Source organism: Haematobia irritans, chromosome 2 (assembly GCF_050003625.1).
Source record: "Haematobia irritans isolate KBUSLIRL chromosome 2, ASM5000362v1, whole genome shotgun sequence".
Classification (NCBI taxonomy): Eukaryota; Metazoa; Arthropoda; class Insecta; order Diptera; family Muscidae; genus Haematobia; species Haematobia irritans.
The window spans coordinates 49923826-51077258 of NC_134398.1; the positions used below are offsets into that span (position 1 = coordinate 49923826).

General features: G+C 31.2%; 16 protein-coding genes, 5 long non-coding RNA genes and 2 other non-coding genes across 29 annotated transcripts in view; 14 read left to right on the forward strand and 9 right to left on the reverse strand.

Annotated features, from left to right (window-relative positions):
* The first annotated feature begins 8889 nt into the window (after positions 1-8889).
* Positions 8890-11011, forward strand: CycK (cyclin K). The gene is made up of 2 exons (XM_075294006.1): positions 8890-9649; positions 9711-11011. Exons 1-2 carry the CDS (start codon positions 9296-9298, stop codon positions 10734-10736), a joined length of 1380 nt encoding a protein of 459 aa, XP_075150121.1. The 5' UTR covers positions 8890-9295; the 3' UTR covers positions 10737-11011.
* A 2556-nt stretch (positions 11012-13567) lies between these two features.
* On the reverse strand, positions 13568-27559 carry LOC142224239 (uncharacterized). Its single transcript, XM_075294007.1, has 6 exons — positions 26872-27559; positions 22394-24145; positions 20746-20832; positions 20419-20673; positions 14339-14468; positions 13568-14277 (listed from the first exon to the last, which is right to left on the reverse strand). The coding sequence occupies exons 1-6, from the start codon at positions 27268-27270 to the stop codon at positions 14153-14155; spliced, it is 2748 nt and encodes a 915-aa protein (XP_075150122.1). The 5' UTR covers positions 27271-27559; the 3' UTR covers positions 13568-14152.
* A 5646-nt stretch (positions 27560-33205) lies between these two features.
* Positions 33206-33991, forward strand: LOC142227691 (uncharacterized). The gene is made up of 2 exons (XR_012719982.1): positions 33206-33714; positions 33782-33991. It is a non-coding gene; the product is annotated as an uncharacterized LOC142227691 (long non-coding RNA).
* Positions 33992-37981: 3990 nt separating this feature from the next.
* Positions 37982-38429, forward strand: LOC142223094 (uncharacterized). The gene is made up of 2 exons (XR_012718558.1): positions 37982-38152; positions 38220-38429. It is a non-coding gene; the product is annotated as an uncharacterized LOC142223094 (long non-coding RNA).
* A 2288-nt stretch (positions 38430-40717) lies between these two features.
* Positions 40718-42905, forward strand: LOC142224247 (uncharacterized). Its single transcript, XM_075294020.1, has 3 exons — positions 40718-40895; positions 40960-41316; positions 41385-42905. Exons 1-3 carry the CDS (start codon positions 40812-40814, stop codon positions 42765-42767), a joined length of 1824 nt encoding a protein of 607 aa, XP_075150135.1. The 5' UTR covers positions 40718-40811; the 3' UTR covers positions 42768-42905.
* Positions 42906-70010: 27105 nt separating this feature from the next.
* On the forward strand, positions 70011-632149 carry LOC142224253 (uncharacterized). Of its 5 annotated transcripts, none has more exons than XM_075294022.1 (9): positions 70011-70846; positions 269624-270212; positions 284874-285119; positions 285185-290658; positions 565495-566105; positions 566171-566368; positions 607595-607950; positions 623359-623508; positions 630076-632149. In XM_075294022.1, exons 2-9 carry the CDS (start codon positions 270140-270142, stop codon positions 631527-631529), a joined length of 8562 nt encoding a protein of 2853 aa, XP_075150137.1. In that variant the 5' UTR covers positions 70011-70846; positions 269624-270139; the 3' UTR covers positions 631530-632149. The 5 variants fall into 5 exon arrangements, with proteins under 5 accessions (XP_075150137.1, XP_075150140.1, XP_075150141.1 ...); XM_075294026.1 differs by having other exon boundaries at positions 70023-70846; positions 623359-623518; positions 630076-630221; XM_075294023.1 differs by lacking the exon at positions 70011-70846 and adding an exon at positions 225365-225500.
* Positions 483921-485075, forward strand: dunk (disrupted underground network). Its single transcript, XM_075294032.1, has one exon. The coding sequence runs from the start codon at positions 483988-483990 to the stop codon at positions 484837-484839; it is 852 nt and encodes a 283-aa protein (XP_075150147.1). The 5' UTR covers positions 483921-483987; the 3' UTR covers positions 484840-485075.
* LOC142224254 (uncharacterized) lies at positions 528425-532802 on the forward strand. Its single transcript, XM_075294028.1, has 2 exons — positions 528425-530468; positions 530538-532802. The coding sequence occupies exons 1-2, from the start codon at positions 528471-528473 to the stop codon at positions 532572-532574; spliced, it is 4035 nt and encodes a 1344-aa protein (XP_075150143.1). The 5' UTR covers positions 528425-528470; the 3' UTR covers positions 532575-532802.
* On the forward strand, positions 538163-541668 carry LOC142224256 (uncharacterized). The gene is made up of 2 exons (XM_075294030.1): positions 538163-539501; positions 539568-541668. The coding sequence occupies exons 1-2, from the start codon at positions 538218-538220 to the stop codon at positions 541548-541550; spliced, it is 3267 nt and encodes a 1088-aa protein (XP_075150145.1). The 5' UTR covers positions 538163-538217; the 3' UTR covers positions 541551-541668.
* LOC142224255 (uncharacterized) lies at positions 549135-552820 on the forward strand. The gene is made up of 2 exons (XM_075294029.1): positions 549135-550585; positions 550652-552820. Exons 1-2 carry the CDS (start codon positions 549326-549328, stop codon positions 552728-552730), a joined length of 3339 nt encoding a protein of 1112 aa, XP_075150144.1. The 5' UTR covers positions 549135-549325; the 3' UTR covers positions 552731-552820.
* On the forward strand, positions 558642-561594 carry LOC142224257 (uncharacterized). The gene is made up of 2 exons (XM_075294031.1): positions 558642-559536; positions 559605-561594. The coding sequence occupies exons 1-2, from the start codon at positions 558685-558687 to the stop codon at positions 561525-561527; spliced, it is 2775 nt and encodes a 924-aa protein (XP_075150146.1). The 5' UTR covers positions 558642-558684; the 3' UTR covers positions 561528-561594.
* Positions 632150-651854: 19705 nt separating the features above from the next.
* Positions 651855-669614, reverse strand: Clamp (Chromatin-linked adaptor for MSL proteins). Its single transcript, XM_075294343.1, has 11 exons — positions 669034-669614; positions 666838-667024; positions 666562-666768; positions 665402-665710; positions 661944-662638; positions 661657-661842; positions 661070-661594; positions 652938-653005; positions 652728-652869; positions 652122-652661; positions 651855-652050 (listed from the first exon to the last, which is right to left on the reverse strand). Exons 2-11 carry the CDS (start codon positions 666994-666996, stop codon positions 651897-651899), a joined length of 2985 nt encoding a protein of 994 aa, XP_075150458.1. The 5' UTR covers positions 666997-667024; positions 669034-669614; the 3' UTR covers positions 651855-651896.
* Positions 669615-816269: 146655 nt separating this feature from the next.
* Positions 816270-832011, reverse strand: Ir40a (Ionotropic receptor 40a). Its single transcript, XM_075294034.1, has 10 exons — positions 831852-832011; positions 831091-831511; positions 830855-831023; positions 824757-825041; positions 824246-824699; positions 823950-824179; positions 823717-823891; positions 817088-817184; positions 816713-817017; positions 816270-816624 (listed from the first exon to the last, which is right to left on the reverse strand). Exons 1-10 carry the CDS (start codon positions 831949-831951, stop codon positions 816476-816478), a joined length of 2385 nt encoding a protein of 794 aa, XP_075150149.1. The 5' UTR covers positions 831952-832011; the 3' UTR covers positions 816270-816475.
* A 72923-nt stretch (positions 832012-904934) lies between these two features.
* On the forward strand, positions 904935-1101205 carry LOC142224265 (uncharacterized). Its single transcript, XM_075294036.1, has 5 exons — positions 904935-905856; positions 1012516-1012559; positions 1085089-1086140; positions 1093040-1093865; positions 1098200-1101205. The coding sequence occupies exons 3-5, from the start codon at positions 1085226-1085228 to the stop codon at positions 1100671-1100673; spliced, it is 4215 nt and encodes a 1404-aa protein (XP_075150151.1). The 5' UTR covers positions 904935-905856; positions 1012516-1012559; positions 1085089-1085225; the 3' UTR covers positions 1100674-1101205.
* Positions 1101206-1113410: 12205 nt separating this feature from the next.
* RanGAP (Ran GTPase activating protein) lies at positions 1113411-1116258 on the reverse strand. The gene is made up of 6 exons (XM_075294037.1): positions 1116015-1116258; positions 1115268-1115949; positions 1114992-1115193; positions 1114754-1114933; positions 1113998-1114291; positions 1113411-1113932 (listed from the first exon to the last, which is right to left on the reverse strand). Exons 1-6 carry the CDS (start codon positions 1116121-1116123, stop codon positions 1113603-1113605), a joined length of 1797 nt encoding a protein of 598 aa, XP_075150152.1. The 5' UTR covers positions 1116124-1116258; the 3' UTR covers positions 1113411-1113602.
* A 1694-nt stretch (positions 1116259-1117952) lies between these two features.
* Positions 1117953-1118360, reverse strand: LOC142227518 (uncharacterized). Its single transcript, XR_012719873.1, has 2 exons — positions 1118230-1118360; positions 1117953-1118162 (listed from the first exon to the last, which is right to left on the reverse strand). It is a non-coding gene; the product is annotated as an uncharacterized LOC142227518 (long non-coding RNA).
* A 3921-nt stretch (positions 1118361-1122281) lies between these two features.
* LOC142224269 (uncharacterized) lies at positions 1122282-1124416 on the forward strand. The gene is made up of 2 exons (XM_075294039.1): positions 1122282-1124181; positions 1124242-1124416. The coding sequence occupies exon 1, from the start codon at positions 1122330-1122332 to the stop codon at positions 1123962-1123964; it is 1635 nt and encodes a 544-aa protein (XP_075150154.1). The 5' UTR covers positions 1122282-1122329; the 3' UTR covers positions 1123965-1124181; positions 1124242-1124416.
* Hs2st (Heparan sulfate 2-O-sulfotransferase) lies at positions 1124410-1129534 on the forward strand. Of its 3 annotated transcripts, none has more exons than XR_012719102.1 (7): positions 1124410-1124711; positions 1124780-1125006; positions 1125969-1126054; positions 1127539-1127677; positions 1127765-1127985; positions 1128306-1128851; positions 1128908-1129534. XR_012719102.1 is itself a non-coding variant. In XM_075294041.1 (6 exons), exons 1-6 carry the CDS (start codon positions 1124603-1124605, stop codon positions 1128547-1128549), a joined length of 1026 nt encoding a protein of 341 aa, XP_075150156.1. In that variant the 5' UTR covers positions 1124410-1124602; the 3' UTR covers positions 1128550-1129534. The 3 variants fall into 3 exon arrangements, 1 of the variants encoding a protein (XP_075150156.1); XR_012719101.1 differs by having other exon boundaries at positions 1128306-1128661; positions 1128731-1129534; XM_075294041.1 differs by having other exon boundaries at positions 1128306-1129534.
* A 2726-nt stretch (positions 1129535-1132260) lies between these two features.
* Positions 1132261-1153433, forward strand: part of CdGAPr (GTPase-activating protein CdGAPr) — a 287380-nt gene continuing 266207 nt past the window's right edge. The window contains exon 1 of the mRNA XM_075294044.1: positions 1132261-1133098. The gene's annotated coding sequence lies outside the window, so the exon portion shown is untranslated. The remainder of the gene's footprint in view (positions 1133099-1153433) is intronic.
* Positions 1137318-1137390, reverse strand: TRNAR-ACG (transfer RNA arginine (anticodon ACG)). Its single transcript has one exon. It is a non-coding gene; the product is annotated as a tRNA-Arg (tRNA).
* LOC142224276 (uncharacterized) lies at positions 1137365-1137995 on the reverse strand. Its single transcript, XR_012719104.1, has 2 exons — positions 1137808-1137995; positions 1137365-1137720 (listed from the first exon to the last, which is right to left on the reverse strand). It is a non-coding gene; the product is annotated as an uncharacterized LOC142224276 (long non-coding RNA).
* On the reverse strand, positions 1140749-1140821 carry TRNAR-ACG (transfer RNA arginine (anticodon ACG)). The gene has a single exon. It is a non-coding gene; the product is annotated as a tRNA-Arg (tRNA).
* LOC142224277 (uncharacterized) lies at positions 1140796-1141426 on the reverse strand. The gene is made up of 2 exons (XR_012719105.1): positions 1141239-1141426; positions 1140796-1141151 (listed from the first exon to the last, which is right to left on the reverse strand). It is a non-coding gene; the product is annotated as an uncharacterized LOC142224277 (long non-coding RNA).

The window sequence follows — 1153433 nt, forward strand, 5'->3', positions numbered from 1 at the left end:
GGAAAAGTGAAAATGCATATTGGTTGATGGAAATTTTGACAACTTAGCGGTCGCATTGTCCATATCTAAAATAAATAAAATTGTCCCAAATCTAAAATAAATCAATGCCTGTTATTGGAAAATTTAAAAACTGTATACAACATTTTTCAAAAATTTAACGTCAAACCATTTTAGTTTTCCATAAAATGGAAGTCAGAAAAGAACGGGATTGATTATAAGTAAGAAGATTTAATTGACGGCTTCGAAGGTATGGACTTAAAAACTGTTGTCAATAAAAAGGAGTAAGAAATTGTCAGTCTCCGAAAACAATTAGCTCAACATTTAGATGAAATCCACAGTAAATCGAGGAGTTGAAGGGGAGTGAAGAAAATTTACACACGATGGAAACGTTTACAACATAGCGGTTACGGTATCAAATATGTTCTGTGCCAAGAGGAAAATCTTCAGAGTTGAAGGAAAAATCACGCATAGAGAATACATTAGACTTTCTCAAAATGCTATATATTTATGCGTGCAAGTTAGCTCTGAATATACTTCATAAAAGTTCCTTTATGCGATGTCGTCTCATATCTAAAAAACTCATATCTAAAATAAATTCATTAATGCATTGACTCCCGTTATTGGAAAATTAAGAAAGAAAAAAACGTCGATGAAATGGAAGTCAGAAAGAAACTTGAGTATTATAAGGTGGAAGATTTAATTGACGGCTTCGAAGATAGGGGTTACGGCAAGCGTACACCGGTCCACGCAACAAAATGTCTAGTGGCTATGGTCAAAGGAAGCTGCAGTAAGTGGAGGTACATACTTAGATATTATGTAGCGAACTAAAAGTTGGTGACAGAAAACTTTGTTGCAGCCTTAGAAATTTTACATTAATACCTTGGTTGAAATATCATAAAAATAGAACGAAACTTGCATAAATGAGATCAGTACTCTAGTTTAAAATTGTGTAATAAATAGTCAATAATATTTTTGGGACTATCAGGTTGACTCAACGGATTACAATAATCGGGTGCGTACAACTAAAAACTAGAAGTGTCTACATGTAATAGGTAGTTTTAGTTAAGGTGTAGTCGTCATGGAATGAATAGTTTGATGGTTTAAAGTAATGTAACGGCTTTCATAAACTTTCAAATATTGTACTGCAACCTCTTTTGGGAAGATTTTTTTATTTTTTTGTGTTATTTTATTTTACATTTAATTACCTCGAATAAAGTATTCATTAATTCTATAAAGATTTATGTTGCTGACTCTGATAAATGTTTTTTCCGTTTGTTTAACACAACGTTTTTCGTTAACTTGATTTAAATTAGCCCGCCAGAACCCCCCTAGCTACGCTACTGTCGATGTCAGAAGAAAAAAAAAACTACAACAATATAGCATTTTTTTATTATCCTTTAAAAAGCATCAATCTGATAAAAGTGCATATTATAAAGTTTTTGAAAAGTTTATAAAAAATTTGAAATATTTATTATTGTTAAATTTAACCCTTGAGTATGTGATAACACTGGAAGCGATACCAGCGTGATGAGGTCCCGTGGGACCTACAATAAAAAAAGGATGGTAGAGAGGTTATCCCTACGATATTTTTCGATCATTTACTGTAGGTGGACTCTTCTATAATGCACAAATTGCATATATAAACATTTGGTTGTAAATATAGAGTTTTATTTAATTTTTAATAGGATACAGATAATGTTAAAATTTTTGATTAGTATACTAGTGGCCCTAATGTTTGACGCAGGCGTGGTACCTATAAGTATCCTTATACGTACCAAGCAACAATATATTGTTTTTGTAGTTGAATGTTCTTAACAAACTGGATTTTTGAAGGAAAAACAATACGATTTTTTTTAGTGGCGTTCGTTTTGCTCGCAGTATTATGTGCACAGTGGTTGTTTCAAACTTGGTCCAAATTGAGGCACATCGTGCCAAATTCCAGGAGCCGATAGGTCTGGAAAATGTATAGAAATATAAAAACTTATTTCGACCACGATTTCCATGAAGTTCAAATAACTTTTTTTGCACTTTTACTCTCACTATATTGGATATATCAACGGAAGACATAAAATTATGTACTACCAAGCAACGAAACCAATGGAAACTTCAAAAATGACAAATTCTTCCAAATAACGGTATTTTCTGAAAGGATGTTAGTGTTATTAACTGTTCCAAATACGAAAATCGCAATATCTTTACACTGCTTTTTAAACTGTGCTAAAATCACTAATGTAATTAGTAATAGGTCCCATTGGACCTCATCACGCAGAATCGCACTAAACTTTTTCAAATACCTATAAGAACCGATTTAATGATTCAATCACAGAAAAATTTAAAGTTTTCAACTTAAAACACTTCAGTACAAGAAGTCATAAACCATCAAGCTGAAATTCATATAAAAGATAAAGTTATGTATGAATAAAAATCAAAAAGGTCCAGCGGGACCTCATCACGCACAGAAGGGTTAAAATGTCTAAAATGTGGTTAGGTTAGGTTATGTGGCAGCCCGATGTATCAGGGTCACTTAGACTATTCAGTCCATTGTGATACCACAGTGGTGAACTTCTCTCTTATCACTGAGTGCTGCCCGATTCCATGTTAAGCTCAATGACAATGGACCTCCTTTTTATAGCCGAGTCCGAACGGCGTTCCACATTCCAGTGAAACCACTTAGAGAAGCTTTGAAACCCTCAGAAATGTCACCAGCATTACTGAGGTGGGATAATCCACCGCTGAAAAACTTTTTGGTGTTTGGTCGTAGCAGGAATCGAACCCACGACCTTGTGTATGCAAGGCGGGCATGCTAACCATTGCACCACGGTGGCTCCCATGTGTATAATGGGATGTCGTGTGTTCAAACAAATATATGTTTTCCCTTCGGCGAATATCATGAGAAGCAGAAGCAAGAATTGTGCTCCATCTTGATAAACCAACCAAGTCGGATAACCAAATCTACTCACATGTGTGAGTTACATTTTAATGCAGACTCTATCGGGAAAAATGAAATTTGAAATTATTTGTGTTCATTCTCAGTTGAGAAGGAACGAAACAATACCAAGATCCATAACACATTAGGAAAATGTGTAATGTATGATACAAAAACATGTTCAAAAAAATTATTCCTAAAATTTATTTAAAGCAGACCCCATTTTCATTGAGAAAAATTAGGTATCCGATGATAATAATGAAATAAAAATCGAATGGTGTGAAATTAATAATGACGAATATATCAATATATCGGTTGCTAAACTAACGTATGGGAACAAATTAACGATAACCAATGTTAATGTTTGTGCCACAACAGAGAACAGAATGTCTGGTTAATGGGCGAAATCTCGGACTTAAAAACTGTTATTAAAAAAAGGAGAAAGAAATTGTAAATCTCCGAAAATAATTGACGCAAAATTTAGATGAAATCGACAGCAAACTCACTCGCATCGAGGAATTGAAGACAAGGGAAGAAAATTTTCATAAAACAAGAAGTGCACTTCAAAAAAGGACTTGGGTCTCCGAAATTTGATGATCGATGGAAATGTTGACAACAAAGCGGTCACGTTGTCGAATATGTTCTGTGCCAAGAGGAAAATTTTCATAGATGAAGAAAAAATCTCGAACTGATCATATATTTGACATCCCCAAAATTTTATAAATTTTTGCGTGACATGTTAGCTCTGAAAATGCTCACAAAAGTTCCCTTATGCGATGCCGTTCCATATCTCAAATAAGTATGGGCATTGGAAAACTTAAAAAACGTGATAAATTTGTCAAACATTGATCGTCAAGCCATTTTAGTTTTCGACGAAATGGAAGTCAAAAAGGAACTTGAGTTATTGTATGGGAGAAGATTTAATTGACGGCTTCGAAGATCGGGGCTATGGCAAGCGTACACAAAAAAATTAACATAACATAAACTAACGGAGAAACATATATATCCATCTGCACGGGATTAAATGAATGTGTCAAAGGAAATACAAGTACTAAGTAAAACGATAGCTGCAGCGATTGAAGTGCACATTGCAAGTGGAAATTTATCCGAGTCAGCAAGGGCAACACAAATCTTTATACAAGTAATGAATAATTATTAAAGGTAAAAACCTTTACTCAAAAAATAAAACTAATCTTCCCATCGAAAGCGGTTGCAGTACAAATATTGAAACACTAAGAAAATCCGTTACACTACTTAAAACCATGAAACTATTCAGTCCATGTTCAGTCCCCATCAAAAGAGGTTGCACAACATAATTGGAACTTCTAGAAAAGCCGTTACACTACTTGAAACCATCAAACTATTCAGTCCATGATTACTAAACCTTAACTAAAACTACCTATTACAGTTAGGAACTTCTATTACTTTCTTCTGTTGACTCATTGTTTGCTTATATGACTACCCACACCTTTTTAAAGCAATACGCAACAATTTGATACAAAAAGGGCACATTTTATGGATAAAACAAACATAAAACTGTGTCCTAAACTAACAGAAAAACATATATATCCATCTGCGTGGGATAAAATGAAGGAGTTATACAATTATTAAGGAAAACGGTTGCTGCATCGTACGAAGTGCACATTGCAAATGGAATTTTATCGTAGTAAGCAGGGGCAACACAAAACTACACCCAAAGAAATTTGTTAGTAGGGACAGCAGAAAAGTCTGCTAAAACAGCAGAATGTCTGCTGAAAAAGGGACAGCAGTCATTGTTTGCTGAAATAGCAAACATTTCCTGCTATTTTTGAAGCTCGATTACATTAAACATGTTTTATTTTGGCTAAAACAAATAAAAATGTCAACTTAGGAGCTATCCTAACATAATTAACACAATATTTTATGAATAAAGAATCTGCTTATGATGTTTGGCAGTCGTTGCATAAGCAATTTGTGTCTCCTGGTCATAACTAGATAAGGTCTCTTTGGAATACATTTCATATGGATTGTAACTTCATATACCTATATAATCATGATCGTGAACCATTGATGAACGGATTCTACACTCTCTATTTGATTAGCCATCTCTTTTAGGCCAGAAAATTCTTTGGTGAACATCGGCTGCTTTAAACGGTTGAGTCTTCGTCTCTTATTCCAACCTTCTTTGAATGTATCCATTTCCTTCATTGCCGAACGTCCAAAGACGTTGACAACTGTACAATTATTTTGCTTCTTCGAACTTTTCAACTTAGTTCCAGGCTCTATATTTTCAAAAATTTTGTTGTCGAAATACGTAGCATCGACATCAATTTTAATTGATCTGTAGAATTTCTTCAGCGCCCTAATGCAAAACTAGGCATTTTAAATTTTTATTATGAGCTTCAATCGGCCCATTGCTCATACTTTTCTTTTCTTGACATATGTGAAATCCTATTATATTAGTCCAGAAAGGAAGAAAAGCTATATATTTGTTAAGTATAAACTGTAAAAATTGAGGGTAATAAAAAGGATTTTGAGGTCCATCTTCGTGCAGTAGCTGTAACGTTTGTGCTTTATTTATTGCTCCTTCAAATTCCTTTGTAAATGGGCTAGATTTTGATATAGCATCAAGTCTATTATGATCAATTTCATTAAGTTCAATATTGCACAACTTTTCGTCCGATGTATTTTCCATTGATGGGTTTTCCACAAACTTCATGAATTTAGATATAGTATTAGAAATTGTGTGATTCAGAAAGGGTCCAGATAATAGTGAGCAAAGCATTTGAAACCAATCTTTGCATTCGTCAATTGATGTAAAATTGAATGCTAAACCAATGGCTTCTCGTAAAAATTTCCTGGTTCTAACATCGTTAATCGGAATTCTTTCATCTATGTCTTTACATATGATTTTTGTATAATGACTTGTACAGAATTGTACTACAATGAAACACAATTCGTCCTTATCATCCTTCAAAAACGAATAACACGAATTTAAATACTTTTGTATATTTTCCATTCCGTTATATTCTATTAGAATAGCGTTTATTATAGCTGCAATCAGTAACTATTCTTTTGCATATCGGCCACTTAATATTATTTTCCACACAAATATCTTGGATAAAATGCAAACAGAGACCTATTTCGTAAGTTGTATGTCTTGAAAGCGCGGCATCGGCGACAGGAAAAATTCTCCCTTCTTCAGGGAAATGAGCAATTATTGAATAAAAGAGAGGACGTTTTTTTTTGCACATTCAATGTGTTGAACTACTCATCCAGTTGCGTCAATTCTCAGTGTGAATTTCGACTTTTGTAATAAGTAAGAGTTAAATTTGTGCAACATTTTCAGATGTTCCAATATGAATAAATACACACTTAATGGAATCGCTAAATGTTGAATAAAATGTTTGTATCTCGTTTGACTCATTATAAATGCATCTATCAGTGGGTTTTTGTCATAATCAAAATAACCCATAGCTTCTGATCTTACTTTTCTGATTGTAGACAGCTTTCGAACATTTTGCTGCTTTCCTACTATACTGAGAGCTTTTGATTGCCTATTCATTGCTTCCTTTCGAAATAACAAAGCCTTTTTATGTGCAACTTCTGCCAATAAAAACCTACGTTTAGGCCCTCGTGCCTGGAAAGTTTTGGAGATTCCGATTTGATGCTGCAATTCAGTCTTTGACTTGAAAACTTCACATATTTCTGTGTTTAAACAAAGTTTGAAAACAAAACTGCAACAAGCCTCATAATTACAATATGCGTAAACGGAAAAAATCGTTTCATTCTGAGTGAACTTATTGTAGGATATATTAATGTTGCAAACATTGTTAGATTTTTCGTTAGATACGCGAATGAAATCCAACAATAACTGTTTATAAGTAAATTCTTGATTTTTCTCAAGAATATCAAGAATTTCTGAACAATCTAATATGCAGTCAAAATACTTACATTTTGCAAAAGATCGTTTTTTTTTAATAGATCTTTTGGGATAGCTTCCACCATTCGAACGCTTCTGTTCGGTTTCTCATTTGAAGTTTGGGGTTCGCGAAATCTTTTCAGTAAGTCTACATTGAAGTTTTCTTCCCCAGTTCCTTCCATGTTGTTTTCGCTTATTAAAGAACTCTGAACACAAACACATCGAGTTTAAACATAACAGACAATGTTAATTCTTCTCTCTCTCTTCTCTTCGTAAGTCGTAGTAAAACTTCTAAAATTCCAGATGAAAATATTAGAACAGAATTCTTAGGAACAAGTCCTTTATGAAATGTGTGACTCAAAATTATACCCAACCTCATTCTCCATCATTTGGAGTAAGTTCCCTTCTAAAAACTGCACGGCAAGTCTTCCGTCGCTGGGGTTTTTTCTCCTGCCCTCCAGTTGATGGAATTGAAATCTGGAATTTGACAAGGAAACGAGCTGATTTTGAACATGTGTTATACCTCAAAATGTTCGTATTGACGTCAGCTTTCATGTTCCTTTGTCCAAATTTTCTAGGTTTTTAATATGTGGACACCATGCGTTGGTTAGTGTCATGACCACCACTTTCAACATTGAAATCTAGAATTTGACTATGAACCGAGCTGATTTAGAACGTAAGTTATACCTCAAAATGTTCGTATTGATGTCAGCTATCATGTTCCTTTGTCCAAATTTTCTAGGTTTTTAATATGTGGACACTAGGCTGGATTTAGTATCCTGGTCACCTAATTCCGATGGAAACCTTCAATGGGTAAACCCCGGAACAAGTTTTTTGAAAAACTTTTTATTGGAAATTATGCCTAATGTGATTCCCTAACATTTTGAGAGGTTTCCCTTTCAAAAAATGTACAGCAAGTCAGCCGTTGCTGGGGTTTTTGTCCTGCCCTCCAGTTGATGGAATTAAAATCTAGAATTTGACAAGGAACCGAGCTGATTTGGAACATGTGTTATACCTCAAAATGTTCTATTGATGTCAGCTTTCACGTTCCTTTGTTCAAATTTTCTAGGTTTTTAATATGTGGACACCAGGCGTTGGTTAGTGTCCTGACCACCAGTTTCAACACTGAAATCTGGAATTTGACTGGGAACCGAGCTGATTTGTCAGCTATCATTTTCCTTCGTCCAAATTTTCTAGGTTTTTAGTATGTGACCTCCAGGCTGGATTTAGTGTCCTAAACTTCGAGTTGCACATAGAAATCATTGATTTCTGACGCAAACTAAGTGATTTGGACAATGAGTCATACCTTAAATTGTAGCTAAAGAATCAGTCTACATGTTTAGAACTTCCTAAGCATTAGTAATTGGACAGTTTTCCTATATTTTTGTCCAGGAATCTCGTCCTCCATTGAAATTCTAGCTCCGAACAGTTGATAAAAAATGTACTTTTTCAGTTTTTGCCGTCTCTGCGTCACCCTGTGAACAGACAAATTTTTTTTGTTATAGGCCGGTATGCACCTCTAGCGAAAAATTTCATTCCCATAAGAAATGCATTGCTATTTGTGCTAACGAAGTTTTCGGTAGCGTTCAATTTCGTAAGCTGGTACGCACCTCTAATGAAAATAACAGGGTTGTCAAAAGCATATTTTGGCAGCAAAAATTTAATTTATTACAATCATTGTGTGCGTAAAAGTTTTAAAAGGTCTGTAAATAATAAACAATTTATTTGAGGAATATTTGGAACATATATTAACAATTTTTAAAAGCGATTAGCTGGTTTAAAATTTGTGTACACAGCCCTGTTTTTTTGTTGTAGACTTAAATAAATTTTTGCTACCGAAAATTTCGCTAGAAGTGCATACCGGCCTCATCGAAAATTAGCGACGTCGCTAACTTCACGGAGGTTGTTCCTGGATAAAATCGTGCTTTGAAATGTCAGCAAAGCCAGCCGAATATTTACTCAGCTTCGGTATCGCAAATGAAAATGACGAATACAGCTCTGACCGGCGAACATCTGTTGTATGCCTTTTCTAGATTTATTGGCATAACTTCCATTCACAATAGTGTGCATTTGACAATTCATGTAAAGAGAAAAGATTTACGTGCTTGCATTTCACCAAAAAGTTTATGAAATTTATATTTTGATTTCTGTTTTATCAAAAAGATTATTCAATTAACTTACTACCCGATCGAATGATAGACGTTTCTTAATAATAAATTATCAAAGTATATTTCGGAGGCGACGGGTGAAAGCCACATTTTTTGAACGAAAGCATTTTTCTGTTAGTGACCTTCCCTGCACGTATTCCCCCTTAAAGTTGACTGCTTGATTCCAATATCAACTCGCCCATAGCGCTGAGTCGTCATTGTAAACAAATTCCAAACTCAGTTAAGCGGCAAAATATCGAAGGTGGAGTTCGAAGAACGAGGAGAGAATACGACTGAGGCAGCGTGAACGTTCCACAAAACATGCCTTGTTGGTATTATGACAAGAACGAGCTGCGTGACACACCTTCAGTACGAGATGGCATACCCTTGGAGACAGAGCGACGTTATCGTAAAGAGGGTGCTCGTTTCATTATGACTTGTGGTACACAAATGGGCTTGGGTCACAACACTATGGCCACGGGAGTTGTATATTTTCATCGTTTCTACATGTTTCAATCGTTCAAACAGTTTCCACGTTATGTGACGGCATGTTGCTGCCTATTATTGGCCGGTAAAGTGGAAGAAACACCAAAGAAATGTCGAGATATAATACTAATAGCCCGCCAATTGCTCACAGAAAATCATTTCTATTCGTTCGGCAAGGAACCCAAGGAGGTAAGTGATATCAATTGTTTTAATGCAATTTAGGAGTAACATAGTTTTTTTCGTCTTACAGGAGGTTATTACCTTAGAACGTATATTACTGCAAACGATCAAATTTGACTTGCAAGTCGAACACCCATATACCTTTTTACTCCGCTATGCCAAATGTTTTAAAGGCGATCAACAAAAACTACAGAAAATGGTGCAAATGGCATGGAACTTTGTCAACGATTCTCTGAGTACTGTAGTGTGTTTGCAATGGGAGCCAGAAATTATTGCAGTCGCCCTCATCTATTTGGCTAGTAAATTAAGTAAGTTTACGGTAACCGATTGGATTGGGAGACAGCCACAACACACACGTTGGTGGGATATGTTTGTGTCCGATGTTACCATGGATATCCTGGAGGATATCTGCCACCAAGTGCTAGATTTGTATCAATCAAATTCCAAGGAATCAACCGAGAATAATAGTCCACCTCAAAAGCCGCCGAGTAGAGCCGATAGTCCTACACCCATGAAATCTGCATTGCCCCAACCAAATCACTCAGGTTCACCCGCTGGTAAAACAAAACCCCAAGCACCTAATTCCGTTACTAGTGTTAATGACTTAAATAATGCGCAAAACATAAAACCCATACCAACTATTGCCTCTAGTATACCCACTGTACCTCCAGCGCCTATTGAACATCCAACAGCACATGTTGTGCCATCGTCTTCGAGTTATCATCATCCTCCGCATCATCATGCTGCCGCCGCCTCGCATCATCATTCTATGTACACTGCCATGCCTCCCATGGCCGGTCCATGGCAAATGCCGCCTCCTGCTGCAGGTTATCCACATCCGCCGGTGCCAAATGTTGGTGGGCCTAATGCCGGTGCCGGAGTAATACCTCCACCCTTACCACCGCCACCACAACCCATGGTACCTTATTGTGCACCAACTTCCTATGGGGCAACCCACTTTGCCAATGTACCACCTCCAGGAGCTCCACCACCACCTCCGGGTGTCGAAAATCAAATGCCACCCAGTAGAGGAGGTGGTGGCTATTACCAACCTCCACCACCTGGCAGTTATGTGGGTGGCCGACAACGTTATTGAGTAGTAATTACGAAGTCGATGACGACTGAGAGGTATGAAATTTGTTGTAATTATTTTTTATTAAAATGTAATTATTATTTTTTTTTTGTAACAAAAAAATAGCAAAGACAATTTATTTCTAATGTAGGAATAAACAAGCAAATATTAAGAAAAACTAAAAAATATATCAAGACTAATTTAAGAGAATTTAGTTTTTTATATATAATAAAATGCAAGTTATTTAAACGAATGTAATAAAGGAGCATTAATATTTTTTCAAAAATATTCAATCAAAATTATATATGGTTTATTGCGTCTTATTGAATTAGAGGATGATAGGCAATAGGGTTTAGATGGTGAGCATAGTCTTGGGCTTGTCGTGGTACAATCTCTCTTAGACCAATGACGTAATTAAATCAATTTTTTTTTATCGACTACGAATTGGGGTCATGGGGTCACTCCGCGAAGAAGATAAAGCCTGTCTCATTGACTTGAAAAGTGTTGGCCAAAGGTTTCTGTAGTTATCAAAGTGCGATCAACATCGACTGTTTGGACCAAGTCGAACCATTCGGGTGAATAATAGCAGTATTGGAACAAAACAACCCAAATATTATTTGGATGTTGATGTCGTTCCTGTCCAGAAGGCCCATTTTGCTAGCCTCTAGAAAAAGTATTGTTTAGAATTTTATAGAGTGTGAGCAGAATTTGGACAAGGTATGTGGAACCAACTGAATTGATGATTTTTGATTTTGTTTGATTTACCTGACTCATTCACACTCAATGAATGGACCCAGTGTCCACTCTTAAATTCAGCCCACGTATATTGTCTTTGCTAAGTTTATTTCTGTAGCCCTTACAGACTTCTTTTATAGCATGGATGGCGGTATACGACTGGTAAAAGAAAAAAAGGAAAAAAAAAAAAAAACAAAACAACAATAACATTTATTCGTTATATTATATTTCCGTATACCCTGGCGTATTAAATCATATTAATATTCTAAGCTCCTAACCTGGTACGCATTCGTCTATCATTGATTATCATAATTTTTTCGCCTGCGCATAGTAATATACACAGAAAAAATGTTTTTCTGGTTAAATCACGAAATTACTTGATCTAATAATCTTTTTAATTGAATACAAAGGATGGTATAAACACAGAATTATTTAAAAATAAAAATGTATACTTGATTCAAAAATTAATTGATATCTTCGGCACTATCAATTTTTTATTGATTCAATTAAAAATTTAATTTATTTTAATCACAAATCTCAATTGATTACATTAATTATTTATTGAAATGCACTTTCTTATTAGTTAATTTTTTATCGATTCAATTCAAAAATTAAATACTTCAACTTTAGATGAAATATTTTTTTTTGTAATGTTATCCATTTATAATTATGGTGGGATTTATCTTTCGACTTGAAGGCCGGTATTCATTTGGCATTATAGCGCTAAAATAGCCACTTTTTTATGATTACTTTCCTTAAATAATTCATTTGAAAGAAAATAGACTTTTCCAATTGTTGTTTTGGACCATTCTTAATCAAGTTGTAATAAAATTTGCCAAAAACAAGTTATAATTCCGTTCTGCTTTAAAATTGTTAATTAAATTGTTTGATATTGAACAAAAATCGATTATTAATTTATCAATAATTGTTTTTATTGCATCAATTAATTTTTAAATTGATGTTGGTTATTGCTACTAAAATATCCGTAAATGAAGAACTTTTAATTAAAATGTAATTAGATCAATAAAAATCTTTTTCGTTGTGTAAAACCAATCACTTCCGATCGAAACTTTCAATTGAAAGTTTAATTGAAAATATTTTTTCTAGTTAACCCTTATATTATGTTGGGGTCATTTGATGACCCACATCGTATTTTTCATCAGCGCATTTCGTACTGTTGGAATATAAATAAAAGTTCTTACAGTCAGTGCACGAATTGTTGATATTTACTGAATTCTTGCTGAGTAGTAAGAACTTTTAATTATATTCCAACAGTAAGTAATGCGCTGATGAAAAATACGATGTGGGTCATCAAATGACCAGAACATGATATAAGGGTTAATGCTAATGTTAATTGGTATAATTAATATTTTCATTAAAAACGTAAAAATGTTCAATCATGCTCTTAACTGACATTATTTTTTAATTTAATTTAAAAATATTTGTATCCGTTAATATTTTATTTGACTATGTTTTCAACTTTAATCCAAATTTTAATTGGTGATTTTATTTTCTGTGTAGTCTAACATACCCAACAGAATTTCTGCACATCGTCCACCCATCTGTCAAAAATTGTTTCTGGATTATAAACTGTTTTGTTGGATTATAAAGAATCAGGAATCATTTTTCTTTTTATTTCTTTTTACTTTTATTAGGGCATTGCTGATCTAGCTGGTTTCAACTTTTTTATGTGAACCATTTTATATTAATTGATGACTTCTTACCTCATGTTGATCCATACAATCAATAGGTGATGTTCTATCTTGGATTGCCCTCCATTTGATTTATTCCAGACCCAATTCATGTTGAAAGAATGAAGCTGTCCAAAAATAAAATAAAATAAAGTATTTCTCTCACATAGTTGTCCATTGAAAATTCAATAAACATTTCAAACGGTGATTTGATAAGTTCTATAACTACAATTGATTTGCGTTTTAGGAGGCTAAATTCAGCTACCCCACATGGCGACTTCATTCTTGGTTCGTAATGCTGCAAAATTTGGCGGAAGTCCACAGAAAATTATCAACAGATTTACAATTTGACAATTGCTTACATCAATATTACTCTTACCTAAAAGCTTTTGTAGGATTAAATCCAAAATATCAAGAGTGAATGATAGATTTCATTTTCTTTATATGTTATTTGATATTTTTGTGGTTTGTCCATATGCTACTTGTTGTCGTTATTTTTTTGTTTTTGTTTGTATTTATACAAATAATTAACATTTACACATACTAATTTAGAAATTATTTAGTTTGTTTCAATATTATTATGATTTAAAGCATACCAGGCTACTTAAAAATATTAAATATTTTAATTATAAGTATAAGCTATAAAAAGTTGTTGTTTTTGTTGCCGCTTTCTTGCAGTTAATTTTGTTCTTCTTCTTCCTTTCTTTATAATAGTGTTCATATATATATATTTATATAATAGGTATATATGGATAGGTTAATTGCAGATAATGTATAACGATTCCTTGTTGTTACATCAATACATACAAAAAAAGAACGTACAAACGACATACAGACATGTATGGCAAATTATTGTGCTATATATAAAAAAAACAAAGCTTTCGATGATAATATGCTTTGTTGCTGTCTATGATTAGTCTTTGTTATATTTTGCTCCTTTTTTGTATTGAATTTTCGTTTGTATTTCTTTATTTATTTTTTGTTTTCTTTTCAAATTGGAGAGATATTTGCTTTTCAACATTTCTTGGATAATGTTAAAAAGCCACTTTTATAATACTGTGGTATATAAATATAATCCGGTCGTCTTGATGAACTTGATGAGCGTTGATGGGCTTGCCTAATTATATTAGCAATTTTTCCTTTAAAAAAAACAACAACATTAGCAATTGTTTTAATTATTTCTATAATTAACAAACTTACCCAATATATTTGCATCTTGAAAACGTTTATCCATATCCTTTAAGCATTCTAAATTTTTACATTGAGACCAGTAATGTAATATTTCGGATACTTTTACGGGAACCATTTCCATTTCGGTTATAGAAGCGTCCTTTAATAAGAGAACATTTCGTAATTATTATGGAAATATAAATACACAGAAAAAAATATCACGAAATATTAAAAAATTGATTGAAGCTGAAAACGTAATCAATCATTAAAAAAAAAATAATTAAAATGTGTGTGAAATTCAACTAAATAATTGATTGTCTTAATTAAAAAATTGCTATCAAAATCATTAAAAACATATAATTAGCAGAGCTGAAGATTATATTTCTAATCAAGTATTAATTAATCTAATTAATTCAATTTCAATTAAAAAGACAATTGCATCGATTAAAGTCGTGATTAAACCAAAAAAAAAATTATCTGTGTAATTTCAATAATTGTGGATTAGAATAATGAAAGTCGATATGTATAAATTTTTCATTTAAAGAACCCAGTCAGAAATTCCTGATGGTTTTAAATATTGAGCGTTGTAACAGCGTTGGAAGCTAACGTTGAAACAACGCTTGCTAAACAAATTAATTGACGTTTTTAAAAAAAAAAATATATTTACCCCAAAAATATCGTTGTAAATGCATGTTCCGTTCCATCAATATTTAATGGTTTTTAATGAGTAATGGAGGTATTATTGTTGATATGAATTTATTTAGAATAGGATAATATTCCTTTTTCGTATAAATTGAGTGTGTACACTAAAAAAAACAGTTAACCCACCAGGATTGTAGGCAAATGTAGAAAGTTTTAACTAAATCATCAAATCAAACGCTGACATCACGCCGATATCACAAATATAAGTAAATATTTTTCGACAAATTCGAGAGTTTTTTTGACATAATTTCTTTTTTTCCACATGTTAAAGATAATTTCGTTGTTTGAAGGAAAAGATTGGAAGTTAAAATTGCAAGAATGTTCTTTTGGCGCATTTACAAATGTACAAATTTTAAGAAACTCGGAAGTATTTTCTGTGATATACGAACATTTGCATATAACGTTTTTCCTCTTTTTATTTCATTTAACCACCGCACTATGGGGCCAATTACCCGATTTTGAGGCAAAAACTACAAAAATGCACTTATCGGATTAAAATTTGGAACACATGTTGTGCATAATGTCAGAAGTACTCATAGAAATTTTAAGATAGATCCGTCCACTGACACATTAATATTTATACCCTGCACTAGACTGTGGTTTTGTATTCAGTATCCAGGTCGCTATTTTCGACCAATTGGCTTTAAATTTTGCAAACATATGAGTATTGGGTCAGGATAAAGCCACATTGATTTTTGGAGGAAATCGGTTCCTCGAGTCCATCTTTACATGATCAAGACTTTATTATAACATTTATTAGTGAAGAATTAGTGAGGCATTTCCCGCAAACAGCCAATGGGGCGCATCTGCTATTTGTGTTTCTTCCATTTTTGTTTGGCTCTAGCGAAAATATTACATGTTTTCTTAATTATTGATGCCACCACCAAAGGAATTTCGACCGTTTTGCAGGCAAAATGTTACGAGTTCAATTTTTTTTATTTTTAGAAACACTGTCTGTTTTGATTTATAACCCGGATGCTGCCGCAATTAAACTTAAAACCTCTTGAAAGTACACACAATAACCTTTCGTCCCATACTCCTTATGCCAATTTTCAAGTCGACAGCTTATTTCTTTCGGAAGTTAGCGTGATTTCAACAGACGGACGGGGTACTTTATGGGGTCTTAGAGCAATATTTCGATGTGTTGCAAACGGAATGACAAAGTTAATATACCCCCATCCTATGGTGGAGGTATTAAAATAAAGGAAACTTTCTCAAAACACTAATATAAATATAACAATAAAATATTCAACGTATTTTGTTTTGTTTAATGTTTTATGGTTGTAAAAACGATGTTATCTGCTCATGTTCCCAAATCCACTTCCAGGTGAAAGTGTATTAATTCCACGATTTTCGTGTCCTACAATCCACTTTCACCGGAATTTTCGTGAAATCAATTCACTTGCAAAAGTCTTGGTGAAAGTTGAATTATGTCCAAGATGGGCGTGTTTCCGGTTAAAAAAAGTACTCGCGTAAAAAATTTGAAATGTTTTATATTTAATACACGAGTTTTATTAAAACTGCGTCATTTTTAATTAAGAAAAAAATTATAAAATATAATAAGTCTATTGATTCCACTTATTTTGATTTCCGCCTTAGTGAATTTTTGGGTGATTTGTGAAACCCAGCTGGTTACAGAAAAGTTCAAAAAAGAACATGGAATTATGAACACCAAATTCCGTGGATTTGACGTGAATAGTGGAAGTGGAATTGAAGTGGATATCGGAACATGGGTGATCATTTTGGGGTTGTCAAAGCGTTCGTTAAACCATCGGAAAAGCGTATAAAATATTGATTTCGCTTTGACGATTTGAAAACGTTGTGAAATACAATCGATACACCGTAGAATGATGTTATCATTTTGAGGTTGTACCAACGCTTTTTCCCACCGTGTATCAACCGTTTACAATGCTTTTACAACGCTTTTCCGATGGGTTTTTTTCTGACTGCGAAGTTTAGTTCAATGTTAAATAACGTCATTCTCGTAAATCGTGTCTTATTTTTCACTCGTTTCACTTAGCACAAAAATGTTTTAACTTTTTTTAAACAGAGGCGTTCAAAATAGAACTCCATTGTGGCAAAATTGGCTTCATTCAACTTATAAATGGTGATTTTTAGACTATTATATTTTTGGTAAAATTGACGCATGTTTCATGTTCTATTTCACTATCAAACGTCTGCAGTTTGGTCTCAAATTTAACGATGAAATGTCTTACAAACGAACAAAGCTTACAAATTATTGAATTTTATTATCTGTTAAGAAAGCTCATCGTGCGATTTGGAATGTAGATCAGCCAGAAGCATTGCAAAAGCTACCAAGACACACTATCGTACTTCTTCAAAGATGATGCGAATCGCAACGTAATGGTGAATGGTGAGCGCTACCGTGAGATGGCATTCACAATTCCTACGGAAATTGTCCGAAATGAGCAAATGTGGCATTCATGCATGGCGCCGATAGCTTTGCATTGACCAAATAAACCCACATTGATATTTTGAAATGTCTATTATTTTACTTAAATTCAATATAAATCAGGATTAAAAGTGGATTTTGAAATGTTGACATGATTACTCTAAGAACAGGCAAAGACAGTTAAGACTATCTCCTCAGGTAGCATTGAAGTTCCCTTTGGCGAATACATAAAATACCTCAGTTATATTGCACAGTATGTCCAAGTGAGCCTAACATAACGTGCTGCTACTATACCGTGGTGCAATGGCTAGCATGCCCGCCTTGCATACACAAGGTCGTGGGTTCGATTCCTGCTTCGACCGAACACCAAAAAGTTTTTCAGCGGTGTATTATACCTCAGTATTATACCACCTCACATTTCTGATGGTTTCAAAGCTTCTCTAAGTGGTTTCACTGCAATGTGGAACGCCGTTCGGACTCGGCTATAAAAAGGAGGTCCCTTGTCATTGAGCTTTTAACATGGAATCGGGCAGCACTCAGTGATAAGAGAGAAGTACACCAATGTGGTATCGCAATGGACTGAATAGTCTAAGTGAGCCTGATACATCGGGCTGCCACCTAACCTAACCTACAATACCTAATCCAAGCTACAGTTGCGTATACTATGACAAAAACCCTTTCCGAAAAGTAATTAAGGAAAGAAGTATTTCTAATACCGAATTGTTGTGTATATAAACTCATGGGAATAAAGGTTACCGATGGTCCCTCACGCGGGTGTATGAATACTCAAAAGTTCCGGAATTCAACATCGCAAAAAGACTATAGTGCTTTTCGGGCTTTCATTGTAGTATAGTATTTTTCAACATAAGAATAGATTGCCATGAAATTGCAAGTGGATGAGTTAGTTCGACAAGGAGCTTTCCTACATATTCCAGAAGAAATGATTTTAAAATGTTTTTGTAGTCTTATTGTTATTTTGTGTTAAATTGGCCACCTGAGGCTTCGAATTACAAAATAGTCAAATAAAAAAATAGGATCTTTGAAAATGTCTGTAAATACCTTCAAATTCATATTGCGTGAAAGCGCTATTACGATAGCGAATGTCCAATGGGAGAACTGCAATGTATAACACATTGAAATATTGGTGTAAGACCCTATAAAGTACAGTGCACTCGCGGTAACGTGAACTAATTAAAACCAAGAGAGTTCACGTTAGCGAACTTCAGCGAATTTCAGTACAAAACATAGCCATATTCGGGAGTTTTACACGTTCTAGCGTGATGGTCTTTTATTTTTGTTATTTGCAATATTAAAAACTTAATTTAATTTCATGAAAAGATTAAAAAAAGGGATCGTAAAAAATATCAGCGTGTATGGAATTTTAAAGCAATTTAAATTAAAAATTAAAATTCACGAAAAAAGCCAAACTAGATCACTAAAAAATTCCGTAAGTGTATTTGAAATTGTATTTGGCATTGTGAATCTGCCTTTGATGTCAAATTGCATGTTTTTCAGCGTTACGGAGTAGTTAGTGTAAGAAAAAGCGTGTTCACGTTATGCGGTGTTCACCGCGAGTGCACTGTATATATATTCTGGGTCGTGGTGAAATTCTTAGTTGATCTAGCGTTATCCGTCCGCCCTTCTGTTATAATCACGCTAATTTCCGAACGAAAGAGGAGGAACATATTTTTTCCGATCCGGTTGAAACTTGGTACGTGGTGTTAGTATATTGCCTCTAACACTCAAAATGTCCTTACGGATCCTCTTGGAGACAAATTTCAACTGATCCGGTTGAAATTTTGTAGGTGGTGTCAGCCTGTAACAACCATACAAAAACTGGTTCATATCGGACTATAATTATATATATCTCCCATATAAACATATTCAAAGATATAATCCTATCCCCAAATTTTCTTTGCAGAGCCTGTTGGAGGAGAAAATTTTTGTCCGAACCGATAGAAATTTGGTACGTTGTTAGTATATGGCCTATAAACATAATTCGATTGTTGATGGCAGCCTTTAGTAGAAGTTTATTCCAAGTTTCATAAAATTCGGCCCGACCGAACTTACGGCCGTATATACTTGTTTTGTTATTAAATTCTCGCTGTCGCTTTTCCTCTGTCGACAAAGATCGGTGTTCCTGTTGTTGTTTGACTAATAAAAACTATGACTAAGGTGGGATGTGTCCAGATTAATCTGGTTGTGAGTCGGTTAGACTCACGCGTGTAATGTGGTTCTTCATCACAGATAGGACACAATACAGCTATGTTGCTATCAATCACTAAGAGATATGAATTGATGCGGCTGTATTTATCTGATCTTAGTTGGGCCAAAACTTCCATGGTTTGCCATGGGAGGTCTGTTTCCTCAGGTGCTATTGGCAGAGTTTCAACTCCGTCAACAGGATTGCTCAGTAGCTTTTCTCCCCCTCAGCTAAAATATTCTTATGAATCCTGTTCAGTTCATATAAAGGTGTCGCAGTTCTAAAGCCAGCGTTCTGACAGATCTGTATGTCATTTCATTGAGTGTCAATTGTCTGAGGGGTTGTATAGTTTACAATTGACAGGACAATGGTCCTATAGGTTGTCAACAAAGTTTCTTTGTTCGCATCCCAATTTCTGCCGGTAAGAGAATTGATAACCTTGTTTCTACTGCATATCTTATCACAAATTGCAGTCGCGTAAGTAGATGACTTTTAAAGGCTCGAAAATCTTGGGGTAGATATTTGTCGGTATGTCGGTACGCCATCGACTGCTGTGGGATTACTGGTATTCTTCGTGACGTTTTAAATTGTCAATAACTTCGCTTTTTGTGGCCGTCGAATTTGGCAGCGACGAGTTTTTAATGTAGAGGCGACGGTCAACGGAAAGCGATTACGAGACTGACGACGATAGTAACACGAATAAATGTGATTTTAAATTTATTGAGAAACACTTACCATTAAGATTTTGTTTCAATCAAAAATAATTCTTATGTAATATAATAAATAACATACCTCTTTGAATTGCACTGTTACTTGTTGTTGTGTTATTTTTCCTATCAGTTTTTGCAGTTTGTGATAATTAGCCGGTCTCTTGGAGACATATAGAAGGAATTCTTTTAGATTTTTAAATTCTTGATGAGAAGTTACACAAATATTTGTCGAGGAACTACTAAAATTATTGTTGTTAATATTTATATTATTATTATTGTTTGATTTTTTAAAATATGATTTTAAAAGCTCTTGATCATAGGCGATTTGAAGTTTGTCCTGAAAAAATAACAGATACGATTTTTTTATAAATTTGTAGTACAAGTTAAATCTAGATTGTATCAAACTTACAAGTGCCTGCACAAGACTAGATTCCTTTAAATTATTAGTAGAGAGCAGAGTCGTTGATGCATCGGAAGGCTTGAGATTCTTAAAGAGCTGGAGAAATAAAAAAATGAAATATTTAGAATTAATAAAAAAAAACAAGGGACTATAGTAAAACGCCAATGGACCTTGTAGACATTTGAAATCTTCCTATTGTGTGAAAAAGGCTACTCCGAATATGGTACTTCTACTTTTTTAATACTTATGTTTGATTTTATCGAAACTAGAGTCTGCAGAGTTCCATTTTTTTCAGGCATGGATCCCATTGGAATACACAACTTTGCCAAGAACGGATTAGTTTATAAAAAGTAGGTCCCTTATAACTTAGCATAACATACCGCTCATCCATAAGATTTTGAGTGGGGAAGTTCCCTACTATCCAGGATTGGCACTATCGTTCCCTGTAGTTCATCTAGGAATTATCGGTTCCTCTTCATTGAGTTTCGATGTTCCAACTACGGGTTGTTTGAACTTATCCTATATTCTATAGAAATAAAATGTTGACAAAATTTTCTATAGAAATAAAATTTTGACAAAATTTTCTATAGAAACAAAATTTTGACAAAATTTTCTATAGAAATAAAATTTTAACAAAATTTTCTATAGAAATAAATTTTTAACAAAATTTTCTATAGAAATAAAATTTTGACAAAATTTTTCTATAGAAATAAAATTTTGACAATATTTTTCTATAGAAATAAAATTTTGACAAAATTTTCTATAGAAATAAAATTTTGACAAAATTTTCTATAGAAATAAAATGTTGACAAAATTTTCTATAGAAATAAAATTTTGACAAAATTTTCTATAGAAATAAAATTTTAACAAAATTTTCTATAGAAATAAAATTTTGACAAAATTTTCTATAGAAATACAATTTTGATTTTTTTATGTTTGGTAGATTTTTGAAAAATTTTTCTTAAAATTTTGGTAGATTATTTTTGGCACGAATGACAACCGTGGTCTAAAAGCCCTTGGACTTGCCCATATTCGACACACCTCTTAGGGGTCCTAAAAATACCTCTAGATTTCCGATATCAGGTAAATCTGATAAAAGTTGCGGTGTCTGGGAGATCAAGAAGTCAGGTAGGTAGATCGACCTATATAGGGGTTATTCCAAAAAATGGACCGATACACATCATATTCAGCACACCTATTTGTGGACTTAAAGTACCTCTAGATTTCGAGATTCATGTACATGGGATAAATATTGCAGTTTCTAGAAGCCAAGAAGTTACATCAGGAGATCGGTCTATATGAGGGCTACGCCTATTTGTGGACCTAAAGTACCTGTAGACTTCAAGTTTCAGGCCCCTGATGTCAAATCGGGAGATAGGGGAATCGGTCTCTACGGGGGCTATGAGGAGGCTATATGAATCGAAAGAGATCATCTATGAACTTGACCTGCGTTCGGATAAAAAACGAACCTGGGCCCAATTTCAGGATAGCGCCATTATTGAAGGCATGATTAAAACAGACAGATACACGCACATGGTTTATCGTCTTAGAATTTCTCCCTGATTAAGAATATATATTAAAAAAAAAAAACATGATTAAATAAAGGGAATTTTTTAACCCTTTGCCCCTACGATATTGGCAGTGGATATAAAATTACCTTTGTTTCTAAATTCTTTAAACTGTCATTTAAATCCTTTATTTCCACCATAGCCGCCACTCTCGTTTTAACCGAAGTCATTTGAGATAATGAATCTATTGCAGTCGTTGATGTTTCTGGCATCACATTCGTCGGCAGTTCCTTTCGTTCTTGCATAAATGAATCCCATTCTTGCCGTTTACGTGCTTGTGAATTAAGAAATTCACAAGAAAACAGCCTTGATGTTGGTGATGCTTGATCGCTAAATAAGAATGTCGTTGTGGGGGAAGCGCTACGTCTATATTTCGATGTTGAAGAATTGTTGTCACGAGCAGTACGATGATGAGTATATAGAGAGGATCGACCCAGTCTTTTGCGACACTTGGAACAGCCTAATGGATCTAATGCCTTGCCTATAGTATTTGCCAAGAATTCCTTTTCCAAACAATCCAAGCATGTTTCGTCCATACTGAAAGGATTGAAGTCTGGCATTAAACTAACAGCCGTTGTTGGGACTGTATGCGACGGAGCTCCAGATAACACATTTGGTTGTTTGCAACTAATCGCGGCAGTCGTTGATAAATCTCTATCTGTGCGAAATTCTGAACAACTAACACGGCGTTCATCAAAGCTTGAGCTGGTACCTAAGGTGCTGACATTGTGGAAAGCGGAGCTTAGAGAATTTCGTGACTTTGAAGAATTTTTTGATGACGTCGAAGATGTAGATGAAAACGTCGAAAGTCGTTTAGGTTTGGCTCCTGTTATCTTTGAAGGCGATTTAGTGGAGCCGTGTGTTTGAAGCGGCGGAGCCAGAGAATCATCTTTGGAACCACTTGTAACTGCAGATTCTGAATTGCACCTATTGGTAAAATGATCATGCAATTTACTGGGTAGAGAATGGCATGTATCCACGGACCTTATGTCTTTTACAAACTCTTCTTCCAGTGGTCTAGTATCTAGGGCTGAATTTAAACGCTCCCTGGTCTCGTCATCATGTTCTTCACTATAGTCTTTTTGTATTTGATCTAAGTGCAATGTAATACGAGCAAAATTTTTGGTTAGCAGTGATTGGGCTTGCAAAGCCTTTGGCGCTGGTGGCAAGTCATCAATGGGTGAAGAAAACAGTTGATGTCTTTGTGTTGGTGGTGTTACTAAATGACATGAATCCCTTTGTATGAGATATTGATCCTTCGAATCGATTGCAGAATTTCGTAAGCCCGTTGTATGATTATATTCCAATTCGGATGATGGATCGGGTTCAAAATCCATTTCTAGGAAATCAGTTTCCTCTTCTTGGGCAATATTACCTTGGTGCAATCCAAAATTGCCTGCCAGACCAACCATTGGTGGAAGAGGTAAATCGAATTCGGCACCAGCCCCACGATATGCATAAATGCAATCATCAGAGTTCAAAGAGAGTTCTTCTGCGTCCAGATCACCATCCTCTTCGAGTAATATGAGATCATCCCCATAGAAATTATCACTAATATAGCTGAGGTTTTCGGTGGAATTATTGAGGGAAGTACGATTGGAATGACCACCACCTAGAGCCGCAGCTGCAGCTTCCGAATCGTCGAAAGGATCATCCAACAGTGGAGGTGAAAGCGATGCTGCACCACCACACATTTCATATGAATCATAATCAGTCTCGGTTTGTAAAAAAGAAGGTGCGGTCGCACTAACCACTGAAGGGGAATCATCATTCTTTGCTGAAGGTGATAAAATGGAAGTAGATACGTTTGCGGAAGACGTACCATTTTGAGATGAGGATATCTGTGAAAATAGAAAGAGAGTATTAATGTATTATATATATTTTTATATCCACCGCCATCGAATGATGATGGATGTATAAAAAGTTTGCCATTCCGCTTGTAACACATCGAAATAACGATTTTTGACTATATAAGTGATGTATTCTTGATCAGGGAGAAATTCTAAGACTACATAACGATGTCCATCTGCCTATTTGTCGTAATCGTGTTACGGCGTTAAAAATGTAGCTATTGTTTTGAAAAGTTGTCTGCAAGCAGAGCAAGTTCGAATATGGGCTATATCGCTCAACGTTTTGATTTAGTCCCCATATAAACCCACCCTCGAATTGGTTTATTGTACATCTAGTCACAGCAATTTTTATCTAATTGCATGAAATCTAGGGGTATCTCAGGTGCATAAATCGCTGTGCCAAATATGGTCCGTATTGATCCATATTTTGGTACAACCTTCAAAGAGACCGATCTCCAAATAAGTGTGCCAAATATGGTGTGTATCGGTCTTTGTTTTGGCATAGTTCCATGTAGACCGATCTACCGATTTTACTTCTTTGGCAAAATTTCATACGATTGGTCCGAAATTCGAAATTTGGTTTATATCGGTAAGTGTTCGATATAGACTCCATATACACCAGTCCGCCAGTTTAACTTTTCAGGGGGACGGAAGGAACACTTATCATCCAAAAAGAGGATAAAAGTGATGGAATAAACCGATAATGCTGTACCGCGGGTGACATGATAATAATATATCATACAGGCGGGGAAAATAGTTTTAGAGCAACTCCTGCAAATACAATTAAGATCAGGCAAGTGCAGCCGCCTTAATTCCTACTTATCAGTGATTGATAGCAGCGTAGCTAACGTATGTCCAATTTGCAACCAAGGGCCACACGACACACGTCATCTTTTCTCTTGCCCAGCTAAACCAACCCGACTTACCACCAGATCATTCTGGACACACCCCACCTTAGACGCCGAGTTCCTCGATCTGGCCACAAGCTGAAGCACCAAAGCTTATAACATGAAATGGATGAAATCACAATAAACTGTTACAACAACTAGTAAGATTCAAATTTTGGAAAAGTCGAAATGACGACTTTTGAGTCTGCCGCATATCTCCCAACGAGATAGCTGAGCAGTTCAATTGTCACACAATACACTTTAGCAGTTTGGTATGAATATATTAATTTATAAAATCATTTTTATAATTTCTAAACGGCAGTGGTAGAAAAAAAATTGAAATTTCGACTTTTCCAAATTTTCAGAAAATCGAAAACTCGAACGATCGACTTTTCTAAATGTTAAAAAAGTCGAAAGACCTTAAAATGGACTTCTTGATTTTGATTACAATCCCTAATTTATATACTCAGTCAGTTAACTTCCAATAAAATTCTTGGGCACTGTATTTCTCAACTCGAATGCGGCCATAGACAAATCTTTCAGAAAATCGAAAACTCGAACGATCGACTTTTCTAAATGTTGAAAAAGTCGAAAGACCTTAAAATGGACTTCCTGATTTTGATTACAATCCCTAAATTATATACTCAGTCAGTTAAACTCCAATAGAATTCTTGGGCACTGTCTTTCTCAACTCGAATGCGGCCATAGTGCAAAGCCGATGATAATACGCGAGGAGTCAGCTATAATAGCGACTTGTCGATCTTAGAATATCTGCAATACTTGCCAAAATACAGAGTAAATGTAGCCTCATACTTAATGACTCGAATGACGAAAGTATGTATCTGATGTATCTGATTAGCAAACATAAATTAATAAGCTACTAAGTACACTCTAAACTTCTAAATTGAAATTAATAAATCCTTACAGAGCAAGGCTTTCCGAATTGAAAAACATCTGTGTCACAAAAATTTCGACACCTTTTTCTTTGGGATAGGAATCAATTTTACTATAGTGTTTCCGACTTATGAAGTGACAATAAAAAAAGTTACATACAAGGCAAGGCTTTCCAAATTGATTAAACTATGTGTGACAAAATGTTCGACACTGCTTTTGTAAAATCTTTGGGATAGAAGACAATTTTTCTATAGTACATCGAACTTAAGAAGTGGTAATCCAAGTAGAGCTTCTCCATCTTAATCAAATCTCAGTGAACTATAATATTGACAATGACCTATAATAATGACAATTAGAAAGAAATTCATAGTAAAAATTCCAAACTGTCTGGATTCTATTAGACCCAATACCTATGAAGGATTCCTAACACTGGTAGGTATGGTGATAGTATAAGTATCAACTGTTCTATTAAACCAAAGGTGGTGAACTTCTATATTTGACTCAATGATAAGGAACCTCTGAAAAAATGTTTGGCGTAGGCCGAAACTGCCAGACGGACTTTTACACATAAAAGTCTACACTATTCCTTCCATGTTTTCTCATAACAAAATCATAAAATGATCTTGGTTTTCTATCCTGTCGTTAGTGGTTATAGAGTGGAAACCAAACCATGGGCTGTAAACTACGGAAATACAGATACCAATAATAGTCTAGAGAAAGGATTCGGACCTTGAATTGGCAAAATTTAGAATAAACAATCTCATCGAATAACAACATATAGAATTATTTTTGAGAATACACCACTCAATTGAATTTGGCATTGCAACGAACGTTTCCTGTATACATCTATCTACCTCTGAGTCACCAATTTCAATGGACTTTTTCTATTTTGGCATATTTTTGCTTAGCATAGTAATATTGAAAACAATTAATAACCTTGTTCGCACCAATGCCGCTACCGCCACCTTCATCCTCCTCGATTAGGGCCACTCTAACCATTGTGTTCGTCGTTGACGATGATAACGTCGTTTTTCCACCATTCTTTTGATACATACTATCACAGCCTACAATGTTCGATGTTGTTAAATTATTACCACACGCATTATGGTGATGATGATGAGTGTTGTCCTTAACGTTAAAGGATTTATCCGCATTATTATTATTGTTGACATGCAATGCCGCTAGCCAGGTTGACGTATGCGCTGATACGGGAGGGGTAGTTACTTTGTTATTACCACCAACAGCACCGCCCCCCGCAAAAGACATTGGTAGCAAAGAAGAATCACGTTTACAGGATGTTTCCGATGTTGCAGAAAACTTGGTCAAGTTTTCCATACTAATTGGAGCACAATTAATATGTTCCAATTGCTGTTGTTGTCTGCCGTTCAAAGACTTTGTTGGAGAAGGAAGTAGTAGTCGCCTCCTTCTTTGTTATTAATCTAAGACTTTTTCAATGCCAGTACATGAACAACATCGAAAACTTCTATTTAAACTTGGGAAATACGATCTCGTAGATTTGCATGATGTTCTTTGTTTCTTAACATTTTCTTTTTGAATTTTAAATGGGGACGAGAATATTTTATATTTTGCTTTTTTCAATCTTAAGAAAATATGTGCTCAATGCGTAATGAATGAATATTAAATACCACACACACATTTTTTCACCTACAACAATAGCTGTGTTCGAGTACAAATTTTTCTGTAAAAATTTGGAGTAAAGGTGGGTATTAAGTTCGAGTTTAAGGTGAGTACTATGTTCGGGGTTTTCACCAAAACACTAAATTACAAGTACAAATATATTTAGGAAGACAATTATATTTTGATCAAGTCTTGCAAAATAATGGATGGAAAAGATCCAAGAATTGATTCCCTGCCAGCATTTCAAAGTTCCATTTCATCCTAATCGCTACCACAGACTCGTAAATGTCACCACAACCATCGCGAACTGTGATGGGGGAAGCATATCAAAAAGTACAAAATGTACATGAAAGTATTTTGCCATCACTACTGTTAGAAGAGCCATTTTATTTTTGTGAAACGCCAAGCGCAACCAACTTGTTATATTTTATTTAAATAAAAACGAAAATAAAGTTCTGAAAACATAGATATTACGCTTAAAATTGTGAAAGGTATATGGTGAACAATTTTCGAATTTCCAAATAGAATAAAGTGATCGTTTTTCAAATATTTTTCCAGGCACACTGTCTCCATCACTGGCTGATAGACGCTGCAATATGTAACTTGCTACCTAAAACTCAACATCATTCTTTTATTAATGCAAAAAATTATGTTAAATGTGATGAGATAAACCGAAAAATGTTTATAAGAAATTATAAATGTTTAATCAAATCAATAAACATCTACACAATCGTGTTTTACTTGACCACAATGATTCTTCTACAATTATCTTAAAATGCACTTTTTCTGATAGTTTGCAGGGGTTCTTATTGGTGTCCTTCGAAATTGATCTAAATAGGCACCTAATAATTGCACTGATGAGAAACTTTTTCGTAGTAAAGGTGGGTATTAAGTTCGAGTTTAGCCGCTAAAAACGTAATTTTTTCACGATTACTTTTCTTTAATAATCCATTTTAAGGAATACAAACTTTGTGAAAATTTGCTTTGGGCTTTTCCCCATCAAGTTATAATAAAATATGCAACAAATATGTATAATTTCATGCATTTTTCTTACTGATTTAGTTTTCACTATACATGTTGGTTGAAGTGCTAATGCTTGTTTTGGAACATCAATTGCTGTGTCTCCTTTTGTTTAAATTATGTTTTGTGTTTATTATCCCGATGCCCAGTACTAATGAAACGATTGTAAAATATAATTCTCCAAATAAAGCTTTTATTTTGTTAACATTTGTGTTTAAATTTCATGTTATATATGTACATTATTTATATTCTACCATATAGTAGGGAGCGGCTAGATATTGTTGCTAGTTTATTATGGAAATACAACTCCATGTTATACTTTGTTTTATCAATCATCAGATTACATTTTTAAATAATAATCAGATCCACTTTTGTGTTATAAATTCACAAAAATCAGTTTAATAAATAAATTATTTCTTAATTCACATTGCAAATGGCGCCATGTTATGAAAATACTGACTACGCGAGTTACGTCAGTTTTTCAACTCGAAAAAAAAAACAAAGTACCACAAATGGAAAAAATTTCGCTAGTTTTTCGCATGTTTTGGTTTTGTATGGAGTTTCAACGCGAAAACCGAACAGAGTACCGGCCTTAAGGTGAAAACTAAATCAGTAAAAAAAACGGCATAAAATTATACATATTTGATGAAAATTTTATTATAAGTTGATGGGGAATACCCCAAAGCAAATTTTCACAAAGTTTGTATTCCTTAAGGTGAGTACTATGTTCGAGTTTTTCACCAAAACACTAAATTAAAAGTGCAAAAATATATATGAAGACGATAACATTTTTATCAAGTCTCTTCAAATTATGGATGGAAAAGGTCCAATGTATTGATTGCGAACAATTTAATATTTCGAAATTAATTGATTAAAAAAAGTAACCGTGAAAATAAGCTGGTTTTCAGTTTGAAAACTGAACATAGTACTCAGCTTAAAGGTGGATTAATTAAGAAAAGTAATCGTGAAAAATGGCGATTTTAGTGGATAAACTCGAACTTATTACCCACCTTAAAGGTGAGTACTATGTTCGGGTTTTTCACCAAAACACTAAATTAAAAGTACAAATATATTTATGAAGACGATTATATTTTGATCGAGTCTTGCCAAATAATGGATGGAAAAGATCCAAGGAATTGATTGCAAATAATTTTATATTTCTAAATAAGTTAACTAAAAAAAGTAACCGTGAAAACAAGGTGGTTTTCAGCTTGATTTCACGGTTACTTTTTTTAATTAACTAGTTTAGAAATATACAATTATTTGCTATCAATTCCTTGAATCTTTTCCATCCATTATTTGGCAAGAATCGATCAAAATATAATCGTCTTCATAAATATATTTGTACTTTTAATTTAGTGTTTTGGTGAAAAAACCGAACATAGTACTCACCTTTAGGCTCTAAAATCGCAATTTTTTCACGATTACTTTTCTTTAATAATACTTTTAAGGAATACAAACTTTGTGAAAACTCGCTTTGGGCTATTCCCCATCAAGTTATAATAAAATCTGCAACAAATATGTATAATTTTATGCCTTTTTTTACTGATTTAGTTTTCACTTCAGTGAAAAAACTCGAACTTAATACCCACTTTAAACCCAAAAAAAATCAAACATCTAACATATATCAAACATATAGGCCGGTACTCTGTTCGGTTTTCGCGTTGAAACTCCATACAAAACCAAAAAATGCGAAAAACTAGCGAAATTTTTTCCATTTGTGATACTTTGTTTTTTTCGAGTTGAAAAACTGACGTAAATCGATCAGTCAGTATTTTCATAACATGGCGCCATTTGCAATGTGAATTAAGAAATAATTTATTTATTAAACTGATTTTGGTGAATTTATAATGCAAAAGTGAATCGGATTATTATTTAAAAATGTAATCTGATCGATTGAGAAAACAAAGTATAACATGGAGTTGTATTTCCGTAATAAACTAGCAACCAACATCTAGCCGCTTGTAGAACATAAATAATGTATAAAACATGCAATTTAATCACAAATGTTAACAAAATAAAAGCTTTATTTGGTGAATTATATTTTACAATCGTTTCATTTGTACTGGGCATCGGGATAACAAACACAAAACAAAATGTTAACAAAAGGAGTACAGCAATTGACTTCAACCAACCAAGCATTAGAACTTTAACCAACATGTATAGTACAGGGGTAGCAATGAATGGAATCACAAGAATTAATTGCTATGTCCAAAAAATAAAATTGTAAAGCATTGTAAAATTAGATTTTTTAAATCCAAAGTTATTTGTAAAATAACTACTGCTTCTTCTTTTTCAATTTAATTATTATGTATGCGTGTATGTGTGTAAATCGAGCCACTACACGCTCACAAAAACTCGCTTCTGTAACATATACTCCCAAACATATTTTGCTTCAAGCATATACATTTTTGGCTATTGCCCAAACATTTATATGTTTGATCTCTTCCAATATATAATATGTTTGAAAGCATATTGGTCTAAACAATATATGTTTGGGTAGTCTAAGTTCCAAACATTTTGTATTTTTGCATCCAAATTCAATTATGTTGTCTTCCAAAAAACAATATGTTATTATGTGACCATATAATATGTTTGGAAGCATTTTGCACCCAAAAATATTATATGCTTAAAAAAAATTCTCCAAAACAATATTGTGCTCAACATTTTATTTATTTATTTATATATTTACAATCATAATGAATTATGAAAATAAACAGGTAATATAGGTGCTAACAACATAGGTTTTCGACCTGAATGCTCAAAATTTTGTTTCTGCCCAATTGTATATTCCCCGACATCTTTCTCACTTCCACGAGATTTTTTAGTTCTTAGCACCTTTTTCTGTAATACAAACATTGTAGAAGAAATTATTCAATTGTATGATTTTTTATTTTAATTTTACCTTTTGCCGGACGGTGATTCGAACAGCGGACCACACAGTTTGTAAGAATCAAAGAAGTATCTGATCAATTGCCCAAGGAAAAATAAAATGCAAATTTTGTAATAACAAGCAACAACCACCAACTTAATTCAATATCACTCCCTGTTAAATAGCGCTCCAAGCTACTAAACACATATATGTTTATAGGCTATTTCTAAATTAATATATGTTTGCATCCAAGCATATTATTTTTAAAAACATTTTATGTCCCAAACATAATATGTTCTAACATATTAACATATATGTCCCAAACATGTTATGCTAGTTTATGAACATTATATGCTTGCACTCAAAAATATTGTGTTAAAAATTTGTGTTCCAAACATATAATGTTTATAGCCAAACATATGAAGAACAGTCTTTTTCATCCGTGTAGTTGTCTATGTATATTTAATCATTTCGTGACATTTTGCGATGTTGTCAATACATTTCGATGAAATACACGCGAAAAGTTCCAAAATGGCTGTTTTTTTCTTCAAAATATATTGTCAACACTATCATTTTTCAACGCGAAACAATGATTGAGTGGAACTTTTTTCGCACCAACAAACAGAGTACCGGCCTTATATTAGGAAATTTTAAATAAGTTATTTTTCTAATGCGCTTTACAGACTATCAGTTAGTCCGGACGGAATGTCGGTGTTTGTAAAGAATCTTACAGTGTGTCGGATCGATACGACTTGTCGGCGATGACTAAATAATCGGTAAATGTGTTATCGATTCCATAAACATGCAGCAGTATCGATTATGCCTTCGGACTTAACTTATATGTGTACAATATATGGGATATGTCATCGCCGACAAGTCGTATCGATCCGACACATTGTAAGATTCTTTACCGACATTCCGTACGGAATAACTGATAATCTGTAAAGCGCATAACAGCAACAAGATTCATATAAGATAATTTTCGTAAAGAAGAAAATTTAATAAATATAATACACATTTCTGTTGTTAAAGATTTTTTTTGTCATTTACAAAGTTCAAGAAATAAATAATTTATGAAAGTTTTACTCGTTTCAGAAAACTATTGACACAATTTAAATAAAGTTCTCCCTACCAACACTTTTTGAATGTGATGGCACTTCTGAAAATCATAACCACGTCGAAAACAGTCGTATACGATATCCAAAACTCGTCGCAAAAGTGCCGTCACTATTGAGAAGTTGCACCACTCCAAAAAAGTATCGCATGAGTGCAATTTATTTTTAGATAAATAAAAATAAAATAAAAATAAAATTATTATTGAAACACATTGAACGTAATGCCTTGAAAAGAAATTATGTTGATTTATAATACTACGTTCGCACTAGACACGAAATCTAGCTATTTAGAACTAAAATCTCTTTACAAATCTCAAGTGTTGGGACTGGCAAAATAACGAGATTTGGTAGATTTGAGGATTTAGCAGCTTTCATCTACAAGGAAAATTGAGGAAGCAAGTACTAAAACCACAGTTGTACAAGGCAGTATATGGGATTTTTAAAGAGATTTTGTAGAAATCCTTTACAAGCCTGCTGATAGTTGCCTATTCCAAATCTACTGAGATCTAGGAGGATTTCGGTCAATATCCTCGTTTACGAGGATTTCGTGTCTATTGCGAACGTAGTATAATTTGCATTTCTACTATATTCGGCTGATGCTCCAGCGTCTATCCCCTGCCAACATTTTTTGAATTTGGAGGCGCTTCAGAGAATCCCCACTACGTCGAAAACAGTCGTATACGATATCCAAAACTCCTCGGAAAAGCGCCGTCACTATTGAAAAGTTGTACCACGCCAAGTTACTACAAAAAAGTATCGCATGAGTGCAATTATTAGGAGCCTTTCTGGATACATTTAGAAGGACGCCAATAAGAGCCCCTTCAAACAATCAGACAAAGTGCATTTTAAGATAGTTTAAGATAGGCTTATTACCCTGCCAGCATTTCAAAGTTCCATTTCATCCTCATCGCTACCACAGACTCGTAAATGTCACCACAACCATCGCGAACTGTGAAGGGGGAAGCATATCAAAAAGTACAAAATGTACATGAAAGTATTTTGCCATCACTACTGTTAGAAGAGCCATTTTATTTTTTGTGAAACGCCAAGCGCAACCAGCTTGTTATATTTTATTTAAATAAAAACGAAAATAAAGTTCTGAAAACATAGATATTACGCTTAAAATTGTGAAAGGTATATGGTGAACAATTTTCGACTTTCCAAATACAATAAAGTGATCGTTTTTCAAATATTTTTCCAGGCACGCTGTCTCCATCGAAAATAAACAAACTGGCTGATAGACGCTGCAATATGTAACTTGCTACTTAAAACTCAACATCATTCTTTTATTAATGCAAAAAATTGTGTTAAATGTGATGAGATAAACCGAAAAATGTTATATTTATAAGAAATTATAAATGTTTAATCAAATCAATAAACATCTACACAATCGTGTTTTACTTGACCACAATGATTCTTCTACAATAATTTATTTCAATGAAAACGAAAATAAAGTGCTGAAAACATAGTTATTACACTTAAAATTGTGAAAAGTAAATTGGTGAACAATTTTGACTTTCCAAAAGGAATAAAGTGATAGTTTTTCAAATATTTTTCCAGACACGCTGCCTCCATTGGGAATAAAAGTACTGGCTGATAGACGCTACAACATTTAACTTACAACTTGTAACTCAACATCAATCTCTCATTAATGCATAAAAATGTGTCAAATGTGATGTGATAGCCGTATAAATGTTATATTTATGAGAATTTATAAATGTTTCATAAAATTAATAAACATCTAAACAAACGTGTTTTACTTGACCACAATGATTCTTTTACAACTCTCTTAATATGCACTTTGTCTGATTGTTTGAAGGGGCTCTTATTGGCTTCCTTCTAAATGTATCCAGAAGGGCACCTAATGATTGCACTCATGCGATACTTTTTTGTAGTAACTTGGTGCACCACGCCAATAGTGACGCCGCTTTTTACGATTGTTTAGATGTCTATTAATTTTATGAAACATTTATAAATTCTCATATGCCGTTTTTTACTGATTTAGTTTTCACTTCAGTGAAAAAACTCGAACTTAATACCCACTTTAAACCCAAAAAAAATCAAACATCTAACATATATCAAACATATAGGCCGGTACTCTGTTCGGTTTTCGCGTTGAAACTCCATACAAAACCAAAAAATGCGAAAAACTAGCGAAATTTTTTCCATTTGTGATACTTTGTTTTTTTCGAGTTGAAAAACTGACGTAAATCGATCAGTCAGTATTTTCATAACATGGCGCCATTTGCAATGTGAATTAAGAAATAATTTATTTATTAAACTGATTTTGGTGAATTTATAATGCAAAAGTGAATCGGATTATTATTTAAAAATGTAATCTGATCGATTGAGAAAACAAAGTATAACATGGAGTTGTATTTCCGTAATAAACTAGCAACCAACATCTAGCCGCTTGTAGAACATAAATAATGTATAAAACATGAAATTTAATCACAAATGTTAACAAAATAAAAGCTTTATTTGGTGAATTATATTTTACAATCGTTTCATTTGTACTGGGCATCGGGATAACAAACACAAAACAAAATGTTAACAAAAGGAGTACAGCAATTGACTTCAACCAACCAAGCATTAGAACTTTAACCAACATGTATAGTACAGGGGTAGCAATGAATGGAATCACAAGAATTAATTGCTATGTCCAAAAAATAAAATTGTAAAGCATTGTAAAATTAGATTTTTTAAATCCAAAGTTATTTGTAAAATAACTACTGCTTCTTCTTTTTCAATTTAATTATTATGTATGCGTGTATGTGTGTAAATCGAGCCACTACACGCTCACAAAAACTCGCTTCTGTAACATATACTCCCAAACATATTTTGCTTCAAGCATATACATTTTTGGCTATTGCCCAAACATTTATATGTTTGATCTCTTCCAATATATAATATGTTTGAAAGCATATTGGTCTAAACAATATATGTTTGGGTAGTCTAAGTTCCAAACATTTTGTATTTTTGCATCCAAATTCAATTATGTTGTCTTCCAAAAAACAATATGTTATTATGTGACCATATAATATGTTTGGAAGCATTTTGCACCCAAAAATATTATATGCTTAAAAAAAATTCTCCAAAACAATATTGTGCTCAACATTTTATTTATTTATTTATATATTTACAATCATAATGAATTATGAAAATAAACAGGTAATATAGGTGCTAACAACATAGGTTTTCGACCTGAATGCTCAAAATTTTGTTTCTGCCCAATTGTATATTCCCCGACATCTTTCTCACTTCCACGAGATTTTTTAGTTCTTAGCACCTTTTTCTGTAATACAAACATTGTAGAAGAAATTATTCAATTGTATGATTTTTTATTTTAATTTTACCTTTTGCCGGACGGTGATTCGAACAGCGGACCACACAGTTTGTAAGAATCAAAGAAGTATCTGATCAATTGCCCAAGGAAAAATAAAATGCAAATTTTGTAATAACAAGCAACAACCACCAACTTAATTCAATATCACTCCCTGTTAAATAGCGCTCCAAGCTACTAAACACATATATGTTTATAGGCTATTTCTAAATTAATATATGTTTGCATCCAAGCATATTATTTTTAAAAACATTTTATGTCCCAAACATAATATGTTCTAACATATTAACATATATGTCCCAAACATGTTATGCTAGTTTATGAACATTATATGCTTGCACTCAAAAATATTGTGTTAAAAATTTGTGTTCCAAACATATAATGTTTATAGCCAAACATATGAAGAACAGTCTTTTTCATCCGTGTAGTTGTCTATGTATATTTAATCATTTCGTGACATTTTGCGATGTTGTCAATACATTTCGATGAAATACACGCGAAAAGTTCCAAAATGGCTGTTTTTTTCTTCAAAATATATTGTCAACACTATCATTTTTCAACGCGAAACAATGATTGAGTGGAACTTTTTTCGCACCAACAAACAGAGTACCGGCCTTATATTAGGAAATTTTAAATAAGTTATTTTTCTAATGCGCTTTACAGACTATCAGTTAGTCCGGACGGAATGTCGGTGTTTGTAAAGAATCTTACAGTGTGTCGGATCGATACGACTTGTCGGCGATGACTAAATAATCGGTAAATGTGTTATCGATTCCATAAACATGCAGCAGTATCGATTATGCCTTCGGACTTAACTTATATGTGTACAATATATGGGATATGTCATCGCCGACAAGTCGTATCGATCCGACACATTGTAAGATTCTTTACCGACATTCCGTACGGAATAACTGATAATCTGTAAAGCGCATAACAGCAACAAGATTCATATAAGATAATTTTCGTAAAGAAGAAAATTTAATAAATATAATACACATTTCTGTTGTTAAAGATTTTTTTTGTCATTTACAAAGTTCAAGAAATAAATAATTTATGAAAGTTTTACTCGTTTCAGAAAACTATTGACACAATTTAAATAAAGTTCTCCCTACCAACACTTTTTGAATGTGACGGCACTTCTGAAAATCATAACCACGTCGAAAACAGTCGTATACGATATCCAAAACTCGTCGCAAAAGTGCCGTCACTATTGAGAAGTTGCACCACTCCAAAAAAGTATCGCATGAGTGCAATTTATTTTTAGATAAATAAAAATAAAATAAAAATAAAATTATTATTGAAACACATTGAACGTAATGCCTTGAAAAGAAATTATGTTGATTTATAATACTACGTTCGCACTAGACACGAAATCTAGCTATTTAGAACTAAAATCTCTTTACAAATCTCAAGTGTTGGGACTGGCAAAATAACGAGATTTGGTAGATTTGAGGATTTAGCAGCTTTCATCTACAAGGAAAATTGAGGAAGCAAGTACTAAAACCACAGTTGTACAAGGCAGTATATGGGATTTTTAAAGAGATTTTGTAGAAATCCTTTACAAGCCTGCTGATAGTTGCCTATTCCAAATCTACTGAGATCTAGGAGGATTTCGGTCAATATCCTCGTTTACGAGGATTTCGTGTCTATTGCGAACGTAGTATAATTTGCATTTCTACTATATTCGGCTGATGCTCCAGCGTCTATCCCCTGCCAACATTTTTTGAATTTGGAGGCGCTTCAGAGAATCCCCACTACGTCGAAAACAGTCGTATACGATATCCAAAACTCCTCGGAAAAGCGCCGTCACTATTGAAAAGTTGTACCACGCCAAGTTACTACAAAAAAGTATCGCATGAGTGCAATTATTAGGAGCCTTTCTGGATACATTTAGAAGGACGCCAATAAGAGCCCCTTCAAACAATCAGACAAAGTGCATTTTAAGATAGTTTAAGATAGGCTTATTACCCTGCCAGCATTTCAAAGTTCCATTTCATCCTCATCGCTACCACAGACTCGTAAATGTCACCACAACCATCGCGAACTGTGAAGGGGGAAGCATATCAAAAAGTACAAAATGTACATGAAAGTATTTTGCCATCACTACTGTTAGAAGAGCCATTTTATTTTTTGTGAAACGCCAAGCGCAACCAGCTTGTTATATTTTATTTAAATAAAAACGAAAATAAAGTTCTGAAAACATAGATATTACGCTTAAAATTGTGAAAGGTATATGGTGAACAATTTTCGACTTTCCAAATACAATAAAGTGATCGTTTTTCAAATATTTTTCCAGGCACGCTGTCTCCATCGAAAATAAACAAACTGGCTGATAGACGCTGCAATATGTAACTTGCTACTTAAAACTCAACATCATTCTTTTATTAATGCAAAAAATTGTGTTAAATGTGATGAGATAAACCGAAAAATGTTATATTTATAAGAAATTATAAATGTTTAATCAAATCAATAAACATCTACACAATCGTGTTTTACTTGACCACAATGATTCTTCTACAATAATTTATTTCAATGAAAACGAAAATAAAGTGCTGAAAACATAGTTATTACGCTTAAAATTGTGAAAAGTAAATTGGTGAACAATTTTGACTTTCCAAAAGGAATAAAGTGATAGTTTTTCAAATATTTTTCCAGACACGCTGCCTCCATTGGGAATAAAAGTACTGGCTGATAGACGCTACAACATTTAACTTACAACTTGTAACTCAACATCAATCTCTCATTAATGCATAAAAATGTGTCAAATGTGATGTGATAGCCGTATAAATGTTATATTTATGAGAATTTATAAATGTTTCATAAAATTAATAAACATCTAAACAAACGTGTTTTACTTGACCACAATGATTCTTTTACAACTCTCTTAATATGCACTTTGTCTGATTGTTTGAAGGGGCTCTTATTGGCTTCCTTCTAAATGTATCCAGAAGGGCACCTAATGATTGCACTCATGCGATACTTTTTTGTAGTAACTTGGTGTACCACGCCAATAGTGACGCCGCTTTTTACGATTGTTTAGATGTCTATTAATTTTATGAAACATTTATAAATTCTCATAAATATAACATTTATACGACTATCACATCACATTTAACATATTTTTATGCATTAATAAAAGATTGATGTTGAGTTACAAGTCAGCCAGTGTTTTTATTCCCACCCTGCCAACATTTTTTGAATTTGGGGGCGCTTCTGAGAATCCCCACTACGTCGAAAACAATCATATACGACATCAAAAACTCGTCGGAAAAGCGCCGTCACTATTGAGAAGTTGTACCACGCCAAGTTACTACGAAAAAGTTTCTCATCAGTGCAATTATTAGGTGCCTATTTAGATCAATTTCGAAGGACGCCAATAAGAACCCCTGCAAACTATCAGTAAAAGTGCATTTTAAGGTAATTGTAGAAGAATCATTGTGGTCAAGTAAAACACGATTGTGTAGATGTTTATTGATTTGATTAAACATTTATAATTTCTTATAAATATAACATTTTTCGGTTTATCCCATCACATTTAACATAATTTTTTGCATTAATAAAAGAATGATGTTGAGTTTTAAGTAGCAAGTTACATATTGCAGCGTCTATCAGCCAGTTTGTTTATTTTCGATGGAGACAGCGTGCCTGGAAAAATATTTGAAAAACGATCACTTTATTCTATTTGGAAAGTCGAAAATTGTTCACCATACACCTTTCACAATTTTAAGCGTAATATCTATGTTTTCAGAACTTTATTTTCGTTTTTATTTAAATAAAATATAACAAGCTGGTTGCGCTTGACGTTTCACAAAAAATAAAATGGCTCTTCTAACAGTAGTGATGGCAAAATACTTTCATGTACATTTTGTACTTTTTGATATGCTTCCCCCATCACAGTTCGCGATGGTTGTGGTGACATTTACGAGTCTGTGGTAGCGATGAGGATGAAATGGAACTTTGAAATGCTGGCAGGGCAATGGAGGCAGCGTGTCTGGAAAAATATTTGAAAAACTATCACTTTATTCCATTTGGAAAGTCAAAAATTGTTCACCAATATACCTTTCACAATTTTAAGCGAAATAACTATGTTTTCAGCACTTCTTTATCTTTTTTATTTAAATAAATTATAAGAAGCAAGATGTGCTTGGTGTTTCACAAAATATAAAATGGCTCTTGTAACAATAGTGATACTATGGCTCTTGCGAATAGTGATGGCAAAATACTATCACAGTTGGCGATTGTTGCAGTGTCACTTACGAGTCGGTGGTAGCGATGAGGATGAAAAGGAACTTTGAAATGCTGGCTGGGAACGTACATTTGAATTAAAAAATGCGTGTAAGTTTTAATAAATTATCCAACTAGTTTTTTCGTTGTTTTTTGTGACAGTAAAATATTTTTTTTTTCAAAATTACTTGTTTTTATGAAACCCGGATTATTTGTTTCATAAAATACCGTCCATCGGATTTGGAAAAAATCCTGGTTTTTGAAGCCGATAAAACCCGACTTTAAATAAAGATAAATGAAGATCACAAAATATCAAATTCAGAGTTGGATATTGTTATAGTCTCATGTTAGCGATTGGGATAAATTCAAACTTTGAAATGCTGTCCAATTTGTTTACGAATGAAAGCTTTCGTTTTGACTTAGCGATATTTCTGTGATGGCACTTAATTTGTATGTCATGTGTAACAGTCCCATTACCTGTTCGGTGAGTTTTAGCCACCTGCTTACTTCACGAAACTATTGGCAACTCTGACGAACAGATGTTCTGTACAAATAATAATAAAAGTTTTGTTTACATTGTCTTTAGATTTCTTAATTGCTTTTATCATTGAATAAACATGATAATTGACGTGAAGAGAAGAAAAGGTAATCAAAACCAGAGACAATGGTTTCGCCTTCTTTCCACAACACCACGCTACTTTGGACTTCCCAAGAAGATGATGAATATCAAAATGATGCTTTCAAAAAGGTTTGCATTTGTTTTAACATTTTTTCCGGAATGTTGACACTTATTTTTTCTCTATGTTCTGCAGCCTTTTGCCTCCAGTTTGGGGGAAACTGTAATAGAGAAATGGCCCATGTGGCAGACAATGCGTCTCTTGCGTTTTTATGGTGTACATCGTTGTCTTTGGGATACCAAAAATGAGGATAACAGTAACAGAAAAATGCGTCATGCAGCTCTTTTGGATATTACCGCAGCCATGGGAGGGGAACTAACTAAGAATCAAATTGTGCAAAAGATAAATGTTATAAGAGCCACATATCGTTACGAAAAGAAAAGAATAAAACAACGAATGGAACGTGGCTTAGGAGCGAAGACCAAACTGAAATGGTTTCCTTTAGCAGATGCCTTTCTGAGGAAAGTGCCAAAGAAGAGGCGAAAGTTAAAGGTGCGTAAAAATTACTTTTTATAAGCCTACTTTTACTTATAACAATGAGGTTTTATACTTGATTTTAGAGCGACTCAAACTTCCACTCAGATTTGGAGGATGAAATTACCTTCCCCATAAATTATGAAACATTAGGCCCTCTTTTGGGTGAATATACCACTCAGAAGATAAATGAGCTTCCATATTATAATATACTCGAATTGAAGGAAGAGAATATCAATACAAATGAAGATATTTTCAAACAAAATGAATACGATGACAAATCAAAGGAATTTAGTGATCTGAAAGCCATAGAGGATGATCTTCAAAAACAATTGGAAATTTTGAACACCTCAGACAATAAATATGTCCATGAAATGCTAGAAATATCGGGAGTGGATAGCTTTACAAGCATTCCCAAACAAGAACAAAGTAAGGATCACATAAAAGCCGCATGGTCCTTGGAGACAACAATTCAGTTTATACATTTGCTAAAGAAAAACTCTATACTTTTGACAAGTAACCTTAGCCTAGAACTTGTAGAAGAATCTCAAAAAACTGCTTTGGAAGCGATAGCTAGAGAAATGTGCAGAACGTACAAGAGTATAGAAAAACGTTGGCAAATATTTCGACAAACCTATCACGATGAAAAACTGAAAATCTTGGAAAATCCACATTATATTCCTCTTTATAAATGGTGGATTGAAGCCGATCATATAATGGAATCCATGCCAGAATTAAAAATGGAAGCTATATATCTAGATGAATTCCATATAGGATCGGATAATGAAGAGCAAGATTATGAAAGTCGTTTTGAAAACCCCATACCCTCCGTGGCACCCATGTCCAATATGAATGAAGAAATGGCTTCATTATTTCATGATGAATTTTTGTTGGATTCTAAGAAAAACTTGACACCAGATTTAGATACAGGACCTTTAAATTGCGACAAAATTATATGGAAAGGTATAGAAGATGATCTATTGGAAGGTAAATGGTCATTAAAACATTCGGTAAAATTTTTAAGGCTATATGGTGCCCATAGATGTTTGTGGGACTTGAAAGATCCCGATTATAGGTCAAGAAAATTGCGTAATGCCGCTATTGAAGATATAGCCGCGTCCATGGGTTATAATCTAACACCAGCCTATGTGGCGAAGAAAATAAAAATATTTCGTATTACCTATATGCAGCAAAGAAAACGTATTCTGGATGCAACACAAAAGGGACTAAAACCAGACATTCTGCTTAAATGGTTTCCTTTAGCCGATAGTTTTCTGCGACCCCACATTGGTTTGCGTTCCATACAACCCGATGCCAAGGAGATTCCGCAGTTTGATTTTCAATATGTTTATGCAAATTTGAATTTAATCGATCCAGCTTTGCTGAATGATTTTCGTGGAAAGGGAACACAAAACGCTATAAACATTGGTGATGAAGAGAATGTGTTTGGAAATTCAGATGATGAATAAATTGGTAGATTTATTGTAGATTTGCAAAAGGCGATATTGTGCAATATATAGAATGCTGCTGGAGGACAGATTGTGGACTTATGCTACTGGAGCATAAATAAGAAAAAGATAAACATAAATAAAGGTCTTTAATCTGAAGCTGTAAACTGATTTTGAATTATTTGGATATATTTGCATTTAAAGTTACTATAATAGACTGCAAGATGGTTGGATGTACAGCTGTTTCGGAATTACCATGCTTGCAAATTTGTTTGGGCAGTAGCCGACTATCAAACCTTTTTTCAGAATTTATTCTGATAATTGGTTGATAGTTTTGCTGCAAGTAGAGGATGCTGATGAGGAATGTGGTAATTCCGAAACAGCTGTACATCCAACCATCTTGCAGTCTATAGGGCTTTGCCCAAATAAATTTGACAAGCATACTTTTCTCCTGTTGGTTACGCTACACTTGTAGTTTAGTCAATGCATGGTTTTAAGCTGAAATCAAAAACATCAATAATGATCGAAGAGAAACCAACAATAACAAAACGAATGAAGATAGAGGAAGCACGCTCAAAAACAAACCCAGCCAACTACATTCAAATCGATGATTTGAGTTTGACAAAGGAAAAGAGATATGCTTGCAAATTTGTTTAGGCAGTAACCGACAATCAAACCTTTTTTCGGAAGGTTCAAGTGTAATTCACTTTGGGTTGAGTGAATTACCCGAATTTATTCTGATAATTGGTTGTTGTTGTTGTTGTAGCCCCTGTGGAAAAAGTATAGAAAAAGACAAAACAAACAAAGGATAAACGATTACAAACAAATACAGGGATTAGACATTTCAAGCATCCACATCCAGTTCAAGGAAGCGTGCTGTCTCAACTGGATGTGTCCAAAGCGAAGCAGGTGTCAGATCTGTCGGTCTAGCAGGACATTCGAAGAGGTGCCTCGTGATATGAGGCGAATGTCCACAACTACTCATATTTCCAGTAACATGTACTAATCACAGGAATGTGTTCTTTACGACGCCAGTAGGAGGGATGGCAAGATAACTGTCCAGGTTTTCAGCGACAATTCATTGAGGCAAACCATTTGTTGCTTTCGATAAATATCCTACGGCACCTATATGACAAATGGAACCATAGCTGTTGTCTCAGACATATCCTTGGAACTGTTTTTGTGCTCAGTTGATTCCCACGCCCAGTGCGAAGGCACACACATGTTGTTAGGGAGCCATCTTGGAGCTATGGTTGGCATGCCCAACAATGTGTCATGGGTTCAACCTCAATTTTAAACGACCATCAAAAAAAGTTATGATACTGAAATTTTTGAGTGGTATTTCTTCATTTCTTCTCTAAGTGGTTTCACCACAGACTAGTTTTTGCACAGTGGGCTCCACAGTGAAAAAAATCTTGAAAACGTATTTTCAACTTTGCGCTTTTCACAAGATCTTTTCGAATGAGGAATCTGAGTTCAAGCCATTTCCAAAGAACCCAGTTTCTATACCGCATGAGGATAAGTTTTTGCACTTTGGACTTTTCACAAGTTCTTTTCTGATGAGCATGAGACCTCAAGCTCTTTCCAATGAACCCAGTAAGCCAAATAGTAAAAATTCGAATTTGAGAAACTTAACAAAGGTCGTCCCCTGAATCGACGTTAAAATGTAGATTTTATTGAAGTATCAGACTGCGAAATTGAAAAATGATTGCATAATTATTTTTACACGTGCCCCATAAAAATTCTATTTCTTTGCAATTTTGGCCATTAGCCCTCGTTTGACTTCCGTATACTACCTTTCAGCTCAAGTCAATGCAATATTTATTGTATGGCAAAACATAAAAGAATCCACCTAAATTTGTGATTCTTATTTTATCTTATGAAACAGTGTCCGGTCGTAAAATACAATTTATAATCTACAATAACCTGCCAACATATCCCGAAGAAACAAGTAATCAAAAATTCGGTTGTTAACACATATACGAACAGAATTTGAAGCTTCTTGATTTAAGAAAACAATGAAATGCCTTACAGGCAATTTAATTTAGAAAACATAAAAAATTATCCATCCAAGACGGCCATTGGTACGACAATGAATTGAATTTAACTTCATATCAACTATAAACCATCACTCTTATCCGTTCCTATAAAATTTTTGCTGCTCTTTGGATTGTTGTACGTGATGTTTTTTTTTAGCAGAAATGAATTTAAAGATAATTTATGTGACTAAGATTTGTTTTGGATTTCTCTTAGTGAATATGGTCGATAGAATAGATATACATAGAATTTTTAAACGAGATTTGCAATAATAATATTTCAGATTTTTTACTGTAATATTTGTGGGATATCTAAACCCTTATAAATTTAGTCCGATATGTACTTAGTTTCACTGCATGGACCCTTTCCTTAAACCTCCCTACTGTGGACTCTGTCCCTTGGCAAAAGTTTAAAACACTATCCAAAAACCGTCCCCTTATGTCACTTTGGAATGGTGTTAGCCCACTTTGAATTCTGTCCATATGAGAAAGACTTAAACCCCGGATCAGTGCTGCCGCTAGTGAAAAATTGAGTGAAGTAGATTTTGGAAAAAAAGTGGAGTAGATTGAATAAAATTGAAGTAGCGCACATTTTTGAAAACAAAACAATAGAATTTATTTTATTATACCCTCCACCATAGGATGGGGGTATATTAACATTGTCATGCCGTTTGTAACACATCGAAATATTGCTCTAAGACCCCATAAAGTATATATATTCTGGGTCGTGGTGAAATTCTGAGTCGATCTGAGCATGTCCGTCCGTCCGTCTGTTGAAATCACGCTAACTTCCGAACGAGAAGCAAATTTCATCCGATCCAGCCGAAATTTGGTACATGGTTTCAGCATATGATCTCTAACAACCATGCAAAAACTGATCCACATCGGACCATAATTATATAAAGCCCCTATATAAACTGATCCCCCGATTTGGCTTGCGGAGCCTCTAAGAGAACCAAATTTCATCCGATCCGGCTGGTGTAAGTATATGGTCTCTAACAACTATGAAAAAATTGGTCCACATCGGTTAATAATTCAATGATTAAAACCGCTATGTTCATCGTAATTAAAGGAATAGGAAAAACAATTAGGTAATATGGGGGAAAATTTTAAAGTTTGAAGCAGAACAAAAAGTGAAGCAGGACACTTATATAAGTTTGGAATCGTGTTGGACCATGTCCATAGGAAGAAGTCCTAAAACCCGACCGGAGTCCGGCCACTCATACAGTTTTGGACTCCATACTTAGTAGGAAATCTTAATCCCCACTCATGTGCCCTTGGGAAAAGTTTAAAACACTATCCAAAAACTGTCTCCTTATGTCACTTTGGAATATTGTTATCCCATTTTGGATTCTGTCCATAGGAGAAAGTCTTAAACCCCGGATGAAGGAAGACCACTTATGTGTGTCTGTAGTGGGGTTAGCCCATGCCGAAATCTATCCATAGGAGAGTGTCGTAAACCGGCCGAAGTACGGCTACTTACATCCTCTGTCGTTAGGAGGGAGAGGTAAACCCCGGCTGAAGGCCACCTTCTTACGTCACTTTAAAATCGCATTAACCCACTTTGGACACAAAATCAAAATCTTGTCGTTTTAATATCGCTTTAGTCCACTTAGGATCTATCTATAGGTGAAAGTCTTAAACCTCGCCATCCATATCACTTTGCGTTCGCTATGGTGTACTTTGGACTCTATACATAGGAGAAAGTCTGTAACCCCACTCGAAGGGCTAACCTAACCTACAATACAATGCTATTCGAAACAACAAGTATGAAGTTATATCCAAAAAGGTTAGCATGCCCTCTTTGTATACAAATGGTCAAAGGTTGAATTCCAGTTCAACCAATCTCCAAAAAGCTTTTCAGTGGGGGATTATCCCCTATCAGTAATGCTGGTGAGTGTTTCAAACCAATGTACATCGATTTTCCGACCCGGCTATGAAAAGATATCCTTAGTCATTGAGCTAAACGTGAGTACTGCCCATAGACAATATAACATATAGATGACCCACTATTCACTTTAAAAAAATGTGTCAGTTCCAGAAATTAATTTTCTGACATTTCGTTTTGATTTTTTCGTAAAAGAGTTGGTCCCAAACATTAATTTTCGCGCATTTGCTTTTATGTTGTTCGTAAAGAGCAATGCTGCTCAAAATTATATTTCGCGGTTTTGGTCACGAATTTTTTGTTCAAATATTTCGAATGTGGTTTTCGTATATGTTCTTTAACAACCATGCAAAAATTGGTCCATATCGGTCAATACACCCTCACAAAAAATCGCTTCTGTAACATATACTCCCAAACATATTTTGCTTCAAGCATATACATTTTTGGGTATTGCCCACACATTTATATGTTTGATCTCTTCCAATATATAATATGTTTGAAAGCATATTGGTCTAAACAATATAATATGTTTGGGTAGTCTAAGTTCCAAACATTTTGTATTTTTGCATCCAAATTCAATAATGTTGTCTTCCAAAAAACAATATGTTATTATGTGAACATATAATATGTTTGGAAGCATTTTGCACCCAAAAATGTTATATGCTTAAAAAATTCTCCCAAACAATATTGTGCTCAAAATTTTATTTATTTATTTATATATTTACAATCATAATGAATTATGAAAATAAACAGGTAATATAGGTGCTAACAACATAGGTTTTCGACCTGAATGCTCAAAATTTTGTTTCTGCCTAATTGTATATTCCCTCACATCTTTCTCACTTCCACGAGATTTTTTAGTTCTTAGCACCTTTTTCTGTAATACAAACATTGTAGAAGAAATTATTCAATTTTATGATTTTTTTATTTTAATTTTACCTTTTGCCGGACGGGGATTCGAACAGCGGACCACACAGTTTGTAAGGATCAAAGAAGTAGCTGATCAATTGCCCAAGGGAAAATAAAATGTTAATTTTGTAATAACAAGCAACAACCACCAACTTAATTCAATATCGCTCCCTGTTAAATAGCGCTCCAAGCTACTAAACACATATATGTTTATAGGCTATTTCTAAATTAATATATGTTTGCATCCAAGCATATTATATTTACAAACATTTTATGTCCCAAACATAATATGTTCTAACATATTAACATATATGTCCCAAACATGTTATGCTAGTTTATGAACATTATATGCTTGCACTCAAAAATATTGTGTTTAAAAATTTGTGTTCCAAACATATAATGTTTATAGCCAAACATATGAAAAACAGTCTTTTTCATCCGTGTAGTTATATACAGTCCCCATATAAACCGATCCCCAGATTTCACCTCCAAAGTCTCTTGCAAAATTCATCCGATCCGGTTGAAATTTGGTGCGTCGATTTAGAATATGGTCCCTAACAACCGTGCAAAAATTTATCCATATTGGTCCATAATTATATATAGTCCCCAAATAAACCGATCCCCAGATTTGACATCCGGAGCCTCTTGGAGTGTAAATTTCATCCGAGCCGGTTGAAATTTGGTACGTGATCTAAGTATTTATGCCCATATTCATAATAATTTACTCACAATTTATCGAAGGAATTTGTATGGTAATAGTAGGTTTAAAGTTTACGTTAACTTTTATGAATTTGGGGGTTAGTCTTTAAAACCCATGCAAAACTTCGTCCATATCGGACCAATTATACATAGCACCCATATAAATCCCCAGATTTGACCTCCGGAGCCTCTTGTGCTAGTATATGGCCGCTAACAACCACGCCAAAATTGGTCCATATCGGTCTATAGTTATATATAGCCCCCCAGATAAACCTATCCCCAATCACACACAAATTGGTCCATATTGGTTCGTAATTGTATATAGCCCTTATAAATCGACCCCCATATTTCAATTCTCTCAATCCGCTCAAAACTTCATATCCGTTGGTAATTATTTATACACTTCCCTATATACCGGGTCAAGAACTGAATTATATACGCATTTAATCTTTTGTTTTTTTTTTGCCTGGCCGAACTTATTGCCGTATTTACTTGTGTTATTTGTTTCAGCCAAGCACAAATATGTTTTAGTCTTAATCTTAGAACATAGCATAAAATGTTTGCTATCTCATCAAACAGTAACTGATTTGCCTTTTCCGGTAGACTTTTTGCTGTTTTAGTAGACTTTAACTATCAAATTTCTTCGGGTGTACAATTAATGATTAGGCGTCGGTGAGAGTTAACTATGTCTGTCTTCCTGCTCTTGTTTGTTTACAATCTACTTTCGCAGGATGAAACCAATCATATTGATAATAACTTCTCTTATAAATCCATCAAAAACATAATTCTAAGGAATTGGAATTTTACTGGTATGAACGGCCTAATCATAACTCTACATACACCACCTATGTATGTACATGGTTTATGGTGCCACAATGTCAATTTCATCATAAACATGATCACTAGTCTTTCCAGTGCTATGTTTATGGTGCAAAATCTTAATGATGTTATTAACCTCTTCTTGTTTAACTACATATACGCTCTCCCCGCTCCATTACTTCCATCCATCCATTTGATTCTATTTAGCGGGTCGACGAGCACATTCTTCTAAGCATTGTTTGTTGTGAAAGAAAATGACGAAGCATATACATAATTGAAATAATTACTAGGCGAATTGTTTTTTGCAGTCTTTCACACTTTTTGTGGTTAACACAAATGTTGGTATTGCTCAGACATATGCTATGGCCTTCTTGTCGATTTTGCCAATGGGTATTTGGGTAGCTATTGGCGAAAACATTTAACTTAAGGTTCGACTTTAGTTGGAGAAGGTGGATAAACCACTGCATTATGTATGATTCGCACAGGTCGCAGAATACTTCTTCATATCTATTTATTTGTCTAAAATAGATTCCAGATTCCCAAAAATGGCCTGCTATAAATTATGCACTCATAAAGGGTGATACGTTCAAAATTTGGTCAAGGGAAAACGCGTGTAAATCGGTGAAATCGTTTATTTAAAAAATCATTTAAATTTCTTTTTCAAGTTCAATTAGTATAAAATTCAGGAAAAATATTCAGTTTGGCTTTCGCTTTTCCAAATCCGAATTGCCGGGCCTCACGCTTGACACCTGCCATCAGATTTTATACAGCCACCTTGTCCACTTTCTTCGCCGCAGAAAGCCAGTTTGCCTTGAACTGCTGCTCGCCCTTAGCAGTTTTTTGGTCTTCCTTAAGTTCCGCTTGACAATAGCCCAGTATTTCTCAATTGGGCGGAGCTATGGCGTGTTGGGAGCGTTTTTGTCCTTGGGAACCACCTGCACGTTGTTGGCGGCGTACCACTCCATGGCCTTTTTCCGTAATGGCAAGATGCCAAATCCGGCCAAAACAGTATGGAACAACCGTGTTTCTTCAGGAAAGGCAGCAGACGTTTATTCAAACACTCTTTCACGTAAATTTCTTGGTTGACAGTCCCGGAAGCTATGAAAATGCTGCTTTTCAAGCCACAGGTACAGATGGCTTGCCATACCAGATATTTCTTTGCGAACTTTGACAGTTTTATGTCCTTGAAAATATCTGCTACCTTTCCCTTTCCTTTTGCCGTATAAAACTCCTGTCCTGGAAGCTGCTTGTAGTCGGCTTTGACGTAGGTTTCGTCGTCCATTACCACGCAGTCAAACTTCGTCAGCATCGTCGTGTACAGCCTCCGGGATCGCGCTTTGGCCGTCGTATTTTGTTTATCATCGCGATTTGGAGTCACTACCTTCTTGTAAGTCGATAGTCCGGCTCGTTTTTTGGCTCGATGCACGGTTGTAGACGATACACCCAGCTTATTTGCGGCATCTCGGAGAGAGAGGTTAGGGTTTCTCTTGAAACTACCGGCAACTCTCTTTGTCGTCTCAGCGGCTTCCGGTTTTCGATTTCCAAAATTCCAAAATCAAAATAGGAGCAACATTCTACACACACACACACACCTTCAAAATGAGGGGTGTTCAGGTTTTTTAAATGCAAAATTGAAAGAAATACGTCAAGTTTATATTGACCAAATTTTGACCGTATCAACCTTTAGAAGAAATCGGCTAAAAGGAATTTCTGTGGTTGTACAATATTTTGCATAAAATTAAATTAAATTAAATTACATTAAATTGAATTAAATTAAAATAAAATTAAACTATATTAAATTAAATTGAATTAAATTAAAATAAAATTAAACTATATTAAATTAAATTGAATTAAATTAAATAAAAGAAAACAAAATTATTATTAAATTAATGGATACAAAATAAAATAAATTGTGGTTATTCATTATAAATTAAATTTATATTAATTTAAATAGAAATCAATTTCACAGGACTATCGAATTATTATATATGGTTATCCAAATTTCTATGGTTTCCTTTCTTCTTATACAAACTGAATTATTGCAGAAAATACATCTGCAATTAAATTACATTACATTAAATTAAATTGAAATATATTAAAATAAAATTATATTAAATAACATTAGGTTAGGTTAGAGTGGCAGCCCGATTAAGATTCAGGCTCACTTAGACTATTCAATCCATTGTGATACCACATTAACTACAAGTACCTATTACATATGGGCACTTCTAGTTTTAACCGCTGAACCTTCTCGATTATTTTCTTCTGTTGAACCAACCAGATTGTTCCAAAAACATTAGCAGACTGCTTAAGTTAACGTTTTCCAGGTCCGCCAGTAATCTGAAGCTATATGCCCCTAAAATTTGCTTACGCCTTACACAAAATGCAGGCATATCTAGTGAGCGGTTTAAGTTTAAATGGGGCCATATTTGCTTGGTGTCGTTATAACCCTTGCAATTCTCCCATCGAACATTTGCCATCATGATAGCCTTCTCACGCAGTAAGAGCTTGCCGGTAGCCAGAGCCATACCAACAGATTCACCTGGAATATGTAAGGTAGTTCCCTGGAATATGTAAGGTAGTTCCTAGCCTTGCTAGCTCATCTGCTTCGCAGTTCCCCGGTATGTTCCTATGGCCAGGCGCCCATATTAGGTGAATATTGTGCTGCTCAGCCATCTCATTGAGAGATTTGCGGCAGTCGATGGCCGTTTTCGAGTTGAGGAACACAGAGTCCAAGGATTTTATTGCAGGTTGACTGTCTCAGTATATATTAATGCCAATATCGCTTGGAGCATTACTTCTCAGCCAATCCACCACTTCTCTTATTGCTAATATTTCAGCCTGAAAAACACTACAGTGATCAGGTAATCTTTTCGCTATTCGAAGTTCCAGATCTTTAGAATATACTCCGAAACCCGCTTGGCCATCCAATTTGGAGCCATCAGTGTAGAAATCTATATAACTTTTATTCCCCGGGGTCCGTGTACACCACGCCTCACTGTTGGGAATTAGAGTCTCAAACCTTTTGTCGAAAAGTGGTCTCGCCAAAGTGTAATCCACTACGTTAGGCACATATGGCATTATTTTGAAGACCGAACTGTGACCGTAACTTTTTTCCGACCACAGCGATAGCTCGCGCAACCGCACAGCCGTTGTTGCAGCTGACTGTTTGGCCAAAATGTCTAAAGGCAATAGATGCAATATGACATTAAGGGAATTTGTTCCTGTTTTGCTGAATGCACCTGAGATACACAAGCACGCCATACGCTGAACTTTGTCTAAACTTGTTGGCTGGTGAAGTGCCGGCCACCAGACTACAACACCATATAGCATTATAGGTCTAACCACTGCCGTGTATAGCCAATGCACAATTTTTGGTTTTAGTCCCCACTTTTTCCCTATTGCCTTTTTGCACGAGTATAAAGCTACCGTTGCTTTCCTCGCCCTTTCTTCAATATTAAGCTTAAAGTTCAGCTTCTTGTCCAAAATAACGCCAAGGTATTTTTCACACTCACTAAAGGGAATTTCAACACCCCCTAAGGAAATGGGCCTAACCGTGGGAGTTTTGCGATCTTTGCAGTACATGACTAATTCTGTCTTTGCAGGATTTACCCCAAGACCATTATCTTTCGCCCATTTCTCAGTCATCCGGAGGGCTCTCTGTATAATATCTCTAACTGTTGATGGGAATTTTCCCCTGACTGCTAGCGCCACATCATCTGCGTATGCCACCTCATGTATCCTTTCTTATTATAGGGAAACCAGAAGGTCGTTTATAGCAACATTCAAAAGAAAAGGTGATAAAACTCCTCCTTGAGGAGTGCCTGTTCACATACCTTTGTATGTTTGCTTGTCCTAGTGTGGCTGAAATGCGTCTCTTCCTTAGAAGTTCGTCTAACAGCCTAAATATACCTGGATCAACATTCAGAGTTGTCAGTCCATTTAATATCGAGCTCGGTTGGACATTATTGAACGCCCCTTCGATGTCTAGAAACGCCACGATTATGTATTCTTTGACAGATAGTGAGCTTTCAATAAAGCTGACTATTTCATGTAATGCGGTCTCAGTAGACCTGCCCTTCGACTATGCAAGCTGTCGTTTCGAGAACAAACTTGAATCGATGCTAGTTCTAAGATGAATATCTCTCATCCTCTCCAGAGTCTTAAGTAGGAATGAGGATAAGCTGATTGGTCGGAAATCCTTCGCATTCGAGTGAGAGGCTTTTCCGCTTTAAGGTGGGTACTGTGTTCGGTTTTCGAGTTGAAAATCACTTTATTTTCGCGATTACTTTTCCTGAAATAATCAAAATTATAAATTAAAACCAAAATATTCCTGTAAAGTCTTGCCGAAATCTAGGGGAACAAGAAACTGCGCATCAATTGAATTAATTTATCTGCTTCATATTGAACTGTTTTATTAAAGTAACCGCGAAAATTTCAACTCGAAAAGCGAACATAGTACTTACCTTTAGGTATGAAATCGACTTTTGATTCTTTGACTTGTCAAAGTGTCACCACCTGTCGACCCGTCTACAGGTCGACTAATTGGGCCTAACTCTTGGTCATTGCCCAAATTTATAACTCCAGTCGATACCCGTCCACTGGGCCCTGAAGTTAGCAACCCAGTGGATGTCTTTGAATTTCTCTGCATGGTGGCCTAATATCCCACCATACTTGAAATTCGTAGTAGGTACTTATTACGATGATTTTATTAAATAACATTGAAATTGAATAAAATTAAATTATTATTAAATTAAATTAAATTAAAGGATACAAAATAAAGTTAAAATAAATTATGGTTATTTATTATAAATTAAAATTATATTTAAATTAAATGTATATTTAAATAGAAATCAATTTCACAGGACTATCAAATTATTATATATGGATATCCAAATTTCTATGGTTTCCTTTCTGTTCTCATACAAACTGAATTATTGCAGAAAATACATCTGCAATTAAATTACATTACATTAAATTAAATTGAAATAATTTAAAATAAAATTATATTAAATTAAATAACATTGAATTAAATAACATTGAATAATATAAAATTATTATTAAATTAAATTAAATGAAATTAATGGATACAAAATAAAATTAAAATAAATTATGGTTATTCATTATAAATTAAATTTATATTAATTTAAATAGAAATCAATTTCACAGGACTATCGAATTTTTATATATGGACATCCAAATTTCTATGGTTTCCTTTCTGTTCTTATACAAACTGAATTATTGCAGAAAATAAATCTGCAACTCCTACTTCTCTCTAAAATACCGGTTTATAACAATTTCCTCAGAAGTACAAAGTTGTGGATGACAATAAGGCAATGCCAGGGCCAGCCCTGGTTATTACCACATATAACCAACACCGGCTACACATCATTAACTGTGGTTAAAACAACTATGAATGTTGGTATTCGGTGTGTTTGCCAAAAAACCAAATCCATTTCGTGATCATTAAGGCGCTTCGTACACGGAGCGAAAGAGAGACAGTATTTGTCGAGGTATGAAAGGTGCTATGTAATGAGGCTTGGGTCATGGTGTCCACAGTCATTGGACGGAATGAGAGATATACCCCAATGTCTGGTTAACTGGTTGGTCAAGGAACATTATGCTTGGCACAATTCTATACAACAAACTTGACATCCAACGAGCCTCTTACTTCATGTTGGCCAGTTCACTATAGAATATGTATGAGTACGTGTTTGTATGTTCATTGTTTTTTGTTGTTGTTGTTTAGTTTGTCATCTTCTGTCTTCGGCGTTCCTCTTCTTACTGGACTTTAATATTCAATTTTAGTGTGCATTCACATATTCTCATACATTCATGTCATACATTAAATTTACTGCTTATAAAGAAAATGCAATAAAATCCACCATACAGAGGGACGGACAGAACATTTTTGTTTTGGACGAACTTGGTTATTTAGCCGGCTCTAGTGGCCAACTAGAAAGATATGTTAGTGTACGGGTATGATGAAAACGAGGAGCTCTTCAATGACACTTTGTCGGTCTAAACTGGAACCTGTTCCATGCAGTTCAGCTGATTTGGATTTGCAAAAAAATTAGCTTGTTTTTTGCAATCTTCTTAAAAACTGGGGATTTATTTGTTAACAATGTTGAAATTTAGACCAGTTTTTTAAGTTAAACGAGGAAGTTGGAATGCATTACACTCTTGTTTGGTTTTTAAGTTGTGATGTTTAATAGGGGCATGTGTACCTGACACAGGATTTATTTTCGCACACATTTCAGATTAGTTTTGAAATAGTCCGTGGCCCATTTACCTAAATATTAAATTCATTCACATAAAGATTGTTTGAAAATTAGATATGAAGATAACTGGGTTGAAAATAGTTAATGTCGTAAAGTGAATACTGTGTTCGGTTTTTCATCAAAACACCAAATTAGAAGTGAAAAAATGTATATGACGACAATTCAATTTTGATCAAATCTTGTCATATTTTGGATAGAAAAGATCTAGGGCATTTAATAGGAAATATTTCAAAATTTTCAATTTGATTAAAAAAGGAACCGTGAAATAAGATGGTTTTCAACTCGAAAATTGAATATAGTATCCAGCTTTAAGCTCAGTACTTTTCGCGGTTACTTTATTAAAACAGTTCAATATAAAGTAGTTGAATTACTTCAATTGATGTGCAGTTTCTTGTTCCTCTAGATTTCGGCAAGACTTTATAGGAATATGTTTGTTTTCATTTATATTTTGATTATTTAAGAAAAAGTAATCACGAAAATAAAGTGGTTTTCAACTCGAAAATCGAACACACACAGAAAAAAGTTAAACTAACGCTAAATTTAACTTATTTTTATTGGAAAAAATTTATTTGCTTGTAGTTAAAATTTATTATTTTTATCGAAATTTTCCACAGCTTAATGAAATCTTACTTTTTTAGTTCCGGAAACTCATCATTGTCTCAGAACTTTACCACTCGATTTTATGGAATCGCCATCCCTGTCACTGTTCCTCGCATTAAGATTGACTCCAATCGCAGCCTCATCATGGTACTAGCATGGCCTCCATGGTACTAGCATTTAAAGTCTTTGATGGTCTAAGGTACAGTGACATGAATACAATATGTTTATCCTAACCCTAACTGCAGTGGCCTCAACATTACCAAAATTTACCGGTTTACTCTCACCCTTTCATCTATTTCACAGACAGCCGTCCCCCTCTTGTACGATCGGCCCGACGATCTTGTCAAAAAACTCTATAGCCAGGCCATTCCAGAATGTGCCTAGTTGATAACTTTGTCTCTGCTATTAATAAAACATCTGGATTTTTGCCCCTAAACATAACTAAATATCGTCTCCTGTCACGCAAATCTACCGAATACGAGCGAATCTCGGATGCAACTAGTGCTGTATGTATAAGAGGTGGGACCGCTGAAGTCCCTCTACCATATCCCACCACTACGTACATATTAAGCACTGTTTTCTGTCCGTCGTCCACCACCATAGCAGTTCTTCGGAATCTTTTTTCTTTTGGGGCAGTCCTTAGAGCTGACAACATAACCCTTAATATCACAGTTCGCACAATGAACAGATAACCAACTCTCGTTTTGATTTCCACCGTAATAGGGTCCTTTTCCACAACCTCGTGTACATTTTCATCCTTTGCAGGAACTTTGCAATGTCCAGCTCCATGTGACTGTGCACATCTTACACACCGATATGGCATGCGATAAATCGTCGAAACATATCCGAATCTTTGGCAACTTCTACATTGAACAAGGTCCCTACATTTGTGTTTGCCAATCAATACTCTATTATTAAGTATATATTAGAGGTGTGCAGGTGACACAAAATTCGTGCATGAGTCACGCTCATGACAACAACGTGAGTGTGCGTGAGCGTGATTAACAGCTCAATTTTCTTTAATTTGAGTAGAAGTAGGATCAAATAGGTCAAAGAAGACGAAAGATATGCTCAAAATTGTAAGTGTACCCCCAAAAATTAAAAAAAAAGTTCAAAAATTTGTATCTCGAAAACCAATCGAAAGAAAATTTTTTAAAACTCATTTTCGTGTTTAGTAGGTCAAAATCAATGAGAAAAATTATGCTAGAACCAATTCACAAAACGACTGTTGGCTAGTGTTATTGATGTTTATTGTAAATAAATTATTACCTATCCCATCTATGATTCTGCTCAAAACTTGTAAGCTCATGGTATAAATCTCCAATATTAGGTGTATCTTCGTCGTCTACGCCTACCGTCGAACTGAACGGACAAGTTTTCACATATCGGATTAACTAAATTTACCGTAGTAAGTACTTATTGCGGTGAAATACTTATTTCAAGTACGGTGGTACGGTGGTACAAACCATCATGCTGCGAAATTTAAACTCATCCACTCGGCTAGTAACTTCAGGACTCATGGGCGGGTTTCGACTGAAATTATCAATTAGGGCAATGACCAAGGGTTAGGCCCAATTAATCGACCTGTAGACGGGTGACAGGTTGCGACACATCTTTGGCAAGTCGAACCTTTCCTAAAGCAACTACATCTAAAGGCGGTAATCTCTCCAAAAAGAGAATATCACAATGGACCGAATAGTCTAAGTAAGCCTGAAATAAATCGGACTGGCACTATAAACTAACCTTCTTCTCCCATTGTTGTTTCATTATAAATTATGTATAAATACTGCTAGTACCTATTCCTATAACTGTTTACCTTAACATAAAAATCAGATTTGAACGTACACATAGTATGTAGATTATCATTATAGCCCCTGGGCACATTAAACAATGTTGGGTAAATTATTTTTTTTTTAATTCATATAATTTAAATTTTTATCATGTTCCCAAGGAAGAAGTTCAGAAAAACACAGAGAGTAAGTAAGTAAAAAGCACCCAGAATAAGGTTAGATGCATAAATCTTTTTCGTTGACAAAGTGAGCGTGCGCAACGGTAATGAATAATTTTTACTTCTTTGGTTCTTTTGGGTGATTTCTTTAGGTAGTGCAATTGTAGTGTTAAAATTTTAAGTGCTTACAATAAGGGTACCCAATATTAAAAACGCGTTTTGATGTCAGTGACGTTTTATTTAAATTAGACAATATTTTAAATTAAATAAATTTTTTATTTATTATTTATTGCAATTTTAACAAGTATATACGGCCTTAAGTTCGGCCAGGCCGAAGCTTATGTACCCTCCACCATGGATTGCGTAGAAACTTCTTCTAAACACTGCCATCCACAATCGAATTACTTACGTTGCGGTAACGCAACGTAAGTAATGACAAAATTTTCTATAGAAATAAAATTTTGACAAAATTTTTTATAGAAATAAAATTTTGACAAAATTTTCTATAGAAATAAAATTTTGGTAGATTATTTTTGGCTCGAGTGGCAACCATGATTATGAACCAATATGGACCAATTTTTGTGTGATTGGAGATCGACTAAATATAACTATAGACCGATATGGACCAATTTTGGTATGGTTGTTGGCGGCCATATACTAACACCACGTTCCAAATTTGAACCGGATCGGATGAATTTTGCTCCTCCAAGAGGCTCCGGAGGTCAAATCTGGCGATCGGTTTATATGGGGGCTATATATAATTACGGACCGATGTGGACCAATTTTTGCATGGTTGTTAGAGACCATATACTAACACCATATATCAAATTTCAGCCGGATCGGATGAAATTTGCTTCTCTTAGAGGCCTCGCAAGCCAAATCTGGGCATCGGTTTGTATGGGGGCTATATATAATTATGTACCGATGTGGACCAATTTTTGCATTGTTGTTAGATACCATATACTTACGCCACGTACCAAATTGCAGCGGGATCGGATGAAATTTGCTTCTCTTTGTGGCTCAGCAAACTAAATCTGGGGATCGGTTTATATGGGGGTTATATATAATTATGGACCGATGTGGACCAAATTTTGCATGATTATTAGAGACCATATACTAACACCATGTACCAAATTCCATCCGGATCGGATGAAATTAGCTTCTCTTAGAGCAATCGCAAGCCAAATTTGGGGGTCCGTTTATATGGGGGCTATACGTAAGTTAAATGTACTCATTTTAGAAATTTAGTGCGAATATAATTTCATTTATTTAATTAAGTTAACATGAACTAAAATAATGTTAAATTGGCTTTAGTGAAATAAAGGGTTTACTTAGTTTGGAGTGTTCAGAAGGGTACATGAAAAAAGTGAACCACTAAAAAATGTTGGCTTATTTTTAGAAAATTGTAAGTAAAATATTTTACTAATCTCAACATGACAATACTTTTTGTCAATATGAAATTATAAAAAATTATAATTTTTTTCTGTTGCTTTAAAAAATTTCATATTTGAAAAGAAAAATGGTGTTAAAAGTTTGTAAAATGTCTTTAAAACTACACGAAGTTGGAAACAAGATGAAGTTAAGTTAAATTTACTCATTTTAGAAATTTAGTGCGAATTTAATTTCATTTATTTTATTACGTTAACTTGATTTAAATTTTAATTTAATATTAAATTAAATTAAGACTAAACTTATTTTTATTGTTTTATATTTTATTTTAAAGTGATTTGAATTAATATAAGTGCGATTTAGTTTAAAATAAGTTTATTTTAAATAAGTCTATGTAAATTAAATTAATTTTAAGTTGATTAATTAATTGAATCAACTTAATTAACACAATTTATTTTAATTTAAATTCAGTAGGTTTAGACAACATGTCTATTTTATTTGAAAGTAATTTCAATCAATTTTATATGTTTTAATTTGAAATTTAGTTTAATATAAAATAAGCTAATTTAATTAAATTAAATTTTATATATGTAGATTATTTTAATTTAACATCACTTCATTGAATTTTATGAAATAAATGGATTTGAAACAATTGTTAGAAGTGCCTAATGACTTTTGAAAAAATCGTGTCATGTAGGAACTTCTACTGCATTTACTAAAATGTAGAGGTATAGGAACCTCTACATTTTAGTGAATTTTGTCTTCAACAGGGATTTGAATAAAAACTTCACTGGAAGGTCACTTGCTGATAAGACATTGGGAATGAAGCAGAATTTCCAATGTGTTATACTTGCGGCCGCAAATAAATTCCGTTTTGTTTATTCTGGTGTCTGTGTCCCCATATGAAGCTACATACGATTATCATCTCTTCAGAACTCTACATTTTCCTCTTTATTCTATTTTTATTCACATGGGATAAGCGTTCACTCACATAAGTCAGGTTATGTGTTTGTATGTGTATGTCTGTGATGTAGATTGTAACTCTTTTTTCAGTTATTCTTACCTTTGCTTTGTTGTTGTCAATCTTTTGAAGCTTCTGTCGAGAGAAAAAAACAACAAGGCTTGTTAAAATACCACCATCCGAACAAAAGAAGCAAGAAAAAAAAAACACACAAAATCAAAATGAGACAAAAAAGCCCAATAGAATTTTAACCAGTTTTAGGTTTGAGCCATGCAGCACAACAAAACAAAGAATATTCCCATTGCATATCAGACTCCGAACATCGAAAACAATAGCAACAATAATTAATGTTGGGGAATGGTATTGGTATCTTTAAGATTTACACCTATCTCTTCTGGTTTAGGTAAAGATATTTTACTAGAACACCAGCCGCTCTCTCAGCTTCTATGGTGTCGTAAAGATGAAAAAACGCAGAGTGCTTGTTTGATGTCTACACGACAGAGTTTGGTTTGATGTCAGTGTTGACAACATAAACTGAAGTGGCATTCAGGTTTTTCAACTTTGGCGCGATTTCGTAAAATTCCCTATGAAGAAAACCTAAAAAACGCACAACTAGCTATATTAAGTAGAAGTGGAAACTCCCGCGTTTTACTTTCGATTTCGTAAAATTCCCCTATGAAGAAAACCTAAAAAACGCACAACTAGCTATATTAAGTAAAAGTGGAAACTACCGCGTTTTACTTTCGTGGTATATCTACAAAAAAAAACACTTTTTTGGAATATACCTTAAGTTAATACAACATTGTAACTCGATATCTACGCAAACTCACTTTATTCTATCGCAAAATTTTTTCCAATTATATATAAAATTAAAAAAAAATAATAATGAATTCTATCTATTCATTTTTTAATTGATTTTGATGGCTATCAATTAATTTCGTCATTGAAAACCAACATTATATTTTTCATATATATTTATATTTTAATGATACCTTTTTTGGCCTCGAATGTACCTTCTATACTGCTACTAAATCAGTCGATGGGGTACAGTGACCGGAAGTGGTAGTGGGATGAATTTAACATGGGCTTGTCATAGGATGGATGTCCACCATTGGGTGTCACTTACGAGCCTATGGTAGCGATGAGGATGAAATGGAACTTTGAAATGCTGGCAGGGAATAACCCTCGACTGTGAGTTCAAAAATTAAGGGATATGATTGTTTTTGTTTCTCTTACATTGTTTCTGTTATTTGTTTCTTTTTGGATATTATTGCTTTTATTGTAATAATTTTTATAAAAAAAAAATAAAATAAAAAATTAAATTAAACCCAATAGTATGAGTGTTTTTATTTGTCAAGTTTTTTTTTTCAAAATCAATTTTTTTGTCAATGTCAAGCTTTTTGACAAATTAGATCTGGTAAGCCTAGAGGGCAACACTTAGGCCCAGTACCTCACGAAATGATTTCACCATCGTAGAAAAATGACTTAACATAGCTGAGTAAAATTATAAAATAGCGCTTGGGCCAATAAAAAAAAAATCCTGTGTCCGTTTCTAGTCCCAATGCTTCACTTTCACTCTTTTGTATATTTTTTTGAAAAATCATTATTGCAAATTTGTTTATTTTTTAGCTGCACTCAAAAAAAAGTGAACTCTCTATTTATCTAAAGCCAAATTTAACTTTATTTTAGTTCATGGAATTATTATGTTTAGAGAAAGTTTACTTTACTCTAATAATTTTTGTGTATGTTAGTTAAATTAACTAAAACCTAGGAAAATACAAGTAAGGGAAGTCTAAAGTCGGGCGGGGCCGACTATATTATACCCTGCACCACTTTGTAGATAAACATTTTCTATACCATATCAAATCCGTCAAATGTGTTGGGTGCTATATATAAAGTTTTATGTTCTCATATCAATATATTTCAATCTTACCCGATCTGGACAAAAATTTATTAGACTTCTACAAAATCTATAGACCTAAAATTTTAGTCGGCTAATGCTCAGGGTGGAACACAATGTTAGTAAAAAACCAGTAAGGAAAGTCTAAAGTCGGGCGGGGCCGACTATATTATACCCTGCACCACTTAGTAGATCTAAATTTTCGATACTATATCACATCCGTCAAATGTGTTGGGGCTATATATAACGGTTTGTCCCAAATACATACATTTAAATATCACTCGATCTGGAAGAATTTGATAGACTTCTACAAAATCTATAGACTCAAAATTTAAGTCGGATAATGCACTAGGGTGGAACACAATGTTAGTAAAAAAAAAATATGGGAAACGTTTAAATCTGAAGCAATTTTAAGGAAACTTCGAAAAAGTTTATTTATGATTTATCGCTCGATATATATGTATTAGAAGTTTAAGAAAATTAGTCATTTTTACAACTTTTCGACTAAGCAGTCGAAATCAGAAAAACATATATATGGGAGCTATATCTAAATCTGAACCGATTTCAACCAAATTTGGCACGCATAGCTACAATGCTAATTCTACTCCCTGTGCGAAATTTCAACTAAATCGGATTTAAAAATTGGCCTCTGTGGTCATATGAGTGTAAATCGGGCGAAAGCTTTATATGGGAGATATATCCAAATCTGAACCGATTTCAAGCAAATTTGGCACGCATAGTTACAACGCTAATTCTACTCTCTATGCAAAATTTCAATTAAATCGGAGCAAAAAATTGGCCTCTGTGGGCAAATGAGTGTAAATCGGGCGAAAGCTATATATGGGAGCTATATCGAAATCTGAACCGATTTTGCTGATATTTTGCAAGTTTTTCGAGACTCATAAAATATTCGGATGTACGGAATTTGAGGAAGATAGGTTGATATACACCAATTATGACCAGATCGGTGAAAAATATATATGGCAGCTATATCTAAATCTGAACCGATTTTTTCCAAAATCAATAGGGATCGTCTTTGAGCCGAAACAGGACCCTATACCAAATTTTAGGACAATCGGACTAAAACTGCGAGCTGTACTTTGCACACAAAAATACATCAGCAGACAGACAGACAGACGGACAGACAGACGGACAGACAGACGGACATCGCTAAATCGACTCAGAATTTAATTCCAAGCCGATCCGTATACTAAAAGGTTGGTCTATGATTACTCCTTCTTGGCGTTACATACAAATGCACAAACTTATTATACCCTGTACCACAGTAGTGGTGAAGGGTATAAAAATATGGGAAATATTTAAATCTGTACTAATTTTGAGGCAACTTCGCAAATGTGTATTTATGATTTATCGGTCGATAGATGTGTATTATGAATTATAGAAATATTGGAGTCATGTTTACAAGTTTTAGTGGCGATTTTATAAGGAAAATGTTGGAATTTTTGCCATTTTTGCCCAAATCGGAAAAACATATATATGGAAGCTATATCTAAATCTGAACCGATTTCTTCTAAAATCAATAAAGTTCTATTCTGACCCAAAACAGAAACCTATGGCAAATTTGAAGTCGATTGAACTAAAACTGCGACCTAGACTTTGATCACAAAAATGTGTTCACAGACAGACGGACGGACATGGCTAGATCGACTCAGGGACCCACCCTTTGCGTTATTGGCAATTTGTCGAAAAATATTGGCTTATTTTTATGGCGTCGGCGTGATGCCAACGTTTGTAATACTGTTTAGTTAACATTTTCTACAAATATTCAAAATTTTCAAAAATTAACCGAAAGTTTTCTTCCTGGGGGGTTCACTGTTTTTTCAGTGTGGGTAAGTATCCAACCGAAATTAAAAAACTATATGTTGTCACCAATGTTTGTCGCTCATTAACGTGGTTGGCACCAGCAGTGCCAAAGCAGTCAATATAAATAAACCTAAAATGTTGATTTTTTTTTTTTTGAAACTTCAACTTTACAAGGTATTCTTTTGTCCCAAAACTATTTTCATGAATCCCCATTAGTGCTCCGTTAGCTAACGAACCATTAAACCGCATTAAGAATATAACTGTCATATATTCTATATGCCAGTTAAGAAATTAAATGCTGATAGGAATTAGAAATTAAATGCTAAAGGTTGGTATTAAGTGCAAGTCGCTAAAATCGAAATTAAATCAGTAAGAACAGTATAAAATTATGCCTCTTTGATGCAAATTTTATTAGAAGTTGATGGGGAATATCCCAAATCAACTTTTTACAAAGTTTATATGCCATTTAATGGATTATTAGAGAAGGTAATCGTGAAAAAGGCGATTTTAGCGGCTAAAGCCTAGTAAAAGATCACGTTTTCGCACGAAAAACTGTTATACTCCATATAAAAAAAAACTTTAGCACGGAATAAATGCGAAATCTTTGTTTTGAGCATTTATAAACACATATTTATACAACCCTGGATTTTTCGCACGAAAAAAATAGGCAGGCATATTATTTTGCATAAATAAGTTAACATCCCTGCCCTTGAGACCCTATTTACGGAGATAGATGAAGATATTCGTTTTTCGCAGAAACGAACTTAGTACTAAGCATAAACTCGAACTTAATACAGTGGATAACGGATATAAGAAACTGAGTAAAATGCACAAGTTTTGTTTCTTATATGCGTTTTATTATAGGCAATTATTATTCACAAGAAAAAGAGGGTATGGTGTTTTTAATGACTTTCTTATATGCATAATTTTCTTATATGAGATGTTCTTATATCCGTTACCTACTGTACTCGCCTTAAAGTTAACCGGAAAAAATAGATTTGCAGTTTACTTTCTGTTAACTGGCAATTAAAGGCACATGAAAATGGCCGTTAAAGAAAAAAGTTTAACTTGCTCCTAAATCGTTGTTTTCGGCTGTTCGGCTGTATGTGGCGATTTTGATGAAAAATATTTTAAATATTTACGATTTTCAAACAAAAAAAGGTTGCACCACTGGTTGGCATTTAAAATGCCAATCGAACATGTTCGAAACATACAAACTCTATGGATCATTCTCCCTCTCTCACTTGTTAATTTTTGTGCTTGTGTTTGAAGCTTGGCTTTTGGTTTGTTTATTAGCTGGTTTGTGGTATTGCAACTGTTTACCAACTCAAACCAGGTAATGGCCACATTGTGGGTTTTCAGTTACTTTTAACATTTTACCATGAGAAGGTGCACAATTTCTTACGTGACGCGTACGTAGTGATGCCGCCGTTTGTTTTTTTTATGATTTTTTTTTAAGACATCGCCAGCAGTCTTTCTTGTCTTATAATCGGTTTTAACAGCGGGCACACAATTCACGTTTGTTTTGTTACGTGTGTTTCTGTTTTTATTGTATTCTTCTCGCTCACTCGCTTAAGAAAGTAACAAGTTTTGTTTTTGTATGAAGAAAAAAAGTGGTATATGAATAAGAAGAATAATGCTAAATTTAATGAAGTAAGAAAATAGAAGAAGAAGAAGAAGAAGAAGAGATGATCAGAAAAGTGGTAATAAACCTATTCAAGGAGTTCTAAAGAGTTACAAAACGTTGAATAGTTGTGTGAAGGTATTTGTGGATTAGAGTGTATGTGTGTGCGTGTGGGTGTGTTTATTCACGTCTGTTAATATTCCCACTTATTCCCGGTAACGAAAAGATGATCATGAAATGATAAAAAAAATTATTTAATAGCTACAGTTATGGTCATTCAAAAGTATCTGAAAGAAATGTAAAGAAGATTCAACTTGTCTTTGGAATAATAGTGCAAGCCGACCAGTGGAAAAATATTGTAAATCAAAGAAAGCCAAATATTGAAAACTAAAGTGCAAGTTACTGATTTTAAATGTTAAATTGCTGCTTCATAATTGATTGATAAATCTAAGAACATATGTTCCGCAAACATTCCAATGGTTACTCCTAAATTCTATTTTCGCTTAATGAAGGGCTTTATGGACATCTTTAGCTATGTACGGTATTGGAAAATACGCAAATGTCTTCAATAGGGTTCACACGTCATGTTACCACTTCCAAGGATCATTTTTTTTTTGGTGAAAATATTTTTCATGACAAATTTCAGCATCTAATCACTTGAGCTCGAAACGATCACCTTTTGCCGTTACTGTTGATCTGAATGGACCGAAAAACGTGTTACAAGATACTCCAATGTAATCTGGTATAATAATTTTGATCTGCATGGAAATATATCCACCAGAAAAAAGGTTTTTAGACCTTATAGGATATATACTGGTCGACATAGAATCACGGTTGCCACACGTGTCACAAATAATCTACCAAAATTTGAAGAAGTTTGTGCCAAAAATCAAATTTAAAAATTTTCCCAAAATTTTATTTCTATAGGAAAATTTGTGAATATTTTATTTCCATAGAAAATTTTGTCAATTTTTTTTCTATAGAAAACTTTGTCAAAACTTCTAAGAAAATTTTGTAAAAATTTTATTTCTATAGAAAATTTTGTTAACATTTTATTTCGATAGAAAATTTTGTCAAAATTTTATTTCTATACAAAATTTTGCCAAAATTTTATTTCTATAGAAAATTTTGTCAAAATTTTATTTCTATAGAAAATTTTGTCAAAATTTTGATTTCTATACAAAATTTTGTCAAAATTTAATATCTATAGAAAATTTTGTCAAAATTTAATTTCTATAGAAAATTTTATTTGTATAGAAAATTTTGTAAAAATTTTATTTCTATAGAAAATTTTGTAAAAATTTTATTTCTACAGAACATTTTGTCAAAATTGTATTTCTATAGAAAATTTTGCCAAAATTTTATTTCTATAAAAAATTTTGTCAAAATTGTATTTCTATAGAAAATTTCGTCAAAATTTTATTTCTATAGAAAATTTTGTCAAAATTTTATTTCCATAGAAAATTTTGTCAAAATTTTATTTCTTTAGAAAATTTTGTCGATAGAAAATTTTGTAAAAATTTTATTTCTATTGAAAATTTTGTCAAAATTTTATTTCCATACAAAATGTTGTCAAAATTTTATTTCCATAGAAATTTTTTCAAAATGTTATTTCTTTAGAAAATTTTGTCAAAATTTTATTTCGATAGAAAATTTTGTCAAAATTTTATTTCGATAGAAAATTTTGTCAAAATTTTATTTCTATAGAAAATTTTGTCAAAATTTTAATTCTATAAAAAATTTTGTCAAAATTTTTATTTCTATACAAAATTTTGCAAAAATGTTATTTCTATTGAAAACTTTCTCAACATTTTGTTTCTATGGAAAATGTTGTAAAAATTTTTATTTCTATACAAAATTTTGCAAAAATTTTATTTCTATAGAAAATTTTTTCAAAATTTTATTTTTATAGAAAATTTTGTCAAAATATTATTTCTATAGAAAATTTTGTCAAAATTTTATTTCTATAGAAAATTTTGTCAAAATTTTATTTCCATAGAAAATTTTGTCAAAATTTTATTTCTATAGAAAATTTTGTCAAAATTTTATTTCTATGGAAAATTTTGTCAAAATTTTATTTCTATAGAAAATTTTGTCAAAATTTTATTTCTATGGAAAATTTTGTCAAAATTTTATTTCTATAGAAAATTTTGTCAAATTTTATTTTAATAGAAAATTTTGTCAAAATTTTATTTTAATAGAAAATTTATTCAAAATTTTATTTCTATAGAAAATTTTGTCAAAATTTTACTTCCATAGAAAATTTTGTCAACATTTTATTTCTTTAGAAAATTTTGTCAAAATTTTATTTCGATAGAAAATTTTTTCAAAATTTTATTTTAATAGAAAATGTTTTCAAAATTTTATTTCTATGGAAAATTTTGTCAAAAATTTTATTTCTATACAAAATTTTGCAAAAAATTTATTTCTATAGAAAATTTTGTCAAAATTTTTATTTCTATACAAAATTTTGTCAAAATTTTTATTTCTATACAAAATTTTACCAAAATTTTATTTCTATAGAAAATTTTGTCAAAATTTTATTTCTATACAAAATTTTGTCAAAATTTTTATTTCTGTACAAAATTTTGCAAAAATTTTATTTCTATACAAAATTTTGCAAAAATTTTATTTCTATACAAAATTTTGCAAAAATTTTATTTCTATACAAAATTTTGCAAAAATTTTGTTTCTATACAAAATTTTGTCAAAATTTTATTTTAAAAGAAATTTTTTTCAAAATTTTATTTTAATAGAAAATTTTTTCAAAATTTTATTTCTATGGAAAATTTTGTCAAAAATTTTATTTCTATACAAAATTTTGCAAAAATTTTATTTCTATAGAGAATTTTGTCAAAATTTTATTTCGATAGAAAATTTTGTCAAAATTTTATTTTAATAGAAAATGTTTTCAAAATTTTATTTGTATGGAAAATTTTGTCAAAATTTTTATTTCTGTACAAAATGTTTCAAAAATTGTATTTCTATACAAAATTTTACCAAAATTTTATTTCTATAGAAAATTTTGTCAAAAAATTTATTACCATACAAAATTTTGCCAAAATTTTATTTCTATAGAAAATTTTGTCAAAATTTTATTTTAAAAGAAAATTTTTTCAAAATTTTATTTTGATAGAAAATTTTTTCAAAATTCTATTTCTATGGAAAATTATGTCAAAATTTTTATTTCTATACAAAATTTTGCAAAAATTTTATTTCTATAGAAAATTTTGTCAAAATTTTTATTTCTATAGAAAATTTTGCCAAAATATTATTTCTATAGAAAATTTTGTCAAAATTTTATTTCAATAGAAAATTTTGTCAAAATTTTTTTTGATAGATTTTTTTTCAAAATTTTATTTCTATAGAAAATTTTGTCAAAATTTTATTTTAATAGAAAATTTTTGCAAAATTTTATTTCTATAGAAAATTTTGTCAAAATTGTATTTCTATAGAAAATTTAAGTACCTCTTAGTTGGAGGGTAATATTATGATAATTCTACCAAAACATCAAGAATTCTACCAATCAGTTTATGTGGGGCTATGTATAAATATCGACTGTTCGAGACAAATATTAGCATGGTGGTTAAAGGCCATGTACTAATACCAAGTACCAAATTTCAATTGCTTCGAATGAAATTTGGTCATCTAAGAGGTTTTGCAAGCCATATCTGGGGGTCAGTTTATATGGGGCTATAATGAAAATTGGTTCGACATGACCCAAATGCAATATCACCCGACCTACAGCAATAGCAACTACTTGTGCCAAGTTTCAAGTCGATGGCTTGCTTCGTTCGGAAGTTAGAGTGATTTCAACAGACGAACGGACACCGGTAGATTGACTCACAACTTCACCACGACCAAGAATATATACTTTATGGGGTCTAAGACCATTACTTCGCTGTGTTACAAACTGCATGACAAAGTTAGTATACCATCCTCCTTTGGTGGAGAGCATAAAGAAATGTCCAATGCGGTATTCGAACCTGGGTCCTCGTAGCTCTTGGTTGGCATTAAAAGTGAAATCGTGCATGCCTGTTTCTAAATTCGTAACCATTACGTTTTTAGTTCATGTTCTGTTCTCCGTTTGACACTATATGTGTGTTGATTCACTTCACTTCATGATTTTTGCTATGGATGTATTTAAGCTCTCATTAAGCTAAAAATAGAATCAGACAGCCCCCTTCACTATGGGAGAATCCCATACCTTTGCTCTAACTAACCTAACTTATCTTAGATAAAAGATCTACCTATAAGATACAATTTCATTAAATTATCTCAATTTTTCCCTTTCAGATTACAAATTGAAAAAAATGTGAAAAACTATAAAAATTTTTAAATGAAAGAAATTATGATTAATATGAAATACTTAAATGCTCAAAAATTTATAATCAAGTGATAAAAATTATTGAAATCCTATTAAGGGTTTCATACGTTGAAAACGTTGCCGTCCAAATGTACCAATAAGGTACACAAAATAACAACAACAAATTTAATATTGTGTTAAATAAATTAATTGAAAATATTCACACAAAAAAGTGGTGCTAACCAATAACAAATTATGCAAATTATAAAATAACAGTGTCAAGAAAAATCATTAATAAAAAAATACAAATTCCAAAATATCAGAGTTTAACCACAGACAAACAGAAGACATCGTTTTGCAAGGTCAGTCATTTTAGATATTAAGGAAACCCCCTACCATTCCCTACGTCATCATTGCCATCGTCTTCATTATCGAGTTGGAAACCATTATCATTCAGACGGAAAACATTAAATAGACAATCATTATTCTACGCTCTCTATGCATTCCCCTTATTCATGTTCGAGGAGTATTAAAGGAATACACAACAGGTGGATTTTTAAATATCAACAAACAACAACATCGCAGATAGTCACCACTAAGTTCCTTGTCTCTCCAATCCAATTGGACACACTTAAAAGTGTCAACACACACACACCTAAACAACAACCTGTGGTGACTGCATTCATTTCACTTTTTCCCAGGTCATTGGAAAGTCAGCTACAATCGGACTTGTGGTGACACAATCGAAGAACCATCATCCATCCCTACTTTTGGGTAAAGCCTGAGCTTTACAATCTTTGTCGGAGTCTCAAGGTGTCGGCTGGTTCAGTGTTTTGTGGTTGTTGATTGCCATCATCTAACAGCATTTGCAGTGAAAGGATATTTGTAACGTTATACACCATTGGATAATGTTAATTAAGTAAGTTTGTTAAAAATAATATTTTGTAAAATTATATTATATGATATTAGAAAGTAATTTTGGTTGTGCTACTAATCAAGTGAGCTATTGAATTATCAAAGACTGAGAGGTGAAAATCAGATTGGAATCCAGGAAGTTTATTTAATTAAAGGAGTCCGAACTTGGGAACGTATATGCTAAAAAATTGACGTCGATCGCCAAAGTTTTTGTGACACACATTTAAAAATTAAAAATTGATAGTCGATAGGGCTGTCATTCGCGATAGTTTTTTGAAAATCCCGGGATTCGGGATTTCAAAATATAGAATCCCTGGATTTTCCGGGTTTTTTTCGGGATTCTTTAAATATTTTAAGTAAACTCAAAAAAAAGTTTACTTGGATCCAAAAATGTTGACCTTCCCTTAAGGATTTTGGTATTGATTCCGAGCCAAAGATGCGGCTTCTTTAAAATAAAGAATTTTTAGCGAGCTATCTGGCTTTAAATCTAGGACCAATACAATTAAAATTAAGATACAGACCTCATTTATCAAATTTTCTTTCTCTTTTCGCGGTTTATTAATAAAGGTACTCACGTACAAACAAATGCCAGTTTAAAAATCCAAATTATAACGGATACTTCAAATTAAACAAATTTTTCTTAATTCCAAAAAAAACTTTAAACAAAAGATCCTAAATCCTCAAAATAAGTCTTAGCCTATATTTGAAACGTTTTTATCTTAAATCTAAAGTTTTAATATTTCCGTTAATTTAATGACAATTTCTTTAAATCAAAAATGTGTTTCTTTACTTTAGGGTAAATTAGCCTTATTTCTAAGATATACGACATTAACGGAGGGACAAGTTACTAAATTTGTGTCCTAAACTTAATGAAAAAAATTTTTGAAGCAAAGATTTCATTATTTTAAATAAATTTGTCCTTAATATTTTGTAAATTTCGCATCCTAAAATTTAGGTTGCATAATCTTTAATATCACGTAAATATTTTTTCAGTTTCAGTTTTCAGTTTTCAATAAAATTAAAATTAGAAAACAAAACTCATTTATCGAATTTTCATTTTCTTTTCCCGGTATATTAATGTCAGTTTAAAATCCAAATTATAGCGTACACTTCAAAGTACAAAATGTTTTCTTAATTCCAAAAACCTTTAAGCCAAAGATGTAAAAACCTCAAAATAAGTCTCAATTTAAGGACGATTCCTTTAAATCAAAAATGTGTTTCTTTACTTTAAGGACCAACAACAATTGTATGTTCCAAGTGGTAATACTCATACAAATCTGGTTTATGGTATTACACTAATGGAAAAAATTGCGTTCCACAATCATGAACGGACGGTGACAAAATGAAACGGAAATGTTCACAAAAAATCAAAACGGAATGTTCACGATTTCGTCCACGGGCCTTCACGACTTCATGAACGGTATTCGTTTTTTTTTGGCCATGAAATGTCTTAAAATAATCGTTAGACGTAGAGGTGTGCGCGTGACACGAAATGAATATGCGTGAATAAAATTTCTGCAAAATCACGCTCACAAAAAAAATCAAGATTTAATTCTTACCAGAGAACGGCTGCGATCTACCGCAACCGACCAGTGTATTTAGTAAACACCAATATTTGCAATCTTAAAACACCAATTGGTAAAAAAAATCAACCACCAATGCAACCGATGATCGTCGGTGTTTGTTAGTATGAGTGTTGGTCTTTCGAAAACACCGTAGTAAAGCAATCACACAAATTGGTTACCCATATCTCAGCAGTTTGGTATTCTCTTATTTGGTACTCTCTCAATTTGCTTGAGCCATAGACTATAGACTTTAGATAGATGATCCACTATTCTCTTTAAAAACAATGTGTCAGTTCCAAAAATTAATTTTCTGACATTTCGTTTTGATTTTTTCGTAAAGAGTCAGTCCCAAACATTAATTTTCGTGCATTTGCTTTTGTGTTGTTCGTAAAGAGCAATGCTGCTCAAAATTAAATTTCGTATTTTCGCGATTTTGGTCACAATTTTTTGTTCAAATATGAACTTTTAATATATTAATTTATTTATAAATCCTCTGTTGCATCATAAACGTTCTAATTTTGTGTAAAATTGGCAAACTACAAAAAGGAAAACGAAAGAGATTGTAAGCGTGCTCTTATTTTTCTCGTTTATTCTTAATCTTCGGAACTGTCACAAATAGTTTGACACTCATGGCTCATCTATCTAAAGTCTATAGTCTATGGCTTGAGCTAATGCCAACTGCTGAGAATTGTTGTTGTTGAGTGCAATCACACTTAAGTGCCACACTCGTTTTTTGTTTACCGAGCGTCGACATCGTAGATTGGTTTAAGATTGCAAGACACTGCATACGAACATTGTTATATACTAGCGGGGTTTTTATTCTCGCATTTGTATCAATGTAAAAGATCGCATGGTAATTGGTGTCTTACTCACTGCCACCGACATTTTGTGGGTAAGATTGCAATACGAAAAAAAGCCACCGGTTGCAGTTCTCTGGTTCTTACTGGTATATTAAAGGAAATTAATTTAGCTGTCGAACTATATTCTATTCATGAATTGTGTTACCTTTGCTCATTCCCGGTTGGAAAATGTCGTGAGTCACGTGATTTGTCATGAATCGTGCGTGGGTACTGGTTTTTATTTCGTGAATGTACGTCAGTGTGAGTGGCTACCACACGTATCGTGCGTGAGCGTGCGTGAAATGTCACTCAGTTAGACGTTGTTATGGCAACTGTGCCGGTGGTGCAATGTGCTAAGGCGACTGTTAATGTGTAACATAGGTCCAGTTTTGATATTGACCTTCTCAAAATTTCATTTCTTGGGGCATGGATCACAATTGGTCACAATTAGAGTTGTGTAATATTTTACTCACGCACACTCACGACAGAAACATCCTGCTCACGCACACACACGCATGACACTCACGAAAAGAAAATTTGCACTCACGTACACTCACGCACGAAAATGTCGTGACTCACGAAAAATATCGTGAATCACGAATGATTTTATGAGTAATTTATATGAGAGACGTGTCTGAAAACATGCGCATGATTAAAATCGACAGCATTATTACATTCTTAATATCCTAGGTGTCACTAAAATTGTAAATGAATTCAACTCCTAAGAGCTTTATGTTCGGATTAGAGGTGTGCACGTGCGTAATATTTTACTCACGCTCACGCACACTCACGACGGAAAAATCTTACTCACGCACGATATGGTTTGGTAGGACTCACGCACACTCACGAAAAGAAAATCTGTACTCACGCACGAAATGTCGTGACTCACGAAAAATACCGTGACTCACGAAAAATACCGTGACTCACGAAAAATGTCGTGACTCACGAATAATTTAGGACTAATTTACTTTAGCGACTTGTTTGAAAACATGCGCATGATTAAAATCGACAGCATTATTAAACTCTTAACATCCTAGGTGTCACTAAAATTGTAAATGAATTCAACTTCTAAGAGTTTTATGTTCGGATTAGAGGTGTGCACGTACGTAATATTTTACTCACGCTCACGCACACTCACGACGGAAAAATCTTACTCACGCACGATATTGTATGGTAGGACTCACGCACACTCACGAAAAGAAAATCTATACTCACGCACGAAATGTCGTGACTCACGAAAAATACCGTGACTCACGAATAATTTAGAACTAATTTACTTTAGCGAGGTGTTTGAAAACATGAGCATGATTAAAATCGAGAGCGTTATTAAACTCTTAACATCCCAGGTGTCACTAAAATTGTAAATGAATTCATCTCGTAAGCGTTTTATGTCCGTGGGCATGATTTTTTCGTGAGCGTGTTTTTCCGAAATTCGTTATTTACGCACACTCACGAAGAAATTATTTTCGTGACTCACGCTCACGCACGACTTTTGGTTTGTTAATCACGCTCACGCACACTCACGCCGTTGCCATCAGCGTGACTCACGACTCACGCATGAGCCACGAAGTTTTTGATTCACGACCATTTCGTGTCACGTGTACACCTCTAGTTCGGATGCGGGATTATTTTCGTGAGCGTGTTTTTCCGAAATTCGTTACTTACGCACACTCACGAAGAAATTATTTTCGTGACTCACGCTCACGCACGACTTTTGGTTTGTTAATCACGCTCACGCACACTCATGCCGTTGCCATCAGCGTGACTCACGACAATTTCGTGTCACGTGTACACCTCTAGTTCGGATGCGGGACTAATTTACTTTAGCGACGTGTTTGAAAACATGAGCATGATTAAAATCGAGAGCGTTATTAAACTCTTAACATCCCAGGTGTCACTAAAATTGTAAATGAATTCATCTCGTAAGCGTTTTATGTCCGTGGGCATGATTTTTTCGCGTGTTTTTCCGAAATCGTTACTTACGCACACTCACGAAGAAATTATTTTCGTGACTCACGCTCACGCACGACTTTTGGTTTTTTAATCACGCACACTCACGCCGTTGCCATCAGCGTGACTCAAGACTCACGCGTGAGTCACGAAATTTTTCATGATTCACGACAATTTCGTGTCACGTGTACACCTCTATTTCGGATGCGGTATTATTTTCGTTAGCGTTTTTCCGAAATTCGTTACTCACGCACACACACGAAGATAATATTTTCGTGACTCACGCTCACGCACGATATTTGGTTTGTTAATCACGCTCACGCACACTCACGCGTGAGTCACGACAATTTCGTGTCACGTGCACACCTCTAGTCACAATTTCCATCCAATTTGCTCGAAATTTGAAATCACAGGAGCAATTTCAGATCAATCTTCCGATTTATCTTCTTGAGCCCATAGACACAGCCAATACCATAAGACACTAGAGTGTAATTAATATCGGTGTTTATTTTGATATAGCCCCCTTATGGACTGATCTCCCCTAATAAAATTATTAATTTAGATCAATTGGCTTTCACTGTATCGATCTACAGAATTTATGTATTGATATTTTCATAAGGTTCTCTTGAACGCTTAGACATTAATTTTTAAAACTCCTCCTTACAAATTAGAAAAATTTTTCGTACAAATTCCAATTCTAATGTTACAAAATTCAACATCGGAAACATCTTGCCACTTAAACCGAACCTCTATAACGAAGTCCCTAAATATCTAAAATGTATTTACCGAACACCCAAAAAGGGGTATGTATGGTCACTTCAATTCACTTACATATCTACTACTTGTATTTAGTTATCATGAATTATGCATCGAAATATCGCTCTCATTTAGACCCGCCAATTCATTATGGAGGGTAAATGAGCTTTAGCCTCGCCAAAGTGTTACGATTATCATGACTTGTAAAACCATTTTCAATATCGTCTTGTGGTTTTAATTCTATAAATACAGAAATATAATTTTTTAAATCTTAGTCATGGCTGCTATTTAATTCGATAATAAATAAATCGCAGGTATACAATTGTTTAATATTCTACTAAGTTTTTAGTTCACTTTTGACGGTCTGTGACAAATGTTCAGAGACTTTTCATCTCCAGTAGTATGTGCCTTGTGATTAAGTTCAATATCAATTAATGGCCAAGTGTCATGTATCACAAATGTTTCTGCAATAGAAAAAAAGATTTAATTGGCTGCTGATGGCTTGCAAAAATAATATGTGGCTTTGCTATCGTAAAATTCGTGACCTAACTTTTAATTGAGTTTCAAATTTCATAGAAATAAAACAGACAATCTAATAACTAATCAACGAAACGTATATCCAAAAAATAGAGCGGAGATAAAAGTAAAAGTAACCATTGTACCATTAAAATGTAGTTAATTTGTTTTGTTTTTTTTGCTTTTTTTTTAAATTACTCTTATTTTTGTATAGTGGTATTTTAAAAGTGAAATGAATGCTGACATTTCCTATATATAATAACATGACAACAACTATGTGAATTAGTATTTTTTTCAATACGGTCTATGATATAAAACCCAATGGGTATGTATGCAAATTAATCTTCTATTATTTAATGAAATTAACGTTCTTGTCTATGATACAGAAAATTACATTTTGGGATGCTGACATTTAACATTCTATAGAATTGGGTGCAAATTTCCTTCAGTTATTAGATCGTTTTGTTTTTTTTTGTTAATATTTTTAGGGTTTCTTGAGAAAGGCCCCAGAATGGCAATAGGTTATTTGGGGTTTCAAAAATTTCGAAGAGTCGATTTCTCGAATTTAGAAATATCGACGTTTTAAAAATTTGGAAAATCTTATCTTACAGGTAACTAATTGATGAAAGTGTATGAGGTTACCATGATCGGTTTCCACGCCGTATCCAGCATACTTTCACAGTCACTACACTGTCATTACATCAATTTTCCGCTTCTTTGGCTCGGAATCAATGCCAAAATCATTAGTGTAAAGCCAAAATCTTTGGAACCGGGCATGTTTTTTTTCAGTGTATATTGATTTTTGCTTTGGAAGTTTTCCATTCAAACTTTGACAATATTTTACAAAATATATGTTAATTGTCTTCATGTTTCGCACTTTTAATTTTGAGTTTTGGTGGAAAATCCGAAGCTATCTTAAACCCATACAGATACCCGGAAGTGGTCATTACTACAATGAGAAAATTCGATACCACTGAGAATTGTTAAAAAGTTGCAAAAAAAGTATCATTAAAAATGTGGCACACTTTGTGAAATAAATTGGTTATAAATTAAGCTAACAACCATTTATTTCTAGTCTAAAATCACTCCTACACTGAAAACAAATATTTACGTGATATTAAATATTACGCAATCTAAATTTTAGGACGCGCAACTTATACACTATTAAGGACAAATTTCTTTAAAATAATGAAATTTTAATTAAAAGAAAATAATCTTTGCTTCAAAAATTTTTTCATCAAATTTAGGACACACATTTTGAAAATTTGCGTCCCTTCGTTAAAGTTGCATGTCTATAAACTAAGGCACATTTTCCTTAAAGTAAGGAAACACATTTTTTATTTAAAGAAATCGTCTTTAAATTAACTGAAATATTGAATCTTTAGATTTAAGATAAAACCGCTTCAAATATAGGCTAAGACTTGTTTTGAGGATTTATCATATTTGGTTTAAAGTTTGTTTGGAATTAAGAGAATATTTTTTTACTTCGAAGTATCCGTCATAATTTGGTTTTTTATACCCTCCACCATAGGATGGGGGTATATTAACTTTGTCATTCCGTTTGTAACACTTCGAAATATTGCTCTAAGACCCCATAAAGTATATATATTCTGGGTCGTGGTGAAATTCGGAGTCGATCTAAGCATGTCCGTCCGTCCGTCCGTCTGTCCGTCCGTCCGTCTGTCCGTCTGTCCGGCTGTCCGTCCGTCTGTGGAAATCACGCTACCTTCCGAACGAAACAAGCTATCGACATGAAACTTGGCACAAGTAGTTGTTATTGATGTAGGTCGGATGGAATGGAAAATGGGCCATATCGGACCACGTTTACGTATAGCCTCCATATAAACCGATCCCCAAATTTGGCTTGGGTAGCCTCCCGGAGCAGCAAAATTCATCCTATCCGGTTGAAATTTGGTACGTGGTCTTAGTATACGGTCTCTAACAACCATGCAAAAATTGGTCCATATCGGTCCATAATTATATATAGCCCCCATATAAACCGATCCCCAGATTTGACCTCCGGAGCCTCTTGGAGGGGCAAAATTCATCCGATCCGATTGAAATTTGGTACCTGATGTTAGTATATGGTCTCTAACAACCATGCAAAAATTGGTCCATATCGGTCCATAATTATATATAGCCCCCATATAAACCGATCCCCAGATTTGACCTCCGGAGACTTTTTGAGGGGCAAAATTCATCCGATCCGGTTGAAATTTGGTACCTGATGTTAGTATACGGCCTCTAACAACCATGCAAAAATTGGTCCATATCGGTCCATAATTATATATAGCTCCCATATAAACCGATCCCCAGATTTGACCACCGGAGCCTCTTGGAGGAGCAAAATTCATCCGATCCGGTTGAAATTTAGTACGTGGTCTTAGTATACGGTTTTTAACAACCATGCAAAAATTGGTCCATATCGGTCCATAATTCAATATAGCCCCCATATAAACCGATCCCCAGATTTGTCCTCCGGAGCCTCTTGGAGGGGCAAACTTCACCCGATCCGGTTGAAATTTGGTACCTGATGTTGGTTTACAGCCTCTAATAACCATGCAAAAATTGGCCCATATCGGTCCATAATTATATATAGCCCCCATATAAACCGATCCCCAGATTTGACCTCCGGAGCCTCTTGGAAGAGCAAAATTCATCCGATCCAGTTGAAATTTGGTACATGGTGTTAGTATATGGTCTCTAAAAACCATGCAAAAATTGGTCCATATCGGTCCATAATTATATATAGTTCCCATATAAACCGTCCCCAGATTTGACGTCCGGAACCTCTTGGAGGAGCAAAAGTCATCCGATACGGTTGAAATTTGGTACATTTTGTCAATATATGGCCTCTAATAGCCATGTAAAAATTGGTCCATATCGGTCTTTAGTTATATATAGCCGATGACTTATTACACAAAAATTGGTCCATATCGCCAAAAATAATCTACCAAAACTTTATTTCCATAGAAAATTTTGTCAAATTTTATTACTATAGAAAGTTTTGTCAAAATTTCATTTCTATAGAAAGTTTTGTCAAAAGTTTATTTCTATACAAATGTTTGTCAAAATTTTATTTCCATAGAAAATTTTGTCAAAATTTTATTTCTATAGAAAATTTTGTAATCTACCAAAACTTTATTTCCATAGAAAATTTTGTCAAATTGTATTACTATAGAAAGTTTTGTTAAAATTTCATTTCTATAGAAAGTTTTGTCAAAAGTTTATTTCTATAGAAATGTTTGTCAAAATTTTATTTCTATAGAAAATTTTGTAAAAAAATTATTTCTGTAGAAAATTTTGTCAACATTTTATTTCTATACAAAATTTTGTCAAAATTTTATTTCTATACAAAATTTTGTCAACATTTTATTTCTATAGAAATTTTTGTCAAAATTGTATTGCTATAGAAAATTTTGTCAACATTTTACTTCCATAGAAAATTTTGTCAACATTTTATTTCTATAGAAAATTTTGTCAAGTTTTTATTTCTATAGAAAATTTTGTCAAATTTTTATTTCTATAGAAAATTTTGTCAAAATTTTATTTCTATAGAAAATTTTGTCAAAGGTTTCATTTCTATAGAAAATTTTGTCAAAATTTTATTTCTATAGAAAATTTTGTCAAACTAGATTATATACGTATTTAATCGGCCTTTTTTTGTTTAATATATACCCCGTATGGGCTAACTTACAATTTAGAAGACAGTGTTAAAAAGTTTTACGATACGTTGCCATCGGCAAGTGTTATCGCAACCCAAGTAATTCGATTGTGGATGACAGCCTTTACTAGAAGTTCTTACGCAATCCATGGTGGAGGGTACATAAGATTCGGCCTGGCCGAACTTACGGCCGTATATACTTGTTTTAAAGTGGCATTTGTTTGTACGAGAAGTTCACCAATGTGTATCACAATGGACTGAATAGTCTAAGTGAGCCTGATACATCGGGCTGCCACCTAACCTAACCTTGTACGTGAATAGCTTTATTAATATACCGGAAAAATAGAATGAAGATTCGATAAATTAGATCCGTATCCTAATTTTAATTTTATAGATCCTAGATTTAAAGCCAGATAGGTCGCAAAAAATGTCCTTATTTTAAAGAATCAATACCAAAATCCTTAAAGGAAGGTCAAAATCTTTGGATCCAAATAAACTTTTTTTGAGTGTAGGTTACCTATTATTTAAAATTTTCTTTGCATGTTTTCAGGCTTATGAAGAGGGAATAGAGCTTATAAGTATTTCGTAAACTCGATTAGTTTTAAAGCTCCGACCATGAAAAACACTTGGAACTCACATTACTAGGAGCAAAAAAAAAAATGTCACCAAAATATTTCCAATTAAAAAGTTAGTTGAAGTTAAAAATTAACTGATACAATTTTTACATAGTTGTTGGAGATCATATACTAACATAACTTATAGCATTTCAACCGAATAGGATGAAATTTGCTCCTCCAAGAGTCTTCTTCAGAGGTCAAATCTGGAGATTGGTTTATATGGTGCCTACACTGAAAAAAGTATTGACCTAATATGGAAGATTATGCAACTTAAATTTTATGACTCAAAATTTACGCAATGCTAAGGACAAAATTCTTTAAAACCCTCAGAAATGGGTCCGTCACTTTCTGTCGGTATTAGAAGTCTAAAAAAAAACAGAAATTAACATCCAAACGTGTTTTTATTTTTATTTAATATTTCTCAGATTTTCTATGGTAAGATAAACTTAGTTTAACATATATAATTTTTTGTATACGACCCTCTCCAATGTATATAATACAGTCCACTTATTTAAAAAGTAATATCGTTAGCAAATTATAGTATATGTTATTTGCCAATTATTTCATATTTCTTTTGGTCTAGTTATAATATCATACAAAATGCAACACATGCATTGCCATTAGTGGCAAACAGGAAAACGGAAATAAAAGATTGGAAGATAACTACATCTACAATATGACAGCCAAATATTTAAAAACTACTCTGAAGGGTTTGTTGTGAATTCATAATCATATAAAATAACATGTATGATAGGTATTCCGGAAAATTTTTAGTGTTTGTTAATATATGATATGAGTTCAACAACATTTTAAAAATACTAAAAAACAAGATGGCTTGGATTTAAAGGTTTTGACTTTCTCTTCAGAGTTTTAGGTAGTGAATCAGAGCCAAAGATGCAGCTTATTGAAAATAAAGATATTTTTTTAACTATGATGACATTTTTTAACTATGAGGACTTCATTGAAAAGTTTATCGAATTTGTACAAGGAAAATAGCTTTTTTTTTTCAGAGAAATGCGTCTTCTATGCTAAGAAACATTAGCATTCGTATTTTAAGGCCATGAAATCTTTGACTATATGACAATAATATATGCAGTGTACAGTCAATATTGTTTTTGCGTGTAAGTTCCGTAATATACAGCAATTTTTGTGTTCTTTATGCAGTTGACATATAACATCACATAACAACAAAGATGTCAACTAAATATTTTTCTTAGTGTATAATATTTCCCTAATGACACATTGTAATGCAATGTTATAGCAGCTATAATGATTGTCTTTTGTTTATTGCTTCCCTATATCAAGTTGAAGATATTGATGATCTAATCTTCTGTCTTCTTTCCAAACAATATTGAGAATTGTTATGAAAAAACGTGTGACAGCGAGGGGTGGAGAAATGAATCAATTGTTTATAACCTTTATTTTGCATGGAATTGAAATATAATTAGTTTTTGTTTTCATTCATATTGTTGATATGAAACAAAAACAAAACAATTTACGAGAAACTTCGTATATCACTATAATTTGTATTGTAAGTCATTTGCACAGTAATCGGAACATAAATGTTTATCCATATGTATAGCCATCTAAATTGTAGAATGATACAGTGGAACTTGGACACTTTGAAAAGCGAACAAAATGGAAAATTTTTGTGAAACATTTGATATATTATTATATTAATATTTTGCTCTCCTCATGGGACACCACCGACAATTTATGTAGCCGGTTTTTCTGTCTGCTTCCACTGTATTTGAAAAATTGTATAATTTTCTTCAGGCAAAGAACATAGGACATTTTCGAGATAAAAGAGTCGAAATCGAAAAAATAAAAATCGAAAAGTCCGCCTACTAATTATGGGCACCATATCCTCAAAATCGGAGCTTCTCTGTTAATATGCTTTAAGCGAAACAGGAGGACAATGTACATATTTTCAAAGGTAAAAAATTTTCAAATAATCCTGTTTGAAGAAACTTCAAAATTCAGGATATGACAGTACTTACAACGGAGATAAATTTTTAGGTCTGCTAATTAAAAGACCATGTAGAATGTTGAAGTTTTTTTCTAAATTTCAAAGACATCTGAACCCTATAACATATTTTGCCTACCCGTTTGACACTACTTGATCGGCCACATCATGAACCTCCATCATGTAACGACGAGTTTCCTCTGTCCGCTGGGGTTAGCTCGCGGGGGAAAGGGTCCGTCACAGAAATGTATAGGGGAAGTGACAGAGAAAGAAAAGGTGATGTTCGGTTTGATTATATTCTTTATTTGGTTTATCTGTGTGTGGGGAGAACACTGGACTAGAACTGTGCTGCCGGACTGCTTGCTGGTTGATCCAGTGGTGGGAAACGTGGCGGTGGCAAGTCCTGTGGTGTTGAAAACTGAGGGGAAGAGCTGACGACAGGAGGGTGTTGAGATGACAGATATGGACTGTATCCTGGGTCGAAACCCCACGAAATCTATAAAGACGATGGGAGGCCGTGACCGAGTCGGAACACGAGTTCGGGGTGACGATGATGGCGTTGGTACCCTACCTGTGGAAGGGGTCGGAACACAAGGGTAGGGGTTGAAGTCCCACGGCTGTGACCGTGTTCGGAACACAGAGTGCGGGCAGGTGGGGAGAGACAGGGACGCGTGCTATTCGTGACTGACCTTCTCCGTGACCTTGAGCTATGTCGGCGTGTCTGACGATGTGTCCGCGGTCGGAAAACTAGTTAACGTAATGATAGCTTGGACAAACCGGTAAACGTGACGGTGACCGCGTTCGGAACACAAGTCGTGATAATGTGAGTGGAACAAGGGAAGTGTCGTGACATCGACCGCGGTCAGAACACTAGCCAAAGCAGGGATAATCTTGGGAAATCGGGTAACGTGACTGTGACCGCGTTCGGAACACAAGTCGTGATAACGTGAATGAAAATTGAAAGTGACGTGACAGAGGCCGCGTTCGGAACACAGAGCACGGGGAGAGAGAAGGTCAATGGAAACAAAGACGGTAACACGTGTTATTCACGACCGACCTTGACCGTGACCTTGATCCAGGGCTTGGATTGGTTTTTATCTCTCAAATGTTGCCACAGTTGCTAAAATTTCACCAAAAGTGGTAGACTTCTTACTGGTTGGTCGATTGGTAGAATTCTTGTTGATTTTAAAGATTTTGCGAAACATTCCTCTTCAATTAAGAGGTACTTCTATTTTCTATATAAATGGAATTTTGTCAAAATTTTCTATAGAAATAATTTTTTTACAAAATTTTCTATACAAATAAAGTTTTCTTATAGAAATAAAATTTGGACAAAAATTTTCTATAGAAATATAATTTCGGCAACATTTTCAACAGAAATAAAATTTTGAGGAACTTTTCTATAGAAATAAAACTTTGATAGAAAAAAAATAGACAAAATGTTCTATAAAAAAATGTTTAACAAAGTTTTCTATAGAAATAAAATTTTGACAAAATTTTCTATAGAAATATAATTTCGGCAAAATTTTCTATAGAAATAAAATTTTGAAGAAATTTTCTATAGGAATAAAACTTTGAAAATATTCTCTATAGCAGAAATATTTGACTAAATTTTCTATAGAAATAAAATTTTGACAAAATTTTCCATAGAAATAAAATTTTGACAAAAATTTTTATAGAAATATAATTTCGGCAAAATTTTCTATAGAAATAAAATTTTGAGGAAATTTTCTATAGAAATAAAACTTTGACAATATTCTCTATAGAAAAATATCTGACAAAATTTTCTATAGAAATAAAATTTTGACAAAATTTTCTATAGAAATAAAATTTTGAGGAAATTTTCTATAGAAATAAAATTTTGAGGAATTTTTCTATAGAAAAAACATTTTGACAAAATTTTTTATAGAAATAAAATTTTGACAAAATTTTCTATAGAAATAAAATTTTGAGAAAATTTGCTATAAAAATAAAATTTTGAGAAAATTTTCTATAGGAATAAAATTTTGACAAAATTTTCAATAGAAATAAAATTTTGAGAAAATTTTCTATTAAAATTAAATTTTGACAAAATTTTCTATAGATATAAAATGTCGACAAAATTTTCTATAGAAATATAATTTCGGAAAATTTTTTTTATATTTTCTATAAAATTTTGAGGAAATTTTCTATAGAAATAAAACTTTGACAATATTCTCTATAGAAAAAATATTTGACTAAATTTTCTATAGAAACAAAATTTTGACAAAATTTTCCATAGAAATAAAATTTTGACAAAATTTTCTATAGAAATAAAATTTTGACAACATTTTCTATAGAAATTAAATTTTTACAAATTTTTAGACATAATTTTAGACATAATTTAGACATAATTTTCTATAGAAATATAATTTCGGCAAAATTTTCTATAGAAAAAAAATTTTGAGGAAATTTTCTATAGAAATAAAACTTTGACAATATTCTCTATAAAAAAAATATTTGACAAAATTTTCTATAGAAATAAAATTTTGACAAAATTTTCTATAGATATAAAATGTCGACAAAATTTTCTATAGAACTAATATTTAGACAAACTTTTCTATAGAAATATAATTTCGGCAATTTTTTTATATTTTCTATAAAATTTTGAGGAAATTTTCTATAGAAATAAAACTTTGACAATATTCTCTATAGAAAAAAAAATTATTTCTATAAAAAAAAATTTTTCAGAAAATTTTCTAAGAAATAAAATTTTGAGAAAATTTTCTATAGAAAAAAATTTTACAAAATTAAAATAAAATTTTGACAATATTCTCTATAGAAAAAATATTTGACAATATTCTCTATAGAAAAAATATTAGACAAAATTTTCTATAGAAATACAATTTTGACAAAATTTTATATAGATATAAAATGTCGACAAAATTTTCTACAGAAATATAATTTCGGCAAAATTTTTTATATTTTCTATAAAATTTTGAGGACATTTTCTATAGAAATAAAATTTTGAGAAAATTTTCTATAGAAAAAAATTTTACAAAATTTCCTATAGAAATAAAATTACGACAAAATTTCCTATACGAATATAATTTCGGTAAAATTTTCTATAGAAATATTTTGAGGAAATTTTCTATAGAAATAAAACTTTGATAATATTCTCTATAGAAAAAAATTTGAAAAACATTTTCTATAGAAATAAAATTGTGACAAAATTTTTTATTGAAATAAAATTTCGACAAATTTTTCTATAGAAATAAAATGTTGACAAAATTTTCTATGGAAAACAATTCCATAGAAATAACATTTTGACAACATGTTTTCTTTGTTGGTTAAGCTAATTTTGTAGTTTAGTCAACACATGGTCTTAGGCTAATAAGAAATAAAATTTTGACAAAATTTTCTTTAGAAATAAAATTGTTATTGTTGTATTGATTTCAGCTTAAAACCATGCTTTTGCTAAGCTACAAAAGTAGCTTAACCAAGAGAGGAAAATTATGTTTTGTCAAATTTATTTAGGATTTTTTTAATTTAGTAGATTTTCTTCAAATTTTGGTACATTATTTTTGGCTCGAGTTTGCCATTCGTGGTTATAACTCTAATATTTTCTATCGTCTTTTTATAATTTTTGTATAAAAATCTCTGTATTATTTTACAATTCCCAGTAGCGTAACTTAACACATTCCGTAGGTAATTGTGCAAAGTATGAATCATGCTAGACAACACTTACATTTCATATTAAATTGCAGTATTTTAATTCAAAGGTCTAACTAACACTTGAAATATGTTGGAAATTTGAGATTCAACCCAACTACTAAACATGTGTAAATTGACATGAAAATTTAATGTGTAATTGGAGTTATTAGCATGCATATTTAGGGAATGGAGCGAAATTATGTCATGGAGAGAAAAAAATTCTTCCCTATACAAATTTGCATTTGTATGTCATAATGACCTTCACTATTGACATTAAAACGTTGCCTTGAAAATAAGCAATTACATTTTAACAGTACTATTATTATTGTCATTATAATAGCTTTTTTAAGAAACAAATACATGAAAATATTTTAAACAAATGGAGATTTTGGTGCCCATCATGACAAACACAGGAATAAAGCAGATAAAATTCTATTTTCCACTTACACGATGGTGGTTATGTATTGCAACCGACTTCAGGTTGCTATCATTTCTAAATCGCTGGTCTCACAGCTGACAGGATTCTTCTAGTGACATTTCATTTTATTGTTTACAAGCTTACAGAAGCATTTTGACCAGCTATTTCTGAAAAGTGACACAAAAAGTGGCATTCACAATGAAAAGAGGCGCACTCATTTTAAAAAAGTGTCATACAAAGTGGCACAATTTTTTATAAAGTATTTTTTTTTAAATAAAGTAAACAATATCGGTGTTCTATATATAGAATTATAAAGTAACGTCTTAGTTTCGATCCTCACAGCCCTAAAAATTATTTTATTTAAAACCATTCGTTGGAATTTAATATAAAGATGTTTAAAAGGGCTTATCTGCAATAGAAACTTTTCTTTGCATACTTTTAGGTGGATTTAGTATTCGACTGGAAAAGTCGATTATTTGTTAAAACATATCCATACTCTTAAAGGTATTTGGAATTAAAATATATAAAACGTACATTATACATAAACGTAATTAAAGAGTGGCACAATATGGCAAAAAGGTGGCACAAATATGTGAAAAGTACTATATTTGGTGGAACAAATGTATCACCGCATGGAAAACGTAGCACCGATTTCCACCTTTTGCATTCAGAAGTAAAGTTATTCGTGTTGTAATTCACGCGTGATAGGGTGATTACTTTATATTTGGCTGGCTATCGTTAGAGTCCTCCAGCATTTAAATGTGAATAAATCTTTTCTCCCAGCACCATTGTTCGTTTCTGTGGTACTGGTAATGATGCATTGCGTCCAAAAAGTGGACGAAAACAAAGTGCTAACAACATCAGAAGTGATCCAAAAAGTGATGGCCAAATTGGATAGGAAATCCACCTCGCAGTGGTAGATAACTTGCTCATGGAGCTGAATATATAGCGAGAACGGAAGCAACACATATTCAAAAATAGACCTAATGGAGCAGCTTGTCACAAAACAAAATGATCGGGTTTACTTTCGAAAAAGGTAAACTGAACATTCACATCTTCGATTGACCACCAGGACTCAAGCGCTCCCGATGGTAATGATGTGGATGAGGTCACCGAAACCAAAGATAATAAAAGAGGAAGATGGGAAATTGGCTTGCGTCATACCAAATGTTGCATTTACCAGATTAGTTTAATACATGTTTGTAATCTTTTAGTTGTTTTTCGTTTTTATTTTTTAAATGAAAAATGTAATTTTCTTAATGAAACAACGTTAAATTTTAGGCAACAACAACAAAAAAATGCATTTTCCCATTTATGGAAATTTATTTCGTACTCTTAATTTCTTTTTATTTGCATTTTAATGCTATGTCAATACTTGTCGTATACGCGTTTGGTTCGAGTATTAAACTAATGTGGTAAATGGTTTGATGTGCTCAGTGGCCAATCTCCCATCTTCCTCTTTTATTATCTTTGACCGAAACGGCCGATGATCGCTAGCTGCTCGTATTCATCGACCGTATGGTTACAATAAATGCCAAATATTATTGGGGAAAAAATATAGCCCTGGAATGAAACACATTTCGGTCGCAGACCATGATTCAATTTGAATATACAAATATAAAAATTTCCCCAATTTTTGGCAAATTCTTTCTTTCACAATTTGCATCAATCTAATTGTCAAATTTTGATATATTTTCTCCCACTCATCCAACGTCCATTCAAAACGTCATTCGGTAGCATGTCTCTGTTCTTCCAAATAAGATGATTTATGGCGAAGATATTTGGTTACATTTATTAACAAAATATGATCATATTTATGACCATTACATTATTTGTTTTTTTTTTTCATTTTCTACAATACAACAATTATGGTCATAATCCAAGCAATTATTGTATGTATATGAAATAGACCTTTGTTGGCTTGAAATATATACAGATTAAATTTCTAAGAAATTCATTATTATACGGTCTGTCGCTACAATTGTTTTGTTGAAATCCGACACTTCTTTCAAGTGTTGGATGGACATTACAAAAAATGAACAACTTGATACAAAAAAATCTCAATTAAAATTAAAGTGTAGGATGACACTGACGGAAGCGTGGGTTGATAAAATAACAGGTGGTCTTCACAATGACATTCTTCTAGGTGGCCAACAATGTGGCATACTTTGATGGAGAAATTATGTTGATATGACAACTATGTTACTTGGGTGGAGTTATGTTGTAGAAAATTTAAAAAAAAATACAAAAATTTAAGATGAAAGATATTGTAATTGTTTTCTACAATACTTATCTAATTCGCATTTTTTCTTAATTCCGACCAAGCTTAAGACCCTAGCAGTCAAAGCTTACAATTGTATTTATAATTTTATTGTAAATCTAATTAACCCTATGATAGGCGATAAGCTTTCGATCACTAAGCGCTCAAAGTCAAATTTGGTCTGGCCAGACCAAGTAGTCTATCCTAGGGTTAATAAATAAATAAATAAATATTTTTTTTTCTATTTAAGGTTTTGAAGTTCTATAACCTTTTCATGATTTAAGACTTTCACTGAACGTAAAAATTAGATAAAACGGAAGTTTATTACAACAGCTTCGATTTGAATTTCTATTATATCAAATAGCACTATGGGGTAGCCAAAACAGTAATTAGACTAGAGCACTATTGCAGAAGAATAAAATGGCAGTCAAGCACAATTGCCACAGTTGGTAGAATTCTACCAAAAATGGTAGAAATTTTACTGTTTGGTAGGTTGGTAGAATTCTTGATGTTTTGGTAGATTTAGAGTAGATAGAAATAAAATAAAAAAAATTCTATAGAAATAAAATTTTGACAAAATTTTCTATTGAAATAAATTTTTGACAAAATTTTTTATAGAAATAAACTTTTGACAAAATTTTTTATAGAAATAAAATTTTGACAAAATTTCTATAAAAATAAAATTTTGACAAAATTTTCTATAGATTTAAAATTTTGACGAAATTTTTTATAGAAATAAACTTTTGACAAAATTTTCTATAGAAATAAAATGTTGACAAAATTTTCTATAGAAATAAACTTTTGACAAAATTTTTATAGAAATAAAATTTTATATAGAAATACAATTTTGGCAAAATTTTCTACAGAAATAATTGTCTATAGAAAAAAACTTTTGGCAAACATTTTATAGAAATAAAATTTTATATAGAAATAAAATTTTTATTCTGATTATTAAATTTTCTGTTGACATAGAATTTTATTAAAAAAGATTAAATCGTTTTTTAAAAAAAAATCCTCACAAAAATCCCCAAATTAATGGAAATTCCCCATCAAATCCCCAAGTCGCCAGCTCAGAAAGTTCGTCCCCATTTACGAAAAAATATCCCCAATTTGGGGAAAAATCCCCAATAGTGGCAACACTGTTTGTACTTACAAAAAGTTAATTTGGTTCCAAAGATTCATTTTTCTCTTAAGGTATTGATTATGAGCGACAAAAATAAAGACAATTTTAAGGGAGTCATCTGGCTTCAAATCTAGGTTCTATGAAATAAAAAAATCAGGATACAGTTCTCGATCATCGAATTTTCATTATATTTTTGCGATATATTAACAAAGCTATTAAGAGTAATAATCCAAATTATAACAAATACTTCAAAGAAATTTGGAGTATCCTACACCCTCAAAAAAATCGCTTCTCTAACATATGTTCCAAACATATTTTGCAGGAAGCACATATATTATTGGATACTGCCGAAACATTAATATGTTTGTTTTATGTGAACATATTATATGTTTGGAAGCGTTTGAACCCAAAAATATTATATGCTTGGAAGAATTTTCCCCAAAGAAGATTGTGCTCATTCCCTCACATAATTTTCACTTCCACGAAATTTTTAGTTCTTGGTACCTTTTTCTGTAATACAAATAATGTTGAAGAAATTAATCAATTTTATAATTTTTTTAAATTTTACCTTTCGCCTGGACGGAGAATCGAACCGAGGGCCATACAGTTTGTAAGCCAACACACTCTCCACTGGGCTACGTAGCAGTTATAGTCACCAGTAGACAATTATCGTTATAAGTAACATTTATGTAGCATATTTTGCAGCGCCCACGAGCCCATGCAAACATAACATTATTTAAAAGAAACATACATTTGTTGGCCACGTGGAGCTGTGGTTAGCATGTCTGCCTTGCATGCAAAGGGTCGTGGGTTCAATTGCTGCTCCGACCGAACCAATTTTTGTTGTAATTTAGACATTTATACTATATTAAATTTTTATATGAAACTTCGAAATGTGGGTTATTAAATATTTACAGTCAGAAACAGTGCATGATATAAACGAAATGGCTTTTGAATAAAATATTATTTTTTTTATTGCAAAACTAACAATTTTATAACAAAAAACTGTTTTTGGTATAAAAGTTTGATATTTTGGAAGAAAATCAAAAACTCTAACAAAAGAAGAGTATAAACATACATAAATAATTTTATAATGTACACATAAATTTATTTAGGCGTGAACCGTTTTTTTACTAGCATAATAAAATGGTGTACATTTTATTAAATGCCTTTAAAACTTATCGTGTTTTGTACTTAATTTCATTTTTACCTTTAAGGCCGTTAAAAATGTGTGTCCATAAAGCCAAAATGATAAACAAAACACTTGTCCACGCATACATAAAATTCTCCTCTCAAGGCGAAAACACATGCTGTTTTTTTCAAATCTCTATGCTCTTGGTTCCGAATGTCTATTCTCTTTACTCCAAATACTCATTCTAATATTCAAATTAAATAATATTTAGACTTAAGCATATCCAATTTTTGGCCTTATCATAAAGCAGTTTCCCGAAAAAAGATACAACACTTTCACAGAAATTATAAACATATATATGTTTGCTCGAAATTTGTAAATTTATATATGTTTACATTCACACATATTATTTTTATGAAACATTCATGTCCCAAACAGAATATATTTTAACATATTAACATATGTGTCTCAAACATTTAGTGTTAGTTTAGGAACATTACATGTTGGCACTTAAATATATTGTGTTTAAAAATTGTGCCCGAAACACATTTTGTTTATATCGGAACATATGAAAAACATATTTTTCTAACAGTGTACAAATAAGCCTTAGAATATATTTGAAGTTAAATATTTTTTAAAGAATCAATACTTACGGTAATTTAAATATTATTTCTTTAAATCAAAAATTATTTTCTTTATTTTAAGTAAATTTCGCCCCATTTCAAAGAGTTACAACTTTAATTAAGTTGACATAAATACCTATGATGAGTGTCCTACATTTAATGAAAACAATTTAAAACGAAAGTTTTTTCTTATTTTAAAAGAAAATTGTATCAAAGAAAAACACATTTTTTTGTCAAAATTCGTTTTCATTATTCAAAACAGTTCCCTTCAAGAGCGATACAACGATTATAACTACCTTCCAATTTTTTGATACCATTTTGGTAACTCCTTCGGTTTTGCCTCAAAATAGGCCTTAGTTTCGGCGATCACCTCTTCATTGCAGCCAAATATTTTCCCTGCGAGCATCCTTTTGAGGTCTGAGAACAAGAAAAAGTCGGTGGGGGCCAGATCTGGAGAATACGGTTGGTGGGAAAGCAATTCGAAGCCCAATTCATGAATTTTTGCCATCGTTCTCATTGTGGCACGGTGCGTTGTCTTGGTGGAACAACACTTTTTTCTTCTTCATATGGGGCCGTTTTGCCGCGATTTCGACCTTCAAATGCTCCAATAACGCCATATAATAGTCACTGTTGATGGTTTTTCCCTTCTCAAGATAATCGATAAAAATTATTCCATGCCATGCCAGAGGCCATTACTTTGCCAGCGGACTTTTGAGTCTTTCCACGCTTCGGAGACGGTTCACCGGTCGCTGTCCGCTCAGCCGACTGTCGATTGGACTCAGGAGTGTAGTGATGGAGCCATGTTTCATCCATTGTCACATATCGACGGGTGTATTATGAGTTAACAGCTGCAAACACCGCTCAGAATCATCAACACGTTGTTGTTTTTGGTCAAATGTGAGCTCGCGCGGCACCCATTTTGCATAGAGCTTCCGCATATCCAAATATTGATGAATGATATGACCAACACGTTCCTTTGATATTTTTAATGCCTCTGCCATCTCGATCAACTTAATTTTACGGTCATTCAAAATCATTTTGTGGATTTTTTTGATGTTTTCGTCGGTAACCACCTCTTTCGGGCGTCCACTGCGTTCACCGTCCTCCGTGCTCATTTCACCACGCTTGAATTTTGCATACCAATCAATTATTGTTGATTTCCCTGGAGCAGAGTCCGGAAAGTCATTATCAAGCCAAGTTTTTGCTTCCACCGTATTTTTTCCCTTCAGAAAACAGTAAAAACACGAAATTCCTTCTTTTCCATTTTTTTCACAATAACAAAAGTTGCTTCACAAAAGACGCTCTATCTCACAAATTAATTGACTTACAGACGTCAAATTTTGACACGAATCATTTAAAGGTTGGTACTATATAAAAATAATATGCATTTAATACTAGCGACGCCATCTATGTGTCAGACCGGGGACTTATCAGCCAACCTGTCTATATATTTTCTTCAATGTGGAAATGTCGAATTTCGCCTTTATTAAAATTTTATATAAGTCGATTTTCAATTTTTTAAATAAGTGGTCTGAACTACGGTAAAAATTTTTGATTTTATTTCCTGGGTGAGGTTTAGTAAAGTTCACCAAATTATGTCATTAAGAGACCCATCCCAAAATTGAGCCATATTAGGCCTCGGCCATAAAACCCCTACCAAATGTTCCAAATCGATGGCTTTCATTTGTAAAGAAAATGCCACATGATAGTGATTTATTTTTTCCTTTAACTTCCCATTTGAAAAAAGTAAATATTAGAGACAAAAGAAAAATGAAAAGAAAATATTTGGAAAAATGAATGGCTTGATATTTAAAATCACATCATTGTCTGTATTAGATGAATGACTGAATGAATGGTTGAAGAAAATCTGCCACAATATTGACATGCAACATTGATCTGGGATCAATGGAAATATGGAGTGGTGTGCTTAGATGGATCATGAAATACAATGATCAGACAGTAAAAAAAAACAGTTTCTTTTTTTTTGTTGATTTTAATTTTTATTTCAATCTTCTTTTCATTTTATCTTTATAAAAATTTTCCATTTCAATAAATCTTTCATTTGCTTGTGTATATAGGAGCTCCCAGTAAACGTTTCGTTTTCTTTACCTTCACATTGTTTAAGTTGAAAGCCCCTTTAACCATATCAATGATTAATTTTTATGATCTGCTTTATTAGGGTTTACTTTCATTAATGTTGGTATCATCAGCAAACAATGGCCAATAAATGGCCTTTGGTCATACTCCAATTTTTTGGTCTTGTCGTTCTTCAATAAATTCTTAACAATTGTTCTACAAAATATTGGATTTCTCCTAAATATGGTCTCAAATTCATTGACACGATATGAAATTTTTGTATCATCATCATTTTCTGGTAATTATAGATCTCCATATACTTTTTCTTACAATCCAAGAAATAAAAATAAATATTGTGTTAATGTTTTCTGTTTTTTTTTCTTACTATTGACCTCAATTGGTGTGGCTTTAAAATAATTATTAAGACGGTTTGAGAAACAACAACAAAGAAGAAACAGAAAAATGTTTAGAGTTTCTGCTGGTTCTAAGCGACCTCCAGAAAATACAAAAAAAAGAAGAAAAAATCATCAACAATCCCTCATTTTAGGTTTTTATTTTGCTTTGCTTCCAAATTATTTTATGTCCACTCATCTTTGCTTTGACATTTCAAATGAATGAGTTTTCGTTTTTTGTTTAATGGATTTTGTATATTTTTCTGTCCATTTGTTGGGAACGAAATGATAAATGTTGTTTTTTTTACTATACTTCGTACTTCTTCACTGATTTATTTACTTCTTTATTTATTTTTCATTTAAAATTTGTTGATTTAAGCCGTGTTTATCAATTGTCATCAATAGTTCACCAATTAGAGTTTTTTCATTGTCGATTAATCTTGTTTGAAATGGTTAACGAAAATTTTGTGAAAGAGACGGAAGTATTAGAAATTGGTATGGTAACCGGAAGTGATGAAAAAGAATTTCTTCCAATCATCGAATCATACACTGAACAAAATATTGTCTTAATATGAAAGATTACTTACTTATTCAGGTGGGTCTAAATAGAACATTTGTTTCATAAGTCTTGCACGCTCATTGTCCAATTTTATAACCATATTTCAATATATTTTCTTACACCTGATCTTTCCGTCAGAGCCTTGGTATTCCCCTTCTATGTAAACCATCAGGCTTAATTGAAACTAGAAGTGCCCAACTAGTGTAAAAGGCACCTTTAGTTAATATGGTATCAAAATGGACTGAATAGTCTACGGGAGTCTAAAAACAAGTATATACGGCCGTAAGTTCGGCCAGGCCGAAACTTATGTACCCTCCACTATGGATTGCTTAGAAACTTGTACTGAAGACTGTCATCCACAATCGAATTACTTCGGTTGCGACAACACTTGCCGATGGCAAGGTATCTTAAAACTCCTTAACACCGTGTTCTCAATTGTAAGTTAGTCCATACGGGGTATATATTAAACAAAAAAAGCCTATTAAATACGTGAATAATTCAGTTTGACAAAAATTTCTATAGAAATAAAATTTTGACAAAATTTTTTTATAGAAATAAAATTTTGACATTTTTTATAGAAATAAATTCTTGACAAAATTTTGTATAGTAATAAAATGTTGACCAAATTTTGTATAGAAATAAAATTTTGACAAAAATTTCTATAGAAATAAAATCTGGACCACATTTTGTATAGTAATAAAATTTTGACAAAATTTTCTGTAGTAATAAAATTTTGAAAAAATTGTCTATAGTAAAAAAATTTAGACAAAATTTTCTAAAGAAATAAAATTTTGGTAGATTATTTTTTTTCAGGTAAATTGAATAAAAACTTCGGTTTCTATAAGCCCAAGAAGTAAAATCGGGAGATCGCTCTATATGGGGGCTATACCAAAACATGGACCAATACTCACCATTTTTGGCACACCTCTTTTTGGTCATAAAATACCTCTAGAATTTCAGGCAAATTGGATGAAAACTACGATTTCTATAAGCCCAAGATCCCAAATCGGAAGGTCGGTTTATATGGGGACTATATCAAAACCTGGACCGATATAGCCCATCTTCGAACTTGATCTGCCTGCAGACAAAAGACGAGTTTGTGCAAAATTTTAGCACGATTGCTTCATTATTGAAGACTGTAGCGTGATTACAACAGACAGACAGCCAGACGGACAGACAGACAGACAGATTTTGACAAAATTTTCTATAGAAATAAAATTTTGAAAAAATTGTCTATAGTAATAAAATTTAGACAAAATTTTCTAAAGAAATACAATTTTGGTAGATTATTTTTTTTCAGGTAAATTGAATAAAAACTGCGGTTTCTATAAGCGCAAGAAGTAAAATCGGGATATCGCTCTATATGGGGGCTATACCAAAACATGGACCGATACTCACCATTTTTGGCACACCTCTTTATGGTCATAAAATACCTCTAGATTTCAAATTTCAGGCAAATTGGAAGAAAACTACGATTTCTTTAAGCCCAAGACCCCAAATCGGGAGGTCGGTTTATATGGGGACTATATCAAAACCTGGATAAAAGACGAGTTTGTGCAAAATTTTAGCACGATTGCTTCATTATTGAAGACTGTAGCGTGATTACAACAGACAGACAGACAGACAGACAGACAGCCAGACGGACAGACGGACAGACAGACAGACGGACAACTTTATATCGTCTTAGAATTTCTCCCTGATCAAGAATATATATACTTTATATAGTCAGAAATCGGTATTTCGATGTGTTACAAACGGAATGACAAACTTATTATACCCCCGTCACCATTCTATGGTGGTGAGTATAAAAACTTAAATTTCCCATTAAAAATATGAAAAAAGCGAGCTTAAAAAAAATGACTCAAATGAACTTCCTGTGCAGTTAAAATAAAGAACTTCTTTGGGAGAACATTTCTGGAAGTGCTTTTAAAGTTGTGCCTTTAGAAGAACTTCCACATTTTTTTGCTGGGTATATATGATAAACTTTCTATAATAAAGAAAGTCAGATTTATCATGTTATAAGAAATTTTACTAAATTTGAGGAAACCCGGTGTTAGTTCGGTTTTTGTTCATTTTTATGAATGTTTTGTGATCAGTGAATAAAAATTTCTTGTTCAGTTGTAAATTTTTATACCCCGAGAAGACATCAGCATTAGTAAAATTCCATATCTTATTCTAGTTAATGAACTATTTCTAATTGCTTGTTGTACAGGATTTTTATAGAATGGGGTATATTAACTTTGTCATTCCGTTTGTAACACATCGAAATATTGCCCATTTTTGTCGGCGGCGGCTAATACTAATTTTTTGCCTCCGGCGGCGGCGGCTTAATAGCTAAGCCGATATAAATTTGTCTTATCGACGGCGGACAATTATCCATAATAAAATATATTTGATGTTATCCGAATGGTAATGAGATTAGTTGTACAACTTATCTTACAATCACATTTACACATAATTCAAATGTTCTGAGCCAAATTTTTGCAAAATTATTATAGCAACTTGATACTGACGGATTTTGGGTGGAAAGTTAAAAATTTTGACAAAAAATGCAACCATTATTAATAATTTTTTCTGATTCAAATCAATATTTTTGATTAATTGGCGGCTAACTTTGAGTCGAGATGAGTCGATAAATTCGGCGACGGCTTCGACTGGTAAAAACTAGTCGGCGGCGGCTAAAATCGGCGGCGCGACTCGGCAGCTTCATTCACTGATTCTGGGTCGTGGTGATATTCTAAGTCGATCTAAGCATGTCCGTCCGTGTGTTGAAATCACGCTAACTTCCGAACGAAACAAGCTATCGACCTGAAACTTGACACAAGTAGTTGTTATTGATGTAGGTCGGATGGTATTGCAAATTGGCCATATTGGACCACTTTTACGTATAGCCCCCATATAAACCGACGCTCAGATTTGGTTTGCGAAGCCTCTTGAAGGAGCAAAACTCATCCGATCCAGTTGAAATTTGGTACATGTTGTTAGTATATGGTCTCTAACAACCACGCAAAAATTGGTCCACATCGGTGAATAATTATATATAGCCCCCATATAAACCGATCCCCAGATTTGGCTTGTGGAGCCTCTCAGAGAAGCAAATTTCATCCGATCCGTCTAAAATTTGGTACATGATGTTGATATATGGTCTCTGACAACCATGACAGAATTGGTCCATATCGGTCCATAATTATATATAATTATAATTGGCACAAGTAGTTGTTATTGATGTAGGTCAGATGGTATTGAAAATGGGCCATATCGGTCCACTTTTACGTATAGCCCCCATATAAACTGACCCCCAAATTTGGCTTGCAGGCCCTCTAAGAGGAGAAAATTTCATCCGATCCGTCTGAAGTTTGGTACAAGGTGTTAGTATATGATCTCTAACAACCATGCAAAAATTGGTCCACATCGGTCCATAATTATATATAGCCCCCATATAAACCGATCCCACGATTTGGCTTTTAGAGCCTCTAAGAGAAGCAAATTTCATCCGAACCGGCTGAAATTTGGTACATGGTGTTAGTATATGGCCTTTATCAACCATGCAAGAATTGGTCCACATCGGTCCATAATTATATACAGCCCCCATGTAAACCGATCCCCAGATTTGGCTTGCGAAGCCTCTAAGAGAAGAAAATTTCATCCGATCCGGCTGAAATTTGGTACATGGTGTTAGTATATGGTCTCTAACAACTATGCAAAAATTGGTCCACATTGGTCAATAATTATATATAGCCCCCATATAAACCGATCCCCCGATTTGGCTTGCCGAGCCTATAAGAGAAGCAAATGTCATCCGATCCGGCTGACATTTGGTACATGGTGTTGGAATATGGTCTCTAACAACCATGCAAAAATTGGTCCACATCGGTCCATAATTATATATAGCCCCCATATAAACCGATCCCCCGATTTGGCTTGCGGAGCCTCCAAGAGATGCAAATTTCATCCGATCCGGCTGAAATTTGGTACATGGTGTTAGTATATGGTCTCTAACAACCATGCAAAAATTGGTCCACATCGGTCCGTAATTATATATAGCCTCCATATAAACCGATCTCCAGATTTGGCTTGCGAAGCCTCTAAGAGAAGAAAATTTCATCCGATCCGGCTGAAATTTGGTACATGGTGTTAGTATATGGTCTCTACCAACTATGCAAAAATTGGTCCACATCGGTCAATAATTATATATAGCCCCCATATAAACCCACCCCATATAAAGAGAAGAAAATTTCATCCGATTCGGTTGAAATTTGGTACGTGATGTTAGTACATGATATTTAACAACCATGCCAAAAGTGATCCATATCAGTCCATAATCGTATATAGCCCCCATATAAACCGATCCCGTGCAAAAGTCAATATTGATTCGTAATTATTTGTAGACTTACCTATACATACCTTTTTTGTCTAATATATAACACGTATGGACTAACTCACAATTTAGAAAACGATATTAAGAAGTTTTAAGATACCACAACCCATGTAATTCGATTATGGATGACAGTCTTTCGTAGAAGTTTCTACGCAATCCATGGTGGAGGGTACATAAGATTCGGCCTGGCCGAACTTACGGCCGTATATACTTGTTACCATTTCTCATTACTTTGAAAGATGTCATTCGTTAATTATTTTTTTTCTGTTTTATTTCTTTCCAGGTATGTTCACTGAAATTAATTTTTAAGAATACCCTATTCAAATGTAAGTTTAAAATTTGTACGTTCTTTATATTTCATTTGGATGTAAAAACATGACCGGCTCATCCAACATAATTAAAGGCAATGATTTTAGTTTACAAACAAACAGCAAAATCTGTATCCCAAAATGTACACTCGAACCATGCAAAAATTGGTCCACATCGGTTCATAATTATATATAGCCCCCATATAAACTGATCCCCCGATTTGGCTTGCGAGGCCTCTAAGAGAAGCAAATTTCATCCGATCCGGCTGAAATTTGGTACATGGTGTTAGTATATGGTCTCTAACAACCATGCAAAACTTGGTCCACATCGGTCCATAATTATATATAGCCCCCATATAAACAGATCGCCAGATTTAACCTCCGGAGCCTCTTGGAAGACCAAAATTCATCTGATTCAGTTGAAATTTGGTATGTGGTGTCAATATATGGCCTCAAACTCCCATGTAAAAATTGGTCGAAATCGGTCCATAATTATATATAGGCCCTTTATAAACCGATCCCCAGATTTGATCTCCGGAGTCTCTTGGAAGAGCAAAATTCATCCGATTCGGTTGAAATTTGGTACCTGAAGTTAGTATATGGTATCCAATAATGCAGGAATTGGTTCATATCAGTCCATAATTATATATAGCCCCCATATAAACCGATCCCCAGATTTGACCTCCGGTGCCTTTTGGAGAAGCAAAATTCATCCGATCTGGTTAAAATTTGTTACGTGGTGGTAGTATATGATATTTAACAACTATGCCAAAAGTAGTCCATATCAGTCCATAATTATATATAGCCCCCATATAAACCGATCCCGAGATTTGGTTTTGGAGCCTCTTGGAGGAGCAAATTTCATACGAGTCAGTTGAAATTTGGTACATTGTACTAGTATATGGCCATTAACAACCATGCCTAACTAGGTCCATAGCGGTCTATGGTTATATATAGCCATCAGATAAATCGATCCCCAATCACACAAAAATTGGTCCATATCAAGTTCATAATTGTATATAGCCCCCATATAAGCGACCCCCATATTTCGATTCTGGCTCTCTACGTATTGTCTAATACATACCACGTATGGACTAACTCACAATTTAGAAAACGATGTTAAGAAGTTTTAAGATACCACAACCCAAGTAATTCGATTGTCGATGACAGTCTTTCGTAGAAGTTTCTACGCAATCCATGGTGGATGGTACATAAGATTCGGCCGTATATACTTATTTTTTACTGAAATAAGTAAATTTTATTATTTTACACACAAATTTAACATAATAGAAGTAAAATGACTAATAGTTTCGAAGGCACTTTTTTCTGGGTGCATGGTCCAAAAAGATAGAAAAAAACTTACCCAAAACCTGGGAGCCACCGTGGTGCAATGGTTAGCATGCCCGCCTTGCATACACAAGGTCGTGGGTTCGATTCCTGCTACGACCGAACACCAAAAAGTTTTTCAGCGGTGGATTATCCCACCTCAGTAATGCTGGTGACATTTCTGAGGGTTTCAAAGCTTCTCTAAGTGGTTTCACTGCAATGTGGAACGCCGTTCGGACTCGGCTATAAAAAGGAGGTCCCTTGTCATTGAGCTTAACATGGAATCGGGCAGCACTCAGTGATAAGAGAGAAGTTCACCACTGTGGTATCACAATGGACTGAATAGTCTAAGTGAGCCTGATACATCGGGCTGCCACATAACTTAGCCTAGCCTACCCAAAACCTGAAACGCGAAATTGTCAACCGATTTTCTTGAACACTTATCCGACGAATGCTGCTATATCTTTATTGGAACGCCAATATCTCGAAAACTATTATAGTTTAGTATTCGAATTTATGCAGTACACACAGTCGATAACATTTTATTGCATTTTTACATGGGCATATCGATATCGATAACTACCATATGAATTAATATTACATAAATATAGTATATTTAAGCGAATATAATTAGCATATCTATTTCTAGACATTTCTCACTTGTTGTATATTCTAACCATTTAAGATTAATATATTTCCAGCTGTCCTCAATTACCTATTTTGGCTTCTGAATAATTTAACGTTTACAAGATTTGAATTAATTCAGTTTGAATATAGAGTGAAAAAAAATCGAAAATACTATGAACAACGTGCTTTCATTATGAAATTATCTCGTACAATTATTATTCAAGCAATTTTCACAAACAAGCACTTGTTCAAATCAAGTTTCTGTGGACTACAAAAATAATCGCATATAGAAATAGTGGGTGTGTGAGGTGCTATTGTAATTAATAAGTATAATGCTTGCCTATTGCTCTGTATATTGGGGATGATCGATAGATGGGGAGAAAAAACTTAAACGACAATTGAGAAATAGAAACTAAATAAAATTTTTTTATTGGAAAAACGTACCAAATCGCTCAAAATCCCATAAAATGTCGTTCAAGAGACGAAGTTGGATTTTATTATGGAGATATGCAAATCGGAAACTTTGCAGTATTTGGAATATTAATGTTAACGAAAAAATATAGCTTTGGAAGATTAATAAATAAAACCAAATAAAACTAAAACTAAAACTTAATCTGCAGCTTAGCACATCTACAAAAGCTGTGGATAATCAGAAACAAATAATATATTAATAAAATAATTTACACAATACATTGAAATGCAAAGTTTTTTTTTTCATCCACCCTAATATACACGTATAAACTAGAGCGGTCTACATCACTCAGGTATTTGATAAAGTAAAAATTCACATAAAACTATCAATGTTTTCAATCTGAAAAATATAATACTAAAGATCTGGTAGGGTGTGGCATAATACGATGAAGATATTTAACCAACTTGGTATTTTGCTGGTAAAAAAAAAAATTAATTGTTCCCACCTAATGCATGAATCAAATGAGACCTAGATTCTCTCAAAGTCAATGTTACTTGAACTTTTAATAAAGATTTATGTCTACTTAACTACACCCTCAAAAAAAATCGCTTCTTTAACATATGTTCCAAACATATTTTGCAGGAAGCACATATATTATTGCATACTGCCGAAACATTAATATGTTTGTTTTATGTGAACATATTATATGTTTGGAAGCATTTTGAGCCAAAAATATTATATGCTTGGAAGAATTTTTCCCAAACACGATTGTGCTCATTCCCTAACATACTCGTAATTTTCACTTCCACGAATTTTTTTAGTTATTGGCACCTTTCTCTGTAATACAAATAATGTTGAAGAAATTATTCACTTTTATAAATTTTTTAAATTTTACCTTTCGCCTGCACGGAGAATCGAACCGAGGACCATACAGTTTGTAAGCCAACACACTATCCACTGGGCTACGTAGCTGTTATAGTCACCAGTAGATAATTATCGTTTTAAGTTACATTTATATAGCATAGTTTGCAGCGCCCACGAGCCCATGCAAACATAACATTATTTAACAGAAACATACATTTGTTTGCCACGTGGAGCAGTGGTTAGCATGTCTGCCTTGCATGCAAAGGGTCGTGGGTTCAATCCCTGCTCCGACCGAACATTTTTTTTTTTTTTTTTTTAATTTACACATTTATATTTATACTATATTAATTTTTTTAAATGAAACATCGAAATGTGCGTTATTAAAGATTTATAGTCAGTAACAGTGCTTGATATAAACGAAATTGAATGATTTTTGGATAAAATATTATTTTTTATTGCAAAAATAACCATTTTGTAACAAAAAACTGTTTTTGGTACAAAACTTTAAAATTTGGAAGGAATTCAAAAACTAACAAAAGAAGAACGTGGAGTCGAGTATAAACATACATACATAATTTTATAATATAAACATAAATTTATTTAGGAGTGAACAGTTTTTTACTAGCATTTAACACCATCGCTCTAAAATTCCTTTTATTTTTCTTTAATAATTCATTTTAAAGAAAATAAACTTTTTAAATTGTTTTAGCTGTAAAAGTCGAACTTAATGCCCGCTTTTATATTTGATGGTGTCCGTCAACTCCTCGTGGACTACTTTTTAATAAAGAGAAACTAAACTATGTTTTTTTACATTTTACTGTGTAATTTTTCACTATTTCCTCCTTATTTCATTTTACCATCCCAACTCTAAAAAGAGTATAGTGCCCTTTCGTTATTTTTATGAAGACCCCTGATTTCTTTTAACGAACCAAGAAAAAAATAATGCCAAAATGATAAACAAAACACATGTCCACACATACATAAAATGCTGATCTCAAGGCGAAAACATAAGCTGTTTGTTTTTCAAATGTCTATTCTCTTGGTTCAGAATGTATATTCTCTTTATTCAAATTAAATAATATTTAGACTTAAACATATCAAATTTTTGGCCTTATCATAAAACAGTTTTCCGAAACAACATACAAGCGGTTTCACAGAAATTGTTCTCTTTTGACTCTTTTGCTGTGTTATATTGATATCTTTCGTCAACTCTCCCGGTTTCCATCTCTATGCTCTCTCTGTCGCTTTGAATAAAATATCACAACATATGTATGTTTAGTTGAAATTTGTAAATTTATATATGTTTGTATTCACACATATGATTTTTATGAAACATTCATGCCCCAAACATAATATATTCTAACATATTAACATAGATGTCCCAAACATTTAGTGTTAGTTTAGGAAAATTACATGTTCGCACTTAAATATATTGTGGTTTAAAATCGTGCCCGAAACACATTTTGTTTATATCGGAACATATGAAAAACATATTTTTCTAACAGTGTACTATCTGTTTTTTTCGGTTAATAGTATTGCGATGAACTCTCTGTTTTGGAATTAATCAACTGTGCTGACACACAGTTATTTATAAGTATTTACAATTAAAAATAATCTTCAGTGGTTTAATGTCTGCAGAGAATTAATTTTTATAAGTACCTATTCATTGATTAGAATGTGACATAGGAAGAGTCAAAAAGAAATTGAATATATTTAGAAAGTTTTAAATAATACTGGCGATAATTTTCTAATTGAAATTCCTTCGACCACACAAATGATATTGTAGTATCAATCGCTGAATTGAGTAGTAATAAAACATATATTTGATTAAAAACGGTTCAATTAAATACCCTACGGGAAATTGGTACAAATGTCCATTGACGGACATATCACAGAACTGGTACCGGTGCTCCAGTTAGTTGCAATTTTTAAATAGTCGTAATTTATTGATTTCCGTACTCGCTTGATATTAAAATCTTATTGGATTTACACATTTAGTGAAGTAAAACAAGTATATACAGTCTAACAAAGAACAAGTATATACGGCCGTAAGTTCCGCCAGGCCGAATCTTATGTACCCTCCACCATGGATTGCGTAGAAACTTCTACGAAAGACTGTCATCCATAATCGAATTACATGGGTTGTGGTATCTTAAAACTTCTTAATATCGTTTTCTAAATTGTAAGTTAGTCCATACGTGGTATATATTAGACAAAAAAGGTATGTATAGGTAAGTCTACAAATAATTACGAATCGATATGGACTTTTGCACGGTACGTAGAGAGCCAGAATTAAAATATGGGGGTCGCTTGTATGAGGGCTGTATACAATTATGAACTTGATATGGACCAATTTTTTGTGATTGGGGATCGATTTATCTGAGGGCTATATGTAACTATAGACCGATATGGACCTAGTTAGGCATGGTTGTTAACGGACATATACTAGAACACTGTACCAAATTTCAACTAACTCGGATGAAATTTGCTCCTCCAAGTGGCTCCAAAACCAAATATCGGGATTATATGGGGGCTATATATGATTATGGACTGATATGGACCACTTTTGGCATGGTTGTTATATATCATATACTACCACCACGTACCAAATTTCAACCAGATCGGATGAATTTTGCTTCTCCAAAAGGCACCGGAGACCAAATCTGGGGATCGGTTTATATGGGGCTATATATAATTATGGACTGATATGAACCTATTCCTGCATGGTTGTTGGATACCATATACTAACATCACGTACCAAATTTCAACCGAATCGGATGAATTTTGCTCTTCCAAGGGGCTCCGGAGGACAAATCTGGGGATCGGTTTATATGGGGGCAATATATATTTTTGGACCGATTTCGACCTATTTGTGCATGGGTGTTTGAGGCCACATATTAAGGCCACGTACCAAATTTCAACTGAATCAGATGAATTTTGGTCTTCCAAGAGGCTCCGGAGGTCAAATCTGGTGATCGGTTTATATGGGGGGTGTATATAATTATGCACCAATGTGGACCAATTTTAGCATAGTTGTTAGAGACCATATACTAAGACCATGTACCAAATTTCAGTCGGATCGGATGAAATTTTCTTCTCTTAGAGGCTCCGCAAGCCAAATCGGGGTATCGGTTTATATGAGGGCTATATATAATTATGGACCGATGTGGACCAATTTTTGCATGGTTGTTAAGGACCATATACTAACACCGTGTACCAAATTTCAGCCGGATTGGATGAAATTTGCTTTTCTTAGAGGGTCTGCAAGCCAAATTTAGGGGTCCGTTTTTATGGGGGCTATACGTAAAAGTGGACCGATATGGCCCATTTGCAATACCATCCGACCTACATCAATAACAACTACTTGTGCCAAGTTTCAAGTCGATAGCTTGTTTCGTTCGGAAGTTAGCGTGATTTCAACAGACGGACGGACATGCTCAGATCGACTCAGAATTTCACCACGACCCAGAATATATATACTTTATGGGGTCTTAGAGCAATATTTCGATGTGTTACAAACGGAATGACAAAGTTAATATACACATTGTTTTGTCAAAATTCGTTTTTATTATTCAACATAGTTCCCTTGAAGAGCGATACAACGATTATAACGACCTTCCAATTTTTTGATACCATTTTGGTAGTACTCCTTCGGTTTTGCCTCAAAATAGGCCTCAGTTTCGGCGATCACCTCTTCATTGCAGCCAATTTTTTTCCCTGTGAGCATCCTTTTGAGGTCTGAGAACAAGAAAAAGTCGCTGGGGGCCAGATCTGGAGAATACGGTGGATGGGGAAGCAATTCGAAGCCCAATTCATGAATTTTTGCCATCGTTCTCAATGACTTGAGGCACGGACTTATCAGCCAACCTGTTAGGCACGGACTTATCAGCCAACCTGTTATCTCTCAAGTTTCCCAAATTTGGCCATAAATCCCTCTATGTATTTACCGATCTTACTTAAATTTAGCACAATATAATCTTCTATGGTATCAACTTAACCTGCTGAATACCATTCAAATCGTTTCAAATTTTGATATATCTCCCACATATATGCATGGTCCGATTTTCTCTAATTTGGCCATAATACACTTATTTATTTACCGATATTGCTCAAAAGCTGGCAAAAATTAATCTTCTATAAAAAATATTTCCGATTAAAATTTTAATTGAATTTTCAAAAATATTCAATTAAAAATTTAATTGATTCAACAAATTTTTTAATTGAAACAAAAATCAATCACAAAAATTAATAGCATCAATTAACTTTTTAGTTGGATCGATTAATGTTTTAATTGATTTTGGTGATTGATACTATCATTTCTGTGATTGAAGACATTTCAATTAAAAAATAATTGGATCAATTAATTTCGTGATTGAATGCAAAAATTATATTTTTGTCTGTAGTATCACCTAAATTTGCAAGCTATCATCCAAATCGGTTCAGATTTAAATATAGCTCCCATATATATGTATCGCCCACATTCACAAAGTTGGCCATAATACTTTTATTTATTAACCAATGTTACTCAAATTTCAAATTAACCGATCTTATTCAGACTTACATACAGCTCTTACAAATGTGGCTACATTAGCAATACTATTTGACAGGGATGGAAAATACAATTTTTAAGAAAGTACAAAAAAGGTATTTTTTTTTTTAACCGAAAAGGTACTTTTTACAAAATTTCAGCAAAAATTCCATTGGAAGATTTCTGTCAAGAGCTCCTTTAGACTGAATTTTAAAGCAAATAAAATTTTGTTTGTCAGCTCCTCAATTTTTTATCCCCTTACAAAGACTACAGTAGTCTTCTAATCACGGTTGCCACAGTTGTACTTCATAAATTTTCTGTAGATAAATAAAAATAAATTTTTGACAAAATTTTCCATAGAAATAAAATGTTGACAAAATTTTCTATAGAAATAAAATTTTGATAAAATGTTCTATAGAAATAAAATGTTGACAACATTTTCTATAGAAATAAAATTTTGATAATATGTTCTATAGAAATAAGATTTTGACAAAATTTTCTACAGAAATAAAATTTTGACAAATTTTCTACAGAAATACAATTTTGACAATTTTTTTTTTATAGAAATAAAATTTTTACAAAATTTTCTATAGAAATAAAATTTTTACAAAATTTTCTATAGAAATAAAATTTTTACAAAATTTTCTATAGAAATAAAATTTTTACAAAATTTTCTATAGAAATAAAATTTTGACAAGATTTTCTATAGAAACAAAATTTTACAAAATTTTCTATAGAAATAAAATTTTAACAAAATTTTCTATAGAAATAAAATTTTGACAAAAATTTTTATAGAAATAAAATTTTTACAAAATTTTTAATAGAAATAAAATTTTTACAAAATTTTCTATAGAAACAAAATTTTTACAAAATTTTCTATAGAAATAAAATTTTGACAAGATTTTCTATAGAAACAAAATTTTGATAAAATGTTCTATAGAAATAAAATATTGACAAAATTTTTTATAGAAATAAAATTTTGGCAAATTTTTATATGACAATAAAATTTTGACAAATTTTCTATAGAAATAAAATTTTGACAATTTTTTTTTATAGAAATAAAATTTTTACAAAATTTTCTAAAGAAATAACATTTTGACAAAATTTTCTATAGAAATAAAATTTTGACAAGATTTTCTATAGAAACAAAATTTTACAAAATTTTCTATAGAAATAAAATTTTGACAAAATTTTCTATAGAAATAAAATTTTGATAATATGTTCTATAGAAATAAGATTGTGACAAAATTTTCTATAGAAATAAACTTTTGGCAAATTTTTCTATAAAAATAAAATTTTGACAAATTTTCTATAGGAATAAAATTTTGACAATTTTTTTTATAGAAATAAAATTTTTACAAAATTTTCCATAGAAATAAAATGTTGACAACATTTTCTACAGAAATAAAATTTTGATAATATGTTGTATAGAAAAGATTTTGACAAAATTTTCTATAGAAATAAACTTTTGGCAAATTTTTCTATGAAAATAAAATTTTGACAAATTTTCTATAGAAATAACATTTTGACAAATTTTTTTATAGAAATAAGATTTTGACAAAATTTTCTACAGAAATAAAATTTTGACAAAATTTGCTATAGAAATAAACTTTTGGCAAAATTTTCTATGAAAATATAATTTTAAGAAAGTTTTCTATAGAAACAAAATGTTTACAAAATTTTCTATAGAAATAAAATTTTGACAAGATTTTCTATAGAAATAAAATTTTTACAGAATTTTTAATAGAAATAAAATTTTTACAAAATTTTCTATAGAAATAAAATTTTGACTAAATTTTCTATAGAAATAAAATTTTGACAAGATTTTGTATAGAAACAAAATTTTGATAAAATGTTCTATAGAAACAAAATTTTGACAAAAAGAAAATGTTGACAAAATTTTCTATAGAAATAAAATTTTGATAAAATGTTCTATAGAAATAAAATGTTGCCAACATTTTCTATAGAAATAAAATTTTGACAAAATTTTCTTTAGAAATAAATTTTTGACAAATTTTCTATAGAATTAAAATTATGACAAAATTTTTTATAGAAATAAAATGTTGACAACATTTGCTATAGAAATAAAATTTTGATAATATGTTCTATAGAAATAAGATTTTGACAAAATTTTCTACAGAAATAAGATTTTGACAAAATTTTCTACAGAAATAAAATTTTAACAAAATTTTCTACAGAAATAAAATTTTGACAAAATTTTCTATAGAAATAAACTTTTGGCAAAATTTTCTATGAAAATAAAATTTTGACAAAATTTTTTATAGAAATAAAATTTTTACAAAATTTTCTGTAGAAATAAAATTTTGACAAAATTTTCTATAGAAATAAAATTTTGACAAAATTTTCTATAGAAATAAAATTTTGACAAAATTTTCTATAGAAACAAAATTTTAACAAAATTTTCTATAGAAATAAAATTTTGACAAACTTTCTATCAATAAAATTTTGACAAAATTTTTTATAGAAAGAAAATTTTTACAAAATTTTCTATAGAAATAAAATTTTTACAAAATTTTCTATAGAAATAAAATTTTGAGAAAATTTTCCATAGAAATAAAATTTTGACAAAATTTTCTATAGAAACAAAGTTTTAACAAAATTTTCTATAGAAACAAAATTTTAGCAAAATGTGTAATATAGAAACACACTCTTTTTTCGACTAAAACATTCTTGAAATACAATAAAATCGTGTTTTTGACTATGGCTTTTAAAAAATCGAGATTTTCTTCCCGCATGAACTTGTCTGGTTTGCCAAATTTGTAAAAGACGATTAGCAATTAAGTTTGTTAAAGACTTTCTCAAAATATTAAAATATTTTGTCAAAACAATTGTACCATAAATCTGATATCGGTTCAAAAATTTCTACACAAAAAATGCTAAATCATTCGCTGGGGTACTGAAAGTATTGAAAGAAGTAATATAGTACTGTATTTTCCATCCCTGCTATTTGAGCGATTTTCTCGTTTTTAATAATGGACTCAATATTAGTGGACTACTAACCCTGTAGGTGTAGAATCAAGTATAGCTTCTAATGGCAGGCGTTTCTGTTCGGATTGATATAAAGCTCCCATAAGCATATTCCTCTTAATGTTCTTAAATATGAAAATGCTGTTTATATCCCAAAAATTCTTATGTTTACTAATTCAGTTGGGGTGGTTATCGTATCAGATACAGTCGTCACCCGCCCGACTTTCAACTTTATTTTCTCGTTGAATATAATCCCCTTTCTGCCTGTGACACATTTAATAACGTTAATGGTTTGAATAGAAATAATTATTCAAATTATTTCTTCGCCCACATACATTTATTTCACAATACTAATCCACAAACACTTATAGTCTGTGTATCTGTGGATGATCAGGTGTAAAATATTTCCCACGAATATTAACTATTCAAATATAACCAATTTAAAACGCAATTGTATAAGCGATAGTAAAATAAAAAAAAACTGGTTTTATCGATGAGCGTATTGAAGATCTATCAAGATGTTAATTCATTGATTAAAAGCTAACAATGAATGCAATAGTTGTAGATTGGATGACGCTTTAAAACACATACAAATAGTATCAAAATAACATGGGAATAAAAAATTTAGTACTAAAATACATAAATATCATCATCACCCTCAGAAAAAAGTGAACGAAATATTTTAAAGCCGATTTAACTTAATTTTAGTCCTTGAAAATTAGTTGATTTTAATTAAATTTTTGCAAATGTGAGAATTTTTTTTTTCTTATTTTAATTATTTTTTGCTTACTTTAATGGCGTGAACTAAAAATGAGAAAAAGTTGTATACAAATGAAGTACACAATTTTACTAAATTTGAAAATAGTTCATATTGTCCTAAAATAGTTGAAGTTTCCTTAAATTGCGTTTATAAGTTCCTGAAACGAGTAAATTTTCCTTAGGTTAGGTTAGGTTAGGTTAGGTTAAAGTGGCAGCCCGATTAAATTTCAGGCTCACTTAGACTATTCAGTCCATTGTGATACCACATTTAATTTTCCTTTAATTGTGTCTGTCTTGAACTTCATCTAGCGCTAAAGACATTTCAACAATTTTTCCAATTTTTTCCTTAACAATATGAAATTTTCTTAAACAACCGAAAAAATATTTTTAATAATAAATTTTCTTCAATACGGCAAAAATTATAATCTAATTTGTCATATTGGAGTTACTAAAATAATTTAGTTAACATTTTCTAAAATTAGCATATATTTTCTTTCATGTTGGGTTCCCTTTTTTTATATTAAACACACAAAAATATTAAAAATTTCTATTGAATTCTACAATCTATAAAATATAGAAGAAATATAAAAAAATATTTCAAAATGAATTTTGAAACAAACAGAATTTGAATGGAAAACAACACAAATCTCATGGGGAACAAGGTCATGCTCGTATCAAGCCAGCAAGACAATTTTCCCTGAATCATGCCCCACCACAACAAATTTAACAATGGGCATGTCTTTTCGGACAGCCAGACATTTCACCCACTGATGGTAATAATTCTTTTTCTCAAAATTAGCTCCTGTTGTTGGTTTGGCGTGATTGATGGACGGACGGATGGATAGACGAACAGACTTTGTGCCCGATTTCTTCGACATTATTTCCAATATGCCATATTTTTATTCACGCTCCATTGTTTAATGTCTTTATCCCCCGGAATTTTGTTTAAAAATCATTTCTTTTCTTTTTTTCTCAATGGATAGTTTTAGCGTTTTCGGTATCAATGCAAACATAAATTAACTATAGCTGTGAACCTAAAATTAAAAAGAGATTAAGAAATCATATTTAGTTTGTTTAGTTAGCAAAAACAAAATAAAAATTAGGTCGCAAATTTGGGAATTTTGTATATATTGCTCACTCTCTAAATTGCTTAAGACAATAACGATGTAAAGAATAGATATTTTCACGCTCGAAGAAAAATCTGAGAAAAGAACTGCTAGATAGGGAATACAATTAATAAAGGCATTAGTCGATGTATAAAAATAAGACAAAGGTATAGAGAATTTCCGACATTAAGTTTAATTCATCAAAATTTTATTTCTATAGAGAATTTTGTCAAAATTTTATTCCTATAGATTTTTTTTTAAATTTTATTTCTATAGAAAATTTTGTCAAATTTTTATTTATACAGAAAATTTTGTCAAATTTTTATTTATACAGAAAATTTTGTCAAATTTTTAGTTCTATAGAAAATTTTGTCAAATTTTTATTTCTATAGAAAATTTTGTCTAAATTTTATTTCTATAGAAAATTTTGTCAAAATTTTATTTCTATAGAAAAATTTGTCAAAACTTTATGTTTATACAAAATTTTGTCAGAATTATACGTTTATAGAAATTTTCGTCAAAATTGTATTTCTATAGAAAATTTTGTCAAAATTTTATTTGTGTAGAAATTTTTTTCAAATTTTTATTTCTAGAGAAAATTTTGTCAAAATATTATTTTTATAGAAAATTTTGTCAAAATTTTATTTCTATCGAAAATGGTTATTAAAATTTTATTTCCATAGAAAATTTTGTCAAAATTGTATTTCTATAGAATATTTTGTCAAAATTTTATTTCTATAGAAAATTTTGTCAAAATTATATTTCTATAGAAAATTTTGTCAAAATTTTATTTTTACAGAAAATTTGGTCAAATTTTTAGTTCTATAGAAAATTTTGTCAAATTTTTATTTCTATAGAATTGTCTAAATTTTATTTCTATAGAAAATTTTGTCAAAATTTTATTTCTATAGAAAATTTTATTTCTATAAAAAATTTTGTTAAAATCTTATTTCTATAGAAAAATTTGTCAAAATTTTATGTTTATACAAAATTTTGTCAGAATTATACGTTTATAGAAATTTTCATCAAAATTGTATTTCTATAGAAAATTTTGTCAAAATTTTATTTGTGTAGAAATTTATTTCAAATTTTTATTTCTAGAGAAAATTTTGTCAAAATATTATTTTTATAGAAAATTTTGTCAAAATTTTATTTCTATCGAAAATGGTTATTAAAATTTTATTTCTATAGAAAATTTTGTCAAAATTTTATTTCCATAGAAAATTTTGTCAAAATTGTATTTCTATAGAATATTTTGTCAAAATATTATTTCTATAGAGAATTTTGTAAAAATTTTATTTCTATAGATTTTTTTTAAATTTTATTTCTATAGAAAATTTAGTCAAAATTTTATTTCCATAGAAAATTTTGTCAACATTGTATTTCTATAGAATATTTTGTCAAAATTTTATTTCTATAGAAAATTTTGTCAAAATTTTATTTCTATAGATTTTTTTGTTTAAATTTTATTTCTATAGAAAATTTAGTCAAAATTTTATTTCTATAGAAAATTTAGTCAAAATTTTATTTCTATAGAAAATTTTGTCAAAATTTTATTTCTATAGAAAATTTTGTCAAAATTTTATTTTTATAGAAAATTTTGTCAAAATTTTATTTCTATAGAAAATTTTGTCAAAATTGTATTTCTATAGAAAATTTTGTTAAAAGCTTATTTCTATAGAAAATTTTGTTAAAATCTTATTTCTATAGAAAATTTTGTCGAAATTTAATGTTTATACAACATTTTGTCAGAAATTGACGTCTATAGAAATTTTCGTCAAAATTGTATTTCTATAGAAAATTTTGTCAAAATTTTATTTCTGTAGAAATTTTTTTCAAATTTTTATTCTTAGAGAAAATTTTGTCAAAATTTTATTTTTATAGAAAATTTTTTCAAAATTTTATTTCTATAGAAAATTTTGTCAAAATTGTATTTCTATAGAAAATTTTGTCAAAATTGTATTTCTATAGAAAATTTTATTTCTGTAGAAATTTTTCAAAATTTTATTTTTATAGAATATTTTGTCAAAATTGTATTTCTATAAAAAGTTTTGTCAAAATTTTATTTCCATAGAAACTTTTGTCAAAATTTTATTTCTATAGAATTTTACTTCTATAGAAATTTTCGTCAAAAGTGTATTTCTATAGAAAATTCTGTCAAAATTTTATCTCTATAGAAAAATTTGACAAAATTTTATTTCTATAGAAAATTTTGACAATATTTCATTTCTATAGAAAATTTTGTCTAAAAATAAATAAATATGATAAATAAATTTGACAAACATTCTTTTCCTCTGTTGGTTAAGCTACTCTTGTAGTTTAGTCAATGTATGGTTTTAAGCTGAAATAAAAAACAACAACAATGCTTAAAGAACAAAACCAACAATAACAAAACAAAATAAAAATTTTTTCTATAGAAAATTTTGTCAAAATTTTATTTCTATAGAAAATTTTGTTAAAATTGTATTTCTATCGAAAATGTTTATTAAAATTTTATTTCTATAGAAAATTTTGTCAAAATTGTATTTCTATAGAATATTTTGTCAAAATTTTATTTCTATAAAATATTTTGTCAAAATTTTATTTCTATAAAAAATTTTGTCAAAATTTTATTTCTATAGAAAATTTTGCTAAAATCTTTTTTCTATAGAAAATGTATGAAGTACCTCTTAGTTGGAGAGGAATATTTGGCAGAATCTATTAAGACTACCAATTGCGGCAATCATGGTAAAAACCCGTACAACACAATTGAATTATCAAATTGTAATTTTATAGAGTCTAGTTTTAAAGCTGTTTAGGTACCTAAAACCTTTTATGTAAAGAAGCACCAGCAGAGACAATGTCTAAGTTATTAACGGAAGGTAAACATTTTTGGATCCAAGTAAATTCTGGACAAAAATGATCATACGCTCACTGATTAAACTCATATGAAGGATTATGAAACCTTAATTTCTTGAAAATAAAGAAATTAAAATAAAGTTATGTATTGACCTACCATAAACGGTTATGCATCCTAAATGTTCGAACCTAGAATTTATGCAATACTAAGGACAAGTTTCTTTAAAATAATGACATTTTAGTTAAAAGAAAGTTTATAACATTTACTTCAAAAATTTGTTTCATTAAATTTAGGACACGAATCTTGTAACTTTTCGTCTATCCGTTAAAGTCTTATGTTTTTGAAATAAGGATAATTTTCCTTAAAGTAAAGAAAAAAATTATTTAAAGAAGCCGTATTTAAGCTATCTGTCTGTGTGTCCGTCTAGAACCGCATATAGAGCTAAAGACATTTTAATAGTTTTTATTTCCGATTTTTCTTCCAAAATATGAAATTTTATTAAACAACAGAAAAAAATATTATTTTTAATAAATTTTCTTCAAAAATTATTAATTTATTTGTATCATGTTGCAATTACTAAAATATTTTTTTTTTTAAGTTTTCTAATATAAACCTATATTTTATTTCATGGTGGGTTCACTTTTTTCTGCACTCAAAAAAAAAAGTTTACTAGGATCCAAAGACTTGATCTTCCCTTAAAGAATTTGATATTGATTCCGGGCCAAAGATGCGGCTTCTTTAAAATAAAGAAATTTTTTGGCGACATATCTGGTTTTAAATCTATGATCAGTATAATTAAAATTACGATACAATATTTCAATAAAGCTAGTCGGGTACAAACAAATGCCAGATTAAAAATCCAAATTATAACTGATACTTCAAAGTAAACACAAATTTAAAACAAAGATTCTAAATCCTCAAAATAAGCCTTAGGTTAGGTTAGGTGGCAGCTCGATGTATCAGGCTCACTTAGACTATTCAGTCCATTGTGATACCACATTGGTGAAGTTCTCTTTTATCACTAAGTGCTGTCCGATTCCATGTTAAGCTCAATGACAAGGGACCTCCTTTTTATAGCCGAGTCCGAACGGCGTCTCACATTGCAGTGAAACCACTTAGAGAAGCTTTGAAACCCTCAAAAATGTCACCAGCATTACTGAGGTAGGATAATCCACCGCTGAAACACTTTGGTGTTCGGTCGAAGCCGGAATCGAACCCACGACCTTGTGTATGCAAGGCGGGCATGATAACCATTGCACCACGGTGGCTCCCAAACCTAACCTAACCTACTTTAGGGAAAATCTGCCTTAGTTTGACTTTAACGAGGGACGAAAATTTCCAAAATTTTTACCCTTAATTTAATAAAACAACATTTTTGAAGCAAAGATTATAAACTTTATTTTATTTAAAATGTCATTATTTTAAAGAAATTTGTCCTAATATTGTTCTCAATTGGGCATCCTACAATTTAGTATGCGTAATCTTTAATATTTTGTAAATATTTTTTAGTGTTTATTCCACATTCTAGGCTAGCATAATATCCACAAAATAACAGAAACGATTAATAATCACTATTTTTTCAATATTTTATTAGCTACAGAAAATTTAAAATCTCAAGATGAATATACCTTTAAATCTTAAAATGTCAAAAAACCAACCTACGTAGTTTTTTTCTGTAATATTGATTCATGCCATATTCGGGATAAATTAACGTTGTCCATTAAAAGCATAATTTTCTGTATACAAATTTTATATACATTAACGATAAATGACATCACATTTGCGCAAAAATAAACTTCACTATTTTCAATTTTTATTGTGACATTTACGATATGACTTCCTTGTTTGCTTCACATTGAAAGGCTGGAGAGTCCAATTCAACTTCTATAGATTAAAATGTTCGCTTCACTTTAAATGTCATTTGTGAATTAACTGAATGTTTGTTGTTGTTGTTTAATATAATTCTTTCCCAAAAAAAAAAAAAATTGACACTTCAACGTCAATATGCCATTCGACCAGTTTTCCATAAGGTTTACAGCGAATACAATACAAGCACATACAAAAGCTACATGGGCGCACAAGACGCGTCATTACAATGCTTCAGACAATTGAGACAATTGGAACCGGCTTCGCCAGATGTTTTTTACATCTACGGTGTCATGTCAGTAAGCTGCAAGAAAAAAAGCTAAAAAATCGACTTTAGATAAAATATTACCCGTGAGCATGAGACTTAGGGTAGGACCGACCAGCTGATTGGTTTCCAGGTTGTCTTAATAAATGTAAATTTATTATAAAGTTTTCTAAACATAATTAACTTATGGTAGATTTTCTTAAGGTTTATTCAATGCAGACAATTAATTTTGTAGTCGACATAAATTTCCTATATTTTTTCCTTTTACTTTTGAATGTATAGTGTGCTTATTTTAATTATAACTGTATCAAATTCTATTGAGTTCAAATAATGTTATTAAATATGATTACTTGGAAATAATATGTACATTGTTAAAAAAATATATTTTTCAAATGTTCCGATATAAACTAAATGTGTTTCCGGGAACAATTTTTAAACACAATATATTTAAGTGCAAACATGTAATGCTCCTAAACTAACACTAAATGTTTGCGACACATATGTTAATATGTTAGAATATATTATGTTTGGGGCATGAATGTTTCATAAAAATAATATGTGTGAATGTAAACATATATAAATTTACAAATTTAGAGTAAACATATATATGTTGTGATATTTTATTCAGAGAGCGATAGAGAGAGAGTATAGAGAAAGAAATAGAGATGGAAATCGGGTGGGTTGACGAAAGATATCAACATAACACAGCGAGAGAATGAAAAGGGAGCAATTTCTGTGAAACCGATTGTTTGTTGTTTGGGAAAACTGTTTTATAATAAGGGCAAAAATTTGATATGCTTAAGTCGGAGTAAAGAGTTCGGAACCAAGAGAATAGACATTTGAAAAAAAAAAACAGCATGTGTTTTCGCCTTCAGAGCAGCATTTTAGGTATGTGTGGGCATGTGTTTTGTTTATCAGTTTGGTTCTTGGTTCGTTAAAAGAAATCGGAACGTACGAGGAGTAACCGGTTACCTGACAAGTCCCTGGTCTAACAAAGAAAAACACATTTTTTGTCAACATTCGTTTTTATTAATCAACATAATTCCCTTCAAGAGCGATACAACGATTATAACGACCTTCCAATTTTTTGATGCCCTTTTGGTAGTACTCCTTCGGTTTTGCCCCAAAATAGCGATCACCTCTTCATTGCAGCCAAATTTTTTCACTGCGAGCATCCTTTTGAGGTATGAGAACAAGAAAAATTCGCTGGGGGCCAGATCTGGAGAATACAGTGGGTGGGGAAGCAATTCGAAGCCCAATTCATGAATTTTTGCCATCATTCTCAATGACTTGTGGCACGGTGCGTTGTCTTGGTGGAACAACACTTTTTTCTTCTTCATATGGGGCCGTTTTGCCGCGATTTCGACCTTCACACGCTCCAATAACGCCATATAATAGTCACTGTTGATGGGTTTTTCCCCTCTCAAGATAATCGATAAAAATTATTCCATGCGCATCCCAAAACAGAGGCCATCGGACATATGAGTCTTTCCGCGCTTCGGGGACGGTTCACCGGTCGCTGTTCACTCAGTCGACTGTCGATTGGACTCAGGAGTGTAGTGATGGAGCCATGTTTCATCCATTGTCACATATCAACGGAAAATCTCGGGTGTATTACGAGTTAATAACTGCAAACACCGCTCAGAATCATCAACACGTTGTTGTTTTTGGTCAAATGTGAACTCGCGCGGCACCTATTTTGCACAGAGCTTCCGCATATCCAAATATTGATGAATGATATGACCAACACGTTCCTTTGATATATTTAAGGCCTCTGCTATCTCGATCAACTTCATTTTACGGTTATTCAAAATCATTGATTTTTTTGATGTTTTTGTCGGTAACCACCTCTTTCGGGCGTCCACTGCGTTCACCGCCCTCCGTGCTCATTTCACCACGCTTGAATTTTGCATACCAATCAATTATTGTTGATTTCCCTGGGGCAGAGTCCGGAAACTCATTATCAAGCCAAGTATTTGTTTCCACCGTATTTTTTCCCTTCAGAAAACAATATTTTATCAAAACACGAAATTCCTTTTTTCCATTTTTTTCACAATAACAAAAGTTGCTTCACAAAAGACGCTCTATCTCACAAACTAATTGATTTACAGACGTCAAATGTTGACATGAATCATTTAAAGGTTGGTACTATATAAAAATAATATGCATTTAATACTAGCGACGCCATCTATGTGTCAGACCGGGGACTTATCAGCCATCCTGTTAAGTCAAAATATTCAGGCAACGAAAATTAAAAAAAAAAAACAAGTACATATATACGGCCGTAAGTTCGGCTAGGCCGAAGCTTATTTACCCTTCACCATGGATTGCGTAGAAACTTGTTCTAAAAACTGCCATCCACAATCGAATTACTTTGGTAGCGGTAACGCTTGCCGATGGAAGGTATCTTAAAACCCTCTAACACCATCTTCTGAATTATAAGTAAGTCCATATGTGGTATATATTAAATTAAAAAAGACCGTTAAATACGTATATAATTCAGTTTAATAAAATTTTCTATAGAAATAAAATTTTGACAAAATTTTCTATAGAAATAAAACTTTAACAAAATTTTCTATAGAAATAAAATGTTTACAAAATTTTTTATAGAAATAAAATTTTGACAAAATTTACTGTAGAAATAAAATTTTGACAAAATTTTCTACAGCAATGAGATTTTAACAAAATTTTCTATAGAAATAAAATTTTGAAAAATTTTTTATAGAAATAAAAATTTGACAAATTTTTCTATAGAAATAAAATTTGAGAAGATTATTTTTGGCTCGAGTGGCAACCATGTTTATGAACCGATATGGACCAATTTTTGTGTGATTGGGGATCGGCTATATATAACAATGGACTGAATAGTCTAAGTGAGTCTGAAACTTAATCGGGCTGCCACTTTAACCTAACCTAACTATAGACCGATATGGACCAATTTTTGCATGGTTGTTAGAGACCATATACTAACACCACGTCCAAATTTCAAGCGGATCGGATGAATTTTGCTCCTCCAAGAGGCTCCGGAGTTCACATATGGGGATCGGTTTTAATGGGGGCTATATATATAGTTATGGACCGATGTGAACCAATTTGTGCATGGTTGTTAGAGACCAACACCATGTACTAAATTTCAATCGGATCGGATGAATTTTGCTCCTCCAGAGGCTCCGCAAGCCAAATCTGAGGGTCGGTTTATATGGGGGCTATACGTAAAAGTTGTCCGATATGGCCCATTTGCAATACCATCCGAACTACATCAATAACAACTACTTGTGCCAAGCTTCAAGTCGATAGCTTGTTTCGTTTGGAAGTTAGCGTGATTTCAACAGACGCACGGACGGACGGACATGCTTAGATCGACTCAGAATTATAAAAAAAAAAAATTTTGAGTTAGTCTTTTGTGAAATTATTTTTATATCCTATAAAAGAATCAACATTTATAGCAAAATGTGTATACTTTTCTTCCAAAAAAAAAACTTGCTTACAGCGAAAAGGGAATGGGACACGATATGCGTTTGTCTAAAAATTCGTTTGGGAGGACAGAATTATTTTTTGGTGTATAGACTCTAGTATAGCTACAGTGAAAAAAATATTGTCGTGAGGTCAAAGATTTGATGTCTTTAAAATACGAATACAAATTTTGCTTAGCATAGAAGACGCATTTCTCTAAAATAAAGTTATTTTCCTTGTCCAAAAGTCGATAAACTTTTCAATGAAGTCGTATTGTCCTTATAATTATGTGATTTGACTTAAAAATGGGTATCTTAACATGAAAGAAAAAATTTATAGGCTAAGGTCAACTTGACTTTAATAATTCAGAAAAATTCTTTAAATTTAATGAAATTGTCTTTAAATTTGTTGTCTTTTTGCATCTTTTTGCACAAAGCAAAAAATCGTTCAAATATAGGACATGTTTTTCAAAACTTTATTTTAAAGACGTTTTTTACTTCAAACATAGCATAATTTCTACTGGAAGTCGAGTCCTAATTTGGAAAATAAAGTTGCCGTTAACTCGTTTTTAAAGGACTTTGATAGCATATGAAGACAAAAAGCTGAGAAAGCGAAAAATTAAAATTTGCTTCCTAGAAGCAAGTACACAAAACCTAAATTTAAAAGAGAATTGTGTCTTAAAAGTATCCTTACTTGTATTCTCCGCTTCTTTGTCTCGGAATCAATACCAAATTTTTTAAAGTAAAGACAAAATCTTTGGAACCGAGTATGTTTTTTTTTCAGTGTAGTATTTAATATTGGCATAGGGAACTGTTTTTATCGAATTTTCGTTATCCTTTTGCGAAATATCAACAAATGTATTTATGTACAAATAAACGTCTGTTTAAACATCCATTTTAGAACAGATACTTCAAGGCAAAAATGTTTTCTTAATTTCAAATAAAAAATTTAAACGAAAATATAAAATTCTCATAATAAGTATTAGCCTATTTATACCCTGCTCCACACTGTGGAACAGGGTATGCATATGATTGCAACACACAGAAGGAGACGAGATAGACATATGGTGTCTTTGGCAAAAATGCTCAGGGTGGGCTCTTGACTCGATATAGCGATGTCCGTCTGTCCGTGAACACATTTTTGTAATCAAAGTCTAGGTCGCAGTTTTAGTGCAATCGACTTCAAATTTGTCACAAGTGTGTGTCCTGGCTCAGAATAGATCCCTATTGATTTTGGAAGAAATCGGTTCATATTTAGATATAGCTCCCATATATATATTTCGCCCGATATGGACTTATATGGCCCCAGAAGCCAGAGTTTTACCCTAATTTGCTTAAAATTATGCACAAGAAGAACAATTAGTACTATAGTCAAGTGTGCCAAATTTTATTGAAATCGGTTCAGATTTAGATATAGCTCCCATATATATATTTCGCCCGATATGGACTAATACGGTCCCAGAAGCCAGAGTTTTACCCCAATTTTGTTGAAATTTTGCACAGGGAGTAGAATTAGCATTGTAGCTATGCGTGCCAAATTTGGTTGAAATCGGTTCAGATTTAGATATATCTCCCATATATAGCTTTCGCCCGATTTACACTCATATGACCACAGAGGCCAATTGTTAACTCCGATTTAGTTGAAATTTTGCGCAGGGAGTAGAATTAGCATTGTAGCTATGCGTGCCAAATTTGGTTGAAATTGGTTCAGATTTAGATATAGCTCCCATATATAGCTTTCGCCCGATTTACACTCATATGACCACAGAGGCCAATTTTTAACTCCGATTTAGTTGAAATTTTGCACAGAGAGTAGAATTAGCATTGTAGCTATGCGTGCCAAATTTGGTTGACATCGGTTCAGATTTAGATATAGCTCCCATATATATGTTTTTCTGATTTCGACAAAAATGGTCAAAATAAATACCAACATTTTCCTTGTAAAATCGCCACTGCTTAATCGAAAAGTTGTACAAATGACTCTAATTTTCGTAACTTCTAATACATATACATCGAGTGATAAATCATAAATAAACTTTTGCGAAGTTTCCTTAAAATTGCTTCAGATTTAAATGTTTCCCATATTTTTTTACTAAAATTGTGTTCCACCCTAGTGCATTAGCCAACTTAAATTTTGAGTCTATACACGGATGAAAAAGACTGTTTTTCATATGTTTGGCTATAAACATTATATGTTTGGAACACAAATTTTTAAACACAATATTTTTGAGTGCAAGCATATAATGTTCATAAACTAGCATAACATGTTTGGGACATATATGTTAATATGCTAGAACATATTATGTTTGGGACATAAAATGTTTGTAAATATAATATGCTTGGATGCAAACATATATTAATTTAGAAATAGCCTATAAACATATATGTGTTTAGTAGCTTGGAGCGCTATTTAACAGGGAGCGATATTGAATTAAGTTGGTGGTTGTTGCTTGTTATTACAAAATTAACATTTTATTTTTCCTTGGGCAATTGATCAGCTACTTCTTTGATCCTTACAAACTGTGTGGTCCGCTGTTCGAATCCCCGTCCGGCAAAAGGTAAAATTAAAATAAAAAAATCATACAATTGAATAATTTCTTCTACAATGTTTGTATTACAGAAAAAGGTGCTAAGAACTAAAAAATCTCGTGGAAGTGAGAAAGATGTGGGGGAATATACAATTGGGCAGAAACAAAATTTTGAGCATTCAGGTCGAAAACTTATGTTGTCAGCACCTATATTACCTGTTTATTTTCATAATTCATTATGATTGTAAATATATAAATAAATAAATAAAATTTTGAGAATTTTTTTTAAGCATATAATAATTTTGGGTGCAAAATGCTTCCAAACATATTATATGTTCATATAATAACATATTGTTGTTTTGGAAGACAACATTATTGAATTTGGATGCAAAAATACAAAATGTTTGGAACTTAGACTACCCAAACATATATTGTTTAGACCAATATGCTTTCAAACATATTATATATTGGAAGAGATCAAACATATAAATGTTTGGGCAATACCCAAAAATGTATGTGCTTGAAGCAAAATATGTTTGGGAGTATATGTTACAGAAGCGATTTTTTGTGAGCGTGTAGATTTTGTAGAAGTCTATCAAATTCTGTCCAAATCGAGTGATATTTAAATGTATGTATTTGGGACAAACCTTTATATATAGCCCCCAACACATTTGACGGATGTGATATGGTATCGAAAATTTAGATCTACAAAGTGGTGCAGGTATAATATAGTCGGCCCCGCCCGACTTTAGACTTTCCTTACTTGTTTTTAAGCTCTTTTATCTTTAATCCAAAGATTCATTATTTCATTTAATTTAAAGATTTTTTTTTCAAATCGAAAATGTTTTCCTTTATTTTAAGGAAATTTGATTTCATTCAAAGACCAAATATCAAAGATTTGTTTCCCAAATTTAAAGAAAAACGTTTTTAAATTTAAAGAAAAACGTTTTCTTTATTTAAAAAAAAGTTGTCCTTAATATTGTGTAAATTTCGTATCTTAAAATTCTTAGATTGCATAATTTAACTCGTTACACGCAAAGAAAAAAAACGTTTGGAAAACGTGTACCGAAAACGTTTTTCTTTTGTTAGAGTTTTTTGAATTGCTTCGAAAAGAATACACTTTTATCACCAAAAAAATTCGTTTGTTACAAAATCTTAATTTTTTTAATAAAAAAAGTTATTTTTGAATCAACAACACAGTCCATTTCGTTTATATCAAACACTGTTCTTTTCTGACTTTAAGTCTTTAATAATACACATTTTACAGTTCAAAATTTAATATACTACAATGTAATGTTGAACATTTTTTCGGAATCTTCCTAACATATCTGGAATATATGTAAAAAGAAAAAAAAAACAAAAAAAAAACTTTGGTCGAAGCAGGGATCGAACCCACGACCCTTGGCATGCAAGTCAGACGTAGCAACCACTGCTCCATGGTGCCCAACTAAATGTATTTTTCTGTGAAATAAATTTTGTTTAATCGGCTCGTGGGCGCCACAAGCTATGCTATACATATAAATATAACTTATATGGGTAATTGTCTATTGATGACAATAACGGCTACATGGCTCAGTGGATAGTGTGTTGGCTTACAAATTGCATGGTCCGCGGTTCGATTCTCCGTCCAGGCGAAAGGTAAAATAAATTTTAAAAATTTATAAAATTGTATAATTTCTTCTACATTATTTGTATTACAGAAAAAGGTGCTAAGAACTAAAAAAATCGTGGAAGTGAGAAAGATGGGAGGGAAAATGCAATTAGCCAGAAAAAAATTTTTTTGAGTTAGGCTTTATGAAATTGTTGTTACATCCTGGAAAAGAATAAACGTTTATCCCAAAAAGTATATACTTTTCTTCCAAATACACTTCCTTTCAACGAAAAGCAAATGAGAAACGAACTTTGTTTGTCTAAAATTTCGTTTGGGAGGAAAGAATTATTTTTTTTGCGTGTAGGTCATTATTTTTTTCAGTGCATGTTTAGAATATAAACAACTGTATCTATTAACTGTGTCATTCCGATTGAAACAAATCAAAATATTGATCTCAGACCCCATAAAGTACGAGTATATCTATGGGTCGTGGTGAAATTTTGAGTCATTCTAGCGAGGTCCGTCCATCTGTGGAAATCACGCTAACTTCGGAACCATTGCGCGGATGGACTATTTAATTTTAAGGATGCTAAGTCCTGGATCATTACAAATACATATATTGAGACTTAACAATATCATGTTTCCACGATAAAAATAATAGTTTGTTTGACTAATTTCTGAAAATATATATGCTTGAACCAGAATATGTTTGAGACTTTTTTTATGAGGATGTGGCCTTCCATTATCAAAGCATCCTTCCTTTTTTGATTGCACTATAACAATAGTAAAGGTATGGGAAAGAAAAATGGCTCTCCAGTTTTAACCATGGGACTGGCTTTCTATTGATATTCACTAATATCGTAGCTGGACTAGTTGGCCTATTGAAGACATTATCCGCCTGAGTCTCTTTGCAGAACCTATTATCGCTGTAAGAAATGAAAATCTGTTTAAAAATTCTTCTCATAAGTCAATAAGTACAAGAACTTCTAATTCAAACCACCAGCATAGTTAATGTTGGTTATTTTGATTTTTCAAGTTGAGCTATTTTTTGAACCAATAAATCAAACACTCGGAACTACTATGCCATCAATCAAGCAGTGGTGTATTGAATTTAAAATTCCTAAAAATATTTTTTTCCATCTACGTGAGTGTGTGTAAACTACAACTTAATTGTTAAAAGAAAACAAAAAAAAAAAAAACAGATGACGATGGCATCCATTAATGATCTTACCATTGGTTTGGTTCATTAAACTTTTTTTGTTAGTTTTGTTCGGAAATTTCTGGTTTTTTTATGGTTAAAAAAAAAAAAACTAAATCCGTAAAGGAGTTAGTTGACCCCTCCATTATCCACTACGTATTCACACTATAAGTGTTCGTCTATGTCTATGTCTTCTCTAATCCTCAAGACGAAAGACTATGCGATTTCCATTAACCACTAGACGCGTGTGTCACGCTTTTAGTCAGCTTCTCTTGTATTTCGTATATGGAAAGTCGATAAAACAAGCAAACAACTACAGAAAACAGCATTTGTGACCAATTGATTACGCATTTAAAGATTGTCTCTCCTTATTTGGTGAGATTAACTACCGTTGGCTGCCAGAAGCAGTAGTACTCTTTTCGCAACGTGTGCGGTTATTTTTGCAGTATATTTTTTACTTGGTTTTTAATTTTATAAAGTTGAAAGACTTATTTGGGTTATTTATATTCTAAAGGCACAAAAACTGTAGTTACTTATTTAGATATTTTCACAATTATTTTGGCATGGTGGAAATTATTTAAGAACTAGATACTATTGACATTCAACAAAAAGAGTTAATTAGATATTATTAAAATATTTATTCAAGATTATTGAACAGGAATATGAATGGGATTCATACTATTAAGTTATTGAAAAGAAAAATTACTACAGAAATAAAATTTTGACAAAATTTTCTATAGAAATAAAATTTTGGCAAAATTTTCTGCAGAAATAAAATTTTGACAAAATTTTCAATAGAAATACAATTTTGGCAAAATTGTCTGCAGAAATAAAATTTTGACAAAATCTATATATATAAAATTCAATCTATGTTTGTTTAGTTGTTTGTTTGTACACGCAAAAAAATAATTCTTTCCTCCCAAACGAAATTTTAGACAAACAAAGTTCGTTTCTCATTTGCTTTTCGCTGTAAGGAAGTGTATTTGGAAGAAAAGTATATACTTTTTGTGATAAACGTTTATTCTTTTCCAGGATGTAAAAACAATTTCAGAAAGACAAACTCAAAAAAAACATTGTTTTCTTGCTAATTGTATTTTCCCTCACATCTTTCTCACATCCACGGGGTTTTTTAGTTCTTAACACCTTTTCCTGTAATACCAACAATGTAGAAGAAATTATACGATTTTATAAATTTTTAAAATTTTGTTTACCTTTCGCCTGGGCGGAGATTCGAACCGCAGACCATGCACTTTGTAAGCCAACACACTAACCACTGAGCTATGTACCTGTTATGGTCATCAATAGATAAATATCCATATAAGTTATTTTTATATAGCATAGCTTGCGGCGCCCACGAGCCGAATAAACAAAGTTTATTTAACAGAAACAAACAGTTAGTTTGGCACCGTGGAGTAGTGGTTGCTACGTCTGACTTGCATGCCAAGGGTCGTGGGTTCGATCCCTGCTGCGACCAAAGTTTTTTTTTTTTACATATATTCTAGATACGTTCGGAAGATTCCGAAAAAATGTTCAACATTACATTCTACTATATTAAATTTTAAACTGTAAAATGTTTCTTATTAAAGGCCTAAAGTCAGAAAAGAACAGTGTTTCATATAAACGAAATGGACTGTGTTGTTGTTTCAAAAATATTTTTTTTATTGAAAAAATAAAAATTTTGTAACAAACGAATTTTTTTGGTGATAAAAGTTTAAAATTTTCGAAGCAATTCAAAAAACTCTAACAAAAGAAAAACGTTTTCGGTACACGTTTTCCAAACGTTTTTTTTCTTTGCGTGTATGTTCCGAGTTGGCTCCGAAACGGCTGAACCGATTTACTTGAAACTTTCAGAGATCGTAGGGGGCATCCATGTGGTGAAAATAGGGTACCTCATTTTTTGACAACTGGTCGCGGAGGGGGACCTCTCCGTTGTCGGACTTTTTGAAAATTGGACCAAAGTTGACCAATTTGCTTGAAATTTTCATTGAAGGTTGGGGTTGGCATCTACACAAAGATCCGCTACTTTATATTTCGATATTTTGTGACGGAGGGGGACCTCCCCTTTGTTCGACTTTTTTTTTAAGTACAGTGAAAAAACTAAAATTCTCTAAATTATCGGAGATTTACAGAGAACATGCAGTGAGGTTATGGAAGTAATATGGGGTACTTGATGATTTCATATATGGACGGGGAGGGGACCTCCAACTTGGAAAAAATTATGCGACTTGCTTGAAATTTTCATTGAATGTTGGGGTTGGCATCTAGACAAAAATCCGCTACATTATTTTCGATATTTGGTCGGGGAGGGGGACCACCCCTTTGCCCGACTTTTTTTAAAGGTACAGTGAAAACAAAACTAAACTCCCCCGACTGAAATTTTACGAAAAAAATGGGTGAGATTATGAAATTTATATCAGGTTCCTAATTTTTTATTAAAAGTAAATGGGCATAGGGAGACATCCGCTTCTCTTAAGTACATACAGAGAAACAATTAAACTTTACCGAGTTACTTGAAATTTACAGAGGACTGAGGAGAGGTTACGATATTAATAGTTGATACCTGATTTTGCGATATTTGGACGGAAGAGAGGCCGCCCCTTTAGGCTTATAATTTGCTTGACATTTTCTGAGATACGCTACATCACTTTTCGATATTTGGTCGGGAGGAGGTCCTCCTCTAAAACTGAAAAAAAATATTAAGTTTTCTTGAAATTTACAAAGGCAGCGGGGGAATGTTATGAACGAAGAGGCAACCTTCCTTGCCCCACACATGAAGGAAAGTTTCAAGAATTTTCAGGGAAGGTTAGGGGTGCTATTCACTACGGTGTTTGTCGATATTGTATCGGGGAAAGTGACGTCCCTTTAAAAAATAGAGCAAAATTTAAACATCTCCGATCTACTTGAAAATTACAGGGAACGTGGGAGGAGGTGATTAAATTTATACATTTTTCAATTAGTATTAATTTTTCGATATCTGGTTGGGGAAAATTGAAATAAACTTTGTCGATTTACTTTTATAGAATTTATAGGGACCATTGAGTAGTTGTGAAATTAATATAGGGTACGTGATAGTCGGATATCAGGTCGGAGTGGAGCGAAGGTGGGGAGAGGGTTCCATTTTGTTCGTTTTTTTTTCTTCTTAAATTGGAAGTAGAAGGTTGTCCGTAAATGGGAACTCGGTACATAATTTTATGATTTTTGCACAGGCTTCTGCCAGACTTCTTTTTAGTAAAGAACTTAAATGCATCATTTTGCAACATTTTAGCAAATGTTAATGTGGTAAAATTTTTTACTACTTTTGCTTTTTCCGATTTATTGAATGGGAAACAGTAATTCTTTGTATGTTATTATAATATAGTGCTTAATTTTCAAATATGTTGAGGAGAAGGATACCTTTCCTTGACAAGCCACACTTAAAATTCACAAGAAATATAGAAGATTGTCCATCTACTTGAAGACAGAACATTATTTAAAAAATTTGAAGGGTACACCCTCTCCCCGACATTTTTTAAAACGAACCGTTTTACATATGCATATCCGCCGTAGTTGTACCTATAAACGAAAAAGCAAGTAGTCAGATTTGTTTGAAAGAATTCAAATCTTTTCGAATTTGTTTTCAGCACGAAGGATATGGTTCACTAAGTTAACGCAAAATGTTCCTACAAAAACGCTTCCCAAGGAGCAGCGAAGCGGGCCAGGTTACGCTAGTTTTCTATAAAAATGAAATGTTGACAAAATTTTCCATAGAAATAAAATTTTGAAAAAATTTTCTATGGAAATAAAATTTTGACAAAATTTTCTATAGAAATAAATACTGACACATCATAAATAAGACAAGTAGATATACAAGTACTCAGCATCATAGAAAGCAAGTGGGAAATCAGTGCAATAAAAGTAACAGAAGAACGTAGTGATACTACTCTAGTTGTAAGCTTTAGGTGTTGTTGTTGTTTTCCATTTGAATGTTTTGTATAAGTAAGTGTATAATGAAATTATTTTTGTATTTCCTGTTCTCCTGATACTTGTTGATATACATTTGTTAAAATCTTTAATTATTTAAGAAAAAATTTGTAAACTAAAATCAAAGTAACCACTATATTTACTTGTAATTATAAAAACTATTTTTTGATAAATAATTTACATGTCATGAGTAAAATTATCAAATCATTATACCCTTCACCACTACTGTGGTATAATAAGTTTGTGCATTTGTATGTGACGCCAAGAAGGAGTAATCATAGACCAACCTTTTAGTATACGGATCGGCTTAGAATTAAATTCGGAGTCGATTTAGCGATGTCCGTCTGTCTGTCTGTCTGTCTGTTGATGTATTTTTGTGTGCAAAGTACAGCTCGCAGTTTTAGTCCGATTGTCCTAAAATTTGGTATAGGGTCCTCTTTCGGCTCAAAGACGATCCCTATTGATTTTGGAAAAAATCGGTTCAGATTTAGATATAGCTGCTATATATATTTTTCACCGATCTGGTCATAATTGGCATGTATATCAACCGATCTTCCTCAAATTCCGTACATCCGAATATTTTATGAGTCTCGCAAACTTGCAAAATATCAGCCAAATCGGTTCAGATTTAGATATAGCTCCCATATATAGCTTTCGCCCGATTTACACTCAATTGCCCACGGAGGCCAATTATTTGCTTCGATTTAGTTGAAATTTTGCATAGGGAGTAGAATTAGCATTGTAACTACGCGTGCCAAATTTGGTTGAAATCGGTTCAGATTTGGATATATCTCCCATATATAGCTTTCGCCCGATTTACACTCATATGACCACAGAGGCCAATTTTTAACTCCGATTTAGTTGAAATTTTGCACAGGGAGTAGAATTGCAGGGAGTAGAATTAGCATGCGTGCCAAATTTGGTTGACATCGGTTCAGATTTAGATACAGCTCCCATATATATGTTTTTCTGATTTCGACAAAAATGGTTAAAATACCAACATTTTCCTTGTTAAATCGCTACTGCTTAGTCGAAAAGTTGTAAAAATGACTCTAATTTTCCTAAACTTCTAATACATATATATCGAGCGATAAATCATAAATAAACTTTTGCGAAGTTTCCTTAAAATTGCTTCAGATTTAAATGTTTCCCATATTTTTATACCCTCCACCATAGGATGGGGGGTATATTAACTTTGTCATTCCGTTTGTAACACATCGAAATATTGCTCTAAGACCCCATAAAATATATATATTCTGGGTCGTGGTGAAATTCTGAGTCGATCTGAGCATGTCCGTCCGTCCGTCTGTTGAAATCACGCTAACTTCCGAACGAAACAAGCTATCGACTTGAAACTTGGCACAAGTAGTTGTTATTGATGTAGGTCGAATGGTATTGTAAATGGGCCATATCGGTCCACTTTTACGTATAGCCCCCATATAAACGGACCCCCAAATTTGGCTTGCGATTGCTCTAAGAGAAGCAAATTTCATCCGATCCGGCTGAAATTTGGTACATGGTGTTAGTATATGGTCTCTAACAACCATACAAAAATTGGTCCACATCGGTCCACTTTTACGCATAGCCCCCATATAAACGGACCCCCAAATTTGGCTTGCGAGGCCTCTAAGAGAAGCAAATTTCATCCGATCCGGCTGAAATTTGGTACATGGTGTTAGTATCTGGTCTCTAACAATCATGCAAAAATTGGTCCACATCGGTCCATAATTATATATAGCCCCTATATAAACCGATCCCCCGATTTGGCGTGCGAGGCCTCTAAGAGAAGCGAATTTCATCCGATCCGGCTGAAATTTGGTACATGGTGTTAGTATATGGTCTCTAACAACCATGCAAAAATTGGTCCACATCGGTCCATACTTATATATATAGCCCCCATATAAACCGATCACCAGATTTGACCTCCGAAGCCTCTTGGAAGACCAAAATTCATCTGATTCAGTTGAAATTTGGTACGTGGTGTTAATATATGGCCTCAAACTCTCATGCAAAAATTGGTCGAAATCGGTCCATAATTATATATTATTACCTCCGGAGCCCCTTGGAAGAGCAAAATTCATCCGATTCGGTTGAAATTTGGTACGTGATGTTAGTATATGGTATCCAACAACCATGCAGGAATTGGTTCATATCAGTCCATAATTATATATAGCACCCATATAAACCGATCCCCAGATTTGACCTGCGGTGCCTCTTGGAGAATCAAAATTCATCCGATCTGGTTGCAATTTTGTACGTGGTGGTAGTATATGATATTTAACAACCATGCCAAAAGTGGTCCATATCAGTCCATAATCATATATAGCCCCCATATAAACCGATCCCGAGATTTGGTTTAGGAGCGTCTGGGAGGAGCAAATTTCATCCGAGTCAGTTTAAATTTGGTACATTGTGCTAGTATATGGCCGTTAACAACCATGCCTAACTAGGTCCATATCGGTCTATAGTTATATATAGCCCTCAGATAAATCGATCCCCAATCACACAAAAATTGGTCCATATCAATAATTGTATATAGCCCCCATATAAGCGACCCCCATATTTCAATTCTGGCTCCCTACGTACCGTGCAAAAGTCCATATCGATTCGTAATTATTTGTAGACTTACTTTTTTGTCTAATGTATGGACTAACTCACAATTTAGAAAACGATTTAAGATACCACAACCCAAGTAATTCGATTGTGGATGACAGTCTTTCGTAGAAGTTTCTACGCAATCCATGGTGGAGGGTACATAAGATTCGGCCTGGCCGAACATACGTCCGTTTATACTTGTTTTTACTAAAATTGTGTTCCACCCTAGTGCATTAGCCGACATAAATTTTGAGTCTATAGATTTTGTAGAAGTCTATCAAATTCTGTCCAGATCGAGTGATTTAGATCTATCGAAAATTTAGATCTACTAAGTGGTGCAGGGTATAATATAGTCGGCCCCGCCCGACTTTAGACTTTCCTTACTTGTGTTTATTGTAGATTTACTCCTGATGAAGCAATTCAATGTAATTGCGAAATATTGAAGAATAAAGAAACCAATACATACAAAAAACGATCTCAAGCTTGAATAATTATTTTCTATTGAATAAAAGAAAGATCGACTAAAAACAAAATTTCTAGAAATAAAATGTGTAAGAAATTTCTACAAAAATAAAATTTTGACAAAAATATCTATAAAAATAAAATTTTGACAAAATTTTCTATAGAAATAAAATTTTGACAAAATTTTCTTTAGAAATAAAATTTTGACAAAATTGTCTATAAAAATAAAATTTTGAAAAAAATTTTCTATAAAAGTAAAATGTTGAAAACATCTTCTATAGAAATAAAATGTTGACAAAATTTTCTATAGAAATAAAATTTTGACAACATTTTCTAGAGAAATAATGTTTTGACAAAATTTTCTATAGAAATAAAATTTTGACAAAATTTTGTATAGGAATAAAATTTTGACAAAATTTTCTATAGAAATAATTTTTTTGTAAAAGTAAAATTTTGACAAAATTTTTTATAGAAAAAAAATTTTGACAAAATTTTCTATAGAAATAAAATTTTCGCAAAATAAAATTTCTAGATTATTCTAGAGAAATAAAGTTTTGACAAAATTTTCTATAGAAATAAAATTTTGACAAAATTTTGTATACGAATAAAATTTTTGAAAAAATTTTCTATAGAAATAAAATTTTTGTAAAAGTAAAATTTTGACAAAATTTTCTATAAAATAAACAATTGACAAAACTTTCTATAAAATAAATTTTTGACATAATTTTCTATAAAAACAAATATTATGACCAAATTTTATTTCTATACAAAATTTTGTCAAAATTTTATTTTTATAGAAAAATGTTGTGAAATGATTATCTCTATAGAAAAATTTATTTCTATAGAAAATTTTGTCAAAATTTTATTTCTATAGAAAATTTTGTCAAAATTTTATTTCTACGTGTAGAAATAAATTTGTGACCAAATTTTCTATAGAATTAAAATCTTTACTATTTAGTTTCAAGAATGACAAGATTCACTTTATTTATTGCTCTTTGTCAATAAAGGGTGATACGGTCAAAATTTGGTCAAGGGAAAACGGTGAAATCGTTTATTTAAAAAATCAAATTAAATTTCTTTTTCAAATTCAATTAGTATAAAATTCAGGAAAAATATTCAGTTAGGCTTTCGCTTTTCCAAATCCGAATTGCCGGGCCTCACGCTTGACACCTGCCATCAGATTTTGTACAGCCACCTTGTCCACCTTCTTCGCCGCAGAAAGCCAGTTTGCCTTGAACTGCTGCTCGTCCTTAGCAGTTTTTTTGGTCTTCTTTAGGTTCCGCTTGACAATAGCCCAGTATTTCTCAATTGGGCGGAGCTCTGGCGTGTTGGGAGGGTTCTTGTCCCTGGGAACCACCTGCACGTTGTTGGCGGCGTACCACTCCATGGCCTTTTTACCGTAATGGCAAGATGCCAAATCCGGCCAAAACAGCACGGAACAACTGTGTTTCTTCAGGAAAGGCAGCAGACGTTTATTCAAACACTCTTTCACGTAAATTTTTAGTTGATAGTCCCGGAAGCTATGAAAATGCTGCTTTTCAAGCCACAGGTATAGATGGCTTGCCAAACCAGATATTTCTTTGCGAACTTTGACAGTTTTATGTGCTTGAAAATATCTGCTACCTTTCCCCCTCCTTTTGCCGTATAAAACTCCTGTCCCAGAAGCTGCTTGTAGTCGGCTTTGACGTAGGTTTCGTCGTCCATTACCACGCAGTCAAACTTCGTCAGCATCGTCGTGTACAGCCTCCGGGATCGCGCTTTGGCCGTCGTATTTTGTTTATCATCACGATTTGGAGTCACTACCTTCTTCTAAGTCGATAGTCCGGCTCGATTTTTGGCTCGATGCACGGTTGTAGACGATACACCTATCTTATTTGCGGCATCTCGGAGAGAGAGGTTAGGGTTTCGCTTGAAACTACCGGCAACTCTCTTTGTCGTCTCAGCGGCTTCCGGTTTTCGATTTCCCCCCGATCCAGACTCCCTGGCTGTCGACAAACGTTCCCCAAACACTTTATTTACATTTGTAACGGTTGATTTGGCAACTTTTAGCGATTTTGCCAGCTTTGCGTGCGAGTAGCTCGGATTTTCGCGATGCGCGAGCAAAATTTTGATACGCTGCTCTTCTTGCTTGGACGGCATTTTGACAACTGAAGAGTGAATTCCAAAATCAAAATAGGAGCAACATTCTACACACACACACCTTCAATACGAGGGGTGTTCAGGTTTTTTAAATGCAAAATTGAAAGAAATACGTCAAGTTTATATTGACCAAATTTTGACCGTATCACCCTTTATCTAGAAACGTTACAATTTTGTGTTTATCTCTACTTAAATACATGGTTGACGTTAGGCTTCCCGATAAAAGGGATGCAAAAAAATGCTTTATTCAAAACTCTACTAGTTTTACTTCTCTCATGCGCAACTTCAAACTATTCTTGGTTTGCGTGGTCCAGAATGTCCACCTAAGCCTTAGTTGCATCAGCGAATGACTTGCTACAATTTTGAAAAATTTTAATTAGTATGGAAATTGGCTCTAATAAGCCAAAACGTGATTTTATAAAAATTCTTTCTAAACAAAAATTCACTTTTGCAAGACTCAAGTAGTCTTCCTTCTGCAGAAATTTTGGAAAAAAAGGATGAGCGAATACCGACCGTCACGTTTACTGCACCATCAAGTAGTTCATAGTAATGTTGGCTTGGAGCCTCCAATTGAAATAACTTTATTCTCAAGTTTTTTAAACCCCGTTAATAACTTTATGAACATTCCTGAGAATTTAAATTTCTTCGCATATATTATCATCTTGGATATCATTTGCTGCCTAGCAGAAGGGACTGAAGTATTTTGAGTTTGCTACTTTTCTTACATATACGCATATGTGACGTTTACAACTTTGCGACAGTCGCAAACCTAAAATAGCTTGATACAGACCATCTCTGGTTAAAGGTCCATCTTTAATAAATTCTTGTGGTTCATGCAATACAGTCTTAAAAGACCTCTCATACGAGTAAGGAAGAAAAAGTCTAGATTTGTAATTCAGAGTAAGTCCATACCAAATTATTTGTGTTTGTTTCCATCATTCCACTGTGCATCACATAGCTTAATAATCTTCCGTGGTATGTCACTCTTGTAAAAGATACCCTTCTGTATTTTTTTTTTTTTTCAAAAACCGACATCATGCTTTTGTGTGTTACTATTTAACGCATAAAATTTGCCATATTAAATTTCAATTGAAATTCCCCCGGTGCAAATCAACATCTAGCTCAGCATGCTGGTGGTTCATACCAAACCACAGTCAAAACAACCTCTACCTCAAAACAGGCAAAAGAGTTTATTTAAACACTTAAATAATTTTAAATAGTAAATGATTGCGTTTTTTTTTGGTTTCCACAGCGGTATTTAGCAATTTTTGTTTTTTTTACTATTGCTTTTTTGAATTTAGTGAGGTTTCATGATTTATTCTGGTGTGAAATATTTATTTGCCACAACAACACGATTAAGTTGTTCGAAAAGGCCACAAGAATTTCAAGCATTTGGCTTAAATTTTATACTACTTGTCTTGAAGAGGAGGGCGTTAAGTTTGTTGCTCTTTCTCTCTCTCATTTAATTTTTTTTGGATAAAATATCGATGTCTTTATTGATGTACATGTTTGGGGAAACACCTTTACTATGCTCTGGACAAGATTAGCGGCTACTTATGGTAATAATCACTGCTGCTGTTATTTCTGTTGCTGACAATGATTGATGACAGGCATTGGGTGGAAATTTAAAAGCAATACATTTTTTTTTTAAGAAATCAGTGAGTGAGTGAATTTTAATTCTGGATGACACTTAAATAGTACATGAATTGATGGCTATTTCGATAGATACCAAATACGTAAAAGGTATTTTTAGAAGGTCGGGCATTGTCGACTTTATTATATATTATGCTCTTTACCACTTTGTATGCACAAAATTATATCTTTCAGACCAATGAAGTTTTTTCTTTATTTATTATAACCGTTGCTACTTTTGTCCCCAACAAACTCCATTTAGGTTAGGTTAGGTTAGGTGGCAGCCCGATGTATCAGGCTCACTTAGACTATTCAGTCCATTGTGATACCACATTGGTGAACTTCTCTCTTATCACTGAGTGCTGCCCGATTCCATGTTAAGCTCAATGACAAGGGACCTCCTTTTTATAGCCGAGTCCGAACGGCGTTCCACATTGCAGTGAAACCACTTAGAGAAGCTTTGAAACCCTCAGAAATGTCACCAGCATTACTGAGGTGGGATAATCCACCGCTGAAAAATTTTTTGGTGTTCGGTCGAAGCAGGAATCGAACCCACGACCTTGTGTATGCAAGGCGGGCATGCTAACCATTGCACCACGGTGGCTCCCTCCATTTGGTCTGGAAGAAACAACAAAAAAAGAATGTTTTGTTTATGGTCTAAAATTTCGTTTCCAAGAAAAAAAAAAACAAGTATATACGGCCGTAAGTTCGGCCAGGCCGAATCTTATGTACCCTTCACCATGGATTGCGTAGAAACTTCTACGAAAGACTGTCATCCACAATCGAAATACTTGGGTTGTGGTATCTTAAAACTTCTTAACATCGTTTTCTAAATTTTGAGTTAATCCATACGTGGTATATATTACACAAAAAAGATATGTATAGTTAAGTCTACAAATAATTACGAATCGATATGGACTTTTTGCACGGTACGTAGAGAGCCAGAATTGAAATATGGGGGTCGCTTATATGGGGGCTATATACAATTATGAACTTGATATGGACCAATTTTTGTGTGATTGGAAATCGAATTATCTGAGGGATATATATATAACTATAGACCGATATGGACCTAGTTAGACATGATTGTTAATCACCATATACTAGCACAATGTACCAAATTTCAACTCACTCGAATGAAATTTGCTCCTCCAAGAGGCTCCAAAACCAAATCTCGGGATCGGTTTATATGGGGCTATATATGATTATGGACTGATATGGACCACTTTTGGCATGGTTGTTAAATATCTTATACGATCACCACGTACCAAATTTCAAGCAGATCGGATGAATTTTGCTTCTCCAAAAGGCACCGGAGGTCAAATCTGGGAATCGGTTTATATGGGAGCTATATACAATTATGGGCTGATAGGAACCAATTCCTGCATGGTTGTTGGATACCATATACTAACACCACGTACCAAATTTCAACTGAATCAGATGAATTTTGGTCTTCCAAGAGGCTCCGGAGGTCAAATCTGGTGATCGGTTTATATGGGGGCTATATATAATTATGAACCGATGTGGACCAATTTGTGCATGGTTGTTAAAGACCATACACTAACACCATGTTCCAAATTTCAGCTGGATCGGATGAAATTTGCTTCTCTTAGAGGCCTCGCAAGCCAAATCGGGGGATCGGTATATATGGGGGCTATATATAATTATGGACCGATGTGGACCAATTTTTGCATGGTTGTTAGAGACCATATACTAACACCATGTACCAAATTTCAGCCGGATTGGATGAAATTTGCTTCTCTTAGAGACCTCGCAAGCCAAATCGGGGGATCGGTTTATATGGGGGCTATATATAATTATGGACTGATGTGGACCAATTTCAGCATGGTTGTTAGAGACCATATATTACAACCATGTACCAAATTTCAGTCGAATCGGATGAAATTTGCTTCTGTTAGAGGCCTCGCAAGCCAAAATTGGGGGTTTGTTTATATGGGGGCTATACGTAAAAGTGGACCGATATGGCCCATTTGCAATACCATCCGACCTACATCAATAACAACTACTTGTGCCAAGTTTCAAGTCGATAGCTTGTTTCGTTCAGAAGTTAGCGTGATTTCAACAGACGGACGGACGGACATGCTCAGATCGACTCAGAATTTCACCACGACCCAGAATATATATACTTTATGGGGTCTTAGAGCAATATTTCGATGTGTTACAAATGGAATGACAAAGTTAATATACCCCCCATCCTATGGTGGAGGGTATAAAAATAAATTTTGTGCATCTACTCCAAAATATTTCTCCAATCGCTCAAGGAATAGTTCGTTCTCCGATACGAAATTCTAGACCAATGATTTTCACGTTTGTTGGTAACAAACTTCGTCGGCCTAAAAGTACAACTTTAACAATAAAAGAAAACTCCGTTCGTGGCTTAAAACTTCGTTTCCGAGAAAAGAAATTAATTTTGTGCTTATAGACCAAAAATGCCGTTTCAATTACACAACAAAATAATTCTTTCCTCCGTAACGAACTTTCTGACCAAAGAAGATTTCTTTTCTTTTTTAAGTTGTCCGCTTAAAGGCAAATACATTTTTGTTTATGATAATCATTGCCACGGTTGTCCTCAACGAACTATGTTTGGGCTGAAAGAAAAACTTTACCAACAAAAAAAATTCGTTCGTGGTGCGAGTAAACTAAAAAATCGTTCGAATCCAAAACCATTGGAATGCCCTTCGGTGATAATTTATGGCCTTCGGTGACAATTGTATGTCATGAGCAACTGCTTTTGATAGGTTCAAATTATCCAAACAGGGTCTAGACCTCTAGGTCAATAATAAAGTTCATAGTGGTCAACAACTCATGATTAACATGTCAATAAAATCAAGGAATTGGTGTTTGCGTAATGGGAAATAACAGTCTGGGATCTTTTTGTTAACGTTTGAATGTCGGAAGGATCAGTAAAAACCATTTTAAAAAATATTGTGGGTCTAAAAAGGTGAAATTGGATTGGTTCCAAATTAACTGATTTTGGTACATTCCAAATTAACTGAAAAATGCTAAAATTATGGGTCAATAATTATTGGCTTTTGTTAAAAAAAAATACAACCAAAATCTTTCCACAACTACACCCTCAAAAAAAAAATCGCTTCCCCAAACATATTTTGTTTCAAGCATATATATTTTCAGGATTGGTCCAAACAAACTATTGTTTGTATTGTTCAAACATACTATGTTTCACCACCTTAGGGCAGACACTGGTAGAAAAAAATTTTAAGGAACTTTTCATGCGCGTGAAGAAAAATTCCGAATTTAGTTAGTACAGACACAAACCATTTTTTTGCAGAGCTCTTTTAATTAGTTAACAGAGCTTCATAAAGGAGATAACAGAGCACTGTAACGAGTTAACAGAGGTATTTTCTGCCCTAACCAATGATAGATTTATTTTTTTATCACCAGGAAAAATATTAAATGGTCTTCCTGACCAATTAACTTTATCTAAAATTAAACCACCCACTTGTGGCATTATCATTCACAGCTACATTCACACATATGTCTAAAAATTTTGCAGAAAATTGAATTTTTCGGCACAATTTTTTGAGAGGATGGAACTCACATGCCCATTGTGGCCAAATGGACCATTGTCCCACTATGACCCATACCCCATATGAAAGATCATGAAGAGCTCTATCGATATTTGATAGATTTTTTTAGATCCGCCGGTCAGTTTTTGAGAAAAATAAAATGCTTTATAAAATTCTGGAGAGGATGCCTCCAATGGCCATTGTGGCCAAATGGACAATTGTCCCACTATGACCCATACACCATATGAAAGAGCTTGAAGAGCTCTATCGATATTTTATAGAATTTTTTATATCCGCTTGTCAGTTTTGCACCCTCAAAAAAAATCGCTTCTTTAACATATGTTCCAAACATATTTTGCAGGAAACACATATATTATTGGATACTGCCGAAACACTAATATGTTTGTTTTATGTGAACATATTATATGTTTGGAATCATTTTGAGCCCAAAAATATTATATGCTTGGAAGAATTTTTCCCAAAGACGATTGTGCTCATTCCCTAACATACTCGTTATTTTCACTTCCACGAAATATTTTAATTCTTGGCACCTTTTTCTGTAATACAAATAATGTTGAAGAAATTATTCACTTTTATAAATTTTTAAAATTTTACCTTTCGCCTGCACGGAGAATCGAACCGAGGACCATACAGTTTATAAGCCAACACACTATCCACTGGGCTACGTAGCTGTTATAGTCACCAGTAGATAATTATCGTTTTAAGTTACATTTATATAGCATAGTTTGCAGCGCCCACGAGCCCATGCAAACATAACATTATTTAACAGAAACATACATTTGTTTGCCACGTGGAGCAGTGGTTAGCATGTCTGCCTTGCATGCAAAGGGTCGTGGGTTCAATCCCTGCTCCGACCGAACACCATTGTTTTTTTTTTTAATTTACGCATTTATATTTATACTATATTAAATTTTTATAATGAAACTTCGAAATGTGGGTTATTAAAGATTTATAGTCAGTAACAGTGCTTGATATAAACGAAATTGACTGATTTTTGGATAACATATTATTTTTTTATTGCAAAATAACAATTTTGTAACAAAAACCTGTTTTTGGTACAAAACTTTAAAATTTGGAAGGAATTCAAAAACTCTAACAAAAGAAGAATGTGGAGTCGAGTATAAACATACATATATAATTTTATAATATAAACATAAATTTATTTAGGCGTGAACAGTTTTTTTACTAGCATTTAACACCATCGCTCTAAAATGCCTTTTATTTTTCTTTAATAATTCATTTTAAAGAAAATAAACTTTTTAAATTGTTTTAGCTGCAAAACTTGAACTTAATGCTGGCTTTTTATATTTGAAGGTGTCCGTCAACTCCTCGTGGACTACTTATTAGTAAAGAGGAACTAAACTTTGTTTTTATACATTTTACTGTGTAATTTTTCACTATTTCCTCCTTATTTCATTTTACTGTTCCAACTGTAAAAAGAGTATAGTGCCCTTTCGTTATTTTTATGAAGACCCCTGATTCCTTTTAACGAACCAAGAAAAAAATTGTGCCCATAATGCCAAAATGATAGACAAAACACATGTCCACACATACATAAAATGCTGCTCTCACGGCGAAAACACATGCTGTTTTTTTTTAATGTCTATTCTCTTGGTTCCGAATGTCTATTCTCTTTATTCAAATTAAATAATATTTAGACTTAAGCATATCAAATTTTTGGCGTTATCATAAACCAGTTTTCCGAAACAACATACAAGCGGTTTCATAGAAATTGTTCTCTTTTGATTCTTTCGCTGTGTTATGTTGATATCTTTTGTCAACTCTCCCGGTTTCCATCTCTATTTCTTTCTCTATACTCTCTCTGTCGCTTTGAATAAAATATCACAACATATGTATGTTTAGTCGAAATTTGTAAATTTATACATGTTTGCATTCACACATATGATTTTTATGAAACATTCATGTCCCAAACATAATATATTCTAACATATTAACATAGATGTCCCAAACTTTTAGTGTTAGTTTAGGAACATTGCATGTTTGTACTTAAATATATTGTGCCCGAAACACATTTTGTTTATATCGGAACATATGAAAAACATATTTTTCTAAGAGTGTGGAAAAAAAAATTCTTTATTAAAATCTGGACAGGATGCCTCCCATTGTGGTAACACAAATGTTGGTCTACATAGTGGTGCAGGGTATAATATAGTCGGCCCCGCCCGACTTTAGACTTTCCTTACTTGTTTTTTTTTTAATTTTCTCCTTTTTTTGTTCAAAAGCAAACAATATCGGAAATAACATGATGGTCGCCAAAGCCATCCCATGCTGCATGAAAGTAGCCCTGTGATATTTCAAAATTTGTTTCTATAGAAAATTTTGTCAAAATTTTATTTCTATAGAAAATTTTGTCAAAATTTTTTTTTCTGTAGAAAATTTTGTGAAAATTTTCTTTCTGTAGAAAATTTTATAAAATTTTTACTTCTATAGAAAATTTTGTCAAAATTTTATATCTATAGAAAATTTTGTCAAAATGTTAATTCTATAGAAAATTTTGCCAAAATTTTATTTCTATAGAAAATGTTATCAAAATTTTATTTCTTTCTTATGTACCTCTTAATTGGAAAGGAATATTGTGCGAAATCTATCAAAATATCAAGAATTCTACCAATCTACCAAACAGTAATAAATCTACAATTTTTGGTAGAATTTTACAAACTGTGGCAACCGTGGTAGGGATATGGATATTTTGGTGGTTATTGTTTGATGGGAATGAAACGACGAACCTCCTGTTTGCAAAAAAAATTGGAAGTTCTTTCAAAGGCACAACTTTAAAAGCACGTCCAGAGGATGCACTCCCAATGATGTTCTTTACACACAAAATTTTTTTTTCTCATTCAATCACGAAATTAATTGATCCAATTAATTTTTAATTGAAATGTCTTCAATCACAGAAATGATAGTATCAATTAAAAAATTAATTGAAGGTCAATTAAAAAGTTAATTGATCCAATTAAAAAATTAATTGATACTATTATTTTTGTGATTGATTTTTGCTTCAATTAAAAAATTTGTTGAATCAATTAAATTTTTATTGAATTTTTTTTAAAACTCAATTAAAATTTTAATTGGAAAAATTTTCGTGAAATTTTTTTGTGTGTATGTTAACTACCCAGAATGTTCTTTTCATTAAATTTTTTATAACATAACAAAAAGTATGAAACAAAGCTTTTAATGGGTAATTTTAACTTTTTTTGTTTCAAATAGGTTAACAAACGGAGTAGTAATTCTTAAAATGGTACAAATCATTTAAATTTTGTTAAAAAAAAAATCTAAATCCAATCTGAAAAAATTGTGAATTTTTGAAAATATTTGAGGTCAAACGTTCAAGACAAGAGTTAGAATCAATTAAAAATTATAAAAAATTATATAAATTATTTATTTGACAAGATATCACAGAATTTTTTAATTTACATCCAAAACATGAATCGCTTCTGTGTCAATTTTGCACTACTTCCGGATCCAAAAAGAACATTTTCATTACATTTTTGGCGACGCTTTTTTGCTGGGTAATTGCGATGTTTCTGAGTCCTGTTGGAATGTCCATGGTCTTAGGTCGAAATGTTATTAGGGCTACAATACGGCCTTTAGGGCATTAGAACTTGATAGTAATCGCCATTTATTTTAACCACATTGTCGAAGAATACGAGCTGGAAGCAACCGTCGAACGTTATGGCGGCTCACACTATTACCATCAGCGACTCCCGAGCTCCGGTGGCCAAACGAAGATGGACATTTTGACCGCTGACCTCTTTGGCAAGTACATTCAGAGAAGGAATATGATCACCTCTTAGAGCCAAAAGTTTTTTTTGGCCAGTGATCATGGAAAATTTTATTTTTTATTTTTATTATGTATCTGATTTCGACAGTCATGACAAGAAAACAAAAATTTTTCCATGAAAATGTTCTTTCCTCCCCTTCAAAAAAAAAAAAAAAATTTGCTCTAGCAAAATGTCTTTCTCTGCGTATAAACTCGATCATTTTGTTTGCTCATTTTGGAGAAAACCAAATTCGGTAACTTGCCCCTTTCGTGCGAGCGAAGCAACTCCTTGGTTCTTTCCAGCCTAACTGATTTTATTGCATTTTAATGGCTTAACTCCAAGCTCATTTTTCAATATCCCAGCAAAAAAAGAGCTTTCAAAAAATAATTGGATCCCCAATTTGTAATACGGGAGTAGTGGAAAGTTGGATCATCTCCAATTAATTTTAAATGGGTTTGTCCATCCATTCCATTTTGGATCCTTCGCATTACTGTAGAAGTTGTGCCTTGGAAGTTCATTTGGATGAAGGAATTTAAAAAACAAAAATGTTTTTTCCAATTTCACTTTTTATTTTTATCAGCATTTTTTTACACTTTTATTTTCCTATTATCTAATTTTTACAAATTGAAAAATTTCTTCGCTTCCACCGGGGGTTGAACCTGGGTCTGGTGGCACCATAACAGAACGCCTTAGTACACTCAGCCACAAACGCCATTGAACATGATGCATCGAAACGCCTATTCACATGTTTGTAATATGAAACTAATATGATACCACGGCATGACATTCTAACTACTTCCGGAGATGTTCTTTATTATTATGAGTGAAAAAATAAAGAACACTGGTTAAAATGTTACCGGCAACAATTTTTTTTATTAAATATTTTTCTAAAAAAATATTTTTTATATTATACATCGTTTTTATTTTGTTTTTTTTTCGGCATATATTTTTGTATACATATATTTTTTCCATTAAAAATTCTTGGATCTACAATAAAGGTAATGACTTCTGAAGAACTTCCAATTTTTTTTTTGCTGATTTCTTAGACATAAATGTTACCTACTGGCAACATTGGCTATGAAAGAGTTAAAACTCGTCCAGCACAATTAAATTATAAAAATTTCCCAGCATTAATTCAGATGAGAAAACTGCTTAATCTCTTCGACTAAAAGAATAGAAATTTTCAGCAAGTAAAAGACACTCCCACACTTTCATCTTTCATTTCCGGTACTTTCATTCCAGCTTCTTTCTTCTATTTAACCAAAAAATTTGCTAAACTTTTCATAATGATTTTCTTGTGCGTCATTGTTTGCAAATGGGAAATTTAGTTTTAGGATTTTTATGGCTTTTGTGTTCATTAACATTTTTTTTTGCTTTTCGTAATTTATTCTCTTTTGCTTGTAAAAATTTGTTACGCATGACAGAATGTATTTGTTTTAACATTTACGTATTGTTATCTCCATCTCCATCATCATCATCAAACAACGACCACTACCAATAACACCAATGCCGTCAACAGATATTTGTATATGTGTGTGTGTGAGCTAGTGCATTTTTTAATGTGGAAAAAAATTTGCAATAATTTTTGTTGTGGTTGCAACGTTTTTGTTACTTCTTCATAGATTGCAATTTTTTTTTTGTTCCACCATGCCGCAAAATTGCGGTTTTCCAAACATGCAACAGGTGGAAAAACAAAGAGAGATACAATGTAAAAAAGAAAAAAAAAAAAACGAAATGTGAGAAAAACACAAGCCCATAGATGAAATAATCATTGAAGAGCATATGTTTTTATTTGAAATTATAATTTGTTAAAAATATTATTTCAATAAAAAATTAAATGAAAATATATTTAAATAACAACAAGTTAAAGGGTGGTGTGATAAGAAGCTTCACAACTCATGCCAGGCAATTTACAGTTTTTACAAAAGATTTTAGCGTGCATAAATGTCGGTGAAGTGAATTTAAATATTACAAAAAAAATTTTTTCTTTAAAAATCGATTGATGAATTTTGCCAAACATTAAAAATCGTTAAATCGAATTTAAATTTTATAAAAAGTCGCCTTTTAATCTAATATACATTTTTCAATTTTTTTGTTAAAAATCATTAGTAGAAAGATTACAAAATGTCGATTTGTCAGCCATCTCGGGGTTTTTTCAAGGAAATGTAAGTAGAAGTGAATGCCGATTCTAGACAAAAGTGATATAACGGTCGGCGATGCGATTCTCATTTTTAAAAGGTGTGTCGTGCGGCCAAATAACAAACAATTTCGGAACCTATGCTCGGAGCCTTCGAAATTGATCAATCGATTTTTAAAATTTTTTCACCATAATGACGCACTGACTTACATATGCCACCTAGCCACCATTAAATTGGGCTACGAACTGATACCACTGTTACCACCCGAGCCAAACAAAAATCTTAATTTTACCAATAAAACAATCTTATTTTGCAGTGTTTGGTCACATTTTTGTGGTTATTGTGGACAAAATCTTTCTTCAAACATGCAGAGAAGAAAAATGATTGTCACAATCATATTCGAAGAGCAAAATACTATGATAGGAGCTATTTTTGCGGCGACCATGTAACATTTTCACCTGCAACAATGTTGGCTCAGTGCACATTGTTCTAAGAAAAATAAAATTGTCCTCATCTAAAATGTTATTATATTGATAAAAAGAATTTTGTTTGAATCAAAATACAATGGTCACGATCTAAAATGTTGTGGTATTCGTCAAAAATGTTTTTCTTCCAGCTAAAAGAACATGGTCACAGCCTAAAATGTTTTGATCTAAAAAAGGACGCCACTTGAGAAAAGAAACACACAAAATTAACTTTATTTATTTATAAACTAATTCATTGTTTATTTATATTTATAATGCCGTTCAAACAAACATCATATATTTTTCTTCTTCTTCTTTATTTGCAAATTCGTTTTCCGAATATTTGCGACCAATACAATTTAATTCTATTTCAAACACACATATAATTTGTTCTTCATAATGTTTCTAGTAGATCCGCAAAACGCTCCCTGTTTCTCGCCATGCTTAATAGATTTGTAACATCTCGGATACCAGTCCATTCCGTAATATTGTCAAGCCATGTTAACTCTTTTCTTCCTCTAATGGGTTTTCCTTCAATTTTTATGCGGGTAATGTTTTGTAATAATTTATATTTTTGATTCCTCATAATATGTCCCAAATACGCAGTTTTTCTCATTTTTATTGCTGCGATGAGTTCTCTATCGCAATGCATTTTTCTTAATACTTCGGCATTTGAGACATGGGCAGTCCAAGGAATTTTTAATATTCTCCGATATATCCATATTTCAAAGGCTTCCAACTTTTTTGTATCAGTAGATTTTATAGTCCACACCTCCATTGCGTACAGTAGTACTGACCAGACATATGCTTTGACAAATCGAATCTTCGTTTCAAGATTGATGTCATGGCTAACAAAAACTTTCTTGTACTTTAAAAATGCATCTCTCGCCAATTCTATTCGGCATCTTATCTCTTTCGAGGAGTCCCATTGATCAGTAATAGTAGCTCCGAGAGATTTAAAACTCTTAACTCTCTCTACGTTTGAATTTTGTATTTTTAATACCGCGTTTTTGTATTCCTGTTTTTTGCTAATAATCATAAACTTGGTTTTCTGGATATTGATTTTTAATCCATATTTTTTACTGCATGTTGCGAGTGTATCCACAAGACTCTGAAGTTGAGATATGCTATGTGTCATTAATGTTGTGTCATCAGCGTATCTAATGTTATTTAAAACTGATCTGCTTACAACAATACCATTTCGAATACTATTGACCGATTCTCGAAATATTTGCTCGGAATAAATATTAAAAAGCAATGGGGACAGTATACACCCCTGCCTGACTCCTTTGGATATTGGTATACTTTCGGTCATATATCCGTATATATTTTTACACACTCTATTTTGGCTCAATTTCAACAATCATTCCATATTTACTTCATGCCCATCAAATGTACCAACGCAGACATCATGTAACTGCAAATAAAAATAAATTATACCATATATCAAAATGCAGAACAAAAACAGGTACATTTTTTCAATTACACTTCCCTTTTTTGTGTTCACATAAAACCACGTACCACTTCTGAATAAATTAACATAAAACACAGTAATTCCGTATTCTCCGTCCATTCCAAGACACAATCAACATACAAAATGAAAATCGTGTGTACCTGCTCAATGTTTTTATAAAATTCTTTTCGCTGCAAAAAAATTAAATGGTCACGAAAACAATGTACATGGTCTTTATGACAATGTAATGGTTCTAGACATGTCTACTCGTAACTTATAAAAATAATTTTTTCCCTGCAAAAAAGTAAAACTATTGAATGGCCAGGTACATGATTTTCCCGACCATGTAATGGTCTCAAATTCTAACATTTAAATAATAGAACATGTTTGCGGCATTTGAGAATCATTTAAATGCTTATTGTATACAAATATTTTTCTCCGTTCGAAAATTATTTTTACAAAGACAAAATACATAGTTTTCGCCACAAGTACATGCTCTAGATAAGCATTAAATGGATGTGGCAACCATGTCCAAATATGTTTTTTCTGTGCGTGAAAAAAGTGTTTTATTATTTTATTTTAGAAGTTTATTTGAGTGTATAAATATATGTCTTGAATGTACAATGCAAGAGTGTTGAAATTTTAAATATTTTTAGTTTGCACCAACAAGAAAATGTTACCACTATTGTCAAAATTTTATTTTCTATAGAAAATTTTGTCAAAATTTTATTTTCTATAGAAAATTTTGTCAAAATTTTATTTTCTATAGAAAATTTTGTCAAAATTTAATTTCTATAGAAAATTTTGTCAATTTTTTTATAGGCAAATTTATCAACATTTTTTTTTCTATAGGAGATTTTATCAAAATTTTATTTTCTATAGAAAATGTTGTCAAAATTTTGCCAAAACTTTTCTTTTCCTCTGTTGGTTAAGCTACACTTGTAGTTTAGTCAATGCATGGTTTTAAGCTGAAATCAAAGACAACAACAACACTTTATTTCAACAAAAAATTTTTATTTCAATAGACAATTTTGTCAAAATTTTATTTCTATAGAAAATTTTGTCAAAATTTTGTTTCTATAGAAAATTTTGTCAACATTTTTTTTTTTCTATAGGAGGTTTTATCAAAATTTTATTTTCTATAGCAAATTTTGTCAAAATTGTATTTCTATAGAAAATTTTGTGTGTCGAAATTTTAAATATTTTTAGTTTGCACCAAAAAAAAAGTTACCACTTTTGTCCAAATTTTATTTCTATAGAAAATTTTGTCAAAATTTTATTTCTATAGAAAATTTTGTCAAATTTTTTTTTCTATAGAAATTTTTGTCAACAATTTATTTCTATAGAAAATTTTGACAAAATTTTATTTCCATAGAAAATTTTTTAAAAATTGTATTTCTATAGAAAATTTTGTCAAAATTTTATTTCTATAGAAAATTTGTCAAAATTGTATGCCTTTAGAAAATTTTATTTCTTTAGAAAATTTTGACAATTTTTTATTTCTATACAAAATTTTGTCAAAATTTTATTTCTATAGACGATTTTGTCAAAATTTTATTTCTATAGAAAATTTTGGCAAAATTTTATTGCTATAGAAAATTTTGTCAATATTTTATTTCTATAGAAAAATTTGTGAAAATTTTATTGCTATAGAAAATTTTGTCAAAATTTTATTTTACCACTATTTATGTTACCACTATTGTCAAAATTTTAATTTCTATAGAAAATTTTGTCAAAATTTTATTTTCTATAGAAAATTTTGTCAAAATTTAATTTCTATAGAAAATTTTGTCAATTTTTTTATAGGCAAATTTATCAACATTTTTTTTTCTATAGGAGATTTTATCAAAATTTTATTTTCTATAGAAAATGTTGTCAAAATTTTGCCAAAACTTTTCTTTTCCTCTGTTGGTTAAGCTACACTTGTAGTTTAGTCAATGCATGGTTTTAAGCTGAAATCAAAAACAACAACAACACTTTATTTCAACAAAAAATTTTTATTTCAATAGACAATTTTGTCAAAATTTTATTTCTATAGAAAATTTTGTCAAAATTTTGTTTCTATAGAAAATTTTGTCAACATTTTTTTTTTCTATAGGAGGTTTTATCAAAATTGTATTTTCTATAGCAAATTTTGTCAAAATTGTATTTCTATAGAAAATTTTGTGTGTCGAAATTTTAAATATTTTTAGTTTGCACCAAAAAAAAAGTTACCACTTTTGTCCAAATTTTATTTCTATAGAAAATTTTGTCAAAATTTTATTTCTATAGAAAATTTTGTCAAATTTTTTTTTCTATAGAAATTTTTGTCAACAATTTATTTCTATAGAAAATTTTGACAAAATTTTATTTCCATAGAAAATTTTTTAAAAATTGTATTTCTATAGAAAATTTTGTCAAAATTTTATTTCTATAGAAAATTTGTCAAAATTGTATGCCTTTAGAAAATTTTATTTCTTTAGAAAATTTTGACAATTTTTTTTATAAAATTTTGTCAATTTTTTTATTTCTATACAAAATTTTGTCAAAATTTTATTTCTATAGACGATTTTGTCAAAATTTTATTGCTATAGAAAATTTTGTCAATATTTTATTTCTATAGAAAAATTTGTGAAAATTTTATTGCTATAGAAAATTTTGTCAAAATTTTATTTTCTATAGGGGGTTTTATCATAATTTTATTTTCTACAGAAAATTTTGCCATTTTTTTATAGAAAATTTTGTAACATTTTATTTACAGAGGAAATTTGTGAAGTACCTATCAGTTGGGTTGGAATATTTTGCAAAATCTACCAAAACGTCAAGTTTTCTACCAATCTACCAAACAATTAAAAATCTACCATTTTTGGTAGAATTCTACCAACTCTGGAAATCGTGAATGCCACCCTATTCGTCGAGTTTACCATTCGAATACAATATTTTTGAGAGTAATTTCGGTTTTGTGTCATTATGTTCTTAGTGGACAAGTGTTCTGCCTAAAAGTATGTAAAGGAAATTTTCTATAGTTGAAAAACCGGGTTAATATTAAATTTCAAGAGATGGATTTAAATGAGATGGAGATAAAATGATTGATTAGTTAGTGAGGACCTTATTAAAAAAAAATATATATATATATGCAAAATTAAAAAAAAAGATTTCCGCTAGCGTGACTCGAACCTGTGTTTTCTGCACCATATGCGTTAAGAGTCGCCTTAGCACATTGCACCACCGAGGGAGTTGTCATAATAACGTCTAACGATTATTTTAAGACTTTTCATGGCCAAAGTAAAACGAATGCCGTTCATGAAATCGTTAACGCCCGTGAACGAAATTTTGAACATTCCGTTTTGATTTTTTGTGAACGTTTCCATTTTATTTTGTCACCGTCCGTTCACGACTATGGAACGTAATTTTTTCTATTAGTGTACCACTTTTTTAAAATGAGTGTGGCACCTTTTATAGCGAATCCCACTTTTCAGAAATTCTTAACGTTATCGCTAACCCACATTCTAAGCTCAATACCTTCTCCCGAAATGAAATTTTAGATAAACGAAATCCCCCTTTTATTCTTATAAAGTATTTTCTTTAAGAAGCCTCAAAACCGGTTTTTCGGTTCTTGTGATTTAAATGTATAATTTTCAAGATTGGATTTTTGGCCCCAATTAAACAACTTTTTACGTTTTATTTTTATTGCAATAAAATTAGGTTCCCCTTCAAAATCACGTGCTTTTATTAATTTTGGAAAACCCCAGATGAACAGTTGATATTGATATTATCAATTATAGTGCAAACTCTCAACAAAAATTTTACTTGGACCAAAGATTATGACGTTCCTTTAAGGATTTTGGTATTGATTCCAAGCCAAACATGCGGTTTCTTTAAAATACAGACATTTTTAAGCGACCTATGTGGTTTTAAATCTAGGATCAATAAATTTAAAATTATGATAGAAATTATATTTATCGAATTTTCATTCTCTTTTTGCGGTATAAAGGGTGATAGGTCAAAATTTGGTCAATATAAACTTGACGTATTTCTTTCAATTTTGCATTTAAAAACCTGAACACCCCTCATTTTGAAGGTGTGTGTGTGTGTAGAATGTGGCTCCTATTTTGATTTTGGAATTCACTCTTCAGTTGTCAAAATGCCGTCCAAGCAAGAAGAGCAGCGTATCAAAATTTTGCTCGCGCATCGCGAAAATCCGAGCTACTCGCACGCAAAGCTGGCAAAATCGCTTTAAGTTGCCGAATCAACCATTACAAATGTAATTAAAGTGTTTGGGGAACGTTCGTCGACAGCCAGGAAGTCTGGATCGGGGGGAAATCGAAAACCGGAAGCCGCTGAGACGACAAAGAGAGTTGCCGGTAGTTTCAAGCGAAACCCTAACCTCTCTCTCCGAGATGTCGCAAATAAGCTGGGTGTATCGTCTACAACCGTGCATCGAGCCAAAAAACGAGCCGGACTATCGACTTACAAGAAGGTAGTGACTCCAAATCGCGATGATAAACAAAATACGACGGCCAAAGCGCGATCCCGGAGGCTGTACACGACGATGCTGACGAAGTTTGACTGCGTGGTAATGGACGACGAAACCTACGTCAAAGCCGACTACAAGCACCTTCCGGGACAGGAGTTTTATATGGCAAAAGGAAGGGGAAAGGTAGCAGATATTTTCAAGCACATAAAACTGTCAAAGTTCGCAAAGAAATATCTGGTTTGGCAAGCCATCTGTACCTGTGGCTTGAAAAGCAGCATTTTCATAGCTTCCGGGACTGTCAACCAAGAAATTTACGTGAAAGAGTGTTTGAATAAACGTCTGCTGCCTTTCCTGAAGAAACACGGTTGTTCCGTACTTTTTTGGCCGGATTTGGCATCTTGTCATTACGGTAAAAAGGCCATGGAGTGGTACGCCGCCAACAACGTGCAGGTGGTTCCCAAGGACAAGAACCCTCCCAACACGCCAGAGCTCCGCCCAATTGAGAAATACTGGGCTATTGTCAAGCGGAACGTAAAGAAGACCAAAAAAACTGCTAAGGACGAGCAGCAGTTCAAGGCAAACTGGCTTTCTGCGGCGAAGAAGGAGGACAAGGTGGCTGTACAAAATCTGATGGCAGGTGTCAAGCGTGAGGCCCGGCAATTCGGATTTGGAAAAGAAAAAGCCTAAATGAATATTTTTCCTGAATTTGATACTAATTGAACTTGAAAAAGAAATTTAATTTGATATTTTAAATAAACGATTTCACAGATTTACACGCGTTTTCCCTTGACCAAATTTTGACCGTATCACCCTTTACTAATAAAGTTATTCAGGTACAAACAAATGCCTGTCCAATCCAAACTATAACTAATACTTCAAAGTAAAAGTAAGTCTTAGCCTATATTTGAAGCGTTTTTATCTTAAATCGAAAAATTCAATATATCAGTTAATTTAAGGTCGATTTCTTTAAATTAAAAATATGTTTCGTTACTTTAAGGAAAATTTGCGTTAGTTCAAAGACATACGACTTTAACGGAGGTACTGAAAATTTCTTTTTTTCAGTGCAGGTTTACTAAAAACTAAAATAGTTTTTATTTTCCTAAAATAGGAGAAGTTTGCCTAAATTGAGTTCAACAGTTTCTGAAATTAGTAAATTTTACTAAAATTGTAGCTGTCTTGAACTTCGTACAGTGATAAAGACATTTTAACAATTTTTAAATTGAATTTTTTCCTTCAAAATATGGAATTTTCTTAAACAACAGAAAACAAAATTGTTATTTTTAAATAATAATAAAATATTTATGTTGAAATAATAAAAAAAATATTTGTTTTTAATAAATTTTCTCCAATTTGACAAAAAAGTACTAATTTGTTTGTAGCATGTTGCAATTGGAAAACTATTTTAGTTAAAATTTTCTAAAATAAACCTACGTTTTCTTTCATGGTGGGTTCACTTTTTTTTGGATGGATGATGTGAAAATCCTAACATGAAACCGATTGGTTTAGAATAAATTATAATTTTTCAACGACATAAAATAAACATTAGCTGTGGAGCAATTAAAAGAATAATTGTCTAGAAATTTGAAAAAAAGGTGTGCAAACTTTATGATTAACACAAATAATCGACCTAAAATTTGAATTGAGTCATAGTTCCAAACGGTTACCGGTAATCATATCATAATGTAGCTAATAACCAATCCAATTGCAGTTGCTATTTGTGGGTTGCTGTGTAACAGCCAGCCAGCCTACCCAAATGCCATTACGGCAATAGTCTTATTTTTGTTTTGGCTTGATTCTATGCAATTGTGGCTGCTGTAATTTCCTTTCTGTTTGAAATTGTAGGCGATTCTAAAGGGTGATTTGTTAAGAGCTTGATAACTTTTTTTTAAAAAAAAACGCATAAAATTTGCAAAATCTCATCGGTTCTTTATTTGAAACGTTAGATTGGTCCATGACATTTACTTTTTGAAGATAATTTCATTTAAATGTTGACCGCGGCTGCGTCTTAGGTGGTCCATTCGGAAAGTCCAATTTTGGGCAACTTTTTCGAGCATTTCGGCCGGAATAGCCCGAATTTCTTCGGAAATGTTGTCTTCCAAAGCTGGAATAGTTGCTGGCTTATTTCTGTAGACTTTAGACTTGACGTAGCCCCACAAAAAATAGTCTAAAGGCGTCAAATCGCATGATCTTGGTGGCCAACTTACCGGTCCATTTCTTGAGATGAATTGTTCTCCGAAGTTTTCCCTCAAAATGGCCATAGAATCGCGAGCTGTGTGGCATATAGCGCCATCTTGTTGAAACCACATGTCAACCAAGTTCAGTTCTTCCATTTTTGGCAACAAAAAGTTTGTTAGCATCGAACGATAGCGATCGCCATTCACCGTAACGTTGCGTCCAACAGCATCTTTGAAAAAATACGGTCCAATGATTCCACCAGCGTACAAACCACACCAAACAGTGCATTTTTCGGGATGCATGGGCAGTTCTTGAATGGCTTCTGGTTGCTCTTCACTCCAAATGCGGCAATTTTGCTTATTTACGTAGCCATTCAACCAGAAATGAGCCTCATCGCTGAACAAAATTTGTCGATAAAAAAGCGCGAAACACATTTCGAACCGAACACTGATTTTGATAATAAAATTCAATGATTTGCAAGCGTTGCTCGTTAGTAAGTCTATTCATGATGAAATGTCAAAGCATACTGAGCATCTTTCTCTTTGACACCATGTCTGAAATATCTGTCAAATACTAATGCATGAAAATCCTAACCTCAAAAGAATCACCCTTTATTATTAACGCTAACCACATTTTTATACCCTTCACCACTACTGTGGTACAGGGTATAATAAGTTTGTGCATTTGTATGTAACGCCAAGAAGGAAAAGTCTGAGACCCATCGTTTAGTATACCGATCGTCTTAGAATTAAATTCTGAGTCGATTTAGCGATGTCCGTCTGTCTGTCTGTCTGTCTGTCTGTCTGTCCGTCTGTCTGTCTGTTGATGTATTTTTGTGTGCAAAGTACAGCTCGCAGTTTTAGTCCGATTGTCCTAAAATTTGGTATAGGGTCCTGTTTCGGCTCAAAGACGATCCCTATTGATTTTGGAAAAAATCGGTTCAGATTTAGATATAGCTGCCATATATATTTTTCACCGATCTGGTCATAATTGTCGTGTATATCAACCGATCTTCCTCAAATTCCGTACATCCGAATATTTTATGAGTCTCGAAAAACTTGCAAAATATCAGCCAAATCGGTTCAGATTTAGATATAGCTCCCATATATAGCTTTCACCCGATTTACACTCATTTGCCCACAGAGGCCAATTTTTTGCTCCGATTTAGTTGAAATTTTGCACAGGGAGTAGAATTAGCATTGTAGCTATGCGTGTCAAATTTGGTTGAAATCGGTTCAGATTTAGATATAGCTCCCATATATAGCTTTCGCCCGATTTACACTCATATGACCACAGAGGCCAATTTTTTGCTCCGATTTAGTTGAAATTTTGCACAGGGAGTAGAATTAGCATTGTAGTTATGCGTGCCAAATTTGGTTGAAATCGGTTCAGATTTAGATATAGCTTCCATATATAGCTTTCGCCCGATTTACACTCATATGACCACAGAGGCCAATTTTTTGCTCCGATTTAGTTGAAATTTTGCACAGGGAGTAGAATTAGCATTGTTGCTATGCGTGCCAAATTTGGTTGAAATCGGTTCAGATTTAGATATATCTCCCATATATAGCTTTCGCCCGATTTACACTCATATGACCGTAGAGGCCAATTTTCAACTCCGATTTAGTTGAAATTTTACACAGGGAGTAGAATTAGCATTGTAGCTATGCGTGCCAAATTTGGTTGAAATCGGTTCAGATTTAGATATAGCTCCCATATATATGTTTTTCTGATTTCGACAAAAATGGTCAAAATACCAACATTTTCCTTGTAAAATCGCCACAGCTTAGTCGAAAAGTTGTAAAAATGACTCTAATTTTCCTAAACTTCTAATGCATATATATCGAGCGATTAATCATAAATAAACTTTTGCGAAGTTTTCTTAAAATTGCTCCAGATTTAAATGTTTCCCATATTTTTTTAATAACATTGTGTTCCACCCTAGTGCATTAGCCGACTTAAATTTTGAGCCTATAGATTTTGTAGAATTCTATCAAATTCTGTCCAGATCGAGTGATATTTAAACGTATGTATTTGGGACAAACCTTTATATATAGCCCCCAACACATTTGACGGATGTGATATGGTATCGAAAATTTAGATCTACAAAGTGGTGCAGGGTATAATATAGTCGGCCCCGCCCGACTTTAGATTTTCCTTACTGGTTCTATATAACTTTGTTTTATCCATATGGTCATAGCCCAAGTGCAAAAGAAACCTCAAGCTTGTGTTAATAAGGCGTTAAAAACCTAAACATCAACAAAATGGATTTCCCAATTTTTCTTGTAAAATGCTTTGTTTCGAATTTGAAGTTTTACCAAAACAACAAAAAACAGCCAAAGGCGTTAGAGAGACAAAAAAAGAAAACCAAATTTATGCAATTGCTAAAATTTCCTAGTGCAATGAATAACTAGCTGGTTGGCTGCTCGTGAACAAGTTATACCTTGTTTTTTTAGGGTTTATAATTTGGGTTATTTTTCATTGTTTTTTTTTTATAACATTCCTCCATTGTTTTATTTGAAAACCTAATTTTATTTTCATAACAAATCAACGAAATAAATTATTAAAAGAAGGACACAGTTTATTAAAATACCCAATTCTAGTTGCCTACATTTGACATAAAAATGGACAGTTTTACATTGAAAATACAAAAATCGTGTTTAGGTTTAGATTTCGGTGGAAAACACCACCGAAAATGAGATTTTTGCCAAAGCCGAAAATTTGTGTATGAAGCTTCACCGGTCCATCATTGAGTTTCATCTATCGAGTTTGATCACTCTTATCTTCATTAAATAGTTTTTACTGTATCAAAATAACATATTGGTACAAGAAAAACGAAAAAATAGAAAAACAAATGTACAAAACCATTATGGCGCATCTGATATCGCCATAATCATTCAGGGAAATGTCGTCTACGGGTGCTTGACTGCCTTGCTCAGTCGCCTTATGTACACGTCATAAAATATGCTTTTGAAAAATGTAAAACGAAAAATCGGTATTAAATTTTTGCAAAAGAAAGGATATCATTGACCATTTAGCCTAACTAATGACAAGAAGTTGCGCAGAAGTAATCAAAGGGCATCGCTCCAGTATCAACTATTAATATTTATCTTTAAAAGTAAAAACAAAAACTGTAATTATTTATAAATATATGGATACTTAATATTAGTTTCAAATGTTTTGAACAGGTGAAAACTTTTATTTTTAAATAATTTTATCACATACGCTAAAGCTTAAGACCTTTGATGTCATAGCTTTATCCTCATTTATGCTTATAATTTACTTATAAGTATAAATATGAAATAAATAAATAAATAAATAATTTTATAAATGATCAAAAATTCGGTGTCGTTAGTTCGCTTATTCCATTAAATCTTTAAAACTGACCTAATAAGCAACACGATTGCATTAATGTCTTAGTTTTAATATATTTATTTTCATTATAATTTCGGTTTATGTTCAACAGGCGGTGTGCACAGACAAAAATATCACCAAAATATTCCCAATTAAAAAGTTGATTGAACTTGATTGACAACTTTTTCAATTAAAAAAATAATTGATACTATTAATCTTTTAATCAACCTGGAAACATTCAATTAAGTCAATGATTGAAATTTTTAAAATTTTCAATTAAAAAATGAATTGATACAAATAACTTTTTAATCAAACTCGGAAGAATAAGACAGTTAAAAAATTATGGATATATTTTTTAAATTCTTATTTAAATTTTTTTGAAACTATAAATTTCTGAATCAAACTAAAAATGATTTAAAATAGTTATAGAAAGTGATTGAAATATAGTATAGCGATTACAAATAGTTTCGTTTTTAATTAAAAAATTAATTGAATTTTGCAATCAATTAAAATCAATTAAAGTCAATCATCAATTAACAATTTAATTGAATCAATTAAAAAATTAATTGAAATTTGCTAATGAAATCAATTAATTTTTTAATCAAGTATTTTTTTGATACTCAATTAAAACTGAGATTGAACACATTTCAACTAAAAAATTAATTGCATCAATTAAACCTTTCACTATCGAAATAAACTTAATATAAACAAGTATATACAGCAGTAAGTTCGGCCGGGCCGAATCTTAACATAAATACCCACCACCATGAATCAAATATACTAGTTTCCTTTGAAAATTTCAGGGGGGTTTGATGACAGATATTGTGCTTCCCACAGATAAATGTAAAGATTTTACCTATGAAGACTAGACCAGATTCTGAATTTATAAGAACCATTTTTTGTTTGAGTTTTAGAGGAATCATAAAAACATCTCTTGTAAGTGTGCAGGCAAATGATGAAATAACGCCTTGATTTGAAACCTAAAATCTGTAGAATTCCATCCAATTAATTAAATGATTACGAGAAGTAAAATCTGGAAATTTTGCATTCAAGCAATTTTCATGATTAGTGCGCCTTCTATATCCTCAATGAGTGAAATCGGTCTATATGGAGGCCTTACCAAATGGACCGCTAAAACTAAATCATATACACTTTGTTATGAGTCTAAAAGCCCGTATATTTTCAAGTTGTGGATAATCGGATAAAAACTACAATTTTTAGAAACCCTAGGAGTTAAATCGGGAGTTCGGTGTACTGGGGGCTATACCAAAACATGGAAGGATACACACAGTATTCAGCACATTTAATTGTAATTCTAGAATCTAGAACCCAAATCGGAGGGCCGGTTTATAAGGGGGATATATCAAAAACTGTACCGATACTCAATATATTCGGACCAATATTATGGTCCTAGAATAGCTATAGATTTCCAATTCCAGGCAAATTGGATAAGAACTACGGATTGTAGAAGCCCAAGAAGTAAATCTGGAGATCGGTCTATATGGGGGCTATATCGAAACATGGTCCGATAATCACCATTTTCGGTACATCTCTTTATTTTCCTAGAATACCTCTAGATTTCCAATTTCAGGCAAATTGGGTAAAAACAAGGGATTCTAGAAGCCCAAGAAATAAAATCGGGAGATCGGTCTATATGGGGGCTATATCGAAACATGGACCGGTACTCACCATTTTCGGCACACGTCTTTAGGGTCCTAGAGTATTTCTAGATTTCAAATTTCAGGTAAATTGGATTAAAACTACGGATTCTAGAAGCCCAAAAAGTAGTACCGGGAGATCGGTCTATATGGGGGCTATATCAAAACATGGACCGATACTCACCATTTTCGGCACATCTCTTTATTTTCCTAGAATACCCCTATATTTCCGATTTGAGGCAAATTGGGTAAAAATTACGGATTCTAAAAGACCAAGAAGTAAAATCGGGAGATCGGTCTATATGGGGGCTATATAAAAACATAAACCGGTACTCAACATTTCCGGCACATCTCTTTATTTTCCTAGAATACCTCTAGATTTCCGATTTGAGGCAAATTGGGCAAAAACAACGGATTCTAGAAGACCAAGAAGTAAAATCGGGAGATCGTTCCATATGGCGGCTATATCAAAACATGCACCGGTACTCACCATTTGCGGAACAAGTCTTTAGGGTCCTAGAGTACTTCTAGATTTAAAATTTCAGGTAAATTGGATTAAAACTACGGATTCTAGAAGCCCAAGAAGTAAAATCGGGAGATCGGTCTCTATGGGGGCTATATCAAAACACGGACCGATACACCCCATTTTCGGCACATCTCTTTATTTTCCTAGAATACCTCAAATCGGATAGAAAATACACTTTATAGACGCCCAAGAAGCAAAATAGGGAAATCGGTCCATATGGGGGGCTATACCAAAACATGGACCTATAGGCACTATTTTCGGTACACTTTTTGATGGTCCTAAAATGACTCTAGATTTCCAAATTCACGCAAACTGGATAAAAACTACAGTTTTTATAAGCCCAAGACCCCAAATCGGAAGGTCGGTTTATATGGGGACTATATCAAAACTTGGACCGATATAGCCCATCTTCGAACTTGACCTGCCTGCAAACAAAAGACGAATCTGTGCCAAATTTCTGGACGATAGTGCCATTATTGATGGCTGTAGCTTGATTACAACAGACAGACAGACGGACATGCTTATATCGTCTTAGAATTTCTCCCCGACCAAGAATATATATACTTTATATAGTCGGAAATCGATATTTCGATGTGTTACAAACGGAATGACAAACTTATTATACCCCCGTCACCAATTTATGGTGGTGGGTATAAAAACTTTAATTTTTCTTCTGTTGTTGTACTTGGACTAACAGCATGTAGAATAAAAATGGTCATTTTGAGAACCTACCTCAATTACTTCAAGAGCTATGTTATATGAGCTTGTTCTGAAAATTTGATTCTTGAATTGTGACCAAATAGCCTTACGAAAATAAGCGCTATTTGGTCTATAATATCTTTCACAGTGCCAGAAAAAGTACAAAAAAGAACCCGTAAAAATATCAGCTATAGTTTTTGTATAAATGTCCATTTACTAGAAACATACAGTAGAAAAATTGTCGTATTTTTCGTTTATTGTTAAAGAAGTTAATAAAAATGTATTTTAGCGCTCACCAATATGGAAAATATTTATAGCTTATTTAGTTTAAATCCTCTACATCGAGAAATAAATCGAAACTAAGTGGGAAAATAGAATTTGGTGTCTTTTTCTAATGTCCTTCCGATGACCACCTAATCGGTAGTGAAAGGGTTAATTTTGTGATTGAATCTGATGCGCTTTACAGACTATCAGTTATTCCGGACGACAGTGCTCGTGCCGAACATATCCCATATATTGTGCACATTATAAGTTAAGTCCGCAGGCATAATTGATACTCCTGCATGTTTATGGGATCGATAACATACTTACCGAATATTTAGTCATCGCCGACAAGTCGTATCGATCCGACACACTGTAAGATTCTTTACAAACACCGACATTCCGTCCGGAATAACTGATAATCTGTAAAGGGCATAAAAAAAAAATTGTGTGTGGTTTCAAATGTTTTGAACAGCACTGTATATGTACACACATGTGGCGACTATTAATGTCTAAAATTATTCTGTTTAACTGCGGCTGAAAATTTAAAAAAGTCGGACCATCAAAAAGTCGATTTCTCCAAATTTAAAAAAAGTTCAAATATCGAAAATTCGACTTTTTCGAATTTGAAAATGTCAAAAACTCGATGTTTCAAAGTCTTCACAACTTGAAAACATAAAAATTCGAGTTTTGCAATTTAAAAAAAAAAGGTAAGAGATCAAAAATTCAACTTTTTTATTCTGTTTACAGTCCCTAGGCCTGCCGGGCTTTGAATTGAAAATTGCATTAAAATTGTAAACTCTGCCTTCAAGGCAAATATTCGCTATTTTCTATTCACTATTCTGGGAATATTTTTGAATCTGTTTTCCATTGGACTATCACACGCTCTACGTTGTTATTGTTTTTATTTTGTCGTTTTTGGTAATAAGTAATTTTTTCGTCATTTGTTAATATTTCTTGATATTGTGCGAATTTTTTTTAGTTAAGGTTTACAACTTACTTTTGCATATTGTTATGGGCCATAATAATGATTATAACTAAAATTATTGTGCATTGTTTTTAGGCAAATGTTTTTGGTTCATCATTGTTTATGTTGAGATTTTTATGTTTTTATTTCGCATTGTGTGAGTTTTTGAAATGCATGAGCACCATCATTGCCTTAAACTCCTCCATTTAAAATATTCATGTTTGCTTTTTGTGAGCAAAAACGTTTTCTGCAACAATGTTTCCGAATGGTTGCATGAATACCACAGCTCTGGAGGAAATTTGCAAGAAACAATCGCTTGTTTTTTTTTTATTGAGTCCGCAAGTATTATGCTAATTTATCATTTGATTGCTATTTGAAGGGTAAATAAACTTTATGAAAATTAAACTTTTAGTGAGAGAGAAATATGAATGTAAAAAATTATATATTATTTAAAATAAAATATGATGGGGGTAATTAAACTAATCGTTTTTAACCCTTTGTGGACCTACAATGCTTGTAAGTATTACAAAATAAACTCTAAATTTGGAAGGTTAAGAAACTAAATCACTTAATTTTTATTCATACCAATTTTGGTGACAAAAACTTTTGTTAAGCAAGGTTGCCACTGGAGCAAATAAAAAATAACCGAATTCAGGAGAAAAATTTTCCAAGAAAACTACCAAACAAAAAAAATTAAAAAATTTATTTCTATAGAAAATTTTGTCAAAATTTTATTTCTATAGAAAATTTTGTTAAAAATTTATTTCTATAGAAAATTTTGTCAAAATTTCATTTCTATAGAAAATTTTATGAAAATTTTATTTCTATAGGAAATTTTGTCAAAATTTTATTTTTATAGAATATTTTGTCAAAATTTTATTTCTATAGAAAATTTTGTCAAAATTTTATTTCTATAAAAATAGAATATTTTGTCAAAATTTTATTTCCATAGAACATTTTGTCAAAATTTTATTTCCATAGAAAATTTGTCAAAATTTTACTTCTGCAGAAAATTTTGTCCAAATTTTATATCTATAAAAAATTTTGTCAAAACTTTATGTTTATAGAAACTTGTGTCATAATTTTATTTCTGTAGAAAATTTTGTCAAAATTTTATTTCTGTAGGACATTTTGTCAAAATTTTCTTTTTATAGAAAATTGTGTCAAAATTTTATTTCTGTAGAAAATTTTGCCAAAATTTTATTTCTATAGAATATTTTGTCAAAATTTTATTTTCATATAATATTTTGTCAAAATTTTAAATTTTGTCAAAATTTTATTTCTATAAAAAATTGTGTCAAAATTTTATTTTTATAGGAAATTTTGTCAAAATTTTATTTCTATAGAAAATTTTGTCAAAATTTTATTTCTATAGAAAATTTTGTCAAAATTTTATTTCTATAAAAAATTGTGTCACAATTTTGTTTCTATAGGACATTTTGTCAAAATTTTATTTTTATAGAAACTTGTGTAATAATTTTATTTCTGTAGAAAATTTTGTCAAAATTTTACTTCTGTAGGACATTTTGTCAAAATTGTCTTTTTATAGAAAATTGTGTCAAAATTTTATTTCTGTAGAAAATTTTGTCAAAATTTTATTTCTATAGAATATTTTGTCAGAATTTTATTTTTATAGAATATTTTGTCAAAATTTTATTTCTATAGGAAATTTTGTCAAAATTTTATTTCTATAAAAAATTGTGTCAAAATTTTATTTCTACAGAAAATTTTGCCAAAATTTTATTTCTATAGAAAATTTTGTCAAAATTTTATTTCTATAGAAAATTTTGTCAAAAATTTCTTTTTATAGAAAATTGTGTCAAAATTTTATTTCTATGGAAAATTTTGTCAAAATTTTAGTTTTATAGAAACTTGTGTCATAATTTTATTTCTGTAGAAAATTTTGTCAAAATTTTATTTCTGTAGGACATTTTGTCAAAATTTTATTTTTATAGAAAATTTTGTGAAAATTTGCTTTTTATAGAAAATTGTGTCAAAATTTTATTTCTGTAGAAAATTTTTTCAAAATTTTATTTTTATAGAAAATTTTGTCAAAATTTTCTTTTTGTAGAAAATTATGTCAAAATTTTATGTCTATAAAAATTTTTGTCAAAACTTTATTTTTATAGAAACTTGTGTCATAATTTTATTTCTGTAGAAAATTTTGTCAACATTTTATTTCTGTAGGACATTTTGTCAAAATTTTCTTTTTATAGAAAATTGTGTCAAAATTTTATTTCTGTAGAAAATTGTGTCAAAATTTTATTTCTGTAGAAAATTGTGTCAAAATTTTATTTCTATAAAAAATTGTGTCAAAATTTTATTGTTATAGAAACTTGTGTCATAAGTTTATTTCTGTAGAGAATGTTGTTAAAATTTTATTTCTGTAGGATATTTTGTCAAAATTTTATTTTTATAGAAAATTTTGTCAAAATTTTCTTTTATAGAAAATTGTGTCAAAATTTTATTTCTGTAGAAAATTGTATCAAAATTTTATTTTTATAGAAAATTTTTTCAAAATTTTCTTTTTGTAGAAAATTGTGTCAAAATTTTATTTCTGTAGAAAATGTTGTCAAAATTTTATTTCTATAGAATATTTTGTCAAAATTTTATTTTTATAGAATATTTTGTCAAAATTTTATTTCTATAGAAAATTTTGTCAAAATTTTATTTCTATAGGACATTTTGTCAAAATTTTATTTTTTATAGAAACTTGTGTCACAATTTTATTTCTGTAGAAAATTTTGTCATTTCAAAATTTTATTTCTATAGAAAATTGTGTTACAACTTTATTTCTATAGGACATTTTGTCAAAATTTTATGTTTTATAGAAACTTGTATCACAATTTTATTTCTGTAGAAAATTTTGTCAAAATTTTATTTCTGTAGGATATTTCTCAAAATTTTATTTTTATAGAAAATTTTGTCAAAATTTTCTTTTTATAGAAAATTTTATGAAAATTTTATTTCTATAGACAATTTTGGTGAACTTCTCTCTTATCACTGAGTGCTGCCCGATTCCATGTTAAGCTCAATGACAAGGGACCTCCTGTTTATAGCCGAGTCCGAACGGCGTTCCACATTGCAGTGAAACCACCTAGAGAAGCTTTGAAACCCTCAGAAATGTCACCAGCATTACTGAGGTGGAATAATCCACGGCTGAAAAACTGTTTGGTGTTCGGTCGAAGCAGGATTCGAACCCACGACCTTGTGTATGCAAGGCGGGCATGCTAACCATTGCACCACGGTGGCACCAAAATTTTAGTTATATAGCGAATTTGATCAAACTTTTAGTTCTATAAAAATTTTTGTCGAAATTTTAGTTCTATAACAAATTTGATCAAACTTTTATTTCTATAGCAAATTTTGTCAAAATTTTCGTTCTTTAGAAAATTTTGTCAAAATTTTATTTCTATAGAAAATTTTGTCAAAAATTTCGTTCTATAGAAAATTTTGTCAAAGTTTTATTTCTATAAAATATTTTGTCAAAATTTTATTTCTATTGAAAATTTCGTTAAAATTTTATTTCTATAGAAAATTTGGTCAAAATTTTATTTCCATAGAAACTTTTATTTCTATAGGGCGTTTTCTCAACATTTTATTTCTATAGGAAACTTATTTTTTGCTGTTGTTTTTGTGTTGTTAGAGCAGATGTTATTTCAGATGCCAGTTTGTCTACCAAATTTTTTTCTAAAAAATTGAATAGAAATTAAACCATTTACATTTTTCTAAGCCTTATGTTAACAGTTTATTAACATTAATATAATTATTTATTATTATATTAATCCATTTATTTCAGCATTGCTCCTACGTTAATAGGTATTAAATTCGCTTCCTTCGCATTTTAAAAATTTGATCATTGTATTTTATTGTTAATCAAACAAAAATGTGAGAGCATTCAATTCATAAGGCGTAAATCGTAATTTTATCTTTATTTGTTTCATATAAATAAAAGTGTATTACCAAAATTGGCTATAAATTATGCCATAAACAATATGTTAATTTATGTTAATAGTTTTGTCATTCCTGTATTTGAGACTAAAAGAGGCATGAGAAAAAACTTTGTTTATGAATAGGGGTTTTTTGTTTGTTTATTCGATCAATAGCAGTATAATAGTTCACACAATTTTATTTGTGTTTTTTTTTTGGCACTACAACTTTACGCTTCTCCATGAAAATATAAGAAAGATATCTTTGACAGTTAAAATACAAATGAACCAGTTTTTGGTATAAATTGATAACACAAAAAAAAACATATGCTCACAAACACTGTGCAACAAAATTCACGAGAAGGAGAGGTCATGAGAACAATTAATATTACGGTAATTTAATTTAAATTAAATGAATTTAATAATTATTAATACATTTATTTTATTTATTTATTTATTTCACATATTATCCTACACTACAAGAGTTTAATCTGGTTATTATAGTGTAGGAGTAAAAACGCATATAAAAATAAATTAAACGCTAAAAAATAGAACTATATTTAATATGGATCATAAATTGATATAACAATAACGAAAAAACAACTTAGTTTGATGAAACAAAAAACACTTTAATTTTAATTAAATTAACTTGTATTAAAATTAAATTTCAATTCAATGTACTTTTTAGTTCGCATTTTTAATTAATTTGAATATAAATTAAACTTAATTAAATAAATTGATTATTATTAAATAAATTCTTATTACAATAATAAGTAAATTTAATTTGGTTTTATTATTATTACAATATACATTTAAGCAGATATAGTTTCATTATAAACTTTAAATATTATTTCTATAGAAAATTTTGTTTCTATAGAAAATTTTGTCAAAATTTTATTTGTATAGAAAATTTTGTCAAAATTTTATTTCTATAGAAAATTTTGTCAAAATTTTATTTGTATAGAAAATTTTGTCAAAATTTTATTTCTATAGAAAATTTTTTCAAAATTTTATTTCTATAGAAAATTTTCTCAATTTTTTTTCTATAGAAAATTTTCTCAAAATTTTATTTCTATAGAAAATTTTCTCAAAATTTTATTTCTATAGAAAATTTTCTCAAAATTTTATTTCTATAGAAAATGTTGTCAAAATTTAAGTTCTATAGATTTTTTTTAAATTTAAGTTCTATAGAATTTTTTTTTTTTAATTTTATTTCTATAAACAATTTTGTCAAGATTTTATTTTTGTAGAAACTTGTGTCAAAATTGTATTTCTGTAGAAAATTTTGTCAAAATTTCATTTCTATCGAAAAATTTCTCAAAATTTTATTTGCAAAAAAAAATTGTCAAAATTTTATTTCTATAGAAAATTTTCTCAAAATTTTATTTTTGTAGAAAATTTTCTCAAAATTTTATTTCTATAGAAACTTTTCTTAAAATTGTATTTCTGTAGAAAATTGTTTCAAAATTTTATTTCTATAGAAAATTTTCTCAAAATTTTATTTCTATAGAAAATTTTGTCAAAATTTTATTTCTGTAGAAAATTTTCTCAAAATGTTATTTCTGTAGAAAATTTTCTCAAAATTTTATTTCGGTAGAAAATTTTTTCAAAATTTTATGTCTTTAGAAAATTTTCACAAAATTTTATGTCTTTAGAAAATTTTCTCAGAATTGTTTCAAAATTTTATTTCTATAGAAAGTTTTCTCAAAATTGTATTTCTATAGAACATTTTCTCAAAATTTTATTTCTTTAGAAAATTTTGTCAACATTTTATTTCTATAGAAAATTTTGTAAAAATTTTATTTCTATAGAAAGTTTTGTCAAAATTTTATTTCTGTAGAAATTTTTGTCAACATTTTATTTCTGTAAAAAATTTTGTCAAAATTTTATTTTTAAAGAAACTTGTGTCAAAATTTTAATTTCTGTAAAAAATTTTGTCAACATTTTATTTCTGTAGAAAATTTTGTCAAAATTTTATTTCTGTAGAGAGTTTTGTCACAATTTTATTTCTGTAGAAAATTTTATTTCTATAGAACATTTTGTCAAAATTTTATTTCTATAGAAAATTTTGTCAACATTTTATTTCTATAGAAAATTTTGTCAAAGTTTTATTTCTGTAGAAAATTTTGTCAAAATTTTATTTCTGTAGAAAATTTTCTCAAAATTGTATTTCTGTAGAAAATTTTCTCAAAATTGTATTTCTATAGAAATTTGTTTTAACATTTTATTTCTATGAAAAATTTTGTCAAATTTTTGTTTCTGTAGGACATTGTGTCAAAATTTTATTTCTGTAGAAAATTTTGTCAAAATTTTATTTCTATAGAAAAGTTTGTCCACATTTTATTTCCAAAAAAAATTGTCAAAATTTTATTTCAAAAAAAAAAAAATCTCGAAATTTTATTTCTAAGAGAATTTTCTCAAAATTTTATTTCTTTAGAAAATTTTCTCAAAATTTTATATCTATAGAAAAATGTTTCAAAATTTTATTTCTATAGAAAAATGTTTCAAAATTTTATTTCTATAGAAAGTTTTCTCAAAATTTTATATCTGTAGAAAATTGTCAAAATTTTATTTCTATAGAAAGTTTTGTCAACATTTTATTTCCAAAAAAAATTTGTCAAAATTTTATTTCCAAAAAAAAATTTTCTCAAAATTTTTTTTCTATAGAAAATTTTCTCAAAATTTTATTTCTTTAGAAAATTTTCTCAAAATTTTATTTCTACAGAAATGTTTTTCAAAATTTTATGTCTTTAGAAAATTTTCTCAAAATTTTATTTCTATAGAAAATTGTTTCAAAATTTTATTTCTATAGATTTTTTTTTTTTAATTTCATTTCTATAAAAAATTTTGTCAAGATTTTATGGTTTATAAAAAGTTTATTTCTATAGAAAATTTTCAAAAATTTCCATTCAATTGATTTTTTACTTCAAAGTTTTAATTTTAATATAATTGCAACTGATATTAAATTAACTTATTATTATATAAATTTTTATTCCAATAATAATTAAATTAAATTTTATTATTATTAAATACATTTTTATTCCAATATAAATTTAAGCAAATATTGTTTAATTGTAAACCATACTTGTTTAAATTTAATATAAATTCAGATTTTGATCAAAATTTGTGATTTCCTAATTTAAATAATTTTCAAGAGTAATTATTGTAGACTAGCGTTATCAAGTCCACCCACATAAAGATATTATCTTTAGTAGCACCATATCAATATTTGAAATACAAGATATATATCCGATGGTTATAAGCTCTGTTGTATGGGTAGGCATCTCGTAAAATCCATAAATTTTCAGTAGTGAAGTGAATGGTATTCTTTGTACAAGAAGATCAGATAGCTGCTTATGAGGGTAAAATCATCCAGATTTTTTTTATGAATCTATGTTTTAAAAACTTGCGTTGGCGGTGAAAGTTTTTGATAAATTTTAAAATGGCCTTTTGACAATAATTTGCTGGAAAAGTTTACGTTTCTTAGCCCTTTATTGTAAACAAACAACAAAAATTAATAACTTCTGGCATGATATCAAATTAATGGGGGTTTATGCATGTTAGAACATTTAAATAACTGTCAACAAAATCTCAAATATTTTCTATAGGTTTTAGATTTAAGATTGTTAGACCTACGCAAATACACATAATTAGGTGAATCTTTTTTTTAGATAAATATCTGTGAACTTTTGACAATATAAAATGAAAAAATCCTATTTTATATGTTCTTATTTTAGATCAAATGTATATTTAAATGATTTTTATTTTAATCCAAAAATCAGCATTCAAAATTTTATAGCATTGTTCTAGACACAAATTTCCCTCTGCTGAATGTGTTACATTTGTTGTTTTGCAAAAAATCCAGGGTCAGGCCAGGAGATTTGCACACAAAATTACATATACAGACAGACAGACAGACATCGCTAAATCGACTCAGAATTTAATTCTAAGACGATCGGTATACTAAACGATGGGTCTCAGACTTTTCCTTCTTGGCGTTACATACAAATGCACAAATTTATTATACCCTGTACCACAGTAGTGGTGAAGGGTATAAAAATTACCGCTCCATGTTTGGACAATTAGGTGCAATCACACTCAAAAAAGTTTACTAGGATCCAACGATTTTGACCTTCCCTTAAGGATTTTGGTATCGATCATAAAAAATAAAATGAAAATTAGGGTTGAGATTTCATTTATCCAATTATCAATCTATTTTCGCGGTATATTAATAAAGCTATTGACGTACAAAACGGATACTTCAAAGAAATTTAAACCAAACCAGCAAAAAAAATTGGAAGTTGTTCCACAAACATTTCTTTTAAAGCCCATCCCAGAATCCCCCATCATCCCCCATTTTTTTTTCAACTTCCGATGCAGTCCTTTTGGACAAGTATTAGAAAGATCGCTATCAGGCTATTTTAAGTGCAAATTTTGTACAATTAGATTTTACAAAAAAAATAGAAAACTAATAAAAACAAGTATATACGGCCGTAAGTTCGGCCAGGCCGAATCTTATGTACCCTCCACCATGGATTGCGTAGAAACTTCTACGAAAGACTGTCATCCACAATCGAAGTACTTGGGTTGTGGTATCTTAAAACTGGTTGTCAATGACCATATACTAGCACAATGTACCAAATTTCAACTCACTCGTATGAAATTTGCTCCTCCAAGAGGCTCCAAAACCAAATTTCGAGATCGGTTTATATGGGGCTATATATGATTATGGACTGATAAGGACCACTTTTGGCATGGTTGTTAAATATCATATACGATCACCACGTACCAAATTTCAAGCAGATCGGATGAATTTTGCTTCTCCAAAAGGCACCGGAGGTCAAATCTGGGGATCGGTTTATATTGGAGCTATATATAATTATGGGCTGATAGGAACCAATTCCTGCATGGTTGTTGGATACCATATACTAACATCACGTACTAAATTTCAACCGAATGGGAAGAATTTTGCTCTTCCAAGGGTCTCTGGAGCTCAAATCTGGGGATCGGTTTATATGGGGCCCATATATGATTATGGACCGATTTAGACCAATTTTTGCATGGGAGTTTGAGGCCATATATTAACACCACGTACCAAATTTCAACTGAATCACATGAATTTTGGTCTTCCAAGAGGCTCCGGAGGTCAAATCTGGTGATCGGTTTATTTGGGTCTATATATAATTATGGACCGATGTTGACCAATTTTTGCATGGTTGTTAGAGACCATATACTGACACCATGTACCAAATTTCAGCAGGATCGGTTGAAATTTGCATCTCTTAGAGGCCTCGCAAGCAAAATCGGGGGATCGGTTTATATGGGGGCTATATATAATTATGGACCGATGTGGACCAATTTTTGCGTGGTTGTTAGAGACCATATACTAACACCATGTAGCAAATTTCAGCCGGATCGGATGAAATTTGCTTCTCTTAGAGGCCTCGCAAGCCAAATCGGGGGATCGGTTTATATGGGGGCTATATATAATTATGAACCGATGTGGACCAATTTTTGCATGGGAGTTTGAGGCCATATATTAACATCACGGACCAAACTTCAACTGAATCAGATGAATTTTGGTCTTCCAAGAGGCTCCGGAGGTCAAATCTGGTGATCGCTTTATATGGGGGCTATATATAATTATGGACCGATGTGGACCAATTTTTGCATGGTTGTTAGAGACCATATACTAACACCATGTACCAAATTTCAGCCGGATCGGATGAAATTTGCTTCTCTTAGAGGCCTCGCAAGCCAAATTTAGGGGTCCGTTTATATGGGGGTTATACGTAAAAGTAGACCGATATGGCCCATTTGCAATACCATCCGACCTACATCAATAACAACTACTTGTGCCAAGTTTCAAGTCGATAGCTTGTTTCGTTCGGAAGTTAGCGTGATTTCAACAGAAGGACGGACGGACGGACGGACGGACGGACGGATATGCTCAGATCGACTCAGAATTTCACCACGACCCAGAATATATATACTTTATGGGGTCTTAGAGCAATATTTCGATGGGGATACCCCCTCCACCATAGGATGGGGATACCACCAAAAAACTAAAAAAAATTGAAATTAATAAAAAAGTAAAAAAATAATTTTAAAAAAATTCATCTCCGCTGGGATTTGAACCTGTGCCGTTCGCCTTTTTTGCTTCCATGGAAGTTCTTTTGAGAAGGTTTTGTAAATTACGAGAATTTTTAATATTTTTGTTGATTTTTAATGGAAAAAATATATTTATACGACAATATATGCCGAAAATAAAAAATAACAAGTATATACAGCAGTAAGTTCGGCCGGGCCGAATCTTAAATACCCACCACCATGAACCAAATATTAGGATTTCCTTTGAAATTTCAGGAGGGCTTGAGGACTTGAGGACACTTCCCGAAGATACATTTAAAGATTTCACCTATGAGGACTATATCAGATTCTGGATTTATAAGAACCATTTTTGTTTGAGTTTTAGAGGAATCATTAACATCTCTTGTAAGTGTGCAAGAAAATTATAAAATAACGTCTTGATTTGAAATTTTAAATCTGTAGATTTTCACCCGAAAAATAAAATCTGGAAATTTTACATTGAGTTTCAAGCAATTTTCATGATCAGTGCGCCTTCTATACTCACAAGAAGTGAAATTGGTCTATATGGAGGCATTACCAAATGGACCGATAAAAACTTAATCCGATACACGTTTTTGTGAGCCTTAAATACGAGAATATTTACAATTTCAGGCAAATCGGATAAAAACTACGGTTTCTAGAAACCTAAGGAGTTAAATCGGGAAATCGTTCTTATAAAATACCGACCGATACTAACCGTTTTCGGCACACCTCTTTATGGCCCAAAAATACCTCTAGATTTCCAATTTCAGGCAAATTGGATAAAAACTACGGTTTCTATAAGCCCAAGAAGTAAAATCGGGAGGTCGGTTTATATGGGGGCTATACCAAAACATGGACCGACACTCACCATTTTTGGCACACCTCTTCAAGGTCCCAAAATATCTCTAGATTTTCAATTTCGCGCAAATTGGATGAAAACTACGGTTTCTATAAGCGAAAGACCCCAAATCGGGAGGTCGGTTTATATGGGGGCTATACCAAACCATGGACCGACACTCACCATTTTTGGCACACCTCTTCAAGGTCCCAAAATACCTCTAGATTTCCAATTTCGCGCAAATTGGATGAAAACTACGGTTTCTATAAGCGAAAGACCCCAAATCGGGAGGTCGGTTTATATGGGGGCTATACCAAAACATGGCCCGATATAGCACATCTTCGAACTTGACCTGCGCGCAGACAAAAGACGATTCTGTGCCAAATTTCAGGACGATAGCTCCATTATTGAATGCTGTAGCGTGATTACAACAGACAGCCAGACAGACAGACAGACGGACAGACGGACATGCTTATATCGTCTTAGAATTTCTCCCTGATCAAGAATATATATACTTTATATAGTCGGAAATCGATATTTCGATGCGTTACAAACGGAATGACAAACTTATTATACCCCGTCACCATTCTATGGTGGTGGGTATAAAAACGATGCATGACATAAAAAAACAAGTTTTTAGAAAAATATTTGATAAAAAAAATTGCCGCTGGAGAGATTTGAATCTGCGTTTCTTATTTTTTCGTTCATACTAATAAAGAACACCTCGAAAAGCAATTAGAATGTTATTCCTTGGTGTCGTTTACGATCATATCACAAACATTTGAATTGACCTTTCGACGCTTTATGTTCAATGGCGTTTGTGGCTGAGTGTGCTAAGGTGTTCTGTTATGGTGCCAGAAAACCCAGGTTTAATCCCTGGACGGAGCGAAAAAGTTTTTCAAATTGTAAAAATTAGATAATAGGAAAATAATTGTGTAATAAAACATATGGGATTTGAACCTGTGCCGTTCGACTTTTTTGCTTCCATGGAATTTCTTTTGAGAAGGTTTTGTAAATTACGAGAATTTTTAATATTTTTGTTGATTTTTAATGGAAAAAAATATATTTATTCTAAAGTAATGCAAAGGATCCAAAAAGGGAGTACTTCCGTCCTATGACAAGCCCATGTAGAATTCATTGGAGATGATCCAAGTTTGCACTACTGCCGGATCACAGATTGAGGATCCAAACTACTTTTTTGGAAGCTCTTTTTTTGCTGGGAATGATTAAATATTTCTGTTAAATGTATTAGCTGTATAACTAATAAAAATGGACTTTGATCTTGCATACAATTGCTGTGGTCCATTATGTTACAATGTAGTTTAATTTCTATCTAGTAAATTATAATCGCAATATGAAGTTGTATTTGAAAAATCTATAATGAAGCCAATCCACATGTATCGTTTCCAATCATTATATTGAATTCACTATGTAACCGAACAACTTACAATTATCTAAAAAAAGTTATTTATAATGTTGAAATAATAATTTAATACAATTATTAAAGTGAAAACTAGTTTCGAAATTTTTGTAAGAAAATACAAAAACAATAATAACTTGAGTATCGTTTACAACTCATTCATCTGTATGAAATTATAAATTATAGATTGACTTCATATGTCTGCAAACATAATATTTTGCTTCAATGCATTAAATCCCCACAAATGGATCTTTTGAGTAAATGCAATTATTTTCTATAAAAAATAGTGTGGATTAAAATGACATTGCCTTATGAAAAGGTGATTTAATGTAGGTAGCTTTTTTTTTAATTTTGTAAAGTCTTGCTGATACCCGTACAAGACTCACAGTCATAAATGGCAATGACACATGAGATGGGAGATTTAATTTGAATACGAGTGAAATTTGTGTTATTTACAAAATGTTTTCTGCATTAATAATATTAACGCCCAAGTAGCCTAAGTGACGGGTAATTTAGAAATTACTTTCTTTTTGGAATAAACAAAAATGCAAAATAGCCAGATCGTTGATTTGTGTTTTGTTTCCGTAAATGGATTCAGTCTAAATTTTGGGATTGATTATCGCAATCATGTTCAAAGAGCTACATAAAACCATCAGGGTTGCAGCTGGTCATTTCTAAAAAGTTTGAAAAAAGTGCGATTCGCGATAAAAGGTGACATATTAATTTTAAAAGGTTGGCACAAAAAGTGTCACACTTTTTTTATAAAAAGTAAATAAGATTTACATGTTATCATATGAGTTTTTATACCCACCACCATAGAATGGCAATGGGGGTATAATAAGTTTGTCATTCCGTGTGTAACACATCGAAATATCGATTTCCGACTATATAAAGTATATATATTCTTGATCAGGGAGAAATTCTAAGACGATATAAGCATGTCCGTCTGTCTGTCTGTCTGTTGTAATCACGCTACAGCCTTCAACAATGGCGCTATCGTCCTGAAATTTGGCACAGATTTGCTTTTTGTTTGCAGGCAGGTCAAGTTCAAAGATGGGCTATATCGGTCCAAGTGGTGTATCGGGAGCCACCGTGGTGCAATGGTTAGCATGCCCGCCTTGCATACACAAGATCGTCGGTTCGATTCCTGCTTCGACCGAACACCAAATAGTTTTTCAGCGGTGGATTATCCCACCTCAGTAATGCTGGTGACATTTCTGAGGGTTTCAAAGCTTCTTTAAGTGGTTTCACTATAATGTGGAACGCCGTTCGGACTCGGCTATAAAAAGGAGGTCCCTTGTCATTGAGCTTAAAATGGAATCGGGCAGCACTCAGTGATAAGAGAGAAGTTCACCAATGTGGTATCACAATGGGCTGAATAGTCTAAGTGAGCCTGATATATCGGGCTGCCACCTAAGCTATCCTAGGTCAATGATTAAAAAATTTAAAATTTTTAATTAAAAAATTAATTGATACAATTGCCTTTTTAATCAAACTCGGAAAACTTCATCAGTTAAAAAAAGGATTGATTTTTCTTTTAATTTTGAATATTTTTAATCAAAATAAAAACACAATGCCAATTAAGAAAGTGATTGATAATAGGTACGTCTTTAATAAAAAATTAATTGATACAATCATTTTTTACTTTTACGAATACACAATTAGTTAAGAAAATGAGTGAAAATTTTGCGATTTTTATTAAACAATTATTTGTTCCAATTAAAAATTTTTAATCGATGTCGATTGCAAACATTAATTAATTGTTTAATTGATTTAATTAAAACGTTTAACGCAATAACTAATTGAATCTATCAAAAAACTGGTTGAGTTTTCAATCGTCATCAGTTAAATTTTTGATTGAATCAATTAAAAAATTAATTAATGTTTGCCATCAACATCAATAAGATTTTTAATTGAATCAATTAAAATAATTAATTGATGTTTGGAATCAACATCAATAAAATTTTTAATTGAATCAATAAAAAAATTAATTGAAATTTTCAATCCAAGCAAAATCAATAAATTTTTTAATCAATTATTTTTTATGCCCAATTAAAACTGTGATTTTATTTTCGATTCGACCTTTTTAATTATTTTCAAACATCTATTGTTATTTTTGGGCTTTTAAGGTCAGGTATTTTAATGCGAATAAAAGATTAATTTATTCCATTTTTGTCATCTAACGTTTAGCTGGGCGATTCCAGCTTCTTCAGGGATGGTATTTTTATTGAATCTGGCAATTTTATAATATAACAATTATTATTTTTAATTTTACATTATTATATCAACTGGTTAGTAAAAGGAGATACCTTACATTTAATCTTTCGTCAGGTTATTGATTGATGCTATCATATTGATTGATTGATCATTTTCATATCAATTAAAAAATTAATTGGGTCAATAAATTTCGTGATTGAATCAGAAAAAAAATGTTTGTGTATATGCCCGATTTCGGTAAATGGGGAGAGATTCAGCTCCTTTACATCCAATTTGGCATAACGAAAGTTTAAGGTGGGCATTAATTGATTTAATTTGAAAATTAAAATTTTTTAATTGATTCAATTAATTATTTAATTAAACTTTTTAATTAAATCAGTTAAACTAATAATTGAATTTTGCAATTGACATAGAATTTTCTGATTAATTTTTTTAAAATTAAATTAGAATTAATAAAATTTAATCGGATTTAAATTGTTAATTGAAACAATTAATTTAAAAAAAATAAAAAAAAATCACTCATTTTATTAACTTTGTGTTTTTAGTTTGATTTAAAAGTTAATTGTATCAATTAGGTAATTTTTAATTAAAACAGTTCCTCCCGACTTTCTACTTTACTTACTTGTTTTAAACCGGCGTTTCTTTTTTACTTAATAATATACAGCATAATAAGAATTATAATTTGATAAATTAGATTAATATTGTAATTTTAATTTTTTAATTTTAGAGCTCAGATTTAACGTTAGATAGCTTCCCACGAAATATTTTTATGTTATAGAAGTCGACTCGGAATTAAAATCCTTAAAGGAAGTGCAGAGTGGTTAAAATTCATCCCTTCGAAAGGATATGTTTGAATAGTCAGTTTTATAGTTCTGAAATTAATTCGGAAATTCAAAAAACCAAATAAAATTTAGATGAATATTATATAATATGCTACTTCATAATTTTATTTTTTTTTTTAAATCTATTTGCCTTTCATCAATTCCAACCACTTGTTAATCGTTCGTTGGTTTCATCTTCAAATTTTCGAAAAGAAAAAAATTCAAGTGCCAAACACATTTCTGCTCTAATGAAAGTTAATTGTATAACTAAAGAAAAGTGAAATCTTTTACTTATTAACGCTATTTAAACATTAATGAAATTAAGAAACAAAAAAAAAATAACAATAAAAAAATTTACAAGACAGTGCGAATATAATAACTTTAAGTCATTGTATGCAATGAGACTTAAAAAAATTTTTTTTTTTTTTGGGTGAAAATGTGGGAACCAAACTAAAATAAAATTTCAAAAACTTCAAAAAAATTGTTTAATTTCTTTTTCAATTAACTATAAGCCAGGCCTACACTGTTGGAATTCTCTGTGGTTTTATGAATGCTATTAAGTGGAATCATTTCATTTCCAGATGCACAAATATCAGCATTATTTTGTTCCCAATGGTTGATGAATAGAAAAATTATTCATTAGTATAATAATGCTTTTGAGAATATCCCACCGTATCAAAACTAGTTTTATTGGTTTATTCACCCCGTGGTTTTAGTATTAAAGCCCGTAGATAAACATGTGATATTATTATTTTTTATATATTATTGTTTTCGTAATTTACAGAACTAACAACTTGTTTGGTTTATTTTTTTAGTTAATGGTTAATGCTTCCATTCTTGTGGGCATGATAAAGAGGCCTGTCATCTAATTAAGTCTTCTTATTTATTATTGAGCGCAATGTACAGATTTATAGAACCAGAAACTGGTTATTTAATGAATTTTCTAAACAGGGAGTTATTAGTTAATAAAATAATTGAGCAAAATGTTTTTCCTGTAGTGTTACGTTAGCAGACTTAAATTTTAGATGACAAATTGGCTGAGATATAAGACACTCATAAATATTGTAATAATTGCTATCGTGACAAATAAACAAATAAACAGCAGAAACAGAGCTTCCCAAAAAGTCCAACTTATGATGCGGAAGTAGTGCAAACTTGGATCATCCCCAATGTATTTTACATGGCCTTTTTATAGGAGGGAAGTACTTCGTTTTCGGATCCTTTGTATTGCTTTAGAACAGAGCTTCCCAAGCCAGTTTGCTTTGCGCCCCTCCCATTTGGGAAGATCTGCTTTAGAACTTGCGCCTTGGAAGTTCATTTGATGAATAAATTTTATAAATTAAAAATCCATTTTTTTCCCAAAAATTTCACTTTTTATTTTTATCAATATTTTTTATTACATTTTTATTTTATAAAACTAATTTTTACAATTTGAAAAAGTTTTTCTCTCCGACCGGGGGTTGAACCTTGGTTTGTTGGCACCATAACAGAATGCATAAGGACACTCAGCCATAAACGATAGTGAACACGTCGAAACGTCATTTCAAAACCCATCAAAAATGTGTAGCCAAAAAATCAATGGAAATGTCCTTATTTTTGCATCCGGAAATGGTACCAAAATTGGCTTAGAAGTGACGAATTTTACATAGGTTTCTTATAGGGGGGAAGTAATGTTTTTATACCCACCACCATAGAATGGTGATGGGGGTATAATAAGTTTGTCATTCCGGAATTTTTTTTGGGAACAAGTTTTTTTTTGGAATAAGTTTTTTGTTTTTTATTGGTTTTATTTATTTTTTTTATTTGTAAAATTTGTTCAAAATTTAAATTTTGATTTTATACCGTTCAATAGCGTATTTTCTAAGACTGGTCCAAAAGAACTTCATTGGAGGGGGAAAAAATGTTGGAGGATCCTGGGATGCTCTTAAAATGCAATGTTTGTGGGACAACTTCCATTTCTTTTGGCTGGGAAGTTAGTTGTTTTAATGGCAAATCTTTACTTATTTTTATACCCTCCATCATAGGATGGGGGTATATTAACATTGTCATTCCGTTTGTAACACATCGAAATATTGCTCTAAGACCCCATAAAGTATATATATTCTGGGTCGTGGTGAAATTCTGAGTCGATCTAAGCATGTCCGTCCGTCCGTCCGTCTGTTGAAATCACGCTAACTTCCGAACGAAACAAGCTATCGACTTGAAACTTGGCAGAAGTAGTTGTTATCGATGTAGGTCGGATGGTAATGAAAATGGACCATATCGGTCCACTTTTACGTATAGCCCCCATATAAAGGGACCTTCAGATTTGGCTTGTGGAGCCTCTAACAGAAGCATATTTCATCCGATCCGGCTGAAATTTGGTACATGGTGTTGGTACATGGTCTCTAACAACCATGCAAAAATTGGTCCATATCGGTCCATAATTATATATAGCCCCCATATAAACCGATCCCCAGATTTGGCTTGTGGAGCCTCTAAGAGAAGCATATTTAATCCGATCCGGCTGAAATTTGGTACATGATGTTAGTATATGGTCTCTAACAATCATGCAAAAATTGGTCGACATCGGTCCATAATTATATATAGCCCCCATATAAACCGATCCCCAGATTTGGCTTGCGGAGCCTCAAAGAGAATCAAATTTCATCCGATCCGGCTGAAATTTGGTACATGATGTTGGTATATGGTCTCTAACAACCATGCAAAAATTGGTCCACATCGGTCCATAATTATATATAGCCCCCATATAAACCGATCCTCAGATTTGGTTTGTGGAGCCTCTAAGAGAAGCATATTTCATCCGATCCGGCTGAAATTTGGTACATGGTGTTGGTATATGGTCTCTAACAATCATGCAAAAATTGGTCCACATGGGTCCATAATTATATATAGCCCCCATATAAACCGATCTCCAGATTTGGCTTGCGAAGCCTCAAAGAGAAGCAAATTGCATCCGATCCGGCTGAAATTTGGTACATGGTATTGGTATATGGTCTCTAGCAGCCGTGCAAAAATTAGTCCACATCGGTCCATAATTATATATAGCCCCCACCATACCAAAATTGGTCCAATCACACAAAAATTGGTCCATATCGGTTCATAATCATGGTTGCCACTAGAGCCAAAAATAATCTACCAAAATTTTATTTCTAGAGAAAATTTTGTTAAAATTTTATTTCTATAGAAAATTTTGTTCAAATTTTATTCGGTTCATAATCATGGTTGCCACTCGCCAAAAATAATCTACCAAGATTTTATTTCTATAGAAAATTTTGTCAAAAGTTTATTTCTATAGAAAATTTTGTTAAAATTTTATTTCTGTAGACATTTTTTTCAAAATTTTCTTTCTATAGAAACATTTTTATTTCTATTTTTTTTCTGTAGACATTTTTTTCAAAATTTTCTTTCTATAGAAACATTTTTATTTCTATAGAAAATTTTGTGAACATTTTATTTCTATAGAAAATTTTGTTAAAATTTTATTTCTGTAGAAAATTTTGTCAAAATTTTATGTCTACTTTGTCAAACTGAATTATATACGTATTGGATCGATCTTTTTTGATTTAATATATACCACGTATGGACTTACATACAATTTAGAAGATGGTGTTAGGAGGTTTTAAGATACCTTGCCATCGGCAAGCGTTACCGCAACTTAAGTAATTCGATTGTGGGTGGCAGTGTTTAGAAGAAGTTTCTACGCAATCCATGATGGAGGGTACATAAGCTTCGGCCTGGCCGAACTTACGGCCGTATATACTTGTTTCTAAATAAATTTCATTCCCTTCAAAGTAAACACCTCCCGATAAAATACACGTTTGTTCAATCTTCTAAAAATGCCACATAGTTTCTTTCCTGTAATAGCCATCAGCACCTTCTTCGTATTCCTTTTATCTACCCATTTGTTCGGAAATGCGTTTTAGACTATTCTTCACTCTTATCAATGAGTCCTGACGATTCTATGTTTAGCTCAATGGCAAGGGACATTTGATTTTCAACCCAATAGAACGTAAAGACCTCGAAACCGTTGGAATCTCAATCGAAATCGTGTCAACGAGATGATTCTCTTCTCCTATTATGGGTGTCTGGTAACAGGAATATGGATAAGGTTAGAGTTGCAGTCCGATTAATTGTACGGGTTAATTAGACCATTCAGTCCATTTTGATATTATTAATAGGAATATGGATTAGCAATACAATCCATAACTTTACGTATTCAAAGGGAACTCCTTACACAGAAAACAAGTCTCTTGTAAAACTGATGCTAAAAATAACTAATATTTATTGCAAAAATTTTATTTTGGTTTAGTGTATTTTTAATTTTTTAAAGAAATTTTCCCCAGCCCAACGATTTTTTCTTTATTCCAAGTATGTCTCAAAAAATTTATGACCTAATGGCAATAAAATTTCAGTGACATACAAATTAGTTCAATTGTAACTAAAACAGAAGAAGTTTTTCGTACACTTCTCAAAAATAGTAAGATTGAACTACAGCGTGGTTATAATGGGAATGATCTAGCGCTTAAGTTTTTTCTTTATTTTTAGTTCATTTTTTCTTTTCGAAAAAGATGAATTTCGTAAACGGTAATTAAAAATCCAAAAATGTCGCACAATTTTCGTTAATTTAATGAATCTCAAAATTTGGAATACAATTTAATTCAATTTTCGCTCGACATAGTTCATTTTTCCTTTTCTTTGATAAGCCTCAACGGTCAATCTTTCAATTAACAGTTATAAGGTCAAACATTTAATCCGCTGGGAATAGATGCAGGGTCTGAAAATTTTGTAATTATTCCTAAAAAATTAGTATTTTGATATTTGGATTGTGTGGGAAAACTCTCGATTCCATTCCAAACTATAGAACAATGTACAAACTTATTGTACATTGTTCTATAGTTTGGGTGTATCTTCAAATTGTCAAACTCATACGCACCAAGTCTTACAATGGGTTTGGAAAACGACTTTTCGTGGTGGCTAAATTAGACTAATTGACTTTTCGTCAATTATTAGATATCGCACATGGCTATGGTCACACTAGACAAATATTTGACTAAAATGAGTGTCAAATATTTTTCCAGAACGATTTTCCAATTATCTGAACATCGGTTTTGGAAAATTATCCTATCATGATGTTATGTATCCAATATGAGCTAATAATTTCGGCTGGTTTGGCTGTGGCGACGGATTCTTTTTTAGTTTTTGTTAAATATTTGCCCAGTGTGACCATAGCATAATCCTAAGCAAGCGGTCCAGTTTTATTCTTCGATTTTAACGTTTTTATTAATCGACTTTCCCGTATTTGACTCGAAATGGTTTTGGAAGAGCCGTCTTTAACCTATTAGAGGCCCTGGGCATATTAGTATAATGGGGCCCCTATGACTTTGACAGAACACTATTTTGTTATAATAAACAAGAAAACATAGATAAACAAGGTTTTTATTGATACTCGCATTAAGCGAATAGATAAATGTGATATTTGTCACAAACGTAACTCCCTTAGCAATCACAGGGTAGTGATTAAAAATCTATGTAAGAATTCACTTATAAAGGGAGGTTAAAATTGCAAGGGCCGATGTTGATTTTGAATAAAACACAAACTATTTAGCAAATTATTGTAATTTTATTTTATTATGATATATTGGTATTACTCAATTATGTATGGAACAAAATATCGGCCAAATGGGCGCCGCGACCTCGGTGGCACACCTTCATCCGATGGTCCAAATTTTCGATGACGCTGAGGCATAATGGAGGTTCTATGCCGTTAATGTGCCGAATTATCTCATCCTTTAGCTCTTGAATTGTTGCTGGCTTATCGACGTACACCTTTTCTTTTAAATAACCCCACAGAAAAAAGTCCAACGGTGTCAAATCACATGATCTTGGCGGCCAATTGACATCGCCATTACGTGAGATAACACGGCCATTGAATTTGTTGCGCAAAAGAGCCATTGTTTCGTTAGCTGTGTGGCAAGTGCCACCGTCCTGCTGAATCCACATATCGTCCACATCCATATCTTCCAATTCGGGCCATAAAAAGTTCGTTATCATCTCACGATAGCGAACACCATTCACAGTAACTGCCTGAGCGGTCTCATTTTGGAAAAAATACGGCCCGATGATGCCGCCAGCCCATAAACCGCACCAAACAGTGGGTGCATTGGTTTTTCGACAATCACTCTTGGATTCTCATTCGCCCAAATGCGCCAATTCTGTTTATTGACGAATCCACTGAGGTGAAAATGTGCCTCATCACTGAAGATGATTTTCTTCGAAAATTGATCATCAACTGTTGCCATTTCTTGGAACCATTTAACACGTTGTTGGATTGTGTATCTCTCCATGGTTCAAATTGAGTAAGTCTGAAATGGAGAAATGTCAAATAAAATTGGGAAAAAAACTTGGCGTTTAGGTGTGGTTCACATTCAACATCGGCCCTTACAATTTAACCACCCTTTATTAGAATTCAAGAAATTTCTGTTTATTAATTCTTTTGTAAAAAAATACGAAAAATTAGAAGCAAAGGTAGAATTAAAAATTTTAAATAATAATCGATCGATGGTTTATGGTACTTTAAACCGGCAATTGTAACGATAAAACAAAATCGATTAGAATACGCGACAGAGCAGAGCAACTTTAAACGACTTACTTCTTTTACAACTTTTTACCACTCAATCATGTTTTCTCATGGACATAGGAAGTTGGCGTTAGGGAGACTGACGCCAGGGTTGCCGCCTAATTTATGTCGTTTGATCAGGGACACTTCTAGATTTGAGACAGGCAAAATCGTTAGGTAAGGTTAAAGTGGCAGCCTGATTAAGTTTCAGGCTCACTTAGACAGTGATAAGGCAAAATCGTTAATCACTTCCTCAAATTCAATGCTTTTTAGCACATCACATCCCAGCAAAAAAATTGGAAGTACTTCTAAGGGCACAACTTTAAAAGCACTTCCAAAAAATGTCCTCCAAAGATGTTCTTTATTTTAATTACTCAGGAAGTTCTTTTAATTCAATTCTTTTAATTCAATTCAAAAAAAATTGGAAGTACTTCTAAGGGCACAACTTTAAAAGCACTTCCAAAAAATGCCCTCCAAAGATGTTCTTTATTTTAACTACTCAGGATGTTTTTTTAATTAAATTTTTTATAACTCGCTTTTTTCATATTTTCAAAGGGTAATTTTAACTTTTTTGTTTCAAATAAGTTAAAAACAGAATGAGGATTAATAAAATAGTACAAATTATTTAAATTTTGTCAAAAAATGTCATTCTAGAAAAATTGCGAATTTTTGGAAATATTTGAGGTCAAAAGTTTCGAATGCATTAAAAATCATAAAAAAATTATTCAAAATTATTGATTTGGCAAAATATCACAATTTTTTTTTATTTACTTCAAAAACACTGAATTCGGATCACACCTTAAGAAGTGAAGCAAATTTAGTGTAACGGCTGTGGAAATGGTGGACCTCCGTCCTATGACAAGCCCATGTTAAATTCATCTCTTCTGTGCCAATTTTGCACCACTTCCGGATCCAAAAAGCACATTTTCACTACTGTTTTAGCGACGCTTTTGCTGGTTATGGATATCAGCGATCTCCCTAACCTTAATCTCTCTTGAAGCATTATACTTCTCAATTCATTTTCAATTCTTTTTAGTTTGGAGAAGAAACGTTCCCCACTGCAGTTAGCAACCATCATGCTTAAAAAAGATTCTCATTGCGATTTCTATATTTGGAAATGTGTTGTGTATTTGGAAATGATGTTGTTTTCTTTCAAAATTTGATATATTTTTAACATAGCTTTAGTGGCCTCATTTTCACTGTGCACAATTTTCAAGTATTCTGTTAAATGCAAACATTCCATTTCTAACTTTTTCTCACTAACATTTTCATAATAAAATTCAGCAATCTGGCAGGAACTAGGGTGCCAGAATTCTACAAATTGACTTTTATGATTATTAGAAATCGCCTAATTTAATATTGTACGCAGTGGTCAATTTCGACTCTTCTTCTTTTGGTTGTTTTTGAAAGCGACTCATCGATTCGACTTGACAATAGACTTTTTGTAGTGATCAAATTCGACTCATCGACTTTTCGTTTTAATCGAATTTTAATATATTTGATAATTTACTTTTCGTAGCGGTCAAACTGAACAATCGACTTTTCGTTGGTGAAAAATTTAACTCATCGACTTTTGGAAACTCGAAGTTTGTGCTGTGACCAATATCGACCTTTCATAGTGGCCCAATGCGATTTACCCATTTTAGCGGCTTGATAGAGAAGAGTGGTTTTAATTAGGATTGCCAGATTCCAATGGCCTATTGTCTGGAAAAGTTGGCTGGATTTAAAAAAAAATCTGGATTTCGCACCTATTAAACAAAAGGGTAGTAACTCTAAATTTTTTATTTTTCAGTAGAGACAATAAACTGTAGTAAAAAAGTATTAACTCTGAAGACAAGAAGAGACATAACGGTATTTTTTAATCAAAGAATAGTAAAATTAATGAAAAGTGAAAATTTCAAAATTTTGGGTTACTACACGCAAAAAAATAATTATTTCCTCCCAAACGAAATTCTAGACAAACAAAGTTCGTTTCTCATTTGCTTTTCGCTATAAGAAAGTTTATTTGGAAGAAAAGTATATACTTTTTGTGATAAACGTTTATTCTTTTCCAGGATGTAAAAACAATTTCATAAAGACTAACTCAAAAAAAAAATTTTTTTTCTGGCTAATTGCATTTTCCCTTACATCTTTCTCACATCCACGATGTTTTTTAGTTCTTAACACCTTTTCCTGTAATACCAACAATGTAGAAGAAATAATACGATTTTATAAATTTTTAAAATTTTTTTACCTTTCGCCTGGACGGAGAATCGAACCGCGGACCATGCACTTTGTAAGCCAACACACTAACCACTGAGCTATGTACCTGTTATGGTCATCAATAGATAAATATCCATATAAGTTATATTTATATAGCATAGCTTGCGGCGCCCACGAACCGAATAAACAAAGTTTATTTAACAGAAACAAACATTTAGTTTGGCACCGTGGAGCAGTGGTTGCTACGTCCGACTTGAATGCCAAGGGTCGTGGGTTCGATCCCTGCTTCGACAAAGTTTTTTTGGTTTTTTTTTGTACATATATTACAGATATGGTCGGAAGATTCCGAAAAAATTTTCAACATTGTAGTATATTAAATTTTGAACTGTAAAATGTGTCTTATTACAGTCAGAAAAGAACAGTGTTTGATATAAACGAAATGGACTGTGTTATTGTTTCAAAAATAACTTTTTTTATTGAAAAAATAAAAATTTTATAACAAACGAATTTTTTTGGTGATAAAAGTTTAAAATTTTCGAAGCAATTCAAAAAAAAACGAACAAAAGAAAAACGTTTTCGGTACACGTTTTCCAAACGTTTTTTTCTTTGCGTGTACGCTTTCTCTCTCTCTCTCTCTGGGTGTAATTGAGTATTTGTTAAAAGTAATTAACACCAGGGCTGCCAATAAAATTGCATGAATAATCGTCACTTTTTTCCGAAAAAATCGTCATAATCGTCACTTCAATTTTACAAATCGTCAAATCTGCAATGTTAATATTAAAACCAAACTATTTTTTTGGTAAAAAACATAAATATTTATTTCATATAAAGAACAGAAAATTAACACAACTATGCATTTCAACAACAAAATCATAATGAATTCAATCTTGTATAAAAATAAAATTAAACAAGTATATACGGCCGTAAGTTCGGCCAGGCCGAAGCTTATGTACCCTCCATCATGGATTACGTAGAAACTTCATCTAAACACTGCCATCCACACTCGAATTACTTAAGTTGCGGTAACGCTTGCCAATGGCAAGATACCTTAAAACCTCCTAACACCATCTTCTAAATTGTATGTAAGTCCATACGTGGTATATATTAAATCAAAAAAGATCGATCCAATAGGTATATAATTCAGTTTGAAAAGTAGACATAAAATTTTGACAAAATTTTCTACAGAAATAAAATTTTAACAAAATTTTCTATACACACAGAGAAGAGATAGGTTGGAAATCGGTTGAAGCAATGAAATATCTACATTTATAATTAAATATCAATTATCCCAATCGATCTACTATATTTGCAATCACATGCTTGTCTCTACTACCATGATTCGACCGTTTCAATAGATTTTCGTTTGTGATAGAAGACAAACAGTTGTAGGAACTAAATATCTCTATTTTACAAAAATTTGCTTGAATTCGGATCACACAACCTGCCGTAATTAATAGTCGTAACTGTCACATAGAAATCACCACTTACGGATGGTTTTCACAACCGAATGTCTTTTAAATTATTTTTCGGATGTCATTTCTATTTAAATAATTATTTAATGTCGAAAGAATACGTATTTTTAATATTTCCATATTGAAACGTCAGAAATATAACAATAAATTTTCTGAAGAACTGAGACATAGAAATGCACTTTCTCAATGGGCAAGAAGTCAAATATTCAGGGAAATCAGGTCAAGATAGCGTGAGAAGTGAAAGCGATGGGAAATAAACCACCACGATGCTACATACAAAAACCTTAAAGATTGGAACCTTATTTAGGTCCTGATTATTTTATATGCCCGAAAACGGATTGGGATATACCCCAATTTCCACTTCAATATGTTTAATGGGTAAATATCTTTGCATTGGAAATCGGATACATTTGTATACCATGGGCCCATTGTACTGCGAGATACCAGTTTTATATACCAAGTGATGCAGTTTCTACAGCTATTTATCCTTAGCATCGTCCAGTCTATGATGTGATCATACACGCAGAGAAGGAATATGGTCACCTCAACCATGTTTCAAGAGCAAAATGTTATTTTTGGATGGTGACCATGTAACATGTTTATGGCAAAAATGTTCTTTTCTCGCCAAAAATAATATGCTTGCCTAAATCAGACACATAATCTCCGAGAAAATAACATGGTTGCGGCAAACATTTTACATGGTCACCATTCAAAAATAACATTTTGCTCTTGAAACATGGTTGAGGTGATCATATTCCTTCTCTGTGTGTATCATTTTCTTAAATGTTTAAGTGTAAAATTTATTCCCTACCGCCCAAAACAAACACCATTTGAGCCAACATTTCTCGGTTAAGATTTTTCAAGCATCAACATGACCTTGCTTCAGTTCCGATAATACAGATTTTCACCATATCGTCTAAATTGGTGATGTTATATATTGCGATATGGAAAATTTAACTTAATCGCTAAACATTTTTAAATGCAATTTTCATCTTTTGATATCAAATACATTGTATTTTTATTTATTTATACCAATATACATATACATACTTAAATAAATAAATATAATATTTAATAGAGAAGGAATTGATTTTTAATTCGGTCATGAGTATTATTAAGGTTGGGCAACACAACCGAATGATGATGGTAACCACAACCGATGCGTCGGCAGACCCAACCAACACCATATGTTTTATTAGTTGTGTCGACCGAATAAGTCGGGTGACACAACTGCCAACTGATAGTAGCTACAACTGCCAAAAGGAGGTTGGCAATAAATTCGGTTGTCACAACCTATCTGTATTCTCTGTGTAGAAATAAAATTTTCACAAAATTTTCTATAGAAATAAACTTTTGACAAAATTTTCTATAGAAATAAAATCTTGGTAGGTTATTTTTGGCTCGAGTGGCAACCATGATTATGAACCGAATAAAATTTGAACAAAATTTTCTATAGAAATAAAATTTTGATAAAATTTTCTATAGAAATAAAATTTTGACAATGATGAAAATTTTATTATGAACCGAATAAAATTTTAACAAAATTTTCTCTACAAATAAAATTTTGACAAAATTTTCTATATGAATAAAATTTTGACAAAATTTTCTATAGAAATAAAATTTTGACAAAATTTTCTATAGAAATAAAATTTTGACAAAATTTTCTATAGAAATAAAATTTTGACAAAATTTTCTATAGAAATAAAATTTTGGTAGATTATTTTTGGCTCTAGTGGCAACCATGATTATGAACCGATATGGACCAATTTTTGTGTGATTGGACCAATTTTGGTATGGTTGTTAGCGACCATATACTAACACCACGTGCCTAATTTGAACCGGATCGGATGAATTTTGCTCCTCCAAGAGGCTCCGGAGGTCAAATCTGGGGATCAGTTTATATGTTATGGGGGCTATATAATTATAGACCGATGTGGACTAATTTTTGCATGGTTGTTAGAGACCATATACCAACACCATGTTCCAAATTACAACCGGATTGGATGAAATTTGCTTCTCTTGGAGACTTCGCAAGCCAAATCTGGGAATCGGTTTATATGGGGGCTATATATAATTATGAACGGATGTGGACCAATTTTTGCATGGTTGTTAGAGACCATATACCAATATCATGTACCAAATTTCAGGCGGATCGGATGAAATTTGCTTCTCTTGGAGACTTCGCAAGCCAAATCTGGGGATCGGTTTATAAGGGGTCTATATATAATTATGGACCGATGTGGACCAATTTTTGCATGGTTGTTAGAGACCATATACCAACACCATGTACCAAATTTCAGCCGGATCGGATGAAATATGCTTCTCTTAGAGGCTCCACAAGCCAAGTCTGGGGATCGGTTTATATGGGGGCTATATATAATTATGGACCGATGTGAACCAATTTTTGCATGGTTGTTAGAGACCATATACCAACACCATGTACCAAATTTCAGCCGGATCGGATGAAATATGCTTCTGTTAGAGGCTCCACAAGCCAAATCTGAAGGTCCCTTTATATGGGGGCTATACGTAAAAGTGGACCGATATGGCCTATTTTCAATACCATCCGACCTACATCGATAACAACTACTTGTGCCAAGTTTCAAGTCGATAGCTTGTTTCGTTCGGAAGTTAGCGTGATTTCAACAGACGGACGGATGGACGGACGGACGGACATGCTTAGATCGACTCAGAATTTCACCACGATCCAGAATATATATACTTTATGGGGTCTTAGAGCAATATTTCGATGTGTTACAAACGGAATGACAAAGTTAATATACCCCCATCCTATGATGGAGGGTATAAAAAAAACAAGTATATACGGCCGTAAGTTCGGCCAGGCCGAATCTTATGTACCCTCCACCATGGATTGCGTAGAAACTTCTACGAAAGACTGTCATCCACAAATTTCAACACATGGTTGTTAAATATCATATACTACCACCACGTACCAAATTTCAACCAGACCGGATGAATTTTGCTTCTCCAAAAGGCACCGGAGGTCAAATCTGGGGATCGGTTTATATGGGACCTATATATTATTAATGACTGAGAGGAACCAATACCTGCATGGTTGTTGGATACCCTATACTAACATTACGTACCAAATTTCAACCGAATGGGAAGAATTTTGCTCTTCCAAGGTGCTCCGGAGGTCAACTCTGGGGATCGGTTTATATGGGGCCTATATAATTATGGACCGATATCGACCAATTTTTGCATGAGTGTTTGAGGCCATATACTAACACCATGTACCACATTTCAGCCGGATCGGATGAAATTTGCTTCTCTTAGATGCTCCGCAAGCCAAGTCGGGGGATCGGTTTATATGGGGGCTATATATAATTATGGACCGATATGGACCAATTTGTGCATGTTTGTTAGAGACCATATACTAACACCATGTACCAAATTTCAGCCGGATCGGATGAAATTTTCTTCTCTTAGAAGCTCCGCAAGCCAAATCGGGGGATCGGTTTATATGGGGGCTATATATAATTATGGACCGATATGGACCAATTTGTGCATGTTTGTTAGAGACCATATACTAACGCCATGTACCAAATTTCAGCCGCATCGGATGAAAATTGTTGCTCTTAGAGGGTCTGCAAGTCAAATCGGGGGATCGGTTTATATGGGGGCTATATATAATTATGAACCGATATGGACCAATTTTTGCATGGTTGTTAGAGACCATACACTAACACCATGTACCAAATTTCAGCCGGATCGGATGAAATTTGCTTCTCTTAGAGGCCTCGCAAGCCAAATTTGGGGGTCCGTTTATATGGGGGCTATACGTAAAAGTGGACCGATATGGTCCATTTTCAATACCATCCGACCTACATCAATAACAACTACTTGTGCCAAGTTTCAAGTCGATAGCTTGTCTCGTTCGGAAGTTAGCGTGATTTCAACAGACGGACGGACGGACGGACGGACATGCTCAGATCGACTCAGAATTTCACCACGACCCAGAATATATATACTTTATGGGGTCTTAGATCAATATTTCGATGTGTTACAAACGGAATGACAAAGTTAATATACCCCCCATCCTATGGTGGAGGGTATAAAAAAACATTTTTATGCAATGCTATGCAATTCAAAAAATAATATGCTATGCAATTCAAAAAATAATATAAAAAATATTTTTTAATATATAGTTTTACTTCAGTTAGTTTTTTATTTAAAAATAAAAATAAAGATCTTTAATATTTACATATGTGTTGCCCGATTTTCCAAAATTTGACAATTTGCAAAAATTTTATTACAAATAAAATTTTGCAAAATTTTCTTAGAAATACAATTTTGCAATTATGTTCATAGAAATACATTTTTGCAAGAATTTACTATAGAAAAAATTTTCTACAGATATAAAGGCTTGAGAAAATTTTCTATAGAATAAAAATTTTGACAAAATTTTGTATAGAAATAAAATTTTGCCGAAATTTTCTATAGAAATAAAATTTTGACAACTTTTTCTGTAGTAAAAAAATTACATTTTTTTTTTAAATTCTATATAAAACATTTCTTTCGAGTAAAACAAAATTTTTATATATACTAACCACAAAAATTTGATCAACAACTTCAGGATATTTTTGTAATTTGGTCGATTTTTGATCAATTTTCTTCAAATTTTGGTGGATTATATTTGGCACGAGTGGCAACCGTAATACTAATACTGTAGATGTAAAGTGAGGTATAGCTCCTACATGTATGAAATCTCTAGCAAAAACTAATATTTCTCTATCTGACTATTGTCAAATGTATTCTCTCTTTTGGTGACTCTAAATGTGTAATCGAACTGCTTCTAGCCCAAATTTTTTAATTAAGCTAATATCGTCATTTTTGGGGCAAAAATCGGAAAATCGGCATTTGCTATTTTTTGAGTAAAAAATCGGCAAAATTGGCAGCCCTGATTAACACTGAAAAATCACCTTATTGAGAATGAAAAAGATACATAACTAAACGTATAGTCTTTCTATTGAAATATTATTTCAAAAGTATATTTAGCTGGAAATTTTATTGAATAACTTGTAACTGGACATGACATAGAAAATCTGGAAATTCCAGCCCATTCCAGTTCATCTGGCAACCCTAGTTTTAATGGATGCCGAATTCGAGAGAGCATTAAATGACATTTTTATTTTAAAAATTATATTATTCGACTAAATGGTCACATAGTTAACATTGCATGTAATTAAGGTATTTAAAAATGGAAATGAATAGAGTAACATATGTTGTAAAGACCAAATAAGCAGTTTTGAATTTTAGGAAACAAGTTGGTGGTGTATAGCAAATTATTTCCTTGCTATTGTCTTAATTTAAATTTCGTTGTACTGTTAAATTTACATATTTTTCACAAGGTATCTTCAGGAAGTGACTAAATCCCAACCGCATTTCAATGGGAAAGGGAAGTGAAAATATGACAAGATTAGAAAAGAGTTTTCGTTGTTTGTTTATGATGTCTTCATACGGCGTTTATCAACTGAGATAGTTTTGTCCATCATATCCTAACATTAGTAAACAATGCTTCAACAAAGTTTTTTTTTAGTTTTTAATTACTTTTATTATCTATCCGTATCGTGATCATGACCGCCCCCTAACTCTTTCAAAAACAAATTTAATTTTCACAAGTTTTGAATAGCTTTGTTTTTTGTATGCTTCTTTTGGATTTATGTTAATTTGAATGTCTGTGTAATTAATGTCTTAGTGATTTCACACAGATTTTAAAAATATGGAACGAACCTTGGAAATCTTTACTGAAAACCAAAAACAAACAAAAATTCACTTAAGAAGCTATTCATTAAAACATTTATTTACTGGAGTAAGAAATGCGATATTTAATTATAGGTTTACAGTAAAATAGTTTGAAATTTTTAATTATACCCCAATGGATTTTTGGCTATTAGAGTTGTGTTTAAATACCCTACGGGAAATTGATGCAAATTGCCACTGACCGACATATCACAGGACTGGTAACGGTGCTCCCGTTTGTCACAAATTTTAAATAGTCATAATTTATTGATTTCCATACTCGCTTGAAATTAAAATCTTTTTGGATATACACATTTAGTGAAATGCGATTATCAGAATAACCTATCGTTCAATATAGTTCGAATGGTTTTCACTTCTGATGTGAGTCGTGCCAAAAAGGAAAAATATTCCCAATAGTTTGTACGAGACTGGTTCATGAGTAACTGTTTATGGGGTGCTCCTACTAAATTTTCCCAGGACGTGTCCTTTGGAATGAGTCCAAGACGTGTCGTAAAGTGTAAATTTACGCCCTCAATGCCAAACCCATGTTAAAGTGACCGGTCCCTTCCATACGTTTCGACCAGAACTGGGACTGGTCCATACACATCAGGGACTAGTCCTGTACTGGTCCTGTGAATGATCCATTTCTCGTAGGGTAGTTTTTGAATATATGGTGTGGAAAATAGCACATTTTTAATATTTCTGGTCTAATAAAAGGTTGGCTGATAAGTCCCCGGTCTGACACATAGATGGTGTCGCTAGTAAAGGGTGGTTAAATTGCAAGGGCCGATGTTGAATGTGAACCACACCTAAACGCAAAGTTTTTTTCCGAATTTTATTTGACATTTCTCTATTTCAGACTTACTCAATTTGAACCATGGAGAGATACACAATCCAATAACGTGTTAAATGGTTCCAAGAAATGGCAACAGTTGATGATCAATTTTCGAAGAAAATCATCTTCAGTGATGAGGCACATTTTCACCTCAGTGGATTCGCCAATAACACACAAAAAAAATTTTTTTTTGATTCAATCACGAAATTAATTGATCCAATTAATTTTTTAATTGAAATGTCTTCAATCACGAAAATGGTAGTATTAATCACAGTTTTAATTGGGCATAGAAAAAATTCTTGACTAAAAAATTAATTGATTTCATTGCCAAATTTCAATTATTTTTTTAATTGATTCAATTAAAAATTTAATTGATGTTGATTGCAAAACTCAATTAATTTATTAATTAAAAAAGGTAACTATTTTCAATTACAATCTGAATTGGCTTAGAATTTTTATTTGGATTAACAATTGATTGTTTGAAAAAATTGTAATTAGAAATTAAAAAAAAAATGTTCATCATCATCATAAACTGACTTAGTCTTCCGAATTTGATTAAAAGTTTATTGTATCAATTAACTTTTTAATTAAAAATTTTAAAATTTTCAATCATTGAATTAATTAACTTAATGTTTCTATCTTGATTAAAAAGTTAATTGTACCAATTAATTTATTAATTGAAAAAAAATTCAACTTCAATTAACTTTTTAATTGGAAATATTTTGGTGTTATTTTTTTCTGTGAAACAGAATTGCCGCATTTGGGCGAATGAGAATCCAAGAGTGATTGTCGAAAAACCAATGCACCCACAAAGAGTGACTGTTTGGTGCGGTTTATGGGCAGGCGGCATCATCGGGCCGTATTTTTTCCAAAATGAGGCCGCTCAGGTAGTTACTGTGAATGGTGTTCGCTATCGTTAGATGATAACGAACTTTTTATGGCCCGAATTGGAAGATATGGATGTGGACGACATGTGGTTTCAGCAGGACGGTGCCACTTGCCACACAGCTAACGAAACAATGGCTCTTTTGCGCAACAAATGCAATGGCCGTGTTATCTCACGTAATGGCGATGTCAATTGGCCGCCAAGATCATGTGATTTGACACCGTTGGACTTTTTCTTTGGGGTTATTTGAAAGAAAATGTGTACGTCGATAAGCCAGCAACAATTCAAGAGCTAAAGAATGAGATAATTCGGCACATTAACGGCATAGAACCTCCATTATGCCTCAGCGTCATCGAAAATTTGGACCATCGGATGAAGGTGTGCCACCGAGGTCGCGGCGCCTATTTGGCCGATATTTTGATCCATACATAATTGAATAATACCAATATATCATAATAAAATAAAATTACAATAATTTCTTAAATAGTTTGTGTTTTATTCAAAATCAACATCGGCCCTTGAAATTTTAACCACCCTTTATTAAGTGCATATTATTTTTATATAGTACCAACCTTCAAATGATTCGAGTCTGTAAGTCAATTAGATTGTGAGATAGAGCGTCTTTTGTGAAGCAACTTTTGTTATTGTAAAAAAAAAATGGAAGAAAAGGAATTTCGTGTTTTGATAAAATACTGTTTTCTGAAGGGAAAATATACGGTGGAAGCAAAAACTTGGCTTGATAATGAGTTTCTGGACTCTGCCCCAGGGAAATCAACAATAATTGATTGGTATGCAAAATTCAAGCGTGGTGAAATTAACACGGAGGACGGTGAACGCAGTGGACGACCGAAAGAGGTGGTTACCGATGAAAACATCAAAAAAATCCACAAAATGATTTTGAATGACCGTGAAATGAAGGTGATCGAGATGGCAGAGGCCTTAAAGATATCAAAGGAACGTGTTGGTCATATCATTCATCAATATTTGGATATGCGGAAGCTCTGTGCAAAATGGGTGCTGCGCGAACTCACATTTGACCAAAAACAACAACGTGTTGATGATTCTGAGCGGTGTTTGCAGCTGTTAACTCGTAATACACCCGAGTTTTTCCGTCGATATGTGACAATGGATGAAACATGGCTCCATCACTACACTCCTGAGTCCAATCGACAGTCGGCCGAGTGGAGAGCGACCGGTGAACCGTCTCCGAAGTGTGGAAAGACTCAAAAGTCCGCTGGCAAAGTAATGGCCTCTGTTTTTTGGGATACGCATGGAATAATTTTTATCGATTATCTTGAGAAGGGAAAAACCATCAACAGTGGATATTATATGGCGTTATTGGAGCGTTTGAAGGTCGAAATCGCGGCAAAACGGTCCCTTTTGAAGAAGAAACAAGTAAGGAAAGTCTAAAGTCGGGCGGGGCTGACTATATTATACCCTGCACCAGTTTGTAGATCTAAATTTTCGATACCATATCACATCCGTCAAGTGTGTTGGGTGCTATATATAAAGGTTTGTCCCAAATACATACATTTACATATCACTCGATCTGGACAGAATTTGATAGACTTCTACAAAATCTATAGACTCAAAATTGAAGTCGGCTAATGCACTAGGGTGGAACATAATGTTAGTAAAAAAATATGGGAAACATTTAAATCTGAAGCAATTTTAATGAAACTTCGCAAAAGTTTATTTATGATTAATCGCTCGATATATATGTATTAGAAGTTTAGGAAAACTAGAGTCATTTTTACAACTTTTCGACTAAGCTGTGGCGATTTTACAAGGAAAATGTTGGTATTTTGACCATTTTTGTCGAAATCAGAAAAACATATATATGGGAGCTATATCTAAATCTGAACCGATTTCAACCAAATTTGGCACGTATAGCTACAATGCTAATTCTACTCCCTGTGCAAAATTTCAACGAAATCGGAGTTAACAATTGGCCTCTGTGGTCATATGAGATATTTCTAAATCTGAACCGATTTCAACCAAATTTGGCACGCATAGCTACAATGCTAATTATACTACCTGTGCAAAATTTCAATCGGAGCAAAAAATTGGCCTCTGTGGTCATATGAATGTAAATCGGGCGAAAGCTATATATGGGAGATATATCCAAATCTGAACCGATTTCAACAAAATTTGGCAAGCATAGTTGCAATGCTAATTCTACTCCCTGTGCAAAATTTCAACTAAATCGAAGTTAACAATTGGCCTCTGTGGTCATATGAGTGTAAATCGGACGAAAGCTATATATGGGAGATATATCCAAATCTGAACCGATTTCAACCAAATTTGGCAAGCATAGTTGCAATGCTAATTCTACTCCCTGTGCAAAATTTCAACTAAATCGAAGTTAAAAATTTGCCTCTGTGGTCATATGAGTTTAAATCGGGCGAAAGCTATATATGGGAGATATATCCAAATCTGAACCGATTTCAACCAAATTTGGCAAGCATAGTTGCAATGCTGATTCTACTCCCTGTGCTAAATTTCAACTAAATCGGAGTTAAAAATTGGCCTCTGTGGGCAAATGAGTGTAAATCGGGCGAAAGCTATATATGGGAGCTATATCTAAATCTGAACCGATTTGGCTGATATTTTGCAAGTTTTTCGAGACCCAAAATATTCGGATGTACGGAATTTGAGGAAGATCGGTTGATATACACGCCAATTATGACCAGATCGGTGAAAAATATATATGGTAGCTATATCTAAATCTGAACCGATTTTTTCCAAAATCAATAGGGATCGTCTTTGAGCCGAAGCAGGTCCCTATACCAAATTTTAGGACAATCGGACTAAAACTGCGAGCTGTACTTTGCACACAAAAATACATCAACAGACAGACAGACGGACATCGCTAAATCGACTCAGAATTTCATTCTATGCCGATCCGTATACTAAAAGGTTGGTCTATGATTACTCCTTCTTGGCGTTGCATACAAATGCACAAACCTATTATACCCTGTACCACAGTAGTGGTGAAAAAAAAAAAAGTGTTGTTCCACCAAGACAACGCACCGTGCCACAAGTCATTGAGAACGATGGCAAAAATTCATGAATTGGCCTTCGAATTGCTTCCCCACCCACCGTATTCTCCAGATCTGGCCCCCAGCGACTTTTTCTTGATCTCAGACCTCAAAAGGATGCTCGCAGGGTAAAAATTTGGCTGCAATGAAGAGGTGATCGCCGAAACTGAGGCCTATTTTGAGGCAAAACCGAAGGAGTACTACCAAAATGGTATCAAAAAATTGGAAGGTCGTTACAATCGTTGTATCGCTCTTGAAGGCAACTATGTTGAATAATAAAAACTAATTGTGACAAAAAAAATGTGTTTTTCTTTGTTAGGCCGGGGACTTATCAGCCAACCTGTTAATATCAGTCACATAAGTTGTACAGAAGTATGTAAGTAAGATCAAGAGTGTTGCAAAAAAAAAACCCTTAAAAATGTATTGTAAGGAAACCAATTAGATTAGGATTTTTATTTTCGTGAAAATAGTTACAAATTGTAATACATAACATTTGAAGCCTTTATTCCCTTCAATGTCCTCTATAAATTTGCCTATACATTTTATTAATTTCTTATTCATCTTTTATTTCCTTTCAGGTATGTATTATTTATTCTAAGGAGAATTAAATTACAGTAAGGTTTGTAAGAATATTTTACATAGCATATATTTGTTTTAATAATGTATACACCGAAAAAAAGTGAACAGTTTTATAGGAAGCATGAACTACCACGCACGAAAATTGCACTAAATTTTACTCCACATTTTGAGATTTCCACAAAGTGTTGTTAAATCCAGGAAATTTGAATACCCTGTTGTACTTTTTATCTGCAGTTCACGAAATTACATCATCTCATAGAAGAAAAAATTAACTAAAAGTAAAGAAGAAAATCATTGGCGCCAAATCATGACCATTTTAACCATATAGTATTTCATTCTTACTATTTTTGGGAATCGTACGAAAACTTTCATTGGTTTTAGTTCATATTGAACTTATGTGTACGGTCATTGAACTTTATACTCACGTTTAGTTCATAAAATTTTTGAAACATACTTAAGAAAAGCAAGCTTTCATTAAACTGTGGAAAATTTCGATAAAAAATTTTCAATTTAACTACAAGCAAATATTTTTTTTCCAATAAAAATAAGTTAAATTTAGCGTTAGTTTAACTACGGAAATTTTTTTCTGTGTATAAGATAACCAGTACAACCAGTACATTATTGCAAAAATATAAATTGTGGGGGCCTGAATAACGCTGAGATAATTTTTTAGTGGACTGTATTTATTCAACTCAGGTTATTGAAGGTTTGTTATATTTCCTTGGTGCATCTCCATGGCACTCGAGGTTTACACCTCATGTATATAAAACTCGTAAATATCTTTGCGCAAATTTTTCTTTATTTTTTGGTGTTATTGTTGAATCTAATGACAACTACGGTTCTACTGACATGAAATCACCTGTTTGCTTTCATTCACAGTAATACATTTGGTGTGTTTAGTTTGATTTGACGTTGAGTATGGTGCATTTAGCGGTTTAAGAGAAGTCGCTTAAACATTCTCCCCCCTTTGCACTCGTGCAACATAGCGGAATATATGTTTTGTTATTGTTGTATGTAAAGGTTTGGTAGAAGTGGGAGAGCACAAGCTTCGTTTTTGTTTTGTTGCTGCTTTAAATTGATGTGGTGTAACCTCAAACTGTTGGGATGTCTGAAAAGTATTCATCAACATATTTGTACGATTCTCTGTTGTTGTGGTTCGTAAAACCAAATGCCGCGTAACGGCAGCTTCGTACAAATAAAGATGTAGTCATATTTTGTCCTCAAATCCAATAAGCTCGTGGAGCTTAGCACTACGTAATAGCACATATTTATTATTTCGAGGCAAATTACTTGGACAGTTCCCTTTGCAGCTTAGCTTCCATCTTTAGATCACTGGTTAATTCTGGCTTCGGAGGACCATGAATAACGCTGAGATAATTTTTTAGTGGACTGTATTTATTCAACTCAGGTTATTGAAGGTTTGTTATATTTCCTTGGTGCATCTCCATGGCACTCGAGGTTTACACCTCATGTATATAAAACTCGTAAATATCTTTGCGCAAATTTTTCTTTATTTTTTGGTGTTATTGTTGAATCTAATGACAACTACGGTTCTACTGACATGAAATCACCTGTTTGCTTTCATTCACAGTAATACATTTGGTGTGTTTAGTTTGATTTGACGTTGAGTATGGTGCATTTAGCGGTTTAAGAGAAGTCGCTTAAACAGGGCCATATCTCGAACTATAACACGGACGAAAAATACTGTTTGGGTGTAAAAATTATATGTTTGGAACTCAAATTTTTTACCAAAATATTTTTAAGTGCAAGCATATAATGTTCATAAACTAGCATAAAATGTTTGGGACATATATGTTAATATGTTAGAACATATTATGTTTGGGACGTAAAATATTTGTAAATATAATATGCTTAGATGCAGGCATATATTAATTTGGAAACAGCCTATAAACATATATGTGTTTAGAAAGACAGACCTAAAAAGCATGCTGCAAGTAAAATAATGGAAATAACCAATTGGAGCCTTAAAAATATATCCACACAAAGAAAATTTCATTAAAATTTTTTTCTACCAGTGTATGCCTAAGGTGAAACATGTTTGAACAATACAAACAATATTTTGTTTGGACCAATTCTGAAAATATAAATGTTTGAAGCAAAATGTGTTTGGGGTATATGTTACAGAAACGATTTTTTTTGAAGGTGAAGAGATATTCGCCAACGTAGCCGAACTTTTTTTGTAGGTGTTTATAAGTTCTTTCCGGAGTAGGGTTTTATAAGTTCCTTCCGGAGTAGGGCTTTATAAGATCTTTCCGGAGTAGTGTTTTATAAGTTCCTTCCTGGGTCTCTGTTGTTTGAATGTTTAAAAAAGCCCCCAACATTTCGGTGAAATTGCAGGTTTCACAGGTTGCTTTTGATGTCTTGGGTGCGTAGACGCGGTTCCCAATATGCCCACAGCTTTCCCATTTCCAAAATTGCAATACTACCTCAGTTACCTCACACAAGGTGACTATCTCATATTCAGCGGTCCTCTGATACAAAATAGTCGAATTTTGTGAATGCCTAAGAGCCTAGACATATTCCAAAATAGAACAATCGAAAAGCGTTTTTGTTGTTGATGTTACAATGCTATTCGCTAATATATAAATATAGATACATTTTGCTGTTTCAACGATATCGATAAGAATGGAATCAGGTTTAATACGATAAAGATTTTTTTTTTAAATTTTGTAAACAATGAAAATGAAATCAACCTGCTAACAAAAATAACAAACTTTTAACACAGACATGGCCATTTATTAGTCATAAAACCTAACTAAACAATAGACTACAAGAGAAAACAAAACAGTTATTGTACAACTCTCAGTTATAAAAAGTAAAACAAGTACTCTCCGAAAAGCCGCTCAAATTATCTGTCTAATCAATAGAAGTTCTCCTCAATGTTCAACTGATATCAGTTAGAAAAATCTCCATTTTAAAATTGAAATTATTGAATTTTTATTGAGAGAATAGTGGGAATGCTGAGAGTGTTATTTGTATGCGAGTGTCTCTGGCGAAGAGCAATGATTTTTATAAGAACATTAAGTATATGAGATCAGTCACACATGTACATGCCTAATCAGCGTACGAAAACAAACAAAACAAAACGTTTCCAATTGTTTCGTTTCGTACAATCCACATGTCCAAAACGAAACAAAACGAAAACCTGATATAACGGCACTTGCCTTTCGTTTTGTATTGTTTTTGTTCGTGAGTGGAAACCAAACCTAAACTGAAAAGTACTGTGGTGCTTAGTAAAATATAGGAAACAAAACGGTACACATTAAATGCAAACGTTTCGCAAACGTTTGCTCATTCGTTAAGTCCTTACAAGAAGAAAAATCTTGAATTTTATTTTTATACCCCTCACCACTACTGTGGCATAGGGTATAATAAGTTTGTGCATTTGTATGTAACTCTTTGGTAACGATTGGTCTCAGAAAAGTCTGAAACCAATCGTTTAGTATACCGACCGTCTTAGAATGAAATTCTGAGTCGATTTAGCGATGTCCGTCTGTATATCCGTCCGTCTGACTGTATATGTAATTTTGTGTGCAAAGTACAGCTCGCAATTTAAGTCGGGTCGTTCTCAAATTTGGCACAGAATTTTACTTTGGCTCAAAAACAATCGCTATTGATTTTGAAAAAAAATCGGTTCATATTTAGATATAGCTGCCATATATATTTTTCACCGATCTGGTCATAATTGACGTATTTATCATCGTCTTTTCTTAAAATTTCGGACAGCCAATTGGTTTGCGGCTCTCGTAAAATATGCAAAATATCAGCTAAATCGATTCCGATTTAGATATAGCTCCCATATATATCTTTCGTCCGATTTGCACTTATGTAGCATCAAAAGCCAGAGTCTTTCCCTGATTTGCTTCAAATTTTACACAGGGCGTACGGTTAATAGTTCCGATTTAGATATAGCTCCCATATATATCTTTCGCCCGATATGGACTTATATGGCCCCAGAAGCCAAAGTGTTATTCTAATTTGCTTGAAATGTTGCACTAGGAATACAATTAGTAGTGTAGTCAAGTGTGGTAAATTTTACTTAAATCGGTTCAGATTTAGATATAACTCCCATATATAGAATTCGCCCAATTTGGATTAGTATGACTACAGAGGCAAAAGTTTTACTCTGATTTACGTGAAATTTTGCAGAGGGAGTAGAATTAACATTCTAACTACGCTTGCTAAGTTTTGTTTAAGTCGGTTCAGATTTTGATATATCTCCCGAATATATCTTTCGACCGATTTAGACGTTTTACCCCTATTTACTTGAAACTTTGCATAGGGAGTAAAATTAAGGTTCTGGATATGCATGCTTATTTTGGTTGAAATCGGTTCATATTTTGATGTAGCTCCATACATGATTTTGATATAGCTCCCGTACATGTAACTTTTAAAGAATTTCTGTTCACCTTCTTCTTCTGTTCACATTCTTATCAGGGTGCGTATTTTTAAGATGACGCTCCAAATTACCGGCATGCCCACATAAAGTTTTATGACAGTCTTCATTGTTACATATAAATGTTTTATTTTGATTGTCATACTCAAATAGTTGTCGTAATAAATTATTTTTTGGACGCGGCATGATCGTACGAAGACACTGATATCACGTATTGGTTATGTCCCGTTGTTGTCATCGTTTCGCTCAGCAAACGTTTGCAAACGTTTTATTGCCGTTTCGTTACCGAACGAAACAACAAAACGACACAAATCCAAAGAGCATTAAAGCAATCGTTCCGTTTCGTCTCTTTTGCTTTTGAAATGTTTGTTGTTTTGTTTGTGACTACGTACAAAACGATTGACGAAAATTGAAAAGTTTGTGACTTTAAATGATACGTACCTCAATCGTTTCGTTTGTTTTCGTACACTGTGCCTAATACCCTACATTATGAGGACTGTGATAATATGGGATTACTGCCAACACAACCATAGCGACCGAAAGCTATGGAATGATGCGTATACCCCGAACCACGCCATCTGTTGTCAATAAGGTGCCAAAAACCGACACCGGTCACTCGAATTCAATTAAACAAACCGAAACCAAATAGTGAAAAAAATTATATTTTCGGGTAATCACAAAAATTTCGGCCAGGCCAAATCTTATCATGGATTGAGTACACGCTCACAAAAAATCGCTTCTGTAACATATACTCCCAAACATATTTTGCTTCAAGCATATACATTTTTGGGTATTGCCCAAACATTTATATGTTTGATCTCTTCCAATATATAATATGTTTGAAAGCATATTGGTCTAAACAATATATGTTTAGTCTAAGTTCCAAACATTTTGTATTTTTGCATCCAAATTCAATAATGTTGTCTTCCAAAAAACAATATGTTATTATATGAACATATAATATGTTTGGAAGCATTTTGCACCCAAAATTATTATATGCTTAAGAAAAATTCTCAAAATTTTATTTATTTATTTATATATTTACAATCATAATGAATTATGAAAATAAACAGGTAATATAGGTGCTAACAACATAGGTTTTCGACCTGAATGCTCAAAATTTTGTTTCTGCCCAATTGTATATTCCCCCACATCTTTCTCACTTCCACGAGATTTTTTAGTTCTTAGCACCTTTTTCTGTAATACAAACATTGTAGAAGAAATTATTCAATTGTATGATTTTTTTATTTTAATTTTACCTTTTGCCGGACGGGGATTCGAACAGCGGACCACACAGTTTGTAAGGATCAAAGAAGTAGCTGATCAATTGCCCAAGGAAAAATAAAATGTTAATTTTGTAATAACAAGCAACAACCACCAACTTAATTCAATATCGCTCCCTGTTAAATAGCGCTCCAAGCTACTAAACACATATATGTTTATAGGCTATTTCTAAATTAATATATGTTTGCATCCAAGCATATTATATTTACAAACATTTTATGTCCCAAACATAATATGTTCTAACATATTAACATATATGTCCCAAACATGTTATTCTAGTTTATGAACATTATATGCTTGCACTCAAAAATATTGTGTTTAAAAATTTGTGTTCCAAACATATAATGTTTATAGCCAAACATATGAAAAACAGCCTTTTTCATCCGTGTAGAAACTTCTACTAAAGACAGTCATCCATAATCGAATTACACCCGCAGAAAAAACATGTTTGGACATGGCTGCCGCATCCATTTAATGCTTACATAGAGCATGTAATTGTCGCGAAAACCATATATATTGTCTTTGTAAAAATAATGATCGAGCAGAGAAAAATATATGTTGGCAATAAGCATTTAAATGGTTCTCAAATGCCGCAAACATGTTCTATTATTTAAATGATAGAATTTGAGACCATTATATGGTCGGGAAAATCATGTATCTGACCATTCAATTTTTTTTATTTTTATAGGTTACGTATAGACATGTCTAGAACCATTACATGGCCATAAAGACCACGTACATTGTTTTCGTGACCATTTAATTTTTTTTTTGCAGCGAACAGAATTTTATAAAAACATTGAGCAGGTACACACGATTTTCAATTTGCGCGTCAGTCGTGTGTTGATTGTTTCTTGGAATGGACGGAGAATACGGAATTACTGTGTTTTGTGTTAATTTATTTATTCAGAAGTGGCACGAGGTTTTATATGAACACAAACAAGTATATACGGCCGTAAGTTCGGCCAGGCCGAAGCTTATGTACCCTCCACCATGGATTGCGTAGAAATTTCTACTGAAGACTGTCATCCACAATCGAATTACTTGGGTTGCGGTAACACTTGCCGATGGCATGGTATCTTAAAACTTTCTAACACCGTCTTCTAAATTGCAAGGTAGTCCATACGTAGTATATATTAAACTAAAAAAGGCCGATTAAATACGTATATAATTAAGTTTAACAAAATTTTTTATAGAAATAAAATTTTGACAACATTTTCTATAGAAGTAAAATTTGGAAAAAATTTCTATAGAAATAAAATTTTGACAAAATTTTCTATAGAAATAAAATTTTGACAAAATGTTCTATAGAAATAAAATTTTGACAAAATTTTCAATAGAAATAAAATTTTATTCGTTTTGTTTTGTTATTGTTGGTTTTGTTCTTTAAGCATTGTTTTTGTTTTTATACCCTCCATCATAGGATGGGGGTATATTAACTTTGTCATTCCGTTTGTAACACATCGAAATATTGCTCTAAGACCCCATAAAGTATATATATTCTGGGTCGTGGTGAAATTCTGAGTCGATCTAAGCATGTCCGTCCGTCCGTCCGTCCGTCTGTTGAAATCACGCTAACTTCCGAACGAAACAAGCTATCGACTTGAAACTTGGCACAAGTAGTTGTTATCGATGTAGGTCGGATGGTATTGAAAATGGGCCATATCGGTCCACTTTTACGTATAGCCCCCATATAAAGGGACCCTCAGATTTGGCTTGTGGAGCCTCTAACAGAAGCATATTTCATCCGATCCGGCTGAAATTTGGTATATGGTGTTGGTATATGGTCTCTAGCAAACATGCAAAAATTGGTCCACATCGGTCCATAATTATATATAGCCCCCATATAAACCGATTCACAGATTTGGCTTGCGGAGCCTCAAAGAGAAGCAAATTTCATCCGATCCGGCTGAAATTTGGTACATGATGTTGGTATATGGTCTCTAACAAACATGCAAAAATTGGTCCACATCGGTCCATAATTATATATAGACCCCATATAAACCGATCTCCAGATTTGTCTTGCGAAGCCTCAAAGAGGAGCAAATTGCATCCGATCCGGCTGAAATTTGGTACATGGTATTGGTATATGGTCTCTAACAACCGTGCAAAAATTGGTCCACATCGGTCCATAATTATATATGGCGCCCATATAAACCGATCCCCAGATTTGGGTTGCGGAGCCTCAAAGAGAAGCAAATTTCATCCGATCCGCCTGAAATTTGGTACATGATATTGGTATATGGTCTCTAACAACCATGCAAAAATTGGTCCACATCGGTCCATAATTATATATAGCCCCCATATAAAACGTTCTCCAGATTTGACCTCCGGAGCCTCTTGGAGGAGCAAAATTCATCCTATCCGGTTCAAATTAGGAACGTGGTGTTAGTATATGGTCGCTAACAACCATTCCAAAATTGGTCCAATCACACAAAAATTGGTCCATATCGGTTCATAATCATGGTTGCCACTAGAGCCAAAAATAATCTACCAAAATTTTATTTCTATAGAAAATTTTGTCAAAATTTTATTTCTAGAGAAAATTTTGTTAAAAATTTTATTTGGTTCATAATAAAATTTTTATCATTGTCAAAATTTTATTTCTATAGAAAATTTTGTTCAAATTTTATTCGGTTCACAATCATGGTTGCCACTCGAGCCAAAAATAATCTACCAAGATTTTATTTCTATAGAAAATTTTTGTCAAAAGTTTATTTCTATAGAAAATTTTGTTAAAATTTTATTTCTGTAGACGTTTTTGTCAAAATTTTCTTTCTATAGAAAATTTTGTGAAAATTTTTATTTCTATAGAAAATTTTGTGAAAATTTTATTTCTATAGAAAATTTTGTTAAAATTTTATTTCTGTAGAAAATTTTGTCAAAATTTTATGTCTACTTTGTCAAAATGATTATATACGTATTGGATCGATCTTTTTTGATTTAATATATACCACGTATGGACTTACATACAATTTAGAAGATGGTGTTAGGAGGTTTTAAGATACCTTGCCATCGGCAAGCGTTACCGCAACTTAAGTAATTCGATTGTGGGTGGCAGTGTTTAGCAGAAGTTTCTACGCAATCCATGATGGAGGGTACATAAGCTTCGGCCTGGCCGAACTTACGGCCGTATATACTTGTTTTTATTTCAGCTTAAAACCATACATTGACTAAACTACAAGTGTAGCTTAACCAACAGAGGAAAAGAATGTTTGTCAAATTTATTTGGGCAAAGCCCTATAGACTGCAAGACTGGTTGGATGGACGCACGTTTCGGAATTACCACATTCCTCATCAGCATCCTCTACTTGCAGGAAAACTATCAATCTATTATCAGAATAAATTCAGGCAGTTCATTAAACCCAACAATGAACCACACTTGAACCTTCCGAAAAAAGGTTTTGCATGATAGCCGGCTTATGCCGAAATAAATTCGTACATTTGTATGCAAGGTGGGTATGTCAACCCGCACGGTGGCTCCTCAAGTTTATATTAAAATTTTTCAATGTTTAATTTTTCTATTTAGAAACAGAAAACAACAAATTACAATAAAAAAATCACAATTTTTCGCCAGTATGTTAAGAGATTTTGATGCTAAAAATCTAAATTTCTTGGCTAATGTTAACGTATAGTATATAGGGTTAAATATTAATTTTCCCATGCAAGATTTGGGTACCTTATGTTCGACCATACTTTGCCTTTTATTGTTATCTACATACTCGCATTTGATTCTCATTCTCTATTTACTTAGAAATTTGTCACATTGCCCGCTTTGAATCAATTTAAGTTAAAACAAAACAAATGTACAATACATTTCTACGTAGGTAAAGTAGTATCTTAGTATATTATCTCGATGTCCGCCCTATGAAATGGTAACATAGAAAATATTAAAAACATCAACAACCATAGAAATATATTAAAAGGCAAGAACCTATAATACAGAGCCAATATTGTGTGGTAGTTTGTTTTATTTTTGCAAAAAATAAAAACAATATTTTCTTCCTCTGGGCTGAGTGTACTGTCATCGGGGGCACAGTGGTTCTGGCTACGATTTATATTATTAAAAATATGAAATTATAAATATTTCTACAATTATATTTCAATCAATGGCCGTCTTGCAGTTGGAATGACTTAATACCGGATGCTGGTGAAACCCCAAATCTTACTTCAATTGTTGAAAGTCTCATTAATGCTGATGACATTTCGTAACATTTCAGTGTTGAAACTTTTCTATAAGTGGTGTCTAACAGGGTGTGGCACATAGTTTAAACCAAAGACAATAAACTTGAGGAAGATAGGAAATTGGCTTGCGTCATACCAAATGTTGCATTTACCATGTTAGTTCAATACATGTTTGTAATTTTTTAGTTGTTTTTCGTTTTTATTTTTTAAATGAAAAATTTAATTTTCTTAATGAAACAATGTTAAATTTTAGGCAACAACAAAAAAATTACATTTTCCCTTTATGGAAATTTATTTCCCGCACGTAATTTCTTTTTATTTTATTTTGGTTACGTTTAGAAAATTTTGAATATGTTTAGAGAATTTTAACTAAATAGTATTACAAACGCTGGCATCACGCCGATTTTACAAAAATAAGTAAATATTTTTCGACATATTCAAGAAAATTTATTAGACATAAATAATTTTTTTCACTTGTTAAAGAAAATTTTGTAGTTTGAAGGAAAAAATTGGAGTTCAAAATTGCAGAAATCTCTTTAGTGGCATACGAAGTTCGTGATGAACGCATTTAAATTTACAAATTTAAAGAAATAACGTACACAAAAAATTGTTTGAGTAAAAGAAACTTTCTCCAAACATAATAATTCTTTGAACTAAAATAAAATTAAATTGGCTTTAGTGAAATAGAGAGTTCACGTTTTTTTTGAGTGTATGATTTATCGGTCGATAGATATGTATTAGAATTATAGGAATATTTAAGTAATCTTTACAAGTCTTCGACTTAGCAATGGCGAATTTACAAGGAAAATGTTAGTATTTTGGCCATTTTTACCGAAATCAGAAAAACATAAATCTGAACCAAATTTGGCATGCATATTGAGAACTAAAATCAGACTAGAACTGTGCCCTCTGTGGTTATATGAGTGTTAATCGGGCGAAGAATATATATGGGAGCTATATCTCAATCTGAACCGATTTAAACCAAAATTGGAATGCTTATCTAGAAAATTAATTTTACTCCCTATACCAAATTTAAAGCAAATCAAGGCAAATCTCTGGCTTCTGGGGCCATATAAGTGCATATCGGGCGAAAGATTTATATGAGAGCTATATCAAAATCTTAACCGATTTCTAGCAAATTCAGCACACTTTACGACACTATCAATTGTACTCCTTGTGCAAACTTTAAAGCAAATCAGGCTAAAATTCTGGATGCTGGGGCCATATTAGTAGATATCGGGCAAAAGGTATAAATGCGGGAGCTTTATCTTAACCTGACCCGATTTCTTCCAAAATCAATAGGTTCTATTCTGACCCAATACATATATACTTGTGCCAAATTTGAAGTCGACTTGACTTAAATTGCGACCTAGATTTTGATCACAAAAATGTGTTCACAGACAGACGGACATGGCTAGATCGACACGGGGGCCGGCCCTGAGCAATATTGCCAAAGACGCCATATGTATATCTCGTCTCCTTCTGGGTGTTGCAAACTGAAGCAACGGACTGGTACCGTTGCTTCAGTTTGTCGCAATTTTTAAATAGTCACAATTTATTGATTTCCATACTCGTTGGAAATTAATCGTATTTCACGTTTAGTGTAAATTTACCCCGTCAATGACAAACCCATGTTAAAGTGACCGGTCCCCTCCATACGTTTTGACCAGAACTGGGACTGGTCCGTACACACCAGGGACTAGTCCTGTACCGGTCCGGTGGATGATCCATTTCCCGTAGGGCTGTTCCACAGTGTGGCATAGGGTATAAAAAGAAAAAATCGCTCAATTAAGGTAATATATCCAAATTTATGAAAACCGGGCAATATATTTACGTAAGAGCTATTGTACGAGGGCAGTTCGGAAACTTCTTAGCCTAGCACAAACAGCGCGGTATAAACAGAAAAAAGTTAAGTGTTTTGGAAACTTTCATCTCTGTTATGAACACATGTTAAATTTTGTTTCGATCTGGCAACTCCTTCATATAGAAACAGGTGTTCAAAAAAGACGCATCCGCAATTTTTTTACAATGGAAAAATTAGAAATGCGTGCTGTCATTAAATATTTACATAAAAAAGGTTTATCGGGACAAGAAATGCAAAATGATATGGTGAATTTGTTAGGTGAAAGTGCTCCTTCATATGCAACAGTAAAAAATTGGGTTGCTGAAGATGATGTGTTCATTGAAGATGAACCACGTAGTGGACGTCCAAAAACAGCAACAACAACAGAAATTGTAGCCAAAGTGCATAATACGGTATTAAATGATCGCCGAATAGTGAGTGAAATTGCTAATATCATGGGCATCTCAAATGATCGAGTCCATTTAATTTGGCATGAAGAACTACAGATGAAAAAGCTTTCTGTAAGATGGGTGCCGCATTTGTTAACAGTCGATCAAAAACGCATAAGAATGAACATTTCTCAAGCTTGTGTGGATCGTTTTAAGCGAAATAAAATGGATTTTAAGCGTCGTTTCATAACTGTTGATGAGACATGGATCCACCACTATACTCCAGAGACAAAAGAACAATCCAAACAAAGGGAGCCACCGTGGTGCAATGGCTAGCATGCCCGCCTTGCATGCACAAGGTCGTGGGTTCGATTCTTGCTTCGACCGAACATCAAAAAGTTTTTCAGTCGTGGATTATCCGACCTCAGTAGTGCTGGTGACATTTCTGGGGGTTTCAAAGCTTCTCTAAGTGGTTTCACTGCAATGTGGAACGCCGTTCGGACTCGGCTATAAAAAGGAGGTCCCATGTCATTGAACTTAATATGGAATCGGGCAGCACTCAGTGATAAGAGAGAAGTTCACCAATGTGGTATCACAATGGACTAAATAGTCTAAGTGAGCCTGATACATAGGGCTGCCACCTAACCTAACCCAAACAATGGACTGAAGCTGGAGAAAGGCAAACACAATTCAATCGGCTGGTAAGGTTATGGGAACGGTTTTTTGGGACTTCAAAGGTATTTTATTGATTGACTATTTGCAAAAGGGTAAAACAATAAATTCAGAGTACTATTGCAACCATTTAAATGTACAAATTCGAGAAAATCGTCCTGGCTTACAACACAAAAAAATAATTTTTCATCAAGACAACTCATCAGCGCTCAAGAGTGTTTTAACAATGGCTAAATTCAACGAATTAAAGTACGAGTTGCTTGACCACCCAACTTATTCTCCTGATTTAGCTCCCAGTTACAAGTGTAGCTTAACCAACAGAGGAAAAGAATGTTTGTCAAATTTATTTGGGCAAAGCCCTATAGACTGCAAGACTGGTTGGATGGACGCACGTTTCGGAATTACCACATTCCTCATCAGCATCCTCTACTTGCAGGAAAACTATCAATCTATTATCAGAATAAATTCAGGCAGTTCATTAAACCCAACAATGAACCACACTTGAACCTTCCGAAAAAAGGTTTTGCATGATAGCCGGCTTATGCCGAAATAAATTCGTACATTTGTATGCAAGGTGGGTATGTCAACCCGCACGGTGGCTCCTCAAGTTTATATTAAAATTTTTCAATGTTTAATTTTTCTATTTAGAAACAGAAAACAACAAATTACAATAAAAAAATCACAATTTTTCGCCAGTATGTTAAGAGATTTTGATGCTAAAAATCTAAATTTCTTGGCTAATGTTAACGTATAGTATATAGGGTTAAATATTAATTTTCCCATGCAAGATTTGGGTACCTTATGTTCGACCATACTTTGCCTTTTATTGTTATCTACATACTCGCATTTGATTCTCATTCTCTATTTACTTAGAAATTTGTCACATTGCCCGCTTTGAATCAATTTAAGTTAAAACAAAACAAATGTACAATACATTTCTACGTAGGTAAAGTAGTATCTTAGTATATTATCTCGATGTCCGCCCTATGAAATGGTAACATAGAAAATATTAAAAACATCAACAACCATAGAAATATATTAAAAGGCAAGAACCTATAATACAGAGCCAATATTGTGTGGTAGTTTGTTTTATTTTTGCAAAAAATAAAAACAATATTTTCTTCCTCTGGGCTGAGTGTACTGTCATCGGGGGCACAGTGGTTCTGGCTACGATTTATATTATTAAAAATATGAAATTATAAATATTTCTACAATTATATTTCAATCAATGGCCGTCTTGCAGTTGGAATGACTTAATACCGGATGCTGGTGAAACCCCAAATCTTACTTCAATTGTTGAAAGTCTCATTAATGCTGATGACATTTCGTAACATTTCAGTGTTGAAACTTTTCTATAAGTGGTGTCTAACAGGGTGTGGCACATAGTTTAAACCAAAGACAATAAACTTGAGGAAGATAGGAAATTGGCTTGCGTCATACCAAATGTTGCATTTACCATGTTAGTTCAATACATGTTTGTAATTTTTTAGTTGTTTTTCGTTTTTATTTTTTAAATGAAAAATTTAATTTTCTTAATGAAACAATGTTAAATTTTAGGCAACAACAAAAAAATTACATTTTCCCTTTATGGAAATTTATTTCCCGCACGTAATTTCTTTTTATTTTATTTTGGTTACGTTTAGAAAATTTTGAATATGTTTAGAGAATTTTAACTAAATAGTATTACAAACGCTGGCATCACGCCGATTTTACAAAAATAAGTAAATATTTTTCGACATATTCAAGAAAATTTATTAGACATAAATAATTTTTTTCACTTGTTAAAGAAAATTTTGTAGTTTGAAGGAAAAAATTGGAGTTCAAAATTGCAGAAATCTCTTTAGTGGCATACGAAGTTCGTGATGAACGCATTTAAATTTACAAATTTAAAGAAATAACGTACACAAAAAATTGTTTGAGTAAAAGAAACTTTCTCCAAACATAATAATTCTTTGAACTAAAATAAAATTAAATTGGCTTTAGTGAAATAGAGAGTTCACGTTTTTTTTGAGTGTATGATTTATCGGTCGATAGATATGTATTAGAATTATAGGAATATTTAAGTAATCTTTACAAGTCTTCGACTTAGCAATGGCGAATTTACAAGGAAAATGTTAGTATTTTGGCCATTTTTACCGAAATCAGAAAAACATAAATCTGAACCAAATTTGGCATGCATATTGAGAACTAAAATCAGACTAGAACTGTGCCCTCTGTGGTTATATGAGTGTTAATCGGGCGAAGAATATATATGGGAGCTATATCTCAATCTGAACCGATTTAAACCAAAATTGGAATGCTTATCTAGAAAATTAATTTTACTCCCTATACCAAATTTAAAGCAAATCAAGGCAAATCTCTGGCTTCTGGGGCCATATAAGTGCATATCGGGCGAAAGATTTATATGAGAGCTATATCAAAATCTTAACCGATTTCTAGCAAATTCAGCACACTTTACGACACTATCAATTGTACTCCTTGTGCAAACTTTAAAGCAAATCAGGCTAAAATTCTGGATGCTGGGGCCATATTAGTAGATATCGGGCAAAAGGTATAAATGCGGGAGCTTTATCTTAACCTGACCCGATTTCTTCCAAAATCAATAGGTTCTATTCTGACCCAATACATATATACTTGTGCCAAATTTGAAGTCGACTTGACTTAAATTGCGACCTAGATTTTGATCACAAAAATGTGTTCACAGACAGACGGACATGGCTAGATCGACACGGGGGCCGGCCCTGAGCAATATTGCCAAAGACGCCATATGTATATCTCGTCTCCTTCTGGGTGTTGCAAACTGAAGCAACGGACTGGTACCGTTGCTTCAGTTTGTCGCAATTTTTAAATAGTCACAATTTATTGATTTCCATACTCGTTGGAAATTAATCGTATTTCACGTTTAGTGTAAATTTACCCCGTCAATGACAAACCCATGTTAAAGTGACCGGTCCCCTCCATACGTTTTGACCAGAACTGGGACTGGTCCGTACACACCAGGGACTAGTCCTGTACCGGTCCGGTGGATGATCCATTTCCCGTAGGGCTGTTCCACAGTGTGGCATAGGGTATAAAAAGAAAAAATCGCTCAATTAAGGTAATATATCCAAATTTATGAAAACCGGGCAATATATTTACGTAAGAGCTATTGTACGAGGGCAGTTCGGAAACTTCTTAGCCTAGCACAAACAGCGCGGTATAAACAGAAAAAAGTTAAGTGTTTTGGAAACTTTCATCTCTGTTATGAACACATGTTAAATTTTGTTTCGATCTGGCAACTCCTTCATATAGAAACAGGTGTTCAAAAAAGACGCATCCGCAATTTTTTTACAATGGAAAAATTAGAAATGCGTGCTGTCATTAAATATTTACATAAAAAAGGTTTATCGGGACAAGAAATGCAAAATGATATGGTGAATTTGTTAGGTGAAAGTGCTCCTTCATATGCAACAGTAAAAAATTGGGTTGCTGAAGATGATGTGTTCATTGAAGATGAACCACGTAGTGGACGTCCAAAAACAGCAACAACAACAGAAATTGTAGCCAAAGTGCATAATACGGTATTAAATGATCGCCGAATAGTGAGTGAAATTGCTAATATCATGGGCATCTCAAATGATCGAGTCCATTTAATTTGGCATGAAGAACTACAGATGAAAAAGCTTTCTGTAAGATGGGTGCCGCATTTGTTAACAGTCGATCAAAAACGCATAAGAATGAACATTTCTCAAGCTTGTGTGGATCGTTTTAAGCGAAATAAAATGGATTTTAAGCGTCGTTTCATAACTGTTGATGAGACATGGATCCACCACTATACTCCAGAGACAAAAGAACAATCCAAACAAAGGGAGCCACCGTGGTGCAATGGCTAGCATGCCCGCCTTGCATGCACAAGGTCGTGGGTTCGATTCTTGCTTCGACCGAACATCAAAAAGTTTTTCAGTCGTGGATTATCCGACCTCAGTAGTGCTGGTGACATTTCTGGGGGTTTCAAAGCTTCTCTAAGTGGTTTCACTGCAATGTGGAACGCCGTTCGGACTCGGCTATAAAAAGGAGGTCCCATGTCATTGAACTTAATATGGAATCGGGCAGCACTCAGTGATAAGAGAGAAGTTCACCAATGTGGTATCACAATGGACTAAATAGTCTAAGTGAGCCTGATACATAGGGCTGCCACCTAACCTAACCCAAACAATGGACTGAAGCTGGAGAAAGGCAAACACAATTCAATCGGCTGGTAAGGTTATGGGAACGGTTTTTTGGGACTTCAAAGGTATTTTATTGATTGACTATTTGCAAAAGGGTAAAACAATAAATTCAGAGTACTATTGCAACCATTTAAATGTACAAATTCGAGAAAATCGTCCTGGCTTACAACACAAAAAAATAATTTTTCATCAAGACAACTCATCAGCGCTCAAGAGTGTTTTAACAATGGCTAAATTCAACGAATTAAAGTACGAGTTGCTTGACCACCCAACTTATTCTCCTGATTTAGCTCCCAGTTACTGTTACTTGTTCCCAAATCTAAAAAAAAAAACAAGTATATACAGCAGTAAGTTCGGCCGGGCCGAATCTTAAATACCCACCACCATGAACCAAATATTAGGGTTTCCTTTGAAATTTCAGGAGGGCTTGAGGACTTGAGGCTTCCCGAAGATAAATTTAAAGATTTCACCTATGAGGACTATATCAGATTCTGGATTTATAAGAATCATTTTAGAGGAATCATTAACATCTCTTGTGAGTGTTCAAGAAAATTATAAAATAACGTCTTGATTTGAAATCTTAAATCTGCAGAAGTAAAATCTGGAAATTTTACATTGAGTTTCAAGCAATTTTCATGATCAGTGCGCCTTCTACGCCCTCAAGAAGTGAAGTCGGTCTATATAGAGGCATTACCAAATGGACCGATAAAAACTTAATCCGATACACGTTTTTTGCGAGCCTAAAATACGAGAATATTTACAATTTCAGGCAAATCAGATAAGAACTACGGTTTCTAGAAACCCAAGAAGTAAAATCGGGAAATCGGTCTATATGGGGGCTATACCAAAATATGGACCGATACTACCATTTTTGGCACACCTCTTTATGGTCCTAAAATACCTCTAGATTTCCAATTTCAGACAAATTGGATAAAAACTACGGTTTCTATAAGCCCAAGACCCCAAACCGGGAGGTCGTTTTATATGGGGACCATACCAAAACATGGACCGATACTCACAATTTTTGGCACACGTATTTGTGGTCCTATAATACCTCTAGACTTCCAATTTCAGCTAAATTGAAAAAAAACTGCGGTTTCTATAAGCCCAAGAAGTAAAATCGGGAGATCGGTCTATATGGGGACTATACCAAAATATGGACCGATACTCACAAATTTTGACACACGTATTTGTGGTCTTACAATACCTCTAGATTTACAATTTCAGGTAAATTGAATAAAAACTGCGGTTTCTATAAGCCCAAGAAGTAAAATCGGGAGATCTGTCTATATGGGGGCTATACCAAAATATGGACCGATACTCACAATTTTTGGCACACGTATTTGTGGTCCTACAATACCTCTAGATTTCCAATTTCAGGTAAATTGAATAAAAACTGCGGTTTCTATAAGCCCAAGAAGTAAAATCGGGAGATCGGTCTATATGGGGGCTATACCAAAACATGGACCGATACTCACCATTTTTGGAACACCTCTTTATGGTCATAAAATACCTCTAGATTTCAAATTTCAGGCAAATTGGATAAAAACTACGATTTCTATAAGCCCAAGACCCCAAATCGGGAGGTCGGTTTATATGGGGACTATATCAAAACCTGGACCGATATAGCCCATCTTCGAACTTGACCTGCCTGCAGACAAAAGACGAGTTTGTGCAAAATTTCAGCACGATTGCTTCATTATTGAAGACTGTAGCGTGATTACAACAGACAGACAGACAGACAGACAGACAGACAGACGGACAGACGGACATCGTTATATCGTCTTAAAATTTCTCCCTGATCAAGAATATATATACTTTATATAGTCGGAAATCGATATTTCGATGTGTTACAAACGGAATGACAAACTTATTATACCCCCGTCACCATTCTATGGTGGTGGGTATAAAAATCTTGCTGGTAAGCCCTTTACCTCAAATGAAGATGCAATTACAGTTGTAAACCACTATTTTGAAGATCTTGAGGAAAAATATTTTAATCAAGGAATAGAATTGCTAGATCGTTGGACTAAGTGCATTGACGTTTTAACAGGTTGGCTGATAAGTCCCCGGTCTGACACATAGATGACGTCACTAGTATTAAATGTATATTATTTTTATATAGTACCAACCTTCAAATGATTCGTGACGTCTGTAAGTCAATTAGTTTGTGAGATAGAGCGTCTTTTGTCAAGCAACTTTTGTTATTGTGAAAAAAATGAAAAAAAGGAATTTCGTGTTTTTATAAAATACTGTTTTCTGAAGGGAAAAATACGGTGGAAGCAAAAACTTGGCTTGATAATGAGTTTCCGGACTCTGCCCCAGGCAAATCAACAATAATTGATTGGTATGCAAAATTCAAGCGTGGTGAAATGAGCACGGTGGACGGTGACGCAGTGGACGCCCGAAAGAGGTGGTTACCGAGGAAAACATCAAAAAAATCAACAAAATGATTTTGAATGACCGTAAAATGAAGTTGATCGAGATAGCAGAGGCCTTAAAGATATCAAAGGAACGTGTTGGTCATATCATTCATCAATATTTGGATATGCGGAAGCTCTGTGCAAAATGGGTGCCGCGCAAGCTCACATTTGACCAAAAACAACAACGTGTTGATGATTCTGAGCGGTGTTTGCAGCTGTTAACTCGTAATACACCCGAGTTTTTCCGTCGATATGTGACAATGGCTGAGTGGAGAGCGACCGGTGAACCGTCTCCGAAGCGTGGAAAAACTCAAAAGTCCGCTGGCAAAGTAATGGCCTCTGGTTTATGGGATGCGCATGGAATAATTTTTATCGATTATCTTGAGAAGGGAAAAACCATTAACAGTGACTATTATATGGCGTTATTGGGGCGTTTGAAGGTCGAAATCGCGGCAAAACGGCCCCATATGAAGAAGAAAAAAGAGTTGTTCCACCAAGACAACGCATCGTGCCATAAGTCATTGAGAACGATGGCAAAAATTCATGAATTGGCTTCGAATTGCTTCCCCACCCACCGTATTCTCCAGATCTGGCCCCAGCGACTTTTTCTTGTTCTCAGACCTCAAAAGGATGCACGCAGGGAAACAATTTGGCTGCAATGAAGAGGTGATCGCCGAAACTGAGGCCTATTTTGAGGCAAAACCGAAGGAGTACTACCAAAATGGTATCAAAAAATTGGAAGGTCGTTATAATCGTTTTATCGCTCTTGTAGGGAAGTATGTTGAATAATAAAAACGAATTTTGACAAAAAAATGTGTTTTTCTTTGTTAGACCGGGGACTTATCAGCGAACCTGTTAGGAGATTATAGTGAAAAATTGATAAGCTAAGTAGTTTCCGAACCGCCCTCGTAAGTCTGAATAAGATCGGCTAATATATCAAAGTTTGAAATTTGAGTAACACCGAATCGATTTGGATGATAGTCTGAAGGATTAGGTCATACTATAGAAGATTAATTTGTACCAGCTCTGAGCAATATTGGTTAATAAGTAAGTATTTCTACAGTGTAAACAAAGAAATGAGATATCAAGTGATGACAATGGTTTGCTAAATAAACGTTTGTCATAATAAGTTTGTATATATGGATACTCGTTTACAAGGAATTGTCGGTATTTTAAGGCTGGATCCAAAAAAGCAGTTAATTTAGACCAATAACCTTCAGCTACGCCATCCTATATATCTATAATTTCTCTTTGTGATAAGTACTCCTTTTGGAAGCAACGAATCCTAAACTCTCGTAGAGCGGGGCAAGATCCAAGGAAATGAAACAAAGTTTCGCTCTGGTTCTGGTTACACAGCGTGCACAATTTCTCATTTTCCTCGGCATTAAATTTGCATGAATTCAGATTTAGTAAGTCACATCGTGCCCTAAATATTAAGTTTATTTCATTTATTTTGGTGAAATATAGTAAAGTAATATTTTCCTCTTGCACTATTTAAATATTTGTAAATCCTGGAAATACTTTGCGATTTGCGGTCAAGATAATATTGGAAGACTTCTATTTTTTTGCATCTTAAAACTTCTTCATTAAACAGCTCCCACTCATTTCTATTTTCTGCCGGCCACGATAAATTTAGATTGTGGGTAATTGTTTTGAGATTCGAAACCCAAAATACCTCCTCCTGTAGCACGAGCGTAGTCAGAATTTTTGGCATACGTTGATCGTTATATTCAAACATGATTTTTTTAATATATTCCAAGTGAAGACCTAAAGTATAAAGGTGACTGTTCTCTAGACCAGTTTCTAGCATCAAAACATAATTTGGTGTAAAGCTTGGTAATTTAAGGATTTTTTTCAAGAAGTAACGCTCCAGATTGTCCACTTCTTCAAAAGGGGAAAATCCCCAAACCTGGGCAGCGTAAGACTGTATTGCCCGGCAGACTGCTTGATACACATTCCATTTTTTGCGAATATTAATTTCTTTATTGCCAACTAGGTTAGCCCACGTACTGTTTAGTGCTGTTTTCGATTGGATCGTCCTTTTTAAAGGGTGATTTGTTAAGAGCTTGATAACTTTTTTTTAAAAAAAAACGCATAAAATTTGCAAAATCTCATCGGTTCTTTATTTGAAACGTTAGATTGGTCCATGACATTTACTTTTTGAAGATAATTTCATTTAAATGTTGACCGCGGCTGCGTCTTAGGTGGTCCATTCGGAAAGTCCAATTTTGGGCAACTTTTTCGAGCATTTCGGCCGGAATAGCCCGAATTTCTTCGGAAATGTTGTCTTCCAAAGCTGGAATAGTTGCTGGCTTATTTCTGTAGACTTTAGACTTGACGTAGCCCCACAAAAAATAGTCTAAAGGCGTCAAATCGCATGATCTTGGTGGCCATCTTACTGGTCCATTTCTTGAGATGAATTGTTCTCCGAAGTTTTCCCTCAAAATGGCCATAGAATCGCGAGCTGTGTGGCATGTAGCGCCATCTTGTTGAAACCACATGTCAACCAAGTTCAGTTCTTCCATTTTTGGCAACAAAAAGTTTGTTAGCATCGAACGATAGCGATCGCCATTCACCGTAACGTTGCGTCCAACAGCATCTTTGAAAAAATACGGTCCAATGATTCCACCAGCGTACAAACCACACCAAACAGTGCATTTTTCGGGATGCATGGGCAGTTCTTGAACGGCTTCTGGTTGCTCTTCACTCCAAATGCGGCAATTTTGCTTATTTACGTAGCCATTCAACCAGAAATGAGCCTCATCGCTGAACAAAATTTGTCGATAAAAAAGCGGATTTTCTGCCACTGATTTTGGTAATAAAATTCAATGATTTGCAAGCGTTGCTCGTTAGTAAGTCTATTCATGATGAAATGTCAAAGCATACTGAGCATCTTTCTCTTTGACACCATGTCTGAAATCCCACGTGATCTGTCAAATACTAATGCATGAAAATCCTAACCTCAAAAGATTCACCCTTTATTACATGTTTTCCAAATGACATTTTGGGAGTGATGGTAACGCCAAGATATTTGTATTCGTTTGTTAATTTGATCGTTTTCCCTTTATAATACCAAACATCCTCCCTACTCAGTCGTCCGCCTTTACGGAATACCATTATTTCTGACTTGTCCATATTAACATGTAAATTCCACATATCACAATAACTTTCTTGTCTTGATATCATAAACCGCATCGTATTAGGGTCTTCTGCCAGTATTACAATATCATCGGCGTAGAGAAGTAGTCGAATATTTGAGTCATATACATTAATACCACCTTGTATGTGTTCTTCGAGGTACAACGAAAAGAGGATTGGGGACAGTAAGCATCCCTGTTTAACTCCAGAGTATGATTGAAAATAGTCAGAGATATCTTCGCCAGTCCAGATTGCGTATTCCGTTGAGTTGTACATATTTTCTATGAGCTTTGCAAGTTTATACGATATTCCAATTTGATATAATTTATATATAAGTGATTTTCTGCAGATATTGTCAAAAGCTGCTTTGAAATCTACAAAGAAAGCGTATGTTTTCTTGTGTTGTTTGAATCTCAGGTTCACGATTGACGCTAAATTGTATATGTTATCAACCGTTGAGTAACCTTTCCGAAACCCCGCTTGACATTCTGTTATAATTTTGTGGCAATCTGCCCAGTGCGATATTCTCTCATTCAAAATTCCCATCATAAGTAAGTGTATTATGGCCAAATTTAGGAAAATCGGGCAATACATATATATGGGACTAAATCTAAATCTAAACCGATATCTGTGATGAAGCAAGGAAAAAAACTTTATATTATAATTATCCGCCTTCTATGCTAAGCAAAATTTGCATTCGTATTTTAAAATACATGAAATCTTTGACCTCACGACAATATTTTTTTCAGTGTGTATACAGATTTTTATACCCTCCATCATAGGATGGGGGTATATTAACTTTGTCATTCCGTTTGTAACACATAGAAATATTGCTCTAAGACCCCATAAAGTATATATATTCTGGGTCGTGGTGAAATTCTGAGTCGATCTAAGCATGTCCGTCCGTCCGTCCGTCCGTCCGTCTGTTGAAATCACGCTAACTTCCGAACAAAACAAGCTATCGACTTGAAACTTGGCACAAGTAGTTGTTATCGATGTAGGTCGGATGGTATTGAAAATGGGCCATATCGGTCCACTTTTACGTATAGCCCCCATATAAAGGGACCCTCAGATTTGGCTTGTGGAGCCTCTAACAGAAGAAAATTTCATCCGATCCGGCTGAAATTTGGTACATGGTGTTGGTATATGGTCTCTAACAACCATGCAAAAATTGGTTCACATCGGTCCATAATTATATATAGCCCCCATATAAACCGATCCCCAGATTTGACTTGGGGAGCCTCAAAGAGAAGAAAATTTCATCCGATCCGGCTGAAATTTGGTACATGATGTTGGTATATGGTATCTAACAAGCATGCAAAAATTGGTCCATATCGGTACTTAATTATATATAGCCCCCATATAAACCGATCCCCAGATTTGGCTTGTGGAGCCTCTAAGAGAAGCATATTTCATCCGATCCGGCTGAAATTTGGTACGTGATGTTGTTATATGGTCTCTAACAACCATGCAAAAATTGGTCCACATCGGTCCATAATTATATATAGCCCCCATATAAACCGATCCCCAGATTTGACTTGCGGAGCCTCAAAGAGAAGAAAATTTCATCCGATCCGGCTGAAATTTGGTATGTGATGTTGGTATATGGTCTCTAACAATCATGCAAAAATTGGTCCACATCGGTCCATAATTATATATAGCCCCCATATAAACCGATCCCCAGATTTGACTTGCGGAGCCTCAAAGAGAAGAAAATTTCATCCGATCCGCCTGAAATTTGGTACGTGATGTTGGTATATGGTCTCTAACAATCATGCAAAAATTGGTCCACATCGGTCCATAATTATATATAGCCCCCATATAAACCGATCCCCAGATTTGGCTTGCGGAGCCTCAAAGAGAAGCAAATTTCATCCGATCCGGCTGAAATTTGGTACGTGATGTTGGTATATGGTCTCTAACAACCATGCAAAAATTGGTCCACATCGGTCCATAATTATATATAGACCCCATATAAACTGATCTCCAGATTTGGCTTGCGAAGCCTCAAAGAGGAGCAAATTGCATCCGATCCGGCTGAAATTTGGTACATGGTATTGGTATATGGTCTCTAAGAACCGTGCAAAAATTGGTCCACATCGGTCTATAATTATATATGGCGCCCATATAAACCGATCCCCAGGTTTGGGTTGCGGAGCCTCAAAGAGAAGCAAATTTCATCCGATCCGCCTGAAATTTGGTACATGATATTGGTATATGGTCTCTAACAACCATGCAAAAATTGGTTCACATCGGTTCATAACTATATATAGCCCCCATATAAACCGATCCCCTGATTTGGTTTGCGAAGTCTCCAAGAGAAGCAAATTTCATCCAATCCGGTTGTAATTTGGAACATGGTGTTAGTATATGATCTTTAACAACCGTGCCAGAATTGGTCCATATCGGTCCATAATTATATATAGCCCCCATATAAAACATTCTCCAGATTTGACCTCCGGAGCCTCTTGGAGGAGCAAAATTCATCCGATCCGGTTCAAATTAGGCATGTGGTGCTAGTATATGGTTGCTAACAACCATTCCAAAATTGGTCCAATCACACAAAAATTGGTCCATATCGGTTCATAATCATGGTTGCCACGAGAGCCAAAAATAATCTACCAAAATTTTATTTCTATAGAAAATTTTGTCAAAATTTTATTTCTAGAGAAAATTTTGTTCAAATTTTATTCGGTTCATAATCATGGTTGCCACTCGAGCCAAAAATAATCTACCAAGATTTTATTTCTATAGAAAATTTTGTCAAAAGTTTATTTCTATATAAAATTTTGTTAAAATTTTATTTCTTTAGAAATTTTTGTCAAAATTTTCTTTCTATAGAAAATTTTGTCAAAATTTTTACTTCTATAGAAAATTTTGTGAAAATTTTATTTCTATATAAAATTTTGTTAAAATTTTTTTCTGTAGAAAATTTTGTCAAAATTTTATGTCTACTTTGTCAAACTGAATTATATACGTATTGGATCGATCTTTTTGATTTAATATATACCACGTATGGACTTACATACAATTTAGAAGATGGTGTTAGGAGGTTTTAAGATACCTTGCCATCGGCAAGCGTTACCGCAACTTAAGTAATTCGATTGTGGATGGCAGTGTTTAGATGAAGTTTCTACGCAATCCATGATGGAGGGTACATAAGCTTCGGCCTGGCCGAACTTACGGCCGTATGTACTTGTCTTCTTTAAAATAAATTCTATTGAGAACATATTGCAAGCCACCCTTATCGATTGATAACCACTGTATATTGACGTAGTTGGTTTATTTGGTTATTTGTTTGCTTTTGTATTCTGTCATTTATAAAATTGTATATTTCGAAGAAGAAGAAGAAGAAGAAGAGGAGAAACAACAAAAACGCAACCAAGCACTCAGTTTTGGTAATGATGACGACGATCCGTTAGTGACTCTAGTACCTAAACTCACCTCTCACAATGCGGTGGCGATCGATGGCGGCGTGACTTTAACTATTTTCAATATTTCCGTTACTTCTCTTAAAAAAACCTCAAATTTAAAAGAAAAAAAATTTAAATACTAACCTAAAGCATTTTGGCGCGCATTATTAACGATCGCGAGGTTTTAATGATCAATTGTATTAATAACCAAAATACGGGGCGTATCTATGTGAAGTGTGCGTGTGTAAATGTAAAGATTATTAAATATTTAAATATTTTGTTAGTAACTTATTTGTTTGGATTTCCTTAACTTTTCTCTCGAGAAAATTAACAAATTGCTGCTGCTGATTTAATATCGTAGAAAATCTTGTGATATTTGGTGTAGTTTTTCCTTTAGTTTGTATTTGAAACGACTTTAGTAACGAAAACCAAAGCATTGATATTTTGAATTTGTTTTAAAAAAATATATTTGAATGCCAACGAATAAACGAATTAGTTTAAAGGTAAGAAATAATTTAAACTATGGAGTGATAGTGGAAAGAGCATGATTTAAGGAGAAGGTGGCACTTTAGATTTTTTGTAATTAAAATTTTCTCCAAACATCATGTTGGTTTCTTATTATTTTAATATTATTAAAACTTGGCCAAAAATAATTGTATTGTAAAAAATATTGAATTAGCTAATGGTTAAATAATTAAACAATATCATTAACATTCTGTGATACATTTAAGCTAAAATATACAAATGTTGTTCATACTTCGGGGACAACCGGAAGCTAAAATTGCAGACGTTTGAACAACAAAACTGTGTTATTTGTTTGGAACAAAAATAAATAAATAAATAAAACGGTTGGTAAATGAGTGTGGCAAACGTTATACGTTCATAACAATTTTTATACCCTCCACCATAGGATATAGGGGGTATATTAACTTCGTCATTCCGTTTGTAACACATCGAAATATTGCTCTAAGACCCCATAAAGTATATATATTCTGGGTCGTGGTGAAATTCTAAGTGGATCTAAGCATGTCCGTCTAATAAAATCACGCCAACTTCCGAACAAAACAAGCTATCGACTTGAAACTTGGCACAAGTAGTTGTTATTGAGGTAGGTCGGATGGTATTGCAAATGGGCCATATCGGACCACTTTTACCTATAGCCCCCATATAAATCGACCCCTAGATTTGGCTTGAGGAGCCTCTTGGAGGATCAAAATTCATCCGGTCCGATTGAAATTTGTTACGTGATGCTAGTATATGCATGCAAAAATTGGTCCACATCGGTCCATAATTATGTATAGCATCCATATAAACCGATTCCCAGATTTGACCTCCGAAGCCTCTTGGAGGAACAAAATTCATCCGATCCAGTTGAAATTAGTATATTGTCTCTAACAACCATGCAAAAATTGGTCCATCTCTGTCCATAATTATGTATAGCCCCCATATAAACCGATCCCCAGATTTGACCTCCGAAGCCTCTTGGAGGAGCAAAATTCATCCGATCTAGTTGAAATTTGGTACGTGGTGTAGTATAATAATCATGTAAAAATTAGTCCATATCGGTCCATAATTATATATAGCCCCCATATAAATCTATCCCCAGTTTTGAACTCCGGAGTCTCTTGGAGGAACAAAATTCATCCGATCCGGTTGAAATTTTGTACGTTGTGTTTGTATGTGGTCTCTAACAACCATGGTCATATTGGTCCATTTCGGTCCATAATAATATGATCTTTAGCCTCCATATAAACCGATCCTCAGATTTGACCTCTGGATCCTCTTGGAGGATCAAAATTCATCCGATCCGATTGAAATTTGTCACGTGATGTTGGTATATGGTATTTAACAATCATGCAAAAATTGGTCCATGGGTCCATAATTATGTACAGCCCCCATATAAACCGATCCTCAGATTTGACCTCTGAATCCTCATGGAGGAGCAAACTTCATCCGATTCGGTTGAAATTTGGTACGTAGTGTTTGTATATGGTCTCTAACAACCATGCAAAAATTGGTCCATATCGGTCCATAATTAGATATAGCTCCCATATAAACCGGTCCCCAGATTTGAACTCCGGAGCTTCTTGGAGGAGCAAAATTCATCCGATTCAGTTGAAATTTGGTACGTAGTGTTGGTATATGGTCCTTAACATCCATGCAAAAATTGGTCCATATCGGTCCATAATTATGTATAGCCCCCATATAAACCGAACCCCAGATTTGACCTCCGGAGCCTCTTGGAGGAGCAAAATTCATGCGATCCAGTTGAAATTTGGTACGTAGTGTTAGTATATGGTCTTTAAGAACCATGCAAAAATTGGTCGAAATCGGTCCATAATTATATATAGCCCCCATATAAACCGATCCCCAGATTTGACCTCCGGAGCCCCTTAAAAGGTTAAAGTGGCAGCCCGATTAAGATTCAGGCTCACTTAGACTATTCAGTCCGGAGCCCCTTGGAAGAGCAAAATTTATTGGATCTGGTTGAAGCTTAGTACGTGGTGTTAGTATATGGTCTCTAACAACCATGCAAAAATTGGTCCATATCGGTTTATAATTATATATAGCCTCCATATAAACCGGTTCCAAGTTTTGAACTCCAGAGTCTCTTGGAGGAGAAAAATTCATATATAGCCTCCATATAAACCGATCGTCAGATTTGACATCTGGATCATCTTGGAAGAGCAAACTTCATCCGATTAGGTTCAAATTTGGTACATTGTGTTAGTATGTGGCCGCTATTTAACAACCATGCCAAACTTGATCATTATAGGTCTATAGTTATATATAGCCTTCAGATAAACCGATCCCTAATCGCACAAAAATTGGTCCAAATCGGTTCATAATTGTGTATAGCCCCCATATAAAGCGACACCCATATTTCAATTCTGGCTCTCTAACTACCAGGCAAAAGTTCATATCGGTTCGTAATTATTTGTAGACTTCCCTTTATAAACCTTTTTTTGCCTAATATATACCCCAAATAGACTAACTTACACCTGGGCATCGGTAAGCATTACCACAATCTTTTGTAGTAGTTTCTACGCACTCCATGGTGGAGTGTACATAAGATTCGGCCCGGCCGAACTTATGGTCGTATATAAAGGGTGGTTAAAATTTCAAGGGCCGATGTTGATTTTGAATAAAACACAAACTATTTAGGAAATTATTGTAATTTTATTTTATTATGATATATTGGTATTACTCAATTATGTATGGAACAAAATATCGGCCAAATGGGCGCCGCGACCTCGGTGGCACACCTTCATCCGATGGTCCAAATTTTCGATGACGCTGAGGGAGGCATAATGGAGGTTCTATGCCGTTAATGTGCCGAATTATCTCATCCTTTAGCTCTTGAATTGTTGCGTCGATAAGCCAACGTACACCTTTTCTTTCAATTAACCCCAAAGAAAAAAGTCCAACGGTGTCAAATCACATGATCTTGGCGGCCAATTGACATCTCATTACGTGAGATAACACGGCCATTGAATTTGTTGCACAAAAAGCCATTGTTTCGTTAGCTGTGTGTCAAGTGGCACCGTCCTGCTGAAACCACATATCGTCCACATCCATATCTTCCAATTTGGGCCATAAAAAGTTCGTTATCATCTAACGATAGCGAACACCATTCGCAGTAACTGCCTGAGCGGCCCCATTTTGGAAAAAATACGGCCCGATGATGCCGCCAGCCTATAAACCGCACCAAACAGTCACTCTTTGTGGGTGCATTGGTTTTTCGACAATCACTCTTGGATTCTCATTCGCCCAAATGCGGCAATTCTGTTTATTGACGAATCCACTGAGGTGAAAATGTGCCTCATCACTGAAGATGATTTTCTTCGAAAATTGATCTTCCACTGTTGCCATTTCTTGGAACCATTTAACACGTTGTTGGATTGTGTATCTCTCCATGGTTCAAATTGAGTAAGTCTGAAGTAGAGAAATGTCAAATACAATTCGGAAAAAAACTTGGCGTTTAGGTGTGGTTCACATTCAACATCGGCCCTTACAATTTAACCACCCTTTACTTGTTCTATCTCGACACAGATAAAAAATGTTTTCTCATTCAAGCAAGAAATTAATTAATCTAATTAATTACTTTCTCGATACTTTCAATTAATTTTGTAATAGACCCAACAAAAATTTAATTGATTTTGATTGCAAAACTCAATGAGGCAATCAATTATTTAGTTGGACTTCACCTCCTTTTCCAATTAGTTTTTTAATAAACTCTACTCAAAAATGAATATGATTTAGCAATTTCTGATGTAATTCTCGTTTATAATAATAACTAGTAAATTTAAACGCAAAAAAATAATTCTAAACGAAATTTTAGACAAACAAATATGGTTTTTCCAAACTGTCTGGTGACATTCAGGTGTCACGCAGAAAACCAACAACGTCTTTTGATTTAATCCGTGAATCGACCCAATTTTTGACTTCCTCATAAAAACGAAAATTGTGATTAGGCTGATCAAGCGTCATTGATCGGAACAAGTGTTAATCAGAAGGTGCAATGCCTGAGCTATACGACGGTACAAAGATCCTGTGATAGTGCACTACGAAGGCGGTTCGGAAACTTCTTAGCCTATCAATGAAAGAGAATAGTTAGTTTTTCAAAAATATTTTTATTTTTCAATATAATCTCCTGAAACTCCAATACACTTAGTCCAACGCTTTTCTAGCAATTCTATCCCTTGATTAAAATAGTTTTCCTCAAGGTCTTCAAAATAGTGGTTTACAACTGTAATTGCATCTTCATTTGAGGTAAAACGCTTGCCAGCAAGGAATTTTTTTAGATTTGGGAACAAATAAAAGTCACTGGGAGCTAAATCAGGAGAATAAGGTGGGTGATCAAGTTGATTTTTGATTCGTTGATTTCAGTCCTTGTTAAAACACTCTTGTGCGTTGTCTTGAGGAAAAATTATTTTTTTGTGTTGTAAGCCAGGACGTTTTTTTCGAATTTGTACATTTAATTGATCCCGAAGGTTGCAATAGTACTCTGAATTTATTGTTTTACCCTTTTGCAGATAGTCAATCAATAACATACCTTTGAAGTCCCAAAAAATCGTTGCCATAATCTTACCAGCCGATTGAATTGTTTTTGCCTTCTTTGGGGGCACTTCCTCCAGCTTCAATCCATTGTTTGGATTGTTCTTTTGTCTCTGGAGTATAGTGGTGGATCCATGTCTCATCAACAGTTATGAAACGACGCTTAAAATCCATTTTATTTCGCTTAAAACGATCCAAACAAGCTTGAGAAATGTTCATTCTTATGAATTTTTGATCGACTGTTAACAAATGCGGCACCCATCTTGCAGAAAGCTTTTTCATCTGTAGTTCGTCATGCAAAATTAAATGGACTCGATCATTTGAGATGCCCATGATATTAGCAATTTCAAGCACTTTTATTTGTCGATCATTTAATACAATATCATGCACTTTGGCTACAATTTCTGTTGTTGTTGCTGTTTTTGGACGTCCACTACGTGGTTCATCTTTAATGCTTGTACGACCACGTTTAAATTCAGCAACCCAATTTTTTACTGCTGCATATGAAGGAGCACTTTCACCTAACACATTCACAATATCATTATGCATTTCTTGTCCCGATAAACCTTTTTTATGTAAATATTTAATGACAGCACGCATATCTAATTTTTCCATTGTAAAAAAATTGCGGATGCGTCTTTTTTGAACACCTGTTTCTATATGAAGGAGGTGCCAGATCGAAACAAAATTTAACATGTGTTCATAACAGAGATGGAAGTTTCCAAAACACTTAACTTTTTTCTGTTTAAAGGGTGATACGGTCAAAATTTGGTCAAGGGAAACGCGTGTAAATCGGTGAAATCGTTTATTTAAAAAATCAAATTAAATTTCTTTTTCAAGTTCAATTAGTATAAAATTCAGGAAAAATATTCAGTTAGGCTTTCGCTTTTCCAAATCCGAATTGCCGGGCCTCACGCTTGACACCTGCCATCAGATTTTGTACAGCCACCTTGTCCTCCTTCTTCGCCGCAGAAAGCCAGTTTGACTTGAACTGCTGCTCGTCCTTAGCAGTTTTTTTGGTCTTCTTTAGGTTCCGCTTGACAATAGCCCAGTATTTCTCAATTGGGCGGAGCTCTGGCGTGTTGGGAGGGTTCTTGTCCTTGGGAACCACCTGCACGTTGTTGGCGGCGTACCACTCCATGGCCTTTTTACCGTAATGGCAAGATGCCAAATCCGGCCTAAACAGTACGGAACAACTGTTTTGGCCGGACGTTTATTCAAACACTCTTTCACGTAAATTTCTTGGTTGACAGTCCCGGAAGCTATGAAAATGCTGCTTTTCAAGCCACAGGTACAGATGGCTTGCCAAACCAGATATTTCTTTGCGAGCTTTGACAGTTTTATGTGCTTGAAAATATCTGCTACCTTTCCCCTTCCTTTTGCCGTATAAAACTCCTGTCCCGGAAGCTGCTTGTAGTCGGCTTTGACGTAGGTTTCGTCGTCCATTACCACGCAGTCAAACTTCGTCAGTATCGTCGTGTACAGCCTCCGGGATCGCGCTTTGGCCGTCGTATTTTGTTTATCATCGCGATTTGGAGCCACTACCTTCTTGTAAGTCGATAGTCCGGCTCGTTTTTTGGCTCGATGCACGGTTGTAGACGATACACCCAGCTTATTTGCGGCATCTCGGAGAGAGAGGTTAGGGTTTCGCTTGAAACTACCGGCAACTCTCTTTGTCGTCTCAGTGGCTTCCGGTTTTCGATTTCCCCCCGATCCAGACTTCCTGGCTGTCGACAAACGTTCCCCAAACACTTTAATTACATTTGTAACGGTTGATTTGGCAACTTTTAGCGATTTTGCCAGCTTTGCGTGCGAGTAGCTCGGATTTTCGCGATGCGCGAGCAAAATTTTGATACGCTGCTCTTCTTGCTTGGACGGCAGTTTGACAACTGAAGAGTGAATTCCAAAATCAAAATAGCAGCAACATTCTACACACACACCTTCAAAATGAGGGGTTCAGGTTTTTTAAATGCAAAATTGAAAGAAATACGTCAAGTTTATATTGACCAAATTTTGACCGTATCACCCTTTATACCGCGCTTTTTGTGCTAGGCTAAGAAGTTTCGGAACTGCCCTCGTAATTTAATTAAATTTAGTAATAAATTCAAGTATAAAAATAAGTGCCATGTTTAAAGGTTTTATTACAAAATAGATTGGGTCAATAATTTTTTACTAATGTTTTAGAATAATTTCCAATTTAACTTCCATTTGAAATTTATTATTATTAGGAAAAAATTTGATTTACCTTTAAAATATTGCCGCGACTTTTCGACTTCTTAAAGTTTTTTTATTACCTGGAATTAATTTTCATAGTTTATTCAATTAAACACTTGAATGATTTTTATCGTAAAACTAATTCAAATTGAAATGGCCTGTTTTTAATAAAATTTAGTTTTTAATTATTAATAAAATTTTGGGTCTTATACCAATCATTTTTAATTGGATCAATTATAAAGAATTTATTCATTTCAGTGTAAAAATCAACAAATGTTTATAAATATTTTTTCACAAATAGATCCAAACCCGTAATTATTGCATTTGGCTCCAATGTTCATCCGACATTGCTTTCGCTTAGTTTTTTTTTTTTTTTATAATCTGTGCGGAATGTCCCAAATAATTTTATTAGAAAGTACCTTTTCTAATTGAATATGACTAATGTCATGATGAATCAGAAATTTTAAATTCACACACATTCATGTTTATATGAAAAATATTTATTCATATTATAATTTTGCAAGCTAACAGCAAAGGTCTGATGCAGTTAGAATTTTGCAATTGGTAGTGATTAAGGTCTCTATTCTTCTCCTAATGTAGGTTTATATTAGATATATAAGAATGAATAAGATCGGTTAATAAATTAGAGTACTGAAATGGGGTTTGTCATTTTACACAATTGTATTTTAAATTTGAGTTTTGCGTACTTGATACTAGGAAACAAATTTTTATTTATCCGTTTATTTTCAGTTTGTTTCTGCATGTGTCCTTTAAAAAAGTGTCAACTTAAATTTCCAACTCCAGACTTGACTTTAAGTAGAAATTTGTACTCAAGATACAAAAAGTCAATAAATTTAAAAACGATTTCATTAATTTTGATGAATTTTGCAGAACTATTATAGCCAAGTTTACAATAGTCATAAAATGTTATTTCATCTAAAGACATCCAGTTTTAAGTCAAATCACTTAACTATAAGGACAAATCGACTTCATTGAAAAGTTTATTGATTTTTGAATAAAGAAAAAACTTTGTATTAGAGAAGTGCGTCTTTTATGCTAAGCAAAATACACTTTCGTATATTGAGGATATGAAATCGTTGGCTTTTCGACAATAGTTTTTTCATTGTATGTATCTGATTTAGACAACCATTTCATGTTTGGCGAGAAATGGAGCATTTTTGTCGCAAAAATGTTGTTCGTCATCCAAAAATAATATTTTGCTCTAGGAGGTGATCATATGTTATTGCTTCTCAGCGTGTAGTAATTTTTATTCTTACTGCCTTTTCCTACTATATAAGGTATATATATTCTGGATCAGGGAGAAATTCCAGGATGTTCTGAAGATGTCCGTTCGTCCGTCATTTGTAATCACACACGCAAAAAAATAATTCTTTCCTCTCAAATGAAATTTTACACAAACAAAGTTCGTTTCTAATTTGCTTTTCGCTATAAGGAAGTTTATTTGGAAGAAAAGTATATACTGTTTGTGATACACGTTTACTCTTTTCCAGGATGTAAAAACACTTTCATAAAGACTAACTCAAAAAACAATCTTTTCTGGGTAATTGCATTTTCCCTTACATCTTTCTCACTTCCACGAGGGTTTTTAGTTCTTAGCGCCTTTTTCTGCAATACAAACAATGTAGAAGAAATTATACGATTTTATAAATCTTAAAGTTTTTAAAATTTTACCTTTCGCCTGGACGGAGAATCGAACCACGGATCATGCAATTTGTAAACCAGCACACTATACACTGAGCTACGTATCTGTTATTGGCATCAATAGCTAACTATCCATATAAGTTATATTAATATAGCATAGATTGCGGCGCCCACGAGCCGATTAAACAAACTTTATTGAACAGAAACAAAAATTTAGTTGGGCACCGTGGAGCAGTGGTTGCTACGTCCGCCTTGCATGCCAAGGGTCGTGAGTTCGAGCCCTGCTTCGACCGAACTCCAAAAAGTTTTTTTTTTTCTACATATATTCCAGATATGTTCTAAAGATTCCGAAAAGATGTTCAACATTACATACTATATTAAATTTTTACTATGAACTGTAAAATGTGTCTCATTAAAGACTTAAAGTCAGAAAACAACAGCGCTTGATATAAACGAAATGGACTGTGCTGTTGGTTCAAAAATATTTTCTTTATTGAAAAAATAAAAATTTTGTAACAAACGAATTTTTTTGGTGATAAAAGTTTAAAATTTTCGAAGAAATTCAAAAAACTCTAACAAAACACGTTTTCCAAGCGATTTTTTTTCTTTGCGTGCACTACAAAAAAAAAAATGTACACTCAACAAAAAGCTTACTTGGATTCAAAGATTTTGACCTTCCTTTGGAGATTTTGGCATTGATTCCGAGCCAAAAATGTGGCTTCTTTAAAATAAATACATTTCTTAGGGACAAACATTTTTTTATTTCAATCGCGAAATTTGTGGATTTAATCATTTTTAACTTTTTATACCCTTCACCACTACTGTGGTACAGGGTATAATAAGTTTGAGCATTTGTATGTAACGCCAAGAAATAGTGGTCATAGACCCATCTTTTAGTATACCGATCGGCTTAGAATTAAATTCTGAGTCGGTTTAGCGATGTCCGTCTGTCTGTCTGTCTGTCTGTCTGTCTGTCTGTCTGTCCGTCCGTCTGTCTGTATATGTAATTTTGTGCACAAATTACAGCTCGCAATTTAAGCCCGATCGTCCTCAAATTTGGCATAGGGCCGTTTCTTGGGACAGAGACAACGCTATTGGTTTTGGAAAAAATCGGTTCAGATTTAGATATAACTGCCATATATATTTATCCCCGATTTGGTCATAGTTAGCGTGTTTTTCAACCGATTTTCTTGAAATATCGTGCATCCAAATATTTTATGAATCTCGAAAATCTTGCAAAATATCAGCCAAATCGGTTCAGATTTAGACATAGCTCTCTTATATATCTTTCGTCCGATTTAGACTCATAAGACCACAGAGGCCAAAGTTTATTACCGATCTTCGTGAAATTTTGCACAGAGGGTAGAATCGACATTCTACCAATGCTTGGTAAATTTGATTGAAATCGGTTCAAATTTAGATATAGCTCCCATATATATCTTTCGTCCGATTTGAACTTATATGGCCACAAAAGCCAGAGTTGTGCCGTGATTTGCTTCAAATTTTGCACAAGGAGTACGTTTAATAGTATTGTTAAGTGTGTCAAATTTTGTTAAAATCGGTTCAGATTTAGATATAGCCCACATATATATCTTTCGCCCGATTTGGACTTATGGGTCTCAAAAGCCAGAGTTGTGCCCTGACTTACTTCAAATTGTGCACAAGCGGTACCTTTAACGATACTATTGTAGGTGCCAAATATGGTCAAAATCGATTCAGATTTAGATATAGCTCCCATATATATCTTTCGTCCGATTTGAACTTATATGGCATCAAAATCCAGGGTTTTGCCGTGATTTGCTTTAAATTTCGCACAAGGAGTACGTTTAGTAGTATCGGTAATTGTGCCAAATTTGGTTGAAATCGGTTCAGATTTAGATATGGCTCCCATATATATCTTCCGTCCGATTTGCACTCATATAACCAGGGGTCCAAAGTTATACTCCCATTTACGTGAAATTTCGCATAGTTAGCAGAATTATTATTCTAACTATACATGTCAAATTTTGTCAAAATCGGTTGAGATTATATATAGCTCCCATATATACGTACACCAGAGTTGGGGAAATATGGTAGACTGTTACACATTTTAGACCCATTTTCAATGGAAGTTTCCCCCAATTAACTGGATAGCGTTAGCCGATTTAAATTTTAATTCTACACAGAAAAAAATTTCACGAAAAATTTTCCAATTAAAATTTTAATTGAGTTTTAAAAAATATTCAATTAAAAATTTAATTGAATCAACAAATTTTTTAATTGAAACAAAAATCAATCACAAAAATTAATAGTATCAATTAATTTTTTAATTGGATCAATTAATTTTTTAATTGAACTTCAATTAATTTTTTAATTGATACTATCATTTCTGTGATTGAAGACATTTCAATTAAAAAATTAATTGGATCAATTAATTTCGTGATTGAATCAGAAAAAAATTTTTTTGTGTGTAGAGATTTTGTAGAAGTAAAAAATTGTCTCCTTTATATAGCTTCCAGCAAATGTAGAGTAGTTGAAATGGTAACACAATTTTTGGCCTACATAGGGGTGAAGGGTATAATATAGTCGGCCCCGCCCGACTTTAGGCTTTACTTACTTGTTTTTATTAAATTTGTCATTGCGTTTGTAACACATCGAAATATTTGTCTAAGACCCTATAAAGTATATATATTCTGGATCGTGGTGAAATTCTGAGTCGATCTAGCTATGTCCGTCCGTCCGTCTGTCCGGCTGTCCGTCCCTCTGTGGAAATCACGCTAACTTCCGAACAAAACAAGCTATCGACTTGAAATTTGGCACAAATAGTTGTTATTGATGTAGGTTGGATGGTATTGGAAATGGGCCATATCGGACCACCTTTACGTATAGCCCCCATATAAACCGATCCCCAGATTTGAACTCCGGAGCCTCTTGGAGGAGCAACATTCATCCGATCCGGTTGAAATTTGGTACGTGGTTTTAGTATATGGTCTCTAACAACCATGCAAAAATTGGTCCATATCGGTCCATAAATATATATAGCCCCCAATATAAACCGATTCCCAGATTTGACTCCGGAGCCGATCCTCAGATTTGACCACCGGAGCCTCTTGGAGGAGCAAATTTCATCCAATCCAGTTGAAATTTTGTACGTGGTGTTAGTATATGGTCTTTAACAACCATGCTCATATTGGTCGATATCGGTCCATAAATATATATAGCCGCCATATAAACCGATACCCAGATTTGAACTCCGGAGCCTCTTCGAGGAGCAACTTTCATCCGATCCGGTTGAAATTTGGTACGTGGTTTTAGTATATGGTCTCTAACAACCATGCAAAAATTGGTCCATATCGGTTCATAAATATATATAGCCTGGAAATCCAGTCTGAATTTGGAAAATAGAGGTGTCGTTAACTAGAAGCAAGTACCCAAAACACAAATATAAAAGAGAATTGTGTCCTTACTTGTATAAATTTCAATGACCATACACATAAATTCAATATGAATTAAGAATGAACTACAGCATTGTTAAAATGGACATGATTTCGCGCCAAAGATTTTTTTCTTTACTTTTAGTTCATTTTTTCTTCTATGAGAAGGTGTACGAGGGCAGTTCGGAAACTTCTTAGCCTAGCACAAAAAGCGCGGTATAAACAGAAAAAAGTTAAGTGTTTTGGAACTTCCATGTCTCTTATGAACACATGTTAAATTTTGTTTCGATCTGGCAACTCCGTCATATAGAAACAGGTGTTCAAAAAAGACGCATCCGCATTTTTTTTTTTTACAATGGAACAATTAGAAATGCGTGCTGTCATTAAATATTTACAAAAGATAGGTTTATCGGGACAAGAAATTCATAATAATATGGTGAAGGAGTTAGGTGAAAGTGCTCCTTCATATGCAACAGTAAAAAATTGGGTTGCTGAATTTAAACGTGGTCGTACAAGTATTTAAGATGAACCACGTAGTGGACGTCCAAAAACAGCAATAACAACAGCAATTGTAGCCAAAGTGCATGATATGGTATTAACTAATCGACGAATAAAAGTGCGTGAAATTGCTATATCATGGACATCTCAAATGATCGAGTCCATTTAATTTTGCATGAAGAACTACAGATGAAAAAGCTCAACGCACAATCAAATATCAAAAACGCATAAAAGTGAACATTTCTCAAGCTTGTTTGGATCGTTTTAAGTGAAATAAAATGGATTTTAAGCGTCGTTTCATAACTGTTGATGAGACTTGGATCCACCACTATACTCCAGAGACAAAAGAACAATCCACACAATGGACTGAAGCTGGAGGAAGTGCCCCAAAGAAGGCAAAAACAATTTTGCAGATAGTCAATCAATAACATATCTTTGAAGTCCCAAAAAACCGTTGCCAATTCTGGTAAGGTTATGGCAACGGTTTTTTGGGACTTCAAAGGTATTTTATTGATTGACTATCTGCAAAAGGGTAAAACAATAAATTCAGAGTACTATTGCAAACTTTTGGATCAATTAAATGTACAAATTCGAGAAAACCGTCCTGGCTTACAACACAAAAAAATAATTTTTCCTCAAGACAACGCACCAACGCACAAGAGTGTTTTAACAAGTGCTAAAATTAACGAGTTGCTTGACCACCCACCTTATTCTCCTGATTTAGCTCCCAGTGACTTTTACTTATTCCCAAATCTAAAAAAATTCCTTGCTGGCAAGTGTTTTACCTCAAATGAAGATGCAATTACAGTTGTAAACCACTATTTTGAAGACCTTGAGGAAAACTTTTTTAATCAAGGGATATAATTGCTAAAAAAGCGTTGGACTAAGTGTATTGAAGTTGCAGGAGATTATATTGAAAAATAAAAATATTTTTGAAAAATTAACTATTCTCTTTCATTGATAGGCTAAGAAGTTTCCGAACCGCCCTCGTAATTTCGTGAGTTCTAGTTAATAAGTACATAGGGCATTAAATTTTCCTGGTTTCAACAACGCTTTGTGGAAATCTCAAAATGTGGATTATAATTTAGTTCAATTCTCGCACGAGGTAGTTCATTCTTGCTATAAAACAGTTTACTATTTTTCTGTGCAATGTTCTCCTCCTCCTCCTCGAGAAAATGTTCTATCTCACGAGATAGATGCGAATATTGGGAAATCGATTCAAATTTTTATTGGATGCCATATTTTATCCTGATTTGCCTACAAATAATACAAACCTGGAATTTGCTTTCACCTTTAGTCTCCACAACAAAACCCATCAATAATTTAAATTAATAATTTAATTTAAATTATGTATGGATTAAACTTAATAATTAAAATTTCCAATTTTTGATGCCTTCCTTAGTTCAAAGAAAATTGATCATCTTACACTCATAACGTATTGCTAATTGTGAAGTCAATATTATGTAAAAACCTTGAACCGATTTTATAATACCCTGATCCAAATTACCCAAGTGAATATGCAATAATCTCAGTATTTGTTTTTATTACGTCGTTTTTCTGTTTCCTTTTCTGTGGTTTTATTTGTTGTTGCTATTCTCCTTATCATTTTATAAAGATTCTTCGGAATATCACCACACGATTTTACAATCGGCTGGTTTTATTGCCAATGTTTGCAAATCATTTTACAGATAAGAGATAAATACCGCAGTTACGAGTATGTCTTATATTGCAAAAAAAAAAACAAAAACAAAGTAATAAATGAAATAGAAATCGAAGTAATGAATGGAAATTAGTTATTTCAATAAAACATAACAGGTTGGCTAATGAGTCCTCGGTCTGACACATAGATGGCGTCGCTAGTATTAAATGCATATTATTTTTATATAGTACCAACTTTCAAATGATTCGTGTAAAAATTTGACGTCTGTAAGTCAATTAGTTTGTGAGATAGAGCGTCTTTTGTGAACAACCTTTGTTATTATGAAAAAAAAAATGGAAAAAAAGGAATTTTGTGTTTTGATAAAATACTGTTTTCTTAAGGGGAAAAATACGGTGGAAGCAAAAACTTGGCTTGATAATGAGTTTCCGGACTCTGCCCCAGGCAAATCAACAATAATTGATTGGTATGCAAAATTCAAGCGTGGTGAAATGAGCACGGAGGACGGTGAACGCAGTGGACGCCCGAAAGAGGTGGTTACCGACGAAAACATCAAAAAAATCCACAAAATGATTTTGAATGACCGTAAAATGAAGTTGATCGATATAGCAGAGGCCTTAAAGATATCAAAGGAACGTGTTGGTCATATCATTCATCAATATTTGGATATGCGGAAGCTCTGTGCAAAATGGGTGCCGCGCGAGCCCACATTTGACCAAAAACAACAACGCGTTGATGATTCTGAGCGGTGTTTGCAGCTGTTAACTCGTAATACACCCGAGTTTTTCCGTCGATATGTGACAATGGATGAAACATGGCTCCATCACTACACTCCTGAGTCCAATCGACAGTCGGCTGAGTGGACAGCGACCGGTGAACCGTCTCCGAAGTGTGGAAAGACTCAAAAGTCCGCTGGCAAAGTAATGGCCTCTGTTTTTTGGGATGCGCATGGAATAATTTTTATCGATTATCTTGAGAAGGGAAAAACCATCAACAGTAACTATTATATGGCGTTAGTGGAGCGTTTGAGGGTCGAAATCGCGGCAAAACGGCCCCATATGAAGAAGAAAAAAGTGTTGTTCCACTAAGACAATGCACCGTGCCACAAGTCATTGAGAACGATGGCAAAAATTCATGAATTGGGCTTCGAATTGCTTCCCCACCCCCCGTATTCTCCAGATCTGGCCCCCAGCGACTTTTTCTTGTTCTCAGACCTCAAAAGGATGCTCGCAGGGAAAAAATTTGGCTGCAATGAAGAGGTGATCGCCGAAACTGAGGCCCATTGTGAGGCAAAACCGAAGGAGTACTACCAAAATGGTATCAAAAAATTGGAAGGTCGTTATAATCGTTGTATCGCTCTTGAAGGGAACTATGTTGAATAATAAAAACGAATTTTGACAAAAAAAAAAATGTGTATTTCTTTGTTAGACCGGGGACTTATCAGCCAACCTGTTATTTGCGTAAACAGTGGACGAAAATACTTCAATAAGTATTAAGCCTAAAAATAGGAAAAAAACGTTTTAGAGACAATATTTTGGGAAATTGTATAACAATTATCACCATCTGATATCGGAACTCCCATATATTCCCCATTCCAAAGGCCAACTTTCTAACTTTAAAATATAGCACTTATAATCCACTGGCCGATAGTTGCCTAGTGTTTCGCCTATTATTTTTTGATGGTTTGACTAATAGTCTATATTTCTTTTTTTTTCGATTTCAATTGATTCAATCGCCGTCATAGGATCCATTTTCTTGATTTGTATCTCTTAGCCCAGCAAAAAAACGATGTCCTTTATTTTAACTACACACACCCAGAAAAAAGTGACCCCTTCTTTAAGTTAAAATGAACTCATTGTGAAGAAAGTTGAACTTCGTATAGCGCCAAAGACATTTTTATTTGTTTGAACGATGTGATTTTCGTAGAAATTAGGAATAATGTATTCCATACATTAGTTAACATTTTCCTATATTTATGTACCACTATACTACAGAATGAAAAAATTTAACTAATTTGAATTCATATATGGAATGATTTTATTGAAATTTTTTCATTCATTTGGACAAATCTTACACATTTGTGGTAAAACTTTTACTTCATAATTAGAACTGCTTACCTTCGTTTTTAAATACAATTTTATTTATTTCTATAAGCAACTTTATCTTCAATAAAAGACATGTTTTATTAATATATTGAATATATTTATTAAGAATCAACAGCATCGAATCTCTTTGAAATATTAGTTTATTATTCCACTATTTCCAATTTCCGTGTGATATTATCAACTGTAAAACGTTGCTGCTTAATAAGTTGCTGCTTAACGATTTTGTCCTCTTTTTACAATTTCAATACCTACAAATATAAAAAATCATAAAACATTTTTGTTCCAAAAGGTTAGCGTCACTGAATATTACCTGATAATTGAAGATTCCAAAATGAAGACAAATGAAAGGGTTGTTATTCTGCTGGTGTTTTCTTCCTTTATACACTATCACGAACATTGATAGATTTATTTTTAAAAACGAAAATTTTTCTCACTAATTTAAAATAACAAATATTTTATATATTTTATTTGTTATTTATTATATTATTTTACCATATTATTTTTTAACAATCTCTCCGTATACCAAAACAACGCGATTCCAACTAGAAAAAACAACCGACGCGCAAACACATCGATTACACCCACGCGCAAACACATCGATTACGATGACAGGTATCGATTACAGGTAGACAATAGAAATTTAGGAAAATTTCCTATATTCTAACAAGTGTGTTTCCTTAAGTTTTGATTGCATTGCATACTTCTTAGTACGAATGAACTAAAATATTTTTCTATGCCAAGTGTTGTTCGTATGTATGAAAAACTTTCTATTATAAAGGAAGTCGCAATTATCATTTTATAAGAAATTTTACTAATTTTGAGGAAACTTGGTTTTAGTTCGGTTTTTGTTTATTTTTACGAATGCTTTGTTATCGGTGAATAAAATTTTCTTTTTCAGTAGTAAATTCTTATACCCAGCGAAGAAAATAGTATGAGTAAAATTCCATGCCTTATTCTAGTTAATGAACTAATCCTAACTGCTTACAGTTTAGGATTTTTTTACTGAAACGAGTAAATTTTATTATTTTTCACAAAAATTTACCTTGATGGAAATAAAATGGATAAACTATATTGATGAAAATTTTTTCCTTTAGTTTCGAAGGCACTTTTTTCTGGGTGCAGGAAGTTTTTTAATTCAATTTTTTAATTTGCTTTTTTCATGTTTTTAATGCGTAATATCGACTGTTTTTGTTTCAAGCCGGTTAAAAACAGAGTAAAAATAATTAAAATGGTAGACATTTTTTAAATTTTGTCGAAAAAAATAATAAACTCATTAAATTGCGAATATTTGAAAATATTTGTTATCAAACATTTCAGACAAGCGTTAGAATACATTAAAAATCATAAAAAATTATACAAATTATTTATTTCGGAAAATATAACAAAATTTTTTATTTCACATCCAAAACACTAAATTCGGATCACTCCTTAAGAAGTGATGCAAATTCAGTGCATCGGCTGTTGAAATGGTGGACATCCGTCCTATGACAAGCCCATGTTGGATTCATCGCTTATGCGGTAATTTTGCACCAATTCCAGATACAAAAAGAAAATTTTCACCACATTTTTGGCGACGGGGTTTTTTGTTTGCTGGGAGGTTTGCTGTTCAATTTCGTTTCCAAAGGAACCGTGTTTGTTTTGGTTATTCACCGAACATTTTCTTCTACTCTTTGTGGAAGAAATTCGAAACCATTGCTGTTATATTTTTCAATCCATGGCCTACAGCAAATGTATATTGTTGGGCAAATCTAGCGAAGTAAACAAATAAACATAAACACGTGCAATAAACAAAAGCTAAGGTAACAACAATGAAAGTTTCAGCAAATTTTGTGGTCTAACAGTAATTTATTACAATTAAAAAAAAAAAGAAAACTAACAAGTATATACGGCCGTAAGTTCGACCAGGCCGAAGCTTATATACCCTCCACCATGGATTTCGTAGAAACTTCTTTTAAACACAGCCATCCACAATCGAATTACTTGGGTTGCGGAAACGCTTGCCGATGGCAAGTTATCTAAAAACCTCCTAACACCGTCTTCTAAATTGTATGTAAGTCCATACGTGGTATATATTAAATCAAAAAAGATCGATTAATACGTATATAATTCAGTTTGACAAAATTTTCTATAGAAATAAAATTTTGACAAAATTTTCCATAGAAATAAAATTTTAACAAACTTTTCTACACGCAAAGAAAAAAAACGTTTGGAAAACGTGTACCGAAAACGTTTTTCTTTTGTTAGAGTTTTTTGAATTTCTTCGAAAATTTTAAACTTTTATCAACAAAAAAATTCGTTTGTTACAAATTTTTTATTTTTTCAATAAAAAAAGTTATTTTTGAAACAACAACAGAGTCCATTTCGTTTATATCAAACACTGTTCTTTTCTGACTTTTGGTCTTTAATAAAACACATTTTACAGTTCAAAATATAATATAGTACAATGTAATGTTGAACATTTTTTTCGGAATCTTCCGAACATATGTAGAATGTATGTAAAAAAAAAAAAAAACTTTGGTCGAAGCAGGGATCGAACCCACGACCCTTGGCATGAGAGTCAGATGTAGCAACCACTGCTCCACGGTGCCAAACTAAATGTTTGTTTCTGTTAAATAAACTTTGTTTATTTGGTTCGTGGGCGCCGCAAGCTATGCTATATAAATATAACTTATATGGATATTTATCTATTGATGACCATAACAGGTACATAGCTCAGTGGTTAGTGTGTTGGCTTACAAAGTGCATGGTCCGCGGTTCGATTCTCCGTCCAGGCGAAAGGTAAAACAATTTTAAAAATTTATAAAATCGTATAATTTTTTCTACATTGTTTGTATTACAGAAAAACGTGCTAAGAACTAAAAATCTTCGTGGAAGTGAGAAAGATGTGAGGGAAAATGCAATTAGCCAGAAATTTTTTTTTTTGAGTTAGTCTTTATGAAATTGTTTTTACATCCTGGAAAAGAATAAACGTTTATCACAAAAAGTATATACTTTTCTTCCAAATACACTTCCTTACAGCGAAAAGCAAATGAGAAACGAACTTTGTTTGTCTAAAATTTCGTTTGGGAGGAAAGAATTATTTTTTTGCGTGTATAGAAATAAAATGTTGACAAAATTTTCTATAGAAATAAAGTTTTGACAAAATTTTCTATGGTAATAAAATTTTAACAAAATTTTCTATAGAAATGAAATTTTAACAAAATTTTCTATAGAAATAAAATTATAACAAAATTTTCTATAGAAATAAATTTTGGTAGATTATTTTTGGCTCGAGTGGCAACCATGATTATGAACCGATATGGACCAATTTTTGTGTGATTGGGGATCGTCTATATATAACTATAGACCGATATGGACCAATTTAGGTATGGGTGTTAGCGGCCATATACTAACACCACGTTCCAAATTTAAACCGGATCGGATGAATTTTACTCCTCCATGAAGCTCCGGAGGTCAAATCTGGAGAACGGTTTATATGGGGACTATATAAATTTATGCACCAATATGGACTTATTCTGGCATGGTTGTTAGAGACCATATACCAACACCATGTATCCAGTTTCAGCCGGATCAGATGAATTTGGCTTCTCTTGGAGGCTCCGCAAGCCAAATCTGGGGATCGGTTTATATGGGGGCTATATATAATTATGCACCGATGTGGACCAATTTTTGCATGGTTGTTAGACACCATATACTAACACCATGTACCAAATTTCAACCGGATCGGATGAATTTGGCTTCTCTTGGAGGCTCCGCAAGCCAAATCTGGGGATCGGTTTATATGGGGGCTATATATAATAATGCACCGATGTGGACCAATTTTGCATAGCTGTTAGAGACCATATGCTAACACAATGTACCAAATTTCAGCCGGATCGGATGTTATTTGTTTCTCTTAGAGGATCCGCAAGCTATATCTGAGGGTCCGTTTATATGGGGGTTATACGTAAAAGTGGACCGATATGGCCTATTTGCAATACCATCCGACCTACATCAATAACAACTACTTTTGCCAAGTTTCAAGTCGATAGCTTGTTTCGTTCGGAAGTCAACAGACGGACGGACGGACATGCTTAGATCGACTCAGAATTTCACCACGACCCGGAATATATATATATATACTTTATGGGGTCTTAGAGCAATATTTCGATGTGTTACAAACGGAATGACAAAGTTAATATACCCCCCATCCTATGGTGCAGGGTATAAAAATTATGTAGCAGATGTATTTAAAACAAATAAACAAACCTAAGGCATTTACGTTTCAATGATAAATATTTTCGATTTGTTTAATTGAAGCGAAATATTTTTCTATAGCGCCATAAGATAATATGGAAAGCGATATTTTTGCGTAAAAATCATGCAAAATTTGGTGAAGGACTTGCCACAGAGGGTTTTTTAAATACCCAATATTTATTTCAGAAATTTGATACACAGAAGTAGCATCCTAAAAAACTATAAAAATTAGCCTCTTTATTAGAAGGGACCTTCTTATTATAGTCGAGTCCGAACAGAGTTACACATTGCATTGAAACCAATTAGAAAAGCTTTGAAATACTCAGAAATGTCACCAGCATTAATACAGCGCTGATTATTTTTTGATGGTCGGTCGTAACATAACTGGGATTCAACCTATTGCACCACGGTGACTCCCCTACATGTCTTGATCGTGGTTGTCTATCCATGGTGGTCTGGATGATTACTGCTATAAGAACCCAGAAGATACTGCTTTAACAACATATAATTGTGTCTAAACACGGGGATACAATTTCAATGCTGTGAGGATGAACAATGCCGGAGATGTCACTCCCTGATTCACTGTATGAGGTTTTGATTGAATTTCACGTACGGCTGGTACCCGCACCGATATTGTAGCCGTTTGGTTCCAGCCGGTAGGGACGAGTTTTTGATATCCTCGAACACTCTAGAACGAATGCCTTCGATAGGTCAAGAGCTAATATGTATACTGTAATGACCCTACGGGAAATGGATCAACCACAGGACCGGTACAGGACTAGTACCTGGTGTGTATGGACCAGTCCTAGTTCTGGTCAAGACGTATGGGTTTGTCATTGACGGGGTAAATTTACACTTTAGAACACGTATTGGACTCGTTCTTATGGACACGTCCTGGGACATTTTAGCGGTAGCAATCCATAGACAGTACCTCATGAACCAGTCTCGGACAAACTCTAAGGAATATGTTTCATTTTGATTATTCGAATCGCACCAGGAATGAAAAACTTTTGAAATATGTTGAACAATAAGTTATTCTGGTAAGTCTACTTCACTAAATGTGTAGATCCAATAAGATTTTTATATCAAGCGAGTATGGAAATCATTAAATTATGACTATTTAAAAACTGCGACAAACTATATCACCGGTACCAGTCTTGTGATAGGTCCGTCAGTGGCAATTTGCACCAATTTCCCGTGGGCGACACACAAATTATTTCTGATTCAATTACGAAATTAATTGGTCCAATTAAGTTTTTAATTGAAATGTTCTCAATCACAGAAATGATAGTATCAATTAAAAAATTAATTGATACTATTAATTTTTGTGATTGATTTTTGTTTCAATTAAAAATTTTGTTGAATCAATTAAATTTTTAATTGAATATTTTTTAAAAATCAATTAAGGCTTTAATTAGACAAATTTTCGTTGGATTTTTTCTGTGCATGCAAAGCTTTTGTTGTGCAATGTACTTTACGCGATTCATGATGATGGTTGGTAACTGTCAGGGGAGAAGTACTGCCTGAAGTGTCTTGACTACTGGCGAGAGAAGGGAGATCTGTCTGTACGATTCACTCTTGCATAAGTCTTTGCCTGGCTTCCGTACTGGAATCACCCTATCCATTTTCCAGATATAATGAGTGATCTCAAAGGCAAATAAAGGAGTCTCGTCTAGTACTCAACTCCCAGTATTCCCAGATGTTTCAGCAATAGCATAGAAGTTAAGTCTTGGTCCAGCGCCTTGAATGGTTTTGAGCTGTGCATGACATTGCTAACTTCGGGTGGGGTAAATTGTAGTGTGTAGCTGGCTCGGAGACCGCGAATGTGACGAAAAATTCTTGAAAAGGCCTCGCCTATCAATTCGCATCAGTTATCATCACGTCACCAAATGTGTTTGAGATCTCCCCCATGTCTTTCACTTGTGCTTGTCGACTATCTTACTTTAGTTCCCTGATTCTAGGATCAGCAGGATTAGCAGGACAGCGCTGATCACCCCGCCGCTTCTGCTGCCAAGTTGGTCCTCACCTGGGAAAATCGACCAGCTTGTATAAAACGAGCTAGTGCTGCGTTGATGGTCCAGGAGCACACTCACTAAAGCGGCGATCGGTGTATTCTCTGAAGACATATTAATTCAGGGGTTATGACATCGGAGGGACGGTCAATGGTGAGAATTATGGCAGGCGGGTGGAATGACGGGTTGTCAATTATTCCACTGGAATCAGGTCGACGCTAAGGGAATGTCTGGCAAAATGGTACAATCACCCATAATTCTCCGTGGATAATGTGGAGTAATCGATCAGCTCTGCCAAAGCTAAGCTTCTATGGTCATTACCTAGGAGAGAATGCCAATGTTCATGGTGGGCATTGAGCACTAATCGGTTGTGCACACACAACTAACACTCAATGTGTGGACTATTACCTGGAGTACAGCTACTTCGGTGTATACACATTGTAGGTTAGGTTAAAGTGGCAGCCCGATTAAGTTTCAGGCTCACTTAGAATATTCAGTCCATTGTGATAGAGATATCACACATTGTATATCTCTATCTCAAGAGACCCCGACTTAACTGCTACCCCCATACAATCTAGGGTCACTAGTGTCTAGCCTAAGCGTTATAGTCCATAGTGCACGGAATGGTAAAATAAGAAAGCCAGGATTCCACCTCCTTTCCTTGTACGATCCTTACGTAGCATATTGCATACATCGCAATGACGCAAGCTTCAGGTGATCGTAACCTTGATTATCTTCCGATTCATAAAATATACAATCTCACCAATCTTACTTCGGAGCCCGTTGGAATTAAATTGCAAAATTATACTTTTTCGGAAACTGGTATAACGAAATCGAGCGTTAGATGCTGCTCGGAGAATATTGTTATGCGGGTGATGTCGATAGGGTTACACATTCTGATGACCCACTGCTGCTGTCTTTGGCACAGCGTTCTGCCACGTAGTGCCATCACTACAGGCACCAGTTACAACTTATTGAAATGGAACGGTGGTGAATCTGGTTTCGGAAGACTGAACAGTACCATGGTCCGGAGTTTTCTTCTCGGGATTTCTTCTTTCCCGGCTCGGACCAGAAGCAAATGGAGGATGCACCTCCTCCAACACAAAATTGGGGACGAAACAACACGTTCACTGATGTGGCGACCCATCGGGACAATACGGTACTGAGAACCCGCCGTCGTGGGATTACCAACATTTCTCTATCTAATATAAAGAAAATTGAACTAATTGATGCACTGTTGTTGCGTTATACCACGTCGAAAGATGCAAAAAATAATCACACGACAATGTTCACGATTTAATTCCATTTTTTGGGCGAGATGAATCTTTTTCTGAGTTGCTGGAAACAACACAAATAGCACTCGTATATCAAAAAGTTTTGAGTACGTATAACCTCAAAAATGTCAAGCTTTATGATAGAGCTGTCAGTTGGTAGATTGCAACACTGCGAAATATCCGAAATATTAAAGACAAAAGATATGATCGTTTACTTTTCAAATCGAAGAACGCAGAGACCAAGGATATACTGTCACGGTGTATTTATGTCATCATTTTCTAAAAAATCCAATCCAAATCTCAGCCAATCTCTTTTATTATTGGGGTCCGGTCGACATGAAGTGAACTTTTCTGGTATAATTATTTTTTTTAATTTTTTTTATTTAAATATTTTTCTTTACATCAAATTTCTTGTTGAAGATTTAATAGAATCGTCAATCGTGCGTTGTCAAAAAATGCAGCAACGTATCTATTTAGACTCTTTAGATTCTTCAATTTACCTTATCCCAAAATACTTTGAACTTTTTGGGAATTCTCCACCAAAGCCCCAAACTTTGATGTTAGCTTCTGCTTGCTACCCAAAACACAAAACAAATGGGGGAAATACCTCAAGAAATGAAAAATAAAAGAACAGATGGCCCACTAATGTTGTACAATTAGCCTACAATTCAATGTTCAAATATGAGAAACCAAAAAACACAAAAAAGTGGCGCATACAAAAATTGTTCGCCAAAAAATTTCCGCATTTAGAAGAACAAACTCCAATCACTTTTCTATAGCAGGCATTCGCGTCCATGCGCCATTCGGGGCCAAGCAGACAATTAAAATCAACAACAACAATAAACAAAAATTCCATCTCTAAAAAGCCCCAAATTAAAGTGCTCTCCTTAAAAGCAAATCAAAATCAAAAAGAGTTAAACACCAAAACAAATGAAACCACACCTTTTTCCCTACATTTGTGAGATATCGGGCAAATGTTTGGATTTGATTTCGGAGTGTGGTTCCCGATGTTGTTTTGAGAAATTTTAAACATCTACGCTGCTGTCTACTGAAAAATAGCGCCGTGATCGTTTACATACGCTCTATTGAAAATTCAATCGAATTGTTTAAGAGTTCATAGTGAGAGAGAGTGTGTGTATATGAGAAAGAGTGTCTGAAATATAGCAATACAGAGAGAGGGAAGGGATAGTGGGATATCATAGTTGAAGTAGGGAAATGTACGATTGTCTATTTTTAAGATTTGACCGAAAAATGACGCATTTCGCATGGCATACAAATCAACCCAAACATCCAAGTGGCAGGCGACTACAAGGCATTCAAAATGTTAATTTATTTTTATAAAAAATTAACAAACAAAAAAAAATACAAAAGAGAAACATCAAATGAAATCAAAAAATCATTTTCCGCAATTCCGTCAAACTTTAGTTGATATTGGATTTTGGGAGGTTTTTTTTTTTGTACCACAATTTCCGTTTTTTTTCGCTTTATTTTGATAAACGAAACGTAAGCGATTGTGGTCGAAATTTATTGGTCTCAAACAACGTGGAAATATGTTGGCAAAATCCCTTATCTGCCTGATTTGTTTTTGTGCAAAATCACTCAATGACTCTTAAAACCTACGAAGGGTGATGTAAAAGTAATTATAAAAAATAAAGACAAAAAGATATTAATTAAAGGGAAATACAATTTTGACAGAATTTTCTATAATAATAAAATTTTGACATTTTTTACAAAAATAAAATTTTGACAAAATTTTCTATAGAAATAAATTCGTAACAAAATTTTCAACAGCTATAACATTTTTGACAAAATTTCCTATAACAATAAAATTTTAACAAAATTTTCCATAGAAATCAAAATTTGACAAAATTTTCCTTATGAATAAAATTGACAAAATTTTCCTTATGAATAAAATTGATAAAATTTTCTATACAAAAAAATTTTGAAAAAGTTTTTTTTTGACAAATTTTTCTATAGAAATAAAATTTTGACAAATTTTTTTATGGAAATAAAATTGTGACAAAATTTTCTATAGAAATAAATTCTTAACAAAATTTTCTACAGCTGTAAAATTTTTGACAAAATTTCCTATAACAATAAAATTTTGAAAAAATTTTCCTTATGAACAAAATTGACAAAAGTTTTCTATAGAAATGAAATTTTGACAAAATATTCTATAGAAATAAATTTTTTACAAAAATCTCTATAGAAATAAAATTTTGACAAAATATTCTATAGAAATAAAATTTTGACAAAAATCTCTATAGAAATAAAATGTTGACAAATTTTTCTATAGAAATAAAATTTTGACAAAATTTTCTATAGAAATAAAATTTTGACAAATTTTTTTATGGAAATAAAATTGTGACAAAATTTTCTATAGAAATAAATTCTTAACAAAATTTTCTACAACTGTAAAATTTTTGACAAAATTTCCTATAACAATAAAATTTTGACAAAATTTTCCTTATGAATAAAATTGACAAAAGTTTTCTATAGAAATGAAATTCTGACAAAATATTCTATAGAACTAATTTTTTTTTTAAATTTCTATAGAAATACAATTTTGACAAATTTTTCTATAGAAATAAAAATTTGACAAAATTTTCTAGAGAAATAAAATTTGGACGCATTTTTCTATAGAAATAAAAATTTGACAAACTTTTCTATAGAAATAAAATGTTGTAAAAATTTTTTATAGAAATAAAATTTTAACAAAATGTTCCATAGATATAAAATTAAAACAAAAAATCTATAGAATTAAAAGAAAATTTGGCAAAATTCTCTATAGGAATAAAAGTTTGACAAAATTTTCTATAGAAATAACATTTTGACAAAATTTTTTATAGAAATAAAATTGTGACAAAATTTTCTATGGAAATACAATTTTGAGAAAATTTTCTATAGAAATAAATTTTTGACAAAATTTTCTATAGAAATATAATTTTGACAAAATTTTCTATAGAAATATAATTTTGAAAAAAAAAAAATAGAATAAAATTTTGACAAAATTTTTTATAGATATATAGAAATAAAATTTTAACAAAATTTTCTATACATATAAAATTAAAAAAGAACTATAGAATTAAAAGAAAAATTTGTCAAGATTCTCTATAGAAATAAAATTTTGAAAAAATTTTCTATAGAAATAAAAATTGGACAAAATTTTCTATAGAAATAAAATGTTGTTAAAATTTTCTATAGAAATAAAATTTTGACAAAATTTTCTAAGGAATAAAATTTTGACAAATTTTTTCATAAAAATAAAATTAAGACAAAATTTTTATAAAAATAAAATACTGAGAAAAAATAAAATATTCTATATAATTTTGACAAAAAGTTCTATAGATTTGGCAGATTTGGCAAAGGAAAAGAGATATGTTTGTACAAATTCGTTTGGGCAAAGGCCGAATATCATAAACCTTTTTCGGGAGGTTCAAGAGTGGTTCACTTTGGTGAACCGCCTGAATTTATTCTGATAATTGGTTTATAGTTTTGCTGCAAGTAGAGGATGCTGATGAGGAATGTGGTAATTCCGAAACGTGCATCCATACAACCATCTTGCAGTCTATAGGGCTTTGCCCAAATAAATTTGACAAACATTATTTTCCTCTGTTGGTTAAGCTACACTTGTAGTTTAGTCAATGCATGGTTTTAAGCTGAAATCAAAAACAAGAAAATTAAATTTTCACAAAATTTTCTATTGAAATGAAATTTTGATAAAATTTTCTACAGAAATGAAATTTTGATAAAATTTTCTATAGAAATAATATTTTGACAAAATTTTCTATAAAAATAAAATTTGGACAACATTTTTTTGTTAAAATAAAATTTTGAAAAATTTTTCTATAAAAATAAAAATTTGACAAAATTTTCTATAGAAATAAAATTTTGACAAATTTTTTCATGGAAATACAATTTTGGAAACATTTCTATAGAAATAAAATGGTAATAAAATTATCTATTGAAATAAAATTGTGATAAAATCTTCTATAGAAATAAAAATTTGACAGAGTTTTCTATAAAAATAAAATTTTTACCAAAAGCAACAATGTTTTTCAGTAATGTTGTTGGCATTTCTAAGTACTTCGAAGCTTCTCTAAATGGTTTCACCGGAATGGGAATCACTAGAATCGGCTATAAAAAGGAGATCCCTTGTCATTGATACAAACAAAATCGACTGTGGTTTGAGAATAAAAATATTTTTATTTACGGAAAAATTATAATTTCAAAATTAATTTAAGATTTTCATTCAAAAAAAAGTTGCTATTATTCTTTTCTACTGCAGAACAATGCATTGTGTCACAAGTCAGTGGAAACGATGGCATCTATCCAGGAATTTGGCTTCGAATTGCTTCTAAATTCATAAACCAATTATAGGACATCTGTTAGGTTTGTCTATCTATATGTCAGACTATTGGCTTTTAAAGTTACCTTTTATATTGTATTTATATCATGTCCGTCCGTTGTCCAATCTTATGTGCACATTTGTGTCATTGACAGAAAGTCACTCATATCGGGATATGATCTTTGTGATTAATAAAAAGCATTAAAAGTCAATGAATAATTGCTGATATATAGTCCATTCTTTTTTCAATATATTTCAAGCTTAAGTTGTATATTAAAGATATTTTTGCTTTTTTCTATTCATTTACGTTTTTTTTAATCATCTATGTATATATTTTTGAAAATTACTCGCATTAATCCATTTCAAAAAATCATTTTTCATTTTCAATGCCATTGTATATCCAGATTCAAAAACACAAGAATGACCAGATAAACAAAACAACGATTTCATTTTATTTTATTTGTTTTTGTTTCTATTTCATATACTAAACATATTTCGAAATGAAATAAACGATACAATTTTATAGAAATGTTTACTACAAATGAGCCAATGTATATAATGCCAAATAGAATGTGTTTTTATTTTTAATCAAAACACAATGAAATGCCACAATAGGTGTCTGGACCAATTCAATGGTTGGTATATTGTGAAAATATTGGATACAGATTTCAATTCATTTTAATTTTTGCCAAATGAAAATGCAACAGAAACATTTCAATGATAAGTTACCTCAAAAAGCCATATTCTAACGGTGGGGTATGCCGTGAAAGGCACAAGAATATGTGAGGCGCTTACTATCATCTAAAAAAAGTCATAGTATTCTTTATGTTTGAAATTGGATCTTTGTTATTTGCATGTGCAAGCCAGATATAGAAATCGATCCATTTATGTCGGCGGCGGCTGACACTTAATTTTTGCCATAAAACAAAAAACAAACACAACGATGGCGTTTGACGCAATGCTATGGTGCTATACACAAACATTTTTTTCATTTTGATCTAGCAAATTGCGATTCCCCAGTCCCAGACCAATCAGACTATTACGCTTGGAGTTCGCCATGAATAACTTGCCTTTTAATTAAACTCAGACACAAATGTTTTTGGTGGCCTATAAACAATATAATGAACTAGCAATAAAACATGCGTCATGTAGCTGTAATTTCTTGTTTGACAGATATACGAACGTGAACTTGGTAACACACAACCAATAGGTCCCATAAGGACCTATAAATAAATTTCACACAAAATTTTCTATAGAAATGAAATTTTGACAAAATTTTCTATAGAATTAAAAATGTTGACCAAATTTTCTATAAAATTAAAATTTTGACAAAATTTTTTACACAAATAAAATTTTGACAAAATTTTCTATAGAAATAAAATTTTAACAAAATTTTCTACAGAAATAAAGTTTAGACAAAAATGTCTATGGAAATAAAAATTTTGACAAAATTTTCTATAGAAATAAAATTTTGACAAAATTTTCTATAGAAATAACATTTTGACAAAATTTTCTATAGAAATAAAATTTGACAAAATTTTTTATAGAAATAAAATTTAGACAAAATTTTCTATAGAACTAAAATTTAGACAACATTTTCTATAGAACTAAAATTTTGACAACATTTTCTACAGAAATAAAATTTTGACAAAATTTTCTATAGAAATAAAATGTTGACAAAAATTTCTATAGAAATAAAATTTAGACAAATTTTTCTATAGAAATAAAATTTTGACATTTTCTATAGAAATAACATTTTGACAAAATTTTCAATAGAAATAAAATTTTAACAAAATTTTCTATAGAAAAAAAAATTAACAAAATTCTCTATAGAAATGAAATTTTGACAAAATTTTCGATAGAAATAAAATTTTGACAAAATTTTCTACAGCAATAAAATGTTGACAAAAGTTTCTATAGCAATAAAATGTTGACAACATTTTCTATAGAATTAAAATTTTGACAAATTTTTTTACACAAAAAAAAATTTTGACAAAATTTTATATAGAAATAAAATTTTGACAAAAATCTCTATAGAAATACAATTTTGACAAAATTTTCTATAGAAATAAAACTTAGACAAAATTTTCTATAGAAATAAAATTTAGACAAAATTTTCTGTAGAAATACAATTTTGACAACATTTTCTATAGAAATAAAATTTTGACAAAATTTTCTATAGAAATAAAATTTTGACAAAATTGTCTATAGAAATAAAATGTTGACAAAAATTTCTATAGAAATAAAATTTAGACAAATTTTTCTATAGAAATAAAATTTTGACATTTTCTATAGAAATAACATTTTGACTAAATTTTCTATACACACAAAAAAAATTTTTTCTGATTCAATCACGAAATTAATTGATCCAATTAATTTTTTAATTGAAATGTCTTCAATCACGAAAATGATAGTATCAATCATAGTTTTAATTGGGCATAGAAAAAATTCTTGATTAAAAAATTAATTGATTTCATTACCAAATTTCAATTAATTTTTTAATTGATTCAATTAAAAATTTAATTGATGTTGATTGCAAAAATCAATTAATTTATTAATTAAAAAAGGTAACTATTTTCAATTACATTTTGAATTGGCTTCGAATTTTTATATGGATTAACAATTGATTGTTTGAAAAAAAAATTTAATTAAAAATTTAAAAAAATGTTCATCACTTTTTTAACTGACTTAGTCTTCCGAATTTGATTAAAAAGTTAATTGTATCAATCAATTTTTTAATTAAAAATTTTAAAATTTTCAATCATTGACTTAATTAACTTAATGTCTCTATCATGATTAAAAAGTTAATTGTATCAATTAATTTATTAATTGAAAAAATTTTCAACTTCAATTAACTTTTTAATTGGAAATATTTTGGTAATATTTTTTTCTGTGTAGAAATAAAATTTGGAAAAAAATTTCTATAGAAATAAAATTTTGACAAAATTTTCTATAGAAATAAAATTTAGACAAAATTTTCTATAGAAATAAAATTTTGACAACATTTTCTATAGAAATAAAATTTTGACAAAATTTTCTATAGAAATAAAATTTTGACAAAATTTTCTATAGAAATAAAATTTTGACAAAATTTTCTATAGAAATAAAATGTTGACAAAATTTTCTATAGAAATAAAATTTTGACAAAATTTTCTATAGAAATAAAATTTTGACAACATTTTCTATAGAAATAAAATTTGACAAAATTTTCTATAGAAATAAAATTTTGACAAAATTTTTTATAGAAATAAAATGTTGACAAAATTTTCTATAGAAATAAAATTTTGACAAAATTTTCTACAGAAATAAAATTTGACAAAATTTTCTATAGAAATAAAATTTTGACAAAATTTTCTATAGAAATAAAATGTTGACAAAATTTTCTATAGAAATAAAATTTTGACAAAATTTTCTATAGAAATAAAATTTTGAAAAAATTTTCTATAGAAATAAAATTTGACAAAATTTTCTATAGAAATAAAATTTTGACAAAATTTTCTATAGAAATAAAATGTTGACAAAATTTTCTATAGAAATAAAATGTTGACAAAATTTTCTATAGAAATAAAATTTTGACAAAATTTTCTATAGAAATAAAATTTTGAAAAAATTTTCTATAGAAATAAAATTTTGACAAAAATTTCTATGGAAATAAAAATTTTGACAAAATTTTCTATGGAAATAAAAATTTTGACAAAATTTTCTATAGAAATAAAATTTTGACAAAATTTTCTATAGAAATAAAATTTTCTATAGAAATAAAATGTTCTATAGAAATAAAATTTTGACAATATTTTCTATAGAAATAAAATTTTGACAAAATTTTCTATAGAAATAAAATTTTGACAAAATTTTCTATAGAAATAAAATTTTGACAAAATTTTCTATAGAAATAAAATTTGACAAAATTTTCTATAGAAATAAAAATTTGACAAAATTTTCTATAGAAATAAAATGTTGACAAAATTTTCTATAGAAATAAAATGTTGACAAAATTTTCTATAGAAATAAAATTTTGACAAAATTTTCTATAAAAATATAATTTTGAAAAAAATTTCTATAGAAATAAAATTTTGACAAAAATTTCTATGGAAATAAAAATTTTGACAAAATTTTCTATGGAAATAAAAATTTTGACAAAATTTTCTATAGAAATAAAATTTGGACAAAATTTTCTATAGAAATAAAATTTGGACAAAATTTTCTATAGAAATAAAATTGTGACCAAATTTTCTATAGAATTCAAATTTTGACAAAATTTTCTATAGAAATAAAATTTAATTTTATATAATAAAAAAATATATATATAAAAATAAGTTTTATGTAGATGTTTACTATAAACAATAGTGTGACCTGCCTGCTAATACAGCAAGTGTCACGTAGCTGTAATTTCTATTTTAACAGATATACGATCATGAGCCTATCAAAAATTCCGTCAACCCCTAAAGAAGGTGATCTTTATTGGTGGTTCCAGAAATTTCTAGACACTCTGTAAGGCCCTAAATACCTTCAAAATTATCCCTGCATTGAAAAGAGAAATGCATGCATTTCGTATCTATGTCCAGTATTTACGTCATGTTTACTGCCTTCGCACTACTCTTATCTAAGTCGTTGACACCTTAAACCATTGGAGTGAAATTCTTATCTGAAATTATTTCCGAAAAAGTCATTTTGACATTGAAAGTATGGAAGAAGTGTGATGGGAAATGAAGTAGAGAGAGAGGGAGAGAATTCCATACACCGTTTCCATAATGTGCGTTATGTTCAAATACAAAAATTAAAGACTTTACAGAAGTAAAACGACTAAAGGTTTAAGGATTGTGTTTTGATGCAGATGAATAATACACCCAAAAAAGTGAACTCACCATGAAAGAATATTTTTTTTTGTCAAATTGAAAAAAAAATAAAGGGTGATTCTTTTGAGGTTAGGATTTTCATGCATTAGTATTTGACAGATCACGTGGGATTTCAGACATGGTGTCAAAGAGAAAGATGTTCAGTATGCTTTGACATTTCATCATGAATAGACTTACTAACGAGCAACGCTTGCAAATCATTGAATTTTATTACCAAAATCAGTGGCAGAAAATCCGCTTTTTTATCGACAAAGTTTGTTCAGCTATGAGGCTCATTTCTGGTTGAATGGCTACGTAAATAAGCAAAATTGCCGCATTTGGAGTGAAGAGCAACCAGAAGCCGTTCAAGAACTGCCCATGCATCCCGAAAAATGCACTGTTTGGTGTGGTTTGTACGCTGGTGGAATCATTGGACCGTATTTTTTCAAAGATGCTGTTGGACGCAACGTTACGATGAATGGCGATCGCTATCGTTCGATGCTAACAAACTTTTTGTTGCCAAAAATGGAAGAACTGAACTTGGTTGACATGTGGTTTCAACAAGATGGCGCTACATGCCACACAGCTCGCGATTCTATGGCCATTTTGAGGGAAAACTTCGGAGAACAATTCATCTCAAGAAATGGACCGGTAGGTTAGGTTAGGTTAGGTTAAAGTGGCAGCCCGATTAAATTTCAGGCTCACTTAGACTATTCAGTCCATTGTGATACCACATTTAACTAAAAGTACCTATTACATATGGGCACTTCTAGTCTTAACCACTGAACCTTCTCTATTATTTACTTTTGTGGAACCAACCAGATTGCTCCAAAAACATTAACAAACTACTTAAGTTAACGTTTTCCAGGTCAGCCAGTAATCTAAAGCTATATGCTCCTAAAATTCGCTTACGCCTTACACAAAAAGCAGGACACTCACACAAGAGGTGTTTAATTGATTCCTTTTCCTCCACGTCATGACAGCTTATACAATAGTCATTATACTTCGCACCTATAGTTTTTGCAAATTCGCCTATCAGGCAGCGACCCGTTATAGCAGATATCAGGAGTGCTATCTGACGCCTTGAGAACACCAGCATATCTAGTGTGCGGTTTAAGTTTAAATGGGGCCATATTTGCTTGGTGTCGTTACAACCCTTGCAATTTTCCCATCGAATATTGGCCATCATAACAGCCTTCTCACGCAGTAAGAGCTTGCAGGTGGCCAGAGGCATACCAACAGATTCTAGTTCCCCTGGAATATGTAAGGTAGTTCCTAGCCTTGCTAACACATCTGCTTCACAGTTCCCCGGTATGTTCCTATGACCAGGCACCCATATTAGGTGAATATTGTACTGCTCAGCCATCTCGTTGAGAGATTTGCGGCAGTCTATGGCCGTTTTTGAGTTAAGGAACACAGAGTCCAAGGATTTTATTGCAGGTTGACTGTCTGAGTATATATTAATGCCAATATTTGTTGGAACATTACTTCTCAGCCAATTCACCACCTCTCTTATTGCCAATATTTCAGCCTGAAAAACACTACAGTGATTAGGTAATCTTTTCGCTATTCGAATTTCCAGATCTTTAGAATATACTCCGAACCCCACTTGTCCATTCAATTTGGAGCCATCAGTATAGAAATCTATATATCTTTTATTCCCCGGGGTCTGTGTACACCACGCCTCACTGTTGGGAATTAGAGTTTCAAACTTTTTGTCGAAAAGTGGTTTTGCCAGGGTGTAATCCACTACGTTAGGCACATCTGGCATTACTTTGAGGACCGAACTATGACCGTACATTTTTTCCGACCACAGCGATAGCTCGCGCAACCGCACAGCCGTTGTTGCAGCTGACTGTTTGGCCAAAATGTCTAAAGGCAATAGATGTAGCATGACATTAAGGGAGTCTGTTCCTGTCTTACTAAATGCGCCTGAGATACATAAGCTCGCCATACGCTGAACTTTATCTAAACAAGTCGGTTTCTGAAGTGCCGGCCACCAGACTACAACACCATATAGCATTATAGGTCTAACCACTGCCGTGTATAGCCAATGCACAATTTTTGGTCTTAGTCCCCACTTTTTCCCTATTGCCTTTTTGCACGAGTACAAAGCTACCGTGGCTTTTTTCGCCCTCTCTTCAATATTAAGCCTAAAATTCAGCTTCCTGTCCAAAATAACGCCAAGGTATTTTGCACACTCACCAAAGGGAATTTCAGTACCCCCTAAGGAAATGGGCCTAACCGTGGGAGTTTTGCGATCTTTGCAGTACATGACTATTTCTGTCTTTGCTGGATTTACACCAAGACCATTATCTTTCGCCCATTTCTCAGTCATCCGGAGAGCTCTCTGTATAATATCTCTGATTGTGGATGGGAATTTTCCCCTGACTGCTAGCGCCACATCATCTGCGTATGCCACCACTTTTATCCTTTCTTTTTCTAGAGAAACCAGAAGGTTGTTTATAGCAACATTCCAAAGAAGAGGTGATAGAACTCCTCCTTGGGGAGTGCCTCTGTTCACATACCTTTGTATGTTTGCTTGCCCTAGTGCGGCTGAAATACGTCTCTTTATTAGAAGTTCGTCTACCAGCCTAAGTATACCTGGATCAACATTGAGAGTTGTCAGTCCATTTAATATCGAGCTCGGATGGACATTATTGAACGCCCCTTCGATGTCTAGAAACGCCACGATTGTGTATTCTTTGACAGATAGTGAGCTTTCAATAAAGCTGACCAGTTCATGCAATGCGGTCTCAGTAGACCTGCCCTTCGAGTATGCATGCTGTCGTTTCGAGAGCAAACTTGAATCCACGCTAGTTCTAAGATACATGTCTATCATCCTCTCCAGGGTCTTAAGTAGGAATGAGGATAAGCTGATTGGTCGGAAATCCTTCGCACTCCAGTGAGAGGCTTTTCCTGCTTTAGGTATGAAGACGACTTTTGTTTCCCTCCACTTTTCTGGAATATATGCTAAGTTTACACATTGTTTATATATCACCGTCAACCAGGGGATAATTCTTTCAGCCACTGCCTGTAACTCCGCCGGAGTAATTCCATCAGGTCCGGGGGATTTGAATGGTCCAAAGCTATTTAAAGCCCATTTTATTCTAGATTCCGACACAATTTCCTCGATAGGAAGTGATCGCCGAGCCTCTGTTACACCGCCGGAACATGGTTCAACCGTCTGATTTCCAGGGAAGTGTGTGTCCAAAAGTACCTCCAACGTCTCCTCACTGGACGTTGTCCAATTTCCCTCCGATGTTTTAATGAAACCTGGAGCGGTGTTAGTGGATGCTAGTACCTTCCGTAGTCTGGAAGCCTCTGACGTATTCTCAATACTGCTACAGTAATCATCCCAAGAGTTTTGTTGAGACCTTCTCAGTTCTCGTTTATATTCTCTCAGATTCATCTTGTAAGTGTCCCAATCCTCCGGAGCTCTTGTGGACTTTGCTTTGTTAAAGAGCTTCCTGCAGGATTTCCTCATATTACTTAACTCCGTAGTCCACCATGGCGGCCGATTTTTTCCCCTTGGCTTTCCCCTAGGGCAAGCAGCTTTCAGTGAAATGTTGAAGGCCTTCGTAATCCGCTCCACTGCTTGTTCGATATCTTGCACAGTGCTCATATTTGTCTCCGGCATTTCCGGTATCATCAAATTGAACGATTCCCTATACCTATTCCAATCAGCTTTCCTAACATTTGGCGGAAATATGGTCTTTGAAGTACGAACAGCCAATCTGAAACTGATGTAGCGATGATCTGAGAAGCTATGTTCCCTCAAAACTTGCCACTCAGATATCTTATCATTCAGTTCCGGAGAGGTCAACGTTACGTCCAAAACCTCTTGTCTGTTCCTGGTGACGAAGGTTGGTGCATCTCCCTTATTGCAAACTACCAGGTTAGTACGCAAAATAAACTCTATTAGCGACTCTCCCCTTGCATTAGTATCACTACTTCCCCAAATACTATGATGTGCATTTGCATCGCATCCCATAATGAGCTTTGTCTTTGTTTTTAGTGACTCCTCAACTAAGGTCTTAACGGCACAGGGTGGCATATCCCTATCATGTCCCATGTAGACCGAAGATACCCAATATTTGCATGTGGATATCTCTAGACTGGCTACGACAGTATCTGCATTGCTCAATGAAGGAAGCAGAAACAAGTTTAGTTCGTTTTTAGCAATTATACATGCTCGATTTATATCGTTACCGGTATTATGCAAAAGTTTGAAACCCGGAGTGCTTAATTCACAGATCTTGTTCTTATATATGTATGGTTCTTGAATAAGAACTATATCTATGTCTCCTTTCATCAGGAGAACTTTTAAGGCAGCACAAGCGGCCTTACAATGGTGAAGATTTATCTGGAGGAACCGTAGAACCATCCAAATTTTCAACCACCGTCACATCAGCCGCTTCAATTGAGTCATCAAGGGCTTCCTCTTCACAGATCTCGGTGACTCTCGCAACAGTCCGCGGTTCAGCTTTGGTGAGGCTTGAGCCTGTAGAAACTTTCCGCATATGATTTTCGCCATAGTCTGCCGGTTTTATGTCTCCTTCGGCTTCGCTAGGAGATTTTTTCACTGCTGACTCTACCGGTGGCTTGTCCGTTTCGGTATCCTTTGGCTGATCGCTTTTGTATACCTTCATATGGATATCATGAAAGCCATAACTTACGCGTCCTTGGGTCTGGGCTAGATGTGGCAGCGACTCTATGTTTAATATAAACACCGCATGTCGTCTTGGTCCATCCACCTCATCCAAACGACCAACCTTCCAATCGGCGGTTGGAAGATCTGGGTTACATTCTTTTAGTCTCTCTAGTATTGACTCCGGATCAGGAGGGTTTGCCGGTATCCATGCATGTGCTCTAGGTTTAGCCGGTATGTCTTTTTTATCGACTAACTCCAAAGCGGCTCCTTCCCAAACTTCACCAATTAGCATCAATGCAGCTTTAAAGCAATCCATAGACCTCTGGTCTGCAAAAGCTATTAACTTATATCGTCCTTGATACCATCCAGCATCTTGCTGTCGAGGACTTGGTCCGGGAAACTTTTTTCGCACCTCTGAGTAGACACCAGACATCGCGTTCTCAATTTCCCCCCATTTTTGCTTTGGAATCATACCGTCCAATGCTCCTTTATTAATAATAGCCATCACAAGGCTGTCTTTTGCAACTGAGGCAAACGATCTTTGATCCCGTTTAGAGGATGGTAGCTCATCCGGCGATCGTTCCCTTTTTCCAGCTTCAAGAATTCCTTGAGCCCATTTTAAGGAATCGCTTTGCTTAGCCGACAACGTGCTTGGGTCGACTGATCCTAATTTCTTTAGGATAAACAAAGCATTTCTTCGTTCCTTGAATCTCTTTCGAGAGGGATTGCCTCCTTTTGATGTCGTCACCTTAGAAAAGGTTCGACTTGCCAAAGTGTCACCGCCAGTCGACCCGTCTACAGGTCGACTAATTGGGCCTGACTCTTGGTCGCTGCCCAAATTTATAACTTCAGTCGTTACCCGTCCACTGGGCCCTGAAGTTAGCAACCCAGTGGATGACTTTGAATTTCGCTGCATGGTGGTTTATTATTTCCACCACACATGAAATTCGTAATAAGTACTTATTACGATGAAATACTCCGCTATTAGAAAACACGTCCGTTCAGTTCGACGGTTATGGGTTATGGACCGGTAAGTTGGCCACCAAGATCATGCGATTTGACGCCTTTAGACTATTTTTGTGGGGCTACGTCAAGTCTAAAGTCTACAGAAATAAGCCAGCAACTATTCCAGCTTTGGAAGACAACATTTCCGAAGAAATTCGGGCTATTCCGGCCGAAATGCTCGAAAAAGTTGCCCAAAATTGGACTTTCCGAATGGACCACCTAAGACGCAGCCGCGGTCAACATTTAAATGAAATTATCTTCAAAAAGTAAATGTCATGGACCAATCTAACGTTTCAAATAAAGAACCGATGAGATTTTGCAAATTTTATGCGTTTTTTTTTTTTTTTTAAAGTTATCAAGCTCTTAACAAATCACCCTTTATTAAAAATTTAATTTTCTGGTCTTTAAGTAAATTTCATATTTTGAAGGAAAAAATTGGAGTTCAAATTTGTAAAAGCCTTCAACGCTATACGTATTCCAAGACAGACACAATTGAAAAATAATTTTCTCATTTTAGTTATTATGGACTATTTATTTATTAATTTACTACTTATGTATCTTCGTAGTACACTCAAAAAAAGTAAACCCTATATGGCCCTAAAGCCAATTTTTTTCTATGTTAGTTCATGGAATTATTATGTTTTGAGAAAGTTTTCTACACTTTAATAATTTTTTGTGTGCGTTAGTTAAAATAACTAAAAAGGGGGTTAAACTATACACAGAGATTTACTAAATACATGTCTCCCACAAAATAGGTCTTAAAATTTGTAAATTTTACCAATAATGCGCCCATCATGAACTTCGTTTGGTACAAAAGACATTTTTGCAATTTTGAACTCCAATTTTTTCATTCGAAATTTTCATTAACAAGTGAAAAAAAAAATAATTATGTCTAATAAATTTTCTTCAATTTGTCGAATTTTGCTTCTCTTAAAGGCTACGCAATACAAATCTGGGGATTGGTTTATATGGGGGCTATATATAACTATGGACCGATGTGGACCGATTTTTGCATGGTTGTTAGAGACCATATAGCAACATCATGTACCAAGTTTCAGCCAGATCGGATGAAATATGCTTGTTTTAGAGGCTCCGAAAGCCAAATCTGGGGGTCCGTTTATATGGGGGCTATTCGTAAAGTGAACCGATATGGCCCATTTGCAATACCATCCGATCTATATCAATAACAACTACTTGTGCCAAGTTTCAAGTCGATAGCGTGTTTCGTTCGGAAGTTAGCGTGATTTCAACAGACCTCCGTCGGTCTTAGATGCTTAGATCGACTCAGAATTTCACCACGACCCAGAATATATACACTTTATGGGGTCGTAGAGCAATATTTCGATGTGTTACAAACGGAATGACAAAGTTAAAATTTTTCACAAGGTGTAGAACTAACATTATAAATATGCATACCGAATTTGGTTGAAATCGATTCAGATTTAAATACATCTCCCATATATATCTGTCGTCCGATTTACAGGCAAATGACCACTGAAGATCAAAATTTCCTTCCGATTTACTTAATATAGTGCGCAGGGAATGGTCATAACATTTTTACTACACATGCCAAATTTAGTTCAAATTGGTTCAGGTTTAGATATAACACCCATATACATATATCTTTCGTCCGATTTAGATTCATATATATGACCACGGAGGCCAAAGTTTCATTTCGAAAAATTCGAAAGTTTTGCACTGAGAGTTCAATAAAAAATTTTAGCAATGTGTGCCAAATTTTATCAAAATCGGCTCAGAATTAGACAAAGCCCCCACATATATATGTTCTTCCAATTTTAGCAAATATGGCCAAAATACCCACATTTTCCTTGTAAAATCGTTACTTTACTCTATTTCGTATATATCGACCTATAAATCATAAATGCAGGTTTGCGAAATTTTAAACAATTTAAATATTTCCAATATTTTTATACCCTCCACCATAGGATGGGGGGTATATTAACTTTGTCATTCCGTTTGTAACACATCGAAATATTGCTCTAAGACCCCATAAAGTATATATAGTCTGGGTCATGGTGAAATTCTGAGTCGATCTGAGCATGTCCGTCCGTCGGTCCATCTGTTGAAATCACGCTAACTTCCGAACGAAACAAGCTATCGACTTGAAACTTGGCACAAGTAAAGGGTGGTTAAAATTTCAAGGGCCGATGTTGATTTTGAATAAAACACAAACTATTTAGGAAATTATTGTAATTTTATTTTATTATGATATATTGGTATTACTCAATTATGTATGGAACAAAATATAGGCCAAATGGGCTTCGCGACCTCGGTGGCACACCTTCATCCGATGGTCCAAATTTTCGATGACGCTGAGGCATAATGGAGGTTCTATGCCGTTAATGTGCCAAATTATCTCATCCTTTAGCTCTTGAATTGTTGCTGGCTTATCGACGTACACCTTTTCTTTCAAATAACCCCAAAGAAAAAAGTCCAACGGTGTCAAATCACATGATCTTGGCGGCCAATTGACATCGCCATTACGTGAGATAACACGGCCATTGAATTTGTTGCCAGAAGAGCCATTGTTTCGTTAGCTGTGTGGCAAGTGGCACCGTCCTGCTGAAACCACATATCGTCCACATCCATATCTTCCAATTCGGGTCATAAAAAGTTCGTTATAATCTCACAATAGCGAACACCATTCACAGTAACTGCCTGACCGGCCTCATTTTGGGAAAAATACGGCCCGATGATGCCGCCAGCCCATAAACTGCACCAAACAGTCACTCTTTGTGGGTGCATTGGTTTTTCGACAAACACTCTTGGATTCTCATTTGCCCAAATGCGGCAATTCTCTTTTTTGACGAATCCACTGAGGTGAAAATGTGCCTCATCACTGAAGATGATTTTCGTCGAAAATTGATCATCCACTGTTGCCATTTCTTGGAACCATTCTGCCCATTCACGACGTCCATGGTTCAAATTGAGTAAGTCTGAAATAGAGAAATGTGGAATAAAATTCGAAAAAAAAACTTGGCGTTTAGGTGTGGTTCACATTCAACATCGGCCCTTACAATTTAACCACCCTTTAGTTGTTATTGATGTAGGTCGGATTGTATTGCAAATGGGCCATATCGGTCCACTTTTACGTATAGCCCCCATATAAATGGAAACCGAAATGTGGCTTGCGGAGCTTCTAAGAGAAGCAAATTTCATCCTATCCGACTGAAATTTGGTACACGGTGTTGGTACATGGTCTCTAATAACCACGCAAAAATTTGTCCATATCGGTCCATAATTATATATAGCCCCCATATGAACCGATCCCCCGATTTGGCTTGCGGAGCCTCTAAGAGAAGCAAATTTCATCCGATCCGGCTGAAATTTGGTACATGGTGTTAGTATTTGGTCTTTAATGACCATGCAAAAATTTGTCCATATCGGTCCATAATTATATATAGCCCCCATATGAACCGATCCCCAGATTTGACCTCCGGAGCCCCTTGGAAGAGCAAAATTCATCCGATCCGGTTGAAATTTAGTACGTGGTATTAGTATATGGTATCCAACAACCCTGCAGGAATTGGTTCATATCAGTCCATAATTATATATAGCCCCCATAGGTTAGGTTAGGTTAAAGTGGTAGGCCGATTAAGATTCGGGCTCACTTAGACTATTCAGTCCATTGTGATACCACACTAACTAAAAGTACCTATTACATATGAGCACTTCTAGTTTTAACCGTTGAACCTTCTCGATTATTTTCTTCTGTTGAACCAACCAGATTGTTCCAAAAACATTAGTAGACTGCTTAAGTTAACGTTTTCCAGGTCCGCCAGTAATCTGAAGCTATATGCCCCTAAAATTTGCTTACGCTTTACACAAAATGCAGAACACTCACACAAGAGGTGTTTTATTGATTCCTTTTCCTCCGCATCATGACAGTTCATACAATAGTCATTATACTTCGCACCAATAGTTTTTGCAAAATCGCCTATCAGGCAGCGACCCGTTATAGCAGATATAAGGAATGATATCTGGCGTCTCGAGAACACTAACATATCTATTGTGCGGTTTAAGTTTAAATGGGGCCATATTTACTTGGTGTCGTTACAACCATTACAATTCTCCCATCGAACATTTGCCATCATGACAGCCTTCTCACGCAGTAAGAGCTTGCAGGTAGCCAGAGGCATACCAACAGATTCTAGTTCCCCCGGAATATGTAAGGTACACAGTCTCACACAAGTTTACATACGGTTTAAGAAATTGTATTTTCTTTAATTAATAAAATATAATAAAATATGCATATATATGCTTTAGATTTTGTAAATTAATTTGAAAAACAAAGTATTTGTCAATTTTCAAGACGATTTTTGTAGTCTGGATTATAAACAACAACAAGAAACATGTTTAGTTATAAGGTAAAAACCTCAAGGGTATGTAAACTTATGTGAGACTGTGTAGTTCCTAGCCTTGCTAGCTCATCTGCTTCGCAGTTCCCCGGTATGTTCCTATGGCCAGGCACCCATATTAGGTGAATATTGTGCTGCTCAGCCATCTCATTGAGAGATTTGCGGCAGTCGATGGCCGTTTTCGAGTTGAGGAACACAGATTCCAAGGATTTTATTGCAGGTTGACTGTCTGAGTATATATTAATGTCAATATTGCTTGGAGCAATTCATCCTGCAGCCAATTCACCACTTCTCTTATTGCCAATAGTTCCCCCATATAAACCGATCGCCAGATTTGATCTCCGGTGCCTTTAGGAGGAGCAAAATTTATCCGATCCGATTTAAATTTTGGTACGTGGTGGTAGTATATGATATTTAACAACCATGCCAAAAGTGGCCCATATCAATCCATTATCATATATAGCCCCCATATAAACCGATCCCGAGATTTGATTTTGGAGCCTCTTGGAGGAGCAAATTTCATCCGAGTCAGTTGAAATTTGGTACATTTTGCTAGTATATGGCCGAAAACAACCGTGCCTAACTTGGTGCAACCATGCCTAGCTTGGTCCATATATAACTATAGAGCCCTCAGATAAATCGATCTTCAATCACGTATGGACTAACTCACAATTTAGAAAACGATGTTAAGAAGTTTTAAGATACCACAACCCAAGTAATTCGATTGTGGATGACGGTCTTTCGTAGAAGTTTCTACGCAATGGAGGGTACATAAGATTCGGCTTGGCCGAACTTACGGCCGTATATACTTGTTAGACTTAGCGCACTTTGGAATGAAGACATCGATATGTTCTTTAATAAACTTTCATAAAATATTTCACATCGGTTTATAGTTGTATATAGTTTCCATATAGATCGATCCCCAAATTTGGCTTCTTGAATCTCATGGCCGAACAAATTTCATCCGATACGCTTGATATTTGGTTTGTGATATCAGTATTTGGTCCCTAACTATCAAGCACAAATGGGTTTATATCGGTTCATATTTTTATATAGATTAAAATCGTTTTTTTTTTCGTTTTTATGAAATGGTGTTTTAAAAATAACACTCATTCTCAGGGAATTTTTGCTTTCTTTGGCATTATACAAACTTGTTAAACAATAAGTCGTAAACATTTTACTCACTTTTCACACAACTTTATATTATTTATTTGAGAGAGTTGCTTTTATTTAAATGTGTTTGTATATATTTGTTTTTTGTTTTGTTTATTTGCAGATATCATTTTTACCAACGAATATTTAATTCTTTTATATGAATGGAAAACGTTGGAAGTTCAACTCGTAAAAAAACCCAGTTAAAATAACGACTGTCTGAGAAATAAGCAAACGAAAGTGTTTCCTATTTAGTCTGGGTGCTTAATATAACATAGAAATAAAAAAAAATAATATAAGAATAAAATTTCTAAATACCACAAATATTAGAAGAGCAAACCGATAAGAAATTTTACCTCGATGGAAATTTTTAACTTGCCAATTGAAATAGAATTAAAAAAAAAAATCGGAAAATATCTTCAAATTTAGCCGCTAATATTAAAAGAAAACCGAAAGCCAGTCTACAGTATTAACTAAGGAATTGTTTTCCGATCATCATCCTCCATTGCATTTAAAAAGGAATCATTGTGGAGTATTTCAACTAAGCAGTATTACCGGCAAATGTTGATCACAGCCACCAAATCATTACATTAATTACAACATTTCCAAATATTAAGGATTACATTGAAATACATAAAAAATGGATCATTTGGATTTAGCCGGTATTATGACAACACCACCCCAATGGAATACCCCAGTATTTGACCAACAAGGTGAGTATTAATCAAAGGAAAAATGCTAATAAATATTAATTAATTGCGGCTTCTAGACGGTATAACAAAAACTTAAATTAAATCGGAACTCGGTACATTATTTTTTTATGATTATACCCTGCGCCACACTCTGGAACAGGGTATTATAAGTTAGTGCATATGTTTGCAATACCCAGAAGGAGACGAGATAGACACATGGTGTCTTTGGCAAAAATACTTAGGGCTCCTGAGTCGATATAGCCATGTCCGTCTGTCCGTGAACACATTTTTGTAATCAAAGTCTAGGTCGCAGTTTTAGTCCAATCGACTTCAAATTTAGCACAAGTATGTGTTTTGGCTCAGAATAGAACTCTATTGATTTTGGAAGAAATCGGTTCAGATTTAGATATAGCTCCCATATATATCTTTCGCCCGATATGCACTTATATGGGCCCAGAAGCCAGAGTTTTACCCTGATTTACTTGAAATTTTGCACAAGAAGAACAATTTGTACTGTAGTCTAGTGTGCCAATTTTGATTGAAATCGGTTCATATTTAGATATAGCTCCCATATATATCCTTCGCCCGATATGGACTTAAAGGGTGATACGGTCAAAATTTGGTCAATATAAACTTGATGTATTTCTTTCAATTTTGCATTTAAAAAACCTGAACACCCCTCATTTTGAAGGTGTGTGTGTGTAGAATGTTGCTCCTATTTTGATTTTGAAATTCACTCTTCAGTTGTCAAAATGTCGTCCAAGCAAGAAGAACAGCGTATCAAAATTTTGCTCGCGCATCGCAAAAATCGAGCTACTCGCACGCAAAGCTGGCAAAATCGCTCAAAGTTGCCAAATCAACCGTTACAATGTAATTAAAGTGTTTGGGGAACGTTTTTCGACAGCCAGGAAGTCTGGATAGGGGGGAAATCGAAAACCGGAAGCCGCTGAGACGACAAAGAGAGTTGCCGGTAGTTTCAAGCGAAACCCTAACCTCTCTCTCCGAGATGCCGCAAATAAGCTGGGTGTATCGTCTACAACCGTGCATCGAGCCAAAAAACGAGCCGGACTATCGACTTACAAGAAGGTAGTGCTCCAAATCGCGATGATAAACAAAATACGACGGCCAAAGCGCGATCTCGGAGGCTGTACACGACGATGCTGACGAAGTTTGACTGCGTGGTAATGGACGACGAAACCTACGTCAAAGCCGACTCCGGGACAGGAGTTTTATACGGCAAAAGGAAGGGCAAAGGTAGCAGATATTTTCAAGCACATAAAACTGTCAAAGTTCGCAAAGAAATATCTGGTTTGGCAAGCCATCTATACCTGTGGCTTGAAAAGCAGCATTTTCATAGCTTCCGGGACTGTCAACCAAGAAATTTACGTGAACGAGTGTTTGAATAAACGTCTGCTGCCTTTCCTGAAGAAACACGGTTGTTCCGTACTGTTTTGGCCGGATTTGGCATCTTGCCATTACTGCAAAAAGGCCATGGAGTGGTACGCCGCCAACAACGTGTAGGTGGTTCCCAAGGACAAGAACCCTCCCAGCACGCCAGAGCTCCGCCCAATTGAGAAATACTGGGCTATTGTCAAGCGGAACCTAAAGAAGACCAAAAAAACTGCTTAGGACGAGCAGCAGTTCATGGCAAATTGGCTTTCTGCGGCGAAGAAGGTGGACAAGGTGGCTGTACAAAATCTGATGGCAGGTGCCAAGCGTGAGGCCCGGCAATTCGGATTTGGAAAAGCAAAAGCCTAACTGAGTATTTTTCCTGAATTTTATACTAATTGAACTTGAAAAAGAAATTTAATATGATTTTTTAAATAAACGATTTCACCGATTTACACGCTTTTTCCCTTGACCAACTTTTGACCGTATAACCCTTTATATGGTCCCTGAAGCCAGAGTTTTAGCCCAATTTGGTTGAAATTTTGCACTAGAGTACAATTAGTTGTAAAGTCAAGTGTGCTAAATTTGATTGAAATCGGTTCAGATTTGGATATAGCTCGCATATATATCATTCGCCCGATTTACACTCATATGACCACAGTGGCAAATCTTTAACTCCGATTTACTTGAAATTTTGCACAGGAAGTAGAATTAACATTCTGACTGTCCATAGTAAATTTGGTTGATATCGGTTCAGATTTAGATATAGCTCCCATATATAGCTTTCGCCCGATTTACACTCATATGACCATAGAGGCCAAGTTTTTGCTCCGATTTATTTGAAATTTTGCACAGAGAGTAGAAATAGCTTCGTTGCTATGCGTGTCAAATTTGGTTGAAATCGGTTCAGATTTAGATATATCTCCTATATATATGTTTTTCTGATTTCGACAAAAATGGTCAAAATACCAACATTTTCCTTGTAAAATCGCCTAGTCGAAAAGTTGTAAAATGACTCTAATTTTCCTAAACTTCTAATACATATATATCGAGCGATAAATCATAAATAAACTTTTGCGAAGTTTTCTTAAAATTGCTTCAGATTTAAATGTTTCCCATAGTTTTTTACTAACATTGTGTTCCACCCTAGTGCATTAGCCGTCCATCTGTTGAAATCACGCTAACTTCCGAACGAAACAAGTTATCTACTTGAAACTTGGCACAAGTAGTTGTTATTGATTTAGGTCGGATGGTATTGCAAATGGGCCATATCGGTCCACTTTTACGTATAGCCCCCATATAAACGGACCTCACAATTTGGCTTGCGGAGCCTCTAAGAGGAGCAAATTTCATCCGATCCGGCTGAAATTTGGTACATGGTGTAAGTATATGGTCTCTAATAACCATGCAAAAATTGGTTCACATCGGTCCATAATTATATATAGCCCCCATATAAACCAATCCCCAGATTTGGCTTGCAGAGCCTCTAAGAGAAGCAAATTTCATCCGATCCGGCTAAAATTTGGTACATGGTGTCAGCATATGATCTCTAACAATCATGCAAAAATTTGTCCACATCGGTCCATAATTATATATAGCCCCCATATAAACCGATCCCCAGATTTGGCTTGCGGAGCCTCTAAGAGAAGAAAATTTCATCCGATCCGGCTGAAATTTGGTACATTATGTTAGTATATGGTCTTTAACAACCATGCAAAAATTGGTCCACATCGGTCCATAATTATATATAGCCCCCATATAAACCGATCCCCAGATTTGGCTTGCGGAGCCTCTAAGAGAAGCAAATTTCATCTGATCCGGCTGAAATTTGGTACATGGTGTTAGTATAGGGCCTCAAATACCCATGCAAAAATTGGTCGAAATCGGTCCATAATTATATATAGCCCCCATATAAACCGATCTCCAGATTTGACCTCCGGAGCCCCTTGGAAGAGCAAAATTCATTCGATTCGGTTAAAATTTGGTACGTGATGTTAGTATATTGTATCCAACAACCATGCTAAAAGTGGTCCATATCAGTCCATAACCATATATAGGCTTCAAATAAACCGATCCCGAGAATTGGTTTTGGAGCCTCTTGGAGGAGCAAATTTCATCAGTTGAAATTTGGTACATTGTGCCGTTAATAACCATGCCTAACTAGGTCCATAACGGTCTATAGTTATATATATCCCTCAGATAAATCCATCCACAATTACACAAAAAATTGGTCCATATCAAGTTCATAATTGTATATAGCCCCAATATAAGCGACACCGATATTTCAATTCTGGGTCTCTACGTACCGTGCAAAAGTCCATATCGATTCGTAATTAAAAAAAAAAGTGAACTCTCTATTTCACTGAAGCCAATTTAACTTTATTTTAGTTCATGGAATTGTTATGTTTGGAGAAAGTTTCCTTTACTCTAATAATTTTTTGTTTACGTTAGTTAAATTAAGTAAAACCGAGGAAAAAATATACTCAAATGAAGCATAAAGATTAACTAAATTCGTGTCTTCCACAAAATAGTTCATAATTTCTTTAAATTTGTAAATTTTACCAAAAAGGCGTCCATCATGAACTTCGTGTGTCACTAAAGACATTCTTGCAATTTTGAACTCCAAGCTTTTCCTTCAAACTACAAAATTTTCTTTAACAAGTGAAAAAACTTAGTTTTGTCTAATAAATTTTCTTGAATTTGTCGAAAAATATTTACTTATTTTTACGACATCGGCGTGATGCCAACGTTTGGAATACTGTTTAGTTAAAAATTTCTACAAATATTCAAAATTTTCTAAAATTAACCGAAAGTTTTCTTCCTGGTGGTTTCACTGTTTTTTCAGTGTATTTGTAGACTTACCTATACATACCTTTTTTGTCTAGTATATACCACGTATGGTATATACTAGACACAAGTTAGAAAACGATGTTAAGAAGTTTTAAGATACCACAACGCAAGTAATTCGATTGTGGGTGACAGTCTTTCGTAGAAGTTTCTACGCAATCCATGGTGGAGGGTACATAAACTTCGGCATGGCCGAACTTACGGCCGTATATACTTGTTTTTTGTTTTGTTTTTGAAATGTACGGGACACGTGTGTGGAAACCATGGAGTGATCAAGCAGTATTTCAGTTTTTGTGCCAGATGTCCCCCGACCCTACTCTTTAAAAGAGTTCAAATCTTTTCGAATTTGTTTTCAGATCGAAGGATATGGCTGGCTAAGTTAACGAAAATATGCTTCGAGAGGCGCAGCGAAGCTGGCCGGGGTACGCTTGTATTTTATATAGAAGACATTCGAGTATTAGTTGAGTGCAGACTGACTTCTAAAATCGCTTAGTATTTGGCTAACTTCCCTTCTCACCATTAGTTGTCCGTTTTATTCACGTTTATCTTTGATTGCATATGTTTTAAAGAACCATTATTATTTTTATAGTATATAAAAATACTAATAGCTATACTTGGATTCGTTAATCACATGTAATCATAAAATTGATATGACAGTTTTATATCAAAGATAAGTTGCATTTAAGTACGTACTCGACACAGAAAATATACTTCAGATACATATAAACTGCCTTAAAGTTCCATAAATATTCAAAATAATTTCGAAAATATAAAACAAGTAAGGCGGAGACGAATCTTCACCACCAAGTCTTACAGTATGACACCATTCGCTCAATTTTTTTCCAAAATCTCCCGACCTCTCCGATTGTTCAAATATATGAAAAATAATTGTCCATTGAGTTTAGGAAAAAATTAAAAACTCATTAAAAAAAACACATCTAAGAATTTCTTCCAAACATTCTCTAAATTGTGACTGTTCATTCTCATAAATATGCCACAATGTTGACTCTAAATACCCTCTAAGATTTCCAAATTTTCCTTCTACGAAACATAAATTATTTCCCTAGAGACTCTATACAATGCCCGGCTGATGTAAGGTGAATGTGTGTAATGTCACGGCTACTTTTCATAATCTCTTTGCCTTTAGTGGGAATCAAAGACCCTTGTTACAAGGCATAAATTTGTCTTCCTCACATGTGTGCATGGGTGACAGTTGTCTTTGGTCTTTTCCTGGTTTTCACACTGAAAATTTATTTTTCTTTTGGAGTCATTTTCAAATTAGAGACAGGAAAAACTACCAATGAAATAAATATCACATCATAAGGGCAAAATGAAAATTCAATATAGTAGCCATAGTATGGAGACAAATTTTTCTAAAAACACTGGAAGATATTTGTGGTATAAAAATTCTCATTTTGGAAAATTGAAATTTGAGAATTTTTGATTTAATAAAATTGTAAAAAAAAATAAAATTCGTTCATGAAAAGATTTTTTTTTCTTATTTTGAGTTGATGCCATCAGAGTAAGCAAAAACAATTAAAATTAAGAATCCTTTCTCACAAAGTTTTATAAACTAAGATAAATTCAAGTGGGCTTTTGAAATTTTCGTTGACTTTTTTGACATATAGTTTTTTTTTTTTTAACACAAAGGACATGAATCCATTTCACTCACTGCAATTATTTTATTATGGAATTCAAGAAAATAATATGAGTGAAAATAAATTCGTATTCGAGTAGGCGTTTTAGCGCCACATATATGTGAAAAATTGAGTTATATACGAATATAATTTTTTTTGTAGTATATCCTTTGAACAAACAACAAAAAACAGACTGAAACAAAATCTTTCGATTGGTATAAAAATCCCTAAAAATCTTCTGAATCGCCGTAATGCAACTCAGGGAGAAATATGTACACTGTGGCCAAATGGAAAAGGATGGGCATCCAGATTTATGCAGTGTTGCCAGTATGGGGGATTTCCCCCCAAATTAAGGTTAATTTTTCCTGAATGGGGACGAAATTTTTGAGTTGGGGACTTGGGAATTTGGTTGGGAATTCCCATAAATTTGGGTATTTTTGTAGGGATTTTTTCGAGAAATCTGTATAACCTTTTTTCACAAAATTTTATTTCTATAGGAAATTTTGGCAAATTCTATTTCTATAGATAATTTTCACAAAATTTTATTCCTGTAGGAAATTTTGGCAAATTCTAATTCTATAGATTTTTCCAAAATTTTATTCCTATAGAAAATTTTGTCAAATTTTATTTATATGGAAAATTTTGTCAACATTTTATTTCTATTGAAAACTTTGTCAAAATTTTATTTAAAGGGTGATACGGTCAAAATTTGGTCAATATAAACTTGATGTATTTCTTTCAATTCTGCATTTAAAAAACCTGAACACCCCTCATTTTGAAGGTGTGTGTGTAGAATGTTGCTCCTTTTTTGATTTTGGAATTCACTCTTCAGTTGTCAAAATGCCGTCCAAGCAAGAAGAGCAGCGTATCAAAATTTTGCTCGCGCATCGCGAAAATCCGAGCTACTCGCACGCCAAGCTGGCAAAATCGCAAAAAGTTTCCAAATCAACCGTTACAAATGTAATTAAAGTGTTTGGGGAACGTTTGTCGACAGCCAGGAAGTCTGGATCGGGGGGAAATCGAAAACCGGAAGCCGCTGAGACGACAAAGAGAGTTGCCGGTAGTTTCAAGCGAAACCTCTCTCTCCGAGATGCCGCAAATAAGCTGGGTGTATCGTCTACAACCGTGCATCGAGCCAAAAAACGAGCCGGATAAACAAAATACGACGGCCAAAGCGCGATCCCGGAGGCTGTACACGACGATGCTGACGAAGTTTGACTGCGTGGTAATGGACGACGAAACCTACGTCAAAGCCGACTACAAGCAGCTTCCGGGACAGGAATTTTATACGGCAAAAGGAAGGGGAAAGGTAGCAGATATTTTCAAGCACATAAAACTGTCAAAGTTCGCAAAGAAATATCTGGTTTGGCAAGCCATCTGTACCTGTGGCTTGAAAAGCAGCATTTTCATAGCGTCTGGGACTGTCAACCAAGAAATTTACGTGAAAGAGTGTTTGAATAAACGTCTGCTTCCTTTCCTGAAGAAACACGGTTGTTCCGTACTGTTTTGGCCGGATTTGGCATCTTGCCATTACGGTAAAAAGGCCATGGAGTGGTAAGCCGCCAACAACGTGCAGGTGGTTCCCAAGGACAAGAACCCTCCCAACACGCCAGAGCTCCGCCCAATTGAGAAATACTGGGCTATTGTCAAGCGGAACCTAAAGAAGACCAAAAAAACTGCTAAGGACGAGCAGCAGTTCAAGGCAAACTGGCTTTCTGCGGCGAAGAAGGTGGACAAGGTGGATGTACAAAATCTGATGGCAGGTGTCAAGCGTGAGGCCCGGCAATTCGGATTTGGAAAAGCGAAAGCCAAACTTAATATTTTTCCTGAAATTTATACTAATTGAACTTGAAAAAGAAATTTAATTTGATTTTTTAAATAAACGATTTCACCGATTTACACGCGTTTTCCCTTGAACAAATTTTGACCGTATCACCCTTTATATAGAAAATTTTGTCCAAATTTCATTTCTATAGGAGATTTTATCAACATTTTATATCTAAAGAAAAATTTTCCAAAATTTTATATCTTTAGAAGATTTTATCAAAATTTTATTTCTATAGAATATTTTATCAAATTTTATTTCTATCGAAAATGTCAAAATTCTATTTCTATTGAAAATTTTGTCAAAATTTTATTTCTATAAAAAATTTTGTCAAAATTTTATTTCTATACAAAATTTTGTCAAAATTTTATTTCTATAGAAAGTTTTGCCAAATTTTATTTCTATAGAAAATTTTGTCAAAATTTTATTTCTATAGAAGATTTTATCAAAATTTTATTTCTATAAAAATTTTGTTTTCAAATTTTATTTCTATCGAAAATGTTGTCAAAATTCTATTTCTATAGAAAATTTTGTCAAAATTTTATTTCTATAGAAAATTTTGTAAAATTTTTATTTCTATATAAAATTTTGTCAAAATTTCATTTCTATGGAAAATTTTGTCAAAATTTTATTTCTATGGAAAATTTTGTCAAAATTTTATTTCTATAGAAAATTTTGTCTCAATTTTATTTCTATAGAAAATTTTGTCAAAATTTTATTTCTATTAAAAATTTTGTCAAAATTTTATTTCTATGAAAAATTTTGTCAAAATTTTATTTTTGTAGAAAGTTTTGCCAATTTTTATTTCTATAGAAAATTTTTTCTGATTTTATTTCTATAGAATATTTTATCAAAATTGTATTACTCAATCAAAAATTCTGCCAGTTTCAATTTCTGGTACAATTTCTGGTACAATTCTACCAACTTTGGTAACATGTCTACCACCTAATTTTACTACTTGAATATTTAAAATATATATTTTTTATTTTTCAAAAAAGCTTATCAAAAACGAATTGGGGGTTTTTGTGAGGAATTTAAATTTAAATTGGGGATCTTGGGGGACTAAAATATCTCAATATATGGCCTGAAAAAAGTGGATTAGGAAAGATGGCGATCCAGATTTATTTATGCAAGAACGGATTTTGCAAAATGTATTGCAATGTATTTTTTTTTTTTAAATTTAACTTTTCTATCTCTTCCCGGTTAGCCAATTTATATATATTTTTTTTATTTATATACATATTTCGATTAAGGATTAGTTGGTGCAGAAACGTATATTTATATGTGGATTTATGCTTCCTTATCACCCCAAAACAAATCCTTAGTCTATATAATTCTTCTATGGATTGATGAATGGATAGATTTCTTAAATTTATTATTAATAATAAATTAATTGCAACGACAGCAATACCAAGCAAAAAAAAAACACAAATCAACCAAATAAACAAATCCTCATCTGCGATAATCATCGCCGTTGACGTCTTATTTCTCCTCTCATCATCATCATCATTATCATCTTCATAAATAGTCGACATCATCATAGTCAGCTGTACCAGGAAAAGAATTACTACCAGTGTACTGGTTAACATCATCACATCTTATGATGATCATTATCACTTTTGATCAAAAGACCGCCTCGGCAAATGTCAACAGCAACAACAACTATGTGCTCCTATGGAGGCTGATGAAGGGAATTAAAGGATGCACATGCAACCAAGCTGACGAAGGCTATTCATGGCGAGAAGGTCGATGGAGAAGGATAGCCTAGTCAAGGAAAAAAATCATTAGGGAAAAGCTGAAATGTTAAACAAAAACAAATTTTATATTCTTGTGTTACAAAGTGGATTAAGAGTGACCTTTTTATTGACATAAAATGTTGACAAAATTTTCTGTAGAAATAAAATTTTGACAAAAATTTCTATAGAAATAAAATTTTGATAAAATTTTCTAAAGACATAAAATTTTGACAAAACTTTCTAGAGAAATAACATTTTGATAAAATGATGATGAAGGGAATTAAATGATGCACATGCAACCAAGCTGACGAAGGCTATTCATGGCGAGAAGGTAGATGGAGAAGGATAGCCTAGTTTAGGAAAAAATTTGGGAAAAGCTGAAATGTTAAACAAAAACAAATTTTGTACACTGAGCAAATTCTTGTGTTATAACGTGGATTAAGAGGGACCTTTTTATTGACATAAAATGCTGACAAAATTTTCTGTAGAAATAAAATTTTGACAAAAATTCTATAGCAATAAAATTTTGATTAAATTTTCTATAGACATAAAATTTTAACAAAATTTTCTAGAGAAATAACATTTTGATAAAATTCTCTATAGACATAAAATTTTGACAAAATTTTCTATAGAAATAAAATTTTGAGAAACTTTTCTATGGAAATAAAATTCGGACAAAATTTTCTGTAGAAATAAAACTGTGACAACATTTTTTATAGAAATAAAATTGTTACAACATTTTCTATAGAAATAAAATTTTGTCACAATTCTCTATAGAAATAAAATTTGGACAACATTTTTTACAGAAATAAAATTCGGACAAAATTTTCTATGGAAATGAAATTTTGACAAAATTTTCTATAGAAATAAAATTTTAACAACATTTTCTATAGAAATAAAATTTTGACTAAATTTTCTATAGAAGTAAAATTTTGACAAAATTTTCTACAGAAATAAAATTGGGACAAAATTTTCTATAGAATATATGGAAATAAAATGTTGACAAAATTATATACAGAAATCAAATTTGGACAAAATTATCTACAGAAATAAAATTTTAACAAAATTTTTTATGGAAATAAAATTTAAATAATTTTTTACAGAAATAAATTCTATAGAAGGTATAGAAGTAAAATTAGAAATAAAATCGGAACAAAATTTTCTATAGAAATAAAATTTTAACAAAATTTTCGATGGAAATAAAATTCGGACAAAATTTTTTATAGAAATAAAATTTTGACAAAATTTTCTATAGAAGCAAAATTTTGAAAAAATTTTCAATAGAAATAAAATTTTGACAAAATTTTCTAAAGAAATAACATTTTGACAAAATTTTCTCCATAAATAATATTCGGACAAAATTTCTATATAGGATCTATAGAATATATAGAAATACAATTTTGACAAAATTATCTAAAGAAATCAAATTTTGACAAAATTATTCACAGAAATAAAATTTTAACAAAATATTCTATGGAAATAAAATTTTGACAATTTTTTTACATAAATAAATTCTATAGTAGGTATAGAAATAAAATTTTAACAATATTTTCTACAGAAATAAAATTTTGAACAAAATTTTCTATAGAAGTACAATTTTGACAAAATGTTCTATAGAAGCAAAATGTTGATAAAATTTTGACAAAATTTACTATAGAAATAAAATTTTGACGAAATATTCGAAAGAAATAAAATTTTGACAAATTTTTCTACAGAAATAAAATTAGGACAAAATTTTTATATAAAATCTATAGAAATAAAATAGTCACAGAATTATCTAAAGAAATAAAATTTTGACAAAATTATCTAAAGAAATCAAATATTGACAAAAGTATCTACAGAAATAAAATTTTAACAAAATTTTCTATGGATATAAAGTTTTGATAATTTTTTTATAGAAATTAATTCTATAGGAGGTAAGGAAAAAAAATTGCAACAAAATTTTCTATAGAAATAAAAGTTTGTCAAAATTTGCTATAGAAATAAAATTTTGACAAAATTTTCTATAGAAATAAAATTTTGACAAAATTTTTAATAGAAATAAAATTTTGACAAAATTTTCTATAGAAGCAAAATTTTGATAAAACTCTAACAAAATTTTCTATAGAAATAAAATTTTGACGAAATTTTCGAAAGAAATAACATTTTGATTAAGTTTTCTATAGAAATAGAATTTTGACAAAATTTTCTACAGAAATAAAATTCGGACAAAATTGCTATATAGAATCTATAGAATATATAGAAATGAAATTTTGACAAAATTATCTAAAGAAATAAAATTTTGACAAAATTTTCTATGGAAATAACATTTTGACAAAATTTTCTATAGAAATAAAATTTTGACAAAATTTTCTATGGAAATAAAATTTTGACAAAATTTTCTATAGAAATAAAATTTTGACAAAATTTTCTGTAGAAATAAAATGTTGACAAAATTTTCTATAGAAATAAAATTTTGACAAAATTTTCTATAGAAATAAAATTTTGACAAAATTTTTAATAGAAATAAAATTTTGACAAAATTTGCTATAGAAGCAAAATTTTGATAAAATTTGAACAAAATTTTCTATATAAATAAAATTTTGATGAAATTTTCGAAAGAAATAAAATTCGGACAAAATTTTTATATAAAATCTATAGAAATAAAATAGTCACAGAATTATCTAAAGAAATAAAATTTTGACAAAATTATCTTAAGAAATCAAATTTTGACATAAGTATCTACAGAAATAAAATTTCAACAAAATTTTCTATGGATATAAAATTTTGATAATTTTTTATAGAAATTAATTCTATAGGAGGTAAGGAAAAAAAATTGTAACAAAATTTTCTATAGAAATAAAAGTTTGTCAAAATTTGCTATAGAAATAAAATTTTGACAAAATTTTCTCTAGAAATAAAATGTTGACAAAATTTTCTCTAGAAATAAAATGTGGACAAAATTTTCTATAGAAATAAAATTTTGACAAAATTTTCTATAGAAATACAATTTTGACAAAATTTTTAATAGGAATAAAATTTTGACAAAATTTTCTATAGAAGCAAAATTTTGACAAAATTTTAACAAAATTTTCTATAGAAATAAAATTTTGACAAAATTTTCGAAAGAAATAACATTTTTACCAAGTTTTCTATAGAAATAGTATTTTGACAAAATTTTCTACAGAAATAAAATTCGGACAAAATTTCTATATGGAATCTATAGAATATATAGAAATAAAATGTTGACAAAATTATCGAAAGGAATAAAATTTTGACAAAGTTTTCTATGGAAATAAAATTTTGATAAATTTTTATAGAATTAAATTCTATAGAAGGTATAGAAATAAAATTGTAACAAAATTTTCGATAGAAATAAAATGTTGACAAAATTTTATATAAAAATAAAATTCGGACAAAATTTGCTATAGAAATAAAAATTTGTCAAAATTTTCTATAGAAATAAAATTTTGACAAAATTTTTAATAGAAATAAAATATTAACAAAATTGTCTATAGAAGCAAAATTTTGATAAAATTTTGACAAAATTTTCTATAGAAATAAAATTTTGACAAAATTTTGGAAAGAAATAAAATTTTGACAAAATTTTCGAAAGAATTAAAATATTGACAATATTCTATAGAATATATAGAAATAAAAGTGGCTCTGCGGCAAAGCACCGTCTTGAGATGATGGCCTGAGTGCGTGCTGAGTCTTGTTGGAATATCCAGGGTCTGTGGTTGAAATGTTTTGTCTACCCTAGGCTTCAATACCGTCTTTAGGCCTTTTTCCCGATAATATTCGGTATTTAATTTGGACGTCACGATTGACTATTATAATTATGGTGGCCCACAACATTACTATCGGCGGCACTTGAGTTCGGGTGGCTAATCGAATGTTTAAATTTTCAGTTGACCTCTTTTGCCTGTTAAACCTATCATTTTGTTTGTTCACAAACTGTTCTATGTGGAATGACTTCCCATTGAAGAAAACCAAATTCGTTGACTGGATACTTTCGTGTAAGTGAATCCATTCCCAGTCTACATTTTTGTACATCAGTGAGCTCTTGCAGTATTTGAAACGTCGATGGCTTTTGTCTAAGCTCATTTTTCAATATGTGTTGCATCCGTTTTCGCGATATGTTCAGTTCACGAGCAAGTTATCTACATCTGTGGTGTGGAGTTTGCTCAACATTGGCATCCACTTTTCTGATCATTTCTGGTGTTGTTACCGTTTTTTATTCAATATTTTGGAGACGAATAACTTTACCTCCGAATCGAATAGAATGAATTGTCACTCTAACAAATCTGTCAACTGTCAAACGAGCGCTTTAAAAATAACAGCAACCTGAAGTTGGTTGCAATACATATCAGAGACCCTGTATGGGGGTTATATCGAAACATGGACCGATATATACTAAATTTGGCATATATACTTCTATATATTCATGAAGTCAAATCCCGACCCTCGGTTTATATGAGGGCCATATCGAAGCATGGACCAATATAGCCTATCTTCGAACTTAACCTGCCTGCACCCAAAAACGAGTTGTGCAGAATTTCGGCACGATAGTTTCATTATAAATGACTGTAGCGTGAACATAGTGAGGCGATCTAGCCATTTCCGTCCGTGAATCACATTAACTACTTGGGATTCCTTCCCTTCGCTTGGGGGTATCTTGGCACATTCTAATGGAATACATGAATGGATCAACAAAAACACCATACAATATCCCAAACACTTCTTATACACTCTCTCTCATAATGAATCATATTCTTTGGGAGTACTAATGAAAAACACCCATAGATTACTAGAAAAACAAAAACAAAGCGCAAAGAGGGAGCAAGATGAGGTTGAGGTGGAGAGTAATGTAGAGAAGGGATAGATGATGCATTTATGAAAAAGTATCAAAGATCAACTGCAAACAGTTGAGATGTTGCATAGATAACTACAGCAGAGAAGAGACCATCATTGGAGAATGGCGACAAAGATTCAAAAACAAACAACAAAAAAACATAGAGGGAAATTATAAGGGCAAGAAAACATAGTCCAGAGTTAAGAGCTTCTTAGTTACGACTGGAACTTAGCTAAAGGCAGTTCTATAAACGAATATCCCTATTCCTTGGGTGGACAAGTAGTTAAATGCGTAAATGGAGATCGTTAATGATAGGCAAAGGCAAGAAGAGGGACATCTCAGGGAGGGACTAGAGGGCGAGCGTTTTCTTTAACGTGTTCTCAATCAATTTAATTATTATTTTCTTTATTACAGATGCCATATATCTCTCCTCCTCCCGCCAAATGTTGGAACCCATTATGGAAGAAACTTCCGAGGATGAAGAATATGCCTTAAGTTCCTGGAACCAATATGATTCTCATCTTAGCGATGGTGGTGGCGGAGGCAACGAAAGCAGTTGCAGTGTTGAGGGTAGTGGACGTGGTACTGCTTGTGGGGCAAGTTTTTGGAGTTCAGCCGAATCAGATACAGGATCAGTTATACGAGTTGAAGTAACTAAAGGTTAGTCTAATAATTGAAATACTTTTCTCCGTAATTACCTTTCACTTTGTGATTTTCTTTTCCAGATAATGATTCCAACTCAGAAAGAGATATTTTGTGTCCTGCCAAAAGGGCTCGTCGTTGTGAAGATTCTTCTTTGGTGGGAAATCTGCCAGCCCATGAAGATGAGGTTATATTGCGCAGACCTTTTGCTGGTGATGTGGTGAAAAATAATAGCCTGGAAAGATTTCTGAATTATGAAAATTTTCCCCGAGATTCTTGGGGAACTGTAAGCAATCCCCAAAGAAATAGCTTAGGCAATCGAAGAACTGGTGGAAGAGGCTTTGATGATTTCTATTCCGACTCAGACTCATTGTCATACAATTCCCTAAGTCGGTCCTCTTCGTTAATACAATTTGAGTCCTTGGAAAGGCAGCTATTGTTACAAGAACAACATGCCAGTATGACTAGCTTGGGTAACTCATCGCCTTCGTTACTAAGTTTTGATATACAAACCACAGAAGACAACTCAGCGGCCAAGGCAAATGGAACGGCAAACAATTCAGCCAATAATTCGGCAAATAATAGCCGTCGAGGATCCCAATCATCTTTACTCAAGAAATATGAGTCGTTAGATGGCCGTCTACATCAGACCTATTATGATTTGGATAAACTGAATTTTGATGATATGGACGACAATAACAGGGAATCCTTTGGTAGATCTGCGGGTAATCTCAAACTCTCCACCCATTTGGTGGAATTAAGATCTGACTCAGAATCCTCTTCGGAGGGATCAGAAGGCTCTTCGAGACCTCAAAGTGTTCTATCACCATGTGATTCTATCGATAATGACTACCATAAGAAATTCCATCGCACAAATTCCCAACATAGTAAAAAGGGTAAAAGTTCAGCTGAAAATCTCTCCGAGGATTCGGGCTATTGTGAGCCTTCTTTGAATGGTTTTGTCATACGGCGAAGCAAGTCTCAGAATTTATGTAAAAATTATGAGAAATTTTCCGAAGAAGATGAAGAAATGATGGAACATAAATCTTTGACCATAGGCAATCGTCCAGAGCAACAGCCACAAGAGGTAGAGCCACACAATAGGTTACATACACAAATGTTTAGTGAAGTGAAACATCCCAGCATACCACCAGGAGGAGAGGAGAATGAAGCAACGTCGAAACTCGGAGAAAAGGCCAAACATTCCACATTGAATAGCCTCAGTAGCAGTAACAGCGAATTTAAAAATACTTCCACAAGACATCACCCGCAAACCCCGCCCTCATCACCATTGCTTGATTATATGCGGCAGAAACAACGCAATGCCTCGCACTCACCATCACCGGTCTCCTCAGAGGTGTCGACATCGTCTACAGCATCAAGCAAAAATTCAGTATCCTCTTCAGCATCCACAGCATCATCATCGTCGTCGGCAGCCTCTTCTACCACCTCAACATCAGGCTCTTCGCAATCATCGGCCACGACATGCGCATCTAAAGCCTCTTTCACTTGGCTAATGCCCTCAAATCCAACAACAACGACAACAACAGCAACACCGCATACATCTCCTCTGGCGAGAGTTTTTGATCGCCAAGAAAATACCCTCCGAATTAGTTTAAGCGATCAACGTGAAAGGAGAACATCTTCTAACGGGAAAGACGATTGCCAAGCATTAAACAACGACGCTAACGACGCCAATGAGCATCCAAACGTATTGCCAACAAATTTAAAAAATCGGGAAAATATCAAATATTTGCCAGAAAATGAACCCACAATCGTTGACGAAGGGGGAAAGCATTCGTCTGGCGGTAGTGTTGATCAATTAGTGAACCACCCAACGGGCAAGGGCCATAGTGACGTGACGGGTGCACAAGCAAAAAATGTAGTAGTGAATCTATGTGCAAATTGTTCTAAAGAAAATTCACAATTTCCAAAATTCCAAAATAATAACTGCCAATATTGCCAATATAGTAATAATTTCACAAAAATCGGGAATCTAGATCTAGTGCAAAAAATTAGTGAACAACAAAGAAATTTAGATTTAGAGAATACAACGAATGCCCATAACTCTGTAAATACTCATAGCTTGGATTATCATTATTTTAGTGGTCCTTCGGCCTCCTCAGAATCGGATTATTCGCCAGCTGGTATACGAAAAAGTCTTCTAAACTTAATGCAGCATTGGCCAGAGAGAACTTCCAGTGTGCCGAATGAATTGAATAGCTTGGGTCGAAAAAAGAAATACAAACGTTCTCGCACTTCCAGCACCACCTCCAGCAAAAATACTAATCGTAGCAATCGCCATGATGAAAGTCTAAGGGAGGAAAATACCAGTAGTTCAGAGGAATTAGAAATTGAGGATTATTGCAAGGATTTACAATTGCGAAGAAGTTTCAGTTGGTCTTATGTGAATAACGAAAAGAAGGCAGTGCCTTTGGATGTTAGAAAAGAAGAAAGCAAGCAATTGGATTGTTTTACTCCATCGTCTAGAAAAGATATAAAAAATTTGGGTTTATTACATCAATCCTATCATAATTTAGCTTTATTGGATTTGGATAGTGATCAAGATCCCCGAAATCCTTTGATCATGGCCGAAAAACGTAGATCGTCGGATTATGAAACGGAAATTGTATGTAAAAGTAATTTCCTATTGGATGAATTGTCGGCCCATTATGATAAGACTGCTTCAATTTTGAATGATAGACCTTTGAGTGTGGAAAAGGATCTAGGTAGTAGAAGTCATGATGAAATTGATCTGGGAAAAGATCTACCCCAGCCCAGTAAACCCAAGGTTCCCCAAAGGCGTCGTAAATCCTCCAATTCCAGTCATTCGGAAACAGAAAATACCGATGATGATCAAGTGCAACATGTCCAATTGGTTATACGTCAACCACCTACACGTCAGAAACGTCAAAATCCCCAAGAAAAAGAAAAAGCCAATAGTCTCACCCAGGATTTCTCTTTCTCGGCCATAATGCAGGGGAAAACCTTTGATCAAGATCCCACTATGCTGAGGACCAGCTATGCCCAAAGTTTGGAAAAATGTAATTTCGATTGCAAGGAAATCTCCACCACAGATTTGACACGAACTCGTACCATGCCCAAGAGACGTTTCCATTCCCAGGCAGCCAATGCCAAGAAAAAGAATTTAGTCTCCTCCACACCCAATTTGAATGCCTATCAACAGGATGAGCCTGAAATCGAAGATGATATGTATGTGTCAAGTGCTACCACATCTATGCATCAATTACCATTGGCCCAAACCCAAAAACCTTTGGGTATTCTATTGCCTGCAGGCTCCAAAAATTCCATAGGTAAAGGTGTTAGCTTTTGTCCCACAGTATCGAAATATTCTTGGCAAGAGCAATCCTCCGAAGAATATCATGATGAGACTTTGCCTGAATATGAGGGGGGTCAAGTACCAACAGTGGTCCCCGGCTCTGGGGGCGGCAGTGGTGGTGAGGAAAGCGATGATGAGCTATTGGATAATTGCGATGCTGTGGTTTTGAAAAATACCAAAGAGAATGAAAACATAGGTAATCTCTATAAAAACAATGCACACGAAGAGATCACCATGAAAGAGAAATATAAGGCGGTTATCAAAGAGTTGCCAACCATTGAAAATACGAACAACCGATCAACAGAGAGTCACGGTGAGCCGGAACTCTTAAATAAACAAAGAGACAAAGAGAGAGCCCAAGTAAGAGTAAATGAAAAGAGTAATGGCGCTAATGGTGGTGGTGGTGGTGGTAGTGGTGTTTTGATAGTGCAAACATTAAATGGAGAGCCCACTACATTGGCCAACGAAACACTGGAATATGAAACAGATGGTGAGAGGCCTGTTATAACAACAGCTACGTTTAGTATAACAACGAACGTAAACAATGAAACATTAAACGCTAAACCGGATACGCTACTATCAACGACGGTCTTAACACCCAACAAACCAAACTTAGAATCTGTCGTGAAAGAAAGTGAAAACGTTAAACAACAACAACAACTGCAGCAGACACGGGTAAAACCAATTAAGCCAACTATTGTTGTGGCTAGACCCATTAGTATACAATTGCCAATATTATCGGAACCTCCCACAAATCGGGCCCATCATATTCTCTACGCTTCGCAGCAAATGTTGGATAATTTCCAAAGGCATCAACAAAACGAAAATTACGAACATACCAATAAATCTCAATCGGTGCAAAATCTCAATAGAATGTCTTCGTCATCGGGGGCAACTGTTAGTATGGTGGCCGGCGGTGGGGTTAAAGTGAATAATAATAATGAAGTAATGAAATCGAAATTTAAAGCCGATGAAAAACATCCCAATTCTAAGGGATTTTTATCGCGTTTCACCAATGGTTTTCGTTTTTCTATGCGTCGCAATAAAAAGAAATTACCCAAAGAAGCCACAAATGGTCAACAGCAACAAGTAGGGCAAGACCAAGAAGCAATAGCAGCAGCAGAAACAGTTATAAAAACTAAAACTGAACCCCCTGTTGTGAATAGCAAACAAAAGGCCAATGGTACAAAAACCAATGCGAAATCTTCCACTTCGAAAAATTCACGAAAATCCTTGGGATCCAATAAACAGCAACAACAACAACAACCGGATTATATTTATATTCCCTTGAAAGGACCTTTGCCTGAGAAATATGAAACAGGCTTTTTTGAATCTCACCAAGAGGAAAATGGCAATACTGTGGCAAATGTCACTGCTACGAATGGCAATGCTGTTGTTGCCCCTAAATTGGCAACTGTGGGCCAGAAAAAAGGCGGCAAAAATCACAAAACAAAAGAAGAGCAAAAGGTAACTGGAAAACCACCCATACCACCCCAACAATGGCAACAGCAACAACAACAGCAAGCTATGCAAAAATCTCAAAGCGCACAATCCTCTCAGCAAGTGGGTTCAAGCCGTTTCTACACCAGCCCTCATGATTTAAGCTCTCCTTCGGCACACACTCTTCCCCACCAAACAACACGCGGCAGCACAGAAAATTTCCTAGCTTCCGAACGTTATCATTCGTCACAACATCAACAGTCCTTTGTCAATGATGAAAGGCAAAACATCCATCAGCCAGGAGACAACGATACAACAACAGCCATGACTACATCTTCGGCCTCCGGTGTTACGTACGAATTTGGTGGTGGTGCATCACCATCTCGCGCCACGGTCTCACAAAAAACCCAAATGTTCAATAATCTTTCGTCGTCGCGTAATTCCGCTGTTGAACCCAAAATCGGTCTGATCGAAACCAATTTGGATACCCATGAAACCATAATAACCGGTAAAACTCGCTCATTAATGAATATCGGTCCAAACGGTGGTAAACGTTTACATTTGGCCAATACTAGCTCGGGTGTGGATAATCATGATGGTACGGATTACTATGATGATGATAATGATGATGATGAAGTTGTTGTCCGTCCCGATGGTACAGTGGTAGTGATTAAAAATGCCGGTAACCAAAATGGTTCGGCTCAAATAGCATCAGTGCGTCGGCCTCATAAATCAATGGAATTCTTATTGGATAAAGAGAATCAAAAGGATGTAATGGTAAGTAGTGAGAATACATGAAACTAAAACAAAAAAAAAAACGCAAAAACAGAAAAACAAAAAACAAAATTGTGTAGTAAAAATAGTAGAACATACATATATCCACCAAAAACATTAAAAGCATAAACGAAATATGAGAAAATGTAAATGCCAACAAGAGACCATGTGATGGGAGAGTGAGTAGGGAATACACAAGACAAACAAAAGCAACAACAACAACACCACTCCTATTAAAACTTTAAATAAGGGTTACCATGTCAACGAACTCGTAACTACCAAACATGGGATGATTACAAAAAAAAAAACACATTTATTGTTGCAATGTCAGCATTAATCTAACTCGAAGAAATGATTTTTGTGATATTAATTGGGAAAAAATTAAAAAAAATACAAATAAATGTGAACTCTTTATAAGGTCAATAACCCAGCAGAATTTGGGTGTATGGAAAAACCAAAACAAGTGAAACCACCATGAAGGAAAGTGTAGGCTTATTTTAGCAAAATTTTACAAAATTTACTATTTTACAAAAATCGTTTGTTATTGCAATCTCAGGATTAATTTAACTCCATAAAGTTTATGGATGATATTTTGATTTTAAATGGCGAGAATAAATTTGGACTCTTTATAAGTTCAATAACCCAGCAGAAGTTTTTCCGTACCCTCAGAAAAATGTCAACGTAATTTTCCAAAGTCAATTTAACTATTTTTAGTTTATGAAAGTTCATTAATTTTAGTTAAATTTTACCAAATATGAGAAAATTGTCTCATTATACCCTGCGCCACATTGTGGAACAGGGTATTATAAGTTAGTGCATATATTTGCAACACCCAGGAGGAGACGATATAGACACATTGTGTCTTTGGCAGTAATGCTCAAGGTGGATCCCTGAGTCGATCATGTCCGTCTGTCTGTGAACACATTTTTGTGATCAAAGTCTAGATCGTAGTTTTAGTCCAATCGACTTCAAATTTGGCACATGTTTCTGTTTTGGGTCAGAATAGAACCCTATTGATTTTGGAAGAAATCGGTTCAGATTTAGATATAGCTCCCATATATATATATTTCGCCCGATATGCGCTTATGTGGACGCAGAAGCCAGAGTTTTAACCTAATTTGCTTGAAATTTTGCACAATGAGAACAATTAGCACGATAGTCAAGTGTGCCAAATTTAATTGCAATCGGTTCAGATTTCGATATAGCTTCCATATATATATATATATATTTTTCAGATTTGGGCAAAAATGGCCAAAATACCCACATTTTACATATAAAATCGCCACTGCTAAGTCGAAAACTTGTAAGAGTGACTCAAATTTTGCTTTATTTCTAATACATATCTATCTACCGATAAATACACTTTGAGAAGTTGCCTCAAAATAGGTTTATATTTAAATGTTTCCCATATTTTTATACCCTGCGCCACACTGTGGAACAGGGTATTACAAGTTAGTGCATATGTTTGTAACATCCAGAAGGAGACGAGATAGACACATGGTGTCTTTGGCAATAATGCTCAGGGTGGGTCCCTGAGTCGATATAACCATGTCCGTCTGTCCGTCTGTCCGTCCGTCCGTCTGTCTGTGAACACATTTTTGTGATCAAAGTCTAGGTCGCAATTTAAGTCCAATCGCCTTCAAATTTGGCACATGTTCCTAATTTGGGTCAGAATAGAACCCTATTGATTTTGGAAGAAAACGGTTCAGATTTAGATATAGCTCTCATATATATTTTTCGCCCGATATGCACTACTATGGACCCAGCAGCCAGAGTTTTATACCGATTTGCTTGAAATTTTGTACAAACATAATACTTAGTCGTATAGTCAAATGTGCAAAATTTGATTGAAATCGGTTCAGATTTAGATATAGCTTCCATATATATCTTTCGCCCGATATGGACTTATATGGCCCCAGAAGCCAGATTTTTGGCCGAATTTGGTTGAAATTTTGCACTAGGAGTACAATTAGTAGTATAGTCAAGTGTACAAAATTTGATTGAAATCGGTTCAGATTTAGATATAGATATATCTCCCATATATATCTTTCGCCTGATATGGACTAATATGGTCCTACAAGCCAGAGTTTTGGCCCAATTTGGTTGAAATTTTGCACAGGGAGTAGAATTAGCATTGTAGCTATTCGTGCTAAATTTGGTTGAAATCGGTTCAGATTTAGATATATCTCCCATATATAGCTTTCGCCCGATTTACACTCATATGACTACAGAGGCCAATTTTTAACTCCGATTTAGTTGAAATTTTGCACAGGGAGTAGAATTAGCATTTTTGCTATGCGTGCCAAATTTGGTTAAAATCGGTTCAGATTTAGATATAGCTCCCATATATAGCTTTCGCCCGATTTACACTCATATGACTACAGAGGCCAATTTTTAACTCCGATTTAGTTGAAATTTTGCACAGGGAGTAGAATTAGCATTGTTGCTATGCGTGCCAAATTTGGTTGAAATCGGTTCAGATTTAGATATAGCTCCCATATATATGTTTTTTTTTTTTTGATTTCGACAAAAATGGTCAAAATACCAACATTTTCCTTGTTAAATCGCCACTGCTTAGTCGAAAAGTTGTAAAAATGACTCTAATTTTCCTAAACTTCTAATACATATATATCGAGCTATAAATCATAAATAAACTTTTGCGAAGTTTCCTTAAAATTGCTTCAGATTTAAATGTTTCCCATATTTTTTTACTAAAATTGTGTTCCACTCTAGTGCATTAGCCAACTTAAATTTTGAGTCTATAGATTTTGTAAAAGTCTATCAAATTCTGTCCAAAAGTGATATTTAAATGTATGTACTTGGGACAAACCTTTAGATCTACAAAGTGGTGCAGGGTATAATATAGTCGGCCCCGCCCGACTTTAGACTTTCCTTACTTGTTTTTTACTAACATTGTGTTCCATCCCAGGACATTAGCCGACTTAAATTTAAAGTTTATAAATATTGCTGAACTCTGTCCAGATCTGGTCAGATTTAAATATATGTTTATTGGAATATAAACCTTTATATGTAGCACCCAACACATTGGACGGATTTGATATGATATCGAAAATGTGGAACAACAATGTGGTGCAGGGTATAATATAGTCGGCCCCGCCCGACTTTAGATTTTCCTTGTTTTAATTATTTTTCACTTTATTGATAAAAACTAAAAAATAGAAAAAAATTTTAAATAAAGTACACCCAAAAAAAGTGAACCCACCGTGGAAGAAAATTTAGGTTTATTTTAGAAAATTTTAACTAAAATAGTTTTCTAATTGCAACATGTTACAAATAAGTTAATACTTTTTGTCAAATTGAAGAAAATTTATTAAAAATAATTAATTTTTTTCTCTTGTTTAAGAAAATTTCATATGTTGAAAGAAAAAATTGGATTTTAAAATTGTTAACATGTCTTTAGCGCTATACGAAGTTCATGACAGGTACAATTTTAGTAAAATTTACTCATTTGAGAGACTTATGAACGCAATTTAAGCAAACTTCTGCCATTTTAGGAAAATATGAACTATTTTATTTCTTAGTAAAATTGTGCACTATATTTGTATACAACTTTCTTTCTTAGTTTTAGTTCACGTCATTAAAGTTAGCAAAAAATTATTCAAATAAAGAACATTTACTCATATTGTGCAAAATTTAACAAAAATCAACTAATCTTCATGAACTAAAATAAAGTTCAGTTGGCATTAGAGCTCCTTTTTTTCTGGGTGTACACAATTTTAATCAATTCAAGATGCGCATAAAATAGTTTTTATTTTTTTTTTTTTAAATTTCAATGAAATATTCCCAGCAGCACTTTCAAAAATAGCCTACCAAAGAAGTTCTTTATTTTAACTACACAGGAAGTCTTATAAAATTTTATTTTTTATAACTCGTTTTTTTTCATATATTTAATGGGTAATTTTTACGATTTTGTTTTAAATAACTTAAAACACAGTAAGGTAGAACTTTTTTAAATTTGGTCGAAAAAATGCTAAATCCATTATAGAAAATTGCGAATTTTTGAAAATATTTGCGGTTAAACGTTTCAGACAAGCGATGGAATGCATTAAAAATCATAAAAAATTGTAAAAATAATTTATATGGCAAAATATCATAAAATTTTTTCAATCACACCAAAAACACTGAATTCGGATCATACCTTAAGAAGTAATACAAATTCAGTGGAACGGCTGTTGAAGTAGTGAACATTCGTCCTATGACAAGCGCATTGATGCAAAAAAATGCAAAAATTTTAAAGTGGCACTATTCACAGGCACTATTCCCAGCAAAAAAGCGTCGCCAAAAAAGTAGTGAAAATGTTCTTTTTGGGTCCGGAAGTGGTGCAAAATTGGCGCAGAAGCGATGAATTTAACATGGGCTTGTCATAGGACGGATGTCCACCATTTTAACAGCCGTTGCACTGGATTTGCTTCACTTCTTAAGGTCTGATGCGAATTCAGTGTTTTGGATGTGAATTAAGAAATTTTGTGATATTTTGACAAAAAAAATATTTTTTACATTTTTTTTTATGAGTTTTTAATGCATTCTTACGTTTGTGTGGAACGTTTGCCATCAAATATTTTAAAAAATTCGCAATTTTTCTAGAATGGATTTGAAATATTATTTTCAGAAAAATTTAAAAATTTTTTACCATTTTATTAATTTTTAATCTATTTTTAACCTATTTGAAACAAACAATTTTAAATTTTCCATTAAAAATATGAGAAAAAAGCGAGTTATAAAAAATTGATTTAAAAGTGCTTCCTGTGCAGCTAAAATAAAGAACTTCTTTGGGAGAACATTTCTGGAAGTGCTTTTGAAGTTGTGCCTTTAGAAGAACTTCCAATTTTTTTGATGGGATTTTTATTTATTTGAAAATTATTTTGAATTTATTTGAATTATATTCATTTTACAAATACTAAAAAAGATTTTCCAATTTTTTAAACTATCGACTTTCTAAGAAGATTTTTTTTTTCATTAATCACCTTTGCAAAAACCGATTTTTATTTTCCATACACACAGAAAACGTTTGCAGTAATGAATATTCGGCACTTAGAACGAAATATAAGTTGTTTCAATATTTTTCCGGTATTGTTGAATATTTTTTGTCCCCTACAACCATTTGGCGAAAATTCCCATAAATTTTCTTGTGTGTTGCAAGATAAATAGTTGTGGTAACCAAATGTCTTTTCCTTGAAAAATAATACCTGACATCGGTAGATACGACCTACAGTAAAGAAATTTCTCAGCTGTAATTTAGTAATCATCACTCACATTTGGTAACCACAACCGAATTCGATTGGAATAATTTTTCGAATGTCAATGTCATCATTGTTAATTTCATTATATATTGTATTATCAAATCTATAAATATGTGTACATGCATTTTAATTCAAAACGACTATATATGGTGGAAAATGGAGCCGAGACGTAAAGCGTGCGCACCGCTATGGACCTCATACCAGATGTTCTCCACAAGAGCTCGTAATGGACTGAAACTGAATAAAAAACGATGGTTTGTAATTGAACTGTTTAAGGACACAAAATAAAATTTCGAAATCATAAAAATTCAGTCTGAGGAAATCAAGTTAAGTTTCCAACGGTAAAGAATACTACGGTGTGTTATGGGCGCTAAACTTGTCTGTGGGTTCGAATTTTATTTTGAAGAAGACGTTAAAGCTACATCATTCGTTGAACAGTTCATCAAATTTTTCATTGAGGAGATTCTTGAGTCAAGGGTAATGTTGAAAATTCAAGGATTTTTATTCGAAGATTTCAATCCCTTGTGGTATATGTTATTCCCTTGGACCGACTATGCGGCCTGAAATCATTTTTTGGTCATCTGTATTTTGCTCTAAATGTATTTAAATAAAAATATAACCTATAATGTGCAATATAATTAAATATATCTATTTTTCAATTTGATGATTGGGTGGTACAATCGAATAATCAAGGCACCCATAACCTATTCCGTTGGCTGACTCAACCAACACCAGAAATGGGGTTAGTTGCATCTCTCATCATTCGAATGAGTCGATAGTTGCTGCAACTGCCAAAATAAGGTTGGCAATAAATGTGATTATCACAACCATTCTGTATTCTCTGTGTAATTTCAAAATTCATTTTTTTACAACGTAAACTTTTTAATCGATTTTTCCAAACATTACAAATAAGAAAAAGTATTCAAATATTAAAAGTTTCCAATTTTTATTTTTCAATCTTTAAAAAGGTCGAAAAGTCGAATTTCTAATTTTTGGAAAATTTTCAACTATTTTTCAAATTTCCACATTGAAATTTCAACTGTATTTCTAAATTTTAAAAGGGTTTAAAACTTCGATTTGTATTGTCTGTTTTTGAAAATATCGATATTTTAGTTTTGAGTGTAATCTCTACCCATCCATTACTAATTACAAATCAAAACATATCTGTGGGCCTAAGTTGGTGCAGAATTTCTCAAGTTGTCAATGTTCTAAAATTTAAAAAAGAAAAAAATATTCCAACGAAATATTCTTAAAAATGCTCATCTTTAATATAGGCTAGGAATAGAAGCAACCCAAAAACCGTTACTACCACAACCATACTTTATTAAAGCCATAAGACCAAAAAGCATTGTTATCCTGACAAATACACCAACACCACCACCATTAAAAGCCATTTCCTCCCTCTCCAATTAGAGAAATTCCTGTACACAGACACATTTGTTTCGCCCAAGTCCCACAAGAGGGACTAAAACACACCCAAAACTCATACAAAACACAAAGACCAATAAACAGGGAATGACAAAGGACAATGCAGAAAAAAGGGAATGATAAAAATACAATAAACATAAAATACACCGACACCGATTCTCGAAGGATAAATGGAACAGGACGAAAATATATAAAATGCGAATGAAAATCAAAAGAAAAATGAAATCAAAGACTACTGCAACTCCTATCGTAAAAACAAAACACGACTAGGCTGCCAAAACTAAAAATGTGCCAAAAAACCCAGAAGAAGAAAGGAAGTGAAGAGTAGAAACCAGAGATTTCTAGCATGGATGAACACCCAAATCTTAAATAAAAGAAAATAACCATGAATCTGGCTAAAAGCGGGGGAAAAGACTTTATCTAAAAATTACACAGAAGAGAGGGAAGAGAGCAAGGACTCTTTTTTATATTCTGGGGTTTTGTTTTCTTCTTTTCGTTGGGGTTTTTTTTTTCTCTAGAAAATTTCCTTTTTTTGGCAAGAGATCAGAAACTTGTCTTTAAAGTCAACGACTTTTTTGGTGTCTCCTTCAAAGGAAACGACGAAATTGGTTTCCTTTTTTTGAATAGAATTCATTTGCTTCTATTTAGGGTTTGGCAGGGTTACTTTTCTCATACTGGTTTTTTGAACTTTTCCCATTTATTTTACTTTCTGTGTTACAGTGATGATGGCAACTTGTCTTAAGTCCATAACTTAATTATGGTTGAAAGACAAACAAGGTGTCACAAGTTAAATAAGAGAAAAAGTAGGGGTACAAAACAAGCAATTTCGTACAACCCTTAACTTTTTTCACAATAACCCTGGAAACCACCAATTAATAGTAATCATAAAATCTTAATTAAGCGAAAGGGGTAACAAAATTCATTTGGTTAGACGAACGATTAGAACAAAAATAATAGTAAGGCAAAAAGTAAATAATAGTAGGACAAATGAAAAAAGAGTAAAACTAAATTTTGTAAAGCTTTTAAATAAATTGGAGAACTCGAAAAGAATATTACTATTGGAAAATTGGAATTGGAATTGGATATATTAACGTATTTATAGAAATAAAATTTTGACACAATTTTCTATAGAAATAAAATTTTGACAAAATTTTCTATAAAAATAAAATTTTGACAAAATTTCCTACAGAAATAACACTTTGACAAAATTTTCTATAGAAATAAAATTTTAACAAAGTTTTTGACAGGAATAAAATTTTGACAAAATTTTCTATAGAAAAAAAAATTTTGGCGAAATTTCCTATAGAAATAAAATTTTGACAAAATTTTCTATAGAAATAAAATTTTGGACAAATTTTCTATAGAAATAAAATTTTGACAAAATTTTCTATAGAAATAAAAATTTGACAAAATTTCCTATGGAAATAACATTTTGAAAAAATTTCCTATAGAAATAACATTTTGACAAAATTTTTTATAGAAATAAAATTTTGACAAAATTTTTGTATAGAAATAAAATTTTGACAAAATTTATGTATAGAAATAAAAGTTTGACAAATAGAAATAAAATATAGAAATGAAATTTTGAGAACATTTTCTAAAAAAAAAAAATTTGAGAAAAATTTGTTTGAAATAAAATTTTGACAAAAAATTTTTAAGAAAAAAATTTTGAGAAAATATTCTATAGAAATTAAAATTAGACAAATTTTTCCATAGGAATAATATTTTGACAAAATTTTTTATAGAAATAAATTTTTGACAACATTTTTTTTAGCTGAGATCAAAACAACAAATATGATTGAAGTACAAACCAACAATAAAAAGCAAAAACGAAGGAAATAAAATTTTGACAAACCAACAATAAAAAACAAAAACGAAGGAAATAACATTTTGACAAATATTTCTATAGAAATAAAATTTTGACAAAATATTCTATAGATATAAAATTTTGACAAAATTTTCTATAGAAATAAAATTTTGACAAAATTGTCTATAGAAATAAAATTTTGACAAAATTGTCTATAGAAATAAAATTTTGACAAAATATTCTATAGATATAAAATTTTGACAAAATTTTCTATAGAAATAAAATTTTGACAAAATTGTCTATAGAAATAAAATTTTGACAAAATTGTCTATAGAAATAAAATTTTGACAAAATTTCCTATAGAAATAACATTTTGACAAAATTTCCTATAGAAATAACATTTTGACAAAATTTTCTATAGATATAAAATTTTGACAAAATTTCCTATAGAAATAAAATTTTGACAAAATTTTCTATAGAAATAAAATTTTGACAAAATTTTCTATAGAAATAAAATTTTGACAAAATTTCCTATCGAAATAACATTGTGACAAAATGTCCATAGAAATAAAATTTTCACAAAATTTCCTATAGAAATAAAATTTTGACAACATTTTCTATAGAAATAAAATTTTGACAAAATTTTCTATAGAAATAAAAGGTTGACAAAATTTCCTATAGAAATAAAATTTTGACAAAATTTTCTATACAAATAAAATTTGACAAAATTTTCTATCGAAATAACATTTTGACAAAATTTTCTATAGATATAAAATTTTGACAAAATTTCCTATAGAAATAAAATTTTGACAAAATTTTCTATAGAAATAAAATTTTGACAAAATTTTCTATAGAAATAAAATTTTGACAAAATTTCCTATCGAAATAACATTGTGACAAAATGTCCATAGAAATAAATTTTAACAAAATTTTCTATAGAAATAAAAATTTGACAAAATTTTCTATAGAAATAAAATTTGGCAAAATTTTCTATAGAAACAAAATTTTTACAAAATTTTCTATAGATATAATTTGACAAAATTTTCTATAGAAATAAAATTTGGCAAAATTTTCTATAGAAACAAAATTTTTACAAAATTTTCAAAGAAATAAAATTTTGACAAAATTTCCTATAGAAATAACATTTTGACAAAATTTTCTATAGAAATAAAATTTTGACATTTTCTATAGAAATAAATTTTTGACAAAATTTTCTATAGAAATAAAAGGTTGACAAAATTTTCTAAAGAAATAAAATTTGGACAAACTTTTCTATACAAATAAAATTTGACAAAATTTTCTATAGAAATAAAATTTTGACAAAATTTTCTATAGAAATTAAAATTTGATAAAATTTTCTATAGAAATAAAATTTTGACAAAATTTACTATAGAAATAAAATGTTGACAAAATCTTCTATAGAAATAAAATTTTAACAAAATTTTCTATAGAAATAATATTTTGATAAAATTTTCTATAGAAATAAAATTTTGAGAAAAATTTCTAAAGAAATGAATTTTAACAAAATTTTGTATAGAAATAAAATTTTAACAAAATTTTCTATGGAAATAAAATTTTGACAAAATTTTCTATAGAAATTAAAATTTGACAAAATTTTCTATAGAAATTACAATTTGACAAAATTTTCTATAGAAATAATATTTTGATAAAATTTTCTATAGAAATAAATATTTGACAAAATTTTCTATAGAAATAAAATTTTGAGAAAATTTTCTATAGAAATAAAATTTTGAGTAAATTTTCTATAGAAATTAAAATTTGACTAAATTTTCTATAGAAATAATATTTTGATAATATTTTCTATAGAAATAAAATTTTGACAAAATTTGCTATAGAAATAAAATTTAAACAAAATTTTCTATAGAAACAAAATTTTGAAAAATTTCTATAGAAATAAAATTTTTACAAAATTTACTATAGAAATAAAATTTTTACAAAATTTTCTATAGAAGTAATAACCACAAAAATAGGATTGAAAATGCGAAATAAGATTTTTTATTTGGTAGTTTTGTGGTACAATTTTCTTTAGATTATTTTTTTTTTTGGCTCGAGTACGATTGTCACTCGACCCCATAAAGTATATGTTCTGTTCTTCTGTGCAACCTCTCAGAGTTAGATACTCACGACCATTAGCGTAGCTAGACAATTTTTCTAGGGGGACTATAGCCCCCCTAGCTAAAAATTAGTATAGTGAAGTTATAGGTTCAATTAATGTTTTGTTGTATAAAATTGAATAAAAAATCAAACTTCAACATAATTAGAAAATTGATTTGATGAAAAGCAACTAAAAGTAGTTCCACACTTTCCCAGCGAAAACAAAAAATTGGGAATTGTTCTAAAGGCGCAACTTTAAAAGCACGTCCAAAAATGTGCTCACAAAGAATTTAATTATTTTAACTACACAGGAAGTTTTTTTAATTCAACTTTTTATAACTCGTTTTTTCATATTTTTAAAAGGTTTTTTTTTTTTTTGAAGTAGGTTAAAAAAAATAATAAGAATTAATAAAATGGTACAAATTATTCAAAATTTACCGCAAAAATACTAAATCCATTCTAGAAAAATCGATAATACTTGAAAATATTCGAGGTCAAACGTTTCAGCGTTAGAATTCATTAGAAATCATAAAAAATATGAAAAGTATTTATTTGGGAAAATATCATAATTTTTTTAAATTTACATTCAAAGCACTGAACTCGGATCACACCTTAAGAAATAATGCAAGTTCAATGCAACGGCTGTTGAAACGGTGGAAATCCGTCGTATGACAATCCCATTTTAAATTCATCGCTTCTGCGTCAATTTTGCACCACTTCCGGATCCAAAAAGAACATTTTCATTACTTTTTTGGTGACGCTGTTTTTACTGGGTTGTAATATAGCAAGGCCTCACGAAAATTCTCCACTTTTCAGAGGTATGCGGTTTTCAGAGTGCCCTAGCGTGAGAGGTTTCACTGTATCAGTTTTGAAAATTAATCACCCTCAATATTACCGACGTTTCATTATTGCTCACTGCACTGAAAAAATTTAAATGAAGCATCCTTCAATAAAAAAAATGTAAAAAAGTCACTTTTAAACTAATTCATTTTGACACAAAATATTTTTAAATTTAATTTTTAATACTTAATGATCTATCCTCCCACATATGTGAGAATTTCTGAATACCACCAGCAGTCTTATACTGCATCTGCAGTGCATTTAATTTTCACATATCTGGCTGTGGGGAAAAAAATGTGAACATCAGCAATATAAAAATGGCCTTTCCTATGGCCCTGACTGAGTCCAATGTTTCTATGAACCATATTATAATATAAACCTATACTGTATTGCGTTTTTTTAGGATTTTCTTTATTGTTATTATTTTTATTGTTTTTTTCATATTGTCATATACATATTTTTGTTATTTTCAAGTAGCTTTACTGAATGTTCACACTTCGAATTTCAAAGTGTTTATTATTATTATTTTCATATTGAATGGATACTTTATCGGACTGATATGATAAATATTGTTCTGTCATCACTTTTGCCAATGGTTGGAGGGATCGAGACGAGGGACGATGGCAATTTGAATTGGCAGGGGTAAGGGCCTATTTGCTGTTGTCATTGGTTTCAATTGGTTTTTGTTATGAGACAAAAAAACAAAAAAACCAACACGCCGACAATACTTGAAAATGTTTGCATATTAAAACAAATTTGAATCCTCAATGTAATGGAATTGCTTTAAGTATAGAAAAAGGAAGAAAAATCTACTTGACTTGTATAATATGAGCAGTTCTATTGGTTTGGGATATTTGTTTACATGACAATGAAGAGACTAGAAATAAAGTATTTCATAAATTATATTCTCTAAGGGGTAATATTCAAATAATTGTTAAAGAACCCTTTGTTAAATTTCTTATACATACAATTAAAAGTAATTGGAAAATCTTATAATTTTTTAAGCATATTCTCTGTTAACCAGAGATTTTCAAGCATTACTGCAAACATAAAATCTCACTATCCTTCTTGCATCATCATCACCATCGAAGCTTGAATATATTAACATCTATGGTATGTGAAACTTTCATAAAATCTTTTTAAAGACAATTTTTCTCTTGCTCCCTCTTTTATAAAAAAACTCTTTTATAAAAAAAATTTATGATATCCATAAGGATTCATGTAAATGAATATTTTATTGAAATTTCGGTAGCCTTTTGTATTCAAGAAATTAATTTAAATATTTTCTTTGTGCGTACCCCAGTCACTGAATTCACATGGAAATCTTTCGTCCTTGAGCCTGATACCGAATGGCCGTAGAAACATTTCCTTAAATCTCTGTGAAAGCTGAATAGCAGATATTTATTGGGTTTAAAATAAATTATGTATTCTTTTGGTTATATTATCGTATAAGAGATATATGAAATATCATCGTTATTATATTATTCGCATTATGGTCAGTAGATAAAGTTATTCAATAACACTACATATAAAGGGTGATTTGTTAAGAGCTTGATAACTTTTTTTTTAAAAAAACGCATAAAATTTGCAAAATCTCATCGGTTCTTTATTTGAAACGTTAGATTGGTCCATGACATTTACTTTTTGAAGATAATTTCATTTAAATGTTGACCGCGGCTGCGTCTTAGGTGGTCCATTCGGAAAGTCCAATTTTGGGCAACTTTTTCGAGCATTTCGGCCGGAATAGCCCGAATTTCTTCGGAAATGTTGTCTTCCAAAGCTGGAATAGTTGCTGGCTTATTTCTGTAGACTTTAGACTTGACGTAGCCCCACAAAAAATAGTCTAAAGGCGTCAAATCGCATGATCTTGGTGGCCAACTTACCGGTCCATTTCTTGAGATGAATTGTTCTCCGAAGTTTTCCCTCAAAATGGCCATAGAATCGCGAGCTGTGTGGCATGTAGCGCCATCTTGTTGAAACCACATGTCAACCAAGTTCAGTTCTTCCATTTTTGGCAACAAAAAGTTTGTTAGCATCGAACGATAGCGATCGCCATTCACCGTAACGTTGCGTCCAACAGCATCTTTGAAAAAATACGGTCCAATGATTCCACCAGCGTACAAACCACACCAAACAGTGCATTTTTCGGGATGCATGGGCAGTTCTTGAACGGCTTCTGGTTGCTCTTCACTCCAAATGCGGCAATTTTGCTTATTTACGTAGCCATTCAACCAGAAATGAGCCTCATCGCTGAACAAAATTTGTCGATAAAAAAGCGGATTTTCTGCCACTGATTTTGGTAATAAAATTCAATGATTTGCAAGCGTTGCTCGTTAGTAAGTCTATTCATGATGAAATGTCAAAGCATACTGAGCATCTTTCTCTTTGACACCATGTCTGAAATCCCACGTGATCTGTCAAATACTAATGCATGAAAATCCTAACCTCAAAAGAATCACCCTTTATAATAAATATGATATTATCCACACATAAGTGAGACATTTAAAACCTTTTTATAATTAAAATGCAAGAAATTATTAAAATATAGTGAAACTCTCAAAAATTAACACTTAAACTTTGTCCATATTTGAGAGGTAAACTTTAATGTGATAATGTAGCCAAATTCCCACAAAAAGTGGCCACATTTGAGGTGCCTAGGTGTCCGCTTTTCAGAGTGTCCAAGTTTGAGAGGTTTCACTATAATTAAATATAGGAAATAATTAAATTATATTACTCAGCAAAAATAAACTAAGTAAATAAAATAATTAAATTTATGTAACAATTAATAATATATTAATTAAAATTTTCTCAGAAAAAAACTATTTAACTAGAATAATTAAATTTACATAATAATTAAATTATAATAATTAACTTCGAACCTTTTTCGGAAGGTTCAAGTGTGGTTTTATTGTTGGGTTTAATGAACTGCCTGAATTTATTCTGATAATTGGTTGATAGTTTTGCTGCAAGTAGAGGATGCTGATGAGGAATGTGGTAATTCCGAAACGTGCGTCCATCCAACCATCTTGCAGTCTATAGGGCTTTGCCCAAATAAATTTGACAAACATTCTTTTCCTCTGTTGGTTAAGCTACACTTGTAGTTTAGTCAATGCATGGTTTTACGCTGAAATCAAAAACAAGAAAATTAAATTTTCACAAAATTTCCTATTGAAATGAAATTTTGATAAAATTTTCTACAGAAATGAAATTTTGATAAAATTTTCTATAGAAATAATATTTTGACAAAATTTTCTATAAAAATAAAATTTGGACAAAAAGCTGAAATCAAAAAACAACAACAATGATTAAAGAACAAAACCCAACAATAACAATAACAAAACAAAACGAATGGACAAAAAATTTTATTCCTATAGAAAATTTTGTCAAAATTTTATTTTCATAGAAAATTTTGTCAACATTTTATTACTATCGAAAATTTTGTCAAAATTTTATTTCTATAAAAAATTTTGTCAAAATTTTATTTTTATAGAAAATTTTGTCAACATTTTATTACTATAGAAAATTTTGTCAAAATTTTATTTCTATACAAAATTTTGTCAAAATTTTATTTGTAAAGACAATTTTGTCAAAATTTTCTATAGAAATAAAATTTTTCAAATTTGTACTTTTATAGAAAGTTTTATCAAAATTTTATTACTATAGATAATTTTGTCAACATTTTATTTCTATAGAAATTTTTGTCAAAATTTTGTTTCTATGGAAAATTTTGTCAAAATGTTATCTCCATAGAAAATTTTGTCAAAATTTTATTTTTATAGAAAATTTTGTCAAAACTTTATTTTTATAGAAAATTTTGTCAAAATTTTATTTTTATAGAAAATTTTGTCAAAATTTTATTTTTATAGAAAATTTTGTCAAATTTTTATTTTTATAGAAAATTTTGTCAACATTTTATTTCAATATAAAATATTGTCAAAATTTTATTTTTATAGACAATTGTGTCAAAATTTTATTTTTATAGACAATTTTGTCAAAATTTTATTTCTATATTTTGTCAATATTTTATTTTTATAGAAAGTTTTATCAAAATTTTATTACTATAGAAAATGTTGTCAACTTTTTATCTCTATAGAAAATGTTGTCAAAATGTTATCTCCATAGAAAATTTTGTCAAAATTTTATCTCTATAGAAAATGTTGTCAAAATTTTATTTTTATAGAAAATTTTGTCAAAATTTTATATCTACAGAAAATTTTGTCAAAATTTTATTTCTATAGAAAATTTTGTAAAAATTTCATTTTTATAGAAAATGTTGTCAACATTTTATTTCTATAAAAAATATTGTCAAAATTTTATTTCTATAGAAAATTTTGTCAAAATTTTTTTTCTATAGAAAATTTTGTCAAAATTTTATTTCTATAGAAAATTTTGTCAAAATTTTATTTGTAAAGATAATTTTGTCATAATTTTATTTCTATAGAAAATTTTTCAAATTTGTACTTTTATAGAAAGTTTTATCAAAATTTTATTACTATAGAAAATTTTGTCAACATTTTATTTCTATAGAAATTTTTGTCAACATTTTATTTCTATAGAAAATTTTGTCAAAATGTTATCCCCATAGAAAATTTTGTCAAAATTTTATTTCAATATAAAATATTGTCAAAATTTTATTTTTATAGACAATTGTGTCAAAATTTTATTTTTATAGACAATTTTGTCAAAATTTTATTTCTATAAAAAATTTCGTCAAAATTTTATTTCTATTGAAAATTTTGTCAAAATTTTATTTTTATAGAAAGTCTTGTCAACATTTTATTAATATAGAAAGTTTTATCAAAATTTTATTACTATAGAAAATTTTGTAAACCTTTTATCTCTATAGAAAATTTTGTCAAAATTTTATTTTTATAGAAAATTTTGTCAAAATTTTATTTTTATAGAAAATTTTGTAAAAATTTTATTTTTATAGAAAATTTTGTTAAAATTTTATTTCTATAAAAAATTTCGTCAAAATTTTATTTCTATTGAAAATTTTGTCAAAATTTTATTTTTATAGAAAGTTTTGTCAACATTTTATTAATATAGAAAATTTTGTCAAAATTTTATATCTATAGAAAATTTTGTCAAAATTTTATCTCTATAGAATTCTTTTTTTAATTTTGTATTTATAGAAAATTTTGTCAAAATTTTATTACTACAAAAAATTTTGTCAACATTTTATTTCTATAGAAAATTTTGTCAAAATTTCATTTCTATAGAAAATTAGGCAACATTTTATTTTTATAGAAAATTTTGTCAACATTTTGTTACTATAGAAAATTTTGTTAAAATTTTATTTCTATAAAAAATTTCGTCAAAATTTTCTATATATAGAAAATTTTGTCAACATTTTATTACTATAGAAAATTTTGTTAAAATTTTATTTCTATAAAAAATTTCGTCAAAATTTTATTTCTATTGAAAATTGTGTCAAAACGTTATTTTTATAGAAGTTTTGTCAAAATTTTATTTCTATAGAAAATTTTGTTAAAATTTTATTTTTATAGAAAATTTTGTCAACATTTTATCTCTATAGAAAATGTTGTCAAAATTTTATTTTTATAGACAATTTTGTCAACATTTTATTACTATAGAAAATTTTGTCAAAATTTTAGTTCTATAGAAGATTTTGTCAAAATTTAACTCTATAGATTTTTTTTTTTAAATTTTATATTTATAAAAAATTTTTTCAAAATTTTATTACTATAAAAAATTTTGTCAACATTTTATTTCTATAGAAAATTTTGTCAAAATTTTATTCCTATAAAAAATTTTGTCAAATTTTATTTCCATACAAAATTTTGTCAACATTTTATTTCTATAGAAAATGTTGTCAAAATTTTATTTCTATAGAAAATGTTGTCAAAATTTTATTTCTGTAGAAAATTTTGTTAAAATTTTATCTCTATAGAAAATTTTGTCAAAATTTTATCTCTAAAGAAAATTTTGTCAAAATTTTATTTTTATAGAAAATTTTGTCAAAATTTTATTTCTATAGAAAATGCTGTAAACATTTTATTTCTATAGAAAATTTTGTCAAAATTTTATTTCTATAGAAAATGTTGTCAACATTTTATTTCTATAGAAAATTTTGTTAAAATTTTATTTCTGTGGAAAATTTTGTTAAAATTTTATCTCTATAGAAAATTTTGTCAAAATTTTATCTCTAAAGAAAATTTTGTCAAAATTTTATTTTTGTCAAAATTTTATTTCTATAGTAAATGCTGTAAACATTTTATTTCTATAGAAAGTTTTGTCAAAATTTTATTTCTATAGAAAATGTTGTCAAAATTTTATTTCTATAGAAAATTTTGTCAAACTGAATTGTATATGTATTTATTCGGCCTTTTTTAGTTTAATATATACCTTGCCATCTGCCAGTGTTACCGCAACCCAAGTAATTCGATTGTGTATATCAGTCTTTAGAAGAAGTTTCTACGCAATCCACGGTGGAGGTAACATAAGTTTCGGCCTTGCCGAACTTACGGCCGTACATACTTGTTTCAATTAAAGTTAAGCGGAGAAAAGATATTTGTAATTTAGTTTCTGTTGACTGGAAGTTAAAGCCTAACGGAGCTACCTGCAAAAGACCGTTAGTGTTTTTAAGTTGATTAAAAATTTTTTCGCTTACATTTTTAATTAAACATTTCAATATTTTTTTAACTGACTTACCCTTCCAAGTATGAAAGTTAATTGTATCAATTAATGTTTTTAATTGAAAAGGTGATGATTAATTTACCTTGATTGTTAGTGATATAAAACTAATAAAATTAAATTGTTAATTTATTTAATTAGTTTAATTTTTTTTAATTAAACATACTGTTAGTCTGTTTATATTTTATTTTATATTTGATCTACTTAAGTAGAATTCAACGAAGGAGCTGAAAAGCAAAATAGTCAACAAAACATATTGACAAAGCCAAGATTATTTCAAATGATTGTTTACTTTCAATTTCTTTTTGCACCATCATCCAAGATGAAGGTAAATAAAATTCAATAAAAGTAATTTTGGGTGGGCACATCGTTGTTATTCAAACTATTGCACACCCAGAAAAAAATCTAATAATAGAATTTATAAATTTAAGATCAATATATCTAACTTAAAGGTTATTAAAGATTTAATAATTAAGGTTAAATAAAAGTTTTTGTGGAAAAATGTGACAACCTATTTATAATTCTCATACGAGCTTTAAGATTGAGGAATTGGTATTATTACCAAAAACCAGTCGTTGAATTATCCTTAGTAAAACTTACTGCCTATAGTTTTTATACCCTCCACCATAGGATGGGGGTATATTAACTTTGTCATTCCGTTTGTAACACATCGAAATATTGCTCTAAGACCCCATAAAGTATATATATTCTGGGTCGTGGTGAAATTCTGAGTCGATCTAAGCATGTCCGTCCGTCCGTCCGTCTGTCCGGCTGTCCGTCCGTCTGTGGAAATCACGCTAACTTCCGAACGAAACAAGCTATCGACTTGAAACTTGGCACAAGTAGTTGTTATTGATGTAGGTCGGATGGTATTGAAAATGGGCCATATCGGACCACGTTTACGTATAGCCCCCATATAAACCGATCCCCAAATTTGGCTTGGGAGCCTCCCGGAGCAGCAAAATTAATCCGATCCGGTTGAAATTTGGTACGTGGTCTAAGTATACGGTCTCTAACAACCATGCAAAAATTGGTCCATATCGGTCCATAATTATATATAGCCCCCATATAAACCGATCCCCAGATTTGACCTCCGGAGCCTCTTGGAGGGGCAAAATTCATCCGATCCGATTGAAATTTGGTACCTGATGTTAGTATATGGTCTCTAACAACTATGCAAAAATTGGTCCATATCGGTCCATAATTATATATAGCCCCCATATAAACCGATCCCCAGATTTGACCTCCGGAGACTTTTGGAGGGGCAAAATTCATCCAATCCGGTTGAAATTTGGTACCTGATGTTAGTATACGGCCTCTAACAACCATGCAAAAATTGGTCCATATCGGTCCATAATTATATATAGCTCCCATATAAACCGATCCCCAGATTTGACCACCGGAGCCTCTTGGAGGAGCAAAATTCATCCGATCCGGTTGAAATTTAGTACGTCGTCTTAGTATACGGTTTTTAACAACCATGCAAAAATTGGTCCATATCGGTCCATAATTATATATAGCCCCCATATAAACCGATCCCCAGATTTGACCTCCGGAGCCTCTCGGAGGGGCAAAATTCATCCGATCCGGTTGAAATTTGGTACCTGATGTTAGTTTACGGCCTCTAATAACCATGCAAAAATTGGTCCATATCGGTCCATAATTATATATAGCCCCCATATAAACCGATCCCCAGATTTGACCTCCGAAGCCTCTTGGAAGAGCAAAATTCATCCGATCCAGTTGAAATTTGGTACATGGTGTTAGTATATGGTCTCTAACAACCATGCAAAAATTGGTCCATATCGGTCCATAATTATATATAGTTCCCATATAAACCGTCCCCAGATTTGACGTCCGGAACCTCTTGGAGGAGCAAAAGTCATCCGATACGGTTGAAATTTGGTACATTTTGTCAATATATGGCCTCTAACAGCCATGTAAAAATTGGTCCATATCGGTCTTTAGTTATATATATCCGATGACTTATTACACAAAAATTGGTCCATATCGCCAAAAATAATCTACCAAAACTTTATTCCCATAGAAAATTTTGTCAAATTTTATTACTGTAGAAAGTTTTGTCAAAATTTCATTTCTATAGAAAGTTTTGTCAAAAGTTTATTTCTATACAAATGTTTGTCAAAATTTTATTTCCATAGAAAATTTTGTCAAAATTTTATTTCTATAGAAAATTTTGTAATCTACCAAAACTTTATTTCCATAGAAAATTTTGTCAAATTTTATTACTATAGAAAGTTTTGTTAAAATTTCATTTCTATAGAAAGTTTTGTCAAAAGTTTATTCTATAGAAATGTTTGTCAAAATTTTATTTCTATAGAAAATTTTGTGAAAAATTTATTTCTGTAGAAAATTTTGTCAACATTTTATTTCTATAGAAAATTTTGTCAAGTTTTTATTTCTATAGAAAATTTTGTCAAATTTTTATTTCTATGGAAAATTTTGTCAAAATTTTATTTCTATAGAAAATTTTGTCAAGGTTTCATTTCTATAGAAAATTTTGTCAAAATTTTATTTCTATAGAAAATTTTGTCAAACTAGATTATATACGTATTTAATCGGCCTTTTTTTGTTTAATATATACCCCGTATGGGCTAACTTACAATTTAGAAGACAGTATTAAAAAGTTTTACGATACCTTGCCAATGGCAAGTGTTATCGCAACCCAAGTAATTCGATTGTGGATGACAGCCTTTAGTAGAAGTTCCTACGCAATCCATGGTGGAGGGTACATAAGATTCGGCCTGGCCGAACTTACGGCCGTATATACTTGTTTTGTTTAATATATACCCCGTATGGGCTAACTTACAATTTAGAAGACAGTATTAAAAAGTTTTACGATACCTTGCCATCGGCAAGTGTTATCGCAACCCAAGTAATTCGATTGTGGATGACAGCCTTTAGTAGAAGTTCCTACGCAATCCATGGTGGAGGGTACATAAGATTCGGCCTGGCCGAACTTACGGCCGTATATACTTGTTAGTATTTAAGTTGGAGAACTTCACAATCAGGGAACCTCGCACTGGCTGACACTTCGTTAAGATTTGGCTATAAAATGACTTGAAATGAGAGAAGTTCCAACTGTCCCTCGATATTCGTGGAAAATGAGTAAATTCATTCTTTCGTTATAAGGAGTCAAAATTAAAAAAAAAAAATAATTAAAACCTTAAACATATTTTCATATAAATATTGAGTTATAGAGTCATTGCAACTTTGGGGCAAAATTAGGTAACAAGGCATTCAATATTGGAAATATCCGTCTTATTAATTGAGAAAAAACAATTTTTCACTCAGGACTTGACCATGATGACTTTATTATCAAGACTAAAGTTCAATAGAAATACTTCATAAAATCCTAAATAAATTTTCCTTTAAATCCATTTTAGGAAAGAAAGGGTCTATGTGGAGTCCTTTTTTGGTACATTGAATATTTTTATTATGCATTTTGTATTTAATCTTCCGAATTGTTGTATTTTATTCAGATGGTGGATATCAGACAATTTTGTCGATTGGTGCCCTACACACCGAATTGCAGATTTTAAATGGACAATTTTTATCCCATTTGACTGTAACATGATGAGTACCTAAAAGATGTGAAGATGTGTTATTGGAAAAAATATTATTAGTATAAATTGCCGCTGGAAATTCTAGAGCATTTTGAAGACGAACTGAATATATATAAAAATGTACCAAACAGGTCATTATAGTACAATTGTACTTTTGGAAAGTGATATGTACCAAATTTAGTACAATTGTACCAACTTTTACATCCCTGCTCGCAGATATTTCTAAACATGTATATTTTTATACGAAATTTCTAAATAAATATTTATTTGCATCCACACATATTATATTTAAAAATTGATGACTCAAACATAATATATTCTAACACATTAATGTATATTTTACAAACATTGTATAATAGTTTATAAACATTGTATGCTTACACTTAAATATAGAGTGTTATAAAATTGTCATATTTTCCTCTTCGAAAAATATAAGAATCCTTTTTCATCCGTGTTTAAAGCTAAACATTTCGTGGTATTTGTAAATGTGCAACTTCCATTTTCGAGACAAAGAGCTTAACGGCCAAATTAAGCGTATCGTTATTTTCGAACACTCCCCAAATGTTCGCCCATATTCTGGGGGATGATGATATGAGTAGCCTGTTAGCTTTATTAGCGTAGCTACCACCAAACCCATAACAATTTAAAGATACATTTTGTTCAAATTGATGGTGTACTAAAATGGGGGGAGATGGGGTAGTTAATAACATTTAACGCTTTTCAATAGTGAATTTCCTATGACAACTCACACTTGAGTATCTTTGCCTCTTACCTACCCTAATCCTAATTTTGGTAATTGCCTTTAACTCAAAGAAGACAAGGAGGGATTTGTTGGGTAAGTGCGGTTTTTGTTTATTGTCAGTGTCATAAAATCCAACACTAGGAGTTGGGTATGTTGTCTAGCCAGCGCCTCTATTACACAAAATTAGTCGTCTACTTCATCTATAGAAATTTATAGCGGATTTCAGTTCAGTTGTAGGAGAGTATACGGAGTGCGATAAGAAGGACAAATGAGTTAAGTGGTATGATGTTGAGTTTACTTAAAGTGATGAAAAGTAATTAAATAGAACAAGGCAATAAATTGTGTAGAATAAATTAGGAAATTTGGGAATTGAAGGACACTAACCACAATCTATGGAATTAATGACACAACCATAATATTATGAGCAGTTGTCGTAGCAATTGGATTTTGAAATACTATCATTATTGTACACAGTAAAAAAATTAACTGCATTATAGCAAGAATGAAATACATCGTGCAAAAATTTAACTAAAATATATACTCCACATTTTGAAATTTCCATTAGGCGTTGTTAAAACCAGGAAAATTTAATGCCTTTTATTACACCCTCTCATAGAAGAAAAATTTAACTAAAAATAAAAAAAAAATCATTGGCGCCAAATCATGACCATTTTAACCATACTGTAGTTCCTACTATTTTTGGGAATCGTACGAAAATTTTCTTTTCATATTGAATTCATGTGTGTGGTCATTTAGTTCATTAAACGTTTAAGACATACGTTTCGTTCATAAAATGTTTGAGACATACTTAAAAAAAAGGAAAAATTTTTTTGGGCTAAGTAAAATTACGAAAAAATAAAATTTAGCTACATACAAATATTTTTTGCAATAAAAATAAGGTAAATTTAGCATTAGTTCAACTGTGGTTAGGTTTAAAAACTGTGATCTGCAAATAAACTATACCTGCCAGAAGTATTCGTTATAGACTCATGAAGTACATATATACCGATCGACTAAAAATCACCTCCTGAGCACAGTTGGTTGAATTCTACCAAAAATGGTAAATTTTTTATTGTCTGGTAGATTGGTAGAAGTCCTGATGTTTTGGTAGATTTTGCAAAAACTTTCTCTCCAACTAAGACAAAAATTTGTCAAAATTTTTTGCAGAAATAAATTCTTGGCAGAATTTTCTATCGAATTAAAATTTTGACATTTATTCCCATTGAAACAAAATGTTGACAACATTTTCTATAGAAATAAAATTTTGAAAAATTTTATATAGAAATGAAATGTTGACAAAATTTTGTATAGAAACAAAATTGTGACAAAATTGTCTATAGAAATAAAATTTTGAGAAAATTTTCTATAGAAACAAAATTTTGACAAAATTTTCAATAGATATAAAATTTTGACAAAATTTTCTATAGACATAAAATTTTGACAAAATTTTCTACAGAAATAAAATTTTAAAAAAATTTTCTAAGGAAATAAAATTTTGACAAAATTTTCTATAGAAATAAATTTTTTATTGTTGTTTTTGATCTCAGCTTAAAGCCATGCATTGACTAAACTACAAGTGTAGTTTAACCAATAGAGGAAAAGTATGCTTGTCAAATTTATTTGGGCAAAGCCCTACAGACTGCAAGATGGTTGGATGTACAGCTGTTTCGGAATTACCACATTCCTCATCAGCATCCTCTACTTGCAGCAAAACTATCAACCAATTATCAGAATAAATTCGGGTAATTCACTCAACCCAAAGTGAACTGCACTTGAACCTTCCGAAAATAGGTTTGATAGCCGGCTACTGCCTAAACAAATTTGCAAGCATATCTCTTTTCCTTTGCCAAACTTTTCTATAGAAATAAAGTTTTGACAAAATTTTCTATAGAAATAAAATTTTGATAAAATTTTCTATAGCAATAACATTTTGCAAAATTTTCTATAGAAATAAAATGTTGAAAAAATTTCTATAGAAATAAAATTTTGACTAAATTTCCTATAGAAATAAAATTTTGACTAATTTTTCTATAGAAATAAAATCTTGACAAAATTTTCCATAGAAATAAAATTTTGACAAAACTTTCTATAAAAATAAAATTTTCACAACATTTTCTATAGAAATAAAATTTTCACAAAATTATCTATATAAATCAAATTTTGAAAAATGTTCTATAGAAATTACATTTTGACAAAATTTTCTATAGAAATAAAATTTTGAAAAAGATTTCTATAGAAATAAAATTTTGACTAATTTTTCTATAGAAATAAAATTTTGACAAAATTTTCTATAGAAATAAAATGTTGACAAAATTTTCTATAGAAATAAAATGTCGACACAAATTTTCTATAGAAATAAAATGTCGACACAAATTTTCTATAGAAATAATATTTTTACAAAATTATCTATAGAAATAAAATTTTGACAAAATTTTCTATAGAAATAACATTTTTGACAAAATTTTCTATGGAAATAAAATTTTGACAAAATTTTCTATAGAAAGAAAATTTTGACAAAATTATCTATAGAAATAAAATGTTGACAAAATTTTGTATAAAACAAAATTGTTACAATCTTTTCTATAGAAATAAAATGTTCACAAAATTTTCTATAGAAATAAAAGTATTGACAATTTTTTTTTTCATAGAAATAAAATTTTGACAAAATTTTCTATAGAAATAAAATCTTGACAAAATTTTCTATAGAAATAAAATTTTGACAAAATTTTCTACAGAAAAAAAATGTTGACAAAATTTTCTATAGAAATAAAATTTTGACATGACTTTCTATAGAAATAAAATGTCGACAAAATTTTCTATAGAAATAAAATTTTTGACAAAATTTTCCATAGAAATAAAATTAGGACAAAATTTTCTATAGAAATAAAAATGTTGACGAAATTTTCTACAGAAATAAAATGTTGACAAAATTTTCTATAGGAATAACATTTCACAGGATTTTCTATAGAAATAAAATGTTGACAAAATTTTCTATAGAAATAAAATGTTGACAAAATTGTCTATAGAAATAAAATTTCGACAAAATTTTCCATAGAAATAACATTTTGACAAAATTTCTATATATATTTCTATAGAAATAAAATTTTGACAAAATTTTCTATAGAAATAAAATTTTGGGAAAATTTTCTATGGGAATAAAATTGTGACAAAATTTTCCATAGAAATAAAATTTTGACAAAATTTTCTATACAAATAAAATTTAGATAAAATCTTCTATAGAAATAAAATTTTGGAAAAATTTTCTATAGAAATAAATTTTGACAAAATTTTCTATAGAAATAAAATTTTGACAAAATTTTCTACAGAAATAAAATTTTGAAAAAAATTTTCTATAGAAATAAAATTTTGGCAAAATTTTCTATAGAAATAAAGTTGTGACAAAATTTTCTATAGAAATAAAATTAGGACAAAATTTTCTATAGAAATAAAATTTTGACAACATTTTCTATAGAAATAAAATAAATGGAAGTTGTTCAGCAAACATTTCTGTTTAAGCGCACTCGAATCATGCAAAATTTTCTATAGACATAAAATGTTGACAAAATTTTCTATAGAAATAAAATTTTGGAAAAATTTTCTATATAAATTTTTTTTTTGACAAAATTTTCCATAGAAATTAAATTTTTGACAAAATCTTCCATAGAAATAAAATTTTTGACAAAATTTTCTATAGAAATAAAATTCGGACAAAATTTTCTATAGAAAAAAATGTTGATAACATTTTCTATAGAAATAAAATTTTCATAAAATCTTCTATAGAAATAAAATTTTGGAAAAATTTTCTATAGAAATAAAATTTTTACAAAATTTTCTATAGCAAAAAAATTGTTGACAACATTTTCTATAGAAATAAAATTTTGACAAAATTTTCTATAGAAATAAAAGTTTGACCAAAAAATGGAAGTTGTTCCACAAACATTTCTATTTAAGCGCACTCGGGATCATTCAAAATTTTCTATAGAAATAAAATTTTCGAAAAATTTTCTATAGAAATAAAATTTTCGAAAAATTTTCTATAGAAATAAAATTTTCGAAAAATTTTCTATAGAAATAAAATTTTGAAAAAATTTTTTATAAGAATAAAATTTTGACAATATTTTCCATAGAAATAAAATGTTCGAAAATTTTTCTATAGAAATTAAATTTTGGAAATATTTTCTATAGAAATAAAATTTTGACAAAATTTTCAGTAGAAATAAAATTTTGACATACTTTTCTATAGAAATCAAATTTTTTTAGACAATTAATGTCAATAGAAAATCAATAAAAAAGTAAAAAATCAATGAAAATAAAATTAAAAATTTTACCCTCGCAATGATTTTAACCTTTTTCGCTTCCTCCTCCTCCAGAGGCCTTTCTACGCTTATGATATGTACAGAATCAATGACAAATATGATGACTTATGGAAGGAACGTTGGACCTCGTGGGCGGGATGCGGGCAAATAAAACTGATACGGAATGAAATACGTTTATTAAGGATTTTACCCGTAATCCATAAATTAAGATTTGTTTCGTGTACTTAATTTTCCAGTATTAACCCTTTCAATACCGAAATAAACCTAATGTTAAAAACTTTAATTTTTCTTCTGTGTTTACTTGTACTAACAGCATGTAGAACAAAAATTGCAATTTTGAAAACCTACCTCAATTACTTCAAGAGCTATATGAGCTTGTCCTGAAAACTTGATGCTTGAATTGTGACCAAATGGTCTTACGAAAATAAGTGCTAGTTGGCCTATAATATCCTTCAAAGTGTGAGAAAAAGTACAAAAAAACGAAAAGGTATCAGCTATAGTTTTTGTATGAATGTTCATTTACTAGAAACATACAGTAGAAAAATTGTCTCAAATTTTCGTATTTTTCGTTTATTGCTAAAGAAGTTTATAAAAATGTATTTTAGACCTCACCAATATTGATTTATAACTTATTTATATTAAAGTCTCTACTTTAAAATAACATCGAGAAATAAATCGAAACTAAGTGGGAAAATAGAATTTGGTATCTTTTCCAATGTCCTTCTAAGTGGACATCGGTAGTGAAAGGGTTAACGAAATTTAAAAGTGATTTTTTTCATTGCATTTATATTAAATTAACTTGTTTTTATGCTTAAACATTTCTTTGAAATTATCGTACTGAAACATCTTGGTTCCCCCAAGGCTCCTTAAAGTCTCTACAACTTTATATTATGAATTTCCATTATATTATTAATTTGAAAAACGTAAGTTCCCTTCAAATTTTTATAGGTCTACCTTTTTTAAAATTCATCAGCAGCAATAGATATTAATGTTTACCTTATTCAGTCGTATTATATGCTAGACATGTTTGAAATTTCTAATTACCAATTATACTTGACTCAAAAGGAATAAAACCTGTTCAATGTTTTTTTTTTGGCAATAGAAGCAACTTTGAAATTTAAAATCTACAAATATAAATAATGTCTTCATTATATACACAACAACGAAATATTGTTTGGGATGAAAGGTGTCATCATAAATTAAATGCTAGTAATAATGAATAGAAGATAATTTAATTAAGACAGCAAAACCTTATTAAAACAATGAACTTGAGTGAAAAATTAATAGAATAAAACAAAATAACATTTGGGTTTGCCCTCAATTGTCCATAGCCAAACGGAAGTTCAATTTACCAACTTTCTAAAAATGGGAGCTTACAATACAATGATGTTAAGTGACTTGGTCATTTTAGCACCAATGTTTTTTGTTCGCTTTGAATATTTTTATTTATTTACAGAGAATATGACCTTCTTCACAGAAAGGGAAAGCTTAAAATTCCCTAATAAAACTATAATAAAAAAAGTGTTTCCATTAAACCGCTAACCACATATTTAAGCATAAGTGAGTTTTAAATAAAATAAAATAACAAAAAAGATTCTAGAAATTTTGCTGTTATAGTAAAATATCAAATGTAGACGTTTCGATTATTGTTTGTAGTTAAACTTCAAAAAATTTAAAGTAGGTTATGTACTCTTAGATAAAGTTAATTTCTTTAGATACTATTACAATTTTAATACGACGTTATTGGACATGAAGATAAAGGAATTGGTATTATTGAGTTGTTGAAAAAAAGCGCCAAATAGCAATTTCCACAAGCCTAACTAGACATGTGTTTTATTGCTGGCTAAAGCTAATTTCCATAGTCTTTAGTGTAGATCTGGGGTGAGATGATGCAATTTGGGTCTTATAGTTATGGAAATTACATACGAGAATTAATCCTCTCAAATCTGGAATTTTCTTTTCAATAACTTAATAACACCAGTTTCTTAATATTCATATCCAATAAGCTCGTATTAAAATTGTAATAATATGTAAAGTATTTGATTAGGACGAAAATCAAATACTTTACATATTATTGAAGAACATTATAAAAATATTTACTACATGCGGCTTGTGGAATTATAACCAAAATTATTTATCATACAGAAGTTGCCAAATAAGTAATAAATATTTCCGGTTTAGTATTTTTCTTCTCAACGATATAAATTCATCTAGTTTTAGTGCGGCTAATGGGTGTACCAAAAACCAAAGAAATGAACAAAATAATGCGGAATACATTCTGCTGAATAGTGACTTCAAACCTGAGTCTAAATATAGTAAATATTTAATGATAAATATCAGATTTCAATTCGGAGAAGCTATGTAAGTAGCTTTCAATGAAATACAGGGTGATTTGTTAAGAGCTTGATAACTTTTTTTTTTTAAAAAAATATTGGGATACTCTAGTTGTACTCGTTTACAAGGAATTGTCGGTATTTTAAGGCTGGATCCAAAAAAGCAGTTAATTTAGACCAATAACCTTCAGCTACGCCATCCTATATATCTATAATTTCTCGTTGTGATAAGTACTCCTTTTGGAAGCAACGACTCCTAAACTCTCGTAGAGCGGGGCAAGATCCAAGGAAATGAAACAAAGTTTCGCTCTGGTTCTGGTTACACAGCGTGCACAATTTCTTATTTTCCTCGGCATTAAATTTTCAGATTTAGTAAGTCACATCGTGCCCTAAATATTAAGTTTATTTCATTTATTTTGGTGAAATCAGTAAAGTAATATTTTCCTCTTGCACTATTTAAATATTTGTAAATCCTGGAAATACTTTGCGATTTGCGGTCAAGATAATATTGGAAGACTTCTATTTTTTTGCATCTTAAAACTTCTTCATTAAACAGCTCCCACTCATTTCTATTTTCTTCCGGCCACGATAAATTTAGATTGTGGGTAATTGTTTTGAGATTCGAAACCCAAAATACCTCCTCCTGTAGCACGAGCGTAGTCAGAATTTTTGGCATACGTTGATCGTTATATTCAAACATGATTTTTTTAATATATTCCAAGTGAAGACCTAAAGTATAAAGGTGACTGTTCTCTAGACCAGTTTCTAGCATCAACACATAATTTGGTGTAAAGCTTGGTAATTTAAGGATTTTTTTCAAGAAGTAACGCTCCAGATTGTCCACTTCTTCAAAAGGGGAAAATCCCCAAACCTGGGCAGCGTAAGACTGTATTGCCCGGCAGACTGCTTGATACACATTCCATTTTTTGCGAATACTAATTTCCTTATTGCCAACTAGGTTAGCCCACGTACTGTTTAGTGCTGTTTTCGATTGGATCGTCCTTTTTATTACATGTTTTCCAAATGACATTTTGGGAGTGATGGTAACGCCAAGATATTTGTATTCGTTTGTTAATTTGATCGTTTTCCCTTTATAATACCAAACATCCTCCCTACTCAGTCGTCCGCCTTTACGGAATACCATTATTTCTGACTTGTCCATATTAACATGTAAATTCCACATATCACAATAACTTTCTTGTCTTGATATCATAAACCGCATCGTATCAGGGTCTTCTGCCAGTATTACAATATCATCGGCGTAGAGAAGTAGTCGAATATTTGAGTCATGTACATTAATACCACCTTGTATGTGTTCTTCGAGGTACAACGAAAAGAGCATTGGGGACAGTAAGCATCCCTGTTTAACTCCAGAGTATGATTGAAAATAGTCAGAGATATCTTCGCCAGTCCAGATTGCGTATTCCGTTGAGTTGTACATATTTACTATGAGCTTTGCAAGTTTATACGATATTCCAATTTGATATAATTTATATATAAGTGATTTTCTGCAGATATTGTCAAAAGCTGCTTTGAAATCTACAAAGAAAGCGTATGTTTTCTTGTGTTGTTTGAATCTCAGGTTCACGATTGACGCTAATTTGTATATGTTATCAACCGTTGAGTAACCTTTCCGAAACCCCGCTTGACATTCTGTTATAAATTCCCATCATAAGTAAGTGTATTATGGCCAAATTTAGGAAAATCGGGCAATACATATATATGGGACTAAATCTAAATCTAAACCGATATCTGTGATGAAGCAAGGAAAAAAACTTTATATTATAAAAATGCGCCTTCTATGCAAAGCAAAATTTGCATTCGTATTTTAAAGACATGAAATCTTTGACCTCACGACAATATTTTTTTCAGTGTGTATACAGATTTTCATCTTTAAAATAAATTCTATTGAAAACATATTGCAAGCTACCCTTATCGATTGATAACCACTGTATATTGACGTAGTTGGTTTATTTGGTTATTTGTTTGCTTTTGTATTCTGTCATTTATAAAATTGTATATTTCGAAGAAGAAGAAGAAGAGGAGAAACAACAAAAACGCAACCAAGCACTCAGTTTTGGTAATGATGACGACGATCCGTTAGTGACTGTAGTACCTAAACTCACCTCTCACAATGCGGTGGCGATCGATGGCGGCGTGACTTTAATTATTTTCAATATTTCCGTTACTTCTCTTAAAAAAACCTCAAATTTAAAAGAAAAAAAAAAATTAAATACTAACCTAAAGCATTTTGGCGCGCATTATTAACGATCGCGAGGTTTTAATGATCAATTGCATTAATAACCAAATACGGGGCGTATCTATGTGAAGTGTGCGTGTGTAAATGTAAAGATTATTAAATATTTAAATATTTTGTTAGTAACTTATTTGTTTGGATTTCCTTAACTTTTCTCTCGAGAAAATTAACAAATTGCTGCTGGTGATTTAATATCGTAGAAAATCTTGTGATATTTGGTGTAGTTTTTCCTTTAGTTTGTATTTGAAACGACTTTAGTAACGAAAACCAAAGCATTGATATTTTGAATTTGTTTTAAAGAAATATTTGAATGCCAACGAATAAACGAATTAGTTTAAAGGTAAGAAATAATTTAAACTATGGAGTGAGGTGGCACTTTAGATTTTTATACCCTTCACCACTACTGTGGTACAGGGTATAGTAAGTTTGTGCATTTGTATGTAACGCCAAGAAGGAAAAGTCTGAGACCCATCGTTTAGTATACCGATCGTCTTAGAATTAAATTCTGAGTCGATTTAGCGATGTCCGTCTGTCTGCCTGTCTGTCCGTCTGTCTGTCTGTCTGTTGATGTATTTTTGTGTGCAAAGTACAGCTCGCAGTTTTAGTCCGATTGTCCTAAAATTTGGTATAGGGTCCTGTTTCGGCTCAAAGACGATCCCTATTGATTTTGGAAAAAATCGGTTCAGATTTAGATATAGCTGCCATATATATTTTTCACCGATCTGGTCATAATTGGCGTGTATATCAACCGATCTTCCTCAAATTCCGTACATCCGAATATTTTATGAGTCTCGAAAAACTTGCAAAATATCAGCCAAATCGGTTCAGATTTAGATATAGCTCCCATATATAGCTTTCGCCCGATTTACACTCAAATGACCACAGAGGCCAATTTTTTTGCTCCGATTTAGTTGAAATTTTGCACAGGGAGTAGAATTAGGATTGTAGCTATGCGTGCCAAATTTGGTTGAAATCGGTTCAGATTTAGATATATCTCCCATATATAGCTTTCGCCCGATTTACACTCATATGACCGTAGAGGCCAATTTTTAACTCCGATTTAGTTGAAATTTTACACAGGGAGTAGAATTAACATTGTAGCTATGCGTGCCAAATTTGGTTGAAATCGGTTCAGATTTAGATATAGCTCCCATATATATGTTTTTCTGATTTCGACAAAAATGGTCAAAATACCAACATTTTCCTTGTAAAATCGCCACTGCTTAGTCGAAAAGTTGTAAAAATGATTCTAATTTTCCTAAACTTCTAATGCATATAAAGGGTGATTTGTTAAGAGCTTGATAACTTTTTTTAAAAAAAAAACGCATAAAATTTGCAAAATCTCATCGGTTCTTTATTTGAAACGTTAGATTGGTCCATGACATTTACTTTTTGAAGATAATTTCATTTAAATGTTGACCGCGGCTGCGTCTTAGGTGGTCCATTCGGAAAGTCCAATTTTGGGCAACTTTTTCGAGCATTTCGGCCGGAATAGCCCGAATTTCTTCGGAAATGTTGTCTTCCAAAGCTGGAATAGTTGCTGGCTTATTTCTGTAGACTTTAGACTTGACGTAGCCCCACAAAAAATAGTCTAAAGGCGTCAAATCGCATGATCTTGGTGGCCAACTTACCGGTCCATTTCTTGAGATGAATTGTTCTCCGAAGTTTTCCCTCAAAATGGCCATAGAATCGCGAGCTGTGTGGCATGTAGCGCCATCTTGTTGAAACCACATGTCAACCAAGTTCAGTTCTTCCATTTTTGGCAACAAAAAGTTTGTTAGCATCGAATGATAGCGATCGCCATTCACCGTAACGTTGCGTCCAACAGCATCCTTGAAAAAATACGGTCCAATGATTCCACCAGCGTACAAACCACACCAAACAGTGCATTTTTCGGGATGCATGGGCAGTTCTTGAACGGCTTCTGGTTGCTCTTCACTCCAAATGCGGCAATTTTGCTTATTTACGTAGCCATTCAACCAGAAATGAGCCTCATCGCTGAACAAAATTTGTCGATAAAAAAGCGGATTTTCTGCCAACTTTTCTAGGGCCCATTCACTGAAAATTCGACGTTGTGGCAGATCGTTCGGCTTCAGTTCTTGCACGAGCTGTATTTTATACGGTTTTACACCAAGATCTTTGCGTAAAATCTTCCATGTGGTCGAATAACACAAACCCAATTGCTGCGAACGGCGACGAATCGACATTTCACGGTCTTCAGCAACACTCTCAGAAACAGACGCAATATTCTTTCTGTACGCACTGTACGCATTCGTGTGGTTGGTTTAATGTCCAATAAAGTAAACTGAGTGCGAAACTTGGTCACAATCGCATTAATTGTTTGCTCACTTGGTCGATTATGTAGACCATAAATCGGACGTAAAGCGTGAAACACATTTCGAACCGAACACTGATTTTGGTAATAAAATTCAATGATTTGCAAGCGTTGCTCGTTAGTAAGTCTATTCATGATGAAATGTCAAAGCATACTGAGCATCTTTCTCTTTGACACCATGTCTGAAATCCCACGTGATCTGTCAAATACTAATGCATGAAAATCGTAACCTCAAAAGAATCACCCTTTACTAATGAGTAAAGCTATTAAAATCGACTAGACATTTAAATGGTTATTGTAAATTTTTATACCCTCCACCATAGGATGGGGGGTACATTAACTTTGTCATTCCGTTTGTAACACATCGAAATATTGCTCTAAGAGCCCATAAAGTATATATATTATGGGTCGTGGTGAAATTCTGAGTCGATCTAAGCATGTCCGTCCGTTTGTTGAAATTACGCTAACTTCCGAACGAAACAAGCTATCGACTTGAAACTTGGCACAAGTAGTTGCTATTGATGTAGGTCGGATGGTATTGAAAATGGGCCATATCGGACCACTTTTACGTATAGCCCCCATATAAACTGACGCTCAGATTTGGCTTGCGGGGCCTCTTGGAGGAGCAAAATTGATCCGATCCGGTTGAAATTTGGTACATGGTGTTAGTATATGGTCTCTCACAACCATGCAAAACTTGGTTCAAATCGGTCCATAATTATATATAGCGCCCGTATAAACCGATCTCCAGATTTAGCTTGCGGTGCCTCTAAGAGAAGCAAATTTCATCCGACTCGGCTGAAATTTGGTACATGGTGTTAGTATATGGTATCTCACAACCATGCAAAAATTGGTTCAAATCGGTCCATAATTATATATAGCGCCCGTATAAACCGATCTCCAGATTTAGCTTGCGGAGCCTCTTGGAGGAGCAAATTTTATCCGATCCGGCTGAAATTTTTTAAATGGTGTAAGTATATGATCTTTAATAAACATGCAAAAATTGGTCCACATCGGTCCATAATTATATATAGCCCCCATATTAACCGAGCCCCCGATTTGGCTTGCGGAGCCTCTAAGAGAAGCAAATTTCATCCGATTCGGCTGAAATTTGATACATGGTATAAGTATATGGTCTCTAACAACTATGCAAAAATTGGCCTACATCGGTCCATAATTATATATAGCCCCAATATAAACCGATCCCCCGATTTGGCTTGCGGTGCCTCTAAGAGAAGCAAATTTCATCCGACTCGGCTGAAATTTGGTACATGGTGTTAGTATATGGTATCTCACAACCATGCAAAAATTGGTTCAAATCGGTCCATAATTATATATAGCGCCCGTATAAACCGATCTCCAGATTTAGCTTGCGGAGCCTCTTGGAGGAGCAAATTTTATCCGATCCGGCTGAAATTTGGTACATGGTGTTAGTATATGGTATCTAACAACCATGAAAAAATTGGATCACATCGGTCCATAATTATATATAGTCCCATATAAACCGATTCCCAGATTTGACCTTCGGAGCCCCTTGGAAGAGCAAAATTCACTCGATCCGTTTGAAATTTGGTACATTTCGCTAATGTCTGGCCGGTACCAACCATGCCAAAAGTGGTCCGTATCGATCTATATTATATAAACCGATTCCCAATCACAGAAAAATCACGATTGCCACTCGAGCCAAAAATAATGTACTAAAATTTTATTGCCATAGAAAATTTTGTCAAAATTTTAGTTCTATAGAAAATTTTGTCAGAATTTTATTTCTATAGAACATTTTGTCAAAATATTATTTCTATAGAAAATTTATGAAGCATTTCATAATTGGAGAGGAACATTTTGCAAAATTTTCCAAAACATCTGGAATTCTACCAATCTACCAAACAGTTAAAAATCTGCCATTTTTGGTAGACTTGTGTTCATTAGAGAGACCGCAACTTATATGGGGCAAAAAAATGTCGGAATCTTGTTCGCCTTAACACCACAAAACGAATCCCCTTTCCAGATATTGGGGTAGCCAAAATTTGAGCCCGATCAAACGACGTTAACATGTACCGCTCGTCGCTCAAAATTTGAAAAAAAACGAATTTTTTGGCCAAAAAGTTTGGCGGTACGTGTTAACGTCGTTTAATCGGGCTCAAATTTTGGCTATCCCAATATGTGGAAAGGGGATTCGTTTTGTGGGGTTGAGGCGAATGCTCCTAGTGGCACCAGGTCGCGTTTTCAAAGCTAAAGGCTGGCGTTTGATCATAACATAAATTTTTAAGGACAAAATAAGCTATCGTTTGTGATATCGTGCGTGTTTTTATTATTTACCGTTCTCGAGTTATGGCTCAATACGTCAATTTTTTGGCCAAAACATTAGTTTTTTTTCAAATTTTGAGCGACGAGCGGCACGTGTTAACGTCGTTTAATCGGGCTAAAATTTTGGCTATCCCACTATCTGGAAAGGGGATTCGTTTTGTGGGGTTAAGGCGTACAAGATTCCGACATTTTTTTTGCCCCATATAAGTTGCGGTCACTCTAGTGTTAATATTTGTATATAGCCCCCATATAAAGCGACCCCCATCTTTCAATTCTGGCTCTATATATCCCGCATGGACTAACTTACAATTTGAAGATGATGGTAAAAAGTTTTAAGATGCCTTGCCATCGGCCGCAACCCAGTAATTTAATTGTGGATGACGTCTTTAATAGAAGTTTCTACACTGAAAAAAATATTGTCGTGAAGTCAAAGATTTCATGTCTTTAAAATACGAATACAAATTTTGCTTAGCATAGAAGACGCATTTCTCTAAAATAAAGTTATTTTCCTTGTCCAAAAGTCGATAAACTTTTCAATGAAGTCGTATTGTCCTTATAATTAAGTGATTTGACTTAAAAATGGGTATCTTAACATGAAAGAAAAAATTTATAGGCTAAGGTCAACTTGACTTTAATAATTCAGAAAAATTCTTTAAATTTAATGAAATTGTCTTTAAATTTGTTGTCTTTTTGCATCTTGACTACAAAGCAAAAAATCGTTCAAATATAGGACATGTTTTTCAAAACTTTATTTTGAAGACGTTTTTTACTTCAAACATAGCATAATTTCTACTTGAAGTCGAGTCCTAATTTGGAAAATAAAGTTGCCGTTAACTCGTTTTTAAAGGACTTTGGTAGCATATGAAGAAAAAAAGCTTAGAAAGCGAAAAATTAAAATTTGCTTCCTAGACCTAAATTTAAAAGAGAATTGTGTCTTAAAAGTATCCTTACTTGTATTCTCCGCTTCTTTGGCTCGGAATCAATACCAAATTTTTTAAAGTAAAGACAAAATCTTTGGAACCGATTATGCTTTTTTTTCAGTGTACGCAATACATAGTAGAGGGTACATAAGATTCGGCCTGGCCGAACATACGCCCGTATATACTTGTTTTCTTTGTTTTTACTTTAATTAATTATATTTTTTTATATAACTGTAATATAATAGTTGATTGGTGGCCATGTGTAATATAACCCATAAGCCTTAATTTATTTTAATAAATACCTTCTGACTTTTAATTGGGGTTTTGTATACCAAACAGAAATTTCTATCTATACAAATCAAATTTTTTTCCTATCTATTAAAATAAAGCCCCTCATATAGCACCTTCAAAATCTTCTCATTTATCATTAGCACATACTGTTTCTTTCTTTACAAAAACATATAAAAAAATTAACAATAAATAAATAAAATGATCTAAACAGTTTTAAGAGTTTTTTTGTTGTTTTTTTTTTTCAAAGCCATAATAGAGAAATGAATTGAAAACGAAACATAGACTTCACAAACCAAAAAACAAAATCCAAACTTGTCTAAAAACCTGACTTTGTATAGGGTGACATCAGCATTAACTTTTAGCTAAGTTTTTTTTCTCTTTCTTATTATTTGCCAACAAATCTCAAAAGGCACATTACAATTTCAGTTTACTGGATAAATATGGTGAAAAGTTTTATGGTAGAAAAAAAAAACAAAAACAACACAAAAAACGGTTAATAAATAATTGTCTGAAGCAAATCATCATTTATAAGCGTTTATTAAACGTCAACTATTTTTTTTTTGCAATGACTTTTTATTTGCTCATAAAAGAAAGTTTTGCGAAAAACAAAAACGCAAAAAAAAACTAATTCCCCTAGAAATTCCTTGGACATTCAAGCCTGAATTGTTTAAATTGCGTGTTTCTAATGTGAATTGGGTGAACGCAAAACAAAATTGCAATTTTAAGTAAAAACTAGTAATGTGACATTGATTTGTGTGACAATGAAAATTACATACAAGTTTGCATCATGTCAATTTGGAAAAAGGTTTTTTTATAACAAATTACAACAATTGAAATGAGAATGTGTATACACAAAATATTTTTCATTTCGTTAGAGAGAAAGGATTTCTACTGAAAAAAAAAATCCTGAAACATTTATTTCTCTGAAGAAAAACTAACGGGATTTTGTTAAGTTAGCTTTGGGAGCGTATTTTAATTAGGTTAATTGTCATAGGATATTTTTCATATATACACATACATACACACCTCCGCACATCATTTTATTTGGAAATGAAGAAAAACGATAATATTTATCTAGTCCAGAAAATATTTTTTATTCTTGAAAGATTATTAAAGTTTTCATCAATTAATTTTCCAAATGGCTTTATAACCTAACTAAATCAAAGCTATGAGAAGCGATGACATTGTCTATGTAAGAACCATACGCGCTTCGTAAATCTTTTGGATTTTGTATGGAGTCTCTCTGCGGAAACTGAACATAGTTTAGTTATGATTAAATTAGAGTAAATTGAATTTTAATTTTAGTTTTTACTTTATTTTGATTTTAATTTTTACTTTAATTTTAATTTTTAATTATAAATTTAATTTTAGTTTTAATTTTAATTTAACTGTTCCAATACGGCCCCGATGCCAAAATCACTGTTATCGCAGTGCACGTAAAACTTTTTGGAAAAATCGTAAGAAGATTCCTGATTTTTCTGAACGCTTCGTCGGCCTCTCAAGTCCATTGGAATTTCCTTTAGGTCGATGGGACTTTCGTTTTAGAAAAGACGAAAATTCCATACATATACATAGACCCAAAAATTCGCGGACTTGTTTTATGTTTTTCGGAACGGGCCAGGATTTTATATTTTCGGGGTCCATTTGGTCCAATTTAATTTAATATATTCTTTTCCTCTATTAAATACTTTATTTAGACTTTATGATTATATGAGAAGTATTGTATACAAATCCATAAAACTTATCTTTAAGCTTAAATAAATTCAAGGGTAATGTATTTATGAAGTTCGGTAATTGAATGGCTAAAGAACTTTTCTCACATAGGGTGCTATCCCTTGGAAGTTTATAGCGTCCTTCTTTCTTCACTTCTCCCGTCGTATGACGGACTCGATCGATATACAGTGAAACCTCAGAAAGGTAGACACACACGGTCGACACCTCCACATTCGACACCTCCAATTATGAGAGGGTCATTTTTATGTGTTAATATAGCAAACTTCCCCAGATAACTGTCAACATTTGGGAGACATCCGGTTTTCACATTGTCCAATATTGAGAGGTTTCACTGTATATCGATAATACCGGCTAAAAAAACTGACCCTTATCGCTCCACTTCGGTACCATTTCCACATTACTTCGAGGTGGTGCTCGACCTTTTTGTCTACAGTGTCTCCGTCCAGACTATAGCTTTTCTATGTGTCTATCTCTTATGCGCTTTACAGAGTATCAGTTATTCCGGACGTCAGTGCTTGCGTCGAACATATCCCATTTATTGTGCACATTATAAGTTAAGTCCGAAGGCATAATCGATACTGCTGCATGTTTATGGGATCGATAACACATTTACCGATTATTTAGTCATCGCCGACAAGTCGTATCGATCCGACACACTGTAAGATTCTTTACAAACAACGACATTCCGTCCGGAATAACTGATAGTCTGTAAAGCGCATTACCGTGGTCATTCCATAGTGTGTGAAGTAGAGTTGTACCAAAAAAACTCGGTTCGATATATTGGACAATTTTAGTATTTCTAGAAAATAGGCATAATTCCGCAGTCTCCGGTTTACATTCAGGCCTTTGGGTCTTGCCCGGTCATATACATTTCTCAGGACCCTTTTTGCTCTCCTGTATGCAAAGTCTGTTGAAAAATACATTTTCATAATTTTTCAACTAAAGTCGATAGTTACCAAATAATATATTTATGACGATATTTTTTGTTATTTGAACCAATGACTTCACTTTCTTAAACCAATAAACCACTGTTCAATTACAATAACATTTATATTTACCTTCATTCAAAATGTGTGGTGACAGTAAACAAGTACAGATGTATGTATGTATGGCCATATGTTTGTTACCAACTGTCAATTATTGTTGGCAAAAAGAATAGTGGTATAAACAGACGAAGATGAATAAAACCCAAAAGAAAACAAAAACCTAATAAAAAGTGAGTGAGCACAAAACTGTTTATTTACCTCAGTTGGTGTTTGTATTTATAGGTGTGTGTTTTTCGTAATGTTTATCATCACATAAAGAAGTTGATTTGAAGACATGACGAGCCACCTTTCAAATCATGTCATGTCTTCCTCTCCCTCATTTTCACACCTTCTTGCAAAACACTACAACCTCAATGGAGAAGTTGTAGTAGTTTGCAATCTACCTACTATCAACGCTAAAAACAACAACTTCCATCAAAACATTCCGTGTCGTTTATTATACGACACAAGAATAATGACTTGTCTTATTAATTTTCTCTTTACGAGCGAGAGAGATTGTCTCGCCCAATTCTAAGCCAAACTCCACAACAAAGACTTGAAATACATAAACAAAACAGCTGACTTGGTATAATAACCGAAATGGTTTTACTGTTCTCTAAATGGGCCGTGTAAAAGCAATTACTCAACAGTTATTAAAACTTCTAGCATTTTAGTTCAATGAAGCGAACATGATTGTTTATTTTGTTGTTGTTATCGAATTATTTTTATATTAGACTGGTGGAGTAATATACACGAAAAGGCCACCACAAAAGGTAGATTATTTACTGTTTGGTAGATTTTGCAAAAAATTTCCCCTCCAACTAAGAGAGGAATATTGTCTAGATATAAAATGTTAAATAAAATTTCCAAAGAAATAAAATGTTGTCAAAATTTTCTATGGAAATAAAATTTTGACAAAATTTTCGATCGAAATAAAATTTTGGCAAAATTTTAAATAAAATTTTGACAAAACATTCCTATGAAATAAAATTTTGAGAAAATTTTCTATGGAAATAAAATCTTGAGATCATTTTCTATAGAAATAAAATTTTGACAAAATTTTCTATGGAAATAAAATTTTGACAAAATGACACAATTTTCTATAGAAATAAAATGTTGACAAAATTTTCTAAAGAAATAAAATTTTGACAAAACATTCTTATGAAATAAAATTTTGAAAAAATTTTCTATAGAAATAAAATTTTGAGAAAATTTTCTATATCAACAAAATTTTGAGAACATTTTCTATAGAAATAAAATTTTGAGAAAATTTTCTTTAGAAATAATATATTGTCAAAATTCTCTATAGAAATAAAATTTTGACAAAATTTTCTATAGAAATAAAATTTTGACAAAATTTTCTATCGAAATAAAATTTTGACAAAATTTTCTATAGAAATAAAATTTTTACAAAATTTTCTAAAGAAATAAAATTTTTACAAAATTTTCTAAAGAAAAAAAATTTGACAAAATTTACTATAGAAATAAAATTTTGACAAAATTTTCTATAGAAATAAAATTTTGACAAAATTTTCTGTAAAAATAAAATTTTAACAAAATTTTCTATAGAAATAAAATTTTAACAAAATTTTCTATAGAAATAAATTTTGTACAAAATTTTCTATAGAAATAAAATGTTGACAAAATTTTCTAAAGAAATAAAATTTTGACAAAACATTCTTATGAAATAAAATTTTGAAAAAATTTACTATAGAAAAAAATTTTTGAGAAAATTTTTTATACCAACAACATTTTGAGAACATTTTCTATAGAAATAAAATTTTGAGAAAATTTTCTTTAGAAATAATATTTTGTCAACATTCTCTATATTAATCAAAATTTGACAAAATTTTCTATAGAAATAAAATTTTGACAAAATTTTCTAAAGAAATAAAATTTTGACAAAATTTTCTATAGAAATAAAATTTTGACAAAATGAAAACAAAATTTTGGCAAAATAAAATTTAAAAAGAATGTTGACAAAATTTTCTATATGAATTAAATTTTGACAAAATTTTCTTTATGAAATAAAATTTTCCAAAAAAAAAAAATAAAATTTTGAGAAAATTTTCTATACCAACAAAATTTTGAGAACATTTTCTATAGAAATAAAATTTTGAGAAAATTATCTTTAGAAATAATATTTTGTCAAAATTCTCTATATTAAATAAAATTCGACAAAATTTTCTATCAAAATGCAATTTTGACAAAATTTTCTATAGAAATAATATTTTGACAGAATTTTTTATAGAAATAAAATTTTGACAAAATTTTCTATAGAAATAAAATTTTGACAAAATTTTCTATAGAAATAAAATGTTGAAAAAATTGTCTATAGAAATAAACTTTAATTTTAATATTCTAAAGAAATAACATTTTGACAAAACATTCTTATGAAATAACATTTTGAAAAAATTTTCTATAGAAATAAAATCTTGAGAAAATTTTCTATAGAAATAAAATTTTGACAAAATTTTCTATAGAAATAAAATTTTGAGAAAATTTTCTTTAGAAATAATATTTTGACAAAATTCTCTATATTAATCAAAATTTGACAAAAATTGCTTTAGAAATACAATTTTGACAAAATTTCCTACAGAAATAAAATTTTGACAAAATTTTCTGTAGAAAAAAAATTGACAAAATTTTCTATAGAAATAAAATTTTGACAAAACATTCTTATGAAATAAAATTTTGAAAAAATTTTCTATAGAAATAAAATTTTGAGAAAATTTTCTTTAGAAATAATATTTTGTCAAAATTCTCTATATTAATCAAAATTTGACAGAATTTTTTATAGAAATAAAATTTTGACAAAATTTTCTATAGAAATAAAATTTTGACAAAATTTTCTATAGAAGTAAAATTTTGACAAAATTTTCTATAGATGTAAAATTTTGGCAGAATTTTCTATAGAAATAAAATTTTGACAAAATTTTCTATAGAAATAAAATTTTGACAAAATTTTCTGTAGAAATAAAATTTGTACAAAATTTTCTATACAAATAATATTTTGACAAAATTCTCTATATAAATCAAATTTTGACAAAATTTTCTATAGAAATAATATTTTGACAAAATTCTCTATATAAATCAAATTTTGAGAAAATTTTCTTTAGAAATAATAGTTTGACAAAATTTTCTATAGAAATAAAATTTTGACAAAATTTTCTATAGAAGTAAAATTTTGACAAAATTTTCTAAGGAAATAAAGTTTGAGAAAATTTACTATAGAAATAAAATTTTGACAAAATTATCTTTAGAAATAACATTTTGACAAAATTTGCTATTTGAAATTGAAATTTGAACAAAATTTTCTATAGAAATAAAATGTTGAGAAAATTTTCTATAGAAATAATATTTTGACAAAATTCTCTATATAAATCAAATTTTGACAAAATTTTCTTTAGAAATAATATTTTGACAAAATTTTCTATAGAAATAAAATTTTGACAAAATTTGCTATGGAAATAAAATTTTGACAAAATTTGCTATGGAAATAAAATGTTAACAAAATTTTCTATAGAAGTAAAATTGTGGCAAAATTTTCTATAAAAGTAATATTTTGGCAAAATTTTCTATAGAAATAAAAAAACAAAAAATTTCTTTATAAATAAAATCTTGACAAAGTTTGCTTTGAAAATAAAGATTGAGAAAATTTACTATATTAATAATATTTTGACAACATTTTTTATTAGTATAAAATTTAACAAAACTTTCTTTAGAAATAAAATTTTGACAGAATTTTCTGTAGGAATAAAATTTTGACAGAATTTTCTAAAAAAAAATAAAAATTGCTTTAGAAATACAATTTTGACAAAATTTCCTACAGAAATAAAATTTTGACAAAATTTTCTGTAGAAAAAAAATTGACAAAATTTTCTATAGAAATAAAATTTTGACAAAACATTCTTATGAAATAAAATTTTGAAAAAATTTTCTATAGAAATAAAATTTTGAGAAAATTTTCTTTAGAAATAATATTTTGTCAAAATTCTCTATATTAATCAAAATTTGACAGAATTTTTTATAGAAATAAAATTTTGACAAAATTTTCTATAGAAATAAAATTTTGACAAAATTTTCTATAGAAGTAAAATTTTGACAAAATTTTCTATAGATGTAAAATTTTGGCAGAATTTTCTATAGAAATAAAATTTTGACAAAATTTTCTATAGAAATAAAATTTTGACAAAATTTTATATAGAAATAAAATTTTGACAAAATTTTCTGTAGAAATAAAATTTGTACAAAATTTTCTATACAAATAATATTTTGACAAAATTCTCTATATAAATCAAATTTTGACAAAATTTTCTATAGAAATAATATTTTGACAAAATTCTCTATATAAATCAAATTTTGAGAAAATTTTCTTTAGAAATAATAGTTTGACAAAATTTTCTATAGAAATAAAATTTTGACAAAATTTTCTATAGAAGTAAAATTTTGACAAAATTTTCTAAGGAAATAAAGTTTGAGAAAATTTACTATAGAAATAAAATTTTGACAAAATTATCTTTAGAAATAACATTTTGACAAAATTTGCTATTTGAAATTGAAATTTGAACAAAATTTTCTATAGAAATAAAATGTTGAGAAAATTTTCTATAGAAATAATATTTTGACAAAATTCTCTATATAAATCAAATTTTGACAAAATTTTCTTTAGAAATAATATTTTGACAAAATTTTCTATAGAAATAAAATTTTGACAAAATTTGCTATGGAAATAAAATTTTGACAAAATTTGCTATGGAAATAAAATGTTAACAAAATTTTCTATAGAAGTAAAATTGTGGCAAAATTTTCTATAAAAGTAATATTTTGGCAAAATTTTCTATAGAAATAAAAAAACAAAAAATTTCTTTATAAATAAAATCTTGACAAAGTTTGCTTTGAAAATAAAGATTGAGAAAATTTACTATATTAATAATATTTTGACAACATTTTTTATTAGTATAAAATTTAACAAAACTTTCTTTAGAAATAAAATTTTGACAGAATTTTCTGTAGGAATAAAATTTTGACAGAATTTTCTAAAAAAAAATAAAATTTTTGCAGGATTTTCTATAAAAATAAAATTTTGACAAAATTTTCTATAGAAAGAAAATTGTGACAAAATAAGGTGTTTTTGTTTGGTAGTGTTTTGGTAAAATGTGCTCCAAATTTAGTAGATTATTTTTGGCTCGTTTTTGAATATTTGTTTAAACATTTGGAAGATTAACTGTCAAAAAAGTTACTTAAAAACAAAAAAAATAATTTAGTTATCCTTTTTAAAATTTTTGCATAAAAAGTTACAACATTTGACGATTTTTTATTAAAAAACCTAATAAATAAATAAAAAATATGTGAATATATCCATAATTACAAGTTTCCAAGTGAATGGGGTAATATTATTATGTTAGTTAGACAATTAGCTGACTTTGGTTAAATTTTACCTAAAGGTGAGTATTAAGTTCGAGTTTAGCCGCTAAAATCGTAATTTTTTCACTAAAGTGAAAACTAAATCAGTAAAAAAGGCATACAATTATACCTATTTGTTGCAAATTTTATTATAACTTGATGGGGAATTGCCCAAAGCAAATTTTTACAAAGTTTGTATTCCTTAAAATGGATTATTAAAGAAAAGTAATCGTGAAAAAATTCCGATTTTAGCGGCTAAACTCGAAGTTTATACCCACCTTAATGGGAGAAATTATTGTTATTTAAATAATTTTTTTGCTTACTTTAATGACATGAACTAAAAATGAAAGAAATTTTATATATAAATATTTTTCTGAAATGTGTTAATATTACTTAAATTGTGTTCAAAATATGAAATTTTCTGTAATAAAAAAGTAATATTACTAATAAATTTTCTTAGTTTGACAAGAAGTATGAACTTTGCAACTGTATCATGTGGCAATTATTTAAATATTTTAGTTGAAATTTTCACAATTGGTTTCACTGTTTTTGGGTGTATTAATAATTGATTTATTATTTTATTAAATTATTTATATTTTTTTGTTATTCACAACGAACTGCATTCATAGCCGATTTTCTTCAAACTAAGAGAATAATTGTGTTTCTATTTACCTCTCTTGAAATAGTTTTCCCCAATTTAACACACATTGGTATTGTTAACGATGAATATCTCTTTTAAGAGCAAATGTGAGGGAATAGCTTATAGCTTGACTTGTTTCCATTCTGTTATTCTCAACAATATTTCCATATGCTGGAGTTAAGAGACAGAGAGGGAGAGCGAGGATAGAATTATTTTTTATTTATTCTCTTGTGAGTCAAATTGCAATGATCTCTTGTTTGTTTCAATTCCGTTTTGTTCGAAACTGTATAATAGAAGTGGAGGGAACATTCATAATTATTTAAACTTGTATTTATATAACTTTGTTATAATTGATGGAATAATTACAAACACATTTTGAATTGTAAACTTATGAAAGCAGATTTGCTTTTTTATCTTGATTCAATCTTTTTATTAGATATTCTTTATTTAGGTTGAAAATTTTACTACAAGAAAAACCATAATCCATAGTAATAATAATTAAAATTGATTTATTTTTATTTTCAGGTACGTATGAAAAAAAAAAAACAAAATGTAGACGTAAGTAAAATGTAACAGTAAAAACAGAAAAGCCAGAAAAACTGCAAATATTTTTTATACCCAAATGTGCATTTTTTATGGTAATATAAGAAAATAAAAGCTTTATATCACTTAAAATGCATATGAACTAATTTTTTGAACTTTTGTTAGCCTATGACAAAATTTGTGTGATATTAATTCCGTTCGTGTACCCGATAATTTTTGATAATTATCACATCATTTTTAGTGCAAGTCCTTCGTGTGCTGAAAAAGTCAGTCGATTTTGAAAGTTTTTCCTGGACATTTTTTTCACAGAAAAAACTTGCAGGATGTTATACACAATTATCAGCTATTTTTAATCAAAACCAAATCATTTGTGAAATATATTGCACAATGTCAATGTGTAGTATAAAATATGAATATGCTTATTGTTTCAAAAGCTTGAAATGAGTTAATGGTGATTTGGTAAACGCGGACATTTTTGCTCTTTTTACCAAAAAGAATTAAAATCCATTCCTACTCCATTGCAAGGTTAGACTGAATAATTTTTGCTGAAAAAATACAAAAACAGACCTATTGTTGTTTCATTCACGTCAATGTAATTCAAATTATATTCATAATCTTCAGATTTGTTTTTTATCGAACTCATAACTATCAGTAAAGCTGTCGATTGACGAATAAGTTTCTTGTGAGAATAAAAACTGTTTCGAAAAACGTATGGAAATTTCTAGTGAAATCTTTGGGACCTGAAAAAAACTATTCGCTAAAACCAGTTATTTTTAATAACCGGTGTACGTTACAAACGTATTCGAGTGTAATTAATTGTACAGCTAATTACTCTCTTTGAAGTTAACCCCCCCCAAAAATCCCTCATATGACCATATAAAAATTTCAATTTACATTTTATAGATACACGATTATAGTTTTCGTTTTTAGGACGTTAATAAAATTAGAATTTTGTGGTTATATTTGTATGTACATATTTGGAGAAAAACAAACAGAACGTTACAATAAATAAATATGGGAAATACTAAATAAAAAATCTCATTACAATAGCATGTACTGTAAATATAGCTACACATCACTGTATTACATGTGCGCTCAGTGAGTTTAGGTAAATATGTGTGTGAGCATGTAAACAAAATAACATTGTAAATAAGTCATATTACATATTCACATCTCATATTTCGGACAGGAATTTTTTAAACAAATAATAAAATAAAATACAAAAAAAGCAAATAAAACCTTTACTTTGTATTAGCAAAAGCTCTCCATACCGGCCCTCAACACTAGCATGAAAAAGAGAGAGGGTGGGAGAGAGTATTATTACCAAATTTTGATTTATGGGATTTCTGGTGTAGACATTAGACGGCAACAACATTAACATCTTGTTCACATTGAGAGATAGTATGTTTTTGTTTTGTATTATCGTTTGTTTGAGAAAAGCGGTGGGTTCATGGGGAGGGGAGGTGAGGTATAATAAGGAGATAGGTATTTGTAAGGTTGTTGTTATTGTTAGGCAATTTGTGAAGTCTATTGAAATTTACATACCTACATACATTGTTGTTCAAATGAATTCATATGTAACTATTTGTTCTTAACAAACCGGGCATCCCAACATTTGTTTACCGTATATGGTTGTGTTTACAGTGATATTAACATACAACCATACATCATAACATAGTAAGTTTGAGATGAAAATCACAGTTTCTTTTTAGAAGAGCTCAATTTAAGCTGACTACTTTATTTGTAAAATGAATGAAATTTCTTTGTGATTTTATTTCTAATATAAGTTAAGTGTAAGCATAACAATAGCGATGGGAGATAAGCTAACACTTGTTTCAGTTTATTATACCCTCCACCATAGGATGGAGGGTATATTAACTTTGTCATTCCGTTTGTAACACATCGAAATATTGCTCTAAGACCCAATAAAGTATATATATTCTGGGTCGTGGAGAAATTCTGAGTCGATCTAAGCATGTTTGTCCGTCCGTCTGTTGAAATCACGCTAACTTCCGAACGAAACAAGCTATCGACTTGAAACTTGGCACAATAAGTTGCTATTGATGTAGGTCGGCAGGTGTTGCAAATGGGCAATATCGGACCACTTTTACGTATAGCCCCCATATAAACCGACGCTCAGATTTGGCTTGCGGAGCATCTTGGAGGAGCAAAATTCATCCGATCCGGTTGAAATTTAGTACATGGTGTTAGTATATGGTCTCTAACAACCATGCAAAAATTGGTCCATAACGGTATATAATTATAAATAGCCCCCATATAAACCGATCCCCAGATTTGACCTCCGTATCCTCATGGATGAGCAAAATTCATCCGATTCTGTTGAAATTTGGTACGTGGTGTTAGTTTATGGTCTTTAACAACCATGCAGGAATTGGTCCATATCGGTCCATAATTATATGTAGCCCCCATATATAAACCGCTCCCCAGATTTGACCTCCAAAGCCCCTTGGAAGATTAAAATTCACCTGATCCGGTTGAAATTTGGTACGTGGTGTTAGTATATGGTCTCTAACAACTATGCAAAAATTGGTCCATACCGGTCTTAATTACCCAACAAAAACTAGGTAACCACATCTCATTACAATTGACATTACCAGGAGTAAAGCTGTCATTACACGTTGCATTACATTGCGGCGAGTTATAATGACTAACTTGTAATGACAAAAATAAATACTTCTCGGTAATTTTCGAATTGTTATTCTCAAATTTTTAGGCAGTTGTAGTTAATATAAGTATTCACATAATCGAGCACTTACATAAAAAATCAAAAAGAATATGTAATGTAACGGTAATTCTGAAGATTTTTCCGTTAAGAATTTTTTATCACAAATATTTCATAATAATTGTGTTTAATGACATTATCATATTATGTTTTAAATAAACATAATATGATAATAATCCAAAATGCACTTAAACTAAATTTCAAATGCCATTTGCCTTATAAAAAAGAGACTTAAAATCCACTTTTAGTATGTGAATTGCCTATTGGATATATTATAACTTAATTCACGAATCCAACTCCCTTAAACAACCTACATTTATTTCTATTTTAAGTGTGACATTAATTTGAGTGTAATCGTATTTAGATTATTTATTAGATTTTTTGTTTATTTATACAATATTCTATTTCTATTCAGTAGTTCTCCTATTACAGCACCACTCGCCATATTTTGATCCATTGTAATCGGCGATAGAAATCAATATTTTCGAGATTTGGTTGCCTGAGACTATAAGTGGCTATTTTGCAAGCTTTGGTGTATCTACGAATAAGTCATTACATATTAGGTGATTATATGCTTTAAATGCACTACTTATTTTATGGCCGAAAGTATGCCTGGGGAGAAGTACTTTCCTCCTAGGACATGCTTATGTAAATGTAATCCGAAACGATGCCAATTAATAAGTGGTTATTAATTTTTAAATAGGCTTACCTACAAGATTACCGGGTAATGAGAGTTTTTGCTGGGTATATATGTTTAACCCCCATTTAAACCGATCCCCAGATTTGACCTCCGTAGCTCTTGGAGGAGCAAAATTCATCCGATCCGGTTGAAATTTGGTACGTGGTTAAATTTGGTACATGGCGCTAGTATATGGCCGCTAACAACCATGCCAAAATTGGTCAATGTCGGTCTATAGTTATACATAGCCGATCCCCAAAAATAATCTACCAAAATTTTATTTCTATAGAAAATTATGTGAAAATTTTATTGATATAGAAAATTGTGTTAAAATGTTATTTCTATAGAAAATTATGTCAAAATTTTATTTCTATAGAAAATTTTGTCAAAATTTTATTTCTATCAAAAATTTGGTCAACATTTTATTTCTATAGAAAATTTTGTCAAAATTTTATTTCTATAGAAAATTTTGTCAAAATTTTATTTCTATAGAAAATTTGGTCAAAATTTTATTTCTATAGAAAATTTGGTCAAAATTTTAATTCTATAGAAAATTTTGTCAAACTGAATTATATACGTACTTAATCGGCCTTTTTTGAGAAGACGGTGTTACGAAGTTTTAAGATACCTTGCCATCGGCAAGTGTTACCGCAACCCAAGTAATTCGATTGTGGATAACAGTCTGTGGTAGAAGTTTCTACGCAATCCATGGTGGAGGGTACATAAGATTCGGCCTGGCCGAATTTACGGCCGTATATACTTGTTTATTATGGGAAGCCCAATATTTGATGAAATACCGTGGCGGTTGGCGGTGATTTGCCAAATTAAATTTTGTACAGTAATCCCTCGATTTACGTCGTGATTGGTAATTTGACGACGTTAATCGAAACGACGTAAACCGAATTAACAATTGCTCATATTTACTCCAAGGTCCATTTATGTATGTATGTGCGTGTACATAATAAAAATTTATTCTGATAATTGGTTGATAGTTTTGCTTCAAGTAGAGGATGTTGATGAGGAATGTGGTAATTCCGAAACAGCTGTACATCCAACAAGCATACTTTTCCTCTGTTGGTTAAGCTACATTTGTAGTTTAGTCAATGCATGGTTTTAAGCTGAAATCAAAAACAACCACAATAAAACACTTCACAAATAAAGGTAGTTCAGTAATTTCGGTAAGAATTTCAGAAAAAAATGTTTCGATGTCATCATCGTTGATATTTATTTTACGTATGGAAGGCATTTCTGATAAAGTGGGCAAAAAGTTTGATGGAACAAAAAATTTGACGACATAAATCGAAACTACGTAAACCGAGACGACGTAAATCGAGGGATTACTGTACTTCCTTGGCAGAAAATTGGATAGTGTTATCATTTTTTTTTTATAACTCACTACTAGGCATTGTTTTGTGTCTAAAAAAATCCCTTGAGGCAATGACATCCAATTCGAATAGTATTGTAATCTTTCCACGTTGGGAACAAAAACCAAGTGATACGGGAGCAACACAAAAGATTGCGTTAGGTTAGATTGCAGGTCTCAGGTTAAGCCAATATTTGACTTGTGCGCTGTACTAGCTCATCCTCTTTTTCGTAGTCTTCTCCTGTCCTAGAAACGTCGAATTGCCAATTTGTTCGTAGACCTTGTAAAGGGTGGTTAAAATTTCAAGGGCCGATGTTGATTTTGAATAAAACACAAACTATTTAGGAAATTATTGTAATTTTATTTTAATATGATATATTGGTATTACTCAATTATGTATGGAACAAAATATCGGCCAAATAGGCGCCGCGACCTCGGTGGCATACCTTCATCCGATGGTCCAAATTTTCGATGACGCTGAGGCATAATGGAGGTTCTATGCCGTTAATGTGCCGAATTATCTCATCCTTTAGCTCTTGAATTGTTGCTGGCTTATCGACGTACACCTTTTTTTTCAAATAACCCCAAAGAAAAAAGTCCAACGGTGTCAAATCACATGATCTTGGCGGCCAATTGACATCGCCATTACGTGAGATAACACGGCCATTGAATTTGTTGCGCAAAAGAGCCATTGTTTCGTTAGCTGTGTGGCAAGTGGCACCGTCCTGCTGAAACCACATATCGTCCACATCCATATCTTCCAATTCGGGCCATAAAAAGTTCGTTATCATCTCACGATAGCGAACACCATTCACAGTGACTGCCTGACCAGCCTCATTTTGGAAAAAATACGGCCCGATGATGCCGCCAGCCCATAAACCGCACCAAACAGTCACTCTTTGTGGGTGCATTGGTTTTTCGACAATCACTCTTGGATTCTCATTCGCCCAAATGCGCCAATTTTGTTTATTGGCGAATCCACTGAGGTGAAAATGTGCCTCATCACTGAAGATGATTTTCTTCGAAAATTGATCATCCACTGTTACCATTTCTTGGAACCATTCTGCCCATTCACGACGTCCATGGTTCAAATTGAGTAAGTCTGAAATAGAGAAATGTCAAATAAAATTCGGAAAAAAAACTTGGCGTTTAGGTGTGGTTCACATTCAACATCGGTCCTTACAATTTAACCACCCTTTATCTAAGCTATAATAGGTCCTAATTCATCTCTTCCTGGTGTAGCTGGCCCTACTTCTTGTGAATTCAGTGATAGTGCTCTAATGTCTGTTCATGCCTACAACCCATTGGTCCAACTGAAATCATATTGCTTATATTGGTTTAGCTTTCTCTACTCGTAAGTCCACTTTCCTGTTTGTCCTAGACCAATTGGCTATTTCATTTACCTTGATCATGATTTTGTATGCCAATGCGGTTCGAGATTGCTCTAAAGTGAAATGTATTTGAATACGATCTCAGTGGGGATTGAAATTAAATCATGGTGTCTGGGTCGATCGCGTATGCATCACATGTCCGTCCTCTCGTCCATTTTCAATTCATCGGTGTAATAATCATAACCATTTCGGGTAAACGATCGTAGGTTGCTACAGCCGCTATTTTTACTTTTTCCCTATTATCCTTTGATGGTTCGCCATCTTCCGTGCTTTCTCACAATTTCTCATCAACTTCAATTATATCACTACAATGGTGGACTCTCTTTTCATCTGTTTATGACGTTTATACCAAGTCAACAGTGTTTTTAACTTATTTAAACATTGACCCCACCTATGCCCACAAGACTATCAACGCATATGTCGGGATTGGTCTTATTATGCTTTCATATATGCAATGTGTCATATTTGTATTCAGACTAGTCGAAGTTGATCACACCATGTGAGTTCCCCCGACTGAGAAGATAGTCTTCACCTTCTTCCTACCCTGTTCTCTAAGTGCAGTCTACTGTTCCAACGCTTTATTGGTGTCCAGAGCGACATCCTTAGGATGTCGTTTAAACGCCGTCAACCACTGCTCTGGAATTATATCACGCTAGCGGTTGTAGTCCAGAGTAAGCGAAATTCATTTCCCCCAAAGCTTTCTAACATGCCAAATTACGTGCAGAATATGACCTATCTGGAATTTCGGTTGTGACCGTTCATGAAAATGTAGCAAGAGGTAGTAAATTGTATATGCGATACTTTGGGTGATCAGATGTACTAAGTACTTATTTTTCTGTACGAAAAAAATTATCGTTGATGACTTTTTTATACGAAGATATCATCGTAGATGACTTTTCTATTGGAAAGATCAGCTTTTATGACTTTTCTATTCGGAGAGAACATCGTTGATGACTTTTCTATTAGGAAAGATCATCGTCGATAGAAAGGTATTCGGAAAGTTTATCGTTGATTAATTTTCTATACGATGTTATACGAATAGAGTATCGTTGATGTATTTTCTATACGTAACGATACTCGTTGATGACTTTTCTTTTCGGAAAGATCATCGTTCATGACTTTTCTTTTCCGAAAGAACATCGTTGATGACTTTTCTATGGGGAAAGATCATCGCTATTGACTTTTCTTTTCGGAAAGATCATCGTTCATGAAATTTCTATTCGGAAAGAAGATCGTTGATGATTTTTCTATTCGGAAAGATACTACTTAATGACTTTTCTTTTCGGAAAGATCATCGTTGATTACTTTTCTAATCGGAAAGATTATCGTTGAACATTTTTCTACACGGAGAGATCATTGATGATAACTCTTCTTTAAGTAACGATCATCGCTAATGACTTTTCTATACGAAGGGATCATCGTTGATGGCTTTTTTATATGAAGAGAGCATCGTTGTTGACGTTTCTATTCGTTTATCGTTGATTAGTTTTCTATAGGAAGTTATACGAAGAGAGTATCGTTGGTGACTTTTCTATTCGGAAATATCATCGTTGATGAATTTTCTATTGGGAAAGATCATCGTTCATGACTTTTATTTTCGGAAAGAACATCGTTGATGACTTTTCTATTCGGAAAGTTTATCGTTGATTAGTTTTCTATACGAAGTTATACGAAGAGAGTATCGTTGACGACTTTTCTATTCGGAAAGTTTATCGTCGATGACTTTTCTATTCGGAAAGTTTATCGTTGATTAGTTTTCTATACGAAGTTATACGAAGAAATTATCGTTGATGACTTTTTTATTCGGAAATATCATCGTTGATGACTTTTCTATTGGGAAAGATCATCGCTAATGACTTTTCTTTTCGGAAAGATCATCGTTCATGAAATTTCTATTCAGAAAGAACATCGTTGATGAATTTTTGTAATCGGAAAGGTTATCGTTGATGACTTTTCTTTTCGGAAAGATCATCGTTGATGACTTTTCTAATTGGAAAGATTATCGTTGAACAGTTTTCTATACGGAGAGATCATTGATGATAACTCTTCTTTAAGTAATGATCATCGCTAATGACTTTTCTATACGAAGGGATCATCGTTGATGGCTTTTTTATATGAAGAGAGCATCGTTGTTGACTTTTCTATTCGTTTATCGTTGATTAGTTTTCTATACGATGAGAGTATCGTTGATGACTTTTCTATTCGGAAATATCATCGTGGATGACTTTTCTATTGGGAAAGTCGTTCATGACTTTTATTTTCGGAAAGAACATCGTTGATGACTTTTCTATTCGGACAGATCATCGTTGATGACTTTTCTATTCGGAAAGTTTATCGTTGATTAGTTTTCTATACGAAGTTATACGAAGAGAGTATCGCTGATGACTTTTCTATTCGGAAATATCATCGTTGATGACTTTTCTATTGGGAAAGATCATCGCTAATGACTTTTCTTTTCGGAAAGATCATCGTTCATGAAATTTCTATTCGGAAAGAACATCGTTGATGACTTTTCTATTCGGAAAGATACTCGTTGATGACTTTTCCTTTCGGAAAGATTATCGCTGATGACTTTTCTAATCGGAAAGATCATCGTTGAACAGTTTTCTATACGGAGAGATCATTGATGATAACTCTTCTTTAAGTAACGATCATCGCTAATGACTTTTCTATACGAAAGGATCATCGTTGATGGCTTTTTTTATATGAAGAGAACATCGTTGTTGACTTTTCTACTCGGAAATATCATCGTTAATGAATTTTCTATTGGGAAAGATCATCGTTCATGACTTTTCTATTAGGAAAGATAATCGTTTAATACTTTTTTAATTCGGAAAGATCATCGTTCACGAAATTTCTATTCGGAAAGATCATCGTTGACGAGTTTTCTATACGGAGAGATTGTTGATGACTCTTCTTTACGGAAAAATTATCGTTTATGACTTTTCTGTACGAATACATCATCGTTGAAGGATTCTTTTATACGAAGAGATCATTGTTGATGAATTTTCTATTCGAAAAGATCATCGTTGATGACTTCTCTACATGAACAGATCTTCATTGATAACTATTCTATACGAAAACATTTCGTATTTTGATTTCTATACAACAAGTTGATATGGATCCAAATTACTTTAAAAAAATTGTTTTTCGATTCGATATTGCCATATTTTTAAATTTTTATTATAACATTCTCTACATGCAACTTGTTTCTGAGAGATTCGCGAAAGTTTTTAAATTTCTTTCAGCGTATAACCGATGTGATTCATCAACACCATTGAATAATTTTCAATACCTCTTTTTTCACAAAACAAAAAATAAATAAAAATATTATTAGTAACCATAATTTATATGTTCTTGTTTTGTTTTTTTTTTTTTTGTTTTTCTTCCCACTTGGCAATTAATACTTCAAGTAGAAAACTCATTGAGAAAAACTGTTGCTTTCGTTATTCCATTTGCAATATTATAAGAATAAATATTGCGGGTGGCAATGAATGACTGTGGGCAAAGCGTTAAAGCCAAAATATTATTCCTTTGTTTATAGGAAATATCAAAAGCGCATATATAGATGTGTATATGGAGGAAAATACATATATAAATACAGTAGGACCCAACAGTGTAGCAACACCTAGGAGATTTAATGAAAATTTTTAGTAATTGTTCAGAAGCTAGTTTTATGTTAATATTAAAAAAAAACCTTTGATGTTCCCATATTGGCACGAACTAAAACCTCCAACATTGGTAACATAACATTTTAGGCACCTTTTGTTTTTTATAAACCATCTATTATTGTAGAATATATTGAAATCTTCTCATACAGATTCAAAATAAAATTTCTCGTTTTTCCAATTGAACATTCATGAAGGCGACGTTGGGAAAAAAGTTTCCGCGCAACGCACTTATTCAAAGAAAAGTACAAGTATAAAGTTTTACCCCATAGCACCACCATGTTATTCTTTTGTTGTTTTTCAATGAATAGCGGTATGCACTATTCATTCCAAATGTTCATGACCATTCGAAATATCAATATACAAATATAGCTAGCAATGATGGCGCTCTCGTTGAGGTACTATTGTGTTAAATGTAAAGAAGGAAAAGGGGAATATCCAGAAGATTCTAAGTTGTAGAAATACACAATTGTGCTAAGAGGCATGCGAAAGATGGCACCCACTGATAGAAAAAAGTTGATTCTTTCAATTACTCCACGGCTTTCCTTCTATCAATTTTGTGGCTATAATAAAGTATATTTAAATTTTGTATGCATGATAGAAATGTTTTTTATTTATTTCACTTTTCCTTTTCGTCGATATTCATTTTCTATTATATAATTCTATTGAGATATTTGAACGAGGCACGTTTCATGAGTGGCAAAATTTCCTAACGTGGTATAAAATGGGTATTCTGAAGAAATTATTAAATGCAATTTAAATTCTCAGCTAAACGAAAAACAGGACAAAGAAGCTAAAAAAGGGAGGTTAGATTATTTCTCATTGAGGACTCTATATTACTTGTCTTGGAACACCTATCATTACCCAAATAAATCATCGTACATTAAAGATCAATGGAAAATCATCGTTTATGATGACGATCCATCATAACTATTCTATACGAAAAGATTGTCGTTGATTACTCGTTTTGATATTACCGAAGAGAACCTTGGATCATTGTTGTCGTTTATCAATTTTCTATACGAAAATATCATCATTGGTGATTTTCAATACGAGAGATATTGAAGACTTTTCTATACAAAGTGATAATCGTTGATGAATTTTCTAACAAGAAAAGTTCATCGTTGATGACATTTCTATACGAACTCATTTTCGTCGTGGTATTTTCTATACGGAAAGATCGTCGTTGTTGGCTTCTCTACACGAAAAGATAATCTTCGATGACTTTTCAAAACAAAAAGATAATCGTTTATGATATTGCTTTACGAGAAAGTCGTTGTTGATGACATTTATGTACGGAAAGATCATCGTTGATGACTTTTATATACGAAAATATCATCGTTGATGACTTTTATTTATGAAAAGATCGTTGTTGATGACTTTTCTATACGAAAAGATTATCGTTGGTAATTTTTCTGTACGCAAACGTGTTCGTTGATGACTTCTCTACAAGAAAAGATCATTGTTGATTACTTTTCTTTACGAAATCATGTTCGTTGATGACTTCTCTACAAAAAAGGATCATCGTTGATGACTTCTCTACAAGAAAAGATTATCGTTGATGACTTTTCAATACGTTGCTGATGACTTTTATGTACGGAAAGATTATCGTTGATGAATTTTATATACGAAAACGTCATCGTTTATGACTTTTGTATTCGAAGATAACCGTTTATAACTTTTCTTTACGAAAAGGTTGTTGTGGATGACTTTTCTATACGAAAAGATTATCGTTGGTAATGTTTCTGTACGTAAACGTGTTCGTTGATGACTTCTCTACAAGAGACGATCATTGTTGATTAATTTTCTTTACGAAATTATGTTCATTGATGACTTTTCTATACGAAATCATGTTCGTTGATGACTTCTCCACAAGAAAAGATCATCCTTGATGAATTTTCAATACGAAAACATGGTCGTTGATGAATTTTCTGTAAGAAAGAATGATCGTTGATGAGTTTTCTTCACGTAAACAACAAAGTTGCTGGCTTTTCTTTGCGAAAACGTCATCGTTGATGACTTTTCTACATTTTCGTCGATGACTTTTCTATAATTGAAAAGATCATCGTTGATGACTTTTTTGTACGAAAAGATCGTTGTTGATGACTTTTCCATAGGGAAAGATCATCGTTGATGAATTTTTTGTACGAAAACATCATCGTTGATGACTTTTGTATTCGAAGATAACCGTTTATGACTTTTCTTTACGAAAAGGTTGTTGTGGATGACTTTTCTATATTAAAAGATTATCATTGGTAATTTTTCTGTACGCAAACGTGTTCGTTGATGACTTCTCTACAAGAAAAGATCATTGTTGGTTACTTTTGTTTACGAAATCATGATCGTTGATGTCTTCTCTACAAGAAAAGATCATCGTTGATGACTTCTCTACAAGGAAAGATCATCGTTGATGACTTTTCAATACGTTGTTGATGACTTTTATGTACGGAAAGATCATCGCTGATGAATTTTATATACAAAAACATCATCGTTGATGACTTTTCAATACGTTGTTGATGACTTTTATGTACGGAAAGATCATCGTTGATGACTTTTATATACGAAAACATCATCGTTGTTGACTTGTGTATTCGAAGATAACCGTTTATGATTTTTCTTTACGAAAAGGTTGTTGTGGATGACTTTTCTATACGAAAAGATTATCGTTGGTAATTTTTCTGTACGCAAACGTGTTCGTTGATGACTTCTCTACAAGAAAAGATCATTGTTGATTACTTTTCTTTACGAAATCAAGTTCGTTGATGACTTCTGTACACGAAAAGATCATCGTTGATGACTTCTCTACAAGAAAAGATCATCGTTGATGACTTTTCAATACGTTGCTGATGACTTTTATGTACGGAAAGATTATCGTTGATGAATTTTATATACGAAAACGTCATCGTTGATGACTTTTGTATTCGAAGATAACCGTTTATAACTTTTCTTTACGAAAAGGTTGTTGTGGATGACTTTTCTATAGGAAAAGATTACGTTGGTAATGTTTCTGTACGTAAACGTGTTCGTTGATGACTTCTCTACAAGAGACGATCATTGTTGATTAATTTTCTTTACGAAATTATGTTCGTTGATGACTTTTCTATACGAAATCATGTTCGTTGATGACTTCTCCACAAGAAAAGATCATCCTTGATGAATTTTCAATACGAAAACATGGTCGTTGATGAATTTTCTGTAAGAAAGAATGATCGTTGATGAGTTTTCTTCACGTAAACAACAAAGTTGCTGGCTTTTCTTTGCGAAAACGTCATCGTTGATGACTTTTCTACATTTTCGTCGATGACTTTTCTATAATTGAAAAGATCATCGTTGATGACTTTTTTGTACGAAAAGATCGTTGTTGATGACTTTTCCATAGGGAAAGATCATCGTTGATGAATTTTTTGTACGAAAACATCATCGTTGATGACTTTTGTATTCGAAGATAACCGTTTATGACTTTTCTTTACGAAAAGGTTGTTGTGGATGACTTTTCTATATTAAAAGATTATCATTGGTAATTTTTCTGTACGCAAACGTGTTCGTTGATGACTTCTCTACAAGAAAAAATCATTGTTGGTTACTTTTGTTTACGAAATCATGATCGTTGATGTCTTCTCTACAAGAAAAGATCATCGTTGATGACTTCTCTACAAGGAAAGATCATCGTTGATGACTTTTCAATACGTTGTTGATGACTTTTATGTACGGAAAGATCATCGCTGATGAATTTTATATACAAAAACATCATCGTTGATGACTTTTCAATACGTTGTTGATGACTTTTATGTACGGAAAGATCATCGTTGATGACTTTTATATATGAAAACATCATTGTTAATGACTTTTATTTACAAAAAGATCGTTGTTGATGACTTTTCTATAGGGGAAGACCATCGTTGATGACTTTTATATACGAAAACATCATCGCTGATGACTTTTGTATTCGAAGATAACCGTTTATGACTTTTCTTTACGAAAAGGTTGCTGTGGATGACTTTTCTATACGAAAAGATTATCGTTAGTAACTTTCTGTACGAAAACGTGTTCGTTGATGACTTCTCTACATGAAAAGATCATCGTTGATGATTTTTTTATACGAAAGCACCATCGTTGATTAATTTTCTATATGGAAAGATCATCGTTGATAATTTTTCTACATGAAAGGGATATTGTTGATGATTTTGCTATACGGAAAGATCATCGTTGATAATTTTTCTATACGAAATCATCATCGTTGACGACTTTTCTATACGGAAAGATCATCGTTTATGACTTCTCCAGATGAAAAGGTCATCGTTGATGATTTTTCTATACGAAAGCACCATTGTTGATGAATTTTCTATATGGAAAGATTATCGTTGATGACCTATCTATACGAAAAAATCATCGTTGATGACGAACCGACCATTGTTCAAGACTTTTCTACATGAACCGACCATCGTTGATAATTTTTCTATATGAAAGGGATATTGTTGATGATTTTGCTATACGGAAAGATCATCGTTGATAATATTTCTAAACGAAAGCATCATCATTGAGGACTTTTCTATACCGAAAGATCATTCTTGATGATTTTTCTTTACGAAATCATAATCGTTGATGACTTTTCTACACGGAAAGATTATCGTTGATGACTTCTCTACGCTAAAAGGTCATCGTTGATGATTTTTCTATACGAAAGCACCATTGTTGATGAATTTTCTCTATGGAAAGATCATCGTTGATGACTTATCTATATGAAAAAATCATCGTTGATGACGAACCGACCATTGTTGAAGACTTTTCTACATGAACCGACGATCGTTGATAATTTTTCTACATTAAAGGGATATTGTTGATGATTTTGCTATACGGAAACATCAGCGTTGATGACTTCTATACAAAAAGATCATCAAGATCAAAGTTGTTGACTTCTCAATACGAAAAGATCATCGTTGTTGAATTTTCTGTACGAAAAGATCATCGTGTTTTATGTACGAAAAAATCACCATTGATTACTTTTCTATACGAAAAAATCACCATTGATTACTTTTCTATACGAAAAAATCACCATTGATTACTTTTCTATACGAAAAGATCATCGTTGATGACGAACCGACCATTGTTAAAGATTTTTCTACATGAATCGACCATCGTTGACAATTTTTCTACATGAAAGTGATATTGTTGATGATTTTGCTATACGGAAATATCAGCGTTGATGACTTGTATACGAAAAATCATCAAGATCAAAGTTGTTGACTTCTAAATACGAAAAGATGATCGTTGTTGACTTTTCTGTACGAAAAGTTCATCGTGTTTCATGTACGAAAAAATCACCATTGATTACTTTTCTATACGATAAGATCATCGTTGATTACATTTGTGTACGAAACAATCATCGTTGCTGACGTTTCTATACACAGAAAAAAAAATCACATTCAACATTTTTCCAATTAAAATCTTAATTGAGTTTTAAAAAATATTCAATTAAATTTTCAATTGATTCAACAAATTTTTTAGATTGAAACAAAAATCAATCACAAAAATTAATAGTATCAATTAATTTTTTAATTGGATCAATTATTTTTTTATTAACTTTTTAATTAACTTTTTAATTGATACTATCATTTCTGTGATTGAAGACATTTCAATTCAAAAATTAATTGGATCAATTAATTTCGTGATTGAATTAGAAAAAAAATGTTTGTGTGTACCGACCTTTGATGACATTTCTATGCGAAAGGATCAACGTTGATGATTTTTCTATACAATTGACCATCGTTAATTTCAGTGCTATACAAAAAGATTATAGTTGATTACCTTTCTATGCGAAACGGTCATCGTTGATTAAATTTCTATACGAAAAGGTCATCGTTGATGACTTTTCTATAGGCAAGGGCCATCATTGTTCTACACAAAAAAGGACATCATTGTTTTTTTTTATGACTTGTTCTATACAAAAACGTCAATGTTGAAGACTTTTTTTGTATAAAAAAAAAACCGGAATCACCAAGCATTATTTCACAAGTCCATGTTATTGTTGAAACATTTTTTTTTTTGAATATAGTTTTCATTTAGAAAGCCAACAACAATTTTCTACGCTTTTGCGGTTTTTCTCGCTATTGTACATACTGTTCCCATCATTATAAATTAATTTGAATTATTTTTGGATTTTTGTTTAAATGAAACGAATTTCTCGTGGCAATGCTAGCAACAGGAAATGTTATAATAAACTTAACAACACCTCAGTCTTCCCACTTGAGCATTTTCAATCATTCATTGTTTTAATGGTTGGAATTTTAATTTCATTGCGAAAATATTTAAAAATAAAATACCTTTGCGAAACCATAAAGTGAGTGTATTTTTTTTATGGAATTCACAGTGGTGTTTTTTTTTAATCCAAAATGGTAGTCTATGGTAGTGCAACTAACTTAATGGGAATTTCATGAGATTTTGATGAGAATTTAAAACATAAGAAAGGGTGGTATACAATGGGTTTTCAATTTCGTATTTAATGTTGTTGTGTTTCTTATATGACCCTTGAAGTTTAGAATTCTTACGTTGTTTAGTCAGATGCTATATGGATTCTAATTAGACAATAGAATTCTAATCAGGAATGGAAAATAATAATTAGATTTGTATTCCAGTTGGATTTAACAAAACACAAATGAGACTCAATTTTAACCTAGAATGCCCAATTTTTCTCATCAGCTTTATCTTACTCAACAAGAAAAATTAATACGGTAAAATCCAGGAGAGGCTGTAAGTCTTTTTTTATAGATTTCACTAAGTGTTTCATTTTTTAATTTAATAGTTTTTGTACAATTAAGGCGATTTTCACTAACAGTTTCCTGTTTTAACGAAGACTGCTCTATGATGAGCTTGGTTATTAGAGGGTTAAGGTAATTAGTCTTATTTGAAATCCTTTGGGTTCATTAGATTTCTTGCAGCACATCTGGATAGAGTTGTGCTAAGGTATAGTCACAGTCCTGCCTAGGCAAAGAGTTAACCATATCGGTGATTCCAGACCTAGTCTAGCTTGCAAACAAATTGGGGAATTCGTTGAGGACACAAAAAAATGGAATTACATCGTGAACATTTTCGTTCGATGCTTTTAATAAACTTTGGATTAACTCAAGAAACAGTTCACCGATTAACTTAATTAAATTGTTGGGGACGAAGCTCCGTCAAGGACCAATGTCTTTCGATGGTATGGTGAATTTCGTAAAGGTCGTCCAAAATCAGTTGTTGTTCTGGAAACTATTGATGCTGTTGGCCAACTGATATTGCAAGATCGTCAGACAACCTTAGGCATTAGTGGGACTAGCATCAAGGTTGCCACAGTTGCTAGAATTCTACACTTATACACTCAAAAAAAAAGTGAACTCTCTATTTCACTAAAGCCATATTAACTTTATATTAGTTCATAGAATCATTATGTTTGGAAAAAGTTTATTTTAGTCAAATAATTGTTTGCGTATGTTAGTTAAATGAACTAAAAAACGGGAAAAAGTTATACACAAATAAAGCATAAAGATTTCCTAATTTCGTATTTCTTACAAAATAGTTCATTATTTCTTTAAATTTGTAAATTTTACCAAAAATGTGTCCATCATGAACTTCGTATGTCACTAAAGACATTCTTGCAATTTTGAACTCCAAGATTTCTCTTAAAACTACAAAATTTTCTTTAACTACGGAAAAAATTTAGTTATGTCTAATAAATTTTCTTGAATTTGTCGAAAAATATTTACTTATTTTTGCCATATCGGAGTGATGTCAGCGCTTGTAATACCGTTTAGTTAAAATTTTCTAAAAAAGTTCCAAATTTTCTAAAATTAATCGAAAGTTATCTTTCCTGGTGGGTTCACTGTTTTTTCAGTGTAGAAAAAATCATGCAAGGCGTGCTCATTTCAAAACGATTCGTTCATGAAAGTGAATCAACACACATGTGGTGTCAAACGGAGAACAGGCGGTGTCAATCTGACAACGATAACGATAAAATAACACCATGCGTTGTCAAAACAACAACCAGCGTTCACGATCTGAAAACGTTATCGTTGCGAATTTATAAACACCGTGACTCGAACCTATGTTTTCTGCACAATACGTGTACAATTTGGCACATTGCACCACCGAGGATTTGTCATAATAACGTCTAAAGATTATTTTAAGACTTTTTTATGGCCAAAGAAAAACGAATGACGTTCATGAAATCGTGAACGCCCGTGGACGAAATTGTGAACATTCCGTTTTGATTTGTTGTGAACGTTTCCGTTTCATTTTGTCAGCGTTCGTTCACGACTGTGGAACGTATTTTTTTTCTATTAGTGTACCATAAATGGTAGATTTTTTACTGTTTTGGAAGATTTTGCAAAATTAAATTTTCTATACATATATAATATTTTAATAAAGTTTTTTATAGAAATAAAATTTTTAGAGAATTTTCTTTAGGAATCAAATTTTGAGAAAATTTTCTATAGGAATAAAATTTTGAGAAACATTTCTATAGAAATAAAATTTGAGAAAATTTTTTATAGAAGAAAAATTTTGTGAAAATTTTCTGTAGAAATAAAATTTTGAGGAAATTTCCTATAGAAATAGAAATTTTGCAAAATAAAATTTAGACAACATTTGCTATATAAATAGAATTCTGAGAAAATTTTCTACAAAAATAAAATTTTGAGAAAATTTTCTATAAAAATAAAAATTTTGAGGAAATTTTCTAAAGAAATCAAATGTTGGTAAAATATTTTATCGAAATAGAATTTTCAGAAAAAAATTTATAGAAATAAAATTTTGAGAAATATCTTCTATAGAAATAAAATGTTGAGAAAATTTTCCATAGAAATAAAATTTTGAGAAAAAATTTCTAAAGAAATAAAATTTTGATAGAAATCAAATTTTGATAAAAAATATTTTATCGAAATAAAATTTTGAAAAAATATTTTATCGAAATAAAATTTTGAGAAAAATTTTTATAGAAATAAAATTTTGAGAAATATATTCTATAAAAAAAAAATTTGAGAAAAATTTTTTTAAGAATAAAATTTTGAGGAAATTTCCTATAGAAATAGAATTTTGAGACAATTTTGTATAAAACTAAAGTTTTGTGTAAATTTGCTATAGATATAAAATTTTTAAAGAATTTTCTTAAGGAATCAAATTTTGAGAAAAGTTTCTGTAGGAATAAAATTTTGAGAAACATTTCTATAGAAATAAATTTTGGGAAATTTTTCTATAGAAATAACATATTGAAAAAATTTTCTGTAGAAAAAAAAATAACAAAATTTTTTATAGAAGAAAAATGTTGTGAGAATTTTCTATAGAAATAAAATTTTGAGAAAATTTTCTGTAGAAATAAAATTTTGAGAAAATATTCTATAGAAATAAAATTTTGAAAAAATTTTGAGTAGAAATAGCATTTTGAGAAAATTTTCTATAGAAATAAAATTGTGAGAAAAATTTTCTATCACGGAAAAAACAGTGAACCCAACAGGAAGTAAAATGTTGGTTAATTTTAGAAAATTTAGATTATTTGTAGAAAAAAAACGAAGTTCACGATGGACGCATTTGAAGTAAAAATTTAAAGAAATAATGAACCATTTTATGTATAACTTTTTCCCCGTTTTTCAGTTCATTTAACTAACGTACGCAAAAAATTATTACAGGAGAGGAAAATTTCTCCAAACATAATAATTCCATGAACTAAAATAATGTTAAATAATAATTCCATGAACTAAAATAAAGTTAAATTGGTTTTAGTGAAATAGAGGGTTCACTTTTTTTTAGTGTAGAAATACACTTTTGAGAAAATTTGAATAGAAATAAAATTTCGAGAAAAAATTCTATAGAAATAAAATTTTGAGAAAAATCTATTAACCATGTTCCTTAATCTATATCTGTCCATAAAGCTCGAAAAATAATTGTATAATTAGATATAATGCATTTGGTCGTCAATTGCCTATTTCGGTATCAGGCTAACATGTAATATAATGAAAAATCTTCTATAGAAATAAATTGTTGAGAAAAATTTCTATAGAAATACAAATTTGAGAAAAATCTTCTATAGAAATAAATTTTTGAGAAAAAATTTCTATAGAAATAAATTGTTGAGAAAAAATTTCTATAGAAATAACATTTTGGCCAAATAAAATGTTGCCGATGATTGGAAAGACAGTAATGGCAAATTGATTTGTTTGTGTTAGTGTTGAGATTGAATGAAGTGGAACAAAAGCTGACAGTCAAATGTGCATTTAAATTGTATGAAGATCCAAAAACAAAAATAATTTCGAAAGCGTTTTCTTTTCTAGAATATCGAACATTTTTAAATATAATTTTTTTAAATATATACGTTGAGTAAACGATTCAGGACACTTCATTGAGACGGAATTCCGGGACAATCCAGGCGAACCCCGGCCAACTGCCAAGCCTAGGTACACCTACTTGGTAGTATTTTCATTGCAGTTTATTAAAATACCCAATTTATTTGCCTAATTTTCCCTATGACGGCTTTTGAGGCCTTGAAAACACCGGAAAACACCACCGAAAATGACATTTTTTAATACAATCGGTGTAAGAAGGTAAACCGGTCCAACTTTTTTTGTCTTCCGGTTTTGATCGCTCTATTCTACGATTCTATTTATTCCCGTACGTAAGAAATAAAATGAGAGATCAACGTTTTTCGACACCAGAGGAGGCGGTCGATGCGATCAGATTGCATATTTTTGGAGATACCTCAATCAGAGTTGTGTAAGTGCTTCGACAATTGGGTCAAATACATACAAAAGTGTATAGATCTTAATGAAGAATATTTTGAAAAATAATAAAACTATTTTCAATGATTAATATTTGTTGTTGTTGTTCTCTAATCCTGAAATATAAAAGAAAACTCTCGTATTCTAGTTGCAATTATTTTTAGATCTTAACATAAATTTTTTTTATAAAATAACTTTGTATATAACCTCAACTAATTTTTATATATTTCTTCTTTTCTTTTTAGGTATGTATGAATACGTTTAGCAGCCATAAAAGAATCAAAGCAAAAATCCTATGAATACTACTCCACGGAACTTCTGAGTATTAAGTATGAATGACATTATAAATAACATAAAATAGAGGCGTCGCTTCCTTTTTCCATTAAAACCGCCCAAACATCACATTACTGTCGCCAACGAGGACGGTTTCATCAAAGCTTTACCTTTTCTAAAACGCGGCATTGTCTACATGAAGTCTAGACTTTACAATACATTCATGTACTAGATTTGTCCCCCAAACCTAATTTTATTTAAAAATTGTAAAAGTAGGTAACGCTTTTTTGTTATTTTTACTCATTGTTATTCTTTTTGTTGATGAAAAAAAAAGTGAAAGATAAAACGGAGACCCACTGATTTGTTTACAAATATTATTACACAATTCAATTAACCGGGTTTTTGTGCAGTCAAAGCTAAAAACCCGAGAATATCAATAAAAAAACTTACACAAAAGACTTGAAATTCAATGATGCATTTGAAACGATTTATTGCATTGTTAAGTTTTTGCCAACAAATGAAAAACGAAAGAATACTTAGTCGAAATAATACGAGGTAGCCCATTAAAATCTCAGCACTAAAGGCACAACTTAAACTTTAAGCTACTCTTGTAGTTTAGTCAATGCAATGGTTTTAAAGCTGAGATAAAAACAACAAATATAGAAAATTTTGTCAAAATTTTATTTCTATAGAAAATTTTGTCAAAATTTTATTTCTATAGAAAATTTTGTCAAAATTTTATTTCTATAAAAAATTTTGTCAAAATTTTATTTCTATAATTTTTTTTTTCAAAAATTGTATTTCTATAAATTTTTTTTTTCAAAAATTTTATTTCTACCGAAAATTTTGTCAAAATTTTATTTCTACCGAAAATTTTGTCAAAATTTTATTTCTATAGAAAATTTTGTCAAAATTTTATATCTATAGAAAATATTGTCAAAATTTTATTTCTATAGAAAATTTTGTCAACATTTTATTTCTATAGAAAATTTTGACAAAATTTTATTCCTATAGAAAAATTTTGTCAAAATTTTATTTCTATAGAAAATGTTTTCAAAATTTTTATTTTTGTTTTTTGTTAAAAATTTTATTTCTATAGAAAATTTTTTCAAAATTTTATTTCTATAGAAAAATTTATCAAAATTTTATTTTTATAGAAAATTTTATTTCTATAGAAAATTTTGTCAAAATTTTATTTCTATAGAAAATTTTGTCAAAATTTTTATTTCTATAGAAAATTTTGTCAAAATTTTATTTCCATAATTTTTTTTTTCTAAAATTTCATATCTACAGAAAATTTTGTCAACATATTATTTATATAGAAAATTTGGTCAAATTTTTATTTCTATAAAAAATTTTGTCAATAGTTTTACTTTTATAGAAGATTTTAACAAAATTTTATTTCAAATTTTGATTTTATTCGATCTTTCTTTTATACAAAAGAAAATAATTAATCAAGCTTAAGATCGTTTTTTGTGTGTATTGGTTTCTTTATTTTTCAATATTTCGCAATTACATTGAATTGCTTCATCAGGAGTCGATCTACAATGATTAAAAATTATCAAACCACTTTTATTGTAGATCGACTGCTGATGAAGCAATTCAATGTAATTGCGAAATATTGAAAAATAAAGAAACCAATACACACAAAAAACGATCTCAAGCTTGATTAATTATTTTCTATTAAAAATTTATTTCTATAGAAAATTTTGTCAAAATTTTATTTCTATAGAAAATTTTATCAATATTTTATTTCTTTAGAAAATTTTGTAAAAATTTTATTTCTATAGAAAATTTTGTCAACATATTATTTATATAGAAAATTTGGTCAAATTGTTATTTCTATAAAAAAAATTTGTCAAAATTTTATTTCTATAAAAAATTTTGTCAAAATTTTATTTCTATAGAAAATTTTGTCAACATTTTATTTCTATTGAAATTTTTTTTAAAAGTTTATTTCTATAGAAAATTTTGCCAACATATTATTTATATAGAAAATTTTGTCAAATTTTTATTTCTATAAAATTGTTTGTCAAAATTTTATTTCTATAAAAAACTTTTGTCAAAATTTTATTTCTATAAAAAATTTTGTCAAAATTGTATTTCTATAGAAAATTTTGACAAAATTTTATTTCTATAGAATTTTTTGTCATAATTTTATTGCTGTAAAAAATTTTGTCAAAATTTTATTTCTATAGAAAATTTTGTCAAAATTTTTTTTCTATAAAAATTTTTGTCAAAATTTTATTTCTATAAAAAATTTTGTCAAAACTTTATTTCTATAAAAAATTTTGTCAAAATTTAATTTCTATCGAAAATTTTGTAAAAATTTTATTTCTATAGAAAATTTTGTCAACACATTATTTATATAGAAAATTTTGTCAAATTTTTATTTCTATAAAAAATTTTGTCAAAATTTTATTTCTCTAGAAAATTTTGTCAAAACTTTATTTCTATTGAAAATTTTGCCGTAATTTTATTTCTATAGAAAATTTTGTCAAAATTTTATTTTTATAGAAAATTTTGTCAAAAGTTTATTTCTAAAGAAAGTTTTATTTCTATAGAAAATTTTATTTCTATAGAAAATTTTATTTCTATAGAAATATTTTTCAAAATTATATTTCTATAAAACATTTTGTCAAAATTTTATTTCTATCGAAAATTGTGTCGAAATTTTATGTCTATTGAAAAATTTATCAGAATTGTATTTCCATCTAAAATTTTGTCAAAATTTTATGTCTGTTGAAAAATTTATCAAAATTTTATTTCAATCGAAAATTTTGTCAAAATTTTATTTCCATAGAAAATTTTGTTAAAATTTTATTTCTATGGAAAATTTTGTCAAATTTTTATATTTATAGAAAATTTTGTCAAAATTTTATTTCTATAGAAAATTTTGTCAAAATTGTATGTCTATCGAACATTTTTATTTCTATAGAAAATTTTGTCAAAATTTTATTTCTATATAAAGTTTTGTTAAAATGTTATTTCTATAGAACATTTTGTCAACATTTTATTTCTGTAGAAAATTTTGTCAATATTTTATGTCTATAGAAAATTTTGTCAAAATTTTATTTTTTCGAATTTATTTCGGCATAAGCCGGCTATCAATGTAAAACCTTTTTTCGGAGGGTTCAAGTGTGGTTTTTGTTGGGTTTAATAAACTGCCTGAATTTATTCTGATAATTGGTTGATAGTTTTGCTGCAAGTAGAGGATGCTGATGAGGAATGTGGTAATTCCGAAACGTGCGTCCATCCAACCATCTTGCAGTCTATAGGGCTTTGCCCAAATAAATTTGACAAACATTCTTTTCCTCTGTTTGTTAAGCTACACCTGTAGTTTAGTCAATGTATGGTTTTAAGCTGCAATAAAAAACAACAACAATGCTTAAAGAACAAAACCAACAATGACAAAACAAAACAAATGGAAAAAAATTTTATTTTTATAGAAGATGTTGTCAAAATTTTATTTCTATAGAAAATTTTGTCAAACTTTTATTTCTATAAAAATTTTGCCAAAATTTTATTTCTATAAAAAATTTTGTTACAATTTTATTTCTATAGAAAGTTTTGTTAAAATCTTATTTCTATAGAAAGTTTTGTTAAAAAATTGTTTCTATAGGAAATTTTGTCAAAATTTCAGCTCTATAGACAATTTTGTCAAAATTTTTACTTCTATAGAAAATTTTTTCAAAATTTTATTTCTATAGGAAATTTTTTCAAAATTTTAGTTCTATAGAAAATATTGTCGGTTTGATCTCAGCGTAAAAACCATAGCGTTGGCTAAACTACAAGTTTGAATGTTTGTCAAATTTATTTGGGCAAAGCGCTATAGACTGCAAAATGGTTGGATGGACTTACGTTTCGGAATTACCACATTCCTCGTCAGCATCCTCTACTTGGAGCCACCGTGGTGCAATGGTTAGCATGCCCGCCTTGCATGCACAAGGTCGTGGGTCGATTCCTGCTTCGACCGAACACCAAAAAGTTTTTCAGCGGTGTATTATCCCACCTCTGTAATGCTGGTGACTTTTCTAAGGGTTTCAAAGCTTCTCTAAGTAGTTTCACTGCAATGTGGAACGCCGTTCGGACTCGGCTATAAGAAGGAGGTCCCTTGTCATTGAGCTTAACACGGAATCGGGCTGCACTCAGTGATAAGAGAGAAGTTCACCAATGTGGTATCACAATGGACTGAATAGTCTAAGTGACAGCCTGTTTCTGTATGTCGATCGAGCTCTGTCGATCGACTGAAATGGAAACAAGCAGCTGAATTTACAGACAAAAATCAGCTGTTTCTGGGCATTTCAGTCGATCAATAGAGTTCGTTCGACATACAGAAACAGGTTGTGAGCCTGATAGCTCGCGCTGCCACCTAACCTACTTGCAGCAAAACTATGAACCATTTATCAGAATAAATTCAGGGAGTTCACCAAACCCAAAGTCGGCTTTTGCTGAAATAAATCTGTACAAATATTTCTCTTTTCCTTTGCCAATTTCGATCTGAGTGCAGTTGGTTGGGTTTATTTTGCCCAAATTTATTTGGGCAATAAATTTAAGAGAAGGTGAAAATCTTTGGAGCCCAGTAAAGGTTTTTTGTGTATAATCTTACCTTTAATTAGAATATCTTTGTATCCAAGAAATCCGTCCCTCGTATGTATTGTCTTTTATGAGCTCCCAAAAGAAAAAGGCTACAAAAAACCATTTATCACGCAAGCTAATGAATTTAACATACTTTTCATTTGCCGCTAATGCAACTGCAGAGGAAAGAATGTTGATGGTGGCATGTATACAGGCGGCAGATGAAGACAAATTCCGTTGCCATTCACTATGCAGCTGCGCCCACGGTGCAGTGAGAATTTTTGCACTCTGGGTCATTAAGCACAAATTGGCCGTAGCTTAGCAGAGGCTTAGCAAACATTTCAAAAGAGGTGGTAGACGAAAACAGAAACAGTTTCACGGCTAAGCTGGATTTTGATATGCAACAATAGACAAGTGCATCGACATTGTGTCAAATAATTTCACTTTGCAAAATTGAAATATTTGTGTCACATAAAAACCAAGTTAAAATATGCATTTTTTAATTAAGTTTTTTTTTATTTTATATATGATACTATTTTACGAAATAAATTAAATGGAGCAGCAAAACGCCCTGGGCTTATCTACAGTTCCGAAGAGATATCTCCCTTTTTTGGAAACTAAAGTCATTTCATTCCTACTCCAATTTAAATTTTCATCTACTTATAACACTAAGAAGGATCATGCAGGATATATGGAACATTAGTTACAAACTATTTTTAAAATTCCACCAAGACATTCCATATACATACAAGAATGTAGGGGAAGTTGTCTTCTATCCGAATCTTTTCTTCTTTTTCTCTTTTTCTGGGATATATTTATGCTTGCCTTAATCTCATTAAATGGATCCAATGAATGTTTACGCCAACATGTTTTCAGAACGTGCTTAGCATAGGGAAACTCCAATGGCAAACTATCATTTCAATAGAAAGGAGTCACTCAGTCACTTGGATGAGTTTGTAGTTGGCGACTTGGCATGGCTTTCTTCTTGGCTAAATCAAAAATCATTGAAATATATGCCATAAGATTTTTTCCATGGGGATGTTAAGCCCCCCCACCAAACATTTATTGCTCAGCGGGAAGGGGAAGAGTGAAGAAATTGATGATAGAGCTCCATAAGGAAATAATTATTGTTGTAAAGATTGGGAGGCACAGCAAGTGAATAGAAATGAGTAGATAGTCAAACACTACAATGTATAAGGAATAGGACTTTCTTTTCAACTTCCGCCCTCACTCTCTCCCTCCCTTTCTTCCTCTCTTAGTCCTTTTATAAAACAATAGATGCTGTAAATAGAGGTTTTATTTCCGTAAAAGTAGTTCTGCAAATAAATTATAGAGTGTGCTTAAAGTGAATACAGCTACAACTAGTTATACGTACGGAGTTTTTTTTTTCAAACTACATATTATGCTATTTTTCTTTAACGTTAGTTTCTTTAATGTTATATGGATTTGGAATAAAAATAAAGTTATAGCAATTAGAATATACAATAAACAAGACTGACACAAGTTCTTAAAAACCTTATCTTGAATTTTGTTAAAATTGTATTTCTATAGCAAATTTTGCCAATAGTTTATTTCTATAGAAAATTTTCTCAAAATTTTATTTCTATAGAAAATTTTGTCAAAAGTTTATTTCTAACGAAAATTTTATAAAAGTTTTCTTACCATAGACAATTTTGTCAAAATTTTATTTCTATAGAAAATTTTGTCAAAATGTTATTTCTATAGAAAATTTTGTCAATTTTATATCTATAGAAAATTTGGTCGGGAAATTGGAGTACCTCTTAGTTGAAGAGAAATGTTTTGCAAAATCCACCAAAACATCAAGAGTTGTACCAATCTACCAAACAGTAAAAAAATCTACCATTATTGGTAAAATTCTACCTATATTTCTATATAGAAATAAAATTTGGAGAAAATATTCTATAGAAATACAATTTTTGAGAAAATTTATATATATAGAATAAAATTTTGAGAAAATTTCCTATAGAAATAAAAATTTTACAGAAATAAAATTTTTGAGAAAATTTTCTATAGAAATACAATTTTGAGAAAATGTGCTATAGAAAAAAGTTTTCTATGGAAATAAATAATAACAAGTTTTCTATGGCAAAGAAAAACGGGGATGCTTGTACAAAGATTTATTTAGGCAAAGGCCAACTATCATAAACTTTTTTTCGGAGGGTTCGAGTGTGGTTCACTTTGGGTTTAGTGAACTATTCTGTGGTGGTGAATTTATTCTGATAATTGGTTGATAGTTTTGCTGCAAGTAGAGGATGCTGATGAGGAATGTGGTATTTCCGAAACGTGCGTCCATCCAATCATCTTGCAGTCTATAGGGCTTTACCCAAATAAATTTGACAAAATTTTTTTTCCTCTGTTGGTTGAGCTACTCTTGTAGTTTAGTCAACGCAATGGTTTTAAAGCTGAGATCAAAACAACAAATATGATTGAAGTACAAACCAACATTAAACAACAAAAACGAATCAAATAAAATTTTCGCAAAATTTTCTATAGAAATAAGATTTTTACAAAATTTTCTACAGAGATAATATTTTGACAAAATTTTCTAGAAATAAAGTTTTCTATGGAAATAAAATTTTGACAAAATTTTCTGCAGAAATAAAATTTAGACAAAATTTTCAATAGAAATAAGATTTTGACAAAATTTTCTATAGAAACAAAGTTTTTTATGGAAGTAAAATTTTGACAAAATTTTCTATGAAAACAAAATTTTCACAAAATTTTCTATGGAAATAAATTTTTGACAAAATTTTCTATAGAAATAAAATTTTGATAAAATTTTCTGTAGAAACAAAATTTTCTATGAAAATAAAATTTTGACAACATTTTCATTGGAAATACCAATTTGACAAAACTTTCTATAGAAATAAAATTTTGAAAAAATTTTGACAAAGTTTTGACAAAATTTTCTATAAGAATAAAATTTTGACAAAATTTTCTATAGAAATAATATTTTGACAAAATTTTCTATAGAAATAAAATTTTGACAAATTTTTCTGTAGATATAAAATTTAGACAAAATTTTCTATAGAAATAAAATTTTGACACAATTTTCTATAGAAATAAAGTTTTGACAAAATTTTCTATAGAAATAAAATTTTGACAATTTTTTCTAACAACAAGTATATACAGCAGTAAGTTCGGCCGGGCCGAATCTTAAATACCCACCACCATGAACCAAATATTAGGGTTTCCTTTGAAATTTCAGGAGGGCTTGAGGACTTTAGGGCACTTCCCGAAGATAAATTTAAAGATTTCACCTATGAGGACTATATCAGATTCTGGATTTATAAGAACCATTTTTGTTTGAGTTTTAGAGGAATCAATAACATCTCTTGTAAGTGTGCAAGAAAATTATAAAATAACGTCTTGATTTGATATCTTAAATCTGTAGAAGTAAAATCTGGAAATTCTACATTGAGTTTCAAGCAATTTTCATGATCAGTGCGCCTTCTACACCCTCAAGAAGTGAAGTCGGTCTATATGGAGGCATTACCGAATGGACCGATAAAAACTTAATCCGATACACGTTTTTGTGAGCCTAAAATACCAGAATATTTACAATTTCAGGCAAATCAGATAAAAACTACGGCTTCTAGAAACCCAAGGAGTTAAATCGGGAGATCATTCTTATGGGGGCTATACTAAAATAGGGACCGATACTCACCGTTTTCGACACACCTCTTTATGACCCGAAAATACCTCTAGATTTCCAATTTCAGGCAAATAGGATAAAAACTTCGGATTCCAGAAGCACAAGAAGTAAAATCGGGAAATCGGTCTATATGGGGGCTACACCAAAATATGGACCGATACTCACCATTTTTGGCACCCCTCTTTATGGTCCGAAAATATTCTAGATTTCCAATTTCAGACAAATTGGATAAAAACTACGGTTTTTATAAGTCCAAGACCCCAAATTGGGAAGTCGTTTTATATAGGGACCATACCAAAACATGGACCGATACTCCCAATTTTTGGCACACGTATTTGTGGTCCTACAATACCTCTAGATTTCCAATTTCAGGTAAATTGAACAAAAACTGCGGTTTCTGTAAGCCCAAGAAGTAAAATCGGGAGATCGGTCTATATGGGGGCTATACCAAAACATGGACCGATACTCACCATTTTTGGCACACCTCTTTATGGTAATAAAATACTTCTAGATTTCAAATTTCAGGCAAATTGGATAAAAAGTACGATTTCTATAAGCCCAAGACCCCAAATCGGGAGGTCGGTTTATATGGGGACTATATCAAAACCTGGACCGATATAGCCCATCTTCGAACTTGACCTGCCTGCAGACAAAAGACAAGTTTGTGCAAAATTTCAGCACGATTGCTTCATTATTGAAGACTGTAGCGTGATTACAACAGACAGACAGACAGACGGACATCGTTATATCGTCTTAGAATTTCTCCCTGATCAAGAATATATATACTTTATATAGTCGGAAATCGATATTTCGATGTGTTACAAACGGAATGACAAACTTATTATACCCCCGTCACCATTCTATGGTGGTGGGTATAAAAATAAAATGTTGACAAAATGTTCTATTGTAAAAAAATTTTAACAAAATGTTCTATGGAAATAAAATTTAGACAAATTTTTCTAACAAGAAAATAATTTTCTAAAAAAAATAAAATTTTGGCACAATCTTCTATAGAAATAAAATTTTTACAAAATTTTCTATAGAAATAAAATTTTGACAAATTTTTCTATAGAAATAAAATTTTGACAAAATTTTTATAGAAATACAATTTTGACAAAATTTTCTATAGAAATAAAATTTAGACAAAATTTTTCTATAGAATTAAAATTTTAACAAGAATTTTTGACAAAATTTTCTGTAGAAGTAAAAATTTTGACAACATTTTCTATAGCAGTAAAAATTTTGACAAAATTTTCTATAGAAATAAAATTTTGACAAAATTTTCTATAGAAATACAATTTTGAAAAAAAAAACTCTACATATGTAAACATTTTGATAAAAACTTCTATAGAAGCAAACATTTTGTTAAAATCTTCTATAAAAGTAAACATGTTGACAAAATTTTGTACAGAAATAAAATTTTTACAAAATTTTCTATACAAATAAAATTTTGACAAATTTTTCTATAGAAATAAAATTTTGACAAAATTTTTTATAGAAATACAATTTTGACAAATTTTTCTATAGAAATAAAATTTTGACAAATTTTTCTATGGAAATAAAATTTTGACAAATTTTTCTATAGAAATAAAATTTTGACAAAATTTTCTATAGAAATAAAATTTTGACAAAATTTTCTATAGAAATAAAATTTTGACAAAATTTTCTATAGAAATAAAGTTTTGACAAAATTTTGTATAGAAATAAAATTTTGACAACATTTTTTATTGAAATAAAATTTTGATAAAAACTCTATAGAAGTAAAAATTTTGGTAAAATCTTCTATAAAAGTAAACATGTTGACAAAATGTTCTATTGAAATAAAATTTTGATAAAATTTTCTATAAAAATAAAACTTTGACAAAATTTTCTATAGAAAAAAGTGTTGATAAAATTTTCTATAGAAATAAAATTTTGATAAAATTTTCTATGGAAATAAAATTTTGACAAAATTTTCTATCGAAATGAAATGTTGACAAAATTTTCTATAGAAATAAAATTTAAACAAAATTTTCTATAGATATAAAATTTAAACAAAATTGTCTATAGAAATAAAGTTTAAACAAAATTGTCTATAGAAATAAAATTTAAACAAAATTTTGACAAAATTTTCAATAGATATAAAATTTTGACAAAATTTTCTATAGACATACAATTTTGACAAAATTTTCTATAGACGTAAAATTTTGACAAAATTTTTTATAGAAAAAACAATGTTGATAAAATGTTCTATAGAAATAAAATTTTGACAAAATTTTCTATGGAAATAAAATTTAAACAAAATTTTCTATAGAAATAAGATGTTGACAAAATTTTGTATAGAAATAAAATTTAAACAAAATTTTCTATAGAAATAAAATTTTGATAAAATTTTATATAGAAATTAAATGTTGACAAAATTTTCTATAGAAATAAAATTTTAACAAAATTTTCTATAGAAATAAAATTTTGACTACATTTTCTATAAAAATAAAATGTTGACAAAATTTTAAATAGAAATGAAATGTTGACAAAGTTTTCTATAGAAACAAAATTGTGACAAAATTTTCTATAGAAATAAAATTTTGACAAAATTTTATATAGAAATGAAATGTTGACAAAATTTTCTAACGGGATAAAATTTTGAAAAAATTTTCTATAGAAATAAAATTTTGACAAAATTTTCTATAGAAATAAAATTTTGACAAAAATTTTTATAGAAATAAAATGTTGACTACATTTTCTAAAGAAATAAAATTTTTACAAAATTTTATATAGAAATGAAATGTTGACAAAATTTTCTATAGAAATAATATGGTGACAAACTTTTCTATAGATATAAAATTTTGACAACATTTTATATAGAACCAAATTTTGACAAAATTTTCTATGGAAATAAAATTTAGACAAAATTTTCTACAGAAATAAAATTTTGACAAAATTGTCATAGAAATAAACATTTGAATAAATTTTTATAGGAAAAATTTTGCAAGATTTTCGATAGAATTAAAAGTTTGAGAACATTTTCTACAGAAATAAAGTTTTGACAAAATCTTTAATAGAAATAAAATTTTTAAAAAATTTGTATTAGAAAAATGTTGACATAATTTGCTATAGAATTAAAAGTTTGAGAACATTTTCTACGGAAATAAAATTTTAACAAAATTTTCTATACAAATAAAATTTTGAAAATATTTGCTATAGAAATAAAATTTGGGAAATTTTTTTATAATTGAAAAATTTTTAATTTTCGTGTTACATCCAAAAAATTGTAATTCGAAGAAAAAAAATTCTTCATACTAACCACAGAGATATAACTAATTGCATGGATTCAACTGTAAAAACTAGGAGTTCTTATATATAATAGGGGTTCTTAGTTAATGTGGTATCTCAATGGTCTAAGTGACTCTAAATATCCTAAACCAGTGTAATTTTCTGCTTCTTTAGCTCGGAATAAATACCAAAATCCTTTGTGTAAACACAAACTTTTTAGAACTGGCAAGTGTTTTTGAAGTGTTTGCATATCGCTAACAATCACAGAATAATTCTGTCAGTGAAAAAGCCTTATTTTCACTGGAATTCCATAAGATCCCGAGGACTTAAAAAGTCCACAGCAATAAAAGCGTGTTTTAAACTTTGTCATTTATAATTCAAAATACTGTATATTTTGTCTTTTCTATTTTTCCATACTATCGAGGGTCTCTTTGTGATTATTTTATAATGATAAAATTTGTATAAACTGTCCCATTTAAGATGAATCTGCTGGCTTTGTTACAAAAAACTCCTAAACGGCAACACAAAATTTGTCCCAATGACACATTATAAATTTTTCCTCTCCTCGAAATTATTTCAAGTTGTGGAAGTATAAATGAAATATGCAAAAGGATATGACAGCATGGTCCATACATCCTTATGATGCAAGGACAAATCGCTCAAGTGGTAAAATACAGGAATTGTGGGTTCTGTTTTTGCTTTAATTCTTTAGTAACTTGAGATGGCATGGTAGCCTAGTAGTGAGAAGGCTCAAGGAGCCTTCCTCAATGATATCCTTGTGAAAACGCATATCCTTTAGGCTCTATGGCTATGTAGGTTGTTTATTTTCGTTTTTTTTTTATGAAATCGCTTCAAGAGGATTTATGCCTTGCAATTCATTTTGTATGTCCTTCGGTTTGTTAAGCTACCTATCTGTCCAGGCTTTCCGGCTAAGTTGGTTGGCATGGTGTTATAGCCTTTGCCTTTATTCCATGTTCATGGGACTTAAATACGGAAGTAATATGTGTCGGTCTGGCTGGCTGTGTCGAGAGGTTAAAGTACCCCCGGTTTTTTTTCCATATCACCAGGACTTCAGTACAAACATGTAGAGCTTTTGCAATTCATTCACCGCTAGTTAGTTTGTGGTAACGTTTTCGTTTTTTCCAAGTCCTGTTGGTAGACATGACCGAAGCTCTTCCATGAGTAGAAAAAAGAGAACAAGAAATATAAACCACATTCATCACATCCTGTAGGTTTTCTTGTTGGTTGAGTTGGGTGTATTTAGCCACACGGAGGTTTTTGTTTGCCTTTGGCCCTTTTAATATTTAATATTTGCACAAAATATCCTACTCAAAGCCTGTATGGAAGGTAATTGCCTTTCTCCCCCTCTCACATAGCAACGTCAACATAGGTTGCGCAAAAAAAAAATATGAATTATTTCCCAGACTTTTTAACTTTTGTTCTCTCCTTGGTTTCCTAGAATCCTTACTGCCGGTCGTTTCTCATGAAAGAACCTCATCCTAGAAACTTTTCCATAACTTTAAGCTGGCAATAGCTTTTGTATGACTATGAAGTTATAAAGGTGGCTGTCAATGGGGTTATTCTGTGGTTGTCTGATTATCTAAAGGATGCTGGCTGAAGGATAACCTAGTGAATGTAGAAAAGTTTTGTCTAAAACAAAAACATGCCTTTAAGAAAGTTTGAAGACTCTTAATGATATTAATATCTTTAGGTGTTTAAAACAGCGTAACTTATATGGGAAATTTTGATAATAAATGAGTAAACAAAGCCATTAACGCCATCATCTTTCAAGGATGTTTGAATGAGCTTTGAGTTAAAAATGTGTGTTGAATGTTCCAGGGATTACTAAAGAATATAGAAGAAAAAACTACCATTCAATTTTCAAAAGGAGATGAAATATGGAACAATGCGAAAAAAATGTCCTAAGTGTTGAGAAATTTCGGACTTTTTCATATTTTCCTTAGTTCTCATAAAAATAACAGAAGTGACAAAACCGAATATGCTTTATGTTATAAACGAAATGGACTGTGTTTTTAAATCAAAAATTAGTTTTTTTATTGAAAAAATTAAAAATTTTGTAACAAATTTTTTTGTGATAAGAGTTTGAAATTTTCGAAGAAAACAATTATAAAACTCTAACAAGAGAAAAACGTTTTCGGTACACGTATTCCAAACGTTTTTATACCCTCCACCATAGGATGGGGGGTATATTAACTTTGTCATTCCGTTTGTAACACATCGAAATATTGCTCTAAGACCCCATAAAGTATATATATTCTGGGTCGTGGTGAAATTCTGAGTCGATCTAAGCATGTCCGTCCGTCCGTCCGTCTGTTGAAATCACGCTAACTTCCGAACGAAACAAGCTATCGACTTGAAACTTTGCACAAGTAGTTGCTATTGATGTAGGTCGGATGGTATTGCAAATGGGCCATATCGGTCCACTTTTACGTATAGCCCCCATATAAACGGATCCCCAAATTTGGCTATCGAATCATCTAAGAGAAGCAAATTTCATCCGATCCGGCTGAAATTTGGTACATGGTGTTAATATATGGTACCTAACAACCACGCAAAAATTGGTCCACATCGGTTCACTTTTACGTATAGCCCCCATATAAACGGACCCCCAAATTTGGCTTGCGAATCCTCTAAAGGGTGATACGGTCAAAATTTGGTCAATATAAACTTGACGTATTTCTTTCAATTTTGCGTTTAAGAAACCTGAACACCCCTCATTTTGAAGGTGTGTGTGTGTAGAATGTTGCTCCTATTTTGATTTTGGAATTCACTCTTCAGTTGTCAAAATGCCGTCCAAGCAAGAAGAGCAGCGTATCAAAATTTTGCTCGCGCATCGCGAAAATCCGAGCTACTCGCACGCAAAGCTGACAAAATCGCTAAAAGTTGCCAAATCCACCGTTACAAATGTAATTAAAGTGTTTGGGGAACGTTTGTCGACAGCCAGGAAGTCTGGATCGGGGGGAAATCGAAAACTGGAAGACGCTGAGACGACAAAGAGAGTTGCCGGTAGTTTCAAGCGAAACCCTAACCTCTCTCTCCGAGATGCCGCAAATAAGCTGGGTGTGTCGTCTACAACCGTGCATCGAGCCAAAAAACGAGCCGGACTATCGACTTACAAGAAGGTAGTGACTCCAAATCGCGATGATAAACAAAATACGACGGCCAAAGCGCGATCCCGGAGGCTGTACACGACGATGCTGACGAAGTTTGACTGCGTGGTAATGGACGACGAAACCTACGTCAAAGCCGACTACAAACAGCTTGCGGGACAGGAATTTTATACGGCAAAAGGAAGGGGAAAGGTAGCAGATATTTTCAAGCACATAAAACTGTCAAAGTTCGCAAAGAAATATCTGGTTTGGCAAGCCACCTGTACCTGTGGCTTGAAAAGCAGCATTTTCATAGCTTCCGGGACTGTCAACCAAGAAATTTACGTGAAAGAGTGTTTGAATAAACGTCTGCTGCCTTTCCTGAAGAAACACGGTTGTTCCGTACTGTTTTGGCCGGATTTGGCATCTTGCCATTACGGTAAACAGCCCATGGAGTGGTACGCCGCCAACAACGTGCAGGTGGTTCCCAAGGACAAGAACCCTCCCAACACGCCAGAGCTCCGCCCAATTGAGAAATACTGGGCTATTGTCAAGCAGAACCTAAAGAAGACCAAAAAACTGCTAAGGACGAGCAGCAGTTCAAGGCAAACTGGCTTTCTGCGGCGAAGAAGGCGGACAAGGTGGATGTACAAAATCTGATGGCAGGTGTCAAGCGTGAGGCCCGGCAATTCGGATTTGGAAAAGCGAAAGCCTAACTGAATATTTTTCCTGAATTTTATACTAATTGAACTGGAAAATAAATTGAATTTGATTTTTTGAAAAAACGATTTCACCGATTTACACGCGTTTTCCCTTGACCAAATTTTGACCGTATCACCCTTTAAGAGAAGCAAATTTGGTACATGGTGTTAGTATATGGTCTCTAACAACCATGCAAAAAGTGGTCCACATCGGTCCATAATTATATATAGCCCCCTATATAACCCGATCCCCCGATTTGGCTTGCGGAGCCTCTTGGAAGACCAAAATTCATCTGATTCAGTTGAAATTTGGTACGTGGTGTTAATATATGGCCTCAAACACCCATGCAAAATTGGTCGAAATCGGTCCATAATTATATATGGGCCCTATATAAACCGATCCCCAGATTTGACCTCCGGAGTCTCTTGAAAGAGCAAAATTCATCCGATTCGGTTGAAATTTGGTACCAGAAGTTAGTATATGGTAGCCAACAACAATGCAGGAATTGGTTCATATCAGACCATAATTATATATAGCCCCCATATAAACCGATCCCCAGATTTGACCTCCGGTGCCTTTTGGAGAATCAAAATTCATACGATCTGGTTGAAATTTTGTACGTGGTGGTAGTATATGATATGTAACAACTATGCCAAAAGTGGCCCATATCAGTCCATAATCATATATAGGCCCCATATAAACCGATCCCGAGATTTGGTTTTGGAGACTCTTGAAGGAGCAAATTGCATACGAGTCAGTTGAAATTTGGTACATTGTGTTAGTATATGGCCGTTAACAACCATGCCTAACTAGGTCCATATCGATTTATAGTTATATATAGCCATCAGATAAATCGATCCCCAACCACACAAAAATTGGTCCATATCAAGTTCATAATTGTATATAGCCCCCATATAAGCGACCCCCATATTTCAATTCTGGCTCTCTACGTATTGTCTAATACATACCACGTATGGACTAACTCACAATTTAGAAAACGATGTTAAGAAGTTTTAAGATACCACAACCAAGTAATTCGATTGTCCATGACAGTCTTTCGTAGAAGTTTCTACGCAATCCATGGTGGAGGGTACATAAGATTCGGCCTGGCCATATATACTTGTTTTTTTTTGTTTTCGTTGACTAATTTCAACTTGGCTTTAATAATTCTGAAAAAAATATAATTAATGAAATATGCCCATATTCATAATAATTTAGTGACAGTTTATCGAAAGAATTTGTATGGTAATAGTAGGTTTAACGTGTTTTAATATGGGGGATAGTCTTTAAGTTTGTTGACCTTTTGTATCTTCACTACAAAGCAAAAGAGTGTTAAAAAATAGGAGATATTTTTCAATACTACAATTTGGAAATTGAAGTTGTCGGTAACACGTTTTTAAAGTACCCAGAACTCAAATTTTAAAGAGAATTGTATCTTAAATTTTAATTAAATCAATTTTCCTCTTCTTTGGCTCGGAATCAATACCAAAACCATTCGGTGTAAAGATAAAATCTTGCATGCTTTTTTTTTCAGTGCAAATAAAAAAAAACTTGGTTAGTCTAAAATGTTGTTTCCAGGAACAGAACTTTCTTGATATTTTTAAACATACATAGGAGGAATACTTGTCGTTATATTGTCTTATAATTCATTAGGTGAAGTTTGTCCATGTGCTCTCATGGAATTATTGTTCATCTTCTCACTTGTTAATAAATACTGTCAAACTGTTTAAAAATTCCCTTTCTACATTGATGTTTTCATCGAATATTCAGTTTGTGCTTTTATATCATTTGCAATATATCTGTTGACACTTTTTTGTCTTTTGATAGAAATCGAAAAAAAAATATAAATAAATTATTTGATTAGGCATCGAGCACAAGACACAAAAGACGAGGAGGGATTCACAAACGATTCAAATAAAATGACACTAAAAATCTCATTTTCATATGTAAACACACATTTTCAAGTTTTCCTCTTTCACCGTAAATTAGGGTGAAAACAAAAAATTTGAAGGAAAAAAAAAAATTGTGAACATAAATCCCCGTCCACTAAAACGCAAGCACACATATGCGCTCTTTATGCCAGCACTTAAACGGGAAACGGAAGTAAACATTAAACATTAGAGTAAATGCAGCCAGGCAGTGTTACTTACAAAAAAAAAAAAAAAAACAATTCAAAAAAAAAACCCGAAGCATTTTTCCATATCAAGAAACTTAAGGAACAGCATGAGGTAGTGTCGATGGCATCGGTGGCACAGGGGTAACATGTCATTAAGCACTCATATGTGTGAGGGCTTCCATATGAATGGTCTTCTGGAGTAGATGATTGCATGCATGCATGCATGACAATACGAATGAGGTATGGATGGTGGTAATAATGGTGATGATGATGGTGGTGGTGGTGATGGGTGCCGCATTGTGTGATGTGTTGCCAGCATATTGCCACCGTGGATTTTGAAAAGAACACGAGCATTTGTCTGTCATTGCGGCAAGATGATTGAAAAATGAAAATATGCCCCATTATGTTTGCCATTGATTTGAATTCTTTTTATTCTGAGGGGTTCATACGACGCCAGTAAGCTCTACAGGAAATCTCTTCCCTCTCTGTTATTGAAAATTATTGTAAATTATTAAAAACAAAAAAAAAAAAAGGATGTGCAAATTGCAAATGAACAGGTGTTTGGAATAGACAAAGCGCCACATAAACCTTAAGAAATTCCTGAAATAAAAAACCAATTAAGGTACTTCATGTGACTAGGAATATAGAGTGGATATTCATAATATACAGGGTAGGTGATACTATCATTTTCGTAATTGAAGACATTTCAATTGAAAAACAAGTATATACGGCCGTAAGTTCGGCCAGGCCGAATCTTATGTACCCTTCAGAAATAAAATTTTGACAACATTTTCTATAGAAATAAAATTTTGACAAAATTTTCTATAGAAGTAAAATTTTTACAAAATTTTCTATAGCAATAAAATCTGACAAAATTTTCTATAGAAATAAAATTTTGATAAAATTTTCTATAGAAATAAAGTTTTGACAAAATGTTCTATAGCAATAAAATTTGGACACAATTTTCTATAGAAATAAATATTTGACAAAATTTTTTATAGAAATAAAGTTTTGACAAAATGTTCTATAGCAATAAAATTAGAAAAATTTTCTATAGTAATAAAATTTGGACACAATTTTCTATAGAAATAAAATTTTGACAAAATTTTTTATAGAAATAAAATTTTGACAAAATGTTCTATAGCAATAAAATTTGACAAAATTTTCTATAGTAATAAAATTTGGACACAATTTTCTATAGAAATAAAATTTTGACAAAATTTTTTATAGAAATAAAGTTTTGACAAAATGTTCTATAGCAATAAAATTTGACAAAATTTTCTATAGAAATAAAATTTTGACAAAATTTTCTATAGAAATAAAGTTTTGACAAAATTTTCAATAGAAATAAAATTTTGACAAAATTTTCTATAGAAATAAAATTTTGACAAAATTTTCTATAGAAATAAAGTTTTGACAAAATGTTCTATAGCAATAAAATTTGACAAAATTTTCTATAGTAATAAAATTTGGACACAATTTTCTATAGAAATAAAATTTTGACAAAATTTTTTATAGAAATAAAATTTTGACAAAATTTTCCATAAAAATAAAATTTTGACAAAATTTTCTATAGTAATAAAATTTTGATAAAATTTTTTATAGAAATAAAATTTTGACAAAATTTTCAATAGAAATAAAATCTTGACAAAATTTTGTATGGTATTAAAATTTTGTCAAAATTTTCTATAGTAATAAAATTTTGACAAAATTTTCTATAGCAATAAAATTTGACAAAATTTTCTATAGAAATAAAATTTTGACAAAATTTTCTATAGTATTAAAATTTTGACACAATTTTGTATGGTATTAAAATTTTGTCAAAATTTTCTATAGTAATAAAATTTTGACAAAATTTTCTATAGCAATAAAATTTGACAAAATTTTCTATAGCAATAAAATTTGACAAAATTTTCTATAGTAATAAAATTTGGACACAATTTTCTATAGAAATAAAATTTTGACAAAATTTTTTATAGAAATAAAATTTTGACAAAATGTTCTATAGCAATAAAATTTGACAAAATTTTCTATAGTAATAAAATTTGGACACAATTTTCTATAGAAATAAAATTTTGACAAAATTTTTTATAGAAATAAAGTTTTGACAAAATGTTCTATAGCAATAAAATTTGACAAAATTTTCTATAGAAATAAAATTTTGACAAAATTTTCTATAGAAATAAAGTTTTGACAAAATTTTCAATAGAAATAAAATTTTGACAAAATTTTCTATAGAAATAAAATTTTGACAAAATTTTCTATAGAAATAAAGTTTTGACAAAATGTTCTATAGCAATAAAATTTGACAAAATTTTCTATAGTAATAAAATTTGGACACAATTTTCTATAGAAATAAAATTTTGACAAAATTTTTTATAGAAATAAAATTTTGACAAAATTTTCCATAAAAATAAAATTTTGACAAAATTTTCTATAGTAATAAAATTTTGATAAAATTTTTTATAGAAATAAAATTTTGACAAAATTTTCAATAGAAATAAAATCTTGACAAAATTTTGTATGGTATTAAAATTTTGTCAAAATTTTCTATAGTAATAAAATTTTGACAAAATTTTCTATAGCAATAAAATTTGACAAAATTTTCTATAGAAATAAAATTTTGACAAAATTTTCTATAGTATTAAAATTTTGACACAATTTTGTATGGTATTAAAATTTTGTCAAAATTTTCTATAGTAATAAAATTTTGACAAAATTTTCTATAGCAATAAAATTTGACAAAATTTTCTATAGAAATAAAATTTTGACAAAATTTTCTATAGTATTAAAATTTTGACACAATTTTGTATGGTATTAAAATTTTGACAAAATTTTCTATAGTAAAAAAATTTTGACAAAATTTTCTTTAGCAATAAAATTTGACAAAATTTTCTATAGAAATAAAATTTTGACAAAATTTTCTACAGTAATAAAATTTTGACAAAATTTTTTATAGAAATAAAATTTTGACAAAATTTTCTATAAAAATAAAATTTTTACAAAATTTTCTTTAGCAATAAAATCTGACAAAATTTTCTATAGAAATAAAATTTTGACAAAATTTTCTATAGTAATAAAATTTTGATAAAATTTTTTATAGAAATAAAATTTTGACAAAATTTTCAATAGAAATAAAATCTTGACAAAATTTTGTATGGTATTAAAATTTTGTCAAAATTTTCTATAGTAATAAAATTTTGACAAAATTTTCTATAGCAATAAAATTTGACAAAATTTTCTATAGAAATAAAATTTTGACAAAATTTTCTATAGTATTAAAATTTTGACACAATTTTGTATGGTATTAAAATTTTGTCAAAATTTTCTATAGTAATAAAATTTTGACAAAATTTTCTATAGCAATAAAATTTGACAAAATTTTCTATAGCAATAAAATTAGAAAAATTTTCTATAGTAATAAAATTTGGACACAATTTTCTATAGAAATAAAATTTTGACAAAATTTTTTATAGAAATAAAATTTTGACAAAATGTTCTATAGCAATAAAATTTGACAAAATTTTCTATAGTAATAAAATTTGGACACAATTTTCTATAGAAATAAAATTTTGACAAAATTTTTTATAGAAATAAAGTTTTGACAAAATGTTCTATAGCAATAAAATTTGACAAAATTTTCTATAGAAATAAAATTTTGACAAAATTTTCTATAGAAATAAAGTTTTGACAAAATTTTCAATAGAAATAAAATTTTGACAAAATTTTCTATAGAAATAAAATTTTGACAAAATTTTCTATAGAAATAAAGTTTTGACAAAATGTTCTATAGCAATAAAATTTGACAAAATTTTCTATAGTAATAAAATTTGGACACAATTTTCTATAGAAATAAAATTTTGACAAAATTTTTTATAGAAATAAAATTTTGACAAAATTTTCCATAAAAATAAAATTTTGACAAAATTTTCTATAGTAATAAAATTTTGATAAAATTTTTTATAGAAATAAAATTTTGACAAAATTTTCAATAGAAATAAAATCTTGACAAAATTTTGTATGGTATTAAAATTTTGTCAAAATTTTCTATAGTAATAAAATTTTGACAAAATTTTCTATAGCAATAAAATTTGACAAAATTTTCTATAGAAATAAAATTTTGACAAAATTTTCTATAGTATTAAAATTTTGACACAATTTTGTATGGTATTAAAATTTTGTCAAAATTTTCTATAGTAATAAAATTTTGACAAAATTTTCTATAGCAATAAAATTTGACAAAATTTTCTATAGAAATAAAATTTTGACAAAATTTTCTATAGTATTAAAATTTTGACACAATTTTGTATGGTATTAAAATTTTGACAAAATTTTCTATAGTAAAAAAATTTTGACAAAATTTTCTTTAGCAATAAAATTTGACAAAATTTTCTATAGAAATAAAATTTTGACAAAATTTTCTACAGTAATAAAATTTTGACAAAATTTTTTATAGAAATAAAATTTTGACAAAATTTTCTATAAAAATAAAATTTTTACAAAATTTTCTTTAGCAATAAAATCTGACAAAATTTTCTATAGAAATAAAATTTTGACAAAATTTTCTATAGAAATAAAATTTTTAGAAAATTTTCTATAGCAATAAAATCTGACAAAATTTTCTATAGAAATAAAATTTTGACAAAATTTTCTATAGAAATAAAGTTTTGACAAAATTTTCTATAGAAATAAAATTTTGACAAAATTTTCTATAGAAATAAAATTTTGACAAAATTTTCAATAGAAATAAAATTTTGATAAAATTTCCTATAGAAATAAAGTTTTGACAAAATGTTCTATAGCAATAAAATTTGACAAAATTTTCTATAGTAATAAAATTTGGACACAATTTTCTATAGAAATAAAATTTTGACAAAATTTTTTATAGAAATAAAATTTTGACAAAATTTTCTATAAAAATAAAATTTTGACAAAATTTTATATAGTAATAAAATTTTTATAAATTTTTTTATAGAAATTAAATTTTGACAAAATTTTCAATAGAAATAAAATCTTGACAAAATTTTGTATGGTATTAAAATTTTGTCAAAATTTTCTATAGTAATAAAATTTTGACAAAATTTTCTATAGCAATAAAATTTGACAAAATTTTCTATAGAAATAAAGTTTTGACAAAATTTTCTATAGTATTAAAATTTTGACACAATTTTGTATGGTATTAAAATTTTGTCAAAATTTTCTATAGTAACAAAATTTTGACAAAATTTTCTATAGCAATAAAATTTGACAAAATTTTCTATAGAAATAAAATTTTGACAAAATTTTCTATAGTATTAAAATTTTGACACAATTTTGTATGGTATTAAAATTTTGACAAAATTTTCTATAGTAATAAAATTTTGACAAAATTTTCTTTAGCAATAAAAGTTGACAAAATTTTCTATAGAAATAAAATTTTGACAAAATTTTCTACAGTAATAAAATTTTGACAAAATTTTCTAAAGTAATAAAATTTTGACAAACTTTTCTAAAGTAATAAAATTTTGACAAAATTTTTTATAGAAATAAAATTTTGACAAAATTTTCTATAGTAATAATATTTTGACAAAATTTTGTATGGTATTAAAATTTTGACAAAATGTTCTATAGTAATAACATTTCGACAAAATTTTCTATAGTAATAAAATTTTGACAAAATTTTCTATAGTAATAAAATTTTGACAAAATTTTTTATAGAAATAAAATTTTGACAAAATTTTCTATAGAAATAAAATCTTGACAAAATGTTATATGGTATTAAAATTTTGACAAAATTTTCTATAGTAATAAAATTTTGACAAAATTTTCTGTAGTAATAAAATTTTGACTAAATTTTTTATAGAAATAAAATTTTGACAAAATTTTCTATAGTAATACAATTTTGACAAAATTTTCTATAGTAATAAAATTTTGACAAAATTTTCTATATTAATAAAATTTTGACAAAATTTTCTATAGTAATAAAATTTTGACACAATTTTCTATAGAAATAAAATTTTGGTAGATTATTTGTGGGGATCGGCTATATATAACTATTGACCGATATGGACCAATTTTGGCATAGTTGTTAGCGGCCATATAGTAGCGCAATGTACCAATTTTCACCACGTACCAAATTTCAACCGGGTCGGATGAATTTTACTCCTCCAATAGCTTCGGGGTCAAATCTGGGGATCGGTTTAATAGGGGGTTATATATAATTAAGATTGGATGGACCAATTTTTGCATGGTTGTTAGAGACCATATACTAACACCACGTACCAAATTTCAACCGAATCGGATGAATTTTACTCATCCATGAGGCTCCGGAGGTCAAATCTGGGAATCGGTTTATATGAGGCCTATATATAATTATGGACCGATGTGAACCAAAGTTTGCATGGCCATATACTAACACCATGTACCAAATGTCAGCCGGATTGGATGAAATTTGCTTCTCTTAGAGGCTCCGCAAGCCAAAACTGGGGATCGGTTTATATTGCAAATAGCGTGATTTCAACAGACGGACGGACTGACATGCTTAGATAGACTCAGAATTTCACCATGACCCAGAATATATATACTTTATGGGGTCTTAGAGCAATATTTCGATGTGTTACAAACGGAATGACAAAGTTAATATAAGTGGACACTTCCCAAATGTGGACAAAGTTAAGGCGCTCGGGAGAGTTCATTTCTGGGATGTATCACTTTATCTTATTTTTGGGATATTCGGTTTTCATTAAAAATAATTTTTAGAAAATCTTTAATGTAATGACTCCAAACCCTTCTTCACTAAACATCCATAAATTTAAATTCCCTTTTTTGTCATTTCCATAAACTTTTGACATTTCCTTAAACTTTTCCATTTTTTTCCAATTTCCTTAAATGTTCTTATTGAGTAAAAAACCAATACCATTCTTCAATATTAATAATGCAGACAGGGAAATCTAAATTCAGTATAATGACCACCAACAATACCAAGTAAACCATTGATATCTAAAGGTTCATTAGCCTTCCCATATGTTTCGTGTAAAGGTCAATGTTTTGAGTTCAACCATAGCAAAGACCATATGAAGTTAAACATCGTCTCCCTTTTGAAGTGAAAATTTCTAGTTTTTCCTACATTTTCTTGCATATGAATTTTTGTATTGTATTCATGTCGTTTTAGTTTTATACATGAAAACACATGACTAGGAAAGTTTTTGGGATAGTATTCAAATGGTGAAAAAAAGGGGTTTCCATGATGGTCTGCTGTGGCTGGCCAGTGTTTTCTTCCAATGCCTTGGATCAGGTCACCCATGCTAGGCTGAAGTCGAGGGGGACGAGATACCCTCATATTGCTTGCCCTGAAAAATTGGAATTGAGGTTGCAATGCACTTGGTAGAATGGGTGATTGGTGTCTTGCCTGGTGTAATGTTTACATCAATTTACTTTGAACTTAACCCTTACAAGTCGGAGTAATGAACTGGAAACTACCATGGGGCATTCAATGCAATTGAAGTTGTGTCATGACCACCATCTCATTCTTTAACATTTGAAGTTGTTGGAGAATGCTTCCAGAGCTTCTAGAGACTCTGGCTTTATTTTCATTTTGTTTTTCCAAATAAATTGTCAATAAATTATAATTTGTTGGATTACGACATAGAGGAGCATGAAGTGGTTGAATGCACCCTTGCATGTTTAGGAGCAATATAATTTGAGTTGAAGTTGAAAGAACATTTTAGTAATCTCTTGAATCAATATAACTCCTTTTAGTTTTTCTGTGTAGAGGAACTAGAGTGATTGATTATTTTTTTCTCAGTTTTTATGAAAGCGGGTTTTAAGTTTATTGGTTAAAGGGTGTTTCAAACAATTAAATTTTAAATGTTTTCTATTTTAGGAAAATCGAGTTTGATGGCATAGACGATGACATTTAAAAATACCGGGAGATAGTAGATCGTTCGTTGTTAAAGTTTGAGAAAAGCAGCGATATATGCCTTCAAAAAGAGTGAATCCTATATGCCATTAAAGCCAATTCAACTCTATTTTAGTTCATAGAATTATTATGTTTTGAGAAAATTTTGTTGACTTTAATAACTTTTTGCCTACGTAAGTTGACTGAAAAAGGGGAACAATTATACACAAATGAAGCATAAAGATTTACTAAATTTGAGTCTCCCACAAAATAGTTCAGAATTTCTTTGAATTTCTCAGAATTTGTTAATTTTACCAATAATGCGACCATCTTAAACTTTGTAATGCATTAAAGACATTCGTGCAATTTTGAACTCCAATTTTTTCGATCACTCTACCAAATTTTATTTTACAAGTGAAAAACATACAGCCAAAGAAAAAATATTTTACTCAGGAAGACAAACGAAATTCCATTCGGTTATAAATTATTTTCTTAAAGCGCAAATAAACCTTAATTTGTGACAAGTTTTGCAATGATTTTATCTAATGAGTTTTATTTACTATAATCGAGCATTTTTTAGCATCAAAAGAAAACTTAGTTTGTTAAAATTTCGTTCCTCAGAAAAGAAAATTATTATTTCAGTGTAATTATACCTAATAATTATACCCTTCACCACTGCTGTGGTACAGGGTATAATAAGTTTGTGCATTTGTATGTAACGCCAAGAAGGAAAAATCTGAGACCCATCGTTTAGTATACCGATCGTCTTAGAATTAAATTCTGAGTCGATTTAGCGATGTCGGTCTGTCTGTCTGTTCATGTATTTTTGTGCGCAAAGTATAGGTCGCAGTTTAAGTTCGATCGTCCTAAAATTTGGCATAGGGTCGTTTTTTGGGACAAAGACAATCCCTATTGATTTTGGAAAAAAATGGTTCAGATTTATATATAGCTGCCATATATATTTATCCCCGATCTGGTCATAATTGGCGTGTTTATGAACCGATGTTCTTCAAATTAAGTACATCCGAGTATTTTATTAGTCTCCAAAAATTTGCAAAATATCAGCTAAATCGGTTCAGATTTAGATATAGCTCCCATATGTATCTTTCGTCCGATTTAGACTCATATGACCACAGAGGCCAAAGTTTACTACCGATTTTCGTGAAATTTTGCATAAAGAGTAGAATTAACATTCTACCAATGTTTAGTAAATTTGATTGAAATCGGTTCAGATATAGATATAGCTCCCATATATATCTTTGGTCCGATTTGCTCTTATATGGCCTCAAAAGCAAGAGTTTTGCCCTGACTTGCTTCCAATTTTGCTCGAAAGGTACGTTTAACGGTGTCGTTATATGTGCCAAATTTGGTTAAAATCGGTTCAGATTTAGATATAGCTCCCATATATATCTTTGGTCCGATTTGCACTTATATGGCCTCAAAAGCCAGAGTTTTGCCCTGACTTGCTTCCAATTTTGCACGAAAGGTACGTTTAACGGTGTCGTTATATGTGCCAAATTTGGTTGAAATCGGTTCAAATTTAGATATAGCTCCAATATATATATTTTTCGTCCGATTTGCACTTATATGGCCTCAAAAACCAGAGTTTTGCATTGATTTAATTCGAATTTTGCACAAGGAGTACGTTTAATAGTATCGGTAAGTGTACCAAATTTGGTTGAAATCAGTTCAAATTTAGATATAGCTCCCATATATATCTTTCGCCCGATTTACACTCAAATGACCACGGGGGCCAAAGTTATACTCCCATTTACGTGAAATTTTGCAGATATTGCAGAATTATTATTCTAACTATGTATGTCAAATTTAGTCAAAATCGGTTCATATTATATATAGCTCCCATATATACGTACACCAGAGTTGGGGAAATATGGTAGACTGTTTCATATTTTAGACCCATTTTCGATGGGATTTTCCTCCAATTGACTGCATAGTTTCCACGGCGAATATATTTAATATGATATTTAAGTGTGTCAAGTTTGATCTAATTTGGTTCAGATTTAGATAAAGCCTCCATATATTCGTTTTTCCGGGTTATACAAATATGGCCAAAATTCCCACACTCTACACAAAACGGTTGAGTTTTAAATAAGGCTCCAAGTCGCCCAACTTGACCAAATAATATATCACAACCACTCTTGACCACATATCTTGGCGAGATCTAACCAATATCCTTGTAAAATCGCCACTGATGAGTAGCAAAAATTGTAAATATTACTAAAATTGTCCTATATCTCGAATACATATGTATCGCCTGATAAATCATAAATGCTATTTTGTACAATTGCATTAAAATTTCTCTCGCTTCATATTTCCCATATTTTTTTATACCCACCACCATAGAATGGTGACGGGGGTATAATAAGTTTGTCATTCCGTTTGTAACACATCGAAATATCGATTTCCGACTATATAAAGTATATATATTCTTGATCAGGGAGAAATTCTAAGACGATATAGCGATGTCCGTCTGTCCGTCTGTCTGTCTGGTTGTCTGTCTGTTGTAATCACGCTACAGTCTTCAATAATGAAGCAATCGTGCTGAAATTTTGCACAAACTCGTCTTTTGGCCGCAGGCAGGTCAAGTTCGAAGATGGGCTATATCGGTCCAGGTTTTGATATAGTCCCCATATAAACCGACCTCCCGATTTGGGGTCTTGGGCTTATAGAAATCGTAGTTTTTATCCAATTTGCCTGAAATTGGAAATCTAGAGGTATTGTAGGACCACAAAAATTGTGAGTATCGATCCATATATTGGTATAGCCCCCATATAGACCGATGGGCTTATAGAAACTGCAGTTTTTATCCAATTTAGAGGTATTTTATGACCATAAAGAGGTGTGCCAAAAATGGTGAGTATCGGTCCATGTTTTGGTATAGCCCCCATATAGACCGATCTCCCGATTTTACTTCTTGGGCTTATAGAAACCGCAGTTTTTATCCAATTTATCTGAATTTGGAAATCAAAAGGTATTTTCGGGCCATAAAGAGGTGTGCCAAAAATGGTGAGCATCGGTCCATGTTTTGGTATGGTGCCCATATAAACCGACCTTTCGATTTGGGGTCTTGGGCTTATAGAAACCGTAGTTTATATCCAATTTGCCTGAAATTGGAAATCTAGATGTATTTTAGGACCATAAATAGGTGTGCCGAAAATGATGAGTATCGGTCCATATTTTGGTATAGCCCCCATATAGACCGATTTCCCGATTTTACTTCTTGGGCTTCTAGAATCCAAAGTTTTTATCCAATTTGCCTGAAATTGGAAATCTAGAGGTATTTTCGGGCCATAAAGAGGTGTGCCGAAAACGAAAAAAAAAACGAAAAAAGAACGATTTCCAGATTTAACTCCTTGGGTTTCTAGAAACCGTAGTTTTTATCTGATTTGCCTGAAATTCTAAATATTCTGGTATTTGAGGCTCAAAAAAAGATTTAAGATTTCAAATCAAGACGTTATTTTATAATTTTCTTGCACACTTACAAGAGATGTTAATAATTCCTCTAAAACTCAAACAAACATGGTTCTTATAAATCCAGAATCTGATATAGTCCTCTTAGGTGAACTCTTTAAATTTATCTTCCGGAAGTGTCCTCAAGCCCTCCTGAAATTTCAAAGGAAACCCTTATATTTGGTTCATGGTGGTGGGTATTTAACTTTACTGCTGTATATACTTGTTTTTTGCTAACATTGTGTTTCATCCCAGGGCGTTAGCCGATTTAAATTTTAATTCTAGAGTTTTTGTAAAAGTACAAAATTTGTCTCCATTAAAAGTATTTGTATCTGCAATTCAAACCCTTATATATGTTAGCTCCCAACAAATTGGAAGTAGTTGAGATGGTAACACAAATGATTGTCTACATAGTGGTGAAAGGTATAATATAGTCGGCTCCGCCCGATTTTAGACTTTACTTACTTGTTATACCCTCCATCATAGGATGGGGGTATATTAACTTTGTCATTCCGTTTGTAACACATCGAAATATTGCTCTAAGACCCCATAAAGTATATATATTCTGGGTCGTGGTGAAATTCTGAGTCGATCTAAGCATGTCCGTCCGTCCGTCCGTCCGTCCGTCTGTTGAAATCACGCTAACTTCCGAACGAAACAAGCTATCGACTTGAAACTTGGCACAAGTAGTTGTTATCGATGTAGGTCGGATATTGGGCCATATCGGTCCACTTTTACGTATAGCCCCCATATAAAGGGACCCTCAGATTTGGCTTGTGGAGCCTCTAACAGAAGCATATTTCATCCGATCCGGCTGAAATTTGGTATATGGTGTTGGTATATGGTCTCTAACAACCATGCAAAAATTGGTCCACATCGGTCCGTAATTATATATAGCCCCCATATAAACCGATCTCCAGATTTGGCTTGCGGAGCCTAAAAGAGAAGCAAATTTCATCCGATCCGGCTGAAATTTGGTACATGGTGTAAGTATATGGTCTCTAACAACCATGCAAAAATTGGTTCACATCGGTCCATAATTATATATAGCCCCCATATAAGCCGATCCCCAGATTTGGCTTGCGGAGCCTCTAAGAGAAGAAAATTTCATCCGATCCGGCTGAAATTTGGTACATGGTATTGGTATATGGTCTCTAACAACCGTGCAAAAATGGGTCCACATCGGTCCATAATTATATATGGCGCCCATATAAACCGATCAGAGATGGTCTGTATCAAATTTTTTTAGGTTTGCGACTGTCGTAAAGTTGTAAACGTCGTAAACGTCACATACGCGTCGTAAATGTAGAAAAAGTAAAAAAGTCGCAAACTGAAAATACTTTAGTCGCGTCAGCTAGGCAGCGAATGCGAGACGATGGTATGTGCGAAGAAGTTTCAATTCTTAGGAATATTCACAATTTTCGGTTTTAAGGTGAGTATTAAGTTCGAGTTTAGCCGCTAAATTTCACTAAAGTGAAAACTATATCAGTAAAAAAAACATAAAATTATACATATGTGTTGCAGATTTCATTATAACTTGATGGGGAATATCCCAAAGCAAATTTTCACAAAGTTTGTATTCCTTAAAATGAATTATTAAAGAAAAGTAATCGTGAAAAAATTACGATTTTAGCGGCTAAACTCGAACTTAATACCCACCTTTAGTCCCCACATTTTCCCTATTGCCTTTTGCACGAGTACAGGGTAACCGTGGATTTTCTCGTCCTTTCTTAGCTTTCAAGTTCAGTCTCCTGTCCAATATAACCCCAAGGTATTTTGCACACTCACCAATGGGAATTTCGATACCACCTAAGAAAATAGGCTTGACCATGGGAAAACTTTCACAAATTTCTGCAGAAACTCACAGCGAATGCTGTCAAACTAAATTAAAAATGTTCAGGATTTCTTCTATTCAAAATTTGGTTTTCTACAGTAGGTTTACGACTTTTGCGACATACGTATTACACCGTCGCAAATGTATGTCGCAAAAGTCACAGTTTGTGACAGGCCAACCCTGAAACCGATCCCCAGATTTGGGTTGCGGAGCCTCAAAGAGAAGCAAATTTCATCCGATCCGCCTGAAATTTGGTACATGATATTGGTATATGGTCTCTAACAACCATGCAAAAATTGGTTCATAATTATATATAGCCCCCATATAAACTGATCCCCAGATTTGGGTTGCGAAGTCTCCAAGAGAAGCAAATTTCATCCAATCCGGTTGTAATTTGGAACATGGTGTTAGTATATGATCTTTAACAACCGTGCCTGAATTGGTCCATATCGGTCCATAATTATATATAGCCCCCATATAAAACATTCTCCAGATTTGACCTCCGGATCCTCTTGGAGGAGCAAAATTCATCCGATCCGGTTCAAATTAGGCACGTGGTGTTAGTGTATGGTCGCTAACAACCATACCAAAATTGGTCCAATCACACAAAAATTGGTCCATATCGGTTCATAATCATGGTTGCCACTAGAGCCAAAAATAATCTACCAAAATTTTATATCTATAGAAAATTTTGTCAAAATTTTATTTCTATAGAAAATTTTGTCAAAATTTTATTTCTAGAGAAAATTTTCTTAAAATTTGATTCGGTTCGTAATAAAATTTTCAGCATTGTCAAAATTTTATTTCTATAGAAAATTTTGTGAAAATTTTATTTCTATAGAAAATTTTGTTAAAATTTTATTTCTGTAGAAAATTTTGTAAAAATTTTATGTCTACTGTGTCAAACTGAATTATATACGTATTGGATCGATCTTTTTTGATTTAATATATACCACGTATGGACTTACATACATTTTAGAAGATGGTGTTAGGAGGTTTTAAGATACCTTGCCATCGGCAAGCGTTACCGCTACTTAAGTAATTCGATTGTGGATGGCAGTGTTTAGATGAAGTTTCTACGCAATCCATGATGGAGGGTACATAAGCTTCGGCCTGGCCGAACTTACGGCCGTATATACTTGTTTTTTACTAACATAGTGTACCATCCCAGGGCATTAGCCGACTTAAATTTTAAGTCTATAGATTACAAATTTTGTTCAGATGGAGTCAGATTTAAATGTATGTATTTGGGACAAAAACCTTTATATATAGCACCCAACACATTTGACGGATTTAATATAGTATCGAAAATGTGGACTTACAAAGTGGTGCAGGGTATAATATAGTCGGTCCCGCCCGACTTTAAACTTTCCTTACTTGTTTGTAATATATCTCTTTCTGATATCTCCTTTCCTGATCTGCTATATTTCGCGGTAAATGAACAACCAAGCGGTCATGGTCCCCATCTGGGTTAGCGATTTACCTGATGGCGGTTCGTCATCCTTGTATTCTCAGAACTTGATGCGATGAGTATCCCAGTAGTCAGCGTCCTTTTTACGATTTAATTTTATAGAGTTTTTTAAAATAAAAGCGATTGTTGCTTATTTAACTATGGCCGTATTTGAAAATTAATCCAATAAGAAATTTGATTGGTATATCATCAAAAATAATATCTTATGATGACCTAAAACAAGTTTTATTTTTATAAAACTAACCCTTCCATATAATCATTACCGTTATCACAGAATGCAATGAATAACCTTGTATTCAATCTCTACATGACATGTTTTGTATCTTTGAAGGTTCAAGAAACCCTCTAACATTTCTTTCTCTAGACCAAATGATGAGCTATAATGACAAGTATACAACGTCAAAACAGCCCGCCAGCCAGACCAGACCATATTAATCAACAACGTTGACATACTATGTCGATACTATGAATGATTCCAACCATGCCCAGACACCTTGACTTGTTGCAGGTAATAAATTGGAAGCTAACCAAGCATTTCTTGTCCAAGAGCCAAGTGGTTAAACCTATAGAAATGAAATTACAAAACCACAACAAACAATGAAAGAAACCCGTACGCTGAACTAGAAACATTGGCAACTTGGAAATGAGCACTAGAATCTATTAAGACAATATGTTGAGGTGTGTGGTATGACAAGGACGAGAAATTGGAGATTTATTGCATTTATTTTTTTAAATGGCAAACTGCAAATATCAATTCGTTTCAAAATACACAGATTTTGCAATTGATCTTACTTTTAATGTTTCGACCCTATCTGTCTCTTCAAACACTTCAATGTCGATGGGTAATAATCGCTGTGTTATGGTCCTTCTTAACCCTTTGACTACCGATGTCCACATAGGAGGACATTCGAAAATGACTCCAAATTCTATTTCTTCACTTAGTTTCGATTTATTTCTCGATTTTAAACTTATTTAAACTTATTTAACAATAAACGAAAAATACGAAAGTTTGAGACCATTTTTCTACTGAATGTCTCTGCTAAATATACATTCATACAAAAACTATGGGTGATATTTTTCGTTTTTATACCCACCACCATAGAATGGTGACGGGTATAAAAACGGGTGACGGGTATGAAATCATCTCACCCAGCCAGATCTTACGAGAGACTATGGAAATGTAGATTGGCCGACACAGAAACATATGTAGAGTCAGGCTTGTAATATAGTTCACCAATGTGGTCACAATGGACTGAATAATCTAAGTGAGTCTGATACATCGGACTGCCACCTAACCTAACCTAACCTAATATAGATATCTGTTTTTTTTTCTTTTCAATAGCTTAATAATACGAATTCCTTGATCTTCATGTCCAATTAGCTCGCATTAAAATTGTAATAATATGGAAAGAGTTAATAGTTGGATGATTTTTGTTGGATAGTGTCCGGAAAACTATCACCAAGCTATGCTTGCGCTTCACTAATATTTTTCTTCTTTAAACAAAATGTATATATAAAATTTTTATAAAACAAAAATCTTTCAACATACCCTCATATCCATGCCACAAATAGTTCAAGACCATACCCATGCAGTAGAATAGCATAGCAAAGGTGTTTGTTCCTGCCGTATCACCATCGCAGTCTACTTAGAGTGTCAGTACATGTTTGTCTGGTGGTTAGGTAATTGACACAAATATGCAAATGGATACAAAAGAAAATTAGCAACAATTGCTAGTTTGCTTAGCGAATACTGTGTCTTTTCATTATTCTAAGCAGTTTTTTATACCCTTCACCACTACTGTGGTACAGGGTATAATAAGTTTGTGCATTTGTATGTAACGCCAAGAAGGAGTAATCATAGACCTTTTAGTATACGGATCGGCTTAGAATTAAATTCTGAGTCGATTTAGCGATGTCCGTCTGTCTGTCTGTCCGTCTGTCTGTCCGTCTGTCTGTCTGTTGATGTATTTTTGTGTGCAAAGTTCAGCTCGCAGTTTTAGTCCGATTGTCCTAAAATTTGGTATAGGGTCCTGTTTCGGCTCAAAGACGATCCCTATTGATTTTGGAAAAAATCGGTTCAGATTTAGATATAGCTGCCATATATATTTTTCACCGATCTGGTCATAATTGGCGTGTATATCAACCTATCTTCCTCAAATTCCGTACATCCGAATATTTTATGAGTCTCGAAAAACTTGCAAAATATCAGCAAAATCGGTTCAGATTTCGATATAGCTCCCATATATAGCTTTCGCCCGATTTACACTCATTTGCCCACAGAGGCCAATTTTTTGCTCCGATTTAGTTGAAATTTTGCATAGAGAGTAGAATTAGCGTTGTAACTATGCGTGCCAAATTTGCTTGAAATCGGTTCAGATTTGGATATATCTCCCATATAAAGCTTTCGCCCGATTTACACTCATATGACCACAGAGGCCAATTTTTAACTCCGATTTAGTTGAAATTTCGCACAGGGAGTAGAATTAGCATTGTAGCTATGCGTGCCAAATTTGGTTGAAATCGGTTCAGATTTAGATATAGCTCCCATATATATGTTTTTCTGATTTCGACAAAAATGGTCAAAATACCAACATTTTCCTTATAAAATCGCTACTGCTTAGTCGAAAAGTTGTAAAAATGACTCTAATTTTCTTAAACTTCTAATACATATATATCGTGCGATAAATCATAAATAAACTTTTTCGAAGTTTCCTTAAAATTGCTTCAGATTTAAACGTTTCTCATATTTTTACTAACATTGTGTTCCACCCTAGTGCATTAGCCGACTTAGATTTTGAGTCTATAGATTTTGTAGAAGTCTATCAAAATCTTCCAGATCAAGTGATATTTAAATGTATATATTTGGGACAAACCTTTATATATAGCCCCCAACACATTTGACGGATGTGATATGGTATCGAAAATTTAGATCTACAAAGTGGTGCAGGGTATAATATAGTCGGCCCCGCCCGACTTTAGACTTTCCTTACTGGTTTTGTTTTAATTTTTACCAAAGATGGAAGTTTATAATTACCTAAGTAAATTATTCCTTACTTTTCATGTTAAACTTACGCCCTCGAATTACCCTCGAAAATTCGATGATGTTACATATTTGAGGGTATATGTTACAGAAGCCAATCTGCTGTAAGTTTTTATATTTGCAGAATTTTTAATTTTTAAATTTAAATTTTTTAGCAAAATATTATAAGTATGTGCAAACATTTTATGTTTCGCCCAAAGCATATTTATGTTAGGGCATCAAATTGCTACTTCCAATAGTTACTAAAAATGTGTGCACATACATCCAAAATGTCCTAACCATAGTTATGTTTGACTGCAAATTAAGAAGATGTCTATGTTTATCATCAAAATTACAATTTTTTTTCTACATGACGTTATGTTAGTAGAAGTAAAAACGAAGAAACATTAATGCCCATATGCAAAACAATTTATTGACAGTTTATCGAATCAATTTATATGGCAAAGGTAGGCTTGAAGTATTCTGTAACATTATTGCATATGGGGGTACATTTTTGTTTTTAATATTTTTGCACTTACACATAATCGGATCTAATGTTCTTCCCTTATGGACTTTCCATTCCTGTCACTCAATAAAATAATCTAAGCGATGTTACACAAAAACAAATATTTTATTAATTTCAATCACTAAAATAATGGAACGAATTACTTTTTAATTGGAATTTTTTCAATGACGGTATTAATAACATTAAAGGTTAAATTGGTAGCCAGATTTATTTTCAAGCTCACTTAGACTATTCAGTCCATTGTGATAACATTAATAACCGATACGAATTAATAAATTAAATGATCAAATTAAACATTTAATTAATACCAGTACGTGTTTTTTTTTTCTTTGAAATTTGTTTTGATTAAAAATTTATTTCATCTATCAGTTTTTTCATTGAATCCTTTTCCAAATTTACATGAAATTTGAATTAAATAAACATTGTTGATATTTTTTCTGTGCACCTTTGCTTTTAGTTGTAAACATTTTCAGATCTACCACCCGTTCTCTCTCCCTCCCTGTTCTCTGTGAAACATTTGACAGTTGTATTGCCTTTATTGACAACCCCATGAAAGGTTACGACTAATTACCATTGATATGCAAAGTAGTTGCAAATTTGTATGTACGTGGGTGGTGTATGATGATAATAGGTGTTCGTTATATTTCTACTGACAACCCTGGTGTCAAGGGTTTCCAAGTATATTCAATAGATATTTAATGGATAGGTGTCATGGGAACTGCGCGATGGGGATTATACCGCCTCAAAAAAAAAATCTCTTCTTTAACACATACTCTCAAACACATTTTGCTTCAAGCAAGTACATTTTTGGGTATTTATATTTTTGATTTCTTCTAATATATAATATTTTTAAAATGTGTTTGAGTAGTCCAAGTTCCAAACATTTTGTATTTTTCCATCCCAAATCAATAATGTTGTTTCCCAAAAATTGTATGTTTGTCCATAATAATAATATATATTTATAATCTCTAAGTCGAAATATATTTGTTTTGTCGCCCAAATATAGTGATTATGTTATTAGTTAATCGATAAAAAATATTATGATTCTATATAAGAATTTACGTCGTTGTATCATATTTTCTTACGTGTTTACATATCCATTTTTAGGGATAAATAAATTTTGTTTCCATTTAAATATTATTTTGTTTAAGTTCAAAAATAATTCTTGTCGCCTTTTTGTTCAAAAAGGTAAGGAAATGTTAATACATAAGAAGTATTTAGTGTAAGGTTCAACAAAAAGATTATTCTCTCATATTGCAATTCGAATTACATTGTCCTTTAGTATGTGCTAAAGGGAGTTTTTGTTCGACAGAACAATTTGGTCTTTTTTTGGGGTTTCAAGTTTATTTCTTATTTTTTGTTTTTTTTGAAGGCTTTGTGTCTAGGAATTTCACCTGTGATTTCAGTGGGGTTATTATGAAAGGATTTTATATAAAGGAGACTTTATTTTTATTTTTGTAATATATGTCATTGAAATATTTACATTTGATATTATTAAAATGATGAATTTTGCTCCTCCAAGAGGCTCCGGAGGTCGAATCTGGGGATCGGTTTATATAAGCCCTATATATAATTATGGACCGATATTAAGCAATTCTGGCATGGTTGTTAGAAACAATATGCTAACATCACGTACCACATTTCAACCGGATCGGATGAAATTTGCTTCTCTAAGAGGCTTCGCAAGCCAAATCTGGGGATCGGTTTATATGGGGGCTATATATAATTATGGACCGATGTGAACCAATTTTTGCATGGTTGTTAGAGACCATATACTAACACCACGTACTAAGTTTCAACCGGATCGGATGAATTTTTCTCCTCCAAAAGGCTCCGGAGGTCAAATCTGGGGATCGGTTTATATAAGCCCTATATATAATTCTGGACCGATGTGGACCAATTTTGGCATGGTTGTTAGAGACCATATACTAACACCATGTACCATGAAACAAGCTTCGCTGGTTCCACGGGAATTTGGAACGCCGTTCGGACTCGGCTATAAAAAGGAGGTCCCTTGTCATTGAGCTTAACATGGAATCGGACAGCACTCAGTGATAAGAGAAAAGTTCACCACTGTGGTATCACAATGGACTGAATAGTCTAAGTGAGCCTAATACATCGAGCTGCCACCTAACCTAACCTAACCTAACCTATAGTGGAGGCTGCAAAAATAATATGATTCTATATAAGAATGTACGACTTTGAATTATATTTTTTCTCAATCATATTATTTTTACGTGTTTACATATACATTTTTAGGGATAAATTAATTTTGTTTCATTTAAATAATATTTTTTTGAGCTCAAAAATAATTCTAGTCGCCTTTTTGCACAAGAAGGCAGGGAAATGTTAATATATAAAACAAGTAAGGAATGTCTAAAGTCGGGCGGGGCCGACTATATTATACCCTGCACCACTTTGTAGATCTAAATTTTCGATACCATATCACATCCGTTAAATGTGTTGGGTGCTATATATAAAGGTTTGTCCCAAATACATACATTTAAATATCACTCGATTTGGACAGAATTTGATAGACTTTTACAAAATCTATAGACTCATAATTTAAGTTGGCTAATGCACTAGGGTGGAACACAATGTTAGTAACAAAATATGGGAAACATTTAAATCTGAAGTAATTTTAAGGAAACTTTGCAAACGTTTATTTCGATATATATGTATTAGAAGTTTAGGAAAATTAGAGTCATTTTTACAAGTTTTCGACTAAGCAGGGGCGATTTTACAAGGAAAATGTTGGTATTTTGACAATTTTTGTCGAAATCAGAACAACATATATATGGGAGCTATATCTAAATCTGAACCGATTTCACCCAAATTTGGCATGCGTAGCTACAATGCTAATTTTACTCCCTGTGCAAAATTTCAACTAAATCGGAGCAAACAATTGGACTCTGTGGTCATATGAGTGTAAATCGGGCGAAAGCTATATATGGGAGCTATATCTAAATCTGAACCGATTTCAACCAAATTTGGCACACATAGCTACAATGCTAATTTAACTCCCTGTGCAAAATTTCAATTAAATCGGAGTAAAAGATTGGCCACTGTGGTCATATGAGTCTAAATCGGGCGAAAGCTATATATGGGAGCTATATCTAAATCTGAACCGATTTCAATAAAATTTGGCACGCATAGCTAAAATGCTAAATCTACGCCCTGTGCAAAAATTCAACTAAATCGGAGTTAAAAATTGGCCTCTGTGGTCATATGAGTATAAATCGGACGAAAGATATATATGGGAGCTATATCTAAATCTGAACCGATTTAGTTGATATTTTGCAAGTTTGTCGAGACTCATAAAATATTCGGATGTACTGATTTTGAAGAACATCGGTTGATAAACACGCCAATTATGACCAGATCGGGGATAAATATATATAGCAGCTATATCTAAATCTGAGCCGATTTTTTCCAAAATCAATAGCGATTGTCTTTGTTCCAAAAAACGACCTTATGCCAAATTTGAGGACGATCGGACTTAAACTGCGACCTGTACTTTACGCACAAAAATACATGAACAGACAGACACAGACAGACAGACGGACATCGCTAAATCGACTCAGAATTTAATGCTAAGACGATCGGTATACTAAACGATGGGTCTCAGACTTTTCCTTCTTGGCGTTACATACAAATGCACAAACTTATTATACCCTGTACCACAGTAGTGGTGAAGGGTATAAAAATATTTTTTTTGTATGTAGAATTTTATTTATCCATAGCATAAATGGTATATAAATTTTCTATAATAATAATTAATTAATTTTCTTCTTTTCTTCCAGGTATGTATAACCAATACTGGGTGAACAAACAAGTATGTATGCGTGGATAAAGCATTTATCAAACTTTATATTTATATACCATAGAACATCCCAGCACAAAAAAATGGAAGTTCTTCCTAAGTCATTAAGTTTATTGTACATCCAAATATGCTCTTCTAGAGATGGACATAATTTTCACTTCACAAGAATTTCATTTGAAGTGACATATACAAATCTGCTGTCTTATGCTACTTTTGTAATAAATTTAAATTTACTAAATTTTACAGTGTATATTTAAAACTCAGTACGGATAAATAATTTCCAACAAATATGTGAAAAGTGCGCCGATCTATTTCTCGGTAGACGTGAGATTTGCGACAAAAAATAAGCTAGTTTTATTGAAAACGTAGAGATAAAAAATAAATTAAAATAATACATTTTTTTCAAGTTTTTCCTTGTTTTTAATATGTAGTCCGTAATACTGAAATAACATCACATCTGAAAAACGAATTCGAAATCAATGTAACGGATGCTTAAATCTATGACTTCCATTCTATGACAAGTCCATGTAAAATGCATTGCTTCTGAGTCAATTTTACACCACTTCCAAATAGAATATTTTCATTGCTTTTTTGGCTATGCTTTTGTTGCTGGGACATCGAGATATCGATATCCTGATGATATGAGACTGAAGACATCAATTAATGAGGAATGATGTATGAACTTGATTTTACTTTTTCTTATTTCCATTGAATATTGTAAATGTTTCCCCTTTGAAATTTCTGACGGAAAATATTTTTAGTTGTGTTAAGTGTTATTTTTCATTTAAATTGCATGAGATGTTTCTGCATATGAAAGCAATGCACACTTTCAAGGTTACGAGGGTGTTACGAATATTACTGAATTTTGTAATTCTTAAGAGATTACAAATGGCACGTTGCAATGCATTTTTAAATAATTGCAAATAAGAATAATTAAAAATCAATTGATATTTACAACAAGTTTCTACTCAGAGCATCTCTAGTTTGGACCTATCTACCTATTTGCTTCTCCTTCTTGTTAGAGAAATTTAGCTGTATTACGGAATGACGATGTTAATAAATATTAATTACTTAAAAAATATTTGAAATGGAAAATAATGCCAGATGTTGTTTTGTAAATTTCTAAGTATGTGTGCTCACTGTTTTTTTTTGTTACTTATTTTCTCCAAGTTATTCCTTGGATGACAATGGTGATGATGATGATGCTCTGGAAAAATTTAATTAAACTCATACACGTTTTGACAAAGTTTTCAAGCAACACTTGCCACACACACATTCACCACTTAATGAAAACTCATAAATTATATCACCATGTACTTTTATGGGAAAAAAGACAAAAAGCAAAAAAAAACTAAATTTTATTTTACTGAACATTTAATTCTTAACATTCCATTGACCCATGGTCGTCAATACAATTAAGGGGCGTTGTAATGCCTGATATATATTATCTCTTATAAATATGATGTTTACTCTATTGTTATAGAAATTTGCATGTTTTAGAGTAATTATATTAAAATGGCATTTAAATTGTGGTCATTGTCATTTATTGTGTAGTTATTCTTTTGAGATAATTTTTAAATTTGTGTTTGTATGAAAGAAAAGATTTGTGATGAACTCATCGTGATGGATGCGTGTTGTAATCATATGTTTATATGTCAATCAAAAACAAAATATTTATAGAAATAATATTGTTTATGAATAACTTGGAAATAAACAAATAATAGTTTACTTAATTCTAGCTGGCGTCATCTGCATTGACTTATATTCCTAATGTGAATTATGGAGAAATTATTTAAGCGATGTTATTTACATATTTTTCAATAAGTAAGACAATGATTATTTTTAAAGATGAACAATTGAAACAAATAAAAATAAATTTAATTTCAACTTAATTTAAGCAAATCACTTTGTTTAATTACATATAGATTAAATTTTAATTTGAGATTAATAACTAACAGTTCACTTAAATAAAATAAAATTAAATTAATATTTCTAAATTTAATTATCAACTCAAATATTTTTCCATTTAACAAGTTTAAATTAATCTGGCTTTGTTTGTTTTATATATTCATTAAATAGTGTTATTTTATTATTAATTAAATAATTAATTAATTAAATAATTTACATCTTTTAATTTAATATAATATAATTTAATGTATTGATTTTTATATTAGGTTAGGTTAGGTGGCAGCCCGATGTATCAGGCTCACTTAGACTATTCAATCCATTGTGATTGGTGAACTTCTCTCTTATGACTGAGTGCTGCCCGATTCCATGTTAAGCTCAATGACAAGGGACCTCCTTTTTATAGCCGAGTCCGAACGGCGTTCCACATTGCAGTGAATCCACTTAGAGAAACTTTGAAACCCTCAGAAATGTCTGCAGAATTACTGAGGTGGGATAATCCACCGCTGAAAAACTATTTGGTGTTCGGTCGAAGCAGGAATCGAACCCACGGCCTTGTGTATGCAAGGCGGGCATGCTAACCCTTGCACAACGGTGGCTCCCTGATTTTTATATTGAACTTATTTAAACGGTAGTCATTAAATTTAAACTTACTTAATTATTAATTTATATCAGTTTTAAAATTTTATTTAATTAAATATTGTACTAATGGAATTTTATTCAATTCATTAATATACTTTAGTATATTTTTATTATCAAATTTATTTACTCTAGTTTAATTTGACTAAATATAGAAAATTTTGCCAAAATTTTCTATAGAAATAAAATTTTGACAAAGTTTTCTATAGAAATAAAATTTTGACAAAATTTTCTATAGAAATAAAATTTGGACAACATTTTCTACAGAAATAAAATTTTTACAAAATTTTCTATAGAAATAAAATTTTGACAAAATTTTCTATAGAAATCAAATTTTGCGAAAATTTTCTATAGAAATAAAATTTTGCCAAAATTTTCTATAGAAATAAAATGTTGACAAAATTTTCTACGGAAATAACATTTTGACAAAATTTTCAATAGAAATAAAATTTTGACATTTTCTATAGAAATAAAATTTTGACAAAATTTTCTATAGAAATAACATATTGACAAAATTTTCTAAAGAAATACAATTTTGACAAAATTTTCTATAGAAATAAACTTTTGACAAAATTTTCTACAGAAATAAAATTTTAACAAAATTTTCTATAGAAATAAAATTTTTACAAAATTTTCTATAGAAATAAAATTTTGACAAAATTTTCTATAGAAATAAAATTTTGACAACATTTTCTATAGAAATAAAATTTTGACAAAATTTTCTAAAGAAATAAAATTTTAACAAAATTTTTTACAGAAATAAAATTTTAATAAAATTTTCTACAGAAATTTGGACAAACTTTTCTATAGAAATAAAATTTTAACAAAATTTTCTTTAGAAATAAATTTTTGACAAAATTTTCTACAGAAATAAAATTTTAACAAAATGTTCTTTATAAATAAAATTGTGACAAAATTTTCTACAGAAATAAAATTTTTACAAAATTTTCTACAGAAATAAAATTTTTACAAAATTTTCTATAGAAATAAAATTTTGACAAAATTTTCTATAGAAATAACATTTTGACAAAATTTTCTAAAGAAATACAATTTTGACAAAATTTTCTATAGAAATAAACTTTTGACAAAATTTTCTACAGAAATAAAATTTTAACAAAATTTTCTATAGAAATAAAATTTTTACAAAATTTTCTATAGAAATAAAATTTTGACAAAATTTTCTATAGAAATAAAATTTTGACAACATTTTCTATAGAAATAAAATTTTGACAAAATTTTCTAAAGAAATAAAATTTTAACAAAATTTTTTACAGAAATAAAATTTTAATAAAATTTTCTACAGAAATTTGGACAAACTTTTCTATAGAAATAAAATTTTAACAAAATTTTCTTTAGAAATAAATTTTTGACAAAATTTTCTACAGAAATAAAATTTTAACAAAATGTTCTTTATAAATAAAATTGTGACAAAATTTTCTACAGAAATAAAATTTTTACAAAATTTTCTACAGAAATAAAATTTTTACAAAATTTTCTATAGAAATAAAATTTTGACAAAATTTTCTATAGAAATAAAATTTTGACAAAATATTCTATAGAAATAAAATTTTGACAAAATTTTATATAGAAATAAAATTTTGGCAAAATTTTGTATAGAAATAAAATGTTGACAAAATTTTCTGCGGAAATAAAATTTTGACAAAATTTTCAATAGAAATAACATTTTGACAAAATTTTCTATAGAAATGTTGACAAAATTTTCTATAGAAATAAAATTTTGACAAAATTTTCTATAGAAATAAAATTATGACAAAATTTTCTATAGAAATAAAATTTTGACAAAATTTTCTATAGAAAAAAAAATTTTGACAAAATTTTCTACACAAATAAAATTTTTACAAAATTTTCTACACAAATAAAATTTTGACAAAATTTTCTTTACAAATAAAATTTTGACAAAATTTTCTACAGAAATAAAATTTTGACAAAATTTTCTATAGAAATAAAATGTTGACAAAATTTTTTATAGAAATAAAATGTTGACAAAATTTTCTATAGAAATAAAATTGTGACAAAATTTTCTACAGAAATAAAATTTTTACAAAATTTTCTACGGAAATAAAATGTTGACAAAATTTTCTATAGAAATAAAATTTTGACAAAATTTTCTATAGAAATAAAATTTTGACAAAATTTTCCACAGAAATAAAATTTTAACAAAATTTTCTATAGAAATAAAAATTTAACAAAATTTTCTATAGAAATAAAATGTTGACAAAATTCTCAATAGAAATAAAGTTTTGACAACATTTGCTATATAAATAAAATATTGACAAAATTTTCTATGGAAATAAAATTTTGACAAAGTTTTCTACAGAAATAAAATTTTAACAAAATTTCCTATGGAAATAAAATTTTGAGAAAATTTTCAATAGAAATAAAATTTTAAAAAATAAGATTTTTTGTTTGGTAAAATTTTCTCCAAATTTTGGTAGATTATTTTTGGCTCGAGTAGCAACCGCGTTCCTGAGTCGTTCTAGCCATGTCCGTATGTCTGTGAACACATTTTTGTCAGCCACCGTTCTGCAATGGTTAGCATGCCCGCCTTGCATACACAAGGTCGTGGGTTCGATTCCTGCTTCGACCGAACACCAAAAAGTTTTTCAGCAGTGGATTATCCCACCTCAGTAATGCTGGAGACATTTCTGAGGATTTCAAAGCTTCTCTAAGTGGTTTCACTGCAATGTGGAACGCCGTTCGGACTCGGCTATAAAAAGGAGGTCCCTTGTCATTGAGCTTAATATGCAATCGGGCAGCACTCAGTGATAAGAGAGAATTTCACCAATGTGGTATCACAATGGACTGAATAGTCTAAGTGAGCCTGATACATCGGGCTGCCACATAACCTAACCTAACCTAACCACATGGGTGGTTAAAATAAAGATTGAGGACCTTTTGGAAGTGCTTTTAAAGTTATGTATTTAAAATAATTTTTATTGGATATTTTCAACACAAAAATATTTTTTCCTTTAAGTTTTGGTTAAAATTTAATTTATTCTCCCTATGAATGGTTGATAATCATCTTTCTTCTTTATAATTGTCGCACAATCATTTCGCCTTTAGTCATTCACCTTTTCTGGACATCCATAATCAACTCTTTGCAGTGCGGTCTTTCAACCGGAAAATCTTAATTATATTTTTTTACATAACTTACCATAACTATAATATTAGATACATTATTTATTCTTTAGCCTTATACATATATATTTTTTTCTTGGCTTCCAACTATAGCCTAGAGTATATTCTATCAATTTTATTCGATGGTTGGTTTTAATTAAACGACATTACAAGAATGGTGGGAGGGGCAGAAATTTGCCATAGAAAGTACGTTTTTTATTGTCCATAAATATTCTTGGAGAAGAATGGTATGGCTCACGTAATAATGATGATAATTGCAATTTCCTGAATGTGGGCTCTAAAAAACACTTCTATGGTTTCCGATAATCGAATGGGGCATATGGTATATTTATGGAATTATAGGGAAATTAATTGTACTCTGTGATTAACCATTGGGGTAATGGCATTGGAAAAAAATGTGTTCGATAACGGTTGAGGAACACAGAAAAAAGTGCAAATGTTTGTCTCAACAAAGGACTTTTATTTTTTTTTTAATATTCGAAATTCAATAAATTGGTCTGTATTTGATGAGCGTACGTAGACACAAAAGAATATTTAGTTAATTAATTTCATGAATGCTATTAATAATGTGATGCAATTCATAAATTGTATGAACAATTTCATTAATTTTTTTCTTTTTGTTGTACCCTCCACCATAGGATGGGGGGTATATTAACTTTGTCATTCCGTTTGTAACACATCGAAATATTGCTCTAAGGCCCCATAAAGTGTATATATTCTGGGTCGTGGTGAAATTCTGAGTCGATCTGAGCATGTCCGTCCGTCCGTTTGTTGAAATCACGCTAACTTCCGAACGAAACAAGCTATCGACTTGAAACTTGGCACAAGTAGTTGTTATTGATGTAGGTCGGACGATATTGCAAATGGACCATATCGGTTCACTTTTACGTATAGCCCCCATATAAACGGACCCCCAGATTTGGCTTGCGGAGCCTCTAACAGAAGCATATTTCATCCGATCTGGCTGAAATTTGGTACATGGTGTTGGTATAGAGTCTCTAACCACCGTGCAAAAATTGGTCCACATCGGTCCATAGTTATATATGGACCCCCATATAAACCGATCCCCGGATTTGGCTTGCAGAGCCTCAAAGAGAACCAAATTTCATCCGATCCTGCTGAAATTTGCTACATATTGTTGGGTGGTATATGGTCTCTAACAACCGTGCAAAAAATGGTTCATATCGGTCCATAAAAATATATAGCCCCATATAAACGGACCCCCAGACCCCCGATCTGGCTGAAGTTTGGTGCATAGTGTTGGTATAGAGTCTCTAACAACCGTGCAAAAATTGGTCCACACCGGTCCATAATTATATATGGACCCCCATATAAACCGATCCCCGGATTTGGCTTGCGGAGCCTCAAAGAGAAGCAAATTTCATCCGATCTGTCTGAAATTTAGTACATGGTGTTGGTATAGGGTCTCTAACAACCATGTAAAATTTGGTCCACGCCGGTCCATAATCATATATGGACCCCCATATAAACCGATCCCCGGATTTGGCTTGCGGAGCCTCAAAGAGAAGCAAATTTCATCCGAGCCCGTTGACATTTGGTACGTGGTGTTAGTATATGGTCTCTAACAATCATGCAAAAATTGGTCCATATCGGTCCACAATTATATATTACCCTCATATAAATCGATCCCCAGATTTGACCTCCGGAACCTCTTGGAGGAGCAAAATTCATCCCATTCGGTTGAAATTTGGTACATTGCGCTAGTATATGGCCGCTAACAGCCATGAAAAATTGGTCCATATCGGTCTGTAGTTATATATAGCCGATCGCCAATCACACAAAAATTGGTCCATAGAAAATTTTGTCAAAATTTTATTTCCATAGAAAATTTTGTCAAAATTTTATTTCCATAGAAAATTTTGTCAAACTGAATTATATACGTATTTAATCGGCCTTTTTGTTTGTTTAATATATACCCCGTATGGACTAACTTACAATTGAGAAGACGGTGTTAAGAAGTTTTAAGATACCTTGCCATCGGTAAGTGTTACCGCAACACAAGTAATTATATTGTGGATGACAGTCTTTAGTACAAGTTTCTATGCAATCTATGGTGGAGGGTACATAAGATTCGGCCTGGCCGAACTTACGGCCGTATATACTTGTTTTTTTTTTTCATTTATTGAAAAAAAGCAAAAAATATAGGAAATACTTTTGTCACATCACATTTTGGACGCGATGCAACAATGCCAATATTGCGGTAACGAGCGATGGTTAGAGGAACAAAAGATTTATTCACATTTATATGCTCAAGCTATCACGCTTGAATTCCCTCACGAATATGTTAGATAAGCTTAGATTAGATTATGGAGGATGAAACCAATCCGCCGAAACGGATTTGGTGTCCACTTAGACCATATTTGGTCCATTGCGGTTCCTGAAACTCAATTTCTCTTTGTTTTCGAGATAGTCAATATATGTGTAATATTCTATCAGGTTCGACTATGTCCCCCACCTTGAAGCCTTGATAGAAGTGAGTGTACTCCTCAGACTGCAGTTTCCGAAATCGCTAATAGTCTGAAATAAATTAGAACCCAGTATATTATTTTTTCTAAATGATTATGCTTGACTCAGAAAATGGTGGGAATCCTTTATAGCCTCAGTGACACCATCTACAACAGTCATCATTCGTTGAACCAATCCTTACATGTAGTACATGTAGTTTCCTAGAGTATTGTTTCTTCTCATGATTCCTGTTAACGCCCTCTCCTTCCACTCTTTGCATCGTTATTAGCATTCCAGAATTTCTGCTATTATTTTCGTCCCATGTCAATTTCGTTTGCTTGTAGCCCGCAGAAGAATTTCAACGTCCTTTCCGTATTGCCATTGATTTTGTAAATATTCGAAGAAAGGTCTGTTGTGGCGTTGGGCAGCTTTCACCTTCCTTACCTAGTACATTTGGCTCCTGCGTTTCCAATTATGCCATAATGTCCAGGTACCCAGCACAGAGTTACATTAATCTCCATCACGCATATCTTTGCTTCTGAATTTAATAGATCAAAATACTTTTGTAAGCTTGTAAACAATCTCTTAGCTGTCAGCGGTATAGAAATTATAGCAACTTGAAATTGGTTGCAATGCATATCCTGCATATTGAATTCGCATTGTATAGGCACCGATAATCCCTGCTCTTTGTTTCATATGAACAGAGTACCACTTCTAATGAAAAAGAATCTCATTTCATGTGAAAAAAGAGTGCCACTTCTTGTGAGAGAGAGTATATTGCCATTGTTTTTAAAAAGGTCACCCTCTCTGTATTTGACATTTGAAGAGGGTGCCATTTTTGAGCAAGAGTGGCTCTTTTTGTAAATGAATAAAGTGACACTTTTTATGAAAAAGAGTGACACTTCGTGTGAGATAAGAGTCACATTTTTGTTAACGAAAAAGAGTGCCACTTCTTATGAAAAAGAGTGTCATTATTTCTGAAAAAAAAGATTGCCACTTCTTGTGAGATAGAGGGTCACTGTATTGCCATTTTGTATTGCGATTTAAAAAGGGTGCCATTTTTGAGAAAGAGTGGGTCTTTTTTGTGAATGAAAAAGAGTGACACTTTTTATGAAAAATAGTGCATTTATTGTGAAACAAAAGTGCCGTTTCTTGTGAGAAAAAGTGTCATTGCATTGCAACTTTTTTAAATAGGTAACCCTTTTTGTATTGCGATGTGACATTTTTGAGAATGAAAAAGAGTGCCACTTCTTATGAATGTGTTGTGAAAAAGAGTGTCACTTCTTTTGAGATAAAATGCCACAGCATTGTCACTTTTTTAAATAGGAGACGCGTTTTGTATTGCGATTTGAAAAGTGTGTCAGTTTTGGAGAAACAGTGGCTCGTTTTTATGAATGAAAAACGGAGTGCCACTTCTTATGCAAAAATTGTAATTTATTGTGAAAAGAGTGGTACTTCTTTTAAGATAGAGTGCCACTGTATTGCCAATTTTGTATAAATAGGTGACGCTTTTTGTATTGCGATTTGAAGTCTGTCATTTTTGAGAAAGAGTGGCTCGTTTTAGTGAAGAGTGCCACTTCTTATGCAAAAAATGTCATTTATTGTGAAAAAGAGTGTCACTTCTTTTGAGAAAAATGCCACTGTATTGCCACTTTTGTATAAATATATGACGTTTTTTGTATTGCGATTTGAAAAGTATGTCATTTTTGAGAAAGAGTGGCTCTCTGTTTTTATGAAAAAAAGAGTGTCACTTCTTATGAAAAAGAGTGTAATTTATTGTTAAAAAAAGGTGTTACTTCTTGTGATAAAGAGTGCAACTGTATTGCCAATTGTTTTAAGTAGGTGACGTTTTTTGTATTGCGATTTGAAAATGATGCCATTTTCGAGAAGATTGGCCCTTTCTAGAATTTCCTTACTGCATTGGTGTTTGAAGCTGTCAGCAAATTCTTGGTGTACATATAGATTCTAACTATTTCACATTGTTATACACTATCTTCCTTAAGGATATACAAATTGTTGTTCTCAATATCAAATAATATTCATATTTTTAAATTTAAATATTTACCTAAAAAAATTTACATTGTAATAAAAAAAATCTTACACACTTGGAGGTTAAACATGACATGCATTGCATATTTCATTGAGAATTCATATTAAACTTTTCAGTGTATTGTTAGAGAGGAAAACAAAAATTAACACACTTCTATTTATAATTTATTTTCTAATAACAGTTGTTTTGCTTTTTACCATGTTATTTTCTTGGGAAATATCTATCCAATACGAGTATGTTATTATAGACTTGCGTGTGTGTGTGGCGTTTCGAACGTTATTTCGATTCGCAATCGATTGAACATCACAATTGTTCGTCAATTGATTTTCATGCCATATTTGTAAAATGGTTACACACCTTAAAGTTTAAAGCTTGAATATGTTGATTTTATGGCATAATTACAAAATCAAATTTATAATAAAATTGTCGTCGCCGTCATTGTACATGGCTTTCTTCATAAATTCTCCCAAGTGCCAAAGAAAGTATGGCGTGAATCTAAGCCATATACTATGCTATATGTCATTTGCGTCTATCTATTTTATATTTAAGGTTTGTCATAATTGACAGCTACACATTTTTTTCTCTAACATTTATTACTGCGATTTTCATTCAATCGCTTATTGGGGTTTATTTTTACAATGAAAATTGCTTGGGGACAGAAGAATAATTTGGATGAAGCAACAGATTGTAGTGCAATTTCACTGAGGTTGGAGATGTGATTTAGTTGAATTGGTTCAGTAATTGAGATTAGTGTAGACCTGTGATCGATTTACCCTTCCCTAAGTATACTTAAAGACAGTTAACTTGGATCCAAAGATGTTGACCTTTATTTAAGCATTGATTTCGATCGAAATAAGCGAATCTTATAAACTAAAGATATTGGAAATATGCAATAGTTATTATACGCTTGTATCTAAACTAGCCTATCAGACAGCGATATCAGGAGAGCGATTTGACTTCTTGAAAATATATCTGATGTGCTGTTTAAATTTGGATGGGCCATAATTCCCGAGTTGCAATCCTTACATTCCCCCATCGGACATTCACCATCATATCAGGCTTTTCATGTAGTATGAGCTTGCATGTTTCCGGAGGTTTCCAACATATCCAAATTCCCCTCGACTATGTAACGTAGTTCCTAGACTTGCAATCTCATCCGCTTCGCAATTCCCTGGTATGTTCCTGTGACCAGGTAACCATACTAGGTTCCGCCATCTCGTTGAGAGATTTACGGTAGGCCCTTTTCGACTTAAGGAACAAACATTCCAGGAATTTTATTGCAGGTTGACTCTGAGTATATACGAATGCCAACGTTAATAGTAAGAGCTAACAGGTACCCAGATGCATACCAAAAGATTCTAGTTCCCCTGAAATATGTCAGGTAGTACATAGCCTTACTAACTCATCTGCTTCGCAGTTCCCTGTTATGTTTCTGTGGCCAGGAACCTAATATTAGGAAAATATTATACTTCTCAGCGATATCGTTGAGATATTTACGACAGTCTATGACTGTTTTAGAGTTAAGTTACGCAGATTTCAGGGATTTTCTTGCAGGTTGACTGTATGAGTACATATTAATGACAACATTTGTTGGAACATTACTTCTCAACTCATTTACCACATCTTTTATTGCTAGTATTTCCTTTCCCGATTCTAGTCTTTTTAATACGTTTCAAAACTGAAATGTCCATCCAATTTAGACCCATAGCCAATCAATATAACTTTTATTCCCTGGGGTCTGTGTGCACCAGGTCTCCTTACATTTCTCCCATCGGACATTCACCATCATATCAACATATCCAAATTCCCCTCGACTATGTAGCGTAGATCCTAGACTTGCAAGTTTATCCGTTTCGCAATTCCCTGGTATGTTCCTGTGACCAGGCACCCATACTAGGTGAATATTGTACAGTTCAGCCATCTCGCTGAGATATTTACGGTAGGCGCTTTTCGAGCTAAGGAACACAGATTTCAGGAATTTTATTGCAGCTTGATTGCCTGAGTATATATAAATGCCAACCTTAATAGTAAGAGCTTGCAGGTAGCCAGAGGCATACCAAAAAATTCTAGTTCCCCTGTAATATGTTGGTAGTACGTAGCCTTGCTTACTCATCTCGACCTACAGACCACAACACCATATATGTATAACCAATGGCAAGGCATAATTTTCGGTTTTAGTCCTCACATTTTCCCTATTACCTTTTTGCACGATTACAAGGCTACATTGGCTTTTCTCGAATTTTTAAAAATTTTAAGCTATAAATTCAGTCTGTCTAACATAACTCGGAGATATTTCACACACTCACCAAAGGGAATTTCAATACCACCTTAGAAAATGGAGGGCTTAACCACTTTAGGTTCTTTCCAGTACATGACATATCTTTGCACGTTTTACCCCTGTACTATATTCCTTCTCCCATTTCTTAGTCATCCAGAGGGCTCTTAGTATTCCATCTCTACTTGTAAATGGAAAATTTTCCCTGACTGCTAAGGCCACATAATTTGCGTAAGCCAATACTCTTTCTTTTTTGAAGAAAATCAGTAGATAGCAAAATTCCACAGAAGAGGTGATAGAACTATAGAAGTATCTTTGTTCACATGGCTTCGAAAGTTTGCTTGCCCTAAAGTTGCTAAATAACGTCTCTTCGTTAGAAGTACGTCTGTCAGTCTCTGTTACATTTGATCAATATTTTGTGTTCACAATGTATTTACTATTGCACTCGGATGGACGTTATTGAATGGCCCTACGATGTCTACGACAGCTTGGGAGCTTTCAATAAAGCTGACCAGTTCATGCAATGCGGTCTCGGTAGGCCTGCCCTTTGAGTAGGCATGTTGTCGTTTCGAGAGTAATCTTGCATCGATGCTAGTTCTATGATAAATATCTATCAACTTCTGCAAAGTCTGAAGAAGAAATGAGGATGAGCTGCCCAGCAAAATATGTTGGAAGACACAACTTTAAAAGCACTTCAAACACGTTCTTCATTTTAACTACACAAAAGTTATTTTAATTCAATTTTTTATAACTCGCGTTTTATACCCTTCACCATCGGATAGGGATATATTAACTTTGCCATTCCGTTTGTACCACATCGAAATATTGCTCTAAGACCCCATAAAGTACCCAGCAAAAAAATTTGGAAGTTCTTCCAAAGGCACAACTTTAAAAGCACTTCCAGAAGAAGCACTCCCAATGATGTTCTTTATTTTAACTACCCAGGGAGTTCATTTAATAAAATTTTTTATAACTTGGTTTTTTCATACTTTTAATGGGTAATTTTAACTTTTTTTGTTTCAAATAGGTTAAAAACAGAGTAAGAATTCATAAAATGGTACAAATCATTTAAATTTTGTCGAAAAAAATGTTAAATCCAATCTGAAAAAATTGTGAGTTTTTGAAAATATTTAAGGTCAAACGTTTCCGACAAGCATTAGAATCTATTAAAAATTATAAAAAAAAATTATAAAACATATTTATTTGATAAAATATGACAAAATTTTTTTATTTAAATCCAAAACATTGAATTCGGATCACACCTAAAGAAGTGATGCAAATTCAGTGCAACGGCTATTGAAAGGGAGGACTTCCGTCCTATGACAAGCCCATGTTAAATTCATGGCTTCTGCGTCAATTTTGCACCACTTCCGGATCCGAAAAGAACATTTTCATTACTTTTTTGGCGACGCTTTTTTTGCAGGGTATATATATTCTGGGTCGTGCTGAAATTCTGAGTCGATCTGAGCATGTCCGTCCGTCCGTCTGTTGAAATCACGCTAACTTCCGAACGTAACAAGCAATCGACTTGAAATTTGTCAAAAATAGTTGTTATTGATGTAGGTGGGATGGTATTGCAAATGGGCCATATCGGTCCATAATTACATATAGCCCCCATATAAATCGATCCCCAGATTTGACCTCCAGAGCTTCGTGAAAGAGCAAAATTCATTCGATTCGGTTGAAATTTGGTACGTAGTGTTAGTATATGATCTCTAACAACCATGCAGGAATTGGTCGAAATCGGTCCATAATTATATATAGCCCTCATATAAACCGATCGCCAGATTTGACCTCCGGTGCCTTTTGGAGAAGAAAAATTCATCCGATCTGGTTGAAATTTTGTACATGGTGTTGGTATATGGTCTCTAACAACCATGCAAAAATTGGTCCACATTGGTCCATAATTATATATAGCCCCCATATAAACCGATCCCCAGATTTGGGTTGCGGAGCCTCAAAGAGAAGCAAATTTCATCCGATCCGCCTGAAATTTGGTACATGATGTTGCTATATGGTCTCTACCAACCATGCAAAAATTGGTCCACATCGGTTCATAATTATATATAGCCCCCATATAAACCGATCCCCAGATTTGGCTTGCGAAGTCTCCAAGAGAAGCAAATCTCATCCAATCCGGTTGTAATTTGGAACATAGTGTAAGTAGATGATCTTTAACAACCGTGCCAGAATTGGTCCAAATCGGTCCATAATTATATATAGCCCCCATATAAAACGTTCTCCAGATTTGACCTCCGGAGCCTCTTGGAGGAGCAAAATTTATCCGATCCGGTTCAAATTTGGAACGTGGTGTTAGTATATGGCCGCTAACAACCATACCAATATTGGTCTATATCGGTCTATAGTTATATAAAGCCGATCTCCAATCACACAAAAATTGGTCCATATCGGTTCATAATCATGGTTGCCACTCGAGCCAAAAATAATCTACCAAAATTTTATTTCTATAGAAAATTTTGTTCGGTTCATAATCAAATTTTCATCATTGTCAAAATTTTATTTCTATAGAAAATTTTGTTCAAATTTTATTCGGTTCATAATCATGGTTGCCATTCGAGCCAATAACCTACCAAGATTTTATTTCTATAGAAAATTTTATTTCTATAGATAATTTTGTTAAAATTTTATTTCTGTAGAAATTTTTGTCAAAATTTTCTTTCTATAGAAAATTTTGTCAAAATTTTTATTTCTATAGAAAATTTTGTGAAAATTTTATTTCTATAGAAAATTTTGTTAAAATTTTATTTCTGTAGAAAATTTTGTCAAAATGTTATATCTATTTTGTGAAACTGAATTACATACGTATTTGATCGATCTTTTTTGATTTAATATATACCACGTATGGACTTACATACAATTTAGAAGATGGTGTTAGGAGGTTTTAAGATACCTTGCAACTTATGAAATTCGATTGTGGATGGCAGTGTTTAGAAGAAGTTTCTACGCAATCCATGGTGGAGGGTACATAAGTTTCGGCCTGGCCGAACTTACGGCCGTATATACTTGTTTAATTTTAAGCTATAAATTCAGCCTGTCTAATATAACTCCGAGATATTTCGCATACTCACCATAGGGAATTTCAATACCACCTTAGAAAATGGAGGGCTTAACCATGGGAATTTTACGTCCTTTCCAGTACATGACATGTCTTTGCACGTTTTACCCCTGTACTATATTCCTTCTCCCGTTTCTTCCGATCTACTTGTTCATATTTTTAAAGGTTAGTTTTGACGTTTTTTGATAGAAATAAAATACAAAAACATAGGAATAATTAATAAAATGGTAAAAATCATTTAAATCTTGTCGAAAACTATGCTAAATTAATTCTAAAAAATTGTGAATTTTTGAAAATATAATGCATTAAAATTCACACAAAAAAATGATGCAAATTCAGTGCAACGGCTGTTGAAATGGTGGACATCCGTCCTATGACAATCCCATCTTAAATTCATCGCTTCTGTGCAACTTTTGCACCACTTCCGGATCCAAAAAGAATCACTACTTTTTTGGCGAAACTTTTTTTGCTGGGTGGTTGGTCGGAAATCCATTTTTAATCTAGGTTTTATAATATTAAAATTAGTAGTAGTTCTGTGAATAAAAAATGTGTCCGAATTAAGTTGACTTTAATGGAGTTGGATTTTTGATTTATTTCGGTCTGTATAAATCAACACAAAAATTCATAAAATAAAAAAAAAGAAAAAAGCATTTATACAATAGTTATTTATTATCTTTAAGATAATAAATAAATATTGTATATATTATGTGTTAATTCTAAGGCGTTAAAAATCATTTCAACACCTTTTTACATAACAAAAGATTCAATTTTTGATTTTTATTTTTTGTTATATTCATATTTTTTCAACGTGTTTACTAATCGAAAACCGCTCCAAAAAATACATATATACGTATTTCTATTCCATTAAATCTCATTGCAAAATCTAAGCAAACAAGTAAACAAACCTTGAAAATTAATTTATTCTCACTTCCTTCCAAAAATAAAAATAATACCAAATACAAAAACTTGAAATACCCACCTCTATAGACCATGTTATTGTTGTGTTATTGATTTCCCTTTTATACTTGATAGTGTATTTGTTTATTGGCCATACATTTAAGTTCAATCAAGCAAATACAAAAATCACGGCAAAAGTTTAATCTAAGAATCATATAGATTCTGATGAAAAATAAGAACAGAAGAAGACGAAAAACTACCCATATGATCATGGTATTCACTAACCGATAATGGAACCTTTCTGAAGAAACCCCCCAAAATCATCCCAAAGATAATTATCGATCAGCTAATCATTCTTCTGTCCTATTTTAGTTCTATTGTTTTTCATACTTAATTAGTAAATTATTGATTTTCTCGAGTTTTGTTTATTTATTTATTCTTTTTTTTTTTTTTTTTTGAAATTTTGGTCACATGGGTGAGCAGTTCATTTGCATGCAAAACAGCATATAAATCTTGTAGGTTGTGAATTGAAACCATAGAAAAATATTACCAAAATAAGCTATCAACAGACAGTATAGTTTGTATTATGTCATGATTTAGTCATCAAATGTTATATTTGTTTAAAGAGCAACCAATACAAACTTCTATGATTACACCAAGAGAAATCTAATAATATTAGCCGCATAGAGGAGTTGTTCAATTTATTGTTATTCTATAAATTTAATTACTTTTTTTACGGCTGAGGATGGGGAAATTCTTTGCGTCCATATGTCGTGTGCCGGACTCCGTCACAGTTGACGGTACCAGCTAAAAACCCACCGTGTTCCTCCTCGGGAGTATACTTTCCACCTTGGAATGGCTTTCGCAATACTTCGAGGTGAACCCCGTAGTGGATTATGCCCATCACTTCATAGTCTGCGTCCAGATTCCCGCTTTCGTTTATCGCATATCCAGATCCATGTCGGCCTATTTCTTGCGAAGAAAGTATTCTGCATATCTGCTTACAACATCCCAGTGCCTCATTCAGTAACATTCTGTTGACTATATTTGGGAGGGGTGGAGATACGACCGATCTCATTCTCCACTACCTTTTGTCGTTCTCTCCATCGTCTAAATTTGAAAAGGTGTGCTCTGCATCATCAACAATTTCTTCTTCCTCGTATATGCACGTATTCGTACTGCATTTCCACATTTGGTTCAAATATTTACGAACATAGCCGTGGCCAGATAGCATTTGGGTTATGTAGTAGTTCATATCGCCGTGTTTTCTGTCTCGCCATACTCGGATAACTGTTATAAGCCAATGTATCCACCTGGATCTTCTTTCGTTTCTCCAGCGTTCTTGCCATTCCCCTATTGTTTCTCGCTGGATGTTTTCTGTCGGGTTTTTTCGCGTCCTGTTTTTTGGCAAGAAAAATCTTCTTCCGCCCAGTTGTCTGAGGGTCTTTTGGCACCTTTCCCGCTATCACTAGTACGGCTTCTCCCGATAGGTTAGGTTAGGTTAGGTGGCAGCCCGATGTATTAGGCTCACTTAGACTATTCAGTCCATTGTGATACCACATTGGTGAACTTCTCTCTTATCACTGAGTGCAGCACGATTCCATGTTAAGCTCAATGACAAGGGACCTCCTTTATATAGCCGAGTCCGAACGGCGTTTCACATTGCAGTGAACCCACTTAGAGAAGCTTTGAAACCCTCAGAAATGTCACCAGCATTACTGAGGTGGGATAATCCACCGCTGAAAAACTTTTTGGTGCTCGGTCGAAGCAGGAATCGAACCCGCGACCTTGTGTATGCAAGGCGGGCATGCTAACTATTGCACCACGAGGGCTCTTCCCGATACTTTGCGGTACGCTGATATAACCCTCAGGGCTTCTGCTCTCTGCACAGAGAGAAGTTTATTGGCTTGGGCTCTTTTAGTTGTCTCCATAAGTACGTCCCTTCTTCTTTGGGGCGGTCCTCCAATATTTTCCATAAGGCGGCTCAATCGTGCCGTTATTGTGGGTTGCTTTGTCGTCGCATTTCCTATCTTTTTGAAGTACGTTAGTTTTGTGTCCAGTCTTAGCGCCACACGCAAAAAAAAAACGTTTGGAAAACGTGTTCCGAAAACGTTTTTCTTTTGTTAGAGTTTTTTAATTGCTTTGAAAATTTTAAACTTTTATCACCAAAAAAATTCGTTTGTTACAAAATTTTTATGTTTTCAATAAAAAAGATATTTTTGAAACAACAACACAGTCCATTTCGTTTATATCAAACACAGTTCTTTTCTGACTTTAGGTCTTTAATAAGACACATTTTACAGTTCAAAATTTAATATAGTACAATGTAATGTTGAACATTTTTTCGGAATCTTCCGAACATATCTGGAATATATGTAAAAAAAAAAAACAAAAACAAAAAAACTTTGGTCGAAGCAGGGATCGAACCCACGACCCTTGGCATGCAAGTCAGACGTAGCAACCACTGCTCCACGGTGCCAAACTAAATGTTTGTTTCTGTTAAATAAACTTTGTTTATTCGGTTCGTGAGCGCCGCAAGCTATGCTATATAAATATAACTTATATGGATAATTATCTATTGATGACCATAACAGGTAGATAGCTCAGTGGTTAGTGTGTTGACTTACAAAGTGCATGGTCCGCGGTTCGATTCTCCGTCCATGCGAAAGGTAAAAAAAATTTTAAAATTTATAAAATCGTATAATTTCTTCTACATTGTTGGTATTACAGGAAAAGGTGTTAAGAACTAAAAATCCTCGTGGATGTGAAAAGATGTGAGGGACAATGCAATTAGCAAGAAAACAATGTTTTTTTGAGTTAGTCTTTATGAAATTGTTTTTACATCCTGGAAAAGAATAAACGTTTATCACAAAAATTATATACTTTTCTTCCAATTGCACTTCCTTACAGCGAAAAGCAAAGGAGAAACGAACTTTGTCTAAAATTTCGTTTGGGAGGAAAGAATTATTTTTTTGCGTGCAAGTACTTGATTGACGGTTATCGTTTGACGTAGTTTGCGTTGGACCTCTTCCGTGTTTCTAGCTCTTATTACCGCAGCTATATCGTCCGCGTATTCCACTAGGAATATGGGGTCTGGCATATCTCGTCGTACGTTGCGTTCCAAAGGTCTGATCCTAGAATTTATCTCTACACCCTCAAAAAAATCGCTTCTGTAACATATACCCCAAACACATTTTTCTTCAAGCATATATGTTTTCCGGATTGGTCCAAACAAAACATTGTTTGTATTGCTCAAACATATTATGATTCACCTTAGGGCATACACTGGTAATAAAAAATTTCAATGACATTTTCTTTGTGTGGATATATTTTTAAGGTGCCAATTGATTACTTCCATTATTTTACTTGCAGCATACTCTCTAGGTCTCTCTTTCTAAACACATATATGTTTTAAAGGCTATTTCCAAATTAATATGTGTTTGGATCTAAGCATATTATATTTACAAACATTTTATGTCACAAACATAATATGTTCTAACATATTAATATATATGTCCCAAACATGTTATGCTAGTTTATGAACATTATATGCTTGTACTTAAAAATATTGTGTTAAAAAATTTAAGTTCCAAACATATAATTTTTATACCCAAACATATGAAAAACAGTCTTTTTCGTCCGTGTGTGCGACATCTGAGGGGATTTTCTTTCTTCGTGGCCCTTGTGTTATCTCGTATATCGGTTCTTCAGGTAATCTCTAAGGTATTTCGGTATACGAAGTATACTTTCGAGAGTGTGTACACGAATAGAAGAAATTACGTTCTGAAATCGTGAACGGACGGTAACAAAATTAAATGGGAAGCGTTCACGAAAAACCAAAACGGAATGTTCACGGTTTCTTCCACAGGCGTTCACTATTTTATGAACGGCTTTTGTTTTTCTTTGGTCAAGACTTAATATTCGCTAAGGCAGCTGTTAGCGCGTATGGTGCATGAACGCTGGTTGTTGTTTTGATAACGCATGGTGTCATTTTATCGTTGTTCGAGTGGCACCGTCTGTTCTCCGTTTGACATCACATATGTGTTCATTCACTTTCATGAACGGATTGTATTGAAATGAGCATGCCGTTCATAATTTTTTTTTCTATGAGTGTATAATATCTGCCCATCTCAGGCTATTGAATGCGTTTTTGATGTCCATAGTCGCCAGTAGGATAATATGTTTCAATGATTGTATGGTATCTACTACTTCCTTTAGTGCTCCTAGTGTCGACCTTTCGGGTCTGAATCCATATTGTCTATCTGACAGACTCCCACCTGTCCTCATGGCCTCAGCAAGTGTCCGGCATGCACAAGGGTCTGTATGACAATGGATATGTTAGGTCCCCTTTCCCTACTAAGAACTAATCTTTGTTGCTTGAAGATGCCTGCTTTAAGACAGCTATTGTACATGGCATGTAATGTATAGGGGCGTCTAATTCCTATCGCTTTCATGACCTCTGTGGGTATGCCATTAGAGCCGGGAGCTTTCTTATCCTTAAGTCTCTTTAAAGCGGATTGCAATTCTTCCAGTGTGTATATTTAGAAGGGGTTCTGATACGGTTACTTCATCTCTGCTCTCATGGTTAGGGAATAGCGTGTCTACAATAATTTAATTTAGTAATAATTTATTATAATCAAATATAAATTATAATTTCATCATTTATTTAAAAAATGCAAATTTTATATAATTTTAATTAATTTTTATTTAATCTATGTTACTTAATAATTTATGTTTCTAATTTATAAACAGTTAGCGACACTACTTTTGATATTATATTTTCAATGTATTCTATAAATATTGTAACACACAAAATTGCTACTTATTTAACCCAAAATGAAACTAGTTTCTTTGTGAGATAAAAAAGAAATATTAGCCAACACAAAACTCCACATCCACAACGGTTTCGTTTGTGACTAATGTCAAATGTCATCTCAATCGATATATACTACGCCTTTTAGTTGCTAATTCTACAACACAATTATTATAAATTCATAGAAAATATGACCATAAATATTTTATTATGTAAAACCTATCGTCCACTACCAGTTGTAGAATGAAAATTGCTTATATACAGCTAGAATCACTAATGAATCTGAGTCACCTCATATTACAAGTTTCACTTACAAATTAATTCATTTCACTGCAAGTAATCGATTTGAAATCATCAATGATAAACAATGAATTCAGGAATTTTGTTCAGTTTTGAAAAAATTAAAAAAAAAAAATAAATATAGTAATTTTATATTAGAAAAAATTAACCTATTTTTTTTAACACCTAGAGGTTGAATGTGGTTTAAACTTAATGATAATAAATAAGAATATAAGACATGAGTTGAATATAAAACTGTTTGGCGTAATTATTTGCAAAATAGTCACACACCTTATATTTTTATACACCTAAGGCTGGGCGGCTTGATAAGGGAAGACTGAAATTCAAGCAATATTTTGCATTTTGAAATACATTTATTTATCTCTATTGTGTTTATTTTAAATAAATACGTTCTGTTGCAAACATATATGATATTTTCATAATTGTTTTCAAAAAAATATTTTTATTAATTTTTAATTTAACTATGAAGTATGTACAATAATCGCTTAAATAAAAAATCAAAAATGTTACAATATTTCATTAAAAAGAAGGATGGTCTTAGCACCTTCTAACATTTTATAGACTCGTTAATTTGTTCACCTACATCAAGTTTTATCGCTTAATATTTTTCGCCGACTGAACAATAATTTGTTAGTCTTAAAAGCGTGTTTGAAACATAAATACATTACATTATTTAAAAATTAATAAAAATGATAAACCTCCCAAAAATGAGAATTAGGGAATTATTTTATTATGATGAATTGAGGAGTTATTTCAAAACGAAAAAACGTCCTAAATTAAAAAGTTAAATAAATCCCCAAAAATTTTTGTTATCTGTTGATCAATTTTGGGAAGATATTTATTATATTATTATTTGAAAGATTTAATATTTAATATCGAGACGTAAACATATTAAATTTTTGGTGGAACTTTAATAATAACCAGGAGCGTATCCGAAATGAGAGAAAATTTGCTTTCGTTTGCTTTCTCACTGTGTTATGGTGAACTCTCTCCTCAATCAACAACTATTTTATATAAGACGTTCACAACATAATAGGCTCCAAAGTATTAACTTCGCCAAACCATGATACGTGCGAAAGGTTTGTTAGGCACCCATGGCTCATAATAGGCCACACAAAAATCCGAACTACTACTACTACAACATGGTATCTACCTCTAGACGAATGGTAATCCCAACAAGGCAGTCAATTAACTAAGGCTGGACTCACAACGAACGTACTCAAAGCAGATAGAGTACGCAGCCGAAACTGATAACGACACGACTGACCAAGCTAATGGCAAACATAGCAGGTCCTCTTCCAAGCAGAAGAAGGATACTCATGGGGATGAGGAACAGCATAGTCTCCAATGGATGTGAGATTTGGGCGTCGACGCTATAGAGACGAACTGCTTTCAGTACAGAGAACGACAACTCTGAGAATCACTTCAGCATATCACACAGTATCAAGGGGAAACCGAATTACTAATTGCAGGAATGGTCCCAGTCGACCTCCAGGTGATTGAGCGGAAAAACTATTCGACGTCAAATAACAAGGCGCGAAAAACTTCATGCAACAAGAGATTAATGTCAGGAACAGTGGAGAAACTAGACAAAGGGCAGATGGACACAATGACTTATAACCAGCATACAATTATAGTGGGAAGGAAGACATGGGGTGTGACATCCCAGCAAAAAAATTTTGAAGTTCTTCTAAAGGCACAACTTTAAAAGTACTTCCAAAAATAATCTCCCAAAGATGTTTTTTTTAACTACACGGGAAGTTCTTTTAACTCGATTTTTTTATAACTCGATTTTTTAATATTTTTAATGGGCAAAGTTAATTTTTTTTTATTTCAAATAGATTAAAAACAGAGTAAGATTTAGTAAAATCGAACAAATTATTAAAATTTTGTCGAAAAAATGCTAAATCCAATCTGAAAAATTTGCGAATTTTTAAAAATATTTGAGGTCAAATGTTTCAGACAAGCGTTAGAATCCATTAAAAATCATAAAAAATTATAAAAAAAATTTTATTTGGCAAAATATCAGAAAATTTTTTAATTCACATCCAAAACAATAAATTCGGATCACACCTTAAGAAGGGATACAAATTCAGTGCAACGGCTTTTGAAATGGTGGAAATACGTCCTATGACAAGTCCATGTTAAATTCATCGCTTCTGCGACAATTTTGTACCACTTCCGGAACCAAAAAGAACATTTTCAGTACTCTTTTGGCGACGCTTTTTGTTGCAGGGATAATACATGATTCAGATGCTCCTGGTTACAGCTATTTGCGAAAGTATCTGTAACGTAGGGGGACCTGCAGCTCAGGCTTCCTCCTCATTTACGACGAGGAAGAGGTCACGGATGATGGAGAGCATACATTTTTTTTTTAATTCAGCAGGTGGGCAGAACAGCGGAGAAAGCTTGGAGATGAAATTCGGCACGTCTGCCCGAGAAATAGTGAACAAAGTGAGAGGAACTGCACAGAAAAAAATTTCACGAAAATTTTTCCAATTAAAGTATTAATTGAGTTTTAAACAAGTAAGAAAAGTCTAAAGTCGGGCGGGGCCGACTATATTATACACTGCACCACTTTGTAGATCTAAATTTTCAACACCATATCACATCCGTCAAATGTGTTGGGTGCTATATATAAAGGTTTTCCCAAATACATACATTTTAATATCACTCGATTTGGACAGATTTGATAGACTTTTACAAAATCTATAGACTCAAAATTTAAGTTGGCTAATGCACTAGGGTGGAACACAATGAATCTGAAGCAATTTTAAGGAAACTTCGCAAAAGTTTATTTATGATTTATCGCTCGATATGTATGTATTAGAAGTTTAGGAAAATTAGAGTCATTTTTACAACTTTTCGACTAAGCAGTGGCGATTTAACAAGGAAAATGTTGGTATTTTGACGATTTTTGTCGAAATCAGAAAAACATATATATGGGAGCTACATTTTAATATCACTCGATTTGGACAGAATTTGATAGACTTTTACAAAATCTATAGACTCAAAATTTAAGTTGGCTAATGCACTAGGGTGGAACACAATGAATCTGAAGCAATTTTAAGGAAACTTCGCAAAAGTTTATTTATGATTTATCGCTCGATATGTATGTATTAGAAGTTTAGGAAAATTAGAGTCATTTTTACAACTTTTCGACTAAGCAGTGGCGATTTAACAAGGAAAATGTTGGTATTTTGACGATTTTTGTCGAAATCAGAAAAACATATATATGGGAGCTATATCTAAATCTGAACCGATGTCAACCAAATTTGGCACGCATAGCTACAATGCTAATTCTACTCCCTGTGCAAAATTTCAACTAAATCGGAGTTAAAAATTGGCCTCTGTGGTAATATGAGTGTAAATCGGGCGAAAGCTATATATTGGAGATATATCCAAATCTGAACCGATTTCAACCAAATTTGGCACGCATAATTACAATGCTAATTCTACTCCCTATGGAAAATTTCAACTAAATCGGAGCAAAAAATTGGCCTTTGTGGGCAAATGAGTGTAAATCGGGCGAAAGGTATATATGGGAGCTATATCTAAATCTGAACTGATTTGGCTGATATTTTGCAAGTTTTTGGAGACTCATAAAATATTCTGATGTACGGAATTTGAGGAAGATCGGTTGATATACACGCCAATTATGACCAGATCGGTAAAAAATATATATGGCAGCCATATCTAAATCTGAACCGATTTTTTCCAAAATCAATAGGGATCGTCTTTGAGCCGAAACAGGACCCTATATCAAATTTTAGGACAATCGGACTAAAACTGCGAGCTGTACTTTGCACACTAAAATACACTTTGCACACTAAAATACCACAGTAGGGGTGAAGGGTATAAAGAGTCTGCCATCATGTCTGACAAGTCCCCGGTCTAACAAAGAAAAACACATTTTTTGTCAAAATTCGTTTTAATTATTCAACACAGTTCCCTTCAAGAGCGATACAACGATTGTAACGACCTTCCAATTTTTTGATACCATTTTGGTAGTACTCCTTCGGTTTTGCCTCAAAATAGGCCTCAGTTTCGGCGATCACCTCTTCATTGCAGCCAAATTTTTTCCTGCGAGCATCCTTTTGAGGTCTGAGAACAAGCAAAAGTCGCTGGGGGCTAGATCTGGAGAATACGGTGGGTGGGGAAGCAATTCGAAGCCCAATTCATGAATTTTTGCCATCGTTCTCAATGACTTGTGGCACGGTGCGTTGTCGTGGTGGAACAACAGTTTTTATACCCTCCACCATAGGATGGGGGGTATATTAACTTTGTCATTCCGTTTGTAACACATCGAAATATTGCTCTAAGACCCCATAAAGTATATATATTCTGGGTCGTGGTGAAATTCTGAGTCGATCTGAGCAAGTCCGTCCGTCCGTCCATCCGTCCGTCTGTTGAAATCACGCTAACTTCCGAACGAAACAAGCTATCGACTTGAAACTTGGCACAAGTAGTTGTTATTGATGTAGGTCGGATGGTATTGTAAATGGGCCATATCGGTCCACTTTTACGTATAGCCCCCATATAAACGGACCCCCAAATTTGGCTTGCGAGGCCAATTTCATCCGATCCGGCTGAAATTTGGTACATGGTGTTAGTATATGGTCTCTAACAACCATGCAAAAATTGGTCCACATCGGTCTATAATTATATATAGCCCCCATATAAACCGATCCCCCATTTGGCGTGCGAGGCCTCTAAGAGAAGCAAATTTCATCCGATCCGGCTGAAATTTGGTACATGGTGTTTGTATATGGTCTCTAACAACCATGCAAAAATTGGTCCACATCGGTCCATACTTATATATAGCGCCCATATAAACCGATCACCAGATTTGACCTCCGGAGCCTCTTGAAAGACCAAAATTCATCTGATTCAGTTGAAATTTGGTACGTGGTGTTAATATATGGCCTCAAACTGCCATGCAAAAATTGGTCGAAATCGGTCCATAATTATATATAGCCCCCATATAAACCGATCCCCAGATTTGACCTCCGGAGCCCCTTGTAAGAGCAAAATTCATCCGATCCGGTTGAAATTTGCAACGTGGTGTTAGTATAAGGCCGCTAATAACCATGCCAAAATTGGTCCATATCGGTCTATAGTTATATATAGGCGATCCCCAATCACACAAAAATTGGTCCTTATCGGTTCATAATCATGCTTGCCACTCGAACCAAAAATAATCTACCAAAATTTTGTTTTTATAGAAAATTTTGTAAAAATTTTATTTCTATAGAACATTTGGCAAAATTTTATTTCTATAGAAAATTTTTTTCCAAATTTTACTTCTATAGAAAATGTTGTCAAAATTTTATTTCTATAGAAACTTTAAACTTAATTATATACGTATTTAATCGGCCTTTTTTAGGTTAATATATACCACGTATGGACTATGTGGTATATATTACGGTGTTAGGAAGTTTTAAGATACCTTGCTATCGGCAAGTGTTACCGCAACCCAAGTAATTCGATTGTGGATGACCGTCTTCAGTAGAAGTTTCTACGCAATCCATGGTGGAGGGTACATAAGCTTCGGCCTGGCCGAACTTACGGCCGTATGTACTTGTTTCTTCTTCATATGGGGCCGTTTTGCCGCGATTTCGACCTTTAAACGCTCCAATAACGCCATATAATAGTCACTGTTGATGGTTTTTCCCTTTCAAGATAATCGATAAAAATTATTCCATGCGCATCCCAAAAAAACAGAGGCCATTACTTTGCCAACCGACTTTTGAGTCTTTCCACGCTTCGGAGACGGTTCACCGGTCGCTGTCCACTCAGTCGACTGTCGATTGGACTCAGGAGTGTAGTGATGGAGCCATGTTTCATCCATTGTCACATATCGACGGAAAAACTCGGGTGTATTACGAGTTAACAGCTGCAAACACCGCTCAGAATCATCAACACGTTGTTGTTTTTGGTAAAATGTGAGCTAGCGCGGCACCCATTTTGCACAGAGCTTCCGCATATCCAAATATTGATGAATGATATGACCAACACGATCCTTTGATATCTTTAAGGCCTCTGCTATCTCGATCAACATAATTTTACAGTCATTCAAAATCATTTTGTGGATTTTTTTGATGTTTTCGTCGGTAACCACCTTTTTCGGGCGTCCACTGCGTTCATCGTTCTCCGTGCTCATTTCACCACGCTTGAATTTTGCATACCAATCAATTGTTGTTGATTTCCCTGGGGCAGAGTCCGGAAACTCATTATCAAGCCAAGTTTTTGCTTCCACCGTATTCTTTCCCTTCAGAAAACAGTATTTTATCAAAACAACAAAATTCCTTTTTTCCATTTTTTTCACAATAACAAAAGTTGCTCTATCTCACAAACTAATTTACTTACAGACGTCAAATTTTGACACGAATCATTTGAAAGTTGGTACTATATAAAAATAATATGCATTTAATACTAGCGACGCCATCTATGTATCAGTACGGGGACTTATCAGCCAACCTGTTAATGTGAAAACGGTTCCCATGTGGAAAACATATCCCGACGTAGATTAGGTTAGGTATAATGGCAGCCCGATATTTCAGGCTCACTTAGACTATTCAGTCTATTGTGATACCACAGTGTTGAAGTTCTCTCTTATCACTGAGTGCTGCTCGATTCTATGTTAAGCTCAATGATAAGGGACATACTTTTTATAGCCGAGTGCGAACGGCGTTCCACATCGAGGTGAAACAACTTAGAGTAGCTTTGAAACACTCAGAAATGTCACCAGCATTACTGAGAGGGGATAATCCACCGCTAAAAAACTTTTTGGTGTTAGGTCGAAACTGGTGTTGAACCCACGGCCTAGTGATGAGTTTTTACCCGGTACGGATTTTACACGGCGCATGGGTGGACGCACTGTCAGGCGCATAACCCTTTCCAACCGTGTACGCACAATTGTGCGGGTAAGTTTAAGTCTCTATAATTTCTTTAATATATGACGTACTGCGATAAGAGCGGCAAAAAAATAATGGTGTATGCTCTCTCTTTGTCTACGAATGTGAAGAACCGTTATAAATATTTGCTTTTCATATTAATTTTGTAGTTTCAGCAGTGTACTTTGCGCATTTGTAAAAATGAGTGGAAGATGTAAGTTTGCAAATATATTAAAATTACTTAAATTGTGGAATATTTCATCAAACAAGTGTTTTCAATAAGAAAACATTTTAATTATTGTATGCAAACAGTAACTTCGTGATTATTTTGTGTTTTTTGATATTTTTACGTCCGGACTTTTACCGGAATTTACCGGACTGCAACAATTGTACGTATCCTGAAAAAACAGGATACAGGATCAAACTGAACAAACTTAATAGTTTAAAATGTTCTATGTACACATAAATAACAGAATTGAAAAATTTAGGAAAATCTATCACGTGGATCGGCTATAGGTCGGAAAGGGATAAAGTATATTCTTAATTTTACTCGCACAGAAAGATAATAAATTACAAGCCTGATTATACATATGTTTCAGTGTCGGCCAATCCACATTTGCATAGTCTTACTAGATCTGGATATTAAATTAGTTTTTATTAATTACAAAAGTTTTTTTACTAATTCATCAACACTCTATGCTTACACTTAAAATTTTGTATTGGAATATGAAAAACATATATTTTTTGTTCGATTTTTATAATTAATAGATTTTTTATTCTTTATTTCTTTCAGGTATGTATGCTGCTCCATAATGAAATGCGATTTGTGTTTGGAGAAATTCGTATGTATTGATGTATTAATAGTATATCAAAATTTTGGTATCTTGAAAATAAATTTTCTAAAATGTCAACCCTGGGAAAGATTTGCTTTGGAAAATTTAAATCATAAAAGGTGCTTTCTATATGCAAAAAAATCAGATTTGAAGCCATTGTGTTATCATAGAGGGAACACTGCACCCTCCTGATTTACTCATCCAAATTATGAAACCTTAAATAAGGCTCTGAGAGATATAACATACTTCCTCCAGCTTCCATTTCAGGACAGACTTCTCATCAATCACTCATGTAATAGGCTAAACTAGTGATATGGGATCAATTTTGGGATACCAGACTATTTTTATAACAACGCAGTTTATGTCTAACTTAACTTTAGGGTACAGCTGTAAGTTTTATCAGTTTTAGTTTATACTTATTCCACGATTTTCTTTTATGGCATACACACTATTTACTTTTTATTAGAGGTATTTCGAAATCCCTTAAAGGTATTTCTCCATACCAAACAAAGCTAATTTTTTCCAAATAATAATCCATCTAATTTTGTCTTACATTGCTTTCTAAGACCATTCATTGACTTTTTAAGTCACATCTGTTCAGTACCGCCTTCCCACCGAAATTTCAACACGATGGAATCATTAATCTTCTATTATAATTTCTATTTCCGTTTATGGGCCTAAGAAACATTGTGCTTGCTGTAGGCGTTTGTTAAGTTAAATCTTAAACATTTGTACAAAGTTTTAAACTTTAGTTGTTGCTTTTTTCGCTGTAGATTTTAACAAACAATGGAAGAGACAAGCAATGAGGTTGATTGTTTGTTACCTCTGACGATGTGTTGCAAAAGTGGTCTAATTTTCCTCTTGTGTTTTTTGTTCGTATGCTGTAGCATGAGTTCATAATGTTGCTGCCTCGAATTTGGGTTATGCTACAACAACAGCAGCAGCAAAAACTGTCGCTATTGCTGGGACACTAATGCACACGGGATCAAGAAGAATCTGTGGATGAAATAAGGAAGTAATAAAGGAACATGCGGGTTCCTAACGCTTTCTACATTAAATGAAAAATAATAATACAAATATTAAAAAATTAATGTTAAATTTATTGCTTTAAAATTAAAAACAAAATATAAATTAAAAAATAAATAAAACTAAATTAAATTAAATTAAAATAAAAGTTAAGATCGAAATTAAAAAATAAAATTAAAATTAAAATAAGAATACAAATTAAAATTGAAATTAAAATTAAAATTAAGATTAACTTAAATGATTTGAATGAGAATTTAAATTTAGAGTGAAAGTAAAATTAATTATTAAAATGTAAACTAAAACGTAATTTAATATTTAAATTAAAATAAAAATTAAATTTTAATTTTTTTTTAATTTCAATATAAGTGAAATGAAAATTAATTATAAAGATTAAAACTTAAACGTAATTTAATATTAAAATTAAAATAATTAAAAAATATTCAAATTAAAATAAAAAGTAAATCAAAATTAAACTAAAACTGAAATTTAAATTAAAATCAAAATCAAAAAATAAAATTAAATTTAGAATTAAAATCAAAACTAAAACTAAAATAAAAATAAAAATTAAATACAATTCAATTATATATTTGATTTATGTTTATTATATATTTTTTAATACAATTTTATTTAATTAAATTAAATTTGGTAAACTCGTTTAATTGATTTTAATTTAAAAAAGAGCATTAGATATTTGTTCTATATACTCTAATTGGCCGTCGTCAGTTTTTAAAATTAAAAAAATAAAATTAAATTAATACTAAGCCGAAAACTAAAATTAAAATAACAGTTAAAATTGAAGTCGGAATTAAATTTAAAATAAGAAAAAAATAACTAAAATCATTATTAATATTAAAACTTAAAATTAAAACTAAAATTGAAATTAAAATTGAATTTAAAATTAAAACTAAAATTAATTATAAAAATTAGAACTGAAACTGAAATTTTAATATAGCCTGTAAAATTAAAATTAAAAATAAAATTTAAATTAAATTAAAAATAAAATTTAAATTAAATTAAATTAAAATTATAGTTAAAATTAACAGTAAAAATAAAATTAAAATTAATATAAAGACTTAAAACTAAAATAAATGAGAATTTAAATTTATAGTGAAATTGAAATTAATTATTAAAATTTTAACTAAAACGTCATTTAATATTTGAATTAAAATAAAAATTAAATTTTAATTTTTTAAAATTTAAATTTAAGTGAAATTAAAATTAATTATTATAATTAAAACGTAATTTAATATCAAAATTAAAATGAATATTAAAATTAAAATAAAAAATAAATCAAAATCAAAATTAAACTAAAACTAAAACTAAAATTTAAATTAAAATCAAAAAATAAAATTAAATTTAGAATTAGAATTAAACTCAAAACTAAAATAAAAAATTAAATTAAAACTAAAATTGAAATTAAAATAAGAATACAAATTAAAACTGAAATTTAAAATTTAGATTAAAATTAAAACTTAAAACTTAAATGAGAATTTAAAGTGAAAGTAAAATTAATTATTAAAATTTAAACTAAAACGTAATTTAATAATTATATTAAAATAAAAATTAAATTTTAATTTTTTTAAAATTTAAATATAAGTGAAATGAAAATTAATTATAAAGATTAAAACTAAAACGTAATTTAATATTCAAATTAAAATAAAAAGTAAATCAAAATTAAACTAAAACTGAAATTTAAATTAAAATCAAAATCAAAAAATAAAATTAAATTTAGAATTAAAATCAAAACTAAAACTAATACTAAAATAAAAATTAAATACAATTCAATTATTTATTTGTTTTTTTTTTTTTTTATAAAATTAAATTAATACTAAGCCGAAAACTAAAATTAAAATAAAAGTTAAAATTTAAAATTTAAAATTTAAATAAGAATTAAATTTAAAATAAAAAAAATAATAAAAAAAATAACTAAAATTATTATTAATATTAAAATTTAAAACTAAAACTAAAATTAAAATTGAATTTAAAATTAAAAATAAAATTAATTATTAAAATTAAAATTGAAACTGAAATTTTAATGTAACCTGTAAAATTAAAATTAAATTTAAAAATAAAATTGAAATTAAATTAAATTAAAATTATAGTTAAAATTAACAGTAAAACTAAAATTAAAATTATAATAAAAACTTAAAACTAAAACAAATGAGAATTTAAATTTATAGTGAAATTAAAATTAATTATTAAAATTAAAGCGTATTTAAATATTAAAATTAAAATGAATGTTGAAATTAAAATAAATCAAAATCAAAATTAAACTAAAACTGAAATTTAAATAAAATCAAAAAATTAAATTAAATTAAGAATTAAAATCAAAACTAAAATTAAAATTAAATACAATTCAATTATTTATTTGATTTATGTTATGCATTATAATAAAATGAATCATATATGAAATATATTTATTTTAATACAATTTTATTTAATTTAATTAAATTTGGTAAACTCTTTTAATTGATTTTAATTTAAAAAAGAGCATTCGATTTTTTTCTATATACTCTAATTGGCCGTCGTTGTCATTCTCAGTTTTTAAAATTAACAAAATAAAATGAAATTAATACTAAGGCGAAAACTACAATTAAAATAAAAGTTAAAATTGAAATTGGAATTAAATTTAAAATTAAAAAAAAAAAATAACTAAAATTATTATTAATATTAAAATTTAAATTAAAACTAAAATTTAATTTAAAATTAATATTAATATTAAAATTAAAACTAAAATTAATTATTAAAAGAAATTATTATTAAAAGAACTGAAACTGAAACGCAAGGGTATATTAAAATTAAAATTAAATTTAAAAATAAAATTGAAATTAAGATTAAAATAAAGTTAAAAGTAAGAGTAAAAATAAATATTTATAAAAATAAATATTGAAATTAAAATAAAAAGTAAATCAAAATTAAACTATAATTGAAATTTAAATTAAAATCAAAAAATTAAATTAAATTTAGAATTAAAATCAAAACTAAAACTAAAATAAAAGTTAAATACAATTCAATTATTTATTTGATTTATGTTATGCATTATAATAAAATGAATCATATATGAAATATATTTATTTTAAAACAATTTTAATTAATTTAATTAAATTTGGTAAACTCGTTTAGTTGATTTTAATTTAAAAAAGAGCATTCGATATTTTTTTATATACTCTAATTGGCCGTCGTTGTCATTCTCAGTTTTTATAAAATAAAATAAAATTAATACTAAGCCGAAAACTACAATTAAAATAAAAGTTAAAATTGAAATTGGAATTACATTTAAAATTAAAAAAATAACTAAAATTATTATTAATATTAAAATTAAAATTTAAATTAAAATTAAAACTAAAATTGAAATTAAAATTAAAATTTAATTTAAAATTAATATTAAAAGTAAAAGTAAAACTAAAAATAAAATTAATTATTAAAATTAGAACTGAAATTGAAACGCAGGTGTATATTAAAATTCAAATTAAATTTAAAAATAAAATTGAAATTGAAATTTAATTAAAAATTAAAGTTAAAATTAACAGTAAAAACTAAATTAAAATAAAAACTAAAATAACGATTAAAATCGAAATTAAAATTAAAATTAAAAGTTAAAATAAGAAAATAAATATAATAAAATAAAAATAAGAAAATTAATTTAAATTAAATAATTTTATTTAACTGAGTTTAGTAATTTCGTTTAATTATTTTTTTTTATTAAAATAGAGTACTCAATATTTTTTCTATACACTGTAATTTTGACCGTCATAGTCATTTGCAGTTTGTAATTGTTCAAATGCCTTGAATAGACTGTCTTATGCTGCTGCTTCCCTTGCTATTACAGCAACCACATCTTTTAATGAAGGAAACACTGAGTGAACATTGTGGGAGTAGTCATGAGAAAAAAATTTAGGTCCATTGTTTAAAATGTTAGAATAGGCTCTTAGTCACTTTTAAGTAATTTAAATACATTTTAAAGTAGAAAAAGCGCCAAATTGTTGATTTCCTAGTGTTTAAATTTTAGGGAACGTTCAGAAATTGCTAGCGCAGTCTGTAATTAGTAGGCGGTGGAGATTTACATTTTCTAAAATTGTAATTTGTTATACCAATTTAGTGTTTTTTTCTGGACATTATATATGAACTTAAAATATATGAATGGAAACCACAATCGGTTCTTTACAAGATGGTGGAAATAAAAAAAAAATGTTGTTGGATATTCACGTATTCGCTTGTTATTTGGCAGTGAAGTTCGCTGAATCAGTAAACATTTTGTCTGTGGTCACATCAATTGAATCTCTTCGTTTCATTATTTCTAGAATTCTCATTAGGAATTCAAAGTCGAAAATTAAATTTTCTTTTATAGAAATAAAATGTTGACAAAATTATCTATAGAAATTAAATTTAAAAAAAAAAATATATAAAAATAAAATTGTATATAAAAATAAAATTTTGAAAAAATTATCTATAGAAATAAATTGTTGACAAAATTATCTATAGAAATAAAATGTTGACAAAATTTTCTATAGAAATTAAATTTTGAGAAAATTTTCTATAGAAATAAAATTTTGACCAAAATTTTTTATAGATATAAAATTTTTACAAAATTATTTATAGAAATAAAATTTTGCAATATATGATTTTTTGGTAAAATGTTCTCCAAATTTTTGTAGATAATTTTTGGCTCGAGTGGCAACCGTGGTTGGAATAGATACAAAATCTCAATCACTTTCCCTTTTTCTCAACTGTAATGCTTTAATGCGCTATTATATTTCACAGTAATGACTGTTTTTTTTTTTTTCTAAATTATGAGAACTTCTTCATTGATTCATTTATTTTTTTTTTGCATCAGCAATAATTCTTTGTTTTTCGTATCTCACCATGTAGAACTTTCAACATATTCGTATTTTTAATTTCTTAAAAGCAAACAATTTCGCAATAACTTTGAACATCAATAAAGGCAAACAGAACCAAAAACAATTGCACAAAAGTTGTAACATTAACCCAGCAGGCAGTCGTCCGTTTGGCACACGTTCCCAAGACCTTCCCCCCATTATGCTCAATCAATCGTCGTTGAAATCGCGTTATATTCTTCCAACAGCAACACCGATTACCATGTATCATGTGCGTAAGTAACGCAAAACTCTTTCGTCAGAGTTCACTCAGACACGGAATGTAAACAAAGAAATATTTTTTCAGAATTTTTTCATCATACGGCGGGGGGGTTTGAAGATGAGACGCAAAGCGGAAGATCTTACTTAACTCAGCCGACGCTTTGGTGGAATACTTCCATTGGAATTTCTATAATAGTATACGCATATAGCACATCACAACCAATGGACAAATGATCTCATTGCAATGAAATTTAATGAAAATAATTCTGCAGAATTACGTCGGGCGCAAATTGTAATGGGTGCAGATGCAGACCGACTAAATATAGTGGCGACCATTTGTTGTTTTAACACACATGTTCTCCATCGGTAAATGGCATCAGAATGGTAGTGATGAACAACCATGGACCATTCAACTGAACCTGATTATCATGAAGATGATGAACATCATTAGTTACATTATTATACTCGTACATGGATGTGAAAGATGCAGCAGGAGCAGAAGTAGTTGTAGTCTACAACCACATACATTATCATCTGTAATCTACAATATCCCTTCTCTTAGGAGACAAACTATTACTGCAATTGGGGGGAAATATTATGAGAATTCTATGGAGAGGTACACAGGCGAAATTTTAGAAATGCACCACTTGGAGAAGCTTTGGAACACTCAGAAATGTCGCCAGTATTACTGAGAGGGAATAATTCACCGCTAAAAAAGTTTTAGGTGTTCGGTCGAAACTGGATTTGAACCCACGAACCCACGAATAAAATTATGCTCTTGAAACATGTTTGAGGTGATCATATTTCTTTGTCTTTGTCAAAATTTTATTTCTATAGAAAATGTTGTCAAAATATTATTTCTATAGATAATTTTGTCAAAATTTTATTTCTATAGAAAATTTTGTCAAAATTTTATTTCTATAGAAAATTTTGTCAAAATTTTATTTCTATAGAAAATTTTGTCAAAATTTTATTTCTATAGAAATTGTGTTCAAATTTTTATTTCTATATAAAATATTGTCAAATATTTTATTTCGAAAGAAAATTTTGTCAATATTTTATTTCAATAGAAAATTTTGTCAAAATATTTCTATAGATAATTTTGTTAAAATTTTATTTCGATATCAAATTTTGTAAAAATTTTATATATAGAAAAATTTTTCAAAATTTTATTTCTAAAAAAATTTTGTCAAAATTTTATTTCAATAGAAAATTTTGTCAAATTTTTATTTCTATAGAAAATTTTGCCAAAATTTTATTTCTATACAACATTTTGTCAAAATTTTATTTCTATAGAAAATTTTGTCAAAATTTTATTTCTATAGGAAATTTTGTCAAAGTTTTATTCCTATAGAGAATATTGTCAAAATTTTATTTCTATAGAAAATTTTGTCAATATTTTATTTCTATAGAAATTTTGTCAAAATTTTATTTCTATGGAAAATTTTGTCAAAATTTTATTTCTATAGAAAATTTTGTCAAAATTTTATTTCTATAAACAATTTTGTCAAATTTTATTTATATAGAAATTTTGTTCAAATTTTTATTTCTATAGAAAATATTGTCAAAATTTTTTTTTGAAAGAAAATTTTGTCAAAATTTTATTTCTATAGAAAATTTTGTCAAAGGTTTATTTCTATAGACAATTTTTCCAAAATTTTATTTCTGTAGAAAAATTTATCAAAATTTTATTTCTATAAACAATTTTTGTCAAAATTTTATTTCTATAGACAATTTTTCCAAAATTTTATTTCTGTAGAAAAACTTATCAAAATATATAGATAATTTTGTCAAAATTTTATTTCTATTGAACATTTTGTCAAAATTTTATTTCTATAGGAAATTTTGTCAAAGTTTTATTCCTATAGAAAATATTGTCAAAATTTTATTTCTATAGAAAATTTTGTCAACATTTTATTTCTATAGAGAATTTTGTCAATATTTTATTTCTAAAGAAATTTTGTCAAAATTTTATTCCTGTAGAAAATTTTTTCAAAATTTTATTTCTATAGGAAATTTTGTCAACATTTTATTTCTATAGAAAATTTTGTTTAAATTTTATTTCTATAGAAAATTTTGTTCAAATTTTTATTTCTATAGGAATTTTGTTCAAATTTTTATTCCTATAGAAAATATTGTCAATATTTAATTTCGTAAGAAAATTTTGTCATAATTGTATTCCTATAGAAAATTTTGTCAACATTTTATTCCTATAGAAAATTTTGTCAAAATTTTATTTCTATAGAAAATTTTGTCAAAATTTGTTTCTATAGAAAATTTTGTCAAAATTTCATTTCTATAGAAAATTTTCTCAAAAGTTTATTTCTATTGACAATTTTTCCAAAATTTTACTTCTGTAGAAAAATTTATCAAAATTTTATTTCTATAAACAATTTTTGTCGAAATTTTATTTCTATTGACAATTTTCCAAAATTTTATTTCTGTAGAAAAGCTTATCAAATATATATAGATAATTTTGTCAGAATTTTATTTCTATAGAAAGTTTTGTCAAAATTTTATTTCTATAGACAATTTTGTCAAAATTTTATTTCTATTGAACATTTTGTCAAAATTTTATTTCTATAGAAAATGTTGTCAAATTTTATTTCTATAGAAATTTTGTTAAAATTTTAATTTCTATAGAAAATATTGTCAACATTTTATTTCGAAAGAAAATTTTGTCAAAATTTTATTCCTATAGAAAATGTTGTCAAAATTTTATTTCTATAGAAAATTTTGTCAAAATTTTGTTTCTAAAAAAATTTGTCAACATTTTATTTCTATAGAAAATTTTGGTAAAATTTTATTTCTATAGAAAATTTTTTCAAAATTTTATTTCTATAGAAAACTTTGTTAAAATTTTATTTCGTTATCAAATTTTGTGAAAATTTTATTGCTATAGAAAATTTTGTCAAAATTTTATTCCTATAGAAATTTTGTCAAAATTTTATTTCTATAGAAAATTTTGTTAAAATTTTATTTCTACAGGAAATTTTGTCAAAATTTTATTTCTATAGAAATTTTGTTAAAATGTTTATTTCTATAGAAAATATTGTCAAAATTTTATTTCGAAAGAAAATTTTGTCAAAATTTTATTTCTATAGAAAATTTTGTCAAAATTTTGTTTCTTAGAAAATTTTGTCAACATTTTGTTTCAATAAAAAATTTTGTCAAAATTTTATTTCTATAGAAAATTTTGTCAAAATTTAATTTCTATAGAGAATTTTGTCAAAATTTTATATTTCTATACAAAATTTTGTCAAAATTTTATTTCTTTAGAAAATTTTGTCAAAATTTTATTTCTATAGAAAATTTTGTCAAAATTTTATAGTTATAGAAAAATTTTTCAAAATTTTATTTCTATAGAAACTTTTGTCAAAATGTTATTTCTATAGAAAAATATTTCTATAAAAGTTTGTAAAGTACCTCTTAGTTGTAGAGGAATATATTGCAAAATCTATCGAAGCATCAAGAATTCTACCAATCTACCAAACAGTAAAAAATCTAAATTTTTGGTAGAATTCTACCAACTGTCACCTACAAATTAACCAAATAAAGTTAAATTCGATATACCATAAAATTAATTACTTTCCTTCCCTCGTAAATAAATTTGTTCACTGTAGGCAAAATTGCCATAACAGAGAAACGTTCTTGCTGGTCTCTATGGTGTCGAATAATAAATTGGTCTGCATAGTTTTATGCCACAAAAAGAATGTGTGTGTGAGTGAGTAACTATTCCCATGTAGTGTAGAACAATGGACGTGTTCAAGTCCATTGAACTTATCTTATTTTACTTTATTATGATAACATTTGGTGTAAATTTCATTTAATATTTCTCACTCTCTATTTGTCAGTGTTTCAAAGCACAAAAATATTTGTACATGTAAATCGGCTCAATGATGGAGATTTTGCTACAAAACGGGCAAAAGTATCTGGGATAAGAGGAGGCTCTTTCCAGGGAAGTTTTTTTGTTTTGAAAATGGTGTAGCCTATTTCCAGATCAAGATATCGTTCTATGTTCCATTGAAATTATGTTGGCTTTATAATTACACATAATTGCTAGGTGGATGGCGAGGTTTGAGACTTTTTTTGAGGCTTACACGAACTCAGAACGATAACAGAGGACGGCCCTTGGACGGGGTTTATGGTTTTGTCCTATGGACAAAGTCCAAAGTGTCTTCAAATCGATATAAGTGACCTGCCTTCTACATGGGTTCGAAACTTTCTCCTATGGGCAGAGTCCACAATGGGTTAAGGCGATTTGAGACTTTTTTTAGGCTTACACGAACTCAGAACGATAACAGAGGACGGCCCTTGGACGGGGTTTATGGTTTTGTCCTATGGACAAAGTTCAAAGTGTCTTCAAATCGATATAAGTGACCTGCCTTCTACATGGGTTCGAAACTTTCTTCTATGGACAGTGCCCACAATGGGTTAAGGCGATTTGAGACTTTTTTTTAGGCTTACACGAACTCAAAACGATAACATAGGATGACCCTTGGACGGGGTTTAAGGGTTTTTCCTATGGATAAGGTCCAATGTGTCTTCAAATCGATATAAGTGATCTGCCTTCTACATGGGTTCGAAACTTTCTTCTATGGACAGAGCCCACAATGGGTTAACGCGATTTCAATGTGATATAAATGGTCGACCCTTGGGCGGGATTTGGTGCTTTCTCCTATGCACAGAATCCAAAGTGGGCTGATGCGATTTCCAAGAGATATAAATAGACTGCCTACGTATGAGCTTTGAGACATTGTCCATGTGGCAGAGTCTAATGTGGGCTAATTTGAACTCAAAACGATAACGGTTGATGGCCCATGTCTGAGTTGTAAGGTTTTTACCTGTGGACGATATCCAAATAGATTTGAAATGACACGTGTCCGGCCTTCGGTCGGAGATGAAGTATTTTCCTATCGACCAAGTTGGCTAACGCGATTTCAAAACCACGTAAGTATCCGGCCTTCGACCGGGGTTTCAAACTTTCTTCTGTGGACAGAGTCCACAGTGGGATAACGCCACTCGATAGTGATATAACGATCTACGTCCGAAGTTTAAGACCCCCTCCTATGAACAGAGTCCAAAGTGGCGTAACGCGATTTCGTAGTGATGTAAAGGGCCGATATTTGGCCGAGGTTTGAGATTTTCTCCTATGCACAAAGTTCAACAAATCTATAGAAATAAGTTGCCGGCCTACGGCCGGGGTTTTCAACTTTCTCCTGCGGACCGGGTGGGCCGTGATTTCAAGTGACCGACTTTTCCCCCGGCTCTAAGACCTTCTCCTATTCATAGGGTGAAATGTAGGCTAACGCGATTTCCTAGAGAGATAAGTCGATGGCTTTCGTACACAGAAAAAATACCACTAAATTTTTTCAATTAAAATTTTAATTGAGTTTTAAAAAATATTCAATTAAAAATTTAATTGGCTCAACAAATTTTTTATTGACATAAAAATCAATCACAACAATTAAGTGTATCAATTATTTGTTCACTTGGAACAACTAAGTTTTTAATTGAGTTTGGTGACTTATACTATCATTTCTTTGATTGACGAGATTTTAATTAAAAATTAATTGGATCAATTAATTTCGTGATTGAAGACAAACAAATAGTGAAAATGAACCCTAATTTTGTTTGTTTTCGTACTTTCGTGCTGGCGCTATGAATATGGACTACATAAATGTTAGCTCCAAAATCTAAATGAAGTAGGACCCCATAAAATTATATGGAAAGCAGCATTAAGGAAATAAACCCCAATATTTTAAACGCAAATAAACTCCCATTTTCATTTTGAGATTGTGTTCGTTTTCAAGTGGGCCTATATTCCCATTCGGAGATCATCGCATCAGATTTGATTTATGCGTGATTGGCCTTCAATCCCACATTTGGGGTCCTATTTCATTTGGGTTTTAGGGTTCAATTTCCTGAGGGCCACACTAATAGAAAAAATTACGTTCCATAATCGTGAACGGATGGTAACAAAATGAAACGGAAACGTTCATGAATAATCAAAACGGAATGTTTACGGTTTCGTCCACGGTTGTTCACGATTTCATGAACAGCTTTCTTTGGTCATGGAAAGTCCGTCGGTGGTACAATGTGCTAAGGCGACTGACTGTCAACGCGTATGGAGCAGATAATCCAGGTTCGAATTACGGTAACGATTTTTTTTAAATTCTTAACCATTACGTTTTCAGATCATGAATGCTGGTTGTTGTTTTGACAACGCATAGGGCCATATTATCGTTGTCAGATTGGCACAGTCTCTTCTCCTGTGAAAAGCGTTTTTTCTTAAATCTAAAGATTTAACTGAATTACTAAATTTCTTTAACCCTTTCACTACCGATGTCCACTCAGGAGGACATTCGGAAACGACTCAAAACTCATTTTCCCCTCTTAGTTTCGATTTATTTCTCGATGTTATTTCAAAGTAGAGGTTTTAATCTAAACCAGCTATAAATATTTTCCATATTGCCGAGCACTAAAATGCATTTTGTAAACTCCTTTAACAATAAACGAAAAATACGAAATTTTGAGACCATTTTTCTACTGTATGTCTCCAGCAAATGGACGTTCATACAAAAACTATAGCTAGTATTTTTTCTGGTTCTTTTTTGTATTTTTGTTCGCACTTCGAAAGATATTATTAAATAGCGCTTATTTTCGTAAGACAATTTGGTCACAATTCAAGCATCAAGTTTTCAGAACAAACTCATATAGCACGAGAAGTAATTGAAGTAAGTCCTCAAAATTACAATTTTTGTTCTACATGTTGTTTCTATAAGTAAAAAAGGAGAAAAATTAAAGTTATTAACATTAGGTTCACTTCGGTAGTGAAAGGGTTAAATCATAAATATTTTTCTTTACTTTAAGGAAAATTTGCCTTAGTTCAAAGACATACGACTTTAACGAAGGGAGAAAATTTTGTAAAAAAATGTATTTCTAGAAGAAATTTTGTCAACATTTTATTCCTATAGAAAATTTTGTCAATTTTTTATTCCAAGAAAAAAAACATTTTATTATTATAACAAGTAAGTAAAGTAGAAAGTCGGGCGGGGCCGACTATATCATACCCTAAACCACCATTACAGAATTAGTAATCATAAGCATTTGTGGGGTAACATATTGGTCTGGGAGATAAACCGCAGTTGCATATTTAAGAAAATTAAGGGGTACATGTCTATGGGTGCTTTGTGTCAATCTGACTATAGCTCATAGTCAATGTTGCCACGGAAAATGTTCGGTTTACCCTACAAGGACAAAAAAAGTTCCCTACTTTCCTATACATTCCCAAACAATTTTCCCTACTATATTTTTCGTTAAATTTTACATAACAAAAATGGTTCTAAGTACTTTATTGTCTTAACACATGATTATGCAACGTATATAACTTAGAATATAAATTTGTATTACCACCACAGTTGCCACAGTTGGTAGAATTCTACCCAAATTAGTAATCTTTTTTGTTAAATCTCTATAAAAATAAAATTTTGGAAAAAGTTTCTATAAACAAATTTTTGTGAGAAATTTTTCTATAGAAATAAAATTTTGACAATAAATTCTATAGAAATAAAATTTTGAGAAAAAATTCCACAGAAATAAAATTTTGAGAAAATTTTTTATAGAAATAATATTTTGAAAAAAAATTCTATAGAAATACAATTTTGACAAAATGTTCTATAAAATAAAATGTTGACAAAATTTTCTACAGGAATAAAGTTTACCACACATTGTTAAAGATCAAGCCTTGCCGGCTTCTAATTTCCTCCTCTAGAGCCACCAAAATATAAAAATTATTACAAATTGTGTTGAGTGAAAATGTCCTACATTGTGGCCCTACGTCTAAATATTAGAAAAACCCTACATATAGGGAATTTTCCCTACTTCTAGCAACACTGGTTGTGTTGATATTGCACCTACGGAGTTAGTATGCTACTAATATTGAGCCTATTATTAAAAAAGAGAAAATCGCTCAATTAGTGTGGGTAATAAATACAAATTTGTAAAAATCGAGCAATATTCTTATGTAAGAGCTACAAGTACGTATAAGTACGATAGGCTAGTACATCAAAATTTGAAATTTGAGCAACATTGGTTAATAAATAAGAGTACTATGGCCAAATTTGGGAAAATCGAGCGATACATATATATGGAAGCTATATCTAAATCTGAACCAATTTGCATAATATTTTGCGGGTTTGATTAATACCACAAAAGGTTACCTTGTGCAAGATTTGAGTAAGATCAGTTAAGAAATGAGGCCTGTATGGTCAAACATAAGGTTATTAGGGGCGAATTTTTCAAAATCGGGTGATACATATATGGGAGCTATATCTACATCTGAACCGATTTCGATGAAATTTTGCACATATAGTTAGTACTATAGAGGACTGGATCTAGCCAACTTTTAGTAAGATCGGTTAATAAATAAGGGTTCTATGGCCAAATTTGGGAAAATCGGGCTATACATATATATGGGAGCTATATCTAAATCTCAACCGATTTCGATGATTTTTTGCACATATAGTAAGTGCTATAGAAGACTACATTTAGCCAAATTTGGGTAAGATCGGTTGATAAATAAGGGTTTTATGGCCAAATTTAGAAAAATCGGACGGTACATATATATGGGAGCTATAGCTAAATCTGAACCGATTTCGATGATTTTTTGCACATATAGTTGGTGCTATAGAAGATTATATTTAGCCAACTTTGAGTAAGATCGGTTGATAAATAAAGGTTTTGTGGCCAAATTTGGGAAAATCGGGCGATACATATATATGAGAGCTATATCTAAATCTGAACCGATTTGGATGAAATTTTGCAGACTTGAAGGGCGATGGAAAAGATTACCTTTTGCCAAATTTGGTGACGATCCGTTTGAAAAAACGCGCAACGTGACCCCATTTGTCGAAATCGGGCGATACATATATATGGGAGCTATATCTAAATTTGATCCGATTTCTTCCAAATTCAATAGCGTTCGTCCTTGTGCCCAAAAACCTCCCTGTACCAAATTTCACCAAAATCGGTTAATAATTGCGACCGGAATCCTGTGAACAACAAATACATGGACAGACGGACGGACGGACACCAAGCGCTAGATGGACTCTGGAGGTGATTCTGAGTCGATCGGTATATATTTTATGGGGTCTAAAATCAATATTTCTGGTAGGCACATTTTTTGGCCGATCAAACTTTTTATACCCTGACCACTATGTGGTTTAGGGTATAAAAACATGTATCGAAATTTTATTCCTACATTTTATAAAATTTTATTCTTAAAGATTTTTTTTTAATTTTATTTCCAGAAAAAACTTTTATCAAAATTTTATTCTTAGAAAAAATTTTATCGAAATTTTTTCCAGAGAAAATGTGGTCAAAATTTTATTCCTAGAGCAAATTTTGCCAAAATTGTATTTTTTTAGAAATATTTGTTATATTTTTTTCTAACAAAAATTGTTAAAATTTTATTTGTGAAAATTTTATTTTTTTTTATTCCAAGGGAAAAAACATTTTATTATTATAGAAAAGTTTGTCGAAATTTTATTCCTTTATTTTATAAAATGTTATTCCTAAAGATTTTGTTTTCAAAATTATATTCCTAGAATAACTTTTATCAAAATTTTATTCCTAGAAAAAATTTTATGGAAACTTTTTTTCTAGAGAAAATTTTGCCAAAATTTTATTTTTTTTTTTTTATTTCTTAGAAAATATTGTCCAAATTTTATTTCTATACAAAATGAGAAATGTTTTAAAAAATCTACCAAATAGTAAAATATCTACTATTTTTGGTGGAATTCTACCAACTGTGGTAACCGTGGTGTAAGTTGTCAGTTGTAAATACTTCGGTACATCTTTAAAAAAGTTCGACTTTCGTATGAAATATTTGACAAAATAGATGAAAATTTCATTGAAATATAGAAAACCGGTTCACCGATGGTCAAACCCCGATTTTCTCGGTTAACCGAAAATACCAATTTTTCACTATCAGGTTTCGGTTTGTATAATTGAAACCGATAAAGAGTTTAACCGGTATCAGTTTTGACACCCTGTGGAAGGGCAGATATTTTCAACTATTTTACAATGAGTGAAACTGATTTTGATTGCATCACTTTCTTAACCTATGGTATCTATTTAAAATTCTAAAATTCTATATTTCAAAACACTGTACTGTATGAATCATAGTATATATAGACAGTGAAGAAGTAATAATAATAGCTTGTACATCAACAAATACCGTTCAAATAAATGGACTAGAGCGAAAAAACGATAAAACGAATATTCAAAACAGATTTCTCAAAATGACGAATATGCTATGCTGCTACTAAAAATATTTAATGAAGTGTAACATTTATGGCATAATGTCATAAATAAATCATAAATTAACACACATTGTATCCAAGCAGAAAAGAACAAAAAAATCCATATTGTCCCAGACAGAGAGTGTTTATTCACACTAATAATCATTATGATAGTAATGATGTTAATGATGATGGTATAACCATTAATATTAACATCATCCGTATAGTGAAATCATTTTTGCATTTTTTCTTTTTGTGACTAATTATTCGAATTTACCATAGATATAGATAGAAATGTCGAGTAATAATTAAATAAAACCTCCTACCACAACTAATTGACCTCCTCCGTTTATTAGCTTAATTCAATGAAATTTTAATAATATAATTGAGTTCATATTTTCGATGTGACATATTCAAAAATTCATCTATGAGTGAAATTATTTAATGATGATATCAGTAATAGCGGAATATATTAATAAATGTTGTCACAAAAAAAAATATTGTCATCGTTGTACTATTTTGATGATTTTCTTTTAATTTATCTTATGATGGTTTTATAATAGAGGAAAATATAATGTCATTACGCAGATACATGAAGTCATCTCTGGAAACTTACAAATTTTGATATTAAATTCTTAGTTTAAAATGCACAAAGTACTCAGGAAACTAAATCACTAAAATTTTTCCAATAAAACTTTAATTGACTCAACTAAGGTTTTAATTAAAACAAAAATAATTAACAAGTATATACGGCCGTAAGTTCGGCCAAGCCGAAGCTTGTGTACCCTCCATCATGGATTGTGTAGAAACTTCTACTAAAGACTGTCATCCACAATCGAATTACTTGGGTTGCGGTAAAACTTGCCGATGGCAAGGTATCTTAAAACTTCTTAACACCATCTTCTAAATTGTAAGTTAGTCCATACGGGGTGTATACAAAACAAAAAGAAGCCGATTAAATAGGTATATAATTCAGTTTGACAAAATTTTCTATAGAAATAAAATTTTGACAAAATTTTCTATAGAAATAAAATTTTGACAAAATATTCTATAGAAATAAAATTTGGACAAAATTTTCTATGGAAATACAAATTGGACAAAATTGTCTATAGAAATAAAATTTTGACAAAATTTTCTATGGAAATAAAATTTTGACAAAATTTTCTATAGAAATAAAATTTGGACAAAATTTTCTATAGAAATAAAAATTGGACAAAATTATCTATAGAAATAAAATTTTGACAAAATTTTCTTTAGAAATAAAATTTTGACAAAATTTTCTATTGAAATAAAATTTTGACAAAATTTTCTTTAGAAATAAAATCTTAACAAATGTTTCTATAGAAATAAAATATTGGCAAAATTTTCTATAGAAATAAAATTTTGGTAGATTATTTTTAGCTCGAGTGGCAACCATGATTATGAACCGATATGAACCAATTTTAGTGTGATTGGGGATCGACTATATATAATTATGGACCTATGTGGACAAATTTTTGCATGGTTGTAAGAGACCATATACCAACACCATGTACCAAATTTCAGCCAGATCAGATGAAATATGCTTCTCTTGGAGGCTCCAAATCTGGAGGTCCGTTTATATGGGGGCTATACGTAAAAGTGAATCGATATGGCTCATTTGTAATACCATCCGACCTACATCAATAACAACTACTTGTGCCAAGTTTCAAGTCGATAGCTTGTTTCGTTCGGAAGTTAGCATGATTTCAACAGACGGACGGACATGATTAGATCGACTCAGAATTTCACCACTACCCGGAATATATATACTTTATGGGGTCTTAGAGCAATATTTCGATGTGTTACAAATGGAATGACAAAGTTAATATACCCCCCATGCTATGGGGGAGGGTATAAAAAATTATTGTATCAATTAATGTTTTAATTAGATCATTATTTTACACATCATTTTGTGTTTGAAGAAATTAAAAATTAATTCGATGAATTAAAGACATGAAATCTTTGGCCTCACGACAATATTTTTTTTTCAGTGTGTAATACAGTTTATTAAAAATTTTCTAAGATTAATCAATTTTTTCTAAAATTAATCAAAATTTTCCTTCCTGGTGGGGAAATCCACCAGCAAGTCCATTACTGTTTGAGTGTATTTAGGCCAAAAACTAGATCTTAATTAGGCGAAGGCGGTATAGAAACTAATTTATAATTATTTTACAAATGTCATTTTGATTTCAGTTCTATACAAATATACACAATATAAATTATCGCTTTTGATGGAAAAAACTAAAATAAACAAAAATCATACATAACCAAGACCTTCAACGACAATATTTCTTAACAAAAAAAAAAAGCAAAACGAAATGCGGTGGGGCTACAAGAAAGAAAACAAAAATAATGTAAATTTTGTCCTTGACTTTGAAAACAAGAAAGTGATAAATACTCGACAAATAAGACATCTATATAGAATGGCGAGTTAATGTGAATAAAATCGAAAAATAATAAAAATATTGGTTATGGTGTCGGCTTTGACGTCTAGTCTTATTATCTTGGCCAAAAGGAAATGAGGGGGTGTGACATATATAATTTTAAAAGAAAAAGCAAAAAAAAACAAACATTGTTCATTGCGTATTTATATTTATTTTGGGAAGGGATATATAATGGTTTAACAAAGAAAATATTGAAAACTAAAGAAATAATGAATGAATTGTATTCATTAATTGATGTAGTATATAGGATGACGTAAGAAATGTAGTTGCCAATTTTTTCCCCCGAAAACTGTGACATCCGCGACAAATTAAATCCTATTAAAAGTATATTATTAGGTATTAGAAAGTAAAACTAATTTATGTTAGGGTGGATTTTAAGTGAATGAATTTGAAACTTTGATTTTGTTTTTAATTTTGACAAATTGCAGTATGCATAAGTTTATGTGAGGAAAATAAATCCGTATGTGAATATTCGATTCAGCGCCACTATATATTAAAAAATGAGTTATATACGAATACGAAATTTTTGTATTACCCCAAACGGCAATTGTCGTAGGACGGAGGTACTTTGTATTGCTTTAGAAATTCATTTGAATTATAAAATTTTGGTATAATTCTACCATAAATGGTAGATTTTTGATTATTTGGTATATTGATAGAATTCTTGATGTTTTGGTAGAATTTTCAAAATATTTCTATCCGACTAAAAGGTACTTAAATTTTCTATAGAAATAAAATTTTTTGTTTTAGAAAAAATTTGAAATAAATTTTTCTAAAGAAATAAAATTTTGACAAAATTTTCTATAGAAATAAAATTTTGCCAACATTTTCTATAGAAATATAATTTTATAAAAATATTCTATTGAAATAAAATTTTACAAAAATTTTCTATAGAAGTAAAATTTTTACAAAATTTTCTATAGAAATAAAATTTTGACAAAATTTTCTATCGAAATAAAATTTTAACAAAATTTTCTATAGAAATTAAATTTTGACAAAATGTTCTATAGAAATAAAATTTTTCCAAAATTTTCTATAGAAATAAAATTTTTCCAAAATTTTCTATAGAAATAAAATTTTGAAAAAGTTTCTACAAAAAAAAATTAAATTTTGACAAAATTTTCTATAGAAATAAAATTTTATAAAAATTTTCTATAGAAATAAAATTTTATAAAAATTTTCTATAGAAATAAAATTTTGAAAAATTTTCTATAGAAATAAAATTTTGAAAAATGAAATATTTTCGTTCCGACCAGGGGTTGAATCTGAGTATGCTGGCACCATAACAGAATGCCTTAGCACAACGGTTGACACAGTTAATATAATGCCACCATAAATAGTAGATTTTTTATTGTTTGGTATATTGGTAGAATTATTGATGTTTTGATAGAATTTTCAAAATATTTCTATCCGACTAAAAGGTACTTAGATTTTCAATAGAAATACATTTGTGAAAAAATTGTCTATAGAAATACAATTTTTAAAATCTTTATAAAATTTTCTATAAAAAAAAAAATTGACAAAATTTTTCTTTAGAAATAGAATTTTGACAAAATTTTGTATAGAAATAAAAATTTGACAAAATTTTCTATAGACATAAAGTTTTGGCAAAATTTTCTGTAGAAATAAAATGTTGACAAAATTTTCTATAGAAATACAATTTTGACAAAATTTTCTATAGAAATAAAATTTTGACAAAATTTTCTATAGAAATAAAATTTTAACAAAATTTTCTATAGAAATAAAATTTTGACAAAATTTTCTATAGAAATAAAATTTTAACAAAATCTTCTATAGAAATAAAATCTTGACAAAATTTTCTATGGAAATAAAATGTTACAAAAATTTTATATAGATATACAATTTTACAAAACTTTTATATAGATATAAAATTTTGCAAAAATTCTCTATAGAAATAAAATTTTGCCAAAATTATCTATAGAATAAAATTTTGAAAGAAATTTCTACAGAAATAAAACTTCGACAAAATTTTCTATTAAAATCAAGTTTTGAAAAATTTTCTACAAAAATAAAATTTTGACAAAATTTTCTACAGGTATAAAATGTTGACGAAAATTTTCTACAGAAATAAAATGTTGACAAAATTTCCTCAAGAAATAAAATTTTGCCAAAATTTGCTATTTTGACAAAATTTTCTATAGAAATAAAATTTTGACAAAATTTTCAATAGAAATAAAATTTTGACAAAATTTTCAATAGAAATAAAATTTTGACAAAATTTTCAATAGAAATAAAATTTTGACAAAATATTCTATAGAAAAACAAGTATATACGGCCGTAAGTTCGGCCAGGCCGAATCTTATGTACCCTCCACCATGGATTGCGTAGGAACTTCTACTAAAGGCTGTCATCCACAATCGAATTACTTGGGTTGCGATAACACTTGCCGATGGCAAGGTATCGTAAAACTTTTTAACACTGTCTTCTAAATTGTAAGTTAGCCCATACGGGGTATATATTAAACAAAAAAAGGCCGATTAAATACGTATATAATCTAGTTTGACAAAATTTTCTATAGAAATAAAATTTTGACAAAATTTTCTATAGAAATGAAACCTTGACAAAATTTCCTATAGAAATAAAATTTTGACAAAATTTTGTATAGAAATAAAATGTTGACAAAATTTTCTACAGAAATAAATTTTTTACAAAATTTTCTATAGAAATAAAATTTTGACAAACATTTCTATAGAAATAAACTTTTGACAAAACTTTCTATAGAAATGAAATTTTAACAAAACTTTCTATAGTAATAAAATTTGACAAAATTTTCTATGGAAATAAAGTTTAGGTAGATTACAAAATTTTCTATAGAAATAAAATTTTGACAAAATTTTCTATGGAAATAAAATTTTGACAAACATTTGTATAGGAATAAACTTTTGACAAAACTTTCTATAGAAATGAAATTTTGACAAAACTTTCTATAGTAATAAAATTTGACAAAATTTTCTATGGAAATAAAGTTTTGGTAGATTATTTTTGGCGATATGGACCAATTTTTGTGTAATAAGTCATCGGCTATATATAACTAAAGACCGATATGGACCAATTTTTACATGGCTGTTAGAGGCCATATATTGACAAAATGTACCAAATTTCAACCGTATCGGATGACTTTTGCTCCTCCAAGAGGTTCCGGACGTCAAATCTGGGGACGGTTTATATGGGAACTATATATAATTATAGACCGATATGGACCAATTTTTGCATGGTTGTTAGAGACCATATACTAACACCATGTACCAAATTTCAACTGGATCGGATGAATTTTGCTCTTCCAAGAGGCTCCGGAGTTCAAATCTGGGGATCGGTTTATATGGGGGCTATATATAATTATGGACCGATATGGACCAATTTTTGCATGGTTATGAGAGGCCGTAAACTAACATCAGGTACCAAATTTTAACCGGATCGGATGAATTTTGCCCCTCCAAGAGGCTCCGGAGGTCAAATCTGGGGATCGGTTTATATGGGGGCTATATATAATTATGGACCGATATGGACCAATTTTTGCATGGTTGTTAAAAACCGTATGCTAAGACCACGTACTAAATTTCAACCGGATCGGATGAATTTTGCTCCTCCAAGAGGCTCCGGTGGTCAAATCTGGGGATCGGTTTATATGGGAGCTATATATAATTATGGACCGATATGGACCAATTTTTGCATGGTTGTTAGATGCCGTATACTAACATCAGGTACCAAATTTCAACCGGATCGGATGAATTTTGCCCCTCCAAAAGTCTCCGGAGGTCAAATCTGGGGATCGGTTTATATGGGGGCTATATATAATTATGGACCGATATGGACCAATTTTTGCATGGTTGTTAGAGACCATATACTAACATCAGGTACCAAATATCAATCTGATCGGATGAATTTTGCCCCTCCAAGAGGCTCCGGAGGTCAAATCTGGGGATCGGTTTATATGGGGGCTATATATAATTATGGACCGATATGGACCAATTTTTGCATGGTTGTTAGAGACCGTATACTAAGACCACGTACCAAATTTCAACCGGATCGGATGTATTTTGCTGCTCCGGGAGGCTCCCCAAGCCAAATTTGGGGATCGGTTTATATGGGGGCTATACGTAAACGTGGTCCGATATGGCCCATTTTCAATACCATCCGACCTACATCAATAACAACTACTTGTGCCAAGTTTCAAGTCGATAGCTTGTTTCGTTCGGAAGTTAGCGTGATTTCCACAGACGGACGGACAGCCGGACAGACGGACGGACGGACAGACGGACAGACGGACAGACGGACGGACGGACGGACATGCTTAGATCGACTCAGAATTTCACCACGACCCAGAATATATATACTTTATGGGGTCTTAGAGCAATATTTCGATGTGTTACAAACGGAATGACAAAGTTAATATACCCCCATCCTATGGTGGAGGGTATAAAAAATTTTTTCCCCCGAAAACTGTGACATCCGCGACAAATTAAATCCTATTAAAAGTATATTATTAGGTATTAGAAAGTAAAACTAATTTATGTTAGGGTGGATTTTAAGTGAATGAATTTGAAACTTTGATTTTGTTTTTAATTTTGACAAATTGCAGTATGCATAAGTTTATGTGAGGAAAATAAATCCGTATGTGAATATTCGATTCAGCGCCACTATATATTAAAAAATGAGTTATATACGAATACGAAATTTTTGTATTACCCCAAACGGCAATTGTCGTAGGACGGAGGTACTTTGTATTGCTTTAGAAATTCATTTGAATTATAAAATTTTGGTATAATTCTACCATAAATGGTAGATTTTTGATTATTTGGTATATTGATAGAATTCTTGATGTTTTGGTAGAATTTTCAAAATATTTCTATCCGACTAAAAGGTACTTAAATTTTCTATAGAAATAAAATTTTTTGTTTTAGAAAAAATTTGAAATAAATTTTTCTAAAGAAATAAAATTTTGACAAAATTTTCTATAGAAATAAAATTTTGCCAACATTTTCTATAGAAATATAATTTTATAAAAATATTCTATTGAAATAAAATTTTACAAAAATTTTCTATAGAAGTAAAATTTTTACAAAATTTTCTATAGAAATAAAATTTTGACAAAATTTTCTATCGAAATAAAATTTTAACAAAATTTTCTATAGAAATTAAATTTTGACAAAATGTTCTATAGAAATAAAATTTTTCCAAAATTTTCTATAGAAATAAAATTTTTCCAAAATTTTCTATAGAAATAAAATTTTGAAAAAGTTTCTACAAAAAAAAAATTAAATTTTGACAAAATTTTCTATAGAAATAAAATTTTATAAAAATTTTCTATAGAAATAAAATTTTATAAAAATTTTCTATAGAAATAAAATTTTGAAAAATTTTCTATAGAAATAAAATTTTGAAAAATGAAATATTTTCGTTCCGACCAGGGGTTGAATCTGAGTATGCTGGCACCATAACAGAATGCCTTAGCACAACGGTTGACACAGTTAATATAATTCCACCATAAATAGTAGATTTTTTATTGTTTGGTATATTGGTAGAATTATTGATGTTTTGATAGAATTTTCAAAATATTTCTATCCGACTAAAAGGTACTTAGATTTTCAATAGAAATACATTTGTGAAAAAATTGTCTATAGAAATACAATTTTTAAAATCTTTATAAAATTTTCTATAAAAAAAAAATTGACAAAATTTTTCTTTAGAAATAGAATTTTGACAAAATTTTGTATAGAAATAAAAATTTGACAAAATTTTCTATAGACATAAAGTTTTGGCAAAATTTTCTGTAGAAATAAAATGTTGACAAAATTTTCTATAGAAATACAATTTTGACAAAATTTTCTATAGAAATAAAATTTTGACAAAATTTTCTATAGAAATAAAATTTTAACAAAATTTTCTATAGAAATAAAATTTTGACAAAATTTTCTATAGAAATAAAATTTTAACAAAATCTTCTATAGAAATAAAATCTTGACAAAATTTTCTATGGAAATAAAATGTTACAAAAATTTTATATAGATATACAATTTTACAAAACTTTTATATAGATATAAAATTTTGCAAAAATTCTCTATAGAAATAAAATTTTGCCAAAATTATCTATAGAATAAAATTTTGAAAGAAATTTCTACAGAAATAAAACTTCGACAAAATTTTCTATTAAAATCAAGTTTTGAAAAATTTTCTACAAAAATAAAATTTTGACAAAATTTTCTACAGGTATAAAATGTTGACGAAAATTTTCTACAGAAATAAAATGTTGACAAAATTTCCTATAGAAATAAAATTTTGCCAAAATTTGCTATTTTGACAAAATTTTCTATAGAAATAAAATTTTGACAAAATTTTCAATAGAAATAAAATTTTGACAAAATTTTCAATAGAAATAAAATTTTGACAAAATTTTCAATAGAAATAAAATTTTGACAAAATATTCTATAGAAAAACAAGTATATACGGCCGTAAGTTCGGCCAGGCCGAATCTTATGTACCCTCCACCATGGATTGCGTAGGAACTTCTACTAAAGGCTGTCATCCACAATCGAATTACTTGGGTTGCGATAACACTTGCCGATGGCAAGGTATCGTAAAACTTTTTAACACTGTCTTCTAAATTGTAAGTTAGCCCATACGGGGTATATATTAAACAAAAAAAGGCCGATTAAATACGTATATAATCTAGTTTGACAAAATTTTCTATAGAAATAAAATTTTGACAAAATTTTCTATAGAAATGAAACCTTGACAAAATTTCCTATAGAAATAAAATTTTGACAAAATTTTGTATAGAAATAAAATGTTGACAAAATTTTCTACAGAAATAAATTTTTTACAAAATTTTCTATAGAAATAAAATTTTGACAAACATTTCTATAGAAATAAACTTTTGACAAAACTTTCTATAGAAATGAAATTTTAACAAAACTTTCTATAGTAATAAAATTTGACAAAATTTTCTATGGAAATAAAGTTTAGGTAGATTACAAAATTTTCTATAGAAATAAAATTTTGACAAAATTTTCTATGGAAATAAAATTTTGACAAACATTTGTATAGGAATAAACTTTTGACAAAACTTTCTATAGAAATGAAATTTTGACAAAACTTTCTATAGTAATAAAATTTGACAAAATTTTCTATGGAAATAAAGTTTTGGTAGATTATTTTTGGCGATATGGACCAATTTTTGTGTAATAAGTCATCGGCTATATATAACTAAAGACCGATATGGACCAATTTTTACATGGCTGTTAGAGGCCATATATTGACAAAATGTACCAAATTTCAACCGTATCGGATGACTTTTGCTCCTCCAAGAGGTTCCGGACGTCAAATCTGGGGACGGTTTATATGGGAACTATATATAATTATAGACCGATATGGACCAATTTTTGCATGGTTGTTAGAGACCATATACTAACACCATGTACCAAATTTCAACTGGATCGGATGAATTTTGCTCTTCCAAGAGGCTCCGGAGTTCAAATCTGGGGATCGGTTTATATGGGGGCTATATATAATTATGGACCGATATGGACCAATTTTTGCATGGTTATGAGAGGCCGTAAACTAACATCAGGTACCAAATTTTAACCGGATCGGATGAATTTTGCCCCTCCAAGAGGCTCCGGAGGTCAAATCTGGGGATCGGTTTATATGGGGGCTATATATAATTATGGACCGATATGGACCAATTTTTGCATGGTTGTTAAAAACCGTATACTAAGACCACGTACTAAATTTCAACCGGATCGGATGAATTTTGCTCCTCCAAGAGGCTCCGGTGGTCAAATCTGGGGATCGGTTTATATGGGAGCTATATATAATTATGGACCGATATGGACCAATTTTTGCATGGTTGTTAGATGCCGTATACTAACATCAGGTACCAAATTTCAACCGGATCGGATGAATTTTGCCCCTCCAAAAGTCTCCGGAGGTCAAATCTGGGGATCGGTTTATATGGGGGCTATATATAATTATGGACCGATATGGACCAATTTTTGCATGGTTGTTAGAGACCATATACTAACATCAGGTACCAAATATCAATCTGATCGGATGAATTTTGCCCCTCCAAGAGGCTCCGGAGGTCAAATCTGGGGATCGGTTTATATGGGGGCTATATATAATTATGGACCGATATGGACCAATTTTTGCATGGTTGTTAGAGACCGTATACTAAGACCACGTACCAAATTTCAACCGGATCGGATGTATTTTGCTGCTCCGGGAGGCTCCCCAAGCCAAATTTGGGGATCGGTTTATATGGGGGCTATACGTAAACGTGGTCCGATATGGCCCATTTTCAATACCATCCGACCTACATCAATAACAACTACTTGTGCCAAGTTTCAAGTCGATAGCTTGTTTCGTTCGGAAGTTAGCGTGATTTCCACAGACGGACGGACAGCCGGACAGACGGACGGACGGACAGACGGACAGACGGACAGACGGACGGACGGACGGACATGCTTAGATCGACTCAGAATTTCACCACGACCCAGAATATATATACTTTATGGGGTCTTAGAGCAATATTTCGATGTGTTACAAACGGAATGACAAAGTTAATATACCCCCATCCTATGGTGGAGGGTATAAAAAATTTGACAAAATTTTCTATAGAAATAAAATTTTGACAAAATATTCTATAGAAATAAAATTTTGACAAAATTTTCTATAGAAATAAAATTTTGACAAATTTTGACAAAATTTTCTATAGAAATAAAATTTTGACAAAATTTTCTATCGACATAAAATTTCGGCAAAATTTTCTACAGAAATAAAATGTTGACAAAATTTTCTATAGAAATAAATTTTTGACAAAATTTTCTATAGAAATAAAATTTTGACAAAATTTTCTATAGACATAAAATTTTGACAAAATTTTCTATAGAAATAAAAGTTTGACAAAATATTCTATAGAAATAAAATGTTGACAAAATTTTCTATAGAAATAAAATTTTGACAAAATTTTCTATCGAAATAAAATTTTAACAAAATTTTCTATAGAAATTAAATTTTGACAAAATGTTCTATAGAAATAAAATTTTGCCAAAATTTTCTATAGAAATAAAATTTTGAAAAAGTTTCTACAAAAAAAATTAAATTTTGACAAAATTTTCTATAGAAATAAAATTTTATAAAAATTTTCTATAGAAATAAAATTTTAATAAAAATTTTCTATAGAAATAAAATTTTGACAACATTTTCTATAGAAATAAAATTTTGACAAAAATTTTCTACAGAAATAAAATTTTGCCAAAATTTTCTATAGAAATACATTTTTACAAAAATTTTCTTCAGAAATAAAATTGTACAAAAATTTTCTTCAGAAATAAAATTTTGAAAAAGTCAATTGGCACAGGTTAAAGTACCCTCGTGGTGAAGGTTTTAATTTCATATCCATTAATTTTTGGAGTTTTTTGTTGACTTTCTATTCTTTTTTGCAACATTTAATTGTTTAAAATTTAAATTTTCATTTTAATACACCAAATGACATATTTTCTAAAACTGGCCCAGAAGAAATTCATAGGAAGTGGAAAAAATGATGGAGTATCCAGGTGTGCTATTACAAAGAAATGTGTGGAAACGCTTTCAATTTTTTTCTTGGGTGAAAAATTTTCTAAATTCAATTAAAATTTTAATTCGGAAAATTTTGGTAATTTTTTTTTCTTTGTAGGATTTAGTAGATAAGCAGCAATGAATTCAAATCATTACTAAAATTATATGCAAGTTAAAAAATGAAAAAAACCAAAGACTTGGAAAACATTTCCTTTTTTTTTTGTTTGTTTGACTTTTATTCCATAATAGTTCTTTGGCTACCTTTCGTTCGTGGTTACTGCATAATTTTAATGATGAACCCTGCTCTAGGCTAGCAAAGATAAAGGCTTCCCACGTTTTCCTGTCTCGTTTCATCACAGCACCATGACTATATATCGCCCCAAAACGAAGTGGTTACTTTTTTCTCTGTACCTATGCCAACAATTTGTATTCTTCATTTGAATTTTGGTGCGCTTTAGTGTTAGTGTGCTTTAGGTTGTTCGTTTTCGATTTGTTGTATACGAATTTTTGAATCGAGTGCCAGAAAATCAACATGAACAAGAGCAATTTTTCAACTGATTTTATTTACTGTTCTACCACCAGTGATTTTTGTTTGCACTCCTCTATTTTTGATTTCGTTCTGCACACTTCCCACTTCCATGTCGTTAAAATAAAATTGTATACAAAATTTTATGAAGAGAAACCCACACATTTGTCATATAAGAAATTTTGCGTATAAAGGAAATTCACATCAAAATTTTTCATGATATAGGTAAAAAAATAAGGTGATCATGATAGAAGTTGATTCATAGAAAAACTGAATGTGGCATCAAACTCTTGGTTTTACTTTAACTTACCAATTTATGTATTGTATGCACGCTCACAAAAAATCGCTTCTGTAACATATACTCCCAAACATATTTTGCTTCAAGCATATATATTTTTGGGTATTGCCCAAACATTTATATGTTTGATCTCTTCCAATATATAATATGTTTGAAAGCATATTGGTCTAAACAATATATGTTTGGGTAGTCTAAGTTCCAAACATTTTGTATTTTTGCATCCAAATTCAATAATGGTGTCTTCCAAAAAACAATATGTTATTATGTGAACATATAATATGTTTGGAAGCATTTTGCATCCAAAAATATTATATGCTTAAAAAAAATTCTCCCAAACAATATTGTGCTCAAAATTTTATTTATTTATTTATATATTTACAATCATAATGAATTATGAAAATAAACAGGTAATATAGGTGCTAACAACATAGGTTTTGGACCTGAATGCTCAAAATTTTGTTTCTGCCCAATTGTATATTCCCCCACATCTTTCTCACTTCCACGAGATTTTTTAGTTCTTAGCACCTTTTTCTGTAGTACAAACATTGTAGAAGAAATTATTCAATTGTATGATTTTTTTTATTTTAATTTTACCTTTTGCCGGACGGGGATTCGAACAGCGGACCGCACAGTTTGTAAGGATCAAAGAAGTAGCTGATCAATTGCCCAAGGAAAAATAAAATGTTAATTTTGTAATAACAAGCAACAACCACCAACTTAATTCAATATCGCTCCCTGTTAAATAGCGCTCCAAGCTACTAAACACATATATGTTTATAGGCTATTTCTAAATTAATATATGTTTGCATCCAAGCATATTATATTTACAAACATTTTATGTCCCAAACATAATATGTTCTAACATATTAACATATATGTCCCAAACATGTTATGCTACTTTATGAACATTATATGCTTGCACTCAAAAATATTGTGTTTAAAAATTTGTGTTCCAAACATATAATGTTTATAGCCAAACATATGAAAAACAGTCTTTTTCATCCGTGTGGCTATTGAAACCAATAAAATACACAAATTAAAAAAAATAAATAAAATTAAAGTAAATTTAAATAAAAATTAAACTTATTTTTATGTTAGCCTGACAAGCAATGCAGGCTGGTTCTTCGTCCAAATTAATTATTTTATAATTTTAATACGAGTTTATTGGGCATGAAGAGGCGTTTTCTTTTAATAGCTTCATAATCAATCAATTTCTTAATCTTCATATCCAATAAAAGAATTGTAATAATAATAATATGTTAAAAAATTAAATTTTTATTATTACATTCAGAAAAACAATGAAAACCATTACAATTACATTAATTCAATAAATTAGAATACATAATTCTATATAAGAAATTTATATTCAGTAAAATCAAATCCACTTTAAATTTTTGTTACACCAAATTGAATTAGATTAAATTTGCCTTTATTTAATTAAATCAAATTTAATGAGTTCATTTAAATTTTATATTAATAATATAATGTTTATTTTATTATTAACAATTTTTTCTTATATAAAACAAAAACAATATTAAATTAAATTTGTGTTACACTTAATTGAATCAGATCAATAGTTTCTTCATTTGGTCCAATTTAACTATATCAAATTTAATTAACACTTAAATGAGCACTGTATCTTTTAAGATACAACCAGAGAAAAAGTCTTACAGTTTTGACCGAATTCTATAAAATCAAGTTTGTTTCATTTAAAATATCACAGCGCTATTTTTAAAAATATTTTTTCGGAAAGTTTGTAGTACTTCTGAGTAATCTGCAGTCAAAATTGAAAATCAATTTGTGACACAAAATTCAAAAAACTACGAAAAGGAAGTTAAATAATATTCACCAGAGATGAAATAAATGTTGGTAAAAAAGCTGTGTAATGCCAAAATATCTCTATTCTCTACTCTCTCTTTTTTTTAAATAAGCCACTATTAAAAAAAAAAGACATATTTTTTTGAACAAAATGTAGTATGCACATTTTCTTTTTTACCATTTGTCATTACTTTGAAAGATATCATTCATTAATTATTTTTGTTTTCTTTTTTATTTTTTCCAGGTATGTTCACTGAAATTAATTTTTAAGAATACCCTATTCAAATGTAAGTTTAAAATTTATATTTCATTTGGATGTAAAAACATGACCGGCTCATCCAACATAATTAAAGGCAATGATTTTAGTTTACAAACAAACAGCAAAATCTGTATCCCAAAATGTACACTCGAACCATACAAAAATTGGTCCACATCGGTCCATAATTATATATAACCCTCATATAAACCGATCCCAAGATTTGGCTTGCGGAGCCTCAAAGAGAAGCAAATTTCATCCGATCCGGCTGAAATTTGGTACATGGTGTTGGTATAGTCTCTAACAACCATGCAAAAATTGGTCCATGTCGGTCCATAATTATATATAGCCTCCATATAAACCGATCCCCAGATTTGGCTTGCGGAGCCTCTAAAAGAAGAAAATTTCATCCAATCCGGTTGAAATTTGGTACATGGTGTTAGTATATGGTATCTAGTAACCATGCAAAAATTGGTCCATGTCGGTCCATAATTATATATAGCCCCCATATAAACCGATCCCCAGATTTGGCTTGCGGAGTCTCTAAGAGAAGAAAATTTCATCCAATCCGGTTGAAATTTGGTACATGGTGTTAGTATATGGTCTCTAAAAACCATGCAAAAATTGGTTCATATCGGTTCATAATTATATAGCCCCCATATAAACCGATCCCCAGATTTGGCTTGCGGAGCCTCTAAGAGAAGAAAATTTCATCCAATCCGGTTGAAATTTGGTACATGGTGTTAATATATGGTCTCTAACAACCGTGCCAGAATTGGTCCATATCGGTCCATAATTATATATATCCCCCATATAAACCATTCTCCAGATTTGACCTCCAGAGCCTCTTGGAGGAGCAAAATGCATCCGATCCGGTCCAAATTTGGAACGTGGTGTTAGTATATGGCCGCTAACAACCATACCAAAATTGGTCCATATCGGTCTATAGTTATATATAGCCGATCTCCAATAACACAAAAATTGGTCCATATCGGTTCATAATCATGGTTGCCACTCGTGCCAAAAATAATCTACCAAAATTTTATTTTTATAGAAAATTTTGTCAAAATTTTATTTCTATAGAAAATTTTGTCAAAGTTTTATTTGTATAGAAAATTTTGTGAAAATTTTATTTCTATAGAAAATTTTTTGAAAGTTTTATTTCTATAGAAAATTTTGTCAAAATTTTATTTCTATAGAAAATTTTGTCAAAATTTTATTTGTATAGAAAATGTTGTGAAAATTGTATTTCTATAGAAAATTTTATTAAAATTTTATTTCTATAGAAAATTTAGTCAAAATTTTATTTCTATAGAAAATTTTGTCAAACTGAATTATATACGTATTTAATCGTTCTTTTTATACCCACCACCATAAAATGGTGACGGGGGTATAATAAGTTTGTCATTCCGTTTGTAACACATCGAAATATCGATTTCCGACTATATAAAGTATATATATTCTTGATCAGGGAGAAATTCTAAGACGATATAAGCATGTCCGTCTGTCCGTCTGTCTGTCTGTCTGTCTGTCTGTTGTAATCACGCTACAGCCTTCAATAATGGCGCTATCGTCCCGAAATTTGGCACAGATTAGTTTTTTGTTTGCAGGCAGGTCAAGTTCGAAGATGGGCTATATCGGTCCAAGTTTTGATATAGTCCCCATATAAACCGACCTCCCGATTTGGGGTCTTGGGCCTATAAAACCCGTAGTTTTTACCAGATTTGCCTGAAATTGGAAATCTAGAGGTATTTTGGGACCATAAAGAGGTGTGTCGAAAGTGGTCCGTATCGGTCCATGTTTTAGTATAGCCCCCATATAGACCGATCTCCCGATTTTGCTTCTTCGGCGTCTAGAAACTATATTTACCATCCGATTTGCCTGAAATTGTAAATCTAGAGGTATTGTGGGACTATAAAGAGGTGTGTTGAAAATGGTCCATATCGGTCCATGTTTTGGTATAGCCCCTATATAGACCGATCTTCCGATTTTGCTTCTTACGCGTCTAGAAACAGTATTTTCTATCCGATTTGTATGAAATTGAAAATCTAAAGGTATTTTGGGACCATAAAGAGGTGTGTCGAAAATGGTCCGCATCGGTCCATGTTTTGATATAGCCCCCATATAAACCAACCTCCCGATTTGAAGTCATGGGCCTATAAAAGCCGTAGTTTTTATCCAATGTGCCTGAAATTGAAAATATAAAGGTATTTGAGGACCATAAAAAGGTGTGCCGAAAATGGTTCTCATCGGTCCATGTTTTGGTATAGCCCCCATATAGACCGATATCCCGATTTTGCTTTTAGGGCTTCTAGAAACTATATTTACCATCCGATTTGCCTGAAATTTGAAATCTAGAGGTATTTGAGGACCATAAAAAGGTGTGCCGAAAATGGTGCTCATCGTCCATGTTTTGATATAGCCCCCATATAGACTGATCTCCCATTTTGCTTCTTGGGCTTCTAGAAACTATATTTACCATCCGCTTTGCCTGAAATTCTTGAGCTACAATAAACTGTATTTATTACATGATTTGCCTGAAATTCGAAATCTAGAGGGATTTTTAGACCACAAATAAGAGTGCCGAAATTGAGGTATATCGGTGCATTTTTTGGTATAACCTCCATATAGACTGATCTCTCTATTTTTACTTCTTGGGCGTCTAGAGACTATATTTTCTGGCCGATTTGTTTGAAATTGAAACCCTGGAGGTATTTTAAGATCACAAATATGTGAGCAGCAAATGGTGCCTATCGGTCCATGTTTTGGTATAGCCCCCATATACACCGATCTCCCGGCTTTATTTCTTGGGCTTCTAGAATCCGTAGTTTTTATCCGATTTGCTGGAAATTAGTAATCTATAATAAAATTTTAGACAAACGAAATTTCTTTTTCTTATAAAGTGTTTTCGTTTATTCAACAATTGTCTCTAAAATTTGTGTCAAAAGAAATCTTTGCTTGTCTAAAATTACGTTTCTCAAAAAAGAAAACACTTCTTTCAGGGTACACAGAAAATATTATAACTTTTGAGCTAACAATAAATTGTTGTTACAGAAAATTTTTAAGTTCAACAAAATTTTTGTTAATATAACAAAATGTTTGTTGATATAACAAAATTGGTTGCTAAAGTGACTAAAATCTTAATTGTATTTACAAATTACGTTGTTAGCTCAAATTTAAACATAATTTTAATTGTATTCACAATCAAATTAATTGATATTTTTTGTGTGTATAGCAGACGCACTGATCATGAAAATTGCTTCAAACTGAAAGTAAAAGTTCCAGATTTTACTCATCGTATTTAAATAAATGCGGAAAAATCTACAGATTTAAGATTTTAAATCAAGGCGTAATTTCAACATATACACGATATGTTTATATTTCCTCTAAAACTCAAACAAAATTGGTTCTCATAAATCCAGAATCTTATCTGGTCTTCATAGGGAAAATCTTTAAAATTTGTCATCGGGAGCTGGTTCGTTTGGGAGAAGATTTGTCATCAAACCCTCTACAATTCTATATTAGAGGTGTGCACGTGACACGAAATTGTCGTGACTCACGAAAATTTTCGTGATTCGTGCGTGAATCGTGATTCACGCTCATGACAACAGCGTGAGTGTGCGTGAGTGTGATTAACAAACCAAAATGTCGTGCGTGAGCGTGAATCACGAAAATAATATCTTCGTGAGTGTGCGTGAGTAACGAATTACACTCACGAAAATATTCCTGCTCACCAACATAAAACGCTTAAGAGTTACATTCAATTACAATTTTAGTGACACCTGGGATGTTAAGAGTTTAATAACACTCTCGATTTTAATAATGCTCATGTTTTCAGACACTTCGGTAAGGTAAATTAATCATAAAATTATTCGTGAGTCACGATATTTTTCGTGAGTCACGGTATTTTTCGTGAGTCACGACTTTTCGTGCGTGAGTGTGCATGAGTACAAATTTTCTTTTCGTGAGTGTGCGTGAGCGTGAGTCCTACCAAAAAATATCGTGCGTGAGTGTGCGTGAGTATGATTTTTCAGTCGTGAGTGTGCGTGAGCGTGAGTAAAATATTACTCACGTGCACACCTCTATTCTATATATTATCAAGTAACCCACTACGACGAAGAGTTTTCATAGTAAACTATTATACTTGATTCATGGTGGTGGGTATTTAAAATTCGGCCCGGCCGAATTTACTGCTTTATATACTTGTTTGATTTAATATATATGTTACCACGTATGGACTTACATACAATTAGAAGACTGTGTTAGGAGGTTTTAAGATACCTTGCCATCGGCAAGCGTTACCGCAACTTAAGTAATTCGATTGTGGATGGCAGTGTTTAGAAGAAGTTTCTACGCAATCCATGGTGGAGGGTACATAATCTTCGGCCAGGCCGAACTTACGGACGTATATACTTGTTTTTTCTTCAAAATATGAAAGTTTCTTCGAAAAATGTATTGTGTTTAATTTTCTTGAATTCGTCGAAAAATATTTTCTTTTATTTTTGTTATATTTGTAACTTAGTTTAGTTAAAATAAAGTTCTAAAAATAACCAACATTTTCGTTTCTGTTGGGTTCATTTTTTTTTTTTTTTTGGTGTAGTTTGAACATCAGTTCACGTTTCAACAACACCCAAAGAACAGAAGTTGTCAATCTGATAACGGAAAATGTCAGCATTCGTGGTCAAATAACAACCGCCGTTGATGATCTGAGGCCGGAATGATTACGAAGTTACCATATAAATTTAAATTATACCTGACATAAATTGAGAGGACATAGATTCGACTCCTGCTTCGAATTTTTAGACCCTTCATCTCTACTGTACTACCGGGTATAATAAGTTTGTGCATTTGTATGTAACGCCGAGAAGGAAAAATCAGAGACCCATCGTTTAGTATATCGATCATCTTAGAATTGAATTCTGAGTCGATTTTGCGATGTCAGTCTGTCTGTCCGTCCGTCTGTCTGTCCGTATATGTAATTTTGTGTGCAAAGTACAGCTCGCAGTTTAAGTCCGATCGTCCTCAAATTTGGCACTGGGTCTTTTTTCGGGACAAAGACAATCGCTATTGATTTTGAAAAAAATCGTCTCAGATTTAGATATAACTGCCATATCAATATTTATTTTTTCGTAAACGCTCGTTCATGGTTTCGTAAACAACCATTTACGCCCTTTCGTATACTTTTCAGACAACAAAAGATTGGATGCTGTTTCAATTTGAAATTGCTTGGTTACTCATATTGGAATTTAATCAAAATTCATTGTAACAAAATTCACAAATTTCTAATATTCCTAATTTTTGGAAGAAGGCTTAAATACTTTTTCAATAGGCTTGATGTATATCCCTCTTAATAACTACTTGTCCCATTGAACTTATGGTCATTTCCCTTCCTCACACATAAAAGGGTTAGATAAAAAACTTTGCTTTGAGAGATTTTGAATAACACACCAATTGTGAGGGTGTGTGTCTTTGCACACAAGGAAGATAGCACTTAAGTCAATTAAACCATATGAAACCAAAAACATATTTTGTTCTTCCATATAAGAGCATAATGGGTGCATTTGGAGTACTACTACTGAAGAAGGCTAGAGAGATTGGATAATTGTTTAATCTCCATTGTCATTAATTGAAATTTAAATGGTCTTTCTCTATCGGTCAAAGTAGTCTTGGGGAGGAAGTTTTCTTCCACACCGCCAGGCATGCAATTCCAAGAATAACAAAGAATGCTGCTTTAGCCCCCAAGTGACCTCTCTTGACAGACAGTCGCCTGCCTTGCCTTAGCATGCAACAATGTAAATGACTGGATATTCGCTGCTGCTTACTGCTTCCAAGACTTTGAGGAGTAATATATTATTTGAGATTTTTTCTCTTTTCTGGTTATAGAGATGTAGGTTGAAAGAAATTCAAAACAGAAAGGGGTTACTTAATAGGGCAGGGGTTACAAGTATGGTTACCACTCGATCCAAAAAAAAACTACTAAACAAAAACTTTAGAAACTTTTGTCAAAATGTTATTTCTGTAGAAACTTTTGTCAATTATTTATTTCTATAGAAAATTTTGTCAAAATTTTATTTCTATCGAAATTTTTGTCAAAAAATGTGTACAAAATGTTTGTCAAAATTTTACTTCTAAAAAATTTTGTCAAAACTTTACTTCTAAAAAATTTTGTAAAAATTTTATTTCTATAGAAAATTTTGTCATATATTTATTTCCATAGAAAATTTTGTGAAAATTTTATTTCTGTAGAATATTTTGTCAAAAATTTATTTCTGTAGAAAATGTTGTCATATATTTGTTTTCATAGAAAATTTTGTCAAAATTTTATTTCTATAGAAAATTTTGTCAACATTTTATTTCCGTTGCGAATTTGGTCAAAATTTTATTTCTATAGAAAATTTTGTCAAGATTTTATTCCTATAGAAAATTATGTCAAAATTTTGTGTCTATAGAAAATTTTGTCAAAATTTGGTGTCTATAGTAAATTTTGTAAAAATTTTATTTCTATAGAAAATTTTGTGAACATTTTATTTCTACAGAAATCGTGTCAAAATTTTATTTTTATAGAAAATTTTGTCAAAATTTTATTTCCGTTGAAAATTTTGACAAAATTTTATTTTTATAGAAAATTTTGTCAAAATTTTATTTTTATAGAAAATTTTGTCAAGACTTTCTTCCTATAGAATATTTTGTCACAATTTTGTGTCAATAGAAAATTTTGTCATTTTATTTCTATAGAATATTTTTTCAAATTTTTATGCCTATAGAACATTTTTTCAAAATTTTATTTCTATAGAAAATTTTGTCAAGATTTTATTCCTATAGAAAATTTGTCAAAATTGTATTTCTATAAAAAATGTGTATCAAAATTTTATAGAAATTTTATTTCTATAGAAAATTTTGTCAACATTTTATTTCTATAGAAAATTTTGTCAAAATTTACTTCTTAAAAAAATTTGTCAAAACTTTATTTCAATAGAAAATGTTGTCGATATTTTATTTCTATAGAAAATTTTGTCAAAATATACTTCTATAAAAAAAATTTGTCAAAATTTACTTCTATAAAGAAATGTTGTCAAAACTTTATTTCTACAAAAAAATGTTGTCAACATTTTATTTCTATAGAAAATGTTGTCAAAATTTTATTTCTATAGAAATTTTTGTCAAAATTTTATTTCTATAGCAAATTTTGTCAAATTTTTACTTCTATAGAAAATTTTATCAAAATTTTATTTCTATAGAAAATATTTTCGAAATTTTATTTCTACAGAAAATTTTGTCAAAATTTTACTTCTAAAAAATGTTTGTCAAAATTTTACTTCCAAAATTTTTATTTCTGTAGAAAATTTTGTCAAAATTTTATTTCTATACAAAATTTTGTCAAAATTTTATTTCTATAGAAAATTTTGTCAAAATTTTACTTCTATAGAATTTTTTGTCAAAATTTCATTTCTGCAGACAATTTTGTCAAAATTTTACGTCTAACAAATTTTTGTCAAAATTTTACCTCTATAAAATTGGTGTGAAAATTTTATTTCTGTAGCAAATTTTGTCAACATTTTATTTCTATAGAAAATTTTGTCAAAATTTTATTTCTATAGAAAATTTTGTCAAGATTTTATTTCTATAGAAAATTTTGTCAAAATTTTATTTCTATAGAAAATTTTGTCAAAATGTTATTTCTATAAAAAATGTTGTCAACATTTTATTTCTATAGAAAATTTTTCAAAATTTTATTTCTATAGAAAATTTTGTCAAAACTTTATTTCTATAGAAAATTTTTTCAAAATTTTATTTCTATAGAAAATTTTGTCAAGATTTTATTCGTATAGAAAATTTGTCAAAATTTTATTTCTATAAAAAATGTGTATCAAAAAAAATTTTTTTTTAAATTTTTTTGAATTCGTTTTTATTAGTCTTCATTTCTCAATATAATTACAATGCTTGAATGAGATTTTATCTTTTAGATATTGCTACAAATAAGATTTTTCATCAGAGATATTAACAATATGTTTTAATCTATATTTATTTATACATTACAAAGGGAAAAATTAGCATAAAACCTTTATCTACATTTTCATAAATCAAAATTTTATAGAAATATTTCTATAGAAAATTTTTTCAAAATTTTATTTTTATAGAAAATTTTATCGAAATTTTATTTCTATAGAAAATTTTGCCAAAATTTTATTTCTATAGAAAATTTTGTCAAAAATTTAATTCTATAGAAAATTTTTTCAAAATTTTATTGCTATAGAAAATTTTGTGAACATTTTATTTTAAAGAAAATGTTGTCAAAATTTTACTTCTATAGAACATTTTGTCAACATTTTATTTTTATAGAAAATTTTGTCAAAATTTTATTTCTATAAAAAATTTTATCAAAATTTTATTTCTATAGACAATTTTGTCAAAATTTTATTTCCATAGAAAATATTGTCAAAATTTTACGTTTAACAAATTTTTGTAAAAATTTTACTTCTATAAAATTGTTGTGAAAAATTTATTTCTGTAGAAAATGTTGTCAAAATTTTATTTCTGTAGAAAATTTTGTCAACATTTTATTTCTATAGAAAATTTTATCGAAATTTACTTCTATAAAAAATGTTGTCAAAACTTTATTTCTATAGAAAATGTTGTCAAATTTTTATTTCTATAGAAAATGATTTCTATAAAAGGTTGTACAGTTCCTCCTACCCAGTCAGAAATTCCTGATGGTTATAAATATTGAGCGTTGTAACAACGTTGGAAGCTAACGTTGAAACAACACTTGCTAAACAAATTAATTGACGGTTTTTAAAATGTATATTTTCCACAAAAATATCGTTGAAAATGCATTGTCCTTCAATGCTTAAGGTTTTTTTTTTATGAATAATGGAGGTATTACTGTTGATACGAATTGATTTAGAATAGGATAATATTTTTCATATAAATTGAAGGTGTACACGAAAAAACAGTGAACCTACCAGGAAGAACAATTTTGTAGGCAATTGTATAAAGTTTTAACTAAACTAAACGCTGATTTCACAAATATAAGTTCGTATCTGTGGATTTATGAAAAAAACCCCATAAGTCTAAAAACTCAATTTTACAGGGGAGCATCTATATGGGGTCTCAAAAACTTCTGTAGAAAAGATCTGGAAAATGTTTAATATTTATGTAATAGATCTTTTCGATAGCTTAGAGAAATAGGAATTACCGACTTATTTATGTTGTTTTGTCATATATTTTATTAAAAAAAAAAAAAAAAAAAAAAAAAACCATTTATGTGTTTTGTCGTATTGATTCCTGATCATATTCTGACTAAAAAACAACACAGCTGAAGTTAAATATGCGTTTATTTTTATTTTTTTCGACAAAACACCATGACTCGAAATATGTTGTTTTGTAAAAAAAAATTGTCAATTACAAAAACCTTATGTCGACTTATGTTGTTTTGTCAAAAGTATCATACAAGTATTTCGATTCTATTTTACAACATATGATGAGATATGTTGTTTTACTAAAATTAAACTTAAAAAATTCGAGACACCATTCTTATCTCCCGATCTAGGGCAGATATTGCATCTGTATCTGTAAACACAGAAAGATGCGCCTTCAAAAACTACACACAACATACTATTTTTGAGAAATTGTTCTATCTCGTCTTAAGGGTTTTGTCATAAGTCCACAGCTATTTTTCGACTAATTCAAGAAATTTTTTAGACAAAATAATTTTCTTTCACATTTTAAAGATAATTTCGTTGTTTGTTTGAAGGAAAAAATTGTAGTTCAAAATTGCGAGTATGTTCTTTTGGCGCATTTGGGGTAAAATGTACAAATTTTAAGAAATTCTTAAGTATTTTGTTTGAGATACTAATGTAACATAATTCCCTTACTTACACAAAACACAATAAGTTCATGAGCTAAAATAGAGTTAAAGTGACTTAAGTGTCCTCGAGAGTTCACTTTTTTAGTGCACCTTTGGTTTTTTGAATGGAAAATGTATAGTCAAATGAAAAACTTCAATTTCAATTTTCAGTGCTTTTTATTGGTTGTAAAAACCATCGATACACCGTATAACGATGTTATCATTTTGGGGTTGTCAAAGCGTTCGTTAAACAATCGAAAAAGCGTATAAAATATTGTTTTCATGACGCTTTGAAAACGTTGTTAAATACAATCGATACACCGTGGAATGATGTTATCATTTTGGGGTTGTAACAACGCTTTTTCCCACCGTGTATCAACCGTTCACAACGCTTTTACAACGCTTTTCCGATGGTTTTTTTCTGACTGGGTAGTTGGAGTGAAATATTTTGCAAAATCTATCAAAACATCAAGAATTCTACCAATCTACCAAACAGTAAGAAATCTACAATTTTTGATAGAATTCTACCAATGGTGGCAACCATGGTTACAAATAGTAGATAAAGTAATGCATAGTCCTCCGGGTAATGGGTAGAGTAATCTATAGTCAGCTTTGTTTACATGTTTTCAAATGCAAATGTTTAGCTTTTGTTTTGTTATTTTAAATGTATGGGTAAATCCTCCTCCCCTCCTCCTTCTGCACCCTAACCGATTGTTTTCTTTATAAATTTCTTGAATTGCTTTCGGTTTCTTTAGATATTGTGTTGTTGGCTCCTACAATGTTCCCTCTGTTTGTTTTCTTGTTTTCTTCTTCATACTGGCGTATACAAAAGAAACCCATTGTCTGATGATGTGCTTGTCCATCTATGGGTAGAGATCTTAGTCTGAATGTGACAGACATTTTAGTGTATATAGAATTGTATTGTTTTGAAATCTACTGGTTTTTATGTTCTTGAGATTATTTTTGTACATTATGCAAAACATCACAACCAATCTCCAGCAAGCAAAAAATTCTCCATAGATTAATACAATTTTCAAAAGGAATCTTACCTACCTTCCTATGAAGTGGCAGAGAGCTCCTGTTGTTTGTTTGCTTATTAAATAGGTTTTGCTATGGTCAAGTGATAACTTAGAAACAATATTCTTTATTTTCTAAACAGGATTAGGACTGAACATTTTTAAGTAAAGTCACGAAAATATAATTAGTTTTGAAAATGTTGACCCAAGATAGAGAAATTGTAGGCGTAAGTTATGCCTACTTCTAGATTTCATATTAAAATTTCATTATGGCTTAATCTTGGTTGTTCCCAACAATTTTTTCTACATAATACAAAAGGGTTGAAATTTCTGAAATATACCTAAATTGCAATAATCACTCCATTATATATGTTTTTTATTCTTTATAGAAATTTTCAAGTATACGGTATACTAATGTAAAAACGTTAAATTCTGAATTTGTGTACGGGGTAGCTAATATGTAATGTAACAACGTAAAGTGCTATATTTTTGTCCATTTTTTATTTATACCATCCACCTCATTCCGTTTGTAACACATCGAAATATTGGTATATATATTCTGGGTCGTGGTGAATCTGAGTCAGTATTACGATGTCCGTCCGTGCGTCTGTCTGTTGAAACCACTCCAACTTCCCATCGATACAAGCATTCGTCTTGAAATTTTGTGCAGGTAGTTATTGATGTAGGCGGGATGGTATTGCAAACACAGTTGCTATTCGTGACAAAAATAACCTATCAAAATTTGAAGAACGTTTTACCAAATTTAAAACAAAATCTTATTTGGAAGTTAATTTGCCAAAATTTTATTTCTATAGGAAAACTATCAAAATTTGATTCCTATAGAAAATTTTATTTCTATCGAAAATTTTTTTCAAAATTTTATGTCTGTAGAATATTTTATTCCTATAGAAAATTTTGTGTCAATAGAAAGTTTTGTCATTTTATTTCTATAGAAATTTTTTTTTATGTCTATAGAACATTTTTTCAAAATTTTATTTTTATAGAAAAACTTGTCCAATTTTTATTCTATAGGAAATTTTGTCAAAATTTTATTTTTATAGAAAATTTTGTCAAAATTTTATTTCCGTTGAAATTTTTGTCAAAATTTTATTTCTGCAGAAAATTTTGTCAAGATTTTATTCATATAGAAAATTATGTCAAAATTTTGTATCTATAGAAAATTTTGTCAAAATTTTGTGTCTATAGTAAATTTTGTAATAATTTTATTTCTCTAAAAAAATTGTCAAAATTTTATTTCTATAGAAAATTTTGTCAAAATTTTATTTCTATAGAACATGTTGTCAAGATTTTATTCCTATAGACAATTTTGTAAAAATTTTATTTCTATAGAAAATTTTTATGTCTATAGAAAATTATGTCCAATTTTTATTCTAAAGAAAAGTTTGTCAAAATTTTATTTGTACAGAAAATTTTGTCAAAATGTTATTTCTATAAAAAATTTTGTCAAAATTTTATTTCCGTTGAAAATTTTGTCAAAATTTTGTGTCTCCAAAAAAATTTTGTCATTTTATTTATAAGAAAAATTTTTTTAAATTTTTATGCCTATAGAAAATTTTGTCTAATTTTTATTCTATAGAAAATGTTGTCAAAATTGTATTTCTATAGAACATTTTGTCAAGAGTTTATTCCTATAGAAAATTTTGTCAAAATTTGTTTTCTATAGAAAATTTTGTCAAAATTTTATTTCTATCAAAAATGTGTATCAAAATTTTATTTCTATAGAAAATGTGTATCAAAATTTTTGTCAAAATTGTATTTTTATAGAAAATTTTGTCAAAATTTTATGTCTATAGAAAAATTTGTCAAGAGTTTATTCCTATAAAAAATTTTGTCAAAATTTTATTTCTATAGAAAATTTGTATCAACATTTTTGTCAAAATTTTATTTCTATAGAAAATTTTGTCAAAATTATATTTCTATAGAAAATGTTGTCAAAATTTTATTTCTATAGAAAATTTTGTCAAAATTTTATTTCTATAGAAAATGTTGTCTAAATTTTATTTCTATAGAAAATTTTGTAAAAAATTTATTTCTATAGAAAATTTTGTCAAAATTTTATTCCTAAAGAAAATTTGTCAAAATTTTGTTTCTGTAAAAAATGTGTATCAAATTTTTTTTCAAAATTTTATTTCTATAGAAAATGTGAATCAAAATTTTGTCAAAATTTAATTTCTATAGAAAATTTTGTCAAGAGTTTATTCCTATAGAAAATTTTGTCAAAATTTTATTTCTATAGACAATTTTTTTCAAAATTTCTATTGAAATTTTTGTCAAAATTTTATTTCTATAGAAAATTTTATCAAAATTTTATTTCTATAGAAAATTTTGTCAAAATTTTATTTCTATAGAAAATTTTGTCAAAATTTATTTCTATAGAAAATTTTATCAAGATTTTATTCCTATAGAAAAACTTTGTCAAAATTTTATATCCAAAGAAAATTTTGTCAAAATTTTATTTCTATATGTGCGGAGAGCGACGATCGGCGACACTTAAGTCTTGTTAGGTCAATCAGAGTAAACCAAATTCGGGAACTGGCCACTTTTGTGCAAGCGAAACAACTCCTTAGCTCTTTCCGCTTAAGAGGTCAAATCGGGAGATTGGCTCATATGGGGGCTATTATGGACCGATTTACACCATATTCAGCAAATTTGTTTATGGACCTAAAATATCCCCAAATTTTCAATTTCAGGCAAATATTCCTAGCAATTCGAATCGGTTACATTGATTCTCCTGTAATACGCTACTACACTTTAAGCACAAGAATTTATTAATACTTGGGGATCACTGTTAAAGGAGTTCCCCATTCCAACGAGGTATACAATTGTGATATACCATAGTTTAATCTCCGAAAGCTTCCCTCGCAAGCCCTTAAACAAAATCAAAAGTATACAATCATTTACCTCCGATTGTTGCTATACTCGTAATGTTGTTTAATTACTCATCTTTATGTCAAAGTTGTCAAAATTATTGTAGAATATGTTAAAACACTGTCTATTTGACATTTGGGTATTTGTGTGCCATCAATTCCTATCCCATCATAAGAGCGACATTCCCATATGAGTGACATTTCCGAAATAAAAATTTTACTTCCATTTGGCAAAGTCATCATAATAAAACTAGAGAAATTTTTTCCTAGAATTCCCTTGCTTATGAATGTACACACTCAAGTAAATTCAATTGCTCTGAATTCTATATAGGAATTTATGAACTAAACTGAACAAACTTTTTTTCATAACTAAATTGACGGCAGATGGTCAAATTTGATTTATGAATATAAACATAACCTCAATTTAAGTCAACTGTCATAACATCTGTCAATTAGTTTATATAGTTTACATCCATCCATATTCGACGCAAGGATATTTAAATATTTTAACATTTAGATAATCGTATAATATATTTTGCTATTTCCTTGCCAACATTCTGTCAAATATTTTGATCGAAATTAGGTCATTTATATTATGGCTAAGTGAAAAAGTAGAATTCCTTGTGAACATGAAAAGAGATTACATTTGCATAATTAGAAGAGCTTATCAGAAACAGTTTTGTTAATTGCAACAAAAATTGCCTTTGAAGATTTTTAAATTCCACTTATGACTAGTTGATTACATAGAAAAAAATATAACAAAAATGTTTCCATTCAATATAATATATTTTGAAAAATTAATCAATTAAAAATATAATTGATTTAATTAATTGTTTTATAAAAAAAATATCCATACTATTTTATTTCTATCGAAAGTTTTGTCAAAATTTCTATATTTATATAGAAAATTTTGTAAAAATTTTATTTTCTATTTTGTAAAAAATTTATTTTTGTCAAAATTTTATTTCTATAGAAAATTGTGTTAAAATTTTATTTTTATTTCTATAGAAAATGTTGTTAAAATTTTATTTCTATAGAATTTTGGTTTTAATTTTTGTCAAAATTTTATTTCTATATTCTATTTCTATCGTACATTTTGTCAAAATTTTATTTGTATAGAAAATTTTATCAAAATTTTATTTGTACAGAAAATTTTGTCAAAATTTTATTTCTATAGGAAATTTTGGCAAAAATTTATTTCTAAGGAAAATTTTGTCAAAGTTTTATTTCTATAAAAAATTTAGTCAAGATTTTATTTCTATGGAAAATTTTGTCAAAATTTTATTTCTATAGAAAATTTTGTGAATAGTTTATTTCTATAGAAAATTTTGTCAAAATTTTATTTCTATAGAAAATGTTATCAAATTTTTATTTCTATAGAAAATTTTGTCAAAATATTATTCCTATAGAAAATTTTTTAAAATTTTATTTCTATTAAAAATGTTGTCAAAATTTTATTTCTATAGAAAATTTTGTCAAAATTTATTTCTATAGAAAATTTTGTCAAGATTTTATTCCTATAGAAAAATTTGTCAATAGTTTATTTCTATAGAAAATTGTGTTAAAATTTTATTTTTATTTCTATAGAATATTTTGTCAAAATTGTATTTCTATAGAAAATTTTGGCAAATTTTATTTCTATGGAAAATTTTGCAAAAATTTTATTTCTATAAAATATATTGTCAAAATTTTAATTTTATAGAAAATTTTGTCAAAATTTTATTGCTATAAAGAATATTGTCAAAATTTTATTTTTATAGAAAATTTTGTCAAAATTTTATTTCTATAGAAAATTTTGTCAAAATTTTATTTCTTTAGAAAATTTTGTCAAAATTTTATTTCTATAGAAAATTTTGTCAAAATTTTATTTCTATAGAAAATTTTGTCAAAATTTTATTTCTATAGAAAAATTTGTCAATATTTTATTTCTATAGAAAATTGTGTAAACATTTTATTTCTATAGAAAATTGTGTTACAATTTTATTTTTATTTCTATAGAACATTTTGTCCAAATTTTTATTTCTAAAGACTATTTTGTCAAAATTTTATTTCTATAGAAAATTTTGTCAAATATTTATTTCTATAGAAAATTTTGGCAAAATTTTATTTCTACAGAAAATTTTGGCAAAATTTTTTTTTTATGGAAAATTTTGCAAAATTTTATTTCTATAGAAAATTTTGGCAAAATTTTATTTCTATAGAAAATTTTGGCAAAATTTTATTTCTATGGAAAATTTTGCAAAATTATATTTCTGAGAGAATTTTGTAATAGTTTTATTTCTATAAAAAATTTTGTCAAATATTTATTTCTATAGAAAATTTTGTCAAATATTTATTTCTATAGAAAATTTTGGCAAAATTTTATTTCTATAGAAAATTGTGTAAACATTTTATTTCTATAGAAAATTGTGTTACAATTTTATTTTTATTTCTATAGAACATTTTGTCCAAATTTTTATTTCTAAAGACTATTTTGTCAAAATTTTATTTCTACACGGATGAAAAAGACTGTTTTTCATATGTTTGGCTATAAACATTATATGTTTGGAACACAAATTTTTAAACACAATATTTTTGAGTGAAAGCATATAATGTTCATAAACTAGCATAACATGTTTGGACCTATATGTTAATATGGTAGAACATATTATGTTTGGGACATAAAATGTTTGTAAATATAATATGCTTGGATGCAAACATATATTAATTTAGAAGTAGCCTATAAACATATATGTGTTTAGTAGCTTGGAGCGCTATTTAACAGGGAGCGATATTGAATTAAGTTGGTGGTTGTTGCTTGTTATTACAAAATTAACATTTTATTTTTCCTTGGGCAATTGATCAGCTACTTCTTTGATCCTTACAAACTGTGTGGTCCGCTGTTCGAATCCCCGTCCGGCAAAAGGTAAAATTAAAATAAAAAAATTGAATAATTTCTTCTACAATGTTTGTATTACAGAAAAAGGTGCTAAGAACTAAAAAATGTCGTGGAAGTGAGAAAGATGTGGGGGAATATACAATTAGGCAGAAACAAAATTTTGAGCATTCAGGTCGAAAACCTATGTTGTTAGCACCTATATTACCTGTTTATTTTCATAATTCATTATGATTATAAATATATAAATAAATAAATAAAATTTTGAGCATAATATTGTTTGGGAGAATTTTTTTTAAGCATATAATATTTTTGGGTGCAAAATGCTTCCAAACATATTATATGTTCACATAATAACATATTGTTTTTTGGAAGACAACATTATTGAATTTGGATGCAAAAATACAAAATGTTTGGAAATTGACAACCCAAACATATATTGTTTAGACCAATATGCTTTCAAACATATTATATATTGGAAGAGAGCAAACATATAAATGTTTGGGCAAAAACCAAAAATGTATATGCTTGAAGCAAAATATGTTTGGGAGTATATGTTACAGAAGCGATTTTTTGTGAGCGTGTATAGAAAATTTTGTCAAATATTTATTTCTACAGAAAATTTTGGCAAAATTTTATTTCTACAGAAAATTTTGGCACAATTTTATTTCTATGGAAAATTTTGCAAAATTTTATTGGCTTCTCTTCAATCGTTATTGTTGTTTTTGATCTCAGCTTAAAGCCATGCATTGACTAAACTACAAGTGTAGCTTAACCAACAGAGGAAAATTATGCTTGTCAAATTTATTTGGGCAAAGCCCTATAGACTGCAAGATGGTTGGATGTACAGCTGTTTCGGAATTACCACATTCCTCATCAGCATCCTCTACTTACAGCAAAACTATCAACCAATTATCAGAATAAATTCGGGTAATTCACTCAGCCCAAAGTGAACTACACAATTTTATTTCTGAGAAAATTTTGTCAAAGTTTTATTTCTATAGAAAATTTTGTCAAAATTTTATTTCTATGGAAAATTTTGTCAAAATTTTATTTCTATAGAAAATTTTGTCAATATTTTATTTCCATAGAAAATTTTGTTAAAATTTTATTTCTATGGAAAATTTTGTAAAAATTTTATTTTTATAAAAAATATTGTCAAAATTTTATTGCAGAGAAAATTTTGTCAAAATTTTATTTCTATAGAAATTTTTTCCAAAATTTTATTCATATAGAAAATTTTGTCAAAATTTTATTTCTATAGAAAATTTTATCAACATTTTATTTCTATAGAAAATTTTGGCAAAATTTTATTTCTATGGAAAATTTTGCAAAAATTTTATTTCTATAAAAAATATTGTCAAAACTTTATTTCTAGAGAAAATTTTGTCAAAATTTTATATCTATAGAAAATTTTGTCACAACTTTATTTCTGTAGAAAATTTTGTCAAAATTATTTCTATAGAAAATTCTGTTAAAATTTTATTTTTATTTCTCTAGAAAATGTTGTTAAAAATTTATTTCTATAGAATTTTGGTTTTAATTTTCGTCAAAATTTTATTTCTATATTCTATTTCTACCGCAAATTTTGTCAAAATTTTATTTCTACAAAAAAGTATGCCAACATTTTATTTCTACAAAAAAGTATGTCAACATTTTATTTGTACAGAAAATTTTGTCAAAATTTTATTTCTATAGAATATTTTGTCAAAATTTTATTTCTATGAAAAATTTTGGCAAATTTTATTTCTATGGAAAATTTTGCAAAATATAAAAATAGAATAATAGAAAATTTTGTTAAAATTTTATTTCTATAGAAAATTTTGTCAAAATTTTATTTCTATAGAAAATTTTGTCCAAATTTATTCCTATAGAAAATTTTGTCAAAATTATTTTTCTATAGAAATTTTTGTCAACATTTTAATTCTATAGAAAATTTTGTTCAAATTTTATTTCTATAGAACATTTTGTTAACATTTTGGAATTCAACAATATTTTATTGTATCGGTATTGGTGACAATTTTTTCTGTGCTACATTCGTTTTACTTTTTAAATAAAAAATCGTTAAAAAAAAGTTTTTCAATTAAACGTTAATTGGACCAGATATTTTTTTGTTTGTTTGTTTATATTGTCAAGGATTTATTTCTAAAACAGACAATTCTACCAATAAAAACATATCGTTCCGGAGGAAAGTATTTCTTGTTTCAATTATATATCGCAAGTTCAGTACTCCTAATACCTCTGGTTATTCGATATTACAAACAAAACTACTTTAAATTTCTCTCAATGACGTATATATGATTTATTATCGCTGCTGCAGAAGCCATTATTCAAAGAGTTGGCGTCAAAATGTCAAAGGGAGACATTTGACAAGACTACCGAGACAAAAAATAGTCATATATCTTCATAAAAAGTAGCTTGTAGCGAAACATAACATTTTACTATGTGCAACAATAATAAAATGGATGGTTTGTTAGTTTCCTTCCGTTCGGAGACAGTATATCTAAAACTCATCCATCCTTTGGCATTGGACATTCACACAGTATGTAGTAGCCCACAGCATGTAAAAGGAAAGAAGCTAAAAAAGAATACCATATTTTGTGGTTGTAGACAAAATCAAGTCTTCAAGAAGGATAATCTGAAGAAAAAAAGATATATAGAAAAAACGCACATTCTTCCGTTTCCATTATCTTGCAAATCAAATAGAATCAAAATCTTACATGGCCCTCCATGCAACAGTCACCATGACTCGCCGTTTAACCCGAAATCCATTAAATCAGAACAGTTCATATTCTTGTGACATATAAAACACAACTCTGTCGCCACAGTCAATCTAAGACAATGTCTATACACTTGTCACAAGTGAAAATTCCCTTCTTTCAAGGTTAGATTCGCCTCTATAGAGTGTAGCAAAAAAAAAACAAGGATTTGTCTGCATGTCATCATTGTTATCGTATCAGTGATGGAAGACGATTGATAGACATGGTGAGTAGACTTAAGATTTTAAAGGCATTTTTGAGAGGTTTATTTATTGTTGTTGTAGTGTTAAGAACAAAAACACAAAATGATCGCAAAGATAATAGAATTTGTCACTGCGCACAGCGGTTGCGAAAAATTCCTGACACAGTTAAGTGATGAGTGCGAAGGAAGGAACCTGCTTAATGACCTAAATCCCCTAGAGATGCCTTAGAAATATTTGCAACAATGAGATTATTATCCAAAGGATGCCATGAAGTAGCATTGACTAGGGAATAATTGATGCAAAAACAAAAAAAAATCAATGACATATAGAGCAAACGGTTAGGGTTAATAAATATAAAGAATAATCGTGAAATTTGAAGGTCACCGGTATATACTGTTGGAAATATGTGGTACTTTTCCATAGAATTCTTCAGTAAAGTGGTTAAGGAATATTTTGTTTTAATTAATAACGTTGATATATAAAGTGGGGAGCAAAACATAGCGCATGTTTTCACTTTTTTCTCTCTGTATTATATAGAAAATGTCTTCAAAGATTGGTGATCAGATGCAACAAATAATAAACCGCTTTCCATCGATGAACAAGAACATCACTGGTAACGATCTAAGAATATTACTGGTAATGACTCGGTAACGACATAGTCTCCACACCATGTCAAGCAAACACGGTTGCCATTCGTGTCAAAAATAATCTACAAGAATTTGAAGAAAAGTTGACCAAATTTAACCCTAGACATTCATCCTTCGTCAAAATGACAACGCTTAATTTTATTTCCGATCTAAACTGAAGTTTGGTCGATTGGGAAATTACAAATTTAAGTTATCCTAATTCAATGATTTTGTGAATTTTTGTTTAATATTAATTAGAAATGAACTGAATAAAAAATTAAACTAAATTTTGGTTGTAATTTTTCTCATGGAGACATTTAAAGCTCCTCGAAATAGTCCGTAGTCAAAATGACAAAGGATGACGTTAGTGTACAAGAAATAAGGATGCATTTTCAGGGTTAAAAAACTCTTATTTTGAAATTGTGGTTAGTATGAAAAAATGTTTTTCCTTCGAAAGAAATGTTTTATTATTTTATTTCAGCACATTATTACCATCAACAAGGAAAACATTTGTCACAATTTTATTTCTATAGAAAATTTTATCAAAATTTTAGTTCTATAGAACATTTTGTAAAAATTTTATTTCTATAGAAAATTTTGTCAAAATTTTATTTCTATAGAAAATGCTGTCAAAATTTTATTTCTATAGAAAATTTTGTCAAAATTTTATTTCTATACAAAATTTTCTGAAAATTTTATTTTTATATTATTTCTATGGAAAATTTTGTCAAAATTTTATTTCTATACAAAATTTTGTCAAAATTTTATTTCTATACAAAATTTTGTCAAATTTTATTTCTGTAGAAATTTTTCCAAAATTTTATTTCTTTAGAAAATTTTGTCAACATTTTTTTTCTATACAAAGTATGTCAAAATTTTATTTCTATAAACCATTTTCTGAAAATTTTATTTCTATATTATTTCTATAGGAAATTTTGTAAAAAATTTATTTCTATAGAAAGTTTTGTCAAAATTTTATTTCTATAGAAAATTATGTCAAAATTTTAGTTCTATAGAAAATTTTGTCAAAATTTTATTTCTGTAGAAATTTTTCCAAAATTTTATTTCTTTAGAAAATTTTGTCAAAATTTTTTTTCTATAAAAAATTTGTCAAAATTTTATTTCTATAAAACATTTTCTGAAAATCTTATTTCTATATTATTTCTATAGGAAATTTTGTAAAAAATTTATTTCTATAGAAAGTTTTGTCAAAATTGTATTTCTATAGAAAATTTTTTAAAAATTTTATTTCTATAGAAAATTTTTCCAAAATTTTATTTCTGTAGAAATTTTTTCCTTCCTCTTCTTTTTCCATTCGTTTTGTTTTGTTATTGTTGGTTTTGTTCTTTAAGCATTGTTGTTATTTTTTTTTTTTTTGATTTCGGCTTATTATTTCTATAGAAAATTTTGTCAAAATTGTCTATAGAATTTTTTTCCAAAATTTTATTTCTGTAGAAATTGTTTCCAAAATTTTATTTCTTTAGAAAATTTTGTAAAAATTTTATTTTTATCGAAATTTGTTTTTAATTTTTTTTCTGTTGAAATTTTTCCAAAATTTTATTTTTATAGAAATTTTTTCCAAAATTTTATTCCTATAGAAAATTTTGTCAAAATTTTTTTACTATAGAAATTTTTTTCCAAAATATTTCTGTAAAAATTTTTGTCTAAATTTTATTTCTGTAAAAAATGTTGTCAACATTTTATTTCTGTTGAAATTTTTGCCAACATTTTATTTCTATAGAAAATTTTGTCAAAATTTTATTTCTTTAGAAAATTTTGTCAAAACCTTTTTTCTATATTCTTTTTATATTATTTCTATAGAAAATTTTGTCAAAATTGTATTGCTATAGAAAATTTTTCCAAAATTTTGTTTCTGTTGAAATTGTTTCCACATTTTATTTCTTTAGAAAATTTTGTCCAAATTTTATTTCTATCGAAATTTTTCCAAAATTTTATTTCTGTCAAATTTTGTCAAAATTTTAGTTCTGTAGAAATTTTTTCCATTTCTGTAGACATTTTTTCCAAAATTGTATTTCTTCAGAAAATTTTGTCAAAATTTTATTTCTATAAACAATTTTGTAAAAAAAGCAAATTGCCAAAATTTTATTTCTGTAGAAATTTTTCCAAAATTTTACTTCTATAGAAAATTTTTCCGAAATTTTATTTCTATAGAAATTTTTGTCAAAATTTTATTTCTTTAGAAAATTTTGTCAAAACCATATTTCTATATTCTTTTTATATTATTTCTATAGAAATTTTTGTCAAAATTTTATTGCTATAGAAGTTTTTCCAAAATTTTGCTTCTGTAGAAATTGTTTTCAAATTTTATTTCTTTAGAAAATTTTGTCCAAATTTTATTTCTATCGAAATTTTTTCCAAAATTTTATTTCTGTAAACAATTTTGTCAAAATTTTATTTCTGTAGAAATTTTTGCCAACATTTTATTTCTGTAGAAATTTTTCCAAAATTTTATTTCTTTAGAAAATTTTGTCAAAAAATATAAAAAAATTTGTAAAAAAAAATTGTCAAAATTTTATTTCTATAGAAAATTTTTCCAAAAATTTATTTCTTTATTTCTATAGAAATTTTTTTCCAAAATTTTATTTCTATAGGATATTTTTCAAAAATTTAATTTCTTTAGAAAATTTTGTCAAGATTTAAATTTCTGTAGAAAAGTTTTCCACAATTTTATTTCTTTACAAAATTTTGTCAAATTTTTATTTCTTTAGAAAATTTTGCCAACGTTTTATTTCTCTACAAATATTTCCAAAATTTTATTTCTATAGAAAATTTTTCCAAAATTTTATTTCTACAGATAATTTTTCTCATGATATGGGGATGTTGGCAAACTTGGCCGTTGGTTGATAATATGGAATCATGAAAAAAGGAGACTATCTTGATATGTTGCAATCAAATTTCCCTAACCTTGCGGAGGTTTACGGCTACCTTGAGGAGCAAGTTGTTTTTCAATAAGACGGCAAACCCAAGCATACTTACAAAATAGTAAAGAAATTGTTGTCGGAGGAAAGTTTTCAAATGCTCACATGGCGACCACAAAGTGCCGATCTTAATCTCACTAAGAATTTATGGTCTATGGTTAAAAGGCGCTTGAGAGTACATCAAAGAGAACCAACAAATAACGATGAGACATAGAACCTAGTTCAGCACAATTAGTCAAATGTATCAAAAGAAATAGTACAAAACTTAGTAGAAAGAATGTCAAGACGAGTTAAAATCGTAATTAAAAATAAAGGGCTATGGACTCAATGCTAAAACTATTGATTTTAATGTATTATGCATAAAGTGCAAAACTGGATTCAGGCTTATTTGTATTTTATTTTAATAGTATAGTAGTATAGTTATATAATTTATCTTAATGTACAGTTTTGTTTATTAGGAAATAAAAAAAAATAAATAAATTTTGTAGTCATTGGACACAATAGAGCAAATAAAACATACTCGTAAGTGGTAAACATTCCCTCGGTTTTGCTCCCCACTGTATATTCTTAATCAGGGAGAAATTCTAAGACACTATAACCATGTCCCTCTTTCTGTCTTTCTGTAATTGCGCTAAAGTCTTCAATAATGAGTCTATCGTGCTGAAATTATTCACAAACTCGTCTTTGGTCCAGATTTGCCTCCATACAAGGAAATATAAGCATCTAGACACGTGAATTTTAATACGATTTGCCTGAATTTTAGAGTCTGGAGGTATTTTGGGTGCATAAATAAGTGTCCATGTTTTGGTATAGCCTCCATATAGTCCAATCTCCCGATTGCACTTCTTGGACTTCTAGATACCGGTTCCATAAACAAGTGTGCCGAAGATGGTGTGTATCGGTCCATGTTTCGGTATAGCCCCATGTTCCGGTCCATGTTTCGATATAGCCCGATACTCCTTGGACTTCTGGGCACCGCAATTTTTTTCTTCCTTCTAATGTATAACATACAAAACAATCTTTTGAAAAAATATTTGATAAAAAAATTTGCCACTGCTGAAAATTGTAATAAAAAATATTGATAAGTATAGAGAATAACATTAAAAAAATATTATGTTATTTAGTTTTTGAAATTTCTTCATTGCAATGAAAATCACAACTTCTAAAGCAATGCAACGGAAACGATATATTTCCGTCCTACAAGAAGCCTATGTAAAAATCATCGGAGATGATCCAAGTTTGCACTACTTGCGGATCACAAGTTAGGGATCCAAACTACTATTTTGTATGCTTTTTTTGCTGGGAAATTGCTTTAAATTAAATTATATCAAATTAATTCAATTAATTTTTTTGTTTTTGCAATGAATTAAATTATGACTTGTTTGATTTATGATGCTTAAAACGCATTAGCAGGTTAATTAGATTTCGATGTGAAATACTATAATTTCAACTGTTTTGAATGAAAATTTTAGCCTTTTAGCTATCATCAATTCAGATATGTTATTTTATAGAGTACCTAAGTGTTTTGCCTGAATTTTCTAGAGAATTCCCTGAAAACTGGTATATCCATATTTCATAAATTTCTTTTTGGTAATTTGCGTGCAAAAAAAAACAATTTTTTGCTATTATATATTTTGCAAATTCTCATCCCCGTGAACAGTGAATTCCAAGAAATTGCATGAATTTTTCTCTTCCACTTTATCTGCCTTACTGGTTACCAGGTCGATGGGCAAAAACAAAATCGAAATACGTGACTAAACCAATTTTTAACACGTGCTCATTCTGCTTTGCTCTGTGTTTAACACCATTAATTTTGTGTAAAAACAGCGACCATATGTTCATAGGTTTAGGGCCAAAAAGGAGGCCATAAAAGTTCTTCTTCTTCGTCAAAAAAGATTTCACAAATTTTCGCTATTCCATCAAATGTTTGTGTTAATGAAAGGAAAATCCCATCATTGCACATTTGCTTAAGCAAGATCTTGGGAAGGGCAATAAATCTTCTGGAAAAAAGAAATGGAAATTTTCTTACATTTTCTTCGATGAGGTCATAAAATTAGATGACAATAATGAAAACTAATGCTAATGCCAATGGACAGGTCCTTGGATTTAGTGGTAGAAATAGAGATTTCAATCATGGCACAACAATACACATTGATGAATAGGCGGATGGATGGATGGATCGATGAAGATTGAAAAGACGGATACAGAAAAACTTATTCGCGCAATTGACACCGGGTTGGGTAAAAAGGATTTTCCCAAAAACGGCTTAGCCAAGAGATGCTAGAAATGCTTACCAAAAATAAATCCTGGCCTATCATGTTTACCAAGAACCAAAGGATTTAGATTAGGATAGGAAAAAAGGAATGCGGCTCATTGCCTCTAACAGAAAGAGACATCAATAGACAGGTATCTTAATAAATTCCTATATTGCTACTTGGGATAACTCAGCAACACAGCAAAGCAAAGGTGGTGACACCTAGATTAGAGATTAAGTCACAAACTAAGCTACCTGTTTTAGTTGAGGGACTAAATTCTATATAAGGCAAAACACTTGTATCACAAAATATCAGTTGCACTTTAGCAAGACCTAAAACAACATCGTTTCGTTTAGAATTTGGAGAAAAACAGAAAAATACTCGCTTTCAAAAATGGCTGATACTTCGTATACCAAATTTGCTCAATTGCCAGAGCCTTCAAAGTTTAAAATCAATACCCAATATTTTTCACCTCATGATTTGAATTTATTCGTTGAGAGTCTGGAAACTATACAACGTCTAACCATTTATAAGGAGGAACGAAAGGAGTTGGAAAAAACTAACAAAGCATCCAGGAAATTTAATACCTTATCCCGTATACACTCTGAATCTCATTTGGATCGTTCATCATCGGATGATGTGGAGGATGAACCTGTTATGCATTTGGAAAATAAAAAAGTTCCCTCAACACCCGATTCCCAAAGATCACAATACGATGAATCCTATTTCTCTGCTCCAAATAGTGCTCACTCATCGCCTCGCAATAGTGTCATCTATAATTCTTCTGGCCTACATAAGGATGCCAGTGATTCTTTACTTTCCATAACCATATCCACGGACTCTGAAGAATCTGGAGTTTTTGCCATAGGCACTTCATCACAAGATTTGTATGACTCCAATCCATCACCACTGAGACCCCGATCCAAGTTAATAACCAAACGAAGATCTCTATCAACACGTTCTCGTCTCATTGGTTTGGTTCTGAAGAAGGAATGTGCCAAAACACCTTGTGTTCGTTTAATATCCTGTCGTCCTCTAGATGAATATGAAACGCTAGAGATGTACGAACAGGAACAACAACAGCAACAATTATACTTGGCCAATGAATTGCACAATGAAAATGAGAAAATATCTCGTTTCTCAACTCTGCACATGCGCAAAAAGTCTAGGCAAGGTTTTGCTTGTACTGATGGATCGTCTGAAGAACGATTCCTCGACAAAGCTTTGCGCTATTTGACTTTATAAGGGCACGCGTGTGTGTGTGTGTGTTTGAGAGAAAATCTAGATAGAATATGATTCTGTAACTTTTTCTTAAAGTATTTTTTTGTAAATAGTTTATTAAGTATAGTAGAATAGAGTATATCTGTAAGACGAGAGAGAGAGCGAGAGAGAATGTTTAACATTTTCATAGAATTTTAACAATAAAAATGTATATCTAATTCATTAATAATAAATATTTTAAATTAATATTTTGCAAATTATTTTGTTGTGTTTTTTTTTTTTGAGATACAAAGTAGATTCAATGAACCCATAAATTTTTATGTCCTGGTATTTGGGATTGGTGTAAATTACTTGACCAAATTTATAGCAATTTTTATTAACGCATACAATGTAGAACGAAATATAGAAAACAATAATAATAAAAAACAGCTTCCAAAAATTAGTTTGGATCTCCAACTTGAGTTGGCGAAGTATGGATTTCACTTGGGCTTGTTATAGCACGGAAGTTTTTCGTTTTCGGATCCTTTAAATTGCTTTAGAAGTTGTGGTTTGGAAGTTCATTTGAATGAAGAAAATTACAAAACTTAAAAGCAAAATTCCTTTCACCAATTTAATTTTTTATTTGTATCAATATTTTTATTACAATTTTATATTCTAATTATCCAATTTTTACAATTTAAAAAATTTATTTATCTAATTTTTACAATTGGGAAACTTTTGATAATTTACATGGGCTTCTTAGTACTTCGTTTTCGGATCCTTTACATTGCTTTAGAAGTTCATTACTATAATCAACAATAAATTTTCTAATCTGCTTACTTAAGGCAAATAAAATAGTATCTTTCACTTCAGTAAAATTAATTTAATTTATTTTTTTATAAATATAACTCACAATGAACTTCTATTGTGAATCAAGAAAAGGTTCCCAGCAAAAAATACCTTCCAAAACAGTTGCTTGGATCCCCAACTTGTGATCCGGAAGTAGTGCAAACTTAGATCATCTCCAATAAATTGTACATGGGCTTGTCATAGGATGGAAGTATTTCGTTTTCGGATCCTTTGCTTTGCATTAGAAGTTGTGCGTTAGAAATTCCTTTGAAAGAAGAAATTTAAAAGGAAGTTTTTTCACCAAATTCACTTTCGAACGGGTGTTAAGCCTGTGTTTGTTGGCACCATAAGAGAACGAAGCATCGAAACGTCAAATCAAATGTTTGTGATATAATAGCAATACGACACAAATGCATAACATTTTAATTACTTCTAGAGATGTTCATTATTAGTATGAGTGACAAAATGAGAACAAAAAATATCACCAAAATATTTCCAATTAAAAATTCCAATCCAAAAAATTGAAGCTGAAAAATTTTTTTCAATTAAAAAATTAATTAATAAAATTTACTGGGAACCATCGTGGTTAACATTTCCGCTTTGCATAAAATAGGATCGTGAGTTCAACCCCACTTTTGACCGAACACAAAAAAGTTTTTCGGCGATGGATTATCCACTCTCAGTAATGCTGGTGACATTTCTGTGTGTTTCAAAGCCTCTCTAAGTGGTTTCTCCGCAATGTGGAACGCTGTTTGGACTCGGCTATAAACAAGTAGGTCCCTCGTCAGTAAGCTAAATATAGAATCGGGCAGCACTCAGTGATAAGAAAAAAGTTAACCACTGTGGTATCACAATGGACTGAATAGTCTAAGTGAGCCTGCCACTATATCTAACCTAACCTAACTTTTTAATCACACTAGAAACATTAAGTCAATTAGGTCAATGATTGAAGATATTTAAAATTTTAATGGAAAAATTAATTGATACTATCTTTTTTTTTTAATCAAACTAAGAACACAAAGTTAGTTGAGAAAATGAGTAAAAATTTTCGCGGTTTTTATTAAACACTTAATTATTCCAATTAGCAATTGCAAAACTCCACTAATTATTTAACTAAATTAATTAAAAAGATTACCTAAATAATTAATTGATTCAATTAAAAACTGATTGAGTTTTCCCAGACGAAATCCATTAAATTTTCAATTGAATCGATTAAAAAATTAATAGAAGTTGTGAAATCAGGTCAATTTTTAAATCAACTATTTTTTATGTCCATTTGAAACTGTGATTGGTACACACAAAAAAAAAATTTCTTGTTCAATCACGAAATTAATTGATCCAATTAATTTTTTAATTGAAATGCCTTCAATCACAGAAATGATAGTATCAATTAAAAAATTAATTGCTCCAATTAAAAAATTAATTGATACTATTAATTTTTGTGATTGATTCTTGTTTCAATTAAAACATTTGTTGAATCAATTAAATTTTTAATTGAATATTTTTTAAAACTCAATTAAAATTTTAATTGGAAAAATTTTCGTGAAATTTTTTTCTGTGTACTATCATTTTGGTGATTGAAGACGTTTCAATTAAAAAATTAATTCCGTGATTGAATCAGTTTTTTTTGTTGTTGTTATACATCGCTTTAAGTTTGTTATTCTTGGCATATATTTTTGTATAAATATATATATTTTTTTCGTTTAAACTGACAAAATTTAATAGTCTCGTATTTTGAAAAACTTCATAAAATAACTTGGAAGTGAAGAACGTCAACTGACACAGGTTCAAATTCCCGCGCGGGTGAAATTTTCAATTTTAATATCTTATACAGTTTTCTAATCTTTTTTGGCCGAGACTTAAATTTTGACTTTTAACGGCCAATTTGGCATATTGGCATATTTGCTAAGAATAGTCGAAAAGATCATCAGCGAAAGTGGAAATATTGATGGAAGACCCCGGGATGCTTTAAAAATAAATGTTCTATCCTGCTGGGTAGTATATCCTACCTCATATAATACTTGACCAAAATCGGCCGCTAAAAGCTTAAAAAATATATTTATTTGGTGTTCTATAAAAAGAAAACAAAGTTTTTAAAAAAATTAAATTTTCTTTCAAATCCGATTTTTTTTAAATATATACAAGAATGGATTTTTTTCTATAGACATTTTTTTTCTACAGAGAATTTTCCTACATCCATACGTACGTATGGACTTTTTTCTATAGACAGTTTTGCCAAAAATTTATTTCTATCGAAAATTTTGTCAAAAATTTATTTCTACAGAAAATTTTGTCACATTTTATATTCAAAGTTTTATATGTATAGAAAAAAAAATTTATATCTATAGAAAATACTGTCAAAATTTTATATATATAGAAAATTTGGTTAAAAATTTATTTTTTATAAAATTATATTTTCTAATAAAAGAAATAGTTGGGGTAGTGTCATCTGATATAGAGTTGTCATGAATTTTTAATTTTAATATTGTGGCAGACGAATAAAATTTGTTTATGCTCGTAGGTGGTGGTATTGATCTCGACATAAGCAAAGAAACCTCTCATCTTTCATTAAAAAAGGTTTCAGGCCTTATTATCTCTCAAAGAAGCGTTCAAAATTTGTCACCAAAATCTTGGGATTTAACATAACACATGGATTGTAATGAAAATAAACTTTTCCAAAACTTCGACAACTCCACTTTTGCGAAAATATACTCTCCCACTTAGTGCAAATATTGAAAAAGTCGATTTTTGTTTCCCATATTTTCCAAATATGAAACATTTTTCGACTTTTAAGGACTACAAAAAGTCCACTTCGATTTTTTATAATAATATATATTATAATATATTTGGAATATAAGTATTATTATGTGATCGAATACCTTTTACATTTCCAAAAATTCATAAAATAGGAATATCATCCATTTCCAATCTTATTAGATTGTACTAGGTAGGTATTTCGATACCTATGATAAACTACTAATTAGAATTCACTTTGTAGTGTTAAATTTTAGTTACGTAAGGATTTAACAAATATATCAAATATTTGAATTTCATTCTAATTGGAGTGAAGTACAGTAGATAACGGATATAGAAAGAAAGTAAGAAAAAAAGAGAAAATTTTTTCTTATATGCGTTTTTTGTTTCTTATTGGGAATAAAATTTTGTCAAAAAAAATTTTTTTTCTATAGAAAATTTTGACAAAAATTTTTATAGTAATAAAATTTTGACGTAATTTTCTATAGAAATATAACTTTGACAAAATTTTCTATAGAAATAGGATTTTGACAAAATTTTCTATAGAAATAGGATTATGACAAAATTTTCTACAGAAATAGGATTTTGACAAAATTTCTATAGAAATAAAATGTTGACAAAATTTTCTATACAAATATAATTTTGACAAAATTTTCTATAGAAATAAAATTTTGGCAAAATTTTAATATAGAAATAAAATTTTGACAATATTTTCTATAGAAATAATTTTACGTATGGACAAAATTTTCTATAAATTTTTTTTGACAAAATTTTTTATAGATATAAAATTTTGACAAAAATTTCTATAGTAATAAAATTTTGACAAAATTTTCTATAGAAATATAATTTTGACAAAATTTTCTATAGAAATATAATTTTGACAAAATTTTCTATAGAAATAGGATTTTGACAAAATTTTCTATACAAATATAATTTTGACAAAATTTTCTATAGAAATAAAATTTTGACAAAATTTTCTATAGAAATAATTTTACGTATGGACAAAATTTTCTATAAATTTTTTTTGACAAAATTTTTTATAGATATAAAATTTTGACAAAATTTTCTATAGTAATAAAATTTTGACAAAATTTTCTATAGAAATATAATTTTGACAAAATTTTCTATAGAAATATAATTTTGACAAAATTTTCTATAGAAATAGGATTTTGACAAAATTTCTATAGAAATAAAATGTTGACAAACTTTTCTATACAAATAAAATTTTGACAAAATTTTCGATAGCAATAAAATTTTGAGAACATTTTCTATAGAAATAAAATTTTGACAAAATTCTCTATAGAAATAAAATTTTGGCAAAATGTTCTATAGAAATAAAATTTTGGCAAAATTTTCTATAAAAATAATTTTTTGATAAAATTTCCTATAGAAATACATTTTTGATAAAATTTCCTATAGAAATAATTTTTTTGTTTAATTTTCTATAGAAATAATATTTTGACAAAATTTCCTATAGAAATATAATTTTGACAAAATTTTCTATAGAAATAGGATTTTGACAAAATTTCTATAGAAATAAAATGTTGACAAACTATTCTCTACAAATAAAATTTTGACAACATTTTCTATAGCAATAAAATTTTGAGAAAATTTTCTATAGAAATAAAATTTTGACAAAATTCTCTATAGAAATAAAATTTTGGCAAAATGTTCTATAGAAATAAAATTTTGGCAAAATTTTATATAAAAATAAATTTTTGATAAAATTTCCTATAGAAATAATTTTTTTTTTAAATTTTCTATAGAAATAATATTTTGGCAAAATGTTCTCAAGAAATATAATTTTGACAAAATTTTCTATAGAAATATAATTTTGACAAAATTTCTATAGAAATAAAATGTTGGCAAACTTTTCTATACAAATAAAATGTTGACAAACTTTTCTATACAAATAAAATGTTGACAAAATTTTCTATAGAAATAAAATTTTGACAAAATTTTCTATAGAAATAAAATTGTGACAAAATTTTCTATAGAAATAAAATTTTGACAAAATTTTCTATAGAAATAAAATTTTGACAAAATTCTTTATAGAAATAAAATTTTGGCAAAATTTTCTAAAGAAATAAAAGTTTGGCAAAATTTTCTATAAAAATAAATTTTTGATTAAATTTCCTATAGAAATAAATTTTTGGCAAAATTTTCTATAGAAATATATATTTTTTTAATTTTCTATAGAAATAATATTTTGACAAAATGTTCTCTAGAAAAACAATTTTGACAAACTTTTAATTTTGTTTAATTTTGACAAAATTTTCTATAAAAAAGTATAGAAATAAAATTTTGACAAAATTTTCTATAGAAATAAAATTTTGACAAAATTTTCTATAGAAATAAAATTTTGGCAAAATTTTCTATACAAATAAAATTTTCGCAAAATTTTCTATAAAAATAAATTTTTGATAAAATTTTCTATAGAAATAAAATGTTGATAAAATTTTCTATAGAAATAAAATTTTGACAAAATTTTCTATAGAAATAAAATTTTGACAAAATTTTCTATAGAAATAAAGTTTTGACAAAATTTTCTATAAAAATAAAATTTTGACAAAATTCTCTATAGAAATAAAATTTTGGCAAAATTTTCTCTAGAAATAAAATTTTGACAAAATGTTCTCTAGAAAAAAAATTTGACAAAATTCTCTATAGAAATAAAATTTTGGCAAAATTTCTATAAAAATAAATTTTTGTTAAAATTTCCTATAGAAATAAATTTTTGATAAAATTTCCTATAGAAATAATATTTTGACAAAATGTTCTCTAGAAAAAAATTTTGACAAACTTTTCTATAGAAATATAATTTTTTGTAATTTTGACAAAATTTTCTATAAAAAATAATATAGAAATAAAATTTTGACAAAATTCTCTATAGAAATAAAATTTTGACAAAAGTATCTATAGAAACAAAATTTTGACAAAATTTTCTATAGAAATATAATTTTGAAAAAATTTTCTATAAAAAAAAATCTATAAAATATAATTTTGACAAAATTTTCTATAAAAAATATTTTATACAAATAATATTTTGACACGATTTTCTACAGACATAATATTTTGACAAATTTTCTATAATTTTGACAACATTTTCTATAACAAAAAAATTGAAAAAAATTTCTATAGAAATAAAATGTTGATAAAATTTTCTATAAATTCAATATCTTAAAAATTTTAATTTTGGTGTTACTTTCAGTCCATTGTAAGTTTTCTTTGCATTTTAAAATTCGACACATTAAAAAAATGATTTTCCTTTTGAAGAAAAAATTTGATCAAAAACTCCAAACAATAGACTTTTTTAAATTCGGTAGATTTTTGGTAAATTTTCTTCAAATGTTGTTAGATTATTTTTTGGCAGGAGTTGCAACCGTGTTTAGAACCCTGTCATTAGGTTTTTGTCCATTTCATTATTTACAATCTCAAAAATGTATACCACATGAAAGGAAGTTTTTCCATGAAAAAAATCCCACTTTCCCAGGAATTGAAAAAGTTAGAGAGAAAACCCTACTCGGTATCAATACCAAAGGTAAAGGCAAAACCATTCGGAACTGAGTCAAAATTTTCAATGTTAATTTATTTGAATCTCAAACATTTTGTTGAAAATCGTGTACACCTCGCCAAACATACTACAAACGTTTGTTAGTCTCATGCAAAATCACGAGACCATATTGTCAAACCATTTGATGCAATGCCACAATGACAAGTCATGCCAACAATTCATATGACCGAAAAGATATCGGCAAAACAAATTTGACCTCCCCAAAATTTCACAACAACGTCACATGCAATTTGTCTTCGCCCCCCTCCTCGTCATAATGACAATGAACAACAATTACGTGACCATTGGTCATTGGTAGCAATAGAGAGTGAGAGATCTGCAACATTTGCATACATGTCAATGCCAAAAAAAATGCTTAATAAGGTTTTCTATGGAAATTTAATCTTATGGCCATCATAATTCGAATTGTGAGTAGCCAAGGCAATTCTGTGAATTAGAAATTATGCATCCTTGACCAGGTTAGCTGATTAGTTGGAGATTTTGCTATGAATTTTGATTGTGGAGGAAAGTAACTGAGTACCTGTATAGGCAAATTTTTCCTTTTGCTTAAACTTTGGATGATAACAGGTACGAGATTAGCATTATTATTCATACGTATGAGTACATGCAGGCAGGCAGCAAGGATTATTAATTATTATATGACCAACATGAATACATTATTATAGGCTTTAGGGAATATTCTCATTTTTGCCAGGTATTCACTATGCCCCCAGACAGGGGTATAAAATCATAGGACACATTTGTAGTTAGCATCATTTAACCAATAGCTATTCAAAGGATAACACCAAAAGGAGTTGTTTTAAATAGTTTCAAACGAACCCATCAGTAATCTTCACTTCACCAACCAAGATGAGTGATGTCTACGATTATGCTTACATCCATGTGATGCGTCATCCCGTTGAAGTTAACAGATACAGCATAGCTCCCAAGGAAGAGCTACAAGTGGAAAATTCCGAAGTGAACTCGGCTGACTTTTCTCCACGTGATTTGCAAATTTTTGTTGATAGTTTGGAGACCATAAGCCGCCTAGAGCAAGCCAAACAGGCCCGTCGTCAACGTAGGCGAACTAAGAAATCCCCCTCACAAACCTCAAGCAATAAACGTATGGTTACTTGTTTGGATTCTTCCATCGTGGGAACAGATGAAGATGCCACAAGTTTATATAATTCTTCAGAATCGGATTTTATCTATGATGAAACCTATTTTGGTATGTCAAGCCAGGGTAAAAGTTCAGCCACCTATTCCAATGTCACCACTGGTTCCATACGTTCAGATGCCACATCGGATTCCGAAGAATCGGGAGTGTTTCTTGATCACACCTCAGAGTCTCATGTTTATGAGAATATTGATCCCATAAGACCTCGTTCCAAGATTTTGTCTCATGCCAAAGGAAAGTCATTGAAATCTCGTCTCATAGCTCTCATCATGAAGAAACACTATGTCCATCCCGAGGCACCATCAGTGGAAATGCTTTCGTCCACCACCATAGGTGAACAATTGGAAGAAACTGCAATTTACGATCGTGTTCTCAATGATGTCATCCAAAATCAATATACGAAAAATCCCAAAAAAGGCAAAAAGAAATATTCATCCTCGAAAAAGGCCAATCAAACAACCATCATCGATCCGGGACATGTTGAGGAGAAATTTCTCGACAAGGCTATGCGTTTTTTGACTTTGTAAAATGTGAATCCCGCAGCTGATAGCCAAATTGATTCTGCAACAGAATCAAAGTGATTTAGAATGTAATTTTCCTTGAAGTAAAAACAAAAAAAAAATATTCCTTAATAGTTTGTAAGTGTGTGAAAATCATGCGAAATAATGTAAAACATTTCTGTGGAATCGTCTAGAAAGCGATTAAAAAAATATAATAAATATGAAATTGAATTTAAAATACTAAATACATCGGTCTTATAATTTATTTACACAGAATAAGTATTTTAGGAACCCAGCAAAGAGAGGGCTTCCAAAATAAGTAGTTTGGAACCCCAACTTGTGATCTGGGTATAGTGCCAGTTCGCATGAACCCCCATTTGCTTATTGAATAATATTACGATTCTATTGTGTTTTGCGATCATTTATTGAACATTATCTTTCCATGCAATAACAAATATTTAGTTGTATAAAATTGCTGGATTCTTTACCAAAATAAATAGCACTTTGTTCCGCCTTTAGAAGAAGCCACATGAAGTAAGGATCATTTATTATTTTCAAATATTGTAACAATTCCCATCTACATGCATATTTTCTTCATGTACTTTTAAAAGGTATTTTTCATGGTTGTGCTATTTTACACAACAAATTCCCTCATATCCTTTTCACTTCACACCTTCCAAATACTCATTATCGAGCACAAAGGATCTGAAAGAAATTCAAAATGAAATAACATCAATTGGTGTATTTCTCATTTCTCACCTAGATGAGAAAAGTCATCTAGAAACAAACCACCAAAGTAATTATGATTTTCACCTCATCAGCAACGCTCTCTTTGGCATAATTTGCATTAAGAGCGCCATATTAGCTCTCATTGTGTATGTGGGTGATATTCGTTCTGTGTATTGCAATAGCCTTGACATGTCCGTTATAAAAACAGCCAAAGCATAACCATATTGAAGAAATATCTACGAAAATAGCACTAAGATAATACGAAACAAAAATGGCACAATATTCGGCCGGCCAAAATATTAAGTGAAATTGCACTGTCGACGATATACGCAGAAAAATGTAAACGGAAACAAAAAACTGAAACACTTCGTGCGCAAATTTAACAAAATTGTAGGCCTCTTTTTAAGATTTCACCGTTCGGATTCGGCTATAAAAAAGAGGTCCCTTGTCATTGTGCTTAACATGGAATGGGGCAGCACTCAGTGAGTCTAAGTGAGCCTGATACATCGGGCTGCCACCTAACCTAACCTAAAGCCAATTTAATTTTATTTTAGTTAAAGAAATTATTATGTTTGGAGAAAGTTACATTTACTCTAATAATTTTTGCGTACTTTAGTTAAATCAACTAAAACACGGGAAAAATTATACACAAATGAAGCATAAAGATTTACTAAATTCGTAAAATAGAAAAAAATGTAAATGTTAGAGGTCTGCACAATTCCATTTGTAAATGCAGAGTAAACGTGTACTTGCTACATGAGTACATCTATTTGAGAGAGTCGCAAATTATTTGGTACACATTTTGATGAACACCAAAAGCCACGAGTAACTTCTTGTTGCTACTCTGATGTCTTCACTACCAACAAACACCTCCTTCCTCCTTCTCTCTTATCGAAGTGTACTCAGAGTGATCACGTGGAGTATGTTGCGAGAACAAAACTTCATAGAGTACTCCATGTACCATGTGCAGTTTCAGAAATACAAAAAAACAGTTACTCTCCAAAATATATGTTTTCGGTTTGTTATAAAGAACGGAAACGTTAAGGTAAGTGTGTGACGTGCATAAATATATGAAATATGTGACATACATACATATCAATGATTAATAATAATGGAAAGTTTTGCTTCGCACATAACTGAGAAATACTTGTGGTACCACGTGAAGTGAAGAGAATCCATTTGTACTTTTTCTCAAGTACTTACATTTGTATTGTTCTTTTTTTCGGAATACATATTGTTTCGGATAAGTACTTGGTGGTATTTGACAAGCAAGTGTTCTCTTCACTTCACTACTTGCGCTCTGAGAGAAAGACAGTGTATGTACTATATTCGACAGTGAATTGCATACATGTAGTGAAAAGTTATTTGATGCAGACCTCTAGTAAATGTAAATAAATTCATAAAATAGTTCATTATTTCTTTAAATTTGTAAATTTTACTACAAATGCGCCCATCTTGAACTTCGTATGGCACTAGTTGGCACAATTCAAAGTACACAATTTTCTTTAACAAGTGAAAAAAAATAATTATATCTAATAAATTTTCTTGAAAAAAATATTTTCTTATTTTTGTGATATCTGCGTGACGTCAGAGTTTAGTTAAACTTTTTTCAAAATTATCGAAATTTTCTAATCCCAGCAAAAAAGTAGTGAAAATGTTCTTTTTGGATCCGGAAGTGGTGAAAAATAGGCGCAGAAGCGATGATTTTAACATGGGCTTGTCATAGGACGGATGTCCACCATTTCAACAACCGTTGCATTGAATTTGCATCACTTCTTAAAAAATGTGATTAAAGAATAATTAGTGAATAAAGAAATTTCGACGAATAAATAATTTTTAAATTTTTGATTGATGATTTTTAATGCATTATAACGCTTGTCTGGAACGTTTGACATCAAATATTTTCCAAAATTCGCAATTTTTCTAGAAAGGATTTAGCATTTTTTTCCGGCAAAATTTAAATTATTTGCACTATTTTGTTAAGTTTTCATCTGTTTTTAACCCATTTGAAAATATAAAATTTTAAATTTCCCATTAAAAATATGAAAAAAGTGAGTTATAAAAAATTAACTCAAATGAACTTCCTGTACAGTTAAAATAAAGAACATCTTTGGGAGGGCATTTTTGGAAGTGCTTTTAAAGTTGTGCCTTAAGAAGAGCTTCCAAATTTCTTTGCTGGGATATTAACCAAAATGTTTCTTTCTGGTGAGTTCACTGTTTTTTCAGTGAAGTCAGTACTTTAAATATATGTACTTCCGAAAAATGCTTTACCAGATATAACTACCCAGCAAAAAAAGAGCTTCCAAAAAAGTAGTTTGGATCCCCAATCTGTGATCCGGAAGTAGTGCAAATTTGGATCATCTCCAATGAATTTTACATGGGCTTGTCATAGGACGGAAGTACTCCGTTTAGAAGTTGTGCCTTGAATGAATAAATTTAAAAAGCGAGAATTTTTTTTACCAATTTCATTTTTTTTTTTTTTTTCAACTATATTTTTTATTTTCCTAACAGGTTGGCTGATAAGTCTACGGTCTGATACATAGATGACATCGCTAGTATTAAATACATATTAGTTTTATATAGTACCAACCTTCAAATGATTCGTGTCAAATTTTGACGTGTGTAAGTCAATTAGTTTGTGAGATAGTGCGTCTTTTGTGAAGCAACTTTTGTTATTGTGAAAAAAAATGGGAAAAAAATAATTTCGTGTTTTGATAAAATACTGTTTTCTGAAGGGAAAAAATACGGTGGGAGCAAAAACTTGGCTTGATAATGAGTTTCCGGACTCTGCTCCAGGGAAATCAACAATAAATGATTCAAGTGTGGTGAAATGAGCACGGGGGACGGTGAACGCAGTGGACGCCCGACGAAAACAGCAAAAAATCCACAAAATGATTTTGAATGACCGTAAAATTAAGTTTATCGAGATATCAGAGACCTTAAAGATATCACAGGAACGTGTTGGTCATATCATTCATCAATATTTGGATATGCGGAAGCTCTGTGCAAAATGGGTGCTGCGCGAGCTCATATTTGACCAAAAACAACAACGTGTTGATGATTCTGAGCGGTGTTTGCAGGTGTTAACTCGTAATACACCCGAGTTTTTCCGTCGATATGTGACAATGGATGAAACATGGCTCCATCACTACACTCCTGAGTCCAATCGACAGTCGGCTGAGTGGACAGCGACCGGTGAACCGTCTCCGAAGCGTGGAAAGACTCAAAAGTCCGTTGGCAAAGTAATGGCATCTGTTTTTTTGGGATGCGCATGGAATAATTTTTATCGATTATCTTGAGAAGGGAAAAACCATCAACAGTGACTATTATATGGCGTTATTGGAGCGTTTGAAGGTCGAAATCGCGGCAAAACGGCCCCATATGAAGAAGAAAAAAGTGTTGTTCCACCAAGACAACGCACCGTGCCACAAGTCATTGAGAACGATGGCAAAAATTCATGAATTGGGCTTCGAATTGCTTCCCCACCCACCGTATTCTCCAGACCTGGCCCCCAGCGACATTTTCTTGTTCTCAGACCTCAAAAGGATGCTCGCAGGGAAAAAATTTGGCTGCAATGAAGAGGTGATCGCCGAAACCGAGGCCTATTTTGAGGCAAAACCGAAGGAGTACTACCAAAATGGTATAAAAAAATTGGAAGGTCGTTATAATCGTTGTATCGCTCTTGAAGGGAACTATGTTGAATAATAAAAACGAATTTTGACAAAAAAAAGTGTTTTTCTTTGTTAGACCGGGGACTTATCAGTCAACCTGTTATTATCTATTTTTTTACAATTTGAAAAAAATTTTCGCTTCGACCAGGGGTTGAACCTGGGTTCGATGGCACCATAAGGGAACGTCTTAGCACACTCAGCCACAAACGCCATTGAACATAAAGCGTCGAATGGTCAATTCAAATGTTTGTGATATGATCGTAATACGACACCAACGAATAATATTATAATTGCTTCTCGAGATGTTCTTTATTAGTATGAACGAAAAAATAAGAAACGCAGGTTCAAATCTCACCAGCAGCAATTTTTTTATACCCTTCACCATAGGATGGGGGGTATATTAACTTTGTCATTCCGTTTGTAACACATCGAAATATTGCTCTTAGACCCCATAAAGTATATATATTCTGGGTCGTGGTGAAATTCTGAGTCGATCTAAACATGTCCGTCCGTCCGTCTGTTGAAATCACGCTAACTTCCGAACGAAACAAGCTATCGCCTTGAAACTTGGCACAAGTAGTTGTTATTGATGTAGGTCGAATGGTATTGCAAATGGGCCATATCGGTCCACTTTTACGTATAGCCCCCATATAAACGGATCCTCACATTTGGCTTGCGGAGCCTCTTGGAGGAGCAACATTCATCCGACCCGGTTGAAATTTGGTACATGGTGTAAGTATATGGTCTCTAATAACCATGCAAAAATTGGTCCATATCGTTCCATAATTATATATAGCCCCCATATAAACCGATCCCCAGATTTGGCTTGCGGAGCCTCTAAGAAAAGCAAATTTCATCCGATCCGGCAGAAATTTTGTACATGGTGTTAGTATATGGTCTCTAACAACCATGCACAAATTGGTCCACATCGGTCCATATTTACATAAATCGCCCCCATATAAACCGATCCCCAGATTTGACTTCCGGAGCCTCATGGATGAGCAAAATTCATCCGATTCGGTTGAAAATTGATACGTGGTGTTAGTATATGATCTCTAACAACCATGCAAATTGGTCCATATCAGTCTTAATTATATATAACCCCCATTTAAACCGATCCCCAGATTTGACCTCCGGTGCCTTTTGGAGACGTAAAATTCATTCGATCCGGTTGAAATTTGGTACGTGGTGAAATTTGGTACATTGGGCTAGTACATAGCCGCTAATAACCATGCCAAAATTGGTCCGTATCGGTCTATAGTTATATATAGCCGATGCCCAAAAATAATCTACCAACATTTTATTTCTATACAAAATTTTGTCAAAATTTTATTACCATAGAAAATTTTGTCAAAATTTTATTATTATAGAACATTTTGTCAAAATTTTATTACTATACAAAATTTTGTTAAAATTTTATTGCTATAGAAAGTTTTGTCAAAATTTTATTTCTATAGAAAATGTCAAAATTTTATTACTATACAAAATTTTGTCAAGATTTTATTTCTGTAGAAAATTTTGCCAAAATTTTATTTCTGTAGAAAATTTTGTCAAAATTTTATTTCTATAGAAAATTTTGTCAAAATTTTATTTCTATAGAAAATTTTGTCAAAATTTTATTTCTATAGAAAAATTTGTCAAAATTTTATTGCTATAGAAAGTTTTGTCAAAATTTTATTTCTATAGAAAATTTTGTCAAAATTTTATTACTATACAAAATTTTGTCAAAATTTTATTACTATACAAAATTTTGTCAAGATTTTATTTCTGTAGAAAATTTTGTCAAAATTTTATTTCTATAGAAAAATTTGTCAAAACTTTATTGCTATAGAAAGTTTTGTCAAAATTTTATTGCTATAGAAAGTTTTGTCAAAATTTTATTTCTATAGAAAATGTTGTCAAAATTTTATTATTATAGAACATTTTGTCAAAATTTTATTACTATACAAAATTTTGTTAAAATTTTATTGCTATAGAAAGTTTTGTCAAAATTTTATTTCTATAGAAAATTTTGTCAAAATTTTATTACTATACAAAATTTTGTCAAGATTTTATTTCTGTAGAAAATTTTGCCAAAATTTTATTTCTGTAGAAAATTTTGTCAAAATTTTATTTCTATAAAAAAATTTGTTAAAATTTTATTGCTATAGAAAGTTTTGTCAAAATTTTATTTCTATAGAAAAATTTGTCAAAATTTTATTGCTATAGAAAGTTTTTTCAAAATTTTATTTCTATTGAAAATTTTGTCAAAATTTTATTACTATACAAAATTTTGTCAAAATTTTATTACTATACAAAATTTTGTCAAGATTTTATTTCTGTAGAAAATTTTGTCAAAATTTTATTTCTATAGAAAAATTTGTCAATAATTTATTGCTATAGAAAGTTTTGTCAAAATTTTATTGCTATAGAAAGTTTTGTCAGAATTTTATTTCTATAGAAAATGTTGTCAAAATTTTATTACTATACAATATTTTGTCAAAATTTTATTACTATACAAAATTTTGTCAAGATTTTATTTCTGTAGAAAATTTTGTCAAAATTTTATTTCTATAGAAAAATTTGTCAAAAATTTATTGCTATAGAAAGTTTTGTCAAAATTTTATTTCTATAGAAAATTTTGTCAAAATTTTATTTCTATAGAAAATTTTGTCAAAATTTTATTATTATAGAACATTTTGTCAAAATTTTATTACTATACAAAATTTTGTTAAAATTTTATTGCTATAGAAAGTTTTGTCAAAATTTTATTTCTATAGAAAATTTTGTCAAAATTTTATTTCTATAGAAAATTTTGTCAAAATTGTATTTCTATAGAAAATGTTGTCAAAATTTTATTTCTATAGAACATTTTGTCAAGATTTTATTTCTATACAAAATTTTGTCAAGATTTTATTTCTGTAGAAAATTTTGTCAAGATTTTATTTATGTAGAAAATTTTGTCAAAATTTTATTACTATAGAAAATTTTATCAAAATTTTATTATTTAGAAAATTTTGTCAAAATGTTATTGTTATATAAAATTTTGTCAAAATGTTATTTCTATAGAAAATTTTGTCAAAATTTTATTTCTATTAAAAATTTTGTCAAACTGAATTATATACGTATTTAATCGGCCTTTTTGTTTAATATATACCCCGTATGGACTAACTTACAATTGAGAAGACGGTGTTAAGAAGTTTTAAGCTACCTTGCCATAAGCTAGTGTTACCGAAACCCAATTACTTCGATTGTGCATTACAGTCTTTAGTACAAGTTTCTATGCAATACCCTTTACCATGGGTACATAAGATTTGGCCTGGCCGAACTTACAGCCGTATATAAAGGGTGATTCTTTTGAGGTTAGGATTTTCATGCATTAGTATTTGACAGATCACGTGGGATTTCAGACATGGTGTCAAAGAGAAAGATGCTCAGTATGCTTTGACATTTCATCATGAATAGACGAACGATCTGCCGCAACGTCGAATTTTCAGTGAATGGGCCCTAGAAAAGTTGGCAGAAAATCCGCTTTTTTATCGACAAATTTTGTTCAGCGATGAGGCTCATTTCTGGTTGAATGGCTACGTAAATAAGCAAAATTGCCGCATTTGGAGTGAAGAGCAACCAGAAGCCGTTCAAGAACTGCCCATGCATCCCGAAAAATGCACTGTTTGGTGTGGTTTGTACGCTGGTGGAATCATTGGACCGTATTTTTTCAAAGATGCTGTTGGACGCAACGTTACGGTGAATGGCGATCGCTATCGTTCGATGCTAACAAACTTTTTGTTGCCAAAAATGCAAGAACTGAACTTGGTTGACATGTGGTTTTAACAAGATGGCGCTACATGCCACACAGCTCGCGATTCTATGGCCATTTTGAGGGAAAACTTCGGAGAACAATTCATCTCAAGAAATGGACCGGTAAGTTGGCCACCAAGATCATGCGATTTGACGCCTTTAGACTATTTTTTGTGGGGCTAAGTCAAGTCTAAAGTCTACAGAAATAAGCCAGCAACTATTCCAGCTTTGGAAGACAACATTTCCGAAGAAATTCGGGCTATTCCGGCCGAAATGCTCGAAAAAGTTTCCCAAAATTGGACTTTCCGAATGGACCACCTAAGACGCAGCCGCGATCAACATTTAAATGAAATTATCTTCAAAAAGTAAATGTCATGGACCAATCTAACGTTTCAAATAAAGAACCGATGAGATTTTGCAAATTTTATGCGTTTTTTTTTTAAAAAAAGTTATCAAGCTCTTAACAAATCACCCTTTACTTGTTATCAAATATTTTTCTAAAAAAATATATATTTTTATATTATACATCGTTTTTATTTTCGGCATATATTTTGGTATAAATATATTTTTTTCTATTAAAAATCAACAAAAAAAAAAATATTAAAAACTCTCGTAATTTGCAAAACCTTCTCATAAGAACTTCAATGGAAGCGAAAAGTCAAACGGCACAGGTTCAGCGGGATGAACTTTATTTTTTTATTATTTTTTTTCATCAATTTTCATTTTTTTTATTAATTTTCTATTTTTTTTAAATTCAATTGTCCAAAGTGTGCGCTTAAAATATCCTGATTGCGTACTTTCTAATACTTGTCTCTTAACTGCATCGGAAGTAGAAAAAATCATTGGGGGATCCCAAGATGCGCTTTAGAAGAAATGTTTATGGACTTGTCCAAAACGACTGCATCGCGAGTGGAAAAAAATCATTGGGGGATCCCACGATGCGCTTTAGAAGAAATGTTAGTGGACTTGTCCAAAAGGACTGCATCGGAAGTTGAAAAATCTCGATGGGGGATTCTGGGATGGGCTTTAAAAGAAATGTTTGTGGAACAACTTCTAATTTTTTTGCTGGGTAATTTTCACTTCAAAATAAGTTCAGTAATTTGTATCATGTAAAATTGCAATGAGTTCTTTAGGTGTATGATATAAAAGTATCTGGTTTAAGTTAAATTTACAATTCATCGTCACACATATGTCCGTAATTGGCGATTAAAAGTCTTAAATGGCTGTGATGAATACATGTTAACATATTTTTCTCATAAATTTACATTTGTGGTATAGTCTCGTTTGGTATAGAAATTTCGCAGTCAACATTTCAATTATATATATTTTAGATTCTTACACCCATATGCAAAAAGCTAAAGAAAACTTCAAGCCTACTTTTACTATATAAATTCATTCGATAAACTCAATAAATTGTTTTGCATATAAGCATTAAACAAAACTATAAACAATACATAATGATTCCAAATTGGATTCCCTAATATTCCTCCCTGTTGTGGATTACGAATTTTTCGTTTTGTGAATTCGTAAACCAGAACATCGTGGATTGATTTGGGAATTGCTTTTAGTGGTGGCAACTCTGTTACCCTAAGAAACAACCACATAATTTATACAGTACTTCATAATTATACAGTACTTTGTAGTTTGGATGGGTTTATGTCAATGCTAACTCAATCCATGTTTTGTCAAGCATGCTGAGAATATTGTGATTGTGTTTGATTGTGCTTTGCATAATAACAAACTTCAATCAAATTAGACCATCATGTTGGTGAATTTAAACACTAGAAGACAACATCAATTTTTTCCCGATTTATAAAATATTTCTCGGTTCGGTTTTTTAAATCGTATGTCCTGCTTTAAACTATATTTAAAATTTCGTTTATTGTTTCATAATAAATTTAATTTTTTTTCTATATCCTATATAAAAAAAAAAATATTCTAAGAGATTTTTTGTCTTTTTCTGTATACTTTTAGGTACGTAAAATGTTGGTTATTATATAGTTGAAAAATATACACCCTTAAATTGCCTAGGGTAAGTACATTTGTAATAAGTGAAATTTGATGAAAAGTTTTGAAATATTTGTTATAAGTTGTTATGCAGCTTTGTCCGTGACGCAATGTGGTAGGACGATTGTTAATGCACGTATCGAGAAAAAAAAAACTCCAGACTCGAGTCACGAAGTATGCTTTGTATCTGTTTCAAAACGCATTTACCATCTATCGTATTGGAGAGTGTTGATGTACGAAGTACTTTTAGTGTACCGTACGCAGAAAACAATTCACGAATTTTTTTCTCAATTAATTGAGTTTTAAAAATTCAATTCAATTAAAAATTTAATTGATTCAACAATTTTTTAATTGAAACAAAAATCAATCACAAATATTAATAATATCAATTAATTCTTTTAATTGGATAAATTATTTTCGCGATAGAACACAATTTTTTTTTTTTGGTGTGTAGTACATAAATAAATAGATAACTGTCTAATGCAAATTAAGTGAAAAAGTTAGAAAGTGTAAAGTAGTATTCATAACTATGATACTGTGCAATATTAAAAAGAAATTAAATAAAGCAAAAAAAATATTTTTTCTCCATTTTTCTATTTTAAGACCTTATAAAAACATTTGAACTAAAATTAAGAAAGAGTCATTGCAATAAAAAAAAAACAATAAAAACAAATTTTCCAATAAGCGAGTCGATCCTGCCATAACTGGTTACATCGTACTAGAGGTGTGCACGTGACACGAAATTGTCGTGACTCACGAAAATTTTCGTGATTCGTGCGTGAGTCGTGAGTCACGCTCATGACAACAGCGTGAGTGTGCGTGAGCGTGATTAACAAACCAAAATGTCGTGCGTGAGCGTGAGTCACGAAAATAATATCTTCGTGAGTGTGCGTGAGTAACGAATTACACTCACGACAATATTCCTGCTCACCAACATAAAACGCTTAAGAGTTAAATTCAATTACAATTCTAGTGACATCTGAGATGTTAAGAGTTTAATAACACTCTCGATTTTAATAATGCTCATGTTTTCAGACACTTCGGTAAGGTAAATTAATTATAAAATTATTCGTGAGTCACGATATTTTTCGTGAGTCACGGTATTTTTTGTGAGTCACGACGTTTTCGTGCGTGAGTGTGCGTGAATACAAATTTTCTTTTCGTGAGTGTGCGTGAGCGTGAGTCCTACCAAAAAATATCGTGCGTGAGTGTGCGTGAGTATGATTTTTCTGTCGTGAGTGTGCGTGAGCGTGAGTAAACTATTACTCACGTGCACACCTCTACATCGTACATGCCACATTATAAATACGTAGCCATTAAATTCCCAGATCATGAAAACCGATTATTGTTGCGACCATGCAAGGTGTTTTGTGATCAGATTGACAACTCTGTCTGTTCTCCGTTTGATACGACAAATTATTCAAGCACTAATTTTTCGCGAATACGGAAAACAAAAAAAGTTTTGTCTTCAAACACGAAATTAATAGATCTAATAAATTTTTTAATGAAATTTCTTCAAACACAGAAATGATAGTAGTCATTCCCACTGCGAATTAAAAATTGCATTGGTCCTATTAAAAATTTTATTGATACAATTAATTTTTGTGATTGATTTTTATTTTTTTTTTATTAATTTTTAAGAAGTTTATTGTAATTATCCATATATTCTGATTATTTTTATACTTTTTTGGATAAGATTTTGCTTGGCTTTCAAGATCATTTTTAAATGCAAATAAAAAAAATATTGAATTATTCCATTATTTTCGTCCAATATTTCGCTGGTAATATTTCTTGCCTCTTTAGGGATTATTTTATTTTTAATTAATTGTTTTTATACCCTCCACCATAGGATGGGGATATATTCACTTTGTCATTCCGTTTGTAACACATCGAAATATTGCTCTAAGACCCCATAAAGTATGTATATTCTGGGTCGTGGTGAAATTCTGAGTCGATCTGAGCATGTCCGTCTGTTGAAATCACGCTAACTTCCGAACGAGACAAGCTATCGACTTGGCACAAGTACACCCAAAGAAATTTGTTAGTAGGGACAGCAGAAAAGTCTGCTTAAACAGCAGAAAATCTGCTGAAAAGGGGACAGCAGTCACTGTTTGCTGAAATAGCAAACATTTCCTGCTATTTTTTAAGCTCAATTACATTTAAACATGTTTTATTTTGGCTAAAACAAAAAAAATGTCAACTTAGGAGATATTTTATCATTATTAACACAATATTTTATGAATATCTACAGTATTTGAGCAAAAATCTGAATATTTATCGAATTGAGGCATAACAGCAAACGAAATGTTTGCTGATCGCATTTAGGAGGTTGTAAGTATATTACAGTGCAAAACATACCAAAAACTACTTTTGGTTCTTAAATATGCTTTGGGGAAAAGTTTATAACCTACAAATTTTATAAATTGTTGTTCATTTGGCCCTGAAGTACAAAAATATAACAGCAGACATTGACTGCTGTTTTTAGCAGACTGTTTTCTATGAGTATAGTTGTTATTTATGTAGGTCAGATGGTATTGCAAATGGGCCATATCGGTCGACTTTTACGTATAGCCCCCATATAAACGAACCCCCAAATATGGCTTGTGGTGACTCTAAGAGAAGCAAATTTCATCCGATCCAGCTGAAATTTGGTACATGGTGTTAGTATATGGTCTCTAATGAAATTTGGTACATGGTGTCAGCATATGATCTCTAACAACCATGTAAAAATTGGTCCACATTGGTCCATAATTATATATAGCCCCCATATAAACCGATCCCCCGATTTGGCTTGCGGAGCCTCTAAGAGAAGCAAATTTCATCCTATCCGGCTGAAATTTGGTACATGGTGTTAGTATATGGTATCTAATGACCATGCAAAAAATGGTCCACATCGGTCCATAATTATATATAGCCCCCATATAAACCGATCCCCAGATTTGACCTCCGGAGCCTCATGGATGAGCAAAATTCATCCGATTCGGTTGAAAATTGGTACGTGGTGTTAGTACATGATCTCTAACAACCATGCAGGAATTTGTCCATATCGGTCCATAATTATATATAGCCCCCATATAAATCGATCACCAGATTTGACCTCCGGTGGCTTTTGGAGAAGCAAAATTCATCCGATCTGGTTCAAATTTGGTACGTGATGGTAGTATATGATATTTAACAGCCATGCCAAAAGTGGTTCATATCAGTCCATAATCATATATAGCCCCCACATAAACCGATCCCGAGATTTGGTTTTGGAGCCTCTTGGAAGACCAAAATTCATTTGATTCAGTTGAAATTTGGCACGTGGTGTTAATATATGTCCTCAAACACCCATACAAAAATTGATCGAAATCGGTCCATAATTATATATATATATATATATATATATATATATATATATAATATATATATATATATATATATATATATATATATATATATATATATATATATATATATATATATATATATATATATATATATATATAATTATGGAATTTGGAGAAGCAAAATTCATCCGATCTGTTTGAAATTTGGTACGTGATGGTAGTATATTATATGCCAAAAGTGGTCCATATCAGTCCATAATCATATATAGCCCCCATATAAACCGATCCCGAGATTTGGTTTTGGAGCCTCTTGGAGGAGCAAATTTCATCCGAGTCAGTTGAAATTTGGTACGTGATGTTAGTATATGGTATCCAACAACCATGCCTAACTAGGTCCATATCTGTCTATACACTCAAAAAAAAGTTTACTTGTATCCAAAGATTTTGACCTTCCTTTAAGGATTTTGGTATTTATTCCGAGCCAAAGATGCGGCTTCTTTAAAATAAAGACTTTTTTTAGGACCTCCCTGGCTATAAATCTAGGATCGATAAAATTAAAATTGGATACAGATCTCATTCATCGAATTTTTATTCTGTATATATTAATAAATTTATATATTAATAAAGGTATTCATGTACAAACAAATTCCAGTTTCAAAATCCAAATTATGCCAAGTAAAAACTGTTTTCTTAATGCTAAAAAAAACTTTAAGCCAAAGATGCAAATCCTTAAAATGAGTCAGCCTATATTTGAAGCATTTTTATCTTAAATTTAAAAATTCAATATGTAAGTTGAGTTAAAGACATTACTTTAAATTCAAAATGTTTTTCTTTATTTTAAGGAACATTTGCCTTTCTTCAATGATCTACAATTTCAACAGATGAAAAAAGTTTTTGAAGCAAGGATTACAAACTTAATGAAAAAAGTTTTTGAAGCAAGGATTACAAACTTTCTTTTAATTAAAATGTCATTATTTTAAAGAATTTTGTCCTTAGCATTGCGTAAATTTTGAGTCCTAAAATTTAAGTTGCATAATCTTCCATATTAGGTCAATATTTTTTTCAGTGTTGTTATATATATATAGCCCTCAGATAAATCGATCCCCAATGACATAAAATTGGTCCATATCAAGTTCATAATTGTATATAGCCCCATATAAGCGACCCCCATATTTCAATTCTGGCTCTCTACCACGTATGGACTAACTCACAATTTAGAAAACGATGTTAAGAAGTTTTAAGATACCACAACCCAAGTAATTCGATTGTGGATGACAGTCTTTCGTAGAAGTTTCCACGTAATCCATGGTGGAGGGTACATAAGTTTCGGCCTGGCCGAACTTACGGCCGTATATACTTGGTGATATTTTTCCCAGAATTGGTGATAAAATGATTGTTTGATTAATTTAAATCAAATTGGCACCAAAAGTTTTAACAATTTGGTATAAAAACTCTGACAAATTGATTTAATTCCTATTTTTTCTCTTTACGGAAAGGAATGCCACTTTTTGTGCCACATATTTTAAAGTACTTTTTACATAGACCCTTTTTGCGCCACTTTTTTTGAAAATTCTTAACGATAGCTTATTGAAGCCTTAATTTTTGAAAATTAACGGCTGGCATTGAATATATTCTTTTCGTTGCCAAACTCTCCAAAATGGTCTCTAACGGCTGACCACGAATATATTCTTTTCGTTGCCAAACTCTCCGCAAAGCTGCCATTTGCAAGCTTTTTCAACCATATTTACTCTATTTCTTTTGACATTTCCTTTTACAATAGACATTTAACTTTCCCATCGTTATGGTTACCATATTCATAACAATACAAGCTTTCCAAGAGACTACAATGAAAACTCTCACCTTAATGGTGTAAGAGTAAAAGAGAGAGCGAGAGAGGGGCAAATGTATGTTTTTGCAAGTCCTTACTCAACAAAACGTAAGCAACAACAACGCAACAGTCATCATCATCATCACAACAAACCCTTCAAACGACCATCAAGCAGCAACCATTCATACACATATTTGGGGGAAAATCTGAAGAAAATTAATTTAACATACACAACGAATGTTAGCCAGAACCCCAGTGTGAATATAGAAGAAAAACTTCATCGTTTGGCGCTGTTGGTTGGTTGGTTGGTTTTTTGGTAGTATTCCGTGTATTTTTCTTTGATAGTCCCTATCAAGAAGTGCCCACATATACATACCACACGGACGTAAAAACCCCCCATCAGATTCGAATACATGAAACGCGAGAGTGGTTGCTTTTGGTGTTGTTGATTATATCGCCTAGTATCTATCATACATAAAAAAATTCGCTAAAGGAAATAATCAAACGGTGGAATAAATGAAAATTTATACTACAAGAAGAAATAAAAAAAAATCGAAGTATACTTTAGCGGGCATTGAGAAAAGGAGCAGTCATTTATGAAGTGTGTGTGTGTGTGTGTGTGAAAAATAATAAATAAATTATAGAAGTGAATTTTTTTTTTGTTTTTATAAATTCAAAGAAATGGTGGCACATTAAAAAAATTCAAAATCATGAATGATTAATTAAATGGTCAATGAAAAAAAATATTGATAACTCCTAAAAGTATACTATACAGTATTTGAATTCCAAGAGAGAGTTTTAAATTCAATATATAACTGATATAAATTTATCATATCTCCTATAACATTTTTTTAACCTTCCTTATTTCCTGTTTCCCTTTGTATAACTCCCTTTAACCATATTGCTTATGACCAGCGTTTTTCATTCCAAAGCTGTTGAAATTTTGCGTGACTTTTGATGATGAGAGTATACATTAACACTCGCAAAAAAAAAACGAAACTCATCACCGCCACAGCCAATCCCCGCGATATCTTCAATTTTATTGTCGCTTTGTTTTTTGTCGACAATTATTACAAACAGTTGTATACATATTGCATTAATGCCATTAAGGATAATGGCATGTATTTAAGTGCGTGTTTCTGTGTGTTTTGTGAATAAATATGTTTGTGACAGTTTTCCGTACGACGTTTTAAGGTCACAAGGTTTGGTGTGCGAAAAACTCATCCCAATAAACACAAGAAACCAACAACACTCCCAATTTGAATACATTTTAGTGGCTTCTTTGTGAATATATAGCTAAATTTTGTCTGCCCAGTTTTAATTAAATTAAAAACATTCATCACGAATAGTATTTAGTCCTTGTGCTATTCTATTACTCTCATGCAACTTTAACTATTATACTCTCACTCTTACTCGCTCTCTTTCTCTTGCTATTTCTCTATGGGTGACTTCAATTCTCTTTGTAAGGGAAGTAGTTATTATTTAAAAGAGCAATGATGTGGAAACGTTGTTTAGAACGACATGTTAAAACGTTTTTTCTCACATGAACCAAAGTCATATTCACAAAAAATATAAGATTTGCTTCTAAACCAGATTTTAAACAAACAAAATTAAGGAGCAAATTTAAGCAAACAAAAAAACAATCTTTAAAGACAAAAAATCTTTGAATTAGAAATTCGTTTCTTACAAATCTCATAGAAAAATCCGTGAACGGCGTTCGTGGTGCTATGGTTAGCATGCCCGCCTTGCATACACAAGGTCGTGGGTTCGATTCCTGCTTCGACCGAACACCAAAAAGTTTTTCAGCGGTGGATTATCCCACCTCAGTAATGCTGGTGACATTTCTGAGGGTCTCAAAACTTATCTAAATGGTTTCACTGCAATGTGGAACGCCGTTCGGACTCGGCTATAAAAAAGGGGGTCCCTTGTCATTGAGCTTAACATGGAATCGGGCAGCACTCAGAGATAAGAGAGAAGTTCACCAATGTGGTACCACAATGGACTGAATAGTCTAAATGAGCCTGATACATCGGGCTGCCACCTAATCTAACCTAAATGCATACGTTTACAAAAGTTCATCGTGGCCTCCTATAGTCAAATCAAACGCGTTTCGTTGTCAATTCAACAGCATTTCAGTCTCATAGATATGCAAATCATGTACTTTGCATTCTCAGGTTACTATGACCCACAATCAGAGTTATTGTTGTGTCGCTTTAATGGCAAATTTGCTACGTCATTTTAAGCATTGGCACTTTCGTGCCACTCTTTTACTTTTTACATTTGTGTGCCACCTTTTTGCCATATTGAGCCAATTTTTAATTGTTCCTTTTTTAACGCAATACGTGTAGTAAATTTTGATCACCTATCCCTATGATAGGTAAACCAAATTCTCCCACGTATTGTTAATATCAGGATTGATTTTTGATGAAATGCATATGTTGTTAAGTCGATTTAGATATAAAAGTGGGTACTATGTCAGTTTTCGTGGCGAACAGCTGTATTTGGCCATGTTTACTTTTTTGAATCAATTAATTTTAATAGATGAAATTGTAGGGAATCAATGCTGTAAAATTATAGCAAGATTAGATAAACATTTAACTGTCGTCATATATATTTTTCAATTTTTAATTTAGTGTTATGGTAGAAACCGCACAGTACCCTTCTTAATCCAGTCTCATAATTTCATAGAAAAAATCTTTAATAATTAGTATTTTTCATGATAAAAAAAGAGTGCCACTTTGTTTTTTAATTAGTGTGCCACTTTTTGTATCATATGACACTTTTTGTGCCACTTTTTACAAATTTTCAGTGGTAGGTTAGGTTAGGTGGCAGCCCGATGTATTAGGCTCACTCAGACTATTCAGTCCATTGTGATACCACATTGGTGAACTTCTCTCTTAACACTGAGTGCTGCCCGCTTCCATGTTGAGCTCAATGACAAGGGACCTCCTTTTTATAGCCGAGTCCGAACGACGTTCTACATTGCAGTGAAACCACTTAGAGAAGCTTTGAAGCATTCAGAAATGTCATCAGTATTACTGAGGTGGGATAATCTACCGTTGAAAACCTTGTTGGTGTTCGGTCGAAGCAGGAATCGAACCCATGACCTTGTGTATTCAAGGCGGGCACGCTAACCATTGCACCACGGTGGCTCTTTTCAGTGGTAACTCTGCCCATCATGACCAAATCATGACCGAAATTTGTAGAAGTCGACTTTTCCGATTAATCACCCAAAAAAAAGGGTTCTAATGCCAACTAAACTTTATTTTAGTTCATGAAGATTAGTTGATTTTAGTTAGATTTTGCACAATATGAACAAATGTTCCTTATTTGAATAATTTTTTGATAACTTTAATGATGTGAACTAAAAATAAGAAAAAAAAGTTGTATACAAATATAGTGCACAATTTTACTAAAAAATAAATTAGTTCATATTTTCCTAAAATGGCAGAAGTTTGCTTAAATTGAGTTCATAATTCTCTCAAATGAGTAAATTTTACTAAAATTGTACCTGTCTTGAACTTCGTACAGCGCTAAAGACATTTTAACAATTTTTAAATCCAATTTTTTCCTTCAACATATGAAATTTTCTTACATACCAGAAAAAAATTAATTATTTTTAATAAATTTTCTTCAATTTGACAAAAATTATAAACTTATTTGTAACATGTTGCAATTAGAAAACTATTTTAGTTAAAATTTTCTAAAATAAACCTATATTTTCTTCCATGGTGGGTTCACTTTTTTTTGGGTGATGTAAAATTGTCTTTTAACCTGGCGACTTTCGATTGTTTGATGAGTTATCAGTAGAGATTATAATTAGAATCAAAAAGTTCAACCTTTTGACTTTTTATACTTAGGAAAAGTCGATTTTTATGTCATTGACTTTTTTAAAATTTAGAAGAATCGATTTTTTGAGTTTGTATAGATTTTTGTTTTTGAAATTTCCATATTTTTGAATTCCGGAAAGGTAGACGGGAAAATTCCCAGTTTCAGTTACAGATGTCATAAAGAGGCTTTTACGTATGCCTTGAGAATGGGCGAAGGAAATTGGTTGAGGCATAACTCCTTTAAGTAGACTATTTCTCTCAACGAGATGGCTGAGCATATAAAGATTCAACTAATATGGATCCATGAACTTAGGGCAATACCAGAAAACTGGAAAACCTACGAACTGGCAAAACTAAGTTTCCAGAGTTGAAGCACATACTTCGTTTTTGAAGACACCAAAACTGCGTGTTTGGTTGTGCGGTTTCCATCTTAAATATTTATATGCATCCGTCTAAACAATTGCTCAGTTTTTATACCCTCCACCATAGGGTGGGGGTATATTAACTTTGTCATTCCGTTTGTAACACATCGAAATATTGCTCTAAGACCCCATAAAGTATATATATTCTGGGTTGTGGTGAAATTCTGAGTCGATCTGAGCATGTCCGTCCGTCCGTCTGTTGAAATCACGCTAACTTCCGAACGAAACAAGCTATCGAATTGAAACTTGGCACAAGTAGTTGTTATTGATGTAGGTCGGATGGTATTGCAAATGGGCCATATCGGTCCACTTTTACGTATAGCCCCCATATAAACGGACCCCAAAATTTGGCTTGCGATTGCTCTAAGGGAAGCAAATTTCATCCGATTCGGATGAAATTCGGTACATAGTGTTAGTATATAGTCTCTAACAACCATGCAAAAATTGGTCCATATCGGTCGATAATTACATATAGCCCCCATATAAACCGATCCCCCGATTTGGCTGACAAAGCCTCAAAGAGAAGCAAATTTCATCCGATCCGGCTGAAATTTGGTACATGGTGTTAGTATATGGTCTCTAACGACCATGCATTGGTCCACATCGGTCCTTAATTATATATTGCCCCCATATAAACCGATCCCCCGATTTGGCTTGGGGAGCCTCTAAGAGAAGCAAATTTCATCCGATCAGGCTGAAATTTGGTACATGGTGTTGGTATATGTTCTCTAATGACCGTGCAAAAATTGGTCCACATCGGCCCATAATTATATATAGCCCCCATATAAACCGATCCCCAGATTTGACTTCCGGAGCCTCTTACATGAACAAAAGTTATCCGATCCGATTGAAATTTGGTACGTGGTGTTAGTATATTTTCTCTAACAACCATGCCAACATTGGTCCATATCGGTCCATAATTATATATAGCCCCCATATAAGCCGATCCCCAGATTTGACCTCCGGAGCCTCTTAGAGGAGCAAAATTCATCCGATCCGGTTGAAATTTGGTACGTGGTGTTAGTTTATGGTCTCTAACAACCATGCAAGAATTGGCCCATATCGGTCCATAATTATATATAGGCCCCATTTAAATCGATCCCCAGATTTGTCCTCCGGAGCCTCTTGGAGGAGTTATATATAGCCGATCCCCAATCGCACAAAAATTGGTCCATATCGGTTATTAATCATGGTTGCCACTCGAGCCAAAAATAATCTACTAAAATTTTATTTCTATAGAAAATTTTGTCAACATTTTATTTCTATAGACAATTTTGTCAAAATTTTATTTCTATAGAAAATTTTGTCAAAATTTTATTTCTATAGAAAATTGTGTTAAAATTTTATTCGGTTCATAATCATGGTTGCCACTCGAGCCAAAAATAATCTACCAAAATTTTATTTCTATAGAAAATTTTTTTTTAATTTATTTCTATAGAAAGTTTTGTCACAATTTTATTTCTATAGAAAATTTTGTCAAAATTTTAATTCTATAGAAAATTTTATTTCTATAGAAAATTTTGTTAAAATTTTATTTCTATAGAAAATTTTGTTAAAATTTTATTTCTATAGAAAATTTTTTCCAAATTTTATTTCTATAGAAATTTTTTTCCAAATTTTACTTCTATAGAAAATGTTGTCAAAATTTTATTTTGTCAAAGTTTTATTTCTCTAGAAGCTTAAACTTAATTATATACGTATTTAATCTGCCTTTTTTAGTTTAGTATATACCACGTATGGACTATGTGGTATATATTACGGTATTAGGAACTTTTAAGATACCTTGCCATCGGCAAGTGTTACCGCAACCCAAGTAATTCGATTGTGGATGACAGTCTTCAGTAAAAGTTTCTACGCAATACATGGTGGAGGGTACATAAGCTTCGGCCTGGCCGAACTTACGGCCGTATTTACTTGTTCTAATAATGTGTTTGTGTCCGGTGGTCTCAATTTTTGGGAAATAAGTGAAGCATTAAGGCGATCTTTACGAGATTATCTCCTTAGGTTAGGTTAGGTATAGTGGCAGCCCGATATTTCACACTCACTTAGACTATTCAGTCCATTGTGATACCACAGAGGTGAACTTCTCTCTTGTCACAGAGTGCTGCCCGATTCTGTTTTAAGCTCAATGACAAGGGACCTCCTTTATATAGCCGAGTCCGAACGGCGTTCCACATTGCAGTGCAACCACTTAGAGAAGCTTTGAAACACCAGAAATGTTACCAACATTAGTGAGGTGGGATAATCCACCACTGAAAATCTTTTTGGTGTTTGGTCGAAACTAGGTTTGAACTCACGACCCTGTCAAATATACAAAGCGGGCATGCTAACCATTGCACCACGGTGGCTTTCCTTAACAAAAACCGAAACTTTATCACAGTCTGTCGACACGTCGGTAGGTCGAATTTTGTAGCATATCTCTTAGCCATTGTCCGATTTTGTAACTCCAGCTGAACCTCGTTCACCGCCCATTTAATGATGCAGTGTTTAATCGTGAAATTTCTTGTCGTAATTCATACTTTAATTTCCCTATTATGATAACTGTAAAATAAAATATTCCGAGTACCTATTACAATGATTAGATTTTAATAGGTTCTGCATTAAAAAGAAAATTGTCTTCAACTCAACTAGATGGACCATAATCTCCATGATGATCTCAGTGATTATTAGCCGTATTTACTTAATTTTTTTTTATTAGCACTGAATGCCAAAAGTTTCCTTGTATCTATTTTATTCAATGTAAAACAAATATCAATTCTGTAAAATAAATTTGCTCAACATTTGACCACTGCAGAGTAACTCTACTAAATAAATGGTGTCACGTGCCGGGAATCCATTCCATATCAATTAACTAGAGTAGTTGCTACCTGACCCTTGGTTTGTCCTATGAAAGTATATTAACTTCATAAAAATAATCAACTTTTTTGTAAGGAATTTCATTTCACTATCATAATCACCATTTCCTAATTTCGCTATTCAATTATAATTACTTTATTGACATAGAGTATGTTTGAAAGAGGACTTAGTATATGGAAAATTTATTTCTTGGGTCTGAATAGGCCCTTACATTGAATTTAAGGACTAAAGAAATTCTTAAATTGAATTGAAAGTTAATTTAAAAAGAAGACAGTTGAGATAGAGAATCAAAGTTGACATTGTAATCTATCATATCAATACAAATTTTCAACGGTAATTTTTTGTGGAAATATTTGTGAAAAAGACCTTTTTATTTATAAACTACTTTATTTTACAAAATAAACGCCAACTAAACCAAACGCATACGATTTCTCAAAAAATTGTACCCAAAAATATAGAACATTATAATAATGAATATAAATTCTATTTAAGTATAAAAGAACCACAAATAATATAATATTAAACAAAAAATTACAGTTTCCTATTTAAAATAATTAAAATATCGTACAAATAAATAAAAAAAAAAAAAACAAATAAAGAATAATGAATACGTGAAATTAAATATCTAAAACAAAAACAAAATCTAGAACGTACTTCAATTTGCTTCCGTAAATAGCAGAGTATCTCCCCATAATATTTAGCTATGTTGGAATGTAATCAGGTAATTATTTTACAAATTTTATGTATTGATATAAATTAGAATAATTTATTATACACATAAATAGAACACAATTGTCACTCATTACGAATTTTCAATATGGATGTTTATTGCGCGCACCTTGACATTTATGCCAAACCATCATGGATATAGGAATTCCATGGATTGCGTTCATAAAATTATAAGCATTTTGAAATTTCTATGGATTGTATAATGCTTTGTAATTGTCCATTTTCTTTTTTTTCGTGTTTTATTATATATTGTTGTACACTTGTTTATCGTTTGTAAAACTATTTCACTTGACGTCAGTAAGCGTTGTTTTATAGTTGACATTGTATATCGTTAGCCACCCCCTCTCAATTTGTCGGCATTGCCTATTGTAGTAGTCACTTTTATTATGAGATTACCTCCTTTATTGTATAGTAAAATTTTCTCATATGTTAGAATTATCGTGGCTTTCGGTCATAGCTTGAGACAATACACTTGGGGATCTCTTTACATATATTATGTATGGAAGAAAACATTAGGGTGGATTATGTTGCGATAAAAAGAACAAATATGTACAGTGAGTTACAGTGAAGAGGAACCCATTCCACAAATTAACCGAAAATTTATTAGACATAACTATTTTTTCCACTTGTTAAAGAAAAGTTTGTAGTTTGAAAGAAAAAATTGGAGTTCCAAAATTGCAAGAATGTCTTTAGTGACATACGAAGTTCATGATGGACGAAATTGTAGTAAAATTTAAAAATGTAAATAAATAATGAACTATTTGGTGAGAAGTACGAATTTAGTAAAACTTTTTACTTCATTTGTGTATAATTTTTTCCCTTTTTATACCCTCCACCATAGGATGGGTATATTAACTTTTTCATTCCGTTTGTAACACATCGAAATATTGCTCTAAGACCCCATAAAGTATATATATTCTGGGTCGTGGTGAAATTCTGAGTCGATCTGAGCATGTCCGTCCGTCTGTTGAAATCACGCTAACTTCCGAACGAAACAAGCTATCGACTTGAAACTTTGCACAAGTAGTTGGTCCACATCGGTACATAATTATATATTGCCCACATATAAACCGATCACCAGATTTGACCTCCGGAGCCTCTTGGAAGACCAAAATTCATCTGATTCAGTTGAAATTTGGTACGTGGTCTTAATATATGGCCTCAAACACCCATGCAAAAATTGGTCGAAATCGGCCCTATATAAACCGATGCCCAGATTTGACCTCCGGAGCCTCTTGGAAGAGCACAATTCATCCGATTCGGTTGAAATTTGGTACCTGAAGTTAGTATATGGTATCCAACAACAATTCAGGAATTGGTTCATATCAGTCCATAATTATATATAGCCCCCATATAAACCGATCCCCAGATTTGACCTCCGGTGCCTTTTGGAGAAGCAAAATTCATCCGATCTGGTTGAAATTTGGTACGTGGTGGTAGTATATGATATTTAACAACTATGCCAAAAGTGGTCCATATCAGTCCATAATCATATATAGCCCCCATATAAACCGATCCCGAGATTTGGTTTTGGAGCCTCTTGGAGGAGTAAATTTCATACGAGTCAGTTGAAATTTGGTACATTGTGCTAGTATATGGCCGTTAACAACCATGCCTAACTAGGTCTATATCGGTCTATAGTTATATATTGTCCTCAGATAAATCGATCCCCAATCACACAAAAATTTGTCCATATCAAGTTCATAATTGTTTATAGCCCCCATATAAGCGACCCCCATATTTCAATTCTGGCTCTACACGTATTGTCTAATATATACCACATAAAGAAAAAATTTCACACAAAGAAAAAATTATGTTGATATCTCTATCCATTCATCCACATTTCGATACTATATCAAATCCGTCAAATGTGTTGGGTGCTATATATAAAGGATTTAGTCCCAAATACATACATTTAAATCTGACTCCATCTGGACAAAATTTATAATCTATAGGCTTAAAATTTAAGTCCGCTAATGCACTGGGATGGTACACTATGTAAGTAAAAAAAATATGGGAAACATTTTAATCTGAACCAATTTTGAGGCAACTTCGCAAAAGTGTATTTATGATTTATCGGTCGATAGATATGTATTAGAAATAAAGGAAAATTTGTGTCACTTTTACAAGTTTTCGAATCAGCAGTGGCGATTTTATAAGGAAAATGTGGCTATTTTGACCATTTTTGCCCAAATCGGAAAAACATATATATTGAAGCTATATAGAAATCTGAACCTATTTTAACCAAATTTGACATGCATACTTCTACTCCCTGTGCAAAATTTCACGTAATTTGACCTCTGTGGTCATATGACGGAAAATCGGACGAAAGATATATATGGGAGCTATATCAAAATCTGAACCGATTTCAATAAAAATTAGCACACTTGACTACACTACTAATTGTACTCCTAGTGTAAATTGGGCTAAAACTTTGGCTTCTGGGTCCAAAAAAGTCTATATCGGGCGAAAGATGTATATGAGAGCTATATCTCAATCTGAACCGATTTCAATCAAATTTGGCAAACCTGACTATAGTTCTCCTGGTGCAAAATTTCAAGCAAATTAGGGTAAAACTCTGGCTTCTGGGGCCATATAAGTCCATATCGGGCGAAAGATATAAATGGGAGCTATATTTAAATCTGAACCGATTTCAATCAAATTTTCCACACTTGACTATACGACCAAATGGTATGTTTGTACAAAATTTCAAGCAAATCGGTATAAAACTCTGGCTGCTGGGTCCATATTAGTGCATATCGGGCGAAAGATATATATGGGAGCTATATCTAAATCTGAACCGATTTCTTCCAAAATCAATAGGGTTCTATTCTGACCCAAATTAAGAACATGTTCCAAATTTGAAGGCGATTGAACTTAAATTGCGACCTAGACTTTGATCACAAAAATGTGTTCACAGACAGACGGACATGGTTATATCGAGTCAGGGACCTACCCTGAGCATTATTGCCAAAGACACCATGTATCTATCTCGTCTCCTTCTGGGTGTTGCAAACATATGCACTAACTTATAATACCCTGTTCCACAGTGTGGCGCAGGGTATAAATATGGGAAACATTTAAATCTGAATCAATTTTAAGGAAACTTCGAAAAAGTTTATTTATGATTTATCCGATATATATGTATTAGAAGTTTAGGAAAATTAGAGCCATTTTTACAACTTTTCGACTAAGCAGTGGCGATTTTACAAGGAAAATGTTGGTATTTTGACCATTTTTGTCGAAATCAGAAAAACATATATATGGGAGCTATATCTAAATCTGAACCGATTTCAACCAAATTTGGCACACATAGCTACAATGCTAACTCTACTCCCTGTGCAAAATTTCAGCTAAATCGGAGGAAAAAATTCGCCTCTGTGGTCATATGAGTGTAAATCGGCCGAAAGCTATATATTGGAGCTATATCTAAATCTGAACCGATTTCAACCAAATTTGGCACGCATAGCTACAATGCTAATTCTACTCCCTGTGCAAAATTTCAACCAAAACTCTGGCTTCTGGGACCGTATTAGTCCATATCGGGCGAAAGATATATATGGGAGCTATATCTAAATCTGAACCGATTTCAATAAAATTTGGCACACTTGACTACGGTACTAATTGTTCTTCTTGTGCAAAATTTTAAGCAAATTAGGGTAAAACTCTGGATTTTGGGCCATATAAGTCCATATCGGGCGAAATATATATATATATATATATATATATATATATATATATATATATATATATATATATATATATATATATATATATATATATATATATATATATATATATATATATATATATATATATATGGGAGCTATATCTAAATCTGAACCGATTTCTTCCAAAATCAATAGGGATCTATTCTGAGCCCAAACACATACTTGTGCCAAATTTGAAGTCGATTGGACTAAAACTGCGACCTAGACTTTGATTACAAAAATGTGTTCTAGCATATTTTTATACCCTCCATCATAGGATGGGGGTATATTAACTTTGTCATTCCGTTTGTAACACATCGAAATATTGCTCTAAGACCCCATAAAGTATATATATTCTGGGTCGTGGTGAAATTCTGAGTCGATTTAAGCATGTCCGTCCATCCGTCCGTCTGTTGAAATTACGCTAACTTCCGAACGAAACAAGCTATCGACTTGAAACTTGGCACAAGTAGTTGTTATCGATGTAGGTCGGATGGTATTGAAAATGGGCCATATCGGTCCACTTTTACGTATAGCCCCCATATAAAGGGACCCTCAGATTTGGCTTGTAGAGCCTCTAACAGAAGCATATTTCATCCGATCCGGCTGAAATTTGGTACATGGTGTTGGTATATGGCCTCTAACAACCATGCAAAAATTGGTCCACATCGGTCCATAATTATATATAGCCCCCATATAAACCGATCCCCAGATTTGGCTTGCGGAGCCTAAAAGAGAAGCAAATTTCATCCGATCCGGCTGAAATTTGGTACATGGTGTTAGTATATGATCTTTAACAACCGTGCCAGAATTGGTCCATATCGGTCCATAATTATATATAGCCCCCATATAAAACGTTCTCCAGATTTGACCACCGGAGAATCTTGGAGGAGCAAAATTCATCCGATCCGGTTCAAATTAGGAACGTGGTGTTAGTATATGGTCGCTAACAACCATACCAAAATTGGTCCAATCACACAAAAATTGGTCCATATCCAAAAATAATCTACCAAAATTTTATTTCTATAGAAAATTTTGTCAAAATTTTATTTCTATAGAAAATTTTGTTAAAATTTTATTCGGTTCATAATAAAATTTTCATCATTTTCAAAATTTTATTTCTATAGAAAATTTTGTCAAAATTTTATTTCTATAGAAAATTTTGTTCAAATTTTATTCGGTTCATAATCATGGTTGCCACTCGAGCCACAAATAATCTACCAAGATTTTATTTCTATAGAAAATTTTGTCAAAAGTTTATTTCTATAGAAAATTTTGTTAAAGTTTTATTTCTGTAGAAATTTTTGTCAACATTTTCTTTCTATAGAATATTTTGTCAAAATTTTTATTTCTATAGAAAATTTTGTGAAAATTTTATTTCTATAAAAAATTTTGTTAAAATTTTATTTCTGTAGAAAATTTTGTCAAAATTTTATATCTACTTTGTCAAATTGAATTATATCCAATACGTATATAATTCAATCGATCGATCTTTTTTGATACCTTGGTTTTAAGATACCTTGCCATCGGCAAGCGTTACCGCAACTTAAGTAATTCGATAGTGGATGGCAGTGTATAGAAGAATTTGCTACGCAATCCATGATGGAGGGTACATAAGCTTCGGCCTGGCCGAACTTACGGCCGTATATACTTGTTTCTTATTGATTATGACCTACTAAAAACGAAAATGATTTTTAAAAAATTTTCTGTCGATTGGTTTTCGAGATATAATTTTTTTAATTTTAATTAATTTTTTAAGTAAAAATGTGGCAAAAAAAAAAACATATAAAAATTCATATCAAATATAAAAAAATTTCTAACGGCAATTTAAAAATGTGGCAAGTAAAAATGTGGCAAAAAAAAACATATAAAAATTCATATCGAATATAAAAAAAATTCTAACGGCAATTTTTTGTTTTTTTTTACGTGTAGCTTGAATCTTTACAAAGAAATTAAGCCCTTACTTAACAAAATCTGACAACAAATAGCGGACTTATATTTTTTTTGTTAAAAGATCGAAAGAAGAAGTCAGCTGTTTTTCCACATGGCATAAAATGTACAGTTATACCTTTGTTTCTACTCATTTCTTTTTTGGGCGTTGATTTGGTTACTTTTGTTAGTTTAGGTTTTACCAAAAAAAATTATCAGTCCGCTATTTGTTGTCAGATTTCGTTAAGTAAGGGCTTAATTTCTTTGTAAAGATTCCAGCTACACGTAAAAAAAACAAAAAATTGCCGTTAGAATTTTTTTTATATTTGATATGAATTTTTATATGTTTTTTTTGCCACATTTTTACTTAAAAAACGCCGTTTTTCTACTTTTTAAGCCGCTAACATCCAAACTACTTACCCGATTTGAAAATTTTCTGAGAATGAGTTGTAGACGGCTCAATTTTCTTTAATTTGAGTAGTATTAGGATCAAAAACGTCAAAGAAAACGAAAGATATGCTCAAAATTGTAGGTGTACCTCCAAAAATTAAAAAAAAATTAAAAAAAATTATGTCTCGAAAACCAATCGACAGAAAATTTTTTAAAAATCATTTTCGTGTTTAGTAGGTCATAATCAATAAGAAAAAATATGCTAGAAACAATTCACAGAGAAAAGTTTGTTATTTGTTGCCTAGTGTATTTAAAGTGTTTTTATTTTAAATCTAAAGATTCAATATATCAGTTAATTTAAAGACGATCTCTTTAAATCAAAAATGTTTTCTTTATTTTAAAAAAGTTTTCCTTAGACTTTATGGGAGAGACATGTACTTCCAAGATTCGTGTTCTAATTTTAATGAAAAATTAAAGCAACGATTATATGCTTTCTTCTAAATTAAATGTTATTAATTTGAAACAAAAAACATTTGTCCTTAATATTGTGTAAAATACGTAACGTAAATTTTTTTTCAGTATAAGTGAAACAAAAGATTTATTTCCATTTAAATACAGGAGTTCTCCAACGATAGCTACTTGTGGTTTTACATCCAAATCACGAATAATTTGATTTCTGAATGCAATAGATCAAAATGCTTTTGCAAGCTTGTAAAAAATAATTGACCTGTCACTGGAATACATCTGTCAGCTGCAGTAGAGACAGATTTTTTGTTTCTTTTTTTTAATTTCTATCTAATTTCCAATCTTACCTCGTGTTTGCATTTTATTCTTTACTGATAATTTACATATAGTACGAATACATTGTTGGCATATTCGGTGGCAGACATTTATAGTGATTTTTTCCTGTTTGTCCTATTGTACAATAAATAGTAGACCATGCACTACCACAATAACCCATATCCTCGGCTTCATATACTCTACAAGTATTTAGTGTAAGGTTCAACAAAAAGATTATTCTCTCATATTGCAATTTGAATTACATTGTCCTTTAGTATGTGCTACAAACCCTTAAGGGAGTTTTTGTTCGACAGAACAATTTGGTCTTTTTTGGGGTTTCAAGTTTATTTAGTGTTTTTTTTTTTTTTGAAGGCTTTCAGTCTTGGAATTTCACCTATGATATCAGTGGGGTTATTATCAAATTTCAAGGATTTTATTTAAAGGAGACTTTTATTGTTTTTCGTATGTATATTCTTGTAATATGTGTCATTGAAATATTTACATTTGATATTATTCAAATTCTTAAAAATGTCATTATTGTAGTCAAAATATAATCTGGAGGAATCCTTTTATAAGAGAGAGCTGCACCAGCTCTGATAGCTAACATGAATTTAATTTGAAGAAGAAATATATCACTGAACTCCAGTATTATCTTGCTAAAGTTATAGAAAAATATATAGAAAATGCAAGCTCATGCTGCGTGAGAAGGCTGTTAGGATGGCAAATGTTCGATGGGAGAATTGCAAGGGTTGTAACGACACCAAGCAAATATGGCCCCATTTCAACTTAAACCGCACACTAGATATGCTAATGTTCTCGAGACGTCAGATATCACTCCTGATATCTGCTATAACGGGTCGCTGCCTGATAGGCGATTTTGCAAAAACTATTGGCGCGAAGTATAATGACTATTGTATGAGCTGTCATGATGCGGAGGAAAAAGAATCAATTAAACACCTCTTGTGTGAGTGTCCTGCATTTTGTGTAAAGCGCAAGCAACTTTTAGGAGCATATAGCTTCAGATTACTGGCGGATCTGGAAAACGTTAACTTAAGCAGTCTGCTAATGTTTTTGGAACGATCTGGTTGGTTCAACAAGGAAAGGTGATCGGGAGGGTTCAGCGGTTAAAACTAGAAGTGCCCATATGTAATAGGTACTTTTAGTTAATGTGGTATCACAATGGACTGAATAGTCTGGGTGAGCCTGAGTCTTGGTCGGGCTGCCACTTTAACCTAACCTAACCTATAGAAAAATATAAATTGTCCAAACTCCGGACCAACAAAATTAACGACCCTACATGGTTTGGAGTTTGTCCCTATACAGAAAAAAATATCACCAAAATATTTGCAATTAAAAAGTTGATTGAAGTTGACATTTTTTTCAATTAATTGATACAATTAACTTTTTAAATAAGATAGAAATATTAAGTTAATTAGGTCAATAATTGAATATTTTTAAGTATTTAATTAAAAACTTAATTGATACAATTAACTTTTTAATCAACTCAGAAGACTAAGTCTGTTAAAAAATTGATGGATTTTTTTTTTAAATTTTTAATGAAAAAATTATTTCGAACAATCAATTTTTTCGTCAAAATAAAAAACTAAGTCAGTTAAGAACGTAATTAAAAATAGTTACTTTTTTTAAATTAATTTAAAAAAAAATTAAATTAAAAAATTAATTGAGTTTTACAATTAACATCAATTAAAATATTAATTGAATCAATTAAAAAATCAATTGAATCAATTAAAAAATCAATTGAAATTTGCTAACGAAATCAATTAAAACTGTGATTGGTACTACCATTTTCGTGATTGAAGACATCTCAATTAAAAAATTAATTGGATCCATTAATTTTGTGATTGAATCAGAAAAAATGTTATGTGTACACAAAAAATGTTGTGTGTACACACAAATTGATTGATCCTATTAATTTTTAATTGAAATGTCTTCAATCGCAGAAATGATAGTATCAATTAAATTTATTTATTTATTATTTAATTTATTATAACTACAAATTAAAATGAACCTATTAATTTTTGTGTCAATGAAAATATTTGTTGAATCAATTAAATTGTTAATTGAATATTTTTAAAACTCAATTAAGACTTTAATTGGAAAATGTTCGTGAAATTTTTTCTGTATACTATCTAAACAAAAATAAATTTTAAATGGGTAGTTGTACTCACTCATATTGCTGACGCTCTTAAAACTCGGAGTAATCCCTCTTTTTATTTCCCAAAAATTTGTATAATAATATTGTCGGGTATTTTAACCTTTCGTGTATTTATGGAAATTGAAATTTTCAAAAATTAACTTTTTAATCAACTCGGAAAACTAAGTCTGTTAAAAAAAATTGATGGATTTTTTTTTTTTTAATTTTTAATAAAAAAATTATTTCAAACAATCAATTTTTTAATCAAAATAAAAAACCAAGTCAGTTAAGAACGTAATTAAAAATAGTTACTTTTTTTAAATTAATTAAAAAAAAAATAAAATTAAAAAATTAATTGAGTTTTACAATCAACATCAATTAAAATATTAATTGAATCAATTAAAAAAATTAATTGAAATTTGCTAACGAAATCAATTAATTTTTTAATCAATTAAAACTGTGATTGATACTATCATTTTCGTGATTGAAGACATTTCAATTAAAAAATTAATTAGATCCATTAATTTTGTGATTGAATCAGAAAAAAAATGTTATGTGTACACAAAAAATGTTGTGTGTACACACAAAATTTTTTGTCTTCAATTAGAAATTTGATTGATCCTATTAATTTTTAATTGAAATGTCTTCAATCGCAGAAATGATAGTATCAATTAAATTTATTTATTTATTACTTAATTTATTATAACTAGAAATTATAATAAACCTATTTACTATTAATTTTTGTGTCAATGAAAATATTTGTTGAATCAATTAAAGTGTTAATTGAATATTTTTAAAACTCAATTAAGACTTTAATTGGAAAATTTTCGTGAAATTTTTGTTTTCTGTATACTATCTAAAAAAATTTTTTTAATGGGTAGTTGTACTGATATTGCTGACGCTCTTAAAACTCGGAGTAATCTCTCTTTTTATTTCCCAACAATTTGTATAATAATATTGTCGGGCATTTTAACCTTTCGTGTATTTATAGAAATTGAAATTTTCAAAAATTTTACATTTTTCTGAATTACTTATAATTCTATATCTCGTCTTAATATATTTGCAATTTTTATTTTTGTTTATGTCAAGGACAAGTATACACGGCCGAAAGTTCGGCCAGGCCGAATCTTATGTATCCCTTCATCAGTGTTACTTTAGTGGCAAATTTAGCACTTTTATGCGCTGACACGCCATTTTCGTGTTGTGCCACTGAATTTATATTTTTTGGTGCCACCTTTTTGGGTGCAGTCAAATCTGGCGATCGTGGTGGCCATCTCAAATTTGACAAAAAAATCATTTTAATCAACGAGATTTAAAACTGCTCTAGCATATTCGAAGCGCAATACGAAGTCCTCAGGATTTAGTTTTTGGACTAGTTGGATTTTGTAAGGGAAGAGGTGCAAATCGTGTTTTAAAATTCGCCGAAGAGTGCGGTCAGAAAGCTGCAACTGGGAAGATCGTCTTCTCGTTTATGTCTCCGGATTTTCTTCGACGCTCTGTCGCACAGCATCAATATTTTCGGCCGATCTGCTAGTTCGAGGTCTGCCCGTACGTCTTGAATCTCCGACAGTCCCATATTCAGCAAAATTATTTACCAACGAACGAATGGTTGGACCCGTTGGAGCAGTTCTTACACCATAAAATCTTCTGTATGCACGTTGAGTGTTAATTATCAAACGATGATTTTTAATGAATAGAAAAACAATCTTAGTTCTTTGCGCAATTGTATAGCGTTCCATTTTTAAATATTCTCCCAAGTTTAATTTCTGAAATAGGGAAAAAGAAAAAGTTAAATACTCGCAAGCAAAGAAGTTACAATTGTTTTACATCATATAGTAACTTTAGCCGCACCCTTAGAAGTCGTCTACTCAAAAAATCCATCAAAATAGCATTTGACAATAATGTATAATTTTATTTTATTTACAAACACAATAAGTTAATCTGAGAGTCTAGTCAATATCGGGAAATTTGACATATTATAATAGATCCTTGTTTACAAATACAATATTACATGCAATTCAATTAATTCACAATAATTCTATCTTAAATCACCCGGTAAGTGACTACAGAATGACTCATATATAAGAAAAACGCTAGCAGGAAGATACAGATAAATCATAATGTAAACTTTAATCCTAATTCAACTTGGCTTTTAAATTCGAAACATTCAACATTTGGAAGACCATTTTCTGGATTGAAATATCCTCAAATTCTACATTTCTCCGTTTTTAATCTCGTTACTTAGGAAAGTAGCCATAAATTAATTTTCATAAAAACGACCAGGCAATTATAAGCGATTCCGCGAAATTCTAGGGAAATTTTTATACAGCTGCTGTTCGCAGGATTTTTCGCAATGATAATCCCTTTGAAATTGCAACAAAAGTAGCTTACCACACACTCGAAACACAGCAGGTACTAATTGTTCTAGAGCATTGAGACTATAGAGCAATACCAAACAGAGGTAGAGATCAAATTCTCATTAGCCACTGCCGTGGATTGTGCCAAGGGCTGGAATTTTATGATAGTGGGTGAGACTACAAGATCGTTTCGAACAACTACCTGTTCACCCTCAAAAAGGCTTCATTTCGACGATATATAAGATAAGAAATTGTTTGAGTTAAGTATCAGTTTAAATTTGAAACTAACCGTGTTAACAACAACCGTCAAAATTTATCCAACCGTAGAACAAATTCTTAAAATGGTTCTTAAAACAACTGTGATTGCCAACGACTCTGCGCTAGAGAAAACCGGAGGCAATGACAATATGAACCAAATGGTGGTCAATACCACTGATTTCAATGACAATGATTTCAATGAGTTTGTCAATCTATCCGAGGCTATAGAACGTAACAATCGTCAACGGAGATCTAAAAGACGATCGGCTCGCCATAATACCATGGTGGCCACCATGACTCGTGAAGAACTTTTCGAGTGTACCAATGTCGATGACGATCAATTCCTGAAATCTTTGGAATATCCAAACTCCTTTGAAGAGAGTAGCAGTAGCTTGCATAAAACAGTTCTATTGAATAGCATAGACAATCTCATGAAGTATTTCGATGAAGATGTTGATGTTCCAGATAATTCAGTAAAGAATACCCCCATAAAACTAAAGACTAAAGGAAAAGTAGCCTCTGCTGTGGCCAGTTTCCGTAATAAGGCGAAAACTCCTTCGCCTTTGTCGAAACGTAAGAATAAACAAAAACTGGAGGTGAACACCAATGTGGAAGAACTCAAGAAGCGTTACGAAACTCCCGAAAAAGTATCTGCAAACTCCTCGGCAGTCAAATCGGCTACATTAAGCCCAAAGATGTTGAAGAAATCCAAGGTAAAACAAATGGCCTTGCTGTTCAATAACAAAATGAATTCGATAATGCGAAAAGGATCCCCAGAGCCTCAAACTCCCGAACCAATATCACCTGGCTTGGAATCTATAGCCTCACCCACGTTCACTTCAACTCTTAAACCGAAATCACCTAAACTCAAGACCAAAGCTGCCACCTTCATTGCTAAGTTGCCTAGCCCACGAGCAAGTCCTCTTTTCAAAAGAAGGCAATTATCAAAATCTCCCAGTATTTCATCATTGGTGGGTAGTCCTGGTATGAAACGGAAACCCTTACAAAAACAACCGAGTACTACATGTTTGGTGGCTGAAAGTGTTTTCCAACAGCTATCGGTGAAGGACAAGGCTTTGCTCTATAACAAATTCATAGAGGATATGTCCAAGAAGAATCCCAAATTCAGTAAACATGGCCAGATTTTAGAGAGCAATGTTCAGAAGGAAATAGCCCGGGGAGAAGTTGTATGTGAGAAGCAAGGATCAGTGAAACATTTACGTGATTCTCTGGAAGCTAAACTAACCCCAACTAAGGCTTTATCGACCACACTTCAAAGGTTCAAACGTTCTTCGCCTGAATCGTCAATGCTTGCCACAACTCCCACTCGAAACAAATCCAAAGAATTCGAAGATGTTGTAAGACCCCAAACACCACAAACTCCGAAGACACCTGAGACCAAATCTCCCAATGACAGTGAAGATCTCTTGCATGTCAGTACTCTAACCGTAGTTCTCAAACCTAGTCCCGAAGTAAAAAAGTACGCCACAAAGCCTCGTAGTAATCGCCGAAGGAAAGATGTACGTTTCCTTACCGATTTGGGTAACATTGAGCCCAGCTTTAAAAGAACCCAGGAAATGATACGCTCCTCGGTTATTGTAGAGCCATTTGCTCCTCCAAAAAAGATTCGCCGCACTCAACACGAACGATTGGCCCCGAAAATGTTTTTTCAGAACCAACATTTGGAAAAGCTTTTCTATAACTGGCTAAAGGAGAAAAATGGTGTGGCCTTTGATATTACGCCGGTCCACAATAAGGCCGATATCATTGAAATTGTACCGAAGAATTCAAGAGATAATGTTATACCGAAACATCAAATAGATCAATTGCTGGAGGAAGCCATCAATAGATTGGAAGCAGACAAACAAATGCAGGAAGCCGTTAGCCCAGTGAGCAAAGAATTATCGGCTATTAATCTCATAAAAGAGACTCTGGAAGAGAAGGAAACTATTGATTCCTCAGTAATTGAAGTGGAACTACCATTCGAAGGTGATATAGTAGTAGAGGAGAAGGTGTCCAATGCCATTAAAGAATCCAATGATCCCATTGATAGTGATCTAGGAGTAACTAGCATAACCAAGGTAAGTTTAAACGGGAAAGCCTTATATTTCACAGATGATAACATATATTCCCCTCCCTCTCCATCACAGACCGCTAGTGAAGATTCTCATACTGAAACAAAGGACACGAATATGAAAAATTCTCCAGCTAAACAAACAAAGCCCAATCGCAAAAAGAAATTGAGACGTTCATTAACCTGGAAAAAGGATTATTCCTTAGTGGAATCCAATCCAGTCATATCTACAGATTCCGACTCCGATTGTAGATCACTCAACAGATCTCTTAACAGATCTCTCACAGGTACTCTCTCCAAATCCAAGAAATGTACGGCTTATGTCAAGAAATTGCTTTTCAAAACTGCCAACACTTCGGTATGCTCTGAACCGGCCAGCATTAATCAGGATTTGAGTATAGTAGAATTGGATCGTTCTCTCATGCGTCAAATCAATTCACCATCGAAAATTAAGGATGCCTATACCTTAACGGTGATGTCTTCACCATCGCCACCGAACGAAAGTGATTTCTGTGACTCAGATCTACCACGATCACCCTTTAAGGATCTTTCGCGATCTTGGCCCTCATTGCTTGAAGCCGGTCCCGAAGAAGAGGATGGGTTGGTTAACGACAGAATGGGTCTTAAGAACAAAGCAGTATCGACGGAATTCACTGATTTGGCTAAACATAAAATGGAACTGGAGCAACATAAACTTATGGTGGATAGTTTCATAGATCAAGGTTTCGAGACGGGGTCCAATGAAATGGAATCACCCATGCGGCCTCCCAAAAAATCCTACAACTTAATAACAGAGCTTGTGGCAGAAAATCCCAAAAGTTTCTCTACGCCCCATAGAGATAATCCAGTAGAGCAAATTTTCACAGCCCATTGTGGTTTACCAAAGACCATTATTAGCCCCATTCAAGCCAATACTCCTATGCATCTGAAAAATCCTCACATGGAGGTTATCAAGGAAGATTGTTCCTTGGAAGATGTCAACCAATTGGAATATTCCCCGAGCGCTTTTGGGGAAAATGCCAGTTTCTTTAGTAGTGCTGAAGCCACTCATAACTCAACGATGCCTCCATTGGGAGTTACTCATAAGGTGGAGACTTCACAATTTTGGATTTCTGCTGGAGACTTTACTGCCGCCGTGAATATTCATCACTACGAAGCGGAAAGGTTAATGCTATTGAGCAACATTTTTGCCCAGAAGTATTTGGAAAATCATGACATTACCTTTGGCATAGATGATCAGAAATTTTCCGAAGATTCGTCGCTAACATCAGAGGAGATTCGCAGAAAAATTCCCCAAATGGATAATTGTTCACAATATTGGTTCTCCACTGGAGATGTTCTGTTACCATTTGCTGGAAAGCCTTTAACCAAAGCCAAAATCCAGACGTTCTTTGGTTATATACGAGAATTTGCGGATGATAAAAAGCCCGTAAGATTTGGCATAGACAGCTATGAGTTCTCCAATACCAATCAATCTCCCACAGCTACAAATGCCACATACACCTGGACCAATCCATCGCCCATTAAAACCAGTGATTTGGATCAATCCGATTTTGAATCTGTTGAACTGGAACAGAGTATAAGTTTTTCAGCTTTGAGCAGTAATCAATCGGACAGCTGTTCCATTAAAAGCGATGATCTAGCCCTAAATCAAGCGAATAATCAAACCTATTCCACACAGGCTGTTGAGGGCCTAAAGCAAATATTTGAAGATGCTCGCCATTTAAATCTGAGTAAAACTCAAACCGATAAATTAGCCTCAGAATCACAATTCACTGTACCCGAAATGCTTAAAACTCTGCACAATCAACAGGAGAAACTTAAAAATCTTGAGGAACGTATGCTACATAGCTGTGCCAATCCAGCTGCTGGAAAATCTGCTGTGGACCAATTCCAAGAATCACCGGAATATATGCGTAAATTGCGTAACATCATCACTGCCATTGATAATATAGGACGTGGTAATAATGGCTTCCATGCCTGTTCCATTGAACAATTGGAGAGTTTTATGTTCTTCCTAAGTCGTTATGCTGATCTCTGTTTGGCCAATTGCACGGCACATATTGAGAAAATTTTGGATGTGGTTATGAACCAACGTTCATTTCAGGCCTAAATTTTTTTTATTTTAAATTTCAACATAGCAAATGCTAGATGAAAATCCTCGCATCACCCTTCCATTCCATGACTACAGCCTTCAAGAGGTTTTGGTTTTGCTTAGTTTTTAAAATTAGTTTTTTTTCTTGTATATACATTTAGTTTAATGACGATCTTCTAAAGGTCATAGGGTTAATAATTTTTGTCTAGAATTTAAGTTGAAATTAATAAAAATTTACCAACTCGGAAAAAAAATATTCTGGTTTTCTTTGGGGATTAGAAGGAGTTTAATAATAAATTATTTGGGAAAATTATTATTTGGTTCGTAACATTAAAGTCGCGGAAGAGATTCCGGACCGCGAACCACCGTGGTACAATATTTGCCATGCCGACTTGTATACAAAGGGTCACGGTTTCGATGCCGCTCAGAAATGCCAACATCATTTCCCCCTAAGAAATTATGTTGGCATCAGAGAACGGCTGCGATCTACCGCGACCGACCAGTGTATTTAGTAAACACCAATATTTGCAATCTTAAAACACCAATTGGTAAAAAAATTCAACCACCAACGACTCTCGGTGTTTCTTAGTATGAGTGTTGGTCTCTCAAAAACACCGTAATAAAGCAATCACACAAATTGATTACCCATATCTCAGCAGTTTGGTATTCTCTTATTTGATAATCTCTCAATTCTCTTGAGCTAATGCCAACTGCTGATAATTGTTGTTGTTGAGTGCAATCACACTTAAGTGCCACACTCGTTTTTTGTTTATCGAGCGTTGTTACGATGTCGATTGGTTTAAGATTGCAAGACACTGCATACGAACATTGTTATATACTAGTGGTAGTTTTATTCTCGCATTTGTGTCAATGTAAAAGATCGCATTGCAATTGGTTTCTTACTTACTGCCACCGACATTTTGTGGGTAAGATTGCAATACGAAAAAAAGCACCGGTTGCAGTTCTCTGGTTGGCATTTCTGAGCGTTTCACAATCTCTCTAACTGGTTTCACCGTAATGTGAAATGACATTCCGACTCGGCTATAAAAAGGAAGTCCCTTGTCATTGAGGTAATCTGCTATATCAAAATGGCAAAAAAAACGCCCATATTGCTAACACGGATATATAGGCAATTTGAAATTATGTATGTTTCTTTGTAGGGATCTGTCCAAATAATATTGGTTGTAATTAAGAAAACAATTTATTTGAGTTTTCATGAAATAATTTATTTATTTCAATAATTTTTTAATATCGTCTAAGTCTTTATATCTTATAAGTTATAGTACTAAGTAAAAATAAAGATATTATATCATCGCAGTACGAAAATTCAAAATGCAAAAAATAAAAATTGTAACAAAATTAACAAGTAAACATTTAAAAATAGAAAAAAACGTAAATAAATGAAGGAAAAATAAATGTTAACAATATTAAAATTTTTAAGTGAATTTGTATTAATAATATAACAAATAAGAAAATAAAAAAGAAATTACACGCCATCATGTGGATAAATCTACACTAAGAAAAAATTGGGTCTTAATTTAATCCTCCAGTCTGAGCACTACTGATGACATCCATATACATATATTTCCTTATGATAATAAAATTAAAATAAATTAAATCGTATACAATATGATTAAAAAACATTAAATTAAAGAAAGTTAATTACATACCAAATTAATTGAAATAAAATTAAAATGAATTACATTAAATAAATAATTAAAAAAATTAAAATGAATTGTAGTTAAATAAATTTAATAAAAGTTACATTATTTCATATACACACAAATTTTTTGTTTATTTATTCAATCACGAAATTAATTGATCCAATTATTTTTTTTTAAATTGAAATGTCTTCAATCACAGAAATGATAGTATCAATTAAAAAATTAATTGATAGCCAATTAAAAAATTAATTGATACTATTAATTTTTGTGATTGACTTTTGCTTCAATTAAAAAATTTGTTGAATCAATTAAATTTTTAATTTAATATTTTGTAAAATTCATTTAAGTCTTTAATTTAAAAAAAATCGTGAATTTTTTTCTGTGTATGTATCAACTTTTTTAATTTAATTACATTAATAATTGAATTAAATGAATTAAACTAAATAGAATAAATAAGGCTAATAAATTAAACAAATCAAATTAATTTAAATTAGGATTTAAAAATGTATTGAATCCAATTGATTGGTACAAAATCGTAACGAATTTAAAATAAATATTAGACTGGAATAAATTTAATACAAGTTAAATTAAATTGAATATATTTTTATAATTTACTTTTAATTTTATTTAGTTTATTTTTTTAATACCCTCCACCATAGGATGGGGGTATATTAACCTTGTCATTCCGGTTGTAACACATCGAAATATTGGTCTAAGACACCATATATATATATATATATATATATATATATATATATATATATATATATATATATATATATATATATATATATATATATATATATATATATATATATATATATATATATATATATATATATATATATATATACATATATATATATATATATATGAGCATGTCCGTCTGTTGAAATCACGCTAACTTCCGAACGAAACAAGCTATTGACTAGAAACTTGGCATAAGTAGTCGTTATTGATGTAGGTCGGATGGTATTGCAAATGGGCCATATCGGTCCACTTTTACGTATAGACCCCATATAAACGGACCCCCAAATTTGGCTGGCGATTGCTCTAAGAGAAGTACATGGTGTTAGTATATGGTCTCTAACAACCATGCACAAATTGATCCACATCGGTCCATAATTATATATAGCCCCGATTTGGCTTGCGGAGCCTCTAAGAGAAGCAAATTTCATCCGATCCGCCTGAAATTTGGTACATGGTGTTAGCATATGGTCTCTAACAACCGTGCAAAAATTGATCCACATCGGTCCATAAAAATATATAGCCCCCATATAAACCGATCCCCAGATTTGACCTCCGGAGCCCCTTGGAAGAGCAAAATTCATCCGATTCGGTTCAAATTTGGTACGTGATGTTAGTAAATGGTATCCACCAACCATGCAGGAATTGGTTCATATCAGTCTATAATTATATATAGCCCCCATATAAACCGATCCCCAGATTTGACCTCCGGTGTCTTTTGGAGAAGCAAAATTCATCCGATCTGATTGTAATTTAGTACGTGATGTTAGTATATGATATTTAACAACCATGCGAAAAGTGGTCTATATCGGTCCATAAACTTATACAGCCCCCATATAAACCGATACCGTGATTTGGTTTTGGGGCCTCTTGGAGCAGCAAATTTTATCCGAGTCAGTTGAAATTTGGTACATTGTGCTAGTATATTGCCGTTGACAACCATGCCTAACTAGGTCCATATCGGTTTATAGTTATATATAGCCCTCAGATAAATCGATCCCCAATGACACAAAAATTGGTCCATGTCAAGTTCATAATTGTATATAGCCCCCATATAGCCGACCCCCACATTTCAATTCTGGCTCTCTAAGTACCGTGCAAAAGTCCATATCGATTCGCAATTATTTGTAGTCTTGCCTATTATACCTTTTTTTCTAATATATACCACGTATAGACTAACTTACAATTTAGAAGACGATGTTAAGAATTTACCTTACCATCGGTAAGTAACCCAAGTAAGTAACCCATAACCCAAGTAATTCGATTGTGGATGACAGTCGTTTGTAGAAGTTTCTACGCAATCCATGCTGAAGAGTACATAAGATTCGGCTTGGCCGAACTTACGGCCGTATATACTTGTTTTAATTCACATCCAAAAGACTGAATTCGGATCACACCTTAACTAGTGATGCGAAATCAATGCGACGGCTGTTGAAATGGTCGGCATCCGTCTTATGACAAGTCCATCCCAGTATACAATTTTCGAAGTTGTTCTAAGTGCACAACTTTAAAAGCACTTCCAAAAATGTCCTCCCAAAGATTTTCTTTATTTAAACTACAGAGGAAGTTCTTTTAATTAAATTTTTTATAACCCGCTTTTTTAATATTTTTAATGGGAAATTGTACCGTTTTTTTTGTTTCAAGACAAGCGTTAGAATACATTAAGAATCAAAACAAATTATATAAATTATTTATTTGACATAATATCACAAAAAAATTAATTTACATCCAAAACACTGAATTTGGATCACACCTTAAGAAGTGATGCAAATTCAGTGCAACAGCTATTTGAATGGTGGACATCCGTCCTATTACAATCCATTGTTAAATTCATAGCACCACTTTTGAATTCAAAAAGAATATTTTCTCTAGTTTTGTTTTGGCGATACTTTTTTTGCTGGGTTTTTATCCGATGGCAAAAAAAACCTTGGATGGAAAAGTTTTAAGGCATTGCTTGTGTACAATTTCATATTTTAAAATTAATTGTTTAAAAAAAGTAATCATTTTCAATAAAGTAATATGTGAAAAATTTCATCGAAATCGGTTCAGATTTAGAATAGCTCCCATATATATGTATGTATCGCCTGATTTTCCCAAATTTGGTTATAAGTCCCTTATTTATCAACCGATCTGACTCAAAGTTGGCCAAATCTAATTTTCTATAGCACTTACTATATGTGCAAAAAATCAGCGATATCGGTTCAGATTTAGCTATAGGTCCCATATATATATGTATCGCCCAATTTTTAAAAATTTAGCCAGAAAACTCTTATTTATCAATCGATCTTACTCAAATCTTACTCTAATCTTCTGGGTCGGATGAAATTTGCACTCATATGTGGCCTATATAAAAATATGAACCGATATATACCAACTTTGGTATATCTCTTTATGGGTCAAAATATTCAGGGAAATCGGATAAAAGTGGCACCTTTTATATTTAAAAAATTTCTTTACTCCAAGTAAGTCCCAATGCTAACCAACGCAAACGAAAATTGTCGTATACTTATTAAGAATAGTAAAAATGGTAATTAGTTGACGCAAATGTTTTTTTCTCTACTTTTAGTTCATTTTTGCTTTTATGAGCAGAAAGAATTTGTAATTAAAAATTCAAAAATGTCAGTAAATTTTCACTGTAGATGATTTGAATGATCAATTGGATTCCTAAAGCATAAACTTTGTTTCTCTACGTCTATGGAAATTTAAAATTTCCAAAAAAAGAATACACATTTTAATGTAATCTAATCGTTATGGAGTTGCAGGAAACTTATTATCCTGTTTATTCCAATGACGTGGAAAAATTCCAACAAGATTCTTGATTACTTGGATATTTGGAAATCATTAAATTTCTGCAGCTGTGCTAAATTCATAATACTTAGAAATTTCCAATCACCATTAAATGTCTTCAAATTCATGGAAGGGATACGCTAATCCACCCGCGAAAATGTTTCGCAGACCCACAAGGAGTAACAGGTAATCGAGATTATCATGTTCATGGAGATTTTGGAGATGTTCAACAAAGCCATCTCAAGGATGTCAGGTAGCCTTATAATCCCTCTTTCTACTATGAAAATAATCTGAAGTCAATAATTTTACCTAAGGATGTGTTCGGCTTTTTGTGTTTTCGGATATATAAACTCATCGTTGTCCTGACAACGACATCAGTTCTAAACTGTAACGTCTAACGTTAACAACGCTTTAAGCAAAATCATAACAAAAATTTAATAAATAAAATTGTTTCTCAATCATAATGGTTGCTCAAGTTTGTGCCAATCCACCAAGTACTTCCTCGCCTAGGGCTTCAAGAAAAAAATATCCAGCCCCTCAACGTCCTAGTATCCAGGAATTGAGACAACGTTATGAAGTTCAAATGACTGATGCGGCCAAGGTCTATAAACCTAAATCGCCTAAACTTCGTAGTAAATCAATGGTAAAACAAATGGCATCCATGTTCCAGCAAATCATACGTAAGGATACGAATTCTGGAGACTTGCGAACGAAGCCTATACAGAAAAGCATGGCAGAAACCAATGATGTAGTACCCAAGCCCATGCCCATGCCTCGTTTACGTCATTACAAAGAAAAGGCTCCTGTACCTAGTCCTCGCTCCAAATCTAAGGCGAAATTACAAAGAAAATCCAGTTGTTTTGTGGCCGAAGATGTTTTCGCAAAATTAACTGTAAAAGATAAGTCATTACTTTATACCCAATTTGTGGATGATATGTCCCGTAAAAATCCCAAATTTGGTAAACATGCCGAAGCCATAGAGGCAACTGTTCAAAAAGAAGTAGCCCGTGGCGAGGTGATCAATGAGAAACAGGAATCTGTAAAATTCCTATTACAAAATCTAGAAGCTCGTTGTGGTTTACCCAAAAGAAGCATATCGATTCGCAGCAGTCAGAAGCCCAGAATTTGGAAGAAGATCAATATGAAAACCACATTGAAGGCCAAAGAAACGGAAGATATCCCCAGTGTGCAATTGAACGAAGTAAAACCAAGAAGATTTTATTCCTTACCTCGTTGTAAGAGGGATTTTTGCAAAATACCCAAAGATCTTGGCGTTATGGGAACCATAAAACTTCTAGCCTACAAAACTCCCAAAACGATTTCGAAAACTCGAAATGAACTACTGATGCCTCAAAAATGTTTCCAAAATCAACAACTAGAAAATTTGTTCTATTCGTGGCTCAAGGAAAAACATGATCATGAAATTTCCCAACAATCATCAAATGTCTCAGAAATGGATGAAGAGAAACAAAAATCGGCCATTGATAGACTATTGGAAGAAGCTATAGCAAAATTGGAAACTGTGGAATCTCAACAAAAGGAAGAGGAGATCCTCAAGGAGGAAGAGATCTTAAAATCCAAATTGTTGGATCAATTAGACACGATACCCAAAATTACTCCACATAAAAAGAAGCGGGCACCCCCGGTACCCCAAAAGCAGGCAGCCGTTAAAGAAGCTATAAGCTCTCAATCCACATCTGTGGTCATCTCGGAAGAAAGTGAATCCGGTGTATCTAATGTAACCAAGGTAAGACCGCTACATATAAAAACGAAACAGGATCAAGTGACTTATTTTGCTCATCCTCAATTTCAGCATACAAGTGATGAAGATAAACAACCAACTGCTGAAGTTTTGACCAATGATGTGGAGAAACCAATAAGACCCATACGTAAAAAGAAAATGCGACGCTCTTTAAGTTGGAAAAAGGATAGCTTTTTAGTGGAAAGCAAGCAAATATCCTCCACCGATTCAGAAACCGATTGTCAAAAATCTGAAAGGCCCTCAAATAAGAAGGCTTCTTCCAAACCGCCACCGTTGGATCTGAAGCAAATAAATGATGAAATACCCTCGGCTGACCCCAGTTTTGTGGAATTGGATAAATCCCTAATGAGAGTTGTAAATTCACCGCGTAAAATTAAATCAGCTTATACCCTAACCATGTTCTCTCCTGAGGACAACAACAACGATTTGGAAGTTCCCCAAACATCGAAGAAAATTGAAGAACCCGAATCTCGCTGTCTAACCGATAGTTTTGATCAAGGTTTCGAAACGGGATCCAACGATGTTGACAGTCCCATTAAACCACAACGCAAATCAAATCTGAAACGCCAATCATCCATAGATTCCTCAAGGCGGATACCAGAAAAACCTTCGGGTTTCTCCACTCCCATTAAGAGTAAAATTGAAGATGCACACTTGAATCACAGTTCCAGTGGGGCCCAACAACAACTATTTAGTCCCATCTCGGTGCCTTTGAAGAATCGCCGCCGTTCCATCTATGACAGTGAATCACGTCGTAGTTCTTTGGCCATGCAAGTTATCAGAGAAGATCAACCCTTGGAATATCATGAAATTAAATCCCCCAAGAATTTCACCAATTCCGAGATATTCTTTGCCAATGCTCCCACTTTGGAAGTTACTAGCGATTTGACGGTGGATCAAGTAAAGACCTCCACTTTTTGGATAAAATCTGGCGATTTCAATATTAACTTGGATATCCACAAAAATGATGGCGATCGTGTGAAACTTCTCTATGAGATGTTTAGCCAAAGAAGTTGTGATACCAAAGAAATGCATTTCGGTATAGATGACCATAAATTCATTGTACATGCCTCCAATTCTGAGGAAGCAAACTCTGATCTTCGCTTACCCCAGCAGGAAGGATTCTCTCAATATTGGTTTTCCACTGGAGATTTGGCTATACCATTCAGTGGAAAACTGCTTAGCAGTGAAAAGATACAAAGATTATTCGCATTTCTGAAGGCATCAGTGGAAGAGACTGGCATTCTTCGCTTCGGAGTGGATAATGTGGAATTTTCCAATGTTCCCGAATTTTGGAATCAATCACCAAAATATTCTATGGATAGTCAATACAGCATGCTGGTGGGCTTACAATCAGGCCATAGCAATGGTCTCGAGGGACGCAGTAAATATGCTTGGCCTCATTCTAAACCGGTCCCTGTTAGCGATTTAGATCATTCGGATTTCGAATGTGAGGATTTCAATCAATCATCGGAAACAAATCGTCGTTTGTCTTTCTCTCCATTTGGAAGCAAAAGTTTTGATTTATCCTGCTTGGACAAAGAAGATTTAATGATGCCTCGCAATAGTGAAGCCATGAGAATGAGTCCAGAAACTTTCTGCATGGCCTATGAAAATGAACCCTTAGATCAGTTATTCGAAAATATTCCAGCGAAGCAGGAAGATATCGCCCAAGCGATTACCCCCACCACCACAACTCCCCTGCCGGAAGCTTTAAATACTCTGCAGAATCAAAGAGAACGTTTAAATATGGTTAAGGAACGTTTATCATCATATGAAAATGTAATGAATCTATCATGTGATTCATTGGAAGAATTGAAGGGGTCTCCTGAATATATACCCAAATTGAAGGCAGTCATTTCGGAGATTAGCAAGATTGGTTGCGGTGATGGTTTTAAGGATTGCTCTTTGGCTGAATTGGAGCGTTTTATGTTCTTTTTGAGTCGTTACGCTGACATCTGTTTGAATAGTTGCGGTAGTCATATGGATAAAATCCTAGATGCTCTTATGGATCAAAGATCTGAAGAAATTTAATTGTATTAGAAATAAGTGTGTAACATTTGTATATTAAAAAAACTACATTCTTATAAAGAATATTTAGATTTAAGTTAATTTTTTATAAAATAAACATGAAATAATAATTAGAATTAAACTACAGATTTTTATTATGCAAAATTACCAAATGTTTTTCTACATAACCTTGTGGATTTTGAAGATATCATAAGAAGGGATATTTTTTTTATATAGGATCAGGAACGAAATATTAGAGAAACAAGGTTTTCTTTTGATTGTTAAACATTTCCTTTAAAAGCAAAAAAAATATTGGAGACAATCATCGCAATGCTTGTAATAAATTCCGCGTTATTTGTTGTCAAAAAAGAGTCCAACATTTTTAAATCTTATGCGGTTTAAGTCGGCGAATGCCCTGGGATGGTACACTATGTTAGTAAAAATATATGGGAAACATTTTAATCTGAACCAATTTTGAGGCAACAAAAGTGTTTTTATGATTTATCGGTCGATAGATATGTATTAGAAATAAAGGAGTCACTTTTACAAGTTTTCGACTTAGCAGTGGCGATTTTATAAGGAAAATGTGGGTATTTTGGTCATTTTTGCCCAAATCGGACAAGCATATATATGGAAGCTATATAGAAATCTGAACCGATTTCAACCAAATTTGGCATGCATACTTAGTATTTTAATTCTACTCCCTGGGCAAAATTTCACGTAAATCGGACTACAACTTTGAACTCTGTGGTCATATGACGGAAAATCGGTCGAAAGATATATATGTGAGCTATATCTAAATCTGAACCGATTTCAATAAAATTTGACTACACTACTAATTGTACTCCTAGTGCAAAATTTCAACCAAATTGGGCTAAAACTCTGGCTTCTGGGCCCACACAGAGAATATAGATTGGTTGTGATAACCGAATTCATTTCCAACCTCATTTTGGCAGTCGCATCAACTATCTGTTGGCAGTTGTGTCTCCCGACTCATTCGGTCGACTCAATCGAATGATGGGAGTTACAACTTATAATGTATATGGAGTTGTCTAAGACAGCTAATAAAATTGGTTATTGGCAACCTTAATAATCCCCGCAACCGATTTGAATGATAATTCTATAGCCGCGAGCATTGTATTTATACCCTTCACCACTACTGTGGTACAGGGTATAATAAGTTTGTGCATTTGTATGTAACGCCAAGAAGGAGTAATCATAGACCAACCTTTTAGTATACGGATCGGCTTAGAATTAAATTCTGAGTCGATTTAGCGATGTCCGTCTGTCTGTCTGTCTGTCCGTCTGTCTGTCTGTCTGTCTGTTGATGTATTTTTGTGTGCAAAGTACAGCTCGCAGTTTTAGTCCGATTGTCCTACAATTTGGTATAGGGTCCTGTTTCGGCTCAAAGACGATCCCTATTGATTTTGGAAAAAATCGGTTCAGATTTAGATATAGCTGCCATATATATTTTTCGCCGATCTGGTCATAATTGGCGTGTATATCAACCGATCTTCCTCAAATTCCGTACATCCGAATATTTTATGGGTCTCGAAAATCTTGCAAAATACCAGCCAAATCGGTTCAGATTTAGATATAGCTCTCATATATAGCTTTCGCCCGATTTACACTCATTTGCCCAAAGAGGCCAATTTTTAACTCCGATTGGGTTGAAATTTTGCACAGGGAGTAGAATTAGCATTGTAAGTATGCGTGCCAAATTTAGTTGAAATCGGTTCAGATTTGGATATATCTCCCATATATAGCTTTCGCCCGATTTACACTCATATGACCACAGAGGCCAATTTTTAACTCCGATTTAGTTGAAATTTTGCACAGGGAATAGAATTAGCATTGAAACTATGCGTGCCAAATTTGGTTGAAATCGGTTCAGATTTGGATATATCTCCCATATATAGCTTTCGCCCGATTTACACTCATATGACCACAGAGGCAAATTTTTTGCTCCGATTTAGTTGAAATTTTGCACACGGAGTAGAATTAGAATTGTAGCTATGCGTGCCAAATTTGGTTGAAATCGGTTCAGATTTAGATATATCTCCCATATATAGCTTTCGCCCGATTTACACTCATATGACCACAGAGGCCAATTTTTAACTCCGATTTAGTTGAAATTTTGCACAGAGAGTAGAATTAGCATTGTTGCTATGCGTGCCAAATTTGGTTGAAAACGGTTCAGATTTAGATATAGCTCCCATATATATGTTTTTCTGATTTCGACAAAAATGGTCAAAATACCAACATTTTCCTTGTAAAATCGCCACTGCTTAGTCGAAAAGTTGTAAAAATGACTCTAATTTTCCTAAACTTCTAATGCATATATATCGAGCGATAAATCATAAATAAACTTTTGCGAAGTTTTCTTAAAACTGCTCCAGATTTAAATGTTTCCCATATTTTTTACTAACATTGTGTTCCACCCTAGTGCATTAGCCGACTTAAATTTTGAGTCTATAGATTTTGTAGAAGTCTATCAAATTCTGTCCAGATCGAGTGATATTTAAATGTATGTATTTGGGACAAACCTTTATATATAGCCCCAACACATTTGACGGATGTGATATGGTATCGAAAATTTAGATCTACAAAGTGGTGCAGGGTATAATATAGTCGGCCCCGCCCGACTTTAGACTTTCCTTACTGGTTTTTTACTAACATTGTGTTCCACCCTAGTGCATTAGCCGACTTAAATTTTGAGTCTATAGATTTTGTAGAAGTCTATCAAATTCTTCCAGATCGAGTGATATTTAAATGTATGTATTTGGGACAAACCTTTATATAGCCCCAAACACATTTGACGGATGTGATATGGTATCGAAAATTTAGATCTACAAAGTGGTGCAGGGTATAATATAGTCGGCCCCACCCGACTTTAGACTTTCCTTACTGGTTTTTACATATATTTAAATATTTCAGTAAATACACGAATACGAATTGTAGATTAAACTTATTTCATTTTTCTTCCAAAAATGTCACAATTCAAACCTTGGCCCAGAATCAGGGAAATCGTAATATTTTCCACACCCAACTGCTTTCGTCTCTGAAATGTAGCTTTTTAAAATCCAGGTCTAAATCGCTGGTTAATCCGGATTGTTGCATACCTTAAAAATGGATCTATATAGTTGAGAAACGAACAAATAAAATTAGAATTTTAGAGGATACACTTTGGAATTTATAAAATTTAGAACTTACCTGCAAATGTATCAAAACTTCGATGTCACATGTTATAGGTCGTAGTGCCGGCGCATTTTATTAGATCCGCTTTAAATTTAGCGATTTTGTTTGAAACAAATAAACATACGACTTCTTTGGACACTAAATAATTTGTTATAATAGAAATGACATTTGAGAAATTTATCAAATGGCATTCGGTTGGGAATACCGTATATCAGTGAGGACAACAGAATGATAGTAACAAAATTTCTTTAAAGTAGGTCATATCAATCGAATTCTAATAAAATTGTTCGAAAAAGAGACATTTGACAAACGAATATCTATTGAAATTATAACCAAATGGTATTAAGGACACAAAAATGTTTGTGATTGAAGAGAATAGATCAGCACAATTGATATTTAATACTCAATATAGAATTTTCGTTAGTACAACCGATTTCCAACCAATCTGTTTTCTGTGTGCATATAAGTCTACATCGGGCGAAAGATGTATATGAGAGCTATATTTCAATCTAAACCGATTTCAATCAAATTTGGCACACCTGACTATAGTACTTGTTGTTCTCCTGGTGCAAATTCAAGCAAATCAGGGCATATCGGGCGAAAGATATATATTGGAGCTATATATAAATCTGAACCGATTTCTTCCAAAATCAATAGGGTTCTATTCTGACCCAAAACAGGAACTTGTGCCAAATTTGAAGGCGATTGGACTTAAACTGCGACCTAGACTTTGATCACAAAAATGTGTTCACCGACAGACGGACGGACAGACGGACATGGCTAGATCGACTCAGGGACCCACCCTGAGCATTATTGCCAAAGACACCATGTGTCTATCTCGTCTCCTTCTGGGTGTTGCAAACATATGCACTAACTTATAATACCCTGTTCCACAGTGTGGCGCAGGATATAAATATATTACAAATGTCCTTTCAAACGAGGCATTTTAAAAGGTTAGAGTTGTTCCGAATTTGGTTGGGAGTTGTTCCACTTTTAAGGTGTAAGATATTGCTCCTATAAATCCCCCAGTAAATATTAACCCTAAAAATTCCTCCCCAAACGTGAAAATCTCCTAAATTTGGGAAAGCCACCAACCTGGCAACACTGTCACAGAGATTTATTACATTTGGTTAGTATATCTTGATATAAGACCCATTTATATAGATCGATCTTAAGTCTTCAGGGCATTTTTATCCGATTCGATCGAAATTTGAAATCTAGAGGTATTTCCGATCCCTACAGGATTATGTTAAATATGATTGATATCGAACCATGTTTTGGTATGATCTGCATATAGTCTGATGTCCCGATTTTACTTTTTGAAATGAAAATTGAAACATAGTTTTTTTGTTTTTGTCGGCCCAAACATAAATATGACAAATACGATGTGTATCGGTCTCTATTCTTATATAGGCCGGTCCGGTCTCACGAATTGACTTCTTTTTTACATAATATTTTGTATCCAATTTATTGCAATTTTCTTTGCTTCAAAAGAAAACATCGCTTGTCTAAAATTCCATTCTTCAGGAGAGAAAACTCTTCTTTCGGTTTATAGTTTACATCGGGCCATACACTGAAATAAATTTAGACCTAATATGGAAGATTATGCAACATAAATTTTATAACTCGAAATTTACGCAAATTTCTTTAAAATAATTACATTTTTATTAAAAGATTTTTAATTTTAATAATCTTTGCTCCACATTTTTTTTTTGTTAAATTTAGGACACAAATTTTGAAAATTTGCGTCCTTCTGTTAAAGACATAGATTTTTTTAAGTAAGGAAAATTTTCCTTAAAACAAAGAAAGAATTGTTTAATCTTTAAATCAACTGATATATTGAACCTTTAGATTTAGATAAAAATGCTTCAAATATATGCCAAGACCTTTTTTTTGAGGATTTGTATCTTTGGTTTAACGATTTTTTGAAATTTAAAAAATCGGTTATAATATCAGAGATCTCGGAATCAATACCAAAATCCTTAAGGGAAGGTTAAAATGTTTGAATCCAATTGAAGTTTTTTGAGAGTATTTTGATATGGTCCCTACACTAATAAAAAAGTTTACTTTTTTAGCCTATATTTAAATACATTATATTATTTTATACCCATACCCATATATATATAATGATGATGATGATTGTAACACATACAGTTTATGTTGTATATCAGGGAAAATTCTAAGACGATATAACCAGGTCCGTCTGTCAGTCTGTTGTAATCACGCCACTGTCTTCAATAATGAAGCTGTCGTGGTGACATTTTGCAATAAATCGTTTTTTGTCTGCATACAGGTCAACTTCGAAGATGGGCTATATCGGTCCAGATTATAATACAGCCCCCATACTAACCAACTCACCGATTTGAGAACTTGAGCGTATATACCTCCCAATTTTTATCCGATTTGCCTGAATTTTAAAATCAAAAGGTCAATTTTGGGTAAATAAATAATTGTGCCCAGTATGGCGTGATTTGTTTCACATCTTGATATTAATAGACCGATCTCGCGATTTGACTTCTTGGGCTACTAGACACCGCAATTTTATCCAATTCAATTGAAATTTAAAATTTAAAGGTATTTTAGGTCCGTAAATAGATGTAGCGAATATGGTGTGGATCAGTTCATCGGCCCCCATGTGTTAAGTCTCCCGATTTCCAAGTTAGTATATATGTTTCCTTGGCAGAGTATCTGCCAGCAAATCCACCTGAAATTCTATATATATATATATATATATATATATATATATATATATATATATATATATATATATATATATATATATATATATATATATATATATATATATATATATATATATATATATATATATATATATATATATATATATATATATATATGTCTATATATTTTCAATTATATGATTTTATTATATTATTTGAGTCATGATGGTGAATATTTAAGATTCGGCCCGGTCGAACTTGAGTTCCTATATACTTGTTGTATTTAATCCAAAGGTTAAATATTTCAGTTAATTTAAAAATTATTTCTATAAATCTTCACTTTAAGGAAAAATTGCCTTACTTCAACACACTTGATCCAATTAATTTTTAATTACAGAAATGATACTATCAATCACCGAAGTCAATTACAAAATTAATTGATAATAATTTTTGTGATTGATATTTGTTTTAATTAAAAATTTTGTTGAATTAGTTAAATTAAATTAATTTAAAATTTTGATTGGAAACATTTTGGTGAACATTTTTTCTGTGAATGACTTATGGCTTTATCGGATATTCGCTAATTTCAGAGAGTCCTAAATTTTATGAAAACAATTTTTAAATCTAAGATTATAGACTTTCTTTATTTTAAAGAATGATGAACTTAATATTGTGTAAATTGCATGTCCTAACATTTAGGTTTCGTAATCTTTAATAGTTGGTCAATTTACTCTAAATTACTCTACTATTACTACCATTTACAAAATTACTTCTTATCATAACAGACAAAATTAATTAATAATAAAGAAAATATCGTTGATAAAATTGTTGAGGCATATTTGGGATAAAATAAATTGCATTGGGCTCTGGAATTTTTCACAAAAAACGAATAAAATTAAACTAAAACCAACTATTTTTGAATGTATATTAAAACTTCCAAATGTTTTTGCTGGTGTAAATAGATTCCTACAAAATGTCTTAATTTTAAATAATACGCTAAGGAATGAATACTAAAAATAGAGAAGATAAAAATCTTTGGATCCAAATGTAATTAAATTCAACGGTTGGTAACCAAATTTGTTAGCTAAGGTTGAATGATCCGTATTTTCTTCATTTCAATGGGTAATTTCCGATTGTATTTATATATTAATTATGGTGGAAGTCCTTTCAGCTACTGCCAAGGGCTGAATCAGAACACAATGTCTAATTTAAGAAGCCAGCCATAACAATCTATCCAATTTCTAAAGTCAGTAAAAAAAATCTTTTGGCAGAAGGTCTTATTCGTGGGTCACGATAAAAATAATTTCTCCTATCCTTCATTAATATTTAATTAAAATAATTACAAAATATTTTAGTAAATACTGGAAATTTATGCCGCTTCACCGTTCCCTAATTCCTAATAATTACGTGTAATGGGAAAATCCCACAAAAAACAAATGTAGCTATTTAAGACGAAAATTAACTTGGCCCTAGAAATTAGCAAAAGATTCTTTAAACAGATGTTTCTTTTGGTTGCATTTGGTTGATGCCTCCAACGACAGGTAATCTCACCTCATGTGAGTATGGATTAATTATTACGCTAATGAGGAATATTCTTTGAAATGTTCCATCAGGTATACGCACAATAGAATGCTAATCCTAAGAAAGGCAAAGGAACTCTACATAAAGGCAACCACTTCATTTAGGGATATTTGCACAAACTTCTTACCTACCACTAATGTGGCTAAAGTCAAGATGTTTCGGCGGTTGAGGTTCAAGTTGCCATAATCTCTATTTACCTAAATGCCTTGAGATTGCGTTTTGCTTATAAGGAGCTGTAAGGGCTAATGAATCATCAGTTCTAAACTGTAACGTCTAACGTTAACCTCGAAAACGCTAAAAGCAAAATTTATAAAAATTTCAAACTAAAACACAATCATTATGGTTGTAGCTCATGAAAATGGCGTTTCCAAACGCCCATCAATTCAGGAATTGAAAAAGAGATATGAATCTCAAATTGATGAAGTTCCAAAAGCTGCAAAACCCAAGTCCCCGAAAATGTTGAAGAAGATGAAAGTGAAACAATTGGCCTCCATATACAATGGAAATATTTCGCAAACCAAGGAGAAAGCAAATGTTGACAAGAAATCTTCGAAGGAAATTGAATCACCAAAACCTTCCACTCTACCAAAACCTTTACCCTTGCCACGTACACGTTTCAATCAAGCAACAATTAAAACACCGGTACCCAGTCCTCGTTCCAAAACTTTGGCCAAACTCCATAGGAAATCCATGTGTTTTGTGGCCGAAGATATACTTGCCAAGTTATCAGTGAAAGAGAAGGCTACGCTCTATACCCAATTTGTAAATGATATGTCCAAGAAGAATCCCAAATTCGAACAACATGCTGAAATTATAGAAGCTAATCTCAAGAATGAAGTAGCTCGTGGTGAAGTGGTGAATGAGAAACAAGAATCGGTGAAATATCTCTCCAGTCAGATCGAAGCTCGTTGCGTTTTCCCTCGACAAACCATATTTCCGGGAACTTTACAAGGAGTGACTGGCACACAACGTCCAAGCCGAAGACATACCTTAAGGGAAGCCACCATAAAATCGAAAGAATTTGAAGATTTAATGAAATCAAATGATCCGCATGTATCAAGCTTAACGATAACTTTACAACCGCCATCTCCAATGGAACGGAGACAAAGAAGAGCCACATCCTTACCCAGACGTAAGACTGAAGGAGATCATGTATTTAAAGATTTGAATCTGACCGGGCCCGTATGCAAACGTAACAATGAAAAAATGCGTACAACTTTGTCCATTGATGTATATGCTCCTCCGAAAAAGATCCGAAGAACAAGAGCTGAACATTTGGCTCCACAACAACTTTTCCAAAATCCACAACTGGAACAATTGTTCTATTCCTGGCTGAAGGAAAGACAAGAAGGCAAGGGAATATCTGAAGAAGTTAAACAATCCAAAGAGAATCCAAAGATAGATCAACTGTTGGAAGAAGCCATTGCAAAACTGGAAAATGTGGAAAACAAAGAACGAAGCGAACGCAATGAGAAGGAGGAACCACACAAAACAGAAAAGCCCCCAAAGCTTATGCTTAGCAGCGAATCCTCGACCACATCTTCTGCAAAACATTCGGCTGCCGAAGAAAGTGAATCTGGGGTTTCCAATATGGAAAAGGTATTACATTCATATCCTCAAAACTATTCGCAAGATTTTACTATTCAATTGTCTTCTTCTCTACAGCCTACAACCGATATATCACAGTTAGATAGTCAGGAATTTGCCATCGATGATTCGGGCTTCGTTAAACCTCTAAAGCCTTTAAGGAAAAAGAAAATGCGTCGTACTTTAAGCTGGCGAAAAGACAGCTCTATGATTGAGACTAATCCGATTATTAGTTCCACTGATTCGGAAGCCGATTGCCAGAAGATAAAGATAAGTCAAAAGAAACTTTCCAATATAATTCAGACATTGGAATCGTCAACGCTTATTGCCGACAGCACTCTTGCTGAACCCAGTTTTGTAGAGTTGGACAAGTCACTAATGAAATCTGTAAACTCTCCACGAAAAATTAAGTCTGCATATACTTTAACAGTTTGTACTCCAGTTTCTGGCCTTGATTCCTCAGTATCGACCACCAATGGAAAATGGGAAACACCTGTAGTAAACGCATCCACCACCACCAAAGATATTAAAGTCAGCGAATTACCCCGGTCGTTAGTTGAAAGCTTTGATCAGGGTTTTGAAACCGGATCCAATGATATGGAAAGTCCCATTAGATGTACCAAGAAACTGCCAAGCAACCGTACAGAAAAATCCTATTCACCTTTGTTTGTTCAGTTGACTAGCGAATCGCAACAAGTATCCAAGTGTATTACTTCAAAATCCTCTGTGAATCCATCATGCTTTTCAACTCCTATAAAGAATCAAGTACAACAGAACCTAAGTTCAGCATTCGATGAAGCTACTACAGAAGCAAAACAACAAATTTTAAGCCCTATCTCTTCGATGCCTTTGAAGAATCGTCGTCGTTCCATTTATGAAAGTGAATCAAGACGCAGTTCCTTAGCTATGCAAGTAATCAGAGAAGATCATCCCTTAGAACATCATGAAATGCAATCTCCCCGATCAGAGTTGTTCTTTGCTAATGCCCCCACCTTGGAGATGACCTCCAATACTCTAACAAATGTTGAGAAAAATGCATCCTCTTTCTGGATAAAATCTGGTGATTTCTCCATATCGCTGAATATCCAGAAAAATGAAAGCGATCGCATAAAATTATTATACGAAATCTTTAGTCAAAGGAGTTGTGATACCAAGGATCTACACTTTGGCATTGATGACCATAGATTTTCAGTCCATTGCCCCAATGAAGTGCTCAATGTTACCAAATGTTTACCCCACATTGAAGGTTGTTCGCAGTATTGGTTTTCTACCGGAGATTTGGCTATACCTTTCAGTGGTAAATTGCTGAGTAGCGAGAAAATACAACGTCTCTTTCAATTCATAAAAGCTTCCGTCGAAGAGACAGGAGTTCTACAATTCGGTGTAGATGAAGTGGAATTCTCCAATGTTCCCCAATATTGGGATCAATCACCGAAATTCTCCTTGGAAAGCAATTACAGTATGTTAGTGGGTTTACAATCGGGCCATAGCAATGGCTTGGAAGGTCGCAGTAAATATGCTTGGCCTCATTCCAAACCAGTACCCGTTAGTGATTTGGATCAATCGGATTTTGAGAGTGAATATTTGGAGGAAACTACATCGGGACGAGCATCTCTTTCACCATTTGGTAATAATCACTTTGATTTAACAGCATTGGGGGATGAGGAGCTAATGATGTCCCGTAACAGTGATGTTATGATGATGACGTCAGATAATTTTGGTAAAGAATATGAAAATGAATCATTGGATCATTTATTTGAAACTAAGATTGCTGAAGTCGACGAACAACAATCATCACAAAACCTGGAAACGACCGCTAAAGTTCCTGAAGTGATGACAATTTTACAAAAACAAAATAAACGTTTGAGTTCCATTAAGGATCGTCTCTCGTTTTATCATAAGACAGAAGATAGCAAAACCTCGGATCCCCTCGATGCATTGAAGGGTTCTCCTGAATATCTATTGAAATTGAAAAATATTGTCTCCGATATTGGCCGTATTGGTAGCAATGATGACTTTAAATCATGCTCCTTGGACGACTTGGAACGTTATATGTTCTATTTGAGTCGCTATGCCGATATCTGTTTGAATAGCTGCAGTGGCCATATGAATAAAATTCTTGATGAGCTATTGGATCAGAGAGCTGTTTTCGTTTAGATGTTTAACATAGTTATAAATTAGTTAAGAAGCCTTATGAAGGCCTTTGGTGTAAGAATGTTTTAAACTTTTAAATATATTTAAAAACAAATCGACTAAATAAAATGAAACTTTATTTGAAAATAAAAAAAAACATACTATAACATAATCTTTCATTCATACACTTATAAACCACACTTTAGTTTAAAGGAAATAGCAGCATATTTGCAATAACAAATATGCTATTCCAATTTCGACTAACCAATTGAAGTGATGTACCCGGATAAAATATTGTTTCTATTTTTGTTTTCTATCTTTTGGTTTAATATGTTGGGGTTTTTATAAATTTAATCTCAATAATTGAAGATGATTAAGTGGATTCAGTAGTTGATCCTCTTTAGAATATGGACTGCATTTTTATTTTGTATAATACAACTATGAATACACGATAACTGAAAAGACATAACAAAGTAAAGAAACACACTTTTGATAAATAATCTCTAAATTAAGGGAAATATTGACTATTTGGATTAAAAATAAAAAAGCTTTAAATATGGTGATTAGATGAGGAATCTTCCTGAGTGACACCAATAGGGAGGAGAAATTTATATGACAAAATGAAATATCATGGTTCAATTTGTAAGGAATAATTCTCGTATGTAATTTCCTTAGGAAATTGGCATATAAGACCAAATTAAATCATCTCTCACCCCGCCAGATCTACACACTAAAGATTTTGGAAACTTGCATTAGCCAACAAAGAAACATATATCTGGTAAGGCTTGTGGATTGGTATCTGGCTTCATAATCAACCAATTTCTCAATCTTTCATGTCCAATAAATAATAATATGTAAAGGAGAAAAAATTTTTGTGTTTTAGACTTTTTTAAGTTCTTCATCCAAATGAACTTTTAAAGCACAACTTCCAAAGCAATGACAAAGGATCCAAAAATGGAGATGATCCAAGTTTGCACTACTTCCCGATCACAAATTGGGAATCCATACTACTTTTTTAGAAGCTCGTTTTTACTTTTTTAGAAGCTCTTTTTTACTTTTTTAGAAGCTCTTTTTTTGCGTCTTTGAAGTACAAGACTTTATAGCAATGGAAAGATAAAAGTGGAGGGGTATGTAGCATTAGCCACAGCTTCATCAGTTCCCTTTATTAGTCGTTCTATTTATTTCAATTATTGGACTACATTAGTAAAGTCATTCTGTTCGTTTAAGCTGAGTACTATGTTCAGTTTTCAAGCTGAAAACTAGCTTGTTTTCACGGTTACTTTTTTTAATTAATTAATTTAGAAATATAAAATTATTTACAATCAATTGCTTGGATCTTTTCCATCCATTATTTTGCAAGACTTGATCAAAATATAATCGTCTTCCTAAATATATTTGTACTTTTAATTTAGTGTTTTGGTGAAAACCCCGAACATCGTACTCACCTTTAGAAGGAGTCTTAAATCTTTAATAAAACCATAAAATAATATGAAATTATATTAAACAAAATTAATATATATATTTTTTTTAAATCAAATGAGAGATCGAAAACATATAAATCGGTTGTATTATACACTGATGTCTACGCAGAAACTCATTTTTCTGGTTCAATCAAGAAATGAATGTTTCCAATTAATTTTTAATTGAAATTGGTTCACAATATTCATTTAACATAAAAAAATATACTTGATTAGAAAATAAATTGATTTTGTCGGCACTTTTAGTTATATGGAAATTGAATTAATTGAAAATTTAATTTATTTTTATAGCAAAACTCAAATAATTTTTTATTTGGGACAATCCATTATTTAATCGATTTTCTTTTTTAATACCCTCCACCATAGGATGGGGGTATATTAACTTTGTCATTCCGTTTGTAACATATCGAAATATTGCTCTAAGACCCCATAAAGTATACATAGTCTGGGTCGTGGTGAAATTCTGAGTCGATCTAACCATGTCCGTCCGTCCGTCTGTTGAAATCACGCTAACTTCCGAACGAAACAAGCTATCGACTTGAAACTTGGCACAAGTAGTTGTTATTGATGTAGGTCGGATGGTATTGAAAATGGGCCATATCGGCCCACGTTTACGTATAGCCCCCATATAAACCGATCCCCAAATTTGGCTTGCGGAGCCTTCCGGAGCAGCAAAATTCATCCGATCCGGTTGAAATTTGGTACGTGGTCTAAGTATACGGTCTCTAACAACCATGCAAAAATTGGTCCATATCGGTCCATAATTATATATAGCCCCCATATAAACCGATCCCCAGATTTGACCTCCGGAGCCTCTTGGAGGGGCAAAATTCATCCGATCCGGTTGAAATTTGGTACCTGATGTTAGTATACGGTCTCTAACAACCATGCAAAAATTGGTCCATATCGGTCCATAAATATATATAGCTCCCATATAAACCGATCCCCAGATTTGACCTCCGGAGCCTCTTGGAGGAGCAAACTTCATCCTACCCGATTGAAATTTGGTACGTGGTGTTAGTATATGGTCTCTAACAACCATGCAAAAACTGGTCCATATCGGTCCATAATTATATAGCTCCCATATAAACCGATCCCCAGATTTGACCTCCGGAGCCTCTTGGAGGGGCGAAATTCATCCGATCCGTTTGAAATTGGGTACCTGATGTTAGTATACGGTCTCTAACAAGCATGCAAAAATTGGTCCATATCGGTCCATAATTATATATAGCTCCCATATAAACCGATCCCCAGATTTGAACTCTGGAGCCTCTTGGATGAGCAAAATTCATCCGATCCAATTGAAATTTAGTACGTGGTGTTAGCATATGGTCTCTAACAACCATGCAAAAATTGGTCCATATCGGTCCATAATTATATATAGCTCCCATATAAACCGATCCCCAGATTTGACCTCCGGAGCCTCTTGGAGGGGCAAAATTCATCCGATCCGTTTGAAATTGGGTACCTGATGTTAGTATACGGTCTCTAACAAGCATGCAAAAATTGGTCCATATCGGTCCATAATTATTTATAGCTCCCATATAAACCGATCCCCAGATTTGACCTCCGGAGCCTCTTGGAGGAGCAAAAGTCATCCGATGCGGTTGAAATTTGGTACATTTCGTTAGTATATGGCCTCTAACAGCCATGAAAAAATTGTCAAATTTTATTACTATAGAAAGTTTTGTCAAAATTTCATTTCTATAGAAAGTTTTGTAAAAAGTTTATTTCTATAGCAATGTTTGCCAACATTTTATTTCCATAGAAAATTTTGTCAAAATTGTATTTCTATAGAAAATTTTGTAAAAAATTTATTTCTGTAGAAAATTTTGTCAACATTTTATTTCTATAGAACATTTTGTCAACATTTTATTTCTATAGAAAATTTTGTCAACATTTTATTTCTATAGAAAATTTTGTCAAAATTTTATTTCTATAGAAAATTTTGTCAAAATTTTATTTCTATAGAAAATTTTGTCAAACTGAATTATATACGTATTTAATCGGCCTTTTTTTTGTTTAATATATGCCCCTTATGGACTAACTTACAATTTAGAAGACAGTGTTAAAAAGTTTTACAATACCTTGCCATCGGCAAGTGTTATCGCAACCCAAGTAATTCGATTGTGGATGACAGTCTTTAGTAGAAGTTCCTACGCAATCCATGGTGGAGGGTACATAAGATTCGGCCTGGCCGAACTTACGGCCGTATATACTTGTTTTTTAATTGAAATGTCTTCAATCACGAAAATGATAGTATCAATCACAGTTTTAATTGGGCATAGAAAAAATTCTTGATTAAAAAATTAATTGATTTTTTCAGCAAAATTCAATTAATTTTTTAATTGATTCAATTAAAAATTTAATTGATGTTGATTGCAAAACGCAATTAATTTATTAATTAAAAAGGGTAACTATTTTTAATTACTTAGTTAGATTGGCTTAGAGTTTTTATTTGGATTAACAAATGATTGTTTGAAATACATTTTTAATTAAAAAAGTAAAAAAAAATCAGCACTTTTTTTTAACTGAATTAGTCTTCCGAATTTGATTAAAAAGTTAATTGTATCAATTAATTTTTTAATTAAACATTTTAAAAATTTCAATCATTGACTTAATTAATTTAATGTTTCTATCATGATTAAAAAGTTAATTGTATCAATTAATTTATTAATTGAAAAAATTTTCAACTTCAATTAACTTTTTAATTGGAAATATTTTGGTGATATTTTTTTCTGTGTATAGAAGATTTTGTCAAAAGTTTATTACTATTCAAAATTTTGTCAAGATTTTATTTCTATAGAACATTTTGTCAAAATTTTATTTCTTTAGAAAATTTTGTCAAATTTTTATTACTATACAAAATCTTGGCAAGATTTTATTTCTATAGAAAATTTTGTCAAAATTTTATTTCTATAGAAAATTTTGTCAAAATTTTATTTCTATAGAAATTTTCGTCAAAATTTTATTTCTATAGAAAATTTTGTCAAAATCTTATTGCTATAGAAAATTTTTTATTCGGCTTTTTTTGTTTAATTATAACCCGTGTAGACTAACTTCCAATTGAGAAGACGGTGTTAAGAAGTTTTAAGATACCTTGCCATCGGCAAGTGTTACCGCAACCCAAGTAATTCTTATGTGGATGACAGTCTTTAGTACAAGTTTCTTTGCAATCCATAGGTTAGGTTAGGTGGCAGCCCGATGTATCAGGCTCACTTAGACTATTCAGTCCATTGTGATACCACATTGGTGAACTTCTCTCTTATCACTGAGTGCTGCCCGATTCCGTGTTAAGCTCAATGACAAGAGACCTCCTTTTTTATAGCCGAGTCCGAACGACGTTCCACATTGAAGTGGAACCACTTAGAGAAGCTTTGAAACCCTCAGAAATGTCACCAGCATTACTGAAAAACTTTTTGGTGTTTGGTCGAAGCAGCAATCCATGGTGGAGGGTACATAAGGTTCGGCCTGACCGAACTTACGGCCGTATATACTTGTTTTCGATTGATTTCTTGATTGATTCAATTAAAACAAGATTAAATAATCTTCAGAAGAAACCTAAATATTGTCTATCATATTCAGAACTGGCTTTATTTGTTAATTTAATTAAAAAGATAATTGTGTCAGTTAATTTTTTAATTGATTACATTTGCAGTTTCAATGAAATTTTTAATGGGAAATTTTTTTAGTGAGTTTTTTGTTTACCTAAAAAGGCTTATTTTCCTTTAGTACTGGATGTGCAAGACGTGTATGGAAATGAATTTTTTTTGTGAAGTTAAGTTCTTAGTAAGTTAGAATTGCAATCATATCCATTCAAGGATTTAAATTTTGTTTTATGAAAATAAGGATCAATTTACTTTTTGTTAACTGGCAGTTAAGGCCTAAGGGACTACATGAAAATTGTCTATTATTGGAAATCAACTGTATGTAATTTTATAGTAATTTTATGATTAGATTGTTTCAATATAAGTATGTAATCGTGAAACTAAATAATGCGGAGTAAAGGCGCCTATTAACTGTTGCATTTTTTACCTACGAAGAATATATCGACTACTTTTTAAACTTAAATCATAAACTAAATTAAGGTACATGGTCATAGAGAATCTCTCGTATTCACAATATAATCACAAATCTTATGTTAGATCATTTGTAGAGAGAAGCTCTCTTGAATGTTGGTAGCTCATTTCGGTAGTTTCCAAACTCCTACAATCATAAAATCATTGCAAATTTTTTTAAGCAGGATCTACCTTTATTAACAAGAATAGCTTAAGCGTTATAATCCCGGAAATTTCCCACCAACAGGTAGAAAATGGCCTTACCTCAATAGATCTTATGGAATATTTTGCAAATTTGTTTAGGTAGCTCAAGACTCAACTAAATTTGAATTTAGGTATATAAAGTGCAGGAATTGTATCAATCATCTATCAGTTCTAAACTGTAACGTCTAACGTTAACATCTATCGCTCTAAGCAAAGAAGAAATTTTAATTTATACAATATGATTGCTCAAGAAGTGAATAATTCGCAAATAATTTCATATAGTGAATATCATAGTAAAAACAATACATCATCCAAAAGTTGGCATGATGTTAAACTCAGTTATGAAGTTTCTCAAAATCTGGATACACCAAAACCTAAATCTCCGAAATTGAGTAAAAAATCCAAATTGAAACGTTTGGCTTCGGCATTTAATACGAAAATTTCACGTCTTCTACGACGTGAAGTAAATACAAAAAAATGTGACAAGCATTTAGTAAATAATGCAGATCCCAAATCTGCAAAACTTCTAACATTACCACGAGCATCGAAAAGTAAAACAAATATTTGGTTATGTGGTAGCAAAATGGAAGATGAAGTCATCAGTATCAATAAGGAATTTTTAAGTAAAATTCCAGATAGCCCTGTTAATACTAAGGATATTGACCTTAAACATCATTCTTTCAATTCGAACAATCACAATTTGGAATTTGAATTATTATGCGAACCAAAACGTATAAGATCAAAATCTTTAGATTTTGGTAAAACTAGAAATCTGTGGCTGGAAACCTTAAAAACGCAACCAGAAAGAATTTCAACGGAACAGTTATTAGAGGAAACCATTGAGAAACTGGAAACAATGGAAGTTAAAGACCAAGAAGATGTTTTAACATATCCCAGATCTATTCCTTTGGCTTCTAGAAATCTAATCAGTTCAGAATCTTCAACTACTTCCTCGGCAAAACACTCCGAAGTTGAAGAAATAGAAACTGATAGGCCTTCAAGCGTATCGGCTGTGGTGGAGTCATCAAGTTCCAGTAAAAATCCATCATCCTTAGAGGAAATTGTAAACAAAATGGAAAATACTTCCAAGGTAAGTCAGTTAAGCATATCTTATATGTGAAGTTATACTAATCTTTAATTGATTTCACTTATTTTTAGATAAATCCCTACAAACTGGAAACACCTCAAGACTCAAAGGCAAATTCACCAAATAAACCTGGAAAATATTTAAGGAAAAAGAAAATGCGCCGTACTTTAAGTGGAAGAAAAGAAAAGTTGGATGAAAAATTTAAAACAACATCAACCTCAGATTCAGATACGGATTATATAAAATCAAGATCTATAAGAACCCAACCCAAAAAGGGTCATACAGAAACGGCTCTAAACAAATCCTTTGCCAAAGCCAATAATTCATCAATTATGAATAATAATGCAAATCAATCATTCCTCAACTCCTCAAGATCAAGTAAGAGAGAATCTTCTATGGTAAACCCTGTATCTTCTTCAGTCAAGACTCCACAAAGAGATGTTGGCAATAATCACACATCAAGTGATAGTTTTGATCAGGGATTCGAAACTGGCTCCATGGATAGTCCCATTAGACCAAGTGAGAGGTCGCCTAGAATATCGATTGATGTGAACCAAAAGCCCATCATGAATAGCAGTACAGGATTTTTCTCCACACCCATTAAGAAGCAAGGCCAGAAAAGTTTAAGTTCGGCCTTTAATGATAGCAGTAATGGAATACTACCCCAGCAAGCCTTCAGTCCCATACCCATGATGATGAAATCCAGACGTCGCTCTGCCTATGATAGTGATTCACGACGTAGTTCATCTATAGCCATGCAAGTTATACGTGAAGATCGTTACTGGGAACATGATAATCAAAGTGCTAAGAACAAAAGCCACATCAATCAATCATTTGCCAATAATTCCCAACTGGATGCCACAAATTCTATGCAAGTCCATGAAAATCCTAAGACTTCAGCATTTTGGATAAAATCCGGTAGCTTCTATATTGCTTTGGATATCTTCGAAAATGACCCAGAACGTGTAAAACTGCTCTATGAGATTTTCTGCCAAAAAAGTTGTGATACCAAAATGACATTTTTTGGTATTGATGGTCATAGATTCTCAGTTCAGAAGACCAATGTCGAAGTTCATCATATTCCCAATCGTTGGAGTCACAATGGCAAAACATCACATTATTGGTTCTCCACTGGGGACATGACCATACCATTTAGTGGAAAACTATTGTCCAGTGAGAAGATACAGAGATTATTCCAATTCATAAAACTCGCAGTGGATGAGACGGGCATGTTGCAATTTGGTGTTGATGATGTGGAATTCTCCAAAGTTAGTGAATTATGGAATCAGTCGATGAGTTATTCCTTGGACAATAGCTATTGCTGGTCCAACTTGAATAGTCGTAAGAGTATGGAGAGTCAGAGAAAATCTTCTTTACCTTTGTCACAGAAATCAAGAAGATCGAGTAGCATAAATCGAGATCTATCCGATTTCGAAAGTGATGACTTTAAGGAGTTGGAATCATTGCGTTCTTCACAATCACCCTTTGGCAGTGACGCATTCGAATCAAGATCATTTTATTCCCCTGAAATGATACGGGCTCCTCGTAATAGTGAATGTTCAATGATTGAATCATTTGGTCAGGGGTATGAAAACGAACCCTTGGATCAATTGTTTAAAGACAGCCCCAGGCAGAAAACGGATATCTCCAAGAAACTCTCTATACCAGATTTAATGGATATACTCGAAACTCAACATAGACGTTTGAGTAATGTTAAAGGACGTCTATCATATTACCATAATTCACCCATTACCTCTTATGATGCTTTGGAGGCTTTACGTGATAGTCCCGAGTATTTACCACTACTCAAGAATATTGTCTCTGACATCAGTCGCATTGGTTGCAATAATGGTTTCAAATATTGTTCATTGGAAGAATTGGAACGTTATATGTTCTTTTTGAGTCGTTATGCTGATATATGTCTGAATAGCTGTAATACCCATATGGATAAAATCATGAATACTTTGAGAGAGCAAAAAACAATTTATGTTTAGATAAGGTTGTAATATTATTAAATGATTATTTTTTTTAATGTTAATATATAAGAAATGTATTTTTCTGACTCGGCCTTTAAAAGGTATCCTAAATAGAAAAAAAAAACTAAAACATAAAAAACAAATAAAATTTACAAAAATATTTTAAGAACAATTAAAAAAAAAATAAAAGCGTTTTAAATTGAACAAAAATATTTTATTATTCCTAGGAATACAAAAACTGACTGATTGACTTTTTTTATTGTAAAAAGTCAAAGTCGAAGTTTTGTAATATTCAAATACAACTTTCGATTTTTTCCCAACGATTATACACAGAACGAAAAACTAATTTTATTTGGTAAAAAAAATACTAAGATCCAAATGAAATATTATTCAATTTTCCTGCGATAAATTTTTGTCAAAGATTCAAAGTCCATGGTTGTAGGTGTTTTATCGAAAATATTTTCTAATTTGAAGTGAGACAAAAATCTGCTATTCAACAAAAATATCGTAGGAGTTTTGTCACATACAAAACCGATAAGGAGATCCACTATTCAACAATTAGGTCGTAGTAGGTTTGTAAGTTTAATATCGACAAAATAAATCCACAATTTCATAAAAACAATATCGTAAGCGATTTATCAACATTAAACAATCCTAATTTCGATAAAAATGTCGTAAACATTTCATCAATTATAATCAATGAATATATCCGCCAGTTTATAAAAATATCGTCATCAATTTATCAATAAAATGTTTATAAAATTTTCTATAGGAATAACATTTTGGACAAAATTTTCTATAGAAATAAAATTTTGACAACATTTTCTATAGAAAAAGAATTTTGCACAAAATTTTCTATAGAAATAAAATTTTGCACAATATTTTCTATAGAAATAAAATTTTGACAAAAGTTTCTATAGATATGAAAACTTGACAAAATTTTCTATAGAAATAAAATGTTGACAAAATTTTCTATAAAACTAAATTTTTGACAAAATTTTCTATAGAAATAAAATTTTGGACAAAATTTTCTCTAGAAATAAAATTTTGACAAAAGTTTATATAGATATGAAAACTTGACAAAATTTTCTATAGAAATAAAATTTTGACAAAATTTTCTATAGAAATAAAATTTTGACAAAATTTTCTATAGAAATAAATTTTTGACAAAATTTTCTATAGAAATAAAATTTTGACAAAATTTTCTATAGAAATAAAATTTCGACAAAATTTTCTATAGAAATAAAATTTTGACAACATTTTCTATAAAGATAAAATTTTGACAAACATTTTCTATAGAAATAAAATTTTAACAAAATTTTCTATAGAAATAAAATTTTGGACAAAATTTTTATAGAAATAAAATTTTGGCAAAATTTTCTATAGAAATAAAATTTTGTCTAAATTTTTTATAAAAATAACATTTTGACAAAATTTTCTATAGAAATAAAATTTTGGACAAAATTTTCTATAGAAATAGCATTTTGACAAAATTTTCTATAGAAATAAAATTTCGACAAAATTTTCTATAGAAATAAAATTTTGACAACATTTTCTATAAAGATAAAATTTTGACAAACATTTTCTATAGAAATAAAATTTTAACAAAATTTTCTATAGAAATAAAATTTTAACAAAATTTTCTATAGAAATTAAATTGTGGACAAAATTGTCCATAGAAATAAAATTTTGGACAAAATTTTCTATAGAAATAACATTTTGACAAAATTTTCTATAGAAATAAAATTTTGTCTAAATTTTTTATAAAAATAACATTTTGACAAAATTTTCTACAGAAATAAAATTTTGACAAAATTTTCTATAGAAATAAAATTTTGACAAAATTTTCTATAGAAATAAAATTTTGACAAAATTATCTATAGAAATAACATTTTGACAAAATTTTCTATAGAAATAAAATTTTGTCTAAATTTTTTATAAAAATAACATTTTGACAAAATTTTCTATAGTAATAAAGTTTTGACAAAATTTTCTATAGTAATAAAATGTTGTCAAAATTTTCTATAGAAATAAAATTTTGACAAAATTTTCTACAGAAATAAAATTTTGACAAAATTTTCTATAGAAATAAAATTTTGACAAAATTTTCTATAGAAATAAAATTTTGACAAAATTATCTATAGAAATAAAATTTTGCCAAATTGTCTGTAGAAATAAAATTTTGACAAAATTTTCTATAGAAATAAAATTTTGACAAAATTTTCTATAGAAATAAAATTTTGACAAAATTTTCTATAGAAATAAAATTTTGACAAAATTTTCTATGGAAATAAAATTTTGACAAAATTTTGTATAGAAATAAAATTTTAGACAAAATTTTCTATAGAAATAAAATTTTGGACAAAATTTTCTATGGAAATAAAATTTTGAGGACAGTGTCCTGAAAAATATTAACAACATTTTTATACCCTTCACCACTACTGTCGTACAGGGTATAATAAGTTTGTGCATTTGTATGTAACGCCAAGAAATAGTGGTCATAGACCCATCTTTTAGTATACCGATCGGCTTAGAATTAAATTCTGAGTCGATTTGGCGATGTCCGTCTGTCGTCTGTCTGTCTGTCCGTCCGTCTGTCTGTATATGTAATTTTGTGCAAAGTACAGCTCGCAATTTAAGTCCGATCGTCCTCAAATTTGGCATAGGGCCGCTTCTTGGTACAGAGGCAATCGCTATTGGTTTTGGAAAAAATCGGTTCAGATTTAGATATAGCTGCCATATATATTTATCCCCGATTTGGTCATAGTTAGCGTGTTTATCAACCGATTTTCTTGAAATACCGTACATCCAAATATTTTACGAATCTCGAAAATCTTGCAAAATATCAGCCAAATCGGTTTAGATTTAGATATATCTCCAATATATATCTTTCGTCCGATTTAGACTCATATGACCACAGAGGCCAAAGTTTACTACCGATCTTCGTGAAATTTTGCACAGAGGGTAGAATTGACATTCTACCAATGCTTGGTAAATTTAATTTAAATCGGTTCAAATTTAGATATAGCTTCCATATATATCTTTCGTCCGATTTGAACTTATATGGTTTGTGACCAGAGTTTTGCAGTGATTTCCTTCAAATTTTGCACAAGGGGTACGTTTAATAGTATCGTTAAGTGTGTCAAATTTTGTTAAAATCGGTTAAGATTTAGATGTGGCTCCCATATATATCTTCCGTCCGATTTGCACTTATATGACCAGGGGGCCAAAGTTATACTCCCATTTACGTGAAATTTCGCATAGATAGCAGAATTATCATTCTAACTATACATGTCAAATTTAGTCAAAATCGGTTCAGATTATATATAGCTGCCATATATACGTACTCCAGAGTTGGGGAAATATGGTAGACTGTTACATATTTTAGACCCATTTCCAATGGAAGTTTCCTCCAATTAACTGGATACCGTTAGCCGATTTAAATTTTAATTCTAGAGATTTTGTAGAAGTAAAAAAATTGTCTCCTTTATATAGCTTCCAGCAAATGTGATGAAGTTGAGATGGTAAAACAAGTTTTGGCCTACATAGGGGTGAAGGGTATAATATAGTCGGCCCCGCCTGACTTTAGACTTTACTTACTTGTTTCAAATCAAATCCTTATTATTTTGAAACATAGTTTAATTATAAGATTAATTGATTCAAGTCATTTTTTTCATCAAACCAATAATCAATCAATGATTTCATACATTAGTATTATTAATTGGATCAATTTGGTGTTTAATGGACATTTGCGAATAATATTATATTCTTGTTGAAGCAATATCAAATATGTTAATTTAATTATGTATTGTTGTTTCGTTGGCCTAATTTAAATTTCGTTAGGAAAATTTTCCTATTAGTGTAAAAACCAAAACTATTTTTCTATGTGTAATCATTATTTATATAATTTAGTTTTAATGTTTTAGTCTCTTTTTTATATTAATAATTGTTTTCTTTCTCTCTCTCACACACACATTTCTTATAGCCTCCTGAAAATGAGCTACAAAAATCCCACGATCACAATCCGGCCGCCTTAAGTGAACATCAATTGCGCATACAAGCCTCTCTGCAACGTCTAAATATACCCGACTGGTTTAGACAATACAATCAAAAATCTCCCGATGGTGCTGGCTCCGGTACTGGCGGCTATAAACCTGGTAATTTCACCCGCAAACGTACCCAGGATTCTGGCCGTTGGGCTGGCCTTAACTCAAAGACCACATCCCTTAGTTCGCTGGGCTCACAGCGTTCCGATCGTAGTCCTTTGCTGTTAAGTCCATCGGCCCACAGTCATCATGGTGGTCAAACGGCAAGTGGAGTTCATGGCCATCATCATGGTGGGGCGAGTAGTGGCCATTCGGGAGCCGGTACAGGTGCTAGTGGTGGAGCATTTTCACGATGGTCCACCTCACATTTGAATTCGTCACAAACATCGCCCAGTGTTTCACAGAGGGGATCTTTTTCACGTGGCGGTCCCATCAATTCGAGCTTTATGTCAGTAAACAGTGGCAACAGTGTGATAAGAAATTCAATGCGTCAGCCTTATTTGGGTTGGAGAAGTCAAGAGAAATTATCACAAAGAACAGCCCATGAGAGGTAAGTGATGCAATATTTTTAATGATATGAAAAACGAAATTAATGCATTCCATCTTTTTTTACAGATTGGCCTCTTCTTTGTTATCACAACAGCAACGCACATCGCCTACAACCAATTCTACACCCTCGGCGGCCAATCGTAAACTACAACCTGTCACACCGGAGATTCAGTCTTCCATCAAGGAAGTCACTTCGGCCATTGTACATTATGTCAACGATCAAACAAATCAACAGCGCAGTAGATCAACGAGTCCAAATTCGAGGTAGGCTGGTTTAGACCAACCAGCTTTTTTTCTTTGTGTGTGTGAGAAAAAAGCTTAAGAGCATTTAGCAAAACCAACCAAAAAACAAATTCAAAATCCCCCTAATACGAAAGCAAACCCACCCCTCCATATATACAAGTGGGAGACCCCATTGCCCCTGTCCTGTCTTAAACAAAATTATTTTTTTTTTAGAAAATTCTGACAATGCCAAAACAAGGTTCAAAACCTTTGCTTTGTCCTGTATTCTGTATAGTCAAAAACTGTTTAAGCTTGTGCACCAATCTGCTTAGAATTTTTATGTTGTGTCCTGTTTTTGTGTCCATGTAAGAATTGTTTTTCTTTTTTAGTTTTCACAATTTTAGGGTTTAATTACCTCTTTTAATTTAATTGTTCTTTTTTTCTTTCTCTCTTAGCTATTTGTGAATCCTTGGGATTCATTTTATTACGTTTCGTAAATTATTTTTTGGTTTCGTCATCTACACAATGCGCACTTTTAAGAAAACAAGAAAAAAATCAAGTATATCTCAGATGTATTGCCTTTACCCCCCAATATCCAACCTAGATTCATCTCTTTTTTTAAGTTGTTACAACTTCCTGCACCTATCACCGCACCACCAGTAAAATAAAATCCATGTTGATTTGATTTTATATTGATTATTAGTTTTCCTTTATAATGCGGATGTTTTCTTATCTACTCCCACTCTACTTTTTGGGGGTGTGGCATACATCCGTTTATTGTACATAAGAGCCGTTTGATTTGACACCTGCACATACACACACACATATATAAGCAACTTTTCATTTTCATTACAATTTAAGGTAAGTTTTTATTTATTTATTTATTTGATATTATACATTTTCTTTTGATTTAGTATTTTAAGTTTTTATTTTGTAGAACTTTTTAGATATGTTCCTTTAAGCTTAGTTATTTGCTATTTGATTTGATTTTTAATTATATTTATGTACGTAGTGAAAGCCTTTATTTTGGATATGATCACCGTAACCATTTGATGCTTAAACGAAAAAAATAATTATTTCCTCCCAAACGAAATTTTAAGCAAATTTTCTAGCTAATTGCTAATTTTCTCACATATTCCTAGCCTCCACGAGGTTTATTTAGTTCTTAGCACCATTTTCTGTAATACAAACAATGTAGAAGAAATTATTCAATTTTATATATTTTTTTTAAATTATACCTTCATCAACAGATAATTATCGCTATAGCTACCCAGCAACAAAATTTGGATGTTTTTTCAAAGGCACAACTTTAAAAGCACTTCCAGAAGATGCACTCACAATGATGTTCTTTATTTTAACTACCCAGGAAGTTCTTTTAATTCAATTTTTTATAACTTGGTTTTTTCATACTTTTACGGCCATTTTCATGTAGCTCCGTTAGACTTTAACTCCCAGTTAACAAAAAGTAAAATGGAAATATCTTTTCTCCGGTTAACTTTAACCGAAAAAAAAGTTCCTAACTGTCATATGGAGTATATAGGCAAGATGACAGATGTGTCCAGAGTACGGTTTAAAAGTTCGTTAGCTAACGTAGTACTAACGGATCTTAATGAAAATGGGGGTTAATGGGTAATTTTAACTTTTTTTGCTTCAAATAGGTTAAAAACAGAGTAAGAATTCATAAAATCATTTAAATTTTGTAAAAAAAAATGCTACATCCAATTTAAAAAAATTGTGAATTTTTGAAAATATTTGAGGTCAAACATTTCCGACAGGCGTTAGAATCCATTAAAAATTATAAAAAATTATAAAAGTTATTTATTTGAGAAAATAACACAGAATTTTTTAATTTACATCCAAAATATTGAATTCGGATCACACCTATCGAAGTGATGCAAATTCAGTGCAACGGCTGTTGAAATGGAGGACTTCCGTCCTATGACAAGCCCATGTTAAATTCATCGCTTTTGCATCAATTACGCACCACTTCCGGATCCAAAAATAACATTTACATTACTTTTTTGGCGACACTTTGTTTGCTGGGTATCAATACACAAGCAATGCATACAGTCAAGCAGTTATCTTTATAGAGCATAGTTTCGGCCGCCGACGAGCCGATGTAAATAAACTTTATTTAACAGAAACATACCCTTTCGTAAAAATACAATATTTGGAAACGGAAACAATGCTCTCAAGATTTCGAATATATTAAATTTTTAATATGTCTTATGAAAGACTTAAAGTCTGAATGTATGGCAATGTATTACCCTGTGCTAAATTGCGTCATATAACCGATATTTCATCTCTCAGAATAACTAATCTTTCCATTTCTCAAACTGCACGTTGTACATGTAGTACTCCATGCAGTTTTGTTCTCGCAACATACTCGGCATGATCGCTCTGAGTCAGTGTTGCCAGTATTTTTCGGGCTCTTGTCCCCAAAATAAGACGCTTTCATCCCCAAAAATCCCCAATTTAATTTTCCCCACAAAAATCCCCAATACCGTGTTTGGCAAGTTTTTTGAAAAAAGAAATAGGCTCTGCTGTAAAAAATCAGTCATAATCTAAAAATTTTAAAAATATGAAATTTTTGTTATACCAGTTTGCGAGTTACAATAAGATTAAGATTTCAAAATCAAAAAATTAGACGGGTGCTCAAAATATTATCTGATACAATCCCTCATCAGAGAAAAAAATAGGAGTTATGAATCAAATAGTTCTGAATAGCTAAGAAATAAAATTGGGTGATCGACCAAAAGGCGTTGTTGCCCCCATATGAACTCTATTATATGTTTTATATATATTTTCCAAATCAGTGATGTATGCAGGTGAGGCGCCAACACTTCGACCCAAGTCCTTACGAAATAATTTCACAATAGTAAATAATTCAAAACTATAACCATAACTCAAAACCTAGTTTGTTATACTGATCAGAATTCCCCACAAAAATCCCCAAATTTGTTGAAATTGCCCACCAAATCCCCAAGTCCCCATCCTCGAAAAAATATCCACGATTTGGGGGAAATCCCCAATACTGGCAACACTGCTTTGAGTACAGTTCAATAAGAGCGAAAGAGGAATGTGTATTTGTTGGTTTTGTTGTTTCTATAATTGTGTACCAAGCAGGGTTGCCATTTTTGTCTGATCGAACCAAAATTGGTCCAAAAAATTATTAATTTTTAAATTTGGTCCGATGCACTATGGGGCAAATGATCGGATTCTGCGTAAAAAGTCAGTTTTTCGGTAGTTTAAATTGGAAAAGCTGATAACGTCATTCTGTTTCAGACATCCCAGTAGCTCGAAATACAAAATATTAGAAACATATGGCAACTCATTGCTTTTAAAACAAGCTGGCAAATGTGGCTGTTTTTATATAGTTTATGTTACATTTAAGGTGAACGATATATATGAAAGCTTTATCTAAATCTGAACCGATTTCAACCAAATTTGGCATGTATTGCTAGAATGTTAATTCAGCTCCCTGTGCAAAATTTTACGTAAATCGGAGTAAAACTTTGGTCTCTGTGATCACATTTGTGTAAATCGGACGAAGCATATATATGGGAGCTATATCAAAATCTGAACCGATTTCAACCAAATTTAACACACTAGCAAAAACTATCAATTTTACCTTTGTGCAAAATTTTAAGAAAATTGGAATGAAACTATGGCTTCTTGGGCCTTATATGTGCGTATCGGGCGTAAGATATATATGGGAGCTATATCTAAATCATAACAGATTTCCTCCAAAATCAAGTCAATTGGTCTAAAATTGCGACCTAGACATTGAATACAAAACCACAGTTTAGTGCAGGGTATACATATTAAAGGTTTCAGTGGGCGTGTCAGTGGCCGGAACGATATGCAAATTTCTATGAGCTCTTCTGACGTTATGCGCAACATATGTTCCAAAATTTAAAGTGCATTTTTATAGTTTTTGCCTCAAAATCCGGTCGTTGGTCCTATAGTGCGATGGTCGGACCAAATGGAATTTGGTTGATTTTGGTCCATTTTCGTCAAATCGATAATTTTTTCAAAATTTTCTATAGAAATAAAATTTTGGTAAACTTTTCTGTAGAAATAAAAATAAAAAAATTTCTATAGAAATGAAATTTTGCCAAAAATGTTGTACAGAATTAAAATTTAAAACAAATTTGTATAGATACAAAATTATGCAAAAGTTTTGTATAGAAAGAAAATTTTGTAAAAATTTTATATAGATTTTTTTTTTATATTGAAAATTTTGAGATAAATTTCTATAGAAGTATAAGTTTGACAAATTTTCTATAGAAATAAAATATTGACAAAATTTTCTACAGAAGTAAAATTTTGTTTAAATTTTCTATAGAAGTGAAATTTTAACAAAATTTCCTAATGAAATGAAATTTTAACAAAATTTCCTAATGAAATGATATTTTAACAAAATTTTCTATAGAAATAAAATTTTGTTAAAATTTTCTAATGAACTAAAATTTTAACAAAGTTTTCTACAAAAATAAATTTTTGATGCAATTTTCTATAGAAATAAAAATTTTGAATAGAAATAAAAATATGACAAAATTTTCTATTGAAGTAAAATTTTGGAAAATTTTAAATCATATTAACTTGGAAAAATGGTTCGCTGATATGAATTTTGGTCCAATGTTGGAAACATGTTGGTCCAAAATAAAAATGCATTGTGGCAACATTGGTACTAAGAGTTTTTCGGCTCTTCGAATAATTGTACTCATATTGCGTGTACTCTGCATATAAAAATGGAATTGTGTAGACCTCTAGTATTAATATATGACCTCTAATAACCATGCAAAAACTGGTCCATATCGCTTTCTGCAGGTGAAATATACTCGTATGCTTAGTAACAGGTTGGCTGATAAGTCCCCGGTCTGACAAAGAAAAACAGATTTTTTTGTCAAAATTCGTTTTTATTATTCAACATAGTTCCCTTCAAGAGCGATGCAATGATTGTAACGACCTTCCAATTTTTTGATACCATTTTGGTATTACTCCTTCGGTTTTGCCTCAAAATAGGCCTCAGTTTCGGCGATCACCTCTTCATTGCAGCCAAATTTTTTCCCTGCGAGCATCCTTTTGAGGTCTGAGAACAAAAAAAAAAAGTCGCTGGGGCCAGGTCTGGAGAATACGGTGGGTGGGGAAGCAATTCGAAGCCCAATTCATGAATTTTTGCCATCGTTCTCAATGACTTGTGGCACGGTGCGTTGTCTTGGTGGAACAACACTTTTTTCTTCTTCATATGGGGCCGTTTTGCCGCGATTTCGAACGCTCCAATAACGCCATATAATAGTCACTGTTGTTTTGTTTTTACCTTCTCAAGATAATCGATAACAATTATTCCATGCGCATCCCAAAAAACAGAGGCCATTACTTTGCCAGCGGACTTTTGAGTCATTCCACGCTTCGGAGACGGTTCACAGGTCGCTGTCCGCTCAGCCGACTGTCGATTGGACTCAGGAGTGTAGTGATGGAGCCATGTTTCATCCATTGTCACATATCGACAAAAAAAACTCGGCAAAGTTGGCTGTTTTTAGATAGTTTACATTTAAGGTGAACGATATATGTTATATGAAAGCTTTTGCTGCTCCCTATGCAAAATTTTACGTAAATCGGAGTAAAACTTTGGCCCCTATGGTCACATTTGTGTAAATCGGACGAAGCATATGTATGTGAGCTATATCGAAATCTGAACCGATTTCAACCAAATTTAGCACACTTGCAAATACTATCAATTTTACCTTTGTGCAAAATTTTAAGAAAATTGGGATGAAACTATATAACCCGTTTTTTTTCATAAACTATATATTGGGATAAACTATATATTGTGCAGACCTCTAGTATTAATATATGACCTCTAATAACCATGCAAAAACTGGTCCATATCGCTTTCTGCATGTGCAATATACTCGTATGCTTAGTATATACTTTCTTGTTCATAACTATGGAGTCTCTTGGAGGAACAAATTTTATCCGATCTGGTTGTCATAGGGGAAAGTAGAGAGTAGAGCCATTTCGTTGTCATTTCCTCTACCACCATCCGTAGTTGAAGATTAATAATAACCTCCCCATTTATAGACTTTTTTGTCGATAAATATCTGATATCCATCTGCAAATCGACATTTTGATGTTGTAGATTAAAGAGGTGAACCAGGAACTTAATGTGCACATCCCTAATTAATGTGTTCCCTAATTAATTTTTTTATATTTTAAATAAATGTGCCCTTAATATTGGGACCTGCAATTGTCCTTAAATTTAGGTGGCATAAGCTCTCATATTAGCTCAACATTTTTTAGTGCTGAAGAAGCTTTTAGTCTCACTGTATTGTGTTGATGTCCACCTCAGTAATGCTGGTGACATTTCTGAGTGTTTCAAACCTTCTCTCAGTGGTTTCACTGCAATGTGGAACGCCGTTCGGACTCTGCTTTTAAAAGGAGGTCCCTTGTCGTTGAGCTTAACGTAGAATCAGGCAGCACTCAGTGATAAGAGAGAAGTTCGCCACTGTAGTATCACAATGGAGTGAATAGTCTAAGTGAGCCTGAAATATCGGGATGCCACCTAACCTAACCTAATACCGGAACATATGAAAATCTGTCTTTTTCGTCCGTGTATTGAATAGCATTGAATGGCACAAAAGTATCACCGCTCGAAAAAAAACGTGGCAGATTTGCAACTATAGTGGCACAATGGTAATACAGGTCACTTGGGTGCATTTCTCCTGGAGTAATTCCAACAGGTCTGGGTATTTAAAGGGTTCAATATAACCTAAAGCTCATTGACCCTCTTTGACACTGACAAAAATATTTACGTGAAATTAACGATTAATCTACCTACATTTCTGGGATGCGCAATTTACAAAATATTAAGGACAAATTTCTTTATAATAATAAAATTAAAATAAAGTTTATAATCTTTGCTTCAAAATTTTTTTTATTAAATTTAGGATACATATTTGAACTAAGGCAAATTCCCTTAAAGTAGAGAAACACATTTTTGATTTAAAGAATCATCGTTAAATTAACTGAAATATGAAATCTTTAGATTTAAGATAAAAACGCTTCAAATGTAGGCTAAGGCTTATTTTGAGGATGTAGTTTTTATACCCTCCACCATAGGATGGAGGGTATATTAACTTTGTCATTCCGTTTGTAACACATCGAAAAATTGCTCTAAGACCTCATAAAGTATATATATTCTGGGTCGTGGTGAAATTCTGAGTCGATCTGAGCATGTCCGTCCGTCCGTCCGTCTGTTGAAATCACGCTAACTTCCGAACGAAACAAGCTATCGACTTGAAACTTGGCACAAGTAGTTGTTATTGATGTAGGTCGGATGGTATTGCAAATGGGCCATATCGGTCCACTTTTACGTATAGCCCCCATATAAACGGACCCCCAAATTTGGCTTGCGAGGCCTCTAAGAGAAGCAAATTTCATCCGATCCGGCTGAAATTTGGTACATGTTGTTATATGGTCTCTAACAACCATGCAAAAATTGGTCCACATCGGTCCATAATTATATATAGCCCCCATATAAACCGATCCCCCGATCACCAGATTTGACCTCCGTAGCCTCTTGGAAGACCAAAATTCATCTGATTCAGTTGAAATTTGGTACGTGATGTTAATATATGGCCTCAAACACCCATGCAAAAATTGGTCGATATCGGTCCATAATTATATATAGGCCCCATATAAACCGATCCCCAGATTTGACCTCCGGAGCACCTTGGAAGAGCAAAATTCTTCCCATTCGGTTGAAATTTGATACGTGATGTTAGTATAGGGTAGAGGTGTGCACGTGAGTAATATTTTGCTCACGTTCACGTACACTCACGACGGAAAAATCTTACTCACGCACACTCACGCACTATATTGTTTGGTAGGACTCACGCTCACGCACACTCACGAAAAGAAAATTTGTACTCACGCACGAAAATGTCGTGGCTCACGAAAAATACCGTGACTCACGAAAAATATCGTGACTCACGAAAAATGTCGTGACTCACGAACAATTTTTTGAGTAATTTACCTTAGCGAGTGTCTGAAAATATGAGCATTATTAAAATCGAGAGCGTTATTACACTCTTAACATCCCAGGTGTCACTAAAATTGTAAATGAATTTAACTCTTAAGCGTTTTATGTTGGTGAGCGGGATTATTTTCGTGAGCGTAAATCTTTACTTACGCACACTCACGAAGATAATATTTTCGTGACTCACGCTCACGCACGACATTTTGGTTTGTTAATCACGCTCACGCACACTCACGCCGTTGCCATGAGAGTGACTCACGACTCACGCGTGAGTCACGAAAATTTTCGTGAGTCACGACAATTTCGTGTCACGTGCACACCTCTAGTATAGGGTATCCAACAACCATGCAGGAATTGGTTCCTATCAGTCCATAATAATATATAGCTTCCATATAAACCGACCCCCAGATTTGACCTCCGGTGCCTTTTGGAGAAGCAAAATTCCGATCTGGTTGAAATTTGGTACGTGGGGGTAGTATATGATATTTAACAACCATGTGAGTTGAAATTTGTGGATGACAGTCTTTCGTAGAAGTTTCTACGCAATTCATGGTGGAGGGTACATAAGATTCGGCCTGGCCGTATATACTTGTTTTTTTTTTTGGATTTAAAAAATAAAAACATTTTTATTTCCGTAAAAAAATCCGTTATAGTTTGGATTTTTAAACTGACATTTGTTTGTACGTGAATAGCTTTATTAATATATCGCGAAAAGAAAATGAAAATTCGATGAATGTGGTCTGTATCATAATTTTAATTTTATTGATACTACCCAGCAAAAAACGCGTCGCCAAAAAATAGTGAAGATGTTCTTATTGGATCCGGAAGTGGTGCCAAATTGACGCAGAAGCGATGAATTTAACATGGGCTTGTCATAGGACGGATGTCCAACATTTCAACAGCCGCTACACTGAATTTGAATCACTTCTTAAGGTGTGAGGTGAATTCCGTGTTTCGGATGTGAATTAAGAATTTTTGTGATATTTTGACACATACAAAATTTTTTTTTTTTTTTTTGATTTTTAATTCATTATAACGCTTGTCTGAAACGTTTGTCATCAAATATTTTCAAAAATTCGCAATTTTGTTAGAAAGTATTTAAATTTTTTTTGGCTAAATTTAAATAGTAATTTGTTCCATTTTATTAATTCTTAATATGTTTTTAACCTATTTGAAACAAATAAATATAAATTTCCCATTAAAATATGAAAAAAACGGGTTATAAAAAAATTGACTCAAATGAACTTCCTGTCCAGTTAAAATAAAGAACATATTTGGGAGAGGATTTTTGGAAGTTCTTTAAAAGTTGTGCCTTGAGAAGAACTTCAAAAATTTTTGCTGGGTATATTTAAAACCCGAAAGGTGGCTAAAAAATGACTTTATTTTAAAGAACATGCATTTTTGGCTCGGAATCAAAATCCCTAAGGGAAGGCCAAATTCTTTCGATCCAAGTCAACTTTTTTTAAGTGAACAATTCAAGAACAATTGTAGCTCATAGAAAAAATTCTTTTCCCCGGAATAAAATTTCAGACAAACAAAAAATCCTCATTAACGTAAATTATTTTTTTTATGATCAAATAAATCCGAAATTGCGACAAACGATGCAACGATTGCCTCTAGGTTAGATTAAAGTGGCAGCCCGATTAAGTTTCAGGCTCATTTAGATTATTCAGTCCATTGTGATATATTTTCTCTAAAGTTTTTATATTTTGTTTTTCTAAAATTTCGTTCCTCATAAAAGAATACTCTTCTTTCAGAGTAGACGTTGTCCAGCGACCCAGCGATGCTCTACTGCACCCTAAAGCGGAGTGTGTGTGTGTGTGTGAATTTCATTCTCTTCTTTAGAACTAAATTTTAATAACCCATTACACAGTAGCCGTAGAAAATGCCCATGCAATTCGAAGCGAATTCAAACCATCCTTCTCCATCGACATAATGTCATTACATATGCTCTATGTACTTGTCACAATTCCGCTTGTATCGAAATACCTGGTGAAAGACCACTTTTAAATTTAAATTGAATTTCAACTCCAGCCAGAGCCCTGTTATGTAGTTGGCATCGTGCAATACAAAACTACAAAAAAAACTTGGCAACAAAAATGACATGCGAAAAAAGGATCTCTGTATTTGTTACCTTGTAACATTTTTGCCTCCAGAGAATGGTTGCTACAACCAAACTTACAGACATATCCTGTTCTTTCAGTTGTGTTGCCACTCATATGGCATATGCGATGGCAATGGTAAACATTGCTATGGCATATGGATACAATAAACTAGTTACCGTTTTGATATTTGACAGCAGAGAATAGGAAAACATAGGACAATATGCTGCCAGGATAAAACCTAGAAAGTCGAAACGACAGTTCTAGACATTGGGACTGCCATGGAAATATTAAATTCGGAAACAAAATTTTGTTAGTTTGTCATGTATCTTGGCGGAGTGGCGGAGAAGAACGAAACAAACAAAAAAAAACTAACAAAACTCAAAATAAATTGCTTGTTAAGTTTGTATGCGGGCCCCATTTATTCATTCATTTTGTTGTTGTTGTTGTTTTGGTTAGTGGTTGCGACAGGATACGATGACGTCATTTCTTTAACATGCACATAAAGAATGCATTGACCTCGAATGAATAATACATGGATACTTTAGAAGAGGGGAGAATAATTGTTATCCATGGCATTTTGAGGGGGAATCCCTTTTTAGATGTTGTTGGGTTGTGGTTTTTTGAAAAATGCTACAGCAGAGATCTTTGTGGTTGTTTTAGGAAAATTGATTTGGAAAATGGAAAATTTGCAATGAACCATTATAGGGAAATTACATTAAATTACATTGTTTTAGAATGTGCAAGCAGAGCATAGTTTACCAAGAAGGGAGAAAATTCCACAAAAACTATAGCTCAGTACCGAGACAAATAAAAATGCAAAGTCAAACCGATTGGCCTTTTTGCAGTCCCCAGGCGTGACTTCAGGAGACTCTTGAAACAAGTTTCAACCGGTTCGGTTAAATTTCGTATAATGTACAATTTTCTATAGAGATAAAATTTTGACCAAATTTATTATAGAAATTAAATTTTTACCAAATTTCCTACAGAAATTAAATTTTGACAAAATTTTTGAAAATATATATATAGAAATACAATTTTGAAAAAAAATCCAGAAATACAATTTTGAAAAAAAAAATCTATAGAAATACAATTTTGAAAAAAAAAATTATAGAAATCTATTTCTATTTTTAATTTTGACACAATTTTCTATAGAAGTAAAATTTTAACAAAATTTTCTATAGAAATAAAATTTTCTATCGAATAAAATTTTGACAAAATTTTCTATAGAAATAAAATTTTGACAAAATTTTCTATAGAAATAAAATTTTGACACAATTTTCCATAGAAATAACATTTTGATAAATATAGATAAAGTTTATAGAAATAAAATTTGGACAACATTTTCTATAGAAATTAAATTTTGACTACATTTTCTATAGAAATTAAATTTTGACAACATTTTCTATAGAAATTAAATTTTGACAAAATTTTCTATAGAAATAACATTTTGATAAAATTGTCTATAGAAATAATAATTTGACAAAATTATCTGTAGAAATTAAATTTTGACAAAATTTTCTATAGAAATGAAATTTTGACAAAATTTTCTATAGAAATAAAATTTTGATAAAATTGAAATTAAATTTTGAAAAAATTTATATTAAAAAATTGACAAACTTTTCGATAGAAATTATGATAAAATTTTCTGTAGATATAAAATTTTGACAAATTTTTTTGTAGAAATACAATTTTATAAAAAATTCTATAAAAATAAAATTTTGAAAATATTTTCTACACGAATAAAATTTGGACAAAATTTTCTATAAAACTAAAATTTTGACAAAATTTTCCATAGAAGAAAAAATTTGACAAATTTTCTATAGAAATTAACTTTTTAATGAATTCCCAGCAGAAATTAAATTTTGATAAAATGGTCTAAAGAAATAAAATTTTGACAAAATTTTCTACAGAAATAAAATTTTTACAAAATTTTCTGTAGAAGTAAAATTTTGACCAAATTTTCTATAAAAAAAAATATTGCCACAATTTTCTATAGAAATAAAATTTTGACAAAATTTTCTACAGGAATTAAATTCTGACAAAATTTTCTATAAAACTAAAATTTTGACAAACAAACATAGAAGAAAAAATATTAACAAATTTTCTAATGATTTCCCTGCAGAAATAAAATATTGCCACAATTTTCTATAGAAATAAAATTTTGCCACAATTTTCTATAGAAATAAAATTTTGACAAAATTTTCTATAGAAAAAAAATTTTGACAAGATTTTCTATAGAAATAAAATTTTGCCACAATTTACTATAGAAATAAAATTTTGACAAAATTTTCTATAGAAATAAAATTTTGACAAAATTTTCTATAGAAATAAATTTTGACAAAATTATCTATAGAAATTAAATTTTGACAAAATGTTATATAAAAAAATTTACAAACTTTTCGATAGAAATTATGATAAAATTTTCTGTAGATATAAAATTTTGACAAATTTAAAATACAATTTAAAAAAAAAATTGAATAAAAATAAAATTTCGACAAATTTTTCTACAGGAATAAAATTTTGACAAATTTTTCCCTAGAAGAAAAAAATTGACAAATTTTCTATAGAAATTAACTTTTTAATGAATTCCCTGCAGAAATTAAATTTTGATAAAATTTTCGATAGAATTAAAATTTTGAAAAAAATTTCTATAGAAATAAAATTTGGCAAAATTTTCTATAGAAATAAAATTTTGGCAAAATTATCTATAGAAATTAAATTTTGACAAAATGTTATATAAAAAAATTTACAAACTTTTCGATAGAAATTATGATAAAATTTTGACAAATTTAAAATGCAATTAAAAAAAAATTATAAAAATAAAATTTTGACAAATTTTTCTACAGGAATAAAATTTTGACAAAATTTTCCTTAGAAAAAAAATACAAATCTTCTATAGAAATTAACTTTTTAATGAATTCCCTGCAGAAATTAAATTTTGACAAAATTTCCTATAGGAATAAAATGTTGACAGAATTTTCTATAGTAATAATATTTTGACAAAATTTTCTATAGAAATAAAATTTTGACAAATTTTTCTATAGAAATAAAATTTTGACAAAATGTTCAATAGAAATAAAATTCTGACAATATTTTTTATAGAAATAAAATTTTGACAAAAGTTTCAATAGAAATACAATTTAAAAACAATTCTGTAGAAATACAATTAAAAAAAATCTATAAAATAAAATTTTGGCAAAATTTCCTACAGGAATACAATTTTAACAAAATTTTCTATAAAACTAATAGAAGAAAAAAAAACCATAGAAGAAAAAAATTGACAAATTTTCTATAGAAATTAACTTTTTAATGAATTCCCTGCAGAAATTAAATTTTGGCAAAATTTTCTATAGACATAACATGACAACATTTTCTGTAGAAATAAAATTTTGACAAAATTTTCTATAGAAATATAATTTTGAGAAAAATTTCTATAGAAATACAATTTTGACAAAATTTTCAATTGAAATACAATTTTAATAAATACAATAGCAATAAAACTTTGACAAAATTTTCTATAGAAATAAAATTTTAACAAAATTTTCTGTAGAAATAAAATTTAACAAAATTTTCTGTAGAAATAAAATTGTGTCAAAATTTTCTATAGAAATAAAATTTTGACAAAATTTTCTATAGAAACAAAATTTTGACAAAATTTTCTATAGAAATACAATTTTAATAAAAATTTATTGTAGCAATAAAACTTTGACAAAATTTTCTAAGCAAATAAAATTTTCTATAGATAAAAATTTTCCATAGAAATAAAAAATTTACAAAAAAAAATAAATAACCACAAAAATATGATGAAACATTTAAAAAATTATGTTTTTTTTTTGTTAATTTGGTAGAGTTGTGGTAAATTTTCTTTAAACCGTGCTCTTTATTTATGGTTTTGCCTTTATTTTATGGTTTTGTGATCCATTTTATATTAATTTACACAATAACTCGCGAAAGGCCTACTGTTTAAATTTAGAACAAAATAATAATATTACTTAATTTGAATCAAATTAAGAGATCAATCACTTCTATATAATAAATACAACTACGATAAGAGTAGAGATAGTCCATTCCAAGAAACCTTATCAGTTTATGCAGAAACTTATGTTTTCAACTATAAGGCATCTACACTTACATTATGGAGAAATTATGTACGCATGGCTTACTTACAGCTATACCAAATTTCGTTTGTGAGTACCAAAAACACTGCATCTTTTTAATAACATCCATCCAGCAGTATTATTCAAAATTATCGTCTATTATCCTTAATGCATTCTTGCATCATAGAGCTTAAAAAGACATTTGGCAAAATTTTCTTCATGCATTTTCCTGCCTTAATTATTTTCCCTTAAACCGAAAATCATAATTATATCACAATTTACTTTGACTAATGCCAATGAATGTGTGCTTGGCGCAACAAAACAAAAAACGAACAGTAAGGATATATAACAAGGCAAAAATGTTTCTATGCATTACCTTGTCCTGCGAAGAAGAGCAGAAAAAAAACTCCTGCAATATTTCCTGCAAAAAAGAGAAAAAAACTCGTTCGATATTTCCTATGTACAGGCAATGGAATGGCAATGGCGTTTTATAAAACTTTTACTTAATGGCCATAATTTTTACTCAAGACATGGGAATGAAATGAAAGATATATGAATAATTGAGTATATAATTCTTACCTTAGCCCAATGAGTAATAGCTTTCAATGAGACATTGAGGAAACAGTTGTGGAAGTATATTATACTTAAAAGTAACTTACATAGTTTCACTTAATATGGTATTAACTTTTATGCAAAGGGAATGAGTTTGGAATAGTATTTCCTCTTATCATTATTTTATAGGAGTACACTAACAAAAAAAAACATAGATAGATCCACTCAATATTACACCACGACCAAAAATATATACTGTACGAGATCTTAAACCAATATTTCGATACGTTACAAACGGTAACCACCATCTTATGGTGGAAGGTAAAAAACAATGAAGTTAGCTATCTCGTTTTAGCTATCTCGTTGAGACATTTTCAGCTGTCTATGGTCATTTTCAAGTTGAGGATTACAGATTCTAAGGATTAAGGATTTGGAACATTTATTGATAATATTTATGCTTCCAAATTTCCAAATCTTGAACATGTTACTTGCCTTGTCTATCAAGTTTGATAGTTTTTTGAGTACCACACTGTGTGGGGCCCTTGTTCCGAGAGCGATAGCTCTCCTAGACTTACAACCGTTGTTGCAACTGTTGTGTGTTTAATATGGTATTAGAGAGAAATATGAGTCTAACTATTTTATTTTTTAGTAAAATTGTCATTTAAAAAGTTACCAAAAAAAATGCATTTCTGTTACTGTACTTCCGTCATCTGTCATCTAATGGCATGTTACTGAATATGATTTTAATTGCATTGCATACGAAGAAATGTCTTTCACATAGTTTCCTTAATTACAGTAGTAACCTTTGGCTAAGAATTGCAAAAAGTAATCGATAATACCATTATAAAAAAATACCACAACAACCACCACACACCACATACTCATATAAGTTGACGAAGACAAACACATAGTTGGCAAATACCAACACATACATACATATATATATGTCCCAGATCAGTACCATCATTAGGACAAGAATTAGATTCTAAGGCACATAGCCCAAGTGATGGTCCACTAAATATCAACCCTTGTAGATTACAAAAGTAACTTAAATGGAAAATACTTAAAAAGAAATATAATTATTTCAAAATTTTTTTTTAACGAGTTTAGATCTGAAATGAAAATAAATTTTAGGACACGCATTTTACCCAATGTTAAGGACAATTTTTTTTAATAAAAAGAAAGATTAAATAAAAGTAAGTACATAATCTAAAGCAAAGATTATTAACTTACTTTAGCTTTCTTCTTTAAATCTTTGAATTTTCTTTCCCTCCATTTAAGTCATATGACATTGAAGTTAACCAAATTTTTCTTAAAGAGAAACAAAAAATTTTTAATTTAAGGAAATTTTCTTTAAATTAACGGATATATTGATTTGTTTTGGGTTAAATGTAAAAAAGCTTCAACTATATATGCATCTTTCCATTAAGAGAATATTGAGACTCTTATAAAAATTATTTCTTTTAAATTTAAGGAAAAAAAATTATAAGATATTAAGAACAAATTCCACGCAAAAATATTTTACTTTAGGTATATAATCATCGATTCAAAGAAACGTCAATTCGAATAAATTTCGAATTAATTTGAGTTCTGACTTTATATACTGAAAATATACTGATCTATATGAAAGATTATGAAACAAAAATTTTTGGTCAAACAATTTACACACTATTAAGGATAAATTTTTATACCCACCACCATAGGATGGGGGTATATTAACTTTGTCATTCCGTTTGTAACACATCGAAATATTGCTCTAAGACCCCATAAAGTATATATATTCTGGGTCGTGGTGAAATTCTGAGTCGATCTAAGCATGTCCGTCCGTCCGTCTGTAGTTGTTATTGATGTAGGTCGGATGGTATTGCAAATGGGCGAAATCGGACCACTTTTACGTATAGCCCCCATATAAACCGACGCTCAGATTTGGCTTGCGGAGCCTTTAAGAGAAGCAACTGTCATCCGATCAGGCTGAAATTTGGTACATGGTGTAAGTATATGGTCTCTAATAACCATGCAAAAATTGGTCCACATCGGTCCATAATTATATATAGCCCCCATATAAACCGATCCCCAGATTTGACCTCCGGAGCCCCTTGGAAGAGCAAAATTCTTCCGATTCATTTGAAATTTGATACCTGATGTTAGTATATGGTATCCAACAACCATGCAGGAATTGGTTCATATCAGTCCATAATTATATATAACCCCATATAAACCCATCCCGATAGTTGGTTTTGGAGCCTCTTGGAGAAGCACAATTCATCCGATCTGGTTGAAATTTGGTACGTCGTGTTAGTATATGATATTTAACAATCATGCCCAAAGTGGTCCATATCAGTCCATAATCATATATATCACCCATATAAAAGATCCCGAGATTTGGTTTTGGAGCCTCTTGGAGGAGCAAATTTCATCCGAGTCAGTTGAAATTTGGTACATTGTGCTAGTATATGGCCGTTAACAACCATACCTAACTAGGTCCATATCGGTCTATAGTTATATATAGCCCTCAGATAAATCGATCCCAATCACACAAAAATTGGTCCATTCAAGTTCATAATTGTAGCCCCCATATAAGCGACCCCCATATTTCAATTCTGGCTCTCTAAGTATCGTGCAAAAGTCCATATTGATTCGTAATTTTTTTTAGACTTATGTATACTTTTTTGTCTAATATATACCACGTATGAACTAACTCACAATTTACAAAACGATGTTAAACGAAGTTTCTACGCATCCAGGACAGGCCGAAATTACGGCCGTATATACTTGTTTTAAAATAAAAATTTATTAGAAAAATTTTTTTTACCTTTGCTTTAAAAAATGCCCTTCTTTAAATTTAAGACACGAATCTTTGACATTCGTGTCTCTCTGTTAAAGTCGTATGTCTTTGAAGCAAAGCTAATTTTCCTTAAAGTAAAGAAAAATATTTTTAATTGAAAGAAATAATAATATATCATAGAAATAAAATGAAAATTCTATTGATCAGATCTGTATCCTGATTTTAATTTTATAAAGCCTACATTTAAAGACAGAAAACTTCCAAAAACTATCTGTACTTGAAAGAACCCGCATCTTTGGCTCGAAATTAATACCAGAATCCTTAAAGAAAGGACAAAATCTTTAGATCTTTTAGAAAAGTGTACTTACTTTTTTGAGTGTGGTTTTAAGCTGAAAAGCAAAACAATAATAATGATTGAAGAATAGAGCAACAATAATAAACAAATAATAATAACATATTTTTTAAAATAATTAATTAACCTTTTTAACATTTAAGTTTACACTATCGGCTTTTATTTGTGCCATAAATTGAGCCCACAATTCCATGCGTGTTGTCTGGCAAAGTTTTCTGAAAGGTCAGATTAAATATTGAATCGATTTATTGGCATACACCTATAATAAATTTTCTATTTAAGCTTCTCTTCTACCTCCTTTCTATGTATGGTTTATGGAAAAATAAATATCTCATAATATTAAGAGATGCATAGAGATTGTACGATATCAATTTAATTTTATTGGAAACAATGTAGGCTTTTCTCTTAGTCCTATTAAAAATGTATTGACATCTGCTGAAAACACTTAAGTGTAATAATACGAGCACAAGTGCTCGTTTGGTATTCTTTGTTATAAACTATCTCATAGATACAAGATACCATTGTGCAAATTATTAGATTATTATTAAATTAGGTTTTGTGTTAACAACAGAGTTATTTTAGAATGTTTAATTTAATTAAATTTCATTAATAAACATTAAATTCAATTATAATGAATTAAGTTATCCCAGCAAAAAACTTGCTGAATTTTCAGCAACTTTGTAAAGGAAGTCAAAGTCAATCAGCGCTTACCTCTGCGAGGAATTCACTGATGAATTTATAAGGAAATGTCACACTTAAATGCTCTTCTGCTTTGTATGAAATTCAGCGCTTTCAGAAGCAGTAGATTTACATGAGGAAATCATTACAACTTTAGAGCGCTCAAGAATGCATATAATACTTTCGAATATTGGAACCATTATAGCGCTAAAGTACTACCAGATAGCGGTAATATACTGCCTTTAAAAATTATAAAATAAAAGCACATTAGTAACAGTCTTCCTTCCTTCTTTCCAGTCCAAGAGACCACAAAATGAATTGAATCGTCCGCAAAACACGTCTTTATCCTTCAAACGCAATACTTCAACTGATTTATTTATACTAATATCTCTTCGGGCAAAATTGTTCGTTCGTAAAAAGTCGTGATAAAAAACACAAAATCATCTTGCTTACAGAAGTGCAACTTGGTAAGCGAAGGAGGAAGCACCCGCTTACTCTAGTGCAACGGAATTGCGCTAATTTCAGCACTTCCATACTTTAGCAAATTTTTAAAAGATATTGCGTCGCCCGCTATAAACAAAGAACTTACTTACATCTTTAGCGCTGAATTCTGCACCTAAAACTTTGCGCAGAATAGTAGTGCCTACAGTATGAACACTAATATTTAAGTGCTTCAAATTTTATAATTATTTTTTGCTGGGTATGATGAAGTAAAGTAACTTTACTTCGTGGAACTCATAAAAATGAAAATTAAATTTCGAAAAATATAGCTTCTTTTTTTTTTTTTTAATAAATTTGTCCTTAATATTGGGTACATATTTGTAAGTTGCATAACCTCTCATTTTAAATCTATTTTTTATTCAGAGTAATTGGAAATTGGACACATTTTAGTAAAATTTACCTGGCAAACTTGGACAACTCTCAAAAGTGGACACTTTTGGTGAAATGTTCCACTCAAAAAAAAATATTTTCTTGGTCTAAAAGATTTTGGCTTTCCCTTAAGGATTGATTTGGTATTAATTCCGAGCCAAAGATGCGGCTTCTTAAAACCAAAGACAGTTTTCAGGTAGTTATCTAGCTATAAATCTAGACTCTATAACATTAAAATTAGGATACAGAACTCATTCATCGTTTTTGCAAATAACAAAGCGTAAAAAATAATAGCAGAGACTGCAAAGTAAATTTTTTTTCTTATTTCAAAAATAAACAAAAAATTAACCCACTAACGGCCATTTTCATGTAGCTCCGTTAGGCTTTAACTGCCAGTTAACAGAAAGTAAATTGCAAATATCTTCTCTCCAGTTAACTTTAACTGAAAAATTTTCGTCAGTTAATTTCCTAACTAGCATATGGAATATATATGCAAGATGACAGCTTCATTCATAATACGGTTTAAAAGTTGGTTAGTTAACGGAACACTAACGGAGCTTAATGAAAATGGGGGTAAGACACTAAAGCCAATTTATCCCTTAGGTTAGCTTTACCAACATTACTTTTATCTCTGGTAAATACTAATTATTCTCCAATTTGTAGGTTTTTGTATTTGCGGCCAAAATTCGGGCAAATTTTAAAAATTAAAGCCAATTTAACTTTAATTTAGTCCTTGGGAAAAAACGGGAAAATATTTTACACAAATGAAGCATGAAGATTTACAATAGACGCTAAATCCTCAAAATAAGTCTTAGCCTATATGTGAAGTGTTTTTATTTTAAATTTAAAGTTTCAATATTTCAGTTAATTTAAAGACCAGTTAATTTAAATCTAAAATGTGTTTCTTTACCTTAAGGAAAATAAGCCTTGGTTCAAGGACATGTGACTTTAACGGAGGGACGCAAATTTACAAAATTAGTGTCCTAAATTTAATGAAAAAAATTTTTGAAGCAAAGATTATAAACTTTATTTTAATTAAAATGTCATTATTTTAAAGAAATTTGTCCTTAATATTTTGTAAAATATTACGTAATCTTTAACATCCCACCTCAGTAATGCTGGTGACATTTCTGAGGGTTTCAAAGCTTCTCTAAGTGGTTTCACTGCAATGTGGAACGCCATTCTGACTCGGCTATAAAAAGGAGGTCCCTTGTCATTGAGCTTAACATGGAATCGGGCAGTACTCAGTGATAAGAGAGAAGTTCACCACTGTTGTATGACAATGGACTGAATAGTCTAAGTGAGCCTGATACATCGGGCTGCCACATAACCTAACCTAACCTAATATCTCGTAAATATTTTTTTTTCAGTCTAGACTTAAGCCTAGATTAGGAGCCTATCTTTATTTTTCTTTATTTTGATGAAGCCATATCATTCGCTCGGAATCAATACCAAAATCCTTAACGGTTCCAAGTAAACTTTGTTTAATGCAGTTTAGTAAAATTTTCTAAAATTAACTTAAATTTTCCATCCTGGGAGATTCGCTGTTTGTTGAATGGGCAAAAGCATAAAAATAATTTGTATCCTTTATTTTTTTATTTCTAATCCAAAGATTCAAAATATCAGTTAATATAAAGATTCGATATCTTTAAACTAAAGCCATACTTCAAAGACATATGACTTTAATGGAGGGACCCAAATTTCAAAAATCACTTTCGTAAATTTTATGAAAAAATTATTAAAGCAAAGATTATGAATATTCTTTTAATTTAAATTTGTATTTTAAAGAAATTTGTCTTAACGCTGTGTAAGTTGCGTTCCAAAAATTTAGGTCTCATATTAAGAATTAAGTGGGCACCTCCCAGATGTGATCTAAATTAAGGTGACTGTGTACTCAAAAAAAGTTCACTTCGATCCAAAGATTTTTACCTTGCCTTAAGGATTTTGGTATTGATTGTCATAAAATTAATGAAACAAATTTTTGTAGCAAAGATTATAAACTTTCTTTTAAAAAAAAATTAAAATTTTTGTGTGTGCGTCATCCACCTCTTCTATAGGGTTCACTGAACATATTCAAAATACATGTTATTTTTTTTTGTAATTTCAAAGAAATTAAGATTAATTATTAACGATAACAAAAAATTGAGTTTTTAGGACCAATTTATCTTTATTTTCATTTCATGGAAAAACTGTCAGTGTCACCTCCATCAGAAGTTCAATTAAAATGAAATAAAAATAAAATCTGTAAACGTTACTTTCTACATTTACTAACTAATTGGGATTGACGATGATAACATAGATTTAGAGGAAAGAAACTGATGGCGAAACTTGTGGTCCTCATTCATCTTTAGTAACAGTTAAAAAAAAAAAAAAAAGATTTTTGTCTTTTGCCATGGTTGGGAAGATAGCAACGCTAAAGCCCTTTTGTCCTAAAATATTTGTTTAACACCAATAGAAAGATTCTCATATTATTTGCCTAAAATAGTCTAAAACAAACAAGAAGTAACACTTTTTCTCTCGAAGAGTACCTACAGTGAAGAACTGCACAGCTAAAGGGTAAATACTTCCTGGCAGAAATAAAAATATCCGAAAAACAATGTTGGATGGGAGATTGGAAATGGCCCATTCTCCTAGTTAGAACCTTTGAAAGATATGTCAAAAACCAAACTATTTTTTCACATGTTCGTTTTTCTAAAAAAAACAACAACACACTTCATACTTGTATTTGCAGTTCGCTTGCAGAAGACCAACACCCCAAGAGTGAAACAGTCGCATAACTATCTTTATAAGAATGAGGTAAAAATCAACCCTACACTAATATCCACCCAAGCAACATCATGATTCAACTGCATTCTGTTGCTTGGTCTTTTACTTCCGTTTCCCCCGGATACCTGGAAATATTTTTTAAACGAAACCATGAACGAGTTCTTTGGTTAGTTTATCGCTACCAATTCCATGGGAATGGGACAACAAACTTCGGATTTTTTCAGACAGGATGAAATAGACAAAGTGTGGGTTGTCATAATGGTGTTTGTGCAGAGTATATATGTTTGTTGGTGGTGTGATGCAGTTCAATGCTGTCATATGGTATGGTATATGTTTATGAGTCCCCCTTTTCTGTTGGGCGACATTCGTATCTAGCACCAGGAATTTCCTACAGACCTATAATTTTGCACCATCATCATCAATTCCACCCACTCCCTGGAGCAAAACATTTTATGCTACCGCATGTTGGCTGCAAAATAACCCACCCCAAAATAGTGCAGTGCAGATAATGCTGCACAACTTACTCTTCGTTCGATGACTCAAGCAACGAGGTTGGGGAAAAAAGTAAAGACCATTATAAAATTCAATTAAACTTACCGTATGTGATGACTCACTATTTGTCGATATATATATAATTGTTGAGTATTCTCTTCAAAGCTATATCAAAATATGTTCAGGGTTGCCTCAGTTGGTAGAATTCTACCAAAAATAGTAGATGTTTTTACTGTTTGGTAGATTAGTAAAATTCTTGACGTTTTGATAGATTTTGAAAACGATTCCTCTCCACATAAGAGGTAAAAAATTAATGTTGACATAATTTTCTATTGAAATACAATTTCGAAAAAATTTTCTATACAAATAAAATTTTGACAAAATTTTCTATAGAAATAAAATTTTAACAAAATTTTTTATAGAAATAAAATGTTGAAATTTTTTCTTTAGAAATAAAATTTTGACAAAATGTTCCATAGGAATAAAATTTTGACAAAAATTTCTATAGAAATAAAATTTTGACAAAATTTTCTATAGAAATAAAATTTTGACAAAAATTTCTAAAGAAATAACATTTTGACAAAATTTTCTAAAGAAATAAAATTTTGACAAAATTTTCTAAAGAAATAAAATTTTGACAACATTTTTTATAGAAATAAAATGTTGACAGAATTTTCTATTGAAATAACATTTTGACAAAATTTCTATATAGAAATAAAATTTTGAAAAATTTCTATATAGAAATAAAGTTTTGAAAAAATTTCCTCTAGAAATAAAATGTTGACAACATTTTCCATAGAAAAAAGAAAATTAACAGAATTTTTTATAGAAATAATATTTTGACAAAATTTTCTATCGGAATAAAATTTTGACAAAGTTTTCTATAGGAATAAAATTTTGACAAAAGTTTTCTCGAGGAATAAAATTTTGACAAAATTTCCTCTAGGAATAAAACGTTGACAAAATTTCTATAGGAATAAAATTTTGACAGAATTTTCTATAGTAATAAAATTTGACAAGCATACTTTTCCTCTGTTGGTTAAGCTACACTTGTAGTTTAGTCAATGCATATTTTGACAAAATTTTCTATAGGAATACAATTTTGACACAATTTTCTATCGGAATAAAATGTTGACAAAATTTTCTATAGAAATAAAATGTTGAGAAAATTTTCTATAGAAATAAAATTTTCTATAGGAATAAAATTTTGACAAAATTTTTGTATAGAAATAAAATGTTGACAAAATTTCCTCTAGGAATAAAATTTTTCCAAAATTTCCTCTAGGAATAAAATTTTGACAAAATTTTCTATAAAAATAAATTTTTGCCAAAATTTCCTCTAGGAATTAAATTTTGCCAAAATTTCCTCTTTGAGTAAAATTTTGACAAAATTTTCTATAGAAGTAAAATTTTGAGAAAATTTTGACAACATTTTCTATTGAAATAAAATTTTGACAAAATTGCTATATAGAAATAAAATTTTGACAAAATTTCTATATAGAAATAAAATTTTGACAGAATTTTCCATAGAAAAAAATTTAACAGAATTTTCTATAGAAATAATATTTTGACAGAATTTCCTATAGAAATAAAATTTTGACAAAATTTTCTATCGGAATAAAATTTTGACAAAATTTTCTATAGGAATAAAATTTTGACAAAAGTTTTCTCGAGGAATACAATTTTGACAAAATTTCCTCTAGGAATAAAATGTTGAAAAAATTTTCAATAAGAATAAAATTTTGACAGAATTTTCTATAGTAATAATATTTTGACAAAGTTTTCTATAGGAATACAATTTTGACAAATTTTTTTATAGAAATAAAATTTTGACAAAATTTTCCATAGAAATAAAATTTTGGCAAAATTTTCTATAGAAATTAAATTTTGACAAAATTTTCTACATGAATAAAATTTGGACAAAATTTCCTCTAGGAATAAAATGTTAACAAAATTTCCTCCAGAAATAAAATTTTAACAAAATTTTCTATAGGAATAAAATTTCCTCTAGGAGAAAATTTTGACAAAATTTCTATATAGAAATAAAATTTTGACAAAATTTTTTATAGATATAAAATATTGACACAATTTTGTATAGAAATAAAATGTTGAACACTTTTTCTTTAGGAATAAAATTTTGACAATATTTTCTATAGAAATAAAATTTTGACAAATTTTTTTATAGAAATAAAATCTTGACAAAATGTTCTATTGAAATAAAATCTTGACAACATTTTCCATAGAAATAAAAATTTAACAGAATTTTCTATAAATAAATAAAATTTTGAAAAATTTCCTCTAGGAATAAAATTTTGACAAAATTTTCTATAGGAATAAAATTTTGACAAAATTTTCTATAGAAATAAATTTTTGACAAAATTTCCTCTAGGAATTAAATTTTGTCAAAATTTCCTCCATAAATAAAATTTTAGCAAAATTTCCTCTAGGAGTAAAATTTTGACAAAATTTTCTATAGAAATAACATTTTGACAGAATTTTCTATAGTAATAAAATTTGACAGAATTTTCTATATTAATAATATTTTGAAAAAATTTTCTATATACAATACAATTTTGACAAAATTTTCTATAGGAATAAAATTTTGACAAAATTTTCTATCGGAATAAAATTTTGACAAAATTTTCTATCGGAATAAAATTTTGACAAAATTTCCTATAGGAATAAAATTTTGACAAAAGTTTTTTTTTTTTTTTTAATAAAATTTTGGCAAAATTTCCGCTATGATTCCTATAGAAAATTTTGACAAAATTTTCTATAGGAATAAAATTTTGACAAAATTTTCTATCGGAATAAAATTTTGACAAAATTTCTTATAGGAATAAAATTTTGACAAAAGTTTTCTCGAGGAATAAAATTTTGACAAAATTTCCTCTAGGAATAACATTTTTGACAAAAGTTTTCTCGAGGAATACAATTTTGACAAAATTTCCTCTAGGAATAAAATGTTGACAAAATTTCGACAGAATTTTCTATACTAATAATATTTTGACAAAATTTTCTATAGGAATAAAATTTCCTCTGGGAATAAAATTTTGACAAAATTTTCTATAGGAATAAAATTTTGACAAAATTTCCTCTAAGAATAAAATTTTAACAAAATTTCCTCCAGGAATAAAATTTTAACAAAATTTTCTATAGAAATAAAATTTTGACAAAATTTCCTCTAGGAATAAGATCTTGACAAAATTTTCTATAGAAATAATATTTTGACAGAATTTTCTATAGAAATAAAATGTTGACAAAATTTTCTAAAGGAATAAAATTTTGACAAAATTTTCTAAAGGAATAAAATTTTGACAAAATTTTCTATAGGAATAAAATTTTGACAAAATTGTCTATAGAAATAAAATTTTGAGAGGCTGTAATTTCGTGAACTGCAGGTAAAAAGTACACCAGGGCATCAATGTTTCCTGGTTTTAACAACTCTCTGTGGAAATCTCAAAATGTGGAGTAAAATTTAGTTCAATTTTCGAATAAGTTAGTTCATTCTACCTATAAAATAGTTTACTTTTTTTTTTCGGTGAATAAATAACGCATTTCTTTGGTACAAAGATTTTTACTTGACCAAAAAGTTTTTTATTGAAGACACTTTGTCCTTAGTGTTAGGGAATTCGACTTTAAAATGGTGTCGTAGCATTAAGTATTTAAAACCTAAATTTAAAATTGAATTGCGTTGGTTTAATCCCTCGCTTCTTTGTCTCGGAATCAATACCAAAATTATTGAAGTAAACACAAAAATTAATTTCTATCCAGTTTATTTGTATGATTATTTTAGAGAAAAACGAGAACAATTATTTATTATGTATTCACAAATCACTTGCATACGTAAGCAATTTTTATTAAGAAAAATACAGTTATTTTTTTTAATACAGTTAATTGCTTAATCGCGTCATCACGTATAGATTTAATTTGGAAATAAAAAATTAAAAAAGTTATTGATTTTTTGACATTTACAATAAAGTTTTTAATGGGTTGAATTAAAAATTTAATTGATTTTAATGGCAAACAAAAATCAAAATGTAATTAATAAATCAATAGTATTTCTATACAAGCTAATTTTATTCCTGAACAGAATTTTCAATTATATTCCTAATAGGAAATATAATTTTAATCTGTAATTAAAATTTTAATTGTAATAATTTATATATAAATTCAAAGTGCAAAAATTTTCAATTATTTTCTCAACTGACTTTATTTTTAATTCCATTAAAAATTAATTGTATTAGTTAATTGTTTACATTTTCATCTTCAATCAACTATTTAATTGGAAAAATGTTGGTGATATTTTTTTCTGTTTATATATAAAAAAACAAATTATCCAAAAATTCCCAAATCTCTTTAACACATACCTCGATGAATTCGTCCTTTATTTGTTAGTTTTGTGACTCTCACAACGAACTGAGAATTTGGCCAACGTCAGTATTTACTGTTAACAAATACTAGTCGATTTTTATATTTATATATACACACACGCACATACATACATACTATATACTAACTAAACATATATTTGTATCTATGAGTTTTATCTGTTTAAATGTATTTGTCACAACTCATACACACGCACAAACACATACGAAAAGTCACACATAAAACACGAGACAACGACGACTTTTAGTCTAACAACTGCAACAACTACAAATTTGCCACCAGAGGTGTAGTTAAGAGGATATTTCAGAGTTTTCTGAAGGGGATTTTTGGTTGGCCAATGCCAATTAACGCTAATGAGGGTTATTTTAAGGGATTTCATGTAAAGAGTATAATACATACGTCTCTGGCATGTTAACCCCTCTTTCCCTCTCTGGGGTAAATCAGACATCAACCAGCAGCAAATACAACCACATATAGTTTTGTATAGCCTCCACACCACCACCATCACTACCACAAGCTTCAACAACCAGGCCAATGCGTTTTAAATGCTGCTGTATTTTCTCAATTTCCTTTACAAGCATTTCATTGGCTTTTACAGCGTGCTGCTAAAAAGACGTGAATTTGAATTCATTCCTGACCAAGTTATTCATCATCATACTCTATATTGTGCGTTATTTCCGTTCCGTGAAGAGACGAAATTTTTTGTTCAATCAAAATTAAAAAGTGGCATTGAAATAAATTTTATGAAAAATAATTGCTAGCACAAAATTAAAATACTTTGAAATTTATGTGTATACCAGACACCAAGGAGCCTAATTGTGGTATTGCGTTTTTTTCTCAGTGAACTAGAAAGCAAGTAAACATAAAAATTGTGCTGATATTACAAAAGTTTGTGTTTTTTTTTTGTTTCTAATTAAATTAATCGGTTTTCGTAACACATTAAGTCCCAGTGACGACAAACTTCATCAGCAGTGTGTGGCAAAAGCCCGGCATAAACCCTCTTTAGCCATTATTGTGAAATCCTAACAAGTTTTTTTTTTTATTTTTTGTTTTCAATTAAGCATCAGAGAAAAGTTTTCATTGAAACCCTCAAGAAGGCAAAGCGGCAAAACTGTTGTCTAGTTACGGCTTAAAAACGTGGTTAATTAGTTAGCCTAGAAACAAAGGAAAATTCACCGAACCATAAGCACAGAATAAAAAAAACATCAAACAAAAGGCTCCTAACAAGCTTTAAGGTGAATAATTTCAAATAAAAGAAGGTAAATAAAAGTTAAATATATCGTAGTTGACCTACTTTTAGATAGATGGAAATAATAAAGAAGATATTGATTACACACTGAAAACAAGTGAGGAAAGTCTAAAGTCGGGCGGGACCGACTATATTGTACCCTGCACCACTTTGTAAATCCACATTTTCGATACTATATCAAATCCGTCAAATGTGTTGGGTGCTATATATAAAGGTTTTTGTCCCAAATTCATACATTTAAATCAGACTCCATCTGAACAAAATTTATAATCTATAGACTTAAAATTTAAGTCGGCTAATGCCCTGGGATGGTACACTATGTTAGTAAAAAATTTGGGAAACATTTTAATCTGAACCAATTTTGAGGCAATTTCGCAAAAGTGTATTTATGATTTATCGGTCGATAGATATGTATTAGAAATAAAATTTGAGTCACTTTTACAAGTTTTCGACTTAGCAGTGGCGATTTTACAAGGAAAATGTGGCTATATTGGCCATATTTGCCCAAATCGGAAAAACATATATATGGAAGCTATATAGAAATCTGAACCGATTTTAACCAAATTTGTCATGCATACTTAGTATTTTAATTCTACTCCCTGTGGAAAATTTCACGTAAATCGGACTACAACTTTGACCTCTGTGGTCATATGACGGAAAATCGGGCGAAAGATATATATGAGAACTATATCTGAATTTGAACCGATTTCAATAAAATTTAGCACACTTGACTACACTACTAATTGTAGTCGTAGTGCAAAATTTGAACCAAATTGGGCTAAAACTCTGGCTTCCGGGACCATATAAGCCTATATCGGGCGAAAGATATATATGAGAGCTATATCGCAATCTGAACCGATTTCAATCAAATTTGGCATAGCTGACGTGAGATATATATGGGAGCTATATCTAAATCTGAACCAATTTCTTCTAAAATCAATAGGGTTCTATTCTGACCCAAAACAGGAACTTGTGTCAAATTTGAAGGCGGTTGGACTAAAACTGCGACCTAGACTTTGATCACAAAAATGTGTTCACAGACAGACGGACAGACGGACCTAGCTAGATAGACTCAGGAACCCACCCTGAGCATTTTTGCCAAAGACACCATGTGTCTATATCGTCTCCTTCTGGGTGTTGCAAACATATGCACTAACTTATAATACCCTGTTCCACAGTGTGGCGCAGTGTATAAATATATTGTCATGAGGCCAAAAAGTGTAATATCCTTAAGATACGAATGCGAATTTTGCTTAGTATAGAAGACTCATTTATGTGTATAAATTTTTTCCGTTGTCCAAAAGTCAATAAACCTTTCAATGAAGTCGTTTTGATCTTATAGTTAAGTGCTTCGACTTAAAATTCTGGGCATCTTTACAAGAAAGGAAATTTTCTTTGACTAAGACAACTTGGCTTTAATATTTAATACTGAAAATATCTGAAAAATTAATGAGATCGTCTTTAAGTTTGTTGACTTTTTCTATCTTCACAGAAAAAAATATCACCAATAGGAATATATTTCCAATTAAAAAGTTCATTGAAGTTGAAATTTTTTTCAATTAGTAAATTAATTGATACAATTAACTGTTTAATCAACATAGAAAGATTAAGTTAATGATTGAAAATTTTTATATTTTTAACCCTTAAATGCACACTATATCCTTTGAGATACAACCAGAAAAAACTTCTTAGGTCTTCAAATTTTTACCGAATTATATGATATTAAATTTTTTGTATTTAATACATTATTACGCTATTTCTAAAAATATGTTTTCCGGAAAATTTGTTGTACTTCTCAGTATTCTGCAGTCAAAATTAACAATTAAATGTTGACCAAAAATTCCATTTTAAGCTCAATGAGAAGGGACCTCCTTTTTATAGCCGAGTCCGAACGACGTTCCACATTACAGTGAAACCATTTAGAGAAGCTTTGAAACTTTCAGAAATGCCACCAGAATTACTGAGGTGGAATAATCCACCGCTGAAAAACTTTTTGGTGTTCGGTCGAAGCAGGAATCGAACCCACGACCTTGTGTATGCAAGGCGGGCATGCTAACCATTGCACCGCGGTGGCTCCTAAGAATACCTCTAGATTTCCAATTTCAGGGAAATCGTATAGAAAATACACTTTCTAGACGCCCAAGAAGCAAAGTCGGGAAATCGGTTCATATGGGGGGGACCATTACTTTTTGATGGTCCTAAAATACCTCTAGATTTCCAATTTCAACAAATTGGATAAAAACTAAAATTTTTATAAGCCCAAAACCCCAAATCGGGAGGTCGGTTTATATGGGGACTATATCAAAACTTCGACCGATATAGCCCATCTTCGAACTTGACCTGCCTGCAAACAAAAGACGAATCTCTCTTCAGGCCATTATTGAAGGCTGTAGCGTGATTGCAGCAGACAGACAGACGGACAGATGGACATGCTTATATCGTCTTAAAATTTCTCCCTGATCAAGAATATATATATTTACTTATTTTTGTGAAAACGGCGTGACATCTATAGTTTACTTAAAATTTTTCTTCCTGTTGGGTTCACAGTTGAGTGTGTCAGACGAGCGGCTTAAAAATGATAACAACTCGAAATGATTTTTATACATATCAGTCACACTGTAAAATTGAATTGTTTCCTCAATATGTTTCTATATTGAAGAAGCAGCGTTATCAAAAACTCAATGGTCTAATTTTATCAAAACTCAATGGTCTAATTTTATCGACTATAGGTTTCTAAGTATAACATAGGATTTTAGGATGATCGAGTGATTTTAAGATGATCTGGTATCTGTCTCTTGAACACCCAACAAAATTGGAATTTCTTAAAAAATTCTTTTGAAAATCCAGATTTAAATTTTATCAGATAGGTTATTTATGATCAGATACACGCAAACATTTTTTTCTGATTCAATAACGAAATTAATTTCATTTCATTTATTTCAGTCTATGGATTTATAAAAATCCTTACAGATGTAAGCCATCATCTTAAAAGTAAATTAAATCTAATTTCATTAGAAAATTACGCAATGGAATCGAAAAATCTAAAACTATACTAGAAATCCAGTTTTTTAATTGAAATATCTTGAATCGCGGAAATGATAGTATCAATAACAAACACAATAATTGAAAGTCAATTAAAACCTTAATTGATCCAATTAAAAAATTAATAGATACAATTAATTTTTGTGATTGATTTTGTTTCAATTAAAACAATTTTTTGAATCGATTAAATTTTTAATTGAATATTTTTTAAAACTCAATTAAGACTTTAATTGGAAAAATTTTCTTGACATTTTTTTCTGTGTAAGTTAGGTTATATGTTTTTTTAAGCTCTCAACTCAGGTCATTCCTACCAAAATCGTTGGAAATATTCATCATGAAATAGTTTTGAACAATTTAGAAAAGACTGGCTTCAAAATTAATTACCGCAGGTTTTCGAATCACAAAGTTATACACTGATGTAATAATGTCTCTGGCAAAAAAAATGACATATTAATAATAAATGTAAAAAAATGAAAATTTCTTTTGTCAATACTTTCAATGAAAAAAAAAACCCTATTGCCACAAAAAAGTAAAGTTGATAAATCTCTCGTTATTACATGAAATTTATTCAATGCTTATTCAGTTTTTTTTTTTTGTATTATTCATTATGCCAAGGTTTTGGCAATTTTTCATTTTTCAATATTATTACAAATTCCAATGAAATGACAACAGTTAAACATATAAAATCTATCCTAGACAAAATCTCTGCATTGGATACGAAATATACAATTTATGACTGCAAACAAACAAACAAATCGCTATATCCGGTTGACGGAAATGTAGTCTGTTGTTATTCTTTCCTTACCCTAGAAGACAAATATACATTTAACTATGCTTTAGATATACGAGTATATTAACACATATACATTATAATTTCTATTGTACGTATGTATATGTGAGTGCATTGATGTATATCCTAAAGCATCTTTTTTAGTTATCTCTCATTTTCATTTCTAATGATGATGATGATGATGGTCGTATATTTAAAACTGTAAGCATTTTAAGGATGATTCATTTGCAGGAGGAGACTTAAGCCTTTGAATAGCATATAAATACAAAATCACGTACATATATAGCTATATAGTCAGAATGTTTATTTATAGAATAGTGTAACATAATAATAGAAGTGTCTCGAAATGGAAATACATTTTCATATATTAAAGCCATATATGGTACATATTCTTAAATTTGTATGGTCTATACCATTAGTGTCTAGTACATAATAACTGTGAATTAGACTTTGATTCAATGACAATAGAAGCTAGCCCTTAATGGGTTTTCTCTGAAGAATTTTTATTTTGGACTAACAATAAATAAATTGTTTACGAAAAAAAAGAATACGTTGAGTTTATGAATGATGTTCATAAAACATTTCCACACTGAAAAAAAAGCTTGCCCGGTTCCAAAGATTTTGTCTTTATTTTAAAAAAATTTGGTATTGATTCCGAGCCAAAGAAGCGGAGAATACAAGTAAGGATACTTTTAAGACACAATTCTCTTTTAAATTTGGGTTTTTTGTACTTGCTTCTAGGAAGCAAATTTTAATTCTTCGTTTTTTCAGCTTTTTTTCTTCAAATGCTATCAAAGTCCTTTAAAAACGAGTTAACGACAACATTATTTTGCAAATTCAGAATCGACTTCCGCACCGAAAAAAAGTTAACTCTTTTATAGGAAGAATGAACTACCACGCACGAAAATTGAACTAAATTTTACTCCACATTTTGAGATTTCCACAAAGCGTTGTTAAAACCAGGAAATTTTAATGTCCTGTTGTATATTTTAACTGCAGTTCACGAAATTACATCATCTCATAGAAGAAAAAATTAACTAAAAGTAAAGAAGAAAATCATTGGCGCCAAATCATGACCATTTTAACCATACAGTAGTTCATTCTTACTATTTTTGGGAATCGTACGAAAATTGTCATTTGTTTTAGTTCATATTGAACTTATGTGTACGGTCATTGAACTTTATACTCACGTTTAGTTCATAAAATTTTTGAGACATACTTAAAAAAAGTAAGATTTCATTAAGCTGTGGAAAATTTCGATAAAAATAATAAAATTTAACTACAACAAGCAAATAAATTTTTTCCAATATAAATAAGTTAAATTTAGCGTTAGTTTAACAATGGAAATTTTTTTCTGTGCAGTAGAAATTATGATATGTTTCAAGTAAAACACGTCTTTAAAATAAAGTTTTGAAAAACATGTCCTATATTTGAACGATTTTTTGCTTTGTAGTCAAGATGCAAAAAGACAACAAATTTAAAGACAATTTCATTAAATTTAAAGAATTTTCCAGAATTATTAAAGTCAAGTTGACCATAGCCCAAACATATTTTCTTTCATGTTATGATACCCATTTTTAAGTCAAATCAGTCAATTATAAGGACAATACGACTTCACTGAAATGTTTATCGACTTTTGGACAAGGAAAACAACTTTATATTAGAGAAATGCGTTTTCTATGCTAAGCAAAATTTGCATTCGTATTTTAAAGACATGAAATCTTTGACCTTACGACAATATTTTTTCAGTGCAATGACTGATTTCATAAATTGTAACAACAAAATATATAATAAGTAACAAATAAGTTTTTTCAGCGCAACTCCAAAAAAAGTTTACTTGGATTCAAAGATTTTGACCTTCCCTTACGAATTTTAGTATTTATTCCGAGCCAAAGATGCGGCTTCTTGAAGATAAAGACATCTTTTAGTGACTTATCTGGTTTTAAATCTAGGATCAATAAAATTAAAATTAGGATAAAGTTCTTATTTATCGCTTTTTATACTATAGTAATAAAGTAATCCACGTGCAAACAAATGCTAGTTTAAAAATCTAAGTTACTAAGTATACTTTAAAGTAAACAATGCTTTCTTTTTTCAAAAAAAAAAAAAAAAAAAAAAAACTTTAACAAATCCTGAAAATATGTCTTGGCCTATATTGCGATTTTATCTAAAATCTGAATATTCAATATTTCAGTTAATTTAAGAACTTCAGTTAATTTGAGGACGATTTCTTTAAATCAAACATGTTTTTCTTTACCTTAAGGAAAATTTGCCTTAGATCAAAGGCATAAGACTTTAACGGAGGGACGCAAATTTCCAAAATTGTTGTCCTAAATTTGATAAATTTTTGAAGCAAAGATTATAAACTTTCTTTTAATTAAAATTTAATTATTTTAAAGAAAATTGTCCTTAATATTGTGAAAATTGCTTATCCTAAAATTTAGGTTGCGTAATCTTTAATACCACGTATTTATTTTTTACAAATAGATGCAAAAGTCAACACATTTAAAGATGATTTCATTAATAAAATTATTTCACCTATTTTTAAGTCGAATCGCTTAATTATAAGGATAAAAGGACTTCATTCTAAAGTTTATTGCCTTTTGGACAAGGAAAAACTTTATATCAAAGAAATACGTCTTCTATGCCAAGCAACAACCCATTCGTATTTTAAGTACATGAAATCTTTACCTTCACGATAATATTTTTTTCAGTGTAGTACTACATTTTAATAAATTTTAACGCTAATATTAAATAAATTTCATTATATATTTTTAAGTTTGTCATTCCGTTTGTAACACGTCGAAATATCGATTTCCGACTACACAAAAAATTTTTTTCTGGTTCAATCACGAAATTAATTGATTCAATTAATTCACAATCACAGAAATGATAGTATCAATTAAAAAATTAATTGATCCAATTAAAAAATTAATTGATCCAATTAAAAAATTAATTGATCCAAATAAAAAATTAAAAAAATTAAAAAAATTAAAATTAATACTGTTAATTTTTGTGATTGATTTTTGTTTCAATTAAAAAATTTGTTGAATCAACTAAATTTTTAATTGAATATTTTTTAAATCTCAATTAAGATTTTAATTGGAAAAATTTTCGTTAAATTTTTTTCTGTGTATATAAAGTATATATATTGTTGATCAGGGAGAAATTCTAAGACGATATAGCCATGTCCGTCTGTCTGTTGTAATCACGCTACAGTCTTCAATAGTAAAGCTATCTTGCTTAATTTTTGTACAAACTCCAAGCAGTTCAAGTTCGAAGATGGGCTTTATCGGTCCATGTTTTGATATAGCCCCCATATAAACCAATCCCCGATTTGGGGTCTTGGGCTTCTAAAAACCGTATTTTCTATCCGATTTGCATGGAATTGGAAATCTAGAGGTACTCTAGGACCATAAATAAGTGTGCCGAAAATTGTGTATATCGGTCTAAGGTTTCCTATAGTCCCCATATAGCCCGATCACCCGATTTTACTTTTTGAGCTTCTAAAAATCTTAGTTTTTATTCAATTTACTTGAAATTTGAAATCTAGAGGTTTTTGAGGGCCATAAATAGGTGTTCTGAATAAATTGTGTATAGGTATAGATTTTGATATATCCCTCTTATAAACACGCCCTCCGATTTGGGGTTGGCTTCTGTAGGTTTTTCAGAACCACAACTAGGTGCGCTGAATTTTGTGTATCGGTGCATATTTTAGGCGTAGCACCATATAGACTGATTTCCCGATTTAACTCCTTGGGCTTATATAAACCGTAGTTTTTATCCAATTTTCTGATTTAGTCTTTATCGCTCCATTTGGTAAGTCCTCCATATAGACCTATTTGACTTCTTGAGGGTATAGAAGGTGTATTGATCATGAAAGTTGCTTGTAACTGAAAGTAAAATTTCCAAATCAATAGATTTTAGATTTCAAATCAAGACGTTATTTAAGCAATTCTATATATTATCATTCTATACATTATCAAGTAACACGCTACATCAAAGGTAACTGTTATATTTGATTCATGGTGGTGGGTATTTAAGATTCGGCCTAGCCGAACTTACTGCTGTATATACTTGTTTTTCAAATTATATTTTTCAAAACTTATAGTATATTCTCTGCTATAAATTTTGTAGCCATTTTTAATTCATATTTATTTCTTGGGTATAAATAAATATATTACCCATTTTCAGATAATTGCTGTATCCCTGAAAGTATGCAATATTATTGTAACTAATTTAAAAAGATTCTCCCTTTAAATTCCTTAAAGTAGGCAATATTTTTCTAACTTCCATAAACACTTCATTATTCGTTAAAACACGACATATGTGTCTTGCATAACAACATCAGAATATCATCAGTCTTGGGAAATTGGGGACGAAATTTTGAGTGTGAATATATATTTGACTTCAATGATGTCCTCATTCATGTTGTAATCATTATGTCAGTTTGTTGAAGATATCACTCAGTCAATGAATCACTCAACCAACCATTCATTCTAATATTTAAGAATTCAATTCGTACTAGGTCCCAAAATGACAACATAAGTGCGTTCCCATGAATCTCTAGGGTCCGGAAAACAAAAAAAGTAACGAAAGTGAAATCATCACAAATATAAGCAAAAAAAAAAGGAAAGCTCATAAAAAAGTTTAAATTAAAACACAGAAATAAATACACAGAGCCAAAAGCAATAAAAGCAGACAGAAAATTATGCAAAAAAGAATATAAAATAAAATTGAATGCGGACAAGGACGAAAAAATTGAATCATGATTGGAGATCTTAAACAATCTTAGTTTAAGTAGAAACCAAAATGTTTAGATGGTTTGCTAAAGCCATAGATTAACCTTGAGAAGACTTCAAAAAAAATACAAAAAGTCATATAAGTTTATATATAAAAATCCATCCAATTTGGAATTTTAATGAGAATAAAATGTCTACTTTTCGATTTTTTCAAAATTTGAAAATTTCGTAAAAAATCTATTCCCTTATTTTTTCCTAGCCACGGAAGACAATTTTTATCAAAGACAAAATTCATGCTCTTTTCAATCATAAAATGATTCATTTTGGAATTTTAATGAGACTTTTTTGATTTTTGTTTTAATTTCAAAGGCTTGATAAATGATTATTATACTTATTCCAAATTTGGAAAAGAAGCCGTTTTTAATTTCGAACAGATTCATTTTCGACTTTTCAATTCAAATTCGACTTTCCGATTAGCCAATTTGATGTTGCGATTAAAAAAATCGATTAGTCCATAAGTCGACTTTTGTATCCTTAAAAAAAATACTACTTGGAGATTTTGAGTTGCCTTCAAGGATTTTCGTATTGATTCCCAACAATATATGCGGCTTCTTTAAAATAAAGAAATTATTTATTATTATTATTATTATTTAGCTTTAATTTGAGGCTCTATACATAAAAAAGTGACCGACCAACAGGAACAAGAATTTAGGTCAATTGCAGAAAATTTTAGAAAAAAATAAGTAAATTGTTTTTCGAAAAATCCAAGAAAATTTATTAAACATAATTGTTTTTATAGGATGGGGGTATATTAACTTTGTCATTCCGTTTGTAACACATCGAAATATTGCTCTAAGACCCCATAAAGTATATATATATATATATTCTGGGTCGTGGTGAAATTCTGGGTCGATCTAAGCATGCCCGTCCGTCCGTCCATCTGTTGAAAACACGCTAACTTCCGAACGAAACAAGCTATCGACTTGAAACTTGGCACAAGTAGTTGTTATTGATGTAGGTCGGATGGTATTGCAAATGGGCCATATCGGTCCACTTTTACGTATAGCCCCCATATAAACGGACCCCCAAATTTGGCTTGCGGGGACTCTAAGAGAAGCACATTTCATGCGATCCGGCTGAAATTTTGTACATGGTGTCAGCATATGATCTCTAACAACCATGCAAAAAATGGTCCACATAGGTCCATAATTATATATAGTCCCCATATAAACCAATCACCGGATTTGACCTCCGGAGCCTCTTGGAAGACCAAAATTCATCTGATTCAGTTGAAATTTGGTACGTGGTGTTAATATATGGCCTCAAACACCAATGCAAAAATTGGTCGAAATCGGTCCATAATTATATATAGCCCCCATATAAACCGATCCCCAGATTTAACATCCGGAGCCCCTTGGAAGAGCAAAATGGGAGTGTAACATTGCAAAAATGTCTTTGGTGCCATACGAAGCTCAAGATGGCTTATGTGTGGTAAAATTTACAAAGAAATTAAGATCTATTGCGTGGAAATACGAATTTAGTAAATCTTTAAATTATTAAAGTCAAGGAAATGTCCATATTTGAGAAATTTTAACTAACAATTAATTTTTTTGTGGAACTAAAATGTGTGTAAAAAGTGTAAAATGTCTTTATTTTAAAGAAAAGTATCCTTTACATTGTGTTAATTGCATATCCTAAAATTTAGGTTGCATAATTATGTGTGAATTACATATCCTTAAATTTAGGTTGCGTAATCTTTGGGATCCAAAGATTTTGACTTTCCTTTAAGAATTTTGCTATTGCTTCCAAGGCAGAGATACAGCTTAAAAATTTACATTAAAGCATATACTTCAAAATAAAATAGTAAAAAATAACTTTAAAACATAGATGTAAAATCCTCAGAATAAGTCGTAGCCTACACTGAAAACAATATTTACGTGATATTAAAGATTAGGCAACACAAACTTTAGGATGCAAAATTTACAAAATATTAGGGACAAATTTCTTTAAAATAATGAAATTTTAATTAAAATAAAGTTTATAATCTTTGCTTTGCAAAAAAATTTTTCATTAAATTTAGGACACAAATTTTGTAATTTTCCTTAAAGTAAAGAAACACATTTTTGATTTAAAGAAATTGTCCTTAAATTGAATGAAATAGTGAAACTTTAGATTTAAGATAAAAACGCTTCAAATATAGTCTAAGACTTATTTTGAGGACTTAGGGTCTTTGGTTTAAAGTTTTTTTTTTTTTTTTTTTTTTGAATTAGGAAAACATTTTTTACTTTGAAGTATCCGTTATAATTTGGATTTTTAAACTGGCATTGGTTTGTACGTGAGTACCTTTATTAATACTCCGCGAAAAGAGAATGAAAATTTGATTAATGACATCTGTGTCCTAATTTTAATTTTATTGGCCCTAGATATAAAGCCAGATAGGTCGCTAAAAATTTCTTTATTTTAAAGAAGCCGCATCTTTGGCTCGGAATCAATACCAAAATCTTTAGGGGAAGGTCAAAATCTTTGGATCGAAGTAAACTTACAAATCTAAATTATAGCAGATACTTCAAAATAAAAAATAACTTTAAACCGAAGATGAAAAATCCTCAGTATATGTTATAGCTTATATTTGAAAATTAGTTAAAATATTTAACATCTGAATTAATTTAAAGATTATTCCTTTAAATAAAAAATTTGTACTTCAAGGAAAATTTGCCTTACATAAATGACGACTTTAACGGAAGGACGCACATTTCAAAAATTAGTATCCATAATTTAATGAAAAAATTTAAAGCATACATTCTGAACTTTCCTTTAATTAAAATTTTCTTATTTTAAAAAATACTTAAAAATTACTTAATATTATGGACATTGCTTATCATTTATTATCAATTATGTTAACTTTGGTTTAAGGCTATATAAACACAGCTACTATAATTACTATATGTCGCCGGTGATCATATCAATAATTTTATTTTTCTCTGCTGGTTAGGTGTATAGAGTTTTATTTTATTTATCACCATTTATTTTTTATTCCAAAAATATTATTTTATTTATTCCCTATATTTTATTTTAGTTTATTTTATTTTGCTTTATTTTATTATTTTTTATTATTTTATTTTATTTTACTTTATATTTATTTTATTTTATTTTATTTTATTTTATTTTATTTTATTTTAGCTTATTTTATTTTATTTTATTTTATTTTATTTTATTTTATTTTATTTTATTTTATTTTATTTTATTTTACTTTATTTTATATATATTTTATTTTACTTTATTTTATTTTATATTTATTTAATTTTACTTTATTTTATTTTATTTTATTTTATATTTATTTTATTTTACTTTATTTTATTTTATTTTATTTTATTTTATTTTATTTTATTTTATTTTACTTTATGTTATGTTATTTTATTTTACTTTATTTTATATTTATTTTTTTTAAATTTATTTTATTTTACTTTATTTTATTTTATTTTATTTTATTTTATTTTATTTTATTTTATTTTATTTTACTTTATGTTATGTTATTTTATTTTACTTTATTTTATATTTATTTTATTTTACTTTATTTTATTTTATTTTATTTTATTTTATTTTATTTTATTTTACTTTATGTTATGTTATTTTATTTTACTTTATTTTATATTTATTTTATTTTAATTTATTTTATATTTATTTTATTTTACTTTATATTTATTTTATTTTATTTTATTTTACTTTACTTTATTTTATTTTAGCTTATTTTATTTTACTTTATATTTATTTTATTTTACTTTATTTTATATTTATTTTATTTTACTTTATTTTATTTTATTTTATTTTATTTTATTTTATTTTATTTTATTTTATTTTATTTTATTTTATTTTATTTTACTTTATTTTACTTTATTTTATTTTATATTTATTTTACTTTACTTTATTTTATTTTATTTTAATTTATTTTATATTTATTTTATTTTATTTTATTTTATTTGATTTTATTTTATTTAATTTTATTTTATATATATATTTATTTTACTATATTTTATTTTATTTTATTTTACTTTATTTTATTTTATATTTATTTTATTTTACTTTACTTTATTTTATATTCATTTTATTTTATTTTTTTAAATTTATTTACTTATCTAATATATAAAAAATTTAAGATCTTATAAACTCTTTTTTGAAGCCTAATGAATAAATACGCACTAAATAGAATATGATTATAAACTACTGATATATTCAGGCTATAAGAAAATGTTTTTTTTTACGAAATAGCTTTAAAGCTTTTATAATAAAATATTTTTATTTTTATAATTTGCAGAAAATGTTGGCTTGAATCTTCTTTTGTGGGCATACGTCCCTTGGACTCACCGCAAACACCTGTCATTGAAGGAGCACCATTTATTGGTGCAGCCAATTTAAGGCCTGGTTTAAATAGCACTTTCACTAATAACAACAACAACCATAGCTTCCATATTGCCAATCATAATATCAATGCCGGTAATACAGTAGGAGTAACGGCGTCAGCATTTCTAAATTCATCGGCGCCTTTAACTGGAAATGATTTACAACAATTAACACGTATGAACAACGGCGGTTTTAATAACGGTACGACGACGACGAGTAGCAGTAGTGGAGGCGGTGGTGGCGTTGGCGGTATTATACACTATCCCGTCGGTGAGTTGAAGAGAAAGAAAAAAGCGTATTTAATATAAGTAACAAATTTTCGCACAAAGAGAAAAAAAATTAAAAACAATTATCACAAAAAAAAACTAAATTTTTTTATATAGAGAAAAATATGTTTCAAAAGAAAACAAAAAAGAAATGCAAATATATGTAATATTTAGTCTAGATGTTTAGCGAAAACGTAACACAAAATGAAAATCAATTCATATATACACACACAGATGAAAATGCTAACCACAAATGTAGTTTTTTTAGAATACCTATATACACAGATAATTAAGTAAATCGTATTTAATTTTTAATTTGTTTTATATCAAGATTTTTTTTCGATATTTTGCCCTCCATGTTTCATAAGATGTGTATATTTAATTTTTGCTTTCCCTAAAGAAATTTTTAATTAAATTTTGATTTTTATTTCCTTTTGTAAGCTTAGCTTTTTCTGTTTGCAATATTCATTACTACTTAGATCCCTTAAAATTGTATGATATTTACAAATAATATAATTTTGTAAATTTAGTTCATCTTTTTTCTTTATTTTTTTTTTTATTTTTTGTTAAGCACAAAAATTGCTCATTTATACAAATATTAATTTTGTAAACAAAATTTTATACATCAAAACAAATTTAAGAAAATTTATTAATAAAGTGATGACATGACATTTCAAAATTTTATTTCGACATTTCTTATTGTTTGGTATGTATTATGTTTTATTTATTGTTTTTAGTTCAATATATGTCTAAAAGGGGTATTTTTGAGAAATGGACTTGGCTTTGTTAACTATAAAAATATATATAACAAAATGTCCTGTTGTTAAAGCTTTTTTTGTAGTTTAGATTTTCGATGAGATTAGTAAAGGGAAGATAAAAATATTTTTTTTTTTTTTTTTGTCAAAACCTTACGAGAAGAAATATTTCATAAACCATTTTTCAAGATCAGATTTTGTCTAAATAACCTATCCCCAAGGGATTTTGTGAAATAACTTTGCAATTTTATTTTCCTCCCTCCAAATACATCGAAATTCTTTAACTAAGGAAAGCTTAAAGTTTAACACATTATGGGGACATGTTCTACAATACGTCCTTGAAATTTCAGAATGCATATTTCCCTATATTTGATTTTCATAAATATATTCAAAAGTGCCTAAGTTTGAAATCCTTAGGATAATCCCATTACTAAAGTTTCCCTAAACCCTCATGATCTTCCTCCAACTAGTATCGAAAATCTCTAACTAAGAAAAGCTTGAAGTTTAAAACACATTATGGGGACATGTTTAACACATTATGGGGACATGTCCTCGAAATTTTAGAATGCATTTTTTCCCATATTTGATTTTCTAAAACAATTCATACAATTTTGAAATCTTAAGGATAGTCAAAAATGCATGATTTTGAAATCCTTGGGAAAACCCCATTACTAAAGTTTCCTTAAATCATCACGACCTTCTAAGTAAATAAAAATTTTTTGTCATTTGGCATCTTAAAGACAAAAAATGTGTTGGTAGAATTTTCTATTTAGGCCTTGTTTTTAAATTAGAACAATTCACCTAAATTTGGAAATAAAAAAAATGAAACAAAAATTCCAAACAAAGCCATATCGGTCATTCTTTGAAACCCCTAACATATTTCGGCATAAAACAATCCAAAATTCATTTAACCAAAAAAAAAAAAAAAACAATTCATAATTCATAAAAACTAAAACTAAATCATCATCACTATTTTGAAACTAATATAAAAGCTACGAATCATATCATCGAAATGAAAAAAAGAAAATCATTAAGCAATATTTTCAATATTTATTTTTTTTAGAATTATTGTTTAATTGATCAAATAAATATATTAGAACTTTTTTTGTTTAATGTAAAACACCCACTTGATCATGAAGCACTTAAATACAAAAACAAATGTCTAGCCTTTAATTTTATTTTCTTTTAATTTAATTTATGTAGATGCTTTACATATATAGAAATCATAATTGTTAATAAAAAAAACTTTTAATAATTATATGTATTTATTTTGATTTTATTTTTTAATTTTTTTCGCATATTTTAAATACAAACTATATACTCTTTTATTATATAAACATATCAATATTTATATTTATGATCATACACATATATATTACTGCAACTTTTATTTATAATTTTTAAATATCAAATGCAACAAAATATCGATACGATTTACAATTTTTAAGTTTTGTTTTTTTTTTTTAAATAAAAACTATAAATATTTTTATGTTAGAAAAAAATTTGTGTTTTTATTTATTTTTTTATTTACACTGATTGGGGAAAAGGCATAGTCTTGAAAAAAAATACTAAATAAATAATAGGAGGGTGAGAATATGTGGTATAGAAAAACTTTCAAATCATACTTATCTAATGGCCAAGAGAGAACAAAAAAATCAAATTAATTTTTGGACTTAGTTAAACTTTACAATAATCCGATAAGTACATGGCCGCTGTCACGGAATGTTACCAAATTCACAATGGTATGCCTGTCAAACTACATAGAAAAAAGTAGTTATTTGGATTTAATCACAAAATTAATTTTATATAATTTTCTTCAGTCACGGAAATCACGAATGCCAATTAAAAAAATAACTAGTATAACTATTTTGATAAAAAAAAAAGTTAATTGAGTCAATTAACTTATTAATTGGGTTTTTTAAATTTAAGTAACATTTTTAAAAATTTTGGTGATATCTTTTCCTGTGTAAATAATATGTTTTTTATTGATTCAATTACAAAAATTAATTGTTTTTTTATTATACCCTGCGCCACACTGTGGAACAGTCCATGTTCCTTATTTGGGTCAGAATAGAACCCTATTGATTTTGGAAGAAATCGGTTCAGATTTAGATATAGCTCCCATATATATCTTTCGCCCGATATGCACTAATATGGACCCAGCAGCCAGAGTTTTATACCGATTTGCTTGAAATTTTGTACAAACGTAACACTTAGTCGTATATGGCCCCAGAAGCCAGATTTTTGGCCGAATTTGGTTGAAATTTTGCACTAGGAGTACAATTAGTAGTGCAGTGAAGTGTGCAAAATTTGATTGAAATCGGTTCAGATTTAGATATAGCTCCCATATATATCTTTCGCCCGATATGGACTAATATGGTCCTAAAAGTCAGAGTTTTGGCCCAATTTGGTTTAAATTGTGCACAGGGAGTAGATTTAGCATTGTAGCTATGCGTGCCAAATTTGGTTGAAATCGATTTAGATTTAGATATAGCTCCCATATATATCTTTCGCCCGATATGGACTAATATGGTCCTAGAAGCCAGAGTTTTGGCCCAATTGGTTTGAAATATTGCACTAGGAGTACAATTAGTAGTGCAGTTAAGTGTGCAAAATTTGATTGAAATTGGTTCAGATTTAGATTTAGCTCCCATATATATCTTTCGCCCGATATGGACTAATATGGTTCTAATAGCCAGAGTTTTGGCCCAATTTGGTTGAAATTTTGCACAGGGAGTAGATTTAGCATTGTAGCTATGCGTGCCAAATTTGATTGAAATCGGTTCAGATTTGTATATAGCTCCCATATATAGATTTCGCCCGATTTACACTCATATGACCATAGAGGCCAATTTTTTACTCCGATTTAGTTGAAATTTTGCACAGGGAGTAGAATTAGCATTGTTGCTATGCGTGCCAAATTTGGTTGAAATCGGTTTAGATTTAGATATAGCTCCCACATATATGTTTTTCTGATTTCGACAAAAATGCTAAAAACACCAACAATTTCCTTTTAAAATCGCCACTGCTTAGTCGAAAAGTTGTAAAAATGACTCTAATTTTCCTAAACTTCTAATACATATATATCGAGCGATAAATCATAAATAAACTTTTGCGAAGTTTCCTTAAAATTGCTTCAGATTTAACTGTTTCCCATATTTTTTTACTAACATTATGTTCCACCCTAGTGCATTTTGAGTCTATAGATTTTGTAGAAGTCTATCAAATTCTGTCCAGATCGAGTGATATTTAAATGTATGTATTTGGGACAAACCTTTATATATAGCCCCCAACACATTTGACGGATGTGATATGGTATCGAAAATTTAGATCTACAAAGTGGTGCAGGGTATAATATAGTCGGCACCGCCCGACTTTAGACTTTCCTTACTTGTTTTTATATAATTTTTTTCAGTCACTTAAAATTAAAAAAAAAGTAATTGATATAACCATTTTGATAAACAAAAAAAAATATCGAATCAATTAACCTATTAATTGAATGTTTTTTTAATTTAATTAAAAATTTGAATTAAACAAGTATATACGGCCGTAAGTTCGGCCAGGCCGAAGCTTATGAACCCTCCACCATGGATTGCGTAGAAACGTCTTCTACAGACTGTTATCCACAATCGAATAACTTGGGTTGCGGTAACACTTACCTCCTAAAATTAAATTGTAAGTTAGTCCATATGTGGTATATATTAAACGAAAAAAAGGTCGATTAAATACATATATAATTCCGTTTGACAAAATTTTCTATAGAAATAAAATTTTGACAAAATTTTTTATAGAAGTAAAATTTCACAAAATTTTATATAGAATAAAATTTAAACAAAATTTTCTATAGAAATAAAATTTTGACAATTTTCTCTATAGAAATAAAATTTTGACAAAATATTCTATAGAAATAAAATTTTGACAAAATTTTCCATTGAAATAAAATTTTGACAAAATATTCTATATACAATTTTTTTTGACAAAATTTTCTATAGAAAAAAAAATTGGCAAAATTTTCTATAGAAATAAAATTTGGGCAAAATTTTCTATAGAAATAAAATTTTGAGAAAATTTTCTATAGAAATAAAATTTTGGCAAAATTTTCTATAGAAATAAAATTTAGGCAAAATTTTCTATAGAAATAAAATTTTGACAAAATTTTCTATAGAAATAAAATTTTGACAAAATTTTCTATAGAAATAAAATTTTGACAAAATTTTCTATTGAAATAAAATTTTGACAAAATTTTCAATAGAAATAAAATTTTGACAAAATTTTCTATAGAAATAAAATTTTGACACAATTTTTTATAGAAATAAAATTTTGGTAGATTATTTTTGGCTCGAGTGACAACCGTGATTATGAAACGATATGGGCCAATTTTTGTGTGATTGGGATCCACATATGTAACTATAGACGGATATGGACCCATTTTGGCATGGTTGTTTGCTGCCATATACTAACACCATTTTACAAATTTCAACCGGATCGGATGAATTTTGCTCCTCCAAAGGGCTCGGGAGGTAAAATATGGGGAACGGTTTATATGGGGGCTATATGTAATTATAAACCGATATGGACCAATTCCTGCATGGTTGTTATAGACCATATAGTGAAACCACGTACCAAATTTCAACCGAATCGGATGAATTTTCTTCCTCCAAAGGGCTCGAGAGGTAAAATCTGGGGAACGGTTTATATTTATGGGGGCTATACGTAAAAGTGAGCCGATATGGCCAATTTGCAATACCATTCGACCTACATCAATAGCAAGTACTTATGCCAAGTTTCAATTTATGTTAGATAAAAAAGGCAGATTAAATACCTGTATACACACAAAAAGAATTTTTATCAGATTCAATCACAAGATTAATTGATCCAATTAATTTGTGCATTGAAATGTCTTCAATCATGAAAATGATAGTATCAATCACAGTTTTAGTTGAGCATCAAAAAATATTTGATTAAAAAATTAATTGATTTCATTAGCAAATTTCAATTATTTTTTTAATGGATTCAATTAATTTTTTAATTGATGTTGATTGCAAAATGCAATTAATTTTTTAATTAAAACGAAACTATTTTTAATCGCTATACTATATTTCAATCACTTTCTATAACTATCTTTAATTCTTTTTAATGGGTTTGAAAAATTCATAGTTTAAAAAAAAAAATTTTAACTTTTTAGAATTAAAAAAATTATATCCATAGGACAGTTAGTCCTACTCTTCCGACTTTGATTAAAAAGTTAATTGTATTAATTAATTTTTTAATTGAAAATTTGAATAATTTCAATCATTGACTTAATTGACTTAATGTTTATATGGGGCTATATATAATTATGTACCGATGGGGACCAATTTTTGTATTGTTCTTAGAGGACGTAAACTTACTTCACGTACGAAATTTTAAGGGGATCGAGAACATTGAGAACATTTGCTAACATCACGTACAAAATTTCCACAGAATCGTATGAATTTCATCCATTCATTCTTCTAGAAGCTCCGGAAGTCAAATCTGGGATTCGGTTTTTATGGGGGATATATATAAAAATGAACCGAATTTCCGCATGGTTGTGATCATGCACTAACATCATGCACTAACATCTCGTAACAAATTCACCCTGATGGGATGAAGTTTGCACTTCCAATAGGATCCGTAAGTCACATTTTGGGGGTCCGTTTATATATTAGTAGCTTCTTGTGCCAAGTTTCAAGTCGGTAGCTTATTTCGTTCGAAAGTCAGCGAGATTTCAACAGACGGTCTGACTCTTACAATTGCCACTATTGCGGTTATACGTGCTCATACGAGCGCAATTTATGTTGTTTACAGCAACTTAAAAGATTCACCTCGTCAACAAAAAAAAATGCAATTAAATTGTGAAAATTTTCGTGCAATTATTGTTTACAACTTTCGACTTGGATTAACTCAACATATATATATATATATATATATTAGAGTGACCGCAACTTATATGGGGCAAAAAAAATGTCGGAATCTTGTTCGCCTTAACCCCACAAAACGAATCCCCTTTCCAGATATTGGGATAGCCAAAATTTGAGCCCGATTAAACGACGTTAACACGTCAAACTTTTTCGTATTTTTTTTTTCAAATTTTGAGCTACGAGCGGCACGTGTTAACGTCGTTTAATCGGGCTCAAATTTTGGCTATCCCAATATCTGGAAAGGGGATTCGTTTTGTGAGGTTAAGGCGAATGCTCCTAGTGGCTCTAGGTCGCGTTTTCGAAGCTAAAGGCTGAGGTCGCATAGCGAAATAAAGTAAACTGTTGTATGAGAAGATTTAACTACCTCGTGCGAAAATTTAACTAAATTTACTCCATATTTTGAGATTTCTAGAAAGCAGGATATAAAAACAATTTCATAAAGACTAACTCAAAAAAAATTCTATTGTGGCTAATTGACATTGTAAAATGGTCATGTGACCTATCGCGAGATTGAGACAACCTTCGGGATTAGTGGGACCAGCATACATTCAATAGGGTTGTTTTCTTTTAACACTTTAGCCGTGAAGGACTAACAGAAAACAGAGTACTCGTTTATCCAGGACATCTCCAAAAATATGCAACACTATCATCAGCTGTTTAAAAACTATCACAGAAACGAAGTGAAATCTTGCATTGTTATACCCTCCAACATAGGATGGGGGATATATTTACATTTTCATTCCGTTTGTAACACATCCAAATATTGCTCTAAGACCCCATAAAGTATATATATTCTGGGTCGTGATGAAATTCTGAGTCGATCTAAGCATGCCCGTACGTCTGTCCATCTGTTGAAATCACACTAACTTCCTGAACGAAACATGCTATCGACTTGAAACTTGGCCCAAGTAGTTGTTATTGATGTAGGTCGGATGGTATTGCAAATGGGCCATATCGGGTCACGTATACGTATAGCCCCCATATAAACGGACCCCCAGGTTTGGATTTCGGAGCCTCTAAGAGAAGCATATTTCATCCGATCTGGTACATGGTAAATTTGGTACATGGTGTTGGTATATGGTCTCTAACAACCATGCAAAAATTCGTCCACATCGTCCACATAATTAAATATATCCCCCATATAAACCTGTCTCCAGATTTGGGTTGCGGAGCTTCAAAGAGAAGCAAATTTCATCCGATCCGGCTGAAATTTAGTACATGTTGTTGGTATATGGTCTCTAACAACCATACAAAAATTCGTCCACATCGGTCCATAATTGAATATATCCCCCATATAAACCGATCCCCAGATTTGGCTTGCGGAACCTCTAAAAGAAGCAAATTTCATCCCATCCGGCTGAAATTTGGAACATAATATTCATCATGTGGGTATATGGTCTCTAACAACCATGCAAAAATTGGTCCACATCGGTCCATAATAAGCCCCCATATAAACCGATCCCCAGATTTGGCTTGCGGAGCCTCTAAAAGAAGCAAATTTCATCCGATCCGGTTGAAATTTGGAACATGGTATTAGTATATGGTCGCTAACAACCATGCCAGAATTGGTCCATAATTATATATAGCCCTTATATAAACCGATCCCTAGATTTGATCTCCGGGGTCTCTTAGAGGAGCAAAATTCATCCGATCCGGTTGAAATTTGGTACATTTCGCTAGTGTATAGCCGATAACAACCATGCCAAAAATGGTCCGTATCGATCTATATTATATATAGCCCCCAAATAAACCGATCCCCAATCACAGACAAATCACAATTGCCACTCGAGCCTAAAATAATCTACCAAAATTTTATTGCCATTGAAAATGTTGTCAAAATTGTATATTTCTATAGAACACTTGTCAACATTTTATTTCTATAGAAAATTTTGTCAGAATTTTATTTCTGTAGAAAATCTGGTCGAAATCTTATTTCTGTAGAAAATTTATGAAGCATTTGATAGTTGGAGAGGAATATTTTGCAAAATCTTCCAAAACATCAAGAATTCTACCAATCTACCAAACAGTAAAAAATCTGTCATCAATGGAGACGCTTTGTCCTTATAGTTAGGTGACTCGATTGAAAAATAGGCATCTTTACATGAAAGAAAATTTTGTTTTATTAAGGTTAAATTGACTTTAATAATTCTGAAAAAAATCTTCAAAATTAATGAAATCGTTTTTAAATTTATTGATTTTTTTATCTTGACCACAAAGAAAAAATGCGTTTAAAATAGAAGATGTTTTTCAACAAAATATTTCAAAAATGTTTTTTACTGGAAACATAACATAGCATAATTTCTACATGAAGTCTAGTATGAAATTTGAAAATTTGAGTTTTCATTAAATCGTTTTAAATTCATATTAAATCGACCTTCAAATTGGAGAAAAAACTGAAAAAATAACGATCTATCAAGTACGCAAGACTCAAATTTGGGAGAATGTTGTGTCTTAAAAGTATCCTCACTTCAATTTTCCGCTTCTTTGGCTCGGAATAATTGTAAAGACAAAATCTTTGGAACCGGACATGATTAAAGTGGCAGCCCGATTTGATTCAGGTTCACTCGGACTATTCAGTCAATTGTGATGGAACCGGAAATGCTTTTTTTCAGCGTAACAGGTTGTCTGATAAGTCCCCGGTGTAAGAAAGAAAAACACATTTTGTTTTTTTGTTAAAATTCGTTTTTATTATTCAACATAGTTCCCTTCAAGAGCGATACAACGATTATAACGACCTTCCAATTTTTTGATACCATTTTGGTAGTACTCCTTCGGTTTTGCCTCAAAATAGGCCTCAGTTTCGGCGATCACCTCTTCATTGCAGCCAAATTTTTTCCCTGCGAGCATCCTTTTGAGGTCTGAGAACAAGAAACAGTCGCTGGGGGCCAGATCTGGAGAATACGGTGGGTGGGGAGCAATTCGAAGCCCAATTCATGAGTTTTTGACATCGTTCTCAATGATTTGTGGCACGGTGCGTTGTCTTGGTGGAACAACACTTTTTTCTTCTTCATGGGGGGCCGTTTTGCCGCGATTTCGACCTTCAAACGCTCCAATAACGGCATATAATAGTCACTGTTGATGGTTTTTCCCTTCTCAAGATAATCGGTAAAAATTATTCCTTGCGCACCCCAAAAAACAGTGGCCATTACTTTGCCAGCGGACTTTTGAGTCTTTCCACGCTTCGAATACGGTTCACCGGTCGCTGTCCACTCAGCCGACTGTCGATTGGACTCAGGAGTGTAGTGATGGAGCCATGTTTCATCCATTGTCACATATTGACGGAAAAACTCGGGTGTATTACGAGTTAACAGCTGCAAACACCGCTCAGAATCATCAACACGTTATTGTTTTTGGTCAAATGTGAGCTCGCGCGGCACCCATTTTGCACAGAGCTTCCGCATATCCAAATATTGATGAATGATATGACCAACATGTTCCTTTGATATCTTTAAGGCCTCTGCTATCTCGATCAAATTCATTTTACGGTCATTCAAAACCATTTTCTGGATTTTTTTGGTGTTTTCGTCGGTAACCACCTCTTTAGCGCATCCACTGCGTTCACCGTCCTCCGTGCTCATTTCACCTCGCTTGAATTTTGCATACTAATCAATTATTGTTGATTTCCCTGGGGCAGAGTCCGGAAACTCATTATCAAGGCAAGTGTTTGCTTCTACCGTATTTTTTCCCTTCAGAAAACAGTATTTTATCACAACACGAAATTCCTTTTTTTCCCATTTTTTCACAATAACAAAAGTTGCTTCACAAAAGACACTCTATCTCACAAGCTAATTGACTTACAGACGTCAAATTTTGACACGAATTTGAAGCTTGGTACTATATAAAAATAATATGCATTTAATACTAGCGACGCCATCTATGTGTCAGACCGGGGACTTATCAGCCAACCTGTTATATAGAGATAAAAGTCGAAAAAAGTTAAAAAAATATTTTAAGTTTTTTCTTATTTTTTAAAATGGAATTCGAAATACTGAGATAGAATCACATCTGAAGGACTAATGTGAAAGCAATACAGACGATGCTTAAAAAGATGACTTCCAGTCTATGACAAGTCCATGTAAAATGAATTGTTTCTGAGCTAAATATGTACTATTTGCGGATCCAAAAAGAACATGTTCATTGCTTTTTTGGCTACCCGGTTTTTGCCAGGCTTCTCTTAATGATAATGTTTGGTATTTCAGAGTGTTTCAAAGCTTCTATTTGTCCAGAACTAAAACTTAAAAAACTTAAAACTTTGAACTTTACTAGCCTTCTTATGCGTCTCCGATCAGGAAACAATTATGAACAAATTTACTTAAATAATTTTTCTATTGTATTTTTTTTAAATTATTTAGAAAAATCGAATTGCCATTTAAAAGATCTTTTTTACTGCAGCTACTTTTTTTCAAGCAATTTGTATATATTTTCCGTATACAGAAAAACTATAGCCACTATTTTTCATTTAATATTTTTATTGAGTCGAAAAAATATATACATATTTTAAAAATTATATAAACATAATTTACAAATTAATTTATTCAATTAATTGAATCAATGAAATCAATAAATTTTCTAATTGCCGTTGGTGATAACCATTATCATTTCTGTGACTTTAATTAAAAATTAATTGGAACCGTTAATTTCTTAATTGAAGCCAAAAACCTTTTTTCTACGTATGTACATTGTTCTTAACATTTCTTTATATTACAATCAAGAAAAAAGTCAATGTCGTAAACAGGGCTGTGGAGTCGAGCCAATTTTGCTCGACTCCGACTCCGACTCCAGCATTTTTCATCAGCTCGACTCCGACTCCGGAGTCGACTCCGGGTAATATAACTAAATCTCATTTTAATACCACTAATTTGTAGTTCTATTGTGGGGGTACCGTAAGTGGACGATATAAAGTATCGTGTTTATTTATGTGTGCCAAAAAAGATCTTAATTTCACATTAGATGCCAATTGAATTCTATATTTCAAATTTATGGCAATGTTTAAAAAATAAAATAATGATATAAATACCCATCATAATATGAGAATATACCAACAGTATATGTATTTGTGGACCAAAATTATTGATACTATTTCAAATCCTTTAAATTTGTTGCGAGCTATATAAAGGTTTATATTTCCATATGCATGAATTTGAATCTGAAGACAAAATTGTATATACTTCTACAAAATCTATGTACTTAAAATTTAAATCTAACGTTATGGGACGTAACACAATTTTAACGAAAAATAAAAATGCAAGGAAAGTCTAAAGTCGGGCGGGCCGATTATAATATACTCTGCACAACTTTGTATTTAGATCTACATTTTGATAAAATCTCAAATCAGACTTCTACAAAACTCGGGCAATATTTGGGAAATATTTATAATTGTATAGACAACTTCGCAAAAATGCATTTATGATTCATTCATTGAAAAATTTGAAAATTTGAGTCATTTCTACAAGCTTTCGACTTAGCAGCAATTTTTCCAAAATTGTATGCTCACTGAATACAATTTTGGAAAAATTTTTGTCTAGTAAATAAAATTTTGCAATATTTTATATAGAAATAAAATTTTGGAAAATTTTCTACAGTAACAAAATTTTGACTAAATTTTCTATAGAAATAAAATTTTGGCAACATTTTCTATAGAAATCAAATTTTGACCAAATATATAGAAATACAATTTTGAATAAAATTTTTGTAGAAATAGAATTTGGCAAAATTTTTTATAGAAAAAAAAGTTTGAAAAAATTATCAATCGAAATACAATTTAAAAAATTGTGTAGCAAACAAAATTTTGCAAAATTTTCTATAGAAATAAAATTTTGCAAAATATTCTATATAAACAACATTTTGTCTAAATTTTCTATAGAAGTAAAATTTTGACTAAATTTTATATAGAAAAAAATATTTGTATATTAATAAAATTTTGAATACATTTTTATAGCAGTGAGTATCAGTGAGCATCAGTAAGAAAAAAAATTGAGAAAATTTGCTATAGAAATAAAATTTGACAATTTTTTCTTATAGAAATAAAATTTTGAAAAAATTATCAATAAAAATACAATTTTAGAAAAATTTTTGTGTAGTAAATAAAATTCTGCAAAATATTCTACAGAAACAAAATTTTGACTAAATTTTCTATAGAAATAAAATTTTGATAAAATTTCCTATAGAAATAAAATGTTGACCAAATTTTCTGTAGAAATAAAATTTTGACCAAATTTTCTAATAAAAAAATCTATTACTATAAAATTTTGGCAAAATTTTCTATAGAAATACAATGTTGACTTAAATTTTTATAGAAATAAAATTATCAATAGAAATAAAATTTAAAAAAAAAAATTTGTGTAACAAACAAAATTTTGCAAAATTTTCTATAGAAATAAAATTTTGCAAAATATTCTATAGAAACTAAATTTTGACTCAATTTTCTATAGAAATAAAATTTTGACTAAATTTTGCTATAGAAATAAAATTTTGACTAAATTTTCTATAGAAAACAAGTAAGGAAAGTCTAAAGTCGGGCGGGGCCGACTATATTATACCCTGCACCACTTTGTAGATCTAAATTTTCGATACCATATCACATCCGTCAAATGTGTTGGGGGCTATATATAAAGGTTTGTCCCAAATACATACATTTAACAAGTAAGGAAAGTCTAAAATTTTAAGGAATCTTCGCAATAGTTTATTTATGATTTATCGCTCGATATATATGTATTAGAAGTTTAGGAAAATTAGAGTCATTTTTACAACTTTTCGACTAAGCAGTGGCGATTTAACAAGGAAAATGTTGGTATTTTGACCATTTTTGTCGAAATCAGAAAAACATTTATATGGAAGCTATATCTAAATCTGAACCGATGTCAACCAATTTTGGCACGCATAGCTACAATGCTAATTCTACTCCCTGTGCAAAATTTCAACTAAATCGGAGCAAAAAATTGGCCTCTGTGGTCATATGAGTGTAAATCGGGCGAATGCTATATATGGGAGCTATATCTAAATCTGAACCGATTTCAACCAAATTTGGCACGCATAGCTATAATGCTAATTCTACTCCCTGTGCAAAATTTCAACCAAAGTGGGGTAAAACTCTGGCTTCTGGGACCGTATTAGTCCATATCGGGCGAAAGATATATATGGGAGCTATATCTAAATCTGAACCGATTTCAATAAAATTTAGCACACTTGACTATAGTACTAATTGTTCTTCTTGTGCAAAATTTTAAGCAAATAAGGGTAAAACTCTGGCTTCTGGGGCCATATAAGTCCATATCGGTCGAAATATATATATGGGAGCTATATCTAAATCTGAACCGATTTCTTCCAAAATCAATAGGGATCTATTCTGAGCCAAAACACATACTTGTACCAAATTTGAAGTCGATTGGACTAAAACTGCGACCTAGACTTTGATTACAAAAATGTGTTCACGGACAGACGGACAGACGGACATTGCTATATCGACTCAAGAGCCCACCCTGAGCATTTTTGCCAAAGACACCATGTATCTATCTCGTCTCCTTCTGGGTGTTGCAAACATATGCACTAACTTATAATACCCTGTTCCACAGTGTGGAGCAGGGTATAAAAATATTTCTATAGTAGTAAAATTTTGAATAAAATTTTTATAGAATTAAAATTTTGACAAAATTTGCTATAGAAATAAAATTTTGACAAAACTTTTTATAGAAATAACATTTTGACAAAATTTTCTATAAAAACAACTTTGAAAACATTTTCTGTCAATATTCCACATATGTATATTGCCTTAAAATAAAATAAAAATAATATCGATTGTTCGAAACATTTCAAATAAATTGATATGGGCATTAAAATGGATCGATCCAGCCCATCTGCTAGTCAAACATTCTAGGAAACATAAAAACATAGCCGTAATTGGGAGTTGATTTTCATTTACAATCATGCTGTACATTGATCGAATGAATAACGCAATGCAAACTAATTTGCGTAAAAACTTGCTTAGTTACAAATATGTGAAGTGTTTTAAAAAATTTGGTTTAGCCGGAGTCGGAGTCGAGCAAAATTTTTACGACTCCGACTCCAGCAAAATCTTCAGACTCCGACTCCAAGACTCCGACTCCACAGCCCTGGTCGTAAATTAATTGAATCAAATTGGAGGCAATACATTTTATATTTTCACCGTTGTTAATTACTATTATCGTTTCTGTGATTTTAATTACAATTTAGTTGAGTCAGTTAATTTCTTGATTGAAGTCTAAAACTATTCTTTTTTTTATACGTTGTTCTTTATATTTCTGATGCACATTATCATATATCTGTAAACCTTTTACTTTAAACGCCATACCATACTATCGCAATCTTTCTCAGTGTAGTTTTAATAGAAAATCGTTTTGTTAAAAAATTAAAATATTTGCAGTATATTAATTTGAAATATTTGAAACTTTTTAAGACAAAAAGCCAAATATTCGTAATAAACTTTCTTATGTTTTGTTTTTATTCTATTTTCGACACAAAAACCCAAATGTTCCATAATTAATGCCTTTTTTGAATTTTGTTTAATTTCTCAAATCTAACATATGAAATTTTTCATCCATTTCTATTTTTTTATATAAATTTTTATGCAAAAAAAAAAACAAATGAAAACAATACCAATTAAACTGGAAATCCCCCTCAAAACACAACATGCTCATGTGAATCCGAAAACCCCCCCAAAAACAAAAACAAATTAATCAGCTCCCGAACGTTCCCTGAGTAACGCATCGCTAGAAGATGTTTTAGCCTCCCTTTTAGGATTAAACCCACATCCACCACAACAAATAAGCGGAGGCAACCAGCCAGGGTCATCCTCTTTAGCCAGTGAAGCATTTGCTAGGTCCAGCACAGGTATGCACCTGTAAGTTTTTGTTCCACAACTAGACAAAAAAAAACACCAAAATGTGTTTATAAAAAAAATCAATTCAAAAAAAGAAATAACTAAATCGAATACTAAATGTTATTAATACAAAGAAGAGCATTTTTTCCAAATTCTGAGAGTGAGATATAAGTGGAAACAGAAAATACACAATTTTGTTAATAATATAATATATATGAAAATTATATATATTTTTTTCATTATATATATCCAATTGCATATAATCGAATTTTATATATTATTATAATGTTAAATTTTTGTTATATATAAATGTTGTGAACGTTCTAAAATTATTATAATTTTTTCTAAATATTTACTATTTAGTTCATATTTTCAATCATAAATAAGTTAATTTGTTTATCATTGTAATTTAATAGCAAGACAATAGTGTTGATAAACAGCTGACTACAACTTTTAGCCATAAGAGTTCTCCAAATATCAATATAGGTAATTATAAGGTTAAGGAAAATTACCAAAAATATAGAAATAACGAGCCAGTAGATTGATACGATACGAACCAGGAATAAATTTCAAACAAATCAGAGTGAAACTTTGGCCCCTATTGTGATATGAAAGTATTTCAGGCGAATTTAGGGAGCTATATTTAGATTAGGTTAGGTATAGTGGCAGCCCGATATTTTACAGGCTCACATAGACTATTCAGTCCATTGTGATACCGCTATGTCGTTATTTGGGTCCATTTAGTTCCTTTAAATAATATCAGTTATTCAGCTGTTTACTCACATTCACAACCGTAGCGTGTAAACATACAAGAAAATCCGATTACTCAAATTAACTCGAGAAGCAAAATCGGGAAATTTTGCGCCTACACCTATTGTGGATCCAAAATACCTCCGGGTTTAGTCTGTATCTTCGTCAAAATAAAATCGAAATCGGCTAAAATACAACGCTCGTCGATTCAATATTTAACTTAGATGCTCAAAAAAACTAAAATTATTTCGAGTAAGTAAAGATCTGGTCATGGTTTGGAGTAGAGGTGTGCGCGTGACACACGTGAGTCGTGGACAAAATCCAAAGCAACTCTCGTGAATGTGCGTGAATGGGACTGAAATAAATATATCGTGCGTGAGCGTGAGTGAGAAATAAAATCGGTTCGGGAATGTGCCTGAATAAAATTTCTGCAAAATCACGCTCACGAAAAAATCAAGATTTAATTCATACTCTTATGTTAACTGAAATTAATTTAGCTCTCGAACTATATTCTATTTTTGAATTTTGTTACCTCTGCTGATTTCCGTTTGTAAAATATCGTGAGTCTCGTGAATTTGTCGTGAATCACGTGAATTGTTGTGAATCGTGCGTGAGCGTGAGTCTTTAGAAATTGTTCGTGCGTGAGCACTGGCTTCCATTTCGTGAATGTGCGTGAGTGGGATTGGCTACCACACGTATCGTGCGTGAGCGTGCGTGAATAAACATTTTGCTTCGTGAATGTGCGTGAGTGTGAGTGAAATTTCAGTCACGTGCACTCCTCTAGTTTGGAGAAAGAATTGAGCAAATTGTGAATAAATCTTCTAAAATTACCTTAACGTACTGACGAAAAGTTGGTCCACAAACCGTGAGAAATGGTCAAATCATAGATTTTAGATAACGTAGATCATCGGTGCCCTTGACGCTTCTTATCAGTTCCGAAAATTAAGATCAAATTGAGAAAATCAAGAGCCTTTCGTAACTCAAAATTGTGTCAAACCATAGACACACTCGAATTTATACACTCCAAAAATCAGACTCCTCCAAAAAGTGGACAATTGCCTAAGACATTTGCTTATCAACACATTAAAATGAACCTCCTATAACTGGAAACCTCCCAAATACAGACAAAATTTAGCCGACCGTGGTTATACAGTTTTGAGAGGTTTCACTGTATATAGATCATCTGTTTCTCTCCCAGAAAAAAATATGTCAGGAGTTCCAAACAAGAGTGATAAAGTTAACACTTTTCTACTTGTTTTATACTATTCGAGTACCGTGGTACCTCCGCGACACATTTGGTACCCTTTTCAACCTTCATTAAGTTCATACATTAAAATATGAACGTCTGTCGAAATAAGTTTATCTTTACAGACAATTGGAACTTCTCTCAAATCAAACAGGAAATTTTATTTTTGGACGTCGAATGACGACAGATCCTAAGTCATCTAGCAATGCTATATATAAAAGAAAAATATAGGAATTTTTCTACAGAAATAAAATTTTGACAAAATTTTCTATAGCAAAAAAATGTTGACAAAATTTTCTATAGCAATAAAATTTTGACAAAATTTTCTATAGCAATAAAATTTTGACAAAATTTTCTATAGCAATAAAATTTTGACAAATTTGTGTATAGCAATTAAATTTTGACAAAATTTTCTATAGCAATGAAATTTTGACAAAATTTTCTATAGCAATGAAATTTTGACAAAATTGTCTATAGCACAAAAATTTTTACAAAATTGTCTATAGCAAATAATATTTGACAAAATTTTCTATAAATAAAATTTTGCCAAAATTTTCTGTATAAATAATATTTAGACAAAATTTTCTATAGTAATAAAAATTTGACAAAATTTCCTCTAGGAATAAAATTTTGACAAAATTTCCTCTAGGAATAACATTTTGACAAAATTTTCTATAACAATAAAATTTTGACAGAATTTTCTACATAAATAAAATTTTGACAAAATTTTCTATTGCAATAAAATTTTGACAATATTTTCTAGACCAATTAAATTTTGACAAAATTTTCTATAGCAACAAAATTTTGACAAAATTTTCTATAGCAATAAAATTTTGACAAAATTGTCTATAGCAATAAAATTTTGACAAAATTATGGATAGCAAAAAAAAAATTGACAAAACTTTCTATAGCAAAAAAATTTTTACAAAATTTTCTATAGCAAAAAATTTTTTACAAAATTGTCTATAGCAGACCAAATTTGCCAAAAATTTCTATAGAAATAAAATTTTGACAAAATTTTCTATAGCAAAATAGTTTTGACAAAATTTTCTATAGCAAAAACATTTTGACAACATTTTCTAAAGCAATATTATTTTGACAAAATTTTCTATAGCAATAAAATTTTGACAAAATTGTCTATAGCAATAAAATTTTGACAAACTTATAGATAGCAAAAAAAAAATTGACAGAAATTTCTATAGCAAAAAAATTTGTACAAAATTTTCTATAGCAAAAAAAATTTTACAAAATTGTCTATAGCAAAAAATTTTGAAAACATTTACAATAGAAATAAAATGACAAAATTTTCTATAAATAAAATTTGACAAAATTTTCTATAAAAAAATTTTTGACAAAATTTACTGTAGAAATAAAATTTAGACAAAATTTTCTATAGTAAAAAAAATTTGACAAAATTTTCTATAACAATAAAATTTTGACAGAATTTTCTATATAAATAAAATTTTGACAAAATTTTCTGTAGCAATAAAATTTTGACAACATTTACTAGACCAATTAAATTTTGACAAAATTTTCTATAGCAAAAAAATTTTGACAAAATTTTCTATAGCGATAAAATTTTGACAAAATTATCGATAGCAAAACAATTTTGACAAAACTTTCTATAGAAAAAAAATTACAAAATTTTCTATAGCAAAAAATTTTTTACAAAATTGTCTATAGCAAAACAAATTTTGCCAAAAATTTCGATAGAAATAAAATTTTGACAAAATTTTCTATAGCAAAAACATTTTGAGAAAATTTTCTAAAGCAATAAAATTTTGACAAAATTTTCTATAGCAATAAAATTTTGACAAAATTTTCGATAGCAATAAAATTTTGATAAAATTTTCTATAGAAATAAAATTTTGACAAAATTTTCTATAAATAAAATTTTGACAAAATTTCTATAAATAAAATTTTGACAAAATTTTCTATAAATAAAATTTAGAAAAAAATTTCTATAGAAGTAAAATCTTTAAAAAATTTTACAAAGTTTTCTGTAGCAATAAAAATAAAATTTTGAAAAAAAAATCTATAGAAATAAAATTTTTAAATAATAATAAAAGTTTACAAAACTTTCTATACACAGAAAAAAATATCACCAAAATATTTCCAATTAAAAAGTTAATTGAAGTTGAAATTTTTTTCAATTAATAAATTAATTGATACAATTAACTTTTTAATCATGATAGAAACATTAAGTTAATTAAGTCAATGCTTGAAATTTTTAAAATGTTTAATTAAAAAATTAATTGATACAATTAACTTTTTAATCAAATTCGGAAGACTAATTCAGTTAAAAAAGTGCTGATTTTTTTTTTACTTTTTTAATTGAAAATGTATTTCAAACAATCATTTGTTAATCCAAATAAAAACTCTAAGCCAATCTAACTAAGTAATTAAAAATAGTTACCTTTTTTAATTAATAAATTAATTGCGTTTTGCAATCAACATCAATTAAATTTTTAATTGAATCAATTAAAAAATTAATTGAATTTTGCTGAAAAAATCAATTAATTTTTTAATCAAGAATTTTTTCTTTGCTCAATTAAAACTGTGATTGATACTATCATTTTCGTGATTGAAGACATTTCAATTAAAAAATTAATTGGATCAATTAATTTGGTGATTGAATCAGAGAAAAAATTTTTTGTGTGTAGAAATAAAGTTTTGACGACATTTTTTATAGAAATAAAATTTTGACAAAATTTTCTATAGAAATAAAATTTTGACGAAATTTTTTATAGAAGTAAAATTTTTACAAAATTTTCTATAGTAAAAAAATTTTTACAAAATTGTCTATAGCAAAAAAATTTTTACAAAATTGTCTATAGCAAAAAAATTTTGACAAAATTTTCTATAGCACAAACATTTTGACAACATTTTCTAAAGCAATAAAATTTTGACAAAATTTTCTATAACAATAAAATTTTGACAAAATTTTTCTATAGAAATAAAATTTTGACGAAATTTTCTATAAAAATATCATTTTGATAAAATTTTCTGTAGAAATAAAATGTTTACAAAATTTTCTATAGCAATAAAATTTTGACAACATTTTCTACAGAAATAAAATTTAACAAAATTTTCTATAAATAAAATTTTCACAAAATTTCTATAAATAAAATTTTGACAAAATTTTTTATAAATAAAATTTAGAAAAAATTTTCTACACATAAAATTTAGAAAAATTTTTCTATAGAAGTAAAATGTTTAAAAATTTTTACACATTTTTCTGTAGCAATAAAAATAAAATTTTGAAAAAATTCTTTATAGAAACAAAATTTTAGCAAATTGTTCTAAAAAAATAAAACTTTGGCAAAATTTTCTATAAAGTCAATAACTTTTTAAATTTGAAGAAACATGCAACACTATCCCATTTTCCGCCAAGGAATTAGAATAGATTTTAATTTAACGACACGCCACTAGCTGTCTCGGTATTCTGTCGCAGATTTTGGCTTCCCATAAGAGATGCACGTATTTACACAAAAAAAAAATATAACCTGCCTCTTGAGATTTGGAGAACTTTTTAAAAAGGTTTTTAATTATTTTAATCTTAGTTTAGATCAAGATATTGTCTTACAATTGTCATATACAATTTACCATTGTTTGTTCCATATTATTTTATAATTTAGTAAACTCGAACGAAAAATTTGTTTTTACGAATGTTTTAAAGAGGGGTTTAGATTATTTATATATTTAGATTAGATTTAGACATTTAATTGAATGAAATTATATTAAATTAAATAAAATAATAAAAAATAAAATAAGTCCAACTACAAAAAAAGAAATTAATTTAATTTCATTAAATTACAGTGAAACCTCTCAAACTACAAGTCGGACGCCTCTTAAAAATTGACAATTTTCATGATACGTTCGCTATGTTATCACAATAAAAGTAACTTCTCATAAGCTGATACCTCCCAAATGTAAATAAAATGTAGGTGACCGTCAGTGTCCACTTCCGAGAGATTACAGCTCTACATTACATATTATTATGTCCACTTCTGAGAGGTTTCACTGTATATATTATTATTTTTTGAGCATTATGATGGTAATTGCTCCTTATATACTTTTCAGAAATATAAAAAAGAAAAAATAGTAATAAAAACTTTTGACATTTTCTGATAATAATTTTTAGATAATAATCAATTTTTCCACGTACAATCATTCATTTTTTTTAAGTTTTGGCATAAGTAAAATTACACTGAGAAAAAATTTCGTCAACTTCATAATTCCACTGAATAAAATCTCAATAGTAAAAAAAAAAAACAAAAACATTTGAAATATCATAATTTTGTATAACAAAATACAATTTAGTTTTTCAGCATAGATTAATTTATTTTTAAGCAAAACATAGTTAATTATTTAATTTCGTTGTTTGATACATTCAGTTATAGTAAGTTCCAAAACAAAGTTTAGCATGTCGTCATCATATTCTAAATGTTTTGCATTAGAAATTTAATTGAAAAAAATAGGGAATGCTTGATGTTGTTGAGTGTAATGTGTTAAATGTTAGAATATTTTGTTATTTAAACGAAAAAATAATAATTTATAATTTTTTTTTGCATTTCTCTAGGCGGCGCTACAGTTAATGACCATAAACAATATATGACACAAAAACAATCACAACAGCAGCATCAGCAAAACCAACAGGAAACCCATTTGCTAGGCATTTCCAAAGAGGAACAACAACGCTTGCGTCGACGCAGTGAGGGAGATGCGCCAACGAAACAGCAAAAGCAACAACAACAGTTGCAGCAGCAGCAGCAACAACAACAACAGCTCGAACAGAAGTTCCAACATCAAACTGCCGGTAAGGCATATGCCAGTGATACCATCACCACCATCACCCACACTAGTTCGCAGGCGGGCAGCGGAGCTTCACCATCAACAGCAAATGGCCATGCCGGCGGCTCGTTCTTGCCGCCCCGGCGCGTTTCGCTCGGTGACTCCTCAGAGTCGAATAATCGCACCACCACCGCCTCTGGTGAGCTGCAGGTCAAGTGTCGCAATAACAAGTGCGATCGCACTGCCACGCCCCTCGACGCCAAAAAGTATTACAAGTCATGCCACAATTGTACCTATTTATATTGTTCGCGTGAATGTCGCCGAGCCCACTGGGAGAAGCATCGTAAAGCGTGTCTCCACTCCCGTGTCTCAAATTTGTGCCGCCAAGTGTTAGCATCCTGCAAGGATGACAGCGACTCTTTGCGTCACCTAAGTTTATTGGCGCGCAAAGGTTTTCTCTCTCAGGGCCGTGGTGTGGTGCGTATACTCTTTCGATCTCCCGAATCGGCGGAGGGTTTCATCAAGAATGGCTTTCAGTGTATGGGCGAGGCATCCTATGTTCGCTGGCCAGATCTAATGCCGGCCGAAATGGGCCTGGAATTGTATTCGGAATTGCTGAAATTAAGTACAGAATATAGGCCAGATTCCAAGATGTTGGTCTATGTGGCTGTCTGTGTGGTCTCCGAGGCCCCTAGCATGGGTCAAGCTCCGGTGCGTTGGGAACGCCAATTGGTTTCACGTTGTGCCAAATTGAAACTATGCAAAACAGTTCTCCAGGAATTGGAACAACAGCCATCGATGATACTGCAACAACCAATTACCATGGTAGCTGTACCAGAACCCACTACCGAAGTCCTTATACTCACCTTCAATCCACAACTGCGTAACTCCACAAGCCAACGGGAGATGGTGCTCTCCAATATTCTAGACATTCTCTCTAGACGTGGTGTGATATTGCGTAAACATTATCCCGAAATATTTCAACGTTTCCAATCCTACACTGAGGGACAAACGGATAAAGTCAATCCGGTAACCCTGCATCCACGTGACTCTCAAACTGGCCAAAATTTCGTATGCATCATCATGCCCGTACAATCGGATACGGAAATCATTAAACTGCCCTCTATGGCAGACGGTGGCAATCGGGTGACCACAATTGACGTTGGCTCACCCACAGCCATCACACAACTGGAAGACAATGAATTGCTGACACGTACCAGTAATTCAGCTGTTGCAAGTTGATTAAAATCATCCCAGCGTAGTCGTGGTCATAGGAAAACTAGCTCAAATGGTAGTAACAATAGTCGCAGCAGTAGAAATTCTTCGCCCCAAATGATATCGGCCATAGCGGGAGTAGTGGTGGTGACCTCAACGGAAAGCTTCAATTTGGAGAGTACTCGTATGTAATTCCTATTGGAAATGTAAAGGTACACCTAGAAAAACTGAACTGATGGAAAGACCTGTTTAAAAGCAAAATCTTGGTGTATAATAAGATTCTCTAGCTCTTACTCTCTCTCTCTAATTTTTCACGCCATTTCCTCTCTCCTATGCGACTTTATCGAAAACATCAAATATTCAAACGCTCTATCACTCTCTACTATCTCTCTATCTATCTGTAACTTCCACAGCCTAACTCTATCTCTCTCGTACACTTAAAGCTAATTTTTTGTTTATGTTCTCATAAAATCTAATTAAGAAAATAGTTTAGAAATCTTGTAAGCTTTTTTGGTCTAGATAAACTAAATGACATAGTAAAATTTTTAAGTATGTTGTATGATTAAGTTCAAAAAAATATTTTTTTTGTGTAATGTAACATTAACAAATGATATAAATAAAAAGCTTTTCATTAATCATTACCTATACATCGGAGTTATAACACTCACAAAATGTGGTAGCTCCTATTATAAACAAAAAATCTTATTCCAAATCCTTATATCGCTTGAGATTTATTAATACAGTGAAACCTATCAGAAGAAATTTTAATGATTAACTCATTAGCAACTCACTTTTGAAAAAATTGAAATTTTTGAAAAAATTGTATGAAAAAAAGAGAAATAGGTCCTGCTGTTGTAATATTTTAAAAAATTCACAAATGATCAAAATTTCGAAACACACCACGGTTGCCACAGTTAGTAGAATTCTACCAAAAGTGGTCATCTTCTATAGAAATACAATTTTGACAAAATTTTTTATAGAAATAAAATTTTGACAAAATTTTCTACAGAAATAAAATTTTGACAAAATTTTCTTTAGAAATAAAATTTTGACAAAATTCTCTATAGAAATAAAATTTTGACAAAATATTCTATAGAAATAAAAATTTGACAAAGTTTTCTTTAGAAATAAAATTTTGACAAAATTTTCTATAGAAAAAAATTTTGACAAAATTTTCTATAGCAATAAAATTTTGACAAAATTTTCTATAGCAATAAATTTTGACAAAATTTTCTATAGCAATAAATTTTTGACAAAATTTTCTATAGCAATAAAATTTTGACAAAATTTTCTATAGCAATAAAATTTTGACAAAATTTTCTATAGAAATAAAACTTTGACAAAATTTTCTATAGCAATAAAATTTTCATAAAATTGTCTATAGCAATAAAATTTTGACAAAATTTTCTATAAAAATAAAATGTTGACAAAATTTCCTACAGAAATAAAATTTTGACAAAATTTCCTACAGAAATAAAATTTTGACAAAATTTTCTATAGCAATAAAATTTTGACAAAAGTTTCTATAGAAATAAAATTTTGAGTAAATTTTCTATAGCAATAACATTTTGACAAAATTTTCTATAGAAATAAAATTTTGACAAAATTTTCTATAGCAATAAAATGTTGACAAAATTTTCCACAGAAATAAAATTTTGACAAAATTTTCTATAGCAATAAAATTTTCACAAAATTGTCTATAGCAATAAAATTTTGACAAAATTTTCTATAGCAAAAAATTTTTGACAAAATTTTCTATAGCAATAAAATTTTGACAAAGTTTTCTATAGCAATAAATTTTTTACAAAATTTTCTACAGCAATGAAATGTTGACAAAATTTTCTATAGCAACAAAATTTTGACAAAATTTTCTATAGAAATAAAATTTTGACAAAATTTTCTATATCAATAAAATTTTCACAAAATTGTCTATAGCAATAAAATGTTGACAAAATTTTCTATAGCAATAAAATTTTGACAAAATTTTCTATAGCAATAAATTTTTGACAAAATTTTCTATAGCAAAAAATTTTTGACAAAATTTTCTATAGCAATAAAATTTTGACAAAATTTTCTATAGAATAAAATTTTGACAAAATTTTCTATAGAAATAAAACTTTGATAACATTTTCTATAGCAATAAAATTTTCATAAAATTGTCTCTAGCAATAAAATTTTGACAAAATTTTCTATAAAAATAAAATGTTGACAAAATTTCCTACAGAAATAAAATTTTGACAAAAGTTTCTATAGCAATAAAATTTTGACAAAAGTTTCTATAGCAATAAAATTTTGACAAAATTTTCTATATAAATAAAATTTTGACAAAAGTTTCTATAGCAATAAAATTTTGACAAAATTTTCTATAGAAATAAATTTTTGATAAAATTTCCTATAGAAAAAAAATTTTGACAAAATTTTCTATAAAAATAAATTTTTTACCAAAATTTTCTATAGAAATAAAATTTTGAAAAAAAATTCTATGGAACTAAAATTTTGAAAAAAAAATTCTATAGAAATAGAATTTTTACAAAATTTTCTATAGCAATAAAATTTTGACAAAATTTTCTATAGAAATAAAATTTTGAGTAAATTTTCTATAGCAATAACATTTTGACAAAATTTTCTATAGAAATAAAATTTTGACAAAATTTTCTATAGCAATAAAATGTTGACAAAATTTTCCATAGAAATAAAATTTTGACAAAATTTTCTATAGCAATAAAATTTTCACAAAATTGTCTATAGCAATAAAATGTTGACAAAATTTTCTATAGCAAAAAATTTTTGACAAAATTTTCTATAGCAATAAAATTTTGACAAAATTTTCTATAGCAATAAATTTTTTACAAAATTTTCTACAGCAATGAAATGTTGACAAAATTTTCTATAGCAACAAAATTTTGACAAAATTTTCTATAGAAATAAAATTTTGACAAAATTTTCTATAGCAATAAAATTTTCACAAAATTGTCTATAGCAATAAAATGTTGACAAAATTTTCTATAGCAATAAAATTTTGACAAAATTTTCTATAGCAATAAATTTTTGACAAAATTTTCTATAGCAAAAAATTTTTGACAAAATTTTCTATAGCAAAAAAATTTTGACAAAATTTTCTATAGAAATAAAATTTTGACAAAATTTTCTATAGCAATAAAATTTTCACAAAATTGTCTATAGCAATAAAATGGAGACAAAATTTTCTATAGCAATAAAATTTTGACAAAATTTTCTATAGAAATAAAATTTTGACAAAATTTTCTATAGCAATAAAATTTTCACAAAATTGTCTATAGCAATAAAATGGTGACAAAATTTTCTATAGCAATAAAATTTTGACAAAATTTTCTATAGCAATAACATTTTGACAAAATTTTCTATACAAATAAAATGTTGACAAAATTTCCTACAGAAATAAAATTTTCACAAAATTTTCTATAGCAATAAAATTTTGACAACATTTTCTATAGAAATAAAATTTTGACAAAACTTTCTATAGCAATAGAATTTTCACAAAATTGTCTATAGCAATAAAATGTTGACAAAATTTTCTATAGAAATAAAATTTTGACAAAAGTTTCTATAGCAATAAAATTTTGACAAAATTTTCTATAGAAATAAATTTTTGATAAAATTTCTTATAGAAATAAAATTTTGACAAAATTTTCTATAGAAATAAATTTTTGACAAAATTTTCTATAGAAATAAAATTTTGAAAAAAAAAAAATTCTATGGAACTAAAATTTTGAGAAAATTTTCTATAGGAATAAAATTTTGAGAACATTTTCTACAGGAATTATATTTCTTTTCCTCTGTTGGTTAAGCTACTCTTGTAGTTTAGTCAATGTATGGTTTTAAGCTGAAATAAAAAAACAACAACAATGCCTAAAGAACAAAACCAACAATAACAAAACAAAACAAATGGAAAAAGAAGAGGAGGCACGCTCAAAATAAACCCAGCCATGTGAATTCAAATCGATGATTTGACAGTGGCATAGGAAAAGAGATATGTTTGTTTAGAATTTATTTTGGCATAAGCCGGCTATCAATGTAAAACCTTTTTTCGGAGGGTTCAAGTGTGGTTTTTGTTGGGTTTAATAAACTGCCTGAATTTATTCTGATAATTGGTTGATAGTTTTGCTGCAAGTAGAGGATGCTGATGAGGAATGTGGTAATTCCGAAACGTGCGTCCATCCAACCATCTTGCAGTCTATAGGGCTTTGCCCAAATAAATTTGACAAACATTCTTTTCCTCTGTTTGGTTAAGCTACTCTTGTAGTTTAGTCAATGTATGGTTTTAAGCTGAAATAAAAAAAACAACAACAATGCTTAAAGAACAAAACCAACAAAAACAAAACAAAACAAATGGAAAAAGAAGAGGAGGCACGCTCAAAATAAACCCAGCCATGTGAATTCAAATCGATGATTTGACAGTGGCATAGGAAAAGAGATATGTTTGTTTCGAATTTATTTTGGCATAAGCCGGCTATCAATGTAAAACCTTTTTTCGGAGGGTTCAAGTGTGGTTTTTGTTGGGTTTAATAAACTGCCTGAATTTATTCTGATAATTGGTTGATAGTTTTGCTGCAAGTAGAGGATGCTGATGAGGAATGTGGTAATTCCGAAACGTGCGTCCATCCAACCATCTTGCACTCTATAGGGCTTTGCCCAAATAAATTTGACAAACATTCTTTTCCTCTGTTGGTTAAGCTACTCTTGTAGTTTAGTCAATGTATGGTTTTAAGCTGAAATAAAAAAACAACAACAAGGAATTATATTTTGAAAAAATTTTCTATAAAAATAAAATTTTGAGAAAAATTGCTATAGAAATACAATTTTGAGAAAATTTTCTATAGAAATAAAATTTAAAAAAAAAATTTAATAGAAATAAAAATTTGAAAAAATGTCTATAAAAATAATATTTTGAGAAAATTTTCTATAGAAATATAATTATGAAAATAATTTCTATAGTAACAAAATTTTGACAAAATTTTCTATAGAAATAAAATGCTAAGAACATTTCCTATAGGAATAAGATTTTAAAAAGTTTTTAAAAAAAAATTTCTATAGCAATAAGATCTTAAGAAAATTTTCTATAGAAATAAAATTTTGAGAAAATTTGTGAAAATTTTTTATAGAAATAAATTTTCTATAAAAATAATATTTTGAGAAAATTTTCCATGGAAATACAATTTTGAAAACAATTTCTATAGTAACGAAATTTTGACACAATTTTCTATAGAAATAAAATGTTGAGAAAATTTTCTATAGGAATAAAATTTTGAGAAGATTTTTTATAATTCAGTATCTTTAAAATTTTTAAATTTCGTCCACTATGAAATTGGCACTTTGTAGAAGTAGCAATTTTCAGTTATTGTTGCAAGCCAAAATCGTTAAAACTTATAAAATTCGACACATTTAGGGTATTTATACACCCAAAAAACTATCGCTTATAGGAGGGATTCATTCGAAGAAAAAAACATTTGTTTCATACTAACCACAAAGATTTGACCAAAAACTTCAAAATAAGTTTTTTTTTTAATTTGTTAGATTGCAGTAAAATTCTCTTCATATTTTGATAGATTATTTTTGGTACGAGTGGCAACCGTGATCACAACACCAGGAGACCGTGCTCTAGAAATGAAAATGGTGGTTCGGTCACCATGTATTTATGAACGAAAATTTACCTCCAATTACTGAAGTACTAAAAATTGGTTGCTATGGTCATCTTTATTATCTGTTGTGATGATGATTCGCTTTTTGTTAGCAGGCAGGCAAAGTTCGAAGATAGGCTATATCGATACATGTTTTTGTATATCTCCCATATAGACCGATCTCCCGATTTGGGGTCTTGGGTTTCTAGAAACTGCAGTTTTTGTTCGATATGCTTGAAATTGGAAATCTACAGTTATTTTAGGACGAATATGGTGTGTATCGGTTCATGTTTTGGAATAGTCCCCATATAGACAGATCTCCCGATTTGAATTCTTGGGCTCCTAACCAGCAAAAAATGGAGCACTATTTCAGCAGGATTATAAGGGAGGGAGGCAGTACCAACTGCTTACAAAACAACCGAATCAGCGCTGATTTTTGTGGGCGATGTCCCGATCTAGAGCAGCTTCAGCATAGCACTGATATAATTGCTCATTTTAATAGAATATTGATCAGAAGTGATATCCCAGCAAAAAATGGAGCACTATTTCAGCAGGATTGTAAGGGAGAGAGGAAGTACCAACTGCTTAAAAAACAACCGAATTAGCGCTGATTTTTATGAGCGATGTCCCGATCTAGAGCAGCTTCTGCATAGCGCTGATATAATTGCTCATTTTAATAGAAATATTGCTCAGAAGTGATATATAATCTTGAGTATAGCATTGTTGGCGTGAAGAAAAACAGCACTAATTTTCATGCATCTATACTGCATGAATTGGTTGCAATAACGTAAACGAATGATCATAGGCTAGTTTGATTACTCGTTTACGTTATTGCCACCGATTCATGCAGTGTGGATGCACTGCCTACTTTATTGTATACCAAAAAGCGCAACTAAACTCTTACTTCTGAAGTATTTTTGCTGGGTAGACACCGCAATTTTCGATCTTCTTGACACGCAATTTCCATGAAACAACAGAGGTATTTTAGGATATCTAGAGGTATTATTGGTCCAGAAATATCATGTTTCGGTATGTAATATTTCTTCAAACACAGACATTTTGTACGAATAAACTGATAGTATGAATGACGTCTAAGTCGTTTTATAGATCTCTAAAGCTTATGTGAATTCAAACGATATTAAAATATTCGATTGACTAACCCTCTAATGGTAATCACTTTGTCTATGTCTATGAAAACTCCCTGATAATACATACAATAAACTCATTCTTTCGTACGAAATTTTCACTTTTTGTTAAAGCTGTCTCCTAAAACCAAATAAATCTTTACTTGTGAAACCCGTTGTTTCGTTTGTCCCCCAACGAACTGAAAGAAGAAGCATTCAAAACTTTCTTTGTCTAAAATTTAATTTCCGATATTTATTTTGTGTTTATATTTTCCTATTCTTGAGTACATACTAACTAATACTATAGTTAAGGCTACATTTTCATTTGGAGCTATCACGTTTTGTGTCTCTCTGCAAATCTCTTCAAAAAATTGATAAAAAAAAACTATATAACCTGCAAGCTTCCAATAAAAGAATACAAATCTTGATAGTAAATAATAATAAAAAAATGATAAAACCAAAACTAAATAAGTCAGAAACTAATAAAATATATGCAAATCGTCTACATAAGAAAAATAACAGTGTAATAAATAACTTAACAAAAAATACAATAAAGTTTTTCGGAATATACATTTATTATTTTAATTTTTTTTATTAAGTATTCTTTCACTTTAAACCCTGCCAGCATCCTGAGTTACACTATAACAATCGCCTGCAGTGATGGGTTATGTACCAAAAATTTTTCTGAAAAGATTTTCCATCACTGTTGTGTGAAACACATAGAGTAAATAGCTCCTTATAAATTATTTAAAGGAAACCAAAAAATGGAGCCCTGAATACATTATTATTACACTTAAAATTGTGACAGGTATATTAATATTTGAACTTCGCTTTAAAACCTGCCAGCATCGTGAGTTACACTATAACAATCGCTTACAGTGATGGGTTATATACCAAAATTGTTTTGAAAATATTTTCCATCACTGTTTTGTGAAACACATAGAGTAAATAGCTCCTTATAAATTATTTAAAGGAAACCAAAAAAAATGGAGCTCTGTATAAATTATTATTACACTTGAATTTTTTTTTCAGAAATGTTGGTAATATTTATTGCCAGACGCTGGTACATCAGAATCATTACACCGCAAAAATCTCTCCATAAAAAGAACGAAAAATTTCGTTCAAAAGTACGAAATTTGTCGTTGTTTTACAATCAATGAAACTTAAAATCTTACATTCTTTTAACTACATCCTGAGGTTCAAATTTATTCTTCGCGTGTAAAAATTTGGGCATATAATCAGATATAAATAGATCTCAAAATTTTGGTCCCTCTAGATATGAGCCGATATACCCAGATATGATGAGATACAATTGGATATAATTAAATGTAACTCGATATATGATGAGATCTAACATCAGATTATATCTATGACATTAGATTTAGGGCAATATTAAGATCTGATAAGATTAATTCTATAGCCAGCAAAAAAAGCGTCGCCAAAAAGTAGTGAAAATGCCCTTTTTGGATCCGGAAGTGGTGCAAAATTGGCTCATAAGCGATGAATTTAACATGGGTTTGTCATAGGACGGATGTCCACCATCAGCCGTTACACTGAATTTGCATAACTTCTTAAGGTGTGGTCCGAATTCAATGATTTGGATGTGAATTATAAAATTGTATGATATTTCGCCAAATATATATTTTTTTATAATTTTTTATGATTGTTTAATGCATTCTAATGCTTGTTTAAAATATTTGACCTCAAATATTTTCAAAAATTTGCAATTTTTCTAGAATGGATTTAGAATTGTATTCGGCAAAATTTAAATAATTTGTACCATTTTATCAATTCTTACTCTCTTTTTAACATAACATATTTTAAACAAAATAATTTAAAATGTCTTATTAAAAATATGAGAAAAGCGAGTTTAAAAAATTGAATCAAAAGAACTTCCTGTGTAGTTAAAATAAAGCACATCTTTGGGAGGGCATTTTTCGTAAAGTTTCGTATATTTTATTCAAAATTTACATATTTTTTGTTAGAAAAAAAATATAATAGGTTGTAGTAGTAACAAGTTTGAAAATTTAATGAAAGATCACCGCTTGAAACCTTAAGGATTTTAATAATTTTCAGTTTGTTTGCCTCACATTCACCGAATGAAAAATTTAATAAAGGCACATTATTAGAGACAATTTTATGTCGCAAACGAAAATTTTACCACTTCAATGAAACTTCTTCGCAATTTGTATCATACTTTCTATGAAAAATGTAAACGTACAATGTTTAAATGTCCAAAATTCTAAAAGCAACATTTGTATGAAATTTAACATTAATACGTTTGAAAGGCCTTGGATACTTTTAGGTCTTTCATAATAGACGCATAGAAAAATGCTCTTAATGCCCTTTAATTTAGTAACTTGGCATAGTACAAGTTTCAAGCGAAAAAAGAGCTTCCAAAAAAGTAATTTGGATCCCGAATTTGTGATCCCGAAGTAGTGCAAACTTGGATCATCTCCAATGTATTTTACATGGCCTTGTCATATGACGTAAGTACGCTATTTTGGGATCCTTTACATTGCTTTAGAAATTGTGCCCTGGAAATTCATTTGGATAAAGAAATTTGAAAAAAACTAAAAAAAAAAAAAAATCACCAATTTCACTTTTTATTTTTGTTACACTTTTATTTTCTTATTAACTAATTTTTACAAATTGAAAAATTCTTCATTCCCATCGTGGGTTGAACCTGGGTCTGTTGGCACCATAACAGAATGCTTTAGCATACTTAGCCACAAACGCCATTGAATACGATGCATGAAGATGTCTATTCAAATGTTTGTGATATGAACCTAATATGAAACCGCTGCCTGACATTCTAACTACTTCCTGAGGTTCAAATCCCAGCGGGGATGAAATTTAATTTTATTTTTATTATTTTTTTACATTTTTATTGATTTTCTGTTTTTTATACCCTGCGCCACACTGTAGAACAGGGTATTATAAGTTAGTGCATATCTTTGCAACACCCAGAAGGAGTCGAGATAGACATATGGTGTCTTTGGTAGAGGTGTGCAGGTGACACGAAATTGCCGTGACTCACTAAAGTTTTCGTGACGACATTTTTCGTGAGTCACGACATTAAAAGGATTTTCGAGGGTGAGTGTGCGTGAGTACAAATTTTCTTTTCGTGAGCGTGCGTGAGCGTGAGTCCTACCAAAAAATATCGTGCGTGAGTGTGAGTGAATAAGATTTCTCTGTCGTGAGTGTGCGTGAGCGTGAGAAAAATATTACTCACGTGCACACCTCTAGTCTTTGGCAATATTGCTCAGGGAGCGTCGCTGAGTCAATATATCCATGGCCGTCCGTCCGTCTGTGAACACATTTTTGTGATCAAAGTCCAGGTCGCAGTTTTAGTCCCATCGACTTCAAATCTGCACAAGTTTCTGTTTTGAGTCAGAATAGGACCCTACTGATTTTGGAAGAAATCGATTGAGATTTAGATATAGCTCCCATATATATCTTTCGCACGATATGAACTTATATGGCCCCAGAAGCCAGAGTTTTACCCTGATTAGCTTGAAATTTTGCACAAGCAGTACAATTAGTAGAATAGTCAAGTGTGCTAACTTTTATTTAAATCTGTTCAGATTTAGATATAGCTCCTTTTTAGAAGAACGTTTCTTCGTTAAAAGTACGAAATAATTCGTACCTTTAATGAAAAGTTTCTTTAGTGGTAAAACAATGACAAATTTCGTACTTTTAACGAAAATTTTTGTTCTTTTTACGAAGAAAATTCTTTCGGTGTAGGGGAACATAAACCTTTATATATAGCATCTAACACATTTGACGGGTTTGATATAATATCGAAAATGTGGATCTACAAAGTGGTGCAGGCTATAATATGGTCGGCCCCGCCCGACTTTAGACTTTCCTTATTCGAGTACCGTGGTACCTCCGCGACACATTTGGTAATCTTTTCAACCTTAATTAAGTTCATACATTAAAATATGAACGTCTGTCGAAATAAGTTTATCTTTACAGACAATTTGTTCTTCTCTCAAATCAAAGAGAAAATTTTATTTTTGGACGTCGAATGACGACAGATCCTAAGTCATTTAGCAATGCATGATATATATAGAAGAAAAAATAGAAATAAAATTTTGACAAAATTTCCTCTAGGAATAAAATTTTGACAAAATTTCCCCTAGAAGTAAAATTTTGACAAAATTTTCTATAGCAAAAAAATTTTGACAAAATTTTCTATAGCAATAAAATTTTGACAGAATTTTTTATAGCAATAAAATTTTGACAAAATTTTCCATATATAAAATTTTTGACAAAATTTTCTATAAATAAAATTTTGACAAAATTTCCCCTAGAAATAAAATTTTGACAAAATAAAATTTTGACAAAATTTTCTATAAATAAAATTTTTACAAAATTGTCTGTAGAAATAAAATTTAGAAAAAATGTTTAAAAATTTTTCTATAGCAATAAAAATTTGACAACATTTGTTGTAGAAAAAAAGTTCTAAAAAATATATTATATATTATTATTATTATTATTATTATTATTATTATTATTATTATTATTATTATTATTATTATTATTATTATTATTATTATTATTATATATATTATTATTATATATATTACTATATTATATATAATATAGTCGGCCCCGCCCGACTTTAGACTTTCCTTACTTGTTTTTACTAACATTGTGTTCCACCCGAGGGCATTAGCCGACTTAAATTTTAACATACACATTTGACGGGTTTGATATAGCATCGAAAATGTGGATCTACAAAGTGGTGCAGGATAATCGGCCCCACCCGACTTTAAATTTTCACTTAAAATAACCTAATTGCTTACTTTCTAATACTTGTCCAAAAAGACTGCATCGGAAGAGGAAACAAATCGATGGGGGATGGCGCGATGCGCTTCAAAAGAAATGTTTGTGGACTTTTCCAAAAGGACTGCATCGGAATTACAAAAAAATCTATGGGGATCCGGGATGCGCTTTAAAAGAAATGTTTGTAGAACAACTTCCAATTTTTTGCTGGGTTTTCGATAATGACGAGGCTCTTGGTGGGGATTCTAAGAAGTGACGTCAAATTACAAAAAATGTTGGCAGGGTTCTAGCATGTAGAATTTAGACGTTTTGCTACGGCTTTAACAATTTCAGGATTTTTATTATTTTTTTTTTTTATTTTATTCTAGACTTTTGAGTTCAACTCAAATCTAAAAGAATTGACCTCAAAAGTGAATACATGTAACTCTATCTAATTTCTTTGAAGATAAATAGATTTGAAACAAAATGTAATTGTAAAATATACATTTTTTTAAATACAAGCATATAATAATGCATTTAAGTTTTGAGATTCAATTGTGTTGAATTAGACCTTAGTTTTTTCTGTACATCATTCTCAAAACGAAAAATTATGAAAAATGTATAAGAAAAGCTTTATTATATTTTTTGAAAGAAAACATAATACAAATTAAATCAAAATTATATTTCAAAAATCGTAAATTATCCTTTTTAATAGAAAACATGTGTATCAATATTTTTATTTTACCAAAAACGTTTTTTTTATTGTGAATTTCATACATAATATAACATATATGTTTTAAAACATATTTACATTACAAAATATATATAATCATTATATTTATTATTAACAAATTATTCATATTCATGTGCATACAAAAAAAAAAAACCAAACTAACAAAACAAATGAATTGCCTTATTTTTGTCATTTTTATTAATTGATAAGTTTCGAATTGCTTTAAGTAACAAAACAAACTCCTAAAAATAATAGTTCTAAATTATTTAAACTTTGTAATTCCTAATTAGTGAAAATATTTTGTAATTATCACAATCAGACTTAAACTTGCTTTCCTATACTAGTTAAATAATTTTTTTCCAAAACTTTTGTTGATTGTTATAAGCATAAAAATTTATTTAAGTGTATGTGTGGTAAAACTATGTTGATATTTAATATTGAAAAAAAAAAAACACAATAGTTTTAGATAAATTTAAGTCTCTACAAATCTTACTTCATTTCATCAAAATAGCACAAGAATTTTACGAAAAAAAAAATATAATAAAAAATAATATAAAGAAGAATAGCATATAAACTGATTAATATTCTAAAAAATTATTTCTCTGATATTATAACATATTCGGAAATGATGAAAATTCAATACCCCTGGAAAATAATTTGAAAGTGGTCGAAAACATATATTTTCCTATTTTAACACATCGTCGCCTTTGTAAAACTTGTGGTAGTGTTTACATTTTATCCCGAGATTATCTATCCAATTATGTTAATACCAATGACATGTGTCATTTTGAAATTCAATCAATTGACTTAAAAATAATTAATTCATGTATTAATTCAATAAATAATGATTTAATTACAAAATTTTTAAATCATTTATTTATTGATTTATGGTTTATTTACAAAATTAATAAATATAAATCCAATGACCGCTTTATAATCCTTTGTTTTAATTTGTTTGCCCATTCAATCCACGATTTCATGGTTTATTAAATATTTTATGTTTAAAACAAACTTCATATTAAACTAAATAAACAAAGTAATTTGAAGCAATTTCCTCTAACTCAATACACATCATATACATAGAAAATATCTCATAACATTTCAAATTTAAATGCTTAAACAAATATTTCATCAATGAGAAACATTCATACAACTAATTTTTCAATATGAATGAAAAACTACACAAAATATACAAAAATTGTATAAGAAAAATAAAACAATAATAATTGAAAATTTAAATAATAAGAATATGAAAACAACTGAAACTAATACAAGATAACAAGAACAAACAACACAAATATTATTATAAATAATAAGAATGAAAAAAATTAAAAAAAATATACACCTTTAAACATTGTTTGCCTGTATTATTATTACGTCAACAAAATCGTATATATTAAAAAAAAAAAAAAAACAAACAAACAAAAAATTAACATTAATATGATTCATTTTTTCTTTTAATTTTAAGTAAAATAATAATAAAAGTCGAGAGAAATAAAGTATAAAAACTTTAAATAAAAACATAAATGTTTGGGATTTCTTTTTGGGTGGAAAGGAAAATACACTAATAGAAAAAAGTCTGCTAAAAACAGCAGTCGATGTCTGCTGTTATATTATTGTAATTCAGGACCTAATGAACAACAATTTACAAAATTTTTAGGTAAAAGTAATTTTTGGTATATTTTTGCACTGTAACATACTTACAATCTTCTAAATACGATCAGCAAACATTTTGTTTGCTGTTATGCCTCAATTCGATAAATATTCAGATTTTTGGTCAAATACTATAGATATTCACAAAATATTGTGCTAATTATGTTAGGATAGCTGACATTTTTATTTGTTTTAGCCAAAATAAAACATGTTTCAGTGTAATCGAGCTTAAAAAATAGCAGGAAATGTTTGCTATTTGAGCAAACAGTGACCGCTGTCCCTTTTTCAGCAGACTGTCTGCTGTTTTATCAAACCTTTCTGCTGTCCCTACACGCTCACAAAAAATCGCTTCTGTAACATATACTCCCAAACATATTTTGCTTCAAGCATATATATTTTTGGGTATTGCCCAAACATTTATATGTTTGATCTCTTCCAATATATAATATGTTTGAAAGCATATTGGTCTAAACAATATATGTTTGGGTAGTCTAAGTTCCAAACATTTTGTATTTTTGCATCCAAATTCAATAATGTTGTCTTCCAAAAAACAATATGTTATTATGTAAACATATAATATGTTTGGAAGCATTTTGCACCCAAAAATATTATATGCTTAAAAAAAATTCTCCCAAACAATATTGTGCTCAAAATTTTATTTATTTATTTATATATTTACAATCATTATGAATTATGAAAATAAACAGGTAATATAGGTGCCAACAACATAGGTTTTCGACCTGAATGCTCAAAATTTTGTTTCTGCCCAATTGTATATTCCCCCACATCTTTCTCACTTCCACGAGATTTTTTAGTTCTTAGCACCTTTTTCTGTAATACAAACATTGTAGAAGAAATTATTCAATTGTATGATTTTTTTTATTTTTGCCGGACGGGGATTCGAACAGCGGACCACACAGTTTGTAAGTATCAAAGAAGTAGCTGATCAATTGCCCAAGGAAAAATAAAATTTTAATTTTGTAATAACAAGCAAGAACCACCAACTTAATTCAATATCGCTCCCTGTTAAATAGCGCTCCAAGCTACTAAACACATATATGTTTATAGGCTATATCTAAATTAATATATGTTTGCATCCAAGCATATTATATTTACAAACATTTTATGTCCCAAACATAATATGTTCTAACATATTAACATATATGTCCCAAACATGTTATGCTAGTTTATGAACACTCAAAAATATTGTGTTTTAAAATTTGTGTTCCAAACATATAATGTTTATAGCCAAACATATGAAAAACAGTCTTTTTCATCCGTGTACTAACAAATTTCTTTGGGTGTACCAAAATCATTCGGGTAAAGACAAAATCTTAGGAACCGGGCATGCTTTTTTCAGTGTACTGTTGATAACTTAGTAGTCTATTGAAATTTTTTGTAGTCTATTGAAATTAACTCTGGTCTTACTGATAATAGAATTTAATACATGAACCACACGAAGATCGTCATTTATTTTTTTGTTAAAACATTTTTTTAATAAAACGGATGGACATTTTTGTGCAGAATCTCACAATCTTTTGTGTCAAAATCTTCGGTAGTCGCATACATATCTACAAATCCCTTATTTTATTTCAAGTGCCAGCCCCAGTAAAATCAAATTCGATGAACTCGAAGATCTTCTAAAGAGCTCTATATTTTTGTACAAACTTTTCGAATAAGAGATGGCATTTTTGTACTCAAAGAAAAATTAATACCCTGTTTCTGTATGTAGAACGAAAACCCAGTCGACTGAAAAGCAGTCACTCGAATTCGAATCAATTTGGGTTTCTCTATTGTTACTCGAGAACAAAATATGAAGTGACTTGCCTGTCGACATAGAGAACCTATATAATTTATTTCATTTGAAACACTCTCGTTCGAAACACAGAAACAGGGTATAAATTTTTGAGATAAAGTATGTAGTAAACAATGAAAAACAATATCATCCAAGTCTTTTTCATGCAATATTGCATAATCAAATCGCAGTGCGATTCCACGAATTCATCTATATTGACGCTGTGTTGTGGATATTCTTTTACATTGTCCACGGGTTACTATTTCAGCAGCGATACTTGTCAAATAAATTTAGCAAACACGTTTGCTAATTCAGCAGTATTTGTTTGCTTTTTATGCAGTAAAAAAATGATTTCTGTTTAAACTAACGGATGTTTGCAGAAACAATTACATGCTACTGCTTTCCCTTTTTCAGCAAACAAAAACTGCTGATTTAGCAAACTTTTTTGATTTTATGAATAACAAAATTTTTTGGGTGTAATTAAATCTTGACTTATTCGTGGGTTCACCTTCCAAAAAATGTGTGAATAATTTAATGGGTAAAAAATTCATTACGTATAATTTTATTAATTACGCCAACTTTTTTGTTTTCAGTTTGAGTCGAAAATTTCAAGATTTCCACCCCCAGAAAAATATCCTGGCTCCGTCAATATGAAATGGTAGGCACACCCAAAGAAATTTGTTAGTGCACCAATAGAAACGGTTTCGTTATATTAACGAAATGTGTCGTTAAAAGTGAGTTAATGAAACAAATTCGTTAATACAACGAAAATAATATTGTAAGGAACTTTCTGCTAATCAACGTAACGTTTCGTACTATTTACGAATATTTACATTGTATTAATGAAATTTTTTTGTTATATCAATGAAAATTTTACGTTGGCTCAATTTTAATAAAATTTTCTTTGTGTATGTGCATAAAGTAAAATCTACTATAACAACGAACTTTCGGTTGAGTAAGGGAAAGGAATCATTGTTTGCTGAAACAGCTAACATTGTCTGCTAATTTATCGATTACACTATAGCATGCTTTAGTTTGGCTGCAACAGACATGTATTGATCGCAATGGACTCAATAGTCTAAGTGACCCTGGAATAAATCGAGTTGCTACTTAAACCTTAATAAGCTAAGAATATGTCCGACGTATGCTCAAAAATATTAATATATCCCAAATTAAAGCAAAACATCAAACAATATGTCTGCTGATCGCATTTAAAACCTTTAAAGATGGGCAGGAATATACAACCGATACACATGTGTTTATACGAAATTTCTAAATTAATATATGTTTGCATCCAGATATATTATATTTAAGTAAACGTAATGTCCCAAACATAATATGTTTTAACATATTAACAAACATGTCCAAAACATGTTATACTTGTTTATGAACATTATATGCTTGCATAAGCGTAGGAAGGCCTCTGGGGAGGGGGCTTAGACCCCCCCAGAAAAATTTTAGCCCCCCCAGAATTTGAAACTCTATTTATGATTTTCCATTTTTCAATAAATGTCAATATTTTTTTTAATTTTTATAAAAATTAAACAAGTATATACAATCGCACAAATTTCCGCTAAAGACTTTCATGAACAATCGAATTACTTGGGTTGTGGTAGCAGTTGCCGATGGCAATGTTTGAAGTCAGATATTTATGAAATAAAGCTGTGGTTGAACTTATGGTTGATTTAGTTTAGTCAATTTAATTAAAAAAATAGTAATTGATATTAAAACTATTCTTTCATAAATTAATATCTTAATAATGCTGCGAAAAAGCGTTGCCAAAAAAGTGTTCTTTTTGGGTCTAGAAGTGGTGCAAAATTGGCGGAGAAGCAATGAATGTAATATGAGCTTGTCATAGGACAAATGTCCACCGTTTCAACAGCCGTTGCAATGAATTTGCATCACTTCTTAAGGTGAGATCCGAATTCAGTGTTTTGAATGTGAATTAAAAAATTTTTTCCCAAATAAATAATTTTTATATCGTTTTTATGATTTTTAATGCATTCTGACGCTTCCCAGCAAAAACTCTCATTACCCGGTAATCTTGTAGGTAAGCCTATTTAAAAATTAATAACCACTTATTAATTGGCATCGCTTCGGATTACATTTACATACGCATGTCCTAGGAGGGAAGTACTTCTTCCCAGGCATACTATCGGCCATAAAATAAGTAGTGCATTTAAAGCATATAATCACCTAATATGTAATGACTTATTCGTAGATACACCAAAACTTGCAAAATAGCCACTTATTGTCTCAGGCAACCAAATCTCGAAAATATTGATTTCTATCGCCGATTACAATGGATCAAAATATGGCGAGTGGTGCTGTAATAGGAGAACTACTTGAATAGAAACAAATATTGTATAAATAAACAAAAATTCTAATAAATAATCTAAATAAGATTACACTCAAATTAATTTCACACTTAAAATAGAAATAAATGTAGGTTGTTTAAGGTAGTTGGATTCGTGAATTACGATACAATATATCCAATAGCCAATTCACATAAGGTTCGAAATCTACTAAAAGTGGATTTTAAGTCTCTTTTTTATAAGGCAAATGACATTTGAAATTTAGTTTAAACGCATTTTGGAAGTGTAATGTGAATGAGGTATAAGAAAGCATTTATTTAAAGCATAATATGATAATGTCATTAAACACAATTATTATGAAATATTTGTGATAAAAAATTCCTAACGGAAAAATCTTCAGAATTACCGTTACATTACATATTCTTTTTGATTTTTTATGTAAGTGCTCGATTATGTGAATAATTATATTAACTACAACTGCCTAAAAATTTGAGAATAACAATTCGAAAATTACCGAGAAGTATTTATTTTTGTCATTACAAGTTAGTCATTATAACTCGCCGCAATGTAATGCAACGTGTAATGACAGCTTTACTCCTGGTAATGTCAATTGTAATGAGATGTGGTTACCTAGTTTTTGCTGGGTTGTTTGAAACGTTTTTCCTGGAATAATTTCCAAAATTATCGATTTTTCTATAATGGATTTAGCAGTTTTGTGGCAAAATTTGAATAATTTGTACCAATTTATTTATTCTTACTCTTTTTTTAAACTATTTGAAAAAAAAGAAAACAAAAAATTACACATTAAAATATGAAAAAAAAATAAGTAAAAAAACTTCCTGTGTAGTTAAAATAATTGAGGACATTTTTGGAAGTACTTTTAAAGTTGTTCCTTTAGAACAACTCACAATTTTTTTGCTGGGAAAAGTGTGGAGCTACTTTTAGTTGCTTTATTATAAATTGTTTGTTGAGTTATTTTGATGTCTAATTTTTTATTCAATTTTATGAAATAAAACATTAATTGCACCTATAAGTTCAGTCTATAAATTTTAGCTAGGGGGGCTATAGCCCCCCCTAGGAAAATTGTCTAGCTACGCTAATGTATGCTTGCACTTAAAAATAATGTGCTAAAAATTTGAGTACTAAACAAATAGTTTTTACACCTAAACATAAGTATTTTTCGTGGCTGAGTGTGCTAAGGCGTTCTGTTATTGTGCCAACAGACCCAGGTTCAACTCCCGGTGGAAGCGAAGAAGTTTTTCAATTTGTAAATTTATTTAATAAGAAAATAAAAGTTTAACAAAAATACTAATAAGAAATATATACAGCTGTAAGTTCGGCCGGGCCGAATCTTAAATACCCACCACCATGAATCAAATATTATAGTTTCCTTTGAAATTTCAGGGGGGTTTGATGACAGATATTCTCCCAAATAGAGCAGTTCAACTAGTACACTTTCCGAAGATAACACACAATCGTGCAGCACTCAGTGATAAGAGAGAAGTTCACCACTGGACTAAATAGTCTAAGTGAGCCTGAAATATCGGGCTGCCACTATACCTAACCTAACAAAATTCGAAAAGTTTACTTTCTTTAAAACGAGATATTAAAGTTACCATTAACAAATTACTATTTTCGCCAGATACTGCGAACTTATTGTCCGCCTTAGGTTAGGTTAGGTGGCAGCCCGACGTATCAGGCTCACTTAGACTATTCAGTCCACTGTGATACCACATTGGTGAACATCTCTCTTATCACTGAGTGCTGCCCGATTCCATGTTAAGCTCAATGACAAAGGACCTCCTTTTTATAGCCGAGTCCGAACGGCTTTCCACATTGCAGTGAAACCCCTTAGAGAAGCTTTGAGGCACTCAGAAATGTTACCAGCATTAAGGAGGTGTCATATTCCACCGCTGAAAACCTTTTTGGTGTTCGGTCGAAGCAGGAATCGAACCCACGACCTTGTGTATGCAAGGCGGGCGTGTTAACCATTGCACCACGGTGGCGGCGAATTGGTACATTCAAAAAAAAGTGAACCCTCTATTATCCGCCTTAATGGTTAAAACTTCTACACATGTTAATTCCACCATTTGTTTTTTCTTTTTTTTTAATTTTTGTGGGAATGGGGGAGCTTAGGACTCCCAGGATCCCCCTAGCTATGCTAATGGCATTGCACTACCGTGGATTTTTAATTCAAGTTCATCGTATTAGCAAATGGCAATACCGAATTTTGAAATTTATTGAAAGTCGACACAATTTGGAAAAAGTCGATTTATAGTTGCGATAATCAATCTAACTCGTCTTATTTGTTTTCAATTTTTATTTTTATAATCATGAAACAATGTTAGAATTTTTTGTGTGATGCCAAAAATTTGCGGCAAGCATCCAGAGTATGACGATTCAAATAGTTTTCTTGACTAAATGTCTTGGTACATTGAGCACATTGGAATTTCCAATTATGATGACCCTTAGTTCTTTGGTGGGCTCTCAAATTGGACCTGGGAAAACAAACAGGAAATAAAATATATTACATTTATTAAAAACTGATAAATTTCCTTCTCATACATACCTATCTGCAAATCTCCGTCGACATTTTTCAGAGGGACACACAAATGGTTTCTCGCCAGTATGTAAACGCATATGGCCTCTCAATACCCAAGGTCGATCAAACTTTTTGTGACATTGATCACATTCATAAGATTTTAACAAACGTTTTTTGCGCTTGGACTTCATTTCAATGGAATCAAAATTCTCTTCAACATCTGATTCAATGAAATTGTCTTTCTTGGAGATAATTGTATTTGTGATGCCATGTTTTGAGGGATATGTTTCGAAATTTTGAGTTAATGCTAATATCTTTGGTTTTGGGTTCTGATCCATCGATGTTGGTGTTAATTTGTTATTTGGCTTCATGTCCAATTTGCTTTCCATGGGTAATTCACTTGACATAGGTTTTCTCATCAATTCCCCATTTTCATCGGTTGTCCAATATACATGACTAAATGAACCACCCTGGGAATTTTTATTCGAATAACGCTCCATTAAAATTTCATCCAATATTTCCTCAAGTTCATATCGCATTGTTATCGAGATGGAGTCACTGTCATACCTTTAAAATTTAAGGAGATTAACATATTTGTCAACACAAGTATTCCGAGACACCACCACCGCCTACCACTCTGTAGATTTAAGCAAAGGCTTCATCTTTGGCTTATTTGGCTTCCTGCCTCTAACATACGCAGCATAGTTGGTGAATTCCCGTTTCAATCGTGGTAATTTAGCCAACTTTGGTAAAATAGCAAGGCGACGAAAAGCATCTTAATGCAAAAAAGAAAAGAATTAAAATAATGCATAATGCAGAATAATTTATGTTTATATTACTTACTATCCAATTCTTCGTTGGCTTTAATTTTTTCACTATTATAGCGCTGAGATAAAATACTACGACCCATTCTTGTTAAGTTTCATATGCCTTTTATTGTAATTTCTTAGCGTCTTACTTGACAGATATTGCACGGGTTGCTTAAATATGTTAATTCAAATAAACGTTCGAATAAATTTGGCACTGTTTTTACTTTGGAAAATTAAATGGTCAATGGCTACTGAGTTTTTTGTATGCCATTATTTTAATGGACCAAATTTCTTATGGAAACAAACGAAACAATTTCCAAATCACACAGGACAAAAAATGGCGAATATTATTGGGAAAATGTCATCAATTAAAGACCTGGACAACCCAAACATTTTGACCGCAGACCATGGACATTACAACAGGACTCCATTGCACTCACTACGCGTCAACCAAGAATGGCATAAAAATGAGATTCCTCGCTTCATTTCTACCGCACAATGGCCACCAAAATCTCCGGATCTTGATCCATTGGACTTTTGCGCCTGGGACATTTTGGAGAGTAAGGTTGGCATGAAAATACTAAAGAGTCGATCATCTCAAGACAGCGCTTCGCCGGGAATGGGCCAAAATACCACTGCGCGACATTCGTGCAGCATGTGTGATGGCATTGCCGGTTGAAGGCCATAATACGTTCCAAAGGTAGCCAATTTGAACAAATATAAACTGATTATAAAATTTGATTTTATTAAAGAATAATCAAATTAATTGATTAATGACTTAAATTCAAGGAAGGTTAATTCTTCTTCAAGGGACCTCCTTTTTAAAATCGAGTCCGAGCGGCGTTCAACCACTTAGAGAAGCTTTGAAGTACTCAGAAATGTCAGCAGCGGCCATAACCCACCGACCACCGAAAAACCTTTTGGTGTTTGGTCGAAACTGGACCATGACCATTTGTATGCAAGGCGGTCCCTCTAACCATTATACTACGGTGGCTCCCATGAAATTAAGTTGGTTTTAGTTAAATTTTGCCAAGTTTGAGCAAAATTGTTCTTATTTTAATTAGTTTTGCTTAGTTTAATGAAGAAAAAAAATTATAGTACATTTTTTCTTAAATTGTGTCCGTTTTGAACTTCGCGTAGCTGTCTGTTGTAATCACGCTACAGCCTTCAATAATGGCACTTTTGTCCCGAAATTTGACACAGATTCGTTTTTTTGTCTGCAGGCAGTCCCCATATAAACCGACCTCCCGATTAGAGGTCTTGGGCTTATAGAAACCGTAGTTTTTATCCAATTCGCTGAAATTAGAAATCTATAGGTATTTTAGAACCATGAAAAGGTGTGCCGCAAATGGTGAGTATCGGTCCATGTTTTAGTATAACCCCATATAGACCGATTTGCCTATTTTATTTCTTGGGCTTCTAGAATCCGTAGCTTTTATCCAATTTACCTGAAATTTAAAATGTTGAGGTATTTTAAAACCGCAAATATGTGTACCGAAAATGGTGAGTATCGGCCCATGTTTTGATATAGCCCTCATATAGACCAATCTCCCGATTTTACTTCTTGGGATTCTGCAATCAGTAGCTTTTATCCAAAAATACCAAAAATAGGTATGAATCGGTCCACTTTTTGGTATAGCCCCAATATAGGCCGATCTCCCGGTTTTACAGCTTGGGCTTCTTTAAACCATAGTTTTTATCAAATTTGCCTGAAATTGGAAATCTGGAGGGTCTACATTCTGTAGGTTTTTCAGAACCACAATTATGTGTGTTGATTTAACTCCTTGACTTTCAAGAAACCGTAGTTTTCCGATTAGCCTGAAATTTAAAATATACTGGAATTTTAGAACCACAAATTTACTTTTCATCGTCAATTTGTCCATTTTATCTTGAGGGTATAGAAGGCGCCCTGATCATGAAAATTGCTTGAAACTGAAAGAAAAACATCATTTGAATAATGGGGGTAAAAATCTACAGATTTTAGATTTCAAATCAAGACGTTATTTCATCATTTTCTAGCACACTTACACGAGATGTTTATGGCTCCTCTAAAACTCAAACAAAAATGGTTCTTATAAATCCAGAATCTCATATAGTCTTCATAAGTAGAATCTATAAATGTATCTTCGGGAAGCGTACTGGTTGAACTAATCTGCTCAGGAGAATAGGCTTCACGACGAGTTTTCAAAGTAAACTATTATATTTGATTCATTGTGTTGGGTATTATTTAAGATTCGGCACAACCGAACTTACTGCTGTATATACTTGATTTTTTTCTTCATATTTTCACATTTAAAAGACTTGTTCGTTTTCACAAGTCTTTTAAATAAAAAGTGAAAATAAGAATTAATTTAGTTTTGGGGTTGAGTTTCGCCACTATTTTCCACATTGTTGCTGCAATGTCTCTACACCTTCTTTGTATTGTTGCTTTCTTGTCTTATTGTGGGCTACTGAAGTCCTGAAATTGTCATGAATTGGTTTCAAATCAGAAAATTGTTTGAAACAAAATGGTTTGAAAGAAAACTAAATAACAGGTTGGCTGATAAGTCCCCGGTCTAACAAAGAAAAACACATTTTTTTGTCAAAATTCGTTTTTATTATTCAACATAGTTCCCTTCAAGAGCGATACAACGATTATAACGACCTTCCAATTTTTTGATACCATTTTGGTAATACTCCTTCGGTTTTGTCTCAAAATAGGCCTCAGTTTCGGCGATTACCTCTTCATTGCAGCCAAATTTTTTCCCTGCGAGCATCATTTTGAGGTCTGAGAACAAGAAAAAGTCGCTGGGGCCAGATCTGGAGAATACGGTGGGTGGGGAAGCAATTCGAAGCCCAATTCATGAATTTTTGCCATCGTTCTCAATGACTTGTGGCACGGTGCGTTGTCTTGGTGGAACAACACTTTTTTCTTCTTCATGTGGGGCCGTTTTGTCGCGATTTCGACCTTCAAACGCTCCAATAACGCTATATAATAGTCACTGTTGATGGTTTTTCCCTTCTCAAGATAATCAATAAAAATTATTCCATGCGCATCCCAACAGAGGCCATTACTTTGCCAGCGGACTTTTGAGTCTTTCCACGCTTCGGAGACGGTTTACCGGTCGCTGTCCACTCAGCCGCCTGTCGATTGGACTCAGGAGTGTAGTGATGGAGCCATGTTTCATCCATTGTCACATATTGACGGAAAAACTCGGGTGTATTACGAGTTAACAGCTGCAAACACCGCTCAGAATCATCAACACGTTGTTGTTTTTGGTCAAATGTGAGCTCGCGCGGCACCCATTTTGCACAGAGCTTCCGCATATCCAAATATTGATGAATGATATGACCAAGACGTTCCTTTGATATCTTTAAGGCCTCTGCTATCTCGATCAACTTCATTTTACGGTCATTCAAAATCATTTTGTGGATTTTTTTATGTTTTCGTCGGTAACCACCTCTTTCGGGCGTCCACTGCGTTCACCGTCCTCCGTGCTCATTTCACCACGCTTGAATTTTGCATACCAATCAATTATTGTTGATTTCCTGGGACAGAGTCCGGAAACTCATTATCAAACCAAGTTTTTGCTTCCACCGTATTTTTCCCCTTCAGAAAACAGTATTTTACCAAAACACGAAATTCCTTTTTTCTATTTTTTCATAATAACAAAAGTTGCTTCACAAAGACGCTCTATCTCACAAACTAATTGACTTACAGACGTCAAATTTTGATACGAATCATTTGAAGGTTGGTACTATATAAAAATAATATGTATTTAATACTAGCGACGCCATCTATGTGTCAGACCGGGGACTTATCATCCATCCTGTTATGTATAAGAACTATTGGCTTCTTTGTCTGTACTATTGCTGCAAGATGGTCACAAGAGCAAGTTGCACGCTGAAAAATTCCTGTGTAATGGTCCGTGGCCGAAATGTTAATTTGAGAAAAAAATGTTAAATTTCATTTTTTTTGTTTTGTTATTGTTGGTTTTTTTTTCCTTTAATCATGGTTTTTTTATTTTATTTCAGCTTAAAACCAGACATTGACTAAACTACAGGTGTAGCTTAACCAACAGAGGAAAAGAATGCTGATGAGGAATTGCCACATTCCTCATCAGCATCCTGTACTTGCAGCAAAACTATCAACCAATTATCAGAATAAATTCAGGCAGTTCACTAAACCCTAAAGTAAACCACACTTGAACCTTCCGAAAAAAGGTTTTACATGATAGCCGGCTTATGCCGAAATAAATTAATTTTTTTCTCAAATTAACATAGAAAATCATTAGAAAAAATCTGCCACAAACTGCAATCTGTATTTGCTATTACATAAAAAAATTTAAATGTTTATCTTTTAATTTGTCACCCAAAGTACAAGAATTATTTTTAAGCTAGTTAATGCGGTCAACAAACTTTTCGTTTGCTGTTATGCCTTAATTTGATATCCCAGCAAGTACAAGACATATTCTTTATAGAGTGAAACCTCTTAGAAGGGGACACCCACGATAGCCTAAATTTTGTTCACATTTGGTTAATATAGCGAGCGTCTCATGACAATTGTTCACATTGTTGAGAGGTGTCCGGAATTCAAATGGCCGAAGTTTGGGAGGTTTCATTGTATATTTCTTTTGTTGTGTTACAATAGCTGCTAGATGCTATTTTTTTTTTTTTTGCTTCAGCCAAACTAAACCCTGTTTCAGGGAAATCAGACTTAAAAATAGCTCACAAGTTTGTTATTTTGGCAAACAATGACTGCTCTCCATTTATAAAAACAAATCTTTTCTGTTTTCGCAGTTTTCTCTGTTGTTTCCTCTGGCAAATTTCTTTGGGTGTAACATTTTTTACAATAGTCAAAAAAAAAAAAAAACTCGGTCAAACTACATTTTTCTTTTTTAGAAATAAAGGTTCACACAAAATTTAGTTTATTCATTTTTGTTTAAATTTTATTCAAATAAAATTTCATATTGTTTAATATTTACAGTAGTGTTTTATATTTTGCAAATATGCATCGCTTTTTATATAAATATTTGTTGTTATACAAAAGTCGTTGCTTAATTATAAAATCTTTAGTTTTTTTTTTTTTTGCAAATACTTTCAGTTTTTTGTTTTTATTAAGTAATTTACTAGAATTTTAAAAGTAGTATTAACAGTAGTGTATTTTAGTTTTACTTACTATTATAAATTACTATATATAATATTAATATATTGCTTTTTGCTCTTAATAATTATGGAAATTAAAAACAAAAAAATAATAATAATAAAAATTAAATGTAGAGAAATGTCGAAAAAATAGGAAAAAATCTAGAGTATAAATTGGAATTTCGAGCATCGTAATTAGATTGATACTATCCGCAAGTTTTAAAAATATTTAGTGTGTTAAGTTTTGTTGTGCTTAATAAACAAAAAAATAATAATAAGTAGTTTCTTTATAACAAAACAGAAAAATGTTAAAAGATTTACAATGCATATTGTTTTCGATATTGTTCTGTATGCCCAGCTGGGCCATATGAGCCAATGAAAAACATGGTCGACATTTACAAATTTTTTCGATAAAGGGGTGTATGCGTATTTAGCGAAAATATTGCTAACAAATGAATTGCTAAGAAATTAACGGCTATTCATGCAAACGAAATTTTTCGCCAGTAATAATTTGTATGTATTTATGGTGGATAGCAGAAATTTCGCTAGAAATGCCTAACTAAGCTTTACAGTGATGGAACATCCAAAAGTCTTATCCAAATTTTTTTTTTTGGTATGAAATGTTTGTTTAAAAATAAACCAATAATTCAGCAATGCAGGTTAAAATTTTTGTTTTAAGAATTTCCAAAATCAGAAAAGATTACAAGATTTACAATCATAATAAATTATGAAAATATATATAGAAAAATAGGTGCTATGAGTAAAGGAAATATTTAGTAGCTTTGAACGAAAAAATCAAAAACCAAAAGTAGCTAAGGAATTGTAGAGAGACTTTTAAAGGAAAGGGTTTTTGGACGTCTTTATAAATGCAGAATATGTAAAGCCCGATTGGGTGGAGTATATGGAATTCAGAGTATATATATTTTTTAGTTTTAAATAAAAATATATTTAAAAAAAATGTTTCCCATACATTTAGTTATGATACCAGTAGTCTAGTACCTTGAGCTCTATTACAAAAAAAAAACTCGAAGTACATTGAAGTGTCAGGCATATTTTGGTTAGAGTTGACCTAAAAGAAAATATTTAAATTGCTTATTTCATTATACCTCTTTCACATTACATTTCCAAACTTCATTCTAATTCGACTTTAATTTTTATTTGCCTTATAAAAAGGGATATCAAATCCTCTTTTAATAGAAAGGACCATTAGATAAATTTGGATGAAATTTTCCGCATTCAGAACCACCTTTCATAGTTCCATCATGTAATTACTTTTATTTTTTCATTCATTGACTCATATTGTTGAGCATAATTTCTGTCTATGGTAATTAATTATGATAGATTTTTTTTATAGAAATTTTAACTGAATGACCTAAAATAATTTTCTAAGTGGATGATTTATTAAGGTTATGTAGTTATGTAAACAAACAGAAACAAATTGGTATGTGGAATATCCACAAAAACTTAATGCAAGTTTTAAAATCTATTTTTCCCAATTTTTTGTTTTTTTTTTTTTGTTTTTACGAAATGGACCAGTTACATATGTATAAATTTACGCATATCAGTTATTGAAGTTAATGATGATATATGCATTACTTTTCAATTTTGTATGTTATGTTTTTTTTTAAGGTGTACAATAAAAAGTGTTTGTTTTTTTTATACTACTTATATGTTATAAATAAAGGGTTATTAGAGTTTTAAGTTGTCAAGCAACTTTGGTAATTTTCTTAGAACTAAAATAATGTTATACAAAATATATATTTGAAAACTTTGCTAATAACTAAGAAAAGGAAAGCTATGCTTAAGCCATATCAATATGAAAATTTCAGCATAAAATGTATTCTCATTCAACCAAATCACAGGATTACTCTACCTTAGTGATTTAATTTCTGTTTTATGTGTGTGTGTGTGTTTTTTTCTAATAATTATAATTTACGTAGAAAGTACTAATATTAACAGATTCTCAATTATATGTACACATTTTTTGTTATTATGTCAAACTAAATGTATTTGTATTTTCGGGAAGGAAGAATTAAACAGCACCATTTCGAAAGGATAGACCTGAAATTAAAATAAAAAAAAACAGTTTAGTTAAGTTTAGGACTGGTCATAATCCATGGAAAATGCGATTTTAAAGTTAAGGTAAGGTTACAATGTGCAAATATATAATACAAATAGCGTTACCGGTGAGAATTTCTAAAAAGTGGTCCAAAAAAGTGTCACTTTCAATAGAAAATGGCACACTAATTTTAAAAAGTAGCAATTTTTCGAAAAAATTTGTAATTTTTTCTATGAAATTATGAAGTTTCATTTTTAAATAGATCTTAACCAAAGCAACTTTTTTCTGGTTAGCTCTTACAAATTTTACATCCTGTGCTAAGAGAAGACAATCCATTTAAGTTAGTAATAATAGTCTCAATTAAGAGGATTCTAACTTCTGAAGTACAAATTTCGTTAAAGTCGAAATTCCTGTTTTTCTAATTGTTCATATTAGAAAAATTCAACTTTTTCCAGTACGAAATTGTGAAAATTTAAACCTTGAACAATCAGATACCGGATATATTGATTTATAAATAATGACCTTATATTTTTACTTACCACTCCTACAAGTTTTTTTAGGTCTCTGCATAAATATTCTCGAATTACCGCTTTGACATGTGTGTCAAAAGTGATGAACCAGCATGTCCGGAATTAATGGCTATAACATCAGTTATATTAGCTATATTGGAATTAATATGTTGTGGATAATATAGAGTAGGCGGTGGGTGGTGGTGGTGATGTTGTGATGTATGATGATAACTATGCATATAGGTTAGGGAATTCGAAGGTGTAGCGGTGTGTTGATGACCTGCCACAATAGATGGCGTTGACATAGTGGATGTTATTGACGATGTCATTTGTAATGAAGAAGTATTAGATTTTGATGGCTGTGTTAGTTGATTTTCCGCCGTAGACTCTGTTAGATGTGTTTGTGGTTGATATGTTGTTCCATACGGACCACATTCATTTGCGGCCCCACCCCTTCTTGTAGAGCTGCTCTATAATCCAGATATAACAACTTCATGTTGGGCATCATCCATATCAGGCATTTCCCTTTTGTGATGTATCATTTGATCCGGATCATGGAGATTTTGCTGTTGATTGCCTGAATCTGATTTATAGTTCATCATATGATCTGTGTCGTGTTGATTTTGTTGCTGAGAACCTGGTGTCTGAGCTGGTTGTCTGGGTGCTGTTTGACCATATTTTTCGTGAATTCCTCTATGCCGTTTTAAAGCAAACCGATCGGCGAATGCAGCCGAACATATATCACACTTAAATGGCTTTTCCCCAGAATGGACTTTGGCATGATTCTTAAGATGGGCTGCCTGTGAGAAGGCCGAACCACAGATATCGCATTTGTAAGGTTTCTCACCAGTGTGTATACGACGATGATTCCACAGTGTAGCGTGACGGGCAAATCCTTTATCGCAAACCTCGCATACATAGGGTCTTTCACCGCTGTGGGTACGTTCATGATTTTTCAAATGAGGCGACTGCGAGAATTGCATGCCACAAGTTAGACATCTGGAAAAATATTCAATATTAGAAGTCAGTCAATACACAAGAATGAAATTTTTGCAGCTCACTTGTATGGCTTCTCGCCCGTGTGAATACGAGCATGGTTTTTCAAATACACCGCCTTGGCAAAGGCCAAACCACAAATGGTACATTTGTAATTCTTTTCGCCACTGTGAAGTTTCTTATGGGACCAAAGGCTTGAATACCTTGAGAAAGTTCCTCCGCAGATATTGCAAGTGAAGGGTTTGGCATTCCTGTAAAAACGAAAATTAGAAAAGTGGAGATTAGGACATTTCATTCATATGAATGATCGTTTTCGGGGGGATGGAGTCCCCCAAATATATACTTTTCTTACTCTGTCTTTATTGAGGCCACTGCCTGTGTATTCTGTTGTTTGGATGCTGGAGCTCCAGAGCCTACATATACCATGCCAGAACCATTGCACTTGTTGCATTTTGTTACTTTGGCTGAGGAACATTTCTTTCGCGGCGAGCAACTTGCTTCTCTCTTTACAGTCGTAGTTGAGGAGTGGGAATTATTATTAGGGGCGGGCTGTTGTGTTGTTACCACTTGAATCTGTTGCTGACCCTGGGCATTTGTCGATATAATTTGTACAGGTTGTTGAATCATTGTCGTTCCACCACCACCGCCTCCTCCACTTAAAGAATCCATTGATGACTCTGAATTGCCACTACCCATTTCATTCATTTCGAATTTAATTTCACCATCGGGAGCTACAAAAATCTGTGTGGGCTGTACTTGTTGAGCTGCTAGAACTGCTTGTTGGGCTTGTTCGGCTTGGATACAACTATCGCAACGGGTTGCCTTGGATCCTTTACGTTTGATGGGTTGAATTATTTGATTTCCACAACTGGTACATTTGCTCTGTTCATATTTAAGAGGTTTTCCAACCGAATTCTGTGTCAATACATTATTCTGTTGTTGTTGTTGTCCCTGTTGTTGTTGAGTTTGTTGATTCATTGGCGAAATTGATTGATTGGTGAAATTTGACGTAATATTTTGTATATTTTTATTTTGTTGTTGCTGCTGCTGAAATATATAAAAGTAATTTAAATTAATAATTTTAAATTAAATTTAAGTTTTCTTTTTCAATTTAACGCAGACGACATAGAATCAGCTTTATGCATGATTGTATAAACTGCTGTGTTTTATAGCAGACATAATGCGTTACTAAATCACGATCAACTTCTGATGTGATATTCATAGAAAAATTTACATTTTTTGAGATAAATGTTGATTCGATAACAAGGAAAAACGTATCTCGCTAGTAATTAAAAGCAATATCAGCCAAATGACCATCACGATAACGCTTACGCGGCTATACCGTTTCCATGAAATTTTGCAAAACCAAATCACAAAGTTATTGTCCTATGTCCTAGCCTCACTAAGTCTACCTTTGTAAACTTGAATCGGAGCTGGACTGTTGCACATAGCACAAAATGTTTGTTGCCAGTAAACGTTGTCCTGATCGAAACCATCCATTTCATTTTATCATAAGAGATGATAAATCAACCTAATTTTTAGTAAAAGAGTCATCACTCCACTGGACCATAAACACGATTGCCACAGTTGGATAGAATTTTACCAAAAAAGGTAGATTTTTTAATGTTTGGTAGATTGGTAGATTTTGCAAAATATTCCTCTCCAACTAAGAGGTATTTCGATTTTCCATAAAATGTTAGGAATATCTAAAATTTTGAGAAAATTTTCTATAGAAATAAAATTTTGACAATTTTTTTTATAAAAATAAAAATTTGAAAAATTTTTCTATAGAAATAAAATTTAAAAAAAAAATTCTTTAGTCAATGCATGGTTTTAAGCAGAAATCAAAAACAACAATAAAGATTGAAGTGTAAACTCAACTATAACAAACAAAACGAATGAAGATAGAGGAAGCACGCTCAAAAACAAACCCAACCAACTGCACTCAAATCGATGATTTGACTTTAGCAAAGGAAAAGAGATATGCTTGCAAATTTGTTTAGGCAATAGCCGACTATCAAAAACCTTTTTTCGGGAGGTTCAAGTGTAGTTCACTTTGGGTTAATGAATTACACGAATTTATTCTGATAATTGGTTGATAGTTTTGCTACAAGTAGAGGATGCTGATGAGGAATGTGCTAATTCCGAAACAGCTTAGCGAAAAACTAAAAATAACGGGATATCTCAAAAACAGTTCCATAAAAATTTTTTAAATATATTTTTCAAAAAATCAAAAGGCACATCTCATCAAATGTACATGAAATTTTATTTTGTAAACTAGTGTTATTGATTTGTTTTAATATTTATTTCCAATATTTCGGTTAGTGCCACTAACCATCTGACAAAATTTTCTACAGATATAAAATTATTTACAGAAATAAAATTTTGGGAAAATTTTCTATAGAAATGAAGTTCTGTGAAAATTGTCTATAGAAATAAAATTTTGACAAAATTTTCTATAGAAATAATATTTTGAGAAAATTTTCTATAAAAATAAAGTTTTGGGAAAGTTGTCTATGGAAAAAAAATTTGACAAAATATTCTATAAAAATAAAAATTTGAGAAAATCTTTTGTAGAAATAAAAATTTTTATAGAAATAAAATGTTTAGAAAATTTTCTATAACAATAAAGTTTTGGGAAAATTATCTATAGAAATAAAATTTTGAGAAAATTTTCTACAGATAAAAAATTTTGACAAAATTTTCTATAGTAATAAAATTTTGAGAAAATCTTCTAAAATTTGGACAAAATTCAATGGAGAGATCAAAATATATAATAAACTTCTAAAATACTAACCACAAAAATTAACAAAAACTTTAAAACAAGATTTTTTTTAAATTTGGTAATATTTTCTTTAACCGTGACCATAAACCGCAGCAAACAACTACACTTTGAGGACTCTTGGGATTTCTGAGACCTAGATGCTTCCGCAAGAATTCCTCAAGTTTTATTGTGAATTTGTAATAATTTCAATGCATTATTGAATCTTGTATGGATCCAGTTTTAGTAACTTTATAGAAACGTGATACTAAAGTGATACGTATCAAAATAAAGGGTGATTCAAAATAAAACCTCTTGTTGGAAATCCCTTTATCTTACAAATGAGTGTTTCACAATTTAATGATTCGGCAACAATAAAGTACATTTTTCGTATAAACGAGTCTGAACCACGCATCACACATATTCATCAAGCCAGGGGGAAGACACCGGCTTGATACATATGCAATGGTAGCATGTCCGCCAAACACCGAAAAGTTTTTCAGCTGGGGATTATCCACTTTCAGTAATGCTGGTGGTATTTCTGGGTATTTCAAAGCTTCTCTAAGTGGTTTCACAGCAATGTGAAGAGCCGTTTGGACTATAGCCAAGTCCAAAAGGAGGTCCCTTGTCATTGAGCATAACATAGAATCGGGTAGCACTTAGGGATAAGAGAGAAGAAGTTCAACACTGTGGTATGACAATGGACAGAATAGTCTAAGTGAGCCTGATATATCGGGCTGTCATCTAACCTAACCATAATCCCCCTCTCAGTAATGCCATGACATTTCCGATTTTTTCAAAGCGTCTCTAAGTGGTGAAATGCTGTGCGAACGCGGCTATAACAAGCAGGTATAACAATGGACTGAATATTATAAGTGTGCCTATTAAGGGCAGCCAAATCTAACCTAAGCTAACATCTATTGCCCACTTCTGTTCAATCCAAATGAGAGAAACACGAAGTATGCATTGCAGTCACCAATAATAACTAATCTATGACCCTAACATTTAAGTTAATTCAATGTTTTTTGTTCTATTCCATCATTACTTACTTCGTGCCGTTGTTCCTGTGTTTGCTGTTGTAATACTGGATTTGCTGGTTCTAATGCCTCAGTAGCGACTATTTGTATCTGACCCATTTGTCCATTTTCTGTAATTATATTTTGGGTCTGTACCAAACCTTGGGCATTGACCAATTGAATAGTTTCCTGTTGTGGCTGATGTTGTTCAGTACCATCTTGTGTATGTGTCCTTTTATGATGATTCAGTAAGGCCAAGTGGGAAAACATTAGACCACAAACATCACATTTAAAACTAATGTTTGATATGGTATTTTGTATGGGTGAAATGGTTTGCAAAGACTATGTGGACGAAAGAAAAAAAAATAGAGTTCTTATGAAATTATTTAATGTAACAATGTGGACAGTGTTGCCAGTACTTTTTAGATCTACGATGCTTTCGTCCTCAAATATCCCCAATTGATTTTAGTTAATTTATGGACTGGAATATGTTAAGACTTTAAGCCGCATTTTATTATCTAAAGCAAAAAGTTTAAAAAGTTATTTTCTTAAAAAAAATATTTTGTTGTCATACTTCGTATGAGAAAGAGGCATAAAAATACAAAAAATTTCGCCACGACCTTGCAGGTGCATGCAGTGTCAGAAGAATATTTCATAGTGTGACAAAGAAAATAACAATCCGCAGTTTGGAGGGTAAAAACACTACCATACGTATGCGGTTCATTTTTTCATAAGGAGAAGCTAAGTTATTTAAACCCTTTTTTGAGAAGAAGAAAAAAATATTTATTTTCTGCGTTATTATAATCTTCCTAAATTTGATTTAACCAGGTTTCCCTATGCCGAGGACCTTTCGATTGGCCAAAATGTAAATTCCTGTGATTTTTGTATATAAATTCAGCTATTTAGTATTTTAGTCAATGGAAAGAATTACCGCGACTTAAAAGAAACTTGGCTGTTAGTTATACTGAATAAATTTCTAATAAATCCCAAGAAATCCCCAAAATTCGCCATCGAATCCTTAAATCCTCAACTCAAAAATTGTGTCCCCAATCTGGCGAAAAATCCCCCATTTGGGTAAAAATTCCCAATACTAGCAACACTGCGTTTAGATGTCACTTTGCTAAGACAAAAATTGGCATGTCGCTAAAAAATTATGTCTTAGCTTTTTTTGCAAATACTTTGGGGAAACTTACAGTAGCTAAAGGTTTATTTTGATTGACAATCTGCAGCCTTCCTTGTGGATCGAGAGTGGCTATACCAATGGTACCGCCTTGATTTAGTTGATTCAATTGCATGCCATTGACCAAAGCATAATTATATCCACCCACTGGTTGAGCAATATAGCAGGTTTTGTTATCCTCGGTGGTTAGTTGTGCCAAATTTACGGTGGTGCCATTTCCCTAATGAAATAAAAAAAAAAACAACAATAGCCATTTAATTGTAATTATTACTTTTTTAAGTCTACTTACATTTGTTGTAGTATAATAAAATGTGGGTTGCTCCTTATGTCCTTCAATTTTTGGCTGTTTCAATATGGTCCCATCGGCTGTTTGATATTGTATTGCAGTGGGTTGCACATTTGCTCCTAGAGCATTTGTAAAAATGATATTTTTTGTAAGATCTTCCATTATTTGAAGAACCTATTGCTTGGCAAATCTGTTTTGACGAAATTATAAAAAAATCAAAATTATAATTGTGATGAAACGTTTGTACTAAGATCAAATGTATTCCAAGGATTTTTAGAAAAATAACTACCCCACTATTTAGACGTATAGCAAGGAGAACATATACTTCAGGAAAGCAACTTCATCGAAAGGATTATGGGCGTCACATAATAGACTATACAATATCTTAGCTCCACGATGGTAGTGTTGGGTATATCTTTAAGTTAGGTATAATGATAGCCCGTTATTTTAAGCTCACCAATCATTCCATTGTGATACCACAAATGGTGAAATTCTATCTTATCTTATGAGGGCTGCCTATGTTAAGCTCACTAAGGGACCTCCTTCTTATAGCCAAATTCGAACGGCCACTTAGAGAAGCTTCAAACACTCAGAAACGTCACCAGTATTACTGACAGGGATTAAACCACCGCTGAAAAAAACTTTTTGGTGTTCGGCCGAAATTGGGATTGAGCCACCAATCTTTGTATGCAAGCGGGCACTCCATATAAAAACGAAAATGCTACTCATTATATGTGGCTATTTGGAACAAATCTACTTTAGCACAAGTTGTTAAAATTAAACCAATTTTTTTTGGAATGTAGGAGAGGGGATTTCAAATCGAATATGTGAAGTATAAAATTTGGCGGAAAAGCCTAGTTTTCGAGATATCGACATCTGAAAATCGGTATTTTCCTTTATATTTTTCTTAATTCTGACAGCAATTTTTCATGAAATGAATAAAATTCCGTTTTTTGTGTATTTGGTAAAAATAGTACATTTTAAGCAGGAAAATATTAAGTAAAAATTTTGTCGGAAGAGCGTAGTTTTCGAGATACCGACCCTTAAAAATTGGCTATAGGGGGATTTGACACTTTCTCCTATGGACAGGGTCCGAAGTGGGCTAACGCGAACCCAAAGAGGATAAGTAGCCGGGTTTTGAGACTTCCTCCTATGGACAGAATCCAAAGTGGGCTAACGCGAACCCAGGACCTCTCCGGGTCCATGTTATTCTAAATATATTACTTTTAGGATGATTATGTGCGATGGATACTAAATCCAATATACGTGCCAATGAAACCTTTAGGGGCCCGTAACTCCGAAAATAGGTCTTTCCGCCAAAAAGTGGTATATTACATTTTGTGTTTAGAATCGAAAAGTATACACGCTGACCAAAAATTGGACCAATCGGACCACTTGTACTAAAGTAGATTTAAGCCGCCCTATTTATGGTTCTAAACCAAGACTGAATTCTTCAAGATTAAATATTTTTTTATTGGGTTGGGTAGTTGTTGTGCGAAATGAATAAATTCAGAACCCGTAATAGGCCATACCGACACAAAATAGTGACTTGGCTTGCATGCATATCGAAAAATCTCTGTCCGGCCATAAATAGAGCAGCTTGTGATTGTTAGCCCAAATGACAATGAAGTCCACCCACAGTTTATCTGGTAAACATTATCCACACATATGTAATCGTATTAAACTTTGATATAACAAACACATTGGACATTTGTTGAAGTCTAAAAATTATAAAAATCCTTAAAAATTCCACAACAGAAAATCAATTTAATGTAATTCATTGCAATTCACAAAATGTAAACAAAAAAATAGCAACAGTGTGGCAACATTGCCCACTTTAGCCAATATAAAACAGAATGACAGCAATCGCCCAACATAGAAAGGGACAGATATACATATTAATGAAATACGAATGAGTGAAAAGAAAGAATTGGGGAAAATGGTACGAATGAAACCGAACGCATATGAAAATGAAGGAGACGAACAACTAAAAAAGCACGAACAGAGACACAAAATCATTAAAACGAGAACGATGAAAATTGAAAAAATAAAATATAAAAAACCATTGTTTTGGATATTATCGAGATTAATGGAGGGAAAACTATCAAAGAACATATAGAACAGAAGCATAGAATTTAGCGCTATGTAACACTAAAACATCCGTGCAGCGACACTCACACTATATGATCAAATTATTACCTTTGGTTTACGCAAGCACTTAGCCCAAATTCTTCCAGACCACCAAATAATTTATAGGATTTTTTTAGTCCGGCGCTATTTATAATAATCAACTTGCTACACTATTGTTTTGAAGTAATTTTTATTGTTGTTTTCAATGTTAGCGGTTTATTATTGTTTTTTCTTTTTCTAACAAATTAAATTTGAAAAATAAAACGAGATGCACGACGACCGAATCTTTTCGCCAGAGTGAAAAATAGATTTTCTATCCTCACCACCTCTTTTTCACACACTCACGCACAAACACTAGTCGTTCTTCGTATTTTTTTTCGTCGCACACTCGTTACGATATTCACATATACCAGCCAGACAGAGAAAACCATATGGCGCAATGGCGTGGGTACTATTTTTCCAATCTTGTTTTAAATATTTTTATATATGTTTCGTTTTTTTTACATTTTGCTATTATGTTTAATTTTCTTACACATAGTTAACTAAACTAGAACATTCGATTTTAATTTCATTTCCCGATCGGATAAAATGAGAACCTATTGTTTCACTCAAAATAACTAGCTTTCACTCTACCACAGTAAAAATGAGACTGAACGAGACATTTGCACTGTTTCGTTGAATGCATGGTAACGAATCAATAGCATCCCTTAAAGGATAAGGGAGAATGCATATACAACAGAAGTTTTAAATAGCAATTTACTTCAGTGTGAAAGAGATAGCTGTGGTTATAATAAATTGTTTGACTAATTAATTGGTTTGTTCTTTTATGGGCCCATCAGACGAACATCACATATTGCATGATACTTTGGAGGGGGTAGTCAATCATAAAAATGGCATTGGGTCTATTTCAATATTTCTCTGCAAGGCATATTAATTAAAGGTAAAGTCACGAGCAAACGTGTGTACACCCCATGATATTTAGAAAGTCAAACTAAAATGGCAGGTCACTTAAGTTGACATTTTGTGTATGTGTAGTGTTGTTGTATTGTAATATTTATGTACACAAAGAATGTAAACAAACATACTAAACGTAAACAAAGCCTTTGACAAGATGAATGTCGATAGTAGTCACCTGATTGCATGACTTTACCTCTTTAATATGCCTTGATTTCTCTGAGCTATAGGCCGGTATGCAAGGCATATTAAAGGCCGGTACTATGTTCATTCTTGCGAAAAATTTTTATGGAAACCATTATTTCGCACATAGAAAACGGCGTTTTATTTTACAGGGAGCGATATTGGATTAAGTTGGTGGTTGTTGCTTGTTTTTAAAATATAACATTTTATTTTTCCTTGGGCAATTGATCTGCTATTCCTTTGATCCTTTGTATAGTTTCGGAACAAAAATATGGTCCGTGTTTGATTTAAAGGGTGATTTGTTAAGAGCTTGATAACTTTTTTTTAAAAAAAAACGCATAAAATTTGCAAAATCTCATCGGTTCTTTATTTGAAACGTTAGATTGGTCCATGACATTTACTTTTTGAAGATAATTTCATTTAAATGTTGACCGCGGCTGCGTCTTAGGTGGTCCATTCGGAAAGTCCAATTATGGGCAACTTTTTCGAGCATTTCGGCCGGAATAGCCCGAATTTCTTCGGAAATGTTGTTTTCCAAAGCTGGAATAGTTGCTGGCTTATTTCTGTAGACTTTAGACTTGACGTAGCCCCACAAAAAATAGTCTAAAGGCGTCAAATCGCATGATCTTGGTGGCCAACTTACCGGTCCATTTCTTGAGATGAATTGTTCTCCGAAGTTTTCCCTCAAAATGGCCATAGAATCGCGAGCTGTGTGGCATGTAGCGCCATCTTGTTGAAACCACATGTCAACCAAGTTCAGTTCTTCCATTTTTGGCAACAAAAAGTTTGTTAGCATCGAACGATAGCGATCGCCATTCACCGTAACGTTGCGTCCAACAGCATCTTTGAAAAAATACGGTCCAATGATTCCACCAGCGTACAAACCACACCAAACAGTGCATTTTTCGGGATGCATGGGCAGTTCTTGAACGGCTTCTGGTTGCTCTTCACTCCAAATGCGGCAATTTTGCTTATTTACGTAGCCATTCAACCAGAAATGAGCCTCATCGCTGAACAAAATTTGTCGATAAAAAAGCGGATTTTCTGCCAACTTTTCTAGGGCCCATTCACTGAAAATTCGACGTTGTGGCAGATCGTTCGGCTATTCATGATGAAATGTCAAAGCATACTGAGCATCTTTCTCTTTGACACCATGTCTGAAATCCCACGTGATCTGTCAAATACTAATGCATGAAAATCCTAACCTCAAAAGAATCACCCTTTATAAACCCGCACAAATAGTTTTTAATAAATAAATTATTTCTTAATTCACATTGCAAATGGCGCCGTGCTATAAACGTCAGTTTTTCAACACGAAAAAACAAAGTATCACAAATGGAAAAAAATTCGCAAATTTTTCCCATTTTTTGGTTTTGTATAGAGTTTCAACGCGAAAACCGAATAGAGTACCGGCCTTTAGTTTGACTTTCTAAATATCATGGGGTGTACACACGTTTGCTCGTGACTTTACCTTTAATTAATATGCCTTGGCCGGTATGCATCTCTCGCGAAATTTTCGGTAGCAAAAATTTATTTAAGTCTACAACAAAAAACGGGTTGTGTATAGCTAAACGCTTTTAAAAATTGTTAATATTTGTCCCAAATATTCCTCAAATAAATTGTGGATTATTAACAGACCTCTTAAAACTTTTACACACACAATGATTGTAATAAATTAAATGTTTGCTGCCATGAGTTGTCAACATCTCTCCAAAACATACTTTTGACAACCCTGTTATGAACAAAAATTTTCATTAGAGGTGCGTACCAGCTTAAAGGCCGGTACTATGTTCATTCTTGCGAAAAATTTTTATGGAAACCATTATTTCGCACATAGAAAGCGGCGTTTTTTTAGGTAGCTTGGAGCGCTATTTTACAGGGAGCGATATTGGATTAATTTGGTGGTTGTTGCTTGTTTTAAGGCCGGTACTATGTTCATTCTTGCGAAAAATTTTTATGGAAACCATTATTTCGCACATAGAAAGCGGCGTTTTTTAGGTAGCTTGGAGCGCTATTTTACAGGGAGCGATATTGGATTAAGTTGGTGGTTGTTGCTTGTTTTTACAAAATAACATTTTATTTTTCCTTGGGCAATTGATCTGCTATTCCTTTGATCCTTTGTATAGTTTCAGAACAAAAATATGGTCCGTGTTTGATTTATAAACCCGCACAAATAGTTTTTAATAAATAAATTATTTCTTAATTCACATTGCAAATGGCGCCGTGCTATAAACGTCAGTTTTTCAACACGAAAAAACAAAGTATCACAAATGGAAAAAAATTCGCAAATTTTTCCCATTTTTTGGTTTTGTATGGAGTTTCAACGCGAAAACCGAACAGAGTACCGGCCTTTACAAAATAACATTTTATTTTTCCTTGGGCAATTGATCTGCTATTCCTTTGATCCTTTGTATAGTTTCGGAACAAAAATATGGTCCGTGTTTGATTTATAAACCCGCACAAATAGTTTTTAATAAATAAATTATTTCTTAATTCACATTGCAAATGGCGCCGTGCTATAAACGTCAGTTTTTCAACACGAAAAAACAAAGTATCACAAATGGAAAAAATTTCGCAAATTTTTCGCATTTTTTGGTTTTGTATGGAGTTTCAACGCGAAAACCGAACAGAGTACCGGCCTTAAGGCCGATATGCACCTCTCGCGAAATTTTCGGTAGCAAAAATTTATTTAAGTGTACAATAAAAAACGGGTTGTGTATAGCGTGTAGAGAAGCATAGTGCACACAAATTTTAAACCAGCTAATCGCTTTTAAAAATTGTTCCAAATATTCCTCAAATAAAATGTTGATTATTTACAGACCTCTTAAAACTTTTACAGACACAACGATTGTAATAAATTAAATGTTTGTTGCCATGAGTAGTCAACATCTCTCCAAAATATGCTTTTGACAACCCTATTATGAACAACAATTTTCATTAGAGGTGCGTACCAGTAACAATTAAAGGCCGGTATGCACCTCTAGCGAAATTTTCGGTAGCAAAAATTTATTTAAGTCTACAACAAAAAAAAAAAAACAGGGCTGTGTACACAAATTTTAAACCAGCTAATCGCTTTTAAAAATTGTTAATATATGTTCCAAATATTCCTCAAATAAATTGTTTATTATTTACAGACGTTTTAAAACTTTTACGCACACAATTATTGTAATAAATTACATGTTTGCTGCCAAAATATGCTTTTGACAACCCTGTTATTTTCATTAGAGGTGCGTACCAGCTTACGAAATTGAACGCTACCGAAAATTTCGTTAGCATAAATAGCAATGCATTTCTTATGGGAATGACATTTTTCGCTAGAGGTGCATACCAGCCTCAACAATTTTCATTAGATGTGCGTACCAGCTTACGAAATTGAACGCTACCGAAAATTTCGTTAGCATAAATGGCAATGCATTTCTTATGGGAAGGACATTTTTCGCAAGAGGTGCATACCGGCCTAGAGGTGCGTACCAGCTTACGAAATTGAACGTTACCGAAAAATTCGTTAGCATAAATAGCAATCAATTTCTTATGGGAACGAAATTTTTCGATAGAGGTGCATACCGGCCTTATTCAGGAAATCGTTGCTTCGGGCCTGGTCGAAACAGAAACCCCTACTATGGTGAGAAAAATTTGATAATTTGCTCCCAAAAAAAAAAAAAATTAATTTGTTAAATTTGTGGCTTTTTAGATTTATTTATTAATAAATATAAATAATAATATTAATAAATTGGAGTTATAGGCTCCAATATGGTTGGATGGACAACCGTTTCGGAATTACCACATTCCTTATCAACATCCTCTGCTTGCAGCAAAAGGTATACTATAAAAAGCACAATTTCATGAGAAATCAAAGTAAAGGATAAGGTTCACCTTTGAGCAAGGAGTTCATGTGAAATGGACCAAGAAAATGAATATACGTCTCATGTCAATTTTCAATGATTTTGTTTATTCCCAACAAACACAAGGATGAGCATTTTTCGTAGGTAACGCCATATCAATTTGATAGTGAATCCCACCTTCAACATTAGTTCAAATGGCCTTGCATATTGATTGCCTTAAACAAATTTTCCAATGGGTTTGAAACATTAAAATTAAATTTAGTTTGAAAAGTTGTTGCTACTATGTTGAGAAATTGTTACTAACGTGTTGAATTCTACTGTTGAGGGTAATGTCTGTTTTTGTTGAGAACGCGATTTTCTCAACAATTTCTCAAATTGAATTGTAAGCTAATTCTTTGAAAAAATGTTTGAAAGCGTATTGAATATAAGCATTTCTCCAATGCTTGTGTTTATTGGGTTTGCAGTAATAGACCAAGAAATGTATAGACGTCTCATGTCAATTCACAATGATTTTGCTTATTTGTAGTGCGCAGTCATCGCACCATAAGGTGGGTATTAAGTTCGAGTTTAGCCGCTAAAACCGTCATTTTTACACGATTACTTTTCTTTGATAATCTATTTTAAGGAATACAAACTTTGTGAAAATTTGCTTTGGGATATTCCCCATCAAGTTATAATGAAATCTGCAACTAATATGTATAATTTTATAACTTTTTTACTGATTTAGTTTTCACTTTAGTGAAAATTAGCGGCTAAACTCGAACTTAATACTCACCTATAGACCAAGAAAATATGAAGACATACTTTGACAATTCACCATGCTTTTGTTTATTGCAGTACGCAGTCATTCCACTCAATTGCGCAGTCAAGTGACTCAATTTCTTACAATATTTGGCGTTTCATCAACAGAACAAAGGAAAGAAAACAAATTAAAGTCAGATTAAAAAATCACTCATTTGCAGATGAAAAAGTGCCATCTACAGTGTGCAGACAAACTACAGCGCTGTGAATTCACTTGAGATGTCTATACCTTCCTCGGTCTATGGTAATAGTCATGTAGCAAAGACACTGCAAATGGTTCTTGTATACACTAACGGATAAATTCATCTTCAATAATGGATAAATTTATCTCCATATAAAACCATAAGTAAAAATAAATTTTAAATCAATATTAAGGTTGAGTTACATACCATGCGTTAATGCGTCCGTTTATTGAAGAGTTGAATTTTTTCTTTGAAAGCAAGAGTTTTGTTAGAGTACTTCAAACTGAAAAATATCAACCCTTCCATCAACGCACGGATTAACCATTGATATATAACTCAACCTTTAGGCTGGTTTTGTTTAATACTTGATACCCAAGCATGGTTGCCATTCGATCCAAAAATAATTTACCAAAATTTGAAGAAAATTTTACCAAACAAACTATCAAATAAAAAAAATCTTATTTTGCAGTTTTTGATTTCTATAGAAAATTTTGTTAAAATTGTATTTCTATAGAAAATCTTGTCAAATTTTTTCTATAGAAAATTTTGTTAAAAATTTTTTCTATCGAAAGTTTTGTCAAAACTTTATTCCAAGACAAAATATTGTCAAAATTTTATTCCTGTAGAAAATTTGTGAAGTACCTCTTAGGTGGAGAGGACTATTTTGCAAAATCTATCTATCAAGAATTGTACAAATCTACCAAACAGTAAAAAATATACCATTTTTGGTAGAATTCTACCAACTGTGGTAACCGTGTACCCAAGCCGTAATGGAGTAAACGAAAAAAAGTAATTTCATGTTATTCCACAAATTAATCCCAAAAAATTGCTATTGTCACATTGTTCCTTAATTAAAAGAAGGGAAACAATTGAAGCATAATGATTTACTAAATTTTTATTTCCCATAAAATAGTTCAGAATTTCTTAGAATTTGTAAATTTTACCATCTTGAACATCGTATATCACTGAAGACATTTTTGTAATTTTGAATTCCATTTTTTTATTCAAACTAAAAAATAACCCAAACTCAAAAAATATTTATGTTTGTTTTAAGAATTCAAGTAATTCATACTTTTCTCTTTTAAATTTGGAGTTTCGCGTACTTAATAGAAGGAAACAAATTTGAATTTATTCGTTTTTTCTGTTTTTTCTTCATCATGTGATAGTAAGTGCTTTGAAAACGTATTACCGAAAACTTTAAATTCCAAACTCAGACTAGATAAATATAAGTTATTTCAAGTAAAAATCATATTAAAAATAAAGTTTTGAAAGACATATCCTGTTTTTTTAACTCTTTTTTGCTTTGTAATCAAGATACAAAAAGACAACAAAGGCAATTTCATTAATTTTGATGAATTTTTCCGAATTATTAAAGCCAAGTTGACCTTGAATAAGGTCAACATTTTCTTTCATATAAAGATTTCCATTTTTATACCCTCTACCATAGGATGGGGGTATATTAACTTTGTCATTCCGTTTGTAACACATCGACATATTGCTCTAAGACCCCATAAAGTGTATATATTCTGGGTCGTGGTGAAATTCTGAGTCGATCTGAGCATGTCCGTCTGTTGAAATCACGCTAACTTCCGAACGAAACAAGCTATCGACTTGGCACAAGTAGTTGTTATTGATGTAGGTCGGATGGTATTGCAAATGGTTAATATCGGTCCACTTTTACGTATAGCCCCCATATAAACGGACCCCCAAATTTGGCTTGCGATTTCTCTAAGAGAAGTAAATTTCATCCGATCCGGCTGAAATTTGGTACATGGTGTTAGTAGTGGTCTCTAACAACCATGCAAAAATTGGTTCACATAGGTCCATAATTACATATAGCCCCCATATAAACCGATCCCCCGATTTGGCTTGCGGAGCCTCTAAGAGAAACAAATTTCATCCGATCCGGCTGAAATTTGGTATATGGTATTAGTATATGGGGGCTATATATAATTATATATAGCCCCCATATAAACCGATCACCAGATTTGACCTCCGGAGCCTCTTGGAAGACCAAAATTCATCTGATTCACTTGAAATTTGGTACGTGATGTTAGTATATGGCCTCAAACACCCATGCAAAAATTGGTTGAAATCCGTCAATAATTATATATAGGAGCCCCTTGGAAGAGCAAAATTCATCCGATTCGGTTGAAATGTGGTACGTGGTGTTAGCATATGGTATCCACCAACCATGAAGGAATTGGTTCATATCATTCCATAATTATATAGCCCCCATATAAACTGATCCCCAGATTTGATCTCCTGTGCCTTTTGGAGAAGCAAAATTCATCCGATCTGGTTGAAATTTGGTACGTGGTGGTAGTATATGATATTTAACAACCATGCCAAAAGTGGTCCATATCAGTCCATAAACATATGTGGCCCCCATATAAACCGATCCCGAGATTTGGTTTTGGAGCCTCTTGGAGGAGCAAATTTCATCCGAGTCAATTGAAATTTGGTACATTGTGCTAGTATATGACCGTTAACAACCATGCCTAACTAGGTCCATATCGATCTATAGTTATATATAGCCCTCAGTTAAATCGATCCCCAATCACACAAAAATTGGTCCATACCAAGTTCATAATTATATATAGCCCCCATATAATCGACCCCCATATTTCAATTCTAGCTCTCTACGTACCGTTCAAAAGTCCATGTTCGATTCGTAATTATTTGTAGACTTACCTATACATAACTTTTTTGTCTAATATATACCACGTATGGACTATTTAACTCACAAGTTAGAAAACGATGTTACGAAGTTTTAATATGCCACAACCCAAGTAATTCGATTGTCGATAACAGTCTTTCGTAGAAGTTTCTACGCAATCCATGGTGGAGGGTACATAAGATTCGGCCTGGCCGAACTTACGGCCGTATATACTTGTTAAGTCTAATTACTTAATTATAAGGACAAAACGACTTCATTGAATAGATATAACAAAGAAAAACACATTTTTTTTTGTCAAAATTCGTTTTTCAACATAGTTTTCTTCAAGAGCGATACAACGATTATAACGACCTTCCAATTTTTTGATACCATTTTGGTAGTACTCCTTCGGCTTTGCCTCAAAATAGGCCTCAGTTTCGGCGATCACCTCTTCATTGCAGCCAAATTTTTTCCCTGCGTGCATCTTTTGAGGTCTGAGAACAAGACAAGTATATACGGCCGTAAGTTCGGCCAGGCCGAAGCTTATGTACCCTCCATCATGGATTGCGTAGAAACTTCTTCTAAACACTGCCCCCCACAATCGAATTACTTAAGTTGCGGTAACGCTTGCCGATGGCAAGGTATCTTAAAACCTCCTAACACCATCTTCTAACTTGTATGTAAGTCCATACGTGGTATATATTAAATCAAAAAAGATCGATCCACTACGTATATAATTCAGTTTGACAAAGTAGACATAAAATTTTGACAAAATTTTCTACAGAAATAAAATTTTAACAAAATTTTCTATAGAAATAAAGTTTTCACAAAATTTTCTATAGAAATAAAAACAAAAATGTCTACAGAAATAAAAACAAAAATGTCTACAGAAATAAAATTTTAACAAAATTTTCTATAGAAATAAACTTTTGACATAATTTTCTATAGAAATAAAATCTTGGTAGATTATTTTTGGCTCGAGTGGCAACCATGATTATGAACCGAATAAAATTTGAACAAAATTTTCTATAGAAATAAAATTTTGACAATGATGAAAATTTTATTATGAACCGAATAAAATTTTAACAAAATTTTCTCTAGAAATAAAATTTTGACAAAATTTTCTATAGAAATAAAATTTTGGTAGATTATTTTTGGCTCTAGTGGCAACCATGATTATGAACGGATATGGACCAATTTTTGTGTGATTGGACCAATTTTGGTATGGTTGTTAGCGACCATATACTAACACCACGTTCCTAATTTGAGCCGGATCGGATGAATTTTGCTCCTCCAAGAGGCTCCGGAGGTCAAATCTGGAGAACGTTTTATATGGGGGCTATATATAATTATGGACCGATATGGACCAATTTTTGCACGGTTGCTAGAGACCATATACCAATACCATGTACCAAATTTCAGCCGGATCGGATGCAATTTGCTTCTCTTTGAGGCTTCGCAAGCCAAATCTGGAGATCGGTTTATATGGGGGCTATATATAATTATGGACCGATGTGGACCAATTTTTGCATGATTGTTAGAGACCATATACCAACACCATGTACCAAATTTCAGCCGGATCAGATGAAATATACTTCTCTTAGAGGCTCCACAAGCCAAATCTGGGGATCGGTTTATATGGGGGCTATATATAATTATGGACCGATATGGACCAATTTTAAGGTGGTTGTACCAACACCATGTACCAAATTTCAGCCGGATCGGATGAAATTTGCTTCTCTTTTAGGCTCCGCAAGCCAAATCTGGGGATCGGTTTATATGGGGGCTATATATAATTATGGACCGATATGGACCAATGTTTGCATGGTTGTTAGAGACCATATACCAACACCATGTACCAAATTTCAACCGGATCGGATGAAATATGCTTCTGTTAGAGGCTCCACAAGCCAAATCTGAGGGTCCGTTTATATGGGGGCTATACGTAAAAGTGGACCGATATGGCCCATTTTCAATACCATCCGACCTACATCGATAACAACTACTTGTGCCAAGTTTCAAGTCGATAGCTTGTTTCGTTCGGAAGTTAGCGTGATTTCAACAGACGGACGGACGGACGGACATGCTTAGATCGACTCAGAATTTCACCACGACCCAGAATATATATACTTTATGGGGTCTTAGAGCAATATTTCGATGTGTTACAAACGGAATGACAAAGTTAATATACCCCCATCCTATGATGGAGGGTATAAAAAAAAGTCGCTGGGACCAGATCTGGAGAATACGGTGGGTGGGGAAGCAATTCGAAACCAAATTCATGAATTTTTGCCATCGTTCTCAATGACTTGAGGCACGGTGCGTTGTCTTGGTGGAACAACACTTGTTTCTTCTTCATATGGGGCCGTTTTGCCGCGATTTCGACCTTCAAACGCTCCAATAACGCCATATAATAGTCACTGTTGATGGCTTTTCCCTTCTCAAGATACTCGATAAAAATTATTCCATGCGCATCCCAAAAAACAGAGGCCATTACTTTGCCAGCGGACTTCGGAGACGGTTCACCGGTCGCTGTCCACTCATCCGACTGTCGATTGGACTCAGGAGTGTAGTGATGGAGCCATGTTACATCTATTGTCACATATCGACGGAAAAACTCGGGTGTATTACGAATTAACAGCTGTAAACACCGCTCAGGATCATCAACACGTTGTTGTTTTTGGTCAAATGTGAGCTCGCGCGGCACCCATTTTGCACAGAGCTTCCGCATATCCAAATATTGATGTATGATATGACCAACACGTTCCTTTGATATCTTTAAGGCCTCTGCTATCTCGATCAACTTCATTTTACGGTCATTCAAAATCATTTTGTGGATTTTTTTGATGTTTTCGTCGGTAACCACCGCTTTCGGGCGTCCACTGCGTTCACTGTCCTCCGTGCTCATTTCACCACGCTTGAATTTTGCATACCAATCAATTATTGTTGATTTCCCTGGGGCAGAGTCCGGAAACTCATTATCAAGCCAAGTTTTTGCTTCCACCGTATTTTTCCCCTTTAGAATACAGTATTTTATCAAAACACGAAATTCCTTTTTTCCATTTTTTCACAATAAAAAAGTTGCTTCACAAAAGACGCTCTATCTCACAAACAAATTGACTTACAGACGTCAAATTTTAACACGAATCATTTGAAGGTTGGTACTATATGTTATAAAAATAATATGCATTTAATACTAGCGACGCCATCTATGTGTCAGACCGGGGACTTATCAGCCAACCTTTTATTCATCCATGTTCGTGTTAGGTTCTTGAAATTTTATTAGCATTTTAATCAAAACCAGCTAACATATGGAAAAATTGTATAGTGTTGATATTAATAAGTTTAAATTATATTTTATAGTTAAGTGTCGAACCAATGTAAAGTCTTTGTTATAATTATAAATAAATTGAAATGTTTATTATGGTTAATTTAATTATCTTCGAAATTCTCTATTTTCGATTGGAGTTTTCCAATTCTTCCATAGGCATCCACATCAATCACTTTCTAAAGTTTTCCGTGTTTGACAATATATTTCTGTTTTTTTTGTTTGTCCCCGGACAATATTTGTGGGTATTAAAGTTTTTTGTTTGCCTTAGCATGCATGCATGTGAAACAATTGCAAATAACCATGGAGGTGGATGGTGACGGTGCTTAATAAACCGGCATTTAATTTCCATATTGCCTGGAAAAAGGCTTTTAACAATAAATAGCGAAAAGCCCAAACAAAGAGAGAAGTAAGTGGCAAGAAAATCATCGAAAATGGCTTTTGTCGGATTACCAGGAAAAATTTTACCATTTCCATGATTTTTCTTTAAGTTTAGGATCCTCTTCTCGTAAAGACATTCACACACATACACATAACAAAATTTGATTTTTACTTTTTCCCATATACGAATTTGTATAGCAACGAAAAAAAGTGTCCTATAAAATAGTCACTATGCCATCAGACTCACTTTTATTGTTCACTCGCATTTCCATGGTTCCAAGCGAAAGACCATATGGACAAGTTTTTTGATAGTATTGTGGGGACTGTTTTTTTTTTTTGTTTTGTTTCTACCTATAGCCACACTATTTTTAGTTATCAAACAAAAAAAAAAACTTTTTTACATACATGACATGATCATGATCTTGTCCGCTTGCGGTTAGTTATGGATGTTACCATCATCACCTGGTGAGTTTGTGGTTTGGTCGTCAGAGTTGCCCAGAGCTATACTGATATTTTCCACACAAAAAAAGTTACCAAGAAATTGAAACAGCCGAATATCTAAACTGTATTAAGTGTCAGCTGTAGTCCTTAGACTTTTACGTGTTCACGTCAACTTAAAGTTCCAAATTTATGGTCGACTTGAAGTAGAAATTTTGCCTTATGTTATTTTAACTAAAAATGCCTTTAAAATAAAGTGTTGAAAAATATCTCCGTTTTGAGCGCATTTTTCCTTTGTAGTCAAGATACCAAAAGTCAACAAATTTAAAGACAATTTCATTAATTTTGAATAATTTTTGCGAATAATTAAAGCCCAGTTGACTTTAGTCAAACAACATTTTATTTCATTCAAAGATATATATTTTAAAGTCGAATTACATAACTATAGGGCAAAGCGGTTTCATTGAAAAGTTTATCGGCTTATGGACAAGGAAAAAAAAACTTTATTTCAGAGAAATTTTTCTTCTTTGCTAAGCAAAATTTGCACTCGTATTTTAGGGACAAAAAATCGTTGGCCTCACAACAACATTTTTTTAGTGTACCATTATCCGTTACCGTGAAATAAAATTTTGACAAAATATTCTATAGAAATAAAATTTTGATAAAATTTTCTATATTAATAAAATTTTGACAACATTTTCTATAGAAACAAAATTTTGTAAGAAATAAAATTTTGACAAAATTTTCTATAGAAATGAAATTTTGACAAAATTTTCTATAGAAATAAAATTTTGACAAAATTTTCTATAGAAATAAAATTTTGACAAAATTTACTAGAGAAATAAAATTTTGACAAAATTTTCTCTAGAAATAAAATTTTGACAAAATGTTCTAGAGAAATAAAATTTTGACAAAACTTTCTATAGAAATAAAATTTTGACAAATTTTCTATAGAAATGAAATTTTGACAAAATTTTCTATAGAAATAAAATTTTGACAAAATTTTCTATAGAAATAAAATTTTCACAAAATTTACTAGAGAAATAAAATTTTGACAAAATTTTCTAGAGAAATAAAATTTTGACAAAATTTTCTATAGAAATAAAATTTTGACAAAATTTTCTATAGAAATAAAATTTTGACAAAATTTACTAGAGAAATAAAATTTTGACAAAATTTTCTATAGAAATAAAATTTTGACAAAATGTTCTAGAGAAATAAAATTTTGACAAAATTTTCTATAGAAATAAAATTTTGACAAATTTTCTATAGAAATGAAATTTTGACAAAATTTTCTATAGAAATAAAATTTTGACAAAATTTTCTATAGAAATAAAATTTTCACAAAATTTACTAGAGAAATAAAATTTTGACAAAATTTTCTAGAGAAATAAAATTTTGACAAAATTTTCTAGAGAAATAAAATTTTGACAAAATTTTCTAGAGAAATAAAATTTTGACAAAATTTTCTAGAGAAATAAAATTTTGACAAAATTTTCTATAGAAATAAAATTTTGACAAAATGTTCTAGAGAAATAAAATTTTGACAAAACTTTCTATAGAAATAAAATTTTGACAAATTTTCTATAGAAATGAAATTTTGACAAAATTTTCTATAGAAATAAAATTTTGACAAAATTTTCTATAGAAATAAAATTTTCACAAAATTTACTAGAGAAATAAAATTTTGACAAAATTTTCTAGAGAAATAAAATCTTGACAAAATTTTCTAGAAAAATAAAATTTTGACAAAATTTTCTATAGAAATAAAATTTTGACAAAATTTTCTATAGAAATAAAATTTTGACAAAACTTTCTATAGAAATAAAATTTTGACAAAATTTTCTATAGAAATAAAATTTTGACAAAATTTACTAGAGAAATAAAATTTTGACAAAATTTTCTAGAGAAATAAAATTTTGACAAAATTTTCTATAGAAATAAAATTTTGACAAAATTTTCTATAGAAATAAAATTTTGACAAAATTTTCTATAGAAATAAAATTTTGACAAAATTTTCTATAGAAATAAAATTTTGACAAAATTTTCTATAGAAATAAAATTTTGACAAAATTTTCTATAGAAATAAAATTTTGACAAAATTTTCTATAGAAATAAAATTTTGACAAAATTTTCTATAGAAATAAAATTTTGACAAAATTTTCTGTAGAAAAAATATTTTGACAAAATTTTCTATAAAAATAAAATTTTGACAAAATTTTCTATAGAAATAAAATTTTGACAACATTTTCTATAGAAACAAAATTTTGATAAAATTTTGTAGGAAATAAAATTTTGACAAAATTTTCTATAGAAATAAAATCTTGACAAAATTTTCTATAGAAATAAAATTTTGAAAAATTTTCTATAGAAATAACATTTTGACAAAATTTTCTATAAAATAAAATTTTGACAAAATTTTCTATAGAAATAAAATGTTGACAAAATTTTCTATAGAATTAATATCTTGACAAAATTTTCTATAAAAATTTACTAAAGAAATAAAATTTTGACAAAATTTTCTATAGAAATAAAATTGTGACAAAATTTTCTATAGAAATAAAATTTTGACAAAATTTTCTATAGAAATAAAATTTTGACAAAATTTTCTATAGAAATAAAATTTTGACAAAATTTTCTAAGAAATAAAATTTTGACAAAATTTTCTGTAAAAACAATATTTTGACAAAATTTTCTATAGAAATAAAATATTGACAAAATTTTCTATAGAAATACAATTTTGACAAAATTTTCTATAGAAATAAAATCTTGATAAAATTTTCTATAATAATAAAATTTTGACAACATTTTCTAGAGAAATAAAATCTTGACAAAATTTTCTATAGAAATAAAATTTTGAAAAATTGTCCATAGAAATAAAATTTTGACAAAATTTTCTATAAAATAAAATTTTGACAAAATTTTCTATAGAAATAAAATGTTGACAAAATTTTCCATAAAAATTAAATTTGACAAAATTTACTAAAAAAAAAAAAAATTTGAAAAAAATTTCTATAGAAATAAAATTTTGTCAAAATTTTCTAAAGGAATAAAATTTTGACAAAAATTTATATAGAAGTAGAATTTTGACAAAATTTTCTATAGAAATAAAATTTTGACAATATTTTCTATAGAAATAAAATTTTGACACAATTTTCTAAGAAATAAAATTTTGACAAAATTTTCTATAGAAATAAAATTTTGACAAAATTTTCTGTAGAAATAAAATTTTGACAAATTTTTCTATAGAAATAAAATTTTTACAAAATTTTCTATAGAAATAAAATTTTGATAAAATTTTCTAGAGAAACAAAATTTTGACAAAAATTTTTATAGAAATAGAATTTTGATAAAATTTTCTATAGAAATAAAATTTTGACAAATGTTTCTATAGAAATAAAATTTTAACAAAATTTTCTGTAGAAATAAAACTGTGACAAAATTTTCATTAGAAATAAAATTTTGACAAAATTTTCTATAGAAATAAAATTTTGACAAAATTTTCGATTGAAATAAAATTTTGATAAAATTTTCTAGAGAAATAAAATTTTGACAAAATTTTCTATAGAAATAAAATTTTGACAAAATTTTCTATAAAAATAAAATTTTAACAAATTTTTCTAGGGAATTAAAAATTTTGACCTATTTGTAGAAGTATTAACTTTCCCTTGTTTGTACAAGCAAAAATAGTAAAAAAACATTTAAAATTTAACACAATTCAAGGGATATTTTTATATCCAAAAAGTTTTCCCTAATAGGAATTAAAAAAAAAAATTATAGAAATAACTATTTTGACAAAATTTTGAAAAAATTTTCTACAAAAGTAAAAGTTTGCAAAATTTTCTACAGAAATAAAATTTGGAAAAAATTTTCTATAAAAATAAAAGTTTAAAAAATTTTCTACAGAAATTAAATTTTGACAAAATAAAATTTTGACAAATTTTTCTATAGAAATAACATTTTGACAAAAATTGCAAGAGAAATCAAATTTTGATAACATTTTCTAGAGAAATAAAATTGTGCCAAAATTTTCTAGAGAAATAAAATTTTGACAAAATTTTCTAGAGAAATAAAATTTTGACAAAATTTTCTAGAGAATTAAAATTTCGACCTTTTTGTAGAAGCATTAACTTTCCCTTGTTGGTGCAAGCAAAAATTGTAAAAACATTTAATATTCGACACAATTCAGGGGATATTTATATATCCAAAAAATTTTCCGTAATAGGATCATAATATATAATATAGCAATTTGAATAAATTTTCTATAGAAACAAAGTTTTACAAAATTTTCTATAGAAATAAAATGTTGACAAAATTTGCTATAGAAATAAAATTTTGAAAAATTTTTTCTATAGAAATAAAATTTTGACAAAATTTGCTATAGAGATAAAATTTTGAACAATTTTTTCTATAGAAATAAAATTTTGGCAACATTTTCTAGAGAAATAAAATTTTTTGACAAAATTTCTAGAGAAATAAAATTTTGACAAAATTTTCTATAGAAATAAAATTTTGACAAAATTTTCTAGAGAATTAAAATTTTGACCTTTTTGCAGAAGTATTAACTCTTCCTTGTTGGTGCAAGCAAAAATTGTAAAAACATTTAAAATTCGACACAATTCAAGGGATATTTATATATCCAAAGAATTTTCGCTAATAGGAACATGATATATAATATTGCAATTGGATCGAAAATTTGGTAGATTTTTGGTAAAATTATCTTCAAAAAGATTTTTTTTGCCATGAGTGATACCGACACGACACTGCCTGTCTCAGGCTACTGGTATGGCCGATAATTTTTGCCGATTGATCAATCGGCACATTTTATAAAGTGCCGATTTGTTAGGATCTGCAGTGTCCCCTCATATGCGGCAATAGAAATAGTTAATCGATTAGTAGTGATTTCGTTTATGAAAAAATCCAAAAATGGATTTGGAAATAAAGATGAACTGCTTGCCAATGGTTTGGTTAGGTCCGTTATTTTTTGGCTCACTTTCAGTCCATTTTGGTACTGCAGGTGGTGAATTTTTCTCTTATCAATGAGTGGTGCATAATTTTACATTAAGTTTGCTGAAAATCGACCTCCTTCTTTTTTTCTTTTATATTTTCAACTACGCTATTATTTCCATCGGTGAATAAAAGTGTCCAAAACAGCTGTTTTAATGTGCAGCAATCTGAACCATAGACTAGCTTCAGTGCAAAATGTGCAACATTCTTAGCCCTGTCAATCGAAAGTGCACATATTTCGAAATCGAAAACACCATAATTTTTGTGCCATATAGAACACACTATTTCCCAGATTAAATAGTGTGCGACTAATACACTTTATTGTGGCAACCCGAAAATCCAAATTTTCTTCCATGTAATCTGATTGGGAAATTTATGGCTACAGCATATATGCACATTATTGCTATGGCATTAGAAAACAAAAAAAAATCACCATTATCGAGTTCGCTTCACAAATGAGAAGGAGAAAAAACATGCATGGCTCAAATCAATGAAAGTGAAATTTTAGCCTCTTCAGACTGGCTATAAAGATGGAAAATTTCTATGAATGCGTGTTTCGATGGGAACATCGAAACTTTTAGTTTCCTAATCTTAATAATAGTTTTTCTGACCGACTTACAGCGTAGTGTAGTCCTCTGCCATTTCAGGAAGATGGTGTGGGTTTATTGTGTCAGTTGGTATGTAATGGCTAGAAATGGCAATGCGGTAGTGAATGTATAGGGAAAAGCTCTAATTTAAAAAAAAAACATATTTCTTGGTGGTTGGTAACATAAAGGTGAAACACTGGTAGTGGGATGATATAGAAACTGTTCCACTATATTTTTTACTAAACAAAAGACTTGAGACACATACTTAGCAATGTTTACTTAAATTGTGAACTGTGTCCTATCTAAATTTAACTAAAATCCTACCCTTAATTCTACATACCGGTATTGATACAAACAGTTTATCAATGCCCACGACCTGTTACCTGCACACACTCAAAACAAAAGTGAACCCACCAGGAAGAACAATTTTGGTTATTTTAAAAAAATATTCGGGTAATATTAGGAAATTTTAAATGATAAGGCAGTTGTAACACTGATTTCAAAAAATTAGTAGATATTTTTTGACAAATTCAAGGAAATTTATTTGATATTTATTTTTACACTTCTTAAAGAAAATTTCCAAATTTGAAACAAAAAATTGGAGTTGAGAGTGGATTGCTTAGAAACTTCTACTAAAGACTGTCATCCACAGCCGACATTTCAACAACATTTCAAGAAACACATTTCAACAACAAATGTCTCATATTCAATAGACAAATTTGTTGAGCATCAGCAGATTTTACATACAAATAAAGTTGTTAATATTTATTTGCAGTTATTTTTTTGTGTGTATGTACGTGATTTCGGCAAGCATTTTATCCAAAAATAACATTTTGCTCTTAAAACATGCATTCCATCGAAAAATAACATTTTGCTCTTGAAACACTAATGAACCAATATGGACCAATTTTGTGTGTTTGGGGATCGGTTTATCTGGAGGCTATATATATATATATATATATATATATATATATATATATATATATATATATATATATATATATATATATATATATATATATATATATATATATATATATATATATATATATATATATATATATATATATATATATATATATATATATATATATATATATATATATATATATATATATATATATATATATATATATATATATATATATATATATATATATATATATATATATATATATATATGGGGGCTATACCAAAACATGGACCGATACTCACCATTTTCGGCACACCTTTTTATGGTCATAAAATACCTCTAGATTTAAAATTTCATTCATTCATTTTATTGTTTCATTGGTATTAAACGGTTTTTGTCATACATATAATCCATACAAATTTAAAGAGCTTAAAGATAATTTACTTTTTTCTACTTAAATATAATAACTGAAGCTTAAAATTCTATTATATACATAATGTAGAACGGGAGGAAAAAATTTACAAAAAACCTATATGAATTTTGGTTAAGATAAAATAGGGGAAAGGTGATGTGGGAGGGGTTTGTTATAACTACAGCTTAAACCTAGTTGAGAAATTAATCTGAAACCAGTTCGATTTGTTAGGATCTGCGGCAATAGAAATATTTTATCGATTGGTGGTGATTTCGTTTATGAAAAAAACCCAAAAAATGATTTGGAAATAAAGATGGTCTGTTTGCCAATGGTTTGGTAAGCCCCGTTATTTTTTGGCTCACTTTCAGTCCATTTTGGTACTGCAATGAGTGGTGCATAATTTTACATTAAGTTTGCTGAAAACCGACCTCCTTCTTTTTTCCTTTTATATTTTCAACTACGCTATTATTTACATCGGTGAATAAAAGCGTCCAAAACAGCTGTTTTAATGTGCAGCAATCTGAACCATAGACTAGCTTCAGTGCAAAATGTGCAACATTCTTAGCCCTGTCAATCGAAAGTGCACATATTTCGAAATCGAAAACACCATCATTTTTGTGTCACACTATTTCCCAGAAAAATTAAAACGACTAATACACTTTATTGTGGCATAAAATACCTCTAGATTTAAAATTTCATTCATTCATTTTATTGTTCAGATATGTGATTGTGCTCGGAATACGAACATTTGGTAATGAATTTTTCTAGCATTTTGCTTATTTTATCCTCCACCAGATCAACATTAGCGATTTGGTGAAGCCTGTATGTTGAGTACATTCTTGGTAAATTAAATATTAATTTCAAAACTTTATTTTGCATAATTTGTATTTTTTTTCAGACGTCATTTTGCAATTTTAGCCCAAACTGGTGCAGCATAATAGATCACAGCTTGAAAAATTGATTTAAATATTAACATCTTGTTCTCGATATTTAGGTTAGATGATCTATTGATAAAAGGATAGAGGGGAAGATACCGATGGCAAGGTATCTTAAAACCTCCTAACACCTAAATTGTAAGTAAGTCCATACGTGGTATATATTAAATTAAAAAGTATATACAGCAGTAAGTTCGGCCGGGCCGAATCTTAAACACCCACCACCATGAATCAAATATTTGGGTTTCCTTTGAAATTTCAGAGGGTTTGGGGACAGATCAAGCAGAGCAGTTCAACCAGTACACTTCACGAAGATAAATTTAAAGATTTTACCTATGAAGACTATATCAGATTCTGTAAGAACCATTTTTGTTTGAGTTTTAGAGGAATCATTAACATCTCATGTAAGTGTGCAAGAAAATGATAAAATAATGTCTTGATTTGAAATCTTAAATCTGTAGATTTTCACCCGAGAAATAAAATCTGGAAATTTTACATTGAGTTTCAAGCAATTTTCATGATCAGTGAGCCTTCTATACTCTCAAGAAGTGAAATCGGTGTATATGGAGACATTACCAAATGGACCGATAAAAACTTAATCCGATACACGTTTTTGTGAGCCTTAAATACCAGAATATTTACAATTTCAGGCAAATCGGATAAAAACTACGGTTTGTAGAAACCTAAGGAGTTAAATCGGGAGATCGGTCTATATGGGGGCTATACCAAAACATGGACCGATACTCACCATTTTTGCACACCTCTTTTGTCCTAAAATACCTCTAGATTTCCAATTTCAGGCAAATTGGATAAAAACTATGGTTTCTATAAGCCCAAGAAGTAAAATCGGGAGATCGGTCTATATGGGGGCTATACCCAAACATGGACCGATACTCACCATTTTTGGCACACCTCTTTATAGTCCTAAAATACCTCTAGATTTCCAAATTCAGGCAAATTGGTTAAAAACTTCGGTTTCTATAAGCCCAAGAAGTAAAATCAGGAGATCGGTCTATATGGGGGCTATACCAAAACATGGACCGATACTCACCATTTTCGGCACACTTTTTATGGTCATAAAATACCTCTAGATTTAAAATTTCATTCATTCATTCATTTTATTGTTTCATTGGTATTAAACGGTTTTTGTCATACATATAATCCATACAAATTTAAAGAGCTTAAAGATAATTTACTTTTTTCTACTTAAATATAATAACTGAAGCTTAAAATTCTATTATATACATAATGTAGAACGGGAGGAAAAAATTTACAAAAAACCTATATGAATTTTGGTTAAGATAAAATAGGGGAAAGGTGATGTGGGAGGGGTTTGTTATAACTACAGCTTAAACCTACACTCTTAGAAAAATATGTTTTTCATATGTTCCAATATAAACAAAATGTGTTTCGGGCACAATTTTAAAACACAATATATTTAAGTGCAAACATGTAATGTTCCTAAACTAACACTAAATGTTTGGGACATCTATATTAATATGTTAGAATATATTATGTTTGGGGCATGAATGTTTCATAAAAATCATATGTGTGAATGCAAACATGTATAAATTTACAAAATTCGGATAAACATACATATGTTGTGATATTTTATTTAAAGCGACAGAGAGAGTATAGCGAAAGAAATAGAGATGGAAACCGGGAGAGTTGGCAAAAGATATCAACATAACACAGCGAAAGAATCAAAAGAGAACAATTTCTGTGAAACCGCTTGTATGTTGTTTCGGTAAACTGTTTTATGATAAGGACAAAAATTTGATATGCTTAAGTCTAAATATTATTTAATTTGAATAAAGAGAATGGATATTCGGAACCAAGAGAATAGACATTTGAAAAACAAACAGCATATGTTTTCGCCTTGAGAGCAGCATTTTATGTATGTGTGGACATGTGTTTTGTTTATCATTTTGGCATTATGGGCACAATTTTTTTCTTGGTTCGTTAAAAGAAATCAGGGGTCTTCATAAAAAATAACGAAAGGGCAATATATTCTTTTTAGAGTTGGGACAGTAAAATGAAATAAGGAGGAAATAGTGAAAAATTACACAGTAAAATGTATAAAAACAAAGTTTAGTTCCTCTTTATTAATAAGTAGTCCACGAGGAGTTGACGGACACCTTCAAATATAAAAGCGGGCATTAAGTTCGAGTTTTGCAGCTAAAACAATTAAAAAAGGTTATTTTCTTTAAAATGAATTATTAAAGAAAAATAAAAGGCATTTTAGACCGATGGTGTTAAATGCTAGTAAAAAACTGTTCACGCCTAAATAAATTTATGTTTATATTACAAAATTATTTATGTATGTTACTACTCGACTCCACGTTCTTCTTCTGTTAGAGTTTTTGAATTCCTTCCAAATTTTAAAGTTTTGTACCAAAAACAGTTTTTTGTTACAAAATTGTTATTTTTGCAATAAAAAAAATAATATTTTATCCAAAAATCAGTCAATTTCGTTTATATCAAACACTGTTACTGACTATAAATCTTTAATAACCCACATTTCGAAGTTTCATTATAAAAATTTAATATAGTATAAATATAAATGTGTAAATTAAAAAAAAAAATGTTTGGTCGGAGCAGGGATTGAACACACGACCCACATGCAAGGCAGACATTCTAACCACTACTCCACGTGGCAAACAAATGTATGTTTCTGTTAAATAATGTTATGTTTGCATGGGCTCGTGGGCGCTGCAAACTATGCTATATAAATATAACGTGTAACGATAATTACCTGCTGGTGACTATAACAGCTACGTAGCCCAGTGGATAGTGTGTTGGCTTACAAACTGTATGGTCCTCGGTTCGATTCTCCGTGCAGGCGAAAGGTAAAATTTCAATAATTTATAAAAGTGAATAATTTCTTCAACATTATTTGTATTACAGAAAAAGGTGCCAAGAACTAAAATATTTCGTTGAAGTGAAAATGACGAGTATGTTAGGGAATGAGCACAATCGTCTTTGGGAAAAATTCTTCCAAGCATATAATATTTTTGGGCTCAAAATGCTTCCAAACATATAATATAAAACAAACATATTAATGTTTCGGCAGTATCCAATAATATATGTGCTTCCTGCAAAATATGTTTGGAACATATGTTAAAGAAGCGATGTTTTTTGAGGGTGTAGTTGAGAAATTAATCAGAAACCAGTTCAGATATGTGATTGTGCTCGGAATACGAACATTTGGTAATGAATTTTTCTAGCATTTTGCTTATTTTATCCTCCACCAGATCAACATTAGCGATTTGGTGAAGCCTGTATGTTGAGTACATTCTTGGTAAATTAAATATTAATTTCAAAACTTTATTTTGCATAATTTGTATTTTTTTCAGATGGCATTTTGCAATTTTAGTCCAAACTGGTGCAGCATAATAGATCACAGCTTGAAAAATTGATTTAAATATTAACATCTTTTTCTCGATATTTAGGTTAGATGATCTATTGATAAAAGGATAGAGGGATTTAATTAGTATATTACATTTATTTACAATGTCGCCAATATGATTCTTGAATGTTAACTTGGATCTAAAGTTACTCCAAGATATTTCACAGAATTTTCCCATTTAATTTCTTTACTGTCAAAATCAATATCGGTTTGGGGAATGAAACAAGCCTTTCGTTTCCTGGTGAAATATATTGCTTGAGTTTTGTCGCAATTTACCGAAATCTTCCACTTCCTAAAGTATTTCAGTAGCTCTTCCAATGTAAGCTGCAGATTCGAAATAATATCAGAAGCATATTTGCCTGAGCATAGTATAGCCGTATCGTCTGCGAAAATTGACAATACACAGTTTTCATGTATTGGGATATCAGATGTATAAATATTGTATAAAACTGGGGAAAGGCAAGAACCCTGAGGACATCCAGAGTTTATTTGAAAAACAGTTAATGTTTAGAGTCGATATGAACTCTAAAAGTCCTAGAACTTAGAAAACTTTGAATAATTTTGATAATACCGTGAGGGAAGCGCAATTTTATCAACTTAAAAATTAAGCCATCATGCCACACTGTGTCGAACGCAGCTTTTATATCCAATAGTACCATACCAGTTGACTCTTGTCTGTCAAACCTTGATCTTATAATTCTCTTTATTCTTATTAAGGGGTGTATAGTATTGTGTTCCCTACGGAAACCAAATTGCTGTGGAGGTAAGATACTTTTATGATCAATAATTTCATTCATTTCGTCCTTAATAACCTTCTCTAAAATCTTACTAATGGATTAGATAAAAACTACGATTTCTATAAGCCCGGAGGTCGGTTTATATGGGGACTATATCAAAACCTTGACCGATATAGCCCACCTTCGAACTTGACCTGCCTGCAGACAAAAGACGAGTTTGTGCAAAATTTCAGCACGATTGCTTCATTATTGAAGAAGATTGTAGCGTGATTACAACAGACAGACAGCCAGACAGACAGATAGACAGACGGACATTGTCATATCGTCTTAGAATTTCTCCCTGATCAAGAATATATAGTCGGAAATCGATATATCGATGTGTTACAAACGGAATGACAAACTTAATATACCCCCGTCACCATTCTATGGTGGTGGGTACAAAAAGACCGATTAAACAACATACGTATATATTTCAGTTTGACAAAATGTTCTATAGAAATTAAATTTTGGAAAAATTTTCAATAGAAATAAAATGTTAACAAAATTTTTTATAGAAATAAAATGTTGACAAAACTTTCTATAGAAATAACATATTGGTAGATTATTTTTGGCTCTAGTGGCAACCATGATTATGAACCGATATGAACCAATTTTTGTGTGATTGGGGATCGGCTATATAATTATAGACCGATATGGACCAATTTTGGTATGGTTGTTAGCGGCCATATAATAACACCACGTTCCAAATTTGAACCGGATCGGATGAATTTTGCTCCTTCAAGAGGCTCCGGAGGTCAAATATGGAGAACGGTTTATATGGGGGCTATATATAATTATGGACCGATATGGACCAATTTTAGCGTGGTTGTTAGAGACCATATACTAACACAATGTACTAAATTTCAGCCGGATCGGCTGAAATTTGCTTCTCTTTGAGGCTCCGCAAGCCAAATCTGGGGATCGGTTTATATGGCGGGTATATATAACTATGGGCCGATGTGGATCAATTTTTTGATGGTTGTTAGAGACCACACTCAAAAAAAAGTGAACTCACTATTTCACTAAAGCCAATTTAACTATATTTTAGTTCATGAAATTATTATATTTGGAGAAAGTTTCATTTACTCTAATAATTTTTTGTTAGTTAGTTAAATGAACTAAAAGACGGGAAAAAATTATACACAAATGAAGTAAAAAGTTTTACTAAATTCGTACTTCTCACAAAATAGTTCATTATTTCTTTAAATTTGTAAATTTTACTACAACAGCGTCCATCATGAACTTCGTATGTCACTAAAGACATTCTTGCAATTTTGAACTCCAATTTTTTCCTTCAAACTGCAAAATTTTCTTTAAAAAGTGAAAAAAATTATTTATGTCTAATAAATTTTCTTGAATTTGTCGAAAAATATTTACTTATTTTTGTGATATCGGCGTGATGCCAGCGCTTGTAATACTGTTTAGTTAAAAATTTCTAAAACTATTCAAAATTTTCTAAAATTAATCAAAAGTTTTCTTCCTGGTGGGTTCACTGTTTTTTCAGTGCATATACCAAAACCATGTACCAAATTTCAGCCGGATCGGATGAAATTTGCTTCTCTTTGAGGCTCTGCAGGCCAAATCTTGGGAACGGTTTATATGGGGGCTATATATAATTATGGACCGATGTGGACCAATTTTTGCATGGTTATTAGAGACCATATACCAACACCATGTAACAAATTTCAGCAGGATCGGATGAAATATGCTTCTCTTAGAGGCTCCGCAAGCCAAATCTGAGGGTCCGTTTATATGCACGCAAAAAAATAATTCTTTCCTCCCAAACGAAATTTTAGACAAACAAAGTTCGTTTCTCATTTGCTTTTCGCTGTAAGGAAGAGTATTTGGAAGAAAATTATATAATTTTTGTGATAAACGTTTATTCTTTTCCAGGATGTAAAAACAATTTCATAAAGACTAGCTAAAAAAAACATTATTTTCTTGCTAATTGCATTGTCCCTCACATCTTTCTCACATCCACGAGGATTTTTAGTTCTTAACACCTTTTCCTGTAATACCAACAATGTAGAAGAAATTATACGATTTTATAAATTTTTAAAATTTTTTTTACCTTTCGCCTGGACGGAGAATCGAACCGCGGACCATGCACATTGTAAGCCAACACACTAACCACTGAGCTATGTACCTGTTATGGTCATCAATAGATAAATATCCATATAAGTTATATTTATATAGCATAGCTTGCGGCGCCCACGAACCGAATAAACAAAGTTTATTTAACAGAAAAAAACATTTAGTTTGGCACGGTGGAGCAGTGGAAGCTACGTCCGACTCTCATGCCAAGGGTCGTGGGTTCGATCCCTGCTTCGGCCAAAGTTTCTTTTTGCTTTTGTTTTTTTTTTTTTTTACATATATTCCAGATATATGCGGAAGATTCCGAAAAAATGTTCAACATTACATTGTACTATATTAAATGTTGAACTGTAAAATGTGTCTTATTAAAGACCTAAAGTCAGAAAAGAACAGTGTTTGATATAAACGAAATGGACTATGTTCACCCTAAAAAAAAATCGCTTCTTTAACATATGTTCCAAACATATTTTGCAGGAAGCACATATATTATTGGATACTGCCGAAACATTAATATGTTTGTTTTATGTGAACATATTATATGTTTGGAATCATTTTGAGCCAAAAAAAAATATAATATGCTTGGAAGAATTTTTCCCAAAGACGATTGTGCTCATTCCCTAACATACTCGTAATTTTCACTTACACGAAATATTTTAGTTCTTGGCACCTTTTTCTGTAACACAAATAATGTTGAAGAAATTATTCACTTTTATAAATTTTTTAAAGTTTACCTTTCGCCTGCACGGAGAATCGAACCGAGGACCATACAGTTTGTAAGCCAACACACTATACACTGGGCTACGTAGCTGTTATAGTCACCAGCAGATAATTATCGTTATAAGTTACATTTATATAGCATAGTTTGCAGCGCCCACGAGCCCATGCAAACATACCATTATTTAACAGAAACATACATTTGTTTGCCACGTGGAGCAGTGGTTAGCATGTCTGCCTTGCATGCAAAGGGTCGTGGGTTCAATCCTTGCTCCGACCGAACACTTTTTTTAATGTACACATTTATATTTATACTATATTAAATTTTTATAATGAAACTTCGAAATGTGGGTTATTAAAGATTTATAGTCAGTAACAGTGCTTGATATAAACGAAATTGACTGATTTTTTAATAAAATATTTTTTTATTGCAAAAATAACAATTTTGTAACAAAAAACTGTTTTTGGTACAAAACTTTAAAATTTGGAAGGAATTCAAAAACTCTAACAAGAGAAGAACGTGGAGTCGAGTAAAAACATACATAAATAATTTTATAATATAAACAGCATTTAACACCATCACTCTAAAATGCCTTTTATTTTTCTTTAATAATTCATTTTAAAGAAAATAATCTTTTTAAATTGTTTTAGCTGCAAACCTCGAACTTAATGCCCGCTTTTATATTTGAAGGTGTCCGTCAACTCCTCGTGGACGACTTATTAATAAAGAGGAACTAAACTTTGTTTTTATACATTTTGCTGTGTAATTTTTCAATATTTCCTCCTTATTTCATTTTACTGTCCCAACTCTAAAAAGAGTATAGTGCCCTTTCTTCCTTTTAACGAACCAAGAAAAAAATTGTGCCCATAATGCCAAAATGATAAACAAAACACGTGTCCACACATACGTAACATAAAATGCTGCTCTCAAGGCGAAAACAATGCTGTTTGTTTTTCAAATGTCTATTCTCTTGGTTCCGAATGCCCATTCTCTTTATTCAAATTAAATAATATTTAGGCTTAAGCATATCAAATGTTTGGCCTTATCATAAAACAGTTTTCCGAAACAATATACAAGCGGTTTCACAGAAATTGTTCTCTTTTGATTCTTTCGCTGTGTTATGTTGATATCTGTTGTCAACTATCCCGGTTTCCATCTCTATTTCTTTCTCTATACTCTGTCTGTCGCTTTGAATAAAATATCACAACATATGTATGTTTAGTCGAAATTTGTAAATTTAAATTTGTTTGCATTCACACATATGATTTTTATGAAACATTCATGCCCCAAACATAATATATTCTAACATATTAACATAGATGTCCCAAACATTTAGTGTTAGTTTAGGAACATTACATGTTTGCACTTAAATATATTGTGTTTTAAAATTGTGCCCGAAACACATTTTGTTTATATCGGAACATATGAAAAACATATTTTTCTAAGAGTGTTGTTATTTCAAAAATAACTTTTTTTATTGAAAAGATAAAAAATTTGTAACAAACGAATTTTTTTGGTGATAAAAGTTTAAAATTTTCGGAGCAATTCAAAAAACTCTAACAAAAGAAAAACGTTTTCGGCACACGTTTTCTAAACGTTTTTTTCTTTGCGTGTGGGAGCTATACGTAAAAGTGGATCGATATGGCCTATTTGCAATACCATCCGACCTACATCAATAACAACTACTTGTGCCAAGTTTCAAGTCGATAGCTTGTTTCGTTCGGAAGTTAGCTTGGTTTGAACAGACGGACGGACATTCTTAGATCGACTCAGAATTTCACCACGACCCAGAATACATATATAAAGGGTGGTTAAAATTTCAAGGGCCGATGTTGATTTTGAATAAAACACAAACTATTTAGGAAATTAATGTAATTTTATTTTATTATGATATATTGGTATTACTCAATTATGTATGGAACAAAATATCGGCCAAATGGGCGCCGCGACCTCGGTGGCACACCTTCATCCGATGGTCCAAATTTTCGATGACGCTGAGGCATAATGGAGGTTCTATGCCGTTAATGTGCCAAATTATCTCATCCTTTAGCTCTTGAATTATTGCTGGCTTATCGACGTACACCTTTTCTTTCAAATAACCCTAAAGAAAAAAGTCCAACGGTGTCAAATCATGATCTTGGCGGTCAATTGACATCGCCATTATGTGAGATAACACGGCCATTGAATTTGTTGCGCAAAAGAGACATTGTTTCATTAGCTGTGTGGTAAGTGACACCGTCCTGCTGAAACCACATATCGTCCACATCCATATTTTCCAATTCGGGCCATAAAAAGTTCGTTATCATCTCACGATAGCGAACACCATTCACAGTAACTGCCTGACCGGCCTCATTTTGGAAAAAATACGGCCCGATGATGCCGCCAGCCCATAAACCGCACCAAACAGTCACTCTTTGTGGGTGCATTGGTTTTTCGACAATCACTCTTGGATTCTCATTCGCCCAAATGCGGCAATTCTGTTTATTGACGAATCCACTGAGGTGAAAATGTGCCTCATCACTGAAGATGATTTTCTTCGAAAATTGATCATCCACTGTTGCCATTTCTTGGGACCATTCTGCCCATTCACGACGTCCATGGTTCAAATTGAGTAAGTCTGAAATAAAGAAATGTCAAATAAAATTCGGAAAAAACTTGGCGTTTAGGTGTGGTTCACATTCAACATAGGCCCTTACAATTTAACCACCCTTTACTTTATGGGGTCTTAGAGCAATATTTCGATTTGTTACAAACGCACTGAAAAAAAGCATACTCGGTTCCAAAGATTATGTCTTTACTTTAAAAAATTTGGTGTTGATTCCGAGCCAAAGAAGCGGAGAATACAAGTAGGGATACTTTTAAGACACAATTCTCTTTTAAATTTAGGTTTTGTGTACTTGCTTCTAGGAAGCAAATTTTAATTTTTCGCTTTCTCAGCTTTTTGTCTTCATATGCTATCAAAGTCCTTTAAAAACGAGTTAACGGCAACTTTATTTTCCAAATTGGGACTCGACTTCCAGTAGAAATTATTATATGTTTGAAGTAAAAAACTTCTTTAAAATAAAGTTTTGAAAAACATATCCTATATTTGAACGATTTTTTGCCTTATAATCAAGATGCAAAAACACAACAAATTTAAAGACAATTTCATTAAATTTAAAGAATTTTTCTGAATTATTCAAGTTGTCAAGTTGACCTTAGCCTATAAATTTTTTCTTTCACGTTAAGATACCCATTTTTAAGTCAAATCACTTAATTATAAGGACAATACGACTTCATTGAAAAGTTTATCGACTTTTGGACAAGGAAAATAACTTTTTTTTAGAGAAATGCGTCTTCTATGCTAAGCAAAAATCTTTGACCTCACGACAATATTTTTTTCAGTGCGGAATGACAAAGTTAATATACCCCCATGCTATGGTGGAGGGTATAAAAATCTGGAAAATACCGGCTTATATATCTATATTTCCCCACAGATTTTTATTTATACCATATCATATATTTATATATCCACACATATTTGTATTTTTACCCTTAAAACCATAAAATGGTTACTTAGAAAATGTAATTTTATTTTATTTTTATCTATTTGTTCATTCCCTTCCTTACCATTCACTTAAAATCAAAGAGGATTAACCTTTAGTGGCAAGAACTTTTAATTGACAAAAAAAAACAAAAGATTTAGTTTCAAGAAAATTACTTCTTCGTTAGGATTTTTGCAAATGTTGTAAAATTTTATTATGTACCCCAATTTGGGATTGTAAAAAACAAAAGACTTAAGACACAAATATACGCTGTATTATTCACAACTATATCATCATTAGCATTATGCTTGCAATGCACCTATTTCGTGACTCGTTTTTTTGCAGCAGTTTTAGTGGTTTACTCGTGAGTAGTAGATAATCAGTAGTCAATTTTAGTACATTTACATTTTGTTGTTGTAATTTTACACCAAATTTTCGTTGTTGTTTTTCAACACAGAAAAAATGCAAGAGGGAAATTAAATACTGTTTTTTTTTTATTTTGTACAATAAAATTAAGTTTAGATTTCTCGTTTGTTTTCGATTTCGTTGTTAAAACTATATAATAATTGCACAAATAATGCTTATTGAAGATGGAACTTTGATAGACAGAAATAATTTACAAGCTTCATGTTAAAGTAATTGCCATTCAGTTTAACTGCCAAAATCCACCAATACCCAATGTTTAGCTAAATCGTTTTAAAAAGTAGGCTCTGTAAAGTTTTTAAAGTTTTTAAAATTTTTGATATTTGCAATTGTTGAAAAGTAGCATTTTGATGGACACAAAAACCCAGCAAAAAAGTAGTGAAAATGTTCCTTTTGGACGCGGAAGTGGCGCAAATTTGGCACAGAAGCGATGAATTTAACATGGGCTTGCAATGAATTTGAATCAGTTTTTAAGGTTAATTCGCATCAGTGTTTCGATGCGAATTTAAAAATTTTGTATTAAATTTTGGCTAAATAAATAATTATTATATTTTTTGTGATTTTTGATAAGCCATTCTGAAACGTTCGACATCAAATAATTTAAAAAATTTGCAGTATTTATAGAATGGATTTAGTATTTTTTGTTCAAAATTTAAATAATTTGTACCAATTAATTAATTCTTACTCTGTTTTTAACCTAATTTAAACAAAAAAGTTACAGTTACAGTTAAAAATATTGAAAAGTGAGTTAAAATAACTTCCTGTGTAGTTAAAATAAAGAACATCTTTGCAAGGACATTTTTGGAAGTTCTTTTAAAGTTGTGCCCTTAGAACAACTTCCATTTTTTTGTGCTGGGAAACAGTGAACCCATCAGGAAGGAAGCTTTTGGTTACTTTTAGATAATTTTAACTAAACTGTAATACAAACGCAGATGTCACGCTAATTTCACAAAAATAAGTAAATATTTTTCGACAAATTTAAGAAAATAAAATTTATTATGTACAATTATTTTTTCAATTGTTAAAGAAAACTTCGAAGTTTGAAGGAAAACAAGTATATACGGCCGTAAGTTCGGCCAGGCCGAATCTTATGTACCCTCCACCATGGATTGCGTAGGAACTTCTACTAAAGGCTGTCATCCACAATCGAATTACTTGGGTTGCGATAACACTTGCCGATGGCAAGGTATCGTAAAACTTTTTAACACTGTCTTCTAAATTGTAAGTTAGTCCATAAGGGCCGATTAAATACGTATATAATTCAGTTTGACAAAATTTTCTATAGAAATAAAATTTTGACAAAATTTTCTATAGAAATAAAAACTTGACAAAATTTTCTATAGAAATAAAATGTTGACAAAATTTTCTATGGAAATAAAATGTTGACAAAATTGTCTATAGAACTAAAATGTTGACAAAATTTTCTACAGAAATAATTTTTTTACAAAATTTTCTATAGAAATAAAATTTTGACAAAATTTTCTATGGAAATAAAATGTTGACAAACATTGCTATAGAAATAAACTTTTTACAAAACTTTGTATAGAAATGAAATTTTGACAAAACTTTCTATAGTAATAAAATTTTACAAATTTTACATGGCTGTTAGAGGCCATATACTAACGAAACGTACCAAATTTCAACCGCATCGGATGACTGTTGCTCCTCCAAGAGGCTCCGGAGGTCAAATCTGGGGATCGGTTTATATGGGAGCTATATATAATTATGGACCGATATGGACCAATTTTTGCATGGTTGTTAGAGACCATATACTAACACCACGTACTAAATTTCAATTGGATCGGATGAATTTTGCTCATCCAAGAGGCTCCAGAGTTCAAATCTGGGGATCGGTTTATATGGGAGCTATATATAATTATGGACCGATATGGACCAATTTTTGCATGCTTGTTAGAGACCGTATACTAACATCAGGTACCCAATTTCAAACGGATCGGATGAATTTTGCCCCTCCAAGAGGCTCCGGAGGTCAAATCTGGGGATCGGTTTATATGGGAGCTATATATATTTATGGACCGATATGGACCAATTTTTGCATGGTTGTTAGAGACCGTATACTAACATCAGGCACCAAATTTCAACCGGATCGGATGAATTTTGCCCCTCCAAGAGGCTCCGGAGGTCAAATCTGGGGATCGGTTTATATGGGAGCTATATATAATTATGGACCGATATGGACCAATTTTTGCGTGGTTGTTAGAGACCGTATACTAACATCAGGTACCCAATTTCAAACGGATCGGATGAATTTTGCCCCTCCAAGAGGCTCCGGAGGTCAAATCTGGGGATCGGTTTATATGGGAGCTATATATATTTATGGACCGATATGGACCAATTTTTGCATGGTTGTTAGAGACCGTATACTAACATCAGGCACCAAATTTCAACCGGATCGGATGAATTTTGCCCCTCCAAGAGGCTCCGGAGGTCAAATCTGGGGATCGGTTTATATGGGAGCTATATATAATTATGGACCGATATGGACCAATTTTTGCGTGGTTGTTAGAGACCGTATACTTAGACCACGTACCAAATTTCAATCGGATCGGATGAATTTTGCTGCTCCGGAAGGCTCCGCAAGCCAAATTTGGGGATCGGTTTATATGGGGGCTATACGTAAACGTGGGCCGATATGGCCCATTTTCAATACCATCCGACCTACATCAATAACAACTACTTGTGCAAAGTTTCAAGTCGATAGCTAGTTTCGTTCGGAAGTTAGCGTGATTTCCACAGACGGACGGACAGCCGGACAGACGGACAGACGGACGGACGGACGGACATGCTTAGATCGACTCAGAATTTCACCACGACCCAGAATATATATACTTTATGGGGTCTTAGAGCAATATTTCGATGTGTTACAAACGGAATGACAAAGTTAATATACCCCCATCCTATGGTGGAGGGTATAAAAATTGGAGTTTAAAATTCCAAAAATGTCTTTAGTACAATGCATTCACGATGGGCGCATTATTTGTAAAATTTACAAACTTTAAGAAATTCTGAACTATTTGTGGGAGACACAAATTTCGAACATCTTTATGCTTCATTTCTGTATAATTTTTGCCCTTTTTTACACAGAAAAACATATCACCAAAATATTTCCAATTAAAAAGTTAATTGAAGTTGTGAGTTTTTTTTCAGTTAATAAATTAATTGATACAATTAACTTTTTAATCAAGATAGAAATGTTAAGTTGATTAAGTAAATGATTGAAAATTTTAATTAAAAAATTAATTGATACAATTAACTTTTTAATCAAATTCGGAAGACTAAATCAGTTAAAAACAAGTATATCCGGCCGTAAGTTCGGCCAGGCCGAAGCTTATGTACCCTCCACCATGGATTGCGTAGAAACTTCTACTGAAGACTGTCATCCACAATCGAATTACTTGGGTTGCGGTAACACTTGCCGATGGCAAGGTATCTTAAAACTTCCTAACACCGTAATATATACCACATAAAGGGTGATACGGTCAAAATTTGGTCAATATAAACTTGACGTATTTCTTTCAATTTTGCATAAAAAACCTGAACACCCCTCATTTTGAAGGTGTGTGTGTGTGTAGAATGTTGCTCCTATTTTGATTTTGGAATTCACTCTTCAGTTGTCAAAATGCCGTCCAAGCAAGAATAGCAGCGTATCAAAATTTTGCTCGCGCATCGTGAAAATCCGAACTACTCGCATGCAAAGCTGGCAAAATCGTTAAAAGTTGCCAAATCAACCGTTACAAATGTAATTAAAGTGTTTGGGGAACGTTTGTCGACAGCCAAGAAGTCTGGATCGGGGGGAAATCGAAAACCGGAAGCCGCTGAGACGACAAAGAGAGTTGCCGGTAGTTTCAAGCGAAACCCTAACCTCTCTCTCCGAGATGCCGCAAATAAGCTGGGTGTATCGTCTACAACCGTCAATCGAGCCAAAAAACGAGCCGGACTATCGACTTACAAGAAGGTAGTGACTCCAAATCGCGATGATAAACAAAATACGACGGTCAAAGCGCGATCCCGGAGGCTGTACACGACGATGCTGACGAAGTTTGACTGCGTGGTAATGGACGACGAAACCTACGTCAAAGCCGACTACAAGCAGCTTCCGGGACAGGAGTTTTATACGGCAAAAGGAAGGGGAAAAGTAGCAGATATTTTCAAGCACATAAAACTATCAAAGTTCGCAAAGAAATATCTGGTTTGGCAAGCCATCTGTACCTGTGGCTTGAAAAGCAGCATTTTCATAGCTTCCGGGACTGTCAACCAAGAAATTTACGTGAAAGAGTGTTTGAATAAACGTCTCCTGCCTTTCCTGAAGAAACACGGTTGTTCCGTACTGTTTTGGCCGGATTTTTTTCCCTTGACCAAATTTTGACCGTATCACCCGATTAAATTTTGACAACATTTTCTATAGAAGTAAAGTTTGGAAAAAATTTTCTATAGAAATAAAATTTGAAAAAAAATTTCTATAGAAATAAAATTTTGACAAAATTTTCTATAGAAATAAAATTTTGACAAAATTTTCTATAGAAATAACATTTTGACAAAATTTTCTATAGAAATAACATTTTGACAATGTTTTCTATAAAAATAAAATTTTGGTAGCTTATTTTTGGCTCGAGTGGCAACCATGATTATGAACCGATATGGACCAATTTTTGTGTGATTGGGCATGGTTATTAGAGGCCTTATACTAACACCACGTTGCAAATTTCAACCGGATCGGATGAATTTTGCTCCTCCAAGAGGCTCCGGGGGTTAAATCTGGGGAACGATTTATATTGGGGCTATATATAATTATGGACCGATATGGACCAATTCTTGCATGTTTGTTACACAGAAAAAAATTTCACGAAAATTTTTCCAATTAAAATTTTAATTGAGTTTTAAAAAATATTCAATTAAAAATTTAATTGATTCAACAAATTTTTTAATTGAAACAAAAATCAATCACAAAAATTAATAGTATCAATTAATTTTTTAATTGAATCAATTAATTTTTTAATTGACCTTCAATTAATTTTTTAATTGATACTATCATTTCTGTGATTGAAGACATTTCAATTAAAAAGTTAATTGGATCAATTAATTTCGTGATTGAACCAGAAAAATTTTTTTTGTGTGTAGAGACCACATTCTAACACCATGTTCCAAATTTCAACCGGATCGGATGAATTTTGCTCCTCCAAGAGGCTCCGGGGGTTAAATCTGGGGAACGGTTTATATTGGGGCTATATATAATTATGGACCGATATGGACCAATTCTTGCATGTTTGTTAGAGACCACATTTTAACACCATGTTCCAAATTTCAACCGGATCGGATGAATTTTGCTTCTCCAAGAGGCTCCGGAGGACAAATCTGGGGATCGATTTATATGGGGGCTATATATAATTATGGACCGATATGGACCAATTCTTGCATGGTTGTTAGAGACCATATACTAACACCGCGTACCAAATTTCAGCCTGATCGGATGAAATTTGCTTCTCTTAGAGGCTCCGCAAGCCAAATCGGGGGATCGGTTTATATGGGGGCTATATATAATTATGGACCGATGTGGACAAATTTTTGCATGGTTGTTAGAGACCATATACTAACACCATGTACCAAATTTCAGCCGGATCGTTCGGAAGTTAGCGTGATTTCAACAGACGGACGGACATGCTCAGATCGACTCAGAATTTCACCACGACCCAGAATATATATATACTTTATGGGGTCTTAGAGCAATATTTCGATGTGTTACAAACGGAATGACAAAGTTAATAGGATGGGGGTACATCCTATGGTGGAGGGTATAAAAAGTTATGAACATTTTTTTTAAATTTTACGGTGGGTATTACGTTTTTTTTTTTTTAATTTGGGTATTAAGTTTTTTTAATTTTTACGGTGGGTATTAAGTTCGATTACTTTTCTTTAATAATCCATTTTAAGGAATACAAACTTTGTGAAAATTTGCTTTGGGCTATTCAAGTTAAAATAAAATTTGCAACAAATATGTATAATTTTAGGCCTTTTTTACTGATTTAGTTTTCATTTTAGCGGCTAAACACGAACTTAATACCCACCTTTAATGAAAAATGTATTTCAAACAATCAATTGTTATTCCAAATAAAAACTCTAAGCCAAATTAGAAAGTAATTCAAAATAGTTACCTTTTTTAATAAAAAATTAATTGAGTTTTGCAATCAACATCTATTAAATTTTTAATTGAAACAATTAAAAAATTAACTGAAATTTGCTAATAAAATCAATTAATTTTTTAATCAAGAATTTTTTCTATGCCCAATTAAAACTGTGATTGATATTATAACTTTCGTGATTGAAGACATTTCAATAAAAAAATTAATTGGATCAATTAATTTCCTTTTTATACCCACCACCATAGAATGGTGACGGGGGTATAATAAGATTGTCATTCCGTTTGTAACACATCGAAATATCGATTTCCGACTATATAAAGTATATATATTCTTGATCAGGGGGAAATTCTAAGACGATATAACGATGTCCGTCTGTCCGTCTGTCTGTCTGTCTGTCTGTCTGTCTGTCTGTCTGTCTGTTGTAATCACGCTACAGTCTTCAATAATGAAGCAATCGTGCTGAAATTTTGCACAAACTCGTCTTTTGTCTGCAGGCAGGTCAAGTTCGAAGATGGGCTATATCGGTCCAGGTTTTGATATAGTCCCCATATAAACCGACCTCCTGATTTGGGGTCTTGGGCTTATAGAAATCGTAGTTTTTATCCAATTTGCCTGAAATTTGAAATCTAGAGGTATTTTATGACCATAAAGAGGTGTGCCAAAAATAGTGAGTATCGGTCCATGTTTTGGTATAGCCCCCATATAGACCGATCTCCCGATTTTACTTCTTGGGCTTATAGAAACCGCAGTTTTTATTCAATTTACCTGAAATTGGAAATCTAGAGGTATTGTAGGACCACAAATACGTGTGCCAAAAATTGTGACTATCGGTCCATGTTTTGGTATGGTCCCCATATAAAACGACCTCCCGATTTGGGGTTTGGACTTATAGAAACCGTAGTTTTTATCCAATTTGTCTGAAATTGGAAATCTAGAGGTATTTTAGGACTATAAAGAGGTGTGCCGAAAATGGTGAGTATCGGTCCATATTTTGGTATAGCCTCCATATAGATTTCCCGATTTTACTTCTTGGGCTTCTAGAATCCGAAGTTTTTATCTTATTTGCCTGAAATTGGAAATCTAGAGGTATTGTAGGACCACAATTATGTGTGCCAAAAATTGTGAGTATCGGTCCATATTTTGGTATAGCCCCCATATAGACCGATCTCCCGATTTTATTCTTGGGCTTATAGAAACCGCAGTTTTTATTCAATTTACCTGAAATTGGAAATCTAGAGGTATTGTAGGACCACAAATACGTGCGCCAAAAATTGTGAGTATCGGTCCATGTTTTGGTATGGTCCCCATATAAAACGACCTCCCGATTTGGGGTCTTGGGTTTATAGAAACAGTAGTCTTTATCCAATTTGTCTGAAATTGGAAATCTAGAGGTATTTTAGGACCATAAAGAGGTGTGCCGAAAATGGTGAGTATCGGTCCATATTTTCGTATAGCCTCCATATAGACCGATTTCCCGATTTTACTTCTTGGGCTTCTAGAATCCGAAGTTTTTATCCTATTTGCCTGAAATTGGAAATCTAGAGGTATTTTCGGGTCATAAAGAGGTATGCCGAAAACGGTGAGTATCGGTCCATATTTTAGTATAGCCCCCATAAGAACGATCTCCCGATTTAACTCCTTGGGTTTCTAGAAACCGTAGTTTTTATCTGATTTGCCTGAAATTGTAAATATTCTGGTATTTTAGGCTCACAAAAACGTGTATCGGATTAAGTTTTTATCGGTCCATTTGGTAATGCCTCCATATAGACCGACTTCACTTCTTGAGGGTGTAGAAAGCGCACTTATCATGAAAATTGCTTGAAACTCAATGTAAAATTTCCAGATTTTACTTCTACAGATTTAAGATTTCAAATCAAGACGTTATTTTATAATTTTCTTGCACACTTACAAGAGATGTTAATGATTACTCTAAAACTCAAACGAAAATGGTTCTTATAAATCCAGAATCTGATATAGTCCTCATAGGTGAAATCTTTAAATTTATCTTCGGGAAGAGTCCTCAAGTCCTCAAGCCCTCCTCAAATTTCAAAGGAACCCCTAATATTTGGTTCATGGTGGTGGGTATTTAAGATTCGGCCCGGCCGAACTTACTGTATATACTTGTTGATTTATAAAAAATATTTTGTGAGTAGTTAATTTAACTAACATCTACAAAAAATGATTAGAGTCAAGAAAACTTTCTCAAAATATAATAATTATATACAATTAAATAGGATTAAATTGGCTCGTTTCAATTTGTTCTCGATTCTTCCATTGAAAATTGATTAGTTGATTGTGGTCCCTCTCAAAAGTCGATTTTACGCAATGTAAAAAGTCTATTATTTATTATTTTATCCGATTTCCAAAGTCTTTCATTCGATTTTGAAAATGCACCAAGCAGATTTTTTTGATAAAAGTCAATTTTTGATTTTTATAAAAAGGTGATTTTCGGCTTTTTTTTATCGCTACATCATTTGTGGTATCATAATGGACTGAATAGCCCATGTGAGTTGAAAATAACGGGTTACCAATATGACCTATTCATGTGAGTTGAAAATAACGGGTTACCAATATGACCTATTCATACCCAGCAAAAAAAGCGTCGCCAAAAAAGTAGTGAATGTTCTTTTTGGATCCGGAAGTGGCGCAGAAGCGATGAATTTAACATGGGCTTGTCATACGTCGGATGTCCACCATTTTGATAGCCGTTGCACTGGATTTGCATCACTTCTTAAGGTGTGATGCTAATTCAGCGTTTTGGATGTGAATTAAGAAATTTTGTGATATTTTGACAAATAAATAATTTTTAATTTTTTTTTATGAATTTTAATGCATTCTTACGCTTGTGTGGAACGTTTGGTATCAAATATTTTCAAAAATTCGCAAAATATTTCTCGAATGGATTTGGCTTTTTTTCAGAAAAATTTATATAATTTTTGCCATTTTATTAATTCTTAATCTATTTTTAACCTATTTGAAATTTTAAATTTTCTATTAAACATTTGAAAAAATGCGAGTTATAAAAAACTGAATTAAAAGAACTTCCTGTGCAGCTAAAATAAAGAACTTCTTTGGGAAGATATTTTTGGAAGTGCTTTTAAAGTTGTGTCTTTAGAAGAACTTCCAAATTTTTGTTGCAGGGTAATATAACCTAATCCTAGCCTTGTCTAGGTGCCACGAAAACACCTGTCACGATAGATACATTTAAAAAAATCCATGATCTCGTAGTAGAAGACCGATGTCTATCAGACGCCAGGTGATCACAGTTAGTAGATATAAACAAAAAACAAAAACATGTAGACCTCCATATGGTCGAAAGACCATGAGCAATGTGACTCTTTATAGCCACGGTAAACTCTGAAGACAAAATTCGAAAATTGACTTTTCTACAAAAAAGCAGAAAAATCAAACGAATCGACCCCAAAAACCCGAGAATTCGTCTTCTCAATAATTGCACAAGTCGAAAGTCAACTTTTCCAAATTTTAAAAAATTAAAAAAAAAATCGACTTTCCAACTATTCAAAAAGTTGCAAAGTTTATCAGATCTTGAAACAAGTAAGTAAAGTCTAAATTCTGGCGGGGCCGACTATATTATACCCTTCACCACTACACATAAAAAAATTTCACGAACATTTTTCCAATTAAAATTTTAATTGATTTTTAAAAAATATTCAATTAAAAATTTAATTGATTCAACAAATTTTTTAATTGAAACAAAAATCAATCACAAAAATAATAGTATTAATTAATTTTTTAATTGGATCAATTAACTTTTTAATTGACTTTCAATTAATTTTTTAATTGATACTAACATTTCTGTGATTGAAGACATTTCAATTAAAAATTAATTGGATCAATTAATTTCGTGATTGAATCAGAAAAATTTTTTTTGTGTGTATGTACACCAAAATTTGTTTTACCATCTCAACTCCTTTAAATTTGTTGGGAGTTATTATGAAGGTTTAACATATATTCCCATATTCAAATATTTATATCTTAACCGATTTGGAGACAACTTGAATCGGCTAACGTCCTGGGATGAAACACAATGTTATTAAAGAAACAATATGGCAAATATAAAGCTAGAACAATTTTAATGTAATTGTACAAAAGAGCATTTATAATTTATCGGGCGATACATATGTATTCGAGATATAGGACAATTTGAGTAATATTTACAATTTTAACTACTAAGCAGTGGCGATTTTGCAAGTCTATTGGTTAGATCTCACCAAGGTATTTGGCCAATTGTAGGTTGTGATATATTATTTGGCCAAGTCGGGTGATATTTCCATAAGTCGGAGCCTTATTTAAAACTCAACCATTCTGTGGAAAGTCTGGCATTACAGTGAGTAGGATATGACTACGATATGGGGAAATCATCACAGAATTTTGTGTAAAATATAGGTATTTTGGCAATATTTGTATAAAGCGGAAGAACAAATATATTGAGGGTTTATTTAAATCTAAACCAAATTAGATCACACTAGACACACATATTTAATATATATACTCTGTGAAAACTATCAGGTCAATTGGAGGAAAATACTATTACAATTGGCATTAAAATATGAAACATTCTATCATATTTCCCCAACTCGGGCGTACATATATGTGAGAGCTTTATCTAAATCTGAACAGAATTCGATCAAATTTGACTTGCATAGTTATAATAATAATTCTGCTATATCTGCAAAATGGGAGTATAACATTGGCCTACGTGGTCATATGAGTGTAAACGTACCCCTTGTGCAAAATTTAAAACAATACAAGTGCAAATTGGACAATGGACAATGGGAGCTATATCTAAATCTGAACCAATTGCTCTGATATTTTGCATATTTTACGAGAGCTCTAAAGCATTTGGCTGTGCTAAAGTTTAAGAAAATATGTTGATAAAAACGGCAATTATACCCAGATCGGTGATAAATATATATGGCAGCTATATCTAAATCTGAACCGATTTTTTTTTTTAAAAAAAAAATAGCGATAGTCCTTGAGCCAAAGTAAAACTCTGTGCCAAATTTGAGAACGATCGGACTTAAACTGCGAGCTGCACTTACATATGCAGACAGACTGACATCGCTAAATCGACTCAGAATTTAATTCTAAGACAATCGGTATTCTAAACGAGCGGTCTCAGACTTTTCCTTCTTGGCGTTACATACAAATGCACAAACTTATTATACCCTTTACCACAGTAGGGTGAAGCGTATAAAAATCGATTGTTTAAACAAAGGACTTAAGACACAAACATTTACTATATTTTGTAATTTCAAGTAAAATTTTGGTTTTTATACCCACCACCATAGAATGGTGACGGTATAATAAGTTTGTCATTCCGTTTGTAACACATCGAAATATCGATTTCCGACTATAAAAAGTATATATATTCTTGATCAGGGAGAAATTCTAAGACGATATAAGCATGTCCGTCTGTCTGTCTGTTGTAATCACGCTACAGCCTTCAATAATGTCGCTATCGTCCTGAAATTTGGCACAGATTCGTCTTTTGTTTGCAGGTAGGTCAAGTTCGAAGATGGGCTATATCGGTCCAAGTTTTGATATAGCTCCCATATAGACCGATTTCCCGATTTTGCTTCTTGGGGGTCTAGAAAGTGTATTTTCTATCCAATTTGAAATCTAGAGGTACTCTAGGACCCTAAAGACGTGTATCAGAAATGGTAAGTACCGGTCCAATTTTTTGATATAGCCACCATATAGACCGATCTCCCGATTTTACTTCTTGGTCTTTTAGAATCCGTAATTTTTACCCAATTTGCCTCAAATCGGAAATCTAAGGGTATTCTAGAACCTTAAACGGGTGTGCCGAAAATGATGAGTATCGGACCATGTTTGGTATATCCCCCATATAGACCGATCTCCCGATTTTACTTCTTGGGCTTCTAGAATCCGTAGTTTTTATCCAATTTGCCTGAAATTTGAAATCTAGAGATATTCTAGGACCATAAAGACGTGTGTCGAAAATGGAGAGTACCGGTCCATGTTTTGATATAGCCCCCATATAGACCGATGTCCCGATTTTACTTTTTGGGCTTATAGAATCCGTAGTTTTTACCCAATTTGCCTGAAATTGGAAATCTAGAGGTATTCTAGGAAAATAAAGAGATGTGCCGAAAATGGTGCTTATCGGTCCATGTTTTGATATAGCCCCCATATAGACCGAACTCCCGATTTAACTCCTAGGGTTTCTAGAAATTTTAGTTTTTATCCGATTTGCCACAAATTGAAAATATACTGGCATTTTAGACCCATAACAAAGTGTATATGATTTACCCAGCAAAAAAATTTGGAAGTTCTTCCAAAGGCACAACTTTAAAAGCACTTCCAGAAGAACTCCCAATGATGTTCTTTATTTTAACTACCCAGGAAGTTCTTTTAATTCAATTTTTTATAACTTGGTTTTTTAATACTTTTAATGGATAATTTTAACTTTTTTTGTTTCAAATAGGTTAAAAACAAAGTAAGAATTCATAAAATGGTACAAATCATTTAAATTTTGTTGACCAAAATGCTAAATCCAATCTGGAAAAATTGTGAATTATTGAAAATATTTGAGGTCAAACGTTTCCGACAAGCGTTAGAATCCATTAAAAAATATAAAAAATTATAAAAATTATTTATTTGTAAAAATATCACAGATTTTTTTTATTTACATCCAAAACATTGAATTGTGTTCACACCTAAAGAAGTGATGCAAATTCAGTGCAACGAATGTTGAAATGGAGGACTTCCGTCCTATGACAAGCCCATGTTAAATTCATCGCTTCTGCGTCAATTTTGCACCACTTCCGGATTCAAAAAGAACATTTTCATTACTGTTTTGACGACGCTTTTTTTGCTGGGTAGTTTTATCGGTCCATTTGGTAAGGCTTCCATATAGACCGATTTCACTTATTGAGGGTATAGAAGGCGCACTGACCATGAAAATTGCTTGAAACTGAATGCAAAATTTCCAGATTTTACTTCTCGTAGTCATTTAAATAATTGGGATGAAAATTCACAGATTTTAGATTTCAAATCAAGGCGTTATTTCATCATTTTCTTGCACTTACAAGAGATGTTTATGATTCCTCTAAAACTCAAACAAAAAATGGTTCTTATAAATTCAGAATCTCATCTAGTCTTCATAGGTAAAATCTTTACATTTATTTGTGGGAAGCGTACTGGTTGACCTGATATGCTTCACTGTTAGAAAAATATGTTTTTCATATGTTCCGATATAAACAAAATGTGTTTCGGGCAAAATTTTAAAACACAATATATTTAAGTGCAAACATGTGATGTTCCTAAACTAACACTAAATGTTTGGGACATCTATGTTAATATGTTCATAAAAATCATATGTGTGAATGCAAACATATATAAATTTACAAATTTCGTCTAAACATACATATGTTGTGATACTTTATTCAAAGCGATAGAGAGAGTATAGAGAAAGAAATAGAGATGGAAACCGAGAGAGTTGACGAAAGATATCAACATTACAAAGCGAAAGAATCAAAAGAGAAAAATTTCTGTGAAACCGCTTGTATGTTGTTTCGGAAAACTGTTTTTTGATAAGGCCAAAAATTTGATATGCTTAAGTCTAAATATTATTTAATTTGAATAAAGAGAATAGACATTCGGAACCAAGAGAATAGACATTTGAAAACCAACCAGCATATGTTTTCGCCTGAGAGCAGCATTTTATGTATGTGTGGACATGTGTTTTGTTTATCATTTTGGCACTGTGGGCACAATTTTTTTTCTTGGTTCGTTAAAAGAAATCAGGGGTCTTCATAAAAATAACGAAAGGGTACTATACTCTTTTTAGAGTTAGGACAGTAAAATGAAATAAGGAGGAAATAGTGAAAAATTACACAGTAAAATCTATAAAAACAAAGTTTAGTTCCTCTTTATTAATAAGTAGTCCACGAGGAGTTGACGGACACCTTCAAATATAAAAGCGGGCATTAAGTTCGAGTTTTGCAGCTAAAACAATTGAAAAAGTTTATTTTCTTTAAAATAAATTATTAAAGAACAAGTATATACGGCCGTAAGTTCGGCCAGGCCGAATCTTATGTACCCTCCACCATGGATTGCGTAGGAACTTCTACTAAAGGCTGTCATCCACAATCGAATTACTTGGGTTGCGATAACACTTGCCGATGGCAAGGTATCGTAAAACTTTTTAGCACTGTCTTCTAAATTGTAAGTTAGCCCATACGGGGTATATATTAAACAAAAAAAGGCCGATTAAATACGTATATAATCTAGTTTGACAAAATTTTCTATAGAAATAAAATTTTGACAAAATTTTCTATAGAAATGAAACCTTGAAAAAATTTTCTATAGAAATAAAATTTTGACAAAATTTTCTATAGAAATAAAAATTTGACAAAATTTTCTATAGAAATAAAAACTTGACACAATTTTCTATGGAAGTAAAATGTTGACAAAACTTTCTATAGCAATACAATTTTGACAAAAATTTCTATAGAAATAAAATGTTGATAAAATTTTGTATAGAAATGAAATTTTGACAAAATTTTGTATAGAAATAAAATGTTGACAAAATTTTCTACAGAAATAAATTTTTTACAAAATTTTCTATAGAAATAAAATTTGGACAAACATTTTTATAGAAATAAACTTTTGACAAAACTTTCTATAGAAATGAAATTTTAACAAAACTTTCTATAGTAATAAAATTTGACAAAATTTTCTATGGAAATAAAGTTTTGGTAGATTACAAAATTTTCTATAGAAATAAAATTTTGACAAAATTTTCTATGGAAATAAAATTTTGACAAACATTTGTATAGAAATAAACTTTTGACAAAACTTTCTATAGAAATGAAATTTTGACAAAACTTTCTATAGTAATAAAATTTGACAAAATTTTCTATGGAAATAAAGTTTTGGTAGATTATTTTTGGCGATATGGACCAATTTTTGTGTAATAAGTCATTGGCTATATATAACTAAAGACCGATATGGACCAATTTTTACATGGCTGTTAGAGGCCATATATTGACAAAATGTACCAAATTTCAACCGTATCGGATGACTTTTGCTCCTCCAAGAGGTTCCGGATGTCAAATCTGGGGACGGTTTATATGGGAACTATATATAATTATGGACCGATATGGACCAATTTTTGCACGGTTGTTAGAGACCACATACTAACACCATGTACCAAATTTCAACTGGATCGGATGAATTTTGCTCTTCCAAGAGGTTCCGGAGGTCAAATCTGGGGATCGGTTTATATGGGGGCTATATATAATTATGGACCGATATGGACCAATTTTTGCATGGTTATTAGAGGCCGTAAACTAACATCAGGTACCAAATTTCAACCGGATCGGATGAATTTTGCCCCTCCAAGAGGCTCCGGAGGTCAAATCTGGGGAACGGTTTATATGGGGGCTATATATAATTATGGACCGATATGGACCAATTTTTGCATGGTTGTTAAAAACCGTATACTAAGACCACGTACTAAATTTCAACCGGATCGGATAAATTTTGCTCCTCCAAGAGGCTCCGGTGGTCAAATCTGGGGATCGGTTTATATGGGAGCTATATATAATTATGGACCGATATAGACCAATTTTTGCATGGTTGTTAGAGGCCGTATACTAACATCAGGTACCAAATTTCAACCGGATCGGATGAATTTTGCCCCTCCAAAAGTCTCCGGAGGTCAAATCTGGGGATCGGTTTATATGGGGGCTATATATAATTATGGACCGATATGGACGAATTTTTGCATGGTTGTTAGAGACCATATACTAACATCAGGTACCAAATTTCAATCGGATCGGATGAATTTTGCCCCTCCAAGAGGCTCCGGAGGTCAAATCTGGGGATCGGTTTATATGGGGGCTATATATAATTATGGACCGATATGGACCAATTTTTGCATGGTTGTTAGAGACCATATACTAACATCAGGGACCAAATTTCAATCGGATCGGATGAATTTTTCCCCTCCAAGAGGCTCCGGAGGTCAAATCTGGGGATCGGTTTATATGGGGGCTATATATAATTATGGACCGATATGGACCAATTTTTGCATGGTTGTTAGAGACCGTATACTAAGACCACGTACCAAATTTCAACCGGATCGGATGAATTTTGCTGCTCCGAGAGGCTCCCCAAGCCAAATTTGGGGATCGGTTTATATGGGGGCTATACGTAAACGTGGTCCGATATGGCCCATTTTCAATACCATCCGACCTACATCAATAACAACTACTTGTGCCAAGTTTCAAGTCGATAGCTTGTTTCGTTCGGAAGTTAGCGTGATTTCCACAGACGGACGGACAGCCGGACAGACGGACAGACGGACAGACGGACGGACGGACGGACATGCTTAGATCGACTCAGAATTTCACCACGACCCAGAATATATATACTTTATGGGGTCTTAGAGCAATATTTCGATGTGTTACAAACGGAATGACAAAGTTAATATACCCCCATCCTATGGTGGAGGGTATAAAAATAAGAGGCATTTTAGAGCGATGGTGTTCAATACTAGTAAAAAACTGTTCACGCCTAAATAAATTTATGTTTATATTATAAAATTATTTATGTATGTTTATACTCGACTCCACGTTCTTCTTTTGTTAGTTTTTGAATTCTTTCCAAATTTTAAAGTTTTGTACCAAAAACAGTTTTTTGTTACAAAATTGTTATTTTTGCAATAAAAAATAATATTTTATCCAAAAATCAGTCAATTACGTTTATATCAAGCACTGTTACTGACTATAAATCTTTAATAACCCACATTTCAAAGTTTCATTATAAAAATTTAATATAGTATAAGTATAAATGTGTAAATTAAAAAAAAAAAAGTGTTCGGTCGGAGCAGGGATTGAACCCACGACCCTTTGCATGCAAGGCAGACATGCTAACCACTGCTCCACGTGGCAAACAAATGTATGTTTCTGTTAAATAATGTTATGTTTGCATGGGCTCGTGGGCGCTGCAAACTATGCTATATAAATGTAACTTATAACGATAATTATCTACTGGTGACTATAACAGCTACGTAGCCCAGTGGATAGTGTGTGTGTATGGTCCTCGGTTCGATTCTCCGGGCAGGCGAAAGGTAAAATTTAAAAAAAAATTATAAAAGTGAATAATTTCTTCAACATTATTTGTATTACAGAAAAAGGTGCCAAGAACTAAAATATTTCGTGGAGGTGAAAATTGCGAGTATGTTAGGGTATGAGCACAATCGTCTTTGCGAAAAATTCTTCCAAGCATATAATATTTTTGGGCTCAAAATGCTTCCAAACATATAATATGTTCACATAAAACAAACATATTAATGTTTCGGCAGTATCCAATAATATATGTGCTTCCTGCAAAATATGTTTGGAACATAGTTAAAGAAGCGATTTTTTTTGAGGGTGTTGGGAAAATATCTGTCATCAAACCCCCCTGAAATTTTCAAAGGAAACTATTATATTTGATTCATGGTGGTGGGTATTTAAGATTCGGCCCGGCTGAATTTACTACTGTGTATACTTGTTTTTTTTCCAGTTTTAGGCGAGGTCCTCCTCCCCGACTAAATATCGCAAAATGATGTAGAGTATCGTTGTGTAGACGTCAACCCTACCATTGTCTGAATATTTCAAGCAAATCATATGCCCAATTTTCAAAAAGCACGGCAAGGGGAGGCCCCTCTTTCCGACCAAATATCACAAAATCAGATACCCCATATTAATTGCATAACCTCCCCCACGTCCTCTGCAAATTTTAAGTAAAAAGTTTAAAAAGTTTGTACTTAGTTTGTGCCCCTTTATTTTTTCCACTACCATATATTAAAACAAGTAAGGAAAGTCTAAAGTCGGGCGGGGCCGACTTTATTATACCCTGCACCACTCTGTAGATCTAAATTTTCGATACCATATCACATCCGTCAAATGTGTTGGGGGGCTATATATAAAGGTTTGTCCCAAATACATAGATTTAAATATCACTCGATCTGGAAGAATTTGATAGACTTCTACAAAATCTATAGACTCAAAATTTAAGTCGGCTAATGCACAAGGGTGGAACACAATGTTAGTAAAAAAATATGGGAAACATTTAAAGCTGAAGCAATTTTAAGGAAACTTCGCAAAAATTTATTTATGATTTATATGTAATAGAAGATTAAGAAAATTAGAGTCATTTTTACAACTTTTCGACTAAGCAGTGGCGATTTTACAAGGAAAATGTTGGTATTTTGACAATTTTTTTCGAAATCGGAAAAACATATATATGGGAGCTATATCTAAATCTGAACCGATTTCAACCAAATTTGGTACGCATAGCTATAATGCTAATTCTACTCCCTGTGCAAAATTTCGACTAAATCGGAGCAAAAAATTGGCCTCTGTGGTCATATGAGTGTAAATCGGCCGAAAACTATATATGGGAGCTATATCTAAATCTGAACCGATTTCAACCAAATTTGGCACGCATAGCTACAATGCTGATGCTACTCCCTGTGCAAAATTTCAACTAAATCGGAGCAAAAAATTGGCCTCTGTGGTCATATGAGTGTAAATCGGGCGAAAGCTATATATGGGAGCTATATCTAAATCTGAACCGATTTCAACCAAATGTGACACGCATAGCTACAATGCTAATTCTACTCCCTGTGCAAAATTTCAACAAAATCGGAGCAAAAAAGTGGCCTCTGTGGTCATATGAGTGTAAATCGGGCGAACGATATATATGGGAGCTATATCTAAATCTGAACCGATTTCAATAAAATTTGGCACGCTAGACTACACTACTAATTGAACTCCTAGTGCAAAATTTCGACCAAATTGGGGTAATACTCAGGCTTCTAGGGCCGTATAAGTGCATATCGGGCGAAAGATATATATGGGAGCTATATCTAAATCTGAACCGATTTCTTCCAAAATCAATAGGGTTCTATTGTGACCTAAAACACATACTTGTGCCAAATTCGAAGTCGATTGGGCTTAAATTACTACCTAATCCCTTGGTTACAAAAATGTGTTCACGGACAGACGGACATGGCTATATCGACTTAGGAACCCACCCTAAGCATTTTTGTCAAAGACAGCATGTGTCTATCTCGTCTCCTTCTGGGTGTTGCAAACATATGCACTAACTTATAATACCCTGTTCCACAGTGTGGCGCAGGGTATAAAAACCAGGTACCCATATACATTTTATAACCTTCCCCAGGTTCTAAGTAAATTTCCAGTAAGTCGGAGAATTTTTTGGTTTTTGTTTCACTGTAAAAAAAACGTCGGGAAAAAGGAAGGCCCCCTCCCTGACCAAATATTAATGTATGTACTTAAGCCAAAAGGGGGTCTCCCAGTGCTCTTTTATTTTTGCCGGATCATATTTTAAAAAATCAAGTACCCCATATAAATTTCATAACCTTCCCCGGGTTCTAAGTAAATTTCCAGTAAGTGGGAGAATTTTCGTTTTATCCACTATCCTGGCCAAATTTCGAAAAATAAAATAGCATATCTTTGTCTAGACGCCCCGTTCAACCTTCCTTGAAAATTTCAACGAAATCTGATAAGTTTGGTCCAATTTTCAAAAAGTCAGTCAAGAGGGAGGTCCCTACCGACCGAATATTAAAAAATAAGGTACCCCATATAACCTCACCGCATGTTCTTCGAAATCTCAAGTAAACCAGAGGATTTTAGTTTTTTTAGTGTACTTAAAAAAGTCGGGCAAAAGGGAATTCGCCCTCCCCGGCCAAATGTGGAAAAATCAAGTACCGGATCTATGTCTAGACATCAATCTGAACATTGTCCTGGCAAAATTCGGATATACAAAGTCTACAACGTGTAGGCGTTTAAAATACTAACCACGTCGACTTAGATGTATATAAAAACTCGATTTTCATATTGTTATGTGAAATCAAATTGGAAATAGTACGCCTATGAAATTTTGCATAAACTTTGCTTTGCATGGTTCAATATAGTAGACTCTGGTCGATATTAGAATTTTCCTATAAAATCGAAATTAAATAAAAAATAATAAATCAAGTATGAAATAAATGCTTCTAAAAATTTTACTATTTAAATACTGTCAAAAACTAAGTATTCTACCTAAGTTTACGTCATTTTTGACTTATGGTAAAATACGTCGTAAATGTATGTCAAATACCTTACAGACTGACCATCTCTGTATATAATATTTTATTGCAAATTGCGGATACACCTTTCAAATAAATTTTTTTCCTGAGTATATCATCATTAGCAAATTTTTCAAATTTTTAAATACTGGACAAATCGACTCTTCCAAAGATGGGAAAAGTTTCGAATATTGAAAAACAATTGAAAATCAACTTTTGCCAATATGGGAAAAGTCGCCTGTTTGATTCTGATTTTAATCCCTGCAAAAAACAAATGAAATAGTAGCATCGAAAAAGGTGAAGACTTATAACCAACATTTTCGGGGATCGATAGCTATCGTCAATAGTTAGTCTAATAAGTTTTAACATGATTCTAAGTGGTTTTTAATGAGTAATATCCAGGAAAAGAATTAACATAATTAATTATGGTTGGACCCGCCTTTATAACTATAGACCTACAACACAATCACACAGTCAAGTACTCTCTACCGAAAGCTTTCAACATTTTAAGAATCTTTATATATATATATTTAATTACAAAATTGCAACCTGTTTCAAAACATTTTTTTAACTGCCTTAATTTCTCTTTTTAAACGAAACTAATATCAAGTTTAGCCCTAAAGTCTTTTGTTTTATTTTACATTAATCATATCGTAAAACTTAAGTCTTCCATCAACGAAAAATTTACACAAAACATAAAGTAATTTTAATTACATCTAAAATCATAAATTTTCTTAATGGACCTTCTTGGTTGGGTTGGACGATTAAAAATAAAAAAACAAAACTGAAAAAAAAACGTCCAAGCAAAAAAACAAAAAAACTTTAAACAGTACCATAATCCATAATCAAGCTACTAAAACACTTCTTTCTCAATGAATTCTTGTTTAGCTTTTGAGCTTATTTTTATTGCGTTGTTCAGAAAAGAACAAAAGCAAATGAATGGCAATAAAAATTAAGAAAAAATTAATAACTTGAGACTACCATAATCTGTATTGGGTAACGACTTACAGACACATTGCGTTTAATGTATTTCCTTATTTAAAAGAAGAAAAAAATATGAATGACTTTTATTACTTGATTATGATATCTGAATTTTTCTTAAGAATTGACCATAAATAATACTAGTCGTAAAAGGGAAGTAATTAGAGGAAGTAATACTTTTGTGCAGCTGGCCGTGATAACAACAACTAGTGGATGCGATCATGATTACGAAATTTAATTTTATTATTCTAAAACAGTTATCCAAAATATTCATCAATAGTTGTAAAATAATATTAAAGAGTTTGGATCCCATAACAATTCCTTTGGAACTGCATAATACTACTCAGAAAAAAAAATTGGAAGTTGTTCCAAAGGTATAACTTTAAAATCCAAAAATGTCCTCCCAAAGACGTTCCTTATTTTAAATACACAGGATGTTCTTTTAATTAAATTTTTAGGTAGCCACCGTGGTGCAATGGTTAGCATGCCCGCCTTGCATACATAAGGTCGTGGGTTCGATTCCTGCTTCGACCGAACACCAAAAAGTTTTTCAGCGGTGGATTACCCACCTCAGTAATGCTGGTGACATTTCTGAGGGTTTCAAAGCTTCTCTAAGTGGTTTCACTGCAATGTGGACAGCCGTTCGGACTCGGCTATAAAAAGGAGGTCCCTTGTCATTGAGCTTAACATGGAATCGGGCAGCACTCAGTGATAAGAGAGAAGTTCACCAATGTGGTATCACAATGGACTGAATAGTCTAAGTGAGCCTGATACATCGGGCTGCCACCTAACCTAACCTAACCTAACCTAATTAAATTTTTAAGAACTCGCTTGGGTCTAGAAACCCAAGAAGTAAAATCGGGAGATCGGTCTATATAGGAGCTATATCAAAACATGAACCGATACTCACCATTTTTGATGCACTTCTTTATGGTCCTAAAATACCTCTAGATTTCAAATTTCAGGCAAATTGGATAAAAACTACGGTTTCTTTAAGCCCAAGATTCCAAATCGGGAGATCGGTTTATATGGGTACTATATCAAAACCAGGACCGATTTAGCCTATCTTCGAACTTGACGTGTCAAAAAAAAAGACGAGTTTGTGCAAAATTTCAGCACGATTGCTTCATTATTGAAGACTGTAGCGTGATTACAACAGAGAGACAGACAGACGGACATGGTTATTTCGTCTTAGAATTTCTCCCTGATCAAGAATATATATACTTTATATAGACAGAAATCGATATTTCAATGTGTTGCATTTGGAATGACAAACTTATTATACCCCCCTCACCATTCTATGGTGGTGGGTATAATAATCTACCAAAATTTGGAGAACATTTTACCAAAAAACTACTAAACACAAAAATTTTATTTTGTATTCCTATAGAAAATTTTGTCAAAATTTTATTTCTATAGAACATTTTGTCAAAATTTTATTTCTATAGAAAATGTTGTCAAAATTTTATTCCTATAGAAAAGTTCTGTCAAAATTTTATTTTTATAGAAAATTTTGTCAAAAATTTATTTTTATAGAAAATTTTGTCAAAATGTTATTTCTATAGAAAATTTGTCAAAATTTTATTTCCATAGAAAATTTTGTCCAAAATTTATTTTTATAGAAATTTTTGTCAAAATTTATTTCTATAGAAAATTTTGTCAACATTTTATTTCTACAGAAATTTTTGTGAAGATTTTATTTCTATAGAAAATTTTGTCAAAATTTTATTTCAATAGAAAATTTTGTCAACATTTTATTTCTATAGAAAACTTTGTCAAAATTTATTCCTATAGAAAATTTTCTAAAAATTTTATTTTTATAGAAATTTTTGTCAACATTTTATTTCTATAGAAAATGTTGTCAACATTTTTTTCTATAGAAAATTTTGTGAAAATTTTATTTCTATAGAAAATTTTGTCAACATTTTATTTCTATAGAAAATTTTGTCAAAATTTTATTTCTATAGAAAATTTTGTAAAAATTTTAATTCTGTAGAATTTTTTTTTAAATTTTTATTTTATATAGAAAATTTTGTCAACATTTTATTTCTACAGAAAATTTTGTCAAAATTTATTCCTATTCCTCAAAATTTAAGCCGGCTAATGCACTAGGGTGGAACACAATGTTAGTAAAAACAAGTATATACGGCCGTAAGTTCGGCCAGGCCGAATCTTATGTACCCTCCACCATGGATTGCGTAGGAACTTCTACTAAAGGCTGTCATCCACAATCGAATTACTTGGGTTGCGATAACACTTGCCGATGGCAAGGTATCGTAAAACTTTTTAACACTGTCTTCTAAATTGTAAGTTAGCCCATACGGGGTATATATTAAACAAAAAATGCCGATTAAATACGTATATAATCTAGTTTGACAAAATTTTCTATAGAAATAAAATTTTGACAAAATTTTCTATAGAAATGAAACCTTGACAAAATTTTCTATAGAAATAAAATTTTGACAAAATTTTCTATAGAAATAAAAATTTGACAAAATTTTCTATAGAAATAAAAACTTGACAAAATTTTCTATAGAAATAAAATGTTCACAAAATTTTCTATGGAAGTAAAATGTTGACAAAATTTTCTATAGCAATGCAATTTTGACAAAAATTTCTATAGAAATAAAATGTTGACAAAATTTTGTATAGAAGTGAAATTTTGACAAAACTTAGTATAGAAATAAAATGTTGACAAAATTTTCTACAGAAATAAATTTTTTACAAAATTTTCTATAGAAATAAAATTTTGACAAACATTTCTATAGAAATAAACTTTTGACAAAACTTTCTATAGAAATGAAATTTTAACAAAACTTTCTATAGTAATAAAATTTGACAAAATTTTCTATGGAAATAAAGTTTTGGTAGATTACAAAATTTTCTATAGAAATAAAATTTTGACAAAATTTTCTATGGAAATAAAATTTTGACAAACATTTGTATAGAAATAAACTTTTGACAAAACTTTCTATAGAAATGAAATTTTGACAAAACTTTCTACAGTAATAAAATTTGACAAAATTTTCTATGGAAATAAAGTTTTGGTAGATTATTTTTGGCGATATGGACCAATTTTTGTTTAATAAGTCATCGGATATATATAACTAAAGACCGATATGGACCAATTTTTACATGGCTGTTAGAGGCCATATATTGACAAAATGTACCAAATTTCAACCGTATCGGATGACTTTTGCTCCTCCAAGAGGTTCCGGACGTCAAATCTGGGGACGGTTTATATGGGAACTATATATAATTATGGACCGATATGGACCAATTTTTGCATGGTTGTTAGAGACCATATACTAACACCATGTACCAAATTTCAACTGGATCGGATGAATTTTACTCTTCCAAGAGGCTCCGGAGGTCAAATCTGGGGATCGGTTTATATGGGGGCTATATATAATTATGGACCGATATGGACCAATTTTTGCATGGTTATTAGAGGCCATAAACTAACATTAGGTACCAAATTTCAACCGGATCGGATGAATTTTGCCCCTCCAAGAGGCTCCGGAGGTCAAATCTGGGGATCGGTTTATATGGGGGCTATATATAATTATGGACCGATATGGACCAATTTTTGCATGGTTGTTAAAAACCGTATACTAAGACCACGTACTAAATTTCAACCGGATCGGATGAATTTTGCTCCTCCAAGAGGCTCCGGTGGTCAAATCTGGGGATCGGTTTATATGGGAGCTATATATAATTATGGACCGATATGGACCAATTTTTGCATGGTTGTTAAAAACCGTATACTAACATCAGGTACCAAATTTCAACCGGATTGGATGAAGTTTGCCCCTCCAAAAGTCTCCGGAGGTCAAATCTGGGGATCGGTTTATATGGGGGCTATATATAATTATGGACCGATATGGACCAATTTTTGCATGGTTGTTAGAGACCATATACTAACATCAGGTACCAAATTTCAATCGGATCGAATGAATTTTGCCCCTCCAAGAGGCTCCGGAGGTCAAATCTGGGGATCGGTTTATATGGGGGCTATATATAATTATGGACCGATATGGACCAATTTTTGCATGGTTGTTAGAGACCGTATACTTAGACCATGTACCAAATTTCAACCGGATCGGATTAATTTTGCTGCTCCGGGAGGCTCCCCAAGCCAAATTTGGGGATCGGTTTATATGGGGGCTATACGTAAACGTGGTCCGATATGGCCCATTTTCAATACCATCCGACCTACATCAATAACAACTACTTGTGCCAAGTTTCAAGTCGATAGCTTGTTTCGTTCGGAAGTTAGCGTGTTTCCACAGACGGACGGACAGCCGGACAGACGGACGGACGGACGGACGGACGGACATGCTTAGATCGACTCAGAATTTCACCACGACCCAGAATATATATACTTTATGGGGTCTTAGAGCAATATTTCGATGTGTTACAAACGGAATGACAAAGTTAATATACCCCCATCCTATGGTGGAGGGTATAAAAATATGGGAAACAATTAAATCTGAAACAATTTTAAGGAAACTTCGCAAAAGTTTATTTATGAAGTTTAGGAAAATTAGAGTCATTTTTACAACTTTTCGACTAAGCAGAGGCGATTTTACAAGGAAAATGTTGGTATTTTGACCATTTTTGTCGAAATCGGAAAAACATATATATGGGAGCTATATCTAAATCTGAACCGATTTCAACCAAATTTGGCACGTATAGCTACAATGCTAATTCTACTCCCTGTGCAAAATTTCAACTAAATTGAAATTAAAAATTGGTCTCTGTGGTCATTTTAAGCAAATTAGGGTAAAACTCTGGCTTCTGGGGCCATATAAGTCCATATCGGGCGAAATTTCTTCACAATGAGTTCATTTTAACTTAAAGAAGGGGTCACTTTTTTCTGTGTGTAGACGTGAGCTTTAACTTAGTCCTACAAAAATAGTTTAAAGCGTTAAATCGCACGATCTACTCGGCCAATTTATCGGTCCCGGACGTAAAATAAAATGTTTATCGAACTCGCCTCTCAACAACTCCATTGTTACGCGTGCTGTGTGTTGAAATAGCTACCATGCAAGTCAAGCTTTTGCATTCTGGGCAAAAAAAGTTGGATATCATCTCATGGTAGGGCTCCCCAGTCACAGTTATCTTACAATTCGCAACATCTTTGAAGTAGTACGGCCCAATATGCCACCAGCCCATAAACCGCACCAAATTGTGAATTTTTCTGGAGTCATTGGTAGTATATGTAATGCTTTTGGCTGATCTTCGGCTTATTCAGATACGTTAACAATTTCTACATTTTCTTTCTTTTGCACATATAGTAAGTGCTATAGAAAATTAGATTTGGCCACCTTTGAGTAAGATCGGTTAATAAATAAGGGACTTGTGGCCAAATTTGGGAAAATCGGGTGATATACATATATGGGAGCTATATCTAAATCTGAACCGATTTAAATGAAATTTGGCACACTTACAGGGTAGTCAAGTAGATACTTTGTGAAAAATTTGACCCCGATCGGTTAGTAAATGAACGCAATCTGAAATCAGGCGATACATATATATGGGAGCTTTATCTAAATTTGATCCGACTTTTTCCAAATTCAATAACGTTCGTCCTTGTACCAAAAAAAAACGCCACATGCCAAATTTCATCAAAACCGGTTCGGACGGACGGACACCAAGCGCTAGATCGACTCAGGAAGTGATCCTGATTCTGGATTCACAAAGTGGTGGAGGGTATAGCATAGTCGAGGTAGATCATTCTTCCCATAAAATAGTTCACTTGAATTTCTGTTTATAAAAAATAACTATATTTGTAATTAAATTAAATTTTCATCTAAATGTCTTTAAGATGGTACATATTTTGTTGTGTAAAATTATATATTTAAACAGTTTTTGCTATATACAGTTAATATTTATTGTTTATATTTCGATGAGTTGCGAACGAATGAATAGCGAGTATGCGGTTATATCAAACACTCTCCTATTCGTATAACTCTTCAACTAATATAGTTCAATGTTCTTTCTTTCACTATGTTTTAATTAATTCATAACACAAGTTGCTTCAAAACAATTATTACTTATGAACATTTTTAATCATATTAAGGCATAGCTTAAATCCAAATAAACATGTTTCTTTTGTACGCTTTGTTGCACCTGATTGCATTTTAGTGCAGCTAACTAATGTAGCACATTTTCCATTTTGAGAGTTTTTTAATGAAAATATTTTTTACTGTTTTACAATAATGTTTTAATTGTGAAATCTATGAAATATTTCACTTAATTTTTAGGCTAAGAATTAATAATATTCAATAATAATCTTAAGGTACTAAATAATGGGAGATTTTCTCATTTACTTTCATTCAAAAGAAATAAGTCCTAAAATAAGGGGCTGTCACTATACCAATCTATCCTAACCATATTGTAACACTTGCTCATTGCGATTTCAGCTTCATTCGTGAATTTATCGCACATTATTTCATGTAAGCCTATATGAAATAATGAAGAGTTCTTATCAGGAATGATGATCATTTCCATTTATATCTAAAAAAAAAAACTAACAAATATTGAGATTAGTATGACAAAAGCGAATTAAAGAATATATAAGATTTTTCGATTAAAAATATTTTTCTAAACACTCATTGTTGGTTTAAAAAAATTTTACACTTTGCTAATCGCCTTAACGTCTTGTTCACCAACAGATTAGCTAGTTAATCGACTAATCGATCATTGTGTTCATCATAATCATTTGTTTATTACAATTTTTCTGTTGTTTTTATTATCGTCTTTCTGATCTCTATACATTAGCTGCTGTGGACTAAGTTACGAAACTAAAGATTTAAGAAACAAACTTCACATTTGGTTTTGTATAAATTTCGTTACCATTATATTAGCACCCATTAAGGCCGCTTATAGCCTAAGGGAAATTTTATAAAACATATTTTGCCAAAAAAAAAATTTAAGCTATGAAATTTTTAGAAAATTGATGTATTAACTTAAGAATTGCAATTAAGCTTAAATCAAACGATTTAAGACACGAACATATGTGTTTGTTTTTAATTTCCACCTGAGTAAAGTAGATTTGTTTGTAATTATAAATCAAAACGGAAATGTTGTTACGGAAATAATGCAAGATTGAAACTATGTTTAATGTTATTAACATAATAAATGAATTAGGTGATTTAAAAAAGTGCAACTGTTTTGCAATAATTGATTATTATGATTATTATTATATAATTAAAACAACAACGAAATTTAGGCTGTAACAAAATCCAAATACAGTAAAAAAAGTTTATGTGTTTATATTGATGAAATTTGTTATTTATTTATTTTATTTGGGTTCAAGGACCTTCCTTTAAGGATTTTGATATGATTTCTTAGCCAAAAATGTTTCTCTTTAAAATAAAGACATTTTTTAGGAAGTTATCTAACTTTAATTGTACACTCTAAAAAGTAAACCTTCTAGGGCACTGAAGCCGATTCAACTCTATTTTTGTTCATGAAATTATTATGTTCTGAGAAGGTTTCCTTGACTCCAATAATTTGTTGCGTACGTTAATTAAATGAACTCGAAAGGGGTGGAAAATTATACACAAATGAAGCATAATGCTTTATTAAATTCGTATTTCCCACAAAATAGCTTAGAATTTCCTAAAAATTGTAAAAATTTACAACAAATACGCCCAAATTGAAATTCGTATGGTACTACAGAGATATTTGCAATTTTTAACTCCACTATGTTTTCTTTGAACTATGAAATTTTCTTTAATAAGTGAAGAAAATAAGTATATACGATACAGTAATAATTTCGACCAGGCCGAATCTTACCTAGTAGAGGTGTGCACGTGAGTAATAGTTTACTCACGCACACTCACGACTGAAAAATCATAATCACACACACTCACGCACGATATTTTTTGGTAGGACTCACGCTCACGCACACTCACGAAAAGAAAATTTGTACTCACGCACACTCACGCACGAAAACGTCGTGACTCACGAAAAATATCGTGACTCACGAATAATTTTATGATTAATTTACCTTACCGAAGGTCTGAAAACATGAGCATTATTAAAATCGAGAGTGTTATTAAACTCTTAACATCCCAGGTGTCACTAAAATTGTAATTGAATTTAACTCTTAAGCGTTTTATGTTGGAGAGCAGGAATATTTTCGTGAGTGTAATTCTTTACTCACGCACACTCACGAAGATATTATTTTCGTGACTCACGCTCACGCACGACATTTTGGTTTGTTAATAACGCTCACGCACACTCACGCTGTTGTCATGAGCGTGACTCACGGCTCACGCATGAATCACGAAAATGTTCGTGAGTCACGACAATTTCGTGTCACGTGCACACCTCTATTACCTACCCACCACCATGATTCAAATATAACAGTTACCTTTGAAAACTCTTCGTTGTAGCGTGTTACTTGATAATATATAGTGCGTTACTCGATAATGTATAGAATGATAATATAAAGAAATGATTAAAAAACGCATTGATTTGAAATCTAAAATCTATAGATTTGGAAATTTTACTTTCAGTTTCAAGCAACTTTCATGATCAGTGCGCCTTCTATACCCTCAAGAAGTGAAATCGGTCTATATGGAGGCAATACGAAATGGAGCGATAAAAACTAAATCCGTTACAATTTCAAGCAAATCGGATAAGCCCAAGGAGTTAAATCAGGAAATCGGTCTATATGGGGGCTATACCAAAACACGAACCGATACACCCCATTTTCGACACACCTATTTGTGGTTCCAAAATACCTCTAGATTTCGAATTTCAAGCAAATGGAATAGAAAACAAGTATATACAGCACTAAGTTCGGCCGGGCCGAATCTTAAATACCCACCACCATGAACCAAATATTAGGGTTTCCTTTGAAATTTCAGGAGGGATTGAGGACTTGAGGACACTTCCCGAAGATAAATTTAAAGATTTCACCTATGAAGACTATATCAGATTCTGGATTTATAAGAACCATTTTTGTTTGAGTTTTAGAGGAATCATTAACATGTTTTGTAAGTGTGCGGGAAAATTATAAAATAATGTCTTGATTTGAAATCTTAAACTTCTAGAAGTAAAATCTGGAAATTTTACGTTGAGTTTCAAGCAATTTTCACGATCAGTGCGCCTTCTACACCCTCAAGAAGTGAAGTTGGTCTATATGGAGGCATTACCAAATGGACCGATAAAAACTTAATCCGATACACGTTTTTGTGAGCCTAAAATACCAAAATATTTACAATTTCAGGCAAATCAGATAAAAACTACGGTTTCTAGAAACCCAAGGAGTTAAATCGGGAGATCGTTCTTATGGCGGCTATACTCAAATATGGACCGATACTCACCGTTTTCGGCACACCTCTTTATGACCCGAAAATACCTCTAGATTTCCAATTTCAGGCAAATAGGATAAAAACTTCGGATTCTAGAAGCCCAAGAAGTAAAATCGGGAAATCGGTCTTTATGGGGGCTATACCAAAGTATGGATCGATACTCACCATTTTCGGCACACCTCTTTATGGTCCTAAAATACCTCAAGATTTCCAATTTCAGACAAATTGGATAAAAACTACGGTTTCTATAAGCCCAAGACCCCAAATCGGGATCGGTCTATATGGGGACTATACCAAAACATGGACCGATAGGCACCATTTTCGACACACTTATTTATGGCCCTAAAATACGTTTTGCCGCGATTTCGACCTTCAAACGCTCCAATAACGCCATATAATAGTCACTGTTGATGGTTTTTTCCCTTCTCAAGATAATCGATAAAAATTATTCCATGCGCATCCCAAAAAACAGAGGCCATTACTTTGCCAGCGGACTTTTGAGTCTTTCCACGCTTCGGAGACGGTTCACCGGTCGCTGTCCACTCAGCCGACTGTCGATTGGACTCAGGAGTGTAGTGATGGAGCCATGTTTCATCCATTGTCACATATCGACGGAAAAACTCTGGTGTATTACAAGTTAACAGCTGCAAACACCGCTCAGAATCATCAACACGTTGTTGTTTTTGGTCAAATGTGAGCTCGCGCGGCACCCATTTTGCACAGAGCTTCCGCATATCCAAATATTGATGACCAATATATTGATATGACCAACACGTTCCTTTGATATCTTTAAGGCCTCTGCTATCTCGATCAACTTCATTTTACGGTCATTCAAAATCATTTTGTGGATTTTTTTGATGTTTTCGTCGGTAACCACCTCTTTCGGGCGTCCACTGCGTTCACCGTGCTCATTTCATCACGCTTGAATTTTGCATACCAATCAATTATTGTTGATTTCCCTGGGGCATAGTACGGAAACTCATTATCAAGCCAAGTTTTTGCTTCCACCGTATTTTTCCCCTGCAGAAAAGAGTATTTTATCAAAACACGAAATTCCTTTTTTCCATTTTTTTACAATAACAAAAGTTGCTTCACAAAAGACGCTCTATCTCACAAACTAATTGACTTACAGACGTCAAATTTTGACACGAATCATTTGAAGGTTGGTACTATATAAAATAATATGCATTTTAAGCTAGTCAGACCGGGGACTTATCAGCCAACCTGTTATAAGTTTTCGACTTAACAGTGGCGATTTGAGAAGGAAAATGTTTGTATATTGACCATTTTTGCCGAAATAAGAAATAAATATATATGTTATGGGAGCTATATCTAAATCTGAATCGATTTCAACCAAATTTGGCATGCATAGCTAAAATATTAATTCTACTCCCTGAGCAAAATTTAAACCAAATTAGGGCAAAATTCTGGCTTCTGAGGTCATATGAGTGCATATCGGGCGAAAGATATATATGGGAGCTATATCTAAATCTACACCGATATCAACCAAATTTGGCACAATTTACGACACTATCAATTGCATTCCTTGTGCAAAATTTAAATAGTAAATCAGACTGAAATTCTGGCTTCTGGGGCCCTATTAGTAGATATCGAGCAAAAGATATATATGGGAGCTATATCTAAAACTAAACCGATTTCTTCCAAAATCAATAGGGTTCTATTCTGACACAAAATACGTTATTTTGCCAAATTTGAAGGCGATTGGACTAAAATTGCGACGTAGACTTTGATTACAAAACAAACAGACTCCAATGGCCTTTGTTACCCTATCACAACGGAAAAAACTCAAACACCTTAAAGTACACTAATAGAAAAAATTGCGTTTTACAATCGTGAACGGACGTTGTCAAAATGAAACGGAAACGTTCACAAAAAATCAAATCGGAATGTTCACGATTTCGTCCACGGGCGTTCACGATTTCATGAACGGCATTCGTTTTTCTTTGGTCATGAAATGTCTTAAAATAATCGTTAGACGTTGTTATGTCAACTCCGCCGTTGGTGCAATGTGCTAAGGCGACTGTTAACGTGTAATGTGCAGGCAACACAGGTTCGAGTCACGGTAGGGGAAACCTTTTTTTAATTTTGTTTATAAATTCGTAACCATTACGTTTTCAGATCATGAACGCTGGTTGTTGTTTTGAAAATTTATGGTGTCATTTTTACGTTGTCAGATTGTCCCCATCTGTTCTCAGTTTGACAACACATGTGTGTTGATTCACTTTCATGAATGGATCGTTTCAAAATGACCACGCCGTTCATGATTTTTTCTATGGGTGTACCTAAAATATTTGTACAATGTATCATAAATCGTTATAATGATACAGATAGAGTTGCCAAACGCCATGTTCATGGCAAGCGAAGGCTCAAATAAAAGATATAATATAAATATAATTTGCCGATATGTTGCTCTTGATGCGAAAAGAAAACTTGTAGCAATTAAAAAAAAAAAAATGAAAACCCTCCTGTCTTGATATCAGGCTAACAAAAAAAAAAAAAAACAGTGATTCACATTCATAATAAAATTATCCATAGCCTTAGCATGACGGCATAATAACCACAAAGAAATTTATTTAAATTTCTTTCCGGCTTTATTGCTCTTAACATTCTTTGGTAAAAAGCAAAAGTTTTTGCGTTCATCTACCATGAAATTGCTATGCTGTGCAATTTATAGTAAGTATGCCCCAAGGCGGAGGGGGAGATGTGTTACTTGAACAAGAAATTTAGGAAAAGAAAACAAAAAAAAAAACAACATCATAGAGCTGGTATTTTCACATGTCACTCAACGATTAGTCCACGCCTCCCTGGCAGTTAGTACAAGAAACCCCCCCTTTGTTATAGCATAGCCTAAGCGTCCGTTAATTTTTCGAATCTATGACCGGCTTGTGACAATGTCACAGGCAATTTCGGGAAATACTTTAATCAAACCGTGACACAAGAACCAGCCAGCAAGTTGGCCAAGCAAACTTCACTCTAACCACTTTCCACTTTCTGCCAGTGGAGAATGGTGACTTTTGAAGAAGACGAATTGTTTGGTCCCCTCTAGATACTCCATAAGAAAATATCCGTGATTTTGTTTTTCTATTTTTGCTGGGAATTGTGATTTCATTTCGATGCCTAAATATTTTGTGGTAAGTAAAAGTTAACAAAACCACTTTTTTAATCTAGAGAGTTTAGAGCTCATTTTTATGCGGTGGGAAGGGGGTCGAATAAAAACCACAAACGCACTCTCGTAAAACACCACTTTATCGTCTCTGAAGACATAATGTATGAAAATAGATTTTATGTGATCTTCCAGAGGCCATTAGAAGTTTAATTTGCGTTTATGAATTTTTTTCGTGGTTGTTATTTTACTTTCTTCGCGTCAGATTTAATTACTGACAATGGTGTTTAATTGTTGACATGTGATGTTGAGACGAATGATATCTCTGGAGAGGGTTTCTTTATAGTGACCTCTAGTGAAATTCTATTGCGGAAGATGTCTCGAAAGTACTTTCGATTTTATTGTGGACATATGAAATGTTTGCAAATCATGGAAGTTGAATGGGGCTAAGCTGCTTGTCTAAACTTTAGCGAAAAAAAGAAAAATCAAAGTTATATGAACCCATATTAATAGTAGACATGTGGAAATAATTAGAGAGTGGAATTTCTTTGACGAAAGAAAATTTTTACTCACCCTCAATAACTGTGGTATAGATTTGGACATACAAAGTGAAAAAACGTACGAACACTCAAGCATAACTAATGAGCAGAGAATGAAGCCGACCAGATGTTGTCATTATAAACAAAATTTTCTATAGAAATAAAATTTTGACAAAATTTTCTATAGAAATAAAATTTTGACAAAATTTTCTATAAAAATAAAATTTTGACAAAATTTTCTATAGAAATGAAATTTTGACAAAATTTTCTATAGAAATAAAATTTTTACAAAATTTTCTATAGAAATGAAAATTTTAAAAAATTTTCCATAGAAATAAAATTTTAACAAAATTTTCTATAAAAATACAATTTTAACAAAATTTTCTATAGAAATAAAATTGTAACAAAATTTTCTATAGAAATAAAATTTTGACAATATTTTCTATAGAAATGGAATTTTAACAAAAATTTTCTATAGAAATAGAATTTTGACAAAATTTTCTATAGAAATAAAATTTTTACAAAATTTTCTATCGAAATAAAATTTTGACAAAATTTTCAATAGAAATAAAAATTGTTTAAAAATTTTCTATAAAAATAAATTTGACAGAATTTTCTATAAAAATAAAATTTTGACAATATTTTCTATTTGACAAAATTTTCTATAGAAATAAAATTTTGACAATATTTTCTATAGAAATAGAATATTGACAAAATTTTCTATAAAAATAAAATTTTTACAAAATTTTCTATAGAAATACATTTTTAACAAAATTTTCTATAGAAATAAAATTTTTACAAAATTTTCTATAGAAATAAACTTTTGACAAAATTTTCTATAGAAATAAAAATTTTTACAGCATTTTCTATAGAAATAAAATTTTTACAAAGTTTTCTATAGATATAAAATGTTCACAAAAATTTCTATAAAAATAAAATTTTGACAAAATTTTCTATAGAAATAATTTTTTTTTTTAATTTTCTATAGAAATAAAATTTTGACATAACTTTTTATAAATATAAAATTTTGACAATATTTTCTATAGAAATAAAATTTTTGACAAAATTTTCTATAGAAATAAAATTTTGACAAAATTTTCTATAAAAATAAAATTTAGACAAATTTTTGTTTTTTAAATAAAATTGTGTCAAAATTTTCTATAGAAATACAATTTTAACAAAATTTTTATAGAAATAAAATTTTGACAAAATTTTCTATAAAAATAAAATGTTGACAAAATTTTCTATAAAAATAAAATTGTGACAAAATTTTCTATAGAAATAAAATTTTGACAAAATTTTCTATAGAAATAAAAATTTTTAAAAAATTTTCTATAGAAATAAAATTTTAACAAAATTTTCTATAGAAAAAAAATTTTGACAAAAATGTATATAGAAGTAGAATTTTGACAAAATTTTTTATAAAAATAAAATTTTAACAAAATTTTCTATAGAAATAAAATTTTTACAAAATTTTCTATAGAAATAAAATTTTAACAAACTTTTCTATAGAAATAAAATTTTTACAAATTTTCTAGAAATAAAATTTTTACAAAATTTTCTATAGAAATAAAAATTTTTACAAAATTTTCTATAGAAATAAAATTTTTATAAAATTTTCTATATAAATAAAATTTTAACAAAATTTTCTATAGAAATAGAATTTTGACAAAATTTTCTATAGAAATAAAATTTTGACAAAATTTTCTATAAAAATAAAATTTTGACAAAATTTTCTATAGAAATAAAATTTGACAAAATTTTTCTATAGAAATACAATTTTAACAAATTTGTCTATAGAAATAAAACTTTTGACAAAATTTTCTATAGAAATAAAAATTTGACAAAAAGGTAGTTTTGTGGTAAAATTTTCTCCAAATTTTGGTAGATTATTTTTGGCTCGAGTGGCACCGTTTCGCCAAATCTAGGTTATATTAGGTGGCTACACCCTCAAAAAAAATCGCTTCTCTAACATATGTTCCAAACATATTTTGCAGGAATCACATATATTATTGGATACTGCCGAAACATTAATATGTTTGTTTTATGTGAACATATTATATGTTTGGAAGCATTTTGAGCCCAAACATATTATATGCTTGGAAGAATTTGCCCCAAAGAAGATTGTGCTCATTCCCTCACATAATTTTCCCTTCCACGAAATTTTTTAGTTCTTTGCACCTTTTTGTGTAATAAAGGGTGATTTGTTAAGAGCTTGATAACTTTTTAAAAAAAAAAAACGCATAAAATTTGCAAAATCTCATCGGTTCTTTATTTGAAACGTTAGATTGGTCCATGACATTTACTTTTTGAAGATAATTTCATTTAAATGTTGACCGCGGCTGCGTCTTAGGTGGTCCATTCGGAAAGTCCAATTTTGGGCAACTTTTTCGAGCATTTCGGCCGGAATAGCCCGAATTTCTTCGGAAATGTTGTTTTCCAAATCTGGAATAGTTGCTGGCTTATTTCTGTAGACTTTAGACTTGACGTAGCCCCACAAAAAATAGTCTAAAGGCGTCAAATCGCATGATCTTGATGGCCAACTTACCGGTCCATTTCTTGAGATGAATTGTTCTCCGAAGTTTTCCCTCAAAATGGCCATAGAATCGCGAGCTGTGTGGCATGTAGCGTCATCTTGTTGAAACCACATGTCAACCAAGTTCAGTTCTTCCATTTTTGGCAACAAAAAGTTTGTTAGCATCGAACGATAGCGATCGCCATTCACCGTAACGTTGCGTCCAACAGCATCTTTGAAAAAATACGGTCCAATGATTCCACCAGCGTACAAACCACACCAAGCAGTGCATTTTTCGGGATGCATGGGCAGTTCTTGAACGGCTTCTGGTTGCTCTTCACTCCAAATGCGGCAATTTTGCTTATTTACGTAGTCATTCAACCAGAAATGAGCCTCATCGCTGAACAAAATTTGTCGATAAAAAAGCGGATTTTCTGCCAACTTTTCTAGGGCCCATTCACTGAAAATTCGACGTTGTGGCTCGTTAGTAAGTCTATTCATGATGAAATGTCAAAGCATACTGAGCATCTTTCTCTTTGACACCATGTCTGAAATCCCACGTGATCTGTCAAATACTAATGCATGAAAATCCTAACCTCAAAAGAATCACCCTTTACAAATAATGTTGAAGAAATTATTCAATTTTTAAAATTTTGTAAATTTTACCTTTCGCCTTGACGGAGAATCGAACCAAGGACCATACAGTTTGTAAGCCGACACACTATCCACTGGGCTACGTAGCTGTTATAGTCACCTGTAGACAATTATCGTTATAAGTTACATTTATATAGCATAGTTTGCAGCGCCCACGAGCCCATGCAAACATAACATTATTTAACAGAAACATACATTTGTTGGCCACGTAGAGCAGTGGTTAGCATGTCTGCCTTGAATGCAAAGGGTCGTGGGTTCAATCCCTGCTCCGACCGAACACCATTTTTTTTTTAATTTACACATTTGAACATAATTTCATTTTTACCTTTAAGGCCGGTATTAAGTTGGCATTAGCACTCTAAAATGGAAATTTGTGCCTTTTACTTTTCTTTAATAATTCATTTTAAAGAAAATAATCGTTTTCAATTGTTTTAGCTGCAAAACTCGAACTTAATGTCCGATTTTCTACTTGAAGGTGTCCGTCAACTCCTCTTGGTCTATTCTCTTGGTTCCGAATGTCTATTCTCTTTACTCCGAATACTCATTCTAATATTCAAATTAAATAATATTTAGACTTAAGCATATTAAATTTTTGGCCTTATCATAAAACAGTTTTCCGAAACAACATACAAGCGGTTTCACAGAAATTGCTCCTTTTTGATTCCTCGCTGTGTTATGTTGATATCTTTCGTCAACCCTCCCGGTTTCCATCTCTATACTCTCTCTCTCTGTCGCTCTCTGAATAAAATATCACAACATATATATGTCTACTCGAAATTTGTAAATTTATATATGTTTACATTCACACATATTATTTTTATGAAACATTCATGCCCTAAACATAATATATTCTAACATATTAACATATGTGTCCCAAATATTTAGTGTTAGTTTAGAAACATTAAATGCTTGCACTTAAATATATTGTGTTTAAAAATTGTGCCCGAAACACATTTTGTTTATATCGGAACATATGAAAAACATATTTTTCTAACAGTGTACCCGATGTATCAGGTTCCCTTAGACTATTCAGTACATTGTGATACCACATTGGTGAACTTCTCTCTTATAAGTGAGTGCTGCCCGATTCCATGTTAAGGTCCTTTTTATAGCCGAGTCCGAAGCCGAGTCCGAAGCCGAGTTCCACATTGCAGTGAAACCACTTAGAGAAACTTTGAAACACTCAGAAATGTCTGCTGCATTACTGAGGTGTGAAAATTCCCCGCTGAAAAACTTTTTGGTGTTCGGTCGAAGCAGGAATCGAACCCACGACCTTGTGTATGCAAGGCGGGCATGCTAACCATTGAACCACGGTGGCTCCTTTCGCCAAATCTAATAAATCTAAACGATCTCTAAAGTTTGATGTTATTTGAGAAATCTATAGCGTTTTATTACATATCAGCCGCTCTGTATGCCACAGAAGCATGTTTTTGAAGGTGTTGTTGGATTCCTACATCAAACAATATTTTTATAATTTATTAACAATTTTTTGAACTCTTTCTTTGATGGCTTTAAAGTAAAATGTACGGAAGCTATGGTAATGCTAAAGTACTCAACGCAGAAAGAAATTAACATTTTCACAAATTGCAATACTTTAATGTAATTAAAACATTTCCATTTAATTCGTAAAAAAACATTTCAAACTTAAATTAAAACAAGTAAGGAAAGTCTAAAGTCGGGCGGGGCCGACTATATTATACCCTGCACCACTTTATAGATCTAAATTTTCGATACCATATCACTTCTGTCAAATGTGTTGGGTGCTTTGTCCCAAATACATACATTTAAATATCACTCGATTTGGACAGAATTTGATAGACTTTTACAAAATCTATAGACTCAAAATTTAAGTCGGCTAATGGACTAGGGTGGAACACAATGTTAGTAAAAAAATATGGGAAACATTTAAATCTGAAGCATTCTTAAGGAAACTTCGCAAAAGTTTATTTATGGTTTATCGCTCGATATGTATGTATTAGAAGTTTAAGAAAATTAGAGTAATTTTTTCAACTATTCGACTAAGCAGTGGCGATTTTACAAGGAAAATGTTGGTATTTTAACCATTTTTGTCGAAATCAGAAAAACATATATATGGGAGCTATATCTAAATCTGAACCGATTTCAACCAAATTTGGCACGCATAGCAACAATGCAAATTCTACTCCCTGTGCAAAATTTCAACTAAATCGGAGCAAAAAATTAGCCTCTGTGGTCATATGAGTGTAAATCGGGCGAAAGCTATATGTGGGAGCTATATCTAAATCTGAACCGATTTCAACCAAATTTGGCACGCATAGCAACAATGCTAATTCTACTCCCTGTGCAAAATTTCAACTAAATCGGAGCAAAAAATTAGCCTCTGTGGTCATATGAGTGTAAATCGGGCGAAAGCTATATGTGGGAGCTATATCTAAATCTGAACCGATTTCAACCAAATTTGGCACGCATAGCAACAATGCTAATTCTACCCCCTGTGCAAAATTTCAACTAAATCGGAGCAAAAAATTAGCCTCTGTGGTCATATGAGTGTAAATCGGGCGAAAGCTATATATGGGAGCTATATCTAAATCTGAACCGATTTCAACCAAATTTGGCACGCATAGTTACAATGCTAATTCTACTTCCTGTGCAAAATTTCAATTAAATCGGAGTAAAAGATTGTCCTCTGTGGTCATATGAGTGTAAATCGGGCGAAAGCTATATATGGGAGCTATATCTAAATCTGAACCGATTTCCACCAAATTTGACACGCATAGCTATAATGCTAATTCTACTCCCTGTGCAAAATTTCAACTAAATCGGAGCAAAAAATTGGCATCTGTGGACAAAGGAGTGTAAATCGGGCGAACGCTATATATGGGAGCTATATCTAAATCTGAAACGATTTGGATGATATTTTGCAAGTTTTTCGAGACTCATAAAATATTGGGATGTTTGGAATTTGAGGAAGATCGGTTGATATACACGCCAATTATGACCAGATCGGTGAACAATATATATGGCAGCTATATCTAAATCTGAACCAATTTTTTCCAAAATCAATAGGGATCGTCTTTGAGCCGAAACAGGACCCCATATCAAATTTTAGGACAAACGGACTAAAACTGCGAGCTGTACTTTGCACACAAAAATACATCAACAGGCAGACGGACAGACAGACAGACAGACGGACATCGCTAAATCGACTCAGAATTTAATTCTAAGACGATCGGTATACTAAACGATGGGTCTCAGACTTTTCCTTCTTGGCGTTACATACAAATGCACAAACTTATTATACCCTGTACCACAGTAGTGGTGAAGGGTATAAACATAACCAAAAGATTGTGGTTAGAAAGAAGACTTAGCGCAAAAACTTTTGCACCATCCATAGACATTGAATAATTGTGTGTATGAGTTTGTGTCTTAAGTCTTTTGTTTTGTAATACATATCCAACGAATATTTCATAACATTTTCTGGGATGTTTTATTAAGGAACTACGCCTTAATATTTCAACATACTTTTGACTACCACCATCAAAAAAAAAAATATGCTGTGGGCTAGCCCTACGAAAATATGGCTAATTTTGGGTGTTTTAGTTACTGTCGAAAAAAGCAGTCGTTGTTGGTCCATTAGCAGTTAAATTGTGTTTTGGGCTTCCTTTTTTTGTATTTTTTTGGCTACTCATTTACCTTAGAAGTGGGATGGGGGTTATACCATGTATTATGTCGAACATCTTAAAAGTATAACACCCGCATATTATGGCCTGTTTCTTTTCTTTAGTAGACTTTTAAATCATGATAAATTATAGTTGCTTTGTTTTTGATGAAACACACAGAAATACCCGTTCATGCCATATTAGGGAATTTTCTGACTTACAATGGTCTAACACAGTTGGAATATAATGCAATATTACTTTATGGTATTTGTTGTTGTTATTTTTGTTGGACTTTTATTGTCTACCTTTTTGGCTTTGGAGTAGGAGTTCGAGTTCATAATTGTGTTACAAAAAAAAAAAATAATAATAATAAAAAATATGTTACGCTTTTCTGCATTTCTATATTTAGCGTTGCTGTTTTTACACACGAAAGTATGAATATTTGCCACTATAGCTGCAACATAGCACCATTGTAAAAGATCTTATAATAAAAAAACAAAGTAGAAATAATCAACATTTGACTTATGTTTTTAAGGAAATACAGGGAATCCATAAAATATGAATTATGGAATTATAAAATGAATTATGCTCAATGTTAGCATTTTATACATATAGGGCGGTTAGGTGGAAATACTATAACCTAGATATCTGTTTTTCTTTTTATGGAGAAATGAGTCATAAGAGCGTGAAGTTACGTATTTAACAATAAATTCAAGTTTCATATTTAACCTTATTGTGGTTATATAATTCGAACTAATGCAAAATAGTGTGATATCATAATTGTATAAATTTGCATATAACAATATTCCTAATATTGAAAAACTATGTTTATGTGGAAAATAAAATTTTGAAAAGGATTTAAAAAGTTTTTGAAAATTTAAAAATTCAAAATTTTGCAAAGTCGTCTTTTTTATCTGACCGCAAATAGTGTTAACACAATTTTAACGATATCAATTCATGAGATGCACAGGAAAAAATTAATAAAATCGAACCCCGCGTTTTTTAGATTTTCAAAATACGTACTTGTTTAAAATGAACTGATTGGGACACCCTCAAAAAAATCGCTTCTTTAACATATGTTCCAAACATATTTTGCAGGAAGCACATATATTATTGGATACTGCCGAAACATTAATATGTTTGGTTTATGTGAACATATTATATGTTTGGAAGCATTTTGAGCCCAAAAATATTATATGCTTGGAAGAATTTTTTTCAAAGACGATTGTGCTCATTCCCTAACATACTCGTAATTTTTACTTTTGTTCTTGGCACCTTTTTCTGTAATACAAATATTGTTGAAGAAATTATTCACTTTTATAAATTTTTTAAATTTTACCTTTCGCCTGCACGAAGAATCGAACCGAGGACCATACAGTTTGTAAGCCAACACACTATCCACTGGGCTACGTAGCTGTTATAGTCACCATTAGATAATTATCGTTATAAGTTATATTTATATAGCATAGTTTGCCGGGCCCACGAGCCCATGCAAACATAACATTATTTAACAGAAACATACATTTGTTTGCCACGTGGAGCAGTGGTTAGCATGTCTGCCTTGCATGCAAAGGGTCATGGGTTCAATCCCTGCTCCGACCGAACACTTTTTTTTTATTTATTTTTATTTACACATGTATATTTATACTATATTAAATTTGATAATGAAACTTCGAAATGTGGGTTATTAAAGATTTATAGTCTGTAACAGTGCTTGATGTAAACGAAATTGACTGATTTTGGATAAAATATTATTTTTTATTGCAAAAATTACAATTTTGTAACAAAAAACTGGTCTTGGTACACAACTTTAAAATTTGGAAGGAATTCAAAAACTCTAACAAAAGAAGAACGTGGAGTCGAGTATAAATATACATAAATAATTTTATAATATAAACATAAATTTATTTAGGCGTGAACAGTTTTTTACTAGCATTTAACACTATCTTTAATAATTCATTTTAGAGAAAATAAACCTTTTAAATTGTTTTATCTGCAAAACTCGAAACATATGCTCTTTGTTTTTCAAATGCTGTTTGTTTTTCAAATGTCTATTCTCTTTACTCTGAATACTCATTCTAATATTCAAATTAAATAATATTTAGACTTAAGCATATCAAATTTTTGGCCTTATCATAAAACAGTTTTCCGAAACAACATACAAGCGGTTTCGTAGAAATTGTTCTCTTTTGATGTGTTATGTTGATATCTTTCGTCAACTCTCCCGGTTTCCATCTCTATTTCTTTCTCTATACTCTCTCTGTCGCTTTGAATAAAATATCACAACATATGTATGTTTAGTCGACATTTGTAAATTTATATATGTTTGCATTCACACATATGATTTTTATGAAACATTCATGCCCCAAACATATTATATTCTAACATATTAACATAGATGTCCCAAACATTTAGTGTTAGTTTAGGAACATTACATGTTTGCACTTAAATATATTGTGTTTTAAAATTGTGCCCAAAACACATTTTGTTTATATCGGAACATATGAAAAACATATTTTTCTAAGAGTGAATAAAAAACAAGTATGTACCCTTATGTACCCTCCACCATGGATTGCGTAGAAATTTCGTCTAAAGACGGTCATCCACAATTAAGTTACTTGGGTTGCGGCCGATGGCAAGGTGTCTTAAAACTTCTTAACATCATCTTCTAAATTGTAAGTTAGTCCATGCGGGATATATAGTAGACAAAAGAAATGTCGATTAAATACGTATATATTCAGTTCTTGACCGGTATATATAGGGAAGAAATAATTACGAACCAATATAAACTTTTGTGCTGTAATTATAGAGCCAGTATTGAAATGTGGGGGTCGCTTTATATGGGGGCTATATATAATTGTGAACACGAATCTGCCAAATATGGCAGATTTTTTACTTGATGTTTTTGAAAATTTTGCAAAATATTCCTCTCCAACTATGAAATGCTTCATAAATTTTCTATAGAAATAACACTTCGACAAAATTTTCTACAGAAATAAAATTCTGACAAAATTTTCTATAGAGATAAAATTTTTACAAAATTTTGTATATAAATTATATGTTGACAAAATTTCCTAAAGACATAAAATATTGACAAAATTTTCTATGGAAACAAAACTTTGGCAAAATTTTCTATAGAAATAAAATTTTTACAAAATTTGTTATGGCAATAAAATTTTGGTAGATTATTTTTAGCTCGAGTGGTAATCATGATTTTTCGTTTTATTTGGGGGCTATATATTATATAGATCGATACGGACCAATTTTGGCATGATTGTTATCGGCCATACACTAGCGAAATGTACCAAATTTCAACCGGATCGGATGAATTTTGCTCCTTCAAGAGGCTCCGCAGGTCAAATCTGGGGATCGATTTATATGGGGGCTATATATAATTATGGACCGATATGAACCAATTTTTGCATGGTTGTTAGAGACCATATACTAACACCACGTACTAAGTTTCAATCGGATCGGATGAATTTTGCTCCTCCAAGAGGCTCCGGAGGTCAAATCTGGGCTATATATAATTATGGACCGATGTCGTCCAATTTTTGCATGGTTTTTGGAGACTATATACCAACACTATGTACCAAATTTCAGCCAGATTGGATGAAATATGCTACTCTACAGGCTCCGCAACCCAAATCTGGGGGTCCGTTTATATGGGGGCTATATGTAAAAGTGGGCCGATATGGTCCATTTGCAATACCATCCAACCTACATCAATATCAACTACTTGTGCCAAGTTTCAAGTCGATAGCTTGTTTCATTCGGAAGTTAGCGTGATTTCAATAGACGGTCGGACAGACGGACATGCTTAGGTCGACTCAGAATTTCACCACGACCCAGAATATATATACTTTATGGGGTCTTAGAGCAATATTTCGATGTGTTACAAACGGAATGACAATGTTAATATACCCCCATCCTATGGTGGATGGTATAACAAGTAATCAAAGTAGAAAGTCGTGTGTGGTCGACTGTATCATACCCTACCCCACACCTACTGAATTAGTAAACTTAAGCATTTGTGGTGTGTCATTGATATAGGTTTGGGAAATAAACCGCATTTCCATATTTAAGTACATTAATGAGTACATATTTATGGGAGCTTTATTTCAATCTGAATAGAAACGCCTTATATTATTACTTTACTTAATCCCATTATTAGAAAAAGAGTAAATCATTCAATTATATTTATAAATCTTACAATATATTTATGTAAAAGTTATATGTAAGTTTAAATAACGGCTAATACATCAACATTTGAAATTTGAGAACCATTAGTTAATAAATAAGGGTATTATGGCCAAATTTTGGAAAATTGGCCGATACATATATATGGGAGCTATAACTAAATCTGAACCAATTTAGGTTTGGTGGAGTTTACAGAAGATTTCCTTGTGCTAAATTTGAATAATAAATGAAGGCGTTATGGTTAAAAATAAGGACAAAATTTTTGAAAATCGGGCCATGCATATTTATGGGAGCTATACCTAAATCTGGACCGATTTTGTTGATTCTTTGCGTGTATAGTAAGACCAATAGAAGATTAAATATTGAGCGATGCATTTATGTGGGAGCTATATTCAAATCTGAACCGATTTCAATGAAATGTTAAAAGGTACTACCCAAAAATACGTTGTGTTAAATTTCATAATAATTGTTAGTAAATAAGCGTAATATGACTCCATTTGCCGAAATTGGGCGATAAACTTGGGTTAGGTTAGGTTAACGTTCCGTCCGATTTGATTCAGGCTCACTTAGGTTAGGTTAGGTGGCAGCCTGATGTATCAGGCGCACTTAGACTATTCAGTCCATTGTGATACCATATTGGTGAACTTCTCTCTTATCACTGAGTGATGCCCGATTTCATGTTAAGCTCAATGACAAGGGACCTCCTTTTTGTAGCCGAGTCCGAACGGCGTTCCACATTGCAGTGAAACCACTTAGAGAAGCTTTGAAACTTTCAGAAATGCCACCAGCATTAATGAGGTGGGATAATTCACCGCTGAAAAACTTTTTGGTATTCGGTCGAAGCAGGAATCGAGCCCATGACCTTGTGTAAGCAAGGCAGGGATGGTAACCATTGCTCCACGGTGGCTCCCCCCAGGCTCACTTACACTATTCAGTCCATTTTGATACCACATATGGGACCTATATCTAAATTTTATCCGGTATCCAAATTCAATAGTGTTCGTCCACCCTGTACCAAATTTCATCAAAATCGGTTAATAATTGCGATCGGAATCTTGTGAACAACAAATACACGGACAGACGATCGAATGGCACGGTTTTTACTCGAGCCAAACATAATCTACCAAAATTTAGAAAAAAATTTTTCCAAACAAAAAAGTTTTAGTTGGCAAAATTTTATTTCCATAGAAAATTTTTTCTAAATTTTATTTTTTTTTGTAAATTTTTTTTCTATAGAAAAGTTTGTCAACATTTTATTTCTATAGAGAATTTTGTCAAAATTTTATTTGTACACAAAATTTGTCAAAATTTTTTTTCTAAAAATTTTTTTTCTAAAAAATCAAAATATTTATACCCTGACCACTATGAACATGATTTGGGAATCTGTTTTTATAGATAGGTGATATTGTAATTCCCTTTGGATAGTGTATGACTCTAAGCTAAAAAAGAATGTAGTGAAACATTGGACACTAAATCCATTAGATATACATTGGCTGCGTTAAAGTTGAGATTTTCTAAAAAAGGCACAAGAAGTGTAAGTCGTAATTTAAGCCCAGCAAACGCTTTGTAGATCTACATTTGCGATACCGTCTTAAATCCTTCAATCTTAATTCTACTCCCTGCGTAAATCGTAGTAAAATGTTGGCCAATGTACTTCATATGAGAGTAAATCGGGCGTTAAATATAAATGTATATAGGGGAGTTATACTTAAATCTGGAACCATTTCAAAAAAAAAAAAAATTAGCACACTTGACGGGGCTATCAATTGTACTCTTTATAAAGATATATCAGTAAGATATATGTAAATCTGAACCGATTTCAAAAAGACTTAGCGCAAAAAGATTTTCACCAGCCATAGACAATGAATTATTGTATGTATGAGTTTGTGTCTTAAGTCTTTTGTTTTGTAATACGTATCCAACGAATATTTCATAACAGTTTCTGGTAGGAACTACACCTTAATATTTCAACATAGTTTTCATCAAATACACTGTGGGCTAGCCCTAAGAAAATAACTTTGCTAAGTTTGGATGTTTTAGTTACTGTCCAGTTTAAGTCGAGCAGTCCATTAGCTGGTCCATTAGCCGTTAAATTGTGTGTGATGTGGGTATAATAAGTTTGTCATTCCGTTTGTAACACATCGAAATATCGATTTCCGACTATATAAAGTATATATATATATATATATATATATATATATATATATATATATATATATATATATATATATATATATATATATATATATATATATATATATATATATATATATATATATATATATATATATATATATATATATATATATATATATATATATATATATATATATATATATATATATATATATATATATTCTTGATCAGGGAGAAATTGTAAGAAGGTATAAGTATGTCCGTCTGTCCGTCTGTATGCCTGTTGTAATCACACTACAGTCTTCAATAATGGCGCTATCGTCCTGAAATGCGGCACAGATTCGTGTTCAGTCTGCACACAGGCCAAGTTCGAAGATAGGTGATATCGGTTCAGGTTTTGATATAGCTTCCATATAAACCGATCCCCCGATTTGGGGTCCTGGGCTCCTATAAACCGTAGTTTTTATTCGATTTGCCTGAAATTGGAAATCTAGAGGTATTTTAGAAACAAAAATAAGTGTGCCGAAAATGGTATGTATCGGTCCATGTTTTGGTATAGCTTCTAGCTACCGCAATTTAAAATCTGGAAGTATTTAGGTCCATAAATTGGTGTGCCGAAAATGGTTTGTATCGGTCAAAGTTTTAGTTTATCCTCCATATAGCCCGATCTCCCGATTTGTCTTCTTGAGCGTCTTGACATCCAAACTTTTATCCGATCTGCTTGAAATTCAAAATCTAGAGGTATTTTAGGTTCATAAATAAGTGTCTAAATTTATCAGTTTAGACTTATATTATTTAGTTCAAAGACAAATTTGTACGATACTGTTTGAATAATTACCAATTTCTTGAATTACTAGTTTTAATTATCTATTGTGAATTATCAAGATTTAAGAAAACATTTTCTTGGCAAGTACTCAAAGTTGAATTCAAACACTTGCATCATATCTCTACAACGGTGAGCATAACACACTCTCAAATAAACCAACTGAAACTTAACCAACTCTTTCCTTTTTTACTTCTTGTTCATAATATCTCTTGTGAGAGATATTTTGTACGACACAGTGTTCCACTGAATTTCTCCTCTTTGTTGAAGATCCCTCGCACAAACGGAGTAAACACCAGTCCTCAATATAAGTTCACTATTTGTTCGGACATCGGCACAAAGTATTCGTCTCTGGCATATCAAAGCTTTCGTCCCGATTCCCCCTCTTACACGCTCCAACAATAAGTGTGCCGAATATGGTGTGTATCGGTCCATGGTTTGGTATAGCCACCATATAGCCCGATCTCCCGATTTGACTTCTTGGGCTTCTGGACACCGCAATTTTTATCCGATTTGCCTGAAATTTTATTTACGCATAAGTACGCCGAATATGGTGCGTATCGGATAACATTTTGATATAAGACCCATATACCACTATCTCCCGATCTGACTTCTTGAGTGTCTAGATATAAGAAGTTTTATGCGATTTGCTTGAAAGTGTGTGGAGGAAGGGGTGTGTCGGTCCATGTTTCAATATAGCCCCTATATAGACCGATCTCCAGATTTAACTTCTTGGGCTTCTAGAAACGGCAATTTTTATGTGATTTGCCTGAAATTGGAAATCTAGAGGTATTTAGGTCCACAAATAGGTATGCAAAAGATGGTGGGTATGGGTTCATATTTTGGTATTTACCGCATATGGGCCTATCTCCAGGTTTGACGATTTGGCTAAATTCAAAATCAAGAGGTAATTTGGGTCCACACATAAGTAAGCCGAATATGCGACGTATCGATCCATTCATATACCCCCCATCCATATAGACCGATCTCCCGATTTGACTTCGAGACACCGTAATTTTTATCCGATTTGCCGGAAATTCAAAATTTAGAGGTATTTTCGGTCTGTAAATAGGTGTAGCGAATATGGTGTTGATCGATCCATGTTTTGGTATAGCTCCCATGTGTCAAGTACCCTGACGAAGAGTTTTCTAATGAAACAATCATATTTGTTGATTCATGGTGGTGGGTATTTAAGATACGGCCCGGCCGAACTTATGTCCGTATATTCTTGTTTTTATGTTATTTTCGGCTACTCGTTTACCTTAGAAGTGGGATGGGATAATACCAAGTATTATGTCGAATATCTTAAAAATATGACACCTTCATATTTTTATGAATATGAAGGTGAAGTATGAAGTACATATGTACATAGTAAAGATATACATGGCAGATATATCTAAATCTGAATTGATTGCAACAAAATTTGGCACGCATAGCTGGAATGCTAATACTACTCCATGTGCAAAATTTCACGGAAATCAGAGGAAATTTGGCCTCTGTGGTCATAGTGGTATATATAGGGAGAATGATATATATGGGAGCTATATCTTCCAAAATCAATAGTGTTCTAACTTAAAATATATACTAGTCCTAAGCAGGGATCCGGAGCGGTCCATTTTTTTCGCTCCGCTCCGCTCCCGCTCCGGAGAAAAAAACCGCTCCGCTCCGAGAAAAAAAATCGCTCCGCTCCGCTCCGCGCTTCGCTCCTCTTCGAGAAAATTATAGTACAAAATTGTATTATTTGTTCAATTGAGTTTTATTTTATTTAGAAAAATCGGGCGGTACATATATGGGAGCTATAGCTAAATCTGAACCGATTTCGATGATTTTTTTGCACATATAGTTAGTGCTATAGAAGATTACATTTCGCCAACTTTGAGTAAGATCGGTTGATAAATAAGGGTTTTATGACCTAATTTGACAAAATCGGGCGATACATATATATGGGACCTGTATCTAAATCTGAACCGATTTCGATTAAATTTTCAGACTTAAAGGGTGATACAGAAGATTATTTTGTGCTAAATTTGACGACGATCGGTTAGTAAAAAAAGTGCAACGTGACCCCATTCGTCGAAATCGGGCAATACATATATATAACGTTCGTCCTTGTGCCCAAAAAAACTCCCTGTACCAAATTTCATCAAAATCGGTTAATAATTGCGACCGAAATCCTGTGAACAACAAATACATGGACAGACGGACGAATGGACGGACGGACGCCAAGCGCTAGATCGACTCAGGAGGTGATTCTGAGTCGATCGGTATATATTTTATGGGGTCTAAAATCAATATTTCTTGTAGGCACATTTTTTGGCAGATCAAACTTATTATACCCTAACCACTATGTGGTTTAGGGTATAATGACTTTAAAACAATGTGTTTTATTAATTTTGAAGATTTTTTCAGAAATATTAAATCCATTTTGACTTCATTAAAACGAAATTTGCATTCATGTTAGGATACACATTTTTATGTCGAATCACTTAGCTATAAGGACAAACAGACTTCATTGAAAAGTTTAGAGACTTTTAGACAAGGAAAAACTTTTTTTCAGAGAAATACGTCTTCTATTCTAAGCAAAATTCGTGTTCGTATTTTAAGCATGTGAAATATTTGGCCTCCCGACAATATTCTTTGCGGTGCACCATCTACTATTTAATATGTGATAGAAACCAAATTTATGAAAATGGTCCAAAATGGACCAAATTCTGTTTGGTCTGACCATCGGACCAAATTTAAAAATTAGAAATCTTTTGGACCAATTTTGGTCCGATCGGACCAAAACGGCAACTCTGATTGGAATTGAAAGTCTATACACAGAGTAGAGAAAAGGTTTTGTTATATTTGTAATGTGTGTGTGTATGTTTATGTTTGCAACAACCTCCATCGACATCAGTCCGTGGTATACCTACGAATATTCTTACTCAGATCTAGTGTTACCTAATTTCGCTTTTTTTCCCTTTATTGTATAATAAGTATATGCGCACATTTTTCAACCAAAATTGAAACTATCCATAATTTTAATTAAATTTTCGAGAACTAATATCAGAAATAAGAGAATGCTAGGATATAGTACAATAGTACAGCAAATGTGAATGAAAAAAAGCATGCCCGGTTCCAAAGATTTTGTCTTTACTTTAACAGTTTGGGTATTAATTCCGAGCCAAAGAAGCGGAGAATACAAGTAAGGATACTTTAAAGACGTAATTCTCTTTTAAATTTGTGGGTTATGTACTTGCTTCTATGAAGCAACTGTTAATTTTTCATTTTTTTAGATTTTTTTCGTCACTTGTTATCAAAATCTTTTAAAAACGAGTTAACGAGTTATTTTTTTTTTCCATATTAAGACTCGACTTCCAGTAGAAATTATGCTATGTTTCAAGTAAAAAGCGTCTTTAAAATAAAGTGTTGAAAAACATGTCTTATTTTTTAACAATTTTTTGCTTTGTAGGCAAGATGCAAAAAGGAAACAAATTTAAAGACAATTTTATTAATGTTAAAGAATTTTTCTTAATTATTAAAGTCACGTTGACCTTACCTCAAAAATTTTATCTTTCATGTTATGATACACATTTTTAAGTAAAATCACTTAATTATAAGGGCATTACAACTTCATTCAAAAGTTTATTGCCTTTTGGACAAGAAAAAAAAACTTTATTTTAGAGAAATGCGTCTTCCATGTTAAGCAAAATTTGCATTCTTATTCTAAGGACATGGAATCTTTGACTTCACGACAATATTTTTTTCAGTGTAGAAAACTAAAAAATTAAATATAAATAAGATCGTTTAATTGCATTTATTTGACGTTCATTACAAACATCTTTGTAGTAATACGGGATGAAATTGATCGAAAGTACTGTTGTTACTTTTACAACACATACTAGATATATATTTTGACATTTGCCGTTTTTGAAAACAATTACTAAAAACACGTTGTGTTTTTCCCAATGTACGTACGTACAAAAATACATATCGTACATTTTAAAAGTTTACTCACACTACGCTAAGTACTAGCTAAATTTGAAATTACCTACACAGTGAAATTTCAAAGTTACACATTTCATTCAAGTAATATTTTATTCGGAGCGGAGCGGTTTTTCATTTGGAAACCGCTCCGCTCCGGATTTTAGAAATGCCGCTCCCGCTCCGACAAAAAAAGGGCTTGCTCCGCTCCGCTCCGGATCCCTGGTCCTAAGTTTGAAATCGATTGGATTGGCGACTTAAAATGAGAAAATGATTTAGCAATGTGGGCATTCAAACATTTACGATGGACATAGGTGATTCTTCAATTTGATATTACGACTACTTAACCACATATTCGTCATTTGGATCAATAAAAAACATTTTCACAAAAATATATAAATAGTTGAATTGAATAAAAGGTAACACTACGTGTCAGCTATCCTGTAATATTCAATTATTAAAATTGTATTTAATATTTAAAGCACATCTGGATATTATTTCCTTGTGAAAACTATCTTAAGAGTAATATCTTGATGGATATGTTTGATATAAATAAACTAAAATGCCAAGTCTTAAATCAAAAGACTTAAGACACAAGCTGGGTAATGAAATTCTTTTGCAAGATTATCACAAAATCATGATACATGTAAAAGTTTTTCATATACCATTTTCTGTCCAGTTTCCTTCATCCCTAAGTTAAAGAGCCAATACATTTTCTTTTCTATATCGGAAAATATTTTATCTAGAAATCCTTTCGACTTGAGGTGGGGGGAAAAATTTACATAAAAATATTTATTTGTTTTTCTTATTTTTTTTTTGTTTCGCTTGTATAGTTTGATTGTTTTATCTCCTTGCGTTTTATCACAATAATGTAGGATGCAGTTTTCATTTTCTGTGGGCTCTTGTCCCTGTTTTTATTTCATGGGTTGGCGTTGCCTTTGACGGCAACATCGTTGTAGACGTCGCCTATGAAATTTATGTTATAAAAATAAACATCACTTTTTCTTTCTGTGAAATTGAAAACGACGACCGACCGCCAATGGCTGGATTTGGCTAGACTAGAGTGGAGCAAAAAAAAAAAACAAAAAACAAAAAATGGCCAACAAACAATTCAAACGATCTTAAAAAGAAGCACATTTTAAAAATCAAAAGTTTTTTTTAAGACACTCAAAGACCATCAAACAATTGTATTGCCATTAAGAAGTAACTGCTCAACATTACCAAGGAGAGTGATTTGCAGAGGATCAAAACAAAGAGAAGGAAAAGAGGATTTTTCATGTATAGCTTACAAATATTGGAAAGTGGAAATGATTTTCCTCTCCAACACCAAGGTATGCAAGCCAATACGATGAAACGCGATGGGACAAGACTAAACTATATATTTATGACCGCCAAATGTATTCGCACATTGGGGTAAATGGAAAAAGGTGTCATATAACCTTTTAGTAGTAGCGAATGAATGTGTGCTGTGAGGACGGTGAGGGAAATTGACAGTCTGATAAGTACCTATATAGTCTACAAAAACCCATTTTTTAAGTCGTCAGAAAAATGAGTTTGCAAGGCCAGAAATATATCCACCAAAATCTCTCATTACACTCCAAAAAAAAAGTGAACTCTCTATTTCACTAAAGCCAATTTAACTGTGTTTTACTTCATGGAATAATTATGTTAGGAAAATGTTTCCTTTACTCTAATATTTTTTTGCGTACGTTAGTTAAATGAACTAAAAAACTGGGAAATTAGTAAATTTTACTACAAACTACTACAAATGAAATTCCTATGATACTAAAGACTTTTTTGCAATTTTGAACTCCAATTTTTTCCTTCAAACTATAAAATTTTCGTTAAAAAGTGAAAAAAATTAACTATGTCTAATAAATTTTCTTGTATTTGTCCAAAAATATTTACGTATTTTTGTGATATCGGCGTGATGTTAGCGTTTGTAATACTGTTTAGTTAAAATTTTCTAAAAATGAACTAAATTTTCGAAAATTAACCAAAATTTATCTTCCTGGTGGGTTCACTGTTTTCCTCCACCATTGGATTTATATATATATATATATATATATATATATATATATATATATATATATATATATATATATATATATATATATATATATATATATATATATATATATATATAAATATGAAATTCTGAGTCGATCTAAGCATGTCCGTCCGTCCATCTGTTGAAATAAAATTTCATCTGATCCGTCTGAAATTTTGTACATGATGTTGGTATATGGTCTTCAACAACCATGCAAAATTGGTCCACATGGGTCCATAATTATATAGCCCCCATATAAACCGATCCCCAGATTTGACTTGCGGAGCCTCTAAGAGAAGCAAATTTCATCCGATACGGCTGAAATTTGGAACATGGTGTTGGTATATAGTCTCTAACAACCACGCAAAAATCGGTCCACATCGGATCATAATTATATATAGCCCTTATATAAACCGATCCCCAGATTTGACATGCGGAGCCTTTGGAGGAGCAAAATTCATCCGATCTGGTTGAAACTTAGTACGTGTTGTTAGTATATGGTCTCTAACAACCATGCAAAAATTGGTCTATATCAGTTCATAATTATATATGACCCCCATATAAACCGATCCCCAGATTTGACCTCCGGAGCCTCTTAAAGGAGCAAAATTCATCCGATCCGGTTGAAATTTGGTACATTTCGATGCTGTATGGCCGATAATGACCATGTCAAAATTGGTCCGTATCGATCTATATTATATCACAGAAAAATCACGATTGCGACTCGAGCCAAAAATAATCTACCAAAATTTTATTGCCATAGAAATTTTATATTTCTGTAGAAAATTTTGTTATGTCTTTAGCCAAAAATTTATTTCTATAGAAAATTTTGTCACAATTTTATTTCTATAGAAAATGATGTCAGAATTTTATTTCTGTAGAAAATTTTATCAAAATGTTATTTCTATAGAAAATTTATGAAGAATTTCATAGTTGGAGATTTGAGATTTTTATCATTTAGGTTACACATACACACATTGTACCCCAATGTTCATGACCAGGCTAGTATGCCGTTTTGGAAGTTTTCCAAGGCAGTGACCGGGGGGACGCCACACCGTCGATACTTAGCCTACCATGAAAGATGCCATAACATTGCCTTGTTGCCCACTACCAGCATCTTTATCTCGTCTCTCCATGTTTAACCGCAAATGAATCGTGGCACAGCATTTAAGGAAACGTAGCCCATAACATTCACAGCCTAAGAAATAGAAACTTGTATAGAAAAAGAAGTGTAATTTGACTGACTTCTATTTTTAATAAAACCAGCATCAATTGCAAGGCTTTGTAATTGCAGCAGAATTATCAGCATCATAGCTGACCATGCGATGAGTTCGTCGCCTAGACGAGGCCAAGCCGCTTGAGACATTGGTGCCGGTGCTGATCTTGGCATGTTGCAATCAATTTCGCTGAATGTCTTCTATTGCACAGAGCTTTGCCATGACTATCTGTCCGTCTGCCAATTGAAAAGTAAGCAATACAAGCTGTGGGTTAGATTAGAAAGTTGTGGTGGTTACACACACCACCGATATGCCATCATCATCATCTATCTGTCTTAAAGAATCCCCTCTTGCATTTGCCAGGCATTTTGGTCCATCTTCATGGTTTGGTATGTTGCAATGTCTACATGCCTAACACCATCAGTTTAATTCTGTTGGTGGCATTTTTCGAATACTTCTCAATAAGTACATATTTTATTGGGCCCATTCCAAATGCCACACACCATCATCAAATAGTAAGAAACAAAGTCTAGGTTTTTCTATACTTTCCACATTCCTGCCGCGGAATTAGATGCCAATGTATGGAGGTGTTAAGTAACTTATTTAGAAACATTTGGCGAAGAGGAAAATTTACTTACCGTACATATTTACTCTATTGCTATGTTGGCCTTAGAAAATATAATAAGAGTATAATAAGGGTATTTAGTCGATTTAGCCCTGGTTATGCACACAGGCCCACAAATCCATTGTTTTACCCGGTGTTTATACCCTAAACCACATAGGGTCAGGGTATAATAAGTTTGATCGGCCAAAAAATGTGCCTACCAGAAATATTGATTTTAGACCCCATAAAATATATACCGATCGACTCAGAATCACCTCCTGAGTCGATCTATCGCTTGGTGTCCGTCCGTCCGTCTGTCCATGTATTTGTTGTTGACAGGATTCCGGTCGCAATTATTAACCGATTTGGATGAAATTTGGTACAGGGTGTTTTTTGGGCACAAGGACGAACGCTATTGGAAGAAATTTTGGAAGAAATCGGATCAAATTTAGATATAGCTCCCATATATATGTATCGCCCGATTTTGCCAAATTTGGCCGTAAAACTCTTATTTATCAACCGATAGTACTCAAAGTTGGCTAAATATAATCTACTATACCTCTAACTGTATGTGCGTAATTTCATCGAAATCGGTTCAGATTTAGATATAGCTCCCATATATATGTATCGCCCGATTTGGTCAAATTTGGCCATAAAACCCTTATTTATCAACCGATCGTAACCAAGGTTGGCCAAATGTAATCTTCTGTAGCACTAACTGTATGTGCAAAATTTCATCGAAATCGGTTCAAATTTAGATATAGCTCCCATATATATGTATCGCCCGATTTGGTCAAATTTGGCCATAAAACCCTTATTTATCAACCCATCGTAACCAAGGTTGGCCAAATGTAATCTTCTGTAGCACTAACTGTATGTGGAAAATTTCATCGAAATCGGTTCAAATTTAGATATAGCTCCCATATATATGTATAGCGCGATTTTGAAAATTTTGCCCTAATAAACTTATTTTTGACCATAGGGGCCTCATTTATTAACTGATCGTACTCAAATTTTACACAAACTGACCTTTTGTGGTATCAATCATACCTGCAAAATATTATACAAATTGGTTCAGATTTACATATAGGTCCCATATATATACATCGTTCGATTTTGTCATATTTGGCCATAATACTCTTATTTATTAACTTATGTTATTCAAATTTCAAATTTTGATGTACTAGCTGATCGTACTTAGACTTACATGTAGCTCTTACATAAATATATTGCCCTATTTGCAGAAATTTTGATTTATTACCCACAACTAATTGACCGATTTCCTCTTTTTTAATAATGGACTCAATATTAGTGGCATACTAACTTTTTGGTGCAAACTAAACTATAGATCCTAATATTAGACATTTCTGCTCAGAAATAAAAATTCATAATTTTTCTATAGAAATAACATTTTGACAAAATTTTCTACAGAAATAAAATTCTGACAAAATTTTCTATAGAAATAAAATTTTTGCAAAATTTTCTATAGAAATAAATTTTTGACACAATTTTGTATAGAAATTATATGTTGACAAAATTTCCTAAAGAAATAAAATGTTGACAAAATTTTCTATAGAAATAAAATTATGACAAAATTTTCTATAGAAATATAAAATTTTGATAAAATTTTCTATGACAATAAAATTGGGGATCGTTTTATTTGGGGGCTATTCATAATATAGACCGATAGGGACCAATTTTGGCATGGTTGTTATCGACCATACACTAGCGAAATCTACCAATTTTCAACCAGGAGGTCAAATCTCGGGTTCGGTTTATATGAGAGATATGTAATTATGGACCGATATGGACCAATTCTGGCATGGTTGTTAGAGACCATATACTTACACCACGTACCAAATTTCAACCGGATCAAATGAAATTTGCTTCTCTTAGAGGCTCCGCGAGCCAACTCTTGGGATCGGTTTATATGGGGGCTATATATAATTATGGACCGATGTGGACCAATTTTTGCATGGTTATTAGAGACCATATACCAACATCATGTACCAAATTTCAGCCGGATCGGATGAAATTTACTTCTCTTTGAGGCTCCGCAAGCCAAATCTGGGGATCGGTTTATATGGGGGCTATATATAATTATGGACCGATATGAACCAATTTTTGCATGGTTGTTAGACCATATATCAACACCATATACCAAATTTTAGCCAGATCGGATGAAATATGCTTCTCTTAGAGGCTCCGCAAGCCAAATCTGGGGGTCCGCTTATATGGGGGCTATACGTAAAAGTGGACCGATATGATCCATTTTCAATACCATCCGACCTACGTCAATAACAACTACTTGTGCCAAGTTTCAAGTCGATAGCTTGTTTCGTTCGGAAGTTAGTGTGATTTCAACAGACGGACGGACGGGTATGCTTAAATCGACTCAGAATTTCACCACGACCCAGAATATATATACTTTATGGGGTCTTAGAGCAATATTTCGATGTGTTAGAAACGGAATAACAAAGTTAATATACCCTATGGTGGAGGGTATAAAAAAAAGAGTTTAACAAATTCCGCAGACGATAAAATTCACTGGTGCGATAAAATTCATGCTCAACGATGCTGCAATTTCATTAACCCATCTCGAAGCCTTCAAACTAGGACTGCCGGCGATGCCCTTCTAATTCGTCCAATCATTTTTGTACCATTGGAAAGACCAAAGCCGATTGATCGAAGATAGGAAAATAATGTCGAACATTAATGCTAATAATTCACAAAATATTATGTAGTCGCGACGCTGAAAGTATAAACGGGCAAGTCGGAAAATCGCCTTTTCCAAATTTGGAAACGGTCGGAAAGTAGAAAAGTCAAAAAAAAATCGACTTTTGTAAATTTCGATTAATCAAAATTTAAATGTTGCCTGTTTGATACTCATTACTATCAGTATCCCCGAAGAGAAAGTAATTGCTTTCGATTTGGAGGCAAAAGTTTCAGACTCCTGCCGATATACAAATCTCTAGGTCATGTTGGCGGTATTTTTATCCATTCCCAACGAATTGCCGACTTGAGATGTTCAACTTTTTGGTATTTTTGGCGGCCATTGTGCTATAGAAATGAAGCGAGGAACCCCTCTTTTTGTGGTTGGCATGTGCTGAATGCGATGGTGTTGAGTCCCGTAGGAATGTTTGGAATGTTCGGCCTTGCCTTATCGTCCAAGTATTGCCCAGGGCTTCAATACTTGGACGATAATAGTGGGCATTTATTTTGACCCACGGTCGATGAATACGAGCTGGGAGATACCATCGGCCGTTAAGGTGGCCCACATCATTACCATTGGCGGCGCTTGAGTTCTGGTGTGTAAATTTGAATGGTATCTGAAGGGAGAAAACCAGGCTACTTTCGTGTAAGAGAAGCAAATCCTTGGCTCTTTCCAGTCTAACTGTTTTTGGCATCGGTAAGCTATTGCTCTTTTTGGAAATAAATTAAAGATAAAATGTTTGAAACTTGAAAAGTTCTTTTTATACCCTCCACCAGAGTTGTCAGTATTTTTCGGGCTCTTGTCCCAAAAATAGGACGATTTCGTCCCCAAAAATCCCCAATTAAATTTAAAATTCCACACAAAAATCCCCAATAAAGTTTTGGCAAGTTTTTTGAAAAAGTGTAAAGGAATGGGTTCCCCTGTAGAAAATCCTTAATAATTTTAAAATTGAAAAAATAGGCAATTTCTGTGAAACCAGTTTCCGAGTTACAATAAGATGAATATTTCAAAAAACACAAAACCAGGAGATGGGTGCTCAAAATATCATCCGATACAAACCCTCACAAGAATTAATTATAGGTATAAAGAGTCATTGAATTTGTATCTTATGCAAATCTTCTAAATCCTCGAGAAATAACAAGTACATAGGGTCGTAAGTTCGGTCAGGTCGAATCTTATGTACCCTCCACCATGGATTGCGTAGAAACTTCTACTAAAGACTGTCATCCACAATCGAATTACTTGGGTTGCTGTAAAACATGATGTCTTCTGAATTGTAAGTTAGTCCATGCGTGGTATATATTAAACTTAAAAAAAATGCCGATTAAATACGTATATAATTAAGTTTGATAATATTTTCTATAGAAATAAAATTTTTACAAATTTTCTACAGAAATAAAATTTTGACAAAAATTTCTATAGAAATAAAATATTGACAAAATTTTGTATAGAAATAAAATTTTTACAAAATTTTTTTAGAAATAAAATTTTGACAAAATTTTCTATAGACATACAATGTTGACAAAATTTTCTATAGAAATAAAATTTTACCAAAATTTTCTATAGAAATAAAATTTCAATAACATTTTCTATTAAAATAAAATTTTGACAACATTTTCTATAGAAATAAAATTTTGACAGAATTTTCGAAAGAAATAAAATTTTCGCAAAATTTTCTACAGAAATAAAATTTTGACAAAATTTTCTAGAGAAATAAAATTTTGACAAAATTTTCTAGAGAAATAAAATTTTGACAAAATTTTCTATAGAAATAAAATTTTCCCAAAATTTTCGATAGAAATAAAATTTGGACAAAATATTCTATAGAAATAAAATTGGGATAAAATTTTCGATAGAAATAAAATTTTGAAAAAAAAAATTGATTGGAGATCAGCTATATATAACTATAGACCGATATGGACCAATTTTGGCATGATTGTTAGCGGTCATATTCTAGCACGATGTACAAAATTTCAACCGCATAGTATGAATTTTGCTCCTCCAAGAGCTTCCGGAGGTCATGAATCAAAACTTAGTTCTAAATAGTAAAGAAATAAAATTGAGTAATCGATCAAAAGGCGTTGTTGCGCCGATATGAAGTCCATTTTATATGTATGGGATATATTTTCGAAATCAGCGATGAACGCAGATGCGAGGACAACACTTCGATCCGAGTCCTTACGAAATAATTTCACAATAGTAATTTTTTTTAGGAAACAGAAAATTATAAATCCCGTGGAATAAAGAAAAGGACAGTTTTTTTTTATATTGTAAATATTCTCGGTACTTCTTCAAGCACTTTTTTACGCATGTAGAATGTAAAGAATGTAATATAAACCGTAACTCAAATCTGTATTTATTTATAATAGTGAACAGATTTCCCCACAAAAATTCCCAAATTTTTGGAAATTCCCCACCAAATCCACAATCCCTCAACTCAAAAATGTCATCCCCATCAACGAAAAAAGTACCCAATACTGGTAACACTACCCTCCACCATAGGATGGGAGGTATGTTAACTTTGTCATTCCGTTTGTAACACATGGAAACATTGGTCTAAGACCACATAAAGTATATATATATATATATATATACTGGGTCGTGGTGAAATTCTGAATCAATATAGCGATGTCCGTCCGTCTGTTGAAATCACGCTAACTTCCGAACGAAACAAGCTATCGACTTGAAACATGGCACAAGAAGTTGTTATTGATATAGATCGGACGGTATTGCACATTGGCCATATCGCAACACTTTTACGTATAGCCTCCATATAAAACGAACCCCCCTTAGACAGGCTAATTTTATCCGATCCACTTGAAATTTTGTTACTATATGTCCTCTAACAACTATGCAAAAATTGGTCCATAATTATATATAGCCCCCATATAAAGCGATCCCCAGATTTTGGATTTGCTCCTCTTGGAAGAACAAATTTCATCTGATCCGGGTGAAATTTAGTACGAGGTGTATTATATGGTCTCTAGGTTAGCTTATATTTAGTGGCAGCCCGATGTATCAGGCTAACTTAGACTATTCACTCCATTGTGATACCACATTGGTGAACTTCTCCCTTATCACTGAGTGCTGCCCGATTCCATGTTAAGCTCAATGACAATGGTCTCTAACAACCATGTAAAAATTGATCCATATCTGTTCATAATTATATATAGCCCTCATATAAACCGATTTCCAAATTTGACCTCCTGAGCAGTGGTGCCAACAGTTTTGGGCTTAAAATCGTCAATTTTTAAAATATTTTTTCGTTTAAGAACAAAATAAAAATTGAATTCAAACAAAAATATAACAATAGGCTTTAAATCATTTTAATTATATGAATGATACTGTTTAGGTCTCTAATTTAGTCAATTAGTTTTAAAGTTTTTTATATTTTAAGATATAACTAGAAACTATATTTCTGATTGTGACTACATTTGTCAAAAATGTTTCAATTTGTTTAAGGATTCAATTTGTTTAACAAACGTTTCTTGACAGAAAAATTTCTATTTTCTCCAAGCGAATTGAAATCCACTTGTTCATGTATAATTTTTATTATTATTTGTAGGCATAACTTAGAGGTAATGAATAAAGTGAATTTAACTAAACTGACTTCATAACAATCAGAATTCTTCAGCTTAAATAGTTTGTGGACAAAATAATGCCTTGCAAAGTTGAAGTTTCAAAGGAATTCCGAATTTTAGTTTTATTTATATTGATTGCTTTGAAATTTTTTTCTACATTGGAGGCGAATGTGGTTGAGAACAAGCTACATATAAATTGTCGTAGTATTGGTATTAAAAATGTTTGTTTATATTATAACTTATGAAAATCGTCAACTTACACGAAAAAAATAATTCTTTCCTTCCAAACGAAATTTTAGACAAACAAAGTTCGTTTCTCATTTGCTTTTCGCTGTAAGGAAGTTTATGTTATTCTGTTCCAGGATGTAAAAACAATTTCATAAAGACTAACTCAAAAAAATCTTTTCTGGCTAATTGCATTTTCCCTCACATCTTTCTCACTTCCACGAGGTTTTTTAGTTCTTACCACCTTTTTCTGTAATACAAACAATGTAGAAGAAATTATTCGATGTTATAAATTTTTTAAATTTTACCTTTCGCCTGGACGGAGAATCGAACCGCGGACCATCCAATTTGTAAGCCAACACACTATCCACTGATCTATGTAGCTGTTATTGCGATCAATAGGCAATTATCCATATAAGTTATATTTATATAGCATAGCTTGCGGCGCCCACGAGCCGATTAAACAAACTTTATTTAACAGAAACACACATTTAGTTGGGCACCGTGGAGCAGTGGTTGCTTTGCATCCCAAGGGTCGTGGGTTCGAGCCCTGCTTCTACCGAACTCCAAAAAGTTTTTTTTTGTATTTTTTTTACATATAACATATTCCAGATATGTTCGGAAGATTCCGAAAAGATGTTCAACATTATATACTATTATATTAAATTTTTACTACGAACCGTAAAATGTGTTTTATTAAAGACTTAAAGTCAGAAAAGTATAGTGGTTGATATAAACGAAATGAACTGTGTTGTTGGTTCAAAAATATATTTTTTTTTTAAATAAAAATTTTGTAACAAATGAATTTTTTTTTGGTGAAAAAAGTTTAAAATTTTCGATGCAATTCAAAAAACTCTAACAAAAGAAAAATGTTTTCGCTACACGTTTCGTGTCAAAATTTGACGTCTGTAAGTCAATTAGTTTGTGAGATAGAGCGTCTTTTGTGAAGCAACTTTTGTTATTGTGAAAAAAAAACAAGTATATACGGCCGTAAGTTCGGCCAGGCCGAAGCTTATGTACCCTCCATCATGGATTGCGTAGAAACTTCTTCTAAACACTGCCATCCAGAATCGAATTACTTAAGTTGCGGTAACGCTTGCCGATGGGAAGGTATCTTAAAACCTCCTAACACCATCTTCTAAATTGTATGTAAGTCCATACGTGGTATATATTAAATCAAACAAGTATATACAGCACTAAATTCGGCCGGGCCGAATCTTAAATACCCACCACCATGAACCAAATATTAGGGTTTCCTTTGAAATTTCAGGAGGGCTTGAGGACTTGACATTTCCCGAAGATAAATTTAAAGATTTCACCTATGAGGACTATATCAGATTCTGGATTTATAAGAACTATTTTTGTTTGAGTTTTAGAGGAATCATTAACATCTCTTGTAAGTGTGCAAGAAAATTATAAAATAACGTCTTGATTTGAAATCTTAAATCTGTAGAAGTAAAATCTGGAAATTTTACATTGAGTTTCAAGCAATTTTCATGATCAGTGCGCCTTCTACACCCTCAAGAAGAGAAGTCGGTCTATATGGAGGCATTACCAAATGGACCGATAAAAACTTAATCCGATACACGTTTTTGTGAGCCTAAAATACCAGAATATTTACAATTTCAGGCAAATCAGATAAAAACTACGGTTTCTAGAAACCCAAGGAGTTAAATCGGGAGATCGTTCTTATGGGGGCTATACTAAAATATGGATTGATACTCGCCGTTTTCGACACACCTCTTTATGACCCGAAAATACCTCTAGATTTCCAATTTCAGGCAAATAGGATAAAAACTTCGGATTCTAGAAGCCCAAGAAGTAAAATCGGGAAATCGGTCCATATGGGGGCTATACCAAAATATGGACGGATACTCACAATTTTCGGCACACCTCTTTATGGTTCTAAAATACCTCTAGATTTCCAATTTCATACAAATTTGATAAAAACTACGGTTTCTATAAGCCCAAGACCCCAAATCGGGAGGTCGTTTTATATGGGGACCATACCTAAACATGGACCAATACTCACAATTTTTGGCACACGTATTTGTGGTCCTACAATACCTCTAGATTTCCAATTTCAGATAAATTGAATAAAAACTGCGGTTTCTATAAGCCCAAGAAGTAAAATCGGGAGATCGGTCTATATGGGGGCTATACCAAAACATGGACCGATACTCACCATTTTTGGCACACCTCTTTATGGTAATAAAATACCTCCAGATTTCAAATTTCAGGCAAATTGGATAAAAACTACGATTTCTATAAGCCCAAGACCCCAAATCGGCAGGTCGATTTATATGGGGACTATATCAAAACCTGGACCGATATAGCCCATCTTCGAACTCGACCTGCCTGCAGACAAAAGACGAGTTTGTGCAAAATTTCAGCACGATTGCTTCATTATTGAAGACTGTAGCGTGATTACAACAGACAGAAGGACAGACAGACAGACAGACAGACGGACAGACGGACATCGTTATATCGTCTTAGAATTTCTCCCTGATCAAGAATATATATACTTTATATAGTCGGAAATCGATATTTCGATGTGTTACAAACGGAATGACAAACTTATTATACCCCCGTCACCATTCTATGGTGGTGGGTATAAAAAGATCGATCCAATACGTATATAATTCAGTTTGACAAAGTAGACACAAAATTTTGACAAAATTTTCTACAGAAATAAAATTTTAACAAAATTTTCTATAGAAATAAAATTTTCACAAAATTTTCTATAGAAATAAAAATTTTGACAAAATTTTCTATAGAAAGAAAATTTTGACAAAAATTTCTACAAGAATTAAATTTTAACAAAATTTTCTATAGAAATAAAATTTTGGTAGATTATTTTTGGCTCTAGTGGCAACCATGATTATGAACCGATATGGACCAATTTTTGTGTGATTGGACCAATTTTGGTATGGTTGTTAGCGACCATATACTAACACCACGTTCCTAATTTGAACCGGATCGGATGAATTTTGCTCCTCCAAGAGGCTCCGGAGGTCAAATCTGGAGAACGTTTTATATGGGGGCTATATATAATTATGGACCGATTTGGACCAATTCTGGCACGGTTGTTAAAGATCATATACTAACACCATGAAATTTGCTTCTCTTGGAGACTTCGCAAGCCAAATCTGGGGATCGGTCTATATGGGGGCTATATATAATAAAGAACCGATGTGGACCAATTTTTGCATGCTTTTTAGAGACCATATACCAAATTTCAGGCGGATCGGATGAAATTTGCTTCTCTTTGAGGCTCCGCAAGCCAAATCTTGGGATCGGTTTATATGGAGGCTATATATAATTATGGACCGATGTGGACCAATTTTTGCACGGTTGTTAGAGACCATATACCAACACCATGTACCAAATTTCAGCCGGATCGGATGAAATATGCTTCTCTTTTAGGCTCCGCAAGCCAAATCTGGGGATCGGTTTATATGGGGGCTATATATAATTATGGACCGATGTGGACCAATTTTTGCATGGTTGTTAGAGACCATATACCAACACCATATACCAAATTTCAGCCGGATCGGATGAAATATGCTTCTGTTAGAGGCTCCACAAGCCAAATCTGAGGGTCCCTTTATATGGGGGCTATACGTAAAAGTGGACCGATATGGCCCATTTTCAATACCATCCGACCTACATCGATAACAACTACTTGTGCCAAGTTTCAAGTCGATAGCTTGTTTCGTTCGGAAGTTAGCGTGATTTCAACAGACGGACGGACGGACGGACGGACGGACGGACGGACGGACATGCTGGTCCCATATAAAGAAGAAAAAAGTGTTGTTCCACCAAGACAACGCACCGTGCCACAAGTCAGTGAGAACTATGGCAAAAATTCATGAATTGGGCTTCGAATTGCTTCCCCACCCACCGTATTCTCCAGCTCTGGCCCCCAGCGATTTTTTCTTCTTCTCAGACCTCAAAAGGATGCTCGCAGGGAAAAATTTTGGCTGCATTGAAGAGGTGATCGCCGAAACTGAGGCCTATTTTGAGGCAAAGCCGAAGGAGTATTATCAAAATGGTATCAAAAAATTGGAAGTTCGTTATAATCGTTGTATCGCTCTTGAAAGGAACTATGTTGAATAATAAAAACGAATTTTGACAAAAAAATGTGTTTTTCTTTGTTAGACCGGGGACTTATCAGCCAACCTGTTATATGAAATTAAATTGAGTAGGTTTATCTTATTCCCCTATTAAATTAATTTGACAATATTGTACAATTTTTGGAATGTTATATGACATAATAAGGAGAGCATTTTCCCATACCTACCTCCAAAATTGGTTGAAAATTTTCAAACTGAGATTTTTTTAAAATTGGCAAATTTTTGTTTGGATTTTTTTTTGAAAATTTTGGTATATTAACTTGTATGGTGACTGACATCATAGCTTGAATATCGAGGGGTACAACATGACTACGATAGATAAACCGATATCCTTAGATAATACTTTCGAATTGACGTAACACTTCAGCTATGCAAAATTTACATAACAACAATTTCGAAATTCTTGTTCTAAGCTAAATCTCCTGGCATCCATATAGTCGTAATCAACATTCTCAATCATGCGCAAGTTGTAAGTCAACTTTCGTTTTTAAAGTCACCATGTATGCCGTCAGTGAAATTATGTTTTCCACAAAAATCTTTTAATAGAAAATGAAGGCGAGAGTAAAACAAAAAAGAAAATATAAAATAAATATTGTAACATAACGAAATACAGATTACATTTAATGGGTGTTAGGAGTTCTCATGATCTGGTCCACATAGTGGAGTGGAGGCTATTAAAGACAGCGCAAAAGGTGGTGGCACCCAGTCGTGGAGCCAGCAATCCACTCAGACATGAAACACTCTGTGGTTAATAGTAATGAAGATGCTGGTGTTGATGCTGTGACTACTGCCGAGGCATGATTATGAAAATATTTTTTCATGATGGTGATATAGTCATGTCTACTTTGAATAGTCAATGTTGACGCTGATGATGATACTGATGATTCCATTATTTTATATGATTTTCATTTTGACTTTATTCATCGGGCAAACTAATTTGTATTTATAGGTTGATATGCCTGGCAATAGCTCAAGAGTATCAGAAATAGCTTCTGTCTTGGTTGATGATAATTATGATATCTGAGCTATTGTATTAGCCAATGAGAGAGTCCTAATCAAGCTCCATAGTATTTTATTTGATTAAGACTTTTCATTTCTATCAAATCCGGATTCTATCATGATGCTGATGGTGATGGTGACTCTCATCTACATTGGCTTAAAACTCAATGGTTTTACAACCATCCATCTGCATTTAATTTTTCTTTTCCTCAATTAAATGTGGTTTCATGGTTAGTAGCGAAAAAAGTAAAAAAAAACTAATGGAAAGAAAACTCGTCCATAAGCGTCAAAATTGATTTTCTATTTAATGTCAAGATCACGGCTAGAGAATTTATGTTATTTTCAGTTTAGAGTGGTGGGTATGTATACAATTTTTTCAATTAATATGAGAAAATAACAAGTTTGTCCATTAAAATCAAATGTTTATTGCAAGCAAGTAAAAACGCATAGTGAGAAAACGGAAAAATTAAAGAATTCAATCAATTTCTTTAATTGACAGCACTAACATTTCCTGAGGCGCCATTCATTAAAATGCCACGTTTGTGGCTTAAGTCTTTTGTATTTCATAAAACTGCCAACAGTCAATGTTGATGTGAACGGAAGATGAGTTGATTATATTTTCAGTTGATTTATTGTGAGATATTTTCGATTCGGTATTTTTTAATTGAAAGGCTTTTCGTCAAGGGTTTTTTTATTGGTTTAGCGTAAATATCTCAGCTAATCCATGTTGCTTAGCGTTTTGAAACTTTTTGGTTATAATTAGGATGAAATGATGGATATCCGGACCGGAAAGACAACGGGAGAACATACACAAAAAAAAGTGAACTCTCTATTTCACTAAAACTAATTTAACTTTATTTTAGTTCATAGAAATATTATGTTTGGACAAAGTTTCCTTTACTCTTATAATTTCTTGTGCATGTTAGTTAAATAAATTAATAACGGGAAAAAATTATACAAAAATGAAGCACAATGATTTACTAAATTTGTACTTCTCACAAAATAGTTCATTATTTCTTTGAATTTGTAAATTTTTCAAAAAATATGCCTATCTTTAACTTTGTATGGTACTAAAGACATTCTTGCGTTTTTGAATTCTAATGAATTATGTCTAATAAATTTTCTTGAATTTTTCAAAAAATATTCACTTATTCACAAAATTTGAATAAAATTTTACCAAAAATCTACCAAATTTAAAAAAATCTTATTTTGAAGTTTTTGATTAAATGCATGTGGTTAGTATGAAAAAAAAAAATGTTGTCTTAGAATTTGCGATATTATATATTATTATATCTCCGATTTTAGCTCGTACCAACAATGGAATTTCCTACATCTACAAAAAGAGAGAACTTCCAATGGACTTTGATAATATGACCTAACACGAAACTTAACATTTTTAAAGATATTGAATTTACTTATTATGCCAATATTTTATTTCTATTGAAAATTTTGTCAAAATTTTATTTCTATAGAAATTTTTGTCAAAATTTTATTTCTATAGAAAATTTTGTCACAATTTTATTTCTATAGAAAATTTTGTCAAAATTTTATTTCTATAGAAAATTTTGTCAAAATTTTATTTCTATAGAAAATTTTGTCACAATTTTCTTTCTATAGAAAACTTTCTCAAAATTTTATTTCTATGAAGATTTTTTCAAAAATTTCTTTCTCTGAAGATTTTTCTAAAATTTCTTTCTATAGAAAATTTTGTCAAAATTTTATTTCTATAGAAAATTTTGTCAAATTTTTATTTCTATAGAAATTTTTGTCAAAATTTTATTTCTATAGAAAATTTTGTCAAAATTTTATTTCTATAGAAAATTTTGTCAAAATTTTATTTCTATAGATAATTTTGTCAAAATTTTATTTCTGTAGAAAATTTTGTCAAAATTTTAATTCTATAAAAAACTTTGTCAAAATTTTATTTCTATAGAAAATGTTGTCAAAATTTTCTTTCTATAGAAAATTTTTCTTTCTATAGAAATTTTTTTCAAAATTTTACTTCAGTAGAAAATGTTGTCAAGATTTAGATATAGATAATTTTGTCAAAATTTTATTTCTATAGAAAATTTTGTAAAAATTTTACTTCTGTAGAAAATGTTGTCAAGATTTTATTTCTATAAAAAAATTTTCTCAAAATTTTATTTCAATAGAAAATTTTGTGAAAATTTGTTACTATGAAAATTTTGTCAAAATTTTATTTCTATAGAAAATTTTGTCAAAATTTTATTTCTATAGAAAATTTTATCAAAATTTTATTTCTATAGAAAATTTTGTCAAAATTTTATTTCGATAGAAAATTTTGTCAACATTTTATTTCTATAGATAATTTTGTCAAAATTTTATTTCTATAGAAAATTTTGTCAAAATTTTATTTCTGTAGAAAATTTTATTTCTATAAAAAAATTTTGTCAAAATTTTATTTCTCTTGAAAATTTTGTCAAAATTTTATTTCTATAGTTGGTATTATCATCGAAGAACGGATTGAAAAAGTTTAAACTTAAAACTAAGTTTAATAAATAGCTTTTCTGATTGAAACCAAAAATCTTAATTTTTGTGAGTATCGAGCAAATTTTTTGCATTTCATTTGTTGTCGATTATTATTTGATTTAGCCAATATTTGTTTAATTATACCCTAAACCACATAACATAGTGGTCATGGTATAATAACTTTGATCTGCCAAAAAATGTGCCTACCAGAAATATTGATTTTAGACCCCATAAAATATATACCGATCGAGTCAGAATCACCTCCTGAGTCGATCTAGCACTTGGTGTCCGTCCGTCCGTCCGTCCATGTATTTGTTGTTCACAGGATTCCGGTCGCAATTATTAACCGATTTTGATGAAATTTGGCACATGGAGCTTTTTGGGCACAAGGACGAACGCTATTGTTATTTGGAAGAAATCGGATCAAATTAAGATATACCTCTCATATATAGGTATCGGCCGATTTCGCAAAATGGGGTTACGTTGCGCTTTTTTACAAACGCTCCGTCACCAAATTTGGCAAGAAATAATCTTTTTCATCGCCCTTCAAGTCTGCAAAATTTCATCCAAATCCGTTCAGATTTAGATATAGCTCTCATATATATGTATCGCCCGATTTTCCCAAATTTGGCTACAAAACCCTTATTTATCAACCGATCTTACTCAAAGTGGGCTAAATGTAATCTTCTATTGCAATAACCATATGTGCAAAAAATCATGAAAATCGGTTCAGATTTAGCTATAGCTCCCATATATATGTACCGCCCGATTTTCTTAAATTTGGCTATAAAACCCTTATATATCAACCGATAGTACTCAAAGTTGGCCAAATGTAATCTTCTATAGCACTAACTGTATGTGCAAAATTTAATCGAAATAGGTTCATATTGAGATATAGCTCCCGTATATATGTATAGCCCGATTTTCCCAAATTTGGTCATAGAACCCTTATTTATTAACCTTCTTACTCAAAGTTGGCTAGATCCAGTCCTCTATAGTACTAACGGTATATGCAAAATTTCATCGAAATCGGTTCAGATGTAGATATAGCTCCCATATATGTCCCGACGCCTGATTTTGAAAAATTTGCTCCTAATATTTAACCTTATGTTTGACCATAGAGGCCTCATTTCTTAATTGATCTTACTCATATTGTGCACAAGGTAACATTTTGTGGCATTAATGAAACCCGCAAAATAATATGCAAATTGGTTCAGATTTATATATATGCCATATATATGCATCGCTCGATTTTCCCAAATTTGGCCATAATACTTTTATTTATTAACCAATGTTACTCAAATTTCAAGTTTTGATGTACTAACCAATCGTATTTATACGTACTTCCATGTTAGCTCTTATATAAGAATATTGCTCGATTTTTACAAATTTGGATTTATTACCCACACTAATTGAGCGATTTTCTCTTTTTTAATAATGGGCTCAATATTACCCAGCAAAAAAAGCGTCGCCAAAAAAGTAGTGAAAATGTTCTTTTTGGATCCGGAAGTGGTGCAAAATTGACGCAGAACCGATGAATTTAACATGGGCTTGTCACAGGACGGAAGTCCTCCATTTCAACAGCCGGTGCACTGAATTTGCACCACTTCATTAGGTGTGATCCGAATTCAATGTTTTGGATGTAAATTAAAAAAATTCTGTGATATTTTGACTAATAAATAATTTTTATAATTTTTTATAATTTTTAATGGATTCCAACTCTTGTCTTAAACGTTTGACCTCAAATATTTTCAAAAATTCACAACTTTTTTAGATTGGATTTATCATTTTTTTCGACAAATTTTAAATAATTTGTACAATTTTATGAATTCTTAAACTATTTTTAAACAATTTGAAACAAAAGAAACTAACTTCCTGTGTAGATAAAATAAAGAACATCATTGGGAGTACATCTTCTGAAAGTGCTTTTAAAGTTGTGCCTTTGGAAGAACTTCCAAATTTTTTTGCTGGGTAGTGGCATACTAACCCCGTAGGTGCAATATCAACTATAGCCAGTGTTGCTAGGAGTAGGGGAAATTCTCTATATGTAGGGTTTTTCTAATATTTAGCATCTTGTAGGACATAGGGCCACAATGTAGGGACATTTTCACTCAACACAATTTGTAATAATTTTTACATTTTGGTGGCTCTATAGGAGGAAATTAGAAGCCGACAGGGCTTGATCTTTAACAATGTGTGGTTAACAACAGTTACCACTCGTGCCAAAAAAAAATCTAACAAAATTTGAAGATTACCACAAATTACCACAAATCAATCAACCAAACAAATATTTCTATAGAAATTTTTGTTAAAACTTTATTCCTGTAGAAAATTTTGTCAAAATTTTATTTCTATAGAAAATTTTGTCAAAATTGTATTTCTATAGAAATTTTTTTCAAAATAATATTTCTAGAAAAAATTTTCACAAAATTTTATTTCTATGGAATTTTTTCTCAAAATTTAATTAATATAGAATATATTATTGTAGGGTATTAATATTTAACAATGTGTGGTTAACAACAGTTACCACTCGTGCCAAAAAAAAATCTAACAAAATTTGAAGATTACCACAAATAACCACAAATCAATCAACCAAACAAATATTTCTATAGAAATTTTTGTTAAATTTTTTTCAAAATATTATTTCTAGAAAAAATTATCTCTAAATTGTATTTCTATGGAATTTTTTCTCAAAATTTAATTCTTTAGAATTTATTATCAAAATGTTATTTCCAAAAACAAATTTCTCAAAAAAATTTGTTTACAGAAACTTTTTCCAAAATTTTATTTCTATAGAGATTTAACAACAAAAATACTATTTTGGGTAAATTCTACCAACTGTGGCAACCATGGTGATAACACAAATTTATTTTCTAGGTTATATACGTTGCATTTTCATGTTTTAAGATAATAAAGTACTTAGAACCATTTTTGTTTTGTAAAATTTGTTCAAATTTAAAATGGCTGATGGAAGGTCATTTATAAATGACCTTCCATCAGCCATTAAATATGGTTACACTCTCATGTATGCTGATGATGTTAAAATTATAAAGGTTATTCGGAATAGTGATGACCAATCCTTACTTCAATCTGATCTGAATAGCATGTACAGATGGTGCTCATCAAATATGATGGAACTGAACATAAGGAAATGCAAGCATATCTCTTTTTATAGATTAAATTATATCGACACGAATTATAACTTGAATGGCACAACGCTTGAAACTGTTGAATCCTTTAAATATCTTGGAATACTTTTGGATGGCAGGCTAAATTTTAGATCTCACATTTCTATGACTGTAAATAAGGCCTATGGATCATTTGGATTTGTCAAGCGCTGGAGTAAGGAATTTTCTGACCCATTTGTTACAAGAAACTTATATACTTCACTTGTGCGTCCTATCCTGGAATATGGATCTGTAATTTGGGACCCACAGTACCAAATTCATTGCAATCGTATTGAATCTGTTCAGAGACAATTTTTACTGTTTTGTTTACGTCGGAATAACTGCACACCTCAAACCTTGCCGTCTTACAAAGAAAGACTATCGCTCATCAAATTACCTACACTGAAAAGTAGACGTACCATGCTGAATATCTGTTTTATGGTTGATTTAATTAACGGAAGATTTAAATCTGACTTCCTTATTAACAGCATATCATTCAATGTACCCTTTAGACCTACCCGCAACTTTGAACTGCTCCACATCGAATACTTTCGAACGAACTTTGCCGTCTTTGTAAAGAATTCAATAAATTTTATTATTATCTTGATTTGTCAGAAGAGACATACAATGTAAACATGTACCCCTTAATTTTCTTAAATATGCTACTGCGGTTTATCTCCCAGACCTATATCAATGATACCCCACAAATGCTTATGATTACTAATTCAATAGGGAACGATATAGTCGGCCCCGCCCGACTTTCTACTTTACTTACTTGTTTTTATTTTTTTTTTTTGAATGATCTAATATAATAACGATTTACCATATGAAGCCTTCCAGGCTATAATATAGCGTACACAATTTTATTATTTTTGGTGCAAATTGTTGATTATATACAAAGTTTGTAAATGGAAATGGTCGATATAAAATCTACATAACCTTGGTAAAATGATTTTATGATGATTGCATGTTGCATCAATGTAATGAAATATTTTCTCAAGACCATTAACTTGCCATTGTTAAAGGAAAACCAAACAAAAGCGAAACAAAAGAAAATATCCGACACCCCACAATGTGGAAAATATATTTAACAATAATTGTCTGCACTCCAGATAATACACAACAGTAACGAAAAGCTTTAAAACATCAGCACATCTTCCCTCTCTAAAGTACCAGTTGCATTTTGCTTATCTCCTCTATTACCTTCCAAAAAATAACAAAAATAAAGACAAAGAAAAATGAATGTTAATGCTTGCATTTTATTACCCCGTATTTCATTTTTATTTTTTGGTAGAGACCATAATAAATATTTTTTGGATGCTACCAAAAAGATACTCCTCAACAAAAGACCCCTAAAACTGAAGATACCAATGCCAATTATCAAACCTAGCAAGACATTCACATAGACAATGCAACATGTCATCGGACAAGAAAAGCTAAGGTAACAAAAAGCATTATACGTTTTGTGCCTTGTAATAATAATAAATTACATTTTTTCTGAAGAGATTGTTTTGGGTATTCAAGAAAAAATATATCCATGGATATTTTCTACAAACAAAAAATATACATATATATTTATTTAATTTTTGGCAATATTCTTGTTGCATAAAAAAAAATATGAGACATAAAATTGGTGGGTATTGGTTTAGTGGGAGTTCCAGAAACACTGAAGGTTAATGCTCAGAAATTTATGTTTGCCCATTACTTTAGTAAACAAATTATTAATTTTCAGTAAACTGGAGAGGGCGTAAATATGACATCTTTCAAATATTTAGTTTTCATTTTATTTTTTGTATTTGTTTTGGTTATTTCGTACACCAAAAGCCATATGTCTTTAAATTTATTTATTTATAACTATCTTTCCTTAAATTATAGAAAAATAGTTTTTATTTAAAGAAATAATTTGTAAATTACTGAGATAATGACTTTTTTGATTAAAGATTTTTTAATTAATAAAACATTTTTTTATTGGAATCAAATTTGGCCCATATTCCTTTTTATCGGTTCGAATAACTAGATCGACTCAACTTGTGATTCCTAGGCCCATTGTTAGGAAGATCAATATTTCTATACTCTTACCATATAGTGGTTTAGGGTAAAAAATACAAAAAATCCTAAAGTCCATAACACAAAAATTAAAATTATTTTCAAAAGCCAATTCGCATCGTAAACTTTCCATTGTTGAATTTAATTTAGTGCACATTTCGTTCGAAACTTAGTACAATAAATCACCATAACCAAAACTGCTCCAAAAAACAAACTCCATTAAAACTTTAATTAAATCTCTATTGTTATTAAGTGAAAGACAATAAGCATAAATCTTCGGTGACATTTAAAAGCAACAAACTCAAAAACCCAAAACAAGACAACAAAAAATATAACAAAGGTAAAATGTGAATAAGAAAATAAATTTTTATTTTTTCTTCATCTCAAAATTTGTTACGAAAAATAATTGCAAAATATATCGTTAAAATTTTAACTTGAAAATACAAGCACACATAAAATATTAAACAAAAGACTTAAGACACAAACTTGCTAGTATTCTCATGATGTCACAAACGAAAGTGAACAGTGTGAGTCATAGAAAAAAGTTTTATTGTCAGTGGCAAAGATTTGGAAAACAAATCTTTGGAATGATGATAAAGTGGAATTATGTTGAAGTTTAACATACAAATTCATGAATACAATTTATTTTGAACTTATGGATAATGTAACCTCAGCAATGCTGGTGACATTTCTGAGGGTTTCAAAGCTTCTCTAAGTGGTTTCACTGGAATGTGAAACGCCGTTCGGACTCGGCTATAAAAAGGAGGTCCCTTGTCATTGAGCTTAACATGGAATCGGGCAGCACTTAGTGATAAGAGAGAAGTTCACCAATGTGGTATCACAATGGACTGAATAGTCTAAGTGAGCCTGATACATCGGGCTCACCCAGAGAAGGAATATGATCACCTCAAACATGTTTTAAGAGCAAAATGTTATTTTTGGGTGGTGACCATGTAACATGGTTTTCGCAACCATGTTATTTTCTCGGAAATCATGTATCTGATTTCGGCAAGCAGGTTATATTTGACGGGAAAATAACATTTTAGTGACAAACATGTTACATGGTCACCATACAAAAATAACATTTTGCTCTTGAAATATGTTTGAGGTGATCATATTCCTTCTCTGCGTGCTGCCACCTAACCTAACCTATGGATAATGTAAAAGGGGTGACATTTAGAAAACTGATATAAACATTGCAAAAAACTACAATAGCAACAAAAAATTATACTCGTATTGGTTGTTGAGTTATTTCCATATTGAAAATGTTTAATTTTTCGATATAGTTTGGTTGATTTTGATAATTATAAAAAGTCGATTTCGACTTTTCTAATTTTTGACAAAAAGTTGATTTTTATACCCTTCGCCACACTGTGGAACAGGGTATTATAAGTTAGTGCATATGTTTGCAACACCCAGAAGGAGACGAGATAGACATATGGTGTCCTTGGCAAAAATGCTCAAGGTGGGCTCCTGAGTCGATATAGCCATGTCCGTGAACACATTTGTGTAATCAATGTCTAGGTAGCAGTTTTAGTCCAATCGACTTCAAATTTGGCAGAAGTATCTGTTTTGGCTCAGAATAATCGGTTCAAATTTAGATATAGCTCCCATATATATATTTCGCCCGATATGGACTTAACAGGTTGGCCGATAAGTCCCCGGTATAACAAAGAAAAACACATTTTTTTGTCATTTTTTTTTTATTATTCAACATATTTCCCTTCAAGAGCGATACAACGATAATAACGACCTTCCAATTTTTTGATACCATTTTGGTAGTACTCCTTCGATTTTGCCTCAAAATAGGCCTCAGTTTCGGCGATCACCTCTTCATTGCAGCCAAATTTTTTTCCCTGCGAGCATCCCTTTGAGGTCTGAGAACAAGAAAAAGTCGCTGGAGCGACAAAGTTATACTCCCATTTACGTGAAATTTCGCATAGATAGCAGAATTATTATTCTAACTATCAAATTTAGTCAAAATCGGTTCAGATTATATATAGCTCTCATATATACGTACACCAGAGTTGGGGAAATATGGTGGACTGTTACACATTTTAAACCCATTTTCAATGGAAGTTTCCTTCAATTAACTGGATAGCGTTAGCCGATTTAATTTTAATTCTAGAGATTTTGTAGAAGTAAAAAAATTGTCTCCTTTATATAGCTTCCAGCAAATGTGAAGTAGTTGAGGTGGTAACCCAAATTTTGGCCTACATAGGGGTGAAGGGTATAATATAGTCGGTCCCGCCCGACTTTAGACTTTACTTACTTGTTTTTTACTAACATTGTGTTCCCCCTAATGCATTAGCCGACTTAAATTTTGAGTCTATAGATTTTGTAGAAGTCTATCAAATTCTGTCCAGATTGAGTGATATTTAAATGTATGTATTTGGGACAAACTTTTATATATAGCCCCCAACACATTTGACGGATGTGATATGGTATCGAAAATTTAGATCTACAAAATGGTGCAGGATATAATATAGTCGGCCCGTCCGACTTTAGACTTTTCTTACTTGTTTTTTACTAACATTGTGTTCCACCCTAGTGCATTAGCCGACTTAAATTTTAAGTCTATAGATTTTGTAGAAGTCTATCAAATTCTGTCCAGATCGAGTGATATTTAAATGTATGTATTTGGGACAAACCTTTATATATAGCCCCCAACACATTTGACGGATGTGATATGGTATCGAAAATTTAGATCTACAAAATGGTGCAGGGTATAAAATAGTCGGCCCCGCTCGACTTTAGACTTTCCTTACTTGTTTACACAGAGAATTTAGTGTTGTATGGCACTACAATGTTAAACAAAATTAGTGGAACTGTTTTCATTATAATCGAATTTATTTATTTATTTCAATGGTAGTCGGTGACAAAAGTTTCTGATTGACTGAGACTGGGAGATCGAAACCAAATCTGTTGGTTATAAATTTTTCTTTGGGAAACCAAGGTGATAAGTCATTCTTTAATCCCTTTTAAATTGTCGTTGGTAGACGTCTTTCCAATCTTAAATTGTATTTATCCAATCCTTTTAGGGCTGGAAAAATGTTGTATATCTAAATTTATGGCTTCTTATTTTTCTAAATTTTGGTGCATCTAATAATATCACATATCATTTTATATTTTTTGTTGCCATATGGGATAGACAATCATTTTCTTTTTAGGATTAATCACATTTTAGCTTAAGTTAATATTTCTTTTTTTAACTTTGCGAATTTGATAAATGGCTCAGCTCATAGACTTTATAGGCAAGTCAACAAACCAACAATTTGCTTATGAATCTTGCAAAGGACACATATGTGTAACATTGACAACTTGTTACACTTCAAACTGTCGGCGAATGTGACATCGACTGATAAACTACTCAGTTAAATAACCAAAATGTTAAGCTCCTCAACCTTAAAGGCATTTCATCGACACAACAACAATAACAAAAATGTCATCCATCCATATGGGAGTAGTTGCTGAAAGATAGGTCTGGAAAATGTTTTCGCCTGTCCCTATATACGGTGTAGCCATCACAAACGGTCCACTTAGTATCTGCTGGGAGGGTACAGGAGTGGTTTGAAATGTTTCAACTTCTGGAAAATTACTTAAAACTAACAAAATTCTCCTTCGATGAGAAGTAGAGTGAGTGACTTTCCAAGTATGTTATGCCAAAGAGGGCACAACTCTGTCCTTGGACATTATATTGCATCGGGGCAATAATATAACAACATCAATTCGTAGTATTGCTCCAGAGCCCACCATTAATGATGAAGGTAGACGACATCTAAGTACACTTTCGCAAGATATTTGGAAAAGCTTCGAAGAAGGAGATAGCTTCAGTAGAAACTCAAACGAAAATATTTAAGTGATACGAATCGCAATGAGAAAATAAACAAACTATCCCAATGAGCCGTCACAATGAAAGAAGTGATTAAGTTCATCATGAGAAATATGGAGTAAATTTCTTATAAATTAAGAAGTTGTAAATTTAAAAGAAAATACATTTGAAGAAAGTTCTTTAAAATTAAGAAAATAATTTTGGTTCAAGAAATAATCTTTACACTAATTGAGATTTTGTATATTTTGATCATAGATAAAAAAGCTTTAAACGTAAGCTAAAGCTATTCCCATCTTTGATTTAAAATTAAGATTAAATTTTTTTCTGTGGTGTAACTGTTACAATTAGGATTTACAATCTTTGCTTCAAAATTTTCTTTCATTAGATTTAAGCCGCATGTCTTTGAACTAAGGCAATTTTTCTTTAAAGTAAAGAAACACATTTTTGATTTAACAAAATCGTTCTTATATTATCAGAAATGTTAAATCTTTAGATTTAAGATAAAAACGCTTACAATATAGGTCAACAACTTTTTTAAGGATTAAGCATCCTTGATTTAAAGTGATTAGGATTTTTAAACTGGCATTTGTTTATACGTACACTCAAAAAAATTGAACCCTCTATTTCACTAAAGCCAATTTAATTTTATTTTAGTTGATAGAATTATTACACTGAAAAAAATATTTACGCAATATTAAAAATTATGCAATCTAAATTTTAGGATTTACAAAATATTAAGGACACGAAAAATAACGAAATTTTAATTAAAATAAAGTGTATGATCGTTGCTTCAAAATTTTTTCATTAAATTTAGAACACAAATTTTGTACATTTGCATCCCTCCGTTAAAGTCGCACATCTTTGAACTGAGTCTAATTTTCCTCAAAGTAAAGAAACACATTTTTATACCCACCACCATAGAATGGTGACGGGGGTATAATAAGTTTGTCATTCCGTTTGTAACACATCGAAATATCGATTTCCGACTATAAAAAGTATATATATTCTTGATCAGGGAGAAATTCTAAGACGATATAACGATGTCCGTCTGTCTGTCTGTCTGTCTGTTGTAATGACGCTACAGTCTTCAATAATGAAGCAATCGTGCTGAAATTTTGCACAAACTCGTCTTTTGTCTGCAGGCAGGTCATGTTCGAAGATGGGCTATATCGGTCCAAGTTTTGATATAAACCGACCTCCCGATTTGGGGTCTTGGGCTTATAGAAATCGTACTTTTTATCCAATTTGACTGAAATTTGAAATCTAGAGGTATTTTATGACCATAAAGAGGTGTGCCAAAAATGGTGAGTATCGGTCCATGTTTTGGTATAGCCCCCATATAGACCGATCTCCCGATTTTACTTCTTGGGCTTATAGAAACCGCAGTTTTTATTCAATTTACCTCAAATTGGAAATCTAGAGGTATTGTAGGACCACAAATACGTGTGCTCAAAATTGTGAGTATCGGTCCATGTTTTGGTATAGCCCCCATATAGACCGATCTCCCGATTTTACTTCTTGGGCTTATAGAAACCGCAGTTTTTATTCAATTTACCCAAAAATTGGAAATCTAGAGGTATTGTAGGACCACAAATACGTGTGCTCAAAATTGTGAGTATCGGTTCATATTTTGGTATAGCCCCCATATAGACCGATATCCCGATTTTATTTCTTGGGTTTATAGAAACCGTAGTTTTTATCCAATTTTCCTGAATTTGGAAATCCAGAGGTATTTTAGGACCATAAAGAGGTGTGCCGAAAATGGTGAGTATCGGTCCATATTTTTGTATAGCCCCCATATAGACCGATTTCCCGATTTTACTTCTTGGGCTTCTAGAATCCGAAGTTTTTATCCTATTTGCCTGAAATTGGAAATCTAGAGGTATTTTCGGGTCATAAAGAGGTGAGTATCGGTCCATATTTTAGTATAGCCCCCATAACAACGATCTCCCGATTTAACTCCTTGGGTTTCTAGAAACCGTAGTTTTTATCTGATTTGCCTGAAATTGTAAATATTCTGGTATTTTAGGCTCACAAAAACGTGTATCGGATTAAGTTTTTATCGGTCCATTTGGTAATGCCTCCATATAGACCGACTTCACTTCTTGAGGGTGTAGAAGGCGCATTGATCATGAAAATTGCTTGAAAATCAATGTAAAATTTCAAGATTTTACTTCTACAGATTTAAGATTTCAAATCAAGACGTTATTTTATAATTTTCTTGCACACTTACAAGAGATGTTAATGATTCCTCTAAAACTCAAACAAAAATGGTTCTTATAAATCCAGAATCTGATATAGTCTTCATAGGTGAAATCTTTAAATTTATCTTCGGGAAGTGTCCTCAAGTCCTCAAGCCCTCCTGAAATTTCAAAGGAAACCCTAATATTTGGTTCATGGTGGTTAGGTTAGGTTAGGTTAAAGTGGCAGCCCGATTAAGATTCAGGCTCACTTAGACTATTCAGTCCATTGTGATACCACATTAACTAAAAGTACCTATTACATATGGGCACTTCTAGTTTTAACCGCTGAACCTTCTTGATTATTTTTCTTTGTTGAACCAACCAGATTGTTCCAAAAATATTAGCAGACTGCTTAAGTTAACGTTTTCCAGATCCGCCAGTAATCTGAAGCTATATGCTCCTAAAAGTTGCTTGCGCTTTACACAAAATGCAGGACACTCACACAAGAGGTGTTTAATTGATTCTTTTTCCTCCGCATCATGACAGCTCATACAATAGTCATTATACTTCGCGCCAATAGTTTTTGCAAAATCTCCTATCAGGCAGCGACCCGTTATAGCAGATATCAGGAGTGATATCTGACGTCTCGAGAACATTAGCATATCTAGTGTGCGGTTTAAGTTGAAATGGGGCCATATTTGCTTGGTGTCGTTACAACCCTTGCAATTCTCCCATCGAACATTTGCCATCATAACAGCCTTCTCACGCAGCATGAGCTTGCAGGTAGCTAGGGGCATACCAACAAATTCTAGTTCCCCTGGAATATGTAAGGTAGTCCCTAGCCTTGCCAACTCATCCGCTTCGCAGTTCCCCGGTATGTTCCTATGGCCAGGCACCCATATTAGGTGAATATTGTACTGCTCAGCCATCTCATTGAGAGATTTGCGGCAATCGATGGCCGTTTTCGAGTTGAGGAACACAGAGTCCAAGGATTTTATTGCAGGTTGACTGTCTGAGTATATATTAATGCCCACATGTTTTGGAACATTACTTCTCAGCCAATTCGCCACCTCTCTTATTGCTAATATTTCAGCCTGAAAAACACTACAGTGATCAGGTAATCTTTTCGCTATTCGAAGTTCCAGATCTTTAGAATATACTCCGAAACCCACTTGGCCATCCAATTTGGAGCCATCAGTGTAGAAATCTATATATCTTTTATTCCCCGGGGTCCGTGTACACCACGCCTCACTGTTGGGAATTAGAGTCTCAAACTTTTTGTCGAAAAGTGGACTCGCCAAAGTGTAATCCACTACGTTAGGCACATCTGGCATTATTTTGAGGACCGAACTGTGACCGTAACTTTTTTCCGACCACAGCGATAGCTCGCGCAACCGCACAGCCGTTGTTGCAGCTGACTGTTTGGCCAAAATGTCTAAAGGCAATAGATGCAGTATGACATTAAGGGAGTTTGTTCCTGTCTTGCTGAATGCACCTGAGATACACAAGCACGCCATACGCTGAACTTTATCTAAACCTGTCGGTTGCTGAAGTGCCGGCCACCAGACTACAACACCATATAGCATTATAGGTCTAACCACTGCCGTGTATAGCCAATGTACAATTTTTGGTTTCAGTCCCCACTTTTTCCCTATTGCCTTTTTGCACGAGTATAAAGCTACCGTTGCTTTCCTCGCCCTTTCTTCAATATTAAGCTTAAAGTTCAGCTTCCTGTCCAAAATAACGCCAAGGTATTTTGCACACTCCCTAAAGGGAATTTCAATACCCCCTAAGGAAATGGGCCTAACTGTGGGAGTTTTGCGATCTTTGCAGTATGGTATGTGGTGGGTATGTAAGATTCGGCCCGGCCGAACTTAGTGCTGTATATACTTGTTTATTTAAAGAAATTGCCCTTAAATTAGCTGAAATATTGAAACTTTAGATTTAAGATAAAAACGCTTCAAATATAGGCTAAAAATAAAATTTTGTCGATATTTTATATCTATTGAAAACTTTTTTAATTTTTCATTTCTATAGAAAATTTTGTCAAAATTTTATTTCTGTAGAAAATTTTGTCAAAATTTTATTTCTATTGAACATTTTTTGAATATTTCTATTTTTTAATATTTCCATTTCTATGGAAAATTTTGTCAAAATTTTGTTTCTGTAGAAAATTTTGTCAAAATTTTGTTTCTGTAGAAAATTTTGTCAAAATTTTGTTTCTGTAGAAAATTTTGTCAAAATTTTATTTTTAAAGAAAATTTCGTCGAAATTTTATTTCTATTGAACATTTTTTTAATATTTCATTTCTATAGAAAATTTTGTCAAAATTGTATTTTTATAGAAAGTTTTGAGAAAATTTTATATATATAGAAAATTTTGTCAACATTTTTTTTTATAGAAAATTTTGTAAAAATTTCTTTCTGTTTCTAAATTTTGTCAAAATTCTATTTCTGTAGAAAATTTCGTTGAAATTTTATTTCTACTGAACGTTTTTTTATTATTTCGTTTCTAAAGAAAATTTTGTCAAAATTTTATTTCTATAGAAAATTTTGTAAAAATTTCTTTCTGCTTCTAAATTTTGTCAAAATTTTATTTCTATAGAAAATTTTGTCGAAATATTATTTCTATTGGACATTTTTTAATATATCACTTCTATAGAAAATTTTTGCTTTCAAAGACAATTTTGAGAATATTTTATATTTATAGAAAATTTTGTCAAAATTTCATTTTTACAAAAAAATTGTCAAAATTTTATTTCTATAGAAAATTTATTTTATGGAAAATTTTGTCAAAATTTTATTTTTGTAAAAAAATTTTGTAGAAATTTTATTTCTATTGAACATTTTTTTAATATTTTATTTCTATAGAAAATTTTATCAAAGTTTTATTTCTATAGAAAATTTCGTAAAAATTGTATTTCTATTGAACATTTTTTTAATATTTAATTTCTATAGAAAAGTTTGTCAAAAGTGTATTTTTATAGACAATTTTGAGAAAAATTTATATTTATAGAAAATTTTGTCAAGATTTTATTTTTATAGAAAATTTTGTAAACATTTCTTTCTGTTTCTAAATTTTGTCAAAATTCTATTTCTGTAGAAAATTTCGTTGAAATTTTATTTCTACTGAATGTTTTTTTATTATTTCGTTTCTAAAGAAAATTTTGTCAAAATTTTATTTCTATAGAAAATTTTGTAAAAATTTCTTTCTGCTTCCAAATTTTGTCAAAATTTTAATTCTATAGAAAATTTTGTCGAAATTTTATTTCTATTGAACATTTTTTTAATATATCACTTCTATAGAAAATTTTTCCACAATTTTTTTTTATAGACAATTTTGAGAAAATTTTATATTTATAGAAAATTTTGTCAAAATTTTATTTCTATAGAAAATTTTGTCAAAATTTTATTTTATGGAAAATTTTGTCAAAATTTTATTTTTGTAAAAAAATTTTGTAGAAATTTTATTTCTATTGAACATTTTTTTAATATTTTATTTCTATAGAAAATTTTGTCAAAGTTTTATTTCTATAGAAAATTTTGTAAAAATTGTGTTTCTATTGAACATTTTTTTTAATATTTAATTTCTATAGAAAAGTTTGTCAAAATTGTATTTTTATAGACAATTTTGAGAAAAATTTATATTTATAGAAAATTTTGTCAAGATTTTATTATTTTAGAAAATTTTGTAAACATTTCTTTCTGTTTCTAAATTTTGTCAAAATTCTATTTCTGTAGAAAATTTCGTTGAAATTTTATTTCTATTGAACGTTTTTTTATTATTTCGTTTCTATAGAAAATTTTGTCAAAATTTTATTTCTATAGAAAATTTTGTAAACATTTCTTTCTACTTCAAAATTTTGTCAAAATTTTATTTCAATAGAAAATTTTGTCGAAATTTTATTTCTATTGAACATTTATTTTAATATATCATTTCTATAGAATATTTTTTCAAAATTTTATTTTCATAGACAATTTTGTGAAAATTTTATATTTATAGAAAATTTTGTCAAAATTTCATTTTTGTAAAAAAAAAATTCAAAATGTTATTTCTATAGAAAATTTTGTCAAAATTTTATTTCTCTAGAAAATTTTGTCAAAATTTTATTTACATAGAAAATTTTGCCAAAATTTTATTTCTATAGAGAAATTTGTCAAAATTTGATTGGAAAGAGAATTTGATGAAAGTGCTGCATCATTATGTTAAAAGTATAAATTTAATGTCGATTTTTCGAATTTTGAAATAATGGAAAATTCGAATTCCCGAAATTTTGCAAAGCCGTCACATAGTAGTATAGAGTATAGAAAAAGGCAGATGAACGATTGGATATCGGAGCTGAATTTCTGTAATTGGACAATTTTTTTGCTATCCCCAAATTTATTTCAATTTCACACCTAAATTTGGCATTTGAGAGGATAACAAATAAATCTTCTATTTCACGATTTAAGAGCTTTTATTCCCTAGGTAGACTTAGTACCTTTGCTCCCATATCGGTTAACTAATGCAGGCGGACTATGAACTAATCAGAAGGATTATGTGGGGGTTTTCATAAGAAGCTGTGGAATTGTAGACTAAAGCCTTAATAGCTGCTAGTTGAAAAAGTATAGCAAGCTGGCAGGCTACCCGTTTCGTAAGTTTTTATTTGACTGTGCTAAAGCATGGTTGAGGCAATGATAGCATCTGGTAAGAGGATCTAGCAGGATGTCCATGGTTGTTTGTCGTTTGCATCCTCTGTTTTGTTTTTGTTTTCTGATCTTTGGTTTTGTGTGGGGTTATGGTAGTCAGAGCGTAAAAATAAACACGCCAACACTTTAGAGTTAAACTTTTGCATTTTTGTTTTGGCGTTTTTATTCACTTTTTTATCTGAATGCTCTCTATAGTATGTCAAAAGTCCATGTGTTTGGATTGTTATTTCTATGCGACTGGGCCAGATGGGAGAGGTCGAGTAAAAAGTTATCACAATTTGTGATCCTTAAAGTTGTGTGAAAGGAAGTCATGTCAATATTGTTCAGTAATATGGTAGAGATACAGCATTCCATAGAAAAAGTTGTATTTTATAATTAAAGCGAGATTTTAAATCCCAAACAAATAGTCTAGAGGTTAAGGAAGCGAAATTTGGAGATTAACCTTGACTCTTCCAAATCGAAAGGCAAAAAAATCGATTTTGTGATTCTGATGGCAATTTCTGATTTTTTAGGCAATATATATGTAATCAAAATGTAAACAATTTTTTTAGTAATAAATTCGTAATAATAAATAAAAATGTATTTATATTTACGAACTTGGCGTAATATCAGTGACACATTTCGTTATTATAACACAGTATTTTTTTCTACCATTGTAATATTTCTATGACAAGATGCTATATAAAATGATGTGCAATTTATTCGTTTATGAAGGTTATGAAGACTGACTAAAAATTATATGGAATTATTTTTGGTTGAATTAAATAAAGGAATTCACTGTCATAATGTCTATATTGGGCCCATTGACATTATTCAGGGCCAATTTTGGGTAACTCATTTGAAAAAAATTTCTTTCCAATATATTCCATTAAACTTTCGTTAATACCCCTCCAATTGTTTCAGCAACATGGAATTGTAAAGTTATGTTGCCTTGCAATAAACCACTTTCGTTTGCCGGTATGTGGTTGTAAGTCAGTCAACAACTAAAACACTACAAACAACAATCCCAAATGAAAATTGCCTAAATGCGAAAAAAGAACATATAAGAACGGTGACTAATTCGAAACGAATCCCATATACCCTTCAGTGTGGAAATAAATAGCTAAGCTTTGATGTTTTGTTGTTCTTTCTTAGCTATTGTTACTTTTGTGCGAAATTTGCCACATTTTTCAAGCGATGATATTATTGTGTGCCACTCTTTTGCAATTCCACTAATAATCATATTTATCTACATTTTTCTGCCACCTTCTTGTCATTTTGTGCCAGTTTTCAATTGGAAAGGTAAATCTACTATATAAAAATAAGTCGGGTTTTCCTTCCTGACGCAATAAGTCCAGAGCGCACGAACCGGTGTCGGGCTCCGTGAGGTTTATAGCAAAGAAAATTCAAGAAACGTTTGAACGGAAAAGCTGAAAATTCTTTTTATACCCACCACCATAGAATGGTGACGGGGGTATAATAAGTTTGTCATTCCGTTTGTAACACATCGAAATATCGATTTCCGACTATATAAAGTATATATATTCTTGATCAGGGAGAAATTCTAAGACGATATAACGATGTCCGTCTGTCTGTTGTAATCACGCTACAGTCTTCAATAATGAAGCAATCGTGCTGAAAATTTGCACAAACTCGTCTTTTGTCTGCAGGCAGGTCAAGTTCGAAGATGGGCTATATCGGTCCCGATTCCCCGATTCAATTTACCTGAAATTTGAAATCTAGAGGTATTGTAGGACCACAAATACGTGTGCCAAAAATTGTGAATATCGGTCCATATTTTGGTATAGCCCCCATATAGACCGATCTCCCGATTTTACTTCTTGGGCTTATAGAAACCGCAGTTTTTATTCAATTTACCTCAAATTGGAAATCTAGCGGTATTGTAGGACCACAAATACGTGTGTCAAAAATGGTGAGCATCGGTCCATGTTTTGGTATGGTCCCCATATAAACCGACTCCCCGATTCGGGGTCTTGGGCTTATAGAAACCGTAGGTTTTATCCAATTTGCCTGAAATTGAAAATCTAGAGGTACTTGAGGACCATCAAAAGGTGTGCCGAAAATGGTCCATATCGTTCCATGTTTTGGTATAGCCCCCATATAGACCGATCTCCCGATTTTACATCTTGGGTTTATATAATCCGTAGTTTATATACAATTTGTCTGAAATTGGAAATTTATAGGTATTTTGGGACCATAAAGGGGTGTGCCACAAATGGTGAGTATCGGTCCATGTTTTGGTATAGCCCCCATATAGACCGATATCCCGATTTTACTTCTTGGGCTTCTAGAATCCGAAGTTTTTAGCCAATTTGCCTGAAATTGGAAATCTAGAGGTATTTTCGTGCCATAAAGAGGTGTGCCGAAAACGGTGAGTATCGGTCCATATTTTAGTATAGCCCTCATAAGAACGATCTCCCGATTTAACTCCTTGGGTTTCTAGAAACCGTAGTTTTTATCCGATTTGCCTGAAATTGTAAATATTCTGGTATTTTAGGCTCACAAAAATGTGTATCGGATTAAGTTTTTATCGGTCCATTTGGTAATGCCTCCATATAGACGACTTCACTTCTTGAGGGTATAGAAGGCGCACTAATCATGAAAATTGCTTGAAACTCAATGTAAAATTTCCAGATTTTACTTCTCGGGTGAAAATCTACAGATCTAAGATTTCAAATCAAAACGTTATTTTATAATTTTCTTGCACACTTACAAGAGATGTTAATGATTCCTCTAAAACTCAAACAAAAATGGTTCTTATAAATCCAGAATCTGATATAGTCCTCATAGGTGAAATCTTTAAATATATCTTCGGGAAGTGAAACAAAGGAAACCCTAATATTTGGTTCATGGTGGTGGGTATGTAAGATTCGGCCAGGCCGAACTTACTGCTGTATATACTTGTTTTTATTATTATTATTTTTTTGCTTTTTTATAGTTTTCTATTTTTTATTAGTTTCCTATTTATTTTTTTTTTGTAAAATTTAATTGTCCAAAATTTGCACTTCAAATAGCCTGATTGCGTTCTTTCTAATACTTGTCCACAAGGACTGCATCGGAAGTAGAAAAAAAAAATCATTGGGGGATCCCAAGATGCGCTTTAGAAGAAATGTTTGTGCACTTGTGCAAAAGGACTGCATCGGAAGTGGGAAAAAAATCATTGGGGGATCCCACGATGCGCTTTAGAAGAAATGTTTGTGGACTTGTCCGGAAGGACTGCATCGGAAGTTGAAAAAACTCTATGGGGAATTTTGGGATGGGCTTTAAAAGAAATGTCTGTGGAGCAACTTCCAATTTTTTTTGCTGGGTTCCTTAATGTATCCAAAAACATTTTAAATTAAAAAAAAAATCTTTAAATTAAATGATATATTGAATCTTTAGATTTATGATAAAAACGCTTCAAATATAGGCTAATAATTATTTTAGAGATTTTGCATCTTTGGTTTAACATTTTTTAAGACATAGTAAAACATTTTTACTTTGAACTGTATGTAATAATTTGGATTTCTAAATAGCTTGGATTTGGATTTCTTGAATTGCTTTTTTTAATATATTGCAAACTCGATAAATGAGATTAGCATCCAAGTTTTAATTCTATTGGTTCTAGATTTAAAACCATATAGATCTCTAAAATCAATTCCAAAATCCTTAAGGGTAGGTCAACATAATAGGATTCAAGTAATTTTTTTTAATGTACTATAATGTTTTCAATATATCAAGTTTACGCCTGAAAGTATGCTAAAAAAAAAAAAAATTCTGTAGATAGATAGGTTAACCGCACAGAAAAAATTAAACTGATAAAAATAATAAAACTAATCTAAATCCAAATAATTTTTTTACAATAAAAATTTGTTTAACTTTGCGTCATTTTTCCTATAAATCCCTTTACTTTTTCTATATCATCCATATTTTACAAACACAATGGCAAAATGATTATACTCCATTCCTCTGGCGTAGTGTACAACATTGATTGTAGACCAGCAGAAAAAAAAAGAGATTTTATGTAAAATGATTTTTTTTTTTTGCTTATGTCCAACAACTCACATCTTGGACTCAGTACATCTAAATGTTTCAGCATATTTTTGTTTTAGATGGAATTTTTTGGTTCAACGAATGAGCGAGTGAGTTCAAGAGTAAAGATCACGTTTTAATACGGCTACCAGGATCGATGTAAAAGATTTAAGACAGCTTAAGTGGATTTGTGTGATCATGTACAATTTAAATGGTCTATATGTTGATTTGTTCACATTTACACAAAATGTAAGCGTGACGGTGGCGTGGAGAGGGGAAATGAGTGTAGAAATCCCTGTAGATATGTTTGTATGGTTTACAGTGAGAAAATTTTTCTATAAGAAAATCGCCATAAAACAAACATCATTTAGAAAGAAAACTAAAGACTTAAGACACAAACCTTGCATCTGCCTACCACAGGAATCACTCTTCTTTGAATCTGTCATTTAGCCTTTAGATTTTTGACGAACAAATTTCAACAAAAGTTGAACAATTTTTCCGTGAGAACATTTAAAAGAAAAACTGCGATAAAACAAACCTCCCCAATAACAAAAGCGTCGCCAAAAAAGAAAAGATAATGTTCTCCTTTGGATCCGGAAGTGGTGCAGGATTGACGCAGAAGCAATGAATTTAACATGGGCTTATCATAGGACGGAAGTCCACCATTTCAATAGCATTGCACTGAATTTGGATCTTAAGATGTGATCCGAATTGAGTGTTTTGGATGTGAGTTAAAAAAATTTTGTGATATTTTGCCATATAAATAATTTAAATAATTTTTTTTTATAATTTTTAATGCACTTTAACGCTTGTCTGAAAAGTTTAAAAAATTCGCATCTTTTTAACATGGATTCAGAATTTTTTTGCGACAAAATTTAAATAGTTTGTACCATTTTATTAATTCTTACCCTATCTACTACAGAAATCACTCTACTTTGACTGATTTAGCCTTAAAATTTTTACGAAAAAAATTCCATCAAAATTTAATAGAAGTTGAAATAAATTTTTAAACAAACCAAAAATTAAAATCAGATATTAATTGATTCAATTACTTGGTTTATTTACATTGTGAATTGATAGTATAATTTTCGCGATTGAAGCAGTTGAAAGATTGAAACATTTTTTGGTGTACAGTCGAAATTGGAATTGAACCTAGGGATCCTTGGCACAGTTGCCACTCGTACCAAAAATAATCTATCAAAATTTGAAGAAAATTTTACCACAAATCTATCAAAAAATGGTTAAATTGAAAAGTTTGTCCCTCAAAATGTTATTTCTATAGAAAAGAACAAAGATTTTTTTGCAGAATTTTATTTCTATCGAAAATTTTTCAAAATATTATTTCTGCAGAAAATTTTGTCAAAATTTTATTTCTACAGAAAATGTGATTCAATAGAAATTTTTTGCAAAATTTCATTTCTATAGAAAATTTTTCAAAAATTTCATTTCTATAGAATATTTTTGTAAAATTTTATTTCTCTTGAAGGCACCTGGAAAAAACTTTCACGGAAATTTTTTACTTAAAGTCTTCATGGTGATTTAAAAACAAAAATCTATTAACAATTTAATTGATTAAACAATTTTTTTAATTGAAACAAAAATTAATCAATTAATTTTTTGTTGACTTTAAATTAATTTTTTAATTGATGCTGATCATTTCTGTGATTGAAGACATTTCAATTAAAAAATTAATTTGATCAAGAAAAAAAAATTGTGTGTACCTCTGAGTTGAAGAAAAATGTTGTGCAAAATCTACCAAAACATCAAGAATTCTGCCAATCTACAAAACATTAAAAAATCTACCATTTTTGGTATATTTCTACCAACTGTGGTATCCGTGCTCCTTGGGGACATTCTGCACCCAGAGAAGGAATATGATCACCTCAAACATGTTTTAAGAGCAAAATGTTATTTTTGGGTGGTGACCATGTAACATGGTTTTCGCAACCATGTTATTTTCTCGCAAATCATGTATCTGATTTCAGCAAGTAGGTTATATTTGACGAGAAAATAACATTTTAGTGAAAAATATGTTACATTGTCACCATACAAAAAGAACATTTTGCTCTTGAAACATGTTTGAGGTAATCATATTCCTTCTCTGCGTGTGACCATTGTACCATTGTATCACATGAACGCCTCTATTTGGCATCAAAATATTCATTACATCACTTCAGTTGTGGTCTTCTCCCTTCACAATGGATGTGGCTTAAACCTTGTCGTCTCACTCGGGATCTTGCTTTTCATTTCACCGAAAACTCGAAATGTCCAAAACCTTTCCAAATTTTTCAAAAGTAGAAAGACAAACTTGAAACTCAATTTTTCCATGATGAAAAACCAAAAAAATTGACTTTTTAAAAAAGTCGAAGGATCTAAATTTGAATGGTCGATTTCTCAACATCTTCAAAAAGACGAAAACTCGACTTATCCATATTTTTTATAAAATCGAAACTCGAAAAGTCGACTTTGTAAACTTTTTAAAAACGTCCACGTTTTAAAACGTCCAAAAATCTAAAAGTCAGCTTTTCAAAAATTTTCAAAAGTTCAAAAAACAACAAGTATATACGGCCGTAAGTTCGGCCAGGCCGAATCTTGTGTACCCTCCACCATGGATTGCGTAGAAATTTCTACTAAAGACCACAATTAATTTACATCGGTTGCGGCCGATGGCAAGGCTTCTTAAAACTTCTTAACATCATCTTCTAAATTGTAAGTTAGTCCATGCGGGATATATAGTAGACAAAAGAAATGTCGAATAAATAAGTATATATTCAGTTCTTGTCCGGTATATATAGGGAAGAAATAATTACGAACCGATATGAACTTTTGTGATGTAATTATAGAGCCAGAATTGAAATATAGGGATTTCTTTATATGGGGGCTGTATACAATTATGAACACGAGTCTACCAAAAATGGCAGATTTTTTACTGCTTAGTAAATTGGTAGAATTCTTAATGTTTTGGAGGATTTTGCAAAATATTCCTTTCCAACTATGAAATGCTTCATAAATTTTCTATAGAAATAACATTTTGACAAAATTTTCTACAGAAATAAAATTCTGACAAAAATTTTTATAGAAATAAATTTTTCACAAAATATTAAATAGAAATAAAATTTTGGCAAAATTTTCTATAGAAATATAAAATTTTGACAAAACTTGCTATGGCAATAAAATTTTGGTAGATTATTTTTAGCTCGAGTATCAATCGTGATTTTTCTGTGATTGGGGATCGGTTTATTTGGAGGCCAATGGATACGGACCAATTTTGGCATGGTTGCTATCGGCCATACACTAGCGAAATGTACCACATTTTAACCGCATCGGATGAATTTCTGACATGGTTGTTAGGGACCATATACTAACACCACCTACCAAATTTCAACCGTATCGGATGAAATTTGCTTCTCTTAGTGGCTCCGCAAGCAAAATCTGGAGATCGGTTTATATGGGACCTATATATAATTATGAACCGATGCGGACCAATTTTTGCATGGTTGTTAGAGACCATATACCAACACCATGTACCAAATTTCAACCGGATCGGATGAAATTAGCTTCTCTTTGAGGCTCCGCAAGAAAAATCTTGGGATCGGTTTATATGGGATCTATACCGATCTCGTCCAATTTTTGCATGGTTATTAGAGACCATATACCAACACCAAGCCAAATCTGGGGATCCGTTTATATGGGGGCTATACGTAAAAGTGAACCGATATATCATTAACAACTACTTTTGCCAATGTACCAAATTTCAGCCTGATCGGATGAAATAGCTTCTCTTAGAGGCTCCGCAAGCCAAATCTGGGGATCCGTTTATGTGGGGTCTGTATGTAAAAGTGAACCGATATAGCCCATTTGCAATACCATCCGACCTACATCAATAACAACTACTGCCAAGTTTCAAGTCGATAGCTTGTTTCGTTGGGAAGTTAGCGTGATTTCAACAGACGGACATGCTTAGATCGACTCAGAATTTCACCACGACCCAGAATATATATACTTTATGGGGTCTTAGAGCCATATTTCGATGTGTTACAAACGGAATGGCAAAGTTATTATACCCCCCGTTCTATGGTGGTGGGTATAAAAAGTCGATTTTTCAATAAAACGAGAACTCGAAATGTTCAATACTGTAAAAGTCGTCTTTGCCAATTTTTTCAAAAGTGGAAAGACAAAATTGAAAGTCGATATTCAAATGATGAAAAACCAACAATTGGCCTTTTTAAAAAAGTCGAAGGATCTAAACTCAAATGGCCGATTTTTCAATATCTTCAAAGAGACGAAAACTTGACTTGTCCATAACAGGTTGGCTGATTAGTCCCCGGTCTGACACATAGATGGCGTCGCTAGTATTAAAATATTATATTTATATAGTACCAACCTTCAAATGATTCGTGTCAAAATTTGACGTCTGTAAGTCAATTAGTTTGTGAGATAGAGCGTCTTTTGTGAAACAACTTTTGTTATTGTGAAAAAAAATGGAAAAAAAGGAATTTAATAAAATACTGTTTTCTGAAGGAAAAAAATACGGTGGAAGCAATAACTTGGCTTGATAATGAGTTTCCGGACTCTGACCCAGGGAAATCAACAATAATTGATTGGTATGCAAAATTCAAGCGTGATGAAATGAGCACGGAGGACGGTGAACGCAGTGGACGCCCGAAAGAGGTGGTTACCGATGAAAACATCAAAAAAATCCACAAAAATGATTTTGAATGACCGTAAAATGAAGTTGATCGAGATAGCAGAGGCCTTAAAGATATCAAAGGAACGTGTTGGTCATATCAATATATTGGTCATCAATATTTGGATATGCGGAAGCTCTGTGCAAAATGGGTGCCGCGCGAGCTCACATTTGACCAAAAACAACAACGTGTTGATGATTCTGAGCGGTGTTTGCAGCTGTTAACTCGTAATACACCAGAGTTTTTCCGTCGATATGTGACAATGGATGAAACATGGCTCCATCACTACACTTCTGAGTCCAATCGACAGTCGTCAGAGTGTACAGCGACCGGTGAACCGTCTACGAAGCGTGGAAAGACTCAAAAGTCCGCTGGCAGAGTAATGGCCTCTGCTTTTTGGGATGCGCATGGAATAATTTTTATCGATTATCTTGAGAAGGGAAAAACCATCAACAGTGACTACTATATGGCGTTATTGGAGCGTTTGAAAGTCGAAATCGCGGAAAAACGGCCCCATATGAAGAAGAAAAAAGTGTTGTTCCACCAAGACAACGCACCGTGCCACAATTCATTGAGAACGATGGCAAAAATTCATGAATTGGGCTTCGAATTGCTTCCCCACCCACCGTATTCTCTAGATCTGGCCCCCAGCTAATTTTTCTTGTTCTCAGACCTCAAAAGGATGCTCGCAGGAAAAAAATTTGGCTGCAATGAAGAGGTGATCGCTGAAACTGAGGCCTATTTTGAGGCAAAGCCGAAGGAGTACTACCAAAATGGTATCAAAAAATTGGAAGGTCGTTATAATCGTTGGATCGCTCTTGAAGGGAACTATGTTGAATAATAAAACGAATTTTGACAAAAAAAATTGTTTTTCTTTGTTAGACCAGGGATTTATCAGCCAACATGTTATTTGTTTATAAAATCGAAAATTCGAAGATTCGACTTTGCAAATATTTAAAAAAATCGAAAACTTAAACAGTCGGTTCTTTCACAGTTTTAAAACGTCCAAAACTCTAAATGTCGCTTTTTTTAATTTTTTCAAAAGTCTAAAATGTCGATTTTTTCAAGTTTTAAAAAAGGGGAAAACAGGATTTTTCCAAATTTTCAAAATATCGAAGGGTGTAAAAGTCGACTTTGTGCCTCGGATTACAATCCTTTACTACGCAGTCGCAGGGGAGCCACCGTGGTGCAATGGTTAGCATGCCCGCCTTGCATACACAAGGTCGTGGGTTCGATTCCTGCTTCGACCGAACACCAAAAAGTTTTTCAGCGGTGGATTATCCCACCTCAGTAATGCTGGTGACATTTCTGAGAGTTTCAAAACTTCTCTAAGTGGTTTCACTGCAATGTGGAACGCCGTTCGGACTCGGCTATAAAAAGGAGGTCCCTTGTCATTGAGCTTAACATAGAATCGGGCAGCACTCAGTGATAAGAGAGAAGTTCACCAATGTGGTATCACAATGGACTGAATAGTCTAAGTGATCCTGATACGTCGGGCTGCCACCTAACCTAACCTAACCTACACAGTCGCATAATTTATGTTTCTTAGTTTATGTAAGAATTTCTTCCTTGCTTTCAATGGACCAAGAGGAAAATAATCTGCCGATTATTCTGATTAGACTATTCGACTATCCAGAAAATGCACTGTTTCCTAATTTGAGTTTTGAAATCCTCCTTATAGACTCGTAAGTAAATAGCAATGTCTTCGATTTGCAGTTTCATGAACATTTGCTTAGTGTATAAATATTTACCTTATATGACTCCATTACAATACCGACTTGTATTTGTATGTGGCAACAACAATCATCATTATTATTGAGTGGTATCTCGAATTTAGTTTGTGTTTTTTGCATTTTTTTTTTTTTTGGTTTTTGTTATCCTTAGTTGCTTGGTTTTTATTTTTGTATTTTGAAATTTTCACTACTGATCTAAAAATAGAGTTTTAATACTGGTGCACAAGGCTTACACGAGCGCATGCTCACATGTTTTCAATATATTTTTTTTATTTTCAGTTTTGCAATACAGAAGGTATTCATTGGATGCTTGGCCCAAAGGCTGGTGGTTATCATCGCCTCGTACTTAATAAGTAAGCCAGCCAGCCAGGCAAGGAGCCAAATTGTAGTTAATAAGATGGATGTGGGTTTTTAGTCACATAATAAACAATTATAAACACATCATTTTAAACACGGATGCAATACAATCAGACATTTTCAAAACAAACAAAAAAAACAAAAAACGACAGAAACATAAACAACAATTGACCATCTTCATCTCATAGGCGTCTTCGTCATCTGCAAAGACTACATCATCTTCATCACCCTCCTCTTCGTTGTCATCCCCATCACATTGCCTCTAAGTCTACCGACGAAATCTCAGATAACAAGAGGCGACCCATAAAATCAGAAGGAGTGGACCTTGTTTTTTCGTAGGGATTTTAATAAAAATAAATTGAAATTACATTGAGATTATATAGCGATTGTTTACCTTTTTCAATGGATGTTATGCTTCACATGGCCTTTTGGGGCGGATGGAATATGCTTTAGATTATCATGATGTTTTTGATTCGGACTCTGATGTTGCTGATGGTGGTGGTGATACGAATAATGTCCATGAAGTTTAGAGCAACGAATACGAAGGCTAAGTGACAGAGTAGTAGAAGGTAGTAGAGATTATCTTTGATTTGTGGTGTTGGTAGATGTCAGATAAAGAAGGTTTGTGTCTTAAGTCTTTAGTTTTTCTTCTTCGAAGTCATGTTTGTTTTATGGCGATTTTCTTTTAAATTAATGCTGACTATGAAGGCGTAGTAATTATTTTGGGATATTTTTAGTCTTGTGGCATTGCTATGGCAAAGGATGCGAAAACAATTAGCAAATAAAATGAGGCATTTATTTATGTGAGGTATTTCTGTTGTTAAATCTCCAAGTTCATCATGATTATGAATTGCGATTATGTCCTTAGAATGATTATATCCTTCTCATAGAAAAAGCAACAAAAGTACTGTATGAAGTACAATACCTCACCTACTACGAAGCAAACTATGAATATGACTAAGGATTTGTCCCTAGACGAAGGCCACAGATATATTTTGTGGCACTAAAACTGTGATGTTGAAATTTCGCTCAGATTGGAATGGCGAGAGTCTCCTTTGATTTTAGCTAAACCAAGTACACTGAAAAAAATATTGTCTTGAGGTCAAAGATCTAATGTCTTTAAAATACGAATGCAAATTTTGCTTAGCATAGAAGACGTATTTCTCTAATATAAAGTTTTTTTCCTTGTCGATAAACTTTTCAATGAAGTCGTATTGTCCTTATAATTAACTTGACTTTAATAATTCAGAAAAATTCTTTAAATGTAGTGAAATTGTCTTTAAATTTTTTGTCTTTTTGCATCTTGACTACAAAGCAAAAACTCGCTCAAACATAGGACATGTTTTTTAAAACTTTATTTTAAAGATGTTTTTTACTTGAAACATAGCATAATTTCTACTGGAAGTCGACTCCTCATTTGGAAAATAAAGTTGTTGTTAACTCGTTTTGAAAGGATTTTGATAGCATATGAAGAAAAAAAGCTAAAAAATCGAAAAATTAAAATTTGCTTCCTAGAAGCAAGTACACAAACCCCAAATTTAAAAGAGAATTGTGTCCTAAAAATATCCTTACTTGTATTCTCCGCTTCTTTGGCTCGGAATCAATACCAAAATTGTTAAAAATTGTTAAAATTGTTAAAGTAAAGAAAAAATCTTTGGAACCGGGCATGCATTTTTTCAGTGTAAGGAAAGTGTAAAGTCGATGGGGTCCGACTTTATTATACCCTGCGCCACTTGATAGATCTACATTTTCGATACCATCTGAAATCCTTAAAGATTGTTGGGTGCAATATATAAAGGTATACCATATACCTACATTTAAATCAAAACCGTTTTGGACAAAATATATTGGACTTGTTGGAAAATCTCTAGACTTCAAACTTAAATAGGCTTATGCCCTGGGGCGGAGCACAATGTTAGTAAAATAAATATGGGAAATATTTGAATCTAAAGCCATTTTTATTCGATTTCGCAAAAGTATTTTTACGATTTATCGTTCGATAGATATTAGAGGTATAGGAAAATGTTATTCATTTTTACAACTTTTTATACACTGCGCCACACTGTGGAACAGGGTATTATAAGTTAGTGCATATGTTTGCAACACCCAGAAGGAGACGAGATAGACACATGATGTCTTTGGCAAAAATGCTCAGGGTGGGTGCCAGAGTCGATATAGCCATGTCCGTCTGTCCGTCCGTCCGTCCCTCCGTCCGTCCCTCCGTCCGTCCGTCTGTCTTTGAACACATTTTTGTGATCAAAGTCTAGGTCGCACTTTAAGTCCAAACGACTTCAAATTTGGCACAAGTATGTGTTTTGGCTCAGAATAGAACCCTATTGATTTTGGAAGAAATCGGTTCAGATTTAGATATAGCTCCCATATATATCTTTCGCCCGATATGGACTAATATGGTCCCAGAAGCAAGAGTTTTACCCCAATTTGCATAAAATTTTGCACAAGAAGAACAATTAGTACTATAGTCAAGTGTGCCAAATTTTATTGAAATCGGTTCAGATTTAGATATAGCTTCCATATATATCTTTCGCCCGATATGGACTAATACGGTCCCAGAAGCCAGAGTTTTACCCCAATTTGGTTGAAATTTTGCACTAGGAGTACAATTAGTAGTGTAGTCAAGTGTGCCAAATTTTATTGAAATCGGTTCAGATTTAGATATAGCTCCCATATATATCGTTCGCCCGATTTACACTCATATGACCACAGTGGGCAATCTTTTACTCCGATTTAATTGAAATTTTGCAAAGGGAGTAGAATAAGCATTCTAGCTATGCGTGCCAAATTTGGTTGAAATCGGTTAAGATTTAGATATATCTCCCATATATAGCTTTCGCCCGATTTACACTCGGATAACCACAGAGACCAATTTTTAACTCCGATTTAGTTGAAATTTTGCACAGGGAGTAGAATTAGCGTTGTAGCTATGCGTGCCAGATTTGGTTGAAATCGGTTCAGATTTAGATATAGCTCCCATATATATATTTTTCTGATTTCGACAAAAATGGTCAAAATACAAATATTTTCCTTGTAAAATCGCCACTGCTTTGTCGAAAAGTTGTAAAAATGACTCTAATTTTCCTAAGGTTCTGATACATATATATCGAGCGATAAATCATAAATAAACTTTTGCGAAGTTTCCTTAAAATTGCTTCAGAATTAAATGTTTCCCATATTTATACCCTTCACCACTACTGTGGTACAGGGTATAATAAGTTTGTGCATTTGTATGTAACGCCAAGAATGAAAAGTCTGAGACCCATCGTTTAGTATACCGATCGTCTTAGAATTGAATTCTGAGTCGATTTAGCGATGTCCATCTGTCTGTCTGTTGGTGTATTTTTGTGTGCAAAGTACAGCTCGCAGTTTTAGTCCGATTGTCCTAAAATTTGGTATAGGGTCCTGTGTCAGCTCAAAGACGATCCCTACTGATTTTGGAAAAAATCGGTTCAGATTTAGATATAGCTGCCATATATATTTTTCACCGATCTGGTTATAATTGGCGTGTATATCAACCGATATTCCTCAAATTCCGTACATCCGAATATTTTATGAGTCTCGAAAAACTTGCAAAATATCAGCCAAATCGGTTCAGATTTAGATATAGCTCCCATATATAGCTTTCGCCCGATTTACACTCATTTGCCCACAGAGGCCAATTTTTTGCTCCGATTTAGTTGAAATTTTGCACAGGGAGTAGAATTAGCTTTGTAGCTATGCGTGCCAAATTTGGTTCAAATTGGTTCAAATTTAGATATAGCTCCCATATATAGCTTTCGCCCGATTTACACTCATATGACCACAGAGGCCAATTTTTGCTACGATTTAATTGAAATTTTGCACAGGGAATAGAATTAGCTTTGTAGCTATGCGTGCCAAATTTGGTTGACATCGGTTCAGATTTAGATATATGACTCTAATTTTCCTAAACTTCTAATACATATATATCGAGCGATAAATCATAAATAACTTTTTGCGAAGTTTCCTTAAAATTGCTTCAGATTTAAATGTTTCCCATATTTTTTTGTACTAACATTGTGTTCCACCCTAGTGCATTAGCCGACACAAATTTTGAGTCTATAGATTTTGTAGAAGTCTATCAAATTCTGTCCAGATCGAGTGGTATTTAAATGTATGTATTTGGTACAAACCTTTATATATAGCCCCCAACACGTTTGACGAATGTGATATGGTATCGAAAATTTAGATCTACTTAGTGGTGCAGGGTATAATATAGTCGGCCCCGCCCGACTTTAGACTTTCCTTACTTGTTTTTTATTCAATTTTATGAAATAAAACATTAATTGACCAATAAGTTCCGTCTATAAATTTTTAGCTAGGAAAATTGTCTAGCTACGCTAATGACGGACGCACATGCTCAGATCAACTCAGAATTTCTCCACGACCCAGAATATATATATTTTATGCACAGAAAAACATTTCACGAAAATTTTTCCAATTAAAATCTTAATTGAGTTTTAAAAAATATTCGATTAAAAATTTAATTGAATCAACACATTTTTTAATTGAAATAAAAATCAATCACATAAATTAATAGTATCAATTAAATTTTTAATTGAATCAATTAATTTTTTAATTGACTGCCAATTAATTTTTTAATTGATACTATCATTTCTGTGATTGAAGACACTTCAATTAAAAAATTAATTGGATCAATTAATTTCGTGATTGAATCAGAAAAAATTTTTTTTGTGTGTGGGGTCTTACAGCAATATTTCGATGTGTTACAAACGGAATGACAAAGTTAATATACCCCCATCCTATGGTGGAGGGTATACAAATTAATTATGTCTAATACATTTTCTTGAATTTGACGAAAAATATTTAATTATATTTGTGATATCGGCGTGATGTCAATGTTTGTAATAGGGTTTAGTTAAAATTTTCTAAAAATATTCAAAATTTTCTAAAATTAACCAAAATTATTGTTCCTCGTGGGTTCACTGTCTTTTCAGTGTAGCTTCTAATATCACGCATTTCTGTTCAGATTGTGATAAAAATTCCATAAACATGTACCCCTTAATGTTCTTAAATATTGATCTATCTCCCAAAACCATACCAATGACAATCCACAAATGATTATGTTTTCTAATTAAGTAGAGGTGGTTTAGGGTATGATAAACCAAAACATTTAGATTATTTTTATAAAATTTTAACTCAACTAAGTAAATATTTTTCGACAAATTCATTATTAGACATAATTAATTTTTTTCACTTGTTAAAGGAAATTTTGTAGTTTGAAGGAAAAAATTGAACTTGAAAGTTGCAAGAATGTCTTTAGTGCCATACGAAGGTGGGCGCATTTTTAGTAACATTTACAAATTTAAAGAAATAATGAAATATTTTGTGAGAAGTACGAATTTAGTAAATATTTATGCTTCATTTGTATATAATTTTTCCCGTTTTTTCAGTTCATTTAACTAAAGTTTCCTTTACCCTAAAATTATTAGGGTAAAGGAAACTTTCTCCAAACATAATAATTCCATCGACTAAAATAAAGGAAAATTAGCTTTAATGAAATAGAGGGTTTACTTTTTATGAGTGTGTATTATGTTCTACATTGTTTTTATTTGATTTCATGGCATTTTGGAAAGTCAATAAAAATTGGGTCAAATTTTATTTTTTTTTTTCCATTTTATTAGCACATCCTCTGATTATTTCGAAATCGATCACATAACAGATCTACTTTAATAACTTCCTATAACAAAATAAAAATACCAAAACTGGTATGTACCAATTTTTCTATAATTTCTATTTAACCCAGAAAATGGTTGAGTATAACCCAAATAATTTATTTTGTTATCAAAATAAGGTCATCATTGACAGAATGCCAATAAATTTCTTAAAATGTGAAGGCGAAAAATAATACCGCAAAATTTTGTTCTTAATCACGATAGCAAAAATAATTGCTTTCTCTATAAAAAAATTAAAATCGAACACACAAAAAAGTATCAAAAGTCATTATGCTGCCAATTAAAGTAACATTTTCTGACCGAACAGAAATTGAACTTTTTCATATGTTTGTGTTTGTTTTTTTTTTTGGTTCTCCCTTCAAATTTAGAACAAGTTGTTCTAAGACGATGCCAACAATGAAACCTAAAATGGAACACCAGATTGGTAATAAAAAACTATAAAATAAATCCACTTTTCTATAAACATTGGTAACATAAACTTTTAAAAATAAATAATGAATTGAGGAAAAATTTTTGATAGATAAACATAACTACTCCAAATCATGGAAATGTATAATCACGTAAGACCTTTGTATATTATGATAAATGTATGAGCAACAGTGCGTTGACATGGGATTTTCAAATCACCATCATCTGTAAAGCACACACAGTGAGTGCACAGTGGGAAGAAGTTAGATAAAAAAGTTTTAATAAAAATCAGATATAAACGGCAGTAAGTTCGGCCAGGCAGAATATTACGTACCCTCCACCATGGAGTGCGTAGAAACTTTTATGAAAGACGGTCATCCAAAATTAAATTACTTGGGTTGCGACCGATGGCAAGGCTTCTTAAAACTTATTAACATCATCTTCTAAATTGTAAGTTAGTCCACGCCGGGTATGTAGTACACAAAAGAAAGGTCGATTCAAAAAGTATACATTCAGTTCTTGACCGGTATATATAGGGAAGAAAAAATTACGAACCGAAGCGAACTTTAGTGCGGTAATTATAGAGCCAGAATTTAAATATGGGGATTTCTTTATACACACAAAAAAATATTTTTCTGATTCAATCACGAAATTAATTAATCCAATTAATTTTTTAATTGAAATGTCTTCAATCACGAAAATGATAGTATCAATCACAGTTTTAATTGGGCATAGAAAAAATCCTTGATTAAAAAATTAATTGATGTCATTAATTTTTTTATTAATTCAATTAAAAATTTAATTGATTTTGAACGCAAACCCCAATTAATTTTTTATTTAAAAAGGTAACAATTTTCAACTACTTTCTGAATTGGCTTAGAGTTTTTATTTTGATTAAGAAATGTTCATCACTTTTTTTAACTGACTTAGTCTTCTGAATTTGATTAAAAAGTTTATTCTATCAATTAATTTTTTAATTAAAAATTTTAAAATTTTCAATCATTGACTTAATTAACCTAATGTTTCTACCTTGATTAAAAAGTTAATTGTATCAATTAGTTTATTAATTGAAAAAACATTCAACTTCAATTAACTTTTTAATTGGAAATATTCTGGTGATATTTTTTTCTGTGTATAGGAGCTATATACAATTATGACCACGAGTCTACCAAAAATGCCAGATTTTTTACTGTTTGGTAGAATTCTTGATGTTTTGGAAGATTTTTCAAAATATTCCTCTCCAACTATGAAATGCTTCATAAATTTTCTATATAAATAACATTTTGTCAAAATTTTCTACCGAAATAAAATTCTGACAAAATTTTGTATATAAATAAAATTTTTACAAAATTTTCTATAGAAATAAATTTTTGACAAAATTTTGTATAGAAATTATATTGTGATAAAATTTCCTAAAGACATAAAATGTTGACAATATTTCCTATAGAAATAAAATTTTTACAAAATTTTCTATAGACATTTTGGTAGATTATTTTTGGCTCGAGTGGCAATCGTGATTTTTCTGTGATTGGGGATCGGTTTATTTGGGGGCTATATATAATATAGATCGATACGGACCAATTTTTACGTGGTTGTTATCGGCCATACACTAGCGAAATGTACCAAATTTCAACTGGATCGGATGAATTTTGCACCTGCAAGAGGCTCCGGAAATCAAATCTGGGGATCGGTTCATATGGGGGCTATATATAATTATGGACCGATGTGGACCAATTTCTGCATGGTTGTTAGAGACCATATAAATACCAACACCATGTACCAAATTTCACCCAGATCAGATAAAATATGTTTCTCTTAGAGGCTCCACAAGCCAAATCGGGGGATTCGTCTATATGGGGGCTATACGTAAAAGAGGGCCGATATGGCCCATTTGCAATACCATCCGACCTACATCAATAGCAACTACGTGTGCCACGTTTCAAGTCGATAGCTTGTTTCGTTCGGAAGTTAGCGTGATTTCAACAGACGGACGGACGGACATGCTTAGGTCGACTCAGAATTTCACCACGACCCAGAATATATATACTTTATGGGGCCGTAGAGCAATCTTTCGATGTGTTACAAACGGAATGACAAAGTTAATTTACCCCCCATTCTATGGTGGAGGGTATAAAAAGTAGAGGTGTGCACGTGAGTAATAGGTTACTCACGCTCACGCACACTCACGACTGAAAAATCATACTCACGCACACTCACGCACGATATTTTTTGGTAGGACTCACGCACACTCAAGAATAGAAAATTTGTACTCAAGCACACTCACGCACGAAAACGTCGTGACTCACGAAAAATACCGTGACTCACGAATAATTTAATGATTAATTTACCTTACCGAAGTGTCTGAAAACATGATCATTATTAAAATCGAGAGTGTTATTAAACTCTTAACATCCCAGGTGTCATTAAAATTGTAGTTGAATTTAACTCTTAAGCGTTTTATGTTGGTGAGCAGGAATATTTTCGTGAGTGTAATTCGTTACTCACGCACACTCACGAAGATATTATTTTCGTGACTCACGCACGACATTTTGGTTTGTTAAGCACGCTCACGCACACTCACGCTGTTGTCATGAGCGTGACTCACGACTCACGCACGAGTCGCGAAAATTTTCGTGAGTCACGACAATTTCGTGTCACGTACACACCTCTAATAAAAAGGTTCCAAAAAATCAGAGAATTTAAGATACAAAATGAGTTGTTGTTCCTGAAACCATGGATGCAACCAACGAACAGAGGAAAAGTATGTTTGTCAAATTTATCTGTGCAAAGTGGCATTAAAGATTACACAATGTTGAAGGCAAATTTCTTAAAAATAATGGAATTTTAATTAAAAGTAAGGAAGGAAGGAAGGGAAACATTGACATTTTTTATTAAACATTTTTTATTAAATTTAGGACACAAATTTTGCAAATTTTAGTTCCTCCGTTAAAGTCGTATGTCTTTGAAGTAATGCCAAATTTCCTTAAAGTAAAGAAACACATTTTTGATTTGTTTTTTTTTGTTTTAATTAAGAAAATATTTTTTACTTTGAAGTAAGTGTTATAATTTTGATTTTTAAACCGGCATTTGTTTGGAAAAGAAATTTGATAAATAAGATCTATATCCCAATTTTAATTTTATAAAGCATAGATTTAAAGCTAAATAGCTCCCCAAAAATGTCCTTAATTTAAAGAAGCCGCATCTTTAGCTAGGAATCGATACAAAAATCCATCCATTTTAATGCCCACCACCTTAAAAATGTACTTTATGGTAAACATTTCAAAACATTGATATTATTTATCTTTAATTTATTTTAAAAGGGTATGGCTATATACGTATGTCGGCAGACTTCACGCTCGAAGATTGGCCACACCGTACAATTTTTCTTTAAAATAAGAAAAAAATGAATTAAAAGAACTTCCTGTGTAGTTAAAATAAAGAACATCTTTAGTAGTTCATCTTCTCGAAGTGCTCTTAAAGTTGCGCCTTTGGAAGAACTTCCAAATGTTTTTGCCAGACTTTCCAAAGAATCGTTTGACCCTATGCGGTCAAATATTGTTCAAAAGCACACAACTCACCACCCATCTTGACTAGAACTAGAAGTAGATATATATCTGTGTGTAAATATGGTTCTAGCTTTATATATCCCATATTGTTTTGTTTTTTCAAACATTGTTTTTCGTCTCAGGGCTCGCTTTCGTCCAAATCGGTTCAGATTTAAATATTTGTATATGCGAATATAAACCTTTATATTTTATGTCTTTAGGAAATTTTGTCAAAGTATATACAAAATTTTGTCAAAAATTTCTTGCAGTCTATAGGGCTTTGTCCAAATAAATTTGACAAACATTATTTTCCTCTGTTTTTTAAGCTACTCTTATAGTTTAGTCAACACAATGGTTTTAAAGCTGAGATCAAAACAACAAATTTATTTCTATAGAAAATTTTGTCAAAATATTATTTCTTATTTCTTCTTTTATTTCAAAATTTTATTTCTATAGAAAATTTATGAAGCATTTCATAGTTGGAGAGGAATATTTTGCAACATCTTCCAAATTATTAAGAATTCTACCAATCTACCAAACAGAAAAAAATCTTCCATTTTTGGTAGACTAGTGTTCATAATTGTATATGGCCCCCATATAAAGCGATAATTACTGCACAAAAGTTCATATTGGTTCGTAAATATTTCTTCCCTATATATACCGGTCAAGAACTGAATATATACGTATTTAATCGACCTTTCTTTTGTTTACTATATATCTCGCCTGGACTAACTTACAATTTAGAAGAGGATGTCAAGAAGTTTTAAGATGCCTTGTCATCGGTCGCAACCCAAGTAATTTAATTGTGGATGACCGTCTTTAGTAGAAGTTTCTACGCAATCCATGGTGGAGGGTACATAAGATTCGGCCTGGCCGAACTTACGGCCGTATATACTTGTTATATATGTACATATACTGAAGATTGTTGGTATCTGCTCATATTGTAGCGGGACGTCTATATAGACTTATGTCATAAATTAATTTATTAAATGTACGAGCCACTTTGCTTTAAATTTGAAATATAGATTTCAATTGACATTAAATATGAAATTTAAGGCTCGCTTGCACACACAAATAAATAAGATATTTTATATCGATGCATTTTTAGTACAATCCACAAATTAGTGGTATTAAAATGAGATTTCGTTCTATTACCCCGAGTCGACTCCGGAGTCGGAGTCGAGCATCACATCTACAACTTATGGACCTATATCACTCATTTGTTTAGGACCCTTATAATCATTATTTAATAAATTCTTTGTTTTTATATCCCTCCTTTACTGCTTGAACTGTAGTGAAAATTATTACAAATGGTAGAAAATTACTTTAAAGCATTTGAAATTTATATCCCATTGTGTTTTATAGCAACTAAAACTCCCAACTAATCACCATTGTCATCAACCACTGGTAAACACCTCCTTTTGTTGTTGTTGTTGTTTTTTTTTTTTTCATCAAAAGGGGTCTTACAAATTTTATTTTCTGCCATTGTCATCTTTTACCAAGGCTTGGGGGATACATTTGAGTGAGCGAGCACGGGAGAAATGAATAAAGACCAGAAATAAAGTCACAAGTTGGAATTAATGTCAACGTTAGATGGTTCACATGACTGTCAAGCTGATAACCATCCAAAAGTGATAAACAGCCAAAGTCACAGACACAGCATCAGATTCGGCTTCAAGCGTAAGATCTAATTTAGATGCAGTCATTGTAGCCTTAGCATCAGCTTTTGGGTTTTAACTAGTTGAACATATTTTGTTGTGTTTTTTCCTTCGTTTGATCGATGCTAACCTCCCTCAGTCGCATTGGTTTTTTCCCATAGTCCAGTGTCATGTCAAGCTTAAAATAAACACGGAACGGCTGGAGACAACTACTCTGCACGTTTTGGGGTATTTGGAATGAAATAGGAATATGAGCCAACAATATTTGTATCCCTTCAAAAGAAGAAAATTTATATGCATTTCGGATATTTTAGACATTCGTACATCTTCTCGTCAGTGCTCTGCAGCAGCTGTAGATGTCATGTTGTTACATATGATAATTATGAATGGATATTCAAGATGTACCGTTAATTAGAAGAAAAAATAAAATTTCTCAATTCTCCAACAATAGCCTAAGAATAAATACAAATTGTCTTTGTCTATGACATTTTGGGCTTTAGTTCTGTGCAACTAGTTTGTGTCTTAAGTCTTTTGTTTTGCAGAGCGCCTTCTAGAGGGTATAGCACAATATTTTAGGCTTTGTTAATACAATTAAAGCGATTTGAATGGAATCTAATTATTATTGATCAATGTTTAGAAGAATTTTATTCTTTTATTTCCAGCAAGTTTGTGTCTCGAGTCTTTTGTTTAAGCGAGCGTCTTCTAAAGGGCATATTACTATATTTTTGGTTTTTTGTAATGCAATTAAATTAAAATATCTTATAGCAAGTTGTACACAGTGATATAGATTTTCTTTATACACCCGAATCCAAACTTGGCGCACCATCTACGAGGGTTGCTTTTTATATTTTGGAATTTGAGATCAAAAACAAATAAGAATAATCATCGAAAAATGTTTTATTTCTTTTCAAAATATTCTCCATTATGATCTATACACTTTTGCATGCGTTTGAACCAATTATCGAAGCTGTTTTGCCACTCTCCCAGAAATGCATTCTAGACGCATTGAGCACTTCTTCCATTGACGAACAGTCGACTGCTGTTTACTTTCGGACTCATACGCATAAATCCATGATTCATCATATGTCACGATGTCGTAGACGTGTTTCGAAGCTCGGCGATCGTATTTTTGGAGCATTTCTTTGGACCAACCGACACGAGCCTGTTTTTGAGCGATTGGCAAATTGTGTGGGATCCAACACGAACAAATTTTTGACGGTCAAATGCTCATTCAATATTGAGTGTATGCTAGTTCTGCTAATGCCTAAGGTTGTCTCAATCTCACGATAGATCATATGACGATCTTTGAATATCAGTTGGTGCCCAGCATCAATGGTTTCCGGAAAAACAATTGGTTTTTTACGACCTTCACAAAATTCGTCTATGACCTCGGCTGAATTCACCATACTACCATACTAAAGACGGTCATCCACAATTAAATTACTTGGGATGCGGCCGATGGCAAGGCATCTTAAAACTTCTTAACATCATCTTCTAAATTGTAAGTTACTCCATGCGGGATATATAGTAGACAAAAGAAAGGTCGATTACATACGTACACACAAAAAAAAATTTTTCTGATTCAATCACGAAATTAATTGATCCAATTAATTTTTTAATTGAAATGTCTTCAATCACGAAAATGATAGTATCAATCACAGTTTTAATTGGGCATAGAAAAAATTCTTGATTAAAAAATTAATTGATTTCATTGTCATATTTCAATTAATTTTTTAATTGATTCAATTAAAAATTTAATTGATGTTGATTGCAAAACTCAATTAATTTATTAATTAAAAAATGTAACTATTTTCAATTAAATTCTGAATTGGCTTAGAATTTTTATTTGGATTAACAATTGATTGTTTGAAAAAAAAATTAATTAAAAATTTAAAAAAATGTTCATCAACATCATAAACTGACTTAGTCTTCCGAATTTGATTAAAAGTTAATTGTATCAATTAACTTTTTAATTAAAAATTTTAAAATTTTCAATCATTGACTTAATTAACTTAATGTTTCTATCTTGATTAAAAAGTTAATTGTACCAATTCATTTATTAATTGAAAAAAATTTCAAATTCAATTAACTTTTTAATTGGAAATATTTTGGTGATATTTTTTTCTGTGTATATATTCAGTTCTTGACTAGTATATATAGGGAAGAAATAATTACGAACTGATATGTACTTTTGTGCGGTAATTAACATACAGAGCCAGATTTGAAATATCGGGGTCGCTACCAAACAGTAAAAAATCTGCCATTTTTGGTAGACTCGTGTTCATAATTGTATATAGCACCCATATATACAATTATGATTGGTAGAATTGGTAGAATCTTGATGTTTTGGAAGATTTTCCAAAATATTCCTCCCTAACTGTGAAATGCTTCATATATTTTCTATACAATAAACATTTTGACAAAATTTTCTACAGAAATAAAATTCTGACAAAATTTTCCATAGATATATAAAGCTTTGACAAAATTTTCTATGGCAATAAAATTTTGGTAGACTATCTTTGGCTCGAGTGGCAATCATGATTTTTCTGTGATTGGGGATCGGTTTATTTGGGGGCTATATATAATATAGATCGATACGGACCAATTTTGGTGGTTGTTATTGGGCATTCACTAGCGAAATACACCAAATTTCAACCGGATCGGATGAATTTTGCTCCATCAAGAGGCTCCGGAGGTCAAATCTGGGCATCAGTTTATATGGGGGCTATGTGTAATTATGAACCAATGTTTGCATTGTTGTTACAGACCAAATACTAACACCACGTACAAAGTTTCAATCGGATTTTGCTCTTCCAAGAGGCTTTCTTTCTTTCTTTCTTTATTGATCCATATCAGTACAAGAAGTATGAACTTATAATTAGTACTGTATGCAAAAGTTATTATAATAAAAGTGTGACAACAGTGTAAATATTAAAAATAATAGAAATAATAATAATAATAATAATAATAATAATAATAATAATAATAATAATAATAATAATAATAATAATAATAATAATAATAATAATAATAATAATAATAATAATAATAATAATAATAATAATAATAATAATAATAATAATAATAATAATAATAATAATAATAATAATAATAATAATAATAATAATAATAATAATAATAATAATAATAATAATAATAATAATAATAATAATAATAATAATAATAATAATAATAATAATAATAATAATAATAATAATAATAATAATAATAATAATAATAATAATAATAATAATAATAATAATAATAATAATAATAATAATAATAATAATAATAATAATAATAATAATAATAATAATAATAATAATAATAATAATAATAATAATAATAATAATAATAATAATAATAATAATAATAATAATAATAATAATAATAATAATAATAATAATAATAATAATAATAATAATAATAATAATAATAATAATAATAATAATAATAATAATAATAATAATAATAATAATAATAATAATAATAATAATAATAATAATAATAATAATAATAATAATAATAATAATAATAATAATAATAATAATAATAATAATAATAATAATAATAATAATAATAATAATAATGATAATAATAATAATAATAATAATAATAATAATAATAATAATAATAATAATAATAATAATAATAATAATAATAATAATAATAATAATAATAATAATAATAATAATAATAATAATAATAATAATAATAATAATAATAATAATAATAATAATAATAATAATAATAATAATAATAATAATAATAATAATAATAATAATAATAATAATAATAATAATAATAATAATAATAATAATAATAATAATAATAATAATTAAAATAATAGAAATAAAAATAATAATAAAAAAATAATAATAATAAAAATAAAAAATAAACATATATTTTTTTTAATTGAATAACAATAATAAACAAATAACATTTATATTTAATCTAATTCCCTCGAAATATACATCTATTTGACAAATTAAATAAATATTATACATACATAAATGCTTAAAATATTAACTTATGTCATCAAAGAAAAATGATTTTGCAGTCTATTCTTAAATTGTTGGTGATTACTTGTGCTTATCAAATGCGAAGTTAGATTGTTCCACTGCCGAGAAGTAAATATGAGAAATTGTCTATCCGATACCATATAACGAGACCTAATTGGAATGATTAATTTTATCCTAGACGATCGTGAAAAATGTAATCTTTGAAGCAGATATTTCGGTTCGCCCGAATAAATTATTTTGTGAAGAAATATTAGGCATCTGAAATTCAGCAGGTTCATAAAAGTCATTTGACAGATTTGAGAACTGTATCTAGAAATACTTTCATAACGCCCAACACCATATACAAATCGGGTTATATCGTTAAATGCAGTTTCCTCTTATGGATGCAGTTTCCTCTTATGGATATAATCACAATTTGCAAAAATTTCACAGCAATATGTGAGTCTCGAAAGTAAGTATGTCTTGGCAATCAGTAAACGAATGTGCGTAGAAATAAAATATTGTATGTTCCAGAGATTTCGAAGCATACCATACACAGTTCCTATGGTGATGTCTATATGTCGGTTCCAAGATAGTCCCGTATCAAATGTCACACCCAAATTCTTCGCGTATGTGGCATATTCAATTTGACAACCGTCAATGGAGATCATTGGTAATGCGCTCGGGTCAAAAGTCCTACGCAACAAAACTAAACACTTCGTCTTCCCAGGGTTAAGCTTCAATCCATTGTCTATCGCCCATTGATTGACCCGTCTCAAACTATTATTTATGCTGTCTACACAGCTCAGGATGTTCGAGTTATCACTCGAACTGTCGTACAGCTGCGGCCTTTACGAAATACTAATACCACGTACCAATTTTCAAACGGATCGGATCAAATTTGCTTCTCGTTGAGGCTCCGCAAGCCAAATCTGGGGACTGGTTTATATGGGGGCCCATTTGCAATACCATCCGACCTACATCAATAACAAGTATATACGGCCGTAAGTTCGGCCAGGCCGAAGCTTATGTACCCTCCATCATGGATTGCGTAGAAACTTCTTCTAAACACTGCCATCCACAATCGAATTACTTAAGTTGCGGTAACGCTTGCCGATGGCAAGGTATCTTAAAACCTCCTAACGCCATCTTCTAAATTGTATGTAAGTCCATACGTGGTATATATTAAATCAAAAAATATCGATCCAATACGTATGTAATTCAGTTTGACAAAGTAGACATAAAATTTTGACATCATTTTCTATAAAAATAAAATTTTCACAAAATTTTCTATAGAAATAAAAATTTTGACAACATTTTCTATAGAAAGAAAATTTTGACAAAATTTCCCATAGAAATAAACTTTTGACAAAATATTCTATAGAAATAAAATCTTGGTAGATTATTTTTGGCTCGAGTGGCAACCATGATTATGAACCGAATAAAATTTGAACAAAATTTTCTATAGAAATAAAATTTTGACAAAATTTTCTATAGAATCAAAATTTTGACAAAATTTTCTATATAAATAAAATTTTGGTAGATTATTTTTGGCTTTAGTTGCAACCATGATTATGAACCGATATGGACCAATTTTTGTGTGATTGAACCAATTTTGGTATGGTTGTTAGCGACCATATACTAACACCATGTTCCTAATTTGATCCGGATCGGATGAATTTTGCTCCTCCAAGAGGCTCCGGAGGTCAAATCTGGAGAACGTTTTATATGGGGGCTATATATAATTATGGACCAATATGGACCAATTCTGGCACGGTTGTTAAAGATCATATACTAACACCATGTTCCAAATTACAACCGGCTTGGATGAAATTTGCTTCTCTTGGAGACTTCGCAAGCCAAATCAGGGGATCGGCTTATATGGGGGCTATATATAATTATGAACCGATGTGGACCAATTTTTGCATGGTTAGTAGATACCATATACCAATACCATGTACCAAATTTCAGCCGGATCGGATGCAATTTGCTTCTCTTTGAGGCTTCGCAAGCCAAATCTGGAGATCGGTTTATATGGGGTCTATATATAATTATGGACCGATGTGGACCAATTTTTGCATGGTTGTTAGAGACCATATACCAACATCATGTACCAAATTTCAGCCGGATCGGATGAAATATGCTTCTCTTAGAGCCTCCACTAACCAAATCTGGGGATCGGTTTATATGGGGGCTATATATAATTAAGGACCGATGTTGACCAATTTTTGCGTGGTTGTTATAGATTATATGCTGACACCATGTACCAAATTTCAACCGGATCGGATGAAATTTGCTTCTCTTAGAGGCTCCGCAAGCCAAATCTGGGGATCGGTTTATATGATTATGGACCGATGTGAACCAATTTTTGCATGGTTGTTAGAGATCATATACCAACACCATATACCAAATTTCAGCCGGATCGGATGAAATATGCTTCTGTTAGAGGCTCCACAAGCCAAACAAGCCAAATCTGAGGGTCCCTTTATATGGGGGCTATACGTAAAAGTGGACAGATAAGGCCCATTTGCAATACCATCCGACCTACATCAATAACAACTACTTGTGCCAAGTTTCAAGTCGATAGCTTGTTTCGTTCGGAAGTTAGCGTGATTTCAAAAGACGGACGGATGGACGGACGGGCATGCTCAGATCGACTCAGAATTTCACCACGACCCTGAATGTATATAATTTATGGGGTCTTAGAGCAATATTTCGATGTGTTACAAACGGAATGACAAAGTTAATATACCCCCATCCTATGGTGGAGGGTATACAAAAGAAGAAATATTAAAGTTTTAAACGCTGGGTTTATTTCGGTAGTGAAACGGTTAAAATGTAACCCCCTGCAAACTTGCTACTATTTATTTATCCTTGTTTTTCTAACGTTTGTATAAAATGACAATAACATAACAATAAAAGAAATTCCAAAATAAAAACTAAAAAACTCATCTGCAATCATTTCGTTTTCATTCATTCCTTTGTTCACATATTTTTTAAATACACAGCAAACAATTTTATTTTCTCATCACTTTAGAAATTGCTTTAGGAAATAATTTATTTATCTCCGTGGATCAGTGAGTGAACATGTTTGTGTTCCCATAAACCGTAACTCACTGCAAATTAGTTGATCTCACGATTCATCACCATCATCATCATCAATAGCAACAGTAACAGCATCAACAATATGGATAAACACTTCATTACCAATTGTTTGCTATTCAACAACAAGAATAGATCATTAATAGGCCAATCAAATCAGAAAAAGAATACAAATGTGCTTTGTATTGCAATGGTGTTTGACTTGCACTTGATTCTTGATGCTATTGTTGATATGGCAAAAGATTTTCATCAAAAGAAAGTTTGTGGCTTAAGTCTTTTGTTTGCATAGCCATAGATTCAGATTCAGATGTTTCGCCAAGGCTAGGTTATATGCTTCGGTGATTATTAATAGAGTTTGTAAGAAAAGTTAATGAATACATACATACAAACACACAAAGCTTTATTAAGAATAATGCAAGAGCGTACAAGAAATTTAAACCAGCAACAACAACTAAGATAATTTCAGCAAAACAAACAAAAAACACAAATACAAACAATGATTAAATATTTGCTTAATCATTACAATCAACAATGTAGATGAAAGGCTCTCTTTTGTTGCGATGGTTTTTAGTAGTTTTGGTTGGATTATTTTGTAAAGCGCAAAAGCAACAAACGCCCAGTTTTCCAAAATTTTCTTTTTAAACATTTGAGAATTGTATGCAAATTATTTTTACACACTCTGGTTATGTTTGAGTTTATACCGTGACTGAAGAATTCAAGCACAAGCATTATACCTGAAAATTAGAAATTTTCGAAACAAATGCAAATTTCGTATTACAATTTTCTCAACTAAGTTATCGCAAGAAATTCCATTTCCCTTACCTGCCAACGTGTAGCCGACTATTAGTACTATAAAGGCTCCTTGTAGCATGCGTAAATTCAATGGCTGTATTATGGTCATTGTATCCTGTGGTATTTTAGTAATCTCTTCATTATTGACACTTTGCCCATTTGTCTCTTTGCCTGTATTGGTTTCGTCCTGTGATGGTATTGCGGATGGCTCACCAGGATTCTCTTGGGAGAATTTCTTTTTCTTTGAAATTTCTTTGGTTATCATGCGAGATTGTATTTCATATTCTGCCGTGGTCATTTTGTCCAAAATGCCACCTTCAAAAAGATGAATAAGGCTAACGAATACAGGAAAGATCATTAAAGTATAGTCTTTATATTTTTGATTTTTTGTTGCTGTTAACTTACACATCATTTAAACTATCCAAAAAAGGACAACCAATTTGCACAGCTACTGCCGAATAACGGGTGTAGAGTTTTTGGCTCAATTGAAAAGATTTTGAACCTATGGAGAAATGCTTCCTGTTAGTGTTTTTATGACACATTGAGGGGAGAAAATTATCATAGGTAGAATACACAAAAAAAGTTTTTTTCCCTGAAATAAAACAAGTATATACGGCCAGGCCGAAGCTTATGTACCCTCCACCATGGATTGCGTAGAAACTTCTGCTGAAGACTGTCATCCACAATCGAATTACTTGGGTTGCGGTAACACTTGCCGATGGCAAGGTATCTTAAAACATCCTAACACCGTAATATATACCACATAGTCCATACGTGGTATATATTAAACTAAAAAAGGCCGATTAAATACGTATATAATTAAGTTTAAAGTTTCTATAGAAATAAAATGTTGACAAAATAAAATTTTGACATTTTCTATAGAAGTAAAATTTGGAAAACATTTTCTATAGAAATAAAATTTGGAAAAAAATTTCTATAGAAATAAAATTTTGACAAAATTTTCTATAGAAATAAAATTTTAACAAAATTTTATATAGAAATGAAATGTTGACAACATTTTCTATAGAAATAAAATGTTGACAACATTTTCTATAGAAATAAAATGTTGACAACATTTTCTATAGAAATAAAATTTTGTTGTTGTTTTTTTATTTCAGCTTAAAACCATACATTGACTAAACTACAAGAGTAGCTTAACCAACAGAGGAAAAGAATGTTTGTCAAATTTATTTGGGCAAAGCCCTATAGACTGCAAGATGGTTGGATGGACGCACGTTTCGGAATTACCACATTCCTCATCAGCATCCTCTACTTGCAGCAAAACTATCAACCAATTATCAGAATAAATTCAGGCAGTTTATTAAACCCAACAAAAACCACACTTGAACCCTCCGAAAAAAGGTTTTACATTGATAGCCGGCTTATGCCGAAATAAATTCGAAACAAACATATCTCTTTTCCTATGCCACTGTCAAATCATCGATTTGAATTCACATGGCTGGGTTTATTTTGAGCGTGCCTCCTCTTCTTTTTCCATTTGTTTTGTTTTGTTATTGTTGGTTTTGTTCTTTAAGCATTGTTGTTGTTTTTTTATTTCAGCTTAAAACCATACATTGACTAAACTACAAGAGTAGCTTAACCAACAGAGGAAAAGAATGTTTGTCAAATTTATTTGGGCAAAGCCCTATAGACTGCAAGATGGTTGGATGGACGCACGTTTCGGAATTACCACATTCCTCATCAGCATCCTCTACTTGCAGCAAAACTATCAACCAATTATCAGAATAAATTCAGGCAGTTTATTAAACCCAACAAAAACCACACCTGAACCCTCCGAAAAAAGGTTTTACATTGATAGCCGGCTTATGCCGAAATAAATTCGAAACAAACATATCTCTTTTCCTATGCCACTGTCAAATCATCGATTTGAATTCACATGGCTGGGTTTATTTTGAGCGTGCCTCCTCTTCTTTTTCCATTTGTTTTGTTTTGTTATTGTTGGTTTTGTTCTTTAAGCATTGTTGTTGTTTTTTTATTTCAGCTTAAAAATGTGGTAATTCCGAAACGTGCGTCCATCCAACCATCTTGCAGTCTATAGGGCTTTGCCCAAATAAATTTGACAAACATTCTTTTCCTCTGTTGGTTAAGCTACTCTTGTAGTTTAGTCAATGTATGGTTTTAAGCTGAAATAAAAAAACAACAACAATGCTTAAAGAACAAAACCAACAATAACAAAACAAAACAAATGGAAAAAGAAGAGGAGGCACGCTCAAAATAAACCCAGCCATGTGAATTCAAATCGATGATTTGACAGTGGCATAGGAAAAGAGATATATTTGTTTCGAATTTATTTCGGCATAAGCCGGCTATCAATGTAAAACCTTTTTTCGGAGGGTTCAAGTGTGGTTTTTGTTGGGTTTAATAAACTGCCTGAATTTATTCTGATAATTGGTTGATAGTTTTGCTGCAAGTAGAGGATGCTGATGAGGAATGTGGTAATTCCGAAACGTGCGTCCATCCAACCATCTTGCAGTCTATAGGGCTTTGCCCAAATAAATTTGACAAACATTCTTTTCCTCTGTTGGTTAAGCTACTCTTGTAGTTTAGTCAATGTATGGTTTTAAGCTGAAATAAAAAAACAACAACAATGCTTAAAGAACAAAACCAACAATAACAAAACAAAACAAATGGAAATAAAATTTTGACAAAATTTTGTATAGAAATAACATTTTGACAATGTTTTCTATAAAAAAAAAATTGCTAGATTATTTTTGGCTCGAGTTGCAACCATGATTATGAACCGATATGGACCAATTTTTGTGTGATTGGGGATCGGCTATATATAACTATAGACCGATATGGACCAATTTTGGCATGGTTATTAACGGTCTATACTAGCACCACGTTGCAAATTTCAACCGGATCGGATGAATTTTGCTCCTCCAAGAGGCTCCGGAGATCAAATCTGGGGATCGGTTTATATGGGGGCTATATATAATTATGAACCGATATGGACCAATTCTTGCGTGTTTGTTAGAGACCACATTCTAACACCATGTTATAAATTTCAACCGGATCGGATGAATTTTGCTCCTCCACGAGGCTCCGGAGGACAAATCTGGGGATCGATTTATATGGGGGCTATATATAATTATGGACCGATATGGACCAATTCTTGCATGGTTGTTAGAGACCATATACTAACACCACGTACCAAATTTCAATCGGATCGGATTACTTTTGCTCTTCTAAGAGGCTCCGGAGGTCAAATCTGGGGATCGGTTTATATGGGGGCTATATATAATTATGGGCCGATGTGGACCAATTTTTGGATTGTCATTAGAGAACATATACCAACACCATGTACAAATTTCAGCCGGATCGGATGAAATTTGGTTCTCTTAGAGGCTCCGCAAGCCAAATCGGGGGATCGGTTTATATGGGGGCTATATGTAATTATGGACCGATATGGACCAATTTCTGCATGGTTCTTAGAGACCGTATACTAACACCATGTACCAAATTTCAGCCGGATCGGATGAAATTTGCTTCTCTTAGAGCAATCGCAAGCCAAATTTTGGGGGTCCGTTTATATGGGGGCTATACGTAAAAGTGGACCGATATGGACCAATTTCTGCATGGTTGTTAGAGACCATATACTAACACCATGTACCAAATTTCAGCCGGATCGGATGAAATTTGCTTCTCTTAGAGCAATCACAAGCCAAATTTGGGGGTCCGTTTATATGGGGGCTATACGTAAAAGTGGACCGATATGGCCCATTTGCAATACCATCCGACCTACATCAATAGCAACTACTTGTGCCAAGCTTGTTTCGTGCGGAAGTTAGCGTGATTTCAACAGACGGACGGACATGCTCAGATCGACTCAGAATTTCACCACGACCCAGAATATATATACTTTATGGGGTCTTAGAGCAATATTTCGATGTGTTACAAACGGAATGACAAAGTTAATATAAAAATGTATTAAAAATGTACTTTTAGAAGCCGAAAAGTGCTAAAATTACATAATATCAAATTTAAAGACTATTGTAAAAGTATACGTATATTTAAATCTAGACCGATTTTAACATTTTTTTTTAGTTTCTAAAAATAATCTTATTTTGCAAAATTTTATTTCTATAGATAATTTGGTCAAAATTTTATTTCTGCATAAAATTTTGTAAAAATCTTATTTCTGAAAAAATATTATTCCTATAGAAAAATTTGTCAAAATTTTATTTATATAGGAAATTTTGTCAAATTATTATTTTTATCGAAAATGTCAAAAAAAAATATTGTAAAAAATTTATTTCTGCAGAAGATTTTGTAAAAATTTTATTTATATAGAAAATTTTATCAAAATTTTATTTCTATAAAAAATTTTATTCCTATAGAAAAATTTGTCAAAATTTTATTTCTATAGGAAATTTTGTCAAATTATTATTTCTATCGAGAATGTTAAAAAAATATATATTGTAAAAATTTTATTTCTGCAGAAAATTTTGTAAAAATTTTCTTTATGTAGAAAATTTTATCAAAATTTTATTTCTATAGACAATTTTGCCAAAATTTTATTTCTATAGAAAATTTTGTCAACATTTTATTTCTATAGAAAATGTTGTCAAAATTTTATTTCTATAGAAAATTTTGTCAAATTGTAGTTTTATAGAAAATTTTTGCAAAATTTTTTGCTTATAAAAAATTTTGTATTTTTTTTTCTATAGAAAATTTTATCAAAATTTTATTTCTAAAGAAAAATTTATTTCTACAGAAAATTTTGTCAAATTTTATTTCTATAGACAATGTTATTTCTGTAGCAAATTTTGTAAAAATCTTATTTCTATAGAAAATTTTGTTAAAATTTTATTTTTGTAGAAAATTTTGTCAAAATTTTATTTCTATAAGAAATTTTGTCTAATTTTATTTCTAAAGAAATTTTTATTTCTACAGAAAATTTTGTCAAAATTTTATTTCTATCGAAAATTTTGTAAAAATTTTATTTCTATAGAAAATTTTGTAAAAATTTTAATTATATAGAAATTTTTATCAACAATTTTGTCCAATTTTAATTCTATAAGAAATTTTGTCAAAATTTTATTTTTATTATTTATTTTTATGGAAAATTTTATCAGCAATTTATTTCTATTGAAAATATTTATTTCTATAGAAAATTTTGTTAAAATTTTACTTGTATAGAAAGTTTTGTCGAAGTTTTATTTCTGTAGAAAAATTTATTTCTATAGAAAATTGTGTCAAAATTTTATTTCTATAGAAAATGTTGTCCAATTTTAATTCTATCGAGAATGTTAAAAAAAATATATTGTAAAAATTTTATTTCTGCAGAAAATTTTGTAAAATTTTCTTTATATAGAAAATTTTATCAAAATTTTATTTCTATAAAAAAATTTTATCGAAATTTTACTTCTATATAAATTTTATCAACATTTTATTTCTATAGAAAATTTTGGCAAAATTGTAGTTTTATAGAAAATTTTTTCAAAATTTTATGTCTATAGAAAATTTTGTATTTTTTTGTCTATAGAAAATTTTATTTCTATAGAAAATTTTGACAAAATTTTATTTTATTTTTATTATTTATTATTATTTCCAACGAAAATGTAAAAAAAAATATTGTAAAAATTTTATTTCTGCAGAAAATTTTGTAAAAATTTTATTTATATAGAAAATTTTATCAAAATTTTATTTCTATAGACAATTTTGTCAAAATTTTTTTTCTATAGACAATTTTGCCAAAATTTTATTTCTATAGAAAATTTTGTCAACATTTTATTTCTATAGAAAATGTTGTCAAAATTTTATTTCTATAGAAAATTTTGTCAAATTGTAGCTTCAGAGAAAATTTTTGCAAAATTTTTTGCTTATAAAAAATTTTGTATTTTTTTTTTTCTATAGAAAATTTTATCAAAATTTTATTTCTAAAGAAAAATTTATTTCTACAGAAAATTTTGTCAAATTTTATTTCTATAGACAATGTTATTTCTGTAGCAAATTTTGTAAAAATCTTATTTCTATAGAAAATTTTGTTAAAATTTTATTTTTGTAGAAAATTTTGTCAAAATTTTGTCTAATTTTATTTCTAAAGAAATTTTTATTTCTACAGAAAATTTTGTCAAAATTTTATTTCTATCGAAAATTTTGTAAAAATTTTATTTCTATAGAAAATTTTGTAAAAATTTTAAATATATAGAAATTTTTATCAACAATTTTGTCCAATTTTAATTCTATAAGAAATTTTGTCAAAATTTTATTTTTATTATTTATTTTTATGGAAAATTTTATCAGCAATTTATTTCTATTGAAAATATTTATTTCTATATAAAATTTTGTTAAAATTTTACTTGTATAGAAAGTTTTGTGGAAGTTTTATTTCTGTAGAAAAATTTATTTCTATAGAAAATTGTGTCAAAATTTTATTTCTATAGAAAATTTTGTCCAATTTTAATTCTATAAGAAATTTTGTCAAGATTTTATTTCTACAGAAAAGAAGTGCCTCTTCGCAAAATCTACAAAAATCAAGAATTCTACCAACCTACAAAACAGTAAGAAAACCGGCTCAGAGGCCGACTCTATGCATTCAATATATATAATCTTATAATGCTCTGTTCCTCAGTGTGGCGGAAAAAACACATTTCACGTTTCACATTTGCGGACGAATGTGGTATAGACAATATTCCTCTCAAAAATGTTGAGATCCTGCAATAAAAACTAAAATATCCTCATTTTGGAATATTCTTATTTCTTTAATGTGCGCTATTTATAATTTTTGAGTTGAGTTGAAATCTGAGAAACGTTCATATTTAGGGCAGAATAACTCTATATAGAGTAATTTTGATGAAAAAGTACAAAGTCGATAAAATAAGCGCCAGAGATTTTACTCTTAATATATAAAATAATAGGCTCAGACTCACATAGCCCTGGCTGTCTGCTTGTTAATTTTCATTTATTAACCGATCTTTATCAAATTTATTGAAATATAATTGAAGTTAATGCATTATTTTCCTATTTGTTTTAAATCTTAATATCCATATCTGTCCAACATAACTTACCATGTTGTTTTATATTAAAATATAAAGTTTCCCTGCCACCCAATACCGCCTTATTCTCCATGCCATCGGTTATCAACTGCATACCAGCTTCCACCGAATCGATTAAATAGCCTTCTTCATTGGGACTTTGTCGTTTCATTAGAGCATATAACTGGCGAAAGATTTCAGTACCATTCTAAAAATCACATTTAATATTTAATATGCAATGCAAAATAAAATTCATTTGTATAAACCTCCAACATTTCCAAAGATGAACTTTCCCTTTCCACAAAGAGTAAATAACCATCTTGTATCATGGCCCTTTGTAAACGTTGCAGTGTATTGATGGGTGGCTCACGAGCTGGTCGGGCAAATTGTGAAGTCAATTGAGCCGAATAGACATCAGCCAAAACATAGGTGGCAGCAATCCAATAGACTATCATAAGAAATTTTGCACGATATCCATGATAAATTTCTTGGCAGGCTATAAATGCAAACAGGGATTAGATTTTGCTGTTGTTAAATCTGAAAAAAATGTGTCAGATCTTACATTGCCTCAAAAATATCTGTAACGTAAACCATATGCAACGATTAAACAGATTCTCGGGTAATTCATTTTTATCCTCTTGCTGTTTTCTTACCCTCCCTTCTCCCTCTGTTATACGTTCTTTCATTTTCATAGCCATTGGTGTGATTTCCTTAATGTAAGTCATATGAAATTTTTGCAGTTTTAAATTTTTCTTACGGCTCTCGCTGAAACCCTCTTGCCAACGAAATGGCATATATATGATGAAATAGAAAACTGGCCCAGATACTATAATAGTCAATATCAAATAAGGCCACACATTTGCTTTAAATGGCCTCATTATGGCCAAGGCTTCATTAAGTAACCGAGGGGCATGGGTGGCAAAAGCTCCCGAATCAGCCAATGTGAAAAAGGAGAACTCAATGGCCTTACGACGTTCCCAACTCAAAGAGACATCACCCAAGAAAAGATCACCTAACTATTAAAGATGATTCAGTGAATAGAAGATATTTTTGTATATACAATCGAATCTTACCCCTTGCTGTAGAAGTCCTATGCCACCTGTGTACGAATCATTATATTCCGAATCACTACTCACTGAACCTTGAGTCCTTCCCGGTGTTTCAATATAGACAAATTCAAAATTCATATGTTCAGCAAGTAATTTTAAAAGTCGATGATCTCTTCCTCCTGTTACATTGACCTCTTGAAATTCCGTTTCTGTTTCCTCGCTCGACACATCCTCCACGGACACCATATTATCTAGAGTTGAGTTTGTCAGGGTTTCATTTTCATAATTAACCCAAAACCAGGGTGGGCTCTAAAAAGAGAAGAAGCCATAGAAATTTGTACAGAAATATGAGAATTCATAAAGGACTGGTTGGTTAGTTAAGTTAACATGGAACTAGAGAATGTAATCCAAAATCCGACTTTTTTTATCTTTTTCGACTTTTTTGAAAACTGGAAATGTTGATTTTTCGATTTTTTTAAAATTTGTGAAACTTGAAATTTCAAGTTTTCTATATTTTAAAATTTAAAAAAAAATTGAATTTTCGACTACATACAAAATTAATATACCCTCCACCACAGGATGGGGGTATATTAACTTTGTCATTCCGTTTGTAACACATCGAAATATTGCTCTAAGACCCCATAAAGTATATATATTCTGGGTCGTGGTGAAATTCTGAGTCGATCTAAGCATGTCCGTCCGTCCGTCCGTTGGTTGAAATCACGCTAATTTCCGAACGAAACAAGCTATCGATTTGTAACTTGGCATGCTGTAGGTCGGATGGTATTGCCAATGGGCCATATTGGACCACTTTTACGTATTTCCCCCATATAAACCGATCCCCACATTTGGCTTGCGGAGCCTCTAAGAGTAGCAAATTTCATCCGATCCGGCTGAAATTTGGTACGTGATGTAAGTATATGGTCTCTAACAACTATTCAAAAATTGGTTCATATCGGTCCATAATTATATATAGCCTCCATATAAACCGATCCCCAGATTTGATCTCCGGAGCCTCTTGCAGGAGCAAAATTCATCCGATCCGGTTGAAATTTGGTACGTGGTGTTGGTATATAGTCTCTAATAACCATGCAAAATTTGGCCCATATCGGTCTATAAGTATACATAGCCCCCATATAAACCGATCCGCAGATTTGACCTCCGGAGCCTCTTGGAAGAGCAAATTTCATCCGATCCTGTGTAAATTTGGTACGTGGTGTTAGTATATGGGGTATAATAACCATGCAAAAATTGGTCCATATCGGTCTATAATTATATATAGCCCCCATATAAACCGATCCCCAGATTTGACCTCCGGAGCCTCTTGAAGGACCAAATTTCTTCCGATCTGGTTGAAATTTGGTACGTGGTGTTAGTATATAGTCTCTAATAACCATGCAAAAATTTGTCCATATCGGTCCAAAGTTATATATAGCCTCCATATAAATCGATCGACACCTCTTGGAAGAGCACAATTCATCCGATTTGGTTTAAATTTGGTACATTGCGCTAGTATAGGGCCGCTAACAGCTATGCAAAAATTGGTCCATATCGGTCTATAGTTATACATAGCCGATGGACAATCACACAAAAATTGGTCCAAATTGCCAAAAATAATCCACCAAAATTTCATTTCTATAGACAATTTAGTCAAAATTTTATTACGGTAGAAAGTTGTGTCAAAATTGTATTTCTATAGAAAATTCTGTCAAAATTTTATTTCTATCCAACATTTTGTCAAACTGAATTATATACGTATTTAATCGGCCTTTTTTGTTTAATATATACCCCGCATGGACTAACTTACAATTTAGAAGAAATTGTTAAGAAGTTTTAAGATACGTTGTCATCGGCAAGTAACTCGATTGTGGATGACAGTCTTTAGTAGAAGTTTCTACGCAATCCATGGTGGAAGGTACATAAGATTCGGCCTGGCCGAACTTACGGCCGTATATACTGTTTTTTCTAATTCAATCACCAAATTAATAGATCAATTAATTTTTTAAATTGAAATGCCTTCAATCATGAACATTTTCATCAATCAATATCAATCACAGTTTTAATTGAGCATCAAAAATATGTGATTAATAAATGAATTGATATTTTTTAATTTTTCAATTAATTTTTTAATTGCTTCAATTAAAAATTTAATTGATGTTGATTGCAAAACTCAATTCATTTTTTGAATTAACAACGTAACTATTTTCAATCACATTATTATCGGACTTTGTGCTTTTAGTTTGACTAAAAATTCATTGTTTGAAAAAAATTTTATTTAAAAAATTCATCACTTTCGTTCGTTGTTATTCTGTAACGCCTTGATTTGGTTTTTTATATACCCTGCGCCACATTGTGGAACAGGGTATTATAAGTTAGTGCATATGTTTGCAACACCCAGAAGGAGACGAGATAGACACATGTTGTCTTTGGCAACAATGCTTAGGATGGGTCCCTGAGTCGATCTAGCCATGTCCGTCCATCCGTCTGTCTGTGAACACATTTTTGTGATCAAAGCCTAGGTCGAAGTTTTAGTCCAATCGACTTAAAATTTGGCACAAGTTTCTGTTTTGGGTTAGAATAGAACCCTATTGATTTTGGAACAAGTATATACAGTAACAAGTTCAGCCGGGCCGAATCTTATATACCCACCACCATGAATCAAATATAATAGTTTCCTTTGAAAATTTTAGGCGGTTTGATGACAGATATTTTCCCAAGCAGATCATTTCAACCAGTACGCTTCCCACAGATAAATGGAAAGATTTTACATATGAAGACTAGATCAGATTCTGAATTTATAAGAACCATTTTTTGTTTGAGTTTTAGAGGAGTCATAAACATCTCTTGTAAGTGCGCAAGAAAATGATGAAAAAACGCCTTGATTTCAAATCTAAAATCTGTGGATTTTTATCCCAATTATTTAAATGACTACGAGAAGTAAAATCAGGAAATTTTGCGTTCAGTATCAAATAATTTTCATGATCAGTGCGCCTTCTATACCCTCAATAATTGAAATCGGTCTATATGTTGGCCTTACCAAATGGACCGATAAAACTAAATCATATAACATACACTTTGTTATGTGTCTAAAATGTCAGTATATTTTCAATTTGTGGCAAATCGGATAAAAACTACAATTTCTAGAAACCCTAGGTGTTAAATCGGGAGTTCGGTGTAATTGGGGCTATACCACAACATGGAAGGATACACACAGTTTTCAGCACATTTAATTACAGTTCTAGAATCTAGACCCCAAATCGGAGGGCCGGTTTATAAGGGGGCTATATTAAAAACTGTACCGATACTCAATATGTTCGGCACATCTCTTTATGGTCCTAGAATACCTCTAGATTTCCAATTTCAGACAATTAGATAAAAACTACGGATTCTAGAAGCACAAGAAGTAAATCTGGAGATCGGTCTATATGGGGGCTATATCGAAACATGGTCCGATAATCACCATTTTCATCACACATCTTTTTTGTCCTAGAATACCTTTAGATTTCCAATTTCAGGCAAATTGGATGAAAACTACGGATTCTAGAAGCCCAAGAATTAAAATCGGGAGATCGGTCTATATGGGGGCTATATCAAAACATGGGCCGATACTCACCATTTTCAGCTCACCTCTTTAAGGTCCTAGAACACCTCTAGATTTCCAATTTCAGGCAAAGTGGGTAAAAACTACGGATTCTAGAAGCCCAAGAAGTAAAATCGGCAGATCGGTCTATATGGGGGACCGATACATCCCTTTTTGTGGTCCTCAAGTACCTCTAGGTTTCGAATTTCAAGCAAATCGGATAGAAAATACACTTTCTAGACGCCCAAGAAGCAAAATCGGGAAATCGGTCCATATGGGGGCTATACCAAAACATGGACCGATAGGACACTTTTCGATGGTCCTAAAATACCTCTACATTGCCAATTTCAGGCAAATTGTGTAAAAGCTACAGTTTTTATAAGCCCAAGACCCCAAATCGGGAGGTCGGTTTATATGGGGACTATATCAAACCTTGGACCGATATAGCCCATCTTCGAACTTGACCTGCCTGCAAACAAAAGACGAATCTGTGCCAAATTTCAGGACGATAGCCTAATTATTGAAGGCTGTATCGTGATTACAACAGACAGAGAGACAGACGGACGTACTTATATCGTCTTAGAATTTCTCCCTGATCAAGAATATATATACTTTATATAGTCGGAAATCGATATTTCGATGTGTTACAAACGGAATGACAAACTTATTATACCCCCGTCACCATTCTATGGTGGTGTGTATAAAAAAATCGGTTCAGATTTAGATATGCTCCCATTTAAATCTTTCGCCCGATATGCACTTATATGGATCAAAAGCCAGAGTTTTACCCTGAACCACAAACACAATACTTGTTTGTATAGTCAAGTGTGCAAAATTTGATTGAAATCGGCTCAGATTTATATATAGCTCCCACATATCTCTTTCGCCCGATATGGACGTATATGGTCCCAGAAGTCAGACTTTTGCCTTAATTTGCTTGAAATTTTGCACAAGGAGAACAAGTAGTACTATAGTCAAGTGTGCAATTTTGATTGAAATCGGTTCAGATTTAGATATAGCTCCCATATCGATGTCTACATTCCACAGAGCGCTAAGTCTAAAATGTGACTTTTACAGGAAACAAGAAACACGTTTTGTTTTTTGAAATTTCTCAAAACTCGTATAAGATAGAAATTCACTTATTTGCGGACTTAAAATCATATTTTTTATAATTTTTTTAGTATGTTCGAACTCAAAATAGTGATAATAGAACATGGCTAAAAATTACTTATACCACTTAAGACCGAACACAGCTTTTGCCCTTTTTGGATTGAACATTTTTTAAAACTTTAGACACAGACTAAGTACAATATTAAACATAACTTTTGATAGAAATGTCCAATAAATTCGATCTTTTGACAGGATGCAATTCACATCAATCCGAATAAAAAACAGTGAACTCCATCAAAACATGCTAAGTCGGCTTAGCGTACTCTCGAAATATCGCCCGATATGGACTTATATGGCCCCAGAAGCCAGACTTTTATCCTAATTTGCTTGAAATTTTGCACAAGGAGAACAACTAGTACTATAGTCAAGTGTGCCAATTTTGATTGAAATCGGTTCAGATTTAGATATAGCTCCCATATATCTCATTCGCCCGGTATGGACGTATATGGTCCCAGAAGTCAGACTTTTACCCTAATTTGCTTGAAATTTTGCACAAGGAGAACAATTAGTACTATAGTCAAGTGTGCCAATTTTGAATGAAATCGGCTCAGATTTAGATGTAGCTCCCATATATATCATTCGCCCGATTTTCCGTTACATGACCACAAAGTTGTAGTCCGATTTACGTGAAATTTTGCTCAGGGATTAGAATTAAAATACTAAATATACATGTCAAATTTGGTTGAAATCGGTTCAGATTTCGATATAGCTTCCATATATACGTTTTTACGATTTGGGCAAAAATGGCCAAAATAGCCACATTTGCCTTATAAAATCGCCACTGCTAGGTCGAAAACTTGTAAAAGTGACTCAAATGTTCATTTATTTCTAATACAACGACCGATAAATCATAAATGCACTTTTGCGAAGTTGCCTCAAAATTGGTTCAGATTTAAACGTTTCTCATATTTTTTACTAACATTATGTTCCACCCCAGAGCATTAGCCGACATAAATTTAAAGTCTATAAATATTATAGAACTCTGTCCAGATCTGCTCAGATTTAAATATATGTATATGGGAACATAACCATTTATATATAGCACCCAATACATTGGACGGATTTGATATGGTATCGAAAATGTGGATGTACAAAGTGGTGCAGGATATAATATTGTCGGCCTGCCCGACTTGTTTTAACTGACTTAGTCTTCCGAGTTTGATTAAAAAGTTAATTGTATCAATTAACTTTATAATTAAAAATTTTCAATCATTGACTTAATTAACTTAAAGCTTCTATCTTGATTAAAAAGTTAATTGTATCAATTAATTTATTAATTGAAAAATTTTTCATCTTCAATCAACTTTTTAATTGGATATATTTTGGTGATATCTTTTTTTTTTGTGTATATATTACGATTATTCGTCCTTACATGAAAAACAGGAACTCGAAATACACGTCCTTGAAAATTCGAATAAACACGTTTGGTCGAAGGCAACAAGGGTTCCTTGCTTAAGCCCAAATTATCACCATCATACCAGCTAACCAAAGACAAGCGACCATTACCATGAGGATGAGCTTGATTGTAATAGACTCTGAAACTATGAAATGAAAAATAATAGCTAAAAATTTAATACATTTTGGTACAATATTCATCTGCAAACTTACGCCTTTTCTCGGGGTCTGGTTAAGACCACCGCCCTCATGGGTTCATGAAATTTTAAATCCCATTTCTTAGGTAAATATTTTGCACCCCAATAGAATATGAATAGACTCAAGCGATGTGCCAATTTACGATCAAAAATCATTTGAGTTAATTCATCGGGTTGTGAAAAAATCAAATTAACACTTTCGATGGAGCCCATGAGACTGCTCTCCACAAAACGAAAAAATAATTCTACATCATAGAAAATGACTGTTTTGAAATTGAGTTCATGTAATTTTTGTATGAATTCATCCACATGTAAGAGAAGGTCTTGAAAGGCAATTTCACTTTCAGTACAGATATCCGAGTCACCGGGCGCTTCCAAAGGTTTCAACCAAATTGCCAATTGTATGGGTTTAATGCCTTTTATAACTTGAGATAGGCCTGAAATTGAAAAAAAAACTGTATTAGAATTATGCTGAGTGGTAATTAAGACATAGTCAAGTAGACAGTATAAATTTTATATTGGCCGAGGAGCTTTTCTCTTGATTACCAAAACCACTATAAAAAAATACTTTTTTGGAAATTTATTTTCTAGCTAATTTTATTTTCCCTACATATTTTATATTTCCTCGGGATTTACTCGAATCCTGCTATGGACAGTATCGGTATTGATTGAAAATTTTATTTTTTTATATTTTTTATTCAATTTCTAGAAACTTCTGCATTTCATTTGGAATTCAAATTTTATAAATAAAATCATTTTGATTTGTTTTTTTTTCACCTATGGACATATCCGATATATTCCTTTCGACTATCCAATCAAGCAGGCCGGTAACTTGTATAACCAACACCAAACACAATATTCCTTTAAAGAAATTCATTTCATTTCTAATAAAATCCAAATGTATTTAATTACATCACTGAACCGAATACGTTCTATGGGATTTTCGTACTAATTTTGCCTTAGGCTAGTCCCTGGTATCTTCCTTTTATAGTCAGTTTGTTTGCAGGTGTTCTTTCACCTGAAGGTGGCTATCATATTCCATTATGATTAAAAATACCCCTAGGTTCTTATATTGATGGACTATTATCCCATCAGTTGTGATGGTTGTATGTGGCCTTATAAATATCACTTGTCAATATTTTTCAACATGCATATTGTCATGTTGGATGTCAAGTTGTGAGATATGAAAAAATATGAAATTCTTTTTTAGATAGGTTATGGAAATTGTAGATGAGGTAACATGGTAACTTGTGTAGGCAATGATGTCAGAGCATTTTTTAAAGTTTTTTTGTTTCGTTGTCGTTTTTTTATTTCAGCTTAAAACCATACATTGACTAAACTACAAGAGTAGCTTAACCAACAGAGGAAAAGAATGTTTGTCAAATTTATTTGGGCAAAGCCCTATAGACTGCAAGATGGTTGGATGGACGCACGTTTCGGAATTACCACATTCCTCATCAGCATCCTCTACTTGCAGCAAAACTATCAACCAATTATCAGAATAAATTCAGGCAGTTTATTAAACCCAACAAAAACCACACTTGAACCCTCCGAAAAAAGGTTTTACATTGATAGCCGGCTTATGCCAAATAAATTCGAAACAAACATATCTCTTTTCCTATGCCACTGTCAAATCATCGATTTGAATTCACATGGCTGGGTTTATTTTGAGCGTGCCTCCTCTTCTTTTTCCATTTGTTTTGTTTTGTTATTGTTGGTTTTGTTCTTTAAGCATTGTTGTCGTTTTTTTATTTCAGCTTAAAACCATACATTGACTAAACTACAAGAGTAGCTTAACCAACAGAGGAAAAGAATGTTTGTCAAATTTATTTGGGCAAAGCCCTATAGACTGCAAGATGGTTGGATGGACGCACGTTTCGGAATTACCACATTCCTCATCAGCATCCTCTACTTGCAGCAAAACTATCAACCAATTATCAGAATAAATTCAGGCAGTTTATTAAACCCAACAAAAACCACACTTGAACCCTCCGAAAAAAGGTTTTACATTGATAGCCGGCTTATGCCAAATAAATTCGAAACAAACATATCTCTTTTCCTATGCCACTGTCAAATCATCGATTTGAATTCACATGGCTGGGTTTATTTTGAGCGTGCCTCCTCTTCTTTTTCCATTTGTTTTGTTTTGTTATTGTTGGTTTTGTTCTTTAAGCATTGTTGTCGTTTTTTATTTCAGCTTAAAACCATACATTGACTAAACTACAAGAGTAGCTTAACCAACAGAGGAAAAGAATGTTTGTCAAATTTATTTGGGCAAAGCCCTATAGACTGCAAGATGGTTGGATGGACGCACGTTTCGGAATTACCACATTCCTCATCAGCATCCTCTACTTGTTTCTATAAGAACGTAGAGTTACAAGTACGTCATAGCGAAAATGATTTCAAAATTTGGCTATAATTTTAATAATTTACAAAATTTGGTAAAAAGTTTCTTGATAGTAAAATTGGCACTGAGGGCAAAACATTGTCATTCTAAAACAAGTAAGGAAAGTCTAAAGTCGGGCGGGGCCGACTATATTATACCCTTCACCACTTTGTAAGTCCACATTTTCGATACCATATCAAATCCGTCCAATGTGTTGGATGCTATATGAATCCATACATTACTTATAGATTTTACATTTAAGTCGGCTAATGCGCTGAGGTGGAACACAATGTTAGTAAAAAACCAGTAAGGAAAGTCTAAAGTCGGGCGGGGCCGACTATATTATACCCTGCACCACTTTGTAGATCTAAATTTTCGATACCATATCACATCCGTCAAATGTGTTGGGGGCTATATATAAAGGTTTGTCCCAAATACATACATTTAAATATCACTCGATCTGGAAGAATTTGATAGACTTCTACAAAATCTATAGACTCAAAATTTAAGTCGGATAATGCACTAGGGTGGAACACAATATTAGTAAAAAAATATGGGAAACGTTTAAATCTGAAGCAATTTTAAGGAAACTTCAAAAAAGTTTATTTATGATTTATCGCTCGATATATATGTATTAGAAGTTTAGGAAAATTAGAGTCATTTTTACAACCTTTCGACTAAGCAGTGGCGATTTTACAAGGAAAATGTTGGTATTTTGACCATTTTTGTCGAAATCAGAAAAACATATATATGGAAGCTATATCTAAATCTGAACCGATTTCAACCAAATTTGGCACGCATAGCAACAATGCTTATTCTCCTCCCTGTGCAAAATTTCAACTAAATGGGAGTTAAAAATTGGCCTCTGTGGACATATGAGTGTAAATCGGGCGAAAGCTATATATGGGAGATATATCTAAATCTGAACCGATTTCAACCAAATTTGGCACCCATAGCTACAATGCTAATTCTACTCCCTGTGCAAAATTTCAACTAAATCGGAGTTAAAAATTGGCCTCTGTGGTCATATGAGTGTAAATCGGGCGAAAGCTATATATGGGAGATATATCCAAATCTGAACCGATTTCAACCAAATTTGGCACGCATAGTAACAATGCTAATTCTACTCCCTGTGCAAAATTTCAACTAAATCGGAGTTAAAAATTGGCCTCTGTGGTCATATGAGTGTAAATCGGGCGAAAGGTATATATGGGAGATATATCTAAATATGAACCGATTTCAACCAAATTTGGCACGCATGGCTACAATGCTAATTCTACTCCCTATGCAAAATTTCAACTAAATCGGAGTTAAAAATTGGCCTCTGTGGTCATATGAGTGTAAATCGGGCGAAAGCTATATATGGGAGCTATATCTAAATCTGAACCGATTTTGCGGATATTTTGCAAGTTTTTCGAGACTCATAAAATATTCGGATGTACGGAATTTGAGGAAGATCGGTTGATATACACGCCAATTATGACCAGATCGGTGAAAAATATATATGGCAGCTATATCTAAATCTGAACCGATTTTTTCCAAAATCAATAGGGATCGTCTTTGAGCCGAAACAGGACCCTATACCAAATTTTAGGACAATCGGACTAAAACTGCGAGCTGTACTTTGCACACAAAAATACATCAACAGACAGACAGACAGACAGACGGACAGACAGACGGACAGACAGACGGACAGACAGACAGACGGACATCGCTAAATCGACTCAGAATTTAATTCTAAGCCGATCCGTATACTAAAAGGTTGGTCTGTGATTACTCCTTCTTGGCGTTACATACAAATGCACAAACTTATTATACCCTGTACCACAGTAGTGGTGAAGGGTATAAATAGGGGAAACATTTAAATATGAACCAATTTTGAGGCAACTTCGCAAAAGTGTATTTATGATTTATCGGTCGATAGATGTGCGGACGAAAGATATATATGGGAGCTATATATAAATCTGAACCGATTTAGCTGATATTTGGCAATTTTTACGGGACTGACAAAACATTCAGATGTACAAAATTTGAAGAACGTCGGTTCATAAATACGTGCATTATGATCAAATCGGTGATAACTATATATGGCAGCTATATCTAAATCTGAACCGATTTTTTCCAAAATCAATAGCGATTATCTCCTACCCGAAGAAAGACGTTATGTCAAATTTGAGGACGATCGGACTTAAACTGTGACCTGTACTTTGTGCACAAAATTACATATACAGACAGACGGACGGACAGACAGACAGACGGACATCGCTAAATCGACTCAGAATTTAATTCTAAGCCGATCGGTATACTAAAAGATGGGTCTATGACAAAGTCGGGCGGGGCCAAATATATTATATCCTGCACCACTTTGTGATCTACATTTTCGATACCATCTGAAATCCTTCAAATTTGTTGGGTGCTATATATAAAGGTTTATGTTCCCATATACATACATTTAAATCTGAACCGACAATATATTTAACGCTTCTTAGTGGGCAATATATTTAAGACTTTTTAGAAAATCTATGACTTACAATTTTAGTCGGTTAATGCCCTGAAGTGGGACACAATGTTAGTAAAAACAAGTATATACAGCAGTAAGTTCGGTCGGCCCGAATCTTAAATACCCACCCCCATGAATCAAATATAATACTTTACTTTGAAAACTCTTCGTCGTAGCGGATTAATTGATAATATATAGCATTTTAGGGGGTTTGATGACAAATCTTCACCCAAACAAATCAGTTCAACCAGTACGCTTCCCGAAGAAAAAAATTTAAAGATTCTACCTATGAAGACCACATCAGATTCTGGATTTATGAGAACCAATTTTGTTTGAGTTTTATAGAAATCATAAACATATCGTGTATATGATGAAATAACACCTTGATTTGAAATCTTAAATCTGTAGATTTTTCCCGCCATTATTTAAATGAATACGATGAGTAAAATCTGGAAATTTTACTTTCAGTTTCATGCAATTTTCATGATCAGTGCGCCTGCTATACCCTAAAAGAAGTGTTTTTTTTTTCTGAGAAACGAATTTATAGACAAGCAAAGTTTTCGTTTGACACAAATTTTAGAAACAATCGTTGAATCGCTTATCAAAAATTCGGATTAGGGGAATTTCGTTTGTCTAAAATTTCATTCCGTAGGAAAATATTTTTTCTGTGGGTGTACCCTCAATAAGTTAAATCCGTCTATATCGATGCCTTGCCAAATGGACCGGTAGAAATAAATGCGATACAGATTTTTTGAGGGTCTAAAATTCCAGTATATTTACATTTTTGTGCAAATCGGATAAAATCTACGGTTTCTAGAAGCCCAAAGAGTTAAATCTGGAGATCGGTCTATGTAGAGGCTATACTAAAACATGGGTCGACACACACCATATTCGGCTGACCTATTTGTGGTCAGCCGGATTCCAGAAGTCCTAGAAATAAATTCGGGAGTTAGGTCTATATGGGGGCTATACCAAACCATGGACCAATACTCACCACCTCTTAATGTTCCTCAAATACCTCTAGAATTCCACTTTCAGACGAATTGGGTGAAAACTACGAATTCTAGAAGCCCAAGAAGTAAAATCGGGAGATCAGTCTATATAGGGGCTATACCAAAACATGAACTGATACGGACCATTTTCGACACACCTCTTTTTATACGTCAAAATTTCTAATTTCCGGCAAACTGGATAAAAACTACGGATTCTAGATACCCAAGAAATAAAGTCGGGATATCGGTCCATATGGGGGCTATACCAAAATATGGACCAATAGGCACCCATTAAAATACCTCTAGATTGTCAATTTCAAGCGTCTGGAAAATATAGTCTCTAGACGCCCAAGAAGTAAAATCGAGAGATCGGTTTACATGGGGGTTGTATGAGGGTTATACCAAAAATTGGACCGATACACCTCAATTTCGGCACACATATTTGGGGTCTCACGATACCTCTAGATTTCCAATTTCAGCAAATCGGGTAATAAATACAGTTTATAGAAGCCAAAGAATAAAAATCGGGAGATCGGTCTATATGGCGACTATACCAAAACATGGACCGATAATCACCATTTTCGACACACCTCTTTATGGTCCTAAAATACCTCTAGATTGTCAATTTGAGGAAAATCGGATAGAAAATACAGTTTCGAGACGCCGAAGAAGCAAAATCGGGAGATCGGTCTATATGGCGACCATTAGCGTAGCTAGAAAATTTTCCTAGGGGGGCTATAGCCCCCCTAGCTGAAAATTTATAGACTGAACTTATAGGTTCAATTAATGTTTTATTTCATAAAAATGAATAACAATATAGGCATCAAAATAACTCGACAATTAATTTATAATAAAGCAACTAAAAGTAGTTCCACACTCTTCCCAGCAAAAAAATTGGGAGTTGTTCTAAAGGCACAACTTTAAAAGCACTTCCAAAAATGTCCTCACAAAGAAGTTAATTATTTTAACTACACAGGAAGTTTTTACTCCATTTTTTTCATATTTTAATGCGTTATTGTTTGTTTTCTTAAAAAAAAGTAAGAATAAATAAAATGGTACAAATTATTCAAATTTTGCCACAAAAATGCTAAATTCATTATAGAAATTTTTATAGAATTTTTTTTTGTATATTTATAACAAAATTTTTTAATTCACATTCAAAACACTGAATTCGGGTCACACCTTAAGAAGTGATGCAAATTCATTGCAACGGCTGCTGAAACGGTGGACATTCGTTCTATGACAATTTCATATTACATTCATCGCTTCTCCGCCAATTTTTCACCACTTCCGGACCCAAAAAGAACATTTTCACTTCTTTTTTGGCTACGCTTTTTTGCAGCATTATTAAGTTATTAATTTATGAAAGAATAGTTTTAATATCAATTACTATTTTTAATTAAATTGACTAAACCAGACTAAATAAAATAATAAAGGAGCTTTAGTTATTCAACTAAATCAAAAGTGCAACCACAGCTTTATTTTATAAATATCAGATTTCAAACATTACCATCGGCAACTGCTGCCACAACCAAAGTAATTCGATTGTGCATGAAAATCTTTAGCGGAACTTTGTGCGGTTGTATATACTTGTTTAATTTTTATAAAAATGTAAAATCGTAAATAGGTTTTCAAATTCTGGGGGGGGGCTAAAATTTTTCTGGGGGGGGTCTAAGCCCCCTCCCCAGAGGCCTTCCTACGCTTATGATGGCGACTATACCAAAACATGGACCGATACGGACCATTTTCGACACACCTCTTTATGGTCCTAAAATACCTCTAGATTTTCAATTTGAGGAAAATCGGATAGAAAATACAGTTTCCAGACGCCCAAGAAGCAAAATAGGGAGATCGGTCTGTATGGGGGCCAAAACATGGTCCGATGGGCACCATTTTCGGCACACCTCTTAAGGGTCCTCAAGTACCTCTAGATTTTCAATTTCAGGCTAATTGGATAAAAACTACGTTTTTTATAAGCCCAAGACCCCAAATCGAGAAATCGGTTTATATGGGGACTATATCAAAACTTGGACCGATATAGCCTATCTTCGAACTTGACCTGCCTGCAACCAAAAAACGAATTTGTGCGAAATTTCAGGACGATAGCGCAATTATTGAAGGCTGTAGCGTGATTACAACAGACAGACGGACAGACGGACATGCTTATATCGTCTTAGAATTTCTCCCTGATCAAGAATATATATACTTTATATAGTCGGAAATCGATATTTCGATGTGTTACACACGGAATGACAAACTTATTATACCCTCATCACCATTCTATGGTGGTGGGTTAAAAAAATGGGAAACATTTAAATATGAACCAATTTTGAGGCAGTGTATTTATTATTTATCGGTCAATAGATATGTATTAGAAGTATAGGACAATTGGAGTCATTTTTAAAAGTTTTCGACTAAGCAATGGCGATTTTACAAGGAAAATGTTAGTATTTTGATCATTTTTGTCGAAATCAGAAAAACATATATATAGGAGCTATATCTAAATCTGAACCGATTTTAACCAAATTTGGTACGGACAGTCAGAATCTTAATTCTACTTCCTGTGCAAAATTTCAAGTAACTCTGAGTAAAAGATTGTCATATGAGTGTAAATCGGGCGAAAGATATATATGGGAGCTATATCTAAATCTGAACCGATTTCAATCAAATTTAGCACAATCAATAAATTTTTATTCAAATAACAAATAATTTTTTATTCGTTATTTTTCATTTGAAATTTTTTGAAATCAAATTTCAACTGTTATCTGTTTATTTGTGTCACAAATAATTATTCGTCATTCGTTAGTTGTTATTTGTCATACAAATAATAATTTTTTTGAATCGAAAAAAAAAATAAATTGAATTTATTGAATTCTTCTGATAAAATACTCTTTTTTTGAGGAGCGATAATTGTCTTTATAACTAGGAATGGAACCGGAAGGTACAACATCCAAAAATAGTGATTCAAGTGAATCTGGTTTTTCCATTTTTGATGGAAAATTCTACAGAATTTTAGAAGACGGAGTAAAGAATAACAGTGCTGTGTGCGTAAAATGTGAGCCTGATTTTGTTAAGATAAAAGGAGAGAAAAATTCAACATCAAACTTCATATCTCACCTTAAGAGGCGACATGGTAAGGATGCGTTTGAAGAGTACCAGAGCTATAAACGCATAAAACGTTCTCAAGCGAAGGAGGTAATGAGAAAAAATTTTTTTTCACATACGTGTATTATTTGAAATTTTATTTGAAACTTTCGAATAACAAATAAAAAGATAACAAATAAATTGAAGTTATTTGTTTTCACAAATAAACGAATAAAAAAATTATTTGTTATTCCAAATAAAAACTAAATGGAATTTATTCGTTATCTTTTTATTCGTTATTTATAATAAATTTTGCCCAACACTGACTTGACTATAGTACCAATTGCACTTCTATGCAAAATTTCAAACAAATCAGGATAAAAATCTGAATCGGTCTATATGGGGGCTATGCCAAAACATGAACCGATACTCTCCATTTTTAGCACGCCTCTTTATGGTCCTAAAATACCTTCAGATTTAAAATTTCAAGCAATTTCGGTACTAAAATACCTCTAGATTTCCAATTTTAGGCAAATCGAATAAAAACTACGGTTTCTAGAAGCTCAAGACCCCAAATCGGGGGATCGGTTTATATGGGAGCTATATCAAAAACTGGACCGATATAGCCCATCTTCGAACTTGACCTGCACCCAGAGAAGGAATATGATCACCTCAAACATGTTTTAAGAGCAAAATGTTATTTTTGGGTGGTGACCATCGGAAATCATGTATCTGATTTCGGCAAGCAGGTTATATTTGACGAGAAAATAACATTTTAGTGACAAACATGTTACATAGTCACCATACAAAAATAACATTTTGCTCTTGAAACATGTTTGAGGTGATCATATTTCTTCTCTGCGTGTGCATGCCTGTCAAATTTCAGGACGATAGCGCTATTATTGAAGACTGTAGCGTGATTACAACAGACAGACAGAGGGCCAGACGGACATGCTTATATCATCTTAGAATTCTCCCTGATCAAGAATATATATACTTTATATAGTCGGAAATCGATATTTCGAATAGAGGTGTTCACGTGAGTAATATTTTACTCACGCTCACGCACACTCACGACGGAAAAATCCGATTTTTTAATAAATCTAAAATTTCGCAATTTTATCGAATATAAAACATAATGACGAAATTTTCAAAACAAAAAACAAAGTATTTTAAATGCCGACCCTTTTTTGCAGACGTGCAATTTATAATAAAATATGTGCAAATATTGCTCAAAAAATCATTAATTCAAAAATACTAGCTCAAAATCATTTTTTTTTTGCTAATTTAATATTTTCAATATCTCTTCCAACTTCACATGATTTATTTAGCTAACACCACAAAATAATTCTTTCTCCCCAAATGAAACAGGCAAACACTTATATTTAAATAGCATAGTTTTCGGCGCCCACGAGCCGTTTAAAGAAACTTTTTTTTAACAGAAATATACATTTAGTTGGCTATAGTGAAGCAATGGTTAGCATGCCCGACTTGAATACCAAGGGTCGTGCTTTCAATCCCTGCTTCGACCGAACACCAAAAAAATATTTTCTATATATCATCTTTTCGGACATTACATACTGTATTACATTTTTACTATGAAACTTCAAAATGTGTGTTATTAAAAACTTAAAGTCAGAAAAGAACAGAGCTTAATATAAATGCAATAAATAAATGCTTAATGCAAAAATAACAATTTTGTAACAATTTTTTTTTTTTGGTGACAAAAGAAAAAACGTTTCCGGTGCACTTTTCCGAGACGCTTTTTTTTTTTTGCAAAGTCTGTATTAGTACCTAAATATCAGAATTCTTGAATTAGTATACCCTAAATCACATCGCATAATAAATTTGATCTGCCAAAACAAAAAATTTCCCTATCCGAAATATTGATTTAAGACCCCACAAATTACCTCCTGAGTCGATTTTATTGTTTGCAAAATTCCGGTTGCAATTTTTACCCGATTTTTGGCACAAATACGAATGCTATTGAATTTGGAAAAATTTAATTTGTTACAAGTCTTCGAATATTGATTTTAGACCCCACAAATCACCTCCTGAGTCGATCTTATTGTTTGCAAAATTCCGGTTGCAATTATTACCCGATTTTTGGCACAAAGACGAATGCTATTGAATTTGGAAAAATTTAATTTGTTATAAGTCTTCAAAGTGCCACTAAGATGACCAAAAAGGTAAACGCGTTAAAATTAAAAAAACATCAATAAATAACGTTAATTTCTAAAGTTTGCAGAATTTTAGTTTATAGAAGATAGTTAACAACAAACATAAACTAAATTGGAACACAAAAACCTAATCAAATTGACATAAAACGCAATACATGACAAAAATTCGTCCATCCAAAATCCCTTTGTTGTTATAAATGAGGGTATTTTACCAAAAATATACTCCAAAAGTAAACATTTTTAAAAAAATATTTCTAAACAACAATAGAAGCATTTTAATTTTTTGTTCAATAATAAGATCTATAACTGATCCAAAAAACAGCGTGAGAACAAAATTGAGAAATATATTTTTTTTGGCGCCATTTTTAAATGGGTAGAAATGTTTTTGGGTAGGAAAAGTTCAAAATTTTACAAAGTTGTCAAAAATTTTTATTTGCTCAAATTTATTTTATTAGTTTTATTTCAAAGTCCATCACTGATACCTACACAAAATATATAAATTGACTGAAATCGGTTCTAGTCAATTATATCAGAATTTTATTTTTGTATTCGATGCTTGGTATCATAGACTATTAATGATAGAAAATAGAATAAAAATCGGAGCACACTGTGCGTCTGTCTGTCGTAATTACGCTACAAGCTTCAATAACCATTATATCTCAAAAACTGTTCCATAATTTTGTTTTTATTTTTTCGAATTCAGCAGATCAAAATACATAAGAAAAGTTGCCTCTCATTCCGTTTGTAACACATCGAAATATTGCTCTAAGACCCCATAAAGTATATATATTCCGGGTCGTGGTGAAATTCTGAGTCGATCTAAGCATGTCCGTCTGTTGAAATCACGCTAACATCCGAATGAAACAAGCTATCGACTTGAAACTTGGCACAAGTAGTTGTTATTGATGTAGGTCGGATAGTATTGCAAATGGGCCATATCGGACCACTTTTACGTATAGCCCCATTATAAACCGACGCTCAGATTTGGCTTGCGGAGGCATTTGAAGGAGCAAAATTCATCCGATTCGGTTGAAATTTGGTACATGGTTTAATATATGGTCTTTAACAACCATGCAATTGGTTGGTCCATATAAACCGATCCCCAGATTTGGCTAGCGGAGCCTCTAAGAGAATCCAATTTCATCGGATCCGGCTTAGTATATGGTCTTTAAAACCCATGCAAAAAATGCTCCACATCGGTCCATAATTATATATAGCCCCCATATAAACCAATCCCCAGATTTGACTTCCAGAGCCTCATGGCTGAGCAAAATTCATCCGATTCGGTTGAAATTTGGTACGTGGTGTTAGTATATGATCTCTAACAACCATGCAGGAATTGGTCCATATCGGTCCATAATATAAACCGATCCCCAGATTTGACCGAAAGGGCTCCGGACCCTTGGAAGAGCAAAATTCACCCGATCGGGTTAAAATTTGGTAGCGGTCTTAATTATATGTAACCATACCGGTCTTAATTATATATAACCCCCATTTAAACCGATTTCCAGATTTTACCTCCGGAGCTTTTGGTACGTGGTGAAATTTGGTACATTGCGCTAGTATATGGCCGCTAACAACCATACCAAAATTGGTCCACATCGGTCTATAGTTATATATAGCCGATCCCCAAAAATAGATTATTTTCAAAATTTTATTTCTATAGAAAATTTTGTCAAAATTTTATTATTATAGAAAATTTTGTCAAAATTTTATCATTATAGAAAATTTTGTCAAAATTTTATTATTATAGAAAATTTTGTCAAAATTTTATTACTATACAAGATTTTGTCAAAATTTTATTTCTATAGAAAATTTTGTCAAACTGAATTATATACGTATTTAATCGGCCTCTTTATACCCTGCGCCACACTGTGGAACAGGGTATTATAAGTTAGTGCATATGTTTGCAACACCCAGGAGGAGACGAGATAGACATATGGTGTCTTTGGCAAAAATGGTCAGCGTGGGCTCTTGAGTCGATATAGCCATGTCCGTCTGTCCGTGAACACATTTTTGTAATCAAAGTCTAGGTCGCAGTTTTAGTCCAATCGACTTCAAATTTGGCAAAAGTATGTGTTTTGGCTCAGAATAGATCCCTATTGATTTTGGAAGAAATCGGTGCAGATTTAGATATAGCTCCCATATATATTTCGCCCGATATGGACTTATATGGCCCCAGAAGCCAGAGTTTTACCCTAATTGGCTTAAAATTTTGCACAAGAAGAGCAATTAGTACTATAGTCAAGTGTGCCAAATTTCATTGAAATCGGTCCAGATTTAGATATAGCTCCCATATATATCTTTCGCCCGATATGCACTTATACGGTCCCAGAAGCCAGAGTTTTACCCCAATTTGGTTGAAATTTTGCACAGGAAGTAGAATTGTAATCAAATGTGCCAAATTTTATTGAAATCGGTTCAGATTTAGATATAGCTCCCATATATATCGTTCGCCCGATTTACACTCATATGACCACAGAGGCCAACTTTTAGCTCCGATTTAGTTGAAATTTTGCACAGGGAGTAGAATTAGCATTGTAGCTATGCGTGCCAAATTTGGTTGAAATCGGTTCAGATTTAGATATATCTCCCATATATAGCTTTCGCCCGATTTACACTCATATGACCACAGAGGCCAACCTTTTGCTCCGATTTAGTTGAAATTTTGCACAGGGAGTAGAATTAGCATGCGTGCCAAATTTGGTTGAAATGGGTTCAGATTTAGATATATCTCCCATATATAGCTTTCGCCCGATTTACACTCATATGACCACAGAGGCCAATTTTTAACTGCGATTTAGTTGAAATTTTGCACAGGGAGTAGAATTATCATTGTAGCTATGCATGCTAAAGCTCCCATATATATATTTTTCTGCTTTCGATAAAAATGGTCAAAATACCAACATTTTCCTTGTAAAATCGCCACTGCTTAGTCAAAAAGTTGTAAAAATGACTCTAATTTTCCTAAACTTCTAATACATATATATCGAGCGATAAATCATAAATAAACTTTTGCGAAGTTTCCTTAAAATTGCTTGAGATTTAAATGTTTTTCATATTTTTTTTTTTTACTAAAATTGTCTTCCACCCTAGTGCATTAGCCAACTTAAATTTTGAGTCTATAAATTTTGTAAAAGTCTATCAAATTCTGTCCAAATCGAGTATGTATTTGGGACAAACTTTTATATATAGCACCCAACACATTTGACGGATGTGATATGGTATCGAAAATTTAGATCTACAAAGTGGTGCAGGGTATAATATAGTCGGCCCCGCCCGACTTTAGACTTTCCTTACTTGTTTTTTACTAACATTGTGTACCACCCCAGGTACGAGTCAGATTGAAATGTATGTATTAGGGACAAAAACCTTTATATATAGCACCCAACACATTTGACGGATTTGATATAGTATCGAAAATGTGGATTTACAAAGTGGTGCAGGGTATAATATAGTCGGCCCCGCCCGACTTTAGACTTTCCTTACTTGATTTTGTTTAATATAAGTATGGATTAACTTACAATTGAGGAGACGGTGTTAAGAAGTTTTAAGATACCTTGCCATCGGCAAGTGTTACCGCAACCCAAGTAACATAATTCGATTGTGGATGAAAGTCTTTAGTACGACAGGTACTTTTATACATTACTAGTATCAGCAGACGGACTCAGAAATTCATTATAATTTCGTTTTTCTTAAAAAAAGAAAAAAATCGTGACATGCACTGTTCCTCTGCTCTCACTTCTCTCAATAATATTTGAAATCTTTCATCAATGAATAAACGTTTCCTACTTCGTTGATTAGAAAGGACCTTTAAGACCCCTACCCACAAAGGGCTTAAATCACAACAAGCCGTAAGTGATAAAGATCTTCGTGTAAACAATCTACTAAAAGGTTCAAATATGTATATCACCTTTGAAACGGTCCTTAAAATAAGCAGCATAAATTTCAATTTAACGAACAACATTTGAACTACAATGACCCTACTCACCCAGAGAGCTCTTATCAGCAGCAGCATCCTTTTATGTTGTTTGCTTTTTAGTTTTTTTTCTTTGAACCTTTGAAAAATTTGAAAACCACTTGAAGTCTATCAACATTTCAGCAGGTATCTAAAGCCGAAATGTGGACAAAACCTTCGTAATTATAAGCCACGATTTAGGAAAAATATACTGAGGATCATAAATTTGTAGGGAAATTCGAAGCGTAAAAGACAAATACAGGTCAGCAGGAGAATAAATTTCATCCGTAAAAGACAAAAGTTGGATAACTAAAAGAGGATCAATGGCCAAGGATTTATTTAGGTCTGTTGTGATGGTTAGGGAAGAGTCTTAGTTTTCATTGTTGTTTGAGCATTTAGCAGGGAACCTTGATAAAAATAAAACCATTATCCATTAAAGGAAAAACTGGTGGATAATTGACATCCCGTCTTCCAATATTTACTTAAGATCATTTTTCACCCATCATCTCAATTGAAAGGCTTCTTTACCTTACGAAGTGTTTGTTTTGCCATGTAATAGGGTGTCATATCATTATAAAGTCAATTTAGTTTTTTTTTTCATATCAAATTACCTGTCATCCTTCAGGGGGGTTTAATAGTGACACACAGTCATGATCGAAAGAGGTGATGATATTTAATTTTGTAATGGAAAGGGAAGGAAATGTCTGCTGGATTAATGATAAATTTCTTTAATACTGAATGAATAAAAAATATCATGGGGTCTATCGAAAACAACTATAAGCAATTGGAAATTATTATGAGGAACTAATATGCCACAAAGGAAATTAAAGGGTAGAAGAAATGCATAAAAATCAAATCGGGAGATCAATATTTGTTAGGGCTTCACTGAAGTATTGAGCCTAGATAACCTATTAGACTAGATAACTTATTAGACAGTCTTCGTATTGGAGATGCTAAAATGTTAAATTTTTTTCGAAATTTTCCTAAGCCCAAGGAATTTTTTATCATCCCAAGGAGCGTTACAGTTGAGATTTACAAAACATGCTATTCACAATAAAAGAACCCTGCAAAAAATTGGTAAAGCGCTTCCAAAAATGCCCTTAGAAAGATGTTTTTATACCCTCCACCATAGGATGGGGGGTATATTAACTTTGTCATTCCGTTTGTAACACATCGAAATATTGCTCTAAGACCCCATAAAGTATATATATATTCTGGGTCGTGGTGAAATTCTGAGTCGATCTGAGCATGTCCGTCCGTCCGTCCGTTCGTCCGTCTGCTGAAATCACGCTAAATTCCGAACGAACCAAGCTATCGACTTGAAACTTGGCACAAGTAGTTGTTATTGATGTAGGTCGGACGGTATTGCAAATGGGCCATATCGGTTCACTTTTACGTATAGCCCCCATATAAACGGACCCCCAAATTTGGCTTGCAGACCCTCTAAGAGAAGCAAATTTCATCCGATCCGGCTGAAATTTGGTACATGGTGTTAGTATATGGTCTCTAACAACCATGCAAAAATTGGTCCACATCGGTTCATAATTATATATAGCACCCATACAAACCGATCCCCCGATTTGGCTTGCAGAGCCTCTAAGAGAAACAAATTTCATCCGATTCGGCTGAAATTTGGTACATGATATTAGTATATGGTCTCACCCATGCACCCATGCATAAATTGGTCGATATCGGTCCATAATTATATATAGGCCCCATATAAACCGATCCCCAGATTTGACCTACGGAGCACCTTGGAAGAGCAGAATTCTTCCCATTCGGTTGAAATTTGGTACGTGATGTTAGTATATGGTATCCAACAACCATGCAGGAATTGGTTCCTATCAGTCCATAATTATATATAGCTCCCATATAAACCTGTCCCCAGATTTGAAAGGCACCGGCCTTTTATCCGATCTGGTTGAAATTTGCTACGTGGTGGTAGTATATGATATTTAACAACCATGCCAAAAGTGGTCCATATCAGTCCATAATCATTTAAATTCATCGCTTGTTAAATTCATCGCTTCTGCGTCAATTTTGCATCACTTCCGGATCCAAGAATAACATTTTCATTACTTTTTTGGCGACTCTTTTTTGCTGGGATGCTATTCACAATAAAAGAACCCTGCAAAAAATGAATTTGTAAAGAGCTTCCAAAAATGCCCTTAGAAAAATGTTTTTTTTTATTTTAACTACCCGGAAAGTTCTTTCGATTCAAGTTTTTTCATAGTTTAAGGATTAATTTCAACTTTTTCATACCCATCACCATAGAATGGTGATGAGGGTATAATAAGTTTGTCATTCCGTGTGTAGCACATCGAAATATCGATTTTCGACTACCTAAAGTATATACTCTTGATCAGGGAGAAATTCTAAAACGCTATAAGCATGTCCGTCTGTCTGTCTGTTGTAATCACGCTACAGCCTTCAATAATGGCGCTATCGTCCTGAAATTTGGCAGATTCGTTTTTTGTTTGCAGGCAGGTCAACTTTGAAGATGGGCTATATCGGTCCAAGTTTTGATATAGTCCCCATATAAACCAATTTCCCGATTTGGGGTCTTGGGCTTATAAAAACCGTAGTCCAATTTGCCTGAAATTGAAAATCTAGAGGTACTTGAGGACCATAAAAAGGTATGCCGAAAATGGTCCCCATCGGTCCATGTTTTGGTATAGCCCCCATATAGACCGATCTGCTTCTTTGGCTTCTAGAAACTCTATTTACTATCCGATTTGCCTGAAATTAGAAATCTAGAGGTATTTTGGGACCATAAAAAGGTGTGTCGAAAATAGTCCATATCGGTCCATGTTTTGGTATAGTCGCCATATAGACCGATCTCCCGATTTTTATTCTTGGGCTTCTATAAACTGTATTTATTACCCGATTTGCCTGAAATTGGAAATCTAGAAGTATTTTGGGACCCCAAATATGTGTGTCGAAATTGGGGTGTATCGGTTCATTTTTTGGTATAATCCCATATACACCCTCATATACACCGATCTCTCGATTTTACTTCTTGGGCGTCTAGAGACTATATTTTCTAGTCGCTTGAAATTGAAAATCTAGAGGTATTTGAAGGTCACAAAGAGGTGTCTATTGGTCTATATTTTGGTATAGCCCCCATATGGACCGATCTCCGGACTTTATTTCTTGAGTTTCTAGAATCCGTAGTTTTTATCCAATTTGCCGGAAATTAGAAATCTAGACGTATAAAGAGGTGTGTCGAAAATTGTCCGTATCGGTTCATGTTTTGGTATAGCCCCTATATAGACTGATCTCCCGATTTTACTTCTTGGGCTTCTAGAATTCATAGATTTCACCCAATACGTCTGAAAGTGGAATTCTAGAGGTATTTGAGGAACATTAAGAGGTGGTGAGTATTGGTCCATGGTTTGGTATAGTCCCCATATAGACTAACTCCCGAATTTATTTCTATGACTTCTGGAATCCGGCTGACCACAAATAGGTCAGCCGAATATGGTGTGTGTCGACCCATGTTTTAGTATAGCCTCCACATAGACCGATCTCCAAATTTAACTCCTTGGGGTTCTAGAAACCGTAGTTTTTATCCGATTTGCAAAATAATGTAAATATACTGGAATTTTAGACCCTCAAAAATCTGTATCGCATTTTTATTTTTACCGGTCCATTTGGCAAGGCATCGATATAGACGGATTTAACTTCTTGAGGGTACACCCACAGAAAAAATATTTTCCTCCGGAATGAAATTTTAGACAAACAAAATTCCCTTTTCGAATTCCCCTAATCCGAATTTTTGATAAGCGATTCAACGATTGTTTCTAAAATTTGTGTCAAAAGAAAACTTTGTTTGTCTAAAATTTCGTTCCTCAGAAAAGAAAACACTTCTTTTAGGGTATAGCAGGCGCACTGATCATGAAAATTGCATGAAACTGAAAGTAAAATTTCTAGATTTTACTCATCGTATTCATTTAAATAATGGCAGAAAAAATCTACAGATTTAAGATTTCAAATCAAGGCGTTATTTCATCATATACACGATATGTTTATGATTTCTATAAAACTCAAACAAAATTGGTTCTCATAAATCCAGAATCTCATGTGGTCTTCATAGGTAGAATCTTTAAATTTTTCTTCGGGAAGCGTACTGGTTGAACTGATTTGTTTGGGAGAAGATTTGTCATCAAACCCCCTAAAATGCTATATATTATCAAGTAACCCGCTACGACGAAGAGTTTTCAAAGTAAAGTATTATATTTGATTCATGGTGATGGGTATATTATACATGCCGGCCACCTTTCCACATTGGGTTCGCGTTAGCCCAATTTGGACCCTGTCCGTAGGAGAAAGTCTCAAACCCCGGCCGAAGGCCGGCCACCTATGCCCAATTTTTAAGGGACGGTATCTCGACTTAAAATCGCTTCTCCTACACTCAAACAAATTTTTGTTTATTTTTAACAACTTGTGCTAAAGTAGATTTGTTCCAAATTTTTAATAGAATTAATGGCCTAAATTTCTATAGAAATAAAAATTTGATAAAATTTTGTATAGAACAAAAATTTTGATAACATTTTCTATCTTTGTAAGCTTACCTCTGAGAGGAATTCAATGATGATTTTATAAGGAAAAGTCCCAGTTGACGCGCTTCTTCTTTGAATGAATTTAAGCGATTTCATACTGAAAAAATATTGTCGTGAGGTCAAAGATTTCATGACTTTAAAATACGAATGCAAATTTTGGTTAGCATAGAAGACGCATTTCTCTAATAAAGGGTGATTTGTTAAGAGCTTGATAACTTTTTTTAAAAAAAAAACGCATAAAATTTGCAAAATCTCATCGGTTCTTTATTTGAAACGTTAGATTGGTCCATGACATTTACTTTTTGAAGATAATTTCATTTAAATGTTGACCGCGGCTGCGTCTTAGGTGGTCCATTCGGAAAGTCCAATTTTGGGCAACTTTTTCGAGCATTTCGGCCGGAATAGCCCGAATTTCTTCGGAAATGTTGTCTTCCAAAGCTGGAATAGTTGCTGGCTTATTTCTGTAGACTTTAGACTTGACGTAGCCCCACAAAAAATAGTCTAAAGGCGTCAAATCGCATGATCTTGGTGGCCAACTTACCGGTCCATTTCTTGAGATGAATTGTTCTCCGAAGTTTTCCCTCAAAATGGCCATAGAATCGCGAGCTGTGTGGCATGTAGCGCCATCTTGTTGAAACCACATGTCAACCAAGTTCAGTTCTTCCATTTTTGGCAACAAAAAGTTTGTTAGCATCGAACGATAGCGATCGCCATTCACCGTAACGTTGCGTCCAACAGCTTCTTTGAAAAAATACGGTCCAATGATTCCACCAGCGTACAAACCACACCAAACAGTGCATTTTTCGGGATGCATGGGCAGTTCTTGAACGGCTTCTGGTTGCTCTTCACTCCAAATGCGGCAATTTTGCTTATTTACGTAGCCATTCAACCAGAAATGAGCCTCATCGCTGAACAAAATTTGTCGATAAAAAAGCGGATTTTCTGCCAACTTTTCTAGGGCCCATTCACTGAAAATTCGACGTTGTGGCAGATCGTTCGGCTTCAGTTCTTGCACGAGCTGTATTTTATACGGTTTTACACCAAGATCTTTGCGTAAAATCTTCCATGTGGTCGAATAACACAAACCCAATTGCTGCGACATTTCATTCATCGACATTTCACGGTCTTCAGCAACACTCTCAGAAACAGACGCAATATTCTCTTCTGTACGCACTGTACGCATTCGTGTGGTTGGTTTAATGTCCAATAAGTAAACTGAGTGCGAAACTTGGTCACAATCGCATTAATTGTTTGCTCACTTGGTCGATTATGTAGACCATAAATCGGACGTAAAGCGCGAAACACATTTCGAACCGAACACTGATTTTGGTAATAAAATTCAATGATTTGCAAGCGTTGCTCGTTAGTAAGTCTATTCATGATGAAATGTCAAAGCATACTGAGCATCTTTCTCTTTGACACCATGTCTGAAATCCCACGTGATCTGTCAAATACTAATGCATGAAAATCCTAACCTCAAAAGAATCACCCTTTATAAAGTGGTTTCCTTGACGAAAAGTCGATAAACTTTATCCTCCTTATAATTAAGTGATTTCACTTAAAAATGGGTATCATAACATGAAAGAAAAAATGTTTGGTCAACTTGACTTTAATAATTCAGAAAAATCCTTTAAATTTAATTAAATTGTCTTTAAATTTGTTGTCTTTTTGCATTTTGTCTACAAAGCAGAAAATCGTTCAAAAATAGGACATTTTTTAAACACTTTATTTTACAGACTTTTTTACTTGAAACATAGCATAATTTCTACTGGAAGTTGAGCCTTTTTGGAAAATAAAATTGTCGTTAATTCGTTTTTAAAGGACTTTGATAGCATATGAAGAAAAAAAGCTGAAAAAGCGAAAAATTAAAATGTTCTTCCTAGAAGCAAGACACAAACCCCAAATTTAAAAGACAATTATGTCTTAAAAGTATCCTTACTTGTATTCTCCGCTTCTTTTAAAGTAAAGACAAAATCTTTGGAACCGGGCATGATTTTTTTTTTTCAGTGCAGAAGCAGTAAATTTACATATGGAATTCATTGCGACTTTGGTGCGCTTAAAAATGCACATAATAATTTCGAATATTAGAACCATAACAGCGGTAAAGTGCAGCCTTCACAATTATTAAATGAATTCTTTTTCAACTGGCTTCCGTTTTTATAATTATACTAACTGGGACCGGTCCGTGTTGCTGGCCCCAAGAGTTATTCGAATATTATACAATTTTCTAAAGAAATAAACTTGTAAGAAAATTTTCTATTAAAAAAACTTTTGAGAAAATTTTCTATAGAAATGAAATTGTGAAAATATTTTATTCATACTAACCACAAATATTTGATCAAAACTTCAAAATGAGATTTTTTGTGGTAGATTTGTGGTAAAATTTTGGCAAGAGGAAGTGCTCATTCGAGTAATGGAGGTACAAAGAATTAAAATCGTATGAAAGGAGCAGTTTTATCAGATTTTCTTGTACGCTTATAAGAAGAGTTTAAGATTTCTCTAAAATTCAAACCAAACTGATTTTTATAAACCCAGAAGTTGATGCAGTTTCCATATGTAGCAAACATAAATTAATTTTTTTCAAGGAGTATGTTTCATCAAATTCACCTGAAAATCTATATATTATCGAAGTAAACTGTTACGGAAAAGTGTTTTCAAACGAAACTATTATACAAGGTCTAATCAAACAAGTATATACACCACCATGAATCAAATATAATAGTTTCCTTTGAAAATTTCAGGGGGGTTTGATGACAGATATTTTCCCAAACAGATCAGTTCAACCAGTACGCTTCCCACAGATAAATGTAAAGATTTTACCTATGAAGACTAGATCAGATTCTGAATTTATAAGAACCATTTTTTGTTTGAGTTTTAGAAGAATCATAAACATCTCTTGTAAGTGTGCAAGAAAATGATGAAATAACGCCTTGATTTGAAATCTAAAATCTGTAGATTTCCATCCCAATTATTTAAATGATTACGAGAAGTACAATCTGGAAATTTTGCATTCAGTTTCAAGCAATTTTCATGATCAGTGCGCCTTCTATTCCATCAATAAGTGAAATCGGTCTATATGGAGGTCTTACCAAATGGACCGATAAAACTAAATCATATACACTTTGTTATGGGTCTAAAATGCCAGTATATTTTCAATTTGTGGCAAATCGGATAAAAATTAAAATTTTTAAGAACCCTAAGAGTTAAATCGGGATTTCGGTGTAATGGGGGCTATACCAAAACATGGAAGGATACACACAGTATTCAGCACATTTAATTGTAGTTCTAGGATCTAGACCCCAAATCGGAGGGCCGGTTTTAAGGGGGCTGCATCAAAAACTGTACCGATACTCAATATATTCTGCACTCCTCTTTATGGTCCTAGAATACCTCTAGATTTCCAATTTCAGGCAAATTGGATAAAAACTACGGATTCTAGAAGCCCAAGAAGTAAAATCGGGAGATCGGTCTATATGGGGGCTATATCAAAACATGGCCTTTAATCTTGAATCGGTCCATCGTCTTTTTATACCCTCCACCATAGGATGGGGGGTATATTAACTTTGTCATTCCGTTTGTAACACATCGAAATATTGATCTAAGACCCCATAAAGTATATATATTCTGGGTCGTGGTGAAATTCTGAGTCGATCTGAGCATGTCCGTCCGTCCGTCCGTCTGTTGAAATCACGCTAACTTCCGAACGAAACAATATATCGACTTGAAACTTGGCACAAGTAGTTGTTATTGATGTAGGTCGGACGGTATTGCAAATGGGCCATATCGGCCCACTTTTACGTATAGCCCCCATATAAACGGACCCCCAAATTTGGCTTGCGAGGCCTCTACGAGAAGCAAATTTCATTCGATCCGGCTGAAATTTGGTACATGGTGTTAGTATACGGTCTGTAACAACCATGCAAAAATTGGTTCACATCGGTCCATAATTATATATAGCCCCCATATAAACCGATCCCCCGATTTGGCTTGCAGAGCCTCTAAGAGAAGCAAATTTTATCCGATCCGGCTGAAATTTGGTACATGGTGTAAGTATATGGTCTCTAACAACCATGCAAAAATTGGTTCACATCGGTCCATAATTATATATAGCCCCCATATATACCGATCCTCCGATTTGGCTTGCAGAGCCTCTAAGAGAAACAAATTTCATCCGATCCGGCTGAAATTTGGTACATGATGTTAGTATAGGGTCTCTAATGACCATGAAAAAATCGGTCCATAATTATATGTAGGCCCCATATAAACCGATCCCCAGATTTGACCTCCGGAGCATCTTGGAGTAGCAAAATTCTTCCCATTCGGTTGAAATTTGGTACGTGGTGTTATTATATGGTATCCAACAACCATGCAGGAATTGGTTCCTAACAGTCCATAATTATATATAGCTCCCATATAAACCGATCGCCAGATTAGACCTCCGGTGCCTTTTGGAGAAGCAAAATTCATCCGATCTGGCTGAAATTTGGTACGTGGTGGTAGTATATGATATTTAACAACCATGCCAAAAGTGGTCCATATCAGTCCATAATCATTTATAGCCCCCATATAAACCGATTCCGAGATTTGGTTTTGGAGCCTCTTGGAGGAGAAAATTTCATCCGAGTGAGTTGAAATTTGTGGATGACAGTCTTTCGTAGAAGTTTCTACGCCATCCATGGTGGAGGGTACATAAGATTCGGCCTGGCCGAACTTACGGCCGTATATACTTGTTATTTTCCTAGAATACCTCTAGATTTCCAATTTCAGGCAAATTGGGTAAAAACTACGGATTCTAGAAGCCCACGAAGTAAAATCGGGAGATTGGTCTATATGGGGGCTATATCAAAATATCGAGCGGTATTCACCTTTCTCGACACACGTCTTTATGATCCTAGAAGACCTTTAGATTTGAAATTTCAGGCAAATTGGATAAAAACTACGGATTCTAGAAGCCCAAGGAATAAAATCGGGAGATCGGTCTATATGGTGGCTATATCAAAACATGGATCGGTACTCACCATTTTCGGCACACGTCTTTAGGGTCCTAGTATACCCCTAGATTTCGAATTACAGGTAAATTGGATTAAAACTACGGATTCTGGAAGCCCAAAAATTAAAATCGGGAGATCGGTCTATATGGGGGCTATATCAAAACATGTAGCGATACACCTCTTTCCGGCACACCTCTTTATGGTCATAGAATACCTCTAGATTTCCAATTTCAGCCAAATCGGATAGAAAATACACTTTCTAGATGCCCAAGAAACAAAATCGGGAAATCGGTCCATATGGGGGATATACCAAAATATGGACCGATAGGCACTATTTTCGGTACACTTTTTGCTGGTCCTAAAATACCTCTAGATTTCCAATTTCAGGCAAATTGGATAAGCCCTAGACCTCAAATCGGGAGGTTGGTTTATATGGGGACTATATCAAAAATTGGACCGATATAGTCCATCTTCGTACTTGACCTGCCTGCAAACAAAAGACGAATCTGTGCCAAATTTCAGGACGAGATTTCTCCCGGATCAAGAGTATATATTCTTTATATAGTAGGAAATCGATATTTTGATGTGTTACAAACGGAAAGACAAACTTATTATACCCCCGTCACCATTCTATGGTGGTGGGTATAAAAATAATCGTTATTTTAAAACTTTTCAAAAAGTGTTTATTTATTTGTCACTATCTTGTCCACCCTCATGTATAATACACGCTGGCATAGTTTTTTCCAATACTCGAAACATTTTTGAAACGCGCTGTGCGTTTCGATCCATCGATGCAACAGTTACTCCACTCTGGAAGAGATTCTGGAGATCCTTTCTAGCAGGGGTTGGTTAGGTTAGGTTATGTGGCAGCCCGATGTATCAGGCTCACTTAGACTATTCAGTCCATTGTGATACCACAGTGGCGATCTTCTCTTTTATTACTGAGTGCTGCCCGATTCCATGTTAAGCTCAATGACAAGGGACCTCCTTTTTATAGCCGAGTCCGAACGGCGTTCCACTTTGCAGTGAAACCATTAGAGAAGTTTTGAAACCCTCAGAAATGTCACCACCATTACTGAGGTGGGATAATCCACCGCTGAAAAACTTTTTGGTGTTCGGTCGATGCAGGAATCGAACCCACGACCTTGTGTATGCAAGGCGGGCATGCTAACCATTGCACCACGGTGGGTCCCAAAACTATTCCATGCGCAACCCGAAAAACAGAGGCCATTACTTTGCCAGCGGACTATTGAGTCTTTCCACGCTTCTGTCCACTCAGCCGACTGTCGATTGGACTCAGGAGTGTAGTGATGGAGCCATGTTTCATCCATTGTCACATATCGACGGAAAAACTCGGGTGTATTACGAGTTAACAGCTGCAAACATCGCTCAGAATCATCAACACGTTGTTGTTTTTGGTCAAATGGGAGCTCGCGCGGCACCCATTTTGCACAGAGCTTCCGCATATCCAAATATTGATGAATGATATGACCAACACGTTCTCTAAGACCTCTGCTATCTCGATCAACTTCATTTTACGGTCATTCAAAATCATTTTGTGGATTTTTTTGATGTTTTCGTCGGTAACCACAACTTTCGGGCGTCCACTGCGTTTACCGTCCTCCGTGCTCATTTCACCATGCTTGAATTTTGCATACCAATCAATTATTGTTGACTTCCCTGGACAGAGTCCGGAAACTCATTATCAAGCCAAGTTTTGGCTTCCACCGTATTTGTTCACTTCAGAAAACAGTATTTTATCAAAACCCGAAATTCCTTTTTTCCATTTTTTTCACAATAACAAAAGTTGCTTCACAAAAGATGCTCTATCTCACAAACTAATTGATTTACAGACGTCAAATTTTGGCACGAATCATTTGAAGGTTGGTACTATATAAAAATAATATGCATTTAATACTAGCGACGCCATCTATGTGTCAGACCGGGGACTTATGAGCCAACCTGTTATCTTACTTTAATTGTGATTATCCCATTATTAATATTCGAAATAAACAACAATTTCACAACTTCACCCTGATGGTTCTCTTGAAATTAAGGTGTATCAAGTGCTAGCGCAAAATTCTACTTCAATTCGCCACAGCTGAAAAACAAAATTAATTTCACAGGACATAAAATTCACTTTCAAATGACCTTCACAAGTCTATTCAACTTGCTGTCTTGAGTTTTTTGTCTGCTTATTTATTATATTTTACATTATTTATCTGTTTTTACTTTTATTCTACCGGAAATTCTTTAATTTTGTTTTATGAATCTTCATCTGTATGAGAAAGAAGAAAAACAAGTATATACGGCCGTAAGTTCGGCCAGGCCGAATCTTATGTACCCTCCACCATGGATTGCGTAGGAACTTCTACTAAAGGCTGTCATCCACAATCGAATTACTTGGGTTGCGATAACACTTGCCGATGGCAAGGTATCGTAAAACTTTTTAACACTGTCTTCTAAATTGTAAGTTAGCCCATACGGGGTATATATTAAACAAAAAAAGGCCGATTAAATACGTATATAATCTAGTTTGACAAAATTTTTTATAGAAATAAAATGTTAACAAAATTTTCTATAGAAATGAAACCTTGACAAAATTTTCTATAGAAATAAAATTTTGACAAAATTTTCTATAGAAATAAAAATTTGACAAAATTTTCTATAGAAATAAAAACTTGACAACATTTTCTATAGAAATAAAATGTTGACAAAATTTTCTATGGAAGTAAAATGTTGACAAAATTTTCTATAGCAATACAATTTTGACAAAAATTTCTATAGAAATAAAATGTTGACAAAATTTTGTATAGAAATGAAATTTTGACAAAATTTTGTATAGAAATAAAATGTTGACAAAATTTTCTACAGAAATAAATTTTTTACAAAATTTTCTATAGAAATAAAATTTTGACAAACATTTCTATAGAAATAAACTTTTGACAAAACTTTCTATAGAAATGAAATTTTAACAAAACTTTCTATAGTAATAAAATTTGACAAAATTTTCTATGGAAATAAAGTTTTGGTAGATTACAAAATTTTCTATAGAAATAAAATTTTGACAAAATTTTCTATGGAAATAAAATTTTGACAAACATTTGTATAGAAATAAACTTTTGACAAAACTTTCTATAGAAATGAAATTTTGACAAAACTTTCTATAGTAATAAAATTTGACAAATTTTCTATGGAAATAAAGTTTTGGTAGATTATTTTTGGCGATATGGACCAATTTTTGTGTAATAAGTCATCGGCTATATATAACTAAAGACCGATATGGACCAATTTTTACATGGCTGTTAGAGGCCATACATTGACAAAATTTACCAAATTTCAACCGTATCGGATGACTTTTGCTCCTCCAAGAGGTTCCGGACTTCAAATCTGGGGACGGTTTATATGGGAACTATATATAATTATGGACCGATATAGACCAATTTTTGCATGGTTGTTAGAGACCATATACTAACACCATGTACCAAATTTCAACTGGATCGGATGAATTTTGCTCTTCCAAGAGGCTCCGGAGGTCAAATCTGGGGATCGGTTTATATGGGGGCTATATATAATTATGGACCGATATGGACCAATTTTTGCATGGTTATTAGAGGCCGTAAACTAACATCAGGTACCACATTTCAACCGGATCGGATGAATTTTGCCCCTCCAAGAGGCTCCGGAGGTCAAATCTGGGGATCGGTTTATATGGGGGCTATATATAATTATGGACCGATATGGACCAATTTTTGCATGGTTGTTAAAAACCGTATACTAAGAGCACGTAGTAAATTTCAACCGGATCGGATGAATTTTGCTCCTCCAAGAGGCTCCGGTGGTCAAATCTGGGGATCGGTTTATATGGGAGCTATATATAATTATGGACCGATATGGACCAATTTTTGCATGGTTGTTAGAGGCCGTATACTAACATCAGGTACCAAATTTCAACCGGATCGGATGAATTTTGCCCCTCCAAAAGTCTCCGGAGGTCAAATCTGGGGATCGGTTTATATGGGGGCTATATATAATTATGGACCGATATGGACCAATTTTTGCACGGTTGTTAGAGACCATATACTAACATCAGGTACCAAATTTCAATCGGATCGGATGAATTTTGCCCCTCCAAGAGGCTCCGGAGGTCAAATCTGGGGATCGGTTTATATGGGGGCTATATATACTTATGGACCGATATGGACCAATTTTTGCATGGTTGTTAGAGACCGTATACTAAGACCACGTACCAAATTTCAACCGGATCGGATGAATTTTGCTGCTCCGGGAGGCTCCCCAAGCCAAATTTGGGGATCGGTTTATATGGGGGCTATACGTAAACGTGGTCCGATATGGCCCATTTTCAATACCATCCGACCTACATCAATAACAACTACTTGTGCCAAGTTTCAAGTCGATAACTTGTTTCGTTCGGAAGTTAGCGTGATTTCCACAGACGGACGGACAGCCGGACAGACGGACAGACGGACGGACAGACGGACAGACGGACAGACGGACGGACGGACGGACATGCTTAGATCGACTCAGAATTTCACCACGACCCAGAATATATATACTTTATGGGGTCTTAGAGCAATATTTCGATGTGTTACAAACGGAATGACAAAGTTAATATACCCCCATCCTATGGTGGAGGGTATAAAAAAAAACTCCAAAAAATATATTCACATAGGTGCCGATATGACTATCATTCTTTATTCTTTACTTAAGCCGTTGATGGTGATGATGATGACGATGATGAAAGAAGAATAACGTTCTAAAATTAGTTTAACACCTAAGACAGATGTGATTTATTAATGGCCATCATAAATGTCATAACAACTAAAGTAAAATTAAAATTAAAAATCTTTAGAAAGATTTTGAAATTCGATTCTCCATGCAAAAGCATAACGAACAGAACGCCGAGTTGAGGTTTTATGACATAATTCAATAAGCAATAATTTCATGAAGTAAGAATGGCTCTTGGTTCCACTATGAATTTGAGAAAAATTTTATTGATATAAGGATCATATCATGTGAGTTGAATATCTACAGTAAGTTGATATAAATATTCTTGGAAATCAAAAAAAAAATCAAAAAGTAATTTAAAAATAAACAAAATTCACTATTAGCAAAAATTATTTTTTCACGAAGAAATAACCCCAACAACCCCAATGGCAGCAATAGCAAGGATTGTCTCGAAACTGTCTAGAGTCCTTAAAATAATACATAAATAATTAGAAAAAGTGGATATTTATATGGATTACGGTAAAGGTATAACAATATGAACCCTGCCTAATTTTTGATTTTCTCTACTTGCTTTCCAGTTGATTTCTCTGTGTATGTGAAAATGTAAAGATATCAACAGGTAGTCGAATAAATTTCCGTTACATTGATTTCGACTTCCGGATGCTGTGTCATTCTTGGTTTGGGTGTGGTGACAGAAGGGCTGATAACAAAACACCTACAAATTTGGGAAGACAAATATGTTAACATGAAATGAAGAATCATTCTTTAACTCTGTAGGAATTTTGCTATTAAAACTGAAATTTCATTTCATACCTGGAATTATACAGCGGGCAAGATCAAATAAATTTTAAAGCAAAAGTCACCACATATTTGGCTGAAAACAAAACATTCAATTAAGGGCTAACCTGTAATATACACAGGGTCGGAAAATTGAATTTTTTATGGCCAGTACTCTTTGAAAATAAATTAATTTTAAAAATATTTTAAACCATTTTTACACCAACACTCAGAGAAGAGTGAATCCATGAACGAGTTACTTGTAACTACCCAGCAAAAAATTTGGAAGTTCTTCCAAAGGCACAATTTTAAAAGCACTTCCAGAAGATGCACTCCCAATGACGTTGTTTATTTTAACTACCCAGGAAGTTCAATTTAATTCAATTTTTTATAACTTGGTTTTTTCATACTTTTAATGGGTAATTTTAACTTTTATCATTTAAATTTTGTCGAAAAAAATGCTAAATCCAATCTGAGAAAATTGTGAATTTTTGAAAATATTTCAGGTCTAACGTTTCCGACAAGCGTTAGAATCCATTAAAAATTATAAAAATTATTTATTTGACAAAATATCACAGAATTTTTTAAAACATTGAATTCGGATCACACCTAAAGAAGTGATGCAATTACAAAACAATTATATACTGCCGTAAGTTCGGCCAGGCCGAATCTTATGTACCCTCCACCATGGATTGCGTAGAAACTTCTACGAAAGACTGTCATCCACAAATTTCAACTCACATGGTTGTTAAATATTATATACTACCACCACGTACCAAATTTCAACCAGATCGGATGAATTTTGCTTCTCCGAAAGGCACCGGAGGTCAAATCTGGGGATCGGTTTATATGGGAGCTATATATTATTATGGACTGAGAGTAACCAATTTCTGCATGGTTGTTGGATACCCTATACCAACATTACGTACAAAATTTCAACCGAATGGGAAGAATTTTGCTCTTCCAAGGTGCTCCGGAGGTCATATCTGGTGATCGGTTTATATAGGGGCTATATATAATTATGGACCGATATCGACCAATTTTTCCATGGGTGTTTGAGGCCATATATTAACATCACGTACCAAATTTCAACTGAATCAGATGAATTTTGGTCTTCCAAGAGGCTCCGGAGGTCAAATCTGTTGATCGGTTTATATGGGGGCTATATATAATTATGGACAGATATGGACCAATTTTCGCATGGTTGTTAGAGACCGTATACTAACGCCATGTACCAAATTTCAACCGGATCGGATGAAAATTGTTGCTCTTAGAGGGTCTGCAAGCCAAATCGGGGGATCGGTTTATATGGGGGCTATATATAATTATGAACCGATATGAACCAATTTTTGCATGGTTGTTAGAGACCATATACTAACACCATGTACCAAATTTCAGCCGGATCGGATGAATTTTGCTTCTCCAAAAGGCACCGGAGGTCAAATCTGGGGATCGGTTTATATGGGGGCTATATATAATTATGGACCGATATGGACCAATTTTTGCATGGTTGTTAGAGACCGTATACTAACGCCATGTACCAAATTTCAACCGGATCGGATGAAAATTGTTGCTCTTAGAGGGTCTGCAAGCCAAATCGGGGGATCGGTTTATATGGGGGCTATATATAATTATGAACCGATATGAACCAATTTTTGCATGGTTGTTAGAGACCACATACTAACACCATGTACCAAATTTTAGCCGGATCGGATGAAATTTGCTTCTCTTAGAGGCCTCGCAAGCCAAATTTGGGTGTCCGTTTATATGGGGGCTATACGTAAAAGTGGACCGATATGGCCCATTTGCAATACCATCCGACCTACATCAATAACAACTACTTGTGCCAAGTTTCAAGTCGATAGCTTGTTTCGTTCGGAAGTTAGCGTGATTTCAACAGACGGACGGACGGACGGACGGACGGACGGACATGCTCAGATCGACTCAGAATTTCACCACGACCCAGAATATATATACTTTATGGGGTCTCAGATCAATATTTCGATGTGTTACAAACGGAATGACAAAATTAATATACCCTCCATCCTATGGTGGAGGGTATTAAAATTATGAAAATAAACGAAAATATAGGTGCTAACATATGTTTTCGACCTGTTACAGAAAATTACAGTACACACACTGAAAAAAAAATATTTTCAGTGGCCAAAGATTTAATGTCCTTAAAATGAGAATGCGCATTTTTCTCATATAAAGTGTTTTTCCTTGTTCAAAAGACAAAAAAAAAAACTTTTCAATGAAGTCGTTTTGTCCTTAAATATAGTTAAGTGTTTCGACTTAAAATTTGGTATCCCAACATGAAAGAAATTGTCTTTTTACTAAGGTCAACATGACTTTAATACTTCGGAAAAAATCTTTAAAATTATTGAAATCGTCTTAAAATATGTAGACTTTTTGCATCTTGGCTATAAAGCTAAAAAGCGTTTAAAAATAGGTGAAGTTTTTCAACACTTTATCGACGATTTTCTATACGATTTTTTTTAATGAAAAAAAGCAGAAAAAAACGAATAAATTATAAGTTGCTCCCTACAACCAAGTACGCTACAGCCTTAAACAATGGCGCTATCATACTAAAATTTGTCATAGGTTCGGTTTTTATTTGCGGGCAAGTCAAGTTCGATGATGGGCTATATCGATCCAAGTTTTCGATATAGTCCCTATATAAACCGACGTCCCGATTTAGGGTCTTGGGCTAATAGAAACCGAAGTTTTATCCAATTAGTCTGAAATTAAAAATCTAAAGTATTTTAGGACCATAAAGATGTGTGCTGAAAATGGTGATTATCGGTTAGATGTGTAAGTATGCTTTATCGGTAGATAGATATGTATTAGAAGCATGGGAAAATTTGATCTTAGCAGTGGAGATTTTAAAATGAAAGTGTGTGTATTTTGGCCTTATGGAAGAATATATATGGGGGAATTGTCTCAATCTAAACCGATTTTGACCAACTTTGCTATAATATTAATTGTACTCTCAATGCACAATTTCAAAATATTTGGAGTGAATCTTTGGTCTCTGTGGTCATATGAATTTAAATGGAGCTATATAAATCTGAACCGATATCAACCAAATTTGACCTGTAAAATAGGAAAATTAGTTCTACTCCCTGCACAAAACTTCATATAAATCGGAGTACAACTTTTTTCTTTGTGGTCATATGGGTGTAAATCGGGCGAAATATATATATATGGGAGCTGTATCTAAATCTGAACGGATTTCAACCAAACTTGACACACTTTACGATAGTGCCAATTGTACTCCTTGTGCAAAAATTTAATCATCTACACGGATGAAAAAGACTGTTTTTCATATGTTTGGCTATAAACATTATATGTGTGGAACACAAATTTTTAAACACAATATTTTTGAGTGCAAGCATATAATGTTCATAAACTAGCATAACATGTTTGGGACATATATGTTAATATGTTAGAACATATTATGTTTGGGACATAAAATGTTTGTAAATATAATATGCTTGGATGCAAACATATATTAATTTAGAAATAGCCTATAAACATATATGTGTTTAGTAGCTTGGAGCGCTATTTAACAGGGAGCGATATTGAATTAAGTTGGTGGTTGTTGCTTGTTATTACAAAATTAACATTTTATTTTTCCTTGGGCAATTGATCAGCTACTTCTTTGATCCTTACAAACTGTGTGGTCCGCTGTTCGAATCTCCGTCCGGCAAAAGGTAAAATTAAAATAAAAAAAATCATAAAATTGAATAATTTCTTCTACAATGTTTGTATTACAGAAAAAGGTGCTAAGAACTAAAAAATCTCGTGGAAGTGAGAAAGATGTGGGGGAATATACAATTAGGCAGAAACAAAATTTTGAGCATTCAGGTCGAAAACCTATGTTGTAAGCACCTATATTACCTGTTTATTTTCGTAATTCATTATGATTGTAAATATATAAATAAATAAAATTTTGAGCACAATATTGTTTGGGAGAATTTCTTTTAAGCATATAATATTTTTGGGTGCAAAGTGCTTCCAAACATATTATATGTTCACATAATAACATATTGTTTTTTGGAAGACAACATTATTGAATTTGGATGCAAAAATACAAAATGTTTGGAACTTAGACTACCCAAACATATATTGTTTAGACCAATATGCTTTCAAACATATTATATATTGGAAGAGATCAAACATATAAATGTTTGGGCAATACCCAAAAATGTATATGCTTGAAGCAAAATATGTTTGGGAGTATATGTTACAGAAGCGATTTTTTGTGAGGGTGTAAAACTGTGGTTTCCGGGGCCATATAGGTGGATATCGGGCGAAAGATATATATTGGAACTATATCTAAATTTGAACCGATTTCAACCAAATTTGGCCATATTACCACATTATCAATTGTACTCTTTATGCAAAATGTATACAAGAGCAAACGAAATAAAAAGAAAATGTCATAGCATACGATTAAAGGGTGATACGGTCAAAATTTGGTCAAGGGAAAACGCGTGTAAATCGGTGAAATCGTTTATTTAAAAAATCAAATTAAATTTATTTTTCAAGTTCAATTAGTATGAAATTCAGGAAAAATATTCAGTTAGGCTTTCGCTTTTCCAAATCCGAATTGCCGGGCCTCACGCTTGACATCTGCCATCAGATTTTGTACAGCCACCTTGTCCACCTTCTTCGCCGCAGAAAGCCAGTTTGCCTTGAACTGCTGCACGTCCTTAGCAGTTTTTATACCCACCACCATAGAATGGTGACGGGGGTATAATAAGTTTGTCATTCCGTTTGTAACACATCGAAATATCGATTTCCGACTATATAAAGTATATATATTCTTGATCGGGGAGAAATTCTAAGACGATATAACGATGTCCGTCTGTCCGTCTGTCTGTCTGTCTGTTGTAATCACGCTACAGTCTTCAATAATGAAGCAATCGTGCTGAAATTTTGCACAAACTCGTCTTTTGTCTGCAGGCAGGTCAAGTTCGAAGATGGGCTATATCGGTTCAGGTTTTGATATAGTCCCCGTATAAACCGACCTCCCGATTTGGGGTCTTGGGCTTATAGAAATCGAAGTTTTTATCCAATTTGCCTGAAATTTGAAATCTAGAGGTATTTTATGACCACAAAGAGGTGTGCCAAAAATGGTGAGTATCGGTCCATGTTTTGGTATAGCCCCCATATAGACCGATCTCCCGATTTTACTTCTTGGGCTTATAGAAACCGCAGTTTTTATTCAATTTACCTGAAATTGGAAATCTAGAGGTATTGTAGGATCACAAGTACGTGTGACAAAAATTGTGAGTATCGGTCGATGTTTTGGTATGGCCCCCATATAAAACGACCTCCCGATTTGGGGTCTTGGGCTTATAGAAACCGTAATTTTTATCCAATTTGTCTGAAATTGGAAATCTAGAGGTATTTTCGGGTCATAAAGAGGTGTGCCGAAAACAGTGAGTATCGGTCCATATTTTGTTACAGCCCCCATATAGACCGATCTCCCGATTTAACTCCTTAGGTTTCTAGAAACCGTAGTTTTTATCTGAGTTGCCTGAAATTTTAAATATTCTGGTATTTTAGGCTCACAAAAACGTGTATCGGATTAAGTTTTTATCGGTCCATTTGGTAATGCCTCCATATAGACCGACTTCACTTCTTGAGGATGTAGAAGGCGCACTGATCATGAAAATTGCTTGAAACTCAATGTAAAATTTCCAGATTTTACTTCTACAGATTTAAGATTTTAAATCAAGACGTTATTTTATAATTTTCTTGCACACTTACAAGAGATATTAATGATTCCTCTAAAACTGAAACAAACATGGTTCTTATAAATCCAGAATCTGATATAGTCCTCATAGGTAAAATCTTTAAATTTATCTTCGGGAAGTGTCCTCAAGTCCTCCTGAAATTTCAAAGGAAACCCTAATATTTGGTTCATGGTGGTGGGTATTTAAGATTCGGCCCGGTCGAACTTAGTGCTGTATATACTTGTTTTGGTCTTCTTTAGGTTCCGCTTGACAATAGCCCAGTAATTCTCAATTGAGAGGAGCACTGGCGTGTTGAGAGGGTTCTTGTCCTTGGGAACCACCTGCACGTTGTTGGCGGAGTACCACTCCATGGCCTTTTTACCGTAATGGCAAGATGCCAAATCCGGCCAAAACAGTACGGAACAACCGTGTTTCTTCAGGAAAGGCAGCAGACGTTTATTCAAACAATCTTTCACGTAAATTTCTTGGTTGACAGTCCCGGAAGCTGCTTGTAGTCGACTTTGACGTAGGTTTCGTCGTCCATTACCACGCAGTCAAACTTCGTCAGCATCGTCGTGTACAGCCTCCGGGATCGCGCTTTGGCCGTCGTATTTTTTTTATCATCGCGATTTGGAGTCACTACCTTCTTGTAAGTCGATAGTCCGGCTCGTTTTTTGGCTCGATGCACGGTTGTAGACGATACACCCAGCTTATTTGCGGCATCTTGGAGAGAGAGGTTAGTGTTTCGCTTCAAACTACCGGCAACTCTCTTTGTCGTCTCAGCGGCTTCTGGTTTTCGATTTCCCCCCGATCCAGACTTCCTGGCTGTCGACAAACGTTCCCCAAACACTTTAATTACATTTGTAACGGTTGATTTGGCAACTTTTAGCGATTTTGCCAGCTTTGCGTGCGATTAGCTCGGATTTTCGCGATGCGCGAGCAAAATTTTGATACGCTGCTCTTCTTGCTTGGACGGCATTTTGACAACTGAAGAGTGAATTCAAAAATCAAAATAGGAGCAACATTCTACACACACACACACACCTTCAAAATGAGGGGTGTTCAGGTTTTTTAAATGCAAAATTGAAAGAAATACGTCAAGTTTATATTGACCAAATTTTGACCGTATCACCCTTTAGCATGTATAAAAATTGTAATTTTGAGGACCGACCTCAATTAGTTCAAGAACTATATAAGCGCTATTTTGCCTATTAAATCTATCGAAGTTTGAAAAATAAAAATACAAACAAGTATATACGGCCGTAAGTTCGGCCAGGCAGAATCTTATGTACCCTCCACCATGGATTGCGTAGGAACTTCTACTAAAGGCTGTCATCCACAATCGAATTACTTGGGTTGCGATAACACTTGCCGATGGCAAGGTATCGTAAAACTTTTTAACACTGTCTTCTAAATTGTAAGTTAGTCCATAAGGGGTATATATTAAACAAAAAAAAGGCCGATTAAATACGTATATAATTCAGTTTGACAAAATTTTCTATAGAAATAAAATTTTGACAAAATTTTCTATAGAAATAAAAACTTGACAAAATTTTCTATAGAAATAAAATGTTGACAAAATTTTCTATGGAAGTAAAATGTTGACAAAATTTTCTATAGCAATAAAATTTTGACAAAATTTTCTATAGAAATAAAATGTTGACAAAATTTTCTATAGAAATAAAATTTTGACAAAATTTCCTATGGAAATAAAATGTTGACAAACATTGCTATAGAAATAAACTTTTTACAAAACTTTCTATAGAAATGAAATTTTGACAAAACTTTCTATAGTAATAAAATTTGACAATTTTTACATGGCTGTTAGAGGCCATATACTAACGAAATGTACCAAATTTCAACCGCATCGGATGACTTTTGCTCCTACAAGAGGCTCCGGAGGTCAAATCTGGGGATCGGTTTATATGGGAGCTATATATAATTATGGACCGATATGGACCAATTTTTGCATGGTTGTTAGAGACCATGTACTAACACCACGCACTAAATTTCAATTGGATCGGATGAATTGTGCTCATCCAAGAGGCTCCAGAGTTCAAATCTGGGGATCGGTTTATATGGGAGCTATATATAATTATGGACCGATATGGACCAATTTTTGCATGCTTGTTGGAGACCGTATACTAACTTCAGGTACCCAATTTCAAACGGATCGGATGAATTTTGCCCCTCCAAGAGGCTCCGGAGGTCAAATCTGGGGATCGGTTTATATGGGAGCTATATATAATTATGGACCGATATGGACCAGTTTTTGCATGGTTGTTAGAGACCATATACTAACACCACGTACCAAATTTCAATCGGGTAGGATGAAGTGTGCTCCTCCAAGAGGCTCCGGAGGTCAAATCTGGGGATCGGTTTATATGGGAGCTATATATATTTATGGACCGATATGGACCAATTTTTGCATGGTTGTTAGAGACCGTATACTAACATCAGGTACCAAATTTCAACCGGATCGGATGAATTTTGCCCCTCCAAGAGGCTCCTGAGGTCAAATCTGGGGATCGGTTTATATGGGGGCTATATATAATTATGGACCGATATGGACCAATTTTTGCATGGTTGTTAGAGACCGTATACTTAGACCACGTACCAAATTTCAACCGGATCGGATGAATTTTGCTGCTCCGGAAGGCTCCGCAAGCCAAATTTGGGGATCGGTTTATATGGGGGCTATACGTAAACGTGGGCCGATATGGCCCATTTTCAATACCATCCGACCTACATCAATAACAACTACTTGTCCAAGTTTCAAGTCGATAGCTAGTTTCGTTCGGAAGTTAGCGTGATTTCCTCAGACGGACGGACAGCCGGACAGACGGACAGACGGACGGACGGACGGACATGCTTAGATCGACTCAGAATTTCACCACGACCCAGAATATATATACTTTATGGGGTCTTAGAGCAATATTTCGATGTGTTACAAACGGAATGACAAAGTTAATATACCCCCATCCTATGGTGGAGGGTATAAAAAGAATCCGGAAAATATAGGTCATAGTTCTTGTATGAATGTTCGTTTACAAGAGACATACAGTAGAAAAATAGTTTCAACATATCGTATTTTTTGTTCTTTGTTAAAGAAGTTAATAAAAATTCATTTTAAATCTAAACAAGCTAAAAAAGCATCTTCTTAAAAGAACATCAAGAAATAAATCGAAACTCAGTGGAAAAATAGAGTTTTTTTATCGTTCTCGAATGTCCTCGTAAGTGGACATTGGTAGTCAAAGGTTTAAATTTTAATCAAACGACTTGTTAGTTTTTATTACAATTTATAGTCCTAGTCGAAAAGTCGACATATTGATTATGAATATTGATATTGTTAAATGATATTGATTAGTCCCTGTTCTCGTTTTCAGATAGCAAAGGACATTTGACTGCTATGTACTGTGAATTTTCTTCTTCCCATAAATTTAAGAATATATAATATATTTCGGAAAAGAAGAGCTACTGGCAGACATCATTAAACAAAATTTGGAAAGTTGACTCTACATTCTAAGCGTCTCGTGTTTTCTTGGTATCTATATCAGGTGCTTACATCGAAAATTGGAATAAAACGAGTTTTCTTTAAAAAAATCCCAAATGGAACCGAATTCATTGGGGACATCCAAATACGCATAGACAATTTTTTAATCCCTACTGATTCCATTTGTTTTTCTTATCACTATAGAAGAATACTGACAATTTTTCTCTACTAGCCTCCTATTTACACAAACATGCACTTGTTCCCTGTGTCAACACTACTGCTGGCCTTATATTACAATACCCCTCTCTCCCAATCGAGGGTAACTCAAAAGGTCTGATGGCAATGTATCATCGTGCCAAGTAAATAAGTAAATACCACACTAATACCTGGTGCTAATGATATCATTTGTCTTATCTCGTCTTAAGATCTATTTGAGAAGAGCAAATGAATGAAACGTAATGCAATCGGAAAAAGGCCCGTGTTCATTATTAAAAAATAAAATAAAAACAAAAAAAGAAACGAAAGATTTATTAAATAACCATGCAATTCACTGCAACAAAATTTAATTCTCGTACGATGCTCTTATCATAGACTCACATGTATTTAGGGGCATACCAGTGCCATCCTTCTATTTGTAATACAATTTCAAACAACGTGTCTTGTATCTATGGTGTGTAAGTGGATAACGTTTTTAAAGTGGGTACACCCTCAAAAAAAATCGCCTCTCTAACATATGTTCCAAACATATTTTGCAGGAAGCACATATATTATTGGATACTGTCGAAACATTAATATGTTTGTTTTATGTGAACATATAATATGTTTGGAAGCATTTTGAGCCCAAAAATATTATATGCTTGGAAGAATTTTCCCCAAAGAAGATTGTGCTCATTCCCTAACATAATTTTCACTTCCACGAAATTTTTTAGTTCTTGGCACCTTTTTCTGTAATACAAATAATGTTGAAGAAATTATTCAATTTTATAATTTTTTTTAATTTTACCTTTCGCCTGGACGGAGAATCGAACCGAGGACCATACAGTTTGTAAGCCAACACACTACCACTGAGCTACGTAGCTGTTATAGTCACCAGTAGACAATTATCGTTATAAGTTACATTTATATAGCATAGTTTGCAGCGTCCACGAGCCCATGCAAACATAACATTATTTAACAGAAGCATACATGTGTTGGCAACGTGGAGCAGTGGTTAGCATGTCTGCCGTACATGCAAAGGGTCGTGGGAAACAGAAACAGTGCTTGATATAAACGAAATGGACTGAGCTTTTGGCTAAGATATTATTTTTTTATTGCAAAAATAACAATTTTGTAATAAAAAACTGGTTTTGGTATCAAAGTTTGAAATTTCTAACAATTCTAACAAAGGAAGAACGTGGGGTCGAGTATAAACATACATAAATAATTTTATAATATAGACAAATTAAATAATAATTAGGCTTAAATAAAATAATATTTAGACTTAAGCATATACAATTTTTGGCCTTATCATAAAGCAGTTTCCGAAACAACAAATAAGCGGTTTCACAGAAATTGCTCTCTTTTGATTCTCTCGCTGTGTTAATTTGATATCTTTCGTCGACCCTCCCGGTTTTTATCTCTATTTCTTTCTCTATACTCTCTCTCTCTCTGTCGCTCTCTGAATAAAATATCACAACATATATATGTTTACTCGAAATTTGTAAATTTATATATGTTTACATTCACACATATAATTTTTATGAAACATGCATGCCCCAAACATAATATATTCTAACATATTAACATATGTGTTCCAAACATTTAGTGTTAGTTTGAGAACATTACATGTTTGCACTTAAATATATTGTGTTTAAAAATTGTGCCCGAAACACATTTTGTTTATATCGAAACATATGAAAAACATATTTTTCTAACAGTGTAGACACGTTGCAAACGCTTGTAATTTGTGATGCGCCGTCCAATAAAGGAAATAATAGTATATTTGAATGTAGTCGGTTAATGGCCCATTATAATGTTAATCGATTATATTTGGGAGAGATCTGAAAATCCTTTTGATCAAGAATCCTTTAAATCAAAAACGAAGTTCACCACTGTGGTATCACAATGGACTGAATAGTCTAAGTGAGCCTAAAATATCAGGCTGCCATATTGCATAACCTAACCCTCTGCTTCAGCCTCGCCATGTTCCGAAATAAGTGGGCTTTGAGTCGGTTGGAACAAATAACGCAATCACTCGTATAGAACACCATACTGCACCCAGAAAAAAGTGACCCCTTCTTTAAGTTAAAATGAACTCATTGTGAAGAAAGTTGAACTTCGTATAGCGCCAAAGACATTTTTATTTGTTTGAATGATGTGATTTTCGTAGAAATTAGGTAGAATGCATTCCGTATATTAGTTAACATTTTCCTATATTTATGTACCACTATACTACAGAATGAAAAAATTTAACTGAATTGAATTCATATATGGAATGATTTTATTGAACTTTTTGTCATTCATTTGGACAAATCTTACATATTTGTGGTAAACCTTTTACTTCAAATTTAGATCTGCTTACCTTACCTTAAATACAATTTTATGTATTTATATAAGCAATTTTTTCTTCAATAAAAGACATGTTTTATTAATATATTAAATATATTTATTTAGAATCAACAGCATCGACTGACCTTGAAATATTAAAGCACATTTTTTCTTCTTGTAGTACCTTTCACTTTGAATAATTTGCTGCCAAGCAATTTTGTCCACCTTTTACAATTTCAATACCTACAAATATAAACAAAAAAATCCAAAACCAATTTTTCACAAAATGGTAGCGTCACTGAATATTACCTGATAATTGAAGATTCCAAAATTAAGTCGAATGAAGGGGTTGTTATTCTGCTGGTGGTTTCTTTTTTATAAACCAATTTTCAAAAAACGAACATTTTTCTCACTAATTTAAAATAACAAATATTTTATATATTTTATTTGTTTTTTATAATATTATTTTACTATATTATTTTTTAACAATCTCTCCGTATACCATAACAACGCGATTCCAACTAAAAAAACAACCCACGCGCAAACATATCGATTACATCAAAGACAGGTATCGATTACAGGTAGATAAAAGAAATGTAGGAAATGTTCCTATATTCTAACAAGTGTGTTTCCTTAAGTTTTGAAAGGATTGAATACTTATTAGTACGAATGAACTAAAAGATTTTTCTATGCCAAGTGTTATTCGTATGTATGATAAGCTTTCTATAATAAAGGAAGTCAGAATTATCATTTTATAAGAAATCTTACTAAATTTGAGGAAACTTGGTTTTAGTTCGGTTTTTGTTTATTTTTACGAATGCTTTGTTATCAGTGAATAAAATTTTCTTGTTCAGTTGTAAATTCTTATACCCAGCGAAGAAAACAGTATTAGTAAAATTCCATGCCCTATTCTAGTTTATGAACTATTCCTAACTGCTTTCAGTTTAGGATTTTTTTACTGAAACAAGTAAATTTTATTATTTCACACAAAATATTAACTGAGTGGAAATAAAATGGCTAAACTAAATTGATGAACATTTTTTCCTTTAGTTTCGAAGACACTTTTTTCTGGGTGTGTATACAATGAAAGAAGAGTTTTCTGATGAACGAAATTTTAGAACAACTCAATTTCCTTTTGACGCTATAAAATCTTCTTCAAATAAAAACATTGATATTCTTATGGACCCACAAACAGTTGTGCTGAAGATGATTGATATCGGTCCACTTGTTTATATAAATCAATACTAGGTTAGGTTAGGTGGCAGCCCGAGGTATCAGGCTCACTTCGACTATTCAGTCCATTGTGATACCACATTGGTGAACTTCTATTTTATCACGCTGCCCGATTCTATTTTATGCTCAATAAATCTATAATAGAACCTATTTGAGTTTCAGTACCGCCAAACACTGTCCTATTTGTACTTGTTGCACTTTTTACTTTAAATCCCAAAATCTGTGATTCAGCTGCAGATCAAAGTCAAACAAGTCGGTTTATATGGGGACTATACGTAAAAGTCGTCCGATATGGCCCATTTGCAATACCATCTGACCTACATCAATAACAACTACTTGTGCCAAGTTTCAAGTCGACCGCTTGTTTCGTTCGGAAATTAGCGTGATTTTAACTGACCGACGAACGGACGGATATCGATAGATCGACTCAGAATTTCACCACGACCCAGATTGTATATAGTTTAATTTACCCCCATCCCATGGTGGAGTGTATAAAAATCAGTGATTGAATTACAGAAACCACAAAATTTAAACAAGAACAGACCAAACATTCAGTGATTGAACTGCTGGCAGATGTCTGGTATCGCATGCCAAATACCGTATGGATGAAACTGCATGGCCAAGAGCAGAGAGAATAAAAACACAAGACGACGAAAATTTCTCTTCTACAAAAACAACAAATGTCAACCGTATAGATGTCGCACAATGCCTGCAGTGTTGGTATTACCTACGTTGCGGTCAAAGCGCTGTTTTGACATAAGCGTAGGAAGGCCTCTGGGGAGGGGGCTTAGCCCCCCCAGAAAAATTTTAGCCCCCCCAGAATTTGAAAACCTATTTACGACTATTCTTTCATAAATTAATATCTTAATAATGCTGCAAAAAAGCGTAGCCAAAAAAGAAGTGAAAATGTTCTTTTTGGGTCCGGAAGTGGTGCAAAATTGGCGGAGAAGCGATGAATGTAATATGAAATTGTCATAGAACGAATGTCCACCGTTTCAACAGCCGTTGCAATGAATTTGCATCACTTCTTAAGGTGTGATCCAAATTCAGTGTTTTGAATGTGAATTAAAAAATTTTGTTATATTTTCCCAAATAATTAATTTTTATATTTTTTTTATGATTTTTAATGCATTCTAACGCTTGTTTGAAACGTTTTCCCTCGAATATTTTCAAAAATTCTATAAAAATTTCTATAATGAATTTAGCATTTTTGTGGCAAAATTTGAATAATTTGTACCATTTTATTTATTCTTACTTTTTTTAAAAGAACACAAAAAATTACGCATTAAAATATGAAAAAAATGAAGTAAAAAAACTTCCTGTGTAGTTAAAATAATTAACTTCTTTGTGAGGACATTTTTGGAAGTGCTTTTAAAGTTGTGCCTTTAGAACAACTCCCAATTTTTTACTGGGAAAAGTGTGGAACTACTTTTAGTTGCTTTATTATAAATTAATTGTCGAGTTATTTTGATGTCTATATTATTATTCATTTTTATGAAATAAAACATTAATTGAACCTATAAGTTCATTCTATAAATTTTCAGCTAGGGGGGCTATAGCCCCCCTAGGAAAATTGTCTAGCTACGCTAATGTGTTTTGATAAATTGTTTATAAAGGCATCAGCAGTTATAATTTCAAATTGTCTGCCAAAAAATTTAAAACAATGAAAATATTTATATAAAAGAACATTTGTTATTACAAAGTAGGTTCTAAATCCGATTTTCCTTACGTTTCGTAAAGCCGGCAGAGAACTGAACTGGGTGACGCCGACGCAAACTGTATGTTATTTGAGAGAAGCGCCGACGAAAACTGCATGATATTAGATAAATTTTCCTCATGACTGCCACCTACTGACGCAGTTTCGCTTTACAGTTTCGTCCTTTGTCTTTTTATTCTCTCTGCAAGAGTCAGTGAGTTGGTTGCCACAGTTTGTAGAATTCTACCAAAAATGGTAGATTTTTTAGTGTATGGTAGAGTGGTAGAATTCTTGGCGATTTAGTAGATTTTGCAAAATATTCCTCTGCAACTAAAAAATACTTACAAATTCTTTATATTTTTAAAATTTTCTATAGACATAAAATTTTGACAAAATCTTCTATAGAAATAAAAATTTGACAAAATTTTCCATGTAAATAAAATTTTGACAAAAATTGTTGTAGCAATAAAATTTTCTATAGAAATAAAATTTTGACAAAATTTTCTGTGGCAATAAAATTTTCTATAGAAATAAAGAAATAAAATTTTTACAAAATTTTCTAAAGACATAAAATTTTTACAAAATTTTCTAAAGACATAAAATTTTGAGAAAATTTTCTATTACAATAAAATTTTGACAAAATTTTCTATAAAAATAAAATTTTTCTATAGAAGTAAACTTTTGAGAATATTTTCTATAGAAATTAAATTTGGACCCAATTTTCTATAAAAATAAAATTTTAGCAAAATTTTCTATAGAAATAAAATTTTCTTAAAATTTTCTATAGCAATAAAATTTTGACAAAATCTTCTATAGAAATAAAAATTTGACAAAATTTTCCATGTAACTAAAATTTTGACAAAATTTTCTGTAGCAATAAAATTTTCTATAGAAATAAAGAAATACAATTTTGACAAAATTTTCTATACAAATAAAATTTCTACAAAATTTTCTGTAGAAATGAAATTTCTACAAAATTTCGACAAAATTTTCTATATTAATAAAATTTTGGCAAAAATTGGGTCAAAATTTTATTTCTATAGAAAATTTTGTGAAAATTTTATTTCTATAGAAAATTCTGTCAAAATTTTATTGAAATAGAAAATTTTGTGAAAATTTTATTTCTATAGAAAATTTTGTGAAAATTTTATTTCTATAGAAAATTTTGTGAAAATTTTATTTCTATAGAAAATTTGTGAAAATTTTATTTCTATAGAAAATTCTGTCAAAATTTAATTTCTACAGAAAATTTTGTCAAAATTTCATTTCTATAGAAAATTTTGTAAAAATTTTATTGAAAAAGAAAATTTTGTGAAAATTTTATTTCTACAGAAAATTTTGTTAAAATTTTATAACTATAGAAAATCGTGTAGAAATTTGATTTCTACACAGAAAAAAAAAATTCAAAAAATTTTTTCAATTAAAGTCTTAATTGAGTTTTAAAAAATTATTCAATTAAAAATGTAATTGATTCAACAAATTTTTTAATTGAAACAAAAATCTATCACAAAAACTAATAGTATCAATTAACTTTTTGATTGGATCAATTAACTTTTTAATTAATACTATCATTTCTGTGGTTGAAGACATTTCAAATAAAAAATTAATTGTATCAAGTAATTTCGTGATTGAATCAGACAAAAAAATGTTTGTGTGTATAGAAAATTTTCTCAAAATATTATTTCTATAGAAAATTTTGTCAAAATTTTATTTCTATAGAAAATTTTACGAAAATTTTATTTTCTATAGAAAGTTTTATTTCTATAGAAAATTTAATGAACATTTTATTTCTATAGAAAATTTTTTCATAATTTTATTGAAATAGAAAATTTTGTCAAAATTTTATTTCTATAGAAAATTTTGTCAAAATTTTATTTCTATAGACAATTTTGTCAACTTTTTATTTCTATAAAAATTTCTAAAGGAATAAAAAATTTTGTCAACGTTTTATTCCTATAGAAAATTGTATAGAAATTTTATTTCTATAGAAAATTTTGTCAGAATTTTATTTCTTTAGAAAATTTTTCAAAATTAATAGAAATTTTATTTCTATAGAAAATTATGTCAAAATTTTATTTCTACAGAAAATTTTGTCAAATTTGTATTTCTATAGAAAATTTTATAAAAATTTTATTTCTATAGAAAATTTTGTTAGAATTTTATTTCTTTAGAAAATTTTTCAAAATTAATAGAAATTTTATTTCTATAGAAAATTTTGTCAAAATTTTATTTCTATAGAAAATTTTGTCAAAATTTTATTTCTATAGAAAATTTTGTCAAAATTTTATTTCTTTAGAAAATTTTGTCAACCTTTTATTTCTATAGAAAATTTTGTCAAAAATTTCATTTCTTTAGAAAATTTTATTTCTACAGAAAATTTTGTCAAAAGTGTATATAAATATTTTGTTGCTACAGAAAATTTTGTCAAAATTTTATTTCTATAGAAAATTTTGTCAAAATTTTATCTAAAGATGATAAATAATAAGCATTGGAGATACTCTACATCTATACTCCACAACGAAACAGGATACATGAAATTGGAAGAATTTCTTGCCATGCTTAATTCTAATTACATGAACAAAGCAAAATATTCTCCTTATCCGCTGATAAGGTCTTGCTGCGAATAAGACTTTTATTAATACTTCAATCATTTGAATTATCAAATTGGAAGTCGTATGTTTATCGTGGCTATTCCCGCAATATCCCTGTATAGTCATACATATTCCAAAATATTTGAACTGATTATGTTAATGTATATAAAGGTTTTATCCTAATTTTCCCTTTAAAAATATATAGATAAATATAGACTGAAACATATTGTTAATATCTCTGATGAATAATCTTATTTGTAGCAATATCTAAAAGATAAAATCTCATCCAAACATTGTAATTATAATGAGAAATGAAGACTAATAAAGACGAATTCAAAAATTGAAAATTGAAATTGTCAAAATTTTATTTCTATAGAATATTTTGTCAAAATTTTATTGAAATAGAAAATTTTGTCAACATTTTATTTCTACAGAAAATTTTGTCAAAATTTTATTTCTTTAGAAAATTTTGTCAACATTTTATTTCTATAGAAAATTTTGTCAAAATTTTATTTCTATAGAAAATTTTATGAAAATTTTATATGTACAGAAAATTTTGTCAAAATTTTATTTCTATAGAAAAGTTTGTCAAAATTTTATTTCTATAGAAAATTTTGTCAAAATTTTATTTTTATAGAAAATTTGGTCAAAATTTTATTTCTATAGAAAATTTTGTATAAATTTTATTTCTATAGAAAATTTTTTCAAAAGTTTATTTCTATAGAAAATTTTGTGAAATTTTTATACCCTTCACCACTACTGTGGTACAGGGTATAATAAGTTTGTGCATTTGTATGTAACGCCAAGAAAGAAAAGTCTGAGACCCATCGTTTAGTATACCGATCGTCTTAGAATTAAATTCTGAGTCGATTTAGCGATGTCCGTCTGTCTGTCTGTCTGTCTGTCTGTCTGTCTGTCTGTCTGTCTGTCTGTCTGTCTGTCTGTCTGTCTGTCTGTCTGTCTGTCTGTCTGTCCGTCTGTCTGTCTGTTGATGTATTTTTGTGTGCAAAGTACAGCTCGCAGTTTTAGTCCGATTGTCCTAAAATTTGGTATAGGGTCCTGTTTCGGCTCAAAGACGATCCCTATTGATTTTGGAAAAAATCGGTTCAGATTTAGATATAGCTGCCATATATATTTTTCACCGATCTGATCATAATTGGCGTGTATATCAACCGATCTTCCTCAAATTCCGTACATCCGAATATTTTATGAGTCTCGAAAAACTTGCAAAATATCAGCCAAATCGGTTGAGATTTAGATATAGCTCCCATATATAGCTTTCGCCCGATTTACACTCATTTGCCCACAGAGGCCAATTTTTTGCTCCGATTTAGTTGAAATTTTGCACAGGGAGTACAATTAGCATTGTAGCTATGCCTGCCAAATTTGGTTGAAATCGGTTCAGATTTAGATATAGCTCCCATATATAGCTTTCGCCCGATTTACACTCATATGACCACAGAGGCCAATTTTTTGCTCCGATTTAGTTGGAATTTTGCACAGGAAGTAGAATTAGCATTATAGCTATGCGTGCCAAATTTGGTTGAAATCGGTTCAGATTTAGATATATCTCCCATATATAGCTTTCGCCCGATTTACACTCATATGACCGTAGAGGCCAATTTTTAACTCCGATTTAGTTGAAATTTTACACAGGGAGTAGAATTAGCATTGTAGCTATGCGTGCCAAATTTGGTTGAAATCGGTTCAGATTTAGATATAGCTCCCATATATAGCTTTCGCCCGATTTACACTCATATGACCACAGAGGCCAATTTTTAACTCCGATTTAGTTGAAATTTTGCACAGGGAGTAGAATTAGCATTGTAACTATGCGTGCTAAATTTGGTTGAAATCGGTTCAGATTTAGATATAGCTCCTATATATATGTTTTTCTGATTTCGACAAAAATTGTCAAAATACCAACATTTTCCTTGTAAAATCGCCACTGCTTAGTCGAAAAGTTGTAAAAATGACTCTAATTTTCCTAAACTTCTAATACATATATATCGAGCGATAAATCATAAATAAACTTTTTCGAAGTTTCCTTAAAATTGCTTCAGATTTAAACGTTTCCCATATTTTTTTACTAACATTGTGTTCCACCCTAGTGCATTAGCCGACTTAAATTTTGAGTCTATAGATTTTGTAGAAGTCTATCAAATTCTTCCAGATCGAGTGATATTTAAATGTATGTATTTGGGACAAACATTTATATATAGTCCCCAACACATTTGACGGATGTGATATGGTATCGAAAATTTAGATCTACAAAGTGGTGCAGGGTATAATATAGTCGGCCCCGCCCGACTTTAGACTTTCCTTACTGGTTATTTCTATAGAAAATTTTGTCAAAATTTTATTTCTAAAGAAAATTTTTAAAATTTTATTTCTATAGAAAAGTACGCAAAACTTAAATTTAACAGATAATTGTGTCTTAAATTTGCGATTTGGCTCGGAAACAATACCGAAATAAATAATGTAAATATAAAATCTTTGGAACCGGGCTTGCTTTTCTTCAGTGCCACCAAAAATTTTGTATATTCCATTTCTGAGCCTGAAAAATGACGAGCAATCGAATTACCCACAAAAAAGTCAATTAACTGTTTTGCAGAAGAAAAATATCTGTTTCTAATGAATATAATCAACAATCAACAAATTGAATAGATGCCAATATAATATTTAATACAATTGATCAATAGTTTTCGCCAATTAAACTGAACTCAAATATTTTCCAACAGTTCGACAATAATTGTTTCCCAAAAGTCATGTAAAGCTTACATTAGAAATCGAACCCAATAATTTTAGTCTTTCTTTCACAATTATCATTTATCGATTTGGAATCCCAAGTAAAAAATCTAAACGAAATTGCTTACAAATTCTAAACTTCATGTAGAACAGTTTTCTTTTATAGACGATCAAATAAAAGCACTTAAAGAAATTCCTCATGCTAACCATTCGATATTTTATAGCTATTATCCGTGGGTATAAAGACAAATATTTAACAAGTATGTAAGCCTTAAGGCATGTTAAATAAGCTATTAGCTGATTCTAATGCTAATGGCTTTCGGCATGCATTTTGTTTTCGTAAAACGAGTGGAAATTTTATGAAGATCAACCCTCAGAATAAATCATCACAAAGTGATGATACCTGCCAAAAGGCTAACAAATTATAGAGAATAAAACCTGTAACGATTATCATGCTACTTCTAACCAAACTTCTAAGCTTCCTTAACAATAACAGCTTAGTAGTCTTAATCTCAAATATACCAAAGCCTATAATACAAGCATGAAATGCATGCATCCATCTGCAGGTAACCATGAAAGAGAAATAAACAAAAGACTTAAGCAACAAACTTGTTCCCCAATTCCCTGTGGAAATCATGGAGCAATGCTCAGATTACTCATCAAGGGCATCGACACAGCGCCTCCAATGCATGTAATCATCACATTCATGCTTCGAAAACATCCTTGTGTTTTCCAATTTTCCATCTTTTTTTTTTAGGAAAACTATGTTAATTTGTTTTCGTTTTTATTTTTTTCGAAGAACAATGCATTTAGAAAATTTCAGTCATCATCTTCCAAGTTAATCATTAGTTAAACTCTCTTCGCGCTTCACGTGTTTCCAACATATTCACCTAGGCCAGATGAATGGACGGACGGACGGACGTACGGACAACTATTTGTATGCACTGAAAACCGGGCACATATCAAAACTTTAATAAACCATTTTTACCTCTTATGAGTCACGCGTTTGCTGGAGCCAAAAGAAAATGTTGGAAAATCATTTTCATATACAATAGACCAAAAACAAAATAAAACAATGAAAATCTTTAAAGAATGGAAAAACGTGATTTCATTTTATAAGGCTTCATTTAACCCCGCCAACCTTTTGATTAAACATCATTTGTCTATAAGTGCTCAGAAGCCAATAGAGAATCATCAGAATTTTTTCTCTAATAATTCAAACAAACCAAAGATTGAGGCATCTTTTTTTTGGAGGATTTTTTGTTCATATTTTTTTTTTGTGCTGAGGCGCTTTGTTTCTGTGCCTTTAAATATTAACTAATTTCTAAATACCTTCATAAATTGCCCTCCAGCTATGACTGAAATATACAAAAGGGATCTTAGTATTTTTAGATTTTTTTCCTACGGCACTCTATTTCGAATAACGAGAAAAGTTTCTCCATTCAAATAGGATTGGTAGGAGTAGCCTTAGTTTAAAAAGAAACATTTTTTTGACTCCATTAATGTTTAAATGAACTATGAAGACAGTGAAAGGGTATCATTAAAATGCTCAGAATGAAAAGGGGCGAAGATCTATTTTATTTTTAAAGTAGCCAATAAAAATTTGTCAAATATTGATGGACTAAACACAACATGATATATGACTGAAAAAAATTAAATAATTCCTAGATGAGAAAATAACACAAGCCAATACAATAGTACAAAGAAATGTCTAGTCTATTTTAGGGACCATGACTAATAAATTTGATTTTTAAATATATTCACAGATTCAAGAAAATATTCAATATAGCTCTCAAACACACCATCTCTTAACGAATATAGAGCAGATTTCCAAAATGTTCCCAAATACTCAATTTCTCTACTACACTGAACTAATTTCTAATGGGAATGTTATTTTTGCGTATATTAAAGGATGAGTTTTTCTGATACAAAGATTTTTTACTTCACCTAAAACTTTTCACTGAAGGCATTTTTTCCTTAATTTTGAGGTTCGAGTGTAGTTCACTTTGTTCGTATAGTCAATTATTCGAATTTATTACAATAATTGCTTGATAGTTTCGTTGCAAGCAGAGGATGCTTATGGGCAATGGGGGAGTTCCGAAACGATCGTGCATCAAACCATCTTGCAGTCTAAAAGGCTGATTTCCAGCTGAAATGAATAATATAAGTTTGTTTCAATAGAAAATTTTGCTAAAATTTTACTTCTATATATATTTTTTCTTTAAATTGTGTTTCTATTGAAAAATTTCTCAAATTTTTATTCCCTCATTCCGTTTGTAACACATCGAAATATTGCTCTAAGACCCCATAAAGTATATATTCTGGGTCATGGTGAATTTCTAAGTCGATCTAAGCATGTCCGTCCGTCCGTGTGTTGAAATCACACTAACTTCCGAACGAAACAAGCTATCGACTTGAAACTTGGCATAAGTAGTTGTTATTGATGTAGGTCGGATGGTATTGCAAATGGGCCATATCGGTCCACTTTTACGTATAGCCCCCATATAAACGAACCACCAAATTTGGCTTGCCGATCCTCTAAAAGAAGCAAATTTCATCCGATCCGGCTGATATTTGGTACGTGGTGTAAGTATAGGGTCTCTAACAACCATGTGTAATAAAACCTTGCTTAAGCTTGCAGCAATATTTTGTAATTATGTTCTCAAAAGGTGTTATATGATATATTTATGGATGCTGCCTATGGTAGGGTGTTTAACCATAATTGATTTTGTGGCTATGGACTGTGGGAGCCTTTGAAAGCTAACTTCAGTCGGGCAATGGGGGGGGTTCTTGTCCATTTCACACAAAACAGTCTTAACAGAAAATTATTTTAGACTCCCTTTCTTATAAATCATACCGGGCTATGGGATCAAAACTAAATCAAAAATCAAAATTGATACTGAATAGATAAAAGAATTCGTATTCCCCTCCATACAATGTGATCTCAGATATTATGAGATCTGCGCCTCTTGACCCTCCCGATCCTATTGTCCTGATCGCGCTCTATATCAGAACCCCATATGACTTTACCTTAGTCACACATCACCACATTTGTACGAAAACGCAAAATTTGAGATCACCAATTCATTTTAGAATATATATAAATTTATTCAAATCATTATCCTAGTGTATATCAATAATTATTTAACAACGAAATTCAAATTATTCGAGTATATTCAAATAGTATATAAAAATTATTTCGACAAATAGTGATATGAAATAATTGACATTTTAAACGGAGATATAAATTGTAGATAAAAAGTTTACGATTTTACATTTTCTTTGTTTGAATATCGAATTCAGAAAAATATAAATTTAGTCATGAAAATTTAGATTTATAAGTATTAAGAAAAAAAAAATCCGAAAATATCAAATTATGACATGAACAAAACGATATATTAAACAATGGCAACTCTATGAATCTCAATTAAAATGAGAATGCAATCCGGAACTAAATCGTGAGAAAAAAACTAGCCACACTTGATTCGAGATGTTTCACAAATTCCAACTTCTTAAAAATAACACAAAACTGCATTCAAAAGTTTTTTTTTTATTCTTTTTGTTTACTCACCGGTCATGCAAATATTCGATGAAGGCCTTCAGGAATGTTTGATGCGGGGGAGAGGTAATTATTTTATGTTGCAACGTAGATGTTCGATGATGCGCAGGTTTGGTATGCGGTTAATGATCATTAATACGATCGATTGCCTTGCTGAGCATTTCAATGCACTTATGAATGGAGTTTTTTGATGATTTTTGTTGAGAATGAAATGTATTAGGGTGGTTCTTAAAAACTATTGCATTTCAAATGGGGCTGGTTTCACTCTTTATGAAATCGAATTGCCTTATCAAAAAAAATAATTAAATTAGTTTTTTTTTTTTTTTAAAGCAAACAAGAAAATCGTGCAAAAAATTGGTATATACTTAACTTAAGAAATTTTTTATTTTTGACCATAATGAATAATTTGACTTTTCATTATGGAGACATTTCTGTCATATAATTTCTGCTTCTATTACGGGTTTGAAATTTTATGATGAGGGTCTTGATTGGGGTTTTATTGTAGATGAATTTTGTACGGTATAACTTCTTACATTGTGGCAATTTAAATCGAGTGCAGAAATTGGTCAAACTATGGTTGATGGGTTTTCTTTCCACAATTGAGAAAAAAAAAAATAACCTTCCCTCCTCTCTGCCTGTAGAACACCGTAGGCTTCTTGGAATTTGGCAATCAGGAGGAGGGTGAAGAGAAACAATGTGCTTGACCACAATGAGGCAACTGCAAAATCTTTTTATATTGCTTCGCAAAATTCTTCCTTCACAACACAAAATAATTTACGTGGCACTTGGACTGGATCTTTTGGCCTTTGGTAATATCCAATTTTCTATGGAAAAATTAAATACAAAATGTGTGAGATATTACAAATCTCAAATTTTCCGATTTTCACAGAAGTTCACAAAAATACATTGGCGTATTACCTTTTTGTAAATAAAAACACTGATTAAAGAATTTTTGTAGAGTACTGCTGCGTTGATTACACTGAAATTTTTCAATTAATTTTAACTTTTATGGATTCACGTTTATGTGATATTTTGTGTATTGATCACTTTTATTACGTCTGTACTCTATGAAGCGTTCAAAAGGAAGGAAGTTTCTGGATTTTTGATAATTATGCTTTTGACATGCTCTGAGCCGATGAGAGCGACCATTAATCGAAACATTGATTAACTTATCAATAACCATCGATTCATGATACCATTAAGGTATTAGCAAAACAGGGTTGCCCCAAAGCATTTTAAATATTAAACGCTAAATTGAAATATCATCAGATTAAAATTGCTTTGTCTATCACGTTAAATCTAAATCATTTTTATGATTTTTTTTGTGCCAAAATATTAATAATTCAATGTTGTAAAATGAAAATTAATAAATTTGTCAATGATCGGAAATAGAAATGAATTTTTGTAAAAACAATTTACAATTTGTGCCCACGTTCATTGAAAGCAATATCAAAAATTATTTTGCACCAAAAAAAAAAAAAAAAAAATGGGAAATTTTGTGATTGGAAAAAATGAAGAAAAACCCATTACAAAACCAAGTAATATTATCCTTATAGGATAAAATATTAATTGGAAATAAAATCTATGGGCGAATATCTTTCGCATGGAAAGTGCCTATAGTTTTGCCGTTCATATCCTCTAAAATATAGTAGTGTTTCCCAACTTTTTTTTTGATTCTGGATTTAATGAAAAGCGGGGATAATTTCGAATTGAAATGTTTTTCAGCCGAACTTTGGGCGAAATTTCGCCTGAAAACTTCTTGACCTATCTCAAAACTAATTGGCCTAGCTCTTAAATTGTAGGTATGCTGGTTCCGATTGTAAGCCTCAGTTATGTGGGTTTTAAGATTGTACCTAAGAAGTTTTAAGTCATCGTCCCTTGACAAAATATTCATTGGCTCATCTAAGATTTTCAGATTTCGTAAAAGTTTATACGAGCTCCCATGTGTTATCATGTCAAAACCAAAAAGGGCATGATACGGAGAACATTTTATCGATTGATGCACAGAATTTCTAAGAGCACAACTTATCGAACTTAGATTTTCATCCCACAAGCGATGATCTTCCTTCAAAAATGACCTAATTCCCGAAATAATGGAACGGTTAACGCGTTCAGATGCGTTCGCTTGTGGGGAATATAGTGCCGTATAAGTATGAGTAATCCCAAAACTAGTTAAAAAGGCATTAAAATCGTTTGATTTGAATTGGGAACCATTGTCACTAATAATGACTTCCGGTATCCCAAAGACGTGAAAAATATGATTCAGTAAAAAGTTTTGAATAGGTTTCGTGGTGAACTTTTTCATTGGGCATAGCCAATGGAACTTGGACATATGGTCAAGAACAATGAGAATTCCTATGTTGCCGCTTTTACTTCTTGGATACGGACCAAGTAGATCGATATATAATCGTTGGAAAGGTCTTTCAGAAATTGCTTGCATGCCCATATCAGGTCTCATGATCTGATTGGTTGGTTTTGTGGTCTTGCATGTTTCACATTTTCTCAGAAATTCCCGAACGTCTCTTACCATGCCTGGCCAAAAGAAATGCCGTCGGATAAGCTCCAACGTCTTTTGTATGCCACCATGACAAGCCGTAGGAGAACTATGGAAACGATCGATAATTGGAAGCCTTAAATTAATCGGAATCCAAAGTTTCCAAGAGTTTTCCTCTTGTATTTCATCGCCAGTGTAGTGTTCGGCCCTAATTTAGACATATTTGTCTATGATTCGAATGTCTGGGTATTTGTATTCATTTTCCCGAATTTTGCGTTTCAAATCGACGTAGTCATCATCAGAAAAATAAGGCGAATCGAGGTCTATCTCGGGATCAGAAGTGTTTATAGCCGATACCTCGCTGTGCATTCGGGAAAGGGCGTCCGGTACTATGTTGTCTTTCCCTTTTCTGTGGCTAAAGGTAAACTTGTACCCCTGGAGCTTGAAGACCCAACGAGCAAGTCTGCCCGTGAGATCTTGTTGTTTCATCAGCCACAGTAAACTGGAGTGATCGGTTACGATCTCAAACTCCTGTAATTCAACATAGCACCGGAATTTTTTAATTGCCTCTACAGCCGCGAGACACTCCCGTTCCGTTACGCTGTAATTCCGCTGTGCGGAATTCAACTTTTTAGACATGAATGCGATTGGTTTCTCGTCGCCGTTTTTATCCAACTGCACTAGTACTGCACCAATTCCAGAATCACTCGCATCGCAATGAATGAAAAATTTCTTTGTAAAATCTGGATTGGTCAGTACTGGGGCTGTTGTCAAAAATGTTTTTATTTCATTAAATGCACTATCAGCCTCGGGTGTCCAAACAAATTTCTTTTTGGAGGATAGTAATTCTGTGATCGGAAATGCTTTGGAGGAATAGTTTTCAATAAAACGACGGTACCATCCTGATAACCCGAGGAAACCGCGTACCTGTTTTACATTTTTGGGCACTGGCCACGAAATAATAGAATTAATTTTGTCGGGATCTGTTCTCAAGCCACCATTACCGATCACAAAACCCAAATATTTCACTTCCGTGACACAAAAGTTACTTTTAGAGACATTTATAGTCAAGTTCGCACGCCTAAATTGCTCTGAAATTCTGACTAAAACTGCTAAATGCGTCTGAAAATCTTCAGAGACAACGATTAGGTCATCTAGGTAGCCAAATACACAATATCTTAAGTCAGGAGGTATTAATTCGTCCATTAAACGGCACATAGTTTGTGGGGCATTACATAGCCCGAAAGGCATGACCACAAACTGATAAAGGGGCCGTCCCGGAACTGTAAATGCCGTTAATGGTTTGGCTTGATCGGCTAGGCCGATCTGCCAAAACGCATCTTTCAAATCAACTTTTGAAATTATATTAGCTTTTGGTAATCGCGCGAAAATCCCTTCTATGCTTGGCAGCGGGTATGCGTCCTTCTTAGTGACTGCATTTAATTTCCTGGCGTCTAGGCACAAGCGGACTTTATTTGGTTTTACAACCAATCTCATGGGAGAACTCCATGAAGAGGTGGAAGGTTCAATAACTCCCAATGCCAACATTCTATCGATCTCTTTGTACATCAGTCCCTCCACCGCTGGAGAAACTGGATAAAACCGCTGTTTGACGGGCTTAGCATCGCCTACGTCAATATCATGCTTAATTAAGCCGGTTTTCCCTAACCCTTGTTTTTCAAAATTTGGAAATAATTCTTTTACAGCTTCGAGCTGTTGAAGTTGGACTGGAGTTAGCGGGTATGAACGGAATTTTGAATCAATAGATTCTTTATTTTCAGTACAATCAGACGACATTTCGGACTTTGAAGCGGACAAAGTAGACAAGACCTTGGACAATTTTGCGCTCTCGGACGGACTGGACATTATAACTGATTCGAAAATATCAGGGGCAAGGTTAAATTTCTTCCAGAAATCTAAACCAAGTATAAGCCGTTGATTTAAAGATGGTACTACTAAAATACGAAGTTCTCTCACTTGACTTTTAAACGAAACGTTTACATCTAGATATCCTAAAACTCTTTGACGATTTCCATCAGCAGTTTGGACTGAAGCTCTAAATTTGTGGAACTCACTAAAACGAGAAAAATTCTTCCGAGCCAATTCTGAACCTATACAGGATACATTTGCACCTGTATCTAATAGACCATGCTCAATAAATTCCAAAAATGAAACTTTAGCATACAATCTCCGATCCTGTGGATCATTAAAGATGCTAGATATAATATATTTGGACGACATTCGTCTTTGTTTATAGTATCGACGAAGTCGAAGTGTAGATCTTTTTGGCTTACGAGCAGGCTGTGTAGAAATTGATGCGGCTCCAAAAATAAGCTCCTTCCTTTTCATATAATCTGACCACCGTTCATGATATGGTCTTATAGGTCGTAAATCATGGTGTTGTTGTTCTTTACATTCAGTCCCAGATTTTTTCAAAATAGTAATATGACGATTAGAAACATCCTGAATGTGAGATTCGGATGGGTTGCCATCTATATCGTCATTGACCAAATCTAGTTTTTTTGATAAATTTGTCGGATTTAAATTCTTAGGGACAAAAAGTTTTCTATTGTTGCACTTGAGACAGTTCGGTTTGTAGGTGTCTTTAGCACCGCAACCGTAACAAAATACAGACCTGTCCTTTAGGCAGTCCTCCCAGAAATGTCCTGCCTCTTGACAGTTCCAGCATTTGTATGATGTAGACGGAAGTGCTACGGCTTCAACTGCTAAACTACTTTCCGACTCTTGCTCCTCACTTGGGTCATTCAAGAATTCGATTTCCGCCACATTTCGGCGAGGATGTTGAAAATTAGACATTTTATTAGCCAGTTGTCGACGACAGGTTTCGTCATTTAATAAATTCTCCCGCATCTGAATTAATTTGCGAAGATGTGCAATCGAAAATATCGGGACATATAGTAACTCATGCCTGATTTCAGGACGTAAATTCCTCTTGACAATTTCGATCAATTCCATTTCAGGAATAGGAGTACTCAACCGATCTAAAATAGCAGAAATGGAATCATAATAAGTTTCAAAATTTTCTCCAAGCCTTTGCTTTCTGCTGCGAAGTTCTTCGCGTATATCTGCATCGGACTTGAAATCTTTGTACTGGTATCGAATGGCTGCGCAAAAATCTTCCCACACTATAGATGGGACTTGCTTTCGATAACGCCAGAACCATTCCCTAGCTTTACCGGTTAAAAGTATATTTAAATGTTTACAGATGATAGAGTAATCCTCATCAAAATTGTCAACACTCAGTAACCTAACACGGTACAAAAATTCCTCTACATCGAGACCTTGTGCCGATCCATCAAACTGAAGATTCCAGTTTTTTATAATGGAAGCGATTCGATCAGTTCCAAGAGAAAAATGACTCACTGGAGAAAAATTTCTTATATTCGATGGAAGCTCATTATTAACCCGTGGAATACCATGAAGATTAAATTGTTGAGTTCGATTATCAATCATCGGGTTTGTTGTCGTATTCTGATTAACAGAATTTGAAATTGGATTTTGGTTAATCGGATTGGGAATCACTGGTCTTGAAACTGGATTCGAGTAACCCTGTGGTAATTGATTAGAAACTATGTTCAAATTTTGTAAAATTCTAGTTACACTAGATTCAATCAAATGATTCAACCTGGCATAATCTATCATATTGTTAATAATACCTGACCGTTGTGGAGTCTGTTGACCGTCATTTGAATTTCGGTGTAAATTAGGATTAGGAGTGGCAGTTTCATCTCCCTGACCCGTAAGAATATCTGATATATCTGGTAACAACGAATGACTTGTGTCATTAAATAAATTTCGACTTGTACTTCTTGTGTTGTAGTGCTTCGCAAGTGCACCACGACCTTTTCCACGATTTTGAGATACTTTGGCTTTGTAATTGGTTGAGACAAATTTGTCTGGTCCCCCAAATCGTCTTGAGTGGGTTTTGGATTTTGAATGCGAGCATTCAGAGATCGGAAATCGGATAATTCACAAGGACGTTTACATATAGGACATTCATTTGAATTTGATAAATGTTTTTCCATGCAATTCCTATGGAAAGCATGGTTACATTGTTGTATATATACACAATCGTGAGATTCGAGCAATGGCTCATTACAAATCGAACAATTTGAAATTGGATCATTGCCTCCCGATGCGGTTGGCTGTGGAGATCTCATCAGTGACATTTCCTTGCATTAAATGTTATACTTGATAGACAGAAAATTATTATTACCAGGTATAATATGATTTTAAATTTCTTTTTTCGGATAAGAACAAAAGACAATATATGCGAAATATCAAATTTATATTCAGGTTATGCGTTTTCGTTCATAGTGGTTGTGGACTAAGGATTTTTTTAAAATATTAAATTAAATTGAATGGAGAGTGGAAACTATCTTGTCGGGGAATGTGCATGCAAAATAATTCAGTGAAAACAGAAATTAAATCGAGCAAACCGAAAACAATAATTTGCCTATATTTTGATTACAATCACCGGACATTTACTCGCAAGCAGCATGAAAATGTATTCCTAATAATTGTAATTTTCCGATAACTAAGCTCAAAAAATACTAATTTCATTAAATATTTCACTAACACAGGTAAATGAAATGAAGTGTTCATTAGGTACAAAAATAAAATTCTATAAATGATAAATCCCATCCAGGAACTACACGGTCAATCTGCTCGAACTGGAGGTCCTCAAGCGGTTGAATATCCTGATAAGTTCTGAAAGCTATTCTCAATATAGACTTTCAATTTGAGCTTAATATACACATCATTTCCATTAATTTTAAATAAAGCATTTGGGGCGGAAAAAAATACATAAAAATATGTACCTATCAGGCCCCACGTTGGGCGCCATTTCTGTAATAAAACCTTGCTTAAGCTTGCAGCAATATTTTGTAATTATGTTCTCAAAAGGTGTTATATGATATATTTATGGATGCTGCCTATGGTAGGGTGTTTAACCATAATTGATTTTGTGGCTATGGACTGTGGGAGCCTTTGAAAGCTAACTTCAGTCGGGCAATGGGGGGGTTCTTGTCCATTTCACACAAAACAGTCTTAACAGAAAATTATTTTAGACTCCCTTTCTTATAAATCATACCGGGCTATGGGATCAAAACTAAATCAAAAATCAAAATTGATACTGAATAGATAAAAGAATTCGTATTCCCCTCCATACAATGTGATCTCAGATATTATGAGATCTGCGCCTCTTGACCCTCCCGATCCTATTGTCCTGATCGCGCTCTATATCAGAACCCCATATGACTTTACCTTAGTCACACATCACCACATTTGTACGAAAACGCAAAATTTGAGATCACCAATTCATTTTAGAATATATATAAATTTATTCAAATCATTATCCTAGTGTATATCAATAATTATTTAACAACGAAATTCAAATTATTCGAGTATATTCAAATAGTATATAAAAATTATTTCGACAAATAGTGATATGAAATAATTGACATTTTAAACGGAGATATAAATTGTAGATAAAAAGTTTACGATTTTACATTTTCTTTGTTTGAATATCGAATTCAGAAAAATATAAATTTAGTCATGAAAATTTAGATTTATAAGTATTAAGAAAAAAAAAATCCGAAAATATCAAATTATGACATGAACAAAACGATATATTAAACAATGGCAACTCTATGAATCTCAATTAAAATGAGAATGCAATCCGGAACTAAATCGTGAGAAAAAACTAGCCACACTTGATTCGAGATGTTTCACAAATTCCAACTTCTTAAAAATAACACAAAACTGCATTCAAAAGTTTTTTTTTTATTCTTTTTGTTTACTCACCGGTCATGCAAATATTCGATGAAGGCCTTCAGGAATGTTTGATGCGGGGGAGAGGTAATTATTTTATGTTGCAACGTAGATGTTCGATGATGCGCAGGTTTGGTATGCGGTTAATGATCATTAATACGATCGATTGCCTTGCTGAGCATTTCAATGCACTTATGAATGGAGTTTTTTGATGATTTTTGTTGAGAATGAAATGTATTAGGGTGGTTCTTAAAAACTATTGCATTTCAAATGGGGCTGGTTTCACTCTTTATGAAATCGAATTGCCTTATCAAAAAAAATAATTAAATTAGTTTTTTTTTTTTTTTAAAGCAAACAAGAAAATCGTGCAAAAAATTGGTATATACTTAACTTAAGAAATTTTTTATTTTTGACCATAATGAATAATTTGACTTTTCATTATGGAGACATTTCTGTCATATAATTTCTGCTTCTATTACGGGTTTGAAATTTTATGATGAGGGTCTTGATTGGGGTTTTATTGTAGATGAATTTTGTACGGCATAACTTCTTACATTGTGGCAATTTAAATCGAGTGCAGAAATTGGTCAAACTATGGTTGATGGGTTTTCTTTCCACAATTGAGAAAAAAAAAAATAACCTTCCCTCCTCTCTGCCTGTAGAACACCGTAGGCTTCTTGGAATTTGGCAATCAGGAGGAGGGTGAAGAGAAACAATGTGCTTGACCACAATGAGGCAACTGCAAAATCTTTTTATATTGCTTCGCAAAATTCTTCCTTCACAACACAAAATAATTTACGTGGCACTTGGACTGGATCTTTTGGCCTTTGGTAATATCCAATTTTCTATGGAAAAATTAAATACAAAATGTGTGAGATATTACAAATCTCAAATTTTCCGATTTTCACAGAAGTTCACAAAAATACATTGGCGTATTACCTTTTTGTAAATAAAAACACTGATTAAAGAATTTTTGTAGAGTACTGCTGCGTTGATTACACTGAAATTTTTCAATTAATTTTAACTTTTATGGATTCACGTTTATGTGATATTTTGTGTATTGATCACTTTTATTACGTCTGTACTCTATGAAGCGTTCAAAAGGAAGGAAGTTTCTGGATTTTTGATAATTATGCTTTTGACATGCTCTGAGCCGATGAGAGCGACCATTAATCGAAACATTGATTAACTTATCAATAACCATCGATTCATGATACCATTAAGGTATTAGCAAAACAGGGTTGCCCCAAAGCATTTTAAATATTAAACGCTAAATTGAAATATCATCAGATTAAAATTGCTTTGTCTATCACGTTAAATCTAAATCATTTTTATGATTTTTTTTGTGCCAAAATATTAATAATTCAATGTTGTAAAATGAAAATTAATAAATTTGTCAATGATCGGAAATAGAAATGAATTTTTGTAAAAACAATTTACAATTTGTGCCCACGTTCATTGAAAGCAATATCAAAAATTATTTTGCACCAAAAAAAAAAAAAAATAAAAATTGGAAATTTTGTGATTGGAAAAAATGAAGAAAAACCCATTACACATGCAGAAATTGGAAGAGCAAAATTCATTCAAAATTCATCTGATTCAGTTGAAATTAGGTACGTGATTGTAATATATGGCCTCAAACAACCATGCAAAAATTGGTCGAAATCGGTACATAATTATATATAGCCCCCATATAAACCGATCCCCAGATTTGACCTCCGGAGACCCTTGAAAGAGAAAAATTCGTCCGATTCGGTTTAAATTTGGTACGTAATGTTAGTATATGGTCTCTAACAACCATGCAAAAATTGGTCCATATCGGTCCATAATTATATATAGCCCCCATACAAACCGATCCCCAATTTTGACCTCCGGAACCACTTGGAGGAGCAAAATTCATCCGATTCGGTTGAAATTTGGTACATTGCGCTAGTATATGGTCGCTAACAACCATGCCAAAATTGGTCCATATCGGGTTATAGTTATATATAGCCGATCACAAACAATTTGGTCCATATCGGTTCATATTCATGGTTGCCACTCGAGCCAAAAATAATCTACTAAAATTTTATATCTATAGAAATTTTTGTCAAAATTTTATTCCAATAGAAAATTTTGTAAACATTTTATTTCTATAGAACATTTTGTTAAGATTTTATTTGTATAAAAATTTTGTCAACATTTTATTTCTATAGAAAACTTTGCCAAAATTTTATTTCTATAGAAAATTTGTCAAAATTTATTTCTATAGAAAATTTTGTCAAAATTTATTTCTATAGAAAATTTTGTCAAAATTTTATTTCTAGAAAATTTTGTCAAAATTAATTTCTATAGAAAATTTTGTGAAAATTTTATTTCTATAGAAAATGTTGTCAACATTTGATTTCTATAGAACATTTTGTCAACATTTAATTTCTATTGAAAATTTTGTCCAAATTTTTTTCTATAGAAAATTTTGTCAACATTTTATTTCTATAGAAAATTTTGTCAATATTTTATTTCTATAGAAAATTTTCTCAAAATTTTGTCAAATTGAATTGTATACTAAATACGTCCTTTTGTCGTTTAATATATACCACGTATGGACTAACTTACAATTTAGAAGACGGTGCTGTGCAGTTTTAAAATACCTTACCATCGGAAAGTGTTACCGCAACCCAAGTAATTCGATTGTGGATGACAGTATTTAGTAGAAGTTTTTACGCAATCCATGGTGGAGGGTACATAAGATTCGGCCTGGCCGAACTTACGGCCGTATATACTTGTTTTTGTATAGATTGTTTTTTCATAATTTTATTGCTATAGCAAATTTGTTAAAATTTTATTTCTGTATAAAATTTGTTAAAATTTTATTTCTGTATAAAATTTTGTCAAAATTTTATTTCTATAGAAAATTTTGTCAAAATTTTATTTGTATAGAAAATTTTGTCAACATTTTATTCCTATAGAAAAGTTTGTCAAAATTTTATTTCTATAGAAAATTTTGTCAAAATTTTATTTCTATAGAATATTTTGTCAAAATTTTATTCCTATAGAAAATTTTATCAAAATTTTATTTCTATAGAAAATTTTGTCAAAATTTTATTTCTATAGAAAATTTTGTCAAAATTTTATTTCCAAAAAAAAATTTTGTCAAAATTGTATTTCTATAGAAACTTTTTCAAAATTTTATTTCAATAGAAAATTTTGTCAAAATTTTTTTTTTTTAAATGTTTTTTTTTTTAATTTTACTTCTAAAAATTTGAGAAAATTTTCTGTAGAAATTAAATTTTAAAAAAATCTCTATAAACAAAATTTTTATTTCTACAGAAAATTTTCTCAAATTTTTATTCTTTTGCTTTATTCTTAAAGTTTTCTATACTTTTGGTGTAATTTTAATTCTATAGAAAATTTACTTAAATTTTTATTTTTATTGAAATTTTTACTTCCACAGATTTTTTTTTTTTCAAAATTTTAGTTCCATAGAATTTTTTTCAAAATTTTATTTCTATTGAAAAATTTCTCATTTATTTTTGTATAGATTGTTTTTTTTTCAAAATTTTATTTCTATAGAAAATTTTGCCAACATTTTACTTCTATAGAAAAATTTTTCAAAATTTTATTTCTTTAGAAAAATTTGTCAAAATTTTATTTCTATAGAAAATCTTGTCAAAATTTTATTTCTAAATAAACTTTGTCAAAATTTGTTTAAATTTTTATACCCTGCGCCACACTGTGGAACAGGGTATTATAAGTTAGTGCGTATGTTTGTAACACCCAGAAGGAGACGAGATAGACACATGGTGTCTTTGGCAATAATGCTCAGGGTGGGTCCCTGAGTCGATATAACCATGTCCGTCTGTCCGTCTGTCCGTCCGTCCGTCCGTCCGTCTGTCTGTGAACACATTTTTGTGATCAAAGTCTAGGTCGCAATTTAAGTCCAATCGCCTTCATATTTGGCACATGTTCCTAATTTGGGTCAGAATAGAACCCTATTGATTTTGGAAGAAATCGGTTCAGATTTACATATAGCTCCCATATATATCTTTCGCCCTATATGCACTAATATGGACCCAGCAGCCAGAGTTTTATACCGATTTGCTTGAAATTTTGTACAAACATAACACTTAGTCGTACAGTCAAATGTGCAAAATTTGATTGAAATCGGTTCAGATTTAGGTATAGCTCCCATATATATCTTTCGCCCGATATGCACTAATATGGTCCTAAAAGCCAGAGTTTTGGCCCAATTTGGTTGAAATTTTGCACAGGGAGTAGATTTAGCATTATAGGTATGCGTGCCAAATTTGGTTGAAATCGATTCAGATTTAGATATAGCTCCCATATATATATATCTTTCGCCCGATATGCACTTATATGGACCTAGAAGCCAGAGTTTTATCCCGAAATTTTGCACAAGGAGTACAATTGATAGTATAGTCATGTGTGCCAAATTTGATTGAAATCGGTTCAGATTTAGATATAGCTTCCATAAATATTTTTCGCCCGATATGGACTTATATGGCCCCAGAAGCCAGAGTTTTGGCCCAATTTGGTTGAAATTGTGCACTAGAAGTACAATTAGTAATATAGTCATATGTGCCAAATTTGATTGAAATCGGTTCAGATTTAGATATAGCTCCCGTATATATGTTTTTCTGATTTCGACAAAAATGGTCAAAATACCAACATTTTCCTTGTTAAATCGCCACTGCTTAGTCGAAAAGTTGTAAAAATGACTCTAATTTTCCTAAACTTCTAATACATATATATCGAGCGATAATTCATAAATAAATTTTTGCGAATTTTCCTTAAAATTGCTTCAGATTTAAATGCTTCCCATATTTTTTTACTAAAATTATGTTCCACCCTAGTGCATTAGCCAATTTAAATTTTGAATCTATAGATTTTGTAAAAGTCTATCAAATTCTGTCCAAATCGAGTGATATTTAAATGTATGTATTTGGGACAAACCTTTATATATAGCACCCAACACATTTGACGGATGTGAGATGGTATCGAAAATTTAGATCTACAAAGTGGTGCAGGGTATAATATAGTCGGCACCGCCCGACTTTAGACTTTCCTTACTTGTTTTTCATTAAATTTATGACACGAATTTTTCATTGGAAATAAGGAAACCTAACGCAAAATTTAACTTATTTTTATTGCGAAATAATTATTTGTTTGTAGTTAAATGTATGTCTAAAACATTTTATGAAATAAACGTGGGTATAAAGTTCAATGACCGTACACATATTTGTGGGAATCAATACGATTCCCAAAAATAGTAAGAATGTATGGTTAAAATGCTCATGATTTTGTGTCAATGATTTTCTTCTTTAATTTTAGTTCATTTTTTCTTCTATGAGAGGGTGTAATTTCGTGAACTGAATTTTAAAAATACAGCAGGGCATCAAATAACGCCTTTTGGAAATCTCCAAATGTGAAGTACAATTTAGTTAAATTTTCGCAAGACGTAGTTCATTCTTGCCATAAAACTTTTTTTCTGTGTACAATTTACAATTTTTTTTACTTTTTGTCCATCTTTGTGACATTTTGAGGATTTGTAACAATATTTCTGAATTTCATTTCTTTTTAGATTTTGCTTTTTTATTGGTTGTTAGCTTTCAATTCAAAACATAAAATTGTGCTAATTTTAAAAATGTAACGTTATTTTTTGAGAAGTTTTGTAAAGTCTGTACAATTCAATTTTGTTTTATATTTGTTGTTAACTTTTCGTTCAAAAAATAAAATTTGGTAATTTATATTAATAAATAATAAAAAAACAAATACTCCTTATCAAGACATTTCTCCAATCTCAATATTTCCCTATACAATAGTGATCATCGCGTTAGATGAGGCTTAAGTGTATCTGAATACTGAAAGTCATGAAATTGAGATGAAGACATTAAATCTCTAAACAATAAAGAGAAACTCGTACATTCATTTCAAAGTGCTCTTTCAGTCACACAATGAAATATAAGATATTGCTAAGAGAAATAGGAATTCTCTTAAATAAGAGTTTAGTCGAATAGGTGAGTTTTGAATCTCTAGTTTGCAACAATCTATATAAAAAATTGCAAATGTTTTATTTTGTGAAGTGTAGTGTATGTGATATCACTTTATGGACCATTTACAAGAACAAGAAAATTTATAATTTATTTCACACAAAAATTTCAGTATATGACAACTCTCAAAAGTAAAATTAAGTAAGTATCGTTATGAGTATTTAAGAAAAACGTACTGCCGTTTTAGCTCTTCTTGACAATCAAAAGCTAAAGTAAATACTCTCAGAATATTTCAAAAAGTATACACTCAAAGAAAAAATATCTTATGTACCCTCCACCATGGATTACGTACAAAGTTCTACTAAAGACTGTCACCATAATCGAATTAATTGGGTTGTATGTTAGCTCATATGGAGTATTTATTAAATAAAAAAGTCAGGTTAATATAGGTATTTAAGCCTTCTTAGTTCTTGATCATTTTATAAAGGGGAGGGTATAAGTAATTATGAACCAATTTTCGTTCCTCCATGAGGCTTCAGAGGTCAAAGCTTGAGGGTTGCTTTTCAAGGGCGCTATATAATAATTGACTGATATGGACCAATTTTTGCATGGTTGTTAGAGGCCATAGATTAATGACATGTATCAACTTTCACCCAGTTCGGATGAAATTTGCTCCTCTTAGAGGCTCCACAAGCACTGTTGCCATAGGTGAATTCTACCAAAAATGATAGAGTTTTTACTGTTTAGTAGATTGGTTTTTACGTTTTGGAAGATTTGCAAAGAGGATAGGAGAGGATTTTGACAAAATTTTCTATAGAAAAAAGTATTGAAAAAAATGTTTATATACAAAAATTTGGACAACATTTACTATAGATATAAAATTTTGACACAATTTGTATACAAATAAAATTTTGACAAAATAAGTAAATAAAATGTTGAAAAAATTTTTCTATAGAAATAAAATTTTGACAAAATTTTTTATAAAAAAAAATTTGACAAATTTGTTCTATAGAAATAAAATTTTGGCAAAACTTTCTATAGAAATATAATTTTGACAAGATTTTTATAACATAGAAATAACATTATTTTTTATAGAAATAAAATTTTGACAAATTTTTCTATAGAAATAATATGTTGACAAAATTTTTTATACAAAAAAAAATGTGGACAAAATTTTCTATAGAAATAAAATTTTGACGAAATTTTTATAGAAAAAACATTTTGACAAAATTTTCTATAGAAATAACATTTTGACAATTTTTTCTATAAAAATAAAATTTTGACACAATTTTCTATAGAAAAAAAAAATGTTGACAAAATTTTTTATATAAAAAAATGTGGACAACATTTTTTATAGAAATAAAATTTTGACGAAATTTTTATAGAAATAACATTTTGACAAAATATTCTAAAGAAATAAAATTTTGACAAAATTTTCTACAGAACTAAAATTTTGAAAAATTTTTCTATATAAATAAAATTTTTACAAAATTTTCTATAGAAAAAAAACATGTTGACAAAGTTTTTTATATAAAAAAATTTGGACAAAATTTTCTAGAGAAATAACATTTTGACGAAATTTTTATAGAAATAAAATTTTAACAAAATGTTTATAGAAATAACATTTTGACATAATTTTCTATAGAAATAAAATTTTGACAAATTTTTCTATCGAAATAAAATTTTGACAAAATTTTCTATAGCAAAAAAATATTGACAACATTTTTTATATACAAAAACGTGGACAAAATTTTCTATAGAAAAAAATGTTGACAAAATTTTTTATATAAAAAAGTGTGGACAAAATTTTCTATAGAAATAAAGTTTTGACGAAATTTTTATAGAAATAACATTTTGACAAAATTTTCTATAGAAATAAAATTTTGAAAATTTTTCTATAGAAATAACATTTTTACAAAATTTTTTTATAGCAAAAAAAACAATGTTGACAAAATTTTTTATATAAAAAAATGTGGACAAAATTTTCTATAGATATACAATTTTGATGAAATTTTTATAGAAATAACATTTTGACAAAATTTTTTATAGAAATAAAATTTTGACAAATTTTTCTATAGAAATAAAATTTTGACAAAATTTTCTATAGCAAAAAAAAAGTTGACAAAATTTTTTATATAAAACAAGTAAGGAAAGTCTAAAGTCGGGCGGGGCCGACTATATTATACCCTGCACCACTTTGTAGACCTAATTTTTGATACCATATCACATCCGTCAAATGTGTTGGGTGCTATATAGAAAGGTTTGTCCCAAATACATACATTTAAATATCACTCGATCTGGACAGAATTTGATAGACTTCTACAAAATCAATAGGCTCAAAATTTAAGCCGGCTAATGCACTAGAGTGCAACACAATGTTAGTGGGAAACATTTAAATCTGAAGCAATTTTAAGGAAACTTCGCAAAAGTTTATTTATGATTTATCGCTCGATATATATGTATTAGAAGTTTAGGAAAATTAGAGTCATTTTTACAACTTTTCGACTAAGCAGAGGCGATTTTACAAGGAAAATGTTGGTATTTTGACCATTTTTGTCGAAATCAGAAAAACATATATATGGGAGCTATATCTAAATCTGAACCGATTTCAACCAAATTTAGCACGCATCGCTACAATGCTAATTCTACTCCCTATGCAAAATTTCAACTAAATCGGAGTTAAAAATTGGCCTCTGTGGTCATATGAGTGTAAATCGGGCGAAAGCTATAAATGGGAGCTATATATAAATCTTCACCGATTTCAAACAAATTTGGCTCGCATAGCTACAATGCTAAATCTACATCCTGTGCAAAATTACAACCAAATTGGGCCAAAACTCTGGCTATTAGAACCATATTAGTCCATATCGGGCGAAAGATATATATGGGAGCTATATCTAAATCTGAACCGATTTCAATCAAATTTGGCACACATGACTATACTATCAATTGTACTCCTTGTGCAAAATTTCGGGATAAAACTCTGGCTTCTAGGTCCATATAAGTGCATATCGGGCGAAAGATATATATATGGGAGCTATATCTAAATCTGAATCGATTTCAACCAAATTTGGCACGCATAGCTACAATGCTAAATCTACTCCTTGTGCAAAATTTCAACCAAATTGGGCCCAAAACTCGGGCTTTTACGACCATATTAGTCCATATCGGGCGAAAGATATATATGGGAGCTATATCTAAATCTGAACCGATTTCAATCAAATTTTGCACTCTTGACTATACAACTAAGTGTTATATTTGTACAAAATTTCAAGCAAATCGGTATCAAACTCTGGTTGCTGGGTCCATATTAGTGCGAAAGATATATATGGGAGCTATATCTAAATCTGAACCGACTTCTTCCAAAATCAATTGGGTTCTATTCTGACCCAAATTAGGAACATGTGCCAAATTTGAAGGCGATTGGACTTAAATTGCGACCTAGACTTTGATCACAAACATGTGTTCACAGACAGACGAACGGACGGACAGACGGACGGACAGACAGACGGACGGACAGACGGACATGGTTATATCGACTCAGGGACCCACCCTGAGCATTATTGCCAAAGACACCATGTGTCTATCTCGTCTCCTTCTGGGTGTTACAAACATATGCACTAACTTATAATACCCTGTTCCACAGTGTGGCGCAGGGTATAAAAATGTGGACAAAATTTTCTATAGAAATAAAATTTTGACGAAATTTTTATGGATATAACATTTTGGCATAATTTTCTATAGAAATAAAATTTTGACAAAATTTTCGATACATATTTCGGCTAAAATTTTGACAAAGTTTTCTATAGAAAAAATTTTGACAAAATTTTCTATATAAAAAAAATGTGGAGAAAACATTGTATAGAAATAAAATTTTGATAAAAATTTCTCCCAATTTTGGTAGGTTAGTTTTGGCTCGATTGGCAACCGCGTCTCCAAGCCAATCGTCTATAAACTATGGACTGATGTGGACCAATTTTTATCCACAAGGCAAATCGAGGGATCGGGGGCTATGTATAATTATGGATCGCATATTGACCAATTTTTTCAAGGTTGTTAAAGGGCATATACAATGGTGGTGGGTATTAAAATGATTAGAAAAGTTTACATTTTTAATTAAAGTATTAACTATCCCAATAAACATTTTAGTTAAAGGCAGGTATTATATTGGCATTATCGTGGTAAAATAGCAATTTTTCACGGCTACTTTTCTTTAATAATTAATTTTAGAGAAAAACAACTTTCTCAATTGTACCTTTGGGTTAATTATAATAAAATTTGGGTTTGTTATAATAAAATTTGCCAACAAAGTTATCTTATTCTAATTTACCGATTATTTTTTTTAGTTTTTGCCAGCTAAACTTGAACTCTGTACCCACTTAACATAAAAAAATCTTCCTGTTAAAAATATAATTGAAAATTTTGCTCGTAAACCATTAGTTAATATATTTATTTATTTTTATTTTTTTTTTATTTATATTTATTATGAAAATAACCAAGCCAATAGTCCAATAGAAGATAGCTAAAAAAATACTATTATTTTCATTAAATTGTTACTCAAATCCATGGAAATATTATATTTTTATAATCGAAAAAAATCAGAGAGTTTTTAATCATATGCATTTTTAATTGAATAACTACAAAAATTAATTGAAAAAAAGGTAAAGTTTAACTTCCCAGTAAAAAAAGCGTCGCCAAAAAAGTAGTGAAAATGTTCTTTTTAGATCCGGAAGTGGTGCAAAAATGGCGCAGAAGCGATGAATTTAACATGGGCTTGTCATAGGACGGATGTCCACTATTTCAACAGCCGTTGCACTGAATTTGCATCACTTCTTAAGGTGTGATCCGAATTCAGTGTTTTGGATGTGAATGAAAAAAATTGTGTGATATTTTGCCAAATAAAAAAATTGTATAATTTTTTATGATTTTAAATGCATAATAAAGCTTGTTCTCAAATATTTTCAAAAATTCACAATTTTTTTAGATTGGATTTAGCATTTTTTTCGACAAAATTTAAATAATCTGTACCATTTTATGAATTCTTAAACTGTTTTTAACCTATTTGAAACAAAAAAAGTTAAAATTACCCATTAAAAATATGAAAAAAGCGAGTTATAAAAAAATGAATTAAAAGAACATCCTGTGTAGTTAAAATAAAGAACATCTTTGGGAGAACATTTTTGGAAGTGTTTTTAAAGTCATGCCTTTAGAAGAACTTCCAAATTTTTTTGCTGGGTTAACTATTGAATTTCCCAATTAAAAATTTAATTGAGTTTTGCGATCAACTTCAATTAATTTTTTAACTGAATAAATTAAATACTTAAAAAATCAATTAAGTTTTTAATCAAGAATACTTTTTATTTTATTTTAATCAAGAATACTTTTTATTTTGTGATTGATAAAATCATTTTTCCCGATTAAAGCAATTTCAACTAAAAATTAATTAGATAAATTAATTTCATGATTGAATCACAGAAAATTTTTTAATCAAAAACTAATTTTATATGGTTAAATTCTTTGAGTGTATGCAAGAGATACCTACATTTGCTCTTCTCACCTGAGGAAATGAGTAGGTTAAATTAAACGGTGTGGTGAAATTCACAGTGCTCTGCTACTCTTTATTTCTCAAGACACCTTAGCAGTTGTTATAAGGTAAACCGTATCTTTTGGAGCACAAACACACACACGCGCTCGTTTACACTTACCTGGCAAACACACAACAACCATTGCTTGTATTTCAGCCAAGATATGCCTTGCCTTGGCAATTGAAAAGAAAGCAACATCTTTGGTTTCTCAGTTCTTCGACGACTGCTGAACGTGTTGGTTGTGCGTGGCAAACGAAACGGAAACGGTTAATGTCTTTGAAAGACGAATGCGCTTGTGTTGTTGCCGTGATCAAATGTAAACTTGCCGAGTGGTGAAGAATTGAAATAAAAACAAACGTAAATGTTTAGACAAGTGATTTAAATTGCGATTAAATTGGAATTGCTGAAGCAAAAGAAATACATAAAGAAGGTTTCAAATAAGAGAAAAGAAATTACTACATCCATTGCACATTGAATAACCCTGAGTTTCCCAGTGCTTAGTTTTTCCTTCACCACCGAAAAAAAGAAGGAGTTTTTATGCAAACAGTTGTTATCTGCTGCTAGCCCAAAACCAGTGATCGAACAACAACAACAACCCCAGAAAAAAAACATCATTCAATGTCCGCAAAAGAAAAATCATTGTGAAAACAAGTTTCCTTTTAAAGTCAACAGGGAGAAAAAATACAACAACAACAAAAATTAAGTACCCATGAAAAAAGTTTGTGTGAAGAAGCGCAACAGCAGTAACCGCAAATTGAAAGAAGCTATATTTTTGGAGTAAGCCAAGGCAAATTGCAAAAAAATTATATTGTGGCTATAAATAAAAAGAAGTCTTAGCTAAGAGACTATTTTCTCGTATCTGTGAATGTGTGTGTTAGTTTGAGTGTCTCTGTCAGAGTGTGTATTTGTATGTTTTCAATATGAATGATGGTACAGGAAAAGCTTGAGAAAAAATAAACAAATCTCTAAGATAGTCTAACAATTCTGAGTTGTGAACAAGAATATCAACAAGAGCTTCTTCAAACAAGGACTTATTTCATCGAATCGAATAGAAAAACCCCCCATTCGACAAATCAAAGTGGATTTAATTTTCTAAAGTGGATTACTTAACAATCGACGACTACAGTAGAGGCATAGAATATAAAAAGGTAAGCTATTTTTATTAAAAATTATTTTTAGTAAATCTGTAAGGGGTCTAAAGAAATGTGGCATTGTGTCATAAAAGGGGGGGGGGGGGGTAGCTCCGAAGTGATCGGTTACGGTGAGGGCAGAAAGTCCCGTGTTATAAAAATTAAAATAGAAATAGAAATTAGACACATTCCAGCAAAAAAGCGTCGCCTAAATAGTAATGAAAATGTTCTTTTTGGATCCGGAAGTGGTGCAAAATTGAAGCAGTGAATTTAACATGGGATTGTCATAGCACGGATGTCCACAATTTCAACAGCCGTTGCACTGAATTTGAATCATGCATCTGAATTCAGTGTTTTGGATGTGAATTAAAAAAATTTGTGATAAGAACTTCCTGTGTACTTAAAATAAAGAACATTTTTGGGAGGACATGTTAGGATGTGCTTTCAAAGAAGAACCTCCATTTTTTTTTTTTTTTGGATAGTATGAGATACTATCCAAAAAAAGCAAAAAAAGAGTCGCCAAAAAAAGTAATGAAAATGTTCTTTTTGGATCCGGAAGTGGTGCAAAATTGACGCAGAAGCGATGAATTTTACATGGGCTTGTCATAGGACGGAAGTCCTGCATTTCTACAGCCGTTGCACTGAATTTGCATCACTTCTTTAGGTGTACTCCAAATTCAATGTTTTGGATCTAAATTAAAAAAATTCTGTGATATTTTATCAAATAAATAATTTATATAATTTTTTATAATTTTTAATGGATTTTAACGCCTGTAGGAAACGTTTATCAAATATTTCCAAAATTCACAATTTTTTCATATTGGATTTAGCATTTTTTTCGACAAAACTTAAATGATTTCTACCATTTTATGAATTCTTACTCTGTTTTTAACCTATTTGAAACAAAAAAAGTAAAAATTACCCATTAAAAGTATGAAAAAACCAAGGTATAAAAAATTGTATTAAAAGAACTTCCTGGGTAATTAAAATAAAGAACATCATTGGGAGTGCATCTTCTGGAAGTGCTTTTAAAGTTGTGCTTTTGGAAGAACTTCCAAATTTTTTTGCTGGGAAGTTAAGCATCCAACAAACAAAGCGTCGTCAAAAAAAGTATTGAAATTATTCGTTTTCGATGTGGATGTGATGTAAAAGTGGCAAAATTGAATTTGTCATTTATCGGGTGTGATGTTTTCTATGTAAATTAAAAAATTCTATAATATTTAACCAAATAAATAATTTTTATTATTTTTAATAAATTTTAACACTTGTTTGAAATCTTTGAGGTTGGATACTTTTAAAACCTCTCAAGTTTTCTAGAAAAGATTTAGAACTTTTAGAATCAAAAAGTTTAATTTATATTTTGGATGTTAATTCATAACTTGCGTATTTGATTTGGATTCAAACAACCAAAAAAAGTGGACCCACCGTGGAAGAAAATATGTTGAAAGAAAATATTGGATTTAAAAATTGTTAAAATGTCTTTAGCGCCGTACGAAGTTCAAGACAGTTACAATTTTAGTAAAATTTATTAATTTGAAAGACTTATGAACTAAATTTTAGCAAACTTCTGCCATTTAGGAAAATAAGAACTATTAAATTTTTTAGTAAAATTGTGCACTATATTTGTATACAACTTTTTTTCTTATTTTTAGTTCACGTCATTAAAGTTAGCAAACAATTATTCTAATAAGGAGCATTTACTCATATTGTGCTAAATTTAACTAAAATCAACTAATCTTCATGAACTAAAATAAAGTTCAGTTGGCATTAGAGCCCCTTTTTTCTGGGTGAAGGTACAATTTATTCCAATATGATTTTCATAGGAAACTATTGGTATTGATATTAAGGCTTTATAAACTCAATACTAATACCATTCAACGAAATATTAAAATTTCAAACTTAATTAAACATAAGAAAAAAGTGAACTCTAAAAGCAATTTAATTTTTTTTATCATAGAAATTATTATATTTTAGTTCAAATTTCTCCAATATGAGAAAGTTCCCAGCAAAAAAAGCATCATAGTGAAAAACTTCTTTTTGGATCCGGAAGTAGTGCAAAATTGGCGCAGAAACGATGAATTTAACATGGGCTTTTCATAGGACGGATGCCCACCATTTCAACAGCCGTTGCACTGAATTTGCATCACTTTTTAAGGAGTGAGGCGAATTCAGTGTTTTGGTTACGAATTAAGAAATTTTGTGATATTTTGATAAATAAATAATGTTTTCAATTTTTTATGATTCTAAGACATTCTAACACTTGTCTTGTGTTTGACCTCAAATATTTTCAAAAATTATCAATTTTTCTGCACTTAGCATTTTTTTTCGGTAAAATTTAAATAAATTGTTCCATTTTATTCTTTCTTACTGCGTTTTTAACCTATTTAGAACAAAAAAAGTTTAAATTACCCATTAAAAATATGCCAAAAAAGCGACTTATAAAAAATTATTCAAATGAACTTCCTGTGCAGTTAAAATAAAGAACATCTATGGGAGGACATTTTTGGAAGTGCTTTTAATGCTGTGCCTTTAGAGGAACTTCCAATTGTTTTGCTGGGTTTCCTTGACATTACTAATTATTTGGGTACTTTCATTAAACGAACTTAAAAACGGACGAAAACTTATTCACATATGAAACCGAAAGATTTTTTAATTTCGTATTTCCAACAAAATTGTTCGGATTTTCTTAAAATTTTTACATTTCAACACAAATAGGCCACTCTTGATCATTTCGTATGGTACTAAAGTAATTTTTGCAATTTCGAACTCCAAATTTTTCCCTCCAAATTATTCGTGAGAAGCAATAATTATGTCTAATAATTTTCTTAAATATTTGTTATTTATATTATATCGGCGTTTATTTAAACTAAAATCTAAAACTATAGCCAAAATCAATCTACCAAAATTTAGAGAAAATTTAATCACAAAACTACCAAACAAAAAAATTCTTATTTTTTTTAACTTTTATTTTATTTTTATAGAAAAATTTTTCAACATTTTATTTTTATACACAATTTTCTCAAAATTTTATTTCTATAGAAAATGTTGTCAAAGTTTTATTTCAATAGAAAATTTTTCTCAAAATTTTATTTTTATAGAAAAGTTTCTCAAAATTTCGAGAAAATTTTAACACAAAACTACCAAACAAAAAATTCTTATTCTTATTTCTATACAAATTTTTTTCAAACATTTTATTTTTATACACAACTCCAAATGTTTCCTTCAAACTACGAAATTTTCATTAACATGTGAGACGCAATAATTATGTCTAATAATTTTCTTAAATATTTTTTATTTATATTTTTTATTTATATCGGCGTTTAGTTAAACTAAAATCTAAAACTCCAGCCAAAATCAATCTACCAAAATTTGGAGAAAAATTTATCACAAAACTACCAAACAAAAAAATTCTTATTTTGCTAACTTTTATTTTATTTCTATAGAATTATTTTCAACATTTTATTTTTATACACAATTTTCTCAACATTTTATTTTTATAGAAAATTTACCCGAATTTTGTTTCTAAAAAATTTTTTAATATTTTTAATAAATTTTTGATTAAATTTTTCTATAAAAAATTTTTCACAAAATTTTATTTTTTATATAATGTTGTCAAAATTTTAGTTCTATAGATAATTTTCCCAAAATTTTATTTCCATATAAAATTTTCTCAAAATTGTATTTCTATAGAAAATTTTTTCAAAATTTTATTTTTGTAGAAAATTTTCTCAAAACTTTATTTAGAAATTTTGGTCAAAATTTTATTTTTATACAAATTTGTTCTAAAATTTTATTTCTATAGAACATTTTCTCAATTTTTTTTCTAGTGGAGGAGGAATATTTTGCAAAATCTACAAAAATATCAATTTACCAATTTATCAAACAATTAAAAATCTACCCTTTTTGTACCCAACTGTCACTGCACGCAGAGAAAGAATATGATCACCTCCTAAAGCAAAATGCCATACATAAAATGATTGTTAAAATCAGATACATAGCGTCCGATGAAAAAACATGGTTGCGACAAACATGTTACATATTCACCGCCCAAAAACAACAATTTGCTCTAGGAGGAGATCGTATTCTCTGGGAGTGTGTTTGAGTGGAAGCAATTTAAATAAAATTTCTAAAATCTACACTGAAAAAAGTTATAGGACATGCATCTTAACAACACTAATTTTGACAATTCATAAGTCAAGAAGATTTACAGGTATAATATTTACAGTATTTTAATAAATAAAATAAAAAATTAAGCCGATAGCCTTGTAGCTAGTGCTTTAATGTTTATTATAGTTTTTATAATTGTAATAAATAATGAATTAATAAATAAAATAAAAAACAAAGTGAAAATTTTTATAAATAAAAAAATATATTTTTTTTTATCAAAATTAACAATTGTTCGAATTTACTTTAAATATACTGCATATACTCCTTACACACAAACCACCATTACTTTATTGTGAAACGTAATTTTTGATCCAAAAGTTTTTCTTTTTTACTGCAACAATAAAAGATCTACAACTTTTCCGAAGAAAATAAATTATATTGAAATGAACACATCAAAAAATACTGTTCCAGACTTGTGCTTAATATTCAGACCACAAGAACTTTGGGGTTGTTATATATAAAACATATTTTTTACTAAGTATTTACAATGGATTTATTTTTTTATTGGCTTCATGTCATATATAAAATTATTTCGTTGTAAACATTTAATATAGAACTAAGCAATGCCGGAAACGACCGTGGTGCAATGGTTAGCATGACCGCCTTGCCTACACCAAAAACTTTTTCAGCGGTGAATTATCCCCTCTCATTAATGCTGGTGACATTTCTGAGTGTTTCCTACATCCAGAGAAGGAATATGATCAAATCAAACATGTTTTAAGAGCAAAATGTTATTTTTGGGTGGTGACCATGTAACATGGTTTTCGCAACCATGTTATTTTCTCGGAAATCATGTATCTGATTTCGGCAAGCAGGTTATATTTGACGAGAAAATAACATTTTAGTGACAAACATGTTACATGGTCACCATACAAAAATAACATTTTGCTCTTGAAACATGTTTGAGGTGATCATATTCCTTCTCTGCGTGTAGCTTCTCTAAGTAGTTCCACTGCAATGTGGAACGCCGGCAAACTCGGCTATAAAAAGGAGGGCCTTGTTATTGACCTTAACATGGAATCGAGCAGCACTCAGTGATAAGAGAGAAGTTGACCAATGTAGTATCACAATGGACTGAATAGTGAACCTAAAACATCGGGCTGCCACTTAACCTGACCTAAGCAATGCTGAACATCCTTTCCAAAATATGGGAAAATCAAAATTATTGCAATAACGTAAACAATTTTTTGAAAAATCTTCCAAAAAAAAAAAAAATAACAACAGGAAATTGTTGAAAATCAGGCCTAAATAAAATCTTCCTAAATTCATCATTTGCACTACCAAAGAAATGCCTTGAATAACATATATATGAATTATAATTATTTAATAATTTAAAAAAAAATTAAAATTGAAAATTTGTGGTTTGCATTTTTATTAGAAATTTTAAACTTTTTCAAGCTTAAGATCCTAGCAGTCAAAGCTTATAATTATATGTATAATTTTATTGTAAATGTAATTAATTAATAAATAAATAAGTAAATAAACTTTTTATACATTTATTACTATTCTATATATGATTTATTTCTTTAAAATAATTTGCCGCTCGTAGGGATCTTTAAATCTTACTCGTTGTGTTCAGGGGGCATCGATAGGCTTGGTGGGGAGATTTGATTTACTTGTCCCCAAACACACCACCATTAACTGTTTCTTTGTTAGTTTCCTTATTGTTGTTGGTTTAGTTGCACTGGTTCAGACCAGCTGTCATGTGGGCCTTATATATTTCTTTTGTTGTTATTTTTGTTGGCTCCACTCTCACCACATTACAATACCAACAAAGCTGTTACTGTCGTTACTGCCGTTGTTTGGTTTTACTCACTTCATTTCACCTCATAGGTGTATATATTTGTTTTTGTTGTGCTCCTAAGATCTCTTCTCAACCATGCGAGCAAACAATATTTTCACATATGCAAAACTTGACCAAATACGAACGGCAACAACAACAACAAAAACGTTAGAAGTATGACAAACTATGAGATAAGTTGAATGGTTTGCCAGAGAGGTTAACTACAAAAAAAATACAACAAAGTTTGCCAAGAACCAAAGAGCAAAACAAAAACCAAGAAAAACAAATTTGCATAATATGTGTATTCGAGTAATAATTGTGCTTCGTATTATTGTTGTTACTGTTATTCTAATGGAAGTTAGGTTTCTAACCGTTTGCTGGAAACTAGTTTAAAATATCGCATTTTGTTTGTGAATTGGTCGGATGTACTCGTAGCCCAGCAAAGAATACTTCAGTAGTTTGAGTTTAGTTGCGCTTTTTGGTATACAATAAAGTAGGCAGTGCATCCACACTACATGAATCGCTGGCAATAACGTAAACGAGTAATCAAACTATTATATGACCATTCGTTTACGTTATTGCAACCAATTCATGCAGTATAGATGCATGAAAGGTAGTGCTCTTTTCCTTCACGCCAATAATGCTATACTCAAGATTATATATCACTTCTGAGCAACATTTCTATTAAAATGAGCAATTATATCAGCGCTATGTAGAAGCTGCTCCAAATAGGGACATCGCCCACAAAAATCAGCGCTGATTGTAAGTTGGTTGGTATTGCCTCCCTCCCTTACAATCCTGCTGAAATAGTGCTCCATTTTTTGCTGAGAGATAGTTTTACAACGAGAAGACATTAAAATTGGAAGTAAAAACTTCTGGTTACATTTTATTTTATATCATAAATAGGTTTTATTGAATATTTACGTTTTAAAGAAGATTTTGTATCGAAATTGTGGACTGACAATATAAAAATGCACTGAAAAAAACGCATACTCGGTTCCAAAGATTTTGTCTTTACTTTAAAAAATTTGGTATTGATTCCGAGCCAAAGAAGCGGAGAATACAAGTAAGGATACTTTTAAGACACAATTCTCTTTTAATTTTAGGTTTTGTGTACTTGCTTCTAGGAAGCAAATTTTAATTTTTCGCTTTCTCAGCGTTTTTTCTTCATATGCTATCAAAGTCCTTTAAAAACGAGTTAACGGCAACTTTATTTTCCAAATTAGGACTTGACTTCCAGTAGAAATTATGCTATGTTTGAAGTAAAAAACTTCTTTAAAATAAAGTTTTGAAAAACATGTCCTATATTTGAACGATTTTTTGCTTTGTTGTCAAGATGCAAAAAGACAACAAATTTAAAGACAATTTCATTAAATTTAAAGAATTTTTCTGAATTATTAAAGTCAAGTTGACCTTAGCCTATAAATTTTTTCTTTCATGTTAAGATACCCATTTTTAAGTCAAATCACTTAATTATAAGGACAATACGACTTCATTGAAAAGTTTATCGACTTTTGGACAAGGAAAATAACTTTATTTGAGAGAAATGCGTCTTCTATGCTAAGCAAAATTTGTATTCGTATTTTAAAGACATGAAATCTTTGACCTCACGACAACATTTTTTTCAGTGTGATATGCACTACAAACAAAATGTTCATTAAAAAATTAGTGTTCTTTTCTCCTACATTTAGATAATGCGAAATCAATCCAGTGGATATTTAAAAAGATATCTACCGCCCTATACTGAAAAAAAAAATATTATCGTGAGTTGAGATTTCATGTCCTTAAAATACGAATGCGATTTTTGCTTAACATAGCTTTTTCCTTGTCCAAAAGTCGTTAAGCTTTTCAATGAAGTCGTTTGCCTTATTGTTAAGAGATTCGACTTAAAACTGGAAAATTTTGTTTGACTAAAGTCAACATCGCTTTAATAAATCTAAAAAATTCCTCAAACTTCAAACATAGCATAATTTCTATTTAACGTCGGGTCTGAATTTGGAAATTTATGTCGCCACGTTTTTAAAGGACTTTGACAGAACATGAGGGAATAAGCTGAAACAACGAATGCATTAAAAATTGTTTCCCAGTTCGCAAAAATCAAATTTAAAAGTAAATTGGGTCGTAAAGTATCCTCACTTCAGTTCTCCGCTTCTTTGGCTCGAAATCAATACCAAAATCATTAGTGTAAAGACAAAATCTGTGGAACCGGGCATGCTTTTTTTGAGTGTATACAATTGATTGCCTCTGATCCGATTGTGTACCAATTCTGGACTCAAAAAGTATTAAATCCTTAATTCCCAATTTTGTAGGATTGACGCGACATCTAACTTTACAGTTGCTTTGCTATGTGTCAATTGAATTTTTGTGAAATAATACACAAAACGTTAAAAAATACGTGTTTATTTTTATTGAACTACATTATGGAATTAAAAATATATGCTATACTGAAATAGAAATAAAAAATACGTGGAAACATGCAATGATGTATTGTTTGTCGAAAAGATTATTGCATGTGGACTATAGAGAAAAAATATTTTCTAAACTATATCCTTTGCTAAAATAGCAAACGTTTTGTCTGCTAATTTGTAAACGTGATTCCGCTAGTACATAATTTAGCTTTGTTGAAACAGTCAAAAAACTGTAAAAAAATATTACAGTAAACATCAACAGCCGATTTTGCAGAAGTAAAAATATGTTTTCTTATTCCCGTTCAAACGATATTATTCTCTCCGATTCTATTTTCCATTTCCTTATACTGCTGTGTTCCTGACTCATCCTGGTTCCTGACCTATTATATTCCTGCTATCACCATGTTCCTGATTCCTGCTATCACCATGTTCCTGTAATAACTCCCATTCAAACGATATTATTCTCTCCGATTCTATTTTCCATTTCCTTATACTGCTGTGTTCCTGATTCATCGTGGTTCCTGACTTGCAATTGCCTAAATTTCTTCCTTTCATCATACCTGTTATGCTCCTGTCCTTTACCGTCATTTCCTGTATCCGTTCCTGCTGTCCTTATTGCTGCTATCACCATGTTCCTAATTCATCCTAGTTCCTGACCCATAATTCCCTATATTCATCTCTCTCATCATACCCGTTATCTTCCTGCCCTTTAACCATACATAACAGGTTGGCTGATAATTCGCCGGTCTGACACATAGATGGCGCCGCTAGTATTAAATGCATATTGTTTTTATATAGTGCCAACCTTCAAATAATTCGTGTCAAAATTTGACGTCTGTAAGTCAATTAGTTTGTGAGATAGAGCGTCTTTTTGAAGCAACTTTTGTTATTGTGAAAAAAATGGAAAAAAAATGAATTTCGTGTTTTGATAAAATACTGTTTTCTGAAGGGGAAAAAATACGGTGGAAGCAAAAACTTGGCTTGATAATGAGTTTCCGGACTCTGCCCCAGGGAAATCAACAATAATTGATTGGTATGCAAAATTCAAGCGTGGTGAAATGAGCACGGAGGACGGTGAACGCCCGAAAGAGGTGGTTACCGGCGAAATCATCAAAAAAATCCACAAAATGATTTTGAATGACCGTAAAATGAAGTTGATCGAGATAGCAGAGGCCTTAAAGATATCCAAGGAACGTGTTGGTCATATCATTCATCAATATTTGGATATGCGGACGCTCTGTGCAAAATGGGTGCCGCGCGAGCTCACATTTGACCAAAAACAACAACGTGTTGATGATTCTGAGCGGTGTTTGCAGCTGTTAACTCGTAATATACCCCGAGTTTTACCGTCGATATGTGACAATGGATGAAACATGGCTCCATCACTATACTCCTGAGTCCAATCGACAGTCGGCTGAGTGGACAGCGACCGGTGAACCGTCTCCGTGGAAAGACTCAAAAGTCCGCTGGCAAAGTAATGGCCTCTGTTTTTTGCGATGCGCATGGAATAATTTTTATCGATTATCTTGAGAAGGGAAAAACCATCAACAGTGACTATTATATGGCGTTATTGGAGCGTTTGAAGGTCGAAATCGCGGCAAAACGGCCCCATATGAAGAAGAAAAAAGTGTTGTTCCACCAAGACAACGCACCGTGGCACAAGTCATTGAGAACGATGGCACAAATTTATGAATTGGGCTTCGAATTGCTTCCCCACCCACCGTATTCTCCAGATCTGGCCCCAGCGACTTTTTCTTGTTCTCAGACTTCAAAAGGATGCTCGCAGGGAAAAAATTTGGCTACAATGAAGAGGTGATCGCCGAAACTGAAGCCTATTTTGAGGCAAAACCGAAGGAGTACTACCAAAATGGTATCAAAAACTTGGAAGGTCGTTATAATCGTTGTATCGCTCTTGAAGGGAACTATGTTGAATAATAAAAACAAATTTTGACAAAAAATTTGTTTTTCTTTGTTATACCAGCCAACCTGTTATCTTATTCCTGCTATTCAAACTTTCCTGCCTCGTCTAATACAACATCCATTCTGTTTCTGGTATCCTAGTTTTTCCGCAATGAATTTACTCCAGTATTTTCCTATTATCCCGATTTTCGTTATCACATTGTTCCTGCCTTATCTTACTATTGTTTTTTTGTATCCAATTATTAGTCCTAGTCCTGCCGATAAATCTTCTATTGTCCCTAAAAATTCTAAAATAGGTTATATAGGTATATTTTATTTTGTTTTATTTTTAATGTATTGTAAATGTGCATCATACTTTTTATTTTATTATAACCAGCTGGTTATTATGCCGTGTAAATAAAACAAAAAAAAACTTTCAATCAGAAATGCCAAATCCTCAAAATAAGTCTTAGCCTATATTTGAAGGATTTATGTCTTAAATGTAGAGATTCAATATTTCAGTTAATATAAGGACGATTTCTTTTCTTGTATATGCCTTTGAAATATGAACATATGACTTTAACGCAGGGGCCCACATTTAATGATCGTGTGCTAAATTTAAATTTTGTTCTAAAATTAAAGAACACATTTTACATCAAAGATTATTGTGTATTCAGTTTTAAGCCTTTTAATATTTCTTATTAAATAATTTTTTTCTTCAAAGTATTCATAATAAATAAATACTTTAATACAATTCGAACAAAAATGGAGTTAAAGAACCAATTACAATTGAAAACGTTCACAACTGACTGTATAAAAATATTGACCTAATTCTGTAAACATATTTAATTGATCCCTTTTTAACTCATTATCTTTTGACGTCATTTAAAAGAAAAAAACAACACTAACACAAAACTTCCATATCAGAATTCAGACATATTGCTCCAGAAATATTGGATATGTTTTTTTTTTTTGAAAAACACGTTAACTTTTAGTTATTTATAAATTAATAACTCAATAATAATAAATTTCAAGTTTAAATTGCATAATATTGCACAATTCAGTTTCATCATCAAATTAACCAGAACCAATTGGAAAAATTATTTGCATCAGAAAAAGCCCCAAAGTATTTAGTTCACAAATGAATCACAAGTTGTATGAATAATGATGTGGAATTTAAATTATTATTATTATTTTTTTTTTTGTGATATAAAAAAATTCACTCATATGTAAATTTTTAGAATCATTTAAAAAATATTTTATGAAATATTTTATCAAATATTTTTTTTAATACAATAGCTTGAACGATTAGTAATGAATAGCAAAATATAGTCATAATTCTCCAAATTTTCAAAAAAAAAAATATTTGCATAAGAAATGCGACATCAAATATTTTGACAATTTTTATTAACAAACAAAAGAATATACGACCCAATAAAAGAGAATAAAAGTGGTTTCTTTGTTATACATCATCTAAAATATATGGATATATAGCAAAATGTCTCTCATTATAGATAAAATAAAATCTAGATCAAATTCTTTTGTGAGTTTTTATTGTTTTACATGAATGAAGAAGATATCAAATAATTAGCACATAAACAATAGTGTCATTTTAAGGGCCGGTTTTATAGTTTTTTTTAATCTTTATTTGAATTAATTTTATTTTTTATGGTAAATCTCTAATGCTATTTGTCTTTAAAGTTTGCTTAGTTACTAAATATATACCGGGGATACAATAGACTAAATTCAAATTTTTTGGTACTTTGAGACGACATTTTATATCAGCAGAATGTATTCACATTGTCGATTTCTTTCCCATCTACTGCAATTATATCGTTGTTGGTCTGAATAATATGCATGATTAGTGTTACCGTTGTGACAATGCCGGGTCAAATATACTACTTTTTTAAGAATTTGATACTTTTATGCCACTTTTTACAATTCTGTGCCACCTTTCCTTGGGTTTATTTAAATCTAAGAATTTTATAGAAAAAAAAATCCACTTGATTCGTAATTGTTTGTACTAAAGTGTGAAACGTTTTCAAAATTAGTATGTCACTTTTTATTGCGAGTGACAGAAATTCTCAACGGTAACACTATATTCAAAAAAAAGTTTACTTGGAGTCAACGATTTTGACTCTCCTTAAGGATTGATTCCCAGCCAAAGATGCGGTTTTTTAAATAAAAACTTAGCTTAGGTCAGGTTAGGTTAAAGTGGCAGACCGATTAAGTTTCAGGCTCACTTAGACTATTCAGTCCATTGTGATACTACATTAACTAAAAGTACCTATTACATATGGGCACTTCTAGTTTTAACCGCTGAATTTCTCCATTATTTCCTTCTGTTGAACCAACCAGATTGTTCTAAAAACATTAGCAGACTTAAATAGTCTGCTAATGTTTTTAGAACAATCTGGTAAATAGTTAACGTTTTCCAGGTCCGCCAGTAATCTAAAGATATATGCCCCTAAAATTTGCTTACGCCTTACACAAAATGCAGACACTCATACAAGACGTGTTTAATTGATTCCTTTTCCTCCGCATCATGACAGCTCATGCAATAGTCATTATACTTATCGCCAATAATTTTTGCAAAATCGCCTGTCAGGCATCGACCCGTTATAGCAGATATCTGACGTCTCGAGAACACTAGCATTTTTAGGTTAGGTTAGGTTAGGTGGCAGCCCGATGTATCAGGCTCACTTAGACTATTTAGTCCATTGTGATACCACATTGGTGAACTTCTCTCTTACCACTGAGTGCTGCCCGATTCCATGTTAAGCTCAATGACAAGGGACCTCCTTTTTATTGCCGAGTCCGAACGGCGTTCCACATTGCAGTGAAACCACTTAGAGAAGCCTTGAACCCCTCAGAAATGTCACCAGCTTACTGAGGTGGTATAATCCACCGCTGAAAAACTTTTTGGTGTTCGGTCGAAGCAGGAATCGAACCCACGACTTTGTGTATGCAATGCGGGCATGCTAACCATTGCACCACGGTGGCTCCATATCTAGTGTGCGGTTTAAGTTTAAACTGGGCCATATTTGCTTGGTGTCGTTACAAACCTTGTAATTCTTCCATCGAACATTTGCCATGATAACAGACTTCTCACGCAGTAAGAGCTTGCAGGTAGCCAAAGGCATACCAACAGATTCTAGTTCCCCTGGAATATGTAAGGTAGGCCCTAGCCTTGCTAACTCATCCGCTTCGTAGTTCCCCGGTATATTCCTATGGCCGGGCACCCATATTCGGTGAATATTGTAGTGCTCAGCCATCTCATTGAGAGATTTGCGGCAGTCGATGGCCGTTTTCGATTTAAGGAACACAGAGTCCAAGGATTTTATTGCAAGTTGACTATCTGAGTATAATTAATGCCAACATTTTTTGGAACATTACTTCTCTACTGCTTCTAAAAAAATCTGGCCTTAAATCTAGAATCAATACAAATATAATTCGGATTTATCGAATTTTCATTTTCTTTTCGCGGTATATTAATAAAGCTGTTCACTTACAAACAAATGCCAGTTTAAAAATCCAAATTATAACGGATACTTCAAAGTAAAAAAATTGTTCATTAAAAAAACAACTTTAAACCAAAGATGCTAAATCCTCAAAATAAGTCTCAGTCTATATTTGAAGCGTTTTTATCTTAAATCTAAATATTCAATATTTCAGTTCATTTAAGGACGATTTGTTTAAATCAAAAATGTATTTTTTTGGTTTAAACAAAATTTTCCCTAGTTCAAAGACATATGACTTTAATGGAGCGACGCAAATTTACAAAATTTGTGTCCTAAATTTAATGAAAAAAAAATTTTTTTTGAAGCCAAGATTATAAAATTTATTTGAACTAAAATTTCATTATTTTAAGGATATTTGTCCCTGATATATTGTAAATTGCGCATCCTAAAATTTAGGTTGCATAATTGTTAATATCACGTAAATATGTTTTTCAGTGTATGCATGACTTTTGTTTTTGGGTATTTATTGACATTGCAACACTCGCCAAATATTTCTCATATACAAAATTTGTGTCCCAAAATGAAAAAAAAAATTGTGAAGCCAAGATTATAAAATTTATTTTAACTAAAATTTCATTATTTTAAGGATATTTGTCCCTGATATATTGTAAATTGCGCATCCTAAAATTTAGGTTGCATAATTTTTAATAGCACGTAAATATTTTTTTCAGTGTTTTTGGGTATTTATTGACATTGCAACACTCGCCTAATATTTCTCATGCACAAGACGATAAATGTCGTCGGCGTAACCAACGTCATAAAGGCTTCCTTGCACCCCCCAGGCCTATGGAAATTCGAAGTACCCAGCTATGAAACATAAGTATAGTCAGGCTTGTGTAGATTGGTATCTGGCATTTTCTTTTCTAAAACATAATAATACACAGAAAGAAATTTCAAGAAAATTTTTCCAATTAAAATTTTAATAGAGTTTAAAAAAATATTCAATTAAAAGTTTAATTGATTCAACAAATTTTTTAATTGAAACTAAAATCAATCACAAAAAATAATAGTATCAATTAATGTTTTAATTGGATCAATTAATTAATAGTATCAATTAATGTTTTAATAGGATCAATTAATTTTTAATTGATACTAACATTTCTGTGATTGAACACATTTCAGTTAAAAAATTAATTGGATCAATTAATTTCGTGGTTGAATCAGAAAAAAAATTGTTGTGTACCAATTACTTAATATTCATGTCCAATAAACACGTATAAAATTTGTAATAATATGTAGATTAATTAATTTGCCCGAAAAACCAACCGGCATTGATATCAGACTAACAAAACAAACTATGTTTTTCCTTTCTTAAAAACGCCGTATTTTACAAAATTTTTGCTGTTATATTATATATATGTTCGTTAACCTTATATGAATGTTCAAATGTAATAATAAAATTATAGCAGGTCTCAAAACGTGATAGAATCCAAATTAAAAACAATGCAAATATAAACAAAATAATTCTAGAACAAAAACAAACATTTTAAAGAATTACAATAAAATAAACTTTACAATATAAATGTATGGTATGTACTGATATAATTATGGAATGTAAGTTTTTTTAAATAAAAAGTACCTAAAAATATTTACTGATTCATCAAAACAAACTCCCAACATTCACACCAAAATTATGTACTAAAACTTTCTATACATACTTTTTTTTTTGGGAAAATAATTTCTATTCCAACGACTCGTGAATGCATATTTTCGTGTGTAATTAAAAAAATTACATGAATGTAAAATTTAAAAAAAAAAAAAATAAAAATAAACGATGAAACCACATACAAACTACATAAGCCCATCGAAAAAACTTTCTTCCCTATGTGCGCTGTGCACTATGCTACTATCACCATTAAAACATTAAACTATAAAATCGACAAAAGATTCAACAAACCTTGATTCTGTTTTCACTGCGATAACGTTTAAATGTCAGTTGACACCGTCAACGCAATCACAAAACTAAAAAATAAAAAAAAAATATTAAGACTTTTTTTCTGTGATACTATCCACCATCACAAAAGGCAATTTATCTTACAGATATTGGACTCTTTGGAAGACTTTATCATTTTCACTTTATATATCAGAATGGCACTTGTTCCGTTCATGGCAGAGAGATGAAAGCGCATTAAAAAGTTAAGCTCAAATCATGGAGTGTTTTCTTCCGCACAATGAAAACAGTTTAAAATCGTATTTTCCCATACCCCAAAACCCTCACAAAACGAGAATGTTAATATACTGTTGTCGTTGCAGTTTGCTTGCTGCCCGTAGGTGGCCCTTGATATTTCTGAGTTAGGGATTGTAATCTGAATGAAAAAGTCGTCTTTTCGAGTTTTTTCAAAATTTTGGAAAATCTACTTTTCGAGTTTTCATCTTTTTGAAAATGTGGAAAAGGCGACATATCAAGTTTAGGTGTTTTTTAAATTTGGAAAAGTTGACTTTTTAAAATTATTAAAATTATTTTCTTGCTTCATATAAGTGACCCTTGATATTTCTGTATTAGGGGTTGTAACCAGAATCAAAAAGTCTACTGTTAGAATTTTTCAAAATTTGAAAAAAAATTATTTTTCAGTCGAATTTTCAAGTTTATAACTTTTTAAAATTTGACAAAGTCATCTTTCGTCAAAATCTAGAATTTTTCAAAATTGGAAAAAAAAATAATTTTTCAGTCAACTTTTCAAGTTTATAACTTTTTAAAATTTGACAACATCATCTTTCGTCAAAATCTGGACTGTTTCAAAATTTTTAAAAGTCGACTGTTTCAAAATTTTTAAAAAACGACCTTTTTAAAATTATTAAATTAAAAATTATTTTCTTACTTCACATAGGTGGCCCTTGATATTTCTGAATTAGGGATTGTAATCAGAATCAAAAAGTTAACTTAAAATTTTTTTTTTTGAAATTTAAAAAAAAAAACTATTTTCTGAGATTACCTATTTTTTCGAGTTAAGAACTTTTTAAAATTTGTGAAAGTTGCCTTTCGTCTTTTTCAAAATCTGGAAAAGTCGATTTTCGACTTTTTCAAAATTTTGATAAAGTCGAAAAGTGAACTTTTTCCGATTACAATCCCTAATTTATACTGTTTAAAAAATTTGGAAAATTCGACATTTCGAGATTTTGACTTTTTTCAAATTTTGAAAAAATTGACATTCCGACATTTAACACATTTTTAAGCTACTGCCAAATCGGATAATTTTACATATCAGCAAAAAAAATTGGAAGTTCTTCTAAAGCCACAACTTTTAAAGCACTTCCAAAAATTTCCTCCCAAAGTTGGTCTTTATTTTAACTGCACAGGACATTTATTTAAGTCACTTTTTTATAATTTGCTTTTTTCGTATTTTTAATGGGATTTTTAAATATTTATTGTTTCAAATATGTTAGAAAAAATTATTTAGTTGACAAAATATCAAAAAACGTCTTAATTCACATCCAAAACACCGGATTAGCATCACACCTTAAGAAGTGATGCAAATTCAGTGCAACGGCTGTTGGAATGGTGGACATCCGTCCTATGATAAGCCCATGTTAAATTCATCGCTTCTGCGCCAATTTTGCACCACTTCCGGATCCAAAAAGAACACTTTCACCACTTTTTTGGTGACGCTTTTTTTTGCTGGGATATTCATGTTCACTGTATGAATGACACAAATACACTCAGATTTACCATAGAACTATTTGGATTATATTCCCCTTTTAATTCAATGTTGACTTTCTTGTTAAAAGTGTCCAAGATTAATTGAATTCGAAGTTAACAAAAATTCTCCTTAGACTTTTCAACTTCTTTTTTGACAAACAGTCAATTAATTAAAAAACCAATTTTAGACTTCTGCATCCCTATTCGAAATGAGCTCCTAAAGCATCATACGTTTTGCTAATACCACACTTGTGTGTTGAGGAAAATTTTGTCATAATCACTAGAAATTTATGTGTTCTTTTCGTGAGATTGCAGAATATTGGTCATGCAACAATATTCATAAATACTGGTTTTCAAAAAGACATGTGCGACAAATTAGCAAAAATTATGGGTTTTCTGAACAGCGTTACCCTACCTCGATGTCTTAAGCTCAATGACAAGGGACTTCCTTTTTATAGCCGAGTCCGAACGGCGCTCACATTGCAGTGAAACCACTTAGAGAATCTTTGAAACACTCAGAAATGTCACCAGCATTACTCCACCGCTGAAAAACTTTTTGGTGTTCGATAGAAGCAGGAATCGAACACACGACCTTGTGTATGCAAGGCGAGCATGCTAGCCATTGCACCACGTTGGCTCCTAAAAATATTAAAATTTAATTTTAATTTCAAATTTTCTGTATTTATATTAGAATTAAATTAATTAAATTATTTAAAATAAAATTAATTAAATTATTTAAATTAAAATAAAAATAAACTATTGTTTGCTCAATAGAGTTGAGCAAAATAGTAAAATATTTCTACAATTAAAACAAGAGAAAATTTAACAAAACTTAATATTAAAACCAAAAAAAAGTTTTTAAATGAACAGATAAATAATAAAATTAAAGTAGAATTTTAAAAGTTAAATTTTAAAATTATGTTAAAATGAAAAATTTTCGAGAAAATAAGAATTAAACTCAAAATTTAGTTTAAAATTATATTAGATTTTAATTTAATTAATTAAATTATATCAAATTATTTATGGTTTTATTACCAAGCTCTATTAGTAAATTTTTCATAAACTAGAGAAACTAGAGAAAATGTTACAAAAATTAATAAATGACACAAAACATTTTTAAATAAAATTTAAAAAATTAATTTTTATTTAAATTTATATTATATTTAAATGTAATTAATTTAATTAAATCATACTATTTATTTATCACTGGAACGCTATAATCTATCAAAAAAATATTAATAAAATTAAAACTAAATAAAAATAAAAGGTATTAAAAATTTTTATGAAATATAATAAAATTTTAATTTTATTATTAAATTAAAAATTCCCCAATAAAATGTAAACTTAAAAATTATTTTTTAGTTAGGTTTGTATTAAATTTTAATTTAATTAATTAATTAAATCAAACTATTGGGACGCTCAACTCTATTAGCAAAAAATGTATATAATTAAAACAAATAAATTTTTAGAAAATTAAATAAAAAATCAAAACCAATATTTAAAATGAAATAATAAAATTAAAATCAAACATTTCCCAATAAAATTAGAATAAAATTAGTTTTTATTTATATTTATATAAAAAAGAATTTGGCACACAGTTCCGCACAACTTTGAAAGCACTTCCAGCAGATATACTCCCAATGATGTTCTTTATTTTAACTACGCAGGAAGTTCTTTTCATTCAATTTTTTATAACATGCTTTTTTCATATTTTTAATGGGTAATTTTAACTTTGTTTGTTTCAAATTGGTTAAAAACAGTTTAAGAATTCATAAAATGGTAAAAACTATTTAAATTTTGTCGAAAAAAAATGCTAAATCCAATCTGAAAAATTTTTGAATTTTTGAAAATATTTGAGATCAAGCGTTTCAGACAAGCGTTAGAATCCATTAACAAGTATATACAGCAGTAAGTTCGGCCGGGCCGAATCTTAAATACCCACCACCATGAACCAAATATTAGGATTTCCTTTGAAATTTCAGGAGGGCTTGAGGACACTTCCCGAAGATACATTTAAAGATTTCACCTATGAGGACTATATCAGATTCTGGATTTATAAGAACCATTTTTGTTTGAGTTTTAGAGGAATCATTAACATCTCTTGTAAGTGTGCAAGAAAATTATAAAATAACGTCTTGATTTGAAATTTTAAATCTGTTGATTTTCATCCGAAAAATAAAATCTGGAAATTTTACATTGAGTTTCAAGCAATTTTCATGATCAGTGCGCCTTCTATACTCACAAGAAGTGAAATTGGTCTATATGGAGGCATTACCAAATGGACCGATAAAAACTTAATCCGATACACGTTTTTGTGAGCCTTAAATACGAGAATATTTACAATTTCAGGCAAATCGGATAAAAACTACGGTTTCTAGAAACCTAAGGAGTTAAATCGGGAAATCGTTCTTATGGGGGCTATACTAAAATACCGACCGATACTAACCGTTTTCGGCACACCTCTTTATGGCCCAAAAATACCTCTAGATTTCCAAGTTCAGGCAAATTGGATAAAAACTACGGTTTCTATAAGCCCAAGAAGTAAAATCGGGAGGTCGGTTTATATGGGGGCTATACCAAAACATGGACCGACACTCACCATTTTTGGCACACCTCTTCAAGGTCCCAAAATATCTCTAGATTTTCAATTTCGCGCAAATTGGATGAAAACTATGGTTTCTATAAGCGAAAGACCCCAAATCGGGAGGTCGGTTTATATGGGGGCTATACCAAACCATGGACCGACACTCACCATTTTTGGCACACCTCTTCAAGGTCCCAAAATACCTCTAGATTTTCAATTTCGCGCAAATTGGATGAAAACTACGGTTTCTATAAGCGAAAGACCCCAAATCGGGAGATCGGTTTATATGGGGGCTATACCAAAACATGGCCCGATATAGCCCATCTTCGAACTTGACCTGCGCGCAGACAAAAGACGATTCTGTGCCAAATTTCAGGACGATAGCTCCATTATTGAATGCTGTAGCGTGATTACAACAGACAGCCAGACAGACAGACAGACGGACAGACGGACATGCTTATATCGTCTTAGAATTTCTCCCTGATCAAGAATATATATACTTTATATAGTCGGAAATCGATATTTCGATGCGTTACAAACGGAATGACAAACTTATTATACCCCGTCACCATTCTATGGTGGTGGGTATAAAAATTATAAAATAATTATAAAAATTATTTATTTGACAAAATATCACAGAATTTTTTAATTTACATACAAAACATTGAATTTGGATCACACCTAAAGAAGTGATGCAAATTCAGTGCACCGGCTGTTGAAATGGAGGACTTCTGTCCTATGACAAGCCCATGTTAAATTCATCGCTTCTGCGTCAATTTTGCACCACTTCCGGATCCAAAAAGAACATTTTCATTACTTTTTTGGCGACGCTTTTTTTGCTGGGGACTCTCAACTCTATTAGCAAAAAATGTATACAATTAAAAAAACTAAATTTTTAGAAAATTAAATAAAAAATCAAAACCAATATTTAAAATGAAATAATACAATTAAAATTAAATATTTCCCAATAAAATTAAAAATAAATTTAATTTTTATATATATTTATATAAGTACGCTTAACTCTATTAGCACAAAATTTATACAATTAAAACAAAGAAATTTTTTAAGAAAATTAAATAAAAAATCAAAACCAATATTTAAAATGAAATAATAAAATTAAAATCAAACATTTCCTTATAAAATTAGAATTAAATTTATTTTTATTGAAACGCTCAATAGAATTGAGCAAAAGCCGAATAAATTGTACAACTAGTATAAATAACTTTATTGAAAAGTTGAATATCAATAAATTATGAAATTTAAAAAAAGGTGTTTCGCACAGAAAATTCGAAAAAAAACGTTATAGAATAAATTAAAACTAAATTTAACCGAAAAATTTCCCAATAAAATTATAGTTAAATTTAGAACCTAATTATTTAAATTTATTTTATATTTAAATTTAAATAATTACTTTAAATCAGATTATATATATTTTTTATTGGAACGTTCAATTAGTAAATTATGAATACACCTAAAACTAGATAGAATTAAAGAAAAATGGGGAACAATATTTCAAAATAAAATTTTCATTTTAATATTAATACTAAATTAAAATCACAAAATTTCTCATAAAAGTAAAATTATTTAAATTTATTTTATATTTACTTTTAATTAAATCATGTTATATATATTGTATAAATATTAATAAAATATTTATACAAGTAAAACTAGATAAAATTAAAAAAAAAATGTAATAAAAGATCGAGAACAATATTTCAAAATAAAATTTTCTGTTTAATATTAATATTAAATTAAAATCACAAAATTTCTTATAAAATTAGAATTATTTAAATTTATTTTATATTTACAATTAATTAAATCATGTTATATATTTATTATTGAAACGTTCAATTAATAAAATATTGATACAATTAAAACTAAAAAAAAAAAATATAAATTAATAAAAGATCAGGAACAATATTTCAAAATAAAATTTTTAGTTTAATATCAATATTAAATTAAAATCAAAAAATTTCTCATGAAAATAGAATTAAACTTAAAATCCTATTTTAATTTAAAGTTATATTAAATTTTAATTTAAGTAAAATCAAATTATAGATTTTTCATTGGGGTTTTTCGCTGACAATTTTCCTAATAACGACCTTAGCCTTCCAACCGTAATAAGAAAATTGTTTCTCCTATGGTCATAGTATCATTCAATTTTTACAGAAAGGAAAGTCAAACACGAATATTTCTCCTTTACAAAATATAGGTCAATAACAAATGATTAATGTTATTTTGTAAAAAAAATATCAAGGTTTTCTTCATAATGTGTCAAATAGGATGACAATACACAATTTCCCATACGCCTTAATTAAATCGCATATTTATGAAACAATCCAACTAAGCTATGATAATCTATACAAAATCATCATCACCACCATCATATCCTGGAGCAAGTAGTAACTCCTTAAGTCGTTGTTAATCGCCCTCAGATCCCTCATCAACTGTCACTCATCAAAGCGGAACTGTGTGAAGTGTGCGTCTACATCTTCACTTCTTCCCTAAAGCCTTGCCATTCAAGAAACCTGACCTTTTTGGAGTGCGGATTTTTTTTGTTCTTCTCCTTCGTAGACGGCAAGTTTTTTTATGGGTTCATCATTTGCTTAATGATAAATTTTATATGGTAAATAATCGAGCCTTCTGCTCATTTTCGTTGATAGTGTATGGACCAACGTATACAAGGAAAAAAGACCAGACATCACAAACTCCTCCTTCATAATCTTCAAGTTTTCGATGAATTCTGTGTGTGTTTTTTCGCGCATCTTTTCTTTGAGCTCATTTTTCGAAATGCTTCTTTAAATTTCCTAAGAAACCAAAGAAACAGGTTGCTCAAAAACCAAAAAAAAAAACAGAACCTCTTCGACCATTGGTTTATGAAGAGCAGAAACTAAAAGACAGGCGCGTAGATCGAAAAGGATATTGGGTCTCACTTCTTTACGGTTTGTTTAAGGTATTCAAGCTTCTGTAGATGCATTTGATATGGACCATAGGCTGATCACTGATCACTGTGCAAAGCTTCAATATGCGAAGCCTCATTTGGGCGGCGGTGTCAATGATCATGACCATGACGATCATTATGACGGCAATACTGGACTCTGCTGACAATGATGATTCGAGTTTTTCGTATTCGTATTTATGAGCTGCCTATTTTTTGTGTTCGCTTTGATTTTGTATGAAGAAGTTTAAATTTTACAAAAAAATTCATTTGTTGGATTCGTTTTGCTGGTACTGTTTTTTCGGGCTTAATTCTCAGAGTTTGTTTGCTTCTTTGGCAGCCTTACTTTTGAGTTTCATCAGTTTTGTTTTGTTACGGACTTGGGGTTTTTCTCTTGAGAAAAAAAACAGCCATTGATTGTCTTTGAGATTTCTTGTCTTTGAGTTAAGATTGCCACCAGCCCCCTCTGTGAATGCTAGGTTTTTGACCAGTTTTTTAATTTGCCGTTTTTTTCCTCCCCACAAAAAAAAATAAAACACAAAGGCCTGTGTCAAACTGGTTTTAATGTAAATTTTACAGAGTTTTTTTTGGTTTTTTTCTTGTGGATTTTTAGGCAAAATTTATTTTTTTTTTTCATTTTAGTTTCCTCCTATCACCACAACTTAGTTATACGTATAAATAAATATTTGTAATTTTCTTATAATCATTCCGGTCTTTGGTTTACCTCAAAACAATTTTTTTTTATTTAATTTCAAATTGTAATTATTAGTTTTTGCATATTATTTGAAAGGTTATTGCGATATTAAAAAAAGAAAAACCTAACATTACGAAATTAAAATAACTTCTTAATACTTATTTACTTATACTGAATTTAGGGTTAACCAATTAGAATCGGATTATAAAGTTCTGTGGAACATCTTTAAAAAGATTAAAATTAGTTTGGACTTATAAAATTAAAACTGTTATTTTTTTTTTTCTTTTTGACTATTTATTAAAAAAAATTTGAAGTTTACCGAAAATCAACTCGGATTCTTTTTTCAATAAAAATTCGATTATTGTAAGATTCGATCGAGTAATGAAAACTTGATTAAAGCTTATTTTTCATTGATGGAAATGTCGAGTATTACGTTTTGAAGACTATTGAAATCAATAAGATTTTGCAGGCAGATTTAAGTTGACATCGAATGTTCTTGACAAAAATCGGTTAATTAAAAATTCCAACTCATGGAATTATTTAATTATTTCGACTAACCGAATTTAAAGATCACTAGAGCCATAGCTTTTAAAACATCAAAACTAGATTATCGGAATTTGAATATTACAAATAACCGTCTTTGCATCTCAATAATTCAATGTTACAATTAATTAAAAATTAATTAAAAATTAGTCGATAAGAGTCGATTTAAAGATTATAGACATGCACGCAAAAAAATAATTCTTTCCTCCCAAACGAAATTTTAGACAAACAAAGTTCGTTACTCATTTGCTTTTCGCTGTAAGGAAGTGTATTTGGAAGAAAAGTATATACTTTTTGTGATAAACGTTTATTCTTTTCCAGGATGTAAAAACAATTTCACAAAGACTAGCTCAAAAAAACATTATTTTCTTGCTAATTGCATTGTCCCTCACATCTTTCTCACATCCACGAGGATTTTTAGTTCTTAACACCTTTTCCTGTAATACCAACAATGTAGAAGAAATTATACGATTTTATAAATTTTTAAAATTTTTTTACCTTTCGCCTGGACGGAGAATCGAACCGCGGACCATGCACATTGTAAGCCAACACACTAACCACTGAGCTATGTACCTGTTATGGTCATCAATAGATAAATATCAATATAAGTTATATTTATATAGCATAGCTTGCGGCGCCCACGAACCGAATAAACAAAGTTTATTTAACAGAAACAAACATTTAGTTTGGCACCGTGGAGCAGTGGTAGCTACGTCCGACTCTCATGCCAAGGGTCGTGGGTTCGATCCCTGCTTCGGCCAAAGTTTTTTTTTACATATATTCCAGATATATTCGGAAGATTCCGAAAAAATGTTCAACATTACATTGTACTATATTAAATTTTGAACTGTAAAATGTGTCGTATTAAAGACCTAAAGTCAGAAAAGAACAGTGTTTGATATAAACGAAATGGGCTGTGTTGTTATTTCAAAAATAACTTTTTTTATTGAAAAAATAAAAATTTTGCAACAAACGAATTTTTTTGGTGATAAAAGTTTAAAATTTTCGAAGCAATTCAAAAAACTCTAACAAAAGAAAAACGTTTTCGGTACACGTTTTCCAAACGTTTTTTTTCTTTTCGTGTGTTACTATGAAATTAGATTAGATTAAAATTCGTTGTTTTCGATCTTTTTTATCGATTTGTCATGATTTTCAATAAGTCGCTTATTAATTTAAAGCCGATTTGACGTATTATATAATTTTGTCAACATTTTATTTCTATAGAAAATTTTGTAATAATTTTATTTCTATAGAAAATTTTGTCAAAATTTTATTTTTATTTTAATTTTGTTTCTATTTTTATTTTGTCAAGATTTTATTTTTATTTTATGAACGTTGCATTTGTATAGAAAATTTTTCATGTATTTTTTCTATTGAAATTTTTGTCAAAATTTAATTTTTTAGAATTTTTTTGTTTTTCAAAATTTTATTTCAATAGAACATTTTGTAAAAATTTTATTTCTTTAGAAAATTTGTCATGTATTTCTATAGAAATTTTTTCACATTTTTTTCTATAGAAAATTTTGTCCAAATTTTATTTCTAAAGAAACTTTTGTCAAAATTTTACTTCTATATAAACTTATGTCAAAATTTTGTTTCTATAAAATATTTTGTCAAAATTTTAATTCTATAGAAAATTTTGTCAAAATATTATTTCTGTAGAAAATTTTGTCAAGATTCTTTCAAGAGAAAATTTTTCAATATTTTGTTTCTATAGAAAATTGGGTCAAGATTTTATTCGATAGAAAATTTTATCAAAATTGTATTTCTATAAAATTTTTTGTAAAAATTTTATGTATGAAGAAAATTTTGTCAACATCTTATTTCTACAATTTTTTCAAAATTTTATTTTTATAAAAATGTTGTCAAAATTTTATTTCCTTGGAAAGTTTTGTCAATTTTTTTTTATTTCTATAGAATATTTTGTGATACTTTTAATTCTATAGAAAATTTTGTCAAAATTTCATTTCTGTAGAAAATTTTGTTAAGATTTTTTCAATAGAAAATTTTTTCAAAAATTTTCTTTCTATGGAAAATTTTCTCCAAATTTTATTTCTATAGAAACATTTGTCAAAATGTTACTTCTATAGAAACTTTTGTCAAAATTTTATTTCTATAAAAATTTTTGTCAAACTTTTATTTCTATAGAAAATTTTGTGAACATTTTACTTTTATAGAAACTTTTGGCAACATTTTATTTGTATAAAAAATTTTTTCAAAATTTTATTTCTATAGAAAATTTTGTCAAAATTTTATTTCTTTGGAAAATTTTGTCAAAATTTTATTTCTATAGAATATTTTGTCAAAAGTTTAATTCTATAGAAAATTTTGTCAAAATTTCATTTCTGTAGAAAATTTTGTTAAGATTTTTTCAATAGAAAATTTTGTCAAAATTTTATTTCTATAGAAAATTTTGTGAACATTTTATTTCTATAGAAAATTTTGCCAATATTTTATTTCTATAATTTTTTTTTCAAAATTTTATTTCTATAGAAAATTTTGTCAAAATTTTATTTCTATTGGATATTTTGTAAAAATTTCTATTGAAAATTTTGTCAAGAATTAATTTCTATAAAAAAATTTATTTCTATAGAAAATTTTGTCAAAATTGTATTTATATAGGAAATTTTGTCAAAATTTTATTTCTATATGACATTTTGTCAACATTTTATTTCTATCGAAAATTTTGTCAAAATTTTTTCTATAGAAATAAATTTTGTCAAAAATTTTATTTCTATAGAATATTTTCCCGAAATTTTATTTCTGTAGAAAATTTTGTTAAATTTTGTTTCTTTAATCATTGTTGTTGTTTTTGATTTCAACTTAAAACCATGCATTGACTAAACTACAAGTGTAGCTTAACCAACAGAGGAAAATAATGTTTGTCAAATTTATTAAAAAAAAAAAAAAGTAAATAGTGTAAAACCTTTTTTCGGAAGGTTCAAGTGTGGTTTACTTTTGGGTTTAGTGAACTGGCTGAATTTATTCTGATAATTGGTTGATAGTTTTGCTGCAAGTAGAGGATGCTGATTAGGAATGTGGTAATTCCGAAACGTGCGTCCATCCAACCATCTTGCAGTCTATAGGGCTTTGCCCAAATAAATTTGACAAACATTATTTTCCTCTGTTGGTTAAGCTACACTTGTAGTTTAGTCAACGGATGGTTTTAAGCTGAAATCAAAAACAACAACAAAATTTAATTTCTATAAAAAATGTTATTTCTATAGAAAATATTGTCCAAAATTTATTTCTATAGAGAAATTTGTCAAAATTATATTTCTATTGAAAATTTTGTTAAAATTTTATTTCTATTGAAAATTTTATGAAAATTGTATATTTATAGAAAAATTTGTCAAAATTGTATTTCTATAGAAAATTTTGTCAAAATTTTATTTCTATAGAACATTTTGTCATAGATTTATTTCTATCGAAAATGTTGTCAATATTTTATTTCTATAGAAAATTTTCATTTCTATTGAAAATTTTGTCAAAATTTTATTTCTATAGAAAATTTTCTCAACATTTTATTTCTACAGAAAATTTTGTCAAAATATTATTTCTGTAGAAAATTTTGTCAAAATTTTATTCCTATAGAAAATTTGGTCAAGATTTTATTTCTATAGAAAGTTTTGTTAAAATTTTATTTCTATAGAAAATTTTGTCAAAATTTTATTTCTATAGAAAATTTTGTCAAAATTTTATTTCTGTAGAAAATTTTGTCAAAATTTTATTTCTATAGAAAATTTTGTCAAAAATTTTATTTCTGTAGAAAATATTGTCAAGATTCTTTCAGTAGAACATTTTATCAAAATTCTATTTCTAAAAAAAATTGAGTGAAGATTTTATTTCTACCAAAAAATCACAAATTCTACCAGTCTACCAATCAGTAAAAAATCTACCATTTATGGTAAAATTCTACCAACTGTGGCAACAGTGGCCATAACCCTAATTATTCTGCACTAACTACTCAACCAAGTTTTTTTATTCGTCTTTATAACATTTAATGATTTCGTCATTATTGTTTCGTAAATACCATTTGGTATTAGGAATTTATTTTATAGCAAAATATTCAAAGTAGATTTCCTAATTACATTAATGCCAATAAATACTCACACAGACAAAATTGAAGAAAAAAAAGAAATCTCGTGTTTTAGTATAAAGTCACGTTTCTTCGTAGTTTCTTTTGTTAAAATTTCAAATCGAATCTTTGAAATAACGACATTATTCATACACATGTCATTCACTCATCTACAACAACAAAAGGAAGGAATTTTGGTCATTCTAATACCGAAAACAAATAACAAGAAAACATTAAATTTATATAGACAATAGAGCCTGCAGTCATTTGTGTGTTTTGTTTAGTTTTGTCGGGGGGGGTAAAATGATATCTACAAGAAGGGATTAGATCACATCATCTTGATCACTTCAACTTTATCTTTGTCTTCTTAGGGTATAATTTATGCTAAAGCATCATTCTCCATGGCACAAAGGAGAAAAGCTAATATTTCTAAAATTTCATTTGAAGAATTTCAAAAATCACTCACTCACTCATTTATTTTTTTTTCTATTTTTCTTTCAGGTAAGCAATAGATCAGGTAAAAATAATAATCAAATATCCGATATCGATTACATTTTATCATTAGCTATTTTTTTTTTTAATTGTGGAGAAATTTTTAACATCCACATATTCATGAATTAGGCCTATAATGGGGTTTAGAATCATGAGATTTTTATTGCCCTCAAATTTATTCGTGCCTTTGCTGCATTAACTAACCGGAAATTTCTACCCAATTTCTGTGGGTTAAATTTGTTTCCGGTAATTTAAAGATTAAAAAACATGGCCATGGTTTCTAGATGTGGAAAGAAACTTTAAGAAAACTTTCATTTAATGATAGTAAAAATCCATATCTTGCACTAAAAAGGGGGCGTGAAATGACAGCATTTCAACACTCACAAACATTTGTAGCTTTTTATCACTATAACAAAATCTTAATGCAATTTGCTGCTACAGTATTTTTCTAAAATTCAACGAATTCTGCCATCATATCAGAACACTATGATCATATTCAGTTTATGAAAAATCTTTAAATTAACTAAGAATTTTAATCTTTGAGAAAAAATACTTGGATCCAAAGATTTTGACCTTCCCTTAAGGATTTTGGTATTGATTCGGTACAAAATCTTTATGAGAAGGTAAAAATCTTTACATCCAAGAAAAATCCAAATTACTTTAAAATTGACATTGAAATTGAAATATTAGTTAAAATAAAGTTTCTAATCTTTGCTTAAAATATTTTTTTCAATAAATTTAGGACACAAATTTTATAAATTTGCGTCCCACTGTTAAAGTCGCATGTATTCGAACTAAGGCAAATTTTTTAAAGTACAGAAGCACATTTTCGATTTAACTCTTGTGCACTCCTTGGTGTTAAGTGTTAAGTGCTATTTCCACGTGCGGATTATTATAGCGGATTATTGAAATATTTTATTGTTATTATTATCTTCTAAAAAGAAACATATCGTCCTTGTAATGGATAAATAAAAGTTTCAAAAAAAATTATCCAATAACTAAAGGAATAAAAATTACGTTTTAAAATCAATGTTGGGTCAAATTGACCCAAGGATTGCACAAGGGTTAAAGAAATTGTCCTTACATTAACCGAAATATTAAAAACTTTATATTTAAGATAAAAAAGCTTCAAATATAGACTAAGACTTATTTTGAGGATTTATCGTCTTTAAACTGGAATTTGTTTATACGTGAGTACCTTTCTTAATAAGCCGAGAAAAGAGAATGAAAATTTGATAAATTTGATAAGGTCTGTATCCAAATTTTAATTTTATTGGTCCAAATTTAAAGCCAAAAATTTCATTATTTTAAAGAAGCCGCATCTTTAGCTCGGAATCAATACAAAAATCCTTAAGGGAAGGTCAAAATCTTTGGATCAGAGGAAACTTTTTATACCCTGCGCCACATTGTGGAACAGGGTATTATAAGTTAGTGCATATGTTTGTAACACCCAGAAGGAGACGAGATAGACACATGGTGTATTTGGCAATAATGCTCAGGGTGGGTCCCTGAGTCGATATAACCATGTCCGTCTGTCCGTCTGTCCGCCCGTCCGTCTGTTTGTGAACACATTTTTGTGATCAAAGTCTAGGTCGCAATTTAAGTCCAATCGCCTTCAAATTTGGCACATGTTCCTAATTTGGGTCAGAATAGAACCCTATTGATTTTGGAAGAAATCGGTTCAGATTTAGATATAGCTCCTATATATATCTTTCGCCCGATATGCACTAATATGGACCCAGCAGCCAGAGTTTTATACCGATTTGCTTGAAATGTACAAACATAACACTTAGTCGTATAGTCAAGTGTGCAAAATTTGATTGAAATCGGTTCAGATTTAGATATAGCTTCCATATATATCTTTTGCCCGATATTGATTTATATGGCCCCAGAAGCCAGATTTTTGGCCGAGTTTGGTTGAAATTTTGCACTAGGAGTACAATTAGTAGTATAGTCAAGTGTGCAAAATTTGATTGAAATCGGTTCAGATTTAGATATAGCTCCCATATATATCTTTCGCCCGATATGGACTAAAGGGTGATACGGTCAAAATTTGGTCAATATAAACTTGACGTATTTCTTTCAATTTTGCATTTAAAAAACCTGAACACCCCTCATTTTGAAGGTGTGTGTGTGTAAAATGTTGCTCCTATTTTGATTTTGGAATTCACTCTTCAGTTGTCAAAATGCCGTCCAAGCAAGAAGAGCAGCGTATCAAAATTTTGCTCGCGCATCGCGAAAATCCGAGTAAGCTGGGTGTATCGTTTACAACCGTGCATCGAGCCAAAAAACGAGCCGGACTATCGACTTACATGAAGGTAGTGACTCCAAATCGCGATGATAAACAAAATACGACGGCCAAAGCGCGATCCCGGAGGCTGTACACGACGATGCTGATACACGACGAAGTTTGACTGCGTGGTAATGGACGACGAAACCTACGTCAAAGCCGACTACAAGCAGCTTCCGGGACAGGAGTTTTATACGGCAAAAGGAAGTGGAAAGGTAGCAGATATTTTCAAGCACATAAAACTTTCAAAGTTCACAAAGAAATATCTGGTTTGGCAAGCCATCTGTACCTGTGGCTTGAAAAGCAGCATTTTCATAGCTTCCGGGACTGTCAACCAAGAAATTTACGTGAAAGAGTGTTTGAATAAACGTCTGCTGCTTTTCCTGAATAAACACGGTTGTTCCGTACTGTTTTGGCCGGATTTGGCATCTTGCCATTACGGTAAAAAGGCCATGGAGTGGTACGCCGCCAACAACGTGCAGGTGGTTCCCAAGGACAAGAACCCTCCCAACACGACAGAGCTCCGCCCAATTGAGAAATACTGGGCTATTGTCAAGCGGAACCTAAAGAAGACCAAAAAAACTGCTAAGGACGAGCAGCAGTTCAAGGCAAACTGGCTTTCTGCGGTGAAGAAGGTGGACAAGGTGGCTGTACAAAATGTGATGGCAGATGTCAAGCGTGAGGCCCGGCAATTCGGATTTGGAAAAGCGAAAGCCAAGCTGAATATTTTTCCTGAATTTTATACTAATTGAACTTGAAAAAGAAATATGATTTGATTTTTTAAATAAACGATTTCACCGATTTACACGCGTTTTCCCTTGAACAAATTTTGACCGTATCACCCTTTAATATGGTCCTAAAAGCCAGAGTTTTGGCCAAATTTGGTTGAAATTTTGCACAGGGAGTAGATTTAGCATTGTAGCTATGCGTGCCAAATTTGGTTGAAATCGATTCAGATTTAGATATAGCTCCCATATATATCTTTCGCCCGATATGGACTAATATGGTCCTAGAAGCCAGAGTTTTGGCCCAATTTGTTTGAAATTTTGCACTAGGAATACAATTGGTAGTGCAGTTAAGTGCGCAAAATTTTATTGAAATCGGTCCAGATTTAGATATAGCTCCCATATATATCTTTAGCCCGATATGGACTAATATGGTTCTAAAAGCCAGAGTTTTGGCCCAATTTGGTAGAAATTTTGCACAGGGAGTAGATTTAGCATTGTAGCTATGCGTGTCAAATTTGGTTGAAATCGATTCAGATTTAGATATAGCTCCCATATATATCTTTCGCCCGATATGCACTTATATGGACCCAGAAGCCAGAGTTTTATCCCGATTAGCTTGAAATGTTGCACTAGGAGTACAATTGGTAGTATAGTCATGTGTGCTAAATTTGATTGAAATCGGTTCAGATTTAGATATAGCTTCCATATATATTTTTCGCCCGATATGGACTTATATGCCCCAGAAGCCAGAGTTTTGGGCCAATTTGGTTGAAATTTTGCACTAGGAGTACAATTGGTAATATATTCATGTGTGCCAAATTTGATTGAAATCGGTTCAGATTTAGATATAGCTCCCATATATATGTTTGTCTGATTTCGACAAAAATGGTCAAAATACCAACATTTTCCTTGTAAAATCGCCACTGTTTAGTCGAAAAGTTGTAAAAATGACTCTAATTTTCCTAAACTTCTAATACACATATATCGAGCGATAAATCATAAATAAACTTTTGCGAAGTTTCCTTAAAATTGCTTTAGATATAAATGTTTCCCATATTTTTTTACTAAAATTGTGTTCCACCCTAGTGCATTAGCCAACTTAAATTTTGAGTCTATAGATTTTGTAAAAGTCTATTAAATTCTGTCCAAATCGAGTGATATTTAAATGTATGTATTTGGGACAAACCTTTATATATAGCACCCAACATATTTGACGGATGCACGCAGAGAAGGAATATGATCACCTCAACCATGTTTCAAGAGCAAAATGTTATTTTTGGATGGTGACCATGTAACATGTTTATGGCAAAAATGTTCTTTTCTCGCCAAAAATATTATGCTTGCCGAAATCAGACACATAATCTCCGAGAAAATAACATGGTTGCGACAAACATGTTACATGGTCACCATTCAAAAATAACATTTTGCTCTTGAAACATGGTTGAGGTGATCATATTCCTTCTCTGGGTGTGTGATATGATATCGAAAATTTAGATCTACAAAGTGGTGCAGGGTACAATATAGTCGGTCCCGCCCGAATTTAGACTTTCCTTACTTGTTTTTGAGTGTGAATAGTTTGACATGGCCATTCAATAAATTTCTTAGTATTCTACTTTATTTTATCTAAATGCATTACATTGTATCTGATTATTGGCCAACAATAGTCATTTTGAATTTCTTATTTTTTGTAAATTCATGTCTTCACACTAAAAAAATTCTAGTTTTACGCCATGTAACCTCATGTCAAGAATGTATGGAATGCTGGATACCTGTACAGAAAGAAAGAAGTAACACGAATTTATTCAATGACCATAATCAAAAGTTTTCTTACAATTTACAGCCATAAATAAATGCTTTCTAATCGCTATACAATTCTAAGAAGTCCAATAGACTTTTAGAAATGTTTTATTTACCTTGTACCCATTGAAAGACACAACCATGAAAGAAGATCAAATTTCTATAGAGACTCATTTAAACAAATGTCTTAGCAAAGGTCACGTCGCTTTGCTTCGGAGGTGAATTATTAATCTTGAAACGTTGACGCATGTATTTGACGTTTGCACAAATTTATTTAACGAACATGACATTTTGTAATGCAAAATAATTTGAAGTAAATGCAAAAAAACTTGGACCAAATAGAAAGCTTGCTAAGCTTTCTGTATTCCTTGCTAGTATTGAATTTATTTTAGAGGAAATTAATAAACACGTATAAGTTTATAAAAAACAAGTATATACGGCCGTAAGTTCGGCCAGGCCGAAGCTTATGTACCCTCCATCATGGATTGCGTAGAAACTTCTTCTAAACACTGCCATCCACAATCGAATTACTTAAGTTGCGGTAACGCTTGCCGATGGCAAGGTATCTTAAAACCTCCTTACACCATCTTCTAAATTGTATGTAAGTCCATACGTGGTATATATTAAATCAAAAAAGATCGATCCAATACTTATATAATTCAGTTTGACAAAGTAGACATACAATTTTGACAAAATTTTCTACAGAAATAAAATTTTAACAAAATTTTCTATAGAAATAAACTTTTGACAAAATTTTCTATAGAAATAAAATCTTGGTAGATTATTTGTGGCTCGAGTGGCAACCATGATTATGAACCGAATAAAATTTTGACAAAATTTTCTATAGAAATAAAATTTTGAAAATGATGAAAAGTTTATTATGAACCGAATAAAATTTTAACAAAATTTTCTCTAGAAATAAAATTTTGACAAAATTTTCTATAGAAATAAATTTTTGGTAGATTATTTTTGGCTCTAGTGGCAACCATGATTATGAACCGATATGGACCAATTTTTGTGTGATTGGACCAATTTTGGTATGGTTGTTAGCGACCATATACTAACACCACGTTCCTAATTTGAACCGGATCGGATGAATTTTGCTCCTCCAAGAGGCTCCGGAGGTCAAATCTGGAGAACGTTTTATATGGGGGCTATATATAATTATGGACCGATATGAACCAATTCTGGCACGGTTGTTAAAGATCATATACTAACACCATGTTCCAAATTACAACCGGCTTGGATGAAATTTGCTTCTCTTGGAGACTTCGCAAGCCAAATCTGGGGATCGGTTTATATGGGGGCTATATATAATTATGAACCGATGTGGACCAATTTTTGCATGGTTGTTAGAGACTATATACCAACACCATGTACCAAATTTCAGCCGGATCGGATGAAATATGCTTCTCTTAGAGGCTCCGGAAGCCAAATCTGGGGATCGGTTTATATGGGGGCTGTATATAATTATACACCGATGTGGACCAATTTTTGCATGGTTGTTAGGGACCATATACCAACACCATGTACCAAATTTCAGCCTGATCGGATGAAATTTGCTTCTCTTTTAGGCTCCGCAAGCCAAATCTGGGGATCGGTTTATATGGGGGCTATATATAATTATGAACCGATGTGGACCAATTTTTGCACGGTTGCTAGAGACCATATACCAACACCATGTACCAAATTTCAGCCGGATCGGATGAAATTTGCTTCTCTTTTAGGCTCCGCAAGCCAAATCTGGGGATCGGTTTATATGGGGGCTATATATAATTATGGACCGATGTGGACCAATTTTTGCATGGTTGTTAGAGACCATATACCAACACCATGTACCAAATTTCAGCCGGATCGGATGAAATTTGCTTCTGTTGTAGGCTCCGCAAGCCAAACCTGGGGATCGGTTTATATGGGGGCTATATATAATTATGGACCGATGTGGACCAATTTTTGCATGGTTGTTAGAGACCATATACCAACACCATGTACCAAATTTCAGCCGGATCGGATGAAATATGCTTCTGTTAGAGGCTCCACAAGCCAAATCTGAGGGTCCCTTTATATGGGGGCTATACGTAAAAGTGGACCGATATGACCCATTTTCAATACCGTCCGACCTACATCGATAACAACTACTTGTGCCAAGTTTCAAGTCGATAGCTTGTTTCGTTCGGAAGTTAGCGTGATTTCAACAGACGGACGGACGGACGGACGGACATGCTTAGATCGACTCAGAATGTCACCACGACCCAGAATATATATACTTTATGGGGTCTTAGAGCAATATTTCGATGTGTTACAAACGGAATGACAAAGTTAATATACCCCCATCCTATGATGGAGGGTATAAAAATACTATAGAATCCCCAAATAATTGAAATTAAGTAACGACGCTTTTTTTTGTTTAAAAATTGAAATTTGAATCTACACTATTTCATAATTTTTATTTCTTCCCGAAAACAAAGTTTTAGACAAGTAAACGGTTTATAATTTTTTGTAAATATTGCAATAATGGTATTTTGTCCAATTGTAATTGGTTGCTTAAAATACTTGACAAACTTTGTAAATATAACCAAGTTACACAATTCATTCTCCTCTATTCTTTAGATTTCCTTATTACCTTCGCATACAGAGAAACTATCATCAATCATTTGTGAACTATAACTTTAAAGCAGTAAATAATAGTTTCAATTTTTGCCATAGTTTTGGTAAATTGCTTGTTTTTTTTTTTTGTTGGCCGATTACATTGAAAACTCAACATTCTGTGTTCTGTTTTGTAGTGCATTAACCCATAACTTTTTGCTCCAAAAAACGCGGTCATTATTTCTCTTCCTTGGTTAAGAATCTTTAGTATGAGACAACAGTGGGCAGAACAAGTTTCTTTTGTAATATTGTTATTGTCGTTTTACAATTTCTAGACAATTATTGCTAAACACTTGTTTAAATAATGACAATAGAGGGTACAAAGTACTCACACCATGAACTACCAAAGGGCGCCTTGTGGTAGACAAAAAAAACAAAATCAATAAAAATTTTATGAACAAATGAGATTACTTAAAAAATATAACAAAAACTTATATGGAAAACAATATCTAGATTAACAAAAAAAAAACATACATGTTGTTTAAATAAAGCGGTTTACAGTGAGCGTCAATGTTAAATATAGAAAAAAGGTTTCTTTGGAAAAAGTGCTATGCTGTCTTAATTTTATTTATTTTTTTTTTTTTTGATTCATACACTCAAAAAAAGTTTACTTGGATCCAAAGATTTTGCCCTTCACTTAAGCATTTTGGTATTGATTCCGAGCCCTGGCTTTAAAACTAGGATCTATAAAATAAAATTGGATACAGATCTCATTCATCGAATTTTTATTTTCTTTTTGCGATATATTAATAAAGGTATTTATTTACAAACAAATTCCAATTTCAAAATCCAAATTATGCCAGGAACTTCAAAGTAAAAACCGTTTTCTTAATGCTAAAAACTACTTTAAACCAAAGATGCAAATCTTTAGAATAAGTCTTAGTCTTGAAGCGTCTTTATTTTAAATTTAAAAATTCAATATGTCAGTTGAGTTAAAGACGATTTCTTTAAATTAAAAATGTTTTTCTTTATTTTATGGAAAATTTGCCTTACTTCAAAGATCTACAACTTCAGCAGAGGGACGCAAAATTTCAGGATTTGTGTCCTGAATTTAATGAAAACAAGTAAGGAAAGTCTAAAGTGGGGCGGGGCCGACTATATTATACCCTGCACCACTTTGTAGATCTAAATTTTCGATACCATATCCCATCCGTCAAATATGTTGGGTGCTATATATAAAGGTTTGTCCCAAATACATATCACTCGATTTGGACAGAATTTGATAGACTTTTACAAAATCGATAGACTCAAAATTTAAGTCGGCTAACAAAATATGGGAAACATTTAAATCTGAAGCAATTTTAAGGAAACTTCGCAAAAGTTTATTTATGATTTATCGCTCGATATATATGTATTAGAAGTTTAGGAAAATTAGAGTGATTTTTACAACTTTTCGACAAAGCAGTGGCGATTTAGCAAGGAAAATGTTGGTATTTTGACCATTTTTGTCGAAATCAGAAAAACAAATATATGGGAGCTATATCTAAATCTGAACCGATTTCAATCAAATTTGACACATATGACTATATTACTAATTGTACTCCTAGTGCAAAATTTCAAGCTAATCGGGATAAAAATCTGGCTTCTGGGTCCATATAAGTGCATATCGGGCGAAAGATATATATGGGAGCTATATCTAAATCTGAATCGATTTCGACCAAATTCGGCACACATAGCTACAATGCTAAATCTACTCCCTGTGCAAAATTTCAACCAAATTGGGCCAAAACTCTGGCTTTTAGGACCATATTAGTCCATATTGGACGAAAGATATATATGGGAGCTATATCTAAATCTGAACCGATTTCAATAAAATTTGACACACTTGACTGTAGTACTAATTGTTCTTCTTGTGCAAAATTTTAAGCAAAATATGGTAAAAATCTGGCTTCTGGGTCCATATAAGTGCATATCGGGCGAAAGATATATATGGGAGCTATATCTAAATATGAATCGATTTCGGCACGCATAGCTACAATGCTAAATCTACTCCCTGTGCAAAATTTCAACCAAATTGGGCCAAAACTCTGGCTTTTAGGACCATATTAGTCCATATCGGCCAAAAGATATATATGGGAGCTATATCGAAATCTGAACCGATTTCAATCAAATTTTGCACATTTGACTATACTACTAATTGTACTCCTAGTGCAAAATTTCAACCAAATTCGGCCAAAAATCTGGCTTCTGGGGCCATGTAAGTCCATATCGGGCGAAAGATATATATGAGAGCTATATCTAAATCTGAACCCATTTCTTCCAAAATCAATAGGGTTCTATTCTGACCCAAATTAGGAACATGTGCCAAATTTGAAGGCGATTCGACTTAAATTGCGACCTAGACTTTGATCACAAAAATGTGTTCACAGACAGACGGACGGACGGACGGACGGACAGACGGACATGGTTATATCGACTCAGGCACCACCCTGAGCATTATTGCCAAAGACACCATGTGTCTATCTCGTCTCCTTCTGGGTGTTACAAACATATGCACTAACTTATAATACCCTGTTCCACAGTGTGGCGCAGGGTATAAAAATATGAAGCAATGATTATAAACTTTCATTTAATTAAAATGTTATAGTTTTAAAGAATTTTGTCCTTAGCATGGCGTAAATTTTGAATCCTAAAATTTAAGTTGCATAATCTTCCATATTAGGTCAATATTTTTTTCAGTGTACGTTTGAATAGAGATTTTAAAATACTTTCGGTAAAACATGGGTAAATATAAAGCCTGAAATAAAAAGTATTTTTAAACAAAAGTCTTAAACACATTGTTATGACTAACACTGTATATCCAAGTGTTTATAAAAAATAAAACATTATATATTTTATAAACAATTTTCAGTAAAATAAATTACGGAAAAAAATTCAAAATTTTCTTTCAACAAAAAATTCGTAAAAATTTTATTTCTATCGAAAATGTCGTAAAAATTTTATTTCTATGGAAAATTTTGTCAACATTTTATTTCAGTTTATTTATTTCTATGGAAATCTAGTCAAAATTTTATTTCTGTAGAAAAAGAATAAAATAAGAAGAATAAAACATTATAATTATATATTTTATAAAAGTTTTTCAGTAAAATAAATTACGGAAGAAAATTCAAAATTTTATTCCAATAGAAAATTTCGTAAAAATTTTATTTCTATAGAAAATGTCGTAAAAATTTTATTTCTATAAAAAATTTTGTGAATTTTTTTGCTATAGCAAATTTGTTGACAATTTTATTTTGTAAAAATTGTATTTCTATAGAAACGAATCAAAATTTTATTTCTTTAGAAAATTTTGTCAAAGTTTTTTTTATAGAATTTTTTTTTTTATAGAAAATTTTGTCAAAATTTTGTTTCTATAGTAAAATTTGTCAAAATTTTATTTCTATAAACTATTTTTTAAAAATTTTATTTTTATAAACCATTTTTTAAAAATTTTATTTCTATAGAATATTTTGTCCAAATTTTATTTCTATAGAATATTTGGTCAAAATATTATTTCTATAGAACAATTTGTCAAAATTTTATTTTGTAAAAATTTTATTTCTATAGAACATTTTTTAACAATTTTATTTCTATAGAAAATGTTGTCAACATTTTATTTCTATAAAATATTTTGTCAAAATATTATTTCTATAGTAAAATTTATCAAAATTTTATTCCAAAAGAAAATTTTGTCAAAATTGTATTTCTATAGAAAATTTTGTAAAAATTTTATTTCTATAGAACATTTTGTAAAAATTTTATTTCTATAAAAACATTTTTTTAAAAATTTTATTTCTATAGTAAATTTTCTCAAAATTTTATTTCTATAGACAATTTTGGCAAAATATTATTTCTTTAGAAAATGTTGTCAAAATTTTATTTCCATAGAATTTTTTTCTCAAAATTTTATCTCTATAGAAAATTTTTGTTTTCTATTCGTTTTGTTTGTTATTGTTGGTTTACTCTTCAATCATTATTGTTGGTTTCGATTTCAGCTTAAAACCATGCATTGACTAAAGTACAAGTGTAGCTTAACCAACAGAGGAAAAGTATGCTTATCAAATTTATTTGGGCAAAGCCCTATAGACTGCGAGATCGTTGGATGTACAGCTGTTTCGGAATTACCACATTCCTCATCAGCATCCTCTACTGGCAGCAAAACTATCAACCAATTATCAAAATAAATTCGGGTAATTCACTCAAACAAAAGTGAACTACACTTGAACCTCCCGAAGAAATTTTGTCAAAATTTTATTTCTATATAGAATTTTTGTCAAAATTTTATTTCTATATAGAATTTTATTTCTATAGACAATTTTGTCAAATTTTTATTTCCAATGAAAAATTTTTCATGTTTTTTCGATAGAAAATTTTGACAATATTTTCAATGTTGATAGTTTCCTATTATGTCAATATTGTTTCCTATATAGGCAAAATTCTATTTCTATAGAATATTTTGTTAACATTTTATTTCTCTAAAGAAATTTTGTAAAAATTATATTTATATATAGAAATTTTGTCAAAATGTTATTTCTGTATAGAAACTTTGTCAAAATTTTACTTCTATATAGAATTTTTGTCAAAATTTTATTTCTAGAGAAAATTTTGCAAAATGTTATTTCTATACAAAATTTTGCCAAAATTTTATTTCTATAGTAAAATTTGTCAAAATTTTATTTCTATAGAAAATTTTGTCAAAACTTTATTTCTATAATAAATTCTGTCCAAATTTTATTTCTATTGCAAATATTGTAAACATCTTATTTCTGTTAAAAATTTTGTCACAAATATATTTCAATAGAAAACTTTGTCAAAATTTTGTTTTTATAGTAAATTTTTGTCAAAATTTTATTTCTACAGAAAATTTTGCAATAATAATTTTTTTTTTTAATTTTATTTCTATAGAAAATTTTGTCCAAATTTTATTTCGATTTATTTCTATGGAATATCTAGTCAATATTTTATTTCTGTAGGAAGTTTTGTAAATTGTTTTGTCCATAGAAAAAATTGTCAAAATTTTATTTCTGTAGAAAAATTTGTCAAAATTTTATTTCTATAGAAAATTTTGTTAAATTTTTATTTCTATAGAGAATGTTGTCAATATTTTACTTCTATAGAAAATTTTGTCAAAAATTTTATTTCTATAGAAAATTTTGTAAAAATTTTATTTTTATAGAAAACTTTGTCAAAATTTAATTTCTATAGAAAATTTGGTCAAAATTTTATTTTTTTAGAATTTTTTCAAAATTCTATTATAGAAAATTTTGTCAAAATTTTATTTCTTTAAAAAATTTTGTCAAAGCTTTATTTCTATAGAACATTTTATCAAAATTTTATTTCTACAGAAAATGATATCAAAATTTTATTACTATATTAAACTGTGTCAACATTTTACTCATATAGAAATTTTGTCAAAATTTTAGTTCTATAGAAAATTATGTCAAATTTTTATTTCTATAGAAAATTTTTTCAAAATTTTTTTCTATAGAAAATTTTGTCAAATTTTTATTTTTATAGAACATTTTTTAAAAATATTATTACTATATATCTAAAATATGGGTATATCTAAAATATCGTTCTGGAAGAACATTTTTGTTCATATAGTTTCGATGTAATAAAGATCCACATATTTTGATTTACCCTATTCAATATTTTAATTGCCACCTTTCCCTTAAAAATAAAACATATTTTCTGTTATTACCATAATTCCATATAGCGGCGAAAATTCAAATATTTACTCTATTTCGAAACCAGATTGAACATTTTTAATTAAATAATATTCGTTTGTTGTATTGTTCATATCTTAGATTTCATTACTGGTGGGGAAGCAAGCATCTTGGCTTGTTAATATTTGTATTAATACTGCGTACTTTAAAGGGATATCAGTTTCAGAACATTTAGATTAGATGTTGAACAAATGTTTTCATGTACTGGTATTATATTCCAAAGCAAAAGATATCAAATATATAGCAAACCAAATTGAAGCTAGACTTGAAACAAAATAAAAATAAGAAGAATCACCGAAAATTCTGAAAAACAAAACATTTAAGATAATATCCGATACCAAAATGGCATCTAACGAATATGAAAAGCATCAACATTATCATGTACCGTGGTAGAAGTACAAGATGTGTCTCCATTTTCATCAAAAAGTATTTAATAGCGAATGTAAGACAAGGTTCAGGTATACAGTTTTTTGCTGTCATTTTTGCACGAAACAGTTCATAATTATGAAGATGGAAAACATATTAGAAATAAATTTTAATGATGATTGTACTATATACTGAAGATTTGCAGAATCCATATGCCAAGCTTTGAGTGTGATCCATTAATTCGTTTACGATCAATTTATTTCTTATTTGGAACTAAATAAATTAATATTATCTGATTTATAAATAACTTAAAAATCAGATAATATTAATTTTGAATAGGTAGCCAATGCCTAATAGGAATCTGCATAACCGAAATCCCTTAATCAGATCATTCACTTGAATCCTACAAACGTATATGGTTGAGTTCTAATTTGGGTTGCCACAGTTGCTAGAATTCTGCCAAAAATGGTAGACTTTTTATGGTTTGGTAGATTGGTAGAAGTCTTCATATTTTTGGTAGATTTTGCAAATAAGTACTCAATTAATTTTCTATAAAAATACATTTTTGACAAAATTTTCTATAGAAATAAAATTTTGACAAAAGCTTCTATGGAAATAAAATTTTGGCAAAATTTTCTATAGAAATAAAATCTTGACAAAATTTTCTATAGAAATAAAATTTTGACAAAATTTTCTATAGAAATAAAATTTTGACAAAATTTTCTATAGAAATAAAATTTTGACGAAATTCTATAGAAATAAAATTTTGACAAAATTTTCTATAGAAATAAAACTTTGACAAAATTTAATGTTGACAAAATTTCTATAGAAATAAATTTTTAACAAAATTTTTTATTAAAATAAAATTTAGACAACATTTTCTGTAGAAATAAAATTTTCACAAAATCTAACAAAATTATCTGTAGGAATACAATTTTGACAAAATTTTCTATGGAAATAAAGTTTTGACAAAATTTTCTATAGAAATAATATTTTTAAAAAATTGTTTATAGAAATAAAATCTTGACAAAATTTTCAATAGAAATAAACTTTTGACAAAATTTTCTATAGAAATAAAATCTTGACAAAATTTTCTATAGAAAAAAAATTTTGACAAAATTTTCTATAGAAATAAAATTTTGATAAAATTTTCTACAGAAATAAAATTTTGGCAAAATTTTCTATAGAAATAAAATTTTGACAAAATTTTCTATAGAAATAAAATTTTGACAAAATTTTCTATAGAAATAAAATTTTAACAAAATTTTCTAAAGAAATAAAATGTTGCCGAAATTTTCTATAGAAATAAAATTTTCATAAAATTTTCTACAGAAATAAAATTTTGACGAAATTTTCTATACAAATAAAATTTTGACAAAATTTTCTATAGAAATAAAATTTTGACAAGATTTTCTATAGAAATAAAATTTTGACAAAATTTCTATAGAAATAAAATTTTGATAAAATTTTCTAAAGAAATAAAATTTTGACAAAATTTTCTAAAGAAATAAAATGTTAACGAAATTTTCTATAGAAATAAAACTTTGACAACATTCTCTATAGAAATAAAATTTTAACAAAATTTATATAGAAATAAAAATTTGACAAAATTTTCTATAGAAATAAAATTTTGATAAAATTTTCTACAGAAATAAAATATTGGCAAAATTTTCTATAGAAATAAAATTTTGACAAAATTCACAAAATCTAACAAAATTATCTGTGGGAATAAAATTTTGACAAAATTTTCTATGGAAATAAAGTTTGGCAAAATTTTCTATAGAAATAATATTTTTAAAAAATTGTTTATAGAAATAAAATCTTGACAAAATTTTCAATAGAACTAAACTTTTGACAAAATTTTCTATAGAAATAAACTTTTGACAAAATTTTCTATAGAAATAAAATTTTGACAAAATTTTCTATAGAAATAAAATTTTGATAAAATTTTCTACAGAAATAAAATTTTGGCAAAATTTTCTATAGAAATAAAATTTTGACAACATTTTCTATAGAAATAAAATTTTGACAAAATTTTCTATAGAAATAAAATTTGAACAAAATTTTCTAAAGAAAGAAAATATTGACGAAATTTTCTATAGAAATAAAATTTTCTACAGAAATAAAATTTTGACGAAATTTTCTACAGAAATAAAATTTTGACGAAATTTTCTATACAAATAAAATTTTGACAAAATTTTCTATAGAAATAAAATTTTGACAAGATTTTCTATAGAAATAAAAGTTTGACAAAATTTCTATAGAAATAAAATTTTGATAAAGTTTTCTAAAGAAAAACAATGTTGACGAAATTTTCTATAGAAATAAAATTTTACCAAAATGTTTTATTAAAATAAAAATTTGACAACATTTTCTATATAAATAAAACTTTGACAACATTTTCTACAGAAATAAAATTTTGACAAAATTTTCGATAGAAACAAAATTTTGACAAAATTTTCTATAGAAATAAAATTTTGACAAAATTTTCTATAGAAATAAAATTTTAACAAAATTTTTTAATAAAATAAGATTTTCACAATATTTAACAAAATTTTCTATAGAAATAAAATTTTGGCAAAATTTTCTATAGGAATAAAATTTTGCAAAATAAATTTTTTTGTTTGGTAGTTTTGTGGTAAACTTATCTCCCAATTATTTTTGGCTCGAGTGGCAACCGTGGTTCTACTCCGTCATAGTTTGTGCTAAACTGAAGTTAAAAGACAACTTTCATTAAATCTACAAATGTTGAGTTGCAATATCACCATATTTCACGTTATGCTACAATCAAAAGTTGGTCCATACATCTTGCGAAGCCAATGCAATAAAGGTTGATTGTTTGTGTGGAGAGAAAATCTTTAGCTCAAATCTGTTTGTTTTATGGACCATTACCTGAACCCAACCCAACAAACAAAGAAACAAAAAATAGCCACAACAATATTTAGAGCCTTTCATCTGCCATTGTAATAGATTTGCCATAGTGCTTATATATTACCAGACCATTTGAGACTATTTGCCAACTTTAAAGACTATAACAATCAAACCTAGCCAAACCCATTTATTTGTGCACTTTTAAAGTTAAGTTTTTATATCTTGGGTGAGATATTTTCTCTATGGGCATGTTTCTAAGTTAAAAAAAAAACAAATGAAGGCATTACAGAATAACAACGAACACAAAAAGTTCATACAGCCAAGATTTTAAAAATCCAGCCAAACAATTTTCTAGAATGGTGTATAAACTGAGAACCACCAGACAGGCGTTAAATAACCACAAAGACTGAAATTCATTTCAAAAAGGAAAATGCCCAGACAATAACTTTACGGATATAAAATTTAATTCTTGTCTGACTGGAAGTAGTAGGTGTTCCCGCTTATTCTTAGATTTTTATTACTGACAATTGGACATCAATCATGGGAGCAAAAGAGGTTGGTCCCATATTGTAGACCAATAATTTTTAATATACTCTCATTTCCGGGTAGTTAAATAAAAATTTTGCATTAGGACCTGGTAATGAGTAAAGTTCAGGATTTTCCTTTGGTATTATGTCTAGTTATACTACATTGAAGTTGTATATGGGAAAGAGCGGTTAGTAAACTGACGTATGCAAACACATTTTAAAACCAAGGAAACTTTCTCAAAACATTACAATTCCTTAAAATAAAATAGAGATAAATTGGCTAGGGCAATTCCCACTTTTTCGGAATGGACATTTTGATGTATGATTGATTTTTTCTCCGTGTATGCCATTTTCCAATTTATTTATTTTCGCCAGTTTATTCCTACACGTCTTTACATCAGGGAAATGCGTCTTCTATGATAGGCAAAATTTGCATTCGTACTTTAAGGACACAAAATTTTTGGCCTCTCGATAATATTTTTTTCAGTGCATATCGGCGAAAGCTAAAAATACCAGACCCGCACTTCTCTTAGCTTGATCCATTTATGAAATTCTTCCTTTTATTTTCTTCTATTTATTTTGTTTAAAAAATTATATTTGGGGGCTATATGCAATATTTTGGGGCTATATGCAATTATGAACACGAGTCTACCAAAAATGACAGATTTTTTACTGTTTGCCAGAATTCTTGATGTTTTGGAAGATTTTCCAAAATATTCCCCTCCAATTATGAAATGCTTCATACATTTTCTATAGAAATAACATTTCGACAAATTTTTCTACAGAAATAAAATTCTGACAAATTTTTCTATAGAAATAAAATTTTGACAAAATTTTTTATAGAAATACATTTTTGACAAAATTTTGTATAGAAATTATATTTTGACAAAATTTCCTAAAGACATAATATATTGACAAAATTTTCTATAGAAATATAAAATTTTGACAAAATTTTCTATAGAACTATAAAATTTAAAAAAAAAATTCTATGGCAATAAAATTTTGGTAGATTTTTTTTGACTCGAGTGGCAATCGTGATTTTTCTGTGATTGGGAATCGGTGTATTTGGGGGCTATATATAATATAGCTCGATACGGACCAATTTTGGCATGGTTTTTAACGGCCATACACTAGCGTAATGTACCAAATTTCAACCGGATCGGATGAATTTTGCTCCTTTAAGAGGCAAATCTGGGGATCGGTTTATATGGGGGCTATATATAAATATGGACCGATATGGACCAATCATGCACCAAATTTCAGCCGGATGAAATTTGCTACTCTTTGAGGCTCCGCAAGCCATCCTATGGTGGAGGGTACAAATTTAATTTTCTTAAAAAATAAAGCAATCTAAATAAAGCATAAAAATAGGCCAATTTTAGTATCAGTGTAACAATAAACTTTTGACAAAAAAATCAAGTTTCTTAGAAAATTAAAATAATTTAAAACATTAAAAATACACGAACAAAAGTTAAACTATGTTATGGTAAAAATTAACTTTTTCATGCGAAAATTGAACTAAATCGTATTACAATTTTTAATTAAAGATTAAATAAAATAACGAAAATTTTCTGACCTCACTTGGATTTTTAACTACAATTTATAGAAAAATTCTTTGGACTGGGGACATTTCTTTAAAATTTTTAAAAATTAGTTTAGTTTAGTTAACGCAATGGTTTTAAGCTGAAATCAAGACAACAAATATTTTAAAAATAAATTAAAACAAAATAATTTTTTTGTAATGAATATATGTTAATTTTAGCATCAATTTAACAATAGACATTTTACAGTGTACTACAAAATTTCTTTGCGTGTATCCCTACTGCCACTTTACCTTGCCTAACCTATATTTTTCATAATTAAATTGTTTTAATAATAAATATACAATTTTCCATTTTATGTATCTAAATACAATATTATTTTTTTTCTTTCCAGGTATGTTTCTACTCATTTTGCAATTGTGATACAAATGTCTGCATTTACCTAAAAATGTAAGTCCAACGTAACTAATTACCAGCGTTGCCAGTATTGGGGATTTCCCCCACATTGGGGATATTTTTCGTGAATGGGGACGAAATTTCTGAGTTGGGGACATGGGGATTTGGTGGGGAATTTCCACAAATTTGGGGATTTTTGTGGGGATTTTTTTCGAGAAGTCGTTTTAATCTTTTTTAACAAAATTTTATTTCTACATGAAATTTGCTCAAAATTATATTTATAAACAATTTTGCCAAAATTTTATTTCTATAGAAAATTTTGTCAAAATTTTATTTCTACAAAACATTTTGTCAAAATTTTATTTCTATAGGAAATTTTGTCAAAATTTTATTTCTATAGAAAATTTTGTCAAAATTTTATTTCTATAGACAATATTGCCGAAATTTTATTTCTATAGAAAATTTTGTCAACATTTTATTTCTATAGAAAATTTTGTTAAAATTTTATTTCTATTGACAATTTTGCCAAAATTTTATTTCTATAGAAATTTTTGCCAAAATTTTATTCCTATATAAAATTTTGTCAAAATTTTATTTCTATTAACAATTTTGCCAAAATTTTATTTCTATAGAAAATTTTGTCAAAACTTTATTTCTATTGACAATTTTGCCAAAATTTTATTCCTACAGAAAATTTTGCTAAAATTTTATTTCTATAGAAAATTTTGTCAAAATTTTATTTCTATTGACAATTTTACCAACATTTTATTTCTATAGAAAGTTTTGTCAATTTTTTTATAGAAAATTGTGTCAAAATTTTATTTCTATAGAAAATTTTGTCAAAATTTTATTTCTATAGAAAATTTTGTCAAAATTTTATATCTATTGACAATTTTGCCAAAATTTTATTTCTATAGAAAGTTTTGTCAATGTTTTTTATTGAAAATTGTGTCGAAATTTTATTTCTATTGACAATTTTGCCAAAATTTTATTTCTATAGAAAGTTTTATCAAATTTTTTCTATGGAAAATTTTGTCAAATTTTATTTCTATAGAAAATTTTGTCAAAATTTTATTCGTATAGAAAGTTTTATCAAAATTTTATTTCTATTGACAATTTTGCCAAAATTTTATTTCTATAGAAAATTTTGCCAAAATTTTATTTCTATAGAAAATTTTGTCAAAATTTTATTTCTATGACAATTTTGCCAAAATTTTATTGCTATAGAAAGTTTTGTCAATTTTTTTTTTATTGCCAATTTGGCCAAAAATTTATTTCTATAGAAAATTTTGTCAAAATTTTATTTCTATTGACAATTTTGCCAAAATTTTATTTCTATAGAAAGTTTTGTCAATTTTTTTTTTTTTTTTGATTGAAAATTGTGTCAAAATTTTATTTCTATTGACAATTTTGCCAAAATTTTATTTCTATAGAAAATTTTTTCAATATTTTATTGCTATTGTCAATTTTGCCAAAATTTTACTTCTATAGAAGGTTTTGTCAAAATTTTATTTGTATAGAAAATTTTATCAAAATTTTATTTCTATTGACAATTTTGCCAAAATTTTATTTCTATAGAAAATTTTGCCAAAATTTTATTTCTATAGAAAATTTTGTCAAAATTTTATTTCTATTGACAATTTTGCCAAAATTTTATTTCTATAGAAAGTTTTGTCAAATTTTTTTTATTGACAATTTTGCCAAAATTTTATTTCTATAGAAAATTTTGCCAAAATTTTATTTCTATAGAAAATTTTGTCAACATTTTATTTCTATTGACAATTTTGCCAAAATTTTATTTCTATAGAAAATTTTGTCAATATTTTATTGCTATTGACAATTTTGCCAAAATTTTGTTTCTATAGAAAGTTTTATCAAAATTTTATTTCTATAGAAAATTTTGTCAAAATTTTATTTCTATAGAAAATTTTGTCAAAATTTTATTTCTATAGAAATTTTGTCAAAATATTGTTTCTATAGAAAATGTTGTTAAAATGTTATTTCTCAAGCGAAAAATCTACAATTTCTGGTAGAATTCTACCAACTTTGGCAACATAGAACATTTTCTCAAAATTTTATTTCCATATTGAAAAAATTTTCAGAAGTTTATGTCTATAGAAAATGAAGTACCTCTTTGTAAAATCTACCAAAACGACAAAACTTGTACCAATCTACAAAACAAAAAAAAACTACAATTTCTGGTAGAATTCTATCACACACACACAATTTTACTACTTGAAAATTTAAAATATTAAAAAAAAAACTTGTATTGGGGCTTTTTGTTAGGAATTTAAATTTAAATCCCCAATTTAAATTTAAATTTTTTTTTGGGACGAAAATATCATAATTTGGGAACAAGAGCCAGAAAAATATTGGCAACACTGCTAATTATCCATATATGCAATTCATAGTTCATTACTAATGCCATGACATGGCAATGATTTAGTGACCTTAAATCAATGTCATCATATAAACTTATATTAATAGCCCCTACAATAACATTTTAAATGGATTATACAAATAGAAAAACTAGGCGACACCAGTCTTAAATGGCTGTTTAGAAGACTAAGAAAAATAAACCCCCAAAAAATAGTTCTTCTATAGATTAGCAAACAAACAAAAGAGGTCATATATATTTAGCCTTTAAAAAGCTGAAAGAAAAGTGTTAATTAACAAAACAGTTCAGTTTTTTTCCTCTTTAGACGAAATATTTTTTTTTTTTCGTTTGAATTTTTCCAAGTAAAGAAGGCGCCAAAGCTCTTTTTCGCCAATAGACAAAATTAGCATATTTCTTGTTTGATTCTAGTTTTGGTCTTGAACAACCAACCACCATCACCGGCTCTATAGAGAACACAAGTAAGGGGACTATCTTACGGCACACTGGCTATTATGAAACCATTACAAAAACCAAAGAATTGCACAAAAACCCGAAGAAGACATAGCTGCTAAACAACCATGCAACCTAGTTTGGTAATAACCGCTTTTTTCTGTTTTCTTTTTCTTCTTTTGGAAAAAGCGATCTATAAAATTGATAGAAAATCGCTTAAGATACCTTATGTGGCGCCACATAGAAATAAGACTATGCCTCAAACAATATTGACAAAACACGTTTGAAACCTAGACTCACCCTAAATTTCCCATAATAAATTTAATTAAACAATTGATTTTCAAATAATTATTGAAAGCTAGACCAAATTTCTGAAAAAAAAAAATATTGAAGAAAAATTGAATCTATAGTTAATTTTGAAAAATGTAGATTTTATTTGGGCAGTTGGCATCACTAACACATTCATGGAAACTTTGGTAACCTACAAGCGATTTTTTAATGTCAAATTTGAAGTTTTTTTGTAACGGTTCGTTATTATTTATATTTCTTTCCGGTCGACCAAAAAAAATATGGGTAAAAAAACAAACAAATCCCACAACACTGTCAGCAAAAAGACATTAGTCTTTCCGATCAGTATTGTATTTTTTTTTTTTTGTAACCAAAATTTATTTGATTTTGTGTAGTGCAGTTAAGTTGTCATAGCTATTGTTTTTCCTTCTCAAAAAAGGGTTCGAATTTAATTTATTTGCTTTGTTAAGCTTATTTTGGTATTTTGTCTTCGTTTTCCCATTTATTGTATGTCCCATGATTTCGTTATTATTTTGCATACAAATAATTGTATGACCCACTACAAAAAAAGCCCAGAAATACATATAAAAACAAAAGACAAAATCGAAACCCATTTTTTTACATTGATATCTTTTGTTTCAAATTCAAAACCCGAGAAATATATTATATTTGAACGTTACCATTTTATATACAATTCAAGGTTATTTGAATTGGTATTATGACCTATAAAATGTTTAGGTTTGGTAGCCAGCCATACCATAGACGGGACAAAAGATTGCAGTTAGCTTAAGCGGAAGATTGTTAACCACGAAAAAGAAATGTCAGGTGATAATTCATAATAATAAAATCAATCTTGTTGAGCAGAGATATTGTGTATACCTTTATGTATGGTTTGTGGATATAAACAAATGTTTTATTATCATTAAAAAAAAATGGTTGAACCATTAAAAAATCACATATGACCAATTTGATTAATTGTTTATTGAAATCCTTGAATCGTTTTTGTCAACTCTCAGCTTCCTATATTTTAAGAATATGGGTCAGTGATCTATTTAATAAAATTATAGTGTAGTTGGGATTTTCTCAAAAACCTAAATCGGTGTAGGAAGATAAATCGGTTCACCGGTTTTGATCACTCTAGTTTCTGTGTTTTTAAGCTAATTTTAAATCCTATTTTTGTTCCTCAATTTCACATTTTGCGAAAATTTCTGTATTGTTCCTTTTTCAAGAAATATATTCTCCTAGAAATTTCAGATATTATCTTCTTTATTTATTACCTTTGAAATTCCATAGCATATCTTTGAGACTTTAATTAATTTCAAAATTCACTATAACAATAAAAACCATTTTCAAATGTTGATTAGAATAGCATTGAATTAATTATCCAAATGATAAACAAACAAAAAACAAATTCAACCTAAATAAATAAAACCATTTAGACTTGACTGCCATTACTATGGAGGTCTGTGGATAACCCAACTTACAAATCTTCCTACTCTTATCGCAATAAAGTGTCATAAACTAAACTATAATTACCACATTTAAAAGAGAAGCCAACAATTAGAAAATAAAATAGAAGAAACAAAAAAAAAACAAACAGACAGACAGACAGACATATTACAATTCCATGACTATAGCGTTTATGTTAAGGTCAAAATTTATCTGCATTACGAAAAGCAAATGGCTTAGTCTTCTTAAAATAAAGAAAATAAAACTTGAAATTGTTAACTGTAAAAAAGGTAGATAATTACCATTTAAGGTTGCTGCGACGAATTACATATCACATAACGTTACGTTACGTATATAAATAAGTATGTACTTAAGCAAAGTACATGAGATATTTTAAATGTATCTCTCCCACCCTCTCTCGTCCTCTCATATACACTCACTCAATGTAGTCGTCGTTGGTACTTACATTTTTTATATTCGTTCATATGTAAATTACGGTAATTTTTTTTTTTGTGTTCACATAATGACACTTTAGTTTATCCAACCAACAACACCACAAACTTGACACTTTTGTCATCATCGTTTGACAGTTAGTTTTGTTGCATTTACTCGTATTTTTATTCAAAGTTTACGGTACTTAATGTTTTAACAAAATAAAATCTACTGCGAACAAGCGTCATGTGATTGCTATAACGGTGACCTTCTTCTTCATGAACTTTTTTTATACCCTCCACCATAGGATGGGGGGTATATTAACTTTGTCATTCCGTTTGTAACACATCGAAATATTGCTCTAAGACCCCATAAAGTATATATATTCTGGGTCGTGGTGAAATTCTGAGTCGATCTGAGCATGTCCGTCCGTCCGTCCGTCTGTTGAAATCACGCTAACTTCCGAACGAAACAAGCTATCGACTTGAAACTTGGCACAAATAGTTGTTATTGATGTAGGTCGGATAGTATTGCAAATGGGCCATATCGGTCCACTTTTACGTATAGCCCCCATATAAACGGACCCCCAAATTTGGCTTGCGAGGCCTCTAAGAGAAGCAAATTTCATCCGATCCGGCTGAAACTTGGTACATGGTGTAAGTATATGGTCTCTAACAACCATGCAAAAATTGGTCCACATCGGTCCACAATTATATATATCCCCCATATAAACCGATCCTCCGATTTGGATTGCAAAGCCTCTAAGAGAAACAATTTTCATCCGATCCGGCTGAAATTTGGTACGTGGTGTTAGTAAATGGTCTCTAAAAACCATGCAAAAATTGGTTCACATCGGTCCATAATTATATATAGCCCCCATATAAACCAATCCCACGATTTGGCTTGCGGAGCCTCTAAGAGAAGCAAATTTCATCCGATCAGGCTGAAATTTGGTACATGGTGTTAGTATATGGTCTCTAACAACCATGCAAAAATTGGTTCACATCGGTCCATAATTATATATAGCCCTCATATAAACCGATCCCCCGATTTGGCTTGCGGAGAAGCAAATTTCATCCGATCCGGCTGAAATTTGGTACATGGTGTTAGTATATGGTCTCTAATAACCATGCAAAAATTGGTATATATCGGTCCATAATTATATATGGCCCCCATATAAACCGATACCCAGATTTGACCTTCGGAGCCTGTTGGAAGACCAAAATTTATCTGATGCAGTTGAAATTTGGTACGTGATGTTAATATATGGCCTCAAACACCCATGCAAAAATTGGTCGATATGGGTCCATAATTATATATAGGCCCCATATAACCCGATCCCCAGATTTGACCTCCGGAGCACCTTGGAAGAGCAAAATTCTCCCCATTCGGTTGAAATTTGGTACGTGATGTTAATATAGGATATCCAACAACCATGCAGGAATTGGTTCCTATCAGTCCATAATAATATATAGCTCCCATATAAACCGATCCCCAGATTTGACCTCCGGTGCCTTTTGGAGAAGCAAAATTCATCCGATCTGGTTGAAATTTGGTACGTGATGGTAATATATGATATTTAACAACCATGTGGGTTGAAATTTGTGGATGACAGTCTTTCGTTGAAGTTTCTACGCAATCCATGGTGGAGGGTACATAAGATTCGGCCTGGCCGAACTTACGGCCGTATATACTTGTTTTGTTTTTGTACCTTGGCTGGTGATAATAGGAGTTTATTTTTTGAAAATAGGGTAAGTAATGTTTCGTAAAGTATTATGCAAAACTTTATTGACGATTTTGGACCAAGGCATCACTCCAATCATAGATGTCACCATAGAGCCATCGTCTTATGCAAATTTCAAATGCATTTGTTCAGTTAACATATATCATTCTGGGGTATAGCTGGTAACAAGAAAAGGAGAGGTAACCAAACCCAAAGTTTACTACAATCCAAAGATTTGGACCTTCCCTTAAGGGTTTTGGTTTTGAATCCGAGCCAGAGATGTGGTTTCTTTAAAATAAAGACAATTTTTAGGGCCCTATTTACTCTGAAAAAAAATGTGAACTCTATATTTCACTAACGCCGATTTAAATCTATTTTAGTTCATGGAAATATTACGTTTCAAACAAGCTAACATAACATTAATAATTTTTTGCTCACGTTAGTCAAATTAACTAAAACAAATTAACTGAAACATAAAGATTAACTAAATTCGTGTCTCCCACCAAATAGTTCAGAATTTCTTAAAATTCGTAAATTTTTCCAATAATGCGCCCATTTTGAACTTCGTATACCACTAAAGACATTTTTGCAATTTCAAACTCTAATTTTTTCCTTCAAACTATGAAATTTTCTTTAACAACCCAGCAAAAAAGTGTCGCCAAAAAAACAGTGAAAATATTCTTTCTGGATCCGGAAGTGGTGCAAAATTGACGCAGAAGCGATGAATTTAACATGGGATTGTCATAGGACGGATATCCACCATTTCAACAACCGTTGCATTGCATTTGCATCACTTCTTAAGGTGTGAAGCGAATCCAATGTTTTGGATGTGAATTAAGAAATTTTGTGATATTTTGACGAATGAATAATTTTTAAAATATTTTAAAATTTTTAATGAATTATATCGCTTGTCTGAAACGATTCATATCAAATATTTTCAAAAAATCGCAATTTTTCTAAAAAGGATTTAGCATTTTTTCGTCAAAATTTAGATAAAAAAGCAAAAAAGTGTCGCCAAAAAAACAGTGAAAATATTCTTTCTGGATCCGGAAGTGGTGCAAAATTGACGCAGAAGCGATGAATTTAACATGGGATTGTCATAGGACGGATATCCACCATTTCAACAACCGTTGCATTGCATTTGCATCACTTCTTAAGGTGTGAAGCGAATCCAATGTTTTGGATGTGAATTAAGAAATTTTGTGATATTTTGACGAATGAATAATTTTTTAAAATATTTTAAAATTTTTAATGAATTATATCGCTTGTCTGAAACGATTCATATCAAATATTTTCAAAAAATCGCAATTTTTCTAAAAAGGATTTAGCATTTTTTCGTCAAAATTTAGATAATTTACACTATTTTATTAATTCTTAATCCCTTTTTAACCTTTTTGAAACAATAAAATTTTAAATTTCCCTTTAAAAATATGAAAAAACGAGTTATAAAAAAATTTAATCAAATAAACTTCCTGTGCAGTTAAAATAAAGAATATCTTAGGGAGGACATTTTTGGAAGTGCTTTTAAAGTTGTGCCTTTAGAAGAACTTCCAAATTTTTTTGCTGAGAAGTGAAAGAAAATGTTAATGTTAGGGAGGACATTTTTGGAAGTGCTTTTAAAGTTGTGCCTTTAGAAGAACTTCCAAATTTTTTTGCTGAGAAGTGAAAGAAAATGTTAATGATCAATATATATTTTTTTTAAATTTTTTTGAAAATATTTTCTTATTTTTGTGATATCGGCGTGATGTTAGCGTTTGAAATACTTCTTTGTTAAAATTTTCCGAAAATAATTAAAAATTTCTACAATTAACCAATATTCTTCTTTCTGTTGGGTTCACTGTTTTTTCTTCAGTGTAGCTTTATAATCTAGGGTCAATAATATTAAAATCAGGTTACAGAGATCATTTATGGAACCTTCATTATCTTTTTAAAAGATAAAGCCAAAGATATCACATCCAAAGAATAAGTTCAGTTTCAGTTTTCATATTCCTCTTTATTTATTTTTGTTAATATTATAGATTCTATCCACAGAATAGATTTTATCCACAGACTAAGTTTTAGCCTGCATTTGAAGACTTTTTATTTTAAATCTAATGATTCAATGGACGACAATAAACAATAACAATATGTGTTTAAAAACAATTAAAAAGATCGAATCGAAAATAAAGAAAAACTAATGATTCAATATTTCAGTTAATTTGAGGACGAATTCTTTTCATCAAAACTTTAAGGAACATTTACATTAGTTCAAAGACATGCGGCATTAGTAGAGTGACGCAGATTTCCACAAATGTTTAAAAGAGATTATAAACTTTCTTTTAATCAAAATTTCATTATTTTAAAGAGATTTATTCACCAAAAATTTTGGACACGCAATTTTCACAAAATTAAGAACAAATTTCTTTGTAATAATGAAATTAAAATTAAAAAAAATCTTAATCATTGCTTTAAATTTTTTTTTTTTCTTTAAATTTGGGACACGAATCTTTAAAAGTTGCTTTCCATCGCTAAAATCGTACATCTCGGCAAATTCCCCTTAACGAAATAATCTTTAAATTAACTGAAATATTAAATCTTAAGATTATATATAAAATATCTTCAAATACAGTCTATGAAAATAAAACTTTGACAAAATTTTCTATAGAAATACAATTTCTAAAAAAATTTCTATAGAAATAAAATTTTGACAAAATCTTCTATAGAAATAAAATGTTGACAAAATTTTCTATAGAAATAACATTTTGACAAGATTTTCTATAGATATCAAATTTTTACAAAATGTTCTATAGTTCTATAGAACTATAATTTAAACAAAATTTTCTGTACAAAGACGATTTTGACAAAACTTTCTTAAAAAACTATTTTGATAAAATTTTCTATAGAAATAAAATTTTGACAAATTTTTCAATAGAAGTAAAATTTTTACATAATTGTTTATAGAAATAAAATTTTGAAAAAATTTTCTAGAGAAATAAAATTTTGATAAAATTTTCTATCTAAATACGATTTTGCCAAATTTTCTATCTAAATACGATTTTGACAAAATTTTCTATAGAAATAAAATGTTGACAAAATTTTCTATAGAAATAAATTGTTGACAAAATTTTGTATAGAAATAATATTTTGACACAATTATCTAAAGAAATAAATGTTGGCAAATTTTCTATAGAAACGGAATTTTGACAAAATTTTCTATAGAAATACAATTTTGACAAAATTTTCTGTAGAAATAAGATTTTGGCAAAATTTTCTATAGGAAACTATTTTGACAAAATTTTTTTTAGAAATAAAATTTTGACACAATTTTCTTAGAAATAAAATCTTGACAAAATTTTCTATAGAAATAAAATTTTGACAAAATTTTCTGTAGAAATAAAATTTTGACAAAATTTTCTATAGAAATACGATTTAGACAAAATTTTCTATGGAAATAAAATGTTGACAAAATTATCTATAGAAATACGATTTAGACAAAATTTTCTATAGAAATAAAATATTGACAAAATTTTCTATAGAAATAAAATTTTGACAAAATTATCTATAGAAATAAAATGTTGACAAAATTTTCTATAGAAATAAAATTTTGACAAAATTTTCTATAGAAATAAAATATTGACAAAATTTTCTATAGAAATAAAATGTTGACAAAATTATCTATAGAAATAAAATGTTGACAAAATTTTCTATAGAAATAAAATTTTTACAAAATTTTCTATAGAAATAAAATTTTTACAAAATTTGCTATAGAAAAAAAAATTTTACAAAATTTGCTACAGAAAAAAAATTTACAAAATTTTCTATAGAAATAAAATTTTTACAAAATTTTCTATAGAATTTACAAAATTTTCTATAGAAATAAAATTTTTACAAAATTTTCTATAGAAATACGATTTTGACAAGATTTTCTATAGAAAAAAAATTTTTACAAAATTTTCTATAGAAATAAAATTTTTACAAAATTTTCTATAGAAATACGATTTTGACAAGATTTTCTATAGAAATAAAATTTTGACAATATTTTCTATAGAAATAAAATTTTGACAAAATCTTCTATAGACATAAAATTTTGACAAAATTTTCTGTAGAAATACGATTTTGACAAAATTTTCTATAGGAAACTATGTTGACAAAATTTTTTATAGAAATAAAATTTTGACAAAATTTTCTATAAAAATAGAATCTTGACAAAATATTCTTTAGAAACAAAATTTTCTATAGAAATAAAATTCTGACAAAATTTTCTATAGAAATACCATTTTGACAAAATTTTCTATAAAATTTTTTTTTGACAAAATTTTCTATAGAAATAAAATTTGGACAAAATTTTCTACAGAAATAAAAGTTTGACAAAATTTTCTATAGAAAAAAAATTTAACAAAATTTTCTATAGAAGTCAAATTTTGACAAATTTTGTATAGAAATAAAATTTTGACAAAATTTTTTATAGATATAAAATTTTGACAAAATTTTCTTAGAAATAAAATTTTGACAAAATTTTCTATAGAAAAAAAAATTGACAAAATTTTCCATAGAAGTACAATTTTGACAAAACTTTCTATAGAAATATAATTTTGACAAAATTTTCTTTAGAAATACAATTTTGACAGAATTTTACATAAAAATTAAATTTTGTAAATTTTTTTTTTTATGTTTTTTTTTTTTTTTGGTATTAGAAAATTTAATATATTTATTTGATTTAATATTATAAAAAGTTATAATGTTTAATTTTTAATTTAAATGTATTTACACAAATAAAATTTAATTTTAGTATACATTACTTTAATTAAATTTCATATATATTTTGATTTAATTTAGATAACATATTTTAATTTAACATGGTCCACATCCAAAGAATTGTCATATGTTTTAAAATCCATGAATTCATGTATTTTTAATTTACATTTACTTCGTTTAATTTAATATAATTTAGTTTATCTTAATAAAACTTCTATCAAATAAAATTAAAATAAATTTCAACTAAATTAAATTGTTCTCGTTTTCTTTCTTCATTAATAATTTTTTTCAATATGAGTATTGCTATCATTTATCGGTTATCTCCTACTCCATTATTTGACAGTTCTGTGACATCTATTGTCACTTAATAATTCTAAGTTGTCAATGTGTCATGTTCTTCTACACTTCACATATTTTTATGATATAAACTACGATCGATTGTTGCTACTCCTCCTTATTGGTGGTTGAAACTATCTTCAACCTTCTCGAATAGAATGTACTTCCGGTTTGTAAACATTGTTCTAAATACAAAATTCAACTGACTTCACCTGGTCCTTAGAGTACATACCAATATTATTTGTATTACGAAAATATTTCCACTATATTGTGGCTTGGCCCACCTGAGATGTGGAGTGGGGGCTCAAATATCAAAATGTCAGGTTGTCAGTCCATTCGTGTGGATTGCTCGTCCATAACCATCTATCAGATATCCATAGTAAGGAGTCTTCTTGGTTATGTTTTGATTTGCTCAACTTTAAATTTATTTGATACATTTTGTTTTTGTACAATTCTCCGTTTTTACTGTTTGTTTTTTGTTTTTTTTTTTTTTTTGCTTTACTTTACCTTTCCATATTCTGATGTTGTGGTTTCTGGGAGTTTTATTAATGAAATTAAGTATTTTTTGTTAAGCCATTATGTATGCTCAGCACATTTTTTCTTCATACCATTTTATTTGGAGTTAACTTCTGTACTGTATTTGCCCCCTCAGATGTTCCCCTGATACATACATCGATCATGTTTTGAAGTAGAGATGTCGTTATGGAATTTTTCGGGACATATATATCTCTTAAGTAAATTTGGGATTTAAATGTAAGCAAGGACAAAGAAATAAAATCAAGATTTTTATGAAAGATTAGGAGTATAAACTCTCCATATATGCTATGAGCAAGTTTATTTATTAACCTTTTAAAACTATTTTGTTTTTTGTTATGGAAAAATAAAATTTTAGTCCTAAGCAGAGAAGTCGTCAAAATAAAAACCAAAATACTTAAAAGAATATATAATTTACTGGAATTTCTTAAAATTTCCTCAAAATAATTCCCCTATTTTAACTTCCCATATGGCATCCCTAGTTTTTGAGCTGTTTAATATATTTTGTTTCATGTCTTTCGTGTACATATTTAACTATTTAGCATTCACTTTATTATTAGTTCGGACACGTTTTTAGTGCAATTGACATTTGAAGCTGGCTCTTTGTAGTCCACTATGAAGCCAATAAAGACCATTTTAAAATAATGCTCGTGCTTTATTTATATTTTACAGCCACATATTTGACCATTGTTATGGTTTCGTTTTTTTTTTACATATATGTCGGGAAATGGGTCACACATGATTTTGGGTTCAGTTTCGATTTTACGTTGTAAGTTTTTTTTTTTCACAAAAATAGTATTGAAGTTATTTTATATAAATGGTGATTATTTGTTTTATATTAAAAGTAAAATAATAAATATTTTCAAAAAAAAATGTTGCTCGGACGCCAATTTTTTGTTTGTTTTATTCATATGGTTGTAAGTTTTTTTCCCACAAAAATAATATTGAAGTTATTTTATATAAATGGTGATTATTTGTTTTATATTAAAAGTAAAATAATATATATTTTCAAAAAATCTTGCTCGGGCGCCAGATTTTGTTGTTGTTTTATTCTATTGCCAAAGGTTCTTGCTTGGGCGCCAGAAATGTGTTTGTTTTTTTTTTAATCTTCAAAGGTCTTTGTTCGAGCGCCAGAATTATTTTGTTTTATTTATATTGTATATAAATAAGGTTTTTGCTCGGGCGCGAGAAATGTTTGTTTTTCAAAAGTTCTTGATCGGGCGTCAGAATTATTTTTTTATTCAACTTTTCAAAGGTACTTGCTTGGGCGCTTTACTATTTTTTTATTAATTGTTTTGGATATATCAAAGATGAAATTAAATTGAAAAAGGACTGTAGTATTACATTTCACCATTACTCTCTGAGATAGGCATTATATTTATATAATAAAAAATAAAACAAAACAATAAAAGAATATTTTTATGTCTATAGTACGCCTAAATAAATTTGTTGCATTTATTAACCTATCATTTCGTTTTAGTTTTTTTTTTTTGTGTTATAAAAAAAATAAAAATTGGTCCGTATACTATATCGGAAAAATGGGTTACACATAATTTTGGGTTCAGTATCGATTTTGAAATTTTTGTTTTGGAAAATTTCTTTTGAGTTTTTTTTCTTTTTGCTCCACAAAAATAGTTTTGAAGTTATTTTTATTACACTGATTTTTTGTTTTATATTAAAAATAAAATAATACATATTTTCAAAAAATTTTGATCCTCAAAGTTTCTTTCTCGGGTGCCAGAAATATTTTTTTTTATTTCAAATTTTTAAAAGTTTGTGTTGGGAGCAACCGTCGTGCAATGGTTAGTATGTCCGCCTTGCATACACAAGGATTATCCCACCTCAGTAATGCTGGTGTCATTTCTGAGTGTTTCCAGCTTCTCTAAGTGGTTTCACTGCAATGTGGAACGCCGTTGGGAATCTGCTGTAAAAAGGAGGACCCTTGTCATTGAGCTTAACAGGGAATCGGGAGCACTCAGTGATAAGAAAGAAGTTCACCACTGTGGTATCACAATGGACTGAATAGTCTAAGTGAGCCTGATACATCGTGCTGCCACCTAACCTAACTAAAAAGTTCTTGTTCGGACGCCAGAATTATATTTTTTATTCAAATTTTCAAAGGTCCTTACTTGAGCTATATGAGGATATATTTTAAAAAATTCAAGAATGAAATTAAATTGAACAATTCAAAGGACTGTAGCATTACATGTCACCATTGCTTTCTGACATATGCATTATTTTTAAATATAGTCAAAAATAAAACAATACAATAAAAAAATATTTTTATGTCCATAATGCACCAAAGTAAATGTGTTATTAAATATAAATTATTCCAAAATGTTTTTTTTTATATAAGTCGGAAAATGGATCATACATGATTTTTGGTTCAGTTTCGATTTTAAGTTTGACTTTTTGTTTTGGAAAATTTCTTTTGACGTATTTCTTTTTTGCTTCAAAAAAATAGCCTTGAATTTAGATTATTTAAATAGTGATTGCTGATTTAAATGCTGATTTCAAAGGTTCTTGCTCGGGCGCCAGAAATTGTTTAATTCAAATTTTTGATGTAGGCAATGTCTATTATTGAAAATCTTTATCCAGGAGGTACGAGTGTAATTCAAAGTGGGTTTATTGAATTTCCAGAATTTATTCTTATAATTGGTTGAGACTTTTTGGCAAGAAAACAACTTCTTCGAAGATTTTTGCTCGGGCGCCAACATTTTCTTTTTGTAATTTAAATTTTTGATGAAGTCAAACTCTATTATCAAGAATATTTTTCCGGTTAATTCGTTTTTGGTTAATTTCCCAAAATTATTCTGACAATTTATTGGTAGGTTTGCTGCAAGTACAGGATGCTGATGAGGAATGTGGCAATTCAGAAATGAGAAGACAACTTTGTTTAATTTACACATCCCCATTCGTTTTCATCATTTGACAAAGTACTCTAGGGATACATTTAAGAGGCACCCAGCAAAAAAAGAGCTTCCAAAAAAGTAGTTTGGATCCCCAATCTGTGATCCGGAAGTAGTGCAAACTTGGATCATCTCCACTAAATTTTACATGGGCTTGTCATAGGACGGAAGTACTCCCTTTTTGGATCCTTTGCATTGCTTTAGAAGTTGTGCCCTGGATGTTAATTTGAATGAAGAAATTTAAAAAGCGAAAAAAAAAATTTTCAACCAATTTCACTTTTTTTTCATCAATATGTTTTATTATTACACTATTATTTTACTATTATCTAATTTTTACAATTTGAAAAACTTTTTCGCTCCGACCAGGGGATGAACCTGGGTTTGCTGGCACCATAACAGAACGCCTTAGCACACTCAGCCACAAACGCCATTGAACATAAAGCGTCGAAAGGTCAATTCAAATGTTTGTGGTATGATCGTAATACGACACCAAGAAACATTCTAATTGCTTCTCGAGATGTTCTTTATTAGTATGAACGAAAAAATAAGAAACGCAGGTTCAAATCTCACCAGCGGTAATTTTTTTATCGAATATTTTTTCTAAAAAAAATATTTCTTTATGTCATGCATCGTTTTTATTTTTTATTTTCGGCATATATTTTCGTATAAATATTTTCCATTAAAAATCAACAAAAAAAATTAAAAATTCTCGTAATTTGCAAAACCTTCTCAAAAGAACTTCCGTGGAAGCGAAAAAGTCAAACGGCACAGGTTCAAATCCCAGCGGGGATGAAATTTAATTTTTTTTTTATTATTTTTTTACTTTTTTTATTAATTTCTATTTTTTTTAGTTTTTTATTAGTTTTCTATTTTTTTGTTTTTCGTCAAAAAAATATTCCACATAACATATTAATATAATTTTTATACGAGCTTATAGTACATGAAAATTGAGGAATTTTTACTATCAAATTATTCAAAAGAAAATCCTGATGATAATGACTCAATGATGACTCAAGCCTGCCTATACACATGTTTCATCGCTGGCTAATTCGAATTTCCATAGACTTTAGTATAGATCCGGCAGGTGAATATGATTCATTTTGGGCTAACTTCTTATCAAAATTCCATACGAGAATTATTCTTCTCAACTTTAACAATTTTTCACCACCATTTCACATATCCTAGGCTAGTTATTATAAGGTATTCAGTTTTTGTCTGTATGTGTTGTAACCAAATATGTTTAAAAAGACAGGAGTGTTCTACTATTAAGGCATTAAGTCTGTGATCGGGCGCCAACGCATTTGTTCCAATTTAATTAATTTTACATATCCTCTACCAGTTAATATTATTGCACGGTATTAACATTTTGTATGTATGTGTATGTTATTAAAATTTACAGATTTCATGATACCTTCCTTCAAACTAGACCAATTAAAAATTCAAATTCAATGGTCATAACTAATTTTTCAAACTCCACATGAGGTGTCTAGTAACATATTATATTTTAAGAAGACAGAAATGACACTCCAAAGATTTTTCACCACTATAAATTAATTACAAGCTCATGATGACAATATATAAAATTTGAATATTCTTAAGATCACACAAAAGTACGGCGTGTGGGCGTATTTAAGAAGAAAAAAACAAGAATAGAATATCATTTATAATGGTCATTATATTTGCTAATGAGATGTTAGATGAAATTACGACAAAAAAACCCACAGACAACACTCTTTTCAAAAAAAAAAAAAAAAAACAAATGATACAGACAAATAACTATATTTACTTTTAACAATAACACAAAAAAAAACTGAAATATGATCTCTATGTCTTGTCAGCCAGACCCAAATTTGTCAAAAGTACTTATAGTGTGAGGTTGGTTGTAAACAAATTAAGTGGATACTAGATACCTTAAGTTTTTGGCCATATATGGACCATACATAACATTTTAAGTGATGCTTCATTGATTTCCACCAACTCCTTTTTCATACCAATTCGAAGAATTTTTTGACAACAGGCCTCTTCTTTTCTTCAATAGATTGCTCTAAGTGGGAAAAATGACAAAATAATCATGCAAAGTTAAAAGTCATGTTTCAGCCCACCTATAAACGTGAAATAGAATCATTATGAATTTTATTATGGCAATACAATCCATGCCAAAGGACTTGAGTTATGTAAACAAAATTTCAGATTTTATATATTCGTGAATAAAATCGAAAATGTTCTGCACTCGAGAAATATCTAAGATTTATCAAACAATCTAATCTAATAATAAATATAACAATTTTATGAATCCCATTAGATTGGCAACTAAAAAGGGAATAAAATTAAATAAATAAAATTAGAAAACTAAAGAAAAATATATGTAATTAAATTTATTAAATATTTTTATAAGCAAATTTAACTATGTTTAAATACTTAATGATATTCACATTATATTTCATTAATACATATGAACTAAATAAAACTATTATTATTCATCATTAATTTTCTTCATACGTTCAAGAAAATTTCGTGGTTCTTTATTTTATTTTAGTTATTTATTTATGCATATCCCGTACAACAAGATTAAAGTCTTATGATAAAAGTACAGGAATTTTAATAAAATATTTGAAGTTCAAAATTGCAAAAATGTCTTGTGGTAAAATTTACAAGTTTTAAGTAATTTTGTTTGAAATACGAACTTTTATGTTTCATTTGTATATAATTTTCACCTTTATTACCCAGCAAAAAAATTTGGAAGTTCTTCCAAAGATACAACTTTAAAAGCACTTCCAGAGGATGCACTCCCAATGATGTTAGTTATTTTAGCTACCCAGGAAGTTCTTTTCATTCAATTTTTTATAACATGCTTGTTTCATACTTTTAATTGGTAATTTTAATTTTTATACCCTCCACCATAGGATGGGGGGTATATTAACTTTGTCATTTCGTTTGTAACACATCGAAATATTGCTCTAAGATCCCATAAACTATATATATTCTGGGTCGTGGTGAAATTCTGAGTCGATCTGAGCATGTCCGTCCGTCCGTCTGTTGAAATCACGCTAACTTCCGAACGAAACAAGCTATCGACTTGAAACTTGGCACAAGTAGTTGTTATTGATGTAGGTCGGATGGTATTGCAAATGGGCCATATCGGTCCACTTTTACGTATAGCCCCCATATAAACGGACCCCCAAATTTGGCTTGCGAGGCCTCTAAGAGAAGCAAATTGCATCCAATCCGGCTGAAATTTGGTACATGGTGTTAGTGTATGGTCTCTAACATCCATGCAAAAAGTGGTCCACATCGGTCCATAATTATATATGGCCCCCATATAAACCGATCCCCCGATTTGGCTTGCGAGGCCTCTAAGAGAAGCAAATTTCATCCGATCCGGCTGAAATTTGCTACATGGTGTTAGTATATGGTCTTTAACATCCATGCAAAAATTGGTCCACATCGACCCATAATTATATACAGGCCCCATATAAACCGATCCCCAGATTTGACCTCCAGAGCCCGTTGGAAGAGCAAAATTCTTCCCATTCGGTTGAAATTTGGTACTTGATATTAGTATATGGTATCCAACAACCATGCAAGAATTGGTTCCTATCAGTCCATAATTATATATAGTTCCCCTATCCCCGATAGATCCCCGATCATAATTATATATAAACCGATCCCCAGATTTGACCTCCTGTGCCTTTTGGAGAAGCAAAATTCATCCGATCTGCTTGAAATTTGGTACGTGGGGATAGTATATGATATTTAACAACCATGCAAAAAGTGGTCCATATCAGTCCATAATCATATATAGCCCCATATAAACCGATCCCGAGATTTGGTTTTGGAGCCTCTTGGAGGAGCCAATGTACCAAGCCAAATCATCCGAGTGAGTTGAAATTTGGTACATTGTGCTAGTATATGGTCGTTGACAACCATGCCTAACTAGGTCCATATCGGTCTATAGTTATATATATCCCTCAGATAAATCGATTTCCAATCACACAAAAATTGGTACATATCAAGTTCATAATTGTATATAGCCCCCATATAAGCGACCCCCATATTTCAATTCTGGCTCTCTACGTACCGTACAAAAAGTCCATATCGATTCGTAATTATTTGTAGACTTAACTATACATAACTTTTTTGTCTAATATATACCACGTATGGACTAACTCACAATTTAGAAAACGATGTTAAGAAGTTTTAAGATACCACAACCCAAGTAATTCGATTGTGGATGACAGTCTTTCGTAGAAGTTTCTACGCAATCCATGGTGGAGGGTACATAAGATTCGGCCTGGCCGAACTTACGGCCGTATATACTCGTTTTTTTTTTTCAAATAGGTTAAGAACAGAGTAAAAATTTATAAAATAGTACAAATCATTTACATTTTGTTGAAAAAAAATTCTAAATCCAATCTGAAAAAATTGTGAAGTTTTGAAAACATTTGAGGTCAAACGTTTCAGACAAAAACAACTAAGCCGGGCGGGGCCGACTATATTATACCCTTATAGATCTAAATTTTCGATACCATATCACCAACCAAAGTTGGCACTCATAGCTACAATGCTAATTCTACTCCCTGTGCAAAATTGCAACTAAATCGGAGAAAAAATTGGCCTCTGTGGTCATATGAGTGTAAATCGGGCGAAAGCTATATATGGGAGCTATATCTACTCCCTGTGCAAAATTAAATCAATTAAATCGGAGTAAAAGATTTGCCACTGTGGTCATATGAGTGTAAATCGGGCGAACATATATATGGGAGCTATATCTAAATCTGAACCGATTTCAATAAATTTGGCACACTTGACTACACTACTAATTGAACTCCTAGTGCAAAATTTCAACCAAATTGGGGTAAAACTCTGGCTTCTGAGACAGTATTAGTCCATATCGGGCGAAATATATATATGGGAGCTATATCTAAATCTGAACCGATTTCAATAAAATTTGGCACACTTGACTATAGTACTAATTGATCTTCTTGTTCAAAATTTTAAGCAAATTAGGGTAAAACTCTGGCTTCTGGGGCCATATAAGTCCATATCGCGTGAAATATATATATGGGAGCTATATCTAAATCTGAACCGATTTCTTCCAAAATCAATATATTCTGAGCCAAAACACATACTTGCGCCAAATTTAATGTCGATTGGACTAAAACTGCGACCTAAACTTTGATTACAAAAATGTGTTCACGGACAGACGGACATGGCTATATCGACTCAGGATCCCACCGTGAGCATTTTTGCCAAAGACGCCCTTTGTCTATCTCGTCTCCTTCAGGGTGTTGCAAACATATGCACTAACTTATAATACCCTGTTCCACAGTGTGGCGCACACGCAGAGAAGGAATATGATCACCTCAAACATGTTTCAAGAGCAAAATGTTATTTTTGGACGGTGAACATGGAACATTTTTGTCGCAATCATGTTCTTTTCTCGGAAAACATATACGTGATTGCCGAAATCAGGTACATAATTTTCGAGAACATAACATGATTGCGACAAACATGTAACATGTTCCCAGTAAAAATTACCTTTTGCTCTTAAAACATGTTTGAGGTGATCATATTCCTTCTCTGGGTGCAGGGTATAAAAAATAAATTAAAATTACTAATAAATTTATTTTTTAATTCTATTAGAATTAATTCAATAAAATTAATTTAAATCTGAATCAAATTGAAAGTAATTAAATAATTTTTGCAAAACAGGAAACAAAAGAATTATATAAATTAAATTAATTAATTTTTTAATAATAAAAAATAAAAAAATAATAAATTTATATTATAAATAAGTTTATTTTTTATTTCTATTAAACTTAACTTAATTTAATAAAATTATTTAAATCTGAATTAAATTGAAAGTAATTAAATAATTTTTGCAAAAAAACGAAACAAAAGAATTATTAAATTATTTTTTTATTTTTAAATATATAAATTATAAACAATTATTTAACAAATTCGAAATGAACTGAATTTAGTTAATTTAATATCAATTTCATTTATCTTAATTAGAAATACTAAACTAAGCAAAATATAAATTAATTAATTATAATTTTTTGAACTAAGTTCAATCTATTTTAAATTTATAAAATTTAGTAAAATATAATTTAATTTAAATACAAAAATTAAATTAAAAAAATCAATTTTTCTTAATTTTAAATTTAAATAAAATAAAACTAATTATACTAAATTTTTGAAAAAAATCTAAACATATAATAAATACAAAACTAATATAGAAAACCCAGCAAAAAAGCGTCCCTAAAAAAGTAGTGAAAATATTCTTTTTGAATCCGGAAGTGGTGCAAAATTGGCGCAGAAGCGATGAATTTAACAAGGGCTTGTCATAGGACGGATTTCCATCATTTTAGCAGCCGTTGCACTGGATTTGCATCACTTCTTAAGGTGGAATGCGAATTCAGTGTTTTGGATTTGAATTAAGATTTTTTTTGATATTTTGACCAATAAATTATTTTTTAAAATTTTTATGACTTTTAATGCATTCTTACACTTGTATGGAAAGTTTGGCATCAAATATTTTCAAAAATTCGCAATTTTTCTAGAATGGTTTTGGCATTTTTTTTCCGAAAAATTTAAACAATTTTTACCATTTTATTAATTCTTAAGCTATTTTTAACCTATTTGAAACAAAAAATTTTGAATTTTTCATTAAAAATATGAAAAAAGCAAGCTATAAAAAATTGAATTAAAAGAACTTCCTGTTCAGCTAAAATAAAGAACTTATTTGGGAGGACATTTTTGGAAGTGCTTTTAAAGTTGTGCATTTAGAAAAACTTCCAACTTGTTTTGCTGGTAAGCATTGGATATTGAGATGTAGCGTTGAATTTTTTATTTTAATAATATTATCTGAATCAAATTTTTTGTTTATGTACGAATAATTCGCTTACCGAAATAACCAGCAAAATGTATAAAATCTTACAACAAATGACAAATGTGATATATGTTGAGAAAAAAAACCTAAAGAAACTTTAAAAATATAAGCCCACTTAAAAAAATGACAACAATTTGAAGTTTGTGGTAAAATAAACTAGTTCCATGTCCACTTTGACGATGGTGTCTGGTTATGAAAGACATCTAGAAAAGCTATGGACATACAAGACAACAAAAAAAAGCAGAAACAAATAGACGCACGAACGGACGGACAGACACACTGGACAGTTCATTAAACTATAGATCAAAATTTAAGAAATGCTACAACAGTCTGCGGTTATAAATTGAGTCAATGGCTAATAACTCCTATTCAATGTTAACTAAAAGCTTTTTGTATATTCCTTCTATAGTGCTGGTATGTATCGCTATAAAGGTCATTTCGCCATGCCAGCAAACAATGAAAGTATGATAGTTAGAATGAATTGAATTCATTTAAAATATCGAACACTGAGGGAGTAAATTTGTTTCATTTTTAAATACCTTTATTGTTTGTGTTTAAATCTTTTAGAGATAAAAAAAAACTGATAGATCAAGGTTAGAGTTATGGTACTCCCATACTTAAGAAGGAACGAAAGACGAAAAACAAACAATCTGGTATCTATTTAAACATTTATACTCTTAACTGATATTGTTGTTATTAAAGATTTATAACAATAATCATGGTTTATGATATTTTTTTTTTTTTTGAGATTTTATTTTTCTACTCAACCAACCAAATCAAATATAATAATTGGAAATTGAACGAGGTATATCAATTATCGTATTCGAAACAATACGGATTAAGTCTTTTTTTTGTGTCTTGGTAACTGAAGGTAAAGATTTATTGGAGCAGAACATTTAGACTGGATTTTGATAAAGGTTCTTTGTCTTTGTTGTTCGGAAACACTAAATCTTTTTCATCGATTCTATGATAATTGTAACTGGGTCAAAGTCATAGGAAATTGAAATTTATTTACAACAAAATTGGAAAAAAAATCCAAACTAACTTTCCCTTTACTTCAACATAAAACAATGTTTTGGGGTCTATGGAGAAGACATTATCGCTTGATTAAATTTTATGAATTTATTCCAATATGGTAATTTTCATTTCATCTATGTTGTTCCTAACGAATAAAAAAAGAAAATTTATTTATTACCGAAGGGCGGAACGATAATCGGAAAATCGGTATTTGAATATTGTATTCATTTAATGAGACATGGAATCTTATCAAAAAAATTAAAATATACTCAGTGTGGCCTATATACAGAAGTATAAGAAAAACGTCTGATAATTACACTCCAAGAACACAGAAAAAATGTCAACGACATGCTTCCTACACTGAAAAAAAAAACATGCCCAGTTCCAAAGATTTTGTCTTTATTTTAAAAATGTTGATATTGATTCCGAGCCAAAGAAGCGAAGAATACAAGTAAGGATACTTTTAAGACACAATTTTCTTTTAAATTTGGGTTTTGTTTACTTGTTTGTAGGAAGCAAATTCTAATTTTTTTTCTTTTCAGCTTTTTTTCTTCATATGCTATCAAAGTACTTTAAAAACGAGCTAACGACAACTTTATTTTCCAAATTAAGACTCGACTTTCAGTAGAAATTATGCTATGTTTCAAGTAAAAAAAAACGTATTTAAAATAACGTGTTGAAAAACATGTCCTATATTTGAAAGATTTTTTGCTTTGTAGTCAAGATGTAAAAATATAACAAATTTAAAGACAATTTCATAAAATTTAAAGAATTTTTCTGAATTATTAAAGTCAAGTTGACCTTAGCCCAAACATTTTTTCTTTATGTTATGATACCCATTTTTAAGTGAAATCACTTAACTATAAGGACAATACGACTTCATTGAAAAGTTCATGGGCTTTTGGACAAGGAAAAAAACTTTATATTAGAGAAATGTGTCGTCTATACTAAGCAAAGTTTGCATTCGTATTTTAAAGACATAAAATCTTTGACCTCACGACAATATTTTTTTCAGTATGAAAGCGCTGAAATTCATTCAAAGAAGAAGCGCGCCAAGTGGGACTTTTCCTTATAAAATCATCATTGAATTCCTCTCAGAGGTAAGCTTACAAAGCTAGAAAATTTTATCAAAATTTTTGTTCTATACAACATTTTATCAAAATTTTATTTATTCGTTTTGGTTTGTTATTGTTGGTTTTGTTCTTTAAGCATTGTTGTTGTTTTTTATTTCAGCTTAAAACCATACAAAATTTTATTTCTATAGAAATTTTGGCCAAATTTTAATCCTATTGAAAATGTTATCAAAGTTTTATTTCTATAGAAATTTTTAATAAAATTTTATTTGTATACAAATTTTGTAAACTTTTTATTTCTATAGAAACTTTGTCAAAAAAACTCTGGCTTCTGGGACCATATAAGTGCATATCGGGCGAAAGATATATATGGGAGCTATATCTAAATCTGAATCGCTTTCTTCCAAAATCAATAAGGTTCTACTCTAACCCCAAACAGAAACTTGTGCCAGATTTGAGGTCGATTGGACTGAAACTGCAACCTGGACTTTGATCACAAAAATGTGTTCACAGACAGACGCACATGGCTCTTTCGACTTAGGGACCCGCCCTGAGCAATATAAAAGACACCTTATGTCTGTCTCGTCTCCTTCTGGATGTTGCAAATATATGCACTAACTTAGAATACACTGTTCCACAGTGTGGCACAGGGTATAAAAATGTTAAATCCATTTTAAAAAACTTTCGAAGTTTTGAAACTATTTGAGGTTAAACGTCTCAGAAAAGCGTTAGAATGCACTAAAAATCATAAAAAATATTTACGTTATAGAAAAATTTAAAATTTATTGAAAATTTTGTGAACATTTTATTTCTATAGAAAATTTTCTCAAAATTTTATTTCTATAGAAAATTTTATTTGTATAGAAAATTTTGTCAAAATTTTATTTCTATAGTAAATCTTTTCAAAATTATATTTCTATAGAAAATTTTGTAAAAATTTTATTTCTATAGAAATTTTTGTCAAAATTTTATTTCTATAGAAAGTTTTGTCAAAATTTCTTTTTTGTAGAAAATTTTGCCAAAATTTCTTTTTTTGTAGAAAATTTTGTCAAAATTTGTTTTTGTAGAAAATTTAGCCAAAATTTTATTTCTATAGAAAATTTTGTAAAATAGTTATTTCCATAGAAAATTTTGTCAAAATTTTATTTCTATAGAAAATTTTGCCAAAATTTGTTTTTTTGTGGAAAATTTAGCCAAAATTTTATTTCAATAGAAAATTTTGTCAAACTTTTATTTCTATAGAAAATTTTGTCTAAATTTTATTTCCATAGAAATTTTTTTTCAAAATTTTATTTCCATAAAAATTGTTTTCAAAATTTTATTTCTATAGAAAATTTTGTCAAATTTTTATTTCTATAGAAAATTTTGTCAAAATTTGTTTTTTGTAGAAAATTTAGCCAAATTTTATTTCTATAGAAAATTTTGTCAAAATTTTATTTCTGTAGAAAATTTTGTCAAAATTTTATTTCTATAGAAAATTTTGTCAAAATTGTATTTCTATAGAAAATTTTGTCAATTTTTTTTTCTATAGAAAATTTTGTCAACATTTGTTTTTTGTAGAAAATTTAGCCAAATTTTATTATTATAGAAAATTTTGTCAAAATTTTATTTCTGTAGAAAATTTTGTCAACATTTTACTTCTATAGAAAAGTTTGTCAAAATTTGTTTTTTGTAGAAAATTTAGCCAAAATTTTATTTCTATAGAAAATTTTGTCAAAATTTTATTTCTATAGAAAATTTTGTCAACGTTTTATTTCTGTAGAAAATTTTGTCAACATTTTATTTCTATAGAAAATTTTGTAAAAATTGTATTTCCATAGAAAATTTTGCCAAAATTTTATTTCTGTAGAAAATTTTGTCAAAATTTTATTTCTGTAGAAAATTTTGTCAACATTTTATTTCTATAGAAAATTTTGTCAAAATTTGTTTTTTGTAGAAAATTTAGCCACAATTTTATTTCTATAAAAAATTTTGTCAAAATTTTATTTCTATAGAAAATTTGTCAAAATTTTATTTCTATAGAACTTTTCATCCAAATTTTATTTCTATAGAAAATTTTGTCAAAATTTTATTTCTATAGAAAATTTTGTCAAAATTTTATTTCTATAGAAAATTTTGTCAACATTTTATTTGTATAGAAAATTTTGTCAACATTTATTTTCTATAGACAATTTTCTCAAAATTTTATTTTTATTTTCTCAAAATTGTATTTCTATAGTTTTTTTTCAAAATTTAATTTCTATAGAAAATTTTGTCAAATTGTATTTATTTTATTGTAGTTTTTTTTTGTATTTATATTATTGTGGTTTAATGGTTAGCACTACCTCCTTGCATACAAAGGGTTGTGGTTTCAATGCCAGTTTCTGGCAACATTGACGGGATCATTTATTGGTCACAATGAACCTTAACACTGAACCTTAAATTTTATTCCTATAGAACATTTTGTAAACATTTTATTTCTATAGAACACACACAATTTTATTTTGACAAAATTTTTTTTTCTATAGAGAATTTGTCAAAATTTTATTTCTATAGAAAATTTTGTCAAAATTTTATTTTTATAGAAAATGTTGTCCAAATTTTATTTCTATAGAAAATTTCATCAAAATTTTATTTTTATAGAAAATGTTGTCAAAATTTTCTTTCTATAATTTTTTTTTTCAAAATTTAATTCTATAAAAAATTTTGTCAACATTTTATTTCTATAGAAAGTTTTATCAAAAAAATTTTTTTTGTAGAAAATTTTGTCAAAATTGTATTTCTATAGAAAATTTTGTCAAAATTGTATTTTTATTTATTTATTTATTTATTTATTTATTTCTATATTTCTATAGAAAATTTTGTCAAAATTTTATTTTTATAGAAAATATTGTCAAAATTTTATTTCTATAGAAAATTTTGTCAAAATTGTATTTCTATATAAAATTTTGTCAAAAATGTATTTCTATAGAAAATTTTGTCAAAATTTTATTTCTATAGAAAATTTTGTCCAAATTTTATTTCTAGAGAAAATTTCATCAACATGTTATTTTTATAGAAAATTTTGTCAAAATTTTATTTCTATAGAAAATTTTGTCAAAATTTTATTTCTATAGAAAATTTTGTCAAAATTTTATTTCTATAGAAAATTTTGTCAAAATTTTATTTCTATAGAAAATTTTGTCAAAATTATATTTCTATAGAAAATTTTGTCAAAATTATATTTCTATAGAAAATTTTGTCAAAGTTGTATTTCTATAAACAATTTTGTCAAAATTTTATTTTTATAGAAAATTTTGTCCAAATTTTATTTCTATAATTTTTGTTTTCAAAATTTTATTTCTATAAAAATTTTTGTCGAAATTTTATTTATTTTATTGTACCTCTTAGTTGGAGAAGTACATTTTGCAAAATATATGAAAACATCAAGAATTCTACCAATCTACCAAACAGTAAACTGAATAGTCTAAGTGAGCCTGAATCTTAATCGAGCTGCCACTTTAACCTTTAACAGTAAAAAATAGTCCATTTTTGGAAGAATTGTACCAACTTTGGCAACCGTGGTCACATCTCCCAAATGACGCTCAAGATTCACGCCACAGTGGTTTAATGGATATCACTACCTACTTGCATGCAAAGGGTTGTGGTTTCAATCCCAGTTTCTGGCAACATTGATGCGACTTGCACTGCGCGACTGGATAGCTCATATAAACTAAAAGAAAACGGGCCTATTCTCAACTTGCATTTCTTCTTCACTTATGTCCACCAATTCATCGAGCCGCATGTTCGAATCAGCCCTATTACTCTGTCGTATATAGCTATTTCAAAAAAATTGTCAGTGAGAAATAAGTCTACTGAACGTATGATAGAAAAAACTGTTTTACGATCATGTATGGGTCACAATGACCCTTAACTGATTCATGCAACTATACGGTAAAATGTTTTTATTCTGTTTTTATTTTTGTTTTTACAATTCCTTGTGACCACTCAAGACTTCCCTTAAATTCATGTTCAAAAACATGTCTATTATTTTTGAAAGCAAAACACGATTTCATGTTTGTGAGCACGACATCATGCACAGCTATGTATCAAAGCAAATTATTAGTTCTGCACGGTTAATTAATTAAAAGGTTATAAAGTAGAGCAATGACCAGCATCAGAATCAAAAATTATTTCACATTGGTTTGGCAACTGAGTTATGATTATGGTTACTTTAGCAACCATGCATTGGAATGGTGTTGACAGTATGAACCAAACAAACGAACCGAATGCCCGAAAATTTAACCAATAACCTTAGGCCCTGAAAACAGGATTTCACCATATCAATTATCTTCGCCAGACATTGACTGACACTATTCACTTATCATTCCCGGAATTCACTGTGATGTGATGTGAGAGTGAATGGAATGTATGCCACCACTTTTAATAAGAATGAAAGTTCTTTATAATTTTATTTTCTATCAAGAGTAATTGAGTGAAATTGCTATTGTCTTTGATCCAGAAAAAAGAAAGTGAAATATTTTATTCTTTGATTCTTGAGATCAATTAAAGATTTCTAGGCTGTGGAGAGACATGTTAACATTCGTAGTGGACAATAGTGATGAGAAAATGTATGAGTGTTTATGTACTATTGTACCATCGAAGATAAAAGGATTGCATCTTCTTTCTTTGAAGAATAATTGGAAGATTGTGATAGAGATGGGATATAGAAGCATATGGTATAGTGTTGAAGAAAGTGTAAGCATTTCGTCTTCCCACCATTTGAATATCGCTTACGCAATTATATTCGGTTCAGCCGATAAGATTACAAAATTTTGGGTATATTCATTCTAAAGTCTTCTGAAGCCTTCGACATTATACTCATGAACATTTATGAGTTATTACATTCGGCACAGCCACCAAGATGCAGAGAAATTAAGTCGACGCACTTCCTCGAAAAAATTTGTTTAATTTACTCTCTTAATCAAGATCGGGCGCCAAAAATCATTGGACCTGTTCATTCTATAGTGTACTGAAGCCTTCGATATTATACTCATAAGCAATAATGATTTATTATTTTCGCCTCAGGTGCCAGAAATTAGGTCGACGCATTCCATCATCTAGCAGCAAAAATTTCAGACAAAATTCAATTTTGTACCGATAAAAATTTATCGGTGTTATTCTAGAGTTCGGCTTGACTCTAAACGGGGTTCTAGCTGTTACGACTACACATTTTTAAGCTTGCTTAGGTTGAATAATGGATCCTTGTTTCCCTGTCTTATGTCCATATACACCCAGGTTGTGGGCTCTAACTCTTTTAATAGTATCCTTCTAACATGTCTCCGGTCCCTTTTTCCAAGCTGGGCCGCATCCCGAATCACATCTTCTCCGATACGGTTATCTCTATATCTCGTGAAAGCAGAAAAGTGCCATTGCTCCAAATTCTCCTTCTTCTGCAGTTTTTTTTATGTGTGGTCTAGCAAGCAGAATAGGATATCGATGTCTGATTAGCTATATATCTCGTGAAAGCAACACAATGTTATATACTATGCTCAAAGTTCTCCTCCTTCTGCAGAACTATGATGTGGTCCAACAAACGGAATAGAATCTTGAGGTCTGGTTGCACTACGCAGGCACCCACTCTGCATCTGCCGCTACTCCCAACCTCTCAACTAGGCTTTGAAATTTTCATCGTAGTCAAATAGGTTTCGCTTTTGATCTGTACCTTTATATAGCTCTGAGGTCCTATATCGTTTCCAAAGCACCGGTTGACGTTGTAATCACAGTATTTCGATCCATAACACAATTCTTATGTTGGTCTTTTCCTCCATCAATGTTCAACAGACTGTCGACACGAATTTTAGAATTTGCCTAATTTAGACCACGTATGGCCTCATCCTGCATCTGTCTCTAATTGTGTCTTTTGCACTACTATCCTTTGAGGGTTCGTCTTGTTTAGAATTTCCGTCCATTCCTGCAAAATCCTCAATTTCATCGTGGCCAAATAGGATTCTCATTTAACCTGTATTTGAAACCCTCAGAAATGTCACCAGCATTACTGAGGTGAGATAATCCACCGCTGAAGAACTTTTTGGTGTTCGGTCGAAGCAGGAATCGAACCCACGACCTTGTGTATGCAAGGCGGACATGCTAACCATTGCACCACGGTGGCTTTCAAAGCTTCTCTAAGTGGTTTCACTACAATGTGGAACGCCGTTCGGACTCGGCTATAAAAAGAGGTCCCTTGTCATTGAGCTTAACATGGAATCGGGCAGCACTCAGTGATAAGAGAGAAGTTCACCAATGTGGTATCACAATGGACTGAATAGTCTAAGTCAGCCTGATACATCGGGCTGCCACATAACCTAACCTGTATTTCTATATAGCTCATAAGCTCAATATCGTTTCCAAAGTCAAAGTTGTATTCATTGCATTGCCTAGATATTACACAAGTTCTTTTACTACTTCTGGGTTTTGATATGGTCCAACAAGCGGATCTCTGGATCCACCACGTATGCGGCCATCCTGATTATGGCGCTACTTCCACCGTCTGAACTACTAAAGTCCAACATTGTTTCCATAGCATTGATTGACATTGTCTTCATTACATTGACTTTATTTCTCATGCAATCGATACAGTGACATAGATAGTTCTCCCCCTCCTGCCGGGCTTTGATATGGACCAGAAAGTGCAATAAGATCTCGATCTCTGGCTCCTCAATTTTGTCTCCGCAGGTATAAAGTCCAATATTGTTTCCGAAGCAATGATTGAAAATGCCTTCATGCACAGAAAAAAATTTCACGAAAATTTTTCCAATTAAAATCTTAATTGAGTTTTAAAAAATATTCAATTAAAAATTTTATTGATTCAACAAATTTTTTAATTGAAACAAAAATCAATCGCACAAATTAATAGTATCAATTAACTTTTTAATTGGATCAATTAATTTTTAATTGGCTGTCAATTAATGTTTTAATTGATACTATCATTTCTGTGATTGAAGACATTGCAATTAAAACATTAATTGGATCAATTAATTTCGTGATTGAATCAGAATTTTTTTTATACCCTACTCCACACTGTGGAACAGGGTATTATTTTTGTGTATGGTATTGCCAAGACAGCTGGCTCTATACCCTCGTGAAAGGAGGACAGTAAAATAAACAGTACTCCAAGTTCTCCTCCATCTGAAGGATTTTCATGTGGTTCAGTAAGCTGGAAAGAATCCCACATATTTAAACCCACCACATATGGCCCCTCCTGTCTCTGCCTCTACTTTCAGCGTCTGCACTTCTATCCTTCGATGGTTCGTTTTGTTGCGAATTTCCGCCCCTTCTCCTTGGCCTTGATTTATATCTCTTTATGTATAAAGTCCGACAACATAGATAGTGGCCAAGTTCTCTTCCTCCCACAGGATCGTGATGTGGTCCAGCAAGGGTAATAGGGTTCACGACGTATGTGCCCATTCTGCATCCGTCGCTACTCCCACCGTCTGCACTACTATATTTTCGTTATCTTACGAATTTCCCATGTTCTTTTCCTCCCACAGGACTGTGGGGTGGCCCAGCAAGCGAAATAGGGTCCACGACATATGCTCCCATCCTGCATCTGTTGCTGCTCTCACCGTCTACACTACTATCATTTAAGGGTTCGTTATCTTTCGAATTTCCGTCTATTCTCATAATATCTTCAAACTCATCGTAGCCATGGTGGGTTCAAGTCCAGTATCGGTCCGAAAACATTTATAGACATCTTCGTTGCTCAACTTTGTTAAGATACCATGTTCGCACAATTCTTATGTTGCCTTCCTTACCATCAATGTCGACCGGACAATCGTCGCGTATGCTAGAGTTGACCTAATTACAGGGAACCTTAAATTCAGGTTCTGATGTTCTACATAATGACCAACATCTGTAAGTCTCTCCTTTATATGGCACATCCAATTAAGTTTCCTGTCTAAGGTTACTCCTAAGAACTTATGGCAATTTCGATAAAAGGTACAACACTCTCGAAGTTGATTGCAAAATATCAAGGACACTGCCATAGCTTTCGGATACAGGACCTCCCAAAATATTATAAATCAATAATAATTTTGGAATGACACTATCATTTAGGCGAAAATACAACGAGGGAAAAAATAGTGTAACACCAAGGCAACATATTTTTCTCCACTCGAAATCCATAGACTTTTCTAATACCGGTACAATCTTGTCCAAAAAAATCGGTTCAAGGTTTGGGCTGGCAATCGGGGTTAAAGTTCATGACCCCATGTCTTGCTCAGTCATTCTTAGAACTCTCCCTCTCTGCTCTCTCTACGTCTCCTGCAGAAATATTATAATATCGCTGGTATTGTAATGAGCTTTGATATTTTATTGTTAGTGTGCCTTCCTTACGAGGTGAGGTTCGATTACAGTCAACCAACTATTTTTGTCCCTGCCTCTGTCGTTACAAATAGCACGACTTTATTACAGACTACCGTGCATATATCGTACTTTTGGTACCATTTCTATGAACTTTCGCTTCCCTGATCATTCTCCGAGATATACAATGGGGAAAAAGTTCACCAAGTCAACACAACTTTCCTTCACAATGGAAAAACAAAAACATTGACATGATCGCGGTTGGAAATTTTTTATGGCTTCGGTGGCAAAAGAAAATTAACTGTCGTCTTTCAGTCATTTGCTGCATGGTTGACGTCTACAATTCGATGGAGGGTATTTCTGCTGCAGCTGTTATTGATGACATTAAATTCTTAACATGTTTAGCAGCAACTAATTACCACCAAGCACACACGGCATCATCATCATTATCATCGTCGTGGTATTGGCAAGACATGGACAGCTTTAATATCGTGGCCCATACATTATCCCAGCCCGTGAACCGACAACAACAGCAACAACAATCCAAAACCTACCCATCTACCTACCGCCAACCAACCTATAAAAAAGTGTCTTTTACTTGGGCCTAAGGCATAATTCAAGTTTGGTCTACATGAGATTACATTGAGTTGACATTTCTTCCATTTCAAACAAACAAATGCCGTCTCGATCAACGCCACATGGTATGTGCCATACCATTTGATTTCAATCGATTGGAATGTGTAAAAATATTTATGGTTTCAATTTGTAATGCAGAGTGGCAGCATTGGTAGCATAAATAGTAGAGAGATACCAAGATTATTGGTGTATGAGAACGACCGAGAGAGGGAGAGAGACAGAAAGAAAATAATCATGTATTGAGGTTACCATCATTGTCTACAATGCTACCGCTACCGCATTTGCTTTTTAGTATGGGGCAAAGTGAAAAGAGTAATTTAATTTAATTTAATTCTTTACATTATGGATTACAAAGTCAAAGTGCTATAAAACATTGATTTTGAAATGCTTAACATAACCGCAGCCGTGGATAGCCATAGATCATAAATATTCCTGGGAAAATGAATAAATAAAAATATTTTGGAAAAAACTAACTACAGTAACACCTTTTAGAAGCGACACCCACCCACAGGCACTGAAAGCACATTTGCCACAGTTGGTTGAATTCCACCAAAAATTGTAGATTTTTTAATATTCGGTAGATTGGTAGAATTCTTTGTTTTTTTTGGTAGATTTGGTAAAATATTCCTCTCCACCTAAGAGGTACTTCAAAAAATTTCTCTGTTGACAAATTTTTCTTTAGGAATAAAATTTTAACAAAATTTTGTTTAGCAATAAAATTTTAACAAAATTTTCTTTAGAAATAAAATTTTGACAAAAAGTTCTATAAGAATAAAATTTGAAAAAAAAAATCCTATGAAAATTTTGACCAAATTTGCTATAAGAATAAAATTTTAATAAAATTTCTATGGGAATAAAATTTTAATAAAAACTCTATAGGAATTTCCCTTATATTCTCTAAGATTTTTCCTATGAAAATTTTGACAAAATTTTCTCTAGGAATACAATTTTGACAACATTTTCTCTAGGAATAAAATTTGGACAAAATTTTCTATAGGAATAAAATTTTGACGAAATTGTCTATAGAAATAAAACTTTGACAAAATTTTCTATAGGGATACAAATTTTAAAAACACTGTTTTCGTATATTTGGCAAAATATTCCTCTCCACCTAAGAGGTATTTCAAAAATGTTCTCTTTTGACAAAATTTTCTTTAGGAATACAATTTTGACAACATTTTTTATTACAATACAATTTTGAAAAAATTTTCTATAAGAATAAAATTTGGAAAAATTGAATATTTTGACAAAATTATCTACAAGAATAAAATTTTAATAAAATTTCTATAGGAATAAAATTTTAATAAAATTTCTGTAGGAATTTCCCTATTATTCTTTACAAATTTTCCTATGAAAATTATGACTAAATTTTCTCTAGGAATACAATTTTGACAAAATTTTCTCTAGGAATAAAATTTGGACAAAATTTTCTATAGAATTAAAATTTTGAGAAAATTTTTTATAGAAATATAATTTGGACAAAATTTTCTATAGGTATAAATTTGGACAAAATTTTCTATCGGAATAAATTTTTGAAAAAATTTTCTATAGGAATAAAATTTTGATAACATTTCCTTTACCCCCATTTTCATAAAGCTCCGTTAGTGTTCCGTTAACTAACCAACTTTTAAACCGTATTATATACGAAGCTGTCATCTTGCCTTTATATTCCATAGGCCAGTTAGGAACTTAACTGACGAAAATTTTTCAGTTAAAGTTAATCGGAGAGAAAATATTTGCAATTTACTTTCTGTTAACTGACAGTTAAAGCCTAACGGAGCTACATGAAAATGGCCCTTAGGAATAAAATTTTAACAAGGAATAGAATTTTCTATAGAAATAAAATTTTGACAAAATTCTCTATAAAAAAAATTGACAAAATTTTCTAAAGAAATAAAATTTTGACAAAATTTTCTACAGAAATAAAATTTCGACAAAATTTATTTTAGAAATAAAATTTTGACAAAATTTTCCATAGGAATAAAAATGTTATAACATTTCCTTTCGGAATAAAATTTTAACAAAAGTTTCAATAGGAATAAAATTTTGACAAAATATTTTGTAGAAATAAAATTTCCTATAGAAATAACATTTTGACAAAATATTCTATAGAAATAAATTTTGACAAAATTTTCTATAGAAATAAAATTATGACAAATTTTCTATAGAAATAAAATTTTAACAAAATTTTCTATAGAATTAAAATTTTGACAAAATTTTCTATTGAAATAAAATTTTGACAAAATTTTCTTTAGGAATAACATGTTGACAAAATTTTCCCAAGGAATAACATTTTGACAAAATTTTTTAAAAAATAAAATTTTCAAAAAATTTTTTACAGGAAGAATATTTTGATAAAATTTTCTATAGGAATAACATTTTGACAAAAATTTTTTAAAAAATAAAATTTTCACAAAATTTTTTACAGGAAGAATATTTTGATAAAATTTTCTATAGGAATAAAATTGTGACAAAATTTTCTCTGGGAATAAAATGTTGACAAAAAATTCTCTATAAATTAAATTTTCCCAAAATTTTCTCTAGCAATTAATTTTTGAAAAAGAATAGAATTTTGACAAAATTTTCTTGCTTGACAAAATTTTCTTTTGGAATAAAATTTTGACAAAATTTTCTAAAGAAATAAAATTTTGACAAAATTTTTTAGAGAAATAAAATTATGACAAAATTCCTATAGAAATAAAATTTAGACAAAATTCTCTATAAAAATTAAATTTTGACAACATTTTCTATAGAAATAATATTTTTACAACATTTTTATTAGGAATAAAAATTTTACAAAACTTACTATAGAATAACAATTTTACAAAACTTACTATAGGAATAAAATTTTGACAAAATATTCTATAGACATAAAATTTTCTATGGAAATAAAATTTTGACAAAATTTTCTATAGAAATAAAATTTTGACAAAATTTTCTATAGAAATAAAATTTTGACAAAATTTTCTATAGAAATAAAATTTTGACAAAATTCTCTATAACAGTAAAATTTTGACAAAATTTTCTAAAGAAATAAAATTTTGACAAAATTTTCTAGAGGAATAAAAATTTTACAAAACTTACTATAGGAATAACATTTTGTTAACATTTCCTTTAGGAATAAAATTTTAACAAAAGTTTCTATAGGAATAAAATTTTGACAAAATATTCTATAGAAATAAAATTTCCTATAGAAATAAAATTTAGACAAAATTCTGTATAAAAATAAAATGTTGACAAAATTCTCTTTAAAAATAACATTTTGACAAAATGTTCTAAAGAAATAAAATTTGGACAAAATTCTTTATAGAAATACAATTTTGACAAAATTATCTATAAAAATACAATTTTGACAAAATTTTCTAACGAAATAAAATTTTGACAAAATTTTTTATAGAAATAAAATTTTGACAAAATTTTCTATAGAAATAAAATTTTGACAACATTTTCATTGAAATAAAATTGTGACAAAATTTTCTTTAGGAATAACATTTTGACAAATTTTTCCTAGGAATAAAATTTTGACAAAATTTTGTATACACTAATACAAAAAGTTTCGTTATATTAACGAAATGTGTCGTTAAAAGTCAGCCAATGAAACAAATTCGTTATAACAACGATTTTTTCGTTAATATAACGGATTTTCTGCAAATCAACCTAACGTTTCGTACTATTAACGAATATTTTCATTGTATTAATGAAAACGTTTGGTTATATCAATGAACATTTTTCGTTGGCAGACTTTTAATGAAATTTTCTTTGTGTGTAGGAAGAAAATTTTGATAAAATTTTCTATAGAAATAAAATTGTGACAAAATTTTCTCTGGGAATAAAATGTTGACAAAAATTTCTCTAGAAATTAAATTTTGCCAAAATTTTCTCTAGGAATTAATTTTTGAATACGAATATAATTATGTTATCTATAAGAATATGATTTTGACAAAATTTTCTCCCTTGACAAAATGTTCTTTTGAAATAAAATTTTGACAAAATTTTCTCTAGGAATAACATTTTGCCACAATTTTCTCTGGGAATAAAATGTTTACAAAAAATTGTGGAGGAATAAAATGTTGAACAAATTTCTAAGAAATAAAATTTTAACAAAATTTTCTATCAGAATATATTTTTGACAAAATTTTCTCTAGGATTAAAATTTTGACAAAATTTTCTATAGGAATAAAATTTTGACAAAGATTTCTATTTTATTTTTTTTTTTAATAAAAATTAATACATTTTGACAAAGTTTTCTATTTTAATATTTTTTTTAATAAAAATTAATCAAATTAAATTAAAAAATTAATAAAAATATAAAAAAACAATTCTCTATAGAAATGTTTCTATCAAAATAAAATTTTAACTAAAAATGTTTAAAACTTCGGCACACGTATAATTCAAGGGATATAAATTGTCACCACAAAAAAATTATCAAAAAGTGATTGAAATTTTTTGCACATTGGGGAGGTGACCACTTATGAAAGATGTATCAATAGTAAACTTTTAGCGAAAATTGTACACTCTTGAGAGTAGTTGAGGTTTTTCAAATTATTTTAATGTTTAATAATAATTTGGAAATTTTGAAAAAGAAAATTAGGTTTGAGATATATTGCAAAGCATATTTATAAACAGAGAATTTCCGAATTGTGTTGTAAAAATAATAATAATTGACTAAACTTATTTACTATTTTACTACCGTTTCTCATAAAAGAATTCTTTTTTTTTCCTTTATGAGAAATAGTAGGAAAATAGGAAAATAAAGAAAAATAACTATCTCTAAATATTGGCCATATTAACGCCCACGAGAATGTAACAACATCTTCTTCTGCTATAATAGTTTGCAATGAATTTATTTGTACGGTCATTGATACTTTATTCAAAAAAAAATCATTGGGCTTGGAAAAATCTTTGTTTATGCAGGGTGGCTGACATGTAATTCAATAAAGTAAAACTCTATATTTTTTAATTTTTTGTATTTTTTTTTTTTTTTCAATGACAAATAGTGTCAAAATAACATAAAATTTTAGTATCAGTTTAGATTTGTTGCACTGGCTACCTTTGATGCGAAAAAGCCTTCACATTAACTGATTGATTCCCAATATCTTTTATAATACAAATCATTTCTAAATAATAATTTACCACAAAACACCAAAGATAATACTCATGTTTGACTTGAAGAAATTGGAAATGAAGAGTTCCCCCCAAAAACAAAAAAAGGAATATAACAATTTAATTTGGCAGACTTTACAGCGTTTTGCGTGTTCAGTGGGATAGTTTGATGCAAAATATAGTTTCAACCAGCTTTGGAATGCTAATAGCATCCAAGAAAAAAAAACGTAAAAAGTATTTTGAAATATGAGAACCATACTTTCTTTTTGCTGTTGCAAATCATAAGAAATTATACGCTAAAGGCATAAATACCAATACCAATAATAAGTCTTTCTGTGTTATATAACTTTAAATGCAAATATATCCAAATATGGTATTTAAAATAATAATGATATGGAATTTCTACGCCAACACAAAGAAAACAAAAAAAGAAATGGGAAAAATTAAAAAAAAAAGTATTTAAATACCTCCATTGGGTTATAAAAAATTCCACACTGTCTAATTTACCACTATATATGATTATCTTGTCTTAGAAGATATGTAATTGAAAGTTCAAGAACATTTTCAGATGTGAATTTGGTTTGATAAAATACAATACAATCGGTAGAACATGGCGAGAAGCAATCTAAAGAAATGCAGTAATAGCGAAGAGAAACACGTATTTCTGTATAGTTTCGAGGATTTTAGGTTAGGTTAGGTTAGGTGGCAGCCCGATATTTCAGACTCACTTAGACTATTCAGTCCATTGTGATACCACAGAGGTGAACTTCTCTCTTCGAGGATTTTAAGCTAGAGTTTTCGGCAAATTTGCAAAAACATTTGTCATATGAATAATACAAATAAAGGTCTTGATATCTGAAATGCTCTCGTATGTCCTTAGACTTTCTTTGTACGAACTAACTTGTCTCTACTTAAGGAGTGAAACTGCCGGATCGATGATGTTGATGGGTATGCTAGTTTTGCTTTACACTCAAAATAAGGGATACAATGCGATTTACTGAGAAATTTAAGGATTTTTTCTGTTTTTTTTTTCAATAAAATCCAATACGAAGTAAAAAAGTAAACATTTTCTGGATTTTTAATGAAATGGATACTTTTCGAAAAGCAAAAATAAACTTCGAAAAGTGTACGCAAAACTTCTTATGGTATAGTTAACATTGACCTTACTTGTATGTCATTTAGTTCTTGAACTACCAAAACTAAAGTTTTTTACTATTTGGTAGAACAAAAAAACAAAATTTTGACAAAATTTTCTAAAGAAATGAAATTTGGACAAAATTTTCCATAGAAACAAAATTTTGTATAGTATTCAATTTTGAGAAAAATTTTCTATAGAAATAAAATTTTGACAAAATTTTCTAAAGAAGTAAAATTTGGACAAAATTTTCTATAGAAATAAAATTTTGACAAAATTTCCCGTAGAAATAAAATTTTGACAAAATTTTCTGTAGAAATAAAATTTTGACAAAATTTTCTATAGAAATAAAATTTTGACAAAATTTTCTATAGAAATAAAATTTTAACAAAATTTTCTATAGAAATAAAATTTTAACAAAATTTTCTATAAAAATAAAATTTTGACAAAAGTTTCTACAGAAATAAAATTTTGAAAAATTATCTATGGAAATAAAATTTTGACAAAATTTTCTACAGAAATAAAATTTTGACAAAATTTTCTATAGAAATAAAATTTTGACAAAATTTTCTACAAAAATAAAATTTTGACAAAATTTTCTATAGAAATAAAATTTTGACAAAATTTCCCGTAGAAATAAAATTTTGACAAAAGTTTCTATAGAAATAAAATTTTGTATAGAATTAAATTTTGAAATTTTGACAAAATTTTCTATAGAAATAAAATTTGGACAAAATTTTGTATAAAAATAAAATTTGGACAAAATTTTCTATAGAAAAAAGTTTTGAAAAATTTTTTATAGAAAAAAGTTTTGACAAAATTTTCTATAGAAATAAAATTTGCACAGAATTTTCTAAAGAAATAAAATTTGCACAAAATTTTCCATAGAAATAAAATTTTCTATACAAATAAAATTTTGACAAAATTTTCTATAAAAAAATTTTTAACAAAATTTTCTATAGAAGTAAAATTTTGACAAAGTTTCCCGTAGAAATAAAATGTTGACAAAACTTTCTATAGAAATAAAATTTTGACAAAAATTTCTATAAAAATACAATTTTGAAAACAAAAAAATTCTATAGAAATAAAATTTTGACAAAAATTTCTATAAGAATACAATTTTGAGAAAATTTTCTATAAGAATACAATTTATTAAAAAAATTCTATAGAAATACAATTTTGACAAAATTTCCAATAAAAATGAAATTTTGGTCAAATTTTCTATAGATATAAAATTTTCGGCCGCAGACTATGGACATTCCCATAGAACTCAGCACGCGTCAACCAAGAATGGCTTTTGGTAGATTTTGCAAAATATTCCTCTCCAACTAAGAGATACTTCGAAAAATGTTCTATAAAAATTAAATTTGGACAAAAGTTTCCATGGAAATAAAATTTTGTATAGAATTAAATTTTGACAAAATTTTCTATAAAAATAAAATTTTGACAAAATTTTCTATAGAATAAAGATTTGACAAAATTTTCTATAGAAATAAAATTTTAACAAAATTTTCTATAGAAAAAAAATGTTGACAAAATTTTCTATAGAAATAAAATTTTGACAAAATTTTCTATAGAAATAAAATTTTGACAAAATTTTCTATAGAAATAAAATTTTGACAAAATTTTCTATAGAAATAAAATTTTGAAAAAAAAAATCTATAGAAAAAAATTTTGACAAAAATTTCTATAGAAATAAAATTTTGACAAAAATTTATATAGAAATAAAATTTTGACAAAATTTTCTATAGAAATACAATTTTGAGAAAAATTTCTATAAGAATACATTTTTGAAAAAATTTCTATAGAAATACAATTTTGACAAAATTTCCAATAAAAATGAAATTTTGGTCAAATTTTCTATAGATATAAAATTTTCGGCCGCAGACTATGGAAATTCCCACAGAACTCAGCTCGCGTCATCCAAGAATGGCTTAAGAAAGAGTTTCCTCGCTTCATTTGCGCCTGGTGCATTTTTAAGAGTAAGGTTAGCACCAAAAAAATACCAAAGTTTTGATCCTTTCAAGACGGCACTTCGCCGGGAATAGGTCAAAATACTGCAGAGCCACTCCTGTGATGTGTGATGTTTTTGTTTTCACCATTTAAGGGTCGTAATTTAGGCTAAAAGTAGCCAAAATTGTATTTCCAACATTTATTGCTTTTGAACAATAAAATTAAAATAGAATTAAAATGTATAGCACTTTACTTTGTTGCATTACATTTCCTGTAGAGCTCCTTTGAACAGTGTGCCGGTATGTTTTCCACGTGGGAAGACTATTTTCTGAACCGATCAGAAATCATAGAAGTGAATTCCGGAGAGCCTTAGAAATAGCAATAGAGTTGGCAATGGGAGCCAATGTGGTGCCTACATAGATTGTGTCATAGATTCAATCCCAGTTTATCCCCTCTTTCTACTTTAAAACTTCTTTACGGTATTTTGAAATGCTGTTCGGATCCTTGTCATTAAGCTAAACATCGAGTTAGGGAGCACGCATTCCTATAATTGCACCAAATATCCTATGCGGGATGACATGAAGGACTTCTATGTTTATTATACACACAACAAAATTTTTTTTCTGATTCAATCACGAAATTAATTGATCCAATTAATTTTTAATTGAAATGTCTTCAATAACAGAAATGATAGTATTAATTAAAAAATTAATTGAAGGTCAATTAAAAAGTTAATTGATCCAATTAAAAAATCAATTGATACTATTATTTTTGTGGTTGATTTTTGGTTCAATTAAAAAATTTGTTGAATCAATTAAATTTTTAATTGAATATTTTTTAAAACTCAATTAAAATTTTAATTGGAGAATTTTTCGTGAAATTTTTTTTGTGTGTAGCCAGTGTTACTGCTGTGACACTTTTGGGGCCACTTTTGCGACTTTTTAAGCACTAATACTTTTGTGACACTAAATGTGATACTTTTTTATTTTTTGCGCCACTTTTTTTGTAATACTGTGCTACTTTTTAGCAAAAAATATACTGTATTATATAATATATTGTACACATTTCGATCTCAAATAGCTATTTTATTGTACCATAATATTATCCGTGTATACTTTACCGCCTAAAAGAATGCATGAAAAATGTTATACATTAAATAATCGAGGTTAAACTTCTGAATATTAAATTTCAACGATTTTCAACTAACTGTAGATAAAATTAATGTTAGACTAGTTAAGATTTATATTAAAAATGTTATTTCATTACGCCATATACGCTGATATAAATTCGTTTTATTATTGACTTTTTTTATTAAAAACTTTTTGTGCCACTTTTTTAAAATGAGTATGACACTTTTTATGAGTTGTGACACTTTTTGTGCCACTTTCCAGAAATTACCAACGGTAACATGGATTGTCGCGCACGAATTCATACCGCCAATCATTGGCTCATTCGCTTCTATTAATTCTGGTATTTACACCCCGATAATTTCTGACTGATAAATGGCAACTTAAGTAACAATAAATGTTTCCTACATACACACCAAATTACCCTGGTTAAGCTATCACCGTGAGAACCTGTAAAAATACCTCGTTCTAATTTCAATTTTATCCTAACCTCTATGGTCCCCATTTTAAATGGACGATGTCATTCAACTTTACCAACAAAAGTATTGGTTTGAAAAAGTGTCATTTAAAAGGCTTCCAAAAAACCGAGGTGCCTTACATATAACCCACATAAAACGATAATCAACAGACCTACTTCAGTATTTGCACCCAGAAAGATACTTCAAACAAAAACAAAAAACAAGCACCAGGGCGATATGCAAAATGTCAAAACGCCCATGAGGGAAATAGAGCAGTCACATAGACAAAGAACCAGACCACAACTATACTACTGTTTATCATCACCTACCTCCCAAGGAATGAGCAATACCTCCATCCATATATGTATGGATAAAATGTTACGGGTTAATGAATGACTTACAGAATTCAGAGGCGAATTCTATGTACCACCATGTTCCCACAGGCTTGTTCTTTTGAAAACTTTTGTAGGTTTTATTTGTATTTTGTTTTAGTTTTCTGCCCTTGCTCTTTTTTGTTTTGTATTTTTGCTAATTTGTATGCATTTTACGTTCTGATGGCAAATAGCAAAGGTAGTGGGCTTTTTTTAAGGAGACATAAAACAAATATATCACATTTGTCTGCAAGACCTGAAATTGGAGACTCGTCGAGAGAGTATGCAGTAGACACCACAAATGGACGAGACTTAAGAAAAATAAAACAGACATTTAGACAGACGAATGGATGGACGGACGGACGGAAAAAAGTAGATATTGACTAACAAATCAGCCAATATCAGACCGCTGGCAGGTAATATCTTATAAGACTTCCACCATCAACATCCCCATTCTATCTTAGTCTTTCTCTCACCACCCCACCCCACCCATAGACATAATGATAGTTGGCTCTCAGAATTGCGGGTATAAAACAAAACAGAAAGGGGCAGTGTAATGTAAAACGTAAACCCAAAGCGGAAGTTATTAGTCTTTTCTTTCGGGGGGAAAGACAGAAGGAGAAACAAAACAAAACATCACGCACCTCAACCCAGACGCCTTTACATCTTCATACGTACATACATATATGTCTTGTCATTGCATATAATATGCAAAAAAAAAACTAACATGAAGCCATAGTTCTTCACCATGTCAACTTATTTACTCAATGACAAAAATTAAAATCAAAAAGAAATCCGATTTTATTTTAAATTCACAGAAACAATTGGCTATAATGAAAACCCGCCATGAATGGAGTAAGTCTTCACAATGAAGCCCAGGATTGAAAAAAAAAGATAAAGGATAATACTTGCCGACCATATTACACATTAGCATATATCTGTTGGGGCAAAGTCCATAGAAGTGACTCAGAATGAGATATTTTTTATTAGTGAGTCGAAGTAATCACGGTTGCCACAGTTGGTAGAATTCTACCAAAAATGCTAAATTGGTTTGGTAGATTGGTAGAATAATTGAGTTTTGGTAGATTTTGCCAAATATTCCTCTCCAACTAAGATCTATTTCACAAATTTTCTATACAAAATAAAATTTTGACAAAAATTTCTATAGAAATAAATTTTAACAACAATTTCTATAGAAATAAAATTTTGACAAAATTTCCGATAGAAATGAAATTTTAACTAAATTTTCTATAGAAATAAAATTTTGATAAAAATTTCTGTAGAAATAAAATTTTGACAAAATTTCCAAGAGAAATGAAATTTTGACAAAATTTTCTATAGAAATAAAATATTGGCAAAAATTTCTATAGGAATAAACTTTTTACAAAATTTTCTATAGAAATAAAATTCTGGCAAAATTTTCTATGGAAATAAAATTTTGACAAAATTTTCTATAGAAATAAATTTTTGGCAACATTGTCTATAGAAATAAAATATTGGCATAATTTTCTATAGAACTAAATTTTTGACAAAATTTTCTATAGAAATAAAATTCTGGCAAAATTTTCTATAGACATAAAATTTCGACAAAATTTTCCGTAGAAGTAAAATTTTGACAAAATTTCCTATAGAAATAAAATTTTGAACAAAATTTTCTACAGACTAAACCGACCAATTTACTTATTCAACATCGAATCAAATCGACCAATAGAATATTAGTGAAAATCGACTATACGACATTTCATAGTAACCAAAATCGGCTAATCGAAATCACTCCATCAAAAAGTCGAAAGTGGCGACATGAAAAGTCGACTTTTCAATAATCACAAGATTCTAAAGTCAACTTTTTAAATTTTTTGAAAAAAATGACGAAAAAGTCGACATTCGACTTTTTAATATTTTGGAAAAATCGAAAAGTCAATTTCTTCAATTTTGAAAAAAATGGAAAACTCGACCTTTCTGTTTTGGAAATATCGAAACTCGACCTTTTCAACTTTTGGAATATTCGTCTTTTATAAAAAAAAACAGGTTAAGCAAACCTACTATAGAAATAAAATTTCTAACAAATTTTCCATAGAAATAAAATTTCTACAAAATTTTCCATCGAAAAAAAAATTGATTAAATTTCCAATAGAAATGAAATTTTGGTCATAAGTTTTTATACAAAAAAAAATTTGGCACAATTTTCTATAGAAATAAAATTTGGACAAAATTTTCTATAGAAATAAAATTTTGACAAAATTTTCTATAGAAATAAAATTTTGGCAAAATTGTATATAGAAATAAAATTTTGACAAAATTTTCTATAGAAACAAAATTTTAGCAAAATTGTATATAGAAATAAAATTTTGGCAAAATTTTCTACATAAATAAAATCTTAACAAAATTTTCTATAGAAATAAAATTTTGGCAAAATTTTCTACATGAATAAAATCTTAACAAAATTTTCTATAGAAATAAAATTTTGACAAAATTTTCTATAGAAATAAAATTTTGGCAAAATTTTCTATAGAAATAATTTTTTTTCCATTCGTTTTGTTTTGTTATTGTTGGTTTTTGTTCTTTAATCATTGTTGTTGTTTTTTTGATTTCAGCTTAAAACCATACATTGACTAAACTACAAGTGTAGCTTGACACAATTTACTATAGTAATAAAATTTTGGTAAAATTATCTAGAGAAATAAAATTTTGGCAAGATTTCCTACCGAAATAAAATTTTGGCAAAATTTTCTATAGAAATAAAATTTTAGCAAAATTTTCTATAGAAATAAAATTTCGACAAAATTTTCTGTAGAAATAAAATTTTGGAATAATTCGTCTTTAAAAAAAAAGGTTAAGCAAACCGACTATAGAAATGAAATTTCTAAAAAATTTTCTATAGAAATAAAATTTCTACAAAATTTTCCATAGAAAAAAAATTGATTAAATTTCCAATAGAAATTAAATTTTGGTCATAAGTTTTTATACAAAAAAAATTGGCACAATTTTCTATAGAAATAAAATTTCGACAAAATTTTCTATAGAAATAAAATTTTGACAAAATTTTCTATAGAAATAAAATTTTGGCAAAATTGTATATAGAAATAAAATTTTACAATTTTGGGATTATTTGTTTGGTTTGAGGTCATGGACTAATGAAAAATGCTGGTGTTAATGTTTTTCATTACTTTTTATTGAAATATTGCTGTTCTCGGATATTTCGATACACCATCGGTGATCATCTTCAGCGAGATATTATCTATAAATTGTAATAATTTAAAAATTTTACAATATTAACTTTAACAACGTTTTGAAACAAAAATATAACATTAATTGTATTTACATTTTACAAAGTAATAGACTTTCTCCTTACAATGCTCATGTCTAACTGATTTATTATATTAATTGCGTTTGCGATTTTGTATTAGATTTCTGTAAATCTGTGCACAGTGGTCTGTGTCGGCTTTGAAGTTCATGCGTTCCTCAGGGGGAGTATTTATTATATGTAGCATCTCCAATGTATATCTCCTCCTAGTATTCTCTTCCATCGTCAGTATTTCACCATTTTTGAAGTTTGGTATGTGTCCTGTGTTTTTGCAATGTGCTGCAAGGACCGTTTTTTGTTCGAAGGGCTTGTCTTTCATCTTTTGGTCGGATTTGTGGGCAGAAAGTCTTGTTTTTAATTGGGTTTTAGTGGTGCCAACATAAGCCGTCGGACATGGATTGTTTTCGTCCCCATCGCATTTTATTTTATATACTACATTTGATTTGTCTTCCATTTTTATCTTAGTCTTAGTTTTGCTGAAAAGGTCATATATCGTTTTGTTACATTTTTGGGCCATTTTGTAATTATCCTTGTTGTATAGTCCATGACCTCAAGCCAAACAAATAATCCCAAAATTGTAAAATTCCAAAGGTCAACTAACAAAACTAAACAGAAATAAAATTTTGACAAAATTTTCTATAGAAACAAAATTTTAGCAAAATTGTATATAGAAAAAAAATTTTTGGCAAAATGTTCTACATAAATAAAATCTTAACAAACTTTTCTATAGAAATAAAATTTTGGCCAAATTTTCTACATAAATAAAATCTTAACAAAATTTTCTATAGAAATAAAATTTTGACAAAATTTACTATAGTAAAAAAATTTTGGTAAAATTATCTAGAGAAATACAATTTTGGCAAAATTTTCTACCGAAATAAAATTTTGGCAAAATTTTCTACCGAAATAAAATGTTGACAAAATTTTCTATAGAAATAAAATTTCGACAAAATTTTCTGTAGAAATAAAATTTTGACAAAATTTTCTATAGAAATACAATTTTGACAAAATTTTCTATAGAAATACAATTTTGACAAAATTTTCTATAAAAAAAAATTGAAAAAAAATCTATAGACAAAATTTTTGCTTAAGTTTTTTTATACTAATCTTAGAAATTTGCTTCCCTCTGTTAAAATCGTTTGTATTTGTGGAGAGACAACTTGCCCTTCAGGTAATGGAAAACAACACCATATTTTTAGTGTAAATTCATTCTATTTTCAGAACCCGTTTGCGTTATGAAAATAAACCACAATATTTCAAATGGATATGAACCCTAATTTCCTTTTTGGTATCGAGCTTCGTTTTCAAATTGGCGTTTATTTTCGCTTTCTTGTTTTTAATTGGGTTTTAGTGGTGCCAACATAAGCCATCGGACATGGATTGTTTTCGTCCCCATTGCATTTTATTTTATATACTACATTTGATTTGTCTTCCATTTTTATCTTAGTCTTAGTTTTGCTGAAAAGGTCATATATCATTTTGTTACATTTTTGGGCCATTTTGTAATTATCCTTGTTGTATAGTCCATGACCTCAAGCCAAACAAATAATCCCAAAATTGTAAAATTCCAAAGGTCAACTAACAAAACTAAACAGAAATAACATTTTGACAAAATTTTCTATAGAAACAAAATTTTAGCAAAATTGTATATAGAAAAAAAATTTTTGGCAAAATGTTCTACATAAATAAAATCTTAACAAAATTTTCTATAGAAATAAAATTTTGGCAAAATGTTCTACCGAAATAAAATTTTGGCAAAATTTTCTACCGAAATAAAATTTTGACAAAATTTACTATAGTAAAAAAATTTTGGTAAAATTATCTAGAGAAATACAATTTTGGCAAAATTTTCTACCGAAATAAAATTTTGGCAAAATTTTCTACCGAAATAAAATTTTGACAAAATTTTCTATAGAAATAAAATTTTGACAAAATTTTCTGTAGAAATAAAATTTTGACAAAATTTTCTATAGAAATACAATTTTGACAAAATTTTCTATAGAAATACAATTTTGACAAAATTTTCTATAGAAAAAAAATTGAAAAAAAATCGATAGTCAAAATTTTTGCTTAAGTTTTTTTATACTAATCTTAGAAATTTGCTTCCCTCTGTTAAATTCGTTTGTATTTGTGGAGAGACAACTTGCCCTTCAGGTAATGGAAAACAACACCATATTTTTAGTGTTAATTCATTCTATTTTCAGAACCCGTTTGCATTATGAAAATAAACCACAATATTTCAAATGGATATGAACCCTAATATCCTTTTTGGTATCGAGCTTCGTTTTCAAATTGGCGTTTATTTTCGCTTTCTGGGAAATGAAACAGGGCTACAAATGTGGAGCGATATTTCATAATGAATATGTAACTGAAGAATGAAAATCGACCCCAAAATAAAACAAGTATATACGGCCGTAAGTTCGGCCAGGCCGAATCTTATGTACCCTCCACCATGGATTGCGTAGGAACTTCTACTAAAGGCTGTCATCCACAATCGAATTACTTGGGTTGCGATAACACTTGCCGATGGCAAGGTATCGTAAAACTTTTTAACACTGTCTTCTAAATTGTAAGTTAGTCCATAAGGGCCGATTAAATACGTATATAATTCAGTTTGACAAAATTTTCAATAGAAATAAAATTTTGACAAAATTTTCTATAGAAATAAAAACTTGACAAAATTTTCTATAGAAATAAAATGTTGACAAAATTTTCTATGGAAATAAAATGTTGACAAAATTGTCTATAGAACTAAAATGTTGACAAAATTTTCTACAGAAATAATTTTTTTACAAAATTTTCTATAGAAATAAAATTTTGACAAAATTTTCTATGGAAATAAAATGTTGACAAACATTGCTATAGAAATAAACTTTTTACAAAACTTTCTATAGAAATGAAATTTTGACAAAACTTTCTATAGTAATAAAATTTTACAAATTTTACATGGCTGTTAGAGGCCATATACTAACGAAACGTACCAAATTTCAACCGCATCGGATGACTGTTGCTCCTCCAAGAGGCTCTGGAGGTCAAATCTGGGGATCGGTTTATATGGGAGCTATATATAATTATGGACCGATATGGACCAATTTTTGCATGGTTGTTAGAGACCATATACTAACACCACGTACTAAATTTCAATTGGATCGGATGAATTTTGCTCGTCCAAGAGGCTCCAGAGTTCAAATCTGGGGATCGGTTTATATGGGAGCTATATATAATTATGGACCGATATGGACCAATTTTTGCATGCTTGTTAGAGACCGTATACTAACATCAGGTACCCAATTTCAAACGGATCGGATGAATTTTGCCCCTCCAAGAGGCTCCGGAGGTCAAATCTGGGGATCGGTTTATATGGGAGCTATATATATTTATGGACCGATATGGACCAATTTTTGCATGGTTGTTAGAGACCGTATACTAACATCAGGTACCAAATTTCAACCGGATCGGATGAATTTTGCCCCTCCAAGAGGCTCCGGAGGTCAAATCTGGGGATCGGTTTATATGGGAGCTATATATAATTATGGACCGATATGGACCAATTTTTGCATGGTTGTTAGAGACCGTATACTTAGACCACGTACCAAATTTCAACCGGATCGGATGAATTTTGCTGCTCCGGAAGGCTCCGCAAGCCAAATTTGGGGATCGGTTTATATGGGGGCTATACGTAAACGTGGGCCGATATGGCCCATTTTCAATACCATCCGACCTACATCAATAAAAACTACTTGTGCCAAGTTTCAAGTCGATAGCTAGTTTCGTTCGGAAGTTAGCGTGATTTCCACAGACGGACGGACAGCCGGACAGACGGACAGACGGACGGACGGACGGACATGCTTAGATCGACTCAGAATTTCACCACGACCCAGAATATATATACTTTATGGGGTCTTAGAGCAATATTTCGATGTGTTACAAACGGAATGACAAAGTTAATATACCCCCATCCTATGGTGGAGGGTATAATTAGGGCTCATTTTCACTTTTTTATTTAAAAGAAATGAACTCTTACTGCTGAAAAAGTTAAATAAATGTTCCTGAATACGATTCTTTGTCCATAGGAGAAAGGCTTATGTTCGCACTTCATATAAGTTTTGGGGCTAATTTTTATGGGGTTTATAGTCGTAGCATCTTCAGTAACATATTGTAGTCAGTAACATTTTGTGCTTATTTGGGCACGTATTCATTATGCAGGGTCCTTTTTTATTTGGGTTTTGGGTCTCATAATTTAACATTATTTTTGTGGTATAATAAAATATTGCTCCAAACCGATTATTATGTCCGCCAACAAATATCATCTCTCATTAAGGAATGCATGAGCTCATCTGCCAACATTTGCTATGGATGTTTTTACACAGTAAAACCCTAACCCTATTACATATTAATTGGTAGAGAAAATAAACTCTCAGAGCAAAAGAACTTGCAATCGAAAACATTATCCAAATATGTCAGCAGTTAAGATCGATAACTTAGCTGTCAAAATAAAAATGGAACAAGACCTAATTTTCAAAGCACTTTGTATATCACAGGTGGAGTAGCATGCATGCCATGGTCCATTAATTAGAAAGGGTATATGTTTCATAAGATCTTCTATTAGGTCAAGTCACGCTATCTTCAAAACAAAGAAAACATACTCGTAATGACAAAGACAAGATCGCGTGATATGTCATCTATGAGGTGATATGATTATTCGTGAGTGTCACAACATTTTACACCTTATCGGAATGGTAATTCATGAATTTGAATGCAGTAGCTAAATTGAACCTAAATTATTTTAGCACAGATGCGTGTTATAAAGACCCCAAAAAGTGGATGAGCACAAGGCTATAAAAAATTTAATTTTTTTCCAAATGTTAGACTTTGGAAAAAGAGTTAAATTTGACTTTTGCAAAGTTTAAAAACTCATTTTTTTTTAATTTTAAAATGTTGGAAAATTTCAAATTTTGAAAAAATCGAAATCCTTCCCTAGCATAGGTATATTTTTTTCAATCTTCAATATTTCCTATAAATAAATAACGAAGGTTTTCTGATATTCCATGTCCTTTACTCTACGAAAATATGATTTCCTTTAATCTCTTCAACTAGTTGAACTAGACATTTGATTTTATTTATTTAGATTCCAGCTAACATTCTATAGCACCTAGGAGTCCACAAGTCGAAAATCAACTTTGCAACTAATCTACTCTTTGTCAACAAAAGAAGAAAAGCGAAGTCTACCGACTAATTCAACATCGAATCAAATCGACCAATAGAATTTTGATGTTAGTCAAAATCGACTATTCGACATTTCATAGTGACCAAAATCGACTACTCGAAATCTCTTCACCAAAAAGTCGAAAGTGGCGACATTAAAAGTCGACTTTTAAATAATCACAGGAGCCACCGTGGTGCAATGGTTAGCATGCCCGCATTGCATACACAGGGTCGTGGGTTCGATTCCTGCTTCGACCGAACACCAAAAAGTTTTTCAGCTGTGGATTATCCCACCTCAGTAATGCTGGTCACATTTCTGAGGGTTTCAAAGCTTCTCTAAGTGGTTTCACCGTTCCACATTGAGCTTAACATGAAATCGGGCAGCTCTCAGTGATGAGAGAGAAGTTCGCCAATGTGGTATCACAATGGACTGAATAGTCTAAGTGAGCCTGATACATCGGGCTGCCACCTAACCTAACCTAAATAACCACAAGATTCTAAAGTCCACTTTTTTAAATTTTTTTAAAAAATCGACCATTCCAAATGACGAAAAAGTCGAAATTCGACTTTTTAATATTTTGGAAAAATCGAGAAGTAATTTTTTTTTCAATTTTGGAAAAAAGGAAAAGTCGTCTTTTTCTATTTTGGAAATATCGAAAGTCGACTTTTACAAAAACAATAAACAGGTAGACTTTTTGATTCTCCTTACAAACCTTAATACAAAATTCGAAATTAATTTTTCGAATAATCGACTATTTTTATAGTGCGACACTTTTTGTTCTTGATCGCTTAACTAATTTTACGATAATCAATAACATGACAAGTGATATAATCCAGGCCATACGCTACCGATAACCTAGCATACAAAACTGAATCCAGCTGATCCAAAAATAGGTTCTATAAATAAACAAATAAGTCTTTGGTCGAAATGCGATATTTTAATTAATCGACTTTCGACCCAAAAATCTTTTAATTCAATTTGTGATTTTTAGCAAACCGACTAAGCGAAAATTTATATTAGCCAAAATTAACTTTGACTAGTGATCAAAAACAAATAATCCACTTTAATGAAATATAATCGAAAAGTCTCAAAAGGATCGGGTGTAGAACTTTACCAAAAAGTTGAAAATCTCGACATCAAAAATCGATTTTTCAATAATTGCAAAAGTCGAAATTCGACATTTTTGTTAATTTCAAAGAGTCGAAAAATAAACCTTTCCAAATTTGCAAAGCGAAAAATTCACGTTTGTAAAATTAAAAATTTATAAAAGTCGATTTATTTCTAAATTTAGCAAAAATCGAAAAACTGACTTTTTCCAAATTTTGGAAATAACGAAAAGGCGACTTTTTGATTCTCATGACAAATGCAAATAATCAAATTTTTGTTTTATTTTTTATAATCTGTGATGAATATCGTCTAATCGAATATTTATGTAAGCCAAAATCGATTTTGAATAGTGATCATAATCGACTTTTACTGCAATTATGAAAAAGTCAAAAAGAGAACGGAGTGTAGAACTTTTATGCTGAACATTAACGAAAAAGTCAATAATAGCAGAAGTTGGAAGTCGACTTTTTTAAACAGTCAAAAAAATCGATTCTTCCAATTTTGGAAAAGGTCGGAAAATCAAAAATGTCACCTTTGTAAAAGTCAATGAATTGAAAATCAACCTTTTAAATGTTCGAAAAATTCGAAAAGTTGACTTTTCAAAATTTTGGAAAAATCGAAAAAGTTGAATTTTTTTAAATTTTTGAAAAAAAAAACAATAAGTCGACTTTTTGATTATCATTACAATTCCTAATGCAAAAGTCGAAAAATAATTTTTCGAATAATCGAAAATTCCGGACTTTATATTTTCTATCGATTATCTAGTATAATCTATAGCATTGATATAATCGATATAATCGAAAGCATTAGCTATCGATAACCTACACAGAAAAAATATCAACTTTATCAAAAAGTTGAAAGTCTCGACATCAAAAATCGTTTTTTTTAATAATTGCAAACGTCGAAAGTCGACATTTTTGTTAATTTCAAAGAGTCGAAAAATAAATCTTTCCAAATTTGGAAAGCGAAAAATTCACGTTTGTAAAATTAAAAATTTATAAAAGTCGATTTATTTCTAAATTTAGCAAAAATCGAAAAACCGACTTTTTCCAAATTTTGGAAATATCGAAAAATCGACTTTTTGATTCTCATGACAGAATTGAATTTTTGTTTTATTTTTTATAGTCCGTGATGAATATCGACTAATCAAATATTTATGTAAGCCAAAATCGACTTGGATTAGTGATCATAATCGACTTTAACTGCAATTATTAAAATGTCAAAAAGAGAACGGAGTGTACAACTTTTTATGCTGAACATTAACGAACAAGTCAATAATATCAGAAGTTGACTTTCTTAAACAGTCAAAAAAATCGATTCTTCCAAAAAGGAAAGGAAAGGGTCGGAAAATCAAAAATGTCACCTTTATAAAAGTCAATGATTTGAAAATCAACCTTTTAAATTTTCGAAAAATTCGAAAAGTTGACCTTTCCAAATTTTGGAAAAATCGAAAAGTTGCATTTTTTTTAAATTAAAAAAAAAAAAACAAAAAGTCGACTTTTTGATTGTCATTACAATTCCTAATGCAAAAGTCGAAGTTCGAAATTATTTTTCGAATAATCGGAAATTCCCGACTTCTTATTTTCTATCGATTATCTAGTATAATCTATAGCATTGATATAATCGATATAATCGAAAGCATAAGCTATCGATAACCTACACAGAAAAAATATCTCTTTTCTTCAATCATGAAAGTAATTGAACCAATTAATTTTTAATTGAAATTTCTTCAATCACAAAAATTGTAATATCAATCACAAAAGACAATTAAAAAATTAATTGTTCCAATTAAAACATTAATTGATACCATTAATTGTTGTGATTGATTTTTATTTCAATTAAACAATTTGTTGATCCTATGAAATTTTTAGCTGAATATATTTTAAAATTCAATTAAAATTTTAATTCGAAAACATAAGCTATCGATAACCTACACAGAAAAAATATCTTTTGTCTTCACTCGTGAAATTAATTAAAAATTATAGTATCAATAAAAAAAACACAATTAACAAATTAATTGTCACAATTAAAACATTAATTGATACAATTAATGTTTATGATGGATTTTTAATTTAATTTAATTAACAAATTAATTGTCACAATTAAAACATTAATTAATACACTTAATTTTTATACCCTCCACCATAGGATGGGGGTATATTAACTTTGTCATTCCGTTTGTAACACATCGAAATATTGCTCTAAGACCCCATAAAGTATATATATTCTGGGTCGTGGTGAAATTCTGAGTCGATCTAAGCATGTCCGTCCGTCCGTCCGTCTGTCCGTCTGTCCGTCCGTCTGTGGAAATCACGCTAACTTCCGAACGAAACTAGCTATCGACTTGAAACTTGGCACAAGTAGTTGTTATTGATGTAGGTCGGATGGTATTGAAAATGGGCCATATCGGCCCACGTTTACGTATAGCCCCCATATAAACCGATCCCCAAATTTGGCTTGCGGAGCCTTCCGGAGCAGCAAAATTCATCCGATCCGGTTGAAATTTGGTACGTGGTCTAAGTATACGGTCTCTAACAACCATGCAAAAATTGGTCCATATCGGTCCATAATTATATATAGCCCCCATATAAACCGATCCCCAGATTTGACCTCCGGAGCCTCTTGGAGGGGCAAAATTCATCCGATCCGTTTGAAATTGGGTACCTGATGTTAGTATACGGTCTCTAACAAGCATGCAAAAATTGGTCCATATCGGTCCTTAAATATATATAGCTCCCATATAAACCGATCCCCAGATTTGAACTCTGGAGCCTCTTGGATGAGCAAAATTCATCCGATCCAATTGAAATTTAGTACGTGGTGTTAGTATATGGTCTCTAACAACCATGCAAAAATTGGTCCATATCGGTCCATAATTATATATAGCTCCCATATAAACCGATCCCCAGATTTGACCTCCGGAGCCTCTTGGAGGGGCAAAATTCATCCGATCCGTTTGACATTGGGTACCTGATGTTAGTATACGGTCTCTAACCAGCATGCAAAAATTGGTCCATATCGGTCCATAATTATATATAGCTCCCATATAAACCGATCCCCAGATTTGTCCGGAGCCTCTTGGAGGAGCAAAAGTCATCCGATGCGGTTGAAATTTGGTACATTTCGTTAGTATATGGCCTCTAACAGCCATGTAAAAATTGTCAAATTTTATTACTATAGAAAGTTTTGTCAAAATTTCATTTCTATAGAAAGTTTTGTAAAAAGTTTATTTCTATAACAATGTTTGCCAACATTTTATTTCCATAGAAAATTTTGTAAAAATTTTATTTCTATAGAAAATTTTGTAAAAAATTTATTTCTGTAGAAAATTTTGTCCACATTTTATTTCTATAGAACATTTTGTCAACATTTTATTTCTATAGAAAATTTTGTCAACATTTTATTTCTATAGAAAATTTTGTCAAAATTTTATTGCTATAGAAAATTTTGTCAACATTTTACTTCCATAGAAAATTTTGTCAACATTTTATTTCTATAGAAAATTTTGTCAAGTTTTTATTTCTATAGAAAATTTTGTCAAAATTTTATTTCTATAGAAAATTTTGTCAAACTGAATTATATACGTATTTAATCGGCCTTTTTATACCCTCCATCATAGGATGGGGGTATATTAACTTTGTCATTCCGTTTGTAACACATCGAAATATTGCTCTAAGACCCCATAAAGTATATATATTCTGGGTCGTGGTGAAATTCTGAGTCGATCTAAGCATGTCCGTCCGTCCGTCCGTCCGTCTGTTGAAATCACTCTAACTTCCGAACGAAACAAACTATCGACTTGAAACTTGGCACAAGTAGTTGTTATCGATGTAGGTCGGATGGTATTGAAAATGGGCCATATCGGTCCACTTTTACGTATAGCCCCCATATAAAGGGACCCTCAGATTTGGCTTGTGGAGCCATTAACAGAAGCATATTTCATCCGATCCGGCTGAAATTTGGTACATGGTGTTGGTATATGGTCTCTAACAACCATGCAAAAATTGGTCCACATCGGTCCATAATTATATATAGCCCCCATATAAACCGATCCCCAGATTTGGCTTGCGGAGCCTAAAAGAGAAGCAAATTTCATCCGATCCGGCTGAAATTTGGTATATGGTGTTGGTATATGGTTTCTAACAACCATGCAAAAATTGGTCCACATCGGTCCATAATTATATATAGCCCCCATATAAACCGATCCCCAGATTTGGCTTGCGGAGCCTCAAAGAGAAGAAAATTTCATCCGATCCGGCTGAAATTTGGTACATGATATTGGTATATGGTCTCTAACAACCATGCAAAAATTGGTCCATATCGGTCCTTAATTATATATAGCCCCCATATAAACCGATCCCCAGATTTGGCTTGTGGAGCCTCTAAGAGAAGCATATTTTATCCGATCCGGCTGAAATTTGGTACATGGTGTTGGTATATGGTCTCTAACAATCATGCAAGAATTGGTCCACATCGGTCCATAATTATATATAACCCCCATATAAACCGATCCCAGATTTGGCTTGCGGAGCCTCAAAGAGAAGCAAATTTCATCCGATCCGGCTGAAATTTGGTACATGATGTTGGTATATGGTCTCTAACATCCACGCAAAAATTGGTCCACATCGCTTCATAATTATATATAGCCCCCATATAAACCGATCCCCAGATTTGGCTTGCGAAGTCTCCAAGAGAAGCAAATTTAATCCAAGCCGGTTGTAATTTGGAACATGGTGTTAGTATATGATCTTTAACAACCGTGCTAGAATTGGTCCATATCGGTCCATAATTATATATAGCCCCCATATAAAAGGTTCTCCAGATTTGACCTCCGGAGCCTCTTGGAGGAGCAAAATTCATCCGATCCGGTTCAAATTAGGAACGTGGTGTTAGTATATGGTCGCTAACAACCATACCAAAATTGGTCCAATCACACAAAAATTGGTCCATATCGGTTCATAATCATGGTTGCCACTAGAGCCAAAAATAATCTACCAAAATTTTATTTCTATAGAAAATTTTGTCAAAATGTTATTTCTATAGAAAATTTTGTCAAAATTTTATTTCTAGAAAAAATTTTGTTAAAATTTTATTCGATTCATAATAAAAATTTCATCATTTTCAAAATTTTATTTCTATAGAAAATTTTTTCAAAATTTTATTTCTATAGAAAATTTTGTTCAAATTTTATTCGGTTCATAATCATGGTTGCCAGTCGAGCCACAAATAATCTACCAAGATTTTATTTCTATAGAAAATTTTGTCAAAAGTTTATTTCTATAGAAAATTTTGTTAAAATTTTATTTCTGTAGAAATTTTCTTTCTATAGAATATTTTGTCAAAATTTTTATTTCTATAGAAAATTTTGTGAAAATTTTATTTCTATAGAAAATTTTGTTAAAATTTTATTTCTGTAGAGAATTTTGTCAAAATTTTATGTCTACTTTGTCAAACTGAATTATATACGTATTGGATCGATCTTTTTTGATTTAATATATACCACGTATGGACTTACATACAATTTAGAAGATGGTATTAGGAGGTTTTAAGATACCTTGCCATCGGCAAGCGTTACCGCAACTTAAGTAATTCGATTGTGGATGGCAGTGTTTAGAAGAAGTTTCTACGCAATCCATGATGGAGGGAACATAAGCTTCGGCCTGGCCGATCTTACGGCCGTATATACTTGTTTTTGTTTAATATATACCCCTTATGGACTAACTTACAATTTAGAAGACAGTGTTAAAAAGTTTTACGATACCTTGCCATCGGCAAGTGTTATCGCAACCCAAGTAATTCGATTGTGGATGACAGCCTTTAGTAGAAGTTCCTACGCAATCCATGGTGGAGGGTACATAAGATTCGGCCTGGCCGAACTTACGGCCGTATATACTTGTTGTGATTGATTTTTATTGCACTTAAACAATTTGTTGATCCTACGAAATTTTTAGTTGAATATATTTTAAAATTCAATTAAAATTTTAATTGGAAAAAATTTTATGATATTACTTTCTGTGTAGCATACAAAACTGATTCCATTTATATTTATAATAAAACAAATAAATCTTTATTTTTATTTATTTTAATTTCTTCGAGTGGCTTAATAGTTTTCTTTTTTTTTTTTTCTTTACAGGCCGAGTAAAACTTTTCGAGGCGGAAAAGATTTAACAAGAAAAGGTAAATTTCAGTTCTTAAAAATTTTTTCTAAAGAAAACAAGAATCTTGTTTATGGACAGCAACAAAAATAAATGCTAAGTGCACCAAAAAGCCAAAGCTTATGTTAAAAGAAAGACATTTTCATTAAAAGGGGGTCCGTATCACTGCCGCCAATGGTTCTCAATGTTGATTTTAGGTCTGTTTGTGCGGATGATATTTAACTCTTGGCCCATTGGTTGATTTGGTCATCATCATCTGATCATTGCCGCCTGTCATTATGGCACTGATGATGAGGTTCAGTTTGCTTGTAGTTTTCAAAGATCCGACACTTTTTCCTCTGTGCAATGTTGTTGACTTTTAATTACATGTTTGGGATTTTTTAGTTTCTTTCTGAGGAGTCTTGTTTTTTTCGGTTTAATGGATTTTTCTTGGAGTTGGAGGTTTATGACAATTCTTCTTTGTCGATCATGGGCCAGTACATCTGCCTTTGATGGACTTTTCACCTTGTCAAGTATTTAGTAGATGCAACATCTTCTGCTAACTATCCTTGTGTGTGTATGACGTTTAATGACACTATACAACCGGCATAAGAATAAATTGCCGCCTTATACCGCCTAGAAATTTTTTCACTCTCAGATGATTTTTTTTCGTTTGAATCGCATTGTCGTTACTACCTCGTTCTCTTAACCCATTCTCGGTGTGTCAAACCAGCTCATAAACTTTCTAAATAAATATTTATTAAAACACCATGGTTGGGTAAGATTGAAATAAACAAGACCCCAAGACAATGTATGAGAGCATTGGAACAAAAAAAAAGCACAATAAGAAATAGAAATAAACAATGATATTGAAGAAAAGAAAATACAGAAAAAAAAAAACTTAACCGAAACGAAACATCAACAGCCGCATGCATAAATGAATTTCAAATGTGAGAGAATTTTCTAAATAATGGTGAAATTAGAAGATAAAAGTGCATTGATATAAATAAAATTAGCAGTGGTTACGAGAAAGCAGGATTTGAAAAATTTATTCAGTTTTTTATCTTATCGTTGTTAACGAATAAAATCGAAAAAAAACAAACTCAGGAGATAAGAAAGTCGAAAATTTATTTATTTAAATCCAAGGAGAAGATAATCAACACCATGAGTACTCTAAATTAGATAAATTGTCTTTCGTTTTTAGCCGCGGCTTAACACATCCTATGGAGAATTTTACTCCTTTTGAAGAATGACATTTTTGGTGCCCAACATCGGGCAACCCAACATTCGTCCATCTGGCTGCCCGATGACTTTGTGTATCCGTTTACGTTTAGTTTTTAATTTGATGTCGTTTTTTTTTGACGATATTTTTGTTGACATTTTTGGCGCCCAACGTGGGGCAGACATGAGAGACCACTGATATCTGATAGCATTGTCGTTTTGTATACTTTTCGTTTATTTTTGAATTTGACTTAGTTTGTCAGTCACTTTTTTTAGGGCAGTCCTGAGTGACGTCTGAAGCTCGATGATATTGTCTTTGTGTACTCGTTTGCGTTTAGTTTTTAATTTGACTTTGTTTTTTCTGACTTCCTTTTGTTTTAAAGTGGCGCCCAACGTGGGGCAACCATAAGAGACACTTAAATTTGATGACATTGTCTTTGTGTATCCCTTTTCGTATATTTATGAATTTAAATTAGTTTCTCAGCCGCGATTTTTGTATGTCTTGACATTTTTGACACCCAACATGGGGCAGACATGAGACACCGCTGATGTCTGATAGCATTTTCGTTTAGTATATTTTTCATTTATTTTTGAATTTGACTTAGTTTATTCGAATTTCATTCAGTTTCTCATCCCCTTATATTTTAAATGTGTACTCTACAAATTTAAGATATGTTGACTTTCGTTTGTAGCTGCGGCTTAACACGCACGTATGGAGAATCCTTCTTCTTTCGATGGTTGACATTTTGGCCCCAACATTGAACAATCATGAGGGACAACTGAAGTTCGAAGGCGTTGTCTTTGCGTATCCTTTCGCGAAAGTTCGTTTTTCTGTCGCTACCGTTTTTTTTTTAACCATCTAATGCCCAAGCCCGCCTTTAAGCGGTTTTGATTTAATAAGGAAGCTTTTGGTAAAATACACATTAAGACAACAAAAATGAGCAAAATAAAAAGAAAACTTATTTTAAACTATTCAAGAGGCTTTGCAGCATATGCTGAATTTTACCGTATAAATTTTTCTTGCTTAGTTATCTTGCTTCTGTGTCGTTAACATTGAAAATTGAATCAGCTGGCAAAAAAATTGGGGCATTAGAGGGTTAATGGGTTAATATCTTTGGAGCCCAACAGTGGATAGCTGGAGTCCAGCGAGACAACTGAAATTCTATATTATTAATTCTATATTTGGCGCCCAACGTGGGGGAGCTATAAGTGGTCACTGAAGTTTGATCGCATTTTCGTTTTGTACAGTTTTGAATTTAATTTTGTTTCTCAGCCCTAATTATTTTGATGAGTTGACATTTTTGGCACCCAACTTGGGGCAACAATGAGGGACCTTTGAAGTTCGATGATATTGTCATATTGACGTTTTCTATCTGGTTTACAACCAAATCAAAACCCAAACCTGGGTACCAAGTTGAGTTGAAAAACTGCTTACCAAGATCCAAAGATTTTGACCTTCCCTTAAGGATTTTGGTATTGATTCCGAGCCAAAGATACGACTTCTTTAAAATAAAGACATTTTTACGGACCTCCCTGGCTTTAAATCTAGGATCAATAAAATTAAAATTGGATACAGATCTCATTCATCGAGTTTTTATTTTCTTTTTGCGATATATTAATAAAGGTATTTATGTACAAACAAATTCCAATTTCAAAATCCAAATTATGCCAGGTACTTCAAAGTAAAAACAGTTTTCTTAATGCTAATAAAAACTTTAAACCAAAGATGCAAATCCTTAAAATAAGTCTTAGCTTATATTTGAAGCGTTTTTATCTTAAATTTAAAAATTCAATATGTCAGTTGAGTTAAAGACGATTTCTTTAAATTAAAAATGTTTTTCTTTATTTTAAGGAAATTTTGCCTTATTACAAAGATCTACAACTTCAGCAGAGAGACACAAAATTTCAAGATTTGTGTCCTAAATTTAATGAAAAAAAATTTTTTTGAAGCAAGGATTATAAACTTTCTTTTAATTAAAATGTCATTGTTTTAAAGAATTTTGTCCGTAGCATTGCGTAAAATTTGAATCCTAAAATTTAAGTTGCATAATCTTCCATATTAGGTCAATATTTTTTTCAGTGTAATGACTGGATGGTTTCGATTGCCATACATCAGATTTTCATGAGTACTACCACGTAGTAAATAAATTTGTTATTTATTTCTTTTATATTACATTTTTGGCTCATATCTAGTCGGCGCGTTTCGAGGTTTGGTTGAAGTCGAGATATAGTCGAAAAATTTAGATTACATTATGGTCACAGTATGTCTATCGACATGTGCCGTAAGAGATTCGATTCGTTTATTTTACGCTCATACATACAAAGAGCATTATTGCTTATGAAATTCAATTTTCTGTGCTCTTAATGCAATATTACATTCTCTGCCTTTATAAAGCTTTCTTAACTCCTACAAAATTTCCACAAAATCTTTCGTATATCCTTTTTTTTTCAATGTCATCATCGGTTGGTTAAGTGAATGGCCATTAAATCAATTCATTATAAACCTGAAATTCTAATGTCCGCACTCTTAATGTAATATAGCATTTACAGTTTTAACAAAAATACCCAAAATATTGCAAAATTTCCACAAAATATCCAGTATATCCCTTTTTCCTATGTCATCACCGGTAGGTTAAATGTATTGCCACTAAATCAATTAATTGTTAATCTGGAATCCAATTGTCTGCGTTCGTGATGTAATAATCCATTTGCTGCCTTTATCAAAATCCCTTAACTCCTAAAAAATTCCTCAAAATCTCTCATACATCCTTTTTCCAATTCCATCATCGGTAGGCTGAATTCAATAGCATTAAATCATTTTATTGTTTACCTGGGATTAGAATTTCGGCTCTTTTTATGTAATATTGCATTTACTGCCTTTGTAAAAATTCCTTAACTCCAAGAAAATCTCAAAATCTCCCGCATATGCTCATTCCAATTCCAATTCCATCATCATATATCCCTTTTTCCTATGTCATCACCGGTAGGTTAAATGTATTGCCACTAAATAAATCAATTAATTGTTAACCTGGAATCCAATTTTCTGCGTTCATGATGTAATATTGCTTTTGCTGCCTTTATCAAAATCCCTTAACTCCTAAAAAATTCCTCAAAATATCTCATACATCCTTTTTCCAATTCCATCATCGGCAGGCTGAATTCAATAGCATTAAATAAATTTATTGTTTACCTGAAATTCGAATTTCGGCTCTCTTTATGTAATATTGCATTTACTGCCTTCGTAAAAATCCCTTAACTCCAAGAAAATCTCAAAATCTCTCGCATATCCTCTTTCCAATTTCATCATCGATAGGGTTAATTCATAAACATTAAATCAATTCATTATTAACCTGGAATTCGATTTTCTGCGTTCATTAGTTAATATTGCATTTACTGCATTTATAACCATTTTCAATAAAATTTCTCATATATCCCCCCTTTTTAATGTCATCTTCTACTGGAAATATCACCATTCAACCAAATCGCTATTAACCTAGAATCCATATTGAAATATTTTTTTTTTTATATTCGATATGTCGTGCTCTTGATGTAATATTGCATTTACTGTTTTGTTTTTCGTTAATCCTTTGCCTTCTATAAATTTTTCGACAACTTTTCTCACAAGCCGCCTTTTCCAATATCATCAGACTTTGGCTGAGTGTATCACTATTAAATCAAATCACTATTAACCTGGAATCAATATTCAAATGATTTGCTTCTGAAATTCGATTTTATTACCACAATATTTGGAAATTTACATTTATAATTGCCAATTGTTTGAATATTAACTATTGTTCAAATGTGTGTGAGCGTTTCAAATTTATGGCACACATTTGTTTAGCATAATTTTTTCTGTGTTTTCTTTGGTCCATCAAAGTTGGTAGTAGAATAACACCGATTGCTTACTGGCTTAATGTTTGATCTGAATGACTCATTCATTTGACCATATTTGCTGATCCATTTCATAGCCATGTCTACTGCCAGACTAAGACACTCCCCTCCCAATCCCGCATTCTGATAGAGCGCCCAGGTGCTTCACCAAGCCATAAGTACAAATATTCAGTACATTAAATGTTGTAACATAAAATGGCTAACAAAATGCCAGCCACTATTGGCCAGGAGAATGGGACAGAAGGTGGTCATATCGTTGGCGAAGGAATAAAAGTTGTATTACTTGATGTCAGAGACTAAATATCAAGACAACGTTAACATTTCCAGAGGCTTGTCAATGAGTTTATGAGTCAAATGTGGGCCAGAAAGACAATCGCCCCCAAAAACAACAAAACAAGCTGGCTAAATAAAAGTGGCTTAAAATCAATGGAGGCTATGTTATTGAAATGATCAGTAAATTTGGATATATGAGTCATTCCCTTGTATTTGTTTTTAATATGGGTTTTTTTGTTTTAAAAGAAAAATATCTTGCAGCTTCAATGCCTGTGTAATTTAAAAATTTCTTTCTATAGAAAATTTTGTAAAACTTTTAGTTCTAAAAAAATTTTGTCGAAATTTTATTTATGTAGAAAATTTTATTTCTATAGAAAATTTTGTCAAATTTTTAATTCTTTAGAACATTTTGTCAAAATTTTATTTCTGTAGAAAATTTTGTCAAAATTTTATTTCTATAGAAAATTTTATCAAAATTTTATTTCTATAGAAAAGTTTATCAAAAGCCAAAGGATTCTCTTGCAGCTTCAATGCATGTGTAATATAAAAATTTCTTTCTATAGAAAATTTTGTAAAAATTTTATTTCTAAAAAAATTTGTCGAAATTTTATTTCTAAAAAAATTTTGTCAAAATTTTACTTCTGTAGAAAATTTTATTTCTATAGAAAATTTTGTCAAATTTGTAATTCTTTAGAACATTTTGTCAAAATTTTATTTCTGTAGAAAATTTTGTCAAAATTTTATTTCTATAGAAAATTTAATCAAAATTTTATTTCTATAGAAAATTTTGTAAAAATTTTCTTTCTATAGGAAATTTTGTAAAAATTTTCTCTCTATATAAAATTTTGTAAAAATTTTCTTTCTATATAAAATTTTGTCAAAATTTTATTTCTATTGAAAATTTTGTCGAAATTTTATTTCTATAGAAAATTTTGTAAAAATTTTATTTTTAAAAATATTGTCGAAATTTTATTTCTATAGAAATTGTCTCAAAATTTTATTTCCGTAGGATATTTTATTTCTATAGAAAATTTTGTCAAATTTTTAATCCTTTTGAACATTTTGTCAAAATTTTATTTCTGTAGAAAATTTTGTCAAAATTTTATTTCTATAGAAAATTTTATCAAAATTTTATTTCAGTAGAAAATTTTATCAAAAGCCAAAGGATTCTCTTGCAGCTTCAATGCCTGTGTAATTTAAAAATTTCTTTCTATAGAAAATTTTGTAAAAATTTTATTTCTAAAAAAATTTTGTCGAAATTTTATATTTAGAAAAACTGTCGAAATTTTATTTCTATAGCAATTTTGTCAAAATTTTATTTCTGTATACAATTTTGTCAAAATTTTATTTCTATAGAAAATTTTATTAAAATTTTATTTATACAGAAAATTTTGTCAAAATTTTATCTCTTTAGAAAAGTTTGTCAAAATTTTATTTCTTTAGAAAATGTTGTTAAAATTTTCTGTCTATAGAAAATTTTGTAAAAATTTTCTTTCTATAGAAAATTTTGTAAAAATGTTCTTTCTAAAGAAAATTTTGTCAAAATTTTGTATCTATAAAAAATTTTGATCAAAATTTCATTTTTATAGAAAATTTTTCAAAATTTTATTTCTGTAGAAACTTTTGTTTTATTTCAATTTAAAAATTTATTTCTATAGAAAATTTTGTCAAAGTTTTCTTTCTATAGCAAATGTTGTTAAAATTTTCTGTCTATAGAAAATTTTGTCAAAATTTTATTTTTATAGAAATTTTGTCACAGTTTTATTTCTGTAGAAAATTGTTTGAAAATTGTATTATGGAAATATTTTGTCGAAATTTTCTTTCTACATAGGAAATTTTTGTCAAAATTGTATTTCTATAGAAAATTTTGTAAAAATTTGATTTCTGCACAAAATTTTGTCAAAATTTTATTTCTATAGAAAATTTTATCAAAATTTTATTTCTATAGAAAATGTTGTTAAAATTTTCTGTCTATAGAAAATTTTGTCGAAATCTTATTTCTATAGAAAATTTTGTCAAAATTTTATTTCTATGGAAAATTTTTTCAAAATTTTATATTTATAGAAAATTTTGTCAAAATTTTATTTCTATAGAAACTTTTGTTTTATTTCAACCACAAAAACATTGTCAAAATTTTATTTCTATAGCAAACTTTGTCAAAATTTTAATTCTATACAAATTTTGTTAAAATTTTATTTCAATAGAAAATGTTGCCTAAATTTTCTTTCCATAGAAAAATGTGTCAAAATTTTAATTCTGTAGAAAATTTGGTCAACATTTTATTTATGTAGAAAATTTTGTCATAATTTTATTTCTATAGAAGATTTTGTCAAATGTTAATTTCTGCAGAAAATTTTGTCAACATTTTGTTTCTATGGAAATATTTTGTCGAAATTTTATTTCTATACAAAAGATTGTCAAAATTTTATTTCTATACAAAAGATAATTTTGTCAAAATTTGCCCAAAAAATTGATAAACATTAATTTCCTCTGTTGGTTAAGCTACTTTTGTAGTTTAGTCAACGCAATGGTTTCAAGCTGAGATCAAAACAACAAACATGACTGAAGTACAAACCAACAATAAAAAACAAAAACGAAAAAAACGAAAATTTTATTTCTATAAAAAGTTTTGTCAAAATTTGATTCCTATAGAAAAATTTGTCAAAATTTTCTTTCTATAGAAAATTTTGTCCAAATTTTATTTCTATAGAAAATTTAGTCATATTTTAGTTCTATAGAAAATTTTTTCAACATTTGATTTCTATAGACTTTTTTGTCATTCAATAGAAAATTGTATCAAAAATGTCTTTGTATAGAAAATTTTGTCAATATTTTATTTCTATAGAAAATTTAGTTCAAATTTTCCCAACTTCTTATTTGTATAGAAATTTTTTTCAACATTTTATTTGTATAGAAAATTTTATCTATAAAATGATATCAACATTTTATTTGCATAAAAAATATTGTTAAAATTTTATTTGTACAGTAAATATTGTCAAAATTTTATTTGAATAGAAAATGTCATATTTTTTTTCTATAGAAATAAAATTTTAACAAAATTTTATTATTATAGAAATTCTTTTAAATGATAACTTTTTCAAAATTTTATTTCTGTATAAAATGTTGTCAAAATTTTATTTGTTTAAAAAATACTGCCAAAATTTTATTTCTATAGAAAATTTTGTCAAAATTCTATATTATAAAAAAATTTTGTCAAAATTTTATTTCTATAGAAAATTGTGTCAACATTTTATTTTTTCTCCTCCTTTTCTTGATCCTCCGAATCGTTAATTGAATGCATCTTATGGTATAATAATTTTCCCACAAACACTTTTTTTTTAAGTTTTTGTTCGGCGCATGCATTAACAATGTCGTATATAAAAATTTGACTTAACAAAAACATATTAAACGCATTTAGTTCAACAAAATCTTAAATTTATATAGATTTCGGGGAAGGGTATATAAAAGAGTCTACCAACAGTTCTGGTGTCCAAATGCAGTTTTTTATTAGGTCTCGATTTAATAAAATTGATTTTAGCACAAAACAGAAAAAATATAACGACAATATTTCAACCACAAAAACCATACGAAAAAGCATCTGGAACACGTGTGACTTAATTTCATTGCATGAAAAGACCCACAAAAAAGTTAACACATAAATTTGTTAATTTTGTATTGAGTTTTGTTTTCTGTTAAGTTAATTGCAATTTATTTTTGTTATACCACACATACACATGCATATAAGCATACGAAATATTATGAATAATACCGGAAATATTCATAATATTTCCTTTTAAGGTCACCGTCGTCTACTGCCTACCTGGCCCAAATGCCCTTCACAAATAACCACAATAAATTGAGTTTAACTGCTAGGCTATTTTAACTTGGACCAAGAAAGAGCCATCCTCTGAGTCTCTGGACCTCTGTATTGAATATACCCAAATACCCCAAAATAAATGCTTGCCAAAAAATTCCAATCCCATTCCAATGATTATTGCATTTTCGTCATTTTGTTTAACAAATAAATGCCAATATAGCGAATTCCTTTGGGCAGGCCTAAACAACATACAGTACACAAGAAATTCAAGAAAACATAGCAAGAAACAACATAAAAACCATACACACAATGAATTTGAAATTATATGACCGTATCAATAAAAAAAAAAATATATGTGAATACAAAATACATTTTTGGTAAAAGAAGAAAAAACAAAAACACAAATTATAAGTTATGTTGACGATATCAAAAATTCAATTAAGTGAATGGCTTCCCTTCAAGCGAAACCACAATTACCTCAATGTACATTAAATATATACATATTGTTTTATTATTTTCCTCTACATAAAATAATGGATTTGTTTTCAAAATATTTACAAAATATCACATAAAATATATACATATACTTACACCAAAAAACTCGTTCATTCCATATGGCACCAATTAATTATCATTATATATATATATGAAAATTAAAACAATTAAAAAAATATATCGGTCATTGTACTTAGGCCTTTAACTAACTGTTTCACTGTTGAATTCAAAAACATATTTCCCCTTTACTTAAGATACACTGAAAAATATTTATAGTCATAAATGATTATGCAATCTTGTTTTTTTGGGACAGAAAATTTACACAATATAAAAGGCAAATTTCGTACCCTCCACTTATAACGTTGTCATTCCGTTTTAACAAATCGAAATAATGGTCTCAGACATCAGAACGTATACATTCAGATTCGTGGTGGAATTCTGTGTCGATCGAATGATGTCCGTCTGTCCATCTGTTAAAATCACGCTAAATTTACTTTTTTTTGGAAAAAAATTGCCAAAATTTTATTTCTATAGAAAATTCTATAAAAAGTTCATTTCTATCGATTTTTTTTCAAAACTTCATTTTTATAGAAAATGTTGTCAAAATTTTAGTTCTATAGAAAATTTTGTCACAATTTTAGTTCTGTAGAAAATTTTGTTAAAATTTTATTTCTATAGAAACTTTTGTCAACATTTTATTTCTATAGAAATTTTTGTCAATATTTTATTTCTATAGAAAATTTTAGCAAAATTTTATTTCTATTGAAAATTTTAGCAAAATTTTATTTCTATAGAAAGTTTTTGCAAAATTTTATTTATATGAAAAATTTTGTCAACATTTTATTTCTATGGAAAATTTTGTCAAAACTTTATTTCTATAGAAAATTTTGTAAAAATTTTAGTTCTATAGAAAATTTTTTCAAAATTTTATTTCTATAGAAAATTTTAGTTCTATAGTTAATTTTGTTACCATTTTATTTCTATAGAAAATTTTGTCAACATTTTATTTCTATACAAAATTTTGTCATAATTTTATTTCTATGGAAAATTTTGTCAAAATTTTATTTCCATAGAAAATTTTGTCAAAATTTTAGTTCTATAGACAATTTTGTCAACATTTTATTTCTATAGAAAAGTTTGTCAAAATTTTAGTTCTATAGTAAATTTTGTTAAAATTTTATTTCTATAGAAAAATTTGTCAAAATTTTATTTCTATAGAAAAATTTTGTTAAAATTTTATTTCTATAGACAATTTTGTCAACATTTTATTTCAATAGAAAATTTTGTCAAAATTTTAGTCCTATAGTAAATTTTGATAAAATTTTATTTCTATAGAAAATGTTGTCAAAATTTTATTTCTATAGAAAATTTTGTCATAATTTTATTTCTATAGAAAATTTTGTCATAATTTTATTTCTATAAAAAAAATTTGCACAATTTTATTTCTAAAGATTTTTTTGCAAAATTTTATGTCTATAGTAAATTTTGTTAAAATTTTATTTCTATAGAAAATTTTGTCAAAACTTTATTTCTATAGAAAATTTTGTCAGAATTTTATTTCTATAGAAAATTTTGTCAAAATTTTATTCTATAGAAAATTTTGTCAAAATTTTATTTCTATAAAAAAAATTTTCAAAATTTTATTTCTATAGTAAATTTTGTTAAAATTGTATTTCTATAGAAAATTTTGTCAAAATTTTATTTTTATAGAAAATCTTGTCAAAATTTTATTTCTATAGAAAATTTTGTCAAAATTTTAGTTCTATAGAAAATTTTGTCAAAATTTTATTTCTATAAAAAATTTTGTCAAATTTTATTTCTAAAGAATTATTTAGCAAAATTTTATTTCTATAAAAAATGTTGTCAAAATTTTATTTCTATAGAAAATTTTGTCAAAACTTCATTTCTATAGAAAATTTTGTCAAAATTTTTTTTCTATAGAAAATTTTAACAAAATTATATTTCTATGGAAAATTTTATCAAAATTTTATTTCTATAGAAAATTTTGTCAAAATTTATTTCTATAGAAGATTTTATCAAAATTTTAGTTCTATAATTAATTTTGTTTACATTTTATTTTTATAGAAAATTTTGTCAAAATTTTATTTCTATAGAAAATTTTGTCAAAATTTAGGTCTAAAAAAATTTTGTCAAAATTTTATTTCATTTGTTTTGTTTTGTTATTGTTGGTTTTGTTCTTTAAGCATTGTTGTTGTTTTTTTATTTCAGCTTAAAACCATACATTGACTAAACTACAAGAGTAGCTTAACCAACAGAGGAAAAGAATGTTTGTCAAATTTATTTGGGCAAAGCCCTATAGACTGCAAGATGGTTGGATGGACGCACGTTTCGGAATTACCACATTCCTCATCAGCATCCTCTACTTGCAGCAAAACTATCAACCAATTATCAGAATAAATTCAGGCAGTTTATTAAACCCAACAAAAACCACACTTGAACCCTCCGAAAAAAAGTAGAGGATGCTGATGAGGAATGTGGTAATTCCGAAACGTGCGTCCATCCAACCATCTTGCAGTCTATAGGGCTTTGCCCAAATAAATTTGACAAACATTCTTTTCCTCTGTTGGTTAAGCTACTCTTGTAGTTTAGTCAATGTATGGTTTTAAGCTGAAATAAAAAAACAACAACAATGCTTAAAGAACAAAACCAACAATAACAAAACAAAACAAATGGAAAAAGAAGAGGAGGCACGCTCAAAATAAACCCAGCCATGTGAATTCAAATCGATGATTTGACAGTGGCATAGGAAAAGAGATATGTTTGTTTCGAGTTTATTTCGGCATAAGCCGGCTATCAATGTAAAACCTTTTTTCGGAGGGTTCAAGTGTGGTTTTTGTTGGGTTTAATAAACTGCCTGAATTTATTCTGATAATTGGTTGATAGTTTTGCTGCAAGTAGAGGATGCTGATGAGGAATGTGGTAATTCCGAAACGTGCGTCCATCCAACCATCTTGCAGTCTATAGGGCTTTGCCCAAATAAATTTGACAAACATTCTTTTCCTCTGTTGGTTAAGCTACTCTTGTAGTTTAGTCAATGTATGGTTTTAAGCTGAAATAAAAAAACAACAACAAAATTTTATTTCTATAAAAAAAAATTTGCAAAATTTTATTTCTAAAGAATTATTTTGCAAAATTTTATTTCTATAGAAAATTTTGTCAAAATGTTATTTCTATACAAAAATTTTGTCAAAATTATATTTTTGTAGAAAATTTTGTCAAAATTTATTTCTATAGAAGATTTTATCAAAATTTTAGTTCTATAATTAATTTTGTTTACATTTTATTTTTATAGAAAATTTTGTCAAAATTTTATTTCTATGGAAAATTTTGTCAAAATTTTATTTCTATAGAAAATTTTGTCAAAATTTTAGTTCTATAGACAATTTTGTCAAAATTTTATTCCTATAGAAAACTTTGTCTAAACTTCATTTCTATAGAAAATTTTGTCAAAACTTAATTACTATAGAAAATTTTGTTAAAATTTTATTTTTATAGAAAATTTTGTCATAATTTTATTTCTATAGAAAATTTTGTCAACATTTTATTTCCATAGAAAATTTTGTCCAAATTTTATTTCTATAGAAAATTTTATTTCTATAGAAAATTTTATCAAAATTTTATTTCTATAGAAAATTTTGTCAAAACTTCATTTCTATAGAAAATTTTATTAAAATTTTATTTTAATAGAAAATTTTGTCAAAATTTTATTTCTATGGAAAATTTTGTCAAAACTTTATTTCTATAGAAAATTTTGTCAAAATTTTAGTTCTATAGAAAATTTTGTCAAAATTTTATTTCTATGGAAAATTTTGTCAAAATTTTATTTCTATAGAAAATTTTGTCAAAATTTTAGTTCTATAGAAAATTTTGTCAAAATTTTAGTTCTATAGAAAATTTTGTCAAAATTTTATTTCTATGGAAAATTTTGTCAAAATAAACCCAGCCATGTGAATTCAAATCGATGATTTGACAGTGGCATAGGAAAAGAGATATGTTTGTTTCGAATTCATTTGGCATAAGCCGGCTATCAATGTAAAACCTTTTTTCGGAGGGTTCAAGTGTGCTTTTTGTTGGGTTTAATAAACTGCCTGAATTTATTCTGATAATTGGTTGATAGTTTTGCTGCAAGTAGAGGATGCTGATGAGGAATGTGGTAATTCCGAAACGTGCGTCCATCCAACCATCTTGCAGTCTATAGGGCTTTGCCCAAATAAATTTGACAAACATTCTTTTCCTCTGTTGGTTAAGCTACTCTTGTAGTTTAGTCAATGTATGGTTTTAAGCTGAAATAAAAAAACGACAACAATGCTTAAAGAACAAAACCAACAATAACAAAACAAAACAAATGGAAAAAGAAGAGGAGGCACGCTCAAAATAAACCCAGCCATGTGAATTCAAATCGATGATTTGACAGTGGCATAGGAAAAGAGATATGTTTGTTTCGAATTCATTTGGCATAAGCCGGCTATCAATGTAAAACCTTTTTTCGGAGGGTTCAAGTGTGGTTTTTGTTGGGTTTAATAAACTGCCTGAATTTATTCTGATAATTGGTTGATAGTTTTGCTGCAAGTAGAGGATGCTGATGAGGAATGTGGTAATTCCGAAACGTGCGTCCATCCAACCATCTTGCAGTCTATAGGGCTTTGCCCAAATAAATTTGACAAACATTCTTTTCCTCTGTTGGTTAAGCTACTCTTGTAGTTTAGTCAATGTATGGTTTTAAGCTGAAATAAAAAAACGACAACAATTTTATTTCTATAGAAAATGTTGTCAAAATTTTAGTTCTATAGACAATTTTGTCAAAATTTTATTTCTATGGAAAATTTTTTCAAAATTTTATTTCTGTAGAAAATTTTGTCAAAATTTTATTTCTATAGAAAATTTTGTCAAAATTTAGGTCTAAAAAAATTTTGTCAAAATTTTATTTCTATAAAAAAAATTTGCAAAATTTTATTTCTAAAGAATTATTTTGCAAAATTTTATTTCTATAGAAAATTTTGTCAAAATGTTATTTCTATACAAAAATTTTGTCAAAATTATATTTTTGTAGAAAATTTTGTTAAAATTTTATTTCTGTAGAATTCTCATATGAAGAGGAATATTTTGCAAAATCTACCAAAACATCAAGAATTCCACCAATCTACCTACCATTAAAAAATCTACTATTTTTGGTAGAATTCTACTAATAATTTATATTTCTTATCGCCTTTTTCATGTAGCTCCGTTAGGCTTTATCTGCCAATTAACAGGAAACAAATTGCGAATATCTTGTCTCGGGTTAACATTAACTGAAAATTTTTTAGCAATTAAGTTAAGTAACTGGCATATAAAATATATAGACAAGATGACAGATATGTTCATAGGGCGGTTTAAAAGTTCGTTAGCTAACGGAGCTTAATGAAAATGAGGGTTAATGCAATACATGAAAATGCTTTTGTAAGCTTGTAAACAATAAAATGGAAACAATCTACGACCCTGAAGGTTGTCCCAATACATATAAACCATCTTGGATTATTTAATAAAAGAACATAATTAGCAATTTTATTTTCGTGGTAAATAATTTAGTTTGAACGAATTTTTTATCTAAAATTCTTAAAATGTCTTTCATCTTCACGATCATTAACATTGCCGTTTTAAATAGCTTCAATTTTCTGCACCCTTCTCACTTTCCTGACTCATTTTATAAATTACTGAAATGTCAATGTCAAGTATTTTTTTTTTTTTTCAATTAACATTCTTCATACATATTTCCACTTAGATAAGATGGTTATTGCATTTTTTCTTATAACGAATGTAAAGGTATTTCTTTGTTTGCAATTTATTTTGTTTAATTTCATTCTGTTCTCTCCAACCTAGAAAAATGTGTTGGAGGTTATTATTCACAATTATTACAAGCGATTCATTTGTTTACTCGCATTTTTTTGTTGTTTGCTCCACATGTAACTCATATTTCACGTAATGAAGTCAACTATAATTAAAGCTGGAGATATTACTATGAACCAAGTTAATTAAAAAAAAATTTTTTTGTATTCTTGAGTTGAATTCTTTGAAGAAAGAAGACAACATATTGTAATTGCTATAAGTTATAATTGTTTTTTTTTTTATGTTTATTTGATGTAGCGATAATGAGAATATCACGATATGGTGTTTAGTGTTATCGAGAAAGGGGACTTTTTTAATTATGTAGTAGTTTTTAATTTTGGAGAAGAATATATGTAGATCATTATGATAATTCATCGATGTAGAATAATAAGAATTAAAAAAAAATGTTCTTAGTTTAGTACATGAGCAATTTTATGTTTATTGACATCAATATGAAGATAAAAACTAAAAGAAATAAAAATTCGTCAAAATTGTTTTTTTTTTATCAAATTTTATCAATAACATTTTTATCCCAGAACTGGTTAAATTAATTTTCTTTTTACCCAAGAGTCTTGCACACATTAGTTATATTTACAAGTTCTTTGAGTAATATATAACTATAGTGAATTAGTATAATTGTATATTATTTGTCAATTAATTGGCTCAAGAAAATTTTAAATAACTAATAAAGCATTAGTAATGCAATACAAACAAATTATTTGCACACATGTACAACTTTGATTTATTTAGATACATTTGATAATAAGAAACTGATACTAAGGAATTTTTTGTATATATCAATTCTGTAAAAGGAGAAGACTTAAAAATACCCTATAAATTCAAAGAATCGATACAAAACTTTTTTTAATATTTTAGGATTTTATAAAATTAATTTATGAATTAAACAATAACATTTATATTCAAGAACTTATTAAATTAAGAAATAATATATGAAATATGATAACAATTTTATTTATAGACAAGCTATTATAGACATATAAATTATCAAAATTTTATTTTTATAGAACATTTTGTTGAAATTTTATTTCTGTAGAATTTCTATTAAGTACCTCTTAGTTGAAGAGGAATATTTTGCAAAATCTACCAAGCTATTATAGACATATAAATTATATAGTCATCAATTATTAGAATTGGATATTATCAATTAATGTCCTTTAGAAATGTTATACAATATAAATCAAACACATGAAGAAATCTGACATATACGCAAACTTTTATTCTTCAGTAACTGATATTAAGTGATTTTTTGCATATATCAATTCTAAGTAAAGTTCAGACTGTGCTTCAAATCATGTAAATCCAAAGTATCAATGCAAAAATTTATCGAATTGTGAATAATTTTTTTTTTTATAAATATTTTTATTAAAATTATTTGCACACATCAGATTTACTTACAAGTTGCTGTAGACATATATAATTATAATCAATTAGTAATATTGGATATTAATTATCAATTAGTGTCCTTTGGAAATGTTAAATTACTAATGAAACATTCGTTATAAGTCAGCATAGTAATGCAATATAAACCAATCCTTCGCACACATGAAGAAATCTGAGATACGTGGAAACATTTATTACTCAGTAACTGATACAAAGTGATTTTTTGCAAATATCAATTCTATGTAGGAATTAATCTTGATCTTCAAATCATGTAAATTCAAAGTATCAATGCACAACTTTATCGAATATTAAATAAATTGTTTTTTAATAAATATTTTTTTAGCAGTTTAATATAGTTCATAAAAATATATTTTTTTCTATATAACCAAAATCTATGTTAGGTTTTTATAAAACTAATTTTATCAATAAAATTTCTCCCCGCGAACTTATCAAATTAAAAAAGAATAAATGAAATTTTGATAACTTGTTTATTTTTACTCAAGATGAGACAGAAGTAATTGTAGTCAACTAGCAGGATATTAATTATCAACTATTTTGCTTCTGACAATTTTAAATAACTAATAATGCATTCTAATGTGCAAAGGATTGGTTTTTATTGCATTAGTATGTGTACTTAATACTAATGCAATAAAACCCAATCCTTTGCACATTTGAACAACTTTCATACATGTGCCAAGATTTAATAGTCAGGGACTGATACAAAGTGATTTATTGCATATATAAATTCAATGTAGAATTCAGTATTAAAATAATATAGTCAAAATCTATTTTAGAGCTTTATAAAACTAACGTTATTTTAACTTTTTATTTTTATCCAAGAGTCTTGCTCACAAACAACATGCTTGTAAGTTCTTTGGGACAAATAAATTAATTTGCAGAAATGTTTAAATATTTTAAAGTAATCGTTGTATGTTAACACAGTAATCGCGGTAATCAATTCTTTGCACACATAAGCAATTTTGATATAAGTGAAAGCATTTAATATTCAGTTATTGATACTAAGTGATTTTTGTCATATATCAATTCTATTTAGTGGGGCGAGGGTTTAACAAACCCACTTGCTTCAAATCATGTAAATTTAAAGTATGCAAACTTTGAATAAATTATTTCATGGTTTACAAATGTTTTAGGAAAATTTTAAAATATTAACCATTTGATAAAAATATATTTTTGGTGCACATATATCAGTATTGTAGGTGCACGGTTTTTTTTTTTTTTTTTGTTTATAAACATTTTAAGAAAAAAGGTAATTTAAAAATAATATCTTCAACATCTGTTGTAGGCTTTTATAAAACTTATTTTATCAATTACATTTCTCCCCGTAAACTTATAAAATCAATCCAGAATATATGAAATTGAGATAATATTTTTGATTTTACCCAAGCGTATTTCACACATTAGATATCATTACAAGTTTTTGAGTAGTTGATTAGTGTAATTGGATATGTATGTACATCTAGTAATGCAAAACAAAGAAATTTGCACACAGGAACAAATTTGATATATATGTAAACATTTTATACTAAGTAACTGATACCAAGTGAGTTTTTTATATATCAATTCAATATATGTAAAGAATTTAAAAAATCTCATACTTCATATCATGTACGTTCAAAGTATCAATGCAAAACTTTTTTAAATTTTGAATTGTTTTTTTTTTTATAAATAATATTATTAAAATTTTTATCAAAATTTTAAGATATTCGCCATATGATAAAAATATTTTTTTTCTGTGAAGATTTTTCGTCTGGTTGGGGAAGGGTAGTTTGTGAAATACGTTATCTGGTCGGGGAGGAGCGAAGTGCTGGGGTTCCCTTTTGCCCGATTTTTTTGAAAATAGAAAGTAGAGGATTGTCGATAAATGGGAACTCGGTACAAAATTTTATGATTTTTCCACAAGCTTCTGCCAGACTTTTTTAAGTAAAAACTTAAATTTACATGAAGTTGACAGGCAACGTAGGGGATGCTTCATTTTCCGGTATATGTTTTAGAAAGGCAAATTCTCCGTGTCCAACACTTTAACAAATGTTAATATGGTCAATTTTTAAGTACTTTTAAGTACGGTATGTTGAGGAGAAGTATACCTCCGCTTGACAAACCACGCTTGAAATTCATAGGAAGTGTGGAAGATTGTCCAACGATTTGAATACAGAACAATTAAAAAACAAAAAATTGTTTGAAAAGGAACACCCCCTACTCTACGTTTGTTAAGATGGTCAGTTTTGTACGGGACACGTGTGTGGTCAGAAATGTACGGGACACGTGTGTGGAAACCATGGAGTGATTAATCAGTACTTCAGTTTTTGTGCCAGACTTCCCCTGACCCTATTCATTAAAAGAGTTCAAATCTTTTCGAATTTGTTTTCAGATCGAAGGATATGGTTGACTAAGTTAACGAAAATATGCTTCGAGAGGCGCAGCGAAGCGGGCCGGGTTTCGCTACACGCAAAGAAAAAAAAACGTTTGGAAAACGTGTACCGAAAACGTTTTTCTTTTGTTAGAGTTTTTTGAATTGCTTCGAAAAGTATACACTTTTATCACCAAAAAAATTCGTTTGTTACACAATTTTTATTTTTTCAATAAAAAGAGTTATTTTTGAACCAACAACACAGTCCATTTCGTTTATATCAAACACTGTTCTTTTCTGACTTTAGGTCTTTAATAAGACACATTTTACAGTTCATAGTAAAAATTTAATATAGTAGAATGTAATGTTGAAAATTTTTTCGGAATCTTCCGAACATATCTGGAATATATGTAAAACAAAAAAAAAAAACTTTGGTCGAAGCAGGGATCGAACCCACGACCCTTGGCATGCAAGTCCGACGTAGCAACCACTGCTCCACGGTCCCAAACTAAATGCATTTTTCTGTTAAATAAACTTTGTTTAATCGGCTCGTGGGCGCCGCAAGCTATGCTATATTAATATAACTTATATGGATAATTAGCTATTGATGACAATAACAGCTACGTAGCTCAGTGGATATTGTGCTGCCTTACAAATTGCATGGTCCGCGGTTCGATTCTCAGTCCAGGCGAAAGGTAAAAAAAAACTTAAAAATTTATAAAATAGTATAATTTCTTCTACATTGTTTGTATTACAGAAAAAGATGTTAAGAACTAAAAAACTTTGTGGAAGTGAGAAAGATGTGAGGGAAAATGCCAGAAAAAATTTTTTTGAGTTAGTCTTTATGAAATTGCTTTTACATCCTGGAAAAGAATAAACGTTTATCACAAAAAGTATATACTTTTCTTCCAAATACACTTCCTTTCAACGAAAAGCAAATGAGAAACGAACTTTGTTTGTCTAAAATTTCGTTTGGGAGGAAAGAATTATTTTTTTGCGTGTAGTTTCAATTGAAACTTTTATCAAAAATTTAATGTTGTCAAAATTTTATTTCTATAGTCATCAACATTTTATTTCTACAGCAAATTTGGCAACATTTTATATCTATAAACAATTTTGTCAACATTTTATATCAAGTTTCTGTCAACATTTAATTTCTATAGAAAATTTTGTACAAATTTTATTTCTAATACTTTATTTTTATAGCAAATTTTGTCAACATTTTATTTCTATAGCAAATTTTATAGAAGTTTTTGTCAACATTTAATTTCTATAGAAAATTTTGTCAAAAATTTATTTCAATAAAAAATGTTATCACTATTTCATTTCTGTAGAAAATGTTGTCAAAATTTAAATTTCTATAGAAAATTTTGCAAAAATTTTATTTCTATAGACAATTTTGTCAAACTTTTATTTCTATAGAAAATTTTGTTAAAATTTATTTATTATAGAAATAAAATTTTGAAAAAAATATTCTATATAGAAAAGAAATATATATTTCTTTTCTATTTGATTTTGACAAAAATTTTGTCAAAACTTTATTTCTATAGAAAATTTTATTTCTTTAGAAAATTTTGCCAACATTTTATTTCTAAAGAAAATTTTGTCAAAATTGTATTTCCGCAGAAAATTTTGCCAAAATCTTATTAACATATCCTTTAAAAATTCTATTGTAAAAATTTCTTTTAGGGTTTTGTAAAACTAATTTTATCAATTACATTTCTCCTCGGGAACTTAAAAAATTGTAGTTAATTAATTGAATTGGATATATATTATCAATTAATATGCTTCGGAAATTTTTACATAAATTCGTTATGGTAATGCAATACAAACCAATCCTGTGCACACATGAATAAATCTGATACAGGTGGCACTATTTAACATTCCGTTATTGATATTAAGTGATTTTTTGCATATATCAATTCTGTATAACGTGCAGGGTTTAAGAGTTCGTGTACTTCAAATCATATAAACTCAAAAATTTTGCATTTCATTTTTTATTATTATTATTTTTTTTTTTTTTTTGATAAATAATACATTTTGAATATCTTAAATATGTAAATGTTTTTTATGAATATTTTAAGGTTTTTATAAAAATAATTTTCCTAATAAAATTTCTTTTCAATAAGTTATCAAATGAATAAAGAATATATAAAATTATGATAATATTTTTGTACACTTCATGCTTGCACACATCATATATACTTACAAATTCTTTGAAACAAATATAATTGTAGTCAATTATTGTAATTGTCTATTAATTATCAATTACTTTGCTTCAGATAAAATATAGTAATATAATACAAATCAATCCTTTTGCACACATAAATAACTCAGATATATGTGGAAACATTTAATGTTCTGTAACTGATACTAAGTGAGCTTTTGGTTATATCAATTCCATGTAAAATGCTGGTTTTCAAAAAACTATGTGTTTCAAATCATGTAAATTAAAATATGAATACAAAACTTTGTCAAATTTAGCATTTGCTTTTATTTATTTAATTATTTATTTATTAATTTTTTTGATAAATCTATTTACCTCAATTTTACAATATTCCACATTTGATAAATTTGTTGTATACTTTTTTTGTTATTAGTGTTACTAAAAAAACATGTGCCTTTAATTTTCTTTGTGTCAGGCCAGGGAATTTTCATTTAACCTCTTAGTGAATAATACCAGGTCATTTGATTACATTTTGTATATAAATCGCTTAAGTTTAACTTTTACTTTTCTTTTCGTTTATTAAACAAATGTGAAAACTAGGAAACTTTCTTAATACTTCCATCACCTTTTGTCATAGTATTACACATATAAACGTTTTACTTTAGATAATGATGAGGGAATTAACTTCACTTTCATTATGATGCCCGTCGAAGATTATTTTTCTTGCAAAGGTCATTTGATTTAATGAATTAAACTCGAACGAACGAACGAACAAAAAACTTTAATGTCATGGTAAAAGCTAAAAGGGTCGACTGATCTAGCAAACTCTTCCCTTACACATTGAATCATAAGATACATACGTGCAGACAGATTAGTTAAGCGATTATAAGCACTTGTGTATCATCATACAAAAATATATTCGCAAATTTCCAAAGCCATTAAATTAAAAGACGAACAACACGAAAAGGAATAAAAAAAAATGTATCCATAAAAATCCACAAAATTTCTTAGCTTACTGAAGAAAAAATTCTTAAATTATGTGTAATAATACTTAGGTTAAGTTCAATTGAAAAAAGCGAAGAAAAAAATATTTCGCAAAGTATTTTTAAATTATATGATTTTTATATTCGACGAATGAAGGTGTAACTCTGTATACAAAGAAAACCCACCTTTTGCTTAAACAAAAGAAAGGTAAAAGTAAAAGTGACCTTATAACATTTTCTTTTTATTTGTCACCAACTTATGCCTTGCCTCTGTGGAGAGATCACATTAAAAAAAATGAAATGAAATAAAAAAATTTCAAATAAATCTTTAAAAAAAGTAAAACCTTGTGTTGCTCTGTAATCACATGAATTGACCAACAATGAAAAGTAAAAGCGACCTTTTGAAGGCGTCAGCCATTATTCTTAGTTTTTTTTTTCTTTAACAAATCAGTTATTGAGTTTTGAGTTTATCCAAGTAATCCCAGATGATGATGATGTTGATAATGCTGATGACCCAGTGCTGATATTGAGAAGTTACATTGATGGCCGTGGTGGATTATTACTTGTAACAGATGCATGAAGTTGCCTGATTTACTTGGTATCCAACCAGCCGAGACCAATTTTTTGATGGGCTTCGATAATGATGATAACAAATTTATTGTGGGTTGAATGTTTGTTAAATTCAATATGCTGTGCTTAATCAGTTCCTCCAGGGGCATAAGCGTAGCCAAAGAAGCATCGAAGTTAATATGAAAACTTGTAAAGTAATAAAGCCATTAAGCCATTTAAGTTATCAATTGCAATTGTAACTTAATAATGAATAAATAAATAAATAATAAATAAAGCTTACAAATTTCGTAAATACTCTGGGAAAAATGGAATTTAAATTTTTGCAGCTTAGAACTACACACCCGCGACCTCTAGTTATAGCCAAAGAAGTAATCAAGTTAATATGAAAACTTATATTATTACAAATTTCCTAAATATTCTGGGAATTTAGTTATAGCCAAAGAAGTAATCAAGTTAATATGAAAACTTATATTATTACAAATTTCCTAAATATTCTGGGAATTTAAATTTTTGCAGCTTAGAACTACACTCCCGCAACCTCTAGTTATAGATAGATTTACACTATAAAAAAGAATTTTGATGAATTTTTCTCTTAACAAAAAGTTCTTCCCGATTCCATGTTAAGGATAATTAAAAGGTCTTCTTCTTCCATCTTTCATTTTGGGCTCAGTTGCTTTTTAATAAATCGAAGAAGCGAAGAATTTTTTTTTAACCCCCACAAAAATTCCAACTACGTCCCTGAACATCTTTGTGCCCCTCGAAAAAAAAAAAAAACAAATTCTTCAAGAAACTTTTTTTTTTGTTGGATTGATAAAGAAAAACCAAACAACAACTTAGCTCAATTCAATATTGCATTCAAGCTCACCCCTCAAGAAACTTTCACTTTTTTTCATTCGAGCCACATTGGCTGGCTTAAAACAAAATCTTCTTCTTTTCTTCTCAATGAATTTGAATTTCTTATGCCATCTGTATCTGGTTAGAGCCGCAGTAACTCCATACACAGACTATGGACCGCATCTTTAAGATGAAGTCTTTGTTGCCGTTGTTGTTGTTGTTCTTTTTACGTTAAAACATGATCTGCTGCATGATTACTCTCCAATCATCCATGACGAAATGATGAGTTTTCAATATTCTGAAAAAGAAAAAAATGTACGATACAAAATTCACTTTCATTTGATTGTTATTCCATGTGGTAACAAACGATTTTGTTTAACAAATTACCTCGATGATTCTGATGTGGTATTTCTAGATTTACAATTACATCACGTTTTGAGGAGATGAAGAAAAAACAATCTGGTTAACAACATATCTTTCTCTCGCTTAGTAATTATTTATAAACATTTTGGACCCAAGTTATCGTAATGACGAATATAGAAATTGTTATGCCACTATGCCATAGAGAAAATGAAAGAATAATTTTGAAGAAAGTTTTTGTTTTTTGATGCTGTGCTGTAACCCACAGCATCAAAAAATAATTTAGGGAACAATTCATAAAAAGGATTATAGGATTTGTTGTAAGATGTAAGAATGTTTGCAAACCTATTGACAAGTACAAGTCCTATTTAAGATTTTCCACTAACTACAAGGTTAGTTTAACCAACAGAGAAAAAGTATGTTTGTCAAATTTATTTGAGCAAAGACCTTTAGACTGCAAGATGTTTAGATGGACGACCGTTTCGGAACTTCCCCATTCCTCAACCAATTATCGGAACAAATTCGGATAATTCACTAAGCCCAAAGTGAATATTTTCGATCACATTGTTAGTTCTAAGCCCAAAGTGAATATTTTCGATCACATTCTTAGTGTGACCGTGTTGCCAGTATTATGGATTTTTCCCTAAATTGCAGGTTTTCCTTCATAAATGGGGACAAAATTTTTGAGTTGGGGACTTATGGATTTTTTTTCTAGGGAAATACTCTTGAATTTATTGTAACTATAGCAATTTTATTTGCCCTGAAAGAATTTTACTAAATGGGTAACTTCTTTTGTCTAAAATTTATTTCGGAGAAATGAAACAAATTTTCAATTCCCTACGCCCAAATAAAGAATTTCTTTCCTACACACAAAAAATTTTTTTTTGATTCAATCACCAAATTAATTGATCCAATTAATTTTTTAATTGAAATGTCTTCAATCACGAAAATGATAGTATCAATCACAGTTTTAATTAGGCATAGAAAAAAATCTTGATTAAAAAATTAATTGATTTTTTCAGCAAATTTCAATTAATTTTTTAATTGATTCAATTAAAAATTTAATTGATGTTGATTGCAAAACTCAATTAATTTATTAATTAAAAAAGGTAACTATTTTTTGAATTACTTTCTGAATTGGCTTAGAGTCTTTATTTGGATTAACAAATGATTGTTTGAAATACATTTTTAATTGGTCTTCCGAATAAGATTAAAAAGTTAATTGTATCAATTAATTTTTTAATTACAAATTTTAAAATTTTCAATCATTGACTTAATTAACCTAATGTTTCTATCATGATTAAAAAGTTAATTGTATCAATTAATTTATTAATTGAAAAAATTTTCAACTTCAATTAACTTTTTAATTGGAAATATTTTGTTGATATTTTTTTCTGTGTACGGAACGACAAATGAAAATTTATTTGGTTATAGACTATTTTCTTCAATACACGTCTTATCTCTTGTCTTTTATCTTTCTTTTGAAAAAAATTTTTAACGTAAAATGAAAAGTTCATGTATTCATTCCTTTGAATAGAAATCTCCTCTTTCAGTGTACACATAAATACTGGATGCCTTCTAATAAAAAACACATTAAATTCAATACAACTCTTCTTTTGCAAATCGTCAACGACTTATGGTTGACACTCGATCCAACAATAATCTAACAAATAAATAACATCATTTTGAGTTTTCTTAGAGAATTTAGTTTCTCTAGAAAATTTAGTCAAAGTTTTATTTCTAAAGAAATTTTGTCAAAATTTTATTTCTATAGAAAATTTGGTCAAAATTTTATTTCTATAGAACATTTGTCACAATTTCATTTCTATAGAACATTTTATTAAAATTTTATTTCTATAGAAAATTTTGTCAAAATTTTATTTGTATAGCAAATGTTGTCAAATTTTTATTTCTAAAAGAAGTTTTGTCAAAATTTCACTTTTAATTCTATAGAAAATTTTGTCAAAATTTTATTTCTATAGCAAACGATGTCAATTTTTTTTCTTTAGAAAATTTTGTTCCAATTTTAGTTCTATACAATTTTTTTTTTCTTCTATAGAAAGTTTTGTCAAAATTTTATTTCTAAAAAAATTTTTCCAAAATTTCATTTCTATAGAAAATGGTGTCAACATTTTATTTCTATAGAAAATTTTGTTAAAATTTTATTTCTATACAAAAAGTTTTTTCATAATTTTATTTTTATAGAAAATTTTGTCAAAATTTTATTTCTATAGAAATTTTTGTCAAAATTTTATTTGTATACAAAACTTTGTCAAAATGTTATATCTAGAGGAAATTTTGTCAAAATTTTATTTCTATAGCAAATGGTGTCAATTTTATTTCTATAAGAAATTTTGTTCAAATGTTATTTCTATACAAAAAATTTTTTCATAATTTTATTTCTATAGAAAATTTTGTCAAAATTTTATTTCTATAGACAATTTTGTTAAAATTGTATTTCTATAGAAAAATTTGCCAATATTTTATTTTTATAGAAAATTTTGTCAAAATTTTATTTATATAGAAAATTTTGTCACAATTTTATTTCCATTGAAAATTTTGTCAAAATTTTATTTCTATAAAAAATGTTGTTAAAAATTTTGTTTCTATAGAAAATTTTGTCACAATTTTATTTCTATAGAAAATGGTGTCAAAATTTTATTTCTATAGAAATTTTTATTAGAATTTTATTTGTATAGAAAACTTTGTCAAAATTTTATATCTAGAGGAAATTTTGTCAAAATTGTATTTCTATAGAAAAATTTGCCAATATTTTATTTTTATAGAAAATTTTGTCACAATTTTATTTCCATTGAAAATTTTGTCAAAAAATTTTGTTAAAAATTTTGTTTCTATAGAAAATTTTGTCACAATTTTATTTCTATTAAAAATGGTGTCAAAATTTTATTTCTATAGAAATTTTTATCAAAATTTTATTTCTATAGAAAATTTTGTCAAAATTTTATTTCTAAAACATAGTTTGTCAAAATTTAATTTCTGTAGAAAATTTTTTCAAATTTGTATTTCTATAGAAAATTTAGTTAAAATTGTATTTTTATAGAAAATTTTGTCAAAATTTTATTTTTAGAGAAAAACATTTTATTTTTATAGAAACTGTTGTCAAAATTTCATTTCTATAGAAAATGTTGTCAAAATTTTATTTCTATCGAACATTTTGTCAGAATTTCATTTCTATCAAAAATTTTGTTAAAATTTTATTTATATAGAAAATTTTGTCAAAATTTCACGTTTAGAGGAAATTTTGTCAAAATTTTACTTCTATAAAAATGTTTTTTTTTTTAATTTTATTTCTAAAAAATAATTTGTGAAGAATTTTATTTCTGTAGAAAATTTTGTCAAAATTTTATTTCTATAGTTAACATTGTATTTTTTATAGAAAATTTTGTCAAAATTTTATTTTTATAGAAAATTTTGTCAAAAATTTACTTTTATGAAAATTTTTTTCAAAATTTTATTTCTAAAAAATATATTGTGCAAAATTTTATTTCTATAGAAAATTTCGTCAAAATTTTATTTTTATAGAAAATTTTGTCAAAAATGTATTTCTATAGAAAATTTTGTGAAAATGTTATTTCTATAGAAAGTTTTTTCAAAATTTTATTTCTATAGAAAATTTGTCACCATTTTATTCCTAGAGAAATTTGTTTCACCATTTCACTTTTACTTCTATAGAAAATTTTTCAAAATTTTATTTCTATCTAACATTTTCTCAAAATTTTATTTCGATAGAAATAAAAAAACCTGTAGAAAATTTTGTTACAATTTTATTTCTTTACATTTTGTTAAATTTTATTTCTATAGAATTGAATATAGAAGATTGTCATAGATGGAGAGGAATAGTTTGCAAACTCAAAGAAAACATCGAGAATTCTACCAATCTACCCAACAGTAAAAAATCAACCAATTTTGGTAGAATTCTACCAAGTGTGGCAACCTTGCCAGGAATCTCATAAAACCTCACGAAATATCATGAAACTGTAAATCCAATTTAATTGTTCGTTATTTTGTCTATGGGTTAGTGGGACTTCGCTCAACTTCTTATAAGAAGAATACTTCAAAATAAGCGTGAGGTTTTTGAAAAAAAAAAAACAACAATGTTTTAGTCTCAAATAAAATCTATGGGGTCGTCTTATATCTCACATTTCGGTGTTAATGATGGTCTATTAAAATGTAATTTGTTAGAATTTCTTTTATATCACTTTGTAGATAGTTTGTTTATTTTTTTTTTCTTTTTCTCTTTTTCATTTTATTTTAACGCCTTATCTTTCCACACTTTCTTTGTTACCGCCTATACTAGGTCTTCGTTATGGTTTCCTATGTTAATTAGATTAAAATAATGGCCTTTGCGTGTTCTTTTGCTACCGCCGCTGCTAAGTCTAATGTTTTTTGTTTTAATTTTTCATAGTCCCATATGAAGACAAAGCCAAAAGTTCAGTGAACAGATAATTGTCTGTAAAACTGAATATTTTGCAATATGTCACAGCCTTATAACGGTAATAGTTTTATGTTTAATTACTACAAGGGATTTTGATTGTAATAAACTTAAAATATGTTAGTTAAAAAACTTTAAATACGTTAATTTTAATTTATTCCACACGCAGTACCCTTGAGGATATTAGGCTAACGAAGACGACTTTATGGCTTTTTCAAGCCACTCCTAACACTAAGAACTCAAAAACGAAATCACTAAACCTAGTTAATCCATACAAAAATGTATGTCCTCCAAATTAAGATGGTATGCGACCATGACTTAGGCTTAAAACAAAAATCCCAAGCAATTTACAATTAAAAAGCAATTAATCATAAACAAACGAAATGCCGCTATATGGCTTCCATGAAAATATTAAAATTACGAATTACTTTGCCAAATAAAATTGAAGTTTTATGTGTGCATTTTGCACCATAAAATTCCAAATAAATCGTTAAATATATTAAATTGGCATAGTTCATAACTGAATATATTAACCTAATTTATGATTTCGCATATATTTCAATTAAAATCACATCAAAACCAATTTTTTGTAGTAAAAAAATAATAATAATAAAAACAATCAATATGCCCATAGTTATGTAGTAACCTTATAATCAAAAATTAAAAGCCCATATCTTTAAAAAATTAAAAAAAAAAACCAAATAATTTACATTTTGGTATTTTATGATTTTTTACATCCCTTTTGATATAAACTTCACAATAAACGACAAATAACATCTGGAGCTTATATTTTTGAGCCAATTATAACAAAAAACTAACAATGATTTGATCACTTTTTCTTTCTTCCTTTGCCTATTGTAATTTTTGTTATTATTAATATTTTATTGTTTTTTTTTTTTATTTGCTTAAAAAACACATTTTATACAATTTAAAGTTGAAAAATGATTCGGTTTTGATTATTGTTATTATTTGTATTGATATGATTTTCTTTAGGTAACTGGGAAGTGATATCAAGAATTGTTTGTGTTTTTTTTTTGTCTTTTTTCATCAAGAGAAAATTATATAATTGCTTTGTTTCTAATTAACAATCAAATGTTGTGATATTTTGTTTTATAAACAAAATGAATTACTTGATTGAGTTTTTTTCTTTCAAACAAAAAAGACATTTCATAATCGCTTCAAAATAATTTGATATGGTACGTGATTAAAACACTGTAGTACGAAGATTCAAATACTCTACTTTCATTCCAATACAATATCATTAGCAATAATTGATGATTATACAATATTTATATCTTTTATTTATTTTTATTATAATCTTTATTATAATTATAACAAATTTATGACACAAAGAGCACTAGCAGATAGAACTATCAGCTTTATTATGTGAACCAATCAGGAAAGCAAATTTAGGTTAATTTTAGAATTCTTTAACTAAACTGTATTAAAATATAACAAAAATAAGTAAATATTTTTCCGCAATAAAATAAAAGACATAATTATTTAAACTGGAGTTAAAATTTGTATAAATGTTTCTAGCACTATACGAAGTTGGTATTTATGGATTTCAAAACACTGAAAAAATATTGACCTGAAGAAATATTGAAATAAAAGATTGGGAAAACTAAATTCTAAGACATCCAATTCACACAATATTAAGGACAAATTTCCTTTTTAATTTCTATTGAAACTTTTGCCAAAATTTTATTTTTATAGAAAATTCTCTCAGAATTTTATTTCTAAAAAAAATTTTGTCAATATTTTATTTCTATAGATTTTTTTCAAAATTTTATTTTAAAGGTGGGTATTAAGTTCGAGTTTAGCCGCTAATTTTCACAAAAGTGAAAACTAAATGAGTAAAACATGTCATAAAACCATACATATTTGTTGCATATTTCATTATAACTTGATGGGGAATAGCCCTAAGCAAAATTGCACACAGTTTGCATTCCTTAAAATAGATTATTAAAGAAAAGTAATCGTGAAAAAAATACGATTTTAGCGGCTAAACTCGAACTTAATACCCACCTTAATAGAAAATTATGTCAAAATTTTATTTCTCGTATAGAAAATTTTGTCAAAATTTTATTTCCATAGAAAAGTTTGGCAAAATTTTAATTTCTATAGAAACTTTTGTCAAAATTTTAATTTCTAGTTTTATCAAAATTTTATTTCAATAGAAAATATTTTCAAAATTGTGTATTTCTGTAGAAAATGTTGTCAACATTTATAGAAAATAGAACATTTTGTCAAAATTTTATTTTTAACAATTTTCTATATTTCTTTTCTATATGATTTTGACAAAAATTTTGTCGAAAGTTTATTTCTATAGAAAATTTAGTCAAAATTTTATTTCTACAGAAAATTTTATCAAAATTTTATTTCTATTGAAAATTTTGTCAAAATTTCAATTTCTAAAGAAAATGTTTTCAAAATTTTATTTAGATAGAAAATTTTGACAAAATTTTCTATAGAAATAAAATTTTGAAAACATTTTCTTTAGAAATTGAAATTTTGACAAAATTTTCAATAGAAATAAAATTTTGATAAAATTTTCTGTAGAAATAAAATTTTGACTAAATTTTGACTAAATTTTGACAAAATTTTCTATCTATTGAAAATTTTGTCAAAATTTCAATTTCTATAAAAAATTTTGTCAAATTTTTATTTGTATAGAAAATTTTGTCAAAATTTTATTTTTCACAATTCTCTATATTTATTTTCTATTTGATTTTGAAAAAAAATTGTCAAAAGTTTATTTCTATAGAAAAATTTGTCAAAATTTTATTCCTATAGCAAATGTTGTCAACATTTTATTTCTATAGAAAAATTTGTCAAAGTGTTATTTCTAAGAAAATGTTGTCAAAATTTTATTTCTACAGAAAATTTTTGTCTAAATTTTATTTTTATAGAAAATTTAGTCAAAATTTTATTTTTCACAATTTTCTATATATATATTTTCTATTTGATTTTGAAACAAAATTGTCAAAATTTTATTTCTATTGAAAATTTTGTCAAAATTTCAATTTCTATAGAAAATTTTGTCAAAAATTCAATTTCTATACAAAATTTTGTAAAATTTTAATTCTATAGAAAATTTTTTTCTAAATTTTATTTCTATAGAAAATTTTGTCAACATTTTATTTTTTTCTATAGAAATACAATTTTTGTGAAAATTTTAATTTTTCTTCTCTATTTGATTTTGACAAAAATTTTATCAAATTTTTTTATTTCTATGGAAAACTTTATTTCTTTAGAAACTGTCGTCAATATTTCATTTCTATAGAAAATTTTGTAAAAATTTTATTTCTTTAGATTTTTTTTCAAAATTTCAATTCCAATATTTTTTTTCAAATTTTTAATTCTACAGAAAAATGTGTCAAAATTTTATTTCTATAAAAAATTTTGTCAAAATTTCATCTCTATAGAAAAGTTTTGCAAAATTTTTAATTCTATAGAAACTTTTGTCAAAATTTTAATTTTTAGTTTTGTCAAAATTTTATTTCTATAGAAAATGTTGTCCAAATTCTATTTTTTTTTGTGAAAATTTTAATTTCTATAGAAAATTTTTCAAAATGTTATATATTTCTCCTCTATTTGATTTTGACAAAAATTTTGTTAAATTTTTTTTATTTCTATGGAAAACCTTATTTTGTAGAAAATGTTGTTAACATTTTATTTCTACAGAATTTTTTTGTCTAAATTTTATTTCTATAGAAAATTTTGTCAAAATTTTATTTTTCACAATTTTCTATATTTATTTTCTATTTGATTTTGGAAAAAATTGTCAAAAGTTTATTTCTATAGAAATAAACTTTTGACAAAATTTTCTATATATAGAAAATTTTGTCAAAATGTTATTTCTATTTAAAATTTTGTCAAAATTTCAATTTCTATAGAAAATTTTGTCAAATTTTTATTTCTAAAGAAAATTTTTTCAAAATTGCATTTTTATAGAAAACGTTGTCAAAATTTTATTTCTATAGAAAATTTTGTCAACATTTTTTTTCTATAGAAAATTTCGTCAAAATTTAATTTCTTTAGAAAACCTTGTCAAAATTTTATTTCTACAGAAAATTTTGTCAAAATTTAAATCTGTATAAGATTTTTATCAAAATTTTATTTCCATAAAAAATTTTGTCAAAATTTTATTTCTATAGATAATTTTGTCAAAATTTCAATTTCTATAGAAAAATTTTGTGAATTTTTTGTTTATATAGAAAATTTTGTCAAAATTTTATTCTTCACAATTTTCTATAATTATTTTCTATTTGATTTTGAAAAAAATGTCAAAATTAAATTTTGACATATAGAAAATTTTGTCAACATTTTATTTCTATAGAAAAATTTGTCAGAATTTTATTTATACAGAAAATTTTTGTATAAATTTTATTTCCACACTGAAAAAACGGTGAACCCATCAGGAAGAAAACTTTTGGTTAATTTTAGAAAATTTTTAATATTTTCAGAAATTTTCAACTAAACTGTATTACAAACGCTGGCATCACGCCGACATCATAAAAATAAGTAAATACTTTTCGATAAAATCAAGAAAATGTATTATTATAGATAAATAATTTTTTCATTTGTTAAAAAAAATTTGTAGTTTGAAGGAAAAAATTGCAGTTCAAAATTGGAAGAATGTCTCTAGTGGCATACGAAGTTCATGATGGACGCATTTGTAGTAAAATTTACAAATTTAAAGTAATAATGAATAATTTGTGTATAATTTGTTCTCGTTTTTTAGTTCATTTAACTAATGTATGCAAAAAATTATTAGAGTAAAGGAAACTTTCTCCAAACATAATAATTCTATGAACTAATATAAAGTTAAAATGGCTTTAGTGAAATAAAGAGTTCACTTTTTTTGAGTGTATAGAAAATTTTGTCAAAATTTTATTTCTATAGAAAATTTTGTCAAAACTTCAATTGCTATAGAAAATTTTGTCAAACTTTTATTTCTATAGTAAATTTTGTCAAAAGTTTATTTCTATAAGAAATGTGTGAAGTACCTCTTAGTTGGAGTGGAATATACAATTTTTGCTTGAATTCTACCAAATGTGATAACCTTGATTACAAAGGGAAAGTCGAAACTATTATACCCCCATCCTATGGTGGTTGGTATAAAAATTTTACCCAGCTATTTCAGAAAAAATCTTTGTTATCAGCATAAACATTATTACATATTATGCGCTATTATAAGTTATTAAAGTAGATTTAAAAAAATTCTTAAGCTCGGGTCGTAACTAGCCGTCAAAGCTTCCAATTATTTTTATAATTTAATTGTAAAAAATTCTAAATTAAACATCACTATTTTATTTTTTACAGGTATGTGTTTGTTGAAATTGAATCTTTACCAGAAATTTCATTTATCTATATAACTTCCTGATCAACCTAAGCTGGTAAGAAAAAATTTATTTATTTTTTAGGATAAAATTTATGTAGTAAAGTTAAGTAAAACAACAGCAAATATCTATTCTTGATGTTTGTTATACCATATTTAGATTATGTTAGATATAGCGGCAGCTTGTGTTCTTGTGACTTAGCTATTCAGTCAATTATGGTACCATCTCTTATCAATAGGTTCTGCTCGATTCTATGTTTAGATCAATAACAAGGCACTTCCTTTTTATAGCTGCGCCCGAGCAGCGTTTCATAGGGCAGTGAAACCAATTAGAGAATTTTTGAAACACTCAAAACCCTATATTAATGAGAAGGGATAATCCACCTATTAAAAATTGTTTAGTGTTTGGTCGAAACAGGAATTGAATCCTGACCCTTTGTATACACCGAGGTTAGGTTAGGTTAGGTTATGTGACAGCCCGATGTATCAGGCTCACTTAGACTATTCAGTCCATTGTGATACCACATTGGTGAACTTCTCTCTTATCACTGAGTGCTCGGTCGAAGCAGGAATCGAACCCACGACCTTGTGTATGCAAGGCGGGCATGCTAACCATTGCACCACGGTGGTTCCCTTGTATACACCTAAAAAACCCTCGTAGTTAAACTAACGCTAGATTTTACTTATTTTTATTGCAAAAAAAAAAAATATTTGTTTGTAATTAAATTTTATTATTTGTTTTCGAATTTTTCCACAACCCAATGAAATTTTCCCCTTTTTTAAGTTTATAAGTTCAATATGAACTAAAGCCAAAGAAAATTTTCGTACGATTCATAAAAATTATAAGAACACAGAAAAAGAAAATTTTTTGTCTTCAATCACTTTGTCATTCCGTTTGTAACACATCGACATATTGCTCTAAGACCCCATAAAGTATATATATTCTGGGTCGTGGTGAAATTCTGAGTCGATCTGAGCATGTCCGTTCCTCCGTCCGTCTGTTGAAATCACGCTAACTTCCGAACGAAACAAGCTATCGACTTGAAACTTGGCACAAGTAGTTGTTATTGATGTAGGTCGGATGGTATTGCAAATGGGCCATATCGGTCCACTTTTACGTATAGCCCCCATATAAACGGACACCCAAATTTGGCTTGCGATTGCTCTAAGAGAAGCAAATTTCATCCGATCCGGCTGAAATTTGGTACATGGTGTTAGTATATGGTCTCTAACAACCATGCCAAAATTGGTTCACATCGGTCCATAATTATATATAGCCCCCATATAAACCGATCCCCCGATTTGGCTTGCAGAGCCTCTACGAGAAACAATTTTCATCCGATCCGGCTGAAATTTGGTGTTAGTATATTGTCTCTAACAAACATGCAAAAATTGGTCCATATCGGTCCATAATTATATATAGCCCCCATATAAACCGATCCCCCGATTTGGCTTGCGAAGCCTCTAAGAGAAGCAAATTACATCCGATCCGGCTGAAATTTGGTACATGGTGTTAGTATATGGTCTCTAACAACCATGCCAAAATTGGTTCACATCGGTCCATAATTATATATAGCCCCCATATAAACCGATCCCCCGATTTAGCTTGCAGAGCCTCTACGAGAAACAATTTTCATCCGATCCGGCTGAAATTTGGTGTTAGTATATTGTCTCTAACAACCATGCAAAAATTGGTCCATATCGGTACATAATTATATATAGCCCCCATATAAACCGATCCCCAGATTTGACCTCCGGAGCCTCTTGGAAGACCAAAATTTATCTGATTCAGTTGAAATTTGGTACATGATGTTATTATATGGCCTCAAACACCCGTGCAAAAATTGATCGATATAGGCCCATAATTGTATATAGGCCCCATATAAACCGATCCCCAGATTTGACCTCCGGAGCCTCTTGGAAGACCAAAATTTATCTGATTCAGTTGAAATTTGGTACATGATGTTATTATATGGCCTCAAACATCCGTGCAAAAATTGATCGATATAGGCCCATAATTGTATATAGGCCCCATATAAACCGATCCCCAGATTTGACCTCCGGAGCACCTTGGAATTCTTCCCATTCGGTTGAAATTTGGTACGTGATGTTAGTATAGGGTATCTAACAACCATGCAGGACTTGGTTCCTATCAGTCCATAATAATATACAGGCCCCATATAAACCGATCCCCAGATTTGACCTCCAGAGCCCCTTGGTAGAGCAAAATTCTTCCCATTCGGTTGAAATTTGGTACGTGATGTTAGTATATGGTATCCAACAACCATGCAGGAATTGGTTCCTATCAGCCCATAATTATATATAGCTCCCATATAAACCGATCCCCAGATTTGACCTCCGGTGCCCTTTGGAGAAGCTAAATTCATCCGATCTGCTTGAAATTTGGTACGTGGTGATCGTATATGATATTTAACAACCATGCCAAAAGTGGTCCATATCAGTCCATAATCATATATAGCCCCATATAAACCGATCCCTAGATTTGGTTTTGAAGCCTCTTAGAGGAGCAAATTTCATCCGAGTGAGTTGAAATTTGGTACATTGTGCTAGTATATGGCCGTTAACAACCATGCCTAACTAGGTCCATATCGGTCTATAGTTATATATATCCCTTAGATAAATCGATTTCCAATCACACAAAAATTGGTCCATATCAAGTTCATAATTGTATATAGCCCCCATATAAGCGACCCCCATATTTCAATTCTGGCTCTCTACGTACCGTGCAAAAATTCCATATCGATTCGTAATTATTTGTAGACTTACCTGTACATAACTTTTTTGTCTAATATATACCACGAATGGACTAACTCACAATTTAGAAAACGATGTTAAGAAGTTTTAAGATACCACAACCCAATTAATTCGATTGTGGATGACAGTCTTTCGTACACACAAAAAAATTTTTTTCTGATTCAATCACGAAATTAATTGATCCAATTAATTTTTTAATTGAAATGTCTTCAATCACGAAAATGATAGTATCAATCACAGTTTTAATTGGGCATAGAAAAAATTCTTGATTAAAATATTAATTGATGTCATTAGCAATTTTCAATTAATTTTTTAATTGATTCAATTAAAAATTTAATTGATTTTGAATGCAAACCCTAATTAATTTTTTATTTAAAAAGGTAACTATTTTCAATTACTTTCTGAATTGGCTTAGAGTTTTTATTTGGATTAAGAAATGTTCATCACTTTTTTTAACTGACTTAGTCTTCCGAATTTGATTAAAAAGTTAATTGTATCAATTAATTTATTAATTGAAAAAATATTCAACTTCAATTAACTTTTTAATTGGAAATATTTTGGTGATATTTTTTTCTGTGTAGAAGTTTCTACGCAATCCATGGTGGAGGGTACATAAGATTCGGCCTGGCCGAAATTACGGCCGTATATACTTGTTTTTTGTTAATTTTCTCTTCTGCGAGAGGGTTTGTATATCTAGAGTTGTAATTAAAAAGTACACCTGGATATTAAATTTTCCTGGTTTTGACAGCGCTTTATGGAAATCTCAAAATGTAGAGTATAATTTAATTCAATTTTCGTAGTTCATTCTTTCTTTAAAACAATTTATTTTTTTCTGTGTACAAGGCGGGCATGCTAACCATTGCACCACTGTGGTTCCCTTTTTATACCATACAACAATCTTACATTATTTTTGATCAGAAAAAAAATTTAATGAAATTTTCAGTGTGTGGATATATTTTTGTAAGGCGCCAATTGGTTACTTCCATTATTTCCAGGTCTCTCTTTCTAAACACATATATGTTTATAGGCTATTTCTAAATTAAGATATGTTTGCATCTAAGCATATTATATTTACAAACAGTTTATGTCCCAAACATACTATGTTATAAGATATTAACATATATCTCACAAACAGGTTACGCTAGTTTATGAACATTATATGATTGCACTTAAAAATATTGTGTTAAAAAATTTGAGTTCCAAACATATAATTTTTACAACCAACCATATGAAAAACAGTCCTTTTCGTCCGTGTGGAGTACGAGCAACACGAGATTTGTCCCGTTCCGCATAGAAATCCAATGCAAACGATTGACTGGGTAATAAGATATTGTAACCAGTATTAAAAGAAAATAAGCCTAATAATTACGATACATACATTTTTCTCTACTCACTGTTTTTAATTCTTTTGTTATATAATTAGATAATTGTGATCCTATACTCTCCACACAAAAAAATACCATTAATTTCGAATCAATAAACTAGAACATTTTCGTCTTTGAGATATGCAGGTACCAAGATCCATATATTACATTACAAACTTCTATTGTAAATCTCCCATTTCATATAAAACAAAAAGAATTCAAAATGTCAAAAGGGGCGGTTTTGATTGTAGTGTGAATATAGTATCACAAGAACGTGATATTAACAATGGAATTAAGATCTGACCTGATTACAGGTATGGTCGTTATAAATGAAACCTTAGATGACATTATAAATTCTAAAGTTAGCCTTCAGCATACACGAAAGAGATTAACTAAGAAACAAAGTATCTCCCACCAGGGGTTAAAATACACTCTGGGTGGTCCTTAAAAACGATAGAAGAGGAATCTTATAAATGTTTCGAATACCCCACAACTCTATCAGTAAAAGACCACCGCAATGTGAAGGTTTAAAAAAAAAACTCGCCAAGGATTTGATGGTGGGTGTCTTAGGAGTGGTTGCAAAAAATACCAAATATCCCTTTTATTTAAAATCTTCTACTATATTTAAGCCATTGCCGAATGAATGGATTATCTTATTTGTTTCGACTCATTCTTCAACGAAGGATAAAAATGCTAATCCTAAGGTAATTTAATTCAAGGTTCCCAAAACTATGGATATTGTATTTTTGTTCATAAATATATTTCCTATTTTCTAGCTCAAGGTCGATTTTGTAGTCCTACGATTTCAAATTAGGGTTGCATTATTTTTGTTTTCTTCCGAATATTCATCTAAGTTGTAATTTAAGTCATTTTGAGACATCTCTTACATTAAAATAATACATTCAATATAAATAGCAGACTACAAAAAAATTTACCGAACAAGTTTACCATTTTTTCGATTAAATATTTTTATCAAATATTATAGCACACCTGTGAGAACGCCTAAATGCATTTCCCATTACTCCCTCAAGTAGAATTTTGTGATTACTTTCCAAACCTGAAGTGTCGACTAGAAGTCAACTTGATAGTTTTATATTTTTAATCAAGAATACAGGAAGTCGTGTATTTAATTAAACACTTCGTTCGTCAAGAACTTGTGAGCTATCTGTCTAGTGGCATACTTCCCCTAGCGCCGCAATGACTACCGGTATTTCTAATTCTAATGGTTGGTAATGTTAATTTAGATTTTTCTTCTTTAGCCCCTTTGCTTTTTCTTGTATTTAAATAGGAAATTAAGGTTTCTTTTCCGTTGCACAGAAACGTTCATTTTAGTGTGGAATTGTTTGCTCTACCAATAAGCCTAGAGACAAAATAAATAAAGCATTTTACAAATGCAAACAGAAAGTTGATTTGGAAAACATTGTATTGTAGAAAAGAAAATATTTGTAATAATTAGCCAAGTAAATAGACAAGATGTTGTAGTGATTATATTTACGGAAGATTTTAAAATGGGACCTCTAGTATGATAATTGAAAAAATCTACAGAGAGACAATTGTGATATTGCTTGTAAATTATTTGTGAATATTGAGTTACTCCACACATACCCAAAACTACCAACGAAATTTTTAAATTAAAATATTAATCATGGAATTACTTCCTACACTCTCAAAATGTAAATGAATTTTTCAAATTAAAATTATAATTGAATTTACATCTTAGTTTTTTTTTTTTAATAAAATAACAAATTAATCACTAGCTTACCTGCATTTTAATGTTTAATTTATAATAAACATAAAATTAAAAATTAATTTGTTTAATTCTTTATATACACAAAAACAAATTTTCTGATTCTATCACGAAATTAATTGATCCAATTAATGTTTTAATTGAAATGCTTTCAATCACAGAAATGATAGTATCAATTAAAATAAATAATTGAAAGTCAATAAAAAATTATTTGATCCAATTAAAAAATTAATTGACACTATTAATTTTTGTTTCAATTAACATAAAAAATTTGTTGAATCAAATAAATTTTTAATTGGATATTTTTTTAAAACCCAATTAAAATTTTAATTTTTAATTTTTTTCTTTGTATAAAATTAAAATTATAATTGAATTTCCATCTAAGTTTTTTAATAAAATAACAAATTAATCACAAGCTTACCTGCATTTTAATGTTTAATTTATAATAAGCCTAAAATTAAAAATTAATTGGTTTAATTCTTTATATACAAAAAAAACAAATTTTCTGATTCAATGACGAAAATAATTGATCCAATTAATGTTTTAACTGAAATGCTTTCAATCACAGAAATGATGGTATCAATTAAAATAAATAATTGAAAGTCAATTAAAAAATTATTTGATCCAATTAAAAAATTAATTGACACTAGTAATTTTTGTTTCAATTAAAAAATTTGTTGAATCAATTAAATTTTTAATTAAATATTTTTTTAAAACCCAATTAAAATTTTAATTTTTTCTGTGTATACACAAAAACTTATGGCATATTTTTAATTATATTAAATTAAATAAAATCCATCGTTCCACTTTGTGAAATGTGGAATAAATTGATGCATGAAAATCTTAAAATTTTTAAAACTAAAAATGCAATTGAATAAAACTTAAATTTAGGTAAATCAACCTGCTTTTATTAATGCTTAATTGACACTAACCACAACATTAAAAATTAATTGATTTAATTCTTCATACACACAAACAAGGTTCGGATTTTTTTTTTTAATTTTATTAAATTTAAATTTCTATAGGAATACAAGCTTGGTAAATTTTTCTATAAAAATTCTATATAAATAAAAATAAAATTTCTATAGAAAAATAATGTTGACAAAATTTTCTATAAAAATAAAATTTTTACAAAATTTTCTATAGAAATAAAATTTAGACAAAATTTTCTATAGCAATAAAATTTTGACAACATTTTCTATAGAAATAAAATTTTGACAAAATTTTCTACAGAAATAAAATTGGACAAAATTTTCTATACAAATAAAATTTTGACAAAATTTTCTATAGAAATAAAATTTTGACAAAATTTTCTATAGAAATAAAAATTTGACAAAATTTTCTATAGAAATAAAATTTTGACAAAATTTTCTATAGAAATAAAATTTTGACAAAATTTTCTATAGAAATAAAATTTTGACAGAATTTTCTATAGAAATAATATTTCGACAAAATTTTCTACAGAAAAAAATGTTGACAAAAATAAATACAATAAATACAATTTTAACAAAATTTTCTATAGAAATAAAATTTTAACAAAATTGTCTATAGAAATAAAATGTTGACAAAAATAAAATAAAATAAAAATTTTGAAACTAAAATTGTAATTGAATAAAACTTAAATTTAAGTAAATCAGCCTGCTTTTTGACAATAACCACAACATTAAAAATTAATTGGTTTAATTCCTCATAGACACAAACAAGATTCGGATTTTTTAATTTTATTAAATTTAAATTTCTATAGAAATACAATTTTGGTAAATTTTTCTATAAAAATAAAGTTTTGGTAAAATTTTCTATAAAAATAAAACTTTGACAAAATTTTCTATTAAACTGAAATTTTGACAAATTTTTCTATAAAAATAAAAAATTTTGACAAAATTTTCTATAGAAAAAAATTTTCTATAAATAAATTTTGACAACATTTTTTTATAGAAGTGAACTTTTGACAAAAATTTTTATAGAAATAAAATTTTGACAAAATTTTTTATAGAAATAAAATTTTCACAAAATTTTCTATAGAAATAAAATTTAGACAAAATTTTCTATGGAAATGAAATTTTGACAAAATTTTCTATGGAAATGAAATTTTGACAAAATTTTCTATGGAAATAAAGTATTGGTAAAATTTTCGATGGAAATAAAATTTTCTATATGACTAAAATGTTGAAAAATTTTTCGATGGAAACAGAATTTTGACAAAATTTTTATATAGAAAACAAATTGAAAAATTTATCTATGAAAATAAAATTTTGATAAATTTTCTATAGAAATAAAATTTTGATAAAATTTCTATAGAAATAAAATGTTGGTAAATTTTTTTATAGAAATAAAATGTTGACAAAATTTTCTATAAATAAATTTCGACAAAATTTTCTATAAATAAATGTTGACAAAATTTTTTATAGAAGTAAACTTTTGACAAAATTTTCTATTAAACTGAAATTTTGACAAAATTTTCTATAAAAATAAAAATTTTGACAAAATTTTCTATAGAAAAAAATTTTGACAAAATTTTCTATAGACATAAAATTTTGACAAAATGTTCTATGGAAATAAAATTTTGACAAGATTTTCTATAAAAATAATATGTTGAGAAAATTGTCTATAAAAATAAAATGTTGACAAAATTTTCTATAAAAATAAAAAATATTGACAAAATTTTCTATAGAAATAAAATTTTTTTCAAGTGTGGTTTATTGTTGGGTTTAATGAACTGCCTGAATTTATTCTGATAATTGGTTGATATTTTTGCTGCAAGTAGAGGATGCCGATGAGGAATGTGGTAATTCCGAAACGTGCGTCCATCCAACCATCTTGCAGTCTATAGGGCTTTGCCCAAATAAATTTGACAAACATTTTTTCCTCTGTTGGTTAAGCTACACTTGTAGTTTAGTCAATGTATGGTTTTAAGCTGCAATGAAAAACAACAACAATGCTTAAAGAACCAAACCAACAATAACAAAACAAAAATAAAATTTCGACAAAATATTCTATAGAAAAAAATTTTGACAAAATTTTCTATAGACATAAACTTTTGACAAAATGTTCTACAGAAATAATTTTTTTTAAAAATTTTCTATAGAAATAAAATGTTGACAAGATTTTCTATAAAAATAAAATGTTGAGAAAATAAATAACATAACATATTTTACTTGAATTAATTAATGTTTCATTAATTGTTGCAATTTCATTTAATGTCTTTTATTAATCTTATCTTATTTACTATATCGATTATTTATATAAAAATACATTTCCTGATTTTCTTCTTAGTTTTAAGCGTCATTATGAATTTATATAAACATCAACAGGCTTTACAATTCTATTGATATGAATCTTAAATTAAAAAAAAATACCGACTTAAAACCACAATACAACATAATTATCCGATTCTTTCAATATAATAACAAGCCAGCCATAATAAAATCATAATAAAAAAGGCACATTCATGAAATCCAATGACATTGGTAACAACAAGATTATTTATTTCCAGCTTATTTTTATCAAATTGCTATTAAATTTTATTATTTTCCATAAATATTATCGTCACATCTTTTGAAAACCAGTATGAAAATCACATACAAAAGAACATCTTATTTAATGATCTTAAATATTTGTAATAAAAAATTTGATATGTTTTCATTTGGGACCAACATAAAATCTCGACAGAAGATGTTTATTGAATTATCAAGAAAAGGCTTAAATGGCGTTTAATTTGTCTGAGTAGGTGGGCAGAAAACAAAAGTAGGTTGGTGAATAAAAATCATGTGAAATCTACACGAACTGAAGCAATGAAAAATAAAATGTGGAAAGACAATCGGTGTCTTCTATAATTTTGTGTTTGTTGTTGGTACCCTGTGCCAAACTGTGGAACAGGGTAACACTGAGAAAGACAATTGGTTTCTTTGACAATAATGTTAAGGGCTGGTCCTTTAATTAATCTAGCCATGCCTGCCTGTCCATCCGTCTGCCTATGAACACATATTTGTAATCGAAGTCTAGGTCGTAGGTTAGGTTAGGTGGCAGTCCGATGTATCAGGCTCACTTAGACTATTCAGTCCATTGTGGTACCACATTGGTGAACTAGGTCTAGGTCGTAGTTTCTCTAGAAATAAAATTTTGATAATTTTAGTAAATTTTTCTATAGAAATAAAATTTTGGTAAAATTTTCTATAGAAATAAAATTTGACAACTTTTTTTAAATAAATTTTTACAACAAAATTTTTATAGAAGTAAACTTTTGACAAAATTTTCTATAGAAATAAAATTTTGACAAAGGTTAGGTTAGGTTAGGTGGCAGCCCGATGTATCAGGCTCACTTAGACTATTCAGTCCATTGTGATACCACATTGGTGAACTTCTCTCTTATCACTGAGTGCTGCCCGATTCCATGTTAAGCTCAATGACAAGGGACCTCCTTTTTATAGCCGAGTCCGAACGGCTTTCCACATTGCAGTGAAACCACTTAGAGAAGCTTTGAAACCCTCAGAAATGTCACCAGCATTACTGAGGTGGGTAATCCACCGCTAAAAAACTTTTTGGTGTTCGGTCGAAGCAGGAATCGAACCCACGACCTTATGTATGCAAGGCGGGCATGCTAACCATTGCACCACGGTGGCTTCCAAATTTTGACAAAATTTTCTATAGAAATAAACTTTTCACAACATTTTCTATTGAAATAAATTTTACAAAATTTTCATGGAAATGAAATTTTGACAAAATTTTCTATGGAAATAAAGTTTTGACAAAATTTTCGATGGAAATAAAATTTTCTATAGAAATAAAATGTTGACAAAATTTTCAATGGAAATAGAATTTTGACAAAATTTCTATATAGAAAAAAAATGACAAATTTATCTATAAAAATAAAATTTTGATAAATTTTCTATAGAAACAAAATGTTGGAAAATTTTTCTATAAAAATAAAATGTTGGCAAAATTTTCTATAAAAATAAAATGTTGACAAAATTTTCTATAGAAATAAAATTTTGGTAAAATTTTCTATGAAAATAAAATTTTGATAAAAGTTTTTATAGAAATACAATTTTGTCAATATTTTCTATAGTTATAAAATTTTGCAAAACTTTTCTGTAGAAATAAAATTTTGGTAAAATTTTCTGTAGAAATAAAATTTTGGTAAAATTTTCTATAAAAATAAAATTTTGACAAAATTTATATATGGAAATAAAATTTCGACAAATTTTTCTATAAAAATAAAATTTAGACAAAAATTTCCATGGAAATAAAATTTAGACAAAATTTTCTATAGAAATAAAATGTTGGCAAAATTTTCGATGGAAATAAAATGTTGACAAAATTTTCTATAGAAATAAAATTTTGACAAAGTTTTCTATAGAAATAAAATTTTGACAAAATTTTCTATAGATATAAAATTTTGCAAAAATTTTCTGCAGAAATAAAATTTTGGTAAAATTTTCTATCGAAATAAAATTTTCACAAATTTTCTATAGAAATAAAATTATGACAAAATTTTCTATAGAAATAAAATTTGGACAAAATTTTCTATAGAAATAAAATGTTGACAAAATTTTCTACAGAAATAAAATGTTGACAAAATTTTTTATAGAAATAAAATTTTGACAAAACTTTCTACAGATATAAAATTTTGAAAAAATAAAACAAAATTTTCCATGGAAATAAAATTTTGACAAAATTTTCTATAGAAATAAAATGTTCACAAAATTTTCGATGGAAATAGAATTTTGACAAAATTTCTATACAGAAATAAAATTTAGACCAAATTTTCTATAGAAATAAAATTTAGACCAAATTTTCTATAGAAATAAAATTTTGACAAAACTTTCTATAGATATAAAATTTTGCAAAAATAAAACAAAAATTTCCATGGAAATAAAATTTTGACAAAATTTTCGATGGAAATAAAATGCTGACAAAATATTCTATAGAAATAAAATTTTGACAAAATTTTCTATAAAAATAAAATGTTGACAAAATTTTCTATAGAAATAAAATTTTGGTAAAATTTTCTATAAAAATAAAATTTTGATAAAAGTTTTTATAGAAATACAATTTTGTCAATATTTTCTATAGTTATAAAATTTTGCAAAACTTTTCTGTAGAAATAAAATTTTGGTAAAATTTTCTGTAGAAATAAAATTTTGGTAAAATTTTCTATGAAAATAAAATTGTGACAAAATTTATATATGGAAATAAAATTTCGACAAATTTTTCTATAAAAATAAAATTTAGACAAAAATTTCCATGGAAATAAAATTTAGACAAAATTTTCTATAGAAATAAAATGTTGGCAAAATTTTCGATGGAAATAAAATGTTGACAAAATTTTCTATAGAAATAAAATTTTGACAAAGTTTTCTATAGAAATAAAATTTTGACAAAATTTTCTATAGATATAAAATTTTGCAAAAATTTTCTGCAGAAATAAAATTTTGGTAAAATTTTCTATCGAAATAAAATTTTCACAAATTTTCTATAGAAATAAAATTATGACAAAATTTTCTATAGAAATAAAATTTGGACAAAATTTTCTATAGAAATAAAATGTTGACAAAATTTTCTACAGAAATAAAATGTTGACAAAATTTTTTATAGAAATAAAATTTTGACAAAACTTTCTACAGATATAAAATTTTGAAAAAATAAAACAAAATTTTCCATGGAAATAAAATTTTGACAAAATTTTCTATAGAAATAAAATGTTCACAAAATTTTCGATGGAAATAGAATTTTGACAAAATTTCTATACAGAAATAAAATTTAGACCAAATTTTCTATAGAAATAAAATTTAGACCAAATTTTCTATAGAAATAAAATTTTGACAAAACTTTCTATAGATATAAAATTTTGCAAAAATAAAACAAAAATTTCCATGGAAATAAAATTTTGACAAAATTTTCGATGGAAATAAAATGCTGACAAAATATTCTATAGAAATAAAATTTTGACAAAATTTTCTATAGAAATAAAATTTTGACAAAATTTTCTATAGATTTAAAATTTTGCAGAAAATTTCTGCAGAAAAAAAGTTTTGGTAAAATTTTCTATCGAAATAAAATTTTGACAAATTTTCCATGGAAATAAAATGTTGACAAAATTTTCGATGGAAATAGAATTTTGACAAAATTTCTATATAGAAATAAAATTTTGACAAATTTGTCTATAAAAATAAAATTTTGACAAAATTTTCCATGGAAATAAACAAAATTTTATATAGAAATAAAATTTTGACAAAATTTTCGATTTAAATAAAATGTTGAAAAAATTTTCTATAGAAATAAAATATTGACAAAATTTTCTATAAATAAATAAATAAAATGTTGACAAAATTTTCTACAGAAATAAAATTTTGGTAAATTTTTCTATAAAAATACAATTTTGGAAAAATGTTCCATAGAAATAAAATTTTGACAAAATTTTCGATGGAAATAAAATTTTGACAAAATTTTCTATAGAAATTTTGTTAAAAGTTTCTATGGAAATAAAACTTGGACAAAATTTTCTGTGGAAATAAAATTTTGGTAAAATTTTCTGTAGAAATAAAATTTTGGTAAAATTTTCTATTGATATAATAAAATTTTGACAAAATTTTCTATAAATAAATTTTGACAATATTTTTTATAGAAGTAAACTTTTAACAAAATTTTCTATAAATATAAAATTTTGCAAAAATTTTTCTGTAGAAATAAAACTTTGGTTAAACTTTCTATAGAAATAAAATTTTGACAAAATAAATAAACTGTTGACAAAATTTTCTATAGAAATAAAATTTTGCAAAAATTTTCTGTGGAAATAAAATTTTGACAAAATTTTCTATAGATATGAAATTTTCCAAAAATTTTCTGTAGATATGAAATTTTGCTAAAATTTTCTGTATAAATAAAATTTTTGTAAAATTTTCTATCGAAATAAAATTTTGCAAAAATTTTCTATAGAAATAAAATGTTGACAAAGTTTCTATATAGAAATAAAATGTAGACAAATTTTCTATAGAAATAAAATGTTGACAAAATTCTCTATAGAAATAAAATTTTTGTAAATTTTTCTATAAAAATACAATTTTGGTAAAATTTTCTATATAAATAAAATTTTGACAAAATTTTCTATAGAAATAATATTTAGAATGCGTAAATTTTACTTAATTTGTGCGTATCTTGAACATGTTTGGTTAACCAGCATTCGTTCTATACCTAATCTCTGTACACAAAAAATGGCGCCCAACGCTGGGCACACATTAAATCCAATTGACGGGTGAACTAAAAGCCATAACCCAATTCATAAAAAAGTTATCAATGAAATAAAATTGTATATTGAAGGCCATTTCAAAAAAAAAAAAACAAATCGACATCATCTTGAAAGGGTATATAGAATTGCATGCTATAAAGAAGAAAGACAATTCCATAGAAAAGTTAAGCCTTCTACTATCTTCATTCATTTCCAAGAAAACACTTGTTTAGCAAACATTCTTTTTCTATTTTCCATTTTTTTGTTACGGTTCATTTGTTCTTTTTTTTTGCATTTACATTCTTAATACTTCCTAAGGTCAAAAATAACACCGGATGGACAAACTAACTACCTGACTATTCATATTTCCATATACGGTTGACACCAAAAACAAAATAAAGAGAATGTCTATCTGTGCTGAGACTTGACACGTGTTGCATAAACTATTGCGGCGAAAAAGGTGTCAATATTATGCATTCTAAGGTAATTTTTAGAAGACTATTTTCAAAACTGTTGTTGTTGCTGTTTTTCTTCTATTTTTTTTTTTCTTCTTAAAACCCAATCGAAAATACAATGAGCATTGCCGTTACCTGTTTATGTTTCCTATGAATTATACCATGGGTGGAAATAGGTGTACTTTTGACAATAGAGGAAATCAAGGCAACGGAAAATGTCACCTATTGTAGATACCATGAATACGAGGTTGTAAGTGTAGGTGGCACTGACGATGACGGTGGTATTCGATTTCATGTGACATAAAATTGGCTTCAGTTATGTTCGTTGGTTAGTTATGTAAATATCTTCAATTCGTAGATCTGAACATAAAATTAATGCATTCATTCATTTATTAGGTGGTATGAAATGACTCGTTATAATTTATTGTCGTTTTGTGATATATATTGCTGCATCAAATTACAAAAAAAAAACTGTATGTGGGGGTGTTTAACCAAATTAAATTATTAAAATATAGTGTAAATTGAGAAATTGGATTTCCAAATGTTAGCTAGACATTCGAATAAGATGGCGCCCGACAAAAATAAATGATCTATACACAATTCGAAGGCGTTTATAGAAATATGCATAATAGGTAAATGCGAACGAATGAATGAAAATAGCACAATTTTGCAGGACTGTTTTTGAGTTATTGGAGCGTAATTAGAATTGACTTTCTGTAGTCTTCAAATACGATCGACTCCAATAGACTTTTGAAGATGCTCAAAACCGACTAATCGACAGTTTATAGTAACCACAGTCGACTAATGGAACTTTAACGAAAAATTTGAATTCGAATTGAAAGAGGAATCGTACGTAGCTCTTTATACCCTACACAACTCTGTGGGACAGAATTTTATATGTTAGTACATTACGAAACACAAGTCAAAAATTTAACTATTCGACTAATCTATTTTTTCCAAAAAAAAGATCAAAAAGCCGAAGTCGACTTTTGGTAATCTTCAAATTCGAAATATTTTTGGAAATCTACTCAAATCAGTCGATTTCACTTTGATGTATGACAAAATACAATAAGCGACTTTTGTTGTAAAAGTAGACATTGGATTAAAGGGGGAATGTGCTGCAAACGTTTCTATGGCTACTCTAAAATTCTGTGTACACTCAAATCCAAATTTACTTGGAACCAAAGATTCTAACCTTCCCTTAATGATTTTGGTATTTATTCTCCTAGCCAAAAATGCGGCTCCTTTAAAATAAAGACATTTTTAGGGGCCTATTTATCTACGATCATTAAAATTTAATTTAAGATATAGATTCAATTTATCAAATTTTCATTCTCTATTTGCGTTATATTAGTAAAGCCGTTATGTAAAAGAAAATGCCAAATTATAACAAATATTTCAAAATAAAAAATGTTTTCTTAATTACAAAAAAAAAGCGTTAAACCAAAACAAGTCTTAGCCTATATTTGAAGAGTTTTTATCTTAAATCTAAAGATTCAATATATGAGCTAATTTAAAGATGACTTCTTTAAATCAAAAATGAATTTCTTTACTTTGACGAAAAGTTACTTTACCTAAAAAACATACAACTTTGACGAAGGGACGCAAATTTCCAAGATTGCTTTAAACATACACATAAAGATAACTAGTTTTAAGGAAAAAAACTTTTTGAACCAAATGTTAGGAACTTTCTTTTCATTAAAATTTCATTAATTTAAAGAAATTTGTCCTTAATATTATGTAACTTGCGTGTTCTAAAAATTAGGTAAATAATCTTCATAAATCATTTTCAGTCAATATTTTTTCAGTGTAGATATACTGAATGCAGCAAATCAAAGTGCTATTCTTTTTTTTTAATTTTATTGTCAAAAAGCAAAAATGTCGGAATTAACATCGAATATAAGAATCAGTTTAGATTTGTTCAAATTGACTATCTTTGACACAAATTATGGCCTTCAAACAGCCCACAAAGCCGTCACACGATGCATGAAAATGGCTCTGGCGTATTTTGGCCCAATCCCGGCGAAGCGACGTCTTGATATGACTGACATTTTTGTATTTTTTAGAGCCAATCTTACTCTCCAAAATGCTCTATGCTCTCAAGTCCCATTTATTGAGATCCGGAGATTTTGGTTGTTCAGAAACTGCTCAACATAGAATGGATTCTAATCGGAGAAAACCAAATTCGTTAACTGGCCACTTTCGTGCAAGTGAAGCAACTCCTTGGCTCTTCCCAGTCCGACTTTTTTATGCATCGGTGAGCTCCTGTCTTTTTGAACCTCAATGGCAATAATCCAAGCTCATTTCTCAATATGTGTACACTGGAAAAAGGTCCGTTGCTAAACTAACGCTGAATTTAAATTTTATTACACTTCGATTTAATTCAAATTATGCCCAAAAAATAAAATTTGTATTATCGTTATTTGTGCCAAATTTGGTTTAAACATACGCATAAAGATAAAATTTTGTTTTTTAATTCAATGGAATATTCAGTCCATTGTGATACCACAGTGGTGAACTTCTCTCTTATCACTGAGTGCTGCCCGATTCCATGTTAAGCTCAATGACAAGGGACCTCCTTTTTATATTCAAAGGACAAAACGCCTTCACTAAAAATTTTATAAATTTTTGGTCAAATAGATTAATTTTTGCAATTTTTACGTAGCAAAATGACATTCGCATTTTAAGGATATTTCTCTCAAGACAATATTTATACCCTAAACCACATAGTGGTCAGGATATAATAACTTTGATCTGCCAAAAAATGTGCCTATATCGATCGACTCAGAATCACCTCCTGGTGTCCGTCCGTCCGTCCATGTATTTGTTGTTCGCAGGATTCTGGTCGCAATTATTAACCGATTTTGAAATTTTGTATGTGGCGGTTTTTTGGTACAGTGACGAACGCTATTGAATTTCGAAAAAATGCGATCATATTTAGATATAGCTCTCATATATATGTATCGTCCGATTTCGAAATCGGTTCAGATTTAGATATAGCTCCCATATATATGTGTCACCCGATTTTCCCAAATTTGGCCATAAGTCCCTTATTTATCAACCGATCTGACGCAAAGTTGGCAAAATCTAGTTTTCTATAGCACTTACTATATGTGCAAAAACTCATCGAAATCGGTTCAGATTTAGCTAAAGCTCCCATATATATGTATCGCCCGATTTTGACAATGTGGCCATAAACCGCTTATTTATCAACCGATCCTACTCAAACTTGGTTTACTCTAATCTTCTAAGAGACTAATTCTATGTGCAAAATATTATCCAAATCGGTTCAGATTTAGATATAGCTCCCATATATATGTACCGACCGATTTTGAAAAATTTGCCCCATATAACTTTATTTTCTACCATAGTGAGCTCATTTATTAACCGATCTTACTCAAATTTAGCACAAGGTAATCTCCTGTAATATCAACAAAACCTGCAAAATATAATCCAAATCGGTTCAGATTTAGATATAGCTCCCATATATGTATCGCCCGTTTTTTCAAAAATTAACTTTATTTCTGAACATAATAGCCTAATTTAATAGCCGATCTTATTCTATTTTAGCACAAAGTAACCTTCTGTGGTATCAACCAAATCTTGAAAATATCATCCAAATCGGCTCAGATTTAGATATAGCTCCCATATATATGTATCGATCAATTTTCCCAAATTTGGCCATAATACTCTTATTTATTAACCAATGTTGGTCAAATTTCAAATGTACATGCATTAGCCGATCGTATTTAGACTTACATACATAAGTCGATTTGAGTTAACCCTCTAATGCCAAAACCCGCCTTTAGACGGTCTTCATTTAATAAGGAAGCTTTTAGTAAAACACACCTTAAGACAGCAAAAATGGGCAAAATAAAAAGAAAACTTATTTTAAACTATTCAAGAGGCTTTGCAGCATATGCTGAATTTTTCCGTATAAATTTTTCTTGTTTAGTTCTCTTGCTTTTATATCGTTAACATTGAAAATTTAATCAGCTGGCAAAAAAATTGGGGCATTAGAGGGTTAATTTTGAAAATCATGAAAATCTGATTACTCGAATTTGGAGATAACAAAAAGTTAAATTCAGTTTGGATCTTTTATGGATTCTTAACAAAGAACATGAGGAGAGAAAGAGAGAGAGAGAGTTAGTAACAATAGGGAAAATTATAAAAAAGCTTTAAAGAATAATTCTATCGACCAATGCATTAATGATTACAATCCATCACCCCTTACATCAACCGACAATAGAACCCTTCATATAACTTAATAACAGCTTTCATACGATTCGTTTTCACTTCACAATTAAGACAATACATCCAAGAGAAAGCATTACTAATGCAATTACACCTCAGAATGATTTCATTATAATTCAACTAAGAAAAATTTTCCATTTTCACTTCTTTAATGAGATGAAATGTTCAAAAAAGGCCAAAGAACAAAATTAAAATTCCATTACACACACATTCATGACATTTGCATGGGTGAAATCATGAACCAAATCTGAAAGGTGCCTCATAACATTCTTGAGCTTCATACTTTTATTTTCTTCATCAAGACAAATTACCCTTTGATGACAAGCTGACCCATATTTCTCACTTGGCAGTTTTCTTTTGTTAGCAAAACGACGGGAAAGGCCACATTTCAATTTAACCGCCTCCTCTTGGGCCAAACTGTCAGTCTTTATGTTAATGTACGACCATACCACATTGTCTTTTTGTTTTAATGGGGATAACCTTAGCAACCTTTATTCCATCATATTTTTATTGTTGTAGTTGTAGTAGTGCGGTTTGGATTGATGGATCATCTTAACGATATAAATGTTGGAATATACTGCAAGGGTATTATTATAATTATTATGGAATGCTTGAAATATTTCTCTAAAAGACAATAATATAAGAACCTCATTTGGAGGACCGTTATAAAGCATGCTCCATTTTCTAATTCACCCGAAACAGAAGGAATTCTACAAAAGAAAAAAATATGATTAATGACTTATGAACTTTAAACTAGAGGATACTAGAAGATAAGCCAATTTGCTACTTCAAAGATGATATCTTCGGAAATAATGGAGTAAAAAAGACAAGCAAAATACACTATAATAATATTCAAAATGGGATCTTGCGAGACAGTTGAGGCAAATGAACAATTAAATTATATAATTTAAAAGATTCTAAATATTTTGCATATAAAAAAAATTAAGACTTTGTTAGACAAAGTATATTCAAAACAAGCTTACTTGAAGCCAAATGCCTTCCCTTTCTTAGTCTTCCCTTAAGAGCAAAATATCCGTTCCGTTTTTAGGGAGCTATCTAGTTTTTAATCTAGGTCTTATACAATTAAAAATAGAATATCGATCGCGTTTATTAAATGTTCATTCTCTTTTTGAGATATATTAACTAAGCTATTTACAATTAATTAATATTAAATAAATAGAATTAAATTCATCTACCCAGCAAAAAAAAAAAGCGTCGCCAAAAAAGTAATGAAAATTTTCTTTTTAGATCCGGAAGTGGTGCAAAATTAACGCAGAAGCGATGAATTTAACATGGGCTTGTCATTTCAACAGACAGTGAACTGAATTTGCATCACTTCTTTAGATGTGATCCGAATTCAATGTTTTGGATGTTCTGTGATATTTTGTCAAAAAAATAATTTTTATAATTTTTAATGGATTCTAACGCTTGTCTGAAACGTTTGATCTCAAATATTTTCAAAATCTCAAACTGTTTTTAACCAATTTGAAACAAAAGAAGTTAAAATTACCCATTAAAAATATGAAAAAAAACATGTTACAAAATATTGAATGAAAAGAACTTCCTGTGTATTTAAAATAAAGAACATCATTGGGGTTACATCTTCTAGAAGTGCTTTTAAAGTTATTCCTTTGGAAGAACTTCCAAATTTTTTTGCTGGGTAATACTGCAAATTATATCAGATACATCAAAATGTTTTTCTAAGTATGACAAGTGAATAAAGTAGAAAATCGGACGAGCCTAAATCACCCCTTCACCCAAAAAAAAATTACCTGGATTCAAAGATTTTGACCTTCTCTTAAGGATTTTGGTATTAATTCCGAGCCAAAGATGCGATTTCTTTAAAATTAAAACATTTTTTAACGACCTATCTGGCTTTGAATCTTGGATCAATAAAATTAAAATTTGGATATAGATCTCATTTATAGAATTTTCATTTTCTTTTCGCGGTATATTAATAAAGCTATTCACATACAAACAAATAATGGCTTGTAACTGATACATCAATGTAAAAAATGTTTTTTTATTTCCAAATAAAAAACTTTAAACCAACAATGCTAAATCCTCAAAATAAGTCTTAGCCTATATTTGAAAGATTTTTATCTTAAATTTAAAGATTCGATATTTAAGTTAATTTAAGACGATTCCTTCAAATTCAAAATGTGCTTCTTTACTTTAAGGAAAACTTTCCTCAGTTCAAAGACATTCGACTTTAACGGAGGGACGCAATTTCCAAAATTTTCGTCCTAAATTTAATAAAAAAAATTTGAAGCAAATATTATAAACTTTTGTTTTAATTAAAATTTCATTATTTTAAATAAATTTGACCTAACAAATTTTGTAAATTGTTCATCCTAAAATTTAGTTTGCGCAATCTTTAATATCACGTAAATATTTTTTTTCAGTGAACTGAATTAATTAACATAAGCATTTGTAGAGTATCATTGAAATATATTTGAGAAATAAAACGTATGTCCTTATTTAAGAAAATTAAGGGGTATGTGTTTATGAGAGCTTTTATTTTATAGCATTCATCCTTGAAAATGCCATAATTGCGATCGGAATCCTGCGAACAACATGTACATAGACAGACGAAAACCAAGGAATAGATCGCCTCAGAGGATGATTCTGAGTTGAACGGTATATATTTTTTTTTTTTGTGGGGGGGGGTCTAAAATCAATATTTCTGGTAGACACATTTTTTGGCAGATCAAATTTATTCTATCCTGACCACTATGTGGTTTAGGGTATAAAAACCAACCAAAAATTAAACCAAAGGAGTGAACTAGTCAAAATTAGTTTTTAATACAAACATTCAATATCTCAATTAATTTAAAGATTTAGTTTTTATATCAAAACAAGTATATACGGCCGCAAGTTCGGCCAGGCCGAATCTTATGTACACTGAAAAAAATATTGTCGTGAGGTCAAAGATTTCATGTCTTTAAAATACGAATACAAATTTTGCTTAGCATAGAAGACGCATTTCTCTAAAATAAAGTTATTTTCCTTGTCCAAAAGTCGATAAACTTTTCAATGAAGTCGTATTGTCTTTATAATTAAGTGATTTGACTTAAAAATGGGTATCTTAACATGAAAGAAAACATTTATAGGCTAAGGTCAACTTGACTTTAATAATTCAGAAAAATTCTTTAAATTTAATGAAATTGTCTTTAAATTTGTTGTCTTTTTGCATCTTGACTACAAAGCAAAAAATCGTTCAAATATAGGACATGTTTTTCAACACTTTATTTTAAAGACGTTTTTTACTTGGAACACAGCATAATTTCTACTAGAAGTCGAGTCTTAATTTGGAAAATAAAGTCGTCGTTAACTTGTTTTTAAAGGACTTTGATAGCATATGAAGAAAAAAAGCTGAAAAAGCGAAAAATTAAAATTTGCTTCCTAGAAGCAAGTACACAAAACCTAAATTTAAAAGAGAATTGTGTCTTAAAAGTATCCTTACTTGTTTTCTCCGCTTCTTTGGCTCGGAATCAATACCAAATTTTTTAAGGTAAAGACAAAATCTTTGGAACCGAGTATGCTTTTTTTTCAGTGTACCCACCACCATGGATTGCGTAGAAACTTCTACGAAAGACTGTAATCCACAATCGAATTACTTGGGTTGTGGTATCTTAAAACTTCTTATTCCTGCATGGTTGTTGGATACCATATACTAACATCACGTACCAAATTTTAACCGAATGGGAAGTATTTTGTTCTTCCAAGGGGCTCTGGAGGTCAAATCTGGGGATCGGTTCATATGGGGCCTATATATAATTATGGACCGATATCGACCAATTTTTGCATGGGAGTTTGAGGCCATATATTAACACCACGTACCAAATTTCAACTGAATCAGATGAATTTTGGTCTTCCAAGAGGTTCCGGAGGTCAAATCTGGTGATCGGTTTATGTGGGGGCTATATATAATTATGAGCCGATGTGGACCAATTTTTGCATGGTTGTTAGAGACCATATACTAACATCACGTACCAAATTTCAGCCATATCGGATGAAATTTGCTTCTCTTAGAGGCCTCGCAAGCCAAATCGGGGGAGCGGTTTATATGGGGGCTATATATAATTATGGACCGATGTGGACCAATTTTTGCATGGTTGTTCGAGACCATATACTAACACCATGTACCAAATTTCAGCCGGCTCGGATGAAATTTGCTTCTCTTAGAGGCCTCGCAAGCCAAATCGGGGGATCGGTTTATATGGGGGCTATATATAATTATAGACCGATGTGGACCAATTTTTGCGTGGTTGTTAGAGACCATATACTGACACCATGTACCAAATTTCAGCCGGATCGGATGAAATTTGCTTCTCTTAGGGGCCTCGCAAGCCAAATCGGGGGATCGGTTTATATGGGGGCTATATATAATTATGGACCGATGTGGACCAATTTTTGCATGGTTGTTAGAGACCATATACTAACACCATGTACTAAATTTCAGCCGGATCGGATGAAATTTGCTTCTCTTAGGGGCCTCGCAAGCCATATCGGGGGATCGGTTTATATGGGGGCTATATATAATTATGGACCGATGTGGACCAATTTTTGCATGGTTGTTAGAGACCATATACTAACACCATGTACCAAATTTCAGCCGGATCGGATGAAATTTGCTTCTCTTAGAGGCCTCGCAAGCCAAATTTTGGGGTCCGTTTATATGGGGGCTATACGTAAAAGTGGACCGATATGGCCCATTTGCAATACCATCCGACCTACATCAATAACAACTACTTGTGCCAAGTTTCAAGTCGATAGCTTGTTCCGTTCGGAAGTTAGCGTGATTTCAACAGACGGACGGACGGACGGACGGACATGCTCAGATCGACTCAGAATTTCACCACGACCCAGAATATATATACTTTATGGGGTCTTAGAGCAATATTTCGATGTGTTACAAACGGAATGACAAAGTTAATATACCCCCCATCCTATGGTGGTGGGTATAAAAATGTATTTTTTTATTTAAAAAATGCAGTACTTCATAGATATGTGACTTTAACACAGGGAACCAAATTTCAGAGATTCGTGTCCTAAATTCAATGAAAAAAATTCTACGAAAGACTGTCATCCACAATAGAAATAATTGGGTTGTGGTACCAAATTTCAGAGATTCGTGTCCTAAATTCAATGAAAAAAATTATACGAAAGACTGTCATCCACAATAGAAATAATTGGTTTGTGGTATCTTAAAACTTCTTAACATCGTTTTCTAAATTGTGAGTTAGTCCATACGTGGTATATATTAGACAATGCTGGTGACGTTTCTGAGGGTTTCAAAACTTCACTGGAATGTGGAACGCCGTTCGGACTCGGCTATAAAAAGGAGGTCCCTTGTCATTGAGCTTAACATGGAGTCGGGCAGCACTCAGTGATAAGAGAGAAGTTCACCACTGTGGTATCACAATGGACTGAATAGTCTAAGTGAGCCTGATACATCGGGCTGCCACATAACCTAACCATATATTAGACAAAAAAGGTATGTATAGGTAAGTCTACAAATAATTACGAATCTATATGGATTTTTTTTGTGAGTGGGGATCTATTTATCTAAGGGTTATATATAACTATAGACCGATATGGACCTAGTTAGGCATGGTTGTTAACGGCCATATACTAGCACAATGTACCAAATTTCAACTGACTCGGATGAAATTTGCGCCTCCAAGTGGCTCCAAAACCAAATCTCGGGATCGGTTTATATGGGGGCTATATATGATTATGGACTGATATGGACCACTTCAGGCATGGTTGTTAAATATCATATACTAACATCACGTAACAAATTTCAACCAAATAGGATGAATTTTGCTCCACTAAGAGCCTCCGGAGGTCAAATCTGGGGATCGGTTTATATGGGGGCTATATATCTGAATCTGAATCTGAAGCATTTGAAGTTTTTCAGCTCTATAAAATTATTTTAAGTTTAATCAAAATTTATTTACTTGATTTGATTTAATTTAATTAAATTTTATTTTATTTTATTAAATTTATTTTTATACCCACCACCATAGGATGGGGGGTATATTAACTTTGTCATTCCGTTTGTAACACATCCAAATATTGCTCTAAGACCCCATAAAGTATATATATTCTGGGTCGTGGTGAAATTCTGAGTCGATCTGAGCATGTCCGTCCGTCCGTCCGTCGGTTGAAATCACGCTAACTTCCGAACGAAACAAGCTATCGACTTGAAACTTGGCACAAGTAGTTGTTATTGATGTAGGTCGGATGGTATTGCAAATGGGCCATATCGGTCCACTTTTACGTATAGCCCCCATATAAACGGACCCCAAAATTTGGCTTGCGAGGCCTCTAAGAGAAGCAAATTTCATCCGATCCGGCTGAAATTTGGTACATGGTGTTAGTATATGGTCTCTAACAACCATGCAAAAATTGGTCCACATCGGTCCATAATTATATATAGCCCCCATATAAACCGATCCCCCGATTTGGCTTGCGAGGCCCCTTAGAGAAGCAAATTTCATCCGATCCGGCTGAAATTTGGTACATGGTGTCAGTATATGGTCTCTAACAACCATGCAAAAATTGGTCCACATCGGTCCATAATTATATATAGCCCCCATATAAACCGATCCCCCGATTTGGCTTGCGAGGCCTCTAAGAGAAGCAAATTTCATCCGATCCGGCTGAAATTTGGTATATGGTGTTAGTATATGGTCTCGAACAACCATGCAAAAATTGGTCCACATCGGCTCATAATTATATATAGCCCCCACATAAACCGATCACCAGATTTGACCTCCGGAACCTCTTGGAAGACCAAAATTCATCTGATTCAGTTGAAATTTGGTACGTGGTGTTAATATATGGCCTCAAACTCCCATGCAAAAATTGGTCGATATCGGTCCATAATTATATATAGGCCCCATATGAACCGATCCCCAGATTTGACCTCCAGAGCCCCTTGGAAGAGCAAAATACTTCCCATTCGGTTAAAATTTGGTACGTGATGTTAGTATATGGTATCCAACAACCATGCAGGAATAAGAAGTTTTAAGATACCACAACCCAAGTAATTCGATTGTGGATTACAGTCTTTCGTAGAAGTTTCTACGCAATCCATGGTGGTGGGTACATAAGATTCGGCCTGGCCGAACTTGCGGCCGTATATACTTGTTTTATTTAATTTAAATTAAATGTCATATATACTATTCAAAATAAAGTTTTTTAAACAATGTATATACCAAAATCTCTCCTCTCTCTCTCTCTCTCTTTAACTGAAAATCTTTCACTTTCTTTATGATAATTATGGTTGTATACATTGTAACACCATTATCAATGGTAGCGACCAAGAAAACACGAATCGGATACATTCAATAGAAAACGAAAATTTTGCGTTTACAACTAAATACAATATTCGAAAAAAATAAATAAATAAGCGGTAGTAATAATGATTTTCAAAGCGGACGGACGGACGGACCTATTGACAATAATATTTTTGTTACAACTCAACATATTATAAGAGGAAGAAGAGGGAAACCCACCTTGGTGTCTATTAAGACACACATAAAATTGGACATTTCTTTTCTTTATATTTTTGGTTTCTTTTATAATTATTATTCAAAAAGCATAATGAACCAAAACATATACCCCACACATAAATTATGAATGAGTGTAAAATACACTCAAACAAATTAAAGCAGTTATTACTAATAACTAAATGATAGGTTACTAAAATTAAATATTAATGTAATACATATACGTCAATGACCGTTAAATAAACATGCGAATGATATACAAAAAAATATATTTACTTACTTTTTCTATTAACATCTACTATTTAACTGTTTCTTCGCACATTTTTTTTGTGTTTGTTTGTATGTTTATTCAAGTGCTGGCAAAATTTTTAATTGTCCCCCGTTTATCAGGTGTTAAATCTATAAATTTATTTACCAAGTATTTAATGGCATATTGTTTGATATTTTCAATATATTTTAAATATTGGAATCTTTAACCATAAAATTGTGCAAATGTTGAGGTTTAGCGTTGGTGGGAATTGTGGCATAAATGCTTAGTTCAGAAGCTCTTCAAAAGCCTGTTTTGGAGAATATATTAAATGGCCAAATTAAATCATAAAACATGTTGATTTTTTTTTAGCATTTTTTTCACAATAGATATTTGCCAGTATTTATTATAGAGATTATCGCTTAATTTTATTCCATTGTATTTGCAAAATAACACCTTTGCCCGCAAAGTGTGAATTATGTGCTTCCGTTTGTTTAAATATTTATAACGTTTTCGAGAGGAAAATATTTCAAAAATCTATTAATATGAGGCATTCCATAATTAGTGAGATTAGGATAAGAATTGTCAAAAATTTAAAAACGACTTTATCAACTCTTTTGGAAAATCGAAACTGACTTGTTTTTCATATTAAATTCGACTAAATGGAATTTTCATTTGTAAAATTGTAAAAAATAAATTAGCTAATAACAAATAAAGTAATTAAAAATTTTATAATATAAAGTAATATAAAAATGTATTTTATTTTTTTATTCATATAAAATTATACTCACTTAAATTACATTTAATTCAATAAATTTAAGTTAGTTTGTTTTGAATTATTCTAATTTAATTTCGCACAAATTAATTTATTTTTATTACAATTTAGTTTTAAAAATTAAACCAATTTATTTTAATTCAAATTAATGAATGACATTTAGTTATTTAACTTTACAACATTTATTTCCTCATATTGTATAAGTAATTCACAACAAACGAGTCACTATCACGGTTGCCACTCGAACAAAAATAATACACTAAACTTTGAAGAAAATTTTACAAAAAAAAAACTACAAAATAAAACAAGTAAGTAAAGTAGAAAGTCGGGCGGGGCCGACTATATCATACCCTAAACCACCATTACAGAATTAGTAATCATAAGCATTTGTGGGGTAAAATATAGGTCTGGGAGATAAACCGCAGTTGCATATTTTAGAAAATTAAGGGGTACATGTATATGGGTGCTTTGTGTCAATCTGACTATAGCTCATAGTCAATGTTGCCAGGAAAAATGTTCGGTTTACCCTACAAGGACAAAAAACGTTCCCTACTTTCCCATACATTTCCAAACAATTTTCCCTACTATATTTTTTGTTAAATTTAAAAATTTTACAAAACAAAAATGGTTCTAAGTACTTTATTATCTTAAAACATGAATATGCAACGTATATAACTTAGAATATAACTTTGTATTACCACCACGGTTGCCACAGTTGGTAGAATTCTACCCAAATTAGTAATCTTTTTTGTTAAATCTCTATAAAAATAAAATTTTGCAAAAAGTTTCTATAAACAAATTTTTTTGAGAAATTTTTCTATAGAAATAAAATTTTTACAATAAATTCTATAGAAATAAAATTTTGAGAAAAAATTACTCAGAAATAAAATTTTGAGAAATTTTTTTATAGAAATAATATTTTGAAAAAAAAAATTCTATAGAAATACAATTTTGACAAAATGTTCTATAGAAATAAAATGTTGACAAAATTTTCTACAGGAATAAAGTTTACCACACATTGTTAAAGATCAAGCCTTTCCTCCTCTAGAGCCACCAAAATGTAAAAATTATTACAAATTGTGTTGAGTGAAAATGTCCCTACATTGTGGCCCTACGTCCTACAAAACGCTAAATATTAGAAAAAACCTACATATAGGGAATTTCCCCTACTTCTCGCAACACTGGTTGTAGTTGATATTGCACCTACGGTGTTAGTATGCCATTAATATTGAGCCCATTATTAAAAAAGAGAAAATCGCTCAATTAGTGTGGGTAATAAATCCAAATTTGTAAAAATCGAGCAATATTCTTATGTAAGAGCTACAAGTACGTATAAGTACGATCGGCTAGTACATCAAAATTTGAAATTTGAGTAACATTGGTTAATAAATAAGAGTACTATGGCCAAATTTGGGAAAATCGAGCGATGCATATATATGGAAGCTATATCTAAATCTGAACCAATTTGCATAATATGTTGCGGGTTTGATTAATACCACAAAAGGTTACCTTGTGCAAGAACCGATTTCGATGAAATTTTGCACATATAGTTAGTACTATAGAGGACTGGATCTAGCCAACTTTTAGTTAGATAAATAAGGGTTCTATGGCCAAATTTGGGAAAATCGGGCTATACATATATATGGGAGCTATATCTAAATCTGAACCGATTTTGATGATTTTTTGCACATATAGTAAGTGCTATAGAAGACTACATTTAGCCAAATTTGGGTAAGATCGGTTGATAAATAAGGGTTTTATGGCCAAATTTAGAAAAATCGGGCGGTACATATATATGGGAGCTATAGCTAAATCTGAACCGATTTGGATGAAATTTTGCAGACTTGAAGTGCGATGGAAAAGATTATCTTTTGCCAAATTTGGTGACGATCCGTTTGAAAAAATGCGCAACGTGACCCCATTTGTCGAAATCGGGCGATACATATATATGGGAGCTATATCTAAATTTGATCCGATTTCTTCCAAATTCAATAGCGTTCGTCCTTGTGCCAAAGAAACTCCCTGTACCAAATTTTATCAAAATCGGTTATTAATTGCGACCGGAATCCTGTGAACAACAAATACATGGACAGACGGACGGACGGACGGACACCAAGCGCTAGATCGACTCAGGAGGTGATTCTGAGTCGATCGGTATATATTTTATGGGGTCTTAAATCAATATTTCTGGTAGGCACATTTTTTGCCAGATCAAACTTATTATACCCTAACCACTATGTGGTTTAGGGTATAATTAAATAAAATGTAAATAATTGAACTGAATTTAATTAAACTAATATTTATTTGAATTAAATTTGATTGAATTTAATTTAGTTATCCGACTTCAATTAAATGAAATAGCATAGCTCCCTTGAATTAAAACCCCTACACATTAGACCACTCATAGGAGTATTAGAATCCAGTCTATCTCATCTACAACTGCTGCTGTTAAAATCATAAATCTTTTCATTTTAAAGAGGTCCTTTCTAAGAATTTCCTTGAATTTTCAACCACAACCTCGCATTTAAAATGTATTACCCCGCTACCACGATGTGTGTCAACCTTAGAATAGACAGGTACCAGGTGACATGACAAATGTCACAATCCTCTTCTGGGGTTTCATAAAATTTAATTTCCAATGTAAAAGGGTAATAAAGTATGTAATGGGTGTTTCCTTGGCCACTAATAAAACATAAATTATGACAATGTGTATAACAAAATTTTTGGTATAAACAGCAAGGAAAAGGATTGAGAGTATTGAAAACTACATGGCTTAATTAGAGCTCGACAAGGGGCGGGAAATAATAAAATAAAGAGAGGGATTTGAAAGAGTATTTTGGAAAAAGAATTTGAAGGGTGTTTAACTTTAGAATATTAAAAGAGAATAAATCTAAATACTCGTACCCTTCATGTTTACACTTTTGGCAAAACAGACAAGTTCATGCGGTAAGAAAATCTCGATTTTGTAAAAGACATAGTCAAAAACAAGATTTTATTGAATTTCAATAATGTTTTAGTCGAAAAAAGCATGTCATTCTATATAACGCTTCCACACGAATACTTTATAGATAAGAAGTTATTGATCGCGTACTAAAAAAAATGCGACCCATTCAAGGTTGAAACTTGAGACAAAAATAATCTACCGACATTTGGAGAAAATATTACCAAAAACTACAAAAAAAATATTATTTTGCAAAAATGTTGTCAAAATTTAATTTCTACAGAAAATTTTGTAAATTTTTTTCTTTTGGAAAATTTTATTTTTTGTCAAACACGAACATTTTATTTCTATAGAAAATTTTGTCAAAATTGTATTTCTGTAGAAAATTTTGTCAAAATTTTATTTCTATAGAAAATTTTGTCAAAATTTTATTTCTATAGAAAAATTTGTCAAAATTTTATTTCTATAAAAAATTTTGTCAACATTATTTCCCTAGAAAATTTTGTCAAAATTTTATTTCTATAGAAAATTTTGTCAAAATTTTATTTCTGTAGAAAATGTTGTCAAAATTTTGATGTCTATAGAAAATTTTGTCAAAATTTTATTTCTATAGAAAATTTTGTCAAAATTTTATTTCTATAGAAAATTTTGTCAAAATTTTGTTTCTATTGAAAATTTTGTCAAAATTATATTTCTATAGAAAATTTTGTCAAAATTTTATTTTTATAAATAATTTTGTAAAAAAAAAAAATTTATAGAAAATTTTATTTCTATAGCAAATGTTGCCAAAATTTTATTTCTATAGAAAATATTGTCAAAATTTTGATTTTGTATAGAAAATTTTGTAAAAAATTTATTTCTAAAGAAAATTTTGTAAAAATTTTATTTCTATAGAAAATTTTGTCACAATTTTGATTTTGTATAGAAAATTTTGTAAAAAATGTATTTCTATAGAAAATTTTGTCAAAATTTTATTTCTATAGAAAATTTTGTCAAAGTTTTAGTTTTATAGCAAATGTTGTCAAAATTTTATTTCTATAGAAAATTTTGTCACAATTTTGATGTCTATAGAAAATTTTGTCAAAAGTTTGTTTCTATTGAAAATTTTGTCAAAATTATATTTCTATAGAAAATGTTGTCAAAATTTTATTTTTATAAATAATTTTGTCAAAAAAAATGTTTATAGAAAATGTTGTCAAAATTTTATTTCTATAGAAAATGTTGGCAAAATTTTGATTTTCATAGAAAATTTTGTCAAAATTTTGATTTCTATAGAAAATTTTGTCAAAATTTTATTTCTATTGAAAATTTTGTCAAAATTATATTTCTATAGAAAATTTTTGTCAAAATTTTATTTTTATAAATAATTTTGTCAAAAATTTTTTTTATAGAAAATTTTGTCAAAATTTTATTTCTATAGAAAATGTTGTCAAAATTTTGATTTCTATAGAAAATATTGTCAAAATTTTATTTCTATAGAAAATTTTGTCAAAATTGTATATCTATAGAATGTTTTGTCAAAATTATATTTCGGTAGCAAATATTCTCAAAATTTTATTTGTATGGAAAATTTTGTTAAAAAATTATTTCAATTTATCTACAGACAATTTATAAAATACCATGAATTCTACAAATGTACCAAACCGTGATTACAATACTGTAGTCTTTGTAAGCGGATATATAACTAAAAAAATTTAAAATTGTGGAATCGGCAAACAAAATTTTATTTTCTTAAAAATTCACTCTAAAGGTGCTCTTGACAATAATCTTCCAATGGAATTTTTGTTGAAATTTTGTGAAAGGTTCTTTTCGCTCAAAAAAATACCTTTTTTGTACTTTCTTAAAAATTGTATTTTCCATCCCTGGGCTTAAATAGATTATGGCAAGGGGAGGCTTCTTTAAAGTAAAATGAAGGATTTTAAATTAGAATTTTATGGGTGTAGAAATTCGAAAAATAAAGCAAGCTAATCCCAAATCATTCCCTATATCTAAGATTTGAATTTTTTATTTGAATATGACACAGCTTTTAACATTTATCTTGAATTCAAAGGTTTTTCAACACTTACAACAATTTGATTTATTTTGGCATAAATTAAACTTAATGTCTTAATAAAATTTAAGATTTTTTAAACATGTTACACTTGTTTTTACTAATGCTACACTTATTTCTACTTATCTGGTTAAAACTTCATTGTGTGTTTCAGGTCTTTATTATAGAACATTTAAAGAAAACAAACCTATTATTATGATATTATTAAATTAAAAATTCTTCCTTATCATGGTAAACTATGTGAAACGTCCTTGATATTCATCATATTTCCATACATAGTTGTAATATTTACAGCATAATCTCAGAATTCTTATCTTGGCATAAAATTCATCTAGACTATAATCTTTTATAATGATATTTAATTTTTTACTTTTTCCTAACATAAAACAAAAACTAAATATCATCCAGCCTTTACTATGAACAAATTTCAAACTCCACAAAAAAAGATATTAATCTTCTCTTCTGTTGTGTGTGTTTTTTTTCATATCTTGATTAAAATAACCCTGAAGTGTTGCATAGTCATATTGCTACATAATTTTTAACAATGTTTTATAAAGATATGAAGATAAACTATATGCTTCTTGTCCAGTTTTGTAATAAATCAGAAGAAGTATTTTGTTTTTTTAAACCATGAAATAGTTTCACTCATCTATTGTGTAATATTATGGAGTTAACATAATTATAACTCTGTAATGTGGACTAATTCATCAAATGGTGCAGCCAAGAAATTAATACTTTTACGCTTTTAAACAAAGAAATGCTGAAAAGTTAAAACCATAATGTTAAAAGAATCTAATCATAATTGTATTGGTTTATCTGGTTTACAGTTGTGAAAATTTCGTTTGAATTTTGATGATGAGTTAGTTTCCTCAATCACAATAGCAGTCTATTGTGAATAACTTGTACATTAAGATTAAAATAATAGCTTAATAAAATAATTAGGTATTTTTGACAAAAAAATATGATATTGCCAAAAATAAATATAAGGCCGGGTTTGACATTTACAATTATTAAAAAAAATAGAAACAAAAAATTATAGCAAAAAAATAAAAAAAAAATAATTTCCATATCTTACTATTATTCTTAATTTGTTTACTTTCTCTAATAAATTTATTTTTTGATGACTTCTAGTTCCCCTCAGTTTGATTTATATCCCAGCAAAAAAATGGAGCGCTATTTCAGCAGGATTGTAAGGGAGAGAAGCAGTACCAACTGCTTACAAAACAACCGAATCAGCGCTGATTTTTGTGGGCGATGTCACGATTTAGAGCAGCTTCTACATAGCGCTGATATAATTGCTCATTTTAATAGAAATATTGCTCAGAAGTGATAATAATATTGAGTATAGCAGGAAAACAGCACTATTTTTCATGCATCTATACTGCATGAATTGGTTGCAGTAACGTAAACGAATGATCATAAACTTGCAGTGTGGGTGCACTGCCTACATTATTGTATATCAAAAAGCGCAGCTAAACTCTTATTGCTGAATTTAAATTTAAATTCCTCACAAAAATCCCCAATATATTTGTGAAAGTTTTTTTTTTTGAAAAAAAGTAAAAGGCTCTGCTGTCACAAATCATTAATAGTTTAAATATTAACATTTTGTCAAATCCAGCAAGCTGCAATAAGATCAAGATTTCGAACCACAACACCAGTCTCTTGGTGTTGTGGTTCACCTTGTCTTTATGAACAAAATATTACTTCTAAATATTCAAGTAGTAAAATTGGGTTCCCAAAGTTGGTAGAATTCTACCAGAAATAGTAGATTTTTTTATTATTTAGTAGATTGGTAGATTTTTTAATGTAATAAATTTTCTCTATAGAAATAAAATTTTGAGAAATTTGTCTATATACAAAAAAATAGAGAATTTTTTCTACATAGAAAAACAATTTTGGCAAAATATTTTACAGAAATAAAATTTTGACAAAATTTTCTATATAGAAATAAAATTTTGACAAAATTTTTCATAGAAATGAAATTTTGACAAAATTTTCAATAGAAATGAAATTTTGACAAAATTTTCAATAGAAATGAAATTTTGACAAAATTTTCTATATAAAATAAAATTTTGACAAAATTTTCTATAGAAATAAAACTTTGGCAAAATTTTCTATAGAAATAAAATTTTGGCAAAATTTTCTATAGAAATAAAATTTTGATAAAATTTTCAATAGAAATGAAATTTTGACAAAATTTTCTATATAAAACAAAATTTTGACAAAATTTTCGATATAAATGAAATTTTGACAAAGTTTTCGATAGAAATAAAATTTTGGCAAAATTTTCTATAGAAATAAAATATTGAAAAAATTTTCTATTGAAATAAAATTTTGGCAAAATTTTCTATAGAAATAAAATTTTGGCAAAATTTTCTATAGAAATAAAATTTTGGCAAAATTGTCTATAAATAAAAGTTTGACAAAAATTTCTATAGAAATAAAATTTTGAAAAAATTTTCAATAGAAATTAAATTTTGACAAAGTTTTCGATAGAAATAAAATATTGAAAAAATTTTCTATAGAAATAAAATATTGAAAAAAAATTCTATAGAAATAAAATTTCGACGAAATATTCTATAGAAATAAAATTTGTACAAAATTTTCTAAAGAAATAAAATATTGAAAAAAATTTCTATAGAAATAAAATTTTGATAAAATATTGTAGAGAAATAAAATTTTTACAAAATTTTCTAGAGAAATAAACTTTTTACAAAATTTTCTAGAGAAATAAAATTTTGGTGGCATTTTCTATAGAAATAAAATGTTGACAAAAAATTCTAGAGAAATAAAGCTTTTACTAAATTTTCTATAGAAATAAAATTTTGGCAAAATTTTCTATAGAAATAAAATTTTGACAAAATTTGCGATAGAAATAAAATTTTATTTAAAAAAAAAAAGATTAAACCGATTTCTCGGAAAATTCCCCACAAAAATCCCCAAATTTATGGAAATTCCCCAGGGAGCCACCGTGGTGCAATGGTTAGCATGCCCGCCTTGCATACACAAGGTTGTGGGCTAGATTCCTGCTTCGACCGAACACCAAAAAGTTTTTCAGCGGTGGATAATCCCACCTCAGTAATGCTGGTGACATTTCTGAGGGTTTCAAAACTTCTCTAAGTGGTTTCACTGCAATGTGGAAGGCCGTTCGGACTCGGCTATAAAAAGGAGGTCCCTTGTCATTGAGCTTAACATGGAATCGGGCAGCACTCAATGATAAGAGAGAAGTTCACCAATGTGTTATCACAATGGACTGAATAGTCTAAGTGAGCCTGATACATCGGGCTGCCACCTAACCTAACCTATGGAAATTCCCCACTAAATCCCCAAGTCCCCAACTCAAAAGATTGGTCCCCATTCATGAAAAATATCCCCAATTTGGGGAAAAATCCCCAATACTGCCAACACTGTTCTGGATGGCCCACAAAAATGTTGCATCTCGTATTAAAAGAAAAAAGGCCTTTAAGTTAAGACTGAACCAAGCAGTTGAGTTTCATTCATTTTTGGCCAACATAAATACTTCTCAAATATGGGAAAACCAAAGACAATACACTTTAGAAGATGGGAAATTGGCTTGCATCATACCAAATGTTGCATTGACGGCGATAGGTCCATACATGCTTGTATTTTTTTTATTTGCATTTTTTTAATGAAAAACAATGTTAAATATTGAGCAATAAATTAAAAATTATATTTTCCCGTTTGTTCCAAGATATTTCCATCTCTTAATTTCTTTTTATTTCCATTTTAATGTTTCGAACCAAACGCGTAAATGACAAGTAGCCGTAAATGGTTTGATGTCCTCAGCAGCCAATTTCCCATCTTCCCATCTTCTTATCTCTATTGTTTTTGGTGTACACGCATACGCAACCCAATCTAAAGGGTGATTTGTTAAGAGCTTGATAACTTTAAAAAAAAAAAAAAAACCCATAAAATTTGCAAAATCTCATCGGTTCTTTATTTGAAACGTTAGTTTGGTCCATGACATTTACTTTTTGAAGATAATTTCATTTAAATGTTGACCGCGGCTGCGTCTTAGGTGGTCCATTCGGAAAGTCCAATTTTGGGCAACTTTTTCGAGCATTTCGGCCGGAATAGCCCGAATTTCTTCGGAAATGTTGTCTTCCAAAGCTGGAATAGTTGCTGGCTTATTTCTGTAGACTTTAGACTTGACGTAGCCCCACAAAAAATAGTCTAAAGGCGTCAAATCGCATGATCTTGGTGGCCAACTTACCGGTCCATTTCTTGAGATGAATTGTTCTCCGAAGTTTTCCCTCAAAATGGCCATAGAATCGCGAGCTGTGTGGCATGTAGCGCCATCTTGTTGAAACCACATGTCAACCAAGTTCAGTTCTTCCATTTTTGGCAACAAAAAGTTTGTTAGCATCGAACGATAGCGATCGCCATTCACCGTAACGTTGCGTCCAACAGCATCTTTGAAAAAATACGGTCCAATGATTCCACCAGCGTACAAACCACACCAAACAGTGCATTTTTCGGGATGCATGGGCAGTTCTTGAACGGCTTCTGGTTGCTCTTCACTCCAAATGCGGCAATTTTGCTTATTTACGTAGCCATTCAACCAGAAATGAGCCTCATCGCTGAACAAAATTTGTCGATAAAAAAGCGGATTTTCTGCCAACTTTTCTAGGGCCCATTCACTGAAAATTCGACGTTGTGGCAGATCGTTCGGCTATTCATGATGAAATGTCAAAGCATACTGAGCATCTTTCTCTTTGACACCATGTCTGAAATCCCACGTGATCTGTCAAATACTAATGCATGAAAATCCTAACCTCAAAAGAATCACCCTTTACAATAAAAATTACCACAGGGTTGCAAAAAGTGAGATTTTACTAAAATCAGAAATTGCGGGGATTTACATGGCCGAAATAGATAGAACATTTTCCATCTAATTTTTTTAAATTAAAATATTTACTTTTTTCAATTCAAATGTATCGAATAGATCATTGTAGTAACATGGTATGTTTACATGTGAAACGTACCAAAATTGGTACAATTGTATCACTTTTTGCAACCCTGCTTTCGGTCACAAATTTTCTCTAAACATAATTTTCTCAGTTCGTCCCAATTCCAAAATTTATGGAAATTCCCCCTAAATCCCCAAGTCTCCAAATTCAGAAATTTCGTCCCCATTCATGAAAAAATATAAAAACTAAAAATAAAAAACAAATAAAAAAATTACAAACATGTATGGAACTAGCACCGTCAATGCAACATTTTGTGTGACGTAGGCCAATTTCCCATCTTCTTATCTCTATTGTTTTTGGTGTACACGCATACGCAAACGCATCTACAATAAAAATTACCACAGGGTTGCAAAAAGTGAGATTTTACTAAAAGCTAATGTTTGAGGGGATTGACATAGCCGAAATAGATAGAATATTTTCCATCTAATTTTTTAAAATTAAAATATATACTTTTTTCAATTCAAATGTATCGAATAGATCATTGTAGTACCATGTTTTGTTTACATGTGAAACGTACCAAATTTGGTACAATTTTTGCACTTTTTACAAACCTGCTAAAAACAATTTTTCTCAGTTCGTATTTGCATGAAGACCACATTCCCTCTTCATATTAACTTGATCCTAATCTACAATTCCACCATATAAATAACTTTCCAAACGTTGTGATCTTTTATATGCCAATGGTTGGTATTATATTCCATTTTCCCACATAAAAATAGGATCACCAAAAATATGCAAGAAATATCATCCGTTACAAACCTAAAACCACTTCCCCATAAACCTATACTCCAATATATCAGCATATGTAAATCAAATCAAAAATTACCTACAAATCAAAATGCTCTATATTTATTGCGATTATTACGAATACCATATTACATTTCGCATAAAACAAAAAAAACAATCACTCGATGTGAACTGAAAAGCAATGCAAATGCAAAAAAATGTGAAATGGAATTTGATAAATGCTAAAGAAATATGCAACAGTCAACAAGTTAATTATGTAAGCAATCAGCCATAATATGTTATGCTTTTGAGGAATGCTTGAAAGCAAAGTTTTAGATTACCCCACATTTTTTGCAAAATACAATGTAAAGATTTAAAAATTTTTTCCAGATTCCATAAATAATTAAAGCATCGCTGTTTTTTTGTATTTCTCATTTCAGAATCTCAAAACGGTCCACTTAAGACAAACACCACAATATGGCAACTCCAAATGGAAAAATGCAACTCTTCAGCAGTATTCTAAGTTAAGATACGAACCTTACATGTTGTAGCTGTTCGGGTTTATCTACAACACAGCATGTTCGGTCTCTTGAACACAACACAAATTTATGGCATCAATCAAACACCACCACCACAACAAGAACATGAACTCACACATCAATTTCAATTGAAATCCCTTGCAACATCTATCACATCTCCAACAACCACAACAACATCTTCACAACAACGAAATCATCAAACGAAAGGACATCGCCGCACTTCCTCTTCCGTCTCTGATTCGGGTGGAAGTGGCAATAAATTCTTGTCAAATCTTAGTTCAAAAAGTCCCACCAACTTTTTGGAGAAATTATTGAAAAACGATCTTTTAAATACCTATGACACTTTGAAAAACTATCGCAATTTCACGGGGAGTGGTACACAAAATAAACGTCATTCTGATCCCCTGCAGGGTCACCAAAACCAACAAGGTTTTGTAAATACCTTCAATTGTTTGCAAGGCAGCTATCGCCATAGTTTTGATGGTGAATTTTATGAAAAGGCCAAAGTAAAGAAAACCGAAAAGGATTTGGAAGATTTTGTTGTGGTACCACCGACCACATCAGCATCATCCACACCCTCTAACGCAACGAAACAGTGTGCTTCAAAATCTGGTGAAATGACTATAAAGTGTTCCAAAAATCTGTTGGCTGTTGAACCTGAAGTCCCAGGACCAGCCACTTTACAAAACTATCAAAAAATTCCCGAAAGTGAACATGATCTATTGGTAGACTCATTATTGGTGGCTTCAAGTGGTGCTAGTTCTGGTGAATTTAATAGCAGCAGTGATACCACTACAACTACTCAAAGTTCTAGTGGAGGTGGTTCATCCACATTTTCTTCATCGTCATCAAATCTTTATAAAAGACTGTCATTTGGTGGTATTAGGAATTCACAGAGTTCCCAAAAGCAAGAGAAAAGCGGTGATAATGCGCAGGCGCAGCATATTGATGGGGTAAGTAATGAATTATAATTCTGGAATTCAAAGATAAAGGACACTTAAAACCCATAACAAAGATTGGCACCTAATGTCGTATCAACAAAACCCAAAGTTTTGTTCTCTAACCCCCATTTTCATGAAGCTCCGTTAGTGCTACGTTAGCTAACTAATTTTTAAACCGATCTATGAACATATCTGTCATCTTGTCTATACATTCTATATGCCAGTTAGGAGCTTAACTGTTAGAAAATGTTCAGTTAAAGTTAACTGGAGAAAAGATATTTGCAATTTACTTTCTCTTAAAGCCTAACGGAGCTACATGAAAATGGCCGTAAACATCACAATTTAACTATCGGTTAGAGTGAAAGTATTTGTAATTTTGTATTTTTACAAAATTTGTAATACCTGAAATATTGATCTGAGACCACAGTTGCCACAGTTGGTATAATTCTAATCCAAAATAGTATTTTTTTTTACTGTTTGGCAGATTAGTATAATCTCTATAGAAAGAAAAATTTCACAACATTTTCTATAGGAATAAAATTTTGACACAATTTTCTGTAGAAACAACAACATTTTGACAAAATTGTCTATAGTAATAAATTTTTTTACAAACGTTTCTACAGAAATAAAATTTTGGCAAAATTTTCTATTGAAATAAAATTTTGACAAAATTAAAAAAAAATCAATAGAAATAAAATAAAATTTTGAGAAAATTTTCTACAGAAAAAAATTATGGCTACAGAAATAAAGTTTTGAGAAAAATTTCTATAGAAATAAAATTTTGAGAAAAATTTCTACAGAAATAAAATTTTGACAAAATTTTCTATTGAAATAAAATTTTGACAAAATTTTCTATAAATATAAAATTAAAAACAATCAATAGAAATAAAATGTTCTACAAAAAATATTTTGAGAAAATTTTCTATAGAAATAAAATTTTGATAAAATTCAATATCTTTAAAATGTTAATTTTCTTGTTAGAAATGAAATTTTGAGAAAATGTTCAATAGAAATAAAATTTTGAGAACAGAAATAACATTTTGTCAAAATTTTCTATAGTAATAAAAGTTTTTACAAAAGTTTCTACAGAAATAAAATGTTGACAAAATTTTCTATTGAAATAAAATTTTGACAAAATTTTCTATAGATATAAAACTAAGAAAAATCAATAGAAATAAAATGTTCTACAAAAAAAATTTGAGAAAATTTTCTACAGAAAAAAATATGTCTACAGAAATAAAATTTTGAGAAAATTTTGTATAGAAATAAAATTTTGAGAAAATTTAAAATTTTCTAAAGAAAAAAATTATGTCTACAGAAATAAAATTTTGAGAAAAATTTCTATAGATATAAAATATGAGAAAATTTTCTATAGAAATAAAATTTTGAGAAAATTCAATATCTTTAACATATTAATTTTCGTGTTAGAAATGACATTTTGAAAACATTTTCTTTAGAAAGAAAAATTTCCGACAATTTTCTATAGGAATAAAATTTTGACACAATTTTCTATAGAAATGATATTTTGACAAAATTTTCTATACTAATACAATTTTTTACAAAAGTTTCTACAGAAAAAAAATTGCCAAAATTTTCTATTGAAATAAAATTTTGACAAAATTTTCTTTAGAGATACAATTAAAAAAAAATCAATAGAAATTAAATGTTCTATAGAAATAAAATTTTGAGAAAATTTTCTATAGAAATAAAATTTACACAAATTTTTCTATAAATTCAATATCTTTAAAAATGTTAATTTTCGTGTTAGAAATGACATTTTAAGAAAATTTTCAATAGAAATAAAATTTTGAGGAAATAAAATTCTGAGAAAATGGTATATAAAAATAAAATTTGAGAAAATTTTCTATTATAAACAAAATTTTGAGAAAATTTTTTATAGAAATAAAATGTTGAGAAGATTTTCTACAGAAATAAAATTTTGAGAAAAATGTATATAAATATAATTTTGAGAAAAATTTTCAATAGAAATAAAATTTTGAGAAAATTTTCTATAGAAATAAATTTTTGAGGAAATTTTCTATAAAAATAAAATTTTGAGAAAATGTTCAATAGAAATAAAATTTTGAAAACATTTTCTTTAGAAATAAAATTTTAGAAAGAAAAATTTCAGAAAATTTTCTATAGGAATACAATTTTGAGAAAATTTAAAATTTTCTAAAGAAAAAAATTATGTCTACAAAAATAAAATTTTGAGAAAAATTTCTACAGAAATAAAATTTTGACAAAATTTTCTATTGAAATAAAATTTTGACAAAATTTTCTATAAATATAAAATTAAAAACAATCAATAGAAATAAAATGTTCTACAAAAAAAATTGAGAAAATTTTCTATAGAAATAAAATTTTGAGAAAAATTTCTATAGAAATAAAATTTGAGAAAATTTTCTATAGAAATAAAATTTTGAGAAAATTCAATATCTTTAAAATGTTTATTTTCTTGTTAGAAATGAAATTTTGAGAAAATATTCAATAGAAATAAAATTTTGAGAACAGAAATAACATTTTGTCAAAATTTTCTATAGTAATAAAAGTTTTTACAAAATTTTCTACAGAAATAAAATTTTGACAAAATTTTCTATAGATATAAAACTAAGAAAAATCAATAGAAATAAAATGTTCTACAAAAAAAAATTTGAGAAAATTTTCTACAGAAAAAAATATGTCTACAGAAATAAAATTTTGAGAAAATTTTCTATAGAAATAAAATTTTGAGAAAATTGTAAATTTTCTAAACAAAAAAATTATGTCTACAGAAATAAAATTTTGAGAAAAATTTCTATAGAAATAAAATATGAGAAAATTTTCTATAGAAATAAAATTTTGAGAAAATTCAATATCTTTAAAATTTTAATTTTCGTGTTAGAAATGACATTTTGAAAACATTTTCTTTAGAAAGAAAAATTTCCGAAAATATTCTATAGGAATAAAATTTTGACACAAAATTTTGACAAAATTTTCTATTGAAATAACATTTTGACAAAATTGTCTATAATAATACAATTTTTTACAAAAGTTTCTACAAAAAAAAAATTCTATTGAAATAAAATTTTGACAAAATTTTCTTTAGATATACAATTTAAAAAAAAATTAATAGAAATTAAATGTTCTATAGAAATAAAATTTTGAGAAAATTTTCTATAGAAATAAAATTTACACAAATTTTTCTATAAATTCAATATCTTTAAAAATGTTAATTTTCGTGTTGGAAATGACATTTTAAGAAAATTTTCAATAAAAATAAAATTTTGAGGAAATTTTCTATAGAAATAAAATTCTGAGCAAATTGTATATAAAAATAAAATTTGAGAAAATTTTCTATTATAAACAAAATTTTGAAAAATTTTTTTATAGAAATAAAATGTTGAGAATATTTTCTACAGAAATAAAATTTTGAGAAAAATGTCTATAGAAATATAATTTTGAAAAAAATTTTCAATAGAAATAAAATTTTGAGAAAATTTTGTATAGAAATAAAATTTTGAAGAAATTTTCTATAGAAATAAAATTCTGAGAAAATGGTCTATAGAAATAAAATTTGAGAAAATTTTCTGTATAAACAAAATTTTGAGAAAACTTTTTACTGAGAAAATTTTGTTTTCTATTTTCTTTTTTTTTTGTATAAAATTAAAAAAAATCTTTGGAAATAAAATTTTGAGAAAATTTAATATAGAATACAATTTGAGAAAATTTTAATAGAAATAAAATTTTGAGAAAATCTATAGAAATAAAATTTTGAGAAAATTTTCAATAGAAATAACATTTACACAAATTTTTCTATAAATTCAATATCTTTAAAAATGTTAATTTTCATGTTAGAAGTGACATTTTGAGAAAATTTTCAATAGAAATAAAATTTTGAGGAAATTTTCTATAGAAATAAAATTCTGATAAAATGGTCTATAGAAATAAAATTTGAGAAAATTTTCTATATAAACAAAATTTTGAGAAAATTTTGTATATACAATTTTGAGAAAAATTTCTATAGAAATAAAATTTTGAAAAAAAAAATATATAGACATAAAATTAAAAAAAATCTTTGGAAATAAAATTTTAAGAAAATTTTCTATAGAATAAATTTTTGAAAATTTTAGTGAAATAAAATTTTGAGAAAATCTATAGAAATGAAATTTTGAGAAAATTTTATATAGAAATAAAATTTTGAGAAAATTTGAGAAATACTTTTATTTTTATTTATTTATTTATTTATTTAGTATAAATTAATTTACAAAAAAATATAAAAAGTAACATTAGGACTGGTTGCCAGGACCTTCACCTAAATTGAGAAATACAACTTGGAGAAAATTTTTTACATAAATAAAATTTTGACAAAATTTTCTGTAGAAATAAAATTTTGAGAAAAATTTCTGTAGAAATAAAAATTTTAAGAAAATTTTCTATAGATATAAAATTTTGAAAAAAAAAATTTATGGAAATAAAATTTTGAGAAAACTTTCTTTAGAAATAAAATTTGAGAAAAAATTCTATAGAAATAAAATTTTGAAAAAAAAATTTATATAGAAATGAAATTTTAACAAATTTTTCTATATAAATAAAATTTATAATGTTAATTGTTTCATCTTTAAAAATTTTAATTTTCGTTTTATCTCATACTATCAAAGTCCATTGGGAGTAAGTTCTTCCTTCTTGGTGCAAGCTAAAATCGTTAAAGCATTTAATATGTGACACATTTACAATTCAAGGCATATCTAATAATTGAAGAAAACATTTTATCATACTATCCATAAAAGTTTGATCAAAAACTTCAAAATAATATATATATATATTTTTTTTTAAATTGCTAGATTTTTGGTAAAAGTTTCTTAAAATTTTGGTAGATTATTTTTGGACCGTGTCGGAGACCCCATAAAATTAAATTCTAAAACAGTCTAAGAATGTTTGGGTTTCAATTAATTTAATTTAATTTACTATCGAAGGAGTAGAGCTATTCCTCCATAACAGTGTTACCATGTAATTATTCAACCTTCCCCCCCCAAATCTTTAGAAAAAACCCCCAAATTGTTCTAGACTGTTTTCAAACATCCATAGAAATTTGAAAAAAAAAAACTAGAACAACTAAGGGGTTTTTTCTTAATATTTAAGAGGAAGGTTGAAAAATCACTGACAACATTACTTGTAGGGATAGGGCTATCAAAGATTTCCATTGGGCTAAAGATCATTAAGCTGAAGGGTATATAAATGTCAGCCAGTCCATGCATAAAGCTTTTCATAATTCTTATCATTTCTCTAATATAATTTTGATGATTTATACCTTATCGGTTTTATTGATTAAATTACAATCAATGTTATCATTGCTTTATAACATGGAGGCATGGCAGATGGTGCTTTTATGATGACAAGATAAGATATTCAATAATAATATAATTGATATTTAAATGGAAAGTCTATTAACTCTATGAAAGTCCACTAAAGTTCAAAGAAATCGAATTGGTTGAAATTGAGGAGGAATTATTTCAAGCGTGTATAATTATATTATTCGATATATGTTCCAAACATGACGGGAGCACAAAGAAAAGTTGTGAAGTTTCTACACTCAAAAAAAAGTGAACTCTCTATTTCACTAAAGCCATATTAACTTTATATTAGTTCATAGAATCATTATGTTTGGAAAAAGTTTATTTTAGTCAAATAATTTTTTGCGTATGTTAGTTAAATGAACTAAAAAACGGGAAAAAGTTATACACAAATAAAGCATAAAGATTTCCTAATTTCGTATTTCTTACAAAATAGTTCATTATTTCTTTAAATTTGTAAATTTTACCAAAAATGTGTCCGTCATGAACTTCGTATGTCACTAAAGACATTCTTGCAATTTTGAACTCCAAGATTTCTCTTAAAACTACAAAATTTTCTTTAACTACTGAAAAAATTTAGTTATGTCTAATAAATTTTCTTGAATTTGTCGAAAAATATTTACTTATTTTTGCCATATCGGAGTGATGCCAGCGCTTGTAATACCGTTTAGTTAAAATTTTCTAAAAAAGTTCCAAATTTTCTAAAATTAATCGAAAGTTATCTTTCCTGGTGGGTTCACTGTTTTTTCAGTGTAGTATTGTTAGTAAAATTTTATATAAAATATTGCCAAGGAAAATTCCCGACAGTTCTTGCACTTTATTGCCGGGAAAGTGAGATCGAAAATATGGAAAAATACCCTGAATTTATCATCCAGAACTTTAAGCAAAAAAAAAAATTTACTGATTTCCAAAATAATTTCAAGTACACTACAGTCCTCACTGCATTATCGTTTAATTGAAGAAATTTGATTTATAATATAAAACGTATCAGATAAACTGCAATAACATAAATGCTATTTGTCTACGATTTTATTTTTGTTCAGTACATTATCAATAAAATAAAAGTCTAATAATCTTGCGCATTTGTGTTATCAAATGTTTATTTTCCCTTAATTTGCCCTTCATAAATAGAACCATTTATTTACATGATATCGCTATGGAAAAGCCCGCATTTTTTGTAAACAAAAAAAAAACAATAAGGGAAGAATTTTCAGAATTTTATGCTCCGAAAGCAAATTACATAGTAACACCCCCCATTTGGAAAACCACCATACATATGACCATATGTCTAGGAGGCGGTGGAAAAAATAAACGGGGTTTGTATCTACCACCTTTGATAAAGTTGGCTGTGGTGATGATGACAATTGCCAGGGGTTTTCGCAACACCTTGCCAATTTCGCAATTCAGTTCAAAAGTTAACGTCAATGAAGAAAGAAGAACACTGATAAGCAAAGAACGTATTTGAGGAAAATCGATAAACGTAAAATTCCCCCAAACCAATAATGCGGGTATTTATTGTTAAAGATAAAACCATAAAAGCTTAATCTAATCCAAGAACATTTTTCACTCTCTTTCTAGGTTACCGATAACTCCATAACCCTGAATTTGACAACACCTCTAGTACCCAATTTCAAGGTAATCGATCTGCATAGATCTTCATCGTCCAATTCATCATCTGGTGATTGCCTATCAAAAAGGGAACGTAAAAAAGGAGCAATGACACCACAACCCCAAAAAACTCCACTCTCACAGCTGTTGTCATTTTCATCTTCATCCCATAACGGAAACATTTCAAATTCAAAATCAACACAAAGTCCAACATCAGTTGCGGTCACTTCAACATCTGCAACGTCATCTACAACGATCACCGCAACCACAAACTCACCATCCCACCATGACAAAGTTCAACGACGTAAACTTTTACAAATGTTAACCCATTATGAGCAACAAAATAAGCTCTTGCAACGTGAATTAGCCAAAGAGAAACGAAGACGTTCCGAAGAATTAGCCTGTGTGGTCAAATCTTTAATATGCTTCGAATCGAAATTGAAGACAGATATGAAATCGGTTAATCAACGGCTCCAAGATAAGGATGTCGAAATATGCCGTTTGGTAAGACAAAATCGTGCTTTCCGTAAGAAAATGTCCCGCCTACAAGAGGAAGCTAGTGCATGTACCCGTGATGAGGGCGTGGTAGAGGATGATGAAGCAGAGAATGATGGTGAAACGAAGGATTTACTTGAAGACTGTCTAGTTTTGGAAGCCCTGCAATGCATTAATTGCCGGAGGCAATTCTATGATATTGAGGTGCAAGAGAGCTGTACACAAACCACCCTGACAGCTGCAGCAGGCGGTAGTAATAGTGGTGGCATCCTGAAAGATGTCAGTGGCAATAGGAATGTTGGTAAGTTTTAAAACACTCTGAAAAATATGCATTTAGCTTAATTGGAGTAGTTCAGATACTCATGATTTGTTCCATAGACTTTGGAGACCTCATTTAAAACTTTGGCAATCGTATGTTTGGTACGTTTGATATCAGTAGCGTGATTTTTATGGTATGTCGTTATTTATTTTAAATCCCTTCGATAAGTAAAGAAACCACGTTCTAAAATACATAGTTTGCAGGGACATCCTTTTTATAGCCGAGTCCCAACGGCGTTCCATATTGCAGTGAAACTAATTAGAGAAGCTTTGAAACAGTCAGAAATGGCACCGGCATTACTGAGAGGGGATAATCCACCGGTGAAAAACTTTTTGGTTTTCGGTAGAAACTGAGGTTGGCGGGCATGCTAACCATTGCACCAGGGTGGCTCCAGATTAAATCTATGGCAACTCCTAATGGCCATTTTCTCGGGGTGTATGTGTTGGAAAATTGCTTTATGCAGCTGAAAGTTTGTCCACCCATGTACCAAACTCCATCCTATTCGACCAATACCGGCTAAAAACCCATCTCCCTGTGACCTATTCCCTATTCAGAAACTATTTTCCGTGGGCAGAGAGCATCTAACATATTTAATATGTCACTTGACCATGTTCTCTTTCTCTCTCTCTCTCGACATAATTGTATGTCGGTTATAAGTGTGTCCACCTGCATTTTTGTTTCGTTTCTTTATCGCTCTTGCCATTTGCCCCATGTCTCTTGGATGGATATCCGATGTGAAGTTTGTCGCGCCTTGTTGTTTGACCTCGAATAACAGGTTGGCTGATAAGTCCCCGGTCTAACAAAGAGAAACACATTTTTTTGTCAAAATTCGTTTATTATTCAACTTCAAGAGCGATACAACGATTATAACGACCTTCCAATTTTTTGATACCATTTTGGTAGTACTCCTTCGGCTTTGCCTCAGTTTCGGCGATCACCTTTTCATTGCAGCCAATTTTTTTCCCTGCGAGCATCCTTTTGAGGTCTGAGAACCAGAAAAAGTCGCTGTGGGCCAGATCTGGAGAATACGGTGGGTGGGGAAGCAATTCGAAGCCCAATTCATGAATTTTTGCTATCGTTCTCAATGACTTGTGGCACGGTGCGTTGTCTTGGTGGAACAACACTTTCTTCTTCTTCATATGGGGCCGTTTTGCCGCGATTTCGACCTTCAAACGCTCCAATAACGCCATATAATAGTCACTGTTGATGGTTTTTCCCTTCTCAACATAATCGATAAAAATTATTCCATGCGCATCCCAAAAAAACAAAGGCCATTACTTTGCCAGCGGACTTTTGAGTCTTTCCACGCTTCGGAGACGGTTCACCGGTCGCTGTCCACTCAGCCGACTGTCGATTGGACTCTGGAGTGTAGTGATGGAGCCATGTTTCATCCATTGTCACATATCGACGGAAAAACTCGGGTGTATTACGAGTTAACAGCTGCAAACACCGCTCAGAATCATCAACACGTTGTTGTTTTTGGTCAAATGTGAGCTCGCGCGGCACCCATTTTGCACAGAGCTTCCGCATATCAAAATATTGATTAATGATATGACCAACACATTCCTTTGATATTTTTAAGGCCTCTGCTATCTCGATCAACTTCATTTTACGGTCATTCAAAATGATTTTGTGGATTTTTTTGATGTTTTCATCGGTAACCACCTCTTTCGGGCGTCCTCCGTGCTCATTCCACCACTCTTGAATTTTGCATACCAATCAATTATTGTTGATTTCCCTGGGTCAGAGTCCGGAAACTCATTATCAAGCCAAGTTTTTTCTTCCACCGTATTTTTTCCCTTCAGAAAACAGTATTTGATCAAAACACGAAATTCCTTTTTTCCATTTTTTTCACAATAACAAAAGTTGCTTCACAAAAGACGCTCTATCTCACAAACTAATTGACTTACAGACGTCAAATTTTAACATGAATCATTTGAAGGTTGGTACTATTTAAAAATAATATGCATTTAACACTAGCGACATCATCTATGTGTCAGACCGGGGACTTTTCAGCCAACCTGTTACTTTTGTAGGTCAGAAGGACCGTTCCTTCTATTAGTGATGCCACATCTCCCGATACTATGAGGTACGCTGGAGTGATTCTCAGATCTGCTGTTCTCTGAACTAAAAGCAGCTTGTTAAACCTATTTTGTCTCTTTAGGATCGACACAAAGATCTCACATCCATAAAGAAGTATGCCGTAACCCATCTCCATTAGTATCCTTCTTCTGCTTGAAAGAGAGCCTCCAATGTTTGCCATTAGCCTGCGCAGTCGCACCGATATCGCAGCAGCGTTTTCCGATGCGCTCTCCTTCTGCTCTCTTGTTGGATGTGCCGTTTCAAGTTTGTCGCGCCTTGATGTCTGTCGTCCGAATACATTTTTTTGGCAATTTCCTGGAGGTCTATTGGGGTCATTGCTGTTGATACTTTCGGTATGATGGAGTGACATTGAGCTCTTATTCTCTGAACTGAAATCAGCTTCTTTGCCCTATTTTGTCTCTGTACGATCGACACCCAAATCTCAAATCCATAAGGGAGTGTGCTGTGACTCATCTCCCTGAGTAGCCTTCTCCGCTTGGAGTACGTTGGTTTTGAGTTAAGCCTCAGACAAGTATTTGATTGACTACCTACTAGGATTACCATATGTCCATCTACCCTTTGTCTCATTTCTCCATCTTTATTGGCATTTATCCCTGGACTCTTGTTGGATGTCCCGTTTCAAATTTGTTGGGCTTTGTTGCTTGGCTTCGAATACTTGTTTGGTAAATTTTCTGGAGATCTATTGGTATAGTTCTTGCTGATACTGTTCCATATTATGGAGTGATTCGGAGAGCTGCTGATGTCTGAACTAAAAATACCTTGTTCGCCCTATTTTGCCTCTGTAGGATCGACGCACAGATCTCACGTCCATAAAGGAGTATGCTGGTACTCATCTCCTTGAGTAAGTTGCATTCTGCTGCTTGTAAGAGGGCCTTCAATGTTTGCCATTAGGCTGCTCAGTCGTCCCGATATCATATCAGTCGTCCCGATATCATATCAGTTCTTTTCCGTTGCTTGGAGTACGTTAGTTTTGAGTCCAGCTTCAGTCAGAAGTATTGGATTGACTACCTTGTCGGGATTCTCATGTAGTTTATGTGCATCTCTATTTCTAGAGGTAGATGCGGTTAGGTATAGTGCCAGCCCGTTATTTGAGACTCAAGTAGACTATTCAGTCCATTTTGATACCACAGTGGTGAACTTCTCTCTTATCAGAGCTGACCGATTCCATGTTTAACTCAATGACAAGGACCTCCTTCTTATGGGCGAGTCTGAACGGCGTTCCACATTATGGTGATACCACTTATAGAAGTTTTTAAACACTCAAAAATGTCACCAACATTACTGAGAGGGGATAATACACCGCTGAAAAACTATGTGGAGTTGTCGAAACTGGAACCCTTTATATGCAAGGCGGGCGTGCTAACCATTACACAGAGGTGGGTCCCTGTTAGTTATATAGGATGGGTCTTTTGATTGACCAATTAGTCTTTTGCACGTGTTTGGACTAGATAATGATATTCTCTTTTATTTGCCGGACCGATGCTTCTAACGGAAGTCCCAGCTAAAATGGAATGTGTTAACTGACTCAGCATGAACAGGACGCCACGAAACATAGTCGAATGAATACAAGAATAACAGAAGGAGATACCGTGCTGGAATGCAACTGTAAGACTCGTATCTTGGATCCAGGGCATACGGGACATGAAATAGCCAATAACCTGACGACATAAGCCAGGGCACTTCAGGAGTAAACTTGCACATGTCAAGAAAACCGGAAACAGATCAAACCTTGGGACTACTTATAAAAATTCAGACGGCGATCAGTAGAGTATTGAACGCTCATATAAAATTGAGGACAGACCTAAGTGTGACTGTTGGTAGAACCGGGGTGTAAGGCGAGGATGAAAGACATAATAGGGAACATATGGGAACACTGGCTTGCTTCAAAAAAAATTGCAAAAGATATCGACTTTTGGGAAGAAATACAATAACGAGATTGGGCCAACTTGGTAAGAAGGATTGTAGGAATATTTAACGGGCCAATTGTTGTAAAAACTTGTAGGAGATTAGCACAAAAGCGGTAATAGACGATTAGTTTTTGTAAGGTTTCAAAAGATACTGGGATCATGTCTTTTTCCCAAATTTATCCACATCGGATTGCAACTTAATATACATTAAGGATGCCAACGTTTTGAACTTCTCATTTAGGTTTTTTGAGATTTCTTCTTTTTCTGTTCAATTATTTTCACTCTCTCTCTCTCTTCTAATTCCAGATGATCCCACCACTGAACATGGCTCTTCGAGTGATGACACCGTCTCATCATCGTTCTTTGGAGCCCGACGTAGTGTACGATATACTAGTAAACGAACCTCCGGCACATTTCGCGACTATATGCGTTCGCGTGCCATGAACATCGATGATCCCTCACTGGAAGGCGATGACAATAACTCCGAAGAATACCCCAGCACCATAAGTCGTGATGACTCACGTGAAAATATCTATTCGCGAACTATTGAACGTATGCATGGCGTCAAATGTGAGAGTGAACGTGATTCAGAGGAACACAGCGGCTTAGATACATCCTCATCATCGGTGACACGTTCCAATTCTAGGGCTAGCACGAAAAGTTCCAAAAGCTCATGCAGTAAGGCCAGTGATATGAGTAATGCCCTCGAAGAAGACGATGGTATATTTTCACCTACGCAAGATGAAGATTTCGATGAGGACGATAATGCTGGTGCTAACAACCAAGATATGGGAAAATTAAAAATTGTACGAGGACGAGCTTTGGAAGCCTTCTCCGAGGCATCACCAAAACAAATCTATGAGACATCGACGGATGATTGGTATGCTAGTGCCTCTGATCAGGAGGAGATTACCGCAGGTTCTGTGGCCTCGAAATCCTATGGCCAGGGGGCAGTAAACCCTGTACTGGAATGTGTTAATCAAATTCTATTGCAACAATCCATGGAGGGTATAGAAGATAGATCTCAAACACCTAAAAATTCGAAGGCATCGACAACAACGATGGCGACGCCAACGACGACAACAACAACCTTACCTAGACGTAGCTCTTTAAGTGATCGTAAAACTAATCGAAACAATAGCCGTGCTAGCGATGGTGCTGCTCCCAATTCACGCAATGGTACTTTAACCCGCAAACGTGTTCATTTCTCTACCAAAAACAGTATGGTCCATGTGCCACGCAATGATGAGACCGAAGAAGATGAAGAAGATGCTGATGGAATGATGAAACCAAGAAATATGATCTCAAATTATCAGGTGAACTCTATGAGCTCCTCTTACATAACTCATTCTCCGGCAATGATAGATAAGGAGGAGGAGGAGGGGGAGGAAAGAGAACGTTTAGATATTTTCAATTACGAAAGTATTTACAGCAATGAATATGAGCCCATAGGATCCGAACTGAATTCCTCCAATTTGTATGTCGATATGGAGTCCACCATCGCTGCCAATGGCAATTCCAAGTCCCAAGAAAATCTATGTGGCGGTGAGGGAGGAAAGAATAGTAAGTTACCACCAGCATTGCCGCCAAAACCTGCCAATCTCTTGAAATTCAAAAAATCTTTACAACAATTGGACGAATCTCCTGATGAAATAATAGAGGCAACCAATGATGGGGAAACAATGGTCGAACCGGACTACTGTTCAATCTCCGAGGTCAATGTGGGTATTACTAGTGTTCAGATAAGAGCTGATATTCATCGGGTGCCACTATCCGAGCGCGATTTGGAATCGGTGGTAGAGAACGATAATGATTTGGACACGGCCACAGTAGTGTCGGAGGCCAATTCCCAAAAGACTGAAGAAATTGAAGAGATTTTCGCTGATATACCAAAGTTACCAAATGTGGCCGCTATTATTGCTCCAAAATCGGCATTGAAGCAAAACGAATATTTGGTTATGACTCCCAAAAATGAGGCTAGTAATAAAGTACCAGTTGGTATAATGGCCTTATCATCATCTAACAATAAAACTGGCAGTAAAAACCCTGATCGCAATGCTTTAAAATTGAATTTAACTTCCACCACTACTACGGTGGTGAATGGGAATTTCATACATTCTCCTTCCCTCAAATCGCCCAAAATGGAAAATTCTCCAGCCTGCCTTCGACCTCCAATTTCTCCGGGAAGTAACTATCAACAACAGCAATACAAACGTAAACACATGCCAAATATTTTGCAAGAAATCAATAAACGCCTTAGTTTACCCAGCTCTCCCATAACTCCTACAGCGGGTTCGGGTAAAAACTCTGGTAATGGAGCTGCCTCATTTACCTCCAAATCCTTGGAAACAACAGAATCTCTTAATAGTTTACCACTGCAGGCTGAATTTGATTGGTACAATCTGGATGTGGAATATGGTAAAAATTCCCAAACGGATCATGGCAATAAGGGCCCCGAAATTCTGGGTAATGGTGTCATGTCCAATTCCCTGCTGGCCGATATCAAAGAGGATGGTGAAAATCTAATAAACACAGCTGATGAATATAATCTCGATGAGGAGTATTCCGATGAAATGGATGAAACCGAAGGGCAAGAAGTGGAAAATCTAAAAACGCCTCACCCTAACGAGGCCATTAATCCCATCATTGTTGCCAAGGCTAAGAAAATCAAAAAGAATTTGGCCAACTTTGAAAAATTCATAGAAAATGCTGCCGTTGTCAATGGCAAAACATCATTGGCTTCCAAGCGTAAAATTTATTTTGATGGACCATTTGTGTGATACGAAGACAAAGCAAAAAAAAATGAAGCACTGTCTCCTGTGGAATGGGGGAAGCCTTGCGAAAAAAAAGTTGCAAACTTTTTTACATTAGCAAAAAATTTGTAAAATTTTTTATAAGATTAATAATTGTTGAAAGCAATTGAGTGCAGATAAGTGTTTTTTTCAAGTTTGAAAATTTTGTAGCAATTTTTTGTTGTATTATGTTTTTTTTTTTTTGCAAAATTTTCTTCAACCCCTTATTTTTGGTTAATTTTATTGATTTTATTTAAGAACGCAATCATTTTAGTTATAAATAAAAACATCTTCCTAGTATTTCTCAAAATATTTTGTTAATTTTTAAGAAATACCCTAAACTTTATATATATGTACGTAGTATATGCGTTACGATTTTAAGAAGTTCTCTATAAACAAAAACAAAAATTTAGTTTATACCTATTCTCTTTTAATTTAAAACTAACTAAATTTTAGATAAATATGAAAAATGTTTAAAAATCTTTAAATAAAAAATGCAAACAATATACATATATTAAAATCCGTGAATTTTATTTGAAGCTGGCAATTATTTAGAAAATCCAGTAGGAAAATGGACCTAAACAAGATTTTGGATTCCAGGCAAATCGGATAAAAATTGAGATGTCAAGAAGTCAAATTGGGATCGGTCTACATAGGGGCTATATGGACCAGTTAATATCATATTCTGTACACTTATTTATGGACACCGGGACTACATCTACCAAAAGGGAGAACTCACAATGGATCGTATAAAATAACACGAAAATTAAAATTTTTAAAGAAATTTAATTTTGTCAAAATTTTATTTCCATAGAAAATTTTTTCAAAATTTTATTTCTATAGAAAATTTTTTCAAAATTTTATTTCTCTCGAAAATTTTGTCGAAATTTTATTTCTATAGAAAATTTTGTCGAAATGTTATTTCTGTAGACAACTTTGTCAAATTTTTATTTCTATAGAAAATTTTGTCAGAATTTTATTTCTATCGAAAATTTTGTAAACATTTTATTTCTATAGAAAATTTTGTCAAAATGTTATTTTATGGAAAATTTTGTCAAAATTTTATTTCTATAGAAAATTTGGTAAAAGATTTCATTTTTAAAGAAAGTTTTGTCAAAATTTTATCTCCATAGAAAGTATTGTCAAAATTTTATTTCTATAGAAAATTTTGTCAAAATTTTATTTCTATCGAAAATTTTGTCAGAATTTTATTTCTATCGAAAATTTTGTCAAAATTTTATTTCTATAGAAAATTTTGTCAGAATTTTATTTCTATCGAAAATTTTGTACACATTTTTTTTCTATAGAAAATGTTGTCAAAATGTTATTTTATGGAAAACTTTATTAAATTAAATTTTAGATAAATATGAAAAATGTTTAAAAATCTTTAAATAAAAAATGCAAACAATATACATATATTAAAATCCTAGAATTTGAAGCTGGCAATTATTCAGAAAATCCAGTAGGAAAATGGGCCTAAAAAAGATTTTGAATTCCAGGCAAATGGGAGATATCTAGACGATCAAGAAGTCAATTTGGAAGATCGGTCTATATGGGGCTATATGTACCAGTTCATATCATATTCCGTACACTTATTTATGGACACCGGGACTACATCTACCAAAAGGGAAAACTCACAATGGGTCGTATAAAATAACACGAAAATTAAAATTTTTAAAGAAATTTATTTTTTTTTTTTTTTTGTCAAAATTTTATTTCTATAGAAAATTTTGTCAAAATTTTATTTCTATAGAAAATTTTGTCAAAATTTTATTTCTATAGAAAATTTTTTCAAAATTTTATTTCTACAAGTATATGCGGCCGTAAGTTCGGCCAGGCCGAAGCTTATGTACCCTCCACCATGGATTGCGTAGAAACTTCTACTGAAGACTGTCATCCACAATCGAATTACTTGGTTGCGGTAACACTTGCCGATGGCAAGGTATCTTAAAACTTCCTAACACCGTAATATATACCACATAGTCCATACGTGGTATATATTAAACTAAAAAGGCCGATTAAATACGTATATAATTAAGTTTAAAGTTTCTATAGAAATAACATTTTGACAACATTTTCTATAGAAGTAAAATTTGGAAAAAATTTTCTAAAGAAATAAAATTTGGAAAAAAAAATTTTATAGAAATACAATTTTGACAAAATATTCTATAGAAATAAAATTTGGAAAAAAAATTTCTATAGAAATAAAATTTTGACAAAATTTTCTATAGAAATAATATTTTGACAATGTTTTCTATGAAAATAAAATTTTGGTAGATTATTTTTGGCTCGAGTGACAACCATGATTATGAACCGATATGGACCAATTTTTGTGTGATTGGGGATCGGCTATATATAATTATGGACCGATATGGACCAATTCTTGCATGGTTGTTAGAGACCATATACTAACACCACGTACGAAATTTCAATCGGATCGGATAATTTTGCTCCTCTAAGAGGCTTCGGAGGTCAAATCTGGGGATCGGCTTATATGGGGGCTATATATAATTATGGACTGATATGGACCAATTTTGGCATGGTTGTTAGAGACAATATACTAACACAACGTACCAAATTTCAGCCGGATCGGATGACATTTGGTTCTCTTAGAGGCTCCGCAAACCAAATCGGGGGATCGGTTTTTATGGGGGCTATATATAATTATGGACCGATGTGGACCAATTTTTGCATGGTTGTTAGAGACCATATATTAGCACCATGTACCAAATTTCAGCCGGATCGGATGAAATTTGGTTCTCTTAGAGCAATCGCAAGCCAAATTTGGGGGTCCGTTTATATGGGGGCTATACGTAAAAGTGGACCGATGTGGACCAATTTTTGCATGGTCATTAGAGACTATATACCAACACCATGTACCAAATTTCAGCCGGATCGGATGAAATTTGGTTCTCTTAGAGTCTCCGCAAGCCAAATCGGGGGATCGGTTTATATTGGGCTATATGTAATTATGGACCGATATGGGCCAATTTCTGCATGGTTGTTAGAGACTATATACTAACACCATGTACCAAATTTCAGACGGATCGGATGAAATTTGCTTCTCTTAGAGCAATCGCAAGCCAAATTTGGGGGTCCGTTTATATGGGGGCTATACGTAAAAGTGGACCGATATGGCCCATTTGCAATACCATCCGACCTACATCAATAACAACTACTTGTGCCAAGTTTCAAGTCGATAGCTTGTTTCGTTCGGAAGTTAGATTTCAACAGATGGACGGACATGCTCAGATCCACACGCAAAAAAATAATTCTTTCCTCCCAAACGAAATTTTAGACAAACAAAGTTCGTTTCTCATTTGCTTTTCGCTGTAAGGAAGTGTATTTGGAAGAAAAGTATATACCTTTTGTGATAAACGTTTATTCTTTTCCAGGATGTAAAAACAATTTCATAAAGACTAACTCAAAAAAAAATTTTTTTCTGGCTAATTGCATTTTCCCTCACATCTTTCTCACTTCCTCGAAGATTTTTAGTTCTTAGCACCTTTTTCTGTAATACAAACAATGTAGAAGAAATTATACGATTTTATAAATTTTTAAAATTTTTTACCTTTCGCCTGGACGGAGAATCGAACCGCGGACCATGCACTTTGTAAGCCAACACACTAACCACTGAGCTATGTACCTGTTATGGTCATCAAGAGATAAATATCCATATAAGTTATATTTATATAGCATAGCTTGCGGCGCCCACGAACCGAATAAACAAAGTTTATTTAACAGAAACAAACATTTAGTTTGGCACCGTGGAGCAGTGGTTGCTACGTCTGACTCTCATGCCAAGGGTCGAGGGTTCGATCCCTGCTTCGACCAAAGTTTTTTTTTTTTTTTACATACATTCTACATATGTTCGGAAGATTCCGAAAAAAATGTTCAACATTACATTGTACTATATTAAATTTTGAACTGTACAATGTGTTTTATTAAAGACCAAAAGTCAGAAAAGAAGAGTGTTTGATATAAACGAAATGGACTCTGTTGTTGTTTCAAAAATAACTTTTTTTATTGAAAAAATAAAAACTTTGTAACAAACGAATTTTTTTGGTGATAAAAGTTTAAAATTTTCGAAGCAATTCAAAAAACTCTAACAAAAGAAAAACGTTTTCGGTACACGTTTTCCAAACGTTTTTTTTCTTTGCGTGCACTCAGAATTTCACCACGACCCAGAATATATAGAGCAATATTTCGATGTGTTACAAACGGAATGACAAAGTTAATATACGCCCATCCTATGGTGGAGGGTATAATAAAAAATGTCAAAATTTTATTTTATGGAAAATTTTGTCAAAATTTTATTTCTATAGAAAATGTCGTCAAATGTTATTTTATGAGAAATTTTGTCAAAATTTTATTTCTATAGAAAGTTTTGTCAAAATTTTATTTCTATAGAAAATTTTGTCAAAATTTTATTTTTATAGAAAGTTTTGTCAAAATTTTATTTCTATAGAAAGTTTTGTAAAAATTTTATTTCTATCGAAAATTTTGTCGAAATTTTATTTCTATGGAAATTTTTGTCGAAATTTTATTTCTATCGAAAATTTTGTAAACATTTTATTTCTATAGAAAATTTAGTCCGAATTTTATTTCTATTGAAAATTTTGTAAAAATTTTATTTCTATAGAAAATGTTGTCAAAATGTTATTTTATGGAAAATGTTGTCAAAATTTTATTTCTATAGAAAGTTTTGTCAAAATTTTATTTCTGTAGACAATTTTGGTAAAATATTATTTCTATAGAAAATTTTGTCACAATTTTATTTTTATCGAAAATTTTGTAAAAATTTTATTTCTATAGAAAATGTTGTCAAAATTTTATTTCTATAGAAAGTTTTGTCAAAATTTTATTTCTATAGAAAATTTTGTCAAAATTTTATTTTTATAGAAAATTTTGTCAAAATGTTATTTCTATAGAAAGTTTTGTCAAAAATTTATTTCTATAGAAAATTTCGTTTGTAACACATCGAAATATTGGTCTTAGACCCCATAAAGTATATGTATTCTGGGTCGTGGTGAAATTCTGTCTGTGGAAATCACGCTAACTTCCGAACGAAACTTGGCACAAGTAGTTGTTATTGATCTAGGTTGGATGGTATTGTAAATGGGTCACATCGGACCACGTTTACGTATAGCCCCCCATATAAATGAGGTCCCTAGATTTGGCTTCGGATGTTCTAGGAGAAGCAACTTTCATCAGATCTGGTGAAACTTGGTACGTGGTGTTAGTATATGACCTCTAACACCCGTGCAAAAATTGGTCCATATCGGTTCATAACTATATATATAGCCCCCATATAAACCGATCCCCAGATTTGACCTCCGGATCGCCTTGGAGGAGCAAATTTCGTCCGATTCGCTTAAAATTTTGTACGTAGCGTTATATACTAATCTAACATAATTATATATAACACCCATATAAACCGATCCCCACATTTGGCTTTCGGAGCCTCTTGCAGGAGGAAATCCGATTCGGTTGAAATTTTCTATATTGTGTATGTTGTGTCCCCTAACAACCATGCAAAAATTTATACATATCGATCCATAATTATATATAGCCCCCATATAAGCCGATCCCCAGATTTGAAATCCGGAGCCTCTTGGAGGGTCCAATTTCGTCCGATTAGGTTAAAATTGTCTACATTATATTAGTATAGGGTCTTTAACAACCATGCAAAAATTGGTCCATATCGGCCAATAATTATATATAGCCCTGGGAGCCTCTTGGAAGAGCAAATTTTTTGGAGGCACAAACTTCATCCAATTCGGATGAAATTTGGTACATTTTGTTAGTATATGGTTGCTAACAACCATGCTAAAGTAATCCATATCGGTCCATAGTTATATATCGATGTCTACATTCCAAAGTGCGCTAAGTCTAAAAAGTGAATTTTACAGGAAACATGTTCAAAGTTTTGTTTTTTGAAATTTCTCAAAACCCGTATAAGATAGAAATTCCCTTATTTTCGGTCTTAAAATCATATTTTTTATAATTTTTTTTAGTATGTACGAACTAAAAATAGTGATAATAGACCATGGCTAAAAATGACTTAGATCACTTTAGACCGAACAAAGCTTTTTGCCCTTTTTGGATTGGATATTTTTTAAAACTTTAATAACAGGCTATGTACAATATTAACCATAACTTTTAATAGAAGTGTCCAATAAATTCCAAATTTTGACAGGATGCAATCACATCAATCCGAATAAAAAACAGCGAACTCCATCAAAACATGCTAAGTCGACTTAGCGTACTCTGGAATGAGGCCATTAATGTATTGTTTGATGAAATTAAAAAATTAATTGATACTACTCATTTTTGTGATTGATTTTTGTTTCAATTAAAAAATATTTTTTAAAACTCAATTAAGACTTTAAGTGGAAAAATTTTCTTGGATTTTTTTTTGTACCCCGTATGGACTAATTTAAATACCATGCCATCGGGAAATGTTACCACAACCCAAGTAATTCGAATGTGGATGACAGTCTTAAGTAGAAGTTTCTACGCAATCCATGATGGAGGGTACACACAGAAAACAAATTTGTTGTGCCAACCAATTTTTTTGCCAACCAAATTATTTGGTCCCATCTACTATCAGAATATAACCGACAAAATTTGTTGAAGCAACCAATTGTTGTCTGACACAACAGTATATAAAATAGTTTAAAGAACTACATTTTGGGCACATTAATAGTCTAATTGGCAATCACAACCAATAAAATTGCATTCGTTTGTTAAAACAACTAACTATTTGCCCGATAACCAATGCTTGCGAATTTAAAGAAAAAATCCGTTGAATTCATTTTAGTTTTTATTTTATTATATATTAATGTATATTGTAGTTATTGATCAAAAAGGATCTTGTAAAAATCCTTTTATGAAGGGTAAAAGATAACCCCATGAAATAGCTAAGGTGGAGATTTGCAAAATCTTCAAAAGCACAATCAAATATTTCCAGTTGTTGTTGTAGTACCACATTATCATAATTGGAAGCGTTCCATAGCAAATGAATAACATGGATTTTCCCAACTTCCGCCAATTCTCACGCCCATACATTAACTTTGTTAGTTCGACCACTCACAATCACGTGATCAATTTTCAGTGTGACTTGGGATTCAATCAGACTCATGAAATTTTTCTTATATATCGGCAGCAGGGGAAAGTTGAGATTTTGAGACAGATGATGAGGCAGACAACCCTTATATTTACCTTTCCCAACCTCGGTAATGGTCACATTTGCTAAGATATCTCTACATATGTTATGGAAATTAAGAGAAATGGTGAAGAGTGAGTTGCAATTTGATGTTTATCTTACTTACCTTGAAAAAAAAATTTAACTTGATTTTTAAAATTTTATGTAATTAATGAAACAAAAGATTATTTGTTGTCATATATGTAATCCATAGCAACAAGTTTCCTTTATAACTATCAAATCTGTTAACACAACTAACTTATTGGCCAGACAGACTTTCTGTTGGGTTTGGACACATTGGCAAAACAAATTAGTTATCACAACAATATGGAATATATTGAAATGGTTGCTTACTACAATATATAAATAACGACCAATATTTAGTCGGGTGTACGAACTTTTAGTTACACAGCTATTATATTGCTTATAGAAACCATTAATCAAGGGAAGTAATTAACATTTATTCCAAACAACTAAAAATTGTAGGTCTCCACTATCTATTTGTTGTCGTACTTGAATTCCAACCAATTATTTCTCTGGGTGTACATAAGATTCGGCTTGGCCGAACTTACGGCCGTACACGCAGAGAAGGAATATGATCACCTCAAACATGTTTCAAGAGCAAAATGTTATTTTTGTATGGTGACCATGTAACATGTTTGTCACTAAAATGTTATTTTCTCGTCAAATATAACCTACTTGCCGAAATCAGATACATGATTTCCGAGAAAATAACAAGGTTGCGAAAACCATGTTACATGGTCACCACCCAAAAATAACATTTTGCTCTTAAAACATGTTTGAGGTGATCATATTCCTTCTCTGGGAGTATATACTTGTTTCACTTGTATTGGCTATACAGCTTAGAATGTCATGGCCGTTATGAAGGAGATCAGCAATAATAAAATGGTTAGTATGTCCACAGAAATATGGAAAAATGTCTGTTTTCTAAACCTCCTTTCAATTATTTCTAAGAGACGCTTCCAATAGCATAGTTGAAACTGTACTAAATCAGTTTAGAAAAAGTACTTTTCCAAACCAAAAGGTACTTTTTCTACATATTTCTAAATTCATTGATTCAAAAAAGTAACAGAGAAAGCTCCAGAGCGGAAACCGAACATAGTACCCACCTTTATAGCAGTAAAAAATTCTATTAAGGCAATTGCCAACGTATACTTATGGTGAATTGATAATTGTGTATGATTCACAATAACGTCTATTAACAAATTTTTCACTTAGCAAAGACACCAACCAATTTCGGTATAGTAATACCACTACGTCTCGACTAATTAGATTATGCCTTTTAACCATTTAGAAACTTTAAATGTAAAATAAATTTTCCGAATTTATAAATTGCGATTACGTACGTCAATTTCAGGGTACAAAAACATGGCCCGATCAAAACACATTTCGATACAGGTTTTAATGGACCCAAAATATTTCTAGATTTCGAATTTGAGGAAGCGCTGTGTCCAGAACACGGTTGCCATTCGAGCCAAAAACATTCTACTAAAATTTAAAGAAAACTTTACCAAATACCCAAATACAACAAATCTTTTTTTTCAGTTTTATTTTTATGAAATTTTTGGGGTTATTATGAAAACAAAAATGTTTCTTCAAAAGAAATGATTAAATGACTTTATAACAAATATAGTCAAAATTTTATTTTTTAGAAAAACTTGTAAAACTGTCATTTCTTTTGTCAAAATTTTATTTCATTTCATTTCATTTATTTAACAATACAGTAAGCCTTCGTGGCCAATAAATCGTATTGTTCTTAAAAAATACATTAATAGTAATTGTAAAGTTATCAATCCTAATCATTAATACTTAAATTACCCTACTATGCCTACCACTCCACCATCCTCACTTTGGCCAAAGTCACATAGAAAACTAATATTAATAAAGGTAAACTAACACCTACCATTGGTAAATAACAGTCAACATTAAATATATTCATTCAAACTAGTCAGTAGCAAGTTCCTAAATTGATTCTCAGAAAGCCCAAAATCCCTTACTGCTACAGGAAGATTGTACCAAACCCTAGCAGTAGTAACAATAAACCCCCTCTCAAAAAGGGAACAATTTATTCGTGGTATAATTATCTGCGGATTTCTCACCGATCTGGAAAAAACAAATCCCTGAAGAAGTTCATGTAACAACCCATTACTTTTCATCCTATGGAAAAACATTAATCTCCGCGACAAAACGTAAGGTTCAAATGAAGAACCAAAAAAATCAATTACCTTATCTGTTATAGAAAATTTTGTCAAAATTTTATTTCTATAAAAAATTTTGTCAAAATTTTATTTCTATAGAAAATTTTGTCAAAATTTTATTTCTATAGCAAACCTTGTCAAAATTTTATTTCTATAGAAAATTTTGTCAAAATTTTATTTTTATAGAAAATGTTGTCAAAATTTTATTTCTATAAAAACTTTTGTGAACATTTTATTTCTGCAGAAAATGTTGTCAAAATTTAAATCTATAGAAGGTTTTATCAAAATTTTATTTCTATAAAAAATGTTGTAAAAACTTTATTTCTATAGAAAATTTTGTCAAAATTTTATTTCTATAAGAAATTTTGTGAACATTTTATTTCTATAGAAAAGTTTGTCAAAATTTAGTTTCTATAGAAAACCTTGTCAAAATTCTATTTTTATAGAAAATTTGTCAAAATTTTATTTCTATAGAAAATTTTGTCAAAATTTTATTTCTACAGAAAATCTTGTCAAAATGTTATTTCTATAGAAAATTTAGTCAAAATTTTATTTCTATAGAAAATTTTGTGAACATTTTAGAAAAAAAAATTATAGAAAAGTTTATCAAAATTTTATTTCTATAAAAATTTTCTACAAATTTTATTTCTATAGAAAATTTTGTCAAAATTTTATTTCTATAAAAAATTTTGTCAAAATTTTATTTCTATAGAAAATTTTGTCAAAATTTAAATCTATAGAAGATTTTATCAAAATTTTATTTCTACAAAAAAATTTCTCAAAATTTTATTTTTATAGAAAATTTTGTCAAAATTTTATTCCCATAGAAAATTTTGTCAAAATTTTATTTCTATAGAAAAATTTGTCAACATTTTATTTTTACAGAAAATTTTGTCAAAATTTAAATCTATAGAAGATTTTATCAAAATTTTATTTTTTTATTTCTATAGAAAAGTTTATCAAAATTTTATTTCTATAAAAAATTTTCTACAAATTTTATTTCTATAGAAAATTTTGTCAAAATTAAATTTCAATAGAAAATTTTGTCAAAATTAAATTTCAATAGAAAATGTTGTCAAAATTTTATTTCTACAGAAAAAATTTAAATCTATAGAAGATTTTATCAAAATTTTATTTCTGTAAAAAATTTTGTAAAAATTTTATTCCTATAGAAAATTTTGTCAAAATTTTATTTCTATAAAAAATTTTCTCAAAATTGTATTTCTATAGAAAATTTTGTCAACATTTTTTTCTATAGAAAATGTTATCAAAATTTTATTTCTATAGATAATTTTGTCAAAATATTATTTTTTATAGAAAATTTTGTCAAAATTATATTTCAATAGAAAATATTGTCAAAATTAAATTTCAATAGAAAATTTTGTCAAAATTTTATTTCTACAGAAAATTTTGTCAAAATTTAAATCTATAGAAGATTTTATCAAAATTTTATTTCTATAAAAAATTTTGTAAAAACTTTATTTCTATAGAAAATTTTGTCAAAATTTTATTTCTATTAGAAATTTTGTCAAAATTTTATTTCTATAGAAAATTTTGTCAAAATGTAATTTCTATCGAAAACCTTGTCAAAATTTTATTTTTATAGAAAACTTGTAAAATTTTTTTTCTATAGAAAATTTCGTCAAAATTTTATTTCTATAGAAAATTTTTTGAACATTTTATTTCTATAGAAAATTTTGTAAAAAATCAGTTTCTGTAGAAAACCTTGTCAAAATTCTATTTTTATAGAAAATTTGTCAAAATTTTATTTCTATAGAAAATTTTGTCAAAATTTTATTTCTACAGAAAATTTTGTCAAAATTTAAATCTATAGATGATTTTATCAAAATTTTATTTCTATAAAAAATTTTGTAAAAACTTTATTTCTATAGAAAATTTTGTCAAAATTTTATTTTTACAACAACAATGCTTAATTTTATTTCTATAAAAAATTTTGTCGAAATTTTATTTCTATAGAAAATTTTGTCAAAATTTAAATCTATAGAAGATTTTATCAAAATTTTATTTCTACAAAAAATTTTCTCAAAATTTTATTTCTATAAGAAATTTTGTGAAAATTTTATTTCTAGAGAAAATTTTGTCAAAATTTAGTTTCTATAGAAAAACTTGTCAAAATTCTGTTTTTATAGAAAATTTGTCAAAATTTTATTTCTATAGAAAATTTTGTAAAAATTTTATTTCTACAGAAAATGTTGTCAAAATTTAAATATATAGAAGATTTTATCAAAATTTTATTTCTATAAAAAATTTTGTAAAAACTGTATTTCTATAGAAAATTTTGTCAAAATTTAATTTCTATAGAAAACCCTGTCAAAATTTTATTTCTATAGAAAATTTTGTCAAAATTTTATTTCTATAAAAAATTTTGTCAAAATTTTATTTCTGTAGAAAATTTTGTCAACATTTTATTTCTATAGAAAAAGTTTATCAAAATTTTATTTCTATAAAAAATTTTATCAAAATTTTATTTCTATAGAAAATTTTGTCAAAATTTTATTTCTATAGAAAATTTTGTCAAAATTTTATTTCTATAAAAAATTTTGTCAAAATTTTATTTCTATAGAAAATTTTGTCAACATTTTTTTCTATAGAAAATTTCGTCAAAATTTAATTTCTTTAGAAAACCTTGTCAAAATTTTATTTCTACAGAAAATTTTGTCAAAATTTAAATCTGTATAAGATTTTTATCAAAATTTTATTTCCATAAAAAATTTTGTCAAAATTTTATTTCTATAGAAAATTTTGTCAAAATTTTATTTCTGCAGAAAATTTTGTCAAAATTTTATATCGTTTTGTTTGTTATTGTTGGTTTCTCTTCAATCATTATTGTTGTTTTGATCTCAGCATAAAACCATGCATTGACTAAACTACAAGTGTAGCTTAACAGCTCATTTGCAGACAAAAACGAAAGTGAGCAAAATTTCAGGACTATTGCGCCACTTTTGAAAGCTTTAATGTAATTATAATAGACAGACGGACATGGTTATTAGAGCTCGAACGAAACGGTTTTTTAGCCGAAGCTGAACAAACGACATGTCGCCTGTAGCTTGATTGAGATTGCGTAATGCCTTGTACCGGAATTCAAGTAGCCCCGAACTTACATACTTGCACCTCAACCTTTAATAACTTACACCAGGTCCTCTAGTTATGTGTTCAACTATCGACTATCTTACTTCATATCTACACTCAGTTCCCCGTTTCTAGCAAATGAAGGGTTGACAGGTTGAGCAATTTATCGGAAATTTAGTGAAATTTAATAAAAAAAAACACCCATGCTATTACAGTTTTCCAGTTTATTAATATCTGAATGTGTACTAATAAATAAATATATCAAAATCGCACAGCATGACAAAAAATGAGCGAACGACAATAACAAAAGCTTAACACATATGAAATTTTTTAATGAACATTGGCAGATGAGGAATGTTATTTATGAATATATGCCATCAACAGCAAGTCATATCAAGCCCTCAAACATCCAATTGTTCAAGGAAAACTTTAAAAGTATTCTTCATGTGCTCACTGGCCAATGATTTTTTGTATAATGTTTCTCGCAAAGCATAACGGCATGACTTTAAATTATACGATGATTGAAATTTCTTTTCGCTACGTAGCAAACCCAATTGTTGCAGCAAATAATTTAAGACTCGTCGTTCTTGTTTGGTTTTTACAGCATAGTCAACGCATTCCATGTACAAGGACATAGCTAAATCCAAAGCAGCAGGAGATGATTGAGCCAAATGACCACATTTGAGGGTAGTAAAAATGAGTAATAATAAATAATTGTCATCCGTAAATTGCTAAAAGTATGTTTCGAAAAGAATTCATTAAGAGCGTTGCCAAGTAAATGTGCCCACCTACTTACATCAATTACACTCTTAAAGGCCTCCAATTTGTCCGTTTCTATTAGAGATTCAAACATTTGCAGGCTACACGGCTTTTGACTTAAACAGAATGTCTCTGCGGTAGATCCAGCAATAGTTGTTGTATTCTCGGCAAATGTAACACTTTTATTTGACATAAAAGATTCATTGGCATTTAGCATTTTTGAGGTGAATGCCTGTGTTGTGGTATAGGCAGTCTCTTCTGCCGCATTTTCATTATAATCGTCCTCATCGGCCTCTTCAGTGGTATCATTGTGGTTATCATCATAAATGTGCTGAAATAATTAGATGAAAAATGGGAATATAGCTTTAGCCACGTATGTAAGATCATTTAAAGAAAATGTTCTTTAATAAAAATATGCTGAATATTTAAAACAAATTTAGCGTGAAATTTGATTTTAGCCTAGTTAATTAAAGAGCATCCTTGGTATAACATTAAAAATTTCTTGTGGAAAAAGTTTGTCAACACCCTTCAAAACCTATGCTCTTACACTTACTAAAGACAAAAGAGACAAACTTAAGTTTCAAGTTGTTATGGAGCTCGATGCTAAAGCACAAAAACAAAATTTGATTATGTCAGTTTTTTTGGTTTCATTCTAGATGAACTAATTATCTCGAGTCAATTTTTAAACTCTTGAACCATCAGTAAAAATCGAATTTTAAAATTCTTCAATAACTCGAAAATTTTGTAGCCTGGAATTATACATCCAACCTTATAATTAATTTCATTTAATTACCTCTTCATCGTCCCCTTCTTCAATATCTTCATCTACTGTTTCATCGTCTTCATCATCAATGTCTTCTTCGTCTTCATCTTCTTCGCCCTCCGATTGATCTTCTTCCATTTCGACAAGTGCATCAGGATTCGGACTTGAATCCATGGCCTCTTTAATACGCATGCGTCCCTCATAGCCAAACTAAACGATTAAGGAGGTTATTTGGGAAATTTGTAATTCCATTTTACAACTGTCTTACCTGATTACCATCTAAATTAAATCTTTGTAGATTGGTTTTATTTTGCATTGCTGTGGCCAAAACTAGACCACCATCGGGGCCAATTTCATTAAAACTCAAATCAACATTTTCCAATTCGAAATGACTTTCTTCGAGCGCTTCAGCAAAATGATAGGCTCCATTTGTTTTCAGTAGACAATCACCAAAATTTATTTCTCGAAGACTAAAAACGAAAAATAATAGAAAGGAAAGGATGTTTTTAGTTCTCAACTTAGGATATTTCAATATTAAACTTACTGTGGTGTATACGAAAATGCTTCGGCCAAATGCTGTGCTCCCTTACTGGTCACAGTGTTATCGTTCAAATTCAAAATTTTCAAATTTGGATTCTGTTTAAATCCCTCAGCCAATGCGGCTATACCATCGTGGTAGATGGAATTTTGTGGCATAGCAATCTCTTCGAATGTCTTGATTGTGGAAAATATTTTGGCAATGGCTTTTGCTCCATCGTTCTCTAAACGATTGCGGCCAGTAATGAAAACCTTCAATTTCAAAGGCGTACCGGCCGCCGTACTTGTCCTATGACAATCTAACAAAGCTTTTGAAAGCATTTGTCCGCCACCTATACCCAAACCGCAATTGTTCAAACGAAGCTCTTGAAGTGTATAACACACTTTAGACCTTAAAAGATCTTCAAGGCCTACCATTCCATTGGGACCCAAGGCATTATCACTGAGATCCAGCACAGTTAGTTGAGCTTGAGCTACCATAAGACCATTTCCCAAAAGCTTCAATGCCTCAGGAATTTCCGTTTTTAATCGGCGTGTGAACATATTCTTCCACAAGGCCTTGCGAAACTCTGGATGCTTCTCTAAAGCTTTTCCAATAGCAGCTGCCGCTGGAATGCCCAATGTATTTCCATCAAGTTTTAGGTAGTGTACGGTTTTTTGATTCTCTAATGCTGCTACGACATCCTTAACTGCAAGATAATAGAAAACGTTTAGGTACAGTTTGGTTCTCAAATCCTTTACTCATGAAACTCACCATCATCTGCCGTATCCCAGGTCAATTGTTTATCTTCGAAAGTTACACCCTCCTCCTTTACATCGTCCAATTCTTTAGCAATACCGACAAAAGAAAATGTAGCGGCCATTTTTATATTGATTCTGTTGGCAGCAGTAATGCTTTTTATAAATAGAAAAAGCAAATTCTATCTCTACTTCAAATGCAACTGTTGGTTTAAACCCTTCCAACTTTTGCAATGTCTTTTGCAAAAATAACCTCAAAATGCCGCCACTTTGTTTTCTTGCATCTGTCACCGGTGTTTTGCAAACGCTTTTCATGCGTACCTAAATTGTAGGTAAAAATACGGTGCGCATCAAGTGGAATTTCAATTAATACGTTGACATCCATACACCCAAAAATAAGTGAATCCACCGAGAGCAGAGAATGAAGCCAACCCATTTTTGTCGGCGAGGGCGGGTTGACGGCTAATGCGTCTTACAGACTTACAGACTATAAGTTATTCCGGACGGAATATCTGTGTTTATAAAGAATCTTACATTGTCCAATCGATACGACAATTCGTTGACGACTAAATAATCGGTAAATGTGTTATCGATCCCATAAACATGCAGCAGTATCGAATATGTCTTACGACTTAGCTTATAATTTGGCCAATATATGGGATATGTTCGACACGACCATTGTCTCCGGGTAAACTTATAGTCTGCAAGGCGCATAAGCCGATATCAATTTGTGTATTCGGTGGCCGACAATTATCCATTTTAACATCGATTATGCGTCGTCCAGACTATAAGTTTATTCGGACGACAGCCCTGCCAGCATTTCAAAGTTCCATTTCATCCTCGTACAACATGTAACTTGCAACTACTAAAAAAAGTATCGCATGAGTGCAATTATTAGGTGCCTTCCTTAATAAATTTAGAACGGCGCCAATAAGAGCCCCTTCAAAAAATTAGAAAAAGTGAATTTTAAGATAGTTGTAAAATAATCATTGTGGTCAAGTAAATTACGATTGTTTAGACGTTTATTAATTTGATTAAACATTTATAAATGCTTACAAAAATAACATTTATAACACTATCACAACATTTTTTTCATAATAATAGAAGATAGGTTGTTTTCTTTTAGCACTGGATACAGCATTTGTATGTCCTATGCAGAACATCGTTGCACTGGTGTTCTATCCAGAACATCTCATCAGTGCAAGTAGCGCCGATGTCGCCAGATTGTATTTTGATAAAGTGACGCTTCTTCGATTCACAATAGCAATTTTTTGTGACAAATTTATCGAAAAACATGAAATTCAAAGTAGAACAGTGTCACAAATAATTACATCAGTATATGCTCATTACTATTTGAGCATTTCATACATTAAAAATATAAGATTTCACTTCTTTTCTGTAATTGCGGATGACAGTGTTGCAAATTTTTGGAGATGTCCTGGATAAAGGTAGAATTACATACCGTGCGTTCAATGCGTACAATGCGTCCGATGATTGAAGAGTTGAAACTTCTCTTTGGAATCAAAAGCTCGAATAGTCTGCGGCAAACAGAATCAACGCATGGATTGGCGCATGGTGTGTAATTGACCCTTATGCGCTCTACAGATTATCAGTTATTCCGGACGACAGTGCTCGTGTGGAACATATCCCATATATTGTGCACATTATAAGTTACCGATTATTTAGTCATCGCCGACAACCCTGCCAACATTTTTTGAATTTGGGGGCGCTTCTGAGAATCCCCACTACGTCGAAAACAATCATATACGACATCAAAAACTCGTCGGAAAAGCGCCGTCACTATTGAGAAGTTGTACCACGCCAAGTTACTACGAAAAAGTTTCTCATCAGTGCAATTATTAGGTGCCTATTTAGATCAATTTCGAAGGACGCCAATAAGAACCCCTGCAAACTTTCAGAAAAAGTGCATTTTAAGGTAATTGTAGAAGAATCATTGTGGTCAAGTAAAACACGATTGTGTAGATGTTTATTGATTTGATTAAACATTTATAATTTCTTATAAATATAACATTTTTCGGTTTATCTCATCACATTTAACATAATTTTTTGCATTAATAAAAGAATGATGTTGAGTTTTTAGTAGCAAGTTACATATAGCAGCGTCTATCAGCCAGTTTGTTTATTTTCGATGGAGACAGCGTGCCTGGAAAAATATTTGAAAAACGAACACTTTATTCTATTTGGAAAGTCGAAAATTGTTCACAGTATACCTTTCACAATTTTAAGCGTAATATCTATGTTTTCAGAACTTTATTTTCGTTTTTATTTAAATAAAATATAACAAGCTGGTTGCGCTTGGCGTTTCACAAAAAATAAAATGGCTCTTCTAACAGTAGTGATGGCAAAATAATTTCATGTACATTTTGTACTTATTGATATGCTTCCCCCATCACAGTTTGCGATGGTTGTGGTGATATTTACGAGTCTGTGGTAGCGATGAGGATGAAATGGAACTTTGAAATGCTGGCAGGGAAGTCGTATCGATCCGACACACTGTAAGATTCTTTACAAACACCGACATTCCGTCCGGAATAACTGATAGTCTGTAAAGCGCATAACGCATGTTATGTTATGCGCCGTCCAAATATAAGTTTATCCGGACGATAATGACACGAGCATTATCGTACATACATTATCGAACGTACCCCAGATGGCCAACTATAACTGATGTCCGACAGCATAACCGATACTGCTGCTTATTAATGTCGATTATTTAGTCATCGTCGACAATTCGTATCGATCCGACACATTATACGATTCTTTACAAATACAGACATTCCGTCCGGAATAACTTATAATCTGGATGACGCATTAGTGTCCGCCGCCTACTTGTGAACGACCCATAAAATTGCACAAACAGCTGTTGTTTATCAGAACGTTGTACGCTTCCAATTAGACCAACAATGACCGCTACATCTACATGCCCTGTATTTCTTTCTGTCAAAATAATTGTGTATTTCTCCCACGAACAAAAACAACCAAAGATTCGTGAGCGTCGTTCGTCAAGCAAGGTTGTGTTTTTTCAAGGCTGAGCTTCACGGAACTTGATCACTGCGGTTTTTCGAAATCAAGAAGATTGTGAAATTCTATCTATTTGGTTTCTCTTTTCTTTTTGATTTGGAAAAGAAAAATTGTTACCTATTATTGGCAAGGTGTATTTGCTGATTTTTGTTTATAGGCGGTAAAAATGCCGAATGGGACTGAGGCAAATGTCCCGCCAATTCCACCACCACCGGACATTGGGCGAAGATGCAGATCTAGAAGCCGGAATAAACTAGGAGGAAGAGAGGAAAGTCTGGACAAGCAAGGCACTAAGGTACCGAGATTAGAGGGTCGCCGTGATGTTAAAACATCTGGAGGTTCTCAGGTGAACCAATCGACCATGCTGACTAATTCTAGCCGTGTTTATGAATATGATGCAACAAGCGAAGGCCCCTTTTTAACGTTTTTAGAAACTTTTACGTCTGGCAACGAAAGAAAGCCGATTAACACCATGGCTGCGGCTAGATTCCTCAAAACGTTAAATATACCCAATATTCTGGAAATTGTTAAAGTTGGGTATGGAAGAGTGAAAGTTGTCTTCAAAGATGGTGCTTCGGCAAATAACTTCGTGAAGGATGCCCGTTTAAGTGAAGGTGGATATCAGGCCAGAATATTGGCTCACTTCGTGTCTATAGTAGGAGTTATTTATAATGTACCGGAAGAAATTTCCACAGAGGAGCTAAAAGAGGATTTAAAAACCAATGAGACAACGATTTTGGATATTATTCGAATGACTAGAAAAGAAAGAGGAGAGACCATAAATACAAGGAGAGTGAAGGTCATCTTCAAGGGGCGCAAATTGCCAGAGGTTATTGACTATAGTGGTGCAAAATTGAGGGTACACCATTTTATCCCCTTTGGTCAATGCTATCGGTGTTTCCGATTTAACCATTTTGCAGATCACTGCAAATCACCTGCTAATTGTCGTATTTGCTTCCAACGCCACGAAGTGGTTGACCCGAATAATTGCAGTAACCCGATCACATGCTCTAACTGTGGACTGGCGCACCCTTCCAATAGCCGCGACTGCCCTGCAAGGGAAAAGGCTTTTAGAATTAAAAAAATCATGGTCGTTGAGAATCTATCCATCCGAGAGGCAAGATCTAAATATTCTGCCATTTTTTCGAATAGGTTTGATATTTTGGATCAAAATCTTGATGTGGCTTTTCCCCCCATTCGGCACAAGCCGAACTTTAAGCCTTTCGCTAATAACAGCAATGTGAGCAACAATCTTGATGCAGCAAAAGATCTTCATAAACAATTTTCGTTTGCGCGAGTCGCCAAACTGAATATAAATAAGGAACGAGAGGAGGCTAACGCAAGAAGGACACAAAAAGAGCACCAGGCTGCTTTACAAGAAGGTGAGACGTATAAAGCTCCAAACGGTGTAGGTATTATTGCAGCGGAGAATTTGAAGACATCTGGTTTTGAGAGAGCTATAAATGAATTAGCTAAGAAATTAAATAATTACATTGTTGTGGGTGCAAATGGCTCCGGAGGAGACCATTTGAACTTCATTCAAGATCTTCATCAAGATATGAATCGCTTTTTTGCTACGCAAGACGTCGAGTTGATAAAAGCTGGGGGGGCCACTAGCCTCTCAGTGTAATTTTGTTTTTTTCATTGTATTATTATTGTTAAAGAAAAGATGAGAATTTTACAACTGAATATTCAGAGCCTGAGAAAGAGAGAGAACAAAGATGTCTTGGAATTATTTCTTGAGACTAACAAGATAGACATAGCACTACTGTCTGAAACATGGTTGACTGATAATTCGACTACAAGCATTTGTAATTTTAATTATGTTTATAAGAACAGGAGTGATGGATATGGAGGTGTAGGCATCTACATTAGAAGAGATATATCATTTTCAATTTTGGACAAATTTCCTGTTGGGGAAGTGGTTGGTATTCGTACTCATAATTTGAGGAAAAATGTCTGTGTTGTTTCGGCTTACATACCACCTAATACCTCAAACGGTGCTTTTAAGGCGATTATTTCCAGTTTCATTGACTCTGTTGAGAACATGTCCCTTCCGATGATTTTTGGCGGTGATTTGAATGCCAAATCGCATCTTTGGGGGTCTCCAGTTTCTGATACGAGAGGTGACATTCTTGCAGATTTGATGTATGGTTCTTCTTTTTGCTGTCTCAACACTGGTGACTACACTTTTTCTGTTCGTGATGGCCAATTCTCTTTTCTTGATGTTACGTTCTGCAGAAACTTTGTTCGAAATCCGAGTTGGTCTGTTCGGAAGGCAAAACTGACTAACAGTAATCATTTTCCCATTGTAATTGAAATCTGTGATATTGATCCGGCACCAAGGGGTTTCTACAAAGTGTGCCATCGCCGTGTATTAGACGGTGTTAGTCGTTTGAGTGTGGGCACCTCATATGAGGAATTCAGTTCCAAAATGGATTCTATAATTCAAAATTGTTCGGAATACATAGATTCTAGGAACAAATATAAACCCAAACCATGGTGGGACCCCGAGGCCTCAAGATTATTTCGAAGGCGCAATGCTCTTAGATTGAAATATCACCGATACAGAACTTATGAGAACTGTCAAGATTGGATTATGGCTGACAATGAATTGAAGAACTATATTGGAACTTTAAAGAAATCGAATTTTCAAGCCTTCCTCTCTGAAGTCTCTTCGGCTTGCTCTCCGAGGGAGGTTTGGGATAAAGTGAAGAACGTGCGGAAATTTGGTAAGGAAAAAAATATAAACAACATCTGGAATGAGGAACAGAAAGAGTGTTTTATCAATATGGTCACAGAATCTGCTCCCATTAACATCCCGCCGCCGCTCTCAACTGATTTTAAAAATAGAGACCCATTACCTCAATTCGGAGTATGTGATTTTGAATCGTTCATTAGATCAAGAAATCCCGGATCTGCAGCTGGTGCTGATAAGATAACTTATGAAATGATTATTAATTTAAAGGACTCAGACAGAATTGCGTTTTTCGAAATCCTGAAGAAGCTTTTCGAGGACGGTATTTTTCCTAATTCCTGGAGGAGAATTCTTTTAACGCCGGTCCCAAAGAGGAACAAAGATGCCACCATGATCGTAAACTTTAGACCGATATCGCTTCTGAGTGTACATGTCAAATTAATAGAAGGTGTGCTGAAAAATCTGATTAATGAACATATCAGATCATTTAACCTGCTCCCTGAACGCTCTTATGCCTTTAGACCTCATCATTCGACAGCCATGCGCATAAACGACCTTGTGAATTTTGTGGCCGACCTGAAGTCGAGGTCAATGCATGTAATGGGTATGTGTGTTGATGTGGAGAAAGCGTATGATTGCACAGATATAGAGGTTCTGAAGGATGTCATGGAAATTTTGGGCTTTAACAGTCACATTACTTGGTGGATCTATGAATTTTTTAGAGAAAGGATATTAATTTGCGGGACAAAGTCGAAAGAGACATTTGGTGGACTAGCTCAAGGGAGTGGGCTGAGTCCAATTCTTTTTAACTTATACACCATTTCACTTCATCATGTCAATTCGAGTCAATGTCGTTTATTTCAATATGCAGATGACTTTGTTTTGATCTGTTATGACAAGGATTTTAACAGTACCAAGACATTGCTTCAGTCTAAAATTATTGACTTTAAGGCAAGATGTAATGAAAAGAGTCTTAATTTCAACATGGCCAAGACAAGTGTGGTTCACTTTAACAGAAGACAACGAGATTTGAACATATGCGTTGAAAACACACTCCTGAATCAAGTACAGGAAATGAAATACCTAGGTGTGGTGATCTCGACAAATGGTTCGTCGAACGAACATGTGGACTTTACGATCAGGGAGATTGAAAAGAAATGCCGCTTCATGAATATTATCAATGGGTGTCGTTTTGGAGTGCATCCGATTAAGGCATTACTTTTTTATAAAGCATTTGTGAGGTCGAAAGCTGAATATGGAGCCTCGGCTCTTTCAAATATGTCTCAAGTTGCTTCTGGCAGAATTAAAAGTTGCCTTAATAATGTCCTGAGAAAGGCCCTGGGTCTCATACGCACAACACCTGTTTCAGTCATATATCATATGGCTGGTGAATTGCCTCCTGACAAGAGATTTGAATTGGCAACGGCAAAGGAACTAATAAAAGTTTTTGCGTTGAACCTTCCGGCAAAGGAGATAATGGCTGTTCGGGATCGTCCATTGAATTCTAGTTACTACAGAATCTATCATCAATTCCAGCATATTTTTGAAGACGTCGCACAGATCTCTGAATCAATCATTAAGCCAAGTAATATAAAGTTTGATGAGGACTTTTTCAAAGGAGCTGTCAAAAATAAGGCTGAAGCTAGCGTTGAACTGGTTAGGAGTCTGAGGTTGGAGAAGGAGGCGGATCTACAAGATAGAAAGTTTGATTTAATCTTCACGGATGGCTCAGTGCATGCTGAATATACGGGGGCTGCTTTCTACCACCAGGCTTCTGGTTTGGTTCAGGCCTTCTGTGTCACCAAAAGACTGTCTTCTATGTCGGCGGAGCTTGTTGCGTTATATAAAGCTCTTGAATTTGCTACAAACAACGGGCTGACAAATATTGCATTTTTAACGGATAGTCTAGCTGGAGTTCAAGCGCTTAAAAACAACGGAGGACTTAATTTTTTGGCACATCAATTTCTGGCTCTTGCAAATGAACACTGTGGAAGCATCGAAATACATTTCATTCCCGGGCACATGGGAATACCTCACAATGAGAAAGTGGATGAAGCAGCGAAAAAGGCATTTGAAGAGGGATGGCGTTTAGATTTGAAATGGCCCTTAGGTGATGCTATTCGTACAATAGAGGAAAAATTGTGGTTGAAATGGTCAACGGAATATATACAAGAGGCGTCAGTACGAAATTCCTGTTACTTCAGAATCTTTCCGACGGTGCGGTAGAAGCCGTGGTTCGGTAATGTGGCAGTGAATACTCTTCAGTGTAAAGCAATTAATAGAATACTGAGTGACAATGCATTCTGCAATTCTACACTTTATAAGGTGCGAGTAGCTGATTCTCCAGAGTGTGAGTCATGTGGTGGGGTGGAGACCCCATCCCATGTGATTTTTGAATGCCCTAGATTTTTCTTGGAAAGAACGCACTTCACCGAATTGGATGGTATATTTGATATTGAACAATTTGTTGACAAATTTGGTATAGAAGGTTTGAGCATTTTAGCGGATTTCTTGGAGAAGACTGGTCCATGCATTTAGTTTCATCACAGCATTGCGATGTCTATTAGTGTTGGCTTTGTGATTCCGGGCCAAATAAGTCTTCCAATAAGGGTGTTTTTTTTCATCGGCATTGGGAGCAACTTAAAAGGAAAAAAAAAAAAAAAAAAAAAAAAAAACAACCAAAAAAATCATACAAAATAAACCTTAATAAGCAATACAGACACTCTTTTTCCGGGAGCTTGTCTTGTGTTTGTATCAAAGATACAAAATGTGTAAGCTTAAACTAAGGGCCTCATTGAGATATAGACTCCAAAACGAATAGCGTGTTCGAACACACAAAAAGTAGCCAAAGTTTAATTTTAGGAATGAGGAAAATGTTGTCCAGCACCAAGCATTGGCTATTTTTATTAGCTGCAGTATGTCTAATGATGATCATTGGCTATTGGGTGCTAGGATCTGAAGTGAAATTAGTGGGTATGTAAAGAAATGTTATATATGTTCATTCCAAGAATTAATATGAGTAATTCTCTTTCCCCTTGAAGCTTTGAAACCAATAACAAAACCGCAACCATCTGTCAATGCTTTAGCTGGCTCAAGTGTAGACAATTTCGACTATGAGGAACAACTGGTAGTACTCTATAACAGAGTTCCTAAAACAGGCTCTACATCTTTTGTGAATATTGCCTATGATCTATGTAAAAAGAATCGTTTCCATGTTCTACATATCAATATAACAGCAAATAGCCATGTGTTGTCTTTGCCAAATCAGGTAAGTGAATGAGAACATAAAGTGGATATAATCTAATATTATGTGAAATATGAATTCGCCTGTATGGTATCAGTGGGTCCATAAAATTAAGGGCATGAGAAGGCTGTTATGATGGCAAATGTTCGATGGGAGAATTGCAAGGGCTGTAACGACACCAAGCTAATATGGCCCCATTTAAACTTAAACCGCACACTAGATATGCTAATGTTCTCGAGACGTCAGATATCACTCCTGATATCTGCTATAACGGGTCGCTGCCTGATAGGCCAACGAGGGATCACAACACCAAGCCCTTTGGGTCAATGCTTCCACACCGTCATAGTCCGGATTATGATGCGTGCGCTATCCCTACGTAATGCGCAATGGGGCTGTGACTTCAGCGGTCTGGAGGGTGGGTTCTTGGGCGCTGGGTTCGTTCGAAACAAAGAGAAAAAATATAGACGGTGTAATTTGTTCTGATTGGTCAGATTAGGGTTATATCTAATTACATCTTATTGGTATTAAATTGGATCTAATTAGACCTCAAAAATCTAATCTATTATCTGAAAGGGATAATATTAGATACGGTCAGATTTGTCCTTGTTGGACGTCTGTTGAAGATTACTATTATGATTATTATTTTTTAAATTCATTGTTTACCATAATCTTGTTATCGCCAATACTTATATACTGTAATTATAAGATTATTAATAGCTTATTGTATGTGAAACTCGAAAAGTCATCATTTTTATTGAGCAATTTTGTGATTCTTCATAGAGGCGCCTTGAAACCAGGGAAATTATTTTTGATTTATTTTATGCATTTCATTATAATCGAGCCAATATACCATACGATTATTATATTAAAAGTATGAAAATCATTGCAAAATTTTGATCCATTAATTCTAGAACTAGAACTATATGCAAATATTTTTCTTTATTTCTTTATTATTTTTTAACATAAATACGTTCTACTTATTCCAGGTGTCCTTTGTGCGAAATATCACCCAGTGGCATGAAATGAAACCTGCGTTATACCATGGACATGTGGCATATTTGGATTTCTCGAAGTAAGTAAAAGAGTTTTCTTTAAGAATTACAAACAATTACATCTTACGAGGATAGTCCAATAAGTAAACCTCACGATAGTTAATTGTGATGTAAAAATATCATAATTTACTATTATTCTCAAAGTATTATTTCTATAAAAAATTTTTTTCCAAATTTTATTTCTATAAAAAAATTGTCAAAATTTTATTTCTTAGAAAATTTTCTCAAAAATTTATTTCTATAAAAAATTTTGTCAAAATTTTATTTCTATAGAACATTTTCTCAAAATTTTATTTCTATAGAAAATGTTCTCAAAATTTTATTTCTACAGAAAATGTTCCCAAAATTTTATTTCTATAGAAAATTTTCTCAAAATTTTATTTTCATAGAAAATTTTCTGAAAATTTTATTTTTATAGACAATTTTGTCAAAATTTTATTTCTATAGAAAATTTTGTCAAAATTTTATTTCTATGGAAAATTTTCTCAAAGTATTATTTCTATAATTTTTTTTCAAAATTTTATTTCTGTAGAAAATTTTCTCAAAATTTAATTTCTATAAAAAAAAAATTTCAAAATTTCTTTTCTCAAAATTTTATTTCTTTATAAAATTTTCTCAAAATTTTATTTCTATAGAAAATTTTCTCAAAATTTTATTTCTATAGAAAATTTTCTCAAAATTTTATTTCTATAGAAAATTTTCTCAAAATTTTTTCTCTATAGAAAATTTTTTCAAAATGTTATTTGTATAGAAAATGTTGACAAAATTTTATTTCTTTAGAAAATTTTGTTAATATTTTATTTCTATAGAAAATTTTGTCAAAATTTTATTTCTATATAAAATTTTCTCAAAATTGTATTTCTATACAAAATTTTCTCAAAAATTTATTTCTATAGAAAATTTTCTCAAAAATTTATTTCTATACAAAATTTTGTCAAAATTTACCAAACATTGTCTGGAATTTTTTAAACTCGACTATGCAGAACTACTCAGTTTTGGATCTGCCTATACGTACAAAACAGGTATCGTAGCACATTAAACTCAAAAAATAGGTATATTCCTTCTATTTGCTCATTAAACTAAATTTACCTTTAATTAAAGCATCACAGCAAACAAAATTACAACACTAGGAGCTTCTAGGAATATTCGAGATCTTGTATTAAAAAAAAATATATATTTATTTTGTTTTTCCATATACCATTAATTATAAAATGGAAACCAGACGCGGACTGTTGCTTTTGGTAAATTTTTTTCGTATAGGTTATAGAAAAAGGGTGCTTCACCACGGAGGCCTATTTTGTAGATCTCGAAGACTATGTAGAAACCCATATTTCAAAATACTTACCGGGTTACCGTTGATAATAACTTTAGAAAAATAGTGGTTATATCATTATTTCTCTAAAGTTATTAGTTATGGGACTATGAACAGAAACAATTCAAAAATTAAAAATAAGAAAAAGAGTTCAACATTTTTTAAAGTTAATGTTTTTTTATTTTTCTACAGATTTCAAATAGCCCATAACCCAATATACATTAATTTAGTTCGTAAGCCATTGGACAGACTTGTCTCCTATTATTATTTTCTACGCTACGGGGATAACTATCGTCCGAATTTGGTACGAAAGAAAGCAGGCAATAAAATTGTAAGTTTATTATTCTTAAATCTATTTTTTTTTTTGCATTTTTTTTTTTCTTTTGTTTGCTTAAATGCCTGCTTTTTCTTATTGCAGACATTTGATGAATGTGTAAAACTTAAACAACCAGACTGTGATCCAAAAAATATGTGGCTACAAATACCCTTCTTTTGCGGACATGCCGCCGAATGTTGGGAACCTGGAAGTCAATGGGCTCTAGATATGGCCAAGAAGAATTTAGTTAATGAGTATTTTCTGGTTGGTGTGACGGAGCAAATGGAAGATTTCGTTGATCTATTGGAGAAATCATTACCAAGGTAAATGTCTTTATATTTAAAATACTGAGAAAAAAATGGATATGATCCTAAAAATACATCGGCTCAGGAGGTCATTCTAAATATAACAATTACAACAAAGAACGAATCAAATGAATCTAATGAATGCCTCGTTTTTAAAATTGGATATGAACCAACATATAAATGGACACACGTACGTACGGCCACCAAGGACTAGATCGGCTCAGTTGGTAGTTCTTGGTAATACAAAAACAAAGATCGAGTCAAATTAATCTAATGCCTCGTTTTTAATTTAATTTCATTTGATAATATTCAAATAATATCGCCTTTTCCATTTGCAGAATGTTTCATGGCTTTCGAGAATATTATCAACATTCAAATAAATCACATCTAAGAAATACTCTAAATAAGCGTCCCCCTAGTGAAACGACTGTGGCAGCTATTATGGAGTCTAAGATCTGGAAAATGGAAACAGAATTGTATGAGTTCGCTTTGGCACAATTCGAATTCACAAAGCGAAAACTTATGCAACCTGATAGGAAACAGATACAACGGTTTATGTATGAAAAGGTCAAACCAAAATAAATGGATATAAAGACGTCGCATTTGTACACACACACACACTTAATAGAATAATATTATGTAAATAATTGAGAAAGCAAGTCCCTGATTTTTGAAATCAATTGTCTGTGTTTTTGTATGTGGTTTCCAATGAAACCAATATGTACTTAATCTATAATTTTTAATAATTTATTATTTTTTTTAGTAGCCGAAATGTGTATACATAACCTCGAAATAGATTCTTCCATAAAGTATATTTTAATTTATTGAAAACATTTTCCCCCAAGCGACTTTTGTTTGGATATTTGGAAAAAATAACTTAAGAGGTCTACAATAGCTATAAAACTATTTTCTCGATGATTTACTAAATATTTTTTTACAGAAAGAATAGAAAATGGAACAATATCTCAAGATAATATCGATGGTCGTTTTTTGAACACCACACCGAAAATTTTATAAATTAACAATTTCCTTAAATGGCAAGATACAGAACTGTAGAAAATTGTAGCATATCAAAATTTATTATTTATTTTTTTTTCTAGGCCAAAAGTGTTCCACAGACTTCTAAATACATTTTAACAAGAAAACAAACAAAAAATGTATGTACATATTACACTGACAAGGTATAGCCATAGTCATCCATTATACATATGACCTTAAACTAGACTATAGTTTTAGTTACAAAAAATGAAAAATTCAATTTTTTATACCTATTGACAATACTAGTAAACCGAGAATATAACATACCTATAAGTTTATAATAAAACTTATCTTAAAGACATAAATATGTATATGCCTATATAATCAATATAAATAATATTTTTCCGAAAATAGTTTTAATTAAAACTCAAAAGAATTTATATATAGCAAATAAATTTGGAAACAGTAACTAGTGAAATACACCAGAACAAAGTTTATAATGATGGCGTGCATATATAACATAATATATTTTTAAGGAAGTATTTGAAATAATATGATTTAAATAATAAAATAATTATATAAAATAGCACTAATTGTATGTGATAAATAAGGGGTGAAATATTCTTTAGATTATGTAAAGATCTAGAAAGAGAGCACTCATAAAATATTTGAAATAAAAATATAGAAGGTAAGTAATAACTAGCACTTAATTTTTCAAAAAGTTGGAAAATTTACGAAACCTACGTCAAAGCCGACTACAAGCAACTTCCAGGACAGGAGTTTTATACGGCAAAAGGAAGCGGAAAAGGTAGCAGATATTTTCAAGCCCATAAAACTGTCAAAGTTCGCAAAGAAATATCTGGTTTGGCAAGCCATCTGTACCTGTGGCTTGAAAAGCAGCATTTTCATAGCTTCCGGGACTGTCAACCAAGAAATTTATGTGAAAGTGTGTTTGAATAAACGTCTGCTGCCTTTCCTGAAGAAACACGGTTGTTCCGTACTGTTTTGGCCGGATTTGGCATCTTGCCATTACGGTAAAAAGGCCATGGAGTGGTACGCCGCCAACAACGTGCAGGTGGTTCCCAAGGACAAGAACCCTCCCAACACGCCAGAGCTCCGCCCAATTGAGAAATACTGGGCTCTTGTCAAGCGGAACCTAAAGAAGACCAAAAAAACTGCTAAGGACGAGCAGCAGTTCAAGGCAAACTGGCTTTCTGCGGCGAAGAAGGTGGACAAGGTGGCTGTACAAAATCTGATGGCAGGTGTCAAGCGTGAGGCCCGGCAATTCGGATTTGGAAAAGCGAAAGCCTAACTGAATATTTGTCCTGAATTTTATACTAATTGAACTTGAAAAAGAAATTTAATTTGATTTTTTAAATAAACGATTTCACCGATTTACACGCGTTTTCCCTTGTCCAAATTTTGACCGTATCACCCTTTATACCATGCACCATTTGGTATGTCAACATTTTCGGGATGTACATTCCCAAAAACTCATTTAAATCTGAACCGATGTGGATAACAATTTTTACACTTCTGACAAAATTTCCAGACTTAAAATTTAAACTGATAAATGTCCTGGGATGGAGCACAATTTCAGTAAACAACACTAAAAATACAGACTAAAGTTCGGCCGGGCCTAATCTTAAATACTCACCGCCATGAATCAAATAATTACTTGAAAATATATATAGAATTTCAGGTGGATATGATGCTGATGATGATGGAAATCGGGAGACTTAACATATGGGGGCTATACCAAAACATGGACCAATCCATACCATATTAGCTACACCTATTAATGGTCCTAAATTCAAAATTCGAAAAATTTCAGGCAAATCTAATAATAATTAGGATATCTAGAAGCTCAAGAGCCCAAATTGGCAGGTTGGTTAATGTGGGGGATATAACAAACCATGGACCGATACACACACTTATTTATGGAACCAAAATTTCTCTCGAGTTTAGATTTCTGGCAAATCTAATAAAATTTAGGATATCTAGAAGCTTAAAACCCCAAATTGACAGGTTGGTTAGTATGGGGGCTATATCGACCGATGTAGCCCATGTTCGAATTTGACCTGCTTGCATTTATGAATGGGTAGATTTGATCCGTTTTCCGTATTAACTGTGCCGATTTTATAAGGAAAAATATATGGTAGCCATCATGGTGCAATGGTTAGCATGTCCGCTTTGCATACAAAGGGTGGCGGGTTCAATTCCTTCATCGACCGAACACCAGGTGACATTTCTGAGTGTTTCAAAGCTTCTCTAAGTGGTTTCACGGTAATGTGATATGCCGTTCGTACTCGGCTATAAAACTGATGTTCCTTGTCATAGAGCTAAACATGGATTCGGGCAGCAATCTGTGATAAGAGAGAAGTTCACCACTGTGGCACCACAATAGTCTAAGTGAGCGGGCTACCACCATACCTAACCCAGATCTCGCCAAGGCAGGCGTTGAATTGTGTTTGATTTGTTTTTTGTCAAAATTTGGTGAAATCGGGTGATATTTCCAGAAGTTTGCGGATGACTTAATCTTAACCGATTCAGGGGAAAGTGTGCAATTTCTGTGTGTACAATATGTGTAATTATTCACTGACATTATGTCTAAAATGTAGGTGTTTTGGTCATATTTACCCAAAATCCGAAGAACCTTGCCAGCATTGGATGGTGTCCCAGGATTGTTAAATTATTTTTGCCAAGTAATATGCTTGCGTATTTTTCCGTACGAAATTTTCAGATTTGTACATCTATCTTTTCGAAAATAAAACCTCAAAATAAAAAAAAAATCAGTTATTCCGCGCGAAAGATTTTCCCCCTTGTTCTGGTTTTCGAATTCGCAAAACGCAAAATGTTCCTTAAGCGCTAGTTTTCGAACCACAATAATATATAATACGAATATATTCTATTCTAGTGGATAAGGAAATTAAATGGAAGAAATTTGTTGGCAAAGTATGAAATGGTTCAGAAGTTATTGACATTTTAAAATTGTGTGTTTTGCGAATTCGTCAACCGGAATGCGCTTTACAGATTATCAGTTATTCCGGACGGAATGTCGGTGTTTGAAAAGAATCTTAAGCGGACCTTAGACGTTCGGATAAACACTACGACAGAGGTTCGCCTATTTGTTTTTTTTTGTACAACAAAAGACAATATACATACTACAAATTCTTTCATATTAACACCCCATGTGTATATAAAATAAGTACGAATTCGTTTGTCTAATATGAACGTCGTACGTCATAATTTAGGCTTCGGAAAATTTTCCCATCACTGTCAAGAAGAAGGAAAGCAGCAGCAGGAAAAGCCCACAAGTCAGAAAACCGTCGAAGAAGAAGAATACCATCGGGATAATCGTGGAAGGTTTTCTTAAGTGGGCTATGTGTTTTCATTTTAAAACCCAGGAAAAAAACTAAATATTTTTTATATACTGTCGTTGTAATCGTGGATTTGCAAATCAATTGTGCATACCAGAAAACGAGAATTTCTCTGGCATAAAAAGGCAAAACTAAATAAAGAAATTTGTGTTTTCCGTCTCGAGTTGACCGTGCCAAACAAAAGTTTGTTTTGTTTTCCCAATTAAATTGCAAAAGTGTATTTTACAACAAATATGTGGAGATAAAACAAAAACTCCATTGTGTATGCATTTGTGATCGTGATACAGAATATCCAAATCGAAATAAAAAAGCAAATGAAATTAGTGAAATTTCAATGTGTAATGAACATAGAGTAATATTCCATTAATTTTCACCAAGGAGGTCTTGTATGTAACACGATGCTGCAGAAAAACCCTATATAGATAGGCGATTTTGTTGTAATTCTTAGTTCCAAATATTCATGCCGCTCCTTGTTGGGGCTTGTGGAGCACAGCATAAAAACGAATAGCAGCAGGGGCTACATAAAAAACACAGTGTTTTGTTTAGAAAAGAGGTAGTGTGACTTCGCATTTGCGACTGAGAAAGAGAGAGAGAGAGCGAAAGCGATTGAGAGTGAATAAGTGAGAGAATTGAAAAAAAGATAACACATATAAGTAAATTGCAAGCAAATAATTTTAAATTAAATAAACAAAGCGTTTGTGAAGCTTAAACAATTAAGTTGTGGATTAATTTCGTGTCCTTGCCAAAAGAAAATCTTCCGATATATAACAAAGGTAAGCTAGTTTACAATATGCGCCCTCCCCCTCCCCCTCCCCCACCCCTTCCACAGACAAAGTAAGTTAGAGTTGCCAAATATTCGTTGTATGTAAGATGTCCTTTTAATCTCTCTAGCCTAAATTTTCTTTATTAACGTAGTGCTTGTCATATGACTAAAATTGGAATTTTATGCAAAATTGTTCCTACATATTCTTGCTGCCCAGATCTAAAGTTTGCTAAAATTCTCTTTCATTCTCCTCTTGACTTTTGCCAAATTTTCCGAACGTTGGCTTATTTTTCAATGCCTTCCATCCACCAAAGTAAATATTTTTCATAGGCGTTTTTTAGGGATTACAATTTTCTGGTTTTTTATTTTCTTCTACTCCCTTCCTTTATGCAGTAAATGTAAATTCTCTGCATTTTATTGCTGACAAATGTGTTAGGTTGGTATTTACATTTACTCCCCAGTGTTTTGCGTTTGAATTGATAACACCAAAATGTGTTTACCTTTCTTGTTTTTGGTGTAAGCGGGGGCCCCCCTGTGAAAGGTGTGGTATAACCAAAATAAACAATTCTGTTGTTGTTGTTGTTTTCCTTAAAAGGGGTATTAATTATAAGCAATGTTTGCTCTTCAAAAAGACTCCCACGAGCGTTGCTTTAACAAAATCTGGATACATGGATATTATCCCATATTTTTTGTATTTTGTTTTGGGATATATAGAAGCAAATAGGTGCCGGAAGATACTTCTGGGGTATTTTCGGAGAGTATCTTCTATAATACGTTAGGATGTAAGGACCTCTTTAAGTTAAGATTTTTCTGATTGGATTTGTATGGTGTAGTATATAGCCATCGATTTCGATGCAATCGAAATGTTTATGTGACTTTAATTTACATTGACCGCCTACATACGAGGGCGGTTCGGAAACTTCTTAGCCTATCAATGAAAAAGAATAATTAGTTTTTCAAAAATATTTTTATTTTTCAATATAATCTCTTAGATTTGGGAACAAGTAAAAGTCACTAGGAGCTAAATCAGTAGAATAAGGTGGGTGGTCAAGCAACTCGTACTTTAATTCGTTGATTTTAGCCATTGTTAAAACATTCTTGTGCGCTGGTGCGTTGTCTTGATGAAAAATGATTTTTTTGTGTTGTAAGCCAGCACGTTTTTCTCGAATTTGTACATTTAATTGATCCAAAAGGTTGCAATAGTACTCTGAATTTATTGTTTTATCCTTTTGCAGATAGTCAATCAATAAAATACATTTGAAGTCCCAAAAAACCGTGGCCATAACATTACCAGCCGATTGTATTGTTTTTGCATTCCACTACTGCGCGGTTCATCTCCAATGCTTGTACGACCACGTTTAAATTCAGCAACCCAATTTTTTACCCTGCGCCACACTGTGGAACAGGGTATTATAAGTTAGTGCATATGTTTGCAACACCCAGAAGGAGACGAGATAGACACATGGTGTCTTTGGCAAAAATGCTCAGGGTGGGCTCCTGAGTCGATATAGCCATGTCCGTCTGTCCGTGAACACATTTTTGTAATCAAAGTCTAGGTCGCAGTTTTAGTCCAAACGACTTAAAATTTGGCACAAGTATGTGTTTTGGCTCAGAATAGAACCCTATTGATTTTGGAAGAAATCGGTTCAGATTTAGATATAGCTCCCATATATATTTCGCCCGATATGGACTTATATGGCCCCAGAAGCCAGAGTTTTACCCTAATTTGCTTAAAATTTTGCACAAGAAGAGCAATTAGTGCTATAGTCAAGTGTGCCAAATTTTATTGAAATCGGTTCAGATTTAGATATAGCTCCCATATATATCCTTCGCCCGATATGGACTAATACGGTCCCAGAAGCCAGAGTTTTACCCCAATTCGGTTGAAATTTTGCACTAGGAGTACAATTAATAGTGTAATCAAGTGTGCCAAATTTTATTGAAATCGGTTCAGATTTAGATATAGCTCCCCGATTTACACTCATATGACCACAGAGGCCAATTTTTTGTTCCGATTTAGTTGAAATTTTGCACAGGGAGTAGAATTAGCATTATAGCTATGCGTGCCAAATTTGGTTGAAATCGGTTCAGATTTAGATATATCTCTCATATATAGCTTTCGCCCGATTTACACTCATATGACCACAGAGGCCAATTTTTAGCTCCGATTTAGTGGAAATTTTGCACAGGGAGTAGAATTAGCATAGTAGCTATGCGTGCCAAATTTGGATGAAATCGGTTTAGATTTAGATATAGCTCCCATATATATGTTTTTCTGATTTCGACAAAAATGTTCAAAATACCAACATTTTCCTTGTAAAATCGCTACTGCTTAATCGAAAAGTTGTAAAAATGACTCTAATTTTCCTATACTTCTAATACATATATATCGAGCGATGAATCATAAATAAACTTTTGCGAAGTTTCCTTAAAATGGCTTCAGATTTAAATATTCCCATATTTTTTTACTAACATTGTGTTCCACCCTAGTGAATTAGCCGACATAAATTTTGAGTCTATAGATTTTGTAGAAGTCTATCAAATTCTGTCCAGATCGAGTGATATTTAAATGCATGTATTTGGGAAAAATATATAGCCCCCAACACATTTGACGGATGTGATATGGTATCGAAAAGTGGTGCAGGGTATAATATAGTCGGCCCCGCCCGACTTTAGACTTTCCTTACTTGTTTACTGTTGTATATGAAGGAGCACTTTCACCTAACACATTCACCATATCATTATGAATTTCTTGCCCCGATAAACCTTTTTTATGTAAATATTTAATGACAGCACACATTTCTAATTTTTCCATTGTAAAAAAATTGCGGATGCGTCTTCTTTGAACACCTGTTTCTATATGAAGGAGTTGCCAGATCGAAACAAAATTTAACATGTGTTCATAACAGAGATGGAAGTTTCCAAAACACTTAACTTTTTTCTCTTTATACCACGCTTTTTGTGCTAGGCTAAGAAGTTTCCGAACTAGGGATCTAAAGTACAAATCAATAATCGATTTTTCGACTTTTCGATTATTGACTTTTAATCAAAAATCGATTTTCGATTATTTTTACCATTCAAAATTCGAATATTCGGTTTTTCGTAATCGAATTTCATAGAAATAATGATTATACAAAATATTCGATTTTATGAAATCTATTTTGTTTTTGCGAGTTGGAGAGAAATGCAAAAAATAGTGTTCTAGTCAAACATGTTAATTTTGTTTTTAATTTGTTTAATATATTTTTAAATGGTTAAGTATAAAATTTTTAACATGTACGAATCATTTATCATTATTTCACAAAATAAATTCAAGGAAATTGAAAACACAAAGGATTCATTTAAACCAATTTGATATTTAACTTAATCAAATCAATATTTTTATTCTTATTGGTAATAGAATTCTATAAATAAAAATGAAGAAATATCTCGGTATTTTTCAATTAAATTGAAACCAATGAATATGAAAACAGAAAACACTAAAATCGAGTTTTAATAGTCAAAATTAAAAATTAGATGAAAATCTAAAATCGATTTTACGATTATTTTTAGGTTAATAATCGATTTCGATTTTTTTAAATTTTCATGCCAAAATTCGAATAATCGATTTTCGATTTATAGATCCTTATTCCGAACTTCCCTCGTATCTAGGGGATAGCTGAGTAGTAGCATTTTCAATACAAACGAAAATAAAAAATATTGACTCACAGGGGAAAAATCTGTCCAAAAATCCATTCACTTTAGCTGGATATGACTATTCTGATTTTCAAACTGCCGGCATTTGGTCATATTTTCGTGCAATGCTTTTTTCATCGTATTAGTATTTGCACAATTTATAGATTTCAGCTTGGTTAAATGGTCCAAATCGAAAGGTCATCAGATTGGCATATTTATTTAAACTTTTCTTGTTTGTACGTACGTCGTTGATCCATGTCGGAATTGCTTGCAAGCCCTCCAAAACATCTCCAAAACTGCTTTCCCAATAATAAAAGCATTTGCTTTGACGTCATACACAGCTGCCCAAAGCATCACTTGATATGGAAGATAAATTCGGAAGGCGTTCGTTTATATATTTGACATTATTTAATAAATATCCACATTTAGTGGATTTAATTTATAGAATAATTTTCCATTTTAAAAGTACGTTTAAAACTTACTTTAACATTTGTTTTGAATATGGGGTTTGATTTCTGTTAAATAACGTTTATAAAATAAAAAAATATAAATATCGATCCTGCCAGGAGTCGAACCTGGAATCTTCTGATCCGTAGTCAGACGCGTTATCCATTGCGCCACAGGACCATATAACAACTAACCATATAAATATATTATTCATATAGTGGTGAGTCATTTGTGTGGTATGAGATGATAAACAAAAGCACATATTGAACGCTTTGTGTTCTGGTGATCTAAAAATATTCCAGTCCAACAGATAATGATCACGTTCCAACCATCAATCTATGATTATACAAATAGATGGCCAACCACTTAAGGGCTAAAATTAATTATCTAAACCATTCATCTCTATGTCATCATTATCGCCATCAGTATCTTCTTCATTGTGGGCAACAACAAACAAAACCATGATGAATGATTCCATTGAGTGATTTTGTTAAATAGAAAACAACTTATCTATAATATATTTTGAAAAGAAATATTATTTATTGATACGTTACTATAATTCATTGGAGAAGTGCTCTCTAATATGCAATGTTTTACCTGATGAAGGGCTTAAAAAATTTGTCCTTGCCAGCTTTCGTCCCTATTTACTTGTTTTTAATTTCCCTTCATTCAGCATAATTATGTGTATTCCGTTTATAACTACGTTATAATAAAATTGCTGCAGATTTCTTTTAACAGCTGTTACTTTGTATATTTCAGCATATTATGACTGATTAACAATGACTGACTTATTGGGGTATACAAAGCTAAAAAGAAAACAAAGCAAAACAAAAGAAATTTACAAGAAATCAAGATGATAAAGAAGAAAAATGAAAGAATTGATGCTGTAATCTCTGATGTAACAGTTTTTGATGGTGATATTACTGTGAATTGAACATGCGTTCATAATCATTTTATGGCAAAGATAGCTACAGTTAATATAAAAAAGAAAATAACAGTAACTTTGTTTCAGTATTACGCGTATGTGCTTCTTGCAAATATTTATATGTAGAAGAAAATTATTAGTATGCGTGTTAAAGAAAACGACCTGGAAGTTTCATAGAGTGACCCATACCCGGGTACTTCCCCCGGGTATGGGTCACTTTGTTGGAATCAGCTCACCGAATGACACAACATATATTAATTTTAAGTAATTAGGTGAGGGGCCCATAAACTGCAGTTGCTCCCAAAATTGTTTCATTTCTCTTTTGGATGAAAATAACGGTACTTAAATTTTTTCTTTTTGACGCTGTTTAGGTGACTCTATGCTATGATTATCATTAGCGATTTTCTCGCTAGATACCAATTCGATGTACCGTTGAATGTAATATGTTCTGCAAGCTAGAAGTTCAATAGAAAATAGTTATACAGTAATCCCTCGATTTACGTCGTGATTGGTTCCGGAATTTGACAACGTTAATCGAAACGACGTAAAACGTAGAGTTAAACAGGGAATTCCCCCGGGGCGGTGTGATATCTCCGGCACTGTTTAACTTCTACCTGTCCTCGATTCCACCCCCTCCTGACGGCGTCGATATTGTGTCTTATGCGGACGATTACACAATCATGGCATCCGGGCCCATTGTTGATGACATTTGCGATCGATTGAATGTCTACCTCGGTGATCTTACCAGTTATTTCACTGCAAGAAATTTGAGGATATCTCCCACCAAATCCTCAGCCACACTATTCACTATATGGACGGCGGAAGTACGCAGGCAGTTGAATGTCAGAGTCGATGGCGAAACAATTCCGACAATAAATTACCCCAAGATTCTCGGGGTCACATTCGACAGCCTTTCTAAGTCGGTAGAAACAAGGTCCTCAAGTCGCTTGCCGGCAGTACTTGGGGTGCGGACAAAGGAACCTTGGTAACTACATATAAGGCAATTGGCCGGTCAGTGGTAAACTATGCAGCGCCAGTGTGGACACCTCAAACGAGAGATACGCAGTGGAATAACATACAGACCTCTCAGAAGACTGCCCTTAGAACCGCAACAGGATGTCTCCGCAGTACACCCCTGCATCACCTTTATGCGGAGACCAAGATCATCCCAGTGCGTCGACACAACTACATGTGCGTTGCCATCGAAGTTGTCATCCGAATCACCATCTTGTAGATAGACAACCTCCATCCAGGAATGTAAGGGTTGACCTTCACCTTCTAGAGCCCGAGATCCAGCGTTACAAAAGAGAGCCTCTAGATCAGGCAGCATACCAGACAGGTCTGAACAGGATTCATGAGGATACTGTAGCTGAAGCGGTGAGAAGCTACAAGGTTAATCCTGTTCTCGTAGTCCGACCGCCGCCCATAGCAATGGAGGAGAGAGACCTCCCACGGCAGACAAGGGTAGTTTTAGTCCAACTAAGATCAGACAATTAATACTTTAATACTTATTAGTGATTGATAGCAGCATAGCTGACGTGTGTCCCATCTGTAATCAAGGGCCACATGACACTCGTCATCTTTTTGCTTGCCCAGCTAAGCCTACCCGTCTGAGTACCAGATCACTCTTGACACACCCCATCCTTGCCGCAGAGTTCCTTGATCTGGCTACCAGCTGAACTACATAAGCATAGAACAAGATGGATGAAACTACATTAAAAACTGTTACAACAACAACAACGTATCCGAATTAAAAATTGCTCATACTACTTACTCCTAAGTCCATTTATGTATGTTAAGTCCTGTTATATATGTGCGTGTACATAATAAAAAACTTCAAAAATAAAGGTAATTAAATAATTTTCGTAGGAATTTTAGAAAATAATATTTCGAAGCCATCATCGTTGATGCTTATTTTACTTATGGAAGGCGTTTCTGATAAAGTGGGCAAAAAAATCGACGACGTAAATCGAAGTTTGATAGAATAAAAAATTTGACGACGTAAATCGAAACAACGTAAAGCGAGACGACATAAAACGAAGGAATTACTGTATGTGCATTGTACACCATTTACATTTTTTTCGCTGAAGAGTGCACAGGCTCATTACAGTTTCGTTGTGAATAATAAATATAGTTTGTGTGTAAGTTACATTTATGTTCTTTTTATGCATACAGAATAAAATTTAGCTTTTTTCATCGTATTAGTATTTGCACAATTTATAGATTTCAGCTTGGTTAAATGGTCCAAATCGAAAGGTCATCAGATTGGCATATTTATTTAAACTTTTCTTGTTTGTACGTACGTCGTTGATCCATGTCGGAATTGCTTGCAAGCCCTCCAAAACATCTCCAAAACTGCTTTCCCAATAATAAAAGCATTTGCTTTGACGTCATACACAGCTGCCCAAAGCATCACTTGATATGGAAGATAAATTCGGAAGGCGTTCGTTTATATATTTGACATTATTTAATAAATATCCACATTTAGTGGATTTAATTTATAGAATAATTTTCCATTTTAAAAGTACGTTTAAAACTTACTTTAACATTTGTTTTGAATATGGGGTTTGATTTCTGTTAAATAACGTTTATAAAATAAAAAAATATAAATATCGATCCTGCCAGGAGTCGAACCTGGAATCTTCTGATCCGTAGTCAGACGCGTTATCCATTGCGCCACAGGACCATATAACAACTAACCATATAAATATATTATTCATATAGTGGTGAGTCATTTGTGTGGTATGAGATGATAAACAAAAGCACATATTGAACGCTTTGTGTTCTGGTGATCTAAAAATATTCCAGTCCAACAGATAATGATCACGTTCCAACCATCAATCTATGATTATACAAATAGATGGCCAACCACTTAAGGGCTAAAATTAATTATCTAAACCATTCATCTCTATGTCATCATTATCGCCATCAGTATCTTCTTCATTGTGGGCAACAACAAACAAAACCATGATGAATGATTCCATTGAGTGATTTTGTTAAATAGAAAACAACTTATCTATAATATATTTTGAAAAGAAATATTATTTATTGATACGTTACTATAATTCATTGGAGAAGTGCTCTCTAATATGCAATGTTTTACCTGATGAAGGGCTTAAAAAATTTGTCCTTGCCAGCTTTCGTCCCTATTTACTTGTTTTTAATTTCCCTTCATTCAGCATAATTATGTGTATTCCGTTTATAACTACGTTATAATAAAATTGCTGCAGATTTCTTTTAACAGCTGTTACTTTGTATATTTCAGCATATTATGACTGATTAACAATGACTGACTTATTGGGGTATACAAAGCTAAAAAGAAAACAAAGCAAAACAAAAGAAATTTACAAGAAATCAAGATGATAAAGAAGAAAAATGAAAGAATTGATGCTGTAATCTCTGATGTAACAGTTTTTGATGGTGATATTACTGTGAATTGAACATGCGTTCATAATCATTTTATGGCAAAGATAGCTACAGTTAATATAAAAAAGAAAATAACAGTAACTTTGTTTCAGTATTACGCGTATGTGCTTCTTGCAAATATTTATATGTAGAAGAAAATTATTAGTATGCGTGTTAAAGAAAACGACCTGGAAGTTTCATAGAGTGACCCATACCCGGGTACTTCCCCCGGGTATGGGTCACTTTGTTGGAATCAGCTCACCGAATGACACAACATATATTAATTTTAAGTAATTAGGTGAGGGGCCCATAAACTGCAGTTGCTCCCAAAATTGTTTCATTTCTCTTTTGGATGAAAATAACGGTACTTAAATTTTTTCTTTTTGACGCTGTTTAGGTGACTCTATGCTATGATTATCATTAGCGATTTTCTCGCTAGATACCAATTCGATGTACCGTTGAATGTAATATGTTCTGCAAGCTAGAAGTTCAATAGAAAATAGTTATACAGTAATCCCTCGATTTACGTCGTGATTGGTTCCGGAATTTGACAACGTTAATCGAAACGACGTAAAACGTAGAGTTAAACAGGGAATTCCCCCGGGGCGGTGTGATATCTCCGGCACTGTTTAACTTCTACCTGTCCTCGATTCCACCCCCTCCTGACGGCGTCGATATTGTGTCTTATGCGGACGATTACACAATCATGGCATCCGGGCCCATTGTTGATGACATTTGCGATCGATTGAATGTCTACCTCGGTGATCTTACCAGTTATTTCACTGCAAGAAATTTGAGGATATCTCCCACCAAATCCTCAGCCACACTATTCACTATATGGACGGCGGAAGTACGCAGGCAGTTGAATGTCAGAGTCGATGGCGAAACAATTCCGACAATAAATTACCCCAAGATTCTCGGGGTCACATTCGACAGCCTTTCTAAGTCGGTAGAAACAAGGTCCTCAAGTCGCTTGCCGGCAGTACTTGGGGTGCTGACAAAGGAACCTTGGTAACTACATATAAGGCAATTGGCCGGTCAGTGGTAAACTATGCAGCGCCAGTGTGGACACCTCAAACGAGAGATACGCAGTGGAATAACATACAGACCTCTCAGAAGACTGCCCTTAGAACCGCAACAGGATGTCTCCGCAGTACACCCCTGCATCACCTTTATGCGGAGACCAAGATCATCCCAGTGCGTCGACACAACTACATGTGCGTTGCCATCGAAGTTGTCATCCGAATCACCATCTTGTAGATAGACAACCTCCATCCAGGAATGTAAGGGTTGACCTTCACCTTCTAGAGCCCGAGATCCAGCGTTACAAAAGAGAGCCTCTAGATCAGGCAGCATACCAGACAGGTCTGAACAGGATTCATGAGGATACTGTAGCTGAAGCGGTGAGAAGCTACAAGGTTAATCCTGTTCTCGTAGTCCGACCGCCGCCCATAGCAATGGAGGAGAGAGACCTCCCACGGCAGACAAGGGTAGTTTTAGTCCAACTAAGATCAGACAATTAATACTTTAATACTTATTAGTGATTGATAGCAGCATAGCTGACGTGTGTCCCATCTGTAATCAAGGGCCACATGACACTCGTCATCTTTTTGCTTGCCCAGCTAAGCCTACCCGTCTGAGTACCAGATCACTCTTGACACACCCCATCCTTGCCGCAGAGTTCCTTGATCTGGCTACCAGCTGAACTACATAAGCATAGAACAAGATGGATGAAACTACATTAAAAACTGTTACAACAACAACAACGTATCCGAATTAAAAATTGCTCATACTACTTACTCCTAAGTCCATTTATGTATGTTAAGTCCTGTTATATATGTGCGTGTACATAATAAAAAACTTCAAAAATAAAGGTAATTAAATAATTTTCGTAGGAATTTTAGAAAATAATATTTCGAAGCCATCATCGTTGATGCTTATTTTACTTATGGAAGGCGTTTCTGATAAAGTGGGCAAAAAAATCGACGACGTAAATCGAAGTTTGATAGAATAAAAAATTTGACGACGTAAATCGAAACAACGTAAAGCGAGACGACATAAAACGAAGGAATTACTGTATGTGCATTGTACACCATTTACATTTTTTTCGCTGAAGAGTGCACAGGCTCATTACAGTTTCGTTGTGAATAATAAATATAGTTTGTGTGTAAGTTACATTTATGTTCTTTTTATGCATACAGAATAAAATTTAGTGCAAATTTTTAATCTTTAGTGAAAAATGCCTCGAGGATGTGACCTTTCGGAATGGACCTAGCTGGCAAAACAATTGGAGAAATTGCATCGGCGACAAATCGACACCGCGGTACGATTAGCAATTTTTTAAAAAATCCCACAAACTATGGTTGTGCTAAATGCAGTGGGCGCATTCCAACCGTTGACCAAAGGACAAAGCGACATATTCGCCAACTTGCTGCCAATGCAAATATGAGCTGCAGTGAAATAAAAGTAGAATTATCAAGAACGATATATGACTAAAATACGAAAATAAAATTCCTAAACCGCGGTTAATTCAACACCATAAAAAAGAGTTCGAAACGGTTATATTTAGCCACGAAAAAAAATTCAATTTGGATGGTCCTGATGGCCACCACAAATAGTGGCGAGATTCTCGGTATCCCCTTCAAACTTGCTATAAACGCACCCACGGGGGTGGATCTCTTATGGTGTGGCCAGCTTTTGGAGCACGAGGAAAATCTAAAATATGTTTTGTCCCCACTAAAATGAACGCAGAAATATATGTCGATTTATTGGAGAACAACTTAATAGATTTTGCAGATGAGTTATATGGTGAAGTTTGGACTTTCCATCAAGATAGTGCTCCCATCCATGTTGCACGACTCACAAAAAAAAACTTTTTTAAGTCTCGTGATATACCTTTACTGGAGTGGACAGCGCTAAGTCCCGATCTAAATCCTATAGAATATCTCTGGGGCATATTATCCAAGCAATATACAACACCCAAAGAACTGAAGTCTGCAATTACGGCAGAATGGGAAAAATAGATATGGCAACTCTGAAAAACTTGGTATGTTCTATGCCTCACCGATTACAGCAAGTTCTAATAAACAAGGGCAATACTAACTATATCGTATTATTTAATCAAACTATCTTAATTTTATTTTGACATATAGCTAAAATATAATTTTGCACATATACGTATTTTCTATGACTAAAAATTTAAGTATGTATTTTCTGTCAAAGCAAACGCTAAGTAAATATTTAGTTTATGTATTTTAGTAATGTACAAAAGTGTAAATAAAATAAGAAAAAATCTTTTCAATTAAAGTTCTTTATAAGACTAGAACATAAATTTACACGTTGCACATATAATTACTAACTTGCCGGATAATTTTTTTTGCTGGATAATTTTAGAAAAGTTCAGTAAACGCGTTTTTTCTTGGTCTTTAGTAAAGCAATAACATATGCTCATAATGCCGTATTGCACTACATATTGCCCAAATAAATCTTTTCCACTCCATTGCCTGAAAGGCTATATAAGATATTATTGGTCAGAAAAAGAGAGCAGTGCGGTGGACCGGTTTTTCGTTTTGCACAGATTGTCGGTTTTGTATAAAATCCCATTTTCGGTGGATCGGTAAAACCGGTGTTTTCGGTTTCTTATTTTCTATGTAAACTGAAATAAGAAAAAATCCCGAATGCATATTGTGTGCACTTCCAACTCGTTTCTGAACACTTCCAACATAGTATTCGTCCAAGATGTCAAATAAAATACGTTGATTTTCTAAAGAAATCCCAGAAATATTTCAATGAAATATAAGCAAATCGTGCTTGTTCAATTAGGAGCGTATATTTTGTCAACAAAATCTATGATATTCCTGACGTTATTATTATTGGTGTACCTTTCTGTAGAAAATGAGCTCTGTTTGTGAATATTTTGAAAAACAACAAAATGATTCTTCGAAAGCAAAATGCAGTATGTACAAGAAAAGTTTTAGTTCTCGAGACTCCTTTTTTTTTCACCGTCAACACCGTCTTTAATATAACATTTCAGAAATATTCACAAAAAGCAAATTAAAGCAAAAAATAAAAAAAAAAACATAATTTTAATGTTTATCTACGGTATTGTTACCGCAATTATTTTTTCATTAAAACATTGAAGTATTTTTCCTTAATTTATACTAAATTAAGCGTTTGAGAAAAAAAACCGGTTGGACCGGTTAGGTTAGGTTAACCCTGCTATTATGTTGGGGTCATTTGATGACCCAAATCGAATTTATTATTACCCCATTTCTTTGTGGTGGAATATAATTAAAAGATCTTACTACTCAGTGCATGAATTGGTGAAATGTACTTAATTCAATAGGGTTTGTTAAAATTTTATGTTCGTAGGGCTTTTTATTCTTGGTGTATACACATAACAGGTTGGGGTCATTTTATGACCCCATATATTACACAGGGGAACAAACACGAACTTTTTTGTGTTGATTTGAAATTTATAGCAAATTTTAGTAATTTGAGGTCGCTGAATCCAAATATACACTTGGTTTTTATCCATCAGTTTGACTTTTCGAGATATACCGTTATTTTCATAATTAAGGCACTTCACTACATATATTGGAAAAATTTGAAAACGGTTCACCATTTTAAATAAAAACAAACCGAAAATCCCAAAAAATATTATCTTTAAGCCGTCTTTACATTGCTTTTCAATTTTCTAAGTAGTTTTAGAGATATCGTTTAAGTTTTGAAAAAAAAAAATTGAATTTTTTAACAAAAAAAAAATTTGTTCTTTAAAAATTCCTACAAAATAAAAATGGGTCGAAAATCACAGTTTTGGTTCAGAAATAGTTAGTTTAATATATTTCGAATAAAATGAGCTTTATTTCATTACAATCGGTGCACGACTTTTAATATTGTTCACGATTTACTGAATTGATATAAATCGCGATTTCCGTATAAAAATTACATTTTCTAATGGTTGAATGTTCGTATGTAATAAGTTAGTTTTTTTTTATGGTTCTGTTGATGAAGAACTGAATATTGTTTTTTTTTTTGTTATTTGGGACGATGAATCCAAATCTGCACGTGGTTCCACATTTCGGTGAAACCACATAGAGAAGCTTTGAAACTCAGAAATGTCACCAGCAGAAGATATATTATTCCACCCGCTGAAAAAATACTTTGGTGTTTGGTCGAAACTGGGGTAGAACCCATGACCCTTTGTAAAACGGGCATGCTAACCATTGCGCCACGGTAGCTCCCATTACCACCTACATACAACTTTTTTACAACCAAAAGGCGCGAGTAAATTAAAAAAGTGTAAATTTTTTCATTAAAGAAAAACTTCCAATAAAAGCATAACTGGCAAAATAAACGGTATGTTCGTCTCAACGACAGAAAATTCCAGTAACAACAACCTATTCCGATGATCCCAAACTATAAAAAACCTTTTAATTAGATACACATTTCATTTTATTTTACAAAATTAAGTGTGGGTCATGATATGACCCCAACATAAAATCTGTAAGTTTTTTCTAACATAGTAGCAGGGTTAAAGTGGCAGCCCGATTAAGTTTCTGACTCACCTAAACTATTCAGTCCATTGTGATAAGGTTATGCCGGTTATTCAATTTTTTAAAACACAGTCCGCCGGTTTTAAAAAATGGTCCGGTTTTTAGAACCGAGAAAAACCGACTTAAAAAAAACGGTTTTTTGATCACTCTACAAGTATGACAGATTGGTGAACCACAGGGAACTACACTTTGCTGAAACCAATCTTTAGCAATCAATTTAAAATTCCAATGGAGTGCCCACCAGATTTATGCGGACTTAAGTTTCTAAAGAGGTGGTTTCAAAGTTGATGGGAATGTATGGCTTGATATCAACCCCAAAACCGTAAAACTCAACAACAGTGTTGCCAGTATTGGAGATTGTTCTTCATTTCTAAATCTCCATCAAAATTTCTAGGGATAATTTTTATGTATATAAAAAAACAGTTTAAACTACCATATATTTAAATTTTATCTTAACATATTATGAAAGATATTAACAATAAACCTATAGGCATACATATTTTTTGTTTTTGATACAAAATTTGTTTGTTATTGCTGTTGCTATTTTTATCAATGTCAATCATTTTATATCCCAATTAAGAACAGTTGTTCCTAATTTAATGATGCCTTGTAGGCTTTCATGTTATAATTAAACTTTAAAATTATACACATATATATGTATAAATGTCTTACATTTCCTGCTATCCCACATGTTATATGCCAACGAGAGAGAAAGAGAGAGAGAGAGAGGAGGCTTATTTTGTTCCTTTCCTGCAAACAAACGATAGATTTTTGTCAAATTTCAAATTGACATTGAACTTTTTGTCGTTGTCGTTGTCGTCGTCGCATCATCATTGATGCGTTGATTGCATTGTGTTCTTCTTCGTCGAAGGGAGTTTTGAACAGAACTGTCGTTCTTTGTCTTCTTAATATTATAATTTATTGTATTTTAATGCCGAACATCATGTAATGTGGCCCCATCTTCCCATTTGAACAATGGCAGAGACATTAACTTGAAAATCGACATTGCCACCGTTACTGTGCCGTGCCATAATTTTGGCTGATGCGGGGAAAACAACGTTCCAAAAAAAATTCCCAATAAAGGCATTAGTTGAGAAAGTGATAGGGTATTTTTATATGCGTTTTTGTAATTCTTGGGAAATATACGAAAATTTTCTGGGATTCTAGGATTCCCCAATTGATACCGTTATTTAGAAATAAGTCTTTATCCGAAGTTTTCCAGTATATGTGTCCGTGATACAAAATTTTCTTGACACGCGTGAATCATGTAAGTCGTGGACGACTTTAATACCCAGAGAAGGAATATGATCACTTGAAACATGTCTCAAGATCATAATGTCGCTTTATCACGGGGAACATTTAACATGTTTATCGTAACCATATTACTTTCTCGGAATTATGTGTCTAATGTCCATGCTCCATGTTCCTCGTGAAAAACTAACATTATGTTCTTGAAACATGATTGCAAATTTAACTGCACTGAAAAAGAATATTGACCTAATATGGAATATTATGAAACCTAAATTTGAGGACTCGAAATTTATGTCATGTTAAGGAAAAATTTCTTTAAAATAATTAAAAGACATTTATAATCTTTGTATCAAAAAAATTTTAAACTAAATTTAGGACACAACTTTTGGAAATTTTCGTCCCTCTGTTGAAGTCATAGGTCTTTGGTGCAAGGCAAAATTTCCTTTAAGTAAAAAAAAAATTTAACGATTTCTTTAATCGTCTTAAAATCAACTGATATATTGAATCTTTACATTTAAGAAAAAAACGCTTCAAATATAGGCTAAGACTTTATTTAAGAATTCGCATCTTTCGTTTAGTTTTTTTTTTGCAGTAAAAAAACTTTTTTACATTGAAGTATCTGTTGTAATTTGGATTTTGAAAATGGAATTTGTTTGAACATGAATTTTTTTGTTAATAAATCGCAAACAGAAATTAAAAATTCGATGAATGAGATATTTATCCTAATTTTAGTTATATTTATACTAAATTTAAATCCTCAAAAAATATATTTACTTTAAAGAAGCCGTATCTTTGGCTCGGGATCAATACAAAAATCCTTAAAGAAATATCAAAATCTTTTGATTCATGTAAACTTTTTTTTTGGGTGTAGAATTGTCATTCCCTGAATTTGCGTGAGCGTAATTATCGAACGTGAATCCCAATTAGTAAAAATGTTTCATAATGAGTGTTCATGAGAGAAATTTCAGTCGCGCGTTCAACTCTAATTTCACTGAAAAAAACCCCATTCCCGTTTACAAAGATTTTGTCTTTACTTTAAAAAATTTGGTATTGATTCCGAGCCAAAGAAGCGGAGAATACAAGTAAGGACACTTTTAAGACACAATTCTCTTTTAAATTTGGGTTTTGTGTGCTTGCTCCTAGGAAGCAAATTTTAATTTTTCTTTTTTCATCTTTTTTTCTTCATATGCTATCAAAGTCCTTTAAAAAGGAATTAACGACAACTTTATTTTCCAAATTTAGACTCAACTCCAGTAGAAATTAGACTATGTTTCATGTAAAAAACGTCGTTAAAATAAAGTGTTGAAAAACATGTAATATTTTTCAACGAGTTTTTAGTTTGTAGTCAAGATGCAAAAAAACAACAAATTTAAAGACAATTTCATTAATTTTAAAGAATTTTTCTGAATTTTTAAAGTCAAGTTAAGTTTACCCCAAAAAAGTTGTCTTTCATATTATGATACCCATTTTTAAGTCAAATCACTTAATCATAAGGACAATACAACTTCATCGAAAAGTTTATCGACTGTTGGATAAAGATAAAAACTTAATGTTGGAGAAATGCATCTTTTATGCTAAGCAAAATTTACATTCGTATTTTAAAGACATGAAATCTTTGACCTCACGACAATATTTTTTTCAGTGTTGGAACCGCTACGAGAAAGGTGAAAATCTTTGGATACAAGCAAACTTTTTTTGAGTGTTGAATTGTCATTCCCTGAATATGCGTAAGCGTAAATATTGAACGTGATTCCCAATCAGTAAAACTGTTTCATAGCGAGTGTTCATGAGAGAAATTTCAGTCGCGCGTTCAACTCTAATTTGGAACCGCTACGATGCATTTCAAACTGCATTATTCACGGAAATGATGGCATCAATCACTAATGCCATTTTAAAAAACAATTGATCCAACTGATTCCTGCTGACAAAAAAAAAATATTTTTTGTCTTCAATCACGAAATTAATTGACCAATTAATTTTTAATTGAAATGTCTTCAATCACAGAAATTATAGTATCAATCACCAAAGCCAATTAAAAAAGTAATTGTTCCAATTAAATAATTAATTGATATTATTAATTGTTGTAATTGATTTTTGATTCAATTAAAAATTTTGTTGAACCAATCAATTTTTTTAATTGAATATATTTTAAACATTAAAATTCCCTTACAATTAAAATTGTAATTGGAAATTTTTGATAATATTTTTTCTGCAAGCACACAAAAAAATAATTATTCGTTTCAATTAGAAATGTCTTCAGTCACAGAAATGATAGTAAAAAATAATTGATCCAATTAAAAAATTAATTGAAAATATTTTGGAGAATTTTTTCACTGTGTGATTGATGTTTGTTTTAATAATTTTTAATCAAAACAAAAATCAATTGAATCAAATAATTATAATAAAATTGAAATAAATTTATTTTTTTTATACCCTCCACCATAGGATGAGGGGGTATATTAACTTTGTCATTCCGTTTGTAACACATCGAAATAAGATCCCATAAAGTATATATATTCCGGGTCGTGGTGAAATTCTGAGTCGATCTAAGCATGTCCGTCCGTCCGTCCGTCTGTTGAAATCACGCTAACTTCCGAATGAAACAAGCTATCGACTTGAAACTTGGCACAAGTAGTTGTTATTGATGTAGGTCGGATGGTATTGCAAATGGGCCATATCGGACCACTTTTACGTATAGCCCCCATATAAACCGACGCTCAGATTTGGCTTGCGGAGCCTCTTGGAGGAGAAAAATGTATCCGATCCGGTTGAAATTTGGTACATGGTGTTAGTATATGGCATATAACAACCATGTAAAAATTAGTCCACATAGGTTCATAATTATATATAGCCCCCATATAATCCGATCCTCTGATTTGGCTTACGGAGCCTCTAAAAGAAGCAAATTTCATCCGATCCGGCTGAAATTTGGTACATGTTGTTAGTATATGGTCTCTAACAACCATACAAAAATTGGTCCACATCGGTCCATAATTATATATAGCCCCCATATAAACCGATCCCCATATTTGACCTCTGGAGCCTCATGGATGAGCAAAATTCATCCGATTCAGTTGAAGTTTGTTACTTGGTGTTAGTATATGGTACCTAACAATCGTGCAAAAATTGGTCCACATCGGTCCATAATTATATATAGCCCCCATATAAACCGATCCCCATATTTGACCTCAGGAGCCTCATGGATGAGCAAAATTCATCCGATTCAGTTGAAGTTTGGTACTTGGTGTTAGTATATGGTATCTAACATGTAGGAATTGGTCCATATCGGTCCATAATAATATGTAGCCCCCATATAAACCGATCCCCAGATTTGACCTCCGGAGCCCCTTGGAAGAGAAAAATTCACAAAATTTTGTCAAGATTTTATTTCTTTAGAAAATTTTATCAAAATTTTATTTCTAAAGAAAATTTTGTCAAAATTTTATTACTATACAAAATTTTTTCAAGTTTTTATTTCTATAGAAAATTTTGTCAAACTGAATTATATGCGTATTTAATCGCCCTTTTTTATACGTATGGACTAACTTACAATTGAGAAGACGGTGTTAAGAAGTTTTAAGATACCTTGCCATCGGCAAACCAAGTAATTCGATTGTGGATGACAGTCTTTCGTAGAAGTTTCTACACAATCCATGGTGAAGGGTACATAAGATTCGGCCTGGCCGAAATTACGGCCGTATATACTTGTTTTTTTTTTTTTTTTTTTAATTTAATAAAAATAAAACAAAAATTTTTATTGAAAAAATATTGGATTTTTTTTCTGTGTATGCCCCTTTTACAATTTGACTTGCATCCAAAGACCTTCTTTAAGCCTATTTGGCTTTAAATAAACCCATTTATATTACATGTTAGCCTGATACCGAAACAGGCAATTGACAAAAACAAATTATAATTAGATAAAACCCATTTATGTTTTTGTATCTAAAGTTACCTAAAGTTTTCATGAATTTCAAAAATTTTTTCTTCATAAGTTCATTTTAGGCTTTCTCCATTCGCTATAAATTTCAATAAAATTTTTAAAAATTTTGATGTAACAAAAATGAAAACTTAAACTGAATTAAAATAAGTTGTCATTTCTCCAAAATATTGTCCTTTTTGGTAGGCTAAATATTTACTGGACCACCGCCGTCTAGATAAATGTTACAAATCTCAAATACTACCCAAATGTGAAAAAATCTCAGGAATTTCCATCCCCGCATTATGGAGATGAAATCCCTAAACAGCATCCATGTCTCCGTCATAATCCAAAAAAAGTGTTTGTTTTTGGAAATTGTGCATGGAGTCATAATCTTCATAAATCTTTCGTTTAACTAGAGGAAAATTTTCTTTTGTCTGGCCTCCGCAGCATTTCCCTTTACGACCACCCTCACAAACCTTCATTTAACTCAAATGACTTTAGTTTTGTATATTTAGTCATTTATTATATTTGAAAATGGCCTTACGTTATTCTCGGATAATCACAATATATTATTTCAAGTTTGGCGTGTGTGTACATATATAGAGTAATTGGCACGAAGTGCTTCAAAGTGCCTTATTTTTTGTGAAAATATTTGTTATTATAATTGCCTTTCCGTTTCTTCAAATTGAAAAGTGAGCTTTTGACGTCGCGACTGTGTAATGATCCTCCTAAATTTTCACCTTCTAAATTTTGTGTAAATTGATGGAATATATTAAAAAATACATAATTTTCGTTTTCGCTGTACCCATCATTTGTAGAAAACGGAGCTTCAGAAGTTTGTAACGAAAACTATTTGTGTTTTCTATAAATGAAGTTTCTTTAAATTCACTTGTGTTTGCATTATACACTGGCTTATAAATAGATCTGCTTGGCTTTATGCGTTACATGAGTGCTTTCGTTCTGGCAAAAGGTAAAGAGAATGTTGTGAGAGCTAAATAGGTCATGTGGAAGTGAGAGAGATATGGTGAAAATTACACTGAAAAAAAAGCATACTCGGTTCCAAAGATTTTGTCTTTACTTTAAAAAATTTGGTATTGATTCCGAGCCAAAGAAGCGGAGAATACTTTTAAGACACAATTCTCTTTTAAATTTAGGTTTTGTGTACTTG

Bases quoted from the DNA above. Each gene is read 5' to 3' on its own strand.
- RanGAP (XM_075294037.1), bottom strand. From the start codon at position 1,116,123: ATGGCCGCTACATTTTCTTTTGTCGGTATTGCTAAAGAATTGGACGAT. The intron at 1,115,950-1,116,014 runs GTGAGTTTCATG...ATTATCTTGCAG, and splicing joins CTGGGATACGGCAGATGATG to TTAAGGATGTCGTAGCAGCA. The intron at 1,113,933-1,113,997 runs GTAAGTAGGTGG...ACATACTTTTAG, and splicing joins CCTTTAAGAGTGTAATTGAT to CAATTTACGGATGACAATTA.
- LOC142224265 (XM_075294036.1), top strand. From the start codon at position 1,085,226: ATGTTCGGTCTCTTGAACACAACACAAATTTATGGCATCAATCAAACA. The intron at 1,086,141-1,093,039 runs GTAAGTAATGAA...CTCTCTTTCTAG, and splicing joins AGGCGCAGCATATTGATGGG to GTTACCGATAACTCCATAAC. The intron at 1,093,866-1,098,199 runs GTAAGTTTTAAA...TTCTAATTCCAG, and splicing joins CAGTGGCAATAGGAATGTTG to ATGATCCCACCACTGAACAT.
- Clamp (XM_075294343.1), bottom strand. From the start codon at position 666,996: ATGGAAGATCTTACAAAAAATATCATTTTTACAAATGCTCTAGGAGCA. The intron at 666,769-666,837 runs GTAAGTAGACTT...TTATTTCATTAG, and splicing joins TTTATTATACTACAACAAAT to GGAAATGGCACCACCGTAAA. The intron at 653,006-661,069 runs ATAGAGCAGCTC...AAACTTAACAAG, and splicing joins GAAGTTGTTATATCTGGATT to AATGGGTCGTAGTATTTTAT.
- LOC142224247 (XM_075294020.1), top strand. From the start codon at position 40,812: ATGGTTTCGCCTTCTTTCCACAACACCACGCTACTTTGGACTTCCCAA. The intron at 40,896-40,959 runs GTTTGCATTTGT...TATGTTCTGCAG, and splicing joins AAAATGATGCTTTCAAAAAG to CCTTTTGCCTCCAGTTTGGG. The intron at 41,317-41,384 runs GTGCGTAAAAAT...ACTTGATTTTAG, and splicing joins AGAAGAGGCGAAAGTTAAAG to AGCGACTCAAACTTCCACTC.
- CycK (XM_075294006.1), top strand. From the start codon at position 9,296: ATGCCTTGTTGGTATTATGACAAGAACGAGCTGCGTGACACACCTTCA. The intron at 9,650-9,710 runs GTAAGTGATATC...TTCGTCTTACAG, and splicing joins TCGGCAAGGAACCCAAGGAG to GAGGTTATTACCTTAGAACG.
- LOC142224254 (XM_075294028.1), top strand. From the start codon at position 528,471: ATGGTTCTTAAAACAACTGTGATTGCCAACGACTCTGCGCTAGAGAAA. The intron at 530,469-530,537 runs GTAAGTTTAAAC...TCTCCATCACAG, and splicing joins GAGTAACTAGCATAACCAAG to ACCGCTAGTGAAGATTCTCA.
- LOC142224269 (XM_075294039.1), top strand. From the start codon at position 1,122,330: ATGCATGTAATGGGTATGTGTGTTGATGTGGAGAAAGCGTATGATTGC.
- LOC142224253 (XM_075294022.1), top strand. From the start codon at position 270,140: ATGGATCATTTGGATTTAGCCGGTATTATGACAACACCACCCCAATGG. The intron at 566,106-566,170 runs GTAAGTGATGCA...CTTTTTTTACAG, and splicing joins CAAAGAACAGCCCATGAGAG to ATTGGCCTCTTCTTTGTTAT. The intron at 623,509-630,075 runs GTATGCACCTGT...GCATTTCTCTAG, and splicing joins ATTTGCTAGGTCCAGCACAG to GCGGCGCTACAGTTAATGAC.
- LOC142224239 (XM_075294007.1), bottom strand. From the start codon at position 27,270: ATGGAAAACTTGACCAAGTTTTCTGCAACATCGGAAACATCCTGTAAA. The intron at 20,674-20,745 runs GTAAGTTTGATA...TTATTTTTTCAG, and splicing joins CTAGTCTTGTGCAGGCACTT to GACAAACTTCAAATCGCCTA. The intron at 14,469-20,418 runs GTATGTTATTTA...CTCTTATTAAAG, and splicing joins TAACAGTGCAATTCAAAGAG to GACGCTTCTATAACCGAAAT.
- LOC142224256 (XM_075294030.1), top strand. From the start codon at position 538,218: ATGGTTGCTCAAGTTTGTGCCAATCCACCAAGTACTTCCTCGCCTAGG. The intron at 539,502-539,567 runs GTAAGACCGCTA...CCTCAATTTCAG, and splicing joins GTGTATCTAATGTAACCAAG to CATACAAGTGATGAAGATAA.
- Ir40a (XM_075294034.1), bottom strand. From the start codon at position 831,951: ATGAATTTCTTTAAAGGAATATTGTGTTTGGTGTTGGTTATACAAGTT. The intron at 825,042-830,854 runs GTAAGGACGAAT...TTCTCTTTTTAG, and splicing joins TTCGAGTTCCTGTTTTTCAT to AGCCCACCCTGGTTTTGGGT. The intron at 823,892-823,949 runs GTTTATACAAAT...TGTGATTTTTAG, and splicing joins CATCTTTGGAAATGTTGGAG to AATGGTACTGAAATCTTTCG.
- LOC142224255 (XM_075294029.1), top strand. From the start codon at position 549,326: ATGGTTGTAGCTCATGAAAATGGCGTTTCCAAACGCCCATCAATTCAG. The intron at 550,586-550,651 runs GTATTACATTCA...TCTTCTCTACAG, and splicing joins GGGTTTCCAATATGGAAAAG to CCTACAACCGATATATCACA.
- LOC142224257 (XM_075294031.1), top strand. From the start codon at position 558,685: ATGATTGCTCAAGAAGTGAATAATTCGCAAATAATTTCATATAGTGAA. The intron at 559,537-559,604 runs GTAAGTCAGTTA...ACTTATTTTTAG, and splicing joins AAATGGAAAATACTTCCAAG to ATAAATCCCTACAAACTGGA.
- dunk (XM_075294032.1), top strand. From the start codon at position 483,988: ATGGCTGATACTTCGTATACCAAATTTGCTCAATTGCCAGAGCCTTCA.
- Hs2st (XM_075294041.1), top strand. From the start codon at position 1,124,603: ATGAGGAAAATGTTGTCCAGCACCAAGCATTGGCTATTTTTATTAGCT. The intron at 1,124,712-1,124,779 runs GTATGTAAAGAA...TTCCCCTTGAAG, and splicing joins ATCTGAAGTGAAATTAGTGG to CTTTGAAACCAATAACAAAA. The intron at 1,127,678-1,127,764 runs GTAAGTTTATTA...TTCTTATTGCAG, and splicing joins AGAAAGCAGGCAATAAAATT to ACATTTGATGAATGTGTAAA.